Here is a 1,153,433-nt window from a genome sequence, read left to right as displayed (position 1 = left end):
CTTCTGACCTGTTCTGTTTATGTGGTGCTGAGGAATAGAATCCAGGGCCTCATACATGCAAGGCAAGCACTCTACCACTGAGTCACCTTCCCAGACCCTTGATTGCAGTCTTGGGCGATGGTTTTGGAGTTTTGCAGTTCCTTATGCAGGTGTGTCCTTGTTGCCTTGGCAACCAGGAGCCCAGTGGCTGCCTCAGTATTAGCACACATTTCCTAATAAATTATTCTTAGGTACAGTGCTACAAAGTAACAAATGGAAGCCTCTATTTTCTTGGATTGGGTTTCTTCAGGAAGAGAAATAAATGCCTTGACAGTTGAAATGCAAGCATTAAACTGAAAGTGCATTGGTTGTAAGTGCTATTAAGTCCAAGAAACAAAAAGGAGTTGTTATATAGAGAGTTTAGAAACAAAATAGAGGAATGGAAAATCTTGAGTTGCATATTAATAAAGGGACTAGTCATATGGTAATCTTCAAAATCTTCAAAAGTTCTCAAAACATATGAATCCCAGTATGTACTACAAAGATATTGGTAAAATTGAGTTTAACATTATGTAAAGGAAGTCTAAGGTCCAAATTTGTTTCTCAAAATTTGATGTGCAAGAGAAAAATGAGGCAAATATGTTGGAAATTGTAGATTCGTGGCCTTCTTTCTGAAAAATTCTCATTTACTTGATTTAAGTTGGAGTCAGAAATAAAAGCCCTCCCCCATCAGCCACTGCCACCTTCTGCAGAGATTCTCCTTAATCTTGCTCAACATGAAAACGAAACAAACATTCCCTCCAAGGGGACAAATCTAAGGAGTGCCCCAAGGTTTGGGACATTGTTTTTAAATTAAGAATGTGGATCAAAATCACTAGCAGACTTTTTCGCTAAAGGCTTTTCTGAATCCTACCTCGTTTCCCAAGGAATAATCTATAAAGTGATTATGGCACAGGCACTTAAGCTTTTAAAAGTTCAGTAAGTGATTCACATAGGCAATGTACATCACTTTACTAAGTTAATGTTGTTTCAGGAGTCTACCTCCAGGGAAGCGTCTAAAAGCTTTGATTGCTATGATTTAATCCCTTGGACAAGTGTATAAACATAAAGAATCTAAGCCTAGATCTATCTAAATTAGTGAATGCCTTCCATTTGGGTGAGAAACTTTGAGCTAAATTATGTTGGGCAAAATGCAATTATGTCCTTGTCTGAAGTCATATGTATGGAGAAAAGTTTAGATGGTCAGGTAAAGCATATTGTTTGGTTGTTACCATGAGCTAATTTTAGTTTTATAGCATAAAAAGACAAAAATATATTACTCAAGTGTACCAATATATCAATGATCATTCCCATTGATTATGGTTAGGTACATGAGATAGTACTTTGTAGAACGTTTATGATTTTATATTTATATGTTTGCTCAATGATTTTCATATAAAGTAGTGTTTTGTCTTGATATAAGCATGAAGCATCACAGCTAGCCCAATTCTCTGAGTCTGAATGGAAGGAGAAAAAGGGAAATAGAAAAAGGAATAAGGTAAGAGGACAGTGAAAAATGCCTTGAGGCATTCCAGCATTAGGAATTGCAGATGTGATTTCCCATTCTCAACCACTGTTTTCCCATCTTCAACATTACTAATGCTGGAATGTTCCGTAAAAAATACAAATAAAAAGATTACAATTAATGATTATTTGTTGCATGTCTATGAGGAACAGTGTGCAATGTTTGTGTCAAGTTTTCCTCTTCATTATAGACATCATGTCTTATGATCCTAATAATCATTTAATCAGAATGTTATGGTCCTGGAGAATTTTGAGTCCTGGTGAACTTAAGTGAATTACCTGAGGTGTCTGAGAAGTTAACAAATAAAACCAATAGATATATCTCCATTTGTTAAGCCTTATTAGCAAATATTGGTATTGTTTGAAGCCAGAATGAGAGTTCTAGACCTTTGTCCTTTTCTGATAATAAAAAACTTTCCTAAGTACTGAGGATCCTTGAGACTTTATTCCTCATTGTCAAGATTATGGAGGGCAGAATTCTCAATTTCTTTTTATGAATTATATTCTGAGGTTTGGAATTAATATGATAGTCTAACCATTTATTTATTTTACTTTTGGTTTATTTATAAGTAGCTATATGATGGAGGTACAAGTCCTTGAGTCAGGTAATGAGTATAACTTCTTGATAATGTCACCCTAATTTTGTTCTCCCCATTTTCCCTTCCTGTCAGTCTAGTCTGGCAACTTAAATACTGAGGTTAGAAGTTGGGCTCTCAAAGAATTGAAGACAAATTCTTCAAACAACGATTTATCTAATATGGAGCCCTCCCAACAATAATTTCTTCAAAATTATTATGAAATGTAAGAAAGCACTGTGGAAAAAACTGGGGAGAGTTAGATTCTATGTGGGAAATGCCATCACTAGCTCTCCAGGACTTACAATGAATTGATTACAATCAGTTACAATCCTATTGGTGATAGCTATAGGCAATCAGAAGGACAACAGAATTGCTGGGCACTGATGGCTTACGCCTGTAATCCTATATACTAAGGAGGCTAAGATCTGAGGATCACAGTTCAAAGCTAGCCTGGACAGGAAAGTCCATGAGACCCGTATCTCCAATTAACCACCAGAAAACCAGAAGTGGTGCTGTGGCTCACGTGGTAAAGTGCTTGTCTTGAGCTGAAGAGCTGAGGGATAGTGCCCAGGCCCAAAGTTCAAGCCCCATGCTCCAAAATAAAAAAAAATGGACAACAGAGGGGCATAAAAAGAATACAAAAGTCATTTAAAACAAAACAGAAATTCTATTCATTTTCCTTGATGTATGTAGATTTGTGTAAATAAATGCAAATGCATTGTATATTATGAAATATTGCCTTCTTCATCATACAATGTAGTACAAAATTTTACTTCATAGCTGATATTTTTCTCTTAGGGCACAAGTATTTTGGATTTGGATATGTTTTATAAATTACATAAATGCCAAACTTCCATGCATGCACACCACATACACACACACACACACACACACACACAGACACACACACACACACACACACACAATCTGTTGAACTTAATTGTTTCTAAAATCAGATAGGGAAAGAAGTATCCCAAAGTGTTAGTGAGGTACAGTTTTAGATGTTGCACAAAATATTATCTGTGTGTGTACATGCTCACGCATAGCTTGTAGAGATGACGAGAGACAAGTTCAAGGAATCACAATATGTGGTTATTTAATAAATTCATCTTTGCCATAGAAAAATAAATAGAGATGAATACTTTATAAAGAAAAGAAGCTTCCCAAACTCATAGCATTGAGGTCAGATATTCTAAATCAGGTGGCCTCACTTATTCACCCTCTAGAGAGCATGTTATGGCCAATGGCATCATGAAGATTGCAAGTGTGTGTAAAGGGAATCACATGATGAGATGGAAATCCCGAGAGAAGGAAAGGGAAATATTGCTCATTTATACAAACCACTGTCACCAAAGCTAATGTGTATCCAACAAAAGAGCTACCTAGCATAAACATGGGTTTAGGGTGCCGGCTCCTGGCCTAGCATATGTAAGGCCCTGGGTTAGGTCTCCAGCACTGAAGAGAATAAAAACACAGAAAAATACATCTGAATCTTGGCTCAGGGAAGTGCCTGCTATACCTAGTTACCTTGTACCAGGTCTGCCACTTCAGGTTCTATCATCCACCAGAATAATCACACCTTCAAATTCTTTCCAAACCACTGCATTTAGACTTGTCTAGTTCTGTAGCCATTAACTTTCTCTTTCATTATAATAATATATAACAATGCTCAGAAGGTGACTGAATCAATGAAAATGGAGAATGCATAAGTAAACAAAGCAAAGAATAAAAGCTCTGTCTTCCTTATAAAATATCATATTGGAAATATTTCTAGAAACAAGAAATAAGTAATTCCTTATATTTAATATTCTGGAAAAAATGGAAACAGCATATTTATGAGACATATGTTCTGGCAGTACTGCAATATTTTTTGCTAAAAGACCTCACTCAGAATTGAAAGATGAGGCAGGCATTGGTGGCTCATGTCTGTAATCCTGTGCTCAGGAGATTGAGATCTGAGGGTTGTTTTGGAAGCCAGCCAACGCAGAAAAATCCTTGAGACCCTTAATCTCCAATTAACTACCTCACACGCTGAAAGTGAACCAGTGGCACAAATAACAGAGCACTTGCATTGAGCAAAAATATACTCTGGGAGAGTGCCCAGGCCCTGAGTTCAAGCCCCAAGACTGGCACACATACAAAATAATTGAAATATGTAACATTATGCCCTTGGGTCTTTTGATGTGATTTAATTTTAGAATTGAGTTAAGATGTTTCTAAATATAGAGAGTTTTAATTCTCTTTGTAGGATAAAATTCCAATCTATCTTTGACTAGGAATAGATGTAAAATTAAAAAAATGCAAAACATATAGAGCTATAAGCAAATAAATTAAATCACAATCTCTATTTTGATGATAAGCTATATTTTATTGAGTAATTGTGTATACAATTTTTCTAGGCTTGGAATTTGTGATCTTTTTGACCTACCATTATTGTCTCTTGAGTATACTAAAACAAAATTCTATTAGATCTAAGTTTGTTGGGTAGTTAAGTGTTATAAATTTCTCTGCAATTCTTTCTCTGCTTCTCAGTCTCCTCTTATTTGATGACACTAAAGCAGAATTCTAATGAGTCAAGCCCCAACTGTTTATTGCATGGTAATTTCTTCAGGTCCCAAATATCACCCAAATTTTTAGATGTCAGGTCAAGTACAATTGTTCATTTGAGTGTGTTTGTGGTATAGGGTATATTACGTTTAATATATTTAACCCTTACATTGCTTGATATACTACTTTTCCCTCTACTCATATAAACTATTCATTTTTTTCCAGAATAGTTACTAGTGTAATTAAAAACACTGAAAATAAATGTGTAGAATCAAATAAAAATATATAAAACGGAACCATTTTTCCTAGTGAGTATTAGTAAATAAATATGCCGGTTTCATAAATATAGAGGCAGGATAATGTATTAGTCTCTATTCATTACTCACGCATTCATCCATAAAATGCGCATTCTCTGGTGTGTAGACTATAAGAAGCCTTGTCCTTATTGGCACAACATTGAAGATTAATCACTTGGTAGAGTTTCCTGTATTCCACATAACCACATGAGCACAGTGATTGAGTTTGCAATTAATATTTTTGGATTCCTGCCCGACAGTGCTTGAAATGCTGAAATATGAAAAATCAAAGGAAAAGCTTGAATTTCAGTTTTCTATCTCACACCAACCAAATGTCCAAACCAGGTACCATATTTCTCAGGTACCATACTTCTATCAGTCTTCAGCATATTCAATAATGAAGTTCCAAAATCTATGGCGGACACCATATTCATATATAAGCTCTACTAAAAGAGTTGTACTCCTTGTGTTCCTAATTTCGCTCCTTATGCTAACAGGGCCCAATAATTTATAATTAAATACTTGATAGATGGTGATAATTCGTGAGTAATTTAACTTTTTATTCATTATAATGATCAAACATTGAAACATATCAAGTGCCAATTGAATCTCACTTTTCTATTTCCTATGCCCATGGCTCAAAATTATGAATATATTGGTATAAATGATCTATTATACACATTGTGATCAGGTATATTTGGATTGAGTTGGTAATGAGAAACAATTGTATGCTTTATTTCCTAACCTCATAAATTCAGTAAGGTTCTTCATGTTCTCATTTAAATGCACTATAGAAATAGTCCAATTCTGGAATGCCATCTTGGGAAGTAATGACTCTTCTGCCTTCTAGTGGTAAAGCTTGTAAAACTTTTATTCTTTCAGTCTACATTAGGTTTTTCTCTTCAATGAGCTACACCACATATATTAGCTTATGAAATATTTCCGAAGCTTACAAGATACTAGTTTGTACAGTGTTGGAAAAAATGTTACTTTAGTAAGTGTTAGCAAAGAAAACATTATTCTCAATAAGAAATCAGAAAATAATAAATTTAATTCAATTGTTTATTGACTAAATATTAAATGTCACCTACATATGCATCAGTTCTAAGAACCTAAATAATAGGGATTAAATTTTAATTTGTTTTTTTTTATCAATCAATTGTTTTAAAATAACAAAGTGTTACAAAGTACATTTTCAGACTTTAAGTTAGTGGTTGGCTTTGCTGCTTTGTCTCCTGGATAATTTGTTGAGCTAACACAATGCAAATATGGTCCTCGCATCCATAACTCCTTTCATTTTCTGAAATAGAAGAAGACAGTCCACTCAAATTAGCTTTTGAAATCTGACCAAAAGCTCCAGATGTGCTAGTAGTGCCGGCAGAGCTTGTCTGTGATCCGTGTCAGAACCCCAGCTGTCAACACGAGAACACACCTGCCACAGGTTTAGTGTCAGCAAATGACTTTTCAATTGTATTACGAAATGAAGCAAATGGCAGAATGAAGCATTCACCTTTGAAAAGAACCCATGTTGCAATGTGATTTTGCTCTGTAAAAATGCAGCAACGTCTAGAGACTTCTCAGGTGCTAACCTTCATAATGGGAATTCCTCATCTTCACTAGCACTAATTCTGACACATAGAAGTCACTGTCTGAATATTAGCAAATAAATCTCAGAGTTTTTAAGAGCATGCAATAGTCCAACTAGAGAGAAATAATTTACACAGTGAAAAAGCCCTGCTATAAATGAGTATGATGTATTTCATAAGCGAAACTAAAATATGGACAACAAAATTCAGGACCAATGGAGTGGCTAAATTGCTTTGACTGCTTGTCTGACAAGCATGAAGTTCTGACTTCAATCTCCAGTTCCAACATTCATTAGGTAAAATTATTAAATGTTCCCTATTTCTTTGAATTTCATTGAAATATTCTCATTTTTAAAGTAGCAAAAATGTAGAGATTTGGAGGTCTTACTTAAATCTTGAGATATAACTACACTCGGAAAAATTTCTTGACTAAAAATACCACAAGGGTTAATTTTAATGTAAAATTGTTTCTTTCTTTTGGCATACGTAGTATATATAGTCCATGACTCATGCTATTGATGTCATGTCTTAGAAATCCTCACTAAACTCCAAATCCTCAACATAGCCTTCTGTATTTTATTTTCAGTAAGATCTATTTTAAATTAAGTTTGTTCTCCAGTTTATACATTAAACTAGCTATAAATGTTATTGTTAACTTGGTAATTGGTTGCATATTTTGTCATATACAGTCCACTATAATTAATTGTTATAAAAGAATTAATATAGGGCCATTCCTTCTTTTAATTTTTATAATTCATGTTAGAGTCCTTGCTTGTGGTCTGGAATATCAGTCTCTACTATTAACTACAGTACCTGAATACACACACACACACACACACACACACACACACACACACACACACACACACACACACACACATAAATAAAACTTTACTTCCAGTTAAGATTTTATTTGCATTTAAGTGAATATTCGTGTTGTTTTTGGTTGTTTTTTTTTGGGGGGGGGGGTCTGGTCGTGGGCCTTAATTCTGGGCCTGGGCGCTGTCCTTCAGCTCTTCAGCCCAAGCCTAGCGCTCTACCACTTGAGCCACAGCACTACTTCCAGCTTTTTTTTTTCCTGCTTATGTGGTGCTGAGGAATCGAACCCAGGGCCTCATGCATGCAAGGCAAGCGCTCTACCACTGAGCCACCTTCCCAGCCCCTTAAGTGAATATTTGTGTATATTATATTTCATTTTCATGAAATGTAATTAGGGAGATATTTAAGTCTGTATGTTTGCTATTTTGTTTTCAGTGTCTCATAATTATTTGTGATTTTATGAACTCTCCTTTGTGTTGATTGTAATTTTTATCTGGTTGTATTTTCATTTGATTTGCAAACTTTATCACTCCTTGATGTCCATATCTGCTGATAATTATATTTTATTGCATTCAAGTATCTTCATTTTAATTTTATTTGTCTAGATGAAAGAATTTTGCATGACAGTTTTTTTTCTCTAATCTTTCAGCACTTGTAACGTATTGGTTCGCTATGTTTTTTGTTTTGTTTTGAATCATTCCAGACAACAGTCAAATGTTTTGAGATTATTCTCTTTAATGTAATAAGTATTTTTCCTGGGGCTTCTTTGAAATCTTTCTCATTATGTTTCATTTTTTAACCATTTGCCTATAATATGCCTCAGGCTTATTTTCTGATGTGTGTCTAGTTTTGTTTATCATTTGTTAGATTCACTGAACTCTTTTAGATTTGTATTTTTACACTTGCTATCAAATAAAAAAAAACAACTGAAAGTTTTCTCTCACACATTTCAGTTAGAAGGTGGTTTGCACCTCAAGTGTTCCTACAGATATTGGAGTCATTGCCAGCCTTTTTCTTCTCTGTATCCATCTGTTGCATATGTGCTGATTATTACATCATGTTTCTTGATTATTTGCTTCTTTGGAATATTTTCCACTATTAAGACTACTTCAAGAATTTTTTATATTAAATTGTTTTTGTTTTATTTTTTTAATCTAGTTCTTTCTCAATACTCATTGCTATACCATGACCCTTTTTTAACTATGTCATTCTTGAAATTACTGATTATATTACAACGTCCTTTTAAGGTCTATCTGAAAACTCCAAGATTTCATACATATTTCTATTGATTGTTATTTTCTTCTGAATGCAGTTAATCATTTGGCTTTTGCCTAAGTCTTGTGAGGTTTGAATATTATTATTTTTGTGTTTGATTTTGTCTTCTTTAAGAGGTTGTTCAATTTAATATTGGTTGTCAATTAATTTCCTCAATGCAAGAATTATTTTTTGAGCCTGGAGAGTAACTGTTGTTAGAGTGGGCATAGAGCACTTCTCATGTAGAGCAGAGTAAATTTGACTCCTAAAACCTTGCCTGTCTGTCATCTCTCTTCAAGCACTGAGATAGTTACAAAGGCCTGTGTTCTGTGAATGACCAGAATGTCAGATCCTTTCATGAGGCTCTGAGCTACAGAATCATTGCTCGGATCACAACTCTCCCATAGCTACAATCTGCCTCCTATACTTGAACTCTGCAGGGGTGGGGTGGGGGGAGAGGGGCATTGCTTATTACTATATCCCTTGCTCTTTCACTTCCAGGATTATTCATTCCTCCGATATGTTGAGTAAATAAGTAGAATTGCAGGTGAGTTTAAGAAAACATGGCCTACTTATCAACTGTATTTTTAAGAGTTTTAAATCTGGAAAATTTAATTTCCCATGATTTTTGTTTTTAATTACTTCAACTGAGCCTGAAAAAAATGCTTTGTTAGGCATATCTCAATTTATCTTTTCTTTTTTCTTCTTTTTTTTTTGAGACAGAGTTTTGAGGAACTCATGTCAAACTCACAGTTCTCTAGCTTATACCTCCTGGTTACACCTCCTGTGTTAAAGAGACTTGTGTGATTTTTTTTTCTTGAAAATGTAAAGAAGAAAATAAAGTAAAGAAACAACCCTGAAAGATACAAGATACTAGTATTTCTCAGCTTCTGAGGATTCCCTACTGGAAATTAAAAATAATGTAGCTATGGGGCTGGGAAGGTGGCTCAGTGGTAGAGTGCTTGCCTTGCATGCCTGAGGCCCTGGGTTCGATTCTTCAACACCACATAAGCAAAAAAGAAAAAAAGCCGGAAGTGACGCTGTGGCTCAAGTGGTAGAGCACTGGTCTTGAGCTGAAGAGCTGAGGGACAGCGCCTAGGCCCAGAGTTCAGGCCCCACAACCGGACCCAAAAAAACGAAACAAAACAAAATAATGTAGCTATTCAACTATATCAGCAGGATATAAATTTTTAACAATCATCAAATGGGTTGAATATATCAAAAATAATAAAGTATCCTTTCCATATAGATATCCTAGGGCATACCAATATGATTGTAACACCTATGAGCTACTTAGTCTTTGCTCTCTGAGTGCCAGTAAAGGCATTTAATTCTTACACTAGAACAACATAGATCCTGTTGTTAGTCATTTTCCAGGTGGGGGTTCAGAGATTTCAGCAAAGCCATTATCTCCTAATTAAGTTCTGGCCTTGAGAACCAAATGAAAAATTTATTGAATCTGCATTATATGCTTTCAACACACTACTCTTGCAATATAGTTCCATAATTAATGGTACTTTTACATTATTTTAGTGAGGAACATTGTTTCTAATATCTCCATCAAATTTATTTTAATTATACATAGTCTATGAATTAGTTTTATTTTTCATTGCAGATTAGATAAAATAAAGGACAGCTTACTTTGAGCACTGAAAATATAATATAGGTTCTCTATTATTGATGCTTCTGTAAACACAGAAGCTAGTATTAAAATGCAGAATATTTCATATTTGTACATTGCTACCAGTATTTTGTATATGAAGGAGGTTGTTGATATAAGATAAAGCTATCACTAATACAGAATAAAACATGGACACTATCAAAAGTTTAATAGAGAATATTAGAAAATAATACAAATGAAGAATGGCATTGAAACTATAGAAAAGAAAATAGGACAGTAGACATACATAAGATTCTTCAACACAGGAAAGAGCTGAGGTTTAATTATCACTCAAAATAAAATTGGAAGTGGTAGCTAATACTTTAGAGCAAGACAAAGAAATAAATGTTACAAGACTGGGAAGAAAGAACTAAAACCATATTCTTCTTTATTAAACATTAAAATAAAAATAAATTCTAGATTCCATAAGGAATCCCATCAGAGCACATAATGTTACTTTGTATAAAAGCCAATTTTTTTCAACATTCCAATGAACAAGTGGAATTTGAAACTAAAAACGAATTGCCATGCATATTAATAATTCAAAGGATAAGTATTCTTAGATATAAACAACCAAAAAATGAGCACGGTTTCATTAGGTGTAGTGCAAAATTCTAATAAACGAAATAAATATGGACTAAGCTAATAGAAACATATCATATGCTAAAGGAGAAGAATATATTTAAAATCTCAGATGTTCTCAAATTGATCAGCTGCAATCAAAGTCCCAGCAATCTTTTTTCATATTGACAAATGACTGTAAATTTGAAGTAGAGAACAGACAATGTAACATTGAAGGAGAAAAACAAGGTTGGAGAACAGACATTGCCTGGCCTCCAGAAATACATTAATAAAAACCGTGATATTATTGAAAAAACAGACAAAAATCTCCATGATACCAGGGTCTCATAACTCACACAAATATTCTTAGCTACTCAGGATGTAGAGATTTAAGGATTGAGGTTCAAAGCCAGTCCAGGCAGACAAATTCATGAGATTCTTATCTCCAGATAATCAGGAAAAGCCTGAACTTGAGATGTAGCTCAAGTGACAGCTATAAATAGTGACAGCTATAAATAGAAAAAGCCAAAGCCAAGCAGGAGAACAAGGCCCTGATTAAAATATATATATATACATATATATATATATCAGTGGAATAAAGAACCCAGAACTACTCCCACATGAATCTGGTCTACAAATAAAAGCAGCAACTGGTATTAGAACAGCAAGATGCCACAACACAAAGTAAAATTAATATAAACACAATCTTTCATCCTTTAAAAAACAAACCTAAGGGAACTCCAAATGGATGTTAAATACTAAAAATAGAGTATAAAATAGATAAAACACAACTATAAAGCTGGCAGAAGATCATACATATAGACAAAATCCAACAACACTTTGGATATGACAATTGACTTTTTTAGGCACAACATAAACTGTATAGTACATAAAAGAAATACTTGATAAGTTACCTTCCATAGAATCTTAAAAAAGAACACTGCTGGAGGAATATCAATACCAAATTTCAAACTCTACTATAAAGCCATAGTAATCAAAACAGCTTGGTACTGGCACAAGAACAGACCTTAGCACCAATGGAATAGAATTGAAAACCCAGAAATGAACTTACAGACTTACAGCCATCTAATCTCTGATAAAGGAGCTAAAAATAAAGAATGGAAGAAAGACAGCCTCTTCAGTAAATGGTGCTGGCAAAATTGGTTAACTACTTGTAGAAAACTAAAGCTAGATCCTTATATATCACCCTACACCAGAATCAACTCCAAATGGATCAAAGACCTTGAACTCAAAGCAGACACTCTGAAACATTACAGGATGGAATAGGAGAAACCCTAGGTCTCCTTGGCTCAGGCCGAAATTTTCTTAATAGAGACCCGGAAATACAACAAATCAAAGAAAGGTTGGGCAAATGGGATTGCATGAAGTTGCAGAGCTTCTGTATGGCAAAGGACATAGCTAGCAAGATCAATAGAAAGCCCATGGATTGGGAGAAGATCTTCACTAGCCATACAACAGTCAAGGGTCTCATATCTAGAATATACTTGTAACTCAAAAAATTAAATCCCCCAACAACAAATCCTCAAAGAAACAACTGCCCAATAAATAAGTGGGCGAAAAACTTAAAGAGAAACTTCTCTGAAGAAGAAAGAAGGATGGCCAATAGACACATGAAGAAATGCTCAACCTCCCTAGCCATAAAAGAAATGCAAATCAAAACAACATTGAGATACCACCTCACCCCAGTTAGAATGGCAAAAATCAAGAACTCTAATAACAACAGATGCTGGAGGGGATGTGGACAGAAGGGAACCTTACTTCATTGTTGGTGGGAATGTAAACTTGTTCTACCACTTTGGAAAGCAGTATGGAGGTTCCTCAAAAGACTCCATATAGAGCTCCCCTAATACCCAGCAATCCCACTTTGGGGCATTTACCCAAATGTTTACAAACAAGACCACACTAAAGCTACCAGCACAACTATGTTTATTGCAGCATTATTTATGATAGCTAAGATATGGAACCAACCCAGATGCCCCTCAGTAGATGAATGGATCAAGAAAATGTGGTATATATACACAATGAAATTCTATGCCTCCATCAGAAAGAATGACATTGCCTCATTTGTTAGGAAATGGAAAGACTTGGAAAAAATTATATTAAGTGAAGTAAGCCAAGCCCAAAGAAACATAGGTCCCATGATTTCCCTTATTTGCAATATCTAGTATATGTATGAGTCAAGCAGAAAAGGTCAGATAAGGTGATGTTAGGAAAATGAACCCTAAGATATGTATTTTAAATGTTTTTTTCTTTCATGCATTTGTTTCTAACGCAATTATAAGATTATTTCTTTGTTGCTTTGTATGTCCCTCCCCCACATTATAACCCCTGCTTTCACTGTATTTGATGTCAGTATAATTTGTGGAGGGGAAGGGGAAAAACAAGTCGTTTAAATAAGGATACAGGTGGACCTGTTGCAACAATGAGAAGCACAAGTTGTCAGTCAAAAACGAACTTTACAATTTGGGGGAGGGAGGATTGGATGCGGGGGAGGGAGAATGGGAAGGGATGGGAAGGGTAAACAAAGGAGGAGGCTACAATGCTTGATAAGAAATGTACTCACTATCTTGCCCATGTAATTGTAACCTCTCTGTACAGTTTTTCACAATTAAAAAAAAGAACTCTTTATAGTATGAAAGATAATATTAAAAAAAGGAGAAACAACAGAATAGAAGAAATATTTACAAGACCCAATTTATAAAATATATTATTGAAATATACCAAGAAAAGTTAAAAGTCACCTAAAACAAAACAATCCAACATAAAAATGGCTCAGAGACTTTTAATAGACATCTCACTAAAACTGTAGATGTACAGGCACTAGTGGCTCACACCTGTTATCCTAGCTAATCAGGCGGCTGAGATCTGAGGATTGCAGTTTGAAGCCAGCCAAGATAGAAAAGTCCATAAGACTCTTATCTCTAATAGCTGCCAGAAAATGAGAAGTAGAGCTGTGACTCAAAATGGTAGCATGCTAGCCTTGAGCAAAAAGAGCTCAGGGATAGCACCCAGGCCCTGAATTCAAGCTTACAACTGCAAAGAAGTAAAAAAAATTACACACACACACACACACACACACACACACAAGAATTTAAAAAATACTCTCCACATCATTGTCACCAGTAAGATGCAAAGAAATATAATAAAAGAGCCAGGTTTGTTGGCCTTGTAATGCTGGCATGCTCTGTTGGAGACTGGTGATTCATGAGGCTGAGTCTGGCCTGAACTACATAGAAAGACTCTAAGATAAACGCAAAACAAAACAAGAGCACAAGCAAAAATAGCAGAAAATCTAGGGATGGGCAGACCCTTATATTCCCCTAAACTGAAAAACTGACATCATGCTGGTGAGAATGTAAAATTGTACAGCCACTCAGGACATTTGGAAACGTGTTGAATAAAATGTATTTTCAGATAAGGGAACTTAAACCATCCAATTGATTAAAATTTCATAAATAGCAATATTATAATTGGCTAAAAGTTTCTTCTCAAAAATTTGATCCTGCAGGTAAAAATTTGAGAAAAAAGTAGTGAAATATGCAGGTGCAAATAAATTGAAATACTGTTTAAGAAAAAACAGTTTGGTATGAAATAGTGCCTCTGAATGCTTACCATTTATCCTTAGGTTTAATTCAAAGCAAGGTTATTTTAAAATATATCACAGAGATATGAGCAGTAGCTTAGATGTATTTCCTACAAGAGGACAGATTAGGTCTAGTTTTATGAAATTTGGAATGGCTTGCAAAATTGAAGGTAGACGGATTTTAATCTGACAGTTGCTTGATAAAAGTTTGACTCAAAGTAAATGTATTAAAAGCTCTGGAAAATGGTACGGTCTATTGATATACATTAAAATAAACACAAAAATGGCTTGAAAATAGCTACATATATATACTTTTCTGGATTTTGACACTTTAAAGAGACCAAGTGTTTTAGAAAAATTGATGTCCATGCTCTTACATGAACTGGATAACAAAAGATAACCCAGCATCAAAATTATTTTATTCTCTTTTTTGTTGTAATTATTTGTTTCCTATGATATATAAGATCAATCATTCTCATGTCAGGCCTATCTTTCCTATTAGGTGGACACTGGGACTTGAAAATTCTGAACAAATAAATTTTGTGTCTATTAGGTATCATTTAGTAAGTACACACTATTAAATATACTGTGATTTGGGAAAATAAGTAAATTGTTGATTAAAACTTCTGAGGTTTTTTTTTTTTTGCTTCATTCTAGGTTAATTTGGCTCTTACTACTCTAGTTACATTCCACAGAATCCTAAGTCATGGAGTTGAAATGCTATTTTTTTTTTTTTAGAAACATGCCTCTTCCGTCCAGTCTTAGCTATCCCCTTTATAAAAACCTAATATATTTCCTATAAATTATCTCATGATTCTTTGTCCTGCTTACATTCCTCAGACAGGCAACTGACATTTGACCAATACTCCTGCTAACTCATGTGGAAATCCCTTGCCTCCCTTTTCCTGCCCCTGGCCAGCAGCAACCTATTTTGGTGCTCTTAGTGAGTGTCCTTAGGGAAAAGGATTTGGTTAAATTTAAACTTGTTCTGTAACTGATTTTCCTTATGATTCCAACTCATTGTGTATGTCATGCCCAATTACAAATTTATTAAAATTTCAAACCATCTATCAGTTTCCTGTGGTTGTGTAGCTAAGTGTTCTATACCAGTAGCTTAATCTTTAGATTTCTTACATGATGATTGGTCAGACAGGTTTGCTCCACATGATATTTAGTTGGGAGATCACTGATATAATGGAAGTCAGTTGTTTTCTGATTTGGGTTGGAAGTTTTAAAGTAGTCTCTTTTTTGTTCCTGATCTTTCTGTTCTTTTGTGTTGAGAAATCTATATTCATGTGGCTTCATCTTCCATGTCTGCCTCCATTTGTCTCTCAATCTAGCCATAAACAACAATTTCTTTATATTACAATAGCTGAGCAATAGTAGGTTGTGTTTCTAAAAAAGAAGTTCCATTATGAAAGCACTTTCCTAGGCCCTGCTGATAGAAGATTTTTTTAACTTTTCCTTGGCCCATAGCACATCACAAACCTGACTTAAGGGGATTGTTAGAAGTCCATTGTGTATGTATACCACATCTTCTTGATCCATTCATCTACAGAGAGGCATCTGGGTTGGATCTATAGCTTGGCTATGGTTAAATAATGCATTGATGAACATGGTTGTGCTGGTAGCTTTAGTATGGCCTTGTTTGGGGTCATTTGGTTGAATGCCTAGGAGTGGGATTGCTAGGTCATAGGAGAGCTCTAAGTTTAGTCTTTTGAGGAACCTCCATACTGCTTTCCAGAATGGTTGAACAAGTTTACACTACCACCAACAGTGTAATAGTGTTCCCTTTTGGCCACATCCTGCCAGCATCTGTTGTTATTAGATTTTTTGATAATGTTCAGTCTAACTGGGCTAAGGTGGAATCCCAATGTTTTTTTGATTTGCATTTGTTATGGCCAGAGATGTTAAGGATTTCTTCATGTGTCTTCTTATTTCTTCAGAGAAATTTCCCTTTAAGTCTTTAGCCCACTTGTTAATAGGGAGGTTGTTTCTGTGAGGATTTGTTTTAGGGGGGATGGGATTTAATTTTTGACCTCTAGTCACAAGGAAATGGAAAGACTTAGAAAAAATATTAAGTGAAGCTAGCCAGGCCCAAGAAATATATGTTTCATGGTTTTCCTCATTTGTAATAATTGTAATATATCTATAATATTCTTAGCAGGGGATCACAGCAACCCAATCACTAAGTACATAGGACCATATATAATGAAACATATCAAAATGAACTCCAGGAACTAGAATGAAAAGGGTCTTATGTCCTATATGCAATTATTTCTATTTTTTCTTTGTTTTAGTTTTCTGTACCCTTTGTCTTATATATATGCTTCACTGATCTGTGGAAGGGAAAGGGAGTCACAGAAACAGCAAGACAATGGATGAACTATTGTAACAATGACAATCACCAGACACTGTGTTGGAAATGAACTTTACAACTTTGGGGGGAGAGGAATGAGGAGTGGTAAGCAGGAAAAAATGAGGAAGAGGGTAACAGTCTTTAAAAAGAAATGTGCTCATTACCTTACTTAAGTAACCGTAACCAACTTATTCATCATCTTTACAATAAAAAAAATAAATAAAATTAAAAAATAAATAAAAATAAATGAGAAGCCTATTTACAAAAAATGAGGATTGGTTTACTGTGGGCTATGATCATCATTTTCCACATTCTTTGAGTTCTATGCAAAATTCCTTCTCTCATACATGAAATGAAATAAACTACATTATAGTCATCTGCAAAGGGATACTTATTTTCTATTTGGTTCTTGGTATAGGTACAAGTTTCTTTGATCTTTGGCTAGCTGATCAGATTAAAAATAAAAAAGTATGACTTTTAGTTCATCTGTTGATATTAGGATTATCATAGGACCAAAAAATTCTTTTCTAACATTTTACATCCAATTTCTAAGTGGAATTGGCGCCCAGTATTTATATCTTTTTCATTCTGACAGATAGTTAATTTAGGAGAGTATCACTTTGTCTCTTAAACTAAGCAGATGATCTCATCTACTGGAGGCACAGGAAATACAAGCCAACCAGGAGGAGTTATCTTGACAACCTTATCCAGAAAATATAAATAAGCTAAGGTAGCATATTTAAGCTTTCTTTTGCCTGTCCTATTAATGTGTTTCCCTCAATTTCTGTCTGGATGCTCCATCTTGCTGGCTTTTGTTTATTTAGACCTGTGCTAGGGACTGTTCTTGGCAATCCTATTTAACTCAGTGCTTGCTCCCTCATAAACATTATATTATCACATTATATCTATACCCCACCTCTCACATCTCAGGATACATATGTGCATGTGTGTGTGCATGCACACACACACACACACACACACACACAATCGATCAGGGATCCATGAGTAGCAATCTTGCCTCTCTATCTTGTAGGTCTGTTCTAAGCACCAAGCCCAGTACTCAACACTCAGTGCATACTCAAGAAATGTATGTTAAATTAAATGGTGGTGTGAATAACATAACTTTTATTAGATCATCTTATACCAGCAGGTTGTAAAACTCTGGCAAGGCAAGTCAAGACTAGTGATGAATTACTAAGTTTCCAAAATTATAAACATAGAAGTATATAGGAAGGCGCTGTGGCTCAAGTGGTAGAGTGCTAGCCTTGAGCTGAAGAGCTGAGGGACAGCGACCAGACCCAGAGTTCAGGCCGCAAGACCGTCAAAAAAAAAAAAGTTATAAAGAAGTATATAGGAAGTAGTAGGGAGGAAGGAATTTATTAACCAAGTAGGTTTATTTGCATAATATTTAACTTCCTATGATTGATTCTTGGTGAAAAAGAGAATTACAGGGAGTATGCCATTCCTAGGAGAAATCTTGTCCCCTGAAATTATTCAATTATTCAAATAGTCAATTATCTTGTTTATACTTGAGGAATATTATTAATAGGGATATATGTAATATTTGGAAAACTGCTGAAAACAACTGATTTAAAAACTGAGTTCTTAAGAATTGATTGGTTTTATGCATTTGCTTACATGGGCTTAGAGTTTAGATTACTACAGGAATTTAGTTTTTTCTTTTTACAGAACCAAAAACAGTAGTTTACTAAGGAACATTTTAACATCCTGAAAGAGTATAATGCAGTTTCTAAACATGGACAACACTCCCAGCTAATGGCAAAGAGCACTTTAGGAAGCCAGATTTTATAAATACATTTTATCTAGTGCTTTAAAGCATGGTGCATTACTAACACAGGTAGCTGAGTTAACCTTTTTAGTTAAGGACTGTGTATTAATGCGAATGATTTAAAAATAATTTGAAGTTTAGAAATTATTTTTAGCAAGTTATCATAGAAAATCTCCAGGGATCCCAACAATCAGTTCATGATTTGTGGGAAACACAAGGGGCAGAAGTTACACCATGCTTGGCAAAGGGAAAACGTTGACAGTGGCTGGCACCACCTATCTATCTCAGATGCATTTCCTGTTATCCACATCTACTTCAAGTCTGCCAAAATGCTCAAGCTACTGAAGTGTTCCTTGCAAACCGAGTCTCACTTAGGGGGTCTTTGTAACTGCTGGAGAATCCAAAGAAGCTTTTCTTCCTTGTCTTCTCTGTCCCTTTTGTTTAGACTATATCATGTGTTCTCTACAAATATATAACTTTTGAATACTTGTTTTAAATATCTTTCATTCTCATCCCCACTGAGTTATTACATCACCCTCTATTGTTTTCTTCTAAGGATTCTCCAGAAGTGATCTTGTCTATAATTTTATTTTATATTCTGTGTTTATTATATGTGACATCACAGTAACATGATTATCTTATGTGCTGCCGTCTCCGAGTACAGATGAGTATTGGGGACTTAGAAGCGCTCAGTAAATACCTTGCTAAGTGACTGAATTGTAGATCAATATGATATGTTTGATGCCAGTCTTATTACAGTGTTTTAAAAGGAAAAATTCCCAGATAATGGATGTAAATATATATTCAATTTTAGATTACTCTTATTTATTATTTTAACCAAAGATATTTTTATAATCTTTAGAGCATTCTTTGGGAAATAAAATAATTCTGTAAGTGTTCTCTACCTACATGTATCAATATCAATTAAAAAATACATCAATATTTTTATCCCTGTCTGTCTGCATTAATTCATACATCACTATGATTTGTGCTCCCTGGCATCTGCTGATTCCAGATTCACCCATTTGTTGCACAGTATCTCTGAGTGGCTGCCATATGGCTGCTCTTCTTTGGTCCAAGTTTTGATCAATCCAATGATGACAAACTGATTCATGCCATTTGAAGGAAGAGAGGGACTTGAAATGGTGCCAATCCACTAAAATGTATTCTTGGAAGAAAATTATTTTAAACATCAAGAGTTAGACAGTATGGTAGCTATAGGGAAAAAATACACACACACACACATATTACTTAAAGCTTGTTCCAGAGACAAATTGCCAGGAACTTGTGCTATCCATAAAGGAAAATGTTTCTTCCAAATATTTTACCTGATGCTATGCTCATGTGTGTAACTAAAATTGTTCTTTATTCACAGTGGCAATGGTTTTCGAGCCCCTGACATAGTTTGCTCATTCACCCCTAGCAAACTAGAAAGGAAAGGACAAAAATCAGTGTTGTAACTTACCAAAGTTTAAATGCCACCCAAAATGTTGAGAAATATTTTGGAAAATGAACTGATTATAATTGAATGATACAGAAAATGGGTCAAGACATGTGATCTACAACCTTTTTCTGTGACTCTAGTCCAAATTCTCTCTACTTAGTTATTGATTGGTCATTCCATTCCCAATCCAGATTAGAAATATTTATAAATAAATAAGTCCCTATGATGTACATTTATATAGTCACATGTTTATTAACTATGTATATATATATATGTATGTGGCCATGTATATACATATACATATACATGTGTATACATAAAATACACACATACATAGTATACCCATAAGTACATCCATGCATAGCTATGTTATGCATACATATTTGTATATTATATACACATGCATATTATATATGTACATGAAAGTATATATGTGTATATGTAAGCATACATATACACATATTCATGATAGTATAAAATTAAATGATTAAAAATATGAGTGTAGAAAAATCAATAAAAGTGATTTCAATCAACCTAAAGTGAAAAGTGAAAAAGTATTTGAAAGGTCTCACAAATGATGAATAAGCTTGACTCTAATGATTAGTAGGTGAGACCATATATGGGAACATTTAGTTCTGCAGTTCACATTGTCCATAACATACACAGTTTTTTACAATTAGTTAAGAAAGACAAAGACTTTTCAGCACTGAGACATGAGGGAAATATCTGTCTTACAGCTTCTTACCTAAAAACCTTGTTCTTATCTTGATAATTAGTTCAAAGGGAAACCTCTGTAACTATGCCTTGATCAAGAGCAGCATCAGAATGTAGTTGCAAGAAATAGCAAATAGCTCTGTTCAGATTTCAACTTGCTGACATGTTCTGCATTTGCTATGAAGATAAAAGAAAAATTTTAGGATAAGTAGGTTTCACGAAGTAAATCATAAAAATAAACATGATGTGTCAAAAAGTGTCATTTAATTTAAAAAATGGTATTTGACTATGATTGTGTGCAGATCTCACTCATAATTTTCCACTTGAAAATTTTAACAATACTGCTGGGCACTAGTGTCTCATGAGTGTAATCCTAGCTACTCAGGAGGCTGGGATCTGAGGATCCTGGTGCAAAACCAGCTGAGGCAGGAAACTCCTTGAGACTCTTTCCTCCGATTATTCACCAAAAAGCCAGAAGTGGAATGGTGGCTCAAACCAGTAAAGCACAAACCTTGAGCACAATCTCTCAGTGACAGTCCTCAGGCCCTGAATTCAAGCCCCAGGATTGGCATGGCACAAAAAAATTAATAATATTGCATATAATAAACAAGACTAACTGAACTTACTTTGCATGTCACCATATGAAAAGAAGTTTTTTGCTCACCCATTTCTCTATGTGAAGAAGTGACGGTGGTACATACCTGTAATCTGAGCATTTCGTCGGCCTAAGCATAAGAATCATTATTAGTCTGATGCTGCTTAGACTGCATGGTGAGTTCGAGGTCAGCCTGAGCTACTTTAATGAGACCTTGTCTCTTGTCTCAAAAAAGACAAACAACACAACAACAACAACAAAAAGAAGACAAAAAAAGGAAAAAAACAAATCACGAGTAAGAGACATTCACTCCATCCCAATAGTACTCAGCATTAATAGATGCTCAGTAATTAAAGCAGCCAGACTGCTTTTCTGCCTGCTAAGCTGTACTGGAAAAATATTGCCTGAAGAAGAGGGATAACTGAGAGGAAAGACCCTTTCAGCAACACAGCTATAAGGAAAAGCTTTGAGTCATAGGACCTACAACGAGCAAATGGAAAGGGATGGTGCGGACTAAGATGTTACTCAGCAGGCTCCAAGCTGCACTACAGTGCCCTTTCCTCTGGACTGCATAACTGCCTCTAAGAAGGAAAGGATGTACCAAACTTTTCTCTTACTACAAGAAAGTTTTAATTGAAAACAAGAGTGCTAGGCTGAATACAGTTTCAGCAGATTCCTGGTTAAATTGGAAGGGGCTTTTCGTTTAAGTCCCAGTGTTGATATGTCACTGTGCGCTGTCACTTTGAAAAGCGATAGTGCTTTGTTATCAGCACTGAGCCCTGGCAGGCTTCTGATGTAGACTTAGACTAAAATAGAATGCCAGAATGATGAAGGCGCTGCCTACCTTCAAAAATCTGCAGGCTGTAGATGTGGGCAAAGGTGCTGACACACTGCACTGGCCAACCCAGTGAGTTTGATAATCTTTTACAATGCACTATCACATTTGAGATCATAATTCGAAATCTTAAAAGGACTGATTGGATTTCAACACAGTATGAATATTTCTTGTTGCCACCCAAATTTCTTTGTTCTTTGGTAAATTATTATTCTTTGATCTGTAGTGTAAGAAATCTATTTACAAAGTATTTGATAGAAAGGATTATTGTAATTTGAAAATTTTGGAGGAGCCTAACCTAAAACATACTTGCTTATGGAGTCAGTATTTATGTATTAACTTTATGTCACATACTGATGAGATAGGTACTGGAAATGCAAAGAAAGATTTAAAAGTCTCTGCCCTCACACAGAGATTTGAACAGGAACAAGAAATTATAAAATAATGCAGCCAGTGAAATATTATGCATAGAATATTACTGAAGCACAAAAAGCAATTATCTTGACATCTCTTAGGAAAGGTGTAACAGAAATAGTGCATGCCTAACCACTATCCTTGTTCCTAATTACAAGATCAGCAAATTCTATGTATGGCTGGATATGTATATTGATATGACATTACCTTTGTTGGCTGGGAACAAGATTTCTCTAAGGAATAGATAAATAAGTATAGGAAATATAGAAAGGTTTATAAAGACTTAGCATTAACATTTCTCTTTCATAGACACTGAAGTGTACTAGTATCTTTCATGTGGGATTACTTCTGTACTCAGTATGTTAAACTCTAGTAGATGTAGAAAGCATGTAGTTCATGAGAATTTAAAGTAGTACATATATTGAAAAAATAATTGCCACTTTTTTTTCTTTAATAAGCAATTAGGTAGGCTAGGCTGGGTGCAAATGCCTACGATCTCAACTACTTGAGACGCAAGATCAGGAGGACTTCCCTGCCAGCCTGCTGTGAAAAGATACTGAAAAGCCTATGTCAATTGACAAGCCAGGTGTGGTGGTACAAACCTACCACAATGTGAAAGGCACTGGTAAGATCATGAGACAAGACAAAATGTGAGATTCCATTAAAAATAACTAAAGCAAAATAGGCTGAACATGTATTACACCTGGTAATACGGCTGCCTAGCAAGTATGAGTCCATGGATTCAAATCCCACTACCACAACCCCCCACAAAAAAAGTACGTTTTCAGCATATTTGCATTTTATTTTCAGCGTCTTTCTTCTCCGTGGAAGACTCTCAGCCACACAGCTGTGCTGCTCAGAGCTATAATCACTGAATATTTTGTGGTTGGTGTTTTTTTTTTTCATACTAATTTCAACCCCCAGACTAACATTGAAATATAAAATGGTAATAGGTTCAACAACTTTTTGTTTGAATTTCAAATGTTGTACTATCATTTCATTGACTCTGATCAAATGTGGCACCTTGGAATAGTTGAAGTGTAGTTGTCCCTGATCCATAACTGGGAAATCTTGCTCCTAAAAAAGTAAATAGAAGAATCTTCTATAGTTTAAGTAAAGGGTTACAAGAATCAGTCAGTCACATATTTGACTCTCCTCTATTTGAAAGCAAATTCCCAGACCAAATCATGCTGGCATTGACTCGAGTCCACAGGGCAGGTGTGTGTCAGTCCTGTGTGCCAATCAAAATGAATGGAGCCTGTGTTTTTGTATGTGCAGAGGTTGTATTGACATTATGCATTTTAGTTGAGTATTTACTTGTCTAATTTCAGCCTATTTAAATTCAGGAGGACAGGAATTGGATGATGATATTAAAGTTGTATCATAGTACCTAGAACTATAGGGAATATTCATTAACTTTTTGTGGAAGGAATAAATGCTGTCTTGGAAGGTTGTCAGTAAAGAAAGTGCAACCAAGCCGGGCACCGGTGACTCATGCCTGTAATCCTAGCTACTCAGGAGGCTGAGATCTGAGGATTGTGGTTCAAAGCCAGCCCAGGCAGGAAAGTGGGTGAGACTCTTATCTCCAATTAACCATTAGAAAACTGGAAGTAGTGCTGTGCCTCCAGCGATAGAGTGCTTGCCTTGAGCTGAAGAGCCCAGGGTTGGCGCCCAGGCCCAAAGTTCAAACCCCACGACTGACAAAAAAAAAAAAAGAAGAAGAAGAAAAAAAAGAAAAAAGAACGTGCAAACAGATTTAAGGACTACAAAGCTATCAGGGTACCTGTGCCTCATGCCAGTAATCCTAGCTATTCAGGGGGTTGAGCCCGGGTTAGGAAAATCTGTAAAACTCTTTTCTTCAATTAAAAAGCAGTAAGTAGACTGTGGCTCTACTTGAGTGAAAAAGCTGAGGGACAGTGCCCAGGCCCTGAGTTCAAGTCCCAATACCAGAAAACTATACAAACAGAAAAAATAAAGGCATAAAACTCCCACATGGTCATATATATTGAAGACCAAAATAAAAATGATAGATGAGAAAGTCTTACTAACTGAAAGCAGCTCAGTGTGAGAAATCAGAAAGCTTCCCATAAGGTTTCTTTTTAAGTGGTAGTAGTCTGACAATAGATATTATAACTTTACAGGTTAGCAATGAACTTTCAAAACCATTCTGGATAAAACTGAAAAGTAAAATCTCCCAGTGTTATGTAGAACCTGGATTTGCAATACAGCATATAATCAATCCTATTTGGCATATAGTAATCACACATTTATATATCACACAGGCAATAATTATTTTATTAGGCTGTTGTCTACTCCATCGCAACTACTACCTGACTTCTCTATCTTATATCCCATTTGTGTTTGCAGACATTCAATGGTAAGACGGTGAACAATAAAAAATGGCTCTGATGCCACTTTGGAAGTAATGGAGGGTGACAAATTTGGGTGCATGAAATGGATATGACTACTGTGTCCTCATTCTTTCTGTATTAGGTAAAAACTACTCTCTAAATGTCATACCGATCACAATAATATCCTTCAGGATTTGGAATCATATTTCTAATCACTTTTATAAAGAAGTACTAACAAGTTGTAGCTGTCAGAATGAGCCTCTTTACTAGGCAAACAACTAACATAGCAACTTGATATATGAAAGGATTAGCAAATTGCAAGAGAACTGAATTTGCCTTTATTTTAAAAATTGTTGCTCTCTTAAACTGTTGAAGGAAAGAGAAAAAGAGGGACAGAGACAGAGAACAAATATACATCTATGTCTTTGTTTTCTTACTAAATAGGTTAAACGATTTTATCATAGTTTGGAAGGAAATGCACTTCATATTTTGTAGCATGATTATTATGAATCAAGTTTCATATTATGTTAAAATATAATTGATAAATATGAATAGACAAAAACAATAGTCAGGACATATTTCATTTAGTGCTTCTATTCTGGCTTCCTTTCCCCTTATGGAAGCATGCACATAGACATCATTACTGACACAAAAATAATACTACCTTCATGTCATAATACTACCATATACTACCGTAATGATACTGTCTTATAGTATCACAATACTACGATCAAAAACACTCCTACTGTTCAGATAAGGTTTTCATGAAATTTATTGGTGATTGCAAGATAGCATCATCACTAATATTTTGATGAATTTAGAAGTGCAAAATAAGAAAGAAAAATTCAACTGGATATGACAAATTATATGGAAACATTTTTTGTAGTGTACCTATTGTTCTATAAACTTTAAAGGTTGTTTCATATATTATTTATTTTGTTTGAAGGAAAAATAACTATAAAGCATGCACTTGAAAAATAGAAAAAAATTAAAACAATGAAAAAAAAGGCCAGAGCAACAAAATAGAGCAGGAAAACTTTGGTGTAATAAGATGTCATTGAACCATCTCTTTCATCTTTCTGATAAAAGCAAATATCTGTGTGGGTACATGAGTTTATTATGGCTGATGTGTTGTTTAACAATGAAGAACTAACCTAGAAACTACGTGAAAATCATAACTAAAGCCCATTAAGACAACCAAAACTTATTCTTCGGTTCAGTCATTTATAATTATTTATTTATGATTGCCAACATAGTGTCTGGGTGGCTGATTGGGATAAAGAAAATTGCTCTCAGTTTATCAGAAGGATGAAAAAATATAACAATATTATGACTCTACATGCAAATGTCTATAGAAAATTCTTAGTTATCATATATATATACATTATCTAATTTACATACACCTGCCAGTCTGGAGACTCTGTCCACTGCTTACATTCTTCCATATTATCTTCACCCAGTTATGTATTGCTATTTGATAATTATTAAACAAAAAAGAGAAAACTTGCATATTCAAAAGTTTAATTTACCATAATATTGACAAAACAAAGAATATATCTTACAAACAAAAATTTGTGCTTAAGCTGGGCACTGGTGGCTCATACCCATAATCCTAGCTACTCAGGAGGCTGAGATCTGAGAATTGCAGTTTGAAGCCAGCCCTGGCAGGAAAGTATATAAGACTCTTATCTCCAATTAACTACCAGAAGACTGGAAGTATAGCTATGACTCAAAGTTGTTGAGCATTAACGTTGAGCAAAAGAGCTCAGGAATAGCACCCAGGCCCTGAGTTCAAACCCCAAAACGATATTTACTTAGTAAGCTGAACAAGTGTTATCCTTCATGGGTGCAGTCTCTCTGGACTAAATAATAAATTCAAAGTCAGCCTGGACTCTATAGATATATTCTGCCTCTAAAATAGAAAATAAAATATGGAAAGAGCCCAAGTACCTGTCAACCAACAAATAGATAAATGTTAAACATAAGAAATATTATTCATCTCTAAAAATAATGAAAAGCAGATACAAACTGCAGTATAGTGAATGAAAGTAAAGTAAGCCATACACAGAAAGATAACATAATTTTATTTCTGTAATATATTTAAAGTAGGTATTTCACAGAGATAGTAAGAAAACATGTGGTTTGCAGAATCTCAGAGTTATTATTGGATATAGATTTAATTTTGGGGTAGTAAAAATGGAAACTAAATGGAGATAATGGTTTTATAAAATTATGAGCATATAAAACATCACTGGCTCGTACATTTTAAAGTGGAGAAAATAGTGAACTTTATATTATATACATTTTATAAAAGTATTTGTGTCCGTTACAATTTAATAAAATTAAATTTACAAAAGCTAACATCACATTCATATTCTAGGGCTATCTACCAGCTATATGTTACATGATATACTTTGTGTAAATAAACTTCAAATGAAACTTAGTAAAAACATGTATACAATGAAAATATAGCAGAATAATTTATTGTTTTCGTCAATAATGATTCACTGTCTTCCACAGTTCATACACTCCTAATTTTTTAAATTATAACCAATGAGTCTGATGAATCTTCCTTTTCTAGAAATGGACAGGTTTTAATTAAATTTGGGAAACCTAATAATTTATTTGATAAGGTTAACTTTTTCAAAACAAATAATATAAAATGATATCTACTTGCCATTGCATTTTTCACGTTACCATGATCATTAATAAGCAGGCATGCAGTTGGAGGAATAAGACTGATATGCAAATTGATATGATAGATGAAAGAGTCATAAACACTAAGAGAGAGAGAGAGTGAGGGAAGAAGGGAGGGAGAGAGGGAAAGAAGAAAACAGTTAGAAACTGGGTAGTAGTGATAGTAGCAGTTCCAGACAAGCTTTCCTAAAATATGTGAACTTTGACAAGCATCTATTCCCTTAGTTCTACAGGGAGGAAATGGAAAGCATTCAAGCTACATGTAGAAGAAAAAGATCCTTCACACTTTTATGATTGATTGGAGCAGTTTGCCAAGTACTGAATGTGTAGTTGTACTCAGTCTCCTCCTATCCTGTGCGTGTACATGTTCTGTGCTGGCCATGATTTCTAAATGCTCCTGTGCTCAAACTCAACTTTGATGATAGCAACAACTTCTACCTAATGGTGACTGTTTCAAATGCTATTGTAAGTGCTTCTTACTTACTTATCCAGCACAGTATTTCTCCAACATTTTCACCTTCTCTGAAACAATCCTTTCAAATATCATAATAAAATCAAGCTCTATATCACTTCAAAAGTTGACAGTATCATGTGTCTTTCATTCAAACACATGTGCACAGAGGAACTAGTAATTATAGAAACTATTAATAGTTTCTGTAAGCCACATCTCTATTCCCTTTACTAATCCACAGAATATACCCTCAGCACCTTTATACATCATTTATATTGTACAGTCAGCAGAGCTAACTCTGGTAGCAAATAATATGGTTATCTCAGTTTCTCTCTAAAGTGTTATTTAGAAATGTTATATGTTACTGGGTGCCAGTGGCTCACTCTTATAATCCTAGCTATTCATAAGGCTGAAATCTGATGATTGTGGATGAATGGAAGTCCAGGCAAGAAAATTCATGAGACTTTTCTAGCAACCAAAAAACTGAAAGTTGAGCTGGAGTTGTTCAAGTGTTAGAGTGCTAGCCTTGAGAGAGGGAGAAAACAAAAAACAAAAAACCAGCCAAACAAACAACCAACCTCAGAGACAGTATCGAGGTTCTAAATTCAAGCCCAAAGAATGGCACACACAAACACACACACACACACACACACACACACACACACACACACACACACAAATTCCATTGTGTGTGTATGTAGAGAGAGAAAGAGAGGGAGAAAGAGAGAAGAGACACTATATTCATAAACTACTGTCTTGAATGGCAACTACTTTGTACAACTACCTGAAGAAAAATTTAAAAAAGAAAAAAATAGAATGAACAACTTGTGGATAGAGATGAGAGGGAAAAACTAGGAGAGGGCAAAGTAAGGGGTAACCTTGTTGAAAAAGAAACATATGCGTTATCTGACTTATGTAACTGTAACCCCTCTGTACATCTCTTTTACAATAACAATAGAAATTCATTTAATAAAAATAAATATATTATATATATATACATATATATATATACACACACAAGTGTCACTATTTTAAAAAGGTAGATAAACATCCAAATAAAATTCTTTCAAGACACATTTTTATTTTGATTGAGTAAGCCTAGGAAAAGAAATATTGGATCTTATGGACAGTACATGATTAATTTTAATAAACTTTGTTTTTCACCCTGACTACATTATTTTGCCTTTGTACTACCAAAAATTGTGAGTCCGTGTATATTTTTTCAACAAAACTTGGCAATAAAATTTAGGCCAGCTTAGTCAAGGTGATGGTGCTCTATCTCAAAATTTAACAAAAATGTTCTCTTAATTTTAGTCTCTTTAATAATATGAGGGCTCAGCCGGGCGCTGGTGGCTCACGCCTGTAATCCCAGCTACTCAGGAGGCTGAGATCTGAGCATCGCGGTTCAAAGCCAGCCTGGGCAGGAGAGACCTTGAGACTCTTATCTCCAATAAACCACCAGAAAACTGGAAGTGGCGCTGTAGCTCAAGTGGTAGAGCGCTCGCCTTGAGCTGAAGAGCTGAGGGACAGTACCACCAGGCCCAGAGTTCAAGCCCCACGACCGACAAAAAAAAAAAATAATAATAATATGAGGGCTCTTTTGTTAGGTTTTACATTTGGACATCCTAAAAACTCATGATGTGAAACATATTTTCATCTATTTTGTGAAGCAAAGTATTTTTTCACTTTATTAGTGAAATTTTTTTTACAAGATTATAACATATTGAGTTACCTGAGTCTATACTAATTGTTTTAAAAATTGCATATTTCAGTCACATGCATTTTATCACATATACATAGCAAGTTATTGGATTTCAATGCCCCCCTTAGGTTTTGGTTATTACTACCTTTTGAAGATGAAGAGTTATTTTAATGGGTCTAATTTATTAATTTTTCATGCTTTCTGCTTTTATGTCCAAGCTAATTAAACACTAAGTCCAAAGCCACATAAATTTTCTTCTATATTTTCTTCCACAGACTTTAGATTTTCAATGGGAAAAAATCCTAGGATGTCAGATTACTCTTCTACATTTTTATTTCTGTTGTATTTTGCTCTCAGTTGTTTTGAATGTAACATCTCCCATCTTTTCTTTCTTCCTGTCCTTTGTAGTATTTCTTTCTCCTTGGTCAACTTCAATATTTTCTCTTTTTCGGTGACCTTCAGTAATTCCAATATGATACTTAAAAATATAGTTTATTTTAATTCTTCAGGGTCTTTTTACTCTTGAATTTATTGACATGTACAAGAGACTGATTTTCAGTGACTTAGAATAATTCCAACAATGTCTCAGGCATTTTCTTTGCTTCCTGAGACCTGCCACTAAAAAAAAAATGATGCTTTTCAGTTTTTTGGTTTTTCATTTAGTGTTTTGTTTTTAAGCTTTGGTAGGTTATATTCAGAGAAGCCCTTAAGACTAAAGCTATTTTTGCTTGCACACTGAGGCAAAATACCACTGAGGATTCTTCCTACTGTACTATAAGATATGAAACATTTATTATTCTATTAGTCTCATTTCTATGGGTACTCTAGGAAACTTTCTACTCATTCCTTTTTGAGGTTCATCCCTTGGCTCTGGTGGTGGTTTTTTACAAGGATGTGTGAAGCAATACTCATTGAAAGACTAGACAGAGTCCTACAGATTGACACAGCTATATCTCCTAGCTCACTGTTTTCTTTTCTATCCTCCCAAAATTTAATTTCCAAATATCCCAAAATTTGATCTTGATTTTTTTCAATATAGCATAATACATAGATTCTTTTTTTATTAGCCTAAAAGTTGTAAGGAGTTGTTTGGGATATTTGGGGCAGTACATTTGTTTGCTTCAGTTATCTTAGAGTACTATATTGTTTGTGGGATCACTGTCAGGAAAAACTATCGTTTTATATCATTTGATACAGGCATAACTGCTTAATGAATAAAAGAGAGTATTTGTTATTTCATCCTAATACAACTCATGGAAGCCAGATCCAATATGCCAAGTTCAGTGTTAAGTAGGATGTGTTATCAATAAATCAAAAAGACAATCATGTACATGGGAATGGGGACCTTATACTTCATCTGAAACTCTGGAACTTCCCAACTATTTCTCAACTCTCCATTAAGGAAATTACATATTTTATAAAAGATTAAAGATAGTATCTTGGAGTGTTATAGACAAAATAAAAAATTTTGAATAGTAGAGAATCATGTTGGTAAAGAAAAAACATATGTAACCACTCTGTTAATTATTCAGTGAAAGATAGAATAATCCGTCATTTCACTTTTTTCCAAAAGTGTTTTACTTAAATTTCTGTAAAGGACACTATTTGCCAGGGAAGAAACAGTGGAAGCCAACATTTGTTTCTACTGATGGGATGATGATATGGTACCATAACAAGTGCCCACAATTCAGGAGCACTTGTCTAGAAAGAATGGAACATGTAGTTTCTTGGTTTTTCCACTGTCTTTAGTTTCTGTGTAACAGAATACAGCTTGTCTTATGCATAATAATTTGGCGTAGGTTTCATATTAATAACAACATATAGTCAAGATACCAAAGCATATTGTAAATGGTATCAAATATGTTGATTAGAAACTATTCAAGACAATAATTCTAGTTTCCTCATGAAAGTAAACTAAAGGCATTGAACATTAATATTATTCTTTCATACATATATGCATATGCGTACATGTATATAATGATTGAATTAGGATGCTAAATTGAATCAGCTCTCAAATTATAAAGAACTTTAATAGACTAATTTATTAAATGTTAAGTTTTTACCCAGGAATGTAAAAATACTTAGAGGTTAAACTGATAATTTAAACTTACAGCTCTGCAGATACATCCTTCACTCTCACTTTGATTGAAAGTTCTTTTGAAAATGAATGAATTTTATCCAAAAATAAATAAAACTGAACATTGGAATTAACATTGAATATTTGAATTTCGGGAGCATTGTAAATTATATCACAGACTTGAATGCTTGTTGAGGATTTGTGACGACCTGGTTCAATCTCAAGAACCAAATTTATAAATTTGGAATATATATATATATATATATATATATATATAAAATGGATAATTAATGGATACTTGAAGGATAATCAAGCTTCAAATAATCAGCAGTTCTATCAAACTGAAAATCTTATCCTGCAAATATCCATTAATTATCCACTTAAGCCCATTTAAATACTATAAATGATTAATTATATCTTTTACAGAGGCAAAATCTGAATAAAATGGTGTCTCAAAGATATAAGAATGAGACCAACTAGGAGAGGGTAACAATGCTCAACAAGAAAACTACTTAATGGCAAACCCTCTGTACAGCATCTTTACAATAAAATTTTAAAAAAGAATGAAACCAACTGATTGTGCTAATTTACTGGGACATTAATGTTATGTCCAATTATAGTTCAATGAAACCAACTGATTGTACTAATTTACTGAGACATTGATGTTATGTCCAATTATAGGTCAACATTGATTTCAAAATTTTGCTAATTTATTGTCCAATTATAGGTCAAGAGTAGTTGCATATTTCTGAAACTTATCCATCAATCCACAAAGTTATATTGACTAACTGCAAAGCATCTGTAGAGCAAATGTCATCTGTATTGTAAAATAGCCTTAAATTAATTGATAGTAATCCTATTTACAAAGTAAAAACCAAATATTTTATTTAAATTCTGTAATACTATGTTACAATGGGAAGCACAGTGTCCATAATCTATGAACATATGAAATGACTCACACTTTGGAATGAAATAATGTAATGGTTCATGTAAATACATGTCTCCTTGTACCTAAATACTACACATAAACAAATATTCATAGATTGAAATTTGAAAGGAAACAAATATTTGGCACAATGCAATGCACATATTAATCATTGTATTGCTATTACAATATCACATTGTAGAAATTAGAATAGGATTCCCACAGAATGACTGTAGAGTGATGGCTGAATAGAGCCAGATATGTATGTTTAGAGTGAGATATAAGTCACCATATTGACCTCAATGTAATTACATGGACCTTATGATTACTGGGAAGGAATGAAATATGCATTTAATGCTTTTGTCTAGATGAATGCTCTCCACAATAACATAAAGTTTACAAAAGATAAAATTTCAGAAATATATGGCCTGAAAATATGAAATATATAACAGATTTTCAAACTCTTTTTATAAAATGTCTAGATAGTTGACTTTCTAAATCTTACTTTCATAATTTTCTATGTAAACATATAGCACATCTCTATATATTTCTGGAACAATTGACCTCTGATTTAATATCTTTTATCTTGCAATAGGTCTTAACAAATATAGCTCTATCATTTATCCATAATCTTTTAATATCCTACTGTGAGGAATTCAGTCCTCTGAAGTTAATGAATAACAATAAATTTTAGTAATGAGACATATTCCATTTAATTTTATAATCATCACAGTAGTTCATGTAGTATTGTTATTATGCATTTTTTTACTACATTATGTTGCTATTGATAATATGTGATGATTGCTAGTTATTCTTTAAAATCTAAAATATGGGTGGAATGCTTTATGATTAAGAACAGGAACACAGAGTATAGTGAAAAGCAAGAAAAAATCCGGGATTATGAAATAATTGAAAGAATTGGGGAGAGAACAAGATATCTTTTTGTCCAAAGAACAATGATGAGGTCTATGTACAATACTCAAATTATGCAGTTCTTGTCCACCAAGAATTAATGCAAAGTGGTATTATGTTTGGCTCTCCATTGTTGTAAAAAATACCTTGGGTAATTGGCTTGTGAAGAGAAAAGGTATATTTTGGCTTATAATCATTAGACTTTTAACATAAAAGGATTGGCTTGTCCTATTGTTTTGCGCATAAGGAGGCACATCATGAAAAGAGCACAAAACAGAAAAAGAAAGGAAGAAGAGGATGAGATCCAATTATCTGCTATGAAGATAAATCCCAGTGTTCTGAACAGTTTGCACTAGGTCCCATGTACTAAATGTTTAATCCTCTCCCAAGAGTTACCTGAGGACCAGTCTTTTACATAGGACACTATGGAAGATATTGCAGACTTAAATTTTAGAAAGAGAGCACTGACATTGGTCTTCTGTGAGCAGCCTGCATAATATATAGTTAGTAAAATTTCCGACAAAATATTAATGCAGTGAGGAACAAAGAAAACAAAATTAAGAATAGGAATTGAAAAATATTTGTCCTCATTCATGTGAGACCAATTTATATTTGTTTTCTAGAATTCTAAAGGAAATATATGGAATAATCAACTTCTGACAAACAGGAAAAAGCTAATTTAGCTTAGAGGGTTTTTCCATAAATGATGTGTTAGCTATGGAATTTTGGTGCAATTTAAATAATATAGTACTTGTAGTAACTTCTCAATCATAAAACCAAACAATCAGTTTAGTCAATAACATTTATACCAACATACAAATTGGTTGAATTCAGCCAAAATGATTATCCTACATTGTTATGATTATTAAGTTTTTTAAAAAAATTCTCCTTGGATTCTTTCCTTCTGAGTTTAAGGAAGAAAGTGAGAATTTCAATTTTTAAAATGCTGTCTCTGTGTCACAACTATGTAGAGTAGTAATTGAAAATGTAAAGTTGTAACATAGTTGTGATTGCAAAGCAAAATGCTGTGAAATGTCTTATGTCTTCTGCAACTGACTCATCTGTTACTGAAGCATGGGATCAAAGGCTCATCTCTAGGCTCCTGTGCCTCTGTAACTCACAAAGATTCTGGGCAGCTGCCACCTCAGTCTCTTGTCTGGATTATCATATTTTGTTCAAATAAGCTGTATAGTAACCATTAAGGCAAAAACAACCCCAAACAAAATTGACTTAGGTTGACTGAGACACCAATTTGATAGAAGGTGATCATGTGGGGAAAAACAAAATAAATGTATATTTATCTTACAAACATTGTTTTTGATGGTTTTCAAAGACAATGATAAAACCCATTAAAATTGTACCATTTGATGGATTAAAACTTGTTTATATTACAAAAAATCACATTGACAGAGATTTGGACTCACATGATTATAAATGGTTTTTGTACCATGTGTCTTGTAAGTTAGTTATTTGGTGGCACGTACCGGAAGGCACAGAAATGGAAGGACAAATGGTGAACAAATGCAGCAGTGATACTCACGAGACACAATGTTGAAAATGAACTATACAATTTGTGGGGGAGAAGAGTCAGAAGGGAAAAACTGGGAGAAAATGTGGGAAGAGGTGAGAATGTTCAGAAAGAACTGTACTCATTACCTGATATATGTAACTGTAACCCATTGTATATCACCTCAAAAAAAAAAAAAAGAAAAATTGAAAAACAGCAACAACAACAAAAACCCATGCAATAGGAGAGTAAAATAGAAAAGGACAATTCTTTCAGAAAAATATCAAGACTTAAGGGACAGCCAGAGAAATGAAATATAAAATACACATTAGTAGTTAGAACAATGTAAGAAAACCAGGACAGCATTTTGTCTCTGAAGTCAAAGATAATTTTGAAGAGGTCAGTGTCAAGAATGTCAAGTACCTGGAGTAAATGAGTCTGAAAACAGTTCATCCAACTTTGTCTAGGAAAGTCAATTGGTACATTAAGAAAAGTTTCATTGCAGACAGAAGCCAGACTGAACAGACAAAGAAGGTGTCTTGAAAATTACAGATAAACAGAGATAAATACAAGAAGAATTAGATAAATATGTTGAGACACAGAAAGATTAAACTTACTGTAATCTAATATTTATTTATTTGCTAGTAAAATGCCCTTAGCAAACCCAAATTCAATTCATGAAACTAATATTTGTAAGTGAATTAAGCGGAACATCTCCTTGTGAAAAAGCAATGGATATAAATATGTAGCAAATGTGATTCCTCAGATGAATATGGTAACTTCTTTGTTCAATAGTATATAGAGGCTCATCAGCCAGGGGATAGTAAAGAAAAATTACCAATAATTAAATATAATCTTTGCCTAAAGTAACAATTATCTACATCGATATTATTATTTGACAATAGACTGTTCTTCAAGAAGAGACAAACAACTACTTCTTTAAAAGAATGAAATTTAGCACCACAAGTTTACCATCCTTTTCTGTGTATTTTTTTTTGGTGTGGGGAGGGATTGGTGAGATATTTAGCTGAAACAATATGAATAAATTGTGGTAAATTTGAATCACTTGAAAAAAAATATTGACTCCTAGAGTTTTCTACCACATGTATACAGCTTCTATAGATAGAAAGTTATGCCCTTAAGTTCTGCTGCCTTCCCTGCCAAATACTCTTGTGCCAGGAGCTAAGATTTCAGATTATAGATAAGCTGGGGACCACTGAACCCCAGGGAAGAACATAGCTGGAGGACTCTTCCTCTTCCCTCACCTTTTGCTGCTCACTTTGCATCCTTCCTAAAACTGAAGCTCTCAGATTTCAAAATTCGAAACTCTGAACTGATTATCTCTTTATTTTTCCTTTAAGGAATTTACTAGTGGATTTTATTTATTTTCATTTATTTATTTATTTGTACTTTTGAATAAAGGGATTAGAAAATGGCAAGACTTTATACCAAAAGAGAACAAGGGTTTCCCTGGGCTTTTGTCTTTCTCGTTGCTCAGGTACTGGGATAAAATCCAGATTTTCTTGTTTGCTAAAACCTACTCTGCAGAATCTATTGTTATTTGACAGAGAGGTTTAAAGCTTTTGGGGGGTTGCCTGGCAACACATAAGCAGTGTCTTCTCAAGCATTTACTGTAGTTATACTTACCTTTTTCCTTCTATGTGGTAAAATGGGTTAGTTTCATCATACTTAGATATTTCCCTTTTAGAAATATTTGACAGTTCTACTTCCCTGCCTATGATGGGAATTGAACTTTTTACATGCTTATCTTAGCTCATTTGTATGCTAGTCAAACAAGCTAGCAGATATTTCAAATGAAATTCCATCAAATACCTGACTAAGAATTTACCAACTGTTTTCTTATTATACAAAATTATTTGGGATAGGCATATAATATCACAATAGAGATTATCAACTTCAATTTTGTTATAGTTGGGATGCAATTAGTACCATAGGATGGTAATGTCTCAGCATCCTGAGAAATAATTCTACAATTTACCTTGCTAAAATTTCCATTTAAGAAAAGCTGAGATAGTTTTGTTTTTACCATCCATTCTATGGCACCTATAAGATACATTTATTTTATTTCTTGAAGAAAAATATCTTGTTCCTTTTCCACTTACAGGGCTTCCTCCTTTTTTTGGGGAGGGGGGTGGTTAATAAACAGTGATTTTTATACCTGGTTCCCAGCTTAGGGTAAAGTACATTTCCCACTGAACTATTGAGAAGAACAACTAGGAATACTGTAGTTTCAAGATACAGATGATATTTCTAGAATTCTGAGTAGTTTCTTACAGATTCTTTTGTCTTTTCTATCACGGTCCTCATTTGTGAGTTGATAGACAAATGGCTAATTGAGTGATGAGTGAATTATAAGGTAGTATTTAGTAGGCACAGGAGGGAATGTCAGGTGTTAAGAAGGAGCTGAAATGTGCTGGAGTTGAGAGCTAAGGGGAAAATGACCACCCAGACCTGGTCATTCATTCTGGCCCAAGCAGGCTTCTTTCGGCAGCACATAAATGGAGTGTGGGTGGGTAATCAAACAGCAGTGGATCACTAACAACTCCATGCAGCCAGAACAGGCTTTTGGCTCTTAGGTCCATAAGCAGTTATGAAGTTCTAAATCTCCCAAACAAAAGATTGGAGTGGAGGTTATATTCTTAGAATTTAGTGGGCATAAAATCTAAAATTGTAGCTTTCAGTACTCCACCTAACTCATATGTCAGCTGCAATATATAGTTTTTACAAGCTTTTTAAAAAAGCTGGTATAATTGGTCTGAGACTACACTACAGCAAAACTAGCTGAAGGATTTTGAGATTCCCTCCAATCAGGTCAGATGCACTGCTTGCTGCCTGCTAAGATTTGTTGTAGTAGTGTGGAATCCTTGGTACTTTATTTTTGCATTGCTTAAAATGAAAAAATCAGATTTCTAAAACCCATAATAACATTGAACATTTTATTGGCATTCAATTAAAATGCAAGTTGTTTTCTTATAAAAGGCTTTCCAGCTACCAATCACTTTGGAAAGTTCAAAATAGAACATTCCCCAAATGAAAAACAAACAAACAAACAAACAAACTATATATATATATATATAGGTAACTGTTTCTTAACTGTATTTCTTTTAATTAGTAGTAGCCTTTGGAAAAAAATATTTTTATTGTGAAAATACTATACAGAGGGGTTACAATTACATGGGCAAGATAATGAGTACATTTCTTATCAAGCATTGTAGCCTCCTCCTTTGTTTCCCCTTCCCATCCCTTCCCTGCCTCCCCCCCTCCCAGCCCCCAATCCTCCTCCCACCCCCCCAACAAAGTTGTAAAGTTCGTTTTCGACATGACAATGCCTACTTCTCATTGTTGAAACAGGTCCACCTGTATCCTTATTTAAACGACTTGTTTTTCCCTTTACCCTCCACAAATGATACCGACATCAAATACAGTGAAAGCAGGGGTTATACTGTGGGGGAGGGACATACAAAGCAACTAAGAAATATTCTTATAAATGCGTTAGAAACAAATGCATGAAAGAAAAAAACATTTAAATACATATCTAAGGGTTCATTTTCCTAACATCACCTTATCTGACCTTTTCTGCTTGACTCATACATATACTAGATATTGCAAATAAGGGAAACCATGGGACTTATGTTTCTTTGGGCCTGGCTTACTTCACTTAATATAATTTTTTCCAAGTCTTTCCATTTCCTAACAAATGGGGCAATGCCATTCCTTCTGATGGAGGCATAGAATTCCATTGTGTATATATACCGCATTTTCTTGATTCATTCATCTACTGAGGGGCATCTGGGTTGGTTCCATATCTTAGCTATAGTAAATAATGTTGCAATAAACAAAGTTGTGCTGGTAGCTTTAGTGTGGTCTTGTTTGTAAACATTTGGGTAAATTTGGTCATAGGGGAGCTCTATGTGGAGTCTTTTGAGGAACCTCCATACTACTTTCCAAAATGGTTGAACAAGTTTACGCTCCCACCAACAATGAAGTAAGTTTCCTTTCTGTCCACATCCCCTCCAGCATCTGTTGTTATTAGAGTTCTTGATTTTTGCCATTTTAACTGGGGTGAGGTGGTATCTTAATGTTGTTTTGATTTGCATTTCTTTTATGGCTAGGGAGGTTGAGCATTTCTTCATGTGTCTATTGGCCATCCTTCTTTCTTCTTCAGAGAAGTTTCTCTTTAAGTCTTTAGCCCACTTATTTATTCCTTTGAAAAAATTTTAAGGAGTAAGCAAACAAACATAAAATGTTAAACAGCTGAGTGGGAAGACACTGTATTTCTTCCAGTCATAAAAATACAGAAGATGCATGATGCATGAAATATGTAAATTAAATGCAAATGTTCCCTCATCAGCTTAATGAAAATGTATCTTCTATATGTTATTAACTGTTCATGTACTGTGCATAAGCAGGTTAAAATGTATATATGAACTTTCTTATATAATCATATGTGTCCAAAATTTATTGCCAGCTATGGTCAGTTTTTTTATAGTGTGTACACCATATGTAATTTATTTTTACATTTAAATATAAAAAGTTCTGTGCCTTAGGGCAAAGAACATTGCATTTAAACTAACTTTAAAATACTATCTTCCAACAAACACTCTGTCGTATAAAGAGATTGAGTTGAAAAGAAACACTTATACTTCAGTTTTTATCTCTTTCATTGTGAGGTGCAAACAATAAATACTTATAACATAATCTTTTTGGATGACTGACATCTTCAATGAGATGGAAAATGTATCACATCCTGGAACTGAAAACAAACCACATTCAGAATTTTGCCAATAATAAATGCATTTGAGAACATGCTTACATACTAATGATCAATGATAGGTACTTTATATTCCTAATCTCATTGAATTCTCACAAGAGCACAGTATAATATTTATAATAATTATTCTTTTTCTTTGGGCAGATAGTAAAACTTAAGGAAGAATGTTCAAATAAGTGGCAAGGTCATGTGGGTACCACCCAAGTAGTAGTATATCTAGAGCTACCCATCTCACTGTATAGTTTGCTACTAATATATCTAAGCTTGATGGCTTGCATTTCTGCTTTGTACATATTTGTAGTTGTCTTCTTATTGCACCAGGACTACACTTTGGTTTGGAGGTTGCTGGGTTTAAGGATATGTGTAACTTCATATCAGAATATAAATTCGGGTGGGTTTCTAAAATAGTTGAACTGTTGTATAGGAGAGTTCTCGACTCTTCTCCCACATAGTAATCTGAGTTTTTCCTTATTTTATATCTATGGATATAGTTTTTCTTTATTTTGTATCTATGGATATGTATAGTCGATACACAAAAATATTTCAGAGTCAAAAGTATGAACAGCTTTCCCCATTTCACTTTTATTGTTGTATGTTTTAAGAAGAGCATACTTGAATTTTATTGTAGTTTATCATTTTCTCTTTTTCATTAACCATATTACATTCTGTTGAAGAAAGAGTTGGGGCAACACTGAGTTGTAAAGGTCTGTTTGGATTTCCAACAAACTGTGATAAATTTTATGCATACCTTTTCCTTCCTTCCTTCCTTCCTTCCTTCCTTCCTTCCTTCCTTCCTTCCTTCCTTCCTTCCTTCCTTCTTCCTTCCTTCCTTCCTTCCTTCCTTCCTTCCTTCCTTCCTTCTTCCTTCCTTCCTTCCTTCCTTCCTTCCTTCCTTCCTTCCTTCTCTTTCTCTCTCTCTTTCTCTCTTTCTCCTTAGTGGAGCTTGAACTCAGGGCCTGGGCAGTTTTGTAGCTATTTCTGCTCAACTCTACCACTATACTACTCAAAACACATCTACTTCTGGGTTTTTGCTGGTTAATTGGAAATAAGTGTCTCATGGCTTTCCTGATAGCCTATTGGGCTAATTGGGTACCTTAGCATTCCAAATATTTAATTCCTAATTATAAACTGTCAACCTTTATAAAAATAAGGCAGATAATGATATATATTTAAAATGCTAAATATACAAATAATATTTTATAAAATATTATAAAATAATGAAACTAACTTAAAGTATTTTTTCTAAAAATAATGTACAGGTTAACATTTTTACAATTGATTAAGGGAATTTGACTAGGAGTTTCTTCTCCTAATTAATCTTTCTATACATTTTCTATTGACCCCTGGTACCTTAAGTTACTTAAAAAAATAAGATCAGTTGTGTTGTTTTCTCATTATTAGTTAATATGTAGCATTTCTTTTCAAATTCTGTACATAGTACATCTCAAGGGGAAACACATGGTTCTAGTCCTTCATTGTTCTTAATTTCAGTATATTATGTCTGTTCATACTATGTAAATGAGATTCTGGCATTTGAGGGTGATCTGAAGTCACATGCAGTATTCTACTGTAGATGTTTTCATGCTGCTTTTCCTAAAGAGAGACTTTTACCAAGTTTTTTTCATTAATATGAGGTTTAAAAAGTTGTATTTATGCAAAATAAACGGTGACATTATAGGATCACCTTCAATCACCTCTTATTTTTCCTCTTCTCAATGATTTTGCCTAAGTTGCTCTGCCTAAAATATCTCTCTCACGTTATCCTATCTTCACAGAAACACTTTATCCCTTTATTAAAATTTACAGTTACGCATCACTATTTCCTCAATATTCTCCTGCCCTGTGCCAGCAGAATCATGTCCTAATTAAATTGTATTGTCTCTTGTTTTCCAACTCTGCAGTGAGTAAGATAGGAGCTAGGTGAAAATTTTCATTAGCAATCTTTTTGCGCAGTGTCTCATAAATTATTAGAATGAATGTTTATATGTGATAATTCAGTGCAAGTTAATACTTTTTAAATATGTACAATATTAATGCCTCTCTAATTATTAAATTAACATTTTGATGTACTTAACTGCTTTTAGTTCCTGACTATTCATTGAGTGTAGCTTATTTTTAGTGCCATTAATTTTAAGTTAGAACATTTAGGTCATATTGGTATGATGTGTTTTCTTACTCATTTCTGTCCATCGCTTTGATGAGTTGCTTGAGTAACTTGTGTCTCTTTGATTTTGTTTAAGTACCTCGCTATATTTGCACATTGTACATTATGTACACAAGCAATTTAGTTTTCAGAAGTCTAAAATAATGTATTTTTCGAAACAGGCTTATAATCATATGTTATGTCATGTAAGCCCTGATCATGTATATATGGAGAATAGACTTTAATGACTGTCCCTATTTTTTGACTATTATTGCTTGATTTTTCACACAAAGTTAAAATGTCACTAGTGTTACTATTTCAATTATAATAATATCTTGCTAAATTTAATAAAATAGAAGATGAAAATAGGTGGAGTATATATTTTTTTCATATGGTTGTTGACCTAACCTTATTTTGTTTATATGTGCTTCCTTTGGTATAATTAATTCAGTAATGCAATAGACTGAAAGGGAAGATCCATTTTATTTAAAATATTGGAAATAGAACGTCAGCAGCAAGAGCTCTGCAACTACGGAATCCAAGCACAAAACTCAAATGCTCAGCAGTATATTTCTTGTATGTGAGTACAAATTAATTGTAATGGCAACACTTATCTAATTATTTCAAAATTAATCTCACCAAAGCTAAGTGTGTAGTATAGTATAGTAAGTATTCTCATGACACTTATCTGAGAGGAATTTGATGTTTTTTTTTTATAATTGCCAACAAACATTAAAACAAAACAAAGGGCAAATAAAAGAGAAAACCACAGGATTTCACCACTTTAGACCCTCAATTTCTTTTTTTTTTTTTTTTGTCAGTCATGGGGCTTGAAGCAAATTTCTTTTAGATGTTTTCTTACAGTCCTGATTCAATTTTTTGCAAAACTATTAACATAGTACAAATATGTATGATGTATATATATGCATTTATATATACTTAATATATATACATATAATAAAATAGAGATGAATAAACAGAAAGAACAAAACTAAAAATTATGATTACTTTATATAGTTTCTTTATGCTGTTTTATATCTTCCTAGTGTAGTTCCTACAGTTCAAATATAATACATTTTTTTTTTAAATTTTATTTTATTTTATTTGAGAACATACTGTACAGAGGGGTTACAATTACATGGGCAGGATAATGCATACATTTCTTACCAAGCATTGCAGCCTCCTCCTTTGTTTACCCTTCACCTCCCTTCCCAGCCTCCCCCCTCCCTCCCACCCAATCATACCCCCCCCCCACCGACATTGTAAAGCTGGTTTTGACATGACATTTTGTACTTCTCATTGTTGCAACAGGTCCACCTGAATCCTTAAACGACTTGTTTGTCCCCATCTCCTCCACATGTTATACTGACATCAAATATAGTGAAAGCGGGGGTTAGACTGTGGGGGAGGGACATACAAAGCAACAAAGAAATAATCTTATAAATGCGTTAGAAACACATGCATGAAAGAAACAAAAACATTAAAATACATCAAATATAATACATTTTTAAATTATACTGAGATCATTTTTTCTATCTTGTATATAAGAATACATTATTTTATATATAAGAATGATATCTAATATTTTATATTATTCTTTATCTGTTGATACATAGAAAATTATGTGCATTTTTCTTCCTCATCATAGATTTTAAAGTGGATCTATGTAAAGAACCTAGAACTATGGGGGCTGGGAAGGTGGCTCAGTGGTAGAGCGCTTGCCTTGCATGCCTGAGGCCCTGGGTTCGATTCCTCAGCACCCCACATAAGCAAAAAGAAAAAAGCCGGAAGTGGCGCTATGGCTCAAGTGGTAGAGCGCTAGCCTTGAGCTGAAGAGCTGAGGGACAGTGCCTAGGCCCAGAGTTCAGGCCCCACGACTGGACCCAAAAAAAAAAAAAAAAAAAAAAAAGAACCTAAAACTAGATGTTAGTTATGTTCTTTCTTTGCATGTGACATTGTGCTCTCAAAGATTAAAATTGCAATGAGATCTAAGCATAAAAATTCTTATAGACATTTAAACACATAGACTTAAAACAAATGAAATGTTGGACATGCATTAACATAAATAGAGGAGGGAAGTAATAATTTCATGGCAGAATGAGAAGAGGTTACTGCTGGTGACAGCTACTGGTATAGGGAAAATTGATGTAGTTAAAAAGATTGCTACCTTGCAGTCCAGAAGCAATACCAGCTCAGGATAGTGGTTAAGCAAGGGTTAAGTGGATCGTGGGTGAAAGAATTTGGTAGCTGGGAGATAAAACCAAATGCAGTATTGAACCTAAGGTAAAAATTTAAAAAGAAAGATCATTTTTATGCATATATATATATATATATATATATTTTTTTTTTTTTTTTTGTCAATCGTGGGGCTTGAACTTTGGGCTTGGACGCTGTCCCTGTGCTCTTCAGCTGAAGGTGAGCACTCTACCGCTTGAGCCACAGCACCACTTCAGGTTTCCTAGCGGTTTATTGGAGATAGTCTCACAGACTTTTCTGCCCGGGGTTGGCTTTGAAGCATGATCCTCAGATCTCAGCCTCCTGAGTAGCTAGGATCACAGACATGAGCCACCAGAGGCCTGGCTGCATAAATATTTGGCAGATAAAAATGTCCACAAACAATGAAAATATACTTTACAAATCACTATTTGATTAGTTTGTGTCATAACAATTTACTGAGAAGCCACCACAGCAAGAGAACTTGGCCTTTGGGAGTTTATTTAGATTTAGGCGCATTTCATAGGGTGAGCAAAAGCTGTAAGGCCCAGCATGTATGAATAATTTGTACATATCTGGAGGAATAGCCCTTAGAGAAAAGAAATCTCAGTGAGATTTACCATAATATACTGAAAAAGCTTCGGTTTTAAATTTAAGATGTCAGTTGAAAAATGGAAATTGAAGTGGCTAATTATGTCCCAATTCTTTTTAGGACTGGGATATGGCAATCTCTTCTAAATTTAGAATATAAGGAAGTTAATGAAACCTAGCAATTTTGACTTGAACATTTATCATGGGAGAAGTCCTCCAGTAGCAGGAATTTGTCTCCTGTTGTGAACTTTAGCCCCATCTGTCTACTTCCTGAAGAGCAGTTTAATCACATGAAGATCGACAGGCTGTTATATTTTGCTTCTATCTCCAACTTCCTCTATGTGTTTTAGACACCTGCTCCTAACCAACCAAAATGGCACAAGCCATTCTGACTACCAGGAATCTCTGTCCTTCAAATATTCCTGTATTATAAAACAAACAAACGAACAAACATTGATGACTATTTCTGACTCTCACCATTCTTCAAATTAATGAAGGCTTAAATGTAGTCTTATTGTAGTATTTTTGAGGCTAGTATGGCATCTTGTCCTAGAGGTGACTTTACAGTAGAGAAAAGTTTCTTTCTAATTCAAAATTTGAATCTATATTTCTATTATCTCCCTAAAGCAAACCAAAAAAAATGTGGAGGTCAGTAGTCGTTAATGGTCAAAGCACAAATTCAAGGAACTGCTTGAACTGGGTTGCTTTTCACAGGCATCCACTTGGTAGAGGAAACCAGTAACTCAGGAAATCAGTATATTTAAGCACACACACACATACACACACACACACACACACACACACACACACACACACACTCACACACGCACACAGACTTAGCATCACCTCCTTCTGCAACTGGTTCAGATCATCTTCCAACTCATTATATTAGCCCAGAGACTTTAGCTCTGTTGTCTCTGCAGTCCACATGTATCCAAACTCTTTTTTTTTAATTTGAGGAGGTAAACAGTGATTATAGTTTGCCCATTAACTGAGTCCCCTTTATTTTTAACCCAAATATAGAGAACACTTTTTATGAATTTTTGGTATTATTGATTATTGCTTATTTACATTAATTCTGTAAACCTGCAGATATTTCATGAATGATTTTGGTTAAGAGATGTTGTCAGCTATGTAACTTAGGAAAAGCAATTCTGAGCTCGTTGGTTTAGTTTGGCCTTTATAGTTGTTGCTACTGCTGCTCTTCTTACATATATTTATCAGATTATTCATGAGTGCTTTGAGTTGAAATAGCTTCCATATAAATATTTCTTAATGCCTTTAAGGAAAAGCAAAATGTTAAATATAAAACTATACTATATATGAAACACTTTTATTTATTTATTTACTTATTTCTATTTTTACTTCCTTGTGGTTAGTCATGAAGCTTGAACTCAGGGCCTGAGTTCTTTTTGCTCAAAGCTCTTACTCTACCAATTTGAGCCACAGCACCACTTCAAGATTTTTGAGTGGTTAATTGGAGAAAAGAATCTCACAGGGACTTTTCTGCCCTGGCTGGATTTGAACCAAGATTCTCAGATCTCATTGTCCTGAATAGCAAGGATTACAGGCGTGAGCCACCAGTGCCTGGCTAACAAACACATTTTTTGAGGTAGTGTCTCACTGTGTACCACAGGCTAGCCTGAAATTCATAATCCTTTTATTCAGGCTCCCTGGGATTACAGAAATACACTTTCATGCTGATCCAGCAGACACGTGTTTTAAATATAATGGTTTCTCAGTAAATGTTTCAAAAATATTTTTATTTTAAGTGATTTAATGTAATCAAATGAATTTCAATTTCTAGGAAAATAATAAATTTATCAATATATGGGGAAAAAATGAAAGGTTAAGGCATTACCCTAACTAATCATTTAACATTGGGGGAGATACTTTGGCACTTCCATATGTTTATCTGCAAAATGTCATCACTTTGTTTTATAATTGTGTGAAGTGTTGGTTAGATTTTATGTCATTATGTAGCTTCATGATATTTTTGTCCTTGAACTGATACTGTTTAACAGAAAATCAATCAGACATGTACTATCTTACTGTTATAGAAGGTTACAAGATCAGGGCCTCTGTTAATATTTCTGAGATCAGAAATTAAAGGTCAGCATTTGATGTGTTGACATATCTATGTCCCAGAGAGAAACTATGATGTATTAAAAAGAAAGAATTTTATTTTCTAAATTATTATGGCCACTAATGAAGTAAATGCAGAGATCATAGTCTTATCATTAATTATTTTCACTAATGATTATTACTACTGACTTCTAATTGTTTTGTAATTTGTAGCCTTGTCCAATAAAGAGAATAACATAGCAGCTCAGAATCCCAAATTTTAGTTTATTATCTCCATTTAGGTACTATTTAGCAAGCCAATTAAATTTTCTCTATGGCCTCAAATAAACTGTGTGCCATTCCAGACGTGGAAGAAAAACAGTAGTGGATATATTGCCTGGTATTTAAAATTTTACAGATCTGCCATGAGTATAAGATGCTATGATTTTTTTTTATTGTCATTGTATGTACATTTACCAAAAGGAGGTTCATAAGAAAAGATAGTTTTTTTGATTGGGAAAGTGAAATTATATATTTTTTATCACACAAAAGCCTTAGATATTCTCTATAAGCTAAAAGAACAGTGGCAATTTACCAAAAATGTGTCTGTCTTGCTTAAAAGACTATTTTGTTACATGAGGGTAACCTTCTACTTTTTTAGGGGAAGAGTTTATCTCTTTAAAAAGATTATTTTTTCCTTGCTAAGAAGCCTTTTAAAAATAACCTTTTGCCCCCTCATCCTTGTACCCAGAAAAATAGAAATAATCACCTGCCCAATCATCTTTGATTTCTGCATTTATTCTGTCAGAAGAAAGCTTGCATACTAATTGAAGTGATGGCTTTTGTGTTTTCAATAGCTAATCACGTAATTATGTCCTTCATAGACACTGTTGGGTCTATTTGAATAAGAGGGATCATGAGTTCAATAAGTCCTTCACAGTTCTCTTGCTAAACTTACAGTGAAATGGAATGAGAAGAAAGACATGTCTCTGCTCCTTAGAAATGAGACTGAGATTCTTTTCCAAAATTGGCTGCAATCTGTTCTCCTAGTGGCAGTTTCTTGTAGGTCACACTGATGACGTCTATTCTAGATTATGTACTATATTCCTGATAGAGAAGAGTAGACAGGAGAAATAGGACGGATTGCTGTCCTTCAGGACGAATTTGATTACCAACAAGTGGGGAAAACTTAATGTTATTTGGAAACAGTGTGATATTGTCTCTTTGTCAAGTGTTGTTGAGAATTTGAACTATGTCATACAAATAACTAAACTATCGGATGAATCTTTTATATTGATTGTGGGTATCATAGTTGTAAGGTATGGAAAATGTAAAGCTATCACACAAAAATGAATAAACAGGGACAGTGTATACCTAAGAATATAATATAATTCTTTTTTATTATATATATATATATATATTTATCGTAAAGATACTATGCAGAGGGGTTTCAGTTACATGAGTTAGATAATGAATACATTTCCTTTTTTTTTTTTTTATTGTCGGTCATGGGGCCTGAACTGTAGGCCTGGGCACTGGCCCTCAGCTCTTCAGCTCAAGGCTAGAGCTCTACCACTTGAGCTGCAGTGACACTTCCGGCTTTTTCTGCTTATGTGGTGCTGAGGAATAGAACTCAGGGCCTCATGCATGCAAGGCAAGCACTCTACAACTGAGCTATGGTCCCAGCCCCATGAGTATATTTCTTATTGAGAATTGTTACCCCCTCCTTTGTTTTCCCCTAACATCCCTTCACTCCCCTCCTCCCAACTCCCCCCTCTTCCACCCCTGTAAAGTTTGTTTTCAACATAGTGTCTTGTACATCTCATTGCTACAATGGGTCAATCCGTATCCTTATTTTAGCATTTTGTTATTTTCCTTCCCCTTCCCGAATTAGAAAAATGTATATAAAAGATTCAGGGCAACAGAATCAAATACAGTGAAAACCGAGGTTATAACATGGGGGAAGAACATACAAAAGAAACAAAAAAAGCACATAGTGCATTATAAGTACATTAAGAACAACATCAACAAAGGAAACCTCTTGTGTCCTTATCTTGGGGTTCATTTCACTTAGCTTCATCTTATATGGTCATATGTTCATAGCTTTTGACCTTTTCTGCTTGTCCTAGACATATAACTAGTTATTGCAAATAAGGGAAACCATGGGACCTATGTTTCTTTGGGCCTGGCTTACTTAATATAATTTTCCCAAGTCTTTCCACTTCCTAACAAATGGGACAGTGTCATTCTTTCTGATGGTGGCATGGAATTCATATATATATATATCACATTTTCTTGATCCATTCATCTACTGAAGTGCATCTGGGTTGATTCCATATCTTAGCTATGGTGAATAATGCTATGATAAACACAGTTATGCTGGCAGCTTTAGTGTGTATAGCCTTGTTTGTGATTGTTTGGGTAAATGCCCAAAAGTGGGATTGCTGGGTCATAGGGAAGCTCTACGTGTAGTTGTTTTCTTTATGAGATTTCAAGTCATAGTCTAACAAAGAATGTAAGCAAGGAGTTTTTTTTGTCTGATATTGCTATAACAATTAGTTTATGTAATGTATGTATATACGTATATACTTTTTCATTAAAAATATCTTTCCTTTTCTTTGAATATCAGTGAGTGATACCCAAATTGGTTTTTGTTTTCGTTTTCAGTTAGGCAAATAATATACTATAAATTTCTAAGAGCCTAGGTATTCATTAAATGGGTAACAAATGATCTTAGCACTTGGTAGCTGACAATCTGGCATAGACTCAGTGACTTAGGATCATTTTTGGGCTTCCAGAGAGCAGTTGTATCCCTGCTCCTAGGTTCTTTTTCATACCCAAAACTTTGTTTTGCAGGTGATCAATTTGTCAAGGCCTGTGTTGTGATCAGTATATCCATTTTGTACCACAGAGGGTGAAGGTATCTGGAGAGGGGCCCCATCTATTTTACAGTCATAAATCTATATTTTAGGATGTACAGTGTGATGTTTTTCATTGAATGAAATGAAGTCCAAGCTTAGGGGAAAATAAATTCCAAACAAAAAGCTATCTCCAAAGCACACACATTTCTTTTGCAAGATATTTGCCATGGCCTTTGTTCATAGATTCTATTATACAAAGGCCTTGTTTGGGTTGGATATTTTGCTCTACTTTATTAATTTTGGCAGAAATGTTGCTGTCTGTAGTGTCTCCCAGAGGTTTTACTGCTTGCAGTTTCCATCTTTAATTAGAAATTTTAAATGGAGAAAATTAAAACCATGTGCTGATTAAACTTTTCTTTCTTGTTCTGGGCTAGTTGGTCAATTATGAAAAAAAAGAATGAATATGTTAGGGTGCTTAAGGTTTTTTTTTTAACAAGTTGAAAATAATATTTTGGCCAATGTTTTATTTTATATCTTAATGGAGTAATGAATCAAGGATCCAGGCCTATTCCTGATAGGGTACCCCAGAGGCGGTTGCATTAATGAGTAGAAAGGTCAATGGTAAGAACGAATGGAAAATCGTTTTCCTGGGAAAACAGAAGTAATATGTATTCCCATGATAGAGACTGGTAAAAGAATATAGTAGAGAGGGTTAAAACATTTATTAAAGCAGGGACATTCTTTCTGTGACCGAGTAGTTTGAAATGTATATCAGTACTTGAGTACTCTATCTATCTATCTATCTATCTATCTATCTACCTATCTATCTATCTATCTATCTATCTATCTATCTATCTATCTATCTATCTATCTATTGCTAGGACTAGAGATTGAAGTAAGAGCCTTATGTTTATCTTTCTGGCATTCCATTACTTGAAATATGCCTCCAGTCCCTTTAACTATTGGTTATAGTTGACTAAGGTTCTAATTGTTGTGCCTGGGCAAGACTCCACAGTGATCTTCCTACTTGTGCTTTTCGAGGAAGGACAAGGTGTGTGCCATTGCACGCAGCCATTGTGCTGGGATGCCAATTGCCCATAAGCTGAAGGTTGAGATGAAGTCTTGAGAACTTTTGTGCTAGACTGGCCTCACCTCAAACCTTGGTCTCTGAATCTGTTCCTCCAAGGGCTGAGATGACAAACTTCAGCCACTATACTCAGGTGAAAGTACTTAATTGATGTATTTTTATCAGGGTTGTTTAGAATATACAAAGAACTAATAATTTCTTCTTAGGAACTTACTTTTTTCCCTATTCACGAATCTAGGATTTACAGAGCACAGTTTAATTCAATTTGTATGTAATGATTGCCTCATATAGCCCAATATTTATGGTAAGAAGATTAAAAGAATAAGACTCTCTGCCTTCAGAATGTTTATAGTTGCATCTCTCAGGATGACGTTAGAAAGAAATTCTCATCTAGGAGTTTTAAAATCAAAGTGCTAATAACCAACACCCCATGGGTGAATCAATAGGTATTAGTGAAACCAGAAGGTCCTATCAAGGTTCAGTGTGAAGAATTTACCAGCAGGATGTAGGGCCATAGCCACAAAGATTTCCCCATGGTAAGAGACTCAGAAGGAATGGAGTAATTACCTTATGACCGGAGGCAGAAATATAGCTAATGATTGTTTTTTTTTTGGGGGGGGGGATATTCTTATTTTTCTGGCTATCTATTCCTTGATTATCAAGAGGTCAGTTGACTGAAAAGACTAGTTTAATTCCCCATGTTAAAGAGTAGTGAAAACTGGGCACTGGTGGCTCATGCCTGTAATCCGAGCTACTCAGGAGGCTGAGATCTGAGGATCATGGTTCAAAGCCAGCCCAGGCAGGAAAGTCCGTGAGATTCTTAGCTCCAACTAATCACCAGAAAACCGGAAGTGGTGCTGTGGAGCAGTGAAAAAAAACAGAGCAGTGAAAGTAAGGACAGAATAGATCTGAGAGCAAATACACAAATGCTCTGAGGATTAGTTGAGTAGAAGAGCAAAGTATCTTTTAAATATATAGTTATTGTTAAATGTATCTTATTTTTAAAGATGGGTCCGTCAACTCCAATCGTAACTAAAAGCAACAATATATACTAAATAGTAAAAGCAAATAGGGCAAATAACTAGTGGAACACTCAGGAATGCCCTGTCACTGAGAATTCACTAGGAGACGGTTTCCGTAGAGTGATTATGTACTGGTTAGTTTTAAAGCATAGAAAGGAAATGAAGGAGGGAAACTTGACACAAGGAAATAGTACTAAGTACAAGGATCCCAAGCAAAATGGCTTGGATATGAGAACATGAAAATACCTGCTGGAATTCAGAGAAGACTGAAAATGATTGGGGATAAAGGGTAGTATCAGGAAAAGTTTAGAAAGTTTTGGCAAGTTATGGCAAATCATCAAGTGATTTAAATATTGTCAAGTGTGGAAAATAGAGTGTGAGAGGGAATATATGGAGGGAAAGCTTTCTTGTTTCTTTTCTCTAACTTTCTCTAAAATATACATGAATCTAATTTCCTTGAATTTCATTATTTAAAAAAAGTCCTATAATTTCTGTACACTAAATAGAAAGTAAAAGAAATAATACTCAGGAAAAAAATGAATACCGACTACTCTGACTACTGTTCTTTTCTGCTTGCCACTGCCTATCCATACCAGAACACAATGCCTCATTGCTAATTCACAAAAGTATATATGAGGTTCTAAACCACAAATTTAATCTTCACATATAGCACATACTTTTTGTTCTGAAAATATTTGTGGGTGCAGAGTATGTGTCCCTACACTTATAAAGGATCAGGAGGGAGAAAAGAAAAGCAATTTATAGCAATATAAACACTGCAGTATGAGTTCAATAGGATTCCTTATAAATAATGAATTACCACAGAAGTTAAAGTACATTAGTGTGCAATCAATTAGATGTCAAAGCTTTGCCTGTATGATAATGAAGAAACATTAGTCTGTAGATGAAATAATAAAGGATCTATATTTTAACCACTTATTTCCTTGCCCCAAATATGCTTTAAATTTCCTCAGTACTCTCTTCCATGTGAATGACAAAAATCAAATTGACTTTCATTTATGAAGGCACGATTGGGGTTATAGTTACCATAGCAACCTGAACAATGAGCTTATATCTAAAATCATTTTATAAACAGCTTTTATACACATCTGTATTGTTTAGTATGTTGAAAATTAAGATTATTTACATTATGGCAATACATCATTCGCTGCTACAGCAGATGTGACCTAATTGTTTTTAATAATGATAGGATTTTTTTTGTTGGACTAGAACTAACAGAACTGTAGAGTAGCAAGACTAACTCCAATACATCCTGTAAAATATAAAAGGTTCATTATTTTTTCTTCCATAATCATTACTTTACTTTTACTTTCTACTGTCTCTTTCCATAGGGAGAAAATAAAATTCTTTTATAATTCTCTTTATCTTGATTTCTTTGGCAGATTATTGTCAGACAAAGTTTTCATAGATAAACATTATGATTCTTTTCATATTGCAAAGCCTTATATTTTTATTGTATACAATTCAGATTCACCAAGGAGATACATATTTCATAATAAAAAACACTACTATTACATTCTCAAGTAATGTTTTTAAATATATGGCAAATTTAATGTCAGTTTCTACATTTATGTGTGTTTGTGCATATAGACATGAAAATGAATATTAACTATCTTTTCTCTTTATTCAGTGTTAGAATTATAATGCTTATTACCCTGCTTTTTATCAATTAATACTGTTAGGACTTTTCTTATCAGTCAAAGTTCATTTAAAAGTTCATATTATATGATTGCCTGAAATGAAATATAAATTTTTTAGCCATTTATCTGTTGATTTGTACATATATTATTTAATTTTTTTGAACTATTACAATATATAGAACTAGGGACAAATACAGGTAATGCTAATCTTTTTTTTTTTTAATTTAATTTTATTTTATTTGAGGGTAATGCTAATCTTTTAATACATTCTCTAAATCACATCTAGAAACAGAAGTTTTAATATCAGCCTTCCAGAGCTACAAGTTAAACATCTACAACTCTAACAATCATAAATGAAGAAAATCATATATCAAAAATTTCTGAAACCTCCATTTGTAGTAAATATGTATGAACCCATTTTTCTTATTTCCTAAAGATTTAGTATAACAACTTGTTTTATGTATGCTAAATAATCAATAAATGGTTTCTGGTATACAAGAGGATGTTCATCTGCTTATGAAACCATTGAGCTATTTTGTATGAGGAATTCGAGCACTTATAGATTTAGGCATTTACTAAGGGCCTTATGACCAATTTCCCACGAATACAAAGCTAGAAATATTATAGGAGACTCACATTTCTATATCATTAAAACACAGCCATTATTTCTTTTCTGAGTACCAATTTTTGTTAACCAGATTTAATTTCATTTTACCTGACTTTACTAGCCTACTTTTTTGTTTTTGTCAGTCGTGGGGGCTTGAACTCTGGGCCTACGTGCTTTCCCTGTGCTCTTCAGCTCAAGGCGAGCCCTCTACTGCTTGAGCAACAGTTTAAGCAGTTTTCTAGTGGTTTACTGGAGATAAGAGTCTCACGGAGTTTCCTGCCCTGGCTGGCTTTGAAGCGTGATCCTCAGGTCTCAGCCATAGCTAGGATTATAGGCGTGAGCTACTGGTGCCCAGCTGGCCTATATTTTTAACTTCCAAATTCTTGTATTCATATATGATCAATTCATCTTAAGTAACCATTTCTTAAAACATATTTTGAATAAATAAAAATACTGATCTCAGAAGACATAATCAGGATGGTAAAACACAATAGCAATTATAAAATGTATGAAAACATTTAACAATTTCTTTATGAAGAAACTGAATTACAGTTTTTCAAAAGCCTCAGGTAATAGTAAGTCTTCAAATCTACCTAATGTTGCTATAAGATTCCTATGTTTCATTTCCTGAAACCCCACTGAAGCTAATCTGGAAAAATAACAGGTCCCAGAAGATGACAACTGGATAACAGGTGCCAGGAGGTATAAAAAAGAGGCAGATAGATTCACAGTAATAAAATGTAATGTACTTAGTACTTTATAGACTGAAATGTGGTCAAAGGGGGCAGCGAGACCAGCGGACGCCATTGATGTCTGCCAGAACTGATGGGTAGTGTCAGGAAGAAAGGAAGGTTCCTGCAGGCCAGGATGAACCTGGCTTATTTCCAGCTAGCATCAAGTATGCTGGGCACATTCTTGGCACTAACAATGTTGAGATGCCAACATAAAGTTCCACACGCTACTTTAATATTTTTGTCTATAGTGTGCTCGAACTCTGTGTAGTGAAAGGAGACCAGGGATATTCGGGGAAATCATGGCAGTTAAAGGCTCAAGATGGCTGGTGTCAAGCCACTCAGAGTCTCTATATGCATTCGTTACTGTACAATTTGGATTAATGATAATAATTGGGGCAGAGAGAGTAGTGTTTATTAAAAGTTCCACATTCTCATGTCACAGGCAAATCATGCAGCTAACTGCAATCCATGAGTAGATCTATGAGTAGAAATTGCATATGCTACCACTTGACTATGTAAGAGACCTCCACATCCATTTTTCACTTCTTTACTGCTTTCTGTCTTTATTTTTTTGGAAGCCCTGTGCAGCCAGGACATCATCACAGGAGAGAAGAAATTTTAAAAGTCAGGCCCTTCAATATCTATGTGAATACAGCTTCCCTGTTGACATGTATGGGCTACAAAATATGAAAATAAATCTTATTTCATTAAACTACCAAAAACTGAGTGGCTTGCTTCAGCATTGCTAATAAAGAAAAAAAATAAAAAAGGACTTCATTGTCCAGTAGTTAATAAAAACTATGCAAAATGCCAATGCCAATATTATTGAGATATATAACTAAACTAAGAATAGCCTTCAGAAAATGATATGTAGGAAAAAAATGACAAATATGTAAGATGCATTTCAAGCAACTACCACAAAAGTCCCTTTCACTTTATGCATTTATTATAACTTTAAGTAAAAATACATTCAATGAAATATATAGATTATCAGGAGACAATTTAATGAATTTTAATAAAAAATACACAGATGTGGGATTGCTGGGTCATGCTTTCCAGAGTGGTTGAACAAGTTTACACTCTCACCAACAATATAGTAGGGTTCCCTTCTGTCCACATCCCCTCCAGCATCTGTTGTTATTAGATTTCTTGATTATAGCCATTCTGACTGGGGTGAGGTGGTATCTCAGTGTTGTTTTGATTTGCATTTCTTTTATGGCCAGAGAAGTTTAGCATATCTTCATGTGTCTATTGGCCATTCTTATTTCCTATTCTGAGAACTTTCTTTTTAAGTCTTTAGTCCACTTATTAATGAGGTGGTTGTTTCTTTGAGGATTTGTTTTTGGGGGATTTAATTTTTTCTAAGCATATTTTAGATATGAGTCCCTTGTCTGTTATATGACTAGTGAAGATCTTCTCCTAATCCATGGGCTTTCTATTGATCTTGCTAGCTATGTCCTTTGCCATGAAGAAGCTCTACAGTTTAATACAATCCCATTTGTCCAATCTTTTTTTGACTTGTTGTGTTTCTGGGTCTTTATTAAGAAAATTTGACCTGTGTCTATGAGCCCAAGAGTTTCTCCTATTTCTTCCTAATGTTTTCAGGGTGTTTGCTTTTACTTCAAGGTCTTTGATCCATTTGGAGTTGATTCTGGTGAAGGATGACATATAAGGATCCAACTTTGTCAGCACCATTTACTGAAGAGACTTTCTTCCATCCTAGTTTTTTTGGCTTCCTATTGAAGATTTGGTGGCTATAGGTCTGTGGGTTCATTTCTGGGTCTTCAGTTTTATTCCATTGGTCCTCAAATCTGTTCTTGTGCCGATACCAAGCTGTTTTGATTACCATGGCTTTGTAATGTAGTTTGAAGTTTGGGCATTTACCCAAATTATCACAAACAAGGCCATACTAAAGCTACCAGTACAACTATGCTTATCACAATATTATTCACCATAGCTAAGATATGGAACCAACCCAGAAGCCTCTCAGTAAATGAATGGATCAAGGGTAAAAAAATCATATATATCTGTATATATATATACATATATATGTATATTTATATATACATATATAGTGACACAATCCCATTTATAAGGAATTGGAAAGCCTTGGAAACAATCATACTAAATGAAGTAAGCCCGATTCAAAGAAACATAAGTCCCATGGTTTCCCTTATTTGCAATAACTAGTATATACCTAGGATCATATTAGCAGATGAGCAGAGCAGCTCAAAAGCTATGTAGATATAACCATAAAAGATGATGCTAAGTGAAATGAACTCCAGGACATGAACACAAGAGATTTTCTTTATTGTTGTTGTTTTTAATGTATGATGTGATTTTTTTGTTTCTTTTCTATGTTGCTCCTTGTGGTATATGCCCTGTCACTGTATTTGATTTTGGTACCCTGGTATTGGATATACGATTATTTGAATTAGGGAAGGGAAGGGTAACAACAGAATGGTGAGACAAAGGACAAGGGAGAACCAATGAAAATGTGATATTCACAAGACAATAAGTGGAAATGATCTGTACAACTTGGGGGGAGTTGGGGTCAGGGAAAGTAGGAGAAAAATGAGGGGACAAGAAATGTACTTATTACCTTACTTATGTAACTGTTACCCCCCTATTCATCACCTTGGCAATAAAAAATCAGATAAAAATAACAGCTGTAAATATACGAAAGTGCTGAATTTTAATAAATATATACCTCTGTAGAGCCAAGAATATTTTCATATTTCAGAGAACTGCCTCTCTCTTATATTAATTTCCCCAGCAAAAGCAACTATGATGTAATTTATGACATAATAATATAATTTCCTTGTGGTAAAATATCATGTAAATAAAAGCAATCTTTGTACACTCTTCTTGAAAGGTAGCTTCTTCAAATATATGCTTTTAGAATACACATGTATTATTATGTACTATCTACTAGATCCTTTTAAATAAGAATTAGATAAATATGAAAACAAACTGTTTAATCATCTCTGGTAAGGAAGAATTTCAGTTGTTAACAGTTCAGGGTAAGTCTGAATAAAGCTACTATAAAACATATGGTTTTATTTCACTTGGTAGTTAAAGATCTGACTCATAGGAAATACAGAACATCATAAGAAAACACCAAAATTGCTCAAAAATAGTTTTATCATCTTATGCTTTCAACAGCCAATGCATGTATAGATACTAGAATAGTATTTTGTTTTGAAAAAGAAGCAAATGCTGTCCTTTACAGTATGGATGGACCTGGACGACATACTAAGAGAAATAAGCAAGACCCAGAAAGAAAGATACTCTATGATTGAGTTTGCAGCCAACTGTACAAGGATGGTTTCCATTAGCTTGTGGACACATGGCTTCTATGACAAAGGGTACAGTTCTGGTTACATAGGATGAAAAAGTCCTGATATCTTCCTTACTTGCAGTGTAATACTTATAGTTAACCATACTGTTGTATATAAAAAAGAAAGAGCTTTGCTAAATATTAGTATCAAAATAATAAGGTTGGAAAAGGTTTTGAAAGGAATGTATATCTTTTTTTGGGGGGGGGTCCAGTCGTGGGGCCTGAACTCTGGGCCTTGGTGCTGTCCCTCAGCTCTTCAGCTCAAGGCTAGCGCTCTACCACTTGAGCCACAGCGCCACTTTGGCTTTTTTCTTTTTGCTTATGTGGTGCTGAGGAATTGAACCCAGGGCCTCAGGCATGCAAGGCAAGCGCTCTACCACTGAGCCACCTTCCCAGCCCCAGGTATGTATATCTTTGCACTAATGATTGTGGTGGTATTTTCACAGATGTATACTCATGGAGTTCTAATCATAAGATAAGCTCATGTACCTCATATACAACAAATAAAGAGTCAAATAATAGAGGATCTCTTTGCACTGGAGTCAAAAGCATAAGCTACATAAAAACACAATGCTAACATTACTGAAATATGTAACTACAGTAAGAATGGCCTTCTGAAGATAGCATTTATGGGACAATGACAAATAATAGTCATGGTTTTGTGCTTTGTTGATCAGACTTCAGTAAAGTGGTTTTCCAAACAAACAAAATAACTTCCTACTTCTTCCTCCAAATTTTCCTTTCAGAAGAAGTCTGCCATATCTCTATATTATTGCATGTGTGTTTGTGGATAAGTTTTTTAAAGTATTGTTAAAAATAATTTTGCTTAATGTTCTTCGTTTTTTCTTATTTGACTCGTAGGCAATTTGGAATTATGCTCTTTTATTTCCAAATACTTAAGAATTGTCCTAGAGGCTCAGTGGTAGAGCCCTTGCCTTGCATGCCTGAGGCCCTGGGTTCAATTCCTCAGCACTACATAAGCAAAAAGAAAAAAGCCAGAAGTAGCACTGTGTCTCAAGTGGTAGAGCACTAGCCTTGAGCTGAAGAGCTGAGGGACAGCGCCCAAGCCCAGAGTTCAAGCCCCATGACCGGACCCCCCCCAAAAAAGAATTGTCCTAATCTTATCTTAATTTATTTATATATACCTTACTTATATTTTATATATACCTTAGCTATCATTTCATATACACTTTTGATATAATACATATTGTAAGATTTAATCTTATTAAGCTGTATAGTTCCATTTTATTATCCAGCATATAGTCTCTTTGGCTGAGTAATTCCTATCCATATGGAGAAAAATCTCACTTCTGTTTCTAGGTATGGTGATCATTACATATCAATTAGGACTGAGTGGTTGCTAGTATTGGTTAATTTTTGTATTTAAAATGTATCTTGTTAGATACACAATATTCATGGGATCTTAGTGATAACTTTTTTGAATCTAATCTTTGACATTTACTAGGAATATTTAATTTCTGTTATTATTCATGTTGTCAAATTTAAGCCTGTTACTTTCCATGTATTGTTTCTTGGCCTAACAATTATTTGTTGCTGATTTTTTCCCTTCTGATTTAGATTTTGTTAATAAGTATATCATAGTATTTTATTTTATCTCTTAAGTAAGTATGCACTTAGCATGTAGTTAATAACTTCTTTAGGGACTAGATTTATTTTCCCATTTTCAGAGCATACTCAGAATTAATATTTAGAAACTTCACAGACAATATCAGTACCACAGAAAAATAAGAAATCAAGTTACCATCATTTTGCCAGAATGATCAAATGTTGGGATTGCACACTTACAACCTCTTCTAAACAACCTTAACATTGTGGCTTCAAATGTCCATTGGCATTTTAAAGAGACAGTGAACATTCTTTTGTATTTACACATGAATCTACCATCTGCAGTCTTCTTTTGATTGTTTTTACAGATCCAAGTCTGGAATACTTTTCATTCTACTTCATGAATATTCTTCAGTACATCTTATAAGTCAGGTCTGTCTGTTTTTATGCAGCCCAAGGTCCAACAGTGAATCCTCACATAAACTTTAGCAATACCATCTGTAGGGTTTTCTCAGATCCAATATCCCTCTCAATCAAACCCAGCCAACTTCACATCACCAAATTCCAATGTCTGCAATTCTCTCCAGTAACACTATTGTGTTATTGGGGTCTACTTCTGTGCACCGCTGTCAGGAAAATTTTCCTAGGAAAAAACTCAGGGAAATTTTCAAAAATCATGGTCCTAGCTAGTCAGGAGGCTGAGATCTGAGGATCATAGTTCAAAGCCAGCCTAGGCAGGAAAGACTATGAGACTCTTATCTCCAATAAGCCACACAGAAAACCGGAAGTGGTGCTGTGGCTCAAGTGGTAGAGTGCTCACATTGAGCTGAAGAGCTGAGGGACAGCACCCAGGCCCAGAGTTCAAGCCCTACAATGAACAAAAAAAAGCCTGACGTATTTGGTTCCTGTATTTTATATGCTTTTTTTTTCTATCATTGTTTCTATCATTGTTTCCTCTGTCATAACTGGGGATTTGAGTTTAATTATAGTTGGCTATATTTAATATTTTCCTCCTTTCATAAAACTGATCTTTAATAAGAGGTAGCTTTTAATTTTTTACTCTCTTTAAGTAGTTCTAAAGATGGGCTTCAATTGACTACATTAATTTATAAATGCAGTGTATCTTGATCAATGCCATCTCTTCTTTGGCTCAAGCTAGCTTTTCAAAATATATTGGAAAGGAAAAGCAATCTATAAATGGAAGAAAAGTCAGCTTTTGATTCTTTCCTAAAGATAATTTTGTAAATCTCTCCTAAACAAATGTAATGAACATAACAACTGGTGTTGAAGGGACAGAATATAAATTGTTATTAACATACAGCTTTGTTGCTTCAGTATCACTCTGGTTGGTATAGTTTAGTTTTCTTTGCAGTTTATTAGCAATCACTTATCATTTGAGAATAGCATTTACAAACTATAGTTCATTATTTACTTTTATTTATGAAATAGTGTCAAGTGAAAGAAGAAAATCATAGATTGTTTCTTTTCTAGAGAGTGTTACCCACCAGAGCATTAAAAAAAAAAAAAACAGTATTAATTTGTTTTGAAAAACATGTTTATTCAGTGCTCTTGAACAAAGCAATACTACAGTATGAGAAGGGCCAGGACATTGTGTTAAGTGTCTGCTGTGTACAGTGTGTTTTATGCAAACTATAGTCTCAATCATTGATAGATTTGACTTTAGAAAGTACAATTGTAAGCTGGACAATGGTGGCACACACTGTAATCCTAGCTACTCAGGAGGCTAAGATCTGTGAACTGCAGTTTAAAGTCAGCCTGGGCAGTAAAGTCCACAGGACTTTTATCTCTAATACCAAAAAGCTGTAAATGGATTAGTGGCTCAAGTGATAGAACGTTAGTCTTGAGCAAAAAAATGTTCCAGGATAGCAACTTGCTCCTGAGTTTCCAAAATATAATTTTAAAATGTATTTTTAAAATGCTTAACAGCAACAAAAATATTGAAGACTGGTGTATTTTGAAATGCATAAGGAATTAGAAGTTAGAATTCTTGTTCTATATGTTCTATATAATATATACAGTATACACAATTGAAACAGAACTTTTGTCTCTTAAGAACATGATGACAGTTATACGATGTCCTCTAGAATCTGAATTTTTATTCTATTAGGTTGATGTTAACTATTTCACTACCTTGAGAAGAAATTAGGTGCTATTCACCAAATTAGTAAGGTTATAGTATTTACTCTTTAGAACCCATAGGAAAAGAGTAGGTTGAGAAGTAAGGAGAATGAATGTAAGTTATTTAAACAAAAGTATTTATGCATCTGCACTAACTAATGTAGATGTTATTCCTTCTTTCTTTTGGTCCAGGGATACATTCTAGTTAAGTACAAAGATATGTTTCGCTTGTCCAATTTTTTCTGTATTTGTCACAAGGACTGTTTCCTAAATAATAATTGTTCACTACATTTTAGTGTGACCATGTTCATTATTCTACTTATGTGACATCTTATTGCTAAAATCAGTGGCACGATATTTCTGAATGACAACTCTAATGGGATATTTAAATTGGTCCCAATAAATACTTATAGACAGTTCTACAACTTCAATATATCGTCATCTAATAGTTTATATGTTGCTTTGAATTTTCTCTCTTTTTCAACCCCCAGTAAATCTGCCTTCCATGAAAGGCCGAACAAGGAGAATTTCATATCTACTTCTTAAATACTGTTTACTGAAATGTCAGTGAAGTGAGAGAGAAAGGCTCTGGAGAAAGTTCCCTGAGATAAAATATGATTATTTATCAAATCTAAATGAAATCCCAGGTGGAGCACAAGTTTATAACCTGGATTTAAATTACAGCATAGATTTACTTTTTATCTTTCTGGATCTTAGAAGTCACAGCTCTATCTGAGAAGCTATACTTGTGCAATACATCATTTATGTCAACATTCATTCTTGGCTTACAGGAGGGATCTAAAGCAATAAAATCATTTCTCCTCTTGTGGAATGCCACTCAAATAGTCTACTTTTATTTTCAATTTAAAACCTACAACTGAACTACCATAAAACTTGAACAAAAACATGAATTGCTGTAAAGCAAGAAGTAGGAGACTAACCACCTCTTAATGAGTAAAGTGTTTCCTGTTTTTAGTCTAGCTAAAATATTTGAAATGTCTAAACCTAAGAAATATTTATCTATGTTTTTTTTCTACTTCTATATTTTTGGATAAGGATTGCTCCTAGATAACTAAAACTGTGGAAACAAAACTATGGAGAAGGGAAGTTTACTACATTGAAAAATGTGGCACCCAAGTGAAGGATCTAATGAAGACTTTTGATAAAGAATAGCTAAGTTATTTTATGCCATTAATACTGGTGATACTAGTACCTATATTCCAAAGACCGATGGAATGCTAAATAATGTCGCATGGTACAATAATGAGCACAGTCTTAGAATGTAATGGAAGACCCAGATTCCAAAACAGGCGCATCAGACAGAAATAATAAGTGATTTTTCTGGGTTTTCAGATGTCTTTCTAAAAATAAAAGGTTATGATAGTAATAGATCAATCCACCTTATAACCAAAGGGAGACTGCAACATAAACCAAGGTTTATGTTGGCCACATAGTATAAAAATACCTCATGGAAAAGCACTTCTAAAAGTATCCCCAGGTTATATAATTGCAAAGAATTATTGTTAAACTCCAATTCCTAGAGTACTATATATTTCAGATGTTACATTTTAAATTTTGGCTATCAAAAGTGGATGTTACTAGGGATACCCTTCTAGACCCTAAAAGAAAACTGAAACAGAAAGTTCAATTTCAGTTGAACTGTGTTTAATCCTATACAGTGTAAAAAAGCTAGGCTAGGGCCAAGTGAGGTACCTCACACATGCCATTCCAGGTTCTTGAGAAGTGTCACAATTTGAGGATAGCTCCATAACAAGTGAGTGAGGCCTATCTCAACCAATAACATGGAGATGTAAAGTCTGTACCGGGCTGCTGGGAAGCATACCTAGGGGGACCATCCATGTACAAATGCAATGCCCTAATCAAAAGATGAATAAACAAATGAGGCAATGCAAAGGCCGGGGGATGTGGTTCAGGTAAGAAATCAGGAGTGAGAACCTTAGTTCAAACCCAGTTACCCCAAACTCAAAAAAAAAAAGGAAAAAAGAAAAAAGAAATGATGCTGTACAAAGAGAAGTGGAAGGAAATAGGCTTACTGGGATTTTTTTCAATATCCCTTTAATTATCTGTGTCTGTATAATGAATAGTTGTTACTCTGGAAAATTGGGAAATAATGAAATTTGAAAGACAATATTATCTTTTAGTAATTAAAGCATTTGGATTTATAGTATGAGCCACACTTGCCAATGAATGCATAAATAGATATGTATGATATATATGACATAGATATATACACACATATATATGCACATCTATTGGCTCAGGTTTTTCTTGATTGAAATATAATCTCATAAAATTTTTGTCTAAGCTGACTTAAAAGAGCAATCATCCCTATCATATATTCATACACCTTCAATGTAATCATACATTTATATATGTTATACATAAAATTTATTTTTCACTCAATATTTTCCCAACAGTTTTTGCTTAAGTAAAAAAGTAGCAATATGGAGTACTATTTCTGCATTTCATTAGTTCTATGATGAAAGAAGATTAAAATTGAAACCCAGCTTCACAGAAGCTGTAACACAGAAATCCTAAAGCACATGCAAAATTTATTAAACAGTATCTTAAAATATAAGATATCCAGGGCCAGAGTTTAATTCAGATAACTGAAAAATGCTTTGACATATTAAATACAGAGCAATATAGTACTAATCTGATAACATTAGTATTTCAAGTAAGAACAACATCCAATCCTTTCAATAATCATTAAAAAAATCTGAGAATATTCAACTGACACTCTTCCAAAAGATTCTGGTGCCCTGCACCTTGTATATACATTTTTCTAATTTGAGGAGGGGTAAGGAAATAATAAAATGCTGAAACAAGGATACAGGTTGACCCATTGTAACAATGAGACATATAAGACACTGTGTTGAAAATGAACTTTACAGCTTTGTGGGGCAGGGAGGGCGGGAGGAATTGAGGAGGTGGGAAAGGAAGGAATAGTAGGAGAGAAACAAAGGAGGGGTAACAATGCTCGATAGGAAATGGACTCATTATCTTACTCATGTAACTGTAACCCATCTGCGCAGTAACTTTACAATAAAAATATGCAAACAAAGGAATACCTCCTAGGTACATTTCAAATCCATACCACATAGTTTGCTTTATCTGTGATAAACAAGTTCATCACCCCTCATGGAGACTAACCAGTATTGGCTTGCTCTTACCACTTCACCGTACATGTCCCTAGCAGCATATTTTAATAAGAACCAATGGGAGTTGCTAGGCAAATACACAACCTACTTCATTCTGATAGGATAAATTTTCACCTATGTTTTACAGCAGCCATAGATTTTTCTCCAGTAAGATTTGAGTCTAGTTTTCTACCTCATTACATTCTAATGATCGTCCTAGTTCATATTTGTTCTTGTATCCTGTCTCATTTCCTTTTGTCGCTAACTAAAGTCTCTTCACCTCCCAGATGAACTACTTGGCTTTATCCTACTTTCAGTATCACCTTCTGGAAATACCCAAGCTAAAATAAATCCAAGATCTCTGTCTATCATATATGAATTATGGATGCCATTAATATTTTTATGAAACATTGTTTTCTAGTTCAGACCAATGCAATAGCACATAAAGTGATATGGAGCTGGGCATAGTGCCTACTCCTGTAATCTTAGCTACTTGAGAGGCTGATATTGGGACGATTGGTGCTTGAGGACAGCCTAAACAAGGACCCATCACAGTCAGTACAATCCTGGGCATTATGGTTCCCAAGCAATGTCAGAAACATGAATTGCAGAGTCACAGTTCAGGTCAGGAAGGGAAAAAAAGGAAGAGTTTTTTTCTGAAATTTGATTAAAGTAAATGAGGGCCTAGATTCATGGGTCGGTGGTAGAATGCCTCCCAACCCACCACAGGGCCTTGAGAGCTGCCAATAAATGCATACATACAAGTAATTACAGCACAAGACGTGGTTAAAAAGATAAATTTATCATGTATTTTACATAGAATTATTTTATTATCCAACCAAATAAAGCATACTGTGAAATTCAAGAGAGTTTTTAATTTGTTCATTCATAACTGTCAGCATTAATGCATTTTTTCCTATAGGCCACATGCTATGCTTAGCACAAACTAAATACCTTTTAGTTTATATTATTTTATAGAAAACAACAACACAAAGAAAAGTTTAATATTTTACTTTAAGCACAGAGGATTTTAATTATAAGAAGTTTAGATCCAATCCTGTTTCTGAATCTGTAAATCATCTCATATGTATATACAGTGTTTCATTAGTATGTATTTTGAAACCAACACTTTTAAAATAGCAGCCAAACCCAAAAGCACTTCTTTACGATATAAAGAAAAAATGCAGAGTTGAATAAATAAACTATGTTCTACTATCAAATTAAAATTGAATATTATTAGGTAGATATCTTTAGGAGAAAACTAAATAGTATATCCTAAATATCCAAAATAAGTTTATGTTTTAAATATTTAAAGTTAAAAATTTCAATTAATTTGGTTGATTAACTTATAAATCTTTTTTAAGAATGCAAATAAAAAACTAAAATTGTTCTTAAATTAGAAAAATAAATGAAAACTGAATTGTTCTTTCTTAATATTTTATCATTTATTTTGGTAATAATGGATCGTGAACTCAAAGCTTTATGCTTGCTAGGCAGGCTGTATCAATTCAACCATACCTTAGCCCTTTTTGTTTTAGTTAGTTTTAGGGAAGGGTTTCAATTTTCCCCTTAGGGGTTAGCTTAGACCATTATCTCTTATGTATATTTTCCACTTAAATGGGATGACAGAATTATACCACCATGTCCAATCTGTTGTTTTAGGAATTATTTTTCCCAAGTTTGCTTGGAATCTTAGACTTATTACTAGCTGAAAAGTGGTCTCATGAGTTTTTCACAAGGGTGGTTTTAAACAATGATCTTCCTGATCTCTGCTAGAAGGAGAGGTGTAAGCTACTGATGCCCAAGTTTACTTTATTGTTAAAACTCTAATACCATGGAACTACACTGGAAAAGATGAATGTCCTTTGATATTTTGAATACCTGTACTTTGCAAGATACTGTGATAAGTGTGGCAGATAGATCAGGAAGAGAAAACCAAGCATAACTGATACTTTCAAGGAGCTGAAAGTTAAAATGACAGAGAAAAAATGAGAAATTAAAATTCAATGTGATAAATGCTGAAATAGAGGAAATATGGCATGTGGGCAAGCTAGTCTCAGAGAATGCCTTTGAGAAAGAGTCATATTCAATCAGAGATCTCAGGGCTGAGAAGTTGAAGTAAAGGTGAATACTTACTCTGAGATGGCCTTTTGTTTGGTAGGTAGGGAAATGGTTCTGATGTACAAGAAATATGCCAACAAAACAGAATTAAACATGAGAGAAATTGGCCAAAAAAAGGACAAATGAATGAAAGAAAACAAGGAGAATGAATTGGATTAAAGCTAAGGGAGGACTTTTTAAAAAAATTCTGCAGTTTGTAGCACCAAAGAATAATCATAGGGACAACAAATTTGTGTGTTTTTTTAAAAAGTGTGTTCTAGAAGCAATAAGAGGTATGTGGATTCTTTGAGGATAACAATGTCAATGAAATAAAGGTAGAAAAAAAGAGAAGAGGATGAAAACACTATCAATAAATCCTTGCTTTAAGGCATAGAGGTAAGGAATAAGTCTTTCCTCACTGCTTCATCAAAAAAGATTTTCTGGGAAAGGAAAGAAAATTATAGGGCTGATGTCATGCAGTCTCTTGAGTCCATTTAAGTCATGATATTATGGCAAGAATAAGTGAAGATTTGAAGAAATTAGCAGAGAAAGGAAGATGGTCCTCCGGAATGTCAGAATAATTCATTAAATGAGAGTAAAAGCTAAACTCAGAGAGGTATAGTGGGAGAACTAAATCAGAATGTACCACATTAGAAGAGGAAAGAATATGCTAGAGTAGGATATAGTAAATTTTGTGGAATTGTGGCAGAAAGTTATGACAATTCTTTTAAAATGTTTTTGATCTTTAATTAATTGTACAAAGGAGGTACCAATTAACAAAGCAATTTATGATTGTAATGTCACCTCCTTCAACATTCTCTTTGATCTACCTCTTTACTTGCTTTTCTTAATTTTGTAGTATACCCTATGCATTCTTGATTGTATTCTATCCCTCTTCATTGGTCTATCCTTCTCCTCTTGGATCCACTCCCACCCTTGCAAGTACCCATTTCCTGGTGCTTATTTTGTGAGGCTTTGACTTTTTCTAAAAATTACACCATTTGAAGTCTTCATAGAGTCTACTCTGCTTTAGTTAATTCATTTGCAACCACTTGCATACCAACCAATGTGTTTACTTATAGATTTAAAGGCACATTCTAGCCATCACAAATTAGAGAAACCATGAAACCTTTGTTTCTTTGAGTCTGACTTATTCCACTAATATATTTTTCCAGTTCTTTCCATATCCTTATGAATGGTACAGTATCATATTTTCTGATGGATAAGTAAAATTCCATTGTGCATGTATACCACATTTTCTTGATTAATTCATCCATTGAGGGACATCTGGGCTGATCCTGTATCTTAGCTATGGTGAACATGGTTGTGCTGGTGGCTTTACTATAACCGTGTTTGTGATCTATTGGATTAATGTCCAGGAGTGAAATTTCTGGGTCACGTAGTAGTTCAATGTTTAGCTTTATGAGGAACTTCCACACTGCTTTCCAGAATGGTTGAACAAGATTACATTCCCACCATCAATGTAGTAGTGTTCCCTTTTGGCTGCATCCTCACTAGCATTTGTTATTGTTGTCTTGATAATGGCCATTCTATTTGACATTTTAAAATATCCCTTAAAGAAGAGACTAGATTATCTTCTTAGGTAATCTTACAATGAATGTTATATAAATATAGACTCAATATATGGAATTTTAGAGCACTGAGATTGGAAATGGGCTGTAGTTAGCTAAAAATATTCCATGTTATGTAGACAAGGGACTGAAAGTACCTGACTCAATAATTGAGGCATATAAATCTGAGAACTTTGTAAAGCAAGGTGTGTAATGAATTTGACCTAAAGAATTTCACTACTAATTTAATACCAACTAGTTAATAACTTTCAAAGCAGAAAAATAATTTTCATAGTGATATGGCCATACAATTTAACAAATTATGTTTTTGTATGTTATTATTCCTTCTACAACATTTGTTCTGGGTATTTGTAAATTTAATAACCCCAAGGATAAAATTGATAACTACTTACATATATTCCATATCTTTTACTTTGTAAGTCATTCTGAGAGATTAAGTGTAAGATAATGGATCATACTTCAAGTTTTACCATTATATTTATTTTAGGGATATATGTGTTTGATAATATATGATAGACTATTTTAAAAGTAGAGAGAAAAGTCCTGAAATGACAACTACTTAATACATTTTAACATCCATTGATCTTTCCAAGAAAGCAATAGACAACTGGCTTATCTTAAGTGCACTTTTGGGAATAATGTGATATTTACAGTTAAAAGCATTACAAATCCATATGTATAATTCATAAACTGAACATTATTTAAATCCCAGAAAGCCACTGACTTTGATAGTTGCTGTTTCAAATTTCCATTGCTTTGATGTTTCTAATGACTTTCTACATTTTCCCCTTTGCACAAACCTGCTATTGTTTTCTGTTATCTGAAAAAAATCTACAAAGTAAAACCTATCTATAAGGAGAGTATAAAAATACCAGTAACAATTGGTCGATATTGTAGTCTGTAGGAGCAGTTTAAATTCTGATCTTTATTCTGCAAAATATTAGTAATTTTTGTGAGCCTGGAAAATTGTATAGTTTCCTTGTGTCTCAGGTTTAATCTAAATCTGAGACTAATAATACTGTCTTTGTTATAGGATTATTGTGCAGATAATAAAATGCTAAGTCCAAGTATTGAAGGAAAGTTAACCGGTGCTAATCATAGTGAAAGCTTGTTTCTTCTGCTTTGATTAAAATATTTTAATATATTTTTATTTTATTTTAATACATGCAATAACATACATGAATCAGAAGTATACAATTTACAATTGTTATATATGTTCACAAAAATATAACTACCATCCAGATTAGATGGAGTTTAGATGCATACTTCCATCTGCCCAGAATGCTCCATTATCTTCTTCTCTGAAAAAAATCTCTACTTGCTTTTCATGAGATTACCACTTTACTGATTTTCTCAATTTACATTAGTTTTGTCTATTCTTGAACTTCATATAACTGTAATCATATATTATGTACATTTTATACATGGCTTTTTTAATTTACAGAAAGATTTTTTTCAAGGTTCATTAATATATATGCTACTAAGATCAGACATTTTATGCACAGTATGCCATTATATGACTATATGAATATCTCACATTCTTAAACTTCCTTTTTTTCTATTGAGTGGCATGGTGGTTGTTTAAAATTGCATTTTAAACCCATTATTTATTTCCAATATTTGTTTACTATAATAAAAAATGCAGCTTATCACTGTATTTGCAAAGGATAGAAAATAAGTCATACACAGATGGTACAGTAGACCAGAGGTATCCATGGGAATATGGTTTTCAGAAGACTGCTTGCTGTGAAGGAAAACCTATGCATGCTCAGGATTCAGATTCAATACTGTAGGGCAGATGCTTTTGTTCTTTGTATGTGTGTGTGTAATGCAGTACAAGCCTAAAATCTTTATAACTAAATTATGTATATTGTGTGCTACCTCCCCCCCACCGCCCAGGTTTTGGGAGGGTTACCATAACATTCACCTTGCTTTCGGGGTACAATTTGTATCGTTTTGTTTTGGTTTCTTTTTTGTAGGAGCATATTTTTACAAAATTAAAAACAGAAGGACTATTTAACAGATTATAAAATGAAGTCAATACAACTACCAATAACATGGGGACTGGCTGAGTGATTCAGTGTGTAAAGTGAGCCACATTATATGTTCACAAAAATTTTAAAATTCTGTTTTTTACACATCATTTAAAAATTTTTAAATTTGTTTTTGACTTTTTTGTGTAATATATCTGTAAATTTATATACACTATTGTTTATTCTTTAGAACAAAAGAAATAAAACCAGTGTTTTCAGAAAAGCATTTGTAACATAACAAATGATAACATATAATGGAATTGTATTATTGTTCATATCTTAAAATATCAGAGAATCACATTTTTTGCATTTTCCAAATCAAGAATAAATCTTTACAGACATGATTATAGCATGATTTAAACATAAAAGCATTACTCTCTTGTTTTTTCTGTAACAACATAGTCCTCAGAAATGTGTCAGTGAGTTTTGGGGTACAATATCTATAACTTTCTCTGAGTTTTAAGGTATTATCATGTTAGGTATCAGGAAGTGAGGATTTTGTGAGTCTTCTAGTGAAGGAAAAGACCAAATGTTGTTTCCTCTCTGTTTCCTAACTGATCCAAAAAAAGATGCTTTCTTTGCATAGTTTATCTTTAGGCTCTAATGGGCTTCATACCAATCATTTAATTAAAGTTGAAAACTTCCATATTTTTGTTATGTTAGTCATGTTGTTCCTCACCTCTAGGTTGAAACCCAGTTGGCATCTTTCTCTGACCCTTGAATGTTTGTTTTTTTTTACAAAAGGTGAATTTACTCACCAATCTTCAAGTACTTTAATTATCCCTAAATGAAATTCTGTAATTTCATCAGAGCAACATGGTTGCTGTTTGAAATTGTTAGTGACAGTTGATGGGGAAAGCAATGTTGGAAGATAATTAGAAATGAACCTGAGATCATATTATCAATAAAATTGAAGCAATCTACCTCAGTTTGTTATATGCATGATTTATAAGACGAAGAGGCATTTATTATGCCACGAAGTTTGAAGGATACCTTAGGTAGTTATATATTAGTTAAAATAGCAGTGCAGCTTTTTCTTATCACAGAACTACAGAATATACCATCATTTTTTTAAAGTTGGAGATAAAAATTGACTTGTGCATATGCTGCCAATCATTGTATTGACTTTAGGAAACATAAAGCAAATAGAATACAAATTTCAGAACACTTCAGTTAAACTTTCTTGCCAAAACAATATAGTAGTCTTGATAGTAAATATTAAAAAAAAAATCAAAATGCTCTTCTTTTCAAGCACTTTCATTTTCTCTTCATAGCTCACCTATTTGATATTGATATTTGTAATTTCTGTTTGCTATTACAGTAGCAATTAAAATGATTGGCTTCCATTACTCTTAGTTAATGTCATGTGGAGAATGGGAAAAGTACTTGAACTGTGATCCCATATATTCTTTGTCAAGGAAAAGGCTGCTTACCTTGATCCTTCTTTACCATTACTCTCTGCTTTTCTATAATTTGCTGTTTGAAAATGAAAAAAAAGAATTCTGTCGATTTTGTTAAGAGAACAAACCTTTGGAATACTGTTAGAGCCAGATCCTATAACCACACTTCCACACAAATCCCCTGTACTATGGACATCCAGCCCACCCCCAAGAGAAGTAATGAGAGGCCCCTGTGTATAGGCTAAAGTGTGGAAACTGATTCTCTTGGCAGATTTGATGTGAGCTTAGATTTGACACGAACATGAAATAGATCTGAACATGGATTTTTTAATTTTCCAGTGTACCTGGATACACAGCATTTTGGGGGTGGGAGAGGAATGAGTCAACTATTTGAGTGGAGTGGCTAGATAAAGTACATTTCTTAAAACTTCGGGTTCCAGGTACATGGTACTCGATATGGTACTTTGATAAATGCAAAGCCACTTTTTATTTTTAGACAGGAAATCTAGTTGTTTGTAAATTTTGACTGAGGCAGTCAATTATTTTAACGTTAATTCATTATTTTAACATTAAAATGTATTATTGATAATCCAATATTTTATTTTGTATTACTTTGTGTTTGAGAAATGACAATGGAAATTAAACAATAAAAAATGGTTGATTTTTTGTTTTTTGTGTCTTATATGTATGTATACATGTATATATGTATACATGTATACATATATATGTATGTATGTGTGTGTGTGTGTGTATATATATATATATCAGCACAAAGACTATAACAGGCTCTGTCCTAGCTGGATCAGAACTTGAACTCTATTTCTATTGTTCTCTTTGTCCCAGTCTTCTTTTAACTAAATAGTAATTGTTATGAAATAGACAGAACTGAACTCCAAAACTCAGTTATTATGGTTAGGGCATTTTGGGATTTTTGCCTTCCTGGACCTCTTTATTTAACCAAAATTCTAAATGTTTTAATGGTCCATATATAAACAGGATAAATTACAGCTAAATTCTTGGATATATTTTTATTTTGCATTTATGTTTTCTTTGATGTTAGAAGAAATTAAAACATTATGTGTACTTCTATATGTATTATGAGACTTGAGTATTGTTATTACTGTTCCTAATGGATAAATCAGTCCACTGAATATGACAAATATTTATGCAATTTTGCCCTGAGATCTTCAAAATATTGCTGCACTATATGTCTTTTTTTTTTTTTTTGTATTGAATGGGGAGAAAGCTAAGCGTTAGTAGGTTTAAATATTTTACTTGAAAACAGTGATAATTATGTCAAGAGTTGATCCTACCAGTAGGAGGCCATTCTCTAATTTCTAACTTATCTACAACTAACATTTTTCTTTGTAGTAATTGTTTATAAAAATACCTTATTTTCTTTGTTATTTGCTGCTCATTCTGTCCTTAACTCTCTCCACCATTTCCCATTAAATTAATCTTTGTCATTATCACCATCATGATCCTCATGTAAGCATATATTTAATCCATACAATAATTTATAGTGATTTATGTACTTAATAAACTAACATCTTCCATTAGACTTCACTGTTTTCCTTCAAGTGGAACCACTTAAACAAGATTGTTAGTAATGTACTTACACACAACATATTAAGGATAGCCACAGATAGTTTGCATAATTATTTGTCTCATCATTTAGCAGTCTTTTATTCACTAAAACTTCATATCACCTATAAGCTGACTATCCCACACTCTTAGTTTTAAATTATATGCTATTTTTCTCAAATTATTTATGGATGTTGTTCTTGTCTCCCAGTCAAGACTCCCTGTCAAGATATTAACATCTTGAAGTTGTTGAGATCTGTAATCATAGTAACTCATCAACACTTTAAGTACAGTATGCATTTCAATCTATTTTATTTAATCTCTTTGGTGTAAAACATAATCTTTGAGTTGTAATAATTTTCAATGCTATTTTTCTATTTATTTCAATTCAGTTTCAACAATTTTCTACTTATTTCAACTCATTTTTAAGGATTTACATATAACCTCATGCATTTATGAGCTTTTCCTATTCTTTGAAATTGGAAAGGAAATTCTTTATTTGAACATGACCTTTTATGTCAAATATACTTTGTTTTCATCACTGTTTTCTCATATACTGCATTTTCAGTAATAGGAATTCTGCCATTTCCTTTAGCAAGCAATGTCTCAAGCAGACAAACTTAGTAAGTGGATTTCTTCTAATGTCAGTATATGATTTAAACAAAGTATGGATACCAACAATCACAATTTCTTTCATCACCAGTTGAATGATTCATATTGAACTCATGCCTTCTTGGAAAGATGGATTTAATTCCTGAAGCATATGACTGTCCCTGATTTCTCAGTATGCCTAAAGATGATATTTGTGAGCAGTATCTTCATGATATTTTAAAAAACTGATCCTAGCTTCTTTTACCATTAACATCATTATTTTTCCCATGGAAAACAATTGTATTTGTAGCATTTTGTCTTTTTGAGTAATTTAATTATATGTCTAATATTTATTATTGTCAATTATCTACTTCTATGATAAAATAATTTGAAAATTTACAACATATTTGCTTGGTATTTAGAACAGCAGTATGTTCCAAATAATAAAGATACAGTTTTATTTTCCAATTTGCCAGTGATTAAATTACATAAAGTATTTAATCTGTACAACAAAAGTATTATTTGTCTAGTTCTTTTCTTTAGAATAGTTGTAAACAATAATGTCTGTGTATTGGTTGCATTTTGAAATCTATACATAAAGATAAATCAATTGAACCATCTGAGTTTGTTTTTATAAAATCCAGTAAAACCATTAACATTTTTATCAGTTATCACATTCTCATGGAATTGAGATACTTTTATTTGCTTTCTTAAAAATGGGGACGAAGAATACTAGAACTTGCATTATTCTAAGTATAAGGATATGTACAACTGTATGAGAGAAACTGTCTATCAGTTCATATAAAGATTATTTTCTGACAAAAATGAGTAATCTTCCTTAGAGTTAGGATGGTCTACAGAAAACGAGCAGAGTACATAGATGAAAGAAAGAATCATAAAGAACAATATAAATATTATGAATTACTGGTGAATAATCTCTGTGACTAAAAGGACTACATGTGTCCTTTATAACTTAGGATGTAGTTATCCTTAATTTAAACCATATTGACTGTAACAAACAGGAGTGGATAAATAATAATTCTCATTATATCTGAATGAGACAAAAGCAATGAGGTATGCCAACAATTACAGAGTGGAAGATACTTGGGCTCTTCATCTATTTACAGCCAGGTAGAATCCTAATCTTTGCACTCAAGTACCATCTTCCTGTCATAGGAAGTTGATATTTGGAGTTTTAAAATATATTTAAATGCAGCAGTTTTTTTTTCTTAAAGAGTAGTGATTATTTCATCTTAACATTTTCACTACTTTATACTCAACAAAAATTGTCATTAATATTTTAAAAATGGCAAGTATTTGGGGCACAGGGAGCAGGAATGGAGCAGGAAATGAAACATCACACTTGAAGTTAAAGTAAGATCTAATGTTTAGTAGCTGCTTGGACTAATGCTTTGATACCATACCCCCAGGCTCATTTTTCTTCTTTTCAGAAGGTTTCTGTGACTAGTAGAGAAAAATGTCTGCAAAGTCCTTCTTGCTATGACTGACATCCATGTGGACTTGACAAATGCTATAATATTTATTATTTGATTTTAGTATTGCTCATTATTTTCATTACTTAGCGGTTAATCTCCCAAATATCAGAATGCAAAACCTTATAAAACTTTCCAGAACTAAAAGGCAGTTCTCCTTTTACTTTCTTTGGTATTTTACCAAAGTCATTTAGCACTTGATTAAACATTAGTGATTTATTTTCTACCCATGAAAGTAATTTGCAGCATAAATCTCATCAACATGAGAGGCCTGAGAACAAATGTCTTGACTGTTTGGGTTATTATCAAAAGAGTTTACTCATTACTGATTCTATCATGGAACTAAAGAAGAGTTGCACATAAGAATTCCAAACTTTTTGTGGCCTAACTAGCCTACCTCATAGTCCCTAAAATTTTCACTATGATGTTCATATTATAAAAATGTTAATAATGTCACTTAATTTTAACATTAATGTAATAATTATTAGTTAGTGATTTTTTTAGAATAGTCATCAAGCCTGAGGGTGTCTTTTTTATGATGCACAAAACAATCACCCCTATGTTTTAGAAAAATACTATGATAGAAGCAGTTATAAAGTGAAATTTAAGAACCACCAAAGTAGTGGTTTTAAACAAATATATCATCAAAACCTATGGGTCTAATACCCTTCCTTATATAGTTTTCTTTAACTCTATTGCATTCTTTGTCTTGTTTAAGTGATTTACCTAATTTTTTTTCTTTCAATTTTTTTTATTGTGAAAATACTGTACAGAGGGGTTACAACTACATGGGCAAGATAATGAGTACATTTCTTATCAAACATTGTAGCCTCCTCCTTTGTTTCTCCTTCCCATCCCATCTTCCCCCCAATCATAATTTTATAATTCTTATTGATATTATTATTGTTATTGCTACTATTATTATTTTATTGGTTTGTAAAGTATATGTTTTGAATCTGATAGGTATTTATAGTCATATAAATACTTTCCCCTAATAATATTTGCCATATTAAAATATTTGAAACTTACTTCTCTCAACTGTAAAATAATAACTGAAATACTTCAGATCCTTGAAATGAATAGTAAAGACTATAGTATGTATAATGAACCATCAGAATATTAAACGCTTAACTTGTTTTGGGTTTTCCTTTTGATTAGGGTGATCATATCCACTCACTGTCCTTAGTCTCAGTCTCAGTCTTAGATTAATTGCAAATAACACTGCTGTTTACCTCCCAAAGATCCCAGCTGGGAAGATAAATTATCCTGCTTCTGAGAGTCATATACATGCTCAGGACAACAGCCTTTCACCTCACCATAAGCAATATCTTCATATGCCAGACCTGTCTTCTTAGATAGTGGAAAACATGCATCAACACCAGAGTTAGTGGTGGTCTCTTATACTTTCCAAACAGTAATTTGACTTAGAGGTTGAAATGAAAAGTATGGAGTCAAAGAGTCCTAAAGTTAAAAACTGTCTTTTAAAGGAGCCCACATTTTTGGATGATTCACTTTCTTAAAGTTGATATGTTAATAATCCCTTCTTTCATAACCATTTTGTGACTTACAAACAATAACATAAAACCTGATAAAAATAATCACATAATTAACTGTTTACATTGAAATGCCTTCAATTATTGTTGAAGCCTAGCACCTACATGCCTGTCACTGTAGTGGGCCCTATGAATTTAGTATAATCATCAATTATCTTATTTGGTTAATTGGTCATATGTTTTTCATGTTCCTAGCACTGATAGCAAGCCTTGGCATGAGTGGTTCATACATGTAATAAACAATTTGAAAAGCAAGGTAGGGCAGAGATTTTGAAAATATCCACTAGCTAAGCATGTGTTTTCTCAAATCCAGTAAGAACAAAATATAGAGGAGATGGACACACCACATATCAATGATTGGGACGGAGGGATTCTGTGCTAATAGCTCACTGTGACAATTTCCATTATTCTGTTTTCTGCTCAAAATGTAAACGATTACACATTTATTTTTCTCCTTTTTTGAAGCTCAATTTCAATGCTAATGTTCACAAGTGTTCCTCTTAATTTATATTGTTTAATTTATTTAATTATTTATTTATATTGTTTAATTTATATTATTTATTTGTTTTGTGATGAAGGTTTTTAAGACTTCATTTAAAGAAATGATCACATTTCGGGAATAAGAACCTACCACTGTAGGCACATATAAAAGTATATATAGAATATAGCCGAACCTATGTCCGGGGCAGTAGGATCTTAATTCATCGGCATCAGTGGAACTGGAGGGCATGCTGAGCATTCAAATTCATAGGCTTTATCCAAAAATCTAATGAACCTTAATGTCGGTGGAACCTTACAACTAGCACTTTGTAAAAGCATCTGACAATTTCAAAGGAATGTCAAAAGTTGGGAAAATGTTTTTCTCAAACCCCTGGAGTCAGAGCGGTGAACCTTAGAGTTTACAAAGCAAAACTCTAATAAAGATTGAATTGTTTGGTGGAAGTATGTAACCATGATAACTGTTCACAGTAATTATTATTCAATTTTATGAATCATTATTATAATTAATGTGAACTTCATTCTAAATTCATTCCCTAAAAGACTGTGAAACTCTTCAGCCACATACTTAGCAACTGGCATTGGTTACCAGGAAAGTATAAGACTGGAACCGTGTCTAGGGGTTAGAGAGGACTAGTAGAGTATCATGTTCGTGTACTATGACCAGAAATTGAGAAAGGTACTTTTATAATTGAACTATTGACATAGGACAGAAATGAAAACTAAATGCTAGCATACGTCACTATCCTATGTTCATCAGCATATTAAGAAGACATATCAAATAGACAGCATATCAAATCCAAGTATTCAATACATGTATTTTTAAATAACCTACTTTATGAATAAAATTTTCCAGTCATTGTACTATATTTTTCACTTACGGGAAGCAAGATTTTAGAAGTAAAACTATGGTCAAACATATCATTAAAATGTAAATCTTAAAGACATACTTGTCCACTTAAAGCATAAATTTTAACAGTTTATATAATCATAGTATAAATATGACTGCTTTAATGCCTCTTGAATGAATTGCAATTTGACATGAGCTATAAATTACAAATATTGAAAGTGCTCTTTAATTATTCTAAAAGTTTGACAAAAAAAATACGGTAACTTAAATGAATTACCGTGCTTTAAATGAGCACATAAAAGTAATACATATCCCAGAATGAAATCTAAAAATCAGAATCTAACAAGGTTAGAAAATTTGATCAGGAATATAAAATTATATAAGAAGATAATTGTAAAATATTGCAGGTTTGACATTTTTGATACTGTGGCTCACTTGTATTATTTAAGCAATGCATTCTTTAATATTCATTGTAGGGAACATCCATCCTTTTTCTTTGAAATGAGAGGAGTATTGATTTGATAAAATGTCAACAATTTGATTTACCATTTAAAATTGAAGTTGTATGAATTTGCTTTAGTTAGCAATGAAATATGATTGGTTTGTAGGTTCCATGAGAATTTTTTGTTGCTCTCATAATTAGTAACGTTATGATATAAGTATCTGATTGTCTTATTTAGCCTTTTAATATAAATATTTTAATATAGGTATATATCAATATATATGTATATGTCAGCATATTTTCTATAGACATATACACATATATGTATGTATGTACGTATATGTAGAAACACACAATAATCACAAATTAAAATCTAAAACTGGGATATGTTGCTTTTCAAATACTGGAGTGGGGAAGGATGGAAAGCACCAGACAGGAAAGCACAGAATATTTCTTACTTTAAATGTAATAAATTTATGTTTCCTATTAGACCTTAAGACACATACACTTTAACTTTGTATTTTACATTAGACACATTTGAATGTCACTTGCTGGTTTTCTCTTGAAGTCTTGAAATTTTCTTACAATTTTTTTAAATAAGTTTTTTTTGTTGTGAAAATACTATACAGAGGGGTTACAGTTACATGAGCAAGGTAATGAGTCCATTTTTTATCAAGCATTGTTGCCTTTTTGACAATTTAAGTTATTATGTTGTGGTGAATATACTTCCTGGCTCTCTCTCTCTCTCTCTCTCTCTCTCTCTCACTCTCAAATATATATATATATATATATATATATATATATATATATACTTGGGGGGGGAGTTCTAAAAACTTCTGTCACATGGATTTCCATATCTTTCTCAAGGCTAGAAAAGTGTTCTTTTAATTTCATTTACTAGATAACATCTATGTAATTAAAAATTTCTATTTACCTTTGGGATGTTTGTTCATTTAATGGTACCATGAAGGTATTGAATATTGTCTTCATATCTATCTGTCTGTCTATCTATGCCTAGGATATTCTTCATAACCTTACTTCAAGTTCAAATATTATTCATTTTTCTCCTTCACCTAGTCTATTGTTGAAGCTTTTGACTAATATTTGGTTACAACATTGAATTTTTCATTTCCACGATTTCATTATGGTTCTTTTCCAAAATCCCCATCTATGTTGGATTTCTCATTTATATGTATTGCTTTCTAATTTCAGGTAATTATTCATGTCTCTGTACTCTTGGATTTCCTTGAGATTGTTTTATGTAAATATACTTTAAATTTCTTTATCAGTCATTTGATCCATTATCTTTTTTTTCATTCTGTTGCTACATAGTAATTATTTTGTTTTATGGCTTTAGAACCATAGCCTTTTGTGGTGTTTTGTGGGTTGTTGTTTTTTTTACACATATCTTGGGTTCCTTCATGGAGATTTGTGCATGTGTTATGTCAAAAACCCTCTAATTTTATAGGTTTGTCTAGTTAGTAATGAACTTTTTCCTGAAGTTTGTCTTGGAGTGTTGTTTGTGATGCAGCGTTGAATTTATTTCTAACTGGGTGTCAAAGTCATTCTCCATGTAGCTTACTTGCTTGTGATTAATGACTTTGGGCAGAGTATGTGACATTTCCAAGTCAGGGAAACCCACTGTCACTGTGGAGCATGCAAATGTAGCAACATTTTAGCAGTTTGATCAAGGAATGGTGTAGACAACCAAGATAGTTGTGAGCTCCCCGCATGGCTACCACTACAATGTGGGTGACAGCCCCTATCATGTAACAAGATTTCTCTAAGCCACTTCTGTGGCTTTGTTACCATCAAAGATGCCTCTTACACTGACAGACTTGGCAATGGTGAGCAACTTGTAGGATTTATCTTTCAAGTTACCGATGCAAGCCCAGGGATGCTAAACTGGGAGAGGCAGTTGTGGGAACCACTCTAGAGCCACCTCTAGAGCACTCACACCATGTTCTGACAGTATTATACCATCATGCAGGTTTTAGTGGCAAGGAGGTGATAGAAATGGCATATATATGTGTCAACAGGAATTCTGGTATTCCCACGTGCCACTTTGGTGATAGTACCCTGCAGAGAATGGGAGATCTTGTTTCAAGTAAGCAGTGCTTCACCTCTTGGGTGCCCTTATCTGTTTGCACACAGGCACAGGCAAGAGTTAGAACCTCAGTGTCAATCAAGACCTCCTCAGCAAGGCCCTACAGGAGGCAGCAGCAAGAACCATACTGTTGTCTTTTGATAACAGACATCTCATTACAGCCCTAGGAGTTGAGAAAGTATGATCATCTGCCTTCACTCTTGTGACTGACACAAGTCTACATATGGATGTCCATATCATCATGCTCTGATCTGGTTCAGCATCCTCTCTTCTTTCCTGTGTCCAAACAACCATTCTGTAGAGTGCAGCACATGCAGCAGTCATAGGTCACCATCACTCTAGGGGGCCAGTCTGGAGTCTCAAGACAGTTATATTTCAAGAGAGTGCAATGGACATTCTATAATCCACAAGTAGTTATGTTTGGGAGTTTCTGGCCCCTAGAAGAGAAGACAGGAATCCCGACTAGCATACCTTTTGGAGGTTCATTGAAAGATGATATGAGATCTTATTCCAAAGCAAGCTTTATGGATTTTAGATTGTTTATAGAAGAGGGCTGCAAGTCTCTGAGAATTGTAAAACTTTCCAATAGATAACATTGATAACTCTCACAGTGACAGGTTTTCTAGAACTCTATTTCAGTCTTACCTTGCAAAATAGTAAACCCCTCTTCCTACTGTGGAACTGTGGTAGTGGGCACTGTGTTTCTTTTATTATGCTGTGTCTCCATTTTCTGATCTTAAAAGTTTCCAGTCTCTCTTGCTCATGTCCAGTGTTCTTTCCTGGTAACTCACTTCAAAATGGAACTACAAACCTATTCTTTTTTTTTTTCTTTCTTTTTTTTTTGTGGAGGAGTTGGTAAGTGCTGGGATTTCTGTATACAACCATCTTGAAGTTCCCAGTGTGCCATATTCTATTTTTGTCTTTTCTCCATTTGAAATATCATCCTGCCAATGTCTAGGAATGGTTTATGATGTATAATTAGACAATTTGAGGCATATTTTCTAAGTCTGTAGAATAAGATATTTGTTATTTTCTTGTGAAAATTAATGTTCTAAGAGTAGCTCATGGGTAAGTTCCTTTATCTATTATATGTTTGGAAGATAGATTGTCTACTCTAATAAAAGAAAAGTTTTAACTGACAGACAATAACCTGCTACCCTGGTACAATTATTCAACTTGTTAAACTGTACATGTATATAATAGAATCTGTATCAGACAGATCATAGTGCAAATCACTGAAAAGAATAGATATGTAAGACCAAGAATTAGCTATTTTTAAAAATACCTCCTCATGTGCACATTTTTAATTTACATAAAACAAGCTCTATGGATGGAGGAATTAAAGTCACATTCTACTGGATATTTAATGTCTGTGTAAGAAAGAATAAAAAGAACAATCTTGGTAAAAAATGAAAATATTACTTTCAAAAAATTATCATTTGCTGCATATCAATTTTTTATTTGGCTGGTTAATGTCATTCCCAAAATATCAATTTCAAGCAGATGAAATTTGACAGATTCTCCAAGGTTAAGGTAATATTATTTACAAACGGGAGTAGCATGGAAACTTTCATAAATTCAAATAATAAGATATATGCTACTAAATACGTCTATTTCTGTGGTCAAAGTGTCCCATGCAAATGATTTAATTTTAAACAGAGAAGTATATTATCACAAGGAGCTGAGTACTTTGTAAAACTAAGTAATTTTTTATTTAATATACTTCAGCAGGTTAAAATTATGTTTTATAAATCAGAAAATATAAAAAGATAGGTAACACAGAAGTAAATAAAATGTCACTATTTCTCCTATTATTATGTTTTCTTTTGATTTCAAACTATGTATCTTTTCCAAATTTTTAAATCAAATAGATGATAGAAAATTGACTATAAATACCATAAGTACATACTCTGGTTGTAAATATATGTTTATATATGTGTGTGTATATATATGTGTATTTAATGATATATCATTATATATAATATATTTACATATAATAATATACAATCTCTACATAATATATTTATTAAATATATTTCACTTATATATAATAATTTATTATATTTTATTGTGATATTTCATAAAAGATTTATTATGAGTAACCCATATGTATTTAATACATTCACATAGAGATTTATGCACTACATAAAACCATTTTCATCTAGGGGAAAGACAAAAATATATCACAGAGTGAAAGTAAGTCTAGACATCATAGATTTAATCTCTTTTAGCTGTTTCATTTTTGTTGTGACCATGGCTGTTATTTGCCTTTCTAATTTTAAACTTTAAGGATTCAGTGATGTTTAACTCTCTGATTCTTAAAGCAAATTTCCAAAGCAATGTTGTTCTAATCCTTCAGACAAATCACCTCACACCTGAAAGAGCAGAGGTGGAAAGATGAATAAAATACCAGTACCTGTGAGTCAAGCTTTCATTCCTATTTAGTCTCTTGCAAAACAGATTTAAAAAATGCCTTGTTTGTTTTAGTAGTCATATCTTTAAAGTAGACTTCCTGAAAAGGAGATTTAAATTTCTTAACTATCACAAAGGAAAACAAAAATCTTTGATATAATCGTTTTATCTACATTACTGAACAACTCCTGACAGGAACTATGTTGAAGGCAGGACCTGGGGAAGAGAAGAGGTCTCTCTAAAAAGAATTCACAACATTGGTGGGGGGGGGAATGATTGGGTGGGGGGGGGGTAGGGGGGATGGGAAGGAATGGGAAAGGGAAACAAAGGAGGAGGCTACAATGCTTGATAAGAAATGTACTCATTATTCTGCCCATGTAATTGTAATCCCTCTGTACAGTATTTTCACAATAATAAATAAATAAATAAAATTCCTGGGCATTGCCCAATTACCACTAGCTTGGAACTGAAAAAAAAAAAAAAAGAATTCACAGAACTCTACAAAGTAGTAACCTTTAACCTTTAACCAGTAACCTGGTTTTTATTGTTGGTGATTGTTAGTTTATTTCTAGTATTGATAGAGCTACTTTTGAAAAAATCCTGGCATCCATATATCTTAAATGCAAAGTAATTATAAATACATACTGGCTGTTTTAAATATATGATCTTAGGATGATGACTTGTGGTGAACCATTTATTACCTTTGCACAGAATCTTTTAGTCACAAATGAATGAATATGAATACCAAGGACTATGACAAATGAGGACTATTATTTCACACCTCAAAAGGATGTCAGTTACATTCTAGTCTGCATAATTCACTGCTAAAAACTACTAAATTCTTGGAGCCCTACCTAGTTCTAAATTCTTTCCTCTTTAACATCTGAAAGTTGCCTGTAGGTAGAGTTATAATATAGAAGGCATTGTGAAGTCCTACATAAATGTGATCATCAGAGTCTACTCACTCATTGTTTTGAATTCAGTGGATATTTACTGTGAATCTCTTATTGGAACTCAATGTGCCACATATTAGAGATACAAAAATAAATAAGAAATAAGAAATAGAATAAATGTTAATAATTGTGGTAATTATTTTGTTGGCAAAACAAGGTAAATTTCTTGGAGGAAAAAATGGTGAAGAGGTCCCAATTTAATGATGGTAGTCATCAAGGTGAGGAGAGAATATTTAAACTGATAAGAAGTCAGCTATGAGTGGAGTGAGGGAAGAAGCATGCCTATGTAAAGTGGATCTTAGCTTGGTATGTACCATTGGTAAGTCTAAGAATAATGTCAGATTTTTCACTAAGGCAACTTCAAGAAGGCCTCAAATGTTTTTCTTGGATAAATCCTTTCCACATACAGGAGCCTGAACACAAACTACAAGGCACCATGAATGACAATAAGTGAAAACAAGAAAAGAAGAAACAAACTCAAATAGATATTTATTATTATACTAGCACTTGAATTCAGAGCTGGGCTATTGTTAGGCAGGTGCTGTACCACTAGAGTCACGTCCCTAGGTCTTTAATTTTAGTGTTGTTTTTTTTTTTTCTCAAAAAGAGTCTCCTATTTATTCTTGCATATTCTGAACTATGATCCTCCCATTTATGCTTTTTAAGTAGCTCTGATGACAAGCACTTAGAACTTACGCTTCCTTTATTAGTTAAGATGGATGTGGTTAAAACATTTTGCTTAAGTTGGCCTTCATTATGATCCTCTCATTGTCTATCTCCTGAGTAGCTATGATTACTGGCAGAGCCATAGCACTGGCTCTCATATCTATCTATCTATCTATCTATCTATCTATATACTATGTACTAGATAGCTAGATAGCTAGATAGATAGATATAGTACAAAGAGGTTCATTGTGATATTTCCATTCTTGAATACAATGTACTTTCATCAAATTAAACTACTATCAATTACTCCTTTTTATCTTCCATCATCTCCTGTGTGTGTGTGTATATCTGTGTGTCTGTGTCTGTGACTGTGTCAATCTCTATCTCTAGCTGTCTGCCTGTATGTTATGGGGCTTGAACTTAGGGCTTGGGTGCTGTCCATCCATGAGCTCTTTTTGCTCAGGGCAGCAAAGAATTAGAACCAACAAGAATTTCATGATTCTAGCTTGGGATTGTTAAAATTTGGGGAAATTTCTTCTGTTTGTTGCATTATTTTTCTTTCTGTATTCCTTGACCGAAGTCAAGATACACAAATCCTCTTCTGGTAGCCTTTTCTGTGTGGTAAAAGCTTTATTATAGAGTTGCTCTTTCTTGAGCTCTAAATTTGCATGGAGATTCTAATATTGTCCCTGCTTTGTGGTGAATGTTGGACTTGGTCTGCTGTGTACTGTACCTTATCAAAACAGAAGCTCAGCAATACTAAGATTTGGAGTTACTAAATGATAAAACCTGACTTTGCACTTACTGACAATCTACAATTTCTACTTTCCATCCATTTTTTCCCCTCTGGGGATTCTTTGTCTTTTCAGCTCAAAGACTTATTTTAAAATACGTTTATATATGATTGTATATACATATTTAAGTGTAAATATCTATATTAATATACAGATAATACAATTAATATATTTTAATATTTTTCATCCAGTTATTTTATTTGTTTCTAGTAGGAGAATAATTTTGTTACAAAGTCTGTTATTCACTAGAGACAAAACCATGGGAAACATCTTCATAATAAAACTTCTTAAGACTCATGGTGTATTTGATGTTGGTATAATTTGGAGAGGGGAAGGGAAAAAAAGTTTAAATAGGGATACAACAATGAGATGTACAAGACACTATGTTGAAAAATGAACTTTACAATTCTGGCAGGGGCGTGGGGAAGTGTAGTTGTGGAAGTGGGAGGGAAGGGATGGTAGGGGGAAAACCAAGGAGGAGGTAACAATGATTGATAAGAAATGTACTCATTACTCTGCTCATGTGACTGTAACCCCTCTGTACAATATTTTCACAATAAAAACTCATTAAAAATTAAAAAAGATTCATGGTGTAAATTGAAATAAGGTATCCATATGTAGAACAAGATTTGACTTACCTAGTTTTATAACAAACACCAAAAATAATTATTGACAACTCTCTTTAATAGCACCTGATATAAATGATTCTTAATGTTATTTCTAAATGCATATCCAAAAATTTACACATATACACATACACACACTCATAGATACCTAGATGCATACACATAAACAAGTCATGTTTCAGAATGCAGAGATGTGCTTATTCTGTCTGCTTCTCATTCTGCTTATTCTTTTGTGAAGATTCTGACACTAGGCAAAGTACTACTATTATAAGATCTCGTGGAAACATTGATGGCTATTTCCCACACCAGGGTAAAGAACCCTTATATTTGTACAGTTTTCTGGATCGTTGTGACCTTTTATTATATGTGTAACATCTCTCTTGACAGCTGGAATTCAACTACTGGAAACAGAAAATTATAGCATTTTAAAGTTCTCACTGAATTGAATTTAAGAGAATAAACATGATGGGGAATTTTCTTAATCATCAGACACTCAGTTAATAATCTTGGAAATATTCTTGAATGATCAAAGTCAAATTCCTCAAGAGTTATGCATCTCAGCACAACTCAAAATATAACAACAAAAATAAGATTTCAAATTGCTAAGTTATTTTTTCCCCCTGTGGTGGTGGTTCTGTTTTCTTTTTATTGTTTTGCTTTTAATCTGGTGAAGAAAGAATTCAGTGTTCCGGAATTCTGGAGAAGAGACAGTTATTGCCAGTGGCGGTATAGAAGTAAAGATAATTTCAGACAACAGCAGGCTTTCTTGCACATTCTTTTCCATTTCATTAATAGCATGGTCCATAAAGAGACATGCTTTGCGAAGCTGAAAGCGGAAATAGGAATTTTTCAGAAAGTGCAGACATCTGTACAGATGATTAACACTTTTGAGCTAAACCATTCTCCTTTTCTGCTGGCTTTTTTATTGACATGCTGATAGAAGAGGGGTGATGATTAGCAGCCTCATCCATTAGCCTTGCTGATTCTTAATCACAACCTCTATCAATATGTGGTCTTATAATCCATCTTCTAGATATCATTGAACTCTATTGAGAATATTAGAGCTACTCTCATTTTAAAGGACTCCATTGAATATCAGATCCATAGTCTATTCACCACTGCATTTCTAACTCACAGAACAATTCATCTAATCAGTGATTATTAATTGGTTTTGATTAAATCTCTCAATGTGATTAAAGTTCTTTGTTTTCTAGGATGTTACCACACTGGTGTCAGCAAAAGGCTCCTGCCTGGTCTCTCTCTTTTCCATGGGTTGTTTCTATTTCAGTGCTATTTTCAATACACAAGTCAACTTATGCTTTTCCACTATTCAAAATCATTCCACAGAATCCCATATCATAGAAAATTAAGGCTAATATGATGTATCATCTTCTTTTTGTCCCTGTGCACCTCCCTGACTTACTTTATCACTTATCACTCAGACCTTTAAAAAAATCTGCATCAGCCGGGCGCTGGTGGCTCACGCCTGTAATCCTAGCTACTCAGGAGGCTGAGATCTGAGGATCGCGGTTCAAAGCCAGCCCGGGCAGGAGAGACCTTGAGACTCCTATCTCCAATAAACACCAGAAAACCGGAAGTGGCACTGTAGCTCAAGTGGTAGAGCGCTCGCCTTGAGCTGAAGTGCTGAGGGACAGCACCCAGGCCCAGAGTTCAAGCCCCACGACCGACAAAAAAAAAAAAAAATCTGCATCAGTGGTACTGGCATTTTTTGCAGGTTCTTGTACTTGTAAGGTATATTCTGATCTCTGCATTTGTACAGACCTTGCTTTGGGAACAATCTGCATCAAGATTTCTGGTCTTCTTGCATTGCTCAGGGCTTTGACTGAATGTAGCCATTTCAATAAAGCTTTCAGTGACAAACATTTAAAATTTCAGTACTGATCCAGGCATAGTGGCTCACATCAATTATCTCAGCTACGCTGGAGGTAGAGATTAAAAGGAAGATTACAGTTCAAGAACAGTGCAAGCAAAATGTCAGTAAGACTATCTCAACCAAGAAACTAGGTATGATGGTACATACCAGTAAATCTGAGCTGTGAGAGAGATATAGAGATTAGAACCACAATCTGAGGCCTAGTCCACGAAGCATAAGTGTAAGATCTTATTTGCCAAACAACTAAATTAAATAAGAGCGGAGGATGTGATTAGGCATATACCTAGAAGTCCAAACTCTAGTACTACCATAAACTTAAAGTAAAAAATAAATAGAGAACAAAGTAATTGCCTATCATTTCCCAGGAATCCATAGCAGTTGTCAAAAAATGGCAAGTTATTTAAATGTCTTTAGTTGCTTTTATATATCAGTATTTTATATGCCACATATTTTGTATGTCACTCTATGTCATGAAGACTCATGTTTATTTCTTTCTGTATTACCATTGGCAATAACATGGTCTGAGTGCTCATTCACAGACTCTAGACATTCAATACTTAATGAAAGAATAAAATAGAGTCCCAGTTAGTTCAAGTGATTTGCCAAAGGTACACTGATTCCTAGTGTTGAAACACTATGGAATATATGCATATGGTAGGTCACACATGTCATTCAAACTACTGGAGTGCTTGAAATTGGGAAGATCATTTTTCTAGTCCAATTTGGGCAGAAAATCTGATGAGATTTCATCTTACTGAAATTGTATCTCAATAGACAAAAGCCGAATATGGTGGTAAACACCATAGCACTACATGGTGCCCAGGATGAGTACATCCTTCTCAGGATCTTGAACAGAAAGTGATGGATGAGCTATGGGTTTGACCTGCTCAATTAACTATAATCATCTGTAATTTCTAATTGAAATAATTACAGTTAAATTTCATCAATTAAAACTTAGAATATACTACCAAATACAGTGCCTTTTCAAATTGTCATGCCAAATACCAGCTTATTCTGTTGGATTTTTCACTTGTGCTTTGATCCAGAAATGAATTAAAATAATATTTAAAGATAAATAAATATTTTCAAGACATAGGTATATTTCATACTTCATACTTTTTATATTTATTTTTTATTTTATGTATAGTGCATGTAAATGTATATGAATGTGTAAATGTATATGAATATTACTACATGATATCCATGCATGCAAACCTTGTGAAAGCCAGTCAAACTGAACAATATCTGTAGAGCAATAATTCTTAAACACTAGGGGTTTTGTCTATCTTCTCCAAAGGGACACATGTCAGTGTTTGGAGACATTCTTTACAGTATATTTTATTGTTACTGTAAGGGTGATGCACAGAGGGTTACAGTTAGATAAGGCAGGTAATGAATACATTTCTTTTTGAACCATGTCACCCCTTCCTTTATTCTCTCTCCCAGTTTTTTCCTCCTGTACCTACTACAAGTTGTACAGTTCATTTTCAAATTGTGTCTAGTGAGTACTACTACTCTGTTTGTTCCTCCTTTGCCTCACCTATTCTGTGCCCCTGTTGGGTCTTTCTCCGTCCCATGAAAGACAGACTGGGTCCGAGGAAAGGTAAGGTAAGTGTGGAGCTTGCCCGTTCCCCAGCCTCCCTCAGCCCGAGAGACAATCAGACACAGCGGGGAGCCAAGTCAAGCAGGAAGAAAACTCATTTATTAACACTGAACAGCCCTTTTTAAAGCAAAAAAAGAGCGGGTGGCATGGCAGGGGAGGAAGGGGAACCAATCACTGTCAAGGTCACACCCTATCATGCACCTAAGTTTCTATAAGCTGGTTATGCACTGAACGTAATGCAAGTTGGGCTCTGCCCACTCTACTCCTTCTCAGCGCCATCTTTGCTGCCCATGTGCCCTGCATGCCCCCCTTTACCCACCCATAGGCAGAAAAATGAACAAATAAGACAAAAGGAAAAGAAAACAAAAACAACTTCGAGGAGAAGAGGAAGTAAACCAATTGTTTCCTTTTATTGGACTTCATTTCAATGAATATCATGTTATATGCTCATATGCATATTGCTATTGAGCCTTTGTGATCCACTCCTATGAATATCTTCCTTTGGTCTCACTGTGTGAATGTTTAGAGTTCTGTATAGTTTATCATATCCCACAGTATTTTTATTTTACCATCTATTGTGTTTAATTGTAGATTTACAGGCACATTCTAGTTACCAAAAATGAGGGAAACCATGCAACCTATCTCTCTTTATGTCTAATTTGCTTCTCTTAATATAAGTTTTCCAAGTCTTTCCACTATCTTGTGAATGGTACAATATCATTCTGATGGAAATATAGAATTCCATTGTGTATGTATACACCGCATTTCCATTACCCATTTGTCCACCGAGGGGCATCTAGGTTGATTCCATGTCTTTGCTCTGATAAACCAAAAACAAAAACACTGTAATGAAGGTGGTTGTGCTGGTCACTTTACTGTGGCATTGTTTGTGTTCTATTTTATAAATTCACAGGAGTCGAATTGCTAGTTCATAGGGAAGTTCTATGTTTAATATTTTGACAAGACATTTTTGATAGAGCACTGTGGACCTGCAAAATAGAGCCAGAGATGCTGCTAATGTCTTTTACATGCACACAATTCTCCATCACAAGTCACTTGTCTAACATATCCACAATGCCAAGGCTAAGAAATACTGGTATACTTGCAAGTGTAGGAAACCTAATGTAGTAAAACAGATGTAATTCTTCCATGTGATTCACATGAAAGTTTTTCTTCCTTTTGAGTATTTTTTTCTACTTTTAGGCCAATATGATACAACCTACAAATTGCTATTCTATTTCTAAAAGCAAACATTCAAAAACTTCTTTAGAATAGTGACAAAAAGACAAAAGGCTATTTTTTTATTATTTGTATCTCCTCTCCTTTCTCCATGGAATAAAAATATCTCCCAAGAAAGACTAGAAAGGGACCTAAGAAAATGAATAGCTCTTATACATTACAGTTGAAAATGCTATCATATGCATTAAAAGGTCTATATTTGACTACAATGATTTGAGTCAAATCAATTCCTCCTACAAATTGATTAAACATCTATCAGCTCTAAAGTGTATAATATTTCAAAGTCCTTCACATCTGAGTATTCAGGATGGAATCACATAGAAGGATTATAATTTAAGGAACTCACATTTAATTTTATGGATGAAAACAGCACAAAAATAAACATACCCACCTGAGTCATTCATTTTTCCTAAAACTTTCCTCATAAGATCTATGATTTCTTTAATAAATAAAAATCAGAAAAAAGCAATTATCATATTCTATCATGTTAGTTGTTCTGATAAACAAGAGTAAACACTAACAATCTATCACATAGGTTGAGTAGCACTCAGTATAATCAGGAACCAAACTAAATAAAAGTAGCTTCAGCTATTATACCATGGTTAGCTAATTAGGATAACTCACGAAGTAGTAAAATGTCATGTTTTTTACTTAAGTTATAAGATAAAGTGACTATAACATCCATATAGTTTTATTTTTGCTCCAGTAGTTACATAAAGAAACTGACATTATGGACACTAAACAAAAAATTGCTAAAAATTCAAAAGCACACACACACACATATATATATATATATATATATATATATATATATATATATAAATGTTCAGTCATATTCAAAATTGTATTCACTGTGTATAATAACATACTCTAAAACTTAGTTAATGACATAATCACCTTTCTATTGATAGAAGATTAGAAACTCATAATTTCAGGAAGGGGTCAGCATTAGCACTTCTGTGCCATGGGGACCAACTAGGAACACCTGAAATCCAGGCAGTCTAAAGATCCAAGATGGCTTCAGAGATATTTCTGGCATCTGGGTGAGGGTGGCTGTCAGGCTGTGTAAATCTGGGCATCTATTCTTCTCAATATGTCTTCAGGTTATTCTATGTGGTCTTTCCAAGCTGGTACTGAGCTCTTATATGATCTCTTAAATAGCCACTCTGGCCACCAACCAAAGTAGAAAGTAGGCCTTTCTTTCTTTTTTTTTAAATAAGTTTTTTATTGTGAAAATACTTTACAGAGGGGTTACAATCACCTGAGCAAGGTAATGAGTACATTTCTTATCAAGCATTGTTGCCTCCTCCTTTGTTTTTCCCTACCATCCCTTCCCTCCCACCTCCTCAGCTACACTCTCCCCCCAACCTTGCTTAAATTGTAAAGTTTGTTTTTCGACATAGGGTCTTGTACATCTCATTGTTGCAATGGGTCCACCTGTATCCCTATTTAAACAATTTGTTTTTTCCCTTCCCCTCCCCAAATTGTACCAACATCAAATACAGTGAAAACAGGGGTTAAACCATGGGGGAGGGATATACAAAGCAACAAAAAAGTCACATGGTACCTTATATAAATACGTTAGATACAATAGCAAGAAAGAAAAAAAAAAACACTTGAAAGTAGGCCTTTATTAGACAAACATCACTTTTGCAACAGTCCATTGGGCTATGCCATCACTGGCCAGCCTGGTTTTGAGTTGAACTTTGAAAGCGCTCACATTTCAATGCAAGGAATTCCAAGACCTGTAACCATCATTAATTCTCTATAAAATAGTAGCTCATGTTTGACTTCTTAAGTGACTTAATAGCAATGCACATGTAGTGATTCTAGTTGACAAGTAGGCAACAGAGTAGTTGATGATTTGGCATTTGGGTAGCTGCTTTATATTCATTTATGCTAGTTAATTGGACAACAATTGTTAACCTATATCACATGTTCACCATGTTCTGATGATATCTTGAGCTTTCTTGAAGGGACATGAGAGTATTTTAAATCAGCCTATTATGAAAATTCACTTCATACACTTGATACTATATTTTAGCGTTTTCTTATGATACAAGTTTGAGCCATAATTCTACCACACAATATTTGGGAGAGTGGTTAGATTTTAAAATAACTAAAATAGGATATTAATTACTAACTAAAACAAATGCATGCCTGTGTTTGCTTCTATACTTACATGCATAGATAGATAGAGACAAAGAGAATGAGCTAAACTTATAAATATATATATATATATATATATATATATATACACCAATGTCTCAAAGGAGATAATTACTAGTAATATTCTGTTTCTTCAAAGTACAGAAACAAAGTACAGAAATATTAAAAACATCTCCACAAAGGGCATTCCAACATGGCCACAAATCTGCAACAGTGTCTGTCTGATACATCTGATTTATGGCTTCAAATAGGTTTTGAAAAATAAATACAATGTCTTTAATTAAATCTGACAAATATATATTCATGAGTAAATAATAATCCATGAGCTATTCTGTTCAGCAGCAATACCCTAACGTACCTGAAAATCTTCATCACTTTAGCCATTTGTACTTCATTTGTGGTTTATTTCAGTCAAGCCATTTAGCAAAGTTTATCCAAATTACTGTATCTGTTTTCTTTTTTATTTATTTTATTTTATTATAAAGGGGTTACAGTTATATAAGTAAGGTTATGAGTACATTTCTTGTCAAATAGTGTTACCTCCACCCTCATTTTTTCCCATTTTCTCTCCTCCCCAAATCCCCTATATCCAATTTGTAAAGTTCATTTCCAACATAGTGTCTTCTGAGTATCACTGTTGCATTGGTTCACGCTTTGTCTTTTGTCTCATCATGTTGTGATTCCTCCTCGCTTCCCCAAATCAGATAACCATATATATATATATATATATATATATATATATATATATATATATATTACAGAGGGTACCAAATCAAAAACTATGACAAGAGGAGATAAACAGGAAAACTGAAAGAAAAAGAAATAATTTCACATAGTACATTAAAAACAAAACTCTTATTTCCATATTTTGAAGTTCATTTTGACTAGCATCATTTTATATGGTTATAGATACATAGCTATTGAGATGTTGTGATCCTCTGCTAGGGCTACCCTAGACATATACTAATTATTGCAAATGAAGGAAACCATGGAACCTATGTTTCTCTGTGTCTGGCTTACTTTACTAAACATGATTTTTTCCAAGTCTTTCCACTTCCTTAAGAATAGAGTGATGTTCTTGCTATTGTTTCTAACATATTTATAAGATATTTCTTTGTTGCTTTGTATGTCCCTCCCCCACGGTATAACGCCTGTTTTCACTGTATTTGATGTTGGTATAATTTGTTGAGGGGAAGGGAAAAAATAAATTGTTTAAATAGGGATACAGGTGGACCCATTGCAACAATGAGATGTACAAGATGTTATGTCAAAAATGAACTTTACAACTTTGGTGGAGGTGGGGGGGGGAGAGTAATTGGAAGGGATGGTAAGGGGAAACAAAGGAGGAGGCAAAAATGCTTGATAAGAAATGTTCTCATTACCTTGCCCATGTAATTGTAACCCCTCTGTACAATATTTTCACAATTAAAATAAATAAATAATAATTAAAAAAAGAAAAGAAACCAGGTGCCTGGGGCCTCACACCTGTAATCCTAGCTAGTCAAGAGATGGAGATTGGGAGGATGGCAGTTGAAGGCAGTTTGTAATTTCCCCCCTCCAATCCTCATCTCAACAAACAGGTTTGTGTGATGGTACCTGTCTGTCATCCCGTCTAGGTTGATATTCTGAGACTGGGAACTTTGTGGTTCTAGGGTAGCTTGGAGAGAAAAGATCTTAAGACCCATCTCAACAGAAAGATCTAGTATACACTTGTCATAGCTACAATGGCAAATATGAATAGGAGGATCACAGTGCAGGGTAGTCTGAGCAAAAAACCAGACCTATCTCAAAAATAACCAGAAAAAATATACATTAGTCAACCACATGTTTCACAGTCACTCATAATGAAAATTGGTGAATGTGTCTGACTAATGGACTGTACGTGTTTACTGAGTTCAGAAATACAACAAGAGGAACAAACTGTTTTTCAATGAGTATTGGAAATCCCAGATGTATGTACCTCCTAAGGTGACTGTTCTGTAATAAAGAATTTTGATATTTAAGTCTTAAAAAAAAAGAATGGAGTGATGTCTTTCTTTTTGATGGCAGTATAGAATTCCATTGTGTATATATATGATAGTTCTTGATCCATTAATCTATTGAGGAGCATCTGGGTTGGTTCCATACCTTAGCTGTGACAAATAATGCTGTAATGAACATAGTTGTGCTGGTAGCTTTAGTGTGGCCTGGTTTGTGATCATTTGGGTAAATTCCCAGGAATGGGATTGCTGGATCATGGCAACTCTGTTTCTTTTCAGATTGTATAACTCTTTCACCCTTTACTGTATTTGTTTTCTTACCACACCTCCAGAGCTGTAACACAGAAACTAATTTCAGGTACAAAATAGAGTATCTCACAAGCACAGACCTCAGTAATACTGGGCATTTGCTTGGAAACTTGATTATGAGTAACAGATATTTGTCTCAGTAATAAAGCAAAAGAGCCATAGCTATATCAATCAGGAGGCACCAGTAGCATGGCAGAATCCCAATTCTGAGAGAATCTAATCTCAATTCTAGATGTGACTTCATGTCCAGTAAGATGTATTTTGAAATCTGTTCCACTGCTTACATGTGGTTATAGGTGAGAAGATTTCTATGCAAGGTAAAGCCCTCTTTTATTACTGAAATGACATCCAATGTGGGTGATTGTTTTAGCAGAAGCAGTTTTATGACTTAAACAATATTCCTTATGGGTCATCTTTCTGCTATCTTGTTGAGTGCTAGCATAACAGCATGTACATTATGATTTGTTTTTTAGCATAAATATTCAAAGAGGACATATGTGCCAAATTCATCTATTATGGGAAAGCAGAATCTTTTTTATAAATTGAACTCAAAATTGTTTCAGTTGATCAATCTAAGCTCATTCAGATTTTAGAACAAAGGCACATTTATTTTCTTTCAGCTATCTCACCATGGAAAGGGCAGCTTATTTCCTTATTCTGGAAGAAGAGTATATCATTTTTTTAAATCAGGGAGAACAGGATCTTGTGGTACATAATTATCATCACAATTACTTGTGGGGCAGAATAAACAGGATGAAGGAAGGCAGTCTAGGCAAAAAAGTTAACAAAAGTCTGTCTTAACCACCAAACAGGACAGAGTGGTATATGCTCATGATTCTAGTTACACTGCAATACACAAGTCCAATCTAAATACAGAGTAGAACAAAGTAGGACTGGAAGCATGACATACATATGGAACACCTGCCTGGCAAGCGTGAGGCCTTGTGCTCAACTCCGGTCCTCATGCATCCTGTCTACAATGCCTTGGACAAAGGATTGTTAACTTTGTGCCCTGTCTTCTCTTTCTGATATTCCTGAATTCTCAGGAAGTCCTTTTCATTACATTCAAATACTTCCTACTCTGCAATTATCATAAAGTCTTTTCTTTTTAGAGGATTTCTAACATGCTTTTTCTTTTTTTCCTGAACATATATCTCTACCGTTTTACCTGCCTTCTTATTATATTCCTGGTTTATACCTAATTTCCTTTAAGAAGACTTTATTCCCTCATAACAACTGTGTGCCACCCGTGCCACATAAACGATGATGTATTGTTTAGTTACCAGGAGCCCTGTCATCAGTCAGTGTTTAAATGAGAGCATCTTTGTGTCACTTTAGCTGTGGAAAGCCACTTCACAATAGGTCATACAAAGTAAGGCAAGCCATATGCAATGACTGATAGTAGAAATCAAAGTGATATCAGAAAGATCTGGCTATTCTGAACTCTGACAAGTCTGGTTGAATATTTAAGTTTCTGCTAGGATCCAGCCTACACAGGAGCTTGACTTTGCCTTCTGCCCACCATAACCCTTTCCTTCCTTTCGAAAGGTAATGGTCCCCTGAGCATTCCCAAGGAAATATTGTTCATTTAATATTGCAACTCAGCAAAGCCAGCATACTAAATTCACTAGGTATCATTTTACTTTACTCTTGTCATATTATTACAACTAAAGCATGGTATTGTGATTACCTGCTAATGCCTACTTTACAGAAAAGAAGCTTGAAGAAAACTAGCCCCGAATAAAGGCTCAGTAGATACTATTTGAATTGATAGGTTAATTAACAAATTAATCTGTCTCTGTCTCCATCTGTCTGTCTGTCTGTCTGTCTGTCTCTGTCTCTGTCTCTCTGTCATTCTGTCACTCTGTCTCTCATATACACACCTGTGCTCTCTTCTCTCTTTCTCTATCTCCCTCCCTTCTCCTCTGTGTCTACTGGGGCTTACACCCAGGGTCTAGGTTCTGTCCCTGCACTGCACCACTTGAGCCTTAGCTGTTCAGTGGTTAATTGGAGATAAAAGTCTCTCAGACTTTCCTGCCTGAGTTGGCTTCAAACAGTGATCCTCAGATCTTATCATCCTGAGCAGCTAGGATTACAGACTTGAGCTATCAGCACAAAGCTCAAATTTATCTCTTGAAGACAGATTTTTAAGGTAATGATATATTAAAGAAAACAAATAGTCACTGCAAGAGAGGACAAAGGTAAACACCACAGGGAATAGCAGGTTTCTTGCTGTTTTGACAGTTACGCCATGGTTTAGGAGCCACAGTTAGGCTGATCTTGGTCTATGGCATTTATTTATTTATTTATTTATTTAGGCAACAAGGGGTAGATTTGCCAACAGCATGTCTCTGGGAACTGATGTTCACAATTCTGCTGAGATTTACTTCACTGAAAATGTATGCATCTGTCTTGTGTACAATTAATGGCTCTGGTAAATATTTCAATGTTCATAAAGTATTCGACTTCTGCTTCTTTCATGTAGTGTTTTCTTTCTAATTCATGAAATCCAGTATCTTGGAATAGAGACATAATATGACACATGCCTTCTTTAAAGACATTTCATGATGATCATTCCAGTATGTAGAAAATTGTAGTAAAATAGTTCCATCATACAATGAATGAATGACATTATTTTTGGATGCTTCTAAAATCTCTGTCTGTAAGCTAAGGTTAAAATTGGTCTTTAATTCTTACCATACACTCCTGTCTGACCAGTGTTAACTACAAACCATTGTTAGAGTTCAACACTTTCAGAATCTTAGTTCATTTTTGTGGAAAATAAGGGCCTGTGGATGAGCTTATGTACAGCGAGTTTATTGGAGGCCCCCAAAGAACCAGAGATGGGGCTGATGTAAAGAAATTAAGCCAGGAAGGATTGAGCCTATTGAAGAGTGGCTTGAAACCTCACTGCTAAGGGCACCCAGGTCCTTAGCACTCTGTGACGTTTAAAGGTATGATATGCCTCAAAGTATAGAAGAGGGATTTTTTAATTTACTGTATACCACTGTAACTCCAGCAGTTATACTAAGGAGTCATCCTCATACTTGTATGTTTTATGTTGTTGAGTACTAGAAGGATCAGGAAATCAGGAGCAGGACAACTGAGAAGAGATAACACTCGTGAAGTACCTAGAAGAAGCTAACTTGTGGAGATAAAGCAAAACCATGAGATGATTTAATACGAAGCAGAGATTTGATTTAAAATCTATCTAAAGCAAATGTTATTTTTGGTACAAATATTGACTATTCTGGAGTCTAACTTCAGTTAATTTTCACCAAAATAATAACCATTCTCTGTGATAAGCAAAGAAAGTATACTAGTGAAATGAGAAGTTAATTATGTCAGAGATTGAATGAGAAGAGACCTCAAAATGTCAAACCTCTCCCATTCTCTCATTCTTAGTCTCTCATATTTTTATGGAATAAAACATACATGAAGTAGGAGTGAACTGAAGTACAAGGAATATGTAGAGACCAGGGCAAATCCATTAGCAGAGAGTCCTTCTGCAGGTGATATTTATTTGCTCTAGCCTATCTGCCCTGGGCAATAAGTCTGTACCATTTTTGTTATGACATCAACTTAAAGAGAAGTTCAATTATAAATTTGATGTGAAAGCTTTAAGTTTTAAGATGAAAATGTAAGGACTCATCTCACACACCACCTAAAAATTGCTAATTATGAATTTCAAGTTTAGTAAGCATGTTAGAAATATCAAATGTCAAATATTGGTATCAAAATTCAGTTATTTAATTCCGATCTTTTTGATTCACAATAATTCAAAGAAAATCATCTTCCATGAATTCTCTCTTGACATTGGCTTGGCTAGAAAATAATTTTAAATGATGCTTAGCAGTTCAATAGGAATAGCTCAAGTGTGGTCTCATGGTGATTAATTATTATGCAACATATCATTAGCACTTAAAATCTGCTTGCAGACATAAATGAATAAGTGAAATAAAAGGCAATGTCTAAATTTGCTTAATTTGGTGGAAACTTAAAGAATTCACGTCCTCAATATGTAATTATGAATTTACACTGTATTATAAGTAATAGGAATATACTTAGGTTCTCTTTTTCTATAGCATCCAATTTTGTCAATTATAAGGAATACTTTGAGAAGAAAATCATAAAATGATGAAAATAGAAGCCAGTTAAAATCAGAACTGTCTGATGGGAATTAGAACTTGATATGGGAGTTATAACCACAATTGTTGCCAAGATCAGATTCAACTGGATAGCCCAAATACAATGCTGATATCTCTAATTCTTTTAAGAAAACTATTTTGAAGGCAAGGAACCAAAATGTGAAAATTTTCTTTCATTTTATTAGTGATGAAGCCCACAAAAGTCTTAACAATATTTTTTCCATTTTTTTTTTATTAGCAACAGTTTGCTGTATGGGGAACTTTTATTTTGAAGTATCCATATTTGCATAGAATGTTCCTTGATCAAAATCAACCCCTCCATCACAGTCTTGTTCTTCCCACTCTCTTCTCAAACAAGTTTCAACAATCTTCACAGTTCCAAATTCATGTGTATACATAAATAATTTTGATCATGCTCCTTTCATTTCTCCTTGCAGAATTTGCATAAGCACGTATTTAAAATTCTTAATCCTTACTATTATTGATTCAAGGACCCATGTTACAATGTAAAGTAAATTTTGCAAACATCGTGCAATATTCAGAATGAGATTCTACAGAACCAAGGATGTAGAACTATCTCTGTAAGGCAATACACTAATCTGGGACTTGTACAGCAGATTGCCTTTGTCTAGGGCAAATAATTCCAGTGGTAATTTTTTTCGACTTAGCATACTGTTGTCAGAAAGGATGAACTACTTTTGTTCATTAGAAAAAATGTCCCAACTCTTTGTCAAATACTATTGTTGAGATGTCACAAGTTGCCATCTATCAGCTTCAAATAAGTAAAACATTGCTATACGTGAAATTTACATTTTCACTTGATTAGTACAATGAATTATGAAATTTTTATTTTTCTGGATTTTGTTTGCGTGTGTGTGCATGCATGCATGATGTGTGTGTGTGTGTGTGTGTGTGTGTGTGTGTGTTGCTAAGACCAAAGCCAGAGTCTCAGCCAGCTAGCTAGGCAAGTGCTCTACCACTAAGCTATATAACCAACCAGCCCCTACAAAGGCTTTCAAATGGGTGTTAATTAGCTATGCTATGGAAACTAGATGCAATGAAAACATTTTAGTGTATTTTACCCCTAAACATACTATGCCATTAACAAAAGTTAAAGTAAAAAGGATCCAATTTCGTTTGACATTAACATTTCAAGGAAAACTTTTCTAGATTGTCTTCAGTTTCCTCAAATACAGAAGTAATTTATGTATTATAGTTAAGATGTTATTTAGCTTCTAGCCAATATCAATTTATCATGAAGTAGATATTTTTCAGAAATCTCTGAAGGTGTTTTGTTTGGGGGAGAAGCATTTGAGGCTTCAAAGGATAACTTTTTATTGTAAAATTTACATAAATATTGACTGGTGTTTAAAATGTTAATAGAAAAGTATATGTTATATAATTGAATTTATTATAGAATTAACTGACCTGAAATCTAAGGTTATTATATAAGCTTGAGTATTATATTGAGTAAGATAGATGTCTCACCTCCATTATTCTTCTGAAGATTTTGTTAAAGAGCTGTATATGCTGCAAAACACAATGAGACTTTCTTTGAAGTTGTCTTTAAAATACCATGTGTTTGCCAGGTGCTGGTGATTCATGCCTGTAATCCTAGCTACTCATGAGGCTGAGATCTGAGGATCGCCATTCAAAGGATCACTTTTATTTTATTTTATTGCTAAGATTCTGTACACAGGGGTTACAGTTACATGAGTAAGTCAATGAGTACATTACTTGTCGATCATTGTTACACTTTCCCTTCCTTGTTGTTATCCAACTATCCCTTCCCTCTCCCACCTCCCCACTCTTCCCCTCCTGAAACAATCCCTCCCCCGACCCAAGTTGTAAAGTTCGTTTCCAATATACTGTCCTCTGGGTATCCTTGTTGCAATGGATCATGCTGTGTCTTGTTTCAGAGTTTTGTTATTCCCCTTCCCCTCTCCAGATTAGACATATGTATATACAAGATGCAGGGTACCAAAATCAAGTACAGTGACAACAGGGGGTATGCCATAGGGGAAAGAACATACAGAGAAACAACAACAAAAAATAAAATCACATGGTACATTTAAAACAATAGCAATAAAGACAGACCTCTTATGTCCATATCTTGGGGTTCATTTCACTTAGCATCATCTTATATGGTAATTTGTACACGGTTTTTGAGCTTTTCAACTCATCTGATAAAATTATCTTATATGTATATTAATTTTCAAATAAGGTAAACCATGGATCTAAATTTCTTTGGGACTGGGTAACTTCGCTTAATATGATTTTTCAAGTCTTTCCATTTCAAAGGATAATTTTTGATTATAAGCTCTCACTCAATTTCTATGAACTCCCTACATTAATGAGTGGTGATGAGAAAATGGTACCATGTTTAATAATACAAATATACATTTTTTTCTATTTTTCCTATTAAGAAAAAATATAAACCATGGTTTCCTTATGATACATAGATTTCCCACATTTTATTTATTTATTGTTCTGTTTTTCAAGTTGAAACATACAAACAAGCAAATGTTTTGAAGAGGTCCTTGTTAGTTCACTTGAATGAATGTTATGTTTATGAGGCTTCTTACTAAGAAGGCTTTACTAAAACCATCTTGAACATAACCAGTTCTCTGAAAAGTATGTGGGTATAAATAATCTTACTTCATACATGTCTGTTCTTGAAAGAACATTAATTGTCTAGTGATCTAGGATACACAGTTCAGCATGTTTCAAACTGATCTTGATGATATACAAACTAGACATAATCATACAGGTATCTTCAGTCCTTCCAAAGCATGTTAGCAGGAGACTCCAGAATGTAAGATTTCTAAAGAAAAGGCTTGCATTTGCTTCTGAAAGTTCTTTCTTCATTTTCCCTCTGTACTATGCTTTCATCCACCTTTCTTGTCAACCATCATGTGTATGAGCTTTTGTCAGGTCATACACTCACCTTCAGTCCCTGTATCTCTACTCTCGGGACCATTTCAAGGGTCTCCAAATCTAAAAAATATCCTCAGTGAATATTTGAAAGCAAAGTGGTCTCTACAACTCTGGGAATTATAGTGATTTCCTGATCTTGTTAGAACCTACTCCTCTCTTCAAGTTAGCTATAATCCTTTCTTTAATATGACACAAAAAATATACAAAATTAAATTAAATTTATTCTTTGAAATGTTTGAAGGCTTAATCTTTTCATAGGCATCAAAGTGTCTTCTTCATTCATTGAAGCAGACTTTAGAAATTCCATACATTTTACCTAGCATTGTGAAATCCTAAAAATGATAGTTAATTTCTATTTGAACAAAGCATTTTTCCCTTTAGACAGGGGCATGAATCTGCACTGTTGAGTTTATTTTTCAATGTTATTCAAGAGAACAAAAGATCCTTAGAGAAAGCTGCAAAGTAAATAAAAAAGCTCTTCAGTAAGTCACAAAATTATGCTATTTCTTGCTGGATCAATATTGCCCTTTTTATGTGGAGGTGTTGAACTACAGATAATAACAACTCCACCCAAGTAAGCAGAGAATCTTTAAAAAAAATCATGAGTTTGTCTGTTACTTCCTCAGGCTAACCATGTTAACTAGGCTTGTGAACTATATTTTAACCTTATAGGAAAACGTTGTCCAACAGTTGGCCAATTAAGACTGTATAAATTAGAACAAGATTTCTGCAGACATGGTAAGAAAATGTCTATTTCTAAAAGTCTTTCTTCAAATGCTAGGTTGCTAGACTTGAAATCCCATGAGCTTTCTCCTTTGATTTGCAATTAATTCCATAAGCACTCTTTCATGATTAAAGTACTTCAGACAATACATGATATATATCACCACTTCTTTCTCTTTTAATTCTCTTTGATCTTTGTGCTTGTTTTGTCTTACATAAAAATCAATTCAAGCTGACGTTTGGAGAATATCTATAATCCTAGCTTCTCAGGAGGTAGAAGAAGGAGGAACACAAGTTCAAAGCCAACAGAGACAAGGTTCTTGATACCTCATGGCCAACAATACAAAAATAAAAAGACTAAGAGTACAGTTCAAGTAGAGAGCGCTTTCATGGGAAGTAAAAAGTCCTGGGTTCAATCTTCAGTATGATAAAGAAAAGTCAATTAAATACTACTGTTTCTAAAATAAGTGATGAAAAAACACAACTTTTATTCTTGATTCAAGATGATGGTTTTCCTAATCTAATTTGTAATTAAATCTGTACAAGAAACTGTTTTAGGAAGTTTTCTTTGCTAAAAATTTTATCTATTTTATTAAATGTAAGTTCAAATATAAAATTTAACAATGTAATTTCATGCCATAGTTTACATTTTCCTATACTGTGTCCACATGTGTCTTCATATGATCTTTGAACATGCTATTCTGAAAACAGATAATTATATATACATATGTATACATATACACAATATATACATATACACTCGCACACACATACACACACACACACATGTATATATGTATATATATATATATATATATATATATATATATACATACGAACACACATACATGTACTCGTACTATCCCTTGTTATTTTCAGTAGATTGGCTCCTAGATCCTTCACTATACCCTTCACCCTTCACTATACTAAGTTCTGCAGATGTTCTAGTAACTCATGTAAGATGACATAATATTTGCATGTAACTATGTACATCTTTCCCCATTTTCAAGATCATCTCCAGTTTACTTATAATACATAACCAAATGCAAATCCTATGTAAATAGTGGTTAGACTGAATTGTTAGTAAAATAATTAAATAGAAAAATAATATACTTATTCAGCTTGGATGCAATATTTACTTTTCCTGCTATCTTTTATGCATGGCTAGTTGAAACTATGGAACACACAGATACTGAGGGATGAAAACATTTACATTATATTTACACAATATATATGTTATATTATAGAATTGTACTATAATGTAATACATATATATCCATATAGTATAATATAATATATTCTTATATTACAAAGCACTCTTAAGACTTAGTAGGCATATAAATCAGTAATATTATTGTTCATGATTCCGAAGTTCAGGGACTTGGGCCAGGTGTGGCCCATTTGATTTCTTTCTACTTCATCACAAGATGTCAGCTCCTATAGATCTTCTGGGATCCCAGCTTCTAGTTGATGGGAAACATATTGACTACTCTCCACTGTACATTGATACTACTCCACCGACCTTTCACTATGTTCATGGTTATGTTTATTTATTTTGCAGTACAGGAATTTGGATTTGGGTTTACACTTGCTTGGCTGCATTCTACCGATGGAACCACATCTCCAGCCCTATTTTTACTAATTATTTTGGAGATTGGGTCTCATGGACTTTCTGCATAGGCTGGCCACAACACTCAATCTTCCAGATTTTATCCTCAATAGTAGCTAGGATTAAAAGTATGCGTTATGGATCCCTAGCTCTCCATGTTATTAATCCTTATACAGTCTAGTCCAAGCATCTGTGTTTGGGACCTTCAAAACAGAGACAGAGTGACAAGAGTCTTTGTAAGACTTAAACTCAGAAGTCATTCCTCTGCTGTGTTCTATTAGTTAAAGCAGTGGACATACCTAGCCCAGATTCAAACAGAAATAACCCAGATTCAAACAGAAGGGAAAGAGAATTTACTCCTTAATGGGAAGACTGACATAGGTATTCAGGAGAAAAAAATATTGGTGACTTTCCTGTATCAAATTCATCATAATATATATGTATGTTTTATTTTTTACTTCTAAATATCTACTTTCTGTTTTTACTTAAGTGTAGTACCTTTCATTAGATTTTTTTTAATTTATGTAGACAATTATAATACTTAAACCATGAAGGAACTCCCTTGACTTTCATCTTGGATTAATTGGTGATTAACCATCTTTCAGCTTTCATTATTTATCTCCATTGTATTATTGGCATTTAGCAAGACCCTTCTTATTCTAGTGTAAATAGTAGTTCTCATACATTTTCACAGCCTCAGACATAACATGTATGATGGCATCTGTTTTTCCTGGCCTCTTATTCCATTGAACACAAAGCTCAGTTCCTCTCCTACAGAATGATGTAGCTATTTATCACTCCCCTTTTACCAGTGGTAGATATCTTGTTATCAACTGACTGATAAGTCAACCACTTTCAAATTTCCATGTTAGTGTCTGCTTCTTTGCAATATTCTTGGTACCAGCTGTTAACTTCTTTAGGAAACAGACACTGAGGTGTGCCCTCAGGGTCAGCATTTGTGTAGGAAGAAAACAAAAATGGCGGAAGTAGGAGCAAAACAGCGACAGTGTGGCAACAAAGTCCTCAACAGGTTCCATAGAGCACTGGAGAGCTAGAATGTCCCTTTGAATGTATGAGATATCTGTGCCTTTTAATTAACCATTCATTAGATGTAAACAGCCTTCGAGGAGGATGTATGCCCTTGGGGAAAAAAATTATGTCTCCTTTTCTCAGGGAGATTCCCAGTGTAGCATTTGGCTAAGAAGCTTGAGTTGCAAATGTTTTTACCTTATGGGATAATGAGGTAAATTGTCCTGGAAATTTTTTTAAGGGAGAGGAGAAGGGAGGTTGGGGATTGGAGGACTGCATCATTTACTCTATTAGGATCCCATTCATGAGTGTGTTAGAACTTTTCTTCCTCTTCCTGTGTCTCTACATTATTTGTTTTATTTTCCCTTTGTACTTCCTCTGTACAACAAGTGGGGTATTTTCTACAATTTTCTGTTTCTAAACATTGACTGTCTGTTCAGTGGAATCCCATACTCTGTTCAAACCATGCATTAAGATTTTACTTAATATATTTTTAAGATATTTTAGGAGTTTTATTTGTTTATGCTTCATAGATGTCATTTGCTCTGATGAAAGTATCCTATTGTTGTCTTGGACATTTTAATTAAGTTCAGTTTAAGTGCATTTCTAATCTTTCCATTCGTCTTATGCTATTGACTGCTTTCTCTTCAGTGTCATTTAACATGCCACACACTTGCCCCCATAACACAACATCCTAGATTATATTGTTAGAATAGCAAGAAGTTCTGTGTCATAGTCCTGGAAAGTGAGGATCACTGTGCTCCTCTGCTTAAGTAGTGTGTGTCCCTCTAGAGGGTTTGTAGAGAACCACACCTTCCTGCATTGTCTTACTATGGAACAAGTAAGCTCCAACTCACTTAAACCTAACTTCTTCTGGAAAGCCCAACCTCCATACCTCATCACACCCAGGGTAAGATTTTTCGGTTTTATAAGCATCTGCTGGATATTGTATGAAAAACTGCAGAAGCTAAAGAGAAGATATTCTCTATATCTAACTCCAAAGAAAGTCTTCACTAGAGGGTGGGATTCAGACTTCTTCAGACTTCCTAGGTCTCAGCTTACCTCTGACTTTTCCCTTGTATTGGGCTGTACTCCAAAAGGAACCTAACAAAGGGTGGCATGCTTGTTAGGTCCTCCTTTTGTTCCAAAAAAATTTAGGAATAATTGGATTCTTTAAATACAGTTATTATTTAAGTCATGTTAATTCACTAGTAGATCTCTTTAGCTATTCAGATGCTGATGTGGGGTCTGGCAACTTTTGCTCTTGCCTTGTAATGTTTTAGACTTACCAATGTCTCAGGAATAATACTATCCCTATAAATTATGGGATAGCTCCTCTATTGCACTTCTGAATATCATTTTTTAAATTTTTAAATTATTTTAAATTTTTAAATAGAGTATAATTATTGTCTCATTGACGGTGTAGAAAGCCTGGCAGCCTTTTCAGATTGTGGCATCTATCTGACATTACAGTGTCTTTGTGGTGGTTGCTTACATATAACATTAAATGGTCTGCAGGGAAAGTGAGTGGTTCATTGTGAGTGTCTCACTGATCATGTGATATGTTTTTCTCCAAGAACTCAGCCTAAAAGTCCTAGCAAAGTCAAAGCTTTTCAGAGGCTTAAATAAATACACCCTTGTGTATAGTTTTATGTAGATTTTCTACTAGTTCTAAGCAAGTGAAGAGATTTGGTCTTTTACAAGAAATGGAAATTATTTCACTCTTGTTTTGATTGTTTCTGTAGCCTCTTTTTGCACAAAAAGTGTATGAGCCAAGAATCTGTAATCATGCTTCTCTGAAAACCTAGCTGTGGAATAGTCTCTTAACTACCTTGTACCTCAGCTTCCAGTTCTGTAAAAGGAAGGTAATGGTTGTATTTATCTCATAATTCTGTGAATAGTGGGGGAGGGGGTAAAATCAGTGCATAAAGTGCATTGGGCTAATTATATAACTCATGCTCAAGGACTGTTTACAGATACCTCTTCAAATATGCATATTCAGTGTTGTTCTTAAGTGTCCGAAGCTATCATTGTCATTGTCCTTTCTTCTCTTGTTTTTATTGGGCTTAGATGTTGACAATCTTGTGCAATTTTCTTGGAGTTTATTCTTCCTATAGATACGTTTCAGACTATTATTTCCTATCAGCATATTCCCTGGGGCCTCATTCTACCATATGAAAGAAAAAGAAATAATTCCCAAGTGCCTCTCTGTCACAAGGTAGTATATGGCAGAGCTCTTGCGTGGTCAGATGAAATCTTTTTAAGTACAATACATTTTTAAATAAGAGCATAGCTGACTGTATTTCACAAATGATTTTTTTTTCTTTTGGTTAACATCATTTTCACCTTTGGCCAGTTCAATGTTCAGGATAAAATGATGTGACAACACTTGTATGAAAAAGAACATTAAATCCCAAGTGGTGCATTTCTGAGCTAGAGGCGTGGGGTGTATTTCTGAGCTCAGATTATCTTTTGCCCAGAACAAAGAATGAGAAAACATTTTTGTGGCATTTGAAATTGGTAGTTCCACAGGTAAGGCACACAATGACATTTCAAGTAATTCAAGTTTTAACAACTCATGTCCAGAAATATTTTATGGCTTATCCAGTCTTAGAGGCTTTCTCTTTATTCCTAAAAGGAGGGAAGTGAAATAGCTTAGGATTATAGATTTGATGTTTTGTGATTGGTATTTTCACCTAGTCATAATTAGATCCTTTGGAATACTGAGTACATTGTAGAGTAATAAACCTTATCTACCATGTAGGAATGTTGGCTTTTTTAATGAAAATATGTTCTGAAAGCAGGCCACATGTCAGGCTATGGAAGTTAAGTATGGAACCAGCTTTAAGAACTGTATGTGCACCACTAATTAAATATTTACCAATACACAAAGTAAATTCTTTGAACTGTCCTTTTTCCCTAATATCAAGTATCAATAAATAGAAGTCTTCTAAAGAGATGGACTGGTATAGAGATACCATAAAATTTACACCATTAAGAAGAATACTGCCATAAAATTTGAATAAATATTTCCTAAATTATGTACATATGTAGAAGAATATTTTACATATACAATTATGAAAATACACAAATTAGATCTCTAGTGTTTGTTATATTATTCTTCCTTTGACTTACTTTATCATGAGACTGTTTCCACATTGTATGCATTAATCTGTGTCATTATTTCAGTGGCTATCTTGTGAATCATCCCAGTCAAGCAAAGTTGAATATTTGCTTAGTCTCCCATTTGTGAACAGTTAGTCCTTTACAATTTTCAGTAATGCAATCAATCATTCATTGAGTACCAGTATAGGTACATATTTACATCATTTCTTAGTAAAATTATTTCTTAGTAGTATTATTCTCATGCATTTCTTAGTAAAATTATTGGTCCCAAAGTCATTCACACTTGTAAGACTTTTGAGGTAAATTGTCCAATTACAGGGTAGGAATGTTAAAATATAATAGTAGTGACATTGAGGAATAACTTAAAACCATTGCCAAAAGGTAATACAAATAGGAGAGATTGATTTTAAACATACTTGGAGACCAACCTCATTCTTCAAGGAAATAGAAGAGGCAATCCAAAAATTCATATGGAACAATAAAAGACCCCGAATAGCAAAAACGCTCCTCAACGGAAAGAATACGGCTGGAGGAATATCAATACCAAATTTCAAACTCTACTATAAAGCCATAGTAATCAAAACAGCTTGGTATTGGCATAAGAACAGACCTCAGGACCAATGGAATAGAATTGAAAACCCAGAAATGAACCTACAGACCTATAGCCATCTAATCTTCCATAAGGGAGCTAAAACAATAGAATGGAAGACAGACAGCATCTTCAGTAAATGGTGCTGGCAAAACTGGTTAACTACATGTAGAAAACTAAAGCTAGATCCTTCTATATCACCCTGCACCAGAATCAACTCCAAATGGATCAAAGACCTTGAACTCAAAGCAGACACTCTGAAAACATTACAGGATGGAATAGGAGAAACCCTGGGTCTCCTTGGCTCAGGCCAAAATTTTCTGAATAGAGACCCGGAAACACAACAAATCAAAGAAAGGTTGGACAAATGGGATTGTATAAGGTTGCAGAGCTTCTGCAGGGCAAATGGCATAGCTAGCAAGATCAATAGAAAGCCCACGGACTGGGAGAAGATCTTTACTAGCCATACAATGGACAAGAGTCTCATATCTAAAATATACTTGGAACTCAAAAAATTAAACCACCCAACAACAAATCCTCAAAGAAACAACTGCCCAATAAGTAAGTGGGCGAAAGACTTAAAGAGAAGCTTCTCTGAAGAAGAAAGAAGGATGGCCAATAGACACATGAAGAAATGTTCAACATCCCTAGCCATAAAAGAAATGCAAATCAAAACAACATTGAGATATCACCTCACTCCAGTTAGAACAGCAAAAATCAAGAACTCTAACAACAACAGATGCTGGAGGGGATGTGGACAGAAAGGAACCTTACTTCATTGTTGGTGGGAATGTAAACTTGTTCAACCACTTTGGAAAGCAGTATGGAGGTTCCTCAAAAGACTTCACATAAAACTCCCCTATGACCCAGCAATCCCACTTTTGGGCATTTACCCTAATGTTTACAAAAAAGACCACACTAAAGCTACCAGCACAACTATGTTTATTGCAGCATTATTTACCATAGCTAAGATATGGAACCAACCCAGATGCCCCTCAATAGAGGAATGGATCAAGAAAATGTGGTATATATACACAATGGAATGCTATGCCTCCATCAGAAAGAATGACATTGCCCCATTTGTTAGGAAATGGAAAGGCTTGGAAAAAATTATATTAAGTGAAGTAAGCCAGGCCCAAAGAAACATAGGTCCCATGGTTTCCCTTATTTGCAATATCTAGTATAGGTATGAGTCAAGTGGAAAAAGTCAGAGAATGTGATGTTAGGAAAACGAACCCTCAAATATGTATTTTAATGTTTTTGTTTCTTTCATGCAAGTGTTTCTAACGCATTTATAAGATTATTTCTTGGTTGCTTTGTATGTCCCTCCCCCACAGTGTAACCCCTGCTTTCACTATATTTGATGTCAGTATAACATGTGGAGGAGATGGGGACAAACAAGTCGTTTAAGGATTCAGGTGGGCCTGTTGCAACAATGAGAAGTACAAAATGTCATGTCAAAACCAGCTTTACAATGTCGGAGGGGGTGGGTATGATTGGGTGGAGGGGAGGGGAGGCTGGGAAGGGAGGTGATGGGTAAACAAAGGAGGAGGCTGCAATGCTTGGTAAGAAATGTATGCATTATCCTGCCCATGTAATTGTAACCCCTCTGTACAGTATGTTCTCAAATAAAATAAAATAAAATTAAAAAAAAAATACTTGGAGAGAATGTACTGCAGGAACTACAAGATATGGAAAGAAGAGGTTGTTTTTTTTTTAATGTACTGTGTGAAGTTATTTCTTTTTTCTTTCATTGTTTCCCTTTGCTTTATCTGCTGTTTTTACTGTTTTTTGTTTTGATACGCTGTGTCTTGTATATATCTTTATCTGATTTGGGACAGGGAAGGGGAAATCACAGAGTGGTGAGACAAAGGACAAAAGGTGAACCACTACAACAGCAATACTCAGGAGACACTATAAAATGAACTTTGTGGGAGGGGATCTGGGGTAGAGGGAAAGTGAGAGAAAAAGAGAGGGTAACACTGTTCCACAAGAAATGTACTCATTACCTTACTTATGTAACTGTAACCCCTTCGTACATTAACTTTACAATAAAATTAAATTTAATTTAAAAATACTTTTCTATTTTCAGCAATGAAGACATATGCCTCATATTAAAGTTTGCTACATGTATTTGTTTATATTAGAAACAGCTGATACTACTGGAAACCAACATTTTATTTTATTTTATAATGATAAAAACAATATTCTTTTTGCATGACTAAATGGGGTTCACATTAAGGAGCTCGAAGGGAGCTGGTGAAAGAAGAGCATGAGGATGGAGAGGAGGGTGAGGGTCCTGAGTCAGGCCCAAAGGCCTGAGTAAGGCCTAGGGTCAGCTTTGCCCTCTGTCTAGAGACTCCATCTAAGGGTAATGCTAAGGCACAGTGGTGAAGGACAGGACTGACCAACCAAGGGTGATATTCTGGTCTGGCAAGCAGCCTCCCACCTGCAGACAGCTCAACAGGCCAAGTATTCCACCAACATGACTCCAAGCACATGCAAGTATATCTGTGCATTCATTTCTGAATGTGTTTACATGGACATAGCATTATGAGTTTGTATGTGTGTGCAAGAAAGACAACCTAACTAAAGAATTGGTAATATTGTCCTGATCTAAATATACAACATGATTCTTTTTTTTTTTTTTGGCCCAGTTGTAGGCCTGAACTCTGGGCCTGGGTGCTGTCCCTCAGCTCTTCAGCTCAAGGCTAGCACTCTACGACTTGAACCACAGCGCCACTTCCAGCTTTTTTTTTCTGCTTATGTAGTGCTGAGGAATGGAACCCAGGGCCTCATGCATGCAAGGCAAGCACTCTACCACTGAGCCACCTTCCCAGCCCTGCAACATGATTCTTTATAGTATCTTTACAAGTTCTGATGGGAATTTTTTACAAAATATTCTGACAGTCTGAGCCCTATTACTATTTCTTTCTGGAAAGTACTTTTATTCTTTACCACATGATTTCTTGTTAAACAATCTTACTTCTCAAACAAAATTCCTAATCAAGTGACTTTTCTTCTATCTTATATCCTGTGGGAGTTCTGTATAGAATTTTTTTTTCAACTCTACCCCTGCACCAGTGTGATTCCTGTTAATCAAATCAGAGACTTGTATTTGCTATCAGTCATCACGAGCAAATCCACCTTTATATACTTAAGTGAGTACCTTAACTAACTTATAGTATGGATACTATAACACTTAAAGCCAGTATTATTTGCAGCAAACCCATGACATCCTGTTGAAATTGGTTGCAACAACACCATTTAGGAGATAAGGAAACTGACACACAAAATATGTAGCATTCTAAAATTGCTTGTTATACAACTAGAAATGGTGAATAATAACCTAGGCTAATTGAATACCAGTGTCCACATTAATGAAGGTGGTTTATTGAACACAGATCTTCAACTAAGTGCTGTGAAAGATATTGGTTTAATGTATGAGAAAAGCTTGAACCATTATACAACTGGTCAAGGTGTACCAGCTTTCTTTGGTATTAATCTACACAAGGCAAATAGCTGGGCAAGATTCGTTTTTAGTAGAACAAATTATACCTTTTGAGTCAGGAGGGCTAAATTGGAAATTAGCTTTCCCAATAGAATGATTCAATTCAGAAATTTATTATTGATCATATCCATTCTGCTCTATACTATACCAGCTATTGGGGGACAGTATGACAAATAGGTCTGTGTTGAAGGGCATATGAATTAGATCCATATAGCAAAACTAGGGCAACATGGATTGAACTTGAAAGCATTATTCTCTTAAACAGATATAACAAGAAATTTTAAATGAGAAGGAATTTTTAGATACATATGAATGATAAGTTGAGAAATATTTCTTGGATGAAATGAAATTTCAGGGAAATTTGATGTAAAAGAAGGAAAAACAAACATTCCAGAGGGCTCCCCCCCCAAAAAAATCAGAGACAATCAGAGAGAGGAATTAAGTTGATTATTTTTAACCAGTTGAAAAGTGAGTTGAAGGGTTTAAACCCCTTTTCTTTTCTCTCTCTCTATATATATTTAGTATTTTTACACTGAATATATATATATTTATATTCAGTGTAAAAATACTGTTCAGAGGGGTTACAGTTACATGAGTAGGGTAATGAGTACGTTTCCTATCAAGCATTTTTACCTCCTCCTTTGTTTTGCCCCTTCCATCCCTTCCCTCCTCACCTCCCCAACTCCTCCCTTCCCTATCCCAAAATTGTAAAGTTTGTTTTCAACATAATGTCTTGTGCATCTCATTGTTACAGTGGGTCAATCTGTATTCTTATTTAAGCATTTTTAAACCCCTTTTCTAATATGAAATATTCTCACAGAATATTTATATATTTATATTCTGGGTTCTTTTTATATGGTACTTTTCATTTAACCTGGCACAAGTTTTAGACAGGGGCAAGACTGACTTTTTATGAACTAGTGAAGGTGAAGAGATTAAGTGACCTGTACACTCAGTCATTTTTCAAAATAATGTAACATACTACATAGCAATGTAAATATTTATCACTTTGAAATTATCTCATATACTTTTAATTAAATGTGGTAGTATATTTAAACCCAACTCTCCCTTAACATTCTTTTTTTTTCATTTCCCTTTATATAGTATATAAGTACCCATCAGTGTGGTGGCTAATTAGAAAATATGAACTGGAAATTTCTATGATTTGAGTCACCAAAGCTAAATTATGTCATCCTTAAACAAGGAGAGCATGAAGATGTTCCAAGTTATAGAGATCCAAACAAAATAAATATGGTTTTGGTAGAACACAAATTTCTGAGCCTTTTACTTGAATATGCTGTTTGCATGTAGTATGGGGATTGATTTTTACATAATAAAAAATTATTGATGTTTGTAGGATGAATCTATATCAATCTGAATATATTTTAGCCTAAACTATAAGATTAAAACTCCAATTTTGCCAAGAAGATTAACGTTCCATTTAAATTTTTATCTATGACAGCTTTTTCCAAATACTATCAAAGTCACATAATATCTGTTTCTGTAAACATCCATTTTATAGTTGCAGTAAAATTTAAACATGGTTTCCTCAGGTTCCTTCCAAGGTAATGGCCTTGCTATTTCAAAATCAAGGATTATTTTTAGAAAGTACATATACAGGTTTATTTGTCATTGATTTGTTTTGCTTATTGATTTTACTTGACAGGCATAAGCTGTTAGTAGAAACTCAAATTAATTCCCCCCAAAATGGAAGAGACAGAAACGTTAATGGGACAAAGCAATAAATGTGTATCTTTGAGAGCCCTGTGATTGTGTCAGGGTAAAAGCATACCAACATTTAATCTTTTCCTAGAGAGCATATAAAACTTATGGCACAACAGGTATGACAAAAGATGACAAGATTTGAACCCAAATATGCACATTTATGGCTTTATTCTCCTATTCAGGTGAGACTTTGGCAAAGCCATTGGACTAACCAGTATCTGAGTCTGTATCCAATGGAATAATAATGAAATGAATGAATTAGATGAATAAGAATTCCAGGGAGGCAGGCGCCAGTGGCTCATGCCTGTAATCCTAGCTACTCAGGAGGCTGAGATCTGAGGATCGGTTCAAAGCCAGCTTGGGGAAGGACAGTCGGTGCGACTCTTATCTCCAATAAACCACTAGAAAACCAGGAGTGGTGCTGTGGCTCAAGCGGTAGAGCTTTCGCCTTGAGCTGAAGCGCTGAGGGACAGCGCCCAAGCCCAGAGTTCAAGACCCATGACAGACCAAAAAAAAAAGAATTCCAGGGAGAAGGCACAGCATATAGATTCCCAATGAAAAGGGGACAAGTGTGGAAATATAAAGTAGTGCAAGCAGTGAGGTTAGGGAAGTAAAAAGAAGCTAATGATTTAGCCATAAAACTGCACAAAGAAATTTGGCTTTATCCTACAGCGACTGTTTGTTCTCAATGTTAATCAGGTAGTATTATCACTTTAAGTATTTTATTTGTGTAGGTTATTTGAGTTAATCATCAAAACTTTCCTAAAAGTAAAGAAGTAAGGATGAAACAGGCTACCAGACTCATTGAATAGCACAGCTATTAAGAAATATTGGATTTAAATCCTCTTCTATCTGACTCAAGGATAAAGACATCTGCTCCCAGCAAGACACTGGAAGATTCCAAACCCAACAGTGAGGGGGTGCAGTCTTCATTTTAGAACAAGTCCTCTGGATCTCAGACAGGAGAGCTAATCTGGAGAACAGTCCTATTTGGAGACAAAAAGTCCACATGAGATATTGACACAGTGTCCTAGAAATGAGAAGATAGAGGCTGAAAGAAGTTTGAAAGCAGAGTTCAGTCAAGATGTATTTGAAAGACAGAATCAATAGAACATAGAAAAGTATTAGATCTAGCAACAATAACAAGAGTGCAAATGTTCCCACCTTGAAAGGATTCTTTTACTTTTTTCAAATGTTTGTGAGACCTTCCCTTTCTTCCTCTTCTAGAATCAAAGGCACTTTGAGTGTCTTTCCTAAAGAACGCATTGAAAAAAACTACCTATATTGATTTTTTTCACTTCAGATGTAATAGGATAAGTATTAGGTTCTACTAATCCTTAAAGCATAGTCATATAGATTTTTACAGAGTTGGTACTAAATAAATATCTTATTTTTGTTAAGTAAGCTCTCAGCTGACTTTCAAGAAATGGAGAGAGAAATCAACTCATTTAATAAATATGCTTTTTGCCTCTTCAACTACTCCATCAAGATATAAATAACTTCACCAAGAAAGCCTTATTTATTCATCTATTTATTTTGATTTCTTAAGGTGGAGTCTAGCCTATGTTAGCCTTGATCCTTCTGCCTCAGCTTTTTACTGGTATACCACCATGCTCAATTTTAAGTTCTTTTAAGCCATCTAAAGTAACTTGGTGATTCATTATGCCTGTCTATCTCATTATTTTGAGTCCTTCATAGTTCTCACTGTTATCAGAACATGAATGGTGCATAGTTTGCATATGATAGTGCAAGTTGAAAATGTACTTTGCTAAGATATGATTGAGAATTTCATGAAGGGAACCATGATTTATTAAGGCAAATTAAGAACCCTACTAAAAGCAGGATCCTGTATAACCATACAGGTCAGATTTTGCATGATGCCAGATTTGAAGTGAGCTTATAAATTCTCCTGTGGTATTGTTTTCCCATACTTTTCTCCCTTCCCATTAAACTCCATGATTAGAAGTATCAATCCTGTCTTACTCCCCATACTTCAACGGGAGATGGGTTGACAAATGATAGCCCCCTAATAAGTGATCCTTGAATGAAATGAATGGTTTAAGGAAGAAATCCTACATTTTGAAACTTTTGAGAGTATGTGTCCCGGGAAAACATTTTCCTCCTAATTTAACAGTGATTCCAATGTTTGTCACACAATATATCCAAGAATTGATTATCATGATTTTTTTTTCCTTTTATCTTAATTAAAAGGTAAAAATGTACCATCTTGGGAGGCCCTAATTACCCAGTACTGAATGTACCAGAAAGATTCACTGAAGTCAGTCCATCCTGAAATGTATTTGAGATTCTAAAGCCAACAATTTTAAGAATATTGTCACAGATGCTAGTCAGTCTATACCTATTTTGTGACGTCAAGACTTTGATTCTTCATCCCTGCCAGTCTTTGCTTCTTTCAAAAGCATTAAATTAACTTTTATGAAGGAAAAGAAAGAACCTAACTGAAGCCAATGAGAGGTTAATTTAAACTATTGTTTCTGTGACACAGGGCTGCTTCACAAAGTGTAATGACTTCATCAGATAGAATTCAAAACTTTACTGAAAAAGAATTATGTCCTTTCAGGCAGTCAAAAATACCTTTTTAGATGTAAGTGAAAAGATAATTGAAGAGTTTCAATTGTCCTCTGAGAGGATGTGGGGGGAGACAGTTGAATCCAATCAAACTTGTTTTAAATAATAGGAGGTGAATTCTCAATAGTATTCTGCACTATACATTTCAGAGATAAAAGGGACTTCTCACAAGGAATATTATACTCTTTCCTTGAAAGTTCTCTTTCTGTTTTTAAATAAATATGTTTGTCTCTGCTGTTGAAAAATCACATTATTATTAGGGGTTACAATAGTATTTTTAATGGCCAAACAGTAAATAGAGGAATTTTTTTGTTAAATGATTGTCATATGCCCAACCAATGTGCTTACTTTATTTAAAATGTAATCTAATTCCTCAGAAATGGATATTACCCTCTTCCATTTAACAGATGACGAAATCAGCTGCGTGTCTGTGGCTCACACCAGTAATCTTAGCCATTCAGGAGGCAAGATTTACACCATCCTAGTTCAAAACCAGCCCAAAGAGAAAAGTTCTCTAGACTTCATATCCAACTAGCCAGCAAAAAGCAGGGCCACCAGAAAGATTAGTGTTAGAACACAGCCTATTAAATCAGTTGAGCAAGCATGAAATTCTGGGTTTAAACCCTAGAACTATCAAAAGATTAAAAAAGCCAGAAAAAATCTAGTATACAAACCAAAGTCATAATGTTACGACAGAAAGAAGTTTGAAACCAAAATTCATTTTATAAGAGTCTACATCTGGGATAATTTCTAGTTGTGTTTATTATTTCAAATAGTACTAAATAGCCCTCTAATAACTAAAATCTGACAACATAATCCATTATGATAGCATTGCATTTAATTGTATTTGTGAAAAACCTTTTATTTTTATTAGTAATATATTAAATGGGGAAACATTAAAATGAGATGATTCTAAGTATTTTATAAGTTGTTTGCTCACAATGACCTGTCTTGTTACAAATGGCTATGTGGAATTAATAACTGTACACTGAGATAGAGTATTTGATGAATTTGGTATAACTTAAGGTTCATTGCTAAGTCCCACAGTCAAAGCTATATCCTTCAACTGACTTTTCCTTTAGAAATGTCTTTAATGGCATTGTTTCTCTATTTTAAGGCATAGTATTCAGAAGTTACAGAGTCCACAAAGTGGTTTCAAAGTGTTACCATATTAGCATATTGAAGACTACTTATTTATTAGAATATCATCTGAAAATTCTGAGGCTATTTGGCAAAACTCAGCTTCTGTTTTGAATGATGACAAACAACTGAGAAGTCTATATGGTCTTTAAGAGGATGTCTTAAATTAAAGAGGGTGAAGAGTTGTGTGGATGAAGGTATTTGGGATGGAAGGAAATATTGTAATTTACAGTGATTATGTCAACATAATGGCCTTTACCAGAGTGGCCTAAGACTGGGAAAGCAGCTGAAGGAAATGAGAAACAAAAATGACACAGGAAAGAGCAGATAGAAATAACCATTGTGATAGAAAAGTAAAATTTAACCAAAGTGTGCACAAAGACCAAGCATGGACACTGACAATGGGAAGTAAGGGTTAGCCATCTCCAGAGAAATTTCAGACACAGTGACAAACACGTCTGGGTATCTGAAATGGCTTCAAGTGATCCAGTAAAGTCATTGGCTCATTGTAAATTTGGTATTCAATTTCTTTGAACATAAGACCTTTTCAAAAAATACTCACATTTAATTTCCCTGGGGTCCCTTTGTCCATAGTGTTGAAATTATCATGAATTACTGGATGAATTTTAAATTAGTTAGAAAACCTGTTAGTGTGGCACACAGATACTCTCCTCTCTACCTCTGGAGGGTAATGAATGCTACCTGTTTAAGCCTCTTCTTTATAGACGTCAGATAATAAATACCCCCTTCCAACTTGGCCACAAGTGACAATTTAGCTCTCATTTTTGAAAGGGTACCCAAAGGCCATTTCCATTTGGGGTTAAATGATTGCAGCAATGTCTCTGTACCAATTGGCATTGTCCTATGTTCGGCCTTCTTTGAGAGAAATAAAAGAGCAATGTGGCTGGTTTTGTATGAGAGTGCTGGATACTAAATATGGTATTCATAGACATTATTTCTATACAAACTCATAGAATTCTTAAGAAACTAATACAGATTTCCAACCTAGACTTTATTTTCTATTTGGATGATAATGTTAGAAAGCACAGTTCTGACAGACAAAAGTCTTTGTTCTTGTTCCCTGCCTTGATTATCATGAAAAGGACAGGCAATACCATGTATCCTCAGGGAATTTATTGTACATCCTAATGTATTACTAGAAATTGAAAAGCAACATAAGTATGTCCCAGTCTGGAGTTTAATATTTAATCCATTTCATGTCCATTTTGATGGAAACTCATCTATGGTTCATTTGTTTTTCAGGTTAATGGCATATTTATTTTTATAGTCACACACACTCACACATACACATGCACAAAGAGGTTTTTGCAGCTGTGCTGCAATAAAAGTAAACATATGTATTTGGCCTACTTTTCACTTCATGAATGCTTGCACGCACTCACTTCTAAGCTCCAATTTAGGTCACTGAACATCGCTCAGTCAGTTTATCACAACAGCTTCTGCTCACAGCGAAACTGTGGCTTTTGAGTTCTGCTGAGGTTCTTGTATGTAAGTTCACATACATGTGCAAACATAGGACTGTGGCTTTTGAGTTCTGCTGAGGTTCTTGTATGTAAGTTCACATACATGTGCAAACATAGGAAATCACATCAGAGAGTCTGTGCTACCCATAGTTTTAATACTCAATAGGATGTTATCTTTCTTCAAGCCTGGAGAGCATGTCTAAATAATATAAAATGAAAATTCAACTTCATTTAGCCAGAATCACTATTGTGTGAAGATGACTTTCCTGATGTTTAATTCTTACACCTCCCCATTTCAAAGTTACTCCACCCCACAACAACAATGGCTTCTTTTTCACCCCCAAATTCCTATAGGGATACCTTAGTCAGATTCTGACTACTCTGGATTTTGTTTTATATGTTTCACAAGGGTCACGTGTATGGATTGCTTCCCAGAGTGCACAACTTGTATAGTTAAAAGGTTGTCTCTCTTGAGAAATGGAGAGCTGAGAAGTATCTAACTTAAGTTAGACATAGGAAATTAAAAAAATGGAATAGTAAGGACATAAATCATCTCTATTTTGGCGGTATATGTCTAAATGTATTTATCAAGTTGTACATTTCCATCTACTGCCGAGTTCAAATCATAGAACTTTCTTTTAATGTAATTTCTGTTTATGATTTATGGCAAAGCTGTGTGCTGAATCTTAAGCATCTGTTACTGAAATACAATATGAGCTGAATGCATATTGTGGAGTATTGATTTGTGCCAGTAACCTCTGGTCAAAACGCGTACTTCATTTATCTAAAGAACTGATGTTGTCTTTAAGGAAATCTAGCACTTATTGAATTTGTATGAGGCCTTATACAAATAGCTTATTATTGAACAGCTTTCATATTATCCTCTTACAAGAAAAAATTTCACTGCATTATATTTCTGTTATTCCCAAACTTTTAAATATAGTATTTGAGACACAATATTGGATATTAAAACTTTGCTTCTTCAACTATATTGTATATTTTGAAAGAAATTTTGAAATCTTATGAATATTATACCTGAAATATAGGTTTTCTTATGGGATAAAATATTGGAGATCCAGTCATCTGGTCAATTTAAAACTAAAGTGCCCCACCTAATATTTTACTAAGATTTTAAAGTTAGTCAGTCAAGATTTTCTATTCTTTTATGAAATGTAGAATTTTTAGTTTCTGGTTCTTCCATATAAAGTTTTCCTGTATTCTCAAGGCATATACTTTTTTAATTGTGAGTCCATTTTAACTAAGGGTTTTTTTTTTGTAAAAGTTTTGTGTTTTCTCTGGCAGTATCACTAAGGATCTTTTTGTTTGTTTGTGTCTACCTTGGGGCTTGAACTCAGGGCATATGTACTGTCTCTAAAGTACTTTACTACTTGAGCCACATGTCTACTTCTAGCTTTTTTTTGTGGTTAATTGGGGATAAGAACCTCATGGACTTTTCTATCCAGGCTGGCTTTGAACCATGATCCTCCGTTTTCAAATTCCTGAGTAGGTAGGATTTCAGGCATGAACCACTGGTGACTGATTTCTTGGGATTCTTTTTGTGTTTGTTTCCATATGTCACCATAGGAGTTACTGATTTTGAAATGGATGAATGTAACTTTTCTGATTTACAAAAGTTATATTTATTCATATTGCTGCATATTTGAAGCAGCAGTAAACTTCCATATCAGGACAAATTAAGAAGCATAGTCCAAGCAAGCAATCCGGAAAAACTTGAAATAAAACAAAAGATTAAATACATTTAATAATATGACATCAATTCAATATAATACATGTTCAATAATAAAGATAATTAAAAATTGCAATTAGCTATTACTAAATATGTGAAACAAGTGACAAAAGTATTGAATGCCATCTAAGGAAAAAGTCATTACCTGACTTAAAATACATTTGGAAATACTATACATTCATATGTATTTGACTGCATAAAAATTGAAAACATCCAGGTGATGATGGCTCACACCTGTAATCCTAGCTAGTTAGAGGGCTAAGATATGAGAATAATGGTTCAAAGCCATCTTGGGCAGGAAAGTCCATAAGTTTAGATGGATTCTAAGCATAAAAACACCAGAGGTGTAACTGAGGATCAAATGGTAGAGCACTGGCCTGGAGTAAAAATGCTTAGGGACAGTACACAGGACCAAGCCCAGGACCAACACACACACACACACACAACACACACACCTGTAATCCTAGCTACTCAGGTGGTTGAGATCTGAGGATCATGGTTCAAAGCCAGCCCAGGCAGGAAAGTCTGTGAGACTCTTATCTCTAACAAACCACTAGAGAACTGGAAGTGCTGCTGTGGCTCAAGCAGTACAACGCTCGCCTTGAGCTGAAGAGCTGAAGGACAGCGCCCAAGCCCAGAGTTCAAGCCCCATGACCAACAAAAAAAAAAAACAAAAACAATGTGAGACTGATACTCATCTGTCTTTGTCAAACTGAAATATTCTAGAGGAGAGAAAAACACATTTCAGAAAAATTACAGTTGTGTCTAAGTTTTGGCCAAAGGGCGTCTCCTATTTCTTTGATCAATATTGATTTAAAACTCAATATATTTCACAATGTATAGAGTGATAGCTAAAAGTTTATATGAAGTAGAAAAACAGTAGATTTGGAATATTTCTATTTCTTGCAAAAGAAATATTTAAAACAGGATGTCAAGGGAAAAGATATATAGAACTGCTGAAGACTTATTTACTGACAAGCCATGTGATGGTTATTTTATGTTCATTATTGTTTTTAATATTTGTAGTGGTTCCTTTTTAAAGATAAAAACAACGTTTAAGCAAAAAAACTTGTAGGAAATAATGTTTATTTTCACAATAAATTCTGTTTAGAGTATCAAATCTTTTTTCTATCCTTAACATAATTCCTCTTAATATAATATTAGATTCATGTACATTTATTACATCATATACTAAGACAAACGAAAACTAGAGCAAATTTATCTTTTCTTAATTGAAATGAATCTCCACATTGAGAGTGATTTTAAGTTGCCATATTTTATTGTAATGTTCTAAGGCTCTGAGCAAACAATAGTGCAGGTATGAATCTCAATAAGAACATATTTGTAAAAATAACACAGATATTGAAAATCATAGAAGAAGCTCTATGATTTGGAAAAATTGTTTGCCATTCTTGTGATTTTCTTAAATGTTTCTTAGTCAGTGGTGTTTTAAAAATTTTTTTAGGTATTACTGGCTCCATAGAATATAGTTCCCACAAGCTACAAAATTTTAAGAAAAGACCATTCAAGTCATATAAACAATCACTTCTCCTGAATGTCAGAATGTTTAAAAACAGGAACAAAAATATAAGAAGCATACCCAAATGATCACAAACAAGACCACACTAAAGCTACCAGCACGAGTATGTTTATTGCAGCATTATTTACCATAGCTAAGATATGGAACCAACCCAGTTGTTCCTTAGTAGATGAATGGATCAAGAAAATGTGGTATATATACACAATGGAATTCTATGCCTCTATCAGAAAGAATGACATTGCCCCATTTGTTAGGAAATGGAAAGACTTGGAAAAAAAATTGTATTAACTGAAGTAAGCCAGGCCCAAAGAAACATAGGCCCCATGGCTTCCCTTAATTGCAAAAACTAGTATATGTCTGAGTCAAGCAGAAAAGGTCAGATAAGTTGATGTTAGGGAAATGAACCCTAAAATCTGTATTCAAATTTTTTTTTCTTTCATGCGATTGTTTCTAACACATTTATAAGATGATTTCTTTGTTGCTTTGTATGTCCTTCCCCCACAGTATAACCCCTGCTTTCACTATATTTGATGTTGGTATAATTTGTGGAGGGGAAGGGAAAAAACAAAGCGTTTAAATAGGGATACAGGTGGACCCATTGCAACAGTGAGATGTACAAGTTGTTATGTCGAAAAACGAACTTTACAACTTTGGTGGGAGGGGGGCAGGGAGGGAGGAGGATTCGGTGGGGGGGGGGACAGGGAGGAGGATGATGGGAAGGGATGGGAAGGGGAAACAAAGGAGGAGGCTACAATGCTTGATAAGAAATGTACTCACTATCTTGCCCATGTAATTGTAACTCCTCTGTACAGTATTTTCACAATAAAAAAAAAAAAAAAAAGAAGCAAGAGTAAGGATTCAATCAGTAGCACACTGATCCCATTTTCCTCTCAACTGCTGTTATTCTTCTGGTGTTTATTCATAGATGTTGGAATTCTGATTCATAAAATTAATGAATTAGCCCAAATTCTTTGTGGCTTAAAACTGGGTAGAATGCTACCCTGTGTTACAATGTCAAGAAGAATTAAATATACTTTCTTTTTACTATAAATTCTTTTTCAAATCTGACCCCAGTTTTTTTCTAAATAAAAATTATGTTGGCAGGAGTATGCAAAAGAAAGAGCCTATGGCAGATATTACTTTTCAAGATGACTTTCTTGTCAAGCATTCTCTTCTATAATCTTTTCTTCAGGTGTACAATTCAGACTCTTCTTTCATGGTCTCACACACTTGCTTTAATCCTCTTACCTCTCAGAGTGGTACTGGAAACTCAACAATATCTTCAATTATTGCCCTTATCATTTTGGAATTGTGAAGACCATCATGGGAAGAACATTTGGATGTTGTTAGAGAAGTGTCTAGAAATACTGAATCTTGTAGAAAATGTGGAGGTTACTTTTTTTAGTATCCCTTAGGGCTCATGTTTTTTGTTTATTCATTAGTTTGTTTTTGAGCATGTCCTGGTGCTTGACGTGAGGCCGTGAGTACTGTCCCTGAGCTTTTTAGCTACAGTTCCAACTCAGGCTTTTTGGTAGTTAATTGGAGAGAGGAGTCTCATGGGCTTTCCTACTGGATTGGCTTAGAAGAACAATATTAAGATCTCAGCCTCCTGATTAGTTAGGATTACAGACATGAGTCATTTGCATCTGAATTGGCTCATATTTTTAACCACAAATTTCTGACCCCCTGCCCTATTCTCCCCCAATTCATTTACTTCAAATTATTCAGTTAATTGCATTGAACCACAGCCCAGTGCTCACTTCAAGTTTAATGTTCTGAGACTTCTAATTAGAAGTGAGACAAAAAAAAAAAAAAATAAGAAGACAAATTTCAGCTATTCCTATGTTCAAATTAAAGCATTGGTCTAAATGATAATTGGTCCCATCTTTTTTTAGCAGTAATGTTCAGGGGGATGATTTTAATGTGGTTTGGAAGCATCTATCTTTTTAGGTGTGTTAACACTCTCCTTGAAGTCTTGTTTTAGCTATTCAATTATCTCAATATATTTTGTTCCTCTAGAGAAACTACAAAGGTAAATTATACATTAACTTTACAAATTCCAAACCAAAATTATTCAAAGAACACTTTTTAATGTATGAGAAAAATAATTACAAAATTAAATGGAAATTTTGCTAACTTTTGAAGACAAACAGATTAAATGCTAAGAAACTATGCAAAGCTATAGTATTCACAATGTGTTAGCAAATTATAAATTATCACAAAAAGAGGAGCATCCCAAGAGCATTCAGATTTTGAAAAAAAAAGTTTTAGATACAGGTATTAATGAAAATGAGGAAAGTACATTTTTTATAAAACTACTTGAACAGCATAAACATTCAATTTTGTTCCAACCATAATAATGTCTTCTAGAGAACATGTTTTATTTATAGCTTTATTTTACTTTAACAAAGCATAATCTAACAATGCAGAAACACAAGCTTTAAATTTGCTAAGACACAGATACTAAATTTTTGAATTTTATTAATTAAAATTAAAAGTAGATTTAGTCAGGCTGATGTTAAAAATCATGCTATGGAGAAGTACATTGACTCTGAAATTTGTTTCAAGTGATAACTATCCACAAATCCTTATTTCATTTAGGATTAAAGGTATTCTAATGATTTCTTTATTTATACAGAAAATACTTTTTCTTCTCCTGTTAAATATGCACTATTGCCTTGCATATAGGTTCCGTCATGATTGGGCAATATAGGGACAGAGTCCATCCCACTGAAATTTCCCATGTTTCCTTATAAGTTGGGGGAAAATTGTGATCAAAGAAAGTAAATAAAAGAAGATTAAGCTGTAGCTACATAGTGAATTTGATAAATCTCATTTTCATTAAATATATAATTCAGAGAAAATTGATATGATGTCACCTCTTTTATTCTTCTTATTAAAGAGTAGTCTGTGGGTTTGGGGTTTGGGAAGGAATTGTGAGGAAATGAAAGTAAATGGTTGCTCTAGAAAGTGCTCACTGCCTAGAATAATAAAGGCCTAGGTTTGATCAACAAATCATGAGTGCCATTGGCATGTTATAATGGGTCCAGAAATAATGAAAGAAGAAAGATGATTTTCTGAAAGCCAACCCTCAAGCCAGTCAACTTTATTCATTAGGACACTTATCTTACAATGTGATATAACAGAGAGAAATAGTAAACACTAAATAAAATTTTCTGATCTTGATAAACCCCATTTAACTGGATTACAATTCATCTGTAGTTTTCCATCATAATATTGGAGCTTGCCAGCTCTGGTCTAAACCCTCTACTGCTTACTACTGAGATATTCTCCAATCCCCACATCCAAAAGTATTCTATTGCCAGTCTGGTTTCTACACTACACTATAGATCTCTGCACTTAAATTCTTTCTTGACAGTATAGGAAAAAAGATAGAACCAACACAGCTAGCAAACACATATTATGCCTATATTTCTTCCATGGCCACTCTTGGCCATCTCAGTGACTACCATTAAAAATTCACTCATTACTACAATCCCAAACTATCAATCCCCCTTATTTATTTTTATTTTTAGCTCATTGTACATGTCTAATCCTTCATCAAGCACTGGGGATTCTGCTACCAAAATACAAAATAGAAAATATATAATATATGCCAGAATATATGCCAGCTATGCATTGGTTGAAACCATTATATTTTCTTGTTTGATCATGGCTGTCACTCTACTACTTGAGCCACATCTCTAGTCATGGATTTTGCTGAATAATTGAATATAAAAGGTTCAAGGATTTGTCTGCCTTGGCTGGCTCTGAACTGTGATCCTATTGGTTCTGTTTTCCTGAAATGCTAGTATTATAAATATGAAATACTAGTGCCTGGGCTTTATCTCTCATTTATTAAAAAAAACTTTTTCCTATTAGCTCATTACTTCCCCCCCAAATCTATTATTTTATATTTAGCTAACCATCTGTTTTATAAAAAATAATTTATATTTCATGGTTGCCATTTTAGTCCCTTATCAAGTACAGGAAAAGAAAAAGAATGGAAATGTAATTTGGCAGAGACAGAGAGAGAGAGAGAGAGATAGAGAGAGAGACAGAGAAGAAGGAGGACAAGGAAGAGGAGGAGGAGAGGAAAGAGGAGGAGGAGCAGGAGGAGGAGGAGAAAGAAACAGAGACAGAGAGAAACAGAGATACAGAAAACACAAGAAGAGGGAGGGAGGAAAGAGAGAGAAAGCATGCATGAGTAAAAAACAGTGACTAAGACAGAAAATTTTAAGAAACATACACATTACCTTACTCATGTAACTGTAAGCCCTCTGTATAGCATCTTTACAATAAAATTTTAAAAAAAAATTTTAAAGAAAAATATTTAAAAAATAATTTAAGGTTTTGATTCATATTACTATTCGATATTTTAATCACATGAAAGGCATGCTGTCTTAAATATCACCAGAATAGGTCAATAATCGATATTGCTATTCTTAAAACAGGCAAACTTGATAACTGAAAATGTGTATAATGTAACAATATTTTCAAATTCTCATTTTGAATATAGGCCATGGGAAAAGGAATAGTACATAAACTTGAAAGATAGGATTGTGGTGCTCACTTTGGTAGCCTATATACTAAAATGAGAATGATGCAGAGATTAGCTTAGCCTCTACACAAGGATGACATGCAAATTTGTGAAGCATTCTTTCCTGTTTTCTGTATGCTGATAACAAGGAAAACATGGCTGAAATCAGAACAGCAATTCCTTTTGTAATAGCCCCACAAAAAAACAAAACAAAAAACAACCACCTAGGAGTTAACTAAAGAAGTGAAGGATCTCTATGATGAGAACTTTAAAAACCTGGAAAAGGAAATTAAAGCAGTACTAAGAAAATGGAAAATGGGCTGGGAAGCTGGCTCAGTGGTAGAGCGCTTGCCTTGCATGCCTGAGGCCCTGGGTTCGATTCCTCAGCACCACATAAGCAAAAAGAAAAAAGCCAGAAGTGGCTTTGTGGCTCAAGTGGTAGAGTACTAGCCTTGAGCTGAAGAGCTGAGGAACAGTGCCCAGGCCCAGAGTTCAGGCCCCACGACCGGACCCCCCCAAAAAAATGTTAATGAAAATGGAAAATGCCTCCCATGATCCTGAATTGGGAGGATTCACATTGTGAAAATAGCAATACTGCCAAAGGTATTTACAAATTCAATGTGATATCTATCAATATCCCAACCTCATTCTTCAATGAAATGGAAGAAGCCATACAAAAATTCATATGGAATAATAAACGACCCCAAATAGCAAAACCAATCCTTAGCAGAAAAAAACAGTGCTGGAGAAATATCAATACCAAATTTCAAACTCTACTACAAAGCCAGCTTGGTACTGGCACAAGAGAACCTGAGAACCAATGGAATAGAACTGTAGACCCAGAAATGAACCCACAAACCTAAACCCACCTAATATTCGATAAGAGAGCTAAAGTAGAATGGAAGAAAGAAAGCCTCTTCAGTGAATGGTGCTGGAAAAATTGGTTAAACACCTGTAGAAAACTAAAGCTAGATCCTTTTATATCACCCTGCACCAGAATCAATTCTGAATGGATCAAAGACCTCTAAGTTAAAGCAGACACCTGAAAACATTACAGAATGGAATAGAGGAAGCTCTAGGGCTCCTTGGCAGAGGCTGGATTTTCTTAATAAATACCCAGAAATGTTTTTAACTATCATTTTTAATTATTGGCTACAGAAGCCTGACTTTAAAATAATTTAAATGGATACTTAAATAAACTCTGATTTACTTAGGACTCAGTTTCCTGAATAGTTAGACGCTTGATAAAATTAACAGAAAACAAAATTTATATTAATAATGCAAAGTATTTTCTTTAAGCCAGCTTCTTCTAAGTGTTAAATAAGAACAAAGTATTTTGAGACCCAGAATTAGGTGCTGTAATAACAGGATAAATTCCAAGATAATTATAAATTAAAACCAACTTAATCACATGAAAAAAAGACCCAGAAACAACAAATCCAAGAAAGGTTGGACAAATAGGATTGCATGAAACTGCAGAGCTTCTGCATGGCAAAGGACATAGCTAGCAAGATCAATAGACAGCCCATGGATTGGGAGAAGATCTGCATTAGCCATACAACAAACAAGGGTCTCATATCTAAAATATACCTGGAACTCAAAAAATTTAATCCCCCAACAACAAATCTTCAAAGAAACAACTGCCCAATAAATAAGTGGGCTAAAGACTTAAGAGAAACTTCTCTGAATAGGAAATAAGGATGGCCAATGGACACATGAAGAAATACTCAACTTCTCTAGCCCTAAAAGAAATGCAAATCAAAAGAACATTGATTGAAATTCCATCTCACCCCAGTTAGAATGGCTATAATCAAGAACTCTAATAACAACAGATGCTGGAGGGGATGTGGACATAAGGGAACCTTACTTCATTGTTGGTGGGAGTGTAAACTTGTTCAACCACTCTGGAAAGCAGTATGGAAGTTCCTCAAAAGTCTACACATAGAACTCCCCTATGACCCAGCAATCCCACTTTTGGGCATTTATCCAAACAATCACAAACAAGACCATGCTAAAGGTACCAGCACAATTATGTTTATCAAATCATTACTCACCATAGTAAGGATATGGAACCAACCCAGTTGTTCCTTAGTAGATGAAGGGATCAAGAAAATGTGATATATATTGTTTTATACACACACACACACACACACACACACACACACACACACACACACACACACACACACACACACACACACACATATATATAAATTCTATGCCTCCATCTGAAAGAATGACATTGCCCCATTTGTTATAGGAAGACTTGGAAAAAATTATACTAAGTGAAATAAGCCAGACCCAAAGAAACATAGGTCCCATGGTTTCCCTTATTTGCAATAACTAGTATGTGTCTAATATAATCTTACCAGATAAGCAGAAAAGGTCAAAAGCTATGACCATATAAGATGATGACAAACAAAATGAACCCTAAGATATGGACACAACAGGTTTTTACTTTGCTATTGTTGTTTCTAATGTACTATGTGATTTTTTTTTGTTTCTTTTGTATGTATAACCTCTGTTGTCACTGTATTTGATTCTGGTACCCTGCATCTTGTTTATACATATTTCTAATTTGGGTAGGGGAAAGGAAATAACAAAATGCTGAAACAAGGATACAGGCTGACTCATTTAACAATGAGATGTACAAGACACTATGGTGAAAACGAATTTTACAACTTCATTCTGGGGGTGTGGGAAGGAGGAATTGGGGAGGTGAGGAGGGAAGGTATAGTAGGGGAAAAACAAAGGAGGGGGTAACAATGTTCAATAGGAAATGTACTCACTACTTTACTCATGTAATTGTAACCCCTCTGTAGAGTATCTTTACAATAAAATATTTTTAAAAAGGCAAAAAAAGAAAGATACAATTGTGCATTCTACATTTATGTTGGAAATGATCTGTATAACTTGGGTTTGGAAAGTAGGATAAAATTGAGGGAAAGGATAACAAGTTTGACAAGAAATGTACTTATTACCTTACTTATGTAACTGTAACTAACTCCTCTGTACATCTCCTTGACAATAAAAAAATTAACAAGAAAAGAAAAATCTTACAAAATTAAGATAGGAACAACTGACTAAAGACTATGTATGCTATATGAACTACTTTGCATCTTTTAAGTGAAAATAGAAAAAATGTGAGCTCAGGAAGGTGGAATATATAACACCAGAGCTTCTTTATTCGGATGTTTCGGGACTGTGTTCATGCCAGTACTGAAACTCTTCCACAGGTGACTCTGTGGTTCTGCTTTAAACATGCATATCAGAGAAAAACCTATTCATATAAAAAGTACATATGTCAAGTATACCTATATTTTAAAACATATGCAATGGTAACTTAGCTAACGGTGATCAGAGAACATATCTTGCTTGATTCTTTAATTGTGCTCCTATAGATATATTTGTATGTGTTGGGAAACTTTTTTCAGTTTCTTTGATCACCATATCTAAATATTCCTAAATATATTTTGTTATTTCAGATGATGGTGCCTGTCCATTAAACGAGCAACTGTGGTAAGTTGCTTATTTTCTTCTGAAAATTATGTGTGATGTGTGATGCTTTTCTTTACTGAGATTTACAAGTATCTTTTATCCCTATATAAACTTTGGCCAAGTTTGTTAAATGTTGTTAACCAACCCAATAGACATTATACAATGTTTTATGGCACTTTTTTTCCAGTTAAAACTGACTAGCCTTCAACTTGATTTCATCAACACAGCCTTTTATTTTCACAGATATTTCAAACATTTCCTTTTCAAACTTTAAATTTTTCAATCAATTAGGAAAATAATATCCTGTCAGTAAGTTTAATTAGCTACGGGAATATTTTACAGTGTTTATATTGATACCAAAACACTAATCATTTAGAGTCATAAATATTTTTTGTTTTCTCTATTAATCTTACAAGAGAAAGAAGAAAAATAATTTACATGTTTTAATTTGCATATTGCCTTACACTACTATAATTATCATCAAAAGATAACATATGTTGGTTTAGTTCTTCTCACCCTAATTCACCTCTGGAGAAGTTGCAATCCTTTTATGTTATCTTAGAAATCGAAGCCCCACATTTCAGCATGCTTTTCAAAAGACTGGCAAATTGGCATTTTCAAAGATCCTCTGTGCATTGCCAAACATACGAACAGACAACTTTACCTTATACTTTTTGAGGGTTTACTAATTTACAATAGATTGAAAAACAAGGTTGCATTCTCTTTTACTCAATTACAATTAGGACAAATGTTATGTAAGGGTACTTTTATATTTCATTGTCCCCCTTCCCCCAGATTAGACTGCTTGCTAAAATAAGAGATGCCAGTGTAGGTGCTGGTTTGAAAGGAAGACAAGAAAAAGACTGGAGATAAAAGAAATATTTACATGAATTCTGGTAAAAAAAAAAAAAAGAGTAGAAAACTATATGGGGTAATGTATGGGATATAGCATAGAAAATAGAAAATGTTGGAGCAAAAAATAGAATACCAGTGCTCTTCAAATCATAATCTAATCTACTTATGAATTATCTGAGCTATTTTGTTAAAAAGTAAAGACTTGAAATTAACTCAGAGGTAAGTGAACTCTCAAGTGATGTCCAAGTGGCTGGCCTGCAAACTGCTCTGTGAATAGAAAGGCATGTCATTTATTCCCTGTGCATCCTCTCCAAGATACTCCAGTCACCACATTAATTTTCATGTATTTGATTTGGATTAGGTTTTAGGTACTTTTTTGCCATGTGCAAAGAATAAACTTAGACTAAAGCAAAAAAGCCCACTTTTTAGAGAAGCCATACAGGAAAAGATCTAGTTAGTTGATAGCTACCCTGTATTGTTCCCCGATTTCATTACCTTGTAAATCTAGGATATATTGTAAGGGCTCCAACAAAAAAAGGTCAAACTCTTTGCTTCCAATAATGTTCAAGTGAACGAGAATTAAGAATTTATTTAAAAGTATATCTTTCTAATATGATATTTTCAAAGAGAATCATATCACCATCTTGCAATATTGTATAAAGCAATGGGGTGGTCATGGGACTATATGGTACTATTTAAGTAGACATCACTGCCATTTTTTTTTGTTTGAAAGTACTTTTGCTCAGAAAATGTAATAAAATGCTCTGGGTTTTGCATCACATTCTGTTAACATGAATGCTGCAAAGACTCATTGTTCAACTTACTCAGACTTCAAGAGAATTTATGAGGAAAAAGTGGCTCTGGAGTAGGCAAGATGGGTCAGTAACTGTACATTGCAGAGCCAACAGGGCTTATCTACTTGGATGAAGAAATCTGAAAGACTTTTTAACTGTACATTGTTATAGGAGCCTGAAGAAGGCCATTGGAATAAAATTTCCAAAGTCAATGGCAAGATTTCTGCATTAGGAAATGGAGTGTGCACACTGCCTGAAAGTGGCTCACGAGTACCCACTCTTTAGATAAACTCTCCTGTCATGTTGCTGATGCTGCTTTGTAGACCATACTTTAAGCACCAAGGTCCTACCAACACTCATGAGTTGGTCCTTCTGTTTCTGCCAATGTCAACATCATAGGGGAGTAGTCACTGTCTTCTATAAAAGATGAAAAGAAGGAAGAGAAAATCAGAAAGATAAAAATATATACAAATGTACATGGTGTAACACTAGGCTAAAATTTGGAACTGTTTACATACATTATTGGACTAATAGATCAAAGGAAACTTTTCTAATCCAAAAATATTCATCTTGTGGTATCATAGATTACCTGAACTTGCACTATTAATATTTGTTTGATTTCACTGTACTTAGAAGGTAACTGTAAAAGCATGGAGGATCAGAGATTATTCTGATCAAGAATGGATTTGGGAAGTCATTGTTTTAGATCATATACTACCATTCTTTGGCATGAAATAAATCCCTCTTTTTAAAATAAGATATTGGTGACCAGCAGATAGCTATATAAAAAACCGTCACCACCATCACAACCAAGAAAGAGTATAAGATACTTTTCATTTTCTAGGCACTGGTCTGAAAGTTCTGTATGCATTAGATAACATGAACTATCATTATCCTTTAGATATATAAAGAAACTATGGCAGAGAACTGTTGATCTGATCCAACTCACATAGTTGGTAGTAGTAGAATTAGGTTTTATACTCCAGTGTTCTGACTCTATATTCCAAGTTTTGATAAACTGCCCATCAGCTTTTAATTGGCTCCTGTATTGAGAAAACATTTTGGGACATCAATATTCTAGACAGGTTTTAAGATTCCAGTAATAGAATAACAAGAATCACTTCATCTATAGAGCTGGCTCTCTAGTGAGAGGTAGAGACCTTGGTTTAGAAGAGACTTGTCACACTAATGACAAGAAAATATGGATTGAAATGCGATGGTTATGTGTATTTTCTGGATGATTAGGGAAAATATCTTCAATAATATAACCAAAAATATCAATGTAGATGTACAAGTGATACTTTTATTATTTGACTTTACTAAGCAGAATGAAAGCAGTGTTTGTGGTGTGTATGTATGTATGTGTGTGTGCATGTATGTGTGTGTACATTTAATTTAAGAGATGAAACCAAGTACTAGTAGCAGGTACTAGGATTACATGCTTGTAATCCTAGGATTACAGTTGGAAGATAGCCCGGTAGGAAAGGCCTTGAGACTCTTATCTTTAATCAACTACCAAAAAGTTGGAAGTGGAGCTGAGGCTAAAGTGCTAGTGATCAAGAAAGCTCAAGGACACTGCCCAGGCCATAGGACCAGCACCCCCACACACAAACAAAAAGATGTCATAGTGAGAAAGCTTGACTTTCCCCATGATAGTGGATATGTAGTGGGAATGTAGTAGCTCACATTGGGGGCAATGTTGGTGGTGTTAGTGCTGACACAGGTGCTGGTAGTGGTGGTACTGACATAACCTTATGATGGCTGTGATGATGGACTTGTTGGTAACTTTTATCATTCATGACGTACTTACTATTGCTAGGTATTGCAATGAATCCTTCTTATCTACTATCATATTTTCTCTATTTCACCACCTTCTGAGGTCATTCGGTTATTTCTCACAGTGCAGAACTGCAGGATTTGATCATGAAAAAGCTCAAACAATTTATCTGTCAGTTAGCCATGCAAATATATAGTATGTATCTATTGCTAACACCATTTTTATTCCTCATGATTCAGTGTGATGACTGGGCAGCTACTCTGTCCCATGAGTTATTGGCTGGATCCCTCCATTCATCTAGGACCTAAAGAGGTTCCATTTCCTTCTTTTATTCTGGCATTCTTTTCCTGTTACATTCCATGATAATAATCTCTAATGGCTTTCACATAACATGGAGTTTATTTCCAAGGAGTGATGGAAAGGACAAGTCCCATTGCAAGGGCCTCTCTTTGTACCATAATTGCTAAAGTATCACTGGTCAAAATAAGCCACACAGCCAATTGTTGAATCAATATAGAAAGAAAGCAGATGAAGGCACAGCTGCCTGTAGGGTGGTCCTGGCTATGACAGCAGAGAACACTGATCTGGTCACTATGGTGTAGCTGCAGGAGGTGCATTAGAGGACTCAATCTGGAGTGGGTCAAAAATATCTTTAAAAGCAAATTGCATCTCTGCCAAACATGTACAGACTCTTCCTATTCCCTGACCAATACATTAAATTGTCAGCTATATAATATTTATATCCTGGTAGATATTATAAGTAATATAGAGATACTTAAAGTAGATGTGTCCAAATACACCTGTGATCTTTATATAAGAAATGTTGATACTCAGGAGGCTGAGATCTGAGAATCGCAGTTCAAAGCCAGCCCAGGTGGGAAAGTCCGTGAGACTCTTATCTCCAATAAACCACTAGAAAACTGCAAGTGGCACTGTGGCTCAAACGGTAGAGTACTTGCTTTGAGCTGAATAGTGCAAGGACAGTGCCCAAGCCCAGAGTTCAAGCCCCATGACCGACAAAAGAAGAAGGAGGAGAAGGAGGAGGAGGGGGAGGAGGAGGAGGAGGAGGAGGAGGGGGAGGGGGAGGAGGAGGAGGAGGGGGAGGGGGAGGAGGAGGAGGAGGGGGAGGGGGAGGAGGAGAGGAGGGGGAGGGGGAGGAGGAGAGGAGGGGGAGGGGGAGGAGGGGGAGGAGGAGGAGGAGGAGGAGGAGGAGGAGGAGGAGGAGGAGGAGGAGGAGGAGGACGAAGAAGAAGAAGAAGAGGAGGAAGAAGAAGAAGAAGAAGAAGAAGAAGAATGTTGATGCCCACACAGAACAAATGTCATCAGGATAATTGTACTTTATTTGCTATAATATATTCTCTCATTGAGATTAGAAGTGAAAATGGAAAAAAGTTAAGATAGATAGATAGAGAGAGAGAGAGAGGAAAAAGAAAGAGATGGAGAAAGAAAAGAGAGAGAAAGATAAGGGAGGGAGAGAGGGAGAGAGGGAAGGATGAAAGAAAAAGAAAGAAAGAGAGGAAAGAAGGAAGGAAGGAAGGAATGAAGGAAGGAAGGAAGGATTGACGTGGTGATCATAAACAATTCACCTGCATTTATGCAGGGACATTTACCCAAGGTAAAATTTGGTTTAGAAAAGCTAATATTGAGTTAGAGGGTAAGGTTCAAAGGTTGATTTCAAAAGCTTTTAAAGTATCTTTCTATAGTCTGACTATAAAATACACCTGAAGTCAGAATTGGAAAACTTGTGAGATTTTGCAAATTGGATTGTTACTAATTCCCTAAGTTAGGATCCCATTCTCCAAAATATACATCTGAAGCAGAAACAGGAGGGAAGAAGTGATTCTCTGTCTCGTTTGGATTACCAAATTGTATCTCAATGTAATTCTCAAAGCCTATCCCCAAAGCATGCAAAATAGTCTTTGTTCTAGATTGAGAGCTTTCAGAATGTTCTAGAGTCAGAAGATTTAGAAGACAAAAGATTTTTTGCTATACCCAAGAGCCTATCTTAAATATGGAGCAGTCTCTTACTTGTAAGGCTATAATTTTGGATGGGAAGCAGACAGAAACTCAAAGGACCTGTCAGGATAACAACTAGAAAACAGAGATCCTCCCCTGCACCCTTATCCAGAGTTTTATCACCATGGTCATCAATTTCTCAGTTTATTGCACCACATACCCTCACAAGAGGGCCAAGGAGAATCTGATTGTCCAATAAGAGTGTAATGAAATACAGAGTTTTGCCTCATTGCTTCTCAGGCCATTTTTTTTCCCCCAGAACTCCATAGAGAACATTTGTCTTCAGGACTATAAATTTTGTACTTTTTACCAGCTCTAAATGTTCTCTATTGCTTAAGAGTAGTAGGGATCAACAGCCTATTCCCATCATTTAGGGACTAACAATGTGTAAAATTGAATGAATTCAATATGACTGCCACTCAAGGGTTCCCCCTGTGAACCAAAGTCTTCTTTAAATTTTTAAATAAATTCTAAACATAAATTCAGAGAGCAACAAAACTTTATGAGGGTGGGGGTGGGGAACATATCTTGCTGTCTTAGAGAATGGAAGGAAGTATAGTAACATTCTTTTTTTGTTTTGTTATGAATGGAAGCAAGGCCTAGTTCTGTTTTACTAGTCAAGAAAAATAAATCCACACTAATAAATGGAAGAGAACTGATGCCCTAATATATAAAACAAGGATTTCTAAGTTGCACCAACAAAATAATTGGGTACTTGTACAAATGCAGAATCACATGGACCAAATTCTAATTTTGTGTATGCAAAACAGGTAACTGTGCAATCAAATGGGTGTCTTTGATTAAAATCATTGTAAATGTAAATTTTTCATTTGCTGGAGTAGTCATATTTTGGCATGTGCATGCATAATTAGCAATGCGAAACGGTCAGACAAGTTGAACCCCAAGATAAGGATTCAAATGGTTTTTCTTTCTTGCTATTGTTTCTAACATATTTATAAGATGATAGCTTTGTTGCTTTCTTTGTCCCTCCCCCACAGTATAACCCCTGTTTTCACTGTATTTGATGTTGGTATAATTTGTGGAGGGAAAGGGAAAAAAACAAATGGTTTAAATAGGGATACAGGTGGACCCATTGCATCAATGAGATGTACAAGATATGTCAAAAAACGAACTTTACAACTTTTGCAGGGGGGTGGTTGGAAATGGGAGGGCAGGGATGGAACAAAGGAGGAGGCAACAAGGCTTGATAAGAAATGTACTCTTACCTTGCTCATGTAATTGTAACCACTCTGTATGGTATTTTCACAATAAAAAACTTATTAATAATAAAAAATAATGAGCAATTTTTAATTTAAAGTAGCCTCCTGGCAGAAACAATTTTAACTAGTGGACATGGACATCGTATTTTATATATTAGTGAAATGTTACGTTTTTTATTTTTAATAATCATATTTCTTTCATTTTAGAGATAATATTTTTCATTCTTTGTCAATGTCATTTAGAAATTAGAACAATTTTAGCTTCTTTTTTGAAACCTGGTTATACAAATCCTTTGGAAATCACTGATGATACATCATATGTGGATGTGTATTCAATCTGGAGGTTTATTCCAACTGAGAAATCAGAAAATTGTGATATATATGGAATATCCTTGGCCATATACATAGTTTTCCTTCTCACTTTAGTTAAAATTTTAACATTTTTTTCAAGATAAAGGAATTTAGAAATCAGTTCATGCACTTTACATCTGATATTTATCCTTTAAGAAATCTTTAATGGAGCATCTCACTGTTGTTCTCAAAAGATGTAGATTGATAGCATTTTTCAATCAATACTATCTTATTATACATGCAAACTCATTATCTATCATGATATGGACATGTATTTATAATGCACAAGCCCCTAACTCTTGCAACCAGCCTATGAGGTAGACTTCCTATAATTTATAAATAGGAATCTAAGGTGCAGATTACCTGACTCTTTTAGAGTCACAGAGCAACTATTTACCAATGCCAGCAAATGTAGAAAGATTTGCTGCTGTCCCTTAGCTGATGGACTGGTTCTGCCCTAGTTGCTCCCTCAAGGTAGCTGTAATAATACCTAAGCATGCAGAATTTCTTCTTCTTTCTGTAATCTCTTTTACCAAAGACAAAATAATTAATAATAATAATAATATAGGAAGACCTGGAAAATGTCTGTTAAGAAAGCCCAAAGCAACATATAAATATATCAGCTGAAGTATGGTAGATTCAAGGTAGAACTTAAATAGTATAATTTTTAGAAAGACAAAGTGCAAGTTCAACCAAAGAAACACCAGGAAGCAGATTCTTGAAAGGGATGGGGGGAGGATTCATGAGAAAGGGGGAGAATAGTTGAATGAAGAGAAGAGAGAGAATGCACTAAAAAATTAAGAGGAGGGAGGGATGGGTGAGAATGTTGAAAAGCTTTGAAAATTGCTTTGTTAAATCACCACTCCTTTGTACCACTACTTAAAATTTTAATAATAATAACGTAATAATAAATAACAATAATAATAATACATTCAGAAAATAAAAGCTTCAGGCCTTTCTCCTTTCTTCTTTTCTCCCACTCTTTTCTTTTTATCATTTTTGTGAAGATTGGGGAATATTAGAAAACTTATTGCTAAGCCTGGAAAAGCTGTAGGCCAGAGTCACTGTTGACTGATAGATTGAACAAATATTTCCAAGAGCTCAGAAATTTGTTTTTCAATTGCCTTGATCATTATATTAAAAGCAAGAAGTGAAGCACTCCATATTCTGATATGTGTGACCTATGGTCAGAACATTCCAATGACTCTTGAAATTTAGAAAGGAAGCCAAAGTCCTTTCAATGGTTTTCCAAGTTTCAATGGTCTTCTCTGACCTTGTCTCCTACTTCTTTTCCATGCTTATATCACATGAGTTATTCTAGTTCTCTCTACTTTGAGAATCTCTAAGCAATTGCTGATAGGAGGTCCATAAACCTGCTTTCTCCTCGGCTATGCTTTACACAAGTCAGTTTGTGGCTTCTCCCAGCAATCTACTAGTCACTGGTCAGGTGTTACCACCATGTTGCTTTCCTACCTTTGTCGTTTCTTATCACACTTAGTCTACTTTTTCTTCTTAGCCTTCAGAGTACTTCTCCATCATTTTCTTTTCTAAAAAGCTTGTCCAACTCTCTGTATTAGGATCTGTAACTCTGAAGTAGGCTTGGCTAGAATAATCTATGTCTCTGACATGTACTAAGTTAGCAAAGGAAGGTAGAATTTAAAATCACAATTAATAAATATAAATTCTTCAAAAATACAACCACGGGTTTACCTCCAACAGTACAGAGAAAGCAATAGAAATGCAGAGAAGGCACAAGCACAAAACTCTATCTGAAAAACAAACTAGAGCAGAATCCTTGTTTTTTGAAAAATGAATATGCATTATAAAATTATAATTATGAGTGGATAAATATAAGGCATGTAAAATAAGGCCTTTCTGCTCTAGCTTGTTTTTCAGATAGGGTTTTGTGCTTTTGCCAGAGCTGGCCTCTAACCACCATTCTTATCTCCACTTCCCATGTAACTGAAGTTGCAGGCATGAACCAATACACCCAACCCTGTTGTTTTATTCATAGTATATAGGAGAAAATTGAGGCACAGAAAATGTGATATTCCCAATGTTACAAAGAAACAACAGACTCACATTATGAATTGAATATGCATATTTTTCACTCTAGCATTAATTCTCTTTAAATTAATTCTCCTTAAATCCTGATTAAGATTTCCACTTTAAATATTTTTTAATATTTTTCTGAAAATGTGGAAATATCATATTCTTTTATATTCATGATCTCAGAAAGCTCTACTGTGTCTGATAAATCATCTTGGAGGAATTAACAAATAAATGTACATATGCTAAACTCTCTTTGAACTATAGCAAGAGGAATAAAATGTTGTGTTTTTTTTTAACTTTATGTCCTGTGATAGATTTTAGTAGGGAATATTTAAGGCTTTCCTGTGAAGAGGCCTTTTTGAATTATATTTTTTCATAATCCTGTGTAAGAACAAGGCTGTAATTGAATGAAGCCTTGGAATCATTTCCTAAAATGACTTTTTAGCAACTGATTGATGCTTGAAAGTAAGGCCAGGTCTGTTTTTGAGGTGTAATTATTAATGTATTTTACAGAGACAAACACTACTACTAATAGTGTGCATTTTCACTTTCAGAAATTGCCAGCACAATGATAAATTTTATGTTCACCTATTTGGAACAGATATGTGATATTTACAAAAAGTCTGAGAAAGAGAAGTAACAGAGGAATTTTTTTCTACCCAACAATCCAGTATCCTCTAAAACTATCCTGAAAAAAAAAAAAAAAGAGGAAGATTTGCCTTAAAAAGAAAACAACCTGGGGCTGGAAAGGTGCCTCAGTGGTAGAGTGCTTGCCTTGCATGCATGAGGCCCTGGGATCTATTCCTCAGCACAACATAAGCAGAAAAAAACAGAAGTGGTACTGTGGCTCAAGTGGTAGAAAACTAGCCTTGAGCTGAAGAGCTGAGGGACAGCACCTGAGTTCAGGCCCCACAACTGACAAAAACAAAAAGAAAAAAAAGAAAAAAGAAGAAAAAACTCTGTACCAGAGTTGTATATAAATTATTAAAAATGTCCTCTGTCGTGTCAGTTTAAAATTACAAAAATAATCACTTTAAAAAATAATGGACACTGAGGCCTTAACTATGTTTCCGTTTGCTTAATAGAAATTCTCTCAATAAATCTTTTTTTGTAGTTTTTTTTAATTATAAAGGTAATGTACAGAGGTGTTAGAGTTACATAAGTCAGGTATTGAGTACATTTCTTTTTGAATAGTGTCACCCTTCTCCCTTATTTTCTCCCATCTTTCCCCTCCCCATCCTCCAAATCTTTGAATTCTTAATAGTAACTTCTGAAAGCAAAGATTAGTATATCTTATTTCAGTACAAATTTGTCTAAGACTTTGTGTTGCAAAAAAGAGATGATCTCATTTAGTTCTTTGGTAACATCCCTTACATTTCCCACTTTCCAGTGGCAAAGCACTTATCACAGTGTGTTTCTGCACACAAGCTACATGCCATACACTAATGGAGTTCTATTCATTGATTGATAGGATTTAGATATGTTTACAAAATGTAATAATTTAAAAATGTAATAATTATCTACTTATTGTCTACTTAGTATCTTTTTTTTTTTTTTTTGTCGGTCTTAGAGCTTAAACTCTGGGTCTGGGCGCCGTCCCTGTGCTCTTCAGCTCAATGGGAGCACTCTACCACTTGAGCCATAGCACCACTTCCAGTTTACTATTGGTTTATTGGAGATAAGAGTCTCATGGACTTTCCTGACCTGGGCTGGCTTTGAACCATGATCCCCATATCTCAGCCTCCTGTGTAGCTAGGATTACAGGCCTGAGAGACTAGCACCTGGCTTTAGCATCTGGTTTTTTTTTTTTTCAAAAAAAGTTATACCCTTTCTCAGAGTTTCCAAGAAGATTAAAAGCCCAGTGTGCAATGGGGTAATTCACATCTCTCAAAACAAATACAACTTATGGTCATACAAAGATACAAAATTTTCACACCATCTTTTTTGTTGTTCTTGTTGTTATTGTGTAGATGACATACAGAAAGGTTACAGTTATGTAAGTCTGGTAATGAATACATTTTTAAGTAAGGAGGTCAGGTCTGGCCAGAGCCATACTGGCCACGTGGTAGATTCTAGGGTCTGGCATCTGGTCTTCATGCTGGGGCAAGGAAACACCCTGCCTCCCAGGTGATGGGTGTGCTGAATCCTGGGAGCTGGGCAGGCAGTTGACTGGTAGGTTGCTAAATCTGTCAGTCCAGTGCTGAGACTGGGAATTTCTTGTGTACCTGCTCCCTGCACTGACCCTGTTTAGGCCCAGACCAGCCCAGGTGCCATTTTACCATGCCATGGTGTGTCCCAGGGATCAGGTCCTATCTCTTGTCTCCTGTCTCCTGACTCATCTCTGGTCATCATGGCATCCCAATTCAGCTTTCCATCAGAGCTGAATTGGTTTGTTGGTATTGTTTTTGTTCTTTCTTTCCTCTCTGGCCTGTTTCCTAACCATGTTAAGTGTATTTGGGGCTGCAGGCCTTTGTAACAACTGGCTGCCTGCAGTCTGCCAACTATAATAAAGACTCCAATATTCCATGTGATAATTCACCTTACAACAATTTCTTTTTGGAAAGTATCACCCCTTCCCTCACTCTCTCAGTTTTTCCCTCCTATCCCTACCTACAAGTTGTATAGTTCATTTTCAACATAGTGGCTAGTGAGTAACACTGCAGCATTTGTTCATCCTTTGTCCCACCATTTCTGTCCCCTGCTTTGCCCTCCCAAAAGCAGTAGTTGGCTGTTTCTCCTCAAGTTGCTATTGATTAAGATTACTGAACACTGGAGCTGAAAAGGTGGCTCAGTGGTAGAGTGCTTGCCTTGCATGCATGAAGCCCCTGGGTTCTATTCCTCAGCACCACATAAGCAGAAAAAGCTGGAAGTGGTGCTGTGGCTCAAGTGGTAGAGCACTAGCCTTGAGCTGAAACGTTGAGGGACAGTGCCCAGACCCAGAGTTCAAGCCCCATGACCGACAAAAAATTTAAAAAAAATAGTGAATACAGCTAAAATCCAGTTATTCTTATTGCTATGTTCTATAATATTGTTCTACAACATATTCAGCCACTCTATGTAGCAGGCCATTTGGATTATGAGAACAAGAATGTGTCCTTCACTGCTGTTTTTGTTTTCTTTTTATTTTGTCTTGTTTGTTTTCTCTCTCAATAAATCTTAAACATGGAAGTGAATTACTAGAATAACTGATTTTTGCTAATAAATAAATGATGAATGTGGCCTGCTGTACTTCTGGGTCTTCACTATGTTTCACACAAACACACTGGAAGTGTGAGAAGCCAAAGCAAAAATGCTGTTTTAGTTTAATGCATAACTTCAGTTAGAACACTCATATGCACAGACTTGCTATTCACTCCAAAGCTAAGAAGATTAAATGAGTTTATGGACACGAAATAGGTATAAAGATGCCTGCTTTAGTGAAGTTTCACTCCCTTCCCCAGGATTCTAAGATCAATCCTTGCTTCTATTTCATTTGACTAAGATTTGTCACTTTGGGCATCTATACACTTAGACTTAGCCATACTACAGAGTCAGTAAAGGCCTGTGGGTTAAAATATGTGTTTATTAAAAGAATCACTAGCCTTAGTTCAATCACTTTCCTGATGTGTGTGTGTGAAAAGATTAGTTTGTTGTGACTCTTAACCCGAGGCAGGCCTAAAATAAAGGCAGATTCTACAAACCTGTTAAAACACTTGTGCTAGATTGTCTAATACTTTGCTCTCTTGTCATTTATCTTACTCTTTTCTTGTTTATCTCACTTTCTGGACTGTGCCTGAAGGCTGTTCATCAAAGGGAGAAGAAAGTATGTATCCTGGGGGAAAAGAGGGATTGTGAATAATGGATGCTGGACAGAAACCTTTAGCTATCTTCACAGTGCCTGATTCCAAATGAGAATGAGTGGAAATGTAAACAGTTTTAAGGACTTTCAGACAAGTAGCTGCTTGTTACCTGAAGACAGACTTGAGGACCCACGATTCTTTTTTATGTTGATATCAAGTCTGCTTGAAGGAAGCAGAGTCAGTAGTACCAAATTCATACCATGTGAACTCAGAAGATGTTCTAAGTTGCATTGTTTAAAATCTTCTATCTTTAGATTTGTCGCTATATTGTGGATTTCCTAGAATGTAGATTTGAAATTTGGCCAGCTTGTTCAGTTTAAGGGAAATTTCTCACCATCTGTTGACCCAGGATTGTTGCTGGTAGTTAAAAATACTGAGGAATTGTCCATGTTATTCTTGCTGACTTTACTTTTCAAAGGTCAAGTTTTTGTTCTTGCTTGAGACCATGAGCAGCATCTTGTATTATTTTCTGATGAGAGATGAAAGGGTTAGTTATCTTTAGTCCTGTCAAAGGTCTTTGAATATGTTTCTTGTTAAGCCTCAATTCAGAAACAGATATGTTTTCATATCTCAGAGCTCTTTAGAGTTTATGAAACTTGTCACTTATTAAGTAAAAACTTCCATTGGGATATCAATAAAAATTACTTACAGTCAGGTTTCTTTTAAACTGAGTTAATGGGTTTGGGAGCGCAAGTGAAATTTAATTTCAAATTCCTAAACAGTACTTAGGTTAATACATTTATGACATAATTGCATAAATACTAAAATTTTAAATCTTAATTTGATTAATAAAAAAAGTCTTGTGTTTTGGTACTCCTAAATAAAGTTGTCTGTATGTAAAGTCACGTTTTGCAGCTTAGTGAAAATTATCGATGTCTGTAATAGCAGTTATCCAATCATTTGCTTATTAGGAAAAATAAGCTTTATATATTATAAATGATAGTAGAATGTTGAATTTGAATATGATTTTTTTCAATCTTGAACATAAAATAGGGATTATTTAAAGTTTTTAAACACTGAAATTGTAATATAATAAAAATGAATCACAGTGTAATAAAATGTCAGGATCTAATAATGATAAAGCTTTGAGAGTTTCTCTTTGCTCATATTTTATATTATGAAAATCATTTAATACCAAATTTTATAAAGAGCATTTCCCTTCTACCTTTAGAGACATTCTGTTTTATTTTGGGGGTGATAAAGTATCCAAATCACAAAATTTATCATTTTAATCATTTTCAACTGTGCATGCAATCCATTGGCATTAAGTACAGTACCATTGTTGTGTAAATGTGATTGCTATCTATCTCCAGAGTTTCATTGGTGTTCTAAGCTGAATTTCTATGCTATTACAACAATAAAATACTCATCCCCCAAGTCATTGGTACCCAACATTCTACCTCTCATTCTCTCCAGAAATCTGACTAGGAGCACCCAAATATATCCAAGAAATACTACTTTCCCTAAAATCACACATAGATCAAAAGACATTGATTGTTGGTGACCTTAACATGCCACTTTCCCTACTGGATAGATCAACTCCGCAAAAACTCAACAGGGAAACAGCAGATCTAAACAAACTTCATAGACCGACTAAACAGACATCTATAGTATATTTCACCTATTAGCAACAGAATATACATTCTTCTCAGCAGCACATGGAACATTCTTCAAAATAGACCACATTTTAGGTCCCAAAATGAATCTGTCCAAATACAGAAACATTGAAATCATGCCCTGAATTCTCTCAGACCACAAGGGAATCAAATTAGAATTCAACACCAAATGCCACCAAAGAAAATCCTGAAACAAATGGAGGCTGAACAACACACTATTGAACCATGAGTGGGTCATGGAAGAGATTAGAAAGGAAATTCATATGTTCATGATATTCAACAAAAACGAAAATACAAATTACCAGCTCCTCTGGGATACAGCAAAGGCAGTACTCAGAGGCAAGTTTATAGCTCTGAGTTCCTACATTAACAAATTGCAGAAATCTGAAAATAACAATTTAATGAGGCACCTGAAGCTCCTTGAAAAAGAGCAACAAGCTAAACCCCAATCCAGTAGATGTAAACAAATGATTAAAATGAAATCAGAATTAAATCAATTAGTGTCAAAAAAAACCCATAGAAAGAATCAACAAAACAAAGAGTTGGTTCTTTGAAAAAATTAACAAAATTGACAGACCGTTAGCAAATCTTATCAGTCCAGTGAACTCCACTGCTACATTTTTTTCACTCTTTTCCCTCTAGTTCTATACCCTTCCCCCAAAACTATTGAAAATGTACACTTGAATACATTATAAATAAGGTAAAGAAGACAGAATCATCTTAAACTAGAAACTCTAAACAAAACAACGAAAGAAAAAAAAGAGGTCTCTTGTTTCCATATTTTGGAGTTCATTTCAGTATGCATAAAAATGCTTCTTTAAAGTTTTATTTGAAAGTTTTATTTGGGTACTTAAAGTTTTATTTGGGTACTGGTGGCTCACACCTGTAAACCTAGCTACTCAGGAGGCTGAGATCTGAGAATCATGGTTCAAAGCCAGCCTGTGCACGAAAGTCCATAAGACTCTTACCTCCAATAAAGCACTAGAAACCCGGAAGTGGTGCTGTAGCTCAAGTGGTAGAGCGCTTGCCTTGAGCTGAAGAGCCCAGTGACAGTGCTCAGGCCCAGAGTTCAAGCCCCATGACCGACCAAAAAAAAAAAGTTTTATTTGAAACATGTTTCATATATATAAATAAAAATAAAATGTTTTATATATATATATATATATATATATATATATGAATAAAATACAGAGTTGAGTTTGTTACAGACATATTCAATCTTTATTTTCTTTTTGAACTTCTAATCATTGAAAATATGATTAAATATCTATATACAATAGTTTTGATCATGACATGTACCAATTTTTTTCTTTTTGTGCGAGCTACTTGGGCTCAAAATGAGGGTTTCTCACTACTGTTTCACTTTTTTGCTTGCAGATGGTGCTCTGCCATTTGAGCCACACTTCTAGTCTGGCATTTTGCTGGCTAATTAGTGATGGAGTCCCACAGATTTTTCTGCCTTGGCTGACTTCAAATCACATACTCCAGGTTTCAGCTTCCTGATTAACTAGGATTACAAAGATCAGTTGGCAGTGCCTGGTTTAATAACCATTTGTTTTTCTTTAAAAAATCATTTTGATGGTAGAGTAGGTCAAGTGATTGAGTGCCTGATTAAAAACAATGAAACCCTATATTAAAAATCTGGTAGCACAAAAATATGGTAGAAAATGAACTGGAGATGTGATTAACAGGATAACAATCTGGGGTGGAAAACAAATTTAATGGATTTATAAGAGAGAGGGGGAGAGAGAGAGAGAGAGATTGAGAAAGAGAGAGAATGCAAGTGATTCTATTATAAAGAAATTCTATTATAAAGAAATCCACTGTAGCATTACTTGTAATGTCGTAAAAGAAAGGAAGTATTTTTCCAACACTTCATCGATTACTCTTATAATGTAATTACCGTGAGCTGAAGCTTGTCAACCCCTATGATTTCTAATACTTCTATCCCAAAGTAGGATGTTTAACAGTGATCTGTGAGCCCTTTTCAAGGAAATATTTTATTACCCCTACCTATCTGCCCTCTAAAACTATTACATTCCTCCCAAGGGACATAAGTACCTAGTTAATTTGTATGAGATAGTAAATATCCCAGCCTATATACATATTCTGCATCCTTCCAACCAGGGAAAGGTGAAAAGGACTGTTTCCTTACATGATGACACAAATTTCTTAAAATTTCATTGTTATGGAGTGCATTAGTGTACCGTTTTTATTATGCCACCAAATTTTGCAACTAAACGTTGATATAGAGATAGATCCTATTTCTAGTAAGTGTGAGAAAATTGCTGTGTAGTTTTTAGTTTTTGAACAAATTCAATATCTAGTCTAAAATGAAATAATCATAATACCTTTTAGTTTTATTTCTTAATTTAGCAAGACATAACTGAGGGATAGCATAGAAATTACACAACAGAAAAATAAGCAAATATTCCTTTAGTTAGAGGTCAGTTGACCTTCATTTTAACCTGTAAGTATTCCATATTTATTTTTCTTGCATGTATATTTACTAAGAATGTGAGACTTATTTCACATGAACTCAGTGTAACCTATTTTAACTTATCTAGAATGTTTTTCTTCATACTAGTGGATTCATTATTTCTAGCATTTCTATCTGTGTTTTACTTGTTAAAATTGCTATCAAATAAGAAAACATAGTTGGCATGATGGTGGATGAAATGTTTCTCTGTTGCATGATTTTCATTGTTCATTGTTCATGGCTCATTTTCCATCCTGCCTGTCTGATTAAAATAGACTAAGGATATTTGCTCTGGTATATGAGCTACACAGTACAAGTTTCCAAAATGCTGAAATATAACAATGTTGCTGAAAGTATAAATTACTCTTTCCTCTTTCTTTTGTTCTCTCTTCAACAACAAAAACAAAAAAGATTTCTTGAGAAGAAAAAAATCCTTTGCAGTCCAAAAGTGACCTTCTCTGAAAGATTCCCAAATAGATAAGTCAGTGCTGTTTGTTTATAAGACTTTTAAAACCATTAACTTTAAAAGAGAAAATAAAATATCTTATAAATCTTCATAAAGAATCATATTCAACAGTGTACTTTTGAGTTGTATCTTGAGTAATACAACCAATGGAATCTGAGCTATTTTTAAAAATTTTTCATTTGTTAGTAACATTTATTCAGCTAGAAATTTTTACCTAGCAGTTTGATTTCATTAGTAATTTGGTGTTTATCATATAGGACAAAATATGTGTTAGAATTATTATGCAATAGATTTATTCCCAGGAATTATCATAGATATTGATAGCTCTGTAGTAGGAATTTGTGCAAAATACTATTTCAATTACTTATAATTTTAATGTTATCAAGTATCAGTACTTTATATTAAAATATTACATTATTATAGCTACAATTCAATTACCAGAATATTTATGTGTGCGTTTCTGTATATACATCACCTTAAAAATTCTATGTTCCTCCAGAATTTGGACAGTGTAGGGTTTATTTCTCTGAGGACAAAGCCTTTGGTTGTAGAAATGTTTATTTGAGAGACTGTTTATTTGAGAAATGTTTATTACAGACAGATTGGGTTAAGCTACAGGATCATAACACTCACAGAAGAAGGTTATATATTAGAAATCCTTCCCTCATCTATCTATTTAGACTAAGAGTCTTGAATAGAGCTTTAGGTTTTCGTGTATTTTAGGCTAGTTCATTGTGTACTATTGGCTTTATTGGCCGTAATGCATGTTGATAAGTGCATTGAACAGTTTACCTCAGGGTAAAGGTCAAAAGCAGGCAAACACCTTCAGTGGGGTATGACAAGTAAGGAGTCCATGATTAGACAGCAATTAATATATTCATTACATTACAAAGACTTCATTTCTTCCATTGTATAACATTCCTTGGTCTTTATTAGAGGTAGCACTGACTACACTCAAGGGAGGATGTTCTTGTGGTACAAATTTAAAATGCCATATTTTAAAAGTCACTAGTGGATCTTCAGCTGTACAGTGGGAAAATATGGCTTTACGCTAAGTGGAAACTCCTCTGGACTATGGGAAATTAAAGCACTAGGGTCATATTTTATACTCTCCACTCTTTTGAGAGCACTGTCTGGTCTTTCAAATATGCCATTGAATGTTCTTTAGCACAGTGCATAAGGGAGGTGTCTTTGGCTTCTCAGATAATAGAGAAGTAATTTCTAACTTTGTCACACTCATATTCTATCCATCAGTGAGTTTGTGAGTTTCACAATAAGTGTATATCTGGAACATAACCAGTTGTTACGTTTTCTACCATACTGTCCTCTTAGCACCATCAGGTCTTTTAAACTGGATTACTGAAAGAAACTCCTACCTAATATTCTTGTTTCTGTCTTTGTTTCTCCTATATATATATATTATGCTCCTTGCAGAGACTCAGTCTTTAAAAACAAAGTCTGATCACACTGCTCGTCTCAAAATCCTGCTTCATGGTTCACTGAAATTAAAGTCACAGCTTAAGCCACCTTACATATGAAAAAGGTCTGCCATCCTCTGGACCTGGCTGTTTGCTGCTTTTCCTCTTTCCCTCCTTTCATGACTTCACTTGTTCATCATCTATTTTGCTTATTCTTCTTTCTGTGCCTCTACCACTCCAGATCATCCCCACACTTTTGTTTTCCCCCCTCTTTCTTCTGCATATAAGTTGTATCCTTATATACTGACACAGAGGAGGCCTTCACCTGTTTGAGGAATTTGCTCAAATATCACCTAGTGTGTCTTTCACAGCCACTATTTTAAAAATTACACCTGCCCACCATTCAAAATGCCTTTTCTGTCTTTTCGACATGTTCTTTCCATTATAGCAAAAGCACCATTAAAGCAAAAGATATTTTGTGATGTTTTGTTTAAAATGGTCATCCAGTATGTACAGTAGTGCTTGGTGTGTGAATTGTGAGCACTTTTCTTCTACACAGATCTGAAACATATACAGAATAGTCTTAGGCACCTAATTGCACAACAGAGTAAACAACTGGCCCATTACTTTGAAATCATTATTTCTGTAATCAATCCAATTCAAAAGAGGCCATCAGCCTCTGTGTGAAGTGTAGCACATGATAAAGTGTATAATCATGTTGAAAACGTGCAGTATGTGAAACCACCTCCACTGAATATGCACCACAAAAGGCCCTGTGTTAGGCAATGTAGGGATTTACTGAATTACAGAAGATAATTTCTCTTTATAATTTCATGTGAAAGGACAAATGCCTCAAGCTATAACATAGCCAGGTGCCAGTTGCTTAAAACTTGTGATTCAATCACAGTTTGAAGCTAGCCTGGCAGAAAAGTTCCTGGAACTCCACTTCCAAAAACAGTCAATAAAAGCTAAGAGGCTTTGGTCAAGTAGTAGGGTACCAACCAAGCAAGCAAGCTGAACATGTGTGCAGAATGGAGTTCAAAGCCTGATACTAACAGGGAAAAAAAAATGATATATTTGTACAAGTTACCTAGCAAAGCCAGTTGCCAGTGGCTTGTGCCAGTGGCTCATGCCTGTAATCCTAGCTACTTAGGTTGAGATTTTAGGATCATGGTTTGAAGCTATCCCAGGCAGAAATGTCCATGAGACTCTGTTCTCCAATTAACTACCAGAAAACCAGAAGCTGCACTGTGGTTCAAAGTGGTAGAGCACTAGCTTTGAGTGAAAAGGCTCAGGAATTCAGGCCCAGGCCCTGAGTTCAAGCCGCATGACTGATTAAAAAAAAAAGAAAAAAAAAAGAAAAAAAAATAGCTAGCAGTATTATTTTAAGGTAGTCCCATTTGTTGAGTCTCTCTCCAATTTGTTGTGACCCTGGGACTCTGTTCAGGAAGTTCCTGCCTGTGCCTATAAGTTCAAGTATCTCTCCTACTCTGTCCTGCAGTAGTTTCAGAGATTCAGGTTTAATGTTAAGGTCTTTAATCCATTTTGAGTTGATGTTGATACATGGTGATAGTCTGGGGTCCACTTTTAGTTTTCTGCATGTGGCCACCCAGTTTTCCCACCACCAGTAGTTGAAGAGGCTGTGTTTCTTCCACTGTATGTCTTTGGCTCCTTTGTCAAATATCAGCTGACTGTAGGCATACAGTTTTATTTCTGGATCTTCTATTCTATTCCATTGGTCTTCAGGTCTGTTTTTGTGCCAGTCTTTGTTATTATGGCTCTATAGTTGAGACTGAAGTCCGGCATCAAGATCCCTCCCATACTGTCTTTTTTGCCTAGAATTGTTTTGGCTATTCTAGGTCTTTTGTTGTTCCATGTGAATTTTTGGACTGTTTTCCGTATTTCAGAAATGCACATCTTTGGGATTTTGTAAATTGGCAACTTTAATAGCACGCTGCCTCTTCATGATTTGAAAACATGTTAAATAGTTCATAAAAGGTCTTCCCCAAAATATACTTTCTGGCACTGATCACTTGTTACACCCAATAAGAAAGACTTTCTCACACTTACTCATAATTTTATGCTTGATTTGTACCATTGCTTTCACAGATAAAAGGTTAAGCTAGCAATCAATTATATATTTGTAATTAAAGAAATCCTAGCATGCAGCTTTAAATGGTAGCATAGAATTTTTTTTTAAGTAAGTGCTTATGCTACTGACAAGCTGTGAACACACATTGGCCCATTGAGAGTTAACTAATTTTTTTTCCCTTAGGGAATGTGAGTTTCAAGAACAGAGAGTATGCCCTTTTGTAGGTCCCAACTGGGACAGATACATCTTTTGGAAATGACATTACACAAGACACGTTAGTTGATGTCTTTCTGACAGAGCTGACAGTGATGTTTCACAGGGACCACAGTCTTCCTCTTACACATGTCAGCCTTGAACCATATCACCCTTGAACGGCAGATATCATGCTGTGTTGTTTGTAGTCAGTTCACATTTTTTAATAGTCTCATCTCTCTATAAAGTACAAAGAAAATCCACATATACATTCTGTCTACAGTCTTAAAGTGACATATTTACCTTTCAGTATGCTGGTATATTTACTTGTATTGAAAACACCACCTGCTACTTTTGTTGTGAAATTCATGATTAAAAAGCTCTTGAAGAAAAACTATGTAAATATTATATAATAAATGTTTAGTATATATTTAATATCCCTCATGTGTTTATCAGGCTTGATTTATAATGTAAAAGAGAAATCATTCTCATGGTCACTTAATAATGAATGTTAAACTCCACTCCATCTTTTAAAAGCAGATATAGCCAGCATTTTTGCATGGGCTATGTTATTAACTCTACTCTCTGTGATTGAACTCAGGAATGACTACTGTTAGCTATTCTAAAGGGAGCTTATAAATCATTATGGTAAAAGTAAACACATCAATATATACAAGGAAAATCCATGAGGCCAGGGTGCTTGGTCACTTCTGTGTGCACATATTAAGAACAGTTATTTTACAAATAGTTGATTCATTAATTACTCTTATAAATTGCCATAAAAGAAATCAATTTTTTCTTATGATTGTAAGAAAAAGCTACACTTAAGCGTAATGTTGTAAGGGTGGAGTGAAGAAAAGATTACATTTTAAAAAATATGAAGAGAAGTTATCAATAGTAAAATTGAAGAATGTTAGAAAAGGCTAAAATATAAGAACTGCAATTGAATATCTGTGTAAGATTAAGTTGAAGTTTGGTTTAATTATTAAATATAAATACAATAATATGACATGACTGACCAATGGCTATACTTGAATGACAGTTTTAGTAGAGAACCTAGAGGTTAAACTGAAGGGAGAGAGAGCGAGAGAGAGAAGATCTGGCACTTCAAACTGTTACATGATGAATGGATGTGGCAAATTTTAGAATTCTCATCAAAATTGTAAAACTTGTAAAAATTTGACCTATACTTCCATTCAAATTATTGGTCCTATCGGCTAGAATACCTATAATATTTTTAGAAAATGGCCCATTTATGGAAAATAATTTGAAAACTCCAGGAATAAAATTTGACCACTCATCAGAATGTTAACTGAACTTGTTCATTATACTGCAATTCTTTCTAGTTACATTGTTTCATTAAAATTGAAGGTAATTTCTAACAATAAATTATCTTGTTACTTTAGTGATTTTCCTTATTCTTTAGTTCTCTGTCACCAAATAATATTAATTTATCAAGTTTCACTTCCTCATATAACCCAGTTGAACAACTTTTCTGATTTGTGTATCTATTATTCAAAACTACAAAGCTACTCATAATTAAAAAGTAATTTACCATTATTTGCTAAAATCCATAAGTAAAAGACTATGTGAGTACTAAATAACATTTTAAGTCTTGTATTAATTTTGATAATCTGGCTAGATTTTTTTATTCTGTGGTGACACTGTAACTTTAGTCATTTACAATTAATCTATGCCAGATATATTCTAACTACTATTTTAAAGTATAACTGATTTTTATTTTTAAATATATTTTTATTGTAAAAATAGTGTACAGATGGGGCTGGGAAGGTGGCTCAGTGGTAGAGCGCTTGCCTTGCATGCATGAGCCCCTGGGTTCGATTCCTCAGCACCACATAAGCAAAAAGAAAAAAGCCGGAAGTGGTGCTATGGCTCAAGTGGTAGAGCGCTAGCCTTGAGCTGAAGAGCTGAGGGACAGTGCCCAGGCTCAGAGTTCAGGCCCCACAACCGGACCCCCCCAAAAAAATACTGTACAGAGGGGTTACAGTTACATGAGTAAGGTAATGAATGCATTTCCTATCGAGCATTGTTACCTCCTCCTTTGTTTTTCCCTTACCATCCCCTCCCTCCCCACTTCCCCAAATCCTCCCTCCCTCCCGCCACAAGTTGCAAAGTTCATTTTTAACACAGTGTCTTGTACATATAACTGATTTTTAATATATCTATTCAGAGTTGCAAAAATCCTTACATTTATACCCCCAATCACAAACTTGATCTAACCAAATCAGTAATCTCCCAAATAATTACTTACAGGAAAAAAAATAGTTCAGTATGAATTTTCCGAAAAATCCTTTTAGAGCACTGAATCTTTCTTGTCTAGTCTTACCTAGGTTCCTGCTAAAAAAGTTTAGATTCCAATATTTTTATCTATTGCTTTTTAATAAACTGAAGGGGAAGTCTGGCTCACTTTTACAGCATCTGTCTTACGGCATTGCCAGTTATCATTTTTTCTATCATACAACTGTCAATCTGTAGGAAAAAGTCTTCTTCAGCTGTCCAATGCCCAAAATGAAAAATATCAAACTGTCAGAGTTTTAGAATTCCTTCAATTAGAGGGAAATTTAAAATCTAAATGTTAGGTACTTACCATAAATATTAGATTTGAAAACATTATCATTTTTTGTTAGGACACATGACCGGTACAATAAAAATGCATAGAATTTTTAGTTTATACAATGAACTCTAACCACATTTCTGAAATCATCTTACTAGAGCCTAACTGCAATGATATACAAAAAAATTCTTTTAGTTATACCTGTATTACATTGACTTGGATTTCTTTCCATATTTTGCTATTTTGTAAGAACAGGGAAAGTAAGTGTTTGTGATTCTTCTCCTTCTCCATGGCTTGATCTCACATAGCTGCTTCTATAGGACTAGCATCCAATCCACTGAGGACCACAAGACCAAATACATACCTAAAATGCTGATTCAAGTGATTCGGATACCAAGAAAATAATCAATAAAGACATACAATCAGTATCAAGTGAAACCTGGTTTAAAACGTCATCTGTAGCAAATCAACTTACAGCAGAACTGGAATAGGATGTATAACTCCTTAAAATCAGAATAGAGAATCAAAATTTCAAATCATATTTCCATGAGAATGATGATAAAGTTTATTGGGTTTCAGGTTCCATTTATTTATTTATTTTTGGTGGGAGAGAGATGAGGGATAATAGTTTTTTCTTTCCAACCATGCTTTGAACTAATCCTTGTGATATATATTTGCAAATTTAGCTACATATTTACAAACAGTGTTTTCAGTAAAGATCAGGGCAGAGAGATGCAAAAAATGATATTGTCAAAAATCCTCACAACCTCCCATCAAGGGCTACTTTTATAGTAATTGAATGTGAAGTCATGCATCCCATTAAATCAATTTATTTGTAGTCTCCAGAGTGTCCTTTCCTCTCCTTTAGAGAAATCATAAATAGCTTCAGCTAATATAAATAGCCCAAAGCCACATTTAGACTAATGCAGCTTAAATGAGATTTTAACCCTAGACCTCTCTTTTTAAAAAGCTTACTTTCTAATTGGATAGTGCATTTTATAGAAAACTGAAGGATGTAATGTTGATTGGGTTCATGTAATGAAGGAAAAGTTGCCACCCTAAGGTCAACATCTGTTGACTCTGAAAATGACAAGCAGTGTTCACAGTTTGAGATAATTGTTGTCTATGACAGGGTCATTAGCAATTCTACCTCACATTCCAGAAAATCCATAATGCATGTAAGCATGGAAAACTCTGAAGTGGACTTTTTTTTCCCCTGTAGCACTGCTTTTTATAAGTCCTGCCCACACCGCAAATAGGTTAATAGAGGTGCAATGTAAGGTTGGATGCAATCAACTTTGATTGTGGGCTGCACAGAGCTGGCTCGTTTTTGCCTTGAGTTCCCTACACAAGAATGCAATTAAGAAACAAGCAGTTTAATGATGTTAATGATTGGTACTCAGAACACAAAGGTGTTAGATTAATCATAAAGTCTGATTTCTGATTCAGGCTAGGCCCTTCCCAGTATTTACTTTTTATTTCATCAGTATCTTTGGGTCTTTGCAGTGTCTCCAACATAGAGAACAGCTAAGCTGGTAGAAAACAAAAAACAAAACAAAAAATAAAAGCTCTAAGTTCTGTAGCCAGAGATCCAGTCGATTCATTGTGACAATCAGGATATGGTTAACAAGTGAAATCTCAGAGGAATTACAAGAAAGGTTCTCTTACATTCATTTTCATCCTGAGCTCTTTAGCATTCAGAAGCACCTTTTCCAAATTTTTCCTACATGAACTGAGGTTTATAATATTTAAATAATACTTATGAAAATATTATAGATATAGAAACAGAAATCCCTATAAATAAGTATATATATACTTTTCTGTGATTTCATTATATTGAGCAATTATATTTTAAATCAGTAAAAGCAATGCATGCTGCTTATAAGTCAATTTATATTGCTGCAGGGGAAAATAATAACTACAAAATTTAATAGTTTTATATTTTATATTATAGATTTATATTATAGTTATATTTTATATTATATATTATATATATATTTTGTATTGCATATGTATTTTATATATGTTTCATGCTATAGTTATATTTTCCAAAACACAATAGACTGAATAGATATAGAGATCTCAAAATAAAGGTTAAAATAACCTCATCTAATATAATTTTCAAAATGTTACAAATGTTTCAATATTTATACACAAAACTGGAGCATAACATACCCAAAGCTCTTTTTACTCTATATCTTCCAATGGACATCTCTCAGAAATTAGTTTTAATTCCTTCTTTCGTAAAACTGAACAGGTACATCCTTCTGTTATTGAACTATTCCTTGTGCTATATATTTGCTGATTTAGCTACATACAGTATGTGCAAACAGTGTTTCAGCAAAGATCAGAGCAAAGAGTTGCAAAGAGATACATTGTCAAAAATCTTCACAACCTTCAATCAAGGGCTATTTTTATAGTAATTGAATGTGAAGTATATTTGCTAAATTATTTAGAAATTATAAGTTTCTCTGTATAGTTTATTTAGAGGAAGAAAGAAAATGTCTGTTCAGATGAACCTAAAAGAAACAATTTTTTTCTTAGCAAGGTATAAGCCTCAAAGAATCAGAGAGCAGAAAAATTTTATTAGGAAGTAGCTGAGAATAATAGGAAAGGCTACACAAATAAAAAGGAAAAAAATTACAAGTCTCAAGTTCAATCAATAAATATATTTGTTATACCTTTATAAATTCCAAATACATTTGGCTTTCTGATACAGGGTCAACATTAAATATTGTCCACTAATGCCCTTCTAAGTGCTATGCATGTTTATCCTAAAGATTTTTGGGCAGCACATTTTCCCATTTAATAATGACTTAACAGTACCTTTGCTGTAAATAACTATATTTAATCACCTTGCTTCTTCATCTCTTTCACTTGCTACTTGGAACTATTCCCTGATTCTGCTCTCTTTGAAGATAAGTGGTCATGATTCGGGTTTTAGGATGCTTGCTGCAAAAAGACCTAAATATAATTTCCAAGAGTGAGTATCTAAAGACATTTAACAAACTAAACCCTCATGCTAGCTTATCTTAGACTTAATGACACATGCAAGTTCATTCTTTGTATAACAAAACCACAGGAAATCCACGAACATTTAGAATGAAATACTAGTAAATCAAAACAACTTTTTAAAATCGGGATTGAAATTCATTAACACAAGTGGTGATTTACATTTCAACAGAAGGATAATTGGCATCCCACAAAGCCCCAAACACTAAGTACCTATCATTCTCTGTTCCAGGTATCCATATTTCTACCAGCATTTGTGGAACTACCTTCAGCTGGAGTCTAAATAATCATTTTCAGGGAAATGTAAAATAAGAGACTTTCTAATTCTCTAATGTGTAATCAGAATGGAATTTAGGACAGAAGTTTGCAGATGACTTCGTAAATGAGCGGAAGGAATGAGAGTGAACAGAGGGTGTACATGTTGCCTTTGAGAGCCAAAGTTGTTCTAGTTGCTTTATACTTGCTTCCTTGACCCTATTTATAGATTTCTTTCCCTGATATTTTCTGTGCCTTAACTGTAATTCTGTCTCCTTCACAAGTGGCAATATGCCAACCTTATATCTTTTCTCTCACATGTACTAAGAAGCCAGATGATTTTTAATTGATTTTTTTGAATAAATCTTGGAGTTGATCCAGCACAATGTATTTACTTTTATAATGACAGAAAACCTGCAGAGTATATTGTCTTCACAAATGTAGAAAAAGCTAGTAAATGGTATTTTGAGGGCTTGGAGGTTCAAACTATGCAACTTTAGAATTCATGTTCTGACTCACACAATTTGCTCTCCTCACATAGCTACACATCTCCCTCTATCCCTTCTGATGTAACTTGCCATCTTTATATGATTGAATCTGAGGAAATGCCATCTTGAATACATAGCAATTGCCATGTTCACTGAATGACCCATGAGAAAGCTTTAATGCTTTTAAACATGCTTATATTTATGTTGATTTGCTTATGATGATACAGGTTGTACATGGTTTTATTTGGCATGAAAAATAAGTTTAATATTGTTACCTATCAAGAATAAAAAGTCCATTAACTGTCTTTCAATCACTGTCCAAAAGATTCTTCTAGCAACTTCCCTGTCTTCTGCTTCAATCTTCCTTTCTTGTAGATTATGTAACCACACAAGTAAGATGTTATTTCTCTAAGAATTAAAAAGATAACCAGATATCTCTTTGATTCCTCTTTTATTCTGCCAAATACACCTTCCTTATGAGGTGGACCCTGAGACGGGACCCAAGCTGGGTCCATTTTGAGCTTTGCTTTTGTTTTAGGGATTTTTATACTCCATGAGCCTAATTCCTGTAATGAAAAAAAAAATACTTATGGTCCCCCTCCCTTTAACAACCTAACCCATCCTTGATTGTTCAGGTAAAGACTGACCCATAAAACTGTTAAGCTGGCTCAAACTGGTGACTCCACGTTTCCTTTGCAATGGCGTCTCCTTTGATATCTGCTTCACACTTTTTTTTTTTAGTCTCTTTCTGATGAGTAAATGTTGAAGTTCTCTAGATCTCACTCATTGGTTCCCTTAGAATATTTACATTGACTCTCCTTTGTGTTCTTATCTACTCCCACGACTTAAATACCTATGTTGTGACTTTCAAGTTCATATCGCCAAGTCATTTCTTTCATACAGATTCCAGATACAGGTATCCAGCAGCCTAGCTGATATATCTACTTGGGTATCTAAAAGCCATATCAAATGGACACTGTAAGCCTCTGATTTTTGCCTTAATTTCTAACCTAAGTTATAGCAATTCCGTTTGGTCAGCCAATTAAACCAAAAATCTTGAAATCACAATTTCACACATCAGAAATACTATTAGCTCAAACTTCAATATGTATTTGAAACTTCACTTATTCTCAACACCTTGATGCCTAATTCTGTTTTATCTGTGGCAAATATTTTAACAGTAGTCTCAATCTCTCTACTTCTGCTCTTGCACCTTTCTGGTCCATTTTATTTTACCTTTGATTATACATATTTATTTCTCCCAGGTTTTTGAAGTATCTATAAAAACAAAAAGAAAAAAAGAGACACAGAAATACCTTACAAGTTGTATATTTCCTAGCCCAGATTATGATGATGGTATGCTAGGTATATTTGTTTGTCCAAACTCATGAAATTGATACAACCTATTCTTATTGAAGCTGCAAGAGTGGTTCTTCTAAACAAAAGCCACCTGTTTAGCTAATCTTCCTTGGCTTTCTGTTTCATTTAAACTCTACAATGGCATCCCATTATTGGTACCTCTTGATCTTATTTTCTTTTTTACTTCCCACTCTATTGAATTTACATGATTCCTCTTTGCTGCTTATTGAAAATGCAGGTATGGTTGTATAAGTTCTTACCTCTTTCTCTGTAGACAGTTCTATCACTTCTTTCATGTCCTTGTCCCAATCTCAAATTTTTAATGAGGAAGAGACATTACATTTGATTTCATGTTCTCCTACTTAGTTACTCATTCCCTCATATTCATATCTCTCCCAGACTGAGGATATTCCCTCAATCCCTTAGCATTTTTTAACTGCTGTTACATCAGATAATATATCTGCCAGTTGTATTTATTATAGATCATCTGGCTCTTTCTACCAGAATATAAGTTGCACAGGGACAGGAGGCTTTTTTCATTCACTGAAGAATTTCAACCTAACAATAAATGTGTATTTTTAACTCATTGGGAAAGTTTGCAAAATCTAAAGGGCATATTTTAATATTACTAGAATTTATTTAAATATAACCTTTTGTAATGTTAAAATATACATTCAAGTAATAGAAAAATAATGACGATCCATAGAGGTGATAAAAATCTTCCATTGCTTTGAAGTGTATTTTAATTTAAAAAATAGTTTGCTGTGGTAGATTTCCAAAATCTTAACCCCACCTCCACTCAAGGCCTCTACATTTATTGATGTATTGTTTAATCTCAGAATTCATACTTATGAAAGATAATCACTCCTTTGGTTTGTTTATGTTATAGAGCAATGTGACCTTAAAAGAAATTATCAGGAATCAAATTGCCCTATAAATGTATCTAATAAATACATAAGGTCTTATACTAGGTGCTTCCTGAAAAGGAGTTGATACATGGAAGGAGTTCAACAGAGGAGTCTCCATTGTTAGTTTTACTAGTAGAAGGGCTACATTCCAAATTACTAAGAACAATCTAAAAGCCAAAAGCCAAAAAACAAAAGGGACCTCAGAACTACCACAAGAGGCTGAATGCTGTCAATGATCAAAATGAATTTGTGAACTTCCCAGGTCCTAGGTAATGGCAGAGAAGGTAGCTTTGTGATCCTTTAAGGAGACAGCCATCCCAGGTCTGAGATTCTGATCTGCAAACCTCGAGGCTAATAAGGCAACATTTTTTTCAACTGCTGACTTTGTAGGAATCTATTTTTCAGCAATACAAAATAAATATACTTCTTGTTTTGTGTGCCTGTACTTTAAAAACATTCTTTGCTCTTTTTAAAACTGTAAATCGCTCAATTCTCATACCTTAACTGAGCCTAGAAAAGCTTTTAGAAGCAGAAATTATTTTTAATGCATGAAAAGAAGGCTAAAATCAACATAAGTAACAATTCTATGTAAGAGGAACAGGAAAATGTAGTTAAATAACTAAATCTTCATAATCACTGTATATTTCAATATACATGTTTAAACTCAGCTCGATGTTCCAAATGATTATGCTATGATCATATGTAAAGCATGTAAACTAACTTGCCCTTTTCCTTAGTTGCTCATTCCATGAGTAGATTAAATCTAATAATTATCGGTGCTATAAAATTCTATGACCCAATAATTCTATGGCAGTAAATAATCTATGATCACCTCTAAATGAATATTAAAATATATTAACATTTGTTTGCTTTTGGGTAGAGTTTGTATGTACAAATGTTCAGATTTGGGGGGAGGGTTGTGGTGGTTTTTATTATTGTCATTGCTGGTATTGATTTTGAGACAGACTCCATAGTCTTGTTTCATAGCCTACATTGCACTTAACCTCATGATTCTAATATCTTGCCTCCTGATTGCTAGGATTATAAGCATGTATAGCTACTTCTGACTGAAAGAAAACATTTTTCTTACAATTTAAATGTTTACTTCTGCATGTGAAAATACTTTATTGGTTTGACAGAAGATATTAAACAGCACTTTGCAAGTTATCAAGTGAATCAAGATATTAAAAATATGATGATATGAAATTGATAATATTTCAAGGATTGCAAGTCAAATCTTCCAAACTTCTAGTTGCTTTAAGCATCTAGTCGCCACCAGAGGGCAACCACACAATTTTAAAGGATTGCATTAATATGTTTTTAGGAATTGAAAGTAATTTTATAAATAAAAGTAAAATAATAAAGAAGCAACAAGGTATCACCAAGTCAATAAAAAGTAGTTTCTCTAATATAAACCACTTACTAAATATCAAATCATAAAGCAAAAGGAACCCACTTTGTAACCTTTGCATGCATGAATTACTCCTCACCCTTTTCCTACAAGTTTACAGAAAATTTTCTCTCCTATACACTCATAGTTAAATAAAACAAGCCTTCCACTTAGTACAAGAGATGAGATCAACTGACCCCATTATCAGAAGGAGCATTTTCCTTTTGCTATCTTAATATATATTTGTCATGGCTTAAGCTGATTATTTTTGTTTGGTATAAATTATACAATAATGTTTTGGTTGAAGTTCCTTTTCAAAACTGGTATTTTCATTTTTACAATCAAAATCAAAGAGTAATAATCCTTGGTAAGAACTACTTTAAAAATATCCATGGTATTTCAACACCAAAAATATTTTTGAATAACTGATACTAAAGTTAAAATAAAATCAGAATGCAGTGACACATTGTTTAGCACTCAGAAGCAATTAGGGTATTGATAAAGAGTATGAAGCAAATAATTAGAGATTATATTGTTTACTTGAATCTCATCTGATTACACAAAGCATTTGGAAATCTTTGCAAGGGAATTTACAGCACAAAGGCATGTAGCCAACTATTGAGAAAATCACTATACAAGACTATAAGATAAAAATAAATCCAGTAAGATTAAATTACTCTATAGATATTTATGGCATTTACCTCCACACTAGTAAAAGAAAACCTGCTGATTTGGTCTAATTGTTCAGAAGTGCCCATACATTAAAATCAAGCTTAAGACTTATTATTTTAATATGACAAAAAAGTTTCTTATTCAGGACAAATATACTTTTCATAAAACTAAGACCACACAGACAATTTTCACAAATTTTCATAAGGGGGAACATGATATTCCTCAATCAAAACAGGATTCCTGCCAAGTCTGAAGCACCAAGCTTAGGACTCTTTTTTTCTTGCCAACTTTACCATGAATTGTATTGCCTGAAAAGGAACCATCTTAGAAATAGGTTTCAATGTCCAAAGAGACGTCATCAAGAAGATACTGGCTCTCATAGTTCTGAGGATGTTTGAATACAGTTTGAATATTGCACATGCAGTGTGGCCTCTTTTACTATTTTTTATGAAATGGCTTTCTACAATGTACCAGTATCTTGGCTAAGTTCCGAAGAAATGATAAGGTATAAGAAATTCATCATAGATGAAGAGGTGCATTTGCAAATAATCATAGCACAGAGAAGGATACACTCAGTGCTATTCAAATGACGAGCTGACCTTTAAATTAGTCAACAGAAAAGATCATTACCTTTCCGAGATAATAAAAATAGTCCTTATAGAAGGAAGTGAATGTGAACAAAGCCATGAAGCATGATTCTCAGGGAAAAAAAATCAATTAGAGAAATGAAAAAAATGACATCTCATTTTAAGGCTCAACCCAAAGAAAGTTGAATATGCTTAAGTAGAATTACAAGGGTTCAATTATAAAGAAGAAATATACACTAATCTACCTAACCTAACTAATCTCAATAACTTGTTGAGAAACAACCAACACATTTCTTTGAGCTTGTTTACAAAACTCCTATATTGGAGACAATACCACTCTAAAAGCTATGTTCAAAATGGGGAGGGGAGGAGGTGGCTAAGTCTGTAATGGTGCTTTCCCATAGGACGAAAGTCTGATAGATTTAAACTGGCTCTTGACATATGTTGGTGTTCTTTGTTAATAAGGTCCTTTTCATTCATATTAAGGAGTTCACAGGATACTTATCATGCTAAGAAATCCATATATAAACTATTTCAGCATAGAAGTAATACAATCTACTTAGTATCTAGGAAAGATTTTTTTTATTTTTATTTTATTGTAAAGATGCTGTACAGAGGGGCTACAGTTACATGAGGAAGGCAATGAGTCCATTTCTTGTCTAGCACTGTTACCCCCTCCTTTGTTGTTCTTCCACTATCTCTTCCTTCCCCCACCTTCCCCACTCTCCCCCACCAAGTTGTAAAGTTCATTTCCAACTGTTATAAGGTGAATCATCCCAGAAGCCACATTTTGAAATAGAGAATATTGGAGTCTATTATACAGTTAACAAGCTGCAGGCTGCCCATTGTTACAAAGGCCTGCAGTCCTCAAATACACATACCACAGCTAGGAAAATGCTAAGAGGAAAGAAATAACAAAAACAATACCAACAAGCCAATTCAGCTTCATTGGAGAGCTGAATTGGGACGCCATGATGACCAGAGATGAGGCAGGAGACAGGATACAGACACGATCACGGAGACACATGTGGCATGGCATAATGGCAGCTAGTCTGGTCTAGGCCTAAAAAGGTAGGTGCAGGGGGCAGATCCACAGGAAATTCCCGGTCCCAGGCACTGGACTGACAGATTCAGTAACCTATCGCAAAGTGCCCATCCCTGTCTCCAGTGATCTGGACAAACCCATCACCTAGGAAATAGGTGTTTCCTTTCTCCAGCAAGAAGACAAGATGCTAGACCTTAACGTCCACCATGTGGCCAATATGGCGCTGGCCAGACCTGACCTTCTTACTCCCCAACATAGTGTCTTGTGAGTATCATTGTTACAATGGGTCATCCTGTGTCCTCACTTCAGCGTTTTGTTATTCTCCCTTCCCTCCCCAGGATAGACAAATGCATATACAAGATTCAGTGACAACAAGGAATATACCACAGGGGAAAGAACAAAGTGCAAAGTACAACAGGGGATATACCACAGGGGGAAGAACATACAAAGGAAATTTTTAAAAATCACATAGTACATTAAAAATAAAAACAACAAAGAAATATCTCTTATGTCCATATCTTGTCCATATCTTGGGGTTCATTTCACTCAGCGTCATCTTGTATGGTCATATGTAAATAGCTTTTGAGAATATACTATTTATTGAAAATGAAGGAACGTATATTTCTACTCCCACTGATCTACTGATTATCAGAAGCATTCTTAAGATCACCACAACACCTCTTGCTACAATTGTACTTGATGTAAACTGTAGACCATAGATCTGAATATGATCATATGTACGTAAGTCACCAGTAATTTCAAAACAATCTTTCAAAACAATCTCCTGAGTGGTTAAAACTAGGAGAGAAGAAAATCTCCACGACCAGTAAACACAGAAGAAACTCACAAATTGGCATGTTATAGTATCCTCTTGATGGACAAAACAATTAGGGCAAGTGAGGATCTTCAGAGAATACCTAAAGTACCTAGGAGTGAATGTTCCAAAGAAGCCCCAATAAGCAACAAATGGTATCAGAGATTAAATTATATGAGAGTGATGAAAGTGCCATTTACTCAAGAAATGGTTGCAAGGAAAGAACCTGCAGGAGGAGGTAAAGGTGAATAAAAGAAAACTTTATTGGGGCTGGGAAGGTGGCTCAGTGGTAGAGCGCTTGCCTTGCATGCCTGAGGCCCTGGGTTCGATTCCTCAGCACCACATAAGCTAAAAGAAAAAAGCCGGAAGTGGCGCTGTGGTTCAAAGTGGTAGAGCGCTAGCCTTAAGCTGAAGAGCTGAGGGACAGCGACCGGACCCCCCCCCCAAAAAAAAAAGTTTATTGAGGAACGCTCCGGAGCAAACTGCCTAGTCGGAATCAGAGAGGTTGCCCAGAGTCTGGTTGTAGCAGAGTTTATATGGCCAGGGTCAGCAAGAACTTTTAGCACTTGTTTTGCAAGTTTGAGTGGTTTCAGGCCAGTGCCCCTGAAGAGGGATTGGGACAGGTGGTGCATAAGGAAGTTGCTTTTCTCAGCTGCCTCTGCCCTCCAGCAGCCTGACAATAGTAGAATCTATATTCTCTAGTCTTCTTACTTAGCCAAGCTCAGCTCTCTATCCATATCCTTGTCCCCAAACCCTACTCCACAGTGTCTAAAGACAATAAAATGTGTTTTATATACTTCAAACAATGACTGAATGGGTGATTTTTTCCCCCATAGATTTTGTTCCCCATCCAGCATTCAAACACATTCTTTCAATCAGTGCGTCTTTTCTTCTTAACATTGCTGTTTTACTTAAGAGATAATGTCAAAGGAATTGAGCATTGTGACTGGATAATGGTCTCCTGCTGCAAGATAAATGCTCAGGCATTTATTGAAAATAAATGTTGGAGGAAAGCCAAGACACTTTATTTTTAAATAGAAAACTATTTTCTAGTCACAACTTTCAGTGCCAGAAACATTGTAACTATCTTACCAAATGATTTTTTAAGTAAATTGAGATCACCCCAAGAGAGCAACAGAATACCTAATTTATTCTCACCTATATAAAAGGTAACATTCCAGGTTCTTTTCTACAGATACAAAATAATCAAATTCAAATAAGCTATTTGGTGTGCAATGCTGAATGAAAGCATTAACAAAGCACTCAGAAATCTCTCTAGCTTGATTGTTCGCATAACTTTTGCATTTTAAACAAACTGGATTTATATACAGATAGATAGATACAGAAGTATAAAAGTTGGAAAAACTTTTCTTAATTTATAGGCAGGAATGATTAGTCATACTGTTTATTATGCACTGTCTAAATGGCAAATAATCTGTAACTTGCAGAACTTTTTGCATTCCAATGAAAGGGTGATTTTTGATTCTTCCATTCTTGTGAGCAGTCTTTGTGGCAGGAGACCATTGTAAGACTATTTCAGCAAATTTTACTCACACTTGTCTTTAACGTTCAAATGTAAAAGAGCATAATTGTACCTTGGCTAGTTATTAATGAAATTTGGATTTCATGAATCAAATTCCTGCCTTGGTTTCTAACACCTATTGATATATTTAATTTGTAATCATAGTCTTCTAGTATTCTAAAATAACTATGAATAATGCCAAATTTATATCCCATGATGTGTGTATATGTGTGTAAATGTGTCTCTGTGTGTACAAGACAAAAAAAAAGAGAGAGGAGAGGTTTCTTTGAAATAAACCAGGAATGAAACAGATAGGTAGGTGTATAAATAACAAATAATCTATGTATCAAATTGCTTTAAAACTAAAATAGAGTCTTCTGGGGGTTCTTTTATAAAAAGAGCTTATATAAAAAAGAGGCAACAATGCTTGATTTAAAGAATGTACTCATTACCTTGCTCATGTAACTGTAACCCCTCTGTATAGTATTTTCACAATAAAAAACGTTTTTTTAAAAAAGTAACCAATGAAAGTAACTTTTTCTTATTTTCAATAATAAACATGGCCAGGCACTGGTGGCTGATGCCTGTAATCCTAGCTACTCAGGAAGCTGAGATCTGATGGTTACCATTCAGAGCCAGTCCAGGCTGCAAAGTCCCTGAGGCTCTTATCTCCAATTAACCACCAGATAACTGGAAGTGGAGTTTTGACTATAAGTAGTAGAGCACTAACCTTGAGTGAAAGAGCTCAGCGACAGCCTGTAGGCCTTGTGAACAAGCCCCCCACGACTGACAAATCAATCAATCAATCAATCAATTAACATAACAAGGCAGAGTTAAATAGCATGTTTTTAGTTTGCAAATAAATATGCTTAAAGAAAACAAGAGAGAATTACATACCTGTTCTGGGCATTGAAAATGGCTTTCAAGAAATATTCTGCCTTCTGAAGTTTTAGCAGTAAGTACCAATAATTAATAAGAAAGTATAATTACATTTCAGACTTGTTTAATGAAATTATTGGTTTTGTAATGAATGATTTTTGGCACTGCAGAAAGTTGCTTTCCCATTGCAAAGTTTAAACTTCAAACTGATCATTACTTTCTATTGTTAGGTTATATGCACTCAAATATCATTCAAAGAAAAGTCAAGAGATGTGTAGTTTGTACACTGCCTGATGGAATACTCAGATAATCAAAATTTTCTAAAGCTTAAATATTTGGTCCAGATTCCAGATAAGTGTTTTCTCACAGAATTTAATATCTCCCAAAATCTATATTCTGTCCAGCAGACAGAATATTTTTCCTCCTGTAGTATTAATTATGTTCCTTCCATTTTTAAAAAACCTAATCAGACAGCACAGAGAAAATATATGTTAAGCTGTTGTTTGTTTTATTTACTAACATTGCTCCAGTTAATCATTTTCTCTCTGTCTCATCTTTTTAAATGATATAAACAAGTTTGTTTGCACCATCTTTCATCTCTTTCTTTTTTAAGTCAGGGATGCAGGAAATAAAATGGAATAAAGTCATAATGGGTCCAGAGGAAAAGTACATTGAAATTGTTATAACAAACTAAGTATGTGAGTTCTACAAGGTGGAACCATGCGTATAAACCATGAGTATAAGCTGACCACCATATCAGCTAACATTTCCATTATTAAGGCAGATATGGTGTAGTATTCCATTTATTTGTATACTACTGAAAAACTGCCTTTGTTTATAACCTTGAAATGTGCCATTTTGTAGTCTGTCATCCTAAATATATATAATACATAATAAATACTTATATGTAATTCTATATTACATATTATATAATATACATATTCAGGATATATATGTATATGTGTGTGTATATATATATATATATATATATATATATATATATATGTTTTTCTTGTGCAAAGACAAAAAAGTATTCCTTAATCCAAGAAGGGTATGAGAAGTGATCATTCCAAGAATCAGGTTCCAAATCTAAAGATTAATCCAAGGTCATGTGGAGCACAATACTGTTACCCAAGATCCAAAACAAAACCAGTACCTCAATTCTAGGGAATCTCCCAAACAAAGAAAAAACTTAAAACATTGGAACTAGTGGATGGTCCCTGACATTACAACTTAGATGCCAATGCAACAGGCTACTATGGTTGTTCCTGAGCATAGTCACTGAGAAGCAATTTAATCTACGGGAAGCATGTACACAAACAGAGATGTGATTCTAAAGGATGCCTTGCATCTGGGGAATAATGAATTCACAGGGGAACGCAATGAGTCAATAGATTTTGGGAACTGATGTCTCCTAGCATTCATCTGTGGGAAACAACACTCATCCCAGCGCTTGATCTTGTACAAGGATGTAAAATGGAGCTGCTACCAGAGAGGAGGGGTGGTGGAGACAGGAAGAAACTCAAAACAGCATCATTTTTCTTACATGGCCCAAACTACAATTTATATATGGATTTTGATATATGTATTTGCTAACATTTTATTGACTTCCTTGATTTCAAAAGTGATGTGCAAAGCATATAATATGCTTCTTTAAAAGATTATGTATATCTAATAATAAAAATCATTGTATATATATACAGAATAAAACTTGTATACTCTTAATTGCTAGAACTATAGTATTGATTTAGCCTCAACTATGATATTTCTCCTGATACCACCATTTTTGTCTCAAGTGATTTGCTCTCAGCTAGGTCAACAACGTACTCTATTTCTTGTTCAGGAACCTATGAGCTTAAAATAATCATTTATTTGTCAGTAAAATTAATATTTATTTTAAGTGATCATTTACCATTCAGAATGTCTACAATAGACTTTCATTTATTCTGTTAGTATTAATTCCTATTTGTAAGAAAATGTAATTGTTTTTACACAATATGTGTAACAGCTTTCCAGCAGAGGCCAATTCTGTTTACTTCATAACTCTTTGGATCTCACAGATGAAATTCTCCAGTATGCATTCATTCACAGTGTGATCAGACACCCACAAAGTCTCTAGCAGTAATTAATATATTACATGGGGCTAGCTCCCATTAACTGAACAACTTCAGATAATGTGTGTCAGGTTAACTACTATTATAGCCCTCTGTGGAATTCCTTTATTTGAACCACTTTTTGTGATTTTTTTTTTATCATATGTAACTAGTATAATTCATGGTAAAAGAAAAATATTAGAGAGCCAAAAATATTTAGACAGTCACAAAATAATGTACCTCCCTTCTAAAGTAACCTTCAATGTTCCAAGAGAACAAAAGTGTTTTTTCATGTTATCATCTTGGTTTTCCTTCATCATCTTATCTATAAATATATCATGACTTTTGTCATACAACGTTTTTCTCTTAAATTGGAGACATTTATCCATGTATTGATTATTAGCTGTTGATTTTCTCTACAAGTTTTCCTTGTATCACTTTGCTATCATTAGTGACTTACAGAGTGCATTCGTTTAAATTAAACCATTTTTTAGGTACTTTCTACAGTGCCATTTATCTCTCTCTCTCTCTGCCTTACTCTTCCTGAGACTTTGTATTGCTAATGACTTCTCATAGTTACTCTCATCTTGAAATAAATGTACATACAGATTAACTAATTCAAATGGTTCAAAAATAGGTTCGGATTTTTTAAAATTTTATATTTTTGATTAGGTATATATTGGTGCAAATTGTCATAAACCAATAATTTATACTGTTATATCTACTATGTATATCTACTTTGGCATTGAAAGCTTTCATGATGTCCCACCATTTTGGCCAGAAAGTAGTTTGTATTTTTCCTTTTAAAATGGGCAACAATGATTTTTACATTTAGGAAACCATCTTTGCAGTTATTTAAGTAAGCAAAATAATTGAGTTTCAAATACTCCTACCAATTCAGCTGATATACATAATTGATATAAACCTGCTAGACAATTCAAATATATGCATTTAATTATTTGGCAAACATGTTATTAAGCAACAGGTATACATTAGCACTACACTAGGCACCTATTCTAGGCTAAAGAGAAAGACAAGACCATTAGTTATTGATTCCAGCTTAATAATAGAAAAGGGGTTTGAGGAGGTAGAAGAAAAGGAAAAAATAAGGATGTAATTATGAGAAAATATAGAAGAAATTCTCAGAAATAGATTGCTTAGCAGAATCTGATATGTCTTCCTGTTATGATTCTTGCTGTGATATCTATTATGCAATGGTAAAAACCTCATCTACCTATTCAAATGGTTGACAGGACAATATGTTGTAGAGTTACTTGTTGTTTGTTTGTTTGTTTGGCTGTACTGGGAATTGAACTCAGGGCCTCAGATTTCCTGAGACTGCTATTTGAATCATACCCCAAATCTCTTTGCCTTTGATTAATTTTCTTAGATAAGATTGCCTGCTAACATTTTCTGGGCAGGCCTGGGGCTTCTTGAATCTATCTTCAAATATTAATATTCAAAGTCATTTTTCCATAAATAAAATATAATAATTTCAAATACACTGATAGGTTACTTTACTTTTTTTGAGTTAAAACTTTAGTCATCACAAAATTAAAATAAAATGTGGAAAAAATGAAAGAATATCTGAAAGTCTCACTTAAATGGGTATTCCTTTCCCTAGTCGATGGAGGAAGAGGCCATAATTTTCTTTTTCCCATTTGATATTTCGTACTGTGAACATTCTGATGCCCAGGGAAAAATTGGGGCCAACTTAAAGAGGGAGAGTCTAATTATAGAATAATGATCACATTGGCAATGAGTAATTCATTGGCAGTGAAACTGTACATGTAATATGAAGGGACCTGAGATCAGGAATGACAATGACTTTTCAAGATTGTTCTCAAACTGCTTATTTGAGCTAAAATATAGCAAAGTTAACACAGAATGTCAGGCACAAACCAAACCCTCAGTTGATATAATTTTTTCATTTGGAGAATATTAATAATACTTTCAGGTACAACTGACCATAGGATTAGCATATATGGAAAGCTTATAGACTATTGGAGCTTTTGCATATAATGATGACTATGATGTAAGTATAAGGCCATATCACCAACTACTCTGCCTTCACAGGTATTCTTCTTTTAAATATTTTGGATTATTATACTACCTATTTTTACTTATAGGCTCATACTGGTGATGATCTAATCTTGATCATTTGTATCTTGTATCATTATATCCTCAATCTGACATGGGATATCTATATTTTTTGCTCTAATCTGAACATGAAACATAGTTCAAGTAAAAATAAACAAACAATAATATCCACTAATATGTTGAATGCATTCTGTGTTTTCAATAATGTCCTCTGTGATCTCTAGAGAGTATTTTTTGTATTTACTCAGGAGGGTAGATCAATTAATATATATATATGTAATTATAGTTATATTTATATAGGTATTTATGTATATATACATATATAGATATAGATAGCTAAACAGATATTTTTAATATATTTTTATTGTAAAGATACTGTACAGAGGGGTTAAAGTTATATGAGTAAGGTAATGAGTATATTTCCTATTGAGCATTGTTACCCCCTCCTTTGTTTTTCCCCTACCATCCCTTCCCTTCCATTTCCCAAACTCCTCCCTCCTTGCCCCCAAAGTTGTAAAGCTCGTTTTCAACATAGTATCTTCTATATCTTATTGTAACAAGGGGTCAATCTGTATCCTTATTTCAGCATTTTGTTATTTCCCTTCCCCTCCTGAAATTAGAAAAAATGTATATACAAGATGCAGGGCACAGAATCAAATACAGTGAAAACAGGGGTTATACCCTGGGGGAAGACCATACAAAAGAAACACATACTGCATTATAAGTACATTAAAAATAATAGCAAGCAAGATAAAACCACTTGTGTCCCTGTCTTGGGGTACATTTCGCTTAACATCATCTTATATGGTCATATGTACATAGCCGTTGACCTTCTCTGCTTGTTCTAAACATATACTAGTCATCACAAACAAGGGAAACCATGGGACCTATGTTTCTTTGGGGCTGACCAACTTCCCTTAATATAGTTTTTCCCAAGTCTTCCCATTTCCTAACAAATGGGGCATTGTCATTCTTTCTAGTGGAGGTATAGAATTCCATTTTACATATATATATATATATGCATATTCATTTATTTATTTATTTATACACCACATTTTCTTGATACATTCATCTACTGAGGGGCATCTGGGTTGGTTCCATATCTAGGCTATGGTGAATAATGCTGTGATAAACATAGTTGTGCTGATAGCTTTAGTATGACCTTGTTTGTGATTGTTTAGGTAAATGCCCAAAAGTGAAATTGCTCAAAAGACTGCACATAGAGCTCCCGTAAACAGACATTTATATATAGATGATACAAATATGTATGTGTGCATGTATATCTTAATTTCTAACTTACTTATATAAAACCAATGCTCTCCGTGCTAGCTTTCCTCAAGCATAGCCCTGTGGAATTCCGTAAGTTCTGCTAGATCAAACCTTTCACTATAAACAAGTCCTATTCTTGTCTTCACTGTATCCTTCTCCTCCTTGGTGCATTTATTGGCATTTCAGGGGTATGGCTTGATAGGCATATGCCTCTTAAAATCCTTTCCTTCTTTCTCTGTTTCTCCACAGTCACTATTTTAAGCCTTTTCTTATTATTTCATCCCCCACTGATTTCTCTTCTGATTATCTCTATATTCTATATTGTCCTTTCTCAAATGTGCTAATCTCACCTTTCCAAGCATATTTCAAATATCTTTGCAGCCAGAAATGTGGTCTTTACATCTTTTGTGTTCCTCCCCAAGAGCTCATACATTTAATAAATGCTTGAAATGCATTCTGTTGCATTGAGTCAATGCTTTATGCATTCTTTTATGATACAAAAATATAGAAATCATTTTAGGTCACTTGCTTCCTTAAAACTCACATAAGAGAATAACACAACAAAAGAGTTCTTTTTATTTTATTTTATTTTTTCTTAACGTAAGAGTTCTTTTAGGAAATAATAGCAAAGGTACCCATCCAGTGAAAGAATCAGGAATTGAATTTCCACATATAATTTATTTTACTTACAGCAGTTTGGGTTTAATTTGACAACTCTCTCATTACAACTACCAAAAAAAATCCATTCCTCTGTACAAATGTATTTCCATATTTCCATCTCAGTATAAGCACAGCTGTGAACCAATTACTTCAAAGTTCAAGAGCTTGTTGTTTCTATCCTTAGAATCACTAGAAAATGTTGAATGTAATCCCAGGGAGAGACTCCCAAGCTTGGTACAAAGACATTTTTTTTCCTTAGATGTTATTTTCTTATTTTGTTTTCATTTCTAGCACAAGTGGGACACATTTTCTTTCCCCTACCATTGCATTTATTTTCTGTACTTGGAACAGAGTGATAATAGCTGTTTGCATCTTTGAATATATTATGATTTTTTATTGTACTTGATAGCAGCTAAATATAAGGATAGACAATATAGTATGCATGAATCAGTGTCTAAGAAATAAATATTTCCTTAGGTCATCTGGATTATAAGTATATTTGTGTGTGCGTTTGTGTGTGTGTGTGTGTGTGTGTATGTGTGTGTGTCCATCCTTTATCCGTAATTTCTGGAATTAATCTCTGAAACTCTCTCTACCTTCCAAATTGACTTTTACACCCAAGCAGAAAGAAAAGCAAATAAATGACTGATACAAAGATAGATTGAGAAATTCACATTCTTTTTTATTTCATTTTATTGTCAAGGTAATGTACAGAGGGATTACAGTTACATATGCAAAGTAGTACATGAGATTCACATTCTTAACCATTTGAATTTTTGTTTGGTAGTGATGTGTGTGTGTGTGTGTGTGTGTGTGTGTGTGTGTGTGTGTGTGTGTGTGTTGGCAGTTGTAGCTTTGAACTCAGGGCCTCAGTGACGCTGTCCCTAAACTACTTTGTGCTCAAGGCTAACACTATACCACTTGAGCCACAGGATCACTTCTGGCCTTTTCTAAATAGTTTATTGGTGATAAGAGTCTTGGAGACTTTCCTGCCTGCTCTGGTTTTGAATCATGGTCCTCAGATCTCAGCCTCCTGAGTAGCTAGGATTACAGGTATGAGCCACAAGCACCCAGCTCATTTGATATTTTGAGTATGAGCTCATCCTCTGCACATTTCACCATGCCATTATTTTGCTTAAGGAGCCTTGCACCTCTACTCCAGGCAAACTCTGTAGAGAGTGAACAAATATGTAATTATCATAGGCTTTTGTCCCTCCATTGATAGGAAAAGGAGGGAGCAGGGAGAGTTCTCCAAGCAACAACCAAAGGTCACATTAATTTTCCTTGAACTCTCACTCCAGCCTCCCCACACGAAGTTGCTATGATTCTGGCATATCAGAATGAGCTAATTACAATGGATGTCGAGCCTGATGGATGATTCCAGGCCCTGGCACAGCCTCTATTGTGTTCTTCTTCTGCTGTGTCATTGCACCTACTTATTTGAGATGATTTGATTCAGTGACTGACAGGAAGTGTGAAAGCTGTGGGAGGCAGGGGAACAGAATTTTTTTACCCTATAAATGTTATGTACATGTGTTAGCCATGATTATTTGGTACAGCTGGAGAATCTGAGCCAGCTTCTGATTTGTAAAACATGTTTCCTTTCTTGTCAGAGATCAATCCATAATCATTTATTCTTTTAAGAGATATCACAGTGCTCCTACTAACCACATTGCTTTTTCAGTGAAATGTTGCTTTTGGCAACTATACTCCTCTAGTCTCAGCCTATGGGATTCATAGTCCTGCCCGTGACTGACATAACGATTATCAAGCAAAGAAAGACAAAAACATAAAATATGATAAAATGAAAAAAAAAGCCATCGGGGGGAAACTAGTCTGGAATTATATTACTATTTAAGAAATTTTATATCAGAAATTTTAAATCAGTGGGGGACAGGAGTAGAAAAAGATGGGGGACTAATAAGAATTCCATAAGCATGACCCCTCAGAACAACCTGCAAGCCTGAAGCTTGTAGCATGTGCAACCTGAATTTAGACAGAACAGAACGTATGAATAAACTTCATGTAGCACATAGGAGAGATGAATACCTTACCCTGTAACTTCACTCATGACTGTAGTCCAGGCCAAACCCTGGTCTGCAAGCTTACTTAAGACTGTTACCTGGTTTGGTTTGGTTTTGGACTTTTTTTTTGTTATGCAACCAACAGACCCAAATTGCTCCATTCACTAACATTAATTTAGTGCATCTAATAAAATCAAAACTTAAATTCTGCATGCTAAATGCTACAGAGGTATTGGTACTTTTTAAACATTCCTTTCTCCTCCAAAGAATGTTCTTATATGAGTTTTCTATAAATTGATATTACTAGAAATTCCTCATGTCACTTTCTTTGTAGAAAAAGGTGAATTAGTATTTTTCGATATTCATTTATGGATAATTTTACATTTTTTCCCCTTAAGCAACAACTTAATGACTTTTCCTTTCAACAAATCAATACCAGATATGAGTTTTGTTCCATTTAAGGGTATTGATTATACTAGGGCAAAATTAATTCTTTGTCAAAATGTAATAAGAATGGGTCAATATGTGTTATTAATATCCCCATTGTACATTTATACAATTAAAGATTAAAAATGTTCTGACTATATTTTAACAATATTGTATTTATTATTTGACCATTAGTTTTCACACTGAATATGTGGTCATACATTAAAATTGCTTGATGTGAATTCGTAACTCCAATTACTGTGTAGAATATAAATCACAAATGGCTACTATACTTGGTTTAATTGAAGAAAATCTGTTTTGTTTTGATTTTAACCAAAGACTGGATCAGATTATTAACTGATTTCTTCTTTTGAGCTGAAATTGTTATTAAGGAATGCATTTCTTAAGTATTAAGGAGTATACATTATATACAAGGAGAAAATTAGAAATTTATTAATTTTGGCAGATGCATGAACATATATTAAGATGTTCTGTTTACAGTTGATTTATTATCTATACTAGCATTATTTCCAGTCTACAAAAATGAATAATTATTTTAAAAGAAATGCATCATTTTTATCACTAACAAAGATACAGGACATGGTACAGCATAATTAATATCTGAATTATTTTGCATTAATTAAATTTCTAAAGCTTAAAAATGTTTAATAATCTTTAAGTAGTTGTACAAAAGAGGTAGCATTTAACAAAGCAGTTAATGAATAAATAGTATCATAAACTATATTCATAATTCATGATATATTCATAAATTTTATTGTAAAGGTGATATATATAAAGGGGTTATACTTATAGAAGTTAGGTAATGAGTACATTTCCTTTTGAACAGTGTCACCCCTCTCCCTCAGTGTCTCCCAGTTTTTCCCCTCCCAACCTCCATCCCCACCAAGTTATATAGTTCATTTCCAATATAGTATCTAATGGGTTTTACTGCTGAATTGGTCACCAATCATTTTCCTACTGTTTCTGTGTCTCCCCTTTCCCTTCCATTCCCCAATTCTGATAAACTTATGTACAAATGATACAGAAATCAAAACAGTGACACAAGGGAGTAAACCAAAGAAGAAAGGAAAGAAGAGAAGAGAAGACAAAAGAGAAGAAAAGAAAAGAAAAAAAAGAAAAGAAAAGAACAGAACCACAATCAGTACAACAAAAAAATCTCACTTCCATTTCTTGGAGTTCATTTGGATAGGCATCATTTTATATAATCATATACACAGAGATATTGAGCCCTTGCAGTCCTCTCCTAAGGATATCTTCCTTTGTTCTCACTGTGTGAATGTTTAGACTGCTACTTAATTAATCATGTCCAGGTGTAATCATTTCTCTTTTACTACCCATTGTGCTTACTTGTAGTTTTATAGGCACATTCTAATTATTACAGATGAGAGAAAATATGTAGTTATTTTGGGTCTGACTTTCTTCACTTAGTATAATTTTTCAAAGTCTTGGAAAAAATTATGTAATGTATATTGATCACCCCCTTCAACATCTTCACTCTCCTTCCACACATTCCCTCCCATAAAATAATAACTTTAAGACAGACATTTTAGAAGAAGAAATAAAAATGGCCTTGGGGCTGGGAAGGTGGTTCACTGGTAGAGTGCTTGCCTTGCCTGCATGAGGCCCTGAGTTCGATTCCTCAGCACCACATGAGCAGGAAAAGCCATAAGTGTCACTGTGGCTCAAGTGGTAGAGCGCCAGCCTTGAGCTGAAGAACTGAGGGACAGCGCCCAGGCCCAGAGTTCAGGCCCCACATCCAACCAAAAAAAAAAAAGACACATGAAGAAATGCTCAGCATCTTTGCCCATGAAGAAAATGAAAATCAAAACAACACTGAGACTTTCCCTTACCCCCTGAGACTCTCCCTCACCCCAGTTAGAATGATCATTATCAAGAAAACAAACTACAAATGGTGGTGAGGATGTATGTGGCCAAAGGGAACTCTAATATACGGTTGCTGGGAATATGAACTTGTTCCGTCACTCAGGAGAGCATTATGGTGGTTCCTCAAAAAAAAATTAAACATAAAACTACCCTATAGTTCATCATATATACCACAGTTGTATATACTAGCAATTCCACTTAAAGCCACCAACACAATCATGTTCATTGCAGCACTATTCACTGTAGCCAGTAAATAGAATCAGCTCAAATGTCTCTCACTGAGCAAAGGGATCAAGAATGTGTGGTATATATACACAGTGGAATTTTACTTATCCATTAGAAAGAATGATACTGTACCATTTATATGGAAATGGAAAAACTATTATATTAAGTGAAGTAAGCCAACCCAGACAAAGAAATGTTTCATGATTTCCCTCATTCATAGTAACTAGAATGTGCCTATACATCCCTAAGTAAACATATTGGGTGGTATACAATCATTAAAAATGAATTAGCTGAAGTGTAATACACTATTGAAATGAAATTATATATGTATATACATATATCACATTTTTATCACATATATGTATGTAATATATGTATGTATATGTATACATACATATATGTATATGTGTTTATAATATATGTATATATTATATATATATGTATATATGTGTTGTTTGTGTGTTATAAAGACTAAGTGAAGGCCCAACTAAATAAGCACCAGGACATGGGTACATGCAAAAGATGAGTAGAGCCAAGAGGAGAGAAGTAGAGGAATGAAGGGAGAAACAGGAGAAATGCAGTCAGAATTGATTGTATATAACCACAAAATTAAGGAAAGCATTTTAAGAATGGAAGATAAATATTGAGCTATTAGCTTGAGAGAAAAATTAATAAGAAAATTGTTTTTCATAAGAAGTGAACCTATATTGGGGATGTTAGGAGGTAAGAAAGAAAGCAAATCAGGAAGTGGAATAGAGTCAGAGGAGCTGGAGGGAAAAGTGGCTAATAAATAATCCCCAGTAGCAGCATAGTGAAGAGTTACAGGCATGGATAACGTGCTCTTCCATCATGGCTTGCTTGTGCTTCTATGATGCTAACTCATTCCATTAGCCCCAAACTGTCAGTAAATTTGCTTAAGGTGCAAACATTCTTTGCGAGAATTAGTGGTAAATTATGGAAAATTTTCCTTCCTATTACCTATCACTCAGATTAGTAGCTAAAAGTGATTTTAGGCCCTAGAAATTTCTCAGCGAGAAAATCAGTTTATATAGGACATGATTAATTGGCTTCAAAAATCATCTCTAAGTCTTTGCAGCTAAAGGAATCTTTCCTAATATCCCATTTGTATTAATGCAGCCTTAGTCATAAATACAAAGCACTATATGAACTAGAGGCTAACAGCTACCAGGGAAGATGTCTCTAAGTTTTAATGGGATGATGGAGTTTTTTTCCAGATTGTTTGAAAAACAGTCATATCAACTTACTATTTTTTTTAATTATTCTCTTCTCATTCTTTAACAGATGGTAACAGACTTGCTTTGAGGTTGTTAGTTTTTTTTAATTTAGTTTTTTTTTTAATTTAGTTTCTATTTATTCTGCTTTGTTTTTAATTTCAGTATCAGATTGTGGGGCTAAGATGAGGAGGATTACCTTTAATTAAGCTGATTTCTTGTCTTGTCTATATCCAGCCAGAGAAGCAATAATTGTAATAGTATTAAAGATACTAGAGATAAAGCTAGTTGTCATCGTTCAGTGTTTTGAAGGCATAATCTACTTTTGCCTGTGGTGTCTATGTAACAAGCATTAATTCTGTACTCCATTGAGATTAACAAGGCTTAAACATTCACTATTATAGAAAGGTGAAGTGAGATTCAATTGATCATAATTAGTGAGGAAATCTTTGTATCTCAAGAATGAAGATTTGGCTGCTCTCATTGCTGCTGATGCCCTGGCACAAACTTAGAAGGAAGTAAGGATGTATCCACATTATCTGGCCTCTTATTTCAAACTAGGAGAGCTCTTCATGCTGTTAGTAGCATTGGTGAAAAGATTTTCTTGAACGTGTGTAGCAGATTTTAAGAATGGTATCTGAGTTTCCCAGAGCCATTTTTCACTTATGTCTGAAGGATGATTTTTTTTCCTTTTTTGCATCTAAAGAATATCTCTTGTTTTCTTTTCTTGCAGTTAATTTCATAAAATATTCTTTTATATGATCATCCGCCCATTGCTATTAAGCCTTTGTCCACCACTCCTGTGCAGAGCCTCCCTTGGCCTGTGTATGTATATAATTTATCATGTCTCAATGTTATTTATTTATTTTAGTCATTCAGTGTGATTACTTGTAGATTTATAGACACATTATGGTTACCATAAGAGAGGGAAACCATGCAGCCTAGCCTATCTCTCTTTGGCTCTGACTTATTTCACTTAATTTTTTTCAAGCCTTTCCATTTCCTTACAAATGGTATAATATCATTCTTTCTGATGGATGAATAAAATATATATGTGTGTATATATATCACATTATATTGATCTGCTTGTCCACTAAGGGACACGATGATTTCAAAACACACACACACACACACACACACACACACACACGGCTATCATTTTTGCCAAAATGGTCAAGTAAAGAAATTTGATGTTTTGCTCATAATTTCTTTGATATTTCAATATGAACTCATATACACACAAGTTATGATGAAATATCAGTAACATAGAAATAAAGACTTAAGTTACAGATATGTAAAATTACAGATAAGTGATTAAAAGAAAAAATCCACTAAGCCAACTGTATGCCAAACACTTGCCTATGGAGAAGCACCTACAAAGAAGATATAAGAATGGGTAACATGGATAGCACTGGTGATCCAACACCCTACTCTTAATTCTATCCCTTTTTTTCTTAATATTTAACAATTCAGCATGCTTATTGTTATGTTTTAATTAAAATATAAAATTTCTTTTTAGAGACTCAAACATTCTTTTACTAATTTTTGCAATATTATTTGGTTATGCTGGATTCTCATGCACTCAATCTAAACTTCAAAGATGTTAGAGTCATATCAAAAGATACCATCAAACCTATCATTATTTTGGAGCTGGGAATGTGGCTTAGTGGTAGAGTGCTTGCCAAGCATGCATGAAGCCCTGGGTTCAATTCCTGAGTACCAAATAAATGGAAAAAGCCAAGAGTGATGCTGTGTCTCAAGTGATGGAATGCTAGCCTTAAGCACAGAGGCCCAGGGACAGAGCCTAGACCCTATATTCAACCCCTAGGACCAAAAAAAAATTAATAAATTATTTTGACTCAACAGAAACAACAGATGATTTACTTTCTAAGATATCTTTGGTGGCTAACTGGAGATAAGAGTTTCATGGACTTTTCTGCCTGGCTTGGCATCCTGAATAGCTAGGATTAAAGGCATGAGCCACTGGCGATTATTAAAATAGCTAGTAATCTTGAACTTTCTCTCAAATCACAAGAAACTATTGTAATTGTTGTCCACGGTTCTCATTTTGTGCCTTGACTTAGCAAAAACTACTTGTCAATGAGATGGTGGGAGAATGGGGGAGAGAACGGGAGGGTGGATGGGAAGGGATGGGAAGGGGAAACAAAGGAGGAGGCAACAATGCTTGATAAGAAATGTACTCATTACCTTGCTCATGTAATTGTAACCCCTCTGTATGGTATTTCCACGATTAAAATAATTATTTAATTAATTAATTTAAAAAAACTACTTGCAGTCAGAATAAAATTAAAGAACGGTAAGATATTATTAATATCTCTCATGGATATGGTCAATTTGAAATGCTTCTTTTTGTATTTTGGGCTTTGGGACTAATATTTTGAAATTTTTTTGAAATTTGTTGGAAACATTTATAGAATTGTGTTTTAGTGTTTGGGTTGCATTACAAATGTAAATTTTTTATGAGACACAGGAAAATATAAGAAAAAATACTGGAGCAAAAGTCAAATAACTGTTTCTGTTTTGATTACTTTAAATATTACAACAAGCATACTTAATAGTTTGAGTTCTTATCAAGAAAAATGGACCAGAACAGGGAATATTCCAAAAGAACTAGCAGCATGAAAGAAATCTGCTGGAGGCAGCTTGAATTTACTTTTTTGTTGTTTACATGTGGGATCCTTTTTTAATCTTTCTTTTTAAAAATTGTTTTGCTTCTACTCAATATAAATGATGCTGTGCCAAGTGTTTAATAATTCACAAAGAATTTCAGTAAATGGTGGAATTCTGTGCCAGGGATTCCATGTAAGATTATTTTAGTTAAACTATAGAACAGTTGTATGCTTTGAAATCACTTAACCGCTTCAGAGAGTAGCACTTTGCCTGTTTAGTTTTGTACTCATTCTGAAAACATCCTAACCCTATAGTGCCAGAATCTCATGCTTGGTGACAAGCCTTGGTACCAAGGTCATTCGTTTCTGGGACAGGAGAGATGGACTGCTTCTGACTGTTAACTCTTTCTGCATTAGATGGCATAAATAGCTCTACAAGTCTTTATCAGTTTCTTTAAGAAAGTATTAATTTGCAGAACTCTTGCTCTCTTTTCTACCTGGGAGGACATGTGCATTAATTTCTTTTGTTTTCTCCTTCCAATGTTTATTTCCTGATTTACTTTATTTTGGAACTCATTTATATCTTACTTTCTCACTTTATAAAAGTGACCTCAAATGCTTTCATCTTTATTACTTTAGTTAAAGCTTGCTGCTATGAGAAGTACTAGTTTTTCTTCTTGTTTCTTGATGTTCATAGTGCTGTGGATGGAATTTAGGCTTTCCCACTTGCTAAACAGGTGCACTACCCAGCCTTTTTTTCTTGGCTTTTTAGGGTTTTTTTTAGATAGAATCTTGTACTTTATGCTGAGGCAAGTCTATCAATCTATTCCTCTTATCAACATCTTCTTCATAACGGCTTACAGACACTGCCACATCTAGCTTGTTTGCTTAGATGGAGACATGTTAGCTTTATCTTGTTAGCTGACCTCAAACAGTTATCCTCTCAATCTTCTCACCTCCATCAATTTGTATTTACCCCGGCCTTATTACTGGAATCAATCATTACTCTTTTTTGGGGGGGTCCGTTCGTAGGGCCTGAACTCTGGGCCTGGGTGCTGTCCCTCAGCTCTTCAGCTCAAGGCTAGCACTCTACCACTTGAGCCACATCACCACTTCCAGCTTTTTTCTTTTTGCTTATGTGGTGGCGAGGAATCGAACCCAGGGCCTCAGGCATACAAGACAAGCGCTCTGCCACTGAGCCACCTTCCCAGCCCTCAATCATTACTTTATAATTGTTATGGAGATTTCACTAATTTGAATGTTTATGAAATCTTTTGCCCCCATGGTCGCTTTGATAGGTAATACTGAAGCAGATTTGGATGGGTAAAGATTAGAAAATGGTTCCTGAAATGACATCAGAGATTCAGTACAGGTGAAAAAAGTTAGAACATCATTTAACAACATAAATTGCCAAAGTGGAATCACAGAATTTAGCATTAGATGACCAGATCTGCATCAAATTTCACTGATCAGCAGTGGGTACTTAGTGAGTGGGTACTTTGTTCCTTTGAACCTTTATTGCTCACTCTCAACATTAGAAATATTACAGTTCTGCTTTTCTCACATGAAGAGTCAAGTAAAATAAAATTGGCTAAACTGTAAACCTCAGTGGAGTTTCTGAACATTATTGAGTTTAACAAATTTTGTGAGATTTTGTTTCTTTTAACAAAACAAATTAATTCTCATTGTTTAATTAATGATTTGAAATGATTAATCAAGAAAGTCTTATTCAATTTTTTTCTCTATAACAGTACCTTCACAAATATGCATTCTGATACAGTAAAAATGCTCAGCACATTCTAATCAGTTGTCCTATCCCCTCAAAATCTACCGGGTAAAGCAACAAAAAAAATTGAGAGATTCCCTTAGATTAGCATGAAACAATAAAATTTCTTGGCAAATTTATTTAGAACCAAAGTTCTAAACTAATACAATAGTTTTAGTGATCACTTGAAGTAAGTATGTGGATATAGAACAATTGTAGGATACACAGGGGTACTTGTCCCAGCAAGGTCTCACACTAAGTACTTCATTCTTCCACATATGAATGGCAATTTGTGCTCAAATTTCTTTCTCAACAAATTCACAAAATATTGGATATCATAGCTCCTTGACATCTCTACAACATGATGAAACTCTCCTTATGCTAAATTCTGTCACATGAAAGACTTAGAGTGCTCAGTCAACTGTCCACTGGCTTACTGGATGGCAAGCAGCATTCCAAATCACATGGCTAGGATCTTGACATTCACAAGTTACTTCAACACTTTTGCTGTTTATTATGTAAGTATACTGCTTGTGTCAAGTAACACCAAAAGAGTCTGTTTAAATAGGGCCTTGGTATTGAAGAGGTGACAGGGTATAGTGAAATATCTGTGATATAAACTAAGATCAAATTCAAACTTTTGCCACCAGCTACATGACTTGGAAGCTTGTATTTTTTTGGTGCAGGATGATTATACACCTCACAGTGGACAATTGTTAATGAGTATAGCAATCTACCTAAAGCAAGAATGAATTCTCTGATGGATGCCTTGGCTCATTCTACAATCCTACTCAGAAGAATGAAGTCTGAAAATTGACAATTCAAAGCCGAACTGGGAAGAAAGGTTCTTGAGACTCTCATCTCCAATTAACCACAAAAAAGTTGGAAGTGGAGATGAGACTCGAGTGGTAAGAGTGCTAGCCTTGATGAGGGGGTGGGAAACCTCTGGCACAGTACTTTGTCCCTAAGCTCAAGTCCCAGGATCAGTACATGCATGAGTATACATTGGAGTCTTGGCCCACAACTGGTAGTTTTCAAATGTTACTCAGATATAAGGGCAACAGATATCACTGATGAAAATCCTAAAACTCCAATGGTGTGCAAACTATAAAAATATTATTAAACTTTCAGGTCATTCTACTGACTAAACACAAAAGCATTTTCTATGTTTGCACACTCAGAACCTTACATAATTAGAAAAAAATACTGCTTGACTACTCAGGCCTCAAGAAGTCATTTGGTAATTATTTATAGCAAATATGCTTGAAACTCTCACACCAAAGTGTCTTTTCAATAAATACTAGATGATAGATTAATGTGTATTTTAATGAGAATAGTAAAGTATCTTGATCAAAATCAAGTTAATTATCTGTTGCCATAAAGTTAGTAAAAATAGTTGGCACATATTTAACATTGACTGTCGGCTAAGTGTCTTACATGGATTACCACACTTAATCTTCTCTATCAACTCCTGATATTCATCCTATCATTTTTCCGTTGTAAAATCGTATAAACTGGGTACGAGGGATAGTAAATAACATGGCTACTGTCCTATAGCTACTGGATACTTGTAAATTGATCTCTGAAGCCAAAGGTTTCAACCTGTGTGTTTTCTTGTAGTCATCTCTTGGAAGAATCAGATGCTGAAACTTGCATTTTAACATCAACACAACCCCCTTTCACATTTTAAATTTTTTAGGGTGCTAGGAAAACTTGTTAGAAAAGAAATATAGCAGAAAAAGAGAGTAAATGGCATAGACATGCCTTGGGGAAGACAGCCCTTCAGCCTATGGCTCTGCCATCTTGGACTTCCTCCCCTGTCTTCCTGTTGGAAATTTCTTTAGGGAACACATGGTATATTACCACATGTACTTAGAATCATAAGAAAAATCAAATAAAATATGTTTTATACTTCCATCTCATAGATAGACTTTTGCAAGAATATATCTAGTGCTTTATGTGAACCGGTAATCTAAGGTTGGATTCTTAGAAATTATCATTAAATTCTTTTCACTCATGCTGCAATCATTGCTTCAATATCGTGTCCACCATTCACCCATATTGTTTTCCGACAGAAAGCAAAGATAGAAAGGCTCTGTTTACTTGTTTTGACTAATAGAGAAGCAAGTTTAGGTAAGTCAGAAGACTGAAGTCCTATTCACTATTCAGTATTTGGGACTTTTGAATACAATAAAATGCCAACTATAATTAAAGCATGATTTAAGTAAGAAATAGTGGAGCCCTTCCATTTCCTTTCTCAAATCTGTGTGATGAGGATATAGTGAAAACCTGGAAAACTTAGAGGCAAAAAGCTATGGCATCCTATGGAAGTGATCATTTAAAATGCGGGTTAGACCAAGAAGGTGAGTGACAAAATAAGAAGAGTTTAGAACTCTGCAGTTTGTCTGGTAAACCAATGTAGGATCAACCAAACCATAGTTTGGATGTGTTGTAATGGTTAGCCCAAAAACTGGTAGTGTCTATCAGTTCAACAAACACTCAATGGCATAATAATGTGAGTTTTGAGTTAGAGAGTAAACTTTTGAGTTTACTATTTATTTTGAGTTACAAATAGTAAACTCTTTGTATCTTATATTAAATCCAATTATCATGAATTTGCATATGCACCTTTTGCTCATATACTTTGCCAACATCATGAACAAAAACTTTTTTCCTATTAGTTTATTTAAATACTCTTAATTCTTTGAAAGTAACTGCCCCCCAAACACACACAGAGATAGTCATACTCCACTGGACTTGGACATGTAAGAATAAATTAACTAGGTCTGATCATGCTTACTCAGTGGCTACTCGAAATGTCTACCCATCCATAGATTACAGTAAGATCAAGGGGTACTAAGTATGTGAAGGGTGAAGATAAAGATGTCACCTCAACAAGCAGTGTGTCACTGATGGGTGACCACAAACCAGTGGGCGTGGCCAAACATTTGTAGTCCTGTTTGTTTACACTCTTGCTTTCTACATCACATTAATGTGTTTTATCCCTCTGGAAAAGGGGTGTCTAACCAAATGCAGGTTCAGATAAGAACATAATTCTCAGTATCACTTTCCCCCCCCATACTGTCTATTGGTGTAAATGTGTAGGTAAAGGAAAAAAATGTCATCAGAGTTCATTAAATATGTCTTTTCTATGAAAATGGAAAATAAGAATGAAAGAATAAGATAAAATATGGTATCACTATATTTAATTTAAAAATTAAGATGAACGATAATATTATTTATCTAAATAATAGAATGAGGCACAGAACTCAATGATACTTCTATACTTCATTCTTTCAAATAAAACCATTATTATATTCTTGAATAGAAATTGGATACTGTTTTCAAATATTAGAATTGCACTTCTTAGTTAATGTGTCTTAAGCAGTCTTCATTTTGGAATCAATGATGTAATTGAAATTAGAAGTTTCAATACTTTATAAATGTTAACTTCCTCAGAGGACTTAAAAATAACATGCAATTATTTAATTCAAATGGAATCAAATGTATCACAGCAACTTTGTCCAACTAAATTTAAACTTTTAAAAATGCTTAAGCCACAACAACAGATTGATATAAGGTCTTAGGCTTCTCTGTTTTTTGATGTTTGTTGTGGGTGGGGTGTGTGTGTGTGTGGAGGGTACCAGTACTGGGACTTGAATGCACCCTTACTTGGCTTTTTCACTCAAGGCTCTACTATTTGAGCTATACCCCTACTTCTGCCTTATTGCTGGTTAATTATAGATAAAAGTCCAATGGAATTTTCTGCATCGGCTGTCTTCAAACTGGGATCTTTATATCTCAGCCTCCTGAGTATCTAGGATTATAAGCATAAGCCAATAGAGCCTAGCTGGTTTCACTAGTTTTAATGATCACGAATGCTAGAAATTTCTAAAGGGAAATTTTAGACTGCAAGACTCAAATATCTTTCCGCGTGCTGCTGGGACCAGCAATCTAGAGCCTTATACATGTAACCATATGTTCTACTGTTAAACTACACCTCCAGCCTCTTCTTTGGGAAATTCTTGAGTACTTAGCACAGATTCTAAAATGCCTAAGAGCTGCTTATAAGAACAGGTGTTTCAAATATGCTGCGTACATTTGATAAAGAATGGAAGGCAGATGGCAAAAAAGGACTTGAGCTTATGTGTTATAGTTTCTCTCTTTAATAGATTCACCAAGTAAATTATTCCACAATTAAATTCACACACTTTCTATAATTTCTGAACCTACCAAAGGCTGTGTCACTGATCTGTCATTGTATCCACAACTTTACATCTTACTTTTTAATTTTGTGTTCTGCCATTTAAAGAATATGGAGTCTCAACTCTCTCATTACATAAGAAGGAGAAGGAGTGTTAAAACAGCAGTTACAAGAGATTAGCATTCAACCCCTGACTTGATTTGTGGAGAAAGCAGGCAGAAATCTCAGGCACTCCAAAACTCTGGGGTTTAGTAAGTAATCCAGGCAAAGAAAAATGTACAATCGCAATCTGAGTGTATTAAGAAAGGAAGAAAGGCAGCGCTAGTTCATTCGGTTTCAAGGGTGAGTCATTCACCCTGTGCCACTGCTCAAGTGAGGCATTTTTATTGATTTGCAGATTAAGAATCTGTTTAAAAAGTGATAAATCAATCCTTCTCCTTCAAGCCTTGTGCAGCATGTTCAGGAGCTTGAAAGCAATCACTGCTGTTTGAGGGAAGCTTACTTAACTTGTGTTTCTTATAATGATAGAGAAAACTATGGTTCCTAATGAGGGTGCTGTATATTGAACATCTTGATGAAGAGTTGGAAGATTGAGCTGGCATAAATCAATGCATGAATCTAGAAGCGTGCAGGTGAGGTGAAGAGCAGAGAGTTCATTCACTTGATTATCACTTGATTTGAAAGTCAACAAGGACCTCACCTCCACACTCAACTTCCACACACATCTGACCAGTGTCACACTTGAGTTTATATTATTTAATAAAATCAGGGAATTTGAAAGTAAAACCTATCTGGATAGTACCTGTGTTACATTTAATATAGGCCAGAATCAGAAAATGGTTCATTTTGGTTGTTTTGTTTTGTAATCCAATCTTGAAGTCTGATAGATTTGAAATTCAAACTTTAATTCTACTTCAAATATTCTTAATTTGTCTGTAGAAGGACAGTAACGGCTAAAGTCAGTGCAGTGCTTTTTAGGGCTGATCTAAAATATCTGGATGGCAGCATTCTTAAATTTCCAAAATGCTTTGACATATTTTTTTCTACAAAGTGTTTAGAGGTAAAGCAAAGAGAGAAAACACTATTATTTCTTGGGATTTTAGACTCCCACTAGTTGCCCTTAGCAAGATTAGACTAAAATACAAGTTTATAAAGAAATCTACTTTTCTCTCCCCTGTAAATAGCTCATTGAAGGACTATTGTGTAATTATATATGATTGTGACTATTTTTAAATTATGAATTAAGTCAAAGTCATTTTTTAACCCCAAGCCATGTGCTACCACAGTATCTACATGGGCTTAACTAAGATTAATGAGCTTAAGTCAGGCGTGGAAGTACATACCTGTAATGCCAGGAGGCTGATGCAGGAGGATTCGGAATTCAAAGCCACCTTGCTTTTGTGGCACCACTTGATTTGGGGGGAGTCTTTTCAAAAAATGAATATCAGGGAAAAAACTCAGTGTGTCACATGGTGAATCAAATACAAGTAAATATGGTACAAGACTGACTCCACCTATGCGAGTTTCTGCGTATTAATGGATGTATATACAATAGCAATTTAAATTTTTTGTTTTTGAAATGCCTTTTGACGTTTAATTTTCCAGTTATTTTTGACTCTGCTTGATCAAAACCACATGGAATAAATCCACAAATATGATAGGCTTACTCTAGATACAATGTGATTCTCTGATTTGCAACTGATGACATTGGTAAGGAGGGGCAAGCAGGAACTTTGGTTGCCAGTTACATTTGTTCTGGCACCCCTTTCTTCCATGTAGTAATCAGCTTTATGACCACTAATGGAATATTTGCTTTTGAAGGGATTTCTGAGAAATAGCATAGAGGCATGAAATACCTTGCTTGTATGTGTGTGTGTTTATGTGTGTGGGTAAATGCACTGGCTTGAACACAGGCCTGGGCACTGTCCTTAAGCTATGTTTTTGCTTAAGGCTCCCACTCTCCCACATGAGCCACAGCTCTGTTACCTTTTCTTTTAATACCTCGCATTTTTAGAGGTCTATATTTCTTGACAAATATATTAAAGATTGGAGCAGACATAAGACTCTATAGAGCCATGTGGTAGGTTAAAAAATGTTTTTACTTTAGCTACTAGAAAATGATGGAATATTGAATTTCAGAATGGGAAATCATTTGATTAATGTTGGCCTTTTCTCCAATATAACACTGCCAGGAATGTAGAGCATATACTTACAAGAGTCCTAACTAGAGATCTGGAGACCACTTACAAGAATAATTAGTATAGATAATAAAAACAATACAGGTATCCTTATAAGGAGAAATCAAAGGGGATGTTTAGGCAGTAGAGTAAACAGAACATAAGTCTTAATTATGGAAGACATTCAAAAATGTACACATGGAAGTTTAATTACTTATTTAAATCTGTAGGACTTCCATTTGCCAACAAAAGGAATCCAGAAGGAAAAGAAGAGTTTTAAGGAACACAACAACAACAACACTAAATCTATTTTTTAAATGTTGAATTTGTTACAGTTAAGAATCTTCCCAGAAAAAGGGGAAAAAATAGTTGAACAGATGATTTGATTTTTTTTTTTTTTTCTGTTCGTGATCCTTGAACTTGGAGCCTGGGCTCTGTCCTTCAGCCTTTCTGTGCTTAAAACTACCACTTGAGCCAGAGGACCACTTCTGGATTTTTCTGAGTAGGTTATTGGAAATAAAAGTCTCAAGGGAGCTTTCCTATCTTGGATGGCTTCGAGACCAAATAAATTTTTAACTGAAGATTTGGACTAACGTTCTTAGGACATAAGAATAGATTGAAGCATAAGCATCAATCCTGTCATCCTTGGAAAGTTTGTACAGAAAGAATATGGAAGAACTGAAAGATCACCAGTTGTGAAGAAGTAAGTGAGAAATATTAGATACTAAAATGTAAAATGGGCCCAGAGAGAGTATAACATTGAAATAATCATGTGATTAAAAACAAAATGAGTATTAGACCAAGGATCTAGATTAATATGCAAGAAGAGACCCAAAAAAAGTGGAGAAATGATTCCAATGAAAGACAGAGGGTCATCTGCTTTGTTCATCCTCTAGGGGAGAGAAACACATGCTCCTTGTTTAAGTGATGTTATAGTTTTAGAGATAGAGTTTATCCTTGATGATCTTCATACTGTTTGTAAAATAAAAGAAAAAGTGTGGAATCACAATTCATTTACTAAAGACTCATGAAGATTGCCCTGTAGTCCCTGGGCTCCAGGAGAAAATTATTGACCTTATGTGAATGTAATTTGGTAAATGCACAAATGATTGATTGTGCTGCTTTAATATTTTATTTAATGTTATTGTATATAGATTCCAGGAATGTTGAGCATCATTCCATGCATCCAATTTTGCTCACTTAATTTCATGCTACAATACTTGGAAGACAACAGCAAGGTTTATTCTTCTATTTTTTTTCTTTTGCTGGTAACTTATTCCTCCCTTACAAAACCTCAAGAGAAGATTAATGAAAGGGTAAAATAGTGCTGCTTTGTGTGTACATGTCACAAAGAGTTATTTGTCTAATAATGTTCTCAGCTCTCTTTGAGTCAAGCAATATCTTATTTAACTTATCTAAAGGTCATCTTAATAAAAGCCTTGCTTTTAACTTGAAATTAATTCTATTTCAAAAGTTGTACATATGTTATAAAAGATGTTTATAGCACTGTAGTAGGATTACAAACCCTCCTAACCTCTAATATCTATGCAATTCAGTCATTTAGCATTCTGAAACTGATTGTCATGCTTTTTCCTCACACATTTCACACATTTTATAGGTAAGTAGCTAAGTATGGAAGTAGAAAGAATGAAGCAGAAGAAAGAGATTTGTTGTGTAGGAATCTCATATTCTAGAAATATCCACAAACTGTTCATCATAGTGACAGAAACAGATAAAGTAAAGGTATTTCTAGATAAATATATCCACACTGATTTCTATGTGTCCAGTTTTCTCCTGGATTTTTATGGACTTAGGTGTGATATGATATAACCTGCCTATCGACCAACCTTACTTTCATTCTACAAACAATGAATATTTTGATGGGCATAGATATGTAAATGAACAAAGGTATCTGCTGCTAAATTTTCAAAATAAGTTCAAATTTCAAAATAAGTTGTGTGGGTATGATGGTCCTGGGGCTTGAACTCAGGCCTAGACCTGTATTGACTTTTTTGATTCTGCTCAAGGATAACTCTACCATTTGAGTCACAGCTCCACTTCTGGCATTTACGGTGGTTACTTGGAGGTAAAAAGAGTCTCATGGGCTTTCCAGACTGTGCTAGCTTTGAACCACAATCCTCTTATCTCTGTCTCCTGAGCAGCTAGGAGTAATGGCATGAGCTACCAGTACCCAGCTAATATATGTTCTTTATATCTTCCATTCTATATGTATGTTTTTCCTTTTCGTGTGACTCAGCAGCTCACATGTATGTTACTGTAATACAGAAAATATATGGAAAAGGAAAAAACTTAAGAATTCAACCCCAAGTTTCAGTTTAAGAATCAGTCATATTTTGTCCTTCATTTTTGTATAATTACAGACTAGAAGGGAAGAATTTACAATAGTAAGTTTGTGCTTAAAATACAGTGAAATCAATGTCTACAATAATAAAGTTTGGTCAAAAATTTCTAGATTGTTTTCATCTAGCAGTGTCTCAAAGCTACATTTGGAATAACAAGGGAATTGGATGAACAAGCTTTTAAAATGCCATTTGTACATTTTAAAAATTATTTTTGTACATTTTTTAATTGTAAAAATGCTGTACAGAGGGGTTACAGTTACATGAGCAAGGTAATGAGTACATTTTCTATTGAACATTGTTGCCTCCTCCTTTGTTTTCCCCCTACCATTCCATCTCTTCCCTCCCACCTCCACAACTACCACCCCCCCCTCCCCTGCCAAAGTTCTAAAGTTCATTTTTAACATAGTATTTTGTACATCTCATTGTTACAATGGGTCAACCTGTGTCCTTATTTAAGCGTTTTGTGTTTTCTCTTTCCTTCCCCAAGTTAGAGAAGTGTATATACAAGATGCAGGACACCAACATCAAATACAGTGAAAATAGAGGTTATACCGTGGGGAAGAAACATACAAAGCAACAAAAAAATCACATGGTACATTATAAATATGTTAAAAACAATAGCAAGTAAGAAAAAAAGGTATTTGTGTCCCTGTCTTGGGGTTCATTTCTCTTAATATCATCTTATATGGTCATATGTACATAGTTTTTGGCCTTTTCTGCTTGTCCTACATATGAACTAATTATTGCAAATAAGGGAAAGCATGGGACACACACACACACACACACACACACACACACACCATATTTTTTTGATCCATTCATCTATGGAGGGACATCTGGATTGGTTTCATATCTTAGCTATGGTAAATAATGCTGCAATAAACATAAGTCGTGCTGGTAGCTTTCATATGATCTTGTTTGTGATCATTTGGGTAAATGCCCAAAAGTGGGATTGCTGGGTCATAGGGGAGCTCTATGTGGAGTCTTTTGAGGAACCTCCATACTACTTTCCAAAGTGGTTGAACAAGTTTACACTCCCACCAACAATTCAATAGTGTTCCCTTCTGGCCACATCCCCTCCAGCATCTGTATTTTTTTTTTAATTTTTTGTCTGCTATAGGGCTTAAACTCAGGGCGTAAGCACCATCCCTGAGCCTCTTTGTGTTCAAGGCTAGCACTCTACCATTTGGACCACAGCACCACTTCTGCTTTTTGAGTGGTTAATTGGAGATAAGAGTCTTACAGCGACTTTTCTGCTCAGGCTGGCTTCAAACCACAATCCTCAGATCTCAGTTCCTGAGTAGCTAGGATTTTGGGCATAAGCCAATGGTGCCCAGCCAACTTGTACAACTTTTAACATGGTAATGCTAAATTAGTGTGTAAAACCCACTTTAAATTTTTTGGTTTTAATGAGAGTTACATCTACATTTTATAGATATTATAAAAACAAATTTATATATGAATTACATATGTAGCCATTCTGATACAGTAGCATTTAATCATTATAATTTCCTTCCTATTATAGCTGTATTTGTAAGATCAGAAATATAGAGAGATAGAAGTTTCAGGAGTTATGTCTTACAATACAGCAAGCTTGGTGGAGTTCAACTTTAAACCTTTTGCTGCTAAAATTAATTAAAAAGAAAAAGAAAACATAGAAGATAATGTTTAATGTAAAATAATAACAAAAAGTTTAAAAGTCAATATTAGTATGCCTTGGCCACACTATAGGTGCAAAATACATAAAATGTAGAGTTTTATATTTAGTTGGTAAGATTTTACAGGGGGCTAGACTGCACAAAGGAGAATCATCAGGAAGCTGAGATCAGCAATATAAAAGACTGTAATGGATTTGGTTAGTATTTGGAAAACAAACTAGACTGTTGTCATGGTCTTTGGTTGTTTAGGAGCTTGACACGATACACATAGATAATTTACATTCATTTGAGTTTAGTTTAGCTTTTCAATCTATTAATTTTGTTAAACTAGTCATGTGTCTTGAAATCATGACCTATCAAAAACTGTGAGTAAAAGAAATCTCCTGCACTCTTTAGGGGGACATTTACTGCTAATTTACATTAGTTTGAATTCCATCCATGTGTTTGACACCACAAAACTAATTTTTTTATATACCACCTCATTACACGAGTGATGTAAGAACAGATCTGGTTTCTTCAACTCATTCAGAATTCTAATGAACTCCGAATACAAATTTTTTTCCCATTAAAAATAATGGAATCTCACTATCCTACATCCATTTAAATGTTTTAGAATAGAGCAGTCTTTTTTTTCTTTTATTCCAGGAGGCATATACAATAAATCTCATTATGAAAATTACCATATTCAGACTATCTTAATAATGCACATGCCGATATTTCTACCACCTTCAAACAAACAAATAATGGTGAAAATTAAGCTGGCACTGACAATAGCCAGGAAATGTTATGAGACACTCTTTTTCTTCTTATTTGTTAGAGGAAAATAGCTTCTTTGCTCATTTAGCTAGTTAAAAAAAAACTCTAGATTTTGAACATGCAAATATAGTGAGTACATGGAAAGAATCCATAAACAAAGTCATCGAAACGTGTCTTATTTATATTGTTTGTTTATAGGTGAGCATATATTAAAAAATCAACACATGAAATCAAATTTCCACACGTTTTATATGAAAATTAAAGAATGAAATCTACCTGAAATGTCACAAGTACCATTTGAATTGATTAACCAGCTACAATTATACTGTTGTTCTTTTGCTTGTAGATTGAGATATGAGTTTGAGTAGATATTTTGTTGGAGGCTCTTTCAGAGATAAGCGTCTAAACTCCTCCTCAGCCTACCCAGCTGTCAGGGAAGCATTCTTGATGACTACTGTACGTGGTGGTTTGCCTACCTCTACTCATAAGAGAGATGGATTGTATTTTGAGGTGATCAGCTATGTTTCACCTTCTCTCTAGTACAGTAAGGAGCATACTTTCACCCAAATGTCTGAAGCATTTGCTGATTGAATTCAGAGATCTGGTTTCCTGTTCTGTGGCTACTAGCTGGTTACAATGATGTTTACTTTCTAAATCAAAACAGCACAGAATGGGCTGGGCTCTGGTGGCTCAGGCCTGCCTATAATCCTACTGAGATCTGAGGATTGTAGTTCAAAGCCAGCCTGGGCGGGAAAGTCTGTGAGACTCTTATCTCCCTAAACTACGTGGAAAGTCAAAGGTGGAGCTGTGGCTCAAATGGTAGAGTGTTAGCCTTATGCAGCGCCCAGGCCCTGAGTTCAAGCCCCAAGACTGGCACCAAAACAAAACAAAAACAAAGAAACAGTACAGAAATATGTACTTTACAGATGAAATTAGATCACATTATGAGAGGATTTATTCTGAATTTGCTTTATTTTCACTCCTCAAGTCTTCTACAGAGAGATCTGCACTCATTTTTAATAAAGAATCTTGATTCTCTGCTCTCAAATGTATTGTGGAAACTAGTCTCTACATTAAGCAACTTCTAAAATCCTGTGTCATCTGTCATTTTCTTGATTTTTTTTTTTCCAGTTGTGGGGCTTGAACTCTGGGCCTGGGTGCTATCCCTTGCGCTCTTCAGTTCAAGGCGAGTGCTCTATCACTTGAGCCACAGCACCACTTCTGGTTTTCTAGTGGTTTATTGGAGATAAGAGTCTCACGGACTTTTCTGCCTGGGCTGGCTTTGACCAGTGATCCTCAGATCTCAGCCTCCTATGTAGCTAGGATTACAGGTGTGAGCCACCGTCACCTGTCATCATTTTCTTGATTTTATTTAGTGAATCCACATTATTTTGGAGAGAGACTTAAAATTGAGATCTCAGATATCTATTCCAACATTCTAGCTCAAATAATTGTTTAATCTTTCTGAACTTTAGTCCCACTGGCTTTGAGTGGGACAAGTACAGCTACCACTGTACATTTCAGGTAGTTGCATTAAGTATCAAATGAAATCTTTTGATTCAGTGAAACCAAATTTAATGTTTGTGATCTCCAAGGCTCTAATTAAATTCAATGATCCAATTTTTTTTTTATTAATTTGGAAGCAGAGTTTCAGAATAGAGCTCACACCCTGCCACTTTTGACAATGAACAGAGTTCACAAATTAAAATTGAGGTCCACTTTATTACTTTTAGCTTCCATTGCTGATATATGTTAAAAGCTATTATTGACGCTATGATAGAAAGGCAAGGGTAGAAATAGTGTTTGCTGATTATAATTGAATTAACTATTTTATATAACTGACTCAGTCAGTGAACACAATTGGTGGAAAGTATACGTCAGTTGGTTTCAGTGATTTATTTTTTCCAATGCAGAATGAGAATTTTGATTCTGTATTCTATTCTAAACAATGGTGGATCTACAAGCCTTAAATTTCTATACTGATTACATCTTAGATTAAGGAATGATTTGGTTGTCAGAGATAGGAGTTTCTAATCTCTTTTTCACAGTTAATTATGAGGTAAGTTTAGAAAATCACATTCATGAAAGAGCATTTCTTCTGAATTCTCCCTATGTAAAATTATAATAACCCTTGCTGATTTTCTCAGCAGATAAGGTTTAGGAGAATATTTTGTTAATGTAATTCAGAATTATAAACTTCCAGAACTGAGAGAATAAAAAGACATAGAAGCAATGGACTTCTTAAACCCATTGGTTTAACATTGATCAAGACTTTTGTTTTATGTTTAATGTGTTGTTAGCTGTCATACATCTCCCATCTCATAAACATCTGTCTATATGTCTTTTATTATATGATAAAGTAGCATACTGATTTGGTGTTTGACAGGATTAAATGCCTACTCTACCATAACTTCCTGGCTTTATGATCTCACATTGAGTTATTAATCTTATTGAATCTTGAGCATTGTTTAGATTTGAGATCATCTAGTAGCAGCAACTAGTACATACATTAAGTACTGGTCATTCTTGGCCTTTTCCTTTTCCTTTCTTATCCTGTGTCCATTTAGATTCAGACAGGATTTGCCTTCCATGAGTTGCATTTATTTGCCAATACCAAGGCACTCATTCTGATTTGGGAAAGGGTATTCTCTTTGTGAACTAATTTTCATAGTAGTCCCCTATCCAGAATTTATTGTGATACCATATGTGAAAGTGCTTTATATATAGTAGGTAACCAAAAACTGTTCATTATGCAGATTTCAAATTAAGTTACTTCTTTCTGTTCTTCTTCCTCTTGGACTGAGATTGTTAAAATCAGCTGATTGATTTTTTTTAAGAAAGCAGGATCTGCTTAGATATAGCAGAAGGTGAGTTTCCTTCAGCTAGTTTCTCTTGTAGATAATACTGTCCAGAGAGGAGAGAACGAAGAAGAGAGGCAACAGGCTAGCTCTGCTGCTAGTCTGCAGACCGATGATAGGGCAGGTGTGACAAGAAGATAAAAGCCTCCTGCCGTCACCGTTTTGAAGGCTGTCTTCACTGAGGCAAGTCCTAGAATGCCTCTTCATTAAATCCCCTAAATGCTTTCTCTGTTCTCCTGTTTTCTTCCCAAGATCCACTTCCCAACATCAACAGAACCAAAACAGTAAGCATTTGTTAGAGCTGGATGCCTTGCTATGTACAGAAGCTAGGAGACCTACAGGGACTTAGAGGATTTTGCCTTCAGAATATTACTTTACTTTTCCAATCAGAAGAATGCTAGGATGGTATAGAATTTTTTTTAGATGTTCACTCAAACCATACAGCATGGTTCTAAATTAAATCTTTGAGGTTGGAGTGGGGGGGAATCTTCACACCACTAAAATGAAAATATCGACCTCGAGTAGACAGAAGGTCTGTTTTAATTACTCAACATTAGAATTGAGCTGAATTAAGTAAAAGAATAAGTTCAAAAACTGTGGGATTTATAAACAAATATTCCGCTGGAATTTTTACTATATAAGATCACAGGTAGGTAAACTAAATAATTGTATCAGAGCTGTCTTCAAAGATTTGCAATGAGGATTTTATAAAACACCATAAGCAGTATGGAATATGAAAGGATCTGTGATCTGGGGTATACCAGTAATCTTTTACAGACACTATTTGAGAGAGAGAAAGAGAGAGAATGGGAAAGAAGGGGAAAGAGAGGTATAAATTCTTTATCCTTAAGAAAATTATATAAGATCAGTCAGAAAGACATATGCAGCCTGAAAATCCTCAAATCATCTACATTAGTATGTGCATTTTTAGGCAGGCACTTGAACCTCTGAGAAAAGATAAAGTAGTTGCCTCCAGCTGCCTATCAACTTTTGTTTCATTGCAACACTAAATATTGGCTTGTGACTTTCCATGAAAGTTGACATTTGGCTTAGGGTGTATTGTTTGGCAGTTGCACAATTCAGTTTACTAGCAAAGAGTACAAAAGATAGCATAGATTCAGAGGTGAACTAAACTTTAGTCTTGGATGACATGGAAGGAATTTGGAGGAAAATAAGGGAAGAATTTTTAAAATTTTCTCAGCTTGCAAGAAATTATTGCTAGTATGTTCTTGACCTCCAAGAACAAAATGAACAAATTTTTTTATTTTATGTTGTGAGTTACTCAAGTGGAAATGTTTGCTCTTACAAATGATGAATGGAGTCATTTTCCTCTCTGTCAAAACAATATTCTGCTAACTGCCAAGTGTTTGCAACCATCATTGAATTCACTAGTTTATCTTTACTAAAGCTTTTGGTTAACTTTCAAAAATTACACTGCAAAGCTTATTTAAAATGTTTCCAGAGTATCAATCCATATTGATGGGCCTGGTTATTCATATGTAATTGCTATACAAATGTTAACAATTTGAATCTTACATCACCAGCGCTTTTTATATCTGTCCTGAGTAACATTATTCTTATTTTAGCAAGACCATCTTAGTTGCAAATTGGAATATAATAGTGGAGTATCCCTTTAAAGTTACTCTCAGTGTTAACAAAGTTAGAAATTCTGCTGTAATAAAAGAATGAGAAAATGTTTCTGATATGAAAGAAATTCACGAGCCAGGAATGTCTTGTAACAGTATTCATTTTCCTTTCAGAAATAATAATTATGTGATGCTAAAAATATTTATTTTCTCAAGTATAAGGCATTAATGATAGATTTTGAGAAAATATATGATTTAAAAATGCAATATATAGATATGATCAAATCCTCACTTTACCAATTGTCAATGAAAATCAGACCTTATGTAAAAAAGTGTTTGTTTATAGTTCACAACATCAAGCATACTTTTATTTGTAGACTTTCCACTTGAGCAAAGATGAGTGCTCTTTCCCAATGTGGTATGTTTTCAGCTACATCATATTTGTTTTGTCTATTTACATATTGCACTGGTGTTAGGACATATATTTGCTTCCTAACCAAAGGCTGCCATAACAAAATTTCACAATCCAGATGGCCTATAAGAGCAAAATTTATTCTCTCACATTCTGAAGGCTACTGCAAAATCAAGGTTTCAGGCCAGCAATATTCCTATAGAACTAAGGAAGAATTCTTCCTGCTTCTGAAGTTCCAAAGAAACTTCCTAAGATTTCTTTATTTTTTTATCATTAATCTCAGATTATGTTATTATATGGTTATTTTTTAAATATCTCTTCTTTTTCTTATTAAAGCACTAATTTTTGGATTTAGCATCCAGCCTGATAATGGCCCATTTTAACTTGAAAGGTCCTGTTTCCAGAGATAACACCATATTCTGCAGTTCTAAATAGACACAGTTGAGGGTTGGGGGGGAAGACCGGTAGTAGAAGTACTATCATACTCAATACATGACTTACATATTCATCTGGTCTGATAAGAGTTGTGTGTGTTTTTCTTCACAAAACTGGTTTTGAAAACTAAATTATTTGAATAATTTGTGTGTGCTCAGTTGTAACTTACATAGTGCCTGATCCTAAAATGAGCCCAAATAAATATGTATTTAATTAAATTACACTGAGTTCTGCCTAAGTATGGCAAAAGGAACTCATGTATATTGTTGCATGTCTAGGAACCCTACATTAATATTATATGAAAGTCACAGACTATAAAGGTTTGCAGTGAAACACAGAAAATGAAGCTCCAACTGCCCTAACAGTATGAGGATGGTTTTGGAAGATGGAAAACAATCCAAGATATGTTAAGTGAATTGATAAAACAAAGAAAGTTCAATTGTGTAACTATGGGCTAAAGGTCCAGTCACTATAGCAGCAACATAGATTAAGATGTATGTCTAGTACAATGACAGATTGAATTGAAACCCTTTTGTACAACTACAGAAGGTAATTAGAAAATTAAAAGATAAAACAATTCAAAGCCAAATTAAAATAAAAACAATATTTCATGCTATAAGCAAAATGTAGGCCTGAAAATAAGAGAAAGAATGAAAAATTCTGTTTATGACATAGGTTGACTACTAGGCTATACATCCCTGATCCAGGTGGATGAGTGATCATCCACCAGTCGATAGGAAAGCAACAATTGAATTTTTTTCTGCACCATTGGAAAGATTACGTAGAGAGTTTTGGTGTGCAGGGCTAGGAGCATTGAAAACCAAGGCCACAAGAGAACTGTGTGACTCCATACATGAACAGTAAGATCATGAGCCATTTGTTTGTCTATTAGGAAGCCAGTAAGCAGTCTTATCCTCTAAGGCTATGCATATATTTTTATTGAAAAAATTGAACTCTTCAAGAGAAAAATAAAATATTAATACTTGGAACTTTCCAAGAAAGAATCTGCTTTCATTACCCTGAAAAGCATTCTGCCAATCAACTAGCTCTGCCTGTGTATAAAAACATTCTAAAATGCTTTGAGTTTTGCATTCTTAAATCAAAATGAAACCATTCAGCATCTGCAGTTATTTAAAGAAAGCCTAAAAGAAGAAAAGCATAGACCAAATATAGCACAAAGAGTGAAAGAATTCCATGGAAGCATCCAATGATGACTCCATTTCCCCCTTCAAGTTTTTTTCTCCAAAGTTGTATTCTTTGAAAGGTTACTGTAATAATGTACCCAGAGTTGCAAACTGCTTTTCCTCTGGTACTGTACATCCATTTCACTTTGGTCTTCTTTTTCTTGCTCACAATAGAAGTTCCTTGCAATCATTAATTATGACTTACTAATGTACCAGATTTATTGTTAATAGTCCTTTTGTTTAGATTGCAAACACCATGAGGGCAGAAATCTTTGTTCATTTGCTTGGTGGTTTGTCTCAAGTTCTCAGAATAATGGTTGGTACATTGTAAATACTAAAACAAATATTTGTTGAATGAATAATAATTGATTAATTGTAAAACACTAAGGTTCAAACCAGCTATAGTAGCCACAATAGTTGAGAAGAATTGCCTTCTTGAGCCTAGTCAGGAATGGACATTAAAATAAATGAGAGCAAACATTATTGGTAGCATCCTTGAAGTTGTCTGTCTTTAAAGATATTTACAAGAATTTCTTATAGGAAGATTAAATTGAATCATTAAGTTCAAAGAAAGATTAATTTTATGTTTCTACAAGTAAGGGTAGTGAAATATCCTGCGTTTATTTGTTTGATACCTCAATTTCTGACAATAGTCTCCGATTCTGATGCCACCAACATGATTTCTGTATCTAAAGATTCCTGTTTGTGGCATAATTTGAACCCCTCAGGCATCTATTGCTGAGGAAACATGGAGACTTTTTACTTCCTACTTAGGTCTCATGCCCACTTAGGTCCAGTTACATCTCTGAGCCAGTTTATGTATTAACTGTTTAAATTCTCTTCAATCTAACCGCAAGTCTAAACCTTCTCAAATAATTTAGGAAAATCTACATAATTACATCAAAACAGACCTTCTTAATGTATAAGATGATTTTCAAAATAGTGAAAAAAAAGATTAAGTTATGCAAGAATTACAATCACTGCTTTTTTCAAGAGTTCATTGTTGGGGAAGGGCACAGAACGTGAGGAAGAAGGGTGAAAGTGCAGCAGTGGAACTCACTGGACATTGATGAAGGGAACTATAGGGCTTATGAGTGGAAATGGGAGGGAGGGACAGAATAAGGAAACAGAAGATGCTATAGGAAAGGAAATGTACTCACTACCTGACTCATGTAAATGCAACCCCTATTACATCACCTCTACAAGAACAATAAAGTAAATGTTTTTTTAAAAAAAAAAAACTAATTTGGAGGCAGATAAGAAAGAAAAAAAAGAATTTGTTGTTGTACTAGTTACACAGGGGGCTGAAATGTGAAGGTCATGGTTCAAGGTCAGCCTAGGCAGGAATGTCCAGAGACACTTCTCTCCAATTAACCAACAAAAAGCTAGAGTGAAGCTGTAGCTCATGTGATAGAACACTACCCTAGAGCAAAAAAGGCTAAGAGGCAGCACTTAGGTACTGACTTCAAAACCCAGTAGTGGCATGTGCATGCCCCAGGTGTATACACGCGCATGCACACACATACACACGCACACACACACACACACACACACACACACACACATACACACACAGAATTGTTGTCAAAGACAGAAACACAAAACACATTTGTTGCATACATATTGAAATCTTAATAATGGTAGTATGCTACTACGCTACACTGGTCAATTTTAGTTATGATTCCTAAAATTCCATATCTTATCAGAAACACCTTTCATGATTTGGAGGACATAAGAATGACCACTCAATCTTATAAGAATGATGATCTTTAGTAACAAAAGTTAGTGTACAAAAACAGGAAAACAAGGCTTTAGCCCATTTCTGTAAATAGACTATAATTTGGCTTCTTTTAAAGTGTACCTACGCAACTTCTTACTCCTTGCTTTAGGGTATGTCTTGTGCTATTGCCTTTGTAAACTATTTTTTTTAACAATTGAAAAGAATGTTGAGTGCTATTAGCTCATGCTTATACTTCTAGTTACTCAGGAGATTGAGATCTGAGGATCTTGGTTCAAAGCATGCCCAGGCAAGCAAATCTGAAAGACTGTTTATAGCTAACTAGCAAAATGAGGCATGGCTCAATGTTGTAGTGTCAGAAATGAGTGGGAAGCTGAGCAAAAGCATGAAGCCCTGAGTTAAAGACCCAGTACCAATACAAATATACCTCAGTACTGGAGCTCCTCTCTCTCCTCTCTCTCTCTCTCTCTTTCTCTCTCTCTCTTTCTCTCTCTCTCTCTCTTTCTCTCTCTCTCTTTCTCTCTCTCTCTCTCTCTCACACACACATGCACATTTAAAAAGAAAGAGAGAAAAAGAGGGAAAGGGAAGTAAAGGAAATGAAATGATCTAATTTGCTCTTATCAAGGCAATGATTGTACCATTTGTTATAATAATAGGATATGCTTTTGAGTAGCGTATACTCTAGAGAGAAGAAGATATATAAACCAAGAATACCAGTCTAGTATGTGTGTAGAAAATTCAGGCAACATGTTTACACAGGGTATTAAGAGTTCCCATAGGAGTTACCTCATGTAGATATCAGTACAGTTTCAAAGAAAAAGCAAATTAATGTGAAAGTTGGGTCATGAAGGGCACACAGCAATCCAGCAGATACACAATAATACAGTAGAAATGTTAAGAAAAAGGACATTACTCCAGAAAAGACACCAGATTATAAGATCCAGTATGACCAATATTACTGCAATACAAAATGTGAGAGAATGGGGAAAGATGACCATGGGAAGCACAGGAATGCACATACAGTGGGTCTTGAAGAAGCTGCCTGTCAGTGTTAGCTTTATGCAATGGATGGGGGAGGGTACAATGGAAGCATTTCTATCGCCCCAGGTTCTTTCTAACTAACACAAAGGATGTAGGAAATAATACATGGCAAGTAGAGCCAGAAGACAACTCGATGACATATTTCTTGAAATCAACAACAACAATAGAATCAATTTGATGAATTCTAGAACTCAAGTCACATAGTTCAGTATAATCATATGGAGAGTCCATGACATAATTTATGCATATCAATTCCTAGTAGTCATTATACTAAATAATTTATCAACATACTAAAGACAATTTTTGAACTATGTACATTCTAGGCTGATGAGGAGTTAGATCATAAATAGTGAATTAATCAAAATAGAGAATCATCTAAAAAGCATATCTTAAACTCAGGTTATATCCTTGTCATTTCCTCTTAGCTGTTGTCTTGCCACTGATAAAATTTCTCTGGTGTTTACAAATTTAAATATCTTAGATTGTTGCAAACATTTATAACCAAAACATGTTGAGTACCAATTACAGAATTTCCTAACCTCTAAACAATTGATAAACCTACAGTTAACGCAATACACTTATCTAGCTAGATGAGAAATTTATGTATAGTTTACTCTATTTCTCAATGCATTAAATAATGGAAAGAAATTAAGTTTCTGTACCATCAAAAGTAACATTTAATAGAAGGAATTTTCAAATGAGAGTAAGATGAGGCTATTTAAGATTCAAAACAAGCAACTATGCAAATACAAAACAGAATGTAAGGTGACTGGGAATTAATGATTTAATAGAGTCCCACCAATTCCTAGAAGAACAAAATTCATCCCCACTGCTAGATTTCTCATTGATTAAAATATGTAAGAAATGATGGTTTTGTACTATCTTTTATGATGGACCTTGTTAAGCTAAAATTATGGCATTAATTTTTGTCACTATCTTATTGCTATAAGTAAATTATGTACGTTTGTAGTGGAATACACGTTAGCTCCCAACATTTCCTACTGAACATAGGATTGATTTCTGCTCTTCTACTGCTGATTATATAATTTGTTAAATATATCTCAAAAAACACATTTTAGTAGTTTGAAAGAAAAATGTCAATAACCCAATTTTATTGAAAACCTAGAATAGCTAAATCTAACTCAAATAAAAATGAACAAAATAAAAAGCATTATAAAACCCAATTCCAAATGTTGCAAAGTTCCTTTATATTGGCACCAAATAGACATACACACAAAGCACAATGGAATAAAACAAAGACTAAAAGTTAGCTAATGCATATATAAGTTAATACATTGTAGAAAAACCTGTAATAACTATTAGGGAGAGGATACCTTTTTAATGAATTGTGCTGAGTAAACTGGATATCTACATACAGAAGAATAAATCTAGGCCCATCAACTCAGATCCATTTGCCAGTGATTCATGTCTGAAATCTTAGCTATTAAGTAGGCTGAAATCTAAGGGTGGTGACTCAAAGCCAGCCTGGGCAGGAAGATCTGTGAGACTGTTATCCCCAAGTAGCCACCAAAAGAGCCAGAAGTGGAGCTGTGGTTCAAGTGGTAAAGCACTAGTCTTTAGTAGAGAAGCTCAGATACAATGCCAGTTCTTGAGTTCACACTTCAGGACTAGCACGCATGCATGCACACACACATTTGCACACACATACAAATTCAAAACAATTTCAAGATTGAATATAAACACTAGAAGAAAACATTAGGAATTGTTTCCAGAAATTGAAATGGGCTTTTTGAACATGACCTCAAAGACATAGGAAGCCAAGTCAGAAATAGATAAATAGGATCATAGAAAACTACAAACTTTCTCTATAGCAAAAGCAAGAATCAAGTAGTCTTTTCATATTTGAAACAAGAGCCTGTAAAGAAGAAAACTATACATCTGACAAAGGGCTAACATCCAGAACATATAATGAACTAAAAAATCAATAGCAAAGAAAAAAAATAATTTTAAAAAGAGGCAATAGGCCTAAATAAACATTTTTCAAAAAATGACATATAAATGGCCAACAGGGATGTAAAGAATAAAATAAAAGGATTCACCATCACTAGTCATTAGGAAATTATGACTCAAAACCACAATAAGATAGCACTTTACTGCAGCATAATTAGCCATTATCAAAAAGACAAATGATAACAAGTGCTCACAAGAATGTGGACAAAAGGTAACCCTAACACACTTTTGGTTCAAATGCAAATTAGCACTACCATTGTGGAAAACAGCAAGGAGGTTCCTCAACTAATCCAAAATAGAAAAATCACATGATCCAACATCCTATTGTAGGTATATAGTCAAAGCAAATGAACTCTGTCTGTTGAAGAGATATTTGCACCTTTATGTATACAACAGCACTGTTCACAATAGCCAAGAAATGGAAACAACCTAAGTGTCCATCAAACAGTCTGTGAGAGATAAGAAAGCTTGTATGACCAAAGCACATCTAGACAGAGATTGAGATAATAAAAAGGAGCTATCAAGAGAGGACTCAGATTATTCCAAACCACGAAAGCCGGATGACTAAAATTGGTATCATCACAACACACTGATCTTGAAAGAGGAGTCTGAGACACTAGATAGTGGTAGAGAAACAGCAGACCCGATGGTTAAGGACCTATAACATCCTTTTACTTACCTTGTATTTCATCTGAATGAGTGAAAAACTCAATTCAATATCTAAAAGTCATTGCAAGCCATGTGTCACAGTCACTGCAAAAAGATGAGAGAAATGATATATCTAGTTAGAGAACTCTGGGTAATGGCCAGAGTCAGAGGAGAATTACATAGATTCATAAATAAATAGTTATAAGATGTAAAAATGTATACTATTAACAAAAGACAAGAAACCATGTTTATTTTCCATCTGAACTCAGAAAACACAGTGAAATGTGCATATATTGTAAAGATATGTTCAAATACGTACTATATAAAATAAGTAAAATATTTCTGATCTTGTTTTTCAAGTTAAAGTTATGAAGGAACAGTTTGCATTGCTCTCGGGCAAGCAGACACTTCTTTCCCTCCCAACACAGATATGTCATTCCAGATACCACTTTGTCATGTAAACATGAAACTGAGGTATATAATTAAGTTGCACTAATGAGATTCATGTTTAAGGAAAAATGTTTGGGGCAGCAAGGTAGCCATCATTTTCAAGTCACTACGAAAATATAGGGATGGTTTTGTGGGTTGACTTTCTAAAGGGGGAGGGGACCGGTATTGACATATAAATGATCCAAATCAAAATTAAAACAAATGTTAGGAATCAAAGTTTCTTGACCCCAGCACTATTAATAGTTCTTGGTTATGGGAACTGACCTGTGATTTATAAGGTATTTAGCAGTCACCCTGGGTTCTAGGTACCAGGTGCCAGTAGCAATCTTTATTCCACCAAATGGTGACAATCATCAAATCTTTTACCAGAAGTTGTTAAATGTCTCCTTGGGCACAAAAATCACCATTGGTTAATAACTGCTGCTGTAAATTTATCTTTCATAATTTATTTTCACTCACCTAATACTAAAATAAAACCTTCTATTCATTAAGTGAACACATATACTTGATCAATCAATGTGTTATTCTATTAGATTTACTGCACACCTCTTTATATTTGCTGGAGACACAATTAGTTTTTTTTCACCATTCATAATCTTCATCTGCCAATAGTCATGATCTACATTATAATTAAAGTCGAACCTGAAATGATTAGGGCGATAATGGAATTGGAACAGAAAGTGTGAAGCTTATTCAGAGTACATTAATTAGCAAACACATTAAATCTTTTATATTAATAAAAGCATTAAGAAAACAGATTCCTTTCTATTTCATATTCATTATAATAGAAACTTTAAAATCTACTGTTGCTGGCAAGATTAATAACTGCTTTCTGGTTTAATCATATCATATAAGTTTTATTATATACAAATTTATTGTGAATTTCCATTAAGCTCCTAATGGTTTAGCTTCTGATTATTCAGTATGTAAATAATTCAAGACAATCTGAGAAGAGGAATTAAATATAGACCATTCATGCTAAGGGAATTTTCTCCTGTATACTCTTGTCTTCCTTTTAGTAATCCTTATCTTTTCCCTCCTGATTTAGCTTCTTTATTGCTCCCTCACTGATTTGGTTATCATAATCTTCACAGCACTGCAAAACACTTCATTTTCCCTGCAAGCTTCCAAAAAAGTCAATAAAAGTGAGGATTAAAATTTATAGTTATTCTTTTAAGATTCCTTGCCTATTTAAACACGTAGCTTGCTCTATCACAACTTTTCACTCTTTATATATATACATTTTATCTACCAGGGAAGTTAAATTCACAAAAGAATTTAAATTAAGGCTAGGAATCAAAAAGATATCTTGGAAGATTGAAAAGAGGAAAACCTAGTAATCAGTGTGTATCCAAATCTTCTATTTGTTAGGGATGATTAGTATTTCATTGCATGCTATGGAAAACTAAAAGAATGGAAAGATAAAGCCCTGCTTTTATTTGTTTTTCTTTTTATTCTTTGTACCCTTTACCTTGATAACATGATTTTTAACAGATTCATTTTTCTTCTTCAGATTTCAGTTTTCCTGTTAGTATCAACAGTCTTTAACTTTAATAACTCAATAAACACACAAACTCAACTAGCTTTGCCTACATGTGTTCCTATTTTGTGTAATCTTCAGTCTTGCCTTTATATTTCAGGTCATGGCCTAGAAAGGAGTGTTGAGTGGGGGAAGGGACTTGTGGCATCTAACACTCAAAACCATAAGCCCATTTCTGTGTAGTATCTCCTGTTACAAGTAAAAACAAAAGGAACTTTTAAAATTACTCTTCCCTAATCAAAAATGTTGGTGTGATTTAAAGATTGATATTAATTTCTAATGTATGAACCTTAGGTAAGTGAAAGGAATCTCTGGAGATAAAGGGGCACCTCTCAAAAAAATTTGGAGAGTCTGTGGCCCACTGCCTGCTGGCCATGCCATTATAGTCTAAAGCCAGAAGGAGCCGTTTAACATGCTGTGCACTTTGCCTTTTGCAGAACTATTTCAGGAAGAAATACATTCTCAATGTCAGTCTGCTCAAGGGTATAGAGGTTTGAACACTTATGAAAGTGTTTAAACTGCCACTGATTTCAGATCTTAACACTAATTGCTTTAGATGGAGCTGTCTCATGTTCCACTTTAATGTCTTCTAGAACCTCCCACATCACTTAGTCTAGGCTTTGCTTTAGAGCTCCCACTAGGACAATCAAAGGTAATGTAAAATTCGTTCAAACTCAATTCTGCAAGATCTTAATTCACCTACATGAGTCTGTTAGGGAGCGACTGGATAGCATGAAAACTTCTTATTTGAAATGTCAAAGGCAATCTGCCCTCTCCAACAGTTTCAATTATGTAAGCACAAATCACAAGGGATGAACACAGAATAGATATATCATATTTATCTGAAATATTTAAATAACCAGAACTCTACTCTTACCCCAACTCCATTGCCTGCCTATGGTAGTAGGGGAGTAGGAGAAGGAGCAGGGGAAAAAAAAACAAAGAAAGATAAGAAGTGGAGGAAAAGAAGGAGGAAGAGGAGGAATAAGAGGAGGAAGGGGAGGAGAAGGAAATGGCCATAGTTTGTGTGTGCCCAAGGTTCTAAATTAAAATAATGAATTGTCAATTGCATAAATGTGAGCATATGGTCAGCTCAATTATGTTAAAAATCCAATTTGTTAAAAGGTAAAGAGAAATAATGATGAAGCAATTATCCCTCTGAACTTATTTCTTAATTATCCAGGCAAGAGCACTAATGATGTCCGTTTCCTAGGTTCCACAGGCAGTACAATAATTAAAGGTCACAAGAGAACATTTGTCCCAAGGAGACATAAAGTGAAAATGGTAAACTCCGAATATAAACCTGAAGTCTAATATGAGCACAAGTTCATGGCGCAGAACCAGCAGTCTAGAGGTTTTATAGCTGCTGTGTTAATCATAGAATTTATTTTATTTCATAACTCTAAACCCCATTAACTGCCCATGATTAGTAGTCTAATAATCTAGGTATTGAACTCAAAGCTTAGAATGTGCCAAATGAAATCCTTTGAGTCATCAAGACCAGACACCAAAACAAAACAAGGAGCAAAATCCTAAGATTAGGTTAGGTTAATGTTTGCAAGATTTCTATAATCTTCATTATAGATGATGAGGAGTAAAAATTGTTACTGCCAATATCCAAATTAGAGGGTCTTCAAAACATGCAAGCCCTGAACATGCAAGGGCTTAGACTGAAAGAGTCCCTTTGAATCAACCTCAGCCATCAGGATCAAAGTGAATCTACTAGGCCCAATAGCCACAGAAGGGCTTAAATGTTCCAAAGTAATGCAGTGGATAATGCTTCAAAGAACAGCACCCATATAAAGTAAATTTAGTGCTCTCCTACATTCTATGTCATGACACAACAGAACATTGCTGCCCTCCAATCCCTTCACAAAGATCCATGAAAAATCTAGAATGTTCCATCAGTCTTCTGACATGTATCTTGTGGTTTGTACAACTACTTTGAAAAAAATATAAGCACATATTTAATTGTTCATGTACTTCTAAAAGAGTTGTTTTCTTCTCAACAGCTGCCATTTCATAATACTAGACCTAGAATTGCACTGCATATTTACAAAACAATGATAGAGTAAATGTAACCTACAGTTGCATTTCATTTTTAGACAAAATTATGATAGAGAAAACATGAAATCAGCAAAAATGACTCACTTCTCTTACTTTATATGTTGTTTTTTGAATACAAACCATACTTCTGGTATACTTTTATCTATGGATTTAGAAATATAATGTATAAATATATTTTTTCAATAGGAAATATTTATTCAATTGAGAGCCCTTTTGACTCATTTGGTTAAATGCAATTAGAAACATCACACAAAATCTGCTTTAAAGGGCATAACATAATCCTGCTCACTTTGTTTTTCATTGTAAATCACATGCACAAAACTAAAATTGGGGGGGAAAATAAAAAATAAAATTTAAATTGAATATTATATTTATACCTTTCTAAGATTTACTGATACAACTACTTACTACCTTACCTTATTTTTCTTTGTTGCCTAAGATTTCAATTAAAACTTTAGCAAAATGAAAGGAAAATACAACTATTCAGATTTATTACTCCCTCATTCTACAATGATCTAAAAACTTACACTTAATAACGAATAGAGAGTATATTAGTCGGCTCGTTGATCATAAAAAAATACTGAGGAATTCTGAAAATGAAGAAGCCTAAGGTGCCAATAAGTTACTCTTCATTCCCAGCCTGCTTCTCCTGGCTTTTAGGGAGCTTCTTTTCTGGTATGCTATCACAGGACCTTGTCTTTGCCCATAAATAGAAATAGGATGACAGCAAGCTCTCTGCTGTCAATACTTATAAGTATACTGATCATGTCTGACAAGGTCCTCTTTAACATTAACCATTTCTTCAGAGGACTTGTGTATTGAATATTAGAGCTGCAATATGTAAATGTTGCGAAGATATTTAGTCCAGTTTCAGGAAGCCATATAAAAATCACTTCAAATTTATAGTTATATTTAACATATACATGAATATTACTTTATGTAAGTATGTGTTATATGCTATGTTGCATATACAATAATAATTTTCATATGTATGTACATACACACAGTTATTATACACACACATTGCTTTCCTCTGGCAGCTGAGAGAGCCAAGAAAGCACACCTAGCTTCCAGATCTAGATTGTAACTACATTCTCCATTTAAGAAAAAAAAATGTGAAGTGGTAAAGCACTTGGCTCCCAAACTTCAGGCCCTGCATCTTTATACTGACAAAACAAAAGAAAAGAAGCAAAAGTCTTAGTAAGAGAGACAGTTGAAGAGGTGAGTGGAAAATATGCAAGATGAGCCTACAGTCAGCTATAGCACAAAAATATAAGACATGTGAAATCACCCAAAATGGTGTTCATGAAACATAGAAGACAAGTATAAACAATCCCAGGGACCAAAGAAAAAAGAATTTTATAATTTAACCAAAACGTAAAATAAATATTAACAATGCCATATGATAAAAATTAATATACAAATAACTATACAAATAAATATAACAAAAGGCAATAGACAAATTTGTCATCAAAAGAACCTTAAGTTTGAATGATTTTGAATTTAATAAGTAATTTTTAATTTAAGTGGATACTCTGTTCTCAGGCAAGTTAAAGAGAACTCTGCAGTCCTTCGAGTATGCTGTGTAACTACTCATTCTTTCCAAAATGTATGTGAAGACAAAGAGGACAGACTACTTTCATTGTAAAGTACATGATAAGTATTATTTCAGTGAGGTGATGAAGTTTAGATTAAAAGAGTAGTAACATTGAAAGTTTGTGGTAAGATGAAATGAGCACTTTCCCTCTGAGATCTTCTTTGCTCAAATCCCATAATCCTAACTTCGTTATGAGGAAGATATCAGAATATACCAATGGAAGCATATGCTACATAACACCTGGTCAGAACTCTTTGTGAACTGTCAAGGTTAGTCGGCCACTAGTACCTTGTGCCTACAACCTATTCAGGAGACTGAGATATGAGGATCACACTTCAAAGCCAGTGCAAACAGACAAATCCAAGAGACTCTTGCCTTGAATTAACCAGCAAACACTGGAAAATAGAATTGTGGCCCAAATGGTAGAGTACCAGCCATGAGCACTATAAAAATGGAGTGAGAGACAGTGTTTCTAAGTTGAAGGATGTTTTGAAGGATGTTTCCAGTTCATTGTATTCTTCAATCTATCCTGATCAGAGAATAGGCCCTCTTCTCACAGATAATACGTAGTTATCTAAGTCTTCTATGAAAATACAGTAGGAATATTAGTTATATATTTTGATTTATTTGCTTTAGTTGATAGATTAAAAAAATCTGTTGTAAAAACACATGCCTAAACAGAGGGAAATCAGCAAATAGATTAAATTCAGGTCGTGAATTTAAAATCAAAGTATTCATGAGATATGTCTAACCATTTTATATTAATATAATCATATCTTATACACACTTGAAATGTACATGTATTCACATACAGCATTCCGTATGATAGGAATTTTTTCATTAAAAAAGCCTAAAAATATAAAAACTGAGGGGAACACCCATAGAATGTCTAAATTTATGAAGTTTTTGAAAGAAGAAACTTTTTTTGATTTTGGGGGAAAGCAATTATGATAAATGACCTGAATCCAAATTACTCTTTAGATAGATAATCAATGGAAGATCAAATACAGCTGAAAAGTATACGCAAAATATAAGCCTCATAGTTGCTTCCTATTGGGTATTCCAAATTTAATAACACAATTTGAACAAATTAGTGGCATGTTAGAAAATCAGTTCTTCGACATAACAACTTGTACATCTCGTTGTTGCATTGGGCGGTGCAGGGGGAAGGGGGTTTTGGGTGGGGGGGCAGGATAGAGGAAGGAGTAGGAAGGGGAAATAAAGGAGGAAACAACAATACTTGATAAGAAATGTACTCATTATCTTGCCCATGTAATTGTAACTACTCTGTATGGTATTTTCATAATAAAAAAATTTTAAAAAAAAACCAGTTCTTCCAAGGAACTCTCTGGGAAACACTGACTTATGTTATTGACATGTTAAAGTCTAATCAAAATTTCTAATGAACTGCCAAAGTTAAAGGTTAAGATCTTTTCCAATAATTATTCCAGGAACCAAGTTATTTTCTCCTCTGTTGGGGGTACCTCACTTCAAGGACATGAAATTCCAAAGTTTCTTTATTTAATTCTATGGAAAGCATTCACTTAAAAATTTCCCATTTAATTTAATTTCCCATCTTATAATTGATTTCCCATTTTAGAGACAATTATAAGCTTTCTCTTCTCAAGGCTGTTACTATATAATAAAAACCCACTATGAGTTTTAGTTCAGTGTTATGACAATACTGTCAAACCAATTATCTGTACTTAAAAGCTAATGCATATATCTCAGTAACACTATTGGTAGGGGATATCATCTTTTTATGTTACCTATAAATGTTTTAAAGAAATTCGTACCAACAAGTTTTTAAGAAAGGTATATTTGGAACTGAAGAAAACATTTGCAGGTGATGTGGAGTCATCTTTGCTATTTGTGTGATCTTAGAAGTTTTGATCTTCAAATTTCTCCCTGTGAAACATTTTCAAAGAATGAGGTGACATTTTTGAACACTTCATATTTTATAAGTTCATGCTGTGAGCTCACTGCTTATAAAGTCTATGATTTTAACTACAGAATAGAGGAAAGCTTGGCGCACACAATACATATCTCTTGACTAGTCAAGGGAATTCTGCTAGAACAATCATAATAGGGTTTCATGGTGTGAATGTAGCAATAAAGGTATCTTAATTCATTTATAAGTAATCATGAGAATGTAAACATCGTATTATTTGATAATTTACTTGTTGATAAGCATTTTCTCACTTTATGCCACATACAAGCCATCCAATAGTAGAAGATCAATCTCTGGTTAATAACTATGGAGACGGAGACTCCCAGATTTGCACATGGTTTTCAAGGTCTCACTATGGTCATATAGGAATGCCAGGAATGCCTATATCAAAACTGCTTATTCTCATCCCAGAATACACTGGGATAAGAGGAAACAAGTCCATCTGCTTGAACTCTTCTCTGCTTACTTTAAGCAAAATACGTTTTTTAAAAACCTAAAATATTAAAAAAAACCTAAAATATCAATAGGAAATCCTGCACTGTGTTTATACATTACAGATCCTTGGTAGGCAGCCTCCACTTTTTCTTCCAACATTTTGCTTCTGTGTTTGGAAAGCAGATGAAAAAAAGCCAAAATTATAAAGAATATTGTACTGTCAAATGCATCTGAGAAAGAACAGATTCATTTCTCTAGAGTACGAGCACCTTCTTATTCAAAGGAATTTCGGGGCTGGGAAGGTGGGCCAGTGGTAGAGCGCTTGCCTTGCATGCATGAGGCCCTGGGTTCAATTCCTCAGCACCACATAAGCAAAAAGAAAAAAGCCGGAAGTGGCACTGTGGTCAAGTGGTCGAGCACTAGCCTTGAGCTGAAGAGCTGAGGGACAGCGCCCAGGCCCAGAGTTCAGGCCCCAGGACTGGACCCCCCCCCCCCAAAAAAAAATTACCTAACCTCTCAAAGGAATTCTGAAGCTTGTTTCCTACACTACATTTTTCTAGCTGAATAAGAAATACTGCATTTTAGGAGGGAGAGGTAAAAATGTTGAAGGGTGGGCGACATTGATCGAGACACATTATATTCACAAACTGCTTTGTTGAATGGCAGCTCCTTTGTATAACTACTTAGAGATAATAAACAACTTTTAAAAAAGCAATACTAATTTTATTTACATCATCATGTGAAAAAGATTTATTCAAATACATTTCTTAGGAATATCTTGCATACTACATCTTAATTTATTGTTGCATCTCAATCACTGCAATGATCATTTTAGATGAAAATGTGGTTTACAATAGACCTCTGTTTACTTTCCATGGTATGATTTAAGCTTAGCCACCACATCTGTCTATGATCATTTAGGCTCATAAAATTACTGAAAAGTCTTCCAAGGTCACAAGTTCAAGTTAATTTTGCCATAAATGATAAAGCCCAGAATAATTACCTCCTCTGTGTCTACCATAGTTCTTTGTTAAGTTTGACTGAATGGAGAAATTATCAAGTAGCCTATAATCTGTCAAGCTGCAAACTTTAGATGTATTATATAATTTAGCAGTAAGTTTTATAGTACTGATTATAAATATTATAGCAATTACTAGAGAGGAAAAGGTGATGAGGAAATAGTAATTAGAAACATAGCAACTGGATAATTTTTAAGTAACATTGACATATGCATATTACTGCCAAATTTTCTATAGTGGAACTTTTAAAATATCAGAAAGCTACTGGGGGGAAATTCAGGTGTGTGTTAATTCCCCTTATTCATTCAGTCATTCAATTTTTTTTTGAATTTTAGTTTGCCAGGCAATGTTCTATACATAGTCACAGCAAAATAGACACTGCCCTTACTATAAAGTTTTCATAATTACAATAAAATTTTATCTGAATGGATAAAAAGAAGAGAAAAGACAAGGTTTTGACACTAAAACAGAGAAAAAGCAGATACCAAACTGAAACAAATAAATTGCTATTGGGACTGAATAAAGTCTCTGTGGAATGTGTCTTCATTTGAGAGCTATCAAGAAATGAATTTAAAAATTCAAAAAGAAAACATAATACAAAAATATATGTCCATCAACAAAAGTATTATGTACAGACTGAAATTAAGAATGAACATTATGAGATCGGTGATAATTCCAATAGAATTAGAGATTGGGGTATGTAATGGAAAGAGGCGGTGATAGAATTGAAAGTGTGGTCATATAAACATTATGAAGGCCCATGAAGATGCAGAGGTTTGGTCTTTGCCCTATTTTTTGATGAAAAATTTTATACCTCAAGAAGAATTCAAATGATAACAAAAAGAAATATATTAGCTGAACAATAGTTCTACCCACAATATTATTATGAATAAACCAAGCCATATATTTACCTATACAATAGGAAATAAATGTTTAGTTACAAGGGAGAATGTAATAAAAGAAAATCCTGTTGAATCTGTTTATACCAGTAATAATGATGCCAATCATGCATACTGGAAAGGTTGAGGAAACAAAATTTAAGATATGTATCTGAAGAAGAATTAATATGATATTGACCAATTAAACATGGAATGAAAGAGAAGGGAGAAGAGTCTCCAACCTGTCTCAAAAGAATTCCCCATATGCAGAGAATGCTGTCAAGAATCCAATATATATCCTACAACATTAAGAAGAGTAAGAGAAGGGGTGGGAAGGGGAGGGATGGGTGAAAATGTTGAAAGGGGTGATGTGGATCAAAATATATTGTATTCATAAACTGCTTTATTAAATGGCCAAAACCTTAAAGATAATTACTTTTAAAAAGGAAAAAAAGAATTTCCTCTAGAGCATGTGTGTATACTAGCAACATTATTTAGGAATCCTCTAGAAAGGGAAATATTTGATGAGAATTGGACTGGGAAATAAAGCCATATAGTAATTTGTTAAGACTGAAATTCTATATAACAATTTACTATCACCATGAAATTCCTATGACCAACCAAGAATTTTAAAGTTTATTTCTGTGTTAAGAAGAGAAGTTAATTTACAGATATATAGTGTTTTTAGAGCTAGCCACATAAAAAGAGTAGTGGAATCCTTGAAAGGAAGTAAGACTATACACCTTGTTTGTGTCTCTTCCTCCAAAAGGAATAAGAGAGAGTTAACTCTGAACCTCATATGAGTGGCCATGACTGGGAACACAGATGCATAATGCCCTCAGTGACAGGGTCTACTGTGGAAGAGGTTTCATGAACTTCTATAGTCACTGACGAAAGAAGCTATGAATCAATGCATTTATTTATACCTTGTGGTAAAGAGCTTACATCTAAGTGAAGAAATCTCTTCTGCAGATTTCGGATATTGTAACATCATTTGCTTTAAAGTTGGTGAAGCTAGTGGTCTACAAAATTTAACGATACATTCCAGAAGTTTTACCTAATACTCAGGGGATGTTAAGTCACATAAAAAGTTTGGTACTAAATGGCTGTTTGGGAGATTAAAATAGCCCAAAATAATTTTGGCTGTTAATCTACAGCATTCCATTTCTCCACAATCAGGAAGTCCTAGTAAGTCATTGCTTTTTCAGGATCTAGCATAAATGTGGCTGCTTAAAGAACTTTATGATCTCATCTGCTGACATATATAAAGAAAGAGTGTCCAAGTTTATATCACAGGAAAAACTGACATTTAATAGTATTTCACAAGAGTAGCCTATGATGAAGATAAAAAAAAAAATGACCACAGTTTGGACACTCAACAAACTAACATCCAGAAAAGCAAAGATACAAAGACCTAAATTGTAGTCAGCAGGGTTAAGTGCTTCAAAGAAAATTGAGTGGAGTGTGAATAAAATTTATCATTGTAGCTGGGTACCCATAGCTCCTGCCTGTAATCTTAGCTACTCAGGATATTGATCTGATGATTGTGGTTCGAAGCCAACTCAGGCAGGAAGTCTGTGAGACTCTAATCTCCAATAAAATACCAAAAAGGCTGCAAATGGGACCGTAGACCTAGTGGTAGAAAGAGCACCAGCCTTGAGCAAAAGAAGCTCAGGGACATTGTCCAGGCCCTGAGTTCAATCTCCAATAATGACCAAAAAGAAGTGATCACTATGTTTAGTGCTTGCCTACTTTCCAACATCTTCCAAAAATAATCAGTAGAAGAACCAGAGTGTCCTAAAATAGAGTGCCTAGGAATAGTAAGGAAATGGTACCATCGAAAAATGACCTGTCTAATTGGTTGGTGATGAAGAAGAAAAAGTGGGTGATACAGGGATGAAAATTTACTGGTAGGATAGATGAGTCTTCCTCATTAGTTATAGTCTGAAAAGAAACCAGAGAAGAGGAGATTATTTAACATTACAGAAAAAGAAGGAAATATGATAAAGCACCCTGATTCATGCAGACAGGATGAAACTTAGAGGAAGAATGATGTATGTCTTTAAGACTAGAGAAAAACTGATGAGAGATACTATATTCAGAAAACAGAGCTAACAAGAAAGAGAAGGTAAAAAATGGAAAGCTTACTATTATAAAGAGTACAAATGAGCAATCATATAGGTTATTTACAAAGTGAATTTAGAAATATTCATAGCACATGCCAATCATTTTATATATCTATGTATGTGTGTGCATGTGTGTATGTATACATATATATACATATATATCAAGAGGTGAGAAAAGTAGAATATTACTAATATGACCATCAGTGGGAATTTATTTTCTTATTTGCACAAACATGATGATCTGGTTTGACATATTATCCAAGGCTAGCTTTATATTGTCTAATATTTCAAATAACTAACACATAAAGAACTAGTATGTAATGAGCTCCAATTCTATGCCAGATCCTGTTTTACTTATGATCACAAAAGTCTCTTGATAAAAGCATTATTAGGCATATTTAGGGGGGGAAAAAGAAAAGAAATGAATCAAGGCTTATAGACATTAAGGTTAAGGCCAAGGTTCTGACTCTAGCATCCATGACTTTTCCATTTAACAAGTCACCTTTCTCAATAAAGCTGACTTTATTTTCAATGCTACTCTTTCAGTAGTTAACATTCGTACTATTTCTGTCTGATCAGTGCTCAAAGCATCTGACTATAAAACAACCAGGGTATTAGAGGACAGGCATAAAATACAACTTGTGCTCATAGCAAAGCCTATTTATGTTTCCAGAATCATGTTAGGAGCAACATCTTCAAAATTGCCTTGAAATTCAATAAGAGTGTCTGAAACAATTAACTTCATTATCTTGGCTATAGTATATGATTATACTGAACCTACAGCTCAAGTGTAGCCCCAGTTGTAGAGAACAGGATGATACCAAACCTGAGAGCTGGAAAAGAACCCTAAGGAGGAGGAGTATCTCATTCCTCATTATATTGATCCTCTGATCAATGCTGGACATCATTAGCAAAACTTAGAATAACAATGGTTCTTTGGTTGATTACTTTCAGGAATTGATTTTAAAATATCAAGATACCTGAGAGGGTATATCAATAAGATTATATCATGACTGAGATTATACTATGATTGAATTCTTTTTTACTTGCTTCTGAAAAATCATACCTAGAAAGACTGGATATAAGAAAGGAAATTAAAATTCTGAATTACCACTTGCTCTTTATGATGATATATTGAACAAAGAAACATGAGATACCAGGTCTACTTCACTATAGGCTATGATCAAAAAGGGTTAATATAACTAATAAACAAACCAGGATTATTGTAATAGAGTTAGAAAGATATATGTAAGCATAGGTAAAATTTATTTTGTGGTAAAGAGAAATCATTATTTCCAAACCTTTTCCTTTGTTGAATAAGAAATTTCAAATGAAGTTCACTTCACTGAGCCAACTGGTCATGAGAAAAAGACAGCTGCAGATTTATATTAAGCAGATATTTTTGAGGAACACTGTCTTTTATTTTTTGTTCTATCACTACTGATAATTGGGCTTACTTCCTAACAGTTGGGAACTTTCTGTATAAAAGAAAATATAAAACTAAATTACAAATGTAGACCTGGCTAGAAAGAGCAAAGAAATGAGAAGATATAATTGAACCTGTAAAGGATTCATTTGTAGATGGGACATTTCCTCCTGGGAAATGAAAGATCTCACAGGAATACAATGAACATACTTCTGATTTATGGTAATTAATTCTGAATGGGGGTTATCTACCACAGTGCTCACTATAGAAGATGAATTGTACAATGGAATTATCAGGGTCTTGGAAGTAAAATTAGCATAACCTTAGCAGGAAGTGAAGTTTTCTATCTCGTTTTCACACCGAAAGCATAGATCAAGCCATCCTGTCTTATTTCACTGCCCAGAGGTCCAATTATAAAAAGGAAATGAAGCAGAGAAGGAACAGCTTTCCTATGTATTCTTCCATGATGTGAGTTTTTTTGGTTATCACACCAAATTTAGGGAAGATCAAGATACCTTCACTCCATTAATTCTGACCTCAGGATAAGAGTCAAATGAAGCTAGAGCTTGTCCCCTGTGGGAGAACTTTTTTCACACTTAGAATTTGAGTACAATAGTGTATTCCAAAATACCACAAGGAACACACAATTGTCTTTACTAAAATGAGAAATCATTCCTACATTGTCTTAATAGAAATCGTAGAACCACGTTTCTTTTTTTTTTTTTTTTTAATTTTATTTTATTTTATTTGAGAACATACTGTACAGAGGGGTTACAATTACATGGGCAGGATAATGCATACATTTCTTACCAAGCATTGCAGCCTCCTCCTTTGTTTACCCTTCACCTCCCTTCCCAGCCTCCCCCTTCCCTCCCACCCAATCATACCCCCCCCCCCCCCGACATTGTAATGCTGGTTTTGACATGACATTTTGTACTTCTCATTGTTGTAACAGGTCCACCTGAATCCTTAAACGACTTGTTTGTCCTCATCTCCTCCACATGTTATACTGACATCAAATATAGTGAAAGCGGGGGTTACACTGTGGGGGAGGGACATACAAAGCAACAAAGAAATAATCTTATAAATGCGTTAGAAACACATGCATGAAAGAAACAAAAACATTAAAATACATATTTGAGGTTTCGTTTTCCTAACATCACATTATCTGACTTTTTCCGCTTGACTCATACCTATACTAGATATTGCAAATAAGGGAAACCATGGGACCTATGTTTCTTTGGGCCTGGCTTACTTCACTTAATATAATTTTTTCCAAGCCTTTCCATTTCCTAACAAATGGGGAAATGTCATTCTTTCTGATGGAGGCATAGAATTCCATTGTGTATATATACCACATCTTCTTGATCCATTCATCTACTGAGGGGCATCTGGGTTGGTTCCATGTCTTAGCTATGGTAAATAATGCTGCAATAAACATAGTTGTGCTGGTAGCTTTAGTGTGGCCTTGTTTGTGATCATTTGGGTAAATGCCCAAAAGTGGGATTGCTGGGTCATTGGGGAGCTCTATGTGGAGTCTTTTGAGGAACCTCCATACTGCTTTCCAAAGAGAACCACGTTTCTTAAACTTGAATTCCACTTGATCTCGGACAGTTTGTCTTTAACAATAAATATTGACTACACCATGACTATAAAACTCAGCTTTTACATTTAGCCTTTAGCTATTTTTAAAGAAAAAGAAACAATTAATGAGCCATTCTTATTCTCTCTTTGAACTCTGTAGAATTGCTTAGTCTGAAATACTATAATCACTAGGTTAAAAGAGAAAGTTACGACATAATTGGTATCATTTATTCAGGAAACAAACTGTGGAGCCATTTACATACTCAAGATCTAAACTAGGAACCAAATTTACACAAATTTTAATAGTCACTTAAAAGCAGAAATGTATAAGCTTTTTAAATATTTCAAGCAATCAAAATGCACTATTCTGCTAATTAAAATTGTTGCTGAATTGTGAGCTACTTGGGGACGGGTATTTATTCTTTGTTAGATTTTATTTATAGAGCAGTTTTGGGGTCACAGCAAAACTTAGGAGAAGGTAGATTATGCAAAATCCATGAGCGCACACATACACACGGCCTCCTCCCTATCAGCACCTTCAAACCAGCAGACTGATGAATGTATTAGCACTGTGGAACCTGCACCAAGACAGTGCTACTATTTAAAGCTCACAGTACACACTGGGTTTTATTCTAAATTTTGAGTGTGGGAAACTATGCAATACTTATTACTGTATCATAGAAATTACTTTCACTGACTCTAAAGTCCTCTGGACTGTACCTATTCATTTCTTCTTCCTAACCCTTTTTAACCACTGATATCTTTACTATTTTTTTTTTTATTTTGCCTTTCCAAGGAACTTGGATAGCTGGAATCTTAGAGTATGTAGGAATTTTAAGTTGCCTTCTTTCCTTTAGTCGTATGCATGTGAGGCTTCTCCATGGTTTATTTCATCATTGCTTCATACTTCATTTCTTTAATAGTTCTTAATATTATTCTGTTGTCTGAATAGTCTACAATTTACCCATTCAGCTGCTGAAAGACTATACTTGGTTGTTTCCAAGTTTTGGCAATTATGAGCAATATTGCTATAATCAGTCATGTGCATATTTTTGTGGAGAGATAACGTTGCAACACACTGTATATTTACCAAGGAGTGTAACCCTTGGAACATTATACTAAGAGTATGTTTTGCTTCATATGAAACTGCCAAACTGCTTTGTCCAAGTGATATATTATTTTTCTTTGCAACCCTAACAGATGAAAATTCCTATTTCTCTATATCATTATAAGTATTTGGTATTTTTATTGGTTTAGAGTTTGTCCACTCTCATATATATGAAAAAGGTGTCTCATTGGTAAATTTACAATTCCTTTATATTGTATGATGTTGACATATGATGTTATATGCTTGTTATGTATATGCATATCTGTTATTCAGCTTCTTTTGCCCTTCTTAAAAACAGTTTGTTCATTTATCATGTCATATTCCAAGAATTCTTTGCATATCTTGGATAATAGTCCTGGGTTGGATGCATCTTTTGAAAATATTTTTTCATAGTCTGTGGCTTATCTTCTCATTCTCCTAACAGTGCCTGTCACAGAGCAGAATGTTTATCATCAACTAATCTTTTTATGGCTCCTTTGGATCATTCCAAATGATGCTGAAGCTAAACTGTTATCACAAGCACAAAGTTTTATCTGTTTTCTTCTATGTTCTCACCTATGTTCTCAATTATGTTCCATAGTTCAGCAATTAACATTGAAATCGTTGATATGTTCTGCATTTATTTTCCTAAGGAATGTAAGTTCTTGATCTTCTTCTTCTTCTTCTTCTTCTTCTTCTTCTTCTTCTTCTTCTTCTTCTTCTTCTTCTTCTTCTTCTTCTTCTTCTTCTTCTTCTTCTTCTTCTTCTTCTTCTTCTTCTTCTTCTTCTTCTTCTTCTTCTTCTTCTTCTTCTTATCTCTTCTTCTTCTTCTTCTTCTTCTTCTTCTTCTTCTTCTTCTTCTTCTTCTTCTTCTTCTTCTTCTTCTTCTTCTTCTTCTTCTTCTTCTTTCTCCTCCCTCCTCCTCCCTCCTCCTCCCTCCTCCTCCCTCCTCCTCCTCCTCCTCCTCCTCCTCTTCCTCCTCCTCCCCCTCCCCCTCCCCTTCCCCCTCCCCCTCCTCCTCCTCCTCCTTGTGGACATTACTAAATGTTCCAGCGGCAAGACTATAATTGACACCTATGGGTTGCCTATTCCTTTAATTAAAGCTCAGTCACCTATATCTACAGGGGTCTGTCTCCTTGTTCTCCACTTTTTCCCATTGATAGGATTGTTCATTTTGTTGCTGGAAACATCTGTTTTAATTTCTATGGTCATTGTAAGTGTCAAAGGCAGGTAATGCCCACCTTCCAACTTCATGTTCTCTTCACTATTGAGTTCGATATTTTTGGTCTTGTGCCTCTTAACATAAAATTTGAAATACATTTGAAAATGTCATATAACATAACTTACTGATTTTTAAAAATTGAATATATAAATCAAGATATAGTTAAGATATATCAGTTCTTCTGGTATCTGAACAACCTTAAGTCTTCCTGTCCATGAACATGGAGTGTCTCACCATTTGTTTTTATCTTTTTTTAAAAAAAATATTTCAGTGATTTTGAAGTTTACCTCATGTGAGTTTTATATATGTTTTGCTAGATTTATTTTTTTTCACTTTTGAATGATATCAGTGTGAATGATAATTGGATTATAATTTCAAAACCCACTTGTTCTTTGATGGTATAAACAATAAAAATTTGACTTTTAAAGCTTTGTATCTAGCAATCATGTTACAACTGCTTATTAGTTTCAGGAGGAATAGATTGTAAACTGTTTTAGACTTTATAAATTTCTAGGTGTTACATTCAATCATATATTGGTAGTTTTCACTATTCTTCATTCTTCTCATATGTGCAACCCAAGTGGTATCAGAAAATAGTGTACTGAAGTTATACAAGTGCAATAAAATAGTCTATATTAGTAGGCTCATGGGCAGTTTATTTAGGATGTCTGGTAGGACAAGTCAGTCATGACATGAGTCCACCTGATTTTTGTTATCTATCTCCTGTTCCCGAACAAGTGCATAACAATGTGCTCCCACATGGCTGTCTTCACTGTGTAACTATACATTTCTGAAACAGTATGTTTGGCTGAGAAGTGCACTGATGTAGACAACTGCAAAGCTTGATTCTTAAGCCTTTCTTGTATTCATCAAGCCTGGTCTAAGTACTTTATATGTATGGGCTCATTAAATTATTGCTTTGGCTTAAAAAAAAAACAAAGAAAATAGTGTATTGAGTAACAAGGTCATAATTGACTAGTTGTGCTTTCTCATTGCCCACACTCATGACCTTAATTCTGTTCTCAATTCCAGCTTCATTCTTTCATAAATCAACATTTATTAAGTCTTCTAAGACTCTCATATGCATTATTTCTCAGACTTCAGAACTAAACACACTATTCTTAGTCACATAAACTCTTATGATACTGTCCTATTGAAAGTTTCTGTCTTTTAATGTTGACATATTAGACACAACATAATAATCCATCTCCAAGAACAACCAAATGAACTCAATCATTCTTAAAAATGAGAGGTAGTTAAGTTTATTTAATATATTATTTAAAAATGAGTGACAAGTATTATTTGTAACTCATAATATATAATATACTATAATATAGTATTATCATATTTGGAAAGGAAAACTATATATATTCCATTCATATATATTAACGTACATAGAAAAACATGAGAGAAACAGCATGCCATGATATTGCATATGATTACTTCAGGGTAATCTTTTATTTATTATCTGTATATAATACCCAATTCTGTAGAAAATCATAAAAAGCATACAGATACTTTAAGGACATATATTGTAGCACAAAAGATGGCTGAAAATCTTATTTATTCTTATTCTAATGAAACTAGATTATTTCTCCCACAAAATCAAGAAAAATACTCTTTCAATGGGGAGACACTTTAGCAATGTACCTAATATTGGAAAGAATAACTAGCATTTTAATGAGAACTGTAAGATCGTAAGAAACATGAGTTTCTGGATTTTAGTATTTCTTGGCAGTTTATAAAGCAGTAGTTCCAAAAAAATGTTTGTAATTTAAAGTAATCAAACATGTCTAGGTTATTCTTCAAAGGTTGGTTAAACATCTTATAAAATTCATTAGCAAATCCATCTGGACCAGGGGCTTTTCCAGATGGGAAATTTTCATTACTTCTCATCATTTTTCATGGTTTATTATATGTATGGTTTTATTTTAGGAAGTATTCAGATAGATGTATACAATAAACTAAATAGCATAATTGTTTGATATACCTTGAAAGATCCTTTGGTATAATCATGCATAAAAACTTAAGGGACATATTTTGAGTAAATCTGATTTAACTTATTCTACCACAATAGACAAAATATACAAAATATGAATGAATAATTTTAGGGGAGGATAAAAATTCAAGATGAGCTGGGTGCTGGGTGCCACTCAGGAGGCTGAAATCTGAGGATGGTGCTTCAAAGCCAGCCTGGGCATGGAACTTCATAAGACTCTTATCTCCAATTAACAAGTAAAAACAAGAAGTCCAGCTTAGGATCAGGTGGTAGACTGTTAACCTTGAATTTAACAACAACAAAAAAAGCAGAGACTGGCCAGGCACTGAGTCCAAGCAGTTAGGACAAAAAAAAATACAAAAGAAACTAAATTAAAATTTCATAAGTGGCCCTGAGTTCAAGCCCCAGGACCAGTACCAAAGCTTTAAAAAAAAGAATTCACAAAATAAACTGAATTAAAATTTCATAAGTGAGTCAAAAGAAACATACACCAGGTAAATTGTTGCCACAGCAAATGATGTTCAACTCTCAAAGCACCACAGACACAGAGCAATTGAAACATCTCCTCTGGCATACACAAACAGAAAGAATTTCTAAGTAGAAGAAATTACATGTGTAGTGACAGAGGCATTCCAGAAACTTGCAAGTATTCTTTTTGTATCTACCTTTTTTTTAAATAAGTTTTTTTATTGTGAAACTACTGTACAAAGGGGTTACAGTTACATGAGCAAGGTAATGAGTACATTTCTTACCAAGCATTGTTGCCTCCTCCTTTGTTTTTCCCCTACCATCCCTTCCCTCCCACCTCCACAACTACACAACTCCCCCTATACACCACCTTCCCCTGGCCCGTCTAAATTGTAAAGTTCATTTTTCAACATAGTGTCTTCTACATCTCATTGTTACAATGGGTCAACCTGCATCCCTATTTAAAATTTTGTTTTTTCCCTTCCCCTCCCCAAATTAGACCAACATCAAATACAATGAAAACAGAGGTTATAGTGTGGGGGAGGGACATACAAAGCAACAAAAAAATCACATGGTACCTTATAAATACATTAGAAACAATATCAAGAAAGACAAAAACACTTGTGTCCCTTTCTTGGGGGTTCATTTCACTTAATTTCATCTTTTCTGGTCCTATGTATATAGCTTTTGATCTTTTCTGTTTGTCTCAGACATATACTAGTTATTGGGACCTATGTTTCTTTGGGCCTGGGTTACTTCACTTAATATAATTTTTTCCAAGTCTTTACATTTCCACTTCACCCCAGTTAGAATGGCTATAATCAAGAACTCTAATAACAACAGATGCTGGAGGGGATATGGCCAAAGGGACCCCTACTGCATTGTTGGTGGGAGTGTAAACTTGTTCAACCACTTTGGAAAGTAGTATGGAGGTTCCTCAAAAGACTCCACATAGAGCTCCCCTGTGACCCAGGAATCCCACTTTTGGGCATTTACCCAAATGATCACAAACAAGACCATACTAAAGCTCCCAGCACAACTATGTTTATTGCAGCATTATTTACCATAGCTAAGATATGGAACCAACCCAGATGCCTCTCGGTAGATGACTGGATCAAGAAAATGTGGTATATTTCTCTACCTTTTTAATGAAATATAATATTCAAAATTTTAAAAGAAGTCATCAGCTTCTCCTTACATTATAGATGATAAAACTCTCTCAGCCTTATGACCATTTTCTTACATATCTGAGTTTTGTTGAGCTAAATATAGGCAAAGGACACACACACAAAAGAAAACCAAAGCAGAGATCCAAGGTAGCTAGTAGTTTGTGCTCCATATAGCAACAAGAGCAGAAAGTAGAATGCCTGGTAGAAGTTGCTAGACAACATGGAGGTTATCTAGAAATTGTCTCTCGCTGGAGCAAAAACTTCCATCACTCTCCAGCTGCTGACTATCTCTGAGACTTGATTTGTTCACCAAAACAGACCCTGAACTCTGCTGTGGACCTACAACAATTAAAACTAATTTTGTTTTCTGTCATGATAATATCTATGTACAACAAACCATCTCCCTTGGTGTCTTAACCGAAGGAATATTTTTTAAAAAAGAGAGAAGAAATCAGCACATTTGGTTCATGTAACCTTAAAATAACTGATGTGGGTATTCACCAGAGAAGTTCAAAAATAATTTAAATCAATGCCCCTGACAATGTTACTAAATAGGCCGGAAATGTGCCACTGACAGGCCTTCTCTTAGGCTTGAAATGTTACGCAGGGTCAAGCAACATTACACAAGGACATTGGGCTGAGCTATGACCTGCTTTCCCTCAAGGGCTGAGCGGATGTCTTTTATCATCCTGAGAAATTTGTTGTAATAAGTTCAGTGAAGGTGTTCTCTTCCCATTTCTTTTCTTCCCTGTGGAACATCTGGCACAGTTGGTTTACACAGCTCAATCCCCTTCACAACCAAGGGACATGCTGGTATACAAGAATCCTTCTTTTGTAGAAACACACATGCATGGATACATGCACACACCTGCATACACACAGCTGTTTTGCTTACTGTTGTCAGAAGCAATTTGTTCTGGAGGAAGGGAGATGAGTAATAAGAGCCCACACAAATTCACACTTCAAAGAGGACACAGATGGGTCATTTGATTACATTTGAGGATTGACCTTCAAATGACAGAATGGTCAGAAGCAGGAACACAACATTCCAAGGGGCAGCAGCTCTTTGGGACTAAATCCTTCCTATTTTGGGTGGGGGAGGGGAAACAATCTAGACCAACACAGCATAGAAAGAATAATCCTGATTCTTGGCAGCCTGTTTTGGCTAATGGAAACTGACTGAGGAATATTAGATTGGGGGTAAGTCCAGGAGTATTTTAAAATTATAGCCCCTCTTTCTCTGGTCAGGGGACTCTGAATTATTTTACACACACACACACACACACACACACACACACACACACACACACACACACACACACACACACACACCATATAGCACATTGCAAAAGAGTTTTCAATTAACCTTCCCTCACTACGTGAAATTGACAAAAATCATTGATTAAGAAGGGGCATAGATAAATACTTTCCAAATTCAAATTTGAAAAGCATGAAATGTTAATAAGTATATCTACAGAAACAAAAGGAAGTTTGATGGTCTAGTAAATGTGAATAAAGTCTTATTTAAACAAATTAGGTTAGATTGTGGGACTTTTTGAACGTGTTCATTTTTTTTTAGAAATCTGGATGTCTATGGAAAAAAGTAATATATCAGAAATTATTTTAGAATGTAAATACTTCTATCTAGAAATCTGCATAGATATCTTATTGACAATTATTCAATAGACCAAGAACTATTTATCTAGTATTAATAATGTTGAGTTACTATTTATTCATAAGATTCAAATTCATGAATCTTGAATCATTTCCAGGTGTAAGTATTTAAGACATTTGCCAATTTTATATTTTTTTCCAACTTAAAGAAAAACACGACTAACCTCTCTGACTCAATAATTTTGTTGAGTTCTTTAAATTTAGAGACCAAAGATAGATAGCTGAACAAGGGAATCAGTCAGCATCCTCCAAACTTCAATAGAAGAGTAAAGGTAATAGTGGCAAGAATTAAAATAAGTAGATAAGCTCCATAATAATACCTTCTGAAGAAGAAATATCCTTGGAGATCAAACACATTTTATCCTTGTACTGTAAGATCTATATTACAACATAGTCTGTTGTAGTTTTTTAAGAATTAGTGGAGCTTATACTTTATGCAGATGGTATAAAGCTCATGTTAAAAGGTTTGAGTTCATGCACTAAAATAATAGTTACAATTTGGAAACAAATGTTAGACATCAATGAAATAATATAAAGAAGCTTATATGATGAAGCAAATGTAATAAGTAGAAACAGAGTGTGTATATATAATATCATATGGAGTGAGGTAGAGATGAAAGAATTCTGTAGGAAGAAGCAGGATTTGAGTACCACTTGGAAGAAGTGGAAGGGTATTTCCAGGAGAACCAGTATCCTCAGTAAAAGAGAAAAGAAATTTTTAAAAAATTATTAAAAAGGTGATGAGCAGGGGAGTTACAATTACATAAATAAGGCAATAAGTGATTTTGATCATTGTTACCCCATTCTTCATTATCTCCCACTTACCTCTCCCTATTCCCTTCCCCTCCAAGTTGTAATGTTCACATCCAACATAGTGTTAAGTATCAATGTTGCTTTGGTTCATCCATAGTCCTGCTGCTTCTGTGATTCCCTTTCCTTTCCACATATTGCATTATCTAATATGCAATACCCAAACAAAGAAAAAAAAGAACAAACTACATACAGTGTCTAATGAGAAAAATTTCTTTTACAGGTATTGACAAACTCATGAACTGGGTCATGGTCATATGAGGAATAAAATAAAGAGGCTTTGGGTGGGCAAGAACAGAAATGGGTTAAAACACGTAATAACTGAGAATTAGTCCATAGCTTAACATTGTAGTTCCAACACAAATTCCAATTAGTGCTAGATCACTCAGAACTCTCAGCCACTAGACTATATAGAAACATCTTGTCTATGTGTAATAAAGTCAACCTAGATGGACAGTCTTTTTAACATACTATGCATCTTGAATAATTTTAATATCTACATTGTGATAATATTACAATATTGTCATTGTAGCATTTTTCAAAGAACATTTTATTTGCATAGTTAACAGATGCTAACTTTCAATGAACACTATATAAGACAGAGAAATGGCAGCTTAATATATTTTAAAGCTTTAAAAAACATCATATATACCTACATACACATATAATTACAGACATCTAAAGAAATTTTTGCAGAACTACATAATTTTGTTTATTCTTTTTTTCATACCACAAAGTAGATTATCTAAAATTGCATCCCTTGCTGTCTTACTAATTGTTCCACTGTACGGGTAGATCCAAAGAAATATCTACTAGTTTAATTTATATATTAGTTAAATCACAAGGATTCTTTAAGTACTAACTTTTTGAGTCAAATTTCTGTTTCTAAAGATAATACCCATTTTTAAAGAATAACATCTCTATTTTACTTTTGAGCCAAAGACAATATTTAACAATGGGAAATATATACACATGTTAGATGTAAAATATGTAAAAAATGTTGATTTAGATTTGGCACTGCTGATCACATTTTTGGTCCACATTGACTTCTATGCAATGTTTATTTACTCATGGCAATTAAAGAGGCAGCTTCACAGAGAAAACTGACATTACCAAAATACATGCCCTACTGTCTAATGTTAAAACAAGTGATCACTTCAAGGTTGGTCATTTATACCATATTGTTTTTGCTTTGAACATCTTCAAAATGTCAGGCCATCTATCTCTGTGAATTAAATGAAGCAACACAGGCATCATGGCAGCATTTGGAGGAAATAGCCCTAAAACTTACTTTTAAAAAACTTGTCAAGGATTTGAGACCAGCAAATGATGATGATGATGATGATGATGATGATGATGAAAAACAAGAAAATTATCTATGATAAGATAATGGCAAAGAGATAACCAGAAGAGATGAATTATCAAAATACTATAATAAATCCATAGACACTTGCTGGACACTGGTGGCTCAGAATCTGCAATTCTAGTTACTCAGAGGCTGAGATCTGAGGTTGATAATGCAGAGCTTGTCTGGGTAGATATATCCTAAAGACTTAAATCTCTAATTAATGAGCAAAAAACAGAAGTAGAGGTGTGGCTGAAGATCAGCCCTTAATTCAATCCCTAGTACCAGTACACATACACACACACACACACACACACACACACACACACACACACACACACACTGCTTATATATATTGAGAATAAATATACTCTTTTGAGAGGAAATTTTGAAATTTGTAGAAGGTAGCCAGGCTTTTTCAAATAATGCCATTTTCAAAAATAAAAAATAAACGGTTTACAATGGACATATGAGGCATATGAAACAGGTGTATGAACAAACCCATGGATCCTCCTCACTGACCACCATAGCAAAGCTAATGATGTCAAGCAGTCACCCTCACACCCAATTAAAGTTTCCCTAAGTACTTACACACTAAGCCCAGCTCAGCCCCTCTGCTCCCGATTAGGGGTACCTCTGGTTCAGGAAACTTCATAAGTTCCCAGTTATTTTAAATCAGTGCCCAATAATGATACTTACATTGTGGAATGATGAATAGACCATTGAGAGACCAAGAGAAACACTCAGTGAGTTTGGTGTAACTAGAGTTTTATTTTATGCCAAAGGCCTAGAGGAATCCATTCCAAAGTCTGAGCTCCAGCTCTAAGTCTGTACCAAGTATCTGTAAACATGTTTGGGTGGGGAGAAGGATGTAGGAAATAGCAACAAAAACAAGCATGATTACAGAAGCTAATGGCCAAGCTCCTTCTAGTCAAACTCCTTACAAAAGTGACTGGTTTGCTTATCACCAGAATATTCCCTAAAGGGAAAGCTATGGTGGCTTATATCAGGTTTCTAGGCCTGATGTCAGCCAGGCCTGGATCCTTAACACTTGGCTCTATTAATTACTTTGAAATGCTAGAAATATTTTGAATTTAACAGGTATTTTAAGCGTTTTATTTTTTTTTTTCTATTGAAGATTAGTTACCTTTTAGCCTTTGATTCACGTATCTGTGATTAAAGTGTGCCTGGACAACAGACTCTCAGTGTCCAGTGTCTTCCTGAAGGAAATTATTTTAATTCTCTTGACAGTTTGGAGAAATATATTTACTATCAATGTATGTACATGTGCACAAACATATTAACTAAAGTCTGCTATTTGCAGGGGAGAATTTGAACAACTAACTCACAGTTTTAGCAAAATGACTACTACAAAGCAAGAACATGTATTGTTGGAGGTAGGGTGAGATTACCATGAGGGGGGCTGGTGAATAGAGAGGAAGGGGTGGAGGGTGCAGTTGTAATATTCAATGTATATATGTGAAAATGGAAGCCAGTACCTTGAGGGGATGGGTAGAATAGGTAGATGGGAGAGAATTTTCAAAGGCGTGACAGTGATCAAGAAGTATTCTGTTCACAAACAGACAATTTGAATTGAAACCTCTTTGTATAATTACTTAAAGATGATTTTTAAAAAATTAGAAGTTTTAACTAGAAAAATACATCTGTTATCTATGTTAAAAATAGCCCTGTACTAACTTGCCTCTATTGTAAAATTCTACAATAGTGAAAGAAATTATATATATATATATATATTTCAATTTATATCTCTGCAGTTAATCTTGAAGAAACCTTTAGACAGATATAGGTATGGAGATTTATATTCCATAATTTTTATTTTTGTAGGTTTGAACTCTACACCTAACATTTGAAGATAATAAAAGGAAGTAACCCAATCAAACCAAAATTGCTTCACTTTTTCCAAATCCATGAATTCTATTAAACGTTAGTCTCAAAAACACATTTTTACAGATTGAGAAGCTATTTGATTACTAAAGAAAGGTCAAGGAAAATTACCAATGTATTCAACCAATACATCTTTGCAGACTGTTTATAGAAATCCTGAGTTGCATAGCAACAGGCTTTTAATTACTACTTGCTATCCAGATTTTAATAATTTAATTAGTATTTTTTTGCTTCATTACATTCCTACACCCAATAGATTTAATGAATTCAATTCATACCATGTTGTAAAAAGTGGTTTGTTTGTTTTTTAATCACATGTTGCTGTGCACCTTAGAATGTGAGCCATATTTATCCTTATTCTGAAGGAATACAACAGAGAAAAAACACTGCCTTTATAAACAAAGAGTATCCTGAATGGAAGTAGGGTTGGTGGAAAATTTTACAGAAGGTGGATATATTCTACTGTTCCAAATTACACTATGTTCAGAAAATTGAACAAATTTGCAGATGGGATTTCTTTTTTTTTAATGGGCAGGCAAAGAGGAGGGGCAAATATATTTGAAGAGAAAAATATTCCAGTCCTTTGTAATAATATTTACAAAATATTCTCAAAGTATGTAATTAATCTTTAGGGTCCCCTTCCCTTTTAATTCTGATGTTTATAGTACTCAGTGATTTACAGTTCTGGGCTAAATATTTATGTCATATCTTAATAACCCTCTCTTTACATCACCACCTGAAATTCAAGTATATAATCTATTACTATTAACTATAGTCACTATGCAGTGTATCAACTCTCCAAACCTCACTGTGTTAATGACTAAAAGTTTATGAACAATATCTTCCCACTTCCAGGTAATGATTCTAACATAATTTTTTTGGTTGTATATGTTTGTTGGGTCAAATAATCCAAAATATAGTTCAAATTCAGTATTTCTTTATTGATGCTTTATTCAAAGTGGTTATTAAAGTTCCATACTCTTGCTGTATTGTTATTTCTCCTTTCAGATTTGCTAATATTTACTTAATTTGTTGGGATGTTATGGTGCTAGGTGTGTTACATATATATATATTTTAAATAATTATATCTGCTTCCTGAATTAGAAAATGATCCTTTTGTTTCTGCTTCATTGTGTTTGACTGAATATTTATTTTGTGTGCTGTAAGTGTAGCTTCTCTGTTGTTTTTGCTTTTTTTTATTTTTATTTTTATTTGCATATAATATTCTTTTTATTGAATTCACTTTCAATTTTATATGTGTTTTAAATTTATATATAAACTGCAGTGAGATTATAATCGGTAACATATCATTTGTCCATTCAAATACACTAACTCTTTTGGCTGGAGAATATAATCTATTTACATTTGAGATTATTTGAAAAATTAGAACTTGCTATTCACATTTTGTTTATCATTTCCTGATTTGTTCTTTTGTTCCTTTTTTTCTTTTTTCATCTAATCTTCTGTGACTAGACAATTTTTCTATAGTGTTGGCTTAGATGCATTCCTTTTTATAATCTGTGTATTTAGTATAGGTTTTTGTTTTGTGGTTACCATAGGCTTTTATGGAACATTTATGGTAATTAATCTAGTTTAATAATAGATAATAACTTTACTAGCTTACAAAGCTATACATTTCATCCCTCCTGCATTTATATTTTTAATATCACAATTTTCATTTTATTATATCATGTTCTCTTTAACAGAATGTTTTAGCCGTAGTTTTGGGGGCGTGGGGGATTGTTTTTGTTTTTGTTTTTTTTTTTTATTAGTTGTGGGCTTGAACGCTAGGCTTGGGTACTGGCCCTGAGCTCTTCAGCTCAAGGCAAGCGCTCTACCACTTGAGTCACTGCGTTACTTCCGGTTTTCTGGTGGTTTATTGGAGATAAGAGTGTCACAGACTTTCCTGCTGGGGCTGGCTTTTTTTTTAAGATGTTTTCTTTAACTTTCATACATTTTTGTTTTGTTTGTTCATTTGCTTTTAGAGTAGGATCTCACTATGTAGCCAGGTTAACTCTGAATTCTCCAGATCTACCTGGCCCCTGTGCCTTACTCTGCCAAGTGCCAAGATTATAGATGCGTGCCACCACGCTCAGCTAAATGTTGATACTTCAAAAAAGTGATTTACAAACCACCGTTATAGGACTAGAGTAAAAGAAAAACCTCTTGTTTCCATTTCCTGGAGTTCATTGCGATAAATAGTATTTTATATGATCAGAGGCACATAGGCAATGTGTCTTTGTGTTCCCCTCTTATGAATATCCTCATTTGATCTCACTGTATGTGAATACCTAGAATCCTATATAGTTTATCATGTCCCACTGTATTTTAGATTTGGCTTCCACAAAGAGAGAAAACTTGAACCATTAGTGTCTCCCAGCTTGGCTAACCTTAGTTAACATGATTTGTTCCAGGGTCATCCATTTCCCTGTAAATGAAATTATATTATTCTTTCTAACTGCTGTGTAAAGTTCCATTGTGTATAAGTACCACATTTTGTGGATCCACTCATCTGTTGTAGGACAATTGGGCTGTTTCCATAACTTGGCCATTTTGAATAGTGTACCAATGAACATGTATGTGCAAGTGTCTCTACAGTATCCTTGTTTGTGATGCCATGGGTAGATGCCCAGGAGTGGTACATCTGTGTCATAGGGAAGATCCATGATTAGTTTTCTTGAGAAACTTCCATACCACTGTCCAGAGTAGTTGTACCAGTTTACATTCCCACCAGCAGTGAAGTGGGGTTCCTTTTTCGAGGGGATCACTTTTAAACTTGTTCTGTGCTGCCTGGGAAGAGATAATGTGAAGGTAAGAAAAACTCCTTACCTCCTTAAGTAATTTAGCTGTCAAGACTTTTTTTAAAAAAATTTATTTTACTCTGTAAGTATTCTGGAAGTTTTTCTGGACCTTGGTTTCCCAAAAGGTATTTTCTGGTAGCTGTCAAAACTGCTATTGCTTCATGGATATGACAATAAAAGGTTCTTATTCCACCATCTTTGTACAAAGTTCTCCTTTTATCAATCACATTCCTACTGAAATCCTATCAATAGTTCTTCATTTCAAATAAGATAAAAATCTAACCCTCACCCACCCACTGTGGTCAGTGGAGCCCTAGGATCTGATGGCTGCTGCTTGTGTCTCAGCAATGTTCAGGGTTCTTTGCCTTTGGCTCTCCTTATTTACTTCTTTGGCTCTCCTTTATTCTTTGCCTGCTTCTCTCACTGTAAGTATGGTAATTCAGCACGACAGCTGAATGAGAGTAAACTTGATTTAAGGGCAAGGTATATCCATTAATGCATGAGTCAGGCACTATGCTAGGCACAAAGAATATAATGATTTCATGAAGTTATAATACATAAAAATACACAAGGGCTTTCAAAGCCTTACTTGAGAAGAGGACATGGAATTCTCTATTCAAATGAGGTACAGAAAAAATAGGCAGAAAAATACACTACAGTCCTCTGTGTAAACATATTCAACCAACCCCAACTTTAAGATACTGTGTTGTATGTTTTTAAGTGAAGGTAAGAAGAAAAAGTCATAATCTTATCCCCTAAATCTCATGTATATACATGTATATGTTTGTATATAATATTATATATACTTAATGAAGACTAATATGTTCTAATGGCAGAAAATTACAATGATTCTTACAGTCATGTAAGACAGTAAGATTTCACGAATCCATCAAAATATAATGAAGTCCTTTTGATTGTCTAAGTTTAGTTTTCAAAACATAACTATTCAGCCAAATGCCTATGGTTCATATCTAACCACTCCAAAAGCTGAGACTTGGAGGATCCCTATTTGAACCTAGCATAGATACAAGAGTTTGGAAGACTCCATGTCCAATTAATCAGAAAAATCCTAGATGTATAAATTTTGTCAATATCATATGCATTTGTATTTATTAGGCAATATAGTAAATATAATTTCAGTTGATTATATCAAAGTGGTTTAAAGCTATAATTAATCTGGATTTTTTAAAAGCTGAGTCATCACAATGCTGAAGAAATTAATCAGAGAACTGATTCCATTTCATTTCAGCAAGTCAAAAGGTTATCTGTCATAGTCAATATTAAAAAATTGATTTCTGTGTGTTCTATATGAAAAAAGATTGCACTAAGAAATATGCCATTAAAAGCAAACAAACATTCTTTTACAAAAGTTTCTCTGATTTTCTGTATATAGTCTATCTCTGGAAATCATTGGCTAAGTGAGTGATGATACTAAGCATTCATTGATTTTGACACTTGGACCATTTTTCAAGTTTTACTGAGGCCAATTTCACAGCCAATTTCTCTACAAAAAGGTCTACTCTGGACAATGGAGGGTGTACTGTCTAATGCAGGAGCCACTGGGTATATACCTAAATGATACTATTGTTTTAATCTTTGGGCTAAATAAAATACATTCTTTAAATTAAATATCTCTTCCTGCTGTGTTTGCTAGGAACTTTTAAATAGTACACCTGACTCTCAAAATATTTCCTGTGGACAAGGTCAATCTAAAAGATACCTTTAAAGGAAGCATTTTTGAGCCAGAGGAGGTAGCATACATGAATAATCCCTACAGTTGGGAAGCTGAAGTAGGGGATCACAGTTGTAGGCAAGCCTGGGCTATACCTCAAGCAATCTCTTATTGCTCAGCATTGTTCATGATGAAGGGTTTACACTACAGAATACTACACATCTTGTCCATCTTCATACTTCTTTACCTCATCCAAGAGGATCTCACATCTATGCGATAGCTTTGCACGCGACTGCAGTTTGTAGTAACGAAAGTTATTTGCTTTTGTATACAATTTGTTTTCATCTTTCTAGAAGTAGGCTCACTCATCTGTAGCATTCCTCCTTGGGAAAACAATAAAAACATTTAAAATTAGATATGCAGCAATATTTTTTAAAAGGTATGTTTTTAAAAATAATTCTTTCTTGTTTCTAGCTCCCCAACCCCCAAATATTGGAAGTTACTGCCAGAATGGAATAATACAGCTTTTCCAAGCTCAGACAGACACACTAAGTCATTGGTTGAGGTTTCTTTTTCACCACATATCACCACTTTCTTCAGTTTTATCACAGGTGGCCTCAAAACATTTGCAGCATTCATTCTACCCTTCTGGCAAAGCCTAATTCTTTTCCTCTTGCAATGATAAAGCATTCACTTTTATGATCTCTCTCATTATGGCACATTTATCTAAATGGAATTAATAGAGTACCTACCACAGGTTTCTTTAGTTGATTGCTTCTAAGTTTGAGAATGCTAATATTCAAGGACATTAAAACCAGAATAAAAGAAATTGCATCCTTTGCAATAGGAGAGATTTTAACGTGTGGTCCCATAAAATAAAATAAACATTCTAAAAAATGAAGCCTATAAACATCAGGAAGATGGATAAGTTGACACCTCATTCTGCATATCTCTGTTTAATAATATTATATTTCATTTCCCATGCTAAGAAAACAGCCATTACCCAAAGCAGCCACTCGTAAACAGGCCCTGGGAACAGATTGCATCCTTGTTGGTGGTATGATAATTGAAATAAGTTTTCCAGTCTTTTATGAGAAAATACCAGATGTATAAAATACCTATTAATCAACTCTCTTGCTTTTGCAAGCGTAAGTTTCAGTACCGATGGCTATTAAAGAATAAATTCTGCCAGGGAAAAGAGAATTGCAAGAAAATGCCAATGAATTAGTTAAGTGATTCATCCGTGAGCTGCTTCAGTTGCTGTTAATAGCAGTATGGGGCAGTGTAATCGTTCTTTGGACACCTTGAGAAAGACTTGTGGCCATCTTGTCTGGTATTTTTTCTGCATTGTTTGCCCTCAACATAAGAGATAAGAATCAAAACTGACCATCTAGAATCACATGAAAAGTGTAATTTGCTACCCAATTTCAGCTGCATTAATTTATCATATTCATTAAATTTCTGATATTTTTTCCTTTGTCTGTCATGTTTCCAACCTATAACTTGTAGACTCATCCTTTTACCAGAGCATTAAATTGAATACTTCCCAGATCCAAAACCCTACCTCATCTCACCCATTCAAATGCGAATAGTCATTAGGAGAGAGAAAGAAGGAGAGTCAGAGGGAGTCAGAGGGAGGAGGAAACACTAGCCTAGAAAAAGAAATATTTAAAATGACAAAAACAAGTCTTCCCTAATGCGCTATTTATCATACACATTGGCATTTGACACTAAAACTGCCTTCAACTACAATTTCCTCAGGCAACAGATGAAAGAAGCTGTATTCCTAGAGGTGGAAATAGGTAGTTTTAATAAGCACGGTTTTCTTTTCCTGTTTGAATCATAGCTTTCACTATATTCCCTGCCCGCAGCCTCTAGAGAGGCAGCACGTGGCTCTCTCTGATGGCCTCAGGGTTTCCATATTTCAACTTCAGGGCTTTAGCATTTATTCAGCATAATGTTTTCAGTTAACTCGATGGTTCTTTTTACCATTTTCATTTTTTGAAAGTCATGAGTCAGATTTAATCTATTGACCTAATTTGCATTTATGACATTTATATAAAATACATCTTACAATGTCATCAAGCTCAAAAAAAAAGTGTTTCTCACAGACTTTTTGTTCTGGTTTTCTCTTCATTGTCTGACAAATTCTCAAAATGTAGGGCAACTATCAGGGGACCATTTGTAAGCTTGAGCCTATTTATCCTTCAAAAGTCACTGAAGTAAACATGGGCTAGCCAAGACTGCAAGGTCATATTTGTTCTTATATTTCTCTTCACATCACTTTTGCTAATTTCATCTCCCCTAGATGCCTCCAAGTCTCTAATTCACTGTGCTCCTTCAAGACAGGCATGTCTTACCCCAGAGCTCAGGTGTGCTACTTAGTATATAGTTCTCCAATGCTACCATCCCTGCTCTATCTGATCTAAATTTCATATTATGACACACTTATTGGTCTAATCATCTAGCCTTTATACCTTGACTCAAAAAGAGAAGAAAATCTGCCAGGTTTTTTGAGAGGCTCATGAAGGTGAAATTCCCCCAATGGCTTTAAAAATGTGTGTTGATTAATGATATAATGGAGTCATGTAAGCAGTCACCTATTTTAAGCCAGAATGATTCTGAATATGAAATCTAATTTCTTCACTTTAATATGAAGTTTTCTAAGGCTTCATACTTACACATGAACTTATACTCACTGAGGGGTGTAATGGCTTATTGTATTAACTAAGAGATCAGAATCTCCAGAAAAAATGTCCTCTTGAGCCTTCATTTCAATCATCTTCTAAGCAGAATTTTGTAATCCTCTCATTGTGTTTTCACATCACAGATGTCTTTTCCTGTGATGTCTAATTGAATCATCTCCATGGGTCCTTCCCTTACTTACACAGCTGTTCCTCATATAAAGAACCCTGATCTATGAGACAAGAAATGTGGGTACTAGTCCCAGAACTGAGAATCATTAGTGGAAGAGTTCTGGCCAAGAAATTTTGTCTCCCTGCTCCTCAAAGGCCATCTTGACAAAAAATGAGAGATTTGTTTTTACTAGTTCACTGTCTGAGATTGTGTACAAAATACACATATCTCAAGAATAGAATATTAGGATCTTCTCACAAGAGAAAGGATTTTTCTAAGTATGTGCTCCTCCCTCATAGCTGCTACAAAAATTTTCAATCATCAATGCAACCTTTGCAAAAATGGAACCATTGCTAAAATAGAAAAAAAACCCATCATTTTCAAAAACAGGCCCTTTCAACAAACAAGATGGAATTATAAACTCCCTTTTGCAGGGAAATTCACTTTACAAGCAAAATATACATGCATTGTTCGAAGTTCACTGACACTTATTTTCTCCTCTTTTCTTGCCCCCTCCTAAAAACTGATCTCAGTACAATATTCCTGGTTGAGATTGCTAATGTATAATGTAAAGCTTCTATAAAAAGCCATTGGTTTATTGTTATTCTACCACTGTACAATTTGAAAGAGTAAGGTGAGTCAGAAAACATCCCCAAATCATACTTACTGACTATAAAAGAGGCTAACATTATTATATTGTGCAATATAATTCTGACCTCTTAAAGTAAGCTATCATTACTAATTGTAAAATGTGGCATCAGTGCATCTTGAGCCTTCACAGCATTTACAAAGAGCTGCAGCCTCAACTGCTGTGATTTGTCTTTTTTTTTTTTTAGTGTAAGCCTGCAATGAATTAAATGAAAAACTAACCAGAACAGCTATAGAGATTACAGACAATAACATCCAGCTTCAAATGTGTATCCTGGGGTTTCATATGATGTCATAATCCACTACTGCAAATTTAATACTATTGTTGCCTGGAAGCAAAACTATTATGGTATGTTTAATTTCACTAAGATGTAAATTACATGCTTCAGCCTCATAGAGTATTGGCGACTGTCACTTTCAGTTACTTTTGCAGCTGTCAGGCATTTGAATGTTTATGGCTGTTTTGTTTATCTTTAAACTTCATGCAGTTATTGTTGCAAAATACATGATGTGTCTATTAGTTTTTCTTCTACTCTGTCTTACTCTTGGATTGCCTTCATTATCACTAAAGTGAAAAGTCAAAGTTAGTTTAAAACTGAGCTTGTTTACCTCTTTTTGAAGATAATTATTTTAAGGATAAGAGTCAATGTTTCTGCAATAGCATTGTTTTGATTTGTTGCACAATATAGGAGATCACTCTATTTCAAGTGATGCTTCAAAAAGAGTCAGTTCAGGGAAATTCTTTAGGACACTTGTCCTTTCCACCCCTGCTAGATTGGATTGAGTCAGTATCTTCTTTGTCTAGCTTCAGAGAATTCTAATATAACTTTTATAAAGAATAACAGCAAAGCTTTCAATTAAGAATAGTTTCATTTAGTGAATAAGGGATTTGGCCATGGGACATGGTATCCAACTCTCACTTTCTTAGATTGTTCATAGAGTTTGTGTAATTCTTGTTGTTATATGAAAAATGGAAACACAACTATCTAGAAATGCCTGAACCTATCAAGAAAACTTTCCTTTCCCACAATCTGGAACCAAAGTAATTTAACTCTTCTTGAAATTTGTGTCTTATTCACTCCAAGATGAGATTTTACTACATAATCTCTAGGTGCCCTTTAATTATGACAACATACGGTCCACAATTGAGATATTTGCTGATTATTACATATTTCACACACCTAAGATATTACGAAAGAGGGAAATCAAGAGATGCTTAAGACCTGAGTTATGTTAGGCAAATAGGACATAAGTAAGACCAAGGGTTTTTTTTTCTTGTCCTGGGGATAGAAAATAAAATAGCCTAGTGAGTGGAAAAAAGTATAACAGAAGCTGTGAATATAGAAGTCACAAAAAGAGGACTTAGGCAACAAGGACTTAGGGATTTTCCTAGAAATTTAGAGGTAGCTAGGGTCTTGAGGGGTTGACAATATTGCAAGTTTTCACAGAGAAATGACATTTGTTAAAGCATCATTGTATCTTTGTAATTCATGTAATTAGAATATTGCTATTTCTCCAATGTAGTCTTTTTTTTGGGGGGGGGGTGAAGGGGTTGGTCATGGGGCCTGAACTCTGGGCCTGGGCGCTGTCCCTCAGCTCTTCATCTCAAGGCAAGCGCTCTACTACTTGAGCCACAGTACCACTTTGGCTTTTTCTGCTTATGTGGTGTTGAGGAATTGACCCCAGTGCATCATTCATGCAAAGCAAGCACTCTACCACTGAGCCACCTTCCCAGCTCCTCCAATATAGTCTTAGACAGAACTGAGACTAGAACAAATGACATGTGTTCAAGTCCCAGGTCTGCCAATGATCTGGCTGAAGCATATTGATGACTTATTTTCACCTTCCAAAGTCCTTTAAAAAAAGATGAATTCTATTTAGCTTAGTGTTTGGGATTGAATTAGAATAATGTGACTCTTTTTAGGGAAAAATATTAGAATCCTCAGAAAGGAAAAAGAAAAAGAAAAATGTACAATCTGTAATACAGATGTTATTGAAGAGAAGAGAAAGGGCAAAGGTAAAAGAAGTATGAAGAACATAAGGGGTTTTCAAACAGTTCAGTAGCAAATGTTTAACTTTGAGATCTTTCCTCTATGACTTCAAAGGGCAACAAAATCATTGCCATTCTCCTATGTGATCTTAGAGCCAAGGATCAAGAGAGGTGGATTTCAGTCTTGCCTGTCACTCATTGACAAGGTCACTGCAGGAAAGTTGCCTTTCTCAGCCAGACCTGGTTTATGTTCTCTGTGTTAACAATGAACATACTATTTGGGTGAAGTAGGAAAATCTGTCCCTAAATTCAAGTAACAAATGTTTCTGCCTAAAGGAGAATTTGTGTCAGTCATAAAATCCCTTGGAACTCTGTTATCGAGACCCTGAAGGAGATGCACATAACTCACTTGAAATTTTCTACGGTTCAAAGGTCTTTGAATCAGGGACCAGGAATTTTAGATACTGGACAAAGTCCCAGTGCTTGTGAAATTTTGTACCAATAGTGGATAATTAGAGTACATTTTATGATCCACAATCTTACAAGAAAGAGGCATAAAGTTTTTGGTGCTGATTTAGTGATTTGCAGTGCTTGTTCCAACAGAGTCTAGTGAGTAAATTACTTGTTCTTTGCTTCTCCTTATAGACCTACAAGTGCTGAGAGGCCACACCATTTTATTTATGTAATCATTTAAAGGAGAAATAGTTGCCTAGTGTTAAATGAATCCTCTTTATTAGATGTATATTGTCGGTGTTCAGGGTCAGTGGAATCACTTTAAGTTGAGGCATTGTCAGTTGATTGAAAGTAGACAAGGAGTTTACTCTCCATCCCTCTCCTTAGTTGAACTATAAGTAGAAGAAGAAGAAGAAAAAAAAGAATATCTACTGTTCAGCTTGCATTTTGAAGGTAATGATTCATACACACTACTTATCAGCAATCACGAGACTTTAATCAATAATTATCACTATGATCAAAGCAAATATATTTTTATTCTTCTTGAACACCTAATTACTAATTAATATTCCAGTGGTATCTAAGTACAAATGCTCATTGTTTCTCTCTTGGGTTTGTTTGCACACAGCAAAGCCTAGTCTGTATTTGACTTGAGCTTTGTTTATTTACTTAGTGCAGTTGCATTAGATAATTGAACTCTGTTTTCTTCTTTATGGAACCACAAAAGCTCATCTATATTATAGAAGCATCATGGTGAAAGAGATCTTTGTCAAAATTTTATAACCTGTTTTTGAGTAATGGATATTTTAGAGTATATATAAAACTGTAGTAAATCAGAAATATCCTAACAGCAGCCATGGAAAGTGTAAAAATTGCATTGTCAGGAATAGTTGTTAGCTTGAAATTGTACAACTGGAAGAATTCAAATACAGGAACTGCATACAAGGACAAACAGAATAAAAGGCCTAAGAATGTGTCAGGTTTTACAATGCTGTATAGAAAAACAAACAGGGGCTTGTTTTCTAATGTTTGCATAAAACTTCCATTGAGATTTATTCAGTAAGAAACATGTGCTGATATTTGTTCTAAATCACTTTCTAAAGCTTCCAGCTGTTAATCTTAAATGTTACTAAAACCAGCTACAAATCCTCTCCTCTTTCCTTTCACTCTTGAAAGATACTATATCAACTAACACATAATTTATGGCAGAAAGCAAAAAGAATTTGCCATTATGGTTATCCTTACATGTTAAAAAAAAAGTCAGTCTACAATGGTGGATAGATAAATAGATAGATAGATAGATAGATAGATAGATATCTTAGTTAACTAAAGTATCACCCCTCCAAATAATAATTTAAATTATTTTGAAAACCAATCTCAAAATCAAATTCACACACCAAAATCAAATTTATACACCAGTGACTCACACTTGTAATGCTAGTTGCTCAGGAGGTTGAGATCTGAAGATGGAAGTTTGAAGCCAGATCTGGCAGGAAAGTCCATGAGACTATGATCTCCAATTATGCACCAAAAAAGCCAGAAGTGGAACAGTGGCTTAAGTAGAGCCCTAGCCTTAAGAAAAAAATAATCTCAAGAACAACATCCAGACACTGAGTTTTAAGACCCAGGATATGCACACACACACACACACACATACACACACACACACACACACACACACGCACACACACACACACACACACACACACATGTATTCTGGCAGAATCACAGTCTGAACAACTCTCTTGCCCACATCTCCATCCTTTGGACTTGTAAATATATCCCATTTGGGAAAAGGATCTTGCACATGTAATTCATTTCATTTAAAGACCTAAAGATAAATTATCCTGTATTTTCCAGGAACAGCCTAAATCCACAATGGTACATATTCTGATAAGGAAACAGAGGTAAAAAAGGGTAAAGAAAGTCTGAAATGAAGACAAAAGCAGAGATCTGACATAGGGGCCCCACACCAAGTAAAGAGCCAACAGGTGGTGAAAGAAGCAGGGAATAATTGTGCCCTGAAGCCTATCTAACATTCATCCCTGAAAAGACCTTGATTTTAGACTTCTGTCTTCTAAACCTGTAAAAATATATTTCTGTTCTTTGTAGCTATCAAGCGTATGATTATTTGTTACAGCAGACCTAGGAAACACATACGAATGCTTTCTAGTAGGCACTGAAGCTCAGCAAAGTTAAAAATATTTCACCAACAGGGAAGAAGGCTATCAGAACTGCAGTCCCACCTTCAGTATCATACCATCAATTCTTCATGTTGGGCACATAGTAAACTTCAGTGGGTTTTAAACTGAAACTTCGATCATATCATTCTAGATCAAAGTGAAGCATTTTTAAAGCTATTTTCATTATCTTTAAGTATTTGTACAAAGGTGTTACAATTCAACAAAGCTTTCTTTCTATTTTTTTTATTGTGAAAATACCATGCAGAGGGGTTACAATTACATGGACAAGGTAATGAGTACATTTCTTATCAAGCATTGTAGCCTCCTCCTTTGTTTACCCTTCCCATCCCTTCCCATCTCCCTGCCCTGCACCCCCCTTCCCCCACCCCTACATTCCCTGTCCCCTCTCACACACCCCCTGCCAAAGTTGTAATGTTTGTTTTTTGACATAATGTCTTGTACATCTCATTGATACAGTGGGTCCACCTGTATCCCTATTTAAACAATTTGTTTTTTCCCTTCCCCTCCACAAATAATACCAACATCAAATACAGTGAAAACAGGGTTTATACCATGGGGGAGGGACATACAAAGCAACAAAGAAATCATCTTATAAATATGTTAGAAACAATTGCAAGAAATAAAAACCATTTGGATCCTTATCTTGGGGTTCATTTTACCTAACATCAACTTATCCGACCGTTTCTGTTTGTCTCAGACATATGCTAGTTATTGCAAATAAAGAAAACCATGGGACCTATGTTTCTTTGGGCCTGGCTTACTTCACATGACATAATTTTTTCCAAGTCTTTCCAAGTTTTTCCTAACAAATGGGGCAATGTCATTCTTTCTGATGGAGGCATAGAATTCCATTGTGTAGATATACCACATTTTCTTGATCCATTCATCTACTAATAAGCATCTGGGTTGGTTCCAGATCTTAGCTATGGTAAATAATGCTGCAATAAACATAGTTGTGCTGGTGAGCTTTAGTATGGTCTTGTTTGTGATCATTTGGGTAAATGCCCAAAAGTGGGATTGCTAAGTCATCGGGGAGCTCTATGTGGAGTCTTTTGAGGAACCTCCATACTGCTTTCCAAATTGGTTGAACAAGTTTACACTCCCACCAACAATGCAGTAAGGTTCCCTTCTGTCCACATCCCCTCCAGCATCTGTTGTTATTAGAGTTCTTGATTTTTGCCATTCTAACTGGGGTGAGGTGATATCTCAATGTTGTTTTGATTTGCATTTCTTTTATGGCTAGGGAGGTTGAGCATTTCTTCATTTGTCTATTGACCATCCTTCTTTCCTCTTCAGAGAAATTTCTCTTTAAGTCTTTAGCCTACTTATTTATTGGGCAGTTGTTTCTTTGAGGATTTGTTGTTGGGGGATTTAATTTTTTGAGTTCCAGGTATATTTTAGATATGAGACCCTTGACTGTTGTATGGCTAGTGAAGATCTTCTCCCAATCCGTGGGCTTTCTATTGATCTTGCTAGCTATATCCCAACAAAGCTTTTTATAAATACAATTTTCTTTCCATTGTTTAGGTAAAGAAATTGAGATGTGTCTGTCTTCATATCTACATCTATACATATATAGAGATATACAAATTATATCTATATCGTACAAATATTTACATACATATGCTTATTTTCAAAGCTACACAGTTAAGCTAAAATAATCCAATAGTAATAAATATACAAACTTTTGTGAATTTTAGGAAGAGTAGTTGTATGTATTAATAGAATAATGTTTCATCAGTAGCTCCTGGACTCATCTCCAGCAGTTTAAAACTTTAAATACAGTCAATTAGATACAATTTCACTGTAATATGAATAATATGTTATTGTTGATATTTTTAATTACAATTTTTATTTTAATTGTGGTTCATATTTGCTTGTCTTTTTTTATTTATTCTTTTTAGTTTCCATTTATTCAAACCCAGAACCCTTCAACAGTCAGAGACTCCTGAGTGAATCCAATAGGCAGGTCTAATTTTCTGATATTGAAATGCAAATCATGTTGCCAGTTTAGCATATATTAGAAAAACTTTAAATAAATGCAAGGAAAATGAAAATCTCCTCCACCTGCTGTGAAATGGACACAGGGTCATAAGAGTTAACCTTTGGTCAGTTGGGAAGGGAGGATGTTAAAATCAGGAAAGTAGAGAAACATGGCTAATGGCACTGTTTGTATTTCTCCTCTGACCTAATTATAACAGTATGTGGTCTAACTGCCTGCCTTATACCCTCTGAAAGATTTATTGGGCTAAATAAGTCAGGGAAGATATTAGTATTTACAGGCATACTATTGAAGCAACTCCTTTACAGGTGAGAGGTGGGGATCAACCAGCTCTATTATTACTAGTGCATGAAAGGCAAAACAATTTTTCAAGAAAGAGGGAACAAAGGCCTTTTTTAATGACCAATGCTTTGAGCTTTCTGTAATTATAAAGATGTTGTCATAGTGCATTTTCTAATGTTTTGACAGAGTATTGTAAACCAAATAAATTATAGAAATAGATATTTATTTGGCTGCTGGTCTTAGAGGCTGAGATGTCCAGCAGAGAGAGCCTAGCACTGGCAAGGGTTTTAGTGATGCATTATAACATACTGAAATGCATCAAAATAGCAAGAGAGCCAGGAGGGTAGGGGAAGGGGAAGGCTGAGCTACAATAGGAACTCCTTCTGAGTTACCAGCATTAAACCATTCATGAATGCAGAGCCCTCAAACCCAAGTCCTAACCACTCCTAATTATACAGCCTCCTTAACTCTTATTACTGTTACAATCAATGGCAGTTACATTTTAACATGGATTTCAGAGATGGCATATATATGTGTGTATACATATATTTATATATCATAACAATTGCCAATTAACTCAGTATTGTGACTCTTTATAAATTTATTTTTTCAGTGATTAGCAGTGGGCTTGAGAATTCCTCTGGAAGGGAAGTTGCATGCAAAATAGTCGGACTAAAAGTTGTATTAAATTGTAGTTATTTAAATAGTACTACGTTATTTAAATCCCAAACATTTTGAGAAAACTGTCTTCAAATGTGTTTTTCCTTCTAATTTCTTTCCAATGATAAAAATAAAACATGTTATGCTGGTCACCAGTGGCTCATGCCTGTCATCCTCCTGTTACTCAGGAGGCTGAAATCTGAGGATCACAGTTCAAAGCCAGCCCATGCAGGAATGTCCATGACACTCTTATCTCCAATTAACCACCAGAAGGCTGGAAGTGGTGCTGTGGCTCAAGTGGTAGAGTTATAGGTTGAGCTGAAGAGCTGAGGGACAGCGCCCAGGCCCAGAGTTAAACCCCACCACCGACAAAAAATAAATGAATATAAAAACATGTTTCAAATACTGAAACCCTATAATTTATTTCCTGAGAACATTAAGGTTTTAAAGACTATTTGAGCCTTTGATCCTAGAGTTAACTTTTTCACCTCAAGTAGGTTTGTATACGGTATTGTCTTTAGACAAAGGTAGCCAGCAAAGGGCTAATTGAGGCTGCCTTTTATGTGACAAAGTCATTAACAAGAGTCCATCATGAAAGCTCATTTCTATGCAAAGAATGCACAACTGAAATTTTGTGAATTGATTCTAATTGTACAAATCAGCAAATCAACTTGCATGATTCAGGGAAGAGGGAACGGAAGACGGAGATGAGAAAGAGAGAGAAGAAGAGAGATATAAAGACAGAGGCAGGCAGGCAGAGACAAAGGGAGACAAAACAAGGATCTAAATCTTAAAAGAGATAACTAGTAGAACATTTTAATTTGACCTAGCAAATTTTATAAACATCATTTGGGATCTCAAAATTTAGATATCAAGAGATTTACCCAATGAAATGTTGCTTTCTCCTCCCCTAGGAGAAAACCAAAAAGCAAAAACAAACCAACAAAACAGACCAATCTGAATGATAATCCTGGGCTGATAGATTTATAATGCAATTGGCTAGCAAGCCCTGAGCACTTGATGATCTTCCAGAGTGGAAATCTCTCCAGAGTCCATTTCCTTCCTAAACTACTTTCGTCATTTGTGTCTACCTACATGACCCCTATAGGGATTTAATTGAGGGTCTCATATGGACCTGTGTGTTATTGCAACAACTTTAGAGATAATGAGATGACACATATCCCCAGAGTATATTCTGTGATTTCTCCTTCTCATAGCTGTCACATGTGTCATAATATGCAAGACTATTTTGGGCAGCTGCAGAATTCTCAGGCCAGAACACCAGGAAGCCTCTAGTGGTCAGAGTTGGCACTAAGATGAACTCTATTTGTGATCCCTGTTACACATTCAAATGATACTATTAGAATTGGTCACAAGGTGGATGTGAACTCACTATATGCCCTCTCAGCTGCGACTATTGCTCATATATTAGAACAGTTGATAAGGTAATTGGAATAAAATGCATCTTTGAGGTTGTAACAAATCAACTCGAAGCTCATTCACTCCTCTGTTTACTCAACAATTTACAATTTACCCAAATATTCAAAATAAGGAGAAATAAGGCAAACAGTGAACATAGATTCCACCCTCAATAGCTACCTTTAGTGACCAAACTTGTAAAACAAAATGAATTAAATATTGCTAACTTGGATGGAAATATTTATAGTAACACTGCACAGCCTCAGAAAAGTGTTAGGCCTCTAAGCACTTGTTCCTTGTAACTCCTGAACATTTTCATGTATGTCAGAAAGGGTAGTTGTTTCATGTTGACAGGTTGATTCCTTTATTTGTGACACGGTCTTGCAAGGGAATCCAAGTAGCATCAATCTGCCCATCCTCCTGCCTCAGCTGCTTTGAGCACTGGGATGACAGGAATGGGACATACTAGCACAAGTTGATTGTTAATAGTTGATTTTTTTTTCAGTTCTTCTGAAAACTCTTTTTAGTAGCTTAAAAGATGAGGATTAATATAATGCACTCTATAATAGGCTAAGGAATGTAAATTTGCAAGCTCAGCCTATGAAGGATCTCAACTTATTTATTCCACACAGCAACATTTGTTCCAGTGTACAATAATGTACAGATAAGGAATGATACTGCTGGGCCAATACACTTCTTCAAGACTGTGAAATAGGATTGAAAAGAGTGTGAAATTATGAAAAATGGAGATAAATCCTTGAACAATCACATATTATTCTATACCACTAGTTTACTGGACATAGAGTGACAAAAAAGAGACAATGTGAGAGAAAAAGAAACAATGCTTGGGTAGCAAAAAATGAATAAAAGTATTTCATCCTAATTCATCCAATCTCATATGCGTTACTGTTCTCTTAATTTAATAGAAATAACAACCAACAAAAATTGCTATTGAAGAAACAAAGACAGCTTGATCACATGCTTAAATATATATAGCTTAAATATATATACTGCCCTGAAGATTTTTTTTAATTTTTTGGTAAATTAGGTAATTTCAAAACTACTGAGAAGTATTGGAACTTCGTATTATTATAATAACGCACAACTATATAATTAACAAAACTATATAAATAACAAAAGAAAATGTATCCTATTCCTAGATAAACACATAGACTAAAATTTTTTTGGTCCATGTATTGAATCACCTTCAGGAGTTACACAGGTAAACTTACAGTTTTATATAAAATCCACTTTACAGTCAATAAATTTAACTAGTTATGTGTAAGAGTATTATGTTTCTAATCTGGTTCTTTCCAACAAAGTTCAGGATGAATCATAAATAAGCTTAAATTTATATTTACAAAAATGTTTTGTGGAGGCATCAGGGACAGAATTGTGTGTCTGCATGTTTAAGTACAACTAATTAGTGTACACTAAAATCATCCCTCCCCTCTCCCCCGTGTCTCTGTCTCTCTTTTGTGCTCATTTTCATGCCTATAGTAACAAGGGGTACACAAAACCTGCTACCAAAACAGATGTTTAAAGTATGTTCCTAACTTGTTAGAACATGACCCCCTAGAGATATGCATCAAGAAGACACAGATTTTCAAGCTTCACTTCACTTGGTAGATTAAACAAGTGTGAGATTAGCTATTTGAAGTATTCACATACTGGGCTACACATTATAAAGTGATAAAAATCTGTTTGCTTTAGCTCTCAAGATTAATTCCTTGGGACTGGGCTGTTTTTAATTAGATTATCCAACAAAGGATAGAAATCTAATCTCAGGCCAGCGAAATTCCTCAGGTCATACTCACTGTTAGCCGATTTATTCTCTTATTATTTTCAGTTGGTTGATTAGAGCATCACTTGTCTGGAAAAACACAGTTTCTTAACACATGACACTAAGAGTGTGGAGCTTTGCTATACTATACAATTCTCTAACTCTCCAAACACCAGCTGAGCATCCTCCAATTTAATCCAATTCTGTTGGACATTACCTAGTAAAAGGTGAAAGGTATCTGTCCAGCATGTCAGTCCTCAAGTCAGATGTGAGTTCAGATTTTTGTGACCCCCTTCCTAATTTGGTAGATAAGCTCATGAACACAGAGAACTTTGCTTGCATTGTTTGGTTCTTAGGACTGTTTAATTCCAGTTGTATGAAGAAATCAGCATAGAAAAAGCGGGTGGGAGAGATGCTTAGGGTAGGTAGGTCTGTGGCTTCTGTGCTTTCCCTGGGTTTGCCTGCTCCCAGCTCTCAGGGTTCTCATCAACCTGGAAGTTCATCAAATCATCTTGTCTAAGAATTTTTTTTTTTGCAGAAATTAATCTCCTTCCTCTACCCAACCTCCCTCACAGCAACCCCTAAGCCAGTGCTGTCTCTGGAGAGTAGCTCTTTCGGAATCTATATAGCCCCATCATTACCTCAACAGTACATACTCAAAAAGTTCTTCATCCCAGGAACCAATGTTATTCAGGAATCTGAGATCCCAGAAATTTACAGCACAAAACCAGCCCCAGGCTAAGTCCAGTAGACTGTATCTCTAATTAATACCAAAAAGCTGGGCTGGAGGTATGACTCAAATGGTAGAACTCCAGCCAAGCAAACAAGTAGGAGGCCCTGAATTCCAAGAACAGTATAGCTCCCCCCCCAAAAAAAAGGTACTCCTGCTTCTAATTTATAAAAACCATACTCCTATCACTAAGAAATTCCTAATAATTTTTAGTAGCCTAGTTCTTGAAGTCTATGACAAACACTGTAGATAGATGATAGGTAGTATGACATTCATTTTTATTATAGTTTAGAATACAAAGTAGAAGAATATGCAGTTGGCTTTCTGTATCAATGTCTTCTCCATGGTTTGGATATAGTATAAAAACTGTTTACATAGAATTTTTATTGTATTAGACATCACAAGTAATGTAGACATGATGAAATATGTATAGACAACTATGCCTAGGTTACATGCAAACACTGCCATTTTATATAAGAGAACTGAGCATGGAAGATTTGGTGTATGGAGTCCTGCAATTAATCCTCACAGATACCTAGGGATGAATATATTTCTATTATTTAAAGTTAATTTTGAATAACTTAAAGTAAATAAAACAAAAATTCTATTATTTTCTAGTCATTAACATTATCTCTCTGTCTTAATGTTTATAATGTCTATATCTTTTATTATTATCAGCATTCTTAATCAGATAAGTGCAGTTGCATCAATTTTCATATAAACTATTCTTCTCATAACTCATTATTCTTCCTTTCCAATTCTCTGGCCACATTGGGATGTGTATTATCTCATTCCTTCTAATGAGGCAAACAATACACTGAAAAACATTTCATTTTTCTTTGTCTACCATTGTCTGTAATAATGTAGCATAATCTGCCTTTGAGGAATTGCTTCTCTTTATCATTCCCAATTTTGATGTTTGAGTAAACTCTGGTATTTACCAGCCATTATAATAATGGATATGGAGCCATTTGCTTTGTCTTACCATTTTGGTGAAAACAATAGGTGACATATGACCTAAACCTGGCCAATCAGATGCTACTGTGACTTTGAATTTTGGGGTGAAAGATATGAAGACAAAGGAAAGATGAAGATTATTCATTACACAGGAAGAGGCTGGTCCAACGTTCTTCTAGGAAACATTGGTGTACAATTTATTCTCATTGTATGTTATCTCAACCCCATTAATGTTCTGAACCTACAGTTGAGTTAAAATGATTTTTCTTTGGGTTAAGACAGCTATACATTATTGTTTGAAATATAGAATCTAAAGAGTTATATAACTCTTTCTTTGATTTGCCTAATGTAAATGAATATAACTTTTAAAAAGTACAATACCTTCAACTGAAACTATTTTAATGCCTTTATTTAGACCAACAATATATCAATGAAATGTTTATCATCCTACTAGAACATGAATGCTATAGGGAACCAAAAAGGTCATAGCATGTTAACATTTCATTTTGAGTTTGATAACCTAGATTACAAAGATATCTCTATCAAGAAAGAACACATATGATTAAAGATCAGTCTTTTATTTAAAGATAAATGTTTGTGCTTTAGCCTTGGGGGAAAAACATTTGTGATAATGTGCACACAGAGAACTCACATTCTTTTCAAGTACTACCAGTGAAACCTGCCTACGTTAGAACTACCTTTTCAAGTTATAATGCAGGTTTAAGTAAGTAGAAATATGAAAAATTTTCAAAAAGGTAGAACAAGGGAAAATAAAAGGAAATTTATCCTTTCATAAGTACTTTCCAATGAGCCAAACATTATGCTAGCATTATAGTATTTAGGGTTTCATCGGGTTTTATGTTGCTTTGTTTTATTCTGTTGTAGTTGTTGCTGTAATGAGATATATGATAGGCTAAGTTTATGAAGAAAGATAGTTAAATTTTTAGTTTTGTAGGTTGAAAGTCTAATATTACTGAGCCCCATCCATCTGTCCTCTTATGAGGGCCTTCCTGGTGCCAGTAGGACCAATCCAGGTGTAAGGGATTTCAAAAGACACTAAAAAGCATTTCTTTTTATTTTTGTAGGGGACGGGGTACCTGAACTCCTGGCCTGGACTCTGTCCCTCAGCTCTTCAGCTCAAGGCTAGTGCTCTACCACTTGAGCCACAGCACCACTTCCAGCTTTTCTGCTTATGTGGTGCTGAGGAATCAAACTCAGGGCCTCATGCATGCAAGGCAAGCACCCTACCACTGAGCCACCTTCCCAGCCCCCAAAAAGCATTTCTAACTGGCTTCTCTAACAGCCTAGTCTTGTCTTCTGAGAGTGGAAAGTCCAACAAGAACTGCTTTCCTCTCTTCTGAAGGCCACAGTTCCAGTGACCAGCAAACTCCCATTAGGCTCCACCTCTTAAGTGCTCCACACTACCTCTATATCAGTAAACTAAGTACCAAACTTCCAATGTATAAACCCTTGTAGGACATACTACATCCAAACCATAAGAGCATGTGACACATATTAAATCTTTTAAAAACCTTACAGCAATAATTTTTCATTGAAAAAAAATGGGAACAGAAACAGCAATCAAGTAAACTTTATCAAGAAAAAATTCTGTTTATACTCCAAAGTCCCAATTATTTATGCCATAACAAATAATATGATATAAAAATAGTAGGTGATATATATGTATGTATTTATGTATCTATCTGTCTATATGTGTATGTATATAAAATCACACATGTATAAATATGTAGGAAGAATTATATAGAATGTATATAGAATGACATATACATATATATGTCAACACGTACATAGTTAAGTATGGATGTAGCTATATAGACACATACTGTGTAGGTATATGAGGAATATGTATCAATTGCATTCAGTATATGATAACCCAATACTTACATTTAGATTCAAACTTACAATTATAAAGGAGTTTAATTTTTTTCTATTTTTCTGAGTTACTTTTTGAAATCAATCTTCTGCAACTTAATCAAATTGAACACTTTTATATATGTCTGTGTAAAGTATCTATATATTTTTTCATGCTCTCATGATTAAGTAACTTTTGTTTAATGTAAGCAAATAATACATTAGAAATACCAGTATAGGGGCTAGGAAGGTGGCTCAGTGGTAGAGCACTTGCCTTGCATGCATGAGGCCCTGGGTTCCATTCCTCAGCATCACATAAGCAAAAAGAAAAAAGCCTGAAGTGGCGCTGTGGCTCAAGTGGTAGAGCGCTAGCCTTGAGCTGAAGAGCTGATGGACAGCGCCCAGGCCCAGAGTTCAGGCCCACGACTGGACCAAAAAAAGAAAAAAGAAATACCAGTATATGTATATGTAAGAATTAATTCAAATATACATTTAAAGTTTATACATTTTACTGATTACACTATTGTGCCAAACAATTTTTTAAAAAGGGCCAATCAAGTTGATACAGGCAGGCTGAAAGAAAAAGAGACAGAAATGTTTTAAAAAGTATATATTGGTGCCAGGTGTTAACATGTCACGCCTATAATCCTAGCTACTCAGGAAGCTGAGATCTGAGGATCACGGTTCAAAGCCAGCCCAGACAGGAAAGTCCGTGACACTCTTATTTCCAATGAACAACCAGAAAACCAGAAGTGGCTCTGTGGCTCAAGTGGTAGAGCCCTAGCCTTGAGCTGAAGAGCTCAGGGACAGTGCCCAGGTCCAGAGTTCAAGCCCCAGGACCGACCAAAAAAAAAAAACAAAAAGAAGTATGTATTTGTTATCTATTATTAAGTAACAAACTGCAGCCAAAATATTATCTCATTTTTTCTCTGGGCCATAATTTCAAGACAGTAGGCTGAATAGTCATGGCTCCCAGCATCACATCAGTCTGTAGTCATGGGATAATGTAGGCTTCAGCCATCTCAAGAACTGCACAGGCCTGAAGAGCCATCTTATATGGCTCTCTCATATAGCTATGGATATGAACATTCCATTCTTTTTATTTTACACATTGAAAAATACCTATTTTTGTTTTTATTTATTTCATTTTTAAATTTTATTGTGAAGTTGGTGGGTTACAGTTGCATGTTAGTCAATGAGTATATCTTTTTGAACAGTGTCATCCCCCTCCCTACCCCCTCTCCCCCTGTCCCTGCCCCCAAGTTGTAAAGTTCAGTTCCAACATAGTGTCTAGGGAGTATCACTATTGCCTTGGTTCACCATTTGTCCCACTGTTTCTGTGATTCCCCTTCCCTTTCCCAAAACAGATAAACTTATATACAAGACAAAACGTACAGAAATCAATAACAGTAGCAGCAGGGAACAAACCAAAGGAAAAATGAAAAGAAAGGTAAAAGAAACAGGTACCATGGTTTCTCTAGTATATGTCTATGGCAAGCAGAAAAGGTCGAAAGCTATGTACAAATGACCAGATAAGATGATGCTAAGTGACTTTTTTTTGTTTCTTTTGTATGTTCTTCCCCCATGGTACAACCCTTGTTTTCACTGTATTTGATTCTGGTGCCCTGCATCTTGTATATACATTTTTCTAATTTGGGAAGGGGAAGGGAAATAACAAAATGCTGAAACAAGGATACAGATTGAACCATTGTAACAAGGAGATGTACAAGACACTATGTTGAAAATGAACTTTACAACTTTGGGGGATGGGAGGGAGGAGTTGGGAAGGTAGGGAAGAAAGGAAAAAACAAACTAGGGGCTAACAATGCTCAATAGGAAATGGACTCATTACCTTACTCATATAACTGTAACCCCTCTGCACAGTATCTTTACAATAAAAATATATTTTAAAAAAGAAAATAAATTAAAAGACGTCTTTAAAAAGAAAAAAAGAAAGAATAGCAAATAGAACACTCCATTTTTTTGGAGTTCATTTTGATAAGCATCATTTTATATGGTCACATGCTCATAGCTATTGAGCTATTGTGATCCTCTGCTAAGAACATCCTAGACATATTCTAGTTATTACAAATGAGAAAAACCATGAAGCCTGTGTTTCTTTGGGCCTGGCTTACTTCTCTTAATATAATTTTTCTAAGTCTTTCCATTTCCATATGAATAGGGCAAGGTCATTCTTTCTGGGAAGGATATAATTCCATGTGTATATAAGGCATATTTTCTTGATCCATTCATCTACTGAGAGACATCTTGATTAATTGCATATCTTAGCTATGGTAACTAATGCTGCAACTCCATTAATAAGTGGTCTAGAGACCACTTATTAGAGAAACTTTTCAAAAAATTAAATAAGAGTGATCAATAGACATATGAAGAAATGTTCAACATTTCTGTCCATAAAAGAAATGCAAATCAAAACAACATTGAGATTACACCTTGCTCTAGTTAAAATGGCCATTTTCAAGAAAATTAACAATTACAGATGCTGGTGCAGATATGGCCATATGGGAATGCTTCTACACTGTGCGTGAGAACGTACACTTGTTCAACCACCCTGGAAAGCAATATGGAAGTTACTCAAAAGACTAAACATAGAACTCCCCTATGACCCAGCAATCCCACTCCTGATTTACCCAAAAGACCACAAACAAGGCCACACTAATGCTACACCTCAGCTCTTTAGAAGCCTCAGTTTCTTGCCATGTGGACCTCTCCATGAATGGGCTAGCTTCCACCTGAGAAAGTAATTCAACAGAGAAAGAATGACCTTTGGGCCTATTTCCAACATCACACAGATCGCTTGTTTCATTCATTCAAAGCAGGTGTTTGAGTTTCGCATACACTCTGTCCTCTATTTCTTGCTGGAAATAGTGTCACAGGCATTATGACATAATGTGTTTAACTATCACAATGACCACACAAAGAAAAACAGAAAATCAGTATGAGGATACTAAGGCCAGGGAATAACTAGAATATATATATATATATATATATATATATATATATATATATATATATATATGTGTGTGTGTGTATATATATATATATATATATTTATGATAGAGGCTAAAGGTTTAAATTTCACCTTGGAGGAAAAAATAAACAACCTTGGTCTTTTTACCTACAATGTAAATACTACTGTGGACAACATTATATAAAAGTGAAATCTTAGAAGGATTGTGACATAGATAAAAAATAGTAAATGGAAAAAATGCTTAAGAGCCTGGTTAGTATGTAAAGAGCTTGTGACATATGACCACAATTTTTTTTTTGGTGATTTGTATGAAAGGTTATGTTTTAGTCAAGTTACTTCACCTCATTTATAAGTTCCATTTCTCATCAAATAAGAATAAAATTGATTTTCTAATCTGCCTGGAATAAAAGGAAATTACTCCTGAATTACATTGGGAAAAAAGAAAATGGTGAACTAGTGCGAAGTATAATAAAAATTTGAGTATCTATTATCTTTTACTTTTGAAATGATGTCTTCTTTTAACATTTTTCAAATAACATTTTAATATATATGTGTTATCGTATATAGCTCTGAATGCAAAATAGCTGACAAATGTAACATTGTCTGATTTTGAATGTTTCTTCAGTTCTCTAAATAGTTATTGAGATTGTCTAAAACATGATTTCGATGTTTAGTGAAATACCTTGTAGAAAGGAAGAGTTGCCTAGTACTTAAAATGTCTTGTATGCCAAATATGTGATGTGGTCACTTGATTATCATCTCTAAAGACGAGAACGTAGAAGCTATTTAGCACACTTGATATCTCCATGATCTTACTACTCCACTGTAGATGAAGAAAAACCCTTAAATAAGACTCTCTCTTGCCTAGGCTTTTCTATTCTTACCTCCATTCTTCCTCAGCTTCCTTTCTTCTCTTCCTTCCTTGTCCCTTGCTCTTCATGTAACACTCTGCAGAGTTTCATCATATTTGGTATTATCAATAATGTAGAAGTAAACACTGAGCCAAGAGTAATAATAGAGCAGCAAAGATTAGCCTTCCAAGAAAGCTAAGGATTCTAAAACATACATATTTTATTAAACAGGCATTCCTTACTAAAGTAAAATTAACTTAATGTCCTGATACATTTTTTTCATTCAAATCATAGCTTTCATCAGAAGTCAACGTGCATTTCCTACCAGACTTGTCTGTGTAGCAAGACACACTCTCTCTGGATTTAGATTTTATTTTATTTTATTATTTATTTTTATTGTAAAGGTGATGTACAGATGGTTTGCAGTTACATAAGTAAGGAAATGAGTCGATTACAACTCTTGTCAAACATATTCTGGATTTCTTTGATGATTCCTGAAGATTTCTGTGGCCAGCATTCTTTCAATTAAAACACAAGTAAATATGAGGGAGATAATGCCTATTTGGCTTACTATTTCCACTAGTAGAATTGGGTCCTACAGTCCCAGGGAAAGGAACCATACATTTTCCTCAGGAACAAACCACTCATTTAGAAGGAAATATTGAGTGTTAGCTGCCATCTGGGCCTTTGAAGAAAGAAAGATGTTAGTTCATATTTTGTCAGGTAAGCCTGAGAGTGGCCCATCCATACATTCCTATACTATGATCTTCCTGAATAGGTGCCACTAGAACATTGAAGTTCTTTCTTCCTCTCTTCTTGTTATATGCCTCTAATGTTCCATGGAGCAAAAAACTCTCTATTGGTTTTCCTTCAGGATTTCCTGTATTTTTATCTTCCTTTTGCAATAACTACTTGACTCTCCAAATCTAGAAATTGTGAAGTTCTCCATCCTCTAACCAGGAAGAATATTTCTCAGTGTACATTTCTGAACTAATGATGCCTCAGCATGGATTTTGTCTTGCTGGAAACAGCAGGTTTGGTGCAGAGAACCAGCAGGATTGGATGATGTTAAGGAGATGGTCTCTGTGTGGACAGATGATAAGGGAAAGCCTGCCCATACCTCAGGGTATCTGACATAAAGAAATAATCATTTGTTGTTTTTCTCCAGTATGTGACAGATGTTTGACTAATCATATCCATGCCCTTATATAGTGTCCTTTGTAAGAAGCATTCGGTATTTTTTTTCAATTGTATTTTTTGTTATCTTTAAATAGTTGTTCAAAAAGATTACCATTCAAAAAATCGGTTTATGAGTATGATGCATCTTAAAGTGGCTAGTTGTGATGAAGTAAATCTAAAGTGTGTTTTATTTAGCCTGTTATGATGATTTCTGTTTGTTGGTCACCCTTAAAATATTTACCAGCCTCTAAATCTGGCATATTAGTGAATCCAATGAGCTTAGCTGACATGATTAAAAATGTTTTCACTAGAAGATGTTGAAAAGAATTTCAGAAAACACCATCTCCACACAGCTGTTTTTTGCTGCCTGAAAATAATTTAGTGTTTATTTAATTTACTATTTATTTAACTTAATAATTTAATATTTTCTTATAAAATTACATTATATTAATCATCATCATCCCTAGAGAAAGATAAATATGAACAATTATTCCTTGTGTATTTGAATTACCACTAATTCAATAGGCAAGTGAAGTAGAGTTAACTGACTCACTAGATCAAGTCCATGTTAAACAAAACAACAATCAAACTTATCAAAGTAAATTTTTAAGGAAAAATGTCATTGAACACTTTCAGTTTATAGACATTGTGGAAGAATCAGTATTTAGCGAATATATCAACTTGAATCCCCTAAGTGATTATTATGTGGAATTGACTCACTTTTTTTCTTAAGAAAGATCTCGTGTATTATAAAACTATTATGCTATAAGCATGATCATTTTTCTTGAAAAACATAAAACCTGGATGCTAGTGGCTCACATTTCCTGCTATTCCAGAGGCTGAGATCTGAGGATGGAAGTTCTGACTCAGCTTGGGCACACAAATCAGTGAAACTTATTTTCAATCAACTAGCAAAAAGCTGGAACTGAATGCGTACATCAGGCCGAGTTTAAGCTCCAGTAACCAGCACACACACACACACACACACACACACACACACACACACACACATACAAATGAAAGCATGAGAAAATCCATTATATATGTAGAAAATGCATTATATTTTTAAAAGTCATTATTTAATACAATGAATTCAACAAATCAGTTTAAATATTTTATTTTATGGTTATTATTGTAACTATGATTAATAATTTACCTTAACCATTAGTTATGACTTAATTTGGATTCCACAATTTCTATTGTTCAGTAAACTATTAAATATCTAAACCGGAGCAAATGTATTTGAGTTCCTCCATCTCCAAATTTTAATTCAAAGTAAAAATGTACAAAGTTTTAAATGTAATTATTATTGGTTTTTAACCAGTTATACAAGTGTGGGAGTGTTTATTATCACATCTGCAAAAGAATACAAGGTTTTAACATTTTCAAGAATATAGGTAAATCAGAGGCAATTCTGGGAACTAAAAATGTTTCAAAGGAGAATAAATATGCTGAAAATACATTTTTCCTGATGATAATGGAACATTTCACTCAAAATATCCTTTTCCTGTCCTCCCTTCCCAACTTAAAGCACAAGGTGAAATACAGTGGCCTTGTATGAACTATTTAATCAAAAATAGGGGTCTTTTATTTCTGTGACATTATTATTATTATTATTATTATTGTCAGTCCTGAGGCTTGAACTCTGGGCTTGGGTGCTATCCTCAGCTCTTTAGCTCAAGGCTAGCACTCTACCACTTGAGCCACAGCTCCACTTCCGGTTTTCTAGTGGTTTATTGGAGATAAGAGTCTCATGGACTTTCCTACCCAGGCTGGCTTTGAACCGTGATCCTCAGATCTCAACCTCTTGAGTAGCTAGAATTACAGGCGTGAGCCACTGGTGTCCAGCGTGACATTACTTTTTTAATTTAGTTTTATTGTCAAGGTGATATACAGAAAGATTACAGTTATACTTAAGGTAGTGAGTACAATTCTTGTCGAACTAGTTAAACACCCCCCCCCCCACTTTCTCTCTCCCCTAAGTTGTAAAGCCCAACATATTGTCCTCTGAGTATCATTATTGCTTGGTTCACTCTTTGTGACACCAGTTCTATTACCAGTTAAGGATGAAATCTAAAGAAGTTGCTGATAGAAGACCAACTTTCTTTCCCACTCCAAAAGTTTGTCATCAAGTTGCAAAAGTTGGTCATCAGGACTTTGGATTCTCTTCCTAAATCTAATCCTTGTGCTCTTTCTGATGTATACTGACTTTGCACAGAACCGATGTGACAATCAAAAGAAATTATACAGATTAGTGGGAAATATTTCATATGTTTAATTCTTAGTTTTGTTGCATACACACACACACACACACACACACACACACACACACATACACACACACACACACAGGGTTTTCTGTATTCATTTGAGTCATAAAGTCATCATTTCCGATGTGGGAGAGAGAAAACTGGACATTGTGAATTTAAAAAAAAATGGAGGCTACTGACTATGTAATGTATTCAGCCGAACTCTTCACCAGAGACACATCATTTATAATCCCCAGTTCTCCAGTTAATACACAATTATAATTAAACCATGTGCATTCAATTTGCATTGTCAATGCACTTTACCTCATAATATTTTGGTTTTATCCTGTTTTTTCTCAAGTACTGAGATTCTCAGTAATGCCAATTTTGTTCCAGTGGGATGCTGTCTGTGTTCATAGATGTTCTTCGATGGTAACAGAATCCATAAAAATATTCTTTAAAAAATTAATGAAGGCATTTTCTAGGCAGAGTCTGTTTCATCCAAATGTACCTAGTTTATTTTACAATGGTAAAATTGCTGAGACTTGGAGAGCATTCTGATTGAATCATGAATATTCCAAAGGGATAGATTAATCTGTGTGAACTACAGAACTCTGCTGAAACTGCTGTTTAACATTCTAAAGTGTGGAATTCATCTTCTTACCACACAAAAGAGCTTCCTATAATAAAGATTTTTTATAATAGCAATAAGGCAGCTCAATGGGGTGTGGTTTCCACGATATAATCACACTGTTGAGAAATAGACATTATGCCTTATTCTGTACAATTGCTTCAAGTATATGATGACATGTGGATGCCACAGCTCCTATATAGATCTATTCCTTGATAGTTCAATAGGTTGTTCCAAATACCTATCTGCTTAGAGATGTATTATGAATGAGCCTAGAGATCGATCATACAACCTGCAGATCTATAATGCTGTATGTTTTCTATAAATAGGAATTAGTGCAGCTTTACCCTGTATTTCATATTTAAATCATACAAGCAAAAAATGTAGCTAGATAAAGAAAACTCATAGTTTAGCAACATGAACTATATACTTGCTGCAATTTAGCTCATAGTTATGCAACTCATGGCATTATTATTCTACATTGCTTTGTAAATGAAGCATTCATTAATAGTTCAGGCATAAATTTGAACAGTCTACTGTAAAATCAATCCAGAATATATGCTAACATTAAAAAAACAGTTTCAATTTTTCACATATTATTACATGGGAAGTATTTAACTTTTATTTGCAATCTTTCTTAAAATACAATCTCAAAAACACCTATTGAATTCTTCAGTGATCTCCTAATGCTAATATTTTGAAGATTCTGTAAGGATATATTTCTCATTTATCATTGGCAAAGAAAATTATATTTTCTTGCACATTTCATTTATTTTAGTGCATAGGCAAAATATTAAGAAGATATATGGTAGGAACATAAATGTCAGTTGTAAGAAGTTTTTTGATTACTAAGCACTTTCTTAAGACTATACAACAATAGTAAGCTTTATGGGCATAATTCTACATTTTTGACATCATGGAACAGATTTTTTAACATTGCTTTGAAATGCTACATAATTGAAAATTTCATTATAAGTAATGCCACACTCTCAGTGTTGCAGGAAATATATGCCTTATGTATAGTATTATTTAGCCTAAAAACCATAGAATACTTGTAGAAGATGAATAGCATGTTTTAAGCTAATAGTACAATTAGCTAAAATTTTAGTTCATATCCAGGGTTAGAATTTTTTCCCTAAACCTTTGTGGCAAGTGATGTAATGGCTTATCATATCACATATTAGCGTAATATCAAGGCATGAAATTAAATCAATAGAGTCTTTTTGTCTATGACAGCAAAAAATAATATTAATGAATTTTCTAACTTTATTTTTCTGAGCTGTTAGCAGTATTATAGAGAATTATTCTGGCAATTCTGGTAATGAAATGAAGTTCTAACACACAGACAAAATTAACCCTCACTTTTGTTATGAGTTCTTTATTCAACATTAATGTCCATGCTAATCACCAGGAGTTGGGGACATCTTGTTAAAGTGCAGATTTAGATTCTTTAGGTCTAGGAAGGAGTTGGAGAATCTACACTTCTGACATACAACAAACTAATACCAAAATTTCTCATCCAAGAGTAGCCTTTGTGTAGTTTTGTGTTCAAATTTCAAATTTCACTTGCTTCCCTTTCCTACGTGGACAGATGAGCTTACAGGACTTTCTTTTTGCTAAGGGTTGAGTTACATTTCTCGGAAATTCCTATATTGAGTCAATAACTCCAGGGTGACTTTTTTTGAAATTAAGACCTTAATTGTTGATATATTTAAAGTTAAAGTCATAGGAGTGGAGCCCTTCTCCAGTACAGTTAGAGTCCTAACAAGAAAAGCCACTGGGGAATCCACTGCCTTTGTTCTAATATTGAAAACACAGTGAGGAAACACTCAGTAGAAACCAAATAAGAAGACCCTTAGTAGACACCCAAGTTGAAGAGAAGCTTCGCTAGAAGTCACCTCAAAAGAGAAGTTCCACCAGAAACGCAATCAGAAGAGGGGCTTCACTAGAAGCCCAATCAGAATTGACTTCTCACTAGAAGCCTAATTAAAAATAAAAATAAAAAATCTCACTAGAAACCCAAACAAAAGAGAGTCCTCAATGAGAGGCCCAAATAGAACCCCAATTATTCGACACCATGGTTTTCGGTTTCTCCAAATCTAGACATAGGAGAAAGTTAATTTTATTGTTTAAACCATCTACTACTGTGCTGTTGAGGTATCCCAAAGCAGCAGGTTTGTTTTGTGTTGTTTCTTCACTAGTAGTTAATAATAATAATAATAATGTGTTTTGTTCTGTTATTTAATTCTACTTATCACTTAAGTAAGTAAAGCAGATTGAGGCTAATATAACCAGAAGTAATTTTTCAACAATTGTATTAAATACTGTCTTGACTACATCATCCATCAATACAGACTGCATTGAATAATAAGCATCATAGTTTTCTCAGCTTTCCAAAGAATGTATTTCCTTTCCTTCAGTTACCTCATCATTCTTGTTAATAACTTAAGCAGATAAGATAGCGTCTTGAATCCCCAAAGTATGGATTTCAGGAAGATGAGTTGAAAAGCACCACTTGGTTATTTCATGAGACCAGCCTCTTCCATATCTCCCAGCCAATACTTCCGCCAGCCGGGGAGAGGAATATAACCAGAGGCAGTTGTCATAAGGTTTTCACCTCTTGAAATATGGGGACAGCCATCCTGGTGGCTGCCAATCATTTAGCCTTCCCCTACTTTCCTTCTTAGAGACCAGGTCATTAATCTACTAGTGTCAGAGAAATAAATTGTGGTACTTTCTAAGAACTAGCCACAGGGATCTATTAAATAACATGACTATAAAAAATACCTTATGAATTATAAGTTATAAAATATCCATGGGAACAAAATGCCTATTTTATGAAATAGAAATTTGCTCAAGTTACCCAGGTTGCTTGACAGTTTTGAAGTGCCCAAATCATACTAAATGCATCAGAATTTGAGTATTACCAACCATGTAAAGGATTACCTATTCTTAAATCAAAGTACTTATTGTATATGATGAAAGATTCATTGTTAAATACAATCATGAATTATGTTTGTCTCTTGAAAAACATGTTTTTAGAAAGCTTCACAAACAGCTTTACCAGGATCATATACGCAATGTTTAAAGCAGGTTATCAAGACCAAATTTGCCAAGGAGAAGAGATAATTTCGTTGTTGCACAAGCCTCCACTTGGCAAGCTTTAGCTGCACCATATCTTGGTTTGGAAGAAAAGGATTTTTCATGTTGGAATATGTAGCCCTATGGATAGTGCTCTCAACAATATTTATAAGAATGTTTTGTCCATGACTATATCTTCAAACATTTCTGAAAATTCAGCATGAGCTTATGGAGCTGTCAACTTATCTGTCTTTTTCCAGATATCAAATCTGAGTTAACTAAATAAAAAGAATACAAGGCATGATTTTCTCCTGCTTGATTTTTTTTTTTTTATTTGTCTGTCATGGGGCGCTGAGCCTGGGTGCTGTCCCTCAGCTCTTCAGCTCAAGGCTAGGGCTCTACCACTTGAAGCCACCAGCGCCTGTTTCCTGGTAGTTTATCTGGAGATAAGAGTCTCAGGGACTTTCTTGCCTTTCTCAGGGACTTTCCTGGCTTTGAACTGTGATCCTCAGATCTCAACCTTCTGAGTAGCTAGGATTATAGACGTAAGCCACCGGCGCCCGGCTCTGCTTGAATTTCTTACAGCTGAATTCTTCCAATTCTGTTTTGAGTTTGATAAATATGATTTATTTTATTTCATTATCGGTTTCTATATCATATCAAAACTCTATATGAAATGAATGGAAGAATAACTACAGAATCCATATTTTATTGAGTTAATGAAGAACAGAGAACTTCCTTTTATCATAGACCCAGTCTAGCTAAAATTGAAGCAGATGCCCATTTCCTGAAGAGAATTGCAGAACTGGAACACACAGCTGCCAGATTTGACTTTCAGCCATGTGCAGAATTGTGGTTCGATTCCACATCCATCTACCTTCAACAACAGAAAAGGTTATTTGAGCCTAGTGTCCAATTCTCCCATCAGAGTTCTGTAGAAAGACAATTATGTATAGATGCATCTTTCTTTTGCTTGTTAAGTACATAGCTTTTTCATTGCACACTGGTTAGTCTATGCAAAGAAAATTCATTGGGAAATAATTTCAATTTTTTTCTATGGCTTCTTTGAATACAAACTGAACAGTTGCTCTAAACTTTAGGGATTTTTGGCTTTTGGTCAAATGTTTGAGGATTTTTTGGTATTAGTTTCTTGATTATCAAGTTTGTTTAGATTTAAGAAGCATAAGAAGATGCTTATTATCATGGAATAAAGTACATATCATTATGGAACAAACCATCTGTGAAATTTGATATTTAAAACCAAATGAATCTTGAAAAAAAATCCTTTCTATTTCTCTTTAAGAGCACTCAGTTATACTATTCCAAGCTGAATATATATTTTTTCTTATAATTTTTGAGACTATGTTATAAACTATGTGGACAGTAAATGCTTCATATCAACTCAGAAAGTTTCCACAATTCTGTTCTCCAATAATTACCTGTGAATTAAAATCAGAAGAGCATATTCATACAAATGTATGCAAATACACAAACATAATATATTTTAGGTGAAATATAGGACATGTAAAGAGATATTTTGTTCAGTGGAAAATCTCTGTACCAAAATTTGTGTTAATTTCCTCATATTTTCTTATGATGTTTATGCTTCTTACTATGGTACTTAACAGCTGGGCTATGCAAAGTAAATCTAGCTGAAAGGCCTATTTGGATTCTTGTATTGAGGGTGCACCAGGATCGTGCTCTAGGGAGGTAGTAATGTTGCCTACTGAGAAGGTGGAGTGTGAGATTCTGGTGCTATTTCATTCCAGATCAGCTGTGATTTACTGGTAGCCACAATGGGGGAGAAAGCTGTGCTTTGCTTGTATTCCCAGGCAGGATAATGCTAATAAACCAGTGTAGGCAAAGTCCTGGATTAATTTAACAGACTCACTGGTATTACCCCAATGCACATTACCAGATGATGTAGCTGTAGTTTGTCTGATGAAATAACCTTCTATAAGGATTGAAATACCAGTCACTACATAAGACCATCATCTATGTTCATACTAAACAAAAACAATAGCATATCAATGACCTCAGGCTGATTGCTGGTGGCTCACACCTGTAATCCTACCTACACAGGAGACAGAGATTTGAGGATCACAATTTTAAGCCAACTCACCTAGCCAACGCCATGAGATTCTTATCTCTGATGAATAAAAGCTGAAAGTAGAGCTCTACCAGCCTTAGAGTTAGAGTGCCAGCCTTGAGTGTAAATGCTAAGGGGCAGCACTCTGTCCCAGAGTTCAAGCTCCAGTTCTAGCACAAAATTAATAAATTAAAAAATAAAAGAAAGAGACCATTAGATTCTATGTTGTCAAAGTGAGACAGAATGACATATATATTTTGATTGAAGAGAGGGACATGACTAAATGCCAAGGTACGATTTTTAAGTTGATGGCAACTCTTAGCATTGTAACAATTATAGATAAATTATTACCAGGAGAAAATAGCCACAATGAGCTTTCAACAATGTTGCAAGTTTCTCTACACAAGTCTCTCTCTCTTTCTGTGTATGTATATATATATGTATAGTTTATGTTTTTCTGATCATATATATGCTTATATATGTATATGTATACACAAATACACTCATATATACATACATATGCATATTCTTGTATATGCTTATATATATGCTTATATATCCAAGCATATATATAAGCATATACATATATAAGTATACATATATATAAGCATATGTAAGCATATACATATATAAATTTATGCTTATATATATAAGCATTTATAAGTGTATACATATGTATGTATATATGAGTGTATGTGTGTGTACAATCAGAACAACCTAAATAGAAAAATTTAAGTCGAATGTGACATAACTTTGATATTGTGAGGAGAATATTAAGGTCACTCAGGCTACAGAAACAATTTCCAAAAAATGTTTATTTTCTTTATTTAGTATAATACAACATTAATTAGGGTCTTATATTCCAAGTCACTGTCTTGCTATGTTTCACATCCACAATCCTTTGGATGTGTTTCACTCCTCAACCATATTGCCCAACTACTGACAGACCAAACATACAGAAGTAACTATCAGATAATGAAATTCATATGTTGTTATTAACATGAAGTAAGAGATTTTCTACTCAGGAAGTGCCTTCGGAATTATTTCCTTAACACATTTGAGATATAGTGAACAACGGTAAAGCTGGAATTCCAGGGTGGTGTTTGGTGGAGATGAAGCATTGTGAAGGAGTAGGAATGGTTTTGAGGAAGGTTATGTCAAGATTGGCTAGAGCTAGATCATGAAGGACCTTGAATATAAAACCAAATTTGGGCTTCATTACATAAGGCTCATAGAAACCAGAGAAAATTTGAGGAACAGGAGCACAATACATGTACGTTTATGTTTTAGAAGGAAAACTGGAGATTGGAAGTGTGACCCCATAGGTAAAGTTCTAGCAAGTGAGCAAAAGTATCAGGTACCTAGTTTTGAGTCCCAGTCTTGGAGCAGAAAAAACAAGAACAACAACAAACCCAAACAAATGAACAAAAATGAATAGAAGGTAAACAGTATGTTTGGATTTTGTGACAAAATAGATGTGAGAAGTGGCCACGTTATTCCAAGATGAAAGGATGGTGAAATATTCGGTAGATGTCTGTTAAATCTAGTTGATCTAGGCAGTTGTCTATAAATCTGCGGTTTCTCTGCTGAGTTTTTGCCAAGTTGATCTATCTAGTGGGGATAGTGTTGTGTTAAAGTCCCAAACAATTAATGTCTTTGGATCTATGTGAGATTTGAGGGAAAGTATAGTTTCTTGGATAAATTTGGGTGCTTCCTTGTTTGGCGAATAGATATTTAGAATTGTAATATCCTCCTGAAGGAGAGATCCCTTAATTAGTTTGTAGGAGACCTTCTTTATCCCTTCTTACTAATTTTAATTTGAAGTCTATTTAATCTAATATTAAGATTGCAACTCCTGCCTGTTTATAAGGGCCATTTGCTTCATAGATTTTTGTTCCAGCCTTTCACTTTCAAAATATTTGTTTTTATGGGCAAGGTGTGACTCCTGAAGGCATCAGATAGAAGGATTTTGCTTTTTTAATTCAACTAGACAGTCTATGTTGCTTAATTGGAGAGTTAAGTCCATTAATGTTGAGAGATAGGACTGAGAGGTATTTGGGAGTTCCTGCCATTTTATCAACCTTCTTGGGGGCTGAGGCAACTGGGTTCTTCCTATGGTTCTTGGATTCTCAGTTTGGGTGCAGTTTCTTGGTCTTTATTGTGGTCTTGTTGGTTTTCTATGTGTAGGACATCTTTAAGTATATTTTGCAGGGCTGATTTGGTGGAGATACATTGTTTCAGTTTTTCTTTTCTACAGAAGGTTTTTATTTGACCTTTGGTTATGAAGGAGAGTTTAGCTGGGTACAGAATTCTTGGTTGACAGTTATCTTTAGGGCATGGCATACATCATTCCAGGCTCTTCTTGCTTTCATTGTCTCCGCTGAAAAATGTAAGGTTTTTCTAATTGGTTCCCCTGTATAGGTGATTGATCTTTTCTCCTTGACAGCTTTAAGGATCTTTTCCTTGGTCTGAATTGATCCTGTGTGGATTATAATGTGACGGTAGGATGTCCTGTTCTAGTCTGGCCTATTTGGAGTTCTAAAAGCTTCTTGTATCTGAATAGGCCTATCTTTTTGCATGTTTTGGAAGTTCTCTGCTAGGATCCTGTTAAACAAATTTCCTAGACCATTAACTTCTGTCTCTAGGTGCTGCTCTACACCTATTATCCTCAGATTTGGCCTTCTGATGGTGTCTTCCAAATATTGGATAGATCTATCATATTTCTTGGATTTGTCTTGGATAGTTGTATGTTCTTTCTCTATAATATCTAGGCTGTCTTCAATCCCTGAGATTCAATCTTCTGCATGGTCTAACCTACTGTCAAGACTTTCTACTTTGTTTTTTTTTTTTTTTTTTATTTCCTTTCCCTCTACTTGGTCGGCTTTGATGGCTTCCAATGATGGCTTTGTTTTAGATCTTTTATGAACCTCTTTACTTCCTTAATTTGGTGTTCAGTGTTTATTCTCAAATCACTCAGTTGATTGGTTATGGTTTCCTTGGACTCCCATTCCTCGACTCCATTCAGTATTCCCTTTGTGGTCTCCCTGAATTCTTTCAGCTGTCTGTTTATGGATTCCATGAATGCCTCTATTGAACTTTGTCTATTCTCATCCTGTTCTTGCAATTCCTGTATTACTCTTTGATTAGTTCCTCGTGTTCATGCAATTCCTGTAGTTCTCTTTGACTGTTCTCAGCCTACTCATGTAATTCCTGACTTTCTCTTTGTCTGTTCTCAGCCTGCTCACACAATTCCTTTATTTCTCTTTGAGTGTTCTCAACCTGCTCACACAATTCCTGTATCAATCTTTGAGTAGCTTCCTCACGCTCATGAGATTCCTGTATTGATCTTTGGCATGCCTCCTCTCTCTCCCTACCACACTCACGTGGAGTCCTTTGCAGGTTTTCAATCTTTTCATTCACCATGTTTACCAGTAGTGTTTGTAGAGCTTTTTTGGAACTCTCCTCTGGATTATTCATGATCTGTTCTGTCACCTGATTATCATGAGAGGGAGTTGAAATACCCAGACTTGTCATTTTTCTTGTGTTTTTCCAGCTTGTTCTGCCCATTTGGTATGAAAGTAACACCAATTTTGTGCTAGAACACTATTTCTAGTGTTCTAAGGAAAGCATCAACCAAAGTCCTATAGTTGTACAGTCAAAAGGCTGCAGATACAATCTAGTTCAACAGATATAATCTACTCAACATCAAAAAGCTATGGATTAATGGGCTAAGAACAGCAAAGAAGAATTGGGCAAACCAGAAATTATTAGGTTTAGGGAGAAATGTGGGGGAAAATGGTATTAGAGGGATATGGAGAGGTAAAAGGAGAGTGAAATTAACCAAGTACTAATCTCAAAGAGGGAAACGGATTGGACAGAATGATAGGAGAGAGAAAAAAAAAGAGAGACAAGAAAAAAATGGAAAAACAAAAATTTAAATTTAAAAGGTTAAATTTAAAAATTATCTAAGTTTAAAGTTGATATTGAGAGATGAAAGGGATATGATGAGATGAGAAGAGGGATAGAAAGGAGACATGAAAAACTAAAAAATAAAAATTCGTAAAAAATTATATAGGTATACAGAGAGATAATACTGCTGTTAAAGAATTTAAGCCTAAGAAGTTTTGAATTGAGTAATAAATTTTTGGATTATGTGTGTACACAGTGGGGGGATAAGGTCTAATAATAGGTGATGGGGGGTATATATCTGAGGATAAGCAGAACAACATTAAGTCACACAAAAAAAGAATGAAAGAGAAGAAAAAATGAAAAGAATCAAAAAGAACAAAAAGAAAAAAAGGGACCAAAAGGTCAGTAGAGATAGAAAAAAATAAAAGCACACACACATATACACCTAAAATAAAAATTATGAGAGGGAAAAAATTAATAGAAAACAATTTTTTAATTAAAAATTAAAAAAAGGTACAAAAAAAAGTTCTTTGATTTTTTTGGGTGGGGGGGGGCGGTGGATGGGAAGATCCTGTATCTCCCTTGTGTCCATAATCAATCTCTTGGTGGAGTCTCTGGTCTACTGCAGCATCAGAATACACGTTTTTCAGCATCAAATGGAACATTTTCCAAAATAGACCACATTTTAGGTCACAAAGCAAACTTGTCCAAATTCAGAAACATAGAAGTTATACCTTGCATTCTCTCAGACCACAAGGGAATAAAATTAGAACTCAACACCAAAAGCCACCAAAGAAAGTCCTGTAACACATGGAGGCTAAACAACACACTGTTGAATCACCAGGGGGTCATGGAAGAGATTAGAAAGGAAATTCAAATGTTATGATATTCAACAAAAATGAACACACAAATTACCAGCTCCTCTGGGAAACAGCAAAGGCAGTACTCAGAGCAAGTTTATAACTCTGAGTTCCTACATCAACGAATTGGGGAGATCTGAAACCAACAATTTAATGAGACATCTGAACCTCCTTGAAAAAAAGCAGCAAGATAAACCCCAATCCAGTAGATGGAAAGAAATAATTAAAATTAAATCAGAATTAAATGACTTCGAATCCAAAAAAACCATAGAAAGAATCAATAAAACAAAGAGTTGGTTCTTCAAAAAAATTAAGAAATTGACAGACCCTTAGCAAATCTTATCAGAAAAAGAAGAGCACACACCCAAATAAATAAACTCAGAGATGAGAATGGAAGCATCGCCACAGAAACAACCAAGATTCAGAACATTATAAATGATTACTTCTCAAACCTTTATGCTAGTAAGTTTGAGAATGTGGCAGAAATGGACCTTTTCCTAGCAAATATCGACTTGCCAAAACTAAATCAAAATGAGTTAAACCATCTTAACAGGCCCATATCAAGCACTGAAAGAGAAACAGCAATAAGAGACCTTCCATCAAAAAAATCCCAGGACCAGATGGTTTTACGGCAGAATTCTACAAGACCTTCAAAGCAGAGTTCACACCAATACTCCTCCAACTCTTCAATGAAATTGAAAGAGAAAGTTCACTACCAAACTCATTCTATGAAGCCATCATGACTCTCATCCCAAAACCAGCCAGGGACTCATCAAAGAAAGAGAACTATAGACCCATTTCTTTGATGAACATTAATGCAAAACTTCTCAACAAAATTTTGGCCAATCGACTTCAACAATTCATCCAAAAAAATCATACACCACGATCACACAGGATTAATTTCATGGATGCAAAGCTGGATCGATATACACAAATCAGTCAATATAATTCATCACATCAACAAGATCAAGAGGGCTGGGAAGGTGGCTCAGTGGTAGGGCACTTGCCTTGCATGCATAAGGCCCTGGGTTCAATTCCTCAGCACCACATAAGCAAAAAGAAAAAAGCCAGAAGTAGTGCTGTGGCTCAAGTGGTAGAGCGCTTGCCTTGAGGAGAAGAGCTGAGGGACAGCGCCCAGGTCCAGAGTTCAGGCCCCACGACCAAAACCTCCCCCCCCCCCACCAAAAAAAGAGCAAGGATAAGGACCATATGGTTATCTCAATTGATGCAGAAAAAGCATTTCACAAGATCCAACACCCCTTTATGATGAAAGTCCAGGGAACATTCCTCAATACAATAAATTCTGACAAACTTACATCCAGTATTACACTTAATGCTGAAAAACTAAAGCCATTTCCTCTTAAGTCAGGAATGAGACAAGGATGTCCACTCTCTCCACTTCTCTTCAATCTAGTATTAGAATGCCTAGCTACAGCAATAAGACAAGATGCAAACATAAAAGGTATCCAAATAAGGAAAGATGAAGTAAAACACTCCCTCTTTGCAGATGAGGTGAGCTTGTATTTAAAGAATCACATGGATTCCACTCCCAAATTGCTCAAGCTGATTTGAAACTTTGGCAAAGTAGAAGGGTATAAAATTAACCCTCAAAAATCAATGGCTTTTCCGTATGCCAACAACGAGAAAAACATGGATTGTAATCAGGGAAGAAACTCCATTTGTAATAGCCCACAAAAAATAAAATACCTAGGAATTAACTTAACCAAAGAAATAAAGGAACTCTATGATGAAAACTTTAAAAACATGAAAAAGAAAATCAAAACAGAACTTAGAAAGTGGAAAAAGCTACCATGCTCCTGGATTGGAAGGATCAATTCGTGAAAAAGGCAATACTTCCCAAGACTATCTACAAATTCAATGCAATACCTATCAATATTCCAACCTCATTCTTCAAGAAAATAGAAGAAGCAATACAAAAATTCATATGGAACAAAAAAAGACCCTGAATAGCAAAAACAATCCTTAACAAAAAGAACAGTGCTGGAGGAATATCAATACCAAATTTCAAACTCTTCTACAAAGCCATAGTAATCAAAACAGCTTGGTACTGGCACAAGAAGAGACCATAGGACCATGGGATAGAATTGAAAACCCAGAAATGAACCTACAGACCTATAGACATCTAATCTTCAATAAGGGAGCTTATTGAAAAAAATAGAATGGAAGAAAGACAAACCTCTTCAGTAAATGATGCTGGCATGAACTGAGGACTGGATCAGAAAACAAGACCCATCCATCTGTTGCCTTCAGGAGACCCACCTCTCAGCCAAACATACAAACAAACTCAGAGTGAAGGGGTGGAAAAGGATCTACCAATCAAATGCCCCCAGTAAGAAAGCAGGTGTAGCTATCCTGATATCTGACAAAATAAACTTTTCATTAAAATCAGTACAGAAAGACAAGGATGGACACGACATATTAATAAAGGGAACAATCCAAGAGGAGGATATAACCATCATCAACTTATATGCCCCAAATATTGGTGCACCCAGATATGTCAAACAAATGCTCTCAAACTTACAGAATAAAATAGATCCCAATACGATAATACTAGGAGACTTTAACACGCCACTCTCACCAAAGGACAGGTCTACCAACCAGAGGATTGGCAAAGAAGCTACCAAATTAAGTGAGGCCATACTTCAAGTGGAATTAACTGACATCTACCGAGTATTTCACCCTAAAACAACACAGTACACATTCTTCTCAGCAGCTCATGGAACTTTCTCCAAAATAGACCATATCATAGTTCATGCAAGGAACTTAAGCAAATACAAAGGGATCGACATAATCCCCTGTATCCTATCTGACCACAGTGGAATCAAGCTAGCTCTCAATAACAAAGCATACCGCAGAAATTTCTCTAATACATGGAAATTGAACAGCACACCCCTTAACAATGCCTGGGTAACAGAAGAGATCAGAGAAGAAATAAAGCATTTCCTACAACTCAATGAAAATGAAAACACCTCACAAAGAAACTTGTGGGACACAGCAAAAGCAGTCCTGAGGGGCAAATTTATTGCCCTCAGTGCCCACATCAAGAGAATGGAGACAGACCAAGTAAATAATCTCATGTTGCAACTAAAACAGCTAGAAAAACAAGAAAAAATGGGACCTAAAGCTACTAGACGAAGCCAGATAACCAAATTGAGAGCAGAGATTAACCAATTAGAAAATCAGAAAACCATAACCAAAATAAACCAAACAAAAAGCTGGTTCTTTGAAAAAATAAACAAAATTGATGGCCCGTTGGCAAGATTAATTAAAAAAAGAAGAGAGGAAACCCATATTAATAGGATTAGGTATGCCACCGGAAACATCACAACACGTACCCAAGATATCCAAACAATTCTAACAGACTACTTTCAAAAGCTATACTCTCTAAAGGAAGAAAATCTGGCAGAAATGGATGCATTTTTAGAGAAATACAAGTTACCCAAACTGAGCAAAAAAGAAGTTAACCAATTAAATAAGCCAATATCCTATAATGAGATACAGGAAGCTATCAAAAGTCTTCCAACCAAAAAAAGCCCAGGACCAGATGGATTCACAGCAGAATTCTATAAGACCTTTAAACAAGAACTAATACCCATATTCCTCAAGCTCTTCAGAGAAACAGAGAAGGAGGGAGCTATCCCAAACCCATTCTACGAAGCCAATATCACACTCATCCCCAAACCAGGCAAAGACCCAACCAAAAAGGAGAATTACAGGCCAATTTCCTTGATGAACACAGATGCAAAGATCCTTAACAAGATTCTAGCTAACAGAATCCAGAAACACATAAAAAAAAATACACTATGATCAGGTAGGCTTCATCCCAGAGACACAGGGATGGTTTAACATACGTAAGTCAATAAATGTAATCCAGCATATCAACAGAGCCAAGGTCAAGAATCACATGATTATAGCCACAGATGCAGAAAAGGCCTTTGATAAAATTCAACATTCATTCATGCTAAAAGTTCTGGAGAAAATAGGAATAGAAGGAACATTTTTAAAAACAATAAAAGCCATTTATGACAGAACAATAGCCAATATTATACTTAATGGGGAAAAGCTACAACCAATCCTCCTAAAAACAGGAACAAGGCAAGGATGTCCACTGTCTCCACTCCTCTTCAACATAGTCCTAGAACCCTTAGCCAGGGCAATAAGGCAAGAAAAAGACATTAAAGGGATCCGCATAGGGAAAGAAGAAGAGAAACTATCCCTTTTTGCAGACGACATGATACTATACCTCCACGATCCCAAAAACTCCATCCCCAAACTTTTAGAAATCATAAGTCACTTCGGCAAAATAGCAGGATACAAAATAAACCCACAAAAATCAGTTGCCTTCCTATACACTGATAACGTACAGGAAGAGAGGGAAATAAAGGGAGCAACCCCATTCACAATAACCTCCCAAAAAATAAAATATTTAGGAATTAACCTAACCAAAGATGTAAAAGAACTATTTAATGAGAACTATAAAAAGTTAAAGAAAGAAATTGCAGAAGACACTAAGAAATGGAAAGACCTTCCATGCTCCTGGATAGGCCGACTTAATATAGTAAAGATGGTAATATTTCCAAAACTAATATACAAATTCAATGCAATTCCTATTAAAATCCCAATGACGTACATCACTGAAATACAGAAAACAATCCAAAAATTTATATGGAACAACAAAAGACCTAGAATAGCCAAAACAATTCTAGGGGATAAAGACAATATGGGAAGGCTATCCATGCCGAACTTCAAACTCTACTACAGAGCTATAATAACAAAGACAGCATGGTACTGGCACAAAAACAGACCCGAAGACCAATGGAACAGAATAGAAGATCCAGAAATAAATCCACAGGCCTACAGCCAGCTGATATTCGACAAAGGAGCCAAAGACATACAATGGAAGAAACACAGCCTCTTCAACCGCTGGTGCTGGGAAAACTGGGCAGCCACATGCAGAAAACTAAAAGTGGACCCCAGCCTATCACCATGCACCAACATCAACTCAAAATGGATTAAAGACCTTAACATTAAACCTGAATCTCTGAAACTACTGCAGGACAGAGTAGGAGAGACACGTGAACTAATAGGCACAGGAAGGAACTTCCTGAACAGAGTCCCAGGGTCACAACAAGTTGGAGAGAGACTCGACAAATGGGACTACCTTAAAATAAAAAGCTTCTGCACAGCTAAATCTATCGCAACTAAGCTAGAAAGACAATCAACTAATTGGGAAAAAATATTTACCAGCAATATATCAGACAAGGGGTTAACATCCTGTATATACAGGGAACTCAAGAAACTAATCCCTCCCAAACCTAACAAACCAATTACTAAATGGGCAAGGGAACTAAAGAGGGACTTCTCAAATGAAGAAATAAAAATGGCAAAGAAACACATGAGGAAATGTTCATCATCCCTGGTGGTGAAGGAAATGCAAATAAAGACAACCCTGAGATACCACCTTACCCCAGTCAGAATGTCCCACATCCACAAATCAGCCAACGACAAATGCTGGAGGGGATGTGGAGAAAGAGGAACCCTGTTACACTGCTGGTGTGAATGTACACTTATACAACCACTTTGGAAAGCAGTCTGGAGGGTCCTTAGAAAGCTAAAGATTGACCTCCCTTACGACCCAGTCATACCACTTCAAGGCATCTACCCCGAACAACAGGAACCAATATACAAGGACACGTGCACCTCCATGTTTATTTCAGCACTGTTCGCAATAGCTAGGATATGGAAACAACCTAGATGCCCCACCACAGATGAATGGATCCAAAAATTGTGGTATCTATACACAATGGAATATTATGCAGCCATTAGAAATGACAAAATAATGGCATTTGCAGGGAAATGGATGGAGCTAGAAGGAATCATGTTGAGCGAGGTAAGCCAAGAACGAAGAGACAAACGGTACATGGTCTCCCTGATAAGTGGATGCTAAATCCAAAATGTTAGGTGATACGACAAAACTAACAGGACTTAAGAAACAAAGAACTCCCACTCATCTGGTTGAACCACTACTAAATATCCCCATGCTGCTGATCACAAATATGATATATAACATGTGAACACTGTTATATATTACAGACTGTGATAGACAATTTGCTCCAGGAAAGTTAGAATGAACTTGTGACTTTGAAATTATGTAATCACTTAATCACAATAAAAAAAAAAAAAAAGAACCTCGGGGAAGGGAGGGAGGGAGGGGATAGTAGGGGGAAAACAATGGAGGGGGTAACAATGTTCAAGAGGAAGTGTACTCATTACCTCACTCATGTAACTGTAACCCTCTGTATAGTATCTTTACAATAAAAAAAAATGATGCTGGCAAAATTGGTTAATCACTTGTAGAAAACTAAAGCTAGATCCTTATATATCACTCTGCACCAGAATCAACTCCAAATGGATCAAAGACCTCAAAGTCAAAGCAGACACTCTGAAAACATTACAGGATGTAATAGGAGAAACCCTTGGTCTCCTTGGCACAGGCTGAAATTTTCTTAATAGAGACCCAGAAACACAACAACTCAAAGAAAGGTTGGACAAATGGAATTGCATGAAATTGCAGAGCTTCTGCATGGCAAAGGACATAACTAGCAAGATCAATAGAAAGCCCATGTATTGGGAGAAGATCTTCACTAGCATTATAATGGACAAGGGTCTCATAACTAAAATATACCTGGAACTCAAAAAATTAAATCCCCAACAACAAATCCTCAAAGAAACCACTGCCCAATAAATAAGTGGGCTAAAGACTTAAAGAGAAACTTCTCTGAAGAGGAAAGAAGGATGGCCAATAGACACATGAAGAAATGCTCAACCTCCCAAGCCATAAAAGGAATACAAATCAAAACAACATTGAGATATCACCTTACCCTAGTTAGAATGGCTATAATCAAGAAATCTAATAACAACAGATGCTGGAGGGGTTGTGGACAGAAGGGAACCCTACTGCATTGTTGGTGGGAGTGTAAACTTGTTCAACCACTTTGGAAAGTAGTATGGAGGTTCCTCAAAAGACTCCACATACTGTGGGATAACCCTGCCACTGTATTTGATGTTGTTTTAATTTTTGGAGGGGAAGGGAAAAAACAAATCGTTTGAATAGGGATACAGGTGGACCCATTGCAACAATGAGAGGTACAAGTCGTTATTTCGAAAATGAACTTTACAACTTTGGTGCGGGGGGGGGGGGGGTTGGGGGGGGAGGGGGAGGATAGGATGAGAAGGGGAAACATTGTCTTGCCCATGTAATTGTAACCCCTCTGTACAGTATTTTCACAATAAAAAAAAAAAAAGACTCCTCGTAAAATTCCCCTATGACCCAGCAATCCCACTTTTGGGCATTTACCCAAATCATCACAAACAAGCTCTAAAGCTACCAGCACATCTATGTTTATTGCAGCATTATTTACCATAGCTAAGCTATGAAACCAACCCAGATGCCCCTGAGTAGATGAATGGATCAAGAAAATATGGTATATATACACAATGGAATTCTATGCCTCCATCAGAAAGAATGACATTGCCCATTGATATAATTTGTGGAAGGGAAGGGAAAAAAACCAATTGTTTAAATAGGGATACAGGTGGACCATTGCAACAATGAGATGTACAAGACATTATGTCGAAAACGAACTTACAACTTTGGGGGTTGGTGTGCAGGGGGGAGGAGGGGAGAAAGGAAGGGAAGGGGAAACAAAGGAGGAGGCTACAATGCTTGATGAGAAATTCACTCATTCCCTTGCCCATGTAAATTTAACCGCTCTGTACAGTATTTTCACAATAAAAAAAAATAAAAATAAATTTGAAAAATTAGAAAGGATGGTGATTGAGCTAGCCAATGGCTATGTTCAAAAAAAAAAATCAGTAGTTGAGTGATAGGCCTTGAAATGCTGCCCCCTGTTTTGTTGTATTTTATTTTACTTATATCCTATATAAAACACAGAATAGATGCCAAGTCTTCCTCCTAACATGGCTGCAAATATTGCCTCCTTTAATTTTCATACCAAAACCTTATGAAGTAGAGAGCATCATCATCATTTAACAGATTAGAAACTTCTTGCCTACCCAGAATGCCAACATTTGGGAGAGACAGAGAGAATGAGAACTAATTGACTCTAGGCTAATCGTCTGCACCCTGCAAAGACTCCCATTTTCCAAGGAGCTCTCAGTTCCTATTTGTATATTAAGCTAGTAACCAAAATTCATTGAATCATTCTATTTTATTATTGATACTTATTGTTATGTTAACGAAGTTATAGATTCTACAATTGATAGTTTGTCAATATTTATATTGTTCCTAATATAAGTCCAATAAAGAAGAGAAAGGTTGTTTTATTTCAAAAGGACAAAAAAAAAATAAGAAACCAAGTTTTTCTTTCTATTTTAGAACTAAGTCATTAAACAAAAGTTTTATGAAAACAAATTTCCAAACATTCTTTTGAGCTTGCCTTCATCCTGCTTCATTGTTTTCAAACTCCTTTATCTTTTACCCTTATACCTGTACTCAAGCACAAGTCTGGCACCTTGAAGATGAAGACTGGCTTAGGCTTTCCTTGAGACTGGGAAAAACAAGAGATGAAAAAAAAGCAAGGGACAAGTAGTTTTTCTCATTATGGGGTTTTAAGGTTAAAGTTCCATCATTCAGGATTGCAAAGCTGGTCATTGTTCTTTGCATGGTTCTTTGTAATAATAATATTATTATTAGTCTCATATTATGGAAATGAAAACAGACACAGAGAGATAAATGGCCAGAACCTTTCAGCAAGTCATTGCTTTTAGTATTGGCTTCATTATCATAATTGCTAATACAGGTTGAATGTTCTTATTACACACACACACACACACATATACAGGTGTGTTGATTTTCACATCAATGCTGTGAAGTAGGCCTTGTTTTAATCCCTAATGAATGTGGCATATATTGAAACATAGGAGATGTGTAAATGATTCCAATATCATGTTGCTTACAAGACAGAATCAGGATTCCAATCCAGCAAAGCTGATTTTAGGGTACTAGTTCTTTTCCAACCCACCAAGCAGTGTGGACCCATATTATACAGATAACACCCTTTGTGGAAGAGAGAGTATAACTGAATACAATACACATTTATTCACTGAGTTGTCCCCTCCATAGGAGCGTTGGCTCTAGTACGTCAGACTGATGCAATCTTAGTGGTTGTGATATTTCAAACCTCTCACAAATTTTTTGATGGAGAGCTCGTGAGTGGTTCTTGAATACACAATGAATGATTTGCTGTGAGACACCACAAGCCACACATCACACGTCTTTGTTCTAAAGAGGATCTTCAAGTACTTGTATTAAATTTACACCCAAGGTTTGGTAGACCCCTGAAAAACTTCTCCATCTACCTCAGGCTGCCTCCTTGGATAGCTCTTCTACAATCTGCAAGCTAGTGTCTACAGTGGGGAAAATTCCTGCATAAACATGCGTTGTGGCACCCTAGGTATATCTCCACCTGCCTGGCTCACAGACCAGCTGCATTTCCCCCCCACTATGTCGTATTGTCTTACATTGTAAATATGTTTTCATATGCTACCACTTTTTTCATAGCAACTCTACATGGCATACAGGATCTTTTTTATTTTCTCCACAGAATGCAGAAAAGAGGTTTTCAGTAAGTGATAACGCAGCAAATCCAGTTTTCTTGAAACTCTGTAATTCTCCCATTGAATAAATCTAAGACTGAAATGACTCTGTGGTATACCCTGGGTGAATAATATCAGGCTTGATTTCTACATCTAAAAAGTCAATAGAGATATAAGAAGGCAGAATCAAACATTTCCCACAAAAGGAAGAATTCCCTTCACAAGCATAAATGGACCAATTTCCCAATTTCACTAGACTGATTTGCATTCATTAGTATACAAGTAAATCATGAAACTGAAACTATTGTTCTCAAGGAAATCACTGGAAGAGTCACAACAATAGCACCATACAGGAATGAATGTCAAAGTAGTGTGTGTTCAAAAAGGAGCAGAATGTAATCATTGCAAGTATGAACTCCGGACGTAGAGGGCTGATTACAATTCTAAATCTATAGTTTCCTGGCTTTTTCATCTTTAATCTCCCTGAGCCTTAGTTATTTTGTGTTAATAAAGAAATACTATTAGTAACCACTAGGCACATTTAGAAAGTTAAATATGTTAATAAACATATAGTGTCAACCACACATGGAGTTCAGTGTAAATATATCTATTAATATCATCATTTTGTAATATTGGTTTGTACAGGACTTAGAAAATAATGACAAATGCTAGAATAAAACACTGGATTTTATCTCTTGATCTTTAAAATGCAAAATCTGCACAAATAAAAGGCATAGGCAGATATCACTGACAGTTTCTAGCCTGTCAGTATTGCTAAATGCTTTACTTGTTTTGTTTTGTTTTGTTTTCTGAGTGGCTCTAATAAGCTTGATCAGGTTTTCCTTCTCCACACCCTTGCTTTGTGTAGTATTCTTTTTTAATCCCTCTCTTAACAGCTTTAACATTTGACAGTCACCAAGAGAAAGTGTTTCATCTTGAGACCTTCTGAGTTAGGGAACTAGAACAAATTCATCCCATTTATTCGTATGGCAGCAGGCAGTGCTGAAAATGTGATTTGTTGTGAAATGTGTTTGTGCATTTATTATTAGAAGCCAATTTTTCAGCTCTTCTGTAGCTCTCCACTGGACTTCATCAGAGAACATGCGAGCTGGAGGGCATCCGTGGCCCTGATCACTCAGAAGGAAACCGAACAGCTGTGTTTTTGACAGCTGGAGCTGGGCTGATGTCTATCAACAAATATTCCAGACAACCTGCACTTTTCCTCAGCTAGTAGGGGGCAGGCAATGCTCTGTTGGCTTGGGTACAAGAGTTCCGTCATAGTTGCTCTTTACTTTGGTTGCACATGGGGGATACACATACTTTTATCTATTGTTCTGCCAAACCTTTGCTATCATTCTTACAAGAGTATGAGTAAGAAATGAAGGAAGATGAAGATATTTGGAGATAACTAGGTCTTCAATAAATAAAAACAAAAACTTTATTTGTAACTCAGCATGATGTTGCATTTTACACTCCCAGGATTTGGGAAGGTGAAGCAGTCAACTGAAAGTCCAAGACCAGCCCAGGCTGCATATCAAGCCCCCTACTCAAATGAAACAGACAGTAATAACAAAAATAATAAAACTACTTGTGTTCAAACATGCAAAGCGGAACAGACAAAAGCTTTGATATAAAAAAGAAATAAAAAGAGGACATCTCTTTTATGAGATATATGAGTATATATGTTATACACATACACATATGTATACATGTGAATATATACAGAAATGTATACATATATGCATACACATGTATATGTGCATACACACACCTATAAGATTACTGTGATAGAAAACCCATCGGATCTCCATTAGTGTGCCCTGGCTCAGCACTTCACTTTCATCTTATTCTCTGGCATGAATGCAGACTTATTATTCAGGAATACCAGGGGCATGCTGTTTGAATCTAAATGTGCTTTTTAAAATCATGTATCAGTGTATTTGAATACAAAGGAACTCAAATATATACTTTTGTTGCGCTGTTTGTAATTACTGCAACTGAATATCTAGATCATATTGACTTCACCCTTCCTTTTTTGCCTCTTACAAAACGCAAGAAGAAAACAATGAAGAAAGGGGGGAAGGAAAAAGAAAGAGAGAAAGAGAAAGGAGAAAGAGAGAGAGAGAGAGAGAGAGAGAGACCACAGACACGTTTATTTGTTTGGCTTATTTGTTTATTTGTTTTGAATTAGTCTAATATGAATGCATGTAACTTAGCTCAGAGTTCTTTTACTTAAGCAAAACTGTGCCAGAAAGACAGAGGAACCAAGAGTGCGTGTGTGTTACCTTTTGTTTGCCTCTCTACATTCAAATGGAGAAATTTTCCCTGGTCCTTTCAAAGCACCAGGATTTCTAAGTGCCCACTCTCTCTCCTTAAGATTCCCAAACATTCTTCATTAATATCACTTTGAAGCATTTACCCATCTCAGCTGATGAGTTCAGCTACAAGGTTGTGAAGTTAATCCTCTGTAGTAAGATCTCAAACAGAGACTGAGGCCAGTGAATATAGTCATTTATTTAACCACCTTGATAAAGTGCCTTTAGAATTTTAAGGACCTACTTAGGGACTTTATGTGCATTGTTTCATCTCATTTAATAACTAATAATAATATGGCAATTAAATGTTTAATCAATGTTTTATTCTCAAGCCAACCTAAAAGGATGGCTCACAGTCACAGAAGATAGAGCTCTGAGACCTCACAGATCTCTAGATTTGTCCCACACTTGACTGGTGACAAAGAAGTCAGGGAAGCTGAGGTGACTTACCTCAAGGCACATGGTAGAGGAGGAGGAATAGACTGAATTCCAACTCTATATGCTACCAAGTAGACACAATATGAGACAATAAGGGTTGAAATGGGCCATTCCAATAGCATTTCCAATAAATTTGACCTCAAATCCAGTAATTCACTCCTTAAATGATTTTCAAGTCACTCATTAAATCTGTGAGAAACTCTGGCTATCTCCACAAAGTATTTCTGTCTCAACATATCAAATTTCTTGCTCCTTTTAATACTTTTTTTTTTCTGTTCATTCTGTAGTAGTTTTATGTGCTTATGCCAATATGCAGGGCTTAAACTCAGGACCTCACATCTTCACTCAGCCTTTTCACTCATGGCTCTTACTCTACAACTTGAGCCATGCCTCTAGTTACAATTCTCTACTGGTTAATTGGAAGTAAGAGTCTTTAGGATTTGTTTGCCCGGGCTGGATTCACATTGCCTTCCTCATATCTCAGCCTCCTGAGTAGCCAGGATTATGGGCATTAAGCCATCAATGTTCACTTATTAGGGTAGTTCTTAAATGGAATAAGCCAACTGTTAAATAAGTTAATTTGTGTTCCTGCTCAGTTGGCATGGACCAAGTATTTTTGCATGGAAATGCCATCAATAACATTATAATCACAAATTATAAACAGACAGGCTAACCCATGAGGTAACAAACAGTATGGAATGTGTAGCATGGCTGAAAGAGACCATAAGCTAGCAATAAAATAAGTGCTTCAACCTAGGGGAAAACCACACAAAGAAGCCTATGTATGGAAGGGCAGGAGATTTGCATTAGCAAGGTTACTATTGTTTTCCTTAGCTTTATGACAGCAATTAACTTTGCATTCTTCTCTTCTACACACGTTTTAATAGGAAATTTTAAACTATGTGCACATTCATTGCTACAAACCAACTCACCAATGACTAGTTATCAATGTCATTACAGCCCACATATCCTCATAGTTCTCAGAACTGTTTATTGTCTGTGTTACTTCAAAACAGTAAAATACTTATCCTTTTGTCAGGATGAATCCACCTTTATTATTGGCGAACATTGTTACCCTCTCCCTTGTTATCTCCCACTTTCCGTCTTCCCGATTACCCTCCCCGCGAAATTGTAAAGTTCATTTCCAACATAATGTCTTATGAGTATGACTGTTGCATTGGTTCCCACTTTGTCCTTTGTCTCATCATATTGTTATTCTCCTACCTTCCCCAAATCAGATAAATGTATATACAAGACAGTGTACCAAAATAAAAAACAGTGACAATAGGGGATAAACCAAAGGAGGGAAAAATGAAAGACAAAAGAAATAACTTCACATGGTACATTGAAAAAACACAAACAAAAAAATGAAAAAAACCCTCTTGTTTGTAATAATTAAAATATGTCTAGGATAATCCTAGGAGTGGATCACAGTAGCTCAATAGCTATGTATATATGACCATATAAGATGACACTAATCAAAATGAACTCTAAAATATGGAAACAGCTTTTTAAAAAGTCAAGTGATACAGCTGAGATCTCAGAGCTAAAGTAACAAAGCTAGAGCTGTATGGACCTAGCTGAACTTCAGAGTTTATGCGGCTTAATACCAAGTAATACAGACATTTAAAAATCGATAGGAAAAACAGGGAAAAGGAAATATATGATTATGTCAAACAGCACTAGAATTCACTCAAACAAAATCATACACATTTGTGGGTTTATTATTTTATATTTACAAGAACCAGGAACTATACTGCTTTAAGGTTCCACTACAATGGAGCCACACTTAAAAAAGGAAGGAAGAAAACTGAATTGAAGCTTTGGAAAAAATAAAATGATCATAATTAAGAAGTACAGAAGTAGATCCTATGAGAAACGACAAAAAAAGGCCTGGCTCTACTACACAGAAAAGTAAAGGAAACAAAGTTAACCACCTGTGCATATTGAAACTAAAGATAAATGTGTTCTAGAAAGCAAAAGTAGTAGGGTCACAAAACAAAAGCAGTACTTGCCTTGTTTGCTGGCCACAGAAAAATTAATGATTTAAGAAAATATACCAAATCTAAAAATGCTTCCCCTCAAAAAGAACAATCAAGTCCTCCAACACATGGCAAAGCATCTGTAAATAATAAATAAGTAAATTCATGAAAAATAATATCCAAAATTATTTTGTAAGAGTTCTCAACCAGAAAATGGGAAGAGATATTTTAAATACTATCCAAAAAAAGGCAGCCAAGAGCCTAAGTGGAACTCCTAATTAGTAATATTTGAGAACTATGTCACTTGTTGGAAGCAAGAAAATAAAAGTATAAAATTAAAATAGCAGGGGGGAAGGGAGGAAATGGGAGGGCAGGGATGGGAAGGGGAAACAAAGGAGGAGGCAACAATGCTTGATAAGAAATGTACTCATTACCTTGCTCATGTAATTGTAACCCCTCTGTATGGTATTTTCACAATAAAAATGAGTAATAAAAAATTAAAATAGCATTAAAGTGAATAGATTGTTAAGAAAATTGAGGAATGTTCCATGCCCCAAATACCTTTGGAATGAATAAGTCAAATTTCAAAGGAAAGTCTAAAAAATACACTTATTTTCATTTCTATACATGGAGGCAATTCACCTTGGATATTTAAGAAGTACCTGTTTATGTTTAATGTTCAAAAAAAGGACATATTTCATTCATACTCATCTAGGGTAAAATTCTTGGTGGCTCCCTGTATTTGTTTGCATTTTGGCTCTCAGTTCCTATCTATCATTTCAAGATTATGAATTGCTTTGAAAAGTTTTGCCCCTCTGGTGTAGACAGATTACTTACTCTCCTGTATGGTAATAAAAAGACCTCTTTGGTGTAAGTTAGACAGGCTACATGTGAAGGATGTCTGCTTCCTAAACATAGGCTGTCCAATTCTTGAATACACTACTTCTACCTGGGCCATTTACATCTTCCTATTTTACTCTTACTATTCGACTCATTTTCAGTTTTCAACTCAGTAACAGCATTTCTATTACTCTAGGCTTTTTACACACAAAAGCTTGAGTAAGACTGACTTTTTTTCTCTTTGGTTTCCTCACTTCCTCCATCAGCAATTCTTAATGTTTCCACTTTCAAAATGAATCCTGAATTTTACTGCTCTTTACAAAATCACCCCTTCACCTCTGACTTGAACTATTATCATCTCTCACTGGATTATTATTGGAGCCTCCTAGGCTGGTCTCTTCTCTCTTCTATCTCCCAAGTTTCACTCTACTAGCCAATGTGTCTTTTAAGAGTCACACCTGTAATCCTAGCTACTCAGGAAGCTGAGGTCTGAGGATCATGGTTTGAAGCCAGCCTGGGAAGGAAAGTTTGAGACTCTTACCTCTAATTAACAACCAAAAAGCAGGAAGTGGAGCCTCTGTGGCTCAAGTGGTAGAGTGCTAGCTTTGAGCAAAAAAGCTCAGGGACAGCCTCCAAGCAGAGTTCAAATCCCAGGACCTGCATACACAAACACACACACACACACACATTATGTCAAGATATTGTGGATATTATGTCCACAATCTTCTGATACTCCATTATTATAAAAATCTTTCATCTTTTGAAAGGTTGGTGAACTCTATATCGTATCTCAACACTCTATACAACTCTACTTCTTTCCCCAGTGTTCACTGAGCTCCAACAACACTGGTAACTTTACTCTTTCAGCAAAGTTGTCTTGTTTGTAGACCCAAGGCTGCAAGTTTGTTGGTCTTGATATTTGAAATGATCTTCTCTAGACTATCTTCATGGCTCCTCTCATTTTTTTCCACTTTCTGTTCATCATTTATGCCATTGCATCATGGAGGCTTTCTCTCAAAGCCTAATATAATACAATAATGTTTGGAATTTTAGCTTCCACATCATTTGCTAACTGCCTCTTTCCATGCCTTTGTATTCAGGTATTTGTGATAAAACAAAATGACGTATTAGTGTGTTGATTGCTTGCTGCCTACTCCTGCCACCAACAAGAGAGTAGCATGAAGTTGTGGAGCTTGATTATCCCACTCCTTATGCAAGTTTCTATGAAATCTCTGTCTGGCACATAGGAGGCACTCCAGATTCTTTAATAAGTGAGGAAAAGAGCAAAAGAGTAGATGTCTATGTAGTTATATGCTTTTCTCTTGGTAATTAGAACTGACAGAAACATCTGTAAACAAGTATGATGCTAAAAGCTAAAGGCAACATAAAAGGTATAAAAATCCATGCTTGGGACTTAGGAAAACTTCAGTATCATTAAGAAGAATCTCTTAATGATTCTTTGAGTTTCTGTGGAACAGTGTTTATGAAGAACATGAATTCTAAAGCCATTTTATAATCTTCTTTTTACTATTACTTTTGTAGTTCTTCAGAGTCTGAATCATGAACCATACTTTACTACGTATGTAGAATTTGATAACCATAGTCATGCCCTAGTGTTTATTTAATGTTCCAACATGATTGGAATTTATTTAGAAGTAACAAGAATTCTTCCTTCCTGTTCCTTCTTAGTTAATATACGATTCAAATGTAATTCAAAATATTCTCTTTTCTTTGGTAAGTGATTTATAATCCTACTGGTTCTAATTTACTGTAAGCAAAGCATCAGATTAGCAATGTGTTTAATATGAGTTATTAAGTTCCCATTAGACTAAATTACCACCCCTAGAGATCTGCAAAACTACTCTGAATTAATTTGAATTTCCCATTAGCCACATACTTCACCACTTCTTAAATGCCACAGATATATTACAGCTCTTCCAAGAAAACTGTTATTTCAAAATTTCAAAATTTCAAAAATCTCTGTAATCGTTAGTTCTGTATATTGTTTTTGAGAATTATGATATAAAACATTGTACGCAGGCTGGGAAGGTAGCTCAGTGGTATAGTGCTTGCCTCGCATCCATGAGGCCATGGGTTAGATTCCTCAGCCCCACATAAGCAGAAAAAGCTGGAAGTGGCTCTGTGGCTCAAGTGGTACAGTGATAGCCTTGAACTGAAGAGCTGAAGAACAGCATCCAGTCCCAGAGTTCAGGTCCCACAACCAACAACAACAACAACAAAAACAACATTGTGTGCATGTGTGTATACGTGTATGTGTATGTGCACAGTTTCCTGGTCATTTCTGTAAATTCCATTTTTACTATATTTTACTACAAGAGTAGAATAATCATTGATTTTTCTAATTGCATTAAACAATTCTACCAATGTAAAATATACTTCTAATTGATTAGTTTATTGTTTATTTTTAATTATCTTACTTAAGCATGTACAATCCAAATAACTCATCTGTGAATCTAGAGACTGAGCCAAAAAAAATGCAGTTTACCCACAAAAGTTGGAAGCAAGGAGCTTGTGAATATTACCATAGAACTTGATAGTCCAGAAATTCCTAGAGGCTAGAAATGCTTTTAAGGAGCCTAGGCTTTGTCTAAAATGGCTGGCTTGGTCTTCTTAATAGTAAAATCATATCACTAATTAATTCATGAACTTGACTTGATGACAATGATTAAAAGAATCCCAAAGAGGGAGGAAAATATCCAATAACTATGTAAAGATCTATGTTTGCAGTGAAAAAAAAAATGTGGTCACTGAAAATATCCAATGTATTAACTAATGAAACAAGGACGGTGCATATTTTCCAACCACATTTCTGCAAAGCAGATTTATCAACTCAATTCCCCAAAGCTAAAGAGGGTATCAGGCTGGATTACATATCAGAAGTTCCCATTCTTGAACTCATGTGATGAACTCACATCTGTTCCCCAGTATCCAGCATTAATTTTATTCGTAATGCAATGAGCATTAATCTGAGTTGACCCAGAAAGGCAAGGTACTGGATCATCCTGGGAAAAATTCTCAGTGTTCCCAATTTAGTCTGATCCTCCAAATCAGAGACAGATCGTCCTTTTCTTTATGCAAACTTTAAGTACTAAGAATACAGGGAATCAAGAAGCCAGCCCCTGTTGCTATATTTTTCTCCCTGCAACCCTTCTTATGCTCTGCTTTCAGATTAAACTGTCCAATTAAATCTAGGACATAGTCCTTTTTCCCAGATAAAAAGTTCAATATTTCCAAATACCTTCATTATATGGTATGTATTGTTTGAATCAACAGCCTGCGTGCTACAGCTGAAATAAAAAAAAAAAAAAGTAAAGAAGAAAATTTAAGTGATCTGTAATACAGTTTGAGTTCTTTACTACTGTGGCTGAAATGGAAAGTATGGATTAAAAGTAACAAAATCTGGGAAGAAAAGAAATGGTAGCAATTCTTCGGTAGCTTCCCATTTAAAGGTAGTAAGAAGCCCAGCTGTAGCCAGGGGATTGGAAGAGAAGTAAATTTAAATGTGGGAGGCTGAGTTTATGATTTCAAGATGAAGAGGAAGAAGCAATTCTGAATTTTGTGATTTGGGAGGATGAATAGATTAAGTGGAAAACAGACCATTGGTATACCATAAAGTATAATGAAAAGAGCATGGGTTTCAATGGGACAGGTTTTACTTTGAATGCTATCAAATTCCTTTCACCCTGTGTCAGCTGTGTGAGCTTGCCAGCATGAACTGCCCTCTGAGTTTCAGATGAAAGGGGAAAATTCTAATTAAATTTTTCAGAACTTAATAGCTGAAAGTGTCCACTCAGACATTTCCTTGCACATGGTATGTGCTCTATAAATCAGTCATCATCATTATTATTGTCTCAAAACTGAGATGGAAAATAAGACTTGTGGGAAGAGATGCCTGGAGGTTAGAAGTAGAAAAGACTGGAGGGAGGAGACTCATCAGGACTATCCATGTGGATCTGGGAGGGAATACAAGAGCCCATCCAGGAACTGGAAGGAAACGGTGATCTGAAAGATAGCTGAAGGGATGGATGAAACAATGGTTAGGAAAGGACGATTACACAAGTAGACGTGGAAAGGGATCCAAGCTTCAGTGAAGTCTGCACTGCATGCAGGTATGCTCTGTGTTAGCTGGGCACAGTCCTTTCAAGAACGATTAGTGTAGCCATCGAGAGCATCCTATGCTAACATTAGACTTTCTTAACACAAATCTCCCTCACACTGATAAAGCATCGCTGCAGGGAACAGTTGTCATGATGTACCATGACTCCCCTTTCCCCGTTCCCTCCTGATAAAAATTAGGAGACAGGCACAAGTGCTCACATGGCCGCCTCAAACTAAATCTAATAACTGGTAACAGTTTGCTTTGGGAGCATTTTGAACTTTTTAACTTTGCCAAACATTAGGAGAAGATCCCCACCCCCTGCCACCCAAACTAAAACAACTCTGGGACAGCTTTTGAAGTCTTCCACTCAATCAGAAGATCTCAGAAAGGAAATGGAAAAAATACATAAATGTATAAGGATATTAACGGGAGAACGTAGTTAACTTGTAACCATTTTACATAAACCATCAACTATGAAAAATAAGGCAGCATTAGATCTGACAACAAGATTTGTGTTGTAGTAGACAGCACGTCAAGCAGAATGAAGAGATGCTACCAATTTCCATTGCTAGTGTTGACAAACTGCCTAGGGTTTCCAAACCCAATCTTCTCAATCACGTTTTCTACCCCTGCATGAGCACTCTAACACACCACTGCAGATCCACCTTTGTGACCTTGCTTCCACGAAGCCTTTCAGATCTCCCATTTGAAAGTGAGCATTTCATACAATAGATGTCAAAACGTTTGGTCTTTCTCAAAATCCTGACCATGCTCTGTTTCTTATTATAAATATTAGTGTTTTGTAGTCAAGAAACTCCTGGAAATAAAGGTCATTGTCCTCTCTCTAAAGCCCTTTTGTTATACTCCATAACTTCTAGCTCTATGGTCTTAGCGTTAATTCAGAGCAAACATTCCGATCCCATCATTAAAATTATTTAATGATTGTCTTATGATTATAACCTCAAAAATTAGTCCCTGTCTTTTTTTTAATTTTAAGGAATTTTTATTTAAAACCATATATAAATAGGTCAAATAACACTTAGCCCAAGAGAACTGCAAACTTTTTTTTTTTTTTTTTTACCATGATAGTCCAAAATGACCAATACTTACTGCAGATTCAGCAGACAATACTGCCCCTTTCCAAGCAGCTGTGCTGTCTCTAGAAACATTTTATGGGCATCTCTTACAGGCATTGGAGAATCACAGAGCCACCATTCACAGCCCTACCCAAGAATTGCTTTCAGTGTAGCAAAAAATACAGGAAGCATCCAGAAAAGACAAAAGGCTCCAACTCCAAGTCCACACTTCTATTTAATAAGACCATAACATTCTAACATGACAAATGAGCCACAGGAATGTTTTAACAATTATATACTCTAACTTGATATTATCAAAAGGAGAGTTTGTGTGTGTGTATTTTTTTGATTTGTTTGTTTTTATAATCTGGATCACAAAAATAAATACTTAAGGCATCATTATAAGAACTGAACTTAAGGCCTTTTTTTTTGGCTAGGGATAACTCAGTAGTAGATCCCCAGTCCCAAAGAAAAGGTTCATTTCCTTCATTTATATTTATATTCAGTCGTATTTCCACTCAACTGAACTAAAAGAGAAAAGCTTAACTCCAAGCCTACTGTTCCACGTCTGCTGTCCTAAATGAAAGGATAGCTCCTCATAGGATTTCTCCGAAGTTCCATGTCCTGATGTCAAGGTTAGCAGTTTCTACTGCTAAACCGATGTACAAATTCTGATAGTGTATAGACAGCTCCCCATCCCATATCAGGAGCCATACTGATGAAATCGTCCAGGTTCATTTTGGAGTCTTCAGTTTCAATGCAGGGATAGGGTGGAGGAGGCTCCCTCCAGTTCCCGCTGGAGTCTTTCATGTGAGAGCGGTCAGAAGCAACGTTCTTCAGGTAAGAATCTGCACGCATCACTCTAAATGTCCTCCTAAACTGTGGGTGAATGTCATCATCAGACTTAAGAGCATCTTCTACATAAGTATGAAATGGGCAGGGAAATGGCAAAGCAGTGTCGAGATCATAAATGAAGCTCTGTCTTCCACTTGGTGTGTGAAGCAAAACAACGTGGTAATCCCAGATCACAGGTCCATCCCCAGGTCTTGCTTGCTGTTTCCAGAGAGGAATCATCTTCTTCTCATTTGATATGAAGACACCATAGCACTCTTCTAAAGGACATTGTGTATGGGTTTTGATGTATTCACAGAGCTTCCAAATATTTTCCTCGCAGCTGCTGTAGACACAGGCCTCCCGCGTGGGGCAGGCCGGCTGGTAGCCCAGGGTGGTGACACCGGTGGGGCAGGCCCCCTCCATGGCCCAGGCCAGGGGCTCCCTGATGCCACCGGCGGGAAGAAGTAGTCCCTGTCTTTTCATTCATTTTTTTACCCCCAGAATTGTTGCTTGACTGTACTGCTCAAGGTTGGTCTTGTACCATTTGAGTTACAACTCTGCATCTAGCTTATTGATGATTCCTTGGAGATAAGAATTTTTCGGTCCTTTCCTGCTCAAACTGAATTTGAATCATGATCCTCAGCTCTCAGCCTCCCAAGCAGCTACAATGACAGGCATCAGCTATTAGTCCCTGTATTAAACTACCAATTTATATTAGATTAATAAGAACAATTTTATAATCTTTTATGCTTGTTACCTTATTTTTTACCTTTTAAATGCACCACATTAATTATATATAATATATGTTATGAAACATTTTTAATACTTTTTACCCAAAAGATATTTACAACATAAGTCACTTAGAGGAGTTTGATGTTTGGCTCCAAGCATAATTCTAGGGTAGAAATCAATGTTTTCATATAAAAAAAGTTCACAGGGGCTGAGATGGTGGCTCAGTGGTATAGCACTTACCTTGCATACTCAAGGCCCTGGGTTCGATTCCTCAGCACCACATAAGAAAAAAGCCGGAAGTGGCTCAAGTGGTAGAGTGCTAGCCTTGAGCTGAAGAGCTGAGGGACAGTGCCCAGGCCCCACGACCAGACCCAAAAAAAAAGTTCAAAGTGTACAATATCGTTTTATTCAACATGAGTTTTTCTATCCTAGTAAAGATATAATAAATAATATATACAATGTTAAAAAGACTGATCAAAATAAAGTGTGATTTCCAGGCTTCATGATGTTAAAATTTGGTACAGCCACTTTTACCAAACATATGTCATCTAAACAGTTCTCTTCACCTTGGGCCAAATAAGAAAGACCTTGCTGACAAAAATGCAAACACACATTTGTATTTCCTATCTTCCTGTCTCCTTTCACTTCAGTCAGTTCTGCTTCTTAATGCAGACTGCTTTCAACATTTATTTTAGTTTCTTTCTTCTTCTTGACATGTGTGTGGTAGAATCTGGCAATTTTATATGTTGTTTACAAAACAGAGAAGAATGCTTTTCTGAAGATGTCACTGTTTGTAGTCAAATAAGCCACTTTTCATGATAAGAATTCTCTTGTATTTATTCCGAGGTGTCTATTCTTTTCCCTTATGACTTGATAATAGTCCCACTATTCTAACCCTTCAGTGAGACTGTGTTTAGAACACAATTTGAGACATTTGCAGCACACACCATTCTTCACATGCAAAGAGATTAGCTTTTTAATAATGACTTCTTTTGAATTAGGAAAAGATTTCTACAATAGAGAGGAAAGCCACATGGGGGTATGGAATCAATGACTCCTTATGTAAGCTTTAATAATTTATTTGTTCAGAGACTTTGTTGCAGTTTTTGGTTAGGAGGAGAAAGGAAATGCCCCCACCATCCAGCCAGTGTTTTGTTCCCTGCAGAAGCATTGGTGATTATCCTGGGCATTTCTTGGTACCTTTAAAAGAATCCATTTTGTGCACGTCTCTGCCAACCAGGGAATCATCCATAAAGAGTTGCAATTGCTTTGTTGAATGGTATAATGAAAAAATTCATGCAATCTTCAACCAGACAGTCTTTGTTAGAGACCTGTGTTGCTTTTAGACAAATCCCTTCATTCTCTGGGCCTTGGTTCTCTCATCTTTAAAGTAAGAGTGTTATAGCTTTAACTAGGAACAGTCACATAAGATGTCAATGCAGTGCTTTGCCCACACATAAAGCCAACAACCATAAACTATCTTTACTTGTAGAGATTTAATGCATGCATGAATCAGAGAAAGAGAAAAGCTCATTTTGGAAATGTAAAAAGACACTGTAAGTTAAATGGGTCCTATTCAAACTGGATCGGTAGAACTATGTTTGGTTTTTCATAGTAAAAAGTCCAGAACCCAGGAAGATTTGCACTATAGTGCCTTAAGGTTCTGCTCAATATTTTTTATGATTCGTGCAGTCTCTATACCTATTCCTGTTGCTACTTTTTTTTGTAATTGGTACCTCATGGTCACAAAATACCTGCCAGAAGGAATAAATACAACGTGTTTCTTTGCTCACAAACTATGCCTCAACAATAACTTTATTATCCTGTCTCTTTACAATCATATTCTTTGGACACATATGGACTGATAACAATCCTACTTAGGTAAATAGGTATTGCCGGTGTACAATCAGAAATGAAGTTTGAAAGATTCACTAGACCACACTGCTAGGAGAGCTGGAATCAGAACGAAAAATTTCCATGTTCAGTCCAAAGATCACAGCAGATTCATACTTCTTATTAATATTTGAGATTTTATAAAATGTTTATAATTTTATGAACATCATTTTCAATTTTAACTTAAAAATATTTATAAAAACAAGTTGAGTGTTAAGAAGTTGATCTGGGTGCTGGTAGATTACACCTGTAATCCTAGCTACTCAAGAGGCTGAGATATGGTTTGAAGCCAGACCTGGCAGAAAACCCCATGAGACTCTTCTCTCCAAAATCACAGAAAAAAACAGAAGTGGTGCTGTGGCTCAAGTGCTGGAGTGCTAGCCTTTAGCAAAAGGAACCCAAGGAGAGCACTGAGGCCCAGAGTTCAAGCCTCAGGAGATGAAAGAAAGAAAGAAAAGAAAGAAAGAAAGAAAAGAAAGAAAGAAAGAAAGAAAGAAAAAAGAAGAAAGAAAGAAAGAAAGAAAGAAAGAAAGAAAGAAAGAAAGAAAGAAAGAAAGAAAGAAAGAAAAGAAAGAAAGAAAGAGGGGATGAAGGAGGAAGGGAAGGAAGGAAGGATGGGAAGGAAAGAAAGAAAGAAGGAAGGAAGGAAGGAAGGGAAGGAAAGAAGGGAAGGAAGGAAGTAAGGAAGTTAGTTGATTCTTGTAGTTTGAACTCCTATGACTACAGCTTGGGTACTTTCTATATATCTATATCTATAGATATAGATATATAGTAAAAATACTGTATAGAGGGGTTACAGTTACATGAGTAAGGTAATGAGTACATTTCTTATCGAGCATTGTTTCTTCCTCCTTTGTTTTTCCCCTACCATCCCTTCCCTTCCACCACCCCAACTCCTCCCTCCCCCCTCCCCCGACATTGTAAAGTTCCTTTTCAACGTAGTGTCCTATACATCTAATCATCACAATGGGTCAACCTGTATCCCCATTTAAGCGTTCTGCTATATCCCTTCCCTTCCCCAAATTACAAAAATGTATATACAAAATGCAGAACACTGGAATCAAATACAGTGAAAACAGGGGTTATACCATGGGGGAAGATCATACAAGAAAAACAAAAGAATCACATAGTGCATTAAAAATAAATTAAAAACAATAGCAAGGAAGAAAAAAAATACTTGTGTCCCTGTCTTGGAGTACATTTTGCTTAACATCATCTTATATGGTCATATGTACATAGCCTTTGACCTTCTCAGCTTGTTCTAGACATGTACTAGTCGTTGCAAACAAAGGAAACTATGGGACCTATGTTTCTTTGGGGCTGGCCAATTTGCCTTAATATAATTTTTTCCAAGTTTTTCCATTTCCTAACAAATAGGGCAATGTCATTCTTTCTGATGGAGGCATATGAGTACTTTCTTACTTTTTTTTAAAGCACTAACCTGTTAATTTTTATATTTACAAACAATATAATGTGAGGATAAACAAAACTTGCTGTAGACTTAAAGTGACCTGGATGTTCTGTATAGCAGTTTATCAATTCTTGCCATTCATATTTTGATCTGAAATTATATTTATCTCTCTCATTAATGTCTAATATCTGCAAAACACCATAGGTGAATTCAACAGTGTTTAAATTTCATAGCCTCCATGTTTTCTAAATAGCAATCCAGATGTGCACCAGAGGTACCCAAGATAGAAATCACCACAATGATTTTATTTAAGGTAACCAGTGGTTATTTCTCAAAATAAAATGTTATGCTAGCATACTAAATAAGTGTGTGTGTACATGTTCCATGGTTCAAATTCAATACCTGTCCTAGCAGTAATGTTTAATGCAGCAAGCAGAGCCTTTCTTAAACCATCAAGTTATTTTATCTACAAAGAAGAGATACCCCTTCTTTCTCTTCAAAACTAGAGCCTGGTTGACCACACTAGAGCCACTGCCTATAAATTATTAGCGCCTAGTCACAATATACCACCGTGAATGAGATATTGTATTTTTAAAAGAAAATTATCCATGCCATGATGAATCTAGAAGCCAGAAGCTTGATCTCCTATAAGAAAACAGATATAGGAAGCAATCAAGTTCTATACCAAGCTCTCACTTATTTGAAGATACTATATTCAGTCATCGAAGGGTCTACTAATTGTGGACTCTCTTAACCTAACAGATTCCTAATATTCTCTCCAGTTCATTTTGTTTTAGGACATGGGGGAATTTGAGAGCAAGTTGAAGCTAACTCCATGTGTCTGAATCCATGCTAATGTCCTTCAGTGATCTTTTTGCATGGGAATGTGAAATGTTAGCCATTGAAAACTGAGACATGAAAGAAATTCATGGAGAAGAATCGTATTAAACTTCCTCAAACTGCCAACATGAAAGTTAATTCCCAGTGAAAGTTTTAACTGGCACATCGGAAAAGAAGAATTAACAAAATTTATATTTTATGTTTGCTTTAATTTCATGGTGAATGTTTTCAACCTAGTTAATTATGTGTGTGTGTTTATAACCAAAAAATAAATAAATAAATAACTCCCAGGGGAAACAATGGAAAACTGAAGGAATGCAAAGCCACAGAACTACTTGAAATTGAAATAACAACACTCAGCCAGATATAAGGCAAACAAGATGAATGTATAAAATACCTTATAACTAAAAATATCAACCTAAATGCAAATTTTTCTCCCTTGTATCAAGGCAAAAATTCCTGATAACCTTCCTTTGTTCTTTCATTGCATGACATCTAGATGAAGATCCTTTCTAAATGTTAGTCCTACCTAAATCTTGAGAAATTTCAGTGTTATAAAATTTGATACTGTGCAATTTGGTGCACATTGTCTGAGAGAATGTGATTTATTAACTATCTCTGTTCAGTTATAAACAATATAATGTAATATTGAGGAATGCTATGCAACTACTTTTTGAACTTCTTTCTGTCCATGACCCTGGGTCCAGTGTCTTACTTCATTATGGTAAATGAAACCCATGTGAATTAACTGGATCTGCTCACTTCTTTGTCTGCACTATTCTTCTCTGTATCTACTTGGTATAAAAATATTTAAATATTCAGGCAAGTTTACAAAACCAAAAGTGACCACATATTTTGATTTCTCCCTGTACATGAGGCTTCATGTTGCATAACTACCATTGCTGTGAGCAGCTTTTCCCTATCCATACGATTTTTAAAGGTTTTATTTGACCTTGAATAAAGTGGCATGACCCTTGTCCATTACTGAAGGTATCAGTCATATTTATCAGGCCGTAGATTTTAATTTGGCATAATTTGGCACCAAAAAAATTCAAACACAATCTGGTCACATCATTATTTATTTACATCCAACTAAAGGTTTTTATATAGAATTTTATAGTCAGGTCATATGCCTTTAAATAGACAGGCAAAACAGGGGAAAGGAACATTCTGTTGACAGGTAAATGTGAATCAATCTGGTTTCATTCAAAGGAAAATAATCAAGCTCTTTTCAAATAATATAAAATGCAAAATGATTGCATGCTGGGGAGGAGGGGGCCTTATCAGTGTCTCTTCTCTGAGAAATGATTGCCATTTTCTCACTGGAGAAACATATGCAGTGCTTATCTTGTGACTTTTCTGCCATCTCCAATATTTATTAACAGTTGATTTTTCTGTAGTTGCTCTTTTTCCCTTCTTCCTTCCGCTAGTATAAATTAGTTTCACCAAATCTACATCTCGCTTTCATTTTCTTATCAGTGGTGGAAGGAGGGTGATTATTTCATTATTGGTTTTGAGCAGTCTTTCTTATTAAGTTGTGCAGCTCTGGTTTCAGGCGGACATTTAATGGACTCTCTTTTTTGTTTTATTTGTCTCATCATCTTAATCAAAGCCCCCTGAGACAGGCTATTTTGTAGCAAGAAACAAGGATAAAAGGAAATGTTGTATTGTGGCTTCTGCAGAAAATGAAGTATTCAATAGGAATTCCTGGTGGGATGAATACCACGACTTTGACTTCAAACACATGAAAACAATTGTACTCACCTATGAAAAACCTTTTAATAACTAAGATGCCTGCCTTCTCTTCTTTAATAGCCTAACATTTAAGCAGGGTCTCTCTTTAGAGGTTGAAGCCTTTCTGTATTGTATCAACAGCTCTAGTAACAAAGATTTTTCAGTTCCTGAGTTTGTTTTTTCATGTGAGAATTGCATTCCCTTTTTCTATAATCCCAAACACTCTATTTTTTTTTATCTTGGCAGCTTTTCATCATTGCTATATAAATTTTAACATGAACTCTGATTTACTGAGCAGAAACTGCCCTGGATTCTTGGTATTGAACAACTATTGTGAAAGAGTCATGGCCTCATTTTTAGATTCAGATGATTTGGAATAGTCTCAAAGTCTCAGTCCCACACTGTCACCCACTCCTTTGATCATATTTTGATAAGTTTTTCAGAAGCAGTGTTAGAATCAGGTTAGATATTTAAGTAGAAGTCAGCATAGATTGGGGCAATTGAAAATGATCTAATAAAATCCAGTGTGTCTCCAAAATTGGTGTCTCAAGTTTTCTGTTATCTGCAAACCAATGTAACAGATCTAAATAGTCAGCTTCTATAATTTTATGTTGGATCTTATTTGCACTAAGACATCTTCATACACATCTATATATCTTTTGTATAATTAAATGATCCAAAGTACTAAAGAATGAATTTGATTCCTACGTGGTTTTGAAGTTTATACATTAAGTTAACTATGTTACAGTGCTTTCTGATTCAGATATCTTCAATCCTCTCTGAAATAGTATTAAATAGGTTTGCCCTAATAGTGTGGTATGCTTAGGGATAAACACAAAATGTCTTGGTTAATTATTGCCGAGTTAGCAAATTGTCCCATCATAATTTAGCAACTTGGACTCACTTTTTGTTAGCTCATTGTTTAGCTATACCTATGTGTATGACTTCTCAAGATTGCAATCCAGAAATCAGCTGTTACTGGGGTCATTACAAAGGGGTGGATCAAATGCAAATGGATTAACTTCCAATGTGGTTGTTTTCCTGACTCAGAAGATGCCCTTCTAAGCTCTGTCCTATGGTTGTTACATCTTGGTATACCTTGGTATAAGCTCGAGAAATTAATTCTTTCTATGTTTTATAGTTTCTCTTATTACATATTAGTTAGCCTTACCCTTGACACAAAAGCTTCAAGGGAAAAAATGGAAAAAAGGAAGGAAGATTGGGTGGTGGGGGGAGGGGGAACCACAGTAGTTTTATGACCTAATTTCATAAGAAATATATCATCACTTTTGCAGAACTTATTTTTTCCTTTTTTTTTAATAAAGAAAAATTTTTTATTTATTTTTATTTTTTATTTTTTGGGTCCGGTCATGGGGCCTGAACTCTGGGCCTAGGCGCTGTCCCTCAGCTCTTCAGCTCAAGGCCAGTGCTCTACCACTTGAGCCACAGCGCCACTTCCGGCTTTTTTGTTTTTGCTTATGTGGTGTTGAGGAATCGAACCCAGGGCTTCATGCAGGCAAGGCAAGCGCTCTACCACTGAGCCACCTTCCCAGCCCAGTACTTATTTTTTCAACAGTTAATTTTTAACCTTTATTGACATATACTACATTGTACATAATACAGGGTTTTTAATAATACTTACATAATATGCAAATAATGTACTTTTCACCAGCTCTGTTTTTCTTTTTTATCCCTCTCTTGACTCCCCCTTATCCTTGTCCTTTTATCTGCCTAGTGATGATAACTTTACTTTCATGACCATCCTTATTTTGTTTTGTTTTGTTTCTTCTAGCAAATGAAAGGAAATTTGATTTTGTGTGACTAGCTTAACATTTCACTTAACATGATGATTTCCAGTTCCATCTGTTTTCTGGCAAATGACATGTTTTTCTCTTTTTGGTAGCTGAGTAAAAGTTCATTGAGTAAAATTCCAGTGTGCTGTAAAAACATTTTTTTAGTCCATTAATCCATTCATGGAAGTCAAACCTTATTTTGTTATTTGGCTAAAGTTAACACTGTCATGATAAATATATATGAATCTCTAAAATGATTTTCCCTCTTCTTTTTATTATTATTATTATCCATAAGTAGTTGTACAATAGAGTTGCCATTTAACTCAGCGGTTTAGTCCTTTGAGTATGTACCTAGAAGTTGTATGGGTAAATCAGTTTAATTTTTTTTGAAAAACTTCCTTACTAATTTCCATATTAGACTAATATATATCCCTACTACAGTGAATAATAGCAGTGTTGTGGGATTTTTTTGGTAAAAATCCAAATACTATGTCCAGCCTAAATTAAAAGGTAGGGAATTATGTATGAATATATCCATTTGATCCTAAATAACAGGACTTCTTTACATGGATGAATAATATTCTGTTTTACACACATACACATGCACACACATATATGTATATATGTATATGTGTATGACATATTTCCTTTTTATATTCATCTATTGATGGGCTTGAGTCTTTTGATTCCATATCTAAGACATTGGGAATAGTGCAGCAACAAACATAAGCATGCAGGTGTCTTTTTCTTATACTGAAATGATGGCCTTTGGATATAGAGTCAAAAGTGAGCTAGCTAGCTCATCTGAACTTCCAAACTGTTTGCTGCAGTAGTTGAACTAATTTTGTAATCCACCAGCAATGTATAAATTTCTTCTTCACATTCTCTCTGGTTATTCTCTCTTGGTTATTTTTCATTTTTTGTCTTTTTGATGACTGTTATTTTAACTGAAATGAGGTATCTCTGCTTCCGTGCTTTGTGTTTTCATAATGACGAATGATGTTGAACACTTTTTTATCAGTGTGTTGAAATTTGATCATTCTTGCATTCCTCAAATGTTTACCATATATTACAATGTGTGCTGCCTATGCAAAATTCTAAAAACCAAAAGCAGAGGAAAAGGAATTCCCTACTTTCTGATTTCTCAGTATAGTAAGTGGAGAGATAAGTATATAGGCAATTACAAAACATAAGTTATTATAAAATATTAAGTCATCTGGTGAAATCTAACATAAACCAAAGGAAAAAAAGACATGCTGATGTTGATTATTTCTAATGTGGTCTGATATATGTGGGAGAAAAGGTCAGATCAAAAAAAGTAAATGTTTCAATTTTCTTTACTAAAATGATTTTGTGATGTGTAGTTTCTAGATTTAAAAAAGACTGGATGCCTCTGTTTGTGCAGCCAACTATTACCTCAGCCTGATCAAATAACTGAGCAACTGTATATCCAGACTTCCTCATCTGTGAAATGAGGTTTAATTAGATGTTGTGCAAGACCTCATCCAGATTTTTTTTCCTGGCTCAAGAGGATATCTTTTCAAAAGCAGTTTCTATATGATTATTATATAATACTTTGCATATAAAAATCACTTACCTGAACCATTTGTAAATAACTATGGGAAAATCCTTCATACCTGAAAATGGTGGAATTAGATTTCTTTCACTTTTGGGATGCATTTTTTTTTCAAAATTAATCGCAAGGGAATAATATGGTAAAGTTTAAAATAGTCTGATATGAAATAATTTTTTCCTGGCAAAATTTTATTTTTATGGTCCGTTGTAAAATTTCTCATAACTGGGACTTTAGAGCTGAGTACTGGTAGCTCACGCCTATAATCTTAGCTACTCAAGAGGCTGAGATCTGAGGACTGGGGGACAAAGCCAGCCCAGGCAGGAAAGTCCAGCAGACTCTTATCTCCAATAAGCCACCAGAAAACTGGAGGTGGCTCTGTGGCTCAAGTGGTAGAATGCTCTCCTTCAGCTGAAGAGCTGAGGGACAGCGCCCAGGCCCAGCGTTCAAGCCCCACGACTGATAAAAAAAAATAATAAAAGCAAATAAAGGAACTTTAGTTTTATTCATTTTTGGTAAAACAAAAACAACAACAACAAGAACTACAAACATTCAAACATATACACGAATTATTTACTCTGAAATTCTGTAGGCAGGTTGATTTATATTCTCATAACTCCATAGCATACAAAACTCTTCATCATTCTCCCTACTACGTCATGGATCTTCGTACTTCTAGGAAAAAACCTTTGTGACATTAAATCTTTGTTAATCAGAGGAGAGCCGATACTCTTCTACAGTTAACTAGATCCTAAACTAGAAAAATTTCCATTACTAGTCTCAGCTTTCCTTATCCTCTCCTTTTCCTCTTTGAAAGCAAATCCCTCTATCAAATGTTGTAAATTGTCAGAAGTGTTATGCAACAACAACATATGGATGCTACCGAAGTATATAAGTGCTACAACCACACTGAACATAACTTGGCATTACTCATTCAATTGAAACTATGTGCAAGATATGATTCAGCAATATCGGTTATCACTGTATCCAACATTCATACCAAGGAATACCTATAGAGATATTTCTTGTAGCATTAGCTCTAATCTGAAAAGGCTCCAATGGATATATTACAGACATCAAATATGGTATATTTAACAACTTTCAACATGAATACATCTGAGCATACTATTAAGGAAAAACACTAGGGGCTGGGAAGGTGGCTCGTGGTACAGCGCTTGCCTTGCATGCATGAGGCCCTGGGTTCGATTCCTCACATAAGCAAAAAGAAAAAAGCCGGAAGTGGCGCTGTGGCTCAAGTGGTAGAGTGCTAGCCTTGAGCTGAAGAGCTGAGGGACAGCGCCCAGGCCCAGAGTTCAGGCCCCAAGCCGGGACCCCCACCCCCCAAAAAAAGGAAAAACACCAGACATAAAATAGCATATCGTATATGATTGCATTTATATCATGTTCAAGTTAGCAGTAAACCACAATGTTACAGACTGAGATGATGTTTTTCTTTGATGAGAAGATAGAGCTGCAATTGGTAGAAAACATAAGGCTTCTATGGCTAGAAATGTCCCATTTTTTTCTCCTGAGTAGTAGTTGCTCTGGTGTTTGTTTTTGAATGATCCATTGTATATGTGATGTTCTATATTCACATTGTAGTTTTGAATTCCATATTTCTTTTCAATTTTCTTGGGATAAAATTTTTAGGCTTCCAAAAAGGTTTGCTTGTTCATATGTCTAGCCATATTACATTATAAAACCTTATATTCCAGTAATTATAATACATGTCGAGAGCTCTTGGCAAAAATTTTATTAAGTGAAGTAAGCCAGGCCCAAAGAAACATAGGTCCCATGGTTTCCCTTATTTGCAATAACTAGTATATGTTGGGACAAGTAGAAAAGGTCAAAATCTGTGTGCACATGGCCAGATAAGATGATGTTAAATGAAATGAACCCCAAGATAAGGACACAAATGGTTTTTCCTTTCTTGCTATTGTTTCTAATATATTTATAATGTACCATGTGATTTTTTTTTGTTTCTTTGTATGTTCCTCACCCACGTTATAACCCCTGTTATCACTGGATTTGATGTTGGTCTAATTTGGGAGGGGAAGGGAAAAAACAAAATGTTTAAATAGGGATACAGGTTGACCCATTGTAGTAATGAGATGTACAAGATACTATGTTGAAAAATGAACTTTACAGTTTAGGCGGAGTGGGGGTGGGGTGGTGTGTGGTAGTGTAGTTTTGGAAGTGGGAGAGACGGAATGGTAGGGGAAAAACAAAGGAAGAGACAACCAAGCTTCATCGGAAATGTACTCATTACCTTGCTCATGTAACTGTAACTACTCTGTACAGTATTTTTACAATAAAACTCATTAAAATGAATTCCATAATTAAGATACATTAGAGATAAGGTAATAATTGTTATTCTTTTTAACAAATTTTAAATCAATCTATTTTACAAGAAAGATATAAGAGAACAAAGAGTGGAATTAGAGTAAGGAAATAGAGAGAAGAGAGAAGGAAGGAAGGAAAGAAGGAAGGAAGAAAAGAAAGAAGGAAGGAGGGAAAGAAGGAAGAAAGGAAGGAAGGAAAGAAGGAAAGAAGGAAGGAAAATAGATCAGTGCATAAAATAAGGACTTAACTTTGTGAGATACATGCTTCAAATTTTATTTTTTCTTAGCAGTTTTCTTCCCTAATGTTTAAGCTAATGCAAGAGGTTAGGAATTACCTTAATATTTAAATCTATGGAAATGTGAGGACACTGAAAAAATTATGTAAAAACTAGTCTAAACAAAAGGCAACTTTTTAATGACATTTCTTTAGTATATAACTTTAAAGGATATCCACTCTCTCCACTTCTCTTCAATTTAGTATTAGAATGCCTAGCTACAGCAATAAGACAAGATGCAAACATAAAAAAGATCCAAATAGGGAAAGATGGAGTAAAACTCACCCTCTTTGCAGATGACATGATCTTGTATTTAAAGAATCCCATGGACTCCACTCCCAAATTACTCAAGCTGATTTGAAACTTTGGCAAAGTAGCAGGGTTAAAAAAAAAAATCAATGGCTTTTCTGGATGCCGACAATGAGAAGAGCGTGGCTAAAATCAGGAAAGCAACTCCATTCGTAATAGCCCCACAAAAAATAAAATACCTAGGAATTAACCAAAAAAGTGAAGAACCTCTATGATGAAAACTTTAAAAACTTGAAAAAGGAAATCAAAACAGAACTTAGAAAGTGGAAAAAGCTACCATGCTCCTGGATTGGAAGGATCAATTCATGAAAATGGCAATACTTCCCAACTCTATCTACAAATTCAATGCAATACCTATCAATATTCCAACCTCATTCTTCAAGAAAATAGAAGAAGCAATACAAAAATTTACATGGAACAACAAAAGACCCTGAATAGCAAAAACAATCCTTAACAAAAAGAACAGTGCTGGAGGAATATCAATACCAAATTTCAAACTCTACTACAAAGCCATAGTAATCAAAACAGCTTGGTACTGGCACAAGGAGGGACCTTAGGACCAATGGGATAGAATTGAAAACCCAGAAATGAACCTACAGACCTATAGACATCTAATCTTCAATAAGGGAGCTTATTGAAAAAAATAAAATGGAAGAAAGACAACCTCTTCAGTAAATGGTGCTGGCAAAATTGGTTAATCACTTGTAGAAAGCTAAAGCTAGATCCTTATATATCACCCTGCACCAGAATCAACTCCAAATAGATCAAAGACCTGGAAGTCAAAGCGGACACTCTGAAAACATTACAGGATGGAATAGGGGAAACCCTTGGTCTCCTTGGCACAGGCTGAAATTTTCTTAATAGAGACCCAGAAACACAACAAATCAAAGGAAGTTTGGACAAATGGGATTGCATGAAATTGCAGAGCTTCTGCATGGCAAAGGACATAACTAGCAAGATCAATAGAAAGCCCATGGATTGGGAGAAGATCTTCACTAGCATTACAATGGACAAGGGTCTCATAACTAAAATATACCTGGAACTCAAAAAATTAAATCCCCCAACAACAAATCCTCAAAGAAACAACTGCCCAATAAATAAGTGGGCTAAAGATTTACAGAGAAACTTCTATGAAGAGGAAATAAGAATGGCCAACCTCTCTAGACATAAAAGAAATGCAAATCAAAACAACATTGAGATACCACCTCACCCCATTAGAATGGTTATAATCAAGATCTCTAATAACAACAGATGCTGGAGGGGATGTGGCCAGAAGGGAACCTTACTGCATTGTTGGTGGGGTGTAAACTTATTCAGCCAATTTGGAAAGTGGTATGGAGGTTCCTCAAAAGACTCCACATAGAGCTCCCCTATAACCCAACAATCCCACTTTTGGGCATTTACCCAAAGGATCACAAACAAGACCATATTAAAGCTAGTGCTATGTTTATTGCAACTAACCCAGATGCCCCTTAGTGGATGAATGGATCAAGAAAATGTGGGATATATACACAATGGAATTCCATGTCTCCATCAGAAAGAATGGCATTGCCCATTTGTTAGGGAAAGACTTGGAAAAAATTATGTTAAGTGAAGTAAGCCAGACCCAAAGAAACATAGGTCCCATGGTTTCCCTTATTTGCAATAACTAGTATATGTCTGAGACAAGCAGTAAAGGTCAAATAAGATGATGTTAAATGAAATGAACCCCAAGATAAGGACACAAGTGGTTTTTCCTTTCTTGCTATTGTTTTTTCCCTTCCCCTGCACAAATTATACCAACATCAAATACAGTGAAAACAGGGGTTATACCGTGGGGGAGGGACATTCAAAGCAACAAAAAAATCACGTGGAAACATAAATACATTAGAAACAATAGGGGCTTGAACTGTGGGCCTGGGCACTGTCCCTGCCCTCTTCACCTCAAAGTGAGTGCTCTACTGCTTGAGCCACGGTGCCACTTCCGGTTTTCTAGTGGTTTATTGCAGATAAGAGTCTCACAGACTTTCCTGCCCAGGCTGGCTTTGAACCGCGATCCTCAGATCTCAGCCTCCTGAGTAGCTAGGATTACAGGCGTGAGCTACCTGGCTCAAGAAGGTAACTTTTTATGCTTTAGAATAAGCTTAGCAGTTGTGATAGTTAATCTTGATTGTCAAACTAGATGGATTGAAATCTCGATATGGGTAAAGAACCTATATCTATAACTGTGATATAACTGTGAGGGCCTTTCCAAAGATGACTTCTCAGGAGATCTCTGATTAACTGATTAACTCAGTTTTTTCTATATTGTCTTTCCTCTAACATCAACTATATAAAAAGAAAGGCTATTTCTTAAAACATTATTACTTAGATCCTGAAAGCTGAGTTTATGACCAAAGTGAAATAAGGGCTTCAAAATATTCCATGTATACATATAGGACAACTCTAAGCTGTATATGACCAGCTTTTACCTCTGGATGGACAGAACTACACTTGAATGTTGTGAGTGTTAAGTCCTGTAGTTTCTGTGGCTATGGTTATCAATCAGAACATGGACAAAACGGAGAATAATGAAAGAACCCTCACCATTAAGACAGTTCCCTGATTGTTTTATTCTGTCTTCACAATGTTCATGTTCCATGAGCCATTTGTCTCCTTGGACAAAATTTCATTTTCTCTTGATCTCTATTAATACTATTTCTCAGTCTCAAGGGAAAAATACAAGGCTGTAACTTTTTTAATTTTTTATTTTTTTGTCTTTCATGGGGCCTGAACTCTGGGCCTGGAAACTGTCCCTCAGCTCTTCAGCTCAAGGCTAGCACTCTACACTTGAGCCACAGCGCCACTTCCGGCTTTTTTCTTTTTGTTTATGTGGTGCTGAGGAATTGAACCCAGGGCCTCAGGCATGCAAGGCAAGCGCTCTACCACTGAGCCACCTTCCCAGCCCACAAAGTTATAACTTTTTAAGAGTCATTTCATGGACAGCTCAGTAGGCCCTAACTCTAAGCATGACTTGAGTAGGATCAAACTATTTTTATGTTGCTGGCTACCAGATTTTATGTTGCCTCCTCTCTCAGATCAACAGGACAATGATTTGATCTTTGCTCTTTGAAAAGAAAGGCAGCTTTTTAAAGATTGATTTCATAGAAGAGAATAGGGTAGTGGCCAGTAACTATTAGGAAGGGTACAAAGGGTAACAGAGCAAGACTGAATTGTTATTGGTTTCTATAATCTTTGTGACAAATAGCAGCTGGGGGGCACTTTAAGGGAGATTTATTTATTTGGGCTCACAGTTTTGAGGTTTGGTCTATGGCTGCTTTGTTCTGTGTTCCTGGGCCTGTGTTTGCGGTAGTATACTATGGTGGCACAAGTGTGTTGGGCAGGCTATTCATGTCTCGGTGGCCATGAAGTTGAGAGGAAGCCAGTAAATAACTGCATCCCAGACCCCCATCTTATGGGATTGTGTTGCTCACATTTAAGGAAGATTTTCCCCTGAAAGAATCCTCTTTAAGCACACTGTCACAGACATTTCCAAAGATGTGCTTTATTAATATCCTAGGGATTTCTCAATCCTGTAAAGCTGTCAATCTAGAATAATCATCACAAATAAGAAATATCTTCATAGTGGAGGAAGTTCTAGTGTTCTACAGTAGGGTGACTATATTTTAAAGTAATTCAGTATATATTTTATGAAGAATTAGAAGAGTTTGGAGTCTCCCAATACGCATGAAAATAAATGTTTTGGGAGATGGAAATAATTACTCCAATTTTAACATTATACATTGTATACATATATAAATTATTGCATTGTACTTCATAAATGTGTATGATCATTATGTGTCAGTTAAAAGTAAAAAATAAGCAGCGCTTATTTTTTATACTCTGGGCTTATACTCTGAAACACAATAAAAATTCATAATAAAAAATGACCTCAACTAATAGATCCAATGTGCATTTAACTGATACTCTAGGGCGAAATGTTCTAGCAAGGTAAACTATATATTAACAAATAAATTAGTTATTTATGAATGAGACCATAAAATCTAGCCCAAAGGTTTCGATCAGTAATAATTTAAGTTGTAAAATGGAGAATGAAGAGTTTCTACCTCACATTAAATGTATATGAAAAAGAGAGGACTGCAAGAGAGAAAATTAATGGGTACAAGTTTACAATTGGATAGGAAGAATAAATTCTAAAATTCTTTAGTATATTAGGAAAATTGTGATTGACAGAAATTAACGGAATATTTGAAACAGGTTCTAGATGTATTTTTAATGTACCCAATGCATCGAAAGGAAAGGCATCCAAGTTCGTTAATGTACTACCTTGAATTATTATGCATGGTGTGCATGTGTCACAATGCCAATCTATACTCCATAAGCATGTATAGTTACCATGTGTCAGTTAAAACTTATGTTCATGTGTAATTTTGTAAAAGCACTGCACATCTGGCCTCAAAAGCTTCATCTTAGCTGGGCCCCAGTGTCTCATACCTATAATCCTAGCTACTCAGGACACAGATTTGAGGATTGCAGTTCAAAGCCAGCCTGGACTGAAAGTGTCACTGTGGCTCAAGTGATAGAGTGCTAGCCTTGAGCTGAAGAGCTGAGGGACAGCATCCAGGCCCAGAGTTCAAGCCTCATGGCCAACAAATAAAAAGCTTCATCTTCATTCCTTAGAAAAGAAGTGAAGAGACTTGACCATCCCCTCTATATTCTCCTTACTTCCATAGGGCTAAACAAAAAGGAAGACCTCAGAGTTCAGTTCTCCCAAACAATAGTCAATTTAACCAGCAAGGGAATGATAGTAAAGACACAGGTGGGTGAGATTGGTGAAAACAACTTTGGGAAGTTGCCACAAACAGGTGGTTGCCTGAAAGGAATGAGTGGATCTGAGGCTTTTGCCTGGCAATGCAGGAAGGAGAGAGATGTGTGAGTAATAAACACATGAAGGTACACTGTCAGACTTGATAGTGCTTGTCAGATGCCTCTATTTTTGTCTAAACTTCAAAAGCTATTTCATTGTAATATGTGAAGAGCAGAAGGTCTTGGGTTCTGTGATTGGTTATTGTTTTGAAAAGGAAAGAAAATTACCTTTCATTTTCTCTCGGTTGGCATTAAATCCCTGGCGGAGGTTCGAAGGACAATCCCAATCACTATGCTGCAGCAAGGAGCTGTAAGGCCTTTGCTGGTGACTAAGGCTGTGGAGGGCTCTCAGCACCTCACAGAAATCCTGCAAATAATGGAAGCCCACAAACAGTTTTGGCAAACTGTCTCAATGTTTTCATGGCTTTGAGCTTCAGAGTAAAATCAGATTTTGCCTTTAAGGCATTTAACAAAAGGTATTTTTTGATGTCCGTGCTAAAGGAAACCTTGCATTCCTCCCAAAGAAATAACTGGATTTAGAATTAAAAAAAAGGTATGAAATTTTCCATGGTATATTATATCCTAAGAAAGGCAAGTTATTAAAAACTAGAGTGAGATGGTCATTATGTGCCATTTCCTGTGTGGCTCACATCAAAACTGGAACAAGATTAAAAAAAAAAAACAGCCACTCTGGGAATACTATAGATTGCAATCTAATAGAGAGATCAAACAATCCAACAATAACAGCCTGGGCAGGCTAAGTGTTGAAACAACATTCAACATTTAAATAACTCAATAAACAGAAATTTAATTCTCATTTACATGGAAATCTACAGTAGTAATGGTCCTCATCAGGATAAGGTGATGGATCTGATGGCATTATCATGGACATAATGCTGTAGTGTTTACTAGACCTTGCTAGTACAATGAGGGTGATCTGGAAGGACCGTGCCTTTTCAGGCTTTGGATCCCTCATTGAATTCTCAAGGAGTGAATCTATGGATCAGGATCACAAAATGAGAGATCAGGCGTTAGATGGCTTAAACACTGCATTGAAGTCACATCTAACTGCAAAAGACAATCTAGTTATAGGGTAGGAGGTTAAGGAAAACCAGCTGGTATAGATTGAACCAGTGTCTATGACACATGTATTGGGATCCAGGGTGATAGGGAAATAAACAGAGTTGTTGGAACCTCAAGATTCCTCTGGTTGGAAATTAGAGTTGTTGAGATGTCAAAGAAAAGTTTCTTCATAATATGAAACCTACTTCGCATGATATTGAGTTGGGAGAAAAGCAGTTCGGAAAACATGCAAAACCCACATGGGTCATGAGGATAAATTTAAAACTTAGGATTCGAATTCTTTTAATTGTTTTTTTTTTTTTCTTTCTAACTAGGTTTTGAACTATTTGAGGCCAGGAACTGCTTCTGACAAGTCCCACAGTGGCTAACATAAGGTATGTCCTCCTTTATTTGGACCCTAATTCCTAATATGTTAAGAATGATAAGTAGCTGACAACAAATAGTGACTAGAACTGACAGGTAAGTAGAATTTACAAATATTCTTTTTAAGTAATATTACTCTTAAAATATGCTGACTTATTCTTCACTATAGATGATCATTTTTATTTTACAAAACAAAAAGAAATGTCAGTTCTGAGTCATGGGTATTATTAGATGTGAATATGGAGAAAAATCTAACAATGGGTTAAAGTTTTGAATTGCACCAGCAGCTGCCTATAGATTTAAATGTTGATTGAGTTTAGCTACTGCTGCTAGAAAATTGTTAGCCCTCGGCAGTAATATTGCCTACATACTTCATTTTGGTTCTTCTAGAAGCCAACAAAGCTATTTATTGTTAATGAGGAAATAACATGAGAAAACAGATTAGCAAATAGATTAGCAAATTTTTAAAACCCTAATCTCTGTTAAACAATAACAGGTTATCATGGAAATGCATTCTGTCCTCATTACTCTGTAACACAATGTTTTGCTATTAACACAGCTCTGTTACCGTATATATTCTTTCTCTAATACAAACAGTTCATTTATCATAATAGTTTTTGCTAAAATCCTCTGCCAAGTAAATTTTCCTTCACTTACTGCGGCTTCATAGTATGAGCCTAATCTTAAACAGGTAATTCTTTGAGATAAACAACTTTTGTGTTCTTTGTCTAAAATATTTCATCTATGGGCTTATCATTCAAATATTGTTATCTAGTAATCAATATGTGCTGAATTATGAAATACGTGCAAATGGCTTTTGATCACTGTTTATTTATCTACCCTATTACTAAAGTTCATGAAATTTAAAAGTGAACATGCTCAAATATTCTTAGTTGATAACATTTTAAATTATCAGCTTAAAGAAAAGACGGTTAGATCCTATGTAACCATTTCCCTCTTTGGGGGTTTATATTTCTTCTGACTCTAAGGAAAAGGAAACAGCTGCATAGAGAACAAGTACACAAAGCACCCTCAGAAATCAAGGTGGTATTGAAGTCTAGTAAGATGAGAGTTAAGCAAACAAGAGGAAGGAAAATTGAAGTAAACTTATTTCAGGCCTTCAGCTTATTTTCCCTTTGCTTCCTCATTATTTCACTTATATTCATTAAGATTCAGCTCACCTTCTCCATTCAGCATTCTTTGATACCCTGGGTCCAAATTGATGCCTTCTTCTGAGATCCTGTGTGTCTTTATTCATGACTCTTAGGATGCTAATGCTTTGCGGTTCAGTAGTTTGCACAGAATAGTTTCACATTTTCTGAGTACATTATGTTCCAGAGTTCATTTACAAAACGGTTGTTTGGAAGTCCCAAGAACTTATTCCTATAGAACTGATCATTTAAATAATGTTGCTATTTTTGTTTTAGTTTTTTTCTGTCAGATCTAGTGCAAATATAAATATTTCTAGTGTACTTCCATTTATAACTGCTTTGTGAATGCTATTCTGAGGGAAATTTCATAGATGCTAGACTGAGACTTGCCTGGATTCTCTCCTGAAGAATTCTACTCAAATTTGTCAATGAGACTTGTCATCTGGATATGAAAATAATAACTATTTTGGCTGGTTTGAAGATAAATGGGTTGATATATGAAAAGTGTTTTAGATCCATACTTACCATTTATTAGGAGTTACATATATTAGTTTGCAGATATACATCATTGTTATTTTTCACTTGGAACATCAGAAACATAGTTGCCATAGATAGGCATTTTTGAAAGTAAAAAACATGTAACACATTTGAACAATTAATAAAGTTAGGATAAATACCTGAGTCACAGAAGGCAGTCGCTCTGGATAAGAAAGAAAATAACTATGTAGATCTAATGCTATTGTGACTTCCTATAGTTACCAGATTAATAAAAATGACAGCAAAAAGAAACATATATACTTTATATCATCACATAAATGAAATAAAAGCAAAACTAAATATGATTTCCATTGATAGCATTCACTGAATATTTAGTATATACCAAATATGGAGTGAACATCTTTAAATGTTATTCTCACTCACCTTATAATGATGAAGAAAATGGTGGATAGGAGGCAATGATGGAGCAAGAGTCCCAAATCTGACATTGGAACGCTAGTATATTGAAGAGAGAATCCCAAATCAAGCCATTCTAAATTGTCCATTCTACCAAAGGCTCCACAGTGATTTTCAAACTCATATTTACATATCCCAATAGCTTTGTTACTAGTCTACGACTCGCAAAATGTAAACCAAGCTTGTTCTAATCCTGTCTTCTCCATATCACCACAAAAATAACAAAAGTTGTGAAACAATTGGATGAAACCAGAGTCCACTTTATGTAGAGCAGTATATGCAATCAGTATTTCCCAAATTGCCTTCTCTTTCATTTGCCTAAGATCACAAACCAGTAATTAGTGCTGTTGTAAAGGCCTAGTATTGAAATGTTTCTGCCTGGGTAGAATTTAAACATAACCATTACACAACAACCTTGAATGCAAACTGCTAAATTTTAACACATTACAACGGATTTCACTTGTTACTTTTGCTGAAATATATCTTTTGTCCTTTAAATAATCTTAAGCTTTATTCTTTATGAGCATATTTCATGCAAAGCACATGGTATGTATATTGCAGTTGGTCTTCACAACAGAAATTTGAGGCTTAAACTGTAATTTTGTCCATGCTAGAAAGAAGGACTTGAGAACTCAAAAAAGCAAATTCATTCCTAAGTCACATACAGTAGAAGCATCAGAATTCAGACCCAGGTGAAACTCCAGAAATTCCAGCAACAAAACAGACTTGTAATGATCCCTGGACTCAGTTAAAAGCATCAAAACTGTCTAACTAGGTAGCAAAACCATTAGGTTTCTATTCTCCTGCCAGTTCATCTTTATTTACAACTGTGGGTGGGTCTATGTCTTCTTATACCCTTTTATATTTTCTTTTTTTTTTTTTTTTTGGGTCCGGTCATGGGGTCTGAACTCTGGGCCTGGGCGCTGTCCCTCAGCTCTTCAGCTCAAGGCTAGTGCTCTACCACTTGAGCCACAGCACCACTCCCGGCTTTTTTCTTTTTGCTTATGTGGTGCTGAGGAATCGAACCCAGGGCCTCATGCATGCAAGGCAAGCGCTCTACCACTGAGCCACCTTCCCAGCCCTTTTATATTTTCTACAATATTTAGAACTTTGTGAAATATTTAAAAAGCTCTTTTTGATGTAGAATACACTATACAATAGTTAAGGACGCACAATATTTTGCAGTTGAAACATTGGCCAAATTTACTTATTTTGGTTAAGAAAATTCTCTTTCTCATGTAGTTGTCAATGTCACTTTTAACAATTGAATTAAGTTGATGCTAGCCAGAAACTGAAAATGTCTGAATTTGGAAACTTACAAATATGCAGGATGAACATAATACTACTGTGGGTTCTATAGCCAAGAGTTTAGCTTATTTTGGCAAGTCAGTATAATTTGTTATAAATAATAACTTGATTTTATGCTATGTATTACATGTTCTAATCTGAGAACCAGTGCCAATGCTATGATTTCTTTGCATAAAACTGGGAGTAGCCTTCTAGAATTTTAGCTAACTCTTGAAATTACATGAAGAAAGTCAGACATACCAACATTTCTTTAAATAATTTGAAGCATTGTTTATAAAGCTCTGATTACCATTAGTTTTAGAGACATAAACCAGATCTGCTAAGTAAGGATTCCTAGGATGTGAGTCTAATTTTAGTTATATTTAGCAAAAAGTAATTAACATTAAACAAGTACACATTCAGATGTAATAGAGATCTTGATTACAGTATTACCTTGACAATCCCAAGTAAATACAAGTTAATCTAATTAAAGGAAGTTTAATTGTGTATGCAGAATATATGGCCAGAAGGAAAAAAAATAAAACTCAGCAGGATTTTTTCTGAATATTTGTACTTGAAAGAAATAAAGTCTCATTTGTTCACTTAAGGCTAATGACAAAAACTTTCACACTATATGTACCATAGTTCAAAGAAAAAATACAAATATAATAGAGTAGCAGTTTACTGCAGAAATAGTAGTAAAAGCAATGTCTATCTATTACTGTGAGAAAATCACTGAGACAGTCAACTTAAAAAGAAGAAGTTTGTTTTAGAACAAAGTAACAGAGATTTGGGTCCATGGTGACTCATTTTCACATCTTAAAGGTTCCTTTATCTCCAGAAGTACAACAAGATGGTGACCAAGAATTATATATGCACACACACACACACACACACACACACACACACACACACACACACACACACACACAGAAAAACAGAGAGAATATTCAGGATTTCAACTATATCTAAGGCTGAATAGTAGCCAGTTCCAGCATTAAAAGTCTGTTATTTCAGTGATTCTTCATTGTGAGTTGACCTAAGAGTTTGTTTCACTATGTCTCCATTTAATATGGCTGAAGAACATCAGAAATACAATAAACCTTAAAGCCCTCAAACAATGATTTATAAATGACCCAAGATAGAAAAGGTATTTGCTAATATGTTTGTGATTCAAATAGTTTGACCCTGAATTTAGAACCATGTTATTATTCCAATAGGAAAAAGAAAGAAAGGGAGGAAGGCAAAGGAATAAAGACTCTGAGAGCTCATGTTGCTCAGTTTCTAGCTCTACAGGAAAACTCTCTTTGGCACATAGACAATCAGTCTCTGATTAAAACTATGAGCATGAATCTGATTTTCAGTACTGAGTAACTCTAATAATGAGAAAGATCTGTCTTTATTTCTCCCTTTATTTTTGTCTTTATTTGGTTTATTGATACTTCAATGCAAAATATCCATAGCCCAACCACTCTTATGTCTTCGGTTCAGCTAACTGATCATATGAAATCTCTTAGCACATCAGTTAAATATTTCCTATTTCAGAATTCAGTATCATCTGGCAAATGTTGTTTAGATACCTATATAAGTTTGTAGAAAGCTAGTATCCTCTTGATCAGACCACTGGTGGCTTTTTAAATTAACAATGCTTTTGCTGTGCTTTAAGTTTACACAGAATAAAACCACAATGGTATTTTTTATATGAACTACCATCAATAGATAGCTCTTAGAGCTATCTAGAGCTATCTAGAGCTAGAGTTTTAAATTGGTTGGATTATATTTTTCTTTTCTGTCAAGTGATTAGATTACACAATAACTGTTTAATGTTACACTAACAATATTTGTCAAAAGATGAACCAGTTTGAGTTGACTAAGAAAGGCATGAGTACAAAAAAAGGAAAAAGAAAAGAAAATACAAAGTTTAAAATAATGAGTTATACACATTTGTTTTCATTATTTTCTCTAACTAAACATTATATAGAGTACAAATGTTTCATACTTATTTTGAGCAGTGTACATCAATTCATTTCAAAAATTAGAAACTAAAGCCTAGTTTTTCTAGACTTTTGGATTTATAGCTGGATCCACTCAAAGACAAATGTCAGGTAGGAAGATAGTTGGTAGATAAACTGACAGACATATATATCTTAATATGCATTTTGGGTATCTAATAATCTAGAATAGAGTTCCATTAACATAGGTCTGTCTTTTAAACTCTCAATTTAGTTATCCAGTTGGATATCACTGATTACATACAAAACTCCTGAAAAAGAGACAATAAGTAAGAAGGGATTTTAAGAAAGAATGTTAGAAAGTTAGCTGAATAGTCTTTCAACCCATAATAGAGGTAAAGATAAAGTAACTCCTAAATACCCTTATGGATGATGTCAATAATTAGATAATCCTTGATTATACTCATGAAAGGCAAATCATTTCTTTCCAGAAATAAGTGATTAAACAGACAAGTAATTTGAATCCAATACAATTGCAAATTGCAGAGTGTGAGATCAAAATAGACTGGCATGCAAAGAACCTTTCTAAGTGTCAGCAGCCCTCCGTTCATCTATCTCAATTTTTCCAGGAAGGATTGAGCATCAATCTGAGGTTGTCTTATCATTAAATGATACTGTGTTGTTGCTGGGCAGTCATTATCCAAATGTGACTTGGAAATTCAACTATAACTGATCACTCAGAGTTTTGAGTTAATGATTGTGGTGGTTTATCCCTGCAATCACCATTTGTGAAGGGGTGTGGCAGGTGTGAGGTTGAAGACAGTCTGAGCTACATATGGAGCCCCAGACTACTCTGGGCTACATAAGGAAACTATATTACTTTATTGATGGTTTGCTTGTCTGTTTTGTAAATAACTTGATTTGTTGCTCATATTTAACCCATATCTTAAATACCCAACGCTGTGAAGACAATGGTGTTTCCGATGGGCTGGACTGACCATCGGAGCATTGCACTTTAGTCAACTTTAACATTTATGAAGAGTGGGAATAAAATAAGGTCACACAAAACCCTCTCAAAACAGTACCATCTTTTGCCCTAAGTTTATAAAACATATTAAAACTATCTTTTGTCCATTTGACACACGTGATTTGTATATTCTTATATAATTTATGGAGTAGAATGAGGTAGAACTAAAGATAATATTTTATAGAAACCTTGCCTTAGTTTATTTGGCTTGCTTCCAGAAAACACATTAGAGGAATTACTGCTGTGGCTCAAAGTGATAGAAAGCTAGCATTGAGAAAAAAAGAGCTCAGAAACAATGCTCGGACCTGAGTTCAAGCCCACCCTTAACAAGAAAGAAAGAAAGAAAGAAAGAAAGAGAGAAAGAGAGAGAGAAAGAGAGAGAGAAAGAGAGAGAAAGAGAGAGAGAAAGAGAGAGAGAAAGAGAGAGAGAAAGAGAGAGAGAAAGAGAAAGAAAGAGAGAAAGAGAGAGAAAGAGAGAGAGAAAGAGAGAGAGAAAGAGAGAGAGAAAGAGAGAGAGAAAGAGAGAGAAAGAGAAAGAAAGAGAGAGAAAGAGAGAGAAAGAGAGAGAGAAAGAAAGAGAGAAAGAAAGAGAGAGAGAGAGAAAGAAAGAAAGAGAGAGAGAAAGAGAAAGAACGAAAGAAAGAACGAAAGAGAGAGGGGGGAGCTAGGGAGGGAGGATGGAGGGAGGGTGGGGGGGAGGAAGGAAGGAAGGAAGGAAAGAAGGAAGGAAGAAAGGAAGGAAAAAAGAAAGACTAACTGGCTTATAAGCAATAGAACAATTTATTGATTAGTTTTGGAAGTTAGAACTCCAATAACATCAGTCTAACAGATTTGTGTGTAAGAGGCCTTTTTTGTTGTTTTGTTGTTGTTCGTAGTAGCAGTAATAGTAGTAGCAGTAGTATTTGCTTTTACTACTATTTCTGCAGTAAACTGCTACTCTATTAGATTTGTATTTTTTCTTTGAACTATGGTACATATAGTGTGAAAGTTTTTGTCATTAGCCTTAAGTGAACAAATGAGACTTTATTTCTTTCAAGTACAAATATTCAGAAAAAATCCTGCTGAGTTTTATTTTTTTTCCTTCTGGCCATATATTCTGCATACACAATTAACCTTCCTTTAATTAGATTAACTTGTATTTACTTGGGATTGTCAAGGTAATACTGTAATCAAATAGTAATAGTAGTAGCAGTAGTTCTCTGGGACTTCTTTATTAAAACATGATGCTCATCGGTTAGGGCTCAATTCTCATGATATTATCACTTTCCAATGGATCCACGTCCTAATTCCATCTCATTCATGATTACATTTCAAAAGGTAAGTTTTGGTGAGACACAGAGTTTTGAAAACTCTGCAAGATATTAAATAATTCAAAACATCCAAATGATGGCACACAGCTGGATTATAGCTCACTGGTATAGCACATACTTATCACAAATGAAGCCCTGGGCTGGATGCCTAGCCCCACCCATGGTAGAAGTGGGAGATTGCAAGGTTAAAAAATAATGGGATTGGGTTGGGAGGTGGCTCAGTGGTAGAGCACTTGCCTTGCATGCATGAGGCCCTGGGTTCGATTCCCCAGCACCAAATAAGCAAAAAGAAAAAAGCAGGAAGTGGTGCTGTGGCTCAAGTGGTAGAGCGCTAGCCTTGAGCTAAAAGAGCTGAGGGACATTGCCCAGGCCCAGAGTTCAGGCCCCACGACCGGACCCAAAAAAAAAAAATGGGATTATGGAATATCATGTATGATGTCTTAGGTTAGAAATAGGTGTTTACAATTGATTTCATAAGACAGCAATTCAAAAACACAATAATGACAAGGTAGAATTATGTGTATGTCTCTGTAGTATGTGTATATTTTATGTATATATTTTCACTCATGAAATATTTGTAGGAATGACTTTACAAATATTCCTATATTTTTAAATTGATAGGTAAAGCTGGGGATACACTGTTCCCCTAGCATACACAAAATCCTGTGTTCAATCCCTAGCATAATAAAATAAAAGAGAAATTATTTGTATATATGATTATAGCATGATGTTTGGCCTATGACATACATAGGCTAAAATTAAGGCACATAGGTAGCATGCCTATTGTCAGTAAGGAACTGGAGATTCCAAGGATACAATCTGCAACAAAAACATCACTTGGGAGAGGCAGATGGGAAGGACAAAGAAGCATAGGGTATGTTAGATGGTGATGAGCAGGAGTAATGTTTAAAATCAACAAGTACAATGGAACCAGTCTACCAGAACAGACCTCCAACAAGTAGAAGGTAAGTTCATCCTTGCTGCTGAGTATCAGACTTCAACACTAGTAGGGAGAAAAAGAGAGAAAAAGATGAAGTAAGGAGTCAGTTATGTAGAGAGTAAAAGAAGAACATTCTAGATAGAGAATATAGTGGGAGCTTTCCTCCAGAGAAGAAGAGACAGGAAGAGACAGTGTAGAAGTGTCTGAAGTTTTACATACAGGGGGAAATAAGAGAGATGTCTAGGTAGAAATCTAGGCCATTATAATTCTCTGGAAGAATTCTGATCTTTAATCTGAGTAAGATGGTAAATCTGAGTAAAACCTTCATGGAAGGTTTTTGAATAAAGAGACTGACATGAGCAGATACACATTTTTTTTTAAAGATCTCTTCAGGCTTTGGTAGAGAACTGAGGAATCCAGACTAAGGAAGATATAAACATTGCAATGGAGGGTGCTGTGCTAGGCAGGCCGGCCAGAGGATTAGAAGTGGTTTGATTCTGGAAAGGAATGGACTGGCAAGTAGACTGCCTGTCTGTGCAGATCTAGAAGCTATGAGTGCGCAAGAGAGGACTGGAGAATGTCATCCACTAGAATAACCAAGTGTAATCAATATGCCAAATCCTATGCAAGTATTTTGGGAAATAAAGGGGAATAAGAGTGATCACATACCGCTGGTATAGCTAGCCAATTAAATAAATAATTACAGGAGAATGCAGGCTTCCCCACAATGAAAGAAGCACAGGGCCCTATATATAAGAGGGCTTAATATAGGCTGGATGATCAAGGATTGTTTCTCTAAGAATAAAATCAATGTCTGAATTGAAAAGATTAATCAAACCTATTAAGAGGATGAGACAAGGTAAGGGAGAGAGGAAAAGTTATAGTTCTGTGTGCTTGTGATCACCAACATGTTGATTTGTTAATATTTGATTGATGCTATTATTGATGTCTCTTTAGGAAAATAATATTTCTACCAAAATACGTTTTTCCATGGCAGTAAATTGGGTATAGATTATATTCTTAACTCATTTCTTCTTTCAAAAATATTTTAAAGAACATCCATATTTGGTAGGATCTGGGTACTGAGTGCTAAGTAAAAATAGGATTAATTACCTTTGGATCTTTTCCACAAAGAGCTAAGAGTCTAGTTTTAGCTTGCTAGTAAAGACTGGAGTATTTAATTAAGTCCACTAGGAAATTAATTAAGTTTATTTTTCACTGGATATGTAATACCACCCATATTGTGAATTTCCTCATTTACTGTAGCTTCTCGATTGCCCTAAAGACCTGGTCCTGGTTTTTATTCACCCCATGGTATCTTTAGCAACTATCAAACAGTCTCCCTTAGAATAATAATTGTTAAATCATGAATGTGTATCTTCTATCTTACTTTTTGATAAGATCTTTTAAGACAGCTATAAAGAACTGGTATCTTTATATCTTATGGACTTCCTTCCTTCCTTCTTTCCTTCTTTCTTTCCTGCTTGCTTGCTTGCTTGCTTTCTCTCTTGCTTTCTCTCTCTCTTTCTCTTTCTTTCTCTTTCTTTCTTCTTCTTTCCTTCCTTCCTTCCTTCCTTCCTCCCTTCCTCCCTTCCTCCCTTCCTTCCTTCCTTCTTTTCTTTCTTTCTTTCTTTCTTTTCTTTCTTTCTTTCTTTCTTTCTTTCTTTCTTTCTTTCTTTCTTTCTTTCTTTCTTTCTTTCTTTCTTCCTTCCTTCCTTCCTTCCTTCCTTCCTTCCTTCCTTCCTTCCTTCCTTCCTTCCTTCCTTTCTTTCTTTCTTTCTTTCTTTCTTTCTTTCTTTCTTTCTTTCTTTCTTTCGTCGGTTGTGGAACTTAAACTCTGGGCCTGGGCACTGTCTCTCAGCTCTTCAGCTCAAGGCCAGCGCTCTAACCGTTTGAGCCACAGTGCCACTTCCGGTTTTCTAGTGGTTTATTGGAGATAAGAGTCTCACGGACTTTCCCGCCCGGGCTGGCTTTGAACTGTGATCCTCAGATCTCAGCCTCCTGAGTAGCTAGGATTACAGGTGTCAGCCACCGGTGCCCGGCTATTATGAATTTTAATTTTGGAATTTTCCTTAATTAATCTATGCCTTATATCACTTCCTCTATATCTTATATCACTGCTTCTAGAAAGGGCTTTTCATGTATATAAAAATCAATCAGTAATGTTCTTGAACTTGGTACCATTTATAAAAGAGTGCATTTCTTCCTTATCCATCTATCTTCTTTCAAGCTTATACTATAACAAGATTCTCATTGCTACCAAGCTGTATGCTGTTGAGGCTATTTTAAACACTCTTGTTTCTTCATAACTTTCTATTCCTTATTCACTTCTTTTATTGATAGCATAATTTTTATTATTTATCCTATTGATACTTATGATTTTCATTGTGGCTAGATTACATTTTATGGTTTATGATTTGATTTTCATTTGTCCTCTATATTTTGTGGGGGTTCTTATATTTTAAAAAAATTATTGTTAAGTAGTTGTACAAGGAGTTGCCATTTAACAAAACAGTTTATAAACATCTTGATCAATGTCTGATCAATGTCACCCCTTTCAATATTCTCTCACATTCCTCTCCTACCTGCCCCTTACTCTTCTCAATTTTGTATCCTATTTACTTATAAACATCTGATTTTGACACTTTTAAATTAAAGATCTTTGAGTCACTTCCTGTATTTCTATGCCCCCTCCCTTTACTTGTAGAGAAAAGTTTTCTTTCTAATTCCTTGTGAAATAAAATATAATTTTGTTCCTGTTGCAATGAAAGGCCAATTATAATTATGAACTTGTTTTAATGTGAATACAATTTTATAATCAGTTACTCCATTTCATACCAATTTTGCTTTCACATTTTGTAGGCTAAAATAATTGATCTGGCAGCAAACAAACTCAAAGTTATGGATCTGTGAAAGTTATTAACCTCTCAATGCCCCGTTTAGCTTTTCCTATTCCACAAGAATCAATGATAAACACACCCATCCATTTTATGTTCCTCATTAAAGCAGAGAGTTAACAAGAAGGCAGCCTGCCTTGTTTTGTCTTTCAACTTGGTAATTTCATGTTTTTCTAAGAAGATGGCACTGCCCTTGTATATCACACTATAAAGGTTGTCTTAACCCATCCTGGATATCTATATCTACAAAGCAGTCTAGAATCCAGGTAAAGGCTTACTTAGTTGACAACTGCCATAGCCACTGCATTTATACCCTGAATGGACTTAATTCAGATACCGGTTCATTTTCATTCTGGTCCATGTTGTATGCAGCCTGATCTTCCTCTTCTCAATTGTCATAAAAGCATTGTAATATCTGAAGATGAGAAATGAGAATTCTTGATTTATTCCTTTCCTATTTATTTCTCTGGGTTGGATCAATCAGTAAGTGCATATTCATTGTATTTAGTTCATCCCTTTGTGTCAAAAAATCTTTCCAGAGCAGTGTGTTTTCCTAGCATCTCTTTCACTGCAGCAGTGAACACTGAAACTGCTTGTTGCTTTCCATTGAAAATTAGGTTCTGGCCCTAAGCCAAGCTGCCTGAGCCTGCAGTAATATCATTCACAACTGGAAGAAGACAATCAATTAATCAATACTATAATTTGGAACTGACCATGGTAGTAACACTCACGGCTATTAGACTCTACCGACTGACATCATTTAGGATTAATGAGGTAGCAAGAAGAGGAAAGCCACAGATTCATTTCAGGAGTTTTCCCCCTAAAGTCAAATTGTTCTATTGTGTTATTTTTTTTTTTCTATCCAGTGCTGCCATAGTAAAATGTACTGTAATTGAAAATTGTAACGTCTCAGAAAATTACCTATTGCCCTGATTTTACTCCAGTAAATATTTCTCATATGGGTTTTGGGAAAAATAATTTGGTTTACTGGACAAATATTTTGAGTTATCTAAACATAGTGAGCTAAATTGCTCTTCTGACATTATTTGGCATTTCTTGTTCAAGTTTTACATATCCAAATAATGATATGCTTATTGTTCAGATAAACAAAGATATTTCAAGTTGAAAAACTAAATTTTCAAGAAAGTTTTATGCGCTTTATCTGTCTTAATCAAAGAAAGAAAGAAAGAAACGAAGGAAGGAAGGAAGAAAGAAAGAAAGAAAGAAAGAAAGAAAGAAAGAAAGAAAGAAAGAAAGAAAGAAAGAAAGAAAGAAAGAAAGAAAGAAAGAAGGAAGGAAGGAAGAAAGAGAGAGAGAGAAAGAGAGAGGGAGGGAGGAAGGAAGAGAGAGAGAAGGAACACAAGATCTATCTTCCTTGCAAAGTGATAACAGCTATCAATTTCCAGTCCTTCCAGCTAAACCATCAACTCTTACTAGACACTGACAGGTGTTCCCTGAAACCTGCTGAATTTGTGTGGAATCTCATTGAGCTCCCTAGGAATTTCCTGTTTCTGTTGTCATGTGGATCCTACTGTTTCTCTTTTCTTTGGGTGGGGCACATTTAGCCTTTGGTTGCCTCCCTACAGGTAACCTATCAAAGTGTGTCTAACCTGAGATTTAGAAAGCCAGGGAATGTTAAATATGGTAACAGTATGCTGTTTTATCTGGAAAGCAAAATGCAAAGAACCCCCTTTTAAATGTGGTAGATTCAGGAAAGGGAATCACAGAGCTGTACAAATTTCTATCATGTGTCTGAAAGGGGGTGTTCTGACCAGAAAGATAATTCACTCCTCAGAGAGATGCCCTTTCCATAACAAAGGATTTGCTCATTACTTCACTTAGAAAATTCATTATGGAATTATCTCACTTTAATGTCTTAATTGTACTGTGTAAAGGTGAGGGGAAAAAAACCTGGAATCTGGGCTTTGGATTTCTTTATCATATACCTGCCACTTATGTGTGACCTAAAGAATATTGAAAATTAGAAGGCCTCCTATCTTTGTCAGAGACTGAATTAGGAACTTTAAAATGATCTGCAGTTGGTTTAAAATCAAGATACCCATAAATCTTTGTAGTGTGACCTTTGTATGTATTATTTGTGGTATTTTAAAATCTTATAAAGTAAAATCAATTCTTAAAAATATCATTAAGGTTTTCAATGACAGAAGTGAAAGTAGAAAAAAGGTTTTGTATGATTCACTAAGGAAGGAATAAGGTTAAAGGCAAATGTTCTATTAGAAGACCAATATAATTTTAGCCATATTGGCTTCTGTTGATAAGGAATTGTATTCATACTTTGCAATACCTGAAGGTTGTTTCCAAAACAAAACTGCATATTCTAACATACAGTTTAAAATGCAATTAGTGTTTTTTGTTTGTTGGATTTTTAAAAAGTATTTTGTGCTGCTAAAACTCATATAAGTGAAAGAGGTAGATAGAGTGCTTCATCATGAAAATAAAATAGTAAAACTAGGGCAATAGACCTACAGACTAGATGCTTGTTATTTTGTTATATTTAATTTCAATTAAATAAAAATACTTTGAGACATGCAAAAGTTTGCTTGTGTGTATATATATTCATTCATATGTGTATATGTATATGTATATATATGTGTGTGTATATATATATATGTATACACACACATATATATACATATACATATATATATATTACCTTGCCAGATACTGGGAATATAATTCAACATAATTCATATAATTTAATAAAATTATATTGATAAGATAAAAGAAGATATTGATATGATTATGATAGTTTAGATAATAGCCCTTGTCCACAATAGCTGCATTCAGATTTGCTAAACTTATCACATGTTAGTTTATGTGGCAAAGTGGACTATGCAAATATAATTAAATGAACCATATGAGGTGATCAGAATTCTGAATTATGAGGGTGAGCCCATTACAATCACAGGAGTTCTTATAAAGTGTTATGATAGGGAGCGAACACAAATACAGATGATTTAGTATTGGGAATCCAAGAATTGGGAAGGGGTTCCTGAGAAAGTGATGTATAGCTAAGACTTGGAAAATGAACAAGATCAAAGAGAGAAAAATTGAGTTCTGAAGAGAATTTCAGAGGAGAAAAGAAAACCTATGATTTTCAGGTAGACAGGAACAGATTACCTTTTAAAGACATGGAGGAAATTCAATATGCCTGGACAACAGAGTTTAAGAATTAGGTAGCTCCATTTTGTTTTTGAGGACCTTCTGTACAGATTTCCTGCTGTGCCTTTCCTAAAGGAATGAATATGTCAGCCTACAAGAGGATACCTACACACTGATGTTTACAGCAGCATTTTTATAATAGCACAAGTATGGAACCAACTGATATGCCCATCACCTGATGAACTGATAACAAAAACACAATGAAGTTATGTATAGCACAGAGCATAGAGATGAATGATAGATTGTTGGAAGAAAAATGGATGGATAGAAATTGTCTGTTGAAGGCAACAAGCTAAACTCAGAAAAATAAGTAATATATTCTTTTGCTAATGTGCAGCATGTAGAAGTAAAATTACTATTAATAATAATAATAAATCAATAATAATAATAATAATAATACAAGGAAAGGAGAACTGATGGATGGGAAATCAGCAGTAAAGGAGCAAGAGAAAGGAAAAAGTGATGAGGATGATCAGTATGATTAAAATACATTACAGATATTTATGAAAATAGCATAATGAGCCCCACTAAAATCTGTTGTAAAAAGAGGTAGAAAGGGGAGAGAGGATAAAAACAATAATACAGGGAGTGAATTTGATGTGAGTACTTCATATTTATCTATGGGAATATCACAATGAAATACCTTGTACAATTCATATATGCAATAATAAGAAAAGGATATTCAAAGATGCCAATGAATGAAGGATGATGTTGAGTGATAAAACTGGTAAATGGTCTGGCATCAGAGTGTAAAGGTCAGTAATGGTATATCTTCAAGTCTGAATTTTATGAGAAGTGCAATCGAAAGGCTTTAAGGTTTATATTAGGGGAATGTCACGTTTATAGATGCACTCTGAAGCGACAATTAGAGGAGAATAGTACAGAGCAAAGAAAAGCCAGTTAGGAAAAAATGGCCGCCATTCAGAAAGAAGAAAGTATTTGCTTGACTCTAGGTAGTGACTATACAAAAGAAAAGCCTCCAGAAACCAATAGAATCTGAATGATCTGATTGCTTAATAATTGTAAGAAGTATTCTGGGCCATTTCTGAGACAAAACACAAGAGGAGAATTAAAAGGAAGTTGTAATAAGATCCTGAATGTACTTTAGAGACTTTGCACTACAAATGTATATGAAATCTCTATGTGGAATGCTTAGTGTATGGTTGGATATTTAAGCCAAGATTCCAGGAAAGAAGTCTGGTCTACAGCAATAGATTTGGAGGTCATCAGCTTACTGTTTTAGAACTATTGTGAGCAGATGAATTTACCAAGTATATTGGATTCATTTAAGAAATCCTTGGAATGATACAGAGAAAAAGACAATAGGGACTTGAAAGTCACCAATATTTCAATTATGTGGAACAAAAACAACAGTCAAAGAAAAACAAGGTGAATCCAGAGGAAAATGAGGCAAACATGGGGAGTGGTATGCCATAGGATAGGCAAAAACACAGATGCTCAAGAAAAAGAAATTTCCCAACAGTGTCAAATGTTGCCAGCATGTCAAGCAAGAGAGCTGAACATAGTCCATATTTTGCATTATGTATAAGCATTTACCAGCTGTGTGAGAGCAGGGTCAATGGTATATTTCAAGAACAAAACAGCATTTATTGAATTCAGAAAATAGCTTTCCCAAGAATTTTGACTAGGGAGAGAGCCGAATTTGTAAGAACTGAGGTTGAAGAATTTCTTGATTTTTACTTTTTAATATTTCTTAAGGAAAAACAATGTGTGATGAAATTCTAATGAAGCTCATGAAGAATTAATAGAGGAAAGCAGTATTGCATCAGGTGGAATGTGTAGACACATATCTCTACTTATCTGAGTAATCCAGAATGTAGGTAAATGGAAGGTCAAAGGCTGGATATGCAGATAAGTGTTGGAGCACTCACCTAGCATGAGAAAGGCCTTGGATTCAATCTCCTGTGCTACAGGAGTTTATAAAATACGTGAGATCGATTATATGAATGGAAAGTCAACTCTTCCTCATTCCAAGAGAATGAAAGAAAGTTAGATGTTGACTGGAGACTGAGCTTTAAAAAAAATGTGAAAGGCTTCTTCCCCAGTGGCTTTAAGTAATCTTCTAGATCTGAGAGGGGAGATGGATGAGCTGAACATTTGAGTAGAGCTAGGAAAGTTGGAACTAGTATCTTTGAGGAACGTGACTTAAATTGTGTAATAGAAAGGTAATAGGATTCCAAGCCAGTCTATAATCTGGCTAAGAGTAGCAGTAGTGAGTATATTTTTGTGTCAATCTGTGTCTTTTGGTGTCACTCTGTAGCAGTTATCATCGGAGCAGCAAGATGGGTACATGTATAGGAGAAAAATTTCACCATATGGAATTTTTTAGGCTAATGACTAAGGATCAGTACTCATATTAGCCACAATGAAATTGAAGATCATGTTCTTCTAATTCTAATTCTTCTTCCTTTAACTATGATGTGTTCCTTCTCATAACACCTGCTGTGTTTTTAGGATTTAAGAGGAAAAAAAATCATAAAATGGAATGCCTTCTAAAATTCTATGACAAATTAATAAGCTATGTCTCGTTTAGTGAATGTAAAGAAAAATTGAAAACATTAGCTAATTATGATATATATGTGCATGTGTGCGTAAAATATAACCACTTCTGTAAGATGACTCATTACATACTTTTCCATTTGAATATAAAACCATACTATGATACACAAGTGTATCAGTATTTATCAGAAATATATTTTAAATGGATCTATAATTTTGCCACAGATGTCAATGTACAGCTGTGTCTTTATCACCAAGAGATGTGAGTAGAATAATGTAAAATAATGCTCATTCAAAAGCCCATATGCATCTTTAAATGTGTCTTTCCCAGGGTTTTATTTCCTTAAATTTCCATTCCCTAAATTTTAATATATCTCTAGCCTCTCATTTTAATTACAATTAAAAAATTAAATCTCTATTGCCAAACTGTCTCACTTAAGGCAAATAAGAACCATGTATTCTCTTCTCTACATCTTCTAAGATATGTAAATTTTTCAGTCTTAGTAATTTTGATATTCTATATTTTATTTGACTAGCCTCACATTGATACACAGTAAATAATAACACTTATTCTGAATGACTATTTGAAACATTGTATACTACTCCTATGAGTCCATTATACTAGCTTTAAGTAGATTTTAGCACTTAGGTCCCCTAGGTTTGCTATTCTACCATATATATTTTCCACATTTATCTGTTGATGAACACAGACTTTTATCTTAGCTATTGTTAGTAATGCTGATATGCAAATGGAGATATGAATACCCTTTGGCATATTGTGATCAATTCCTTTTGGTATATTCCACCCAGAAGTGGGATTTTTGGATTATAAGATAGGTCTAGTTTTAGCTTTTAAGTAAATCTTCATATTATTTCCCATAATGGCTGTACTAATTTGGGATCCTACCAACATCACACAAATGTTCCCTTTTCTCTGTACCCAGAACACTTTTCTTTCATTTTGCCTTTTAATGCATGGGAAGTGAGATCAGTGATTTGGCTTGTGTTTTATTGAAGGTTAGTGGTACTGTGGCTGTAGTTTTTGTTTTTAGGGAGGCGTTATTCCTATTGAGTTGTTTGAATTCCTTAGATATTCTGATATTAACCACTTGTCAGACGTATACTTTGCAAATATTTTCCCCTCTTCTGAGAGTAGACACTTCACTGTGTTAATGCTCTACAGAGCATTTGGGTTTAAGGAAATCCAGTTTGTCTCTTTTCAGTGCCTTTCAAGGTCAGATCCAAACAGGATCTTCCCAGGACCATTGTTGTAAAACATTTTTAATGGTCCCCCCCCCCCATTATCATTGCAGTTTGGAGACTTAAGTCATCATTCCATTTTAAGTTGATTACTGTAAAGTTATGAACCAGTATCTCATATCATTCTTTTACATGGGGACAACCAGTTTACCCAAAACAACTTCCTGAAGAGACTGATGTTTCTGTATTCTGTGTTCTTCACAACTATGTCAAAAAATTAATCGACTAGGAATATATGATTTAAAAATTTTTTTTCTTGGCTTTCTAGCTCTTTTATCTAATTAGTGATGCTTCTGATAAGGCTTGGTGCCAATTTTAGGCCCCTCTTTGGATTTGAAGGAGTCATCATCTTCTTCCTATTGCTGATGAAAGATCATTTTCTTCCTGTAACTTGATGACAGGAATATAAACAATCAAGCTCTGCAAAATTCTCTTCTGATATGCCCAGATCACATTTCTTCCCATTCTATTCATCAAAGCATGTAATGTTAAATTCAATATTAACTGGATAGTAATCCATATTGCTCCAGGCATCAGTACTGAATATTTGCTAATCACCTCTCTCAAGTCAACAACATAATTATATTAGACATTATTTGGGTCTTTTTTGTTTGTTTTGTTTCTGGCTCTTTAAAAATACATGAATGTTTTACATCAGTGGTTCATGGTCAGGCCCCTGAGATCTGAGGATTATAATACAATTTAAAGCTAGCCTGAGCAGAGAAGGCAGAGAGACTTATCTCCAGCACAAATCTATAAATGCAGGTGTGGCTCAAGTAGTACAGCTCCAGCCATAAGCAAAAAAGCTGAGGGATAGTTCCCAGGCCTGACTGCAATCCTTGGTTCTCTCTCTCCCTTTCGCTCTCTCCCTCTCTCTTACACATACAAGCACATTGTGAAAATATTATTTAAGAAACAAAATGATGTATACAGGATGTTATACCATCTTCTCTATCCCTAATTATATTGTATTTTGTCTTTGGAAAAAAATTCATAAATGAATGTTAATTTTTCTATCAGACAAGTTACCCTTAATGTATACTTAAAGTTTACCAAATGGATTTCTCATTAGGAAAAATGCTTTGTGGAGATCCAGACACTTTTCTTAAAACTACCAAAATAAAATCTTTTAAATGAGCAGTTAATATCGCTTGGAAAAAGTCAAGCTCTTATATTTTAGAAGTTTGGAAATTGTGTGTGTGTGTGCGTGTGTGTGTGTGTGTGTGTGTGTGTGTGCTTGTGCATGTGCCAGTACTGAGAACTCAGGGTGTCAGCACTGTCACTGGGCTTTTTTGCTCAAGGTAAATGCACTACCACTTGAGTCACAGCTCCACCTCTGGCTTTTTTTTTTTTGGTGATTAAACGGAGATAAGAATCTCCTGGTCTTTCCTGCCCTGGCCAGCTTCAAACCACAATCCTCAGATCTTAGCCTCCTGAGTAGCTGGGCTTGCAGGCATAACTTGCCAGTGCCGAGCACAAATTTGGGAATTCTTAAATGAAATTTTAATTGTAAGCATATAACACAGAAACAATGATCTATTGTTTCTCAGGTTATCATCCTCAAAACTTCATTCAGAGTTACACATTCACACACAAACAATGTATAAATAGTTAATACTCCATACAGCGGAAGCTTATTCCATTTTGGCAAAATATAGCTTTAGCTTTTGATGAGCTATGGGGTCTATGTTTGTTTTTTACTCCATCTAGTAGTTAAGAAGACAATATATTTACAAAATTCCTTGTTATAGTCACAAAAGCTAAAACAGTTGAAAAATAATAGTCAAGTTGGGTGATAGGTTTAATTCCCTCCCATTTCTCAAATGCATAGGAAAAAGACGGAGTTCCTCTAACTGCGAATCTGTTTATAGACAAGTATGAGTCTTGCCAGAACAGCCTGCCTATTTCCATAAATTGAGGGCAAAATCTGAAACATGGAGTAACCTAGGGTTGGCAATTAATGAACAACTCAGAGTGAAGAGATGGAAATGTGTATGTTAGCATCAGCCCCATAAAGATGTATGTAATTTTAAATTCACAAGTAAACATGGGCTCCTCTCATTAGTTCTGGTTCATGAAATCCTAATCAAGCAATTTATCTGGTTCATTTCTCATATGCCCTCATCAACTGAAGTGTGAAGTCCACACAATGGCCCGAAAAGATGAGGTCAGTCTTGAAAAATAAGTGTTGGCCCATTTGCCTATGGCCCAATAGAAACCAATCTGAGCAAATGGGATTGGCCTAAATTGGCCTGGTCTCCATGCGCAGAGCGATATTTGAAAGGTGAAAATTGCAATCCATCCAGTAATTTAGCACCATTTAGAACTCCATCACCACCTGTCAGTGACAGTTAGTTGACAGGTTTTTTTTTAATTTTAAAATATGTATTTTTAAATCTTATGTTTACATAATCATCTTCACCATTGGTGGTCTAGAGTCACTTCCAGTGAGATCAAAGCATATGCCTGAATCAATGTATGACCATCTTAAATTCTCCCTTGAGACTGAAAAACAAATTGAAGAAAGTGCTCAAGAGTTCCCATAGAGTCTACTTTTAGTAATGCAGCAGGAGAAATTGTAGCGGGATAGAAAGGACAGACTATTGTGCTAGTCACCTAAAATGAAACCCACAATATGCACAACATGGTGAAAGAAAATCTGAAGTCAAGGGCGATTGATGTCTTTGCCTGTAGATTCAAATCAGATGCCCATTGAAGAGGCCATGTCTCTCAGTTGCCAGCAAACTTGGCTCATGAATGAGACATGGAGTTGGTTGGTATTCACTAGTAAATAAAGGTAAATGTGCAGGAGTTAATGTGCAAGTAGAAAAGAAGACTAGTCCTTCAATTATACCCAGTGCTGTCACACAGAAAGTCTCAACCTGATTCATCACAGCAGAAAAAAATTCACAATTCATTTTATTTTAAAGAGGATCTCTGACTGTTAGTATTACTTCTCATTATCCACCTGCTTAGAAGCAGTGAGGTCCAATCAAATCCAGTCCTGCAGTGATTGATGAAAAAGGCACTCCCACAGGTGGATCTGAGGACTGTGAGCAAATTGTTAGAAAAGATAGCCCTCTTAGTGTTTAGAGACACAAAAAGCACCATCACCCATCCCTGGTGTGATCTCTAGTACCGCTTCATTTGCCTCTTTATATCACAATGTGATGAAAACTGTCAGAGTGTACTTTAGGCACCGAACAATCTGTGATTTATCAAAATGCCATCTTGCTGATGATCTGAAAAGCAAACGCCATCTCATCAACATCCAGTGCATTTTACATTAAAATATATTCTTTAATAGACTCTAAAATTAACCTTCCAAGGTGGTTTCCTCAAAGAAAATATTTTTTAAAGAATCTCCTAGTTACTAGAGTTTCAAGTTCAGAAGTCTGTTTTTTTTTTTTTATAACATTACCGTCTGTTGTAAATTTTTATTGCAACGTCTTCAAAACAAAGTCCAGGGCCAACTTGTTTGTCAGAGGTTTTTGGGCAGATATGCCAACCTTTAGACCTGGTAGTACAGCAGGAGCCTACAGTGACCCAGGAACATGTGTCTCAACAACATTTGGGTTGAACTTATCTCTTAGAGACTCAAGTTCCTGTCATTTGGGAAACCTGAGCAGCTAGTAGATGTGAGGCCTTTACTGTTCTATATCAGCTAAGTCTGGGGTGAGGGAGAAAAGACAATTAGAAATAAGAGATGTTCAAACAAAAGCCCCACACTCCCCAAAATAATTATAACCTTGAAAGATGAGAATTCACTGAAATCCACAATATCATGCATTAAAGAGAGACAGGGGGAAAAAATTCCAGAAATGATGGGAATGGGGACTAAGACTATTCCTGTATCTAAAAGACAGCACTTGTCTTTGATTTAGGAAGGAATGATCATAACAATGGGTGTACAAAAGTAAATTTTCAGTCCAATGATAACATTCAAAGCGTGATGTACATGATCTTATTTGGCAGAGGGCATCAAGTACTCTCAATCAGGAAATCTCAGCTTTTCTCACTAAAATAGTCCTGTAACAAACTGGCATGAGCATAAAGATTCAAATGCACTTGCTCTAGTAGAAGCTTGCATCCAAAGTTTCTTCTCTACATGATAGCATGTCTACCCATGTTTATTTTAATGTAAAATATAAGTCAAATTATATACAAATCTCCATGATAGAAAAGACTGATAATCGTACCTATTATTATATCACCAAATCTACCTGAGCACATAGTACATGGCTTTTAGAAAATAAGTGTGAAGTGCATTGATATTGAGGCACAAGATCATCCTGTATTTCATTACACATTCCCCAAAACACCAACTATGTCCTCCAATGGTGAGAAGCACATGACAGTAACATGCATATTCAAAATAACTTACGATGGCTAAGAATAAGAAATAATCATGTTTGTTGTTTTTTTTAATATGATAGAGAATGATTTACAAATTCGATGCAATGACAATAATATAACCAATGTTATTTTTGACATAAATTGAGAAATGAATGCTAAAATTCATGTTGATACACAAGAGACCCTGAATAGCCAAAGTAATCCTGAATTTTTAAAAAGCAATGCCAGAAATATCATAATAACTAACTTCAAATTATACTATAGAGCCATGGTAACAAAGGCAGTATGGTACTGGCACAAAAACAGATGCATAAGCCAATGGAACAGTCAAAGATATAGAAATGACCCCATACAACTTCAGCCATCTGTTTTTTTTTTGTTTTGTTTTGTTTTGTTTTCACAAAGGCATCAAAAGCATGTTAAGGAAACATGTCTCTTCAAAAAATGATGCTAGGCTGGTGTGTGTAGAAGTCTAAAGCTAAACCCTTATGTCTTACTCAGTGTAAATATTAATGTAAAATGAATACAAACTCTTTAAAACTGCTAGAAGAAAATGAAGAAACTCTTAAAGACATAATTGTAGATACTGCTTTTTTAAATGAGACCTCTAGTGTAAGGCAAACAATAGCATGGATTGCCAAATATTGCTTCCAATTAGTTCATTATAACAAAGGAATTAATTACCAGAATCTGAGCAGTCCTCAGAATGGGAGAATGTCTTTGTTGCTAATCATCAGATAAAGGATTAATATACAGAATATTTAAAGAACTCCAAACACCAATAGAATAAACAATCCAGCCAATACATGGGTAACTGAATTTATCAGACTATTGTCAAAAGAGGAAGTAATATTGGTTAATAAATACATGAAAATAGGGAAGAGTGGAGAAAAGAAACTTAAGAGATCAAGAGATCTGTATGCTCACATTTATAGTAACACTATTCATAATATCTAAGTTGTAGAACCAGCCCAGATGCCCATCAACCAATGAAAAGACAAAAAAAAAAAAAAAACCATGTGGTATATGCACAATGAAGTACTAAACAGCTATTTAGAAGGAAATAATATTGTTTTCAGGAAAATGAATGAAACAAGGGACCATCCTGCTTAGTAAAATAACCTCCATTGAGGAGGACAAATAGGGCATGTTAATTCTCATACATGCAATCTAGACCTTAAAAATATAAGATAGGAGAATTTTAAAAATATATTATTTGAAGGTGGGCCCAACCAGAAAGTGGGAGGGCAAAAGGAGAAGCTAAAAGTGGGTGTTGAATGTGATTTTTTAAATGCTTATAAACATATGTGAAACCTGTGGAAAGAAGAAAGAATAACATAGAATGGATATAATCAAAATACTTTATTTTCATGTTTATAAATCAACAGAAACCCCTTCATTCAATGAATGTACAGTAATAAAAACATGATAGGCCTAGATAAGTCATATCATGTGTCACAAATAATTTGACTTAAGTGACAGCTGCTCTGGAGATGGGCATTAGTACTTATTGCAAAGCAAGTTTTATCAATCATTTTTTAAGTTGGATCTTTGTGTGTACAAGCCTATCTGTGAGTCAGCTTTTGCCAATGCTTATTTTGTTTACGAAGCCATATGTGCCCATACATTGATGGAAATTCTCTCTCCTGTGGGCCAGCGTCAAGCCTCTGAGCTTTCTCAGTCACATGCTCATAAGAAGGAACAGAGCAGACAGACATCTGCTGGAGCATCCAGATGTCCTTCTCCCCAAGGGAGAAAAACAGATTTGGAATTTACAGGTCAAAGCATACACATGGGACTGGTTATATAATGTACTTATTTATAACGTTGAGTAAACAATCTGAAAGACAGAACTTCTCATAAGGAAAAGGAAAAGTTATCACCTGCTTTGGTTTGAGATAGAACTTAGATTTTTTCTTTTTCCAAATCTGGATAACATGTTTTGGTCTGGATATGGACTTTCTCTGTGACATGCTGCAGAAGCAGGTTTTACACAAACCATAGCTATATTGTCTTACACCTGATCTAGAAGGCCACTGCCTTCTGGGGGATAGTCAGATCTGAGTGTGATAGCACACTGGATCATCTTCTTTCTCTGCCTGTCTCCTCTGCCTTGCAAATTATGATAAACAATTGGTAGTGTCAATATGAACCACTTTCACTTGATTCATTTATTTTTACTGTGTGCTTCACACAGGGCTCAGATGTTAATATCACCCTCACTGTAGGGTGATGCAATACATAATGTCACTGATGCCTTCGTTTGATAGAAAGGAAATACAAATGAGGATGATTTTTTTAACCTGGTCCAACATTACCCAGGTAGTAATAGGTTATGCTAAAAATCTAATTTAAGCAGTCAGATAAACTGACTGAATGCAATACCTAGTTTTATTTAGCTTTAGTAACCATAACATTTTCTTATTTTATCATTTCAGATTTTATCATACTAATAAAAATTAAATATTCATTAATATCCTGAAATAAATATCCATGAATGAGAATGAAGCCATTCATGGATTAAGAATGTTAAGCACCAGTCAGAAGGTTTTCTTTTACAGTATCTTTTTTTTTTTTCCCCTTGTGCTGGTTCTGGGGCTTAAAGTTAGGGCCTGGTTGCCATTTCTGAGCTTCTTTTGCAAAGGCTAGCTCTCTACCACTTGAACCACCCCATCCCTTCCAGCTATGTTTGGTGTTAATTATAGATCACAGTCTCACAGACTTTCCTGCCTGGGCTGGCTTTTACCTATGATCCACAGATCACAGCCTCCTGATTAGCTGGGATTACAGGCATGAGCCACCGGCACTCAGCTTTTTTAGTGTACTTCTTAAAGCCATTACCTCAGTGAGGCTGCATTATTTTATTAGCTTTTAGTTTTAAATGATTAGTCTCCCTGTCTCCTTCCATCTTCTTCTGTCCTCACAGTCCCAGTTCTGTTGGGACCGAACAGTGTCATCTCCAATAGGAGACACAAAAATGTCAATCATATGAGGGTGAGTACTGGATGTCCGTGGCCTGTATGTATCAGAGGACAGGATGTCAGCACCAAATTCTTCTGCAAAAAAAAAAAAAGCCATGCTTTTCCTTCCCTTCTGCTGAAGGCAGTTTTATTTCCACATATAATTACAAGTTGGGCTCTTTAACTTTATATATCAATAATTGAAACATATTGTATTTACTTCTTTATAAACCTAGCGATAAGCTCTTTTAAGTACCATTGAGACTCAGCATCCAGAAAGGTTGCTTTCTCATTTTCCTGATTTATCGAAGCACTCTGAAGTAATTTTATAAAGCCTGTTAAAATTAAAGTAACCCCTAAAGCAAGACAGGCTTTTTTTTTCCTCCAGCAAAGCTATCTTTCTGGCAGCCAAGTATATTTTCTATTGTTTAGTATTTTGCTTTATAGTTTCAGGATGTTTTCCTCCAAAATGCAATACAAAAGTAAATAAATCATAATCCTGACATAGGCATATGAACTTACATTTTCAAATCCTTTGGTTGATTGTATCCTAAAACAAGTCCTCTATGATAATGGTTCTCAAACTGTAGCAGCAGTAGACTTGACTAGAAAGCAGCTTCAGGCACAGAATTCTGTGTCCACCTCCCACAGCTGTTTTTCCTCTATCATTTCTCTTGCTCCATGTCTGGAAGCAATTCTGAATGTCTAAGGACAATTCCATGGTAATGCTGATGTTGCTAGTTTTCAGAATGGAGATAAAGAGCTAGAAACTATTAATGCCATAATGCACACTGCTGTAAGCAGTTGTTCAACTCTGAAGTTGAAAGCATCCATTGATAGTAGAGAAATAAATAAGCATAGTGATCATGACTGAATGCAACAAAACTTTATTTATAATTTTATACATGACAAACATGCTTGGTTTTTAAATTCTTGTTTCCCATAGACTGGTTTTACACTCAAGCTGAAGTTTGCAAACACTGGCAAATAGATGGTGAGAATAAACAAAACTATGAGGAATGAAATATATAGCAAGCACCCAATGAATCTCCTACTAAAATGAGTTTGATAACCATGTAAAACACATCCCTACCCCTACGTTCATTTTCACTGTAAGAAGAACAAATTAGAAGTTCCAAGACAGACACAACTCCAAAGAATAGTCTTGCCAATTGATGGGCTGGGTCATTTATCCTGTTCCCTGCTTTGGCATCTCTATGATAGAATGTAAGAATATTTATTACAAGGGAAGAAGCCACTTTTGAATTTTATAGCAAGAAATGGCCTAAAGTATGGATTTTTCCTTGTAAGGTCTTGCCTCATAGTAATAATTTCATGTTTCCAGTTTGAACGTACTCAAGTGTGCCTCTATACTTGCACGTTGTGTTGAATTATCTTATTGTAAGGTATATTAAATAGGTAGGTTCCACTAGGTCGCTGATGAAAACAACTGCCACGCAGTATTCAGGCAGGAAAAGAAGTTTATCAAACTGCTGCCCACACCGTACTTGATGAAGAGGCATGGCAGAAAGGGGCCACCCACCCTTGGGCCAGAGACAGGAAGAGGTGTGGCTAGGTGGGGGAAAGGTGTGCCTCTGCTGGATCTGGATGTGACCTCAGGGCCTGAGACCAGGGACCTGAACCTAGCAGGAGGGGGAGGTGACTGCTTCCAGGGTTTCCATTTACCTAGGTAACACAGATACTGGGTGGAAACTTAAGCCAAGAGGTAGGGCAGACCTTACACTTATATTGTATCAGATTTTTTAGGAGGGTTAACACTAGGGTTTGGATTCAGGGCTTCTCACTCACAGGGTTAAGCATCCAACCACTGAGATATTCTTCCACCTCTTTTATTTTTCCTATTTGTGGGTTGTTTTTTAGGGAGGGTCTCACATTTTCTGTAGACAGTAGACCTTCAATGTTACACTTTCTGTGTAGGCAGGATGACAGTTGCCTGCCACCAGATACAGCTAGAGTTTTAAGAAGAGCTCCCATGGACTTTTCTTTCTAGGTGGATCTTGGAACTGCAATTTTCCAGCTTTCAGCCTGCACATAAGTAGCTAGGATTATAATGTGAGCCACCAACAAGCACCTGGCTATACTCTACCCAATTTTTAGGAACTGTTAGAAAAAAAACATTTTAACAACTATGTCAAAATATATCTGAATGGTCATAGTCCCATACATATTTAATTGTCATTGTTTTAAAGATTTCCTACAGTTGTTGAACACAATGGTACAAACAGTCCATTCACTAGTTAACTAGCTTACTAAATCACCTTCTTATGTCCAAGGATCATTTTATTACTAAAAGTGCCATTTTAATTTCCAAGTACTCTTTCCTTTCTTATACATGACAATTCTTGATTTTACTTAAGTCAGAGTTTGTAAGGCTAGCTTCTCATCAAAATAATCAAGTACTTTTGGAATTTCAAACACATCTTCCTTTAATCATGTAGATGCTGAATGAGGTGATCTCCAAGGTCCTTTGAGCTCTAAAATAAATTAGTTGCAATGATCTGTTCAGGGTGACTATAAGCCCTAATCAAAGGAAAATGTCTATTACAGGGATGCTCAGCTTTCTGTGTACATAAGAATCACCCTGGTTCTTATTAAAAATGCAGACTCCTGAGTCCCACCCACACATATTCTAATTCAAGAGGTTTAGTGCTCACATTTTGCATTTAAAACAATATCCTAGATAATTCTGATATAGATGGCCCATAAATCACACTTGGAGAAACACGGACTTACTACAACCAAATATATAATTGAACTTGACAGCAGAATTAAATAAAAGGAAAATAAACAAATTTGCTTTGGGCCATGACAGCAGCAGCTTAATGTAACTACTACAGAAGAACCAATTTAAATCACAAAATTCTACAGCAAGATGAGTCTGGTTGCTGCTTCTACTTCAACATGAGGAATTGTGACTAATGGAAATCGTTTATCAAAACATCATGCTGTGAGTATGAGTGTTTCTACAAGGAGAGTCGCTTTAGTATAGGGAACAATGAAGGAAGGTAAGACATGGTTCTCCATGCTCATCTCAGAATAGAAAATTCTTACAGAATTTGAGTTATATTGGTTAGTGATGTATGCTCACATTACTTTTCTTTCATGGAATTGATCACTGGGGGGCCTTCATTCTCAGGTACTTATTTTCTGAGTAAAATATTAATCAGCACTGACACATCCTAGGAACCTAAACAAAAAAGAGGTGATTTGATTCTATCATATTGTGTGCCCTCTTGCCAGAATAAAGCCCGCTCAATACCCAGCTTGGCTTAGACATGAAGACAAATTTCTTTTTACCTTATTTCCTTCTTATACCTAGTAACACTTTCAAATTTGGGAGAGCAGTGATAGAGTTTAACTCACATTTCACCATATATATATATATATATATATATATATATATATATGTATTATATATATATATGTATGTATATATGTGTGTGCGTGTGTGTGTGTGTGTGTGTGTGTGTGTGTGTGTGTGTGTGTGTATAAGTATTGGGAAAAGCATGTAGTTTTAGCTAATAAAGCACATCACTGAATATAATGTATTATAACTATAAATACACTCAGTATTGAATTCTAAGGTTGTACAGTATACCTTATTTTGTTCCTCCAAGAAAAATTACTATAAGAATAATCACAGGCATAAGCAACTTATATATATAACTTATTATAGCTAACACATGTCATCTTTCTAGGGACAATTGTTTCAAAACTAAAAAAGATTAAAATTTAAAAAAAGAGTCCCTGCCAGCTATCAGTGGTTCATGCCTGTAACCATAGATGCTTAGGAGGCTGAGACCTGGGCAGAAAAGTCCATGAGGCTTAATTTTCAATTAACCAGCAAAAATGTCAAACTAGATGCATTCCTCAGAGTACCAACTATGAATAACAAGACAGGGAGCTCAATCCCCAGTACCAGAAAATGAATGAATGAATGAATGAAACTCTCCACATGTAATGGCACACAGACATGATCTGTTTTAGTTAACTTGCATGTTAACTAAATTGAAACCGGTTAACTAATTGAAAGTGGTTCCTAGTGGCCAACATAGATATGTCGCATACCAACAAATAAGTAGATTATGAAAGGAAAAAGTTATACGAGCTATATTCTTAAAATAATTACACCGGTGTTGCTTTCTTGAATTTAACCTATCAAGCCTATGATGCTCAATACTAATAAGCCATCCAAATCCAATAGTCTCCTTTAGTTTACAAATGCCAGTTGCAAAGTTTCTTAAATTTTCAGAATATATTTTATGTGACAGATTTATGAAGTAATGGAATGATCCATTAGACTAGTAGACATGGCTTTTTTCAAAATGTAATGGAAAGATTTTCTTATCCTTTTGCTGTCAATGTTGCTATTGTGTTGTACCAAATTGGAGGATATTTTAAATGATTACAATAAATCTTGTTTAATCTCCTTCTTTTGATAGCATAAATAAATCTTATAGTGATTTTCAGATATCACTCACTGTTCCTAGTTGACTAACAAATGAACGATTTTTTTATTTCATTGAAAGCTCTTAAGAACATGTCAGCAGAAGATTTTGGAACTGTTTCAAAAAGTGACAAGTTACAGAAAATCATCTCAAAGCAGCTCAGCACCACTGTAGCCACTACAGGGTATGATGCAGGGCTTTGTGAATTACACATCATGTCAATGCAGAGGTGTGTCACTGAGAAGAAATAGCAAATAAAAGACTTGCAGGGTGAGGTGTCTCCTTTCCTAATACTTCACTTTATTTAACATTTTTAATGCTGACACATGATGTCCATCTGTAATGGAATAAGGGAAATACTCCCTAATTCATTTATCAGGTATTTGGATGGCTTACAAGGCATTCTTGTCTTGAAGCAAGACTTGAGCTTAGAGGAGATGTGTCAGCTAGCTACATACACAGAACCAAGAATGTTCTGAAAATAGGAGGGAAAAACACCTCAATATATCCTGATGAACCTGAGGAAATCTCACTAAACATACAAGATAGGACTTATAATAAGGAATGACTTGGAAGTCTCTTGGTACAGCTAGGTGACTTAAGTACATTTGTAATTCAATACATCACTGTCCAAATCATAATACTAATTTTCCACATAAGGACCAGCAATATCAAACCTTCCCTTCTCTGAGGATAGATGAGTCAATTGTTCATTCAAAACACATGACCAGATGATCAGGCAAATTACTTTTCCATCACATACAATGTTTGTGAATGCCTGGTATACTAAACTTCCAATATGAAAGATATTTGAAGAGCCCCATGTTGTGATGATCTGTGATTGTTAATTATGCCATTATAAAACATTCACTCTTTTAAAAATTACTGTGATTAACATCCGTATTACCATAAATGATTTGCATCAATGATTCTCATTAAAAAAAGGGCTCCCTGTCAATGTCTGAACTTTACTTGGAAAATATAATAGAAGGTGATAATGAGTTCAACGTTTATTCAGTATTATGTGGCTAACATGATTAGATAATTGTAGTAATGGAGGCAGAGCAGGGGTGTGGAAGAAACACTGTAATAAGGGTGAAAATTGCTGAATTCTAACCACCACCTAGCTTTGTGACCTTAAGTAAATCATGTACTTTTTCTGCGGATCAAATCCTTCCATCATAAAATGGAGCAAATATTTTTATAAAGTTAGCATGAATATAAAAAGGAGATGGCAAACAAATAGCATACTCCAATTAGTGATTTGAGGGGGATGTAATTATAATCGAGTTCATTTGCAAAGTTGGAAGGGATGGAGGCCAAGGGATAGTAAACTATTACCACCTGGAGGGCTAAGGGGATGGAACAAGAATATCCTGGAAACCAAAGACCTAAATAGCTGTGTGGAAAGAAAAGGCACCTTCCCAGCAGCTCTGCAATTCCTTGAAAGGATGTAGTCAGATCCTAACAAAGCTATCTTCCTTCTTGTATCCCAGCATTTCCCAGAACTTGAATTCCACAAGAAGCCCTAAGACAGGGAAGCCTAAGGACATGGCCCCTAACTGGTTGATTTCCCATGCACAGAGCAAAATAAAAGAAAAACTTAGACATGTGCTGGAAGGTGTCCTGCACAGAGGGACTATGCAACAATACTTTTAAAATGCAAACTACTATTGAAGGAGAGTTTACTTACAAAATCAAGAAATTCAGGATTTTCTCCCTTCATCTTCTACTGAGTATGTTAAGACAAATGTTACACTTCCCTTTTATATCAAAAAGACATTGGGTGGTATGCAAGTGCATAAAATTGTACTAACTGAAATATAGTAGATTCAAGGCAGAACTCAAATATGGTGATCCCTTCGAAAGGCAATGTCAAACTTCAACAAAATAAACACCAAGAAGTGGGTACTTGAAACAAGTGGGATGGGGTTCAGTGGGGCAAAAGCAGGAGACAAATGAAGAGAAGAAGGGGAAAATGCAGCCAACAATTCAATGTATATCCTACAAAATTAAAAAGACTGAAGGAAGAGATGACTAGGTTAGAGATGGGTGAGAATGTGGCAAGGGATATCATTAATCACGATGCATTATATTTACAAACTGTTGTGTTAAATGACAACTGATTTGTGCAACTATTTAAAAATAATTTGGAAGAGCAAGTCCTTGAAAGCAAAAGGAGTTAGTAGAAACTAGACACATCTCTATTTGAGCTTATACCCTACAACTAGTAAAGAATGCTTAAAAACTGCAGTAGCTACTTTAGAAAATAGCAGGTAGAAAAGGCCCTGCCAACTTAGGCAAAATTTCTGAGCACTGATTTCACACCCAAAGAATAGCTTTTTTTTTTTTTTTTCTTGTTTTACTGTGGGCAGCCATTTTACCCATCATTACCTCAGGAAGATTACCAAATTCAATGAGTAATGAGGGACATACCCTTTTAAGAAGGAAATTGCCAAATTTGTTATAACACCTCTCCTGTAGAGAGAATCTTACCTTCTGCACCCTGTGGCTTACACCAATCATCTGCTGGTCCCTCTGTCCATTAGATACTGTGTCCCTTTTCTGAGGCTTTTGTAGGCTTTGCTTCTGTGAGGCTTAAATCATAATGATTCTGCATTCAAAGTGTACCAGGCCAAAGCCCATACTTGTTTTGTGAGCCTGCAGATGGTGTACACCACACACACACACACACACACACACACACACACACACACACACACACACACACACACACACACCATACACCATGAAAACTCTGGAGTGTTGAATTACTTGGTTATATCAAACAAGGGTGTGGAAGGGTATAAGCAGCTACCAGACCACTTATTGCACAGGAATTATTATTAAATTCTGGCAGAAAAGAGAGAAAGGGGATGATGTCAGCCATTCATGAGGAACTTTCATAATACCCCTGGTTTATCTTCAACCATGACACCGATGATCCATGCTAAATGTGAGCACTTCACCAGAAACTATGATTTTATATACAGTGGTTCTTCCTTCTTGTTTCTGTGCAATATTCCACATTGGTCAAATCAGGAGGGTTGGGTCTTTTAATTAAGTAAAGAAAAATCATACTAGGCTAAGGGAAACAGAATAGATTTCATTCTGTTTCTAAACTATTATGTTTAATTTTACTATATCATAATACAGTAGAAAAGTGCTCACTTAACTTTTTGTTTCATCCCTTTCAACACTGGTGAGATTATGCACAGAGGAGAAGCTACCACTGCCAGAGTAGGAGTAAACTACTGTTGCACATTTTACAGGATGAATTCAACAGGTTTGAATTAATTATTAATGGCCATAGTGAAGTGCAAGTTAATTCAGAGATTCTAGAGGGGGAGGGAGAGAGGGAACTAGAGACTAGTCTGAGGAAACAGAAAAGCCTGGTGGGAAGGAGACAAAAGGGGAAAGAATAAGGGGGAAGAAACAGAGGGAGAAGGAATCAGAGAGAATATATGAAGGGTGCTGGTAGGACTTCCACAGCAGGCTCTAACTTCTAACTAAAAGTGATGTTGAGGAAATGTAGTCCAGCTACACTCTGAAAGAAAAGGAAATGAGAGTTGAAGGTACAATGTTTTTCTGTCAAAGTGGGTTTCAGAACTTTGTTTTTTAGACATGTCTTCTGTATAACACAATCAAAAAAGGTATAAATCCTGAAGCATGACAGGTAGACCTTTGGAAAATATCTGTGTCTTCTTCATTGAAAGCTTCTGTAGTCCAAGAAAGAACAATATTCAGCTAGCAATAAAGACTCGGGAATATTTCAAAACCCTAAAGATGCATACTTCTGAGTGCTTAGTGAGGATCTGGTTGTAAGTGTATGTACAATTCATGAAGAGTTTAGCAATACAGGAAAGACAAAGTGGATGCAATCTATCCAGATAAGACATGCTGGTTACTCAGATGCAAGAAACAGAAAAGGAATTTTTTCCTGTATCATGATTTTTTTTTAACAAAATAATTTACTTTTGTTTTTTATTTATTTTTTAACAACTTACCCCTCTGTCCTTCTTAACAAATAAACATCACAAGTAAGCCATGAAATTAGAACTCTACAAATTCACTTCTTTCATTTTACTACAAAAATAGGCTATATTATCAAATATGCATCCAAAGAATAGAATGGTTGATTAGAATTCTAGAAAAAGTTACTATACATACAAAAAGTTACTGTTGCCAGTGTAGTCTGATAAAAGCCAAAAATGCAAAAATTTCTATTTGATATGCATGATATATATCTGCTATCATCTCTGTTAATGTTATCAGGGAAATAAATTAATAAATACAATATGTGTGTGTGGGGGGGGGTGCGCACATGTGCACTGGTACTGAGGAGTGAACACAGACCTGGGTGCTGTTCCTGAACTTTTTTGCTCAAGGCTAGTGCTCTACCACTTGAGCACAGCTACACTTCTGGCTTTTTGGCGTTTAATTGGAGATAAAAGTTTCACAGACTTTCTGATACACCATCCTAAAATTAGAACTGTCACTGCTTTAGATATGTTGAATTTTATGTACAAATAGCCCTATAAATGTTAACAGGAACAATTTTATGTAATAGCCATTCGGGTCTTTTCTGAGCCAGCCACACAAATTTCATACCACATAAATGATCACATTTAACACTAACTGTATTTCACTGTGATACCTCAATTTGGGAGATGATACTGAGGTTAATATGGGTCATTTAATTGCTTTTTCTTATTTATTTTTGTTGTCCTCAGATATAATAGTCACACTTGGAGAAGTTTACACATATGATTTTGAGAAGAAAAATATATTTTGTATTTGGTTGCACAGATCTTCTCTATTATTCTGAAATGTCAGTCTATCTTAGAAGAAAAGCCTTGAACTTCAGCAACAGATAGACTTACATAGCTTCCTGTCTCCACCACTCCAAGAATCAATCTGTACACCCAATAGTTAGAGAAGTTTTTGTTTGTTTGTTTTTAGTTTATTGGAGATAAGAGTCTCACAGACCTTCCTACCTGAGCTGGCTTTGAACCATGATTCTTTGATCGCAGATTTTCCTGAGGAGCTAGGTTTACAGGCATGAGCCACCGGCGCTCAGCTTAGAGTGTTTTTAACAGAAGCAGAGTATATTGTCAGAAAAAGAAAGGGTTTCTGACTTCGTTAATATTTATGATTATATTTTACTATACTACATCACTTGAATCTTTGAGAAAAGAATCCCAATTCCTCATATTATATAAAAATATCATGTATAGATATTTATATATATGCATTATTCTATAGAGAGTTAAACATGATTTCATGATCTTGGAAACACTAGCACCAAGAGTGAACTCCATATCCAGTCTCCGTACCTTAAGGCAAGAAAAGCTTTAACCAGATAAAGACTCTTGTAAATATTTGTATGGTTATTGGACCACCATCACTTCCAAGCATAGGAGATGACAACTATTCAATTGAAGTTCTCAACAAAGAGGAAGAGAACATCAAGCTCAGGCAACATTGCCACGTTTGACTTAACAAAATAGAACCCAATGAAGGTGACACAGCAAACGCAAAGTAAAAATATAAACTATGGTTGCATTAGAAATAAAATTCTATGTATCAAGACTGAGATGCGCCTATTGTGTTAGATAATCAATAATTCCTCTTCAATAGCCATTTACTTTCCTTAGTTAACTCTTTATTTCAGGATCTGTGGAAGTGTTGGTTTTTCTCTGGCTCCATTAGCAATAAATTACATTTTGAGCAACTAAAATTATGTAATTGGACTTTTGAGAATGTTTTAAAAAAGTATTGTGCTATGCTCAAAGATCAAATAATAGAGAAATTTTACCTTCCTCTACTTGCATTGCCAGTGAAGATTTAGTTTATTCCCAAGCAAGACCAAAAAGGAATAAATTCCCCATTTCAATGACACACTTGAAAAACAATCAAAAGTAACCAATTCAAAAATTGAAAAGAAACAACTCCAATATCAATAACTTTGTTTTACTTCCAAAATTCTTCCACACTTCCATTTCTTCTTACATTTTTATTAAACTCATCATATTGCAAAGGACCATAAGGATTTAGTCTTTTAGCCAAGTTTTAAGGAAGTTATGTGTGGGGGGACAAAAACAGTTAACCTGCTGCCTGAAAATCTGAAACTACTCTTAGACTACTAAAGGACAACGATTTTCTTTTTTTTAATGTATATTCTTATTGTAAAGCTACTGTACAGAGGGGATACAGTTACATGAGTAAGGTCATGAGTACATTTCCTCTCAAGCAATGTTCCCCCACTCTTTTGTTTTCCCTTTCCATCCCTTCTCTTCCATCCTCCCCAACTCCTCCCTCTCTACCCCCAAGTTGTAAATTTCCTTTTCAACATAGTGTCTTGTATGTCTCATTGTTGCAATGGGTCAACCTATATCCTTGTTTCAACATTTTGTTATTTCCCTTCCCTTCCCCAAATTAGAAAAATGTAAATACAAGATGCAGGATACCTGAATCAAATACAGTGAAAACAGGGGTTACACAATGGGGGAAGAACATACAAAAGAATCAAAAGAAATCACATAATATATTATAAGTATATTGAAAACAACAGCAACATAGGAAAAATCCTCTTGTGTCCCTATTTTGGGGTTCATTTTTCTTAGCACCATCTTATATGGTCATATGCGTGTAACTTTTGACCTTTTCTACTTGTCTGGTAAGAATGTCCTACATGCATACTAGCCTGGCTTACTTCACTTAGTATAATTTTTTCCAGGTCTTCTATTTCCTAACAAATGGGGCAGTATCATTCTTTCTGATGGTGGGATAGAATTCCACTATATATTCCTCTCTCTCTATATATGTATATATAGATATAGATATCTATACATTCATCAGAGGGGCCTCTGGATTGGTTCCATATCTTAGCTATGGTAAATAATGCTGCAATAAACATAGTTGTGCTGGTAGCTTTAGTAGGGCCTTCTTTGTGATCCTTTGGGTAAATGCCCAAAAGTGGGATTGTTGGGTTATAGGGGAGCTCTATATGTAGTCTTTTGAGGAACCTCCATACTGCTTTTCAAAGTGGTTGAACAAGTTTATACCCCCACCAACAATGCAGTAGGGTTCTCTTTTGGCCACATCCCCTCCAGCATCAGTTGTTATTAGATTTCTTGATTATAGCCATTCTAACTGGGGTGAGGAGGAATCTCAATTTTGTTTTGATTTGCATTTCTTTTATGGCCAGAGAAGTTGAGCATTTCTTCATGTGTCTATTGGCCATTCTTATTTTCTCTTCAGAGAAGTCTCTCTTTAAGTCTTTAGCCCACTTGTTAATCCGGTGGTTGTTTCTTTGAGGATTTGTTGTTGGGGGATTTAATTTTGTGAGTTCTAAGTATATTTTAGATATGAGACCCTTGTCTATTGCATGTATGTATGTATAGAAAGCCCAATCTGTGAGCTTTCTATTGATCTTGCTAGCTATGTCCTTTGCTATGCAGAAGCTCTGCAATTTCACGCAATCCCATCTGTCCAACCTTTCTTTTATTTGTTGTATTTCTGGGTCTTTATTAAGAAAACTTCAGCATGTACCAAGGAGCCCTAGAGTTTCTCCTATTCTTCCTGTAATGTATCAGGGTTTCTGCTTTGAATTTGAAGTCTTTGATCCATTTGGAGTTGGTTCTAGTACAGGGTGATATATACGGATCTAATTTTAGTTTTCTACAGGTATTTAACCAATTTTACCAGCACCATTTACTGAAGAGGCTGTCTTACTTCCATTCTATTTCTTTAGCTCCCTTTCAAAGATTAGGTGGCTACAGGGTTCATTTCTGGGTCTTCAGTTCTATTCTGATCCTCAGGTCTGTTCTTGTGCCAGTACCATGCTGTTTTGATTACTAAGGCTTTGTAGTAGAGTCTGAAATTTGGTATTGCTATTCCTCCAGCACTGTTCTTTCTGCTAAGGATTGTTTTTGCTATTTATGGTCTTTTATTGTTCTGTATGGATTTTTGGGTTCTTCTGTTTCATCGAACAATGAGGCTGAGATATTGATAGGTATTGCATTGAATTTATAGACAGCTTTTGGTAGTATTGCCATGTTCACGATGTTAATCCTCCCAAATCAGGAAAACGGAAGGTTTTTCCACTAACTTAGGTCTGCTTTAATTTCCTTTTTCATGTTTTTAAAGTTTTCATCATAGAGTTCCTTCACTTCTTTAGTTAACTCCTAGGTAATTTATTTTTTATGGGACTATTACGAGCTGCTTTCCTGATTTCAGCCATGCTCTTCTCATTTTTGGTATTCAAGAAAGTCACTGATTTTTTTTGAGGGTTAATTTTATACCCTACTACTTTGCCAGTTTTGAATCAGCTTGAGTTACTTGGGAGTAGAGTCCATGGGTTTCTTTTTTTTGGGGGGGGGTCTGGTCGTGGGGCCTGAACTCTGGGCCTGGGCGCTGTCCCTCAGCTCTTCAGCTCAAGGCTAGCGCTCTACCACTTTGAGCCACAGCACCACTTCCAGCCTTTTCTGCATATGTGGTGCTGAGGAATCGAACCCAGGGCCTCATGCATACAAGGCAAGCACTCTACCACTAAGCCACCTTCCCAGACCCCATGGGTTTCTTTAAATGCAAGATCATGTCATCTGCAATGAGGGAGAGTTTTACTTCATCTTTCCCTATTTGGATCCATTTTATGTTTGCATCTTATCTTATTGCTCTAGCTAGGCATTCTAATACTAATTTGAAGAGAAGTGAAGAGAGTAGACATTCTTGTCTCATTCCTAAATTTAGAGGAAATGGCTTTAGCTTTTCACCATTAAGTATAATGCTGGCTGTAGGTTTGTCATACACAGCCTTTATTATATTGAGGAACATCCAAGGATTCCCAGTTTATCCAGAGCTTTCATCATAAAGGGTTGTGGGATCCTGTCAAATGATTTTTCTGTATCTATTGAGATAATCATATAGTTCTTATCCTTACTCTTGTTGATGTGAATTATATTAATTGATTTGCATATATTGAACCAGCTTTGCATCCCTAAAATGAATCCTGTATATGACTTTTTGATGAGTTGTTGAAGTCAATTGGCCAAAATTTTGTTGAGAAATTTTGCATTGATGTTCATCGAAGAAATGGGTGTATAGTTCTCTTCCTTTGATGTGTTCTTGCCTTGTTTTCAGATCAGGGTTATGATGGCTTCATAGAAAGAGTTTGGTAATGAAGTTTCAATTTCAATGAACAGTTGGAAGAGTATTGGTGTGAGTTCTCCTTTGAAGGCCTTGTAGAAATCAACTCTAAATCCATCCAGTCTTGGACTTTTCTTGGGTGGGAGGGCTCTTATTGATGCTTCTATTTCCATGCTTGATATCGGTCTGTTAAGTTGCTTTAGATATGGGTCTGTTAAGTTGCTTTAAATCATCGTGGCTTAGTTTGTGCATGTCAATATTTGTTAGATATTCATCCATATTCATCCATTTCCATTCTCAAACTTATTAGCGTAAAGGTTTGAGAAGTATTCCCTTATAATGTTCTGAATCTTGGGTTTTTTTATTTATTTTATTTTATTTGTGAACATACTGTACAGAGGGGTTACAATTACATGGGCAGGATAATGGGTACATTTCTTACCAAGCATTGCAGCCTCCTCCTTTGTTTACCCTTCACATCCCTTCCCAGCCTCCCCCGTCCCCCCCCCAGTCCCAGTCCTTCTCCCCCCCCCCCACACTGACATTGTAAAGCTCGTTATGGACATGACAAACTTCTCATTGTTGCAATAGGTCCACCTGTATCCTTAAACGACTTGTTTTTCCCCATCTCCTCCACAAGTTATACTGACATCAAATATAGTGAAAGCAGGGGTTATACTGTGGGGGAAGGACATACAAAGCAACAAAGAAATAATCTTATAAATGCGTTAGAAACACATGCATGAAAGAAAAAAACATTAAAATACATATCTAAGGGTTCATTTTCCTAACATCACCTTATCTGACCTTTTCCGCTTGACTCATACATATACTAGCTATTGCAAATAAGGGAAACCATGGGACCTATGTTTCTTTGGGCCTGGCTTACTTCGCTTAATATAATTTTTTCCAAGTCTTTCCATTTCCTAACAAATGGGGCAATGTCATTCTTTCTGATGGAGGCATAGAATTCCATTGTGTATATATACCACATTTTCTTGATTCATTCATCTACTGAGGGGCATCTGGGTTGGTTCCATATCTTAGCTATGGTAAATAATTCTGCAATAAACATAGTTGTGCTGGTAGCTTTAGTGTGGTCTTGTTTGTAAACATTTGGGTAAATGCCCAAAAGTGAGATTGCTGGGTCATAGGGGAGTTCTATGTGGAGTCTTTTGAGGGACCTCCATACTGCTTTCCAAAGTGGTTGAACAAGTTTACATTCCCACCAACAATGAAGTAAGGTTCCCTTCTGTCCACATCCCCTCCAGCATCTGTTGTTGTTAGAGTTCTTGATTTTTGCCATTCTAACTGAAGTGAGGTGGTATCTCAATGTTGTTTTGATTTGCATTTCTTTTATGGCTAGGGAGGTTGAGCATTTCTTCATGTGTCTATTGGCCATCCTGCTTTGTTCTTCAGAGAAGTTTCTCTTTAAGTCTTTCGCCCACTTATTTATTGGGCAGTTGTTTCTTTGAGGATTTGTTGTTGGGGGATTTAATTTTTTGAATTCCAAGTATATTTTAGATATGAGACCCTTGTCCATTGTATGGCTAGTAAAGATCTTCTCCCAATCCGTGGGCTTTCTATTGATCTTGCTAGCTATGTCCTTTGCCATGCAGAAGCTCTGCAACTTTATGCAATCCCATTTGTCCAGCCTTTCTTTGATTTGTTGTGTTTCCAGGTCTCTATTCAGAAAATTTCGGCCTGAGCCAAGGAGACCTAGGGTTTCTCCTATTCCATCCTGTAATGTTTTTAGAGTGTCTGCTTTGACTTCGAGGTTTTTGATCCATTTGGAGTTGATTCTTGATTCTGGTGCCGGGTGATATATAAGGATCTAGCTTTAGTTTTCTACAAGTAGTTAACCAATTTTGCCAGCACCATTTACTGAAGAGGCTGTCTTTGTTCCATTCTATTGTTTTAGCTCCCTTATTGAAGATTAGATGGCTATAGGTCTGTAGGTTCATTTCTGGGTTTTCAATTCTATTCCATTGGTCCTGAGGTCTGTTCTTATGCCAATACCAAGTTGTTTTGATTACTATGGCTTTATAGTAGAGTTTGAAATTTGGTATTGATATTCCTCCAGCAGTGTCCTTTGAATCTTGGTTTTTTTCTGTGGTGATGTTTTCATTCTCATGTCTGAGTTTGTTTGTTTGGGTGTGTTCTCTTTATTTCTGATAAGATTTGCTAAGGGCCTGTCAATTTTGTTAATTTTATCAAAAGAACCAACTCTTTGTTTTGTTGATTCTTCCTTTGGGACTCTGATTCATTTAATTCTGATTTAATTTTAATTATTTGTTTCTGTCTACTGGATTGGGGTTTAGCTAGTTGCTCTTTATCAAGGAGCTTTAGGTGCCCCGTTAAATTGTTGGTTTTAGATCTCTGCAATTTATTGACGTAGGAACACAGAGCTATAAACTTGCCTGTGCTTACTGCCTTTGCTATATCCCAGAAGAGCTGGTAGTTTGTGTGCTAATTTTTGTTAAATATCATGAGCATTTGAATTTCCTTTCTGATCTCTTCTGTAACCCACTGGTTGTTTAACAGTGTGTTGTTCAGCTTCCATGTGATACAGGATTTTCTTTGGTGGCTTTTTGTGTTGAATTCTAATTTTATTCCCTGTGGATGCAGGGTGTAATTTCAATGTTTCAGAATTTGGACAAATTTGTTTTATGACCTAAAATGTGGTCTATTTTGGAGAATGTTCCATTTGCTGCTGAGAAGAGCATGTATTCTTATGCTGCTGGGTGAAATATTTGGTAGATGTCTGCTAAGTCCAGTTGATCTATGCAGCTGTTTAGCTCCAAGGTTTCTCTGTTGAGTTTTTGCCGGGTTGATCTATCCAGCAGGGATAGTGGTGTGTTAAAGTCCCCAACAATTAATGTCTTTGAATCTATGTGAGATTTGAGGGGGTGGTATTTCTTGGATCAATTTGGGTGCTCGGTTATTTGGTGAATAGACATTTAAAACTGTAATCCTCCTGAAGTAGAGATACCTTAATTAGTATGTAGTGACCTTCTTTATCTCGTCTCACTAATTTTAATTTGAAGTCTATTTTATCTGATATTAAGCTTGCAACTCCTGCCTGTTTCTGGGGGCTGGGCTGTTTGCTTGGTAGATTTTCTTTTTTTTTTGTCGGTTATGGGGCCTGAGCTCTGGGCTTGGGCTCTGACCCTCAGCTCTTCAGCTCAAGGCTAACGCTCTACCACTTGAGCCATAGCTCCACTTCCAGCTTTTTTTCTGCTTATGTGGTGCTAAGGAATCGAACCCAGGGCCTCATGCATTCGAGGCAATCATTCTACTACTGAGCCACCTTCCCAGACCCTGCTTGGTGGATTTTATTCCAGCCTTTCACTTTCAGAATATGTTTGATTTTGTGGGCAAGGTATGTCACTACTTGAAGGCAGCAGATAGAAGGATCTTGCTTTTTGATCCACCTAGACAATGTATGTCACTTAATTGGAGAGTTAACTCCATTAATATTGAGTGCTGGAACTGAGAGGTGTTTGTCTGTTCCTGCCTTTTTATCCAGTTGTTTTTTTTTTGGGGGGGGGGGTGGGGCTGTGCCTTGACTTTTCTTGCTGTGATTACATAGTTCTTTGTGGGCTGTTTCACTGCCAATATCCCATTTTTGTGGTTTTCTATGTGTAGAACATCTTTGAGGATTTTTTGTAAAGCTGATTTGGTAGTGGTATATTGTTTCAGCTTTTCCTTGCTGTGGAAGGTTTTTATTTGTCCTTCTGCTATGAATGACAGCTTAGCAGGGCAAATTATTCGTAGTTGGTAGTTATTTGTCTTTAGGACATGGAATACCTCATCCCATGCTCTCTTTGCTTTCATGGTCTCTGCTGAGAAGTCTGAGGTATTTTGATTGGCTGATCTTTATAGGTGATTGTTCTCTTCTCCCTGTCAGCTTTAGGAATTCTTTCCTTAGTTTCTGTTTTTCATGTATAGAAAAACATCTATATCATCTTTATTTTTCTGTAAGCAGATATAATTTTTCAAAAATGTAGTCAATTCCCCAATATTTATGTCATTCTTCAAAAGCATCAGCTTTCTCAAGGAAACTAATATTACATTTTGTCCCAAACAGCCTTCTAATTTCAGCATCTGTAACATAAAATAGTGGACCTGCATGTTTTGCTGGATCATAAGATGAAACAGCCAGGAAGTAGTGGAACACTTTTCTTAAGAGAAACCATATTACATCCGTGTAACATTTGCGATCATCTGGATTGTTGGTGACTAATGCTTCTCTATCCATCCCCTTTACCCTGGGAAGGTAAAAAATGCTGCAACAGTACAGTGAAATGTTTCCCAAAGAACTCTTAAATACCGTGGCCCCAGGTATTTTGGTCAGTTGTTCTGAGTAAGAAAGATTTTGCTCCTTAAGGAATTCTGGTATCCCAAGTTCACTGATTTCCATACCAACTGCACTGTGATCCCCATCATTGTGGCAAATCATTTCATCTCAACTGCTTCTCCACAAAGAGGAAAAAATACCCTCAGTCCACTCTGGACATTAAGAAAAGTCTCTAGATGCTTCCTTAATAGCTGGTTTGCTTTTTCTTGATGAAACACAGTATCACTGGTCAGCCATTCTTTCACGATTAGCAGTCAGGTCTGATGTACCTCAGAATCAGGGAACTCTTTAATATAAAGTGATGCTTTTTGTGTTACCCAGTGTTTGTGGACTCTTATGTCTCCAATCCTGCTCACCCCGGGACCTGGGAAGGTTATCTTGTGATGGTAAGCGGCAGGTTTGTGGTTCTCATGTCGCTTACCCGGTCTCCGGCCCCATCCCTGTCCCCTCTAAATATGTTTTTATTTAACTTACGATTTTTGGACTTCGTATCTTTGTCTTCACAATCATTTTTAATGAATTTTTTGATGATCAATGGGGGATGATACATTAGTGGGTTTTAATTTCGTTTACTTATATTTCTGTGAAGACTAACTTATTAACTTGCACAATTAATCAAGAAAAGAAAATCATAAAATGCCTAGAACATCTTAGAATAGTTAATGGTATCTTAATCTCAAAACCACTATAATCAAAAGATATTAATGAGACTTAAAATTCAAGTTGGAACTAAAAATCCTTGAGATCTTATTGATTGGCATGTGTTTCTCCTTAATATGTACATGAATACCTTGTCATAATAAATTACTCTTTGTTCAACATTGATGAGGTTGTGGAGGGTGAGTATTTACCTTCAAATACCATATTATCTTTTGAGGTTAATTATAAGTGTTTTATTAAAAATAGCAAAAGTTTGTTCTTTCAAATTCCTATACATGTGTGTATGTGTGTGTGTGTGTGTATGCAGACAAAGCATACAATGTTCATATGTAAGACAAATCTCACATTAGAAAAAAAAAGTTGATAATTTTTACTTTACTATTTAATAGTCTAGAAAAAAGTCTATAAGAAGTTATTTCCAAATAATCATAATAAGTTAATGGGAAGGATTAAATGCTGGGAAAATAAGAGATAAGATGGGAATTCAGTTTCTTTTACAATCACAATGTATCTAGTTGTAACCAGGTATCATTATTATTCTATTAGAAAGGTAAAATAATTTCATACAGTGCAACTCCTTACTGCCAAAGTTCTAACATGTGACATGTGTTCACAATATTTTGACCCAGATAATTCTACATAAAGTGACTTCACAGTCCGATTAATGTCAGCATTTCCTTGGTAATTAGGTTCAAATACAAATGTTTCCCTCTTTACTGTCTCTGATTAAGTTTAGCCTCCTTCTGGACATGTACTAGAGGGAAAAAAGGATTGGAAGTATTTTTTTCTTTCTCTAGTTTTGTATCTTACTATGAGAATTAATCAGCAGTACTGTCCAGAGGTTGGGTGGCAGTTTAGCAAGGAAAATGAGGCCGTCATCACAAATACCTTCAGTCTCTGCATGTATGCACATTGATTCTGGCTGATTTTTTTTTCAAACAATTCAATCCAGAGGTAAAGAAATCAAATGTTCCTCTGAACCAAAGAATTATATAGGAAGTAATAAATCAAGACTCGTTTCATTTATTTTTCCTTTGTATACAAAAATTGTAGAGGTGGGGGAGAGATGCTATTGTTATATTATTGCTTATAAAAAGCTTAAAAGAGATAGTTATATTGTAGCCCATCCCTGACCTCTGGAGATTACACTCTGTTAAATCTATGGAATTTTTGTAATATTATAAAACTATTAAACACTTACAACGTATCTTACAAAGTAGCTTATACTTACAAAGTATCTTAGGGAACAGGAATAAAGAGTAAGTACATATACAGACAGACACACAGATCCATGGTTTGATGTAACACATAGTATGTTGAGAAGATCAGCAACAATGAAATAAGTAAAGCATATTGCAAATTGGCTAGTGAGACCAATTATGAATGAAACCATAGAGGTTGGAAGAAGATAGGAGTAGTTCAGGACAAGAAAAGTGAGGTTGCAATGAGGCCTTATAGGTAAGCCACTTCAAATGCCAAATATTTTGTTTTCAATAACTTGAGAAATTATTATTTTGCCCAGAGAAGAGTTAAAGAGGCCTATTTGGTGGCTGCTGATATATTCCAAATGAGAAAGCTTAGACTAAGAACAGGTATGTGAGAAGTGAGGAGTATGTATGTTCTGAAAGTTAAGCCACCAGAATTGTTGATGGAGTTACCAATTGGACTAGAGAGAGGGAGTTTAAAGCATAAATGTAAGAATAATATGAAGCTGGAGGCTGGTGGCTCATAAAACTGAGACTGAGTCTTTCAGGAGACTGAGATCTAAGGATCATGGTTGAAGGCCATCCTGGGCAGAAAAGTCCAGGAGACTCTTACCTCCAATTAACCACCTGAAAACTGGACATAGAACTGTGACATAAAGTAAAAGAGCAATAGTCTTCAGCAAAAGAGCTCAGGGACAGCACTTAGGCCCTGAGTTCAAACCCCATGACCAACAAAATAACAACAAAAAGTATAATTTTTTTTAAAAAATTATATGAAATGATTGTAAAATATTGACTGTTAGGGGGTAAGCAATGTGAGGATGAGGGGGAAAAGATAGGGGAAAGAGGGTGAATAGAATCAGAATACATTATATATGTGTGAAAATAACATAACAAAACCCACAAGGAGAAAGTAAGGGAAAGGGAAAGATAAATAGGATTAAATTAAACCAAAGTAAGCATATGCATGTTTAGAAATATCACAATGAGATTCATTTGTACAATTGATGTATGCAAATAAAAAATAGGCTAGAAGAAGAAGAATTCTATGAAATATTGGAAGTTTCAATTGCCCAAGACTACAAGAGAGTTGGAGAATTTCACACTCCTGTAGTACTCTCGTTTAATATGTCTAAAGTGCCATTCTTTATTTCCCATCCTCAAGATTCTACTTCTCTTAGTCCTCTGCAATTCTACTCTTCCCCTGATTTTATTTCTCTATATTCTACCACCATACATGCATGGGTTTGAACCTTTTATTATAGTAGGAAATAACCATTTCAATAGAAGATATGTCATAATATTAATTCTGGTCCATTTTATATTATACAGTTGAGGTTTGGGAAAGCATAAATGAGTTCTCTAGTGAATGGTTCCTGTACTTATCTAACTAGGACAAATGGAAGAACATATGATAGCTTAAGAGAAGTAGAATTGGGGGAGGACAATAAGAAATAGGACTTTAGAAATATTAAACTGGAGTATCCTGCTGGAGTGTGAAAAGCTCCTTCTTGTCCAAGCCATATATAGTCTCATCCTGTTCCCTTTCTCCTGCTGGTGCCAATGTCCTTGGGGAAGAACAGAACCCTTCTCCATTTGGCATATGCATGGGCAGCTCAGCCCTGAAAGTGTATTGTAATAGCATACATTATGGGCTAACTGAAGGCAAACGACTACTATTGTATAGCACTGTAACAGTTAATTCAGATACCCAGTGTGCTTCAGTAATGATTATGATCCAGCACATAGGATTATTTTCATGAAATTTTTAGAAAGTTCTATATTTGATTTTAGCCAAATGACTGAGATAGTTTTAGAATTGATCCCAGAGTCTGTAGTTAGCGTATGTTCTTCCTGATTGTTCTAATCAGCTAAATACAGCAATCATTGAAGAAAGAATGTTATGCTTCTTCTCTTACCCCCAAAATAATATTAAATGCAAGTTCTCATGTATTCAAAAATGAAATTTCTTGTGACCACTTATGATTTAGAAAGCTTATTCTCATGCACATATTACTCTTATTTTGTCTCCAAAATCTTTTTCTTTGGGGGGGTGGTCAGTAGTGGGGCCTGAACTCTGGGCCTGGGTGCTGTCCCTCAGCTCTTCAGCTCAAGGCTAGTACTCTACAACTTGAGCCAGAGCCCACTTCTGGCTTTTTTCTTTCTGCTTATGTGGTGCTGAGGAATCGAACCCAGGGCCTTAGGCATGCAAGGCAAGTGTTCTACCACTGAGCCACCTTCCCAGCCCTCCAAAATCTTTTAAAGAACTCTCCCTGCTTGTCTTTTAATATATAGCCTCTACTCAGTTCTTCAGAGTGAATTGATCATCCTTTATTGAATTGTTACCAAATCAGAGTTATTCACTTGAAGATAATGTTGGTTAATATTTTGAGTGCATCATGAAATATGCAATATGAATGCCCCCAGGCAGCAAGTTGTTAGTGAAATAAATTTTAAGAAACTTGACAAATAACCTAAGAAAGAGTTTTTAAATATTTATATCCCATCCTTATCTGTAATCCTCCCTATTCCTGGCATGAACTCTACGAACTCTCTTTCAGTGGGTCCAAGGTATCTTCTGCCATTTGTGCTAATTAGATATGTATAAGAACCATTAACTGAAGAAGTCATTTATGCCTCGCAATTGCATGATAAGAAATAGAACCCAAATGAAGATCAACTAATAACATATCTTCCATAGAAATTGTGATTACTAGAGTGACAAAAATCTCAATTTACATAGGCATGGTAGTCGATTCTAGGTAAAATTCAAGCCACTCTGCAAGCAGTAGTGGGAGAATTTCCGTTTGAGACTTGCCTCAGCAAAAGTGTAAAACCATACTATAAAAACAAATTGAAGGCAAAAAGACTGAGGTATAGCTCAATTGGTAGAAAGTTTGACTAGCAAATATGGGATCTTGAGTCCAAACCCTAGTACAACAAATAGTATTGAATCACTACTACCTTTAGTTTCCTACACTGAAGTTTTATCAACTAGTTTATATTGTATATTCAATCTATTCTCACTGTAAATGAAGTCTTTTCTGTTTTTTTATTATAAAGATACTGTACAGAGGGGTTAGAGTTACATGAGTAAGATAATGAGTACATTTCCTATCCAGCATTCTTACCCACTCTTTTGCTCCCCCCCCCCACTGCCCACTCCCTGCTGCCGAATTGGTAAATTTCATTTTCATCATAGTGTCCTGTACATCTCATTGTTATAACGGGTCAACCTGTATCCTTGTTTCAACATTGTGTTATTTCCCTTCCCCTCCCCAAATTAGAAAAATGTATTTACAAGATGCAGGGCACCAGAATCAAATACAGTGACAACAGGGGTTATACCATGGGGGAAGAACATACAAAAGAAACAAAAAAAATCATGTAGTACATTAAAAACAACTTTTTGTTGGTTTGTTTCATTCTTCTTTTTAATGGTACTGAGGTTTAGATGTACTGAGATACTGAAGCCTTGTGCTTGCTAAACTAGGCAATCTACCACTTTAGCTACAACTCCAGGTCTTTTGGCTTTAGTTATTTTTAGATGTGTCTCACATTTATTACTTGCAATAGACTTGAACCACAGTTTTTCCAAAATCTGCATTCGAAGTAGTGAGGATTACAGACTTCAATCACCACACCTAGATTTTTTTATGGAATTTTAAAATTATTTAACAAAGGTGACTGTTTAGCTTTATATGTTTGCAGACATATAAAATTGTTTGATAGTACACTAATTCTCTGAAGTATGAAGAGGAGAGGATTTGGAACTGGCAACATTACCCACAGTTCATTTAATTAAGACTGTCTATTTGGTTAGGGACAAAGTAAATTCAATGAAGCATTAAAATCCAACATCCCTTTAATTAAACTGAAAAACAGACTGACTTCATCTTAGATATTGTTTATTTTTATTAATAGAATGAGAATACTATTTCTCCAGAGAAAGTATCACAATTTCTTTGAAATAGAAATACTTCTATGCAGCCGAATTATCTATATGCTTGAGTTTGACCCATGTCACATCTAGCTTAATATTTTATGAAAACAGATGCTTGAAATTGTAGCTACTCAGGAATCTAAGATCAGAAGATCATGGTTTGAAACGAACCCAAGCAGGAAAGACTGTGAGGCTCTTATCTCCATTTAAACATTTAAAAGTTAGTAGAGCTAGTAGAGTGCTAGCCTTAAACACAAAAACTCTGGGATAATACCCAGAACCTTAGTTCTAGCTTAGGAGTGGTAACAAAACAAAACAAAACTCAGATTTGTCAAAGTATGAAGTGCTATACAATTGTTATCATTACTGATATTTTGTGTGGCCATTTATTTACTAGCAGATGGTACAAATGGGCTGTCTTCAAATCATGAAGGATTTAGGAAAATTCAAAACTTACAAAACCATTGTCTTTTACATAAACTCAGTATCTGAATAGACTAAACAACTTCTGCCCAAATGAGAGAAACATCAAGCACCATTTCAAGTCAATTAAAGCAAAACTCAAAAAGGATTAATTTCATTGATACCTAGTCTGTGATTTTTAAAAAATGTTTAATGTCATAACTCATACATTTTACTATATAAACCACTATATAGATTCATCACCCACCCTGTCAAACTCATAGTTAAATTACTAATTTGTTCTAGTAATCTGAGTTGACCAGTCATACAGGATACTTACATGTCAGAGAATATTTTTTATCAAGGAATTAGTTGAGCATATACTGATACTTCAGCTAATTTCAAAGAGCACTGGTTAAATCTCCAGTCTTATACATAATCTAAGTAAATATTTGAAAATGAAGTTCTCTACAATGTGTACCCTTAAATTGAAATATGTGATGTATACAGCAAATTGATTATATATGTGTACATATATATATATATAGTATCGTGTGAAGTTTATACAATGACAATACAGCCAAACCCCACAATCTGTTGAAAAGAATTTTATTGTTTAAACTCTTCTATTTATAGACAATATTTCAGACATACTTGCTGATTCACTGCACACATCTGAATGGGCTAGAAAAAAAGATAGTTGTTTCTTTAGCTATTAGATGTGCCAACTTAGAAAGATGCTTTCATTTTATCATAAATACTAAAATCTAAAAACATAGAGCCAAATTGAACTAAGAAATAAATTCTATCCAAATTAAATAACACAGGTCAATGTAAATGAATAGGCATGATTAAGAGTAGCATAAAGATTGATTTCCCTAATTGTAAGTTTTAATTCCCATTTTCTATTCCTATCTTATTTCCCTTCTCCTTTCCTAAGTTTTCCATATTTAAAAATAATTCAAGTTTTTAAAATAAAAGATTTACTTCATATTTGAAAATATCCAACCTTTTGATATGGTATCTACACCTGTAATCTTAGCTATCCAGGAGGCTGAGATTGAAAAGATCTTATTTTGAAGCCAGCCCAGGCAGAAATGTCTGTGGGACTTTTATCCCTAAAATATCCAACAAAAAATTGGGCTGAAGCATGGTTCAATTAGTAGGGTGCCATCTGAGCAGGAGCAAAACCCTGAATTCAATAGCCATTATTCTCTAAAACAAGGTAAAAGAAAAAATCCAAATGATTATTTCTATAGTATACAAAAATATAATTTCTTATTTTATAAAAAACATCAATTACAGGATCCACTAAGTGGACATTTGATTTCTATGCTTTAGAGTCTGCACCTGATACAAAGAATTTTAATTAAATAATGATGAAACTAGCAACTGTAAAAGTATCTCAGCAACCCAGTGCATAAATACAATCAGGTGTGTTTAGTTGTTACCAATACACACATTGGGGGTAAAACAATGCCTAAAGTCAGTAGAAAAAAAATCACAAAAATTACTATATCTATATATTTAGAGGTTCAATCTAAAACAAAGTAAGTCTCAGTGAGAGGACTATAAAAAGTATGCCTGCTTTGATTTTTTGTGGAATTTAGTAGAGCACTCCATTCTCACAAAGGATACACAGTGACTGTTCTGCTTGAGTTACAAACCATTAAATTAGCAACACACTGAATGGGAAAGATAGGACTCCAGAGCAGTCAAAATATCTGTTCACATGCTTTCTGGACATTTTAATGAAAATTGACTGGAAGAACTCTTCAAGTTTATGGGAAATGTTTGTTTTGCCTTGTCAACAGATGAAAAACATTCATCCTAAAGCCAGTTTTCTGTATTTTAAGTAAACATTTTCAAGATTTGGACTTAGTCTTACAAAAGTGCTCATTATATTGAAATTATGTGTCTCATTTAAGTATTCCCACTAGAGATCTCAAAGTGCCAGCAAAACAGTATTATCTGGTACAGTAATATGTCGCTATTACTTAATCCAATATGAAGAAACGTATCTCAGTCATGTAAAAGCACTGTTTGTGTGTGTATGTGTGTATGTGTATGAAATAGTCAAACATTTGATCTCAGTTAAATAATATAAGAAGAGAGAACCTAGTAAATGAGTGTGATATAAAGTAGATTTTACATGTAAGATATCTTACAGTTTTGTAAGGAGTCACAATTACTCTGATGAATGGGAACAGTACTCAACCTGATGAGCAAAATATTTAAATCTTTCAGCAATTTAAATACATCTTGGCTCTAAGTACATACATCTTTAACCCTGGTAAAGGGTAAGGGTGGAGGATAGTAACTAAGGAACTAAAAACTCCATTCACAAATACAAAAAGAAGGGAAATCAATTAACAAAGTTATAAGAAATGAATAATGAGGTTATTAATAAATAGTGTCTCATAATGGGACTATTTGTAAAAGAAATAGCCCACTAAATGTGCTTGATGAAGATATGTGGTGAATCATTAAATAAAGCTGTATAGACATTTTCCAGGTAGTCTCTTTTATTGTCTAATTAATATGTATTCATTTATTATGTTTCTTAATTTAGGATTAGAGAAATCATGTCTCACGTATATTCACTTTTTATGCATTTATGTATTTATTTGTCGGGCTTGGGACTTGAACTTCAGGCCTGGGAGCTGTCTCTGAGTTTTTTCTGCTCAAGGCAAGTGCTCTACCACTTTAAGCCACAGCACCACTTTCAGTTTTCTGGTGGTTAATTGGAGATAACTTTAATGGACTTTCCTGCCTGGCCTAGCCTTAAACCATGATCCTCAGATCTCAGCCTCTTGATAGCTATGTTTATAGGCATGAGCCACTGGCACCTGGACACATTTTTTAACTAAGATTTATAAATTATAAATTATAGTCAGATCATAGATCCCCTCTAATCTGTGAATCCTTCTATCATCTCTGTGCTATGACCAATATTATTCAGAAGATATTAGTAGCAATTGCAATTTAGTTTTTTAATTCCACATGAAATACGAATACAGTGCAGGTTCAATATTAGTTGAATTCTTTCAATCAGCAATTCTTACCTAAGGATATATCTTCTAATGAGTTCAAACAAGAAGCATTTATTGACGTCTTTTTGCTACCTGCTAGAAAACATTTGAGCTGACTTAGGAAATGCAAGGTAAAGTCCATATACCAGAAGTCTTTCAAAAGTAGAGTATATGACCTTTAACAGACAATAGCACTGTCAGGACATTGCTAACTTACAGGCAGGTATGGAAGCTATGGGAAATTGAAGGGAAACCAAACCATAATGTTAAGGGACTAGAAAAACAAACAAGAGACAAATCTCTATATAAGGTGATTCTTTTCATGATTCTTGACAGACAACTACAAATGGATCTAACAATAGTAGCATTAACCCATCTTGAACAGTGAGATGCTCCTATGACGGTAACTTGACAGGGTAATTTACAGCCAAGCAGGGCTTTATGACATTGACCACACTGCTAAGGGATGACCCAAATTATCTAAGAAGCCAGTGTGCTAATGATGGTACCAAACTATTGAAAGATCTAGTCTCAGTAAGTTTATACTATAATTAGTAGTATCTTTTAATGTCTCTTTTCCTGTAAAATGGTGAGAAGATTCAGAGAGGCACAAAAAGAACTAGAAGATAATCTAGATGGATTATTAGCAGAGGGAGAGGAAAGAAGGAAATAAGAAAGGAAAGTTGGAGGAAGGAAGAGACAAGGAAGCAGTTGCTCAGTATAGCAGTTTGTTGTCATAAAAAGGTAATGAAGCAGTGATGGCGTTTTGGTGTTGGTGTTACTTTCTGCTGTCAAGTATGTCCAGTGGTTGGCAACTTTTGAAACAATTTTGAAATCTGTAAAACAAGGAAAATTGCCCAGATTTGTGACTTCTTTGTGCTTTTCCTCCTATAACATTTTTTTGATGCAAACATAAAGCCATATAAACTGGGAAACAGCACAACAAGGCTGAATGGAAACTGGCTGATTTCAAGTTTATTATTTGAGGTCAAAAAGAAATGAGGCTTGAAATAGCAGCCACCAGGCCTGAACTCACCAGGAATCAAATGAATCAGATTTGGTGGGAGCTGAATAGTTTGCTTTTTGCTAGTTCTTTGTATTTTTTTTTAAAAAAAAGGCAATTTTTGAGCCAAGATTCTATAATTGCTTGGTTTTTTTCCAGTCTTATAATTGTCCTACAAGCAAGTACGGCTATTTTTTCATTTCTTTTTTTTTTTGTCGGTCGTGGGGCTTGAACTCTGGGCCTGAGTGCTGTCCCTCAGCTCTTCAGCTCAAGGTGAGCGCTTTACCACTTGAGCCACAGCGCCACTTCTTATTTTGTCATTTCTGTATGGGTCTCATTTCAGTCTGCATTTGACCAATTATATTAGAGGTATGCATTAATATATTGACTATGCGGTGGTATTGTCTCTGTTTCAACATTTATTTTGCTTGGCATAGGTGGTTAATGCCTATAATCTAGTTATTCAGGAAGCTGAAATCTGAGGATCACAGCTCAAAGCCAACTGGGCAGGAAAACCCTTAAGATTCTTATCTCCAATACACTACCAAAAAAAAAGCCAGAAGTGGAACTGTGGTTCAGGTGGTAGAGCATAGAGCACTAACCTGGAGCAAATGAAGCTCAGGGACATCTCCCAGGCCCAGAGTTCAAGCCCAAGGACCAGCACATGCATGCATGCTCATGCCCGCACGCATGCGCGCGCGCACACACACACACACACACACACACACACACACACACAGAGCAAAATGTGTTTAGAGAAATCTAAGTATTCCTACTTTAACAAAAGGAAATAGAGAGAGACAGAGAGAGAGAGAGAGTTGGATGATGGATGATAGACAGAATTTCACTTATAGGTGTGATTAATATGCAATGAAGATTACCTTTAAAAATCTACTTATTTTCTCTAGACTGGTTCAAAATTTTCATTACTATCCAAGAAAATGTCTACTATTATATCAATTATATCTATGCCATAATATTTTTTCATACCTAATGTGCAATTAAACTTACTAATAATATCCTTGCTTCTTAACACAGGTATGCAAGTAAAAATTCATTTTCACAGTGTTTATGCTTTGCCTTACTAATCCTAATAAGCTTCCTGGGCAGGTCACTGAAACTTCTTAGCCTTGAACAAAACATGCCTGTAAATATCAGTACCTACCCAATGGTCAATTTAATGTGTTTCAAGAGAAGTTTAAATTAGACTCCACTTGTCATTTTTTGATTTTTACATCACCATTCCAGGTACCTGACTCAATTTGATGTATCATGCTTCATTATGAATATTGCTTTTGAAACTTGTCAAAATGATTTTTGATTTGTTCTAAATTTGCATTTTATGACTTTGAAATCTCCCCTACCAAATGAGATGGCCCTTTCACTCTAAAAATATTCCCTAGTATAATTTGACACATAAAATCAAGGTATATTCATTTGTTGGGAAAAATTCAGGTTTTACTTTAGAAGGTATACTTGCTTTTTGAAACTTGCTTTTCATAATAAATTATATGGTCAGTTTTGGGGGGATCTTTTTGATCCATGGGTTGATGATTTAGCCAGCAACATTTGGCTTTCTTGATACCACTGGGACAAGTTTCATTACTCAACATGAATCTGATTGTATGCACATGAAGAAGCAGATTTCCATATCAGATTTCTAGACTTTCATTAATCTTGCATAGCCTATAGCAGGCAGTCACTTTCAAGTTGATATGTGACTTATTCTACTGAGAAGTTAATAATACTCTGCCAAATGTGAGGAGCTTTGGAAAAGGTGTCAACTGCTCACGAAAGAGAACAACCAAGCCATCATTTTATCCAAGTGTAGAATTACTACTGACCTGGAAGCTATGCGACATAGGACCATGAGCCTTTGAATACATGACTGTCCTTAAATATAACTGCAAATGAAAATAGTATTTTAAAGCTTATTAAATAGAAAACTCTTATGTTAAAAGGGAATTCTTCACAAATGGTGCAGTTTTACTTGGGCACTCTTTTCTCTCTAAGGATCTCAGGCTTAGGAAAAAAATGTAGTAAATTTGAGAGTCTTATAGCAATGCCATTGTGCACATATTTTAATTAATGAAATTTAATTTCTCTTAAATAGCAATAACTTCATTAGCAGTGACATATTGCCCTTTTCGTAAATGATTCATTGCATCATCATTGGGAGTGGAGTTGAGTTTGTATGGTGTATCTAGGGGGAGATGAATTTTCCCAGTTTGTCACAACTTGCACATAGCTCATATACAACAAAAATATTGATTGGGGTTATGGCTTATGAGGTTTTGTCTGTAAAATAGAATGTCATTATATGAGAAATGGGATTTTAATCCAGGGTTCTCAGAAATCTGAGAACTACTACATGCCCATGCCCTGTAATATCTCCAATGCAACGTTTCAAGTTGGGAGGAAACTTAACAATCAAGCTCAATGTCCCTTTAATCATTTAGCTAAAATTATGTTTGCCATGTATGGAAGACCAAATAAAATCAAAGATGGATCTCAGATAAAAAAAAAAAAGGGGGGTAAAGAGAGAAAAGTAAAAGAGGAAAAAAATATAGTGCAATACTTCTTGGTGATTTTCAACCAAAACACACTGCATTCACAAATTTGGGACATTTACTGATTCATCTATGTTTATTATAGTAAGATCTATTACTGTCTGCTTCAGCAACACATATACTAAAATATATTAAAATGGGAATGATCCAAAGAGATTGGCATGGCCCTGGTCCTAGGATGACACAAATATTCATGAAACATTTCACATTTTGATTGGAGTATTATTTGGTCATAAAAAAGAATAAAATTGTGTCAGCTACAAGAAAAATGAGTAAAACAGGAAATCATCTTCGTGAGTGAAATAAATCAAGCGCCAAAAGCCAATTACTGCACATTTTCATTCCTATGTGGAATCTAGGTCTCAAGTGATGATGATAATCATGATGAAGAAGAATAACAATAAAGACAAATAGCACATGAATATGAAAGGAGGAACTATGAGAGTGGGGAGCAGGATGAGGGAAGAGATATAAGAGAAAGTATTAGAAAGTAAAGAGTTTTGAAGTACATTTAAAGTACATTTCATGAGTATGTATGGAGACAGTATTTTGAAGCCCACCACATACTGTTGGAAAAGCAGTGATAAGGAAGGAAGGGAAGGTAGAAGAATATTAGGGAGGTGATGCACTTGTTCAAAGTATATTGGACGCATCTATGAAATTTTCACAGTGCAACTCCCTTATTCTCTTAATGATTCCTAAGAAAAAGATTCATCAAAGACTTTTTACGATCTGATTAAAAGTTAATTAATAAATTAATCAAAACTATTATTTAAAAAGACAGGCCAGCCTTGTGTGGGTAGATATCCCTATACATGGCTGTTGCTTTTTCATATTGGAAAACTAGAAACGTACCTGATGAATAACAATAATTTTCTAATATGCCACCACAGACTAGAATTGCTTAGGGACTAAATAACATTGCCCTGTACATGAACCAAAATATGTTTAGTCAGACGACTTCAGGGATAATGATTTAAGTAAAAAGACATTTTGTCCTATTTTCATGTGTAATTTGTGACTATGACACTATGTCTTTCTCTTTGTGTTCTAAGGTCTCTCTAAATTATCTTGACTTCTAATCAAAAGTTCAGACTAAAAATTATATCCCTTGGGGCTTCTTTATTTTCTATCAATTCTATTTTGTTTTACCAATAAAAGCTAATTATAACAGTATCTATGAGGTAGCATTTTGTGAAAATTAAGTGAAATAATTCATAAGAGTAATTACTACTTGGCACTTAATAAGCAAGGAAGATGTGCTGGTTTCGGTGATATTTTAGATTCAAGCAAGGGAAAGTTTCCAACAATGACACCAATACTTAGAAGTGTTTAGACTCACATGCCATGAAAAATGTTGAGAAGATCCTTGGGAAGTTTGCACTAGATAATGGGTCCCCAAATTTGGAGATGTAAAACAATTTTGGAAGCCCGTAAATTTCAGAAGCTATAAAATCAAGGTATTACTCGAAGCCAGTTCTGTCAGATTCCCACCCCCTGCCAAGACTTGAGTCTTGAGAACATGGATTATTACCATTCTTTTCTGGTTCTCATGATTAACAAACCAACCACCTGTGCAAGCACAATCTCATCCAACTCAGACGTTTCATACCTCTGTCTAAATCTAAAAAGGTAGTTTGTATGAGCAATGGAGACATGCATGATTTTCATATGTGCCAGGTTTGGCAGACATGTATATATCAGTGAATAATATTTGGTGGTAATGAGGCATGCTTCTTGAATGCTGTTAACATTCTTCAGAAGATGTTTTTCTAGAGCTTTCAAATGCCTGATGGAACCTCTCCTTGTCGTCTCCACGTAATAACTAACTTGCCCTTTTTTCAAGTTGATATGCACTGTTCTGCAAGAGGTTATTTTATTTGTTTGTTTGTTTCTTTGTTTGTTTTATTGTCGGGCGTGTGGCCTGAACTCTAGGCCTGGGTGTTGGGTGCTGTCCCTCAGCTCTTCAGCTCAGGCTAGCACTCTATCACTTGAGCCACAGCGCCACTTCTTTTCTTTTTCTGCTTATGTGATGCTGAGGAATTGAACCCAGGGCCTCAGGCATTCAAGGCAAGCGTTCTACCAATGAGTCACCTTCCCAGCCCCTGCAAGAGGTTATTAAGGAGCACTCTCTTCAAATAAATTTTGGAACAGATTTTTCCAGTCTAGTATTTCTCCATTCTCTGACTACCAGAGCCTTTAAGATGCCAATGCAAACAGCAACCCTTGAACAAAGAAGGATATTCATTTGAATACACCAAGTAATGATTTCTTTTTTTTCTTTGTAGTATAACATTTTTTGTTGGTGATGGTCAACTGGAGTTAGAGTCATGTGGACTATTCTGCCCAGAGTGGCTTTGATCTGTGATCCTCAGACATCAGCCTCCTAAATAGCTAGGATTACAGGCCTGAGCCAACAGTGCCTGAGAGGCTGTCTGGTTTTCATTGTCTATCTTCAGAGGAAAATATTTGAACAGAACACAACTTGGAAAATGGTATGTCCCCCCATTATATGAAATCTGAGACTTTTGAACTTGGGTCTGGGTTTCAATAGGAATTTCTTCAATGTGACCTGAGAAAGTTTCTTACACAAGACCTTGCTCTCTCTGGGCAGGAGCTTTCCTGCTTGAGTTGTGTCAGCAACCCTTTTTTCTTTCCTTCTACATAAGCTTCCCAGAATCCTGAGCAGCTGAGATAATAAGCACATGCAAGGACAACCATTGGTTTAGATAGAGTCTTGTTAACTTTTTGCCTGCAATGAAGACAATCTCTACCTCCAGAGAAGATAGGATTAAAGACATGAGCTATCAAACCCAGCTACTTCACCATGTTTAATTAATTACATGTCTGATACATTTGAAATGGACCAACAACCTTCATTGATGACAATGAAGAGGTAACAAAGCTGGACCTAGTGGTGTAAAATACCAGATCTCAAGTGGCTGAAGGAAGCATGTTAGTCCAGGATAGTACAGACTACACAGCAAGTTCCAAGCCAGCCAGAGCTAAGTAGTGAGACATTATCTCAAATATAAATAGTAGCCAGGCGCCAGTGGTTCATGCCTGTAATCCTAGCTACTCAGGAGGCTGAGATCTGAGGATTGTGGTTCAAAGCCAGCCCGGGCAGCAAAGTCCCTGAGACTTTTATCTCCAATAAATCACTAGTAAACCAGAAGTGGCACTATGACTCAAGAGATAGAGTGCTCACCTTGAGCTGAAGAGCTGAGGGACAGTGCCCAGGCCCAGAGTTCAAGCCCCACGACCGACCAATATATATATATATATATATGAGGCCAAACATAGATACTAAGCCAGCTGATTTGATAAAGGAAACTAATTGTTCCCTATAGTAATTTATAGTTCAACCATTTCACACAGTACTTATCAAGAAATGATAAGTATCCCTAGTCAGATAAACTAAAAAAAAATAACCTAATCCATTTCACTTCTTCAAAGAACTTAGAGTACAAAACAAAAGAACATACAGGTTTTGGTAGGTAGTTTTTCTATTGCTAGAGAAAATATCTCAGATATTCCCACTAGTTCAAGTGTCACAGTCTTTCCATACAACATAGAGATACTTGAACGTTAGTATCTTTTTCAAATGAATGCACTCCACATCCACAAGTGCAGTTTCAGGCCCTCTAGCTTTCCTTTGTAATCGTAGAATTAACATACTTAGTGTGATTTCACACACATAAGTTTTGTGAGAAGTAATAGCAACATTGGCTTGCTTTGTAGTTTATTAAAAATAAAGTGCTCTCATAATTCACTTTAAGGTAGAGTGAGCACTTCATCCTTCACTGGTCATATGGAAGGAAATTATGAAAATATAAAATTTAAAAGGCATGATGTAAGCTCATTGCTTTCTAATCACCTAATTTGTTCAAGCAGCCCATGTTTGCAACTACCTTCCAGGTCACTAGGAAAACCTTGTCAACTTAAGAGAGGAACGGTGAATCTTTATGCATGCTAGCATTCCATGTTTTTTATTTTGTTTTAGAAAACTTATTTTTTTTTTTACTTAACAAGGGAGAATAGGGCATGTACAAAACTAGAACCTTCTAATCTCTTCTTTTTGTGGAGATCAATGGAAAAAATCTCTTTAGATTCTTGACACAAAGAATAAAAACAAATTCACCTCGAAGGTAGATAGGAAACCAGAGCATGACTAAAAGTTTGCTGGGAAATAAATCACAGTGCCATAGTGTGAAATTGGGCAGCATTTTTCTATTCCCCCTCTAACTGCTGCACAAAATGGTCAGCTAAATAGATTGCATCTGTTCACACAACTTGTGAATCTTGGTCATTTGAGAATCAAGCTGAGCATGTATTCTCAGGTAAGTTATGGTAATAATTGAGACAATGTTTTTATTTTCATAATATTCTTTCTGCAATTTGTAACATGTAAAAGCACCTTTTATCCTTTTATTCTGTTATTCAGCTTTCAAATGCCCTACAGCTACTGTGGAGAGCTGTAACAATTATTAGGTAGGTTCAGTAATCAAAAGACTCAAGTGTGGACAACTCTGCTGTAGAAAATCTGGCTTGGAGCTAATGAAGCTAACGCATCAGGACTCTCTCCAGTGGCCACTTCAGGGACTTTTATCTGAATTCGCAGTTTTAATTTTCAATTTTTTTTTGAAAACACATAGGCACCCCACATTGTATGAACTTCAGATATTGGGAAGCATGGATTGTCTCTTCTTCTTTCTTCTTTCTTTGAGTTATCTGCAAATAATTTTATGAAAGGATTTCAGTTTAACATGTCACTGTCACCTCCTCCATTATTCTCCATCACCCAGCCATCCCAACTCAAACCATTTCCTCAAGTTTCCAAGTTCTGTTGTCTTATTTTAATTAGGTCAATGTTTAGGCATATACATTGAGTTTTGTGAGTTGTGTCCAATTACTGCTCTTCTTTAACTTGTCCAAGGCACTCCCCTTAGTCCCCAGCCTCCTGGGGAAGACATGTTTCAGCTTCCTGGAATTTACTAATTTTACTCATTTACTAATTTTACTAATCCAGCTTCCTGCTGGATTAGTATAATTCCCTTGTATGGATATCTGTATATTATCTTGAACCATTCATTGGTTAAAGGGTTTCTGAGCTGTTTCCAGAACTTGGTTATGGTGATTAGTGTAGCAGTGTCCATGGGTATACTGATATCTGTATTATATTCTTACTTGTAATCTTTTAAACTCAGAGTAGTATCACTGGATCATAAATATCCATACCACCTTCCACACTGTTTGCACTAGTTCAGAGTTGAAAAGAGATACTAATTTTAGATACTAATTTACAATCCACTAAAATTTTACAATGCACAAATTACTTCTTCGTTTCTATTCAGTATCATCACTCATTGTCCTCATTTTTCTTTCCTTTTTTTTTTAATGATACTGAGGATTGAACCCAGAACTTCAAATTTTCTCAGCTCTACTACTTGAGCTGTGCTCCCAGCCCTTGCTTTTATTTTGTTTTTGAGATAAAGTCTCTAACACTATGCTAGGATTAACCTTGAACTCTTGACAGTCCAATCTGTTTTCAAAGTAGCTGAGATTACAGACCTGTGCCACCCTACTTGGCTTAATCTTTCTTCTTTTAGAAATCACCTGCTTTTATGTATTCAAAGGGAAGAAAGGCTCATGTCTGTTTTGCGTACCCATCTCAAGCTCTCTACCACCCTGACATTTCCCAGAGGGCATTTATCATTCATTTGACAAATATTTAATGTTTAACAATCTATCAGGCATTTTGGTAAGCAGGATAGAGGCAAGAATGAGCAAACTGTTCTTCTGGATTAACGTTTTAAAATCACAAACATAATTACAATCTCCAGCAAATGCCATGAATATAAAGCACAAGGCATTAGGCCAGAGTACAAGAAGAACATTTTAACAGGGGGGAAAAAAAATGTTCCTATAAAATAAGCCTTTAAGGTAAAATTAAAATGATGACTTGAAAATAATTGCCCCATCCTCAAAAATAAGAGTAGTTTTTATAAATTAAAGGTTTTCAAGGTATATCGGGTTTTGCTAAAATGGATTTAATTTTGGAAATAACACGTCAAATTATCTTTCTACACTCTAGTCCAGGACAACAAGCCAAGCTAGGTTGGATGTTCTGAATCTAGTTCTGTAAAGTCTACCCAACAGATCCCAGGTGTGATGGAGCAAGTCTACTACAGAAACAAGAAAGTGGATTGCAAATTCCAGGTCGGCCTAGATGAAGTTCATGAGTCCCTATCTCAAAACAAAAATACGAAAAAAAAGGGCGGGAGGTGTAGTTTGTATCATACAGTGCTCATAGAGCATGTCAATATTCATGCTGTTTGTGGGGCTAAGAAATTTTTACCATGATGAAATCATCTTCCCTCCCATCTTTCTTCATATTATCTTTGGATTGTGTGTATCTACAGAGCCACAGGCTCCCAGTAAGCATTCCTGTCTCTGAGTAGCTTGAATAGGCTCCTATGTGAGGGCTTATCTCAGGTTAAAGACAGTCAGTCCATCCTTGACATTTTATAATTCAACACAGTCATTGCTTCCTTGTAAAGCTATAATGTATCAGGACACACAAAGAGACACAAAAGCATTCATCCCAACTCTCAATACTATCCCTGTGTGTTCCCAAAACTACTCAGTGGAAACCCAGGTAATCTGTAGTAGATGTTGCTGGCAACACAAATAACCTACAGTCCTTGAGATTTGTTTACATTAACTGAGCTTGACATAACAGACTTAACATATGAATATCTAGGTCAAAGGGAGTACAGATTACAACTCTTCTTTTTGCTTTTGTACAACAGTCTTCACCAGTTTACCCACTTGTCCAAATTCACCACTCAAAACACACAGAAAAGAAACCTGGCTCCATCCAGAAGTATCTTTACTTCCCATAGTCTCTTGCTTCAAGTACCAGGCCATTTTTATGGGTGAATTATTGTCAATTGACTAACCATAGCATATGGCCTTCTAAAAAGAACAGTTAAAGATTTATCTTATCTATGTTGGACAGAGGCTCCTAAGTGTGAAACAATGTCTATAGTATCTTATGAGAGTGCTTGAGAAATACTTTGCCATTCCTTGCAGTGTCATTAGCAGTGTTAATTAGTAAGAAGCTTGCATCTTAACACTGAGTGTCAGGAAAGGAGAGGCCTGATCAATCATGAATTATATAGGTTAGGGCTAGGGTTCTAGCCTTAAAAACACATCATATCCCAAATGTTATAATTTGATTGGCAAGATACAGAAAAGCCATGCTTTAAAAGGTTGGATTGGTAGTCTATTAAAATGCCTGCATCTGCAAGCGGACACACATCCCAAAGAACTTGCAGCCTTAAATGCAGTTAGCACATGGCTTACATAGGCCAAAATCACACTTGGTATGAGGAAATAAACCTAACAAAAGTGTTTTACACAAGTAAAGCAAGCCAGGTGAGTAACAAAAATGTTTTTTTACATAAGTAAAGCAAACCATATTTTCATTCCCATAGGCCATGAAAATGATTCTCTCAGAGAAATTACATTGATACTTATAGTTATTCCTAGCCTTCTGGCCGTAATTCAGGACAATTTCATGTTTCCTCACTGAAACTCCCTAGAAACTCCCTAGAAACAGACTTTTCCACTGAATTAGAGACATATTTGTTAGTACTATGTGTGTAGTCACTATAAGCTAAATACTAAACGTGAGCAACCATCAGAACACAGTGGAGGAGTATTCTTCAGATATAAAATGATATAATAAAGCCACACACTGGTGGCTAACACATCTAATCCTAACTCCTGAAGAAGCTGAGATCTGACAAAGCCAGAACAGGTAGAAAAGTTCAGGAGAGTCTTGTGGCTCAAGTGGTAGAGTACCAGCCTTGAGCAGGAAACACACACACACACACACACACACACACACACACACACACAATGAGAAAGAGCACTATAGCCCTGATTTGAAGCCTCAATATCAGTATACAATAAATAGGTAGATAAATAGATAAATGAATAAATAAATAAATGAAAGATATAAGAACTCCACCTGGGAAAGTTTGTTCTATTTCCAAAGATTAAAAACACATTTCTTCTCCCTCATCAAAAGTTTGTAATCCAAACACCTGCTGAAGAAACTTGAGAATTACAAAACACATTTGCTATAGCCCTGTGGATTTTATCTGCTTTCAAGTTATCTCATTGGAAATAGGACTCAAAACCTGATTTCCTCATAATTTCTTTCACAATTTCATTAAGACTAAAATTCTATGTGATTTTAAGCCTGCACATTTATTCTCTTTCTTAAAAGCTTTTCATTTTGCCATTTGATGAATATTGGAAGCGAGTGGATTATCTGGATAAAGAGAATTAGTTGAGGTTTCCATCAGTCAAGAGAGTAATGCCACCAGAGGCTTTAAGGGAGAGCCTTACAATATAAATAGCCCTAATCTCTTTCAAGCACTGACTTTCAAGAAAGAGAATTTTCTCAAGGCCAGTGTTTTTAATCAGCTAGATCTGCAACAAGATTGAACATAATGCTGGTGATAAGGAAGCCGGCTGTGTGGGAGAAGAAGTAGGGAACAGTCAGTGATCTGATTCATGAGGAATGTGGAAAGCTGGAGAGGAGAAACTTAGTATGAAGTCTCTGAGGACAGACAGGCTGGGGCTGTAGCTCAGTGGTGCAGCCTGACTATACCACTGGTTTATACATAATGTACATGAGCCCTGGTGTTTGATCCCTAATGCTACAAAAAGTAAAAACAAATAATAACAGATCCTTTGATTACTTGCTTTGAAGTAAAAAGAATGTATAATTTGGACAGGAACAGTTGTTACCTGGAGGAAGAGCTCCTGGAGAATGCTGTACATGTAGATAGCACTTCAATGGTCTCAGTGTTTCTGTTTTTCATGCCAAAAGAATCACTGCCAAGTACAGAATTGGTGAAATTATTTTCACATGGCTTTGTAGACAACAAAGAATGGGATATGTGTTCTACCTAAGAGGATGGGGCACCACTGAAAGCATGAAGGTTACAGCAAAATGGGACTAGAAACGTCCCCAGCCTCCAATGGTTAGGACCTAGACCTTCAGAAGCAGTGGCCAGAACCCCCATTTTCCACCCTCTTTTCCTTTAGGAGCAATAAGGAGAGTATTTCTGAAAGCCTTCCGGTAGTAAGGGTGGGAGAGGCTGGATTGGTTTGGTGTCATACAATTTCAAAAGAATAAACAATGGACGCAAGTGCCTCTATATAATTATTTCAGACATAGCTTCTTGTGTTTGAGGATTTTTAAAATGATTTCCTTAAGTGTCTTTCCAAAAACAAAAAGAAGTTTCCCCTGGGAAAAAGAAGGCAACATAGACAACTAAAATCATTGTACGATCTTGCACATGATTTGCCTTTGAAACATTTGAGAAATAGGCTGCAGACCCACCCACAGGCAAAACTGTTACAGCAATTCCGCCTCTAACTAGGTCAGTAGTTAACTAACATGCAAAGATTCAATCTAATAGTCACTATTTGAGGCAATCTCTAGAATGTGTGTGGAGCTTTAAGAAAGAAATTTGTTTAGAGTTTTAATATGGAGTAAATCATGACTGATTACTTCTAGAAAGAGGAATCACAGGGACAAAGAAAGTCACCCAGGTAGCCAGTGATCCAAAAGTTCCTTCTCTTAAAAAATCTGGTCACTGAATTGGATGAAATGATTTTATGAAATGTAGTCAACTACACTCAATAAAACAAACAAACAAAAAGAAAAGGAAACAGGTTGTATTGAAGACTATACCAAGCACTACATGGTTGCAAAAATAAAAAAATAATCTATTTCTGTCTAAACAACTTTCATCATTTTTAGTCTGAGAATGCCTGTTTTTATGTTTCTTTGAAACTCAGCTCCATTTCAAGAAAGATTATCCCTTGGAAGACTTTCTTGTTCAGCATTGGTCACTCCAGAACTTACATTATCTCCTGCTTTGCCTTACAGGTCTGTAAATTCTAAGAGAAGAGGGAAGATAGCCTCTCTCCAACGAGTGCCCAACACAGAGATCTGGACACGATTTCTACACAGGGCTTAATAGTAAATATCAGACTTGTAGGTTGTACAGTGTACCAAGTACATAACTAGATTATAATGCAAAAGGAAGCGTATGCAGATAGGTAAGCATATGAGTGCAACTAGATCCCAGTAAAAATTCATGTGCAAAACATGCCATCAACTCTACTTACCCCGAAACACCTAGTTTGATTGGTTTGACTTAGTATGGTGCAGGGAACAAGAAAGTGTATGCATCAGTGAGAAGATTTTTCCAAGATGCTGGCTGAACTGACAGTGATCTATGAGGAAGAAGAGAAGACTTTTTGGTGACTGGATAATTCAGTGGTTTGATATGGTGAGGACTTAGAGGCTAGATGATGATTTCAAGTTTCTGGCTAGCATAAATGGTATTCTGAAGGGAATCATGTATAAAAGTAAAAGTGGTATGGTTAGCAGAGCAGGAGAGGTAAATAAGTTATCTTTTTGGCATACAAACATTAGAAATTTGTAATACTGGATCTCTCAGGATGTATATCCTGTCAGCATTTCAACAGTGTGCCCTATATTTTCTTCCTTGGATCTCCTGGTATAGAACCAACCCCTTTGGGTTCATTTCTTCTACCAGCTCTCCACAATACTGCTTTTCTCAGTCGAGGTGGCCCCACCACTGAGAATGACCCCTTTAATTGCAACATTTTCAATATCCAAATATTTTTGTTTACAGTTGGCCCAGTATTCCTGGCACACTTCTAGAGTGAATCCAAAAGATAATAGACATTGGCATTAAACAACTTCATTCTCACACATTACTAGAAATATATATATTTTTAAATATCAACTAAGGACTGGAAATGGCTCAAGTGTTAGAGAGACTTGTTTAGCAAGTTTGAGGCCCTCTGCTTGATTTCCAGAACTGAAAAAAGAGAAATAGAAAAATGTTATCAAAAAGAAATACTAGAAAAGGCAGCAGATTTCCGAAGCTTCAAGCTATATTGTTAATATTTGTAGGGAAAGAAAAAGCCTTGCAAATCTTCCTACTACTATAATCACGGACATCTCTTTGACAGACTCTTCTCTACTTTTTCTCCTTTCCCTCATTTCTCCCCTCATCTTATTACAAGTAATGTGGTTTTTAGTATTAAGACTTACATTGATGCCCATTATCATTGAATGCCTACTACAAAATGCTTTATTCTTATTACATATCCTTATTTCATTCTCAAACTGAGTCTAGGATAGATTTATGTATCTGTATTTTAGAGGAATGCAGAGACACTAATTAACTCATGTGAGATTGAAGTTTTAATAGGCAGCAGTGAGAGAATTACTCCTACTCCTAGCCAACCCCAGAGTTATCCTTCCATAGTCTTCAGATTCTAGATTCCCTTTCCTCTATTTGCAGATCTTGAAGAACAATGTTCAGATGATGAATCTTTAAGGACTTTGCTGTTAATCTGCATATGGATATATATATATATATATATATATATGGCTATAATAAGATCATTAAAGTTTAAAGTTCTCAAAATTCTAATCTATAGTAGAAGATAATGTTACAGATTTAGAGTTGTACTTAGAAGAAGTCTTTTCTATTGATGTATTACTAAGGGAGATGTTCTTCAAAACTTTTCCATTTGGAATTAAAGTAGAGGAACAAGTTGATTACTTCATAAAATCAGCAGCCTGCTACCTTTTTTTTTAGCACTATTTAAGGAGTCAGGATAAAGAAGGGAAGATGAAATGGTAATCTTATCTCTACACAGAAGTATCAGTTGGTTATAAGGAAAACTGTACAAAGATTTTATGCTTAAGGGTTTTTTAATATTCAAACACTCCCTAGTCTGGATTGATGTGTGTTCACACAAGAAGGCCTCCCCAATTACATAGCTCTTCCTCCACAAAGACATTAAGCAGAGACATTTTCTACTCATCTAGTATTTAAAGTAACCTAGTTGTTAGGCAATGACTCGGTACGTGAAGAAATGAAAAGTGATAGTAATGTGGTAAAACATTTAAAACCCAGTAGATAACCTTCCAACAGCCTTTTCTATTTCTTTAATGACCACAGAAATAAAGTGTTGTAAGAAATATAACCCAAGAGGGCTGGGAATGAGGTTTAATGGTAAAGTGCTTGCCTTGCATGCATGAAGCCCTGGTTTCCATTCCTCAGTACCACATAAACAGAAAAAGCCAGAAGTGGTGCTATCGCTCAAGTGGTAGAATGCTTGCCTTGAGCTAAAGAGCTCAGAGACAGCAACCAGGCCCAGAGTTCAAGCCCCACGACCAACAAAAAAGAAAAAAAAAAAGAAATATAACCCAACATAAAGCAGGGTGGATTCTAATCCCAAATGGGGTAGAACAGTCCTAAAGACAGTCTTTTTATCTGGACTTTGTAAGAAAAGATTTTGTTGTTACTTGTTTATATAGATTACTTGTTGTGGTACATAGATTCACCTACACAAACTAGTATAAGAACTCATGCATAGTAAATGTAGTTACTCTGCAGGATCTAGTAAAGGTCTCTTCCATCTCCACAATATATCTCCACACCTTTTTGAAACGAAGTTAAGCCCTCCTCACCCCACCCCCGCCAAAAGACAATAAAAAAGGAAAGGTAGAAAAATATTAAAAAATATAAGTGTAAAGAAAGACTGCATAATCTGTACCCTCAAATGCAAAGAGTATAAATTTTAATTGTAGAACTATTACTTAGTAAATCCATGATAGTAACAGCTTGAAAAGTGTATTGGATTAAGTAAATTCTAAGAGTTTAAATTTTTTATCTCATCATTTTTTAATGGATTTCCTATTTTAAAAACATGGAGAGGTACTATAACATGATTAGAAAGTAACTGAAAATCATTAATGATAGAAAAAAATTCTTGAACATTTCTCACATGTGATTGGAAGAACATTTTAGAAAAACTTTCCTCTGAACTAATCACAGGACAGATTTTCATACAACAAATAAAGGCAAGTAAGCTAAAGAAGTAGATGAAAGGAAGTTGTATTTTAGAAACATATAAGTTTAAACCTGAAAATAGTACTGATGCTTGAGCAGAGTGACATCAATTTCACTTTAGTTGAATGGATTTGAAAAGCTAAACTGATAATCCCTGAACATTTTCAGAGTGTAGCTTTCTCATTCAGTGTGTTTAATCCACTCTCCTAGATCATTATACAAGTGTTTTGTTTTGTGCCAGGGGAAATTCTGATCTTATTTGATGAAGTACTCAGTCACCTATAATCTTGTGAGAGCCACAGATGACAATAATTACAATTTGCAGAGTAACATGGAATGAAGAACACAATATGCTGAGTCTGAGAGCTAAGGTAATTATGTTTTACTTTAGATCAGCAGAAAAAAAAATTTAAAGAGAACAACTTTTGAGCCCTCTTTCTATTCTCTCAATTTTATCAACTATGGTCATTAAGGAATCACTGAAGAAAAGATAAGAGCTCTGCAAGTTGACTTGGAGAATCTTCAGAGAAAAGCTGAATTAACAATGCATAATAATCATTGAAAAACTATGGAAGAGACAAAAAAAGGCTTAGGGTAGTACAAAAATGCTGAGTTAGAATAGAGGGCTTTACAGTTGGATAGGCCGACAGCAAGTCTTGGGTGACCTTGAGCTTCTCCCTCCTCTCAAGACTACTTTTTTCCCTTATCAGTGAAATTGAAGAGTTCAAGGCCAGATACAATGTCCTATGAATGTAATCTAAGTTTCTCGGAATCTTGACATCAGAAGAAATAGGTTTGAATCCAGCCTGGGGAAAGAGTTAAAAAAAAAATCTCATCCACTTATTGGCCAAGATCCACCTACAATTCTAGCTGTGCAGGAGGCACAGATCGGAGAATCAAAGCTTGAAGATAGCCTGGAAAGTATTACAAGAACCTATATAATAATAATAATAATAATATCAAAAAGGGCTGAGGCACTGTTCAATTAAAGAAAATCTATAATGTACAAGGTCTGAGTTCAAACCTTGCTGCCATCAAATATATAAATTTGAGTGTCCAAGCAAATTACTATTATTATAATATCTCTGAACCCCAAAATTCTATGACTGTAGAATAAGCAGAAAGTTACTATCTTTGTCAAAATGAATACTCAATGCATTGTCTCCATTACCTATGTCTTTTGGAAGTAAGTGATTTTCTTTTGAAATTGCTAAAATAGATTTTTTAAATTTTATTTTATTGGAAAGATGCTGTACAGAGGGGTTACAGTTACATGAGGAAGGCAATGAATACATTTCTTTGTCGAGATTGTTACCCCTTCCTTTGTTTTGCTCCTTCTATCCTTTCCCTCTGTCACATCCCCCACTTCCCACTTCTTTTTACTTTGAATCTTAATGGTATTTTCAGTCTTGCTGGAAGTGTACTCTTTCTTCCTGAATGTTTTTCATTTCTCTTTTCCTAGCTGCTATCACAATGGGGTTTAGCCAACAGCTTGTTTAGATCAAAACTACTATCTGTCTTGAAATTCAGGAATCATATGTAACTCACCTTCCTAGTGCTTAGCAAAGGACTTGTCATTTAATGTAGTATGTTAAAATGAACAGAGGAATGGCCAAACAGAGTGAATGAGTGGTTTAAGATCAGAGTGGTAGGAAGATAACAAAGTGATACTGAGCCCCAATTAATCAACTCTTTTCTACCAAGAGAATTTAAATGCAAACTTCTGTTTCTAATGTGGCTCTTTTGGCAGATTACAGTGATATTATGAAAAAATGACAATGGATTAACTTTAGAAACTACTGATTTACACAATGTATTACCAATCATAAGCATTTGCCAAACAACTACCTGAGTAGTTATCCTTTTTTTAACTTTCCAAATAGAAAGTAAAATATAAAATGTAATCCTTACATTTTAAAATATTTAAGGAAAAATTCAAAATACTTTGAGGCAAATGAAAACCATATGAATTTCAAATTCCAGAGCCTATAAACAGATAAAGTTTTAATGGAACATGAGCATGGCCATTCACCTACTGATATCTGGTTACTTTGATGTCTTGATGTACATTTGAATAGTTGTAACCAACACTGACCTACAAAACCAAAGCACTACTATATAGTCATTTATAGACTAAACTGTCAAGTATTCCCTTATCTGCTGGTCAGTCTCTTTTCTTACCATGAAGATCAATTTATAGAAAAGATGGCTGTTTCATCTTATACGAAAAGTTTAAGCTCTTCCAAAAATCGGAGTAGGGTCCTTATCTCTTTTCTTATCTTTTTTTCTTTTCTTTTTCCTTCCTTCCCTTCTTTTTTCCGTCCTGTTTTCTTTCTTTCTCTATCTTTCTCTTACTTTCTGTTTATAGCAGAGGGTGTTTTTATAACCCTCTGCTATAACACTGTATTTAAGAAGAAAATGACTCCAACTATAGTTTATTTTTTTCCTGTCATCTTATGGCTTTTAATCCCATATCTATAATGACTTAGTCACTTTTTGAGAAATAATACATTTTTATTGAATTTAGGTAAGGTCATCACATATTTACTTATTTATTTCTCATTTTCTTTTTACTCCATCAGTTTATCAAGATTTCCCCATTCTATCATGAGTAGAGGTGTATATTTTTAGAAAGACATTTGATTAAGAAAATTCATAAGGTGTCATTAAACTATCCATGAAATTGGTACAATGTAAAAAAATAAAATGAAAACAGAAAACTCTTCTCCAATGAAATGAGGTGACTAATTGAACTTCCTTAAGCTCTTCTCAATTGTGCCTGGGGACATATAATTAGAAAATAATACTGATTCATTTTTTTAAATTAGATAACTTCACCAAATAAAAAAATATTGTACCTTAGAATAGTAGTTACTGGCAAGGTTAAGTACAAAACAGCTAGGAGGTTTTGAATGGCAAAAATCACTACTAAAAAAAGAAATTTACTTAAGAACTATGTGATTACTAGAATGTTCCACAAGTCAGGGCCCTATGTCTAGGACAAGGTGACCACAAGCATTGTAGGAAGACAAAAAATTATTACCTGCTTTTATTTTCTATTTGCAAAGGAAAAAAATCACTTTAGCCCAATCATTAATTTTTTTGGTATTCAGACTGGAAATTCACACTTTTCCTTCTGCTGCTATTTATTTTGTTTCTTTACAGCCATTTTTTTTTTGGGGTCCGGTCATGGGGCCTGAACTCTGGGCCTGGGCACTGTCCCTCAGCTCTTCAGCTCAAGGCTAGCGCTCTACCACTTGAGCCACAGCGCCACTCCAGGCTTTTTGCTTTTTGCTTATGTGGTGCTGAGGAATTGAACACAGAGCCTCATGCATTCAAGGTAAACACTCTACCACTGAGCCACCTTCCCAGTCCCTTTACAGTCATTTTTTAAACTGTGTGTCCTATCCTAAAATTGAGCAACAAAGAAGTCACTAGCTTAATTTTCTACAAATATTTATCCACGGGATCAGAGTCACCTATAGTAAGTAACTTCTAGATATGATTTCATCATAAACAATTGTGTGAAGACTGAAGAAAATACTGTTATTGGTATATTTTTTTTTCCTACAAGGTCTTAATTGTCTATGTAATGAGCCACCATGTTAGGGAAGCTAGTCTTCCAGTTTCAATTCAATGAGAGGGTGAGTTGTTATCTCCTTGATTGATGATGATTAGGCTTTTGGAGCTGGTCTGGCTTATAGGCTGCAGAATGCCAAATGGCTGAAGGCCATCTCTCTCTATACCCCTATGTTGGCAGTTATCTTTGAATGAGTTGGAAAAGGCCTGAGATCCAGCAGCATGATTCTGTTTCAGTGTCTCAAATTGGCCATTTTCTTCTGCTTAGATCATTGCCCTCCCCAGGACAACTACCTGTTTGTGTTCCTAGATGGGTAAAGTTTAAAAAAAAAAGAAAATACAAGCACATCAGAATTTCTTCTTTCTTCCTCCTCTTATATATGAATATTAAGAAATATTCTTTAGAACAATTCATAAAATTAAAAAAGCTGTATAAAATAGTATTAGAGTGGTATTGACAAGCTGTTTATAAAATTTATGTAATAAAAACCCTGAATGTGATCTTCAGTACTTATATAAAAATACGGGAGAGTATTTACATTCCAAAGGAAGTTCTATTGGCTTACGTGCAAGACACTGGTAAGAAAATGGTTTATCCTGAGAGGTGGTTCATTTTCGGCTATTTATTATTCTAAAAAATTACAAAAATGTTACATTCAGTTTTCAAGTACTTACCATTTAAGTGTGCACATAAATTTCACCAATATATTAAGAGTACTAGTACATCCCATCACTTAGCATAGTGGATTATTAAAAACAATTGTAAGTAACTCTAGAACACTAGCATAGTGGAAACACAGATTTTCTATATGCACAGTTAAGGAATAATTTCTTCCCATGTCAAGCTTTAAAAGTGAAATTATTCACACTTATTCTAGATGTGAGCTAATCATGGTTATTTAGGAATAGCTAAACGAGAAAGCACATTCGAGTGACAAGCACGTGTCACATTTCAAGTCCACAGTACTTTTAAGTTGTTTGTGGATAATGACATGATATTACTGCTTCAGAATTTTTTTAATCAGGTGTTACAAAGGATAATAATTCTCTTAATATTTTCCTATTTTGTAAATGTCAGTCATGGCAATCTTATGCAAGCAGTTTGGCTTTATCATCACTCCCTGCTCTGCTACCTCATTAATTCATCAAGAATATCTTCAGCATCACCTTTCTGCCTCATTCTTGCTTTCAGGGAGGTGAGGATGCTAATCATATCTGTGCAGGTGTATTTTCTGAAAGCTGACAGCAAAATCCTGTTCATGCAAGAATATCATCTGTCTATAATTAATATTCTGACTTCTTAAAAATAAGGAATGAATATCTAATGTTCTAAATTTTTCCTTGCAATGGATTCTCAAGTACCTATTTACTCAGGTCTCTCTGATAAGACTTAATTAATAATTTCTGTAATGCTAATTATTTTCCAAACATCATTATTGTTCATATGTGAAAGATACTACCTACCTTTGCTATCTACAGACATTCTCTGTCATTTTTTACATGATGGCCAGTTGGTTTGAAATCTATATCATCCTCATGTATACTCTAAGATTTTTACACATAATTCTTAACATTATGTTTTCCTAAATAACAAAGTATAATAAAAATGAACAAAACCTGATTTATATCAAGATACCTATATGTGTGTTAAATCAAATGCACAATATTCTGAAGCAATGACTATAAGCATCACACAAAGAACAACTTGGGAATCTAAATTAGCAGTATAGTATGAGACCAACAAGTCTTAAAGATTAGAAACTATACGTTGCATCTCTATAATTTCATCATACATTCTTTCCAAGACAGTATATAATCTTGAAGGTGGGAAGGGACCTACCTACAAATTCCCCTGGAATAAAAATTTTCTATTCAGAATATGGCTGCTTTTTCTGAAGATTTTTTTTACCTTACCAGTAATGAAGCATGTATCATCTGTATTTTTCATCAAATTTATATTTTGTTTTCTTTCATTATATAGAGAAAACAAATTATAAATGTTAAATGTAGTGATCCTCTTTTTGAATAATAGTCTACCTGTTCATTCCAGTGAGGATGTTAAGTTTTCTGGGTCATGTCATCCTGTCCTAACATGCAAAGAGGTGGGAATGGGGTTCTCCAAAGGAAACAGCTGTGATTTGAAGTGCATTGAGCTATTTATACAACTCTGTGTCACTACTGATACATTTTCAAGGCACTTTTCAAAAATCAGTATATCTTAGGACATCATGCTCTTCCCATAAATTCTGGTGCCAAAATGGAAGAGCTACAGGGTTGCAGGCATATTTGGGAGCAGATGGTAACACCTACTGCTGTGTCCAAATAGGCTGCTAGGCATATTTATCTGATATGTTTCTGAGCTGTGGTAAGGATACAGCCATCTCTATTTACCACCCAGGAACACACACTTTCAAGTAAAGACAACCCTTTTTGCAAAGTTTGCTTGCCTGTTAAAGACAAATAAATAAATAAATAAATAACATAGTTACCAAGATTTTGTGTTCTTTCAAATATAGTCATCACAAAAAAAGATTTATGGCTCCTCCAATGTTTCCTTTTTAAAGCATTTTTTGAAAGCATCTTTGTATGAATAAGATTATTAGTATTAGATACTAATTGGAAAATATTTTCTCCTGAGTTACTTAGAGTATTGTTTTTACATTTTCAGTGCTTTCTAACCCTTCACTATAACTCACTCCAACTCTAATTAATTTGCATTACAAGCAAATGAGTTTGATCTCAGCTGTGGATGTCACCGTGACTTATCCTTTCAATGAGGTGATCATTGTCTGGTTAATTCTATTCATAGAAACTGTGGGCTGTAAAAATATAATCCTCACTCCCACTACAGTGTGAAGCTTCCAATAGCACCTATACTGTTTCCTAATAAACATAATTACAAGTGTAGAGATCCATCTGATATCTGCCCAAGAAAAAGCTCAAGTAGACATTGCTTTCATGTTTCACATGCTGTCTGGTGGGCTCTCGCACAGAAGTATATGATGTGACTTTTGCCTAAAAGCTATTCTGGCACATAGAAGTTAGAGCATCACCTTAAAAATAACTTCTAAAAAATAACTTCTACTCCACAGATATATATCCAATGCAAAGATGACTCAAAGAGCATACATAATCTCTTTGTGTATGTTTGGAGTAAATAAAGTGAACAACCATGCGGTAGCAAGCAATTGAGAAACTAGACTATCACCAACATGGTTACATATGACTTGGGTAGTAAATTACTCTAACCAAAAACATACCTTGTTATTAATATTGCATAGCTTTTTTAAGCATTTAATTTAATTAAAATATCATTTTCTTTATTGTCTCACACTTACTTATTCTACTCAGTATTAAATTTCTAAGAATTACTCGTGCTATGAATTGAAACAATACTCTGATCTATTTCACTATTATGTAAATTTTCTGGTATATAGTTATAGGCATCACATTTGTACTGATTTTTCTATTAATATGGATAATGCCATTGTGACCATATTTTGATTCCCCCCCATGAACATGTATAAATATCTCATTAGATGTGGCAATGCTTCTATGTAAAACGTTCAAATTATTAATTATATAAAATAAGTGTACTGTTTTCCCAAAAGTTGTGTTCAATTTATAATTCTGTAAATAGTACACATGACCCATCGTGTTTATCAAGTTATATAAATCACTGAGAAAATAATAAACATGATTGTAGTAATCATCCTTTGATCATTAGTAATATTCTAATTACATTGCTGACACTCTGCATTATAATTAAAATATAAATAAAATATTTGATAATAATGATCATAATAAATCTGTTCTTGAGACAGAAAATAGAAATCAGGGACCATAGGCCAAACATCACACTGAATTTAGGCAAAGAAAAACAAATACAATTTGCAAAGTGATAATCATTAGTGAATGCCACTATGGTGATAGATGCTTATTTGCTTTTTGTTAAATTTTATATAATTGCACAAAATCTATATAAATATATTTACTTTCAAAGATATAAATATTTTGATATGGTTAAAATTCAAACAATTCATTTAAAAAAATGTACATACCTATAACTCTTGACCACAGGATTATCTTCAGCCAATTCCAGTTTCCTCTCCTGTTCAGTTTTGTGGTGGGTACTTTTTCTGAAGCTATATATACTTAAAATGTGTATGTACTGTGTGTATTTTTGTGCACATGGTATTATACCAGAAGCACCATTTGAAGTTGCTTTCTACACCTAATTTAGAATGAAACAATTTTCCACCTAAGTGCCCATAGTTTGACTTCATTTCACATAACTGATGAAAGTATCATAATTAGCAATGTGATAGCAAACTTGATGTGGATTCTTTATGTCTGAATAATGATGAAGTAAATATGAAAATATATCCTTAAGTCTCTGAGAGACTATTTCTCTACAAATATCCTTTTGAAGGAGGCAATAACTGTGAAGTTAGTTCAAAATATTTACCCTAGTTGCAAGTTATTAGTTTAACTTACCATCATTTCTTAGACATTGGCCGAAGACTAAACTAAACCATTCCTGGGTAAGAGACAAAAGACTATTACAACAAAATGTCACAACAGAACTGGCACATGAAAATGTGTTTGACTTACAAGGCCCCTGGGACCCTGTGAAGAGTGTCAGATATTCCCTGCACATTAGTGAGTTTGTTATAAAACTAAGTTTAGAGAAACTGAGTCTCTTATGCTAGCCAACTTGCATGCCTGACTAACATCCAAAGGTAGCCACTTTTATTATAGTTCACAAACTCAGTCTTGACTTCTTGGGAACCATCATTGCTATATCAGATTCTTCATTGCAAAAACAAGCTTGAAAAGTGGAACATAACAAAACAGGACTGTAGTTCACAAGATCTGTAGAAGCATATGACCCATAAGGACTTATCTCCTGACCATATTCCCCAGATACAGTGCACTGGCTGCCTGCAGGAGGCAAAACTGTGATGTTGACCTGCGGCCATGTTAAATTCTCTCTGGAGGGCTGAGTTAAGCTCCACAAAACCATTGCTTTGAGCACAATCTAAAACTCCTAATTACAGTACTGCTACTCCATTAGCTTTCAAGATCCATCAGTTCTTCCCAAGTGTCTAGAATTCCATGACAGGAATCCTGAGCATGATGTCTGCTGAGAAATGAAGTCAGAACAGGTCTGTTACATCTGAAGGATCAATCAGCTACTGCTCAGACCCAGTGAATAGTTGCCCTCTGATTAGTAAAACAAATAATTATTAGTAGTTAGAAAACGTTATTCTGACCTTTCACAAGAAAAGGTAAATGTGTACTTCGATGAAAAGAACATCCAGTTTTCCATTGTTGCTGAAATAATGCAAGTTGGTATTTTTAGCAATATGAGATAATCAGTAAAAAGCAGTAAGTTTGACACTTCAGGGGTCATTGGTGATTCTACTCATCAAAGCTCACCTCAGATAGCTTGTCAAAAATGTTCCTTGATATATCCTCCTGACTTCAGTATACAACCTGATTCACCAACCTTCCATTCCACTTTATTTTTCCAGTGCTTCTCATTCAGTAATGATATATTTTTATCAATTTAAAATATAATCACTTATCTAGAACTAATTAAGCTAAGCCTATGTAACTGAACCTCAATAACAAACAGAAACTGTCTGCATCTTCACCTGAAAAACCTGTGTGTGTGTGTGTGTGTGTGTGTGTGTGTGTGTGTGTGTGTGTGTGTGTGTTGAACTTGGGATTGTACTTAGGGCCTTATACTTTCTATTCAGATAATAACTTAAATCACACCCCCAGCCTCTATGTCTGTTAGTTACTTCCTAAGTAGTCTCACTTGATGCCTTGGTTGGCCTTGGCAACAATCCTCTTCCTTATACTTTCTTGCTTCCGGTATTGACATATACATAGCCCTAGGTTCTGTCATTGTGTTTACCCTACAGCTAGGATAATGGGTACATGACACAAGTTAGGGTGGTGGTTACAAAGGACGCTCATAAACTTTTTATGCATTGCACAATGAAGCTCCATCTCTGTCTTCCAAGAAATGAGCGTTATAAGCTTGAATCCCTTGTGCCTGGATGAAAACATGGAATTTATAGTTTATATCATGTTCTACAAGTTTGCATCTAATTGCAAAATAAGCCTAGTATCTGAAAATTTTAAATCAGTGTAGAAATTAGTGTTTTTCCATAATGTTCAACTACTTGGTATCAACCACAATGTCATATTCCCTGATAAAGTCCACAGCTGTCACTTTCAGGGTGCTTGTTTAATATATTTGATTATATATACCTAAGATACATAGACACATGATATTATAGGGTATTGGAAGGTTACTGGAATGAAAACTAGACTTTCCTCCTCCCACAGTGAGGTCACTTTGTGTTGTGTGGCAAACATAGCTATGATCTACTTCACATGAATTCCCACATGTACTACAATTTTATTTATAGTACTAATACTGTATATTGTGTCTTAGACATATTCATCCAAGGTATATGTTGCTTTGTACCGTGTGTCCCACATCTCCCAATTTCTTGACCTCTGCACATTTCTCCTCAACTCCTGGTAACCATTATATTATTTTATATCTCAACATATTTGGTTTTTTTAATGATTCCACAGTTAAATGATATTGTACAATAATTTCTGTCATTAGCTGATTCCACCTGATTTTACTGAGTCTTCTTGGTTCATTCATGTTGTGGTAAATGGCAAAGTGTCATTTTTCATTGGCTGTTTTTAGGGCTGAATAATATTCTATTGTATATACCAGTTTCGTTTTTATAGGTTCATTGACAGACTTTAGCTTGTTTTCATATATTGGTGAGTATAAATAATGCTAGGTGGACAGGGAGAGAAAATATCTCTTTACCAAGTGATGATTTCTTTGCCTTTGGGAAAATACTCCAAGAGAAATTATTGGATCCTATAGTAATTCTAAAAATTTCATTAGATAGTTCCGTATTGTCATCCACCATAGCTGTAATCTCACTCACAATTGATTGAAGACTCTCTCTAGAATACTGTCCTGTGTGGGAGTTTCTTATCATCTCTGGGAGTCTAAATTCATTTGTTCTTTTCTATGATGACCACAGACTGCCAGTATGTTGACTATGAATTCTTAAAGCCTTCAGTCTTTAAATATTAAGTAAAAAGGCCACCATAGACTTTGTTGTAAATAACAAGATAGCAAAAACTTACTCATTGGCACAGTATACTTTTTTATGTTTCATTATTTTCCTTCTTATAATGAGCGTGCTGCCAATTTTTATCTAGAAGAATTTAACTATCAAGTGTCTATTGATTTTCATACTTTTAGCCCATCTTCATTCTTGAAACCTTAGGCTAGGAAATATTGTGACTATTTTGTGTTCTTTTCATTTTCGTATTTATTGTTATATATTAGTTGTACAAAATAATGTTTTCATTATGACATTTTCATACATCTATATAATACACCTTAATCTTTTTACCTTGGTTTTTTTGGTAGCCTTCCTTCTACCAAATAATTCACCTTCTATTTTCAGTGTCTCCTCTAAAATTTTCTAGATCCTACAAACAATGGAAAATATGCAATATTTGTCATTTGGAGTCTAGTTTATTTTATCAACCATGATGATCTTCAGTTCTATCTATGTATCCTGAAAATGGCATCATTTTATTCTTTGTGGCTAAATAAAACTCCATTGTGTATATATTCAATGTTGCTGGGCACTTAGGCTGATTTTATAACATGATTCCTTTAGCTACATCCCACAAATACAGATACATTATATTTTTATTTAATTAAAAATGATTTCAATTTTCCCTGCAACCTCTTCTTTCGTACATCGATTACTTAAAAATATTTTGTTTCATTTCAGATATGAAACACTTTTAAACACTTTTTCTAGATATATTTTATTATTAACTTCTTGAATATGATCAGTAAACATTCTTTATCTAACTCAACAATTTAAAGATATAGTTTATAAGATATTTATAATAGAGGATATGATCTATCATAGTGTCTGTTCTTTGTGCATTCGCAAAATGTTTGTATTTGGGAGTTATAGGTAAAATTGTTTAGTAGTTGTCTAAATTTTCTGTTCTCTTACATTCTCTTTGTTCTATCAGTTTCTGGTTAGAGTGTTGAGTTATCTAATGCAACTGAGGGTTGTTTAATTCCTTCAGCACAGTTTGGTTTTGCTTTAGATATTTAAAAACTCTATTGCTAGGTATATACGTATTTGAGATTGTTAGCTATCTTGGGTGGGTCGCCTTATTTATCACTGAGCAATGTTCTGCTTTATCCCTGTTTTGAAGTCTGTGTAGTCTATTAATATGACCACTTCAACTTTTTTTTTTGCTGCTTTTGTAAGGAGAAAATTGAGTGTTTCTTGGTTCTTATTTTCATTGTAGTTTTTTTTGCTGGGAGGGTTGTTTTATTTTGATGTATTGTTTTGTCTGTTTTTAGATATTTCACACTATTTAACCAAAGCTGGCTTTTGACTTGTGATCCTCTATCTTAGCCTTCCAAATAGTATGATTACAGTTGTTTGCTACAATGTCCAGCCTCAACCTTTCATTGATTGGTGTTTACATGACTTATCTTTCACATGCTTATGTTATACCTCTAATGAGCCCATTTAAATAAAAGATTAACACTATGTCAAATTATAAGGCAACATATACCATTATTGTCAGACTAATAACATATATCTTTAGGAATTAAATGTTACTAAGAACCAGATTGGTGAATTGCCAGAAATAGACAGTTTTGGGGGGGGGGAATGTAGAAATTAGAAAAAATAATCTTTACCAATGGATTAAAATATAATTAAATTATTATGAAGAATTATTTCAAATATGTGGCAACTCATTGGAGAAAGATACAACTTGAAATCGGTTGCATGATTTGAGTTTGGACATAATTTGTAGTCAAGAGCCCACGTTAGTAGGACCCATGTTAGGATGGAAATGTTTCTTGGTTGTATTGAAGTGTTATGCTGTCAAATATCCCTTTTATCTGACCTGCAATCCTCAATTATAGCCTGAGTCAAAAGTTATGGGCCTAAATAGTACTGGTATTCTCACTGATCAACCTGGGAAAGTATTATAATTAGTAAGAAGCCATGTGTTCTAATCTGCCAGTGATATTCTGACTAAATATGTAATCATTAATGGATTTAAGATAAACTTTTCTTTCCATATTCAGACACAGTACAAAGAGTATTCTGTGATGTCACTATTGTATTCCCCTTCAATTTTTAATGTCATATTCCAGAGGTTGCATCATTTCTCACTTTGAACCTTTCACAAAACTATTTCCTTGGGCTGGGAAGGTGGCTCAGTGGTAGAGCGCACTTGCCTTGCATGCCTGAGACCCTGGGTTCTATTCCTCGGCACCACATAAGCAAAAAGAAAAAAGCCGGAAGTGGTGCTGTGGCTCAAAGGCTAGTCTTGAGCTGAAGAGCTGAGGGACAGCGCCCAGGCCCAGCGTTCAGGCCCCACGACCGGACCTCCCCCCCCCCCCAAAAAAAACTATTTTCTCCAGCCCTAGAAAGCATGTCCATGTTACCCTCCTATCCAGACTTTTCCCCCCTTCTACATTATAAAACTCAAAATCACTAGTCAGGCAAAATGACAGAGGAATGCCTGAGTAGACAAAGCAAGATTTCATTTAGAAGAAGGTAAGAGAAAAGTACAGGAACCTTAATACAAACTATGGCCCTTTGGCCCAATCTGGTCCAGATTCTATTTTTGTCAATGAAGTGTTACTGAAACATAGCCACACTCATGTTTATATTGTTGGTGATTCTTTTCATCCTAGTATAGAGTTGAATGGTTTTGATAGACAAAACGAATCATACATCCTCAAATATTTATTGTCTAGGAATTTATAGAATGGTTCTTTGAAGGAGTAGGATGGCTGTCAAATTGTTCTTCAAGCCATACACAGGAACACAGGCACACCAAAGGGCTTTGTTAACTCTTCTAGTCCATTACAAAAGATGGGAAACATTTCCCACTTCCCCCCCCCCCCCCCCCCCCCCAGTCCTGGGGTTTGAAACCAGAGCCTAGGCACTATCTCTAAGTTTCTTTGCTCAAGGCTAGCACTCTACCAATTGAGCCATAGCACCTCTTCCGGATTTTTCTGTTTATGTGGTACTGAGGAATTTAAACAGGGCTTTATGCATGCAAAGCAAACACTCTACCACTGAGCCACCTTCCCAGCCCATCATTTCCCACTTTTATCAAATGTAAAGAATAAGAATAATACAGAGTCAGAAGATCTTGTAGTCCTTTCAGGATGCTCACATTTCTTGAGCATTACTCAGAGTATTTTTTCATTATTAACTCAATTAATACTCATTCCACATCTAGTATTTATCTGTTGAGAACTTGTTTTACAGTTGAGGGAAGGGAGATTTCAGAAGTTAAGTGTTTTTCTTTATAATTTTTTCTGCTTCGTTTTACCTCAGCTAAGTTTTTAAAGCCATGTCAGATGTTATTTAGCTCCAAATACCATTGACCCTTGAAATAGTGTCACTATTAACCATTTAAACAGTGCCCTTGTGTACAGAATCTAGTCACCTAGATTGTCTAGCAATAGTCTGAGAACATCTTCAACAGCTGAGAATAGGGTTGAGAACTTGGAGACTATAACTTATGTGTAGGTTTCCTTGAAATGCAATGGAGGTCTAGTAGTTTGGAATGTTTGTTGTTGTTGTTTTTGCTGCTGCTGTTGTTTTAGAGGAGAAAATATCTCAAAGAAAGCAAAGGTGATCTGGGAAGGCAGCTCAGTGGTAGAGTGCTTGCCTTGCATGCATGAGGCCCTGGGTTGGATTCCTCAGCACCACATAAGCAAAAAGAAAAAAGCCGGAAGTGGCACTGTGGCTCAAGTGGTAGAGCGCTAACCTTGAGCTGAAGAGCTGAGGGACAGCGCCCAGGCCCAGAGTTCAGGCACTACAACCGGACCCCCCCAAAAAAAATTAAAAAATAAAAAATAAAAATAATTAGGGCTGGGAAGGTGGCTCAGTGGTAGAGCGCTTGCCTTGCATGCCTGAGGCCCTGGGTTCGATTCCCCAGCACCACATAAGCAAAAAGAAAAAAAGCTGGAAGTGGCGCTGTGGCTCAAGTGGTAGAGCGCTAGCCTTGAGCTGAAGAACTGAGGAACAGCGCCCAGGCCCAGAGTTCAGGCCCCACGACGGGACCCCAAAAAAAAAAAAAAAAAATTAAAAAATTTTAAAAAATTTTAAAAAAAGAAAGCAAAGGTAAGCCAATAGAGCAAAGGATGACATATGAGACAAAAATCAGTCTTTAAGTACTTAGCATTCTTGAGGGAAACAACTTTGCTCTTCCAATGACTATCCCAGTATGTGGTGCATGTTAGGTGTTCAAGACATTTTTGTTGTATGGGTAAGGAACACTGTACAAGCATGTCATTGTTAAAACTACTCACATGATGTCTTCATCATGGATTTTTCTCTGTGAATAATCAGGGAACATTATCATTCAATGCCCAGATCTGTAGAGCAGTTTATATTTAAAACCTCCTTAGTGGAGACTGTGTAGAGGTTATACTCAGTTCATTTGGTGTTATTATAAAAGTGAGCCTTTTGAAAAGAGAACACATCAAGAGAAAAAAAGTCTCCATAAAGTCAGTCTTTCGCAATATGTCCTTGAAAATGTACTGGATTTCTTATATAACAGCAAATTATCATGTTTTGGCTGCATTCGTATTTGCTTTTGTAAGAATTGCCTAAAATGTTTCCACTGGTCTAGAAAAACAAACCCACAAGCATCTGCTAAAAAGTGAATAGCTTATAGTTGGAAACAAATAACTGCCAATCCTTGCTAAGGGCAACTTCGGCCTAAGCAGAAAACTTCTCCAAATTTGAGAGGTTTAAACCAGTATAAAGGTTGGGTAGTCATGTTTCCCACAGTACCTAAAATGCTTAAAACTTTTGGACTTTACATCTTATAGCAGTACAAAAAGAAGAGGTACAATTGACCTTAAATCTTTGAATATGGCAATGAAGCAGCAAACAGACAATTAAGGAGAAAAATCTGAAGGCCAAATGTCAAAAATAAGAGCATTAACCCTGAGTTGTGACATTTTAAAAAATGTCCTTGGCTCACATTGAAGTGCAAGTGCTAATGTGTCCATTTATTTGTCTATTTATAAAGGAAAAAAATGCCCTGATACTTCTAAAATGTTTGGAAATGGATCTTATTCTTTCTAAAAAGTAACAAGCTGCTATTTTCAACCTAAGGGTCAAAACTAAGACGCATCCATTAGTATCCATCAAAATTTACACATGCATCGTGGATGAATTGAGGCAAAGATTAGCACACTGTATTTTTACCTCAGGAAAGATTAATATCTTCTCTGAGACAGAAGGACATAAACATTATTAAATGTTCTTAGTTGTTAAGAATGAAATCTTCATCTTAGTAATCCTGTGATTTTTAAATAATATAAAAGGTGATAGGTGTTTCCATTTTTTCTTCAGTCTTGATTATTAACACCATGCTACTATAGTGAAGAATGTCCCTTCAACCTAATCATTTGTTCTAAAAGTATGTTAAATATGTATTTCTCAGGCAGGTGAAACCACAAAAATATTTTCTAATTAAATAACTATCAAAGTATTAAACCATACATTTTAATAAGTATTTCATATGCTTAACTGTAACTGAAAACAGATAAATATTTTTAAAATATCTATTTAGGATGTTGGCCATTATTCCTGGACTGATGTGGAACCTTTGGGTTTGAGTTTTTTTGTTCATTTGTTAATCCAAATTGTTTTAATTTTTAACTTTTAAATTATCTTTAGTAATTGTACAAAGGGGTTTCAAGTCTGTGTTGAATTGAGAACAATGTATTTTGATCAATCTTTCCCAACCCCATCCCCCCAAGTTACCTGCTTTCATTTTTTTTGTGTTTTTGTTGTTGTTGTTGTTTTCTTGTCGGTCGTGGGGCTTGAACTCTAGGCATGGGCGCTATCCCTGCCCTCTTCAGCTCAAGACTCTTCAGCTCAAGCGCTCTTCCACTTGAGCCACAGCACCACTTCCAGTTTTCTAGTTGTTTATTGGAGATAAGAGTCTCACGGTCTCTCCTGCCCAGGCTGGCTTTGAATCACCATCCTCAGATCTCAGCCTCCTGAGACCCTAGGATTACAGGATGAGCCACCGGCGCCCAGCCGTTGCTTTCACTTTTTTTACATATGTACATTGAATAATATGATGGTATTTGCTCACCCATCCTCTCTTCATTGACTGCCCCCATATGTTTCTGTGATGGGGGAATCATGGCTGGATGAATCATAAAGAATGTACATATGTGAAAATGGAACCCGGTAGCTTAGCAGATAGCTGGGGTTGGGAAGATGGGAGAGAACAACAGTATGGGGGCATTGCTCCATATGCAATTTACTCATAAATCATTATGTTTAATCAAAATCCCTTTGTACAACTACTTAAAGATTAGAACATTTATAAAGTAAATAATTCTATTCAAGAAATAATCTTCCCATTTAGGTGCTGCAAATGGTTTGATGAAATATGTCTTTCATCTTGTCACTTTAGAAACATCTATGAGAAAGTGGATAATAAATCCTTAGGCTTTAAGAGAAAGTACAGGGTGGTTATTTTGATAGACATACAGATACTTTTGGATGGTTCTTTGGATGAGAGATCAAAACAACAATCCTTGAGCTGTGATAAACATCCTTTTACTCTTTCATCAAGTGTCCTTCTTCAAATACCTTGCCTGTATTTCACTATCATGTGTGTCTTTTGGAGTATACTTAACACCATTGTGTCTGAAGCATTATCTTTGTTTAACAATAACACTCTCAGATCCTGGTCATTTACAGTCCTTGAAATTTTCTAGATGTTAGATACTCTGCCTTTGTCTTCCAGAAATATGTGTCAACGGTAATACTCTTTAAAAAAATGTAGTATGCTAGCACTTAAAACATGACATTTCTACACTCGACCTGAAGAGGGATAGAACTCTGAGATTGAGTGAGAATCCCTGGGGGTCAGAGGACAAGAGTCTGAAGCTACCTCTACTGCTTGAAGCTCTATAACCCTGGGGAATAATCTACTCCCACTGTATCTGATTTTACCAATCTCTAAAGAGAGAATAATATCATAAAAATACGTTACCTCTGAAGCTGTCTCTATTCAAGAAAAGCACTTGAAATAAAATATGTTAAAATATGTTCTGTTACAGTTTTTACTTTTATAATTAATATTTACCTAACTTTTTCACCACTTTGTTGGACACATTTTTACATTATTTTGCCTATGTTTTAGGATATTTTAAGAAACATATATGAGACTACAATGACAACACTGTTAAATTGGGATGAAACATCTGGATTTTAGAGTCAGAGATTTTAAGTAAATTCTATCATTCATCTCTTACATCATGTGCAAACTTGAACAAATAGCATAAATTCTCTTGGGCTTTGTTAACTGTTTTTTGTAAAGTAGTAGTCATAAATTGAGATATTAGTGATAGAATGTATTTAGGAGACTAGCACAGTAGTAAACTTTGAATAGATGGCAATTATGGATTTTTATTTGACCAAAATAGATTTTAAAATCATAATTTTATATATGTAAATAACATTAGTTCAGAATTTAGTCTTTCTTCTTTTCAAGGAGTAATATATTAAACATTAGTAGGACTAGATTCCTCTTTCTTCAGCAATGCATTATTACCAGTGTATTAACCCAGTAAACTCATGAGCTCAGCTAACTCTTCCTAATTGACCTTTGTCTATAACTGCAACATATGGGCTGGATTTTGGCATAAGAAATCTGATATACCCTAAAGTACTCAATTGAAAATGTACTATTATGTTTCCTGTACAAATCCTTTCCCTAAAGTGCTTCTTTTAGCACTCAAAAGATACCATCCACAGGTTATGTCACCTCCCAGGAGAGACATATGACTAGTAACTGTCTAATGTAAAGATTAAAATTCCTAATCCATGCCTCCATTTGGAGCATCTCTGAAGAACCACCCTAGTCAGTAAGCTAATGCTTACTTCTCTTGCCTTCCACAGTGTCATGCAAGTATCAGCCCCTGGGAAATTCTCCAATAAACCTGCTTAGAGCTTCATTCTTGGAGATAGCCTCCTGGGGACACCATCTAAGGTTTCCCTAGTTTGAAAAGTTTAAAATAAGTAAAACATGAACTATTTCTTTCTTGTCTATCATGGCTTAACAGGATGAATGAATGAATTCAAAGTAGAGATGCTGTAAAAACATTATCAGCCCTTTGAAAGCCACAGCATGCATCATAGCAAATATATGAAAGCATACCCTCATTCAATATTAATTATTACTGTACAAAATTTGAAGATAAATATTATAATTTTACTTTGGAGATGATTTAGCTATGATAAAATTGATACAATTTATAATGGACTAAGATTCTCCAGCATTCTGTAGGCTCAGAAAAATCTTTCAAAGTGGGACTAATGTACCCACCAAAGTGTTTTCAAATGTAATAAAATTTTTATGAATACTAAATTTAATAATTAATGAAGTTGAAATAAGGTTATGTCTTACAGACATTTAATTAAACATTTATTCATTTTGATTTTGTGGCTTCCTTTTGGTACTACAAACCCAATAAATTTAATTTCAAGGACTCAAATTTTATATGACTATCTTTGAAAATCTCATAGACCATTGAAAATTTCAAGGCTCTTTAAAGTCTGAGTAGAAATCTAGTATAAATTTACAAAAGGCAAAGCACAGCCTTTTTTTATCCTTTTTTATAACTTTTCCTTCTGGGCTAATGCCAGAAAGACAATAACCTCAATTATTTCAATATTCAACATAGGCTTTAATTCAGAGCTCATTCTGGTTTGAGAGACAGAACAAAAGGTACAAAAACAATGTTTGAAGACAAAATGAACTCAAGTTTATAGCCTATTTCCTTTTCCTTTATCTAGGTGTATAGTCGAATCTAATTTTTATCTACATCCAATTAGATGTGGCAAGTCTCCTCTTCCTCAGTGAAGTAGTACTTCTTTTTTCTTTTATTTTCTTCTTTCTGGGACTTGAACTCAGGGTCTGGGTACTGTCCTTGAGCTTTTGTGCCCAAGAGTAGTGCTCTATCACTTTGAGCCACAGCTCCACTTCTCTTTTCTGGTAGTTAATTGGATATAAGAGTTTCATGGATTTTGTTGCCTGGGCTGGCTTTGATTTGCCATCATCAGTTCTCAGCCTCCTGAGTAACTAGAATTACTGATGTGAGCCACTGGCATCTGGCAAAGTAATAGTTCTCTGCCCACTTAAACCTGGGCACACACAAATATTTATCGTGAATGCTCATTAAAGCTGTTGTTACTGATTACTTTAAATATAGAAAAAAGGATAATGAATTTATGGTATGGTGTGATGTGTGTATGTGTTTAAGTTAAATCAACTACTACTTTTGTACAATTTGCTTAATTATAAGACAACCAGAGTTAGCAATAAAAAGATTTGCTATGTTAGGAAATTGATCCATCAAGTCTATGCAAGAAAACAATAAAGTCAGTCATCCATACTCAGTCTCACTGTTTCTGGTACATGTTGAGAAATATGCATCCATGATATATTTATTAGAAAGACAATCTGTTACTATCTCAGATTGTATGTGATAGGAAAATATAGGTTTTTTTCACTTTCTCATCCAAAATAGCTCCCAAACTAAATTATAATTCTAATTCTTGGAAATTAAATCTTAATTTTCTCAAGCACTGTTCATTTCAGATGTATTCCTTTGTTATGAAAAAAAATATTCACCAGATTACAAGTACAGAGCTAGTGTGGATCTGCATTTTACTGCCCACAGATTCAACAACATGGACAGGAGTCATATGGGCATGTGGAAAACGCTGACTAGCCCTCAATTTATGCTCACTTCTCTGAATTCTAGAAGAACTCATATATCAATCTCAGCATCTGTTAGATAGTGAAAATCTGTTGCAGTAAGTGTGTCCAATAACATTTGCTCATATGTGAAACAATCATAAAGCATTCAGTAAAAATGACAGGCTTTACAAATTCCTTTTTTTTTATATTCTATGCAACTCCTTTAACTCTTTTCAACTCTTACTTATGTAAGCCTCAGACTTTACAACATCAACATACTTACTCAATTTAAGCTCAATAAAACGAAGGGAAAAAGGAGCCCGATTCTAATGTATCATTATCTTTCCACTGTTAAATGTGTCTTAAAGCTGGGTGCTGGTGGGTGGCTTCTGCTTACAATAATAGATAATCCGGGGCCTAAGATCTAAGGGTGGTAGTGTGAAGCCATCCTTCTCAAAGTTCTTGAGTTGAGACTGACCAGCAAAACATTTGGAAGTGAATTGTGACTCAAGTGGTACAGTGAGAGCCTTGAGCCAAAGAGCTAAACACCAGCACCCAGGCCCTGAGTTCAGTTCTCTAGTGCACACACTGGCACACACACGCACGTGCACGCGCGTGCGCACACACACACACACACAGAGCTTAATATCATTAGTAATTTAATCATACAAACTGATATTTTACTTCAGTTTTATTTGTAAATGATTTTTGTAGAATTACTTCAATGGTAGTAAAATTACTTTAAGGGTAGTTCATTACTGAATAAAGCATTGGGAATATCAGGCTCTGTGTTAGTTACTTGACATGACTTATCTTACCTAATTCTCCCAACTTCTCTGCAGTTAGTGTTCACTTTACAGGCCAGGAAACTGATGGAATGGACAACACAGAGAAGGTGTTAGGAATATACTCAGTGTGTTGTCTGTTGCATATGGTATAGTTACATTCAAAAGAATCAAAGAGAAGCTTTTATGAATTTTAAGGAATTAAAACCAACATTTAGCATCATTGGCATATCCAGGCTCTCAAGAGAAACAGAACTAATGAACTCACTCTAAATAAAGTGGGGATTGATTTAAGGCATTGGCTCAGTTGTGGGGCAAATTCAGAATTCCACGGTCAAGCTGGCTAAACATTTCAGGTAAGAGTTAACATCACGTTGTTGAGAACCAGAGCTAGAAATTCAAGTCAATATTTTGTGTAACAGACTGAAGACAGAATTCTTTCTCTTTCAAAAATCCACTAGCTTTGTTCTAAAGGCCTTGAGTAAATTAGATAAGGCCTGTTCACATTATCAAGGATAATCTGCTCTACTTAGTGGAATAGCAATTGGTGGTAAACACCAGTTGTACATTGTGTTTCTTTATAGTAGGATTTATAGTAGGATTGCACAAAATAATGGCATACCAAAATCTGGCTAGACTAAAACATTTATATTACATAATTGCACAATCTATGTGTTACATAGTATATTACATTTGAGAAGTGCTATATTGCCTTGCTATATACCCTCAAGCTGCGCATTCAGACCCGAGTCCATAGTTTACTACTGGCATATAACAAGAATATTTGCGGAACTCTGTGCATGAGTAAAACAAGCATGAGTAAATCATGGTTAACTTTGAGTCCTAGTGAAATTCTTGGTAGTTCCCAAGAAATACATGGACCATGCTGCTACTCAGTGTTTCATTCAACATTCTTTCCCCTGCTTTCTCAGCTCTTGTTTATTTGTCAGCTACAATTTCTTCTCTTTGTTTCACAGTTGTTGAAAAGGTCCCCTTCTAAGTCTCATTTACAGATTCCATCAAAATTCTGCCAAGTGTTCCAACATCAGAAGTCATCTTCCTTCTGACCTTTCTGGCACCCTCCCTCCTTCCTGCAAAATTCCTATCCAATTTCTACTTCTCTTTTTCTATGGAATCAAGGTGAAGAAGTAGGAAGATACACAAAGAGAGATGCACCTTAATGTAGGCAACTAATACTCCAAAATCTGAGCTCCATAAACAAAGTCTACTTGAGGGAGTGAATTAAGCACCTGAACCACAGGATTCCCACCTGTAAAAGAAACCATAGAAGTATAACTTATGGGATTGTAATAAGGCTCAATAATGTAATACATATCAAATAGATAAAACAGAGCCTTACAAATAAGAGGTGCTCAGTTGATGTAGTGGTTAGTTTTTGTTAGACTGTAATTAGCAGATTATAAAAAGACAATTCACATATTCGAGTTTATGCTATAGAAAATCACATTGTTCTTAAAAGTTTGTAAAAAGCCAGAAAAAACTATATAAGTTATATGCTGTTCCTACTGGGGATTTTTTGTTGTTATTGTTTTAACAAAGTATCCTTTCAAGAGAAACCTGTAGATGAGTCTAGAGTCTGGGATAGTATTCTATAATATTCTGGTTAAGAACAACATGGAAAAATTAAAGTATCATTTGTGTGTGTGTGTGTGTGTGTGTGTGTGTGTGTGTGTGTGTACGCATGTAAAAACTGCAACTTTTCTAACTTTTGAGAGAGTCAGAAATCATGACCATACTTATCATTTTAGTATGATAAGTTATTTTTTTAAAGCTACTCTTGGCGCTAACTGACAATTAACTGACAATTGCTATCTTCTCAAACTGGGAAAGATGCTTATCACATTAACCATTTCACCTACACAATGAAGATAAATACAAATAAGTATTGTGAAATTTATGTAGGCATATAATTTCAATAAAGAAATATTGGGGGAAGGTGTTTAAAGTCTCTTTAAATGTAGAGATCATAGTCCTGTAGTAGTTGTACTCAGCCTGCAGTCAGCAAAAATAACAATAGAAAAGTATTCCTGAGGCTAAAACTCCAAATTTAAGCCAAAATTGTCTATTGCTTTTTAGAACAAGACTACAACTAATCAAGAAAAATTATACTGAGTTATTTGATTTGTCTCCTTTTTAAAATATGAAAAATACAGAGACTTCTACTCTTAACTCTGGACTTCTTTCCTATTAGTCTTTTTGGAACTTGGGTAAAGCTAATGGATCAACTTGAAGTCTTCAAGTCATCCCTGTCAATGTTTTTACCTCTGCTCAAAGAAATAAGCAAATAGGGACATGAAATCATTTATCATGTTGTATTTCCATATTTCTATGAAGGAATGAGAGCAAAATAACTCATGATTTCTTGTGGAAAGTACAGAACCCTTATGTAAAATGAGCTTTATGAAAATCACCTTGATTTACTCTTTGACAAGTTGGCATCTTTGAATTGCATAAATTGCCGCTCCAACCCCCTGTGTAAATCCAGATAATCAAGTGAAGTCAAGACAGAATCTGCCTAATTTAAGTCAAGAGTTCCTTGTGAATAAATAAAATGTTAAGCATTATGAAGCTCAGCTTGTCTCCTAAGCTCTGCTGATACTTGAAATACCCTACCGATGCCTCAAGACTTTGTCCTTAGAAGGAACAACCAAGGAAAGATTCCACAATAAAGTGTTGATTTCCTTTCAATGGTATTCTCTGGCAGACAACAGGAGGAAAAGCTTTTCTTTTCTTTAATTATGCAGGTTCTTTATCTGTCATGGCGAAATAATAAGCCATGGATGACCCTCTACCATGCAATACACAATAGCTATGTGATTAGAACCAGCACAGTAAGAGCATACTTATTTTTATCCTCCTCTTTCCATGCTGCTAGGATAGCGTTTAGAGAATACTTGTGCTTTCTAAATTCAATGAAGAGGTGTACACATTTCTTCTGTCTTCACATTCTGGCATTACCTGTGTAAACTCCATTCAGGATAGTCAAGTTTAGGAGAAACTGAGTCCACTACAAATGTTTCTTATAGCCTTTGATTGCTACGAGAAACTAAATGATTGGCATTTAATGAAGTTGAAAACTTTGCCAACTTGAAGTCCTTCAAACAATGCTGGAGCTGACAATTCTGAGGCTGTAATTTAACAGTCAGCATAGTATTGTGGCAATATATCTTACTGAGAGTTTGTTCCAACTACATCTGTCAGTAATATTTTAAACATATTTATTTTAATTCAATCTTTCAATCCCTTGTGTGTGTATGAGTGCATGCATGGGCATGCCAGTCCTAAGGTTTGACCTCAGGGCCTAGACTCTGTGCTATCCTTGAGCTTGTTTGTTCAAGACTAGCAGTCTACCGCTTGAATAACAGCTTCAGGCCCATTTTGTTTTGTTTTGTTTTGTTTTGGGGTGGCAGGATTAGTTAAGTGGAGATAAACATTCATTGACTTTCCTGCTGGGACTGGCTTCAAACCATGATCCTCAGATTTCAGCTTCATGAGTAGTTTAGGATTACAGGGGTGAGCCATCAGCTCTTGGATCAGTCCCATTTTTAAAACACTTTCCTCTTATCTCAAAATAGTTCACTCCAGTCACAAGGACTCTGCATAATGCATGTATGAGAGTCAAGGCTTCATGAATAATATTGTGACTCTTTATATTTTTATATTTTCTCTATTTTCTGGTTCTTTAGCATTTATATGAAAATAAAATAATGAATACATTTGAAGGTACATTTATTTAGTAACTCCAAAAATAGCTATAATATATATTATATGATACATATATAATATATAGCATAGCTATAATAGATAGATAGATGGATAGATAGATAGATAGATAGACAGATAGATAGATCATATTTTGATCTTAAGATGGAGTTTTACTAGCCTCAAATTCATTATCTTCCTGCTTCTACCTCCTGAGTATCTGGGATAAAAGGTTTGTATCATCATCTTTTCCTTTCCTATCACTTCCTGTCCCTTTCCTTTTCTCTTTCCCCTTCCATTTCTCTTGCCTTGCCTTTCCTTTTGTTGCAGTAGAATCTTACTAATATACCCCAAGCTGTCCCTTAACCCATGATCTCCTTACTTTAGCCTTCCTGGTGTTAAGATATAGTAATACAATATGTGACTAGCTATCTCTTATTAAAATAAAAATGCAATTATTATACAATCCAGTAATTGAACACATGGGCATGTATATATGGAAGATTAAACTTATGTATACACAAAAAAATCAATACATAAATCTTTATTGATGCACTGGAGAGAAATTAAAAACAGACCAGATGTTCATTTGGATGAGTAAATGGCTAAACCAATTGTGGTGCACCTATAACATGAACTCAATAGTAATAATATAAAAGGGGAACTTCAGAAATGCTCAATGATTTGCATGAATTTTAAGGAAATTTTCTGAATAAATTAGAAAGAGGAACATAATTCAGAAGGAATTTATAGTTTATGAATCTATATAAAAGTTTTGAAAAGCTAACATCATAGAAATGGGGCCTTGTTAATGGTTATCAGGAGATAAAGATGAGTCATTAGGGAGCTGAGTTTGATTGGAAAAGCAATATGAAAGACCCTTAGGTGGTAGAACTCTTGTGCATCTGAACCTACCTTACATATACAAATCTACATGTGCAATAAAATTGCATAGAACTAAATGCGCATACCAAGACAGGCAAATATGGAACTGTCTCACAAAGATCAAAGGATTAATCTCGGTGTTCTTGTCAAGATTGTATTACGATTTACCAAGCATTATCATAAACTGAAACTTACCTGGGATATCTCAGTACTATTTCTTGCTACTATGTGCAGATCTACATTCTAAGAATTAAAAAAAAATTTAATACAAGTACTTTAAAAGCAAATTATCAACTGACTCACTCAAAATGTTCTTGCAGACCTTGAAGTACAAGGACATTTTAAGCAAAGGCAGACAATAGTTGAAATTAGTATGAACTCTTGGCCAACTACCATGTAAAAGAGGATGAAATTCACCCAAATTCTACCTGGGAAAAGAACTGGTTGAAGTGTATGTCCACTTTTTCACGTATTGGTTCATATTCCAATGTTCCAATGTTTTGAAGCATATGCCCAATGTTTCATGTGTGAGAGGGGTTGGCTTTGGTAATGAGTGTCTTGAAACACTGACAGAGGCTAACTTATTCTAGATGTCTTGGAGCTGCTGACAGAAACCGCATAACACTTAAGATGCCTAGGGCCATTCCAGGTGGTGTGCTACTCCAGGAGACATGCAGCAAGCAAAGTGACACCAGAGGGCGCAAGAGATTACAATTTCCTGAAAAGAAGAGACCCAACAAATCCTCTAATGAGCAATTTACACACAGAAGATAAGAGATTATGCATGGGGATTTAAGAGCAGCTTCAACATTGCTAGTCAGGTTTATTGGTGAACTGCTTCTCTGTAGAGTCTGGGAAGGTGGCTCAGGGATAGAGTGCTTGCCCTCTATGCATGAGGCCCTGGATTGGATTCCTCAGCACCATATAAGCAGAAAAAGCCAAAAGTGGTGCCGTGGCTCACGTGGTAGAGCGCTTGCCTTGAGCTGAAGATCAGGGACAGCGCCCAGGCCCCACAACCTACAAAAAAAAAAAAAAAAAGCAGTTTGTAAATTGTAGGAGTGATGGCAGTCCTTCCATGTTGTAAGCAGCATACAGAAATATGAAGACTGGGAGAGGTGACACTTTCCTATCTCAGATACTCAGATAGGGAGAATCTCAAATTGAAGAACAGTCTAGTCAAAAGTAGCAAGATGGCCAGTCGGGTGCCATTGGCTCACGCCTATAATCCTAACTACTCAGGAGGCTGGGGTCTGAGTGTCGTGGTTCAAAGCCAGCCCAAGAATGAAAGTCTGTGAGACTCTTATCTCCAATAAACTCCTCAGAAAAAATTAGAAGGGTACTGTGGCTCAAGTGGTAGAGAGCTAGTCTTGAGCACAAAGAAGCTCAGGGACAGCACCCAGGCCTTGAGTTCAAGCGACAGGATGGACAAAAAAAAAATAATAAGACCCCATCTCAAACCAAAATTTTTTAAAAAGGGTTGAATATAGCTAAAGTATTAGAGTACTTGCCCAGCATGCCAGACACCAGTTAAATCCCTGGTTCCAAAGAGTAGAAAAGAAATAAAAGGAAAGAAACACAAGACATGTCACCCTTAAAAGAACAAAACAAATCTCCAGCCATATGTGCATAAAGAAGTTGAAAATACTCACAGTAACTGTCATCAAATGTACTCTGCAAACTCAGACAAACGATATCAAAATAAAATCAGTTTTTGAACAAGGTAATCAAAATGGTTTTATCAAAACCTGCACATGTGGAAGCTGAAGACTGCCATAACTAAACTGAAAAACCCATCAGAAGATATCTGCAGCAAGTTAATTAAGCAAAAGAAAAAACCAGTAAACTTAAAGACATCTGTGTTGTCATTATCCAGCCCAGAGAGCAGAAAGAGTAAAGAATTGAAAATGTGACGCATCTTAAAAAGATTTACAGACTCCATCAAGCTGACCAATATAGGCATTATGAAAATCACAGGAGAAGAGAGAAAAAGTAAAACAAAACAGCAGTAAAGGCAGAAGCGCTTGTGTCTTCCGAAAAGACAGAAGGTAATATTACCATAGGGTCTGGCAACTCCACTCTTAAATACAGAATAATTCTGATGAAAATCTTCAAGCTCTGTCACACTGACTGAGGTGTTATTCTGAGTAGCCATCATGCATGCCAAGCAAATCAGTTGATAAAGAAAATGAGGCATAGAACAGGATATCAATCAGCCTTAAAAAATGAAATAAATTCTATCATATAGAATAACTTTAGTGAAACTTAAGGATACCATACTAAGTGAAATGAGCCAATTACAGAAGTAAAAATAATGCACAATTATAGAAAGGACCTCACAAGTATTTGAATGACTAAATATGGTTTTTCACTCCCATCCTTCCAGCCCTCAGGAAGCTGAGGCAGGAAGATCTTGAATTCCAGGTCAACCAGGTGTACAGGTATATACAACAAGACTTTGTCTCAAAAATAAATACAAATTGATCTTTTTTTTTTGGTCTGTCATGGGGCTTGAACTCTGGGCCTGGAAACTAGCTATCCCTCAGCTCTTCAGCTCAAGGGGGCACTCTACCACTTCAGCCACAGTCCACTTCCAGTTTTCTGAGTGGTTTATTAATGATTAGAGTCTCGTGGACTTTTCCTGCCTGGGCTGGCTTTGAACTGCCAGCCCAGTCTCCTGAGTAGCTAGGATTACTTGTGTGAGCCACAGATTCCCGGCCCATAAATTGATTTTAACAGCTAACTTGTATTGAAATTTTACAGTACTAATACCAACTCTGTTATGTCTTATATGTGTTTTCCTACATAATTCTCACCTTTGACTCATTAATTATATATTATTTTAAACCCCATTTTACAAGGAAAAAAATAGACTTGGTGATGCCAAAGGATTGCATTTGTACACTATAATAAGTAGGACTACCAAGAAGTTCTGCTAATGAGAAATACAGGGAAAATTCTGGAAAACTCTAGAGACATAAACATATGATTTCAAGATAATTATGGAAAGAACCATTTGTAATTTGTAGTTAAAAGTCTTGGTCCAAGTGACCATTTCCTTGCTTGTAACTGAAGATGCTTCTTTCACCATTGCCTGAAATCTCCTGATTTTCTTGTTCTATTCATAGGGAAAGAAATAAGTGTTCTTAACTGTAGTGTAGATATTTTCACTCTTCTGCTCCAAACTCAAATGCAGCTTTACCCTTTTTGGGTACGAAGACAATATCTTCATAGTAGTTTATGGGGCCTATGCAATTGAAGGTCTATTTTGCTTCTGTGTCCTGATGTACCGACTTAAGCTACAGTGAGCTTCTTCCTGATTTCCACACTGGCAGCAGAGTCCAGCCTCCTGGCCTCTGCACAGGTTCAATCTGCATAGTACACTTCCCCTAGGATGATGTCTCCATCCCAGTGTGGCCCTTTCTATTTCTCCCATCGCCACTCCATAACAGGTTTAGTCTGACTCTCTATTCACAACTTAATCAGTTAGCCCCAAGTCAACCATCATTCAACCTACCCTGCATTATTTCCAGAGATTGGCCAAATTCAACACAGAATTTAATTCATTTGTTTACTATGTTTATTATCTATCTCTGCCCAGAAGAATTACAATCCCAAGAAGAGATATTTGCCTATATTATATCACTGCACAGTGCTATCTCCACTTCGTAGGGTGAGGCCTATTTCATAGTAAATGATCAATGACTGTTTGCGAGATGAAGACATGAGTTAAAATTTTGTCATTTGAAAATTATGTCTGAAGGTTAGACTGTTTAGAAGGTAAGAAAGTCAAAAGCTTATCCACAGGTCTGTGTGTGTGTTTAAAACCTGAAACTGGGTGACATTGTATTATATCTCTATACTAGCAGTCTGGATCCATAAGCTGTCTTGTCATTTGAGCTTCAGGCATTTTTTTTTCCCCCAAATACAGTTACTTTCCTAAACACACAACTGTAGTTATTTAATGAAGCATTATCACCACCATGATTGTCATCAATTTAACTTCATCTCCACCCTAACTACAATGCCATAACAAAGATTGCTATCAGCTGAAATCCTTCAGCTAACAACATTCTGTTCAGGCAGTCTCGGTTAGCTTTTTAAAAAGCAATGGAAATGTATTTGGTGCTGGACAGGTTTTGAATATAATGTACTTTTCTCTAATCCTTTGATGTTGTATGCCATGTCCATCAATGTCAAGTAGAAATAGCTTGACCTTGAAATGTTTGGTCCAGGAGCCATGGATGAACTGAATCAGATCAATCAAACAGCTGATTGGATCATTGTGTGACAATCAGTTCTCAAGATGACCCGAGCAAAGGCATCATGGAACAGTGACTTCTCTGACTACATAAAATATAACCATAGATTCCCAGTCTCAAAGAAATCCTATTCACCTGTATCCAAATTACTCAACAGACCAGTCTCTCACAGGGTGAGTGAGAACAATGCAGTTGATACTCAATTTTAATTTCTATAATATTTTATTTTATTTTTTTTGTCAGTTGTGGGGCCTGAACTTTGGGCCTGGGCACTGTCCCTTAGCTCTTCAACTCAAGGCTAGTGTTATACCACTTGAGTCATTGTACTACTTCTGGCTTTTTCTGCTTATGTGGTGCTGAGGAATCAAACCCAGGGCCTCATACATGCAAGGCAAGCACTCTACCCCTGAGCCACCTTCCCAGGCCCTATAATATTTTAAAAATAGATGCATATGACAAATAACAACAACAGATGAGGCAATACACTTGCAACTACAGATTCTGATAAACTTGTAAAAAACAAACACTAACTGTGCCTTAAATTTTCTTTTATGCTCACTTATGTAAATTACATGTCAAAAACAAAATATAAAACATGCTATTTTATGGTATACTATTAGCAAAAAACAAAACTGACTCAAGCACTCAGCTGATATTTTTTTGCTAAAATTTGCATCCCACTTGTTTATATTTTAAAAACTATGCCACAGTCAATAAAAGCAATTACTCTAGGATTAGGCAAAGCTTTTATTGAATTAATGCCATGTCATATAAAATAGAAAAGCATTCCTTGAATTATTGCAAAACCTCATCATATTTAAGCCATGTACTTCTCTAGTGACCTGGCAAAAGTGATATGGGCTGGGAACATTTCCAACTACTTTTTATTGGTTTGCTTCCAAACTAATACGTCCTTCCTTTTGGCATATCTAAGAAAAACAAAGTCATCTGATTGCTAATGTTCATTAGATATCTTACTCTAAAACAAATCTACCCTGGTAAAAATCTTTATATGCATTCAGCTTTTTCAATCAATATTTTTAAAGCATTATACTATAGTATTACTTTTGGCCCTAAGAATTCAACAATAAGCAAGATCCTCTGTATTCTACTAGAATATGAAAAAAATAGATTTTTTTTTAATTTTAAAAAATAGAGGGAAGAGATGAAGAGAATATGAAGATGTGCTAGAGTAATTGGGAACTGGCTTGGACAGAATAAGGGACAGCTCTTCTCATATCATGGCTTTCCTGTGAGATCTAAGTCCAACTGTCTGATAAAAATAGGATGTCAGTGGAGGTTGAAGCTTATCTCCTAAATAATCATTCTGTTATTTACTTTAAAAATAATTTATTTCTTAGTATAAAGGACTATATTGAATCATAAATTTTTACTGAATGGCAGAACTGGAAATGGAGTTTGTGCCACAATTGAAAACCTTTGTTCAGCCAAGAGTCATTTAGATATTTATAATATCATTCCTGGGCCATACAGAATTATCAGTACAGGCTGATGGGCCACGGACAGTGAATAAGAAGCATAGCATCTATTCTATTATGCCACAAATGATTTTGTAGTTATTATATATATATGGCTCTGTGGGTGGGATATATCCCATCCCTATTAATGCCTACCTTATTTCAGAGAAGAGAAGCCTACTTTCCAGATGGATAAAGAGTTTTATAAAAATTTACCAATGCTGCTTGGAAGTAGATCCACAACAAACATAGGAGTTCCTTAACTCACAGTTGAGTGTTCATTCCGTTTTACTCTCCCATTTGAAGAACTTAGGAGTCATGGCATCATTTTATTGATGGGAAGGCAGGAAACGTGCCTTCCAGGTGTAGGACTCAGGATCCTGATGGAAGCCCAATGCTATAGTAATAGCATTGAATTCACATGATCCTTCTTCCTCCAATGAATTTTAGTGCTTTCTGGCAAATGATCACATTTATACACACCATTCCTTTGAGAAATAAGCAAATGTCCTTTATTTTGTAACATTTAACAGCTGACTTGGAGGGGGTAATAAGCCACTTGTTGCCTATTAAAACTCCCTGAGAATAAAGGTAGAAATCAAGTGATAGGTAGGAGCAGCTATATGGTATTTACATAGTAGCCTGATATTTGAATATTTTGTGCTGTTTTTGTTATAGGCATTCTTCACCCATTCTGTACTTCCAGTCAGTTAAATAGAGATAGATAGATGGTGGACAATTAGACAGACAGATTAGATAAATGATATATGATAGACTCATTAGATAATAGATTATACAGAGTTACATAGTACATAGATAGATAGTGTCTGGGTTTTTTTTTTATGAGTATGAGGTTCCTGAGGATAGAAGGAAACATTGTGAACACTGACAGGAACTGAGAAAAATAATATCTCTTCTGTGATTCACAGGTATGGAGCCAGGGTTCATGGACAATTCGTTTTTATTATGTAGTCAGTGTCCATGTAATATTTTTGCCTTATCAGATGCTGAGTAATTTTTATATTTCCCCTATTATAATGAGAATTAAAGTGTAGTTTGACATATAATCCTATCTGTTTTATCTTACGATTTTCAAGGCCATTTGGGGGAAGGGTTGGAAAAGAGTATAAGAAATGTTTTCTGCTAAGTAAACTTGAACTTCAACTACTGAAATATGAAAAGTATTCAGAAAGAGGAAATGGGAGCACAAGGGACTGGGGTAGATTTTATGAGAAAGGGCATTGGCTAGGGGAGCATTATTTGTAATAACGCTTGATTTGCTAATGTCTCATGTTCCGAAGCATCTTTTTATTTCTACTCCTGCAGTCAACGGTTGGTGTCTAATAACCCCCAGAGCAGTGGGGTTTAGCATGTTTTCTTTCAACTTGCCAAAGATTCTGTTTGAAGGGGATTATTTGAGTTTGACAACCGGGAGCAACTGTGCCTCTCTACAGGAGGAGAGTGGTGCTGTTTATTTGACCAGCTGAGGAAGTGTACACAAAGGCAGGCCTGCTGGTGTCACTGGGTCCCAAGGCCCTTGGTAGGATACAGAATAACAGCTGTTTGCTACAGTGAACAGATCAGAGGATTTTCTGTTAATAAATTGGTGCTCTTCTTTTATTAATCATTTTGATGGAGCTTGATTTCATCATATTCTGCTGTGGCCCTCTCTCTCTCTATGTTTTAGGCAACATCTAATTAACTAGTCTTCTAAACTATTAATGAATAGTGGTTTAGGTGTGAGAAATTGGCATAAAAGGCAAAGAGAGAAGAATCTAGGTAATGGGAATTACCATATATGCAACAGAGTCCACATTGTCTACATTCAAAGATGGTTATTTATGAAAATAGAAATGGGAAACTATATTCAAAATACATTATTATTTTAACAAATGTACTGTCCACATCCCTATTTGGTTTTGACTTTATTTGGTTTTGACTTCTGGTAGGCATAAACATAAGCTTTCTATATGTGTAACATAGCTTTTTTGGTTTTTGTTTGTTTTTACTTTCTAAAGATATCATCTTTCTATAACATGCCTTTCTATAGATATAACAAAACTGCCCAAAGGAAAGTTAAAAGATATATATATATATATATATATATATACATATATATATATATATAGCTTATATATATATATATAGCTTATATATATATATATATATACACATATATAGCACTCTGGACAAATAAATCAAACATAAACAGTACTGTGAAAGCTGGCCTCTCAACCTTTTAATTAAACCTCTCTCTTCCTCCTTAAAAGTAGCCTCTGTTCTAAAACTTAATTAAGCTTGTTTCTGACTGTCATATAAATGAATTTATTGAGTTATATCAGGATGCATAATTCTGTACTTGGCTTTGGTTTTAACGTGTGAGATTCTGTAGGGTTGAAAGTAGACAGAACTTGCTAATTCTGTTGTAGTACTAGACTGCTCTTCCATCTTCCCATTGTTATGGTGGCAGACAGTTTAAATATTCTGTGTTCTCACCTCATACAAACACATAACAATATGGGTGGGTCATGGTACCTCATCATGATTTCACTGGTTATCATTGCTGTCAGGTGTCTTTTCATATGTTTATAGATCATTTGGATATATCCATTTAATTGACTGTTAAAATAGATTGCCCTATTCTTCTGTTAGATATAGTATCTTTGTAAAAAAAATAATTCCTAGGCAATTTTATTTGGTATATGTGTTGAAAATAATCTTCTGACACCCATAGCATGTCTTTCAATTTCCTTAGTTTATTTTATTACATGGAAATTCTCAATAGACACATTTATCTACATTTTATGATTAATGAATTTTCGTGTCTATTTCAGAAAAGTTCCTCCATTTCAAGATTGTGAACCTACTCAAATTAATATTTTCTCTATTTAGTTTTAACATTATGATATAAAATTCTCCTTCAACATACCATTTCATGATGGGAGCTAAAAACAAAACTTGTTAAGGAAATCATTTCCATTTCTCCACTGTCCATATTTGTGTATGTCCTCCATTGGTCAGTTTCTCTACCCATGAGACACTGTCAAACAATTGTAGCTATAGAACCCTTGATTTCTGATGGAGAAATCTGTCTCCTTTTCATTCTTCAACAATAATCTTAATGCCTCGTACATTTTATTTGCATATAAATCTTAAACTCAATGCATCCAAGTTCCAAAGTTATTCATCAAACAAACCAAAAAATTTTAAATATCATTGGCATTGCACTAAATTTATAGAACTCCAGAAATAAGCCTGGTATACCCCTATCTTCGCTCAAATATTTAATTTCTGTCAAAAAATTTCATACTCTAAGTGTAGACCTCCAATACCTTTCACTAAATCTATTTTCCTGCATTTAAAAATGTTTTCTGATCACTGTTTTCTGATTTTTGTTTGAAATACAGTGTTCACGTGTTTATTTTTTTATGCAAGAATCTTGATGGGTATGTTATCTTTATGTGCACAAAAATCTATCATATTTAGTTTTGTTTTAATTTGCTTATTTCTATCTCCTTGACATAAAAATTTCACCATTTCCTAATAAATACATTTGCCGAAATTCATTTTAAGAATAGTTTTAGCTGTATTTAACAAGTTTTTATTAGTGTTTTCTTTTTCATTTTATTTCCAGCTCTGTTAATTGGAAATTCCTTTAATACATGATTTACTTTGTTTTAGTTTTGTTGTTTTTTTGTTGATGATCACTCTCTTAATTTACTATGGTTAAAGGTCCTTTCTCTGTCTATATTTGTAGCCTGAACAGCTCTCATCCCTTCTAATTTCTCTCAGTAGCCTCATAAGCACTAAGGTTTTTTCCTAGAGACACTTATTCCAGATCTATTTTGAGCTCTACTATGGATTATTCCACTGATGCCAACAGAAGTATAGATGGCACCTACCTCCCTTGAGCTATTTGGAATTCATGCTTTCTTTCTGCTCTAAATAGACCTTGCAGAATCTATACTTTCTGTCTCTACTATGATTTCTAACCTTTCATGTATCCTCAGTGCTGCTCAGTCTATCTTCTCTTGTCAGTCATAACTCAAAAGCCATGGTTCTGAATTCTCTCAATGATGTGATTATCAACTTTTCTTCCATCTCTTTTCACCAAGGGTAAGACACACTGCTTCTTAATGAGAAGAGTTAGGGTCTCCAGCTTTTATGTTTCTTTAAATTCCCTCTGCTCCAGTCAAATACCTTTGTATTTGCCATTTATCTTTATTTCAGGCATAAATCCTTTTCTTCCTTGTTTCCTCTGGTTTCATCTTCAGAGGAAACACATTAACTTCTTGTTCTAAAGCTAGCTTTATTGGTACCCATTCCTTATGTCTTGCTTTCTAATTCCCCCTCCAATACTAGGATTCTCTTCCTCTTACTTAAAAGATGACCGCTTACTGATATTTCTCTGACTCATCTTGTTACATATAATTACTGTTGAAAGCTTCTAATTCTCTTGGAAATTTAACCAATCTAACCTAAACTTACACTCACAAGAACCAAACTGCACGATCACTGCTATATTTATCCTTCATGAACATAATGTGGCATAGGACATTGCTTGATTCTAATTTATTTCTCTGAGTCTATGGATGAAATTGCAACTGTCTCAGAAACCATGTTGCTAAATAGCTAGTCTTAGGAGCAAGCCATAGGTGATTCTTTAGATTCTGTTCTCAATAGTTAAGTAATAACTGACAAGATTTTCCATTCCAAGCTGGTTAAAATAGATGATGAGTGCTGGAGTCTTATGAGCTTATTTTTATATCCTGTACCCTCATTGCAGAATAGTCTTTATACATATTAGGTAATTGAAATCACTATGCATATTGGGAATCCCACAATTAAGGACACTATGAATCAGTATGAATAGAAGATGTTTATTTTTACCTCAAGAATGTGGCCTATGATTATTCTTATAAAATATTTACATGCCTAATTATGTCTTTCTTAGTCCAATATTATAATAATGCCTCATTCCTGTCACAAGCCTTGACTAATTGTTGGGGACAGCAAGCCAGAAGCATGCTTGGTAGCAGTATGAAAAAAAAATGTAGGATTAGGTATCTAAAACTACACAATAAACTCATAGTTTTCCCATCAGGTATTTCGCTATATTCTCCACAGCCTCCCTCACCCTCACACATTTCTTATGTTATTTGATAGTGACCACATATCCCTTATTTGTGGACATATATTCCCTGACATCATTATGGTAATATCTCAGATGTACACAACTCTTAATTTGAATCCTTTCTCATCCTTCAGTTATCAGAGAGAGAGGAAGAGAAAGAAGAGAGAGAGAGCGAGAGAGAGAGCGAGAGAGTGAGAGAGAGAAAGAGAGAGAGAGAGAGATCCTGGTTCTTATTCATTTCTTTCTTTTTTCTTTTGTCGGTAGTGTGGCTTGAACTCTGGGCCTGGATGCTGTCCCTCAACTCTTCAGCTCAAGGCTAGCATTCCACCTCCTGCACCACAGCACCACTTCCAGTTTTCTGGTGCTTAATTGGAGATAAGAGAATCATGGACTTTCCTGACCGGGATGGCTTTGAACCGTGATCCTCAGATCTCAGCCTCCTGAGTAGCTAGGGTTACAGATGTGAGCCACCAGCACCTGGCTGGTTCTTATTCTTGAATGTAAAATTTCAGGCTTCATTTATATCCTTATAATATCTAAGTCCATTTTAACATATAGTTTTCAAAGTGAAATCCATTTAAACCATCCAGAAAGTTTTATTTTATGTTCACATTAAATTTTTCATTATGATAAAAATTTGGAAGGTGGGGATTAAGGGCATTGAATTGGATGATCTCCAAATTCCCTTTCAGTTCAATATCCTTTCATTCTGAGATAGAAAAAAAGTCATTGCCAACACTAACAGACCCTAGAAAGAATAGATTGCTTTTATGTCCATGGCAAAGTAATCTTCTGAATGCATTTTAACTTGTTCATTGATTTACTGAGGCAAAAAACAAACCTTTATAGCATATGTGATGTTCAATATCCTGTAATCAGATTATTATCTGTAATGCCAAGTATATTTGTATAGTTATTTAAGGTTTATGAAGAAGTTTTCATGAACATTTGATCACCAGGTCCACCATGCAACAGATCTCTTCAGAAAAAAAGGAAAGTTTAAGATGAGGCTGGAAAAGCAGAAATGATCCAGTGAAGTGATCCAGGGAAAAATCAGTGGAGCTCACTAAACTTACAGATGGTGGCTCAGTGCAGGGGAAGCTCTCTGTAAAAATTTTACTATCACACCTTCAATAGAAACATCTTATGATTCAGTGTTTTACTTTTTGTATATATACTACAAATATGCTTACTTTAAAACAATTTAGCATGATGAACATGACTGAATAAATATATTTGAATTGTCCCCAAAATAATAAGAATTTGAAATTAAACAAAGTATGACAGTCCCTAGCAGAAATGGGAAAGTTAACTATGGTAATATAGAAGATTGCATCTCACTGAATGACTTGCCAGTATAACCTCATTCAGAATAAAATCCCAGGGGCATCACTGCATGGTAAGAAAGTAAAGTGGCCCTTGAAAATAGCCATCTTCATAGATTTCCCATAAAGAAAAAGTTAATTGACATTAGGGAGGAACTTGAGAAAGAACATTGCAAATGGCTGCCATTTCCTTGATAACCAAAAACTAAGGCAAAGCTTCATGTATCAGCACACACACTACACTGGCCATGCTTGGGCTGCCCTTGTTACTATAGGACCTGAAAGTCTCCATCAGTCACAGCTATCTCAAAATGTTTTGTGGCTCTTTTCAACCTAAACTTAGGAGAAAGCATGAAAAAATAGCTAGTAAAAGTCAACACTTTCCTATTAGTTTAAATGTTTGTCTGTCACTTAAGGCGCATGAACTCAGAGCCTAGGCATTATCCCTGAGCATTTTTGCTCAAAGCTAGTGTGCTACCACTTTGAGCTACAGCGCCACTTCTGGTTTTCTGGTGGTTATTTGGGGATAAGAGTCATGGATGTTCCTGTCTAGGCTGGCTTCAAACCGCAGTCTTCAGATCCCAGCCTCCCGAGTAACTAGGATTACAGGGATGAACCACCAGCCATCAGCTAACTCATTATTTAAAGAAGCACCTAGTGAATGTTACAAAGGTATTCCCAGCAGGCCTACTAAACTCTTGAAAGTAGAATAAAATATGTCGGTATTATGGAATTCCTCCTTATTAATTTCATTATGGTGAGAATGTGATTTAATTTCTCTAGGCTTTCCACAAAGTAAAGGGAAAGTGAAGACAGAATTTCTCTTAGAGGTTTGTTTGTGGTGTTAGATGAAGTCAATAAATCCTTCACAATATGTCAGGGATAGGTTGTACATACTCCAGGGTCTGAATGCATAATAGTATAGCTTGAGCTGTTGTTGATTGGTTTTGATATTCAATCAGAAAAGAAAAAAATATTAAATTGTTTTCTCTTGTTACAACATAGTCCTTAATTTATGAAGCATTAACCAATAAGAAAATTAACAGAATCTGGTGGGATCTGGCTATTCAGCTATACAGTTAGACTTCGTCTTCAGTCTGTGACAAAAGATCACAACTCAAAAACATATGCTATTTTTTCTTTTTTAAAATTATATATATATGTTTTTATTGTAAACATGTTGTGCAGAGGGGTTACAGTTACATGAGTAGGGTAATGAGTACATTTCATAGAGAGCATTGTTACCTCCTCCTTTGTTTTCCCCCTACCATCACTTCCCTCCCCACCTCCCCAACTCCTCCCACTCCCCACACCCTAACATTGTAAAGTTTGTATTCAACATAGTGTCCTATACATCTTGTCTTCACAATGGGTCAACCTGCATCCCCATTTAAGCATTCTGATATATCCCTTCCTCTCCCCAAATTACAAAAATGTATATACAAGATGAAGAACATGGGCATCAAATCCAGTGAAAACAGGGGTTATACCTTGGGGGAAGAACATACAAAAAAAACAAAAGAATCACATAGTCATATGCTATTTTTTCTAACCCACCTTCCAATAAACCAATTCCAGTTCCCTCCCACTATTACTCATAATACAAACCAGGATGATTGTTTTCAGTAATGTTTATTTAGTTATCTGTTTCCTAAGGCTAGTTGTTGTTGTTTTCAGTCTAAACTCATTGTGTTGAAGTAATAGAAACTTAATCTATCACAGTAACAGAGATTAGAAATTTGTAACGAAGGCCCAACTCTCTGAAATTTCTGGAAAATGTTCTTTGTCAAGCCAACTTTGTATATTTGTCTTCTTTTGCCCCATTCATATTCAGGAAATTCAAAACACTTCAAAAACCTATCGAGTCAACCAGAAAAGCTTACCTACAGAGAGAAGCTATTTTTAGCATTAACTCAGACAGTACTGTCCTATCTAGCATTTCTTAGTTCTTCATATCCTTAGCATTAGGTCTCAAACAATCCTTATTTTATAAGAACTATCCACTAAGTGTTACAAGTAGAATTAGGCCCTGAGTTGTCTGTGACCAGATCTCATATTCTGAACCACGTTGTTACAACGTTGTGTAAAAATTATAAAATTACTGACATTCTACTCTTTTGCAAAATGACCTAACATATCATTCAATTCTTCAATAAGCTAAAATTAATATATTTAGTTTATTTTCAAATATTTAAGTTTCATGGTAAAGCTTATTATTCTATAGAGATACATTTTAAATGTTATGCTTCCAAATAGAAAAATGTCACTTAGTATTCAAAATTATTGCAAAGGACATTTAGCTCATCATGAGGGGGTTAGCCAAAAATTTATTCACTATAGGCATTGGAGATATGGCAGGCAAACTTAGCCAGCTGGCTAGAAGGCTTCCATTCCTTTTCAATATTACTTCATTCTGCCTAACAAGATATTATTTTGTATAACAATGAAAAGAAGCATATGCCTCCAGTGGTATAAAATTATTTATGCAACTCACAAAGGATATTAGCCATTGAGAGTGACTTCTTTAGAGCTTTCCACAAATGTGTACAAAATAAATCCACTGAAAGAATTAAATGGATGCCACTAATTTTCCTGGATGATTGAGAGTCTATGTAATATAGGGGAAAAAGAGGAAGTCTATGATGGCAGGTCAGGCCTTACTATATTTTTAACCATATGTTAAAAAATGTATTTCTAGACTCCGTGTGTGTGTGTGTCTGTGTGTGTGTATGTGTGTGTGTGTCTGTGTGTCTGTGTGTATGTGTGTTTTGCTGGTCCTGGGGCTTGAACTCAGGTCTTAAGGTGCTGCCCCTGAGCTTTTGTGCTGAAGGCTAGTACTCTATAGTTGGAGTCAAAACGTCACTTCTGGCTTTTCTTGTGGTTATTTGGAGAAAAGAGTCTCATGGACTTTTCCGCCTCAGCTAGCTTTGATCCTCAGCCTCCTGAGTAGCTAGGATTACAGATGTAAACCACTAGCTTCCTGCCATTTTTAGGCTTTGCTGACTTCACTTTATCCATTGCACTAATATAACTTTCAATGTAATGACAATAGTGTCTTATTGATAGATTGGACACTACTTTACCTCAAAGAAATAATGGTATAGGAAAAACATTTGCGATATCAAAGACAAGGGTTCTGGTTTTGGATTCAATCTACTACTAGGATCATGGATGAGATGTTTAGCCTTATTGGATTCAATATTCTCATTCATAAGATTATACCACGGAGTGAATTCTGGGTTACTCTAAAGTTAACATGAAATCCTATACCTAATATCCTAAGTGATAGAATTAGGGAATGGGTCATGAAAGTTTACCCTTTATGAATGATACTGGAAAGAGCTCCCTTATCCCTTCGGCCATATGAAGACAGAGTGGGTTGGGTAATGTGTATGAACCAGACATCAAGTCTCTAGATTCCTTAATTATGGGCTTTCCAGCACTCTGAATTATGAGAAATAAATAGTTGTCATGTCATCATCTGATCTATGGTACTTGTGTGATAAGATCATTACAGTGAACACATAAAATGAAATAATCACAGTTCCATGTCCAGGTTGCAAATTAGATCAGTTTATTTTACATTTTTCATCATGATGTTACTTTGTTAGAATCAGAGAAATGGAACTGTGAATATAGAATGTTGATCAGACAGGATTAGAAGGGATAGAAAACCTGTTACCTTTTCGATTGTGTGCAATTTGCTATAAAACAATTTGAGTTTCAAACTCAGTTACAGCTGAATTAAATAAAGACCTCCAAACTGCTTTCCCCTTTTTAACTTTTAAATTATATATGATCATGGTCTCAAACTTATTTTAATGATCATATTACAACCTAGCTAGATATTTATTTTCTATACATGCAAAAAAGCTCTTGAAACGATATGAGTATAGGAATTTCAAATATTCTACCTCTATTTTTGTAAGATTTGCTTAGAATTGCTGTTGATTTCTGGATTTTGATGTTAAGAAGTGAAAAAGAATACCTCTAAATTTTGATGGCAGAATGTATTACCAAATGACACCAAGGTTGGATTTTACATTTAACTGCATTTGCATTTAGATCAATGTATTTAGAAATACGCAATATGCTGTATGCTTTCACCTGAATAAACATGTTCTGCTGCATAATGAAACATTTCAGCCAATACATCTTGGCCTATTTGAAAGAATACCATTTAATAAAATGTGTCTTATTTTACATAGCCTCCCTTCTTGCTTAAAAACAGACACAACAACAAAGCTATTAAGCTATGTATTTGTAATTTTTTAATTAACAAATATAAGATCCTTATATACAACACAATATTTTGAAAACTTTAATGATGTTTACTTGTTACTCCTTTGTATTTGTTAAACATAGATTATATACCCAAAATAACCTTGATAGAAAAATGCTCCTGTTAGGAATCAGAAGCCTAAACCTTCTTTGTCAAAACATTAAATAAAATGATGGGTTTTTGTTATTATTATGTTTAATCCATTAAAATAACAAGCATTTTATCTTTAAGGATAATGAGCCCATGCATTGTCTTTGATTTTCAGGGAACTGTGTAATAAAATGGGACATCCATAGTGTGGGACCAGGTCTTGTTTTTGTTAGTGTTACAGCTATTGTTTTCCTTCATTACACTGACAGCCTTTCAGTGTTATCCCTTGGTTTTTCATTCATCCTGTGAACCATGCTTTGCCTGAAGTAGTGTTAGAAGGGGTAAGTTTTCACAAGTGGTCCATCCTTTATGCCTCTCTCCTGTAGCAGTTCTATTTTCATAGCTTTTAGAGGTATGGGAATTGAGGTTTAGTGAAGCAGTTATTTGTACTAACAGGGAACAATAGTAAGTGATAGAGCTAGGGAAAGAAGCATGTCTTCCACCTCTCACCCAGCTCAGTGGGGCTGTTTTCACCGTATACAGCCCCCCACATACCAGGCTTTACTTCTCCTGGTTCAAAGTGAGAAGTGACTTTGAAACCATTTGTTTCACTGGGACTTTACCAAGTTGTCTACAATCCCAAGACCATTGGAATCTTCTCATTTTTTTTTTAAAGTGGAGGCAATATTAACATTGAAAGCCAAAATTTCTAGAAATAGGATTATTGTTTTAAACTAAGCAGGACTTGGACTAAGCCAATTTGATTTGGCTTGTTTCCCCTATTACTAGGGGACAAGCAATATAAGTCCCTGAAACCTCCATCTAAAACCCCACATTGCCCTTTTCATCCACACTGCTATTCATATATCCACTCACCACATTCACAACTATCAGCAAATCAATCCTGAAGACTTATATTAGAAACACAATCACTTTTTTAAAATGTTCTTATTCCTCTTTGTATATTCTGCATTCCTTTAGCTCCATGTTGGACTTGACAACTTTTGCATTTAGTATTTCTGCTCAGTCTAGTTTCATTGAAAGTTTGTGAACCACAAATATAAAACAAATATTTATGTTCCTTGTATCTTGTCTTCAAATGAAGAGAAATAAGTATCATCTTTTTCCATGTGCATGCGTGCATGCATGCATGTGTGTGTGTGTGTGTGTGTGTGTGAGAGAGAGAGAGAGAGAGAGAGAGAGAGAGGAGAGAGAGAGAGAGAAAGAAAGAGAGAGATTCTGTTTTGATAACATTACTGTCTTTTGAAGTCTCTACTTGGATTCCAGGAGGAAATTAAACCTTACAGAAAAAAGTCTGAGTACCTCTGTTATCCATTCTTTGAAGGATAGTAAAAAGCTACCACAAATCTAGAAGGCCAGAAAAGGAGTTCCCTATTGCTCCCACTGAGTGCTTTAGGGAAGTCAGACTTCTCTAGTAACAGAAGATTCTTGGAGAAGGTAGAATCCTTAGATTTTACAAGAAAGAAAGGGAAAAAGAGCCAGAAACTATCTTGAAGATACTAATAATGACTCATGTTGCTTTCCAGGTCATTAGATGCTTGATACAGAGCAGAGGATGGTAAATTACTGCCCTAGGGCTACCTATTTGTGAAAGCAGTGTTACTGAATCACAACCATGGCTTGTGGTTTATGTTCTGCCTATGGTTGCTTTTCCAACAACAATGACAAAGTTGCTACTAGCATAGTCTGGAAAGAAACACCACCTCTTTGCAAAGCTGAAAAATATTTATGTCTATTCTCATAAATGAATCTTAGAATCTATATCTATTCTTATGAAAGAGAGAGATGATAGAGAAAAGAGAGGGTTTTATAACTCTTTTCTCTTAAAATGTCACCTACTTGATTGGTTTTCCTTCTCCCTTAACACTTTTCAATAACAAGAATATATTAGTTACAGAGAGTACACAAATGTACTTCTAATCAAACTATTTGAAATGCAGATAAATGTTGTCTTTCCACATCTATCCTGAATTAAGGCACCAAATGGAAATAGTACTTATCCAGTTCTTAATAATAGCCATTAATTTTTTATAGAAACATTTCACAAAAGCTATTGAGCAACCTTTGTGCTATAATCATTACATCTCTCACTTTGACCTATTGTTTAAATCACATGTTGGTGGATATCTCCCCTTGTAGCATAGCAAGCGACTGGCATTTTTAGTTAAGCAAATGGCTATAATTTATATAAACTGTGTATATAACTTCTAATTATAACAGCTAGGTTCCCTGTGTATTTGAGGCATGAAGTGTGCACTCAAGCACTTAGCCCAACATTATCAAGGCTTCCACTCTCCTTTTGAGCTGAAATAGAGAAAGTCTGTGGAATTTTTACATTAAATAAAGCACAAGTCTTATGCTAATATAGTTATATTTCTATGCATATTTCTAATCACAGAGTTTATCCTTTCTTGAGCACATAACAAACCCAACTGGATTACTTTACAGACTATGCAGAATTGAGGCAGCCCGAGGAATGTCTGGATAAATGGATCTCAGCAGAGGGTTTGGAGGGAATGATGATGGATAGAAGCCTAATCATTTCTTTTGTTGCAGGTCAAATATTCACTTCCCCAAAATGTCTGCAAATCTCAAGGCTTTTTCAACTTTTACAGCTTTCTGATCACCCTATTTTTTTTTCTTTATCATAAAATGTTTGCAGGCCTCAACAGCTGGTGCTTGCTGGCTGAAGAAATGAACAGGAAGACAATGTGTTCACAGGATTATGGAACAGGCAGAGAAGAGAATTTATGCAGAGTTTTATAAGCTTAGTCAGGCAGAAAATAGATTGGGGTACACAGAGGAAATCATGTGTCATTCAAAACTCAGCTTACAGACAGAACCTCCAGAACATAGATACACACACAGACTGTTCTCATACCCGCGACATTCACAACTACCTTGAAGTTTGGGTGTTACTACCTATCTTCAATGGTTTGGGTTGTTTACTCGTCACAAAAATGACAATCCCAGATTTCTGTTCTTTCCCCACACACGTTTTCACAGCTTTGAAACTAGCAATAATGGCCTACACTCAAGAACCCTCCATGGCTGAGAAATGCCAAAGAAAAATGGATCCTCTTTAAGAATGAGAAGCATCCTCCCTTCAGTCTGAATGACCCCGAAGCCTCTTTGTAAAAAGCTCTCATTTCCAGCATGCTCCCTGGGTGATCATAAACTTCACCATCCTTTAATGAGCTCCCATATGTCACTTGTGATTCATCTAAGTGCTCTACAGTCCCCTAGGTTGTGGAGTATATTTCATGCTTCTCATTTGGAACATAACCGAGCGTGGAAAGGACAGACGTGTTTCTTTAGCCATCTTTTTTGCATTGATTTGCCTGAATTTTTGTCAGCAAGAGCTCTGATTTGACTCATTTCTCTTTCTTGTTTCTGTTGATTATCTCAATTCTGTTTTATCAGTAAAATTATTATCTTAGGTAATTCTCCACAAATGGTCTGAATGGCACTCTCTGGGATTGTGTTTATTTACAAGCTATTATGTCCAGATACAACAACTATTTCATTGGTATTTTTGCATTCAGAGATACTTGTCATTCCTGCTCAAAGATAATAAAAGACTCATGGGGGAATAAAGCAAAGAGAAGCTAGAATGATTATTACTCTATATTCTCCCTAAGTAGAAAAATGACTTGATGTTCCTAGAATAGTTACTATGTAATGAGTTGACAGGTCTAAATAAATTCCAAGTGGATATCTACTATCTTTAAAGGGCAGCATGTATTTAACAGTGTCACTAGTATTTTCTTAGACAGCCATACTTTACAGTTGGCCCTGTGGAAGAGATAAAATTGTCTAAGCTAGTCAATGTTAACAAAATGAGCAAAACCCCAGCATAGCTAAAGCCAGTGCACTGCTAACAGACACATCATCTTCTGCAAACGTATCCTCAATAGTGAGTTATTAGTGCCTCACTCCTGTTATCCTAGCTATTCAGGAGGCTGTGATCTGGAGATTGCAGCCTTGAGTTAACCTAAGCAGAAAAACCTGTGAGACTCATCTCCAAAATAACTGGCAAAAAAATAAAAGACTGGTAAAGGTGGGAGAGCTAATAAGCCCAGGAAACAGGACGCCTTGTGAGTTCAAGCACTCAAATCAGCAAGAAGTTAATAAAAAGAGATGTCTTCAATACTTTGGGAACAAAGATGCTTCAATATTTGTTATAGATTTGCATGGGCTATTCACAGGGCTATGTGACATCAATCCTCAGCAGCCGTGTGTGTGTGTGTGTGTGTGTGTGTGTGTGTGTGCGTGTGTGTGTTTATTCCTAAAATCCAGAGAGAATATAAATGACTAAAACCTTAATAGCATGTTGCGTGCATTCAAATGATATTGGGCTTCTGGGGTTACTGAGCCTCTAACACTTTTCTGTCATTTCTTAGCAACTATAGTCTAAGTTTTTTCTAAACCTGTAAAAACCAGATTAGAAACTCATGGTGCATATAAAAATCCATCTTCAGTTTCCATTCTTCTTGATGATGATATTAGGTCCAGAGGTATTCCACTAAAAATATCAGGTTATAAGGGAAATATTAGCCTTATTGAAATTAATTATTGACTGTGCATTTAAGGCTCACATTGAAGTCTTAATTTTTCTACTTATCAGTTTCCTTATAGCTAATGTAGCACTGGGAATCAGGCCATTTTTCTTCCAAGGGTGAGATGGCACATTCTGCCTGGAAGTTTAGTTGGAAGTCAACTAATATTTTTTATTATCACCTTAGTCAAACTGAAGGTGAAAAAGAGGCTATGGTGACCCTGAAATCATTGCAAGAATGAAGTCCTAGCTAGGTGCTGGTGGCTCACGCCTGTAATCCTAGCTACTCAGGAAGCTGAGACCTGAGGATCATGGTTCAAAGCCAGCCTAGGCAGGAAAGTCCATGAGACTCTTATGTCCAATAAACCACCAGAAAACTGGAAGTGGTGCTGTGGCTCAAGTGGTAGAGCGCTTGCCTTGAGCTGAAGAGCTGAGGGACAGTGCCCAGGCCTGAGTTCAAGCCCCATGACTGACAAAAAAAAAAGAATGAAGTCCTAGAGGAAAACTGGTCTGTCTTGTTTAAAAATGACATGTTCCTCCCCCACGGAATAACCCCTGTTGTCACTGTTTTTGATGTTGGTGCCCTGCATCTTGTATATACACTTCTCTAGCTTGGGAAGGGGAAGGGAAAAAAACAAAATGCTTAAATAGGGATACAGGTTGACCCATTGTAACAATGAGATGTAAAAGTTACTATGTTGAAAAACGAACTTTACAATTTAAGTGGGGGTGGGGGGGGTAGGTAGAGGGGGAAGTGTAGTTGTGGAGGTAGGAGGGAAGGGAGGGTAGGGGAAAAACAAAGGAGGAGATAACAATGCTTGATAGGAAATGTACTCATTACCTTGCTCATGTAACTGTAACCCCTCTGTACAGCATTTTTACAATAAAAAGCATATTTTTAAAAATGATGATATGTGCTATTATACCATTTTGAAATGATGCATATGCTACTAAAGGTGCTTTTGGAATTTTTTAATATGAATGAATTTTGCAATTAATTGCAATTAATATTAACATGAGTTCTTAATAAATATTTATTAAAAGTGAGATTTTAATTCCCCAGTAATATGGGATGATCCTAGAAGACTTTTATTTGTTGTTTGTTTGTTTTGCTTATATATGACATTGAAATTTCTTAGCCATAAGCACAGAAGCCAACTATCAATTGATAACTCAGAGAACCAAATTGTTGTAAAGTTACTGAAAACTTGTTGAACCACTATGAGAATGAGGAAACAGATTCCAAAACGTGTATATACACATATGGTCTATACATGGTATATATGGTATACACATGCACAACTGAGGGAAGGTGCGAGGAGGGCACAGAAACAATGGAAAGTTGGTGAAAATTACAGCAGAGGGCCCATCACTGGACTTTGATGAAAGTGAACTAAGCAACTCAAGGGCGGAGATGTGAGGGAGGAAATGAGGGAGAAAGGAACAGCAGATGCTACAAAAAAGGAAAGAAATGTGCATACTACCTAATCTGGAAGAAATAGTTTGTAGAGTTAAACTTTTTTCTTATGTAAAACTTAAAAAATATGAAGAACAGAAATGCCTTTAAGTCCACACAACGATTCTAGTCCTGTAAGGTTATACAGGTAGCTCAGTTTGAGTCCACTGCTGCTGGTGAGGCTCCCAATGTGTATGTTAGCTACCGGGTTCACTAAGTCCTCACTCTAGGCTCCAGCAATTTGGCTGAATCTAGGTCATGATCCTTTGCCTTTGTTAAAATGGAGTCTGGGAAACCAAGTAGCTGCCATTCTCAACTTTTGTAGCTAATAGGTTATGGCTCACATCAGGTTCAAAGTTGATTCCCTAAAGAAAGAAAGGTCCAGATTATGTACTTCTTCTTAAGGGGCAAATCAAATGTTCATCAGCGCTACCTTCTCATGCTGTTTGCTTCCTCTTTTATCTGGTGACATCACCCCAGTTCCTTGGTGGATATTCATCTTGCATACTCCTAATGAGTGTCTAAAATGGGCTTCTAGTCCCATTACCCTGATGCCTCCTGGGATATAATTCCAGGTAATGAGAGTGACAGACTCTCAGCCACAGTGGTCAATCTAGAGATGTTCTTTGGATCTTATCAGAATCCATCCATATTTTCCCTGGAGTATGCATCAAATAAAACTACCAGGCCAGAGTTTTCATTCAGGAGGCAAGTAAAGATAAAACTTAGAGCTACCTTCAGCTTCACAAAAATAACCAGGCTAAGAGAATAAAACCAAGTAAAAAAATCCAAAGATGAAAGAGTGTCCTTAAAGATGTTTAAGACTCTAGATCTTATTCCCCAACCACGTGTACTTCAGTTAAATGAGTCAATAAACTCCCCCTTTTTTGCTCAAGCTAGAACAAATTGGATTTCTTTCACATAAACAGCCTTCTAAGAAATATATTGTCTCTTTTCTGCCAAAACTAAGAAGACCAAAAATAACTTTTTGTAGTTTAGAGATTTCTTGTTTAAACAAGAAATCTAAAGGAAATGTGATTTTTCATTTTTCTTAGAGAGCAACGATAGTTGATGAGAATATTATTTAGGAGTCAGTACTCCTGGTTGATCTGCTTAAATCTATGAGCAATATTAGACCTATGGCATTGAGCTCATCACTCTATGTTTCTAAAAGGCGTTTGCTCCATTTGTATAATGAATTACACTGGGTATGAGAGAGGTTTGTCCCAGTGCTGTCTGTGATAAGAATCTCTAAATAACATCTTATTGTGTATGTTCACTTCCTAGAGGTCTTGATCATCTCATTTTAAAAAATGGAAGGGAGAAAAAAATAGAATTCTACAGATTAGTTTTATTCCCATGTACACTGTCATTCGCAATTTATTAAAATTTTTGATAGAAGAAATATGATGCATTGGCAAATATTTTCATGAAATAACCACCATCTGCATAGCATTAAATTAAGTGTGATATAGCTAGCTATGCTTTGGCCTCTTAGAGTTTTCAGTCTAGATAAGAAGATAAGTACACTCATTAAAAACTAAAATTAGTACAGTTCACAAGCCGTTGTGTGACATGGTAAGACCAGTTCCTCTCTAAGGCTGGGGAATTTCCCCTTTAGCATTCAAAAGTAGTAAATGAAAGTTTGTCAAAGGTTTTGAACACCCCCAAAAAATAGGTCTCAGCATGAAACACTAATGCAAGTTTACAATCCATTTTATGCCAACATTTCTTTGAGTTTGACTTGAAGGGAACATTTAATTCTTTTGAGTGTTTTATTTTAAACAGACATTGTGGCTGTGAATGTGCTCATGTTATAGATAACCTTCTATTCTGTTCAGCTTCTAGAAATTCTAAAATATTTTCCTGCTGCAGTGGATTCAAAGTACAACATGTAAAATAAGTACAAAACCAGTTTTGAAATTAAAAAAAAAATCCAAGAACTGTTATTTATGAACATCAGACTGCCATGGCACGGATTTCTTTATGCAAGAGTATGGATGAATATGTAAAGTAGTTGGCTAAGGTTGTCATCCAGCATAAATGTTCAGAATTTGTTTTAAACTTTTACACCTTTGAAATCTCTAGGATTTTCTAGTTTAATTGGTGTTTATTAAAGAGTAGCAGTATACCTTGGTGGGAGGAAGAGATCATGGCATATGGTGTTGCTTTCTTAAGCATAGCACTAGCACACTTGCCAGGCAGTATATATCATGTGAAAACACCATAGTGTAAAAGTATTTGAGCCTGAGCACCTGCTCTCAAATTCTGGCTTTGCTAACAAATGACTATGGCCTTACCCTTTCCACATCAGTGGTGATACGAAGTGAAGTTCCATGTACCTTGCAGAGCTTTGGAATGGTTAAATGTCATTATTTAGTCAACATCTCTGAGTCTATCACAGAGTGAATACTTAACAAATAATTAGTTTTCATCCCTCTCCCACTAAATGCTGGCATCAACATTGTCATCACCTATGAAATAGTAATATAGAACAGAAAGAAAAGGCGATCATCAAAAAAACTGCTCTGGACTTCTTTCCACGGTTACTCAATGATGGGCTGACCAGGTAAGAATCTATTAAGGATGAGCACTACAGTCAGCAGGTGCAGCATTTTGGCTTTGATCTCAGACATTGTATATATTTCATCTGCCCAGGACATTTACCATAATGTATAAAATGAAACTTACAATAGATTTTGCCATATTCTGCCAGTTCTTGTTCTCCCAAGTATGTACTGGTGTAAACAAACATTGAATCAGGAAAACATGAAATCAGGAAAAGTTGGGTAAATTATCACGAGTCTGCAAACATTTATACAGGAAAGGGCCAAATAGTACACATGTTTAGCTTTGGTGGCTATTCAGTTCCCATCATGATGATGTCTACTCAATGCTGATAGAGAAAAAAGCAGATGTAGACAATGTACAATCAAATGACAGTGACTGCCACTTGGGATTCATGGGCTGTATGTGATTCCACTGGCCTTAGTTTGTGGCTGCTGGGATTGGATGGTGATAGTTAAAACATGCATGGTGGTGTATCTACTTTCAGTGCAGGTTAGATTTGCTGAGACAGTTGATGCTTGGATTGGAGCTGATGCAGCTCACCTCAGATGCAATGTACAAGTTCCTTCACTACCTACCCTTGCTTCTCAGCATCCCATCTTCCCATTGCTAACTAACTTTCTTTCTGATTGGCTCATATATGCAATATGCAAGATGCAAATAATTTTATTTCTCTTCCAGGTTAGGGCTTAGCCAGACAGCCATTCTGCCTGTTTAAAGTATAGCTTTTTGCTTTCATAGCTCAGTGTATAGAATGTGTACTGCTATACTTGGATTTTTTTTTCTAGACTACCTCTCAAATATTAATTTACTTTCTTTTCTAATTTTGTACTCTAATATTTGGGAAAAATAAGAAATTCTCACACTTACTCTGTGTGGTTAATAAGTAAAAATACCCACAAAATACAGCAAAAACTTCAGAAAATATATGATACTCAGTAGATAGTTTTAAAAAAGTATTTCCTGGTAGGAGAATTTTTTAAATAAAAGTAAGAACACATAATACATAGCATAAACCATAGCACATAACATTAAACAAATATTGCATTGGTCTTAAACTGAAGAACAAAAGTAAAATAGTTTATGAATATGTTCCTCATTTTATCAAACCCTATCATTTCTGGGAGGAAGGTGCTATGTACCATGGAAAAAGAGAATGTTGAGGAGGAAAGTAAAATGGGTACATCTGGGGGTAAGGAAGGTTATACAGCCAATCCAGACCATTGCTCTAGTCTATCTCAGGCCTAGCTGCCAGCTCCTATCTTGCCTCTTAAGACACAATCACAAGTCAATTCCTTGCCTTCTCAACTTCTTAATTTATCCTTTATCTTTTGTTTACCCCATCTGTAATTATTACATACCTAGAAGAGTTTATACTTAAATATGGAAACAGGACTGGTAATATAGAAAGAGAACAGATTATGTTTAACACTTGCAATAAATTTTGACTCTTACATTCTTTATTTATTTCAATGTCCTAGCCAACTCTGTGAGTCATTCCCATTTAATAGATAATTAAACTAAGTTCCATGAAAGTCAACTGCGCTTCTGAAAGTTACAATGCCTCAACCTAAAAGGACAGGCATTCAGGCCTGACTGATTCCATAGCACTTGCTCACATTGTCTGCCAAAGTTGACTCTTGGGTGCATGAAAAATCAGACTTTTAAAACTTTGATCCTCCTGAAAAGCCAATTTCTGGAAGCATAGATTATTTGAGTGTTTAACTTTCTCATGATCCTTGGATTTTCCCTGTAGGTATTTTTTATTAATCGGTCTCTCTCTGATATCTAGTAAGTCAGTTAAAGAAGGGAAAAACAAAGGGCATTCTAAGGATATTTTATATTAAGCCCTCAATTATGGAATAAATTTATATTCTTTCATAAAGAACTCTTAGAGCTCAGTTAGCAGTTGAGGGAATAATTTTTGGAAAAGGAGCCCTCTTCAGAGCTCTATAGCATACTCTTACCCTTGAAGTAGCTAACCTGACATCAATTGTATTTCCAAAGGTAATACTTAGGGAAAGTCCTCCCTGGAGAAGTGAATCTTAATCACTGAATCATTAAGGTCAAGTTCACTAGCATGAACTATTGTCTGTGTATTCATTTTTCATTCTATTTTAATTCATACCCCTATTCTTTATGGGATGATGTGATGTATAAACAGGTGAATTGGACTTTAATTTCCTTACAAAATGAAGGAGGTATAATAAATAGGCTCTAAGATCCTTCCCAACTTGGACACTCTAGATATATTGTATTATGAGATCCATACTTATTTTTAAGCTCTCTAGATTTAGATTTACATAAATTCAAATCCAGATAAAAGTACAGGACAAATTGCTTTCTGGCATGAACAGATTTATTAGAGGGATATTCTATTGTAAGATGACGTTCTATTTTTATCTTGGTGTGCAGCCTTGAAAGTTGCACTGTGGGAGCATTAGTCTTTATGCATTAATGCTCAAGCCAATATAATTATCATCATAAAAGAGGGGAGAGAAGTATCTGTTCTTTGAAATAAGAGAAAATTCCAAATTGTTCTTTTTATTTTTTGTTATCTTTCAATGATACAATGGAGGTGCCATTTAACCAAGCTGTTTATGAATACAATGCATCTTGATCAGTGTTAGTCCCTTCAACATTTTCACACCCTGTGACCCACCCCTTCCTTTACTTTTCTTAATTTTGCAGTATGTACAATGAATTCTTAAATGTATTCGCCCCACTTCCCCCCTTCGTTTGTCTACTCCTTTCCCTATGCCTCCATCCTCCTGCATGTACCCATTTCCTGGGACTAATTTGTTGGGTTTTGACCTAGAATTTCTAAAATGTATATTATTTGAGCTTTCATAGAGTCTATTAAACTTCAGTTAATTCATTTGTAAGCACTTGCATAGCACCTAACATATTTACTTATAGATTTATAGGCACATTCTAGCTATACAAATGAGGACTGCCATGTAATCTTTGTTTTCTTTGGGTTTGGCTTACTTTACTTTGTATAATTTTTTTCTAAGTCTGTGTATTTGTTTACAAAAGGCACAATGTCATTCCTTCTAATAGCTGTGTACATATATTGTGAACATGTACTACATTTTTTTGATCCAGTTATCCAATGATGGGCATCTTGGATCAAAGACCTCAATGTAAGACCAGAAATCATGAAACTATTACAAGAAGGGATAGGAGAAATACTAGGACTTCTGAGCACAGGCCAAAACTTTCTAAGTAACAATTCAGAAGCACAAGAAATCAAAGAAAAACTTGATGAATGATATTGTATCAAACTTAAAAGTTTCCGCAGGGCAAAGGACATAGCTAGCAAGCTAAATAGAAAGCCTAAATAATGGAAGATTTTTACCAGCTCTAGTATATTAGGCAAGGACCTAATATCTACAATATACTTGGAGCTCAAAAAATTAAAATCCTCAGAAATTAAACCCTTAAACAACCCAATTAATAAAGAAATGACTTAAGGAAAGACTTCTCCAAAGTAAAAATGGCCAATAGACACATGAAGCAATGCTCAACCTTTCTGGCCACAAAAGGAAATACAAATCAAAACAATACTGAGATTCCGCCTCACCCCAGTTAGAATGACTACTATCAAGAAAATAAGCCACAAATGCTGGTGAGTATGTGGCTGAAAAAGAAAATCTAATGCACTACTGCTGGGAAAGTAAGCTTGTTCAACTAGTATGGAAAACAGTATGGAAGTTCCTCAAAAAACTAAACATAGACCTAGTGTCCAATGACTTTGTAATTCCACTCTTATGCACTTATCCAATGGAACACAAACAGGACCACACTAAAGCTACCAGCATAATCATGTTCAATGCAGCATTGTTTACCACAGCCACATTTTTCTTATTGCTCTGCTCTTAACAAAACTATAGTATTTGGTCAAAAGACCCTCCCATTTTTTGCCTGTCATGGGACTTGAACTCAGGACACTGTACCTGAGCATTTTTGTTCTTTGAGCCATAGCATTACTTCTGGTTTTCTTGTGGTTAATTGGAGATGAGTCTCATGGACTTTCCTGCTAGGGCTAGCTTCAAACAATAGTCCTCAGATCTTAGGCTCCTGAGTAGCCTGATGACATGAGCCAGCAGCACCTGGTTGGGATCTTTTAAGATAGTAAAGAGAGAGAGAGAGAAACAGACAGACAGACAGACAGACAGAGACAGAGAGAGGAGAGGAGAGAAGAGAAGAGAAGAGAAGAGAAGAGAAGAGAAGAGAAGAGAAGAGAAGAGAAGAGAAGAGAAGAGAAGAGAAGAGAAGAGAAGAGAAGGGAAGGGAAGGGAAGGGGAAGGGAGGGGAGGGGACAGGAGAGGAGAGGAGAGGAGAGGAGAGAAGAGAAGAGAAGAGAAGAGAAGAGAAGAGAAGAGAAGAGAGAAAGGGAGAGAGAGGGAGAGACAGACAAGAGAGAGGGGATGGAGGGGGAGAGAGAGGGAGAGAGGGGAGGGACGGGGAGAGAGAGGAAATAGGAAAAGAGAAGAAGGACAATTTAACATACTTTTCATTCAATATGAAACGAATAGTCCTACGTTAGACCTAGGGGCCTATAGGCAGATAAACATAGATGAATGTATCAAGAAAAGATGATGTATATACATATTAACTACTCTCTCATATATATGAGTAATATGACATTTACAAGAAAATGGATGGACTTGGGGAAAATTAAGTGAAGTGAGTCAGGCTCAGAGAGACACACGAAGCATGTTTTCCCTCGTGTGGAAGTTAGATCTAAATTATAAACAAATACAGAACAAAAGGTAAATAAGATATTTTTTATTTCTACCTCAAATTTTTTGGCTTACACACCCAACTCCAGTCCCAACCATTGAGTTCTCTTGTGCCTCACCCCAGTTTTACCTATTAGTGCATCACACATTAACATCTAACTTTACAACTAACAAGTGGTTATTGGTTCTTTAATATGATTGGCTACAGTCCATACTCTGTTTAGATTTTCTTAGTAGTTACTTAATGTCTTCTTTTACTCTATAATCTCATCAAAGGTTCTACATTATGCACCTTTAGGCTTCTTTGGGCTATGATAGAGCTTTAACTTTTTTAAACCATCGGTTTCAGCGTATCTCAATGAATTTGCTCGCTTATTTTGTTTGTTGTTAGCATTCTTGAATTTTGTAAATCTATTTGACATTAATTATTTACTCCATTGTTTAGAAAATGTGCTGGAAATTCTCACTTTCATATAAAGTGGGAAGTATTTTAATTTTAAGGCAACTTACAAATAATGAGGGTAATCTTAGCCAGAGGCCAATGAGAATTTATGATTAGTTAATCATGACTTTATTTGCATGGTAGAAAGTGAATAATCCTTCTTAGTGAGTCAATCAAATGGAACTCTTAAATCTTACTCAAATGAAGAACAACCAAGTTATGTTTCCAAATAAGTAAGCCCAAATATTAGTGTTTAGTCTTTAAATTCTTACCTCCTTCGCATGAGTGAGAACAGCCTATTAGTGCTTCTTGTTCAAGCTGCTTAACAGACATATAGCACTGAGATTGATCTGTCTAGTCATATACAACATCCAAGAACTCTAGTGCTGTGTATGCTGGGTTCAGTAATAAGGAGTCGCTCCTGAATGAAGAGTCATAGGAAAGTTCAGCTGGTTGTCTAAGGCAGAGCACTGAACAGTCCCATTCCCCCTGTTCTTAGGATTATTTTATATCTTCATAGTCATCAGATAACATTTAGACTAAGAATCTTGGTGCTCTGATTAGCAGACTTGGTGAAGATATATTTTCCCTTTTTTACTGTTGTTAGTTTGTTTTAACCTCTTCTCTCAAACCAGAAATCCTCTCAGAAAATAATAAGCACCACAGACAATCCACAAGGAGATGTATAAACAGAATAAACAGAAAGTTATCTCACCTTTTCATGTAACCAAACAGATACACCCCTTACAGACACGTTCAAGAGAAACATTAACTTGTCCTCAAGTAAAAGGAATTCATAGCCCCACTATTCATACCCGTTTGTCCCAATTTTACCTTAGTGACTGGATTTGGCCATCTATGTTAGCTAATTGTCTTTACCCTCCATGAAGAGTATGAGGGACAAACTGATCATGGTGGGGGAAGGTATACCTGGAAAAAGTTGCTTAGGCTCCTACCTTCCCATAAAAACTAGGACCTAAGTGTTCTATCTCCCTTGATAATTATATTTCAAAGAGATTGTTTCTAGGTCTTTGAGAAAGACATTCCTAGATAAAGTTCACAAAAAAAGTTCTTTTTAGTTTCTAAGAAGATATACTTCAAAAAAAAAACCAGAGACTTTCAAAGTTTCTAAGATAAATTGTTCTAACAAAAAAAGAGAAGAATAGCTTACTTATATGCAAAAAATTAAAATTTTGATTTTATTCCTATATGTCCTTATGCAAACCAATGGTTTATTTCTCAATCATGCAAAAGTAGACCATGTGCCAGACTTTATATGTCAGGCTCCATGATTGTAAATATTTGATGTGATGAAACAGAAAAAAAGATAAGAAAAATCTAATCCCACGCTACAAGAGCTCACCATTCAGGAATCCAGACCCATAGGCTGTTACATTACAGCCATACTCTTAGAAGGCCACCAAAGCTGCTCCTGAAAGTAACTGAGAAATCTCACTTCAAGTCTTCATTGCATTGTTCTTGGTTCCAAACAAGAACCATAGGAACTTTCCTACATGTTGTAGTTACTTTCTAGGATGATAATCAGTCTCGTTAATCGCATGCCATTCCTGCCCCCATGCAATGCATTGCTGGTTCTCACAATGAACCAGTGAGACAGGAATTAATTATCTCTATTCTCAGCTTTTCAGATGAGTCCCATGGTTGAATAACTCACCCTTAGACACAGCCAGTAAATGGGAGATATGTTATATGTACATAGATCTATCTGACTCCAGAGACTATCTTACACTGAAGTCTGAGTTCAGGACAGAAGTAGGATACCAATCTTACCATTAACTAGACTCTCTATAAGTTGGCCAAACCAAAAAAAAAAAAAATACAAAAATAACAACACAAACCTTAAATAAAAACAATTCTCCAGATTGAAGTGCCTATAAGTTTTCTTGTTGACTTTTGTACCTGGTTGCAGTTTATACCCATAACAACCTTGGAAGTTAGATAAGGCAGGTATTTTGAACTGAAGCTAAATAGTAGAAACTGAAGATAAAGGAAAGTTCAAGAATTTGACCAAGATCTAATATCTAATGGAAGGTTGGTAATGTCCTGTGAATGGAAAGGCTAGACTCTGTTCCCGAGACCTCAAGCAGTTAACAGCAAGTTAAGATCTCCCAGCCTGGAGATTCACCTCATACGCAAGCTTATAACAGAACTACAGAAGTTCTATCAACTCAGTTTACTAATCTGTCCCCAAATCCAAACTGGAACAAGTATTATTTCTGACACTTTTGCTGTACTGTACAATACTCACTTAAGGATTCCTTTGTTTTAGTTGGTGTGACTTGTAAATAAAAACCCTACAGCTAGAGAGTAATATTTAAGGTTTTTCAAGCCTATTTCTACCATGCTTCCTGGACAATTTTGTACACTACTTAGCCCAAATTGGGCCCGGTTCTGCAATTTTTATTCAGGTAAAACTAATGGAGTTTCCCCCAGAGTGAAGGATGTGTAATCAATCCCATTGTTTGATTTCAATGGGTTATTACGGGTGGGAGAATTGTTAGAGCAGAGGCAATTTAGAAAATCAGGTACGATTGACTTCTGCCAATTTGCATACTGCAGTCCCTAAAGCAAAAAGTCATGGTGTTTGATGCCAGAGATAGAACAGTCATTAAATGAGACCACCTGGGAAATAAACCCACAGGAAAAGAGTGGAAAGACACAAACAGAGACAAACTTAGTATTAGAGACAGAGAAGCGTTTATATAAAGGTACATTCAGAATTGTACCCAATCAAAGAAGAAAAAGAAAAAAAATATGTATTCGTAATCAGAACTATCCAAAGATGAATTCTTTTTCCAATTCTTAGGCTGGCCTAATAAATGACATTTGATTGACTGTTGGTGATATGTGCTTCAGATAAAACTGGAAAGATTCCTCTTTATGTGAGGAATGGAACTGGCTGGAAAGTCCTCCAAGTTGAGCAGCACAAATCATGATTCTACTTTGAACTGGAATCAACTTTCCTTATACCATGGGCATGTCAGCTAGTTCTTAGACCTCTGTTTCCTCCTCTATAGGACAAGTTTGGATCAGATCTTTTTAAAATCCTTCTTCAGCAATAAAATTTGGTGTTTCTAACCCTGACATGTCCTTGGAAAAGGAATGTTTCTGTAAAAACACTGACTTGATTACTGAGAAATTGATTGCTATGTCTTTGGACTATACCCAATGAACCAAATGAACAATGCAGGTTATAGGAAAAAGTGAGGGATGGGGAGAGTATAGATGCCCATCTCAAAATACAAAGGCATCTCTATTAGGAAAGGTGAGTACATGTAAGAATGCAACAAATGGTGGATGACTAGCACCACCTTTGCAAAAACAGCATACACTCCACATGTAAATACTAAATGATCCTCTGTTCTGAGAAGTCCCTTTCAAGAGATTTCTCTGGAATACACACAAAAGGATAGTAACTGAAAGGGAATGCAAACCAACCTTGATTAGACTTATCTTGACATCTTTATTGCAATCCCAAGAACTAGTTAATGTAAGTTCCCTTTTCAGGAAGCCAGACTTGCAAAGATAAAGCAGTAAAACAACATAAAACATAGAAACCCACAATCCAGGTAAGGGCAGACGTTGGATGCAAACATTGGCCTAACCACTCCCTTCCCAGTTTACTATGTTGTATATGCAGAATATACCACATCTTTTCAATCACAACTTTTGTGCTTTTCTTTAGTACTCACTTCTTATCTTTATCTATGCATATCTTTTCAGAGCATCACCCAGATTTCTGGTATATCTCCTACATCTATGGGATCAGAGAGAAAAGGGATAATCATTATATCTTCTTCTCCCTCTTTCTATTTTTCTTTTTTTTTCTTTTGTGTATGTGTGTGTGTGTGTGTGTGTGTGTGTGTTAGAAATTGAACTCAGGGCCTAGGTGCTAACCCTTAGCTTTTCAATTTAAAGATGGTACTCTACCACTCCAGCCATACCTCCATTTGTGGCTTTTTTTTGTCTCCTGTGGTGGTTAATTGGAGATGAGAGTCTTAGGACATTCCTGCCAAGACTGGCTTTGAAATGTGATCCTCAGATCTCAGCCTTTTGAAGTAGCTAGAATTACAGGCATGAGCCACCAACACCTGGCATCTTTCTCTCTTTATTAATCCTTTCTGCTTCATACCAGCTCTTTCCATCTACTCTAAGTCATTCAAAATAAAGCCCTCCAGTTTAGTCTTAATATTCTTTGTGTTTTGGGGAAAGAAGTATCTTTAAGGGTTCAAAGGCAGCCTGGTTCTGGTGCTGATGCTGGGTGCTGTGTCAGCACGGAGGCAGCAATGTAGCTCTATGAAAAACAACTGCAGTTTTGAGACACTGCAGCTATTTGCAATCCTTGTTACAAGAAGATTATGTTCAGAACACGATATTGGGTAGAATTGGATGCAGTCATCATTTTCAGGGCTTTGTTGGACTGTCACAGCTGGGAACTCTCTTTTCTCATCTCCTACAACCCACAGACCCTCACGAAAAACAGGAGGTAAAAATGCCATTGTCCTTAAAATAAAACTCGGCTGTTTGGTTACATATTGTATGATCTATTTTTATGAGGAAAAAACTTTTTGTATAGAATAAAAGATTACAAGAATTTTCAAATAAAAACCAGCCAGACATGAAAAATAGATTTTTTCTTATTAATTGTTAAATACTTATAGTCATCAGGTAAGGTCCAAATAGCATACCTTCTTTAATCCTCTTTCACTCAAACCAAGATTTCTCTATCACTTCTAGAGGACATCTCTTGTTCTTTTTGTGAGCTCTTGTTTTGTTCTTTTTCCTAGCCATTGTTTTCCTATTTGTACTCTACTTATTTGCACATGTACTTTATCTTCACTATGAGTCTACAAGTTCCATCCAAAAATAATTCACACTTCCATTAATTTTTATATTCATTAACCAAGTGTGAGTTGACAGTCTACCAGATGCCAAGAGCCTTTTATGTACTAAGAATGCAAATACTGATAAAGTAATTCCTTAGTAACACTTCCTCAAGGGATAAAAACCTTTCTCAAGGGCTCACATTTAAGTATGGACAATCGACAAGTGACTGTGTATATTAATTACGATCTGGAGCATGCAGAATACTCATCATATTCATATTTTAGCACCTCATCCAGTGAATACGAATGGGTTACTCTCTCAAACAACAAAAAAGATCCTAAAGAGAAACAATGGATAAAAACTAGTAAGGAAATCCTAGCCAATGATGATGTGTGGGTGTTTGGGAGTACCGTGACTCTCAGCAGTCCAGATCAATTATTCTTGCTAGCCTTAGCCCCAAATCTTTCTTTATTGGCTCTGTTTCCTCTGTGCATGGTCTATTTTGAGCATTAAGGGAAATCCTAGAGAGGTAGCCAGATGGAAAATTAAAAAAAAGAGCTTTTGAGCTAGCCGACTTGGTATGTATAGGAAAGATAATATTAGTCTGTCAATGATAAGGACTGATTGAGGATGTAGATATTAAATATTACAGGAAGCAATAAATCTTTTGCTCTTCAGAGGAAGTTTATGGGATAGGTGTACTTACCAGAGAATGAGAAAAGGACAAACATCTGGAGAAAAGCCGAAGTGTGGTCCACGTGATACGAAGGCAGTAAGACAGACCACTGAACATCTGGTGTTTCTTAGATTTCATGGTTTTGAGGGCTGTTTTTCTGGCAGGTTACATTTTGATGCTAAATAATAAAATGCCATCTACATTCTTTCATACCTTTCTTAAGAAAGTTTTTCCTCTTGCTTGATCTTTTCTTCTTCTGTATACTCCATGATCCCATAATAAATTTTCCTCTACTCCTTCCCATAGCTGATCATTTATCTTAGCAGAATATTCTTCAACAACTTAATGTCAGAATTCCCCCAGGACTAAAAATCATCACTTGCATTTGTACTGTCACCCTTTCCACATTCATATAGACCAATATGATTGTCAAATCTCTGCTGTCAGTTTGACCACTACCATCCCCATGAACTTTATTTCTGTTTTATTTGTTGACTTCCATTTTATTGCTTATTCAAGGATTTCTCATCATTCCATCAGACTCAGCCATCTACACATTTCTTGCATAGTGCATCCCATAATGATTCACCAGAACTCCACTATGGCAACATATTCCAGCGCCTAAAAGACTCTCCCGTTATCACTCTCCCTATCTCCTTCCGTTATAATAACAAGATATCCAATTCCTAACTTCATGCCTATCTGCCTGAGTTAATTTCTCTGGAAGTTGATTTTGGTAATGATTTTACTAATAGGAAAATATTGTTTTGTTGAGGTAAAGTATCTGGACACGAGAGTGCCTATTGTCATACCATATTTCTCCATTACCACATGCTTCATCAGCCTTTGCCACCTTATGTTTGCCCCTTTGAGACTTCCATATTTTTAGCCTTGAGTCTTTCTTAAATAATAATCTTTGCTTTTTAGCCTGGTTACTTAAAAAAAAAACTACAAGTCTAATAACTCAATTTCTCTACCATAGCCTAATGTTGTCCAATACATAAACAGTAAAAGTCACAAATATGTATAATGAATGCAAATTAAACTCATTTCCAAGGAATTATAAAATGTAAGAATGAAACATGGGGAAATTTTAATATTATTTAATTTTAATATTGTTATATTTTAATTTTATAATCAATTTTAATATTATTATAGTTAAGGTGATATACCCCAATCTTACCATTTCATTAATCATTACTAATTTTACTAATCATAGTACTATCCTCATACCTAGTGTTAGTGTGATATTTCACTATTATCTACACTGAGTCTTTAAAGTTATACTCCTTGATTCAGAACTGACCTAGTTAAGGAGCTCAATAGCCATATTTAGTTAAGGGTTACCATATTGGATGATGCAGCACTACAGTTTAACTTGTGTTTTTCCCTTTCATTTTTGGCTCATGCTCTTAACCTTTTTAATCTCTCCTTTCAATATAATTAAATCTTAATAGCATCTCATGTCTTTCTCCGCTTAAATTTTAACTCTCCTGGGCAACTTTCCCCAAATGCCACAAAATTATGATATCATCTCACTAGATGCATTAGCCATACTACTCAGCTGGCATTTCCAATGTGTTATAATTCTCATAATTAATGTATGAGAGCCACATCTTAGCCAGATTGTTAGTGTCTTGAAGCCATTTAATTCTCTCAGGCCTCAGGTTGCTTAGCAGAATAACTTTCAGAGAAGACTAGTAAATACTGGTTGATGCATGATAATAGTATGAAGTCATTATGATATAAATAAATAAATAGGCTTTATTAACCAACATACCGCTATAATTTGCCAGTCATTTATGATATGCCACTATACTGAGTTTATTGACATTTTAACTTCATAAGTACCATTTAAATTTTATTTTGTAAGATGTAATAACTTCTCCTGCTTTAGAAGCTTAGATGAAATATCAGGAATGAGTTACACACACTAAATGAAAATTCAGGTAACCCTAGTATACTTTTAGCATTATGATTTATTTGTATATGGAATGACATGACTTTTGATATCTGAAATATTGTGAGTAGAATAGTATTACAGAAGATATAATTTAGTGAACTTCAACAAATATCATCTGATTATCTTATCAGTATGAAGGAATTCTCAGAAACATATTTAGAAGATTTGATAAAAGGATCTGTTGGAAAAGGTGATTTGATAAGGGATCTCCAACACCAATTTGTGCTAGAGAAGTTTTGTAAAATTGCTCTGTGGATGTGTTTGAAGGCTGTAGCAAATACTTTGTCAGGAAATGATGAATGTGGTGGTGAGTTATATGGTTCATACACAAGGATCCCTGATGAGATTTCACACAAAGAATCTCAGATTAAAGTAATGAGTCCGGGTATGGAGGTTAAAGAAGTTGAATGCAGCTCATATTGCTTTCCACATGGGATTTGTTTACAAGTAACTATCATTTTATATAACCTGAGACTAACAGAAAACCCGTGTGTAGGCCAAATGATGTTTAATTTGAAGGATATGATTTATTAGCATATTAATGAAATGCAGCACAAATTTAGCTTATCATGTGTGTATATATATATATGCATATATTAATAAAATAAATGAAATCTATACTTACAGTAAAACTCCAACATCACCAAATATCCTCTTATCCCTTCATGTCAGTATATTCCCTGTTGTAACCCAAATCACTACTATGATACATGGCAGAATATTTCAGGTGTATTCTGATGTTAATGGGAGCTTTGAAAGTTTGATGATTTTATGATACCAGAATACACTATCAGAGCCAACATTGGAGACATAAACTTGATATAAAGTTCTAAGTTATTGATTAAAAATATACCATCATGTTCTTCTTAATAAGACCAAAGGCTACAATCCATAGTATTTGTAAGTGGACTTTTATAAGAGTGATTTAAAATGTTTATTTTTAATTCAATCAATTAAAAATTCTCTGGATAACTATAAATACAATTAGGATGTCTGGCAGGGCATGAGTGGTTCACATCTATAATCTTAGCTACATAGCAAGCTGAAATCCATATGATCAGGGTTCAAAGCCAGCATAAATAGAAAGAATTTCTGTAATACTCCATCTTCAATTAACCAAGAAAAAGCAGAACTAAAGGCATAGCTTAAGTAATAGAGCACGAACTGAAGAAGGGGTACAAACAAGGGCAAGACCCTGAGTTCAAACTTAAGTACTACCAAAAAGAACAAATGAACAAATAAAATTTATGGTATGCATATGCATTATAAGAATTTGTTTTCCATTAACACATAGTCAAATCCATTCAAACATTGCATGAGAATATGAGAGTTGTAGCTCTATTTTTTATTCTTATGGTTGTTGTTGCCATTACAAAGGCTACCATTATTCTGACAAAATTCCCACATGCGGAAGGGAACTCACTCTTGTTCTATAGTTATATTTGGTAAATCCAATAGGATGAGTGAGCAAGAAATATATGGGAGTATGTGTGCCAGATGTTGTTCATGAATGCTGCAGCACAGGATGAAATAATAATGGGAAGAGGACCAGACATAACTGATGTCAGAGCCAAGGGCAGAAAGTGGAAGATCCAGTCCAGGGGAAAAGCTGTAACTCAGATAAAGATATAGACACTCAAGCAGATGAGGTTGAATTAGAAAAAGAAGGTTTAGTCCTAGTTTATTCCTAGAATATCAATTAATGCCTTTTTCATTGACTGGCAAAACTAAAATATGAATGCTAGTATCTAGTTTAAAGTTTGGTTCATAGGATCAATGGAGAATGAAAAAGCTCTAGAAATGTCCATTAATTATAGCTTTTAATAGCATAAAGCATGTGGAAATTCAAAAATATATCTAGAAGATATAAATACACATTACATAATAAATATAAATACAATAAATATATATTGTAAACCTATAAAACATATGTTCTGTTTCAGAAATATGAATAGTTGTAAACCTAATGATTTTTAAGTCTTACCAGTATTAATGTCAATGCATAAAATAGCAAATGACTTAAGAAAAGAAACAAAACCAACCAGGAACTTTTGTCATTTGGGTGTTCAAATGATGATAAAATATAAAACAAAACAGAGCAAAGAGATGTGAAGAATAAACAGTGTTGGAAACGACATAGTGAATAACTTGCTGTGTAAGGTGCGCCAAGCTTCTCAACTGTTAAGTAAGTAATCACCTTCATCTTGACTGTCTTTATTATCATTGTTATAGTGGCTTTCTTTCCAAGGTCATCTCCTCACCAAGATTTACAAAGTCTTGTACAATCTAAAATCAACCAACACCTCCTCTTCCACCCCTCTTTAAATGGCTCACTATCCACCAGCCACATTGGGCACATTTGTGTTTTTTTTCTATATTAAGCTTTCCCCTGTGTTACAGCCTTCTCCTTCTGTGACTTTTCTAGATGTCTATCCCTTCCTGTGCCATGATATTTCTTTTTTTTTCATCTATCAGGTCGTATTATCACCTTTCAGTAATCCCTTCTCAACTATCCCATACAGCACTATTCAGCAATGCCCATTTACTGGCACATCATTCTGTTTTATTTTCTTCATGGCACTTAGACTTAAATGTATCCATCCATCCTAAGTGTCTATTTGCCATCAACCTATCATCCTTGTTGTTTATTGCCTCTGTTTCCCATTAGCATATAATCTTTATCATTTTAGAAATTCTGGCTATTTTTCTTCAAACTTTAAGTGTAGTGTGTAGAAAAGAACTCACGTTAAAGACTCAAAGGTACATGCTGAGTGAATGAATGAATGATTAAATGATGAGGTCCACATTAAGTGCCAGACATCAGTTTTATTTTTCTAAACTCACATGGTTCTGGAAAATAAGTCTTGCTTTATTTATAAATTTGTTTTATTGAAAATACTCTCTCTTTCTGAGAAACTAGTTGCCTTACCAACAACATTTCATGGCTACTGTGTGTGGGGGGGGGGGCGTGGGTGGGTGTATGTGTGTGTGTGTGCATCTTGAACAGGTTATTGAGCACTATAGCAATGTAGAATATTTTATATCAGTAGTCTTATTAATAGGGCATACCCATTTGTTCATCACTAGTGAACACTAGCTGGCTAACAATCCTTGAAGCTTTCTCTAGACTCTATCAAAGAGCAAGAATGTCTACAGCAGTATCTAGATGAGGGCACATAGGATAGGAGTCCACATCTTCACATATAGGCTCTTAAGGATTCCTTTGTGACTCGAAGCCCCACCTCAAAGTTGCATTGTTTGGAATGGCCTCCATAGTAGTTCAAATCACCACGTGGCCAAACCAAACACAGGAAACCCTTCCCAAAAGTCTGTGCATGAGGAGATCCTCAGCATCATTCAATTCCACCAGTAAAGCCTACTTCTTCAGACAACAATGTGAATAAACATTTAGTTACACCATTCTGTTTGGGGAATAATAAAAAAAAATGTTTGTACAATTTTAGAGGAATGAAAAGTAAAACATAACTTATATAATACAGACCAAATATAGTGATATAAACAAATTAAAATATTTTTGAAGGATTAAACAGTATAAGTTAAATGTCTTATTGATTCACATTTGAATGAAAATCAGGTAACAAAAAGAGAAGACAACCTTTTTTTTTTCACTTAATCTCATCTATCTGCTTAAAATCAGTTTTGCATCCAGTTGAACTTTCTCTCTGGTTTAGGGGAAATCTTAATCTGGAAATACTAAATATCCTCATTGTTTTTCTTAATCAAATCTTCATTGTATTAATTAATAGTCCAAGTAATTCAAGAATAGACATGTGGTCTAACAGATTTGTAGGTTTTAAAAAGTGAACATTCTAGAAAGTAACAATTACATGAGTATAAATACATAAAAATTTCAACACAACTAGTAACTAAAAAAAACACATATTAACCTAATAAAAACTGCAATTTGTCAGTTTTAAGCATGAGATAAGATCTATTATTTGTTATATTGTGGGGAAACAAGAACTCTTCATAGCTTGCCAGTGGAATGCTGAATATTATAAACGGTTTTTGAGTGCAATTTGGCAATAGATATCATATTTTTTGTAACTTAATATGCAGGGTTTTCTGAGTCTTGCAATTTATCCCAAGAAATTAACCATGATTTATGCAAATATGTACGCTTAAGGATGTTTAGCACAAACCTGTTTATATAAGAATAAGGAACTCAAAAATATTTTCGACTATTTGACTATTCTAATAAATTAAATCTTACCCATAGAGTTAAAATTTAAAATAACTATTAGTGACTAACAATGTTTTCAAACAATAACTATCACTATATATATTCAGAGAAAAATAATTTTGAACATAATATTTCTGAATTTATAAAATATATATGATACCATGAGAAAGAGTGAGTCTAGGTAGCCATACCAAAAAGTGGACAGAAATTATGTCTCAGATATAGTAATTAACTTTCACTTTATTATGTATTTATTTATGTTAATATGTATTTATGGTACTGGAGACACAGGTACTCTTGTTTGTCAGTTGCTCTATAATTTGAGCCACACCTCCAGTTGTTTTGCCCTTGTTTTTCTTTGATCTTATTTTGTTTTATTTTTTGGTGCCAGTACTGGAGCTTAAATTCAGGGCCTGGGCATTGTCCCTGAACTTTTGTGCACAAGGCTAGCAGTCAACCACTTGAGCCATAGCTTCATTTCTAGCTTTTTCGTGGTTAATTGGAGACAGGAGTCTCACAAACTTTCCTGACCAGGCTGGCTTTAAACTGTACTCTTCAGTTTTTCCACATTCTGCACACATACAAAGAATGTCCAAGTTCTATGAGTTATGTTTACTTTTTAAAAAATTTAGCAAAGTTGTGCATTTTTCTTCTAAGTTTACTTGAAAAGTACTTAGATAAAAAAAAGACATATCAAGTGTATTTATGGTAAGGTGATTACAAGTATCTTTTAGGTAAACAGATATTCAAGGGTCTTGGAGCATAATTTGAAGGTTAAACTAGAAAAAAATAATTCTAAAATATTTTTGTATCTGTTTTGCAGACTTTAAACATACCTTGTAGGGAGAGAAAAATGCTAAGGAACATACATATAATTAAAACTAGTGGTTGTCTTCTAGACCTCCTTTCCCACGCATCCTGGTTAAGTAGAAAACTGAAGAAATAGAAGCATCTAAATAGTTATGTTCAGTCATATCTGAACTCTGAGTTCTTTTTTTGTTTTTTGTTGTTTTGTTTTTTGCCTGGCATGGGGCCTGAACTCTGGGCCTGGGCACTGTCCCTCAGCTCTTTAGTTCAAGGATAGTGCTCTACTACTTGAATCACAGTGCCACGTCTGGCTTTCTCTGCTTATTTGGTGCTGAGGAATCAAATCCAGGGCCTCATGCATGCAAGGCAAGCACTCTACCACTGAGCCACCTTCCAGCCCCAACTGAGTTCTTTTATGAAATACCATTCATTGACCCATGCCCGACTCAATGGGAAGCATTCATTCTCTATCTTCAGGTAATTCTCAACATTATTTCTGTAGCTCCAGCTTTTCCTTTGGGTTCTAGAAACTTTAACCCAATGTAAAATTTCAAAGACTATAACTCAAATGGCGATAATTTATTCTCCACAAATCATATAATATTCCATTACAGGAAACTGGCAAACCATATGTCAAAAAACGCAACCCAGAAATGTGGACACTATTTTAGTTCCTTCGCCTTCCCTTCCCTGCATTGCTTTGCCTTAGTCAGCCTCTTCACTCTACAGAGTAAACATATCAGGAATGAGTCCAGCATTTTCTGCTTCTATTTGACCCATGTGATGATCCAAGGAACCTTATAGAAATTCAGCTTCACATCTGACCACTGTCTTGTTCAACTTAGTTTATCACATAGCAACCTGATAATCTATTTTTTTAGACATAGTCTTGCTATGTAGGCCTAGCTAGAAATAGCAATATTCTTAGCTCTTCCTCTTGAGTACTAACTAGGATAGTCACTTGCCACCATGCCCAGCAGTAGATAATGTTTTGGTGTTGTTTTTATTTTTTTAATAAATAGAACAATATCAACCCCCACTGATTTTTTTCAATGTTTTACCCATGTATGTTATATTCTATGTTAAATTATATGTTCTTTGAAAAAAAGGCTTTGTTAATATAGAAATGATATATAATTCATTATACATTTGCCAAAATGACGAGTTTGTACACATACATATGTAACCTCATTTCTAGCTTCCTGACAACAAATTCCAAAAGTTCAGTTACAGTCCTTTCAGTACCTTCTTCTTTCCTTCCATGCCCAGGTCCGCTGAACTCTATCTTCCTATGTTACTTCAGTTGACAGTTCTCAAAAATGTATAGAAATAGATTAGTACCTTTATTCTCCTAAAGTACTATAGAATCAAAATTCATTTCTTCACTTTCACTATTCCATAAAGAAAATAAAAATTCAATTATAATTAAAATCATGGTAGAATAGGAAGATAGATGTTCAGTTTGTACAATGACTTATAAACTATAAAAACCCATCAAGCACTTCAACAGTTTCACAAACTGGTAACTCTCAATTCTAATAAAAATTATATTAATAATAAACTTTCATGTTTTTAATCAAGATCCTAACAAGGCTTTTCCCCAGCCCATTTGAAGCCTAAATTCCCCTCTTTTTTCATATTATTATCATAGTTTGGCAATTGATGTCTTTTTTTTTTAAGAGGCTGTGGTATTAATTACAACTAAGGAAGCTTTTTGGCTTTACCAAAAACTAAACAAGAGGTTACAATGTAAAGGACTTTCTTTTTATAAGAATTTTAAATAAATTTTCTAATACAATTACTATTTAATAATAAGATCATTTTATGTTATCTAGGTAATATTGAATGCACCTTTAAGTATGATTACAATGAATATTTTAAGCTAATTTTCCTTTGCCCAGAATAACTGTAGCATGTTTCATTTCTTATTGCTTTAAAGAGAAAATTTTAAATTGCTCTTTACAACAATGAGTATGAAGGAAAATGCCAAAATATAGCAAATTTTACTTGGTGAAGTCTGACATTTTCAACTAACTCAGTAATGCAAACAGGCATCACATGAATGAATGGTATTTTAATAGCATCATTTTCACATTTTAATTGTTATCACATTTCTTTGTTTAGGGAGACGTCTGGTGAACACTCTTGTGATCTAAAGAACAAGTAAGATTTTAAACATGCTGAGATTTTTGCCTAACTTTCAAGTTTCCTTTCTTTATTGCTTTGCTCTATTTCTTTATTACTTGAGATTGTAGCTTCCTTTGAAAAGTGTTAATAATTAGGAGAATGAAGTTGAGGAATGAAATAACATAATAATTTTAGATTATTTGGAATCTCAAAGCTAGATAAAATATCTGAATACAAATGGCAGATATAAAGGCATGGTTTACAGATGGAGTGAATTTTAAATTCTAGGTGATGGATTGTACTTCTATTGTCAAGGACGAGGACGAATCTATAGAGGGAACATTTACATATCTATAAGATATTCCTTGCTATAATTGTCTTATTCTGACCTCCCTTTTTGCAGTCCAGTAGAATTTTGGATGTTTGATTTGCTTTCCCAAACTCTCCTCCATGGGGAACCATGATTTTTATTAGCTTTGGATAGAATGAAGATTTTGGGATCCACACAATATTGGAATGAGATGTGTTGAAGTGCTTAACGGAAAGCTTTTGTTACACAAGTGGGAAAAAGAAAAGATACTTGTCAAAGGAAGGTGGTCAAAGCAAATAGAGAAAGAATTTGAAATTAATAAGAAAGAAGAAGAAATGAAGTGAATCTCCACAAAAATAAAGGAAGCAAATACAGAAACCATATAGTATATATTTTTGGTCTACGTTTAGAAGAAAAGAAATAGGGGTCAAAAGATAATAATAAAAAGTAGGTAGAAGTTGGAAACTGAAAGGAAGTGGTGGCAGCATGAATAGAGGAAAGTAGAAAGAACTGAGCTGTAAAAGATAGTGGAAGGAGACAGTTCCATTTTTATTTTGGTTATTTAGCCTATTTGAAATTTAAGTGCATTGAAACTAAAATATGAACAGTTTAAAAATAGAAGTCATGAATATTTTTATCTATTTCATTGAAGAAGAAAAATTTCTAGACATGGTGTAATTATTTGATGTTTGTGAGAATCCTACTTTATGCTCAATTTAAGCCATGTTTAGATGAAGAAAATCTTTCTTGATTTTATTCATTTCTTACTAATGTTCTAAATTTGTGGCTGTACTCATGAAATCACTTGACTTGTAAGAAAAAAAGTTAAAATCATGCATTTGGGCAGGTGAAATAAGTCATTAAAATGTAGATCTGATTCACAAAAAGCATATGTTAAAGCATTCAAATTTATAGTGAGAACAGTTCAAATTACTGTGGTATTCAGGAACACAAAGCCCTGGAATTATCTCGTAGTTATCGTCTAATTGCTATTTGCTAAAGGAAGGTTTACTGTAGTGCTGATCTTGATTACAATCTATGGATTTACCAAGAAAGCTGTAGAACTAAGTTTTCTATCCCAAAGAATAAGCCATAAAGATTTCAGCAAGGTAAACTGCATTTTACTGGCATAAAGATACAAAGAAGTAAAACTTCATATATAGCAATGTTATGAAAGCAGAGCTCTAATTTTATGTTCTTGTTATTCCTTGTTCTTGGTGATTATACCCTATTAATCACTTATCATCTAAACAAAAGGACTCATTACTAGTTGGTGGTGTGTATTTGGTAAATTTTTTGGTTATGTAAAACTTGTTCATTATTTTATAGCCATTATTGTTCAGAACCAAAGAGTATAGTTCAAGAGGTAAACAGTGAAAAGCACCCATTGACCACTACTTCCATATTTGCCATGATGTTTTCATATTTAAAATGAGGACTATCTTACCTACTCACAGGAGTATTATGGCATTGGAACAACTGTAAATCCAAAAGTATTTGGCCAAATTATGAAGAGTTGTAACTAGGGAAGATTGGGTTTTAGAGCCTTAAAATCTCCTGTCCAAAGTCCTAAGGGCCATGCAAATGACTTTGCAAGAATTGTTGCATTTGTACTTGTGATTCAACTTTACCATTTCAAAGAGTTATTTTGGGGGTAGATTAACCCATCATTTAAAAAGCTTTAGTCATCACCTTCATGGCTCTATATCTGGAATGCAGGAAAATATCTCTCAGCCTCATAAAAATCTCCCATCTGCTGCTGGTCCTTATGTTGATCTAATGGGTATAAAACTAGGACCTTCTCCCCCATTTTACCAGTACTTAGTTTTGTGGATTTATTTACTTAATATTATATAATCCTCAAATGAATCCTTTGAGAAATAACCAATGGTCCTCATTTTTGCCAATGGTCCCCACTTTTCAGATGGGTCTCAGAAAAGCTTAGTGGTATAACTGAGCTGTCAGAAAGAGAAAAGAAGGTAGTATTGGATCACAAAAATCTTACCTCAGCTGATGGACATCACAAATGTACCAATTTAGTTTCCTTTGAGGAATGAAATGTTTTCAATCCATTATCACAGTAATATTATCCATAGTGGTGTGAAAAAGTTTAATGGATGAAACAAATATGTTACTGAGAGGATATTAGTGCTGCTTCTAGTGAGAATGAGGACTTTCTGAGACAGATGCAATGAGACATCTCAGGTCTTGTCTTAGACAAGTCCTTTGCAAAATCATTAGTAAGCAATTGAAAGAAAATACTCAACTCTTTCTTATTTGGCTAATTAACAAAAGAGAGAAGCTCTAGTTCCTGTGTTTGTTCTTCTATCTATTGTCATTTTTCTTCTCCATAATCAAGAAAACAAGCCTTTTCTAGTTGTCCCTACTTTTCTGTTGATGGTGTACTTTCTGCTTTATGTGAGTTGATCTACATATAACTGCTGATGCCAGAAAAGACATAATTATTATATTTAAATGTATGTTGAACAGATCTCTTCAAATTTTAATAAAGGAGGAGGGAGGGAGAAAGGAAGTGAGGATAAAAAAAGGAAGGAAGGAAGGAAACAAGGAAGGAAGGAAGGAAAACTTGCTTGAAAAAATTATTACGTGATTGATTAACATTACAAATATTTATATCTAACTTCATTAATAATGCTTTTTATTCTTTATTTAGACAAATTGATACTAAATTTTAGGTTGAATACATTTAATAAATAACCCCCTTTGAACTCTTTCATTTACACATACATCTACATATACAGAGATATATACATAGATTATTCCCATATATATATATGTGCATATATATATATAAATATAAAACAATGCCCCTTTTAAATAAAAAATACATTTTTAATATGAAGTAATATTGAAAAGTGACTGTGGGAAAGAGTTGAAGTCTTTCAACCATAAATGTTATTACCAGTAAAGGAAATATTCTACACCCATCTAAATACTATGTTTTTTGTACTCATCATTTTGTTTCTTTTTTTTTTTTTTCATCATTTTGTTTCAAAAAGAATGATTTGAATGTGTTTAGAAGTATGCTTTTCTTGTACTGTATTATATTCTCCTTCCTTCCATTGTCCCCAGAATAAATATGCTGCCTGATAAAGATGATAGCAAAGCCAACTTGATTGCTCTACATCTCTTCTAGTAGTGAACTATGAGGTGATCTTTTTAGTGCCCAAATGAAATATGTATATTACTATTACTTTGAGTCTTATACACAAAAGAACATCTAAACTGTGTATCATTGGCATGCTTCCACCTAGATTGTGAGAAGTATCATCTTGGGATCATGAGGGAGTTTTATTTAAATATATTAAAACAGTTCATGAAACTCAAGTCATATGTGCTCCAGAAAGCAATGATACACAGGTGTTCATTGTCTAACGCTACTCCATTATTTTCAAATATTGTTATTGCCCTTCTGTGAGATTTAGATAGAATTTATGGTTCATTTATCTATAACAGATTACTGATTATGAGATTGAGAAGTGTCAAAAGGGTAAAAGTGCATCTGCCAAGAGCTCAAGAGTAAGGGAACACTCCGGATGCTTTCTATTCATGGAAGAGATTAGAATACAGGATCTCCTTAATGCAAGATTAATTTCATATAGAAAAACCAGTTGTCACATTGACACTTTCATTGCGGTTATTTAGTGAAGGGGGGAAAAAAACGTGTCCAACTAGCTAGACTCCAATAACATAACCAGTGTTGACAAATGGCAACCTTAACCACAATTAGGAAGAACATACATAGTGGTATCGTGGTCAAGCGCTTCTAACATTTAAGTTAGGTTTCATAAGGTTCCTAACTCAGGGCAGAGTTACTCTACTGCCTGTGCCTGGTGAACAGGCAGTAGTACTAAGTAGTAGTAAGACTTGACTTTCCTATACACTCTCAGAGCTACATGTTTTAAGTCTTGGGGGAAACAATCTTGGAATCTAAAAGGGCTATTTCATAATTATGAACATCACTTATAATGCAGGAGAAATAGAGAAGAAGTCTTTTGCTTCTGCCCTTTAGGGAAGAAAAATATTCATTATTCATTAAATGTGGACGTTTATCAAGGCTGACATTAAGCAAAGATTCCTCCATCTTTGAAGACATTTCTTAGGCCTAACTTGTGAGTGATGGCTTCTTTGCTATCCTCTATGATCAATGACAGGAACCAACAAGGTTAGCAGAGCACTAAGGGGCACTCTCATGGCACAATTATTTTCCATTTCCAAGATTAATTCTAGTGTCACTGGCCCCACATATTAATTACTGCTACAGACACTCTTTATACTACCTCAGAGTTTAGCCATTTTTTGTTACTTTGTTGTAGACCCCTGGAGCCTTAACTAACAGCAACAAAACTATAAGAACTGAGAAGAGTTTGCAAATGTCATTGTCAACTTTAAAGATAAACAATGTCTTGTGCTATGAACATCCTTTACTTTATCTCCCTTCGTTCCGCCTCTGTTAATATAAACTGCTGAGTTTATATTTCATTCAACAAAAAAGATCAGATACTCAGAACTTCAATGAAAACGTCTTCTAAGACAGTACCAAGTCTCTCATACAGATTTATATAATACACAGATTTCTGGGGATGTGGGCCCGTGAGTTGTGAGCACAGGGGCAAATCACAGGTTTTAGCATTGCTGAGTTGTTGTTTTTTGTGTGTGAAGTTTTACCTCTAGCCAATATTCCAGGAAATAATGGACAGAGAATAGCAGTACTTGCCCTGGTAAGAAGAGTAGCAAAAGTGTACATATGTGACATTAAAGGTGATAATGCGTCACAAAAAATTCAGTATGATTCTATAAATCTCTTAATTTGTGCTGTTATCCATTGAAAGTAGAATTATTAGGCTCTGTAAATAGTTCCCCATGTCTTCACGTGAAAAGAAATATATGGATATATATATATATATAAATATATTTAATATTCTAGCTACAAGCATTAGAAATTACCTACTATAACATTTTTTTTTAATTTCATGGCTTTATTTCTCCTGTAGTCTTCCTAGATACTATGAATAGTGCTACTTCCCTTGTGGCACTCAGTTTGTAACTGTGTATGTTGGGCAAATGTGTCAGTTTTCTACTCAATGTAATAAATTAACAAAAATTCAAGAGCTTAACACCCAGGTACTTGTCTCTACTTCAAAAGTAGGTATAGGAGAAGCTTAGTTGGATACTCTGAAATAAAATCAGTGTTAGCCAGGGAGTCTTCATCTAGAGGCTTATCAGGTAAGGAGTCTACTTCCAGGTTTGCTTGTTTGTTAAAAGGATTCACTTTTACTTACTGTAAGATAGAAGATTCTGGCTGCTTTTTTCCCCCTCAGTCTTGGAGCTAGAACTCAGGGCCTGGGCACTATCCCTGAGCCTCTCTGACCTCAAGGCTAGCCCTCTACCATGAGCCACAGTGCCACTTCCAGCTTTTTCTGTTTATGTGTTTGTTACTAAGGAGTCGAACCCAGGGCTTCATGCATGCTAGGCAAGCACTCTACCACAAAGCCACATTCCCAGCCAAATTCTGCCTTCTTATGGGCTGTTGGCCTAGAGGTCTTCTCATGTGCTTCAGAAACTTAATCCCCTCACAACATAACACCAAGCTTTTTCAGAGAGAGAGATAGAGAAGAAAATAGTGAGAAAGGAGAGAGGCAAACTGACAGAGCCGGAGAAAGAGACAGAGACTCTATTACAAAGTAGCTGATAGCAAGACAGAGCCCAACTCAGTGGGACATAACTGTCAATACTGGCACCAAGAGGAGACCAAGAGAGCCACCTTGAAATTTCTTTTCCACAAGTATCATCAGAAGAGCCGGTACTGGAGGAAGTTTTATGATCCCCACATGAAGCTAGAATTTAAAATTTCATTAGGAAAAAAAACTTAGTTTCATCTTACTAATGAAAACATAACAATGGTTGTGATATACCTGCAGGCCCTAGAGTTGTCACTTCATTAGCTTTCCAAGTTCCACACCCACAGTGTTTGTAAGAGGTTGAATCTTCAGGGAATAGTAAAGTATTCTTAGCCACTCTGACAGTGATTAGCATGTAAACCTTGTTTCTTGCTGAGTGCATTCTGACTTGTAAGACTTTGAATAACACAGTTGGTTCTCAAATGTATACCAAATGTCTACTATTGTTTGGCCTGTAACAACCACAGAGGTGATTATATACTATGTAATTATATGCTATAGTTACTATGTATTTTGCCATCTATTTATCCATAGGTTTGTTTACTTAAATAACCACTTAATTCTATAATATTTAAACCAAAGGCCCCAGGCTTTCTAGACTTCTAGGAGGTAAGAAGAATAGATGAATTATAAACTCTTCCCAAAAAAGAGTATATTGACTGTGTTGCAAAGGGGAAGCCATATCAAGTGATCCCTGGAAAACTTCCACCTATGTGTTTTCCTGAAGGCGGAGGTGACACTAAAACAGACACAGATACTGTTTCTGGATACCCCTGTGTGCCCTGATTGCTGCTTTCTATTAAAAGAAGCAATCTCTAAGGTAACCAGGATGAACACTCCATGGAAGTTTATAACTAAGGCAGTCTAAACTCTGAGTCTATTACATATGAACACAAAAGAGATTTTTCCATACCAAACTTTTAAAATAAGCATATATATTCATGGTAACTTTTATAGGAGATATCCTTTGTTTATCTCTCTTTTGCCAGAAACAATTTCTGTCAGTCCTCTGTGATATTCAGCTTTCAATTGCTTTAATAAATACCTGAAACAACCAACCTAAAAAAAAGGTTCTTTGGCTTATTGTTTGGGAGGTTTCAGCTCATGGTAAATTTCCCCACTGTTTTGGTGTCATGATAGCCAAGATGGAAAAACATAAGAAGAGAAGAGAAAGAAAGAAGTGCACTGTCTAGTAAGTGCACACTCTTTGGGACCATTTAAGTCCCATCTCTTCAGTGTTTCACCAGCTCCCAATAGCACCATTGAACCCTGCCAATGCTTTTCCATCGTTATTCAAAGCATAGCAGCCCACCACTAGCCCAATTTTACTTTCAACAATGATTATATGATAGTCCAATGCATTTCCATCAGTCAGTCCTGTCAGGAAATTGCTGACTATTTATAGAGAGGAAGAGGGTTAAAAGCCAGTGAAGTATCCTGGATTAACTGGAAGTTATTTCCATAGCAAACAAGTAAACACACAACACTTCTTTTGTTTTACCTTTTTTTAATTTTTAAGTTGGTCATGGGATTTGAACTTGGTGCCTGGGCACTGTTCCTGAGATTTTTTTTTCACTCAAGGCTAATGTTCTACCACTTTGAGCCACAGCACAGCTACCATTTTTTTTTCTATGATTGAATTGGAGAGAAGAGTCTCACAGACTTTCCTGTCCTAACTGGCTTTGAACTGCTATCCTCAGACCTCAGCCTTCTGAGTAGCTAGGATTGCAGGTGTGAACTGCCAATGCCCAGTTTTGTTTTACTTTCAATATTCTACTGGCACTTCTAATATTCTACAAGCACCTCCCATTGTCTGAACCAAAAACTAAAAGCCACAAGGCAACCTATAAATATTGATGCAATCTATAAATATTCAGCTCACAGTGTATGGAGCAGAAGAAAGAAGAGAATGGATCAGGAGGGGCAAGCAGCGAAAATCCAGTGGCATCTCAATTGTGCATTAGCGACTCTCAGTGTTAGGGATATTTTGTACCATTTTTACTGAAATTCTAACTCTTGTCCACAGTCTGAATTCTATTAGCTACCTATACTACCTTTTATGTCCAAGGAATAAAGCTAAAGGGCACATTTTGAATTTTGTCACTTTCTAACATTGCTTATAAATTCGATCAGCAACTTTATTTATTCTGATTTTGTCATCTTTTTATAGTCTTGCAACTCCCAGGAAACATTCCTAACATCTTTAATTTTCTTTTAGTCATTCATACTAGTTAAAAGAAACAAAAACTTTTTTTCTCCTACAAGACAACCATGTTTAGGATATTTCTGTCACTTTAAGTATTCTCTAAATGGTCTGTATAAGGAGAAAAAATTACCAAAGATGCCTCCAGACAGACCTGAAATTCCCAGAACTACTTTAAGAGAGCCACTCAAAATCTAGAAGGAATTTTTAAAGTTTATTCTAAATTATTGCTTATTGTACAATTTTTTTGCACTCTTCTTTTTTTTTGGGGGGGGGGGTCCGGTTGTGGGGCCTGAACTCTGGGCCTGGGCGCTGTCCTCAGCTCTTCAGCTCAAGGCTAGCGCTCTACCACTTGAGTTACAGAGCCACTTTCAGTTTTTTTCTTTTTGCTTATGTGGTGCTGAGGAATCAAACCCAGGGCCTCATGCATTCAAGGCAAGCGCTCTACCACTGAGCCACCTTCCCAGACCCTTGCACTCTTTTTTTTTAATGCTGTGCCCACATAGTGCTTATGTGGTCACAATATAAACAAAAAGGCTATATGCCAAGCTTTCTCCCTGAGAGTTTAAGCTCGAATGTTGTCCAATTCATTCTTTTATCTCTTAAAACAGAAGATCTCAATATTTAGGCTTACCAGGCCTTTATACAAAAGTAAAAGAAGAGCTGAGTCTAAAAACAGGATTTTGGATAGTCTATAAGCTGTTTGTAGATCACCAAATCCACAAATACCTATGTGCCCACCTCTCCCTTGCAAGAAATAAAAGGAACAGAAGTTCAGAGAAATTCAACTGGAAGTTAATGATATCAAAACAAATAAGTGCCAGCATGAAGCTTTCAATTCAAACATCCTTGGCAAACATGAAACTTCTATATTTAGGGTATCACAACAAGGAATGAAAATTAAATGCGCTTCTTTAGAGGAACATAATCATACTTGAGAAAATACCCATCTATACCTTTAGGTAGACTTTGGCATCTCAGTATCCAATCATCCTAACATAAAGACTCCAAATTCAACAACACCTCCATCACTGAGATGGAGATGATGATGACTGAGACCATCTTACAGCACCACTTAGGTAGTTGAGGATGACCAGATGTATAAGAAGCTGCTGCAATATGAAAGAGAACTAAACAAAAAAGTACAAATCAAAATATACAAGTTATGAAATTAGACATGGTATTGTTAAAAATTAGAACATTCAGATAAAGGCATAAAGCTCCAAGATATTGAAAATATTATAGAAAACAAAAAAGAATATAAAGGAATAAAAGGCAGGGTAGAAAAATCTCATAGATAATTGAACAGAAAGGAAAAGTGATAACCAATATGGAAAAAAATTAAAGAATTTATCCAAGATATCCAACATCTAGAAAAAATAATTTCCAAAAAGGATGCCAGAGAAATGAGAAAGGAAGAAAGGAAGGAAGGAAGGAGAAAGAAATAAAGAAAGAAAGAAGGAAGGAAGGAAGGAAGGAAGGAAGGAAGGAAGGAAGGAAGGAAGGAAGGAAGGAAGGAAGGAAGGAAAAATAAAGGAAGGAAGGGAGGGAGGGAGGGAGGGAGGGAGAGAGAGAGGAGGGAAGGAAGGAAAGAAAGAGAAAGAAAATTACAAAGAAATTTTCCCTATAATTTAAGGATATGATTCTTCAGATTAGGATAATTCAATTACTGCTATGAATAGACTAGAGATATACTGTGAATTATATATTGTGAAATTGGAACATAATAATATTTAAGCTTCTACACTCAAAGTGAATGGGTATCAAGGGAGCAGATTCTATAATTTAAGATGACAGATCCTATAATAAAAAGAGGATATACATTGACTTCTTGTCTGCATTTTCCCCTTCTCTTCATTCATTTATCCCTTTCCCATTGATCCCTCCCCACCCCTTTTGAGTACCCACTTCCTGGTGTTTTATTTTGCTCACTTTTGATTCTGATTTCCAAAGAATTATACTGCTTGAGATAGAAAGGAGTGGGTAAGGGAAGGATGGATGAGAATGTTGAAAGGGGTGACATCGATCAAATTATATTGCATGCATATTGTTTTCATAAACTGCTTTGTTAAATGGCAATTCCTTTGTATAACTACTTGTACAAACTAACTACTAGTTACTACTAGTATGATTAACTACTTAGTTAACAATAGAATTGTAATACAGAATAAAAGGAAGAAAAACTATGGCATCCTAATGTTTGAATGGCATAGAATACTCATATGCTAGAAGATAGGAAACCTTCTAATTTCTAGATAAGAAAAGATTTCCCATATAGAATGCTACATCCATCCAGACTAGAATGAGGTATAGATATGATACAGGCAATTTCCGATAGGCAAAGTAGCTTAAAAATCCTTTCCATTCTAATCTTTCATGATAAAACTAGAATATACTTTTTTATTATTATTGTGAAAATACCGTACAGAGGGGTTACAATTACATGAGCAAGCTAATGAGTGCATTTCTTATCAAGCATTGTTGCCTCCTCCTTTGTTTCCCCTTTCCATCCCTCCCCCCCAACTCCCACCCCAAGGCCAAAGTTGTAAAGTTCGATCTTCGACATAATGTCTTCACTTCTCATTGTTACAATGGGTCCACCTGTATCCCTATTTAAACAATTTGTTTTTTCCCTTCCCCTCCACAAAGTATGCCAACATCAAATACAGTGAAAACAGGGGTTATACCATGGGGGAGGGACATACTTTTTTTTTTTTTTAACAATACTTGGAAGTAAACTACATAAAACATGGATCCAAGAAAAGGAGAATAGAAATGCTGGTAAAGGGTACATGAAACTTCCAAACCAACAAAGCATCAGTTACCAGGGTCAGTGGATGAGACCTTGAAGGTCTCTAAGAATGGAATTGATGGTAAGTTTGTAGTTGTTCTCAATGCTCAGAAAAAACTTTTTGAGTGATCTGTGTTAGAAATATTGGAACATTTTAGAATAACAAGAGGGTCAGGGCTGAGAAGGTGTCTCAGTGGTAGAGCGCTAGCCTTGCATGCATGAGGCCCTGGGTTCAATTCCTCAACACCACAAAAGCAAAAAGATAAAAGCCGGAAGTGGCGCTGTGGCTCAAGCGCTAGAGTGCTAGCCTTGAGCTGAAGAGCTGAGGGACAGCGCCCAGGCCCAGAGTTCAGGCCCCACGACCGGACCCAAAAAAAAAAAAAAAAAGAGAGTCAAACCCCTGGGAAAAGTATATATGCATATACATATATTTGTGTATATGTATGCATATCTTCTATATATACTATATATACGATATAAAACATAACTATATATTTATACACACACATATAGTTGGACATGGGGCTTGAACTCAAGGCTTGACACTGTCCCTAAGCTCTTTTTCCTCAAGGCTAACACTCTACCACTTTGAGCCACAACACTACTTCCAGTTTTCTAGTGGTTAATTGGAGATAAGTGTCTTTCCAATTTTCCTGCCCAAGCTGGCTTCAAACTATAACCTCAGATCACAGTCTCCTGAGTAGCTAGGATTACAAGTGTGAGCCACCAGTGCCCAACTCATGTATGAATTTTTAAATTAGTTCTAAACTTTTATTGAACATTAATTTGCATAGTACATTATTTTTATTTCAATTTTATGATTTCTCTGAGGTGTAGAGAATGATAGAATTTTTCCCTTTTGTTAATAGACAAAATACTAAATTTTACAAATAGTTACTTCCTTCTAAGCTAGATATAGACCCTTGTAAAGGCAAAGAAAGTCATTTAATTTTGTTGTTTATCTTTACCTAAGTGCACTAAATGTAAATATTACACACCAAACTTTTAAAAAAATCATTTCTCAGGCTGGGAAGGTGGCTCAGTGGTAGAGCGCTTCCCTTGCATGCATGAGGCCCTGGTTCAATTCCTCAGCACCACATAAGCAAAAAGAAAAAAGCCAGAAGTGGCGCTGTGGCTCAAGTGGTAGAGCGCTAGCCTTGAGCTGAAGAGCTGAGGGACAGCGCCCAGGCCCAGAGTTCAGACCCCACAACTGGACCCCAAAAAAAAAAATCATTTCTCTTCTTCTGATAGATAAGTATTACTTCATTAAGCAGGGTTTTTCCCAGAGTATATTTTCCCATATATATATTTAAAAGATCTACTGGAAAAATGTATGTGACTGATTTAAATTCCAATTATTTATATCCTTGGTTTCTTGCCATGCTAAAACTGGAAAACTTTCTTTAATATCATAGAAGTGGATTTAAATATCAATAATGCATGCTAAAATTAATACTTATACTAGCAGGCAGGTGTTTACATAATAATCTTTTCTCAATTTTCACAGTAAAAACAACAGGTAGATTATGTAAATAAATATGGTAATTGCGGCCCAATGGGAATTGCAAATTTAGAGTTCAATCTTCATTTTAACAAGAAGTCACTTACAGAGATACAACTCAGGGGATCAGTGACTCTTCAGAATAATGTTAGCTTTTAAAATTGAATTCATAAATACACAGGGCATAGATAATCCTGTCTTTGACTTTTCACAACATAACTAGACTTCCTTATTCAAATTACATGTTTTTCTCATTCTTGAGAACAACATTTATAAATTAGGTATCATTAGATTTGCTCTCACAGCCCATGATAGAGGAACCTAGAATGATAGTCAGACTTTAATGTTGAAAAATCATATTACATCATCAGCGGGATACACCTCCAATCTTTCTTTTGACAGCTAAATTCATGTACTGCAGACAGGAAAGTGAAAGAACTCTTTACTAAATCAATTGCAATACAGTTTCATCCTAAACAAGACAGCAGTCCTCTCATGTCTCAATGATGCTTTTCATCCCAGCAAGATTATAAGTCATTTAATTTAAGATGAGCAAAATACACAAAAAGTACAGGCCATAGCACGATGCCCCTCATACCTCTAAATTCAAGAAACTTTCAGAGCTTGGTGTATCACACATAGTCATCGAAGGCTCAGCTTTATTTTTCTCCAGCTAGTTCATTAAAGCTATAAACTGATCCAGAATAGAAGCCTAGACACTGGACTAAGGAAAGTATGAATTTGTCTTCCAGACATACCCAAATTATGATAAGAAATTTTGATTTGCTTCTTTGAAAAGAAAAAGGATTTCTCAGTTAAGAAAGTTATGATTATAGCCAGTGAAGCTTGCTAGAATGCATTAAAGAATAATAAAGTGAACTTTATTAAAAGGTACCCTTGGGAGCCATGCTATCATCCTGTATAGCTGAGAGCAGCAAAAATGGTTGCCTGGTCCTTTTTGTCTTCTTCTACTTAGTTTTTTCTAGCAAGCCTTTTTACAGAAAGGTTTTAACTGCAGTCACCTTTTTAAATGATTTGCATCTCATAGTTCAGAATGTAGATGAATTTCAGACATCTTTTTTTGTTAATTATTTTACACTGAAATTCCAGTTTCACTCATGAAAATTATAAATTCGTTATTGTCAAGAATAATTATTATTCAGTTAGTTCCTACTATGCACTATATGCTGTTTACTTTCATTTTTACCTCTTATTTCAAATTCTGCCAACAGTGAAGCAAGGAGGTCAATATTTAATACTCACTTTATAGAAGAGGCAATCAGTACTCAGGGATATCATTTATGGAACAATGAGCTGATCAAACAGAAGGATGCCAATACATTTTATATCTGGTTTATTACTTAGGTGATCTTCTTAATTGCACTTGATTCTATGTCAAACAATGGAAAAATAATAGACACAACAAAATTATTTGGAAAGGCTATTCAAAATGCATGCATTAGAGGACATAAAGAGGTGCGGGGCGGGGGAGAGGGGGATGAAGGGAGGGAGGATGGGAAGGGATGGGGGATGGAGGGAGGATGGGAAGGGATGGGAAGGGAAACAAAGGAGGAGGTAACAATACTTGATAAGAAATGTACTCATTACCTTGCCCATGCAATTGTAACTCCTCTGTATGGTATTTTCACAATGAGAGAGAGAGAGAGAGAGAGAGAGAGAGAGAGAGAGAGAGAGAGAGAGAGAGAGAGAGAGAGAGAGAGAGAGAGAGAGAACGTGCATAGCTAGAACCAGGTGCTGTTGCTTAACATCTGTATTTCTAGATACTCTATAGGCTGAGATCTGAGGATCATAGTTCAAAGAGTTCAAAGTTAGCCTGGGCAAGAAAGCCCATGAGACTCTTTTCTCTAATTTGCCACCCAAAATTTCATAGGAGAGCTGTGTTGAGGTGGTAGAGTGCTAACCTTGACGTAAAGGACAGCTCCCAAGCCCTGAGTTCAAGCCCAAGTAGCAGCATAATGAAGGAAAGAAGGAAAAGGAAAGAGGGAGAGGAATGGGAAAAAGGCGAGAGAGAGGATGATCAAAAAAGGGATAGGAAATTCTAGCGAACGATGCTATGATCTAAAAGTTTAACACTTAGCAGATAATTTGAATGGCACTGGAAATTAGCTCACTTTTTGGATTCCTTTTGCCCTGTGAAACTGTATAAAACTTACATTGAAAATAAGCCCTTTTGAATTTTGCTCTGTTTTGTTTTGCTTTTTCCTGTGTGCATGTGTTTTGAATCTAAGCTATGGCTCACTCTGCATTTCCTGGTTCCTCTCTTCTTACTCCACCAAAGGGATGCATTTTGTGGATTCCAGTAGAAAGTTGACTTTCAACCTACCTCTTAGCTATGGGCAGTTTTGCCCTCCATCCTTAATTTGCAATATTGTTGTATCGCTGCACATAAATTTATTTTCTTTCTGGCTCTTTTTCACCTTTAGAAAATGGAAATGATCCATAGTTAAAAAAATGTCAAGAAGAGAAACATTTGGAAAAAATTATATGGGATGCAGTCATTCTAGATCTTGATCATTGTAGCCAACAAGAGACAAGTAAGAAAACAGCATAGAGGTTTACATGCCAAACATTTAGAATTCCAGCATATTTCTAGCAGATAGGTGATTTAGACTTGCCATGGTATAGAGCTCCAACAAGGTTAGTGTTCAAATGGTTGCAATGGACTAAAGGTTTTTACTTTATATGATAAAGAATATCAGACTATAACAAATGATAATCAGTTTAGTTTGTTTCAGTATTGCCTGGAAATATTTGGACATTTTTTTGTGATGTACTCCTAAAACTTAAAATGGATTAAGATAATATGAATGCTTTCTAAACTACAAATTACAGTAATAAAAGTGACTATCAGAGTAAAACATAGTTGAAAGAGTTTGGAGTAACAGCTTAAATTACTTCAAAGGAAAAAAACTGTGATGTATAAATGGTCAGAGACTAAAAGATATAACAAAGATTTGTCTAAAAGAGAAATATAAGCTCAATTATATACAATATTAGCCTTTGCAATGTAGGAGATGGCCTATGTTGAATGAGACCTAGGCCAGTATGAAGGCCTATTTAAAAATGCAGTGCCTTCACGTCCCACGACCGACAAAAAAAATAATAATAAAAATGCAGTGTCTATTATGACTTGTGTTTCATAAGCAAAAAAGCAATAAAATCAACTGAAAGTTGTTACATAGTCATGTATCTATGTATTATAATTTAACCTGCTTTGAGAGATAGTGATTATTTTTATTTTACAAATAGAGCTACTTGGCGAACTTTTTGAACTATCATAGACCAGTTAAAAAACAGTGAAAATGAAGAGATTCACATGGGAACAGCAAATAATCAACCAACTTTCTTGCCTCTGGTCTATATCAAAATCCATCTTGACTTGTCATCTACAATTCTCTTATGCCCATTTATAAAATTACTCTATGTTACCTTTGAGTAGATGACTGTTTAAGTGCTTCTAAAGGAAGACTTTGAAAATGAGCAGGCAGATTTATCTGGTAATCACTATCATAGGACCACTGTGTTGTACCAAACCTCTCTTGATGGGATACTTCCAAAGTCATAGTCTAAGTGTCTTTACACTAAAAAAAATTATCCTAGGCATTTCTAGTCTTAGAAAACATCTTGGCAATCAAGAGGCTCAGATATAAATAGGGGATTGTAATAGTCAGGGCCAACAGAGGGAGGCTTCATTACAGGACAGGTTCCAATGCAAGAGACAGACTGTCTAGAATTTTCCCAAGGCCAGAGTTTTAGATTTAGCAGATCATGTCTCAATTTCTCACAGAATAATAAGAAATACCGAAGGAACCAGAAATGGAACTTACCCTGGCTCAATGGGGTTGGCATGCCCATAAGCAACACCAGCACAACGTTCTGGTACAAACTCAACTAGAATATAATATAAAATTAATATTTCATTTAAAGTTCATGCCCAGTGGTCCAGAATAATGTATTCTGCCCAGCACAGTGATCCAGTGGTGTGTTGGTAAGCCATCTTTCCAGGGGTAAGAAGCATCTTATGGTTTATTTTGGTTTAAACACTTCCACTGTAACTGGTTTCTTGCCCAAAATCTAAAGAGGGAAGTCAAAAGTCCCAAGAAAGCCTGAGATATACATAGTGCATACTAAGGGTTGTTCCTGGCTTGGGTGCAAGAACAGGGAAAGAATATGTCAAGCCACAACAATATCCTCAGTCTCTAAATAGAGTCAGATATTAAGCAGATTTCAAGATCATACATCTGGGGATAAAGAAGGAGGTAAAAGTACAGTACCCAGATTGAGCCCTGAAAGTAAATTGTTGAGATTAGAAATGATTTCTAGTTATATATAAAACATCAAAAAGGACTTAGTATTGATGTAGAAAATTCTATTAATATAAATATATTCCAGAACTATAAATTCTGAGTTTCCATAGGCACATAATTAATTGTAAAAAAAAAAAGCAAACATCATTTTCAATGATGGTAAAATAGGTTTGTATAATAGAATAATTAATTTCATTTCGTCATTATTATTGATATAGCCTTCCCTTGAATTTTGATTTTGCAAATCAGTCTTGGGTATAGGCTAATGACTTGATCATTACTTGGTTTTCATTTAATTTTTCCCAATATGTTAATTTTTACATAAGAATTATAATATACTTGTATATATAATACGTAGCTCCTCTTTGATACTGAAATTTGAAAATACTATTCCTTTAAAAAATCTGTGTCAGGGCTGGGAAGGTGGCTCAGTGGTAGAGCGCTTGCCTTGCATGCAGAGGCCCTGGCTTCGATTATGCAGCACCACATAAACAGAAAAAGATGAAAGTAGTGCTGTGGCTCAAGTGGTAGAGCGCTAACCTTGAGCTGAAGAGCTGAGGGACAGCACCCAGGCCCATAGTTCAGGTCCCATGACCAAAAAAAACAAGAACAAAAAAAAAACCACTCTTGTCAAAAAATCTTATTTATACTGAATATTTTGTTTCTAACTTGCTTAACAGTTTCTCTGATCATTTTTGAGAGAATAAATATCTCTATATAATATATAGTATGTGATGTTATGAATCAGGCTTTGTTAATAATTCTTATTAAATAGAGGGAATCTTTAGCTATGATTTTTAGAATAACTTGAGTAGAATACAGTCAAATACAGTATCATAATATACACATACATAAATACACACACACACACACACACACACACACACACACACACACATACACACACATGATAGCTATCAATTGTTTTATACCAAGAACCAACTAGGCAGGAACTAGAAAGATGATCATTTAGAGAGAACAATTCAGAAAATAATACAATGAATAAAAGAACAAAAAATGATCTAGTTCTCATTTTGGTCAAGATTACACAAGCTGGAAACAAGTGTGAACAAGTAGACTTTAGGTAGCAGAGAAAAAGAAACTAGAGGAGTAAGTTAGTAGCTTGCAGTGTTGATTTCAAATTATTCACGGCATGTGTTTTTCTTATGATAGCAATGTGGTCCAAAATAGTATTCAAAAAATCCTACCTGGAGTTTTATACAAGAAAAAAATCCTACAAAATTCTAAACGGACTGAACTGCAATTGATGGGAGTTCTGAGCCCTGGTTCCTCCACATCTCCTAACCATCTAATTTTAGATCCTAGATTTTAAGTATTGAGCCCGAAGAAGCCTGTCATCTCAGGAATCCCAAGGTACATAAAGTAATTAAGGGAGAAAGTACTTAAGTAACATAAAAGTCCTCAGTGTACAAAAGATGTGCTACTTTGGAGTCTTTGATAGTAATGCGCCTTAGTATGAATAACTTTGTATGAAGCACTATGGAATCTTCATCTTCATTTCTTCATGTGGAAAAATATCTAACTCACAAATTCACCAATAGGTTAAAGCCTGAAAGTTTCTGTCAATCCTTCTCCACGCCCAAAGTAGAACTTAGGTTTGAAAGAAGCAAAGGTCACCTGCTTGCTTATTGCTACAAGTCCAAGACCTAGAATAGAATTTGCATGTAGTTGAATATAACACATTTCTGTTAACCATGTTAAATGGATGAGTGCATGACTTGAAAAGTGTTTCATAAATAGCAGATGCCATTTAGAATGAATTCTCTCCCCTGCTCCCAAATCTGTGGCAGTTTAAAAGCAATATTAACAAAAGGTATGTCCTCCTGTTAAAAAGGCAGGCTAACCATGGCTGTTCAAAGAATAGGTCATTTGTTAGAAGAGCATTCTTTGCTGACATTGTTTGGTGAGATCCAGTTCACCACAATTTTGACATCTCCCCATGACCTTTTTCCATGGCAAGAATACTCTGGCCAAAAATCAACCAGGGGTTCTGTCATTCTTATTGTTATAGAAGGTTTCTTCAGGTTAAGTTGTCTTTATAATACATGAATGCTAATTTGCCTACTGTGCTATTTCTGCTTAGCAAAGTTTAATTTGGTGGAATGAGGACGGCCTGCACATTTAGTACTCAGGCCTGCATAATAGCCATCTGAGGTGGAATTCATCAATTATGCTGAAATGTTTGTTTTTAAAATGTCAGGTGTCCAGATGGTGCCATGGCAATGGGGGTCATTAAAAATGCTTAGACACACAAAGAGTCTTAATAAAGAAATATTCCTCACTAATGATACAAGTCTATAGTGCAGGAAGATTAAAATAATAATGAAAGGTCACTATGTCGACATTTCAAAAGTGAATTTTAAAACAAGCACCTTGAGAAGGACTCACATGTGGCTCTGCACTAGGTTTTCTTGTCATTTCTTTATCTCCTTTCCCCATTCCTACTGACCCATCTTGATCCAAATGATTCACCCCTGATGCACATAGTTTGCAAAGAGAGATTGTATGTTAATGAAATGAGACCGTGGTGCTGTGGTTGTTGGGGGATTACCTAATTAAAGACCTCTGTGGAAACTTGGATTGGAAGAGAAGGAGTACCATAGCAGCAATGGGAGGAGTTTATGTTCTGAAATCTGGAGTCAAAACATTGCTCTACAGCAAAGTCAGTGATAGAATTTAAAACAATCTGTAAAAATGTCTGCACTTTCCACCTTGTTGTGCATGGTGAAAAGTCATAGATACTGACACTATTTGGAGAGTCCTCAATTATCCATAAAGATGGCACTTGGTCAGAATTCAACTTAGCCACCAGCACTCTGGCATAAGAAGGAACATTTCTCACCAGGAAGTCATTTTCATTGACATATTTTCTCTGCCTCTTGGAAATCTTAGCTCTAGTTTAGTGCCATTTTTTTGAACCTTGTCCAGAGGATTTATTTTTCAGCTGTCAATACCCTGCCCCCATTATATCCTCTACAAGTCTCAATCCACAAACTTGAGTCATAAAAATAGAAAATATTTCTGAAACACAATATTCCTAAATGTGAAGATTAATTTGAGTATCTTCTTCTTGTTTCTGTAGACTCCACTTGGCTTAGTTCTTAAGCAAGTAGGGATATCATTTACAAGACTATCAAAATATCCCAACCATATTAATGTATCTTTACAGAAATAAATCTATTTACTATTTCTTGTTTTACTAAAGTTTTACTTAAAGCAATAAAAAATACAAATACAATTTAAATGGCCAGACAAAGACTTGTGATATCAGAGACAGTTCATTTCAATTGTAGAATATTTACAGTCATTGTGATCTGTTTTTCACAAATAAAGAAAATTTTAAAAATGAGAACCTAATGTAGGAAACAGAGGAAGGCATTCACTGGCGTTTTTGCACAGATTTTTAAGTTGTACCTAACTTATACCTCAGATTTGTTGATATATAAGTTAAACAGCCTGTTTAAAAGTATGTAGTTCTCAGTATTACTAAGCACATGGAATAATAGGACCAGTACCACAATCCAAGATACAAAACAATTTACCTGTGGGTTTACTGGTTGTGACACTTACTCCAAAGTCAAATGTTGAACTCTAACCCTCAAGAGAATGTTCTTAAGAAGCAGGGCTTTGGGCTTAGTGCCAGTCATTGACATCTGTAATCCTACCTACTTTGGGAAGATGAGAACCACCTGCCTGGGCAAAAACAGTTCACAAGGTCCCTTCTCAACTTATAGCTAGACACATCATTCTCAGCTACGTGAGAGACTGAAACTGAGATGATTGACATTCTAGGCCCTCATGAGCAGAAAAATACATGGAACTCTATTTCAGTAAAAAGAAACTGTACACGGTGGCATGACCTTGTCAACCCACCCAGGAAGCCTAAAATAGGTGAGTCAAAACCCAGGTATGAACCCACGTAGGAATAGAGAATGTATCAAGAAAGAAAGAAAGAAAGGGAGAGAGAGAGAAAGAAAGAGAGAGAAAGAGAAAGAAAGAAAGAGAGAGAGAGAAAGAGAGAAAGAGAGAGAGAGAGAAAGAGAGAGAAGCAGAGAATTTAAGGCTGAAAGTGAAGCTCAGCACCACAGTGATTGTCTACTAAGCAAAAGGCCCTGAGTTCAAATTCCAGTGCCACCAAAACAAACAAACGAAAGAAAGAAAAGAAATGGGTCTTTGAGCAGTGTTTGTATCTGTCTCTTCAGTCCTATGAGGACATAGCTAGTAGGTGCTATTTATGAGAAACAAGTCCTGCTCAGACATCAAATCTACACCTTGATATTAGATTCCCAACTTTTACGCAAACAATAAATTTTTCTTGTTTATAAATTACCTGGCCTAAGGTATTTTGTTACAGCAGCCCAAATAAACTAATGAAGCAGTAGAAATAAAGCCCTCATTTTGTAAAGCTGAATTCAGAAATCCCTACCCAAAAGACCACCAGAGACTGTCACCAATGTAAAAGCAAAGGAATCTTTATTGCAAGCTTGAGTTTGGTCCCCACGCCCACAGGGCAGCAACCAGGATTACGGTGAAGCCCCGAGCTCCAGGTTATAGCACCTTTTATACATTTTTTAGGGAAGGCAGGGGTTTTGCATACATTACAGCATCTTGCAACAAATCACTACACATCACGGGAAAAATCATAAAACAACTCTATAGTATGATTGGTGCATTACAAAGCCGGAAAGGACCAGAAACAAGTTGTTGGTTAGATCAGGGGGCCCAACTTACTTTAAACTGGTTGGCTTGTCCCCCAGGAGGGTCTCAAGAGGATACTGCTAAACTGCAGGGTTTTTGGTTTAGATAATGATCGCCTGACCCTAGGAGGGGCTGTTCTGGGATTTCAGATATCTCAACATCCTGCCTGAAGCAAACGCCATCTATGGCTCCAAGAATTGTTTGTGCATAGCTTTCTGTCATAAATTCCTGGCTAAAGTGGGTCAGGAGAGCGAAGATGGGGTCTAAAGTAAAATGGAGTTGCTTAGGTTCCTCAATTTCTCTTCATAGTCAGCATTCCCTCCTTCCTCCAGCACTTAGTAGCAACAGCTCCGTTTCCCCTCTCTTCTTCCTTTTTCAGAATGTCATATAATTGTCATAGAATTTGGGATGTCATATAATATACATACCCCTTTGACTGGTTTTTCTCACTCTGCGGATGAAAATCTGAAGGGCTTGGAATCTAACTCAGTGGTAGAACACTTGCATAGTTTTCATGAAGAATCACCAGCACCATTAAAACAATGCATTTGAGATCCCACTTACTATTATGTATAGTAGTAGATGTTCTGTTTTATTATTTTTTTTAACTAAGTAACATTGCCTATATTCTTCCATTCACCAGCTTTAAAGGAGTTTTAGATCATTTTAATTCTGAAGAGAGTCTAAATTAATGCTACTATAATCCTTAGACCACAGGGGTTCCTATGAAGATGTTATATTTTCTATTGAATAATCCCTTTCCAGAAGTGTTAGCCATAGCATCCCTGGGTTGTTTAATTTTATAAAATATTGCTGAATGCGTCACCATTGAGCAGCAATATTTGTTAGTCTCAATCCCATACCTCAACTAAGCGTTGGTTGTTCCATTGTGCTAAGTATGTAATACTCTCTCCTTATGATTATTTATTAGCTAGTATAAATGTACTGAGTTCATGTCCAGATATACACATTTTTTTTAAAAAGAGGAGTTTTTGCTTTTAAAAACAAATCTCTAAATGTTACATTAAATCATTCAGCTCATGGAATGGTCTTTTATACTTCAGAGCATTATCAATATAAGCTTGTCTGTGTTGAGTTTCTCAAAGAGACTTTCTAAGAACCAGTAGGTATCACAGCAATCTCTGATACTTCTATGAAATAACTCTGCTCTGATGCACTGTGAGAAAACAGAAGCCTCTGGCACCTTCTGTGTTAGAAGAATCCCATTTCAACTCTCACTGTGAATGTTCTGGGTATTAAGTGATGTGTAAACACTCTCTTGAATAATGTTTATTCAAGATGGGAGTGGAAATTATCACATTGCTGAGCTTTTATGGGATGCATAGACCTCTAGGTGTGAAAATGCAGAGTATTTTGACCACCATAGGAAATTCAAAACATCACAGAAAGAACAATGACAATCAGATCCCACTAGTAAATCTCAAAATTATCAGTTTATTGCCAATATTTATTTTTTAAAATATATTGTGAATGGCAAGGAGAATTTGATCTCTTTGTAATACAGATCAAACATTGTATCACTTTGTAATTACATCCATATGTATCTCCCGCACAAAGGATGGTTTAACATAACAATGCCATTCTCACAGCCAAAAAAATAACAATTATTTAATATTATCTATTAACTATTGTATTCAGATTTCCCTTTGGAAAACATTGCAATATGTTTTCATGTCTCCATTTAACAACTTGCAGTTATTTGTTAAAGAAATGTGGAAATTTTCAACTTATAAAATGAAAATTTTCATAAAATTCTCCTGTTTGGGTGAGTAGAGTTTTCTATCCTTGTGTCTCCTCCATCTCTCTTACTTGCTTTAACTCATTAGGGGAGATTTGAAAATTATTCTCTGTCACGCCCTCCTGCAGCACTGCTTAAACCCTGTAAGGTGTTCTCTTTTGCTTAATTTCAAGTAGTGAAATAGAACAAACAAATGTATTTTAGGCTGTATAAAAGATACCAATCTAAATTTTTCACAGAGTGTTATACAATTTAGCTTTCTCCAAATTTTTCCTAAATCTTACTCACCTTTAATCCTTCATACTTTTGGCCTTGCCTTTCATCATTGCGTCTCTGGTATGAAAATAAAAAATTAAAACAGTAGTTATACTCATCTTCAGTATCTTCTTAGTACCATGTTTGTTCTGCTTTTTCATTCGTGACAGAAATATTTTCCTGCTCTTCAATAAATAGGATACTCCTCATATTCTGTGTGTCTCAAATGCCCAAGCTACCAGACCATTTAATTACTCTATACTCTCAAATTCCCTGTTCTATTTACTTCCTTTATTTGAATAATTGTCCTATCAATTTCAGTAGCCTGTTAGATTCTTTAAAAAATCACTTTATTAAATAAACCATGTGAAAGAATTCAGGGTAAAGGAGGGTGAAGTGTGATCAAAGGGCATGTATGAAAATGAGAGACTCAGACTTGTTGAAGTTACTTTAAGAAGGAAGAGAGGGAAAAGAGAGAGAGTGAGGGGGAGATGGTAATCTGATCAAAGGGCATTGTATGAATGTATGAATGTATGGAAAAATACAGTGAAACTCCTTTGTACCTATATATGCTAATTAGAAATGCATAAAAAGAAAGACGTCTGCGATCAGTGACACAATACATCCTGTTGACATTATTGAAGAAATGTATTTCCATGACAATTGAACTTAAAGAATTAAGCCACAGCACACTGTGAAAAGCCATTAGTGTTGTCCCTGATTGCATCATTCCTTCCAAGTGCATCTTACCTGGTAGAATTTCAGTGAAGTAAAGCAACATTTTTTTAATGTTTTTTATTGTAAAAATAGTGTACAAAGGTTACAGCTACACGAGTCAGGTAATTAGTACAATTCCTGTAGGGGCAAAGAAACATTTTTAAAACAAAAGGTAAGTTGGTCCCTAGAGAGACTCAGACAGGGAAGAGCCTCTGTTCCTAATGAACTTGTTCATTGAACTCCCTTCCTATCTTTCCTTAATCAAGACCTCTCTGAATCCCATATATTCCTAACACTTTCTTAACTCATCGTAAAATACAGCATTTGCTCTCAAGATTTAGAAGATGCAATAATGAGTCACTCCTCTCAATGTTCCCAGCACAAGTCACCCATCACATTCACTGCAATGGGAACTTTGTCATTTGCTTATATTCAGGTTGGAGCACCCCTGCTAGTTATTGTAAATAAGCTGTTGGATGTAAATCTCATTCTGTCTTGTCAATTATAGATACGACAACAAGTTAAAGGAAATAGTCTTTTCTTAGACAGGTATTTGGTCAATATTCTTTTTATTTTCATAGTTTGATATGTTGACACTTGACATTTCAGAACATTTCTTTCTATCACCAATCTGGATAATGAAAGATTTCCACCAGCAAACTTACACATCTTAATAGTATCATCAAACACCGGATTCCTAGTTTAAGTCACCCCATATTTATTTACTAGTGGAAAGTAAAAGTTGAGTGTAGAATAACGTAAACTATAAGTATAGTCCCCAAGTCTTGGAATGGTGGCACAAACATATAATCCTGGTGCCCTGGAGGATCATTATTTAAGGCCAGCTTGGGCTAAACAATGGGCTCAAAACCCAGCCTGTAAGACCTCATCTGAATAAATAAGTAAATTAATGCACCAGTCTTTCCTCTATTTCTAAAACATTCTTTATGACTTTATCCTGCCATTCTGAATAACACAAGCCTAGGTAATTATTACAAATACCCTTTTTAGAAGTAGCCTTAAAATACAATATTCACTCCCACCTCATTACTAATTTGTTAAAACAAACTAGGCATTGATTAATATACTTAATTATTTCTCTGAATTAAGACATATAGGCAGAGTTCCAAAACCTTTACCACAAACCAGAAAATGTATAATTAGGTATTTAAAAATACTGTTTATCTGATGGACAAGTAAAAAGTAGCTTCTAATTAATATCACCCTAGCAAGCATTTAGAACAAGTGTTAAAGAAATAGTTTTTCCTATCCATTCTGTGGACTCATCTAAATTTAAACCTGCATTCAGTTGTGCTTTTCAACAAATTCCTACATGAAGGAACTAAGAATGTTGTAGCACAATGTTCCTCAACATAGGACTGAGGACCACTGGTGCTACGTATAACCAAAAACTTGGTGTAGCTATAGACCTCAGTCTTTGTGTCCAGTCGTTGGGACAATTCAGGCAAGATCCAAAACACAGTGAAAGTGATAGAAAAGAGTTTGCTAGGACAGAAATATGGCAGAGAAAGATTATTATGTGCTATATTGCTACAGGAAGATGGCACTTTGGTTTACCTCAGCCATATTGGGAAGGTAAGAGGGGGAGCAGGAGGTGTCAGGTGCAGACATGAGCATTAGATTTAACTAGAGGAAGAATAGACGCAGGGGGCAAAGGTATGAGAGTATTGTATGAGTCCAAATGATAGGTGTAGCCTGTCTGGTCATTATCTTAGTTCTGGTTCTGCCAGGTTCTAGGGAGGTTGTTATTGTGTCATCACTTGAGGGGAATAATCTGTTTCCTATGAGATTATTCTTCTGGCTCCTCCTCACTATTGAGGATGACCTATTCTGTGAGGTTCTGTTGTTCTTTAAGGGTAATTCCTTGTCATAAAAATTTTATTGATCAGTCCTGTCCTGGAATCCATGATGACTGTAAAGTGACTGTGGAAAGACTGGCTTAAACCAAAAAATAAATACAAAATGGAGGTAAGGATGCCAAGCTTTTTTCTTGTTTTCAGTGAATTCACAGCAGCAAAAGCATATTCAAGATCTGTTGCAATCACATTTCAATTTTCTAAGTGTAAGTTGTATGTAGGGTATAAACAACAGCATAGCCTATGGAGTCTTCGTACTTTTTGAAATTGCCTTTGAGAAATTCCTGTCCCTCATTCCAGGGACAAGATGCAGTTACCTGTGAGTCAGAAAGCTTTAATTACAGTAGTTTACCTCCCAGAGCCTTTGTAAGATTTCTTTGCATTTTCCTATCACTCATGGCTAACTGCTACTTAGCATCAAAGAAGTGCTCAGTAAACATGACTAGTTAAAACTAATTGGCAATGAAGTGGCTTTCGGCCTTGCATTCATGCAAATATTTACTAAGCATTTCTAGGTGCTAAGCATTATTATTGTTGATAAGTTCAAGGTCACTGCTCTCTGTAAATTATATTTTAAGTGTAACCAGGAGCAGATCAACCTATGACCTGTATCTTGGATAACATGTCACTATATCTGACTGAAAGTAGAATCATCTAACATGGCCTATTCCTAAAGTGTGCCTTTATTCAATGTGATTTCACTGTTTTCTCCCTTATCAAGTCTTTGAAACCACATGTCCACTGAATTTGACTAGCAATTCTCTATGTCAAGTTCTCCTCTTCCTATAGGTAGAAACACATGAACGTGTTTTCTTAACTCTGGGTCACTGTTACGACTGTTTAACAAATACCTTTTTAAAAAAATAGGGAAAGACTTATCCATGGTTTCCCAAATTCTCAAGGAATGAGATGTCAAGTAGGAAGTTTATATTGCAATTTATTTTCAGGTCTATACAAGGAATTGACTGAGTAATGAAACTGAAAATCTTGAAATAAAATTATATTGACAATTTGATTTCACTTTTATATAAATTGTGTTTTTCTTCACATAAATAGGGCCTTCAAATACTTTCTGATTTTTTTTTCCTTTCAGGGATCCATGTTTGGGGCAGCATGTCTCTCCGTTCTCATGAGAATTTCATTTGTCCTTTAAGCATAAAACAAAAACATAAACATGAGAGTCACTTCTAATTCTTTCAACACTGAGCTTTTTGTTGTTCATTTTAGATATTGACCATTCCTTCTACAACCCCTTAGAATCAAAGCATATGACTTAATCACCAGATTTTATACCAGAAGAGATGTGGACATAAGTAGCTGAAATCCAGCATCTACTAATATTGATTATGAAATCCAACCCAATATTATTAAAAGAACTTGTATAAATATTCTTATGCTGAAGGAGAAACTAGATCCATCTTTCCAAGTTTCAGTCTCAATGCAGTAATTTCCATTAATTCCTGCCAAGTTTCTTCTAAATTGATACCCCAAGGGACTGACTTCACTTCTTGGAACAATTCTGTGTAAGAAAGAAAAAAAAAGTGGTGTACTCTTGTCTTCAAGAGAAAGGCACATTCAATTTCCAATTAGAGCCAGGCAAACAAACAAATGAAAACCAAACTTTACAATAAAAGACACAAAGAGCAAACTTTAATTCTTTCCATAAAACAACATGTTGGGGGAGAGAGCCTATAAAACAATTTTTGTAATGTTAATGAAAATGGATAGATTACACTGTTAAGCAATTTCTATGTAAATGAATACAATGAAATTCTTTTTTTTTTTTTTAAATAAAACCCATCAACAAGAGGAAGGACTACAACTTGCTTTTATCTCCCGTAGCATAACATTTCAGATCATATCAACAAATATACTCATTAAGCATTTTATTATCTGACCCCCAATGAGGAACAATGGTTAACCCTATTATTCATAATTTTTATGTAAAAGCTAGCATTTCTTAAAGTTTTTTTAAAGCAAATAAGCTCTAATAGATATTATTGCAACAGTCAATAAGAGATTAGAAAATAATAATAATTGGTCTCAATATTTCTTTATTCTCACCTTGAATATAACTATGTGAGGCTAATGATAGGTTAATCATTTCATTTAAATATCTAACTACTTGCAGTCTGATTTCTGATTTATTTGCTCAACATTAATAACCATCTTTCTTTTGGGCCGGAAAAGAGACAAAGGTGACATATTTGATTTTTACATTGACTCCAATTGAGCCCTCCTGACCACTTTTCAGTCTTGGATGTTTCCCGCCTACCCACTGTTCTGGAAAGTCATCTACAATGTCAACCCTCCTCTATATGCAACCTTCCATTTGTTGGAATTCTCTCAAGTACTCTTTATAAGGACTGTTCAGTTGTTCAGCTTTAGCTGTTGGTGACAAACTGAAAATTCCCAACTAAACCTTTCATCTTGGACCATCTCTGATGTCTCTCACCTTTGCTTTTAGACATGATCAGTTCAGTATTTATGGTACTGTAACTAGAGTTTGTTACCTTCTTTGACAATTTTTCAACTCTTTTATCTTGAAGAATATAAACATCATTCTTCTTTTTTTTTTTTATCAATCAGAAGTTCATTTCTTTCTGTTGTTGAGTAGCAATCCATTGGGTTAAAAGTCTTTTTCATCTCCTTCACACACTATTTATTTCTCCTCAAAACCTTGTCATTTCATTCTTTGAAATGTGATCATTTTTGTCCCATACCTCTGCAGCATTAGCCAAATCCATCAGTACTACATATGTACAACAGGCCTTTTATATGTTCATATGTTTTATATGGTAAACATATGTTTCATGCTTTATATGATAAAATAGTAAATGAAATAGAGGATACTAAATTGTTCATTAGGCATTCCATAAAACAACTGAAAAAGTACACAACATATATACACTTATATAAATCTAGTTCATTTGTTTCCAGTGCTGGAGATTGATCCCAGGGCCCTCGTTCACACCTGGGAGTTAAGTGTTGTATTTTGTATTAGGGGTTTTGTTGTTTGTTTTGATTTTTGGTTTGGGTTTTTTTGGTTTGTTTGTTTTGCTTTTTTAAAAAAAATACTGGGGTATGAATGCACTTGAGTTATATGTCCAGTCCTTTTTTTAAATAAGTTTTTTATTGTGAAAATACTGTACAGAGGGGTTACAATTACATGAACAAGGTAATGAGTACATTTCTTATCAAGCATTTGTTGGGTTTATTTTTTTTTTAATAGTATCTTACCTGTATGCCTGGACTTGCATAGGCCATGGTCCTCTTATTTATGCTTTCTGCTCTAGGAAGTATAAGTGAACCACCACACAAACTCTTTCTATTATCTCTATTGAGATAAAGTCAAGAGGATATTTTGGCCCAACTGGCCTGGATCAGTGATCCCCTCCATCTCAGCCTTCCATGCATCTGAGATGATGCGCACTCAACACTTCCTTCTGCCATTGGTTGATAAAGGACCTGGCAAAGATGTCCACCTCTTAGGAATGCTGACAATGAGCACTGGCACCTGGCTGTGCTTGATAGTTATTAACTCTTTTGCAGTGATTCCATATCTTTTTCAGAAATAAAAACAATATCAATTTTTAAACTAAAAAGACAACCAACGTATGGGCATAGATTACCAAAACCTAATCATGTAAGGATCTCTTCTAGAGAATTCATAGAAAGTTGGAAGGGAGAGATCTGTAGCAAAAAAATGAAACAGCCTAACACACAATTCTAAATCCAGGTAAATATGCAGCGCTGACTTTAGAGAGGATAGTCCTGTTCTCTGGTCTTCGTACAACAGCATTGGGAAGAAATCTTCCCCATATATACTGTCATTTAAAAATTGTAGATTTCCATGTTAGATCAGCCACCATAAAAAATGTGACAACTAATATTTAATGAGGCATTCAAGCAGAAGAAATAATAAAAAAAAAGAACAGAGCAAAATTTATCTTTAGACTAATTGAAGAGAGGGGGGAAACGTTTATAAAATTTTCACAGTTAGATATTCTAACCAGTGTTTTATTTAAAAGAGGCACTCAACAGTATTATTAACCTCAGATTATAGATACACTAAGTAATTGTTGAAAGACAGGAAATTTAACCAAATACAGGTAACCTCTAGGAACTATTTTCAAAAGACTTTTAATACAATGGTTTAGAAGACAGACACTAGAGCCAGACTTTACCGCCTAACCTCACTAATCTTGAGCAAGTCATTCAATCATGCTATACTTGTTAGATTATTAGATAGTTATAAATAAACCCAGAACTTAAAACATATCAGTCACTTCAATATGAATACTAACCAATCATATTTCCCTTTATAACCTATGATACCAACCCATGTTCTTGGCCATTTCTCAATTATCTATTAGAGTTTGAGTGTCAGTCTAATTATTCAATTGTCATTTCACTGTAAGACATAGTCTAAAAATATATAAAATAAACATTCAATTATCACTGCTACCAAGACATATTTATCAGAAATAGTATATATATATGTATATGTATGCTTACTAAATATAAGATATCCTTTTGATAACTTTTAAATGTCTAATTAAAATCCATTCCAAACCTAATCTTTTTTCAGGTAAATAGGCTCAGGTTCACTATTTACTGATTACTGGAGGAAAAAAATTTCTTTTTGTGTGGGAGAAGTTTGTTTTGGGGGAAGAGGAAAGAGAGGGAGTTGTCTTTTTCTTCTAGTCTATTGAGCCTTCAGTAAGGTTAGAATTGAATGGGTTAAAAGTAAATATCAGACTTGACTCAATTATTTTCGTTTGTCCTGGGCTTGCACTAAGGGCCTGGGCATTGTCCCTGAGCTTCTTTTAGTCAAGGCTAGTATTTTACCACTTGAGCCACAGTGCGACTTCCGGCTTTTTCTACTATGTGTTACTGAAGAATCAAACCTAGGGCTTCATGCATGCTAGGCAAGCACTCTACCACCAAGCTACATTCAATAAACCCAGATAAAATAATGCTATAGTAAATAATGTTGAAAATACAAAAACTATCAAATAAGTGACTTAGTGTACCTCAGAAAAGATCAAAGAATCCATGTTAAAAGAATTCAAGAGATTTTATGTAACATATAATCCTGGCAGCCAAGCTTTTGTAAAATAATGATTTTAAGATGCACATTCTTACCATAGATAATGTCCCCAAATGACATCATAAATACAGGACCATTAAAGAAAGTACTAAGACTAATGAGAAGGAACCTAGCTACTTCACCTTGCAGACAACTTCCACAGCAGAAGTGAGGTCAACTTGCCCACTCAGGAATTTATTTCTGGAATTACCCTAATGTGCCTGAGAAGTCAGAGGAAAGATGAATTTTACCACTGCTTGCTTAAGTGTGCTTCTAGAAGTCTTTTCATCCCAAAGAATTTATTGTATGTCTCAGAATAGCTCATAATTTAGGTTTCACTTTCCATCAGCATAGTACTTTATCATTTTGTGTGAAATTTCAAATAACTTGAAAATTTTCTTAGACTGACAGATTTGGAGAGAAAGCATAACCAACAAACTTGGAAGTTCTTATTAACTATTCTTTGTACTTTCACTTTTTAAATTTTTCTTTCCTCTTATTGTATCTGTAAGATGAATCCTTTTTAATTTTCTATTTTTCTTTTTTTAAACATTATTATTGTAAAGGTGTTTTTGTTTTTGTTTTTCAGCTTGCTAGGCCCATTTCTCATTGGTTATTTTTTAATAGTGGTCTTGATCCCTGCCCAGTATCATCTGAGCTACAATACAAATACTTAAGATTTCCCATCATTGCTGGGATCACAGATATTCACTACTGAATCTAGCTTCCCTTCTAAAGAGACCAAGTCTCAGGGATGTTGCTTCCCAGGATAGCCTGGAATCATGCTCATCTGGTGTCAGCCTCCTCCATGGCTTGAGATGACAGACAGCCATGTGCTACTACACTCAGCTATTGGTAAGGAAGGTGTCTCATGAGCTTTTCTACACAGGTGGCCTTGAACCGTTCATAGACTCTCAAGTAGCTAAGATTACAGTAATGAACCACTGGAACCTGACATATTAATTTCATTTTAAGAAATATATATATATAGATATATATTCCCACTCTTTATATTTCCTCTGAAGATACATTTTATGACCTACTGCTAACTGTAGTTTAAGATTTGTAAAATTTTGACCATATACACTTAAATTAATACTTTTATCTTAATAAAAACAATTGCATTTTAATTATGCTGTTTCATTATGATCATGGCATTACAATTAGTGTTTAAACATTGGACCTTGTAAAATTCTTACTTGTAATTTTAACAGAGGTTCTCTATGAAGGAGAAAACACATATAATGAATTCTTAGAAGCATATCATTATTTAAAGCATATTTACAGTGAAAGATCTTCATTTGGAATTGTAAAATATTTTTGAATCATTGGAGCTGTGTTTGAAACATTTTAATAGTGTGACTTTATTTCTGTGAATCTCTTTCATGTAAGAAAGCTCAATGATAATATATAGCTTTTACAGATTTCATAGATGAAATTAAGAAAATGAATATAGTCTGTTCTTATCAGTATTGAACACTGTGATGGTTTCTCATCTTCTTAGTAATAATATGATTAGTGATAGTTGCAATGGCAAAACATTAACCTAAAGGCAGAAGATAATATCAAATTTCTCTACATCATGTCAGAGAACTAGATTGGTGAACAGAGATTACCTTAGAAATGTTTGCTCAAGGAACTTTAAAAATAAATTGATGTTAAAGATAGTCTTAGAAATTTGTGTTTACATTTTGTTTTGTATTTCATTGTACTTGTTTTGCTTGTTGGTTGGTTTGATGATTCCCCTGTGGGTAGTATTTCATTCTCTTAAAAATAAAAAGTAAAAAATCACACTTAAATGTCACATTTGAATGCTATGCTACAAATGTAGGGACCCTTGCTGGGAAGGTGGCTTAGTACTAGAGTGCTTGCCCAGCATGCATGAAGCCCTGGGTTTAGTTCCTCAGTACCACATAAATAGAAAAAGCCAGAAGTGGCACTGTGGTTCAGGTGGTAGAGTGCTAGCCTTAGCCCAGACCCTGAGTTAAAGCCCAGGACTGGCAAAAATAAAACAAAAACAAATATAAATGTAGGAATCCAGGTACAATTATTAAAATACGGATTTCAGGGTGGAATTGCTGTTAAAAGTTCAATTTAACAAGGACAACAGAGAGAATGATTTCATATAAGCAGCTGCTAAAGAAAAAGGAACAAACACTTAAAAGCTATATAGTTTATTCTCTAAAGCCAAGCAATATGTGGTACATGGGCCAAACCTAGTAAGAGAAATTCATCTAATTTCAATAATGAATCATTGGGACATATGCCCTTAAGTCAAACACCATTCAATGCTAAGTCAACCAGATCATGTGTGGAATTTAATAAGTTTTCAGTAGTATTCTGTCCTTTAAACCTCACATCCTTTTCACAATGTGAAACTACTAAATTTAGTGGGTCAATTTTCATTATGAATTTCTCTAGTTTTCTATGTCATTCACTTTGATCTCTTTTCTTCTTTGATATCTATATTGTTTATATTAAGACATTTAATATACTTTTACTCTTATGAGATTAAATAATCCCAGTTTACAGCAAAGCAATGGAGAAATTTTCCGAAAAAATAAAGCACAAATGATTTCAACATTATTTCTTAATTTTGTTTATTCCTAGCAAAAATAAAAAGATTCTACTTTCTAGAGTTACAAGTAATTAGAAGCTAAATAGTTGTGCTAAGTATAGTTGCATATATTATCTCATTTAGCAAAGTGTGTTTGTATCAACTGACTTAGGTAAGAAGTAACTCAGATATTAAATGAGCACAGTTGAGATCATTGAGCTCTCAAAAAAAAAAAAAGAACAAGGAGAGCCTGGGAAATTTTATTAGCAAGTACTGGAGACATGAAATCCCTCCATGCTACTCAAAGACTACGGGGGTAATATCACATCTGTTCCTAGGAGGCTCAGCCCCATGATGATGAGGTTGCCTTCCCTGTCCATTTTATACTCATTATCTCCATACAAATCTATACAATGGAATTTTTGGCTTGGAAAATGCTTGTGTTTTAGGTTCCTGTTCTCTTTTATTTCCTGTTTGGAACCACCCTTTGACCTATATGATTCATAAATCTATACTATGAGTCCCCAGAGACCGCTTTGAAAAATAGCTGGAAGCACAGAAATTATCCCTGAAAGGTTTAACCCCTCTTACTCACAATAGGAGCTGTGCTACATGTATTTATAATCATGTTGTTCATTCTTTTTGTAATTGAATGTCAGAATCATTTCTCTAATGGAAAAAAGAGTCCTTTTCTTTAAGGATAGGAATGACCCTCAAATCTGTCCATGGAGAACTTTCTAAGATAATTTTAATATCCTTGAGAATGTTGATAAAATTTCGGTAAATCTACTATTACTGTCCAGTAGACTTTATATCATGATACTAATGTGTGCTAGATATATTCTTCAGTCCTTTTGGAATACTTCTGAAAACCTTTCACTATTTCAGAATATTTTCATCAGCTGGGAAAGCTGATAATAATATCAATTCCTTTTAATGGAAAAACCTTAGGTTTGTCAATATGTACTTGTACATAAGCGACTGAACTATTTTTTGACATTTAAAACATAATAAACAAAAAATGAATGACAAGTCTGACTGTATTGCAGGATTCAGATTTTCAGCTTTTCAGAAATCTGTATTCTAAGGTTTCCACAACTATAAATATGAGAGAAAAAAAAGAAAAAGATTATGTCCTCAGTAGATTCAAATGAATGTCATTCAAAGTCAGCTCTAAATAACTACATGGACAGTGCCTTGCGAATTGGTGGATATTTCTGTAATCTGTAGCAATACAGTCTGAGAAGGAAAGACAGAATAGCTTTTAGTCCTCAAAAGTCAGGACCATTTTATTATCTGAGCCTCATTTAGTAGATTGCAATGTGCCAACTACTCTTTACACCTTGTATCCCCCATTCCAAAGCATGACTTTAATTCTTTTCATATATGATATCAAGTCGCAAGGGACCAAAAAAAAACCTAAGAAATATGAACAAAACATATGAAAAAATAGATGTGAAAAACGTGAACATAGTCAATCCAGATTGTCTAATAGAGGAATGGCAACAGGTGCCATCCTAAAAATAGTCTTTCTGATCTTGCAAAAGCGCAAGATACTCCTTTCAGAAGTATCCTCAAGAGTCTAGACATTTGCAATTAAAAACTGAACTATGGCAACTCTATGAACCCCTTAGTTTTGAAGCTGGCAGACAGACAACTGATTCTGAGTCTAATTTCTCTACCTTACACACCTTTATTTAGTGTATTACACATTTTAATTGGTTCTATTTGTCTACTAGCATTCTATTTTTTCATATTCCTCATCATGCTCCCAATATACTATGCTCCCATCTCTTGTAGCATTGATCAAAATAATAATTTAAAAGGCAATGTTGTTAGTAGTAGTTTAATATGTTTCTTCTTAAAATATAAAGTCCATAAAGTCTTGGTCCATATTTTTAATGACTTTTGTCTCACTTTCATGAATGTAAGAATAATGGTATGACTGTATCAATGATGCACCATTAATATTGGTTGAATTAATCCATCCATTCATCCAATTAATCTTTCCATTCCAAATTTCTCTCTGCAACCATAATCATTCCAATATATTTCTTTTGCACATCTTTTTGAAAAACATACCAAACTCATTCTGTTTCTTATTATTTTCACTTAGATAAACTTTAAATGCCATCTGTATCTTATCCATCCATTCTGATTTGTAACATGCTATGGCATTAACACAAACAACCTACTAGTGAAAAACAATGTATCTGAACTCTTTCTTATTAAAGAGAGAGAATTCCTTTTGGAAGAGATGCCCAAGACTGGCATTGGTGGTCATAATTTGTGCACATTCTGTATTCACCCAAGTACTGCCAGATTGTTTTGAAGAATGGCTGTCCATTTATAATATCTGAAGAATGTAATGGGAGCTCCTGAATCATTGCCAACTGTGATATGATTCAGATTTTAATTTTTGTCATTAAATGAATTAAAACTGATGTCAGTATTTTAAATTTCTCTTTCTCTAACTAGTTTTCTGGGAGATTATTGGAGTAAAGGGAGGGGCTCTCCCTTCCATTTATTGAACTACTTCACATTTTGATTTTTTTTTTCAACTGGGTTGCTATGTTTTTTCTTATTGATGAGAAAGAATTGCTTAATAATTTTCCTATGAAAATCATTCCCATTTCAAACATTTTTTCAAGTCTGTCATCCAAATGTGAACTTTTTAATCATTTAATCAACATTGAAAAAAATCATTTAATTTATAGTTTGCAAAATTCTTTTTTTCTTAATTTTGGTTTTGAGTTCTTTTTAAGAGGTCCTTCCTCATATTTCCATCACAAAAGCTTACCTCTACCTGTACCTTCATAGCTCAGTAATTCCAAGACAAGTGGAATCATACTGTTTGGTTTCACATCAGTGACTCCTTCGCTCACTAATGTGGAGAACTTGAAACCCTGACCCTCTCTACACCTGTATCTTTGTTTATCCAATGGATATAATAACAATAATTAACTCAATCAGATTATATTAAGAATCAAGTAAGCCTTATCCACTAAAATACTTTAAAGTATTTTCCTGTACAGCCTAATCATAGTATAAATTTTGCCATTATGAAAAGAGTATGCTTTATGTTTCTGTAAGAATCCAGCTTCATTTTCCTTCATACTGTGAATCAATTGTATTAAACTCACACATATGATCCAGCCCACTAATTTCTCATTGATTTTTCTAGGCCAATTTTCAATTCTTGACTTCCTTAGATTGGTAAGCTCACTGTTTTTGTTTCATTGTCTAATTTGGATGTTTCTGAACTAAAATCACCCCTTTCATCTTCTCATCTGAGAAAGCAAACCTACACTCAGTTCTTTTTCAAACAAGAATTAGCTGTCTGTTTGTATTCTCCCATATACCTTTTAAAATGATTGTGCTGAGTTCAAAAAGTCATCCATTTGCAAGTTTGCTTTTGATTACATTGAATTCATCTATTAATTTTCAAAGAATTGAACTTGGTATTACTTAGTCATCCCAAACATAAGCACAGAGTATCCTACTTTTTTTAATCTTTCAAAAGTCTGTTATGCTCTTTGTTAGAGATAAAAATATTTCTCTGTTGAAGTCTTTGGCATTCATTGTTAAGTTAAAATCCATAGAAACTATGTGACCCTTTTTTTCACTGTTGAAATTACATTTCCATTTTGGCTAATGTTGATGGAAAAATAAATTCTACTTGTTTTTGTAAGTCAATCTGTGTCCAACAAGAAAACAAAACAAAAAAATTACACTATTAGATTACACTAACTTTAATACATGTTCATATCATCTGCTAAAAATGAAAGTTTTATCTGCTCTATTTCTTTTCTTTTAGTCATTTTGCTTTCTGTCTATAGAGTTAGACAAAATATTAAGCTGTTGTGACAAGCATGAGTGCCAGTTATCTTCCTTTTGTTCTTAAAGGGAAAGCGGAGTATGTTTACTGCAACTTTTTGACTCATATGCTCACCAAGGTTCCTATATTTCTAGTATTTGTAAACAATTATATATGGCTATAGAGATTTGGAGACTTATTTTCTTCATCTATTGAAATAATACACAAGATTTTGTTTTTCTATAATCAATTTTTGTGGTAAAGTTTCCATGACAGATTTTACAGATTAAATATTTCTTTAAAACCCTGTGCTAAATCTATTAGGTTAGGTTATAATACATTGTTTTGGTTGAAATGCTTAGTACTCTGAAATATATCACATGTATACATACATAGTTAATAATACATACATACATACATAATTGTAGTTCTGCAAATCACTATAATATGAACACCCATGTAATCATGACCCATGTAGTAAATTCAAATCATATTAGTACTCCAAAATTCCCTGTTTTATTGCCTGATCTCAAAACACTCAAGCTCTTCTATAAATAACTACATCTTACCTTTTCTGATGGTGACTTTTTTGCCTTTCTTTTTATTTACCGAATATTCCTAAATAACATATTTCAGTTTAGCTTTCTGTACCATAAATGAATAAAACTATATTTCATACATTTTGTGTCCATTTCCCATCAGTTTACATTGTGATAGGAAGAGTATCATGCCAATAAATACAGTAATATATCATTAATTCTTTTGCTCATGCATATAATATTCCATTTGATTTATTTCCATATTTTATTAGCAGACATTTCTTATTTCAAACATAGGTTTATTGACAACAATGCTCCTCCCATAACTTTTTAAAAGTAATTGTACCAGTTTTACAAAGTGCTATCTTTGATATTCTTATCTTTATATGCAATATTGAAAGATAGATTTCATATGAACCCAAATTTCTTTAAAAAGAAAAGTTAGACTCTTGTTTCTATCTCTCCTCAACTCCACTATTTTGGTATTACATGATGGGATGATTACAGTATTCCACATTCAAATATAAATTAAAGAACTGTAGTTCTAATAGATGAGAAATCAGTTTTAAAGTGGGGCTGTAGGCACACTTGATAAAAGGTCTCTCCTCCTTTTCCTCTAATTCCTCCTTCTCTTACTCCTCCTCCCTTAATCACTCTCTTCCCTCCTTTCCCTCTTTCACTTCACTTCACAACATCCTCTGTCTTATCTCTAGCTGTTGAGTTGATGAGGACTATCAAAATGATATGATTTCCCACCTTAGATAGCCATGTGGTAAGAACCAAACTCACATGTTTAGGGAGGAAGTCTCAAGACTTCACTCGTTGTCTTTTCTAAGTGACATACATTTTCTGATTGAGGATTATTGAGGGAAAGAGATCCCAGACTGGGCACCACTGGCACCTTGCAAACAGCTTCATACAGTGGTTTCCCAAAGGAAATAATGCCTACATGTAGCATGGCTTCTTAATGTAATTTTAACTTAATTCATGTAATTGTAATGATATGTTCACCTGAGTCTTCCCTCCCTAGAAAAAAAGACATTTATCTCTCTTCTCATGGTGCAGCAGGATGGTTAGCACACAGCAGGTACTCAATAAATGGCTGTTAAATGAAATAGAAACCGGAAAATCTCCCTTTTTACTCTCTCTACTATAGAAAGTACTTTATGTGAAATCATTTTGAGAGAGGATTTAAAATTATAGGACATGCATTGAATTGGTCAGATTTTTCCATATCAAACACATTCTGCATATACTCCTTTATATATTTATTTCCACAGAATGTAGGCTTCTTATTTTACCTTGCTTGGGCATTTAGGTGCTGTCACAGTGAGTGGCTGTTTCTTAAACTGTCACATGGTGAACTCGGGGAAGTTGAAACTGAAGATCTGGGTTCTGTATGAATCAAGCAATGCCAGATGTCATGAAGTCATATCCAGATGTCTTACATCCACAAAATGATCCTAACAGTTGGGCTTCCTCATCTGCTTGGGAGAGTTAAGTAGCCTAGAAGGCAGTGGAAACTGAAACCTTCTGTTCCGCTGTGGGGCAGAAATGATGCAATCAGCCTTTGTGTTGTTGCTCAGTTAATATCATTAGCCCAATGCAGAAGGGCCACCTTGATGAACATAGAAACTGTGTGTCGTGGAAACCATAGCAGAAAGCATCCTCCCTGTTTTCTACGGGAGACAGTGATGTCTGCAGGTGCAAGGCCAAGTATGACATAGTCAAGAATCATAGCACCAGGCCAAGAGGAAGAACGATTCCAGGATCATTTCCCAACATCCAGAGACTGAAGAGACTATGATGAAACTGCCAAAGAATGTAAGACCTCAAGCAGCCTTTGGCTTGATTTACTTGCAACATTTTATATCCAATTCAACTCAGGAAGATACCATTGTGTTTTATACATTCTACCCTTTGCCTTGGGGCCATCCTTCCCTCCCCTATCCACCTAAAAAAGCTTTCAGTCATCTATCTAATATAAACTCATTTTTATCACCTCTATGATGTCCTCCTTAATTCTTCTAAGCTGACTTGTTGAGTTGTTTTGAACCTTAGTCACATCTTTGTGAAGGCTGTATCTCATTATATTTTTATGTATTATGTATTAATTCTATTTGATTGTTGACATTTGATTCTGTGATAGTGTCTTAAAGCAATAGAATATTGTTTTTATCATTGTAATACAATCCCAGGAACAAGATAAAGATTCAATTATTATTGCTGAATAGATTTATTAATAATTCAGTAAAAAGCTTTTGAATTTTTCAAGTACATTCTTATCCATTACCAGATTTAATCACGCCTCTAATGCTGTGTAGTAGGTAAACCAGATATACTTTTTTAATAATGAGAAAAACAAATCATCAAATGATACATAATTTGCTCAGAATCAATAGTGGCAGCAATTAAACTAGACATAGATTGTCTGATATCATCCAGAGTGTATTTTGAACATCTAATTCTTCCATAGACACAAATTTCCTACCTCAGACCTAACAGCTCTTTAAAAACTAAGTCCAACTAGAATACCCACATTAACCCTTCAGTATTTCACCCTCTTGATTTCTAATATTTGAGATGTTTTTCTGTTTCTTTTCAACTACATTTGAACCTTGGATTTTAGGTTTCTAGGTTCTCATGGCAGGATATGCCTTAATTATCATGCTACCACCTCAAACCCCATGTCCTACTATGATATACATAGTGGTTACTGGCAAGACTGCCTATGGTTTTTCAATATTCTCCTGCTCTGAGTGCATTGAAATTTCTACCTATCATATAGATTAACAATAAATACAAGTAATAATAAGTAACTAACACTTCTCAGTATTTGCTGTGTCCTAGACATAGTGTTCAATAACTATTATCTCTATTGATCCTGAGAACAAATTCATTGCTTAGAACTGACACTATCTTTACTTTTACAACGAAGTCTGAGCGAAATTGTTTACCATTCCCCAACTAATGTAGCTAGTAAATTTTAAGAAGTATTTAAATGAACAAGCATTTTATTTCTGAAGTGACAACTATAATATTGGCAAATTTCTGTAAAATCGCCTATGATTCACAGTAGTTAAGTGAACAGTTACATAACATAACTGAGGCGCTATCTATCATCTGACAGCTGAAGCTCAGTAAGTCCCGTTGGAGTGATGTTTTCACCACCAAACTAATTTATTTGTCTTTCTTAAGCTGAAAACACTAGTGGCATCATGGACATGCCCCAAGGGGAAGCATTTGTTTTGAATTTTTCTAAAGTACTCAAAAGTTTTGAAGATCATGAAACTTGATCCATCTGACTTAGTCGAGGATTTGACAGGTACTATAGTGGCCTTTCTGAGGATATACTCAATGATTCTTTTATTAATATTAATTCCCAGTTTCCTGCATATAAATTCAGGCCTTATACAACATCCCCAAGATGTACATGAAGAGGATATCGTTAATCTTCTGGCATTTACAGTTAATATTTTTACTCATGATGTTTCAAGGCTTAGATGAAGCCCAAAATGCATACCATTGATATCAAAGCATTCTGTGTGTGTGTGTGTGTGTGTGTGTGTGTGTGTGTGTGTGTGTGTGTTTAATTTCATTTTAACTTTTTTTCTTATCCTACATGGTTAATTTGAGCTCATCAGATTTCAAAATACCAAGTCTTTCTTTTGTGCAAGACTTCATAGGTGTCTTTCTTCATGCTCTCAATAGATGACTGGTTCTTCTCTATTCCCATGTCAGACATGGAGGAAAACATATTTCTCTTGGACTCCTTTCCTGGGCTTTTCCTATTGATATTTATTTTGTTGTTGTTGTAAAGGGGACATATGGAGGGATTTCAGTTACATAAGTCAGGTAAAGTGTGCATTTCCCTTTGGACAACATCACCCCTTTCCTTGCTCTCTCCCACTTTTTCTCTTCCATGCCCACCACAAGTTATCTACTTCATTTTAAACGTAGTGTCTAGTGAGTACCACTGCTGCGTTTGTTTGTCCTTTGTCCCGCCATTTCTGTGCTCCCTCTTACCTTTCCCAAAACAGATAAACTTACATGCAAGAGAAAATGTACAGCAATCAGAAACCACAACAGAGGAGGAAAGCAAGAAGCAAAATAACATAAAACCTCTTGTTTCCATTTCTTGGAGTTCATTTTGATAATCATTATTTTGTATGAGCATATGCCCATAGCTATTGAACCTTTGTGATCCTCTCCTAAGAATATCCTCTCTTGGACTCACTGTCTGAATGTCTAGTCTTGTATAATTTATCAGGTACCAGTGTATCTATCTTTTGTCTTTTACAATCCAGTGTGTTTACTTGTAGATTTATAGCTACTTACTTTCTAGTTACAACAAAGGAAGGAAACCATGCAACCTATGTTTCTTCCGGCCTGGCTTACTTCACTTAGTATATTTTTTTTTCAAGTCTTTCCATTTCTTTACAAATGGCACAATATCTTTCCTTGTGATGGAAGCACAGAATTCCATTTTGTGTGTGTGTGTGTGTGTGTGTGTGTGTGTGTGTGTGTGTGTGTGTGTGATATATATATATATATCTCACATTCTCTTGATCCATTCCTCTGCTGAGGGGCATCTGGGTTAATTCCATATCTTGGCTATGGTAAACAATGCTGCAATGAACATGGATGATCTGGTAGCTTTAGAGTGGGCTTCTTTGTGGTCTATTGGATAAATTCCCAAGAGTGGAATGGCTAAGTAATAAGAAAGCATGACATCTTCTCAATACTCATAGCAAGCAGAAAAATGTGTCCAACGCTGCACATTTTTCCAGCATTTTTCAATATGTCTTTACCAAGATAAGTGCTCAAGGAATAGTTTAGAAACTAATGAATAAAGGCATTCCTGTGCTAAAGCCTTGTCAAAAGTCATTATTAAAACAAGGGAAGTTTAAAACAAATATATCTTGGTTTTATAACCCAGATTTTAATTTGGAATCAGCTCTGCTTTCCTTTGGATCTATCTTGGGGTTTCATGATCATCATATCATTTAAGGTACATGAAACTCTAGTAAAAAAAAAATCACTTCAAGCTAGCAAAACTAAATCAAATAGCTAAGACGAAGGGGAAAAGTGGATTCTTTTTTTTTAGTTCTTTTTTATTATTGTGAAAATATTGTACAGAGGGGTTACAATTACATGGGCAAGATAATGAGTACATTTCTTATCAAGCATTGCAGCCTCCTCCTTTGTTTCCCCTTGAAAAGTGGATTCTTAGGGAATGATTAGGTGGCTAAGTAATATAGCTTCTACCTTACCTGTCAGCTACCAGCCATGTCTCTGGCTTCATCCCCAGTCCTATTCCCATTTGGTAATTGAATGACTGTTGGTTGCAATGAAAAGTACAGGCATATCTCAATTGCTTATTTGTCCAGATCACTGCAAGAAAAATAATTATAGAAATAAATGAAGTCATAGGGTGTTTGGTTTTCCAGTATATACAAAAGTTATATTTATATTATAGTCTATTGAGTATGCAATAGCATAATTAGAATGTATATTATTTGAAAATAATATACATTTCTGAATTAGTAAAAATTAATACAGAAATTCTAACAATCATAATATTTGTCATAATTTTTCATAGTGGATGGTTTTGGTCAATGAAGATGGTTTCTGACTAAATAGGGTGATGGTTGCTGAGGCTGAGATGATTGTAGTAATTTCTTAAATAAGGAAATGGTGAAAGTCTAGAGCATTGATTAGCCATTTATTTTATGAAGGATTTCTGTTTCCCTGGTGATACTATTTGGTAGCATTTTATCTATAGCAGAGCTTCTTTTTTTGGGGGGGGTGGGGTGGGGTGGTCCGGCCGGTCATGGGGCCTGAACTCTGGGCCTGGGCGCTGTCCCTCAGCTCTTCAGCTCAAGGCTAGCGCTCTACCACTTGAGCCACAGCGCCACTTCTGGCTTTTTCCTTTTTGCTTATGTGGTGCTGAGGAATCAAACCCAAGGCCTTGAGCATGCAAGGCAAGCGCTCTACCACTGAGCCACCTTCCCAGCCCCGGCAGAGCTTCTTTCAAAACTAGAGTCAATGCTTTCAAAATTCTGCTGCTGCTTTACTGAATAATTTGATGTAGTATCCTATTATGTTTATTCTTATTTCAACAATGCTTATGGCATTTGTATCTGAAGTATATTCTGTCAGAAAATACTGCCATCCATAAGAAGCAATTCTCATTAAAGTTTTATCATATCACAATAATTTAGTCACATCCTCATACTATGATTTCAATTCTGATTCTTTTTCTACTTTCACATTTGCAATTACTTTCTCCATTGAAGTACTGCATGCCTCAAAGTCATCCATAAGAGTTAGAATCAACTTCTTCCAGACTTCTGCAATGTTGACATTTTGACTGGTCCCATGCCATGAATCACTCATATTCTTAATGGCAGCTAGAATAGTGAATTGCTTCCAGAAGGTGTGTAGTTTACTTTGCTCAGATATATGAGAAGGATATTCATCTATGGATGATAGAGTTTTATGAATTGTTTTCAGTTTTTCTTCTTATATTCTGGAGAATGAATCCAGGATCTGTATATGCTAGGTAAGTCTTCTAGTACTGCTATTAACCCTACCCCTGTTTTGCTTAAATATTAAGATATGAAAGTTGAAATTTCTCCTTGATACTGGATATAATATTTTGAGCCTGGAAACCACAATTTATCTTATTATATATCTCCACTGGAGTTCATGAGCGATCATCAACATTGTCAATGAGAAGTTGTATTTTTAAAAGATTTTTTAAATTTATTTATTTTTTATTGTGAAAATACTGTTCAGAGGAGTTACAATTACATGGGCAAAAGATAATGAGTACATTTCTTATCACGCATTGTAGCTTCCTCCTTTGTTTCCCCTTCCCATCCCTTCCCATTCTCCCCTCCCCCTGTCCATCCCCCCCCCCACGAAAGTTGTAAAGTTTGTTTTCGACATAACGACTTGTATATCTCATTGTTGCAATGGGTCCACCTGTATCCCTATTTAAACGATTTGTTTTTCCCCTTCCCCTCCACAAATTATACCGACATCAAATATAGTGAAAGCAGGGGTTATACTGTGGGGGAGGAACATACAAAGCAACAAATAATCTTATAAATGTGTTAGAAACAATCGCATGAAAGAAAAAAAAACATTTGAATACATATCTTAGGGTTCATTTCCCTAACATACCTTATCTGACCTTTTCTGCTTGACTCAGACATATACTAGATATTGCAAATAAGGGAAACCATGGGACCTATGTTTCTTTGGGCCTGGCTTACTTCACTTAATATAATTTTTTCCAAGCCTTTCCATTTCCTAACAAATGGGGCAATGTCATTCTTTCTGATGGAGGCATAGAATTCCATTGTGTATATATACCACATTTTCTTGATCCATTCATCTACTGAGGGCATCTGGGTTGGTTCCATATCTTACCTATAGTAAATAATGCTGCAATAAACATAGTCGTGCTGGTAGCTTTAGTGTGGTCTTGTTTGTAAACATTTGGGTAAATGCCCAAAAATGGGATTGCTGGGTCATAGGGGAGCTCTCTGTGGAGTCTTTTGAGGAACCTCCATACTACTTTCCAAAGTGGTTGAACTAGTTTACACTCCCACCAACAATGCAGTAAAGTTCCCTTCTGTCCACATCCCCTCCAGCATCTGTTGTTATTAGAACTCTTGATTTTAGCCATTCTAACTGGAGTGAGGTGGTATCTCAATGTTGTTTTGATTTGCATTTCTAAAAGATTTTTTTTCCTGCAGTTATTTCTCAACATTGGACTTCAACATTTTACCAAACATGTTGTTTACAGATACTTCTATTTAGGCTTAGTTGTTTTTTTTCCATTTAGGTAGCACAAGCAGAGTAGATTTAGTATAATTGTTAAGGGTCCTAAAATTTTCAAAGTGGTAATTGAGCATAGGCTTCAGTTTAAAGACTCATGCTACATTAGTCCCTCACAAGAGCCTTCCTGTCCTTTGATGTTTTAAATCAGGCATTGACTTCTCCTCTATCCCTATGAAATTCCTAGATGGACTCTTTTTCCAATTAAGCTTGTTGTGTCTGCACTGAGCATGCCATTTAGTGTAGTCACCTTCAACAACAGTCTTAGATACGTCTGGAGAGGATTTGGGGGCTCCCATCAGTACCTGCTGCTTAACCTTGCACTCCGAATTTATGGATACATGCTCTTCCTTAAACTTCAATAACAACCCAACTAGCTTCAAACTTCTTCTCATACAGATTCCTCAGCTCTTTCTTCTCTCTCCCTTGATAGAATTGAAAATAATTCGACTATCACTCTGGACTGAGTTTTGGATTGAGTTGGTGGTTGGTTTGAGCTTCTTTTTAGGCCACAATAACTGTATCTTAGCAATAAGGCTATTGCACTGCCCATCATTTGTGTGCTAATTGAGATAGCACCTTGAAAACAACACAATAATCTTTCCTTTCCACTCCTAACTTCACCAACTGCTTGGTGCAAAATGCTGACATCTTGTCCTATTATGTCTTGCAATGTGCCTTCCACAGTAAGCTTAATTATTTCTAGCTTTTATGCTAAGTTAAGAGATGTGTAACTTTCCCTCTAACATTGACATTATAGAGGCCATTATAGAGTTATTAAGTGTTCTGATTTCAATTTGTTGTGTGTTAGAGACTAGGGAAACTGAAGGAAATAGAGAGACAGGGAAATTGCTGGGCATAGAGCAGTACAAACATATTCAACATTGATTCCTTAGTAAGAGCACAATTTCTGGTACCTCCAGAATTATAACAGTAATGCCAAAGATCACTAGCCGTAGAGCATAAAACATCAATATAATGAAGATGTGCAAAACATTCTAACAATTACCAGCATATGACACAGAGACAAGAAGTGTGCATGTACCCATTGATATGTTCAATGCATGGTGTTTGCAGACATTCAGTGAAGAATTGTGCTCTTCCTACAAAGTAAAGAACAATTCAATGAAGACAGGATTCTCTAGGCCATGGGAGAGAGTCAGAAGAGCTTTTCTCTTTATGTTATGTCATAAATATAAGAAAACTTGTTTTCAAGGATAACTAGGCTCAATTTCCCTTTGTATCTCATTGCTAATATAGCCAAGTATCTAGCTGTTAAATACTTTATATCATTTGAAAGATCTGCTTATCTTAGACTCTGCTCCATGAATCAATAACTAACTTAAGAAATGGGCTTATGGAGGTTGGATCTATAGGCCAGTGCCTGGATCATGGCATTGTGAATTCTAAATGGCAGGAGATGGGGCAAAAGTCACATCCCAATCAGTCCTCAACGCTGGACCAATATTCCTCAGAGGCTGTTTAAATTTCTTTCTTAAAACAATACTGAAAATCAAAGTTCAATGCTATATTAAATTCAACATTAGTTCTAAAAAGAACGTAGAAATGATCCTTATGAGAGCAAAGTGTCAGCAATACATGAATACCCTTAGCTTTTTTGTTTAGTCAGAAATAGCAGAACACCAGCAGAAAGGCAATGAGGTATCATGAGTTCCCAAACAAATCATTTTCTTCTGCCGTGACAGCAAATTTTAACACCTTTCTCACCTTTAAAGGAGTGCATTTAATGCCAACAGGTTGGATAAATCCTGATTGGTCACTCAGGGTCCTTGAGTTAACGTTACACTTAAAGGTTAATATTCTATATAAAGAATAATTAATTAGTAGTGTATTTTTTTTAGAGCTTAAAATTGGTGGTTGTTTCAATGCTTAAAATTTTACTTTTCATCACTTCTTCCTTCTTGTGATCTTCTGGAGATCTAAATAACTTTTAAGGTTAAAAATGGTCTTCTTCACTGAGAATATATATTTTTTCTTCTTTTTGGACTATAGTGTTGCTTTTGGTTTGCCCTCCATATGTCCTCATAAATATCATCCTGGCACTGGAATTCAGACAGCACTTCCCAGCAATTGCATACTCAGCATTAAGCCACTAAGATATGAGATCATGCACACTTTGTGCCATCTAATCACTTTGTGTTCTTTTAGCATATGAGTATTGAGTACCTACTATGTGTGAAACGACTGAGCCAAGTTTTGAGAGCTGCACAGAAGATATCCATTTTGTATTGAAAAGTACCAGGAGCAAAACAAAGTCAAGATATGAGGAATAATGTGATAAATGAAACAAGGCTAAAAGATTGATGGGAGATGCTTGTACATGGAGAAATGCTTCAGGAAGAAATGTTTGAACAGAGTCAGAGTAGACAGGGTTTGCTTTGGGTGGAGAAGAGAGCATCAGCCTTTCACAAACAGAACAGAAAGACAAATTAAGACAGCACAATGACAGCAGTTGTTCAGGAATTGCTAACTACAATCAATCTACAAAGAAGATGGGCCCAGTGGCTCCCACCTGTAATCCTAGCTATTCAGGAGGCTGAGATCTGAAGATCATGGGCAGAAAAGTCCCTATGAAACCCTTTCTTAAAAAAAATTAATTTGATTTTCAAGGTGATATGCAGAGGAGTTACAGTTACATATATAAGATAATGAGTACATTTCTTGTCCAACATTGTGTGACTCTTATCTCCAAATTAACAACTCAAAATCTAGAAGTGTAGCAATGACTCAAAGTGGTAGAGTCCTAACCTTAAGTAAAGGGCTCAGGGACAGGGCCCAGGCCCTGAGTTCAAGGGCCACTACTCACTCAAACTCACACACACATACACACACACACACACACATGCACACACACACACACACACACACACACAAACTGCTTTCACATTAGCATCACATATAGAGATTTAAAAAGCATTAATATCTGGGCCCTATCCCAAAAAAATGGTCTTGACAGAAGTGAGCACTAATATTTTTAAAAAGAAAACTATGCCAGGGGTTTATATCCACTGAGATAGTGCCGGTGGGTTCAGTTTTTTTTTGTTCAGATCCTTCACTGAAGGATATATTTTATCAGGATTTTTTTTTTCAAACTGGGAAGGAGGCAGGGACAGGGAGTAAAAGAAAAGCTCTGCTTCTGTCACGGTTGGAGAGTTGAGGAGCTTGATAGCTGCTCCCCTATTGTGAAGCATGTTACACAGCTCACATCCTTGATCCTGACTTATAAAAATACAACTCAAGCAGTGTACTGTTATTTTTCAAAGAAATTTGCACGTACCAACTAGTCAATTCTGTATTCTAAAATTACAAAATGCTTTCTCACTTTGAGGATTGTTCATTTGCTTCTTTTTTGTTAAAAAAATATGTCTTCCTTTGTTTAGAGGGGAAAAAAAGACACAGTAAAATTGTAGTAATCACATGCATTAAACATTTATAACTTTGAGGATGGGTCCAAAATGCAGGGTTCTCTTCTCTTCCTCTTTTATTTTTCTCTTGAAGAAAAATCATCTTGTGCTTTATATGGATAAACATCAGGAGGTGATAGACTTATTCAGGGATACTTCCCTGCATAAATACGTTATTCTTCAAGAAAAACATTTCTAATCAAGAGCTTTATCCCCATCCCTCACCCCCTAGTCTTTGTTCACACTGGGAGGTCAGCACCTTATGTTTCTGACATTGTAATTTATTGCTGTTGGAAAGACTGTGTATTTGTATAGGATTTCTACCATAATTCAGCTTTGTTGCAAAGTCTTACCAAGCATAACTTCTTAAGATTACTTTCTATGGAATACTTGGCAGAATTCAAAAATGGTCAGATATATTTGGATTCGGCAAATGGGTATAAATATAAATAGGATAGAGACAGATTTAATGTAAAATAAGGTGTGTGTATATATGCATAGATATGCAAATGGATGCTATATGTAGGTCTAAGGCATGAGTTTCTTTTTCTCTTCAGCAAAAGACAGATACATTTGAGATGATTTAACAAGTTAGTCCTATGTATGTTCTGGGAGTTAGATGTGAGTGAAAGACCCTTTTACTAAAAGGTATATACTTTCCATTTCAAAATACCAGTGTTTCAGAATATGATGGGGAGTATTTCTGATCTTTGGTTTGTTTGTTTTTTCTCTTGAAAATAAGTTTTTTTTTTCTCTTGAAAGTAAGTTTCTAGAGAAGACAATAAAGAAACAGAAATAGCCTCTCAGAGGAAGCTTCATCCTGTGATAGAAGCAAGGGAAATTCAGAAGGGTACACACCCACAGAGAGGGCACTTCCATTCCCCTGAGAGCCAGGCATTTATGCTGGTGATTGTCTGTCAAATGAGCACTCACCCTGTCCTTTACCAATTATCAATGGCTGTGATATTAGAATAATTGAGTCTAAGAGCTTGTACCTTTGAGTATAAAGAAGTTCCTCTGAGTAGAACTGGCTCTCTCTGCCCAAGCAAATGGTATCTCAAGATCTCCTGTCAGGAAGCAAACCTATCCCCATCACCAGAAACCCATAAGTAACCTTTACTTTCAAGCTTTCCCTCAAATATTTAAACAAACCCAGCCAGCCTTTTCTTATTCTGACCTGAGTGGAGCTGAAGAACAGCTGGCCTACATTTTCCTAATAATAGCTCTTCATAGTTTATAGGAGATAATAACTCTTTATTATATTCTTCAGCCATCTCTTTGCCAGACCAATAATGCAAACTATTTTGTCTTATAACAAGGTTCCCTCCTTCAATTTATTGCTCTCTTCTTAGATGCTGCCTAAATTTTCAACATACTTGTTACAGTGCAATAGCTCTGAGTGAACATAGCCTTTTACAATACTACAGAGGATGAATCTGAGCAAGAATAAGTTGTCTGTAGTTTGCTTATCTAGTAATAATCAACTTGGGTAGGTTTCCTTAATATAACCCTATTATTGATGTCATTTACATATTTTTTTTCTTAAGATTCATTACAAGACCTATAGTTCATGCTTTTAATCCACGGTGTGTAGCTAAAGAAAAACTCATGAGCAGTCAAGCAAAAGCCTAGGAAACAAAAAGCAACACAATCAGGACTAGAACTAAGGACTTTTGGTAACTACTTTTTTTCTTTTTTTACATTTAAATTTTATTGTAAAGGTGATGCACAAAGTGGTTATAGTTACATAGGTCAGATAATAAGTACATTTCTTTTTGAACAGATGTTAATCCCTCCATCATTTTCTCCCACTTTTTCCCCTCCTGACCCCCTACCCTCTAAGTTGTAAAGTTCATTTCCAATATAGTATCTAGTTAGTATCACTGCTGAATTGGTTCACTCTTTATCTCACCATATCTGTGATAACCCCTTACTCTCCCCCAATTGATAAACTTATGTACAAGACAAAGTGTACAGAAATAAAAAACAGTGACAAAAGGAAATAAATCAAAGGACAAAAGAAGGAAAAAGAAATAACTATAAACAGTGCAATAAAAAACCCTCTTGTTTCCATTTCTTGGAGTTCATTTCAATAAGCAACATTTTATATGGTCATATGCACAAAACTATTGAGCCTTTGTGATCCTCTCCTAAGAATATCCTCCTTTGTTCTCACTGTGCAAATGCTCAGAGTGCTGTTTAATTAATCATGTCCAAGTGTAATTATTTCTTCTTTACTATCCACTTGATTAACTTGTACATTTACAGTATATTCTAGTTGTTACAAATGAGGGAAACCATGCAGCCTATGTTTTTTGGGTCTGGCTTACTTCACTTAATATAATTTTTTCCAAGTCTTTCCAGTTCCTTACAAATAGAGCAATACCATTCTTTCTGATGGAAGTATAGAATTCCATTGTGTATATTGATCCATTCATCCACTGAGGGCTATCTGGGTTGATTCCATATTTTAGCTATGGTAAATAATGCTGCAATGAACATAAATGTGCTGGTGGCTTTAGTGCAGATTGATTTAGAACCTAGGACTTCTTTGCATACCAACTAGTATATTAGTTTGGAAACTTGTCCTTTTACCTCTGCGTAGAGCTGCTCTTCACAGTTCAAACCTACTATCGCTGCTCTTTAACTGGGCAATGTTTTTCTTCATAACTTAAATGGTCCTTCCTGTGGGAAGACCTTTCTGAGACTCCCACATCTGGCTTACACATTTTCACACATATGCTGCAGGAGAAAACTTAGTCACTGCTATTATGAGCTCTCAGAACATCCTACCCATCCCCTACACTAACCAGAAACATGCATTGTGTCTGCTAAAGTATTTGTTGGCCTATATTGTAAAATCATTGGAATGGAGCATCAAAGAAGTAGCATTAGATTTTTGAACCTGGAAACCTCTATGTAGTATTAGATTTTTGAACCTGGAAACTCTATGGACAAGTAGATGTAATTTAATGTATGATAAAAGCTGCATTGCAATTAATAAAATAAAAAATTCAGTTTATTATAATTTGCTTATACCTTTATTCCTTAAATTGATTGGGATAAATGATTATAAACATATTGAGAATGAATAAACTATTGTTTTCTTAAAATCCTTTCTTTCATCAAGTTTTTAATCACTGCTTTAATTATTACCCAATTACTTCTACATAGAACTTAATCTTCTTTAATTTTCCAACATCTTGAAGAAATAAAGAATAATATCTCCTCAGTTTGTATTGGTACCCTCTGTCTTCAAATATCTTCATGACTTTCTTGCAACCTATTCAATTATATTTCCTTGCAGTTTTCTGAATTATGGAATCCTCATTATTATGTAGTTATTCTGTATCCACTTTGACTCAAAGAATCCTTTGTTTCCTGATGCTTAAGGTTTGGACAATATGTAAATATGTATATCTATGCAAATGTCAAGCATTTTCCCAATATCCATACTTATGATTAGTTAATATGCTTTAATAGTAGAAAAAACACATTATGAGATACGATTATTTTTAAAAAATATGAGATAGAGAGCTGGGAAGTTGGCTCAGTGGTAGAATGCTTGCCTTGCATGCATGGGGCCATGGGTTCAATTCCTCAGTACCACATAAGCAGAAAAAGCCAGAAGAGGCACTGTGGCTCAAGTGGTATAGCGCTAGCTTTGAGCTAAAGAGCTGAGGGACAGTGTTCAGGCCCAGAGTTCAGGCCCCACAACTGACAAAAAAATATGTGAAGTAGCCTGTGTTAAGTGGGAGAGTGTTTGCTTAGCAAGTACAATTCCCAAGTCCAATCTCTAATAATACACAACAAAAATATTTAAGAAAAAAGGAAGAGGAGAAGGAAACAGAATGCACAGTATTTGTACAACCAAAGTATTATGACTTGCTTGTAATTAATTATTCAATTCATTACATTATTGACAATACATTCTAAGTTTTATATAATTTGATATATAAGAAAACACTAATTATTCCTTTGTTTTCTTATCAATACATATAGAGGTAGATATGTAGTACACAGAAGTAAACAAAACAAAGGCCATGAGCTAATGAGACTCATTTTTTGTAGGAAAGATAGCTTTAGAGATGATATGTACATATCTATCTATCTACCTATGCACATGCCTATGAACATTATGCAGAAAGAAGTAAGGTAAGTAGTTATGTAAAAGAAAAGCATTCTTTCATGTGTTTATATTATGTATCATATATAGCACATAAATTATACATTTTTCTATTTAGAAATAGGTTCTCAGAAATCACTTGAGCAGAAGTTAGAGATTGTGTATTTTTCTGAGGTCTTTGGAATTTTTCTAGTGTGATGAAATGAATTTTCGGTAGGGGGATGTGTTTTTTGCTGTGTAATTTAGAGAACAATAGATGTTAGAGTGGAGGTAGAGACACAATGATTCTTAGCATTATCCACACCAGAGATGATGATGGCTTGACATTGTGTACGGTGGTGAAAGCATCCAGAAGTTAAACCCTGTATGAACTGTGAAAGTAGATCAGACAGAATTGCCAAGTCACCTGTATATGGAATGTGAAATAAGAGCCAAGAATGATGTCAAGTTTGGAGCCTGGGCAATCAAGTGAAAATCTCCCAGATAGAAGATGGGAGGTGGTAGATCAAGAGCTGGGGGATAGAGAGTAAGAAACAAAGCAGAAATATCAAATATATCTTCAGCTGCATAAATCTACATTGAAGTAAAATGTTGTGACTGAAGTTGTAAATTTGAAGTTAACATACCGATGAGATTATAATTAACCTATGAGTTAAAGAGGAAAGGGGGGTGGGGGGGAAAGACTGAAGACAGTACCCTGTCAGTCTTGTTTTCAAAGGATTGGAAGAAGAGGAAGTGTAGTAGAGTTAATGAGGAAGGAAGGCCCAAAAGGTAGGAAGAAAACCAGGGAAATGAAGGATGTAGAAGGATGTAGAAAAGGTGTTTCCAGTAGTTGATGTTTATCAACTTCCTCTCTCATTCTCTCTCAGTCTCTCTCTAACTCACTCATGCACGCACGCGCGCGCGTGCACACACACACACACACACACTCCTTTTTCCTAAGCAAATGGGTTCATAGAACTACAAAAACCTTTAGTATTAAAATAAGTATGACTACGTTACTGAAAGAACTCCAAAATATAGCTTTGTACTTGTTAGATGGTCCTCCTATTTGAGTCACACCCCCTAACACTTTTTGTTTTCATTAATTTTCAGTAAGTTTACTTCCCCCCCCCCCTCAGGCCAGCCTGAACCATAATTCTCCTATTTATATATCTGAGTAACTATGATTATGAGCCCCAAGATATATTCTTTAAATAATGATTCCTTCCTATCTAACCTAGGTAGGAGTCAACTGTCAAAATATTCCAGAAATAATGGCCTATTACAAGGCCTGTGGGAACTCTGAAACTGCCATTGTAAATAGATATTCAATGGTCAGAAACTGGCAATGACTTTTGAACAAATAGAATAACTAGTCCTGGGTTCACATCTTGTCTCTCACTCCGACTTAAATAGCTCATGTGATGCTCTTAGAATTTAGATCTCTAAAGGGGTCTAAAAGACCATGGTTCTAACTCTCAGTAACTTTAAATGAGCATTTAGAACTCTAGAAACTTCTACAAATGGGGAAAATGAGAAGCTTCATCTATTGTATACAAGAGTCCTGGCTGTGTGATATTTTGCTGTGTCAGGACATCTAAAGATACGATTTCATTATAAGGGAGAGACTAGTCTTTTATGTGAGACAATCTTCTTGCCCCAGTACAAGGAAAGTTGTTGGATAAACTACAGTAGGCCCGCTTTGTCTGCAGAAGGTGACTCAGTTGGTGAGTATGAACAGATGGTCTTGCCCCACAGCGTTCTTCTTGACTGGACTCACATACCCTTCTCCATATGCTCCCGAATTAAAATGTTGTATGTCAGTTGTGAGTAATACATTAGAGAACTTTAACTTTCTGCTTCAGATTTTGCCCTTGCATTTTTTTCTACCATCTATCACCTAGCCATCTCTATAGTAAGCCCCTGATCTGAGGAAGTACAATAGGATGGCAGTAGGTAGCGATATTTAGGAGCTTCGTTGCCTACCCATCAAGTGAAAAAAGTGGGAACAAAATTAGAAACTTACAAATTTAGAATTGCATCCCATTAGTAATTTCCTGTTGGCCAAGTCTCTTCACTTCCCTGACTTTCCATGTTCTTAGTCTACAATGAATATTCCAATACATTTTTTAAGAATTGTTTCAAATACTGATGAGTTTACATGATCAAAGCACCAAACAATGTTTCAAACCTGATAAACTAACAAACAAACAGAAAAGTAAGTTCCTGTACCCCCCCTCCCCCTCCTTCTATGGTTCCAGTCATCTTGAAAGCTGGGAAAGGGCACACAAAACTTAGAGGAGATAAAATTCCTACCCATCTTCTTAGTTAGCATTTGCATTGAGTTGAGAATTCTAAGAAAAAAAAATTCTAATTGCACCAATTTTGTACTGTAGTTCAACATATCAACACATGGAAGGCAGCCATCCCACACTGTTTACATTTTGTTGAGCTAAATATTTAGATAGGCATACCGTTTCCAGTAGCAATTGAATTTTTAAGGAATATTAAGAAAAAAATGAAGTGTGCTCCTGTTGGCAAGATACTGTTAGCATGAGAACCATAGCACACATATTTACTACTCTAAATTTGTAACCTCGACATCACATTAGCAAGATACTTTGCATTTGAACTCTGGTGTGAGATTTTGAAAGTAAGCAAGCTTCTAGGGACCTTTTCAAAGGTGTTATGTAAATGGAAGTGATTATTATTTATGACTAATCCAGCTGCATTTTTTTCACTGCTTTGGTTCCCAAGTAGATTAAGCAATGCACAAAGCAGCCAAATCTTCCTGTCAATAAAAAGAATGTGATCTTTTTTATTTTGTCAGTCATGGGGCTTGGCACTGTCACTGAGCTCTCAGTTCAAGGCTAATGCTCTAGACCTTTGAGCCACAGCACCACTTCTGGTTTTCTGGTAGTTAATTGGAGATGAGAGTTTCATGGACTTTCCTGCCTGGGCTGGCTTTGAACCAGGATCTTCAGATCTCAGCCTCCTGAGTTGCTAGGCTAAGAATATAATCTTTAGCTGAAATATAGTCTGACCATCAATAACACATTTAATGGCATAAATTACTATTACCAACCTTAGCATGTTTTATCTATCAGTTGGTTTATTCTGTTGGAAACAGATCTTAATATATTCTTCTTATAGTAGTATTCAAACTGAAAACACACACACATAAACGCTGGGAGTCTTAGTCTGATACGTGGATTACTTTTGTTAAGACTTTCCTATAGATTTACCCATTTGTTTTGTTCTTTAAGTCATTCATTCCATAAGCAAGGAGTACTGATTAAATCTAGCAGGACTCTGAGGGATTCATAAAGCATGATCTCCACTAATGAAATCTATCACATTTTTGGCATTTATTTCTATGCCACTTAGAGCTATTCTTTACAGTAAAACTGAAAATATCTCACTAGTACAATCAAACTGTATAGGTACATAGATAACAGTTACTTGATTGTACTACATAACACAGGCTACCTTCAAGCGTGATCTATCTCACTGAGTACTAGGATTATGGCATGTGCTACCACATCTAGTTCAAGTAACAAATCTATTTCATTTCATCAAAAATTATTTGATGGATATACTAGCAATAATCCATAAACTATTGAAGATATGTAGGCATGCTGGTTCAGTTCCAAGCTCTGCATACCTGGTTTGAACTAACTTTCTAGGGAATGACTGGGGCAACGCACTGAGCATTAGCCCAGTAAAGTAGTAATTCCAATTCAGTGCATATTTGTTAAGGTTAGATGAGTTGAAAAGAAAAATAGGGTCTGTCATTTGTAATGGTTTTACAAATATCACTTAGTGTTATACTTCTAGCTATTCTTCTAGTTTGTGAAAGATATATTTCTGGTGATGTATTGTAATACTTATTCTAGAATCTATGGAAGGAAAACAGATTACATACCTAGAGCATACTAAAATTATTTAATCATTATCTGAGACATCAGCATTCCTTATTCATCAACACAACCATTGAACAAATCAAAAAGCACAGAGCTTCAGGTGTCTAAAATGGACCCTATGAAGAATTTCTTTCCTAAATAAAGGTAGCTCTAATCTCCTTGAATTCAAAGCAGGAGTGAGATTTGAAGTCACTATTTCTAAGACCAAACCCAAGATATAGATCTTACCATTGTGATTTTTATAATAAAATAAAATAGAGCCAAATTTAAACTGAGGAATAATAGAAGAGTATTCCAAAAAATAGTGTAAGCAAAATCATCTAATGGAGTAAAAGTAGGAGAGAGAAAATACATAAAACCAAAGAATATGAAAAGAAATAAGAGAGAAAGGGAGATAGAGAGATTGAGATAGGACAGGAACAGAAAAAGGAGGAGAAAAAAAGAGAAGAGGAAGATTAGGAAGAGGAGAGAAGATAGTTTTGCCATGTGTGTTGGCATACAATTGTAATCCTAAAACTCAAGATCATGAGTTTGAGACCATTCTGAGCTATATAACAAGACACTGTTTTAAGGAAGGAAGGAGGAGAGAAGGAAGAATGGTCAGGAAAAGAGAGAGGAAAGGAAGGGAGGGAAGAAGAAGAAGAAAGAAAGAAAGAGAGAGAGAGAGAGGAAAGAAAGAAAGAGAAAACAGAAGATCAAAGAAGGAGAGACAAGGAGCAGATTGTTGATCTGTTAAAATTTGACTCTGCAAGAGTCCACTCTACATGGTCCTGTGCCTTTGAACTGACACATTCCAGTTTGGGGTGAATGGAGAGTGGCAAGATTGGTAAATGGAGACCTTTGCCTTTCTACTACAAGCCATCAACTAAAGTTACTACACCTATTTAACATGATAGGGAATTTCCACATATTGTAGCTTTTAATCATTCATGGACATTTGTATTATTGCCTCCATATTGCCATCATAAATACACTGTGTCTTCTACAGGTTAAATAAATTTCCAGAAATATACAGAGGAACTAGGCTTTTGACGGAACCTTCCAAACCTATAGCCTACTCTCTCCCTCGGGGAAATTTTCTCTTTCATAAGCTTTTTCTTTGATTACATTACATCAAGCTTTCATGATTGCTGTCAGTTTTCTCACAAGGAGTAAAACTGACACTGGAATAAAGGATCCAAATAAAAGCAGGTATTGATGAAAAAAGTTTAGAATACCCATTTGCTAGTGTTGACTTAACAGCTGGTTATCTTTTCTTGAATATAAACATCCCTCATTTCTATTATACATTGTGAAATAGACAAACATTTATTTATATTTCCTACAAAGGATGCTCTTAGCTTTGTATGAGTAGGTAAACTGATATCTCATGTTTTATTTACTACGAGTAATGGGGTTTAAGAAGATTCAGCAGAATAAATTTCTGAAATCTGAAGAGTTCGTAGATGAGCACAAGAATATAATTTGGAATTAAATACAAGTTTGTAATTGCTCAGTTTTATTAAGGGAAAATTTCTGGAATTATCTGGGTTTTTAACGAGGACTTGTTGAAAGTATAGAATTTGGTTTACCAAAAGAAGAGGATATATTTTTTCAGGTGGATGGAACAGTATGTCCTAGTATATATAGGAAAAGGTAGGTATAGGATATATGGATAACAATACAGGTAGGGTAGAAAAATCATTTTGCCAAGTAACCAATGATAAAACTGGAGGGATATGAGGAGAGCAGATCGAGGGCTCAAAAACCAGAGTATGGAACATAGACCTGAGCCAATTACCATCCTGTCTGTTTTTCAGATCAGCATAATAACCATGCTTTAGGAAAATTTGGGTGAGCAGGGCGTATTATTGTGGCTGGCCAGTTGTGTAGTGATGAAATTATGGTAGTCTAGAAACGGAGAGGAGAAGAATTTAAATACTGTATAGTAAAAATGGAAGAGAGAAGGAGAACTTAGAAAGGAAAAATGAGACCTGGAGTATGATATGGATAGAATATTTAAGGGAAAGAAAGAAAAATTTGTAAAACCTGTCTCTAAGGGATGATTTCTATATATATCTAAAACTTAATATTCAAGTGTATAGCTGGTAACAGATATGGGTGGGAAGGAAACAAGAATTACCAAAACCCACTGAGTTTCAATGTTTATTTTTTTCCTTTTTTAAATTTTGTTTTGACTTTACTATGTGCTCATCACTCTTAATTAAAATCACACATTTTAAATAATAAGAATAGAATTTCGTCCTCCTCAGTATTAGTCCTTACCTTTTTATTTGAGAGGAATCTGTGTTTTTCCACGGTTGTAGTGTTTGATCTCCTTGACAGCAGCAAGGGTGAGAAGATTGTTTATAATCCCTCCCTCCCATGCACCAGATCAAATGTGAATGGCCACGTCACCAGCCAGGTGAAGCAGTGACACCTGCTCATGTTACCAAGAGGCAAGGGAAGAGCCAAATGAGGATTCTTGTTTCCTCCTATTCATGCCAGCAGGCATAATAGAGGAGTTCAAGCTCCTACATTGCAAAAGTAGATGTGTCATACTTTAGTGTCAGCATCAAAATGGGGCTGACAGGTTGAATTTATTATCTATTATGTATTGAAATGTCTTTTTAAATGTCTTATCTTTACATCAGTAAAAACTCCAATCCATTTCATTCACATTGACTATTTTAACTATATGTACATTAATTGTTAGTATACTAGCCTGAATTATATGTAGTTTGTATATTTGTATGTAATTTTTCATGACATTTTTAAACTGAACTTATATGTTGTTACTATGTACATGTTAATTTATTATCACTGATCGTCACTTAGAGTGCAGTAATTTGCATTTTCAAATATACAGTTAAACACTCCCCACAGTAATTCACAATATAATCCATAACAATGAGATTATTGTCCTCACTTTGTTTTTTTAAAGGAAAGCTGATCTGGAGGCCATTGCTTATAAATGTAATCCTAACTTCTCAGGGGCTGAGAACAGAAAGATTCTGATTCAAGACCAGCCTGGGCTGTACCCATAGCTGGGTACAGAAGTGAGCTCCTGTTATCCCAAGCTGAGTTTGGGAATATTTCATTTTCTGACTAATCTAGGAAGAAAGTCCAGAAGACTCCAACTCAATGTAAAAAAGCTGAGCATGGTGATATACCTGTCGTCCTAGCTCTGATGGGAAGCCTAAAATACACAGATGAGTCTAGGTGCATGCCCAAACAAAACACAAGACTCATTCCCAAACTCCACCATTGAATATAAAGCACTAAAGGCATGGCTCAGCCACAGAGCACCTACTTAGCAAGCAAGAGGCCCTGAGTACAAATCCCAGTACTGAAAAAAAAAAAACCTTCATGCTGAGCAATTAAGTAAGGCTATTAATACAAATTATAGCTAACATTACAAAGTGAGAAGTCAAATACAGTTCTTTTTCTAAGAGCCACTCTAAATTATATATATTAGGTATATATAATGTATAATTATATATAAAGTTTAATACATCGTTATATATAAAATATATATGTATGTATAATTGTATTCCAACTCCAGAAGCAATTGCATATATACTCTTTTGTTTGTACATTGCAGCTTTTAACAAATGCTTCCTAATTGTCTTAACAAGCCTGAGAAAAAAGACAACAAAAACAAAGAAATTATGTAGGCTGGTAGGAGGTGCATGTAAAATACCACAGACGACATTCTTGAGGTGGCTTATCAGGAGCTACTAGTGAGTGAACACTGCTGTGCCAAGATCAGGTCTAACCCTTCAAGCTGGAAGGCACCCTTTCAGTCTATGAGCATTCATCTTGTTTTCTGACTTGAAGGCCAAAATCAGTGCAGTGCAGAGGTAAGGCATACAGCATCTAAATATAATATGAATCATTACAGTAGAATTGGCTTAGGGACTGTCAACATCATTGCCGTTTAACATCTTGAGATAATACTTTTAAGACGAGAGAGTAGGACCTATTCCAGGCACAGTGCTGAAAGTACTTAACAAAGTTAAGTTCATTTTATAAAAGTAGTATTACAGAAAGCTAGACAGTTCCTGATGGTGAAGGAAGTTTCTGACTCATGTTACTGAAGTGTTAGGTTCACCTCATTTTAATAAATCTGAAAAGAGTATTAAGGGAAAGTCTAACAAATGAAAATCAAGGTATAAGAACAGACGCCTAGGACCTGAGAGTGAATTCAGAGACAGCTCTTGGTGGACTGAGGCTGGTACCTAGGCCATTCCACAGTGTGTAAACTTTATTCTTTTTTCTTTTTTTAAAATCTTGGTGTGTTTTTTTATTGTCAATGTGATGTACAGAAGGCTTACAGTTATATATGTAAGGTAATAAATACATTTCTTGTCAAACTCGTTATCCCTTCCCTCATTTTTCTCCTACTTTTCCTCCACCCACCTTCCCCCCATGCAAGATGCACAGATCTTCTCCAACATAATGTCTTGTGTATATGCCTGTTGCATTGGTTCCCCCTTTGTCCTTTGTCTCATCATCCTGTTGTTCCTCTTCCTTCCCTAATTCAAATAAACGTATATGCAATACCAGGGTACCAAAATCAAACACAATGACAACAGGGGATATACCATAGGGGGAAGAACATACAAAAGAAACAAAAAAATCACATAGTACAGTAAAAATAATAACAACAACAAAGAAAAACCTATTGTATCCATGCCTTGGAGTACATTTCACTTAACATCATCTTATATGGTCTTATGTACATAATTATTTACTATTCTGCTCATCTGCTAAGATTATCCTAGACATTTACTAATTATTGCAAATAAGGAAAACCATGGGATCTATGTTTCTCTGGGTCTAGCTTATTTCACTTAATACAATTCTAACCAATGAAAATCAAGGTATGAGAACAAAAGCCTAGGACCTGAGAGCAAACTCAGAGACAGCTCTTGGTAGATTCAGGCAGACACATGGGCCATTCCACAGTATGAACTTTTTTCTTTATAAGCATCTAACACTTTCACTCTTTTTATTCTTGAAACTTACTTGTAGCCAGTCACCAAGAACATTGATCCTCCTTTAAAACACTAATATTTTAGCCAATTCTAATTGTATTTTTTTCATGCCCTATTTTAAAAAATAACTGAGTTTAAAGAAACCCAAGGGTATGAGTATTATTATATATTATTTTTATATTTAAGAGTATATATTGTTTTCACAGACCAAAAAAATCAAGAATAGATGGAAAGTTTTGGAACATTGTGGCTGAGTACATTACCAAGAAAACAAGATTTTTCATTACTGTTAGCATTTGTCACTTTATTTCGCCTGTTCAAATGCATGTGCATTGTAGAATGAACAATAAAAATCTTAGCTGTGTCTTCAAATCCAGTGCAACAGAAAATTGCTGAATAAAGACAGTTTCTTTCAGACGTTTTAGTTAGATTTGAAAAGATTTTTGGTATGCCACACATTTGGGTTAGTGTGCTATCTGTATACATGGGCACGTAGATGAAGAGCTGATATAAATATTACTTCTGCCATGTCTATAGATTTTTTTCATATTTCCTGACGGATGAAAATTATTCTTTTATCCAAGTTGACAACAGAACCACACAGAATTCCTTACCTTTCTGAATGAAGTTAAATATATCCATCTGTCTATCTGCTTGACTGCCTGTATGTTGACGTACTTACTACCTACTTCAGTCCAAAAAGACATTGGAGTGGATCCAAAGCCTTTAAAAATATTCCAGATATTTTCTTCCTTGCAAGTGACTTTGAGCACAGAACTTAAGCAGCCTGCTTAAAAAAGTATCAGCAGCAGTAATGGAAAGTATTTCAGTTCTTTGAGAATGACAAAGTAGCCTAGTGGCAACAAACCAAAGCCTTAAATCATCAGCATGGATAGTAGCAGTATTATCATTCTCATTAAAAGATTTTGAAAGACCTTGCAGTATTCTAAATCCTTAATCACATAATGCACATTAAAAATTCAATTACATAGTCTTAAATATAAACACAATATCCAATGACCAGGAATCTTAAACATACTTCAGTAATTTTAGGGCAGAACAATGCATGCTGGCAATCTTATAGGAGCAGCAGCTACATAATGAAATCGTGCTAGACAAATGTTGATGGTGTAATTATTGCACAGCAATGAGGGGAAGAGGGCATTTGAACTTGTCTTAATTAATATGCTAACTAAGCTAATATCTTTACTGAAAGCTTAGGCAAGCTTAGCTTAAATTTGCCTTGTAGAAAATTTATACACATAAATTTTCATGTGGAAAAGGAGAGTCTTCAGAGCAATAAAATTGATTTGTTTTTTATTTTTTATTTTTTTAGAGTTAGGGTGTACCCTTTGTACAGATTTTCAAATTTTTTGTACTTCTTATAAATGCTATCAGATTGAAGGGTGATATTTTACAACCTGAAACTGAAAGGTACTATCTGTCTAAGTCAACTATTGGCCATGTTGAATATTATAACAAATGTGTTCCCAGTATTCCCAAACCATAAATCAAAACATAGGATAGTTGTGAATCGGTGAAGCAATTTCTTGAGTACTGCAATAAATGAGATAGAGGTGAGCTGTATTCTCGTTATGTTTTTGAGTGATGCACTCAAACCCAAAAATTCCAGTTGTGCTTTTACAATTTCTCTTCCTTTCATTTCTGCTCCTTCTCTTTCTTACCCCTTATATCTAACAATTACCGCTCCTGATGAAAACTAAACAAATTATAATCTCCACATATACCAAACACTAAATCGATTGTCTTTCACAATAAGGACTGCTTCGGAAATTAGGTGAACATTTTTGTTTTGACCTTCCATTTACTGATTTGAAGAAGCTTCCTGTCTCCCGAGATAACTTGTCAGGAAGCACAAGAAATTGTGAGATCCTCTGTGGAGGTTGATGGAGTAAACATCAAACCATCTGGCCAAAAGAAGCCTAGACCCCAACAAAACTATATCAAAATCTTTCAGAAAAGTGGTTCAAGATTCACATCATGTGTGGAGGTTTCCAACAATATCTCAAGTCACAGAAATTGTGAATCATTATTCAATTGGGGCCTTAACCCCAAGCATATATGTGTACATACACACACACACACACACACACACACACACACACACGTGTGTGTGTGTGTGTGTGTGTGTGTGTGTATTTTGGTGAGGGGGGAAATAAAGAGAAAAATAATGGTGAAGCTTACATGACAAGACATCTTTTGTTGTGGACATCTTTTGAAACGTTTCTATGCTATTGTAAATGGGATTGTTTTCTTAATTTTGGGGGTGATAGTTTGTTGTTAGTGTATAGAAACTGTTAGCCCAATGAACTCCCTTCCCATAGGTTAAAGTTTGTTGTTAGTGTATAGAAACAGCCCAATGAACTCCCTTCCCATAGCTTAGCACAATACTTCTCCCACAGCTTGGCACTCTCCCTTCCTAGGCAACACTAGGCCCATTTATTAAAGGCAGTAAATAATCAGCTTCCAACCCCCCTTTACCTTGGGATGGCATTTCTCTGGGCAGCTACCACCATATAAGGCAACAAGAGCCCCTTAGAGTGACCTTCAGGTCTGGGCAGCTGCAGGGCCCCTTATCTACTACTTGGGCAGCAGCCATAAATCCTCAGCCTCCAAGATGAAGCCCCTGGTCCTCAGTCTACACTAGAGTCTCTGCCCCTTAGTCCCTTCTAGCCCCTCTGAGCCTAAATAGGTTATATAGGTCACCTCAGACAATAGCCTGCACTTCTCACTTCTCTCTTGAGAAGGGGTCTTGCCGGCCCCTTTCCTGGTAATAAACCTTTCTTTGTTCTCCGTACCTGGATGTCCACATGGTTTTCTGGCAAAAGCTTAATAATCTAACAGAAACATAAATGAGTCTCTAACATATATACATATATATGAGAAAACATATGACATATATATATATATTTATCATCTGCAAATAGACAATTTTACTTTCTCTTTTCCAAGATAACTGTGCTCATGTTCCTTGCAGTTCTTTTTACTACAGCCAAGAGAAAGAATCAATCTGAGTCTCCATAAACAAATAAAGAAAGAAAAATTTAGGCTAGGAGTGGTGGTACGTGTTTTTAATCTTAGCACTCAGGAGACTGAGGTAGGAGGATTCTTGAAATTGAGGCTATCCTGGATTATATAGTGAGACACTGTCAAAAAAGAAAGAAGGAGGAAGAGAGAGAGAGAAAGAGAGAGAGAGAGAGGAAGGAAGGAAGGAAGAAGGAAGGGAAGGGGAAGGGAAGGAGGGTAGAAGGGGGAGGGAGGGAAGGGAAGAAAGAAAGAAGGAAAGAAAGGTTGGGGGGGGCTTTGGAGGGAAGGAGAAAGAAATGTGAGATATACATACAAAGTTAAACTTTATTAAGCATTAATAAAGAAATATTACTCCATGTAACTGTTCATAAAACTTGACATTATGAAAAAAGTCAGATACATAAGCAGAAATGTACAATCTCAGTCATATGTGGAACTAAAAGCATAGAGCAGTATAGTACTCAGCTAAGGCTGAGGACAGGGAGAGGACATGAGAAGATATTAGTGAATATAAAGTTTTAGCTTTGCAGAATGATTTATGTCTGAAGAACTAATTTAGACCTTGACTATAGTTATGATATATATGTACATAGCAATATAGATGATATACTTGGTAAAAGAGTAGAACTTAAATGTCAGCCCCACAATAAAGAATGGTAATTACATGAGGCAACAGATAATTTAATTAACTTAATTATGGTCATTATTTTGTAATGCATATGTATATTAAAATATCACATTAAATACTTTAAACATATAATTTTTATTTGTCAATTATACTTTGATTAAGCTGGAGGGAAAAGTTAGATAATAGCTTAATTTGATGGTTACAGGTCCTGATATAGATTCCTTATTTGGAACTGAATTTATGGAGTTAAGTCCTATCCTAATTATGCATTATTATTTTCTGTAATTTAGTAGGCATCAAACAGCATTCTATCTTTCCACAGTATCTCCATCTCCCAATCAACAAGTGTTTATTTGCAGCTAGCTCTCTTTTCCACTTTTCCTCCTTCAACAGGTAAACACTAGTCATCTACTCATCTGGAGGCAAAACAGGCTATGTGGTGCTGCGGGCTACAGTTGTGCTGAGGACCAGAATCAATGACCTTCCTTAAGCCTTTTATTTGAAGGTTTGAGACTCAATCTTTGTGCCTTCCATTCTGAACCCTGAAATGGAATACCAATACTTACATGTGAGGGGAACTTACTATAAGGAATCTTAAGCCTTTGATACACTATTATTTAGAAGGCCTTAAGGTTTATAACTATTAATGGGAAAGAAAAACTAAGATGCAGACTTTTCATAATTTCCATTCTTGCAGATAGTTAAAATGCTACTTGTTTCAGTTTTTATCTTTCTGGACTCTCCTTGAATTTTCTGAGGTTAATGGATCAAGCCCCAAAATAGATTTCTGGAAGACAGAGAAGCAGTGTCTCAGGTGGAGGCTCTGAGCCAAGAACACCAGCAGTTAGAAACATTCAAACACTATGCATTCATGTTCAAAATACATATCAGGGAATAATAACTTTATCAACTATACACTTACTGCAAATCAATAAAATATGTGAGAACAAATTTGATTCAGTCTTAGCTCGTGAACTTGAGGGGCATGTGAGTGGTGTCAATGATAATAAATACCTATGTGAGCTACAGCTAATCCCTTGGAAAGCACTCAGAACAAAAGCTGAACCTTGGTCTAGCAAAAAGATCATCATCTCTATGTTACTCTAGAGCCCTTTTATGACAAAAAGCAGCCAATATGAAAGTGTATGGCTTTCAAGAGGAAAGTCTAGAGAAGGAATTTTACTTCAAATTGTTTAAGTAAAATGCTGCCTTCTTCCTAGTTCTTAGGAGCTACTCCAAATGCAACTACAACTTGCTCTGTGACCTTGAAGAAATCATTTGACATCTAGACCTCAGTTTCCTCATCCTCTAAAAGACAGATTGAGATTGAAAAGCATGATTTTATATATCATAGCTCAAAGATACTTTTGATATTAAAAATTGGGTGTTCTAAAGGAAAAAAATCTAAATTGAATCAGCACTCCTTAGACCAAATGATTTCTTTGTGTCTTAGTCTGTGATGATATTTAAACTTTTTGCCAGTTCTACTGTTTGAACTCAGGGTTCTCAAACCCACTGGACAGGTGTTAAATCACTTGAACCAATCCAGCTACCCTATTTATTTTTTAAAGAACAGACCAAAAAAGACAAATAGATTTTAAAATTTGAGTTACAGTGATGCTGGAAGTTATGATAAATGTCAGAAAAGATGCTCAAGAACTTGCCTGTACAAAGGGAAGCCAGGTTATATACATGAAAACATTGCACCTAAGCAGAGATGAAATATGAATCCTTTCCATGTGGAATTCAGACTTGGGACCGATTATTTTCAGTCACAAGAACCAGAGGTTTTGTTTTTTTTTCCATGTAGGACACACAATCAGAGATTTTCAGAACATCTTATCAGGTACTTGGTTTGACTCTGAGAATAAGAATTCAATGAGTAAGAATCCAGTCTAGTCAAGTAGCTTTTCTCTCCTAAGAGATCAGCATCTCACAGGAGAAACCATCAACATTATAGATGCTACAAACTACCTGAGGTCAGGTTTATAAAAGTTCTATCACAGAATTCAGGACCCAGTGTTCACCTAATAAATATTATATGTTACTATAATTGTTATTTTTATTAGGGTAAGCATAGTTACCATCACAGATTGTAGAACAATGAATATAGATTAGGTTGATCAAGGAAGGACAAGTAGAAGATGATATAGTGAACCCTATGAAGCAGGAGTTATAGGAAAAGGATTTCCAGTTGAAGGATGAAGTGTGGGCAAAGGTTGTATGTCATATTTAATGGAGTAGAGAGAGGTCTGGGAATTATTAGAAACAGTATGGTGAGATTCTGCATGAGGTGGCACTATTGTTTAACAGGCTAGACCTGCAGGTCAATTTCATGTAATTCTAAGGTGTAGATTTGAAAAGGAAAGAATGTCTGAAAGATTGTAAGTAGGAGAAGTATTACTGTAACTATGGTGTGGGAAATTGGCTCATCAGGAGCAAATGTGCATGGAATTGTCTAGTTAAAAAATTGATGCATTCTTTCAGCTTATACACTGAGTAGGACTTGAAGAAGTCCTCTAAGTTGAAGTGGTGCTCCAGCAGGAAGAGTAGAAGGAAAAGAGAAAGATAGTAAAGATGTTTAAAGGAAGAAAGAGGAAAGCTTGACACCTAGAAGTGTGAACTGAGAGGAAAGCTGAGAACAACATTCAAGCTATTGACTTAGACACTGCATAGGACACACACTGCATCTGTGTTCTCTATGGATAGCCACATAGAAATAAGCATCCTACCGAGGTGAAAAGTATTTTAGCACATTATACCAAAACATAATAGTGGTAGGGATGTTTTGTTTTGTTTTTATGCTTCATTGAATTGAATATTTTTGTCCTGTCAAGACAAATACAGCTGTGTTTGATGTTTCATAAATTATATATGTGAATTTATGCACTTGGGGCCTTTTCACTTTTCTGTAGTTTATTCAAAAATAGGGAATTATGGAGAAGAGAGCACCCCTTCTTCAACACTGTGCATTACAGAGCTAAAACTCACACCAATCCTGCCCACAAGAGCTGCCTAGGGAGGGGAACAAGAAATAGCTTCATCTATGAGGGTGAGACTCACAGAAACTTCCCTGGCTGGAGTTGAAGACAGGCTGCCAGATAGAGGCATTCAAATCAGAGCATAGATTGGATTTCACAGGGGAAATGTAGTGTAAGAAGAAAATTGAACATAGGACAGAAACCTAGGAGAGAACCAACATAGAGATGATCATGGACACCCTGAGCAGAAGGGATTGCTCTAGTTGTGGTGCCTGAACTCTCAGTACTTCTCAAAGCACACAGATGACATAACATAACCATGTGGAGTGAGCTAGGCATGCTATTTGTATTCCCATAGTCATGAACAACATCATGTGAAAAATAGCTTCTTAGGCTTATTCATGACACCTAGTGTTTTTGGAAGATTTTTATTATCATACATTAGTTGTGCAGTGGAAGAGGTTTCGTTGTGACATTTACATACATGTACACAATGTATGAATGGGTATATAGAAAGGCAAGTTAACAGAAACTGCGGGACAAAGGGTGAACCAATGCAATAGCGATACTCAATAGACACTATGTTGGAAGCGAACTTTACAGCTTGGCGGGCTGTGGCTGCGGGTGATTGGGGGAAGGAAAGCAGGATAAAACAAGGGAGGAGATAATCCTGCTCAAAAAGGTGGCTCCCAGCTACTCGGAAGGCTGAGATCTGAGGATCCTGGTTGAAAGCCACCCCAGGCAGGAATCTCCAATTAACCATCAGAAACCGGAAGTGGTGCTATGGCTCAACTGGTCTGGAGCTGAAGAGCTCCGGGACCGTGCCCAGGCCCAGAGTTCAAGCCCCACGGCCGACAAAAAGAAAAAAAAAAAACCTGTATTCATTATATTATTTACATAATTGTAACCCCTCTGTACATCACCTTTGCAATAAAATAAAACAAAATAAAGAAAAGCAAGCTAAATACAAAACTTAACGGAAGTTAACTTTATGATCTGGATCTAAGACATGGGGAGGAGAAGACTAGTACAATGGACAGCTTACATTTGATTTTATATGCTTATATTTTTGTTTGCATTTTATCGTGTGTATGTATTACTTGTGTGTGTGTATGTGTTTTTAATTTTATGAATGCTTATGTCTGTTACATTTCCTAAAAAGAAATCAGAGACATAGTTCAATGACTATATGTTCTTTCCTCGTTAACAATCTGGATGGTCATCTCATGTCAGGTTCTATCGAATGGCCATCAATGGAGGGTGAGAGGTGAAGATGAATCTTTAGTATGCTATAAAAAGTCATTTACAATTTCCCTCTATGGCCTGGGTCAGTGCTACAGGTTAGAAGGGAGCAGCTCATGGCTCTGCTATTACGGAAAACCCTCAAAAAGCCATTTGGTATCCGCGGAGAAGCTAAAACAAGGGGAAGGATTTGACAAATTCTGTGGAATTCACATAGTACTTTGTTTCCCTGATTGGTATAAGAAATGCACTTGCCTCCCAAGTAAAAAAATGTACTTGCCTTCCAAGTAAACTAAAAACATTACAAAATAATGCAACATGTTGAAGGCACCTAGCAGCGATTTGACACAGAGTAAAGACAGCAAATGGCTCCTATTTCTTTCCCATGAAGGACTCAGTTTTGTATTTATTTTCTTCCTCACTGCACCAAGCAGAGCACTGAGAAACTATTAAGGATTTAATGAATGCCTACTTGAAACAGTACTTTGGAGGAAGAAAAATCAAGAACAATATTTTTGCATTAGTGGAAGAATTAGATACTTTAGTGGATAATTTGCTAATGTTGGTGCTTTATGAGTACCGTAGACTTACTTAAGCATTTCCTTTTTCATAAGAGTGATTTAAAGTGCTGGATTTAATAGCAGCTGAAGCCCCTGGGATTGTGCCTCATGAAGACAAATAGTAGACATAATAATGAAATTAAAATATTTCTACTGTTCCAAATTTGGAAAATGGCTGTCTTCTTTTAGTAAATGATACTGGCTTACAAACAGCTCTGTCTTTTCAGCTATGTAAATGGTACAATACAGTTTAAAGAATTTTTTAATTAAACCATTGGAGAACTCAAATATAGAGTGCATCTTCCAGTTTTAAAATACTTTGCACAAAAACACAGGCCTTAACCATGCCTGAGTCACAACTTTATTTCATAGTAACTACATTAAAAGAGTGTTACCTCCATCTGGCTTGTACAGCACCTGTCCTGGCATCATTATTCATTGGCAGAAACCATATGTTTATGAACAGACTACAAAAGACATTGACAGCATTTGCAGAACATGCTTGTGTGTTATTATCTTAAAGACTTTTATGGCTGTTAAGATATGCTATTTTTTAAGCTAGCTCTGGTAAATTTTTATTTATTTTTCTACAGTACAGCGGAGTGAACTCAGGGCCTACCGATCACAAAGCTAACTACCACTTAAGCCACTCTGTCAGCCCTTTTTGCTTTAGCTGCTTTTAACATAGAATCTAGCTATTTTACCCAGACTACAACCCTTCTGAATACCTGGGTTTATAGACAAATGCCACCATGCCAGGTCCAAACTATAAGCAATATGTAAAACAAAAAGTGTCTAGAAGTTAAAGAGCTATACAGAAGTGGTCCTCCTAAATGAAACTCTCATCCTTGCATATTAATCCTTTAAATTATGACTTAATATCATTTTAACTGTCACTAAAATTTTTAACTTCTATGAGACTTTTCTATTCTCATACATCCAAGTTAGAAAAAAGTAATAGTAGTTTGATATGATATGGCCATATCTCCATGTGTATGTAAGGTAAAAACATACAACAAATTCTTCATTCAGACTGGTTATATAAGGAATTTGATGTTTATCTATTCTGAAAGTCTTGCTGTTGATAAAAATTATCAATTGGATTTATCCATTTCAAAACGATTCTGTAGCAACAACAAAAATTTCTATTAACACTAGACCTTACAAAGAAAAACTTGAAGACAAGAGAATTCATGGAAAAAACACAACGCAGCATACATATTTTAAAATAGATGTTAAAAAGCCTACTCACAAGTCATCTGCCAGTTTCGAGTATGAATCTGGTACTGACTACTAATCATTTCTCCCTGGCCTGGCCACTGGCTCATGATGAGGAGAGACTGGACTTCGAGGGGATTGGGGGCTTGGCCAATTTCCCTTTTTATCATTCTGATCATGCCTCATCCGCTTCTTTGCCCACTTTCAGATCTATGTCTCCTTCTTATCCATTTCAATTCACTTCAGACTACTTATTTAAATTTACCAAAGCTGATTAATTAAATGAACAGAATAATGGTTCTGCAAGACTGCACTTGATTTATTGCATCAACATTTCAAAGGAGAACTTTCTTTTAAATTACAGGTCAATGAACTCACAACCACATGCTCAGATTCAATAGGTCCAGAAAGAGGTCCTTCAGGGTAGTAGACTTTTTAAATAGCCACTCAAAGTGTCTGTTGGGCAGACAGGCACAAAAATCAGTGTGTGTGTATATATGTATGTGTATGTATGAGAGAGATAGCTCAAGTAGTAACAGAATCACCAGCTAAAATAGGATCAAGTACTTATGTCTCTGTGTCTAGTACTTAATATTCAGTTCTTAATATAATTCTCTTCCAGTGTCTTCAGAGATTTTAGTAGCTGTTTCTTAGACCTTCTGGTTTGGGGAGGAAAAGAATAACATCCAGGTTGAGTATTTTTTCAAAGATCATCCTCATTCCTTCTCCCAATTGTTTTCTTTTGTTTAGTGATTTCTCCTCTCTGCTCCTCCCCCACCATCTTCCTACATGTCTACAGGCACCCTTGTGTACAAATACACCAGGGATGGATAATCTAACTTTTGACCATAATAAGAGATTTTTCCAACCTATACTCTGCAAGTTACAACTCAACATGTAAAACCGTCATTGGTTCAACAAACATATATACATATATATGTATAATAAAGTATCAAAATATAGCCATTATCAATATCTAACAATAAAGAAAATAAAAAGTAGCCAAGAGCAAGAGAATAACTTGCTTTAAATTGCAAATGCCATGTCTTAGAATGCATTCTTGATTTGAAGGATGAAAAAACCCTTGATAAACCTAAAAATAGGCCAAAAAAAAAAGCAATTTCTTGAAAACAACCAGAAAAGATCACAGAAAAATACAAGCAGGCCACACAAGAGGGCAAGATCAGAACCAGAAAAGTTGGGGTTTTTTGGTTTGTTTGTTTGGATTATCAACATCAGATTTTCTATCTCCTCCATCTATTTCTCATTCTGAGCTAATGTGGTTTTTTCATCTTACTCTTTCTACAGACTCCGTGGAAGTCTTCCCTTCTACTTATACATAACAGGCACCTATTATCTCCTCATTTGCAGCACAGAGATAGGCCAGAACTGCTACACCCAAATCCTGAATGCCTTTAGAAAATAATTAGATTGTAGCACTGAGTATCCATGACTGAGACCAAAAGAAAAAAAAATGGCCCAAAGTATATCAGTCAAGTTGTCTAGCACATTTTGAGAAAAGAATACTGTTGTTTCATATATAGGAAGGCAAATATAGAAGTAGTTACTGGGATTGCTTGAATGTTACAAGCAATATTTTGCTAAATGTGGTGGCTCATACCTGTAATCCTGTGATTATTGTAATACACCTATAGTATACCTGACTCACACCTGTACTACTGTGTAGGCAAAGATCAAGAGAATACAGTTTGAGGCCAAGCTGGGGAAAATATCTTAACAAGATCTCATTTCAACAATAAAGCTAGTACAGAGGAATATGTCTGCCAACTCATGTATATGACACACAAAAGTAGAAGGGTTGCAGTATAGACTGCTCTGGACACGACATATGAGAACCTTCCTGAAAAATAACTAACCCAAAAAGGACTGGAGGCATGGCTCAAGTAATAGAACACATGCCTTACAAATATTAGACCCTGAGGTCAAACACCAGTATCTTCCACCAAAAGGCACAAACAATCACTGTGCATCAAAAGTTAATGACTTGGCTGGGTGCCAGTGGCTCACACCTGTAATCCTAGCTACTCAGGAGGCTGAGATCTGACGATCATGGTTTGAAACCATCCAGAAAAGTAAAGTCAGTGAGACTCTTTTTTGTTTTTTCAATTGTATTTTATTGTAAAGATGCTGTACAGAGGAGTTACAGTTACATGAGTAAGGTAATGGGGACTTTTTTTTTTGTCAAACATTGTTACCTCTCCTTTGTTTTGTCAGTGGCTATTTAAACTCGGGGACTGAGTGCTGTCCCTGAGCTCTTCTGCTCAAGGCTCTACCACGTTGAGTGTTGCAGTGCCACTTCTGGGTTTCTGGTGGTTGTTTGGAAATAAGAGTCCAAGTCCTCTGGGAGTGGCACTGTAACACCCAACCTGGTAGAACCTTGAGCAGAAGAGCTGAAGGGGAGTGTCCAGGCCCTGAGTTTAAGCCCCACAGCTGATTTAAAAAAGGGTTACTGACTGTTTCAAAGCTCCCAGTTCTTTGATACTAACTAAATTCAGCAGGAAATTTAACCATTTTTTGGACAAGGGTAGTACAAAATGTAATACCTATATAGCTAGATGTGGAAAGCTATTAATATAACCAAGATCCCAAGTAGTTGTAGTGTAAAAGTTGAAGACTAAAGCTGCAATCAAAATTAATTACTACTAACTAATATTTATATCCTAGCTTTCAAGGTGTAGCTACTGATGTTTGCAAACTCCTTTGGCTAACATCAACATTACAATGATATTTGGACAGACCTATACATAGGTAGTATAATCCATGTTTGTAGGTACTAAAGAAGTCCATTTATTGTTATGTGAAATACAGCTTTATTACAATGTTAATTTTCTACTTTCAGCTTTTTTACCTTCATTTTAAAAGCCACACAAAGTATTGCTGCTACTAATATCTCAGCTGGTGAATCTACACATTCATTTCTTTCCAATTTATCTTGCTTTACTTTTTAATTTAAAGCGCTTTTGTTATCATTAGCTGCTAATTATTTCCATAAAGGAAAAAAAAGTTTTTTGTTTTCATGGGTTTTCTAGTTTCCTTTAGAAACTGGCCATGTCTGAGCAGCCAATCAAATCCTGCAGTTAGTGACCACTGACAGTGATTAATAGATGCCTTGGAGATTTCCTCACTGATTGTCTCCATCAGAAAAGAGAGGTGCTGTCTGGGAATTACATACCCTATTGTAGCATGCTTTAGTATTCTTTCTTGTTGCATGTATCAATTGCATATAAGTGCTTAGAGCAAAGACTGGGGTTTGGTTATTAATCGTTTTGATTAAACCACAAAAATATGTCCAAGGCATATATGTCAGTGTTTTCTTAAATTTTCATTTCAAAAACATGGCTTTCTTAATAGTTAGGAAAAATACTTCCTTGTCAGTCATTACATACACACACTAACGATCATCAAATACTCATAAGTTTGACTGTACATAAGATGAAAATCTGTACATGAAAAGCTTGGGAAAGCAAGATGTTTCTCAGGGACACAAGTCCTAATTCTCTCCTTAACTAGGAAGCTTTATTAAACCAATTTTCCATAATGAAAATTTAAATACAATAAGTTGATGGGTAAATGGACAAAGCAAACTGTAGAATTACATAGGTGCATTTAATCCAACTAACTTAGATAAATCAAGTTGAAATACCTTCTAGGTTTATAGTGCCTGGGTAGCTGAGTTCATTGTTCCTTGACTTTATAGTATGATCGGGAAAGGGACACAAAAGTGTTAGAAGTATGCACGTGTACCTACTTGCACCTTTACAAATCCTTAGCACTTGGGGATGGGAGGGCAAAACTGGGAGAGAGCAAAGGAAGGAGTGATATTGTCTGAAAAGAAATGTACTCTTTACCTGACTTATGTAACTGTAACCCCTCTGTACCTCACCTTTATAATAACAACATTTTTTTTTTAATCCTCATAATTCCTTGTAGGACTGAGAGGTTGGGGTTCTTGTTTGTTGTTATTTTTTTGTGCGGTAGGGGGACACATTTCTTTGGTTCTCTGTGATTAATCAACAGACTATCCTTGATTTAGAAAAGCAGAAAGAACAAGCTATGTGACAAGTTACAAAAAGGTCGATCCACAATACCGTATCATACTTCGTTTCATACCTTAAACATGTGAGATATGTATGATATACCTTCCAAACTACTGATGTCTAATTGTGCAAAATTATATATTTGGGGGAAATATTTTATATGCCTTCAGAAAAGGTAACATATTTTCTAATATTGACTATGAGTAATTGCCTCCAAATATGTGCATTTTATATTCAATATATGTATATCCTATTTAATTAACATCTTATATAATTTTATATATTCAATGCTACTCAATTTTACCCTCTAGAAATTGAGCTGTGATTTGATCAGGTTCTAGTTAAATTTGATTGTTCTGAAAGTGAAATAGCTAAATATAGCCAGGCTCTGGTGGCTCATGTCTGTGATCCTAGCTACTCAGAAAGCTGCTATTTGAGGATCATAATTCAAAGTCAGCTCTGGTAAGAAAGTCAACAACTCATCTCCAATTAACCTCCAGAAAACAGGAAGTAGAGCTGTGGGTCAAAGTCGTAGATTGCTAGCTTTGAGCAACAAAGCTCAGGGATAGTACCCAGGCTCTAAGTTCAAGTCCCACAAACAACAAAAAGGAAAAGAAAGAAAGAAAGAAAGAAAAACAAAAACAAAAAAAGAAAAAGGAAAGAAAAGAAAGGAGGGAGGGAGAGAGGAAAGAAGGAAGGAGAGAGAGAGAGAGAGAGAGAGAGAGAGAGAGAGAGAGAGAGAGCACTAAATGTTGTTCCCTGGATAAGAATCCCTTAAATCTACTGTTTTAACACTGAAATATGCTAACCAAAAACATGTTGAAAATTGATGCTGATTTCCTATTAATTATGCACTTTCCACTCTTAGACATTTCTTCTTCGCTTTTCTGTCTCTTTCTAGACTGAGGGAGGATCTGCTTTCTGTCTACTTGAGGAGTTGAATTTCAGTACATTTTGTTAGACTGGGTAGGTCAGCAGGTGTGCACTAACACATTACCCAGGTGGCCACTTCATGCAGTGTGATTGAGCATGGAGGAAATAAGCAACCTTTCCCAGTGCCAGGACGCGCTGGCTGCTTGGGCAGGTGAATGTGATTAGCAACTGACTGGAGGTAGAGATTCCTCTGTATTCCCAACAGATGTCGCCTTAATTGAAAGCTTGTTGCGATGCTGTTGATTCTGAGAGGCCCCAAATTCCCTTAAATGTCTCTTGCTCAATAAAAAACACACCTCCCATTCTCAAAAAAAGAAGCTTATTTAACAATCACATGTGCGTGGTGGCAGAGTGGGTCCCGTGCACACTTGCAGAATCAACCTTTAAAGGAATTCTCTTCTGGCTTTCTATTAGGTGATCTCGACGATCAGCTGTGAGGTTTGAATCATGCCATTTTGCCAAACGTTATGGTTAAGTAGGCTCTGGGACCCAGAATCCCAGGTAAATCCTTCGGAACTGGATAGACTGCTAGCCCTGTTAATTGCTTATGCCCCTAGAACATTCAGAACAATTAGAGTTGATTACAAAAATCATAGAGTATAAGGTATTTTTTTCTGTTTGGCTGATAAAAATCAAGATACAAAAAGAGGGAAAGTAAAAAGAAATCAGAAATAAGATACATAGATGAAAATCCTGCTGTGAAAATCTGGTTTCTGGACATTCCAAATAGATTGTTTTCTTGGTCATAGCAAAATGGGAAATAGAATCCATTGCACAATTCCCATGGCCTGTACAATAAAAGCAAATCTACTCTTTGTTCAGAGAAAAGTAAGAACTTTATCCCCTGAAATGTTATATTAAAAAAAAAAAAAGAGCATGATTATACTCTGAATTTGTCTGAACCCTGCAGTTGATTTGTAGTTTCCTTTGGATACTTGAATCCATGGGAAATTTTAGGAGATTTTAGAAATGTGTGTGTGTGTGTGTATATATATATATATATAAAATATAATATATACATATATTATATAAATATACATTACAATTCATTACACTTAATGGGTTACATTTTATAGCCTATTGTTTCTAATAAAAGAAAGTCATGGGGGCTAGGAAGGTGGCTCAGTGGTAGAGTGCTTGCCTTGCATGCATGAGGCCTTGGGTTCTATTCCTCAGCACCACATAAGCAGAAAATGCTGGAAGTGGTTCTGTGGTTCAACTGGTAGAGCGCTAGCCTTGAGCTGAAGAGCTGAGAGACAGCACCCAGGCCCAGAGTTCAGGCCCCACTACTGACAAAAAAAAGTTTAAAAAAAAAAGTTATGAAAGCTGAATGGCTTTCCAGAAGGAATGATGTCAAGCATTGAGGGTTGTATTCCCTTCAATACCTATTTATTGAGATCTAGGTGAGGCACTTACCTACCTTCTGATTATATTATGTGCTTGATGAACTGTATTAGTAAGGAGAAAGAATTTCACAAATGTCTCACTGAGAATCTTATCATCAACAACTCTCAGCTCTCTTTCATAAATGGCTTGCCTGCAAACTATGTACACACTGTCTCCAGGTCATTGCTGCTCCTTTACCTTACATTGAGTTCATTTTAGGGAGGAGAATTCCTCACCCCATTTTTCCCCAGAGGTGGCTCTTAATCGAGTGATTAAATATTATAATTCTCCCAAGAACTGACTTTAGGATCTCTCTCTCTCTGTCTCTCTCTGTCTCTTCCTTTCTCTCTCTGTCTCTCTCTCTCTCTTTCTCTGTTTCTGTCTCTCTCTGTCTCTCTGTCTCTCTCTCTCTCTCTCTTCTGCCCTTCTTCTTCCCCTCTTTCCCTGTGCTGATATCATCTACTGATGTTTACATATTAGTGAATTCCACATCATTCTTTTTAAACCTTAAGTCCTTTGATATATCCATTGCTTTAATCTAAAACATGGTGCTTTTCTGGTGTCTCCAAGTTGAATGAATGCAACCACCAAACATTAAATTTTCCAAACCAAAAACATTAAGATCTTTCCAGAAGCTTTCTTCTCCCTTATCCAGTCAACTTGGAACAGACCACAGAATACTTACTTGTCTGGTCACCTGTTCTGGATTATAAGAAATCTATCCATCTATCTATTTATATGTATTTACACATGTTTCAAATACACACATGAATCCTTTTGATTTAACAAAGTCAACAGTACTGGAATCCCCAAATACTACATCTAGTGTAACAGTAGTCACTGCCAATCTCATTTCTTATTTATGCTCTTATTATTATGCTCTTGCTATGAATCACCTTGCCTCAATTCACTTGCCTCTCCCCCATCAGTTTTAGATTTTATATTTAGAATTGTTGTAGAACCTTTTGTTTCTCATCCATATTGCTTTCCACAGATCTGTTCTCTGTGGCTAACTAGTGTGGATTTCTTAACACAGAGATCTGATTATGACACCTCCTATTATCAAAATATGTGTCCTACCATAAAACTTTCAAAGGCATTTTATGGTTTTCAGGGGAAAAAGTAAGACCTGTGAATCTCTGCATAGTTACATGTTGTTATATTTTACTCTTCCTTCTTTGTGAGTGAGCACTGACCGCACTAGGTACTTTGTAGATCCTGAGCACTGGTATCTTCTCAGACAGGCCCTGCACATGTTTGTTGTTCAGTTTCTCCTGTTATTTATGTTCTCTTGTTGTATCTGTGATGTAGAAAGGACATGGTGGTAGAAGGCATCTGCCAGGCAACTGGGGTGCATTTTCTGTAGAGGATTTAACAATCACACAACTACTGTATATTATTCTGATTCTTGTTAGTACATTCAATCACCAATTCTAAAAATAAGTCCTTTCTAAGTAACTCTTTTGTAGGCCTACTTGTTAATAATCAATAGCATTTAGTTGTAATATTTACATGCACTCAAAATAGTTTGTTTACAAGTATCCTTCTCAAAGTATTACATTATCCTGAGAAGGTTTGACGAACTCTTAATAATATATCCAGTCCTTGATATCACCTCAGCTGCCTACATTTGTTTAAAGATTGAATTTGAAATAGTACACAGTCACTATGGCATGCTTCAGGTGCACGAGTGTCTCAAATACTATTACCCTACTTATTTCTCAGCTTAAGTAATAAATTCCAAATAACCAATCACAATGCAGTGACTGTAAGTAAGGGAAACCATGAGTTATTTCAATATACAATCCTTTGTGACCATTTGGAATTTTTGTCTCTGTTTATTGTTCAAATGAGCCTGAGGGTGTGGTTCAGTGAAAGAGTACCTGACTGGTAAATATGAGGCCTGACGTTCAAATCCAAGTAGTATCAAGATAGATAGATAGATAGATACATACATACATACATACATACATACATAGTCACTGCATGAAATATGCTGCTATTCTTCAGAGTGTGTTTCCTTTTAGGTATAGTGCATATATTAGTCTGATCATGTAATTACTATCAGGAGCCTTGATTAAATTATCTTTCTTCAAAGAATAATGCTGATATATCTTTGTACCCACTATTAGTTTTGTAGAACCTAGTACAACGCTATCATGAAATAGGTACTTAATAAATCTGGGTGACTGAATGAATAAATGAACAGGTGTCGCTTAAAAGGATACAAACCAAGTCTTTCCAACTCCAACTGTAGTCATAACCATTATAGTCTATAGCCTTTTTGCCTGTTCCTTCACTGCCCACCAAAACATGCGCATGCATCTACAGAATGTTATTGTGCTCTGAGATTTCTAGACTCTTCATTTGGGAGACAAGGTAAAACTCAGAGAGGGAAAATGTGCCTTAATGAGAATCTCATTCTTGCTAAAAATCATTCCTAAATTTGGGGCAGAAGCTTAACACCGTAGAGCAATTAAATAGAAGGCACTCATTATAACACATATTCATTTAAATGAAGGGAAAATATGAGCTATGCCAGATGTACTGAGGCTCAGAATAGAAGCTCTCATGTGTAAATAATATACTTTGCTAGAATTTTGAGGTTTTTCTATGAACACATGGATGTTGCAAAATGCTTTTTTTTTTTCACTTAATGCTTTACCTTTGATGTATTTGTGAGCACACACCAGAGGGATGCCTTCAACAATATGTCTTACAAGGGTGAATTCTAAGAATAGCAATGTTTCTAAAGTCAAGGAACATTCATATGTTTTATCCTACAAGTATGTGTGGAATACATGGTATTTTCTCTTTCATCCTTTTGCAAATTACTTGTAACCGCAAACACGGTAAAGTTATGGTACAATGCTGGATAATGATTAAGTTCATGTTACAAATTGTTGTTCTTAAAAACAATTCTGTGCTGTCTATTTTGAAGAAGAAGAAAGTACATTGCAATAATGATATTATTGGGTCTTTCAAAATGGTGGAAGATCACAATGATATTATAAGCTTAAAACAAAACAGATGGCTTAATAGGCAATATCATTATAATTAGCATTTGTAGAGCATGTTATGCCCTACAAATCCCCTTCATAAGTCATTTGATCTGTGTAACAGTGACTTCAAGTAGGGCCATAGTTATTATCTGTTTGTATCAGTTAGGAAACAGTATTGACCATGTTAAGTCCACCAGGAGTTGACAGAAATTCACAGGGGCAAAGGTTTAAACTGAGATCATTTAGCTCTACATTTATTTTTGTTTAATTTACATAGCAAATGTAGTTCTTAAGAGATTACACATCGTCTGAGTTAATCTTCATTTATCTTTAGTAAAACATTTTCTTTCATCTTAATAGCTTTATTATATACACCATACAAGTCAACCATTATAATACATGATCAATTATATTTCTGATCCATTGCCACAATCAAGTTTTAGACACGCCAATCATCCCAAAACTCCTGGTTTTAGTCAATTGATCTTCAGCAACCACTAATCCATTTTAGGTTTCTATAAATATGTCCTTTCTAGAAATTTCATGTAATTAATGTCTATCTAGAGTCTTTTACTTTGCAATGTGCCTGAAGTACGTCTATGTTTTAGTGTTTATTGCACTTTGTTCCTTTATATTGCTGGATATTAACCATTCTATAATCATACTACATGGTTTTTGTTTATTCACCAATTGATAGACAAATATTTTTTTCTAGTTTGTTATATTAAGAATATTGCTGGCCGGGAGCTGGTGGCTCACACCTCTAATCCTAGCTACTCAGGAGGCTGAGATCTGAGGACCTGGAAAGTGAGACTCTTATCTCCAATAAACCACTCAGAAAACCAGAAGTGGCATTATGGCTCAAGTGGTAGATAGAGCACTTGCCTTGAGCTGAAGAGCGCAGGGACAGAGCCCAAGCACAGAGTTCAACCCCCACGACTGACAAAAAGTATATATATATATATATTGCTGCAAAATGATACATTTTTTATTTCTTCTTTTCCTATTTTGATCCCCTTTATGATTTTCTCTTGCCTTATTGTTCTTGCTAGGAATTCCAGTACTATATTGAAGAGTAGAGAGAGTGGACATCCTTGACTCATTCCAAGTTTTACAAAAAATGATTTTAGTTTTTCCATCATTAAGTATAATACTGGCTGTGGGTTTGTTAGATACAGCTTTTATTATAGTGAGAGATTCCATGTATTCCTAGCTTCTCCGGAGCTTTTATCATAAAGAGCTGCTGGATCTTGTCAAAAGCTTTTTCTTCATCTATGGAGATAATCACGTGGTTCTTGTCCTTTCTCCTGCTGATGTGTTATATAATATTTATTGATTTATGTATTGAACCAGATTTGCATTTGTGGGATGAATACGTTTGATCATGGTATATGAATTGTTTGGTTAGTTGTTGAACTCAGTTAGCAAGAATTTATTGAGTTGTATGGAAGCTGAGAGTAAAACATAGGCATCGATGTTCATCAAAGAGAAAGGTAAATAGTTCTCTCCTTTTTCTTTTCTTTTTTTTTTTTTTTTTGGTGACTTTCTAGGACATTCTACAGCCTTGTCATGTCATCCGTGAAAAAGGCAATTTCACTGCTACCTTTACAATGTCGGTATTTTAGCCTCCTCATCTCCCCTTTTGTCTCCCCAAACCTATTGCCTTAGTATCTTGTCTAGAACTTCCAAAATAATACTGAAGAAAAGCAGAAATAATAGCATCTATGCTGGTTCTCAGGAGAAAAGCAATCAATTTCCAGTTTCCATTAAGTAGTCTACTATATCTTTTGTTTCGTTTTGAAGTGTCAAATTGAACTAGTTAATTGCCTAGTTAATTGAAAATTTTTACCCAGGATCAATATTTGATTTGCCAATTTTTTCTGTACTTAACAAGTTGATCATACTTTTTTTTTTACTTTTTTACTAGTAAGATACATTACATATATTACATTGATTGAACCTGGAAAACTAAACTAACTTGAGGGGGAGTTAAATTCCACTTCTCAAGCTATATAATCCACTGTATAATCAATTTTTAATGTTGGACGATTTAGGTTATTAATATTTTGAAAAATATGACATAAATGACTTACAGTTGCTACAATTGTATTGAATTATTGGGTATTTATATATCTATCTGTCTATCATCTATCTGTCTGTCTGTCTGTCTGTCTGTCTGTCTATCTATCTATCTATCTGTTTATTTATTTTCAGTGCCAGTCCTGGAGCTTGAAGTAGGGCTTATGTGCTATACCTGAGCTTCGTTGTTCAAGGCTAGCATTGAACCATTTGAGCCAAAGATCCACTTCTGGCTTTTTTGGTAGGTAATTAGAGACAAGTCTCAGGGGGGCTATCCTGCCCAGGCTGGCATTGAATTTTGATCCTTAGATTTCAGCCTCCTGAATAGCCAGGATTACAGACATGAGCCACCAGCACCAGGGTCCTGGGCTTTTAATTTTTTTAAGGTTAACAATGATAGAGCTGATTGTAGTGTGCATTGTAAACTTTTTGGGCCAAATTTGTTAAAGGTTAATCAGTTTTATTGTAGTTAAGAAAAGATAACCTTAGCTTATTGATTTTTCTGTATTCCTTCTCCATTTTCTCTTCCATTGATTTTCCTCTTTTTTCTCTTTCTTTTGCTTAATTTTTTTGTTTAATGCCTTCTTTGTTTAAGGTGTATGCTTAGTATATTGATAAGGTTTCTTTTCTTTTACACATATATCTTTATTTTTTCTTCTTTCTCTGACATATATATATATATACATACATACATACATACATACATATATGTGTGCATATATAGGTATACAAATATATGCCATCTTTCAAACACTTTCTATTTGTGTTTCTTTTTTTGTGGGGGGAGGTCCAGTCATGGGGCCTGAACTCTGGGCCTGGGCGCTGTCCCTCAGCTCTTCAGCTCAAGCCTAGCCCTCTACCACTTGAGCCACAGTGCCACTTCTGGCTTTTTTCTTTTTGCTTATGTGGTGCCAAGGAATCGAACCCAGGGCCTCATGCATGCAAGGCAAGCGCTCTACCACTGAGCCACCTTCCCAGCTCCCCATTTTGTTTCTATTTTCTCTGGGTTAATAAAATTAACCAAATTGTTTTCTAGTTACTCTTTAAGTTTCTTTCTCTCTATATGTTATTTTAACTTATGTTGTTTAATTTCTGCATATTTGACTACATCCCAAATTTCCTGGCTTTGTTGATTTCTAATTTACTTCTATTATGATCAGAAAAAAATATTTTGAATAGTTTCAATGCTATTCAAATTAGTGCCATCATTTCTAATTGTGGCTTTAAGATATGCCCTGGTCCCTTCAGGATGATAAAACCCACTTGTAATGTAAAGCTATTAAGAAAAATTACCTGAGTTTTTGTTTGTCTTGGAATGTCATTATTTCACATTCAATTGTCTGAGGATAATTTTCTGAGTATTGAATACTCACGAAATTTAATTATATATTTAAATGTATATCATTCAACTGACTTCTGAACCCACCATTTCTAATTAGAAATCAGGCATCAATTCTATAGCTACTTTTTTGAGTTTTGAGTTACTTTTTATGTTCCTGTTTTTACTATTTTCTCTTTAGCTTTGGATTTCTACTGTGTGGCTTTGTTTTTGCTGTCTTGGTGTTTCTCATGCCTGTGTGGATTTAAGCTTCTTGATTTTGCAGATGGTTTACATCAGAAAAGCAGAATCAGAAAGCTTTCTGGAGTTATTTCTTCATTATTTTTCTTTTTTCAATCATGCTTTTCTTTAGGAATTTCAGAAGTATATCTATGTATGTCTGTGTGTGTATGTATGTGTGTACATACTTGACACTGGCTAACAAGTTCCAAAAGCTCTATTTGTTTCTTTTTAATCAGTTCTTCTTTTGATTTTTTAAAAATATCTTTAAGTGGTGTACAAAGGCGTTGCTAGTCAACAAACAATTCGTGAATATATCTTGATCAGTGCCACCTCATTACCATTCTCACCCATCCCTTCCCTGCTTACCCCTTCTTTCACCCTTCTCAATTTTGGGGGAGATACATTAGATTCTCTTCATTCTTGTGTTCTTTTCCTCTTCACTTGTCTACCTCTTTTTTCTTGACTCCCACCTTGCCTCTTTCCAGTACCAGTTCCCTGGTGTCTTATTTTTACTGAACTTTGACTTCCTAAGGAATTATATTATTTGCATTCTCCCTTGAATCTACCATATTTCAATTTATACATTTGTATACATTTGCATACTGCCCAACATATTTACTTAAAAAGTTTTTTAGCTAAATCTAGCTTCCACATACAAGGGAAAACATCCATGCTTTGTCTCTGTGGGTCTGACTTACTTCATTTAACATTTTTTTCCAGGTCTTTCCATTTCTTCACAAATGGTACAATATCATTCTTTCTAATTCTTTTTTTTTTTTGTCAGAGTGGGGCTTGAACTCTGGGCCTGGGTGCTGTCCCTCAGCTCTTCAGCTCAAGGCTGGTGCTCTACCATTTGAGCCACAGCACAGCACCACTCTTTCTACTCCTTTTCAACCTTTTTATTCCATGTTCTGCAGACTGAACTTTCTTTGCTGATGCATAGTCAGTGTCACTTTTTCTACCTTTTTCCATTGTACATGGAAGAAATCCATGTAGAGAATTTCTTCTCATCTTGGGTAGTTTACTTTCTACACAAAAGTTTCCATCTGGCTTTACTCAGTTACTTAATCTACATTGTTTGTTGATTCAATGTGGTGCTGCCCTTGGTTCTTTAAATTGTGGCTTTTATTCTTTGAACATATTTATAAGGACTACTTAAAAGTAGTCCACAACATCCTAAAGCTATTAGACTAGTGTTTTTTCAAGTCAAGGAAGCTGCAGATTTAAAGATAATCCCAACATAATAGAATTATCAAACTGACAAGTTGGGGTGGGGGGGGGAGAAAGGATGTCTAAACAGGAAGAAGCCCAGTTATTAATGCAACAGGTTCCTACAGTACTTACCTGAAGTTCAACATGTCTCAAGAATAATTGCTTTTAGCTCATTACTTTTTACCTCTTTTGTTATGTTTTCTAGTTTTTGTTTAAAAAGAGGATTTATTCTCTCTTTAGGTGTTTGTGCTTAGAAATCTCTTTATTTTAAGAAGGCTAGTACATATTATTTATTCAGAATACGGTTTGATTAATTGTTGAAAGTTTTTATATGATACCATATTTCATAAAGAAAAACAATGTAATAATGATTTTAAAAACTAATAACAGGGCTGGGAAGGTGGCTTAGTGGTAGAGTGCTTGCCCAGCATTCATGAAGCCCTTGGTTCCATTCCTCAGTACCACATATACAAAAAAAGCTAGAAGTGGTTCTGTGGCTCAAGTGGTAGTGCACTAGCCTTGAGCAAAACAAGCTCAAGGGACAGGGCCCAGGCCTTGAGTTCAATCTCCAGGACTGGCAAAAAAAAATCCTAATAGCAGTTCATACCATTGATTGCTAATAGCAATCCATACCATTGATTGATAGTTTGTATTTGTTGGTATATTATGTTATATCAGTTACTTCTTCAATTACTTTTTAAAGTAGACTATTCACATCTCAAGGAAGAGAAAATGGAAGTATATCATGACAAAGCAACCTTCCTAAAGTTTTACTTTTGGAAAATGACAAGAGTCTGAATCAGATTTTGACTCTTTTTTCTAAATTATCTTTAAATAGTTGTAAAAAGGAGTTGCCATTTAACATGCAATTTATGTATACAATGTTACCTCTTTCTTTACCATTAGAATCTGTGCATTTCATTCTTTAATTATAAATAATTGTAGAACAAGATAGAACAGTTATTTTTTTCCAGCAAGAGTCCCAAAAGTTGATCCCCTTATCAAACTTTAATTTTTAAGTCATGATTTTAATAAAAATAAAAAAGAAGTTTGTTTCATATCATTTCCAAGGAAGAAAATTATCATATGGTCAGGAAAACATCCACATTCAGAACATAGATTCCTTAAAATATTTAATTCAACATGTTCAAATTGGATTCAGTGAATTCAAGAAATGTTTACCATGTGTTTCTCTGAGCTCTAGTTATATCAATTTAGTTACACATACAAAAAAGAAATAGAGACCTAAACCATGCGTGCTTAAAATTAAACTTGGAAAACTTAAACTTTTGCATACTAAATTAAGCTGGGTTACAGTAATATTTATTTTTGCATGTGATAATATATAGTATAAATTAGCAACACATACTTGATTTGTTTCCCTAGGTTCATTGTGAATAAATGTATTGGGTTGGGCAATATCCTGTTTCAAAACAAATTAACTAGGGCTAGCCCAGGAAGGAAGAAGTGGGAGGGAGGGTTATTCTCTATTCTCTGAAGTATGCCCATAGTCCCCCCCATCTTTTGCACATTCAAAGGAAATGCAGTATATCTGGATGGAATAGCACTTCCAAGGGCAGCCATAGAGACCCCACGGGAAGAAGGCCAAAGGAAAGGCCAAGTTTATACATATCTACAACAGGAACAGAAATACAAACTATGACCAAATTAAAATCACCATAGAGTTCTTTTCTCTGTACCTGCTTTATTGGTTTTAATTATAAACATTAGTTTGACTTGCACGATGAATTGAGTTCTTTTACTTCGTCTTGACCTCAGACCACCCAATCAGAGGAAATCACTGGTGAGAATGACCTTAATGGCAAACTGTGTTCTATTTCATTTTTGTCTACTTGTAATTCTAATCATTTATGTCATTTGCATCTTGAAGAGTTTTATTTTAATCTAACTCTGGCCTTATTTTTTTATAATCTTGCCAAGTTTCAAGTATATATCTTGAGCCAATTTTACTGTGTACCATCACCAATGATTTTCAAGCACGCACATTTCTGTGGATAGATGTGTATGTATATGAAAATTATGGTTGAGTTCAATTTTATGAAAATGAATATTATGACTAAGCAATGTGGGACTATCTTTTCAAGTTCATTTATTCTTATAGAAAAGTGTCAAAATAAATGTTGTTATTTTATAAATAATGTTTAACATTACCAATGCAGCATAATGTTTAATCCCTGATTGGATTCAAGATGGAGAAATAAACAGTATAAATTTTCTTGTTGGAAATTTCTATATAGACTGTATATTACATGGTCATATCCTGTTAGTGCCAATTTCTTGGGTCATATAACTTAATTGTGGCTATGAATGTCCTAATTATAGACTAGGTAACAACAGAAATCCCAGCTACTGAAGGGGGGGGGGGGTGGAATCAGTTCAACAGACTTCGTCTCCAAAATTGCAGCAAAAAGTTAAGTAGAAGTGTTGCTCAAGTAGTAAATGCCAGCTAAGCTAGTAATTTGAGTAATCTGAGGAAGCATGAGATCCTGAGTTTAAATCCTGGGGAAAAAAAGAATATCTTCATTTTTAGGAGATAAATTTATTATTTAATTTTAAAGTTCTAGGTCAATTCTAATTAATCCACCAGAGATTTAGAATAAAAAGGAGAAGAAACACAGCATATTCACCATTTGTGAAGGGCAACAAGTGTTTATTGTAGGATTTTGAAACTTCCCTCTAGGTCTTAAAAATTTCAAAACAAAAATATTGGAAAGGAAATAAGGTTGGGTTGGGCTTATTTCTTTAAAATTTTGCTCTAAACTGCCATGAGCCTTTTTTAACTCAACTGCAAAAGTAAAAGAATAAAAAATGCTGGAACATAAAACATGATTTAGGTTAAATACGAATATTATGAACTTTACTCATCTCATGGGTAACTTATTCCTTCAAGAAAGTCTTTTAAAGAATTATTAAATATAGTTTTTTAAAAGGTATACAATCATAAAATTTCACTCTACTTTAACTAATAAGGTAGCTAAGGACTCCAGAAGATAATTATTTACTGCAATTCAATATATATATAATGGATATATATATATATATATATATATATATATATATATACATATATATATGTATATATAGTTTTTAGTTTTAGGGGGTTGGCAAAATACAGTTTTGGGAGGAATCATGTCCAAGTTACTATTTACATTTCAATATTCATTCTTGTTGTTGTTGGAAAAACTTCTAAACACTGATTTGAAATAATTAAAAGACAATTAAGCTGGGTGCCTGTGGTGGTTTGTGTCTATACTCCTAGCTATTCAAGAAGCTGAGATCTGTGGACTATGGCTTCAGATAGTCTAGACAGGGGAGTCTTGCCCAATTAATCTCTAACTGACCTTTAATTAATCACCAAAAAGCTGGAAGTGAAACAAAACCTAGGTATAACACCCAGGCCCTGAGTTCAAGCCAATAATAGCGCACATACACCCCCACCTGCCCACCCCCACAATGATTAGTCTAGTGTGGTGGCTTGTATCTATCAAACTGCATCTCAGGAAAATGAAGCAAGAAGTTTGTGAGTTAAAGGCTGGTCTGGACTCCCTCATAAGACTGCAAGAAAAAGGTCATTACTATGGTCCTTCTCCAAGAATATCCAAGAATACATAACTTTCACAAACACCAGTGTGATTAGTAATAACTTTGAAGAAAGAACAGGAATGTAACAGATGACTAAAATTTGGTCCCCTTATTTTTCCCCCCACTAGCATTTACTCAGCCTTTTTCTTAGCCATGATGTTACCTTTCTCTTCAGGCCAGTTGCCCCCAGACAATGGAATGAACTGGAATTAGAAGTCAGGCAGACTTCTAAACCACATAACAATTGTGTGACTTTGGAAAGTTCTGTGGCAGATATGGATTCCTGAAAATAACATGCACCATGCAGCATGGTATTATTCAATACAATTAAGACAAAGTCTTTTTTTAATTTTAATTCCAATTCATTTACCCTTTCTTCCCAAAGGCTATCTTGTAAAGCCATCTGAAAACAACACATCCCAAAACAACAACATATCTAATAACTTCATTATTATTACTTTCTTACAAAATCCTAACAGGAGTGCAAATCATACTGGCACTCAATTGATCATTTGAGGATTCAAATTTTAAGGATTTCAAAGGCATTTTGAAAATTCAGTGGGTTTCTTTTTCTTCTCTGGGACAGTACTGGTATGTGAATCTAGAGCTTTTCACTTTCTAGGCAGTTACTCTAGCCTCTTGAGCCATATCCCTAGCCTTTCTTGCTTGAGTTATTTTTCAGATAGAATCTCTCTTGTTGGATTGGGCTGGTCTTGGACCATCATCCTCTGACAGGTGTCCTGTCACAAGGCTTAGATGACACATACATGCCACCATGTACAGCTTATTGATTGAGATGGGGTCTTTCTAACTTTTTCTACAGGCTGGCCTGAAGTACAGTCCTCATGATCTTCATCTCTCAAGTAGATGGGATTATAGTCATAGCCAAAGATATTTCTAAAATACCATCTACTCTGTGTTATATAGACAAATTTTCTAAGCCTTGTTTCTAGAAACTTATAGCAACAGTTCTCAAGCTTTAAAGTACATGCAAGAATTATCATTCAACTTGCTAAAATTACAGGTTCTAATTCACTACATGTAGACTCTGAGCTGCTACATTTCTAACTACTTTGCCGGTAGCATTGCTGGTATACCAGCCACTATTTGAAGAGCAAAGGTTTCTAGCACATGAAAGCCTCCTGCACACATACACCTTCAAACTCATAAAATAAGAATCAGATTAATGTTAATAAATATCATGTTAATAAGTAGATTTTATGCATAGACTAGAAGACTATTACAATCAAATAGTAACTGAATGGAAAGTATGATCATGGAGTGTATATCATGTGTTTATGTCTGTGTTTGTATGTATGTATATCTGTATGTCTACGTGTATCTGTGTGCTTCTCTCTCTCTGTGTGTATAGATTTTTAAAAAGCTAATAGTACACTAAATCTGATTCCTTCATTTCTCACATGAGAATATTGAGATTCAGAGAATAGACAAACCCAGGATTATTGCTGTGAAGCCATAGAGCTGGCTCCTACATCTCTGCTTCTAACTGCACTGAAAGGAGGCATTTCCAAAGTGTTTCTATTTCATTATGGACCATGTGACTATTTTGCATGAGAACAAAGGGAGACTGTAAAGTGAGGCCTAGGAGAACAGTGAATTTGAGAGGAGTATGCCAATTCAAACAACACCACCAAAGTTCATCCAGGTGATCTATTTACTTATAGAAGGAATTTCAGTGTGTCTTGTTAATTACAATAGACAAGATCAGTAAGGGAAAGAACTAAGCGTTGGGAATCAGGAGACCTAACTTCCAGTCCAAATTCCACCTATTTTACTGGTGGGAGCTTTAAGAAGTTAGTCAAACTCCACAAGATATTGTGTACTTGCTTTTCATCTATAAAATGGAGATGAGATGTATTGCTCTGTTTATCACATGCTATTATTTTGAGGCAGATGCAAACCAAATTCTGTATGTCCAAAAAGGCATCATGCTTTTTGGTTACCATCACTATTTATAAGTAATGTCCTTTTTACTGCCATCATGGAGGAAAGACCTTAATATCAATGTGATTTTATCTCTTCTGAAATTTCTCCTAGCTAATTAGGGTAGCTGTATGAGCTCAAGTTCAAATACATCGGAAACAATCAGATGGACAGTAGAAAATACAAATGGTTTCATATTTCTGGTGTAGATTCTGGAAAATGGAGATAAATAGGTTTGGGATTCCAGTGAAGCTATCCTGCTCAATGAAAGCTATTTGTCCTCTCTTCTTTCTACTTTCTACTCCTCCTCAGTGTCTATTTTAATTTTCCCCTTGCAGGCCTTCAAATCTTTTCTTTTTCTTCCTTTATTCCATGTCATCTGATAAAGCCTGCTGTGATTAATGTTATTGTCACTCCTCTTGAGCTTAAGTAGGTAGACCTTTAAAAATAAATAAATAAATGAGAAGAAGAAGCCGGGCACAGGTGACTCATTTGCTGTAATTCTAACTACCTCTGAGGATCATTCAAAACCAGCTCACACAGAAAAGTCCATGACACTCTAATCTCCAATTAACTACCAGAAAAAGGTAAAATTGGAGCTATGAATCAAGTGGTAAAGCACCAGCTTTAAGCAAAAGGCTAATAAGCAAGAAGGCCAAGCCCCTGCATGCAAGCCCCATTACCAACACACACACACACACACACACACACACACACACACACACACACACACACACACAAATTGCAACAAGTTCAATAAAATTACAATTCTAGTTTTCATGGTCAAAATATGAGTTATCATGTTGATATGTCTCAACAGGATTGTTGAAATCTTATGTTTTAACATAAATTTACTGAAAATTGTTGACAAGTAAATTGATTAAATGATGACTTCTTTGGGACTGTTTTATCCCACATACTTAACATATTTTCAGTGCTAATTAGGTTAATTACCTTCAAATATGATTTAGCATTGAGAAGCTTTTACCCAAAGGTCTTCTGGCACTCAGACTAGCTATTAATCTAGACTCATTATCATCCTATTCTATTCATCTATCAATCCAATCACATATGAAAATTGGTGGAGCAATACTATTCAGAACTAACTATGGCCAAATAGTTACCTGGCCTGAGGACTTAATATCCTAAAAATAATAAGTGTATGACTCTCACTTGCACAGATTACAATGTGAAATTTCTGTTTGAAATGTGTTTGTTTTTCGGTACTAAAAACTGGATGCAGGACCTAGGACAGTCTAAACACTCTACTTCTTGATCTATGTCTCCAGTCCTTTTGCTTTTATTTTCTTTTTGACCTAAGATCTTGCTAATTTTGATCAGGATTGCCTTAAATTCATAATGCTTCTTCCTCTGCTTCCCAAATAGCTGTAATTATAGGCACAAACTACAACATAACCATTTAAAAATGTTTTTGTTGTATTCAGACATTTTTTAATTACCTTTTTCCTTTGTCAGTTGTGGGGCTTCAACTCTGGGCCTGGGCGCTGTTCCTGCACTCAACTCAAGCCAAGGTCTCTACCGCTTGAGCCATAGTGCCATTTCCAGTTTTCTGGTGGTTAATTGGAGGTAAGAGTCTCACAGACTTTCCTGTTCAGGCTGGCTTTGAAGCACGATCATCAGATCTCAGCCTCCTGAGTAGCTAGGATTACAGGCCTGAGCCACCAGTACCCGGCTTCTTTATTACTTTATAAGATAAATTTTTTCCCTCCATAATATTACCTTCAAATGCAAGAGTTTTACTGATACAATATTAAAAATTTATTTCGGTGTATTGCAAATGATCAATGATTGTTGAACAGAGTGGCTCATTGCCCAGATTGGCTACTTGTTTTATTGGGATTTTTTGAGGAAGTGTGGTATAAATTCAGGGCCTCTAGCTTGCTTAGAGTTGGTATTCTACCACTTGAGCCATACCTTCAGCCCAGATTTTTGCTGGCTATTTTGAAAATAGAGTCTCATGGACATGTTTGCCTGTGATGGTTTTAAAACATAACCCTCTGAATTTCTGTCTCCTATGTAACTAGGGTTAAAATATGAACCATAAGTTTCTAGTTCTTAGTAATATTTCAGTACATATCTATGTTTACTAGGAATATAAGTAAAAACATTTCAATAATTTACAATACAAATAAAGAGTATGTGTTCAAACATACTTGGAATAATTTTGGGTTTTTTTAATATAAAGGTTCAGGTTTCCAAAATCTTTACTTTGGCTCCATTCTAGAAATGTTACAAATGCTTGTGATTCTTAAATGTCTAGATTTTAACAGGATGAACTTCTCCCATTTCACTGGTCTAAGGCACCATGTCGCCTGCCAAGCACTCATCCACAGGGACATCTAAAACATGTATACACTAGCATCTGGGTGAGATTTAGCATTCCCATTGTGACACATCACAAACCTGAGTGCAAGGAAAAAGGCTCATGTTCCTGGGTTCAGCACATATACTCCAGTCTAAATACAGGCTGTTTCCCTTAAAACCATTCTCAACAGTCTTCCCACAACTGCTTCTTGCCATAAAACACAGGTACTTTCAGGATAGAAGAAGCAAAATGGAAACAATCTGTTTTGCATGAACTTTTCCAGCAAATTATTGCTTTGAGACCTTAAAGCCACCATCCAAGAATCCCACACAACTGCTACCTATCCACACTGGTAGTGGGAGACGAGAGGCTGATCTTGATTGGAACAACAGCAGTAACAGACATGTGGAAACATAGTCCCTGTACCTTGAATTGGGTAATGGTTTGGATTAATGTTGGAGAGCACAGTCAATTTTTAAATTACAGAAACACAGAGTCCATTATGTCCAACTAGCTTTCCTTGGAAAGGGCAGTTAGCTTTAGTATTAAAGTGTTGTAAGTTAAGGGAAATGCCACTTCAGGGACCCAGGTTCAGAATGATAATGGTGGTAACTCCTGGATTAGACCTCTCCGAAGCCTATGTTTTGTTCAATAAATTAGTGATCTTTTCTTTCTTTTTTTAAAGAGAGTGAAAAGACATTTTTTTTCATTGTAGACACTACTCTGTTTCCTTCCTCGAACTCAGACTCAGTGTTCCTGAGTCATTTTATCTAGTTGTTTTTTTTAATCTTATCAAATTCCCCATTAGTTCTGAAGGTGTTTTAAAATGAGGAAGACAAAATTATTTCACAGAAACATTTGTCAGAGGAGATATTTGAAAGATGTAATACTGAAGCAGAAAATTGAAAACAGTGAATTCTCAGGAGGTCACTTTTATTAAGATATTACTTATTGTATGTTCTTGCTGATTTGCTTTCTTAGTTGTATCTTGTTTATTCAATGAATTGATTGGAAAATGGAAATAGTTTCCTGTATGAAACAAATGTGCTTTATTAAATACTTAACTTGAGCCCAGATATGATAGTCCAATCCTCTAATCCCAACTTCTCAACAAATAGGTGGTCATAAATTGGAGATCAGCTTTTGTAATTAGTAGCGGAGGTGGGGTTGGAACTCAACTCTCTTATAAGTTAAAACAAATTCACACAGACATAGTAGCACACTCTGTAACTCTATTAGTAGGAAGATTGAGATAAGAGGATTTCAAGTTCAAGGCCAGCCTGAGCCATATAGCAAGACTTTGTCTTTAAAAAAAAAGCAAACAGAAATATCCATAAAAAATCTTATCCTTACTCCTCCCATATATATTAGTTATTTATTTAAAGTATTTGATAACAAAGACAGAAATCTCACCAGTTGGTTTTAGGTTTTGAACATCATTTTGTATGTGTACAATGCATTGGAACACTTATATTAAATCTCACATGATTTATTATTTATTACACTCAATGATAAAACCTAGATTGCCATCGTCATTTTACAAATAATTACTGAGGAAAAATACAAAAAAGAGAGTAGTTAAGAAGGGAAGATGATCAGCCAAGTTACCTGTGATTGTGTGTATATGTTCTTAAGTTTTCTTTGCTAACCACTCTGGTCCATTATTTTCCTTCTCCTTTTCCCCTGCTTTGCTTCCAAAGGAGAGGAGAAATCTGGGTTTACCAGCTGATCACTTCAAAAGGCTTTACCTTTGAAAAAACTCACTTTTCCTCAAGAGATAATAATACAATGGAACACCAAAATACTCTCATGTAGGAGATGATTCTGTAGCAGTGAATATAATATTGTAGTTAAAACAATTCATGAGAGTTTTGTTATATATGTAAGACTGACAGTAGGATTGAAGGAAAATGAGTGGCTCTGATTCAGGAAACAGAGATGGAGATAGATGGATTGGGAAGAATAGAAGGAGGTTATTGACGTCCATATTTTAGCAGCTGAATCAAAGTCTCATCATGAATGGCATCCATAAAACCTCGGATGATGTAGCATGTTTTTCCATTCTGCACTTTTGTTTCATTGCCTAGTTTGCTTGTTCACCAAGGTTGATTGACAAAGACAGAAGAGGTATGGCTGATCCTCACATTGTAAACAAAAGGACTGCACGTAAAGAAGTTTAGTGCCCAAAGCAAACTAACACAGAATAAGAAAATGACAAGGCATTGCACACAGTTGGCTATCCCAAACAGAACTGTCTTCCCACATTTGTTCTTGCAGTATGCTGCTCATCAGGTCATCAGCTTCTCTACCCAGTTCTCAGATCTCTTTCTTCTGGCCAACTCCTTTCATCAGGAACCCTCAAGGCATGGCTCAGACAAATCCTGAATAAGTTAAACCTTATTGACAAAAGAAATTCCTTCCTGTGAATCTGGTCAAATCACATTACATGTGTATTATGCAACCTCTCACTGAGTGTGCGTCCATGAATATATATATATATATATATATATATACATGTAATATGTTTATATACATGGACACACATATAAATGATATAAACATGATTTAAGTGTGAATCAAATGTGATTCATTCTCATGTACTTAACAAGAATTTATATATTGAAGCTTCTCTTACTGAATATATTTGTTCATTTTTGTTTACAAAGTAACAATATTTAATTTATTTCAGTTAACTATATAAAACTGGAGCTGGGTTAAAATTTTGTTTCTTGATCTCAAAACAAACCAAAATGCCTTTCTCCCCTCTCCCCCAATTATATCAGAATTATCAAGTTTTGTAGCCTTTGGGGATAAAAACGAAAACAAAAACAAAAACCCTGAGTCTATAAAGCAGATTCTCAAGAAACTAGATGAGATGCTCTGTGTGCCCCAGGAAAGCTTTAGCAGTCTGCAAATTAATCACACCCTTCTATAATCTTCCTGGGAGTTACACATACACAGGCCAATTGAATCATGAAATTAAACCTAAAACTATTCAAGTCTCACACACTATGAGGTGATTTTATCTTAGGATCACCTCCTCTTCATTAATCTGTTGCTAAAGTAAACATTTTTATTGCATTGTGCTCCAGCATTTGTTCACAATGATAACGTCACAAAATTTTTACAATAGTTAGATATTAGACTGTGATCCTTTATTTGCAATGAAATTTCATTCATCACTGAGCCAGCGTTAAATTTATAGTGTTCTGTGTGCTATTTTGAGCCACTTTAAGCGTGGGTAAAATTTCTGCCATCTCTATGAGTTTCAGTAAATGAACAACCATGAGTCTGTACTGTTCTACTGTATTATTTTAAGCTTAATGTTATTAGGAGCTATTGTGGTGGGAGACAATGGCAATCATGTCCCATAGCCAATTCTGAAGGCAATAGGAAATTGAGAAAGTGGTTTAATAAACAGATGATTCCTTTGCCTTTTTAAAGAAAATCATATTTATTTGCACAGGCTTTCTCCATATAATACAATCTGCATGTTTTAAAGGCAATCATTTCCCCCAGTTTATTCAGTTAAGTGAAATCACCACTGCTCATTGGAGTATTCTCCCACCTCACCCCTGTCAACACTGATGAGTGGAGTCGGCTTGGACGCAGATAAAGAATGAAAATTCCACAAGTGCTTAGGATGTAGAAGAACAACTGGAGTTTTAAATAGCTCTCTTCTTTTTCTTTCTTTTTTTTTTTTTTTAAGAATTTTTCATAAGAGTAGACTATAGGGGGCAGCAAATATTAAGAGGCTCTTCGATTGTGCTGAACAATGGAATTAGCAAGTTGCTGGGCTTCTTATGTCTCTGATAAGAAATCCCCAACTTGAATGTGGAATGTACCTATGATCTTCTTACTGCTTTTGTTTCAAGACATAGAAAAATAAAATCTTGGAGGCTTTTCCCACTCATCTTTGCCCAGCAAGCAGAAGTTCAAAGGAGTCTCTCATATTCATCAACATTGATTTGTCTTTATATTCTGTAAACACCTGTGATATACTAAAGGGACGCAGGTTAAAATCTCTGTGATCATATGTGATCATATGGTAGGTAGTGACATAGGAACTGCACTTGTATGAAGGAAACAGTGTGCTATAAAGGGCATTTATTCCATATATTTTGTGGACTCACCACGAATAGAATATTATGAAACTGTCTTCCCATAGCTCCTACAGGGTTTAAATGTTCCATTATTTAAGAGATGGATTCCAAATACTTAAAACATTTAAAGTCAAACTTACTATAAATGAATTTTCCAAACAAATTCCTTGTTTTTCAAAAGGGCAGAGAAGGAAGGAACATATTCTCTACTATTAATGTTGAATTTGACTTTTGTTTTTATTTTGAGAAAGCAAAATAAAATCAGAATGCCAGATCTTTGAATGGCTTTGGTCACATCTGGTTCATCTTGTAAACTAGTATCTCCGAGAGGCTTTGAGAGAGGAGGAATATACAGGAAATTCTGAAAAGCACAAAGGAAATATCCTTGTCTATTCTATCTCTATTCTCCATGTTTTAAACTATCACAAACTGCCAAAAGCTTGCAAAGTTCTTCCACCGCTGATTAGTAGAGTTACTAATGACAAGGAAGGCCACTACTCAAGCCCTAAAGGCAGAAGTTGAATCAAGAACAAGAAGTGAAGATCTTGAGACAGCACATACATAAAACAACACAGAACTGAAGTGGAGTGTGAGGGAACTGGGTCACATTTGGCCTTGCAGCAGATCTCTTGTTTTCTCTGGACATCAGTGTCTTTTGTTGAAGCCACCTCAGTTGATAGGTGTCAGTTCCTATCTGAAATTCTTTTTTTTTCAGATCATTAATCTTTTAATGACTAACCCATGGGGGGAAAAATACATTAACAGATAAAATTGCATGCACTATCATGTACCATGTTTTCAAATATACATAAACCTTTAAAATAAATGAAGAAAGTTTAACATTTAGAAAACACAATGCTTACTATCTTTATATAAATTCATCTTCCTGTATAGTCAAGTATTGTTTAACAATAAAAATATTTTCTTTTTTTATATATGTTTTTTATTGTAAAAATACTGTACAGAAGGGCTACAGTTACATGAGTAACTCCTTTGTTTTTCCCCTACCATGCTTTCCTTCCCCTCTCCCCAACTGCCCGCCCGGGCCAAAGTTGTAAAGTTCATTTTCAACATTGTATCTTGTATATCTCATTGTTACAATGAGATGTTACATTTTGGGTTTTTTTCCCTTTCTCTCCCCAACTTAGAAAAGTAAAGTGTATATACAAGATGCAGGGCACCGACATCAAGTACAGTGAAAACGAGTTATACCTTGGGGGAGGAACATACAAAGGAAACAAAAAACTCACATGGTACATTATAAGTACATGAAGAAGAACAGTGACTAAGATAAAACCTCTTGTGTCCCTGTCTTGAGGTTCACTTCACTTAACATCATCTTATATGGTCAAATGTACATAGCCTTTGACCTTTTCTGCTTGTCCTAGAGTTATACTAGTTATTACAAATAAGGGAAACCATGGGACCTATGTTTCTTTGGGCCTGGCTTACTTCACTTAATATAATTTTTTCCAAGCCTTTCCATTTCCTAACAAATGGGGCAATATCATTCTTTCTAATGGAGGCATATAATTCCATTATATATATAATATATATATACATATATACCACATAAGTTTTTTATTGTGAAAATACTGTACAGAGGGGTTACAGTTACATGAGCAAGGTAATGAGTACATTTCTTATCCATCATTGTTGCCTCCTCCTTTTCTTTCCCCTACCATCCTATCCCTCCCACCTCCTCAACTCCCCCCCACCTCCCCACCCCCCGTCCAAATTGTAAAGTTTTTCTACAAAGCATCTTGTACATATCATTGTTGCAATGGGTCCACCTGTATCCCTATTTAAGCATTTTGTTTTTTCCCTTCCCCTCCCCAAATTATACCAATATCAAATACAGTGACACTAGGGGGTTATACCATTGGGGAGGGACATACAAAGCAACAAAAAAATCACATGGTTCCTTATAAATGCATTAGAAACAATAGTAAGGAAGAAGAAAACCACTTGTGTCCCTATCTTGGGGTTTTTCTTGATCCATTCATCTACTGAGGGGCAGGGTAGCAGGGACAGAATTTAGGCCATGTGTAGCTTCTCTAGAAAGACAAAAATCATCAGTTGCTGATTCTGTGTTAAACTGTATGTTGCTAACTTGTGGGTATAAAAATGGCTCTTTTCTGCATCAGCTTTGTTTGTAAAACATTATTCTTTTCTCTCTGTGTTAAAGAATATTTACATTAAAAAATAATGAGAGCTAGGGAAGTAGCTCAATGATAAAACATTAACAATTGGTAGAGCTCTGAGTTTAATTCTCAGGACTAAACAACATCAATAAATAGACCAGGTGCCAGTGGCTCATGCCTGTAATCATAGCAACTCAGAAGGTTGAGATCAAAGGACTGCAGTTCAAAACCAAGCTGGGCAGTAAAGTCCTGGAGACTCTTATCTGGTTAACCAAAAAGCAAAGCAAAACAAACAAACAAAAAGCCCTGCAAATAAAGCTGTAAGTGGTAGTGTTTTAGCCTTGAACAAAAGCTCAGAGACGGGGCCCAGCCCCTGAGTTCAAGCCCTAGGCATGTGTGTATGTGTGTGTGTGTGGTGTGTGTGTGTGTGTGTGTGTGTGTGTGTGTGTGTGTATACACACACATACATATATATATATATATATATATATATATATATATATGCACGATAGAAAGAAAAAGTAATACTAGACTGAATCGCAGCACTGAGGTTCTGAGAGACGTGTACAGCATTAATCTTCCAAAGATCTTAATTTTTATAAATGCAATACAATTCACTGAAATAAAAGAATCTGTGACTCATTTATACTTTGAAATGGCAAAGTTCACCTTTCCAGTAATCCTAGAAGGCTGTTGAACCTAGTATATGACAGAGAAAGCCGTTTTGCCCATTCCTTCATTAAGATAGGTAGCTGTCGAGTGTGGCCTCTTCACTCGCTCGGTTTAGGCTGCCTTTATAATAGAATAACAAACGAAAATAGGCAATATAGATGCACACCTTGCTTCTTTGAGTTCAATGTTCTGGAAAATATATATATATATATATCTGTACTGTATAAATAGCAGATAGATTAGCTGCCTGCCTACAGTGGTATGGAAGATAAGGGTCTCTGAAAGGGAAAGGAAGTCAAATTTAGCACAACTTTGGAAAGGGGGATTGCTGTAAGGACAGAGATATTTAAGGGTGTCTAAAAACAGCTGCCTGATACACTCATGAAGATGAAGATCTTTCCAGGAAGGGTCCACTTCATCTTCAGTGTGACATATATTTCTTTTAACCACACTGAGTTCACCCTGATATAAGAGACGAGTTGTAGCTAGAGCTCAGTGTGTAATCCAGGAGTCTTCAGGAAGAGATTAGAGGAAGGCTCTCAGGAACATGTAAAAGGCATCAAGATGTTTTTCAAAGCCCAAATGACATCTTAGACTTGTGTACCCTTTACATAAGCATGGGAAATGGGAAACAGTGCCTCCAACTCCTCGATCTGTCCAGGTAATATTGATCTTCTGCATTTTCTATTGTCAATTCATTTCATTGAAAGTGCTGTGGAAGTCATTTGTTACAGCCTTCTATAAAAGGCATAATGAATTGCCAGTTAGATATTTATATATTTCTGATTAGAATATTATCCCAGGTCTATTCATATCAATTTGTATTGTATCAATTATGATCCATTTCAAACATAGGCAACGAATTAATCTGGCACCTGTTAACCTGAGTGTGTGATTTCTCATTTATTCATTTTTTAAAAAATCTATAAAGTGCATTCTTTATTTTGTTTTACTTTTTATTTTTATTCATTTATTAATTCAGTATACATTTATTATATTTGTGGGCCAATACTGGGGCTTAACTCGGTCCTGGAGATGTTCATTAGCTTTATTTCCACTCAAAGCTAAGGCTCTATCACTTGAGCCACACCTCCTTTCTTCAGTGGTTAATTGGAGAGTCTGACAGATTTCTTGCCCAGGCTGGCTTCAAATCATAGTCTTCAAATCTTTGTCTCTGAGTAGCTAGGAATACAGGCGAAAGCCACTGGCGTTGGCTTCATTACATATTATCTTATATTACCTATAGATACCATGAACCTAGATAGAAGCTGAGGATTAAATGGTAAATACAGAAAATCTCTCTCTCTTCTCTCTACCAACTCTCTCCATTTCTGTTTTTATTTATAATCATTATCCATGTATCAGATGCCAAAATCAGGGTAGCCATCCTGGACTAAAGCTTCTCCCCTTCTTCCTTCCATTACAATTTTTTTTTCCTTAGTCCAGACCTTCTTGGATTTCTTCTGGGAAGAGTGCACTTACTAGGACACAGGTCTACTAAGTGTGTACCAATTTTTACATATCTTGAGCACTAAGCATTTTATATTCAGTGTTAGAGTTTATCTTCACACTAAATTTACAGGAAATGATGTTATAGCTAGAAAGGCTCAGGGAGGCTGTAAGCCTCATGGCCTTCGTTAGTAAGTTGCCTTGGTTCCAAAGTTAAGAGAGTTTGCCTTCCCTCCACCCCACCACATACTTTTCATTTAACATGGTATTCTCTGAGTGCTTTTCTCACTAATGGAGGTTCCCAGTAGAGATCCACTGAGCACTCCATAACAACACATCTCTGAGGTGTTACTTTACACTAAGGTAAAGCACCAATTAGAAGCAGACATTTTAAAAAAAGAAAATATCCACATATGTGCATGCATGCACGTGCACACACGCTCTCACACACACACACACACACACATACACATATCTCTTAAGGTGAAACACTTGATCTTAGAGAAATGAATGATCAGGCTACAGTCTGGAACAGTTGGAAATTCTTTTTTATTTCAGTTGGAAATACTTTAACAAAAACTTTTCTTGTAAATTTTGGTGGGTGAGATAATATTATTTGGTGGGTGAGATAATATTATTTGGTGGGTGAGATAATATTATTTATCTTTTATTTGAAATCTCTTTGGGATTAGAATAGAATATCTCTATATCTGTCTGTATTGATATATATCTATACATAAATCTATATAATATATATAAATAGAGAAATGTATATATAGGTAGATATATATTATGTTTAAATAGATTTATATAGAGAGATCTAGATATACAGCCTTGAGCTGAAGTGCTCAGGGACAGTGCCCAGGTCCAGAGTTCAAGCCCCATGACCAAAAAAAAAAAAAAAAAATTTCAGTCCAATGGCTGTATAAGGGGTGTAATTTTAAGTGTCCGAAGTGTATCACCCAATTTTATGTACTAAATGGAAAATCACTTTTTCAATTATAACCAGCCCTGTAAATGAAAGGTATGATCATACTGGTAGGTAAAGTCTTAATACTTGATGTACACCCTTTTTAAAGAAAACAAAAGCAATCTTATCAATGCTATTTGCTTATTCCATTAAAATTGTGAGTAGTATAATTATCCCTTTAAGATTTCTGCACTGAAAAATGCAAATATTGCATTTTATATTCACAACACTGTGGGCATGTAGAATACATTTTGTTGTTGTTGTTGTTAAATCCCCTGGAAGTAGTGGTTTTCTGAGACTTGCATTGTCTCTTCTGTGAAGTTCCAGTGGGGAAAGACCTGAGACCAAAGTCTGGGCATGAATGTTGGGATATTCAAGGAAAGGTTGAAGACTTCACTGTATATAGGGTTTTAAATGACAAATGTGGAAGTGAGTCAGGTATCAACCATTGACTTAAAAAGATAACTTCCAGTTGGGCAAGTGTAGATCTTATAACTGCTTCCTTTGAAGTTAAAAACCCCATCCCTTTGTAACCAGAATAGATTTTATAGAAAGCTTCAAGAGCTTCAGATGGGCAATAAAATATGTTGTAATCTCCTACAGCAGAAATGTGATTTATAAGGCAACATATTTTTTTATGCCACATCAGTGTTTGCAACCAACCTGGCCAGTAACTAAGAAGTTCAGATTTAATGGGTAGATCAGTGACATAACTTTCCTTTACAGGTGTCATTTGGCTTAAAACAACCTTAGCAAACCCAGAGACTGAATCATTTTGGATGTGTTCAAGTGGGGTTTGTGTTATAACTGCCAACTTCTTCTATCTATGCACAAGAGCCAGCACCTTGCTGCCAAGATGGGTTTTAATAAAATAGAAATGAAATGATCTGTGCCAGTCTGTGTTTCACAGTAATCTTAAGCCAGTCTTGGGGGCTCAACAAAGCAATAACTCTATTATGAGAAACCCAGTCTAAGGAAAGACAACAAAACTGGGTTAAAGAATCCTACAAACCTGGCTTCACCAAAAACAAGCAAGCAAACAAACAAACAACAAAGAAACCTGTTTGAGCTGGACATGGTAGCAGATGCCTGTTATTCCATCAGTTGGAAAGGCTGAGGCAGGAATATCTACAGTTTGATGCCAGCCTTGTTACGATGTGAAAGCTTGCTTCACAAACCAAAGCAAACCAAAACCTGCTGCCATATGCTAGATTTCTATGACCTCAGGAAACTCATTTCTTGCACTTCAGCTAACATCTTTATTACAGGGTGTAATAAGGACACATCAGAGGATTCTTTTGTGGGATATCAAGTGTTACATGCTTGCTTTAAATGCTTAGTCTAGTATCCAGTGCACTGTGAGTAATGCTGCAAGGCTTGATAATACTTTTTTCAGTTGTTGACAAAACATTTACGGAGTAACCACTAGGAATCCAGATGAACTTCAAATGTAGTTTGTATGTGTGTATCCTCAAGTAATGAAGCACACCCCCTTGCCGCCTCTGCATTATATGAAAATGTATAATTAGAGTTTGCAAGCAGTTTCTAACCACTGGCATATTAGCAAACAACAAACACCATTGCACGGTGCAGAGTCTGTTTACTTGGCAAAATGCAGATAATGCAGCTGCTTCCCACCACAGTCAAACAGGGGGCTCGGCTGATTGCAGAGTAAATTGAGCCCTGGGACTATATTTACTTAGAATTTGACATCATTTTAAAATTTGACTTATTTCAGTCATGCATTTTAAATAGCATTGGTTTATTATTTAAGAAAACCTTGAGAATCAAGCCAATGTCCCATGCTCTTCTCAACTGTGTTTAACCAACTAGAACTTAAGAAAAAAAAAAAAAGAGGGCTATAAAGTAACTAATTTCAACATCCATAACATCTACATCATGACATCGTTATCTGGATCAAAATATATGTTCTGGAACATAATAACCATAAGCTATAAAATAAAATTGATATAACGGTATAGGCCAATAAGGTGAATTTTCATTCTTTCTGTACACAGACATTGGTATAATGAGAGGTTTTTCCTATGGCAATTACAAAGTGAAATGCCAACATGTCTATCTTTTCATGTGTAGTTATGGCTAGATGTAGACACTAGACACCTGTATGAACATCAGAGAGTTTAAATCAACTCTCCAGATGTCCCAAAATACCAGTGTGCATGGCTTATAGACAAAACAGCTGTACTTAAGCTGGACTTTTTATTTCTATTTCTTCACAGGTATTAGTCTCTGGTAGATACATCCTCTTTGGGGTTTCTTTCCTATGACTTATCTTTAGGATTTTAACAGAATTAATTTTTTATAAAACCATCAGGCTCGCCATGGAAATAGTTCTCCTGTGTTGTAGGATGCTATTCCACTCCTACAAGATCATACCATGGATGGCAGTTGCCAAGATAGCAGCCATGACAAATTGAAAGGAGAGTAAAACAGATGCCCAGTTCAGGAAATAAAATTTTCTCCATGTTTCTGTGTATAAATGCCATGCAAACAGGTAAGTATTGGTGAGGTTAATTTTGTAAAGATCAAGTTTATTGCCGGTTGTTGGCTCATGACTATAACCCTAGCTACTCAGAAGACTGAGATCTGAAGATCCCAGTCTGAAGCCAGCCCAGGCAGACAAACTGAGAGACTCTTACCTCCAATAACCAGCAAAACACAAAAGTGTGGCTCAAATGGTAAAAGACCAATCTTAAGCAAAAAAAACAAGGGAGGGCCCTGAGTTTAAGTCCCAGCTTTGGCAAACACACACACACACACACACACACACACACACACACACACACACACACACAGATAGCCAAAGGACAAAGTATGAAGTATTGTGGTAGAATGGAAAAAATTAATGTATTGGCATCAGAAAATCTTGGGCAAACTTTCATATTCTGCCCTTAGCTTGTGACATCATGATCCCTATTGTCTAAATTAACCAACTTGGGGGCTACTGTTTTAGCTTTCAACATTCCAAGCCCCAGACAGGAATCCCTTCAGGTCTAAGTAGCTGATTGTCACTAGACAATCACAAGATGAAGGTAGCTATAACTTCCTCACAGACTTGTACTGCAGAATGTTGAAGATATAAGTAAAGCATTCTGGACGGCCAAGAAGAACAAGGTCTGCAGGTGGGAACTATTATTATCATTATAAATCTCATCCACATTTCCTACTCTATTTCCTCTCAAAGCATGGCCTGGTCTGTTTCCATTTTACTCAACACAATCAACACTTCACGGGCACCAAGATAGTCATTCTAATTGATTCCATCTCCTTCTCAAAACACATAAATTTCGACACTGTGTTCTCTATCGTTGGCACAGTGGTCATAAGCTTTACATCATCCTCCCTGGAATCCAAGAGATAACTTTGTTTCCTACCATAATAATGCTACTAAATATAGTTCACATATATAATGTGGAACTTCCAGAGCAAGCCTGATCTACAATGAGTCTTCCACAGATATGTGTAAAATCAAATAATTGTTTCAAAACTTACACACACACACACACACACACAGAGGTGAGCTCTAGCAATTCAAAGGAGTTAACATCAACCTTGTACCCTTTCTGAACTCACGTTTTCTAAGTATAGATTTCACTTCACTTGCTACAGAAATATCACTTACTACCTTTTCGGAGTCAGTTGATATGTTTTCTTTGCAGAACACAGTTTCTAATACACCTAGTATATGCCCCTTTCTTTCTCCTCTTCTCTGGCTAATTATTGCCCTCGGGTTCTTAGCCTCAGGTTACCCCCTTGTTACGTTGAAATATCCACCAATCAGAGCCCCAAATTCCAAGAACAGACTCTTCAGTTGTCCAGGTTTCTCTTTTCACCTTTTTCTGCCCTCCTGGTTACTCAGTTTACCTGCTTACCTTTTCCCCAAGCCACGCCCCTTCTACTAGCCCCTCCCAATACCTGCAGTCTCAGAGAGAAGACATAAACAGCAACTGACAATTAAGTCACAGTCTTTCTCTTCTGTATCTTCCAACTCCGGATTTACCTTCTCCACAATAATTTTCCTAATGAGTTCTACCCACTACCTACCAAGACTGTCTTAGCACTGCATTCTCTCAGAGTGCTGGCTGCCAGAATCAGATAGGATTTGGAATAGTAACTCTGTCTTTTACTGGAGCATGATATTAAAGAAATGTTTTCAGTTTTTCTAAGCCTCCATTATAACTTTGATAAAGTGACACTAAAAATTGTACTTGTAAGCCGGGTGCTGATGGCTCATGGCTGTAATACTAGCTATTCAGGAGGCTGATATTTGAGGATTGTGGAAAAATTTGTGAGACTCTTATCTCCAATGAAGCACCAGAAAAACTGTAAGTAGAGCCGTGTGTAACTCAAGTAGTAGAACAGAAACCTTGAGCAAAAAAAGCTTAGGGACAACTCCCAGGCCCTGAGTTCAAGCCACACACACACAGAAGAACTGTGTTAGTCATTATGAGAATTGATAAGAATATAGAGATATGTATATATACATATATATGTAATCATATACTAATTCAAATTCACTCACTCAAATTTTCTCATTGTGGCACTCATTCCTTAAGGTTTTCTTTTCACTTTCCCCTATATTCTGTGGGAAATGAAGTTGTGAGACTGCTCGCCTCTGTATCCTCATGTACTTCTTTTTGCCTTCGATAGGCTCTTCATATCCATTACTGGACATGTTCTTCAAGCTATACAACTCTGTTCTGTTGGAAGACCTGTACTAGGAATGAGATTAACACCAATGCATACAGATAGCTGGAGTCATTTTGAAAATGAAAATAGGAGACTTACGTAAAGCAAGGTCCTCAACGGGGACTCTCAGGCCCACAGGGGTGCCAGAAGAAAGCTGATACATGACCTGTCCCCTTAGCATTTTTCTCCTTCCACCTTCAGGCAGTGAATAATCAACATGTCAGAGTTCATCTAGATCTAAATCCAATTAAGTCTGACCTTAAAGATAGTTACTCATACCTCTCAGCAGGTGTGTGCTTCGAAGGCATCAACATGTGTGTACTTTGTTCAATTTTTTAAATACCTAAGTTTATGATCTTGACTGATTAAGCTTAGCAACACCGTAGGTTGAATGTCCAAGGAGATCAGCTTCTGGAGTAAGCTAGAGTAAGCACCAAAGCTTTTGTGCACTAAGAATGTGAAGAAAGAAATCTCCTTTCTCTATGTAAATCTACATGGAACCAGTCAGAGCCCTGAAAATTCTTTATTGCTTTTGTCAAAAGCCTTCTGTTAGTTCCTAGTCCACGTGTAACACAATTTCTGTGTCTTCTGAGTATTCTCATCTGTGCAGGGCTCTGTGGATTTTTTGTTTTTGTTTTTAAAGGAATTCATGTGTGTGTGTGTGTGTGTGTGTGTGTGTGTGAGAGAGAGAGAGAGAGAGAGAGAGAGAGATGGGGGAAAGAGTGTGTGTGAAAGGGAGAGAAAATACCTGATTATAAATTAGGTGCTTAATTTATGCTATTCATTATTATACTTGGTATTAAGACATTACCATTATTTTTGGTATATTTCTCAGGGTAAATAGTACATTCGTCTTCACTATGGGAACATTTCTTGTGTCTGTGTCTGTACTTGCATATGTGTGTATGTATATGTTGCATGTATATGTGGACAGGTTAATGTGTGTGTATGATTTCAGTCAATTCTCAAATGTATCTTCCATGAGGCATGCTTATTTTTCTAGATTGACTTTGAATGTTATGCTCTAAGATACTGTAACCACAGTTCCTTGCAATAGTTTCTCTTGGAGGAAATAATGATGAAGGAAGTGCAAAGGTATGCATCTATGAAAGTTGTGGCACTCTGCTATATGCTTGTCATTCTATTTCTTTTGAAGTTTTCCTGTAAATCGTTTTGGTTTTTATTATACAAAAAGTAGCAGCCATGGATTTACTCATGAGCATGTTTCAAGCCAGGGCTAAGTAATTTTAAATCAGAAACCTCACTTCCTAAGAAATGTGGTGTAGATCAAATTACCTCAGCAACTTGATTTGTAATTTTCTAATCTATAAAACAGGAAGATTAGATTGGATTGCATTTAAAATCCTTTTCAGAATTACAAGTTAAAGATGAGGTACTGTAACATAAACCGAGGAACAAATACAATCAAGGAAAAATAAAATAGAAGAGACCCTTCTCTCTCCTTAGTCAATGAGTGTTAATCCTTCTTGATACTATAAAGGGAAGAAAGAAAACAGAAGATCCTTTTGCTTCTTGCGCTAACATATTTCCTGATCGCATTTGCACTCAAATTGACCTCTGAGGCATGATCCCTAGAATAGTAGAGAGTTCATCTCTTTCCCCTAGTTTTCCATCAGTCTGCATAAAAGGGAGAATATAACTTGACTCCTGTTATCAAAGCTCAATGGTGCTCCCCCGTCTTGTCCTTTTGCTTTTGAATAAGAGAACAGGTAGAAGTCCACTTAGAGTTCAGATTATGTATAGAATGTCATCTAAAGTTTTATCTCCATGGGAATAATGATTGAAGAATAGGGAAATCAATGGTTTGATGAGTCATTAATCCTGTGTATTTAATCCTTTTTCTTTTCATTTTTTCCCCTTAACTTTTCTGGTCAATTCTATTTATCCTTGAGATAAAGGCCCTGGAAAGTTTTTTTTGATATTGTTCCTAATAGTTACCTCTCATCTCTTCCACTGTGCTATATAATCACACTTTTAGAAAGGCACATACGTTGTTGGGCATGATAGTATATAATTGTGATCTCAGTATTCAAGTGAAGGAGGGAAAAGAATTGCAAGTTCAAGGCCAATCTGAACTACATAGTTAGATGCTATTAAAAAAACAAAGAAGAGGAAGAAAATTAATGAATGAAATGGAAAGAAAAGATAAGAAAGGAAAAGAAAAGAAATAGAGAAGAAAGACAAAGAAGAGAAGGGAGAAACAGAAAGACAAAGCTTCCACATTGCATGGCTGTTGTTGTCATTATCTCTTTAAAATTTACACCTACAGTATAAACATGATCAGCACATTGTGATGCACAGTAAAACTCCGTACTGAATTGCCCTGGAGTAACTAAAATCTATATTATATTCATTTACAAAAATATTGTAAAAGGAAGAAATTTTCATGTTAAAGAGGACATAGTCCCTAGCTTTAATAAAGCTTGATATAACTGGCCTGTCCAGATGGATATATTAGGAATGCATTATTTACCTTATGAAAGTATTAAAAGAAAAATTAAGATCAGATTATCGTATTGAATTTTAATACAAATTTATAAATTAAAATACATTTTTGAAAGGATTACTCTCCCCTAATAGACTCTTAGCTTCTGGTAGCCAGGGCCATATTGAATATTTTCCCCATTACATCTGCAGTTCCTGGCATACAATTAAGTAGCTAATAAAGTATCAAGTGAATGAGTACATAAAGAGCAATGCAGAATTTTAGGTGTAACTAAAATGACAGAGTATGATGTTGATCCCTGATGTTTATCACAAATAACTGTAGAAATATTACTATAGACGATAGTGGCACAAAATGAATTGAAGTAGTTCAATTCTTATTTTCTGTTTGGATTGACTTGTTGTTTTACACATGCACAATCACGTCTTGTTAGTGTTCCAGAATGAAGAACAGCAACCATGAGTTGTCAGAGGAAAAAAAATACAGTGCACCTGGCCAATTGCTTATTGGCTTGTCTTTGCAGTAATAACATTACTCTTAACATGCTCCCTCAGATTAAACTAGAATAGTTAGCTTTTAGCAGTTAGAATTGTTCCCAATAAAAATAACAGTGTTAACTTCAGTGAGTAACAATTGATTGTGTGCTGGGCTACATCACTAGTGCATGAAATGTAAAGGGTGTAAGTAGGTAACTGGTCATTTCCATACATAACATACATCAAGTCAGGATGAACTAGACCTGGAATGAAAGCATTGCTGAGAAAAAACAACTTAGGAGAGGAAAGAAAGACCCTCTTGATCTCTCAGAGCATTATCTTTTATAGACTATTCATTCAATGATCATAAACCCGGCTGCCATCCCAGCTTATACCAAATATCACCAGGTAAATTTCTTGCAAAATAGATACTGTGGGATTTCTCAGAACTGTGACTGAGAAGAAATACCATCACACTTGTCTTGTAGTTTGATGGCTGTTCAGCACACTAATCCTCCTTCCCATTACTTGGATAGCTTACATTTTAAATCATACCTCTCTCTCTCCCTCTCTCTCTCTCTGTGTATGTGTGTGTATTTTCCCTCTACAGAGTGTTATAAGTGCAAAGTTAAAAAAGTTCAAAATATTTGCGTTGGATAATACTGACTTAGGTGTGAGACCCAATGGGTCATCCTCTGGGGTTTAGACAGGCATTTATCTCTCATTATGCATTTTACTGTGCCTTGACATAGGTCAGGAGCCATCTCAGTAAAAGAATGACCAGAGTCATGTCCAGATTTTGTCTATCTTCTTTCAGTCTTTTCGATGAGTGAATCTGAAGCAAAATCGAATGAGCTTTAAGGTGGGAAGGCTATCATGCCAAATCAAAAGCAGTTAGCAGAATGCCAAGATCTAGAATTCTGTTTCCAATCATTAAAACTAAAAACAATGCTTCAAGTATTTTAATAAATAATTCATAATTGGAGTGAGGTCATTGACATGAGTCATAAAAAGACAAACAAAATTAAAATCATAGCCAGGACTGATTGCCACTGGCCAGTGAGCCATGTGATAATGCAACAGTGAACTAATTATGGACCCAGTGAAGGGTCCTCAGTGTTTTCCAAAGGTCCTAGCACAGTCAGTAAATATTTGAACAAATGAAGCAAGGCATGAATTAATGAATGGATGGATGGATGGATGGATTGATGGGTGAATGCTGAGTTAAGCAGAGCTACTTGACTCAAAGACATGATGGGTTCACTAAACCATTACCCTCACTATGCATATCGAGTTTCTTTTCTGCAGAACTAGAATTACAGAGCATTCAGAGCAACTTTGAGGGAAATTTCCCAACAGTGCCAATCACCCATTTCATGGTTAACCTGTAAAATCTACCTGAGCTCACATTGGGCCATAGCAGGAATAACACTTATTAGTAGACACTAAGAATCTGAGCATAACTCTTCAATGCAGAAAGCTATAGTGCTGTTTATTGTTTTGTTTTGTTTTAAAAAAATCTGAATGTACGTAATTGAGACCTCTAATCCATTCTTGCCAAGGGTAAAACAATTGTTCTTCAGTAGTAACCAGTGAGCACAGAAACATAGTGAGCACAGAAATATAACCCTGAGTAGTTTGGGGAGAGGCATCCCAAGACATCCAGACTGCGCCATTAAGGGCACAGCGGTGGCTATTCTTTCTTATGCTGTGAATTACAAAGCAAAGTGTAAGGTGGCAGAGAATGAAATTAGCAAAGCACACAGATCCCTTCCTTATTTACTTTTCTTCTTCCATCTTTGTTCTCTCTCATTCACCATTCTGGACCTATGCACTGGCTCAGCGTCTTCTAATTCATTTGCACAATTACAGAGGCAACTGACAGGACAATCATTTTATATTCGTCCAAGTATTGTCTCTGACTGGAATGGAGAATTACTCAGAGGACATGAAATGGACTGCTTTCCAACCTCCTACAAATAATCCAGCTATCTGAAACACTAAGACATTGTATTTCATAAAGTTTTTTCAGAGAACTTCTTGAGAAATAGATAATATCTGGAGTGTAAGGCAATTATGACCTTCCAGTATAACTAATATACACCTCTTCCACTGGTTATAAGTAATTTTAACTTCAAAGCCAAGTATATATAAAATGTTTACTGGTGTATATAATCATAATTTTGGTTAAGACCTTATGTTAAAGCTAAGAAAGGTGTTGACCCTCTTTTTTGTCATACCATTTCAAGTAAACAATGAAAAACACTTCCCTAGTTTTATGCCTGTGAGCATTTCAAATTCTACCTAGCAACATTCATCATTTCACAATTATGAAAATAAGATTGGCTGGGCCCTGGTGTCTCACAACTGTAATTATATGTACTTGGATAATGAGAACAGAAGGATTATAGTTCAAGGCTAGTTTGAGTGAAAAGTTTATAAGACCCAATCTCAACAGTTAGATGAGAGTTCATGCTAAAAAGGAAGCATTAACTAGGGGGATTGTTATCCAGGGCCTCCTGGGCAAAAGATCATATCTAAAAAAATGAGAGAACAAAGGGCTAGCAGCATGATTCCAGCAGTAGATGACCTGCCTAGCAAGCACAAAACTCTTGAGTTCAGACCCTCATAGCAGCAGAACAAGGTGGAAGTTGTGAAATTTGGATTCTCTGATAAGAATTGAAGGCATTTAACTTAGTGTTTACAGAAGAAGGAGCAAAGGAAGAAATGATGACCAATGGAAACTGTATTTGTTGACCACTTTCATTTGTAAAAGCATAATATCAAGTAGGGTTATCACTTTTGGAAAATGTTATTGAAAAAAGATGTCAAATTTAAATGAGGTTTGAAAGTTCTTTTTTTTAATATTCTGAAAAACTTTTATCACTTTGTAAATGATGCAAATATGAATTTTTATTGTGTGACCTATTTTCAATAAGACCAGTCAAAAGACCAGAACAAGAAAATATACTCATTAAAATACGTAAATATATTTAATGTTATAAGCTTATCATGACTCCATAAGCTTAGGAGAAATAAACGACCACTGTAAAATTCCTTTGGGTGTCAATGTCTCATACAATTCTAAACACGCTAAATTTGAGATGTTTACCTGTTGAGGTAGATTAAGTGATATTTAATGAATCATTAATTTGACATAGAAGTTACCCTGGGTTATTCATGTTTGACTTCTTGGAACAAGGCCCACATTATGTTTCTTCTTCTAATTTGGCTAATAGTAATTATTCAAAGTGTGAGACAGGATAGTTAAGCAAAAGGACAGGATGTCCACATGCAAAAGGAAATGTTTAAAAGAAAAGCTATGTTGGCCATATATTAGCCCATGATCTTGAACTTTGTAGCTTTTAAAGAAGACAGCAAACTGACTTGTACTTTTCATTCAGATATTGACATTTTGTTTCTATTAGCAGAGGATACCAGGTCACTGGATAATGTTTCATTGCAGTCCTAAAGAACACTAAGTATGCTGACTTATTTTTGTGAGAAAATTTCCCAGATTTAAATAGCCAAATGGTCAAAAGAGTATTAGCTTAGAATCATAAGCCAATGAATTCTTCCTGACTAGGTTTCTGCCACAAGCAAATACTGAAACCTTTAACCAGGAAATGATAAAGCTCCAATCCTTCTGAGGCCATTGTAGTAAAGTGATTATCCTGTAATATTCTACTCCATAAGCATTACAAAGGAGGTTAATAGGTCCAAAGGGTTTTTGAGACTCAGAACATTTTTTTTCTCATAGAAACCAGGTTCCTGGTCAATTTCTAGAATGTGAAGGGAAAGGGAAACTGGTGTTTAGTCGATTATAGGCTTTTTGCCAGTTCATTCATCTTGATGACTGTTCCCCAACGTATTTCCCAAGTATGATATAAGTAAAACAGTCTGAGTGAGTTTTTTTTCTACTATGCCATTAAAGTTTTAAAACAAACAACACATACATACATGTTCATACATGTATACAACTCTGTATAGATGCACCCACAGACTCTCTTTATTTCTGTGATCCTGATAGACATAATAGCAAAGTTGATAGACATTAGGCTAGTTCTGTGCTCTGTTATTCTCTTAACTATATCCTCACTCATTGAAGTATTAAATAGAAGAGTTGTGCCAGTTGAGACTTTGAGGTTCAAATAATAAGAAAAACTCCATCAAAAATATTACTGAAATAATAAGGACATGTGTTATCTCATGAGGAATACTAGCACAGAGCAGAATGTTTAACTAGTTGGTTCAGCATCATGAAGAATCTGCGGATTTTGTGTTCCATGTTTGCATATGTTTACCTGTAAAAAGTGGACCCATTTTCCTTCCCTTTACAAGGAGAATGGGTTACTGAAAGACTGAGACTCAGGCATAAAATCAGTCAGCCATGTCGATGAGCCAGGACTCCAACCCTCTGTGTATGAATCTAAAGCACATTGCGCTGGTCACTCTAAAATCATTGTAGATGTGCAGCCTTATCTTAAGAAATGCAGTCATACACATTAGTGATATGCTTGTGTGTGTGTGTGTGTGTGTGTGTGTGTGTGTGTGTGTGTGTGCATCCGTACAGGTAAATCTGTTTATTTCATAATTGTCAATCCTAGGTCCCTGCTACTTATGCTTGTTACGATACCCAACTTGCTTGAAACAGGTTTGTCAGTGTTTATTATTTTGTGTGTGCTAGTCCTGGGGCTTGAACTCATGGCCTGTTTGCTGTCCCTGAGCTTTAATGCTCAAATCTAACATGCTATCATTTAAAACACAGTTCTACTATCGCCTTTTCAGTAGTTAATTTGGGATAAGAATCATACAGAATTTCCTGCCTGGGCTGTGAGTCTCAGCCTCTAGAGTATCTAGGACTTCGGGTGTGAGCCATTGGACCCTGGCTCAGCTCATATATTCTTGAAGAGATAATATAAACTGTATCATGAGTATCTTAATATGTATTGAGATTACAGTAGAACTTCCACTAAAAAGAGTCAGAGGTACAAGAAATAATGCTATTCATTATAACTAACTTTAATATATAAATGATTGGCTTATACTTTAATTGCCATCAAAACTATAAAGGAGGATTATATTTCCCTTTATTATACAAATGGGTAACTGTCTTATGGCAACCATGTAGTAGTTGATAACTGCATCTTGCCTGTCAGGGCCCTTAAAAATCTCCTCTCCTGAGCCATGATTGTTTCACCTGAGGCAATACCCCAGCCATGTACTGGAAAAATGTTCTTCATTTTTATGTTTTCAAAGTTTCATTAGAATCACTAATGTAGGTCCAAACAAATATCTAGATCTTGTCTCCTCAACATATGCCACACATGTCCTAGGAGCCACACTGTGCAATTCAGTCTGAGGAACAGGATTGTATGTAGCCTAAACAAACAGCCCAAGGAATAATATCATTATCTCTGTGTTACAGATAAAGAAGCAAGGACACAGAGGTTTTAACAGCTCACCCAGGACATAGGCTTTCCATAGAACAAGGGATTCTGTTTTCTCAACCCCAGTGCAGTTTCTACTGTGATAAATTAAGGGAGAGATTAAGAGTCATTGGGAGAACAAGGGAACCCCATATTTCTCTGACCAGGAGCACTGAACAGGTTGGAGATCTTGGGATGCACAGGAGATATTAAGTAAAGAGAAGAAACAATAGGGGCAAGGTGTGTGTGTGTGTGTGTGTGTGTGTGTGTGTGTGAGAGAGAGAGAGAGAGAGAGAGAGAGAGAGATCTTCCAGTCATTTGCTTTGTTCCAGACATAGCCTGAACAACTAACTAAACAACAAAACCATCCTATCTATCCCAGGTTCTGCCAGTGATATCAGGTTGGGAAATTGCAAACAGTCTGCTCAACTGTCATCAAATATAAGAAACATCTAGAGGCAACAAAGAACTTTTAACTGTATCTTGGTTTGAAAAGAAAGAAATACCACCTAAGTTTGAAAAAGAGAGGTCTTTTTACTTCTACTTGGCAGGAAGACTGTCCATGTGATGGGAAAGTCAATGAAGCACGAGTCACTGATTTGCTCAGTGGGTTGTGGGTTCTTTGTTAATGTGCAGAGACAATGTAGAAATGCCCACTGGATGGTAAAAGACAAAAAATGCACTTGGACATGATAAGACCAATGGAGGATATGCTTAGGAGAGAATCAATAGTTATAGGCATAAGATCATATAAAACACCATTTATCCAAATGAGCTCCAAGAAATGGAGACAAACAAAAAAGAAATGCCAAAGGAATACTGGTGTCACAGTGTTTTATTAACAATATAGCTGAAGTTCAAAATACATTGAGTACTAGAGAAGGTATAGCTTTGCTCCTCACAGCCTAGAAAGGCATAAAGACTCCACTCAGAGAGATAATGACTCAGAGTTGTTTTAATTACTACACTAAAATATGCAGAAGACAGTACACAGTGTGTTTTACTGTGTAAATGGGCAGCTTGTCAGTACAAGATCTATGACTGATAAATTCCAGGGCATTATAAAGTTGTCTTTCCAACTCTATGTCATTCCTTCATTCATTCATTTGGGGGGTGTGTGTGTGTGTGTGTGTGTGTGTGTGTGTGTGTGTGTGTGTGTGTGTGTGTGCGCACGTGCGTGATATGTCTGTGCTGGGGTTTGAACTCAGAGCCTTATGCTCTCAATTGATTTTTTTTTTTCTTGTCCATGCTGGTGCTCTACCACTTGAGCCATATCCCTACTTCTGCCCTTTTGTTGGTTTATTGGAGATAAGAATCTATTAGATTTATCTCCTTGGAGACTGGTTTTGAGTGGTGATCCTCAGATCTCAAAGTCCAGAGTAACTAGGAGGAGTATGGGGCTTCTCTATCTTTTCTTATCCACATTACTCTGCAGGGCTGTAGATGCATGTTTCCCAACCCCATTAAAACCTGGTCCTTGATCCTTCCATTCATTAGAATTCATGCCATTATATAGAAGCCACTCTGCTGATATTATTGTAGGAAGATCAGGGTATTATTTCCTGGCTTCATTAAGATCAAATAGATGAGAAGGAAGAAGGAGAGAAAAGACAGAGATAACTATTTATCCAATATTCACTCCTTCATTTAAAAGTCAACACATATTTATAATTGACCTGTATGTGCTAAGTACTCTCCTACGAAGTAGGCTTAGACAGGAAGTCAACCCTGTGCAATCACAACTCTTGGGGAGTGAACATTCTGGTGAAGGAAAAAAAAATAAACCAATAATAAAACGAATCATATGAACATGACAGCTGGCAATAATCAGTCAGAAGAACAATTAAGTGGAGTACAGGATAGAGATGACGAATGTTGGTGATATTTTTTATGGCAGGGGCGTCAAGGTGGAATCTAAAGGACAGAATCTAAAGGAATCTAAAGATTTCTTCCCTTTAAAGACTACCTGTGAAGAGTTGCTACTTTGTGAGTTATAAGATAAATTATATATAGTCCCTGCCCTCTAGGAGCCAACAGCTCACTGGAGAACCTTACCACCTGCTCCATTAGGCAGACAGATTAGAAGTCTCAAGGCATATTGCTGCAGAATATTGTACTCAGTGACCAATCTGAACAGATTGTAAGTATTCTGAAATTCACAGTGGTTTCCATAAAATAATTGTCACTTTAAGTAAACATTTTCAGTTGATGAGTAACTATTTTCCACCAGCAGCATTCATATTTGAGGGTTTCCTAAATGCAATGATGACTTGTTTTGCTAATTGATTGCCAGGGATTGTTTGAGTCCTTTTTGAAATATACTTGCTTAGCTTTTCATAAGCAACTTGGCTGATTCCTTGTTGTTGTACTGGCACATTCTGCCTCCTGTACTGAAAAATTTGTTCTTTCTGAAAAAATTTGGACTGTTCCTGGATGATTTTCATTAAAATTAAAGATTAAAGAAATGAATTGTTGGCTGGGGGGTGAAAAGTAAGTGATAACCAAACAAAATTGTGTACCTATAAGAAGATTTCTCTAAATGTAGGTCACATCTTGGACACTGTACCATTTTATATCATTTCTATAGTGTTTTGTGTAGATAAGTGGTTCAAAATTTTCCTTATTCACCAATAGCACAGAGAAAAGCACAATTACAGGCAAAAAAAATCCTTGCTTGTGTAAATATGCAGGGTTTTTTTTGTTTTGTTTTTCATTGTGTTTTTAATACAAACTCTATCTCCAGCTTCACAAAGGTTGTAATAATGTAACATTGTTAGCAAGAAAACTCAATGGCATGAGAACATCAGTAAGCATAGAAGTCTTTGTTTTCTGGGAGACAGAGCCTTTTTGATAGGGGATGAGAGATCATTTCACACACTTGTTCCGGAGGAGGGGGAGTCAGGCCTGTTCATCCCTCAGCCCAGCTCGCACAGACGGATATAATCCTCTCTTCAGGTTCCACGCTGGATCTTTCTTCTGTTTCCATCCACACTGGCAATTCCTCACAGTGCCATCCTTAGGAGGCCTAAAGGAGGAAATTATTTTGGCTAGGCTGAGACCTAGCACAGGTGGTACCATTTATTATAAACTTTTACTTTCTGTGGGAGCTAGGAGCTGACTTTATAGTGGTCTTTGAGCAGGTTGCTCTGTCAGAGAAGTGGGTTTTTTGGCCTTCACTGTTGATCAATGGCATAACTGGTCTCTCATGGCTGCCATCTTGCAGAAGAACTGCTCTTTCCCCATGGTGCCTCAGGATGATGGATCCAGCCTGGACCACAACCTGCCAACAGCCAAATGTCCTCATGTTCTTAATGTTCCAGGAGTTTATTTCCTATTCTGTCTTGGAGAATTTTTACACCAAATTTTGAATTGTGTATAAGTATTTTTTCTATACCAAGGTAGAAATCAATTCTCTTTTCCCTCCACCCTGGAGGCCTTTCATGTGGTGAAGATTTTACTCTTATCATGGTCTTTTTATATAGCAGCTCCCATGGCTATGATCATGTCAGCTTTAGGGGTAAATGACAGACAGGAATTTTGCTATCAAAGCTACTTCCAAAGGCCATGAGAAGTCAATCATTGGATAAGATCAAGAACTTCAGTCTAAATATAAACTCTTCTTCAGCCCTTGCAAGCAATAAATTCTTCCAAAACCTAACTCTTGCCTAAAATTCTCCACTTCTTTCTTTATATTCTGTTTGCGGAGGACATCACTCAAGGTGAAATTCAGTCCATTGATTCTCTGTAGGTGATTATGCGTGGCTGTTTGTATGTCCCATCTTTCTTTGGTGACAAGATGCTAACACTAAAATTTAACTTTTCATTTATTGGTGGTCCTGGAATTTGAACTCAGGGCTTCAACCACTTCATCCATGCCCTTAGCCCCAAAACTTCCATTTTTCAGACCTGTGAACTTTTATTCTCTGTGAGCTTTCCAGCATGGCCTTCCCAAATAACAAAGGTCATTCCAGTTGTTAGTGGGTTTGGCTTAGTTTGTGCAGTTTGTTTGGGTTGTATTCTTTGAACATGTGCCCAGCGTTTATAAAAGAGTGATGGAAACACTTGTACAAATGAAATTGAAAGCCATAGAACAGGACTTGCCAACACTTTAATTATTAACCTAGCAATGTGTTTACTTTTTCTGATAGTTTAAAGGGTACTGTAAGAGAGCAGGAAAGGAGGGGTCTAGGGTGGTCTTGAAACCAGAAAAACCAGAAAAACAGAAGGGAAGGCTGAATGCCTTATCTCCTTCAAACAGGAAGTAAAAAGCCTAAACCATTTTGGCTGCCTGATGAGATGGCAGGTAGTTTTGTGTCTTTTTTCCCAATGCCCTTCACATATGGAGCCCACAAGAACTGAAGGTCAAAGGCAGTCAGGGTGATCTCTGATAGGTGAAATGCTTCTTTCCCTCCTCCCAAAAGGTCCTTTTTAAAGGAAACAGATCAACATACTTTGGGCATTGAATTTTTCTAAGTGTGTGTGTGTGTGTGTCTGTGTGTGTGTGTATTCACATCTGTGTTTTATAACCCCTATTATTGCCCAAGTGGAAAAATGTCAAGTTCTTCAAACCTCTTTTGTTTTGACAGACAAGCTTCCCAGAAACTGTGACCAGAAGAACTCAAGGATTGTTAGCCATGAGGGCATTGCTAAGGTTGGGTGGTGAACCAAAAGAATTTGAAGAGTTTGAGAATCAGGGGGGAATGGAGTAGTGACACATGCTTTCTTTTTCTTCATTCTTGAGGTTTTTTCTTTTTTTAATGCACTTCTAGTCAACTGTATCTCATTTTAGACATAAAATCAAAATCTTTGTCTCTCCAAGCATTGTGTGGATTAGAAGTAATTATGAGGCTAAAATAACATTGTCCCCTCTCTTGATATGTGTAGTTTTATTCTAAAGGTTTTTGAGAGGCCTGTTTGCTGGTGTAGCTGTAGCACATTAAATGTGAGAGTGAGTTTCTAGTGTGGCAGTTCTGTTGTTCTAATCTAATTAAGGTGGGGTAGCAACAAACTAAAAGCACACCTTTTACTTTCAGTGTTTGTGGGTTTTGTTTATTTTGTTTTGTTAGCTGATGGGAATACAAATATACTAATACTAAGGGCTCGTGGCCAATACAGTTGAAACTAAAGGCATTGAAAATAGAATGCTGACGGCTACTAAGGTGCACCAGCAGGTTGCTGGGTTTGCACTTGAATGTCCAATAAATTTCATGCAATGACAGTGGCTCTCTGAAGCACATCCACAATCTCTGCAGCCTGCTGGCTCCTCAGTTATGGCCAGAAGGGAAGTGAATGGGATTTACCTCCCTTCCAAGCAGTGCTATCAGCTCCTTCGAAGCAGGAGCTACTGTTAAGCTAAACCAGCTGTGCAAAGCGGAGTTAAAAAGCTAGTAGATGTAAGCAAAATGGCATAAATGTGGAATCCCCCATTTCTCCCCACTTCAAGTACAGAGTACAGAGGAAAGGGAAAGGTAAATCCTAGAGAAAGGCAACTAGGCTCTTAGGGAATGCAGAAAGAGCTCAACAGTCCTGGATTATTGGGAACAACAAAACAAATCTATGAATTCAAGTTGCATTATCAGATGTTGTTCAGAGACCTAAAAGGCATGACAAAAATTTTGACTCCCAGAAACTATCCCCAGGCTTTTATTTTATTATATTTTTAATTGTGAGAGTCTAGAGCAAAATATAGGTCATCTGTAAAATAGGCGTATTATTATTTACCCAATATAAAAAAAACAGTTGTGTCTTCACATTCTCTGTACAATATGAAATGTTACATATGTGTTAATAATAAACTAATAAAGTATAGATATGGTTTTCTGTATGTAAGGCACTGCTATTAATTCTTAGAGAAAGAAGTTTGTTCCAGTTGTGTTGATAGTTTCTGTTATTAGGGTTTATCGAGAATATTTACTTCTTAACAGTCTCTCTCAGAAGTAATAGCACTTTTCTAAAATTCCCATTTTAATTCTTAAAATAACCCGTAGGAATCAAGAATAGTTTCAATCACTTACAAGAAAGGGATTCCAATCGTTCCTGTTATTTCTTTATGTCTTCCTTGTTGTAATCATAGGTTTCTTTGGGCTACGCTGATGTCAGGCTGCTTCTTTTAATTGAAGTGGAGAAAATGAAAATCATTCAGGGAGGTTTGTACTGTGTTTGGATAAAAGGGGTTTTCTCAGCCTTGGGCCTGACTCACAACACACACCCGAGCAGGCCTCCTTGGGGCAGAGTCTCTTGCTCACATGGAGGGCTGATGAATGAGTAGTGGGGTCAGTGGGCATGCGCGAACTCTAAGCAATCACAAATGCTCAAAACACCAGAGGACAGCATGCGATTTCAGCTGGGTTTCACTTGAAACTACAATTTAAAGGACAGGACTCTGTCAAAGAGGTATTTGTTTTATAGTTATAAGATGAAAGCTTTTTACGAAGACTCTCAGAGCTGGGGTGGGGAGAGGAGAGATAACTTTAGAAATAAATTAGTTTGGTTATTTTTGAATTGTACTTCCGGGAGTTGTAAAGCAAGGTCACACTACCTTGGCTAAGTATTTGTTATCTTGGGAAGTTCTTTAAAATACAGATACAAGAATCCTACTCCAAGAGATTGAAATTCAGCTTGTACAGTTGGGCTGTGGACATAACATTGGTGGAGTTTGTAGGGATTCTCATACACAACCACTTGTAAACCACCATTCAAGGAGTTTGAACTCATAAATATTTAATAAAAGTACATTCCCTGGAGACAATATGATAGAACATATTAAACTGAGAAAACTAGATGCTCTTGTGCTCTATAGAGTTTTCATTAATAGAAGAATAAAAAGGGAAAGGTGGAGGAAGTGGTGGTAGTAGTGGAGGAGGAGGAGGAAGAGGAGGAGGAGGAGGAGGAGGAGGAGGAAGAGGAGGAGGAGGACTAGAAAAACGCTATATATGATGCATTTTTAGGACAGGGTATTCTGGAGGTGTACAAGGAGAACATAGGAAACTAAACCCCAGTCCATCTTATGGAGACTTGGAGTTGTGCTGTCTTGTACTCTGTAAACACAGATAGCCAGAGGAATTCGTATGTGGAAAGTAAAAGGGAAGTACAAGTATAACTCTAATAAAAGTCAGGTGTGTTATGAATGGTACCAATAGGATTGAATCACAAACACAATATTACAGCTTTCAGCAGTTGTTCTAATTTCTCATCTCTTCTCAACTCACCACAAAACTGACAAAAATGAAACAGTTTTGACATGTACAGTCTTAGAACAATGCTTGATGAGTTTTGTGGAGTGCAAGTATACAAGGATAACAAGAAAAAATAATATGGAAATCCTGTTCCTTCTTCTCTCTACTTGGTACCAGGAAGGATCATTCTTAGATCAAGTTCATGAGCCAGGAGGTCTCTCTAAAGCAGGGAAAAGGTAAAAACATGAGTGTCATGAGTCTTTATCAGGACTACTTCTAGGTTTCTGGCCCTGCCTCACTTGTTTGGGTTTTATAATTCTCCAGTTCACTGTTCAAATAATCCCAGGCCAGTTCATCTCTTTGAATGGGTAATGTGGCAAGCTGAGTTAAAGTTGAAAAGAAGGACTGGAGGTACAATTCAGTGGCAGAACCTTTCCCTAGTATGTTTCAGGCCATGGTTTCAATCTCAGCAATACACATGCATGGGCACGCACGCACGCGCGTGCGCGCACACACACACACACACACACACACACACACACACACACACACACAGAGTAAGACAGAATTTGTTGAAGATTGTCTGTTGCTCTTCATATTGCCCTAAACAGTCATATAGCATAATAATTTTCAAGGTGCAATACCATGAAGAGAGCTTTACAAGATATAATTAACATACACATGCATAGATAAATTCTCACTAACTCTATTCAGTGTGTATAAATTCAATAAAATGTATTTATTGCATTTTAACATTCCAATGAATGGATCAATATCAACAAAGCAAGTCATGAAACCTGATGGTGGTGTTTTCTATGGTCTTTAAATCAATTCTGTAGCAGTAGCAAGTTTATTTAGCTTGAGACTTAACCATGTCCCACACAGGGTGGCAGTGACTCATGCCTGTAATTCTTACTACTCAGGAGGCTGAGATCTGAAGATTGTGATTCAAAGCCAACTCAGGCAAGAAAGTCTGTAAGAGTTTTCAGACTCTTATCTCCAAGTAACCATCAAAAAAAGAGGAAGTGGGGCTATGACTCAAAAGGTAGACAGTAGCCTTGAGCCAAGAAACAAGTCAGGGACAGCACTCAGGCCCTGATTTCAAGCCCCATGACCAGCAAAACAAAAGAAAACAGCAACAAAATTGTAATATTTATTTTTGAGTTGAAGAATTGGATTGGAAAAACAAACTAGTGAGAGGATGATTTGTGGATGGGAGAGTATTCAACATTCAGGTGATTATTGGAAAATTTTTAGTGGAATAAAGACACAGTTTTATTGGGATATTGGTAGCAAAAGACTGAAATTTATAATGAAAACATGGGCTCAGGTAGCATTCCATTTGTGGTGGGTCCTGAATGACAGTAGCACTTTTGTGATTAGTTATGAAGTGTGTACTTAATCACAATGCACTGAGTTCTGTTCAGAATGGCAGTTGCATAATCATTTGTATTTTATTAAAGTTAATTGGACAACATAATGGGGGATGGATTAGAGCCAATGAAGTAAAGATTGAGAGAAGAATCTTTAAAAACTTTTTATTGTAGTAGTCTTAGAAACAGTGGAGACACATACTGGAAAGATGGGCTTTGGAGGTAAGAAGAGAAAACATGTCTCTTAAAACATACCTAAATAACTTTGCAAGAATGGTGTTTCTACATTCGTACAATAAGCACTGATTGAACAATAGATGCAGAAGTAATCATACACGCAAGAAAGAACAGTTTCTGGTTTACCTGTAAGCTTTCTTCTGGAGTTGTTTAGTGATACTAGTAATTTTGGAGAGGTGGCCAGTGAGTTTTCAAAATCAAGATGAATTCTGGTAATAAGCAACTGAATAAAAAATAATGTTTACAACTGTGGATATCATCATTAACTTTTCTCCCCATCTAATAGAGATACCTAGTTAAAAATAAAATTTCCTGTACTTCATAAGCAAGTACTTCATAACAATCAGAAGTACAAAAGATTCTTTTTCCAATGGAACTGCTGGATTATTTTGATACCTTATAGGAAAACATTAGCAATTCTCTGTATTCCTTTATTCATTTCTGTTCAGATTCTCTTATTGCTTGTGTGACATTTTGGAGTGTATTCTGTTTCACCACTTGTGACTGGTATAGTCTAACTCTAGGTGTATAGTCTAACAACCTCTAGGTGTATCAGTAACAGCTATACTGATATGATATAGCCATAGTTATTGATGTGATATGCCACAGCTGTATCTAAGCCCATACTATCATCTGACACTGATTCATTTTGAAGATTTTTTTGAGATCCCCTTATAGTCCAGATGTTGATGTTGATATAAAAAGGGTGGACATACTCAGGTATAATGGGGTTCATTTTGTACACCAGAAAAATATAAAAAGATAGGGAAAAAAGGAAATTTGAGAGCCCAGAAGTAGAGTGGATTCATTCTATTTAATGGACTGCCAGGAGCTTTATAAGGTAAAGATATTTCACACAAAATGGGACAATAGACAATTCATTTCCCTTGTTCCTCACATTGTATCCTATCCTCTTTCTTGACTTTCTCACATATGTCTGCAGTACTTACAGTGCTTAAAGCAGTAGAATGGGAGTCTTTAAAATTTCAAACAAGTGTGAGAACTTTGCACTAAGAATAAACACGAGGTAGAAAGTAACAGAACTGAATTACAAGTATAGAAATATAAGACAAAGAGAATAATTCTTATGAAGTGGTTGGGCATAGTTTTTGGTAACTTCTGAATGCACAATGAGCCATCCACAACTGCACTGGAGAATGAGCAACCTTTCAGGAGAACAGTAGAGATCTGGTAATTCTGAAACCCTGCTCCAAGATAGTAGTGTCATTGATCACTTAGAATTCCCAAATTGTGATGAGATATGCTTCTGTTACACAGAGATCAACTCATAATATTTTGCTTCGTAAAATTACTTTCTGAAACCCTATTCGAAGGACTCTTTATAAATGACTTCATGGCTTGGTGTCAATGCTTTCTTGTAAAAGCATGAAGCCTGAACTTGATTGTTAGATTTAAAGTCTTACTAACTTAAACAACAACACAATAACAACAACAGCAGCACATCGTCTACTCTTGAAAGATAAGAGGCAGGCTTGTGCAGATGAAATTGTGAACAAATGCTGCTTTACTTTCTTTCTCTTACTCAGTAAAAACTTTGGTTGGCCATGGAGCCAATAATAAGATTGTAATATGAAACTTTCATTTCATTGTTATTGTCATTGTTCTATCCTATTACTTTGACGTTCTGCAGATACTGAACCCAAGGGTTTCCTTCCTTCAAAGACTTGTTACCCCTTCCAAGACCTATGATTCATTCCTATTATTCACCTATTCTGAACTACTCAGCAAAAAATAAATAAAAATAAAAAAGTACACCCAGCCTGCTTCTTCCATTTTGGAGTCTCTAGAATTATCTTTTATTCAGTAATCAAGTTAATGATTTTTTGGGGGGGGAGGGGACTTCATCTTTTTTTTTCTGTACTTTAGAATATGCCTTCATTGCCAAGTTCTCTAAAGTTAAGATACTAGCACTGCATGGACCATAAATAATTTCATCTACTTTTTTCCCTAGCAAAATATGTGTTAAAATTATGAAAGATTACCACATTAGAAACACAAAAACAATTTGTTTCATCAGTTAAAATATTGAAACCTTAAACTGACACAAATGTGCTTCTTACAATGACAGAAGCAAACACATTGGCATAAAAAATAGTTGTATTTTTAAAGGTGTGGCAAGTATGTAAGGGTAGGTGGCCTTGGGATGTTTATGCTGTATAGGCTTCAAAGACAAAACCAAGACCCAATTTTATTGTTAGGAAATACAGAGAGCCACTGATTAATACATGCATTAATGGGGCTTCTTGACAAATCACCTGTTAAATTTTAGCTGACAGCTTGTCATATATTAATTATAAGTAATTGTAATATACGGCTATCAGCATGCATGCAACCAAAAAAAAAAAATAGGAAAGGTAATTAGAGTATATTCTTTGTTTTCTCCCTTCAGTTCTTGCTCACAAGGAAAAAAAAATGACCCAATGTTTCACTTGGGTTGGGATAGTGCCAATGGTTAATGGAATGCCCCACTCTACTAAAGAATTTAATGGGAATATCCATTTGTCACAGTCGCATGTTGTAATTCCAGTAGCAGGGCCTATGGAAAACAGCATCGTACCATAACGTCCTCTACACATCACAGGTGAGGGTGAGATGCAGTCTCTGAACTGAGCAATCAGGGGAGAGAGTCTGGCCTTTCTATGTCTTGCTTTGAGAAAGACTGGGGTTTCTTAAAGAGTACCGTGCTGCCTGCCATCAGACACAGATGCTTCTCTGGAGAGAAAAAAAAAAACAACGTGCATTTCTTAAATATGCAGAAAAGCATGAATGTTTGTATAGCATATCTCAAAATCCCTAACTCTCCTCCTGTGGACTGGAAGCCCATCTGCACATACAGAGGTCTTTGATAGTGGAGTCAGGAAGAGCAGGATTTTATATTCACTTCAGTCATCTCCTACTGCTGAGTATGAGCTTTCAAATCTGAAGAATGGGCACAAAACACCTGCAGAAAAATCCAAAGGAAGGGATGAGCATAAATTGCCACGACAATTCAGTTCTTGTCTTCCTTTCTTCCTCAGGAGGTGGCCTGATTCCTTCATACGTGTACATCTTGTGTAAAATATTGTTTAGCTTAAGGGCTGTTTTTTAATTTATCCTTTTCATGTGCCACTTCTGTATTAGGGGAACTTATGTTACTGAGAAATGCTACATGAATTACAATTTTGAAATTGTTTCAAATGTTTTAACTTGTAAGGGTGAGTAATTATTTAAGGGTTAAAGTCACTATTATCTTTTTTCTACTTTAGGTAGCAAATAAATAATGCTAGATATAACTTCACGCCTATAGGTTAGCTATTATTAAATATTAGCTTTTGTGCTTTACACAACTGCTATCTTCATTATTTACCATTTGGTTCGATGCTATGTTTCTCCACTCTATAAAAAAAACTATTATATTAAACTATTCTCCACTCTAATAAAACGATTATATTCCTCCTCACAAAGAAAATATTACTAACATTTTTTTCTTCACTTAGCTCATAATTTACCATCAGTATTAAAGTACAAACCAGTTTTAAGTCAAAAATCTCTAGATGTAATATTCTAGTTTGGCCACTTGCTAGCTGTCCCCTAGCTACATTTCATTCCTTCCCTGATCCTGTCTTCTTCCTTCTTCAACAATGCCAATGATACTCATCTAGAAAGGCAGTTGTTATACATTCTTTTTTGGTCATTGTCTACATGCTCAAAACATTTCTTTCATCCTCTTTCATTAAAAAAAATTGTTCATGACCCATTAGATTCATAACCATTTCAAGGGCCTGATAGGCTTTTTGAAAAGCAGTGAGTTATGATCACATGCTTACCATGATGCTTGGTATATAATACAAGTATAACAATTGTTGATTACTATTATTATCGTTGTGATTATTTTAGTCTCATTTTAGGATGCTTCGTGATAATGGAAAATAGAATCTTTCAAGTACTTCTAGGAACAAAACTCTCTTTGGATGGGGTCCAAAATAGACTCATCCTCATCATATGCTGAAATATGCACTAGAGGGGGTTGTGCTATAGCAAAGCTCTTGTGTGCTATTCATCACACAATGATGAATGAGCTGGAAGAGCACTAAGAAAATGTCGAGTCTTATTGCTACATTTTCCCTCCTGTATTTATGGTTTGTAAAATATTCCGTCTTTATTGTTCACCGATACATTGTAAAAGTGGTTTCTTGGATCCAGAACTTAACAGAGTAATGAGAAATAGTTGTGCGATGTGGAAAATTGGGAAGTGATTTCTAGGTTTATTTCAGATTTTATACTCTCAGCCACTGTATGACATGAAGATGACCTCAACAAGTGATTAGCCCACTTCTGATGTTCTGCTGTTCCGATTAGCCCAGGAGATGCTGTAGCAGCAGGGTACTGTGTGGTTACAAATTCTGCAAATGTACTCATACAAGTTTATCTGGGTGCAGTCCCACTCTCACTTCTACTTGATGTGCAGAGAAAGTTATGTTCCTCTATTAGTTCTATCTCACCTTCCTTGAGAGCATCACTCTGAATAATTTTCAGGTTTTTTTATATCATGATAGCCCAGACTCTAGCCCCTACGTCTTCATCTTGGATTCTTACTTCTTTCCCTAAGATGTTTTGGTGGTAGTAGGGATAGGAAGATCTAGGACCTCATAATAGTAGCAAAATTGAGCTTATGTCATTTATTGTGCAATGTCTCATGTTAATTTCTAGATCCTTTATTCCTTGTACATTGATGACATTGGTGACAATCACTGCTGAGATCTCTAATCAATTTACCCAACAGTGGAGTAAAATAATATTTTTTATGTTATTCTCTCAGGAAACAGTCATGTTCCTTAGCTGGGTACTTCTCAAATGAGGTAAAATGACCAGACAGATGGGATAGCTGTCTCTTCAACTAAATTAAAAGTACAGTTTTTAAACTTTGTTCTTCTAATAAACTCTGCATGAAGAAAGTAGGATTAGCCAGGTTCTGGTGGCTCACGCCTGTAACCCTAGCTATTCAGGAAGCTGAGGTCTGAGGATCCAGGTTCAAAGTAAATGTGGGCAGAAAAGTCCATAAGACTTTTCAATTAGCCAAAAAAAAGGCAGAACTGGAGGTGTAGTTCAAGTGACAGAACACCATCCTTGAGCAAAAAAGCCAAATGATAGCTGGAGACCCTTAGTTCAAGCCCCAGCGCGTGCACACACACACACACACACACACACACACACACACACACACACCACACCACACACACACACACACACCTCAGCATCACGTTTATCAGGCAAGGGGAAAAGCAAGTTGATGATAATCACTTGTTAAATCTCAGAATTTTAGATAAATCCAGAAGAGCTAGTATCTGTCACGGCTACCTAGCCTCAGCTCCTGTCATGAGAGAGGTTGGAGGGTAAACTTGGCTTGGAACTTGCATCGTAATGGATTTCACTTCTCTTTCACCAAGAAGAAGAAGAAGAAGAAGAAGAAGAAGAAGAGGAGGAGGAGGAGGAGGAGGAGGAGGAGGGAGCCAGAGTGGGGGGGGAGAGAGAGGGAGAGAGAGAGGGGGGGAGAGAGAGAGAGAGAGAAAGAGAGAGAGAGAGAGTGTACCTGCCATGTCAGACATTCCTTTTCCATTCTCAACTTGTTGGCAAACTAAACTTCATTTAGCAAGATTCCCTTCAAAACTCTATGCCTTCTTTTTGGAAATGGGACAGAGGTTTACTGACCAAGCCTTCAGTACTTTTCAGGAGCACAGCAGGCCGAATGGTGTGAAGAAATGGGCTGCAGAGACAACAGCAGGATGCTGGATCATTAGGAGGAATCTAAGGGGCTCTGCTTACCTTTGCTCTTTCCAAGACTGCTAGGAGTCTGCGGGAGGAAGTATTGTTCATACGTGCTAGCATGAATGCAGACTGAGCAGTGGAGGTGGCTGAAGTCTCCGGCTTTACTTTACTTAACCTTTCTGACCATGTTCCTAATGAATTTGGATGGGCTCACTGCCAATCCGGGCTTGCAGCTGCTTAGTTTCCCCTATGGAGATCCTAGAGTTAGGGAAGCAGACTAAAATGCATCTCTTTGGCTGCCAATCCACACCGGGACCTCTAAGCCACCCTTGGGGTTCTGTGCATAAAGAATGTACAGGACAACAACGGGGAGCCTCCATAGGAAAGGGGTGTATGTGATTTCTCAGAGAAGGGGGTGGGAAGGCGGGGGATGGTGGGCACTCCCTTTCTACCATTCATGAAAGCGAGTAACATGGAGCGAAACCAGAGTTGGATGCAATACTTCCTGTCTTTGCCCCCAAAGTACATCTTCTAATCATCCCGGGCACGAGGCTGCCAAGGTGAACTGGGCGGACGCAAACCGTGCCTCATCGAGGCGCGCTCCTTACTTGGAAGCATGAACACTGCTTTGGATAGGGCGCGACCAACATCCCCCTCTCGCCCCCCGCCCGCTTTGGTGTTGTGGTGTGTGCGGGCAGTGGAGCAGGAAACGCCTGGGTGTGCCTGTTTTAGGGGGATTAGTGATTCTGTGAGCCAGGGTCTCTTCTGGTCGGGTGGATGGATGGATGCTGGGGAGTGACGTCACTCCGCCCCCTCCTCTGCGAGTGTGTGTGTGTGTGTGTGTGTGTGTGTGTGTGTGTGTGTGTGTGGTGGGGGGGGGGGGGTGTCCTCATAACCCAGCTCTCCTGCCCGTCCCTCCTTAGTCCAACCCTCGGTCTCTTTCAGTGGGTCAGTGGTCCAAATTCAGAGATTAGCTAGTGGGTGCCACGGGCCTGGCTCTCCCCGCGCTCGGACGCACCCACATTTCCACTCACACTCGGACAACGCGCACGCACGCGCGCGCTCACACACACACACACACACACACTCCCCCTTAGAGCTGGGGCACGGCGATTCCGTGGGATCTCCAGCACAGGAGGAGGATTTTAGAAACCACCCAGACCAGGAAACAAAGAGAGAAGCCTTTCCAATGACTTTCTTGAGCTTTTCCATTTAATCTCCCCACCCAGCCACCTCGCCCCGCAACCTCCTCCAGCTCCAGGCTCACGCCGGGGCCCAGGGCTCCCCTGGGCGGGCCCTCCTACACCCCCTGGCCCAAGGCGCCCCCCGCTCCTTCGCGCCCATCTCCGGGCAGTCGCTTCACCCGCTGCTCCCCATCTTCCCCTCTTTCCCCCGCGGGCCTCAGTTTCAGGTTACCTCGCGTGCGCTTGCTTGCTTCACTTTTGGGGGTGAAAAAGAGAAGAAAGGGAGGGAGGCGCTGAGGGGGGCAGCCGAGTTGCTATTTGTGGCCAAAGAATCTGCTTTAAAAGCAGCAGCAGCAGCAGCAGCAGGAAGGAGGAAACAGGAGAGGCTGAAGGAAGAGGGGAGACGCGGCCCCGGACCCCCCAGTCGCGAGCGGCGGAGCACCGGGGAGCAGGAGGAGGAGGAAGAGGAGGAGGAAGAGGGGGAGCCAGCCACACCGCGGCGGCGGCGGCAGCTGGGGGAGCGGGAGGCGGAGGAAGCGCCGCGAAGCCGCGGGCTCGGAAGGGCCAGGAGGACGGCCCGGGAAGAGGAGGAGGAGGAGGCGGAGGAGGAGGAGGAGGAGAAGAAGACGGGGTAGGGGTGGAGGGAGGGCGGGGGGGACGCGCTCCCTTGGATGCTGGATTTCGGGATTTTTGGACTCACTCGCTGACTCCTTCACTTCTTCCTTCTGGACCTGACTGGCCCTACGAGGGCTGGACGACGGCGATCAGATCACCACCGAGAGAGCCAGAGAGAGGGAGAGGGGGGTGGGTGGGGGGCTCCCGCAGCGACCGGCGCTCTCCGGCAGGATTAAATTGGCCGCCCCGGGGCGACGGCGCGGGCAGGCGCAGGCTGCGCGGCCGTGGCGGGGCGCGAAGGCGCTGGGGGGAAAAGTGCTGGTGGCGACGGCTGCCCGGAGACAACATGATCAGGTAAGTCCCTCGGAACCGACCGAGTCTCCCCACCTCGGGGTCCGGGTTTCTCACTGCCCAGAGATCGCCCGTGCGCCCAGCCCGGGCTGCTGGCGCTTGCTCCGCTCCCGCGTCCCGGAGCCCCGCGCTGGTGGCGGGTGGAGGGGGGGGCGCCGGGGCGCACACTTTTGCTCTTCTGAACCTCCTTTGGACCAGGTCTTCGCAGGCGGGGTTCCTGTCTCGCCTGAAACCTCAGACCCCGGAGAGAGGCGATTGTAGAGCATTAAAGGGGTGTCTGGGTAGGTGTATTTGTAACGACCCCCGCCCGGGTCTTTTCCTCCTAGGGTGGGTAGAGTAGAATTGCGGGGTGTAGGGAGGGGGACGCTAGGATCCGTGGCGGGGCTCGAGTGGCCGGGGCGGGGTGGGGGGGAGGCGGCAATTGCGATCTAACTCAGGCTTTGGGCAACTGCAGAGTTATTTCTTGAAGGCTGAGATGCCTGTTTTGAGGAGGGTTGGTTATGGGTGAGGGGGGCGATTTCTTTTTCTTTCCTCGGAACTAGTGGGGAAGAGTAGGCATGGCAGGAATCAAAGTCTGCCATTGAGGAGGGGGATAGTTGGCGAGAGCTTTCCTTGGCAGAATCCAAGCTCCAAAGCTCACACGGTTCTGGTTCTGGTTGGGGGACGAATCTGATCTGCTTTCACACACTCATTCCATAGGGACGGAGAGGAACGCAAGGCAGAATTTGTCATGAAGAGTTAAAAGTTGTAGGAAACAATTTGAAAAGAAAGCCAGGAGCAAATCAGAGATTGATTTCCTATAGATTTATTGCCGCTTCTACGTAGGTGTGGTAGAAAACTTGCCTCCTTTCTCTGCGACATGGATACTAGTTAAAAAAAAAAAAAAACATTAATAAGTGAAGCCAGATTTTTTTTTAAGATTAAAAGAAGCATTGAACATTAAGTGTGAGTTTGGCTTTCATTAATTGGGTGTTCAGAGATTCCAAAGAATAGTTTGGTTCTTCAAACCCCGGGCCTGTCACCATGTATTGTTTCCAGTTTTCTCTCGGTACAGACTTGCCAGATACCCTCTCTGTGTTCTAAGTATCTTAGAGGGATCCCCTAGACTCATCCCACAGTCTGCCCTAGGATGACTGGAGGGAGGGAGGGGGGATTCTCCCCTGTATTGTCTTTTAAAAGATAATGATAATAATAACAACAATAATAAACTTTAAGACCCAGCACCAGAGACTTAACAAGTAGTTCACACATTTTGAGCCCCTTCAATAACTTAACTAGTAACTGCTTATGACTTGAGATAGATTTGCTGTTGAACTTACAGAGCTACAAACATAGACTTTACCCTTTGGTGTATTCTCTCTGCTCACCCTGTAGCACTTATGGGTACTTAGTTCAAACATAGATTCTTTGGACCATCTGGGCTATTCTTTCTCTGTTTCAAAGTACACCCTTACCACTCAACTTGACTGAAACTAGGGCAATATACCAATAAAACATGCTCATTTAAAGGATCATTAGATAATGGCAGTGGAAAGATTATATTTTGTAGGTAATATGATGATATCCAGGAAAATGTTTAGTAGCTATCATACTTATTTTGTCATATACCTCAGATAGAAAGAAACTCACAAAGAGAGAACACATTTTCAATGCTCTGTATATGAATTCACTGAAACAGATATCCTAAGTGGACAATAAAATTTTTCCTACCTCCCACCTCCCATAATTATATACTGTACTTTGTTTTTCAATGGAGCCAGCAATTCTGTGACAGATTTCTTAAATTCACCCTCACGCTATCAGCTATTATTGTACTTTCAAAGTGTGAAATTGACAAGCTGGTCACTTTCATGAATTCAGCTGTCAGATTGTGTCCAGTTAAAAATTGCTAAAAGCTGTAAATGTGCCTGCCTGGAATTTTCTTTTGTGAAGGAAAGACAGAAAAGGGATTGGAGCTTAAGGGATGATATTAATTGTAAATCTTTAAAAATAGACACAATACCATGTGGGTCTATCACTAGCTGTTGTTGGGGAACACATTTAGATTTCTATCACTCTAAAAGTGGTGATTAATTCTTTATCTAATTGTAAAGAGTGAATACTTGGCATAAAACCCCCAGTAAAAATGATATAATAGGAATGCAGTTGAAATAAGAAAGCTGCCTGTTTCAAAGAAAGTTTAATATGATGAATATTATATTATTTTTATAATGATATGTAAAGAGGTAAAGGAATTGACCATTTTATAAGGAGGTTATATAATTAAAAAAAAATTCTTCTTGGGCCAGTGCGGTTAGACAGTTAAGAAAGTAATGGAATGAAGCAATATATTTTCATAAATACACATTGCAGTAGATAATTGCAGATGTAAAGCTGCTTAAAATAGGAAACACAGTGTTTTGATGTGCTTTTTGATATTGACATTCAATGAGAACCAAAATATCTCAAAGTGGAGAACTAAGAATTAGAGTCCTCTCATCTGCTGCTATTTGCTAAGCCACTAGGGGCCTGTATAACTTCTTAAATCCAGAAGATACCCTGGAATGCCAAAAGCAAACCCTTCCTAGAGAGACATTTTTGAAAAATCCAGTAGGTAATCCCTCAAGTTTTCTTTTTTCTTTTTTTAATACATTAAATCATATCTGATGTTTGTCACAGGCAGATTGAAAGATATTTCAAGGATATATTCAGGATTTCTCTGACACTATGGTTTTCTAAGGGTGATTGTTTTTCTTCATTCAGAGTGTGGAATGTAAAAGAGTTATTTGTGCAAATTTATATATGATCTCAGTTTCTCAGAGTATGTCAGGGTAAACAGGAAGAAACACTAGTATCATTTCCTTATTGACCTGATAAGGATACTATTTGCATAATGTAGGGTTAAAAGATGAATGAAGCAGAATTACTTTAAGGGAAGGGCAGTCATAGATGGATGGTGTGATTAAAAGAGCTTTCTGAGGGCTGTGCAAGTTTGTATGGAAGGAGACTGTGAAGCTGTGACTACAGTTTAGTCAGCACTTCAGGGACCTGGACTTGAAGACGCACTATACATTTTTAAATGTCAGATTTACAAATTTGAAATGAACCAGCTGTTCTAATCTTGATTGACATTAGGCAATAAGGTCAAGTACACTTACACTGATCTTTTGTTGATTTTTTCAGTTTTTCAAACTGACAAGGGGGACTATTTGTAAAAGAGAGCACTGCAAACATTTGCATATAGGATTTCTTTCAGACTATAGTTGATATATCAAGCCTTTGAGCAATTCTATACTTAGAGTCTATAGATAAACAAGAGTTCATTAATAAGACTGTATATGAAATGCATCAGTTGTAAAGAGATCGATTCTGCAAGGTGATTTTGTTTCTCCAAAAAGCACCTTGTTTTAGTTTCAGTGTGTTTGTGGGAATTTGTAATTGAAGCTTGTTTGAGCTGTAAGTTGTGATTCTATGATTTTAAAGGTTGATACTTTTAACATTTATGTATCTATATATAGATAAAATCTTTGTATCTAGTACATTTTGATTCCCTAAAGTTTCTGGGAATGAACTTTACCTTTTCTGTAATGTACTCAAATTCATGGCCACAAAATATGCATTTAATATTTATATTATAAGCCTAGATAAATAAGGTGCTAATGATAAAGACATAACTTGCCATTTTCTCAGAGTTTTCAAAGAATGCTTCCTCCCCCCCCCCCATTTTCATAAAAGGAAGGCAGTTTTGGATTGACAACCTTACTGTAACTAAACTGTGTCTTAATCCAGACCTACTGTGTGTATCTTATTGTACTATGGAGTTATTTACCTTTCATTTGTTTAATCTCTGTTCAGTTAAATTTCTTGCAAGAAAATCTTTAAAGAAAGACACTGACTTGGTTGGTGATGTCACACAGGCAACGTTCAGCCCCAAGCAAAGTCGGTGTTTAAAAACATTCTGTTTTGTATTATCAGTTATTTGCCAAGAAAAAGCTAAGGGATAAACTGCTACCTGTGTGAACCACAGAACTGAGAATTCCTGTATAACACATTAGATACAGAAATCTGATAATGTAAAAGAAGATCCCTTGAAAGGGATTTTTCAGTACATATCCTTCCAACAAGCATCACTTGTTTAAATGTCTGTAATTTTATAGCACAGTGACATTTCTACCAAAGGATATGTTTGTTTGGAGATATTTCCTGTAAGGATAATCTCATTTGCTTCTAATCAGTAGTTTGATAACACATATTAAAATGTCATGCTTGGTTCACATTTATTTCAATAGTGAACATGGCCAAATTCATCCTTTTGTTTTAAAAAAGTAAAAACATTTTCTAGTTCTCCATACCTAAGCCCTTGAGAAAGATAACTAGAAGTATATATGACTTATGCTTATCATCATTCATTATATGAAATCATAGCCTCTAATATAAAAGTTCAGCCCTTATTTTGCATCATCAGTCTTGGGAAGGTCAAAGAGCAAATGCTCATATGTTATAGCAGACTGTGACCTAATGTAACCTAAAACAATAATCATGACAGTGATTAGTCACTGAAGCATTAATGATACAGCATTCTTACATGACACATGTCACAAAATCACTTCTCAGACCTTAGTCCTTTGTTTGCTCTTTAAAAATTACCTATGCAATTTGCAAATGCTTACCAGTTTTTATCTTACCATTTTAATTATGAAATACCTTTAAGGCTTACAGATTAAAGTCATTTAAAAATTATATTTACATACATTGCCACACTTCTCAAAGCAACTCACAGGGGGAAAATGAACTTAAATAATGCCATTTCTCTTCTTCTCAAATAATTCACTTAGTAGCTTCCTGTTCATTTATTTCTCTTTGATCTTGATATATTTAATAGGTGCTTATCGATACTAGTCAGTTGGTGTACCGCTTTTCAAAAATTAATGAAACAAAACAAAACAAAGTCTTTTCATGGCTTTTTAACCTCTCTGTCTCATAAATCAAACCCCTATATGGTGTAGACTATAAATTAATAAAAGAGGCAACCATCTGGAAGGCTAAAACAGCCTAATCTGAAAGGGGGGGGCTGGGCCTGGACGTGGCCCCAGCCTACATATAATATGAGATAACTCAGGTGTTCCGCACCTGTAGCAATCATACCTTGTTCTCCTTTACAAATGGCTGTATTCATGGGGCAGGCCCTTTTAGGCTTCTTGTGCATGTGTAATAAAGTATCAAGAGCTGAAGCAGCAACTGAGCCTAGACTCAACTCTTAGTTCTTTGAATTCACTGGCCAGAAAAGCTTCTTACCTTTGGTTATCTGACATTCCACGTCAGCAGCCTGGCGACCTTTACCACATTGCTATTTAGTGGATTGAAGCGTTGTGAATGTGTCAGTGTCATGAGATTGATCAAATTTATAAAATCTTAATTGTCTTTGTTTTTTATTCCTTTCTTTTTTTTTCAGTAGCCTTTGAGCTATGTTTTTCCACAAGGCTGTAGCTAACTAAATTGAGATCTGTAATTGTGTTTAGAAAAGAGTAGTTCTCAGTCTTGCATTGAGATTCGGAAAAATTATAGTTCCAAATGTATAAAATGATCATCTGTAATCATTGGGTCATAGGAGTGAGTGACTTCCTGAAAAATGTTAACCAAATTCCTTCCTTTTTCTACTCAGTGAGGGGAAGAGAAATTTGCTTTAGGAAGAACTGAGTGTATGCCTTGGTTCTGTCCCTCAGTACCTGAAGGATCTTAGGAGTAATGTCATAACATTTCAGGCTCAGTTTCATCATCCATAAAATGTAGGGAATAACTATAGATATTTTGAAGATCTAATGAAATAAGTGATACGGATTTGTTTTATTTTACTTATTTTTTCTCAGCAAAACACTTTATTTTTTTAATTAAGTTTTTTTTAATTGTGAAAATACTTTACAAAGGTGTTACAGTTACATGAGCCAGGTAATGAGTACATTTCTTATCCAGCATTGTTGCCTCCTTCTTTGTTTTTTTTTTGTTTTTGTTTTTTGGTCTTATTTTAAATTATCCTGATTTTTTTTCTTTTTAGGATTTCAGTTACAGAATGAATTTAAGTTATGGGATGATTTTGAAGTAAAATCTAGTGTGTGTGTGTGTGTGTGTGTGTGTGTGTGTGTGTGTGTACTTAACCTGCTGGCACTCTGCCATGTACTTTCTGTAATTATTACTGATTCTAGAACCATCTTTCCTGCCCAGCATGTTCACTGAAGTTTTTGCATATTAGCATGCCATAGCATATTACTTATCTTAGAAAGCTTTCAAAGTAAAAGCTAGAAATGATTTTACCTAGAATGTATACAGAGAGCATTTCCTTTAAAAGCCAAGGATGTATTAATAGATTCCTGAGGATAGCTGATGTAGAACTGCAGTTTGAGGGAAGAAATGTCTAGAAAAGCAGTTAATTAAAATTCTGAACCAAAATAAATTTTTTTCTGCTCTTCTTTAATGGCAGTGCATCTTAGAAAGCTGCTCAGCCTTTTGCCCAGTGCAGCTGTCCTTTCCTGAAAGATCAGGTTTCAAGAGCAATGATGGATGGTGGGTGTCTGTAGCCAGTTGTGGGGTTTGCTCCGAGGTCAAATGTATTGATGGAGGATAGGAATTTACTGCCTTCTGTCCCTCCTTGAGATCTGCCAGTACGATTTCACAGGGAGAAATTAGACTAGACACATCAAATGCTGATCCAGTGGCCCATTATAGATCATAAATGTTTGTTTTCAAAGTTTAAAATAAACACTTTATCCTATTCCTAATCTCCACCCCCAAGAAAGGATTCTATTGATTATATACTATATATTTCTTATTATCCATGTAGACCCTCAGCACTCGGAAAAACCATATTCTACCTTCTGTTAACAGTAACTTCAATGAAATGTTATTCGAGGATTTTAGGAGAAGAAAATTACCTGTAGTTACTCAGTGAACTTTCTGTGGTTGAAATAGGTGTGATTTCTTTTTTTCTTTTGTCGTTCATGGGGCTTGAACTCTGGGCCTGGGCGCTGTCCCTCAGCTCTACCACTTGAGCCACAGCACCACTTCTGGTTTTCTGGTGGTTAATCGGAGATAAGAGTCTCACAGACTTTCCTGGCGGCTTGGCTTTGAACTGCAATCCTCAGATCTCAGTCTCCTGAGTAGCTAGGATTACAGGCGTGAGCCAATGGTGCCCAGTTTGGGTGTGATTCTTTAGATGCATAATCCTTAGCTCTTATTTTTAATATGTTCAGGATATTTTTTGGCTAGCTGGGAATAATCTATTGGGAATATTTTAAATACTAGAAATCTGCTAACATTTCATTTTTACTTTTTGCTTGAGGGATGGGGTAAATGGACTTATAATGTTTACCTAGAGGAATAAAATATTTGAAGTAACATATCCTGGGGATGAATTTTTCATATAAGTTTCTCCTTTAGTTCTCACCCTCTTCATTTAACAGGATTTCCTATTTATTTATGCTGTCCTATATATGTCCAGTTCTGTCATGGTTACCTACAGCCTTCCTCAAACCTCTGCCTATAAAATCTCCTAGGGTAGTCCCATCCACCTATCACACAACCAGTGATTCATGCATAGATATCCCTTACTGTTTAGATTTGATGTTTCCTAACATCTCCTAGAGTTCCATCCCTAAAATTCTATTGGTGTGTTAGATGACTAAGATTGTTAGGCTTTCCCATGTCCCAAACTCTTCATTTTATGCATCCCTCAAAAATGTTTTCTGTCACCAAATTTGCTTTCCTTTCCTCATACCTCATCATCTGACTTAGCTCTTTAGAAGCATCCTATTTCCTTCCTTCCTTCCTTCCTTCCTTCCTTCCTTCCTTCCTTCCTTCCTTCCTTCCTTCCTTCCTTTCTTCCTTCTTTCCTTCCTTCCTTCCTCTGCTTTCTTTCTTTCTTTCTCTCTCTCTTTCTTTCTTTCTTTTTCTTTCCTTCCTCTTTCTTTCATTTTTGCCCAAATTTAAGAGATTTTATTTCTGTCATTTAGTTATCTCTTCCTTTCCCTAACTTTACCAAGTGTTTACATGTCAGCACTACTTAGATGACTTCCTGTGTGGTCTTTGCAATTCTCCTTTCTTCTCTTTAATTCTTACTAAATGTTGCTTTCTGAATTGCAGACTTTATCAAGTCTATAATCCAGTGATAAATACATAGCACACCAGGTCCAGCATTTTGCAGCCTAACTCTAATTTGCATGTTGCTCTCTCCTTCCTCATCTCCCAGGTACTCTGCTCTTCTGTAGTATCAGATTTCTGCTACCATTAGGGAGTCTCTGCTCTTGGACATCCTTTTTTTTCTTAATTATATTAACACTTTCTAGAATCTCTTTTTTTTCTTTATCAGCTGCTCTAATTTTCATCTATTGAAATGTTCCTAATTATTCCCTCATTTTCTAATGCTTGGCTCATGTGTTCTATCTTTTTTTTTTCCACTGAATTAAACTAGAGAGATTTGAGTTGAATTTAATTGAAATCATGAATATGCAGAATAATTATTAAACCTTCTGCTGATGCTCAGGATTCTGAGATAGGTGAAAATCAATATTCCTGTGTGAGGAAAAGTATCCTTAAATAATCATTCCCCTCCCCTCTCTTTTCTGTTGGTACCGGGACTCCTTGAACTTAGGACCTAGGTGCTGGTACTTCTCCACTTGAATTAACTAGCATTTTGCTGGTTAATTGGACTTCCCTGCCTGGCTAGCTTTGAACCATGATCCTCAGATCTCAGCCTCCTGTGTAGCTAGTATTACAGGCATGCGCTACCAGCACCTGATTTCTTTAATATTTTTGATATATAAATGAGATGTAATAGGGGTAAAGTATGAAAGTCTTAATAGTGATACTTGCTAAAATTTACTGAGTACTTACTATGTCATTCTCTTCACTTCTTTACATTCAATATCATGTTTATTCTTTAAAAAAATAACACTTGTAATATTAGATCTTTCCATGTTAGCTTTAAAGAAAGGAAACTTTTACCAGTTGAGAGGTTAAATAATTTACCCAAGGTTTTATAGATAAATGAAACAAAGATAGAACTAAGAACCAAGACTTTAAGTCAATCATCATGACTTCTATCTCCGCTGCCTTTACTTAACTTTATTTTTGTACATGACAAGACTTAAAAATGTTATTGCATCTTTAAAATAAAAATATATAAAAATGTTATTGCAAAAATTCTAGAGAAGAATATCCAATGGCATTGTTGCTATTACAACACATATTTAAGGGAAGGTTTATGTAGTCTATTAGGTTATTTCCATATCATTTCTAAAGAGGTTTTTTTCTTTACTCTTATCTCTGTGGGCACTTGCAACATTGAAAAACATTTTTCCTTACAAATAAGGCTTGGTGTAAATGACTTTGTTTTTAGTGGTTGATCTCTGGTACTATCATTTTATGTTTTATGGCCTCTGACTTGACTACTTGAAATCTGGTGTCAGTCCTGGAGCAGAACTTGTTAAACAATGTACCTACACCAAAAATAGTCTTTAAGATCACAAAGGCTGGCATTGTCATAGCAGCCAATAGGTAAGGAATCAAAAACGTTTTTATAAAGAGAAATATAGCTCCAACAGGAATATCTGAAGTTCAGCCACCCATCAAAGAAATGGAATTATGCCAAGCGATTGGTATATAGGCATTCTATTTATTGGCTGCCTGCCCTGTGCTATTTTATCTGAAAAACTTTCGTCCGTTACAATGTCTTCTAAAATATTTTGTTTCTGGTGCTCACTTGTTAATTCCATTATTCGTAGCGGGTAGGTAATTTGATTAATATTTTTCTTCATTTACGCATACTTTAGGGAAGTTTAGTTTGGAGAGAATTTGGGGCTAGATCTCAGAGGACTATTTCTGATTAATCAGCTTTATAAATGATCACATACAGGATGCCATATTTGCTTGATAATTTGCAAAATTATTGTCCTGTGACAGCAAGGTATCCTCAAGATTTAAATCAGACCTAGTATATACAATAATGTTACATGAATAATGTATTATTTCTTTCATATGGTTTTACAGACTCTAAGTATATTCAGTCTGCTTTGCCAGTGTTTCAAAGTGCTTGTTTACATGTTTTCCTGCAGATTAATCGATGAACATAAAGTGTGGGAATCATAGAACAGGATGCAGTCTTCTGTGGGGAATGTGTGGGGAATGCTTTTCTACAGCTGTGTCCTTAATATGCTTTGTAATAAAAGTACTTATTAATTAAGAAGGACAAACTTAATAAATGCTCAGTGTTGTTAAATAATTCATAGTGACAGCACCAGCCTGGTGCTACTTGGGAGGCTGAGATCTGAGGATAGTTGTTTGAAGCCAGCTTAGGCAGTAAAGTCTATAAGACTCTAATCTCCAGTTAACTAGAAAAAAAAGCCAGAAGTGGAGCTTTGACTCAGTGTGTTGAGTGCCAGGTTTGAGTGGAAAAGCCAGTGAGAGACCCTGAGTTCAAGCCTGCAAAAGAAATGAATGCAAACATTTATTTGAATTTGATTCTTATTATTGTCAGTTCAGACCAGCCTGAGTTTGGGGAAAGAACATAAGAGATACTTAAGATAAAACTTGATTTTATAATGTATCATCAAACATGTTCTATTTTGGATATTTGGGAGATATTAGAAGAGATGTTAACTCCCTTCCTTCCTTCCTTCCTTCCTTCCTTCTTTCATATGTTTTCTAGCATTTGATGGCAACGCTCCCATTTCTTGGATTGCAGCCTCTCTTGAGTGTCAGTTTATTGTTATTGTTGTTTAGTTTTTAATCTTTTGAGACCGGGTCTCTTGTGTAGGCAAGGTGGCCTCAACCTTGCCCTCTTCCTGCGATTCCCTCCTGAGTGCTGGGATTACAGAGGTGCACGGCCACTCTTTATAGTTTTGACCTGACGATAGATACTTGTTTGCTATTCAGGGAGCTTGATCTTTAAGAAAAATCAAATGTCATCATTCTTACCCTAGAGATGACCCATCTTTTAGTCTGTTAAATGTGTGTTCCTTTCCTATTAGACTTAAAAAAACAAACAACTTTTGGTATGTTTTACCTCTTGCCTGAATTCTTTGCTAAGCAAGCATTGACTGAGTTAGATCACTGCCATGACTCCTGTTACAAAGTCAGAGGTCTAGGAGATTTGAAGGAGAGGCTAGTCAGAGATGCCTGCCCATAAAGAGCCTGAGGAGTTCTGAGAGATGAGAGGAAATCAGTTCTGATTGTCTGCAATTAGATACTGGGGGAAGGAAAAAGAAATTCAAATATGTTCAAGTCTTCCCATTCATATTCTCGATGTATGAAGTGAATAATGTATAGAAGATTCTTCCATACTGAAGATATATATATATATATATATATATATATACATATATATATATATATATATTCGAAGGCATATATATATATATATATGTATTTCTACATTAAGAATGGCAAATTTAATAAATACTACTATGCATGTCAGGGACTACATTTAGAAACGGAATTATAACCTCTCTGTTCAACTGCTTAATAATAACAATAAAAAAGAAATGGCTGCTTAGGTTTATTGGAAGCTGACTTTTATTTTTGTCCCGATCTAACAGGAATTGGATGTTTCAGATCACCCAATGACTCCTCCTTCTCCTCTGTATAAAGTTGAAATATCCCTTAGCAAAAGGTGCCTGTCTTTTCTTTTACAGCTCCAGACAGCACCTGGCTCTTGATTTCCTGCTACCTTATCATTGGGAAAAGCATTCTCTCATTTTTTTTCCCCACTCTCAAGAATCATTTATCAGAGCCATACTGAAGTTCTTGCCATCTCCCAGATGTACTACTGTGACTCTTTCTATTGTAATTCTAAGCATTCTTTTCTTCTGTTTGTCTCCTTTATCAGTTCCCAGAAAGATCAGAGATGCAATTAGATCTTGTCCCAAACCTTACCACCCATAGATTTAATTCATACAGTTAATAATACTATTTTCATTTGCTTTTCAATAATACATTTTCTTTTATTTGAGCCAAGTTCTACTTACCTTGTTTCTTACCAAACAAAGCCAAATGTGAGTCAACTGTGTATATGCATTCGTATGCCACTAGACAAGACAAATCTGCCTTTACATCTGGCTGCGGTAGGAATTCCCAGATGCACTTAATTTTGACACATGGTCATTATTGAACCAAAAACCATTGCCTGGCATGATTATAGCTCTTATTTGTTTTCATTTTAAGGGGCCTTGTCCTGACTGCCAAGTGTACAACAGGTGCTTTAGTTTTATACTTGCCAATCTGTTGTTATTCAAATGACCGCCCTAACAGAGACTAATGGTATCTAATAAAATTGATCTAAACTCTGGCAAGCCAGGCTCACCAGATTAAAAGCAGTAGGAACAGCAATGTGGAAATATACTGGAGGGAACTCAGCTTGGTGAAGCATACATTTTTTTTTTTTTTGAGTGGGAGATAACATATGTTTGACACATAGGACACTTGTTTGTGTTTAGCCATGGCTGTTTTCTGAAGCCCAGTGCTGTGTGAACCCTAGGATTTTAAACATCTAATCTTATTTTAGATGGACACACTGGGTGGAATGGGAACAAGACTGGCTGTGCCAATTTATCAATGAATGGCTGTGCCATGCCTGTGACGCACAGCCAGGCAGTGTGTCCATGCCAAACAGCTGGCAAGTAAGATGGGTTGCATTTCCCAGTTTCATAAAGGCTTGACTTGCCTATTACCAGAGATAGCTAGGAGATCAGCATGCCAGTTTGCAATAGGAGCTAATGGTTGGATACTATGTTCAAATAGTCTCTAGGATTTTGTGACTTTTTTGTTTTTCATGTTTTGTAGGATTCAGACCAAGAAAAACTTTGCTGCCAAAGGAATAATCTATCTGTCTGTCAGAGTGTCTATCCATTTGCTTGTTTTTTACCAGCTGGGTGCTTGAACCCAGTGCCTCTCCCTCTTACTCAGCTTTCTCTGATCAAGACTGGTACTCTACCACTTGAGCCACACTTTCACTTTTGGCCTTTGCAAGTTAATTGGTGAGAAGAGTCTGTGGAGTTTTCTGCCTTGGACAGTTTCAAACTGTGATCCTCAGATCTCAGCCTTCTGAATAGCTAGGACTGTAGATACGAGCCACCAGTGTCCAGCTGGGAAATAATCTCTTGACAGTAGACCTTTGTAGACTCCTCAAAAGGATGAGTGAGATAAATATTAGAATCAGCTCCCATAGGACTAAGAAGTGTAATATGTTCTACTATGTCTACGTAGATTTTAGAGACCTCATTTCATTCATTCACTTGTCTCTCTGTATGCATTTATTCTTCTTTTTATTGTGAAAATACCATATAGAGGGGTTACAATTACGTGAGCAAGGTGATGAGTACATTTCTTATCAAGCATTGTTGCCTCCTCCTTTGTTTTCCCTTCCCATCTCCACCCGCCCCCCCTGCCAAAGTTGTAAAGTTCATTTTTTCGATATAACATCTTGTACATCTCATTGTTGCAATGGGTCCACCTGTATCCCTATTTAAACGATTTGTTTTTGCCCTTTCCCTCCACAAATTATACCAACATCAAATACAGTGAAAACAGGGGTTATACCATGAGGGAGGGACATACAAAGCAACAAAGAAATCACCTTATAAATATGTTAGAAACAATCGCAAGAAAGAAAAAAAAACATTTGAATCCTTATCTTGGGGTTCATTTCACCTAACATCAACTTATCTGACCTTATCTGCTTGTCTCAGACATACACTAGTTATTGCAAATAAGCGAATCCATGGGACCTATGTTTCTTTGGGCCTGGCTTACTTAACTTAATATAATTTTTTTCAAGTCTTTCCATTTCCTAACAAATGGGGCAATGTCATTCTTTCTGATGGAGGCATAGAATTCCATTGTGTATATATACCACATTTTCTTGATCCATTCATCTACTGAGGGGCATCTGGGTTGGTTCCATATCTTAGCTATGGTAAATAATGCTGCAATAAACATAGTTGTACTGGTAGCTTTAGTATGATCTTGTTTGTGATTATTTGGGTAAATCTTGTTTGTGATTATTTGGGATTGCTGGGTCACAGGGAAGCTCCATGTGAAGTCTTTTGAGGAACCTCCATACTACTTTTCAAAGTGAGTGAACAAGTTTACACTCCCACCAGCAATGCAGTAAGGTTCCCTTCTGTCCACATCCCCTCCAGCATCTGTTGTTATTAGAGTCCCTGATTATAGTCATTCTAACTGGGGCGAGGTGGCATCTCAATGTTGCTTTGATTTGCATTTCTTTTATTTTTTTTGGGGGGGGGGTCCAGTCCTGGGGCCTGAACTCTGGGCCTGGGCGCTGTCCCTCAGCTCTTCGGCTCAAGGCTAGCGCTCCACCACTTCAGCCACAGCACCACTTCCTGCTTTTTTCTTTTTGCTTATGTGGTGCTGAGGAATCAAACCCAGGGCCTCAGGCATGCAAGGCAAGTGCTCTACCACTGAGCCACCTTCCCAGCCCCTGATTTGCATTTCTTTTATGGCTAGGGAGGTTGAGCATTTCTTCATGTGTCTATTGGCCATCCTTCTTTCCTCTTCAGAGAAGTTTCTCTTTAAGTCTTTAGCCCACTTATTTATTGGGCAGTTGTGTCTTTGAGGATTTGTTGTTGGGGGATTTAGTATCATCCTGTACCAGCATCAACTCCAAATGGATCAAAGATCTCAGAGTCAAAGCAGACACTCTGAAAACATTACAGGATAGAATAGGAGAAACCCTAGGTCTACTTGGCACAGGCCAAAATTTTCTTAAAAGAGACCCAGAAACACAACAAATCAAAGAAAGTTTGGACAAATGGGACTGCATGAAATTGCAGAGCTTCTGCATGGCAAAGGACATAGCTAGCAAGATCAACAGAAAGCCCACGGATTGGGAGAAGATCTTCACTAGCCATACAACAGACAAGGGTCTCATATCTAAAATATACCTGGAACTCAAAAAATTAAACCCCCCAACAACAAATATGCATTTATTCTTTTATATAAGAACGGTGCTCAAAGCACTGCCAATGACTATTGGCACTGACAAATTTCAGAGATATGGATTTTTATGGTTTTGAGTAATTTGTGCTGGTAGGAACTCCAATTGGAGACATTTATGATGCCAAGTAGAAAAACACTACTTAAAATCCATCATGTGGGTACAGCTTTCAGGTTTTACTTAATACTAATGATAATTACTAAAATAGGAGAGAGGGGTTAGATGTCTCTATATGTAACCACTCTTCACTTTGCTCCTGTTAATAGAACTCATGTAATTTCCTGTGAGCTAGCATAGAGAATAGTTCTTAGGTTAGGATTTGGCTATTATTGGACCATCTTTTTGTATTATTTATACCTATCTTCCTTGAGAAAGGATTTGCTGCAGCTCTTAAATCATATGCTTCATTATCCTTAATAAATCAGCTTGGTAGGGCAGACAATGGATTATTGTACAGATGGTTACTTTCTATGAGAAAGTTTTAAAAGTATGCATCTTCTTGGCTCCGTTATGAAGGATATTTTATTTCAGGGCATTTTAGAAATGATAAAACGTTTTAAGGAATATTCTATCAAATTACTCAATTGCTACTATTTATATTTTTTTAAATATACTAGATAAAAGAAAGGTAAATGTGATTAGCTTTTCTTAACAAATCCATTCAAAGGCATATTATCTTTTTTGACTTCAAAATAGTCTTCATTATACACAAGAAAAGACACATAGTTATGTAGTTGGATTCTGTGGTAGTAATGTTTGCAACTAACATTGAGGAAAATAGTGAAGTAAGCAGATAGATCAAGCTGAATATCATATTACTTACAGAATGGGTGAAGGGGAACTATAATTACTTCTTAAGCATAAATCTGTTTCCTTTTGGAATATTTGTACTGCAGTAACACATTACATATTCCATATTTTGCAGTACAAACTGAACACACTTCTTTCTTCTTTTTCTTTTCATCTCAGCAATACTAGGGTTTGAACATAAGGCCTCCTACTTGCTAGGCAGGCAATCTACTACCTGAGCCATACCTCCAAGGTCTTTGAGTTTATTATTATTATTATTTTAAATAAGATCTTTTTTTGTGTTGTTGGGAATAGTTTAGATACTCTTGTCATGTAGCTGAGATGAAAGACGGATACTATAAAGCCTTGCCCCTCCCACCTCTCTCCTGTCCTGAGGCTTGTACCCAGGGCCTGAGGTTTGGTGCTCAAGGGTAGCACTCTACCATTTGAGCCACAGCTCCATTTCTGCCTTTTTGTGGTTAGATTGTCCTGCCTGGGTTGGCTTTGAACCCCAATCCTTAGATCTCAGCCTCCTGAGTAGCTAGGAGGTTGGCTTTTAATTGAGATGCAAGCCTTGTGAACTTTTTGCCCAGTCTGGCCTTGAACTATAAGCCTCCTAATCTTAGGCTCCCAAGTAGCATGAGTCACTATACAGAGGTCTAGACAATTCTGAAACATTCTGAAAAATGGGACATTTTGGACTACACAGTCATGATCATTTCTATGACAGCAAAAGGGAGAGTTTCCAAAGGTGCTAGAAAGGTCATTATAGTAAACTTCAGATGGTTTTGCTGAGCAAACTGAAACCCTGAACATTGGAGCAGCCCTCTCTGACCTTTATGGAATTCTGTGCTAGACAGAGATTTTCTTATCCGGCCACTACTAGGACTCAATATTTTATTGCCTCTGAGAGGGAGTGATATTTACAGCAGATAGAAGCGACTTGGATAAGGGGGTCTAATGCCTTTCTCAGCAAAAGCCAGGGGAAACAAAGAGACAGATCTCCTTTATCCTAATTGTCTAATTTAAGAAAACAAGTTTTCTTTCCCCTTATGTAAAATTAAATGTAATCAACCAGTGCCAGTGGCTCACACCTATAATCCTAGCTACTTATGAGGTTAAGGTCTAAAAATCATGGCTTAAAGCCAGCCTGGGTAGAAAAGGTAGTAGACTGATCTCTAATTAACCATCAAAAAAGCAGATAGTGGAACTGTGGCTCAACTGGTAGAGTGTGAGCCTTTTGCAAAAATGTTCATGGACAGTGAGTGCTCAGGCCCTGAGTTCAAGCCCCAGGACTGGCGCTCACATATACACACATACATACATACGACAGCAACAATTAAATGTAATTTAAAACTTATTCGTGCTAGTTACCTTGCACACGGCCAGAAATCACACAGATGTTGGCTGTCATGGGCAATAGCTCTGACCCGAAAAATTACTATTATTGCACAAAGGTCTTTCAGATAGAACTGGTCTATCTGATGGTTCTGAAACATTTTTTATCCTTTCAAAGTTACAGTGGTAATAAAATAAAAGCACACCATTTATATGCTTAAAACACCCAGTAGGATCTCAGTAGGAGACGATGTACTAGCCCGATGTAAGTGAAAGATGCTGTGTTTCAGAAATGCATTAGTTCTCAAGTGAAGTAAATTGATGGCAGACGCTATGCTTTTTGTCTAATGACACGTATGTGGAGTCTGATTTTGTACCAGTGTAATGTGGAGAAATAACCTTCCATAGAAATGTAATCAGGAATCAAATGGAGCATTATCAGCTCAACAACATCTCTCCCTTCTGATTTCCCAGGGAGGTGCCTCTGCTGCTTTTCAAGTGATCTTTGTCTTCTGCCATTTTCACCCTAACTCTATGGAAGGGATTAAGGAGTGACAAGGTAGTTGAAAGAGAATTCTCAGTAGGCTGATCATGTAGTTTAAAAGCCAAAAAGAATGAAATGAGAGAGAAGGGAGATGTTCTTAATGAGATAACAGGTGTCCAGAGGGTTGTCCTAAGCAAACTAGACAGGCTCTCCGTATGCAGAGCAGAGTAGATGTATTTTTGCAAAGGTGGCTACACAAGACAAGGAGGAAAATGAGATGGTTAGTTTGAAATGTGACAAAGTCTCCAAGCCTCCTCATGGCATCTCTCCTACTGCCCTTTGGCTTGAATATAGTGCTTTTGAATTTTGTCAGTGATCTAGCCAATTTGGTGTCTCATGTAATTAACAGCGACAAGCACACATCAGAACAACCTGTGAGAACTCATCGAAAAAAGTCTGGGGGCAGATGAGTGACTTCTCAACTCCACCCCTGGCAATCTTCTGGGAACTGGAGGCAGAGCAGACAGCACTGCGCCAAATCTCAGAACCACAGCCTCTCTGCACATTTCCCACTCTCCAGGCAGAGGTTTAAAGGCTCAAGATTTCTGCAAAGCTCTACTATAGAACAGCCATGGAAAAGGGGAAGGATGTAAGCTATATGATTTCATTCCAACTTATGGAAACAGACTCCTTTTCTCGTGCTTACACTTTCTTTTTGGTATAAATCTTGAGATAATTGTTCCCTGATGCCTTTCTTTTTTCCTTTGACAACATTAAGTTTCTATCACCTCCCACAGGGAGTATCACAGATTCTGATCATTTTTTGTGGGTTTACATTTTAAAGGTACATTTTTTTTTTATTATTGTGACTATGTCAAGTCGTTACTTTTTTAATTTTTTATTGTGAACATACTGTACAATTACATGGGCAAGATAATGAGTATACTTCTTATCAAGCATTGTAGCCTCCTCATTTGTTTACCCTTCCCATCCCTTCCCAGCCTCCCCCCGCCCCCCCATCTAGCCCTCCCCTCCGCCAAAGTTGTAAAGTTTGCTTTCAACATGACAACTTGTACTTCTCATTGTTGCAACGGGTCCACCTGTATCCTTATTTAAACGACTTGTTTTTCCCCTTCCCCTCCACAAATTATACCGACATCAAATACAGTGAAAGCAGGGATTATACTGTGGGGGAGGGACATACAAAGCAACAAAGAAATAATCTTATAAATGCGTTAGAAATAAATGCATGAAAGAAAAAAAAACATAAATATGATTTAGAAAGCATATTTGTGTAGCAGTAGCAGAAGGTAAAGTTTGAGAAGTAGGCTCTGAAACTCTTCATAAGTATGTACCTCCACTTTTGTAATTGAAATTAGCAGCATAACAGTATTCTGAGGGATACAGACTTTGAAGGCAGTGTGTTAGGAATATGATCAGTATATGTGTTATGCAATGTGTGCAGCTTTAAACAAAAGACACAAAGGTTTCTTTGGGTGAGGAATTGTAGTACACATGCTGAGGTAATAATATAATCTTGTGTTGACTCAGATCAGAGTCTTTTCATTGACCTTTATTTGGTAGGAGTAGAGTTTGAATTCAGGGCCCTTCATTTTTACCAGGCAGCTGTTCTACTACTACTTGAACTATACCTCTACCCTTTTTGTGTTGATTATTTACTAGATAGCGTCTCACACTATGCCATGGCTGGCCTGGATGATGATACTCCTATTTGTGCTTCTCTCAATTGCTGGGATGCTAGGCATGTATCGCAGGGCTCAGGCATATACTAACATAAGTAGCCATTAATGGAGATGGAGTCTCACAAAGTTTTTGTTCTGGCTTTCCTTAAACTGTTCTCTTCCTGATCTCTGCCTCCATAGTATCAGAGATTACAGGCAGGAAACCATGTGCTCAGTCCAACATTTATTACTTATTTTTCTGTTGTAAAAGATGTCTTTATATATTAGTTACCAAAGAAGACTTGTGACAGGGTTGGAAGACATTTTCAGCACCTTGCAAACAAAGTGGACAAATGGAAGGTCAATTTTCAACCAATTAATTTGAGTTTTAGACCAGCCACCTCCTGCAGGATCTCATTTTTCAAGTCATGATGATTTATGGCTATTATACATCCCATCTCTCTCAGTAATCAGGGTGAAATCAAGTTCCTTCCCATAGTTACAGATCTAAATGTTTATGGTAAGCAGAGTATCATGATGAAGAAGGAGCTATTTAAGGTAGTCTTGCTTCTTTACAACCAGAAAGATTTAGTTGTCCATTTTCTCATCCTTATGACTTTGTACTCTTTACTTATGGTACACTAGGACATAATGGAAAACTTGAAATCATTGGTATAGGAAGGATTCGAGGAATTTAAGTAAAGGACACAGAATGTGATTTACACCTAACACTGGTCTTCGCAATGTCAGATCCAGTACAGGACTGTACTTAATTGATGGTGTTGGGGCTTGGTAAGTCCAGTGAAAGGACAATTCATCATTTTCAACATTTCATTTCAATGTTCTGACCAAGATTTAAGAATGGGCATGATTATTAATAGAAATTTATGGTTTATTAGCATTTAAAAAGGATTTAACTCTAAGCCCATTGAGTTAGATATTAAGCTTCAGTGGCAGTTTATGTTCTGAGTAAAGACTAAAAGAACACTGAAAAGGATGGACTTGGGTGTGTTCAACAAGTGGGCAGATTAAGAAAAGATAGTGTGGGCCACAGTGAAATGATTTGAAACGAAGCCTGAATCCAAATTAGCTTTTCTAATGAGCATCATGAATACAGTGATCAGACTGCTTTTTAACCTTCCAAATTTTATCTGTCTGAAAACCGTGAAAGTACAACAATGTCATTTAGAAAATGTGGAGTCACAATTTAAAATTAAAAAAAAAAAGTTACTCATAATCCTATTACCTAAAACAACTGAATATCCTGGTCCTTTGCTGGTTAGTTCTGTCAGTTAATGTTTTAGCACAAATGCAGTTTTTTTTTCTCTCTCTCTCCTTTCATGCCTGTCATTTTTAATGGCTGTTCAATATTTCATTAATTAGATGATTCTGTTGTTTTCATCTCTCACTTCTTTTCCCATGTCTTCTACTCTTCCGAATGCAAAGCTGTGGTAAATATTTTAGTAGTAATAGCTCTTTTCTAGATTCTTCATTATTTCTTTTAAAATGAATGTATCCTAATGAGACACAGTGACACTGAGTCTAAGGTTTGCATATTGTTATACCTTTTGAAACAGATTGTCTAGTTTGGTTCCAACAGGGAAATAAGTGATGATGGTGCTGGCAGTAATGACTAGAAATGTGACTTTCTTTTTCCCCTTGGTCAGTTTGGAAATTGCCACGTAGGTTTTGTTGATTTAATAAGCAGAATGCTGCTTTACTTTTCTTTGTCCTATATTACTCATATTAACATTTTGTCACATTTATACCAATCTACCTCACCTATTTATTGATTGTGAGTAATTTAAAAAAAATTTGTTGGTCATAGGACTTGAACTCTGGGCCTGGGCGCTGTCCCTCGGCTCTTCTGCTCTACCACTTAAGCCACAGAGCTGCTTCTGATTTTCTGGTGGTTTATTGGAGATAAGAGTCTTATGGACTTTCTTGCCCATCCTGACTTTGAACCATGAGCCTCAGATCTCAGCCTCCTGAGTAGCTAGGATTACAGGCGTGAGCCACAGGTGCCTGGCTATAATTTTTGTAAGGAAAAGGCATCGTATTTATAATTTTATGTAGTTGAAATGTTTAGTGGTAATTTTATTTGATATCACGTGTGTGTGTGTGTGTGTGTGTGTGTGTGTGTGTTTATCTGTGTACTGGGGCTTTAACTCTGGGCCTGGTCTCCATCCCTGAACTGTTTCAACTTGAGACACACACTTTTACTTCTAGTTCTTTTGGTGGTTAACTGGAGAGAGGAGCCTTGTGGACTTTCTTGCCCAAATTGACCTTGAACCATGATCCTCAGAATTCAGCTTCCTGAGTGTAATTAGAAGTGAGAGCTACATGTACCCAGTATTATTATTCCTTTTGCATTTCAAATTAGATCTTTTCATTTCTAAGATTTTAATCGGATTTTCAAAGTATCTTTTTCCTCTCATTACCATTGTATGTCTCTTCTTTTATTCAGACAGTTCTCAAATTGTTTACTATGAAAAATGCTTGAAAAATACTATGTTAATTTTTGGAAAATTTTAAAAAGGATGTTCTTTATTAATTGTAGAATTAAAGCATTTCTAAGCACATAAATGTTTCGAAAGAGAGGAATGTATTTTGGAAATCCTTTTCCATTTCTATGTTTCATTTCTCTCTCCATCTGGATGACAGGCACATACTACCATGCCTGGCTTTAGTTTGAAGAACTCAGCTTCAAAATCATCTGCTATATATTGTTGTGGTCTACAGCAAGGTTGTAAATGGATAGTTTTATTCTACTATATAGCTTCTTGGACTGGATTTTTTGTCTGAGATTTTTCTTGGGTGGATTTTTTTCTGGAAATCCCTCTTACTTTTTCTTTAAAGTGAAATTTCTTTGACCCTTACCTTTTGAGTAAAAGAAGCCTAATTTCAGATTTTCATATATCACGGACTCATTCTAGTTCTGAAGAGCCTTAACTACAGTGAGAAATCTCTCACCATTTCTGAAAAAAAACAAACGTACAAACCAACTCTTTTTTAAATGACACATTTCACTTTATTTTGTAGAAAGGCACTATATATTTTTCTGTCAAAAGTATGCCAATTTTGACTTAAATTAAAAGTTCAATTCAAAAGGTTAAGAATCTTTTGTTTTTAGAGAGGAAAAAAAAAATCCAAGACTAAGATTGGTTTTCAGTGATTAACCAGTAACTCTGGTATTTTCGAGATGAGCCAGCAGCTGCCTGGCTCTCTTTCTTTGTGAAATAGAGCGTATCTTTAGTTTGCTTTGTGAGTGTTCTATTAAACTATCAAGATATCCAAGTTCTGCATTTTAAGCAGTATTTATGCATGAACTAATTCACAAGGTTCAAGGTCACTAATTTCAATTATAGATTATTTTATTACTTACCAATTATCTAATGACTTACCAATCTCCTAGTTTGAATAATAAAATAGGGAGAAGTACATAAACCTCAAAATTCAAGGGCATTAAAAATGCTATTTGCTGGTGCCAGTAACTTCTGCCTTACTCCTAACTACTCAGGAGGTTGAGATTTGAGGATTATGGTTTGAAGCCAGCCAGGGTAGAAAAAGCCATAAGACTCTTATCTCTAAAAAACTGCTCAGAAAAAAAAAAATGGTGCTAGGGCTCAAGTAGTAGAGCCCTAGCCTTGAGCAGAAGAAACTCAGGGACAGTGGTCAAGCCCTTAGTTCAAACCCCAGGACCTGCAAAAAAGAAAAAGAAAAGACATAATGTTGCATTGACAATTATTTTTATTTTTACATTGATTAACTACATATATAATAAGTGCCCAGTGTATCTCAGGCACGGATCTGCGCACTGAGAATACAGCAGACAAAGATTAGGTCCTTCATTTTCTTAGGCAGTTTACATTCCAGTGTGGGGAGGGGCTTAGCCAATTGACAGTCACACAGTGATATAAATAAATCAACAGTAGGAAAGAAAACGTAGTGACCAGGCAGAAGGTCTTGAGATGACCAGTGAGTGCCTTGGATAGATTGGACTCTGCTGCTTTAAGGAATAAGGTCAAGATGGAGCTCTGAGAAGGTGACTACCTGGGGAAAAAAAGAATCGGGTGAATACCTGTGGAGAATAGTGTGCTCAGATTATATTCTTTAGCTCTTGAAAGGTAAATTTTCTTCTTAGCCTCAATGCTTGAGGTTCTCATTCTAGCCCCTTCCCGCCCTGTGTGTCAATAGCCACCCCCTGCAGGATTGGATCCACATCCACCCCCTGATCAGGCTACAGTTGATGCTGTAAGCCAAGGTGAAGTTTAGATGTGCAGAAAGGTCAGCAAGTTCCCTCCCCACCCTCCCTCCGTGCTCTGGTTCTCTCTGCATGCCTCTCTTTCTTGAGCACTGACTTCAACCCAGGTCTTTTCCATGACCTACATGGCATCTGCTCCCCTCATCGATAAAGTTGGACTCTGAAACTCAGCCATGCCTATCCTTTTAGACAAAAGTTCCACACAAGCTGTGTGTTCTCCTTTGCTCTAAATAACCTCCCATAAATTCAAGAGTAACTCACTAAGCAGCTTGAATAAGCTCTTCTGTATTCACTTGCTTTTCTTTCTTTTTTTTGATTTACAGAGTTTATTACAGGATATAAATGATTAATCTTTTTGTATGTGTTTTATTGTAACAATACTGTACAGAGGGGTTACAGTTACATGAGCAAGGTAATGAGTACATTTCTTATCGAGCATTGTTGCCTCTTCCTTTGTTTTTCCTCTACCATCCCTTTCCTCCCACCTCCTCAACTATCCCCCCTCCACTGAAGTTGTAAAGTTCATTTTCAACAGTGTCTTATACAACTCAGTTTTCAACAGTGTCTTGTACAACTCATTGTTACAATGAGTTAACCTGTATCCCTATTTAAGCATTTTGTTTTTTCCTTTCCCCTCCCCAAATTAGAGAAATGTATATACCAGATTAACCACAGGACAAATCTCAGAAATTAGAGTTTCATGGTGTTGTCTAAAGTAATAGAAGGAGGACCCAATGGGATGTTTGTGAACAATGTTTTTTTGTTTTTTGTTTTTCTTTTTTATCTGCCTATCTTAGCCCATTACTTTGGTCTCTGGATGAACCTATCTTGTAACCTTTTTGATCTTTTGTTTCTTTATCTCTAAAATAAGATAAATGAAAGCCCCATCTCCTTTATTGGTATTCTTGTGAACCCAAATGAAAGAATAGGGTGACCAACACATGAGCTCTTTATGAAACAAGTCCCTTTCTGTTAGTATTGGTGAGGCTTCTACGGTTACCTTTATCATATTTATTCCTTCCCATAGAAAAGTTTAAGAACTTAAATTTATGAATGGAGTAGTTATTAATCTTATTTCCAAAGTAAACCTAAAAGGCAAGTTCTAAGAGGATCATATGTGTGACAAAGTATTTTATAGGATTATTGAATAATTTAACATACATTTTATCCATGAAGATTAACCATATTACATGACCTTCCAAAGTTTTATATTTATTTATTTATTTATTTATTTATTTTTTTGTCAGTCGTGGGGCTTGAACTCTGGGCCTGGGCGCTGTCCCTCAGCTCTTCAGCTCAAGGCGAGCGCTCTACCACTTGAGCTACAGCGCCACTTCCGAAAGTTTTATATTTATATGCTATTAATTTTCACAGTCATCTAATTTCTTGTATTTGGGCTTTAAAGTTCACTCTAAAAATCGACCTCAGGAAGTTTCCATGCTTCTTATAATTTTTTAAAATATGAGAACAAAACACATTGTCATGCTTCTCTTAATTATTAGATCCAACTGTGGCAAATAGGGTTAAAATACAAAAATAAAGTAAATATAAGTGAATGATAAGAAAAAGAATTCACTAGAAGTCTAAAGTATTCCTTTTGAACATGACACCAAAAGAGACCAGATGTTATTGTCCTCTTGAATAGGTCCTGTCATTATATGAGAAAGTATAAAAATCTGGAAATTTAAAAGTCAGATTGTGAGACATTTTTTTTTTATATTTAAAAAATTAAAAGCACGGATGCCTGTAATCGATTCTTAGCTACTCAGGAGGCTGAGATCTGAGGATCATGGTTTGAAGCCAGGCCAGGCAGAAAAGACCATGAGATTCTCATCTGCAATAAAGTACTTGGAAAAGGTCTGAGTGGTGCTGTGGTGCTGTGGCTCAAGTGGTAGACTGCTAGTCTTAAGCAGAAATAGCTCAGGGACAGCGCCCATGCTCTGAGTTCAAGCCCCAGGACTGGCAAACAAACCAAACCCTATAAGCTTTCTTTGACGTTTCATATGTTTAACCATGACTTGCTTAAGTTTTATAAGTAACCTAGAAGATAGATACTATTTTCCATTAAGGAGAGATGCAAAGCCCAGAAGCAGAGTGAATTTTAGTACATTAATTATCTGTAATTTTTAATATATATACATATATTTTACTCAACTTCATATTATTATGAATGATGCCTGCTGCTAAGACATCATCATTCTAGCTGAATATAGAGATGCAGCCCTGTAATTTCAGCACCTGGGAGGATGAGGCAGAATGATCTTAAGTTGAGAAGCCAGCCTAGGCTACATAGTGAGATCCTGCCCCTGTCACATACAAGTGGTACAGCTTCATTTCTTTCAATGTGAAATAATTGAAAGGATGGTATATCCTGAGTATTGGTTATAACATCAAGAAGATAATGGAATTTCTGCTAAAGTGCTAAATGAATAAATTAGAATGGTTAAATATTATTATTACATATCTTTATTTACTCAACTTCTTTCTGCTTGACACTTTTTGTATATCAGGACAATAAGGTCATCTACAGACATCCTACAGAAGTTTCAAAGGTCTCATGCACAAATCAATGCTACCCGCCTCCTGGGAAATAGTCGAGAATACTATCCAGTAAAGTTAATTCTTTTGCAAAGTCTTCCTGTACTGTAAATCAGAAAATAAAATGCTGGGAACTCCCACTTCCAACCTCTAAACTCCATTCTTTATGTTTTTTGGACTCTGAATGAACAGGATGCATTGTCACTGTAATTAAGACTTTTGGAGGATCATAATGAAGATAGCCAGCTACTTAAAGCATTCTTTCTTTTTCTTTATGGACAAAAGAAGAGTAGGAAAGTCAGTTCCTTTTACATCATCGAGCATGTTAGATAAGGAAGAGTAGGTATTACAATCATGACAGTGTTATATGAAGTGAAAAGTTGCATTTCTTTTCATTTAAGATATTATTTTCAGTTCTTCAGGGGTGTACATAGTTCCTTAGTACATGAGAAAAAAATGAAGCTTCATTTAATCAGAAAAAAAAAAATGAGGGGAGAGAAATGAGAGAAAAAGAGAGAGAACTAGTATAAATATTGAAAATCTCGCCTCCTTCTACAATGATTTGTTTTACAGTTGAAAGATTTCATATTGAAACTAATCCTCTTTGTGGCTTCTTGTGATCCTGCTGTGTGACCATAAACTTAATGAAAATCACTTTGTTAACAACACACACATAGTGGGTGCAAACACTGGTTAATTCTCTCTTTCTCATACTTGAAGTGCATTGTGGCCTTGTTCAGTCGGGCATTTCTGAAATGTTATGTGGCTGTTTTGGTAATTGCCCTAATTGAATTTCTCTCTTCCTTGTAATTCATTGCTAATTTTCTCCCAGATTATCACATGGTAGAGTGTTATTTGATGAAAAAGCATGATAGCTTTATCTGCCGTGGGATTTAGATGGGACAGCTTTTTGTTGTTGGTCTGCTTTCATGATTATGAAAATACACTGTTATACACCATCTGATTTTACTATAGCCTGGTGATTTTTTCTAAAGCAATTCCTATTCAGATAGACCAAGAGCCTTGGGGATTCGGGGTCAGTGCACAGAATTTGACATGCCATCTTTTTTTAGGAACTTTAAATGTATTTAGGTTCCGTCTGACAGATTGATCACTTATCATATATATAGATAAACGTATGTCTAAAGTCACCAGTGACTATTTGCATTCAGTACACATTATAGCTCTGAGAAGATTGCAGACACTTTTTATTATTGCTTTTTATCTGTCCTGCTGTTTGAATGATTTTACTGGCCACTACTAAAGTAGGAAATGGATACAAGTAAATTACAACTTGTACCCATTTTCAACTGTCAAAAAAGCATTAAAGGAAAAATAGAAGATGGCCTTTGTAAAACATGGTGATTTGGAAAGCAATTTTTGCTAAATTAATGTATGTAAATGTTTTCTGCTATGTGAAACTTTCTGAGATTTTCCAGTGTTTACAATACAGCTGACTCCTAAAAGTAATGTGGTGTCTAAAGGAATAGTGAGGCATTTTCAGAATGATACAAATTCATTCTAGTGTGGTAGACAGAGACATATCTTGTATAGTTCTTTTTGTGAATATTTAGATACAATGTGTATGATTGAGAAGGTCTTGACATTTTAAGGGATGTAGTGTGCATTTGTAAGGAGGGTTGGCAAGCTTTCTTTGTGCTCACCTTGTCATTTTTTCTTCCTGAAATAATCACACTTGGTGAATTAGGTTGGAGTGTTTTCAATTGTATGTGGTTGGCCTAATCTCTAGCTCAGCCACTGAACATGTTTGCATAACACATCCTAATGCAATTTCATAATGGTTTCGTGGAAGTAAGCCAAGTGTACTTTGACACAGAGTAAGCAAGACTTTTAAATTTTTTTCAACCCAACTCAGTTAGCATTAAATCTTTCCTGACATTCTCCCAGGATTCAATTGGTAGACCCAACAAAGATAATGGTCAGAAATAGAACTTGTGAAACAAGTGTGAGGAATCAATTCTGAATCATTTATGTGGTGGGAAGAGAGCAGTTTTCTAAAAGAACATTCATGACCCTGCTTCTCATTCTCAAGTATCAGAGCAAAACCCAAACCTTTGTCTTTCTGAGTGATGAATGGCTAATACCTCAGAGCTTTCCTGGTTTGTTACTTACTCAGATAAGCAAGATCTGCCAATTCATTTTCCTTCCTTCCTTCACTGCTTCATTACTCTTCCCTTCCTGTTCCTCCCTCCTCTCTTCCTTGCAGTTTGGTATTTTGCGTTTACTTGCTCTTGTTATAATCATAGGAAGAGCTGACTAACAGCATGGAATTTCAGAGGCAAAAACAAAACAAAACAAAACAAAAAACATCTGGCAAACTTAGTTCACCCAGCACACGTGTCCATCAAGTGCTGTGAACTGCTGGTATAGCTAGTAAACAGGTGCTGTCTCATTGCCTCTCCCGCAGAGGAGCTAGAGCAATTCTAGCCTCCTTGCTTTGGTTTTAAGTTGTCCCTCTCCTCATGCTTGGCCTTGAACATGCTTTGCACTGTAGCTCCACATGTAGGGCTGGCTAATACAATTGGGAAGGCTTTTGACTGTAAGGGAACAGTTTTCCTTTTCAACTGCAGCAGGCATTGCAGTACTTGGGACGAATGCATTTCTAAAATGTGATTGTGAACTGGCTAACAGATATGAACTGCATGCGCAAAACAAGTCAGTTGCTTATAAAAATGTATTTCTTTCCAAAATCTAATGTAAAAGAGCACACAAGCTTGATTTGACAAGCCTACACCTTGTTGAAGATGGGTGAATGGAGGAAGAACTTAAGGGTGTTTGATTAAATTGGTATTGCTTAGTAGTGTGTGTGTGTGTGTGTGTGTGTGTGTGTGTGTGTGTTGATATTTAAGATACAATTATAGAAAAAAGTCCAATTTGTTCCACCCACCTAATGGATTTTCTATTCAGGTGGCTCATGAATATACATTTTTTGGTTAAAATAGATCTCTTCTCAAATGTTTGTCAATGTGAAAAAGAATCCTTAAGTCATAGAAATACAGTTGCAGCATTTTTATTCACAATTTTTTGTTATTTTTACCATCACAGTTATGATGGAAATGTGAAGTTGAACTTCAGCACAGGCTTTATGGGGAAGAGTTGAATCATTACCTACTTAAAGTCAATTTAACCCAATCTAAATGTGTCTATATCTTAGATTATTATGAGGATTAATTAAAAGTCACACCTCCACACTGCTGAGCCCAAAGCCTGGCACACATCCATTAAGTATTCAATAAGTACTACTTTTGATCATTACTGTTTAGTTTCAGGCTTCTCTTTTAGGGATCATTCTTTCAACCATGAACTTTGGCAAGACCATTAAAACCCTTGAGCCTCATTTTTTTTTAATCTGCAAAGCACAGGAGTTGGATTTGACATCAGCAAATGTTTCTTCTAAGTGCACACATTTTCTGTGTGCATATCTTACAATGGAGCTGGGTCATCAAAATTCATTACAAAAAACAGTTGCTGGTTATTTGCATGAAGTCTTGGGATTAAAAAAATACAATAATTTCCCACATTTCCTACTCTCCATTCTAATTCAACCTATGTTCCGTGTGTGTGTGTGTGTGTGTGTGTGTGTGTGTGTGTGTGTGTGTGCGTGTGCGTGCGTGCGTGCATGTGTGTGTGTGTGTGGTGGAGACTTGAGCTTAAACTCAGAGCCTGTGCACTTTTCTTTAGCTTTTCTACTCAAGGCTTGAGCCACAGCTCTATTTCTAGTTGTTTTTTGTTTGTTTGTTTGTTTATGCTGGTTAATTGAAGATAAGAATTTCATGGACATTCCTGCCCCAGCTGGCTTTGAACCACAATCCACAGATCGGAGCCTCCTGAATAATGAGGATTACAGACATGACTACCCCTATATTTCTTTTTTTTCTTTTCTTTCTTTCTTCCTTTCTTTTTTTTTTTTTTTTTTTTTTTGTCGGTCATGGGGAACTCTGCGCCTGGGCGCTGTCCCTCAGCTCTTCAGCTGGAGGCTAGCGCTCTACCACTAGAGCCACAGCACCACTTTCGGCTTTTTCTGCTTATGTGGTGCTGGGGAATTGAACCCAGGGCTTCATGCATGCAAGGCAAGTACTCTACTACTGAGCCACCTTCCCAGCCCCTTAACCTATATTTCTTAATAGCAAAATTTAGTTATCTTTCTTACTCCCTTAAAAGTATCTATCTATCTATCTATTTTCTGAGCCAATTTTTGTATTGTAGCCCAGGTCTTCCTAAACCCAGCCTCCCAAGTGCCTGGTTTAGAGGCATGAACCACCACACTCAGCTTTTCATTGTATTGCTTCATCCTTTGACTTGCTTTTTCCTCTTAGAGAACTATAGTTCAAAATAATTTGTGTAAAATTACACTATACAACAGTATTGAAAGGAATAAAAAAATAGCTAAGAGCTTGTTCTCTGGAACCAAAGTTCCTCGGTTCCAGGTTAATTCTCTCCTTGTGTATGAAAGCTTGGAGAGTCACTGGTTGCTTCTGCTTCATTTTCTATCTACAAATTCAAGATAATAACAATACTTACTTTATAGGAATGCTCAGAAAAGAAAAAATGGTAAATGTAAGATAATTTGATCACTTTGAGAAAGAAGACAGACACAAGAGTGTTATGTGCAACTCTGCGATTCCATTAATGTGATGTTTAAAACAGAGAAATCTACTCTATAGTGACAAGCTTCACGAGAGTGGTTGCCCTGGTCTAAGAGGGGAAGTGGAGTAGGACTGGGGAGGGTGATTGAAAAGGATATGTGGAGGCCTTCTGAAGTGATTGAGGTATATCCTTGAGAGGATATTGTTTTCTATGTATGTGTATAACTGTATGTGTGTGTGTGTGCTCATCTAGATATGTTTAAACCTGGGCGTCTCACAGCATATTTTTTTAATGTGGTAAAATGGTTTTTATGGGTACTTGAAAACCTTTAGTGGTAATGGTATGTTCAACTTGGTAAACTCCCAATATAGAATGTAATGCAGAAGCTCTTAACATGTAGCATTGTTGCATGGAATATGGTAAACTGTGTTTCATTTGTAGATGTTGTATTTCATAGAATAACTGTGAAGATGAAGGCACATCTGAATTGTTTTTAGAATTATAACAAATAACAAAAAAGTGCTATGACTTGAGTTATCTGAGTATACTTAGGAATAGAATTCCCAAGGTTTATGTGAGATACTTAATTTTACCCTGTTGCAAAGGTTAAATGCTTCCAGACTAAACAGGACCTACATATTTTATTTGTTACATTTTTAGAAACATGTAGACAATGAACATCTCAGTTACCTTCTCACTTTCTTGATAACTGTTTCTGCAACTGCCATTGAACCTGATATCAGTTCTGCAGCAGTTCCATATATTCCACAATCTTTTGAGCTTGATTCTGCATCTTTTGTTTTTGGGCATTACCAACAAACATACTGCCTCAATCTGCTTGGGCTACTATAGTGAATCAAGAGGCTTAAACATTAAGCATATTTCTTACAGTGCTAGAGACTGGAAATCTAAAAGCAAGATACCACCTGATTCAGTTCTTACTTAGGGCCTTCTTCTTGGTTTTTTGACAGGGAGAAAAAGGGAGTGCATCTCTTCTGTGTCTCTTCTTACAGAGGCTCTAATTTCATTTCATAAACTAATTTTCTCCCATACTCTACCTCCAAATACCGTTGATTAGAGCTTCAACATAAGCATTTAGGAAAACACATTCAGTCCATAACATTTATTCATGTTTACATACAAGCCTTCAAATATCACCGATTTCAAAGCAATAAGCTCTTTGAAGACTGACCTGATTCTATTTCTATTGGCCCATGAGCTTCATCATCACTGAATCAGGCTTTTCCTTTCTGGGCTATGTAACCAAAAGACCTTCAAGGGATTTTACTTCTCTTTTAAATAATAGACATGCTACCAAAGTAGATCAAACAGTGCCCCCATGTTACTGAATATATTATTATCTTATTATTATTTTTGAGGATTGTGATAAGTGCTAATTAAATGTGCTTTGGGATATTGTACTAATAATTATAAAAATGCAGATATTTCTAGAAAGATGCTCTTCCACATAATTTCAGGCCTATTATTTTAAATGGATTCTATTCAAGTGCATTTAGCCATCGCTTAATTGGATTAGATACACGTTTAGTTTAATTCAGAAATTTTTAATAACCTTTAGTGAATAAGAATAAATCTTTTACTGATGGGAATTGAGATATAGCCTATAAGTTAAAGGCATGATCTTCTTTGAAATGTAAATGCTGATTTGATTTGTTATAGGATATAAGGGAACATGAAAATTCCCTTCCTACCAAACACATTGGTGGAATGAGTTATTTATTTATCATAAATTTTGGTATGTTTGGGCACTGAAATATGAATTAAGAAATGGTCTTTTCCATCTATGAACTTAGCCTGTTAGATAAGGTTGAACAACGTAGATGCATGTAGCAAGTAAATATGCGTGCTTGATATCACTGAGGCCTTTAGAGGGCACATTGTGAGCAATGCTATGGGGATGGAGCACTGGGAAGAGTAATGATGGCCAGACATGCAAAGCTTCGAATTCTGATTATTTGTAGAATGTTGTATGTATGCCAGGCATGGTGTGCTAGGCACTGGTGATACTACAGAAACATACTATTCTTGCCTTTGGGGACTTACCATCCAGAAAGTCAGGAGAGTCAAAGAACAGATGACTATGAAAATATTTGCTAGTTGCTAGATGATGTTTGATGTTTGAACTTATAGGAAATAACTCTTTTTTGGGGGGTGAGGGTGGAGGCTTGTCCTGGGGCTTGAACTCTATGCCTGGACTCTGCTCCTGAGCTTCTGTGCTTAAGGCTAGTGCTCTACCACTTGAACTTGAGCTTTAGCTCCAGTTCTGGCTTTTCCCTGGAAGGCAAATTAATTGGAGATAAGAATCTCATGGATTTTCTCACTCAGCCTGGCCTAGAACCATGAACCTCAGATCTCAGCCTCCTGAGTAGCTAGGATTATAGGTATGAGCTACCAACTCCTGGCAGGATACAGGTCTTTTAACATTCTCTGTGGAAGCAACATTTGACTTGAGATGGGAAGGATGAGAAATAATGAATTGGTTTGAGGTAGCAAGTACAGCATGTCAGAAGGCCAAGAAATAAGAAATAGCTATCTGATAACTTGAAAAGTGCCCTAGGATTAGAAGGTAGATTAGACTGAGAGGGTTGCAAATGGTGAAGATTGGAGAGAGTGAGTCAGAAGGTCTTGTGGCTTAGGGCAACATAAACCTTGGTATTGAGACTGAATTTCTTTTATGGCATAATGGGAGAGAGTGCAAGGGGTTGCAAGAAGAGTGGTGCACTGGATTTTGTTTTGAAACAATTACTTTGTGTGCTGGGTAAAGAATAGATTGAGACATAACAAGAATAGAAATAGAAAGGCTATTTAGGAAGTTTTTGTAGGTGGTCCAGATGAGAGATTGTGGTGGCCGTAGAGACAGGATTTCTAATTGGTTGAATTAGGAGTAGGTGGAAGAGGAGGAGTGTTGGGAAGAAGTTGAGGATAGATATAGGAGTTCACCTAGAAAATGATATCATTTACTGGGATGGGGAAAGCCGACCAATGGACATACTGGTGAATGGGAAAATCAGTCTGGAAGCCTTCAGTTTAAGATTCAAGGGATACACCCAAAGTAAGATAAGAGAATGTATTATATGATTCTGTAGACATAGTTGCTGTAGAGATCCAAGTTTAAGAATCTTTGGAACACAGATGGCCACCAAAGCAGTGTAGGAAAGAATACAAATGACCAAAAGTGTTAAGAAGGGACAGTCTGTAAGACACGGAGCAATTATACTTTAGGAACAAGGTAATACGTATGGATTCTGAGGAAAGACAAGCCAAGTAATTGGTTGAATGAGATGCAGGACAGTATAATAGGATCAAATGTCAAGAACTGAAGAAGGTGGTAGGGGCTGGGCTGTTAATTTGAATAAGATGGATGACAAAACCCTGTGGAAGGCAGGATTATAATGGTTTAGAAATCTATTCTTTTTTTTTGGTTTAGAAATCTTAATTGACTTTATTTTGTGGTTTCTGAATCAGTAACACTTTCTTCCATAAAATAGACCAAGTGTTCCAATAAAACTGAGTAGAGATATTTTGTTCCATGAACAGGAAAGGACTAAAAAAAAAAACAAAACAAAAAAAAACACACGCCAGAAATGAAGACCAAAAATTGATCATTTCAAAGCTCATTCCTTTATAAGGTGGGGACAAGGAAATACATCATTAAAACAATCTCTGATTGCTAGTTTACTTCCCTTTACTTCCATTTGCTATTTTTTGTGAGGATTAAAGCTGAGGGACCTTGGTTATCATACTGATTGAAACTAGTCTGTTTTGCAATTTGCTGTTATCTTTTTTCCTTTAAAAAAATTTTTTTATTGTAAAGATACCGTACAGAGGGGTTGTGGTTACATAAGTAAGGTAATGAGTCCATTTCCTATCAAGCATTGTTACTCCCTCCTTTGTTTTTTTCCCCTACAATCCTTTCCCTCACCACCTCCCCAAAACTTCCCTCCCTGCCCCAAGTTGTAAAGTTCGTTTTCAACATACTGCCTTGTATGTCTCATTGTTACAATGGGTCAACCTATATCCTTGTTTTCTGCATTTTGTTATTTCCCTTCTCCCCAAATTAGAAAAATGTATGTATAAGATGCAGGGCATCAGAATCAAATACAGTGACAACAGAGGATACCAATAACTTAGCTTTTTTTGGCAATGTGGAACTTCAGCATTGGTGACTCCATATTTGATGACCAGTCTGGTCTGTGGTGGCCTAATTCAGGGGCTCAATTGAAAACAAACTAACAAACAAAAAGTTGAGCCAGATGTTGGTGGCTCATACCTGTAATAATCTTAGCTACTCAGAAAGCTGAGATTTGAGGATCTTAGTCCAAAACCAGATCAGGCAGGAAAGTCTATGTACCTCTCATCACCAATAAACTACCAAAAAAAAAAAAAAACCCAGAAGTGGAGCTGTGGCTCAAGTGGTAGAGTACTAGTGTTGAGCAAAAAATGCTCAGAGACAATACCCAGGCCTTGAGTTGAAGCCCCAGTGTCAGAGACACAACAGTGTCAGGAAAACACCAACAGCAGCAACAAGAAGGAAACCCAAACTGGTCTATGACAGCTGTACTTTTCAGCTGTGAATAGGCAAAGCATGGCAGGATGTCATGTGGAAGACTGACAAGACCAGAGTATAATTTGGGAGGATCACAATGTGGGCCGTGCAAAACTAGGTTCCGTTTAGAGGCGTGGAAATCTGTTCATTGTTTCTTCTTTCTAGCCTCCTTTCTTTTTTCAGCTTTAGGTAAATGTCTGAAGCTTGTGGGGCTGGGGCTTTGAAGTTTAACAGAATTGGACTGTCTTATTGTCAGTGGTAGGACTGTGGACAAATTCCTTCGTCTTGGTCAGTTCCCCCCTCCCACCTCCATGTGTGACTTGGGGATAAAATAAATCATAGTCCTCATACAGGATCATGAGAACGAATCATTAGTACATCAAAGTCTTCAATAATATTGCTTATTGTTGACCCAGAGATTTATAAGTCTGTGGAAGTCTTTTCATACACCACAGTAAATCATTGCACTTCCTACACCCTCTGTCAATGTATTTTAACATTACCCTTCAGTCACCATGTCCTTCACCTTCCAGACAAGGTGTAAATGCAACAGTCCTACTCTCTCTGGGAGAATTTCCAAATTGTAGTGAGTGCCTGGCGGGGCACAGTTTATAGGGCACTTTCTCTGTCAGAGTACATGTTTATATCGGTTTGTACTTTAAAATTTTATTCCCAGTTCTTATAGCCTTTTATATCCCGATCTCCATTTGCTTTGATGGCAGTTAGAATCCTAGCAGCCCTACATAGGCAGACATTACTGGAGGCCTGGGCAAATGTTTCAGGGGCAAAAGTCCAAGAGAACAGATGCCCTAAAATCATTGGGGAAAATTGTCAGTAACTTACTTGGACTAAGGTAAGAAACGTAAGAGGGAATGTAATCCCTTCTACATTTATGGAGTAATAGAAGCTGGAAAAAGCTTGCTAAAGAGAAAAAACCCAAAATGTGTTTTCCATTGTAATGATTTTCCTCTTTACTGTAGTGGGGGCAATCAGTCCAGTAACTGCCTGTGTTCACAGAGTATTTGAAACCTTTGCCTTATTTCAGTTTGCTTTCTTAAGATAGGGTTCCTGTGGTGGCTCCCACATGTAATCCTAGTGACTTTGGAAGTTGAGTTGAAAGACTCACGATTTGAGGCAGGCAAAGGCATACATGCATGACCCTCTTCTTAATGAATAGTTAATTGTAGTAGTGAGCCTGTGTCATTTCCACTACATGAGAGGCTGAGATTGGGTGGATTTTTGATGTTCCAGGCCAATCCAGGAGTAGAAATTTGGGAGATTCCATCTCAGTGGAATAAGCTAGCTATTCTGTTACATGCGTATCATCCCAACAACTAGGGGAAGTGTAAAATAGGCACATCCTGGTCCAGGGGCAGGCCTAAGCAAAAATCAAGACTTTTATCTCAAAAGTTATGTCTTGGGCTGGGAAGGTGGCTTAGTGGTAGAGTGCTTGCCTTGCATGCATGTGGCCCTGGGTTCAATTTCTCAGCACCACATAAACAGAAAAAGCTGGAAGTGGCTCTGTGGCTCAAGTGGTAGAGCGCTAGCCTTGAGCTGAAGAGCTGAGGGACAGTGCCCAGGCCCAGAGTTTAGGCCCTACTTACCCCGCCCCCCCACCGCCACACACACATACAAAGTGTAGGTCTCTTAATTACAAAAGACCCTGAATTTAAAACTCTAGTATTGACCCTCCCCCCACTCACCCCTAAAAAGATTATATGGTATTAGTACAGGGACTTTGACTAAGGGTCTTGTGCTCTTAGTTGGCTTTTTTGCTCAAGTCTTGTGCTCTACCACTTGAATCACACCTCCATTTCTGGCTTTTTGGTAGTTAGAGTTAAGAACTTCTTAGATTTATATGCTTGGGCTGGCTTTGAACTTTGATCCTCAAATCTCAGCTTCCTAAGTAGCCAGGATACAGGTATGAGGCACAAATGCCCAGCTCTGTATAAGCATTTGTGTAGAGGATAGGAAAGGACTTTCCCTGCTGCATATATTTTAAAGGGAAATTTTAATGTAAGTGGAAAAGAGTACAGAGGTGTTCTGATTCTTCTTATTGCATCTTGAATGGACCCATGGACCCACGCCATATAAACATACACAAACCTGTGTGTGGAATAAGGAGTGCATATGTATTTTAAATTATAAGGAAACACTGAGGACCCGATTTTCTTCTTTCATTCATGGATTTTTGTATTGATTTGATTATAACTAAGGAACATCTTTTATTGTGGGTATAATTATATCTTATTAGATCTTTACTCAAATTAAAAGCTTGTTAGAGGAGCTATGGGCATGGCTCGAGTACAGAGTGTCTGCCTTGAAAGCATGAGGTCCTGAGTTCAATCCTCAGCCTTGTCATCACCATCCCCCACAAAACTAAGAGCTGGCTAGAGAAAAAATTTCCTTCTTGGGCTGGGAAGGTGGCTCAGTGGTAGAGCGCTTGCCTTGCATGCTCAAGGCCCTGGGTTCGATTCCTCAGCACCACATAAGCAAAAAGAAAAAGCCAGAAGTGGCGCTGTGGCTCAAGTGGTAGAGCACTAGCCTTGAACTGAAGAGCTGAGGGACAGTGCCCAGGCCCAGAGTTCAGGCCCCACGACCAGACCAAAAAAAAAAAAAAATTCCTTCTTTTTTAATGCTGTGGTTTAAAAAGTAGGATATCAAAGTGACATCAGTCAAGATGCATTGTGCTCAAAAATTGATATGTCGAATTGAAAGACCTTTGTACAACTACTTAAAGACAATATATGTGTTTGTGTGTGTGTGTGTTTGTGTGTGTGTATGTGTGAGTGTGTGTGTGTGTGCGTAGACTTTCTTCTTATTTAAAAAACTGACATACATTACATGTATTTACCATATAAATAATGCCATGTTTGGAGTAGATAAACATTGTGGAATGCTTAAATAGATTTAAAAATATAAGCAAATTTTATAGTAAGTATCTGAAAATGCTAATAGTCTTATAAGGAATGTTATTAAGTATCTCTATTTACATTGTTTTCTCTGTTCTTACAAAGAGACAGGGTGGAATTTCAGCATGTCTGAAACATCGCAAGGTTGTTTTCTGGAAATGGCTACTTTTAACATGACAGAAGAAGCACTCAATAATTGACTTAGGAAGTCATGCTTCTATAATAAATGAGATTCTATAGTCTGTTATATGAACAAGCTGCAGGACAACCCAGGAGCAATCTTTCTGATCATGTGATGCTCTCTGATTCTGCATCAGATGAAAGAATTATCTGCTAATTCCAGCTATCAAGCACTTCACAATGCTGTGTCACTGAGGAATTTGCCTTTAACTAAGAATCTCCCAGATCATCTCAATGAAAGCAATTCAAATGTAATATAGGTTAATGTGTGCCCCGGGCTTCCCAAGGAGCTTTTGAATTATATTAGAGAAATATGTATTTAGACAATAGAAATTAATGCATATTTTATGCGAAATAAAATATGATGTATTGGAAGAGTTTTTATATATTTTAGATTTTAAATTATGCAAACAAAACCAAATGAGTTACAAGCCACTAACTACTGTGTTCACTTAGAAGTAGAATGCCCAGGATAGGGGGGAAAAAACCTACTAGATGTTTTACTCTTTGTCTGAGCTAGTACTTCCTTTCATCTTAACAAGGTTAAGGATTAGTCTTGTGTCTCTTTCGTCTGAAAGTTCAACTCTTATTAGAACATGGCTATTTAGCATTTTGTGTTTTGTTCTTGCATGGTGATATTTTGTATTTAACTGAAACATTAGACATTGTAACCAGTGGACTATATCCTTTTCCTCATTAGTGAAAAGATGCTCTGTTCCTCTAAATGACATCAGGGGAACACTCCAGCAGTAATTGTTTAAATTAGATGTGAGAGCAAATAGCTATGTGTTTAGAATGGCTGTATTCATATTGTCATGAAAAATGGACAAATGCATTTTAGAAAGGCAGTACTGTATTTACCAAAGTCAAATTGGCAATTTGTCTCAAATTTGATAAATGTTACAAACATTATATTAGCAGCAATTAAATATCCTGTGTTAGAAGAAGTGCTCTTGTAGGAAGCACATTGAGGTATTTGATGTGTTGTTCATAGGACACACAGGTATAATGCTCATTCATGAGTCTTACTGTGAATTCTGACAATTTGCTTTATTTACTGTGTGACTTTTGAAAGACTACTTAACCTGTCTGAGCTTATGTTTTTAGTCTGTACAATGAAAAAAAAAAGACCCAGAAGTTTGTTAGGATGGAGAATCAATCAACTAATCTAGCAATCTATCGATCGATCCATAGATCTATTTTGATAATATGTTGCCAAAGGAAAAAAAAATCTCTTAGAACAATACCTCATTTACAATAGGTGTTTAGTAAATGGATTATCATACAATTATTAATATAAAAGCAGCATTAATAATAGTTAAACTGAATTAAATCTCCCTAGCTACTAAAATTGTAAAAAGAATCAAATAAAGGGAGGCATAAAATTTACATGATTTAGGTTTATGTTTCTAGGTAAAGTTAATTGAAGTCATTGTTTCCAAAGTTTTAGACTGACATTAGCTTACTGATATTAAATATTTAGGAATTAAAATAGATTCTTTTTCTTGTTACATTCAGATTTTCTTCTGTGTAATTATTTTTTAATATTACTATTAGGGGCATTGAGCTCAGAGACTCTCACATGCTAGGAACTCTTATCAGCCATATATATAGACCTTAATTATAATTTAGAGTTGCATTTTAACATTTGTGGAAATGCTCTGAAAACATTTTTGCTAACCTGTGAGAACTTCAGGCTGTGGGGAGATAGTTCAAAAATATGATGGCTACCAAAATTAATATCTAAGGGTATTGGTGAAGTTTTGTCTTTTAAAAACTCCCAGACAAGTAATTTTAGTTGTATTTGGCCTAAATGTATCTTGCTTATCATTTTTAACCTGATCATAGTTGTCAAATGCTTTGAACCAAAATCCAAAGATCAGAAATATTGAAATTCCATGCAAGTGTAAGATAAAGACATTTATTTAAACTGTAAGGTGTTTATTATGCAGAGGCTGTGCCCATTAACTGCTCAGTCCCATAATACACATGCTTCTTATGGCTGAACCATCATTATATAAAAATAGCGTATTGTGTATTCTCTATAAATCTGGAATATAGGAGTTTTACTTTTGTTTCTACCAGGATTTGAACTCATACCTGTACTTGCTTGGCTGGCACTATACCACTTGAGGTATGCCTCTAGTCTAGGTTTTTGCCGGTTATTTTGGTCTCTCATAGATTTTTCTATTTGAAGCTGGCTTCAAACCATGATCCTTTAGCTCTTAGCTTCTTGAATAACTGATGTCTATATAATAAAAGATTTGTAGGCCAGAAGACATAATTAAAGATAGGAATATGAATGCTTCACTTCATACAATTGAACATCATTGTTTGAATGTCCATTGGTTCTGGAGGAGAGTGTCAAATTATTAAGATCACTAAAGCTCATGCTCAGAGTTTTCTTTAGTTAAAAAAAATAAAGTTAACCACTAGGTAGAATATATTATAGAAATGTTAAGCCATGTCACATAAGCCCTGTCATATAACATAAAACTGCTCTCAAAGTTAATTTTATAATTAGTATTATTATAGCTTCATGGAATTTTTTTTTGGGGGGTCCGGTCATGGGGCCTGAACTCTGGCCTGGGTGCTATCCCTCAGCTCTTCAGCTCAAAGCTAGTGCTCTACCACCTGAGCCACAGCGCCACTTCCGGCTTTTTTTCTTTTTGCTTATGTGGTGCTGAGGAATTGAACCCAGGCCTCATGCATGCAAGACAAGCGCTCTACCACTAAGCCACCTTCCCAGCCCCACTTCTTAGAATTTTTTTAAAATTTAAATTTTACTCTAAAGGTGATGTATAGAGGGGTTACAGTTATGTAAGTCAGATAATGAGCACATTTCTTTTTGAACACTGTTACCCCTGCAAGGGAATTTTGTCAAAAGAAAAGATCCTTTAAGAAAAACAATTCATATTGCTTCCCAACCTGTTCTGCTAGGTGGTAGAGATGTGGGTAGTGGAACATGCCTATAACCCAGCTACTATGGAAGCAGAGATAGGGGGACTGTGGTTTTAGGCTAGCTCAGGAAAAGTTAGTGATTCCTTATAGCAAATGTGAGTTCGATTTGGTGGTACACACCATGTACTTGGGAGGCTGAGGTAGGAGGAGTAAAATCCTAAAGCCAACCAGACCAAAATTACAGAACACCATCCAAAAACAAAATAAAAAGAATAAAAAAAGCATGTGCACACACACGTGTGTGTGCGTGTGTGTGTGTGTGTGTTTTGTACATATGTTGTGGCAAGGCCTTGAATTCAAACTCCAGTACCATCAGAAAATAAAAAAGTAAAGTGGTAATACTAGGATTTCACCTGAAATGCAGGTTTGCAAAGAAATGATGCAAAGCAATTCAGTAAGATGGGGTAAAGTCTTTTCTTTCACGTAAGGTTATTTCCAGACAGCTAAATTCCTTTCCCTTTCTTATTACCAAAGAAGATATTTCAAGAGGCTCTTCATTTATTGAAATAGACTGAAGTTAAGTAATTTAAGATGTGGAAAATGGTAAGGATATATTATTGTAAATATTTTTTTTATGATTTGTGCCTTTCACCTATTTCTAATGGGGTAACAAATGTAGTGTTAATTTAGTTGAGTTATACTTTGTATATGAGTTTGCTAACAGAACTTGACATAAAAGCCTTTGTGAAGGAGCTTGATTGGTGTGGTTACCATAGCAACGTGGTTGAATGGAAGAATGATTTCCTTTAGGAACCTTTCCTAAACGTTGTTTTGTACCCTATAATGATTTCGCTAGCTTGCCATCCCTGAGAGAAGGTGAGAAAAGATCACTTTGAGGGTCAACTTTGTGTCATGTGTTTATAGATTCTCCACAGCAATCAAGACTGTGCTTGGCTCATCTCATTCTTCCCACAGCTGGGCTGGTTCTGTTCTTCAGGATACAGTGATAATAGGAATCTTCGGCAGCAGACCTTTACGTCTTGAAATGCATAAAAGAAAAGAAGAGACCCAGACCAACAATCATATTCTTTTAATGCATTTCCTAAAGCTAATGTCTCTTATGGATTTTTAATTCCCTGCCTATCTTTGAGACTCTGCAATTTATCAATAATTTGTCCTTTGAGTGATGTGACCATTTTGAGGGGACAAGGGGGTTTAACCAGTAAATAGATCAGCAGGGGATTTGCTTAAAACCCTTAGCAGTGGTTTGGTGTTCTGGAATTACAGTTAACCCTAAGGCTTACATTTGAGCTTTCTTTTGTGATGGGGTAAATGTCTGCTCCATTAGCACAGCAATTGTGTACAAAAATGCATCAGATCAGTCAAGTACCACCATAGGGTATTTTCCAGTGGTTAAAACAGGCTAATGGTTATTTTACTTGTACATTCAATACTAACAGCAGTAAGGCACTAGTATAACTATTTTTCTCATCAGCCAGATGTTTGCAATTTTTCATTTTCCCTCCTTGGGTTAGGGCATTGGAATAAGACACTGCAAAATAGACTTGATAGCTTTAACTAGAGAACGCTGTCAACATGGATGGTGCCAGTAATAGATTGACTTCAAATTTGCCTAGTTTAACTTTGTGGAAAGGGAGAAAAGAAAAAATTACTAACACATGGTTTCATGTTGATATGAATGTTTCAAAATTTCAGACCTGGCTTCTAACTCTCACCTCTCATGATTGGTATCAGAATCCATACACAGTAATGTGATAGAATTATTTCACAGATATCGCTTTATTTTGATGACTAAATATTTACATTAGTATTTTTATAACCATTTGGAGTGCTAATTTTTTATTTCTAAACTAGTCCTTTTATTTGAGTTATCTGGAATGACAAGCTACTGGGAAGGACCAGATCACATTTTGAGTCTAAATAAATCATTTTATTTTATTATTTTTTTTGGTGGGGGGATGTGGTCGTGGGGCCTGAACTCTGGGCTTGGGCGCAGTCCCTCAGCTCTTCAGCTCAAGGCTCGCGCTCTACCAATTGAGCCACAGCGCCACTTCCAGCTTTTTTCTTTTTGCTTATGTGGTGCTGAGGAATTGAACCCAGGGGCTCATGCACGCAAGGCAAGCGCTCTACCACTGAGCCACCTTCCCAGCCCTAAATCATTTAAAATATTTATTATTGCACATTTAAGATTCTGTGGATTATCTTGTATGTTTTGATAATACACCATTTTCTGTGATTAAGATGAGCTGATTATGACAGCAGAAGCAGCAGAAGCATGATTTGAAGATTGAGAATGAAAAGCAGGGTCCCTCTCTATTTCTTCTTTCTATATTGCCCTTCCCCCTCACCTACAAAAATGGAAAGAAAAGTCAAGTTCTCTACAGTGACATCACGTTTTTAAATGTAAGATAATGCCAATACTTATCACCAGAATTGGAGCCCCCAGAAACTTGAGACAGATTTGGCCATATTTGAGAACAAGATTCATTACATCAGAAGAGATAATTACAGAAAAAATTCACAGGTCCATTCTAAGTTGCTGCATATTAAACTGATCAATCCCCCTGGATGGATATGTGAATAAAGCTTTAGGTACAATTACAGATATCTCCTTGTCTTAAAGTTAAGAGCTTGGCTGCACCTTGTCCTAAAGAATTTTTGTAGAGATACTATGTCCCTTACTAGTTGTCTATCACACTCTGTCCATGCATAATTTAAGTGTGTGTTTATATAGAGCCTCCAGTGAAGAACTTCTCTTCCTATGCATCATTTGTGTGTTCCTAGAACATTGCATAATCTGTGCTGCAGTTGTTTGGAACTCTTCGTCCACCTTGGAGGGCTGTCCTCTGTTTTCTTCCCATTTTGCTTGACTTCTTTGTGTCATCGAGGGCTTCCTCCCCAGGCATATCTTTGTTCTTAATTCTTTTACTACCTTTGATGATCCTGTCCTCCATCTTTCTAGGGCACTCTTGTTGACCTCAATGTTCAGTTGTCAGTCTCTTCCTACATTCCCTGAGCATCTCCTCTTTCTTCCATGCAGAGTAGTTCTCCTTGGAGACATGCTTGTTCTCTGCCCTCACTCATTCTGGAAAATGGTTCTCTAATTACCTTCATGTAATGCTCAATATTGGTGTTTTTATTTATTTTTATTTTTTATTTAAGGAAGTGAATGAATGCGGGGTCTGGCATTTGTTAGGAAAATTTTGGTACTTGAGCCTTTTTTTAAAAATAAGTTTTTTATTGTGAAAATACTGTATAGAGGGGTTACAATCATGTTAGCAAGGTAATGAGTACATTTCTTATCAAGCATTGTTGCCTCCTCCTTTGTTTTTGAGTCTTACAACTTTATCTCCAATCCTCCCTTCCTATTTTTTAGATTGGAGAGTACTAGCTAACTTTGTTCAAGCTAGCCTCCAACTTGTGACAACTTGTGATCTTCCTGCCTCCACCTCCCAAGTAACTGAGATTATAAGTGTGAACAAATAGCCCTGGCTTCGTTTGTTTCCTTCCTTCCTTCCTTCCTTCCTTCCTTCCTTCCTTCCTTCCTTCCTTCCTTCCTTCCTTCCTTCCTTCCTTCCTTTGTTCCTTTGCTACAAGTATAAGGGTTTTGAATTGAAGGCCTTATAATTGCTAGGCAGACTCAACAATTTGAGCCATGTGCTAGTCCATGTTTGGGTTTATTTTTTTCAAGTAGGGTGCTATTTTGCCTGGAACTAGTTGGTCTCAGACCGTGATCCTCCTGCTTAGGGCCTCCTGTAGATTGGGATCACAGTTGTGGACCATCAGACCCAGCTTTATGGAGTGAAATGCCCCAATCCCCGGTCTGGCCTTAAACCTCAGTCCTCCAGATCTTTACTACCCACATAGCTGGGATTGATTACAAGTGTGAGCCTTCATGTCCTGTAACACTAGCCAATTTGTCTTCTGAGACACAGTCTCACTACATACCACACTCAGGCTGAGTGAACTCACTTTGTAGCCTGAGCTGGCCTCACACTTTCAATTTTCCTGCAGTGTGGAATGACAGATGCATGTACTGCTCCAGTTTGCTCTGTAGCTTTAACCTTGTTTTTCCAGCTATGTGGAGGGCATGAACTATTGAGTTTCAGGACAGCACCCCTAAGCTTTTTTTTTTTAATACTTGCATAAAGTCTACTTTGTGTGTTTGTAATTTATTTGCAGTTCTAAATCAATAGGCATTTATTGAGCATCCATTATGTGTCAAGTGCTATGCTCTAGGGACACAGGAATGCATAAGCCATGCCCTGTTCTTTTCTAGAGATAGCAATTTTGAAGGGAGACCAATAAATCTGATCATGCTGCAGACTTCTCTGACAGAGGAAAGGCCTAAAAGCAAGAAAATGTGTAAGAGAAGTAAGGAATTCAAACTGGAAGAAGAAAAGGAAGGTGAGACAGAATCAAGGAAAGATTCCCAAACAAGAGCGTTATTTTTCTTCTAAATTTCTTTTTCAACGAACTGATAATTTCCATGACATAACAAGCCAGAATTCTATTGCTTAATTAAGGGTCTCTGGAACTGGACGGGACATTGCCTATGTTTACCAAATGCATAAATGTGTGTCTCTGTCACTGTAGCAGGCTTCACATCCTGTGAAAGAGAAGGGGAGAATAGAAGGATTGACATGCATTGCACCATTACTGGAAGTGAGCGCTATCCGTAGCTTCACTTTCAAATCTTCAAGGACATTCTGAATTTTGAAACTATGTTCTTTAACAACTCGGTGACTTCCGCTGGCCTCTCCCCCTCCCTTCTCACAGCCCCTTCCCTTAGTCTCCTGTGTGGACTTAATGATGGCGCTAATTATTCTACTCACCAGGTCGTTAATGAAAACGTCCACCAGAGCTCTGCCCAGCATTGACCACAGTGGAGGCTGTTTGTTATGCTCCTTTGAGGCAGACACTTCTCTATCGATAACTCCTCGCCAGGCGTGACATTGCTGCTACTCCATAGCTATGCACTGTGGATCCCATTCTCCTGTTTTATTGACGATTATGTCAGGAGGAACAGAATCAAAAGCTTTGTAAAAATCCAGATATAGATTGTCTCCTGCTTTCTCCCATGGATCTCTTGGGCTACTCACTCCATCAGAGGAGGGTTGATTATTTTGACAGGACTACATCTGCACCAAGCTTTTAGTTATTACTCAATATTCTGTCATCTTTAAGAGGTGGGCAACTGAATTGATTTGTTTTACTCCCTTCCTCCCTTTCTCATCCTCAACCTCTCTGTTTCTGTCTGTTTCTCTTTCTCTCTCTGTCTCTTAAACAAGGTTTTGCTTATTTGTCCTCCAACACACTTAAAAGGTTCCTATATCATTTTCCTGAATACTGGGATTAGAAGTGTTTCCCACTTTACACCTAGTGAATAGATTTTATTTCTTTAGCATTGTATCTGTATTTCCAACATCATTGTTGTCTTGGTAAAGTGTTTGTACGTTTTCCTAAGTTTTAAAGCCCTACGCAGCCCTCTCAAGAGTTTGTAGTATTTATCACCTTGCAGTGGTATCCATTAGATAGTTTTAGGGTAATGGGTTGAAGGCTAGTACAGTCTTCTAGCTAAAGATTGAAATTGAAGTTAGTTTTTTCAACCTTCAGATTTGGTTCACCCTTTGTGTCCTTCTCTCCTCTTTCTTTTTTTCTTTCTTTCTTCCCCCCCCCCCACCTCCTCCCACCCCCGCCCGGTTGTGGGTCTTGAACTCTGGGCTTGAATGCTCTCCCAGTGCTCTTCAACTCAATGTAACACTCTACTGCTTAGCCACAGCACCACTTCTGGTTTCTAGTGGTTTATTGGAGATAAGAGTCTCAAGGACTTTCCTTCCCGGCTTGCTTTGAACCATGATCCTCAGATCTCAGCCTTCTGAGTAGCTAGAATTACAGGCTTGAGCCACTGGCGCCCAGCTTTCCTCTTTCTTATAGTTGTACATTGTCTCTTTTAGAATCTGTTAGATTGTTTTTGCATCAAAGCAACTTATTTGTCCCTAAAAAATATTACTAAGACCCCCATGAACCTAAGTTTACCATTCTTACTATTTCAAAGCTATTACTTACAAATTTTATCTCACTATTTCTACTTCTATGCATGATTTTTTAGCGAAGGATTGACTTAATTTGCTTTCAGTAACAAGTTCTTCATATAGAATCTTACTATTTCACATAGATTTATATTGCTTATTTATTGTTTTAATTTGTGTGAATTCAGGTACCTAGTCAACCACCATTGAAAATTCCAGAAGTAAATAATTCATGACTTTTAAATTATGTCCCTCTCTGAATTGTGTGATACTACCCCCAATCCATTCTGCCCTGCATGGATGAGAATCATCCTTTTGTGCAGCGTCTCCACACTGTATATGCTGCCTCACTGTTCATTAGCAGCTGTCTCAGTTACCCGCTAGTATGTCACTTGGTGTCACAGTTCTTGTGTACAGGGTTCAGTGCAATCCAGAGTCTCAGGTGTCTACTTGGGATCTTGAAATAAGGGTGGATTATTATATTCCAAAAAACTTATATGTATATATCATGGTATAGAGATCCATCTATTTTGTAGTCCAGAAGTTAGGTGGCAGATTTGTAATACAAGATACCTATCTTTACTTTTTTCTTTTTTTAAAAAAAAAAAGATGAGAAATCTCTTAGGGATATGATCATTCTGCATTTTTTTTCTTTTCGTAATGGTTACTGAGTTCTATGTACCATATGTGAGCTAAGCACCTGTGCTAGCCTGCTGTGCTCTTTACACTAAGTGACTCTCATTCAGTGTAGGGAGTGCCTTGAACTTTAAGGAAGATTCTTGAGTTCCAGAATTTGCCCACCTCTGTGGATGGCCTTGCAGCTTCTTTATTCAGATCCTCCATGTGCACTTGAGTTTCCAGGGCCTAACCAGAGTGGATGTCTTTCAGATAAGAAGAGTACTGAGGACAAACAGTAGGTCCACATTTGTGTGATAAAGCAAACACTGAGGCAGAGTTAATCTTGTTTTTCTGGAGTCAAAGATAATTTTCCATTTTTTGGTTCCTATGTTTAAAAGTACATACATTGGAAACAGAAATTTTAATAACTAAGGCAGTATAGCAGAATTTCCGGGAAACAAGGCCAATCTTTGTCCCCAATTAACATCTTTTAGTAAGTGACCTTAAGACTGTGTCTTCTGATATACTTGTAACTATAACCAGAGCTGTATTAAAAATCATATATGAGCTAAGTGAAGTAGTTCATGACTGTAATCACAGTGTTTTGGAGCCTGAGGGACTGAGGACCGTGACTTGGAAGCCAATCTGGATGAGAGAGCAAAATGTTGTCTCAAAATCAACCAACCAACCAGGCTTTTTTCATGAACTAATGGAGCCAACAGTTTTCTGCTGAACACCTACCCTAAGCAGGTCCTGTGGTTATTGTTCAGGTTATGGAGTGTTTACTCTGGGTGTTTATACCCTTGAAATGCATAGACAGGACTATCAGTGGTGTAAATGCTGGTTGTCATGGCAGGCTGTCCAGCTTCCCTTCAAGGGGTTGGCTGGGGGAGGGGCATAAAATGCAGATGAAGACCATGAGCCAGGCCAGGCCTGTGTCCATGAATGGTTGACTCACATTCCCTTACAGTTTTACGAGCTGCCATAGTAGTTGCTTTCTATGCGGCGTGTCTCATCTGTCCAGGCATCACAGCTATGATGGCGTGAAGCCCAACTGCTTTCCCTGCTTTTCCCAGTTCAGCTGCCTTTTTGTTTCAGGCTCTCTCTCAAACGCATACAGTGCTTTGGCTTGCCTCTATAACTGTTAAACCAAATAGGGAGCAGGATCTGGAGGACAAATACCCCTGCTTCCCTCCTTCCCTCTCCCACAAAGAGGTGTCTGGAAGTTATAGGACCTCACTAACATCCTTTAGTTGGTTTTTATTTTTGTTATGTTTCACCCCTCTTTCCCTCCTTTCCTCTCTCCCTCTCTCCCTCCCTCCATTTCTGCCTCCTTCTCTTCTTCACTCTCTCCCATTTTCTCTCAGGATCATTTCTGACATGAATTACCTCCAAGTCCTTGTCTCATGTTTTACTTTCAATGGAACCAAAGTTATAATAGTGGTAAGTATTTAAAAATGAGAAGATAGCAAATAAATTAATGTCTTTCATTCTGGAACAACCCTAAGGACATGGTATCATTGGCAGCATGTCCTATTTGGTCATAGCCAATTGATGTTAAAGAATGGTTACTGCTTAATGGAAGGTTTTCCTATAATCTCTGTCAAGCCCAAGTTTCTCTACAAAATACCTCTGAGGCTCTGGAAGCAAGAGAGCTTTAGACTCAAGATCACAGTTGAGTTGAATCTTTCAAAGGTAAGGAAGACTCATTAAGGAGGAGAGAGAAAGCCCTGCATGGCCAAGATGCATTATGTGAAAAGCTAGAAGAAAATGTTATATCCATGTGGAGGGATTTGTGTGTGCAATAGTCTACTCTTTTCTACACTGATATTATTGCAAAAGATGGTCATTCAGTGGCATTATTGGTTTTCCACCAATTATTAAAAAAGTGATTATCAACTCCAATTAATTGGATCATTATGCAGGCAACCCTACAGTAATAGACACCTTTTGTGTGACAGTGAGGCATATGTTTGTCATATCCATTAGGGAAGCACTTGGGGCCTGGAGGACTGATGAATTGGTTCACATTGTCTTAGTTCCCAGCTGTCATAGCAGCTCTGATAGCAGGTGATAGTTCTGTAAGAACATGTCAAATTGGTGCTTATCTCTCATGACATCTGTTGATGGAAGCCCTCTTTAAGATTTGATCCAGACAATGACCTTGATGTTCCTGGTGAAGAATAAAAGGCTCACAATTACTGTTTTAAGAGGCAGAGTCTTGTAGCTGGTGCCTCACACCCGTCATATCTAATTATCAGACTGAACGTGATAATACGATGAATGCCAGCTCTCGACAGCAGTGCTAGAGCTGTTGGATTTGTACACATTCTAAACCTGCCACCAGCTCTCCTCTGAAACTCACTGAACTAAAACCCCCTCCCAAGGGTTCAGTTATGTGTACACAAACTGTAGCCATAAGATTATTTCACAATGAGATCCTAAGGGCCATAGCTTTGAATAGAAATAGAAAAATATCATCTAGCGGAGAGGTGTTTCCCCCGCTTATTTCAAGGAGTTGTAAATGGAAGTCAGCCTGAGCCTTAAAAAGAGATGGTCTACATTAGTTATAAGCTTCCCTGTTATAAAACCTTGCAGAAGTCTCTAAGCCCCTTGAAACTGCATTTTTTTCATCTGTATGGTGATGCTATTACCTACGGGGGCTATTTTATGATTTTTTTGGTCAGGTAATATATGAAACTTGGAAGCATGTTTGGTTGGATAAGAGTTTCTTAGACATACTGCGAGAGTATTATTTCAGTTATGTGAATATGTAGTTGTGGAGTTTCATTATCTAGTGGTTTAAAAGTGTTTATTCAATTTATAATAAGAGAGGTCTTGTTATGTTACCTAGCCTGGCCTCAAACTCCAGATCTTCCTACATCAGCCTTCAAAATATTGAGATTACAGACATCATGCCTGGCTTGTAGTGGTGTTTGTAGAGAGAGATAGAATGTAGGATGCTATCATAGGCACCAACCAGAGTTAGAGATGTAAGATTGCGATGGAATGATATAACAACTCGCTGGCGACCCTTTGACATGTCATTCCCAGCCTTCTGCAGTCTTACTGAACTCATCTATGGCTTTCTTTCCATTGTTTCGTATTCTGGCTAGTGGCTATTTTTACTCTGCGCTCTTTTCTGTCTCATAATGTTACTTCTTTCTATGATCAGGAAGTTTACACATTCTGTGAATGTCTAAGCCAATGATCCTTAATTGTGTATGAAGTATCTGGGGAGCTCTTTGAAACTGAATTTGTGAGACTCTATATCCAATGATTCTGACCCACCGAATCCAGTCTAGAAATGTCAGGGAGTCTAAATTTTTATTAGCATCCTATTTGAACCTGATGCAGATGGAATTTTGAAAAGCATTGGTCTTAGACATATATCTCGTTCATGTTTTATTAAGATTCAGAAATAATTTATAGAATCAAAATACTCTTTTGAATGTTCACTGTTTTAAAGGTTTCCTTCCATCACCAATTTGTTTTTACAGAAATATGATGGCTAGCCAGTTAACCAGGATTATTGAGCACCTTTGGGGCTTACTATAGTATTCAATAGGTTTGTGCACTTGGTTCTATTCTGTTGAGTACTCTCCCTGAAAGCAAAATAATGCAGTGTGTGCTTTTAGGACTCTACTGGCAAATACGTTTTGCATCTTATATTTCAAGTTAGTGAATGTGGAATCGGCTTAGTGCTTTCCCCAATGTATTTCTTGTGCAAAACAGACTTGGTAGAACATTGTGTTTACAGAGTTGGAATATAGGGAAGGAAGCAAATGGGAGCAGTACTGGGGTTACTTTTGTACCTGTCACCCCATTTTTTCTAATTGAATAACCCTTTCCTTTGTATCTGCATATGCTTTCTTTTTCTTTATCTTTTCATACTTCCCAATCCCAATGATGTAGATAGGATGTTCTTCAGAGAAAGAGAGGAAATACAAGATGACATAGTTAAGTTTAAAGTGGTGTCTTAAGATAAAAGAAAGAGCAAATGAACTGGAGATGCTTAATACTTTGTGACCATGCATCTAGTGTTAATTTTGTAGACTGCAAGTGTTGTAGACTGTATTTTTGAAATTTTAAGTGTCTTATTTTGTGTAGAACTTTACATACTAGTGGATACATTTGAATGAATATTATATGCCAAAGAATCCATATTGTTTTGGTCCATATTGCCTCTGCATTGCATATTTTTTAAAAGAAAATGAATAATTTATATTTTTGAGTTTTAAATTGTATTTTAAAATATATATATATATATTTTATTGTAAAGATACTGTACAGAGGTGTTACAGCTACATGAGCAAGGTAATAAGTACATTTCCTATCGAGCATTGTTACCTCCTCCTTTGTTTTTCCCCTACCATCCCTTTCCTCCCCAACTCCCCAATTCCTCCCTTCTCCCCCACTCCCCACCCCCCAGCAAAGTTGTAAATTCGTTTTCAACATAGTGTCTTGTACATCTCATTGTTACAATGGGTCACCCTGTTTTGGGGGAGGGGAAGGGAAATAACAAAATACTGCATTACATATTTTATTAGGTGTGAAATACCACTAAACAAAACTGGAAGGGCTATAGATGTATTGCAAAACTCAACAAAGGAGCAGACCACATTTGCTGGAATTATTAGGATGCTCAAGTTCTGAAGGACCATAAGCAACTTTTTGTGCTTTATTTCATAAACTTATTTACAAGGGAACCTATTCTGAGGTAAATTCTGATTAAACCCATGTTACAAAGAAAAATCCTTTTCTTAAAATAATATGCAATTCTAAGTTTATTAACTACTCACCAACAAAATTGCCCATACAGAGACCTAGTGAAACTTTCTAAATAATAGTTCTATTCTCTCCTAATGCATGGTTGCTTTGTTTGTTTGATTATAGTGATTATAGCATTCATTATAGCATTCATTAGTACTGACTGGGTAGGTACAGTGGCTCTCGAGCTTCAAATCAGCTAGCTACAGTCTGTGAAAGCCCACAGCTTCTATTTTCATCTCTTTTTCAAGCTTACTTTCAACTTCTCTGTGTCAGCAGCTATTCTTCTAACATAAATATTTTTGCCACCATAATTGTGATAGAACAAAGGCAATTCATGGGTGTTCCTGCCACCTCTTTGTCCTACTTACTCCTGTGACAGAATAGGTTTTTATTTTTATTAACTAAGTTTTATCAGTGCAAATATGTTTCTGGTACCAGGGCAGTGTATCTCAATGCAGCAGGAAAAAAGAAGGAGGTTTGAGTACTTGATTTGAAAGTGGGATTTTTTAAATGTATTTTGAATAGTTAACCAAGTATCTTTCCTATCAACCCCTCTTAATCAGCTGGAATGCATAATAAGTCTGAATAGAATTTCCATTGGTTTGTTACAGTAGAGTGATCAGTCATGCCTTAAGACAACCAAGATGTGAAATTGTAATTTGGGATTGCTTTAAACATACACAATTAATTTCAGGAAAGCTTTTTCAACACTTGTTTGATATATGCAGGTAATTTCAGAGTATGTACTTCTTAAGCTGCATGACTCACAGATGTTAATGTAAAAGGGGTAAGTAAGTTGGTTTCATTTGAGTGGGGTAGATATTATTTAAATCTCTAGACGTGCTCTAATGAGAGGTAGCTGTGAATCTGTTCATTATACATGAATATAGGTTCTGTGTGCTTCTTTTTTAATCATATGATTGTAGTTGGGATTTTTAAGCCAATTTACTGGTGATGTTTTCAGCCATTTACAAGGTGTTATTTCTATGCCCATTAAGTAGCTCAAAAAATGCCACCAGAAGTACATGATTTAAATTGTATCATTGACATTCAAAACATTTTCCTTCTCCCTCTCTATTTTTACTTTGTGCAGTTTACTTGAGGTTTACAGTCATTTTCCTAAAGTTGACAAACTGCTATGTTTACTTAAACCATAACTTTGTATAAAGATGGTATGTATACAATTTTCTTTTTTTTTCTTTTTTGTTTTTGGGGCTGGGTTACACTGATATTCCTTCTGCCACTGCCTTCAAAGATACATAGGTTTTAGAGGGAAACTGCCTGAACTTTCAAGTGGGGAAAATGTGAATTCTAATTACAGCTTTCAATTGCTTTGAGGACAGAAATTACTCTATCTTTCTATATTTTCCCTACTATAATTTGGATCATACCAACGTCACAGAATTGTTATACAATTACATGTGGTTAGGTCCTAGAGAAACAAGATCCTGGTTAGTTTTCCTTTTATCCTTTTTACTTTTCCAAATAGCATGTGTAAGGAATACTTTCTGGTTCTATCATCTTGATATAAGAACACAGCTCTGTTAAAACAAACAGAATGAAAGTGGACATTGGTATCAACAGTGTCATAGTCCCTTCTGAGTTTTCCCTTCTTTTCCCTCTATTATATCAGAATCATACAATACATTTCTAGAAAGGCAGTCTCGGACAGGATTCTATCAAGTCTAGAAGGCACAGAATGTTACAATACATGGAACTGTTAAAACATCTCATTAGCCAACACAACCTATTTTTATTGGCTTACTTATCTAACTTATCTGCAAGATTTGGAGTTTTTTGTGACCAGATATCATGTCTCAATTAGTTCTTATCTCTCCAGTGTACTAAAAGGTTGCTAGGACTCAATTTCCTTGGAATTAAAGAAGTAGGAGTTGCAGAATATGCTGATTCAGAGTAAAGTTAAGGCCATGTGTGTTTTTTAGTTAGATAGTTGCTTGTAAAATATCTGTAAAGTTTGAGTATATGTTTTAGAACAACTCTTAGAAACTTTTTTTTTTTTTTTTTTGCCAGCCCTGGGTCTTGAACTCAAGGCCTAGGTACTATCCTTGAGCTTTTGTGCTCAGGGATACTCCTTTACTCTGAATCCCAGCTCCATTTCCAGCTTTTTGATAGCTCATTGAAGATAAGGGTCTCATAGACTTTCCTGCCCAGGCTAGCTTTGAACCTCAATCCCTAGAACTCAGCCTCCATTGTAGCTTAGGATTACAGGTATGAGCCACTAGTGCCTGACTTTTTTTATTTTTAAATATTTTTAATTGAGATTAAGTGATTAAGTAAATTTCACAGAATTGTGGAGTAGTGATACTTAAAGTCACACATTTTAACCTTCACAAGGCAAATTGTAATTATCATGGTCTATAAAGTTTGTGAATTCTATAAGCTGACAAGACAACTATTTCTTCCAAATCCGGTGATATGTACATTTCTTTTTGCTTAATGTAAGCTGTTCCCTCTTTCCCTCTCAGTGCCTGATTTTTAAATGGGTTTTTGATGTGACTTTTTTATTATTATGGTTAAGGATATCAAAATGATTTCATAGTTTTTGAAATATAAATATGAATGAAAAGAATTTAAAGGTTAACATGGTAATTATAAGATATAATTGCTAGCAGGATCTGAAAATAGTAGATTGAGGACTGTCAATGAACTTCGAATTGAAATTGGTTTTCTGATTGGCAAAATTAATTCCATGTGATTTTAACATTCATTATAAGCTGTTTATTCCTTCAGGCAGGTAAATTATAGGGTAAGTTAATAACTATGGAAGATATTACATTTTATGTCATCTAAGGTGTACATCTCTTCAGATGAAACCGATTTTTTTTACAAATACTTTACAAGTATATGTACATATTTAGGAATAAAAGCAATAGATAATAGCTAATATATACTGCAAGTCCACTGTTTGTCAGTTACATCACATTGTTACCTCCTCCTTTGTTTTCCCCCTACCATCCCTTCCCTCCCTGCCTCTAAACTCCTCTCTCCCACTCTCCTCCAATGTTGTAAAGTTCGTTTTCAACACAGTGTCTTATATAACTCATTGTTACAATAGGTCATCCTTGTTTTCCCTATTGTGTTATTTCCCTTCCCTCCCCCAATTAGAAAAATGTATATACACCAGAATCAAATACAGTGAATACAGGGGTTATCATCACCACCTCCTCCTCCTCCTCCTCCTCCTCCTCCTCCTCCTCCTCCTCCTCCTCCTCCTCCTCCTCCTCCTCCTCCTCCTCCTCCTCCTCCTCCTCCTCCTCCTCCTCCTCCTCCTCCTCCTCCTCCTCCTCCTCCTCCTCCTCCTCCTCCTCCTCCTCCTCCTCCTCCTCCTCCTCCTCCTCCTCCTCCTCCTCCTCCTCCTCCTCCTCCTCCTCCTCCTCCTCCTCCTCCTCCTCCTCCTCCTCCTCCTCCTCCTCCTCCCTCCCCCCCCCTTTACCCTCTTCCCCTAAACTGCTTCCCATACCCTGGCCATCTTTCCACTCCCTTTCTCCTTTTCACCTCATCTCACCCCTCCCCTTTCTTCCATTCTCCCCCTCCCTTACATTCCTTCTTTCATTTTTTCTCCTTCCTTCCATTCTTTCAAGTGTTATTTCTTTTTCTCCCCTCCTTTCTCCACCCCTCCCTTCCCCTCCCCTTCCCTTCCTTTTTTCCCCTTCCCTTCCCTTTCTTTTCCTTCCCTTTTTTCCCTTTCCTTTCTCCTTTCCTTTCTCCTTTCCTTTTTTTCTTTACCTTTTTCCTTCATTGTAATGGCACTAATTGGCTACGCTCTGCTTTTTGCATTTTTTCACCATAAACCAACCAAAGACAACCAGGTATATGCGTAACACAGACTGAATTAAAAGCTATCTTAAAAGTTTCTTCTGTCCAATTAATTACTCTATTTTAAATTTAGCCTTACTCAATGTCTTGTGACATAGACAAATGTGAAGATATCATTTGTCAGAATATAGCGTGAATTGTCTCTAATTCAGTTCCCAATTCAATTTTCATTTGCACAAAAAACTTTCTGGGCAGTCTCTATTGTACACATCTCTATCAGCATTGTCATCATCTGCACGCTCATCAGCATGTCTTATTTAGCACTTTCTTTTTTTAAAATAAGTTTTTTATTGTGAAAATATTGTACAGAAGGGTTACAGTCACATGAGCAAGGTCATGAGTACATTTCTTATCAAGCATTGTTGCCTCCTCCTTTGTTTTTCCCCTACCATCCCTTCCCTCCCATCTCCACAACTACCTCCCCCACCAGCCCTTTCTTATAGGATTATTTGACCCTCAATTCTTACTGCATCAGGATGTATAATAGGGCTCAGTTGTTCTCTAAGAAATCAATAAAGTCATTACATCTTTTGGTTGTGGATGGCTATTAGAAATCTACCATGCACACATACATACATTCAAAGCAATGAATGGAGGATGCTTATTGGATCATACATTGGGGAACTTGAAAAATAATGGAAATAGCATCCTTGCTTGAGTACTTGGTTTTAGACATCTCATGGATATAAATATGTATTTACTGTCCTCCCTGAAAATTATAGTGCAGTAGTACTATAGTTTGAATTTCTCATGGAATCCTATTGGTTTTTATAAAAGTAGTCATTCTTTGCTTGAAAACAAACAAAAAATACTGTGATTTTAATTTTTTATTTATTTGACAAGATTCTGGGAAAATCTGGCCAGGATTGACTGAGGTCACATACCAGCCTGTAAAACTAAAAGCATTTGTTTGTTTGTATGTGTGTGTGTGTGTGTAGGGGAACAAACATTGAAAGTGTAACTAACAAAGAAGGAGTTCTCTGTGGAATGCTGGGAGAGTAAATAAACGTGAGGAATATTCATTCCAAAGTGCATCTAAACATACACAAATAAAGGTTAACTGTTAATTAAAACTGGCAGCATCTGCTGTAACATCTTCAATGAGGAGGGGTGAGAGAGTTTTCAGTTGGAGACCATCTTTGAGTCCGATCAACTGTTGGGAAAAGAAAGCAGCAATGTTTGTCTTTGCAAACATGAAAGACATCAGAAGTTTGCAAGGCAACACTTTCTCCATATCTCCTGCTGCCTCTCAACCTAGTGGTTTCCTTCTTTGATTTCTTCTTCCTCTTCCTCCTCCTTTTGTGGCTGCTACAGCAGACGTATTTAGTGTTTATAATTTCCAAACTGAAAATTCCTTAGTCTTCAGCAGCTTTGAAGATTGAAGGCTTCTCAGAGTTCCCCCCAGTACAGCTCCCTTTCAGGAATTCTTAGATGGCTTTTGGGAGTCTTTCTCAGACCAACCACAACCAAACTGAAATAAGACTTTAAGGGTTCACACGAACCTTCCAACAGGCAACTAGTGATGCTAATGTGTGGACAGAAATCAATAAATGAATACACTCATCTTGAAAGGATCAAAAGTTTGGAATGGTGAGTTCTTAGGGATATAAGATTACCACAGGATTGTAACTAGGATGAAATAAAGCAAAGTATGCGGGGTAAGTGTACTTTCTAGGAAATTTATGCTCGGTGTGTTTATCACTATTGCATCTTTCTGTCAATCCTCATAATCACCCTGTGAGGAAAGCTGAGCTCGGCTTAGTTCTCTGGCTTTTCACAGGAAGCTGAGGCTCTGGCTTGTTACTGGATTTCTCTAAAGACTCTTCAACTGCAGAAATGATTCCAGAACCTAGATGCTGTGACTCACAGCTCTTTGCAAATTTCTATCAATGAGAACTCTGTGACTAAAATAACTGTATTTATATGTGATGACTGAAGCAATAATAGATGCCAGGATTGCAAATCAGATGTAGTTAGCTACCTGAAAACTTCCACCAGGCACAGCTGTATTAACTGCTCGACTGCAGCCCACGTGAGCAACACTTAACATGGAGGAGGTGTTTAATAAACATTTGTTAAATGAATGGATGAGTAAAAGAGTCACAGCTTTTAGATGATTTGCTACGCTCGCTTTAGAATGCAACAGGAAGTTCCGCTTTTATTATAGATGATTCAGAGTGATGTGAAATTTAAGCATCTTTCATTTATAATCAGTTTCCTGTTAGTAAATATCAAAACTTCTCTGTTGATTTATTATGCTTACAACAGCAAATGCAGAATTGTTTTGTTTTGCATTCTTAAAATAATTCCTGTTATAAAGTAGTATCGCCCACATTCTTGGCACAGATACTGATAGGAAAACACTTGGATACGGTTTTGATAGCATTTGTCTATTGTCTTCCCTCCCTCTTTCCTTCTTTCTTTCCCTCCACCTCCTCTTATTCCTCCTCCTCCTCTTCTCCCCCACCCCCTTGAGTTTCTTGGTGGCTTAGACTTCCCTTGAAGACATGATTCTCTTGCCTTAGCCTCTCAAGTGCTCTTGTATTAGAGGCATATAGAACCACTCTTGGCTTCTTGATATTTCTAAAAGAATGTATTTGTTAGCAGCTGGAATTGTATTGAGGGAAGTAAAGTACAGAGAGACAACGTTGGCATGTTTTATCTCCTATGGGGAAGCTAGAATTAGTTTACAAACACTTAACTAAAAATGTTGGGTGGTATGCATGTATATACAAATGTATTAGCTGAAACATGGTAGATTCCAGGAAAATACAGTGTAATCCCTTAGAAAAGCAAAACCAAGTTCAACAAAATAAACACCAGGGGACTGATACTTGAGAGTGATAAGGTGGGGTCCAGGCTAGGGGAATAGACAAGTGGAAAGGAGAAGGAGGAGAGGGTAGAATGCAGTCAAGAATTCAATGTATATCCTACAGCGTTAAGAAGAGTTAGGGATGAGATGGGTAGGAGAAGAATGGGTGAAGATGTTGAAAGGAATAAGGTTGATCAAGATGTATTATATTCATAAAGTGCTTTGTTGAATGACAACTCTTTTGCACAAATACTTAAAAATGATGATTAATGATCCTAGGATCTGACCTATATAATGAACTTGTCAGTAATTTTACTTAATCTTTTTGGTGTAGTAAGACTTGTCTGGGGAAACACATACCAAAATTGTAAAAGGCAGATTTGATACATACGTAGTCATATATTTTAAACTGTTTAAATTATCATATACTAAAGTAAAAAATAAAGGCGAAGCTTTCATTCTGTGAAGTAAAAAGGGAGGAATTCTACGTAATTCTAGCCTGAGGTATTTTGTACAACTTGCTGTAGGAGCTCGGAGCCCAGCTGCTTTCCGCTTCAAAGAAAGAGTCTGTTCAGTTTATTTTCTGAGAATCTGTGCCGTTCTAGACACCAAAGTGAATTAATGCATTTATGTATGAGAAGACACATTCTCCCTTCCCAAGGACTTTGCAGCCTAACAGAGAGCTGAAGACAAATACATAAATTTCTTTAATACAAAGTGTGGTGGAGAATCAGCTCAGCTTTTGCTTCCTGTGAGATCAGGGAGAGAAAAATCACAGGTAGTTGCTGCTGAGACAGGGTTTGGGAATATCACAGTGTCTCTGCAAGATGATGGGACGTTTGAGACAACAGAATCCCATAGCCGGGTCTCCCCAGGGTATAGTGTCCATCGTGGTGTATAATGATGCAGAAAGGTCCTTTCTAGATACATGGAATACAGGTTAGCCATCCAGATTCTTTTTTATGTCTCACTGTTTATGAGACACATCTTGGTCCAGAATAAGCAATCAAAGTTAAGCCTTCTACTGATAGCCTTTGAAAATGGATTAAGGGTGAAAGAGTTCAGAATCTCCACTCAAATAAGGTAGTGCTAATATTGCATATGACTGTTGCAGTTAGCAGAGTTGGGAGCAATCTCCTGCCTGTAACATTATCATATTAGGATTCACTTTCATCTGTAGCTTGATCATCATATCGGTGTTCTTTTGTCTCTTGAATATGAACTCATATTGAGGTATATAATATAACAATTTTCAGTTTATCCCAACTGGCTGGGAAATGGAATGTCACATTTAATCTAATATAGTGTCTAGAAGATTACAGAAATGTTTTACTTGGTCTACTCTATTCCATAGACTAGAATAAAACAAAGAAAAATTAACACATAGAATATTCCAAACATAATGTGAAATGAATTGCATATTCAGAAAGCTCTTTAAGGGACTGGTGATGTTCTAGTTTATTAATAGAAGTATTTATTTACTATTCTCTATTACCTATTTCAATCATACATTATTAATATGTCAGTTTGTCAATCATAAGATTAGAGCTTCTGTTATTAGTCTCCTACACAAATCTATTATGTAAATAAAATCAGCATTAGATTCTACTTTAAAACTATTGAATTGTCGGGCACATGATGATTGGATGTGGCAAATTATTGCACTTAAGCTAATGTAATCCATACTGAGAAGCCATTACACATCTATAGAGTTTAAAAACTTAAATGTGGAGGGGGGGGCATTAAATTCAGGAACATTTTGTATTAATATGTCAGATGTTAATGTAAAAAAATAATGTCAAATGTTAAAATGACCTCTACAAGTTCCTAGTACAGAATACTGTTCAATTATATGTATTTAAATAACCCTCTCCAGAAAATTGTAAATACTTCATGCCAAGTAAGAATTAAGGCAAGCTGGGCATGGTGGAATGCAACTATAATCCTAGCATTTGGGAAGATCAAAAGTTCAAGGCCAGCTGGGCTACATAATAAGTCCCTGTGTCAGAAAACAACAACAACAACAACAACAAAAATCAGCCAAGCAAAGGTGGTAGCTCACTCCTGCAATCCTAGCTACTCAGGAGGCTGAGAACTGAGGACCATATTTCAAAGCCAGTCTGTGAGGAATTCTGTGAGACTCTTATTTCCAATTAATCCCCAGAAATCTGGAAGTGGCACTGTGACCCAAAGTGGTAGAGTGCTAGCCTAACCCAAAACTGCTCAGAGACAGTACCCAAGGCCTGAGTTCAAGCCCCACAACTGACTGATAAAAGAAAATCAAAAAAGAATGAAGCAAGTTTATCCCTACTTACCTCTTATCTTACTTATCTCTGATCTCTTATCTTACCTCTGATACAAACACCATCCACTAACCTACTCTGGACTGCAACATAGAGGATCTCTATTCCCTCTGTGACTAAGATTTTTTAGAAAAAGTGTCTATGATTTGTTTCAGTAGCTTGAAACTTGAATTTTTTTTTCTGTCTTGTTTGAAAAAAAATCAGAATTCATTAAGGAAATGAAGAATTAGTGCAATTGCATTTTGTATAGTTATTAGTTGCAGAAGTTTCTGTGGGTAACTTTGACTTTGTACATTTTCTCAAGAAATAGATTTTATAGCAATTTTCTAGCCTTACAAATTTGGGCAGCCCTCAAAGGACTTTAGAACTTACTTGTATATGGTCCTTGATTAAATTACTGAGTTGAGGGTGAATGTTACATTGATCAGTGTTCAACTAAAAGTGTATATATTTCAGAGTAGGCACTAGGACATTGAGGATGTTATCTAGTGTACAAAATTAATTTTGTATTACAATTTATGTCTTGTCGTTCCTCTATATGCTATTTTCATGTGTAATAATATATTTTCATGTATAATAAACACAGGTGTAGGTAATAGAAATATTTTCTCATTTTGATTTTACCTTAGACATCTTAATGCATTCTGTAAATGGTTTCTGAACATATTAAAAGTCTTCATCCTCTAGGCTACGTAATTTTAGAAATCCAAGAAATCTAAAAAAAGATAAAACGGAAAAGATAAACAATTCTGCATTAAGGTTATACCACAGAGATTTTATCTACAGTACAAAATATTGACATATGCTGCCAGTTATTGGCTATTCAAATGCATTTGGACTATTTGTTTTGTGTAATCATCACTTCACATACCATTTTCCCTAAATCTTGAGCCATTATGCAATGGATGTCTGTTATCTAACATAATGTATTCCTTTATTTGCTCTTTCTTGTGAAGTCCCTAAAAGCGCAACACAAGTCTATAATTTATTTCTCATTTCAGGAACAAATAATATTGTTGCTCTCCAAATTGCCTTCTGTAAAATAATCTACAGACTGTAAATGCTATTAGAGGGTTTGCTGTAATGATTTGGAGTTCCTTCTTTTAGAAAACTGGATACGAATAGAAGCTGTTTTTTGACACGGTATTCCAGACATAGGGTAATGTAATGGGCAGCAGTATGTGAAACGGGCCTCCATGTTACTGTCTTCCACAATCTCTGATTCCTCAACTGCAGCCCCTTTTCCCTGAAGTTAAACACATTGCACTTCCATCTGCTGTACACTATAGATGATGCACATTTATTTTTGCAGGGAGATTTTTCAAATGAGTTTAGGGAGCAGATGTTTTTGCATTCATACTTGCCTTCTTTTTTCCCTGATGTCTTTCCACAAATACATAGGGAAAATGCATTGCTGCTGTCCTTGGTAAATTTTGCATATCTCCTTGATTCAGGCTGCTGCACTGTAATGCAGGATAATGTGACTCTGCAGTCAAGCATGGCATTTCCTTAGTTTCTTAGGACTCCATATCAGTATCTCAGCTGTCCTGGATCCTCTTAGGATCTTTAGGTGGAAAGTAAATCAAGGCAGACTTCTCCTTTCACTAGTCTTCTGTTTCAAGACTGAATTTTTAGGTGAGTAGCAAGTTTATAAGGGAACATGAAGATATAAACCTAGACATATGAATACTGTATTTATTACCTACTTCAGTATACAGTATCTTTTTTTGATCTAGGATCTAAATTTTCAAAACTTGTGTTATTGTAAAGTATTGGTACAATTTTTTTTCATAATCTTTCCATTAGTTAGTTTATTGGATACTTTTTAAAAATTATCTTTAAGTAGCTGTACAAAGGTGTTGCCGTTCTCTGAAGCAGATCACAGTCCAGTGCATCTTGACCAATGTCATCCTCTTCACCATTCTTACACATCCCAACCCACCCTTTCCCTTACTCGTCTTAATTTTGGATTATGTATTTAATTTTTCTTTGCCTTTTTAACAAAGCAGTTTATTTGTACAAAGCATATTGATCTGTGTCATCACTTCAATATCTTCATTCCCCTTTGACCTACCCCTTCCTATACATTTCTCAATTCTATGAGATATATATATATATATATATATATATATATATATATATATATATATTACATTTTGGTCCATTTTTATGACACCTAATGGAATGTTGTACTTGGAAACCTTTATAGACAAAGTTGCATGCTTCTCACAGATACAGAATGGGTAGGCAGAAAGAACTTGGGGTATTGTGAGGCTTAGACATTTGTCATAGTCCTCTGCTCTATAACTGGTAACCACAAACTTAGGAGCAAAGACCACACAGTTTTTTTTTTTAAGTAGGAAACATAAGAGGTTTATTAGGACCACATTCAAAGGAAAACAACAGGCAGACAAACACAAAGAAAATACCCTGTAGTTGCAAGATAGGGGGACAGCACAATTATTATCTCATGCATTTTTTTGAGGGTCAGAAATCCAAAGCAGCTTAACTGGGTGGTTCTAGCTCAGTCTCTAATGAAATTGCAGCTAAAATTTAGGTGGGACTGTCATTAATTGGAGGTTTTCCTAGACAGGAAGATCTGTTTCGCAGGAGTCCTTTATTTCTTCTTTGCCCAAGGAAACCTTAATTCTTTAGCACTTGTGCTTTTCTGTAGGATTGCTCCATAGTAGATAGATTTTTCCCCAGACTCATTGATCAGAAGAAGAGAGAGAGAGAGAGAAAGAGAGAGGTGGGAAAGAGAGGAAAGGAAAACAGAGGAGAGAGAAGGGGAGAGGAGGAAAAGGGAGAGGAAAGGAAGAGACATATATACAAATTTGATTGAAATCTAATTCAGGTTTGATTGAAATCAAGTGAATTTAAATCAGTAGTCAACAGACTTAGCACCAATACATCCTCACTGCCTTCCTCAAAAACAAGACTCAACGCTAAACTGCAACGTAAATGCTTAGGCTGTCCATTAGGAAAGGATAGCTCAGTTAACCATTCGTATTTCCATAAGTCCCTGACCTTGGATTGGTATAAACTAGAATCTAGAAAGGACTGCATTTATTATCATTTTAATGCCTATGTTCTGGAACTCATTTCCCTTATGGATGACTTCCAATTTTATTTTGTGGCTTCCAATTTGTGGGGATGTCTTTTGACTTTGAGAACCAAGGTAACATTTCTCTGTTCCTTAAGTAATGTAGGTGAGTGGAGTCACCGATGTGTGTCAGTCAGATGCATCATCTCCTGCTACAGTTTGGACCTGAAATGTCTGTCCCCCAAATGTCTGTATGTATCATCTTTTAGAACTGTTGGGAAGTTGGGGGGAGGGATTGTTTTCCTCTTTGCTTCCAGTAACCTGGGGGCAACCAGCTTTTGTTTCTATGATATTCTGCCTGACTACAGACACAAAACAATGAAGCCAACTGATCACCCTGAGCCAAAACAAATCTTTCCTTCTTAGGTTTGTTTATCTTTAAGTAGATTGCTACAGTAATGGAAAATCTGCCTAACACACCCTCACAATCTAGCCCCTATATCCACAAGCTATATTGACAGTTCCATGAAGAGGTCAATTGGTCTAAAAATGGACTGCTTCGTGCTCTTTGTCATCTTTTAAAAAAATGACTGCAGCACATAATCTCACACAGGCCCTAATGATTCTTAGATGATCGTTCTTTGACATTCAGTCTATCCTGTATCTGAGATGTGCATTAGGGAAGAGATGAATACCTGGGTCTCCATTTGATTCTCTTGCTATAAGTACATTGCTCTTTACTGATCAGAATGAAATTCACCCTAAATTAAAACACCTGCTTTAATAAAGAGGCTCATGCCTTCCCGTTTCCATATGTGGAGGAGGCTTCTTTCCAAACACCTACTTACCCCTTAGTCATCTCCCCTTCCTTCCTTTTTTCTCTACTCTTAATCCCAGTGGGCTGACAGTCAGAAGTTCCTTTAACTCTGTCTCCTCTGCATCCTAGTCCTCTCTTTCTCTTACCTGCTTACCATTTTAATTTCCTAAGAATTGGCTTCTTGAGGCTTCTCCTTTCCTCTCCCTTTATTTTGTTCATTGCTGATGGTTGAAAGTTTAAGGCATCATAGCTGAGGCCTTACAAATACCATACAATCTTTCTACCCCTCAGCTTAGCATTGATGATAGTTTTGTACTATCTGCAGCTGCATTGCCTGTTAGAATCTTCCACACGGATGTTAGTATTCTATAGCATGCCACCGAATGCAGTAGCTATTAACCACAGGTGGGCTATTGAGTCATTGAAGTGTGGATAGTTTGACTGTACATAAGTTTTACTTTGAATTTTTTTTTTGAGTATGAAGACAGTGTTTCACTATGTAGCCCAGGCTGGTCCTGAACTCTGCAGTCTCAGTCTCCTGAACGCTAGTAGTCCAAATGTTTGTCACCATGCCAACTATCACTTTTAGTTTCAAATTCAGTTTAAAAGGGTATATAGGCCATGGCTATAACATTGGACAGTTCAGGCCTTTAGGATAAAATATATCCTTCATTTTTTTTATCACTACTACACTCTTTTTTTTTTTGTTAGTTGTGGGGCCTGGGCACTGCCCTTAAGTCTTCAGCTCAAGCTGAGCACTCTACCACTTGAGCCACAGTGCCACTTTTGCTTTTCTAGTGGTTTATTGGAGATAAGAGTCTTATAGACTTTCCTGCCTAGGCTGGATTTGAATGGAGATCCTCAGACCTCAGCCACCGGTACCTGACCACACTCTTTTCCTCACAAACCAACTATATGAAAAAATTTGTTCATTCTAGTATAATCATTTGTAATTTCTTTACCTCAATCCATGCTTTAAAAAAAGGTGGACTACATGGCCATATACATGAAATGTATTTCTTAAACATGAACTATTTGTAAAGGATTGTAGATGTGCCTGATAAACACAAGATTATTCCTGCCCCCTTGAAGATAACACTGTGTTGGATGAGCCAGACAATGTACAATAAATAATAAAAATCAACCATATACTGTGTTAGATGGTGATACACAAATGAACAGGCAGAGCAGGAGAAGGCCTCAGGACCATCTAACACAACAGTGTTGGCAAATAAACAAGGGGAGGAGCTGGAAGCAGAGAGGAAATCAGGAGGACCTGTTAGGAGGCTGTTTGCCTCACAGGCATGGATGATGGCCATAGAGCAGATGGTAGCAGGAGGAATAGTGAGCACATTGGCATCATGCTTGAACACTTGTGCACTTAACAGTATAGATAATCCAGAGAGTTCTGTGTCAACCACTCCCATCCCCGGAGAACAGCTAACCATAGTTCTCCTGCCTAGAGTTCAATCCCTGAACAATAGACTATTGTCTTTTTTTTTGAAACTATATAAATGGAATGATGTTCTATGGCTTCTTTTTTTGTGACTTTGGGCTCCTCATGATATCGGTAGATTTTTGCATTTATCTCCAGTTTTTTTTTATGCTTATTGATATGTTCTTGTCCTTTTGATTGCTGCTGTTTTCTTTGTAATTTGCAGGAGTTCCTGTGTTAATGGTATGTTTCACATCTATAGTCTCACCATTTGTAGATTGACCATTTCCTTTTTTTATTTCTGGCTAAAAGACATTTTAAATTTTAATGTAGTAAAATTAATTCATCTTCTCTTTGCTGGTTCTTTTTTATGCCTTTTCTAAGAAGGGCATACAAAGGAATACTTTTTCTAACCTTCAGCTTCAAAGATAGATATCTTTGGTAGTCTTTACATTTAGGACTTTAATCTACCTGGAATTGAATTTAGTGTATGGCACAGAATAAGGATCGAATCTCTCCTCTTTGTGAAGTGCTAATTCTGTTTTCATATTTCTTTAAAAACATTGCTTTTTGTAACCCATTTAATGGATTACTTTTGCCTCACTACAAATAATAATCTATAGTTATAAAAAAAACCTGTTTTTGTAGTGCTAAGCTGCTTCTTAAATGCCGAATGTAGCAATTGCAAGTAATAGAATCTGAATTTGAGCTAGGTTAAAAACAAAAGAAACTGCAAAGAAGACAAAGATGTATATGTGACTCACAGACCCATAGGACAGGACACCAGCTTGTACCTGAGTTTGAATTCAGGGCCTGGAGCTTGCTGACATTGCTTGCTCACAGCTAATTCTCTATAACTGGGTCATGCTTCCACCCAGGTGTTTGTTTGTTTTGTTTTGTTTTGTTTTTGGTTATTTTGGAGATGGAATTTTGCAGTTTTCTGCTTCATGTAGCTTTGAACTTCAGTCCTCCACATCTCAGCCTCCTGAGTAACTAGGATTACAGGAATGATCCATCTGTGCCCAGTTAGGGATACAGTATTCAAAATAGATCAAATTCTATGGCTATCCATACATTGATTCACCTAGGTTTCTCTTCAGAACAAAATTATGGCTACTAACAACAGCTCTGGAGCTGCATGTATCATAGGGAGTCTATTCCTATTTATGTCTACAATTTTCTCTGACACATTTTGAAAAGGGTGACAATCAACTGTGGCAGCTTCTGCTATAGAACATAACTAGTGTGGAGAAAGACAACTTTAAAGCCAAAGCTTGGATTAAAAACAGTTCATTCGTAGAAACACCGATTATATGAATGCCTGCATGAGCTTTTACCCATGTCAGCTGCAATGAAGACTCCATTCAGACATGGCACCTTTGATGAAAGAAATGAAAGTCGTTTTTCAGATGGCCATGGGCTTCCTGCCCCTACAAGGCACCTCTAGTATTCCTGCTACTTTAAGGAACTGAAATGACTCACTTCTGTGTCTGTTTCTGCTGTAAACTGTGATGCTAATGCAGCTAGAATTCTTTTTATGGAAAGAAAACTGACTCTGATTAAGTACAATAAACATGAAATTGGTGATATAAGAACATTTTAACATGTGAGTCTTCTCGTTTTCATTGGGATTTCCATCAACTCCAAAGGTACTTTGAATAGTGCGTCGGTTCGTAAGTAAATTATTAGCTACCGAATAAATTCTGTTCTTCAAAAACAGGCTTGAAGCAATAGGTTTGACTTAGGATGTTATTCCTGATCGGTTTTAAAAACAGTGATAACTTATTCGAATTTGATGAGAAATGCCATCATTTTAGCTGTTTGTTATGAATCTATTCCATCATAATATTTGTTTTGTTGAATTTAAAGTAAAATGTTTTCAGGCTAATTCAACAATGTCATCTGGCATGAACTAAAAGAAATGTGATTACTTTTTCCATCATAGCCATGGCTACACATAACTAATTTTTTCTTGGCTAATTTAATTGTCTTAAATGAATTTTGATGTACCATAACAGACGTGATCAAGCACAGAATGTTTTTTGATATGTCTTGTGATTAAGAAAAAAGTTTGCTTTATTTTACCATAATGAAACATTTTCTGGACAGACCGTTACTGAACTAGATTCATTTGATTTTCAAAGTTAACAAAATGCAATTTTTAAGTGGAAATGACATTTATAGGTAGGGTTAACAAAGGATGAAATAGGCTATAGATAAGAGTCCAAAAATGAAAGACGAACTTGCAATGGAGATTCTCTGCCCTTTGCCTGGGAAAGGATTGGAGTTTGGGGCTGCATGTGCTCTGTTGCTTGGGGAATCATAACATTAAAAGTTAGAATTTGCTGAAATACCTTGGAGGGAAAGTCATCCTTTCCTTAGTAGAAACCTAATAATTACCATTCTTCTTTTCTCCTCTCTTCTTGATTTGCTCTGTCCTCACTTTCCTTCTTTTCTGTTCCCTCCACAGCATTCCACTCTGCTCCTCTTTTTTCTTAACCTTCCTAAACTTAACGTGCTTTACATACTTCTCTATGAGGATGGAGACATTTCCAAGTGGATCTATAACTTTAGCATCCCCTCCCTCATTCTTCTCTTTCTCTCTCTCCAATATACATTACTGATGACCACCTACCCTAGACACCACAGGAAAATGAAAAACAAATCACAGGTTATATATGTCTACTTGGAAAAAATGAGGAGATGAAACTTGCTAAGATGAAAGGTGTCTGTGATCACCATCTTTAATAAGTAAGGAAATACAAGATTTGGGGAGGAGTTAGAGCCATTTCTAATAGTGTTCATCAAAGAAGCCTTGACTCCATGTTGATGTTGCTCAAATAAACTAGAAGTTGAGTCTTGCTAGGAGAGGTTAAGTTTTGAGAGGAGTTCTGATTGAGCAATGTGGGCCTCTATTTTTTCCATCATCACTATGGAGGAGGAGGTTCTCCCTACAGGATGTTGGAAATGTTGTCTCAAGGGTGTCTCAGTAGGAACCTTGGACTTTCAGTTGAAGTAATCATTTTGTGATGTGGGTATATTTAGGATAGATAGTGGATATTCAGATACAGAGAATCATTTTGTAGATATTAATGAAAATACACTCACTCATGTATTCCTTAATACTTACACACATACAATGCCAGATTTTTTTTCTATGTTGGCTGATTGGGACAAATATCAAAAATTTTCTAATACCATAATGTTATACAAACTTGAGTAAGTATTTTTGGTGACTTTGTAACAGATATAAAACCTTTTTCATCTTGAGTAACAAAGTCAAACTCATACTGGAACAGGATCTGGTATAATTGTCTCTGAGTATTTGATTTATTAATATTGTCTTTGTCTCTTGCCATGATAGTACTAAAATCATTTCCACCATACTCTGTATTCTGGGTGGGGGGTGGGGGGGCAGGTTGTGACTAGTAGTGAACAATATATCTGAGGTTCTGGCTTTCCCTCTCTCCACCTCTTACGCGTGTGCATATACCACACACACACACACACACACACACACACACACACAGAAGAAGAGGCTTCTCATACTTTATGTGTTATCTATCTGTAGTAAACTGACTGTGCTATACAACTGATAGTATATATGCTAATCAGGAAAAATATTTAATAGCTTTTGTTTCCTTACTCAAGTATTGAAACTGTCCTCCTAATTGTTTTTTTTAAATCATGATGTGTTACAGAAGAGTTTTGTTTCCTTATGCTTTTGTTAGCTTCATGTGTGATTTCCCTGTATTGACTCTAAACTTGAAGCATTTTTCAAGTTACTGAACACGAAAGACTTATATTGTCACTTCATGTCCAACATAGCCACTTCCTCTTCCATGGCCATAGATGGCTTGACATGGTTTTATTTTGTGCCCCTGTCATTGACAAATTGATAGAAATTCTGTAGCACAGCTTTGACAGGGATAGTTGTCACTGGTAACCAAGGCCTAGCTAACAAGATATTTAATCTGGAGGAAGAGGAGTTGAGCAATAGTAAGGGTATTCACACTAGATCCTTCTACTGAAACTGTGAATACACACTGTAGGTCATCAGAAGGGTATGCAGGATGCTTGTGGAGGTTTGGACAAAACCATGACTACGTGAATGCACTGAAAAGACTGCTGTTCTCCTCAGCAGCCTGAGCCAGATGAAACCTTGGGCATAATTTCTTTCACACTAGTCAGTTACAATATTGTCAGCCTCCTAACTCTGTGGCAGTCATGCCAGATTTGAATGTAACACACTTGCTTTCAACAGTCAGCTTTTTTCCACCGTTATTCATCCTCATGTCCTCATTTTAGTCTCTTTTGAATTTGTACTCCCTCTTAATAAGTTTCTTTCCTTGTGCATTTATATGTATACACCCAACCCTGATTTTGGGTTGATTGTGGGAGGCTTCCTTGTTTCCATTGAACAGCTTCATACGGAGCCCAGCTGTTCCCTGTCAAGGGTTTTCTCTTTTATTAGTCTCACAAGGCAGGCCTGGCAGGGGGCAGTGTGTTGGTACAAGATCCCAGCTGTTGTAATGGTGATCTTGGAGCCCCTGATCATTTGAAACTTGAAGAAAAAATTGACCTTATCAGAGTGGTTGTTCCTGTTTTTGGCTCATTTGTTTTTGAGTGGCTTGCAGTGCAAGATAAAGAATGTTGATGATAACAACATTAAAAAAAACACCCCCCAAATAACAAATAAACAACAACAAAAATCCAGATGTGGTATGGAGAAAAATTCAAGTCACTTTTACTTCTCAGACTTTTGAATAGTGGGCATTTTAAGTATGAGGCATTTAAGATCCTGGGTAAAATGATAACTAAGATAAATATGTTTGGGGATACTGTTAATCGGTAAACAGACTAAGCAATTTGGCAAAAATTTTGTGGTTCCACTTGAAAAGCAGAGAGATAAGAAAGCCATTTCTCTGAGGCACACTGGAAAGTTTTGCAGAATTGACACATTTTGGTGTTGCTTGATTAACAGAAAAATGCAACAAATCTAGATTCTGTTTTTAAGAGTCTTTGCCTTTTTATATATCTTGATTCTTTGGCTTTGGGTTTTTTGGAACATTCTCCTGGTGGCTCCTCTTTGCCAGGAAATTGGGGAATAGTTTGATAAGCTAACTAAATTTTTGAATAATGGTTCTAAATATGTGAAGCAGTGGAAATACCTCCTTTTACTTCATTGTGAAAGATTGACAGACAAGAACACATATCATCTCACAGATTTATATTTGAGAAATGCAACTTATTCAAAACGGGGAACCTTGAAAGAAATGCGTGGTTGAGACTGAGTCATTACCCAGTTAAAAATAACCTTTCCAGGTCATGTCGTTCTGTTTGCCGCAGTGAAATAAGTTTATTTCAGCAGAATGAAGCCATTATTAGCTTGGCAGAGTCCACTTGTCAGAATTTTATGGAGCAGAACACCGTTTGGCTGGGAAATTCAATAAATACTGTAATGTGAGAGGAGTTAAACTCCAAGGGCTAAAGGGGCAAAGAGTGGGGGATTTGTTACTAATTCATAGTTTTACAACTCTGGTAAGAAAGCATTAGAATATATGATGAATTATCATTAGAGGTCAGGCACACAGACCTTCTGTGGATTGTCAAGGCTGCAGGGAAGTGTGAGTAAAATAAAAACTTTAAGGTATATTAGGATGTATAGCACCGATGGGGTAACATAAATATTAAAGCATTTTGACACTCAAGCCTTTTCTTTTTCTTTTCTGGAGGGTAATATGTCTCCTCTACCAGCTGTCCTGCCTGTTGCGAGACTTACTAGAGGAATGAAATACAGTTGAAAATTCTATGACAATATAACCGGGTCATCATACCAATACTGCAATATTAAAATGGAACGGAGCCATTTGTCATTTAATAGTGTAAGAAACCAATTCATCGGTCACTCTAAGTGACAGTGGGCTTCACCTTGAGACAGTATACTGGTGTGGCTATATATGGTGAGATGTAATTCCTCCTTCTGCCACTGTGCTACCTTAAGGAAGTCATGGAGCTTCACCAAGCCTTGCTTTCCTCATCTGAAAAATGGAGACTTTGAGACTGGAGACTCACTGGAGATTCACTTGAGATCTGATGAAACTTCATATTCAGTTGTAGGACAATGGCTAGCACACAACAAAATGAACACTAACAGCTAGCATTCAATTCATTTGAGTGTTAGAAAAAGATAAACAGTGATTTCACAATATCCATAAAATTATTGCCGTGAAGAAAACTGTTTAAATTTGTTAGAAATAATCTCAATAATATTATGCTCTACTTTTGCCATTATACATTCACTTCCACACGTCAGTGCACAAAAGTACTTTGTTCTTGTACATCATTATGGTTGATAGTAATGGATTCTTGCTCTTATTTTAAAACTGATTTTGAATGTTTTCAGTCACTGTTTTGATTTGCATATGGTATTTCCCTTTTTCTTTTCTTTTTCTCAGTTATTTTTATTTGACAATGCTAAAAACAAAGGTGTTAACTATGTAAATCAGGCAAAGAGTACAATTCCTCTCTCTCCCAGTTTTTCCCTCCCATTCCATGCAGAAGTTGTATAGTTCATTTTCAATGTAGTGTCCATTGAGGACCACTGCTGTATTTGTTTACCTTTTATCCCTCCATTTCTGTGCCTCCCCTTCCATTTATTTTCATTTTTCATAGCTTTACAATACTTTGGTTGTGTTGATAATGCTCCAGTGTGCTTGATAATGTTGCATTGAGTTGTTGAGTTTACAGTTGAAATTGGGTCTTTAGTGAAGGAGAAAATTTATTTGGAGAAAAAATATAGAAAGTGTATAGAAGGAGCTTCTTTTGAAATAAACTATCATTGCTTATCTAGAATATTCTGATAGTTTAGACTGTTGAATTTCATATAAAGAATATATATATATATATATATTTATTTATTTGTGTTTGCCCATATCCCATATCTGTCTCCTCACCAAGATAGCTTGGAGGTGCTTTTGATATTCTTTCTTTGGAAAGTACATTCTGGGTATTGTTATAGACATATTACCCAAAGAAATTGAGGGTAGAAAATTTGAGTTAGGAGTGACAGATTCAGAGAACCTGTCATACAATAGAGTCACAAGCATTAATAACAGGTAATACATGGTAATTGCTAAATAAGAAAAAAAATTAATTCTTACCATAAAACAGTGATAAGTATGTAAGTCATTTTATCTGTCAATTAAAAATAAAAAGGAAACTGACAATCCTTGCTACAAATCTGGTATTATTATTATTATTATTACTATTATTTGCAACATTGGGAGTGAACTTAGGACCTTGTGATTGCTCAACTGAGACACTACTACTTGAGCAACACATCTAGCTCTGCTTTTTGCTCCTTATTTTGGGGACAGAGTTTCATGGACTTTTTCTGCCAAGCTGCCTGTAAACTGTGGTCCTCTGACTCTCTGCCTCCTGTGTAACTAGGATATAGGTATGAACCACCAACATCTGTCCAAATGCCATAGTTGACACTGACTGGCTTCTTAGAAGGTATAGTGGACTGACAACTGACAATTGTCAGTTGACTGACAATTCGCCCTTTTACTTTGTTAGAAATTATTAACATTTAAAGGAAGGACACATACTGTACCCTTCCTGACAATGGTGCTGAGGGCAATATGCATATAGAACTTTCCCATTTGCTCAGGGGCCGACCTTTCTTCCCCTGCACAGTCTGATTAAGAGTCAGAGAGCTTTGGAATTTGTTTAATTAAAGTACTACCCTGGAGTCCATTATGGAACAATATTAGCATAGTGTTCCACATGACCTTTAAGACTTTAAAAAACGGTATGAAAATATAGAGTTTGCCTATTTATTCCTTTATTTCAGTGTTTTGTCTAATACTTTTTTTCTGTATCCCCCCAAACTAGCTATAACCTCTTATTTAAAACTTGCCTTCCATTCACCATAAGTATTTTGTCATATTTTTTTTTTGCTCAGCTAGGTTGCAGGTCCCCTAACAATTCCTCTGTCTCCTTTTACTTAATACCTTTATCTCCTACTGGTATGTTCTTGGGAACTGATGATTTTAACTCATGGGGATTAAAACAGATACTGCACTACAGGCTTAAAAGACAGGCTCTAAGCCTTCTAGAGGAGTAGCCAAAGTCAACTAAAGAGCAACCTCTTGTCTCCTTAGATTCTTCAGATAAACAATGCTTCTCTTGACAGCTGATTACCAGCTGTTGACAATAAATTGTATTTCCTGTGCCATTCCTTCATTCTGAAAGTGTACCACGGTAGCACATTTCATCAGTCATGACCTGCAAAATCTGAATATCAGGTATTGCAAAGAATGACTGGGCAGTTCAAAGCTCACTAACTCTCATCTTGCAATTGACTTCCACTTGTAATTACTGCTAAACCTAAAGAGAAGATTTCTTCAGAGTGTAATGGATCCCAAGGGCATTTTTTACAGGAGCAGGGTAATTTAGACCTACAATATCTGACCACAGCTAATCGATAAGAAGTCTGTGATGTGCAGAAATAAGTACTGGAGATACTATAAGCAAACATACCTCAGACATTGACACACATCCAGTACTGCCAAGATTATTTTTGGCATAGTCTCTCTCTCTCTCTCTCTCTCTCTCTCTCTCTCTCTCTCTCTCTCTCTCTCTGTATATAGACAGATACATCTATATCTAGATATAGATATATATCTAGATATATATCTAGATATATAGATATATAAAATGAAGTGCAAAGATGTTTTTACTTTGTGTAAATTTTCTTATTGTTCTTAGGAATTCAATATTCTTGGCTTTATAGCTCATGCCTGTTAATTCACATCCATTTAAGGGGTATCATCAGACCTTGCCTAAAATTCTTTCATCTTTTGCTAGGACTCTGAGAACCTGAGTTGCCACATGATTCAAAGTTTGCTACAGGTACATCATATAGAGAACCAACTGACCTGAACATTTTTATTGAGATTCCTCCAGAAATATTTTCCACAAATTGTAAAATTTAATCATTGTTGCCCACTGAAGTGGACTTTGTATAATCTAAACCCCTGCAGGAGTTTGCTAGCTAGATTATAAACCCAAGTATAGCAAAATATTGATTCTTTGCTCATCTTTCTCCTATGCCTAGCAGAGGTTTTGCGCAGAGTTGAAACTTACAAAAGGAGGCAAGATTTGTTATATTCTTTCTGGCTTTAGCAGGTTCACAGTTGCTTGGCCCCATTCACTGAAGCCATATGTCATGGCAGTGAGCTTTTGTGGAGGAAATGATTCTTCACCTCACTGCTCACAGGAAGTTTGATGGGGGCTGGTGGCTCACACCTATAATCTTAGCCACACAGAAAGTTGAGACCTGGTGGAGTATGGTTAAATGTCAGCCCAGAAAGGAAAAGTAAAAAATAGCAGTGCTGGATGGATGTGTGGCACCAATGGTAGAGCCCTAGTTCTGAGCAAGCAGGCCTAACTAGTGCAAATTCTTGAGTACGAATGGTGACTAAAGCAAAAATATTAGTTGTCAGGAAGGAGACAGAGAGAGAGAGAGAGAGAAAGAGAGAGAGAGAGAAGAGAAGAGAAGAGAAGAGAAGAGAAGAGAAGAGAAGAGAAGAGAAGAGAAGAGAAGAGAAGAGAAGAGAAGAGAAGGGAAGATGATGGAAGAGAGATTGGAGAAAGAGAGATGGGAAAGAGGATGGAGGAAGGGGACAGGAACAAAATTATCCTCCAAGATTTACCTCTGGTGTATTCTTCAGCTACATCCTATTTTTCTGAAGTTTCCAGAACTTCCAAAAAGAGCTTCACTGGCTGGGACCAAGTCACCAGAAAAAGTGCCTTTGGAGGGATACTTCATAGATAAACTATAACACCCCATGGTCACCACAAGGCTCATTTCTGTCTCTTGTCAAAATGCATTCAGTCCATATTCATAAGTCTCCATAAATCTTAGCAGTTGCAACATTCTTCAAAAGCCTACTTTTTAAGTTTCCTTAGGACCTCAAAGCAACTCTTAAGTGTGAGCTCCTGTATAGATAAAAAGCAAGTTACATTTTTCCAATATATATTGACACAGAGTAAATATTCCTATTCTAAAAGGGAGAGACAGGATCCAAGGAAGAAGGAATGGGATCTAAACAAGAAAATAACCTAAAATGGCAAAGAATAAATTCTGTAATTCTACATTCAGTAGCTGAAGTACTTGGTGCTCCCATCTAATTGCCAGAGAAAGGGCTTCAGGGATCCACCCCTCTGGACTTGCTTTTGGAAGTCCACATGGCTTCTCTCCTGGTCTAGCTTCACTTCTTGGCGATAGCTTTTCTCAGCAGATAGCCCAGATTCCTAGCATATCCAACATCTCACAGCATCCATTGTAGCTTAGGTTTCACCTTCAACTTTGTACATCCCACTGTACTTCACATGGCTTCTGCAGGGATCGTAACCTGGCTACTTGTCCTGGCTTACCATGGAAGTCCACTGGAACTCTTGGTAGGTTAGTTCATTGTCACTTGCACCCACACACTCAGTGAGAACATCTTCCTATTGAAATCATTCACATCCTAACTGACAGGAAGCAGGGAGAATGGGGTGAGGGAGAGAGAAGGAAGGAGAGACAAAGAGAACAAAGAAGACAAAGAGAGAGGGAGACAGAAAGAAACAACTTCCACCACCTAAGTCCTACTTCCTGAACTCCCAACAGGGACCAAGTCCCCAACACATGAGCCTGTTGGGTAACATTTCATGCCTCAACCAAAACACTTATGGAAGAGACATATCAAGGTATACACTTCCTTTCAAGGGGAAAGGGACAAATTTGTAAAAAATTGCCTATGTTATCAAATGAGATTCTCTGTAATAGTCTAAAACTGCATAGTAAAATCATTGCCTAAAATCTTTTTTTTTTTTTGAGTCCAGTCATGGGGCCTGAACTCTGGGGCTGGGCACTGTCCCTCAGCTCTTCAGCTCAAGGCTAGCGCTCTACCAATTGAGCCACAGCGCCACTTCCGGGTTTTTCTCTTTGCTTATGTGGTGCTGAGGAATTGAGCCCAGGGCCTCTGGCATGCAAGGCAAGCGCTCTACCACTGAGCCACCTTCCCAGCCCCTGCCTAAAATCTTTTACTACCATGTATTATACTTTAGAATTTAGTGTTCATGATTGTGATTGATATGGTGATTTTAGAAAGTTTTATTTCTATTTGTGTAGGAGATGCTATTATTAGATATTTTACCCCAGAAGGAAGATATTTTATAGATATTCCTAGAAGTAGAGAACTGGAGGCTTGTAATGTCAAACATTTGACATTTAAATTCACCTTTCCCAACTAGGCTTTTAATACTACTTTGTGAGCTAAGGCATAGAAAATGTTGTGATTAATAATAGTAATTATTCAATTCACCTGGTTACCATGGGTAATTAAAATCCAATGAAACTAGATGCTTTCTAAGATAAATCTGTCTTTTGTTGGTCATACTGTCTGAGAAGTATGGTTCGTACCAAAAAATAAAAGTCATCAACATAATGTGTAAGCAAATATGCCATCTCTGGCCCCACTGACAGCAGCATTCACAAAACCCCATGATTTGGCTGAGTTTGTTGAACACCAGCCTGAGGCATAGAAGCTTGTTTACTGTACTGATTAAAAGGGAAGCTTGGAATGACTGAGGAGATTGTTGCTTGCTTGCTGAGTGTGTGTGTGTGTGTGTGTGTGTGTGTGTGTGTGTGGTAGAGAAGAGGGGAACAGAAGGGCAGGCCTTGGTAATATTTGCAGTTGTAATCATATGTTTTACACTCCTTAGTTGTGAATGATACTTTACATTATTCCTAATTATTTATAAAGATCACATGGAGGAAGAAAGTCTTTTCTAGGATTCTCTACCCTGGGGACACATATGATTTTTTTTTTCATTTGTTTTGATTCCTGTATCCCACCTTTACCCCCATCATATACAAACAACATGCACACAACACACATACACAACACATATATACATATACACTGCAGCCCCTTGTTAGCTAACATGCTAATCTTCTCTGAAGTCTTGAGAGGTTGGAAGGGGTGAGAGAGAACTGAGAAGGGATGGGGGAAGGACTGTAAAAGGACTATGGCTGTATTGGTTAATAACAGAAAAAAATTCCAAAAAGAAACAAATGAATAAAAATTGCTTTGCTTGTACTTCATTTAACAGATCCTTAAGTAGTTCTTCATGATTTATATTATCGAATGTCATGTTATACCTAATTGCCTATCTATGTTTATCATTTGTCATCAATTGGTCTTCTAGCATAGATTAAGAGTATGTATATTGCCCTAAAATAATGTCTGTAGTACTAAAATAATCATTATTTTTTCTACAGCTTACTAATCTTAGAAGTTGGTTGCTCCCTAAGTGGGCACTATTGGTTCCTACCAATAAACCGAACTTCTCAAGATGCTGAGATTGGACAATTTGCACAGGAAGAAAACTCTCAGAGATTCTTATCTCTAAATAACAAACAAAAAAGCCCCAAGTGGAAATATGGCTCAATGGTAGAGGACTAGCTAAGAGCGGAAAACTAGCACAAGTCCTTGAATTCAGGCCTCATTACCAGAAAGAAGTTGGTGTTTATAATTGACAGCACAAGCTGGAAGTTTGTGGCTCACACCTATAACCCTAGCTACTCAGGAGTTTGAGATCTGAAAATCTTGGTTCAAAGTTAGTACTGGTAGGAAAGTCCATTAGAACTTTATTTTTAATTAACCCACCCAAAAACTGGAAGTGGAGAGGTGGCTCAAGTGCTAGCCATCCGTGAGCAGACAAAGCTAAGGGGCAGTGCCCAGACCCTGAGTTCAATCCCTAGTATTGGTGTGTGTGTGTGTGTGTGTGTGTGTGTGTGTGCGCATGTGTGACATGACAGAAAAAGCATGTAACAGAACTGTTTCCAGTCTCCCTTTCCCCCAGTGTAAAGCATCTGTATATTCCACACCTGTTACATAAATTATATCACCTAATTGGCCTTTTCAGGGACTTGGCTTTCTGATTTTCTCCTCATATTGTTTTGGGAGTTCAAAGTGATCCATCCTTGTTCTGCAGTGAGCAGATTATCTCAGCGTCCCCAATCTTACAACCTCAGGAAGCATGAGAGCTTAGGGAGCATTTTAATTAAATGTTGCCCAAGGCCTTTATTCTTGCTGAGAAAGTAAACAAAGCTTAAACAGACGCTATCAGAAATAAAAAAAGAAGGCTCTTCCCTCAAATGTCATTTTTAAAAAATCATGTTTCACCCTCTGCTGTTTGCTCTGAAGTATTAGAGACATTTGTTCAGGTTGTATATTTTAAATACAAATATAGTCAACTGTTAAAATTTCCTTCCATAGGGTTTTGAAGTACTTTGTTTAAAGCCCCATTGGGCATAGAAACTGTTAAAGAATTGTGCACAATTATTTTATCAATTCCTATCAAAGATCGCTCCCTTTGTTCCCTCTTTCTAATACTGGATGTGTGGGGAAAGTTCTATTTTCCTTTTAGATTCTCTATATTTTCAATTTAAAATGTTGTACTATAAAAGAAAATAGTCCATAATCAACAGCTAGGTTCTTTCTCCCTGCTTATGTATCTTCTCCCCTTTTCATGTGCATTTTGATAATATTTATGCGATATTGTTACATTTTTGTTAGATTATAATACCCTATATGTAGTTACTTGGTCAGATAACTCCATTTTCTCAGCTGTCTACTGTGCTCTCTAGTCTTTCATTCTGCAGCCTATTTTATATTTGTTTACTGGTTTAAAAGGTGACATTATTATTTTTATTTTTCTCATTTTTTATTAACTTATATTTAATTGTACAAAGGGGTTTCACTCTGATATTTCAAAACATGCATATATCAGACTTCGATAACTCATCCCTTCTATTAGGTTTTCTTCTTAAAGAATATGATTTTTATTTTAGCAGATTCCATTCTATTTCACAAACACCTATGGAGTTCTCAATCGTATCCCCATGCCCTTTAAGATGCTTCCGCTGGCCCAACCCCACACAATCCTTTTTGTTGTTGTTGTTGTTTTAGGTCTACATTCTACATATGAAAGAGAACATGCAGATCTTTCTCAGTGTAGCTTATTTCACTTTCCGAAACTTCTAGTTCTGTACATTTCTCTGTAGTTTTTATATCATATCATATATATGTGTTATGTATGTATGTATATATATATATATATATATATATATATATATATGATAGACCCAGATGATTTTATGGTATGCAATCTAAAAAAATGAGATCCTCTGAATGATGAAATGAGTGACATTGATCAAGATGTACTGTACTTAATTGTAACCCTTTTGCACAGCTACTTTAAAACAAAGAAATACTTTTTAGGACAAGATATCCTGAAACTGAAGAAAAACAAATAAATTAATTACAATATTACTGACTATATAAGGCTATTCTATATGCCCCAACATTTAGACAACATTTCTCCATTAAAGAATTGAGGAAGCTTGATTGTCTGAGATGTTTGCCCAAGATGGGGGAATAGAAGTTTAAATATGTAAGTATGGTACAAGGTCATTCAAAGTTTAACAGGATTGGGAATAACAGATACTCTGATAACTAAGGAGAGCTGACCATTTCCTCTTTGTTTAGAATGAATGGGAGAAAGACAAAGATGGCTCAACAGAAGCATTTCATTTATGTTAATTCTTCATGTGAATACGGTATAGCAACCAAGTTAGAAAAGAGAGTCTACATAAAGGAAACAGTATCAGCAAACTTTTTAAAAAAAAATTACAGTGATTTTATTCTGTAGTATGGTTTCTGTGAGAAAGATTAGTTGGAAAGTTGACATGATTTACATTATAAAGTTACTAACAATGTAGTAAAGTTTAACTTTTTTTTAAAGATAAGAGTTCAATGGTGTTGTCTAAGCAGAGGATATACACAATCCAATCAAGCTGTGAATAAACAATTCTGACTTAGAATTCTGACAAGTAGAATAAGGTCCAATGTACCAATGTAGTCTTCTTATAGAAACTGTCCATAAAACAGACAACACACATGAAATTGTGTTGTTCAAGACAGTTGACTTCAGGGAGCTACTTGAAAACAAGAAACCAACCAGTGGGTTTTGTGACTAGATCATCCTTCTGCCTTGCGAGAGTTTCTAGGATACAACAGAGGAAAGGAGAAGCAGGAACACCTGGGAGACTCCCTGGGTTGAGGAGATGTGGCTGAGACTCTAGAAAATGTACTGTTACAGTGCGCAAGACTTAATTCCTGAGATGAGATAGAACTACTGAGAGAACTCATGGAGAACTGCACAGCTTCTATATGTAATTGACAGGCTGCTTGTATAAACTACTATCCACGGCCAAAGAAAAACAAAACAAAAAAAATTAAAATGAAACTCAAACACTTCAAAAGATTAAGGAAAACAATCTCTATGGACTTCACCTGGCAGGGGATAGTGCCTATTTCTACCAACTGGAGAGGAAAGTTCCATAATTCATGGTCTCTCCAACAGAGTACAAAGAAAAAGTACTTGACTGGGAAAAATGAAATGTAGACTAATTCCTTAGATGATCCTGATTTACAAGTCTTAAATATAAGACCCAAAGGAATGAAGATACTGTTTAAACATTTTAACTGCATCCTAGAATGGAAAGTATAGGAACACAAAAATACAATTAACAATTTTAGCACCACCTAAAACATTATCAGTTACAAAATATAAAACATGTAATACTGAGAAAAATTAATTGAAACTGATTCGGAAGTATGTGTGTTAGAGTTAGCAGATTAAGACCATTAAATCAAGTTTTTAACTAGCTTCCTTTATGACGAAGGAATAAGTATTGAAATTCAAACATTAAAAAGGTGTTTTTTTTTTTTTTTAACAAAAAAGACAGCTTGGGTTTCTTGAGATGGGAAATTCAATGTCTGAGGTGAAAACTAGAGGCAGGCATGGTGGTACACGCTTGTGCCCTCAGCTCTCTGGAAGTTGAGAAAGGAAGATTCTAAGCTCAAGGCCAGCATGGGCTACATAACAAGATCATGTCAGCCTCTACTACATAATAAGACTGTCTCAAGTGAAATTAAACAACCCACAGGCCTGGTGTTAATAGTTGAGAAGACATCATAGAAGAAAATAATAACCAATAAGGACAAAAGCAATATAAACTATCCAAAGTGGGGGGAACATGAAAAATTAAAAATTATTGTGGCATCAGGTGGTTTTGTTCAGGATGGAACAGATTGTTTTGTTTTGTTTTTTCTTCTTAGTGGTTAGTTATTCTTATAGTCTGATATTTCCCAACTACTAGTTAATAGAGCACTATTTAGAGCAGTCCATTCATTTGGATTTTGGTCCAGTTTTGATTGCTTTGGTAAACTATGGTCCTGGCTTCTGAATGAGGGACTCTAGCTTGGGCTGATTTTTCATCTTTAATTAGGAAATGATGGATGCATGCATTAGCATTTTTCAAACATGTATGCATTCACTAGTAGTAAGTAAATGTAGCTACTAGTTTCATGATCTTAAAGATGGAATGCTACACATTGAGAATATGTGTATGCATTTGTACTTTGAGATCATTGGTCCCTCATTTTTATTTTCTATTTTTTTCTTTTTGAAATTTGGATTTGGGGCTGGGAAGGTGGCTCAGTGGTAGAGCACTTGCCTTGCATGCCTGAGGCCCTGGGTTCGGTTCCTCAGCACCACATAAGCAAAAAGAAAAAAGCCGAAAGTGGTGCTGTGGCTCAAGTGGTAGAGCGCTAGCCTTGAGCTGAAGAGCTGAGGGACAGCGCCCAGGCCCAGAGTTCAGGCCCCATGACAGGACCCCCTCCCAAAAAAATGGATTTTTTCTTAATATTTTTGATGCATACAATAGCAGCTTAAGGACTGGAGGTGAAGCTCAGTGGAACAGCTAGTGGAACTTGCCTAGCATATGCCAAGGCCTGGGTATGATGATCTCACTGCATTGCAAAACAAAACAGAATAGAGCAAAACAGACTCCCTATTCTCATTCCACAAAGATTTACATTTAAGATTCAGAAGATCTTTAATTCTTCCTGAATATGTCTTTTAAGCCTATGGTATCCTTTACCACTCAGAGTTAAAATTGTCATCTGTCACTGATGGGAGAAATGTTGATTTTTCATGCATCACCAAAGTTAAAACAATTCTGTTCATATAGTAAAGAATAACTCACTTGTGTTGATTCTGAATTCTGAAACCAAAACTAATGATACTCATTAGTATTATATATATATATATATATATATATATATATATATATATATATATATATATATATACACACACACACACATACATATTCTTCCTTGGCTTCCGTCTCTAACAAAAATTGCAAATATACAATTTTGATGAAAAGGAGATTATACAAGTCAATGTTACTTGAAATGGAAGTTTGTTTGTTTGTTTCATTTGCAATATCAAAGGAGGAAGCATTCAGTGAGAATTGTTTTATCCAGTTCAGTTAATAAAAACTAAACCGTAGGCTTTTGGGGGCTTCTCTTGTATTTTGTCTTTCGATTCAGTTTGTATGTTTCAAGATTTTGCCTATTAGTATATGAAAACTTTAGGAAAGGGTACAATATATAGTTTCACAAGCATGATCAATTAAAGAAACAACAAAGATTGGATAAATCACCTTCTGGATATTCTCTGAGTTTTGTCTAACGTAGAAGATTTTGCATTTAGTTTAGGCTTCTCGTCCATTAATTTCCTGGAGTGAAAGAGTAACTGTTCCAGTGTTTAATAATCATTAAATCTTCCATATTATACAGTTCAGAGAGATTGTATTTTGGAACAGAACAATGAACTGCCCTTGAATAGAAAATAAGCACAGCTCAAAGCACATGTTTCTTCACTCACTGGATGAATTCTCTCATTATTTTTAAATAATTATTTTGCTGGGTTAGAATAGACAATTAATCTTCTGCCCCTTATAATACTATCACACCAAATTGAGAAAGTACTTTGAAGCAAACTATTTTTAATCATGGCTATCTTAGCACATTAATATTTAATAGGCTAGCTCTGGTTTTCTTCTTATCTAGATATCCAATTTCTTTAAAAAAATTTTTTCTCTGAATAGCCACTAGCTTGCCATTACTGATATTCAGGCACAGGTGGTAGGAGAATGGGATCCGATTTCTTTTTTTCAAAACTCAATAAATAGGAATTTAACAAATAAGGCTTTCTTTCCAAAAAGACAACAGGACCAGAGGCATGGCTCAGATGAAAAGAACGCCTGCCTAGAAAGCCTGCGACCTTGAGTTCAAACTCAAATAGCATAAATACAAAGCAGGAAAGAAAGCAGTAAACTTTGCTAAGAGGTCGAAAATTATTATCTTTTCCTTCTGACATCCACATTCCCAGAGCAGAGACCTTTCATTGTATACCAAGGGCTAATTTTAGCAGGAAACCTGTTTCATGACAAGCTGGCATTTAAATGAGTGGTGTGGGACACGTGCTTTTACCTATCACACTTGGCTTTTGGCAGTTTTCCACCACTTTTGAAAGGAAGGGAAATTTAGCCACACTACTCCAAATGCCTTTATTGTCCACTGCCTAAGCCAAATCACGTACCTTGTGGATGTTCAATAAATATTGATTGATGATGCTATGCATCTAAAACACATTCCCACCCGGCTGTAATTACACTCCTGCAATTTCCATTGAGTTCTCAGTAGTAATGTTGGCAAAACTGTAGCATTGTGAGAAAGCTAAATAAAGGTATATAAATAGTGGATGAGTAAGTGAAGAAATTCTGATTGAATTAAAATACTAGAAATGCTCCCTGACCTGATGCCTGGTAAGCATTATAACAGACTTCTTCTATCATCTTTATTAATTTCCTTTTATTGTAATGGTCAAATAAATAAAATATTGCAGTGATTATAATATATTTGACTGGAATGATTTTTAAGGCATTATGTTAATACAAAAATTAACTAGATTAGAAATGCCTTTAGACAAACAATTCCCTTTCGGCTTCCTAGGATTCACAGACAGCATTTAAACATGGGCAGTAGATTATTATTATGTTTCATTATATGATAACATCAGTATTAGACTAAGGTTAGTAACATAATGTATTACATACTTAAAAGCCATTTAAAAGCTCTTTGCATTTAAGGTTTTTTAATGTTAAAAATATCTAGATTATGTCATCTCTCATTTCATTCCAGCTTAAAAATTCCATACATATTTCTATACTTTTACTTCCAATGAGGGTTTTAGACTCTGTCTTCATTGCTTCATTATAAGGCATTTGAATTCTAGGCTTTGTGCCTCTCAGAGGGCGTTCTATCACTGAGCCACACCTCCATCTCTTTTACTGTACTGGTTGTTTTTAAATCTGGGCCTCTCCAGCATTCACTTGGACTGTGATCTGTCTATTTCATTCAGGCTTCTGTCATAGCTGAGATGACAGACATATACCACTTTGACCATCTTTCCAATGAGATAGAGGCACAAGAACTGTTTAGGCTGGCCTGGAACCGAATGAAGCATGCACCACTGCATCTAACTGTGTGTTGAGAAGTGGTCTTGAAAACTTTTCTACCAGGGCTGGCTTTAAACTACGATTCTGTGTTCATAGTCTCCCATGTAGGTAGCATTAGAAGTATATGAGCCAGAAGTGGTTGACAGCAAAATAATTTATTAAGGAAAAATATCAGGGATGAAACAATAGTTCATGTACTGTTGTTTGAACAATTAAAGTTTTCATTTTTATCTAGCTATTTGCCATGTTATAACTAAAGTTTTAATGAATTTAAAAGTGAGATCAAATATTTTGTTTCCTTCAGACCCAACGGTTATTTGATAAATTTTCAAATCTTTGCTTTTCTTTTGACCTTTTGTGCTATAGTAGCAATTTATATTTCTTGTAAGTAATTTTCACTAAGAGGACCTGGTTGCTGTTCCTGTGGAATTTTTTTTGGGTGGGGGTGGGCGAGGGGTTGACATATAAAGTTTAAAATTGCTACTTTCTAACTTTAGAATCCTGCCTTCATGTGACCAGAAGAAACTTAGAAATCATTCTCTCTCTAAATTCTTCCGGTCACATAGATAGATAGATAGATAGATAGATAGATAGATAGATAGATAGATAGATAGATAGATAGATAGATAGGTAGGTAGATAGATAGACAGATACATACATACATACACACATACATACATACATACACATACATACATACATACATAGACAGACAGACAGAGATATAGACAGAGTTCTGTAGATAGCTAGATAGACAGACAGATCTATATAGGTAGGTAGGTAGGTAGGTGGGTAGGTGGGTAGGTAGGTAGGTAGGTAGGTAGTGACGAAATCAGATCTGAAGATGCGATTCAAGGTCACATTCTTCTGTTTGGAGTTCAGGATTGATTGATTGATTGATTGATTGATTGATTGATTGATTGATCCTGCCCTGTACTCACTTGTAGAGTCACAGGTGTGGCTGCTGACTGGCATTGGTACATCATTATGTGGGACTCTCAATAGGCTAAGCATGTTCAGAATATGGCAGTGAGTGAGTGAGAGAGAGAAAGAGCCCTTGTATGCCTCTATTTTAGAAATGACACTCCATCATCTTCCTAGCCTGTGTGTTAGAATCTGCTCCTATGTCTATCTCTCATTCAAAGGGGACAGAGTAACGCTCTCTCTTTTGGGAGGAAGACTATCAAGTGATACAAATGTGCTTTTGTGTCTTTAAACCACCATTCATGTGCTTAACCTTCTTTATCATTTAGATAATCACAAAAGTCATACTTTATCTCACATTGGTTTTTACTTTCATGCACAAAAAGGAATAATCATGACAATCATCTTATTAAACAAGATAACTGAAATTAACTTCCAAAATTAATGTGGGAGCATAGTACCTTAGAGGTTGCCTACTTTATTTGGTACCAGAAGTTTTAACTTTTGTGCCCTCATGCCCAATTATGAAATGTGTTTAAGCATTAAATGACCATATATTAATTTACTCATCCTAGGAGCCTCATCTCCACCCAGTCAACCATTATTTCAAGCATTTCATAATGGTCTGTACTTTTAGTGTCAGACTCATGATCCCTAAAATCTTAATGCCTAAATTCCAGATGTTTTCAATCGCTAAACTGTCAGGGTGTTGCTGGGAACAGAAGGTGAATGCCTTGAAGCAAAACAAGAATGTGTTTTTAATGAAGAGGACTTTCTTTGTTGCCGAAATCTGAATCAAGAGATTCCCTGGATTGCAATAGCCTTTCCATACTACTCTTGGTAATGAAACATATAGCTTGCATCACAGTAACATATCAAGAGTAGAATGAAGAGAAATCATGCTTCCTGTGTGTGTCACAGATCATGTAATGCTGTATGTACCCACCACAAAGGACTGAGCCCTAACTGCAGTCCTGAAATAAAGTGTGTGATAAGAGTGTTCTTAATTTGCTTTTAGTGATGCAAATGCTTTTACATTTTCCAGTAATTAATAACACTCTCTTCACTTTTAATATTTGCATTTCAATATTGAGGGGAAAAATTCCCTCATAATTTTTAATGAAGGTTTGAAATGGTGATATTTAGAAAGTATTAGATTTCCAAAAACAAATGATCATGGAAGAATTTAGTAAGCTAACTAGAAGGAATTAAAAATCTATTTACTGTGGTTTCTGATATAGTGTATAAGATATCTTGTTTTGTCTTTTTTGTTTGGTGTAGTGTGTTCTCCTTTAGACAGAATCTCTTCCCTCAAAAACAATCAGGTTTTAATAAAAAAAAAGCCTTATGGTAATTATAGTTTTTTACCTACTTCTTCCTTCAGGCATAATACTTTTCCTATCTTAAAAACCCCCACTATTTATAGTAGTACAGGGTAGTGTTATATATCATATATCTGTTATGCATGTGAAAAATAGACGTAATTTTAATATACAATTATAGCTATTCTTATTTGTTCCTTGGGTTCTATAATGGGATTGTTGCAGTCAATCAGACCTATTTATAGTGAGATAGTCTTTTCTCCTCTAGATTTTACCTAGTAGGAACCATTTTTTATAGACTGTTTTGGAGACTTAACTGGTGCCTGTTGCTAGAATGTAGGGGGATGAGGATCTTGCTCACACCTGAGTCCTTCAGTATCCATCATTGAGGAGCATGCAGAACTTCCTGAGCATTTCAGTGTTCTGTTGAATGGTATTTTCTCCTCCTGTTTGGACTAGATTGGATAAGGCAAAGTCCAATGACCTGGGACTTTCAAGGCTTTCTTTGCTTTTTCTCATCGTTGGAAAGCACACTTTTCTGGGGAAGCTCTGAATTGAATCACTTCTCTATATCACTATATCTCTTGGCCCCAAAAAAATCTCTCCTTGCCCATAAAGAGAGACATTTTTCCTCTGGGTTAACTGGGAGAGAGGAGGTGAGGAAAGTGCCTTAATTTCAAGGGTCAGAAGTTAGGAAGAAAGCCATAAATATTTCCTTCCTGAGCACTCATCATGTGTAGCAGGTCATTAATTTTGAGAGGGGTTTTCCATGGAAGGAGCCTGTTCATCTGTAGATGTGATAGGCTTGTCTGTATTACCTTCTTCTTTCTCTCCTACATAAGAGAGAGAGGGAGAGAGAGAAAGAGAAAGAGAGAGAGATTGATGAGTACCTTTTTTGTATATAATTGTGAATCTAAGGGAAACACTAGGAGTTGGATTAAAAGAATAAAGGATTTCTGCTATGAAATATTGTTACTTGAATCCCATCAACATAGCAGATTTCTCTAGTGGCTTAAGGACTTCATGTAGGAAATATATGCAATTTCACTGATTTACTTCCAATGATAATGGAATACTTTATGTATGGACAAAATACTTAAAAGTCAATTTAATTTTAGTGTTTAACATGTGACTATTGTCCCAAGAAAGATTAGATATAATATGATTCCATTGAATGTAAAAGAAAGATTTGGAATAATAGTGATATGCTTCATTTAGTGGAGAAAATTTCCTAGAAAGTTTATATATTTACCCATGCATACAAAACCATATACATACATACATACATACATATATACATATGCATATATGTATACATATGTTAAATTCTTTAGACATTAAAGCAGTTTTAATTCTCCCTACTACTCACTATTTCCTCCTAATAGGTATTTTAATGCACCAAAATTGGGCATCTGAGTTTATTTGGCCATCTGTGATTCCTGTGTTAATGGTGCCTAAGGGATTTTGGTTTATAGCTCATGAGAGAAGTGTGGGATTATAGACCGTGTTTCTACTCTTAGGCCAGTTCACAAATGTATTTGAAGCTAAAACTTGATAATCTCATTTTCTTTCTTTCTTTGCAGTAGCAGAACAAAGTGACCTTTAAAATGATTTTCCCCCCCTTGGGATTCATCCTCTTCCCATTTTCTTTTCTTTAAAAGACTATAGGTGGCTTTCATTTATCTTGCTTTCACTGTGAATATTATTCAAAGTATTAGTCTATCTACGTAAATTTTTCTGTGTCAGCGGGCTTTACATTGTGTGAACAGCTGTCTGTTCCCAGGGCCATAATGCCTTAGAAGATATGTTTGAAGGGTCTGAGTTGTATCAGCTCCTTTTGCCCCTCTGTGCTTGGGTGGCATGGAGCTTTATAAAAAGGAACTTGGAGAAGATGGAAGTTTTCCTAGAGTTTGACATTTGCAATCTACTTTTGTAGATTATTATTAATTTAACTACCAACTTTGTTGTTTATCGGTGTGTTTTTTCTGCTAAAGTCTCCTGGTCTTATTTCATTGCTACCCTATTAGATGTTATTCTTTCCTGTAGCCACCTTACTTGATAATTACCTATTTGGATGATTATGATAGAAAGGTAGGAAGTGGCGATGTGGCCCAAGTGGTAGAGCACTTGCCTTGAGCTGAATAGCTGAGGGACAGTGCCCAGGGCCAGAGTTCAAGGACAATGACCAACCAAAAAACAAAACAAAACAAAAAACCAGAAAGGCAATACATTTGCATCCACTTGTTGAGAGATGTTAGCAATTTTTAGATCTTTTGCTTTCTGGGCAAAGGAATGAAATCCACTTTTGTCTTGCTTTTTCCTACTATCCTACCTGCAGTTATGTTCCTAACCCCACAATTAGCACACAAGAGGTTTGAAGACTTGCTGACTTAACGTCTCAAAGGTAGAAATCTTTTAGTGAATAAAGACTATAGATTATACAATTTACTCATTAATTAAAGTATATGTGTAAATTACATGCAAACAGCACGACATAGAAAGAACTGTAGTAGAAGTGGCACTTATTACCCAAACAAAATTCATAATCAAGAAAGCCTAAGCCTAAGCCTGGGTAGAGCTCTTGACTAGCATGCCTGAAGCCTGGGTTTCAATATCTAGCACTAAAAACCAAAAGTAACAAACAAATGCATGATATTATACCTATCTTGATTTTTTTTTCAACTTTACTTGTGCTAAGTAATTTTTTTTCTTGCTAGAAAATGAGACCACAATTGATAATCACCTGAAGGCCAATGTATTTTTCAAACCATATAAACATCAAGGGAAATATGCATTAGAGCCAGACAAGGTGCCTCCTAACACACACACACACACACACACACACACACACACACACACAGCAGAAGGAAAGAAAAGGGAGTGCCAAACATAACTAATATTAATCTTACTTAATATTATTTTATCTCTTAATAAGAACCACAGTGCCAAACATAACTAATATTAACCTTACTTAGTATTATTTTATCCCTTAATAAATTAAGAAGGGAAAAGCTAACATTATATAAATAAAATTATATATGCATTCGTATATACATATATACACACAGTTTTTCCTTTTACAAATATTAGTCTGACAGCCCTTAACAAGCCTCTCCTATTTTACCATAAAAATGTAAATTCATGCCATTAACCTACCAAAAAACTCCATCAACAACAACAACAAAATGTGTGTACTATAGTACTAGATAGCTGTAATTAAAATTAGAAGAGTATCCATCATTGCTAGGAGAATGGGATAGAGGATCAAAGAACAAAAAGCAATGTTTTGTTTAATAGAATAACTCCTCAAATATCCAGGAAGCCAAATCTGACTTCTTTTTTTTTGGTCAGTTCTGGGGCTTGAACTCAGGGCCTGGGTCCTATCCCTGAGCCTTTCTGTGTTCAATGCTAGTGCTCCACCACTTGAGCCACAGCACCACTTCCAGCTTTTTCTGAATAGTTTATTGGAGATGAGAGTCTCATGGGTACTTTCCTGCCCAGGGTGGCTTTGAAAGGTGACCATCAGATCTCAGTCTCCTAGTAGTTAGGATTATACATGTGAACTACTGGTGCCTGGCCAAACCTGACTTATTTGATAGAGGAATCCTGAATGTGTGCCATTGGAAAAGTAGTTGAACTTTCTGCTGTATTATGTTTCGAAACTCAACCATTGAGCCCATTTACATTTGTATGACAGCAGTTAGCCCATTCAGGCTATTCTAGTATTTCCTACTTTCATTTATCCCCTGTTATAAGAGAACCAGATATTGGGATTGTTGAAATGGCTGGTTTTTCTCACTTTAGGAAAGGCTCATTAGGTCACTTCCAACTAAATGCCTCCCCAAGATGCAGATCTGAAGAGGATATTGTTTCAGTCTCCTAACAAACAAAAGGGACACAGATCCATTTTGCCTTTGTGTTTTTTGCACACATGGTGTCTGGAAAGGTCTGTGAGAGGTAGAGGTGAGCATGTGAAAACAATTAAACAGACATGAGATGCCAAGCAGCTTCAGCTTAAAGGAAAATGAAGCTTGTACTGCACTGAGACCTGAGAAGACAACCACTTTTTTGAGTAAGATTGCTTATACTGACCAGGAGACAATTTTGAAGGGATTGTTTTATTTTAGTATAAAGTAAAACAACTGTTCCTTATGAAAGATCAGAAAGCAGGATGAGGCAAAAAGAATCTTGAGTGAAATGAATTGAAAGGGAGTCAGTTCTGAGGAAGGGGAGAATATGTCAATCAGGACACATTGTGTTCATACACTGATTTGTTGAATGGTAACTCCTTTGCAAAGTTACTTAAAGATAATAAAAATGTAATTTAAAAAGAAAGGGAGTTAGATGACAAAAAAGAAATTTGAAGGGAATGAAAAATGATGATAGCTGATTAAAATACTCATTGGATGCAGAACAAAGTGAGATTGATTGCAAAAGAATTGATAGATTCTTACAGTCAGATCTGGGATGTAGAAAAGACACAATGCATTGAGAAAGATGAGTGAGATAGAAATGAAGGAGGGCAGAGGACATGATATATAGCTTTGAAATATTAATGGCTTCCTGCAAAGAACTAATAGAGGTGGTCAAATTAAAATGAAAAATGCTAATAGAATACCACTATGAGCTCAAAAATTACATGATTGTATTGTTAAAAAGAGCCATCACTTTCTCACTCTCTCACTTTCTTAATTTATAAAGGTAGTTCTGTTTAGGACATACAGAGAAAAAAAATAACAAATAATTTTTAATTGCAGTGTAATTTACAAATATAGTTTCGTCCACTAAATAAATTTGTTCATCAACCTTTTCACACTTAATGTTGGCTTTAAAATAAATTATTGTAACAAATTGATTCAGTAATAGTAATGAAAATTCTTCTACATTTTCAAAGCATTTTTTCTATGTGTTTCTACTTTAATATCCATTGAAAGACCACCTCAAATATAATAAAGTGAAATAGGTCTTATATTTTATACAGACTTAGTAAAAGGCAATTTTTAAATTTGTTAGCTCTTAAAATTTCAAAAAGCATTAACATATTTATTATCTAGGTATTTGTGAAATTAATATTTTATTATACATACATAAATATGCATGTTAAATACATTATTTATACTTATGATAGTTTCTGGAATTTCAGAATTATGACCTTAAAGCCTATAGAATGGCATTCATTATAGAGTGAATATTTCAAAATACTTAACCATCTAGTAGTAGATTGTAGATTCACTCTTTTCACCAAGACTTTTTGTTGTTGTTGCTTCTTTCTGTTTTATTTGCAGTATTGTTTGAATTCAGGTCTTACATTTGCTACACAGATGTTCTACACTTGAGCTATATACTCAGAAACAAATTTGGGTGGATGTTGTTGTTGTTGTTGTTTTGGAGTTTGAACGCAGGACCTCAAGGTTGCCAGGTAGGTGAGCTAAACCTCAAGCTCCACCGAAATCCAACAGAAAGTTGTTTTAGTTTGTCAGTCCTGAGGAATGAAGCTAGGATCTTGGTGCTTGCTAGGCAAGCTCCAACACTTGATGTACACCTACAAACCTGAAATTTTAATCTTAATGCAATTTGGAGATTTAAGTTTTAATAATGTCATAAACATAAATGTTACAAACTTAGAGGAATGGTTACCTAGGATATGAACTTAGAATGATAGCTTTTTAATTTTAACTTCATTTCAGTAGAAATTGTTACTATGTTTGCTGGTGCTGCTATAACCAAGTATGAAGATTAGATGGCTTGAACAACAGAAATATATATTCTCTGTTCAAGCAACAAATTTAAGGTATCCATGGGTTCTTTCTGAAGGAAAGGTCTTCTTCTTCTGACTTGTGGAAGACCATCTTTTTACTCACTGTCATCTTTCTGTGACTGTACTCAAATTTCTTCATCTTGTGAGTAATACCAGTTATACTGGATTAATGTCCATTCTCCTTACTCAGTTGGATTTGGTTACCTCTTTAAATGAAGCTCCCTTCTGAGATTCTGGAGGTTATGACTTCAACTGGACAACTTGTAACAACCATCTTGATCTATTGTACTATTTTCTCAACTCTGGGTTGAGAGATTCCACAGGAGTTTTCAGTCAGAGGATCCTTATTGGAAACCTGCTAGCACTGAGCTTTTTGGCCAAACAAGAGAATATTGTCTGAACTTCAGTTTTCTCACATGAACGTGAATTTTCATCCTCCATGAGAAGCTTTTGAGAGTAGAAAGTGGCAAAGTGGGCAGCTTTCTCGTATAATGAAATTGAATTCAAATTAAGTTCTGCTTCACACCTGCTTGCCATGCAAAGAACATTTCTTTTCTTGTGTCTTACTCTTCTTGTCTTTAAAACAGGAAATAAACAGATACTTTTATGTGGAATTTTAAATGAGCTCCATAAATATGAGCTAATATGTCAGGAATACAGTTTTTAAACCCCGTCAAGGGATTCAAGTGCACACTCTTTGTGGGTTGATGTTGCGGTTGGTTACTACTGGGTGACATTCCCAGATTTATAGCCTGATTATTCCAGCATTCATCCAGGATATTTTGTTTTTCTTCAGAATATGTTGGGCTTCAGATGTACAAACAAAACGAACAAAAACTTTTTTTTCTTAAAGTGACATGAAACATCTACACCTAAGTTATATATACCACAGAGTCAGCTCTTTCTGTCTGAACTCAAGAAAATTTAGCCCTAGCATCTTCAGATGCCTCCTGTAGAGACTGAATTAACTTGGGTCCTTATATCTTAGAATAGTGCCAGCCCTGTGCCATCCTTAGGAGGAATGAGAAGAAACACTCAAATTAGGTCAGACATGATTATCTCATGGAACTCTAGTTGAGAAAGGCTGACAAATGGTGTTGTGTTCTTAATGATCACAGGCAGAGCTTGTTTCCTCGGACTGCTTCCTGCATCCCTGATTTTAATGTGTTTTTGCCGCTCACTGGGTTTGATGAGGTAGGGAGAAGGCAGGCCCTATTTCATTTTACACAGATGGAAGCTAAAGCTTGGAGATCTCAGGAATTTGTCTCCAGAGCCTTCTTGAAATAAGATCATGGCAATGTGGGAAATGGTTGGTTGTTGAGCCCAACTGTGAGTCTGTTTCTGAGCCATTGAGATTTCAAGTTAGAAAACAGATGCTATGTGTTTTATATAGCTATTGATCGAGAAATCAGAAATATCTAATGCCATGTGGAGACAAACTGTAGTTATATTGTCACAGCAATTGTATAACTTGAATATGTTCGAAGAATGAAGTGTCCCGAGTTACTATTTTCTAGTTCATGGATATCTAAAAGCTCCTTGTTCTAAGTATAGCTTTATCTTGTTTTATTTAAGAGATACAAGGTCATATGCAGAAGTTGATATTAACTCCTATTCTGTCTCTACTGATCATTACTGCCTTATAGAGTGTACTTACTCAAGGGATAAGGATTATACCTCTCCCCCTGCTTATAGTTTTTTTGAAACTGTCTTTTGCACAAGAAAGTCTCAATTTTATATGTTTAATTGATATAAATCTATTCTTCTCAAATTAAGAATCCAATCTTCAAAATCTTTATCAAATACTTTCAGTTTCCTAACTTTCCTGGTGATATTTTCCTTGTCCGCACACTCATATCTATTGTTGCCATTTATTTAGTTCCTAACACATGCTATTGTGTCTTGCTAAAATTGCCCTATCTTACGTTGCTAGTCAAACAAACACATTTATTAGTTGTGTTGCATTGGTTTAATATTTCTTTGTGTCTGAAATACATTAGCATGATGTGAGTGGGAAATAGAGGGTTGACCTTCAATGAATATTTTTTTTAAAATAGGTCCTTTGGAGCTACATTGCAACTAGGTTTATCATTAAGTGAGTGAGCTTCTTGTAACCATTCCTATATAAAAAGAATATACACTTCTGAAACTGGATACTTTGAGGATTTTTTACGTCTTTTTATCTGCTTATGTATATACCTTGGAAGTTCCGAAACATGGGACATTTGGGAATTGAATAGCCATTTATTAAGTGTAAAGCTATACAAAACCTACCCTTCAGTAGACCAGAACTGTGTTCTATAACTAGAAAATGATCTGTGTAGCTGATTACTGTAGCCATAATATATTTAACATTACTACAAACATAACGATCAACTTGTGAATTGCAATATATTGCAGATAAGTTTGCTTCATTATTTTTATAGTATCTTGAACAATAAAATTATGATATAATATTGCATTATGTACTTTCACACATGTCTATTTCAGTTGAATTGTTAATAATACTAAAAGCAATTTCTGTCTTTATGGAGCTGCTATCTACTGGAGATGAGGACAAAATACACAGGGCAAATAAATTGCATATGTCAAAGGTAGTAATTGCTACAAAGATGAAGGAAACTGAAATAGAAGGAGAGTGAGTTAGTCACAGTTGATAAAAAAAAAAAAGATAATGGTAATTCTGCTCCAGAACTCTGTTTTCTTGACCCATCTCTGCCCATTTCTTTAGACCAAGAGGATATTTCTCCTTATTCACATTATTTTCCTTCAAGTTTCAATGCCTCTTTCCTTCTGAAAAGTTATATCTGATTCTGGTTATGGACTCCTAAAATCTTTACATTCTTCGTGCTTTGGGTGGTCATTTAATATTCTGCCTTCTGTGCATTTCTAGGATATTTGGTCACCACTGTAGTGGAGCCATGACTTAGGCTGTTCTCAATCATCAATTTCTTTAAGATGATTAAAGGGTAGTAAGAAATTATACATTGCTATGAAGTTGTAAAAGAAAAATACATATTAAGTTTTCTTGGCAGAAGCCTTAAGATTTGATTGCTGTAAACACTTACTTTGATTTTATAGATATGACATATCTGCTCTAGCATTGATTAGTATTCAAGGTTTCTTTTGGTGTTGTTGTTTTTTAGTTTGTATCCCTTATAAATAATAACATCTAAAAATGATAAGCTCATACCAGTGTTGAGTACGTACCTAGCAGTTTAACCAGTAAGTGTATATTTAGCTTTATTTCATGATACCAAACAATTTTTCAAGAAGTTTTTTTTTTCTTGTTGTTCCTTTACGTTTTTCTTTTACAAGCAGTATATAAATATTCATTTGTCATACAACCTGGCCAGCATATGGTAGTGTCACTTTTTGATATTCATTGTTCTGATACGTGAGTAGTAGTTTCCCCTTGTGACATTAATTTGCATTTTTCTCCTGTGACTAATATAACCAAGCATTATTTTATATGCTCACCAGCTAATAAAATAATTTTTGTTCAGAATTGTGTATTTAAATCTTTGACTTCTACTCTGTACCCATAAATTGAAGGGATATAATGGAAAAAGGAAAAACATACCATCAACCCCGTGGTGGACATAGGTCTTGGAAATACCTTCTGTGTAGCTTGGGGATGTAGCTCTGAAACATTATTCTACTCTGTATACTGCCATTTAAAAATAATATCTTTGGGTGAACAGATACTTCAAATTTAGTTCTAATTCATCAGTCTTTATTATTAATACTTTGCTTTGTTTGTGCTGGCGGAGAAATCAAATTCTTTGTTATTTTCCAAAAGATATATTTTCTATTCCGCCAAGGGGATCTATTTCTAGATTTCTTACTTCTTCCAGACAGTGAACAACACTTCACTGTATTAATTTTGGTGAATTTATATTAAGTCTTGGCAACTAGTGGCATTGATTCTTTAGTATTCATTCCTCCATAAGATTTTCTTGATTTTTCTTGGGATGTTGCCTCTCTGTGTAAATGATAAAATCATTTTATAATTTAAAACCATTTTCTATTTCACAGGAAAAATATGTTACAATTGCTATTGCGATTGTATTGACTGTATCAATTTGCACAAAATTGACATCTTTGCAGTCTTTCAAATCATGAAATCATATATTTATTTAAAGCTAAATTTGAAATATTACTAATATTATGTAATTTTCTGTATAAATCTCACCAACTTTTATTGCACGGATGTGCAATGATTTGTATTTTTATATTGTCTGGGTAGCATAGTTAAAAATGTTTTTTCCAATATGAGTATAACATTTGATTTAGTTTACATTGTTTTTACAAAGGTTGCACTCAGTAGGTTTTCTCAATTGATTTGCTGAGTCCATGATTTGTAAGTTTTCCTCATTTCTTCACACAATGGAGTAAGTAGTCAAGGTAACTAGCTGAGATCAAATGAGACACATCCAACATGCTGTCAGAAACTAGCCCAAAGAACATACATACTCTGCTTAAAATGTCATTTCTTTAAAAAGCTTGAGTGAAAATTACCCTGCTTTTAAGTTACTAACTAACTTCGATGATAGAATTTATCCTTGGGCAGAAACTGATTAAAGAAAACAGCATCTAAAATTAGGCTAACTATTCCCTGTCAGTGCACTTGGTAAGATCAATTGAGATCTCAGAAGCATACATCACTTCCATTACATTTCAAGGAAAGAATGTCATGCTTGTGGTTTTAGCCAATGGTTAAAGATATTTCAGAACAATTTTAGTGTCTCTGAGCCATGTGGATACACATACACACACACACACACACACACACACACACACACAGAGCAAAAGACACAGTAAGTTCAAATGTAACAATTTTCCTAGATCACAGAACAATGTAACCTATTTTCAAGAAATGACAATTATTTTACTAAGTGATTGGTGGAAAGAGGGCTGAAACAATGTCAATTTAACCATACAAAGCAAATTTTCTTATCCAAAGTGGGATTAATATAATAAATAAATTATATGATGCTTATTATGTTCCTGTGAATGAAAGTTGGGATATATTTAAAATTCAGTATCCTGAGATTTTCTTGTACATCATCCCCCATCCTTTCCTCCCTCCCTTCCTCCTTTCTTTTTTCTTTCTTTCTTTCTTTGTTTCTCTCTTTTTCTTTCTTTCTCTTTCTCTTTCTCTTTCTTTCTTTATTCCTTTCTTCCTTTCTTCCTTTCCTTTCCTTTCTTTTGTGTGTGTGTTCCAGTACTGGGGCTTGAATACAGGGCTCCTTGGGCCCTGCCCCTAAGCTTTTCTGCTCAAAGCTCTAACACTTTGAACCACACTTCATTTACAGTTTTTTGGTAGTTAAATGGAGCTAAGAGTTTTCTGGATTTTTCTGCCTGGACTGGCTTGAATTGTGTCCTCTGAAGTCAACCTCCTGAGATGACCTCCTAAATTGACCAACATAAGTCACTGGGGCCTGGCTTTTCTTGATCCAGTATAATAATGATCTTACATATCTCTTGTAATGCACAGTGTGAATCTGGGTCATCTACTGTTCTGATCAGCTGTGTTGATCAGGCTCAGACCATTTTGCCCTGGCCTGCCATGAGTCTGAAGTCAGCTGTTATATCCCCTGGGAGAATGGTTGCTCTAAGCCATTCAGCTGGGTAGCCCATGTTGGGCCTCCATGGTCTTTCATCGCTCCCAACATAGGCTTGCTACTTTGTAGGGGAAGTGTTCAGAGTCTTCAGGAACAGCAACTGCAAAGGAATATATAAAACTTTTCATGAGGCTATTGGGCTCAGATTGGACACAACAATGCTTCAGTCTGCTTCTTTTGGCAAAACCTATGACAAGGGTAACACACAGCGAAATAGACTCCCCCTCTTAAGACTAAGAGAACAAGATAGTATTTGTTGGGACACTTTTGATAACCTCTTGTAACATACTATAGTGGTCTATAATGAAATTTTATGGCACAAGTTTGGATATTGTTAATCTCAAGTCTATCTAGAAAGGTATTAAAAAAGAACTAACGAATTAAATGACTTTATGCTGGAGTATTAAGAACCTTGCTTCAATTATGGTGGAAATCTTGGAATATGAAATACTAAGGATGACCTAGACTAAAAACATGTGCGCGCACACACACACACACACACACACACACACACACACACACACACTCACTCACACACATACATACACCCCAAAATTAATTTGAGCAGTTAGCCAGAAATTGACTCACAGCAGGACTTACCTTCTAAAACCTCGAAGAAAAGAATTTTGAATTATTGGAAAAGGGCTGTGCTCTAATACTCTGAATTCCAGTGGACCTTGGGTTTCAGTAGCACAGCTAACATTACAAGGTTTAAAGGGGTCAAAAAAAAGACTTTGATCTACTAAACTTCAGAAGCTAAAAAATAAAGAAGATGGTAAGAAAAAAATTAGGTAGTTGTAGAAAGTCTTAGATATAGCAGATTTGAAAGTGTGACCACAAAAATCCAGTGCCCACCAGTTCTTTGTACATGAAAGTACATTTTTTCATTTGTGTTTTTCAGGAAGAACAAATGAGAAGACCCTTTGCTTTCCAAGTAAAAATTCTGAAGTGTGTTAAACTTCTCCATGGGAGAGTAACAGGCAGAACACCACCACCAAAAAAAAAAAAATCATTCCCTTTCTAGGATTTGTTGCTCTAAGGGGGCAGATGACAGCAGCTTAAAAAAATTTATTTTTAACGTAACAACAACAACAACAACAAAAAACCAACACGCTATTTCTGATTATGTTAAGCAGAATTGGGAAGATGAGGCAGACATAGGATCAATGAATAGAGGGACTGGGGAGACTTTCCTTATGGGTCAAAAGACTTCACAGTCGACCACAATGGCTTTGTGAAAATACAGTGGATTGAAAGTCAGTACGGAGACCTGGGTAGGCAGTGGGATGAGAATGGCATTTACAAACCCATTGGCACCCAGCCACTGGACAGGCCATCTAAATATAAATCAGACCTTCTCACTGCAAAGCATAAAGCCTGCTAGTGTCTTCTACTGCATTTCCAATGAAATCCAATCTCTCTGCTCTGGCCCACAGACCCTGTGTGATCTGGCCCCACCCTCTTTTCCCAGCCTACCTTTTATCATTCTCTGCCAGGCTTATTGGGCTTGAGCCACACCAACCTCTTTCTAGTCTCTTAGCCTAGGCAGCTTGTGAAGCCTTTCTCCATTTTCTCATTCAGGGTCATGCTCACATGACATGTCTTTAGATGTCTTCCCTGACATCCTACCTAATGCTTCCTTTGTCCTGTTCTCTACCCTCTTAGAATAGTGCTTATTTTTTTTGTATGCCAATTACTGTGAACTTTCTTGTTTGTTTGTATGCCAATTACCGTGTACTTTCTTGTTTGTTTTTGTGGTGATGCTGGTGTGCTTAAACCCAGGTCATCTTAAATGCTAGGTGAGCACTTTACACTGATCTACAAACCTAAAGTTTTCCCAGCTCTCAAATTATTTCTGCTTCTTCATAACAGAATATATCATTTAACAGGGGCTTGCTTGCCTTGTGCATCATTATATGTCTATTGCATTATCAGGCTGATATTTGAAAATATTCTTGAAATCAAGGAATGAAAGGATTCATTTGGAACAAAAAAGATGGTTCCTGTATAAAGTTATTTTGGCTCAGTGTGGCTGATATACAATGATAAGAAAATCACAAACAACCACAATGTCTTTTCTCCTCTCTGTGTTACATCATGCTTACATTGGTTATTGAAGAGACACATAGACCTTTGGCTATTACAGATTATTTGAATCCATTAGAAGACTATGGAAAAATAAGTACAGGCTTTCATTTTGCCTTACCCAAAATACATGTAAGAAATAATCCAACTTTCATAATAAATAGGACAGTAGGCCCCTAGTGAGTTTTGTGCCTAGAAAGAAGTTGTATAACTTTTTTGTTTCTGTTTACTGTCTATTATATTTTAAAACATTTAAAATACATCTAGCCCATTACTAGTATATTAATGTACAAAAGGCACATTTCACATGTATTCTTAAACATGCACTATATGTGTAAAAATATACATCACTTTTTTCTGTGAGGTGCATATAGGGATCTAAAGTTAGAAGTTTGAAAAATGATGAAGATGTGTCTGGTGAATAGTTTTGTCTTTAGTTATAATTGCTATGAGAAAAGGTGAACAAATTTTTTGATATGCAGCTTTTCAAAATTTTTTACAAGGTAATTGGTAAAAACAACCTAATAATACCTACAACTAAGAAACAGTAAAAAGATCAAAATAAAGATTCACTTTACTAAGTCTGTGATAAAAACATCACAACAAATTCTTAAAAGGATGACGTTTTAGTTCTGGACTACATCTCAAAACCATGCACAGTTACACATTCTGCCTTGCCGGATCTTTTCTCAGTGCTAGCCAGTACCATTCCTGGCTGGTTTACTCTGTGCTTCCTAGTACCTGCCTACTTCTCTACTTCAGAAAGTAAAAGTCTGTGTTTCAGATTGCCCAAATGAAACATTAATTCAGCAGCAAAGTTTGCTTAATGTTTTTATTTGGCATTTACTTTACTTTTAGTCATGAGTGTCACACATAACAGCTGACCACCACCATCTAGAAAGTTTGATTGAGCAAGTTACTGCTTCTAGATTGCTAGTCAGCTTTTAATGCTGTTATACTTCCTTTTAATGTCTACACGTATACTTTGAGTACTTTATAGAAGTGTAATAAAATGACAGTATTTTGAAAAGCATTCCCTGGAGTTCTACACACACACACACACACACACACACACACACACACACACACACACACACAGAGTAACTGTGGGACAGAATTTTATTTTCATGGTTTGCTGGACCCAACTTGATAGAGGAAACACATAGTGCTTTAATTGCTGCAGGAAATTTTTGTACTTTATTATGAAATCACTTTATGATGGCAACTGCTTTTGAAAAAAAACCATATCCATTGTGTGTCTTTATTCCTTCTTCCAATATGACTGTGTGTTGCTCTCAGCAAATTTATAATCATGACTGTATTGCTCTCAGCAAATTTATAATAAAATGCACTCTGTCTGGCATCTTTCTACCTAGATAACTATGCTGGGCATTCATGCACTTACCATCATCTCACATAATGCTGTCCCCTCCCAATTAGACAGCATATAGTCTTGCTAAACTTTGACCAAGAAAGGAAAATATTCTCTAATAAGAATTTGATGGTAGGGCTGGGAAGGTGGCTCAGTGGTAGAGTGCTTGCCTTGCATGTCTGAAGCCCTGGGTTTGATTCCTCAGCACCATATAAGCAAAAAGAAAAAAGCCGGAAATGGCGCTGTGGCTCAAGTGGTAGAGCGCTAGCCTTGAGGTGAAGAGCTGAGGGACAGCACCCAGGCCCAGAGTTCAGGCCCCACGACCGGACCCCCCCCAAAAAAAATTTGATGGTAATATGTAAATTAAATATGCTTTAAGGTGTATTTGATTGTTAACGTTTATCAACAGGTATCTGTTGGTTATTCATTCAATTACTGCTAGGTGAGAATTGAAACAAAATTACTTCTGGATAATCATTTCTCCAGGAACATGTATAAATACCTTGGCTCTGAGATGCACAAATATGTAATAATTTTACTAAGATGAAGGTTGATCATTTAGTAACTTTTTGATGGGTTAAATTGTTAGTTAATTATTGGCCTAAGACAGGGACTCTTCAATATCTTTATTCAGTGAGATCTTCTTGTTCTTTCTTTTTTATTTTTATTTTTTTGTCGGTTGTGGGACTTGAACACTGGGCTTGGGCGCTGTCCCTATGCTCTTCAGCTCAAGGTGAGCACTCAGGTGAGCTCAAGGTGAGCACCATTTGAGCCACAGTACTACTTCCGGTTTTGTAGTGGTTTATTGGAGATAAGAGTCTCACGGATTTTCCTGTCTGGGCTGGCTTTGAACCATGATCCTCAGATCTCAGTCTCCAGATTACAGGCTAGGATTACAGGCGTGAGCCACCAGCGCCCAACTTATCCTTTCTTCTTATATTTCACTTGTAAGCTTAGCAGCTCCATTCTCCTACTTCATTTGTGCCCCTACTTAGGGTCTCTCTACTTATTAGAGGAAACATCTTTTATTTACATTTTTCATTTTAAATGAACCTGACTTCACCTCAGCTACCTATTTTAGTAAGTTAGAGATGACAGAAGCAGATACAATGCTATAAGAGAAAGACAATCATTGTGTGTGTGTGTGTGTGTGTGTGTGTGTGTGTGTGTGTGTGTGTACTTGAACTTGGGGCTTGGGCATTGTTTCTTAGCTTTTTCACTCAAGGCTGCCATACTACTGTGATCTTCAGATCACAGCCTTCTAAGAACTAAGATTACAAGCATTAGCCAATGACACTCAGTTAAGACAAGTGTTTCTCAATACTCCTTTGAGACTAGCCAGATGTGTATCTTGAAGTTATTAATTCTGTTGTGTCTTTTTTAATTTATTCATTGTCTGTTGATGAAGGTGTTACTTAAGATTATATGTAATATTTTTTATCAGTCTAGTTTCATTAAAGGAAAGGACATGTGGAGTAGGTACTAATAGTAAAACAAGGGTAATGTAACAATAGAACAAGTGTTCAGGGGGAGAAGACGGCATTCTGAGTATCTGTGATTAATCCTCTCTCCACTTTTCTTTAGGTTGTGTTTCCATTTGGGTCAATAACTATTTCTTGGGGTTTTCTCATACGGATTCTATTCCTTTACTACTTGTGTTGCTATTGAACTTTCAGAGACACAGAATTAATTATGAGACCAACATTGGAATAACAAACAGCCTTGTTTTTAATTTTGCTTTCCCTAGCCATTTCTTCTGATGGTCTCTCACCATTCTACTTCCTCTGTTACTGAAAGTACTTTGGAAGGTCATTAATGGGAACTATGTCTTCCCTGACTGTTCTTCCCTTCCATGACTGTTCCCTTGGAGAGTCCAAGTCCCCTTAGACTGAGTTCCCTTGGACTGAGTTCTCTTAGAAGAGATGCAGACATCTATTCACTTACCCATGTCAACACCATACATATCGGCTCCATTTGACAGAACCATTCTTTTTCATTGAAAACAACATTCACACCAGGACCCATATTTTCCTGAACTCAGGACCCATATTTTCCAAAAGGCAAGTCAACTTTGGTTGTATGTTAGGACAAGAGGAGACATTGGGGTGTTAATCATAACTCTGTGGGCTGAAATACAAAACTGTTCTGAATGCACATCTCTTGTTCATGGTATAAATGTACTAGAAACATTAAGATCAGTAGATTTAGAACACAGTTTTTTTAGATAGATGTCTTAAAGGCTCACTTTGTTTTGCTTTTCTTAATTTTGAACTTTTTTCCTTAATGAACTGTCCTAGAAAAAATATCTCTCAGTCTCAGCACTGTTGACATTTTGGGTTGCCCAATATTTGGCTGTGGGTGATCTTCTGCATATGGTGGGACTGCTAGAAGCAATCCTGAACTTTATTTTACTCCTTCAATGCCAGCAGATTAACATGCAGAAAGCAGACAGTTCCAGATGCTCTGGAAAGTTGGGGTTAATGTTATCTTAGTTGACAACTACTGAGGTTTGGTTCCTCTGAGAATGGAGCTGTATATAAATTACTCAGGAGTGGCCTAAATTATTTCCCTTTGAGTTCTAGAAACAAGCTATATTTTAAAATGATTAGAAGGCACTTGGATGTGTTTGAAACAATATTATGCAAAAAAAATAACCAATTCTATAATACACTCTTCAGAGAATGGTGGTGCTTCACACAATAACTTTTCTGTGTAAAGTGATACTAGAGATTTGTGCTTTCTATTCCTTTATGACATTCTGTACTATTTGGGATATGAACCTAGCCATTGTTTTAGTTATTTTTGAATAGAGTCTTGCTTTCACTTTAAGCTAGCTTGAACTATGGTCTTCCTATTTACAATTTTTGCCTTAGCTGAGATGACAGTTGTGCCACACTCATTTTTTTATTAAGATGAGCTATCATAATACTTTTACCAAGATTGCTCTAAAGTTGTGATCTGCCTGATTTCTATCTCCCAAGTAGCTAAGATCACAGGCTTGAGCCACTTTGTCCAGCTTCCATGAAGTGACTTGATTTAAGAAAATGTTTTTATAATAAAGAAGCAAAATAGATCTCATGCATCAGCAGGCTTCTTTTCTTTGTGTCTTGATAGATTCTAAAACACATTACCTATAAGATATTATAAGATACCACTCAAAATACCTTTTAAAAGATAAAGATCTTTTAAGCAAAATATACTTTATGTACATTAAAATACGATTTTTAAGTTTGCTTTTTAATTTTCCATGTAAAAGAAAATCAGTCATACAATGACCTTTGGACTAAGTAGAAATGATGGTTTTACAATGGTGAAATTCCTCAAGATTAAAAAGGTTGGAAGTATGTTTTCTTGGCTGGGGGGAGGGGGTGTAACTGTATTCCATATCTATCCATATTTTGGAAAACATCAGTTTCTCACTGTTATACTTTCAAAAAATGGAATAAATATCAGATTTCCAATGGCATATTGGGTAGTCTCACAAAGTGAACACAAAAATAATAAAAAAATTAGAAGTTCTGACATGAAATAATTACAGAAAGACATCAGGAGCTTTTTCTAAAGCTATATTTTATTATAATTTATGGAGAAATAAAAACCAACCCAGGTGCAAAGTTTTTGGGTTTTTGTTTATTCTCTTGGCTCTTTCTGTCCAGTTCTCATAACATAATACATTTCTATTTCCCAAAGAGATAGAAACAAGATTAATTATTTCATTTTTTCCCATTTCTGAAAGCAAGTAATATTTGTACGTGTCTTCAGTGTAAATTTATTATAGTATATAATCCTCGGACTGACAGCAATTGGCTTTTGTTCTGTGTATTAGACTGAACAAATGATCTTCTAAGATCTTGTACTGATAGTCTTGTTTTACGCCTCTGTTATCTCATAATTCAGCTGATTCTCCCCAAGAATCATTGTGTGCTTTGCCTTCACCTGGCATCTACATATTAAGTCTTCACTTATGCCCAATTTAGATGATTGAATTATCAGTTTGGATTTATATGTTTTAACTCACAAAATCTCCCTTGACTTTTTTCTAGTTATTATGAAATCAATGTTTAGGACAAAATAGAGAAAAAAAAGAGTTTCTGATGTGCTAAATTTCATATAAAAGAATGTGATTTTAAGATATTTTGAGTTGCTCTCTGGAAAAAAATTCATTTTATTCATCAGATTTCAATTTGTTCTTCAAACACGTATCTGCTCTGTGTAATTTTTTCTGCTGTTTTAGTTATTTAATACCTTCTACTCATTGCTCTTATTTTTTTTTTTTTGTTGGTCATGAGGCTTGAACTCTGGGCCTGGGCACTGTCCCTCAGCTCTTCAGCTCAAGGCAAGCACTCTAACACTTGAGCTACAGTGCCACTTCCGGTTTTCTGGTGGTTTATTGGAGATAGAAGTCTCATTGTCCTTCCTGTCTGGGCTGGCTTTGAACCATGATCCTCAAATCTCAGCCTCTTGAGTAGCTAGGATTATAGGCGTGAGCCACCAGCGCCCGGCTTGCTCTTAATTTTTAAGCAATGGTTTTAAGAATTAGTCATTTGGCTCTAATTAGCCATTAGTACATTGTCTATATCCTGCACTGATATTTTTTGAAAGTGGCCATTTCATGAAATGCATACAACTAGCCAGGTACTGGATGACATATGCTGAAATCATGCTACTCAGGAGGCTGAGATCTGGAGGACTGCATCAGAGCCATTCTGGGAGGAAAAGTCTATGAGACTCCATTTTCAATTAACCAATTAGTAAAAAGTTTTAAGCAGTTGAATACCAGTTGAGAAGCAAACTGAGATTAGCACAAAAGACCAGCGATCAAATCCCACTACCTTCAAAAATGTATAAAATTATTTACATTATTTTACAGGGATATAAAGAACTATGCTTGTCTTTTGCTTTGTGTAAGCTTCTTGATTGCCAGAATAAATATGCAGAGAGGATATGGAGAGAAGCACAGAAGTTTCCTAACTTCTTCCTAGAGTGACCAATAAATATCATTACATTCTCGAGAAATTATGAACGCAGAATTATAAAAGGACAGGTCATTGTGCTCATTGTCCCTCTCCCAGCGTTTTTGCATTTTGCTGGTGGGTACTTCATTATTTCCTATTCAGTATTTGGATACACTAGTAGTTCCTGACTTGCTTCTTGGTATGGAAAGCTGTTCCAGACTCCTTTTGTACATTCCCTACACAAAACCCCAAGTCAGCCATTTCTTTCCGGGATTCTTAGATTTTTTTTTTTTTTTATTTTTTAAATAAGAAAAGCTCTATTTTGCCTTCTTTCTTTTTTCTTATGTCAACACAATCTAGAGAAAGACATGTCAGCAGTACAGAAAGCTGAAAAAGATACAACTCAGCATTCATGTTAGTTTGAATATGAATATGCTTGTTACAGAAAAGTATTGAGGTGTTAAAGGAGGAGTTGGATAGGTGTGAATTTAAGCAATCAGTGACAATGATTGGTTAAGGCTTTGAGGGATGTGCCTTCATTGTCTCTCTATCTCAAATTAGATTAAGGACATTATATAGCTCTCTGAACTCTTAGTTTCTCTAACCACAAAGGATGTACTTACAAAAGCAAATATTCAGATGACTGGAAATTAATATGGTTACTTTCATCAGGTCTTGGCAGTATGAGACATGATAATCCAGTTTGGTTTTTAAACTGCTGGATACTTTGGTTTTATTTGTTATATCCCTGTTGACAAATGAAACAAATGGTAAAACACATAAAATCAGAATTGACCTTTGCTGTAGAACAATTTGTGGTATGCTAAAGCATGGTACTATTTACATCTACTGACCCTCTTCTCCAGTGCTTTCCTTTGCAGAAAAATTTAGTCCTTTATTATAGGCTAACAGAAACTACTAGTAGAATTCATTCATCCTTGTTACTTTTGCTTATAGTATTTCCTTACAATTCATTTCCCATTTTTGTTATATAAATTCCACCCAACTGCAAAAGAAATGCAAGCATTTTCTTTCTGGCAATGTTTATGTAATAAACAGATAAAGAGTAGAGATTGTCTGGAGTCAACATCTAGAATACTACCTTCCCACCTCTGATTGCCTTCTTTCTTTTATTTATTTTTTTTTAATCTTGGCTAACTACATAGTCTCTTTATAAATATGTATGCGTCTGTCTTCATTCATTTTTAGAGTGCTAGATCCTATGAATGTTCCAAGTGGAGAAGTAGCTTTTGAAAGATCATTTGAAAGAATTTGATCTTCATACACACTTCGCCAGAGTAGGAGGGAAAGCCCCGCCACCCCTTCCTTGAGAGAGCATTTTGCTCTGTGACTGCGGTCTTTGTACAGCAGTTGGCTCTGGTACACTTGTCCAGACACAAATTGAGTCCGACAGGACTGACATCTCCTGGACTTTGCTGTCATCTGAAAGGCAGGCATGAAGAAGCGAAGCTGCAAAAGGGGATGGAGGAGGAGGCAGGGAGGAGAGTGGGTTCCCTTTGCACCTTTCCTATGAAGACTTCTAACATTCTAGAGCTATGAAGTGTTTGAAAAGTTGCTTATACATGTCAGATTGATAACAATAGCTGTTTCGGACCAGCTTTCTCCCTTTTAGATTCATGAAGATGAGTTTCAGTGTACAACTTACCTTTTCATGCACCCTCATAAATCTCTTACAAAGAACAGAGGAAAGAGGCTAGCTAGTGGAATGGTAATTAGAATGATTCCTCTTGCCTTTTAGTTTTATCTTCCCTGCATTCAAACCACTCATGCATAGTAATGTAGGTAAAAAAAAAAAGATAGTATCTTACAAAAAAATTGTTCTCATGCTCAAGTTCAGTGTCATGAAAGATCCACGATCGTGTCTGCATTACAATTCTTTTAAAAGTACACGTTATTTTGGAGGATTCGTTTATTTCTGGATATCTCTAGTAGTTGAAAGAGTTTTGTGTGTTTCAGTCATGCTCATACACAAAAATTGTAAGATACTCTGTCATTCTCAAGTTCTTATCATAATAATAGAGAAAGCAAATCCAATCTCCCCCACCCCCTTGTGTACTGTGTAGAAGAGGCTGCGCTGGATTTTTAGAAGGTTTTCTCTAAGAATAATTCTTTGTCTCTTGAAAGACTCTGAAATTATTGCTGGGAGTCAGTCTATCACAACCCCCTTTCTTTTTCATCCCATTCAGGACTACTATCCTTCTTGTATTACTTCTCCCCTGAGATTCTAGCAGTGATCCAATAGCTTTCTCTAAATTGTCCCTGATTTAGCTGTCAGTTAATCTTCTCAAAGCCTAGTCCCATATGTGTCCTTTACTTAAAAAAAAAATAGCTCATTTTCTGGATTGCTAAGTAAAAGTCTTTAGACTTAGATTGGAATCCACAGATCTCTGTGACACATTTTTAAGCCTGAGCCACTTTCTTTTGCTACATCTTCTGTTTTCCTAACAGAGGCCTCATCCTAACCCAGTAGTTCATAAGGTGTGGTCCCCGGACCACACCTTAATATAAATATAAATTCTTGGACTGTACCACAGACCTAATGATCACACATACTCTGCTGTGCTACCCAGATACCTGTTTAAACAAGCCATCCAAGTCTCAATATCTTGGAAGCCCTGCATTCACCCAGACAGGCAACATCCTTTTTCCATAATTTCATTCCCATTATCCTGCCTTTGCAGAGATACCTTTCCCTCTTATTGTGAAATCCTGCTTATCGTTTAAAGCCTAGTTTGAGACAGTACTTTACTCATTCTTGAGCCTGTCTTCTTTTTTAAATAGCATTTAGTTGGTTTTCTTTCCTAGTACAAATCAGTTACTAATTCACACTCATTATCTGGTATCCCTGACGAATCTGGGATTTCATAAAGGATGGAATCATATGAGGCATGATGGATCATGCCTGCAACTCCACCTACTTCAATAGACACAGGAGGATCAAGTTTGAGGCCAGCCAGGGAAAAAGTTAATGACAGCATACCTCAAGAGAACAAGCCAGGTGTGGTAATATACATCTGTAACTGCTACTAAAATGGAAGCATTGGTAGGTGGATCACGCTCCAAGCCAACCTGGGCAAAAAGTGTAAGAGTGCATCTGCAAAAATAATAAAGGCAAAAATGCTATATAGTCAAAAATGAAAAAAAGAGTAAAAATGGAGTGTGACCCATTTTTGTACCTCCAGATACCTTGGACTCCATGGCTCTTTTCTGATTGACTTATACATCCAGTAGGCACTCGAAAAATAGTTTGTAAGTTCTTGACTTTACAGTGAGGATGGAGATGGTCAAGCTGTGGCCTAAGAGGCACGTGAAAACCCTATTCAATCAAAGAGACTCATGATAACTACTATTTTCACTTATTGAAATCAACATAAACTTGAACATTGAAGTATCTTTAATTTAGAAGCCCAGTATGCTAATGTGAGAAATTCTGATTTCTACTGGTTAGCAAAGGAAGTTGAATTAGGCCTGTCAATTCACAGGTAGCCAAGACAGTATCCTCCATTCTGCTATCATGAGTAGACTTTTATCTGGGATGGAGGAGCCTGTCTTCCATCTTTCTTTTGGCTATGCTACTTTTTTGGATTTACACATTCATGTCACATTTCCTATGAAACAGCCTCTTCTTCAGACTGGGTTGCCCCAAAAGTGGCACAAACAAAAAATGCAATTCCACGTGGCTGCTGTAGAATGGCCTGGATATAGGGATGCTAGAAACCCCATATTTTATGCATTGTTATTTCCTAAAGCAAAGACATGACAGTATTACTGTGTGTTTGCAATGGATTGTGACTCTCTGTTGGTGATAGATCAGGGGGTAAAAAAAATTTTAGAGTGAGAAATCTGAACATTTCGTGTTTTCTTCCCCTCCTCTTTCTCTCTCCTCTCAGGCTCTGAAAGGGTTCCAGTTGCAATTTCAGAAGATAGACTCTCTGCGGCTCCCTGGGCAGTAGTGATTGCACACTGCCAGCACAGGCTGCTGACGAGCTGAACTACAGGATGGTGCACATCACCAGGCCGCTGTTGCTGCTCCTTGCCTTCTTCCTCCGCGTGGATGCTGAGAGTAAGCCATCCTCCCTTCTCTAGGGGGCTGTGACCATAATGAGTGGTTTTGTTTGCAGTTGGCACCAGGCTCAAGGCCTGTGAATACATTTCCTTTGGAAGTAAATCCTGAGACACTGTGGGATCCTCCCTGGCGACCAGCCAACCTTTGAAAGGGATTATTGGTGTGATTTCCTTCCCACTTCCTCCCCTGCTTAATGCCTCTTTTCTTGTGCACCTCACTGTTCCTACTGTTTATTTTACTTTTCTTTCTCTTTTTTTTTTTACACCTCTTACCAGCTTAGTGGTAAAGATATTATGAGACCAGTGATATATCTCAAACTGAGGCTAACCAGTTGGAGGTGCCAATAAATAAACCTCGTTTAGACCCATTAGAAATTTTTTTGGAGTTGTATGGATTTTCCTATGTTTAGAAAAATGCACAATGTCACATCGAGCTCAATTAAACTTGCAAGCCCCTTGTAGCTGTCACAGCAGCTGTTATGTACTGTTTCCGACAGCTGTCCTCGGGCACAATATTCAAACAAATCAAGCAGAACTGACAACTTTGTGCCTTGGTCGAGGGTCTGAAGCATAAGGAGCATTCTTTGGAAGACAGACACCCAAGTTTGGATGACTGGACACAATGTGTGAAACTGAAGGTGTGGTCAATTAGCTTGCCAAAGTAATGAGAAGATCTTATCTCCTTTTCAGTTAGGCAATCCTTAGGTCTACCTTGTTCATAATGTGTTTCTTCTTCCATCTGTCCTGTGGTGGAGGGGAAGAGATAGGGCTGCCAAAATAAAAAGCATGTGTCTGGCTTGTGTTCCCTGACATGGGGTGGTTTTCTTGGTAGTGGGTTAATATATGTGAGTTGGCCATCCTTTTTGGAAGAAGTCTCCTGGTAAGATTAAAATGTATAACATCTGTACTCATTAATTATTTTTTTTCCTCCACTGACTATCCCTGTGAGGTTAAATTTGATCCATGTTAAGAATATTTTGAAGACAAGGGTCCTGTGTCATCTCAGCCCCGTCTTATTAATTACATTTTGACAAGAATTCCCTGAATAGTCACCAATTGCTTCATTTAAATAAGGGCTGTGTGTTCTAAAGGGACCTTTTATAGAGGGAAATCATGATGTTATTATTAATCGGATACATATGGAACATTCATGTTTTAAGCACCGTGTTCTCTGGTTAAGAGCGTACATAGTCTCCTAATTAGCACTTGAGAGTATTGGTTTAAGGTGAAGCCAAGGAATTTCTAGTACAATGCCAGGAAATAATTAAGTGGGAAAATATCCAGATGTAAGACGCTCGTTATTTTAAAGTCATTTATGTCAAAATGTATTTTAAAGTTGAAATCTAGATTTAGCTTATTAGAAAGAAATGGGCCATATGGGTTTATTTATTTATTTTGTTTGGACTTAATGCACCAAAATAACTTGTTTCACTCTCATTAATTTTTGGTGAAAACCAATTAAGACTCCCCCTATAATGTTAGATCACAGCTAGATAGTTCCTGAAAATTCAATTATTATAGACCTGTAGTTATCTTTCCATTAAGAAAGAATGTTCTTCTTTTGAGAAGCTATGGCTTGGCTTAACTCTTCAGTGGAAAGTGTAGAGAGAAGTTAAGAGTTTGGGAACAAGTTTTCTTAAGATTGTGTTTTGTAAAGCAATATATGGTGCACATAACACTTACCTATTCTTCTTGGTCCTCCTCTTCTCCTTCTCCCTTTCATTGTCCTTCATTATTTGTCTTACAAGGTAGTCGAACAAAAGAAATTACAGACTATTGTTCAGTAATTTTTAGTTAAATATAGTTACATGAAGATATTTACCAGGCTATGTATTCTTTGGATATCAGTGTTCTTCCCTGTGCCGACCTGTATCATGATCCTCCAATTATGCATACCTAAGGAAAGGCACATGCTACTTTGCCCAAGGATTTTATTGGTTGAGATGATGTCTCTTGGACATTTTTGCTAAGCTTCCCTTGACTGTAGTCCTTCTGAAGCCAGCCTCTGACTTCTGAGTATATACTGTAATGAACCTGAGCTACTTCTTCCAGCTTTGTGATATCAGCTTTTAATCATTTATTATTTTTTTTATTACTTCTCACTCTTCCCACTACTTGAAGATAGGCTCAGGCTTCCAATTTTATTCTGTCTCTTCTGGTTTTGGTATACTATATCTTTTTTAATTAATAAGTTTTTTTATTGTGAAAATACCATACAGAGGGGTTACAATTACATGAGCAAGGTAATACTCTATCTTTAAATGCTGTTCATTTGGCCCTATTGAAAAGAACATGTGTATCCTGAAAGTTCCTGGCAAAGAGGAAAATGTGATCATGTTTTTTTTAAGTGCAATTTAGAAGAAGGAATATACATTATCAATCTACGAGAATGTATTTGTGGTACAAGAAAACAATGATAGAATTGTAGATATAATTTTAGACATTTAAGAATCTTTAAACTCCAAGTGATAAAATTGAGTCCATATGATGTAAGTAGTACAAAAGAAAAATAATCATTTTTGTTATATTAAGGCAATTATTTTAGCCTTTTATTATTCAATCAGATATTCTTTGTTTGGACTTCATTAAACATCCATTCATGCTTGGTTTCTCTTTTACCTTCACTGCATTTGTGTGTGTGTGTGTGTGTGTGTGTGTGTGTGTGTGTGTGTGTGTGTGTGTGTGTGTGTGTGTGTGTGTCCTGGTATTGGACTTTGAACTCAGGGCTTCATGCTCTTTTTTGGCTTTTTCGCTCAAGGCTGAAACTGTACACTTGAGCCACAGCTCCACATCTGGCTTTTTGTTGGCTAATTTGAGAGAAGACTCTCAAGGACTTTTTCTGCTTGGGCTGGCTTTGAATCTCCATCCTCGGATCTCAGCCACTTAAATTGCTAGGATTACAGGTATGAGCCATTTGTTCCTGGCTCTGCATTCCATATTGATCCAAGGAATTAAGAGGTGTAGTTCAAAATTTAATAGTAACTTGCCAGTGCCATTAGAAAATTCTGAAATAATTAAAAACAATCTTTTCCTCTTTTGTAAAAGATTACTTGTGGGTAAGAAATAGAAATAAACCACTCTAGTTTATCATGATAATTTAAAATATCTACCTCTCTCCTTTTTTGAAATAACTAATTCCCAGTACCCTAGGAGTCAGGATTATAATCTGCTCTGTAGAGGCCATAGAAAAGTGTTAACTGTGGTGTTTGCATTAAGTATGAAAGCTTTTCACTAGCCTTAGATCAAACCTAGGTTGAAAAATTGTGATCATATCCTTTAGTAGAAAATTATAGTCTTTGCCATTGTGACTTTAAAATGTCCTACCAATCCCTACTATTATTTTTTAAAAGGCTAAAAGTGTGTGTGTGTGTGTGTGTGTGTGTGTGTGTGTGTGTGTGTGTGTGTGTGTGTGTATGGTATGTGTTTTCATTCCTGTCTTTAATACTCTAGAGGATTTTGTTTGTTACTTTGGAAGGAATGTTTGTATGGTAGAGCTGTGGCCTAAAGAAAGGATCATGTGTGACTTCCACTGAAACACCTTTGCTTGGGCAGAGATTGCCTGTAGTTTAAATCAATTTAACAATAGTGTGAATACAATTAAATATGAATTTCAATTTTGTTAGTGTAATGCTGTGATGAATCTTTTTTCTTTCTGGCAGAGTTTTATAATGGGTTCTGATAGTTTGGTTTCATACATACCTTTAATTTGCTCTTTACTGGTGTTCTTTCAGCTAATTAATTTTTCTGTTGTAAAGATGATGTAAACAGGGTTACAGTTACACAGTTCAGGTAATGAGTACATTTCTTTTTGAACAGTGACTGACACCTCTTCCCTTGTTTTCTCCCAGTTTTTCCCCTCCCGACTCCCATCCCTTACAAGTTATATAGTTCATTTTCAACATTGTGTCAAATGAGGATCACTGCTGTGTTAGTTTACCCTTTCTTTTTCATTTCTTGTTTTTAAGCTGCAATCTGAGAACCTTCTGCTAGCATCTTCTTTTTTAGACCAGTTTTACTCTACTGAAATAGTGTTCAACTTGTTATTAACACATTAGACCTGACATGAATTGTTTGCTCCTATAAGTAGACTTCAGTCTTTACCAGATGTGTTAGATACATAAACGTTTATGTCCCCCAATGGCTTCATTCCTCCATTTTCTCTGTTTTGTCAATTTTCTAAAAGATTTTTTGATGGCAAATGATGGGAATCTGCTTTGTTCTCTTTCTTTTTTTTAATTTAATTTTATTGTCAAGGTGATGTACAGAGGGGTTACAGTTACACCTGTAAGGTAGTGGGTATATTTCTTGTCAAACATTATTACCCTCTCCCTCATGTCTTCTCACACTTTTCCTCCCCTGCTTTGTTCTCATAACTCCATGTTGTTCCCTTCTCAGCCCAATCTTTTTATGTATCTAAAGAACCTACACGAAGGAGTTGCCTCTCCCCTCTTAGCCTATTCTTCCTATGTATCCAAAGATGGGGTATGAAGGATTGACTCCTACCCTGTTTAACCAGGTGCATACAGACCTCAGGCAAGATATGTCCACCAGCGATATGGGCACACTGCGTGACATAGGCAGAGCCATCTTCCTAAGCCTGGCCACTGTGGGCCTAACTGAAAAGCGCCCCCCTCCCATGTCTCTTGACCTTGTGGCTTTCTCATTAACCTCTGTTCCCCTGCTAGACATCATAAAATCCCATTCCTGAGCTCACCTCTTTATACAACGTTAATACTTGTGGGAAGGTCTGTGTCCCTCACTGGCAATAAACAATTCTAGACTTCTATGATCAAGTCTGGCTTGTTCCTTCCTTTCTCCTGCATTTTCCTACCAGCAAATGCTCCTTCATTTTCCTTTTGGTAAAAGAGCCTCCCTCTTTTAATACTTCTTTCCTATATGAGGACTAAAAGGTCCCCCTGTCTTTGGAATTCCAGTATCCCATGGAACCCCCTTATCTCTTTGCCATCAGTGAATAGACTGGTGTTTATGCTGTGAGTTTGCCAATCTGCTTGAAGTTTTTCTTGACTGGGCTGCATGTGACCTCTCAAACTAGTCTGGTTTAGAACTCTGGCTTTTATTTTGGTAAACCGAGCTCTTTTGTCTTAGTTTTTCTGATATTTAGAATTGTGGATAATGGAGATTTAAGGAAATGACAGGAGGAGATAGTATGTCTACTATACTTTGATTTTGTGAGAATTAAATTAATTGAAGTAGGCAACAGAGGGTAGGGGTTTAATAAATGTGACCGTCATATGTATCATTATTCAAAAGCATTCCACGTATTAGCCACTTGCCTTCGGTACTGTGCTACAATGCTTTCATGTCACTTAGAGAAGATCAAAGTATGAGTGGCCAATAAGCCAGGTTTTCCTACTGTGTATTAAAGCTTCCCACTTGACTCACTTTAAAGTCCTATTCACATAAAATTCTTGTAAAAACTTTTCCCCCAGGAATTATACTGGAAATCAGGAGGAGAATTGTTAAATATATCTGCTTCAGTCCATTGTTTTGGAGGGGGAAGAAGCTCATTACTTACAATTGGCAATTTAAAATTGGCTTGGCTTTGAATAGAGTGAATAATAGAATGTGTTCCCTCTGCCTGTCCTACTGTTGATTGTGTTTTTTTGATCGTACTAGTGACTGTAAGCAACAGTAGTAGTACATGGCGGTGCTATAGAATTCTGAGCATGGAGGTGAACCTGTGTGCCACAGAGTGAGTGGTAATTGATAGGACAAGATATTTTACAAAATAGGACAAGTCAATACACTTTATTTTTTTCTTCAGAAAGAACAAATGGTATGGTTGAAGGATAGAGCAAATTACTCCTTTTTTGCATTTTTAGAGACTAGTGGGAAAGCTTCCTAAATGAAGTTAGGAATGGAGAGGATGCCTTTCTTGTGTTAATAAAATTTACACTCCTCTAGTAAGCAAATAAAGTTAACACCACAGACTTTCATGTCTCAATGAATACTTTTTCCTTTTAGGTTATTGTAAGCATAATGCCCACCTTTGGTCCTCAGCTCCACCCAGACCTGAGCTCCTCTCAGCCCTGGAGTTCCCACCATACAGCTGGCCTCTCCCTCTCTCCACCCAGACCCATCTGAGCTCCCCCTACCTCACTTCCTGCCCCCAGGGGGCAGCTACTGAGACAGGGACAGGTGCTATGTGCTCCCTCTCGGGGAAATATGGCTCTTCTAGTAAACCTCTGAGTATCCAACTGAAGACTAAAAGTGGCATTGTGACTCTTAAGTGGTAGAGCACTAGCCTTGAGCAGAAGTGCTCAGGGACATTGCCCAGGCCTTGAGTCCAAACCCGGTACATGCCAACCTCGACAACCTATCCCAGCAATGGATGCTGAGATCCCCCCCCCTCCCCCAGGACAAAGTCAGTCCTGACAATGGAAAACCATGGAGAGGAGTAGAGGAGAGGACATCCTAAATGGAGTTACTTTACGCTTACCCTTTCAAAGTTAATCAGAGCTAGGAGATCAAGAGAAATAGGTGCTTGCCACCTAATGTCCATACCTGTTGACCTTCTAACTGGACAGAAAGTTAACAGTCTTGCCTTTGTTACCTGCTATTTGTATTTATGGTAACCTCTGACTGGTACTCCCAACCAGTCCATTATGCTCTCCCCAACCCACTTCCCCCAAAGACCCTAGAGACACCCTTTTGCCTTTTTGTCCCAGTCCCATTATTCATCCTCCCTTGTAATGAGCCACCATTACAGGTCTGGGTGGAGCTGAGGACCAAAGGTGGGCATAATACTTACATTTATGAATGTTTCCTCTCTTACTCTCACCATTAAGCCATCTTTTAAAGGACAAATTGATTGAGATAATGAAAAATGTTGTGTTGGATTGGAGTAATAAAAATAATCGTTGTTGTTGTTTTTGTTTTTTGTCGGTTGTGGGGCTTGAACTCTGGGCTTGAGTGCTGTCCCTCAGCTCTTCAGCTCTACCACTTGAGCTACAGCGCCATTTCTGTAATAAAAATAATTGTAACCCTATTAATCTTGTTTCATTAAACACTTTAAGTGGTTAAACTGTTTACAGTATGCATCCTATCTCAAGCTATATAAGAAAGCAAAACATAATATTTACTCCAGTTATTTGGTTAGAGGATGTACAACCTAAAATTAACGTTTTTTATTTCATCAGGTCAGTTAAGGGTAAGAAGTGTTTATTTAGGAGAGCAAGGAGAGCCTGTGTATTTACCATGTTTATTAAAATCTTACTTGATCCCCCTTTTCTCTGAATCAAAAACAGTGTGGTGAAATAAAAACATAGCTTTTCTCTCCTTCCTCCCTTCATTTTGAAGTAGCTAAATTAGCAACATCCAGCTGTTGGCAGCAAGGAAAATATTCCAGCTATTTTGCTGATCCGTTAGCTCTATTGTAGAGTTTCTATGCCTTTCTGAATTAATTACTCCCTGCAGAGCTGAAGCTACCTAGCAAGGTTAAGATTATGTCACAAAACCTGCACATGTGGACACATCAATGTGTTTTATCAAGTGTAGCAGGATTTGCTAAAAAAAATTTTTTAAAGGAAGAAAAACCAGAAGTTTGACTATATTGTCACTTCTGATCACTAATTGTGAGGGGGCCCTAAGATTTCAGAATGGAGCTATATTTGCCTAATTCATTTATAATAATCTTGATTTGTTTAAAAACCACTTCTCATCCTATCCATATGAGTATTTCAGTGAATTCAGAAACTCCAAGACAGCATCCAGACTTGCAAAGAAATGTTTCACAGACTGAGTAGAAGTTCTATGATCTATAATTTTGTTTTTTTTTTCTTTTTCTTCTTCTTGGCTTAGTCTAGATTTAGCTGTTCCATTGTGCATATGCATGTCTCCATTTGCACATGTGTGCATGTATGTGTATGTGTGTCTATGTTTGTTTGATTGCTGCATGAAATGTTTTGTTAAAAGTGACAAAGATGTAAACGTTCTGAACAATTTTGTTTCCCATCTTCAGAACGAACAGCTTAGATTTTAAGACTCTCTCAAGTGATATTCTCAGACTTTATCTCCCTGCAGTTACATAGGAGAATATAAATCATGAAATGTGAGGTGTGTGTTCAGATCTTGCTTTTGCTTTATGTTAACTAACTTCAGACAAGTTTCCAATCTCTGTCGCTCTCTCATCTTTAAAATAAAGATTAAAAATAACTTATCCTTGATGTGCTTATCATGAAGATTAAATAAAGAATCCCTTGTAAACCATTTTGAATAATAGGATTAAATTTTCACTGTTATTTGCTATTATGGTCTTTGCTCATTAGTTTGCATCATTTTCAAATTTGAAGCACTTATATTTAGATTTCTGTTGGCATTTATTATCCCATTAACTTTGTGACTTGAACAGAACCTTTTAAAATGTAAATATGTATTGTTACCTACATTTATGTTTCTAATGATTCCTAATGACATCATGTATTTCAGAACTCCTTTTATAAATGCTTATTAGACATACTTCTTGTGCTAGCCATTGAGATTACTAAAGGTAATACAGTGATGAGAAAAAGCGAGAAGATTCCTGGCCCTAAAAACTTCCATTTAATAAAAGAACACTTAGTACATTACTTTTGAGCTAAAAGTATAGAAAATAGAGTAAACCTTTTGCATACAGTCCTGTAGCTTTTCTCTCTTTCTTAGATACTTTTATTCTTGTAAAATAAATGTTTAAGGTGAATAAATGAGAATAAAAACAAAATGCTACTATTTATCACTACAAAGGTCTTTCATACTTTAAATCAAGTTGATACTAAGCCCTCATAATGGTCATATTTATCTTTCACATGTGAACTTCACTCACAACATTTAATTTAAAAGTGATAACCCTGCCAGGCGCGGGTGGCTCATGCCTGTAATCCTAGCTACTCAGGAGGCTGAGATCTGAGGATCGTGGTTCAAAGCCAGCCCAGGCAGGAAAGTCCATGAGACTCTTATCTCCAATAAATCACTAGAAAACTGGAAGTGGCGTTGTGGCTCACGTGGTAGAGCTCTCGCCTTGAGCTGAAGAGCTGAGGGACAGCACCCAAGCACAGAGTTCAGGCCCCACGACTGGACCCCCCCACCCCCCCCCCCAAAAAAAAAGAAAAATGTTTTGAGTGAGATACAACAGTTCAGCAGAATAATGGGAAGGGCCCAGTTATGAAAAAGTGAATGGCAAAAGCCCTCGGGCAAGAAGGAGCCTACGAGTCTAAAGAGCAACGTGGAGCCCGTGTTATTACAGGTGAGTAGAGGCAGAGAAGAGAGTCAGGAAGAAGACAGGGAGGGGTTTGATCTCCTGGCCCACAAGGTCTTCCAGGACTTTGGACTACTGTACCAGATATTAGAACCTATATAAAGAAACAGATATATCTTGGAATATCTATTTGTCAAACTTGAAATGGGTACTGTTATCCTGTATGGAACAAAATAAGTATTATTTTTACAACAATGTGTTGAAAGTTTGGGACAACTATTTGATCAGGTTATAAACTCATTGTCTAAACAGCTTAGCTGAAATTTCCTTTGTACTAGCCAATATAGACTTGGAACAAAAGCCTTTATTTAACAAAAGCAGAATGTCTGCTTTTAGCTCTTTGTCTCTGGCCAGTTTTGTTCTTTAAAAAGCAGATCATAGTTTTCCATTGGAAACATGTAATTAAGTCTATATTTCCCTTCATCAATAACCATTGCTGTTGAGTACTAAAAAGAAGAAGAACATTTGTAAAGTAGAGCTGTAATTGGAGGGTGGGAATCAACATAGAATTTCAGAGAAGAAAACAACTTTAATGAGTCTTTTCTCTATATGTTTCCATTTAGTGAAAATTATACCAATACGATTCCTATGTGATTTGTAGGTTTGAGTCCCTATGTAGATGAAAAATTTTCAATCACAAGTGTCCTCTTTTGTCTAGGGCCGGTGCGGGGGAGGGGATGATTCATTACTTATGTGGTTTAACATATTTGGATTTAATTTTAGCCCAATTGGAATAGAGAGTAATACATAAAATAATTATTAAAACATGTTATATACCATGTACCAGTGACAATCCTAACTATGTAGGAGACTTAGAGCAGAAAATCTTCATTTGACAAATCTGCAGATTCCTATCTCCAGCTAACCAACAAAAATATCCAGAGGTGGAGGTGTGCCTCAAGTAGTAGAAGTCTGGCCTTAAGTGAGAGAAAAACAACAACAACAACAACAACAAGAGTTTAAGCCCTGAGACTGGCATTAAAAAGAGAAAAAGTATTTTCTCCAACAGAGTACATACAGTTGGTGAGGAAATTTGGCTTCAATTCTGGCTCCTCTGCTTACTTACTGCAGTTTTTTTGTTTTGTTTTGTTTTGTTTCAGTTCTTCTGACCCTTTGCAGGTGTTTATGGCTCTTAAAGGCTCCTGTGAGTTTAGCAGAAAGCCTGAATCTGGGCTACTGTGAGCAGCTGATACACAGGATTTTTATTCCATATACATAGTGTACCTGATGTCTGCAGAAATTAAACTTTCTAGCATTTTAACCTATTGAAATACTTGTCAGAACAAAGAATTGAGCAGAATACACCTAAGAGAAGCAGCCAGGAAAATAAAACAAACCAAACACTATCATAGTATAGATTTCTACATTCTAAATTAGATGCTGAGCTCCTGGAGAAAGCTCTCGGCTTCCAGCAGTCCTAGGGCAGGGTTTCTCAGGCTTGTGATTATTGATGAATTCTTTGTTGTGCCAGGCTGTCCAAATTATTGTCATTGGCAACAGCTCTTCTGGTTTCTCACCCAAAGCACTTTACCTTCCAGGTGACAACCAAATGCCTAGAAGCAAATTTCCTGGAGGCAAAAATCCCTCCTGTTGACCAAAGAAGTTTAGAACAGAGTGTTGGGCAGTGGTTCAGAGAGATAGATACTATCCTATCTTTTATACATAAGAAAAAAAGGGAGAACTTTCATAAAAATAATGGAGACCTGTCCTAGGTTCCCAGGTTCTTTAAATAAGATACACCACAGCTCTTTTGTACTCTGTGTAAAATCCAAGGCAGATTGCCTACCTCTTCTCATCTCAGTTTTGTTGTTTTGAGGTTTGGGTCATAAGTACAAGATTGTCATGAATATTAGTTAACTAGTGCAATTTACTTTCATTTAGTTACTTATTTCTATTTTTCATTGTAAAGGAGATGTACAGAGGGGTTACAATGAGTACATTTCTTTTCAAACAGTGTTACCCCATTTTCTCTTGCTTTCCTTCCCCACCTCCCCTTCTGCCCCCTGACTTGTAAAGTTCATTTCCAACATAGTGTCTAGTGAGTATTGCTGTTGTGTTGGTTCATCCTTTGTGCCACCATTTCTGTGATTCTCTTTCCCTTCCCCAAATCAGGTAAATGTATATACAAGACAAAGGGTGCAGAAATCAAAAACAGTGACCACAGGGAATAAATCAGAAGGAAAAAAACAAAAGAGAAAAGAAATAAGTGCAAACAGTATGCACACACAAAACAAAACAAAAAATAAAACAATAAAACAACCTCATAATTTTAAGTTAACTAAGTCCTTAGGGCTTTGTTGTACACATGAGCATTAGCCGTTGTTGCACAAATTATGTATTTTATGGTATATTCATGTAATTATGTTATTAGATGCTTTTATCTTCACAATGAAATCAGTTTTATCCTGTTTCAATGGTCCTGATAATACATTCACCTTGAATAATTGTTTAAGCACATTGAACTTTTGTTCTTTGGCAATAATGGGGAATTTTCACTTGCTGGGTGGGTATTCTAATCCTTGTCCCATGTCTCCAGTCCCTTTTGCTTTAATTAATTTTCAGACATGACCTCATGTCTTTTGCTTGGAGTAGCTTCTGACCTTTGTCCTCCTATGCCTTCTGCATAGCATAGCTGGAATGACACCTTGACCAGCCTTATAAACACAGTATAGGGTATAACCTCATTCATTGATGAATAAGAGTAGGCAATAGACAAGTTTGTTTATCCTTGAATTCATTTTGATTTTCAAAGAAACCAAGGAGCAGAGCAGACAACCTACTTACAATAAAAAGCTGGGAAGCAAATGGATAGGCCCATAGAACTCAGCTCTGTTGTGCAGAGAAGAGACAGTATTGCTAAGAAGAGCAGAATTCAGCCAGAACCATTGACAAAGGGGCAAAGCGATCCTACCCAGGTATCAAGCCCCAAAATAACCTAGGACCATTATCATGGTAAGGGCCATTTGACAGTCATGAGGAAAGTTTATGGAGTAGTCATGAAGGAATTATTAGAGCTTCTACACAAATTAGGCAATGCACAAAGACTGGAGAATCATTGAATGATGTTTAGTTGGGTTCTGTCCAATCTCAAGTAAATAAAAAGAAAAAACATATACTATCAGTTTGGAAAATTTCAAGTTTTCCTCTGATTTGATTCTCTGATTTGCCAACGGTAAGATAGGCTTTTAAGATTTCATCATAATTAAGATGCCATCTTTTCATCTCTGTCAATCCAAACCATGGCCAAATTATTTTACAGTTTGGTCATTAAGATGCAATCAGAGCCTGGCTCACTCCTGTAATCCTAGCGATTTAGGAGGCTGAGATCTGAGGATCACAGTTTGAAGCTAGCTCAGGCAGGAAAGTCTGTGAAATTCTTGTCTCTAATTAATTACAAAAGTGGAACTGTGGCTTGAGTGGTAGAGTTGCTAGCCTTGAGCACCAAAGCTCAGGGACAGCGCCCAGGCCCAAAATTCAAATACCAGGACCAGCAAAAACAAACAAACAGAGTCCCAGGGTCACAACAAGTTGGAGAGAGACTCGACAAATGGGACTACCTTAAAATAAAAAGCTTCTGCACAGCTAAATCTATCGCAACTAATCTAGAAAGACCAACTAATTGGGAAAAAATATTTACCAGCAATATATCAGACAAGGGGTTAACATCCTGTATATACAGGGAACTCAAGAAACTAATCCCTCCCAAACCTAACAAACCAATTACTAAATGGGCAAGGGAACTAAAGAGGGACTTCTCAAATGAAGAAATAAAAATGGCAAAGAAACACATGAGGAAATGTTCATCATCCCTGGTGGTGAAGGAAATGCAAATAAAGACAACCCTGAGATACCACCTCACCCCAGTCAGAATGTCCCACATCCACAAATCAGCCAACGACAAATGCTGGAGGGGATGTGGAGAAAGAGGAACTCTATTACACTGCTGGTGGGAATGTACACTTATACAACCACTTTGGAAAGCAGTCTGGAGGGTCCTTAGAAAGCTAAAGATTGATCTCCCTTACGACCCAGTCATACCACTTCTAGGCATCTACCCTGAACAACAGGAACTAATATACAAGGACACGTGCACCTCCATGTTTATTGCAGCACTGTTCGCAATAGCTAGGATATGGAAATAACCTAGATGCCCCACCACAGATGAATGGATCCAAAAATTGTGGTATCTATACACAATGGAATATTATGCAGCCATTAGAAATGACAAAATAATGGCATTTGCAGGGAAATGGATGGAGCTAGAAGGAATCATGTTGAGCGAGGTAAGCCAAGAACGAAGAGACAAATGGTACATGGTCTCCCTGATAAGTTGATGCTAAATCCAAAATGTTAGGTGATACGACAAAACTAACAGGACTTAAGAAACAAAGAACTCCTGCTCATCTGGTTGAACCACTACTAAATATCCCCATGCTGCTGATCACAAATATGGTATATAACATGTGAACACTGTTATATATTACAGACTGTGGTACACAATTTGCTCCAGGGAAGTTAGAATGAACTTGTGACTTTGAAATTAGGTAATCACTTAATCACAATCAAAAAAAAAAAAAAAAAAGAACCTCAGGGAAGGGAGGGAGGGAGGGGATGGTAGGGGGAAAACAATGGAGGGGGTAACAATGTTCAAGAGGAAGTGTACTCATTACCTCACTCATATAACTGTAACCCTCTGTATAGTATCTTTACAATAAAAAAAAATAAAAATAAATAAAAATAAAAAATAAATCACAATAAAAATTCCAAAAATAAAAACAAACAAACAAAAAAAAAATAAAAAATAAAACAAAATACATGCACTCATATTCTCCATCACATGAAACTGTTGGTTCCCTATCTGGTCAATAATAAAATGGTATATGCTCATTCTGGCCTCAGTTATAAACAATTGGAATATGTGGTAATCTGCTACCATGGAATTATATCCCTTCAAGCTTGAGATGCCATCATAGGTTTGATTTTTGTTTTTTAACCTTCTTTCTCCCCCGGAAACTAAAGCACAATTGATGTTCTAGATACTACTAAACACAGACCCTTTTTGGGGGAGTAAGTCAACACATCAGTGGACATGAGTTAAAGCTTTGCTTAGGGCTATCGTTCTGAAAGCTTTTCATATTTTTACGCCCTTTGACTAGAGGGCCACAAATGGTTTTGAAAAGGATGAGATGCTAAATATTTTAAGCTTTGTGTGTCATAGGGTCTCTCTATGGATATTTAACATTTAACTCTGCCCTTGTAGTGAGCCAGAGAAAGAGGAGAAAGAGAGAGAGAGAGAGAGAGAGAGAGACAGACAGACAGACAGACAGACAGAGACAGACAGAGACAGAGACAGAGAGGGAAAAATATAGCAGCTACATAGTAAGTATTATGTGTGGCTAGATTCCAGTAAAATGCTATTTGAAAACAGATGCAGTGGGTCAGATTTTGTCCAGAGGTCAAAGTTTATCAGCCTCTGCTTCTCACCTTCATTTACTACAAACCCTTTCCATGCCTGGAACTGGGAGTTCGGGGATGCAGCAGAGGACCTCCTTGAACCTGGTGAGATTAGTTCCAGGAAGAGAGAACTTGAGTAATCTTCTTTAGCTGGCTGCTTTGTTAGGAACTTTATCAGGAACTGATTAGAGGAACTAAGTTCAAGGATCATATCTCTTGATAAATAATGATGTTTAACAGTGCTTCACCTTTAGAATCTCGCAAAAAAAAAAAAAAGCTTTGAATGTTACTGTGTTTTATGTATTTCAGGGTCCTTTGGGTATTGGGCTGTTAGTGCCACTTCAAATTGCAAATTCTTGAAAAATGAATAATTTATCAGTGGTGGGATGTTTCTTTTGCATTGTGTGCCTGGCATTTGGAACTGTAAGCGTCTTGAATGTTGGGGGTAGGGAATTCTGGAAAGTGCTCCATTTGTCCAGAATGTTGTGGGGCTTTGTAAAGGAACACTTGGTAATCATGGGTATCGAAGCCTGATATTGTCTTCATAAAGGCAAGCCAAAGCCGAAAACTTCATGGTGAATTTGATCACATCCTGGGTATTTCTGATATAGATGTTTGCTTAGCATTTCAGTGCTTATAAATCAAAAGCACAATGAAACTCTTAAGGAGAAAGCACCATTGATCTTGAGCAGATGCTCTGAAATAACACTTGGACTGCATCATGTCTATAAATTGCAAAGTGATTACGGGACCTGGGGTGGTGAGGAGTTGGTTTTTCATGTATTGCAATTGGAATCCTTGACTCAGATGTGGAAATTTAAAGAACTGACTACTGTTATTTTGTCCTGGTAGCTGGTAGGAGACAAGTTTGTACAGATGGATGAAGGACATAACTATAGTCTCCTAAGGATTGAGGTCTTTTGGAATTGTGAGAAGGAGGAGGGCTAATTAGATTAAACAAAAATCTTGGCTGGATAGGAAGGAAAATGACTAATGCTTAAGTCTATGTAACTGGAGTAAAAAAAAAATCTCAAAGGAAAGACTAAAAGCTCATGGTGGGAGTGAATCATTTGCAATGAGTAGACAAACCCCAGTAGAGAACTACTGTTTGTGAAATGATCAAAACTACATCAGCAAAAGGATATAAAAAGATCATTTAGCAATTGCAAAACACATAAGTCTTTTCTTTTTCATTTTAGTTGCTCTGATTTGCTGTGAGAGAAACAGGAGGAGCATTATAATAATTGTAATAAAACAATTACTTGTTTTCTGGGATCTATTTTCTCTTGAGAGTTTTCAGTTTAACGAAGAAACCTGACACTACCATTGGCAGGGGATAAATTGGCTTACTTTCCTTTGGTCTGTTTTCTTAGGCCATTCCACTCTTCTTTGTAGTGTAAGAGAAGATTTCACATCATACAATCAACAGCATTTTTTTTTTAAGCCCACAGATTGCTTTCTGTTTTTTCAACTTTGCCAAAGTTCTCTAATGTCATTCCTCTTTCGAAGCTTTGCCTTTCCAGTCTTACCATTTCAAGAAGATGGCTTTCCATTGTCTCCCTCCATGTTTTGTTTTGTTCACACCATGTCCCAGGCATTGAAAGTGGACGGAAGAGGGGGCTGCTAAATCAGTTGTCTCAGATTCCAAAGGAGGCAATAAAGAGAAAATTATTACATGAGGACTTAAGTGCAGTAGTAGCCATATGCACTGAGTGTCACCGGAAACAGATCTCTGGCCAATATGGCGCGGGCCACACCTGGCCTCCTTACTTCAACTCAACTGTCGTTGATGCACACGACTGTCAGTGGCCAACTGAAACTGCAAATTGGACCCCAGTTTAAATGTTTTGCTTGGTCTTTCTCTTCACATATTTTGATTCAATTGGTCTGTGTGGTGTCTGATATCTGTGTTTGGCCCCCAAGTGCTGACAGTGTGTCATCAGTTTGAGTCAATGATCTCCGAAGCAAGTTTGAAGCCCCTTTGCTAATGTTGTTGTCTCTTTCACTCCTGTTAACATTTTCCTAAATTTGTCCAGAGACCTGTTCCCAGTGACACTCAGTGTCACCCCCCCTCCCCACCATCTGCCTCCCAGGTAATGGGTGTGCCTGGACCCCAGGAGGCAGGAGCAGGCACATGGCTGATGGGTTACTGAATCTGTCAGTCTAGTGCCTGGGACTGAGCCTGTGACTAATCTAGCCATCAGGCCTCCATGCCACGTGTGTCTCCGTGATCGTGTCCTGTGTCCTGTCTTCTGGCTGTCTCCAGTCATCATGGAGGCCCAATTCGGCTCTCATTGGAGCTGAATTGGCTTGTTGGTGTTGGTGTTTGTTATTTTTTTCCTCTTTAGCATGTTTCTTTGCTGTGTTATGTGTATTTGCATGCTGCAGTCCTTTGTAACAATTGGCAGGCTACAGCCTGTTATCTATATAATAAAGATTCCAATATTCTATATTTTAAAATGTGGCTTCTGGGATGATTTACCTTACAACAGAGTGTGGGAGATACCTTTGGAGATGGATGTAAGATCAAATAGGATAAAAGTCATGCAAACCAGAACTGGGATTGTGGTTGCAAAATAAAGACAGAGTATATACAGATCTGGTATAGGAGGAATCTGCAGGAATGAATGATGTGCTGAACTTTGTAAGTACTAGATAAATTGTAGACAGCAAAGCCAGACAGGATGAGAAGTAGCTAATGGAGAGCAAACTGCTGTTTGAATTTCTCTTCCACTCCTGCATCCACCCAGGTACACTTGATAGACATTCCTAGGGCTACAAGTTACTGTTACTGTCATAAGTGCCTCTATATGTATTGTTTAAAATTCTCACTTCCCTTGTTAAAGTTTATTCATTTATCTTAGATTCCACCTCTTTCCCCAACCTAGGTATTAAAATGTATCCAAACTTGAGCTACATTTGGTGGTTAATGCCTGTAATCCAAGCTACTCAGGATGCTGAGATCTGAGGATCGAGGTTCAATGCCATCTGGGCAGGAAAATCTGGGAGACTCTTGTCTCTAATTCACCACCAGAAAAGTCAGAAGTAGAGTTGTGCCTCAAATAATAAAATGCAACCTTGAGTTAAAAAAGCTAAAAGATAGTACTCAGGCTCTGAGTACTAGCCCCAGTGTACACACACACACACACACACACACACACACACACACACACACACACACACACACACACACACACACACAGTTGCAGCACACAGCAAATTGAAATGCCTACCAGGCAAATACAATTTGGATTTAAAGCAAGCAGTTTCAAGTCTTTGAAAATTCTGTGCTGAGTCTCATGGATGAACAGAAGCATCCTGCTTTTGCTTTTGCAGTCCTAGATCTACTGATTTATCCAGACAAGTTTAAAGTCTGTATTTATTTGTGAAACAATCTCAGTTATTAAGTAAGAATAACACTGAGACTGAAGGAAGTAAATCTTTTGGATGAATATCTAGGACCACACATTTCCATTCTCTACATAGGAACTCTGAAGATTTGTGGAATTGAAATGAATAAAATCTACCAATTTCCTTCATTTCCAGTGTTTTCAGTAATCAACACTAGCAGATAATTGTAACAAAACACCAGAAGCCAACATCTGGGCTAAATATGTTTGGGCAAGTGAATGGATTCCATTACTTGCCTTCTCACATTAACATACACAGCAGGAGGAATTCAGACTACTTAATAGAAACTATACAGATACTTGAGGTGAGTGTGAATTTGGGGAGATGAATTATTCACTGAAACCCTTTAGTTTGCCGTGTGTATTCTAATAATTTGAGGTTTAAAGACCTCAGGTGGCCTCTGATCAATCAAGGCTGGGGCTCAGGCTTCCTGTCCTTCTTTCTGATAGGATCTGTTCCCATGGAGTTCCCTACCTGCAGGAGCCGGGTTTCTTTCACCGGCTGCTCTGGCTGCCCAATGTGAAGCCTTCTAACACTTAAGGCTAAAGAGTAGTTGAACAGTTGTTGAGCCAGTTAATTAGCATTTCAAAGGCTCAGAAGGGCACACACAGCTCAAGTGAGCAGCTGGGTGGAGACAAATTTACTCATACATTAATATCTGGCTAATACAACGTATCTGTGAAGATGACTTTCAGACTGGCTGAGAGTGAAGATTTGGTGCTATGACTTCTGGTTCAATCCATTTTCATGGAATTTTCTGTAGAGTATATTTTGCATTTCTCAGTATGAAACACACTTTATGAAGCCTGACTGTTGCTTGACCATTGGAATGACTTTCATTGGAAATATCAATTTCTATTTCTCTCTGTTACACTGAGATGCCCTGAGGGTTTATTGTGTGTATGTGTATGTTTATGCGTGTGTATGTCAATATAAATATCAATATATATGCACACATGCATAATAGATATTGCTATATATGTGTGTGTTATAATTACACTCAAAAATATGGTATGGTATAAAAAAGCATTAGTTTTCAAATAAAAATACCTGAGTTCAGGGTCTTAAATAAGTTTAACTTTTCAATTTTTTTTTTTTTTTTTTGGTGGTAGGTCTTGAACTCTGGGTCTGGGTTCTCAACATTTTTGATTGCATGAAGTAATATTTTTTTCTAGAAGTACAAGTATTTTGTTGTGCATAGTTCTTACATAATTAATTCATTTTAGTGATTTTTCCCTCCATCCTCAGCTTTTTAATATATATCAAGATATATGTCATTTATGTGATAACTGTATGTATATATATATATATATGATATAAGTTATATGAAGACTTACTAAGAACAGAACAAAAAGAAAAAAAAATCACATGTGTGAATGCCACATTCTAATGAGTTTGAAACCATGAGATGAGACAATAAATACAGTATACAATGAAGTTATCGTTGTAAGATAAATCATCCCAGAAGCCACATTTTAAAATATAGAATATTGGAGTCTTTATTATACAGTTAACAGGCTGCAGGCCGCCGGTTGTTACAAAGGCCTGCAGAACGCAAATACATGTAATACAGCTAGGAAACATGCTAAAGAGGAAAGAAATAACAAGAACAATACCAACAAGCCAGTTTAGCTCCAATGGAAAGCTGAATTGGGACTCCATGATGACTGGAGACGAGCCAGGAGACAGGACACAGGACATGATCATGGAGACATGTGAGGCATGGAGTTCTGGTGGCTAGGCTGGTCTGAGCCTAAATAGGTTGGGACCGAGGGCTGAACCTCAGGAAATTACCAGTGCCAGGCACTGGACTGACAGATTCAGTAACCTATTGGCCAAGTGCCTGCCCCTGACTCCAGGGGTCAGGGCACACCCATTACCTGGGAGGCAGGTAATGGGTGGGGGGTTACTTTTCCCAGCATGAAGACAAGATGCCAGACCTATAATCCACCATGTGTCCAGTATGGTGCTGGCCAGACCTGACCTCCTTACTTCATTTTAAATAATGACGTACATTATGCATTCAGATGAGTTACATGATAAGGGAGATCATGCCCAGAATAGGGTAATCCTGATTCTGTGTTTGTACATGTGTGTGTGTGTGTGTGTGTGTGTGTGTGTGATTTGAAATTGGATGGTTTAGGGTAGGCTTCACTGAGAAGGTGACAAGGAAGGATTTGTAGTGGTTGGAAAGTTAGCCAAAGGATAGGCATATTCCAGGTAGGAAGGACATTGTTCAAAGACATTCGAATAGTAGACTACCAAATTATAGGAATGATTGGAGAATGATTGGAGCCATGGTTAGGAGAGGAATGCAGTGCAGAAGAAGGCTCTCTCCTTTTGGAGAGAAACTATCAGAGAGGTCAGGCTTCTAGGAGGTCTGACGAGAGCCTAAAGAATATTTAAAGGATTGATTGGTGATGAGTGGATTTAAGAGCATATAGGTAGAAAAATTAGTTTATGACAAATATAGCAATAAGAAACAGGCAGTTACTAAAGGAGGTAGTGAAGATAATTATATTTGGGTTATATGATATATTTGGGAAGTGTATCATTGTTCCTAATGACAATTAAGACACAAATGACTTACTCTAAGAGACAGATTTCCATGTACTCAAAGCAAATTTCACGAGAAAGAACATATTGTAGCTATATTCTTTAGTGAGTGGTCCATTTACTTGTTCTTCCAGTATTTGCTTAATCTGGTAATTTAAGGTAAATAGTAAGTTTCCCCTACAGGGGCTTCTAGGATTTTCATATGATAAACAGATATAAAACCCATTATTGAGACACTGTGTTCCCAACAGTGACCAGTGGTCAGAGTTTTTAATTCCCTGAGTAGGCCAATGTGTCAGTGGGTAGAGATTTCAGATGGATAAAACAGGGATTCAGTTTAACAACAAACCAAACCAAATTATGAAGCTCAAATTGCATGTTTGCTTTAACCTGGAGATTTGACAGTGGACAATTAGTTATGCAAGGAAGAATTGCTTTTCTTTTGTGTTTGCTTTAAGTTTTAATTTTAAGCCGTTCAAATTCCTCTAAGGTTTTATTCTAGAAATGCAAACTATACCGCTGTGTTTCTAAGAACGCATTTATTTTGAGATTTTTGACAAACTACAGAATCAATACTGTTTCGGTTTAGTTACATCTTCCTAACCTGAAAATATCTGGCAGGGTAGATCTTACTAGGGATACCCCTCAAACTGCTGTAGTTTCAGTTCACTTACTGTTTTTTTTGTTTTGTCTTTTTTTTTTTTTTTTTTTTTTGGTGATGAGCATTGTTTAGGACTCATAAAGCAATTTGTCTTCTTTCTTTTCACACTTCAGGAAGTCTTTTCATTCCCTCTTGGTACAGTTTCTGTCCAAAAAACCTAAACAATACAATGAATAAAAATGTCAAAGTGCGAGTGTCAGTAGCTCAGTCCTATAATCCTAGTTATTCAGGAGGCTGAGATCTGAGGATCATGGTTCAAATCCAGCTTGGGCAGGAAAGTCCATGCTACTCTTATCTTCAATAAACTACTCAGAAAAAGCCAGAAATGATTCTGTGGCTAGAGTGCTAGCCTTAAGCACAAAGAGGCTTAGGGACAGCACCTAGGTCCAAATTCAAGCCCTAGGAATCGGCAAATAAAAAAAAAAAAGGTAAAAGGTTTTATTTAAACCATTCAGATTTTAAAGTAAAATGGCATGCATTATTAAATAGCCACACAAATAATAAAGAATAAAATGAGAACGTGTGTTAGAGAAATGACAAATCATTTTTTGTACTGCCACCTGCCTACCATTCAGAACCTGAAAATCCTCCTCCTGTATGTTATTTTAAGCCCTTTTATATCTAGTCAAAGTTCTCCTTTCTAAATAACTTAAAGACAGCTTTTTCCCAACAATTCCTATGTGATACATTTGTAAGACAGATTCATTTGTTTCTGTCTGTATCCTGTCTACCTCTCCCTCACTGCATAGGTAACTTTTAAATATTCATATATGATAAATACATTCTTTTTTTTTTGTCAGTCATGGGGCCTGAACTCTGGGCTTGGGTGCTGTCCCTGAGCTCTTCAGCGCAAGGCTAGCACTCTGCCACTTGAGCCACAGCACCACTTCTGGCTTTTTCTACTTATGTGGTGCAAAGGAATCGAACCCAGGGCCTCATGCATGCAAGACAAGCACTCTAGGTGAGCCACCTTCTCAGCTCGATAAATCCATTCTTTGTGGTGTACCATTCTTTGGTTTTTGGTTATCTTCATGGAGTTATGTAGACACCATTACATAGGTAGCAGTTCCTAGGCCCCAGAAACTCAGTCAGGCTACCTCAACATAAGCATGCTTTGGGGTCTGCTTCTTTCACTTGACAGATTGCATTTAAGATTCATCTACAATGTAGCATGAGTCTGAAGACTGTTGCTTGAATAACACTACATTGAAACTTATATACACTATATACATACACATAAGCATATATATTCTTCCATTTCATTTTTTTCCTCCCAGCAATTAGGAATAAACCTGCAATTCACTCATATGGACTGAGAAAAATAGAATGATCTATTAGGCACTTTCAAGAACACATAAACAGAGATGCTAGGGACCACCACTCCCTACCAGTTGTGTGAGAATGTATGTAGGGGAGTCTGGCTAATGGTTTTATAAAAGTTCTCAGGTTGTCCTGATGTGTAATCAGTAGAACTATAGTTAGGAGACATGGGGTCTTTGTATTTTTGGTAAATAAGCTTGCTAATTTTTTTAATCATTTGTACATGGCAAGGTTGAGTAATTATATTTAGGCGATATAAGATTATGCTGCAAATTAGTTGCTTCTCTTAAGGATGTAATTTCATTTGAAGAAGAGTTACTGTATGCTAATTAAACCAAACCCTTTTAAAAGGTGCATTTATGGAGATTTAAGTAGTCATGATAGTAATATTCATAATATGCCAATTATATCCCTCAAGACTACTTTAATAATTATATATTTGATTAAAAGCAGTACTTGTTAGTTATATAGTATAATTATATGTTTGAATAAGCTGTTACTAGACTCAAATGAGTTTTGTTAATTACTGAGACAATTAGCTTACATTGCTGATGAAATATATTATCTTATATATTTTAGTAGTAGTGAGGCCTTACAATATCTTATAGTGATATTTAACTAATCTGTTACGAGTTAAATATTGAGATGACACCTAATGCCTAATGAATGGGTATTTTAGATATTTAATGCTGAAGTAAGATATCTTCACACTAAGTATTAACTGCATGAAAACATAAGGAGTACAGAAAGTTTAAACCTACCAGAAATATTATTTGGGAGGTGTATGTTTTAATCCTCAAAATACGTACCAAGATTTTGGGTTTTCTTTGTCATAACCCTAAACTTGGTTTTAATCAGTTGATGAAGATGTTTGCTAATTAACAGCAACCTATTCATATTTGCCTTGGGGACAATGTAAAAAGCTAAGATTTTCAGTTCTGCTCTCCTCCATAAGACTACCACTTATTCCCAGAAGCATGTATTATTCACAGTTGCTTGAGAAAAAACAAAACAAAACACCTTTCTGCTATTAGTGATCTAAAGAGCAATCCCTCATCAAGGGCTTGGTATATGCCCATGTTGTGCCTCACATGCCATGTGCTCATTTAAGCAACAACACACTGCTGTTTTGTTTTTTTTTTGTTTTTTAGAAATCTTAGTTATCCCGGGTTAAAGCAAGTATAAATTACAGAGGGCTTTAGTAATGTGTCCTTAGTTATTTCTTGCTCATTCATCATCATTGGTAAAACAGGGATTTATGTACAGGTAGTCTGACTTCACTGTTTACCTGTTAAATTTTTGAATCACACAGTATTACCATCATTTACTTTTGTTTGCTGAATGTAAAGCTACCTACCCAGTGTTTTCTTAACATGCTGAACTAATTTTATGACTCATCTTTCTTTTTCCTCTTTGAATCCTCTGTTTTGTACCATAGACACATTTTTGCTTTAGAGAACCTGGGACTTCATTTTATAATTATTTTTTTATTTCTATACTGACAAGATAAAATTATATATCGCATATATTTTCTGTATACAACATAGTATTTTGAAATAGATACATTGTAGAATGGTTAAATCAGGCTAATTAACATGGGCATTGTTCTTTGTAATTTTTTTCCTGAGCAATGTGTGTGTTAGTCCTAGAGATTGAACGCAGGGTCTGGGTACTCTCCCTGAGATTTATTGCTCAAGACTAATGCTCTGCCACTTAAGCCACTTCCAGCTATACTTTCAGCTTTTTATTTTTGGTGATTTATTGGAGAAAGGAATCTCAAAGGCTTTCATGTCAGGGCTGGCTTTGAATTGAGATTCTCAGATCTCAGCCTCCTGAGTAGCTATGATTACAGGTGTGAGCCACTGGCACCCTGTTTACAATTACTTTTATTGTAAGAATTTTACTTCTGTCAGCATTTTTCAATATACAATATATTAGTAACAATAATCATATGCTTTTTCAATCAAACTCTGGGGTTTATTCCTCTTGAGCTGAAATTTTGCATTTTTTTTTCTACAACTCCCTAAACCTTCTTCCCTCTATCCTAGTCTCCAGGAACCAGCCATCATTCTACTCTTCTCCTTTGAGATAAACTCTTTTATATTCTACTCATATAGGCTTCAATTCATATAGTATTCAATTCATATAGTATTCAATGTATGGTTCATGTTCTTCAGGTACATCTCTGTTACACAAAGAAAGGATTTCATTCATTTATGGCTGAAAGCTGTTCCATTGTGCATATTACTACATTGTCTTTATGCATGGCAACTAGGTGGATTACATGTAATGACCATAATCAATGATGCTGAAATGAACCTAGGAAGATGATACTTCCTCAACATTCTGATTCTCTTCCTTTGGACATATCATAGTCGAGCTGCTAGGTTATATGTTATTTCTAACTTTAGTTTTTTGAGCAAAATTCATAGTTTGCTTGATGGCTATCCTAAGTTACATTTCCATCAATAGGGGACAAAAATCAGTTTGTTTTATTCACATATTTGTCAGCATTTGTTTTCTGTTATCCTTTTAATAATAACCACTCTAACAAGTAGGAGGTAATGCTAGATGACACAGGCTGTCAGTAAACAGATAGACCATTTAAAGGACAGATGTGTATTTCATACAAGGCATCTGTTTTCTATGGTCTGTTATCCTCTTTTCATTCAGATGTGTTTCAGAAGGCTTTCAGATACAGAATCTCTTGCTTGATGCTGAGATGGCCTCTCCTTTTCTTTTCTTTCATTGTAAAGGTGATGTACAGAGGGATTACAGTTACATAAATTAGGTAATGAGCACATTTCTTTATTTCCAACACAGTGTCTAGTGAGTATTACTGTTGTACTGGTTCACCATTTGTCCCCCCATTTCTGTGATTCTTCTTCACTTCCCCAAATCAGATAAACTTACTTACAAAAGGAAAGGTACAGAGTTTGACAAGAAATGTACTTACTACTTTACTGTAACTCCTGTGTACATCATCTTGACAATAAAGTTAAAATTAAAAGAAAAGAAAAGAAAAAAGAAATAAAAAAACCTCAACAATAAGGAATAAACCAAAGGGAGGTTAAAAACAAAGAAAAAAGAAATAACCACAAAGAGTACACTCAAGAAACCTCTTGTTTCCATTTCTTAGAGTTCATTTCAATAGCCATCATTTTATATGGTCATATGCATATTGCTATTGAGCTATTGTGATCCTCTGCTAAGAATATCCTAACATATTCTAATTATCACAAATGAGAGAAACCATTGCAGCCTATGTTTCTTTGGATCTGGCTTGCTTCACTTCATATAAATTTTTCCAAGTCTTTCCATTCCATACAAATGGGCAATACAGTTCCTTCTGATAAAAACATAGAATTTCATTTTATATATATATATATATGTTATATAATATATATATATATATATATATATATATATATTACATTTTCTTGATCCATTCATCTACTGAGAGGCATTTGCATTGATTCCATATCTTAGCTATGGTAAATCATACTGCAATGAAACATAGTTGTACTGATAGCTTTAGTATGACCTTGTTTGTGATTGTTTGGGTAAGTACCCAAGAGTGGGATTGCTGAGTGATAGGGAAGCTCTTTGTTTAATCTTTTGAGGAATCCTTCACACTGCTTTCCAGAGTGGTTGAAAAAGTTTACATTCCCGTTATGTGTGATGTTCCTTTGTGAATAGAATTCAATACTACTGGCACTTTACAAGGCACTGCATTATGACTCAGTTTTCTACTAAGAGTGGGCTCTTGTTTGGATCTGAAGGGTTTCCCAAAGATTTATGTCTTAAAGATTTGGTTGCTAGACAGTGGTGCTGTTTTGAGGAGGCTGGATTATTTTAGGAGGTAGAGCCTAGTTAGTGTTCAGGGGGTTAGGTCTTTGAGGAGTGCTTATGAAAGGGATTATAGAATCTTCTTTTTGTGGGTTCTCTTTTAATATTTAGGAGGAATACCTAATACAGTTAAGGAATGAGACCTCAGACACTGAATTCAAAAGCAGATAGGGAAGATGGATCACACCTCTTTAGCCCCACTTCCCACTCCCTTGTCTCTACTTCTTTATTTTATTTTACTTTTTTTAATTTTTTTGTGGGTCGTGGGGCTTGAACTCTGGGCCTGGGCAGCTCTTCAGCTCAAGGCTAGCACTGTACCACTAGAGTCACAATGACACTTCCTTTATTTGACTTTTATTATCTTTACTTGTACAAAGGAGATGCCATTTAGCAAGCAGTTTATGAATGCAATGCATCTTAACCAATGATACCCCTTTCAATATTCTCACCCAACCTTCTTTACCTCTTTAATTACTTTTCTTACTTTTGTAGGATAAACATTGATTTTTTTAAGCCTGTCTCACCTCGTTCACGTATTTATTTTGTGGAACTTTGATTTAACCTTTCTAAAGAATTACACTAATTGGATTTCTCCCCAGCTCCTGAGCCTTTTTACACAAGGCTAGTGCTCTACCACTTGAACCACAACTCCAGTTTTTCTACTTTTCTTACACAAACATTGCTAAGTAATTTAGGAAATGCTTTGCTCCAAGAGCAATGTGATTACAACATATTGCTACTGTCTAGTAAAATTTTAGAGGCTTTATATTCTTACATACTTTCTTTGAAGTAACTTACCATCACAGAAGCCAGGTAACCAAGTGGACACTTTCCTATCTTTAAAGACAGAAATAATTTGGTTTGAAATCTGCAATTCTGATACAAATTGAAATATCTCCTGCCATGCAGCTTTTTCCAACCTACTGTTGACAAAGAACCATTTAAATATCATGGTAGCTTTGCTTAAGGTGGAGTGGGATCAAATCCTTTGAAATTTGTTCTGTGAAATACCCATATACTTTTTTTTAATGGCAACTCAGAAGAAAAAAATGAAAAAATAATTCTTAATGTTTTATCCTCAAAGTAGAAAGTTTGGATAAAGCTAATTGGTTATAGGCTTGCTGGTGTTCATTATCTTAATTAGTATAGGCAATTAAATCATTAATTGATTGAAGCTGATCCCTTGCTAGCAAACAGTAAAATGGTGCTTTTCTGCTTGATCCCAAAGAACTGTCATTTTTGTTTTTCATAACCCTCCTTACTTCTGTCCTTCGGTACTGTAGAGATGCTTAGGCTTTTCCTGTCCCTTTCTGAAAGAACAATGGTGTGGGGGAATAATACTAACCTGCACCCTAGTGAAGTCAGGAAGCAGTCCCAGCCTGGCTGTGGTTAATAAAGACAGACCAGTAAGCCAGGCAGATTCAGTAGCCAGTCTTGACTCTGGGAAAAGCTTCCCTTCCTGGTTATGTGTTGCTGGGGTGTCCTTCTGAGATTCTAGATTCCTGTGTAGATTTCCATTTCTCCATGGCATGTATCACACTTCTTTCATCTTGGGCAAATATATATATATTTTTGTCCCTCTCAGGTTCAGAACCTTGGGTTAATCACCATTCCCTAAATGAAGGTCTTTTAAAAGTTCAAAGTTACTTTGGGAGTAGGGCAAAAGGGAGGGGGTGATACAGACTTGGTAAACTGGCAAAACCTTAAAGGGATCCTTGTCTTCAGGGACTGAAATATGAGATGTTTTCACAAAGCTATTTCAAACCTGAAAAGTTACTTTTAAAATGAATTACTAAACCAATAAGGACAAGGATACTTGAAACAGTCTAAACAAAGGAGAGGTAAGGCAGTAAGAAATTGTTTTAAAGTGGGCTAAATATCAAGGCTCTCTGAAAATCCTTTCATATTGAATTTCAGAGGAACTCCTACACTAAGCTCATTTTGATAAAGATCCCTGGGATATAATGAAGTTTTCTTTAAAAAAAAATGGATGCTCTCTCTTACGTTTCTCTAGAAGAGAGTTGTGGAAGCAATGAAATCCATAATTGGCTTCTTTTTCTCTTTTGCTTGGACTAAGTCTGGCAGTTGCTTGGAAGAATTTGTGGCCTGTGTTTTTCTGGGTGACAGGAGAAGTGAAGTGAGCAGCAGAATGAGGATGAAATGATTCATGCATGTAATTTACACCTATGGATGTGATACTGCCTTACAGACATTATTATTATTATTGTAATACTAAATTTGAACTCAAGGTCTTATTCCAGCTGTTCTATTCTTTTTTAAAAATATTTTCACTTTGATGAAGTGATTACGTAAATTTCACAAATTTCACAGTATTGCAAGATAGTGAGAGTGAAAGTCACAAACACATTCTAACCTTCATGTGGCAAATTATCATTATCATGGTCTATAAAGTTTGTGAATTGCAGGGCGCGGGTGGCTCACACCTGTAATCCTAGCTTCTTATGAGGCTGAGATCTGAGGATCACAGTTCTAAGCCAGCCCGGGCAGGAAAGTTTATCAGTCGTGGGGCTTGAACTCTGGGCTTGGGCACTGTTCCTATGCTCTTCAGCTGAAGGTGAGCGCTCTACCGCTTGAGCCATAGCACCACTTCCAGTTTGCTGGTGTTTAATAGAAAACTTTAAGTGGCGGTGTGGCTCAAGCGGTAGAGCACTCGCATTTGAGCTGAAGAGTTCAGTGAGGGACAGTGCCCAAGCCCAGAGTTCAAGCCCCACAACTGACAAAAAAAAGAAAAGTGAATTCTATAAGCTTTGATAATACAGCTATTACTTTCATATCGGGTAGTATGTACATTTCTTTCCTTTTGCTTAGTGTTAGCTGTCTTATTCCCTCCCTCCCATTGCTGCTCTTGAGTTGCTTAGTTCATTTTCATCAATGTCCAGTGCAGCTGATCTGCCCCTCAGTTGTATATTTTCCCCCTTTCCCTCTGATTCTCCTAGTTTCCTTCAAATGTGCACAGATATACCATATATGTGGTAAACAGCATGGGGGCATTTAGTAATGATATGACAAGATGAGTGGAGGTCCTTTGTTTCTCAAGTCCTGTTTACTTTGTCATATCTCCTTACATTAGCTGTTCTATTCTTGAGTCATCTTTCTATCCCATTCTTGAGATGGTTATTTTTCCTACTCAGAAAGTCACCTGGGACAAGATTTAACCTTTTTTATTTTTTTGTAGGCTTTATATCCTAGCTAGGATAACAGGTACATTCCACACTATTCAAGTCCCAGTTGAAAAGTGATCTCAGGAACTTTTCTGCTATAGCTAGCCTCAAAACATGACCAAGTAGCTACAATTACAGCATGAACCACCTGTGCCATGATTAGTTTTATTAACAGACCTCTGACTGCTCTGTTCATGCTGAAGTATAAGGAACAAATTTAAACCCTAGCTTCTGTTAATCAAAAATACTCATCAATATTTGATTACGGCTACTATTTTATCCAAGAACAATGAGCATATGATATAAAATTATATGGTTCCTTTAAAGCCATTTTAAGTAAATAATGGTGGATTATCATTCTCTATTTTTTATGTAAAATGTTTAATTGTTTTGTAACCTATGAAAAAGATACATCTTGTATTTCAATTCCTTGCTCTTGCTTCTTATTTTATGTAATAAAGAGGTTGAAATTTTGGTTCAGAAATGGAGAATGATGTTCCTTAAGCAATATATTCAAAATTCAAAATGGTTATTACTTGATATCATAACCTTTGTGAACTTGTTTCTCGTAAGTACTCCTTTAAAAGTTATGATACTTTTGTTTCACAATATATTTAGGGAATATATTTACTATACCTATGATGAAGCTGAACATTTACCTTACAGAAAAGTCACAACGTCGATAATCTGGGGATGAGGATAATTCCTTTTAAAATATGTGACAAAAAAATAGGACAGCTATAAAAAGAGACATTCATGGTAGCATGCTGTACTTTACCTAGGTGTGATGAACTTTATAACAGTAATGATTCATGAAGAGTAAAGGAAGAAAGATGATTGACAGCTCCACAGCACCTAATTATTTCCGTTGTTTAAAGTGTGTTATCTCTATGATAGGCTCCTTATATATTTCATCCATCTGAAACTCCCATGTTCTGTTTAGGTAATGCTTCGTAAAATACCGATGGCTTTTGCATACATTGCCTTACTTATGCTTCATTCCCCATACTCTGGGAAAGAGACCTTATGCTCATTTAAAAGTTTTTGACATTCTAGATAACAAGCTAGTACTTAAATTTAGATTTTTTTTATTCCAAAAGTACATTTCCTTTCTAATTACTTGTAGTTAGTCGCCTTGTTCTCTTCCTTTCTTCTCTCTCCTCTCTCTCTCTCCCATGTATTCTTTCTGTGTAATACCCTCCACCATTCCTTTACTTATTCATTCAGAAGTACTTGCTGACACCCTGTCTCTGAAAGAACACCAGTTTGGCTGGAACTGAGGGAGATGTAAAGGGTGGCAGAAGGAAGGGGGCAGCAGATCCTGGAGGGCATTACTGGCAAAAAGAGGGAGTGTTCACTTTGGCTATTGTGAGGTGTGTTTGTGTGTGTGTGTGTGTGTGTGTGTGTGTGTGTGTATGTGAGAGAGAGAGAGAGAGAGCAGTTAATCAGAGGAGAAGGGATCATGGCAGTGGTGATGAAAGGTGAATGGATTTCAGAAAATGTAGAAAAATGTAATGAACTTGAGTGAGTTTGTTACTTGGTTATGGATGATGAGAGACATGAAATGTCTGGTACGATTCCAAGGCTTGTGGTATGAGCACCTGGCTGGGCCATTCTAGTATTTATTGACCTGACCAAGGAAATTCTAGGGAAGGGTAGAATTTGGGCAATAAACAAAGTTGGTTTAAGTAGAACTTAAATAACTTATTTAAAACAAATAAGTAGGTAGCTTTGCGGATCTGGTTCAGAGAAGAGAGGTCTGGGTGACAGACCTCTCTCAGGGTTACTGGCACAAAAGAGCCACGAGATAGACAAAGCCACTTAACAAGCATAGAAATGAATATCTAGGGTTCAAGACTCAACCTTTGGCTCTCCCCAATTTATAATGGATGAGTATAGGAGAAATCAGGGGAAAAGAAGATAAAAAAAATCATAGATAGGAAAATCTGGAAGAATTGTGTCCTATACACCAAATGCATAGATGTTTGGGGGAAAGATGCTTTCAGATGCTCTTGAAGGTGCTGAAAAACAACCATTGGCTTTAGTAATACCAGCAGTGTTGCCCTTAGTACTACTGGGCTAGTGGTAGAAATTAATAATTGTTAAGAGACAAGTGGGACTCATAGAATCCTCAGTCTAGAAGTGTTCATTTCGTGTATTCTCTTCACATACAACCAAAAGTAGAATGTTCTTGACGTAATACCGTAAGTACTTATTTAACAACAACAACAACAAGCCTTTAAGCTGTTCAGCGTCTAGACATTATAATCGTTTTCCTTTTTCTGCTGATCTCTTCAAAGAATAGTCTGTGTCGTTCCATTCCGCATGTTTGGGCTAGGAAGGAGGGCTAAACCGTTTTTCAGGTTCACATTTGGCAAGCCCCTAAACACCTCCTCTTAATCTGGGTCTGACTACCTCTTTGTGGGTTTGGTTAAATACATTCATTCTGAATTTGTTCCTCCAAATACTTGGAGATTTTATTTGTAAATACTAAATGTTCTCTAAGCAGTTTTGAATTGCTTCAGTAGTATTGATTTTTGTCTATGTTATCCTCTTTTCTCTTGCCTTTTAGGTTAAGCAAATCTTTTCTTTTCTTTTCCTTTAAAGAGCTGAGAAGATTCTCCTGTGTGCCACTACAGTAAAGATTCATATACTAAAATTCCCAGCTGTCCTTCTTTCTTTTAAGATCTACCTCCTTCCTTAGTGGGAACTTTTTAAATAGAGGATTACTACTTACTCAATGGCCTAATGTCATAGTTATTAGGAAAAGTTTGTGGAATGAATCAGTGAACTTCAGCTGGGCTGATTCACCTGAGACACAGTGTGAAGGAATAAGGGATGCTGAAGGTAGAGTACCTGGAACAGCAAATAAATGCAGACCTTCCTTATCAATGTAGATAAACCTCCGGAACACTTAGAGGTCCTAGATTTAAAAAAAAAAGGGCCTCGCTGACAGGGAAATATGTAATTATAAACAGTACATGAGAATAAAAGCTATAAAACTTAAGAGTGATTAAAGGTGAGCAAAGTAGCCAACAGAAGTCAGCTAAAAAAAAAAGCACACACATAAACACACAAACACAGATACAGACACACACACAGACACACACACAGACACATCATACTTAAAACATAATCTGCCAACCCCCCCATCAGAATACAAATGAATGTACTAAAATAGTAAAGTAAAAAAATGATTTAAGTAAAGCCTGTCTTATCAAGAAGTGATTTACTGTGCTTTATTAGTATGTATGTATGTATGTATTTATTTATTGTACTCATCTTGGGGCTTCAACTCAGTGGCTGGGCTCTGTCCTCAAGGCTTTTTTGCTCAAGGCTATTGCTCAACCACTTGAGTCACAGCTCCACTTCTGGCTTTTTTGGTGGTTAATTGGAGATAAGAATCTCACTGACTTTCCTGCTTAGTCTGGCTTCAAACTGTATTCCGCAGATCTAAGACTCCTGAATAACTGGCATTACAGGTATAAGCCACTAGTTCCTGGTGTTTTATTTGTTACTATTATTATTATTGTCAGAAAGACATTTTATTTATTGAAGTAAAATATTCTTCCTGAATGATTAAAGTGAATGTTTGAAATAAGAAGTTTATCATGTGGAAAAACAACAACAGCAACAAAACTAACTTTTGTGTGGAGTATTCTTTCCCAGTTGATGGCAGTTATAGTTCTGTGGAAAACCAATGAGAATACCCATGGTTGTTATAATTAAGTCCTATGAAATGCCCCATATAAGAATTAGCATTGAAAGATGAGCATGGAGGAACAATGATAGGAAATCTCTGGGAAATCATTATACATTAGCATAGACAACTTTATTGTTTTCTTAATAATTGAGATGAGATACTACATATATGATTTTACCTTTTCAAGATGGGTAGTTTACCCCAAAGTCTTTTAGAAGGGTCTTCTTTCACATTCTCCCTAAAAAAAAATTTTACTTTGTTAAAAAAATCCCCAAACATTTGTATTTCTTCTTTTTTAATTTAAATGGTTATAGAGGAAAAGGCAATGGTATTCATAGGACAGAGACCTCTCAAATAGTGTTTCAACAAGTCATACTCTGACAATTTGAAGGTGATAGGTAGAGTTAATGCAACTTTAGAATTTGTTTGTTTGTTTGTTTGCTGTTGAGGGATGTTAAAATCAAAAGGGCTTCTTTACTCCTAGGAAAAGATTTTTCTTTTTCTCTTCCATGGAAGTCTGGATTTAATTGCCTATCTGATTTCACTGATGGATAAAAATGTTCACTATGACCTAAGTTCTATGATACAAGGCTTTATTTTACTCAAGTCTTAGAAAAAATAAAAGCATATCATAAAACATCTTTACTATTAGCAACGGACCTCTAGTATGTATTGAGCCCTGTGATTAAATACTATATTTTGCACTCGGGAGAAAGGATGAATTTAAGTGCATCATGGGGACACTGCAGTTTGGTGATTGTAAAACTAAATGGAAAAGCTGCATTGATGCCCCTTGGCTGAGTATTTTTCCTTGTTCTCAGTGCATTCGAGGGTTTACTACATTGCAGTAAATAATAATTCCGCTGTATTTTTTTAAATGGCAACACAGTTTCTTAAATGAAAGTGAAAATGTAGCATGAAGATAAAATTATACAATTTCCATTAAGACACACACTTGTAGAAAGTCACATGTTGTGATAAAAGACATAAATGAAATCTGAAAAATATAAGCTATTGGAAATGCACATGGGAAAATAAGAGATCTAAAAGAAAAATAAAACGTAGATTACTGGCATTGGTATTTCTGCTCAGAAATTGCATGTCACATATTTAAAGAATTCAAATATCATAAATGTTGGAATTAGATTTAAATAGCTCTGATATTTGACAAAGGTGTTTTGTCAAAAACAGGAAGAATGAAGAACAACTCTTTGACAGACTTTTAAAAATGGATAAATCACCCAGTATATATTACATGTTCATTCTCAGTTTGCTGTTTTTTCAGTAGAGGTTAATGTACAGTGTGTTACCTAATTATGCAAAATATTACCACAGAGTATTGGTGCTTTGGTGCATCACATTGGTAGGACCACTTGATGGATAACATTTTAGAAAGGAATTAATTACATACAGTTCAGTTATCTAGTACATTAAACATTCACTACACATTCATTAAAAATTCCTGTGTAAGATTGTGTTCAGGAGTTTCACTGGCTTAACCAAGAGGAATCACATATAAAGAATACTTGGTTTTAATTTTAATGAGTGTCCCTAAGATTATGTGGAAATTGTCAAGTAGAGTCTGTTTACTTCCATGTTTCCTTGGTTAAATAAATGTACTCTAAATGACCTCATTCTATTGGTATTTGATTCTGGTTCTTAAGGGATATAGAGGAAAAATGTCTCCAGAATCTTACAGTGAAATGGTTGAATGGTTGAAAGCATTGACTATCTGAGATTATTTAGGGAATTAATCTCTTTTACTTGTAATTATACACAGTGTATTGATAGGTTCCTTTGTCTGCATCATCTCCTTTGGGGGATATGTTGAAAGGCTCTGCAGAAAACCAGAAACTTGATTTAGTAACTTACCAGAGCAACTGTTTAGCATCTGTCCTCAAGGCAAAGAGTTGAACTGATAAGTTTCATAAAGGAAATGAGGAATCATTATACAGTTCATCTGAATTTCATTACTTGTTAGAAATTGACTCAAAGGATCATAAATTCTGTATTTTTCATCATTGAGGAGTTATGAAAACATTATGTGTTTTGTGATAACAAAAATTCTGATAGGGTATTAGAAACTTGTCCTTTAATCAAAGAACAAAAGCATTCACACTTTCAGATGGTGATATTTCTTATTAAGTTTTACCAGGTAGCTGGATGTCTATGTATGTAGATGTAAAATGAATTCTGAGATATGCTTATCAGAACAGCTGTTTTATCTCTTGCTGTTTTGGTTTTGGGGTCTCACATTCATGGATCACTTTTGAACTTAGATTTTTCCAAGTAAGCACAGATTCTCCTCACATCAATGTTGTAGCAAATTTAGCCTTTTTTGAACCCTTAAATCAGGACTAAGTAATTCTTATTGTGTCAGAGATAAAGGCATCACTGATGTAAGCGAACATTGTAGTCAACTATTAAGATGGATTAGTGGTATTAATGAAGTAAATCCTTAAAAATATTTTATTATTTTTTAAGTAGTTGTACAAAGGAATTGCCATCTTAAGAAAGCAGTTCATAAAGACTTGCATGCATCTTGATCAGCCACCCCTTTCAGCCTTGTCAGCCATCGGTCTTAACCCAACTCCTCTCCTCAATTTTCTTAATATTGTAGGATATGCTTTGAATTTTATGATTGCAGTCTCCCCAACTTTTTCTCTTCATTCATTTACCCCTCCTTCCCTTGACCTCACCCTCTTTTGAGTACCTGTTTCATGGTATGTTGTTGGACTGTCAGTTAACCTTTGGAAGAAACTATACTTTCTGAGTTCTCTTCTTAATCATATTTCAGTTAATACAGTTGTATACATTTTCATACCACCCTGAAGACTTTACTTATATATTTATGAGTTAATTCTAGCTTCCACATATGAGAGAAAACATGCATACTTTGTTTTAAGGGCCTGACTTACTTCACTTAATATATTTTTTCTAGGTCCTTTCATTTCTTTATAAATAATGCAATATCATTCTTTCTAATGTATGACTGAAATTGTGTATATATACCTTTTTTTCTTAATCCATTCATACATTGAGAAGACTCTGGGCTGACTCCATACCTTGGCTGTGGTGAATAGTATTGCAATGAACATGGTTGTGTTGGTGGCTTTACTGTATCTTAGTTTGTAATCTTTTGGAAAAATGCCCAAGAGTGGAATTCTAGGATCATGGGGTGGTTCTGTGTTTCATATTTTAAGGAACACCTATACTGTGTACCAGTGAAGCTGAACAAGTTAAGTTTCCCCCACAGTGTTCCTGGTTCCTAGAACACAGTTTGCACACTTCCAAGCCAATGTCTGTTATTGTTTGTGCTCTTGATGATGATCATCGAATTGGGGTAAGGTGGAATCTCAGTGTTGTTTAAAGTTGTGTTTCTCTTATCACATTATGGCCCACTGTTGAGAATTTCTTAATGTGTCTGTTGGCCATTTTTACTTCTTCTCTGAAGTCTCTAGTTAATTTCTTCATTTACTAATTGGATTAATTTATTAATTCATAATTGGGTTGTTTAATCTTTGAAGGTTTAGTTCCTCAAGTTCTCTGTATATTTTGGGTGTTACACAATTGTCTGATGTATAGCTGGCAAAAATCTTCTCCCATTCTTATTTACTGTGTCTTTTGTTGTACAAAACCTTTTTTAGTTTGATGACTTTTAGCCTTATTTTAGCCATGATTTAATCCATCTACCTATGATTCTATCACAGAGGCTAGCTCCTGGGATAATTCTCTCCTCCAGCCTCCAATCTAAGTGACATGAGTCTTTATTTTATTTCTAATATTCATGACTTGAATCTTAGAATGTCTTAATTAATCATCTTTGCTGTGCTGAGATGAACCCCTAAATCACAAACGGCTAGAATAATCCTCATAGTACATCGGGAGTCAGTGAGTGACTATTGTGAATCTATGTGCATCTTACGTGCAGATCAAATTAAAGCAAAGAAACAATGCTGTTTGTCACACATGATTCTCACAGAAACAATTGAAAGCAATAAAGTAGGTGAAACCTTTCAGTAACATTTGAAACCTGTGCTTAGAACTTGTGTAAGGCATGACTGCTAAATTCCTTTGGTCAAAGCAAGTCACAAGATCAAGTTTAGTAACAGGGAGGCATACTCTCCCTACAAAGAGGCAGACATCACATGGTCAGAGCAGCTGTGCATACAGCATTGTTATATGGGAAGTGCAAAAACTTGAAAATAAATTTCTGTATATGGAAACTATATTTGATGGTAACCCTTATAACTGTACATTTAGTAACTAAGTTGTGGCTAATATTTTCCCATTGTGAGAATTCAGAGAATTCAGAGCCCGTTTTAATTTTCTTCTGGAATATTGTAATCTGTACCTTGTTGTAACTTTGAAGAAGGTTATTGTGGCCACTGAACCATGAGAAGGTATTTATGTAGTATTAAGAACAATGAAAATTAGTGAAAACAAAGATTTAGATGGCTTTGTGCACACCTAGACCAAACACATGGGTACTATGATACCTCATTGCTTACAGAAGCTACATATTTTTCCATGCTCTGCCTAGGGGCAGTTATCAGGGAAATTCAACATGGTGTCACCAGTGTGACATGTATTCCCTCAGGACACAGCTGAACCTAGGTCTTTTTTGTGTGTGTTTGTGGAATACTAAACGAAGCTTCAGTAAAGACTAAGCATAGACAAAATTTTCATTCAGGAATCAGTGGTACATACTTGTAATCCTAGCAACTCAGGAGGGAAAGATCTTGGGGAAGTACAGATTCAAGCCAGGCAGGAAAGTCCGTGAGACTCTTATATCCAGTTAACCACCAGAAATTTGGAAGTAGAGTGTGTCTAAGATGGTAGAACACCAGCCTTGGGCACACACACACACACACACACACACACACACACACACACACCAATACTTAGGGATAATATGCTCAGGCCCTGAGTACAAGCCCCAGTATCTGGACAAAAGAAAACAAAATCAAACAAACAAAAAGACATCACAGAAAAATGACTAAGAAATGCTGCTGAGATGTAGCTGTTTGTTTTAATATATACTACCTTGACAGAACATCCCCAATCAAATGAGATGTATTTATTATAATTTAAGCATTTGTAGTAGTCTTTGCTGAAGAAATTAAGTCATACCTACAGTGACAATTTTCTACTCTTTTGATACCTCCTACCCTTTCTCTCCTTTGGTCTTCCACTCTTTTCTATATTCCCCCAAATTGACACAGTGTTAGAACCTATAAAGGTACTCCATAAAGGCCCCAAACAAACTCTCACACAGAGCCAGTGTGCAACACAAAGGGACTATTAATATGTAATTGCTCCTGGAGCCCATGGCTCACACCTGTAATCCTAGCTACTCAGAAAGCTGAGATATGAGGATAGCACTTTGAAACTAGTTTTGGCAGGGAAGACCATGAGACTCTTATCTCCAATTAAGCACCAAGAAAACTCTAAAATGGAGCTGGGCTACAGTGATAGAATGCTGGCCTTGGACATAAAAAGCTCAGGGATAGCACCATGGCTCTGAATCCAAGCCCCAGCATGGGCACAAGATAAAATGAAATTGCAGTCACCTTGATAATGTCTAGAAGGTCAACTCTGATCCTCATTTCTTTTGTGTGAATCACATTTAATCTTTCGTTTAGATGAAAAACTTGAAAAGCCTTATTTTGTATACAACTTTAGATAAGACAATTTTATACATTCATCCTAAGTGCTCATTGTAGACATGGTAATAAATTACTGACAGCGGGGGAAAGGGGACAGAAGTATCTGTGACCCAAAAACTTACAGCCCCTATGGTCTTTATAGTGATGGAAAATTAAGGGATTTCTCTTTCTCTCTCTCTTTCCTTCTCTCTGACTCTATTTATATCCTAATTCTTTGGTTTTTTGCCACTAATACTGTTGATCCATACAATTTTATGCCCCCCTCACACACATGAAGTAACTTTTTAACAATTCCAAAAGTAGCAGCCAATGTACAATATGAAAACCTCATCAAGTAAAGTATGCTTTAACTTATGTGAAGAACCCCATGAGCTCCATCCCGCTGGACTGCCATATTTCTCTGCTTACTTCCAATAATGATAATAATAAGGACAATTTAAGATTCTGTTTCCCGTTTCTTTTCCCAAAGTCCTCCAAAGCAGGACTCATCCTTTTATTTTCTACCAACTCTTTTATTTAATTTCCATGGTTTTCATTTTTTTTGGGGGGGAAGGAGGAGTGCCCAAATTAAATTTTGTCAGAAAGCCAAATATTAGAAAATCAATGTGTTTAGTGGGTCAGAGCAACATATAATTTTTCTCAGCCAGAAAATATTATTGTTCTTCTAATTCTCCCTAGGGCATTTTGATAATTTTTAAAAGGAAGCCAAGAACAAATGAGACACGGTTTCTAGATAAGTGAGGATAGCATCTTTTTGTTTGTTTGTTTCCTGCATGCCTTGGTTGTCACAGCAATATCTGATGAAAATTTGGCCAGTGATACTTAATAATAGGTTTTTTTTTCCTTCTCCAAACCTTTTGCATCATAAACGGTTTGTCTGGATTCATAGAATCTCAAAGAGCTACTGATCTAACTTGGAGTTACTTGGCTTACAAAGCACTGTGCCCATCTCCTGCAGTCCTCCCCGCCTTATCTCCTAAGAGATACAGTGTTTGCCTACTACATTTAATTGTCATGACATCTTCCCATATGCCCTTCTCTGTTGTTGGGGTTGTCTCTCTTCTAAGTCATTCATTCTTTCCTGTTCTTTGTTTCACAAGGCCTTTCTTGACCATTATTAGTAGTACTCTCTGTTTTATTATCTACCTTATCATGTGTTATCTCATTATAGAACCATATTTTGATTACTTGATTATTTCTCTAATCCTCCCCCTTCCCCAAGCTCTACCAAGGTTAAAAAGCACCTAGAATTTTAGTTAGCGTTTGGCACAAGTGGATACTCAATAAATGTGCTAATTAAGTGGATGAATCAATTAATAGGAAGGAGCTCCATTTCATCTAAGATATTTAACTCATTATCTCTAAGATAAAGGAATGGGCCTTGGCACAGAAAATTTGTTGCAAAGCCAGGACATTAGAACCAGACCTACTGGTTTTCATGCAGTGTGTCTTTCCTTTCCACTGTCAGGAAAAACCAAATGAGGACCAAGTTTGTATCAAGATCCCTTGAGACTTGCTGGCTCTGGAACTATCTGCTGATCTAATTCCTGAGGGATACTGGGGCTAGGTTTTCCCCTCTTGTATTGGATGTTGTGATTATTAAGGGGTTAAATAGAAAAGCTTTTCGGAGTAAGGGATGATGACATTTGTTTTGATGGGGTTGATTTCAAAGGTCAACAAGATAATGTGGTAATAGGTAGATAGTAAATAGTGTCCATGTGTTGCCCTCATGTTTCTGTAAACTCCTGTCCAGTGCAAGAACACTAGATGTATAATACCAACTCTTCAATTGGAGACTGTCTCTAATAGAGAATGTTCCTCGTAAATTTAAAATATGATGTGATATTGAAATATCAATATCAAAAAAATTACCAACAGAATTGTATTGGTGTAATTTTCCTGTTCCATTTGCTGTGATCGAACTATAGCTTATCAGTTCAAAAGATTCATTAGAATGTAGTTTTTATCCTGTATCAAAAATATGCATCAGTCAGGCAGGCAGTGGAGATCCTAGTGACTATAATCCTAGTTACGCAGGTGGTTGAGATCTGAGGATTGTGGTTTGAAACCATCATGGGTTCAAAAAATTTGTCGAACTCATATCTTCACTTCACCATTAAAAGTCAGGAAGTAGGGCTGTGGTTCAAGTAATAAAGAGCCAGCCTTGAGTGGAACAAATGAAGAGACAGCTCCTCTCTTGAGTTCAAGCCCCAGTCCAGCCCACCACCCCCAATATTATCTGATACATGATTTGATACATCACTTTATTTGTGATCAAGATACTCTCCCTTAGTATCTTCGAACTCTTTAAGATACAGCTATAATAACCTAGTTAATGAGAACCTCTCATTCTGGTTTTCTGTTTGATTAAAATTGTATAACATCTAACATAATAGGTGAATGTCTAACCCCTAAGACACTCAGAAAGCAGATCAACAGACATTTTCAGAGATAGTAAACCTCATGGAATCATGGATTAAACTCCATCCTAACTTAATTTTTCATGATAGCATTATATTCCAGAATAAAAGAGGATATTCTAATTGTGTGTGCCAGGAATGACTTTGCCATGTACCTTATTTATCCAAAGAAATACAGTGATTTTATTTGTGCCACTAATTATTAAGTTTATGGGCAGGTGATTTAATTGTGATGAATGAACATGGATAGGATATTTTCTGGGGAGGTTTTTCTTTTCCCCCAGGTATAGGCAATTGAGCTCAGAACCTCTCATTTTCTAGACAAGCACTCTATAACTTAAGTCATACAGTCAGCCCTTTTATTTTAGAAAGGTTATTCACTCACAGGTGAGGCATATTCTCTTTCCCATTCCTAAATGTTCCTCTGCATGTGTTCGTTGGATTTGCTGCAGGCACCATGAGGGAGAAATCAATCTAAGAACATGTGGCTGCTCAACATGTAAAAACAGAGCGTATAAAAGGATGGGAGGAGACTGTGTTTGAAGTGTCATTGAGTCACTTAATAAACTAGCCTTCATCAAGGTTTATGGAAGAGCCTACTCTTCATTATTTAAACCACTTTCAGTAGTGGGGGTCATGTCTTCTCTCAAAGCATTTTAACAGATAATGTTTAGTAGTTTGGCTAAAGAAGACATGGAAAACTTCACAGTGAGAAAAAGGATAGCAAATAAGCTACATATTTTAAAGCATAAATAGCTATGAATGCTAAACAGAAAACATTGCTTGTATGCAGACTGCCAATATCAACAGATATTAGATATTTATTTTTCACAGTTCAAAAACAAACCAAGGTTTAAACTTGTGAACTTTGCTTCATTTCTGTGTTTGTGTGCAATATCTAAAAGCAAAGTGTACCTAGTTTTTCTTTGCGCATACAGAAAATAAGTGTTTTTAATCTTGAAGAGAATGCATTGTCCTTTGTCAATGTTATCTTTTGCTAGTGGGCAGTTTTAGAGCCTAGCTAAAAATAAATTTCTTGTAACTTAAAATTTCTAAGAAAAATACCAAGTCCCTGAAGATTTATATCTCAGTGATATTAACTACAAATCAGATTTTTTCACCAAACATAGTACAAATTTTATGGGTATGAATTTTCTTTGGGGACAGAGGCTTTGTTAAATGGGGTACCTTTATGGGTTTTACTTCATTTTGCTAAAGGAGGAGGAAGAGGAGGAGGAGGAGGAAGGAGAGAGGGAAGAGGAGGAGAGGTAGGGGGAAAGGAAAGGGAGAGAGAAGTAGAAGGGTGGGGGAGGAGAAGGAGGAGGAGGAGTTAGAGGAGGAGGAGGAGGAGGAGGAAGAGGAGGGAGAGAGGGAAGAGGAGGACAGGTAGGGAGAAAGGGAGGGGAGAGAAGTAGTAGAAGGGGAGGAGGAGGAGGAGAAGGAGGAGGAGGAGGAAGAAGAGGAGGGGGAGGAGGGGGAAGGAGAGGAGGAGGAAAAGGAAGAAGATAATGCAATGGCAACATAAATAACTTTGCTCTTTTCACCCATGGCTATATTTTATGTTTATATTTCCCATTTCATGAGTCACCTTAGGGAATTTATGTCTTTACAGAACATTCTAAATTTCATTTAGTGTTAGCTGTATGTTTTAAGTATGAACTCATTCGTGAAATGTATTCCTCATTTTTTATTACTAGATCATCCTTACTTTCAAGTCGCTTAAGTATCTGCATCCTTTCTAACTCATCATACCCATATATTTAGCACAGTTTATTGCCTTACCTGGTGCTAGAAATGTCTGGGCACTAGTGACAACAAGTCTTTGGAGAAGAAATTGACACTACCTAAATACATTGCTGGGCACAAGTTGTTTTTTAGCTTGTTTTGCAGTGAGTAGCTGTTTTGCTTTGTCAGTTGTGCTTTGATTTTCCTACAGCACTTCTCAGAGCAGTGAACATGTAGATACATGCAAGGTAGTTTCATCCTTCTGCTCTGAGGAAACCATTCACCTAGCTCCATAAACACACTGCATTTCCTCACAGCCATAGAACCTTTTTCAGTCATCTATTGCTCACACCAAATATAAACATTTGATGGATGTGTATATACTCCTGAGGAGACCTAACATTCTTTATTTCCTGAGTTCTGACAATGTACCCAAGAAGAGCAAGGATTTAAGGCCATGGCTAAGAGGATGAAGGCTAGCAGTACCTTCATGCCTGCTTTTCGCCATGTGCTACTAGGATGGAAGTCTTATCTGTGTTCTCTCCAATATCCCAATTTGGTTCCATTATGGAAGCCCATCACAGAGAAAAAGACTATATTTGTTAGGGAAGAAAGTGAAAGGGACAGTGTGGGAGATTTCTTTCAGCTATGCCAAAGATAAAGATAAGCTAGAGCCATTCCACTATTCAGTTGAGTAAGGGTTGAGGAATTAGGAAGGATTTCCAGAGGTGCTTGAAAAGTATGGGTGGTGTTTTTTGATGGGGAAGCCATGGAGGAGCTGTGAAAATTAGATTCATCCTAAGACATGGGCTAGTTCTCAACATCTCCCATAACATAATAGCATATATATATATATATACACACACACACACACACACACACACACACACACACACACACACACACACACACACGTTTTGCATGAATATATTTTTGTGTATATATACATACATATATACTTATATACATATCTATGTATATATACACATACATATTTGCATATATGGGTGTGTATAATACATCCTGTGCAATGATAAGTCATCCAGTACCACAATCACAGAGTTACTGTTTATACCTTTGGCAATTTTAAAGTTACCCCAATGTTCCATGACAGGTAGTACACATTTTGCTCATCTTTTGAGTTTCCATTTGGGTTGCAGTAGTTTTAATCCTGGTGTGGGCAAACAGAAGCTATAGTTCAGCAATGAACTAGTCTACTGCATCTGCATTTAGCTTTATTCCTTTGTCTTAAGTTCATAGCAACTTTTGGGACATAAGTACATTTTGGAGGAAATATATCAATAAGAGGGAAGTTAATTTATGACATCAAGTAATAAAATAGATAGGAAATATCTTGCTTTTTTTTAAAAAGAGAATTCTCCCTTCCTGTTCCTTGGCCTTCTTTCTGAACCCTGCCTGAAGCTCATGAGCATTTCACAGGAAGGTATTCCTGTTCTGATTAAATTCTATACTCTTGAGTTTCTGGAATTTTCCACAGGTGATGCACTCTAGTCAGAGGTACACACATCATTTATTTTTTTTAATAGAAATATGAGTTAGCTGAAGGCCTGAAACCACTCAGAATATTTTTAGATTCATTAATTCTCAAAGGAAAAAAATCATCTTTTTGGATATCTGTAGGCCAGTGTTTCCTATATTTATGTAGCAATTTACAACTTGAAAGCATTTCACATTCCTCATTTCATCCTCACCACAGCTTTTTGTGGTACTTGTTTGTGTACATGATCGGATTCGCTGTAATGCTACTTACACGCACATGTTGTGTATTGCTTTTGAATTGCTCTTGTCTTTCAATCCAGTTCCCCCTGCCCCCCCCCCCCCGCCCCGCTGCCTGGCACCTTTCTTCATCCATCCATAGTTTCTATTTCCTACTTCTTACTACCTATATCCTAATCTTTCTTCTTTGAGGTTACTTTTGGTCGCTTTGATGTTTTTGTTTTAGTTATCCGATAGGAGGGACAATATATAATATTTGTCTTTCTCTGTTTACCTTGTTTAATTTAGATGATATCTTTCGATTCTGTCCATTTTCCTGACAATGATATATTTTCATTCTTATTTATAGTTGAACAATACTCCAACATGAATGTGTACAATTTTTGTTCTATCCACTCACCTATACTGATGGACATGTAAGCAGATTTTTTATAACTGTGGTATTGTGAATATTGCCACACTAAACAAAGGTATATAGTTATTCTTACACGTGCTGAGTTTATGTCCTTTGGGATTCCAGGTCCTGATTCTGTTTATAGTTTAAGAAATATCCATACTATTTTCTACACTGGCTGCACTAATTTAAATTCCTAACAGTAGTGTGTTAGAATTTTTTTCCACATCACAGATTTTGTTGTTGTTGCTGTTACTGTTTGTTTTCGATAATAGCCATTCTGACTGGGGTCAGGTAGAATCTCATTCCCTTAGGCTGTTGATATGGAACTTTTTAATATATTTATTGGTTGTGATTCTTCTTTTGAGATATGTCTGTTCAGATCATTTGCCCATTTAGAAGTTGGATTACTTATTTTCTTAATATCTTAATACTTATTACATATTTTCTTAATATCTAGAGTATTTACATATGTATATACATATATATAGAGTATACACATACACATATGTATATACTCTAGATATTAATTTTTTCTCAGATGAATAGCTATTTGTAGCAACTCAAGGAAGACAGGTCAAATATCAATATGCCAAGTTCTTTGAAATAAAGGTTATGGCTAAAATTAGTCTTCTGTTGCAGAGGTCACTGCTGGTCACCCTGTACTTCTTTTTTATAAGTGCAGTATTTTTAGAAGAACATATTCTCCCTTCTCTAGCCATGAGATATGGCTGTGGTTAATGGAATGGAATTCTAAAAAAGGTAAGAGTGAGTTGTGCCATCTATTGGCTGACTTGCACTTGATACCTGCTCTGCCTGGCCCATTATCTGTTGTTCAAAAGCACAGGACCCAGTGGGAGATTTTGGAAAGCAGAGAATGATTGAACCACTAGATGGAGAAACCGAGGCTCCTGTATGTCTGTATGGAGCTGGGCCTTCTTACAACTCATTACATTACAACATAGGTGAAAAATGAGTTTTATTAAACCCAGCCACTGAGATGGTAGGCTCTTCATAAAAAAGGCCCTCTCAAACCTCTTCTGACTATTTATTCTAATATGTTTCCATTATTTTGCATTATTTGTCTATTGTAATGAGATTTTCTTTTCTTATTTATAAGTTAGAGTGAAGCTGTTTGAGAGTCTGAAGTGTGATATGATCAAAAAGACAAAAGAGAGGAGTTTGTAGACATCATTAGGACAGAGTCTGAGTTTTCCAAAAGGAGTAATAAAATTCTTCAGGAAGTAGATGTCTTTAGTTCTGAGCTCAGAGACATGAAACAGAATGAAAAAAAATAGGAGGCATGAAGGAAAAACAACATGATTATGTGTTGAATGGCACTCTTTCAAGGCCTTTGTTATTGAAACACAAGCCAGTGTGTTCTTGGCATGAGATAGGACTACTATTAAGGAAAGTAGCCTCAAGTTGCTTTTGCTATAAAGTTAGTTTTACATTACAGAACTATTTGATCACTGCACAAAGAAATTGTGAAAGGCAGTCATAACTAAGTTATTTTAAGTAAAGTGGCCAACACTGAAGTAGAAATTGTTTGGTCTGTTGGATTCTGGTCAAATGATAACCTTAAAGGATAATTCATAATGCTGTTTATACCAAAGCTATTCAGGGAATGCATTTTCAGGTTCCATAGGAGTTTTTAGATAATGAAGGTATCCAGTGATTTGTGAACTTCCATGATTTATAGAGACTAATGAACCAGGAGAGGTTTGTTTATTCCTCCCTGTTGCATGTTACGATGTTTCTGTTCTCTGCATCTATTGTTCAAAACCAAGATGAAATCACTAACAGCCCTCTCATATTTGTTTCTGGGAGAAACAACCTCAGAGTTGCACTGAGCATCATGCCCAGGACTCCCCTATAAATAGTTCTTTCCTCAGGAGGCAGCTAAATGGAGTGGGGAAGGAGCCATGAGTAGTGGATAAGTATGTACTACTATAAACAACCCTCCACACTTGCAATTTCTTTTCCCTCTTTTTCCATTGGTCCTGAGATCAAATGAGACAATATGTACCTGACATCAGTGGTCACGGGAATTACTTAAAAACATTTAACTATTACCTTAAAAACTATTTTTTGTTATACTTAGAGTTTTGTAATTGTTTTCTAATCAGAACTCTTAAGAGAGAAACAGTAGTTTCTATTCTTGTTCTCTATGATTTATTTTCAAGATTCATTAAGGCCTCCCTTGAAGAGGGGGAAAAAACAGAAGGAAACATTTCAATTAGATCCAGCACTCCAGTTAATTATTAAGTTTGCTAAATATTTGAGAGAAAAATTTAACACTAAAAAAGGGTCCCAGGTACTTGAGTATTCAAAGTACTTAGGTGTATTTTGAATACTGAAATCAAATAATGCATTGTTGATTTTCAGAATAACTAAAAAATTATATTCAAATGGTTTTTCCACAAAAGTAGATATCTATATGGATTTGCTAATTAATAGGAGTTAATTGTTTTACAATATAAATGGAGATCCAAGTGTCATATTGTACCCTATATACATATATATATATATATATATATATATATAATTACTTGCTAATCAAATTAAAACTAAATTTTTTAAAATTTAGATAGTTTCTCCATGTGTGAACTGTTTAAAAAGAAGCAGTTAAAATTTACCCTAGAATTACTCTTACTTTTTTAAGATTTTTCCATGCCTCTAACTTTTCTTCAACAGTATTGTGAATTAATTTTTTCCATTGTTCTTACCATCTCATACTTCAGCCTGTCTTGCTTCATCAGTTTTCTTTTTAATTTCAGCATAACTCGAGCATTCTACAGCATCTCATGAGAAATATTTTGTGTTCTCTTGAATAAATTAGTGCTTGTTGACAAGTTGCAGAAGTTTATTTTTAGGCCTAAATCTTTTATAAAAGGGGTTTATGTTAAGTCATGTATATATGTGAGAAAATAGTCTAATGTGGTTACTTTATTTCAGGAAGGTTTAGCATGGTTAGAAGAGGGAGTTTTAGACTTTCATACAAATAAGTGTTCCCTTTTCACTTGTAGAGAGACAATGATGTTCTGAAGGAGAGATGATCACCCGAGTATTGAGTTGTGTGGGTCTCAGATTCTTCCCTTAAGTCAGTGTTCAGGAGTGAAATGATCAGGAATGAGGGAGAAAATCCCTTTCCCCATAGTCAGGTCAGCATAAGATGCATTTGTTTATATCTCCCTGCTAACTGGATTTTTTTTATTTGCTTTATATTTTTTCTACCAATTGTAGCTAAACTTTTTATTACTGTTCTGTAACAGTAGCAACAGCAACAACGTGTTCTTTTTCTTTTCTTTTGTTTGGGGTGGGCAACTGTGGTTTGAATTCAGGGTCTTATGTTTACTGGGCAGTGCCCAACTACCTGAACTTCTATTCCTACCGCCCACCCCCCAACTTGTTTCTCTATTGATAGTGGCTCTGTGAGGCATCTCCATCCTATCTTGGACATTGCCCCTTAATCCAGAATGAAGCTGAAAACCTCAGTGAGTTTACTGTGCTGATAATTCATAATCTTGAAGAATGTCTTTTGGGCCCATGTTTCTGTATCTCATGCCTGGACTTATAAAAATTGTAAGATCCTTTAAATGCATTTTCATATTTGTCAATGGCATGAAAAATATGCATATGAGTATAGATGTTTACAGTGATAAAATCATAGACCTACAGGGAATCTTAGAGATTATTTGGACAAGCTCACTTATTTTATGAATGAGAAAGTTGAGAATGAATATCGTTTAATGTTTTCCTTTGTACGTGTCTTATAGCCTCATGTAAGTGTGAATATGTAGACTAGTATTCAAATATATCTAGTGCAAAGGTCATGAAGCCAAGTGATGTGAAAAAGAAATATTATTGAAAATAAGATTTACAGCATATATGTTTTACCTGTCTAAAAATATGTGTTATACTACCTTGGTAATAGTAACAGCAAGCATCATGACCTCAAATGACAACAACATGAATTTACTTAAGGCTGTAGTATTCTGAAGCTATCAGTACAAATACAAATGAAATCCTATAAATAAGCTATGATTTATGGTGTGATATCAGTCAACTCTCCCTGCATATAAGCAAATGAACCTGAAATGGCTTAGAAAGTGAGTGACAGAGATAGAAATTAACCATGCAATTAAAAAATCTGTGGTCTTTATCTCTCTGTACTGCCTGGATTCCCTTAGGGACCATAGAGCAAGATATTCTAGAGGAAAAAGGAGAGACAGACCTGAATCCAGGGTATTCTTGGTTCTATCTGACCGTTTCAAGCATGACATTGCCTTAAAATCATGTAGAAACTTCATTTTGGACCTTTTTAATAAGTACTTCCCGCTCATTTATGGAAAAAATTTTAAAAAAATTTAAAAAACCGAACTATATCCAGGTCAATGTATCCTCTTATTAAATCCTTCCTCTTAAAAATATATAATGGCCTTTCTTCATATTTTATTACTCTCCACATAACGTTTTATAATATAACTTTTGTACAGCCCATAACCAAATAACCCAGGGTCTACATCATGTAATCTTACCCATTTGTGCAAGAATCATGGAATTATGGGAATGAGAAGGGATAAAGAGAAAAGACAAAAATCTCTATATTCCTTGATTATGAAAACTGGATACATTATGCAATTATGAAGTTAGTGGTCAAAATCAAGTAAGTAGGGTAACAATTTATGAAAGTGAAATCTTTAAAAAGATTTCTCATGCTGTTGTTACATAGTAATTTTTCATTGTAATAAGCAGAAATTATGAAGAATTTCAGAAAATTATGGAAGTTTTATAACTGATTTATTTTTATGATATTTTGATAAGTTCTAGATAGATATTAAGCAAACAATTTAAGCCCGGGCCACTACCACCACTGGTGGTAGTAGTGCTAGGATCTAATCCAGGATCTTACCCTACAAGGCAGATGCTCCATATAAAACTCAGCTACATTCCTAGTGATTCAGTCTTCTCAACTCTTAATCAAATAACTTTACCATCTATTAACTGTAGAAGTACTTGTTTACGATGATCTCTGAGTGTAGGTCTAGTGTGTAAAACGTGGAACATACTGTGAGGAAAAGAGGAGAAAATAAAATTTTCCTATTTTACCTAAGAACCTCTTCTTTTGTTTACCTCATAATTTAATATTTGCCGTTTCCCCATCCCACATATTTGCTTTGGATAGCAGTATTGTACCCCCAAATGTCAGTTTTCTTGGTTGACATTAGAAAATTAGACAGGGGCACACAGAGCCCATAATTCTACCCGACCTTGGCTGAAGCTGAAGGCATGTTTGTTGATGTTGGCTCCTAGGGAGGTGTCTATCAAGCGCAGGGAGCCTGGTAGACCTACGTTTTTCATCACATACCTGCAGCACTCTGTCTGTGTTGTCCTTGCTGAACTCTCTTTAAAGGGCATTCCATCTTGGATGTCTATGAAAATGTCATCATTTTTTTTCCCTTTTTCCTGTAACTATTAAGAGTTTTTTCCCACTCATCTCTCATAAATTTCATGAGCCATGGCAAATTTTATTATGGAAAATTGGGCAAACTTGAAAGAAAACACTTTAAATTGCAAAGTAGATTTTTTTTTCCTGTAGCATATACCAGATATTCTTTGAAATCTGAGGACTGAATTAGATTTAATATGTTTTATATATATATATTAGATCATATATATATATGGAATATTTCTGAGTGGAGTCTTGGTTGCTACATTTCAAACATGTTCAGTGTCTTTTCTGTTCTTTGAATGATATTGAAGTCCTCACAAGAGAACTTTAATTGACTTTCTTTCAATCAAGGGAGTAGAAAAACAACCTAAACAATCTTACATAGGCTTTTCTTTCCCAGAAGAAATTTTATATTTTACATGTATCTATCTATCTATCTATCTATCTATCTATCTATCTATCTATCTATCTATCTATCTATCTATATCTGCTTTGTAGAGAAGTTAAAGAGTTATGAAAGTTTGCTCTGGTTGGTCTACTTTGGCTGTCTTTCTGGAATCTATAAACACCTTAGAGGTAACTTTCAACCTGTAACCTGTGCTGTAGACAGCTATTTTTAGGTGCACCAAAATGTAGATTGGTTTTCCTCTAAGTATGCAGATACAATAAAGAAAACTTTTTCTTATTTTACTATTTGTTATCCTATTAAGATATCCTGTTGATAGAGCTGAATTCCAGAGCCATTTATTCAAAATGACTCTTGTACTGATCATAGTTATAATTAGCTATATGAACACAAGTGCATTTTTTGGCTTGCTTGAATCTCCTATTTTGTATTTCTAGGATGGATTTGTTACCGTGCTGACAAAATATGGTAAAAACAAAACAAACAAACAAACAAACAAAAACAGCAATGATAAAGTTGTGGTAAGGTAATAGAGCTGGCTCAAGTAGAAGGGTGCTAGCCTTGAACCTAAAGCTCAAGGACAGCACCTAGGCTCTAAGTTCAAGTTCAAAATGAGCACAAAACAAAACACAATAACACAAAGGTGTAGATATGTGGATATTCAAACAAAAGTCTTTAGCTATTAAACCCTTTGCATACAGCTTAATTTGTACTCAATGAAGATAATTAGGAGGCCCCCAATCAATCATGAAATTAATCTGCTTATCTTATATAGCTGGGTGCTAGTGGCTCATCTCTATTTATGTATTCTGAGCTACTTAGAAGACTGATCATGGTTCAAAGTCAATCTAAGCAGGGAAGTCCATAAGTCTTTTATCTCAAATTAACTATCAAAAAGCCAGACATGATAGAGCTTAAGTGGTAGAGCACTAGCCTTCTACATAAAAGTTTAGAGACAGTGCCAAGTCTCTGAAATCAATTCTCAGGACTTGCATAAAAAACAAAAACAATTAAAATATAAATAAAATAAAAATTGTGGTACAAAAACATATATGATGGTTATTATATGGCGGGTATTCATTATTTGTATTACTTCTAGTCAAAGTTAGACTTAATTAACATTTTTACTTCAGATGATTTTTGAATTGCAGACATAAAATTGGGACTTTTTACCCTGCACTTACATGCAATAATACCACATCTAGGTTTAACATATGCGTCATATACAAAGTCAGAATCTAGGTTAGCTATGTTTTTTTTTTCTCTGTCTGTTGGTTGTGGGGCTTGAACTCTGGGCCTGGGCACTGTCCCTCAGCTCTTCAGCTCAAGGCTAGCGCTCTACCACTTGAGCCACAATGCCACTTCCAGTTTTTTGGCAGTTTATTGGAGATAAGAGTCTCACAGACTTTCCTCCCTGACTTTCCTGCCCGGGCTGGCTTTGAACTGTGATCCTCAGATCTCTACCTCCTGAGTAGCTAGGATTACAGGCATGAACCACCAGCACCCAGCTGGTGCTGTTTAATTATGTATTTTTCTTTGTGTAATCTTAAACTTGACTAACTTGCCTCAAAATGAATTTACTATTGAACACTTACTTTATGTTTGTTTGTTTTGTTTGTGTGTGTTTGTGTGTGAGTGAACATGTCCATGATGCTTCTGGGGCTTAAACTCAGGGCCTGCTGCTGTCCTTGTGCTTTCTTGCTCAAGGCTAGTGCATTTCCAGTCGAGCTATAGCTCTACTTTTAGCTCTTTTTTTCCTTTTTTCTTTTTCTTTCTCCTCTCCTCTCCTCTTCTCTCCCTCCTCTTCCCTTCTTTTCTTTTTTGTAGCTGACTAGAATTAGGTATCTCAAAGGCTTTCCTGCCAAGAATGGCTTTGGAATATGATTCTTAGATCTGAGCTTCCTGAGTAGCTAGGATTACATGTTTGAGCCACAGACACCTAGTGAATACTTTCTTTCTTAGTGTGAAAACAACATGAAGTGCTAAACGTAATAGCAGAATAGACTTTTTTTGTTTGCTCTTTTTTAACATAGAAGGTGAAATTAGGTCATACTGTAAACTACACACTGAATTTCATTAAGGAGTTCAAATATTGTAGATGTTTTGGTAGGATTTGCTTGCTATCAAAGGACTCTTGTTTCCCTTGGGAGGGTCCCTTAGCATTCAAATGAGGACACTTGTGTTTGAACATCTCCCCAAGAGCCAAAATGGACAGATGTTTCTCAAAAATGAGATGGTAAAAACAACTGAAACTGAAACTCAAAAGAAAACAGCCTCATCTGGCTTGAGTCTTTTATTTTTAAAGACTTAATAAAGGGGTGAAAGGAGTTCCTTTTTCATTTTAGTGAAAAACAAAAACACTATGAATATATTTTTTGTTACAGGGAAGATATCACTTTGGAAAATGAAGATGTGATTAGGTTTATTTATATGGGCTTTTTTCTCTTGTGGGGCATCCTATTATTTGACAGTCTTGAACACTGCTAATCTTCTAGGTCATTAGCTCAGTACCTTATTTATATACTCCAACATTTAGTTAAGGTAAAAAGGAGCCAATTAGGTTAAAAATCAGCTCGGCTAGTTGATTGATATTACATTAAAGTACAGATAAACTTGTTTCCAGTTGTTAGGATTTATCTGCTGTCCTAATATAAACAATATCTAGAATGTTTTACATTCAGAGTTTGCCCACAGAAGTTTTAGAGGTCCAACAAAATGGAAACATGGTGACTGCAAGCATTTTTAAGTTCCTGGATGTCAGTTTCGTTTACAGAACCTTCAAATATGTTTTTCCCTCAAATTTTACAATATTAGTAATCAGAAACTATTGGTTTACTGGGCCTTCCTGTATCTCTACTCTCACTCCAAATATAATGCACCTTTCTTCCTGTTTTCTACATTTATATACTTCTTTGTCGGGGCCTTTTTGTTTTCTTGAAAAGATGGTGCTTTCATCTTTTGCCTTTGTTTTCATTCACTGCCACAGAAAAGCTTTCTCTTGAAGGCTTCAGAATATGAGTGTGGCTTTTCATAAGTTCAGTTCATTGAAATAACAAATTTGTGCTTTTGCCCTTGAAACTATCATGACATAAGGGTACCACAATATCCAGCTCCTGATGTAAACATGGCCCATCCCTCGAAGAGCATTAAGAAAGCTACAGAAATATAGTCACCACAAATTTGGAATGGAGAAAGCTGATCAGTTATTTCTCTCTCTTTAGAACTGTAATGTTTGTGAATAGTGTCTGAAGACATGCATATTAATCATATGCCCACAGAAAGAAGTAAAATTCTGTGAATGAAAACATTCATTGTGAGATAAATGAATGTAATTATAATTCATAGGAGCATTTTTTGTCAAAGTGCAATTTGTAACCCTTAAAATCAAAACACAGCAGGAACTCTTGATATTGTTTCAAATAAGTGTCTTCTTCCTAAATAGCTTTCTATTAATCAACTTTCTCTCAACTCTCTCATTGTATTATTTTGCCTCAGCACATTTTAGAAATGACTATAACTTAAAATTAGTGTGTAAATCATTTGATTCAGTGTCTTTGATTAAGTTTAGTTGAAAGAGGAAATATGAATTAAATTTTACTAAGCTTAGAACTAAAGCTGGGATTTTATCTCTTGATTTTTACTGCAGTGTAGACTTTTAGAGTGAGGCAGGGAAGGAAAGAAAAGGTTCATGGACCTAGGCTCTAATTTTGGTGTACCTCTTAGCTGTGGGATAGTAGATCACTACTACCTGCTTTCAGCCCTACAGTCCCCATCTATAACTAACATAGGGATAGTTTACACCAAATAGTTGTGAGAAGAAGTAATAATATTCCAAACACAGATATGCCATGTACAAACGTTTTTGCTTTGTAAAGAGCTGGGTTTGATGGCAGTGTACCAGTTACCATAGGTATGTAACACTACACAAAACTTTTGTGACTTGGGTATGTTATGTATGTGAGTCCTTAGGCTAAGAATTCAGATTAATCATATTAGGAATGATGTTTCCATGTTCCACAGTATCTTGGGCTGCAGTAGGAAGATTCTAGAGGTACTAGCTGGCGTTTCCTGCACCCTCACTTTCCCAGCTGTTTCCTGATTGGCATTGGGATGGTTTGAACATCTGGAGACTGGCACAATCAGGCCTAGCCGGTCCTCTCTTCCTCAGCAGATGTATATGGTCTCTCTTCAAGTTCTTTACAGTATAAGAACATCAAAGCAGTTAGAATTATTATGTCCAGGCTCTGGACTCCTGAGTACACAGGAGTGCACTAAGCACAGGCTTTGGAATGTGTCAAGGAGAGCAGAAAGGAAAGGTGAGCTCCAGAAGGAGAGCAAGCAGAACTTATATCATTTTATGATCTAGCCTCCAGTATCACTTGCAGAACAGCCTGTTGGCTGGTGTTTCCACACTTCCCATCAGATGCTAGAGGAGGGGAAGAATGCCAGTGGAAGGAATAATGTTCATGGGGCTGGATAGGAACACATTGGAAGATATAGTCTACTGCATGATGGATGCTTGCTGTGGTACACACTTATGATCTTAGATACTCTGAGAGCAGTTCGATGCTAGCCCAGGCAGGCAAATCCATGAGACTCATCTCTAGTTAACTAGCAAAAAGTCTAAAATGGAAATGTGGCTCAAGTCGATGTGGTAGAGTGCCAGCCTTGAGCAAAAATTCCTCTAAAAAGCAAGAACGCCAGAGTTCGGGTGAGAATGTTATTATTCATCTTTCTCCTTCTTTATATGGCTTTTTCTCCTTCCCTCTCCCTATTTTTTTTCTTTCAAGTAGAGATAGTTTCTTGGATTCATGTTAGAGCTAGATCTGGAGAGTCATTGATATCAAGTTATAAAAAATGAAATTTTAAAATGATAGTGGAAGTTCTATGGAATCTTCTTTTCTGTTTATAGGTGTTTGCGTGCATGTGCATACATATACACGAGCAGATGTGCATATATATTCATATATATTCACACATATATAGTGATACAAATACATATTATCTTTTTATATTTATTTTTAGAGAAAGGAATGACTCCATAAAAGATAAACTCATCTAAGTCATAAAAATCTCAAGTAGCTTGTTTGATAAGGGGTTTGAGATTCTCCCTTGTATTTCTGCAAATTTAGCTTCAAATATGACAATAATAAGCACAGGTGATTTGGAGAGAAGAGAAAAAAATTCCATTAGAGATATGTCATAATTTATGTAGCAGATACGGCTTCTCCTGTGGTGTCCAGAGTGGTACACCTTTTTGAACAAACTCTACCTTGTCCTCCAGACCTACTGCCTTTTTCCATACGCCTGACATAAAAATTACACATGACAAAATCCTGTAGACTTATTAATGACTTGGAATTATGCCTGTTGGAAACGGTGAAAATGTTCCTCTTCAGAAATCAGGTTTTAAAATTTTTAGATACTTTTATTTTAAGCCTGTAAAGGCATAGTTTTAAATACTCACAAGCTAATAAATAATATTAAACAACAGCAACAACAATCAAAACTACTCCTTTAAAAAAAAAGAAAGAGAAAAATTAACACCAAAACTTGATAATGATCAATCAACAGCAAACATTTCTAGCAGCTCTAAGTAAGACTGCCTGATAATTGCACCTGGAACAAAACCCCAAACATAAAAGGAAAACATACTCTTATGCTAGTCTCCTCAAATGTGATGTTCTGCTCAGTGTTTTAATAAGAGAAGAACTTCACAACCTTCTATGCAGAGTATCACTCCTTGACTTAACTATTGACAAGAAAATATCCCCAAGTGGAAGTTATGGGGAGAAAAAAGTGTTTAGTATAAGTCAGACATTGGTGGCTAAGGCTTATAATCCTACCCATTTAGAAGCCTGAGATCTGAGCATTGTTGTTCAAAGCTTTCAGAAAGCACAGGAAATTCCGAGAGATGCTTTTCTCTAATTAATCACCAAGAATCCAAAAGTTGAGCTGTTGCTCAAGTGGTAGAGCGCCAGCCTTGAGCTAAAAAACTATTGAACAGCATTCAGTTCTTTGAGTTCACACCCTAATAGCAACTCACACACACACACACACACACACACACACACACACACACACACACACACACACACACACAGGAGTGTTATTTAAGCTCAAGTTTAGGTGACCCCTAGAGAGCTCCTATTGTTAGTTTTGTTTGTAATGTTTAGAGTGTATGTCCCTGCTGGAGTCAGAGTCTGGCTGAAGAGCTTTAATAAATAAATGTACATTCTGACTTAATGCCTCTCCTGGTGAAACGCCTTTGTTTGCCTAATGTATAATGTATTTTTATGGAGTTGTGATTAGCCATATACATTGTACACATTGTTGTGGTAAATGACAAATGTGTCCTGACTGTTGTTTTGCAGTGCCATTGAACATCACACTTGCATATTAGGCTCATAAATGTAAGTTAGAAGTGGTGGCATTTTTATATTTAAGAACATTTTTGTTATACATTTACATGTTTTCTGGGAAGCATTCTCCCAGCTTTGTATTGTCCACCACTTTTCAAAACCCAAGCAATGCACTAAGATTCCAAGAATACAATAACTGAAATAACAGGTGTAATATATTTTAAAAGAGGAAATTAATCACTCCACTGTTATTGCTGTTGCTACTCTTTCTATTTAGCATTTTACTGGAAACTGTAATGACCCTGGAAGATGAATTTATATGGGGATTTTATGGACATCTTTAACAGAATTTTAAAAATGGGATATTCCCATAAAAGAACAGTTTATGTTTGGCCCAGGCATGCATAAGCTTGAAGCCCAGGAGTCTGTTTCTTTCACTAGACATATTTCTTTAAATTGCTATTTGATGTGCGTTAGGAAGCATTATTCTTTAAGAAAAAATACGTGTAATTATGTTTAGTATGATTATAGAGCCTAAATCATTATCACAAATTAATTCCAAACATCTATGCAAGTTTTCTTTATGGAGTTTATAGATTTGTGGATGATGGATTTGGGAAATTAAGGAAATGCTGCATGGGGATTTGGAACAATATACATGCAGTAAAGGTCTCCAGGGACTGAAGATAAAGCAGAAGGTGAGACTGTTGCTTTGTATGTCCCTCCCCCACAGTATAACCCCTGTTTTCATTGTATTTGATGTTGGTATAATTTGGGGAGGGGAAGGGAAAAAACAAATTGATGTACAATGAGATGTACAAGACAAAAACGAACTTTACAATTTAGGTGGGGGTAGGGTTGGGGGGGCGGGGAGATTTTGTTGTGGAGATGGGAGGGAAGGGACGGTAGGGGAAAAACAAAGGAAGAGGCAACAATGCTTGATAAGAAATGTACTCATTACCTTGCTCATGTGATTGTAACCCCTCTGTACAGTATTTTCGCAATAAAAAAGACTTATTTAAAAAATAAAGTTAGAATGTTGGTGGAAGAAATAAAGCAGAGATGGCAAAAGGTGACCAGGTACCAGTGGTTCATGTTTGTAATCCTAGCGGAGGCTGAGAATTGGAGGATTGTGGTGTGATAAGACCAGTCAGAAAAATTTGAAAAGACATCTTCTCACCAGTAACTGGACATGGTGCACCTGTGTTCCAGCTGTCATAGGAAGTCTGAAACAGGTGGAATAATGATCCAAGTACATACCTGGATAGGAAACAAGTTTGGATTTTAAAAATAACCAGTGCAAAAAGGAGTGAAGGCAGTGCTTAGTAATAGAGTGCCTGTGTAGTGACCAGGAGGCATGGAGTTCAAACTGTAGTGCTGTTAAAGTCTGTGGGGGGGTAGTGGGACGGGGGCGGGGGGAAGAGTGAGGAAGGTTACTATTTTAAGAGAGAGAGAAAATCTTCTCTTCCCATCCTCCATGGTGCTGCTGCTTCTTTTACCGTGTGGATTTCTTTTCCCGGGCCCTGAAACTCAACTCAGTTCTGTGAGGCCAGTAAATACAACTACATGGTGGGTTTATCAGATTGTGATAGGGAGTGTGGGCTACAGTACAGCTGTTTCTGTGAAAATTAGTTCTTATTGTCACACAGTATGTTTGCAATTAGATGCTTATCTTAAATTTCTCTGGGAATTGAAAAGTGCAGATACAAAAACAGATATGTGTTTGTGGATTTTTATACATGTAGATAATGTCTACTTTTATGTAGTATAATGTAGATATATCCTTGTAAAAATTATAATAAACAATAATATAATATGCTAAATGTAATGAATATAATAGATAATAGATCATGCATATAATATACTATAATATGATAGCCACTATCCATATTCACTTTAAAATATATGTGTATATTATATTGCATATTGTATAATATCATATAGGTAAATAATGTTATATATTATACATAGAATACATATACATACATCTATAATATATAATGTTTATAACACATATTCTACATATATAATGCATATAATATGTAATAGCATATAGCATATAGCTATATATGCATATTACAATGCATATATGTATATGTAGTTATTAATGCTAAATATAAAATTGGTATTGACTTTCCTGGGTTCTGAAGTTAATTAAAATTAGGATTTTGAGAATGTACATCTACAGAGAGGAGCATATTGCTAAGAGGATCATGAAGAAAGGATCCACAGGGGAGAAGTTACACCAGTAGCTGAGTGAGAAACTATGTCCTGGGAGTCCTACTCATTTCTTCATTGAGGAAGAAAAGAAAAGAAGAGATGTAATTAAAATCTTAGAAAATTATGTTTCCTAAGGTGTATTTTAATTAGTTCCAGAAGTGGCGCAGGTGGTATAATCGAAAATTGTCCATTTTTTTCTCACTATTTGATCTTGTAGTGTTAGTTCTTTATGCTTCTGACAGTTTTTAGGACAATTTGTGTTTTTTATACTTTTTTTCTTGCCTTTATTTTGTCTTTGATTAAGTTGATTTTTATAACATACCACATAACAAATGTTATATTTCCATTTATGTAGTAGAAATGAAGGGATCATATTATTTGATATATGACTAATAAGTAATGTTTCACTATTACATTTAATCTCCTTTTCACTGTATTGGGTTATATTAAACATTTCTGTGAGATTAATTTACTTTCTGCTCAATTGATGATCTTTTCTCTAATAGTTGTGCTGCATAAAAAGTAAGATTAGCAATTAGAATTAGTCCATTTCCTAAACTGAGAACCTCTTATGGAATTGTAAGCTCTGAAAATGCACATACGCTATATTTATTCAGCTAAAGGACCAAGAATTTCTTTTTTTTCTTTTTTTTTTGGTTGGTCATGGAGCTTGAACTCTGGGCTTGGGCGCTGTCCCTGCACTCTTCAGCTCAAGGCGAGTGCTCTACTGCTTGAGCCACAGCGCCACTTCTGGTTTTCTAGTGGTTTACTGGAGCTAAGAGTCTCACAGATTTTCCTGCCCGGGCTGGCTTTGAACTGCCGATCCTCAGATCTCAGCCTCCTGAGTAACTAGGATTACATGCGTGAGCCACTGGCGCCTGGCATGGACCAAGAGTTTCTAAGGAAGAAGCTATCGTGATGAAAAGAGTCAGGCTCAGTAGGCAGAAACACAGAGTAGGTGGAGAACAAATACTTTGCTCTTGAACGTGGTGGTGGCAAGTATTGCACCATTATTTGTTCTTTCATCTTATTGTCTAGTATTGGTCTTCAGTATTTATTTGCTAAAGCACATGTATATTTTCAGCAACAATAATTGGTGAACATTTTAAAGAAGAGGTAGCTACTGGCTTAAGGTTTGAAAGTATATTCCTCGTATCTTCACCTGTGAAATTATAGTTCCATTTATGTCACATGGCTCATGGGAAGACTTCAATACAAACATTCTCTTAGAAAGTGGGGATGACACAATGAATGAGAAGTGGCCATCTTGGACCCTGTTTCTTTCTCATAACTATGGGCACCTTGAGGAATTTTGAAACTGTTTTAGAAATGGGAGTCTTAATTTTTAAACATCTTATTTTCCAGATCAGAAACCAAGTCAGGTGATTGTGATTTTCTGTTATAACATAATAATCAACAAGTTCTTTGAAGTTATGGGATGATGTTGGATGAAAATTGATTTGGGAAACAACTCTGGTTCATTTTAACTTTTCAAACAGGCTGTTGAAGCTAAGGGTTGCAATTTTTGCTGCCATTTTGATTATCTTTACATATCAGTTTCCATCTCAACCCTGTATGTACCTTAAGTAGAATCAGTAGTTTGTATCAGACATGAGTTGCTCAGTGTACTATGATGACAGTACCATTAGTGCATGATTGCATACATTTTGTTTCTTACCAAAAGATTTTATTTCAGGGTAGGTAAGTTATCCTTGGTCCTGCCAAACCTACCATTAAGCTGATGCTTTATAGAATTGTTTCCAAGCCACAGCTTCAATTATCTTGGTTTTATGAGAGAGCATAAACGCCCTATGCAGCTTTATGTAGCTATAGACATGTACATCTAGTTTTTTACATAGAGGAATCTACTCTGTCAGGATCATTGGAGAACCTGAAATATCTTCCCAAACCATTTCTTCTGGAAAGATTTGACAGACTGGGATTGATGATAATACTCAGTCTCACATCATACTCAGACTCATCTGGAATACTGTCTTATACAAAGCAAACATGGGTCAAAATACTGTATCAACTTTGTGATTGAAATTATTGATTGTTGACTTCAGAAGAGTTTTTTTTTCCCCTCCTTGAAATTAGGCTCTGGAAGGAGCATGGTGGAGGAGGAGATAAGAGGGAATGAGGGAGGGGCAAAGGAAGAGAAAGAGAAATGTGAGACAAAGAGATAAAAATCATGAAAAACTGAGAAAGTATAGTTTCTTCTATCTCTTTTTTATGCCAAAAAGTCTTTATTTAAACTTCCTTTAAAAGAACTAGATACAATTGCATATGTGTATATATATATATATATATATATATATATATATATACATACATACATACATACATACATACATACATGCATACATACATGACTGGATATTGGAGATGGTGGTAAGAAACTGATGTAGAGTGAATAATAACGGGATGTATTATGTTTTATCAATGAAAATGACATAAAAAGTCATGAGAGATGTTCAGTAATAGAAGGGTATGGGATATAGGGAAGGGACAACAATAGAAGGAGTTATAATCTGAGTAAAATATAATTAGTGTAATACATGCATTGTGAAATTCCACCGTGAAAATTCCTTTTACAGTTAATATGCACTCCAAATGAATGGCAGAAATGTGTAACTGGTTCTTTTGGGTGCTGAGTACTAGTAGGAGTGAGGAGGAGTGGAAAGAATGAAGGAGATTTAATAACGGTTGAAGTACTTTATGTGCATGGATGAAAATAGAACAGTGATACCTGTTGAAGCTATATTAAGAAGGAGAGGGGATGACAAAGTGATAGAAAGGGTGAATCTGATCAGCTGTCACTTGCATGTATATAAATATTACATTAAATACCATTGGACAACCATTATGTGATAATAAAAATATAATTAAAAAAGGACATATTGTATTACAGAAGAAACACCAGTTTATAGTTGTGGATGTTAGTTTCTGGGAATGAATCATTTTGAAAAGTGAAACAACTGACATTAACTTCCATTAACACAAGTGATCTAGGACTTCAGGATCCTGAGGACAGTCAGGAGGGCATGAGTATGAAGCATACAGCTTGATTTATTTATCTTTTTCACTCCTTTTCTACTTACGAGACTTCGCAAGGAAGCGGTTCCCTGAGTGTTTAATGCATTCAGTACTGTCAGATATATAATTCCAATTTGAAGTTTTCATTAAAATTAATTTTTAACCTGGGTTTCTTTCCACCCTTGGTTGCTGAGCTCTCTCAGGCTTTTGCACAGAGAAGTCAGCAGAGACAGCAAGAGAGAGACACGCATGCGTCACAGGTCTGTACCTGGAGACCAAAGGAGGCCCAAACACAAAAGGCATTGCTGCCTCTTGTCTGGTCAAAATAACTTCCTTGTCTACCTGTGCCCTCTGAAGCATCTACCTCAGAACTAAACACATATGTCTCATTCACTTCCTCAGTGCTGTACCCACTGCCTCTGTTCCTATGATCTGTTACTGATTTAGAGAATTAATGGTGTAGGGAGTCAGATATTTCTGAGTAAAAGTTGTAACTGATGTCCTACTAGGTGTTCTCTGGTTTCTGAGAATGAAGTGGTTACCATATTGGGATTGTTTGGAGTTACAATTTCGAAATTATGAGATGGAACCTGAAAATCATCCCCGTGTTGTAAAGCTTTGCTTTAGACTGAACAATGTCATTTATGGATAATAAGACCATTGGATTATTTCTGTTTTTCCTGGTACTGATTTTATTCATCTGTTCACGTCAGTGTTGTCTGTATACAAATGTAATTTGAACACCTACGATGTGCCAAGCACATAGTTAGAAAGCAATAGTCAAAGCAGTGGTAAAAAACAAACAAACAAAAAAGCCCCTGCTGTTTGTTGAACATTTTGAGTGGGGTGATAGATAAGAATGACAAAATTAGTCATGTGATACTAAGTTCCAGAAGGTAGGAACAGGGAGTTGTGAGTTAGGAATCCAGACAAAGCAATACCTTTTGGCTCTAGGGGAGGAAAAGTTTAATGGAAATATGAAATGGAAACAGTTTCATGTGCCAGCAAAAGTCCTAATGCATATAAAACTATTAGGAAGCATGCCATTCCATTAGGGACCTAGAAACAGCGATAGCTGGTGCATGATTTTTATGGGAAGCACTGTGGAACAAAATGATACAGAGAAGACTCAGGTCTTGCCTATTATAATGGCTTTGAGGGTTGGAGTTTATTCTGAATGGTCTATGGGGTCACACTATATGATGTCATATAGGGAAAATAATGAGATATGTATTTCATTAAAAATATATACCGTAGTGTCCATGGATGGAAAAGATTAAAGTAGGGATGATATATAAAATAGACAAGTTGGAAGACAAGAAGATGAGTCGTGGGACAGGCAGCAGGGATAGAACAGAAGTGATGGGCATAAGGTCTCACTGGGATGCTCAGAGGCCATGAGACACATACAAAAGCACACTAGGCCTCTGTAGATCACCCAAAAAAGCACCCTATGGGGTGTGTGATTATGTTGTTGAAGCTTTAGGGCTTTGTTGTTGCTTGAGTGGGAATCAGAGGTGGTAAATATGCTAGCGGCAATCAGTGGTGTTTTCGTTGAATAACATACAGGGGCAGCATAAAGAAACATGGAAACACAGATTTGGGAAGGAGTAAGTGGAGTTTTACATGAATGTATCTACTGATGGATGAATCTGTGAGACCATTTTATGAAACACCCTGTGCAAAGGTATGTGCTCATGATTCTTGCATTTCAGCTTCAATTCCATAGAGTTGATTAAAAAATAATCACCATTCATACCTATGGAAAGGAACAGTTATTTGCTCACTCAAGATCACATAGATAATGAGATGGTAGAAGGTAGAAGTTGAACTTGTTTAGAATTAACTGCAGAGCCCAAAGGAGTAATACTACCTTGTAGGGCCTCTAATAAAAATGTAAGTGAATAGGGCATTCACTAAGTGCTCGCTGTGTTTGTGCTTAAAACAAAGAAAGCTCATGTTGCCATGTGTTTACTGGCCAGAGAATAGAAAACATCTCAAAAAGGTAAAAGGTTATCCCTTGGTTATTTTGGCTGTAATTTACAAGGCTTTTCCAAAGCATTGGAGATTAAATGTGACTTGACAGTATCCAGATTTATAGTCAAGCTCAAAGGTAGCAGGACCTTCGCTAGTTTAGCGAAGGAAGCAAAGAAATCTTGGAAAATAGTGAGTATAGCTCATTTTAAAATGGACTGTGACCTTGTGAAATGAGAAGCATTTTTTCATCTCTGAATGTACCTTAATCATAATGTAGCCCAGGGGAGCCAAACATTTTATATGTTTTAACAAGCTAAGTGATTTTATAAAAGTGCTGTTAGAAGGATTTATTTTAATTGGACGTTAAATCATAGCTAGAGCTTTACTGAGCCTTTTCAGGTTAGCTTTCCTAAATGAAGTAGCCAGACTAATTTCTTTTTTGTCCTCAAATACTCCTCAGTATTGCAGTTTTACTTATCTTTACTTGTATTAACTTCAGCCTTTTTTACATGCTTCAGCTCCAAGTTCCAAATATTTGGGGGACAAATGTGTGTGGTTTAATGCTATTCCCATTTTGTATTTTTCAGTTTTAGCTCCAGCAAAGTAGTGCAGGAAAAAGAGAAAATTTTCTGTATGTAGTGCTTGTTACCTGGCAGGGGAATTGTTTTCTAGGGCATATGTGGCAGTATTTGAAATTTGGGTGGGTTGTCAATACTAGTACTGGGATGTGCTACTAGAATCTATGGTTAGACCCAAGATGCCAAAAACATCCTCTAGTGGCCCCCAGCATAAAAATTATGCAGCCTAGGTGCTGGGAAGGTGGCTCAGTGGTAGAGTGCTTGCTTTGCATGCCTGTGGCCCTGGGTTCGATTCCTCAGCACCACATAAGCAAAAAGAAAAAAGCCAAAAGTGGCACTGTGGCTCAAGTGGTAGAGCGCTAGCCTTGAGCTGAAGAGCTGAGGGACAGTGCCCAGACCCAGAGTTCAGGCCCCATGACTGGATCCCAAAAAATATTATGCAGCCTCTATAGTGCCAAGGTTGTGAAACTCTCAATTAAATTGTAGCTAGATAAATAAATTCTGATGCTTCCTGGTATTCAGGATGAGATAATATGCATAACAGGTAAACAAAGCAGATGAGTATATAAAAACACGGAAACAAAAGGAAAAGATAGGTGAGGGAGAATTAAAAGAAGTAGTAGCCATTACTCAAGAGGTCATCTAGAAAAAAAAGGTATCTCTATAAGTAGCAGTTGTGAGATTTGTGTTTTCTTTTGGTTTGTTTGTTTGTTTTTGTTGCCTATGGGGCTAGAACTCAGAGCCTTGGCACTGACCCTGAATTCTTTTGCTTAAGGCTAGTACTCTACCACTTTGAGCCACAACACTTGTGTTTGAGTGGTTAATTGGAGAAAAGATTCTCAGGAACTTTCCTGCTGTCTTCAAACTGCACTCCTCAGATCTCAGCCTCCTGAGTAGCTAGGATTACAGACTTGAGCCACCAGCAATTGGCTGTGTTTTCTTATATATTAGGGAAATATATGTTAGTGTTGTTGCTAATATCAATGGTTTATAGAGCCTGAAAAATGTGTCAAATATGCTGCAGAATATAGACTCTGTCACATCCAAGAGGGTTTTAAGTTTATAATTAGGTATGTGGAATGGATTAAGTGGAAGATGGGGAAAGGAGGTAACATGTTGACAAATAGGTCACAGGTACTACTAAGTTTATTTTCTGAAGCTTTGACTTGAAACCTAGTTAGCCTTTGTGGGTGTATGTACATATGTATATATGTATGTATGGATGGATGTAGATAGGGATATATTTGTGAATCTTTGGGTGTATGTGTATTTTTATGTGTATATATATATGTATTTCTATGTGTGTATATATGTATTTCTCTGTGTGTGAATGTATATCTCTATGTATGTGTATGCATGTTTATATCTGTGTATGTCTGTGTGTATGTATACTTGTGTGTATATGTCTGTGTGTCTATGTGTATGTATGTGTTTTAATGGCGGCAGCCACTACAAACAAGATAAAAGTCTTCTAGAAATTATTTGATACACTAAAGATAAAATCACCTAAAGTGTTGCTAATATGACTTTTCCTGAAATACTCACCCATAAGATATATAAAGAAATTATACACAAAATAGTGTTTTCATAAAATACCTCAATTTTGCTTCTGTGATGTTTGTAAGGAAACAAGTGGGAGATTTTGTTTATTTTTTTCTTATGAATTTTTCAATTGTAAGTGTTGGATATTTGTTTTTAATTGGCAGAATTAAAGCAGAAAGGTTAAGAGGATTTAGGACTATGGAAATACATACACACACACAAAATGAAAATATTGGAAGTATTGGTATGTTATACTTATTTTGGCAACTATATACACTGCATTTAGGTTCTATGCTCTAGATAAGTCCATAATCAATTATTGTTTCTTGTGCTTCCCTGAAAGGGACTGAGATTCTTCTCCTGTGGAGTAAAACAGGACTTTCTTAAGAATATCTTTTAATTGGAGTCTGATTTGTTAGAAAGTAATTCAGTTTCTAGATGTAGAAATCTTCTTTGAAATTTTAAAACACAAAGTAGCAAAATGAAAAAATGAATAGTTAAATTCGCATTATAAGCCATCCCATTATATGACTAATCATAAGATCCTGTTGAATCTTAGTTACACATGAAAAAAATCAACATTAAATTAAAATGAAGAGTTGACAGGAACGTTTTAGGTGATAAGCTTTGAAAATAAATATATATATATATATATATAGTCTAAAATTCCTGGGGGAAAATTAATATCATACTCTGGTGATTTTATCTTTAATTTGCATTTGGTATCCTATCATGAAGGTGCAATTGCATAAACTACTGGAATCTCATTCTGCTTAATTAGAAAGATTGTGTGCTAATAAAATTATATTCATGTCTTAGTGAAGAAACAGATGTGAGCTGAAAGTTAAACCAGCAAGGTTACATCAAAAGTTTCATTAGTCTTAGACTTGCTTCAAATTGTCATGACCATGAACATTAAACAGATTAAAAATGATGCGGTATAGCTAGATTATTTACAAAAATGAAGCAGCAATTGCTTTAAGTGGTAATTTCATTTGAATAAAAATTTGTGACATTGTTGGCTTTATGAATATTTATAGACTTGTGAGATGTTCATTTTCCAAGTCGATCAACTGAATATTGATATGAGTAGTGCATATTTGTTAGTGTATAGTTACTTTTCACATTTGTCCCTTTACAAGTAAGTGTGCCATTTTGGATTTCTTGAAAGGAGTTTCATTTTTATAGTCAATCAACATGCACATTTCTGTCTTGTAGACACAAAATTTGGCTGGGCACTGTTTTCAGAGACAGGCTCTAGAATCTGCTATAATTTTCCTGAATCTATTTTTCTAAGCTCTTTTGCAGCTTCATATATCCCATATGTCAGACAAACTATGTTTCTTTTTTATTTTTGTAAGTTAATGATACGTTTTGCTACATTACTGTTCTACATGTTTTTGGAAGTGTTTCTTTATGCTTTTTGCAGCTTGCTCATTGATTTACCTTTTACTCTCTGCTTACATTAGTTGAATTTTTAATCAATTGGTGAATATCATTTTAGGGTTGCTATCTTGCACATCTATTTAAAAACTTAAATTAGTAGTAATGTCTGACTTTTTTATACAAAATAAGTCATTCACTGGGGATTATTCATTTCGAATATTTTTTTCAATTTTGGTTTTGTTTTTATTTAGTTTTATTTTGCTTATTGTCTTTCCATTGAATTCTTTCCAATCATTTTGGTTCCAGTAGAATTGAAATATGAAGAAATGTCTGGATCAACGGAGTAATAAATACAGGCGCCTTTTCTCTCTCCCTTTTCTCTTTCTCTCTATTTCTGTCTCATACACACACATATACACGCATACACACACAGTCACACACTGTTGATTCTCACACTTGCAAGAAATATTTGCCTTGATTCCTCACCACCCATTCTCCTTCAATCTGCCTTTCTTTAGAGAAACTCAGCTGAATTTATTTGCAACAATTCAACATCGATCCTCTTACCATGAGGAGCAATGGCCTTTCCTATCCCCATTATGTACTTCATCCACTGCCAAATCATTCCAACTATCTTTTGTACTCAAGGCCTGGCTGGACCAGCTGACCTGTTACCGAACTATCACCACTGTCACTCTTCATCTTTTCCAATTCCTTTATTTCGTGTTCAGATCTGGAGATGGAAGTTAAGGAAACAAATTATGGGTTCAAGAAATGAACCATCCACTTATTAGATAACCCAGTGATTGTGGATTATTTATTCACATCTTCTCTATTTGACAATTTAAAAAAAATTAGAAAATACCTACTTTGGAATATTTATCTTTAACAATGTGAATTTTTAGACAGGTAAGAAAAGGAAGAAAAAAGGATACTGTTTCATGGCGGTTGCAAAACTCATGGGGTGTTGGAATCCTTCTCCCTTACTTTACCTCTGACATACTAACTCCATGATGAGCAATACAAGCATTCCTCATTGCCTTTATTCCTGATTCCACCTGCCATTCTAGGTACTGACCCACATTCTGATTCTGTTTACTTTTCTGTCCTTCTTGCTCAACCATTGGCAATCCTCCCTTTGGCTTCCTAGTTAAGTTGTACATGCTTCCTAAATTACATTTTCCCCTCCTTTTCCTTGAGGTGATTTGGGCAGCCCCATAGTCTGTGCCTTTTCCCAGCCATCATGTCTTCTCATATGGAATGATGGAAAACACAGATTTCTTCCACGATCTCTAAACTCTAGGAGTGAGAGCTTCTGTATTGATCCCCAGGCACTTTACCACAGTCTATTTGTCTTAGTCTAGTGAAATCTAGCAGAGCTTGCACCCTTAGAGATCTCTACAGAACTCAGCAGAATTGTACAGAGAAATGAGCACCAGAGTAGATATATGTGTCCCTTGACAGGGAGGAAATGGTCAGCCACTGCCTGTAAGCACTCCTGATCTTCTGAACACTAATTTTAAACTGGGGACCAGAAAGACAAGACCCTCCTTTCCCTTTCCTGTAGAGAGAAAAGAGAATAGACCATGTGAATGCTCAACTACCTACAAAGCCTTGAGTGCTCTTTTTTGAGCTTTCCTTCTTGAAGGAAGGTTGGGAAGGGTGGGTAGGTGCTGGTAGCAGTATCTACTCTGACTCAGGTTAATGTGAGCTACAGATTTGTGGCTGCCATGGCAGCTGGAATACTTAGAACTTTTTATACTCAGTTCATCCTGAGTTTCCAATCACCAAACATAAATTTGAGATGGAGAATTCCTCCATGGGATTGTAGTATGGCAAAATAGTGACTCTTCATTGAAAGGTGATTCCTCCAAATCATTTAACACAATGTATGCACATTGCACAATACCAAATATTTTACACTTCTCTGTTTAGTATTTGCATCGACTGTGTGGATAATAATTTCACCATCTCTTTGTGCATACAGACACATTTTACACAAGTAAACCAGAGTGTATGTTTTGATGCCTTGTCTGAGCTAGTTTTTTAGTGAAGATTGCAAATGAGAAATTCTTTCATTGTATGTAAAAATGGTAATTTCTAGAATGCATCAAATAGCATTTGGCTTCATTCTGCAGTTATCTAAAAAGGAAACACATGGAAAACCATGGTGAACATATGTGTTTCTATGTCCTTATCTGCATGTCATCAGAATGAAATCTGTTGAGCTTGGACAAATTTGCAAATTGGATATACTCACCTAATTTAGTCTATTTTGAGTACCCACTATTGCCCCCTTTAAATGAGGAACAGAGAACAGATGTGCTCATAAAAATGGATTCTAACTCAGAGAATAAACTAGCATTTGGCTTTCTTCAAACCTAGTTCTTCATGAGTTAGAATGCCACTAATCTTAATGGAGGGTTTTGTTTTTGTTTTTTGTCAGTCCTGGGGCTTGTACTCTGGGCCTGGGTGTGTCCCTGAGCTTCTTTTGCTCAAGGATGGCACTCTACTACTTGAGCCACAGGGCTACTTCTAGGGTTTTTTGATTAATTTATTGGAGATAAAAGTCTCAGACTTTTCTCCCTGGGCTGGCTTTGAACCTTAATCCTCAGATCTCAGCCTCCTGAGGAGGTAGAATTACAGGTGTGAACCCACGGCACCCAGAACTTAGTGGGGATTTTATCAATTAAAATGGTGTTCAGTTCAATGATATTTCTTTTTTTTTTTAAATTTTATTTTATTTTATTTGAGAACATACTGTACAGAGGGGTTACAATTACATGGGCAGGATAATGCATACATTTCTTACCAAGCATTGCAGCCTCCTCCTTTGTTTACCCTTCACCTCCCTTCCCAGCCTCCCCCCTCCCTCCTACCCAATCATACCCCCCCTCTCCCCCCCCACCGACCTTGTAAAGCTGGTTTTGACATGACATTTTGTACTTCTCATTGTTGCAACAGGTCCACCTGAATCCTTAAACGACTTGTTTGTCCCCATCTCCTCCACATGTTATACTGACATCAAATATAGTGAAAGCGGGGGTTACACTGTGGGGGAGGGACATACAAAGCAACAAAGAAATAATCTTATAAATGCGTTAGAAACACATGCATGAAAGAAACAAAAACATTAAAACACATATTTGAGGTTTCGTTTTCCTAACATCACATTATCTGACTTTTTCCGCTTGACTCATACCTATACTAGATATTGCAAATAAGGGAAACCATGGGACCTATGTTTCTTTGGGCCTGGCTTACTTCACTTAATATAATTTTTTCCAAGCCTTTCCATTTCCTAACAAATGGGGAAATGTCATTCTTTCTGATGGAGGCATAGAATTCCATTGTGTATATATACCACATCTTCTTGATCCATTCATCTACTGAGGGGCATCTGGGTTGGTTCCATGTCTTAGCTATGGTAAATAATGCTGCAATAAACATAGTTGTGCTGGTAGCTTTAGTGTGGCCTTGTTTGTGATCATTTGGGTAAATGCCCAAAAGTGGGATTGCTGGGTCATTGGGGAGCTCTATGTGGAGTCTTGAGGAACCTCCATACTGCTTTCCAAAGTGGTTGAACAAGTTTACATTCCCACCAACAATGAAGTAAGGTTCCTTTCTGTCCACATCCCCTCCAGCATCTGTTGTTGTTAGAGTTCTTGATTTTTGCTGTTCTAACTGGAGTGAGGTGATATCTCAATGTTGTTTTGATTTGCATTTCTTTTATGGCTAGGGATGTTGAACATTTCTTCATGTGTCTATTGGCCATCCTTCTTTCTTCTTCAGAGAAGCTTCTCTTTAAGTCTTTCGCCCACTTACTTATTGGGCAGTTGTTTCTTTGAGGATTTGTTGTTGGGTGGTTTAATTTTTTGAGTTCCAAGTATATTTTAGATATGAGACCCTTGTCCGTTGTATGGCTAGTAAAGATCTTCTCCCAGTCCCTGGACTTTCTATTGATCTTGCTAGCTACGTCATTTGCCCTGCAGAAGCTCTGCAACCTTATACAATCCCATTTGTCCAGCCTTTCTTTGATTTGTTGTGTTTCTGGGTCTCTATTCAGAAAATTTCGGCCTGAGCCAAGGAGACCCAGGGTTTCTCCTATTCCATCCTGTAAAGTTTTCAGAGTGTCTGCTTTGAGTTCAAGGTCTTTGACCCATTTGGAGTTGATTCTGGTGCAGGGTGATATATAAGGATCTAGCTTTAGTTTTCTACATGTAGTTAACCAGTTTTGCCAGCACCATTTACTGAAGAGGCTGTGTTTCTTCCATTCTATTGTTTTAGCTCCCTTATCGAAGATTAGATGGCTATAGGTCTGTAGGTTCATTTCTGGGTTTTCAATTCTATTCCATTGGTCCTGAGGTCTGTTCTTATGCCAATACCAAGCTGTTTTGATTACTATGCTTTATAGTAGAGTTTGAAATTTGGTATTGATATTCCTCCAGCACTGTTCTTTCCGTTGAGGAGCGTTTTTGCTATTCGGGGTCTTTTATTGTTCCATATGAATTTTTGGATTGCCTCTTCTTTTTCCTTGAAGAATGAGGGTGGAATTTTGATAGGTATTGCGTTGAATTTGTAGATAGCCTTGGGAAGTATTGCCATTTTCACGATGTTAATCTTTCCAATCCAGGAGCATGGGAGGTTTTGCCATTTTTTAAGTTCTGTGTTGATTTCCTTTTTCAAGATTTTAAAGTTTTCATCATAGAGGTCCTTCACTTCTTTAGTTAAGTTAATTCCTAGGTATTTTATTTTTTGTGGGGCTATTACAAATGGAGTTGCTTTCCTAATTTCAGCCACACTTTTCTCATTGTTGGCATACAGAAAAGCCATTGATTTTGGGGGGTTAATTTTATAACCTGCTACTTTGCCAAAGTTTTGAATCAGCTTGAGTAATTTGGGAGTGGAGTCTATGGGATTCTTTAAATACAAGATCATGTCATCTGCAAAGAGGGAGAGTTTTATTTCTTCTTTCCCTATTTGGATCCCCTTTATGTCTGCATCTTGTCTTATTGCTGTAGCTAGGCATTCTAATACTAGATTGAAGAGAAGTGGAGAGAGTGGACATCCTTGTCTTGTTCCTGAGTTAAGAGGAAATGGCTTTAGTTTTTCACCATTGAGTATAATGCTGGCTGTAGGTTTGTCATATACAGCCTTTATTGTATTGAGGAATGTTCCATGGATTCCTAATTTTTTCCAAAACCTTCATCATAAAGGGGTGTTGGATCTTGTCAAATGCTTTTTCTGCGTCTATTGAGATAACCATGAGGTTCTTATTCTTGCTCCTGTTGATGTGATGAATAATATTAATTGATTTGCGTATATTGAACCAGCTTTGCATCCCTGAAATGAATCCTGTTTGATCGTGGTGTATGATTTTTTGGATGAATTGTTGAAGTCGGTTGGCCAAAATTTTGTTGAAAAGTTTTGCATCAATGTTCATCAAAGAAATGGGTCTATAGTTCTCTTTCTTTGATGAGTCCCTGCCTGGTTTTGGGATGAGGGTTATGATGGCTTCATAGAATGTGTTCGGTAGTGAGCTTTCTCTTTCAATTTCATTGAAGAGTTGGAGGAGAATTGGTGTGAGCTCTGCTTTGAAGGCCTTGTAAAATTCCGCTGTAAAACCATCTGGTCCTGGACTTTTCTTAGCTGGGAGGTCTCTTATTGCTGTTTCTATTTCAATGCTTGATATGGGCCTGTTAAGATCAATGATATTTCTTATTTACAAGGTAGTGTATTTTTTATTACAGCATACTAGCTATTGTTTAATAGTTTTCTTGTTAATCCAAAAAATTAGATAAATGTTACTACTGTAAACTTGATGCTAGTGGCTCACATCTGTAATCTGAGCTACTCAGGGAAAGAAGAACTAGGGGTTATGGTTTGAAGCCAGCTGGGACAGAAATGTCTATACCTTTAAAATAACTAACAAAGCCAGGCTAGAAACATGGCTCAAGTGCTAGGGTACCAGCCTTCAGCATGCTGAAGACAAGACCTTTGAGGTCAAGTTGCAATACCAAACAAAAAAGAAAATACATATTGTGGATTGCATAGTCAGCCCCAAATCATAGTTTCCTATAACATAGCAGTGATGGTCATATGCCCAGGGCAGTACAGTTTGTAAATCCCCAAAGGGTGTCTTACATTCAGAAGGAGGAATATCCAGTCGGCTTAATGTCTGTGGAGAATTTTACACAGGAGATTCATGAAATTAGAAACTACTAGAGTTTAGAAATAATAAATTTAATGCATTGTACAATTGTCTCTCCTTTTTTCATAAATGGATTGCCTAAAAATGTGCAGATATACTGGCTTAAGGGAAAGGCATGCATTTCCTTCTACTTGTCTAGAACACAAATTTATAGATATTCTGAAAGAGGTGGTTTTGTGAAAGGAGAATATTTAGCTTCAATTTTATTGTAGAGTTTTATGAGACAGAGACATCAGTAAGGGCTTTGTGATAGGAAGCTACATTAAGTCCATTAAGATTATGGCTTTCATTTATAAAAGTGTCTTTTTATTTCTTCCCCTCTCACTGAAGATTTGTGTAGTTTGTCCCAGAAAAACAGAAAAGGAAAGAGTAATAAGAAATATCTCTTGTTCTTCCTTCTGAACAAAGCATTTAATTTCATCCTGCATTGAATGTTGACCTACACTTAAAATATTTGAAGTGAGTCATAATCTCCATTGGCAATGGAGACTCTTGTTCTAGGATGTTTAATGATTTGCTCAAATGTTGACACATTTCTGCAGCAGAGCAAAAAAAAAAGCACTTTAATTTAAAACATTGGATTTTCAAGGAAGACTTTAAGTATGCAAATATGGACATCATAATATAAAAGTTTAAAAATAGCTTATTGCCAAGTGCTAGTGGTTCACTCCTGTAATCTAAGCTACTTGGGAGACTAAGATCTGAGGATCATGGTTTGAAGCCAGCAGAATTAAGAAAGTATGTGAGATTCTTATCTCCAATTAACCAGCAACAGCCAGAAGCAGAGCTGTGGCTCAAATGGTAGAGAAAGACTCTTGTGCAAAAAAACCCACAAAACAAACAATAACAACAACAAAAATCCTTAGGGACAGTGAATGACCAGGCTCTGAACTGAGTTCAAGCCCTAGGATTTGCACCAAAAAAGGTAGCCATAGTATATGACAAATATGACAATACAAAGCTGTAAATGTTATTAATAATTTTAAATATAAAAGTAAAATCCATTCAGCAAAAAACAGTTATAAATGCCCCAATGATCGTGCAATAATTATTAGAGAAAAATAATTGTTTAGTTCTTTAGTTAACATATTTTATTTTAATGGAAACTTTTGAATTAATAAACACACCCATACATTTTTCCATGACAGTAATAACCATCGTGTATCTTATCAGATAATTAACTTTCACAAACATAATAACGAGAATAAGGAATCGCAATGGCACCATTACCATAAAGTATTTCTCAAGATACTGAAATCCTAAGAACTGTTTTAATTTGGAACTGCTTCCTTTTAGCAAACGAGCTGTCATTTCTGTGACTGTGTGTAATGTAGGCAGACATTTCTGCAAAGAGAAATAAAAGCAGGGGATGGAGAAGACAGAAATAGACAATAGAAAAAGCCTGAGCCCAGATTAGAAGCAGACACTACTGTCCTGAAAGGTAACATCACAACTCTCAGTTAAGTGGGTTGAATGAATGTCTAATAATGTCTTTGTTGATGTTTAATTAGGATAAGCCATTGAATGGTTCAGCTTTATTTTCTAATTCAGGTAAGCTCTCCTCCTCCTAGTAGCTCTCCCAAGAATAAGCTCATGAAAAAGAAAATGGTGTCTTTTATTTCTTTTCTGTCTTTTGAAGTGATTAAACAAGCTGAAGAAACTGCTGGTTTCTGTAGACTTTAAGTAATCCATATATGAACTGCAGCTACCAGCAGGGAGAGAATAGCAGCATAAAGCAGTCCTTAAAATATTGGGGGTTCCAGGTATATATTATATATGAGACCCTTGTCCGTTGTATGGCTAGTGAAGATCTTCTCCCAATCCGTGGGCTTTCTATTGATCTTGGTAGCTATGTCCTTTGCCATGCAGAAGCTCTGCAATTTCATGCAATCCCATTTGTCCAACCTTTCTTTGATTTGTTGTGTTTTTGGGTCTCTTAATAGAAAATTTCGGCCTGTGCCAAGGAGACCAGGGGTTTCTCCTATTCCATCCTGTAATGTTTGCAGAGTGTCTGCTTTGACTCCGAGGTCTTTGATCCATTGGGAGTTGATTCTGGTGCAGGGTGATATATAAGGATCTAGCTTTAGTTTTCTACAAGTAGTTAACGAATTTTGCCAGCACCATTTACTGAAGAGGCTCGCTTTCTTCCATTCTATTTTTTTAGCTCGCTTACTGAAGGTTAGATGGCGATAGGTCTGTAGGTTCATTTCTGGATTTTCAATTCTATTCCATTGGTCCTGAGGTCTGTTCTTGTGTCAGTACCAAGCTGTTTTGATTACTATGGCTTTGTAGTAGAGTTTGAAATTTGGTATTGATATTCCTCCAGCACTGTTCTTTCTGTTAAGGATCATTTTTGCTATTCGGGGTCTTTTATTGTTCCATATGAATTTTTGGATTGCCTCTTCTATTTCCTTGAAGAATGAGGTTGGAATATTGATAAGTATTGCATTGAATTTGTAGATAGCCTTGGGAAGTATTGCCATTTTCACAATGTTGATCTTTCCAATCCAGGAGCATGGGAGTTTTTGCCACTTTCTAAGTTTTGTTTTGATTTCCTTTTTCAGGTTTTTAAAGTTTTCATCATAGAGGTCCTTCACTTGTTTGGTTAAGTTAATTCCTAGGTATGTTTTTTTTGTGGGGCTATTTCAAATGGAGTTGTTTTCCTAATTTCAGCCACACTTTTCTCATTGTTGACATACAGAAAAGCCATCGATTTTTGAGGGTTAATTTTATACTTTGCTACTTTGCCAAAGTTTTGAATCACCTTGAGTAATTTGGGAGTGGAGTCTGTGGGATTCTTTAAATACAAAATCATGTCATCTGCAAAGAGGGAGAGTTTTACTTCTTCTTTCCCTATTTGGATCCCCTTTATTTTTGCATCTTGTCTTATTGCTATAGCTAGGTGTTCTAATACTAGATTGAAGAGCAGTGGAGAGAGTTAAAAAATTAAATCCCCCAAAAACAAATCTTCAAAGAAACAACTACCCAATAAATAAGTGGGTTAAAGACTTAAAGAGAATCTTCTCTGAAGAGGAAAGAAGGATGGCCAATAGACACATAAAGAAATGCTCAACCTCCCTAGCCATAAAAGAAATGCAAATCAAAACAACATTGAGATACCACCTCACCCCAGTTAGAATGGCTATAATCAAGAACTCTAGGGGCTGGGAAGGTGGCTCAGTGGTAGAGCACTTGCCTTGCATGCATGAGGCCCTGGGTTCGATTGCTCAGCACCACATAAGCAAAAAGAAAAAAGCCAGAAGTGGCGCTGTGGCTCAAGTGGTAGAGCACTAGCCTTGGAGCGCTGGCCTTGAGCTGAAGAGCTGAGGGACAGCGCCCAGGCCCAGAGTTCAGGCCCCACAACCGGACCCAAAAAAAGAACAACAACAAAAAAAGAACTCTAATAACAACAGATGCTGGAGGGGATGTGGACAGAAGGGAACCTTACTGCATTGTTGGTGGGAATGTAAACTTGTTCAACCACTTTGGAAAGCAGTATGGAGGTTCCTCAAAAGACTCCACATAGAGCTCCCCTATGACCCAGCAATCTCACTTTTGGGCATTTACCCAAATGTTTACAAACAAGACCATACTAAAGCTACCAGCACAACTATGTTTATTGCAGCATTATTTACCATAGCTAAGATATGGAACCAACCCAGATGCCTCTCAGTAGATGAATGGATCAAGAAAATGTGGTATATATACACAATGGAATTCTATGCCTCCATCAGAAAGAATGACATTGCCCCATTTTTTAGGAAATGGAAAGACATGGAAAAAATTATATTAAGTGAACTAAGCCAGGCCCAAATAAACATAGGTCCCATGGTTTCCCTTATTTGCAATATCTAGTATATGTCTGAGTCAAGCAGAAAAGGTCAGATAAGTTAATGTTAGGGGAATGAACCTCAAGATAAGTATTCAAATGTTTTTTTCTTTCATGTAATTGTTTCTAACATATTTATAAGATGATTTCTATGTTACTTTGTATGTCCCTCCCCCATGGTATAACCCTTGCTTTCACTGTATTTGATGTTGGTATAATTTGTGGAGAGGAAGGGCAAAAACAAATTGTTTAACTAGGGATACAGGTTGAACCACTGCAACAATGAGATGTACAAGTCGTTATGTTGAAAAACGAACTTTACAACTTTGGTGGGGGGAAGTGGGGCGAGTATGGGAAGGGATGGGAAGAGAAAACAAAAAGGAGGCAACAATGCTTGATACGAAATGTACTCGTTATCTTGCCATGTAATTGTAATTCTTCTGTATGGTATTCTCACAATAAAAACAAAAAAAAAACATTGTGGGGGGGTGGATGGGCTATGTTGCTTTATTATTGTGGATATTATTATTGTTGTTGTTGTTTTGCCAGTACTGGACTGGGCTTGAACTCAGCCTGGATACTGTCTTCAACTTTTTTGCTAGAGGCTTGTATTCTACCACTTGAGTCATAGCTCCACTTCTGGCTTTTGGGTGGTTAATTGGAGAGAAGAGTCTCAACAGTTTTCAAGATGCTTGGCTGGCTCTATGCATCTGTGGGCTTGGTCTCCCCCTCTATATGGCAAGCCATTTTGCATGAGGGATTATGGCCGCTTTATATTTGTACTCTTAGTGTTTACCACAGTGATTTGTCTTCTTTGAAGGGAAGTTTCACAGCTTTGATACACTTATTCTCTATGGGAAAATGCTGGTATTCCCCCAGAACATCTGGAGCTTTGATCAGCACTGGTAATGTGGGTCACAAGAGTTGATAGGGACTGTGGGAACTTAAAAGAGAAAGCAACGTGATACTCCGTCACTTTAAAAAGAATTATTAACAGGAGTTTCAGCAATGGGCAGGAGTCCTGAGTGGATTTGCTTGATGATGATTATAAATATTTGCATCTCTCCATGTTCTTAGAGAAAATCTGGAATGCATGAAAAGCAGATTGATCTCATACTCTTTCCTACTGTTCATTTTTTGAGATTTGTTTGTTAAGAGTTGATATCCTCAGGATATAATAGAGATGACAACAATATTAGAAGAAATATTACTTTTCTTTCCCTTCCCCTGTTCTCACCCACTTCTTTGCCCCTGTCCCTTCATTTTTTTTCCCACCATTTTTTATTCTCTCTTGCAGTCAACTACTGCTGCTTTTCCTCCTTGTTCCTCCTCTCTTCTTCAACTGGGTCTCACTTTCTGGCACAAGGTGCCCTAGAAGTCATAATTCTCTTGCCTTAATATCTCCACTATTGAGATTACAGGCATATACTATGGTGCCGGGCTTACAGTGCCACTTTTCATGCGATTTGGGAATGTTTGAAGACAATGGGAAATATCAGAAAATAAGTGACTGATTATTGCACTGGGAGGTACAGGAACCTTGGGAAGATGTAATAATTTAAAAAAAAACTTTTCCACAGAGTGCTTGTGTATATTTTTGTGTGCATATCTATGTATATGTATATAGGTATATGTGTATATATCTATATATATGTAAAATGTAACTGAAAATTCAATTAGGAATGTGAAGCCAAAGAACTGGCACGCCAAAAAAAAGAAAAGATGAAATATGTAATATGTCAACAACTCTTGCATACACAACCTCATTTCTTTGTTGGTTTGTTTATAAATGCTCCCCCAGATACAATGTACGACTTGGCAGGAACAAATCTAGGGTATGTGAGGTCATTGTTGAAAAGGAAGGGGTCCTGTTCAGTTTGTAGTCTCAGAGGTAGAATCATGGCAGTCTGCCAGGGTCAAAACCAGAAGTTCACTGATGGGCTGGTAGCCAGCTGGAAGAAGATGCTGGAGATATTGCTGAAAATTAGAGCCAAGGATCAGTAACCCAGAAAGCTGACCCCATGATAGATATGGAAACTTTTTTTCTATGGAGTCCAACCAATTGGGATGAATATTATCTTTCATCTTTTTTTAATTCCTTTGACCCAGGCATCTGCCAATAGTAGGCTTAACATTCAGGAATATCGCTATGAATGAATCACAATGAATGAAAAGCAGTAAAAGGAAACAAATGCATGTGAATTCTCTAACCTTTCAGTAATTGCAACTAAATCATTTTCGTCAGGTTGTTGGTTCTTTAGTAGGACACAGTTCCTTTGTCTGACTTTCTGCTCTATCTCATGTGTTTTACAATACACAAAATAGAAGTCAGAGGAAGGTGCAGTGGCTTATGCATGTAACCATAGCTACATGGAGGCAAACCTGGGAAAATGACTTTGAGACCTTACCTCAATCAATAAAAGTGGGGCATCCTAGGTACTTTGGAAGCTTAAGTTGGAGGATTGCAGTCCATGCTAGCTCAGCCAAAACTGTGAGACCCTATTCAAACTATAATTTATCTGCAAAACAAATAAACAAAACAACAACAAAAAGCTGGGGCTTTAGCACTATTAGTAGAGCCCATGCCTAGCAAGATTAAGTAATTGAGTTCAAACCTCAGAAACAGAGAGACAGAGACAGAGGGAGAGAAAGAGAGAGTTCAATCAAATATTGTTAATATTAGAGGAAAACCAAGACTGAGTTGTTTGGGTTTTTTTTGAAAAATGTTTCTGGTACCATATCCTATAGTTATTTTGAAACTATTTTTCTTATGATTATTAGTATTACTACATTATCCATCTATGGTCATTTCCTCAATTTATTCTTTCTTTGCTGAATACTCCCTTTACATTTTCTTTTCTGTTTTTTTTTTTTTTTTTTTTTTTTTTTTTTGCGTCCAGTCGTGGGGCCTGAACTCTGGGCCTGGGCGCTGTCCCTCAGCTCTTCAGCTTAGGGCTAGTGCTCTACCACCTGAGCCACAGCACCACTTGCGGCTTTTTTTCTTTTTGCTTATGTGGTGCTGAGGAATGGAACCCAGGGCCTCAGGCATGCAAGGCAAGTGCTCTACCACTGAGCCACCTTCCCAGCCCTCCCTTTACATTTTCATTGACACCAAATACTTTCTTTTGTGTGTGTGCTGGTGCTGGGGCTTGAACTCAAGGATTGAGTGTTGTTCCCTTAACTCTTTTGCTCAAGGCTAATACTGTGTTACTTGTGTCACATTTCCACTGCCAGCTTTTTATGAGTTAACTGGCAATAAGAATGTATGGACTTTCCTGCCTGGGCTGGCTTTGAACTGCAATCCTCAGATCTCAGCCTCCAGAGAAGCTATAATAACAGGTGGGCCACAGGTGTCTGCTAAAGGAGAAGAATGCTACTTTTATTCCTAGAGAGAAGTGCTATTAGTTATTATGCTATTTATTAGTACACATAGAGAATTTTCAAGTTCAAATCCCTCCAGTGTTCTCAGATCAGTTCCCTTGAAGTGAAATGCTTGGAACCAGTCTTGTGTTTGCTTTAGGGATTCCCTTCCTGAGCTGCTGGCCTCAGTAACTTCTCTGTACCCTTCTCTAGCTGAGGTCCCATAGATTGGAACCCATTTGGCAAACATCCAAAAATTGAGAGAACTGGCTTTGTCAATTCATTGTGTGTGAAATACGTAGTTATGTTAACATCAGAAAGTATATCCTTGGTGGCAAAGGCTAGAAGCATATCCTTTAGACTAGTTTTTATTTTTGTTGTGGTTTAGTATTATTATTTTTAAAAGCTGATTGTCATGGTGATCACAAAAAGGATATTGGTCATATTTTGGCTCCACTATATATATATATATATATATATATATATATATATATATATATATATATATGAATATTTCTGATCTTAAATCAGTTTTGATTTGGAACATTTTATGACTTCTCTGGCATGATAGCTACCATCTGGTCAACATAATCTCCTCCATTTCATGCATCCAAAGAGGCTCACATCTTCTCAAGAAATTCATTTCACAAGTCTCTCAAAACTATGAAGGCTATCAAACAGCATTTAGATGAGTCTCAGGACTCATAAATATGCTTATTTTCCTGTTCAGTGGGAGCGCTCTGCTTCTGAGGAAGGGGCCCCGTGTGCTTCCAACTTGACTTTTTTTCCTCCACGTTCTCTACGTTGTTTGAACCTGCATGTTTAGCCAGTGGCAGGCTGGCTATGTTAATAGCTCATGAAGTTTGGGAGAATTGTGTATGACTCATTCACTTTGAGTGAGTTCTCTTTTGGTCTGAAAACTGTTGCTTGGAAATGGCGAGATCATGAAGTAACAGATCACGTACCTTATAGATTCTGTGGACAGGAGAAGAGTGAAAGCACAGAGCCCTCACTCTTTCTTCTTAACCGCCTTCCCTTTCTCTAATACTTCCATCTCCATTACATGCTCCAACCAGTCAGCCTACTTGCCAGTTTCCCGGAAAGTATTTCACTTTCAATTTTTATTGCCATTGCTGTTACTGAAAGAAGCTCTTTCATCTTCATTCATCCCTACGCCACCTCCACACACTGTACAGAGGATTCTCAACTTATAGTTGGGTTACATCCCAATAAACTCATCAAGAATTAAAATGCATAGAAGACACCTCATCTTTCGAACATCGACTAACAATATACTGCACTTCAGCACTATAGAATTTCAGTTGTTTTCCCTTTGTGGTTGGGATGGGTGGCTCACTGCTATTACCCATAGCATCAAGAGATACAACCATAATACACAACTATCCGGAGACATTTATACTTCCCACTGTGGTTTCCACTGAATGAGTATCAATGTTTCAAGTTCATGAAGTCAATGAACATAAGTTGAAACATTATGTTAGGAACCATCTGTATTTACTTATCCATCTCAACTGGCTGAAGGTTCAATTCTTAAATGAATTTGTCAGCTTAATTTGTAAGTTAAAGTATATCTAAACAGGAGAAAAATGAAGCTAAAATATGTTTACTGTCTGCAGAGAATCTACCTGTGAAGGTCTGGTGGATATTCTACTGTCTGTTCCCGTGCAAATCTGCTACGGTTCCAAGTGGATCTACCCTCAGCAAGCTAGAAGATATACTGTTAATTCACATTTGTTTCTCAGGAAGCAAGGGAGAGACTCCAAACCTGGTCATTGTTATCTTCTTCTAATGGGAACTGTTCACTGGAAATAAATGGGCTCAAAATATAGAGCCTAGTTATAGCAACGATTCAGCAGACTGAACAAAACCAACATCTTTTATCCAACATACCCCTTTGAGAGAGACATTTATCATTCCAAGTTGAGTTTACTGTCAATAGTTCAGTAAAATTTCAGTATCACAAGTTTCACCTCCTTCTTGAGAGTTAGGAGAATCTTACTGGTTATCTATAAAAAGTCAATCAAATCTGTTGCACACTACCAGGTAAACTCCCACCATTTGTATAAAACTAATCGCCCTATAACTGTTTGACTGATGGAGGCAACAGACTGGGCATAAATGTTTTCAGAACATTCTTGATTCCTCTTGCTCCCTCTCACTTGCAGGATTGTAGTGAAAGTTAGATGTGCTGAACTTCATGGAGCTCTACATTTAATAAATGTTAATTCTTTGCTTTTTCATTTTCCTTTCTTTCCTTTGGTGATACATTATTGTAAGGCCAATATACATATTTGTCTAGAAAATATGATAAAATTTGAAGTAGAGGCCCTGTGGTATGACAGTGTCAAAAAAAATCCTCAAAACAGTTCAGGAACTGAATACAAATTATGTTAACTGACTGTAATTAAAACTGAAACTCATAAACATAAAAAATAATCTATAGCAGAAAAATTCTAGCTCTCCCAAATAATTTTTAAATCCCTCAAGCTATGAGGCTTAAGATTTTACAAGTAAGTAAGTAGAAAAAGAAGCATAATGTTCTGTGTGTCTATGCAAAAATTACATATGTATATTTTAAAAGTTAAGAAAAATCAAAAAGACTACAGGTACTAAAATGCAAAGCAAAACCAATATGTGGTTACTTAAATAAAGGTAAGTAAGTCTGCTAATGATTAAACCGAGTCAAAATTTTTGTTGGAAAACTTCTGAATAATCAGAGCATTCGAGAACTTAAAACATCTGATCAAATTCATGTTCAACCCATGAACTTCCTTAATATTGGTGGCTTATACCTGTTATAATGAATGCATGTAGCAGTTGGTGTCTTTTGGTGTCTGGGAGCTGAGCATAAAGCCATCAGAGCCTGGAAACAATCAGAGCCATAGTCTAAGCAGCCCCTTAATCCCTGATTGGTAGAGTTCACTCCAAAACATGCCCTGATTCCACAGCCTTCAATAAAGCCACCTTATATTTTCATGATAGTCACATGAGAGTCTTCCCTAAGAAATAACTAATCAAAGATAGAGTTCATACATCTTGGTTTTTGTCACTTTTCTGTCACCTAGTTTGTAACTACTGAAAACAGTGATAGATAGTATAAAGCTTGGTAAGGTCGAAGGAAGTAAAGGCCTACAGAGAAATAATCAGTTGGCGATGAATTAGAGCAGACTGTGAAAATTGGCAGTAGAGCTAGACTTTTGGGTAGAATGAGCATACTAGCTAATCTTCTGCAGATCATTTACAATTTTACTTATTTCTGTTGGTCAGCATTGAAGAGGTGTACAGATATTTAAATCTTGAAAGAAATACTTTCAAGTATTTCCATATGGAGGCAGGAAGGGAATTGTGTCCTGTCATCACCTACGTACATACAGAGGATGCTCAAATAGACCTGTATTTGCTACAAATACTATGAATTTCTTTTTCTTTATTTTTTTCTTGAGAATTAACTAACTAAAAACAACTCATCAAAGCACTAAGTACATTTTTATTTCTGGGAAAATTTGCCATAATAAGAAAGGTCAGAACAATTTAATAGGACCCAGTATGAGTTCTTCTGTGGTGCCTGCACTGGTTTTCATATAGAACCTGTGGGCTTACTAAATACTTGACATTATTGCAACTCACAGCAAGGAGCTAAAAAGTTACATTTTTGTAACTATATAAAGTTTCTTAATAGACACAAGAAAAATAGTAGTCCTTATTTATAGAGGTTTACTTAATTCCTAGAATTTCTATTGATTCCTTAGTATTTATGGATGGTCATTAACATTGTGATTAGGTAGTGTATTAGAATTCAAAACAAGCTAAAAATATGAGGTCCACTTGTAGCTATTTTGCATTTGGTGTATTTATATCAATCTGTCTACATATGTATAGTGGCGGCTTTTTATTTTTATGCATTACTGCAGCTTGAATTCAAGTGGTTGTGATTAGTAGGCCAGTACGTAACTCCTTGAGCAATATCCCTGGCCCTTTGTGGTTTGTTTGTTTGTTTATTTATGTCAGTTGTGGGACTTGAACTCTGGGCCTGGGCGCTGTCCCTCAGCTCTTCAGCTCAATGCTAGCACTCTGCCACTTGAGCTACATACAATGCCACTTCCAATTTTCTGGTGGTTTATTGGAGATAAGAGTCCCATGGATTTTCCTGCCTGAGTTGGGTTTGAACTGTGATCTTTAGATCTCAGCCTCCTTAGTAGCTAGGATTATAGGCTTAAAGAAACTGGCATCTGGCTTTGTGGTTTATTTTTCAGAGACAGTGTGAAGCTTTTTTTTTTTTTTTTTGTCGGTCAGGGGTCCTGAACTTTGGGCCTGGGCGATGTCCCTCAGCTCTTCAGCTCAAGGCTAGTGCTCTAGCTCTTGAACCACAGCACCACTTGCAGCTTTTTCTGCTAATGTAGTGCTGAGGAATCGAACCCAGGGCCTCATGCATGCAAGGCAAACACTCTGTCACTGAGCCACTTTCCCAGACCTGAAAGTGTCAAACTTTTGCCAGAATCTCCTCAGATTTTGCTTTTCTTACCTTAAAGTTTGAGCTTATTGCAAACCAACATAACTAGCTTGTCAGTTCAAGCTGTCCTTGAACTGTGATCCTTTAGGTACCTACCTACCTACCTACATAGTAGCTAGGATTATATGATTGCACCACCACAACTAACACTTGCATTTCTTTTTTCTTTTTCTTTTCTTTTTTTTTTGTTGTGTAGGAAGTACTGGAGTTTGAACTCAAGGCTTAGCACTCACTTTGCTTCTGGTACTTTACCACTAAAACCAAGCCACCAGCCCTGCTTTTTACTGGCTATTCTATAGATGGCAACTAGTAAACCTGCTTGTGCTGGCTTTTAATCATGACCATCCACATCTCAGCCTCCTGCATAGTTAAGAATACAGGTGTTAGACACCAGCATCTAACTACATTATATTACTAATTCAAACATTTTAAAAAGTAGTAAATATGTGGGCTGGGAAGGTGGCTCAGTGGTAGAGAGCTTGCCTTGCATGCCTGAGGCCCTGGGTTCGATTCCTCAGCACCACATAAACAAAAAGAAAAAAGCCAGAAGTGGCACTGTGGCTCAAGTGGTAGAGCGCTAGCCTTGAGCTGAAGAGCTGAGGGACAGTGCCCAGGACCAGAGTTCAGAGTCCCAGCCCCCCCCCCCCCCAAAAAAAAAAAAGAAAAAAAAAAAAGTAGTAAATATGTTCCATGCACATACCTAACTAAAATGTCAAGTAATGTTTTGTTGCTAAGAACTTGGGCTAAGGAGAAATAAATCTGTTTAATTTGAAAAAAGACTGAGAATTTATACAGTATATGGGTAGGCAATACATACAAAATAATTTAGAGTGAAATCAGTAAATTTGTATGATCATGAGTATATGACAGTTCGCTTTAATAAGCTCGTAATAGAGAATTTACTGTGTACCTTTTTAGTAAAAATAAAAATTTTACCAGAGGATATAAAAGTTTCAATAAAGGTCAAAGGAAAGCTTGGTGAGACTTTAGGCTGAGATATATGTTTGTGTGTGTGTGTGTGTGTGTGTGTGTGTGTGTGTGTGTGTGTGTGTGTGTGTGTGTGTGTGTGTGTGTGTTGGTCCTTAGGCTTGAATTCTGGGGCTTGATCTCAGGGCCTAGGCACTGTCCTAGTCTGATCAAGCTAGTGATCTACCACACTTCTGAATTTTTGGTGATTTAGGTAAGAGTCCCACAGACTTTTCCTGAGACTTTTCCTTGCCTTTGAAACACGACTTGATCTCATCCTTCTGAGTAGCTAGGATTATAGTTGTGAGCCATGACTGCCTGGTAGAATTTAGTTTTCAAAGAAATATATATTAAAAGAGTTAAACGTGATGTCATGAAAGTCATTTTAAAAACAGGATCAAAAGTGGATCTAGAGTTTGGAGGCCCTACATTTATGCAAGTTGGTGGGTAAATATAAAAAAGAAGTAAATATAAATTTGTCAACACATAAGTACGTATATATCTTCATACTCCTATTATTGTTGATTGAATTAAATTCTAAATTTCAGAATCTAAAGTTGAGAAAACTAGGCAATCTACTTCTGGAAATTGCTATTATTTAGACAATATACCACCTAGAATCAACATCAGTTCATGTTGAACATTTGCGGTCTTAACCTCTAAATTTCAATAAATTCTGTCCCTAATAGGTAGCATCAGTCTTTCTGCCTTTATAAAGGCATATATTCCCTGAAAGAAAAACTTGGGAAATTAGAAATTACTTTGGTGGGTTCCGTAAGAGCTTTTAGAGAAACTTCACATCCTTCTGGGAAACTTTCCACATGGAGTGTAAAGCACTTCATCTACTAGGGTGTTTGCTACTCTGTGAGGAATATTTCCTCATCCTATTCAGGGGTGGTATCAACACCAAGGAAGACTATGAACCTATAATAGTCTTGACTGTCCAAGGACCAGTAGCTATAGGAGAGGGCAAGAGGGAGGGTTGTGACTATGCATTTAAAGCAGTAGCAGTTGCCGAGTCTGCAAGGCCTGGTGAAGGGATGCATGAAGAATACAAGTGATACCATACCTCTGTAGAATAAACTACAGAGGAGGACAGAACTGATGAGTTACAAATTCATATATGGTGAATAGGATATGGAGCTCCTCAAGTTCATGTTGGATGCCATTATTTTATCTGTTGAAACAGGAACCCAGAGCATCAGTCTCTTGGAGGTGAAAGGTTGGTGCAGAACTGACTGCTAGAGACCAGTGACAGCTGAGTGGTTGATTGATAGGTGGTACAGGGTCCCATTGAGACTGTTGACCATGAGTTTGCAATGATACTAGCTCTTTCAATGCTGAGATTTTTCTCAGGCCGATCACAGGAAGGGAGAATGTCATACTAACACTGAATGGGCAGGGGATACTTAAGGCAAATTTACTGGTGGGAAAGTACAGAGGACTTCAAGGCACTGTTGGGAGTAGTTTGACTCTTAGGACCCTGGCTCTGTAATGAAGAATGGCAGAGCTTTCAAACTGAACTTCAGAAATATTATATTCCTAAATATATTTCAATTACTATAATCTCTTCAGTATGTGTGGCAAATGGTTTTCTTTTCAGATGTTAAATACTAGGTTGATGTTTATCTTTATTTCTTTTTTTTAATACAATCCCATAGCCAATTTATTTGGTGAAATGGAGTACCTGACAGATATTAATTACTAATTACAGCCCATCCTTTTAGATTTCCTCTTCTTTTCTTTTCCTCTGAAAAGAGATCTTTCATAGCATTTTCAGGTCCACCTGAAAAAGTGTGGTTACTAAACATTTTAGGCAGTATGATTAGAGAAAGATACTACAGCTAGCTTTAAAAGCAACATTTAATTTCATCAAATTAGTGTCTATGATCAGATTAGGTAAAGACCCAGGAAAAGAAGATGTATACATCCCTGGCCTTTGGGGCTCCCACAAATTTTACTGAATAAAAATGCACCCAAAGGAACTTACAGATCCCTTCTGGGAAGTTGAGTCCATCCAGAATCTCACTTGTGTGCCCAGGCATATGTTCACAAATGTTCCTGTTACTCAAATACTAGGAAGCATTTTCTTCCTTTCATGAAGACCTGTGCTACTAACACAAATTTTTTGATCATCTGTATTAAATTCAATGAGTTTGGGGTTCCATGTTGATATTTCAGAGTCTTGTAAAAAGAGGTCAGTGTTATTATACAATTGAAATCCTGAACACAGTATTTTTAGCATGTAAACCCAGGGCCAAGCTGGCAGGAGGTCCTTGCATGGCCAATGCTGTCCTTTTGGATGAAGGAGGTGGCTACAGCATTCCTCAGTCTGGCAAGGGGCCTTTGGATTCTGCAAATGTGTTCTAAGGATAGCAGGGGGTTGGGCATCAGCTGTCAGCCCAGCTTCTGTTTATGTTGGGAACAATAGCCATGTGCTAGGACAGTAATTATTGGTTGATTTTCCGTCTAAAATAAATGTCCTAATAATTTGTCACAAAACCAACTTAGATTGCTATGATGTTGCCTGCAACAGTAAAATTAAGGGGGGAAAAAGAAAAGCACAGCAAGAAATGTTTCACTTTGTTTCCACGTGCATTCTCTATTAGTAAATAGTGTAATTAAAATCTCATTTGCAGGTTTTTTTTTCCTTTCCTAAAAGGTTACTTCAGTGTGTTGGAGAAACCTTTGTTTTCTTACTTAATATCCTGAGCTGTAAATTAGAGAACAGAGGGAAAAAGTTAGCCTGCAAATAAAGGTCCTCACTGTCTGAGCTTCTTTGGAATGCCTCCCATAATCCTGGGGCTCAGATAATGTGCTTCTCTAGAAAAGAATGCATAATCTGCCCTGAAATGAGCTGGTACCCGGGTCTATACTGCCTGTGGATACAAATGAGAAACCTGATATTTGAAAATTTCTCCAACTGAAAGGTGTATCCAAAATATTCGAGCAGTGTTTCTTTGTGTCAGAGTTTCACATTTCACTTTAGTTTTCTTATCAGGCAGGGTGAGATGTCCCTCAGAAGATGAGATCTGGAGGACTGGATAAAACAGTCCAGATTTCCAGAAGGAAAGGGAAGAAAGGGCTCTCCTCTTGTTCATTTTCCATTTCTTTCTTTTGTTGTTTTTTTTCCCCTCCATTCATAGAAGGCAAGAATGAAACACGTTTTTCTTCAGGTTTACCATACCATCATGAAAATGCTGATAGGGCTATGTTAAACAGGTATTATTTTCTTAAAGTCACAACAGTGAGATTATTGTATTATACTATACTTTAGCTAGAAATCATTTTATTTCATCTATAAACCAAGGAATATTACCATAAAGTCTGTCTCTGTTCCAGGCTCCAAATAATATGAACTTGCTTGTTCTTCTGGAGAGGGTTAGTCTGTGGCCCAGGGTGATGATCTATTCTTATCATTGCTTGCTTGTACATGACTTCATGGCCTGAGCATAGAACCATTTGTCAGCCTTTCCATCTTTCTTCCCCAAATAGATCAGTGGGTAGGATTTTTGACTGGGCAGGGCCTCTGCTTGACCACGCAGAGATCAATCATGGTTAACAAGAGACACCTATAGGACGTGTCCCCTTCATGCAACTTGACTGTAGAAATTAGATTCTTTTTTTTTTTTACACAATCATCTTGATTTATTTGTGAAAATAACAATGAAATAAAAGAATTCCACTTAAGTGGCTCCAATATTAGTATCTATGAAGCTGTTGGAATTTGTTTTAGAAAAAAGGAATCCTACTAAATTACTTACTATACGTACTGTAAGAATATTAGAAACAAAGAATCTTTAAAAATGTTACTGGTTCTAATGGTTACCTAATAGTGTATGAGAATATATGGAAGACTGAAAAACACTGCCAGATAGTTTTTTGGCTTAAAACATTGGCTTTATAGACAAATGAATTTAACAACAAGAAAAAAAAGAACTTCTAAATTTAATGGTGAATGTCTGGAAGGGACATAAATGCATACTTAAAATTTCCATATAACAAAAATAATTGTACTTTCTTTAAAATATATTAAATTCCTACAATATACCAGATATTCCACAGAACTAAACTAAGACATATGCCTCATAAGCTTAGAATATGATGATTTCTAGTTGAATACTTTTCTAAATGTGAACAAATGCTTTCAACATTATTTATTTTATATCCTTCTTTCTCTCTCTCCCTCCCTCCTTTCCTCTATTCTTCCCTCCCTTCTTTCTTTCTTCCTTCCTTCCTTCCTTCCTTCCATCCTCCCTTTTTTCCATCCTCCTTTCCATCCTTCCTTCTTCTTTTATTATTTTTGCCAGTCTGGGGCTTGAACTCGGCCTGGGCACTGTCCCTGAGCCTCTTGGTGCTCAAAGCTAGTGCTCTACCAATTGAGACACAGCACCACTTCTGTCTTTTTCTGGATAGTTTATTGGAGATAAGAGTCTCAGAAACTTCCCTGCTCAGACTGGCTTTGAACTGTGTTTTAGATCTCAGCCTCCTGAGTAGCTAGGATTACAGACATGAACAACTGGCTCCCAACTATATAGATTTTACTACTGTAAAACATGAGGGCCTTCATCACATTCTTGAATGAAAACAGATGCACAGGCTGTGTATTTTGAATGTATAAATAGCTATAAGCAAACCTGGAGATTTAAAAATGGAAAATGAAGAGTAAAAGACTGTGGATAATGTGTTTTTATTAAGAACCTGTAACACTAGTGTAATTAAATATAAAAATGTATTCGTAGATTCTGTCTGAGTGATTTAAGACTACTTACGTACCTTCCTAAATTTTATGTCTCTAACAGTGGTTACTGTGAACATCTTAACACCAAAACAGATGGCCAGTCTTACTATATCACTAGTTCAGAGTGGTTTTATTGTGCCAGGCATACTAAATGGATGAGGTTGTTTGTTTTTCAATATCCCATGGGCATATATAAAAATCAGCTCCATTGCAACAAGGAGATGTACAAGTCGTTATGTCGAAAACGAACTTTACAGTTTTGGTGGGGGGGGGTGAAGAGGATTGGGTGGGGGGGGGTGGGAGGGAGGATGGGAAGGGATGGGAAGAGAAACAAAGGAGGAGGCTACAATGCTTGAGAAGAAATGTACTCATTATCTTGCCCATGTAATTGTAACCCCTCTGTACAGTATTTTCACAATAAAAAAAGAAAAGAAAAAACAGGGCAAAGGATCAACTAATACAACCATGAAAAAAAAATCAGCTCCACTTCTGGCTTTTTCTGAGGGATTTATTGGAGATAAGAGTCTCGCAGACTTTCCTGCCTGGGATTTCTTTGACCTGCAATCCTTAGATTTCAGCCTCCTGAGTAGCTAGGATTGCAGGCATGAACAACTGGAGTCCAGCTATATAGTTTTTACTACTGTAAAACATGTGCCCATGATTCAAATATTAATACACTTTAGAAAAAGTGTATTAATGGCAGGAAGACATTGGGATCTATCATTATTACTTTTCTTCTCTGACCAGTGTCATGCAGTTTCCATGCAAACTAATAGAACTATAATAATATGCACATGTAAATAGTAAGAGCTGGTATTTCATATTTCTCTGGAATGTGACTTGATCTCAGGTGAGATGAGAAATGTTAACAGCAACTTGCTGGGAAATGGCATGGTGGCTGCTGGGATTGAGGTTTGGGATACTGCTAAAGGTGAGGGGTTCATCTGCTGCCTTTATTGTCTATCAGTACTTACTGGTTGCTTACAATATGCCAGACAATGTGTTAAATGTATGGCATACATTATTCTCTGTAGCTTTTAAAGTGAGCCTAGGAGACAGATACTATGATTATGGTGTTTATATACAGGGAATTGTTGGAGAAACTCATATTTCTGTCCATTCTTATGCATGTAAATAGGGAGTTAACAATTCCCATGTACTAAATTCAGGTAGATTATTATGTATTATACATAGTTCTATGCAGCAAATAAATATTCAAAACTATTTCTGTTTCTAATAATACTAGATAAATGACTTAGTCCTTAGAGATTTTTTTCTTTTTTTTCTTTTTTTTATTATGAAAATACTGTACAGAGGGGTTACAATTACATGGGCAAGATAGTGAGTACATTTCTTATCAAGGATTGTAGCCTCCTCCTTTGTTTACCCTTCCCATCCTCCCTCCCCCCCCACCTAATCCTCCCCACCCCCAAGTTGTAAAGTTCGTTTTCCACATGACAACTTGTACTTCTCATTGTTGCAACAGGTCCACCTGTATCCTTATTTAAACGACTTGTTTTTCCCCTTCCCCTCCACAAATTATACCGACATCAAATACAGTGAAAGCAGGGATTATACTGTGGGGGAGGGACATACAAAGCAACAAAGAAATAATCTTATAATTGCGTTAGAAACAAATGCATGAAAGAAAAAAAACATTTAAAATACATATCTTAGGGTTCATTTTCCTAACATAACCTTATCTGACCTTTTCTGCTTGACTCATACATATACTAGATATTGCAAATAAGGGAAATCATGGGACCTATGTTTCTTTGGGTGTGGCTTACTTCACTTAATATAATTTTTTCCAAGTCTTTCCATTTCCTAACAAATGAGGCAATGTCATTCTTTCTGATGGAGGCATAGAATTCCATTGTGTATATATACCACATTTTTCGAGATTTTTTTTCTATTGGTAGGTATTTCTACTGTCTCTCTAAGGAACATGTTTTTAAAGAGGGAAGAATCTAAATTTACACAATTATGAATTTCGCAGGCCGGTGACAGTTCCTAGTAAATGTTAACTCAATTGAACTAAGTTTTGTTGAATACTCTTCAAGTATCATTCATTTAAAAACTGAGAGTTGCAATTATGAGGAATAAAATTAAGTTTTACAAATTTCTAATAATTTCTATCTTTGAAATTCATATAATGCACCTATTATGAATATAAATTTTAAATTAGGCCATTAATATTCAGTTAGTTATAAATGATTTAATGGTTTGTTGATAGAGTGAACTAAAACACAGAGGGCCAGAAGGAGCAGTTGAGATGGAGAGAGATTCTTGATAGTCAAGTTAGAATATATTTAGTGACTCTAACTAATTCACGTGAAAACTCATCTCTATAAGGTATATTCAGAAATTCAGAATATTAAACATAAACTCTATCTACACAAAAAACAACCCTATCTCAAAAAGAACTGGAGGTATGACTCAAGGGGAAGAACATTTATCCAGCACGTGCTAGGCCACGAGTTTGACACACCTATAATATTAGTTACTCAAGAGTCCCATCTTTGAGGATTGCATTCTGAAGCTAGCCTTGGCAGGAAAGTATGTGAGACTCTTTAACTCCAATAAAATACTCAAACAAAAAAAGTGTAGAAGTGTAGCTGTAGTAAAAATGGTACAGTGCTAGTCTTGAGTGTAAAAGCTCAGGGACACCTCTCAGTCCTGGACGTAAAGCTCTAGGATCTGCATTATACATCACACAAAGTAGCAAAAAGGAGGAGATGACTGAAAACAATATAATTGAGATACATTGCATTATATTACATGTGGTCTGAAATCACTTGCTAGCATGAGACAGACACATTTTTTTAAGATGTTACCTGGACTACATTTTGCCAGTGTTGGGCCTGGTACAGATACATTTGTCCCTCACCATTTCACTCCTTGCTTTAAAATTTTGGTGTATTATATCAAAGCTATTTTTCCACAATGAATTTATGAAGCTATACACCAACTTAAACCAAATAGAATATAACAGTTAATTCACAATATGGCAATCAATTGTAATTACTGGTGAGTATATAGCCAAAGTTTAGGGGACTGCACCATGAGGGACCTTTTATCAAACTCTTACGTGCTCTGAACGTTCATAGGCTAGATAGATGAGGATTGTGAGACCTCCAAAATGACCAGATCACAGATAAGTCCTTTAAGGTCCCTACTAATGTGAATGGAGCAGGAGAGAGCATGTGTGCACAAAGTATTGATCATGAAATATATACTATTGTGACTCATAAATGATACAGACAGTGTGATAAAAGAGTTAAAGGCCCCATGGATTTTCTCCAAATGGAGGATCAAAACAGGCTTCAGAGGACTGAATTTTTGAAAAAATGAGTAAAATCTATAAATTTTAAAATGGGGGAAAATACAAGAGAAGAGAATGTTCCAAGGCCTGGTGGTGAGAAATTTAGGTCATGGACAGATGGACAGAAGTAGAAAAGTATTTGGGAAGTTACGTTGGGAAGCAGCTCAGAAAGATTCTAAAAGTTAATGTATTTCTGGTTCTATTTTTTTTCAAGGGTAAGCTCTAAATGTTGTTTTTTTACTTTGGGGGGGAAAAGGGTTGTAATTATACATGAACTTAAAAAAGAAAACAATAGCGACCTAAAATAATAAACACAGGGGGAAAAGGAAGAATCCACAGTAATATGTAGTAGTGATGCAAAGATGAGAAATGGAAGTGAGTGTGCCTGTATGGGAAATATACCAAGATGCTGTTCAGTAATTCTCCATCTTAACTGTACATTGCAAGCATCAATAAGTTATTTACCTAACTTCTTTCCCTCTCAATAAGTTTACCTTTCAATATGACCTGGCAGGACATGGATAGGGTCCAAGAACCTTGAGATTTTAAATTTTTTTTCCAAGCTCCAAGATGATTAATAATGTCCAATATAAAGAAAACCAGGGTCATTGGCCATTGTTTTGATTTGAAGTACAATAAAAGAGGTCTGGGACAAAGTAAACAGGACTTGAGAAACAAAGGACCTCCACTCATTTTGTCATATCATTACAAATTACCCCATGCTGTTGACTACATATATGGTATATATATGCACATCTGAGGGAAACTAGGAGAAAGACACAGAATCAGAGAGAAATAGGGGAAAACATACAATAGACCTTGATGAAAATGAGCTAAGCAATTCAAGGGCAGTGATGGGAGGAAGGGAAGGAGAGGGATAGAGGGAACAGCTACACGAAGGAAAAGGAAAGCAATGAACATACCACCCGATGTGGAAGAAATAGTTGTATTGTCAAAGCTCATAGAATTCACAAACTTTATAGACCATGATAATGACAATTTGCCTCATAAAGATTAGAATGTGCTTGTGACTTTAGCTAAGTATCACTATCTAACAATACTGTGAAATTTATGCAATCACTTAATCACAATAAAAATTATATAAAAAAGAGGTCTGGGGGGCTGGGAAGGTGGCTCAGTGGTAGAGCGCTTGCCTTGCATGCATGAGGCCCTGGGTTCGATTCCTCAGCACCACATAAGCAAAAGAAAAAAAAAGCTGGATGTGGCGCTGTGGCTCAAGTGGTAGAGTGCTAGCTAGACTTGAGCTGAATTGCTGAAGGACAGTGCCCAGGCCCAGAGTTCAGGCTCCACGACCAGACACCCCCCCCCGCAAAAAAAAAGAGGTCTGGGAAATACTAGATCTAGATAGGTGAGAGTCAGTATTTGGTTATGGAGCAACAAAGTCTGAGACAAAGGCTGAATTTGAAAGGCTGTGTATTTTGGAAAATGAGAGTGCCACAAACAAAATTGGATACTTAGAAGTCTTGAAGATCCAGATAACAAGGTGTAGTTGCAACATTATAGTTTTGGGTTACAGGAAAGTAGTTTTTCATGCAAATGTTAAAAAAAAGCACTAGGTTTCGAGGGAAAAAAATCAACTGGTAAAATATATTTCCATAGATTTAATGTCTTTATCCTGTATTCCTTTATTCTTTCCTTTCTCCTCCCTTCTTCTTTCTCTTCCTGTTCCCCAGTGTACATGTAAAATTTTGTTAACTTCAGTAGTGATGAGTTTACTGAGGCAGAAACTTCTACATACAAATTGGGAGTGTGCTTTACTAGTCTGAAAGAATTTAGACTTGAAGCCTACATAAAATGAATGATTACACACATATGTATATGCACAGGAATAAGTTGCTGAGATGTCTTGAGAAGGAAGAGGTAGTTAAGTAAATGTCAAGAACCTTAATGAGTGGCTGGGAAGGTGGCTCAGTGGTAGAATGCTTGCCTAGCATGCATGAAGCCCTGGGTTCAATTCCTCAGTACCATATAAACAGAAAAATCTGGAAGTGCTGCTGTGGCTCAAAGTGGTAAAGTGATAGCCTTGAGTAAAAGATGCTTGGGGACAATGCTTAGGCTCTGAGTTCAAGCCCCAGGACTGCCTCCTCCCCCTGCCCAAAATAAAAACAAAAACAACTACAACAAAAACCCCTTAATCCGGTATTTGTCTTTCCCTACAGAAAACAAGTTGAAAGTAAATAGGGATCAATGTTTAAGTAGTCTTCTCTACTATACTTTTTATAGTAGGTGATTGGTATGTGCATTTTGTGGCACTGAGGTGCTTTTTTTTTTTTTTTCTAGTGACCAGACATTGTAATTAGCTCCTTTATCCTTGATTTCTGTTGGATCCTGGGCTAGTGTCTAACTTCAGAAGAACTGTCCTAGGCAGTATATTCCAGGTGAATTTTCTTACTAGGAAAAAAAACTGTGGTAGAATATAGCACAGCATTCTTACCAAGCCATTTAGAAAACAAGCCCTGTGAATTTTAAGTTAAATGGGTGTAAGGAATGTGCAGGCCATATTTTATATAAGGCTTTCAGAATTACATGGTGGGACAGATATATGTTATTCATTGGCTGCCCATGGCCACTGGTCTGTATTGATAATTTCTTGTGGCCCTCAAATGATGTTATAAATAGCCAAGTGGCCCATGGCGATGAAAATTCCCCACCCCAATAGAAATTTCAAAATGTGCAATAAATTCTGATGTGCTAGTTTTTCCATGAGATGAATTTGTAAAAATTTTTTTGTCTTCTTATTTGGCTCATTGAAATGATCATAACCTCACCATTAGATTAAATGTCTACGGATCCTTCTTTAACTCAGGGAATCTCAGGGGATCTTCTTCCTATCTTTTCTACTTCTCTATAATCCAAGGTATCTATATTACTCTAAATGTTCCTATCAATTTATCAAATAATAGTAAGGGTTATTCCTTGAAAGACTATTGGAAAGCATTGTGTATAAAATCTATAAAGCATTTAGTCTAGTGCATGGAACTCACCAAACAGTCGTTATTTCTTTATTTCATTTTGAAATATACGGCCCTTTAAATCAAATGTGAAAGCTAAAAGATTGTTTGGGGAGTAGTATTAGAAAGGAAATACCATCAATAATTCAGAAACAGTCTGTTTGACTTTTAAAACCTATCTGGCTATGGATCTCAAGAGGTGACTCTGTTTGGATCCCATGTGATGGTTAGATGTACCCAAAAGCCATGGTTTTCATAGAATATTTGTTAGGAAAAACCCCAGCCTGCATATCTGCCATGATTCTCCCCATTCCTGGGGAGGATTCAAATTATACATCACCAGAAGGAACCCTTTCCTCTATCATGTGTTCCAGTGGTTGTCCTGCTCTTTGAGGCATGTCATCTTCCTGACACTTCTACCCAACCAAAATCAAGTTCATTGTAACAGAAACAGCTGCATCCACACAAACTCCCTCCTCTTCCTTGTTTAGGTCAGTGGCAATAGAATGTGTTCTGGCTAAATGTCAGATATTTCCTTTAAAATCAACTCTAACTTACCTCCTAGGCTGTGCATCTTCTTCTGGTCCCTTCACAGAGGACCTGCTCCAGAACTATCCTTTTTCTAACCCCCTTCAGAGAAGGAACAAGCAGGGTCAGGCTCCATGGGCCTCCTCATAAATCCTACAGCACTTTATAAAAAAAAAACAACTATTGTTATTATAAAGATGATGTACAGAGGGGTTACATTTACATAAATCAGGTAAAGAGTACTTTTCTTTTTTTATTGTGAAAATACTGTACAGAGGGGTTACAATTACATGAGCAAGGTAATGAGTACATTTCTTATCAAGCATTGTTGCCTCTTCCTTTGTTTCCCCTTCCCATCCCTTCCCATCTCCCCCCTCCCCACCTCCTCTGACCACTGCCCCCCCTTCTTGTCCCCCACCCCACCCTGCGGGCGCCAAATTTGTATAGTTCGTTTTTTTTCCAAGTCTTTCCATTTCCTCACAAATGGGGCAATGCCATTCTTGCTGATGGAGGCATAGAATTCCATTGTGTAGATATACCACATTTTCTTGATCCATTCATCTACTGAGGAGCATCTGGGTTGGTTCCTTATCTTAGCTATGGTAAATAATGCTGCAATAAACAGTTGTGCTGGTAGCTTTAGTGTGGTCTTGTTTGTGATCATTTGGGTAAATGCCCCAAAAGTGGGATTGTGGGTCATAGGGGAGCTCTATGTGAGTATGTTTCTTTGTGGACAGTGTCACCCCTTCTCTTGCTCTCTCCTAGTTCCCCCCCCATCCCCAAACACAAGTTGTATAGTTCATTTTCTGTGATGTTTCTAGGGAGTACTACTACTACTACATTTGTTCACTCTTTGTCCCTTCAGTTCTGTTCCCCCATTACCCTCCCAAATACAGATAAATAAACAAAGAGGACAAAAAGAAAATAAAACAAAAAGTAACAATGAAAGAAAAAAAACAAAGACCTTGTTTCCATTTCCTGGAGTCCATTTCGATAATTATTTTACATAATCAGAAGCACATAAGACATTGTGCCTTTGTGTTCCTCTCCTAAGGATAACCTCCTTTGGACTCCCTGTATATGAATGCTTAGAGTCCTGTATAATTTATCACATCTCAGGGTATTTTAGATGTAGCTTCTGCATATGAGAGAAAACATGTGCCATTTGTCTCTCTGAACTTGGCTTACCTCACTTCACATGATTTCTTCTAGGTCCATCCATTTCTGTCTTCTCCTGAGAAGTCTTTCCTTGGCTTCTTTGCCCATTTAGTGATTGGTTTATTAGCTTTGGGAGAGGTTACTGTCTTGAGCGCCTCATATATTTTAGGTAATGGGCCTTTGTCAGATGTATTGCTGGTAAAAATCTCCTCCCAATCTGTTGACTGTCTTTCTAGTTTATTAACTATGTCCTTTGACTACAGCACCTTTTGGTGGAAGAAGTAGAATCTTAAAGTCAGAACTGACTACTTGTAAGTTCTTACTGAACATTTCCTTAGTTTCAGTTAATAGTAATATTAGCCTTTCCCTTTCAAGATTTAAAATACATTGTTATGACAAATAGCACTTTCCAAACAAAACTCTCTATTTAAGGAGAAGATAATCAGCTAAAAGAAACAAAGCCAATTAGTTACATGCTGTTAGTTTTGTTCCCTATGCAACACATTTTCTTGATGTCCACAGAAGCAGCTTATTAATTAGAATTAAATGAGACAAATGGCATCCTCAATTCTTCTCTTTGTTGCCTGTGATCTTTTCTGTGCTTCTATTTTAAATGATTCTCGTTTGGCCCATCAAACCTGACTTACATTCTTTGTCTTCACGAATTTCTCCTAAGTTTGTTCTTCTATGAATATTAGGAGTATTCTTTGATGGTTTTGCTCCATGAATGTCTAGCTCTACTTGTGTAAGAGTTGTTTTTGCTTATGCAGAGCATTTTGTTATGAGTCACCAAAGACTATTTGCTGATTTTTGTTGATTTTCTCCCTTACATTTGACCACTATAAGTACACACAGGTAGTCAGAGAGTTTAGCAACTTAAAAAATGATAGACCATTAAACTATTATAGCCATTACATGCAAGGTTTCTGTACATTGGTTGTACTTGAAGGAACAATCTATTGCTTCTTAAAATAAGAAAACCAGTGGCAGCTTGTTGCCTCTCTGGAACTGTGTAGAGTGTATAATCTGTATTCCTGGAGCTACTGTCTGCCCCGTAAATGCCCCTGAGAAGGCAGTCTTTACAAATAGCCAGTGAGCATGGCAGACACATTCTAGAGTATCATCCATGCCTATATTCTGACTCACACATATGTTTAGTTTCTCTGTTTTCCATTTAGAAAGTAGACTTTCTGGGTCCAACAGTAATTTGACTTCTGCAGTGCCTGTTGTTAGTTTAACAAAAGATCATCCTTATCACTTGTTAAAACCAACTTGAGCAGGAAGACTCAATTACTACTTGTAAAGTATTTCAGCATTATATCATAGTCATATCAACATCATTCAACATCAATTAATTGCTACATTACTTAGAATTTAGATCCCTCACAATCTTTTGCTAATCAGATGGCATGATCAATAACTGCATAATATTCATCAACATTTTATACCATTACTTCTGAGTCTTCAGAATATAAAATAGAAACATTTTAAGTGAGATGAAGTAACTATTAGAAACACCTAAAAGAGACTGAGACATTAAACAGTTTCTATCTCCTAGTCTTTCAGCCTTAACAATCTTGAAGTCTAAATTCTTCTTTAAATAAATCTCTCCGGAAATTTTCTATGAATTTTGGTTTATACATTGTGGAGCTGAGTTTCAAGTAAGGCATCCAACAGTAACTGGGTTAGAAAATAATTTTACCGTTCCTCCTTACTTCTCTTTCTTGCCAAACCTTCTAATTCAGGGCTATATTTCTTGTCTCTTTAAAATTTCCTCAGATTTCTCTTAAATGTCACTAATTTTAATAGCTCAGCAGTGGCAGTGCAGCTTTCTGGCTGTATTCTGATAGCAGCATCAAAGCAAAGAGCTAAAGTTCTACTCACTTTGATTGATGAGCTCATTTTGTTACAGAGGACAAATTGGATTTTTTTTTATACTGGTAATAAAAATTAATGTGTGATGTTGCTTTTCGGATGTTATTGGATCTCTGCCTTAATACAGATTTCAGCAATAAAAGCACTAACAGATAACTTGACCAGAAAGTTACCTCCTTCCCCTTTGAACTACCCTCAAAAGTAAAAGGTTCTTTTCCAATTTTGTAATCTCTGTACGTTCATGGGTTGTTTGCATGAGGTTTTGGGGTGGAAAAAACAGTGGCTTCAGGGTAACAGTATAATAGTCTGTGTTTTAATTTTCCCCTCTAATTGTGATCTTTATTTCTTGTCTTTGCAGCACCTCCTAGGTTTACACGAACTCCCGTTGATCAAACAGGGGTCTCTGGCGGAGTTGCTTCTTTCATTTGCCAAGCTACAGGAGACCCACGACCTAAAATTGTGTGGAACAAAAAAGGAAAGAAAGTCAGCAACCAGAGATTTGAGGTATTAGGTCCATTGTTCTGTTTCTCTGCGGGAAGCATGTATCTGCTCTGTCTTCTCATTTGAATTTTACTTAGTTGCTTTACTAAGCTAGAAGGTGGCCTAAACACCTCAAGATATGGCTGTCTTTATGTTGCTTGTGGTTAAAACAGTAACTCCAAATGGCTTTTAAACACAGAGAACTTAGGGGTTGATATGGATGACTTTTCTCTGTAATTAGACCAGGGATCTCAAAAACTGCTCTGGCGTTTGGGGCTGTGGCTCAGTAGGAGCTTGTTCCTTGCCTTGCACAAGTCCCAGATTCAATTCCCAGCACTGGTGATGGGGGTTAAGGGATTAGAAACGCATCTGTCAGCTTCATTCTCGGACTAATTTCCCTTACAAACGCAAGATGGAACCCCACATCCTCTAGAGGTCTCATGAAAATTGATCTCTTCCAGAAGCTTCCCATCCCACTGGCTTTTATTGAGTGGCCTGGTTATTTCTGAAGCAATCTGCATGAAGAGTAGATGGTGTTGGCCAACTGGTTTAAGCCTATCTACCTCCATAGCTATCTACCTATGTAGCGGAGAATAGAGTCACTTCATTCAAATCCTGTTGCTGAGTGTGAAGTAATAGTATTTTCCCAGAAGGAAACTAAAATTTCTGATACCAAGAGAAACGAATAGATACTGACAAGCAAATGCCTACTATGCCTCATATCTGTGACTAGAAGCAATGTGAATGTAAATGAGAAATTTCCTCATGTGTCTTAGTGTAATGTACTACCTGTAAGAAACATACACATACAGGTTAATATTGCAAGTAAACCTGTTTTTCTTTTCTTGAGAAAGCTCAGTACATTGAAATCATATGAACTACAGTTCAGATATCATTTTATGAGTATTTGAGGAGGGAGATAATATAAAAAATTGCTCATTCTGAGGAGAATACGTGATGAGTTATACAAACTACAGTGGAACTAGTCGTAATCACACCTATAAGCTAAGACATGAAGAGAATAGTTTGCTTTTCTAAGGAACACAAAGATCTCTAACCTATGACAAAGTTATAAAAATTTACTTCACTTTTACCTGATTTTCTAATCTATTTTATGGCCAATTCTCAATTTGGGAAATGGAAAGTGATTTCCAGTTAAAAGACATAGAACAACTATAAAATCCAAAATGAGTTTCACTCGCTTTTGTCTATAGAATGTTTATAAATATGTGGATCAAATTCATAAATGATCTAAATACAACCATGACACTTGAAATCATAAATGATAAATTTACAGGTGATGAATTTTACATTATTTTCTTGGAAAATTAGATTCATACTATCATTTAAATATAAACATGGTTTTAAAAATTTAAACTTTAGGGCTGGGAAGGTGGCTCAGTGGTAGAGTGCTTGCCTTGCATGCATGAGGCTCTGAGTTCGACTCCTCAGCACCACATAAGCAAAAAGAAAAAAGCTGGAACTGGCACTGTGGTTCAAGTGGTAGAGCGCTCGCCTTGAGCTGAAGAGCTGAGGGACAGTGCCCAGGCCCAGAGTTCAGGCCCCATGACCAGACCCCCCCCCAAAAAAAATTAAACTTTAAAACCGGAAATATATTTCCTGCACTCTGTGCTGAAATGAAACACATAAGTGTGCACATGTGAGTGCATGTGTGTGTAGTGTGTACACATGTGTATGTATACCATTCGGATGCAAATTGTTATAATTTGATGTGCTTCGTATTGACAGTGGCATCTTAACAAAATGTTGTTAAAAAGTAAATGATCATGGTAAACATCTCAAAGCATGAGCTCTGTCTTTTTCTACCATAATTCCTAATGAGAACCATGTAAACAAATCCAATGGAAATTACTTTTACACAAGCACTTACATCAAATAAAAACAAGTTGCTGTTGAAAATCCTTAAGAATCTATAATAGTGGATTTATTTATCCATTATCAATACACATTCAATCCATATATCTACAAGGCCTAGAAGAGCAATAGATAAGGCTGATTTTCCCACGTGGTAAGCCTGAAATATTACTATTCATTAAGTGTCCACATTGGAAAACACAACACCAGCTTGTGATATGTGCTATATTAATTATTAGCTAAATGCAGAGAAGGTATCATTACAGGAAACGCTTTTAAAAAGTAAGCATACAGTGACATTTAACAATAATTTAAGAAATTAATATGTGTACTAATGTCTATATATTTCACTAAATTAAACCACAATATGCTTATACAGCTTCAAAAAATATGTGATATTCAAAAAATATTCTTATCACTGTAAAACTTTTGCTTCCTAAGCTACATAGTTAATCCATGTTAAATTGTGAGTTTAATAGAGTTGGAGATAAACCAGGTTGCTTTCAGGCATCTGGGTGCACTTATATTGAAAATGAAATTTGCAAAGAAATAAAAGTGTATGTATTTTTAGATATTCATTGTACATACTTCATTGTATGTTAATGCCAATACAGATACTTTCTCTATCACCTACCCACTCACCCACATACACACAGACACAGACACACATACACATATACATACACACATACAATTCTTGTCTAAACATTATATAAATACATTTACAAGGCACTCCAAGTTTATTCTCATATTTGATACATACTATTTTTCATAAGGAAAAATAAAGACAATAAGAAATCCCAGCATTTCAGTGAGCTGCTAACAGTACACAACAAGCTGATAGAAAAACTGGTAGATGACTATAGGTGTGTATGTGTGTGTGTATATATATAGATATATATACATATATTTACCACGATAACCACTTTTTTGGTTAAAGCAGTCCTGGAATTAGTTGACAGTGGCTAGGATTACTAGTGTTGTTGAACTCTTTCTCAGTAGAGTTCATAATGGGAGTGAATTTGGGCCCAGTGTTTAGGACATTAATTTTCTGCCTGGTGAAGCAAACCTCCATTTTACAGCAAGAATGTCCTAAAAATGCAGAAAATGCTAAGCTAGAACAAATACCAGGATAATTTATGGCTAAATTAATGCACACCATCAGGCTTTTGGTTTGTGAAAGCTGTCTCGTTGGCTGCCTAAGTACTGGATTTATGCAGTTCCTCTTCATGCTCTGCTCATCTACTGTGCTGGATGAGACACTTTGAACGAGCAGAACTGTTTGTTGGTGTAGTCCTTAATACTTCACCTTATAATCCAGTTATTAAATACATCCACATGAGCATAAGCACCTTCAGAGAAAGAATAGTTTGAACAGCTTAGTTCTCAGACCTGCAAGGTTTCTTACAAAATGAATAGGCTTCAATCATTTCATATCTTCATGAGGGAATCGCAGATGGTTTCCAGTAAAGATTTGAAATCTACAGTTTTCCATTTGTAGTTCTGCTTCATTCTTGTTTAGAGGATTCATCGTTAAATCTGACCCAGTAATTGATTTCACTAGTATATCAAAATTCAGTCTTGAAATGATGGTGAGTTTACTCAGAGCCTCGTGGCTGGCACACCTCTGTAATAAAAGGTTTAGTTGAGAGGTGGGCAACTGTAACAACACCTGTGACAGCTATTGTTTCCTCTAATAGGTAATAGAGTTTGATGATGGATCTGGATCAGTTCTCAGAATTCAGCCTTTGCGGACTCCTCGGGATGAGGCCATTTATGAATGCGTGGCCTCGAACAATGTGGGAGAGATAAGTGTGTCCACCAGACTCACAGTTTTACGTGGTAAGTGCTCAAGCACAAGGTTGTTTCTTGTGCCATTGTTGCAGTTGTATAGCTCAGGTGTTTTTCTACAGGACCATTAAAAAACTAGCTTCTGATGATGCTTCAATGGGAATGAATTTGCATTTTATATGTAAATTTATAAGGATCGAATGTGAATCAAATGTTGAAAGTCTTGTTTTGGGGCTTAAAGGAAAGCTAATCATGGGGAAGGGAATGGGGGAAGGCAAAAAGAAAGAAGCAATGATTGCACATGCCAAATTCTGTTTAGATTTTGGTTAGAGCGTTTGAAGAGGAAACATGGTCTGCTTTTATTTGTTAACATTACTTGTTCATTTTTTTCCACACTTTCTTCAGCAGCTGTGTTTCAAAAAGTTCAGAAGCTGAAACTGATGTTTATAAAATTAAGCGATACGTTGATATAAAAATGAGTTCTTCACAGGCCATTGGCCAAAACCAAAAATAAGGAAGACATCCTTCTTGTTTGTTTCAAAAATAGTCTTTTTCTTTACTTTCTTTCATCTTTTTTTGACCAATATCTATTAATTCAAATACAATATGATGACAAATGCCTTGTAGATCTCTTTGTTGATACAATTGGACCAAAGCATGGGATGCCATGCAGTGTTCACTTGTCAGACTTCCTTCCACAGACAGTCATGGAGTTTGAAGGCTGATAGTCAGCTGTTGTAGATTGCTCATTCAGTCTTTGTGTAGAGAAAAGAACTTTGCCTGATGGCACACCTAGCAGTTAACATTTCTCTACTAATGCATTAATATTTCTGTGACTCTGTCTCTTTCATTCCCTCATTTCTCTTTGCATGACTTACTAGATTTCAGAATTTAGCAGGTATTTTTCTTAAGATGATGCTTATGTGATTTTAGAAAATAGCTGAAAATAAAATTAAATGCACAGTTAGGTTAGTAAACAAGAAAGAGAAATTTCGAGGTGATAAAAACAAGGAGAGAATCATCTGAGAGAAGACAACCAAAATGTTATCACCCAGGATGATAAGGGTTATAGGTTTAGGGCTGCAGTTATAGCTCCCAGCATGATGAAATATATGAAGAATAAAATGACAGTAGAAGGAGCACTTTTCTACATATATCAATATATGGATATATGTGCATATACATATGATACATATGATATATGTGAACATATGAGATATATGATATATGTGTATATTTATATGAGATCTATCATATATAATATGTATTCTATATGGTGCATATATATATGATAGGTATCATATATGTTTATATCTAATACTATTAAAATTATGGGGCTGGGAAGGTGGCTCAGTGGTAGAGCGTTTGCTTGCATGCATGAGGCCCTGGGTTCGATTCCTCAGCACCACATAAGCAAAAAGAAAAAAAAAGCCAGAAGTGGCACTGTGGCTCAAGTGGTAGAGCGCTAGCCTTGAGTTGAAGAGCTGAGGGATAGCGCCCAGGCCCAGAGTTCAGGCCCCACAACTGGACCCTCTCCCCAAAAAATTGTAGGTTTTTTTTTTTTTTTTTTTTTTTTTTGGCGTATCCACCTCTGAAGCAAATCGGACTCATTTGTTAATCTTTCAAAATTTTAATACTTTCTGATTCACCTAGTTTAGAATTAGGTCAGAAGTAAATTATAAAGGTACAATAAAATGAAATTTGTCATAAACTTTTTGGTTTATCTCATTCTCTATAGCCTTTGAATTTCTTCAAAGGAAATAATAGCAAGCATTTGCTTGACTTAATCTTTATGCATTTTGATGAAGACATTAACGAAAACTTGGCAGAAAAATATCATTTTGCTTAGAAATTCACAAGGATTTATGTTTTCCTGTCTCCCAGCTGGCTGGAGTTTCCTCATTTTGTCTGCTTTTATACAGCTAGTCTCCACATAACACCAACGCATTTGAAAATTTTAATATGATCTTGACTTTTCTTTGTGAATATCTGTCATATATAAGTGCATTTGAGTGAAATTTATGATTCAAGTAAAGTAGTTAACCCTTCCTATATTTTTTAATGACTCTTAGTGGTTCTTGAACTGTATTATATGAAAAATTCAAAGGTAATTTTGGATAATGAAAAGTAATCTAAACATAACCTTAAAATAGAGTAATCTTAGTTTATTCTCTTTGGATAAAAGAAACAAGCATAAATTACCTTTGTTTCTGCGAGTCACCTCTATGTTTAAAAATGTCAAAATGTTGATAATTCTATAAATAATAGACTTTAAAAACTATTTTAGTGACACTGACATTTATAGACATCAGTATCATAACCATTAAATAATTCCATGAGAAAGAAGAAAATGTCATAGCTGATGAGCTTCATGGGCATTTTAAGTTTACTTTTCTCTTACAAATCATGTTGGCAGACACTCAAGTACTCTGTTCCACAATAGATGGAGACCACTTTACACTTTCCATCCGGTAGCCCTCAACAGATGCCCATTTTTGTCTCCATGAGTCATTTATTTTCTCCCTACATTGCTTACAAATGCCAAAAATGTGCCAACTGTCATGAAGGTTTTTGTGTAAGTAGGCTGGATGGAGATCATTCATTTATTTCACACAGGCTACTGGACAACCTAATTAATTGGAGATTCAAACATCTGACCTGTATGGCTAATGCAGAAGACATTGAAATAAGATCCTGACCACCCATGTGCATTGAAAGGAACATTTCAAGGAAAACTTTCAGTAGCTTGTTTCAAATCACCCTAGCTCTCGAAACCTGTTTTTATAAGGAAGGATAACCATAAGCTCAAGGCTTGAATGTGCTCTAAAATGAGACAAAGTATTTGGGGAATTAGCCATCTACTCTAGAGAATGTGGTTCATGAATGATGAAGTGGTAGAAGACAGGGTTGAAGGTTATCCAGTAGGTCATTTTTAGTTTTTTACTTGTCCTGACTATGAGAACACAAGCACATACTATAACTCCTTAGTTGTTTAGCACTTCTAGAAGTGCTAAATACGTGCACGTATTTTCTCATAGCAGAACTAGAAGTAAAGTCTGCAGGTCTCAGTGCGCCTATCTAACAGTAGAATTGTGCTATGGACAGATTTATGTATTTGGTTACAGGGCATGCAAAGAACCAGAGAAAATGTTTTAAGAGGAATTTTTCATCCAAATAAAATTGATTTTATCTGAATTCTTAATTTAGTGGCCACAATTTCTTTCCAGCCAAACATTTGATTATGAAAACATATAATACAAATTTACACAATGATAATTGCAGCAAAAAATGTTCTCTCATATGTTTTGTCAGCTCCTGGTCAGAAAAAATGAGAACTCACCATTGGCAAAGCTTTCTTCCTATTGAAAGTAGTTTCCCTTGGTACTAGAGGAAAAGCTTCAAAAATCACATTGGTTTTCTTTTGGCTGTTTGTTTTTTCTTGTTTATATAATTCCTCTTGAGTAAGAGAAAATCCTAAAAAAGGATTTGTCCTCCAATCCTCTGACTAAATGTCATATTTTTTGAACTTAGTTATTTTCATGAGTCTTTCTTTTAGGGTAATAATCAGAAAATACATACTTCACTATCATTCAATCCAGCATGTCATACTTCCTTTTTTAAGCTTACTGAATTATTTTCAGTTTTTATTTCAATTCTTTGACTGCCTTGTTTTTTGATTAATTGTTCTTTAATTTCCTTTTTTTAAACCTCATTTGCATTGAGAGGAGGCCTCAGTTGGGGATTAGAACAGTTAGATCACCTCTCTCTAAACTTTTTATGATTCAGTGACACACTTAATTCAGGAAGTCAGGGCTTGCAAGATGGAGGAAGAAGGAGAAAAAAGCTCTCGAAGGTGACTGTAACTGAGATAGTAAAACACATAGTGAGCAGTTGACTGAGACCGAGGAAGCACTGCATTGGGAAGTAGGCAGAAATGTTTGCATAATATGTCTGTTTCAAAAAATGTAAGCCATTAGAGCAGTTGTTAAAAAAATAAAAGAAACCACACAACTTTTACAATCTTTCTGGGAGATGGCAGTCAACTATCTCTGCCATTGTGCAGTACCCTGTGATCAGAATTAGCATGTTCATTACAGTCTCATTTTATTAATGCCTCTTTTTGAAGATGAACACAGTTGTCCCCGCTGTGAAAATGGTACTTTGCCGTTTATGTTATAAAGTGGTCTCGGCTGGGGATCCAGGCTTGGAACATTAAAGAACAAAGCACAGCTGCTTGACTGTCACACAAAAGGATTTTTATGAAAGACTGAAACAAAGGGAAGGGTGGCCAACACAGAGCAAACTTGCTGACAATTATGGTACAGAGTGAAGATTAGTTGAAAATGCTTATAAAGTAGTTGGGTACTTGGAATAAAATGATACCAAAATGATAATGCATGCCGGCATAATCCTGTGTTTCCATGTTGGAAAGAGATGTCAGTGGGCAGTCACTTTGTGTAAACAGACAGTTTTGGGTTTAGGACTTAAATATGACTCCTCTGTACCTATCAATGCTATAAAGTCAGGAGCAATGTGGACAGTAGTTCATGGAAGATCCTAGCAAGGGCCTCATTCAAACTCATAACACTTGGGAGAAAACATATGTGTGAGTAGAATCTCTGCTTGTTTCTTTGCAATTTATCTTCTCAGGACACCATGTGGGTGCTATATGCGCCTCCATGGAGTCATATCACTTGTTTTAGAGCATTGAGGACAAGCCTTAAAATTGCTCACGGAGAATGTATGTGCTTGTAAATAATTGTCCTTGAGTAAAAGTACCATACCTTTTTTTTGATCTCATACTCAATGCTATTTTTAGTGATTTTGAAGTGAATATAAAGCCATGTCAGTGTTTACAGCTGATTGCCTTAATGGAACCATGGAAATGCTGAGCCAGAAAAGGATTTGATGTTTCCCTAGCCATAACCTTCATATTTTAAGAAATCTAGTTATAAAGAGCTAGAAATGGTTTATTCTTATTCATACAGCTAGAATTTCTTTAGGTTTTTCCACATCAAAAATGGAACCTGCTATATTATTTGTGACACTGTATTTTTATTCCCTTGGATATTTGCTTCTGTTGTATAAGATATTTAATGATAAAATAATATTCTTCCAGCTAGCATTCCACAGCCAAGCATGATATAAAAGAAAACAGTACTTACCAGGCATGGGAAAAATATTAAGGGATGATAGATCATGGGAGGGAAGAAACTTGAGAGTTTGGTGATATTTTAGCAGACAAAAACTAGTATCAGGTTATATTAGAAATAAGAAGCTTCGCCGGGTGCTGGTGGCTCACGCCTGTAATCCTAGCTACTCAGGAGGCTGAGATCTGAGGATCGCAGTTCAAAGCTAGCCGGGGCAGGAGAGACCATGAGACTCCTATCTCCAATAAACCACCAGAAAACCGGAAGTGGCGCTGTAGCTCAAGTGATAGAGCGCTCGCCTTGAGCTGAAGAGCTGAGGGACAGCGCCCAGGCCCAGAGTTCAAGCCCCACGACCGACAAAAAAAAAAAAAGAAGTAAGAAGCTTCATGAACAAGATTATACATATAAAAGAAATATAGATGAAAGTAGTGGATGTATTCCAGTCAAGTTTCTCCAAAGGAAAGAAGACACATGTAAAAAGGTTTACTGTAAGTTATTGGTGCACACAGTAAATGAGTCTGGCAAACCCTATGGCCTACTTGATAGAATTGGCAATCTGTGTACCCAAGAAAATTTGTGGTATACTTCTAGTCTGAAGTCTAACTGAGTCAAGGAAAAGTAGATGTTCTTCTTGGTTGAGAAAGCAGAAAAATGCCTCCATTTTGACAGACAGGCTGGTAAGAAATGGTTAGATTTTTTGGTTGTTGTTATTCTAACCACATTATGAAGGACAATTTCTTTTATTCTGTGATTTAGTTAAATGTTAATCATATTCCCAAACACCTACATAATCACAATCATGTTTGTTTGAACAAACAGCTGGGCATTCTGTGGCCCAAGTAAGTTAACACAAAATATTAAACTATTCGAGTTGTGATATTGGAGTGTCAGTAAAAGAGCAACATAACTGGATAAAAAGATTGGACTGTGTCAGTGCATAATCATAGAATTGAATTCACATAGACCCTCTCTGTGAGCTATTTGCAAAGCAATTCACATTACATAAAGTCATATATCAAATGATTCAGTTGTTTAAGCATAGTTTATGTTTATACTTTAAAACTGGGTATTTATTTGGCCAGATAAAATTTTAGCAATGTTAGAAGCTTCATTGTCTTAGCTCTCAAAATTAGTCTTATTTTAAGCTACTAATTAAGATGCAGTTTAAATTGTGCACACATAATTCATTGGGATTAGGGCCACTGATATACCAATTGCCTCATCTAGGATTTAATTATCAAAGTTCTAATTACATGTCTACTTAGAAGAGTAAGTAACTTGTTGTACCCTATTTTTGAAAAAAAACATTGATTAGGGAATTGATGCCATAGGAGTCACAGCAATGGTGACACAAATTTTTATATTCATAATATATTTTATTAAAGATTGCAAGAACATTTTTTTGGGGGGGGTCCAGTCGTGGGGCCTGAACTCTGGGCCTGGGCGCTGTCCCTCAGCTCTTCAGCTCAAGGCTAGCTCTCTACCACTTGAGCCACAGCGCCACATCTGGCTTTATTCTTTTTGCTTATGTGGTGCTGAGGAATCGAACCCAGGGCCTCATGCATGCAAGGCAAGTGCTCTACCACTGAGCCACCTTCCCAGCCCTGCAAGAACATTTTGAAGCTATGTTATCTGTGATATTCCAAAAGGAATATGTGTATTAATTTGCATCTCAGAATTTTTGTGTCACTGAACATAACCCATGATCATTAAATTTTACCTTTAAATACATATTGTTAACATAGTGAGTGTGTTTTCTAACTGTTTTGATTATATATGTTGTGTATGTTTAATGATGTATGGTTTGTTCAAGTTTTAATAGAATGGGTTTTCTAGGAATTGATCCTGAATGTTTTAAACTCACAGAAACAGCTAATGGAAAGAATAAAATTGTATGGCATACATGACATCAGCAAGTTGATAATAAGATTTTTCAGATTTTTTAAAAAAAATATTGTATAGAAGATGTTCAGAATGGATAGTTGAATAAGTCAAGTAGTGAGTACATTTCTTTTTGAACAGTGTTGTCCCTCCCCCATTTTCTCCCACTGCCACCCTACCTAACTCCCTCTTTCCAAGTTGTAAAGTTCATTTCCAACATAGTCTCTGGTGAGTATCACGGTTGCATTGGTCTACCATTTGCCCTACCATTTCTGTGATTCCCCTTCCCATCCCAAATCAGATAAACTTATTTACACAACAAAGGGTACAGAAATTTAAAAAAATCAGTGATAACAGTCAATAAACCAAAGGAAAGATAGAAAAAGAAAGAAGACAGAGACAGAAAGAAAGACAGAAGAAAGAAAGAAAGAAAGAAAGAAAGAAAGAAAGAGAGAAAGAAAGAAAGAAAGAAAGAAAGAAAAAGAAAGCTGCAAACAGTACTAAGAAAAAAACAACAAAAACCTCTTGTTTCCATTTCTTGGAGTTCATTTTGATAAGCGGCATATCCACATTGCCATTGCGCCATTGTGATCCTCTGTGAAGACTATCCTAGACATATTCTACTTATTATAAATGAGAGAAACGATAGAGCCTATGTTTCTTTGGGTCTGGCTCACTTCATTTAATAGAAGAAGAGCAAGGCTGAATTCAAGAAAACAAATCCTTTTGTAATAGCCTCAAAACAAACAAACAAACAAACAAACATAGGCATTAACCAAAGATGTGAAGTACCTCTATGATGCAAACTTTAAAAACCTGAAAAAGGAATTAAAGCAGATTTACAGAAGTAGAAAAAAAAATCTCCCATGCTCCTGGATTGGGAGGATTAACATCTTGAAAATGGCAATACTGCCCAAAGCCAGCTACAAATTCTATGCAATATCCATCAAAATTCCAACAATATTCTTCAATGATATAGAAGAAGCAATTCAAAAATTCATATGGCATCATAGAAGACCCTGAATAGCATAAGCAATTCTTAACAGGGAGAACAATGCTGAAAGATATCAATACCAAACTTTACACTCTATTACAAAGCTGTAGTTATAAATAACAGCTTGGTATTGACACATGAACAGGCCTGAGGACCTAGTATTAATAGGTACCAATTGAAACTGAGAAATTACCCCATAAACCTATTGCCACCTCATCTTTGATAAGGGAGCCCAAAACACATGATGGAAGAAAGACAACCTCTTCAGCAAGTGGTGCTGGTAGAATTGACTACACATGTGTAGAAAACTGAAGTTAAAGCCTTATATATCACCCTTCAGATGTTTTTTAACCTTCCAAATTTTAGCGTCCACCCACCATTCTCCTTTGTTTTTGTACTTGTTTTATTACATAGGTAACTAAAGATCTTGCATATACCAGAGATAAGTAGATAATTAAATATTTTAGAGAAGTGTAGGCTCATAAAAATGATGGCTTTTAATAAAGTTTCAAGTACTATACATTGAATAATTAAACCAAAACTCTGGGATCGAAACACACACACACACACACACACACACACACACAAATACACACACACAAATACACACACACAAATATTGTATACATGCAAATACAGACATAGTGTCTATGATATCCTTAATTTGCTTCATAACACTTTTTATTCTATGAAATGATATATTTATCTATTCAGACTTACCTTATAACTTCCATTGTATTTTCCAGTGGTCTAGAGTGTTTCTGGAATTTACTGGAGACCCAGTACTGATCTGTGCAGTAAAATACACATAAAAAGAAAGAGATTGGGGAACACATTGGATATGTCTTTACAGTTACGAATGATTCAATAAGAGATTGTTAGAGCACAAATTAGTCTGACTTCACATTAAAGGACAAAACCTCTCTAGACTGAAAGAGTGAAGGAGACCCAGAAAAATGAGGCAAAAGTAAGAGGAATAGCAAAGTAAAACAGAGGAACCACATTGAAAAGAGAACAATCTCTTAATTAGACATTTCCCTGCTTCACACCTGTTTGTGTTTAGACACGTTAGTCAAGTCTAAATGTGAAAACTTTTACCTTTGAGCCTCTTTTTGTGAAATTACTGACATGAAAAGCATGTTCTACTATGACTTGAATATAAGAAAAATGTTGAAAAATGTCAATTTCTTTGCTTTCTTCTTTCATCATCCCTTTAAAGGTGAGCTATGTGATTTGGCTCTTCCTAAGCAGTATGTAGTGTTTAAAGCAGTGCTTATTACAGGGTGATTCATTACATATTTGTTATGTGAACACATGAATATTATGATGGAGGTTCAATTCAAGATCCTTAGGAAAGAAGTTTATGTCCTATTTTGAAAATAGTCCTTAGCCTAGTGGATTGAAAATCAGCTTTGCTCATGGAAATAAGATAATATGAGCCCATGAAAATACATGTGTACCACTAACTTCTTTTCTTGATGTGATACTCTTTTAAGATACAATACCAAGAATTTTAGCTTCTTGTTTTCCCTTCTTTACACTTATGTAATCTCCCTAATTTTCAGAAGAATGTCAGACATTAGCATATATTAGGACAATGTAGTCCCTTGCTTGAATTATCTAGGTCAAACAAGCATTGGATTTAGAATGTGACTTCTAATACATCTGCACTATCTTGGGCCATAGAATATATAGATAACTATAATCATTTTAATGCTTGTAAAATGTAACATCATTTATTAAAGGTTTTAGAAAGGAAGGATGATATCAGATAATATTTTTCCACTTAAAGAGATGATAAAAGGATATTTATTGTTTATGTCACTTTAGATTAGTTATGTTATCAGCTTTGTCTTGGGGAAATGATACAATGTATAGCTCTGAATTCAGACTGTACAAACCAGAACCAACTTCAAGTTTGATATGGTTTGCTCCTTAGTTTTTGCACATTGCTTCACTCTCAAAGCTTCAGTTTCTTTATCTATCAAATGGAGATAGTAAGAACAAGTTTTGCAGAGTTGGGTGCTGTTGGCTGGGGTTCACAATCCTAGCTTTTTGGGAGGCTGCGATCTAAGGATCATGCTTTAAAGTCAGCCTAGGCAGAAAAGTCCTTGGGATTCATTTACCTAATTAACCATCAAAAAGTCAAGCCAGAAGTAGAGCTGTGGCATAGTGGTAGTGTACTAGCCTTGAGAACAGAAACAAAAAACAAACAAACAAAAACAAAACTTAGGGACAGTGTTCAAGACCTGCACAAAAGAAAAAGAGAGAGAGGAAGGAAGGAAGGAAGGAGGGAAGGAAGGAAGGAAGGAAGGAAGGAAGGAAGGAAGGAAGGGAGGGGGAAGGGGGGGGAGGGAGGGAGGGAGGGAGGGAGGGAAGGAGGGGGGAGGGAGGAAGGGAGGGAAGAAGGGAGGGGGTAAGGGAGGGAGGGAGGGGGGAAGGGAGGAGAAGTAAGTTAGAAGGGAAGGAAGGAAGGAAGAAGAGAAGGGAAAAGAATATCCTTTACCTACTGCATGGATATGTATGTGGTATAAGATATGTAATTTATATTAGTTAATGAACTTGTTCATTCAACATGGAGAATTCTTTATACTGAGATTGTTCTAACTATTAGGAGTGAGAAGGATGGAAAAGGGACCATCCCACCTGCCTTTAAGGAACCTGTGTTCTTGGGGGGAAAACCATACTTTTGTTTACAATGACAAGGCAATTCTCTTGTAGAGAGACTTATACAAGCTAGTACCGTGGCAAAAAAAAAAAAAAAAAAAGATGAACATACCCTGAGAAATTCTATCAGTGTACCAGTAAGATTTGTTGAAATGTAAGATGGTTTGACACATGAAGCTTTAAGTAATAGAAAAATTAAACTCACCTCTTTTATTCCTGTTGAGTAAAAATTGTTCTGGGAGACAATTATGTTTCATTTGTAGGGAGATCAGCATCTACTTTGCTACAGTTTTGAGAAAATATGATGCAATAAAGAAACTTAAGGTAGTTACCTTTAAAGTAATATTCCCATTTATTTCTGTCTCAACTAATAGTAAAAAGGAGTTTCTTATTACTCCATTTACCATTTTTTATGACTCTTCTTTGCTGTAGTTGGAGATGACAAAGGAAATGATTTTAAAATATACTAGTAAAATATGTTAAAACATGTCTTTCTCAAAGATTCATTTAGTCAAATTGATTCTCCTAATAAAATGCTTATATAAAAGTGAAATGTGTAGGTGTTTTAACCCTTAAGAGAAAACCATTAGCATATATTCCAAACACATACTCTCTGATGGGCTAATTTTGAGTCCTTACTTAGGTTTGATAAAGCACTCATCCTAAGGAGCTTCTTGTTTACCTTCTGAAATTTATGCATGTTGTTATGTCTTATGAGAAGGGATCTGAATTTCCAGGTATTCTCCAGCCTGTTGTAAACTGACATAAGTGCTTCAGTTGTCTTGCTGTGGGACCTATTAATCTTTGTTGGGTATATGTATCAGTAAGTTAACACTTGAAGGCCAATGGCAAATGAAATGACTTGCCAACAAATCATCATGTGACTTAAATAATTCTTAAGGTTTTGCCATGAAGTTACTAGAAAGATTCAGGGAGGACATTACAGGCTGAGCAGTAGGACTGGGATTTTGCCCAGTGGGAATGGGGAAGGGCAGTCTTTACTTACCATCAACATGGTCAAAATATTGTTATGATAATGTAAAAAAACTTCTTAAGTATTATCAAATATGCTGATGGGATGTGTTTTACACAAGCCTGGTTGTGTGCTAACAGCCTAAGTTATGCTTGTTTTCCACAGGTGAACTTCTTGGTCAGAGATCAATTTTATGATCCTCTGGTGCCAGAAAATCTCTATAGGAATGGTAGAGGGAAAGTAATCTGGTGTTACTTAAGGTAGAGACAGACTTATTGTGTGTTCAAGGAAGTCTTAGAGTTGGGATCTCTTTATCATATATTTCAATGCTCCAAATGTTCGACTAGTAGGCCCAGTCATTACATCTAGGTCTTAAATTTGCACATAAGATTTTTGCATTTATTTTCATACTTCTAAGGTTTCATAAAGTTTATTGGTCTTTGTAAAATATGTCTCTCATTATAGTAGAACAAAAACATAGATCAGCATTTTATTTTATGTATGACTGAAGAAAATGTCAGTTGACCACATCAATTTATGGCTATGTTTCACAAAGAGGGACACATACCTTTCCTCACTCACACTCCACTGATTAGTACATGGTCAAAAGGACCCTGAGAGTGTTTATAATGTTGAGCTCTTAAATGTATGGTGCATATGTTTGCTTTGTTTTCTCCCTCCTCTGTTTGACATGTACTTCTACACAGACACATAGTTAATAGTCATGGATTATTATCTTTTATAATTGGATGGTGTGGACAATACATAAGGATTCCCATAGTAACTCTACTGTACCCGGAAATTTTTCTAGTGTTGTATTTGGGATTGAACTCAGGGCTTGGGCACTGTCCTACAGCTTTTTTATACAAAGCTAGTACTCTACCACTTGAGCCTCAGCTCTACTTCCAGGTTTTTGGATGGCTAACTAGAGATGAGACTCTCTTGCACTTTGTTGCTCAGGCTGGCTTTGAACAGCTACCCTCATATCTTAGCCTCGTGAATAGCCAGGATCACAGGTTTGAGCCACCAACACCCAGATACCTGGAAAATTTTTAACTCTTTTTTTTTTTTGATGATCAAATTGTCTCTCTTCTCATTCAATCACCTCTACCACCAACATTAATGTATACTTATCTTTTCAGAGGATCATAATATAGTTACAAAGATTAGTGCCATTATTTACTAAAATTCATCAAATTAAGTTTTAGTGAATTCATTTTCTATGAATGCCATATTATGTATCAAAAGATAGAGGAGAGTGTCTGGAATGATGGGGTCTACTTTCTTAATGAGTGAATCCTCATGTCTCCTCTTTCAGTGGTCAAATATTATAGTACCTATGTGCTTATACAATTTGTGCTAGTTACTGGAAGTGAAAACGTAAGAAGAAAATCCTAGAGAGTTAATGATCACAAAGCATGCAGTTTGTAGGAGTATAAGTTCTCTTTGGAGTGTCTTCTTTGTGTAAAATTCAGAGATCCTCATTACCTTACTGATGTAACTGTAACCTCTCTGTACAGCATCTTTACAAGAAAATAAAATTAACAAAAAGACATCCTGAATTTTAAAAGAGAGAACTGCCAAGTACTTTATAACAACTAAAGGAAGGGTCCATGCACATTGTGGAGGAATTAGAAGTCCAGAAGGGCCAAATGGCCGAGGTGTGCACTGACCACCAGGTTTTCCTTTTCTTCTTTCACTGTCTCATATTACCTTTGATACTATGCTTCCATGGGTATAATGATGTATCATAGAAGAAAAGACATGGAGACTGAGTTTTTTCATCCCTAGCAGAAGGATAGAAATGTGTGAAAAGTATTTTAACTGCTGCAAGAGAACCAATGGATTGCTTGTGGAAGGCAAATGCTGTCATAACCATGAGTATCACCTTAGTGAGGGTAGGAAGGAAAGTAAGTTGGAAGGGGAAGTGGAACATAAAATGGAAAACAATTATGAAACAGAAAATGCATTCAAAATTGCTTACATAAAGACAACCAAATGACCACCCAAGATGCTGATTAAAAGTGTGCTTTAAAAATACCTTTGAAGCCAGGCATTGGGGGCTCATTCTCATAATCCTAGCCAATCAGGAGGCTGAGATCTGAGGATTATAGTTTTGAGTCAGCCCTAGCAGGAAAGTTCATGAGACTCTTATCTCCTATTAATCACCAAAAAGCCAGAAATGGCTTTGTGCTTCAAAGTGTTAGAGCACTAGCCTTGAGCACAAAAGCTCAGGGACAGTGCCCAGACCCTGACTTCAAGCCCCAAGACTGGCATAAAATTTCATCTTAATGGTATACTCTATTATATTTTTTATTATGTTAAGCAGAGTAAGTCAGGAAAACCAATACTGTATGACTTCACTTATATAAAGGATCTAACAGAGTTGAACAGATTTGAGCTGAGGAGTGCAATGGAGGTACCATACTCTTTGGGTGAGACAGTCTTGGATAGATGTTGGACAAAGGTTACAAAATTCAACTTAGATGAACATTTTACAATATGGCATTGAAAGCTAGCTTTATATTGTATTTGTGAAAAATGCTGAGATTAGCTACAGTGTTCTTATTACAAAAACAGAATTGCTAAATAATATGTAGGTTATTCTCTTAGATTTAGTTATTCAACTACATTCAACTTACATATTTATATATAAAACATATATATATATATATATATGAATAAATACACCAAAAGTACATGAAGTATGATCAATTCATTTGGAAGTAAAACGAGCCTTTAAAGACAGTACTTCTTGAACACTCCTTAAATATTAAAGGCCATCACAGTAAGTTACAAGACTGATCCTGGTCATTTTAGAGATGATCTTATCACTTTCTCTTTAAAGCCACTAGTTGATGGATATTGTTTAAATTCTCCACCATCAGTCTGAAAAACTCACAAGGAGACATTCTCTCTCTGCAAAAAATTGCTCAAAGAATCTCAATAACCATTTATGGCTGTATACATAACTTCATGAAAATGAATGCGCCAGAATAAATTTTGTGTGTTTGTTTTAATATTATCAGTGGCTAGACTTGGTAAACGCATTGAAAGGTATCAAGCCTTTCGTGTATGTGGTCCTCATTGGGGCCATAATAATCTCTTTTTCGCACCCCAATTTTCTTTTTATTTTAAGAAACTGTGCCTTTTCTTATGTGCCAGAGAGTGCTGGATTGGGAAGCAAGTTTTCTCTCTGTGGGAACAGCAGTGATGCCAGCCTCACAGCCTTTTTGTTGAGGAGGCGACTTTAAGTTTTTATTTTAGGCAAAGCATCTGCAAATTAAGACTACAGAAATCAACAGTGAGAACATCTTAACAGTTCAACTCAGTTGGACAATTCTTCATTATACTGACAATTTAATTGGGTGTAAAACGAAATGGCAATTTAAACTCAAAGGGCTTTAAGTGGGACAACCTACCAGTTTTAAAGTTAGTATTAAAAAAAAAATATCAGCAAGACTTAACAAAGGTGCACCAGTACCTCTCTAGTTAGTTAGCTTCTATTCTGTGTTTTGGACTGAAATTAGCCTATCCAATGTGCCTCTTAATGGCAATTTTTGGAAGAACCTGATGATAAAGAAGATCTGTGTGTACATGGAGATGGATGAAAGGGTCTCTCTCATGAACTCAGTTTTATTATTTCAGTATTTCAAGATTCTTCATTTTCAAGACAATTGTGTTGATAGACTGAAGAAGACAAAATGAAAGAACAATGTAAATTATTATGTGTGTGTGTGATTTTCAGTAAAATTGAAGTCAATATTTCCTACCCTATAAAGAAAACTGTACTTGTGTCCTCAATACCCAAACAGAGATTGTTATAGAGCAGACACTCATTTAAATATCTGTTGAAATCTGAAATTTTACAATTTTGGATCGCCTAATACATATATAGTATTATATATGATATTTCTTTTAACCTAATAGAAAGAGAAACATGTGATGTCTATATGTCAGATTTTACGCAGATACTTGATAAAGAGTCATTAAGTATGTGTGCAAAATAATACAGAAATTTTCTCATAAGAAGTATAAAAAAATTCAGCTTCTACCTGGCTCACTGTATAGACCATAGACATTACCTTATCAGAAATACTGGAATAGATCATTTCATTTTCTTTGTTTTTCTCTTCTTTGTTCTGATCTATTTCCACAAATACTCAGGGAATTGCCATTAGTAACCACTTATATACTGTATCCCAGGACAATCTGAAATTCATAAACACTTGGTATTTATACCAGATTACAGTGTGCATATATATATACATACATATATATGAACAAATTGTATCTATGCACATATATATATATCTATATATATTGAACAAATTTATGGAATAATGCTATGCCCATGTGGATATCTGAAAGCCTGAATAAGTATAATTTTATATACCGATTAGTCCATTAGACTGCTACCATATGAGGAAATGGTTGTTTTCTGTATTTCATCTGAATTTACCTTAAATGGTAAAGACTATCTCAGCAGCATAAAGCATATAACCATTCCATCATCAAAGTTAAGACACTTAAAGAGTTGGCATCTTTAGCCAAAGTTAATTCTAGGGCGAGACACTTATGGGTAACACTGTCTAGTACTTCAGCCATTGATTTGTCATTTGAGAATCAGTTCTGCATGTATCATGTGCTATGAAAATGGTTTCAACTTTATGGATAGAATTCTTGGTATAATAGAAAAAAATCCACAGCCCTTTTTGATAAGAAACTGAAATTGTTCATAATCACACTTGTCATCATTAAGAAGTCTGTTAACCACACACACCACAATTTATAATCTCACCTAATTTTTTACTTACTTTTCAATAAACTCTGACATAATGGATCATTAGATTTAATTTTGAGACCATTTATTGTTTAAAAATCATCATTTTGATTCCATGAGAAGATGGTAGGTATCAAACTCCTGACAAACGTGTTAAACATTAAGTACAAATGGGAATGGTATTATGAAAACCTATGTAGTAGATAAAATTGTAAAAGTAGAATTTTCATAATTTCTTTACATAGTTTGGAAATTGCTTGATTAATTTTATTTTTGTAAAACATAAGTAGAATCACACAAAGCTTTTTTTTCACATTTTTTAAATGTGTACAAAAAGTGGGGGGAGTGGGTTGGAGGTTTCCCCCCATGGCAGCCAATGAGTGAAATCAGTGTATGAATAACAGAAAAACACTTATTTGAATAATACCACACTCAAGGCTCTTATCTATGTGAATGTCTTATCAAACTTTGGATCTCGTACAGCTAACATTTGATAAAATATCAAAAATGAAACATGCATCAAGTATATGTTGAAAGCTGTGGGAGTGTGTTTAGAATGTTTCAAAGGTGTGAAAATTAGGACTTTTTGATAAGAACAAATCTATGACTTAGGTAAATATTTTAATCTCAAATCCATTTTTATGATTGACAAATAATTTTGCCCCTGAAACTTAAATAGTAAAAAATCTATTAAAGGGGCTGAGAAGATGGCTTAGTGGTAGAGTGTTTGCCTTACATGCATGAGGCCCTGGGTTCCATTCCTCAGCACCACATTAGCAGAAAAGGCCGGAAGTGGTGCTGTGGCTCAAGTGATAGAGCGCTAGCCTTGAGCTGAACAGTTGAGGGGCAGTGCCCAGGCCCAGAATTCAAGCCGCACAACTGACAAAACACACACACACACACACACACACACACACACACACAAAACTATTAAATAAGGAAAACACACACACACATTGAGAAGCTACTAAGAATATGTGAATGTCAAACTAGGTTTTGTTGATAGGGAATTCACATAGAAAGTCCTTGGTTTATGAGACATAATCATTATTTTTTTAACCCCTGACACCATTCTTTTGAGCAATGTGAACTACTGCTCGTCAAAACATATTAATCATTAAAACATAGGAGTGACTTTTCTGAAAATACCAAAAAAGGTCATAGGATATATGAAATTAAGGTAGGCCTAATTTAGACAGTTTTTCTTCATATTTAAATGGAGACCTTAACATCTTTTCCCAAAATGAAACATTTCATTTTGTGTGGTTTTATGTAATTTTGTTAAACATACTTTGTCCTCCTTGAAAAATTTGGGCCATAGGGTTTAATTGTATGATCATCAAGTAAACAGTCTTGGAGGTACATTCTCTGAGCTGTGGTCTCCCACAGCTCCCATTATTGCTAATGGGCTTTACACATGTGGATTGAGGAGGGAATAATACAGCCTTTGAAGTTGGAGTTGCTAATTGAGTGCTTTCCTCAGCTGTGCTCAGTTTCAGTGGCTAAACAGAGTTAGAGTGGGTGGTCTAAAATGTCATTGGTGGTAAAGCCCTAGAACATAACCAAAGCAGACTAAATAGTAAAATAGCTTAAGAAGAGAAAAATATATATACGGGAAAATAATTATTTAGATAAAAATAGGAACAATGTCTCAAGTCTCAAAGAAGTCTCAAAAAGTCTTCTTTAAGATTTGATCTGGTTCAGGAAAAATAAAAATAAGTGGGAAAATAAGGAACTTTCTCCCTTTGGGAAGTTTCTGGTTCTGAATGAAGTTTTTCTGAAGTATGAGCCACATCAGGGTTTGTTGTGTGCAAGTTTGTGATTCTAGCCAGCCATCAAAGGACAGGCTCCTTTTAAGCCTGTTATGATCTCCTGAATGTCCATGACTGCAACCTTTCAGATCCTGTGACTGTGTCTTCTTTTTTTTCTTGTATAAATCTCTGCCGCAGAGTCTTTTTAAAGAATGAAGAATTATATTGCATGCTACAATGTGGAATTTTACACAAAAGGAAAATGAAATTGTCTCATTCTTTAGAAATTGTGTAATTGGTTATCTTCTCTATTACAATCAATCTTCTTTCTGCATAGATTTCAAATTTGTAAATTTATCTACTTGCTACAATTTCTTGGTAACCTCCCAAATCAACACTGAGAGTGATTTCAGTAATTTCATAGAATGGGCCATTGTACACATACTCAGATGAAGGCAAATATGGTAACCAATCATTGCACTTGTTGAAAATGAGGCTAGTGATTTCAGGAGTTGGCCAGGGAGAATTTTATTCCTAGTAAAAATTCCTTGAATGCATTCAGTCAGATGAAATGCCACAGAGGTTAAAGATAGGACTTATGAAGAACACCCAAGCATAATGTGTGCGTAGCTCAGTGGAATACTCTTAGTAATAGAATGATTGTGCCATATTCATATCTGAAAGACAGAATATTGAATACAATAGAGTCTCAAATGCAAACACAAATGGAAATTCACTTTCTAATGTCCATGTAGATATACCAAACTATGAAGAGCTTCAACTTTACAGTCTTTTAAAGAAAAAGTAATACAGGAATAACTACATCCTCTGAATAAAACTTGTTTCTAAGAAGACAGAGTATTCATTCATTTACTTGTTTGTTTGTTTGTTAATGGAAGTTCTTATGGAAATGATAGTTGGACTGACAATATGGAAATGTTAATTCTTCCAGACCCTCAGGGCATATGAAAAATAACTAATTGTTATGAAACTGTGATTGCCTATTTGGACTATCAGTACAAAATGGATTTGGATTGTTTTGTGTTAGTCAGCTGAAAGAGAGTGGCAGAGTTTTGCATTGGTCCTAGGAAGAACTTCAAATAATCTCAGCTTCTGAAAACTTACCAGGACAATTTTAGGAGTAGTGGTAATGATCAATTTTGGGATTGTTGGAGAAGTAAGGAAGTAGTCTGTGGGTAAGAAATATGGCATTATAATGTCAGAGATCCCATGATGTTATATTTTGCTGCACCCTGTATTTTCTGCTTATATTCTACTTCTAGGTGTGATTAAGTGTGCGTGCTATTCTCCAGAAGGAAGGGATATGAATACATTTAATATTATATCCTATATGTTTTTGGAGGGATACTGCCTATTCCTGTCTTTTACTGTTGTCTTCTTTCAGAAATGGAAGAAGCCGCTAAGATGACAGAATGCAATTTATACTTTAAAACATTTGTCTTCCTGCATACAGGACCTATTCTATTGTTTTTAGTCTACTTCAAAGCCACATTATGATTATGTATCTATGTGTAATACCAACCTAATGTAATAGAAATTTAGTGATACTAAATTCAGAGTAAGAAAAAAAACACACATACTACTAAAATTGACTTCTATCTTGAATCTTGATTCAATGAAGACATTGTGGGAGAATAAAAATATTTAGAGACTCATTAAATAGTATTTTTTAACACTAATTCCCACCATAAAGAACCATTCGCACTTAAGCCAACTACTCTTATTAACATGGACATAGAGAATTCGACTGTGAAGAAATTGGACATTATGAGCCAACAAATGCCAAATGTATAAAATTTATAAATAATTTGGTACAGAATTTAAATGGCATGGCTTATGCACATGAAGATATGCAAATAGCATCAATAAATGGTGGCAAAAATTACAGCGATTAAAATGCTTTGCACTTATAAATTGATATGTAAACTGAAATTCCTTCATACAACTACTTAAAGATAATTTAAAATAATGAATGGTAAAGACAGGTTAACTGTACTCTTAATGGGCAATTGAGGCTTATTGTTTTGTCTAGTTGACTTAAAAGTGTAGGGTTGTTTATCCCATCCATTTGGTGCCTCAGATACAATCCAATGAAAATGAAACTTTCACAAAAGATTAGCAATGGACTCTGAGCATGTGCTGCAGCAAACTTTGACTTCCTCCTCCTCCTTCTCCTCCTTGTCATCTTCTTCTTCCTCCTCTTCTTCCTCCTTCTTCTCTTCTCTGCCTCTTCATGCTTTATGCTAAGGCAAGATCTCACAATTATACCTGAGGTTGACCTTGAACTCACAGTTCAAGTATATAGGTCATCATGTTTGGCTGACTTTGGTTTCTTTTTCTTATGCATTTCAAACTGTTATTGTCAAGATGATGTGTAGAGGGGTTACAGTTGTTCTGTACGTCAGATAAAGAGTACATTTCTTTCCTTTGCCATCTTCCAGTTTTTCCCTTCTGTCCCCATCCACAAGTTGTGTAGTTCATTTTCAACATAGTGTCTAGTGAGTATCACTGATGCATTTGTTCACCCTTTGTCTCACCATTTCTGTGCTTTCTCCTTACCCTTCCAAAGAAAAATGAACAAATGTGACAAAAGGGAAAGAAACCAAAAACAACAACGAAGAGAAAAACCAAACACAAACCTCCTGTTTTTATTTCCTGAAGCTCATTTCAATAAATATTAATTAATATAACCAGATGCACATAGCTATTGTGCCTTTGTGCTCCTCTCCTAAGAATATCCTCTTGTAACTGTAACCCCTCTGTACAGCATCTTTACAATAAAATAATTTTTTAAAGTAAACTAGAAAATAAATATCCTCTTTAGGCCTCGAGTTTTGTGAATGCCTTTAACATATCATAGAAACTAGCTAGGTTTCTTTTATCAACTAGTTTGAGAAGTGGCCATTATTTGGGGGAATGACGTGCACTTGTTAAAAAAAAACTCATAGCATAAGCACTCAATTTTGTTTCGTTTGCCACAAAGGATGGTACCCCTGGGGCTTGTCATTTTCAGTATCTTTTGTCAGTACAGACTACACAGCTTTGGCAGTTTCTACAGTCATTTGTTCAAAGCTGAATGGAGGATTTCATTGAGGATAGAGAACATAACCTGTCATTTGCTTTCAGAGGTGAAACTTTAACTTCCTGATCTTGAATTTTGGAGCTATCTTTTATTGTTATGGTAAGATATTTTATAGGAAGAGACATGTCTTTCTTAAGTGTCTTACTGTGATTTGCCTTGTGCCCTAACCTTAACCCTTTCTAATAGAGAATGGTTAAGGAAAACACTTTTATGTTCAGCCTGATGCATCAATATTTTCTTCTGTCTGCCTCAGTGGTGAACCTTATCTTTTTCGACCACTATCTTTTGAATTTTTAAATTTTAAATATTTTAACTTGTCTTTCCAATTGGCACTAATGCTGTAAGTTTTCTTCTTCTATTGAATAAGGTCCTATACAATCTCACCACTGTAATTGTATTCTATTGTAAAGTTTCTTTACAGAGGGGTTATAGTTACATGAGTAAAGTAATGAGTACAAGGAAAACAGTGAGTACAATGAGTACGTTTCTTGTTGAGCAGTTTTACCCCTTTCCTTGTTGTTCTCCCCCTATCCCTTCCCTCCCCCACCTCCCTCACTCCTTCTCTGCCCGAAGTTGTAAAGTTCATTTCCAATATACTATTTTGTGGGTATCATTGTAAGTCTTTTGTGCCTCAGTCTATCATTTGAGAACCAATGACAGATGTGTCATCTTTTGGGTAACCTTGGCCTTTAAGCTAAGTGCACAGTTTTAGTGGTGCTTAAAATAACGTGTCAGACATACAAAAGGAAAATAATAGAATATGAAATGTAAATGTGTTTATTGGTGGATTGTAAATAGAATATTTAGGCATAAGGTATCATTATTAATAAAAACATTTTCTTTGTGAAAGCAGTAACATGATGCTCTTTTTGCTTGATTGTTCTCTGTGTCTTCATATAAACTCCTTTGTGTGCTAGTTGCCTTCATCACCTTCACAGCTTAGGGATGACTTCATAAAGATGGCACATACATATGTCAAGTCCTACCAGGATTTGTGACCGCTACAATCTGTTTTTCAATGACTTGGACACAGTCATACTTATTTAACTTTGGACCTTTTCTTTTTCAATTGAAAAAATCAGCTTGATTATGTTGTTTGGTTTTTGGTTAGGGTTTGTTTTATTAAAAGAGAATGTCGTTTTTTTTCTTTTGAAACACGCTTAGATTTTAATTATAAGAAATGCAATCTTTCAAGTATGCTACTAGTTTGATCAGATATTCAGGTGTCCCGGTATTTTAAAAATAATAAACCATCAGTGTAGATCAAAAGACTCCTAATAATGCAACTTTAAAACCTCAAACCATCATGGTAATGATGCAGAAAATTTTAATGTAATTACCTAGGCTTGGGAAAATTTGCTGTCAATATTAACATTTATTAACAGAGAGTTACCTTTCTGGATTGGCTTTTATTTATTTATTTTCAACTTTTCATCTGAACCACATCATTTCCTATTGTGTAGGAAATTCAAGCACTTTTACAAACTAAATCAAATAACCCAGTAGAACTATATTGAATGAAATAATGTCTCCATGGCTTGAAATAGGGAATTAATCCACCATAGTGTGCCAAAAAGTGACTTGATGAATGGCTTTGGAATATTTATGAGTAAATACTTCAAATGTCATTCTGTGATTAGCATATACACTTCTTGAGTTTAACAGCTTAATAAGATTGCCTTCTTACTGTCTATACAGAATGGATTTAGTATTCATTTTGCCAACAACAAAGAGCTACCTGCTCTTATTTTTACTTCAGACCCAGATGCCTGAAGAAGGCCAGGTGAACAGGACACTGATGAACAACAGGAAATCTAGGATCCCATAGTACAATTGAGACTAAGTTTCAAAATGAGATTGAGTGAAATACTACAGACCTTCTAATATTTCAGGACATTTTTTCTTCTTCCAAAGACAAAAATGAATGAGCCACAACTTAATGAGTACTTTTACTATGTGTCTAACACTATTTTAATTGCTTTATTTGAAATCTTCAATTTCCATGTGATGTATTGTTTATACTTAACAATTGACCACAATGAGGTTATATTAATCTATACAACTTCTATGCCAAAATGTTTTTAAGTTTATGCTGTTTTTACTTTATTCTTCTTATTGTTGTTGTTGTCATTGTTGTTTTGGTATAGTAACTGAGGCTTGAACTCAGGACATGTTTGTTCTCCCTTAACTTTTTCACTCAAAGCTGATGCTCTATCACTTGAGCTTTTTCATGATTAATTAGAGACAAGAGACTCACCAGGGCTGACTTTGAACCATAATCCTCAGATCTCAGCTTGCTGAGTAGCTAGGATTACACCAGCATCCAGTTTATTTTTCTCTTATATGCCAGTTTATTTTATATATCAATGAGTTTAATCTTAATGTCAGTACTGAGAACTAGGAAGGGAATTATCACTCACATTGTAGTGATGGGGAGCCTGGGATACAGTGAGACTTAGTAACTCAGATAATAATCAGAACTTAATGTGTATCTAAGGTTGTCTTATTCAACATTTATGTCAAAATTTAGGGCATGAGAATTTCCTAAATTTCTTTTATGTTACTTTCCAAAGGAAGGCAGGAAAATATATATTTTTTGGGATTAGGTGGGTCTGGTCATGGGACTTGAACTCTGGGCCTTGACACTGTCCCTCAGCTCTTCGACTCAAGGCTGGTGCTCTACCACTTGAGCCACAGTGCCACCTCCAGCTTTTTTCTTTTTTGCTTATGAGGTGCTAAGGAATCGAACCCAGGGCCTCATGCGTGCAAAGCAAGCGCTCTACCACTGACCACTTTCCTAGTCCAAATGTATTTTTTTTAAAGAAAAAGCATTCACAAGTTCCTTCCATGTCTATATAAGTAATCACCCAATATATCATAGATCATTTTGTACCAAGGACCCTAAACATCTTGTAGTAAACAAAGTAACACAATGACATTCACTTGTAGATGAGGGATGTGAGGCCCAGGTTATATAATCTCCCAAGATGTCATACTAGTAAACTGATAGAGCAAACCTAAGTAACCTGGTCAATAGTTCGCATTGGGTCATCTGTCCTTTGCCCCATGGCACTGCGTTGAATGATTTCTGATCTTTGACTTACCAGGACAAAGGGAAACAAACTTTGCTACCTCTCTGCCACACTTCATTTGCTCCCATGACACTCAATCTACCTCAGAAGAGGACCATGCATAGCCTGGGTGCACTTCTGGGTCATACCTCTGTACCATAGAGGAAGGGCTGGCTTCAATGGGATATGACCTGTACACTTACATACAATCCCACTTAAAGGGCAGCTCCGCGATTAATAGAATGTTGTGCTATAGTGGTCTAAAATTTCCTAATCATTTCATCTTTGAAGTGTGAATATATAAAGGACCATGGCAGAGGGCAGAGAGAAAGACAATATGTGTCCAATTTTCCTTGTACAACTTTCCTCTATTAACTAATCATATTGGTAGAATATGATTAGATGGAAGTAAAGAAAATGATAGGATACACTTTTTTCAGTTTTATGTTTCTCTTTAGTGAACATAAATATATATTATGCCAGTAAAACATATGAATCATAAAGTTGAATTTGCAAAAGAAAAAATGAGTTTTATGTTAATTAAATGTTTTTATTTAATGTGACTATAAATGCCTGTTTTATCAAGGATGCTAAACGGCTGATGTTCAGGAGTTTCTGTTTAGAGGATTAGAGATCTTACTTGGTAACCAGGCCTTTTATAACGTGAACAACAGCATATGTTTTCAACATCCAATTACATAATTATTGCCTCTCAGCACAGTTTATTTTTTATGAGAATCCTACTAGGTGGGCAGTGCTTTTCAGAATTTACAGTCAAAAATTAAGACAAAGTGATCCCAGTGTATACATGGTATATGGAGCAGTACCTAACACTGAGGAAGCCCAGACAGACCTCAAATCCCGTATCTTTTTCCTGCATTTTGCTGAGAGCTTCCCAATGTGACATCTGAGTCATCCAATCCAGAGCTCAGGGCCGAAGACTTAAGCACACATGAAGATACAGAATTAATACAGTGAATTTTCCAGGAACATGAACTTTGTTCCAAGATTTATAGAACATAAGAATTATTCAAACGTTTAAACCTTGATTTATTCAAGATGTGAATGCAAATTTCTCCTTCACTGTTAAGATGAGAGAAGACATCAGAGAAGTTTCAGTGTTGTGGATGATGACTTGGAACTTGGTTTGCCCAAAGATGATTGTTGTGAAAAACATGGAGAAAAACATGGAGAAGCCCATTCTTAATCTAGTTCTCTCGTTCTGAATTGTATTCAGGTCTCACGAGTGTGTATAAGGCCTTAATCATATTGACTGACTTGAGCTGATGCAGATATGCTCTCTCCTTGTCTCTGTCACGCTGTCTGTCTCTCCTATTCCCCCCTCCTTCCCTCTTTCCACCTCTTTCTTGGAAATCTATCTGTTCTTTCCCAATCATAAAGAAAACATGGCTCAACTCCTTAAGTAGTATGAACCATAAGAAATTGAAGATGTATAAGCTATCCTATAAGACATCTAATATTAAGAAATTCAAGAATATTTTTCTTTGTGTCATTTACTCTTTAGGCACATTTTCAAAATTCCACTACAATATCTACTTGCTACTACTAATCTAAAAAGAATTATTAGCCATTTACAAAACCTAGTGTAGATTTTCCAATATTATTGCTAATTTGATAAACGTGGACACTTAATTCATATTCCTAAATGTCATGTTGTAAGGTGAGAGTCAATCCTGAAATGTTGGGAGAGACTCAAGGATTCTGTTTGCAAGTGACTCTTAGTGTATACCACTTTCTTTATGGGTGCTATTCTGGATGGTGCGGGGTGAGGGGTGGCTAAATGGACTCTGATTTTGCTTTACTAAGTTGCATTCTGGGCCTTAGAAATATTTCATGCCCTCCCCACCTGCTTCTTTATTGAGAATATTTAATGCCATTCTGTAAGTGAAAGATTTTGCTTGTGTTTCTCATTAGGTAATTTTTTTTAGATTTCTGATTTGTAGCTGGCACATTTAAACCATCCATCTTCACTGGTAGACTTGAGTATTGTACATCAAATATATTACTGTTCAGGCTAATTGAGCAATAAGGTTATCATTTTACATTGTAATTGTATAAATACAACTTATATTTTCCCATTGAAAAGTCCTTCCTATTGTAAGCCACATGTGGAATTAAGTTTTAAGAAAGCATTGTCCCGGGACATACGGTTATAATATAATACATGTTAAAGCCTGACATTCTAAGATCTCTGCTATTTGCAGTCCAAATGTGACAGGAAGTGTCCATGTTAATTCAAACTAAATTATAGATGACATGTGAATGTCTTGCATTAAAATAATAGTTGTTTCTCATAAAGTTTATCACAGGATGAAGACACTCTTAAAGTTCTTAATGCTGCCTTGAAAATGTAGATCCTAATTGGCATTTTACCATATTCAGGTGAATGTTTTCTTTACATCATTTAAATGCCTATTCTTTACTTCAGTTCTGACAACGTAAGTATGCTGTTCTTGGTGATTCTCCTTTGCAAAGATATTGTAATCAGAGGCTGCTTCTCTTTCCACTTAAGAGGTTTCTATCTGGGGGCTATTTTGCTCTCTCTACAGTGAGAGATACCCTAATTGAATCAAAGGGAAAGCTGACTGATCTGTAAAAGAGGTTAGCTATAAAACAGAACTTTTATTAACCTGGCTTTAATCATAATCTAAGCTATGTGCTTTGTGAATATTTTGAATAAAATTTCTGTCCTTTGGAGCAACTAAAAAACCAAGAGAGAGGAGCTTGTTCTTTAGACATGAAGTGACTTTTATAAAATCAATATATAGTAAGAAGAAAGTATATAAAAATAAAACAAATACACTTAATGTGGTCTGGTTGGGCAGGAGAGGTTGGAATTACTTACATGAAAAGCTGGAAGGACAAAGGAGCTCAGATATCAAGACCCATGCAGCAGAGTATTGCCTAGTAAAATAAGTGGAGTCTGGAGTTTGTTTCCCCACTCCTACAGTTATTCATTTAATCTCTAAAAATAAATTGGGAACTTATTCCTTCCCTCTTCTACCCCCTGTGGTCCTTGATATTTGCACATAAAAACACAGGTTCTTCCATGTGCTTCCATCTCTTCACCTCTTAGATTAATAGGCCATGTAAGTTGCTATTTACAAGTAAATCATCTTCCTTCTCCTGCCCTCTGTTTCTTTTTTTCTTCCGTGAAATGAGAAGACTCTATTATGGTGATCTCTATGGATTGTATTGTCATTCGTATTCTCGAATCACAAAGTCATGATTGTTTAATGTCACTGCCCACCCCTGCCTTGATGCATCCTATATATTTGTGTGACAGAATATGTATAGAAAAACTAGAATCTAGAAACTTCCCCTCTCTTCTATTTTCCCTTTGCACCAATTTCCTTCTCCTTCTCTCTGTTGTATTCTCTTATTTTTTTTTCTCCTCGTCTCTCATCACTCCACTCCACACAGGAATGCCCTAGAGACATCTCATCATTGAGAGCTATTCATTCTTCTTGGACTTAATTTCAGAAAAATGATTCTATATACTTTGGGTTTCTCCCCTCTATTTAAAAAGACTTAAACTTTTATTTTTTTCAGTTGTGGAGCTTGAACTCTGGACCTGGGTGCTGTCTTAGAGTTCTTTTACTCAAAGCTTGTGGTCTACCACCTTAAGCCACAGCTCTATTTCTGGTTTGCTGATAATTCACTGGAGATAAAAGTCTTAGACTTTACTGCCCAGGCTGGCTCAAAACTGGGATCCTCAGATCTCAGCCTACTAATTAGGATTCTAGCTTTCTTAAATTTTTTCTAACCAATTGTATCATAGAGATAAACATAACAACAGTTAGTATGGTCAACTCTTAGTAAATAAAGTATGCTTATGTTGCCAATATTTCTGAAGATGAGACACAGGACTATATATAGATTTTGAAGCAAAAAGTAGTGGTACCAGTACTGAAAGGGGCCAAGGTGCACGGAGTTGACATCTTGAACAGAGACATTCTTCTAGGTGACATAGGTATATTGTCCTTCCTTCTTCACAATAATCTGGAATAGTTGACATCATATGTAATATTGGGGTAACTGAAGTAGCGAAGAACATAGCAGTGTGTCCAAACTTCCCCAGGAAATGGCATGTCTGGAATTGTAACCTTAGTTTTTGAACTACTGATCTTCACTTCAGCCCTTTCCTTTTGGGAAATGGAAAAATCTACACTCTTTGAGTCAACGGTTTCAAGTTGATTCAGAAATCTTTTAGGCACAATAAAAGTTTACTCTCAATTTTTTCCCCTGTAATTTGGTCAAATGATCAAACAGCACATAAAAATATGATAATGAAGTTAAATTCACAACCCATTAAACCTAAACCAGTAGTTAAGTCCAATTATGCCTAGCACTTGCAGCTTACATAAATATTAAATTGTCAGGTTTAATAAACTTTGCTCACTCTGAGTTCTTTCAACATCATTGTTTCAGGTCTTCTGAGGCCTATTGTCTAAGTAAAATTATCTCTTGCTGAAGAGATTGGTAGACGAGAGCCCATTTGTGGCATAGGAATTTGGAGTTTGGACTTGCCAAGTCAGAGATTGCTTACAGTGATTCAAATCATTGTGGGTTTGCTTTGCTTGTAACCATATTAATTTAGAATCCAGAAATCACATTGTTATTGTGCCTGAATAAAATGCTTGTCTTGCTGTGGTATGCACCTGTTCATCTTAGCTAGTGGGGAAGTGTAAATAGGTAGATCAAAGTCCAGGCTGGCTGGGTCTTTCATGTGAGATCTCTTACTGTTTGGGCTGAAACAATAGCTCAGTTAGTAGAATGCTTGCTTAGGAAGTACAAAGCTTTGAGTCTAACATTTAGTACCAGAGAAATAAAAAACAAATGAAAAGAAAAAGGTCCAATTCTGATTTCGCTCTTTCATTTTCTCTATCAGTAAATAACATTATCATAATCCTAGTTATATAATTATGAAAGCTTACATAAGTTTTTCCCATTATTCCACAGACTTAGGAATGCAATACCTTCTGTCACTTACTTCAGAAGCACTTTTCTTTTTTATCCTACCTGTGGCAGCCTTAGCTCAGGCCACCATTATTTACTTTAGAACTTTTATAAGACATTAGGCTATGCCATTAGGCCTGCCCTCCCTCTCTCCCTCCCTCCCTCCCTCCCTCCCTCCCTCCCTTCCTTCTTCCTTCCTTCCTTCCTTCCTTCCTTCTTTCCTTCCTTCTTTCCTTCTTTCCTTTCTCTCTCCTTTGCTAGAAATTGATCCCAGGGCCTTGGCACCTGCTAGAAAGTACTCCAATACCAAACTGCATACTCAGCTTCATGTGGTGTTTCAAACTCTTGTTCTAATTTGTTTCTGTTCTTAAAAAAAAACCAAAAAACAAAAAACAAAAAATAAACCATATTATTCTTCTGTATTTCTGCCTCAGCATACGCTGTTCCTTCTCTATCCTACCAGTGATTCATTACATGAGTTTTTTGTTGAAAAAAAAAAATCTGCTCTTACTCTGAAAATAAGCCAGTTCATATATTAGTTCCCTGAGTATTTCTGGGATCCAGTGGTCCTTTGGCACTTGGTTCTTTCTCTAGTTACACTTTAGTGCCTCCTGTTTCACTTCCTGACACATATGTCTCTTCTTCTTTCTAAGAAAGAACTTGGGGATAGAGACTATGTCTTACTTGATTTTGAGTTCCATGACATATAACACAGCATCTAATATATTGTCATGAATTTTCTTAGTAAATGGGTATGCTGGTAGCTGAACCTTAAAAGAGAGTGCAGTTTAACAAAGGGTTTAAATGTGGATGCAATGGGGAGGCAGACAATTCATATCTACTTTCATGTATGGTTAATGGAAAGAAATTTGTGATGGTTTAATAGATTTTATTTAAAAAGACATAGTATTGTAAATTATTTTAATATTTAAAAGCTTTTTATAATTCTGGGCTTTTCCTTAAAGAACTTCAATATGGTTTTAATTCAATCAAACTTTAAAACATGTGCCTTTGGAAATAAAGCATAATATTTTATTTCCTCTAAAGTCCCCAGAATATTTCTAGCTAGTATCTATTTATTAGTCAATTGATTAGATTAGTGAACAGAAGAGTTAGGACATAAACTGAATGTATGTCAATTTTCTATAAAAGTAATGGCCATTCTTGGATTAATATTCTAAGGGATTAATCATCTAATTGCTTGCTGAACTTTGGTGACTGTAATTAAGAGCTTCTCCTTCTTAAATAAATGAAGTACTTAATTTAGGAAATGGGGCTTGGGATGCTAAGGGTCTTCACTCTTTTTAATCACATCACGGATAAAAGTTCTCAGATAAGTAGGGAGCAAATACATTAAGGAGAAATGGTGCCTGTGTCACAGATTAACTAGACTGGGCAATAAGGATTGGAAAAAGCTGTTCATGGGACCTTACTATAGATCAGCCTTTCTACCTACCCTGAGGGTTTGTAAATGAGGTCTGAGTACATCCTCATATTTTTAAAAGATTATTTTTAAATGGACTTTCCTATTACAATTATAATGAAAGCAACCTTTAAATCCAGTTTAATCTAATCATTGTGTAGCTCCCCTGCTGATGTTTGTAAGGAGTATCAAATGATTTTTCTAAGACTGAATTAGGCAACGAGTAAATGGGGGAAAACTCTGAAGTCAGTGCAATTTTGTTAGAATCATTATTAGTTCCTGGTAAGGATTGTAAGATACTTTCCATGAATACAAATCAAACAGTAGAATACTCTTTATGATTAAAAACTATGTATGGAAGCTCAGAATTAATTAAGGGAGGTTCTGTTGCTATAGTTTAGGATGTTGTCATCTTCCAGTTGTAGCAGTCTAAGGAAGACTTAAGTTAGTGGTAGTTTGGCTGAAGGAATATGTGGAAGAGTATTTATAGATTAATAGAGTTAAGGAATGGGATAAAGGGATGATGCACATGAAAAGATATGTACATGACTAATTTGTATACCCATGTATCCATATATATTCATTTATTTATATGATTACACGCTTTTCTTAGTTTGGGAAAGTGCTGACTCTTGAAACAATATTAACACAAGTGAGCTCATGCAGATGGACAGTCTTTGCTTTTTAAAGTTCTTTGTAGTATAAGGACACATGGGGCCCTTAAAAGGAGTGGTTGAACAGAAGACTGTCTTGCTTTTATGTTGATAAAAATATTGATTCTTTATCTTAAAATTTGACTTTTTTTATTATCTTTCCATTAGTCATACCTGAACATGTCAGTTTATATGTAAAATGCATCTTGATCAGCATTACTACTTAACTATTTTTGTAATTCATTACATAAATTTAAGGAATATCATAAAAAAAATACTTCTGGTATGTTCACTCCTAGTAAGCTTACTAGTAAGGGAATATCATACAAAAAAAAACAAAAAATAAAACAAAAAACAATGAATAATAAAGCAGGAAGACAATCATGTTATATTTATTTCAATTAAAAAATTTAACCTATTAAAGTATCCTTATATATGGTTTGAATTTAAGACAGGTTTCCTCTCAACTCCACTGCTGTCCCAGCCTTACAAGGAATTGGGGAGAAGAGCTAGCAGCACAGGCTTGTGCAGACAACAGGTGTGAGGTCTTTGAAGTCCTGGTTCATGTCAGTGCTGGCTGGGGTCTTTACAGATAGATGCAATTCGAAACCCCACTTGGATAAGTTTCCATACTCAGAACTGTGGAGGTAGTAGAAAGGGCAGAAGACCACACACAACACACATCACAGAAGACATTTGGCCTCAGGACATTCCTTTAGCCAATTCATTTTGCCTGCATACATGTATAGACCGAGTTTCCATTGTGTGCCATTTCATATTGCTCTGTATCTGCTCTCCTGTGGCACACTGTTGTGTAGCAGTTTCTGGATGAGGGTTGGGAGTTCTGTCATCATGGTTTGTGCCTGTAACTCTTTTTTCATTTTTATATTGATGCAGTTGATGTCTGGTTATTTGTTTTTTGAGCTCTTCCTTCTCAAATGCAGAACCAGTGGCTGATGTAGATGTGTTAGTCATTCTTACATGTTAATAATTAATTAAGGAATGATTTATTAAGTTTTATTCTCAACCTGAGTAATACCTATATTTGATCACTTGGATTCTGTGTAAGTAGGTAATTTATTCTATAGTAACCCTAGCAATCAAAATGAAAATATACCCATCCTCAGCAAGGGAAATGTAGTCCAGTTCATAGTGTTTCTCTTGTAGGCCATGTTGTAATTTGCGTGAAGTTAGGAGGAACCTGTCAATGTGAGGAACAATTGAATATCAATATCACAAAACAGTTTTCTTTTCTTTTATATATCTCATATCTTTTTTAAAAATTAGCAGTAATAAAATACATTATTCTCACGGTGGGTTGCTCTTAAATAACCATGTGTGTTCTGTTAAGTCTAAGAGCCATAGTCATTTATTCAGCCACTAATTACCAATTCATAGATGAAATTATATTTAAATATTATAGATTTTGTAATAGAGATCCAGAGCTGAGAGAATATAAACAATTGAGTAACTTTTGTTTTGTGAATTTCATGTATTCAAAACAGGAAAAAATAACCTGAATTCTTCCATTTTGCACATAACGAAGATTTCATAGGAGGCTTTTACTTAAGTTGTCTTCATTCTTCTCATTTACCCTAAGTACTTTGGTTTTACTTTTCAGTCCAATATGTGTCTCTGTTCCTTCTGAACTCTATCCCCAACTGTGTTTTGCTGTCTTTTCTTCCATGTTTTGAAATATGTAGGCCTGATATTAATGACTCGAGCTCTACTTACAGATTAATAAACTTCCTCTGAAGACAGCATTTTTCTGAGAAGGTCAACGGTTTAGTTCCCTCTACAAATAGCTCTTCCAATGAGAGTTCCTCTCCCTTTCAGGATGAACAGTACTTTATATTTCTCTGAGGAATGAAACAAGCCATATAGTTGATTGGTTTTAGAAGAATTGCTTGAGCTAAGACACTTGATGGAATGGATGGATCATTTTTCTAGCTCGTTTCCTCATAGTCAAATAAGCCATTCTTTCATGTTGGCTGTTCATATGTAGTATTCTTTTTGCATTTTTCCAGTACTGTGACATTCCTCAGATACTAGCTTTTATAACCTAGTTGTTGAAAATTTGGAGGCTATAGAAAAAGAATAGAAGAAAATTAATCATGAGCCCATGACTCTAAAATAAACCCTGTAAACATGTTTTTCTCTACATGTTTGTGTATCATGGTCCTTCTCAAACTGTGGAGGGAATTAAAAAGTGTCTTTATTCCTTAGTGGAAAGGCAAGACGTGCTACAAGATGACATAAAAAGTTATTTATACATTTGCACTTTTGTTATAATGGTGGTCCTTTGTGTCTTAAAACATGGCAGCCATAGAAGTGTGGGCATATTTTTTCTTTTAAATACTAAGAAATATCTGGAATAATGGATTATTCTTGTCACAAGAGCTTAATGAAGAGTGAAAAGAATTATCTGAATGTTGTTACCAACTCAGACAGATTTTGTAGCTGTGTCAAGCCACATAAGTCTCTGGGAAGATAGGCTGTAACTTGGGTTCACAAAGTCTCTGCTTGTATTGGACAAAGAAACACACTTGGCTTGGGAACATCAGTGAGCATGAAATTGATATTGATTTAATGCCCAACAGAAAGTGTTCAGAAATCTGCAATGTAGTCCTAAATGTAAACTGGAATGCATTCTGTTTTAAAATTTTGTTTTGGTCCTTTCCTTTTTATTTTCTTCATTTTATTTTCTCTTTGCTGTGTTTTCTCCCCTTTTTGTTTGCAAGTTTCAGTTTTTTTTGGTTTTATTGTTAATATAAATGCAAAAAAAAGGTCGAATTATTTTGAGAATAAGACTGATGTATTACATAAATCAATACTTAAATCCTAATATAGTGAAGAAAGAGTTTTTATAAATTGAAAGATAACTGGTGAGAAAAGAACTTAATTTACATAAAAAGAGAAACAGGCAAAACAGTGTATATTTCTTGTTTTTTTTTTTTTTTAATTTTAGGTATCCTGATTCGTTTTACTCTTGTAATTTTATTTTATTGTAAAGATGATGTACAGAGAGGTTACAGTTACATGAGTAATGAGTATATTTCTTGTTGAACAGTGTCACCCCCTCCCTCATTTTCTCTTGCTTTCCCTGCTCTCCGACTCCCCCATCCTAAACCCCCACCCCATTGTAAAGTTCATTTCGAACATAGTGTATATTGTCTAGTGAGTATCCCTGTTGCATTAGTTCAGCCTTTGTCCTTTGTTTCACCATTTTTGTGATTCTTCTACCCTTCCCCAAATCAGATAAACTTATATTCAAGACAAGGGTGACTGAAATCAATAACAACAAAAACAGAGGATAAACCAAAGGAAAAGAACAAAAGGAAAAAGAAATTACCATAAACAGTGCTTGAACACGCTCGTGCGTGTGTGTGCATGCACACATATGCATACATACATACATACATACATACACACCCCTCTTGCCTTCTTGCTTCAGGGTTTCCCTCACTTGCAATAATTGGTAAACATCTTAGCAGAGGATCACAATAGCTCAATAGCTATGTACGTATGACCATATAAAATTGTGCTAATTTGAAATGAATTCCAGGATATGGAGACAACAGTATGTATTTGAATCCTTTCATTCTTTTGATGCTTTGCCTCCCCTTTCTCGTTTTTGAGTTTGAACTTTGATTCTGTAAGCTTTGTAGAGTATTAACTCAAAGACTCATTTCCCAGGATTAAGTCTAGAGAAACAAAATGATTCCCTTCGCCCTCACTTTGGGAATAAATGAAAAGAAATAATTAATAGTGACAGTCGTTTGTAATGTATGATTCTAATTAAAAAATACACTTGCTTTTCCCTGTTACAATTGATTTCTTTGAGCACATCTACCATATTTTTGGTGTAATTAATAGAAGCTATAAATCTTTGAAAGCTGTTTCTTTAACAGCACAGTAATATAGGAACATGAGGTTTCAGGATGACATCCTGCTAGATATTTAGCTGAAAATTGCTTGCAACATTTAATAAATGTGTCAAATGGAGTCTAACCACGGCACATAAAAAAACTGAAGCTGCCACAGATTTACTTACTTTCTCAAGTCCTTATTTAAAGAGCTATTATTCCATAATAGTTGTTATTATATTTGCATTTCATAGCTGGAATAAGAATTACATTATCGCAGCATTACTTAGCTCTTTTAATTTAGATTTTATTAAGTGCAGTTCATGTTTATAAATATGCTGCATACATATACACATATATACTTCCTTTAAATTGGTTATAATGTCTTGATTAAATTGCAGTTTGTTTCTTTAATATGGCCACCTAGTAGGTGTGAACCAACCTCCTTCTTCAGTGAATCTGGGCGTATTCTGTCCTTCCTAATGTCTACATTATTCCTTCTCCTCTTATGGCCTCTGCTCTACATTTTCAGATTTTGTGCCAATGATACTAATTCTAAGTTCATAAAGAACACTGTAAGTGCTATTTTACTGTATATTTGGTTGCAAAAACATAATGGATCTGCCAGACATGCTTTAAAGTAATTATGTGTTTGTTCCCCTGCAGATTTATTTTTGAAGCAGTATTTTGCAAATTATTACTTTCTACATTTTTATAATAAGATATTATAATATCTTATAAGATTATAAGATAACGATTAATGACTCATTACTCTCAATTACTACAGCATATCATCCAGATTTATCAAGTAAATATTTCACCTTTATCAAAATATATGTTTAGAATCTCTTATACTTGGGTCTTCAAAGTATATTGGAGGCTTTAAGCAAATCCTTGCATTCATTTGGAAACCACCCAGTGATAACTATTAGTATGGACTAACAAGAGCATTGCCACAAATTTCGTATGAGGTGGATAAGTAAGACAAGTATCAGTCCTGCTGAGGGCACATTAGATTGTTTTTAGAAATTGCATAAAGCTGGAATTATTTTAAGTCAACTCACACTGTTGATTTCACTTTTTACTTACGACTTAGTCCATCTGCTTTCTGTAGCTCTTGCTCATGAAAATCTTCAGTCTTCAATATATTAAAAATGGGAAATAAGTTTAAAGAATGGCACTTGTGGAATTAAATTACCTTTGAAAAATATCTAATACAATGTGTTAGGTAAAACCAGCCTTTCTAAATAAGGAGTTTATGTTGAGCTAGACTGAAAAATTGTCGCCACTCACTTACTCTGCCATACGTTGGCTTGTGTGATAGAGTATTGTGATTATACATACATAAACCTTCGTAAATACCTTGTACACACATACACATATATGAAATATCTGTCCAGTTTTTCTGTACTCCTTACTTATATGCAGTTGGAAACTATCATAAAAATATTTAAATATCACATTCATCTGCCCATCTCTAATTACTTTTCACTTCTATGTAGCACTTTATAACTAGACTTTCCTTCTGAAATTTGATTTTTTTCTTTTTTTGGCAGATGCGGGTATGGGAGGAAGAGGGGTTGATCCTAGGCCTGGAATTCAGGAGCTAGGTGCTGTCCCTGAAGATTTTTTTTTCTCAAAGATTGGAGCTTTATCAGTTGAATCACAGCTGTACTTTCAACTTTTTTTGATGGTTAATTGGAGATAAGAATGTCATAGACTTTACTGTCTGAGCTTGCTTTGAACTGCAATCCTTAGATCTCAGCCTCCTAAATAAGTAGTGAGGAATTCTGAAGTGAGCCCCCAGTACTGGGCTTGAACATTGATTTGTAGTCATCACATTGGCAGTGATTGGCTATGGGGTTCCATACTTCCTCATTTACCTGATCCTTCTATTCATCTTTTTTTAAATTCTTCTATTAATATTTTTTTTGAGAACAAGCATGTAATATAATCTCTTCTGCCTTATCTCTGTCTCATGACTGTATTCTTTGCATGTATGTTAAACTAAAACTCCTGGTACACAATTATAAATATTAGAAAAAGCAGTTTTAAACTTGTAAGTGAAATTTTCAATGTCTTGATTAGTTATATGTCAAGATTTACATTGTGTGGTCATTTTTTAATATATACTGTGCCAAACATTTTTAAATAGTAAGGGAATGCTAGCTACAGTAAGTTTGATAAATTTGATCTTCAGAATTTCTTAAAATAATCTTCATTTAAATAACTTGGAAAAATTTCACCCTCTCCGCATTCTTTCTACTTTTGCTTCCATTTTTCCATAAATTATTCTGTTTGATTTTGATTGCAATCAAGCAGTTATCTTTTGAAGATTAAATCAGATCTGCCAATAAAAAAAAAAAAAAAAACACCTTGGATCTGCATGTAGAAGGCACTGAAGTCAAAGTGAAGCTGCATGAACTTTCCCAGCAGAAGAAGTGTCTTCCTTTAAAGAAAATTTGTCCATCCATAGTATAGGAAAAAATATATAATGCTTTTCATTCTACATGACTGTGTAGGACATATGATACCCTTATTCCTCCTCAGAATTCATAGGTATGAATACTTGAAACATGTGAATATGTGACCTTCCAAGATAAAGTAAAATTCTAGTGTCACAGGGAATTAATGTTATTAATCAGCTGACCTTAAAGTTCAGGGTTATTCTGAGTTATATAGGTAAGCCCAATTTAATCACTAAGGTCCATAAAGGAGAGGCAAAATGTTAATGTCATTATGATTTAAAATGAGACAGAATCAAAACAGCCCTTGAACAGGAGCCACAAGCTTAGAAAGCCAAGAGCTTCCAGAAATTGGAAAAAGTAAAATCAAACAAACAAAAATCCCAGCTTTCCCTATAACATCTTTTGTAAGGGCTTCAACCAACTCTTAAATTCAACCTAGTGAGATTCCTATGGGACTTCTGACCTCCATAGTTCGAGGATAATATTTTTAATAGTTGCTTTATTTGCTTTATGAGTGTATGGCAGTTAGTTACAGCTGGAGTAGGAAATAATTATCTACTTTGATTTTACTCAGAATGGTTCTATGATTTAGTGTACGACTTATAATGTCCCAATACAGATCTGTTGCCCTCACTCAGCATTCTGTTACTGTCTCACGTTAAAAAACTTGAGTTATTTGTTTAAAAAACATCTGTTGTGTTCATGTCTAGTGCCAGTTGTGAAATTAGCATCATTATTTGTTTGGGTTGCAAAGCAGCAATGTAAAAATAACATCTCAAATGTTGCATATCTGTAATCTTATCATTCAGGAGGCTGAGACAAGAACAACAGAAGTTCATGGCTAGATTTAGCTAAATAGGAAGAGCTTAGCTCCAAGTTTAATGAGTTAATTGCTAAATTAAACTAAATTTCGAGAAGAGAAGAGTAAGAACTTTGGTAAGCCAGCCTACTCCATGTGGAAGAGACTAAAGTGTGATAAACTAGTCAATGTCTGATAATTCTGTTGAACAACTGCATTTTAAAATGTGGTACACATCCATGAAAATATTCCCCCAGATAAAATTCCTCAGGAGGCCTAACAAGCTAGATGAGAACAAGTCATTTTTATTTTCAGAAGCCCACACTTACAGCACTCTGGCAGACTTCTTATGGCATATTAAGAACTTCATTTCTTTTTTTTTTCTTAAACTATTTTTCAGGCTAGCTTAATGAAAGCTATATGTGCTTCACACACTGACCATCTGGTTTCTATTATCAGCCTTAATAAAAATCAGTCCAGTTCACCATGTCTATACAAAATCTGTGTGCTTCTTCAACATGGCCATATTCAGCTTACAAAAATCAATGCCCATAAAATCAGCAATCTTTTCTCACCAAGAACTAGGTGTTGTTGGCGGATCATGTGAACATAAGCCATTTCTGTTTTCTCCAACATGATTCCCTTCCAGTAGACTTCTCTCAGTGGACATTTCCTCAATCTACAGATGTACGTTTGAAATAGCAGCTCGCCACCAGGAGACTTCCACAGAGTTTATTGCAGTCTGCAAAATATTGTAACAGGTTGTGTGGGTATAGTTCAGGAATCAGAAGAATGTGTCAAGTTTCTCATTTAAAAGGAAGCATGGTTTTGTTGCTTTCTGAGGTGGCAGACATTCCAAGGCATCCAAGTACCAGAATGCAATCCAAGGCAGGTTTCTGGAGCGGAACAACCCCTGCTGGGAACTCACTGTCTTCTGCAGGAGTTGGATTGTGTTCTGCACAACTTGTTCTAGCTTTTAAGTTACAAATAGCTTATGGTGACAATAAATCCCTCCTCCAAGTACCAATGTATGATCAACCTTGTTAATTCAGATTATTAGGATTAGGTTGGAGTGTTCTCCATTTTTTTCTCTGTTTCTTCTGGTTCCTCAATAATAGCAAGAAGGCAAGTTATAAAAACAATTATGATTATGTTCAAGTGTTCACTATTCCATTCAGGATTCTTGCATATTTTGAGATGTTAGCGCTTTAAATGTTATAAGAAGTGACTTTTCATGTTTATTAGCTTAAGATAAATCTTTTCCCAGAGACAGAATAATATGTTTTGCTTCCTGAAAGAGTTTGGATGGTGTTTGGTTACTTGATGCAATTAGCATGACTTTTTCCTCATGTTGTAAAGTTCTATACAAGTTCCTACTGAAATGCATTTTTCTGATGTGGATTTATAATGGAAATTTCTCTAAATAGTTTTGATCTCATAAACTTAGATGTTACTCAAAATTTCCGGGGGACCAATCCTTTTTATCGCATTTATTTGCTAGCAATCAAAATAATCTTTAAATCTCTCACATTCTTTATATTTTTGTTCATTTTAATCCAGTAGGAGTAATATAAATATAAATATTTCCAGACTACCAGCAGAAATCATCATTCAGTAGATGTACAAACTCACCCAGGTTCTCTGGTTTTTCACTAACACAAGTGACTCTTCTCAACAATCAAGTTGTCTAAAAACTCTTCTTCGGATGAGATACCGCCTCACCCCAATTAGAATGGCTATAATCAAGAACTCTAATAACAGTAAATGCTAGAGGATATGTGGCCAGAAGGGAACCCTACTGCATTGTTGGTGGGAGTGTAAACTTACTTGTTCAGCCACTTTGGAAAGTAGTATGGAGGTTCCTCAAAAGACTCCACATAGAGCTCCCCTATAACCCAGCAATCCCACTTTTGGGCATTTATCCAAAGGATCACAAACAAGACCATACTAAAGCTACCAGCACAACTATGTTTATTGCAGCATTATTTACCATAGCTAAGATATGGAACCAACCCAGATGTCCCTCACTAGATGAATGGATCAAGAAAATGTGGTATATATACACAATGGAATTCTATGCCTCCATCAGAAAGAATGACATTGCACCATTTGTTAGGAACTCTGGGGTTGTAATAAATTAATATATAAATATACTTTTTCCCTGGCAATAAACATTCCTGTGATAAAACTAAAACTCATGCAGTGCTATAAAAAATTCTGGGGTAGAAAACTAGTTTATTTTCCTTTTGCTTGGGTATTTTATATTTCTTGGAGTGTTGGAAACTCATCTTCCAGAACACATTTTTGTTACTGCAGTTGGCATGAGCTTAATATGACTGTGACACAAAGAAATATAATCCTGTAAAGTTTTCTTTAAAAGACTACAGCTGGCTTCTTATTTTTGTCCATTCTAAAGATACTGTAGCTAGGCCAATTTGTATGTGCCCAATAGATCATGCCTAATTGAATTAATGAAGCTCTTCTGTAACAAGAATTCTCTCAAGGAAAATAAAAACACAGAATAAAATTTCAAAATGCAAATTAGCCTGGCTTTGCTGGCTTTCATTCTCATGTGCAGAAGTAACAAAGCAAAATAAAAGTCCTTAAGTTAAAGGCAATTACTCTACATAGTCAAAGACCAGGTTTACCTACAATTGTCACAGGGGAGCTACAAGTGTTCTGAGCACTGATCCATTCTTGAAGGCTCATTCAAAGTGCTGGCATTTATTGCTTAATTCCAGTGACTTGATGGTGTCTAGCATCTGCTGATATCTTTGAGGATTTATGGTTTTCATCTAATCAATGGAAACAAAGTATCTAATAAAATTATTATTTGCTACAGCAGAGATTTACCTTTAGGGATCTTTATTGAAGTTTTGTCCCTTTCCACTAAATGGTTTTTTGTTTGTTTGTTTGTTTGTTTTGGTTTTCTTGGTCATGGGGCTTGAACTGTGAGCCTGGCTGTGGTCCCTCAGCTCTTCAGCTTAAAGCTAGTGCTCTACCACTTGAGCTACAACCCCACTTCCAATTTTCTGAGTGGTTAATTGGAAATAAGAGTCCTAAGGACTTTCCTGCCCAGGCTGGCTTTGAACCGTGATCCTCAGATCTCAGCCTCCTGAGTAGCTAGGATTACAGGGGTGGGCCTCTGGCGCCTGGCTTTTTTTTCTGTTCATGTTACATGTGTTTCTGATTTCTTGGTTACTTGGCTATCAAGATCACATATAGCTTTTCGGGGGGGGGAGGGTTGAGGTTAAGTTTGCTTTTATTTTCCTTTTGGGGAGATAAGAGAAGTTTTGACATATTTAGCTACCTTAGTATTTTCATTTTCGTCCTCATTCAACTTTCTATTAAACTACCTAAGATTAAGAAATGTCTGGGAATATTATAATAGCTGTAGATTATTATTCTTTTTAATTACAAATTTCTATTGTAAAATGCATTTCAACTATAGAAGTAGAAAAAGGTCAATGTAAATTAATCTGAAGTACTGAAAAGAGGTAGAGTGAAATCAGACAAATCTTGATATGATTATAGTATTGAGAAGAGGTACAGTGAAATAACTTGATATGATTATAAAGTCTACTGGGCTTTGTGTTGTCTAGAATAAACAGAATTCCTAGCAAACTAATTAAGCTAAAATCTAAATATTAATAATTTTGAAAGAAAGTTTCATAATAGGTAGGTGGTGCCTGTGCAAATTTTTCTTTTTAAAATTTTGATTTGTACCAACGACGGTTCTCCTTTGCTAGTGGGAAAAGAAATAGGAGATTTAGCCTAAACTCTCACCTAGCTAAGTCTCCCATTATGACCATCAGCAATCTGTCTCAACAAACATACTGAATTATTGTTTTCTTAATTTACATTTTTATTCACTTCATGTTATTTCTTTTATTGTCAAGGTGATGTACAGAGTGGTTACAGTTACATAACATTTTTAGTGTAACTTGTTACCTCTTCCATTTTTCTACCTCTTCCCTCTCCTCAATTGCTCCCCAACTTGTACAGATCATTTCCAACATATTGTCTTGTGAGTATCGCTGTTACATAGATTTCGATTTTGTCCTTTGTCTCACCATTTTGTTGCTCTTCTTCCTTTCCCTAGTTCAGATAAATGTGATTACCATACTCTGGGTATCAAAATCAAATACAGTGACAGGGGGAAAAACACAAATGAAAAAAGAAATCATACAATACACTGAGAACAACAACAACAAAGAGAAACCTCTTGTGTCCATGTCTTGGAGTTCATTTCGCTTAGCATTATCTTATTAAATTTACTTAACCAAAGAAGTGAAGAACCTCTATGATGAAAAATTTAAAAACCTGAAAAGGGAAATTAAAGCAGAACTAAGGAAGTGGAAGAACTTCCCATGCTCCTGGATTGCTAGGATTAACATTGTGAAAATGGCAAAACTACCAAAAGCTACCTACAAATTCAATGAAATACCCATTAATATCCCAACCCCTTTCTTTAATGAAATAAAGGAAACAATCTAGAAATTCATACAGAGCAATAAAACACCCCAAATAGCAAAAATAATCTTTGGCAGAACAATACTGGAGAAATATTAATACCAAACTTCAAACTCTATTACATAGCTATAGTGATCAAACAGCTTGGTACTGGCACAAGAACAGACCTGAGGACCAACTGAATAAAACTGAAGACCCAGAAATGAACCTGCAGACCTATGGCCACTTAATCTTCGATAAGAGAGCCAAAAAAAAAAAAAATAGGGTGGAAGAAATAGGGTGGAAGAAATACAGCCTCTTCAGTAAGTTGTGCTGGCAAAATTGGTTAAACACCTTATATATCTCACTGCACCAGAATCAATTTCAAATGGATCAAAGGCCTCTCATGATAAAAGCAGAAATCCTGAAAACATTACAGGAAGGAGTAGGAGAAACTCTAGGGCTCCTTGGCATAGGCTGAAATTTTCTTAATAAAAACCTAAAATCACAACAAATTAAACAAAGGTTGGAAAAATGGGATTACATTAAACTGCAAAGCTGCATAGCACAGGACTAGCAAGACAAGTAGAAAGTCCGCAGATGTAAAGAAGATCTTCACTAATCATACAACAGACAACAGCCTCATATCTGAATTCTTCCTAAGTATAGGTCCACATGGTATTCTTTGTGCCCAGTTTCCTAATATTAATTTTTACCACCTTGAAAATGTTCTTATTCCATATAACCTAAGTTTTTAAAGTGTTTTCAAGTTCCCTTAGTAAATTTGGCCAATATTGTGCTCTGATCTGAAAATAAATCTTAAAAATACCTTACAAACCATCATAATGCCTTAGTTTGCAAGTTTATTTGTGCATTTCTCCATAGAATGTTAGGTATTTTATAGCAGGAATTTGGTCCTTTTATTGCTTAGGGCTTGCTAAGATTCTTGTCAGGAGTAGATCATCAATAAATGTCAGTATGAATAAATGAACATGGAATGAATGAGCAAGCATCACTTTTGGGGGCATATTTTGACACAAAGTATCTATGACTAACATGAAAAATATGCTTAGCAAATTTCGTTTTCAAAATTAAATATATGTTACTTTTATTGTGTCTCTTTAAAACTATTTTTATTGAGTCTCTTGTGTTTGTCAAAAATGGAGAAAGAAAATTAGATCCAAAATGATCTAATTTCATGTACTATAAAGTATTAACCATGGAAAATGGACAAGTAGTTTAAAAAAAATTAAAATTTTCTATCACATTGAAAAAGAAAATTGCTATGTTTGATAGATAATTTTACAAAATATTATACTTTAGCAATATTTTTATTCTCAGTTTATAATCATTGGGTAAAGTTGTTACATGAACAATTAGCCATAACTATTATAGTTTGTCACACCAAATATACAAGCATTGAACTCTTAAGAAATGCAGACTACTAAATTATGTTTGCTAAACACATTATATAGCCCTTGGATGTGTGAAGAAACAGTATAAAGAATTATTGGTTTGTTTACTCATATTCAACAAATATCATGTAGCATATTCAGAAGAAAAGAAATAAAACTATTGGAGCAATTTCAATTATGTGTTGGCACTGATATGGAAACACATAATTTCAAATAGAATAAGGATTCTCAGACATTGGCATGCATGTGAATCAGAAGTAAGATGTGGTAACACAGATTTCTGGATACAACCCATTGAGTTTGACTGAATAAGTCTCGAATGGGCCCCCAAAATGTTCATTTAAAATAAACTCTGAGGTCAGTTGTGAGGCTGTTTTGATAAGATAATCACTTCAAACTTCTGCAGTTGAGTATGAATAGAATAATACTTGATCTTAGAAGTAGAAGAGGATTTACGAAGGAAGTAATAAGCCCCAAAAGATTCCTCAGAGTTGTTCAGGCAAACAGGAGTTTAGAATTTTCTAGACAAATGGCACATGCTTGAGTAATGTGATATACTTACAAGATTCCTCAGAAGCTCAAATTCTGGAGTCTGTGTCAAGTTGAAGATAGAAAGAGAGGGAGATGCAAACAAACTTCAGATATTGGATGGCACTGATGCAAAAAGATTTGAATCAAGAAAAAGCTTGGTAGAAGAATATAGCTTTGAAAAAGTGGCTGTGACTGAAGTAGAAAAAAAAATGGAGACCTGACAACCCTTCCTATGCTGCAAATGACAAGGGAACAGTTAGAATGATTCAAAGATAGCACTAATGACAATGAGAAGAAGTCTCAGCCATACTTCTCTGGGTGATCCACATATTTGGTAGAGAAGGTATGTATGAGACTGGCCTGCAAAAAGAAAAACAGAAAATAATTTGGTGATTTAGTTGAGAGTAATTTCTTTTGGCTTGTTTTTTCTAAATTTTGATTTCTCCATAAAATAGGCAATGCTCAGGAAAGACATATGCATCTGCATATATGGATCATTATGTTGTTATTGGCCTTTTGCAGTGAACAGAACAATATACATTTGGATGTGCATATCTCTGTAACACAAACATAGAACTATACATAATATTTAAGTATAGTCTCAACATAAAGAAAAATTACTGAGTTTGATTTTAAAATGCGACTAAAATCTGAAATTTTAGAACATATTGCAAAAGATATAAACTATAATAGATAATCTGTAAAAATGCAAATCACAGCTATAAAGCAACCCTCAAATATCAGTTAGAGTCTGTTTCCAGCTTGGAAGTCTGCCTCAAATGTAAAATTATTTTGGTAAGCTGGCAATGGAAGTATAACAAAATTCAATATCATGTGTTTATTGTTATTACAGATATTGACATTATTTTTTATAAATATGATAGAATCAAGAATTGCCGCAGGTATTATATGCCAACAATTGGGTTGAAAAGTGTGCACATTAATATTTAAGGGGAAAGAAAGAAAGCCTTCAATAATCTTCCAACACTTTAGGGTTTGGTATTCATAAGCATAGATAAACAGTTTGCACAAACATTATCTTCTTCCAAGCTACAAGCATACTAAATGCCTGCCATTACAACATGTGGGGATTTAAAAGCTGTTAGGCATATCTCATTGATAAATATAAACTGACCCAAATCATGTCTTTGCTGAAAGCATTGCACAATTCCTGTTTAACAAAGCTGAGCCTAGAGCTTGGTACTGTGAGAAACATTTCCTCTGTGTCTTTGTATTCTTAGTACCCCTCATAGGAAGGTACTTAATAAATTTTACTTAAGGCATCTATAGAATTCGGACATTTGTTGCAACTTTTCATCTAAAAAAAAAACAAAAACAATACCTTAACTCACTTCGAAAACTTGAGTAGATGCTTTTCCATTTCTGAATTTGTGTGTGAGTGTGTGTGTGCTCATGCATGTGTGCGTGTATACCTGTACACACATGTGTGTGCCTGCCTGCATGTACATGCATGCAATGTAGTTCTCAAGATCCTCTGAGGAGATATCTTTTTCATTCCTTTAAAGAAATGGATGATAGTGTTGTCATGGTGACTTTATTACCAGAGTTGGATTTATGTGTCATTTTGTGGAAGATATTTATTTTCAAATTAGTGGAGATTCTTCCTTCTTTAGCATTTAACTTATTCTTCCTTAAAACTTATTTTTGGGGCTGGGAAGTTGACTCAGTGGTAGAGTGCTTGCCTTGAATGCATGAGGCCCTGGTTTCAGTTCCTCAGCACCACATAAGCAGCAAAAGCCAGAAGTGGTGCTGTGGCTCAAGTGGTAGAGCACTTGCCTTGAGCTGAAGAGCTGAGGGACAGCGCCCAGGCCCAGAGTTCAGGCCCCATGACTGACAAAAAACAAAAACAAAAACTACTTATTTTTAAATTTGGAACTATCTGTGAATCTCAACATATCACTTACTTTTATGTTTGGAGTTCAGAAGTGAGTTGTTTGATTGAGATTGACAATTGAGCAATTAATTGAGTTTTAATAGCTCCGGGGGAGGAATGAAAATCTGGCTGAACTTGGATATATATTTCATTGAGTAGGAAAAAATGGAGAGAACACATAGTAAATTGTGTTTTAACTGCACAAAGTAAGCACATAATACCCAGAAAGTTTAAGAGAAATATTTATTTTCTCAGGCATTAGCCTTTGTTTGGCTGAACAAAATACATAATAAATGGGCTATTCCCCTGATGTTTTCAAACTGCTCATTTTATAATGCTTTAATGCCTTTTGATATTTGGTTCTCTATTCTTTAATGATTTTGAGTCATTTCTTTTTTTTTTTTGTCGGTCATGGGGCTTGAACTCTGGGCCTGGGCGCTGTCCCTCAGCTCTTCAGCTCAAGGCGAGCGCTCTACCACTTGAGCTACAGCGCCACTTCCGGTTTTGTGATGGTTTATTGGAGACAGGAGTCTCACAGTCTCTCCTGCCCGGGCTGGCTTTGAACCGCGATCCTCAGATCTCAGCCTCCTGAGTAGCTAGGATTACAGGCGTGAGTCACCAGCGCCCGGCTTGAGTCATTTCTTATGGCTTTGTAAATATTATAATCATGACAATAAATGTTCGGTAATTTTATTGCATGAAAATATTGTAGCAGCTACAGTAGTAAATGGTGTACTAATTGAATACTTAAGGTGACACTTCTTGGGATGTTTTCTCAATTGAAAATACTGGAGTATGTATTAGACCTTGTTATCAACTGATCGTGGGATGATGATTATGCTTTTGGTAATCTTAATATGCAACTATAAATTTTATTTGGAAACACAGTAAAAAATGACATATATTATATCTTCAGTATCTGTATGTGTTAGTACTTTTACACCGAAGCTGATATACAACCTGAAGCTCCAATTTGTAGAATATAACATAATTGCTTTGCATGGAGAGCACAATGAGTTATCTCTGGAGGTGACATTTCTGCCAAGTAGTTGCAAAAGTAAGGGCTCACGATTGGCATTCCTATCCTTGTCCCTCAATCAGATTAAAATATTAATTAAATTGTTGTTTCCACATCTGTACACCCATGCATTCCAAAATTGTTCTACTATTATTGAAAAGTAAATAAAATATAGATATTGCCCTGACAGATATTAATTATATCATAATTTTGAGTAGTATTTACTTGATGTGCCTGAGTTAAAGAACGTAGAATTAATGGCAATGTTTCATAAGTACTCTTACTGATGTTTTTATGTGATTCAAGTCATTTCCAGCTATAGATAAAGGAATTAAACTAGAGTCAGGTTTGTCAAGGCTATAGCTATGATTAGTATTCAAGAAGGATGATTCCAACTATTTGGACTGAGAAAGAATGAGTTGACGATAATTTTTAAGCTGGTTTTTATGGCAACAAGGTTTATCTGGTTGACTCCCACTGATCCAGAGTGGATTGACTGGTGAAACATAGACAGCTCTGTGAGATGTGAGATGATTCTACCCCATTCCTCTCAATCTCTAAACACTCCAGAAACAACACACTTTTTCTCCTGTTGATATCTAGAAAAAAAGTACGTTTTTAGAGTCTTTGCCTGTTATTTCAGTTCTAGTATAACTTTATTACATGTATAATAGAAATACACAATAATGCCAAAACCTTTTTTTTTTTTTATCAGTCGAGTGTCTTGAACTCTGAGCCTGGACACTGTCCCTGTGCTCTTCAGCTTAAGGCAAGTATTCTACCACTTGAGCCACGGCACCACTTCTGGTTTTCTGGTGGTTAATTGGAGATACTAGTTTCATGGACTTTCCTGCCAGGGCTGGCTTTGAACCACAATCCTCGAATCTCAGCCTCCTAAGTAGCTAGGATTACATGCATAAGCCACCGACACCTGGCAACCAATAACTTTTTTATGTTTCATTGAAGACAACATTTTGCAGAGCACTCGAGCATGTTTATAACATATTTTAGCATAGTATGAAAAAGTCCTAAGAGAATTGCCAGGAGAACAAATAAAATGAATAATGAATCTAGAACCAGATACATAAGTTTGAGACTCATTTCATGTGAGTCCTTTCTTTAGAAATTCCTAAAAATTTAAAGATGGGAATTAGAGCATGAAGTCTGGGATCTGATTGTTACTATATAAGTTTAATACCCATGAAATCTGAGCAAGCCAACTGACAGAAAAAGTTTAGCAAAGAAATGTAAATTATTAAAACATTTATAGGTAATTGGAAAGAAATTAATTTGAATCTCCATTTAATTTTAATGTCATGTTATGAGAACATCTTAAAATAACAATTCCAGGTTGCCATCACTCCTACTTGTGACCTTAGAAGCAGCAATCCACAAAAAATGACAGAAAATATTCCTGTTCTTTCACTTGATACTTAATATCCTAGGAATTGAAGGACACGATTTAGTTTCATGGGAAGACCTACCTAGTGTCAAAATCACAATGGTAACAAATGATAATTAAATATACTCACATTCAGTAATAAGATATATCAACAATTTTCACTATTAGCTTTTAAATGCTTTATTAACAATAATATGTTGTAACTCTGAAAATGTTTGAAGCATGTTTGCAATGCGTGTTCCAATAGAAAGGTACATAATTCCAGATACTCAGGAATCTGAGATCTGAGGAGCAAAGTTCAAAATCAGACAAGACAGGAAAATCCTTAAGATTTGTATCTCTAATTAACCAACCAAAGCCAGAAATGGAGGTGTATCTCATGGTGTTGAGCACTAGCCTTAAGCAAAACAATGCTAAGGGATAGCACTTAGGCACTGAGTTCAAGCCCCAGCACTGGCACAAAAACAAACCAAACAAGGACAAACTATGATAAAAAGTGGCCCTAGAAACTTTCCTTTCTGGGGGGCTGTCTATGAGTTTACCTTCATGTGGATTGGCTCTTATCAGCACAAGCCCTGGGAAATAATGGATACTTTCCAGAGCTTCCAGAAATACAAGATGGTTTCCCAGAGCCAAAGGCACTACTATGAGAACAAATTACAAGTATTACAAAGAAAACACCACCAAAATAAAATTTCCATTTCCACCAAATATGGCTTTCTAAATAAAAATAATGATGAAATATTTAATATTTTGAATTACATCATTTTGTATTGTATTACATTTTTCTTTCTTTTTGGGGGGAGGCTAAGCTCATGTTTATATTCCTTATTAGTAACAGCTTTTTCAACAAGTTTATGAAGAAAGTAATGTTGAGTGTTTGACTGTATAGAATCCTTCTTTTTTGTATTTTATGCTAGATAGTATGAGCTAAATGTTTATGGATGATTTTAAAGGTGTCTTGAATGACAGATTTTTGGGTTCTCAGTTGCCGGGATTTTGTTGTTATTGTTTTTCTTGTTCTTTCTTTGTTTCTTTTCTTTCTTTCTTTTTTTTTTTTTTTTTTTTGTCGATTGTGAGGCCTGAACTCTGGGCCTGGGTGCTGTCCCTCAGGTCTTCAGCTCACAACTAGCACTCTACCACATGAGCCACAGCATCACTTCCTGTTTTTTTCTGCTTATGTGGTACTGAGGAATCGATCCCAGTGCTTCATGCATGAAAGGCAAGCACTCTACACTGAGCCACTTTCCCAGCCCTATTTTTGTTCTTTTAAAAAAAGGGTACTCTTGTTTCTTTTATGTTTTTTTTTTTGTTGTTTGTTTTTGCTTCCTTTGCTGTCATTAAAGGTCTGGGTTAAAATGGTATAGTAATGGTATAGAAAAACAAAACAAAACAAAACATTAAACTTTATGTTGCAGTCAGCCAATTGTACCTCTTTACTGAAATCTTAAATCCCTTCAATATTCAACAGGTGGAGTAAGACTGACTAGTAAGTCTTTCCATTTCCTAACAAATGGGGCAATGTCTTTCTTTCTGATGGAGGCATAGAATTCCATTGTGTACATATACCACATTTTCTTGATCCATTCATCTACTGAGGGGCAGCTGGGTTGGTTCCATATCTTAGCTATGGTAAATAATGCTGCAATAAACATGGTTGTGCTGGTAGCTTTAGTATGGTCTTGTTTGTGATCATTTGGGTAAATGCCCAAAAGTCGGTTTCTGGGTCATAGGGGAGTTCTGTGTGGAGTCTTTTGAGGAACCTCCATACTACTTTCCAAAGTGGTTGAAGATCAGATAAATTGATGTTAGGTGAAATGAACCCCAAGATAAGGACTCAAATGTTTTTTCTTTCTTCAGATTATTTCTAACATATTTATAAGATGATTTCTTTGTTGTTTTGTATGTCCCTCCCCCACGGTATAACTCCTGCTTTCATTGTATTTGATGTTGGTATAATTTGTGGAGGGAAAGGGCAAAAACAAACCATTTAAATAGGGATATAGGTGGACCCATTGCAACAATGAGATGTACAAGACGTTATGTCAAAAAATGAACTTTAAAACTTTGGCCAGGGTGCGGGGGTGGAGAGGGGTGTGGAAATGGGAAGGGATGGGAAGGGGAAACAAAGGAGGAGGCAACAATGCTTAGTAAGAACTCACTACCTTGCCCATGTAATTTTAACCCCTCTGTATGGTATTTTCACAATAAATAAATAAATAATGGACTGCACATTGTGGGGAAAAAAAAGACTGACTAGTAGCATTAGTATGAGTAAGAAAGCCTGAAAGAGAAAATTTCTAATGATAAGAAAGCATAACTTGTTGGACTCTGATGATAAACCCCAAATGGGTTTTATTGCTTGCTGTGAAAATTGATAAATGGAAAACACCATGGAAGCCTGGTACCCAGGAGCATTCTCACTGTACCTGTGGGTGCTTTGCAGCTGCAGTATGAAAGCTGGGGGCTTTTAGATGTTAGCCAGTGGAAACAATTTCACTTCTGAAATGCTTCAAAAGTGTTTAAATATAATGGACTTCGTACTGTTCGCCTAGTCTGTACCCTGTAGAGCTCACTCAACTCATTCAGCTTGAACTCCATTTTATCAGGCTCTTTATCCATTAATTTTCTCCTGACCTTGGGCATAAAATATATGTGCTTTGTATGCCAGGGTACTTTGTGCAGACTGAAAGGAATAGCATTACCAATCCATCACCATTATGAATGATACAGCTTAAAACAAACACAGGTCAGAGACAGATATTTTAAGAGCAGATTTGTATTGATTCCATCACAACATTGAGCTAAAAGGAAAGAACTCTGAGGCTGTAAATGATGAAGCAAGTTTTGACAAATAACCCCAGCCAGGAAAGTTGAAGTAAGAATGTGCCTCACAGGCACACATTGGTAAGAAGACAAAATTTTTTATTATTATATAAAAATCCTACTTTCCTTAAGTGTATTTATTACATACTTTACTCAGCAATTTTAGAGAAGCCATGTTCTCCCTTTCTCACTGTCTCTTGATTGACTCTTGAAAGCTTTTTTGTTAAAAGAAATAGGAAACCTTATTATACATCTTAATCTTTATAAATTGTGGCTTTTGAAATATTTAAACTACCCTTTAACAGTAGGTGGTAGCTTCTTTTTTTTGCCATTTGGATCCAAGCACATCTGTTTAAGACTGTGATTTTTGCAAGTGTGTTGTGGCAAATAGCATATAATGTAAGCATAATTAATTCTGATTAGTGTATTTATTATCACCATTATCGTTAATAAACCCAATTCACATGTAAAGACTCTCTTTATATATAGTGTAGTCACATATGTTACCAAGTTTGGGGTACTTTTTATTTTATTTTATTTTTTGGTACTTGAGTTAATAGGGCTGGACACAAGTTCACAGAACCAATCTTGAATTTAGAGCCTGAACACAGTCGCTAAGCTTTTTGCTCAAAGCTGGCATTCAAGCACTATAGCCACAGCTCTCCTTCTGGTAGTTAATTGGAGATAAGAGTCTCATGGACTTTCCTGCCCATAGTGGATTTTTAACAATGACCCTCAGCTCTCAGCCTCCTAAGAAGCTAAGATTCTGGGTGTGGATAACAGGCACCATGCAATTTTTAGGTTCTTAACCTGTTTTTCAGATGCTGAGATTCTAATGGAGTGGATCTCTGCAATAGGGACATTTGTTCAATCTGTCATTACAAAGAAATAAAGGGAAAAAAAGTCACAGAAAACAGGATACATGGAAGTATAAAGTACACAATATATTTGAACCATATATTTGAATTTTCCCATACTATTTCTTCCTATTATAGTTATAATATATAGTTATAATAATGGTAGCAAGAAAACACACACCGGATTTTGGGTCAGTGTATATATAAAGTTGACTTAAATCGCACAGTTATGCATGTCTTCAATGCAATACTAGGCAAGTCTACAATGATTATACACAAACACATATCTCAATAATTATCCACAGGATTGGATAGCTGTTTTCATAGTCTCACAGTTCTCTCTCATGTGCAGTGAGAGCTTGTTATGAGGTTATAATTAGTGACTTGCCTTTTAGTCTTCCCTTGTTTCTCTTAATATATTGTAGGTGAGATCTATAGTGAAAACCCAAAGAGCATTGGACTGAAAAATAAAGGATTTCATTTCTAGTCCTGGACTGAGTCATTAGCCCCAGATCCCCCATTTTCCCTGCTTTTCAGTTTCCTCATAGGGAACATTCAGGGTTAAATCAAATCACTACTTTTCACTTTCTTTCTCTTCAAGTTTCTCCAGATTCTCTTTACTTTCTTCTCTCATCTAAAATGACTCCCCCAGGTTGTGCTGAAGATGAAGCAGTACTGTATGAAAGGAACTTAATACTGCTCTGTGAATAGTAGCCACTGATAGTTCTCCTACTTCGTGTCTTCCTGATCTCTACGTAGGAGCCAATCACAACCCCCAAGTCTGAGTGGCTTGTAAGCGCAAAGAACAAGGTCAAGTGTTCTATGAATTATTTGTGAAAACCACTTTCACAAGTCTCAATGTTGGTTGTGTATCTTATTATGATACTCAGAATTTAAAATATTTTGAACATTTCATACCTGACGTCAAGTGCCAGGTCGGTCAAAACACAGGTGCATAACATTGTGTATTCAGAGTCTCCAAGTGTGGGGAAAAGACCATCCTACCATTCAGCTGTAAATTTCAAGCTTTGTTTTGAAATATGAATGCTAGGTCTAAGCCATACCATCTTGTCTTGTCCTCACTGCCATCTTGGTGTCTTAATAGGTGATGGGACTTTGAACTCAGCTCCTAAAACTCTAGGGATGATTGGTATAGGCCATTCTTTGAATTGCAGATGTGTCATGTGTTGTTTAGCTCCAGGAAAGTCCTGCACCAGGGAATTCTTGTCCTAAAGCCCCTTATTGTTCCACATAGCTAGCTTTGCTTCTGTAATCACATGTTTGATAGGTTTAGCTCCTCATGTGATTTTTGCTTTTATAAGCTTTGAATTGTCTGTATTTGAAGCTGCCTGTTCCTTTGGGACATAAGTCCACTCTATAAAGACTCCCAATTACACCTGTCAGAGTGTGGCTTCTCTGTATCTCTCTGATCAAATTCTTGTATTACAATTTCTAGTACAAAACAACTTAAACTATTGTAGGGGCTGGGAAGGTGGCTCAATGGTAGAGTGCTTGCCTTGCATGCATGAGGCTCTGGGTTCCATTCCTCAGCACCCCATAAGCAAAAAGAAAAAAAGCTGGGAGTGGTGCTGTGGCTCAAGTGATAGAGCGCTAGCCTTGAGCTGAAGAGCTGAGGGACAGCGCCCAGGCCCAGAGTTCAGACCCCATGACTGGACCAAAAATAAATAAATAAATAAAATGAAAAAATAAACTATGGTAAAATAAACATCCCTTTAGGCTACATATGGTATTTATTAAATGAGAAAACTACATGTTTGTTCATGGATTCTGTTCCCAGAATATCTCCTTACATTTATGTAGATATTTCAAATCTGAAAAAGCCCCAAAGTCCAAAATATTTGTGGTCAGTTAAAGAACATTCTATTTGTCTCCAAAACAAACAAATAAGCAAACAAACTCACATTATATGTACAGATTCCCTCTGTAAGGTTTTCTTTGTAATGTTAAGTAATTAGAATCCTAAATGTTAATATTCCTAAATTGTTTTATTGAGCAATAACATATTCAATATTATTCCTAAATTTGTTTTATCCATGAAACTTAGTGTTGGTAAAAAAAACAAACAAACAATATTATTAGTTGTTTTAACTTACTCTCATTTATTTTAAAATTAAGAACCATGGAAAGTCTAACTTAAATATTCATTGTTATCATTATTATAAGCAGAAAGTTGTTCCTGTTGTAGAATTATTAATAATTGTATTTGAATACTTGTGAAGAAAAATAATCAAATGTTATTTTAAACATATTTTAATTTAATCTCTCATAATTAAAATTTATTTTAAAGTATTTTTTCTAGTCTAAGATAATTAAAATTTAAAAATCTCAAACTATTTGCACTAACTTTCTCAAAAAAAAGTCAATTCTAGTAACACCATTCATAGCAAGTTCTATTTTATTGTGTAATGGCAATTCTGTAATCCCTGATTGTATGAGGTGCAGAAGTTGTTCAGATATGAATGCAGGCTGCAGTATCTCAGAGCTTCAAGGTCAGTGAAGGTCATTAAGTGCTAAGACATTAGGAATTGAGTTACTTTTTTTTCCCTCAGTCATACTTAAAATTACTGATTTGTGGTACATACGTGGGGGTTTCCAGTACTTGAGGAGAGGCATGGGGCCTCTGTTCTGTTCCTTTAATTTTCTGGGTGTGAATATTAACCCTGTGGTAACAAGCACCCCTTGTCCCAGGGGATTTCAGCCTCCCAAGATTGTGTCTCTCATGCAGAATATCCCTTTTAGAAATAACTTTATGCAGACAACATGGACAGGCCATTTTTTTATTAATTTGTCAGGAGTGTGACAAAGACAAAAGTAAAGGAAAAAATAAGATGAGGGCGAAGAGAAGGATATAGGGAATGTAGTTTGTTATATCAAATCCTGTGCATGTGTTCTGGGACCTCTGGGAATGGGAATAATACACTGTTGTAAATACACTGTTGTAATATTCTATTTGACTACAAGGAGTTTCTAACGCATACTGATCTTTTGGACAGTGATGCATTTCTTTTTCTGTATATTTTTAAGCTTAACAATGATTCTGCTTTAAAAAAACACTACAACTTTATTACACATAAAAGTTTTCTTCACCTTCAACCATCTGGCATAATACATTTTTATCATTAGCATCTGTATTTTTATTTCTCTGCACTGGGTTAGCTTTATAGAATAAAAAGAGAGAAATAGAATAAAAGATTGAATTAATTGTTCACAAATTACTGTGCACAGAATGAGCCTCCAGGTAGTACTATTCTTGTGCATATTGCGGAATGTAAATGAATGGTTCAGGAATGTTGTTGTTAGGTCTGCCAAAGGAAAAGCCCTGTCCCTCTCTTCCTCTTCATGAAAGTGGCCTCACCAGAAATCACCTGCCTGAAATCAGTAATCAACTGATTGTCACCAGACTGTGAATCAGCAAAGGACCCCAGACTCTGAAGTCACTTCCTGTACCAACCATGGTCATGTCTCCTTCCCACAGTGAGAGGTTCCCAGGCTTTGAGATCAGCTCCCCATCTGTTGTGGTCACACCTCCTCCCTGCCTTTCCTTGAATAATCTCTCAACCATAAATTCCCTCTTCTCTTTCTCTTCTCTCCTAGCTGCAAGGCCTCTACCTCCTGTGGGATGGCAGTTTGTTCTCCCTCCCCCTAATAAACACGTCTGCCTGAACCATGTGGTGGTCTCCTTTCGGTGAATCTTACAGTTGTATGTTGTATAAAGTTGATTTTACTATAGTAGAAAAGTTCCCATAGTATAAATGAAAGCCCACTATGTAAAACTAGCAAAAACCGAGAGGCTGTATTTGAAGAGGGAGCAAGGTTTGAGGACCTAGGTGCCTTACTTCCAAGGTGGCAGCTTCCAGGCACCTTCCAGAGCTTTACAGATCCACTTGCAGCAAAGCTTTTCTCAGTCTGTACTATTTATATTCTACAGCAATACAACATCTATGATGGATGAAGCTTCAAAATATCCTGACCACATGTATTACATTGTCCTATTTAGGTGTGATGGATACACCCATGCTTTCTGAATCTTCATCGCCAAATTTATTTGCTTTTATACTTATTTCTAGATTGATTTTCTTATAGGGTTTAACTTTTCTTTAAAGCAGCATCTTCAGGATAATATATCATTAGTTATCAGGGAGGAATTTTTAAGATGAAAACTTTTAAAGATAAGACATTTCTTGTAATCCACTGACTTAAAAGGCAGAATAGATAAAGTTGTAGACATGGAAAAAGGAAGTGGGTAGTGTTTTAGGCATTCAGAAAAAAAATTGTGTGTGTGTGTGTGTGTGTGTGTGTGTGTGTGTGTGTATACACTGGATTTTGATTGTAGGGCGGAACAAATGGAACATAGCATTTCTTATCAGAGTCCATTGGGATAGCCCTCTTTTGTTTCTTGGAACTGAACCTGTTGTAAGGTAACTTATCAGCAAAGCCACATTTTCGTAGATGGAATTTTGGAGTCTTTATTACACAGTTAAAGGCTGCAAGCAGCCTGTTGTTACAAAGGCCTGCAGCCCCTAAATACACATAATACAGCTAGGAAACAGGCCAGAGAGGAAAGAAAGAACAAAAACAATACCAACAAACTAATTCAGATCTGATGGAGTGCTGAATTGGGATGCCATGATGACTGGAGATGAGCCAGAGGACAGGACACAGGACAAGATCCTGGAGACACATGGTATGGTGTCCTGGCACTTGTGCTGTTCTACGCCTAAACAGGGTCAGATCAGGGAGCTGGGTAACAGGACACTCCCTGCCCCAGGCACTGGACTGATAGGTTCAGTAATCTATCAGCCAAGTGCCAGCCCCTGTCTCCTAGGATTCATTCCTCCTGGTGGAGGGAGGGGGCATCACCCTCCCCCACTATGAAGACAAAATGCCAACCCTTAAATGGACATACTCAGGTACCAGCAGAACTTTTCCATCTAGGGGAGATAGGCCTTGACCTTCCATATAGGGTATGCTTAGAGGCTATGCAGAGGCTGATGATTCAAGCCATTTAGGGAGTTAATCAATGTTGAATAAGAGCATTCTCTATATGCAAAGCTTCCCTAAGGCTATGGCATCTGCATTTCTCTAAAGCAGAGTCCTCCACCCCATTGAGCCAAGCATCTGCACTTCAAACAATGGACTGTCTCATCTCTAAACCTTGGAGCTTGGACAGCTCCACCACCAACCCCCATCTCCTGCCTAGACACCGGGATGTCTGCAAGAAATTATTTTGGCTCAGCCACCTTACTTCAACCCATCTTAAGATACAAACAAGAAGAAATTTAGCAATTCAGGAATGGGAGATAACATTAAAGAACAAAAGTATGAATTGCTTAGTGATTTTTCAAAAGTATTTTCCCTTAAAAATGTATTAAAACCATCTGTTTTAATCCTGATAAAGTTAGAAATATCTGTTCTCTGTCTTGTAGTTTCCTGAATCTGGAACTTTCGTGTATATATGAAAATATCCAATTATTCTGTTTTGTTATGTTTTATACCAGTTTCACATTCAAGTGGGAATTTTTCAATAATTGAATTGGTAAGGTTTTATTTTTTCATTTTTGGCCAATATTAACATTCTTGGATAAAAACAAGGAAATTTTTTTGATGCAAGAGTTGAATAAAATCTTTTCAAGGAAATTTTAAGTTATGGACAAAGTTATCTACCTTAAGGATTTTATATGACTACTCAGTTTAGCTAAATGAAAAACTATAAACAATCTAAATTTCAAGGTGTGATTCTATTTAATTTTTATACATTGAAAATAAATCATTGACAGATGAAGGAGGGTGTAGATACACTGACTGTTGAGGGATGGGAGATGTGGTGATCATGGAGCACTCAATACTGTTTCATAGAAAGTTTCTAGATATGTCCTTTATGAAAGAAAAAGAAGGCTTTTCTAATGGAAAGTTTAATAAAGATCATTCCTTCTTTGCCTTTCTGAAGCAGCAGAGAATTACAAGTATTTTAATAGCTACAGATCTATACTTTCAAGCAAGTAGGAGTCTTATTGCTTGCCTAATATAATTTGAGCGACTTTGTGGCCTTCCTTATGGGAATATTTGTGTTGTAATGTACAGGTGCTATATAGTTAGTCTTTTTTTCTAGAATTTTTTAACTTAAATTTTATTGTAAAGGTGATGTATAGAGAGACTACAGTTATATAAGTCAGGTAATGAGTATATTTCTTTTTGGACGGTGTCACCCCTTCCCTCATTTTCTCCTACTTCTTCCCCACCCAACCTCTCTTGCCCCCAAGTTGTAGTTGATTTCTACATAGTGTCTAGTAGATATCAATTCTGAGTTGGTTCACCCTGAGTCCCACAATTTCTGTGATTCCTCTTCCTCTCCACAAATCAGAAGAACTTGCATATAATACAAAGGGTACAGAAATAAAAAAATGACAAAATGGGATAAACAAAAGGGGAAAAAAAAGAAAAAAGAAATAACTGCAAACTACAAAAAAAAACAACAACTCTTGTTTCCATCTTGGAGTTCATGTCGATAAGCATCATTTTATATGATACTATGCATATAGGTAATGAGCCATTGTGATCCTCTCCTAAGAGTATTTTCCTTTGTTCTCATGGTGTGAGTGCTCAGAATGCTATTTAATTAATCATGTCTAAGTGTAATTATTTATCCATTTCTATCCATTGGGTCAAGTTGTAGATATATAGACATATTCAACCTGATACCCTTCAGTGGATGAATGGGTCAAGAAAATGGAGTTCTATGCTTCCATCAGTAAACATGACATTGCCCCACTTATAAAGAAATGGAAAGACTTGGCAAAAATTATATTAAACGAAGTAAGCCAGACCCAAAGAAACATAGGCTTCATGGTTTCCCTCATTTGTAATAACTAGAATATGTCTATAAATCTTCTAGAAGTTTTAAGTGCATCATTAGAAGTAGGAGGAAATGGGGCTGGGAAGGTGGGAAGGTGGCTCAGTGGTAGAGCGCTTGCTTTGCATGCCTGAGGCCCTGGGTTCTGTCCCGACCCACAGGACCTCAACTAGGGCAGTGAACCTAAGCGAGAAGGAATGAAGGGACAAGAGACACAAAGAATGACAGCAAGACAGGGATTCTGATCAAGCTGCAAATTTTTATTTTTCACACAGAGGTATTTATATGCTTGGAATAAGGAAGCTTTTTCATTGGCCGTTAAGGAAGCTTTTTCATTGGCCGTAGCAGCTGCAGGATGTTTGCCTAGGGCAGGGGGAAAGGGTGGTCGTTAGCAGTTGCAGGATGTTTTGCTTAGGGCAGGATGAAAAGGTCGGATTCTGTAAACTCAGCCTCAAGATGTTCCAGTGAGATAGTCAAGCCTATCATGTTGAGAGACTCAACTTTTGGCTACTGACAGGTTCAATTCCTCAGCACCCCATAAGCAAAAAAAGAAAAAAGCCGGAAGTGGCGTTGTGGCTCAAGTGGTAGAGCACTAGCCTTGAGCTGAAGAGCTGAGGGACAGCGCCCAGGCCCAGAGTTCAGGCCCCACAACCGGACCCCCCCCCCCAAAAAAAAGAAGTGGGAGGAAATATTGGACAGTCCTGGGGCTTGAACTCTGGGCATGGGTGCTGTCCCTGTGCTCTTCAGCTCAAGGCCAGCGCTCTACCACTTGAGCCACAGCACCATTTTTGGTTTTCTAGTGGTTTATTGGAGATAAGAGTCTCATGGACTTTCCTGCCTGGGCTGGCTTTGAACCACGATCCTCATATCTCAGGCTCTTGAGTATCTAGGATAACAGGCGTGAGACACTGGCACCCAGCTTGTGAAGACTATTTCTGTAAAGTAATAGAAGTCTTATCAATGTTTGGCTGTGTTATTAAAGTACTAGATTTTTGCTAAGAGCATAGAGAATTCACTGTGAGGAAACTCTGTAGTGGGGAGGGGCAGTGAGACCACTCAGTCCGCAGTGAAAATGTAACAGATTTTATTGAGTGAAAAGTGCTGACTCGCCAGGACTGCAACTGGGCTTTTAAGCATTTGGGGTTAGGGCAGGGAAAGCGGGAGGCTGCGTGTTGGGTTTTAGCCAATGATTGTTACAAGAAACGCGCACCTTAAGTTTAAATTTCCCGCCAAGGTTTTGCTGGTGGGAAGCAGGGGAATAGAACAAAGCGTGGTGATGGTTCTGCTGGGTTAACGCTTGCATTGCTCAGAAAACAGCAGAAGCAGAGTTACAGAGTCACAGGGTTACGGAGTTACAGAGTTACAATTACAGTTACTAGATAAAGTAACAAGTTACCAGGGAAGTCTTATCCACGGCACACTTACATTTATATCTTAAAATCATTCATTATCCATTTTACACAATGCAAGTCAAATGTCATATTCCATCTTTACATCCTCCATCATATCAACTCAGTGTTACCACATTTCCCTACAATGGTACATAGAATTGAGATTATCCTTTACAGGAGTATCCTAAATGGTTTAACGTTTGGTGATTCTGTAAGAAATAGAACCCTGTGTGTCCCTAATTTGTCAACTGGACATGGTGCCATATACCTGTAATCTTCACTACTCTGGAGGTGGAGGTATAAGAATTGTTATGTGAAGCTACCCAGCAAAAGTGCAAGACTATCTGGAAAAAACAAAGAAAGCAAAAGACCTATGAACATAACTCAAGTGGTAGAGTTCTTCCCTTGCAATAGTGAAGCCCTGTGTTAAATTCCCAGAATAGGAAAAAAGAGGGAAAATACTTGGTGAAAATTTATTGGAATTTGTGACTGTGATCAGGTTACAATGCACCAAGGCTGTCTCACCGTGGTATTAAAAAATCAAATCTCTTGGAGACCTAGCCCTGACCTTTTTCTCCTTCTCCTCAAGCTGAGAAGCAGTTTGGTGTTTTCTCTTATTTGTGTTTTACCAAAGGTTATTAATCAGCCTTTCAAAACCACTTGCTTCAAGATCCATTTAGCTCAGATGTCTCTAGCAGCCTAATTACTAGTTTCTTCATACCTGCTTTCAGAGTGCTAGGAAGGAAAGATTCCAGTGACAGAGCTAAGTTTTTACCATTGATTGGTAAAGTGTAAGTTACTGTCACATTCATTTCCTTAAGATCAAAAGAGAGAGAGAGAGAGAGAGAGAGAGAAAGAGAGAGAGAGAGAGAGGGAGGGAGGGAGAGAGAAAAGAAGAGAAGGGGGGAGGAATTCTATAGCCTTTATGACTTTCCTGTCCTAGTTTGATATCTTTGACATTTTAGGACCCAAATACTCCCCAAGATGTTGGTAATAAATGATACTAATTGTAACTTCACATCTTCACAATGTACAGAACACTTTCATATAAAAAATAGTTTTCTAACTAAACAAAACTTAACAGAGTTTAAAAAATATAATGTGTAAGTTGCAGCATTTGAACTATTTCTATTTTAACAGATCGACTGTAACCATCACTCACTTCTCTACTAGCAGAATCAAAAAGAACTTGGGAACAAGTTTTATAGTTGGGTCTTATTTCTTTTCTAAATATTTATTCATATTGTTAACTATTAGTTTTAGTCTTCATATAGAATTGACTAATTAAATTGTTCATGAAAAATATATCACAAAAGCCAGGCAGGTACCTGTGGTTCATGCTTGTATTTCTGCCTTCTCAGGAGCCTGAGATTTTAAGACTGTGGTTCAAAGCCACTATGCAAGAAGATCTATGGGAATATTATCCACAATTAACCAACAAAAATCTGGAAGTGGAACTGTGTCTCAAGTGGTAGAGCACTAGACTTAAGCAATAGTGGAGAGCACCCAAGTGTCCTGAGTTCAAGCCCTAATACTATGAATGCATATATTATATATACATATACATACATACATACATATACATATGGTAGAATAAACTCTAGAATCTAAAAACTCTGATTAAGTGTATAGAACTAAATTAGTTTGGACATCACAATTCATTTGTAAAAGATGAAAGTTAGATTGAAAATACATTTCAAAGATATTTGGAAGCCCACGTGTCAGGCATCTAACTCAACTAGCACTGGCAATAAGGAGGGTGTTAGGTTTTTAAAGAGGCTGCTAAGTAAGAACAACACCATGCTGAACGTGGTATTCAGGTAAAGGGTAGGTTTATTCAGGCTGGCACAGGCCAGGTTGGCACTCCATGCAGCTGGGAAAAAGAGAGCCTGACCCCAGGCCATGCTTTATCTAAGGTGGGGGGGAGGAGGTGTGGCCAGGTAAAGAGAGGTGGGATCAGGTGGGAGAAAGGTGTGGCCACATCAAATCCAGCTGTGACCTCAGCAGATGCAGATGTGACCTCTTCCAGGTGTGCCAGTTGCCTAGGTAATGCAGGTACTGGGAGAGACTTGGCTTGCCATACAGGAGCAGACCTTACAGAGGGTGTCAAGAAAAACTCACTCCTGAGTTGTGCCTTAAGGCATTTGTGGGAAGGAACAAGATTGTAGACTAGTAATAAAATCTGAGAGAGAATAAGCAGGATGAATGGAAATTCAGAGTAGCATTGAAGCCAGTACCATAGGAGGCATCACTAAATTAATCATGAAACCATTTGCCTTGGTTTGTGGTGTTTCACCTCTCCTTATTTTTCATTGCATTGTCAGAGGACAGAGGTGAGGTTTAGTGAAGCTCCCCTTTAAATATAGGAACTCTTCACTTAGGGTTCTTGACTTCAATTCCAGAATAAGAATTTCTGGATAAGTCATAATGGTAAGAAAACTTAGCAGAGCTTTATTAAGTAAACAAGGAAGGAAGCTGACAGACAAAAAAGCAGACAAACAGAAGAGCAAGGGCATGCTCTAGCAGAGTGTGGTTGCTCTCATAGGGACACAAAAACACAGACAGAGACAAGGAGACACCCCGAGAGACACACAGCGCCTTGGGCTGTCGGGTATTTATAGGGTAAAGGCAGGGGGTCTGGCTTTAAGTTATGCAGAGCTAGGTGCTTTGTCTTTACTTTAACTACACCTGGTGTTCCAGGTAAGAATGCATCCTGCCATAAAATAGATCCTTATCCTTGAAAGGAGGAGACACCCTGCTATCTGCATTTTGGGGCATCCTGTCAGGCAGTTGTGAATTCTTGGATGAGAAATGCATCCCTTAAGAAAGAATGCATTCAGTTGCCTCTCTTTGAAGCAAAGATAGCATTTCTAAGTTTTTAGGTACCATATTTCTGAGTTACCTACACCAGGCCTCAGTTTCCATAAGTTATCCTGCTTTAGCATCAATGTGAAACACCCTTTATAAACTACTGAGAAAATATTGTTATTTAAGTAGGGGAGAGCTAGGGTAAATGGGAAAGACCATTGGAAAAGGATTATATTTGAAAAGGATGCCACATATTTTGAGAAAGGGCGTTCTTAGTGAAGAGAAAACTTAAAGGATAACATTTTTGTTGTGAGGAGCAACTAGGACTGAGGTCGCCAGAACTAGCTATTGAAGGAAGTGTTGAATCTAGGGACTTTGTTTTACCCCACATCAGCATTTAGCATTGACATACCTTCTATAGTAGGAGGGGGTTGGAACCAAGAAAAACTTTCCCTCCTAAAGTTTATAGTATTGAGGAAGTTCATAATGGTTATGACTGATTTTCTGACTCCCCTTTCATTAATGAATAATCCAACCATGTTTGAGACTGTATAGGACTCTAAGGACTCAAGATGAATAGAACAGTCCCTGCCTTTGCGAAACCTCAAAGTTACTCTTGATTTAGATACATCTGTTCCCTCAAGTCTTGTAGCTCAGAGATGGGAATACACCTACCAAATGAGCTCACCTTTAGGACCAACTCATCACCATAGTAGGGCTTTTGATGTACTATTAGTATTCTATTTCAAACTAAGATAAGGATTATGATTTTCAAATATGGAAATGTCACACGAGGAATGTGTGTAGATGGCTTTTTATCCCTGTAGGTTTGTGAAAAGTGATTTTCTGGCTAGCTTCCTTCTTGAAGTAGAAATACACCAAAACCAGAGCAAGCCATTCTCCCCGCCTACAGAGCTTCCCAGAGGTTTGGAACAGTAGCTTAAAAAACTGCCCTTGCCAAAAAAGAATGTGTTGGACTATAAATGAACTTTGCTATATGTGTTTTACATTCCATGCATTTCTTTTCAGAGGAAGTATTTGAGTTCCCATTCCACTGGTGATTCAATTCTGATTCACTGGTGTTTTTATTCTGTACCAGCTTAATCTTTCCAAACCAGTCCTAAGGTGCCTGAAGTCTCATAAAGTTCATCTTGTTTTTTCTGTCTGTACAAACAGCACCTGACCTGATATTTTTTGTAATATACTAAAAACAATATACTGTTCCTCTTAATGCTGTTTGTGATAAAACTTTATTGAGTACCCTGCCCAACTGTACAGTATAAGATTGAAATTGACCAAACAGAACAATTAACAACAATAGTGATATATTTAAGGATGGGCTTAGCAGTTAAGTTTGTAATAAATGGAAGAAAGTAAATAGTATGTAATACATTTTCTGTTCCTTTTCCTCTTGATTACTAATAGCTTAATGTATGCTTATAAAGAAGTTGAAGACAAGCTTAGTATTTTATGTGTATTCAAAATTAACAAACCCATTTGTTTTATTTTAATGGCTTTAAATCTAAAATGTCAAGAAGAGATGAAAAAATGCGAATGAAATGTTTCCTGGAACACTACCCAAGCTTAGGAATTTCAAATTCAAATCTAACAAAATGTACTGCACTTAATATTTGATAGGAAAATGAATCTTCTCCATCTAGTGTGTACTGAATTAATAGCCGGTACTTAAGCAACTGCATGCGGTACTCACAGGAAAACAATGGTATTCCAGGAAAAAACTCATGCTTATAATAACCATTTGTGATCACAGAAAGGCCTCATCATTTCTTTCTTTCTTTCTTTTTTTTAATGTCATTCCTAGGGCTTGAACTAAAGGCCTGGGAGCTGTCCCTTAGCTTTTTAACTCAAGGCTTTCATTTTAGACACAGCTTCACATCCATTTTTGCTGGACTCTCCCAACCCCCAGCCCTGGCTTTGAATAACTATCCTCAGGTATCAACTTAAACAAGCAATGTCCTGCTTAGAGTTGTCTTGTTTGGCAGTCAGTGCTCTCATCTCACAGCCTTCCTCTCCTCCTGACTTCTTCCAGTTTTCAATACTCAGAGCTACCATGATACTCAGAGCTACCATGATGAGCTCATAACTCCTCATCATATTCTGATTTTTTTCCTAGAGAGTATTTATTAAATAGTTGTACAAAGAGGTTACAATTCCATGGTAGATTATGAGCACAGTGCTTTTTGATCAATGCCACCAGTTACATCTTTCTCTTCCATTCTTCCCCCATCCCTACTCCTAAGTTACCTAGCTCAAATTTTACATAATATAGTGTGAATGTAATTTGTTAATCACAAATTTTATAGATGTCTTCATAACTACTTTCATTGAGGGGGGGCATTTTTCAGGAATTTTATACTGTTCTACACTAATTTTACCAGGGGTTTTCATTCAGCCATTTGTTTAATTTTCTTTTTTTTTAAGGGGGTGGTCCCATCATGGGGCCTGAACTCTGGGCCTGGGCGCTGTCCCTCAGCTCTTCAGCTCAAGGCTAGCACTCTACCACTTGAGCCACAATGCCACTTCCAGGGCCTCATGCATGCAAGGCAATCGCTCTACCACTGAGCCACCTTCCCAGCCCCAATTTGTTTAATATTCTTACATACAGTCTGACTAAAATATGAAAATAAATATGCTTTACCAGAGTGCAAATATTTGTATTACATGGATTATTAAAGCATTTTATTATATTTTATTATTATCATAATTTTATTTAATCTTTAAGTCATATTTGTATTATCTTAAGTAGTTGTAACAAAGGAGTTACCATTCAAGAAATCCATGTATAAGTACAATGAACCTAGACTGATGTCAGACTTTCATCCATCTCCCTCATCCCTCCAACCCAACCCTTCTCCTTAATTTTCTTAGTTTCATAAGATAGGCTTTGAATATTTTGACAGCATTTTCTCCCCCTTTCTCTCTTCATTTGTCTACTTCCTTCCCTTGTTGTTTTTATTTTGAAAAAATTGTTTTAGTATCTTTACCCAGTGAACAACCGTGCCTACATATTGTTTTAGATAAATAAAAAATGCTCAACTACTTAAAGACAATAATAAAAAAACTCCTAAGATTCTTGCCTAGTCAGAAACAATGTGACATTTGTGACATGAATGTGAACTTTTAGTTAAAATAGATTCTATTGGAGCACTCATGTTTTCCATATTCAAGAGTGTATATATATATATATATATATATATATATATATATATATATATATATACACACACACACACACATGTGTATTGAGATTTATTGGATACAATGTAAATTTCATATATTTGAATCCTTCAGTTTAATAGATTTGAGATATGTTCCATCTTGTGAGTACCTCATTAAACCTGAATTTCATCTGTGTTGTCCTTCTCTACTACAGCTTAAATATCAACACAATTTTTTAGGCAATTACTGGGCATATTTCTGTCACTTTGGACTAATTTTTGTTTCTAGAATTTTATATAAATGACATTGTATAATGCATATACATTTTCCTCACTAAATCTCAACATAATTATTTTTGCATTCATCCATGTTCTGTACATGAGCACTTTGTTCTTTTTTGTTGATGAATGTTAGTTAATCCATTGTATATATTTAACCCATTCACTGTATTTTCAATGGTACCAGTAAAGGTGGGTAATTCCATGAACATTAACTCAAACTTTGCACCAGGTGCAAAAAGTAACTCCTACACCTAAAAGTACGAATAAGCCAGGTGCTGGTGGTTCATATAATTGATCCTACCTACTCAAGATGCTGGGGTCTTAGAACAGCAGTTCAAAGCCACTTAGGTAGACAAATATAATAGACTCTTTTCTTTTTTCCTTTTTTCCCTTTGTTTCTGTTCTTTTTAGTGTACTTATATGATTTTTAATTAAATTTTTATTGTGAAAATACTGAACAAAGGGGTTACAGTTACATGAGCAAGATAATGAGTACATTTCTTATCCATCATTGTTAAGATCATGTTAAGCAATATAAATCCCAAGATAGGGACACAAGTAGTTTTTTCTTTCTTGCTGTTGTTTCTAACATATATATAAGGTACCATGTGATTTTTTTGTTGCTGTGTATGTCCTTCCCTCACAGTATAACCTGTTTTAATTGTATTTGATATTGTTACAATTTGGAGATGCAAAGGGAAATTGTCCAATAGACTCTTAACTCCAATTAACCAACAAAAAGAAGCTGGTGCTCACGTTGTAGAGGGCCTGCCTTGAGTGAAAAATGATAAAGTAAAGCACAAGGCCCCAAGTTCAAGCCCAAATACAAACATACTAAAATAACTAAGTAAGTAAATAAATAAAACAGTAAGCATTAAAAATAAAAACTATCATACAAAAACAAAAGGAAATCTTTGTTGTTTGGATGGAAATATTTCTTGGCTATTACCACCATGATGCCTGAAAAAGAGATGATAATTTAGGTATCACAAACATTAATACTTTTTGTACAAAAGGCCTAAAATAATGCAAACCCAAACAACAGACTGAGGAAAAGATTTTGTAAAACATTCAGTGTTTAACACTTGCAGAAAATAATGCATATGCCATTCATGTATATATACTGTACCACATATGTACTGTGTATATATACATATATGTGGATTTTAGCTTAATATTTCATTAAATAAATCAAGGAATGAGAAGTAATAACCTAGATAGTGAGTCTTCAGTGCTTATTCCTTATAGAAATATTTTATCAAACTTGTAGTGAGTTGATGCTGGTATGAAAATCAATATCTCCCTCTTTGTCTTGAGGTTGGATATAATCTTTCATGTTTAATCTCCTCTTGGCTTCAAATGTGTACATTGCTATTATTTTCATGTGACTGAATTCTTAATGTCTCATGATTTTTTGTGCCTAGATGGTAGGTTTAGAAAAGTGGTAACTCAAGTAGGTGTAGAAATAGCCTTCTGCATGGCAAAAGACATAGCTAGCAAGAGAAACAAAAAGCCCACAGAATGGCAGATGGTTTTTACCAGCTGTGCATCAGACAAGAGCCTTATATCTAAAATATGCTTAGAGCTCAAAAAATTAACCCCCCCCAAATTCATCAAAGGAACAACAACAACCAAATTAATAAATGAGCAAAAGACTTAAAGAGAGACTTCTCAGAAGTAAGAATGGCCAACAGATACATGAAGAGATGTTCAACATCTCTGCCCATAAAGGAAATGCAAATCAAAACAGCATTGAGATTTTACCTCACCTTGGTTATTGAAAACTAACAATAGCAGATGCCGATGGCTGGTGGCAGCCAAAAGGGAACACTACACACAGTTGGTGGGAATGTAAACTTGTTCAACCACTGGAAAGCAGAAATGTACTCGATACTTGATTTATGTAACTGTAATCTCTCTGTAATCACCTTTACAATTAAAAGAAAAAGGAAAAAAGAAAAAAAGAAATAGCCTTCTGATGACATAACGTGATATGCATTTTTTTCCAGACTGGGTGGTTTTTAAAGCAGTTACACTTTTGAATCTATAATTGAGTTAGGCTCTGTAAGTATTTAGATTATTACAAATATATATGTGTATATATAGTATATATATGATATCCCATTCATACTACTTACCATTTGTACAACTGCCAACACTACTGGGCTGTAAATTAAACAAACAAACAAAGATTTCATTAAATTAATAAATTCCATATATGATGATGAGTCTAGACTGACTGTAAAAGAAGAATATCTGTGCACTTTTGTTTTCACTTGGGTTAAAAAACTCTGAAGAATTTATTTTCATCTGAGTTCACCCTATCAACAGTAAACTAAAAGAGAAGTCTTTCTGAACCCTGGATAACCCTGTTTTGAAGAACATTTTATGCGCTCCCTATAGGCACAGCATTCCTTTTAGAAACTACTGCTTATCTTAATGTCTTTGAAGGGTGTTGTTTATTTGATGATTGCAGCAAATAACTCTGGAAACATATTCTTGTTTTGTATTGCTGTGTTATCTAACTACAGCTGATGGAATAACTTTGTTCAGCTTTTTTATATGGTTCCTGAGACCCATATTTATGCATACATGAATTCCGTTTGATTGATTTCAAGTCCCTGTTCATTACTTTTAATGAGGAATTTATTTGAAATATGAAGGAGTCTCTGTGTCATTAACGAAGAGTATGAACATATGTATATATATCGACATGGATATCTATATCTTTAAATTGGTACTAACCCTCATCCATTTGACTTGTTCTTGTTTAAACTGTCTAGTTTGTTTTGTTTCATTCTTCAATTTGCCGTTTTCAACCTGGATAACTAAAATCAGTTTTATCACTCAGTAATCTGCATGGATTTATAAATTTCACCTCACCTTTCTATACATGTATGTTTACATGTATATATTATAGTTTCTTAAATTGAAGAATGCTAAAATTTTCAAGCTACCATGTAGCCACAAAAAAGTCTGACTTTTTAAGACAACACAAATTGAGATATGCTTAAAAGTATAGTAGGGATTTGCCTAATCCATGAGTATCTGCTTTCAGGCTTGGTTAAGTACACAGACTTTCCTAAGAAATCCTTATTAGTTGTAGAAACTGAGAATTATACCAGTACACTATTACTTTGCTGAATGTACAGAAAGGTTCTCAATGAAAACTATTCTGAAAATTAGTGTCAATGTTCTAGGCTGAAAAAACACTTTATGATGGTATGCATTTATATTGGAAGTGTATTTTGCCAGTCAAATGGTACTCTAAATTTTAGGTTGACTTTTCAAAGGGCTTTTAATTTTGAGTTGTGAGAGTTGAATTGATGGAGTCAAGCAGGTTAGCATTGGAGACAGTTTGAAATATGATACAAGGCTGTCTTAGCAGGCTCTCATAGTTGCACAGTTCTGAAAGTTGTGACAGAGATTTAGACCTTGGAGCTATTCTCATTATGGTTTTGTGTGTAGAAATGGAGAAAGAGTTTAGGAGCCTTTTTGTTTCAAGAATTAGAATTTATTATCTTATTCTTATCATGGATGGAAGAACAGTCAGTCATGAGGATATCACAATACAGAAAGGGCAGAAACGGAACTCAACAGACCAACAGACTATTCTAGAGTGAAGCCTGGGAAGAGTGATCACGTCTTCCTCAGCCAAGCTGAAGGGAAAACAGGTGTACCCGCTTACAGCTAGGGTGCGCCTATTAGGCAGAGAGCATGAAGTCAGAGGTGGAAAGATGGAAGCAGGGTGAGATGGAGACACAGCTGGTGAGCTGGTTCTTTTGACTGAGGAGTTTTAAGGTTTCAACAGCATCTGTGTTCATTAGGGATGTTAGTGTCAGAAGTGGCCTTGGTCTCAGCTTCTCTTCCAAGACTGGCAGAGCATTTGCTCAAGGGGAAAGGGAAGGGAAATGGTTCAGTGGGATCGGCAACAAGTACAGTTATAAGATATGGCTTTCAGGGGAGGTGAGTGCTTTAGATTGAATCAAAAGATAGTATTATTTATTTGTTTGTTTGTTTATGTATTTTTCTGCCTATTTTAGAGCTGGAAATCAAGGCCTGGGTACTGCCCCTGGGCTTTTTTGCTCAAGACTAATGTTCTACTACTTTGAACTATACCTCTACTTCCATTTTTTTTTTTTTTTTTTTGGTGATTAATTGGAGTTGAATCTAGAGGAATTTCCTGTCCAGGCTGGTTTCAAACTGCAGTCCTCAGATCTTAACCTCCTGAGTGGCTAGGATTACAGGTATGAGCCACCAAAGCCTGGCCCAATGCAAGTTTTAAAGGAAGAAAGCATTTTGTAAAATAACAGTTGATAATATGTTACTATGAATATATGATTTATCACATACTTTTCTCATTCTTCATTAGAGAAATTAATTTGATATTATGTCACATCAATGAAAATGAAATTGAAACCAATAAAAGACAGACTTTAAATTGGCCGTGACTCTGTTGGACCTGTCATTCTGATTTTGAAAACAATTGTATTTCGTATGAAAATTGTTACAAAATCATTGAATGCTATGCCTTGATTGTTTTCATACTTGATCAATCCATGCTTAATACATTCTGATAAGTTTACATTTCCCCTGAGGACATTTTAGTTTTTTTAAAACCCCATTGCCATTCTCTGACAGTGTGCCATGTTGTTGCAGCTTCTCCTCATTTCATCTAAGCAAAATAATGTTTGCAAATAGCCTAAGAAGGTGTTACAAATGTGGTCACTCTACTTGGTTGACAAAATTACCTTAAGCTCTCATATTTTCTTATGGGCAGACTTTGATGATAGCAAAAATATCATATTATATACCTTTGACCAGACAAAAGGCTAGTTTAATATTCACACCAGCTGACTTGCCAGCATCAAAACTTTATCTGACTTACTATGAAAACTGTCTAACGGTACTCTTAGAAATGACAATCTGACATGACACCATATGAAAGGAAATGTACTCATCACCTGACTCACGTAAATGACACCCCTCTGCATATCAACTCTATATTAAAAATAATTAAAAAAATAAATGACAATCTGACAAAATTTAATAGGCTGTTTCTTTACTTCCTATCAGATCAAACCAGGAAGGTGAACAGGTTATTACAGTTCTCTGGGAGGTGCTGGATGGGGAACTTGAGGTTAGAAAATGCTTTCCCTCTGTGAGTCTGAATGTTAGAGTGCCATGCAGAAGGGAAGAAAGAAAGAAAAGAGAACAGGCTACTGCTACTTGGCACTGGGTCACTTAGGAAAATCATGCATGTGTTTCAGCTCACACTTTTTTTTCCTCCCTGGCAGTACTGAATGAGAAAGCAAAATGAGCAGAAGATTCAGGGAATAAAAAATAATGCATCTTTCCTCATTACCATTTGCATAGGGAAATAAATAGCTCATTACAGATCCTAGAGAAAGTGCTGAATATACAGTTGACAATAGAAAAGCATCAGTAGGAAGGTGAGGCCTGCTTCTTCTGTCTTTCTTTCTCTCTGATATTTCTCATTACCAGTATTTCTAAATTGGTAAAAATGACAAATGCTAATTTATTCGAGTAGAAATACTGTAAGAGATTAGTTTTATAAGATCTCCATTTAATAAGCTATAAAGTGTCTTCAAAAATGTATATTGGTAATATAAAAGAAACGAAAATATAGTAATTGCTTCATTTATCTGTATAAATCTTAATATATTTTCAATATATATTTATATATGTAGAAATTACTGTTTAATTTATAATGAAAGACAAAATAGATATGGTTTCCAAAGTAAATTTTTAAAATGAAGTGAATTCGAAGAAGTATCATTTTGCTTTTGATAAGAAAACATTAAATTTATTGAGTTCTGTTTTTGTGTGTGTCAGGAACCGTATTTCTTGGCAAACTGAGGAAATCCTCCGACTGTGGTGACAAGCTTTCCTTCCCAAGCCACCTTTACTGTAATCACAACACCCAAATGGTCATCTTCATTGCCAGATAGTTTTCCCTGAGCCTCAGTTCATGCAACCAAACCACAATGCTGTGTTTATTTCCTTTCTACCATGACCTGCTGTCTGTAGATGAACTGTCCTTCTTTCATTGGGCTTTTATTCCTATACCATAAAGCACAACTTGTCATTGTCAACCTCTCCTGCAAGCTTTGATGGTATAAAACAAATAAGTATGATATTACTTTTTATATTGTGAGAATTTAGAGTTATAAAGTATATAATGCATAGACCAGTGGAAACTTATTACTGGCCCATCTTTACTGGCCAGCTCACCTTGTATCATTATTGATGTGTGAGTTAGGTTGTCACATAAAGTATCTGTTTAGCTTCCTTACCAACCAATCCAGATAACAGTAACTTCCCATGTTTCCAGCCTGGACTGCTTGTTTTTTCAACCTGTCAATGATTTTATGTGTATATATATATATATATATATCACAATGAACATGTACAATCAAATTTATAGTGAAAATCACCTCAAATTTAGAAAATTCTTGTGTATATGTAAGTACAATTCCTTTGGGAAGAAATGAAATACATAATCATCATAATTAAATACATATGTATCTCAAGTGTGAAATGTAGACAGACATGATTTTAATAATATGTTTTGCATACATTGTTTCTGGGTAGCCTCGAAACATATTATATACAGTTTATCTCATTTCAAAAGATAACCAAGCCCTACACAAACCATGGATTTGGGTTATTGTTGCTTGTATATGTCATACAAACTCTTAAAAAAATATTCCTGTTATGTTTATTTTGAGTCTTTTTGGAAGAGAATTTCAGCTTTGACTCAAACAATGAAACATGGCCCAAATTAGTTGTAATGAATGTCCTAGACACAGAGAAGTTGAAGACGCCCTAAAAAACCTAACCTATATACTCAGATGCCTTTAATCTACGTTTCATTGTAAAATCTCTAGAGTAAATATTTAGCTTCCTCAGTGACAAGCACAAGAATGACAGAAGTCTTAAGGAAGAGTGAGAAATTTTCACCTTCTATGCTGCAGGGCAATCTTACAGCCCAGCTGTTTTTCCAAAGGATAGATATCAAGCTCTTTCTAGATCAGCCAATACATATATTTTAACCCATCTGTCCTTGTTCCACATCAAAGGAATGACCGGATCTGAAGATAGGCATTTTCCTTGGTGGTGGTCTGTAATCTCACCTTTCCCTAAGGAAAGTGTAGATGTTTAGGAGGGACTTTGACCTGGAGTCAAGTGCAGTATTTGCCAGTGTTGCTTCTGATGACCATCTCTCTCTCTCTGTGCCTGTGTGCCAGGGATCTGATGGCTACATAATACAAAATTTGCAAGTTTTTGGTTCTGGCAATAGAAACTATCTGGCCACAGGAACCAGGAAGTGTTTTATACCAAGTGTCAGTTGTAGGGCTCACAACAGTAGCCCCAAGGCTCAGTGACTTGCCAAGTTTGTACTTGTAAGATAGTTAATAAAATCCAATCATCTAAACAAGTCACATGGCTTGTACTAAGAGATATGGCCAAGGTCAGTCTACCACAAAGAGAATAGACAGGGGTAAATATCCTCATGTATGTTTTTGGCTTTCTCCCACCTTGCATACTTAGGTCCTTCTCAGGAAGGTTGTCACACAGGTGGTCACTGCCATTATTTGTACTGCCTGATCTTTCTCTTGTGGGTTTCTTATTGCTTGGATGATCCTATGTCATCAGATTTTTGTCATGAAGCTTGGAAAAGCCTCCAGGATCTCTTTTTCATCCTCAGAGGAGTGCACTGAAGGGTGGGGTACTAAGAATGCCTGCCTTGCTTTGCATTTAGTCTTCTTTTCATAACATTGTGGGAGAAAAGTGCACAGCAACCCCAGGACCATGTCATGCTCTCAGAAACTCTCTCACTCTGCTCAAGTCTGGCACATGAAAACTCAGTAAATAAATAAATACACAACCACTCTTCTTTTTTCTACAGACACAACCAAACCTACCTTGGTTTTGCCCGAGAGGAGAACAATGTATTTTCCAAAGATCTACCTATTACTCTGTTCCATTTTGTCATCAGAGTTGTGACTACTGGTAAAAGTTTGATTGTTACTTGGAGGAAGCCATGCAAAAAGGTGCATCCTCAGGTCATTGGGTCTAGGCTACAATATGAGGAGACAGTGTCCATTGAAAGGCCAGTGTACATTACCCAATGTATACTTCCTTATTTAGTTCAATGTGTGATATTTCTCCCTCTGATTAAAACAGATTGACTGCAACCCACTTTCAGTTTGCTGTATTCTCAGAGATTAATTTTCTAGATCATGCATCAACAAAATCTCAGTTTATTCATTGAGAGACATCACTTGAAGTAGCATTCAGAGTCAACTTTTGTAGATTGGACATTTTATTTGGAACAATGTATTATTATATCTTTTTTTTTTTTTTTAAAAGAAATGGAAGGTTGGTGCTGGTGGCTCACACTTGTAATCTAGTTACACAGGAGGCTGAGAACTGAGGATTGAGGTTCAAAGCCAGTCCCGGCAGGAAAGTCCATGAGATTCTTATCTTCAGTTAACCAGCAGAAAACCGGAAGTGGGAGAGCACTCACCTTGAGCTAAATAGCTAAGGGACAGTGTCTTAGGCCCAGAGTTCAAGTCCCATGATTAACCAGAAAAAAAAAATGTTGTTGACAATTTTTAGGAAAAACCAATTGAAGAATTTTTTTTTTTTCCTTCATACTGAGTGATTCAAAGCCTGTACATTACCTCCTACCTTTTTTAGGATATTTTTTCTGGCTACAGTGTAATTGTTCGGTTTTTGTGTCCTTGTTAATCTTTTAAAGAACCACTGATCCTTCTTTAAAAAAGAAAAGAAACCACAAAGGCCTGCCATATATGCTGTTATCTATATCAATGAGGGTTCTAGTTGTTGGAAACAAGGAATCTATGAGGAACAGAGGTAAAAGAGCCTATAGAGATGTAATTAAATGGATTTGGATGATAAAATCTTGTATAATGAATATCACTTGATGGACAAAAATCATAGGTGGAGAAACTTTCTATGGATTCTTTTTGTTTTGTTTTGGCATACTAACATTTGAAGTTAGGACTTTCCACTTAATTGACAAGGCACCCTACCACTTAAGTACTCTCCCCCACCTCCAGCCCCCCACCCCACCCCCACACACCCTTTTTTGCTTTTGCATTTTTTTCAGTCTTCAAACTTTTGCTTGGGCCTGGCCATCTTGCCTATATCTTCCAGATAGAAAAGATCATAGACTAGCACCATCACATTCAGTTTGTTGAAATTAATGGCTTGCCTGGGCTGCCCTTAAGCAACATGCATTTAAGTATAAAATGTGTTTAGCTTGTCAGTCTTCAATTGAAAGCCCATAGAAGTTAAGTTCACATAGCTTACTAATTTTGAAAACATATTATTAATGATTGAAAACAAACTATTTAAACTAATTTTCTTAAATGTGAAAGAAAGAAAAAAACACACAATGGGAATGGCATTTCTATCAAGCAAAAACAATCTCCAAATAATATTGTTTTTTACAGGAATCTTTTCAACATGTATCATAGGAATGCCAAGAAGGAAGTTCTTAACCATAATTTCCAGGCAGAATAGATGTTTGCTGTTGTTTAGTTCGAATAATTGTTATCTAAAATATAGGATAAAGTCATTATCAAAAACAAACCAATGGAGAGAATTTTCTTTTCATACTTCATTCGGTGTTAATTTTTTCTTGTTACTCTAATCTAAAGTTAAAAAAAAAGAATTTGTCATAAATCTAAATTAGCAAAAACATCTTCTTTGGTTGTTATTGTCAGAAATTCTCAGAGTGAACTCAGTAGACCACGGTAGCAAGGAAATCAGTGCTAAATATTTTAATATTATTCATTATATTGTACTATATTGCTGTGCTCACTTTAATAAGAATTTAGTGCTGGATGCTGGTGGCTCACACCCATAATCCTAGCTACTCAGGAGGCTAAACTCTGAGGATTGCAATTCAAAGCCAGCCCAGGCAGGAAAGTCTGTGAAACTCTTATCTCCAATTTACCACCAGAAAACTGGAAGTGGCGCTGTGACTCAAGTGGTAGAGCACTAGCCTTGAGGTGAAGAGCTGAGGACAGTGCCCAGGCCCAGTGTTCAATCCCATAACTGACCAAAAACAAACAAACAAACAAAAAAACAATTTAGTTCTTGTTAGATGATTGAAAATCCTAGTGTCTACTTAAATGTGGTATTTTTGTGGTGACGAATATCTGTGCATTGAAGTAAAAGTGTGTATCTCTACATGTATAATGAATGTAGCTCAGTAAACCAGGGAACTATTTATTGGGCTTAAAGTATTTCAAAACAAATGCATACAAAATATACAGAATTTATATGTGTGTATGTATGTCTGTATTTGTGTATATGGGCATATTCTGTAATCTGAGGAAGTCTTTATTTGTAGTTTATGCTGTCCTTGAACTCATTTTGTAGACATGTCTGCTAGACATGAACTCATAATTCTCCTGCTTCTCCCTCCCAAGTGGTGGATAACAGATGTGTACCACCACTTTTAGTTTATAGTTTTGAATTTTCTCTTAAGCTAATACAGCATAGTTATATTACTAGCAGTAATAATAACAGTGAAATTATCAAGCATTTGCTATATAAATAAATTCATGCCTTACATGAATTTAACCACCTAATACTATTTAAATGTAAAAAGTACAATATACATAGCATAGTACCTATGCTAATCATAGTCTTGAAAATGCGTATTCAGTATAACACTGTTTCTTCAACTGCTATTCACTGCACAAGAAGAAAATGTTCTTGTATGAAATTTTAAAAAATAAACACAGATGGAACCATCAATATCCAATTCTTGGAAATACAATGAAAAGTCCATGCACTTTCTTTTTGTTCCTTTGATCTCTGAATGATTTGATACTATGAGTTTGCTTTGAACATGATTCAGTTCAAGTTAAATCAGTGCTGTTTTTGTTAGTATTGTAATCCTGCAGTGACTTTAATCTCTTTTGGTGGCTTCACTCCAGGTTAGGGTGTGAGTAGTGATCTGAATATGTACATTCTAAATAAAAATGTTTGAAATGGAGGCTTCTTTGTAGAACTGTGTGACTTGAAGTAAGAGTTAAGAATAGCATTTTTGGGGAATTATTTTAAAAATTGCCTCAATACTCTGATATTGCAACTTTTTTCCTTCACTTCTATACACCCACTTAAGTAATTTCCCATAGGGTTTATTTCTCACACTTGTTATGTTTTACTTCACCTTTCCTTGCAAAGTCACTCATATTATTTTCTCACATGCCCTTTCTTATAAGGTTATATTCCCACATTTTTGTATCTTATAATCCACACACACACACACACACACACACTCACACACACGTGCATTAGCTTTTATATTTTGTGTGATTTACTAAGAAGCAATGATATTATTACTCTAATAAAAATACACTTGGGACATTTTTCAACAGTTTACTTGATTTAGAAAGTATGTAAGCATATTCTCCAAAATCCAGTGCATTAAGTTTTAAGATGCAACAAAATTGGATAAGGAAATTTATTTCATCATGTAAAAAAAAAAGCCATAAGTATAGGATAAAACCATTCTTGTTATGAATTCAGTAGGGCCCCTAGGGACCCTACTCATCATGTTCTATGAAAGATTAGGCTTCAAAGAAGAGGATATGCATCAATGCCATTTGAAAAAAATTTAAAAAAGAAAAAAGAAAGCAAAAGACTAATTTGTTACATGACTTAGCTGTGATTGTCAAGGAATTTAATATTATGTCTTGTAGTGGATTCTTAGTGAGTCCAATGAGATTTCTAGCCAAATTCACCAGCACTCAAAGAAGGTCATGATATCCATTTGGGAAAAATGAATTGGAAAACATCTTTTTGTCACTGAATGAACATTTTTATTGTTTTCTGTTCTTCTGAGTTTATTCCTTAAAAAAAATATAAACTTTGCCTATTTGGTTATCATTGGCCCAGGAAATCTGTCATGTATAATTTACAAAGCTGTGTTGCATATCATTTTCTGTTTATAACAATAAATGCTTAAATAGCACTGGTTATTTTAGGGATCAGTGACTGAATTTCTTCCTGCGCTTATGGATACACTCACATTACTTATCCAGCGGCCTCGTCATCGTCATCACTGGCAATTGAAGGCGCATTAAACTCACAGTAGACATCAAACCATTCACATGTACTGTGGGAGAAGCTGTGGGATATGTCTGCTTTATCTGTCAGTGAATTAAAGACTAAGATAACATCTTTTCTTGTCAAGTCCCCATCAGTTTGTTAAGCATTAGAGATTGCATGTCTCCTGAATTTATAACAATATGTCAGTCTATGGCAACTCAACGAAAGGGAGCATCTCTAGGTTGTGTTTAATACGTCAGAAAAAGGTTTATTCCGTGGCTGTGTAGTATCTTATCAATGGAAACTCAATTTTTTTTATTTGCCCATCATATTTTGAAATGCCTCAACCATGAGTTATCTATAAGGGGGTTCTTAATGCTGTGTCTTCGTTAGAGTACAATTCAAGTTCTTTTTATTCATTAAGCCATTGACTATCAAGCTCTAGTATTTCATGAGTTTCTTCGTGGGAACAGAGGAAATCTTCTGGTATGTGTATCTGTGTTTCAGATTTCAGGAACTGAGTTACTGATTGGGAAAAAAAAACATATGATGCCAATTGTGTGGATATCTCCTGTCATTCTAGGTTGGTACCTTGGAAAACCCTGGCAACTCCATTCTAGGAGTTCTGAACTCATGTGTAAGCAGAAACAGAACTTACTTATCTTCCACTTGAGACAAAGCACATAGAGGACAAATATCTTATAAGCTTCCTGTCCGTTCTTTAGGTAAAAGTGGGTTCATTATGCAATTGGGAGATGCTTACTATCCTGGTCAGAATCTAACCTTGCTGTAGGCATAGTATCTACTTCATGGTGCCTCAAATTTATGACATTGCTCAGACAGGCAATACATGAATGAAAATATATTATACATATCTCTCATATATTCTCAGAAAACCATCCTGGATAATCCTCTTTTATCATGAACCTTCAGATTATCACCAAACCCTGTAAAACTGGTCTTCATACTGTTTTATTCTCAACTCATTCCACAACTCCCAGTATCCAACACTTTGTGATTTAAATGTATCTCCCTAGGATTATCTCATTGTGATTTAAATGTATCTCCATAGGATTATCTCACGTAAAGCTCATCTCCTTATCATTTTGGCTTCTCTTGGTGAATGTCCATGTTGACTTCAAAGTAAAAATTTGATAAGAAAATAGACACTTCTATTTACATATGGCTGCAGACATGTAAATGTCTTCATACTCATATGATTTTTCTTTCTTTTATTTATAGTTACTCTTAGAAACCATAAAGACCACAATTCTTTATGTATTTTCCTTTCTAACTCACTGAGTTAACTATAGACGAAGGAAAAATTGAAGCTTGTGGAATTTACATGGACATTTGATATCTATTATATCTAGTAGTAAAAATGATAGAATTTTACTCATGTAACTTTGGATGGTGGTTTGGGGCATTTTTTTGGTCATTTTCTTTGTTTTTCTTTTGGGGTTATTTTCTAGAACTCTCACCTCCTGTAAATAATGTTAACATTTTGATATTTCAAAAGTTAATGAACAAATTTCCCCTTAAATTTGCTTTTAAATATGATATTGCTTTCATTAGTAAGTAGAAAAGAGGAAGAAAATTCAAAGTATACACTGAAATGGGAATTTTCATTTTTTATTTTTTGCTGGTCCTGGGGCTTGAACTCGGCCTGGGCATTGTCCCTGAGCTGCTTTTGCTCAAGGCTAGTTCTCTACCACTTGAGCCATAATGCCACTTCTGGCTTTTTCTGAGTAATTTATTGGAGATATGAGTCTTACAGACTTTTGTGCCAGATTGTCTTCAAACAATAATCTTCATATCCCAACCTCCTGAGTAGCTAGGATAATAGGCGTGAGCCACCCGCAACTTTTATTTTTTTTAATCTTTATTTACATTTACTGCAAGATACTGATGCAGACTGGAGGCTTTGCTAAGTTTTATTGTTGTATAATGTGTTAAGAGTTCTCTAATTTTACAGAACTAACAAAGACTAGAGCCCAGGAACAAACAAACCCCCACCCCTTTTTTTAAAATACGTAACTCAAACCACTAGAGCTCCCACAACCCTTTTTATGATTTCTGTGTAAAGAAGAAACAATCAAGATGCACTTTACTTATGAACTTATTTGTTGAGTGATAACTCCTTTGTAAACTATTTAATAACAATAAAAATATAATTTATTAAAAAACAAGAAACAAATTTGAACTTCAGTTCTATAAAAATTGCTAATATAATGAAAGTGATGACACTAATAGTATAACCAATAATAATACAAATGATAATATCTCAATATACATTTCTACACATTGTGAATTATGAGACACATATATTCTCAAAAAATGAAACAGATTCTACCCTAATTCCTAAGCATTTACTTAGTTATCTTATATCCAGGTATCAATAATGTAGATAGGTAGTAGATGTCTCTAATTTTAAATCACTTAGATGGAAATCATTGGCTAAACCAAATATTTGGTTAATTATTTCCATATAGGTTAACTGACCTAATGCAATGAGACTTTTCTGTTACCATGTTCAGAAAATTGATAATCTAATTGGGATTTGTATTCTGTGTTTACATTACTTTGCAATTTGTAGAATAATTATGCACAATGTTTCTAAACAAGTTTGCTTTATTCAGTGCCAAAAATACCTTCTAAACTCCTCAACATATGAGAATAACTCATAAAATGGAATTTCAGTTGAGAAGGCTTTGTGGGTAGCTGGTTATTGTGCTGAATATTTAGCAGCTGCTAATGAGACTCCTATCAGCTTATCAATATCCAGTTCTCCATGTCTAACATAGCTAATTCTATGAGAAATTATTGGAGACTCTTGTACCCAGTAACCGCTCTTAAAAGATACCTAAAACCATTCCGAAATAAAATTTAATTGATTTCTTGCCATAGTGAGATGAGCATTCCATCTGTATAGGATAACTTGCAAAGAGAAATTTGGAATAAAAATTCATTGTATCTTTTTCACAGTTTCTTTTAGAATGACAAATCTTACATGTATTAAGTATTGCATTTGCAATATATTCGATGGACTGACATTTGTCTTCTGTTTTAGATAATCTCTTTCTGAGGTAAAGTAATCCTTGATATAAATAGCAATATTTTTTCTATATGATATTTTTCAATTTTACTCATATGCCTATTGTTTTGATAATAGCCTAATGGCTCAATTTTGCTAGGAAAAGTTGACTTAGCTTTTGTCACATTGCCTTATTTTTCTGTTTTCAATCCCTTGCTCAACTCACTTGCAGGAAGATTGATTTTGAATATTATGGTCATGATGTCAAAACAGTACAAATTATACCCTGCTGCCATCTGGAATATAGAAAATAGATGCCTTATTTACACTGTTTACGGAAAATATAAAAGTTTTTTTTTTTCTCCTTCATGGACTATATTATGGAAAGAAAGTTGATCTTGTCTGTAACCTGGTAAGATGGTTTGTCTAGAAGATGGAGGCTTGAAACTTCATTGCCTTTCCACTAAATCCTCTGCCTCCCAGCTTCTGAATCCCTGATCAGTCTGCTCGCCTAAACACAGGTAGTCAATATTGGGCCTATATTACTACAGAGACACTTGTGTGACTTAAATGTGTAGGGTGGATATGTTAAGTCTACTTTCCACTGGTAATGGTGTCATTTGGAGTTCTTTTTGGATAACTAGATAGAAATAACAGAATAATCAGAGGTGTAAACAATGCTAAATTGTTGGCCTCTAGGAAAATTACTTCATAATCAATATTTGTTGTATCATGTTCCATTTTTATCCAACTTTTGTATGTGTATGTACTGGTTCTGGAGCTTGAACTCAGGGACTGGACACTGACCTTGTTTTTTGTTCAAGGTTAGAGCTCTACCACTTGAGTGATAATGTTACTTCTGACATTTTTGGTGCTTAATTGGAGATAAGAATCTCATGGACTTGCCTAACTGGGCCCTATTCAAAATGTTATCCTGAGATCTCAGCCTCCTAAGTAGCTAGGATTACAGTTGTCACTTTTTTTCCTCCTTTAAACATACATTATCTTTAAGTAGTTGTACAAAGGAGTTGCCAGTCAACAAAACAGTTTCTACAGTACTTCATTATCAAGGTCACCCCTTTCAATACTCTCACGCACGTTTCCCAACCTACCTCTTTCTTCAGTTCTCTAAAATTTGTATGGCATGTATTGAATGTTTTTGCCATGTAACAAAGCAGTTTATGAATATGATGCATCTTAGTCTGCATCACCCCTTCAACATTTTCATTCCCCTTTGACCCACCTCCTCCCTAACTTTTCTTAATTTTGAATATGTTCTTCCCTCCTTCACCACTTTATTCTTCTCTCCATCTCCTCTTGACTTTCCCCTCTCTCTTACTAGAATCATTTTCCTGGTGCTTATCTTGTTGGGCTTTGACTTAGCTATCAGACATGGAAACATTCTATCTATACCTAAAACCAATGATAAATGCACAAAGTAGCCAATGGATGTATATCAAGAGGTACATTTTAAAAATGTTGCATATCTTAAAAATTCCCATGGTATATTAGTGTCCAATCCTTTTTACATAAGAAAGATGACTAAATATTCCATTATATTATGCTTCTAATCTAATTAAGAACTCATCACTATTTGTTTGAAGAGCAGAAGTTGGCAAGACAAAAATGTTACAAAATAAAACACAAAAATATAAAACACCAAATATAAAAATAAAAGACTATTTTACTCCATTTTTCATGTCAAACAAGTAATTTAATTTTAATTCAATTTTTAGTTTAAACAATGTTGTTTAGTTTTTATATGTCTGTTAAAAATGAAAATATGCAAACACATATTTCTACCTTCAAAGAACCTTGAAAAGGCTCAAACATTTGTATTTTAGAGAAGTGGTCATCATAGCACTTTGTAGTTTGTAAAATGGCTCATTAGTCCAATATGATGTTCTTGCTAAATTCCATTCTCTAATGGATGTGGATTGGCTCTTTAGTGCTGAACGATTACTGGGACCATTATGTTAGCCTGTGAGGACATTGTGCAGTTATTTTGTTCAAAGTTGTTTTCTGAATGTGGAAAAATACTGGCTTCACCCTTTTTATTTTACTTTTTATCTTCTGCCTTTCTTACGGCTTGAACTTAGGACCTTGGCTCTGTCCCTGAGCTTTTTGCTCAAAGGTAATACTCTACCTCTTAGGCCATAGCTCTCCCTTTGGCTTTTTGTTGTTACTGATGTTGTATTCTTTTTTAAAAAAAACTTTATTATCAAGATGATGTATAGTGTGGTTACAGTTACATAAGTAAGGTAGTGATTACATTTCTTGTCTAACTTGTTACCCTTTCCTTCATTTTTTCTCCTTCCTTCCTTCCCCCCACCAAGTTGTATAGATCATTTCCAATATATTGTCTTGTGAGTATCGCTTTTACATAGTTTCCCACTTTGTCCTTTGTCTCACCATTTTGTTGTTCCTCTTCCCTCCCTTATTTCAGATAAATGTATATACAATACCCAGGGTACCAAAATCAAATGCAGTGACAACAGGGGAAAAAACCATAGGGGGAAATACACAAAAGAATAACGAAATTACATAGTACATTGAGAACAACAACAACAAACAAAAACCTCTTGTGTCTAGTTCTTGGAGTTCATTTAATTTAGCATCATTTTATATGGTCATATGTACATAGATATTGAGGTATTCTACTCATCTGCTAAGATTATCCTATATGTATACTAATTATTACAAATAAGGGAGACAGTGGAACTTATGTTTCTTTGGGTCTGGCTTACTTCACTTAATTTTGCTAAGTTCTTCCATTTCCTTACAAACTGGGCAGTGCCATTCTTTCTGATGGAAGCACCAGCACAATGATGTTTATCGCAGCATTGTTTACGATTGCTAAGATAGAGAACCAACCTAGATGCCCCTCAGTAGGTGAATGGATCAAGAAAAAGTGGTACACGACATTGGCTTTTTGAGTGCTTAATTGGAGATAAGAGTTTCATATACTTTCCTGCCCAGACTCACTTTAAACTGTGATCCTCCGATCTCAGCCTCCTGAGCAGACATTATTACAAGCATGAAGCACAGATACTTGGCTTCATGTTTTTTAAAAATCATTTTAATAGTCAAAATCAATATAATCAAAGAACATTGTATGGAAATGTACTGATACTCCTATCTACAATTTTTTCTACGTAAATGTTTTTTTGTTATTGTTAAGTAGTTACACACAGTGATTACTTCCCTAAGTCAGGTGATAAGTACAATGCTTTGTGTTCACTCCATCATTCTCCATTTTCCACCTCCTGTCCCTATCCATATGATACATAGCTCATCTTTTTACATAGTGTACATTGAATGTAATGACCACATTTGCTCACCCTTCCTGTTTCTGTTCCTGTTTAGATCTTGACTACCCCACCCCCAAAATTTGTACTTCTTGGTATTTGTTTTGACATAAAAGTACTTTAGTTGTTCATAAGAGTTTAGGCCTTTGATGGAAGTGGCACTGTAGCTCAAGTGGTAGAGCACTAGCCTTAAGCTGAAAAGCTGAGGAACAGCGCCCAGGCCCAGAGTTCAAGCCCCACGACTGACAAAAAAAAAAAAAGAGTTAAGGCCTTTGGAGTCCTCCCCTAAATATAGCTTCCTTTAGTCAGTTTGTTTGTCCATAAATGCATTGAGTCTTGTAAATGTTATTATGCCTAGTTTTATTTTAGATCTAGTTTTTAGATCTAGTTTTATTTAGATCTAGAAAACATGTGTCATCTATTAGGTCATGTAGATGTATCATCAAAAAGTCATATTGGCTTTTTAATGTGACCTCCTTTCTGAAGAATTTATACTTAATTCTTTTTGTCTGAATAATAAAAACTAACAAACAAAAGTCATTCACAATATAGCTTTGCTATCCCAAATATTTAAAACCACTTTTTAAATTTGTTTTTGGGACAAATCATTTGACAATATGGATTATAATCCTTTATTTACTCGGTTGTTTAATCAAAGAACACAAAAGCTCTTGTTTTCAAAAGGAGAAATGAGGACCTTCATGAATTTTGAAGAGGTTACTTGGCAAGGATCTGGCTTTCTAAATACACTTGCATATCTACATAATCTCTATTCTACAGGATTTGCTGTGGACTGTTTTCTTATTTGGAGCTTATTGTCACAGCCCTTGTTATACCAAACTTTGAACTACACACCTCTTTTTTAGTTATATGTATTGCTGGATCTTGGCTTAAAGTAAGTATGTTATATACTAGCATTTTACTAGACGCAAGTCACAAGTGTCAGGCAGTGGTAGGCACATTTAATGTATTATCTCATCCAGTCCTAAGAAGTACTATTATTATTCTCACAGAGTTGAATTATCTTGATGATACAATCAAATCGTAACAACATAGAGTCTCTAGATTAGTTCATAGTCAGTGTGTGGCCCAATCCGACAAAAAAGAGGCCTTCGGTAAATATTTATAGAATGGTTTTTGCCATCTATTGATTTATCCTATGGGTTTTCTTAAAAGAATTAATTTCTCACAGGCTCAAATTTTTCAATATACAATGCAACTTACCCACAAATACCATGTTTCATAAGTGTTGTTACTTAATCATTTAATTTGATCTTTTAATATCAACACATTTTCTAATTTTTCCACATATTCTAATTTTTGCCTATCTTCTTAAATGTAAAAATACATTAGCTTTATGTTACATAGAAGATTACTACTTTAATTTAACAAAACATGTTATCAGTCTGACATTTTTAATTTTTTCTTTTGATAATAGAAATTTCCCCACTCAGTCCTTTCACCACTCAAAGAAAAATTACTTTCCTCTTTGCATAGTTATATCATATACCCCTAAACCTTAAAAGGTAGCCAGGACATACAACTCTTGCTCCTGTCAGCAAAAGTTGACACAATGTCCTCTTCAACATGCAATAATGCGTTTAAATGCCAAGAAACCCATTTTTTCCCTAGAGACTGAGTAAAATATATTTTATTTTTTAAAATGAGTTTCATTGTGTTCATACAAGATTTTGCCATGTGGTTCCAATTTTAATTTGTAGGAACCTATACCAATAGAGCCAAAAAGAAGAAATCAAGAATTAAATTGTTAGTATTTCCCATGAAGAAGCTACAGTAAATTTAACAAAATCAAAAAGCTTATGCATGTTGAACATCTCAAGGGATCAAAATTCTTTGCTGACTAAATAAATCTAAAACTTGTAAAAATAAACACTCATTAACAGTCATTTTGTGAGCCTATAAGCCAAATATTACTTCATATATTTAAAAAAAATTAAGTTTAGGGAGTGACTTTTTCTGTAATGCTAGTTACTTGGGAGGCAGAGGTAGGATTATCTCTAGTTTGAAGCAAACCCAAGCACTGTTAATGAGACCTTATCTCAGAAGCAAAGTTTGGGGAGGGGCATACTTCTTGTGGAAGAATGCTTAGCTAAGTAAGTATGAAGCCAAATGGTCACTCCCAGTGCCAATAAAAATGAAGGTAAGATAAGATATGGTACAAAATAAAATAGGATTCTAAAGATTATTCTGTACCTCCCGATGTGCTGATACTCATTTAGAGGTCAAATGTATAATAGCTATTTCAATGAACGCCATAAGGAATTGTGTTGTCTCCTAAGGGAGCCCAGAAATACTGGTGTCATTCTCAACATCCAATTTTGAGTATTTGTTGAGCACTGAGGACCTTTAAGAACATTAAACAGAGCTGGGAAGGTGGCTCGGTGGTAGAGTGCTTGCTTTGTACACATGAGGCCCTGGGTTCAATTCCTCAGCACCACATAAGCAGAAAAAACCAGAAGTGATGCTGTGGCTCAAGTGGTAGAGCCCTAGCCTTGAGCTGAAGAGCTCAGGGACAATTCCTAGGCCCAGAGTTCAGGCCCCACAACTGACAAAAACAAAACACACAAATAAACAAAAAACAACAGCACATAAAGTTACTACATTTTAAGAGCTTTATTAATTTACATGTATATTGACCATAATAAGGTGTTTATTGGTAATGCCTATTGGGGATCTTTGAAAGAAAACCCACTATTAATTGTTCAGCACTCAGAAGAATTACTTTAAGGGACAAATTCTCCAAGAGGAAAACCTGTTTATTCCTCCAAATTCTGATTTTGTTTTATTGTACCACCATCCTTGGCAAGACCTGTTTTATTAATGATGTCTAAATGTCCAGGTACACTTATCAAATCATTCAGTGATGCACTTGCAGAAGCATACTATTGAATGACGTGATTTTGCTCTTAAATATATTGGTGGTAAATCTGATAACCTTGTATTACTTTTTTCTAAGGCCATGACCTTCAGTGAAAACGTCCTTAACTCACTTAGGAATAAAGTCAAAGGACTCATATTGTTGTATTTATTCTGTATAAGTTCTAGTAGGATCAAGCAAAAAGGGCCATCCTAGAGCTATTCTCAAATATGAGACAGTATTTGTAGACTTGAAGCTAATATAAAGTCATCATTAAAATTGTTTATGGATGAGAAATGAAAGCAGCTGAACTGAACAAATTAGGCAAAAGCTATTACTTGATCATTCACAGATATCTAAGGCAAGACTCTCTTCAAAGTAGTGACAGACATTTTCATCATAGATACCTTTAAAGTCCAGAGAAGGTCATGACTTGTTAACAAGTTGAAGAGCAATGAAAGTTAACTCTGTAAAATGGTGATGTAAATTTCTCTTTTTCTTTAATGGAACTGAAAACTCCATATCAGCATATTTCATTAAGATATAAACAGATTCAAAGAATGGGCTCTATTTCCAAGTCTTTATAGCTGCCATTCCAAACAATATATGTATGCCTCTCCGATTCACTAAGCACAATAGGTAGTCATCTGCCCTTTAATGGCCTCTCAAAATGACAGACCAAATAGCTTCATGAAGGTCAAGTCTGATTTAAATTGTGGATGAATTAGTAGCTAATTCTGCATGATTGGATATTAATATGGAACGGTGGTAAGTGAAGTACTTTAAAGCTTAATGAGCACATTAATGAATAGGACAAAATGTTTTTCTTTTCACCTCATGTAAAAGTTGAAAACTATGAATGTATTGACAAATTTGCTAATTTCTATTAGCTGATTTTTACCCATGAAAGTGTATTTGGTTAATGTAGCGAGGGTATTGGTTAGATTCCCTAGATCCTAGTACTATTCATTTGATAAGCTGTCAAAGTTGACGTTATCAAATGGCCAAGGTAGTTTTATATAAATCACTAATAAATGTAAGGCTGGTGAAAAAAAGCAATTAACATCTTCTAAAGTATACCCACTGAGATAAGCATTCCAATTAGAAAATTCATTATTTCTACAGTTCATTTTATGTTGAATACTGAGTTTTATTGCCAAATACCTGACAGTCAAATTGGAAAGGAGCCACAACTGTCAACCTGTAACAGCTCTGGCTATTTGAATCTCTTACATTGTGATGTTGCTCATGAAAATTTAATGAAGAAAGTGCATTCAAAAAGCTTCTGTGCAAAGAGGGGGATGGATAGAATTTAATTACTCGTATTAAAAATAAGAATGGAATGCTTTTTACATTCTCTGTCCAATTAGTATGCAAGAAAGATTATCTTGTTGTACATTGGCATATATGGGAAAGAGGCTCTGGAGTGTTCTGTATGAGCCAATGAGGAAAAGGAAAGGTCATACACTGTTTTAGATTACTTTCAGAGGGCACAAAAGTCAATTTTTTCAGCTACCCCCAAGGTGAGAACTTCACTTCTTATAAATGGTTATTAAGTTTAGATTTCCTTGGTAAGAGCCTTCAGTAAGTGGTTCAACAATCTTAAGCCTTGACACTTGCTACTAAGCAGCCCTGAATATTGGCTCTGTTGTTCTGTGAGAGGAATTTGTAGAGGAAAATGAATAACAGAGCACTATTTATGCAGGTAATGGTAACTAGTAGTTCAACACCAGTAGGGAGTTTAGAATGCCCTGGGTAATATAGAAACCATTCAGAAATCCCAAGGTGATTTTATTATTATTATTAATTATTATTATTATTATCATCATCATCAGTAACTTTACCTGGCTTCTTTAAAAGTAGAAAATAACATCAAAATCTAAGAGCTATTTAACAAACTGTATGAGGACAGCACTGTAATTGATGAGGTAAATTATCATTATACTTTGAAGTATTTTATGTCACTGATGCTGAAATTTAATGATAACATTTCTGTGAAATAGCAGCCATTTATCTTTCTCACCTTGCTTCCTCCAACAACAATATACATATACTGTATATGTAAATATATTGACAAAAGCTTTAAGGACATAAAGCACAGCCTGATGAAATTCAAGTGGAATAGATTATTTAAATCTGCATAGCCTAATTTGCAAGATACTACTCCTTGTTCCATTTTTAATATTGAACTTTCCCTTGGAGACTCGAAACATCATCTTGAAATTCCACTCTTTACCAAGATCACTGACACTCGTCCGCTGAAGTACTCTGCTTGGCTGAGGATGGATGTACATTTGCATACACAGAGATGCTGTCTCCCTGGCAGAGACACATCATCAGCTTAAATAAAATGTAGCTTATTGGTGTGGACTGTTTCAAAAATCTATTTTTGTGTTATTTATTTATTTGAAATAATCTTCTAAGCTCAAGTGTTAAATTTGAGTTTTGATAGCATCTTCGACTCATTCAAGGCAGATGGTAGAAATTATATAACTTTGTTCCTGCTCAAAAGGAGACCAAAAGCCTACATTTTGACTTATTAGTTCATCGGTTTTCTCTTATAATCCAGGACTGTTGTTCTGAAAACTTTGGTCTTTTTTTTTTTTTTTGAAAATTTTACTCTTCAGTAACACATTTGTGGCATTTAAGTAAACTATAATTGATCAAGCTTTGTTATCTAGAGAAGCTTTCATGTTTATAAAGAAAAGTTGATGGGATAAATTTGAGGTTGAAAATTCAGCAAACTTGACTTGTTTGTTTTTGTTTTTTTTGGGGGGGGAGGGGTTGAGGTTTCTTAATTGTTATTTTTAAGGAGCTGTACAAAGTGAGTTTCAATTTTTTAATTACTAAAAGTGCTATAGGCTTTTCGGAATTTATTTTTGTCAGAAATAAGAAATAGTAATTATTCGTTGGTAAAGCACTACTAGACTATTTTATAATCAATTAAATTTCTTACAAGGAATTTATTCAAGTTGAACTTTACGTTTGTTTGAAAAATGCACATAGTTATTTCTAAATATATGAGTAGTTTTGGGCATGCATATACACAGAGAGAGATATAAGGGGAGGGAAGAAGAAAAGAAGAGAAAGAGTCACAGAGAAACAGAGAGACAAAATAATATCTGTAGATACTCAAATGTCTTATATACATAAGATGATATATATATATATATATATATAACTGTACATTCTTTTATACTTTAAATGTTCTCTAGATTATTTGTAACATAGTACAATGTGAATATTATGCAGATGGTTCTAATATTATGTTGTTTAGGTAATAATGGCAAGAAAAATGTCTGTATATTTTTTATTTTTATTTTTGTTTTGTTTTTGGTCCATCATGGGGCTTGAACTCTGGGATTGAGCGCTGTTCCTCAGTTCTTCAGCTCAAGGCGAACACTCTACCACTTGAGCCACAGCGCCACTTCTGGCTTTTTATGCTTATGTGGTGTTGATGAATCAAACCCAGAGCCTCATGCATGTAAGACAAGCACTCTACCACTGAGCCACCTTCCCAGCCCATGTACATTTTTTAGTGTAGACAATTTTTCAAAATATTTTCAATCCTTAGCTGGTGAAATATTTTCACCAGTTAAGGAAAAACAATGGATATAAGGAGCAAGCCTATATAGTTTTATTTGAAAGTTATAATAAAAACATGTCATCATGGAATACTTGCTTGGAATACTGCTCCCTTGATTCACTCTTTACTGCAATCCCTGTGTTGGCCTGGTTGGATTGCATGTTTTTACACCCAGTAAAAATATTATATCAATACCTAGACTTAGGACATTGCCATCTTTCTAAGTTCCTTCATTTTGAACTTGGGCGACTTGATTTCTTTCCAAAGGCCCATTGTAAGTCAAAGTTTCTTCTCAGGTCTCACTGGGCCCAGAGCCGAGTACTTTTATTTGTCCCTCAGAACTCTTAAAAGAGAATTGTATGAATTACCTCATGACAGTCTTGACCACCTGATAAGTTCCATCCTTCTACAGAGGTAGTTTATTCTGAGACTCGATAATAGACATTGAGAATGTATCTCATAGTGCCATAGTGCCTTATTTATAATAGGTTCTCAATAAATTCTGAATCAGGTCAAATAAGAGATTTATGGAAAATTGAATTTAGGGCCTTTGACTGAACATAATTTTTGTATTGTTTATTTGTCTTTCAGAGGACCAGATTCCTAGGGGCTTTCCTACCATTGATATGGGCCCACAGTTAAAGGTGGTAGAGCGTACACGCACTGCCACCATGCTTTGTGCAGCCAGTGGTAATCCGGATCCAGAAATCACTTGGTTTAAAGATTTCTTACCTGTCGACACAAGCAACAACAATGGTCGTATTAAGCAGTTACGATCAGGTAGGGTCTTGTTACTGTTTCTATTGACTCCTAAAGAATTTTTTTTTAATCTTTCTCTTACTTTTTTTTAAAATTTTTAATTTTATTTCTGTTTTTGAGTTCTAGGTATTGATTTTCCTCCCTCTTCTCTTTCTCTGTTATTTAATGTGTTGTCTGTGTGTGATGTCATGACCTGACATGGTCTTTCTTCTCTCTGTCTTCTGCAGCTTCTGTTCAATCCACATTGCTCACTGCTGTGACTGTAGTTTTAGTATATTTTGAATTACTGCTTTTCTGCAGTATTTGATGAATCCATTTTCTCCTCTTTCTTTCTTCTTTCTCTGTTTTCTTTTGAAACAAATTTATTTCAACATTGGACTTCGTTCAGAACTTGCAAGGAGTTCCAATGGTTATATCCATTCAGAAACCAAATGTTCCTATCAAACAAGAACAAATGATTTAACTTTATTAAAGTGTGTTTTCGGCTATCTTTCTGCATTTGAACTCATCCAAAAGTACCAAGGTTTAGTAAGTGGGCACATCTGCTTTCTTTTCACTAATACATAAACCATAGAAACGTTATCTCATGAAAACCAGATGTATTTTTAAGTCCTTTTCAAGTCACCAATCCTGTATTTCTATTTGAGTGAGCATATTATATATGAGTGAGCATTGTCCACACACTAGCCACAGTAGTGTGTTCCCACACTCAAGGTTTTGAACCCTCTGTTGACTGGATCTACAGAAGTCTGCTTTTGGTATAGATTCCAGCTGTTGCTGTTTTCTCTTTTTACCCCATTTCCCCCTCCCAATCCCCTCCCCGAGTCTATTCCTTTGCTCTCTATAGATTAAATATAGAGATCCTTCTAAATATCTTAAGTTTTATAGCCTTTCCCTAGGTAAGTTCTCAGGGACATATACTAATAAGCTGTTTGTGGTAACATTGGTAATCATATTGATAAAAATTCTAAGTTGTTTAACTGCCTGTCTTCCCAGAATTCTCGGCTTTTGACCTGTCCTGTGATGTTAAAGCGTCTTGTTAACTGCCTTTTTTTGCTTGTTGTCAGCAGAATTGTGTAGATTAGCATTCTGTTTTTGTAAATAAAGAAGTAATTATTCACATGTAACATAGATGATTTAATATAATAAAGCTTTAACTCTGAAAAAATTGTACCAAATTATAAGGAATATAATAATATTTTTATGCTGTCTTTCTTCTCTCCGTATTTAAATCTCCAGAATCTATTGGTAAGTGCTTAGTTCTGAAGCGCACTTCACCCCCACTAATTTCCATATGCAGATTACTATTATTACTATTAATTTTAATAAAATGCATGGCATGCATTTTACTAACTGTCAGTGTAGACACCAGAGCTCCATAGTGGCGCGCACTTGCACACCTCCACAAAACTATTATTGTAAGAACACTGTATAAAAAACTAAAATAGTACACAAGTTATATCACACAAATGTAGCATAGTAGCTAGCATATGATATCCAACCAACAGTATTTGTTTCCAGTCAGTCCTTAGTGTTTCCTATGATGGTGTATATATATATGCATAACTATATATATACTTAAATAGCTTAGCCAATATCTTCCTAAACTATGTCTTTTTAAAATATTGCATAGTCCTTTTTTTATGGATATGAAACATATAAGTCAGAGTTCTAACCCTAAGTGACCCCAGACCTAGGTACTCAGTTGTTTCTCTGAGAAAGGCAATGCTGCCTATTATAGTCTTTGCCCTCTGTGGGATAATGCAACTTGCTTTTTGATGATCTAATAATACTACCTAATATATTCCTGTTTTACCAGTATAGTAATTCAAGTTTCTTTTAAGACCTTATTTAATTCTGTAAATCTAATTTAATTCTTCTCCCCAGCCCTAGCCTCCTTCTTCTCGTACTAATGCTTCTTCTTTCTAATCTTATTTGCATTCATATTATCCACCCAGGTGGTACACCAATAAGAGGTAAGAGTGCCGACCTAACGTTCACAGAATGATCTTACTCATTCTTCCTGTCCTCTCATCCCTCTCATCTTTGTCTTGTTTTCAAACCATTCCAATAATGTCCATCAACTTGATTTATTTTCCCCCTTTGTACTGTTTGGTTATGATTCGTGATCCTCATATTGTGGACTTTCCTTTTCTTTTCCCTTTTTCCTCTTTGTTTTGTTCATTTCTTTCTTTATGAAAACAATTATTTCCGTTGTGATATGCTTCAAAGAAAGCATATCCAGGTCTTTTGACCACAGACCAGTCACAGCGTACCATCTGTCCCTCTTTTTTTTTCTTTTTCTTCTTCTTCTCTTCTTCTTCTTTTTCTTTTTTTTTCTTTTCTTTTTCTTTTTTTTTTTTGTTTTTGTCTCTTTTTTTCTTCTTTTTCCTTTTTTTTTTTTGTCCAACTGGAGAAAAAAAAAAAGATCATTTTTTTTTTCTTCCTTAGCTGTTCTTTTTTTCTGGACCAAAGCCAAGGCGGTCTGGAGAACAGTGGCAGACATGCAGAAGACAGCCTGGACCCTCTGCTTTTTGTCTTTATCTTTCACAAGGTTTTTGCTTTTGTTCTTCAATTCTTTTTTCTCTTAATGTCTTAAAAGTCAAAGAATGACTCCCCCTTTCCACCTGACCCCTCCACTCGCCTACAATCTGACAGCAATGCTTTTTTCTCTACTTCTTTTTTTTCTTGGATTACTCGTCTCTGGATTTTTGGATCTTCTGTCCTTCAGGCTATGGAAACAAGGTGCTCAGTATTTCTTGGTGGTCTATGTGATATTGTTGGTTTTTCATACTTTGACTCAGTGTTTATTCCTTTTGTAATTCTTCTTTTGTATTTTTCTTGGGGTTTTGTGACACCACACTGCTAATCCCACTGGTGGATTTTGATGGGTGTCTTTAGGGGATCCGCCTGGAGGTCCTCAAGCAGTGATTGGTTGGTTCTTCCTGGCTGGTCTAAGCCGTGATTTTTAACTTTTTAAGAAAAAAAAAAACTTCTAATGCAAATACTCTTTGTTTTTCAGCAAATGTAATACATGATTGTAAGTTGTGGCAAACTGTCTTTCTTTTCTTAAAAATCTGCATGTCTTAAGGGAGTTTTGTTTCTTTAAGTAATATTTTCATAATTGATAATGACTAATTTTAATAGTTTTTGCTTTGTGCAGCCTTCTTTTTTTATGCGCGCTGCGTATTTTTGGCTTTCTTCAGCAGAAGACTTTCTTGAAAACGCAGACTGTTTTTCCTTTTTTTTGAGCGTACCTATCTTTGGCACCACTTTTGATATCAAAATGGAACAAAACAAAACAAAAAAAATTAATATTTTGTTTTATTTAAAAGCCATACTTTCTTGAAGCAGTCTCACCCATCTTCATTTTATTAGTCTAGGAAATAAGAGTGTTAATTATGACTAGAATTCTTGCTTGGGAAAAGAGATATTGTTTCTTATGCTTAGCATTGATGATGTAAAATAAAAATAATCTCTCTATGTTCTTCTCATCGCATCATTTTCTGTCTGTACAACTTAGCGAGAGATTGAATCGACGCTGAGCGGACCTTCGCTTTGCAGGGCTTTTCATATTGTTAAGAGGTTTAGCTTTGCGAGTGGCGAAAACCTCCTCTGACCATCTTGTTGGCAATATATTTTATATCCGCACAGGAGCCCTTCAGATCGAACAGAGTGAAGAATCTGACCAAGGAAAATATGAGTGTGTTGCTACGAACAGCGCAGGCACTCGCTACTCTGCCCCTGCCAATTTATATGTCAGAGGTAGGAATGACATAACCCTGATGTAGCTTCTCCATTAAGTCTCAGGGGGAACTGACATATTCGCAGGGTCTCTGTGAGGATGGCAGCATGTAATAAGTAGATTTGGTAATGGTTCCAGTAGCTGAAGCGTTTTAGTAAATAGAAAAGTTTAAAAAAATCTTAAAATCTGTCGGTTTTTTAAAAACAAGAGAACTCTTGAGAACGTAATCTGCCCTGAGGTTTGTAAGTATATTTGCATTTAAAAAAAATTGATTTCCATTTTGAGTGCATTGATTGAACTGTGCTTGGCATTGGTTTGAGGTTTTTCTCCTTTTTTTCTCTTCTACTATTTTTTTCTGTGTTGTTTCTCTTATGTTTCCTTACCAAACTTGAAATAATTGCTTGGTGTGCTACTAATCAGTTCTGTGTACAAGTCCAAGCATAAAGGTGTTTATGTCTTTATGACCTTTACTACTGAGCTTTGAGGGGAAAATTGCTAAATTTAGAAATGAAATAAAATACAGATGCTAATGGAGATAGCACAATTCTATCCTGTTTTTACTGTCTTAATAACCAACACATAGTATTTTATATGTGCATCTAGGGGTGTGTTTAAATATATTTTACATATATTTATTTAAAGTATTAAGATGTAGTGAAACTTTTAATCTTTAGATCATCATGTAACACTATATTTTAGCATTAATATTCATTGTCCTTGGAATAAGAGTGAATTATAAAAATACATTCATATTTTCTCAGGTAGCAATAAAAGGAAGTACTTCCATATAATTTTTGTTCAGTGGAAACCTTTTTATCTTGGGTCTGCACATCTGAATAAATACAAAAGGCATGGGTGGGTGGGATGGATAAAAGACTGGGTTTTTAAGTTAACATAGAATGGGGATCCCTTGAGCAAATATCTAGCTTGATTTTGAAATTTTTGTTAGAGATAATTTTGTTTCCCTGGGGATGTTTTTGTTTATTCTTTTCTTTTTATGGGGTCTGGGCGGGGGAAATAAAGACCGTGTTCTTCTCCCAATTCTTCGAGAGCCCTTGATCCATTTTTTTCTTTACAATGGAGACCACCTTTGCTGCATGAGGCATGTGGACCTTCTTTCATGGAAAAATTTCAAAATGATGCTAGTTATTGTTTCTAAGGCCATGTTAGTCTATGAGGTATTGCTAACTTCTCCAGTATCAGTAAGGCAGATGAACTAGACCAAATAAAAGATGTTCAAGTAGCAGTTGAAAGCCTTGATATGGCCTTTTTACTCTCTCTGTGTTTCCCTTGTTTTTCTCCTTTCCTCATTTCATTGTGTTCTGCATCAAACCCCCTACATCCCTCAGAGCTGCGAGAAGGTTGGTGTGTTTTTTACTTTTTACCCACCTTACAAAACTATTACTTAAACCAATAACAAAGAATACAAATGAAATGAATGTAGCTGCATTGTGGTCTTCTTTTTTGGTTCATGGGTATGTTTTAGCAGAGAATGCTCTGGCCATGGCTTCTGTTGCTTGCTGATAGTGGCTAACGGTGCTGCATGATGAGAAAGAATGTACTTGGGTGCATGATAGCTGGTAACAATTAACTCTCTAAGGTACAGTGAATCTGGTCAGTGTTCCTGCTTTCCTCTCTCTTCCACTCCTCCCATGTCCTACCCCACCTTTAATTTCTGTCTTCTAAGGATGCCTGCTTTTCACAGAATGATGTTTTATAGTGTTCCTCTAATCCCACGCATGAAGACTAAACTCTCCTCCATTTTTCTCGATGTGTTCTTGGACACTTCGGAATTGTCTACACTGGCTCCTGCTTGTTTGAGTAACCTCTGTGGATGGGCTGCAGGAGGCATGCTTAATGTTCTCTTCTTTTCCCATGAGTATCATTTTCCCATGAGGCCATTGCAGTGAGCCATCTCATATCAACGGAAGTTTATGTCATCCTTAAGTGCAGCCAGAGTTTTCAGACAGATTATCTTTTTTTGGGGGGGGGGGAGCTAAAAGGGTTTTTTTTAATCTCTCTGTCTTTTTAATATAATTTTGACAATCAATTTATTATCTATATTTAAGGTATACTCCTAAAGATTACTCCTTTGATAAAAAAAATCCCCTAGTATAATATTTCATCAAAAAACCAGTCCAAGATGAAACGTATTTGTCTCGTTAATTATTTTTCTACCATGTCCAAAACATGTGTATGTTTAAACTTACATAAATATACAGATTATCTGAAGCAGGAGCACTGAACTATAACTGCTTGGTAATTGTTTCTGTGTTATATTGCTTTAATATGATCACTTCTGTTAATGTCTTTGTCTGGCTCTATGTTGATGATCCAGTGTCCTTTGTTTGGAATGTAGGCATTAAAAGCCTCATATAAGATTTTTGTAGTCATTGATGTCCTTTTAATAATAAATTACAAACCTAGTGGAATTCTGAATATGAAATGTCCATTCTTCTCTCTGAATTTACTATGCTTACCTTTAACAATCTCAGCTAACTTAATACCTGATCATTTTCAACCGTGTCATCCCTTAAGTCTCTGTCTTAATCACTGTTCCTTTTTCTCTCCCTTTGTGTTTAGTGCTGTTTCTCCATTATGTTTCTATTGTCCTTGTTGTCTTGGAATCCAGCCATTTCCCATTATCTTAGCATGGGTCTTGAGATTCCATCTTGTGCATGCTCTGCATGAATGACTCAATCCAGTATCTCTACTGGTATTGGTTTGTTTCTTCTTCTGTGACTATAAGCCAATATGTATCTATGTACTTATGTATACATATATGTATATATATGTATATCTCTGTGTCTGTTCCATTGTCAGTATGAGATTTTTCAGACTGCATTCACCCTTGAAGCCAAAAGCAAATTGAAAAAATGTACTTTCAGTGTACCCTAGGTGACATTTTCCAGGGCTCAGATGTGACAATGTGATCTCATAATTAAATTTATATCTCCTGGAAGTTCACTGCACTGATGTTGGTTTTGATAGGCAATGTAAAACCTGCTGGTGACCTTCCAAGCTTCCCTTCTGCATATACATGCATTCATAGAATCATTGTTATATGCATGCATGTATATGTTTATTTGTGTGTTTCTCTTATGCATGATGTTTGTGCATTGTTAGTTTGTAGATAGTATTTTTTGTGGGGCCCTTGTAGGTCTGAATCGACTTTTCTATGAATGTGTCTAAGATATCAATGATTAAACTAAATGAAGTCTTCTGTGTATACATAGACCATACAAGTATGGTCTGTGTTATCCACGGTTTTTCTTCATGTTTTGTTTTTGGACAAGCCATAATATGTTTCAATTGTTTAATTGTGTTTGTACAGTGCATGTCATGTGTTTAATAAGCCACTCTTTTCCTTGCCTTGTATATGTCATCATCTTCCTTGTGTTTCATTCCAGTTCGCCGTGTCCCACCAAGATTCTCTATCCCACCCACTAATCATGAAATCATGCCAGGTGGAAGTGTTAATATCACCTGTGTGGCAGTGGGGTCACCAATGCCTTATGTGAAGTGGATGTTGGGGGCAGAAGATTTGACACCTGAAGATGACATGCCTATTGGGAGAAATGTCTTAGAACTGAATGATGTAAGACAGTCAGCAAATTATACCTGTGTTGCCATGTCAACACTAGGTGTCATTGAAGCAATAGCACAGATCACTGTCAAAGGTATGTATATGTCAGAGTGCTCTCAACACACCTGATTCATGTTTCTTTCCTTAGAATTCTACAATGCCTCTATTTAGTGCTCAAAATTTTAAATGCAGAGAACCTAATCATACTTAAGATAATCATTATATATAAGCTACAAGGACCTTTGGTAATCAGATTTTTATTTAAAATAAAGTATTGGATAACTAAATAGAGAATATTAGCAAAATATGTAGCAATGAGTTGTGCCCAGGCACCAACCAAACAGGATTAGGAATGCTATATCTGCTCATGCATTGTTGTAATATTATGTTTAATATAAGTCCTGAGTCTTGATTAATGTTGCAAAACAGATCCAAATAAGTAGTACCAATAAGTCATTACCAATAAAAACAAAAAAATGTAAATATTATTTAATTTGGTTTGGTTTTATTTTGTACTTTGCATAGATGAAATAATACCTTCTTGACATAAACATATTAAACCAAAGCAACGTTTTCAATAAAAATATAAAACAGAAGAAAATAAAAATGAACAATATTGAAAAGTAGTAATAGCATTTTTACTTGTTCATTATTTGTAGAATTGTATAAAACGTGCACATTGGATCAGACTGAGTGTGACTAGAGCTTACTGCAAATGTTAGAATTATTGCAAAATGAACAAATCATCTTCCCTTAGTAGAAAGAATGCACTTAGACATGTTATAATTGTTGTCTTATCGTTAAGAAAGCATAAAACCCAATAATGTGACTTGAGTACACATAAATGACATTTACAGTTATTTAAAATAACATTATGTATTTTAATGTATTAAGCCTACTGTATTTACATATTACAGACACAAAACATATTGTGCCATAAATATTACTTGACAAAGCTAATAATGTCAGCTAAATATCAACATACAAGACTTTAATTAGCAACATTTTTATTTACCTTCAAAGTTCACAAAGACATATAGAAGATATCTGGCTTGCTCCCTTCTTTGAAAAATACAACAAAGTGTCAAGCTAGAGGATTTGAACAAATGTCTTTTTTATTATTTTTAGAACATTTACCAGGCCAAATATTATCATACTTTTGTTTTTAGGGTAATATGCAAATATTGAATCATCTCTTTTCATAATGACTATTTGTGCTTTAAATATTTGAAAGTTTGTGAAAGGCTTTAAAGAATGCAAAAGCAGGAGTCACATTGAACTAATGTCTGTTCATGTTCTTATCTTTGTTTTCCTAACTGCCAATTTCTCACTCTGTGTACTTCAGAAATTCAGCATAAGGGTATATATTGAAGGCAAAAAGAAAGAAAAAAAGAGAGAAATCAAAATGGAAAGAAATGCTTGAAAAAGTGAGGAAACATCATTCAGTCAATCCTCAGGAAAAATCTACTTGGTGCCAGGCAATGTTATGGTACTGAGAATACAGGAAAAAGCTGGTGCTTTTTAGAAAGCAACAATTCCCAGGGCTGTTGTAACTTTTGCCTTTATGTTGAAAAGGACCTAGGTATACAAATAAATTGGTCATAGAATACTATGTTATGAGTGTCCTTAAAAAACTGACTACTAGATTCGGGCATCAGTGGCTCACACCTGTAATCCTAGCTACTCAGAAGGCTGAGATCTGAGGATCACACTTCAAAGCCAGTCCAGGCAGGAAAGTCCATGAGACTCTACTGTCCAATAAACCACCAGAAAACCAGAAATGGCCTTGTGGCTCAAGTGGTAGAGCGCTCGCTGTGAGCTGAAGAGCTCAGGGATAGTACTTAGGCTGAAGAGCTCGGGGATAGTACTTAGGCCCAGGGTTCAAGCCCGTTGACTGACACACAAACAGAAAAAAGCTGACTACTAGGTTTTTCATTTTCTGGATTTTAAATCAAGAAAATGGGAGTTAAGGACTGTGGACACGGCTTAAGCGGTAGAGTGCTTGCCGAACAAATGGGAATTCATTTCCTAGTAACTCATCAATACAGATAGCTTGTATGATTAAATAGCATCATTTTGAGTATGATTCTACTCAAATAAGAACATTAGATCTCTCAGATGGATTTAAAAGTTTATTTTTTCAACTACTATAGTTTTAAACATATCTGATGTAGAATGTAGAACATTTATTGTTACTGATAATAAAATGCTTTAAAAAGTTGTTTGCAAATGGCTTAAGTTCTTTTAGGATATATAATAATTAAAAATGGGGCCCAGAGGCTGGGAAGGTGGCTCAGTGGTAGAGTGCTTGCCTTGCATGCATGAGGCCTTGGGTTTGATTCCTCAGTACCCCATAAGCAAAAAGAAAAAAGCTGGAAGTGGCACTGTGGCTCAAGTGGTAGAGCACTAGCCTTGAGCTGAAGAGCTGAGAGACAGTGCCCAAGCCCACACAACTGGACCAAAAAAATAAAACTAAAATAAAATGGGGCCCAGAATTATTATTCTTTTTTACTTTAAAATTCTTCAGTGTATGTTTTGATATGTACATATGACTAGTGATCTAAAAGAGGATCCTATGCATGCTGGGTAAGCATTGTACTCCAGCACTACACTCAAGTCTTGCTTTTCTTTATAATTAGTTTAATAACATTTGCTGTTATTTATTTCTATTATGTATTTATTGTGGCACGGGTCATGTGACCAACATCTTGGTATAATATGTGCAACTACGGATTCTTTTGAGGGTGACAGGTCCATTCTAAGGGGTCTCATTCATCTTCATAGCAAACTCATGAAGCTCAAATTCAGATACACACTACAGCTCCGGTAATTACGGTTTTCCCATTTTCCACATGAAGAAGCTAAAGCTAAGAGAGGTTACTAACACAGCCTGGATCTCTCAGCTAGTAGTACATGGTAGATTTGGATACAAAATATATGCAATCAATATATGCCCAACTATATGCAATCAATATGTGGAAGTCAACTAGAATTACTGTCCTCTGTGTATGTCTCACTGTACATTCTGACCTCTCTGAATGCTGTCTTTTGCTTTGATTTCATCCAGTCAGTCATTCAATAGATATATAGTCCTGTTGTTCCAAGTGCAGAATATTGTGGATTCTTGTAACATCATGGAGAAGACGAGTCTTCATTCTCTTTTCTCTGTTCCTAAGCCTTACCCAAACCTCCAGGAACTCCAGTAGTGACTGAAAGCACTGCTACAAGCATCACCCTAACATGGGACTCTGGGAACCCTGAGCCTGTCTCCTACTACATCATTCAGCATAAACCTAAAAATTCTGAGGAACCTTACAAAGAAATCGATGGGGTAGCAACCACACGCTACAGTGTTGCTGGACTAAGTCCCTACTCGGATTATGAATTCAGAGTTGTAGCTGTCAATAACATTGGGCGGGGGCCTCCCAGTGAACCTGTGTTAACACAAACCTCAGAGCAAGCACCATCCAGTGCCCCAAGGGATGTCCAGGCACGGATGTTGAGCTCAACCACCATCTTGGTACAGTGGAAGGAACCTGAGGAGCCAAATGGACAGATCCAAGGATACAGAGTGTATTATACCATGGATCCTACTCAACATGTCAACAACTGGATGAAACATAATGTAGCAGATAGCCAAATCACTACCATTGGCAATTTAGTGCCCCAGAAAACATATTCAGTCAAAGTGTTGGCTTTTACCTCAATTGGAGATGGTCCTCTCTCAAGTGACATACAAGTCATCACTCAGACAGGAGGTAAGTCAGGTTTAGCAGGGAAATCAAACCAGATGGAGAGGTTAAGAGTTAGAGATGGGAAAGGTGTAAAGAGAAAACTAACAGTATTATATACGTTTTGGGGATTTAGGGCTTCAGATTGAGAGGCTGTTAGTCGAAAAAGGAATAAAGAACTAAAAGCATAACCATTTTAACTAGCAGTATGTTGTTGGCAGCCTATTTTATTAATTTGCATGATAATTATTTGAAGCCTCTTCTGGAAGGGCTGGAAGAATATCTTCTCTTTGCACTGATTTGAACAGCATGAAACTATGTGACTTTAGGTTAGTGGTTCTTTTAGTGTCTTAAGCTGTTATTTGACTTTTGTAAATTTGGAAGCTTCAAGATAAAGTTGAAGATAAAGCTGTCAGGGGAGCTAGAATAGTTAAATCTTTTATTCCAGGAACCTGCTTGCTTACAAATAAATATTTTCAGAATGCCTCAGGATTTTATTTTCCTTTAGATGGCCTTGTTAGATGCAAAAGACAGCTGACACAATCTCAGACTGATTTGGGAGGCCTGGTTTGCCTATTTTATGATGTGCAGGAGCAGATGCAAAAGTATCTTATGATGAAAACGTGGTCCTATCTGGCTTTATTTTCATAAGAAGATATCAAACTCCTTTGATATTTGATTCAATTGATGTTTTGCCTTGGTTTGGGAATGTTAAATAATACATTTCTTATAAAGAGTATTCTAGAGCATCGAAGAAAGAAGCTATTCATTTGTTATAGTGGTGGCTCTTTGACCGCTTGCATTAATAGATGATGATTTTGACATCAGGGCTAGGTTGCTCTGAAACTCTACATGAAAACCTTATTACTAGAGTCAGTATAAAAACATAATCCATTGTTAATTGTGGTGATGAACTACAATTTTCTCAGGTGACCAAACTAGATAATATACCCATTATCTGGTTTCATTGAGCCTCTGACTTGTTTTCATAGATGGCCCTACTTTATATAATCATCGGATTCATTTTTCTATATTTAATTGCTCTGAGTGATCTCAGCATATTTACACCTGGCCTGCTTTTGTTTTATTTTCATACATTTTTGGTTCTCTCTAAATTTGATACTTTCTCTATTACAATACACAAATACTAACTATACAAATGTATGTTTTATCACACTTGTACTGCCACCCATCAGTTTTCTCTTCCTGGCGTTTTCAGTCTCTCTCAAATTATTTGCTATATTAATAGGCAGAAAAATTCTTTCGACTGACTTTATTTTAAAAGCTTTTCAGTAAAGAAAATAAAAATCTGAATCTAGTTCTAAATTTTTTCCTACTTGTTCTAATCTTTCAAAAGTGGTTAAATTCATTTGAGATTCTTTCTTATGCGATTCTAGCCGCTCTAGAACCGTGAACAGATGATAAGGAGGTAGATGGCAGCGTATTTTCTATTTCAAACCTTTTCAATTTTTCAGCTGTGATGTGTATTGCATCTTTTATGTTAGAGTAACATAACCATAGTTTAAATCCTAAACTATCATTCGTTAGCTCGGTGAATTTGCTCGAGTTCATTCATATGTCAGCTTCAGTTGCTATGAAGAAATCCCTGCAATAAATAACTTCAAAAGGGAAAAATAGTTTATCTTGGCTTATAGTTTCTGAAATTTCACTCTATGGTTGATAGGCTCCATTGCTTTAGTTTCTCTGAGGAGGCAGAACATGGAAGGGAACGTTTGGTAAAGCTCATTTCCTAGCTGTAAAGCAAAGAGTATAACATAACAGATTACCAGTATAGTCTTCAAGAGCACACACCCAAGCACCTAACTTACTCACACTAAGGCTCATCTCCTGTAGGTTCTACAACTTATCAGTAGAAACACAGACTGACAATCAAACCTTTAACTTATGGCCTTATGGGGAAATGTTTAAGACTCTGCAAATTTTTTTTTCTGTCAGTTTTGAGACTTGAACTCCGGGACTGGGGCGCTGTCCCTCAGCTCTTCAGCTCAAGGCCAGCCCTCCACCCCTTGAGCTACAACACCACTTCTGGGAGTGTTTAAGATTTAAACCATAAAACTTTATTCTGAACTTTAGGTTTCTAAGCTATAATAACAACCACCCTTAGACTTTTTGTAGTATTTTTTTCCTAGGGCTACTGCCATAGTTTTCAATATTAGCTAATGTAAGCACAAGAATCTCTAGTCTCACATTTCCAGGACCTAGGATAGCCAAACACAAGGGTTGGCAGGGTTGCTTCCTATGCAAGTTATGAGGAAAAAATGTTTTCTACACCTCTTTCCTAACTTCTAGTGACTTACTGGCAATGGTTTTTGCTTACTGGCTTGTAGAAACCGCATCTGATATCTTCTTTCATCTCTACCTGGTGTTACTCCTATCAACAATCATTGTTTAAAAGACCAGTAGTCAAAGTAGATTAGGGCCTTTTTATGTAACCTCATTTTGATCTATTATATATTTAACTCATTCAATTCCATTCAAAACTGAAAGTGGAGAAGATACTTGAAAATTTAGTAAGTAAAATATAATGATGATAATGATGATGATGATGATGATGATGATGATAATGATGATGATGATGACGATGATGGCTAATGTATAATCAACACAATGCTGTGAAATTCCCATGTACTTATCGTCATTGTCCAATTGGTATGAAATTACCCCATTTGACAATGAGCAAATTGAGGATAAAAGAGAGTAAAAATAATTTGGAAACTTCTCTTGGGTCATCAAGTTCCTCAGAAGAAAAGAAAAAAAATATTTTTTTATTGTAAAGATACTGTATAGAGGGGTTACACAGTTACATGAGTAAGAATGAGTACATTTCCTATCAAACATTGTTACCTCCTCGTTTGTTTTTCCCCAACCATCCCTTCTCACCCACCTCCCCAAATCCTTCCTCTCCCCCACTTGAAGTTGTAAAGTTCATTTTCGACATAGTGTCTTGCACATCTTATTGTTACAATGGGTCATTCTGTATCCTTATTTCAGCATTTTGTTATTTCCCTTCCCCTCTCCAAATTAAAAACTGTATAAACAAGATGCAGGGCACCAGAATCAAATACAGTGAAAACAGGCATTATACCATGGGGGAAAACATACAAAAGAAACATTGAAACATTAAAAACAACAGCCAGAAAGATAAAAACCTCTTGTGTCCCTAACTTGGGATTCATTTTGCTTAATATCATCTTCTCTGGTCATATGTACATAGCTTTTGACCTTTTCTGCTTGCACTAGACATATACTAGTTATTGCAAATAAGGAAAACCATGGGATCTATGTTTCTTTGGGCTTGGTTTACTTCACTTAATATATATTTTTTCTAAGTCTTTCCATTTCCTAACAAATGGGTCAGTGTCTTTCTTTCTGATGGAGGCATAGAATTCCAATATATATACATATATGTATATATATACACATACGTACATGCATGTATGTATATATGTACATATATATATATATATATCACATTTTCTTGATCTATTTGTCTACTGAAGGGCTTCTGGGTTTGTTCCATATCTTAGCTATGGTGAATAATGCTGCAATAAACATAGTTCCGCTGGTAGCTTTATTATGACCTTGTTTATGAGCATTTGGGTAAATGCCCAAAAGTGGGATTTCTGGGTCATAGGGGAGCTCTATGTGGAGTCTTCTGAGGAACCTCCATACTGCTTTCCAAAGTGGTTAAACAAGGTTACACTCCCACTAACAATGCAGTAGGGTTCTCTTTTGGGCACATCCCTTCCAGCATCTGTTGATATTAGAAGAAAAGAAAATTTGAATCCATCACTTTTAACCGGCATCATTTATGTGATAGTCTTACTGTTTTGAGCCTATAATGGTTCAAGAAAAAAATAGAAGCAAAAGAGAAAATCAACATGTATCATTTATTCAAGTCTTGAAGATTTTAATATGTCATTTCTGGAATACTTGAGGTTACTTTTAGATTATACCAGAGCAAAAGTACTCTGAAAAAAATAAGTAAGAGTAATATTTTTTTCTTTATAAGGTTATTATACTCAATCACTAAATTAGGATCTAAGTTTTGTAACCACTGATTTCAATACAGAAATCAATATTTCACATCTTTATTTTCTGAAGGTAAGAATATTTAGCCACCCTAGAAACAGGTTGTTCTAAAGCAAACTTTGACCAACATTTGGAAATGAAAATCCTGAGATTCTTTGTGTTGAGAACATCAAATGACAGACCACATGTGCCTTCGATTATAATGCAGTAAAATTAGATATATGTATAAACAGAGCTTATTATTATTTTAATACTACCAGTGGATGTTATATAACATTGAATATCTTGATGAAATATGTGTTGGAACAGAGGCATTTGAGTTAATGTGATCTAAGGACCTTGCTTTTAGAAAGCCTAATTTGATTTAATAACGAAATTTAGAAACTGTAGATACATTTGCCATGGAATATCTTAGAATAGTTTTCCATCTCTCTAACTCCTTTTTACATTAAGCAGTTTCTAAGAACTTACCATGATAGTTGTACTTTTAATGCCCATTGATTGAGAAGATATATAATGACATAAAGACTTGTGCTTGCCAAGATCAACAGGCTAAGAAAACCCTCCAAAATAGCCCAGCAATTTGATCTGTTCCATAAACATAATTAACAAAGGCCATTTTATGTTAGTGGACACCTGCCAAATACAATGATGTGAGTTCTGATATAATTAATGTTGACCTGATCCTTTTTCCTCTGCGGACTAGCTATTCTTAGCAGCATTGCACTGTAAGGACAGAAATCCATTGTCAAATATTCTTTTAGATAAGTCATGTAAACTTAAGGTATGATTATTTTACTGCAATTTTTATCTCTTCTCAGCCTCCCCAAACTCACTATTCAAAAATATGTATGGATTTGAGCATGCCTGAATTCCCTATACACAGAAATAAACATTTTTATGTCTTTTGTACTGGCAGGTGCTCATCTCCTTACATTATCCTTAATTCTCTGATGCTCACATTCTTAGCTTTGTTTAAAATCAAACACACAGGAAATATTACTAAGGGATCAAATCATTTAAAAGGAACATCAACACAATGGGTCGCATCTATGATAATTGTCAGAACGGATTCGTAGGGATTGATACAGATCCCTCTCTCTCTCTCTCTCTCTCTCTCTCTCTCTCTCTCTCTCTCTCTCTCTCTCTCTTTCTCTCTCTCTCTGTATACGTACAGACAGACAGGCAGGCAGACAGACAGACAGACAGACAGACAGACAGACAGATAGATAGATAGATAGATAGATAGAGGATATCAAGGGATGATCATTTTATTTTGTAATTATGGAGTTCTCCTTGGCTCCAAATATGAGTACTGTTAGCTAAACTAAATTTATCTTTAAACACTTTTATAAAAAATATTTTGATTAAGTAGGTAAATTTTCTAGAAATAAACCTGTATTCCATGTTTATCATAGTGGTAACTTCTGGTGTATAAGTCATTTACACTAAGTTTACCCTGGAGCCACGGGGAATGTATGCCATTAACAAGAGAGGTATTTATATCATGCTAGCGAAATGTGATCATTTTTAGACTACACATTTAGAAGGGTAAGGGACCTTCCCATCATTTTTTTCATATAAAGGGCTACTATTTTTATACAAGATGCACAAATAAAACTGATAAAGAAATGCAATGAATTGCATCTTGATTTTATAAATGTCACTTGGTATTTGTGCTGAGCAGAGACATTCAGAATCTTAATTCCTAATATGAATCACTTTCTTTGAGTTTTCTTTAGAAAGAATATCTGTCTTCTAATACTTCTATGCATTAGATAGACTCTTGGGAAAATCTGTTGACACTCTTTAGAGTATAGGCCTTTAAGAGATAAAGAAATGTATACATTTATGAAACTAATACTAATAGGTACCATTGACATTAAGTTTGCTAGGGAAGCCAATTTAGGCTAAGCATGGTGGCTACTCCAGAGGTAAAATTGGGAAGATAGTCTTAAGAACAGCTATGCAAAGGTTAGAAAAACCTCCTTCTCATGCAATCAAAGTTGGGTATGCATGCCTGTCATTTCAGCTTTGCAGGAAGAATAAACAGGATTGTGGTCCTGGCTAATCAAAGCATAAACATGAGACCTTATCTGAAAATTAATGAAAGCAAACAGTGCTAAGGGTCTGACTGAAATAGTAAAGCATCTATCTAGCAGGCATAACATCCTCAATTCAAACCCCAGAACTTAAAAGAAGCAAGTTCTACAGTTCTAATGCAAATGCTGAGAAATGAAAATGTGATACAATATACATTATGATGATTAGGGATATTGTTCTTTATATTTTTATAACTTTATAAATTATTCCATGAGTTTATATAAACAGGCAATCACAACAAAGTAAAAACAACTTCCTTCCAGTTGTCAAAATTATGAGTCCAGTTTAAATTCTTTCCCCTCGATGGTTTTAACAAAGAAGATAAGCAGGCTAGATGTAAATACAGCGATAAAATTTAACTTTTTTATTTATATTTAATGAAAGTTGACAGTAAAATCTGTGCAGATGCTTGTGTATTAAGTACATGTTTTGTCAGAGATATACTTGGAGCACTTACAGATTGGACTCCTTGTCTTGAATTTTGTTTTGTTTTACTATCACCATAATTCTGACTGTGGCTTTTATTGTTATTATCATCATCCATCAATAGGGTAGCTACCTTGGTAAAGTAGTAGATATTTTAGCAATAATGACTTCTCTAGTACCATTGGTAATATCTTACATTATAACATGGCAAGATGAAATTGTAGTTTAGCCATATAAAATGGACCAAACTTTATGTCTTTAGAGATAATATCTAAATTTTATTCAGATATTAATCTCTGTTAGTATATAAAGATTTATAATCACATTAGTGATTTGTTTTTCTCCTTTCATTAGTTTTTCTTTCTTTTATTTAGTTGTCTGGACATTCAGTAAGTAATCAAGAAGCAGAACATAATCTCACAGGATATGAAGATTATTTAAATATATTTAAAAAATATTTGTTCTGCACTTACGTTCTGTTGTCCATGTCTGTGCCAGTATTCTCACATACCTCTTTTAATGTAAAGGGATCACACTTAAATCTAGATGTGTTTATTTGATCATGATTTTTAAGAATCTCATATTTTCTCATATAATTACTACCATTTAACTGGTGAGCTAGCTAATAACTTAAGAAGTGAAGTCAAATAAAATTATAAAATAAAATACATGTAAGCAAAAAACCCATAAATGAAAGTAAAAATAATAAAAATGAGAAAATATCATTCTGGATACCAGTGGCTCATACCAATAATTCTAGCTACTCAAGAAGCTGAGATGTGAAGATTATAATTCAGAGCAATCCCAAGCAGGAAAGTCTGTGATGTACTTATCACTAACCAGTAAAAAGCTAGATATGGAGCTGTGGCTCAAATGATATTTCTCCAGTTTCAGTGACAAAGCTAAAGGACAGTGCCGGTATCACACACACACACATCTTATATAAAGATAATGAAAACATAATGTATATGTGTTTAGGACTATTTAATATATGTAGGCAAATATGTAGAGAAAACATGAATGTTAATTTTAAAATAAAGTCTCTGTCTCCATATTATTTGGTGAAAACTGTCAGTTAACAGTAAATACACTATTCCTACAGTGGAACAAAGTAAACAAGTAAAGCAATCTGTCTAAGGAAGACTAAGCAGTATCACCTTCAAGACATTTATGATCTCATAACTCAATACAATTAAAAAGATAATACAGGGTACTGATGCATATGCTGAATTTATCCCATAGATACATTTTGCTCTTGCTGTGAATTTTTAAACTCTATTTTCAATCATTAAAAAAGATTTTGCATAGAAGATTCAAGCTGAAAAATGGAGAGAGGAGCGGACAGTGGATAGAGTCATAGTTAATGTACATGTGTACAGGAAACAAGATGGGCAAGAATGGATGGGAAGGAGTCTAGTGAAGAAGATAACACTGGTCAGAATGCATTATGCACAAATGGACAAGTTAAACTGAAACCCCTTTGTACAAATTTTAGACAATAATTTTTTAAATAGACATGGATTTGCTAATAGTTGAGGCCAGATGTTATGAAAGATTATTTTCAACGAGCTGTTATTGACTTGTGTGGAAATAACATTAGACACTGGGATAAAACGGGATTCACATTGTATAAGGCAGCAATCTTCTGAGCTGCCATCCCTCTTCAGGGGCAGGTGTTTCCATGTAAGCTCCGAGCATCATATACCATCTTCACACATCTAATTTCCAATCTGATGTTTCTCAGGTAATTAGATGTCCACTGCAAGTTTAAAATCTAATGAATGAGTTTTCTCCCCAATCCACTTCAAATAAAACAATGAAAGAAAAGGAGAGGATTCCGTATTTATTAGATAAGGTTACATATCATCAACTCCCCTGACAAAAGTTATAAAGCAACCAACCAACAGTGTACCCTCTTGAGTCTGTCATGTGTTCATTTGTTTTATTATTTAGAATAGGAATCTTAATAGAAACAAATACAATGAGAAGGTCAGAAGAAGTTTGTGTCACTAAACAAGAATGAAGCATTGAGACCAAGTAGGAATTTGCTCAAGATATATGATAAAGCAAAAGGTAAACAGTTTAAGAAAAAAGTTAGTTAGGTTTTCAAGATATTTTTAATCAGTGTCAATGGATTGTTAGCAGCAGGCAGGGAAGAAATGAACAACAAGCAATTGCTACCCTGAGAGCATCTCTTCCACATACATGGTCCAGGTTTTTAATTTTTGATTGTTCTCTACTGTATTCCAGCTTGGTTTCAATCTCTAGTTAAGTCAGGATTTCTTCTTTTCTAGTCTTGTAGAAATTAGGAGCTATTAATAATTGAATAGAAGTAGAGAAAAATAAATGATTGCACATATGTACATGCATACTTAGGCTGAGATAGACTGACATCACTTAGCTATTAAAATAAATCATAATTTCTAACTTGTTTGATCACTCTTGGTTTCTACTGTTGCCACCACCAGTGCTTTTGGTATGTCCCTTTTTAAAGTCATATATTTTTCATTTACTTCGTGAAATGCCCACTTGGCATTATTTTCTCTTCTCTTGTTCCTTGATCTTTTTATCTTCATTTCTCTTTGCTTCTCAGGCTGAAAGATTGGGTTAGGTTACCCACTGAGCAAGTACTAGAAAAAATATTATACCCTTAAGTTCCCAGAAGCATCAAATTAATGAACAGCTCAATGGTGAGAGAGGGGGAAAAGGAGAAGGATGAAGGCAACTAGAAATATGAAGCACTGATTATTTGTGGCCTTATGTATCAGTCTAATTCATACCTTCTGACAATCTAGAGCAATGCAATAATCACTAGGGATCCTTTAGGCTGAATCACTCTGAACAAAGGATTCTACCCCCTGATTCTGCACTCATATCACACAGCTGAGTATAAAACAAAAATAAATGTATTTTATATCTTCAAATTCCGCTTAGCCTGTGAAAATCCTTCAAACATATGATGTTATATATCAGCTATAAATGAAATTGGGCGTGTTTTATAATGTTTACTTTTAAGTTTCAAAAAACCCACTTTGGAAGCTTTTCCCCTCAGTGTGAAATGTTGTCATTGTTTCTTATTTTTCTCCTCTTTTTCTTCCACTCCTTTCCTTCTCTTCCTTCTCTGTTTCCCGACCTTCTTGTTCCTCCTTCTCTTTCTCCTTTCCCTCCCCCCTCCTCTTCTTCCTCTTGTTCTTCATCTTTATCATCTTCATTCATCTTTTTCTCCTCCTCCCTACATGATATCTGTAGGGTTTATTGGTAGAGTCAAGGTGGAATTTTTGAAATATTTTGATACTGCCTTGAATGACCCATAGAGTACTAGAGAATACACTGAAAATAACAGTAGATTTTATGTATTATGAACTTGTTAGTTTTAAGCACTATTGCAGAGGCATGATGTTAATCATCTCATTTCTTAACAATAGTTTAATGAAGTAAAATTTTTCTTAAAATTGTATTTACAGATTCATAGATACATAATTTACTTGTTAATTCTACTATATCTTGTATACACTTCTTCCTATGAATGAGGAAAAATGGTATAAATATGAAGAAATAACCTTGGGCATTTAGTTCTTCATCAGCTTACTGATGTAGACACATTTCAAGCAGTTAAACAGTTCAATAGTGGGCAAATTTACTGATAACTTTGGTGACAGTTATGTCAATCCTTTGCCTCCCTGTTTTTAGTACCAGGGCAGCCACTAAACTTCAAAGCAGAACCTGAGTCTGAAACAAGCATTTTGCTCTCTTGGACACCTCCACGTTCCGACACCATCGCCAGCTATGAACTAGTCTACAAAGATGGGGAGCTTGGAGAGGAGGTGAGTGCAAGCTTCTCTCTTCACCATCTTTCAGCACATTGTTTTTGGTTTTCCTTTTTTGAGTTTACCCAAGTTCTTAGTGAGATACCTGTAGAGGAACTTTGTAGGAAAAATGTATTCAGTGATAGAAGGAATAAGTTCATTTCCAATTTACCATCTTCTAGGTAGCCTTGTGGCAATAGGTCATACTGTGTCCTTGCTTCAGTGTTTGGTTATTCTTTCCCTTCCCCGAAATAGACAAATGTATATACAAGATGCAGGGTACCAAAATCAAATACAGTGACAACAGGGGATATATCAAAGGGGGAAGAACATGCAAAGGAAACAAAAAAAATCACATAGTACATTAAAAACAACAATAAAGAAAGACCTCGTGTGTTCATATCTTGGGGTTCATTTTACTTAGCATCATCTTATATGGTCATATATGCATAGATTTTGAGCTTTTCTGCTCATCTGATAAAATTATCTTAGACGTATATTAATTATTAGAAATGAGGGAAACCATGGGACCTCTATTTCTTTGGGTCTGGCTTACTTTACTTGATATGATTTTTTCCAAGTCTTTCCATTTCCTAACAAATGGGGCGGTGTCATTCTTTCTGAGAGAAGCATAGAGTTCCATTGTGTATATATACCAGATTTTCTTGATTTGTTCATCTACCTAGGGGCATCTGGGTTGATTCCATTTCTTGGCTGTGGTAAATAATGCTGCGATGAATATGGTCATACTGGTGGGTTTAGTGAGGCCTTGTTTGTGGACATTTGGGTAGATTCCCAGAAGTGGGATTGCTGGGTCATAGGGGAGCTCTATGTGTAGTTTTTTGTTTTGTTTTGTTTTGTTTTTGAGGAACCTCCATACTGCTTTCCAGAGTGGTTGAACAAGTTTGCACTCCCACCAACAATGTAGTACCATTCCCTTTTGGTCTCATCCCTGCCAGCATCTGTTGTTATAATTTCCAGGGGAGAATGGGGGGGGGAGAGGTAAGGAGTGAGGGAAGTGGGGGAGAGAAGGGATAGTGGGAGAACAACAAGGGAAGGGGTAACAATGCTTGAGAAGAAATGGTCTCATTGCCTTACTCATGTAACTGTAAACCCTCTGTACAGTATTTTTACAATGAAATAAGATTAAAAAAAGAATTCTTAACAAAAGAAAAAAATGAATGACAGAAATATAAAGGAAGTCTTGATGTGTTTGCAGAGCTATGAAAGAGCAGAGTGAAAAGAGTGAAAGAAAATGAATGTGGTCCAAACATATGATGGACATGTATAAAAGTGAATCAATAAAACCTGTTGGGATTGGTTAGGAAAGGTCCAGGAAGGATGACGAAGATTGAGAGAGGGAGTGAGTCTCATCATTGTTTGCATAGATAGACATATCCAAATGAAATCCCCCTGTAAAACTAACTGGTACTAATTAAAAGCATAAGAAAATGAGTGTAAAGAGCCAGCAAAACACTCGTCTACTGACAACAATTTCTAACTATGGAAAATACTATCTCTATTTCTAACTATAAAATTTGTAACTATAAAAATACTTTGAAAAGTATTTTTGTTTTGTTTTTTATGAGCTGAAATAAACTCCTGTTCTTTGACCTACTTATGCTATGTGTATGTATTCATCCAAGGGAGCATAAATGATGGTTGATTAGCATGGGAATAGATAGATAGGCAGACAGACAAACAGATAGATAGATAAACAGGCAGCAGACTAAAGTCTGTTGTATTCTTTATGCATCTGGCTTTATAACTTCACAAGTTTTGAGGAAACAGGATTACTCAAAATGTTAATGTTAAGGCATTTATATTAGTCAAAGTTCAATATTTAATTACAAGTGGTTAAATTTCATTTGGCTAGCAAAGTTAAGTGACAATGTAGTGAATATATAAAGGGAATTTATAAAGAAAGACAATAAGTGCTCTGACCAGTTACAAAAATAACAGGTTTTTTTTTTTTTTTTTTTGGTTGTTGACTTTGTTGTTGTCAATGTACTGTAGTTAGTTCTTTCTTTTTATTTTTATTTCATTTTGCCTTTTACATTGGTTTATTTCTAGGAATCACTGTCTTTGATATGCTGCATCTTATATATATATACATTATTCTGATTTGGGGAAGGGAAGGGGAATGACAAAATACTGAAACAAGGACAAAGGATGACCCAACGTGACAAAGATACTCACAAGACACTATGTTGGAAATGAACTTGACAACTTTGCAGGGGAGAGAAGGAAGGGTTAGTAGGGCAAAAACAAAGGAGTGGGTAACAATGTTTGACAAGAAAGGTTCTCATTACCTTACTCATGTAACTGTAACCACTCTGTAGAGCATCTTTATAATAAAACAAACGTTTAGCGATAAAAAAAAAAAAAAGCAGAACAGCTATTTGGAGACCTGGTGGAAGAAATGTAATACAAAGTCCATTGTATCTATTTTAACATCTTTCTAAATCAGATTTCAAAGTTGATCTTATAAAAAAGTATCAGACTATAGAGGAACAAATACTCTATGAGACTTAAGACTACCTGTGTTTTTTCTACATTAAAGTATTTGGGTTACTGTTGGGTTACTGTTGGGTTACATGATTGGAAATACCTTTAGATGCTAACACTAAAATTGATTTGTAAAATGCATTTGTTCAAACTGACTGTAAAGAAAGAGAAAGATGAATCACAGCAAATGTTTATTGGCATGCTAAGTATTATTTGATATGAATGTGAGTATATGTAAAATGTTAGTATTCTGTGCAAATAGAAAACCTGGATAAGAGGAGAAATGGAAATCGCATAATGAAATTTACATTGACACTGTTCTCAGAATTGCACATATGTTAATCCTTTAAATCCTTATAAAAGCACAGTGAGCTAGATGCATTTATTAATCCATTTCACATGTAACAAAACAGAGGCACAGGAAAAAGATTTAATTCAACACATTTCACATCACTGGCTGGGATTTGAATCTAGGCAGGCAAGTTCCAAAGTAACTTTTTTTTAAATATTAAAGTCAACTGCTTCGTTAAGTATACTTTATAGAAATATATATTAATATATAGAGAATATTGTCAGAATGGGAATGCCTTTTAATGACTGTTTCTTTTGTCTTTATGAGACATAATAGGGACTATTAGAACAAAAAGTGTTAGTGAAAACAATTTATACAATTCAGTTTCTTATACCTGTTTCTCTTCTGTACCCTACAAAAGATCTTCAGATTCTAAATAGTCTCTAAGTTCTAACAAAAATCACATATTAAATGAACAATATAAATTAATTCATGGCACATCATAAGATAGAACTCATAAGTGGCTAGTAAATAAATATGAAAATTTGAGGAGAATTGAAATCTTTTGAGTCTAATACGGATGCTAAAATGTCCCTACACCTACTTTTACTTTTTAGAATATTCTTATTTAGTGAATTTGAAATTCACCAAATAGATCTTTTATATGAACCAAATACCCTAAGAGTATTTTCTCTCATTTTATATTCGAATTCACAGTGACAGATTTATTTATATGAATAGCAACACTGTTTTTTTAGAAAGCATTAAGATTATTTTTGCCATTGTTCAAAATATATGTATATATTCACCTTAATTTTAAGGTTTACCATAGCCTAATTTTCAATTTGACATTGACTATCCAAAGACAGCTGTTTTCTTGCTAAAACAGAAAGACATATTTTAAGAACAGAATATAAGTTAACATATTCAACAAAAGAAGTGCTATTCCAGAACTCCTGTATGATACTAAAAGATGTAGGAAAGTTTGTCAATTTTCCAATGGTACATCTCTGTTTACAAATATAAAAGAAGTTTTCATATTATTTTAAATGAATAAATAGCTATTTTAATAGAATTTATTCAGCTTTCTCCAGAGACATGATTTTTATCTCATCAGGATGTAGCAGTTCCCTATGTCCTTTCAGAAAGTCCTGTTTGCTGTTACTATATCTGGTCATTTTCTTTGCTCATTATTTAGATCATGTGAGATAAGCTAGACATCTGTTCAAACATGTTTAGTATTGTCTACAACCAGGGTACATGTCAGTTTTTCTTGTGGGCTATGTTACACAACATACATTTTATGGTATAAAATTGGTCTCTCAGGCTCCTTATCTGGTACTTTTGGATAACTGTCAATGTTGGGAAGACCTCTAGCTTGTCTTATTCCAGTTACATTATTATGTTTCCACCAACATGCATTTTAAACTGATTTCTTTAAATCATCTTTGAGCAGTTGTACAAAGGAGTTGTCATTCAACAAGGCAATTTATGAATACAGTGCATCTTGATCAACGTCACCCAACCAATCCACCCCTTCCTTCAATTTTCTTAATACTGTAGGATATGCGTTGAATTCTATGACTGTATTCTCCCCTCTTCCTCTCTTCATTCATCTAATCCCCTACCCTTGATTTCACCCCAATCTCTTTAAGTACCTCTTTCCTGGTGTTTATTTGGTTGGACTGTGAATTAGCCTTTTTAAGGAATTACATCATTTGACTTCTCCCCCTAAATGTATCATAGTCCAGTTAATACCTTTTCTATGGTGAATAATGCTGGAATGAACATGGTTGGGAAAGTGGTCTTATGGTGTACTGGTTTGTAATGTCTTGGCTAAATGCCCAAGAATGTAATTGCTGGATCACAGACTAATTCTATGTTTAGTTTTCATTAAGAAGTTCCACTAGTTTAGTTCTGGATACTCACTAATGATTGTTTTTGTGATATTTTAACATTCTGGAAATGTCATATTTCAGACACCATGATTTGCATGAATCTTTTTTTTTTTTTTTTTTTTGGTTGGTCGTGGGGCTTGAACTCTGGGCCTGGGCGCTGTCCCTCAGCTCTTCAGCTCAAGGCCAGCGCTCTACCACTTGAGCTACAGCGCCACTTCCGGTTTTCTGGTGGTTTATTGGAGATAGGAGTCTCAAGGTCTCTCCTGCCCGGGCTGACTTTGAACCGCGATCCTCAGATCTCAGCCTCCTGAGTAGCTAGGATTACATGCGTGAGCCACCAGTGCCCGGCTTTGCATGAATCTTAAGATGGCCAATTCTCTTCTTGCAGCAACGAGTTACCATTGAGCCAGGGACATCATACAGGCTGCAAGGGCTGAAACCAAACAGCCTTTACTATTTCCGTCTGGCTGCACGCTCTCCTCAAGGCCTGGGTGCTTCCACAACGGAAATATCAGCAAGAACCATGCAATCAAGTAGGTGTCTTTCCTTGCTTACTTGTTGCCTTTATTGTTTTCCACTATGAGGCATTGTTTCTGCCTTTTATCTCCACCAACGAGTCAATCTGCTAATATGCTTTTGTGTCTGTTGTCACAATGATTGTAAGCACCCCATTTTGGGGATTAGAACACAGCCATGATCTAAATTTGGTCCAGATAATAGACCCTATTTTCTTGCTTTCTAAACAGAATATCTTTCAAGTAAGTCGATAGACTTCCATAGCTGAAAATGGGTGAAAATATTGACGTCATACCCCATTTGGCCAATTATGCAGTGGAAATCACTGCAAAATAATCAGAATATGGAAGAAAAAAGAAAAAAAAGGCCACAAAAGTTGTAACTCACATCTAATTAAAGCACGTAGGATTTTAACTTTGGTAACTTTTTAACTTGCGAAAAACTCATCTTATATAGTTTTGTTTAATCCTACTCAAGAGTAAGCTGAGTAATTTGGGAATGGATTTGTAATAACTCTTCAAGTAGTAAAAATTTGGAATCATCCACAAACTGTATTTGGACAAGTTTAAGAACAATGTAACATGCACAAGCTCACTCACACTCCCTTACATTGCATTTTTTTTTTCTTCAGGTCCAATCTCTTTTTGAAACTCTTCCTCTTAAGCATAGCTGTATTTGTGAGAATGAGAGTACATTCTGCTCGTTTTGCATAAAGTATTATAGAGGAGATTGTGGTTGATGGAAAATTTGGTGGTTTATAATACAGATATTTGCTCTTTAATAGAACTTATAATTAGATTATAGACAACCACTCATCTTGAAGTGTGTTATAAAGTATTTTATCTGTGATGTATGCAATAGATACTAAGATCGACAGATACCAAGAGGATGGTCTGTTGAACTCATATTTAGACCAGTCAGAAAACATGAAAATTTTGATTTTTAAAGATTAATTTCATATACACAATTCTTCTAATGTCTTATAGAAGCAAGAAATCTTTCAGAGATTTTTGAAGAAAAAATTCATATTGTCCCTTCATGAGAGCATGATTATTCATATGAAAAGTATTAAGATCCTATTGCCTAATCTATTAATGTATGCTGCTTTATTCCATAATATTTCCTTTCATTTAAAAATGGAAACTATAAACTAATGCAGCCATGTATGTCTGCTTTGATTTCCAGACAGTTTAATACATGAAATATAGAAATTATTTTGTAAACTCATTAAGTTAAAAGAAATGTTATATGTGTGATTTTAGGTATTATGTGGATTTCAAAAGTCTTTTCAGATAAATGCATTCATGGATACAATGGGGCCTTTTTATAACTCTATTAGATGAGCACTTTCTATTTATTGAAGTAAACATTTCAATTATTGTTAAAAACTTCCCATAGAATGCAGGTGTGAAGGTAGCAATCTACATAAAACGAAGCCAGACTTTAAAAAGAGTTACAAGTGAGTCCTTCCTGTTATGTGAACAATTCAAATTATTGTGAATAATGATAATGCATACAAAGCAGTTTCATAATTTGAGACAGAAGAACCTTCAGTCAGATGCAATAAAATGATATTCGGGTAATTCTGCAAATCTTATTCCAAATTTGCAAGGTTTTCTGTCCTGTGAGGATTTCTTTTTCAGTTAATACAGGAGATTTTCACTTTGATTGAATGTAAGGATTAACTCCAGGCACATAAATTAATAGTAAGCAATAATCCTCCAAAAAATTCTAAAAACATGTCACTTAACATTAAGATTTAAGAACATCTAAGAAAAGCCTCATGACATATTCAAATGCAAAAATCGGGATTATTTTCTTGACTCTACCCATGTATGTTGACCTAGAATTATGTGTGAGTATGTATTTGCCAAACTTAGCCTGTTTCTTGTTCTTCTTTAGAAGTATATATTCCTAACTTTAAAAACAATTCCTCAATTATATTATTCTTTATAGATTTTAATTCTTTGACATAGCGATATATCTGGGTACTTTAAGGGATAATAATTGCTCAGAAGGTGGACAAGAAAATTCATCTAATAACTCATGCAAATCTACTTTGTATTTCCAATTATATACAAAATGAAAGATTTTGAACATAGATTATATCTTTTAGATGCTTCTTGAGCTTTTTTTTTTAAAAGGAGGTCTTTTTAATGGCTGTTATGGACATTTTGTAAGGGGGTAGATGATTATTACTGATTTTATCAAAATTTGCTGGTGGGATCTAATTCTTTACTAGCAATGGTGTCTCAAGAAGAATTATTATTTAAAAGGCTGAAAGCTGACATAGGGTAAGTACAAGTTACAGTCAGAATCAGCAAGCCTTGACATTACCCTCGGGTAGGTAAATCTCGGACTATGCATTTTCATCCTTTACTGATTCTGCATGCTCACTGTATTTGGGCTTTGATCAATGTTAGGTTAACACTTTTCATTAAAGCCAGTCAGGCATATCAGCCTTTTAGATAGGGTGAACCCTTTTATGTTTGTTGGCTTTTCCTTTTAATTTGTTAAAAATTGGAATCCATTTAGAACAAAATTATATGTATACAATATGCATATATATATATATATACTCATAAATATATATGTATATGTCCTTAGTGTGGAACTGAGCTCTAGGAATGACATCTGTAAAGCATCTTCTATATCTCCAGTTTTATTATTTTTTTAAATAGGATTTTAGCAGCTTTGGGGGACTGAATTTTCAGCATACTGGGGGGGGGGGAGATACATAGGGATTGTTTTAGGAGAAGAATTTAAATCTCAGGTAGGTAATTTTATTTGAGGCTCTATAATCTCAAGGTTTCATTTTCACATATTTCCCCCCATCCATTGTTTAACAATTATTTTTTGGTCATTTATTCATTTTTTTTTTTTTGGTTCACTCATGTTTACTAAGCCAAGGTACATAAATTTAATTTGAAAATTTAAGTTTCGAAGCCTTATTTTTGTTTTGTTCTCCTTAGTGTTCGTTTATTTATTTTTTGCCTTTTGTTTTATCATTTTTTTTTCCTCTCCAACCACTCCTGTCCTTTTCACTCAAATCCTCCTTTAACTCACTACCAAAATAAGAGCCGTCAGCTCCTCCTCAAGACATTAGTTGCACCAGCCCAAGTTCCACTAGTATCTTGGTAAGTTGGCAACCTCCACCAGTGGAAAAACAGAATGGAATCATCACCGAATACTCACTCAAGTACATCGCCGTGGACGGGGAAGATGACAAGCCTCATGAGGTTTTGGGAATCCCTTCGGACACTACCAAATACCTTTTGGAACAGCTGGAAAAATGGACTGAATACCGGATCACTGTGACTGCTCACACCGATGTCGGCCCTGGCCCTGAGAGCCTGTCCATATTGATTCGAACCGATGAAGATGGTATGTTGTCTCCGCCAAGTCAGTCAGTTTTGCACCTTTCTGACACAGTCCTGATCTGCTGTCGTTTCATAGGCTTAAAAGTTAGCCATTTTTCTCTGCTCATCTTTGTGACCCAGCATTGCTGTTACTTCAGTATTTTTGCCAAGACCTGCCTGCTACATCCTGGGCAATGTTTTTAAAGATGTTTTGTTTTGTTTTGTTTTGTTTTTTCAATCTCAATGAAATATTTTTCTTCCTTTTAAGAGGATATTCTTCTCCTATGGTCTTTCAATCCAGCCTCTCTCTATGCGTCCATGTAACGTCTTCTGTGTTTTGGTTTTGTTTTTGATTCCTCCCTCTCTCTTGGCTTTTTGTACTGACTTCTTTTCCATTTTGAAGTTAACTTTTCAAAACTGCCTTCTTATCTTCTTGTTGCCTTTTTCTTGCGTATGTCAGAAATACTGATGCTCGACATTTCAGTTTTTGGCATCTGTTGTATGGAATATATTTGATATGAGGAAAAAAGAGAAGATAATCCATATAATCAAGCATCTTTTTATTCTGCTATTTTACAAAAAAAAAAAAGAAACCTTTAAAACAGACACAACAATCAACAATCTGTTTTTGTTATTATTTCAGTGCAATACCTCTTTGTGCTTTAATGCTTTGAACCTCAAAGCATCTTCCTTGGCTTTTGTACATTTTTTTTTACATGTTTTTCTATTTCTCTGATACTCTTTTTTTCTTCCATTTTGTTTTTTTGCATCGGTCATGTTTTTTGATCTTTTCTTAAAAGGTAGAGCAGATTGGTTGAGCATTTTCATTGGTTGAAAATGTTTGTGTTCTTCGAAGGAAACATAGTGGGTCTGCTCATTTTTAAGTAAAGAACAGTGCTCTGACTGGGTGGGACACGTGCCTATAATTTTCTTTTATCCGATGATGTTGTTCCAGTTCCTAGTGGTCCTCCTCGCAAAGTCGAGGTAGAGGCTGTCAACTCAACATCTGTTAAAGTCTCATGGCGCTCACCTGTGCCCAATAAACAGCATGGCCAGATAAGAGGATACCAGGTGCATTATGTGAGGATGGAAAATGGTGAGCCCAAGGGGCAGCCCATGCTGAAGGACGTCATGCTGGCTGATGCACAGGTAAGCCTGTTCTTACAGGATAGGGTTTCTCTGACTTTGTACCTGGAGACAGGCTCTAGTTTTAGCTCTTTGATATTTTAGGGGTCTACACACAATTTTGGATTTTAAAACACCAGGCTACCTAGTGACCTTCTTAATCAGAAGTGACATCAAATAAAGAAATAACTTGGAAGGAAATGAGCACTCACTCTGATAGATAACATATCACTGTTTTCCTAAAAGACAGATATTCACTACTCTTCTGAAAGAACAGATAATCAGCTGTAGGTCTGAGTTTGTCTTCCTAACGTCAAACAACATGGTTGATTTAAATATATGAAAGGCAGAAAACTCCAGACTGCAGTTTTGCTGATTGTGTCTGCTTTTTTGTTTTTTTGCAAAAACTACTTAAACTTAGTTGATCTAATATCCAAATTCGATTTTTATTCAGGGAGTGATGCCTAGGCAGTATTTTATGTAGCACTTGGTTAGTTCATATTTGATAGAAATAATTGTTTCAGTCCCTCAATGTGAAGACAGTGACAGTAACAATAAAACTAGAGTTTCAAGAGAATAAATGGCACTCCTTTGTGTTGGATCAAGAAAAGTGCCAATAATGAGTGCTTGAGTATGAAAATACATATTTTTCCATGTTAGGGCATTGCTTCCTGTCCATTGAGCTCAAACCATTTCATTTAGTTATTTAAAACACAGCATTGATATTTTTCAATATTTTTCATAAATTAGACTGATTCAAACTAGGACCCCAAATTTATTTATATTCCACATATTTTTCTTCTTTCACATATTTTTCTTAAAGGAAGAGGATTTCAAATTGTAATTTCTATGCTGGAAATTTATATGGCCTAAAGACTAATATTATCAAATAGTGATGCCAATAATATGGCAATGAGGTATGAACACTATTGAAAGTAATTTGCCTAACCAGAAAATTGATGTATTTTATTTCCTTCCAAATTTTGGGTTGACAAAAATACATTAAATTTCAACTCTATCATTTTTAATCCCTCTTCTATTTTAGCTTTTATTTATCAAGTGCATCTTTCTTTTGGGGATGCATCTCCTTTATTCTTTTGACTATTCATTAAAAGTTCCTTGCCTCTAACAGATCTTCATTGGGGCTAAATAATTGAGTATAATGAAAGATATGAATCCAAAGCATTGCTTGAATTAACCCTGAAAGAATGAAAAATATTTTTGTGAAGTAAGATATGATTTAGAGCATTTTATCTTTACTATGTTTTATTGATTCACTGAACTGAACCATTAAAAAATACAAGAGTCTGCAAGTGTGGTTGAGTGGTAGAGTACTTGCATTGTATGGAAAAGGCCCTGGGTTCCATCCCCAGTACCACCCCAAATAAAAACAATCAGACAAAAAAACACAAGCTGATTTTACTACTAGCAATAACACAGCATATGAAATTATAACTTGCAGTTGGAAGTGAGGGCTACAACATAGTAACACACGGATGCACTTTGGAATCTTATTGTATACACTATTTCATTCATTTAACTTTCTTATTTTAAATCAAAGGAGGGAAGCATTGCCTTTAGGAGGCTATAAGTTTATCTTTATTTCTTTTTATTTTGTTTCCTCTCAACTTTCTTAACCTCACTCAGTGGGAATTTGATGATACTACTGAACATGTGAGTAATTTTTGACTGCTTGGTCAAAAAAACAGACTATATATGCTTGTTTTCTGATAATTTTTCTCACTTATTCATGAGCTGTCATCACATTTGCTTGGATGCATGGACTAACAAACCATGTTTTAGTTCTTCTCACTACATGTGCACTCTTTCATGTGTGAAATCAGCATGGTGCCACTAGTTACATAAGAAAGATTTGGGATTTCGATTTCTATTACTAACTCTGACTTTTGACACAGACAGAGGAAGCATGCTGTAAATGAATGCATCACAGATTGGAAATGTTTGACGTAGCTTGCTCATAATCCCCACAATTGAGTTATATATTCATTGGGTCACATGACATCGATCTAGTTCTGACTCTATATACAAGAGGCCACACTGTTGTGCCCATAAAAATTTATAAGAAAATAAATAGATTTGCTCAGAAATCGAAGTTATCTCACTGAAGAAAGAATGCTTTTTAAAATATTATATTTAGAAGGTAGTGAATTATACTGATTGATTGTATACTGTATGTAAAATATTGTAGGGATACCTGTTCATAGACTGGATGATTAGGAACATGTAAATTTGGGGAAAGTTATGTAAGAATTGCAAAAGAAATGACTTACAGTAAGGTGCAATGCATTATGAACTGAGTAATGATAACAATAGGAGCTATAAATTCAGAGAGTGGACCAGGATGTTAGATAGTAGTAGACTGGATGTTCTTATGTGAACTCAAGGATCTAAGGCCTAAGTAGAGATTGTGTCAGTGAACATGTGTGTGTATGTATGTGTGTGTGTGTGTGTGTGTGTGTGATATGGAGATGATAATACATTTTAAGACATTTCTGCATGCGCAAACAGTCCTGGAGGCAGTGGAGACTACTGATGTATAACTGAGTGACAGTGAACTTACCAATTTGACACAGTGAAAACTTGCAAATTACTGATAAATAGTGCAATGTGGTAAACCATAATGTTGTCAGTAGTTCAGCTGTCAAGATGAAGAGCTAGGGCTCTTTAAATCTTCAGTCCTAGAGAGAGAGAAAAAAGTAATTAAAATGGCAAAGCATTTCAGAGAAGGTTTTCTTTCATTCTGTATATAAATATTTACTGCTTAAGCACAAGCATTCTTGCCTGGGGATCTTGTAAAAAAAAATGTACAGAGTAGCACTTCTCATGGAATTGAAAATATTGCAGTATTTCACAAACTTCTTTGACCATGACCAATAATAGGAAATACACTTATGTTGTAATGCAGTGCATACATATGTTTAACTGGAATAAAAATATTTTAAATCGTACTTCTACCATTAAATATATGATAAACTCATTTAAAATATTGTATGCAAGTCTATTCCTTTTTTTTCTCATCTTGTTTAAGCACTAGTCCTAACTGATTAGATTTATGTAATGATGTACTAAATGGGTCACTAGCTGCAGCTTAAAACCAATGATGATTTGGTAGAAAATTTGAAAATAAAAAGATAAAATATACAAAAGCAAGGAAAATAAGTTCTTTTACTAGTTCCTTCATGTAGTGATCAGAATACAATAAACTTTAAAACAACAGAAATGACAGCATGACAAGTAGGATCAATTATTTTAATGGAAGAATTGACAAGACCTTACTCAGAACTTGAGGAAGTAAAAGAGGTCAATAACAGCTCATAAATTTTAATGATTCATTACCATTCATTAAAATATGTAAGTGAAGAAAGAAAGGGGAAAGTATTCCTGAAATTACTGATACATTTTTGTTAAATTGAACTTGAGATAAGCATTGGCATACTCACAGAGAATTGTCCAGCACCTATTTTACAACACATAAGTGACTGGAGCCCAGAGGGTAAGGGTGGGTTGAAAATAAATTCAGCAAATAGACAGAAATGATTACTTCAGCTTATGACTTCAGCTTTTCTCTGTAGGACTAGAGAGAAATGTAGCAGCCCAGGACTGTGACAGTGCCTGAGGGGTGCCAACATTCAACAGGCAGTGGTGGGAATGGAGGTGGCACAGGAGGAAAGCAGGAAGCTTGAAGAACTGTGACCATTTCGTTAGATATGCCACTTCACCAAGGATCCGAAACCACCATATAAGGGAAGAAAATGTAGCCCAGAGGCTTGTGACTCAAGCCTTTAATCCCAGCTACTCAGAGATCTGAGGATCATGGTTTCAAAGCCAGTCCCCACAGTCTGTGAAAATTCTATATCCATTACCAAAAGAGCCAAAAATGGAGATGTGGCTCAAGTGTAGAGTGCTACTCTTGAGTACAGAGCTCAGAAACAGATCGCAGACCCTGAGTGAAAGCTTCAAGATTGACACAAATAAAAACAAAAGAAAGAAAAAAAAAGATAGCCTAGAAGACAAAATGATCGTGGCAAATAGAGAAGGTACATCTAGCTGAGACTACACTCTTACCCAGGACTGGACCAGTTTAAAATCATATTCCATAAGGAATCCAGTAGAGACCTGGGAAAAGTAAGGCAATGTGTGGCTCACCCAATTTTATGAATGGCAAACTTAAAGAAGCTTCTACGTGTGTAGAGTTCTTGCCACATAACGTATTAATAGAACCGAGACCTTTGTCCTGTATATAAGTTTATGTGATTGGGGGAAGGGAAAGGGAATCACAAAAAGGAAGGGACAAAGGGTGAATCAGTGCTCCAGTGATACTCAGTAGACACTGTGCTGGAAATGAACTTTACAACTTAGCAAGAAGGATGTGTACGGGGTAGTGGAAAAAATGAAGGAAGGGATAACAACACTGGTCAAAAAGAAATGTACTCATTACCTTACTTATATAACTGTAACTCGTCTGTAAATCACCTTTCTAATAATTTTTTATTGTGAAGATATCGTATAGAGGGGTTACAATTACATGGGCAAGATAATGAGTACATTTCTTATCAAGCATTGTTGCCTCCTCCTTTGTTTCTGACCCTTTCTTGTTTTATCTGCTAGAGTGTCTTGCCTTTGGAAAGTAATCTAATGACACATTGGAATGAGATTGCCACCCACTCTAATTGTGAAAAGGGCCGCTATATTTCTCATAATTTGAAACACTGATCTCAGGTGGTATATGTTGTTTCCATGTACTCTGTCATGGTAGTGAAACTATTAGAAGGTCTTAAAAATAAAATATTTTTCTCAAATAGTCCATTTATCTGACAGAACAGAAATATCTAATGGCTCTTTAAGATGGTGCCTGAAATGCTTCACTTTCCACAATGATGATATTACTATTCCTTTGAGAAACACCTTGTCAAAAATTGTCACATTTGATATTAGATTCGACAAATGAATTCTAAGGAACCTGTACATAACATTGTTAAGGAAAGTCATAGATATTTTCCACATCATCCAATGAGTTAATAGTCACTCATACTTCCTTTAGATTGAGAAGATACTGGCACTGAATATTTTCCAAAATATTTACAAACTCACTTTATAAACATAGCTATGAGAGCATAGGAAATAGTTCTTTTATTACTCTGTGTGTATGTGTGTGTGTGTGTGTGTGTGTGTGTGTGTGTGTGTGTGAACTTTAAAGGATACAGCAGAAAAGTCAATAACTACAACTTTATCTAAAAGTCCATATAATCTAATCTGCTTTAGTTCAATGATCATCTGGATTTTTTTTTTTTTTTTTGGTCTGTTGTGGGGTTAGGTGCTGTACCTGAGCTCTTCAGCTCAAGGTGAGGGCTCTACCACTTGGCTCAAGTGGTAGAGCACTTCAAGTTTTCTAGTGGTTTATTGGAGATAAGAGTCTCACAGACTTTCCTGTCTGGACTGGCTTTGAACCGTGATCTCAGATCTCACCCTTCTAAGTAGCTAGGATTACAGGTGTGAGAGACTGGCACCTGGCTGATCAGCTGGTCTTACAGACATCACAGCTCTGGGCCTTTATTAACAGGAAACTAAGCAACCTGTTATATAATTTAAAATTGTATTTTTAAAATAGAGTTGATTAAATGCATGTCAGTGTCAGTAGATGTCTAGTCCTATTATATTCTTGGTTTTATTTCCTGTCCTCTAAATTGCAGAAGATTCTCTTTTAATATTTGACTTTTTACAAAAAAAAATCTAACATGTATAATTAATTAGTAATAAGTTCCAGGAGTCTCAGAAAAGTTTGCTAGCTCTCAGATATCTGTGTCCACCAGATCAACCAACCAGCTGTCGCACTACTTCCCTGATGAGAGATTATTAATGGATGCCCACTTGATCATCAGTCTAAGGGCTGGGCTGCTCTAGGTGTATATGAGTGGGTGTTGACACAAAATATCAACTAACTTTTATAATCTTCACTAGAGCCTGACACAGTCCTAAGAGTTTATCTGATAAAATTTTACCTTTATTACCTCTGTCTATTCTAGTAATCCAACTTTCAGAACCACTTGCCCTGAATTACTAAGTTAGGGAGAAAGGTAGATTTAGATTCATGACAAATGGATTTAAATTCATTCAATCTGGCTCCAGATTGGTTGTCTAAATGCTAAAACTGCTTCTTAGAAGGCCTGGAGACCCGAGTTTAATGTTAACCTAGAAACAGGTACCCATGGCATGAGCTCCAAGGCATGAAACTTCCAGTGCTTGGCATGGCTTCAGGGAATGTTCAAGCATGCACAGAATGAAGCTGGAAGGCTCTGTTTGTCCACTAGGGTGTCTTTATGCCCTGATTTGAATCCTTTTTATTCTATTGTGTCATTTCAGGACATGATCATTTCTGGGCTACAGCCTGAAACTTCATACTCTCTCACTGTCACAGCCTATACCACCAAAGGAGATGGTGCTCGAAGCAAGCCCAAACTGGTGTCCACCACTGGGGCAGGTAATTTCTGCTTTGCGTATTAGAACTAACTTTCCAAGAGGTGCAAGAAGATTCTGTCATTCTCTCATTATGATAAAATGGAAGGGAATAGATTGTGTATAGTTTTCATAGATTTTTTTTTAGTTCAAGATAAAAAGAGAACTTAGGAAAGAATTATTGCACATATAGACTGTGCGAATTGTTTATTTTGTTCAGCAGATAGTTTTATACCTATGTATAAGGCACCATCCTTGCCTTCTAAAGAAGTCAAATTGTACCAAAGATAAAAAGATAAAGGAAAAAAAACAGTATCAATAAGGCTAAATTGTATAAAATGGTCCTTTTCTGAAGAACAAAGCCTCTTCAGTGCTCTTTAAAGTGAAGTTGTTTAGCTACATTAGGAAAAGCCAGCGTGAAGGAAGATCTAGCATTGTAAACTGATAAATTAAGAGATAATTACCAAAGGATTTTCCTGCAATCTTTTCCTATAGCAATCTCCTATGGAACACTTACGCTATGATTTGATTTACTCCTGGTGAATTGCTTCTCACACCACTTTTTAGAACTACACCTCTATGTAAAGGCATAAAGCAGTGAACAGCTGTGATGTTGAGTGCCCTCCTGGGTGCTATGCTCACTGCCAAATTTGTCTAAATGTCATAAGATTTGCCTCGCTCACATCCTGCCACCTGGAACTGCCACAAGCAGCCAGATTACAGATGGCAAAACTCTGTCAACATAGTCTTGCGGTGTTTTATTCTCTTCCTTTCTTTCCTTTCCTCCTTATTTCCTCCTTCCCTTCCTTTCCTTCCTTCCCTCCCTCCCTCCTTCCCTCCTTCCCTCCATCTTTCCTTCCTTCCTTCTTTCCTTCCTTCTTTCCTTCCTTCCTTCCTTTCTTCCTTCCTTCTGTGTAAATTTCTGCTTTGAGCATTAGATCTAACTTTCCAAGAAGTACAATAGGAGTCTGTCATTCTTCTCTTATGGTAAAATAGGAGGGAATCTTTCTTTCCTTCCTTCCTCCCCTCCTTCCTTCCTTTTCCCTCTCTTCTTCCCTCCTTCCTTTCTTCCACTTTTCTTCCCACCATTCCTTCCTTCTTTACTCCTTGAGTAGCAGAAGGTAGTAGAACAGAGCTGATTCTGATTTCTAGAAAATGATCTGGACTCATGATCCAAGGCCAAATTGTACAAGCAGAGAGCATTTGGGCTCTTAAATCTACCTTTAAAAAAAGTCAGTAATTTCTGTAGTTAGGGAAAAGTAGCTCATGATAATGAAATGTTTAATATTTTGATTACTAATAATATTAACAGAATAAAAAATTACACTGACTTTACATGTACTTCTTTTAATAAGTTATAACAACATTATAAGATTTTCTTGATGTAATTTCCATTCAATAGATGAAGAGCTTTGTAAATATATATGCATGGCAAAGTTAGAAAAGAAGTGCAACTTGGGTCCATAGTAATTCAAGGCAACGTTATTTTCTAGCTATTTTTTAACTTTTAAGGTGCATGACATTAATTTTTAGGCCATGGATTCAGATAGAATTGGTCTAACAAAATTGGTATAACAGTTTTCTCATTTGTTCTGCAACTGACCTCAGAGCAGTTTGCTACCTCTGTAGGCATCATTTTCCTATTAAAGTGGAAATGATAATAAATAATTAGAGCACCATGTGAGGCTGGGTAATTTAAATCAAATGAGATACAACATGTAATGTTCTCTTTGTAGTATATGGCACTAAGGCACATAACAATTAAACATTATAGTTTTAATCTGTACCTCCTTGGCTAATCTCCCTGAATGATTCATTTGTATGTGGTGGGCTTGAACCTTTACGCACAATGGTTGAAATTTTTGGACCTTTTAAATTGCTATTTCAATGATCATAACTCTTTTCATCCATTATCAAATTCTAGTATCCCAGCCACCAATAATAAAGTGAGAGGAAGATGATATTTACACATTTGTATGTAGGCCAAGAATTGTTTTCTTTGGAAGATAATAGTATGGGAATATGAGTAGAGTGGGTTCTCATTTGGCAGTGACTGCAACATGTACATCCCTCCTGGTTGCTCTCACCACTCCATCCTTTGTGCTCCAGTTCCAGGAAAACCCCGGCTAGTAATTAACCACACTCAGATGAATACTGCTCTCATTCAGTGGCATCCCCCCGTGGACACCTTTGGACCCCTTCAGGGCTACCGTCTAAAGTTTGGCCGCAAAGATATGGAACCACTCACTACTCTGGAGTTCTCAGAAAAAGAAGATCACTTTACAGCTACAGACATCCACAAGGGAGCATCTTATGTCTTCAGGCTCTCCGCCAGAAATAAAGTGGGCTTTGGGGAGGAGATGGTGAAAGAAATCACTGTTCCCGAAGAAATACCAACTGGATTCCCTCAAAACCTCCACTCAGAAGGCACCACTTCAACCTCTGTCCAGTTATCTTGGCAGCCACCTGTCCTGGCAGAGCGAAATGGCATTATCACCAAGTATACTCTTCTATATAGGGATATCAACATCCCCCTTCACCCATTGGAGCAACTCCTTGTTCCAGCTGACACTTCTATGACACTCACTGGCTTAAAACCCGATACCACATATGATGTAAAAGTACGTGCTCACACGAGCAAAGGGCCCGGGCCATATAGTCCCAGTGTCCAGTTCAGGACACTGCCTGTGGATCAAGGTAGGATTTGTCTGCTTCTGGCCTTTCTCCCTTAAAGGAATGTCAGTCTTTGGAAATCAGTATTTTGAAGCTATAAATAACTGATCGGCCCATTCATATTAATAGGTTTCAGCAAAAACCAACAGGTAAAGTATGGAAAGCTTAATATATTTTGGACACCTTAGATTTCAGTTACTGAAGGTCAAGCAAGTCTGGCTGACAGCTCCCAATGTAAGGTAAGGAAAATACAATAGAGATGACTAAGTTTTAGGGAAAGGAACTTTAGGGAAAAGAGCTTTATGAGAATGAGTGTTAAAATGATTGCTGTGAACAGGTAGGACAGACACAATTTTTTTCCTTTCTTTCTCTCTCTCTTGCTTTCACTCTCTCTTCCTCTCTTTCTGTCTCTATCTTTGTCTCTCTCTTTCTCCGATGAAGTAGACAGCATCTAGAGCAAACCCCATGATACATGGTGGAAAAAGAGAGGACCTGTGTTCTTAGGAATAGTTTAAATACACTGTTTTTCCTTTTCCAGCAGTGTTTGCAAAAAATTTTCATGTCAAAGCAGTAATGAAGACTTCTGTGTTGCTGTCTTGGGAGATTCCAGAGAATTATAATTCTGCCATGCCTTTCAAAGTAAGTTGTCCTCTAATTCGTAAAATTTTAGTAGTAAAGGAAGAATGGGCAGTTCATGAGGGTGTTATATTTCAAAGCCTGCAATTATTCACATCTGTATACGAGTGCATGCGTGAGGATGTGATTTAGTGATAGAGCACTTGACTAGTATGTTTCAGGCCCTGTATTCCATTCCTAAGAACATACACAGATTTCCTTTGGAAATTTGTATGTGCTGATCTGATTTGTGTCTTTCATAAGAGATTGTGTTTGATGCTTGGGCAGAATTACCTTAGTACTATCAAGAAGATAGGCCAGGTGAAATAGTTCACACTTACTATCCTACCTATTTGACATGTGGAGATTGGGAGGATCACTGTCCAAGATAGCTAAAAAAAAAAAAATGAGACCTCTTCATAAAATAAGTAAAGCAAAAAGGCATAGGGACATGGCTCCAGTAGTAGACTGCCAATCTAGCGTCAGTCCCATGTTTTCCAATCCCCAATACTGTCAAAAAGAAAAAAATGGAGGCAGAATGATTATTTTTACTTTTTAAAAAATTATTATCTTTAAGTAGTTGCATAAAGGATTTGCCATTCAACAAAGCAGTTTACAAACACAGTGTATCTTGGTTCACATCACCCATTTCATTATTTTCACCCATTCCTCCCTACCCACCCTTTCCTTCACTCTTCTGAATTTTGTCAGATAGATAATGGATCCTTGACTGCATTTTCCTCTTCTCTTCTTCAACGATCTACCCCTTTCTTCTTGATGCTACCCCACCCCTTTCAAATAGGAACTGCCTGGCATTTTATTTTGCTGAACTTTAATTTTTTTTAAAGGAATTACCCTATTTAAGTTCTCCCTGGGATCTACAATATTTCAGTTAAGACACTGGTATATACTGCATAACACCCAACGTACTTACTTAAGAGTTTAGAAGCTAAATCTAGCTTCTACATTTAAAGGAATACGTGCATCCTTTAAATCTCTGGGCCTGACTTACTTCATTTAACAAGATTTTTCCAAGTCTTTCCATTTCTTTACAAATTGTACTATATATTTTTAATTGATGGGTAAGATTCCATTGTGTTTATATGTGTACCACATTTTCTTGATCCACTCATCCATGGAGAGGCATCTGCTGGACTGATTCCATATCTTGACCATGTTGAACTAAACATGGTTGTGCTTGTGGCTCTACTACAGTAAAGGTTTGTAATCCTTAGTGGTGTTTTGAAGTAGGAGCTTAAAACTAGTGTTGACATTACTTATAGAGCACCTATACTTTGAAACTGAACTTTTAACATTTGACTAGGATTTTGTTTCCACCAGTGAATGAAATTTACATGAGTTTTACTTATTTATAATGTAATATTTGAAGAGTTTTCAAATTTGTTTCTTGGTTTAAGTCCTTGATACCTTCTAAACTCTGCTTATCATTATAAACAAGGAATACATATTTGTGAAATCAGAAGTAGAAAGAGATTTTGGAAAGTGAAAATAAATTTAGAACAGTATTGAAATATTTAGGGGGAAAATGATGTGTATAATATGTTGAGATCTTAGAGCATTTCTGCACACATTCTATTAAGAAAACATTGAACTAGTAGGTCAAATATTGAGAAATATTACTGCACATTTCTTTGTGGCATATTTTGATAGACTTAGAAACATATCATAATAGTAAAACTGACAGGAAAATTGAAGCAATCTCTAGTATTATGAATACTTATGAGCTCAGGAATTGCCACAAATTACAATTGGCCTGGCATACATGTCCAAGAATTTAGTGAACCTTGATTTCTAAAAACGTAAGTTTTTTTCTCTGTCTGATAAGCATACTTGCTGGGTTGTGTGCCTATAGATTCTTTATGATGATGGGAAAATGGTAGAAGAAGTTGATGGCCGAGCCACACAGAAGTTAATTGTCAACCTAAAGCCTGAGAAGTCCTATTCCTTTGTGCTAACAAATCGTGGAAACAGTGCTGGTGGTCTGCAGCACAGGGTAACCGCCAAGACTGCACCAGATGTTCTGCGTACCAAACCTGCCTTCATTGGAAAGACCAACTTGGATGGAATGATTACTGTGCAACTTCCTGAAGTTCCTGCAAATGAAAACATAAAGTAAGTTGATTGAAAGGTGAAGAATGAAGGACAGCACCTGTGGGTAAAAGAAGATAGTTACATCACACTGTTATGGTGGTTAAAAAAGAATATATTGCTGAGTGCAAAGTGAAGGATTTGTCTGTTCAGGCACACATTCTTGCTACCTAAGTGCTACTGCATGGCCTTCTGGTGTTGATTAGACACAAAATTTCATTAATTTAATATGAAGGGCTTTTATTAATAGCAAGAATATATACTTGTTACTCAAGGGGAGATAGACAAATAGAGCACATTCCCTACTGCAAAGTTATTTATGGCATAGTATATGAAAGAGGCCTAGTTGATTCATATTTGGGAAATTAATATTATAGTTATGAGGAAGTATTATAAAGTACTGCAAGACTAAATGAAACTTTGCAAAATGACATAATCCAAAACAATATGAAATAGGTATACTTAGTGCATCATACAACCAATAGAATTTTAAAAGTATACTTGCTAAAATATAGTAAGAATGAGTACTGTAGCAGACTGAATAAAACCACATGTGGTTACTGCCTTCATTGAGCTTACCATGGTACTGGTGATATCAAGAAATAGATAAATATAAGAGATGTCAATGGTAGAGTTATGATTTTTCTTAATAGTAGACAGTCCCGGATGGGATAAGGCCAAGAAAGTATTGACCATATCTTGAAGGACAAATAAGAAGCCTATATAAAAAAAAGCGTAAGAAGATTATATACAAAGAAAACTGTCTATGTAAAAGTCTTTTAGTAAAAACAGTAAGTGAAGTGGTGCCATTTGCTTGAAACCCTGTGTGCCTGGAAAAGATGAGAGGAAGATAGGGGTCAGACCAGAGTCACATTTTGCTCTAAGGTTCTCTAGACAGCAGAAATCTTAATTCAGGAAAGTGGCACAATATCATTTGTGTAATACCAAAGTTTTATATCCTCTATTTTAGGAACTAACATAGAGTGAATAGTAAAAAAAGGTTGTTGGAAAAACAAAAATTTGTTGACTGTTGAGTCTTGATAAATAAGATCTTAAAGTAAGACAACGCTAGTAAACATAGCAGAAATACCCAGTAGATGTGGACATGCACCTGTTATTTCAGCAATAATAGAAAACATAAAAGTAAGTAAATAAGGGCTGAGGCACATGCTCAGGTGGGAAACAAGTCCCTAGCCAAGAAAAAAAAGAACACAGTGAAAAATAGGACTGGAGGTGCAATTCATTAGTATGGTGCCAGGCTAACAAATGTAAGGTGCTGAATCAAAACAGCCAGTTACTACCAAAAATGGAAAAGAATCACCATGTCTCCTAAAACATAAAGGAGATGAAGGGATAAATCATGTATTACAAAGTAAACTCATAAATTAAAAACATAAATGGCGAACAATTAAGGAACAAGTAATCAGTCATAATCAATCCTTTCTGGACAAACTTTCAGCTGTTATTTGTTTAAAAATGGTAGTTGATTTCAACATAGTGACAGAATTTCCAAAAGATTATTACTAAAATAAACTGAGATCATGTTTTCAGTTTTTACAGCTTTTATTTCTCAGTCAGTGAACTGAAAATGAGAATGGATTAAATATCAGTAAAATTTTTATCCTAGCAAAACGTAGTATGCAAGTATTTTCCTATTTATCCCTTTGTTCTGTGCAGTTTTCTTGATACTGACAGGTAAAACATTTATATATATATATAAAAACAACACTTCAGAGAGAGAAAATTATATATATATATGTTTTGCTCAATCTACTTTATTGAAGTATAATCGATAGATAAAAAGGCACATGTGTTTAATGTATAGATCTTGACTTGTTGCATCCTAAGTATTTACCTATGAGACCATCATGGATACCATAGGTATATCAGATATTTTTCCCCACCTATCCTGGGGCAAGGCTATGTTACAGGGATTTTACAGGGATTCAGTGAGAGAGTGCATCTTTATTACTACCCATGTAGACTGCAGTTCCTTGGGGAATTCGGTCAGGAGAAAAGACATGCAGCAACTGAGACCTGTGACACACAAGTTAAGACAGATAAGGGAAGCCTCATTATGTGTCATAGACTGGGCTCTCCTAATCCACTAGTGTCTCACATTAGGGATTCTGGAGAAGGTAGCAGCTGAGGTCTAGAATTCTACATGCCTGAGTTGATGTTTTGATGAATTCCTACATTGTATAATATTAAAATCAGGTTAAGCATATTAATTGCCTCAAAGATCTATCACTTTATTTATGGTGGAACAATTCAAATCATGTCTCTAGCTTTCTTAAATAAATAGCATAATATTGTGAAGTTAAAAAAATGACAAGAAGTTTCTGGGCTCTAGGAGTGGGAAGAAGACAACACTTCAGAGAGAGAAAATGATAGAGTTAAAGGGGAGACTAATGCTTGTTCTTTGTATGTGGCTTGCTAACCTGTTCACACTTTTCAACTACTAGCCAATAAACCACACACACACACACATGCACATGCACACACATGCGTGCACGCACACACGCACACAGGCACACCACTCCTACTACCACCATCACCACCACCACACACATATTGCAGATAGCATTTTTAGTACTCTTTCTGTGAGGAGAAAAATGACTGACATGAAGTCCTATATTATAATGGGAAACAGAAAATAGATGGCATGAATACAATGGAGTAAATATTGCCAGGTCCTGTGGAAATATAAAGTGAAGTTTGAGTCTTACCTGGGTGTGAAGGGAGATATTGTAAAAGTGCTCATTTCTAATTTGAATCTTGAAGGGTGCGAAAGTTTGGGGAAAGATGAAAAATTTAGGGAAAAAACAAAGAAAATATATACATTATAAATCCAACCCATTAATATAAAAAAATTAAAAAACATGCCTTTTCTTGAAAGCAAAGCACTTGGGAGATGAAGGGAGTATAGGAAATACAGTAACATGACTAGTTAATACAATGTTCATTACTTTCCTTAATTTATATAAATGCTGATCTATAAAGGGAAATGATTAAAGCCTCTTTTGATAAAGTGGGTTAGACCTTTCTGAAAACTGATCTACTGGTGCTAAACTGTAGTTTCCTATTCCAATTCTAAATGAATTGATAAAATATTGGAGGATACATTCTACCTTTAAAGGTTGTACTTTGCTTTTTTAATTGTTCCCTTTGTCATCTAATTTTTCCTTCTATACTTGAAATGAGAGTCTGAACAAGTAGAGAAAACTTCGGTAACAAAAAGGAGACCCCATATAAAAAAGAAAAAGAAAGCCAAGTATTGTGAAAAAAAGCATCTCATAGGAATAAATTAAAGATTTTTCCTAGCCTTGAAGGGAGGTGAAGGGTAAACAAAGGAGGAGGCTGCAATGCTTGGTAAGAAATGTATGCATTATCCTGCCCATGTAATTGTAACCCCTCTGTACAGTATGTTCTCAAATAAAATAAAATTAAATTAAAAAAAAAAGATTTTTCCTAGCCTTTTGAGGAAACAAAAAAGAATAAAAATTTAATTACATAAGTCCTTGAGTCCACAAAGCAATCGAAATCATAGCAAATAAAAAAAAAAATTCTGAGCTGAACACCAGTGGTTTGTGTGTATCTTCTTAGCTACTCATAAAGCCAAGGTCAGAAAATACATCTTTGATAGTCCATCTCCAAAAATCCAGCAAAACTCCAGGCAGGAGGGATGGCTTAAGTATGGGGTAGCAGACATGAACAAGAAAGCCCATAAAGTACAAGGTCCTGAGTTCAAATTCTGGTCCTGGCAAAAAACAAAAGAAAGAAAAATGAAAAAGAAAAGGAACTCTGTTTCTTAAAATTGATAAACTAATAGTAATATAAATTTATATTATAAATATAAAGATGTACTTAGAAGTAATAAATAGATGTATTATCTATATCAAGATATATCATTTTCAGTAGTTGGAAAGTTTAAGAAATTGAGAGGACAATAGCTTTTTGTTCAATATTCTATGGAAGAAGGAAGGAAGGAAATGGCACTTATTCTGTAACTGTGGACAAGTAACTTTACTTGTTTGTATCAAAACTATCTGGAAAAAAAAGTATTCCCTGCTTGTTCCTGTTCATTTTCTAGCATAATAGAATATTGGTGATATAAGATTATTTGTTTATCAACTGAAGCCATGTTTTTTCATTTCCAGCCAAGTTGATTGTGAGGTCTTTATTTGTAGTTCTGGTACCTCAACACAGGTGAAGAGGACAATTTCTTATACATTTATTGAAGACATATCTCCTTGCTCCTCTTTTCATCCTTGCTTGATCTTTATACTTTCTTGTATACAGAAATAAAGGAACTTTTCCTAGTTCCTAAACTTCTTCTGAAAGTACCTTTAAAAAAAAGAATACATTGGGGTACCAGGCAATTTTAGTGCTTCAACTTAATTTTTACAATACAGTTAAGAGACAGAAGGTCCATCAAAAAGTGTAGCTCTACCAACCATCATTCTTCAGAGGTGAGTGTAATGACAGCGGGAACTTCTGAAACTTTGTTGAAGTGAATTTTACTCTATGAGGTTACAAAAAATGGTACACAGATTGTACATTTAGAAAGAACAAACAGAAGGTACCAGTTTGTCAGTTCAGGTGGGGAAATCTTTGATTTTGACAAGTACCTGACAATTGAGTGAAAATAATATAAGACTTTGCTCTAAGCCTTATGATGAAACTTATGAAATAGGGAAACTCTTCGTCCCATCGACAGGTGAGTAAAATGACATGCAGAGATGCTACAGTCATATAGCTGGCATTAGTAATAATTCTTGGAGTAGGCAATAGTCGTATTCATACCTTGTACACATACAAATGATGACATTCTTAAAACAGTCTGTCTCATCTCATTGTCAAGGAAGTTAAAAGTTGAACTAACTAGCTTCAGCATAAAACATCAGAAACAGGGAAGAAAGATCTGAATGTAAACTTTGTAGCTTCAGATATCACATTCTAAACTACAACTCTGCCTTTGTGACCATGGACTCATGGGTTAATCCAGGACAATTTTTTTAGGACACGTACTAACGAACTATGAACTTCCAGGAAGTAGGGATAACAGGCTTTACTTGCATTAGTAAGTAGTGTCTAGACCCACAATCATGGTCCAGACCATGGCAATGGATGTGAAGGGTCATGGAGAAGGTATCCCAATGCTCAATATTATCATTCTGTCATTTTATAAATGAGGAAAATGAGGCATAAAGTAACTAAGTAACTCGCCTCACAACTCACAACAAAAATAAGATTCAGAGCCCTGATTTAAACATAGAAAAAGAAATGATCATTCAACCTTCTGTCATTTTCTTTATCATGAATTAATTTGACTTAAATAATAAATACCCAGATGACCATGGCAAAAAAATATCAAAAATTATGCAAGAATTGACATTCATTATTGACCTCTGAGCTAAATGAGTATGTGAATGCTAAGACAGACTGCTAACACACAAAGCCTAGTTGAATTTGAACTGGGACTGCTACAAAGACCAGAGCTTGCATTCTCATATAATTATATGAATCTAGGCCCCTTGATGATAGTGTATTAAATGAAATTAGTAAAACTTTACTTAATATAATTAAAATTCTGAAGGTTAGATTTAACTTACCTAATTAAATCTAATACACTGGGAAAACGCTGCTTACTTTATAAGCAGTCACGGGTTTTTCAGACATACTGAAACTGAAATTGTTTATTTTCCTGTTAGTTTCATAGTCTGCAAAAAAGTATTTCGAACTTCAAACACACAAACTAGGTAAAATGTAGAGACTAATTATACACATATGTAAAACAAGCATCAAAAGCTATTTAATTATTTTTTCATATTCAATAGGTTCTTTCAGTTTATATGCTTTGTTTGATATGAATTTGTTGAGCATATATTAACTCCCCAATTTTCTGCTCTTACCTGAATCTCCTTGATGTCCTGTGAGATTAGAATGAGGTTCACAAGTTAACTGGTAAAAGGAAAAAACTTTTGAATTAAGGAATATATGTTTTATAAACTATTTGGGCAATGCTATTGCATAGTTTAGTGAAACTGAAGATTTTTAGCAAAAACAGACATAAGTCCCTGAGAGACACCCATCCAATCCATTTCCACTGCTCAAAAACACAAATAGCTCAGTGGCAAAATGTCAAAGTGAAGCACATTTTGAGAAAGATAGATAGGTAGATAGAGAGATACACAGATAGATACATAGATTAGATAGATAGTACAGATATATGTATTATATACCTTGCATATACATATATAAATGACTATTGTCTTTCTAATCAAACATACATTAAATGATATAATAAAAATCATATGTTAAAATGTACTCTTTGTGACCATACAATAGGGGTAATTTATCTTATCAGAAAAACAGGAGAAGTGTAGTCTTAGAATCTGGTAAGTAAATTAATATTTAAGGAAAGAGAGAGGTTAACCCATTGGGAGCTACTGAAGGTTCAGGTCAGATGAGATAAAATGATCAAGGATGTGATAACAGAATGGACTGAGATCCCTTGAAGACACTGAATGGCAATCAGGATAGTCAGGGTGGTCAAATGGATTTAGGCAAGATCCCGCTGGGTCTTGTAATACCTCTTGGTCTTTATCCTAAGAGAAATGAGGCTCCATTGAAATGTCTTAACAAGTAGAAATGACACAATCAATTTTGTATTGTGAGGTAAAAATTTCAGAAACTAGACAAGAAAAGGCTATGGGCATTGGGAAGAGAGAGTTAGGAGACTATTGTCCAGACAAGAAGAAATTGAATGAGGCCTGAGGAATAGCTCTAAGATAGAGACAAGAGACAAGTAAATGTGTTAGAGATAGATTTTGGAAGCTAGCACTGGGAGACCGACTGGGTAAGAGGGAGGAAGGGAGTAAAAGCAGATTGCCAGTGACAATACCTAGGGCCCTGCCCTGTATGCACAATTTATTTTGAAAGACTTACTGTTTGTTTCAGGAGGTATGGTACATTATGACACCAAAATGGAGGCATAAAATTGAAGTCCTTGGAATTAAAAAGATAGTTTTAGGCTATGGTATGACTCTGTAAACCATTTTCTAATAACCTATGCCAAGAGTTAGAATGAAAGCCCCTAGGTGGGGAAAAAGAATTCCTGGGTCAGCGCTTTGAGAAACTCTTATCATTTAATTCAGGGTACCAGGTAGTAATGAAGTCTGTTAAGAAAATTCAGTTATTCAGACAAGGAGATAAAGAAAACAGGAATGATGGACTGGATATTTCATAGAAGGTCTTACTAACATGGCAGGATTTGGCTAAGGGACACAGATAAGAAAGGATCACAAATTCTCCTTCTGTGGACTGGGATGTAGCTCAGTGGCAAAGGACTTGCCTAGCAAGTGCAATGACCTGGGTTCGATCCCCAGTAGCAAAAACAAAAAGAAACAAACAATAAACACCAAAAAAACAAAAGCGAACAATTTCTCCTTCTTTGTGATACATTTTAGGTCCTGTAAATCCCTGGTGACTGTAATGAGATGCACATAGGAGGCCACAGCTATAGCAAGGGTCTACTAGCATGTGAGTGAAAGGAAGGAAATGTAAAAAATACAGTTCCTTAGACATTTCTGGCAGGAAGGGGTAGTAAGGAAGACGTCCTGACTCAAGGAGGGTATGGCTTGTTGTGGTTGCTGTAGTTTTGTTATTGTCTTAGTTCCTTTTTTATTTTATTGTAAAGATGCTGTACCGAGGGGTTACAGTTATATGAGTAATGTACGCATTACGCATTCTGAGGCTTGAATCCAGGGCCTGGGGCTTTCTCCTTGAGATTTTTAACTTAAGGCTAGTGCTCTACTGCTTGAGCCTCAGCTCCACTTCCTTCTTTTATGTGTGTGTGTGTGTGTGTGTGTGTGTGTGTGTGTCTGTGTGTGTGTGTGTGTAACAGAGAGAGACAGAGAGAGAGAGAGAGAGAGAGAGAGAGAGAGAGAGAGAGAGAGAGAGAGAGAGAGAGCATATGTGCTAGCAGTTAATGAGAGAGAAGCATCTCATGGACCTTCCCACCCAGGCTGGCTTCAAAGTGAGATTCTCATTTCTCAGCCTGCTGAGTAGCTAGGATTGCAGACCTGAGCCACCAGCACCCAGTGTTGTTTACTTTTGCTTAAATGGCAAAGATGAATATATTGAAAGCTAATGGGTAGGACCCAGAAAGGAGAAAGAAGGTAAGAAAGACAAAAGGAAAAGAGGTACATGTTGTCTAATAAACTTACTCAGAAAGTTAAAAAAATGTGAACCCATGTAAGAAATAGCTACCCCATAGAGCCAGCACTATTGCTTTATCAAAAGTTAAGATCAGAGTTTATGTGCAAGTATACATAGGCTTATAGCTGGGTTGTCAGATGATGAGAGAAAATTTGTCTATATTTGTTTTCTCTGAACAGAAGTCACAAGGACATCTTCTTGGGCAAAGATATGGATGTTTAAGGTTTTTACTCTATGGAAGAATATTTTAAAAAGTCATTATAAAAAACCTGAAGCACTAGGTATTAATTAATAAGTGAAGTCATAGTACGAAGACTAGACTTACTTACATTTGAGAATCATAAAAATGTGACTGCTGTTCTTCTTTTGACTTATTTCTCAAGCAGTATTTGGTTCCCTGCTCTCAGGCAGTGTGGGCAGCATGGATTTCAACTAATCAAATGGAAAACACAGGCTTTGGCTAGGCACAAATGAACAGTATTTGGCACATAAGCATTACTGTGAACATTGAAATCCTTCAGGATGATGTAAGAGTTTGGGAGAAAGGATGAATTTGAAAATCGTATATCCACACCACACACACACACACACACGCGCACACACACACACACACGCGCGCACACACACACACGCATGCACAGACACACACACACACACACACACTATGCATAACATAAAGGAGATGCTCCAAATGTTGGTGCATGGGAATAACCCAACAGAAATGTGTCTTATGGAGATGTATGTACTTCAAAACAGAGGGCAGTTGTTTTGTTTTATAGCAAGAAGGAGGAGTGAGGGGAATGCCTGCAAGAAGCAATTCAGAATCAATAAAGAAACTTCAGGCACCGACTTTGAAGTTCTGGGGCAGAAAAGGAGGGATGAATAACCAAGTACTACATGAGAAGGTTCCAAGTGGAGCTGTATCCTTAGGAATACATTAGATCGCAAATAAGGCAAAGGTCAGAGTTTACAAAGCCTTCCTTGCAGAGGTAGAGTTATGTAGACTTAGATATAGGCAAGGTCTTCTACAATACAGAATTCCAGATTGCCAATGCCCCCTGGCCTTTCAATGTGCAAGCACTGCTTTGAAGCAAGTTCCACTATAAATGTCATAGAAAAACGTTCTGGCAATCAGTAAGAAGAAAAGGTTGTAGATATCTGATCACAGGGATTATTAATAGCTGTGGAGGTGCATGTTCAATTCTTATCCCAGCCACAAGTAAAATGAATAGCTGGAAATGCTGCAGAGGTAAGAATGGATTCTTTTTTCATATGCAAGAATGGCAATTCAATGTATGAAAGCAGAGAAAAATTAATAGGGTTCATCAGCTCAATGTTGATTTATAAGATTCTGCAGGAGGACAATGAGAAGTCTCTGGTAATGAGAGGTATCATTACTTTAAGAGAAGAGAAGCTTTGCTGACTTTGTGCAGTGGGTATGAAAAACAAGAGGCTCCTTGACAAGTGTGTTTATCAAGTACATCGGCAGTGTTATTTTGCACGCTCAGTTGCAGTCTGTCATTCTTCTCCATGCTCATTTAACATGATGGACTTGTTTGGCAAATCTTTCAGGTGGTGGGAGGAAGGGAAGGGGAGGCAGCTTACTGTGGATCGTAAAATAAAAGATATTGGCTTTCTCACACACTCCACATCTTCCTTCTCCTCACCTTCCTTGATCATCATGATTATTTTTGTAGTAAAGAAAATGAATGAATAGGGGAAAGAATTCTGAACATCTGTTGATTAGTTGCTCAGAACACCATGGTGTAATTGTCTAGTATGTCTTGAATTCTCAATTAGGGTAGGGAGCTAAAAAAGTTCTTTTACCTGCATCTCATGGAATTTTATCCATCCGAATGAAAAAGAGAGCTCAACTGTACCTCTCCTGCCTTGACGGTCAGCCTAACTAGCCTAAAGCACACTCTTTAGGTGTTAAAAACTGTGCCACACACACTTGCTATGCAGTTTGACTACACACTTTTAATTTTTTCCAAGTAACAGCTTAATATTAACTTACTTTTCATAATACACAACTGAGATTTAAGGATGTTAAACAAGTAGCCTGATAATCTTTCAGCACATCTGTAGCAGAGCCCAAATTCTGGTCAAGACATAGTTTCAGGTGCTCTAGAAAAGCATGGCTCAAAAAATACAGTGAGACATACATGGATATTTTACATTTTCTAGTAATGACAGTAGAAAAGCTAGGAACAAACTGGTTCAATTATTTCTGATAACTTTTTAATTAACCCAATATATTCAGAATGTTATTTCAATATGTGCTTACTATAAAAATGTTACTCAGATATTTATGCTCTTTTGGTTAACTCTTCAAAATTCAGACTATTACAACATATATCTGTTCTGGGCATGGCATATTTTAAATTGGGTAACTATTTAATGGCTCCTAGTTGTTTTGTCTGTGACCCAATCTCACAGGTTTATAGCCCATACCTCTGTTTTCCTTGAATGACTATCCTGTAGGAAGCCAAAATAGATTAGATATTTTTTATAACTCCTGATAATGAGGAAGAGTTTAACATGTTAATAGTAATGATCTATAATGTTCAAGAGCCTTACATAATTACTACCAAAGAATAGTGTGAGTGGTAGCCCTACACTATAAAGAAATTATAAGAAAAATTTAAAATAATGCTTTATATAGTACTTATATTTTAGTAGACTAGTATAAGGAATCATACATATTTGTTTCTCCTTGAGAGACTATCTTGAGATGTGTTTTTTGAAGACAACAGGTAGAAATCATATTAAAATCTCTGCAGTACTTACCTTAAGCTTTCCAATTTTGTACATTAAAAAGAAAGAGGAGTTTTTACATCTTACTGTATTTAACTGTTCTGCAAGTATGAGTCATTTTTATGTTTTTTTAATACAAATAAAAGTATTTTGGATTTTATAAATAAATAATGCATGGTTATTGGAGATAAAAAATTGTATTATATATATTTGCACTAGAAACTGTCTTATAAGTGAATATCATAGAAACTATGTGGTTTAGCAGCTTTTGGTGGTAGATTTCAATATCCTGGCCTTGTATACATCCAACACCAGGATCCTAACAAACTGTTCCTGTTCCGTTTATGATACCTCATAAAAAGCAGCCAACCATGGCGATATTACCATATGAGATCATTGAAGTCACACAGAAATGTCGGCGCATGTTGTTTCTAAAATTGAACAAACAGTTGGTTATTTGTCATTGATGTAAGAAATGGACAAGTCACTCCATATCTATAATTTGCCTTCAGCCCTCATCACTGGTCTGTGGAAGATTTAAGGCAGTGTCCATTTTGGCTCCCCTCTGAACTAACCTTATTTGTATGTATCTATTCCTGTGCAGAGGTTACTACATAATAATCGTGCCTTTGAAGAAATCTCGTGGGAAATTTATCAAGCCATGGGAGAGTCCTGATGAAATGGAATTAGATGAGGTAACTATGTCTTTGTTGGCTGGGTCTTTCATTGTTTGGTTTATTAACTGTTCTCTCCTTCCTCTGGCTGCTTTTCAGCATCTAATCCAAGGGCTTGCTTGTGCACATCTGAGTACTTGAATGGTTCAGTGGTGCTGTGGGCCTCCTATGCTCTAGGGATTCCAGCAAAGACCTTTTATTATTATTATTATTGTGAAAATACCATACAGAGGGGTTACAATTACATGGGCAAGGTAATGAGTACATTTCTTATCAAGCATTGTAGCCTCCTTCTTTGTTTCCCCTTCCCATCCCTTCCCATCTACCCCTTCCCCCCTCCTTCCTCCCCCCCCCCCCCCCCCCGTGATCCCCCCCCCAACATCCCCCTCCCCCGTCCCTGGCCAAAGTTGCAAAGTTCGTTTTTTGACCTAACGTTTTTGTACATCTCATTGGGTCTGCCTGTATCCCTATTTAAACAATTTGTTTTTTCCCTTCCCCTCCACAAATTATAGCAACAGCAATTCAGAGATAACAGTGGTTATACCGTGGAGGAGGGACATACAAAGCAACAAAAAAAAAATCATCTTACAAATATGTTAGAAACAATCACAAGAAAGAAAAAAACCATTTGAGTCCTTATCTTGGCGTTCATTTCGCCCAACATCAACTTATCTGAACTTTTCTGCTTGACTTAGACATATATTAGTTATTGCAAATAGGGAAACCATGGGACCTATGTTTCTTTGAGCCTGGCTTACTTTTTTTACTCTAACTAAAAGACAGGTAGCTGCAATAGTTTACAACCTGACTAGTCTTTGTTGGCCTTAATATTTTTCCACTTTCCTTTGTAAAGCATGTTGTAGAATTATGAAAGGCAAAATAGAATGTCAACATAAATTCTACCTAGCAGCAAATATTTGCCTTATTCTATATTCTCGAAGATTTTTATAATCAGAAGTACGTGAGTTGTGCAACAGTGCCACATGCCTGGAACTCTTGGTACTCAGGAGGCTGAGATCTGAGGATTCCAATTTGAAGCTAGCATGGGCAGAAAAGACTGTGGTCAACTAACCAACGAAAAGGTGGAAGTAGAGCTGTAGCTCAAATGGTAGAATGCCAGCCTTGATCAAAAAAGCCCAGGGACAGTTCCTAGGCATTGAGTTCAAACTCCAAGACTGGCACTCCCCTGCTCCAAAAAAAAGTGCATTTAACTGCTGAAGAACATTTTAGACAATGGCGAAAATGAAAACAAATGATTTAAAAAGTACTAAATTATGGTTTTAATTCTTAAAATCTTACCATACTAGGTGCATATTTAATTTATACTTCTAACAAAGAGCATTTGTCTTTCTTTAAAAGTTAATACATAATATAAAGAGGCAAAAAACTGAACTATTACATATTTCAATTTAGTTATCAAACTATGGTTCCTTTTATGAAGCCAGATCACAGAGGACCTCAGCAAACTCATGATTGGAATTTGCATTCAAATATGCAGGACATGCTTTGTTATTTTAATACAATGTTGCTTTTAGTAACTTCTAAATCCCCATTGGGGGAGATGAAAGAAAGTTAATGTATTAGATTTGTTTACAGTAGAAATCATATGTCATAGCATAACACAACCTGCTATTTCTAGTCTGTCTATCTCAAGCTAGTGCAAATAAATCAAGGACAATAATTCTTTATTGACATTACTAATAGCTGATATTTATTTGAAACGTCTTTATGCAAAAAAAAAATCTCTGTCCTGATTAAAAACAAAAAACTTCCATCTTTGGCTGGTTTATTTCATCTCTAGAGGTGAAATTCATCACCAGCCTCGCTTGTCTGAGTTATATTTGAGTTATATATAACTCACTTGTCTAAGTTCTCTTTGACCAAGTTCAGAAGGTGAGATGAGTTCAAATTCAGGCCAATGGTATTATGTCATTACTACTTGATTACTGGGGGGGGGGGGTGTACAATTTAGTAATGACACTTTAGTAATATGGTTCAGTAATTCAGATGCATTATTTATCTATTAATAATAAAGGAATAAAAACATTATTCGGTGAAGAAGTCTTATTCATCAGAAAATTCAAAACTATCAGTTGATTAAGTTTTGTAAGGAGTTTGAAGCCCGACCTGACCTGATTTAACTTGCAACTGGCTAATCAGTTAATCCTGGGATTGTCTTTACTGTTTTAATCAGCTCTTAGCTGAATCTCTCAATTGGTGCCATGCCATTTTAGGTGGAATTCGATTTGAAATGCAAGGGCAACTTGTAGAATATGAATATTTCTATGTGTTAAAAAGATGTTTTCAAGGCAATGAGATCCGAAGCAAAATGACATCAAATACCTTTAAATAATAAGCTTTCCTTGGTAGCGAAGCCACTTGATAATAAATGGTAGGAAGTGATTCCTTTTTATAGTCAGGTTTTAACCTCCAAAATGCACAGCAGTGCTAATGGATTAAAGTACAGGGCTATGTGACATTGAACTTTCTTGCAATTAAATTCTCCAGGTCGTTGCCGCTGATTCCCATAACAAAGGGTCATTTTAATCATCCTGCAAGTTTCGTGGTGCATGGATCTGTATAATAGTTTGATAAGGAATATTTTATTAATTCAAAAATTTTGGGTCAGCATGGGTTGTTTCCCACTTTTCTTACTGATATAATTGAGACCACATTGTAGAATTAATGGTGGAAGAAATAAGATATGCATTGACTGGAAAATGAAAATTATTTCTGATAAAGAACCAAAGCCCTTGATATATCTTCTGGGATTACTTCCAATACATCTTGTAACTATTGTGGAGAGGAACAAATGAAAGTAGGCTATGGCCTCTCTTTATGCTTACTCATCTAATCTCTGATCCCTAAAGACAGGACTTCTTTTTTTTCTGTACCATGCATAATAAAAGTATTGTGGTAATTTTATCTATAGCTCACTACTGCCAGGTTTGACAAAGCAGTGCTCATCTCTTCAATGTATTTGACCAAGTTCTCAGAAAGGCCTATAATTCAAATTGTGGGAACCATATCATCAAATAGAATAATGTCCAAAGGGGATTTCTACATGTAGGCCTCACATCTAGGGTCCTTAAAATACTGAAAGAGGCTTTCTAAACAGAGTTACTCTCAAAATTATCCTCTGAACTCATTTATTCTTTGTCTGGGGATACTCTTCACATGATAAATTCATAGACTGGAATTGCTCTTCTCAAGGTCAAATTAGGCAAGACAGCCATTGATAGTTGAAATGAATTTGGGGCAGAACAACTCCTAAAATGTTGGTTATATTTAATCTAGGGCAGGGCACGTAAGATATCATGAATTTTTTTGTCTCACTGTACCTCAAAGGCGTGTCATAAAATAACATAGTCACTAGTGATTTAAACTTTAGCATACTGGATAAATTGGTGTTAACTGAGCTCACTTGTCCAATTTAAATTATATCACACAATTATATCTCCTATAGAGATAAGAGCCATCTTCACGTTAAAGGTCAGGTGAATGACTGCCCTGAACTTAAGGAAAGAAAAACAAAACACTCAAATAGTTTGTACGCTGGAGTCTACTAAGTAAACCCTAGGAAAAGGGCTTCTGAGGAATGACAGTGATCTGGATGAATTATGACAGCTCTCTACCTATGACATAGGAATAAAATCAAAGGTAGGGTTTGATCAGTGAAGTAGAAGAGGAAACACAGCCACATAAACAACTGATGGTAAATGTTTTTGACTAACTAACTTCAAAATTCAGCTCATCTGTAGTTCATTTCTCCTGAAGTAACTGACTACTACTTACTACATATCAACAATAACCATTGTAATGGCTTTTTAAGTATACTGTTACATTAACCCTTTAGTATCAGAGATTTTTTTTTGAAATACCAACAAAAAACAACACATGTCTATCCATATCTATTTACAGACTGAGTTGAAATAGTGGAGATTTTCAAGCTGAAACGCAGGTAATGCTAGATTTGGTGATTTGGTGTAACCATTAAGTAAAAATAAAATTGAAAATATCTCTATGTGTTATTTTTTATTTCACTCACTGAGTCAACCATTCATGATGACTTTCTTTTGCACCTCAATTTCCTCATTTAGGAATGGAGCGCCTTGTGCTCTACCTTCCTGTGGTTATTATGAAGTCTAAATGAGCTTTTGTAGAGCAGTATCTGGCACCTAGTAAGGTTTCAATAAGTGACTCACTGTCACCATCACTATTGTAAATCATCTTACATTTGACAACAGAATTTAAAGGTTGTACTAAATTTCTATCCTTTTTTTTTTTTACTGGCTAATCAGTTAGAATTACCTACCCAAATGGATCATCAGATGGTACTAGTTAGCAGGACATATAAAGTCTAATAATATACAGTACTCTGTATAGCACATATTTCATGTAATATTTTGTGTAATTTTAATTGCATCAATAATGTCAAATTTCACAGAAAAATATGAATATTGCCAGTTAAGTATTATTGACAAATAACATGAACAGAAATTATCTATGGAGCCTGAAAAATGTTTTCTACATCATTAGGGTATAATTTGGAACCAGCTGAATCCACCTGGAATTCTCTGTAGAAAAGTGTAACACAGCAGGCTGCTAGCAAAGCTATCAGTGTTTGTCATAGAGAGGGTCTGCTGCCATCTTCATCACAGGAGTGATTGATTTTGCATTGTCACATTCTATTAAACAGATATCACTACTTTTGTGTGTAGGATTAATTTTCAATTTACAAAAGGAAGGGAAGTGAATAGCTTCCCTACCTTTCCATAAGTACTTTATGTTTGCTTATCCAAATGGAGAAAGAGTTTGCACAGACGTTTTTCCAATTTGTCCTCACACATGCAACCTTTTCTACACAGATGTTAACACAAATAATAATTCTAAGAAATAGGTCCCATGGTTTCCCTTATTTGCAATACCTAGTGTATGTCTAAGACAAGCAGAAAAGGTCAAAAGCGATGTACACATGATCATATAAGATGATGCTAAGGGAAATGAACCCCAAGACAGGGAGACAAAAGTTTTTATCTTTCTTGCTGTTGTTTTTAATATACTTACAATGTACTCTGTGATTTTTTTTTTGTTTCTTTTGTATGCTCTTTCCCCATGGTATAACCCCTGTTGTCCCTGTATTTGATTCCAGTGCCCTGCATCTTGTATATTCATTTTTCTAATTTGGGGAGGGTAAGGGAAATAACAAAATGTTGAGATAAGGATACAGGTTGACCCATTGTAACAATGAGATGTAGCAGACACTATGTTGAAAATGAACTTTACGGTTTTGGGGGATGGGGAGGGAGAAGTTGAGGAGGTGGAGAGGGAAGGGATGGTGGGGGAGAAACAAAGGAGGGGGTAACAATGCTCAATAGGAAATGTATGCATTACCTTACTCATGTAACTGTAACCCCTTTGTACAGATCTTTACAATCAAAATATATATTAAAAAATTCTAAGAAGCTGTTAAAAATTGCTACTTACCTCACATTGTATCTCAGACTGATAGTCTTTTTTTCCAATTATAGACTTTGTATTGGGAAAAGAAAAAAAAACTTTGATATCATCTTGAAGTCAACCTTTATTTGTACTATTTTCTCCTAATAAGAGTCAAGTTTGATTATCTAAAAGTTATACATTTTTTACAAATGCAGGCATCATCTATGTATCTATGTATTTATAAATATATATGAAAGATTATTTTCTTCAGAATATAAACATTTACTTTTTATCCACCCTGCCTGTGTCTTTGGTAAGACAGGTAAGACAGTCAAACTCCCCAGAGAATTAGAGTCAATGGAAAGTTGGGTGCAGAACAAAGTGAGAAATCACATATCAAGGAGTCAAGTCAAGCCAGAAATTGTAAAATAAGTGACAATAGCTAATTACTAATTTTAATCAAAAGGTACTCATTAGATTTTTGAGAGAATTTAATCATATAGCTTATTACTGAAAATAATGTAAACGGTACTAACTTCCTCCAAAATATAGCCATATCTGAAGTTTTCAATGCTTTTCAATTAGGTTACTACTTAGTAAATAAATCTCCTGCAAGGTCAGGTTACCATGAATCATGCTGGCTTTCTTAGACAACTAACAAGGCACAATCGCCTCTGAAAGATTTTCAGTTGAGTAGGAAATGATAGACACTATACCAATAAAAATCTAAGTGCCCTGTGTTTATAACTAGTCCTGGCCTTAAGAGGAAAACAGGATTTGAAGGATCAAACTACCCGAAAGCCCGTGGTGGTAGCCTGTGTTGTGTAATGTGGACAAATTTTATATGGGTGATTCCCAGTCATGAACTGATTTCACCCTTTTAAGCATTTCACCTTTTTTAACATCAATAATTTGTATAGTTGTTTACATTTCATTCTCCGCTTCTCACTTTTTCTTTAAGCTGCTTAAGGAGATATCTAGGAAACGCAGAAGCATCCGTTATGGGAGAGAAGTCGAATTAAAGCCATATATTGCAGCTCACTTTGATGTTCTGCCTACCGAGTTCACCCTGGGGGATGACAAGCATTATGGTGGATTTACAAACAAGCAACTCCAAAGCGGTCAAGAATATGTCTTCTTCGTGTTAGCGGTGATGGAACATGCAGAGTCTGTAAGTTAATTTGTGATGGCATCTGTTTTCTATGCTAGAACTACACATTTTCACCAGCACACTATGTGGTTATTTGGGAATACATAGGAATCTTCATCGTAATTATTTCTCATGAGCTGTCTTTTATATGTAGAAATAGGATGGTTAATCTTCCAACATGGCTGGATATATCACATAGCCCTACTTTACAATATGATAATAGATGACAAGAGTTCAGGTATACTTCTAGTGTATGAAATTCTAGACAGTTGGGTCCTAGTTCTTTAGACCCATCAACGTAACATACAAAATAGAATATTAATCTCTGCCTACTCTTCTCTCATTCATTAAAGATGACCATTTTCAGAAAAATAAAATACCATTCTCATCCCATGGAATATTTGGGATAGTCATTGTTATTACTTCATATTGTGATTACAATGTGAAACAAGCTCTGTAATTTAATATATTCGATTTGGAAATATTTGAAAATATTGGAGAATAATTATTCTTCTATGCCTGCCAGTGAGGACATAGTGCTTCTAGCCTGCCTCACCAGAAAGTCAATCTAAGAAAGAAGTACAATCAGCTTCCATAATTACAGCAACTTATGAGTGACTTTATCATTAAAGCCCAAGAAAAAAAAATCAATGAAAGAATTCATAAAGAAGTTTAAATAATGAGTTGTCTTATGTAAGTCATCTTGCTCTTCTGCCATTTTATGCTTCAATGGCTTTGGATTTTAAACAAAACAAGAGGGAAGAAATTGTAGATGAGAAGTGGGGTCGATTTTGAACTGACAGTTTATATTAACATTTAATATACATATTCCAAATTGTATCATTTTAAATCGGAACTTAAATCTGACAGGCACGGCAGTTCATTGAGCCAGCCACTTTCTGTATATAAGAAGTTCAGAATATCTCAAAGGTTTTTCCACATCAGGGGTTAGTGTAGACTGTGAGGCTGTTACTCAAATGACTGAAGGAACTCCCTTACAGAAAATCAAAACACTAAGGCAGCCTGATTTACCTTTGTGTGCAAAATGCCATTTCAAAACACAGTGAAGGCTTTCCTGGAATTTTAATATACAGAACATGTTCTCTCTAGTTGAAAACTTTAAAAAAAAAGAACCTCAAGGAAATGGGATATTGGAAAGCATCTCATTCTTTAAAAAAGTAGACGAGAGAATTTTGTCTTTAGATATTTTTGTCTCTAGACGGATTTCAAAAAGCACTTTCACCTCATTGAGGTAAATCAGAAAATTCAGCAAAGAAAAGTCTCATCAGACAGATCATGTAGACCGATGGCACTTTCTCAGAGACTGGCTTCTGAAGTCTCCCCATGCTCTTCAAAAGTGTTTAGATCTATCCTCACCAGTATATAGTCAAATCTTATCTGTAATATGTCATCTTTTCATTTTAGTACTCTCATTCATGCATTAGTTTTACAAGGGGACTTTCATTGTGACATTCAATATATGCATACAGTGTATCACATTAATCTTTTTTTTTTGGGGGGGGGGTCCGGTTGTGGAGCCTGAACTCTGGGCCTGGGTGCTGTCCCTCAGCTCTTCAGCTCAAGGCTAGCGCTCTACCACTTGAGCCACAGTGCCACTTCCAGCTTTTTTTCTTTTTGCTTATGTGGTGCTCAGGAATCGAACCCAGGGCCTCATGCATGCAAGGCAAGCGCTCTACCACTGAGCCACCTTCCCAGCCCCTATCACATTAATCTTAATGCCCTCTATTATTCTTTTCTTTTCCCCTCTACCTTAAAACAGCATCAACTGGTTTCTTGCTTATATATGCATATAAGGCACTTGAACCATTATTTACTCTCATTTACTCTCTCCCATTCCCTCTCACCCAATTGTCCATACTCACCCCAACAGAGCCTGTTTTACTTTTCTGTCATTTATTTTTAATAAATACATAATACACACCAAAACTTAATTCTTCTTTCACCATCTTATTTCTTGACATTACTCTCATTTTACTTTATAGCCAAGTATTGCATCCAACTCTTCTAATTTTATAGTAATGTAGGTTTTTTGTAAGCTTCAGATTTGCATGTCTGTTAATAATATCCAAACCTTCTATTGATTGGTTGGCAATTTGAAGGGACAAAAATCATTTCTCCCCTCTCTAGCCTCTTCCATCAAAGACATGCGCCTCCCTCAATCTATTCTTTCATATTAAGAATACTAGAGAACTAGTTTTAAAATGACTTCAAATTCAGTCTTATTTTATTATTCTTACCCAAAGAGCAATTCTACTTTTCAACTTCCATGGCTTTGTTTTCCATATTATTATGGCTCTGTTTCCTGATTCAGACAGAAAATCTATGTGTTTTGGAAAAAATTCTGCTTAGATTTCCATCTATTTTTTTTAATTGTGAAAATACTGTATAGAGAGGGTTACAATTACATGGGCAAGATAATGAGTACATTTCTTTTCAAGCATGCCTCCTCTTTTGTTTTCCCTTCCCATCCCTTCCCATCCCTTCCCATCTCCCTCCCCCTGCCCCCACCAAAGTTGCAAAGTTCGTTTTTCGACATAACGCCTTGTACATCTCATTGTTGCAATGTTCCATCTTGATTAACCAAGTCTTACCTCAGCTGGGTGCCAGAGGCTCACATCTATAATCTTAGCTACTCAGGAGGCTGAGATCTGAGGATGGTAGTTCAAACCCCCTTATTATTAAAGAATTTCAAATCATGGATTGAGTTTATGCTTACTCCATCAATTTGAGTATAATCTACAAAATAAGAGCAAGTATAAATCAAAGCAAAAATTTTAATACAAATTCTATTTTTGGCTATATAGAGTCAATTTTTCAAGTTCTGTTTGTAAATTCTTATTATATCTATACATCCCATGTCCTCTTTCTATCTCAGTCTCTGTCTCTGTCTTTCTATCTTAGTCTCAGTCGCTGTCTCTCTTTCTCTCTCTCTCTCTCCTCTCTCATGTGTCTTTCCTTTTCTTTCTCTGGCTTCTGAAAGGCTGAAAATGTGTACTAAGCTTTCATCTTGTATTGATATATTAGAAAGTCAGGTGAGTTCCTTTTCTGAGCAAATGAAAAAATAGGAAGAAAGAGTAAAATATAATAATTCGGGGAAATGCATTCTTATTGCAATAACATTCAGAATATATGCCTTAACTGTGCTTTAAAAGACGGAGGAAGCTAAAAACATTAAAAACATTCAGACATCATTTGTATGTTATTGGCACACAGATTACCAAGTTTAAGAAGTGGACACAGCCTTTAACTCCACTTCCTTAGCTTGGTATGTTTGTTGAAAATCAGCTCTCTGCATATTTGAGGATCTGTTTCTGGACTCTGTTGGCTTCCATTGACCAGGTTTTCCATCTTGAAACTAATATCCCATTGTCTTGATTACTGTAGCTTTATAATAAATCTTGAAAGTGTAAAATGTTTTAAAAATACATATATTTGGGTTGGGAAGGTGGCTCAGTGTTAGAGTGCTTGCTTCGCATGCATGAGGACCTAGGTTCAATTCCTCAGCACCATATAAACAGAAAAAGTCAGAAGTGGCACTGTGGCTCAAGTGGTAAAGTGCTAACCTTGAGCTGAAGAGCTGAGAGACGACAGCTCCCAGCCTAGAATTCAAGCCCCACAACCGACAGAAAACAAAAACAAACATATATTTGCTGATCTTGAAAAATGGGCATTTTCACTCATGTTTCAGCCATTGGAAAAGATCAGTTACTCATTATTTTATCCCAGATTTGCTGAGAACTTACTAAATGCAAAGTCTATACTAGTCACATATAAATGCAAAGAGTATATAAAGCCTTACCTTCCAGGATTTTAAAGTTTCATTAAACGAAATGAAGCATATATACAAATTTAAAACAAAGTATGGTGGACACTATATAAAAAGGTATAAAAGACTAAGTAAATTCTTTACATATGTTATTTTCATGTGTATATTTTTGTAATGGCTTATTTCTTCCCGTTAGGAGGATGTACTTAAGTGGGTCTTTGGAGAGTGGTTGGATTTTAAGAACTAAATGTTGTGGAAATTGTTAGAGTGTTAAGGAGCAAGAATAGAATGAACATTCATGGAACTGTAGCAAAAAGGCTCACTGGGGCAGAATTGGTTAGATGTGGTTGGAAAAATTGTGAGGGCTCTAGAGAATCATGAGAAGATACTTAGGTTTTAACTAGAGATTACCAGAGCCTCTTAAGAATGGTTTCAATTTAGGACAATAACTCTAACAGCAGTTATGATGATTAGAAGGAAGAAAAAATTCTTAGTATGGACAGGAGGGCATGAATTATATCCTATATTAACAATAGTAACCATGAGACTGTAGAGGTAACATATAAGCCTGGTGACATGTATGTCATTGAGAAGTAAAGTCAATAATCTCATTGATAGTGAGATAAGAAATACGTGGAAAACCAGAAGAAGATGTGTATGGGAAAGTTTGGAAATTAGTAGAGTTCCTGAGTTTAGGAACATTAATGAGGAAATAATCTGTTCACAAGCTAGCAGTTAAAGTTAGGGTTGAGAAAGGCAGGCTAGTGAACAGCAAAACTTAAGAATACTGCCCCCTGAGATACACAGTCAAAGGAATCAAACTTTATTAATAGAGTTCAAGCAGGTTGGAGAGTTTAGGAAGGAGACAAATTTAGAAATATTAAAATCAAAGAGAGAAATTGAAAAAATATCTTCAGTGAGCTTTGTGTCAGTGGTTCACACCTTATAATCCTTCTACTGAGGAGTCTGAGATCTGAAGATCACTAGGAAAAATTAGAAAGGAAGCAATTGAATTTAGAACTAAGAAAGTCATAAAGAGATGTTTTTAAAAATCTTTGGTCACCTGAATGCCATTTGTTCACATCCCATAATCCTACTCAGGAAGCTGAAATTTGAGGATGAAGCCTCAAAGCCAGCCAAGGCAGAAATGTCCCTGAGATTCTTATCTCCAGTTGACCATGAAAAGCTGAAATGGAACTGTAGCTCAATTTGTAGTGCATCAGCCTTGAATAAAATAGATACGGGTTCACATCCCAGTACTGACTCGTGCACACACACACACACACACACACACACACACACACACACACACACACACACACACAGTCTTTGTCAACCAGAGCAAATCTGAGAAAGATATTCAGAAGAGTAAAAACTGAGTAAAAGCAATTAGATTTGCAAATTAGTTAATAACACCAGTGTTGATGTTTGAGTGAGATGTGATAGAGAATCAGGAAAACCAAGATGTCCAATGAGTATGAATTGTTTATTAAGTAGGAAAAAGTTTTAATAGACGGAATTATGGAAATACTTCAGCGAAAGAATTATGAGAAGATTTTTCTGAAATAGAAAATTACAGAAACAAAGTTCATAGACATTCAGTAGTACTTCCCTTTACCAAGAAAATGTAAGTTTCAAAAGTATACATTATTTGTTGGAAACAGCAAAGCAACCTCCAAACATACCTCTAACAAAATTAAATGGGAACTTCTTTTTTTTATTATTGTGAGAATACCATATAGAGGAGTTACTATTACATGGGCAAGATAACGAGTACATTTCTTATCAAGCATTGTTGCCTCCTCTTCGTTTTCCCTTCCCATCCCTTCCCATACTCCTCCCACCTCCCCCCACCTTATCCCCCCCCCCACCAAAGTTGTAAAGTTCATTTTTTGACATAGCGACTTGTATATCTCATTGTTGCAATGGGTCCACCTGTATCCCTAGTTAAACGATTTGTTTTTGCCCTTCCCCTCCAGAAATTATACCAACATCAAATACAGTGAAAGCAGGGGTTATACTGTGGGGGAGGGACATACAAAGCAACATAGTAATCATCTTATAAATATGTTAGAAACAATTGCATGAAAGAAAAAAAACATTTTGAATACTTATCTTGGGGTTCATTCCCTAACATCAACTTATCTTACCTTTTCTACTTGACTCAAACATATACTAGTTGTTGCAAATAAGGGAAACCATGGGACCTATGTTTCTTTGGTCCTGGCTTACTTCACTTAATATAATTTTTTCCAAATATTTCCATTTCCTAACAAATGGGCAATGGCATTCTTTCTGATGGAGGCATAGAATTTCATTGTGTATATATACCACATTTTCTTGACCCATTCATCTACTGAGGTGCATCTGGATTGGTTCCATATCTTAGCTATGGTATATAATGCTGCGATAAACATAGTTGTGCTGGTAGCTTTAGTATGGTCTTGTTTGTGATCATTTGAACTCATTCTATGAAGCCATAATAGCCCTCATCCCAAAACCAGGCAGGGACTCATCAAAGAAAGAGAACTATAGACCAATTTCTTTGATGAACATTGATGCAAAACTTCTCAACAAAATTTTGGCCAATCGACTTCAACAATTCATCCAAAAAATCATACACCACGATCAAACAGGATTCATTTCAGGGATGCAAAGCTGGTTCAATATACGAAAATCAATTAACATAATTCACACATCAACAAGATCAAGGATAAGAACCACATGGTTATCTCAATAGATGCAGAAAAAGCATTTGACAAGATCCAACACCCCTTTATGATGAAGGTTCTAGAAAAATTAGGAATCCATGGAACATTCCTCAATACAATAAAGGCTGTATATGACAAACCTACAGCCAGCATTATACTCAATGATGAAAAGCTAAAGCCATTTCCTCTAAACTGAGGAACAAGACAAGGATGTCCAACTCTCTCCACTGCTCTTCAATCTAGTATTAGAATGCCTAGCTACAGCAATAAGACAAGATGCAAACATAAATGGTAACTTCTTTAAAGTTCTAAAAAAATCTTTCTTTTTGAAACATTCTTTTTGAAAGCAACATTAGTTCTATATAACTTTGCATCTATTATCTGACCATTAGAATGCAGTTCTCTTTATGAATTGTAGACTTAGCCTTCCATTGTTTTTGTCCTAACAATGAACCAAAGGAGCATGGTCAAAATTTAACATTTAATTAACTTCCATCTTTTTAACCATGTAATGCAGATCATCTCCTGTCTAGTATATTTGGGCCTAGAAGTATTCCTGATTTCTGAGATTTTTTTTCAATTTTGGAATATTTATACATTTATCTGTATAACCTCTCTAATCCAAAAGTCTGAAATATGACATATTTTGAAATTGCTCAAAGCAGTTTAGATTTCAGAGTATTTTAGATTCCAGAGCATTTTTGGATTGCAAATTTTTAGAGTAGGTATATTTAAGTTGTAATGCCTTAAGTCTGGAACTCTGATGTTTCCCTTGATTTTCAGAGAGCAACTAAACATTGGTACAATGTATATCAAATATATTGGGACAGTTAGTTATTGATATTTTACACTTCATCAATTTTTCATTATTATATATAGTTCTCATTGAAAACTTAGCAGTGAATTCATACCATTATGAATAATTATATTTCACTCTATAAAGAAAATGATGTTGCACTCTCTCTTCTCTTCCTTCTGTGCTTTGTTCTTTCCTTACATTCCCTCCATTCCTTCCCTTTGTACCCAACTAATATCCTCCATCCATTTGTCCTCAACTTCATTGTCTTGGACTTTTTCATCTTTCTAATATGAATGATGCTCTCAAGAGATTCCTCAAAAGACTAAACATAGATCTTTCTATGACCTAGAAGTCTTACTTCTGGGCATTAACCCAAATGATCACAAACAAAGCCATACTAAAGCTACCAGCAAAATCATGTTCATTACAGCATTATTTACCATAGCTAAGATAAGGAACCAACCCAGATGCCCCTTAGTAGATGAATGCATCATGAAAATGTGGTATATATACACAATGGAATTCTATGCTTCCATCAGAAAAATGACATTGTCCCATTTGTTAAAAAATGGAAATACTTGGAAAAAATTATATCAAGTGAAGTAAGCCAGGCCCACAGAAACATGGATCCCATGTTTTCCCTTATTTTTTAATAAGTAGTATATGTCTGGATCATCCTAGAAGACGATCACAGTAGCTCAATAGCTTATATCATCATATAAGATGATGGTAAGCTAAATGAACTCCAAATTATGGAAACAAGAGATTTTTCTTTCTTGTTTTTAATATATTATGTTAGTTGTTTCAGCTTTCTTCTATTATTTTTTTCCCTATGGTTTATACCCTGTTGTCACTGTATTTGATTTTGGTAGCCTGTGTATTGTGTATACTTTATCTGACTTAGGGAAAGGAAGGGGAATAACAACATGGTGAGACAAAGTATAAAGTGCAAACAAATGCAACAGTGATATTCACAAGACAGCATATTGGAAATGAACTTTACTATTTTGAGGGGATTGGGTAGAAGGGAAAGTGGGAGAAAATGAGGGAGGGGTAACAACGTTCAAAAAGGAAAGCACTCACTACCTTAGGTATGTAACTGTAACCCCTCTGTATATCACCTTGACAATTAAAAAAGAAAGCCATCACTTTTTAAACTAAAATAGACTCTGCTTTTCCTCAGAAGATGTATGCAACCAGCCCCTATTCTGACCCTGTTGTGTCAATGGATCTGGACCCACAGCCAATCACAGATGAAGAGGAAGGCTTGATCTGGGTTGTAGGGCCTGTCCTCGCAGTGGTCTTTATCATCTGCATTGTCATTGCTATTCTTCTCTACAAAAGGTAGGTCTGCTCAATATTTCTCCTTCTACTTTATTTTTGAAGACATACTTATTGTCCTCTTGTCATTATGTGGTTGATTTCAGCAGAAAAACTTCAATGCAGCCCCAAAGATTGTTGGAAATAAACTATTTTTGTTTGGACAAATCTAAAGACTGAGCTGTTTAGAATCTTGTTCAGTGTAGGACATAGATTTTTGTTGTCAATCTTATACATTCTGTTCTCCTTTCCCTGAACTTCTTTGTGTAGGATGAAATCTTCTCATGTTCTTTAGGGTTTTAGTACATTCTCAAGCATATCACTCCATACCAGCTTCAGTTTTATTATTTTAGATCATTGATTGTTCAATTTCTATATATTTTTGAAGCCCTATTACATGTCTACATTTCAATCTATATTAGTTACTTTTGTGTAACTATGGCAAAAATACTAGACAGGAAAAACATAGAAACACCTTAAGAGAAAAAATGTTTTGTTTTGTTTTGCTTTTTAATCATGGTTTCCTGTGGGAAATTCATCATGGCCAGAAGACTTAATGGAGCAAAGAGGATAGAAGTGGAAGGAGAAAACTGGGATAGCTCTCCTAAAAGGACTCTCTTACAGTGACCTACCTCCTCTAGTTAGATCCTATCTCCTAAAGCTTTCAGAACCTTGAAAAAATAGTACCAACTGTTTGTGGTCAAGCTTTCAACAAATAGGTCTTTTTTTGGGAACACTACAAATCCTAATATTAATCGGCACATGTGCTGAAATATTTCCTGTTGCTATTTCTCAAGGAAAGTAGCTAAAAACTAAGGAATAATAAAGAAAGAAAAAAGGAAAACCCTCTTTTTCTTCTAAATCTTAATTCTAAGTATTCACTATTAAATTCTCATTTGTGCCTAAGAAGGAGGAACCAAAAGTACCATTTCCTCACTCAAAACAGTACATGACGTTAGTCCTTATGTGCTTGAATATCAATCTGATTGTTATATTTGGTCTCAATTAGGATGAGAATAATTCATATCCAGCAAGTCTGAGGATCTTCACTTTTTCTATTCTGATTCTGCCTCCATTACATATTATCCTGAATTTTACCACTAGATCACTTCCCAGACTAAGGAAATTTGTACTTATTCCTCTAAATCCTTTCTGATTTTAAATTATAACTATATAACCATTTAAAATAATAAGATTTGTATGTAATGTGATCTCTTATATATCACATCCAACTAACTTCTGAATTCTCTCTCTTTTAGATAATATGTCTGCTTTCTGACAGTCCAAAATTTATTTTTCTAAAACTTTAATCTGTACACCCATTTTTCTTTATACAGCATCATCTTTGGAATGCTGCTATGCAAAGTATCTCCTCCTTATATCTCCTTTCTTCTCTCTCTCCTTCCTACTTATATTGTCCTTCAAAATCAAATAATAATGTTTGAGACTTTCATTCTTGTTTAATGCAACTGTAGTATTTGCATTCATTATTTTTTTTATATCCAGGTTGCTCCATTTGGGGGGTCTTACCTTTTTTTTTCCATTTTCTTTTTTCTTTTGGTGATTAAAATACTCATTACCTTACGTAATGAGTACATATCTTGTTGAACTTGTTACCATCTCCCTCCTTTTTCTCCCTCTTTCCCTTCCCCCCATGGATCTTATTATTTCTAACCCCATTCCTTTTTTTTCTTCAGTTCCTGAGATATGCCCTTTTTAATCACCTCTTACCTTGACTATTAAAAAGAATACCTTCAAAATACTTCTTTGGAAATTTTTCATTGTTAAGTCTTTATTCAATTTTATTCTATCATGAAGAGAAAGTTGAAGACAGAAATGGCAAATGAAAGTTCATTACTATAGCCCATTAAATGGCCTATCCTATTCTGGAGTTAGAAACAATACAGGAAATATTCATCCTTATTTGGATCACTGCCATCATTCCATAATCCATCTCTATACTAGCTAAGGAAGCAAATTATCAAAGGTGAGGCTGTGCCCTAAGTAGATAGTTTGAATCTTGCATTCCCAATCCACATCTAGTGTGACCCTTTCAGAGCCTGGTGTGTCTCATAAACTCTCTTCTGTGTAAGAGATAAGAACAGGACATAGAGGTAGTCACAATACCCAGAAGAGTTATGAATCTTCTCTGAACACAAGCCAGACACGAAGCTGTTTCCTGTCTGTTGCTCCAATTATTACCAGAAGAGAAGGTAATTTTTTAAAAAGAATAAATAAAGAAAGCCAATTCGAATTGTTCTCTGGGGAATATTTATTCCTGTAGTCACATGGCAGTCAGATCAGAAAACAAGTTCCTGTTACCAGCCATTTCTGGACCATATTACATGACATGGTTTTCTGTTACCAAAATTAGAAAAGACCGATATATCATTTTTTTTTTCTAGTTTAATTTTCTTAGGATATGACTGGTATTGTTAAATCAGACCATTTAACAGAGATGTGTGTATGGTATTTGTGACTGAGTTATGACTAGATAACAATAGGCTTGATAATTTTTTAAAGATTTTAAATTAAGTTTCATTGCTTCATCTGCATGTGTCTGAAAAACTGAACTCCATTATGATTTTTCCTAATTCTGCAAAACTTGGATCATATTTAAAGGTTTTATGATTCTGTTAAAAGCAAGTTGCATTTTTGTGTGTGTATATATAAGCATCGTCTAATGCAATTGTTGGAAAATGCACATATCCTTGAATGCTAAGTATATTTAGCAAACCATCTGAAGGCCCATGAAGCAGTTCTGAAATAGAAATGCTTGTTTCAGCAGTAAAGAACATCCCTGACTTGAAATTCAAGTAGACCCAACAATGTCCTTCTTGATTATCATGAAGCAGTTCAAGAAGAAATCTTCTGTACCCAATGAATAGTGTCTTTTATAGCTTGGACTCTGAACAAAGTTAATTATGTAATAAATTCATTTCCTCTTTGACATGCCTTTCAGTTTACACACAGGTCATTGATAATGACTGAATTAAAAGTATCATTAGTATTACTGTAATGATTAAAATACTTCTGTACCTATATGCAAATAATGATTTGAGATGGGAGGGATCATAAAATACTGCAGATTCACATTTCTTGATAACTCTTTGCCAGATACACCCATTTATAAGACACTTGCATTGATTATAAGTTTGTAACTATGGATAGTTTTACCACTTAATGAAGTAGTTTACTCCATTACCTAAGGAGTTATTGTTAATACTTTTCTATCCATTATATTATCTTGAGAAAAAAAAGCACATTTTGATCTGTCATTCTGCTAGTTTGACTATGCTTTGTATTCTAGTAAGTTGTACTCTTTTAAATACATTGATAGTTAGTGACAAAAGTAATGACTGAGGCCTTGCAAGGGCCCTGTATTGCCTTCTGAACCATAAGTAAATTTCAATGTTTGATAAATTTTTGACCTTCAAATTTCCCTGGGTTGTGGATTTCCCTTTCTTTCTTTCTTTCTTTCTTTCTTTTTCTTTCTTTCTTTCTTTCTTTCTTTCTTTCTTTCTTCCTTCCTTCCTTCCTTCCTTCCTTCCTTCCTTCCTTCCTTCCTTCCTTCCTTTCTTTCTTCCTTTCTTTTGCTTTTATTCTATGTCTTAGGTGAGCTAAAAAAAGGTAAAATTCCAAGTTGAGATGATAACAAATTTTAGGAATCCACTGGTATAGCTGTCAGGATACTTGCATTCAAGGTTTGTAGCCACATGAAGTAGAAAGTCTTTCCAAGAAACACTTTGCTTATAAAGTACTGCGAACTAGATAAAGTAAGATTTTGAAATAACATTACTCTAAGCTTAAGAACATAGAGCTAGAATTATTATTATTATTATTATTATTAGTGTAGGCTCAATATGTATATACAATTGTCCAAAATTAATCTAACCTCCCTTTGTCTACCCTTCACTTTAAATCATTCAAAGCTATTAAAAATTCATAGACATTCATTGACTGTATACTTGTTCCATATGGAAGACACTCAGTTATAATTTCCAGAACTACCCAAGACTTTTTGGTGTGTATGCAGGTCTCGGGGCTAGAACTCAGAGCCTGAACACTGTCTCTGAACTTTCTTGCTCAATGCTAGCTCTCTACTACTTAAGGCATGGCTCCGTGGCTCCATGGCTTTTTCAGTGATTAATTGGTGATAAGAGTCTTAAGATGTTTCTTTCCTAGATGGCTTCAAATTGTAATCCTCACATCAGCCTCCTGGGTAGCTAAGATTGCAGACGTGAGCCACAGGTACCCTGCAAATTTTTGTATATAGAAAACAACTGAAAAATAAAATGTTGATCTGGATCTTTGGAAATGCTTGATAGGATGGGTGAGAAGAGTTTTCTATACTCGGTGGAAAAAAAAAAAGAAGTGTGGAACAGGAAGTCAGGCAAAATCACGTGATCAATTGGTAATAGTCCAGCCTGAGTGGACACTATGAAGATGATAATTTCCATTCCCATCCTGCTATGCTTACATAGAAAGACCATGGGGGAGGGGAGTAACTAAAATAGTGACAGTCATTTTTCTAGCATACTCCAGCTCCAAACTTGCTTTAAACTCTTCAGTCTCTACTTTTTGCATCAATTCTACGTAGAAGTTATCACCAGGTGCAAATCACTGCACTCCTGAGTATTTTGAGATATTACTTCTGACCTAACAAGGCAGTGCTGGTTTTCCCCCTTCTGGGCTCTTAGCTGGCCCCTTGATGCAACGGGAATGCCTGCTCTCTTAATCCCTGACACTTCTGGCCTGAATCACCCTTAATTCATCCTTTAGAAGTGAGTGAAGATGTCAGCTACTCAATGACATTACTTTTTTGGGTATTTCCATTTTTTTTTGTTTCTACTAAACCACTTCAGGATGTGTTATGCTTCTCTTTTCTAAATCATTCATGTCCTCTCTCCTTACCTGTAATGGAACCCACTGCTTTCTGCAGTTGCTCCTTTTCTTGGTTCTGCTACCACTACACTGTAAATCAAAGGCATTCTTATTTCTTGCTCTATCCCCATTGTGCATAGTAGGGGGCTTGGCCTAGAGCCATATAAAATAGTTGAATCTATAAAGGTGTAATAATAGTATTAAGTCAAACTCAATTTCTTCTAGTTGTTCATTCCATAATTCAATATTGCCTTCATCTTATCTGGAAAAACCTGCAATAAATTTATAGTCATAATTATCACCTCTAGTTTAAATTTAGCCATTCTGAAAGTCTTTAAATTCAGATATTTACATCAAACATTCACTCATCTATGCTGAAGCTGACTTTTCTCTAGAAGAGGAATGGTTTTGTATATCAACTACGTATTTTTTTATGTGAATACTCCAGCACATAATTGCCACATAAAACTAGTAATTTACTAAATGGTACCCTTAAATACAGAGGAGTAGATTTCCTTATACTGGTTTCTCTAATGAAGTCATTGACAAAAAAATGGGCAATAGAAATATGGATGATAGGATTTGTTTTAATGTAGCATGTCTGATAAATTAAGATTAAGAAGAAAAAGGATTAACCAGTCATTTGAAATCATTTGAATCATTTACTCTTTATGTGTGTATCTGTGCTATTTAAATGTGGGTTTTCTTTTTCTTTGAAACTGAACTGGATTATCTTATAATGTCATATATTTCACGTGGGTGAAATAGGCATTATGGGTTTAGTGGCTTTATTTTTGCTATTAGTGGTTTTATGTTTGTTATCAGGAACTCACTACTTTGCAATTTGTCTCAAACGATCAGTTTTTTTTTTCAGAAAAAGGAAACAATGTCTGAGGAAAAACACTATGGTATTGAAACAATCAACACAGTAGTATAGGCCAAGTACCTGTGAAGACATAAGGTCATTGTGTCACAGGCAGCAGTACTATGATGAGGAAAACATCTGTCTTTTCAGTGGCTGGTAATAAAATGCCTCCCTGGATTAGCCCAGTTTATATAATTGGGTCATGCTCTGTAGGTTTATAATGAGGAGTATTATATTTTCCCAAACTGAAAATGTATTTAATCCTTTATTGGAAAAAAGTGATTTATGATTGCCTTACTTATCAAGAGGTGTTTGAAGAAATCATTTCTGCCACTTCATTTCAATATGGTGTATTACCCTGTTATGCAGACTTTTTGTACAGTTCAATGTAATTTGCAGATATTTTATGTCATTAAAGGGATAACATACCACTTAACAGAAGAATTTTCATGTTAAATGGCTGAATGTCTTTTATGAAATACCATTGTATTTTCATTATGTATATTAGTAGTTTTCTCGTGGCATGTTATGTAAAAATCAAATTATGTCTATCGTTACACACCTCTAGCGTATAATCATATCACTATTTTGTAGGTGATGAATTAATATTAATATAGTATATAATCCTAAAATTGTAGCACTAACACATAGATACACACACACACACACAGATATACTGATTCTTTATGCATCCATGTAAACTTGTGTTTACCAGTATTCAAGACCTTAAAATATATTTTAATATGGTGTCATTTCCTAATGTTTGTCAGTTATGTGTCTTTGCTTGTGAGCACTATTTTTTAAATCTTGGTTGTCATGGTTACTCTTGTTACCATTGGCCAACTAACATTTAGCCTTTCTTTTTCCTTTTTTTGCTGCATTAAAATGGAGCAGTAAACCTGACAGGTGAGGAATAGAGGGAAAAATCCCTTCAATTCTCAGTAAGAAAAACACTAAGATACTGGTAGCCTTTGGAGTTATTGAAAAGGTGAGGGTGGGGCCATGTATGAAAAATGTTACCTGTCACATGGAAGATGGACAAAGCCTTCTTGTAGGCATTAAGTTTGATACTAAGAACATTCTGAAAAACAACTATACTATATAAGAAAAGAATTTAATAAAAACCAAATTTGAAGGTGACCAAAACTAGCTTCTGAGTTTTGTTAGTGGTCAAAGTTAAATGAGTATCTATGTGTTAATGTGTCTGCATAGAAGAAATGTAAGGTGTCGTATAAGCCTTTTTGGTTTTTTGTTTTGTTTTGTTTGTTTTTTTTTAAACCATTAGTCACTTTGGAAGACTGATCACAGATCACCTCTTGAGACACTAATGTTAGCATTTCGTTTTCTACAAATACCGATGAGCTTTGTGAAAACTCTTACTTAATTCAAAATGATTCTCCATTATCTTCCATCCCTGAGTAATAATAACAAGAAGAATAGGCAGAATGTCCTGTGTGGTTATTGGATAATTAGTTCATGTTATTTTCTGTCTTTTGAGCTTGGTGAGTAGTACCTGACAAACAATAATGGTATACATGACCCCTGGAAAGTTAACAGAAATACAACTTCTTGAGTCACACTAGAGTCCAAACAGAAACTCTAGACACTGAACTAGCAGCTTGTATTTCACAAGTCCTTCCAGATGATTCTCATGCAGGTCTAGGTCTGAGGGGACCTGAACTGTTTTTCTCTATAATTACTTTCTATAGTTTGACAGCCACACATTGAGTAATAGACACCCATTACACATGTGAGGTTCCTTTCTTTTGTACACACTGGTAATTGCCATTAACCCTGCAGAAAATAACATACAAAGTAGTCTTCTTCCTCTCTGGCCAAATTTTAAAATGCTGAACCCATGAATGTACTCAGAGATCTAACTTCCTTTGGAACACTGTCCACTATTTTTATTTTTGTGGTCCTGATGCTTAACCTCCAGGTCTGGGTCTTGTCCCTAGGCCTCTTTGTGCTCAAGGCTAGGGCTCTACCACTTGAGCTACAGTGCCGCTTCCAACTTTTTCTGAATAGTTTCTTGGAGATAAGAGTCTCACTAATTTCCCTGCCTGAGCTGACTTTGAACCATAATCCTCAGATCTCCGCCTCCTGAGTAGCTAGGATTATAGACCTAAACCAATGGTGTCTGGCTACTGGCCATGTTTTTTTTTGTTGTTGTTGTTTTTTTTTTTACAGTTAATCACCTCTTGTACTGCTATTAAGATGAGAAAAGTGGACCAAGAGTGCTTATTCCTCTAATATGTAAATTAAGAAGTTATCAAGAATGTTTGCAATTGACAGATACCCAATGCTGGTGTTACCAGGCTTAAGAGTAGTACATTCTTAGTAGTGATTCAAAATTTCGAACTATTTCTTCAAATAATCATACTAGAGATTTCTTTCAAAATACTGATTGCAAATGTCCACATGCCCTTGTTGTAAAACCATGAATGTAATCTTTGCACCTAAAGTCTTTTTTCCCTGGTGTCCCTCCTGAGAGCCAGATGAAATAAAAGTAAAGCACCGCTTTGACAGGAAGTACCTTTTTCTTGAACACTTCCTACATTGCCAACAACAAAGTTTATATGCAGCTTCTCACAGATCTGGCATGTCATATGATTTTCCATTTCCTCCATAGCACATTGATTCTTGTACATGATTGAGTTCTAAGAAGTAAAATTTCACTAGGGTTTTATAGTTCTAACTTAAATAATAAGACAAATTTAATGTCTAGTCACTATTCTTTCATTTTTTAAATTGAAAATGAATATGAGTCTTTTGAATACTCACTAAGAAAATGTGACTACCTACGTTCATGTTGGGCCTGATTAGATTAGTGCATGCCTTTTGATATTTTATGAGCAAAAATTCAATTTCTGAAAGCTTTTTACTTTTATTACCAACGATGACCAATACATCATCTTCTCTTAGAAATCCTTCCTATGTTAGACAAAAAAAAAATGATACATGAGTTTCTCAAAATAATGTAGTACTAATATGATTAGCCAGAACTATCTATGTTTTCATCATCAAAACAAACTAATAAATATATAAAGCTTGTTTTCCAGGCTGGATAAGGATTTGTGGAATCCAAGGTTTTGCCTATCATTTAATTACATCAGAGAGAAAATAGTTATCAGATGTCCAGAGCCCTCCTTCTTCCAGTTTATTATAAACATGAATTGTAAATAACTTTAATCCCATACCCTGTGTTTTCTGACACTCCCATCTTGACAACAAGACATGATTTCCAACTTCTCTGGTACAGAAGTTGGCTAAATTTTTGAATGTGTTCTTTTCTGTGCCTCCAGCTCAGTGTCACTCAAACTTGGCCTCTGGGAAAATGAAGATAAGGGGGTTGTTTTTTTAATAGTACCCCTAAGAGTGAAGCAATTTCCTTGCAGAGATATGTGCAATTCTTGTTTCCATAATCTTGTGAGAATGACAGGCGAGCCATTGAGGAGAGAGAATTCAGGTTGTATTCACTGGGTCTGGTGCATCAGTAGTGTGTGCCTGTGCCATATTACATAAAAAGGCCAGTGCCTAACGGTACTAGTATATATTCAGAGAATGAAGACCAACCCTAGGTTTCATATGAGATTGATTGGCTAGCTGCACTCAGTGACATTTCATTATCTAGTTCATTTTTGCATTTTCAGTGGTAAAGTGACTCTCTCATTGTGGTGAGGCAAATTCTGTAGTATGATTGCAGTAACGTTTACTACTTTGAAAATAATCATCATGTTCTTCTGTCTGATCTTCTGAGCGCCCCCCCCCCAGCTTCCTTCTCATCTCTTTCTCATATATCCTCCATCTCTTCTTTCTTTGTCATTTTCCAATCCATATAAGTGAAGTTGCTGGTAACTTTAGCATATTTCAAAAACAAAGATTGACTTGGATTTTGGCCATAGAGATGATGAGTACATTCTATCCTAAGGCTGTACCTGACACCTTTAGGAAAAAAGGAAATCCTAAGCAGCCAAGTTAATACAAGATACTCAGAAAGCACAGTGTCTAATAGGATTCACTCAAGAAAATTCACTTTTTTGAGATGTTTTTTTCGAAGATACTGAGCTAGAGAAAATCAAGTGCATATCCCCTTTGCATCAACCTTCCCTTCTTCCCTTGGTGAGTTTGATTCCATACAGATGATCAGAGATGGAATGAAAGGCTATGGAACAGGAATGATCTGGCTAAACATAAAATGACCTGCTTGGCATTGCATGGGTGTCCATTGCCACAGCAGCACTAATGAGCCGTACCACCATCAGATGGAAAAGAGAAAGTGAGAAGCTTGGCAGCACTTCCTCCTGTAATAAAAATGTTTTTGTTTTGAGCAGGGATAAGGTGCAAGGATTGTAAGTCCAGCATAGAGATAACTGGGATCAGTATATGGGAGGGGGAAAAAAACTATCCGAAAAAGAATTTCATTTGTTAAGTGCACATTTTAATCTAAATCTTCATTTGAGAAGATAGTTATTTGGGTTTGAAAGGAAATGCACAAAGAAATCTCTTGAATATATCTAACAGATCTTGATCTAGAAATCAGTTAAAGTTACATTGTAAAGCTAAAGTAAGTATATATGATAAAATCAGCTTTTAAAACAAAGATAAGATAAATTAGGTGAAGACTCATATTTCTCACAGAACCTTTTAGTTATATCTTGAGTAATCATGAGAAGAGTTGGGCTGCCCATGGGATGAAACTTATTTTTTTTCTGATCTTTCGGTGGTTCAGTTTCATCCATCATAGTTAGCTCAACATAACTGTAAACAGTCAACACTATTATTTTTCCTTCTTGAAAAAGAGCAACAACATTGGTCTTACATGGTCCCAGTTCTCCTTCTGGGTATTAAGATTAGAAATGCATTTGTTGTGTTTCCCTGCCTCATGAGCATATTGAGTATATCTCCATTTTGTAACTACCATTTGTTTTTAATTAGAGGGAGGAAAATGAAACAGACCAAGTTTGTAATATTGAGGCCAGTAGTTTCTCAGTGATAAAAACAATATTAGCACTGATTACTAGAGGCCCGCTCTCTTATTCCTCATAAATAGAAGCAGTAGAAAATAGAGACCTGCCGAACAAAGATATGAATATATATTAACAACACTTCCTAAGATTGTGAAGCCTTGAGACAGTGAATAGTTTAATCTGGGAGCTAAAGGAAGACTTTTAGATCATCCACTGAAACTGTGGGGCAGCAAAGGCATAGCAACCTTGAACACGATCACAAATTAGCCAGTTAAAGTTTTAAAACAGAATTTGAGGTGGTGTAACTCTCTCCATTTTCCAAGAGATATATTTCAATTCTTCAATTTTAATTTTCTCCCTATAGGAAAAGGGCAGAATCTGAGTCTAGAAAAAGCAGCATACCGAACAGTAAGGAGGTCCCTTCACACCATCCAACAGACCCAGTAGAACTGAGGCGCCTTAACTTTCAAACACCAGGTAAGAGGCATAGTCCGCCAAAGCCTTAATAAACTCTTCATGGAAAGTCTAACAGCCCAACTGATATTGACCTTATAGATGACTATATCATTTTGTTTTGAACCATTTTCTTCATCTTGCTCTTTTATTTTAATATTGTGGAGGATCACTTAGCACAAAGCAGAAAAGAAATTGCATACTTTGAGCAACTCTGAAGTAGTATAGGAAAATAAATGTACTTTTTTAATTGTGAAAGAGCTGTAGGTGTTATAAGAATATCTACTATTTTATATACTTAATATATACCAGTTATTATTTTTAGTGACACCAACCTGGGAAGATTTCAGTTTCTCATCTTATAAAATGAATGCATGATTAAAATGGTAAATGTGTACTCCATCTGTGTCATTGAAGAAGCATAGGTTTGTTCTACATTTTCTATTTGTTTATGTTTGTGATGCTCAGAAAGAAAGAGTAATAAGGAAGGGAGAGAGGGAAGCAAGAAAGGGGGAGAGTGGAAGAAAGGACAGAAGGAACAAGGGAAGAGAGAAATAGAAAGGAGGAAGAGAAAGAATGAGGGAGCAAATAGAAGGAAAAATGGAAGGGTGGGAAGGAAGCAAAGAGGTAAGGTATTAGGTAATGAAAATATTACCTGTACTCACTCTCACTGACCAATTTAGGTTTCTTATTGGATAGACATATGAAGAAACTGAGATGTGGAAACCATGTACTTGTTTAATAACATTAGGTGCTTCAACAGAAGACGACACGCTCTGATGAGGAACATTTTATAATCTATTTCACTCAAGTGTAGATGTACTGAGCATTCTTTCAACAAAATTTTGGTAATGTCCAGTAAAGTGCAGAGGATAATCATGGAGCTGAAAATGTAAACCTAAGAGGCACTGTCTTAGTATCTGTTGGTCATAAGCCAGGTAAAAATCAGCCTGAGGAAGTCTTTCGGAATCCAGTTTGGTTGTGGAATTGTTGACAAATTTATGCCCAATAAATGTCCTAACACCCAGGATAACACACTATAAATTTATTGAACTTTATGTTTTAGTGTATTTTTTAAACTGAAAAAAATTACAGTGAATTTCCATGTACAGCATATTTTTCTCTTTTTAATTGGAGATGTTTCATAATAACTCTTAATGTTTAATATCTTCAAAGTGGCTATAAAATAATCCTAAATGTGTATCTTTTAAATTTTTTATTTCATTTTGTATTAAGTTAGACTATAAACTTTTGCCTGATGAACATAAAAGGAGGAAGAACACGGTTTCTGTAACCAAAAGCTTCCAGGTGCATTTTAAAAGGCTGATAAATTTATAATATACATGTGTATGTTGGTGGAACATCAAGTCTTCCTTCCAGTGTACCATACCTCGTGTTGAGACACCCTCTGAGTGCACCTTTTAGGCATCTTGCTCTGAAATAAGTAATGAGAGGAGACCTTAGAAAGATTTAGATAGAATTGGGCAACCAAGTTGTACTTGAGAATAAACAAAGCTACCTAATCTTTTAAATGAGTAATGGTTTACACCAAAAGGTCAATCAATATATTTATTTTTGCTATAGAGGGCCAGTCAGAACTAAGGTAGAACAGGCAACAGTATTTCTGGTATCACCAATAACTTTACAAAACTAACAGGGAAACTTTAATACATAGGAAGGTATCGTATACTCATGATTTGGCTTCTAATCTCGAATAATGGAATAAATTAGGCAAAGTAAATAGCGGAGAAGAGAGGTAATAGAGAAGTTTATTAGAATTACTAACTATTGTGAAATTTTACAAATCTTTCTAATCTGTGCAAGAAGGAAAGACATATTTACTTAAGTGGCTAATGTTTTTGTGCCCAGCAGAAACAGGGTAGATATTAGAGAGGGTTAGCAGATAGATGTTATATTAGTTAAAAATGAAATGTGTCCATTATTCTGGATTAGAAAAGGTATTGTTCTCTCTTTTTAAAGTCCAACTTATTTGAGCACCCTTCCTCATATGCCTTGTCTTTAAAAAAAATCCTCATGTTTTAGAAGATGATGTTGAAATATGTAAAACAAGCTTATTAATCATATATAGAATATGGTTAACAGGTATTTTTAAAATTTGTATTTATTTGAGTGTTTTCATAATGATAATTTGGGAGAAGCAGAAAAAATGTGAAAATAATAATATTTGTTCTATACTTTTTTTCTTTTTCTTAACATATGTAAAACTTAAAAAACTCTACTTTTGTCCCAATTACATCCTCCAGGATATCCTTCATTCATATTCTTCCAGACTTTCCCATTTGTGTACATGGTTCTTTAACTGATAGAATGTCCAGTAGGTAGGTAAACATAGATGCACACACAATTTGCTGCTGTAACTTTTAAATATAAAAATCAACTTTTGGACAAGTCAATATATTGTCTTATCTTTCTTTCAACAGATGATACTATACTGTGTAGATTTCTACACATACTGTATCATCCCCTAGTAGTAGAGGGTGAAGGTCTTTCCCAAGCCTGGCTGATTCAGATTACATTATAATAAGCCGTAGCAAACCCATCTTTTCATACCATTGGTCCTATTTCTGCATGTCAGGCATCTAGAAATGGGGTAGCAGGTCTTTGAGTAAGGACATTTAGTTAGATACTATTTAGGTAGACAGTACTAATTACAGGTTGTTTTTTTTTTTAATGTTGTCACAATTCTTTACGAATAAGATCAAGAATGACTCAAATAAATGTGATATTGTCAAAAGATGATAGCTTGGCATTAGTAGTTTATGCCTTAATCCTAATTACTCAGGAGGCTGCGATCTGAAAATCTTGGTTCGAAGCCAGCTTAGATGGACAAATTTTACAGACTTTTAATCTCCAATTAACCAGCAAAAAGCTGCAAGTGGAGGTGTGAGTCAGTGGCAACCTTGAACGAAGAACTCAAGAGAGCACGAGGACCTAAGTTAAAGCCCTAGCACAAAAACAAAACAGACCATGATATAACAAAGACAACGAATTACAGATAATTGTTCATTTTCGCCTTTCTCTCAAAAAGCCAAATTTAGAAATTCAGTGCTTAAGAGAGACATGCTTTCCTTCCAGTAAAAAGAAAGGTATAAAAGAAGGTAAAACAAGCAACATCCAGTGATCCATTAACCTCATCTCTCCCCGTTGCCAGAATGTAAAACCTGACACTATCTCTTGCCCCTACTCCCCCTTCCCCCCAAAATTACCCCCAATCAAAACATAATGAACTCTTCTGCTTGCACATGTTCCAAAAGGAGATTAAAAATTGATGATCAGATGTCTCCACATAAAGGCCTCATTTTCATTCTCTAGATGACCTTAATGTGTTTTGCCCCAAAGCATACATGGATGGTAGATGATTGATGGGCTGTGAAAAACAAAACCAAACTCATAAAAAGTTAACGTATCAGAAATTGTGGTATCAGCAGCAGAAATATCTGCACAGCAGTCACACGGGCTTTGAAAACTCTGGAGGCATTTCTTCTGATCTACTGGTGCTGTTAATTGGGTCCATGCTAACAAGATCTATTTTCTCTATATTTTCTTCTTCATATTTCATTTATTCCATAGAAAATGCAGGCACACAATGTAGGTGAAGAGTACCTGACCTGTTCTTTGAAATTTTGTACTGGGAAAACCTTGCCTCATTGAGTCAAAATGGTAAATTTGGGAAATAACAGACATGATTTTCTTAAATTCTACATATTGAGAAATCCTATATAACAACTTTAATTCTGCAATTTGGTTCTTAACTGAGAAAGCCACTCTTAGAGAATATGTCACTTCGTGATGATGTCACCCCCCCCCCCCCCAGATTAAGTCAAATTGTCCTTATTGTTTTACCAAGAGGCAATCATATCTCTAAGTCAATGTTTTCTTTATGTCTAACTTATCATTAGTTTTTGAAACCAATTATAAACAGAGGAGAGTATCTGCACTTTGGGCAGGCTATTGTAAATTGTGTAAATTGAGTTAATTATCTCAATATTCTCCATGATTATTAAGTAAAGTCCATCTTTAAAGGCTGTGATCATTGATTTGATAAACAAATTAGTTTCTATTTGGCCTGTGACTACATACTTTTCCTATCATTTATCACAATTACTAGAAAACAATACCATAAAGAGAATCTTATGGAAACATTATAAACATACATGTATTATGAAGGAAAAATCCATCTACGGTATGTCCCCTCATTCTTCGTGACCTCAAAAGAAGTATTTGTTTAACTACCAAACTAAACCAAGTGCCTATCGGTATTAAATACAAAGTTTAAGATGTGTGAAATAATCACGTATTAGTAGAGTATACTTTATCCAAATTTCTTAGAAACAAATGTGCCTTGGATTTGAGAATTCAGGGGATGGGGAATATTTCAACTTGGGTTTATGATATTTGGAGATTGGCCCTGGGTCTAAATAGAAGATTTGTTTAAGTATCCCTTAAGCATATATCCTGAAAGTACTTTTATACAATAATTTAGTGTGCCCACATTTTAACTGCCACCTGTCAGATGAGGTCAGGTATGGAATTTTCTACTAGTAACACCTTGTCAGAACTCAAAATATTTCAGATATTGGACCAGTTAAAATTTTCAGTGTTTGGAATGGGAATGCTCAACTTCGACCTGATAAACATTTTGCTGTGGATCATTTGAAAAAGCACTCAATGATTTGGTAAAAATACAACAGAACACTTTAAAGCTAAAAATAGTGTAGGAGTTTTTTTTTTTTAATCTTCCAAATTTTACTACGATTTCTAACAGTTTGGCTTTATACCTTTAGTTTTCATGGATACTTAATGTTTGTACAAAAATGAACTGGAAGCACAGATGAGGGCATGAGGGCCCTTTATCTGTTTGCAACCCTGGAAACACATGTGCATTCTAAGTGAAGTTGTTGCATTAACACATTTCTAAAGCTGAGGATGGTTTATGATCTCTGTGTTGCTGCAGAGCAAATCCAGTCTTATAAGCTCAGCTTTACATACATGTCACAACTGTTTCCAGAAGTGTTCAATAATTTGAGAGATGGCATGGTACAGTAAGAAGTGCCCTAAGTGAGAATTGACAAAATCTAGGACCATATCCCCCATGTAGCCATACTTTACTGATGATGACCTGGATCAAGCCTTTTAAATCTTCTGATTTTATTTTCCTAATTGGCATTATTAATGGGGGATGAAGCTAGAGGGAGGTGAAAATCCATGAACCCTTAGAAGATGAGGCATACAAGAAGTACCAAACAAAAAGTTCAACATCTCTCCTGTTATGCATTCAACCATATACTCTGTCCCCTCTTTGTCATAATTCCTCAATTTTTAACTCACCGACATCAAAAGGGAAAATTTAGTTCTTTCAAACAGAGGTCACAGTCCACTTGGCCATATGGAGATTGAAAAGGTCTTATCTTTGCTGTCCACATGGTTTCAAGAAAATATTGAATCAGTATTGGAAACTGAGAGATGATTACAGAATAATCTGGAATTGTAGTTATCAATGAAACCTGAGCCTTCTGACTCAACTGGTCCTGCATATCCCCATGGTAAAGCAAATGCTGGAACTGAGTAGCTTTATTTATCAGAAGTCTCCCACACTTCCACCAAACACAAAGGTAGTGATGTTTACATTGGAACTGAACACTAGTTACTAACTACCTCTCTGCTTATTGTTATTTGTGTTTGTTTTTGAGGATATGCAGGTTTGCTTCCTCCACTTGCTTGCTCAGCTGGCATTCTACCACTTGGAGCCATATCACCAGCCCAGTGTTTTGCTTATTATTTGGGAATCTTGCTTACTGTTTGGGCCAGGCTAGGTTCAAACCACTGGTTTCCACATCTCAGCCTCATGATTAGCTAGAATTTCAAGCTGCTTGTTCCTGTTTTGTTACTGGTTCTTTTTTCAAGTTTGTTTTTGCATGAACTGGAGGACTTATTTGGTAGGTGCTCTACCATGTGAGCCATACTTCCATCCCTTTTTATATAATAGAGAAATACTACTTTTTCTTGAGTCTCTACAGAGAGTAAGTGAATAAAAGACACCCCTGGTGTCTGATGCAAGGAAATAAGTATGAGTCCTTTTTCTTACGGAAATGATTAGGGTACAATATATCTGAAGATAAGCCAAAGAAGTCTATCTTTGGTTATAATCCTATCAGCCTTTGCTCCTTTTTGCCACTAGACCCTGCTTTAGAGCATCATCACTACTGTTCTAGAAATGATACAATAGGAAGATAGCCAAACATCATGTTAATATTTTTGTTATTTATTACCAGAACTAAAAAAGTCATTTCACTTTTCTGGATTTCATAGTCCTTGTATAAGACATATAAAATTAACTTAAAATCCCATTCAACTTTTATTTTATGTGACATTATCATTACAACTACGTACCCTGTGGCAGTCATGTCTTTTCCTCGAAGGCAGATTCCCTTGGCTCCACCTTCATTTCTCATCACAATACTGTGTATTGTGGATACCCTAGCTTCAATAGGCACAGGGCTCCATTTCAATGGGTGCCTTAAAAGTGCTTGTGTATCATACATTGGTAGTATTGAATTGATGAGTTCATCACACTGGCAGCTGACTATTCAGTTGTTAGCAATGTTTCAAATACTTTGCCACTAATCATAGGGAAAAAATACTAAGGCTTGCTAACTGATAGTCACAGGTAATATAAGGATGGTACCAGGAGGAAGCTCATCTCATTTTCATAAATCCTGACAGTATGCTTTTGAAGTGACAAAAGTATTAAACTGAGTTTCACACCTCCTAAGGCCCTCATCAGGAATTCCTATTGGACCAAAGATGATTGATAGGAATTTTTTTTTTACAAATATCCACATCTGGCTTCAAGATCTAGAGTCTCAGGATTAACTCGTCTGATGTGTAGCCTGCAAAAAGGAATTTTAAAGCATCTCTGATTCCAATGTGAAAATACTGTTCTCATTAAAAGAACAGAGGAAAAATTTGAGCCAGTGAGGAAGTTGCCAGACAAAAGACTGTAAAGATAGTATAGAGGGATTACTTCAGTACTTTTAGTTTACTTTGTGTCTACTGTTTCATTCAGAATACCATAAATGTGTTTATACTATATAAAATGGTTTCGACATTTGGCAGTGTAGAAGATTCTGGGTTATTTTAAAGTAAATCCTCAGTGATGGTCTTCTGATTTGAAGTAAAATGTTTCTGTTTAGAGTAGTTTTCGCCCAGGTTTATTATTTAGCATATTTTTTTTCCGTCATGAGGCTTGAACTCTGAGCCTAGATGCTGTCCCCTAAGCTCTTCAGCTCAAAGCTAGCTCTCTGCCACTTGAGCCACAGCGCCATGGGCTTTTTCTGTCCATGAAGAATTGAACCCAGGGCCTTATTCATTGGAGGCAAACACTGTACCACTGAGCCACCTTCCCAGCTCTATTTAGCATAATTTTTATATTGATAACCAGTGGTTTCCAACTCTGTGGCATTACATCATAATCTATTGTATATAAGTTAAGCTAGCTAGAGAAAAATGAAATAAAGGAGATAGTTCAAAAGCATGATAGTTTTCTATTTATGCTTTCAAAGAAAAGTTGGGATAACTTTTAGAACCCCTACTATGGGCCATAACTATGACTCTCCTCTACTCAGAAATGCTATCCATAGCAGACAGAAAGGAAAGCCATGAAGGGCAGCACCAAAGCTTACTTAGTCTTCCATTTTTATCTTGTAGACAAAGAAATTGAGGTGTTTGACAGGAAGAGACTTGTTTCTATTAATAGATGGCAGAACCAGAAGTATAACACAAGTGTAGCGCTCTGGGCCTGGATTCCTCCTTTGTCCCATTTGATTCCCATGAGTTCACCACTTTTCTCTGAAACATCTGTTATGCCATTTTTACTCGTCCCACAAATTTAGCACCATGTTCTGCATATTGACATTTTTTTTTCAGTACTGGTGTTTTTAACTCAGTACTGGAAGTCTTCAATGATGATTTTATAATACTATACCTTTACATGTGATATATCTATTTATATTTGCGTGTAGAAAGTTTCAGCCCAGATTTGCCTGGATTTCTCTTTTATTAGCTTCCAAAATAATACTTCCACACCATGTGCCAGTGCATGCCCAAAGTAAATACCTTGATCGCATTTCGTTGTTTATTATGGTCTTCTACTGCTGTTATACTAATGCTTTTCCCATCTCCAACTGGCTTTACTTTTTGCAGCTTTGAGCAGTAATTCAGTCCCCTACGCCTCCCTGATTGGCTCTGTGTCCTCCCTCTCTAGCCAAACCACCACTCAGTCCATATATGATAATAACTCTCTCCCACGATTCGCTCGACAAGGTCCAAACATCTTTGTCTCTGTTATTTTTTCTGTTAAAGCACTGTAATGTTGTCCACATCAGTCCATTTCCATTTTCAGATAAGCCTCCAGTCTCTTGTGCCTTAGTATTTCCTTTCTTTTCACTGGGGAGTGCCTCATCTGGAGAAGATCACTTCAATTATCAGATCACTGTCACACCCACCCACTTTCTCCACAGAATGGAAATGAGTTCAATGCTACTATCTATACACAAAAGTTTCAGAAAGGGCTCCAAATTTTTCAGCCCAAATGCATAATTTTATCACCAATAAAGAGTTTCTATTTCTAACCAACTCATTTTTTATTGGATCTCCACTAAGATTTTAGCTGACTGGCAGCAGACTTGCATAGCCATAAATGCTTAGCTTGCCGTAATTCACAGCACTATGCTAAATGGTAGTCTTGAAAAAGTGAAGTGGCTTTTTATTTAATTTACCAGAACCATTGGTAATTTGGCACTTGAGATAAGGGGGCTTACTGGGTGACTTAAAGTAGTGGCACCATTTCTAAGATGGTCATAACGTAATCACATGTCATATTGACTTAAACCTTATCATTCCCCAAGCCAAAACCCTCCAAAGCATCACAGTGACAGTAGAATGTCGATGTGGCTTCCAGTTTGAGTTCCTCCCTCAGGAGGCTTCCCTGGGGGCATGCTAGTTCAGGTTTCTCTAGCCAGCTGGAATGTGTGTCTCCAAGATCTAAGTCAGCAGATACTCTTCTTGACACTCGTGCAAAATTAATCAGAATGAAACAAAATGCAAAGCATATGAACATCAGGAAGACGTAAGATTCGCCAAAATTAACAGCAGAGTATCTTCAACAAAATCCCTGAAATTGATATGTGTTCAGCTGGCAGACTGAACTAAGATGTGTCAGCCCCTGTCTCTGCTTTCTTTCTTTTACTATCTTTTCTTTTTCTCTTCTGGTCCTTCTACCATGTGTTCACTTTTCTGAACTCATTTTTCATTAGTGGACAAAGATGTTTACAACTGAAGTAGATTGTAGGCTTTCTGGGGCTTCAATAATGAGACTTGTGACAAAATACCATCAACATGTTAGTGTGGCCATTTACGGATGTCCAGGAGAAGGCTCTAACCCCATCCTCTACAATCTGCTACTAGTGGAAACATTTTTGAGGTTCAGTTTGGTGTCTGGTTTGCAGTCTGTGATTATCATCAGTGTTCTGTGGTGCATGTCATCCTTTGTGTCTATGTTTGCATGTGAATGTCAGTCACTTACAGGTTTGTGAAATATTAAAGCAATCTTAATGTAGTCACAATGTATGGTGAATCCTGCAAAAACTTGAAGCCTTTTTTGTTATTTTTCAAAAGTATACTGGGCTATCCATTTCATTTTTTTAAAGAGACAATTTTGTTTTATTTTATTTTATTTACACCATCATTTCCTTTGCAGGTTCAGATGATTCCGGTTACCCTGGTAACCTTCATTCTTCAAGTTAGTTTTCCTTGATTATGCATAAGTCACTTTATGTTTCCTATCAAGCTGCTCCTCTTCCTCTTCTAGGCCTCTGTCTGTGTCTATTTTCTTAGTTCACTTTTACACCATTTAATTCCACACAATTTCCATTTCACACAGTGCAGGAAAAGGAGTTTGAAATGACATAACAGTCATTACTCAAAGCAGAAGTTGACATCATGACTGACTGTCGGTTTTCTCTGCTAGCTAACCTCATTGATTCATAGCACAATAACACTTTCTTTTATGCTAGGAGTACTAGTTTGGGGATTATTCTTGGTGACTTTTGTATTTAGCTACAAACTCCATTCTTCCAGAGCATGTCCTGCTTTGAGTAGCCAAACTATCTGCCTGCTTCTTCATCTAAAACATCTTTACTACTCACATGTTTTCAGGCCATTTCTAACTACAGCATTTTCTGTATTTTGGAAAGTTAACGTAATTTTCAAGTGTTTTCAAATGTATTTCTTCTTTCCTTCTTTTTTAATAGGTATGGCTAGTCATCCTCCAATACCTATCTTGGAACTTGCAGATCACATTGAAAGGTTGAAAGCAAATGACAACTTGAAGTTTTCCCAAGAATATGAGGTATGCAACAGGGTTTATGCTAAACAGTACTTTCAAATGTTGCCTTCCTCTGCTTCGTGACCACGTTCTTGGAAAGTAACAACACCCATGTATTTTCATTTTAATATAATGCAGAACCTTATCAGAAAAATGATAAATAAAATCTGAGAAGGTGGCTTAGTGGTAGAGTGCTTACCTAGCATTCATGAAGCCCTGGGTTCAATTCCTCAGTACCACATAAACAGAAAAAGCTGGCAGTAGTGCTGTGGCTCAAGTAATAGAGCGCTAGCCTTGAGAAAAAGAAGCTCAGGGACAGTGCACAGGCCCTGAGTTCAAGTCCCAGGACTGGCAAAAAAAATGATAAATGAAAAGTTTGGTTTTCTTATACCATTGATATAGCAGTTACATTCTAAAAATATTTTATATTTGTTAGGGAGATTAATTTATTTTTTGGGGTTTTAGGTTTATCTTATATATCAAATTGATAAGCTGCCCAGTATATAAATAGCTGCCAAATAATTGATTCATGGTATGAATCCTCAATGAAAGAAAATTTCTCAATTTTCTGTTTTCTATAGCCCCAAAACTCTATTTATTATTGAGCACAAATACATGGTTTTACCACTCATTCTAAAAGAGTACCAATGCATATACTAAGGTATTGAGCACAAATACAAGGTTTTACCACTCATTCTAAAAGAGTACTAATGCATATTTTAAGGTACTGAGCTCAAATACATGGTTTTACCACTCATTCTAAAAAAACCAATGCATATATTAAGTTATTAATGCAATACCAGAAATTTACCTATTTCTGAAACAATGGTAAACTGGAAATCATAAAATACCAGAATCCTTAACAATGCCATGTGAATCCTTCATGAAGATAAAAACTTCTGTGTATGTGTGTGTGTGTGTTGTGTGTATGAAGCAAACAGCTGAGAAACTGTATAAATCTGGAATTCCACAGTGAAAGAAAGCAATAGTAAAAGCAATTAATTGATTATTGGTAACCAATTTGTCACAATTCATGTAAGTCAATATTCTTTTAGTATAAGATTTCAACATTTCACTAAAAATGTTTCCAAACCATAGAATGTTGCGGGGTGCTTGAGCTTCTCATAATCTATTATAAATTATTTTTCCAGATTTATTTGATCAGAATCTTAAAATGCCACTCTCCCTCTTATCATTTTTGATCTATGTTATATCAACATTAAATGGGGAATGTGCACAGAGGATCTTTTAATCCCTAGGGAAATATTTCTGTCTAATTGCAAGAGGAACCTGTAATAGGCCAACTTGGATCAAAGAGTAGCAAATATATGTAGAAGTGCTAATAAGAGGCTATGAACAGCACGGCTTAGAGGAGTCTTCTGAACAGCTGCATGAAGTCCTAACTTCCTCATGTCTCTAAATTTTATTACTAATCACTTTGCCTTGATATGCTAAATGTATGACTGTACCCATTCATTTCCATTCTAATACCTTTCACTTTGCATATTTCATCATCTTTATCCACTAGCCAATGAACAAATATTGCTTTTGTTTCTTTTCTCTTTTTTCATATTAAAATATTTTTTTCTTCATTATGCTTCAAGCACTCAGGAAAATGCTTGAAAAATTTTCAACTCTGAGAAATTCAGATTGGATTGTGGGCTGTCTTCTTTGCTTACATGTTCTGCTTCTTATTTTCCCCTGAACTTTCTTCAGATCATACTGGCTCTTTGTAAATTATACAGTAGACTTTAAAGTCATTTCTGTAGCATCTAGTTTGGGGCTTGAGGATGAAAATTGAGTTTTAGCAGAGAAAACAAGGCAAATGATGAATACCACCTGGGGCAGCACAGAAAACTCCTAGTGAAGTATCAATTTTCACTAACCAGAAATCTTCCACTACTTCAGTCTTCATGGTGTCATTATTCTGATTCTTATTATTTGGCTGTATGATAGTTTCTTCATGCCTCTCCTCTAATGCTTTATTTGTGATTGTGAGTGATGCAATGAGTCATAAAAACATAAAAATGGGATAGAGGCGATGGATAGTCAGCTGGTAATTCACTCTCTACCGGTGTAACCTTAAACCCTTGACGATAAGATTTGCAACAGTCACACAATCCCAGTTGGATCCACTGGGGAAAAAAATGATTAGTCTCTTTTTAATATGGACTTAAGAAATGCTACATGTAAAGCTACTCTAATGATCCTAATTTAGCCATTAGATCAGGAGAGTTCTTTTGGAATAGTTATTATGAACTGCATGCTGGCAATTCTCCCATTAACAACTCCCCTAGTAGCCTTAGCCATGGACATGATAGCCCACACTGAGTCTTCGTCGTTTATCATGACGATGATGATCTGTGATTAAAGCTCCCTGGGTGTGAGTTGACTCTACTGGGCCTTAACAGCCATGAAGGAGATATTTAAGTGTTGTACTCATCTGTGATAATAGGATTAAGGCCTCTACACAGTATTTCAGAGCAACACTTAGGGGAAATTTTTCTTAGGAATTTTTATATACATTTGAATAGACTGTAACTAGATGCCAGTGAAGAAAATGGAAGAAAGAAAACCCACATTACTTTGAAACACCTAATTATGTTGGAATAATCACTACAAATTAGTGTTTACAGAGACCTCTTCAGATGCATGAAGCTTAATTTGTCATTCTGCTTCTAAGACTAAAAGAGAGCTGAAAGGCATGAAAGCTGTTTGCACAGCCCCTGAGGTCAGAATATGAGGAAGCAGGTTAAATTGTAGCACAGCATGAGAAGATCATATGGGAGACCTCTTTTACTCAGGCAATGGTAATTGGACTTCATCACTGGACTTGACAACAGCTAGAAGACAGAGCCTGAGAAATTAGTTGTGACACCATCTCTGAAGGTCTTTACAAATACTTTTAAGTTTTAATTTTCTGATAAGAATCTGAAAAGTCTTCAAGCATTTTAACTAGTCACAATTTGAGCATGGTTATTAGTCAGGCAGAGAAAAAAGTCAGCCTACCCTCACCCCCAGCCCCCTTGAAATGAGTTGAGTATAACTATCTGAGCAAATGTGTTCAGCTGGTAAGACTTGGATACTGAATCACAAAGATGTACATGTTTTACGAAACAAAAATCTTAGGCATCATTTGGAAACATTTAAAATTTAGATTCCTGGAGGTGGGTGCATTAGTGCACACCTATAATTTTAGCATTTTCTTCAGCTTGCCCAGGCTAGATAGTCAGTTGGAGAGCAGCCGAGGCTCTGTAGGAATGAAAACTAATTTTCTTTCAATAAGATTCTCAACCAAAGAAATGATGGTGCCATCGGCTAACCATGTGTCCAGGAACCTCCACTTAAAAGGAGCAAGCACAAAGTATTCAGAAAATCTGAAGACTTACATTTGAAGAGTGTCTTTGGCTCTTCACCCAGTTTTCCTTTCACTGTTTCCTACCATGACAACGACTACTATACTTGAGATTCAATCAGCAGACATCATCACAGTCATATTGGCAATATGCATATGCAAATCCTGTTTAGATTAGATGGATTGTAAGTAACTACAGCCATGGAATTTGCGTAACGGAAAACAGAACAGTTGGTTTTTCATAAAGCCAAGGGCTTCCAATATAGGCATGCTTTGGAGACTGTCACCCAGAACAGAAGGCTGTGGTGTTTTCCTGGCATCTTCCCTGGAATTCTCATCTTTGTGATTCTCAGGTCTGTTTTTGCTCTTGTGTTGTTGTTCCCAACATTCAGGCTAGCTTCTTCTCACTCTACACAGTCAGAAAATATGGTCTTTGGTTGAATTTTAAATGATATATAGGCCTTCTGAAGAATGAGATTAAATTGTTCTTGCCAATCCAATTCTAAGTACCAGAGAACAAACACTGACGTCGTATTCAGTTCATTGTGTGGAACACACAGTAGGACATAGCTTCCCACAGATTATTTGTGTGGTTGTAGGTTCTTCCTTGGATTGAAAAAAAGGATGTGAAAAAGGAAGAGAGCTCTTATCTGAGTAGATGAGCTATACAACAATTATCCACCGTAGTTGCATAAAACGGAGTGCTATGTTAAGTGCTAAAAAGAAGAAAGGAGATACAAGAAGTTCTATGGTGTTTAATTGACCAAGGCAAATATATGATACCAAAAACAATAATGCATTTGCCAAGGAACTAATTAAGAGCTAAAACACAATGTTACTGGGATTTAATAAAAGTCAGAATGAGGTGGGAAAAAGAAAGGTATTGAAAGGAAGTTGGTACTTTTAGTGGAATTAGGAAGAAGAGAAGTAAAAAGACAAGCCTCAAAGGTATATAACAAAAAGATCTGTTACTTTCATATTCAGATATGAATGTGGACCTAGACAAGTAGTATCCTATCTAGGAACAGAACTAGTATGCAGAACTTTAGACATTATCTCGAATTTACTGAATTGTAATCTGCATTTTAACATGATACCCTGAAGATGGTTTTGCACAAGTATACGTAGAGGGGTATTACCTAAGTGTTATGTTGGAGCAATTGTCTATCCTGGAGATGAGTGAATGAGATGAAATTGGACTTACAAAGAAGACCAAGACTTGAAATGTGCTTACACTGGCAGGCTCAGCAGTGTGGAAGGTGAGATTGAAGTATTGTGGTGGAAAGGGCATGAGATTTAACCAGACAGCTTTACAACTTGACTTGATCACTTTGTATGCCAATGGCCTTGGGCTGTATATACTCTGTGAGTTTCTTATCTATTGAATATATTGCTCTGAGAAACAAGGAATATGCATTCATATGTGTATAAATGTACATGCATATTCTAAGGAGCTATGGTAGCTATGAGACTGACTCCAGATGTAGGGAGCTGGTATATAATCTTTGGTAATGAGATGATTGTACTCACTTATTTTGTTAAAGGAGTAAGAATTTATTACAAAGTAAAAGCAATACTAAAGTCTTACCATATCTATCCTCAAGAAATTTGCTCTCATCAAACAGACATACCACTGACAAATTATTATAAAATATAATCAACCTGGTGATAAATATTTTTTCAAGGTATGATAATACTGAATAGACTTTCAAAGTGTTTTCTTAATAAACCAATTCATAATCTGAATATATATATGAAAATATAGAGAACTTTGGAAAAAGTAGAGCAATTAGGATAGTTTAGGGACCCATATTCAAATTACCCAAACAAATTTGCCAGAATGCAGTTTTTCTGATTTGTGCTAGTTGGCACAACTACCATTGATAAAATGAAGAGTGAATGATATCTAGGCCACCTTCTCTCTTACCAATATGGATACATCCCAGTTATTTTTATATAAATAGATTGAATACACTGTTGACTAGCTGAATTTTCTGTTGGCCAAAGCCCCAACACTTAGGCATCCTGTGGTCACTGTCAAGAAATGGCAAATAGTGAGAGATGGGAAACCAGCTCTATTAGTTTCTTAAGATGCAGATTTCCATTTGTTGTAGCTTTCCATATTTTATTGCCTGGCTTAGTAAGCTTTTTAGACATCCTATCAAGAATAAAGTTTCTTTCAAGGCCCTAACAAGTCACTTATAATTTTCTCTTTAAGGGAATATCTACCATTTCATGGTAGACACACAGACATGGACAGTTACCAAACATCAAGATTAAACTGTATTAGTGCTTTCTTTGTAGTGTCATCATAAAGCTATTTTTTTTTTTGCTGTGACTAGGGAAAGGCAAGAAACTCTAGTTTATACAAATCCTACCTGTAAAACATCTTTGGTCTATTTTATTCAAATCACCAAGCCCAGACCTAGTTTCTTTGCTGCCACCTGTGGAAGTGGACCGTCTGCAATCTCAGTGTGTATTGTCTTCCACCATTTATCATTCATGTGCTAAGAATTTCCTGCCTTACCCAAAGTTCTCACATCTCCTGTCTGCCAATGGTACAGCTCTTATAGGATACAATCCATATATCAAGGCCCTTTTATTCTGATTTTACTACAGCATGCATACTGTAGCCTTTGTGAAATAAAATAATCATTGTAGTAAGAGAAGTAAAAGAAAAAGATTCACTGTTTTCTTGACAAGTAAGTATACTGAGACAATACTGAGGCATGTAGACATGAAACATTACTTAGATCCTATTTAGGACACTGTAGACTTCAGAGATCATATGTTTTAACCAAACTCTAATCTCAGATGTAAAACACCTGACTAGCTCAACATCACCTATCTGTGATACGGTAGATACAAGTCAAAACTTATGTCTTATTTTTCTTCATTGCACCTTAACTTATCCCCTCTAGAGGATTAAATCTTTTTTTTTTTTTTTTTTTTGGGTCCGGTCGTGGGGCCTGAACTCTGGGCCTGGGCGCTGTCCCTCAGCTCTTCAGCTCAAGGCTAGCTCTCTACCACTTGAGCCACAGCACCATATCTGGCTTTTTTCTTTTTGCTTATGTGGTGCTGAGGAATTGAACCCAGGGCCTCAGGCATGCAAGGCAAGCGCTCTACCACTGAGCCACCTTCCCAGCCCCTAAATCTTTTGTTGTTTGTTTCTTATTATTGTCTGAGTACAAAGCCCAGTCTCCAATTGGATCAAAATTCTTCCAGCGAAAATATCAATGAAAATATCATTGTTTCCACTTTACATTGTATAGCCTACCTTGGGAATTGTCAATGGGCGATGATTTTCTTATTCTTTCTCTCTCTATGGACAGTTTCTCTATTTTCAGTGGTAAACACTGGAAGAGACAAAAATTGTCTGTCATTGAAGCAGTGAGCACAAAAGAAAATGTTTCCATTTCCCTAAGAAAAGGCTTTTGGTTATTGGTTCATGTATGCCTGAGTAGATTTACAGTCACAAAGCCATCATTAGTAAAAATTTTGTAAACCTCTGAGCTTTCATAATGCAAAACCACTTGCCATATCTGCTTTCAATTAGTTTATAATTTATGTGTAAACTCATGAGGGTGGACATGCATTACAGCATTATACAGACACTAATAAGAAATCAAACAAAACACATGCATACCACACAGGCATTTTTGTTTGTTTGTGGTTATTTTTCTCCTACATGTAAATGTGCTGAATATGTCTAAAATGCAGCTCCCCAATTTTCCTGAAGAAACAAATCAGCTGATGACAGAGATTTAGTTTCCTCTTATTGAAAAGTGGAATAGACTAGAGAGAAAATCCTCTATTTTTAAGTATTTTTGACACATAATCCTGAGAGACTTTGGGGTTTGAGTTGTTGTTATTATTTTAAACAAATAATGGTGTCTTATGTAATGGGATAGGAGAACAATCAGTGATTTGATTAAATAAAAAGCAGTCATAACTTTTTTTATACCTGGCCTGGATAAGCCACGTTGAGAGAGATGAGTGGATTAAGTTTACTATTCTAAGCCAGAATTTCCCAATACTGTAGTGGGAATGGGTAATTATCCTCTTCCATAAGAACATTGAAGTTTTGCTACTTCTCACATTAGATCTTGACCTCTTTGTCCTCACATGGTACCTTCTCCTCACTGAGCCATTAATAAAAATATTGTAGCAAAGTGGTGCAGTACACAGACCCTGGAGTCAGATTAGCTTCATTGAGATGGTGGGTAGGTAAATCATAGATATTCAGAAGGCTGACATCTGAAGATCATGGTTCAAAGTCAGCCAATTGGAAAAGTCTACAACATCCTTATCTCCCATTAACAGCAGGGGGGCGGGGTAGTGGTAAGTTGGAACTGGAGGTGTAGCTCAAGTGCGAGAAAGAGTGCAACTCAAGCGTACAATCTGTGAAGGAAATGGGCCAAGTGAGAATGTAAGGCCCTGAGTTCAAACCTCAGTACTGGCACCACAAATAAATAAATAAATAAGCAAGTAATCAAAAGTCTGTGTTTTAGTTTCTTCATCTCCCTAAGTGATCATTGTGCTCAGTTTATAAAGTCATTATAAATAAACATATATATGTATATATATATATATATATATATATACATACATACATATAAAATACTTATTGGAGTCCCTGACAGAGCACCTAGAAGTCTTAGTAGCTAGTTCGTAGTCTTATCAAAGCTAGATAATATCATTCCTACAATGTCCATTGTTTTGTCCCCTCTAGAAAGAAAGGACATCACTGAAATGATTGCTATATATTATCATTTTTGCGACACATATCAGGTTCAGAGGAGGTGGGGCAAGTAAGACATATTAAGACATATTTATGCAACCCTGCCCTCTTCTTGTCCCAGGTCATGCCCCTAGAGCTTTGCTGAGGCCAGTTAAAAATAATAAAAACAAGGACAGAAAAAATATATCTTGCTTAGCTCTTTTGCTTTTTGTATCTGGTGTTACGGATTCCCTGTATTTTGTTAACCACATGGTAACAAGCTCACCATTGGTCACATGGCAGATGATTAACCAAAGCATTTGTCTGGATCAATTTCTAATTAACTTTATACTTCACAGAAACTCTTTGTTGTGTTCAAAGTTGTGAGTACCAACAACAGAAGCAAACAGAATAGAGCCTTTCTGTAAAATAAGAAGTACTTTTCCCAAGACTTTCATCTCCCCTCATCTCTCTACAGTGAAGCCTTATTTTCAAGGCCCTTTTCTATTGGAAAATAGGCTGTTATTAACTTTAGGCAGTAACAGAAGTGAATACATTTTAATGCACACTTCTCAGGCTTAACTGAAAAGTGCCCACTGATCAAAACACCCAGTGTGGCTTCTATACATAGTAGAGATGGACCTGTGTGTTGGCAACCTGAGATTGTCTTTTTGTTCCGTTGTTAAGGACCAACCTCACTTTGTAAGATAGAAAGGTACAGAGAGTACCTTCCCAGCTGGCAGCCGTTCTGCATCTTGTAAACAAATCTAGCAAGACAAAGACACAGCAACCACCTTAGGAAAAACACTGCATTCAGAATCCAAGTGTACATTTCTGGGTTTATAGTCTTATTAGTCTTACTGAACCTCAGTAGTTATTAGAACTCAAAAAGTGCAGTCAGTGTCTCAAGTTTCTAAGCTTATTTATATTTGGACTTTTAAATCTTCATTTTTCTACCTCCTTGAAAAAAAAATTCAGATATTCCCCCTATGAGCATTAAATTTCATATCTTTCATGTTTAAGCCTTTTAACTTTTTCTTGTAGAAGTCCTGCTTATCTTAAAAAATGTCATAAAACTTTAGTTTTTTTGTTCCCTAGTCTTTGTTCTCCTACAAATCCATTGTGACTAATTTTTTGACCACCACTGGACATTGTGCACATTATTTTTTCATTTACTACCAGGTGGTGCTCAGGACTCGCTGGAAAGCATGTTTTCAACTTCAAAAGACAACTACAGTAAGACCTAAAACAGCTAATGTTTCTTGAATTTGATTTTTTATTTAGTTGATTTTATTTACTATTTTCTGTTAGTTTCTTTTCCTTTCTTTCTTTCTTTTTTTTACCTTTTAGAGCATCACACAATTACATTTTATTTTCTGGCATGAAAACAGATACCTTAAGTGGAATTGCTTTTATTTAAAAAGGTAATCAAATTAGGTAATATCCAAATGTAACAATTACACATGACAATTCCAAAAGTGTAATTTATTAGATAGGACATGGCCTAAGAACTTAGGAACCGCCAGTCTGAAAATTTGACCAAATTTAGCTGTGTACAGCGTATGCAAACAAAACCTATCAAACTCCCAAGCCAAGTTTGATTTTGATTTTAAAACTGGAATTTTAGAGCCAGTGAGGTATGTATTGGGAGACATACAAGACCTTCGTCAGAGAAAATAGGTTTCATATTTAGACATAGCCAGTTAACATATATGCTGCTTAACACTGAACCTGAACTACTTACCTCCCTTTGCCTTGGTTCTGTCTCATGCATGATGAGGTTATTAGCATCTACTCATGGAGGTTAGAATATAGAAGAATATATCCGAGACACTTGGCCCTTTGCCCTCTGTTCTCAAATAGCACTTGTGATTATGTGACTTCAGTAGTTACATAATACAGTGATTTTTCTTTCCCACAAGGTATCTTCCATAATATTCTTTTCTAATTCTTCCAAGGTGGAGTCCTATAGCAACCATTAGGAAAAGAAAAGAAATGATGAGGTTGAAGAGGGATTATGATGTCTCCAGAATTCTTTTCATATTCTGTATATTATGTCCTTTCTAGATTAAAAAATCCAGAAAAATTAGATCTAGAAATGGATTCCTTTTGGCTGATTAGTATTAACTACCTTGTTATCTTGGTTTCTTTTATTTATGCAACCATAATTTCCATGCCTTTGTATATGAGACCAATATTTATACACCTCTGTCTATTTGACAAATACTTGAGAACAAAAATTGATTAAGAAATTAGCACTACCCCACATGAGCCCATACTTTCTTGGGAAAACAGAACTGGTAATGATGGCCCTGTGTCATAGCCCATGCCTATAATACCAGCTACTTGGGAAGTGTCAGTAAGAGGATCATAGTTCAAGGCCATTCAGAGCAGAAGTGGATACCCTATCTAACTTACACAAACTAAATGTGAAATGACAGCAGGGTGGCTCAAGTTTTTGCATACTTATCAAGCATAAGACTTTGAGTTCATTCTCCAGTACCGTGGGGAAGAGATCAAAGAAAATGAAAGAAAACACTTGTAATTATAATAGTGTAAGCGAATTTTGGGATTAAGGCAATAATATCAAGGAGACCTTGGCTTCAGAGCATGTTTCTAGAAGAATAACCGAAATTTCTGAGAAATACAAGGCTCCATTCCCAAGGGGATGTTTGTGCAAATGTATAGAAGACAATGGGTATATTTCTCAGTAGACTCTAACCCAATTACTGTCTCTAAGTACAGGGTTACAGTTATGTTCCTAAGAGATAAGGTGGGAAAAAGTCAAAGGTCATAACAACATACTTAAGATTCATGGGAAAGAAATCATTACCTGCTTCTATTCCTAAATCGATTAATAACAAAAGGATGAAATGAATGTATTTCAGCTTGTACTTCTTTTAAGAACATCTTTTAGACAGTTGACAATGCTTTACCTAGAGATTGAAGTAAGAATGCAGCAAGCCTGTTAGTTTCCCAAATTATTTGCTTTTAAATTTAAAAAGTAATAGCAGCAGTGTTATTTGTCATCATATCTCTGGTACAACTAAACAGTTTTGATGGTTTTAGGAAAGTGATAGTTGGACACACTACCGAGTCTGGGACTATGGAGAGGATAAAAGACAAGAAATAAGCATTAAAACATTATATGAATGTGCAAATTTCAATGTGCTTTGGGAAACATTAGTCTTAATCACCATGTATCAGCAATGATGTATTTGACTTTTAAAAGTTCATATATGAAGTATAATCAGAAAATAAGTATTTCTCAGTTGTAGAGTAAGGTTCCTTAATAGCAGGCCTTTAGTGGTACTCTAGACTTAGCTAGAGATTCATGGAGGTCTTTGGCTTAAGGCTTTCCTTTCCTTCTTTCTGTCCTTTCGTTCTCATCTTTCCTATCTCTTCCCTTTTGTCTCCATTTTGCTGAAGAATATATTTTTCATATTTTCTTTGATATCAAGCTATACCACATTATAATATCAAGAGGATGATATCCAGATGTTTTATAAAGCTTCACAGTATAAACACTGCTTTACAGAGCATCTGTACATTACTTGCCATGTGTCAAGCACTCTTTGAAACATACCTCATATATTAATGTATTCCTTTCTGTCACTGAAGCTCTATTGAGCTCTCTTTGCGACAGGAGTTGGCACTGAATCACAGGGAAATAACGTGCCCAAAGTTACACATCAAGTATATGGCAGAGCTGGGAAATGAACCCACATGAACTATTGTGTGCCTCTTATAAGTCAATTTCTTCAACTACAGTTTTGCACTTTAGGTAAATGTTTTGCTACTAACTTTTCTTAAGATGGTCAAATGATAGATAAGATCTCGAATTTGGACAGTGTCCTAAATTTCTGGTTACTATAAATTTATTATCTATCTATCTATCTATCTATCTATCTATCTACCTACCTACCTACCTACCTACCTTAGTGTCAGAGACAGTCTTTGAACAGCAAAAAGGACTGCCTTTATAGAGATACCCAGCATCCCTCTTCTTGTTCCCAATCATTTATTTCAAATTCACCAGTTTGAAAGTGGTAAAAGGGTTAAAACATATACCTAGGACATAGTATTCCATTCCAACCATGTCCAACACTAAAATACATTTGATTAGTTGGTCTAGAAATTGACAACTCATCAAGTTGATGATTTTTTTACTACATGAGAATTGGTGAATGCCATTGACTTCTGAATTTCACCATCCACTAAGAAACTGGAAAGGAGGCAGGAGAAAATGTTTACAGGTCTCGGGAGGTCTAAAGCCGTAGCCTTCACTCTCAGCGAGGAGGTTAGTCTTTACTTATTTCTTGTCTTGACATTTTAAACTGTATACTGTTTAGTCTTTTCTAATCTGGGAGATAAAGAGACAGTGAGACATAGGCTCTGGTGCACCCTTCTTCATAGATCCCAGCATCCCAAATCCCAATATCTCTCTTAGACAAAACTTAGGATCAAGGAAAAAAAATCATTCCTAAGGCAAATGAAGCTATATAAATCTATTACATGATATCAGGTAACACTTCTCAGGTTTTAAAAATATCCTCTTGTCCATGCTAAATCCTTTTCCATGTTTCTGAAATATAATTCCTTAGAAGTCTGTTAAATTGCTGAGCTCTGGTGGTTCACACCTGTAATCCTAGCCTCTCAAGAGGCTGAGATTTGAGGATTCCAGTTCAAAGCCAGCCTGTGAGACTCTCATTTCTAATAAATTACTCAGAAAAAGCTGGAAGTAGTGCTGTGCCCCAAGTGGTAGAAAGCTAGCCTTGAACACAGAGAGACTCAAGGACAGAGCCCCAAATTCAATCCCCAGAACCAGAAAAAAGAGAAAAGAAAAAAGAAATCTGCTAAATTATTTGAAAAGATAGAAGATATGATTTTCAGTTTAAAGAAGTTTGCCATATTTGAAGATGACAGAACCATACAAATTCACTGCCTGTGTACCCTGCTTTTCATTAACTTAAGGGTTGATTGCTGCTGTTATTTTGTTTATTTTAGCTCCAACTTTTATTAGGAGAATGTGAACATACAATTGAACCAGATTGTGAAGAAACTAGAGTACTCTCACTATAAACTATGTTTACATGATTATAAAATGTAACTTAAGGCAGAAGTCATAAATGTCAGATTCTGGTGCTAAATTTCCTCTCTTTTTTTGCTTCTCATTGTGGCAAGGCCTTTCCCCCAGCCTGAAGGCTTAGATCCTTTAACCTCTATTGATAACTCTAATCCAAGAGTGAGGAAAGGGCTGCAGTGACTGAAAAACTGTAATTAGTATAGTTAATGAACAGTGAAATGCTGCCTCCCTTTGTATCAAGAGCCGTTCGTACATTGCATTAAGGAAGGTAAGAAAATGCAATCGCCACCCCACCCTAGTAATTAATTGACCTTCTTTTCATCAATTGAGACATGAGGAGAATGGAAATTTTCTGACTAAGTATTGGTGAAGGAATGTTACTGTGCAAGTCTGCATTGATTTCCTTTTTTTAAAAATTCTTTTTCATTCTATAGATACTAACCATCACAGCTCACCAATTCTCCTATTACCCTTAAAATATTTCATCAAATTTCAGTGGTTAGAATGTAAGATCACAAAAAAGAAAATCCAAGATCACAGTTTTCTCCCTGGAATTACAGTTGAGGATTCCTAGAATTTATCATCCAGTCCAACTCTCATTTTCTGGATGCAAGATACTTTGAAGGCCTTTAAGGGCTATGGCTAAAGTCACTCAGTCACTGGAATTTCAAAACCAATACCAATTTGACAGATGATGTTTTCTTAATAAAGTCCCAGGATAAATAAAGGAAAATGATTTCTGCAAAATGGGGTGAGGGAAACCAAACTCAAGGATGCATTTTAAAGTCATCCTAACTTGAAGTAGTGAAGATGTTTTACTTTTTATGGGAGAACCAGAATTATAAACAGTACTAGAAATTTTGGTACTATCAAGAATCATGATAATCTGAGCACTGGTAGCTCACACTTGTAGTCCTCACTACTCAGGAGGCTGAGATCTAAGGATCATCGTTTGAAGCCAGCCCTGGCAGGAAAGTCCATGAGACGTTTAACTCCAACTGATCACCAGGAAACTGAAAGTGGTGCTATCGATTAAAGTGGTAGAGCACTATACTTAAAGCTCAGAGACAGCACCCAGGCTCCGAGTTCAAGCCCCCTGACTGACCAAAAAAAAAAAAAAAAAGATTATGTGATAAGATAGAATTTTTTTTTAGTGGAAAGAAAGCAGATTTAGACAAAAAATAAGTTGTGTGACATATTTTATATATTATATTCACCATTTTATTATTGAAAATTTTGCATATAAAATTCTCTTAGAATGAAAAAATCAGTAGATACATTAGACTATGGATAGTTTATAAAGAGTCACATAGACTCCACCACCCCCTTCTTTGGTAATTACATTTTTTTTTGTTATTATTGCCTTTGAACACCTGATATAAGGAGCTCATGTCATTAAGAGTTGTCAGGGTCGCAGGCCAGGACGAGATGGATTCTTGTGTAGTAAGCCGAGGTAAAAGTGTGGTCCACATGCCTGCCATTAGTATAAGATTTGCTCTTCATTGTGTGATCCATGATAGTACAAAGGATGTCAAAGTTTTCATTGTATTACTTGAGTGTCATCTACTAGATTTAGATCTAGCTTAACTTTGGGCAGGGATGTATCTTACTGATTGAGATATGTCCAATAAATAAATGTGTCTAGAATGAAGATGCATGCATGAATTTAAAAAATGACAAAGGAGCCTAGTTTACTCTTTATATCTCCCGTGCCCACACAGTTGCATAACATCAAGATGAGTATCCATTATGAAGTCATGAATAAAGTTACATCATTAGGTCATAACTAGCGCAAATAGTACATTGCGGGTGAGCTCCTGGGGAGATCCAGTACAGCAATTTCTTTGGCCGTGGTCTCTTCAGGAGGTGGAGAACTACTTTTGACTTTCCTCATTGAACCTCCTCGGGCATCCTCTTGTCAGGAGAGTACAGATCAAGCTCCTTGGCCACGATTCTGTAAACAGTCCACAAGTAATCCCCTGCTTGAATGGAAATGACACAAGAATACAGACTCTAGAACTCAGATTTCCCATTGCCTCGATGTCTGTAAAGAAAAATAATCTAAAGAATTTATATTTCAAGAAGACCTCTTAGGGGGAATATCTGATCTCTCCCTAAATCTACAAAGCTACCAACTAGCAGCTTTAGTGTTTTTTCTGCCAGCAGTTTTGGTAATACATACATATATATATATATATATATATATATATATATATATATATATATATATATAAAATGTTTTTATGAAAAGAATATCTTTGTTTCCTCAAAATTCCATCTGCTCTGAGGACTTACTCTTGAAAAGGGATATATAACCTTTTGTTTCTGACGTATAATTGCTGAGGCAACCAGTTGTGATGACACAGTCCAAGGATTATAATTTTTGTTAAAGAATAAACAAATGAGCTCTGTGAAATAAAGACACTCATTTCTCCCAAATACTCCAAAGACTACAGAAGACCAAACTGAAAACCATTAGTTATATATCAGATCATTTGGAAAAGCATTAATGCCTGATTTAGGAGATGTCTTTGTCCTTTCCAGTTTTCTATTCATCTCATGGCACCAAGCAGTTACAACATTCTTACTATGTTCTGGGTACTTTGTTAAACTCTGGGAGTACAAAGATGAATAATTCATAAACATTGCCCTTGAATTCATGGTGTAATGATTCCTCTAGTAGCCAAACTGTAGTCCAAAGGCTTAGTAATTAGATGTCTTTAATATTCAAAATATAGTGTAGCTCTGGATTTTATTTTAATATAACAGAACTTGAAACTTTGTTTTTATTAATCATAGCTATTATGTGAAGAGTACTAGGCTATTTTTTCTGACATTCAATCAAAGATTTAAAAATCCAGCAAGTCTTCCCTTGGAGTACTGACTATGTAAGATCTGAACTTCAAAGTCTGTATTTGCTATATTTGCTATATTTGGGGGCAGGAAAACAAATCCTTTAAACTCTTAGTCTTTTGGATCTACCATGGGGAGGGAGGAAACATACTTGTATTTCCTTTCCTCAGATTCTGTTACTTGAGGGTATGTAAAACAAGATTAGAGTGGAGCATGTGACTTTATTATATTTCCTTGGGCAGAATTTCTTAATGTTTCTTAAAACTACGTGAGCAAGTAACAGGCAAAGTATTGTGTGCACGCATAATGCTCCTAGCTGGATAAAATACATGTCTGAAGAAATACATGTGTAATTCCAAAGTATCATACGGGCCTTTCTGTGAAGAGCCCATATGGTTGCCACTTAACCCCTATTTGTATTTCAAAAATTGTCAAAACTCTTTGTACTATATTTGCTGGCCTTTTAAAGGAAAGTTTTAGACTTACTCACCATTAGACTTACTCTGTGCAATAAAAACAAACACTATTATATAACAACTTTCCTTAATGAATAACATCTTAAAATTCAGATAAAGTTATTTGTCTTTCCTAAAATGAAGTACTGTCTGCTTTTGTTGCCTATCATGATTAATAATACTTTTCGATTTTTAAAAAAAGAGTCATTTTACAGTAACATTATCACAAGTAGGCCTTTATAAGCCTCCTAGGCAGTTTATATGTATTCCAATGCTTCCAATGCTGGTTCTGAGAAGGGCTATTTTTAATATTCTAACATAACCTAGGCCTTGCTTTTACAAAGTAATGACTGCAGCTTACCCAGTGGAACACTTCCAGTGGCACTGATCATCAGCATGAGCATTGTAAAGTTGCTGTTTTTATAACTATCAACATTTGTAAGAAAGAAATTCTGAGGAATGTATCACTCTGCTACTCTCAGGTTTGCAATCTTTGTGCACATTTTAAGACTTGGTATGAAGGTATAATTACCATTGAAACAAGTTTCCCAGGTTCTAAAGACTGCATGGAAATTGGGACAAAAATCTGAAATTGTTGAATATGCTTTACATATTTTATATGCACCTGAACTGGTTTAGCCATTTTGAAGTCTACAATGATGCCTAGTAAGGTTTATTTCTGTTCAGACGTTAGTAATAGAGTTTGGGAAATCAGGAATCAGTAAATGAAATGACAACTTTTAATAATACCTTCAAACAACTCTATAAGAAGAAATACCAGCCTAACTATAGCTAATTGTCAAATAGACACACTGATGCATGGCAGTCAGCACACATGGAAATGTTTGCGAAAGATCTCAAGGCAGAAGTAAATTGGGAAATTGGAATTCTAGCTGAACCTTGAAGGAGTTAGAAAAACAGAACAGATATGAAGGTCTTTCAAGCTAGACAAAAAATATTCCAATGTGAAGAAGTAAAATTTGATTGCCTTTGATATGGACAGGGAAAACAGAGCCAAATGCTAGAATTTGGAATTGTTCGTTAAAATTGATTATTACCACTGCAGCATTAATACTGAGGCGGTGTGTAAGCTGAGGTACACCACAGCATGGCAAACCATGACTTCAAAGGGCTAAGTTAGTGCAACAAGCAAGACAACATAAAACAAGCATGCCAGATAGGCAGACACAGAATGCTATAGGTTTTCAAAGACAAGAATTCACCTAAAGAATTCATTAAGCCATTCAAAGACACTCTAGCTAGTCTTCAAAGTTTCCATGAGTATGTATTTCTGGTTAAAACTGTGGTTGCTATTTCTACTTGTCGCTTTTCACACATAAATATGACAATGGTGGAAGTTTTGTTGTATTCTGTTTAATACCTACTGTACTCCCTTAATATAAACCTGCCTCTTTTGCTGGAAAATTACATTGTGAGCATCTATCCATCTATCTCCAAGGAGATGAGGATGGTAATACAGGATTAAAATGGTATAATTTGTGTTTAGATTCAGTAAACTATGGTTATGTGGTGAAGCATTCCAGTTCTTTGTCAATGACAGTTTTATTGAAGACAAGCTTTCAGAGGGATTGTAGTGGAAAGCCTATTAAAGTGCTATCCATTAAACCATTAGACTGTCATTAAAACTGTTAGGGCAAACTTGTTATTCAAGAGTTATTGGTCTCTCACCATTCTCAGTCCTTTCTGCCAATACTATATGCATCTCTCCATTTTGTCCCTTCAGTGTCAAAGGGTGAGTGTGTCTCACCTTCCTGTCTTTCCCTGCAGAATCTGTAACAGGTGGGAGATATACAGAAGAAGAAGGAGACATTGGTGGATAGATATGTAGGAGAGATGGAGATGATTTGTCTTTTTGCTCCTCATTATGTAGGGTTAGGATTATACTTAAGATTTCATATTTTGAATTGGATTTTTTTAATGGGCTAAAATTCTAACCATGTAAGCTATAGCTTTGCTTTGGAAATGCAAAGGACAATGGTATGAATGCATCATCATATCTAAACTGACTGAGACATTTGGAATTTAATCATTTTTTCTTAATTACACATGGTTTAGAAACAAAGCAGTAATGCCGGGTGCTGGTGGCTCACACCTGTAATCATAGCTACCCAGGAGGCTGAGATCTGAGGATTGCAGCAGGAACATCCATGAGACTTTTATCTCCAATAAACCAATAGAAAACCAGAAGTGGTGCTGTGGCTCAAGCGGTAGAGCACTCGTCTTGAGCTGAAGAGCACAGGGAGAGCGCCCAAGCCCAGAGTTCAATCCCCACAACTGACAAAAAGAAAAAAAGAAACAAAGCAGTAAATTTTATTATTATAATTTGTTTTATATGTATATGTATATATATGTGTGTATACATATATTTACATATATACATATAAATAACATATAAATACAAATATACACACTAGAGTGTAGACCTTTAGAGATCACATTTCAAAGTCAAAACCTCTGGATCTTTGAGCACCTCTGATTTGTATAACAGCAAGATGACTCAAGGAAAGCCTCATAGCTCCTCTAAACCTCTTCTAGTTCATCTGTGCTGTGGACATAGTATTTGCCTCTCACCTCATTTTGAGAATTAAGTCAGATTCAACACATAGTGCTGATATGCTCATTACTGTCACCACCATCTCCATCATCAGAATAAGAAGCAATTTAGATCAATCCTATCCTGCTATTCTTTGGTAACTTTTTCCCCTTTATTGAGATTAAGTGATTACATAAATTTCACAAATTTCACAGTATTGTGAGATAGTGATAGTTAAAGTCTCAAACACATTTTAACCTTCATGAGGCACATTGTCATTATCATGGTCTATAAAGCTTATGGACTCTACAAACTTTGACCCTACAGCTACTTTTTTTGAAATCAGGAGATATGTACATTTCTTCCTTTTGCTTAGTGTAAGCTGTTCCCTCTTTCTTTTTCATTCTTTTTCCTCCCATCGCTGCCCTTGAGATGCCTAGGTCACTTTCTTCTTTGATAACTTTGGAGGAAGATAAGTCAGCCTGTGTTGGCTCTTCCATATTCATGCTACAGTCTAAATCTACACTAAGTGTAGATTTAGGGTTTGAAAAAAATTACAATGTACATGGTTGAGTCTTGTGATTTGTTCCCGATGCTTCTAAGAAATCAGCAAGAAGTGGAATGTGTAATGGTGATATGTGCTGAAACTCATCTCTCCACTTACTTTGGAGGATAGTGTAGTGCTCATAAATGAAATAACTAAAGAGCACGGGCAAACACAAAGGAAGAAGTCACAGTCATGAGCACTCACAGACCAGCGATAAGTGCTACTGTCATTGTGTAAGGAGTGCATGGATATATGTATGTGTATAAGTTTATAGCCATATATCTATACAGTATGAGTGTATATCTATTTCAACCAAAGTACTGTTTTATAAGCCCTTTAACTGAACAGTAAAAGTGTAAGTAGTTTCAATTTTATTAAACAGTTTTTCATACTGTTAGCCATGTAAGCAGTCTGCTCTTGTAATAACATTAAAGCTCTACCCAATCTTTTACTGCTATAGATTATTCTCCAGACTTCTCCTCTATGTTTATTCAGACAAAAGCCTTGCTTTTGAATTCCAAAATTTCCAGGGCATTTAGTTTCTGCTAATGTCCGAAGCTTAGCTTGATGACATAGATAAATAGATGATTAGATTCATTTTGAAGAAGATGTACAATGGAAGATTTACTAACTCCAGACCAGAAAAGAAGCTGTATCTGCTAACTTTATTCCAGAACCAGATCCTTAGTTTTGTAAACACGAATGAGAACTGGATTCTGAGGACATCAGCCCATTAGTTTTATGTTAGCAGGGTCATCTTAATAAGCCGTCATCGTTTTGAAAGGCGTAGATATCCATGGCTCTCCTACTCTGGGCCACCGTTTTCTATGTGTCTTTGTTTAAAATCAGGTTAGATGCATTGTATTCATAAACTACTTGTTTAAATGGCAATGCCTTCGTACAGTTACTTAAAGATAATTTAAAAAAAAACAAGTTAGATCTCTTTGCTTATATAAAAAAATATCATTTAACATCCTATTGAACTGACATTCTAAAATGTGAAGATTTATCTTTGATGTTTACCTATAGTAGCTAAGGAGCTGGTATTTCAGGACAATAATCATTCAACAGTCATAAAATAATTCAAGTTATTTTCATTCATAAACTAGGTTTCCTTTTAAATCTATCGTCTAGTTCTTTTTTGTTGCTGTTGGTGGTGGTGGTGGTTGTCGTGGGGCTTGAACTCTGGGCCTGGGCACTGTCCCTTAGCTCTTCAGCTCATGGTGAGTGCTCTACCACTTGAGACACATCTCCACTTCTATGTTTCTGGTGGTTTATTGGACATAGAGTCTCATGGGCTTTCCTGCCTGTGCTGGCTTTGAACGGTGGTTCTTAGATCTCAGCCTCCTGAGTAGCTAGGATTACAGGTGTGAGCAACTGGCACCCAGCCCCCTAGTTCTTTTTTACTGAATAGTCAGGGCTTCAATATCAAATGAAAAAGAAGAAACAAAAAACCCCAAGTAAATGTGGTTACAAAGTACAAAATACATGTTTTCATGTTTGCTAGAAACGTAGAGGCTCAAAATCAGATGGATAAAATTGTTACATAAGAAATTCAGTAACAAAAATGTATTTCTTGCCTAGATTAAGGGCAGTGTTTTTCTGGCATGCTTCCAGAATAGATGCAATTGGCATTAAGGAGAAAACAAACCTTGTTTATATTCTATCATTGTGGGAATCAGAGATGTTCCAGTATAAGGCACTGAGTAAAAGTTGGAGGTGCAAAAATGTCTATCACTCTCTTGGTGACAACTTTGCATTAGGTAGTTTACACTTAATACTCATGGCTGCACTGCTATGTCAGCAGTAACGAAGAGTGAAAAGAAATTAAGACATTTACTCTATTAATTTTTTATCAAAACCTGGTGCTCTGGTATCCAAAAAAAAGAAAGAATACAATGGAAAATTAATTTAATGATGCACATCAGTTATATTTAATAGAAACTTTGGTTTTCAGTTGTAGATAATTGCAATCCTCTAATATTCTTGAGTGTGCAACCTCTTTTACTTACTATATGTCATAGTATCTAAATGATTTACTAATCAACTTATTTGTATTTACAAATCATTATAATTTTTACCAACTCCTCAATTAATTGTATCATTTTAAATCAGATAAATTTAATAAATTTGTAATAACATTATCCTTCCCCAAGCACCTGAAAAATTTTAATTCCTTCTGCATTTCCAAATAACATGTGAAATCCTACATTGATTAGTGTCCAAATAGTAGAACTTAAGTAAAATAATGTAATGTAAAAATACAAACCTGGGCACAATAGTGCACTCCTGTAATCTCAGCTACTCAGAAGGTAGAGTAAGGAAAATCATGAGTTTATAGTTAGCTGGGGAAAAATGGGAAGGGAAATGTCCTCTTAAAGTCAAAGTAAAAACAAAGTTGTGAGAGTATGAATGAGTGATAAAGCTCTTGTATATATTGCGACAATGAGATGTGCAAGATGCTATGTAGAAAAATGACCTTTACAATTTAGGTGAGGGGGGGTATAGTTGTGGAGATGGGGGAAAGGGATGGTAGGGGGAAAACAAAGGAGGAGGCAACAATGCTTGAGAAGAAATGTACTCATTACTTGCCTATGTAATTGTAACCCCTTTGTACAGTATTTTCACAATAAAAACTTATTTAAAATGCTCTTGTATATCAAGTGAAGGTTTTGGGTTTAATCCCTACTAGAGAGAGAGAGGAGAGAAGAGAAAAGAGAGAGGGGAGAGAGAGAATTTTAAACTTTAAATTTCTAGCCCTTGATGTTTTATTTTTTTTAAACGGACAGTAATTTGAGTGGATTCTCTGACAAAAAAAAAAATCAGTGTTTTTGTTGTCATTGTTTTTTTTTTTTTTTTTAGAATCATTTTGGATTTGTGGCCCATTAAGATATTTCAATTTATATTTAGGATTAAAATGTACCCTTATGGAATTTATCCCTAGTTCCATGATATAATTTAGAAGAAAGTATTTATTAAATGTCTCAAACCAGGAGCTGGTGGCTCACACATGGAATCCTAGCTAAGTCAGGAGGCTGGGATGTGATGATCATTGTTCATAGCCAGCCTGGGCAGGACAGTCTGTAAAAATCTTATCTCTAATTAATCATCAGAAAAGCAGAAATGCAGCTGTGGCTCCAAGTGGTAGGGCACTAGCCTTGAGCAGAAAAGCTTATGGATAGTGCCCAAGCCCTGATTTCAAGCCCCACCACAGCCCCCTGACCCCAATAAAAAACTTGTCTCAAATAATATGTCCTATCACATGGATGGATGATCCTTTATGAGGACACTTAAACATTTTTACAACTCTGCATATCAATTCTATAAGTGTTATAGAGAAGGTAACATGGGGCTTGAACTCTGGGCCTGGGTGCTCTCCCTGAACTCTGCAGCTCAAAGCAAGCCTTCTTCTACTTGAACCACAGTACCATTTCTGGTTTTCTGGTGGTTTATTGGAAATAAGAGTCTCACAAACTTTACTGCCCAGGCTGGCTTTGAACCATGATTCTCAGATCTCACCCTTGTGAGTAGCTAGGACTACAGGTGTGAGCCACCTGAGCCTGGCTAGAGTTTTAAATCAAAACATTCAAGACTATATAAAGTTGATGTGATTTTCTCCCATGGAGACAAAAATCTGACTGAAACATTTTTTGTTACCTTTGATGAGCAAGGTATATTTATCAATTCCATTGTAGGCAAAGACAGTACTTCCAAATCTATGCATTTGTTCACATCTGGCATGTTAGAAAATTTGTGTCATTTCTTTGCACCATAATGATAGCCTGGATCAGAGATGCCCCATACAGGAAAAGACTGAATCAGGTTTAGTAACCAACTGAATAAAGCAAAATAAAAGAAAATGAGAATACAGCCTGACATTTGGGTAACATTAATAGGAAAAAACAATCAGATGCAGTTCCATGGCCTGCCATAGCTAAACCAAGTGCAAAGAGAAACCTCATACCCTGTTTTGACTTGCAGACATTTCTCAACACTGCTTCCACCTCAGTCTCACTTTCCAGTCTATGGCTGGAGTCAGGATCTTCTTTTTGAAGAAAGTGCTCTTTATGCAAATTACAGGTCTTAGCTAATTGTGGAAAATATAGCCCTTCCCTCCTATGAAAATATGGGTCTTTTTCAAGTAGATACGTATTAATTTACCATTTTAAAACAGAGACAAGAAAAAGAGAGTAGGGAAGGAGGGAGGCGGAGATAAAGATTGAGAGAGAAAGAGATAAAAGGAAGTGGGGCAAGCATGAATATGAATGAGTGAAAAGAAAAAATGGCTCACTACAGAAATACACAATGCCAGCTTGTTCTTCAAAATTTTAAAAAGTACATGAGAAAATCTGAGGGTGCACCACACTAAGAAGGAGCCGAGCAAGTCTTCTGTTGTGGAACTATATGGAAAGATAGAATTTCTCTACAAGTTAAGGGCATTAAAAGTTCAATTCCCATAAAAGGATGGTTTGCCACATAGTCTGGCCAGGGAAATAGTTGGCTATTCCTTCTATATAATTAAATTTTTGTTAGTTGTTTCAAAAACACACACACAAAAACAAAACAAAACAAAAAAAAACAGATTCATCCTGTTTTTGTGGGTTTCTTTTGATGAGCTCTAAAGGAATCTTTTGAGGGTTTTCTTGTGGTGAGGTGGAGTAGAACACAGACTATTGTGTGGTGTGTTTTGTATGTGAAGAATATTTTTCAAAAAAATGTTGAATTTAGTGGAATTGTTAAATGACCTTCTTTTACAATGATGACTTCAGCACTATTATAAAATGTAGTTTTACTCAATGATTATCATCTAATGTGTGTAATTATGGTTACTCTGTTCTGCATTTAGAATTATACAAATCAATCCAGGTGCAGGTGATTCCTGCCTGTAATCCTTGTTACTCAGGAGGCTGAGATCTGAGGATAGTGGGTCAAAGCCAGCCCAGGCAGGAAAGTCTGAGATTCTTATCTCCAGTTAACCACCAGAAAACAGGAAGTGGTGTTGTGGCTCAAGTGGCAGAGCTCAGGGACAGCACCCAGGTGCAATTGAGATTTTTCTTTCCAGCCTTACTTGAATTGTTTCAATAGAATGACTAAAGGGCAAGTGTGAAACAGGTAATTTCCAGTTTAGCAAGAGAGGAAGTGTGGCCTGGGCTCTGGGTCTCAGCCATGGGGACTGGAATGTTTTGTCCCCAAACCCAGTTTCTCTATCTACTATCTGTGGAAATGGGAGAGAGAGAAATTTCACTTTAGTGCATCTCAGTTTTTCCATCTTCAATATTGCAGTGATCGTGGTAACCACTTCTAGGAATTTATGATGATGGAATGAATTAGTATATGACATGTATAGACAAAGTGGACTTCAAAAATAGTATTTAAATGTTGCAACTATTAGATGGAAATATTTATCTTAATTCTTGCTTTTCAAATCAAACACACATGGCAAAACTATAAATCTATCTGATAACATTACTTTTCTTCTTTCCTAAGAGAGTTAGGGTTCTAATTGATTAAGAAGAGAGTAAACCTTTCTGGTCTACTTTAACACTTACATGTAAAGTACTGACATTAGCAAGTGTCTGTTTGAGACTGTCTCTTTCCTTTTTAAACTATTCACAGAGAAGATTTTTCCTTCTATCTGTTCATTATTTTTCCTCAGTGAGGCAAAGCTAGAATTGAACATCTGTTAGTGTTACAATGACTTAGTCAAAAGCCACAGTAGAGGCAGGCAATTTAGTATGAAATGTGCAGACAGAGCTGGAAATACTTTCTAGCTTGGTAAAGTTTTTTTTTTTAATTTTTTAAAGAGTACATCCAGGATCTGTCTTTCAAGGGACTTGTTGACTGACTGGATAAACAAACACAAATATGAATGAGTACCTGTGTTTATAAATTATGTACAAATTTTTCATAGTGTAGGATAAATCCTGTGATCAACTTTAGGTTGAATAAACATACTTTACTCTTTGCCAACTTGCAAAATTCTCCTCAAATGAGCCTGAAGAAATCCTAACCAGGACTCTAGCTCAGGAAAGCAGTATGTTAGCTTGAAGAGCTGAAAAGACATGATTATCAAACAGAAGGTTGTTTGGGTAGATGAAGCCAGGTGATGAAAAAAGAGTAGAGACAAGATTGTGAAAAATGCAAAGAAAGTATTAATTTTAGTCCATTGGGCAGAGTGCTTATTTTAAATTGCTTTGTAAAACAGTTGAGTGCCCCCAGCTTGATTTTATATTAGGAAGATGAATAGTCACAGTAGACTAGCCAAAATTTGAGGTAAAGGGGAAATCCACTTCCAGTTTTAGTCAAGATCTGGATTTTCCTTCTCTATGTCAGACATTTCTTCAACCTCAAGAACCAGCAACAAAGAAGCCAAGGACAAAAGAAGGCAAAGCAGTACCCCATCTCTGGCCCCTAAGTAAGACCTACAGAGTGAGTTTTAAGAATTAGGGTCTTAGTCATCGATGATACAGCTGGCTTATTTAGTTAGATAATAGAAATGTGATTTCCTTCAATGAGTCTTTTTTTGTGGGGGGAAGGGGGAAGTAAACTTAGTACACCTCAACAACTTTCAGGATTTATTCTTCTTTACTGAGTTTTCTGCTCTCAGCATTCTGACAAGCTCGAAAAACAATGACCTGTGCTGTGTATCGTTAAATGTTTAGTCAGACAGATAGATACAGATGGATGAGTGCTGTGTTGCACAAAGACAAGTCAGCATTATTTAATCAATGTTTGTTTGATCCGTGTAAAACAAGTATAAATGTAAGCTGCAGCCCATCTGCTTCATCATCCATGTGAAGCCAACCTCATTTTTAAAACTTGATTTCTTATATAATTGTCCTAGAATGACACAGGATGGTAAGTTGGGAAGAAATATCACTCGCATTGGCTAGGTAAAGGATGGTTCTGGAGAGAAGGGTTTTGTAGGTTGGCCTTCTCCATATTTTAGTGGCATTCTGGCCAGTGTTAACAAAGCATCATGACTTTGTAATTACCAGTTGATAATTACAAGTTGATAATTACTACAAACATGAGTTTGAGACTAACTTGTCTGAGTCTAGCTATGCAAATTTAGGCAAATTACTTAACCACTAAGTTAGCACTGTGCCTGCCATAAAGAAGGTGATCAGTAAGATTTATCTCATTTATCTTTCTTTACTTTCATTTCCTCAGCAGCCAAATGAAAAGTAAATAGAATGCCTAATCTCTTAACCATCGAAAAACATAAATCACACTGCACTAGTATAACTATCCTGCTAGTTATTCTCATGGAGCTTACCTGAAAGCCTAAACGTATTAACATACTGCTCATTTTTCCATGTGGCGCCCTGCTCATTTTTCCATTACCAATTTTAAAAATCTTCAGTGTAGCTAGCAAATAGGGAAAAGGGGGCTAAAGGTAGGGACCAAATAGTCTAGGTTATGGTGGGGAACAAGAGACAAGAGACCTGCTCCCAGCCCAGGGCGTAGCCCTAGGTCTGGTTGTCCCTTGGCAGGTGACTGACCCTCCTGCAGCCCAAAAAAAGTAGGAGAACTCCAATCCAATAAACATATTGTGAGATGATTTCAACCCTTCTAAGACTGAGATAAGGCACCAGTGTAGCAATTACTACAGAGGTCTGAGAATATGTGGCAAAAGCAGAAATAAGCATGAGTTAGTGAACAGTGTCTTTGAATTAGTAAATGAAGCCCCGCTATCACAATGACACACACCACCGTAGTATACAGAGGTAGGGATCTTAGTCCGGGTAACAGCAAGGCTGTTGGAGGAAATAATGTCCTTCCTCAAAGCACTGTGTATCTTTGAGCTTAGTAGCTTCTTAAAATATTTGAAATAATAATGTGTAAGAGGCTGGTGTAGCCATTAATGTTCCTCAGGAGAAAAGGAGTATCAGTATTATTTATCATTTCAGCTTTATATACTTAATTACTATGCCATATGGTAATGAGTGTTAAGTACTAAGATTTTTGATACATTTGTTTATTGAAATTCCCTAAGTTTGTTCTCTAACTTTCATGTTACATACAGTTTCTCATCGTGAACTTTTTTCAAGAACATTTAATCATAGGTTCTATTTTTAAAAAAATCTTTTATTAAGCCATGCACTGAGCCAGCTACATGTATACATGCTAAGATGGCTACAGATATGTAGGTAAGATTGTGAGGAACGATTTTATAACTCAGCTCTTAACTTACCCACAGCCAGGAACAGTTCTTAAACAGGAACCTAGTCTGCACCTGTGCTTAAAAACCAGCATTGACATTGATGCGCCGAATAGCTTGGAAAAAATAGAGGAAGGATTTCTGTCAGACTGCAGATATTTGAAAGTCTGGATTGAAAATGTCAGTTGGGAGTCCAGAGATGAATGTGAAAGATTTCAAAGGTGGCTCTTGGTCACCAAAAAGAACTGTTATAAGTAGACAAGGTTCAAGGATGAATTGAAGGCTTCTTCTCTGTCCTCTGAGTGCTTCAGTTTTTTTAAAGCCCATAGAATATTTGGAGAGGATTATGCTGATCAAGGAAATAAACACATCTCCCTGAAAAAAAACAAAACTAGAAAGTCCTTTAATAATGTTATTCTTTAGACCACAATAGCATTGTTCTTTAGGTTTTACTATCACTGTTCTTTAAACTCAAGAGTCATTGATTGTTTTTGAAAACCACTGAATGATTGATTCTTATATCTGGATTTCCACAAGTGAGATAAGGAAAGTAAGCTGCATATTCCTTAATAAATGAGAAGCTATAATATCTACTGCTGAAATTTTCAGCAGGTTTGGGACTATGCAAACCTCTTAACTTGAATGGCTTGAGAGTTTTTCCATTATGCAGAACTCTTTTTTTTTAAATTTTAATTTTAATTTGTGCCAGTCCTCAGGCTTGAACTCAGGGCTTGGATGTTGTCCCCAAGCCTCTTTGAACCACAGCATCACTTCTGGCTTTTTTCAAAACAGTTTGTTGTAGATAAGAGTCTCATGGACTTTCCTGCCTGGGCTGGCTTCAAACCACAATCCTCAGATTCAGCCTGCTAGGTAGCTAAGATTACACACATTAACCACCAGTGCTCAACTTTGATTCTGTCTTTTAACAGCATGTATTCATCTTTAATGTTGTGAGAGGTGCTACATGTGTTCTACTTTCACATATAAACGCATGGAAAAACAACATCAAAATAACTCCAAAAATTTCCTTTAACTAGTTAAAATTCTTCACCTGGACACAAACCTATTTGAGTGTTATTTGTGAAAAGTTGATTGCGATCTTTTCAAATCATGTTTATATAATTACTTAACTCATATTGCCATATACCATGAAATGAGAAATGTTAAAATGATGTCTGCATCCTATGATGAAGGAAAATGTGTTTTCTTTACTGTAGCATTCATAGAAAGTAAAATATTCCCTCAAGTTTTGTAATCAAGCATGAATTTTATCTGAAAAATAATAGTTCAACTTAATTATAAACATATACATATGCATAATCTGTAATATTTACTTTAGATTGTAGAATAATTTGGGTGGACTGAAGATGTCAAATAAAAATATTTAAAATATAAAAATTTAAAATAGAGAGTAAAGAGAAGTAAATTAGATAATAAAATGGCAATCCATGATAAATGGAAAAGCTATAATAATAAATAGAAACATCATTAGATTCTGCTCACCTTGGATTATAAAATTTCCTACCATAATGCTTTTTTTGTTGTTGGTGATCATGTTGTTGGTGATTGTTTTGTTGGTGGTGGGACTTGAACTCAGGCTCTGGGTGCTGTCATTAAGCTCTTTTTTCCCCAAGGTTAGCACTCTACCACTTCCAGTTTTTGAGTGGTTGATGGGAGATAAGAGTCTCATGGGGACTTTTCTGCCTGCACTGGCTTCAAACTATGAGTCTTGGATCTCAGCCTCCTGAGTAGCTAGGATTAAAGATGTGAGCCACTGGCCCACGGCACCATGATGAACTTTTAATGATTTGCTTCCTTACTGTTATTGTTAACTATAGAATTTTATAAATTCTATACATAATACATATTAACATTTATATATATGAATGTTATATGTATAGCATTTATATACATGTTTTGTATAGATATATGTAATAATATAAAATTTTATATTATATATATATATATATATATATATATATAAACAGACATAATCTTAAGTTCCCATGAAGATGTAGCATATAATATAGAGCCAGCCATACAGCCCATGTTCAGTGGAGCCTGTGAAAGACCAGTCAACTTAAGGACTGAGCTTAGGTCTAGATAAGAAAAACTAGGGAAGGGCTGGGAAGGTGGCTCAGGGGTAGAGCACTTGCCTTGCATGCATGAAGCCCTGGGTTCGATTCCTCAGCACCACATAAGCAAAAAAAAAAATACCGGAAGTGGTGCTGTGGCTCAAGTGGTAGAGCGCTAGCCTTGAGCTGAAGAGCTGAGGGACAGCGCCCAGGCTCAGAGTTCAGGCCCCATGACTGGACCCAAAAAAAGAAAAAAGAAAAAGAAAAACTAAGGAAGAGGAATAAAGGTAAAATAATGTTCACAGAACCCAAAGAAATAACTAGCCAACATAACTCATAATCTAGAACAATAGAGAAGGAAGTGACAAAGTAAATATACAAACCTGCTTTTCTAATGTTAATAGAACGTCTATATTGATTTTTATTCATCTGTATCAATGTTAGTGACAATTACTGTTTCTTACTATAATTAATCATTTTATGTTATCCTTCATGACAGCTTCACAGAATCATGTTGATAGAATATGGCTTTAGAAATTTATTTTCAAATCATGTTTGTTACTTGGGATAAATGCCTATAATTCTGCAGTATCCGGTATTGATTTTGTGTGTGCTGTTTTTCTTTTAAAGTCAATTGACCCTGGCCAACAGTTCACATGGGAACATTCAAACTTGGAAGTAAATAAACCAAAGAACAGATATGCAAATGTAATTGCATATGATCATTCCCGGGTTCTCTTATCAGCAATAGAAGGTAAGGAAATGCTGCTGTTCTTTTTTTTTTTTTTTTTGGTTGGTTGTGGGGCTTGAATTCTGGGCCTGGGTGCTATCCCTTAGCTCTTCAGCTCAAGGCTAGTACTCTACACTTGAGCCACAGCACCACTTCCAGTTTTCTGGTGATTAATTGGAGGTAAGAGTCTCGCCAATTTCCTGCCTGGGCTGGCTTTGAATCGTGATCCTCAGATCTCAGCTTCCAGAGTAGCTACGATTACAGGCATGAACCACCAGCACCCGGCTTTGCTGCTGTTCTTTATATCACTATTTTCAGAAGTTTAACTCTGCACATGAGACATTGCTATAACTAGGCCAATAAAAATAGACACCAGTGAAAATAGTCACCTCGGATTCAGGCACTTTTTTCTTTCTCATATAAATACATACCCTACTGGCACTTTTTTCTTTCTCATATAAATACATACCCTACTGAAGCCCAGTATCTCTGTTACCAAATGATACATTGAGAGTACCAAAACAATAATGTTACCATACTGCCTTCCAAGAAAGAATCACCAAAATAATTGTTTTAGTGTTGAAAGCAAATTGAGGTTGACTTTACTGTTGGCTATTAATGATTGTGAATGAGTGGGTGATTGTCAGAAGAGGCCCATAAACACATTGGTTATTTTAAAACAGGGCAGGGAATTATTTGTAAATAAATGTGGATATGCGTTCAGAATAATTCAAAGCTTAGGCGTTAGGGATGCGGTGATTAATACAAATTAAGCTTCTTGGACATGCCCAATATATCAAATCTGTGAATTGCTCGGCAACCTGACAATTACAGGAAAGGAATGATTGTATTCCTAAGGGAATAATGATGAGGGTTTACTCCTCAAACATACTGAGGTTAGGGATTTCTGAGAGTAGTTTTCAGTTACTTATATCCATCATAAATTAATTTGCCGTATTGAAGCATCAAGAAGTCCATGTTCAGTGAGCATCATTTTGCAAGGCTTTAGCCTATAGTAGCACATTCGATTGAAAAGTCCTTAAAATACCACTGAAAATTTTCCAGTGTCATACAAGCCAACATAGGCCAGCTCCTGTCTCGTATTACATGCATTATCATTGTGTGTCTAGAAATACTCTGTAGTGTCTGCATGTTTGAAAATGCATTAAGTAATTTTAGCTTTAGACTCAGTCTATTTAAGGACTCTCTGGTTTAAATGTTTGCATCTATACTGGTTCATATGTCTCTTTCCTCAGTTTTTTTTTTCCTGATTCTTTAATCTATGATGGCTGAAACATTATCTCCTAACTCTGACCAGGTCCTTCCTGTCTCTTCTTTAGTGCCCAAATTTAATTTGAAAGCAAGACTCTCTTTAAAACTTTCCTAGTAAGCACCAAAATTAACAATAAATTTATCTCCTGATCTTAGGGAAATCTTGCATTTAAGCAAGCTCATATCCACAGCTCTCTTGCTCCAAAATGACATTGTATGATTTTTCACGATCAACTTATTCTGATGGTGGGAAAAATATTATAATCTCTTTTTCAGAAAACTATATATATACTAAGTATTCAAGAGTCAGCAGTCTCCCATAGTCTAAAAATTTATTAAACTCATCAAGCTTCACCATTGTTCTTTCAGGCAAGATAGTGTCAAGTAGATAACTGCTTCTTTTTGAGATGTCCTTCTAAACTACAATTGATATATGTGTGTTATTAGAATATAGGTTTTACATTTTAGCTCTGTGTTTCCAATTTTAAAATGTGAAATGAACTGAAAAGCAAGGATAAGATCACAAGTTCTCTGAGAGAAAATTGTAAGTAAACTTTCCAACTTAAAGAAAAACAGCCTAGGTGTCTCACCAAGTCATGGAATGGCACTAGATGGGATTTGATTTTTAGTAGCCCTTCTAAGAAATACTAATAGACTTCATTCCAGCCTACGGTGGGTCAACTAATAGTCCCTGGAATATTAGATTCACAACTGACCCAGGCAGGCCAGAAAAGCATGCCTTAGAGGTCAAAAGTATTTCATTAAACTTCCATGGACAGAGAATGAAGAGTCTTTGCAGTGAGTTGGTCTAGGGAGAGACTTAACCAAGTTCTAATCCCTTAACACTTCTACAAAAACTTGTGCTAGGATAAAAATAATTGTGCTTCTTGCCCTAGACATGACCTACTTTCAGCTATTAAAAGTGCATTCCTTTCCTAATAAACTATCCTGTCACTTATAAAATAAAATAAAATATAATGTAAAAAATAATCAGCAATTTATTATCCTGTCTTTTAAATTACTTCCAAAAGACAAAAGCAAATCACAGGGAACTCTTTTGTATCATTAGCAAAGCAAGGTAAATTACACAAATAAACTATTTTAATATTATGTATTTGAATATAAGATAAGAATATGTTTGGCATGATCTTGCCTGCTGGAAAGCCTGTTGGCTAGCCTTTTCTGTATTATAGTGTTATTTCCACTCAGAATTAGGGTGTATAACACTGCCAGTTTCTCTACTTATGCCACTGTGTCATTATTTTTCTTAACCTGCTATTTCTCACACTGAACAGAGAAGTATGTTGAGAGTCCAAAACATACCTCCTTGTACCTTTATTATGATACTTGGAAATTTATGCTCATTTTATTCATACGCTATTTTTGTAATATAGAAGTGAAAGCACTTGACTCAGACCAAAACCTGCCTTTTATAGCTCAGTGCTCACTTATACACCCTAAATCTAGAGCTGACCTAGAAACCCAGTCTTTCCATTTGAAGTCTTACACAAAAGGTTAGAAGCGTTTAATAGAAGTGTATGGGGTATGTAGAGAGCTTTCATTTAGATTACAACAATGAAGAGCATTTTATCTTACACTGAAGCTTAAACACCCACATCTCAGTTATCCCAGAGACAATGCTGTCACCTGGAACCATACAACCAGCCACTAACTGAGGCTTTTTATAGAAACAGCTTTCATAATATCGAGCCATGGTTTTTCAGTATAATAGAATGTTAAGTGACTTCATGCACATTTATAAAACTTAAATTAAGGCTTAAGGTTTTAGTTTGGGTGTTTAGGTGTTTTTGTAATTCTTCCCTAATGAATCTGGTATCCTTTTTCATCTGATTTTTCAAAGGAGTTGATAGAGGTCTCCATTCGTGATATCTTTATCTTTGTTTAATAAACTTTTACCTTTCTTCCATTTGGAATATCACAGGGAAATAGTCAGGAATTACTTGTGGGCACCAACTTGCTTATAAAATTTCTGGAGAGAGGTGTCATTTGATGACATGTTTTCCAAATCATGCTCATTTTATGAATGCTGAGAAAAATAGAGAATCAGTTGAAATGAGTCATGAAAAAAGGTTAAATTATAGGGTAACCAACATAAAAACACAATTAAATTTTTGACAAATTTATTGGCAAATTGGGATACCCTCAATGTTTAAGCAGTTCTTAAGAGAAAACAGTAATTACTGAACAAGAGAAGTGATAGGAGTTATTTTAATTATTTAAGATGAATATTTACAAATGAAGACAGAAAGGTGGTGTTTGTCTTTATACAGAAAAAATACTAAGAATGTGTTTCATCCTATAAAATCCAAAGTTGTTCAGAAAGTGAACAAGTGAGTAGCTAAGAAACAAAGAAATCTAATGAGCTTAGCAAACTTGACTTCTCCAAGTATTCATTTTCTCAATTATTAACTCTTTCATTTTTGACTTGTAAGAGTTACCTTTAAGTGGTTTTTATGTTATTTTATTTACTACATATAAAAGTCTAATAAATAGGAAGTATAAATATTTTCTTAATAGGTATCCATTAGCAATGAGAAAACAAGCACAAAGAATTGGCTCAGAATAGCCCCATGTATAAATAATTTATCTCGTGATAGAATCCAGCTTTTGTGATTTCTCCAAGGCTTCCCCTCACCCATGTCACCAACCTTTCTGTACCTTTCTGTAAGTAGAGTTAATGACCATTGCTCAGTCTCATACTGTGGACCTAAAAGATCAAACTTAGCTTTCTGCCTAAAAAATAGACCAGGCTGTTCTTTGGCATTATGCTGATAGATAATATGAACATCACATTCCATCATTTCACTTTCTATTTTATGTTATAACTCACCTAGAATAGTAACATAGTCATCAGTGATCCAAATACACGAGAGCCATACACTGCAGAACTGAGGTCAAGCGCATGCGTGCCTGACAGGTGACCTGGTCAGCTCAGCCCTGTTCATGTGCATCTTCAGTTTTGTACAAGCCCAGGAATGTCCAGTAGTGGCAGGTTATCATAATACCTTGTGACGAGCAAAATGAATTACTGTATTCATTATTTTTATGTTGAAATATTGCTTTTATCTTTTTATTGTGAAAATATTGTACAGAGGGTTTACAATTACATGGGCAAGATAATGAGTACATTTCTTATCAAGCATTGTAGCCTCCTCCTTTGTTTCCCCTTCCCATCCTTTGTATTCATTATTTTTTAAAGACAAGGTCTTGCTATAAAACATAATTCAATTTTTCTGTTGCCCATATTATATTTCTGTTCGCAGGAATATAATTAATAAATCCATTTATATCTTTTTATATAGAGAGATGGTGGTAAAGATCTATCTATCTATCTATCTATCTATCTATCTATCTATCTATCTATCTATCTATCTATCTATCTATCTCCAGTCCCAGGCTTGAACTCAGGGCCTGAGCACTGTCCCTGAGCTTTTGAATTCAAGTCTAGTGCTCTACCATTTGAGCCACAACGCCACTTCTGGCTTTTCTGAGTAGATAAGAGTCTCACAGACTTTCCTTCCCAGGCTGGCTCTGCACCATGATCTTCAGATCTCAGCCTCCTGAGCAGCTAGAATTACAGGTGTGAGCCACCAGCATCCAGGTGGTTTTTACTTTTAAATGCTTTTAGATAGGTCTACACGTAAAAGAAAATTAATATGCTACTTTTCTCCTTCATCAGGAAGATAAGAAATTATACTAGGTATGATTATGAGGGTATCTATGAAATGGGTGACATTATGTCATAGAATTTATGTGTATAACCTATTAAACACAATTTCAAAAGCTAGTGTCATCTGAATTTACACATGAGGAAACTAGAACAGTCAATTTTTAAAAAAAAATGATTGATAGATAGAAAATGGAAGACCCAAAATAGAAATATACATTACTGGGATTCAAGGCTGCTTTTCTCCCCAGTAGGCCACTGGGAAACACATTACTTTGGAAGTCATGATGTCTGAGTCTATACATGTTATACCTAATTCAAAATCATGGCTAGGGTTACTGTCTTGGAATTTTGAAACACTTCGAATAGAAACCATTGAGCTAGAGTTCTTATGTTATGGTCAAGGTTTATTTTTCCAAATAACCGACAACATCTAAGTACATTTCAAGTGAGTTTGTTATTTTTTAGTGTCACTTTTTAAATATACATTGGGAAGAGTACTACATGAGAAGAATGGGACTGGAAATTAAATCTTACTTTAAGCAGTTACATGGCCTTAGACATCGTCACTTAATGAAGTTAACAGTGACTCTTTGAAAGAGCCAGGTCCTTTGTGAATTTGCTGTACACTTATTCACTCAAAACAAAGGCCACTAACGGGGTGAATTTGCACACTCATTTCAGGGAGTGCATGCACACTCAAGTCTTTGTACATTTATGCTCCATTTGGAAATACCTTAGTGTCTTTATTCTGTTTTCTTAGATAAGATTGATGTACATGCCCCTCTGCGGTGCCATAATTCCGAATGTTCACTCTAAATCCTGAGTGCAAACAATAACAGTAGTAGGAAAATAAATATTAATTCCTGGACATTAATATATTCACTCCTCAAGAAGATACACACACATGCACACACACACACACACAAACACACACACACACACACACACACACACACACACACACAATTTAAAGCCAGAGAGTTTATTCAAAACAGGATTATTGTCTGGTATTTCCTTATCTCACCAAAGCAGGTATAGTTTCATCTATGACAGACATAGAAATGACAGGAAAAAAAAACACCACATACGATATTCATTCTTTAATGTACTCTAATGCTAGTGCTTATTAATTAATTTTAATTGATTTTTTAAATTCTTAGTAAAGTAGGGGTCTGTGCCTTAGTCTGTTTGTGTTGTTACAATAAATTACCACCATCAGGGCAATGTATAAACAACACAAATGTATTTCTCACATATCTGAAATCTATAAAGTCTAACATCAAAGTTCTAGCAGGTTTGACATCGGGTAAAGACCTGGACTTCAGCTTCCTAAAGGTATCTCATCGTGCTTCAGAGAGAAGTCCTGTATCCTCATGTGGCAGAAGGGTCAGAGGTGGGGGGATAAACCCAGTCCATTTAACTTCTTTGTGAGGAGCCCAATCCCATCCACAAAGTGCTGCCCCACAACTTAACAAATTTCTAAAGTCCCCATATTTCAAGATCACATTAGCCATTATGTTTTAATATATAATTTTTAGGGAACATAGTCAGACCACAGTGGTCTCTGGCTGACTTTTTCATAAGGGAAGAAGAATATATTTAAAGTTATGCGACATAAATATGTTCACCCACTCTGTTTTAATTTTTTTGGGGGGGTCTGGTTGTGGGGCCTGAACTCTAGGCCTGGGCGCTGTCCCTCAACCTTTCAGCTCAAGGCTAGTGCTCTACCACTTGAGCCACAGTGCCACTTCCAGCTTTTTTCTTTTTGCTTATGTGGTGCTGAGGAATCGAACCCAGGGCTTCAGGCATGCAAGGCAAGCACTCTACTGCTGAGCCACCTTCCCAGCCCACCCACTCTGTTTTAAAAGTACCTTCATTGAAAGGTCTAGGTGTTTCTCAAGAATGGTACTTCTCAAGGCAATTCTTGCTTCTGTAAAGGTTGCTCAAACTAGTTACCTTGCCTCAGTTTCTTCATCTATGCAATGGAATTATTAACAATTCCTACCTCTGACAACTAGTAGAAAGATTAAACAATTAATGTATGTGAAACACTTAGAAAAGTACCTGGTACCAAGAAAAAATCTAATAAATATTGGGAATTATTCATATTACTATTAGTGCTATGAATTTTAGTGTTCCTCAGATGGAAGTTCTTTTGAACTTAATCTATGGAAAAATTAACAATCTAAAAATGAGAAAGACGCATATATGTATATATATATATATATATATATATGTATGTATATATGTATATATACATATATATGGAGTATTCTGTGAAGCCCAAAAATATATTCGCCAAAGCTTGATAAATAGAAAAGAGATTATAATAACATTACAAATTTCAGCAGAGAAGAATGTGTTCTTATAAAAGGAAATTCAAAATATATCTTTTGCTGGTAGATTTGCATAATAGGAGCAATTCAAAAGAATTCCAAGTGTAAATAATATAGATGATGTTAGAACAACTTGATTGCTTGTGAGAAGGGAAATTTAGCACCTTTAAAAATGAGAAATTGGCTTACAGGAACTCGCCCTTCCTAAGCTAAATCTAATCTAATACATAAATAAGCAAACAAACAGACACCTGAAACCACTGATATTTCTCCATGATGTTGATTCACCATTTGCCTCTGGTTCTGTGGAGTCTTAGCCTTTCTTTACCCATTCTACCAATTTTCCCCCAAACCATTTAAAACAGCTGGCAGCACATGTGAACCTGCCCTTCAACTTTATCTGCATGCTGTGAAATAGTTACCTTTTTTCTTTTCAGGCCATATCTACTAATCTGATCTATTTTCAGTAAGTCAAAACAAAACAAACTAGCACAAGAAACCCAGAAAAATAAGTTTATACAATCTGCTCCACATTCTAGAATCTAATATTAATACTTGTGACTAGAAATGTTCCTTCCATATGAAGCTCTGAAATGAAATAAAATAAAAATAATTTCTCCCTGTGAAGAAAGTATTCGGTAGTTGCCATGTTCCTTTTTCATATGACCTCAATAAAGAAGACCTCCCCCTCCCATTCTCTCTATTCTGTTCCCAGTCACTAGTGAATAGTTTGTGGACACCTTAGTGTTTGTTTTATTAGCCCTCAAAATTCTGTTTAAAATACTGAAGGAATTTTAACAGAATATATACCCCGTTGTTCAAAAAAATCCTATTTTTATAAATCCCATGCAATCATTGGTTGAATCGAGTTCATTTTCCCCCAAATATTTAAGACAGCAGTCACTGGTTTAGGCAGATGTGATAGTTCCTCTTGCATTTTCAGTCTTCTACTTTTCGAGTTAATTGTTTACAAGTGTGGCACAGTTTAATCCTTTTATTTTATAGTTATTTTTTAATACATAAAAGCATCTCTCTTTTTGAGGAACAGTGAACAGACATATTTTTATAGCTTAATTTGTCTTAAGTAGCAAGCTAGATGGGATTTAGCCTTGGAAATTTGGAACAATTTCACAGGGTATTTGCAGTCTTCATAAAAACGAGCTAATTAGAGTGTGTGACTGGCATCTTTCTACTTCATGCAGCTGCGCACATGATATCAAAATATACTACTTCCTACCTCTTGCTTTAACCTATAACCCAGAAAAGACAAAGAGATATTTAAGGGATGCCTATTTGTATTTTCTTACTGTTGTTCACTCTATTTTTTTCCCTCAGGAAACCAAAGTTCAAATCAGAAAGTCCTGAGACTGAGTTTAATTTTTCTCTACTGTCTTAATTCAGTTACTGGATTTTTTTCTCATTTCAATTGTACATTTAGGCAGATTACTTTAATGAGTCTACGCTTCATTTCTCTAAAGCAGTGGAAAAACTGACATCATCTGTGCTATGACGCTGTTGTGAGAATATACACAGGTTGTATATGGCTGAGAAATTGTACCAAAAATTCTCTCCTCCATTCATATTTCTGAAAAAATACAAAATCTGGAAAAGAAGCTTTCCAGTTTGGGAATTACATTTCATCTGTAGAGTGTTTAGTAATGAGTAGGCTCATTTCATTTCTGTTTGTTACATCAATTATAATAAGAAGATCCATGTGGCATTTTGGAAATTTCAAATGCACTCACTCATTTGACTTATAAAGAATATTGGCTCGAGGATTTTATGATGATACTATTCATCTATTAGTGATGAAGAGACAGGATCTGAGCATTTCTTTTAGACAGACTGTTAACTGGCATATCCATACTTCATTCTGATTATCTCATTGGTAGATAAGCTTTGCTTTATTTCAGGGCAAATATCTCTGTGATTAGAAATGACTCTTTCTATCAGAGCTGCTGATCACTCTCTAACCTGTATAGCTAATCTTGATGTATATTCAAACAGTTCAACCCTCCCCTTCCTCCTATTCGAGTTCTCTGAGTCTAGCCACCTAGCAGTACAGAGGTGTAGAAAGTTATACAAGAGAACATAGAATAATGAGAAGGTACAGTTGTGTTCACAAATGCTTTGAATGTTAGGTCTGTCCTACTAGTTCACTGTGGTGATGAAACTGCCCACAGAGCAAGGCATCTTTTTGAAGAAATTGCTATATGTTCTGTAGAAATGAGCAGGGTAATTTGCCAAATTGCAGTTACATCAGGGGATGCTATAGTACTGTGTCTTTGCAAGAAACATGTGCCTTCTCTGATGTGTTCCATCTGATGTGCTGCATTTTGCCAATCCTGATGCAGCTGTGGGTGCCTATTATGTACAAAGGAAGGAGAAAGAAGGAGTATGTCTTTTGGAATTAAATAACTTGACTTGTAAATGATTATTGACTTTTGTTTCTCCAATTTCTGGCTTAGCTAATGTCAGCAAAGTAAATATTTTTTCTGTATTGCAGATTTATGAAAATTGCAATTTGGGTCTTAAACAGCAATTTATTTTGGGAGTTTTGGTTGTTACTTATATGTTAGAGTTGGGGAGGGCCTACAATAAAAGGTAACATGTAGGTATTAAGTTGTATTTAGGTATTAGGTTTAGTAGCTAGGTTGTATTTGATCTGAGTCTTACAACAGAGAATTAATTGTTTTATCAAAGAACAATTCCTTTTTAAACCCAACCTTCACTTCATTAAGGATTCACTTAAAGGAAATGACTGCACCTGAGTTTTGGAGTCACATTGTGAGATGGAGCAAGTCAAAGCACTGGGTATATAAGGTGGCTCTCTCTCCTAGTATTCTGCCTTCCATCCATGGCTGTCTCAAACTCACCCTCACTTTCTAAACTCTGGGTAGAGAGCTGCTTTCCATGAATTGCCTAACAACCTCGTGCCTCCAATTCTCCTAGTTTTTAACCCAACCAGCTTCAACTCAAGATTTGAAGTATCAATTTCACTCAAAAATCCCATCTCAGCACATTAGATGTAGAAGCAAGAGGAAACAGTTTGTAAGAAGATCAGAATGTGTTCCTAACTAATCAGAGAGACAGCAAACCTCTCTATTTATTTTTAAATAATTGCAGAAATTTCCAAATCCAAGAAGGTTGAACAAATACCAGAATGTGACATTTTAGGACTCAAAAAGACTTAAAAGACTCAATTTGTTCAACAGATAAACAATCACAAGTCTGGAGAAGTGGAATGGGCAAATGTCAAAGAGCAAACTACCTGCAATCCTGGACAGGGTCCTGGTTTCTTGATTACTTTCTTTAAATTTGGTATTGTCCCTAGACACTAAAATTCACAGGTGATTTTCCCTACATACACGCTGTAATACCAAGTGTGAGCCTCTCTCTTGTCCTTAATTTTTTCACAATTACAAAATAATTTATCTACTACTCAGGGTCCTGCTAACATCAAGGCAGGATTTAATATAGACTTTTCATTATCACAAAGAGTAAGGGAATCTTTAGGGGGTCAGATTATCATGTGACCAAAATGTTTATTCCACAGTAAATTGAGTGTTCTTATTGTTAATATTGTTGCTTAGAAGAAAGCTTCATCCAAGCCTTCCTCAAATCAGTGGGGAAAAATACCTTACTTTTAATGTTGCCATGACTAAACAGTTCCGATAGTACATTCCTGGACATTGTATCCTGTTTTCAAGCATTCCTCAAAAAGCATTCCTCGATAATTAGTCATTCATCACAAGCATTCTTTCGAATGGAATAGTTTCACCTTTCCAGGATTTCCCCTCCTACTGATACATGCATACCCACAAGCAATGTTTGGAAGCCCTGAATTCTGCAGTTCAAACTTAGATGAGGAAAATGGATGCTGCCCTTGCATTTAAACCCACAGTAGCCTCCCAAAAACCTTCTGGACCAATTAAGTGAATGGCTGAGTCCAGAGTCCATTCTAAGGCTTATTATTCTGCTGAGAAAACTCTGACTAGTAGCTTATAGCAAATGGAAAGAGCATGTACAACTCACTGAATATTGCCTAAACAGTTGTTTGGCATAGCCTGCTGTACCTGAAGAACAGAGAAAGCTCTGCCATTAATTCACCTTATCACAATCTCTCTTTCTTTTGTGGCTTGAGTTTACTCTCCCAGACTAGTGAGCTCCAAACACAAAGACTCAGTCTTGAGCATGAAATAATGATTTTCAGTGTTTCAAATAAGCATAGTTCGTTAAGTGATGATACAAGCTGAGACACGAGAATGGAGCATGTTGTGTGATATGCAGTTGAAAACTAGATCAGGATTGTCATGTGTAAGACTTTAAGAAGAACCAACTATTTTTGGTGTTGGAACCATTTCCATGGCTGTTATTGACTGGAGAATATCCGTGAAACAATACATGGGAAATCATGAAAACCTCATTTTTATAAATGGAGTAAATTGGGAAAGAGCCACTGTTTTTCCTGAATAGTATGAAGAATAACTGACTTAAAGACACAATTCTGACAGCAGGGCCAATGTCTTAAGAGTATGCCAATTACTAGCCCATGCCAATTACGAGCGTCTTTGTCACATTTCTATTATTTTAGTAATGTCTCCCCCTGCCAAAAATGAAACATAAACATAACAAAGGAAAAACTTGACCTGATCACTGTTATTAGAGAATTGAAATGAGGTCTTTTGGGCCCTAAGAACTAAAGAAAGAAATTAATTGATCTTAACTATGCATACTTTGTCCTAGATTTTATGTCAGATTTCCATCATCAGAATCCTAAGGCAATCCAATTGACTCTGACACGTTTAGTGTCACTTTAACAAATGCAAGCCACTGTTTGGATAAAACAGGGAGCTGAAAATTAAATAAACAAACATGCATTACACTGATAAGGTTATCCACAAAATCAAAATTTTGTAGATTTAACCTCCTAGACCTGAGAAATTCCAATGAAGAGTTCCTGAGGAAGCATTTCTTCATAGCACTTAAGCATTCAGGAATTCAGCATATTGCATATTTTCACAGGATTAGTTGACAAACTTTTCTAAATATGTCACTTTGCAAACTGGGATTTCATCAATTTGAAACAGACTGCTGTTTAAGTTTAGCATCCAATCTTGGGCTGATTTTTTTTTGAAGGACAAGCCATCACCCTTTCTAAATTTTTCTCATTCATCTTTCCCTAGAGCTGGTTTTATGAAGTTATTGGATACAGAACTCAAGAGATCTTAGAGCTTCTGTAGAACTTAGCATCTCTCAACATTTCCACATTGTTAAGGATTGTGGAAAGTTGCTAAAGATTGTGGGAGAGTTGCCTGTTCTGTCCTTCTGCCCCAGCCATAAAGGATCTGGCTAGAGGGAGGCTTTCACTATGAGTATAGGTAAAACCCATAGACAAGTGTCAAAGTAGAAACAAAACCTCAACATTTGTGTTATTATTTTCAGGATGTAAATATTAGTCTAGAAATTAGCTCCCATGGGTACTAAATTCTTGTTTCCAATTTCCTTTTTTTTTCTTCAATATATCAAGGCCTAAATTCTTAAAGCATTTGATGAGGTAGTAATTTTTTCCCAAGTGCCTAGTAGTCTCTAGGCAGAATTTTTATCTTTATATCCTAGGAAGTGCCACCATTTTTCAGTAGCAATTCATCTCCACTCCCCAAATTTTTATATTCAAATTTGAGTAGCAGTATCTCTAAGAACCCAATTCATTACACAATGACTGTTAAAAATATGTAAAGTGGATTGGATGGGTCTGATTCTGTTCCCTTAAAATCAGTTCACCACTTCCTTGTCCCCAAATGCATTGTACAGACAACTTTGTTACCCTTGATAAGGAGGAAAATGGCACTGTGCCCTGTTGATGCATTAAAAAAAATCATTTCACTCAGATTTCTCCATTCTGAATTTTCTTGGACAGTTTTCTGTGTATCTGCTGCTGAATGAGATCCTTAGTGAGAAACTTTGGGAGTGGGGGGCAGGGAGGGGGGGAGGAGGGGGGGGGAAGATGGGAAGGGGAAACAAAGGAGGAGGCAACAATGCTTGATAAGAAATGTACTCATTACCTTGCTCATGTAATTGTAACACCTCTGTACAGCATTTTCACAATAAAAAAAGAAAAAAATTAATGAATTATTTAATGTTGTTAACTACTAAATTAAAATACGGAAAATGGGCTTTTCCCATTGTTTTTTTTATATAATGGGCCCATTCTAGGTTCAGAATCAATCCCAGGGAGAGACTTGTACCCTTGTACCCTTCTGAGGGGCTGCCACCAGAGGATTTTATTTAAATTGCCCTCTGAATTCACAGTAATTTGGTATCAGGGAAGAACAAGATCTTTATCAACAAAGGGCTGCCAGAAGCCCCACTGCTTCTTGAGTAGCTGCAATAGATGACTAATGTTACAAGCAACCTCACATTTCAGTTTCTGCTCAGAAAGCTTTTCAGCAAATGTTGGTGGCACGCATCTCAAAGCACAGTAGTTCCATCTGACTTCCATTACTCTTCTTGAGAAGATCAGTTTTGTAACTGGAATCAGAAAAGCAGTCAAAGTAATTGTAACTGGCAATTGGTGAAATATAACAATCTTAGCTTGGGAACATATGTTCTGTTATAGCAAAAAAACAAAACAAAACAAAACAAAAAACCCTTCCTCTAATTCTAGAACACATATTTCCCCAGAGCTAGAAGAGATTGTAAAAAAAAGGCCTGGTGCTTCCATCCATAAAACTCTGCTAGCCCTACAAAGTAGTTGTTTTCCCTTAGGGACACATTGCTCATCACCTTCCAAGAACACCTATTCTTTTTTTTGTTTGTTTGTTTTATTCTGACCATTTGAATGCCTCTTTGAATTAGAAATGGAATTCTTCCCTCTGTATTTAAATCCTTCAGAATTGAAAAGATAAATCTTCACATACTCTAAGGGCAGCTCTCATCCCCAACTTCTAATCTTCCTTTGTTACTTTTATATGTAGTCCCTTTCTCATATTGAACAGCTTTGATTTCCTCAATCACTCTGCCTCTCTTCCCTAAAAGAAGCTCAATTTACTTATCTAGCTCTTAAAGGAATTAAGATAGAGGAAAATTAAGCTTTAAATCAGAAATAGAGCTCTCCTATTTACTAAATGTTGGAAAATTATTCCTTTTGTCAGGAGAATTAGAAAACATGAATAAAAGACATTTCAAATCAGACAATAAGCAAGATAAGCAATAGCAAATGATATTATTACCGCTCATAAAAGTAGTATAAAGGGCTGTCAAGGCTTCCCACATGATCAGGATAGATGTGAGTGTTTTATGGTGGAAAAAAGACAGAGTGTGTTCAGGAATGGAAGTGTTTCTAACTAGAATAGCCATGTTTTCTAATGGGAGCAGGTCAGTCTCTACAGGATAGAAGCTAGAATGAGTCTAGAGAAATACTAAGCCTTGTAAGCTTAATGCTGTTTAGAGTTTGGGTCTTATTTGAAGTGTGACAGAAAGCTATTGCTAGGTTCAAAGAAATGAAGTTACAGTCTCTGAAATGGATGGAGAGAAGGCTACAGAAGACAAAATAGAAGTGAGACAGTGGGTAGAGAACAATTTTTATAATCCAGAAAGAAGTACATAGGCTACTTATAGCAACCCATGGAGTTTCAGTGGGAAGCAATACTCTACAGAGAATAAGACAGAGATGAAGCAAGCGGACAGAGTGCCTAGGATTAAACCCAACCTCACCAATTTAGGCAACTGAACTAAACAAGTTCTTTTTCCTGCCTCTTCACCTGATGCTTCTTTTGGGAAAGGATAATCAATACAAGACTTTCACATGGCTGTGTTGTGATGAATAAAAAGAGTTGATATGTATGTTACCTGATAGCTAAATCTTCAGTTAATTATAACTATGGCATACCCTATTTTATATAACATTTTCAGAGTTGGGCATTTATTTGCTTTTGGTCTGGAAATGGGCAAGAACATGAGTGAGGAATGTCACCAGAATTATTCCTTCACAAACAATTTTTTTTCTCATGCAACAGGGAAAACAGAGGACCCGTGAGAGAAAAGGCATGCTATGAACCATCTGTTGTATTTTCCATTTTTTGATAATCTACCTTATCATATTGTAAAGACTTGACATTTTGAATGTGGCATTTTTTTAACAAGATGATCCTTGTAAGACCTATTCTTAATCTTGTTTAAAATCCAAACCTCGGTATAGTGTGACTCATGTGAATGTGACTCTAAATTCCACAAGAGTGTGGAATAATATCAGAGCATTGGCATTAGGCCATAGCCAAACTGTTTCCTCTTGTTATATGTCCACCTACTTCAATAATACTCCTTGTGTTACAGGCATCCCAGGAAGTGACTACGTGAATGCCAACTACATAGATGGCTACAGGAAGCAAAATGCTTATATTGCAACACAGGGATCTCTTCCTGAAACATTTGGGGACTTTTGGAGAATGATATGGGAGCAACGGAGTGCCACGATTGTCATGATGACAAAATTAGAAGAAAGATCCAGGGTGAGAATAAGTATCCATCCCTTCAAATATTTTTCCATAGAGTCTTTGTGCTGTCTATTGTATTCTTTTCAGAATGTCACCAGTCTCTAATTTTATTTTATGTACACTAATTGTACACTAATTGTACTGAACAGCAACAATTCTGATGAAAACATTTTTTAATACCCTTCTGGGAGGGGTGAGTGCAGTGAAGATATATGCATATAAAATGCCTGTGGATGCCTCCCAGGGGACAGAGGACAGCGATAAGAGAGGATCTAATTCAAGATCAGCCTAGGAAAAAGTTCACAAGATCCTATTCCAACCACTCAGCTGAGTAAGGTCAGGTATAGGTAACAGGATTGTGATCTGAGGTTGACCCTGGGCAAAATAAAATGCAAGATTCAAGTAGAACAACTAAAGCAGAATGGACTGGGTTGTGTGCGGCTTATGTGGTAGAGCAGCTGCCTAGCAAGCAAGGTAGTCTTATTTTCAAACCCTGAACTAAAACAAAACAAACAACAAAAACACCTCTATAAAGTATGGCTTGTTAGTGGTGCTTGCATGTAATCTCATCATTTAGCAAGACAGGAGAATTGCAAATTCAAGGCCAGTTTGTATTACATAGCAATACAATGTCTCAAAAAAAAAAAAACCCAAATGTAAAAATTCTGAGTCCTTTCAAAAAGGAAATTTTCCCACATTAGGAAAGTTGTCAGGAAAAGTCAGTAGTATTCAAGGACATGGTTTGAGAAAATAAATAGTAACTTGAACCTTTTCTTAAACTTCACATTGAACAAGAATCTGAGAATTTGGGGGAAAATTCCCTTCAATATGGGCTTTTCACCATTTTCTTTCTTACAATCTGCAGTTTAAGATCTAAAATTGTATAATAGAGGATGTTAGTTCAAATTATTAAAATTAACATAAATTAATTTAGGGCTGCCAGAAAAAAAATGATGTGGCTTAAAACTTAAATGTGTAGAGGACATTTCACTAGTTTACATTTCTCTGGAAAGGAATAGATTTCAATGGCAAGTCATTGCTTCTTAAGGAAGGAGTTTTATTCGTCATATGGGTCTAATATTATGGTGCATGGCATATTGATAAAATGCTCTTGATATGGAAAACTAAAACGTAATGCCTAAGTAGTGTGCCTTATTTCTCAGTATGTGGGCAAGTTTTGTAAGCATGGGATAAAAATCAATCTTTAACCTTGGGTATGAAACCAACTAGTGGCACAGTCTGTCACTAAAGTATAGGCTCATTCAAAGTGGGGTTTGAGGTCACAGTAAGAGTGTATTTCACAATGGTCTCAACAAGGAGAGGGAGAAAGAAGCCAAGACCCGGTTCTTCACTTAGGAGCTCTGAGATCCTGAAGTGTTCCTCTAAGCTCAATACTAGTAGTGCCTCTTGGCCCAGATATATGTGTGAGGAAGCGCAAAGGCTGCTCAGAGGCTTTATAAGGAAAAGGCTAACAAAAGGGAAGAGAGTAAAAGCTCCTACACAGGTGGAAAATGAAATGGTGTGCCATGCAGCTGGGTCAGTAAATCAATGAGAGTTTTCACCTGTGTGAATTCTGTACCGATGGTAAAACACTGTCTAACATGAGGTCATAAGACAACACTGATGACTCTGAAGACAAACCTTTGTTTCATAGTTTGTGTTCAAACCCCTGTCAAAGGGTATAAATAAGTCCATCATTGATTTGTATAGCAAGCACTTTCTTTCACTATGTTCCTGGATCCCAATAAACCTCAGATATAACAGTGACTGTGATCTTCACTTGGTGTATGTACACCAAGACCCAGAAAGTTGCAGAAGGTCATTTGAGGTCATTCAGTTTACCAAGGTCAGAGATAGGAATTGAAGATAGACAGTCTGGCTCCAGAACACAGGTGCTTCCCTAGCCTGCTAACACTCTCTATGAAGCAGAGACAGCTGAACTATTATATTACGGCATGTATGTAAATCCAACCTACCCGGTCTGCTTTGCCTAAAGATACCAGCTGGTAACAAGCAGTCATTTGCAAAGGCTGTTTTCAGTAAAACACACATTTTTATCTTGACACTGCAGGCCTTCATTAAACTGCACAGAAACTTGTTTTTGAAATAACCAAATGAAATTCTGCCCCCTTTCTCCCTAATTGCTTCTAATAATAAAGTTAGTTCTAACTGGCCCCACTGCCACTACGACATCTGACGGTAATGAACAGTTCTTGGCAGAGGCGTTGTGACTTAAATACCTGCAGTTTATCTTTCTGTTGCAGACTACCTTGCCTCCCCCACCCCCTTCTCACACAGCAGAACTTATTTGGAAGTTACTAAATGAACCTTTGTTTGCTTCCTTCATTAATTACTCCTTGCTTTCTCAAGTTCACTTTCTCCTTTGTTAAATGGCCTAAGGAGACCAATTAAAATGCTGTCCTGTGATTTTTATTCTGTGGTGGTGAAGCCTGTATCCAAACTTGTGATGACCTGCATTAGCCAATAGGCAGTTGGGGAACCTCAGTCCTTGTCAGGCTGAAGGTACAAATAAATGCTGACCCCAGTCCCAAAGCCCTTTGTTCCCCATTCTTGGTAAGAATGTACACATGTCATGGGTAGATTTAACAAAGCATTTTATGTCTCAGATGATTGCATCTGTTTGTCTTTCTTCCTCCCTTATTTCCACCCTCCTCCCTTGCCCTTTTCCTTGTCCAATTGCTCTTTTTACCCAGAGAAGCGAGAAGAAAGAGGAAAGCATTTCTGGATTCTCAAACAAGAATTTGGATTGAATTTCACTATAAAAATAGTGTCATAAATAGTGGTTAGTTGTTACTGAAATCTATAGCTCCATACTTCAGGAATGTTGTGGGTTCTGTGGGCTGACCTGAATACTCAAGTGAATTCTCAATTCCCAGCCGCTAACTTCAAAGCAGACATTTGAACTAGGCTGGCTCCACTGAGGAGCTGCCTGGAGTCTCCCTCATAAAGAAAGGTAGTCCAGGTAGTTTAAACCAATCATCTCCTCAAGGGCTAATGCTTCTTGCATTGTCATTATTTATTTTAAGGATCTGGTCTTCAAAATAATATTCATCACATGGTATGTGAAAAAGTGTGTGTGTGTGTGTGTGTGTGTGTGTGTGTGTGTGTGTGAGTGCTTGAGTGTGCATCTCAACACTTGTATGAATGAGAAGTATATTAGAATACCCGGTGACTACAGATTTAAGGTGAGAAATAGAGAAGGAAAGGAATGGAATAATAGTGTGAGGTTAATAGCATCATATGACTAGAATGAATGGAAATAACCACCATTGGAGAAAAGCACAGTCAAGAATACACATAGTTCTAAATAGAAGGATTGGCAATCAAATGTCTTCACTCAGAACTCCACTTTATTCTGCCTACAAAGATGCCAGTAAGCACATACCACAACCCCTCAAAATATATTCTTCCCTTTTGGGTTAATATGGGTATTGACTAAGATAATAAATGGGGCAAGTTCTCAAATATTGTTTTGTTAACAAGTTGTTGGCTAATTTACAAGTTCACTTTCCCCTCCAATTGGCCTCAAAACAATTCTACTTTTGTTCCCAAGTGAACTAAACTTGTTTCTCTGTAGATTCCGTTCCCAAATCCCAAGCAACTTCACAGAGCCCCTGCATATGATAAATTTTGTCCATTATTCTGAGTCCAGACTAGCCATGAAGTCTGGTCAAGAAGAAAGTGGATCTCAGACCAGAGTTCTTTTGTACTTACTTTTCTCCAGGATATAGTCTCCAGAATGCAGAACCTGGCACCAAAAACTTGTTAATCCAACTGCAAATAAACCATAATATGACATTCTGGCTGCTACTTTCACTGCAATTCTATCTTGAATCAATACAATAAGAAAATAATGAGTAATGTAGATTTTGTGACATGTAGTGATAATTGGCACTAGAGATGATACATTCTCAGTACCGCATTTCCTTTTGGTTTACTTTTTCCTTCCCTCCACACTCCCTTTATTGTTTACATATGGTACTAAGGAAGTTGTCACTTAGAACTAGCCTCCGTTTCTACCTTACTGTTTGGTCCCAGCCCTCTTAACTCTCTCATTCGGATCTGAGCTTAAAAATCAGTGTTTGTAATCTTTCCTGACTTAGGACAGGTCACTGAAATAAAAGCCTGCTAAGTTCAAAAGAAGAACAGGTAATACAAATTTCAGAGGCCTTTAGAGAACTTTAAGTTCTCTGTCTTTGAATGGCTGAAGAAGCCCTTACTAGTGTTAAAAGTGACTTCGGACTGACTACAGTCATTTCAAAATTTATGTTCTTTGATTTTCAAATTCGGTCACTCTCCCTCAACAGTGAAAGAATTCTCCACTTAGAATAATTGTATTCATAAACTGCTTTGTTAAATGCAACTCTTTTATACAACTACTTAAAGATAAAAAAATGAAAATAAATCAATGAAATTGGCTTTCCATGGTAAGAAATATTTGAGAGTATTTGCATGGTGAATATATTCAGTTATCAACCCTGAAAAGAAAACTATGAGCTGAATATTTTATATGAGCTGAAGGATAAAAAGAATATAAAAAACAATCCTTGCTGCAGAGTTGGAAAGTAAAGTATTATTGCTGCCTGAAACATATAGATCACTGCAAAGCCATTGTAGAATGTGATATAAGATCCTGTTGGTGGGTTTCTCCATAGTTTCCATATGACTTGCCAAATCCTCTCGAGTTCTGCCTCATTCATTGATTCTCTAGCAAGTCATTCCTGTGCCCTAGAATGTGGTCTCTAATTGTTTCCATGTTTCATAACATGCCAATAAGCTCATGGATTGGTCTGGGCAACCACACAGAGGGAAGGAAAAAGTTTGGAAAAAATGAAACACTGGGAGGAGAGTAAAATGTATGCAGCTGGGATTTCCACCCCAAGGATGTTATTTGTGGGTGACTAAGTAAATGGTTGGCAGCCTCTCTTAAAGAACTACAGTCTCTGAGGTAAGATTTGCCAAGCTGAATCCTGGCCCAGGAAGCTCCATGATTTAGAGGGTGATTGTCCACCTGTATGTTTTCCTCTCATCTATCTACTTTAGCTGTTTCTCTTCAACTTTGAATTGATCTTGAGGTGTGTAATACACAAGGAATGTGGAAGCCTGCTGCTTGGCAAATGCTTTGCTAGATGCTGAAATAGTTGAGCCAAGGTTTGAGGTGGTCTGTCTTACACTGTCTTCTGCCTGCCTTCAACACAATGCTGATAGTTGAAATTGTTGGCCACACTGTCCTTCAATCCTTAGAGTGGGAATTGTTAGGTTTTAGCAGTTCATGTGGCTAGAATTAGTGCTGTAATTGTTGGAGATGGGGCCAGACATTCTGATACACAACAAATGGGACATGGTTTTGTTGTTGTTGTTGTTGTTGTTGTGTGTGTGTGTGTGTGTGTGTGTGTGTGTGTGTGTGTGTGTGTGTGTGTGTGCTGCTATTAAGGCTTGAACTGAGGACCTGCTGCTTTTGCTTAGTTTTTTCACTAATGGCTGGTGCTCTAACGCTGTGCCATACCTCCATTTCCAGCTTCTTGGATGGGCTGGCTTCACACTGTAATCCTCAGATATCTGCTTCCAAAGTAGCTAGAATTACTAGGTACTAGTCCTGTTGGTTTGTTCTGAAAACCGGAAAGGTAGGGCTAGACACAAGGAATTCCATACTTGATATTTAAATTATCTATATTGTATTTTCTATTTTAAAATAGAGAATCATGTCAGCCAGTTGGTCGCATCATGTGCAATCTAGAACAGCTCAAATGTTTTCTGTATCATGACCTGATGATTTCTTATGCCAGAAAGGAGAATTCCCTGGACCACTAAAATTTATTGTTTGGGCTAGAGAATAGAAGTTGGTTTGTGTCACGTTCAAAAAGTCTGAGGATGTGTGATTTGAATACCAAAATTTGACTTCTGGCCAATTGAATCCCTCCTGCTTAATGACCACATACTCTCCCTGCCCTGCAATGTCACCTTTGCAAACTACCCCTCAAAATATCAGAATGAGATGGACTTCCATTCACATTTTGCTCTGTGGCTAACAGAGCAAGAACCAGCAAAAAAACAAATATTCTGGTCCAATATTTTCTTATTTTCTGTAAAACAAATCTTGAAATTCTTCTCAGACTGCGAGGTTCTTTCAGGTTAAAATTTGACAGAATCACATTGAAGATTATAAATGGCAGTGTTATTGTTTCCAGTGTTGCTATCATATTTTGGAAAGCCCAGACTTGGCCAGTAGCAGACCAGTTCTTGGCCTCTCTGGTTTGTTAAGGTTCGGTAAGTTTAATGGAGAGCAAATTATTTCCAAATGCCAGGTCTGTGTCCTTTTTCCAAATAGAACTGGAAGCGCCAAAGTCCTTGAACATTTAATTTCTCCAACTGCAGCCTAAAGGCCTGCCTATCTAGGGCAGCAGAAACTGCTTTTTCCTTAAGCAACTTCAGGAACATCAGCACCAACATTGCCTTTGGAGCCTGCATGATGTATGGGAGTGTTTTGAAATGGTGGATCTTTAATGTAAATAGGACATTGGCAACCGAAAGAATGATACTTACGTTGGCAACCTAAAGGATGTTTGGGTCCTTTTCTAGCAAGTTCCATGCTCTTGGGTTTTTTTTGACAGCAGACACAGTGTCAGATAAAAGAAAAAGAATCCCACCAGATTTTTACTGCCTATATAGCCTCCTCAATTCTCCTACATTCCTACCCCTGGATTCTTTCAACATCATCACCTTCCTCGTATATTCTACTTAGAAAAGGAGCCTATTGAGTTTGGCACAAAGCATTTATGCTAAGGCTGTGTTAAAATTTCTGATGACTCATACGAAGCCCTTTTTTTCTTCCCTACGTTTGTGTCTGTGTTACCCCAAGATGCAGCAGGTCACCCCTATGGGATTTTTGTATGTATTTGTGTGTATGTGGGCATGTGTGTGTCTCATTACTGGGGCTTGGGCACTGTCCTTTACCTTTTAAGCTCTTGCACTTTGAGCCAGAGCTTCCCTTCTGTCGTTTTGCTGGTTAACTTGAGATAAGAGTCTTACAGACTTCTTGTCCAGGTTGGCTTTGGATTGCAATCCTCATCTCTCAGCCTTCTGACTAAATATAATTACAGCCATGAGCCACCAGTGCCTGGCATCTGTACTGTTTTTAGAAGTGCAAATTAATCTCTGTTCTCCAATAGCACAGTGTACTTTTTAAAAAAAATCTGTCAGCAGAATTCCAAGGAAGGTTGGAAGGTTGGTGCTCTTTCGACATACATTAATTAGTTGTTACCAAGTTGGAATGCATCTGTCCTGTCTGGTATATATTGTCTTTGTATAAAAACATTAAGTTACTTAATGATGCTGGTTGGATAATGATGATGCTGGAATGTGTCTTAATAAAAGACAACCACTGGCCAACCAAGGCAGTAACTACCCTCTGGTTAATAGCAAAGTGCCACCAATGGTGGAAACACGATGATGGTCAGTTTAATGGAAGAACTTATTAGAAAAAATCAGGTTAGCTTCCCCCATATCAATTTCTGGCAGACATATCAAACTAAAAGAGAATAATTTTTGAGTTAAGAAATTGATACACTCACACACACACACATATGCACATGTATGTGTGTGTGTATCAGAAGTTATAACCTGTATAAATTAATACCTCAGCATATATAATTTTTTCTGTCCACTACAATTCTTCCTGACATTTATCTATGACTTTTTTAATCTTTCTTTTCAACATATTGGTCATTGTTTACCACACATAACTACTCCTTATAGAAGAATCTTGATTCTTAAATCCTGAGATGAAGCTGCTAAACATAGATTTACAGTTCATTTTGATGACATGTATGGTAACCTACAGATTACTAATGTCTTAAAAACCCTTCTTTTGCTAAATAATATGGCCTTAGACAGACTTCTCCAAATATGGTGTGACAAATGCACTCTTTATATCAGGGCTGCTGCAGTGGGTATTCTAATGCTTTACCATGAGTCTTTATTAAAGTGAAATGAGGCAACTTAAAAATAACCCAACCAGTCCTAGGCCACAGTATGATTGTTAATCTTGTTGCCTTTGCTGAATGTATATAATGTTCCAGGTACCCCAAGGAAAGCCATATAGGAGTCAAGGTGGCTTACAGTGAGAACATTTCCTTAAAGTTCAATGGGCACACCTATTTCATGTATGTTCTATTGCATGTGGCCAACAGTAAGGTTTTGTTTCAAATGCATTCAAACAGGATCCATCATATCATCAACTTACTTTTGATATTTTGATGTGAAAACAGTAAATGAATGAATTTTACAGTACAAATTTTAATTCAGTAGCAGGCAGCTCACTCCTCCCGTAATTATATAATAATGAAGCCTCCACCTAAAGGTGGTGACGTTAGTGGTGAAAGGAAACAGTTCTCCCACATGCAGCCCCAAGTCTGAATTATCTCTGAGTTAGGCCTCAAGTAAAGCTGCTCAATGGCATTTCTAAAGTACAACCTGGGTGATAGGTTCTGCTGTGGGTATTTTTCACCTCTCAATCTATTACAATTTCTTATCAACAACTGGGATGTAGGACAATTAAGGGGTTATTGTGAATTTCACACTTGCTTGAAGAAGCAGTAGGTTTAACTACACCTCCAGACTTAGTCATTAAGACTGATGGATTGGGGATAGGAATTGTCTCATTTCAAGCCACACCTGCCAACACCTTGCCCTGCACAAATCTTGGATCAATAACGGCTGAGATAAATAACATGTTCCCTTTTTCAGAATAGTTTATAATAACCACACTCACAAAAGGCAAGAATACAATTTGATCATCAATGAGGGCTACTTACTGCTTGTTGAATGCTGATTAATGCTAGCCACCGAATCACTTGTTTTAAGTACATCATTTTCCATCCTTACAATATTCGTGTAATGTCAGTGATGTTGTTCCTAATTTACAAGTGAAGCCTATAAGTTTGTTCCTGGAAATAGAGATGAAGATTTCACCCCACCCAGTGAGAGAACACCTGCCCGTCCACAAATCAATACTAACGCCACTTGTGGCTCTCTCAAAATCAAATCGAATTAGGATTTTATTCAGTAGCTACTTACATTATAGTTCTTGCATGCTCCAAGGGGACTGCCTTCCTTCTTCATCTCTCAAGCTCAGTTTCAGGCAGGAAGACTAACAAACAGTAACTCTCCCTAGAAGTACTTCATAAAATGTGTCCTCCAGAAAAACAAGATGGGAGATAGGCTATTGTTACAGCTGAATGTTTCTGGAGAGTAAAGTAGAGCTAGTTAACTTGCATCAGCTAAGTAGAAAAATACCATTTCTGTTTGTCTCTGTTCTTTCCTCATTGTACCTCATACTTGCTCTCTACTACTGATAGAAGTTGATCTTTGTATAGCTAAGGATGAAGATGTCAGTAAATGTGACTGTGTAATGTAGTCCTGTAAAATAAGATGAGCCTGTAAAAACCTGTGGAGCCCCGATAATCAGCGGGGCCCAATAGCGTGGCCCCATGGTCCGGCCTGCTGGAGGGAGTGGGTGGTGTGTGGAGCCTCTCCACTCCATAGACCCGGCCACCAGACAGAGCAGGGCATTGAGGGGCTGACATCACCGCCCCACAGGCCATGCAGCCAGAAGGGGGCGGGCATGCCACCAAAAGGGGGCGGGGCGTGCTACCGGAGGGGGCGGGGTGTCGAGCCCCACGTGGCGAGCTGCCTATTGAGATTGGACAGGGGGCAGCATGGAGGAGGAGCATGAATGGCCCTTTGAAACCATTCGTAGGGGAGGGGCGCAGCCTATCAGGGTATCTATAGGCTGCTTGCTATGAGGCCCCAAGAGGGAGGTTAGGGGGGAAAACAGTCCAGAGGAGACAGGGAGTCTTGAGGAGAGGAGACTAAGGGAAAAACCAGAGTTCTGAGGGGAGGAGAGGAGAGGAAGGAATAGGGGAAAGCCTGCTGGAACAGAGCAGGGCAGGGCAAGCCTCGAGAGGCCATTTGGGGCCTCCTCAAAGGGCCATTTGGGACCTAGTGGACCTCCTCTGGAGGCCATTTGGGGCCTCCCTCTAGAAAGGCCTGTGGAGAGGCGCCTCCAGGAGCAGGGCAGGCGTGTGGAGAATGGAGAGGCCTGCAGAGAAGGAGGAAGGGAAGAAAGGGAAAAGCCTTCCCCTTTGGACATGTGGAGCTTTGGAGCTTTGGAGGTCTGAGGATTGGAGGTTTGCAGACCAACAAAGGTGGAGGGGGGGTCAGGGCTGCCTATTAGAGACTTGGAGGTTTGGTGGTTGAGGCTGCCCTTGGTTCACCTCTCACTTTGCCTCCATGGATTGTCTCAGTCTCCGGAGGTCCTAAGTAGCCCTGAACAGGCTACTCAGAGAATGAATTGGAGAAAGGCAAGGCTGAGGCCTGATTCGCAAAGGAAGCATGTATCACTTACTCTTCGGAGGGTGGGGAGAGGGACATCTAATCTCACTGCGACCTGCCATATGCGGGCATGTCCACATGCATCAGAATATCTAGTTTTCATATGCTCTCTTTGAGGAATATTCCTGTCAAGAAAGGGCAATAGTTATCCATGTTTTCTAAAAAAAAAAAATATGTTGCTCCTATTTGTTGCACTTGAATTTTAAAGATCTTTAAATGTTCTTTTTTGGTAAAGAATAAAGTTACAACACATTATTTAAATTGAGTACAAATGTAACAGTATATTATTTAAGCTGAATATAAAAGTATTATTTCTTCTCTGAAATGCAAATTTTTACAGCATTTACTCCTAGTAAGGTTTTCTGGTTCTGTTTGTGTTTTGGTTGTTTTTGTTTTTCTGAAAGCGTGTGTCTCAATGACAGCTACAGTTTCTAACTTTTTACTAAAGTACGAAAATAATTCGTATGAATTTAGTCTTTTCTGCCTCAGAAGAATGGGGCAGATTTATGGATAGAGAATTATTAAGCAATGGGGTGACTTTTTTCCCCTAAAAGTTACATGAGGATTGAACTTCTATTTCTTCAACTCTTTTCTTTTTTTTTTTTCTTTTTCTTTTTTTAATTATCAAGGTACTGTACAGAGGGGTTACAATTACTTAAGTAATAAGTACATTTCTTGTCAAACTTGTTACCCCTTCCCTCATTTTTCTCTTTCTTTTCTTTTCTTAGCCAGTTCTATTCAATGCAAAGTGATGTGATAGGTCATTTGCATACATCACAGCAAAAACTGCCCTTATGGGATTGTGTCAGTTTTTTGAATATGGTTGTTGTCCAACTGGAACTTCAATAATTCCTGAACTCAGCACATCAATAGCATCCTCTTGAATATTGTAATAGGCAACCTACAATGTAAACATTCGCTTATTGCAGTGAGACATTCATGTAACGCTTTTTCGCGTTTTAAAGAAAGTCATTTGGCATAGTTTTTGTGATTATTTTTCCATTTGAATTGATTGTTACTGCCTAGGTCTTATTAGTTGCTTTCAAGTGTCAGCCTTTGCTAAACATGTCAGACATGAAAGAATGTAGATGTTCTGAAGCCTGATCCTGCTGCTGTATCAGTAATGAGTGTGCAAAAATGGCCTCCTTTGCATTTTGTCTTTGAGTTTAGAGTATGTCAGAAATAAAATACACTGTTCTGTGCATAAGAGGAATATCATTAGAAACATGATGTTTGTGTGATGTCATAGGGGATAGACATGAAAACAAACCCAACAGCCGTAGTTTCTACCTTTCTGCATAAATGTTCAAAAAATGCTCCTCTCCTTTCTCATGTTGAGAAACTTAGATGATGAGACCTAACTTTTTAAATTTCTTTCTTTTTTCTTTTGTTGGTCATGGGGCTTGAACTCTGGGCCTGGGCGGTGTCCCTGCGCTCTTCAGCTCAAGGCGAGCACTCTTGAGCCATAGTATCACTTCCAGTTTTCTGGTAGTCTATTGGAGATAAGAGTCTCACAGACTTTCCTGCCCGGGTTGGCTTTGAATCTCAATCCTCCGATCTCTGCTTCCTGAGTAGCTAGGATTACAGGTGTGAGCCACTGACACCCGGCCAAAGACCTCTAACTTTTTACAAGGTCCAGTATCTATACAGAAAACACAAGAGAATTCAAAGGAGCTGAGGGCATCACCATGCAGGATGCTGCAGATACTGATATAAACATAAAAGCAAATGATTACCTAATAATTCTATTCACTGAAGCGAAAACTCTAGTGTCAATGATGATAATCTTACATTGTTTTTGTTTCGATCCAAAGATTATACTTTTGATTTTTTTGTGATATAAAATATGACTAGCAGCTTTTGATTTTTTTGTGATATAAAATATGACTAGCAGCTTTCATTGCCAAGAAGAAAAAAACAGTTCATTTGATTTCAGTTAAATAAAATCACTTCTAGCTTGGCACCAATGGCTCATGTTTGTAATCCTAGCTGAGGATCGCAGTTTGAAACCAACCCAGGCAGAAAAGTTCCCATGAGTTTCTTATCTACAATTAACCACCCAAAAACCAGAAATGGAGCTGTGACTCAAAGTGGTAGAGCACTAGCCTTGAGTACAAAGAGCTCAGGGACAGTGCCCAGGCCTTGAGTTCAAGCAAGCCCTATTACTGGAAAAAAAAAAATCACTTCTATTTTTCTTTTAATCTGAGAAAGGAAGGTTAAATATATTCTGATCTATGGTATTACTAAAGAATTAATGTTGGTTTATTATTTTCCATTAGGCTTTTTAAGACCATTAGACACATATAGTAAATTCAAATCTTACTGAAGGCTTGGAATTATTATTTGTTCCATGTTAAACTAATAGAGTTGAATGCTTTATGTGCTTTTGTACCACTCCACATCAAAACTGTAGATTATTCTTCTCAAATGAATGAAATTTAAGTTATTTAAACTTGGACTTCTTGAATATGACCCTCTGAGGCTGTTTTTAAAACAACAGACAGATCTTTTCCTACTAGACATTACAAGTTTAATTTGTTTTGGATACAAAGCCATTTGTCTTTTTTTTCCTAAAAAAATATGCTTGTGGTGTTTATTATCCTTTGATAGTTTTTCAAATTATTTCTACTTTTCTTTACCCAAACATATTTAGAAATTGTGTTCATTTGAGATGAAATAGCTTGGGCTTTTTCCGTCTTGATAGATAGACAATTAACTATCTCCATAAAGTTTAATCTTTCTAATGTGAATCATAATAGGTGTCCAAGATCACATTTGTGGGTTTTCCCCCAAGTACTATGACATATCACATACCCCTTTCCTTATGTTACCTAACAACAGCCTGCAACTTATTTTTCTTCAGCAAACCTGAATCTGTTAGTGCTTAATATTTTTACCGGTTTGAAAAATGTGGTTTATATTGGCATCAGTGTAGTCATTTGCATTTATTGGGATAACAAGAATGCATGCCAGGAAAAGATAAACACAAAATGAAATACAGAAAATCTGTTTGCCTTCAGCAGCAACCAGGAGAAAGCTACTATAAAGATTGACAAACAGCTGACTTTAATGTGTCACTTGTTTCTTGTAGGTGAAGTGTGACCAATATTGGCCCAGCCGAGGCACAGAGACCCATGGACTGGTCCAAGTGACACTGCTAGATACGGTGGAGCTGGCCACATATTGTGTTCGAACATTTGCACTTTACAAGGTTTGCCTTTTGTCTTTGTTTTCTCTTTTCTTTCCCTGTACATTATTTAAAGAACACTCCTTTTGAGAAATCAAACCTTTTAAGCCTTCACTTAAATCTTGATCCTGTTGGAAACAGTGAAGAAGGAAATAATTCTTCCCATGATGACCCAACCATTTTTCTCCTAGTCTGGTGATTTATCAGCAGATATGAAACTTGTACTCTGAACACAAGTTTCAGCAAATGAAGAATAGATGAAGAAGAACTAGTTCTTTCTGGGGAAAAAAATAGAGAGCAGGAATGCCCCTGATAGTTAAACCTGAACAAGGGAATGCTTCACACGTAAGAATTTTGTCTTCTGGAGAAAAATGCTGGTTACTTCAGACTTGCTTTGGGTTTGTCTTCCCAAAGATCGTGTCTCCTCAAAGATACCAGGGGAAGAAGATGTTCACATAGCACCTTTTGGGGTTACCCCTTCCATCGTTCTCATCTGAGGTTAGGAACACAGAATTTGTCTCTATTCCTGTGTCACAGAATGGCTCAAGTGAGAAGAGAGAAGTGAGACAATTCCAGTTCACCGCCTGGCCTGACCATGGCGTTCCAGAGCACCCCACGCCTTTCTTAGCTTTCTTACGGAGAGTCAAAACCTGTAACCCTCCTGATGCAGGACCCATGGTTGTGCACTGCAGGTAAGAACCATCGAGAAACTCATTCTATTTATACTCAGAAGTCTTCTGAATAGAAAGAAAGCTCAATTAATTCTCTTTGGATGTCCAATGTTGATTCTCTGGGGCAGTAAATACCTTCCTAAATTACACAGGTCACTTTGGTCAAGGAGTTTTATGCTAATGTCAGGCATAAGGCCTGAGAGATAGGAGGAAGTAATGACCTATTATTTATTCCTTGATCAACATAAAGAAATATACTAATGATGGGTCTGGGAAGGTGGCTCAGTAGTAGAATGCATGCTTTGCATGCATGAGGCCCTGGATTCGATTCCTCAATACCACATAAGCAGAAAAACCACAAGTGGTGCTGTGGCTCAAGTGATAGAGTACTTGCCTTGAGCTGAAGAGCTCAGACACAGTGCCCAGGCTGAGTTCAGGCCCCACCACTGGCAAAAAAAAAAAAAGAATACACTAATGTGACCTTTTAAATTTATTTAATATATATAAACACAGAGCTGGAATGTAGAAAAATTTACTATGTTCTTAGAGACAATGTCTTCTGTTTCTCTTGAAATGTACAATTTTTAATTTTAATTTAGTTCTGTATAATATATGCTAGATGGCCACTCAAATCTTGTTACTTTTATACATTTTTAAATATTAAACTGATTTCTTCCAGTTGCTTGGAGTGTTCTCAAGAATTGTTAGTTACAAAATATTCAAGACTTCTTATTGTATAAAAGTGTAACTTCATAATGGTTCTTTATAATCCAAGCGATGCAAATATGAAAAATTACTTTTGAATGAGTAAAATCAAAGCATGGAAACTTATTTTTAAAAGACAAGAAAGAATCTATCACAAGCTACTTACAACATGAATTAGTATCATATCTCTGTTTGATACTCTATGAAATACTATAGTATAATAGAAACTCAAAATGGGACTATTTTTGCAAACAATATATGTGGGGACAATAGATCAATCAAAATAAAACAGTGCAATTCACCTGACCAATCCAGCCTACATGATGATTACTAAATAATGGTCTGGCAATTTTCAAACAATATAATTTTTCTTCCCTCTGGCAAATATGTTCTTCATAAAAATCAGTAATAACATTACCATGTGCTTCTACACAATATTTCATAATTCTATAGCATTCTCATATAATGGTTTGCTTCATTTTCTGAGCAATGGTGTTTTGATTCTAAAGGAATGTGAAAGAGAAGCTGCAGTTTTGTCCAAATAATCATAACTAACAGTGGTAAACAAGCAGCCTAATATGTTGTTATGTAGTTTCTTGCCCTTTTGACAAGGACCTTTGACAACTGGCCATCCATTTAATCCATGATTGTAAAACAATAAAAATTACTTATTAATATTAGCAAAGACTTTTGCACATGGAAGTAAATTTCATAACAGACACAAGTTGGACTAGTCTGTATACCTGTTATTTGAACATTTTGTCAGGCCTTTGTCAGTGTACTTAGGTACATGGCTTCCCTGCTTGGCACAATCTAAACTTCATGAGAAAGATTACACATACAACAAAACATTTTTTATCGTAAACCAAAAAAGGATCTCACAGAAGAATATGTTGATATCATATGCACACACATACATATCTAAAATAGGACCAAACATTACAGAAATCAAACTTAGAAATCTTCACTAAAAAACACCATTATGATATTTGCATTGCATTTGAAATACAGTATCCTTCTTCTCTCCAAATGTGTTTCCATTTCTGTAGATTAGAGATATAAGACTATCTAGTTTTGAAAAAATTTACATCCTTCTGATAAAAAGCAAGTTGGAAACATTACATGCAGCACTATGAGGAATCTAAAGAAGTTTGCCTGCAAGAAAGAAAAATAATAGGCATAGTTGTCTTATTTTGCAAATATATGTATACATTCACATGCACACACACACGCACACACACACACACACACACACACACACACACACACACACAGAGTTCTATGCAAAGTCACCTAGACTCACCTCTGAGAGATACAAGCCACTCAAGGAAAGTGAAGAAACAAAGATGAATGTGCAGTGCTAACACCTGCTGACATCTGGAAGTGCCCAGCCTGAGGCTCCAGAGAAGCTGAGCACTGAAACAAACAACAGAAGCATAGGTATATTGATGAAAGAAATTTGTTAGCAAAATAGGGAAAAGATACAGCATTAACTGAGCTTTGTGAAGTCATTTCTTCACCCTCAGGTAATTTCACGTGTGGGGCAAGAACACTTAGCCTGTTTAGGAAAGGTCAGTCAACATAATCACCCAAACCATTCTGAATCCTAGACTCAGATATATGAATGTTAAAAATCAAGAGCATTGGGCTGGGAAGGTGGCTTAGCGGTAGAGTGCTTGCCTTGCATGCATGAAGCCCTGGGTTCATTTCCTCAGTACCACATTGAAAAAAAAAAATCTGTGGCACTGTGGCTGAAGTGGTAGAGTGCTTGCCTTGAGCTGAAGAGCTGAAGGACAGCGGACAGCGCCCAGGCCCAGAGTTCAAGCCCCACAACCAACAAAAAAAAATCTAGAGCATGCTGGACATGAGTGGCTCATACCTGTGATATAATCCTACTCAGGAGGCTTGAAATTTGAGGATCGTGGTTCTAAATAAGCCAGGGCAGGAAAGCCCAGAAGACTCTTATCTCCACTAAACTACCAAACAAGCCAAGAGTGGAGCTATGGATCAAATGGCAGAGTGCTAGCCTTGAGCAACAAAACTCAGGGATAGCTCCCAGGCCCTGAATTAAACCCCAGGACTGGTATGCGTGTGCGCACATGCACACACACACACACATATATCAAGAACATAAGTTACATTAGCTGATTAATGTCACTCCAAATAGCAGTTATTTAAATGGAATCCCAGAAACCATCTGTAAGCAGTAAGAATTTATACAAGAAACTATGATAAGCCAAGTCACAAAGTGATACCAATGTCCAGGATCATGGTACAAATCATCACAAAACACTCTGGAATGTAAATACTCTATTTCATGCTTTGGTTTCTCTTATGATGTGCTAGGTGCTTTTGTTGTTGTTTTTTATACAAAGCATATGTATATATATATAGAGAGAGAGAGAGACAGAGAGAGAGAAATTCAAAATATACTCAAGCAATTTGTAAGAGAGCCACTAAGGATGGGAGAGGATTTGAGACAAGTGTGGTAGTAGTCACAAGTTCACATCCCTCCAAGGGTTCTTCTGAGTAGTAGTAAATTTACTAGGAGTGATTAGAGCTGTTAAATAAGTAGGATTTCTAACAGTCACTAGTGCAAAAGAGATATAAGAACAGGTACTGCAAACAGCACAGATAAGAACTTGGAAGTTCAAGGAAAAAGAAGTCTCCCAAATTCATGAATGAAGGGTCTCCTACTTCTTGTGGTTCAGCTAGAGACATCCCAGCCTTGGCTGTCAGTTCACCTAGAGCACACCCTCCATATTGAGAGTACAAACTGACTGACTAATTTTCCTAGACTCTTCTTACTTGTCTTATAAAATAAGAAAGACTATAGTGGCAAGATTTTTGTGCACTCAAATGTGATTTGAAATGATGTACATAAAGCACTGAAGTAAATTTTTGATATGTAGAAGCATGCAATGTTAAATTATTAGCACAGTACCTAATGAGTGAATTTTAAGAGGTATCTACTATATATACATATATATTTGAACACATACATATACTTATATAGAATATATGTGTTTATGTTTATGTAGTATAAACATAAATAAAATGTAAACATTATATATAATATAACTAACACAAATATAAACATATATGTGCATATATTTGCACTTATATTTATATATTTATATATCTATATTTAAAATGCTAGAGAAATTCAATGTGCATATCATCTATAAGAACTCATTCACCATCTTATTAAGTAACTACATGTTTTTAGATATCCAAATAGTTAATTGGATTTTTTAAACCTATTTTCCACCACGGTATTTCATCAGATTTTTCCCAGTAGCAGAGACCATCCTAATGCTGTGAATTAGAAATAATTATTTATAAAGCTTGTTTTTATAAGAATCTAAATAGCCATTAAACTTAAAATAATGCTATAATAATACATATCTAGAACTTAGGGTTGTTTGTCTCTTTGTTGGTGTGAGTCCTGGCGCTTGAAATCTGGGCTCAGGTGCTGCTCCTGAGCTTTTTTGCTCCAGGCTGGCACTCTGTCACTTGAGCCACATTCCACTCCTGGCTTTTTGGGTGCTTAATTGAAAATAAAAGTCTCAGGGATTTTCTGCACCATCTAGCTTCAAGCCATGATTCTCAAATCACAGCCTTCTAAGTAGGTAGGATTATAGGTGTGAGCCATTGGTGCTGACCAAACTCTGTGGTTCTTGGTGTCCTCAAGGTAGTCTTAGTTTAGTAGTTTCATATCCAGGTGCAATCTAGTCTAACTTCAGATGACTTGATTGAGCAAATGGTTATGACTTTCCATTACTTACGTTTTTAATTTCATGTATAAAAATGGATTTTGAAAGAGCCTGAGGAGGAAACTTTCAATCTATTATGGTTATAATTTCTTAGAGGTCATACTTTTCATTTTCAGACTTTCTTATTGAAAAAGCAGTTGTATTCTTGTTATCCTTTTTGTTCTAATCTTAGCATTTATTTAAAAATTGTTAGTCTCATTGTAAACCATATATTCTATAAAGTCTATATTCTAGTACCAAGAGAATATGATGACTAATTGTCTCTAAGTTATTTGTTTCTCTTTAGAAATGAATAAAACTGAGATAAGACTATAATTTCATTGCATCAATTCTTGGCCTAACATTCTTGAGGGATTTTTTATACCAATGGAACCCTTTATTTTCTCAAAAGACATGTATTCTGGTGTGAATAAGTATGGATGGGAATATGCAGCATGAGCTATAAATCTGTCTTCTAAATGAAGTTTTGCCAAGAAGACTAGATTTCCTGAAAACCACTTAAATCATTTAGATTCTAGAATGAAACCAGTTCTCAAAACTAGAATGAACAAGAACTACTGGTCAAGTATAGAACAGTGGTGTTCTAGGAACATCAGTGTGGCCTAATGGAAAGTCAAATGACAAGTTGGCATTGGAAAGATTCTTAAAGTCCAATCTTCCTTTGAATTTTCAATGATATATATGAATGTACAACCAGGAGACAGACTTGACAAACTTCTTTAGTCATATTCATCATATAACTGTTGACCCCTCAGGCAAATGGTTGAAGAAAATAGACTCTTTAAGTTCAAAAGATTTTGGAAAGCATGGTATCTAAGCATCACAATAAAAGCTCTCTCAGTGCTCTAAAGAAGCTACCATTTCTAAAGAAGTTACAAGTGTGGTGAAAATTTGTTTAATTCATTTTAGTCATTCCTTCTAAATCCATACTTGGTTCCTCCCAATATTCCATTGAAAGTCTCTTTAGATCAGAGGACAATCTTACCAAAGCATGTGATCATTTAGTGATGCTGACAGTTGTGAAGCACAGACTCATATTTGCCTTAAACATAGGAATCATTGTCATATATATCTTAAGTAATAGGAAAAACTGGCCTTCTGTAGATGAAAGTATATTGTTGAACAGTACAAGATAAAGAAGATGTTTCCTTATTTATGAAAACATTTTAAGGTGAGGAGAAATAATTATACCATGTGGAACCTATTGTTCCTGCCTCTTTTCTTTTCTGTAAAAAATTCAAATGCTTATAAATTAAGAAACACAATGATATAAAACAGGAGGCAAGATCTTCAGTATGTTCTCTTCTAGGATTATACAATTCTATTTTCCAACCACTGAAATAGTTTTAAGGTAATTGACCCCCCCTCACAAAAAAAGAAGCAGTAAAAGAATTTGCATAGTGACCCCAAAAGGTGTAAAGTGTAAAAGTCAAAATGGAAAAGTTGTTTAAAGTCCTGGAGGAGAACTCTGGCTGCCTGATAAAGGGGAAATTTTGTTAGGAAAGAAATGTTATAGATATAAAGCCAATCGGGTTTCGCTGATCTCAGTGGCTTAACGCACTGTCCAACTTCAAACTCATAACAGGACTAAATTATACTGGCTCCTTCAAGGATTACCTAAACTATCCCTGTCTTGTTCCCAGACGATGCTCAGAGACAGCAGTCAACCAGCGGTTTTATAGGAATATATGGTTTAGATAATCTCTAATCTCTTTACTTGACTTGACAAATCTGCCTTATTACTGTTCTGACTTGTATAGATAAGGAAATTGAGACTTGCAGGCAATACAGTGTGTATGACACAGTCCATATCTTTTTTGAGGGGGTCCGGTCATGGGGCCTGAACTCTGGGCCTGGGCACTGTCCCTCAGCTCCTCAGCTCAAGGCTAGCGCTCTACCACTTGAGTCACAGCGCCACTTCTGGCCTTTTTCTTTTTACTTATGTGGTGCTAAGGAATTGAACTCAGAGCCTCATGCATGCAAGGCAAGCGCTCTACCACTGAGCTACCTTCCCAGCCCAGTCCATATTTTTTTTATTCTTGGTTCTTTCTTTGTATACTATTTCCTATTTTGTTCCATGTATATTAACCAAATTAGAGCAATATTGTCCCTAGTTTGAACAAAAATGGTTCCTAGCAGGAAGAGCTGCTGTCTGGAGGCCACAATACATTGTGGTATAGATGGTCTAGTTGGAATCATTCTAGCAGAGTTCACACTCCAACTGTACTATGACTACCCACTGAACCTTTCTAAGTCTCAATTTCTTGATGGGAAATGGGAGTGCCAATAGTATTATTTCCTCCAGAGAACTATTAATAAAGATAAAGCATGGGTAAAGAAATTAACTAGCCAGGTTCTTGCCACATACAGTTAAAAAATGCTTGCAGTTAGAGATGTTCTTCTGATTTTATCATACCCTTCATAAAAATAAGTGGTTATTGCCGCTTACTATTTAAAGAAACAAAAAATACCATATATTCTGAAATGTAAGCTTGAGTGTTAATTATTTTTTAACTTACAAGATCAGAAAAATATACTTGTGCATATTAGTCTAGAAGACTGGTGGTCATAGAACATTTAACATTTAAAACTATAGAACAACTGTAATAATTATTCACGGCTGTATAAACTTATTAGAATTAATTTTTATAGGGCAAGATGTATCAAATTTAGTTCTATTGATATGTAGGTCATATAACTATTTCTGTAAATGCCATTCTGTACATTATAAGATGTTAACTAATGTCCTTGGCCTTTGCTCACCAGAGGCCAATAATTGATCTCCAACCAAATAAACCAAATATTTGGCTCTAGATACCATTTAGCACCAAAAAATTTTAAAAATATCTCTTCCAGGACACACATGTGCTACCACTAGTGGATTCAAAGGAACAGGCCACAGGCCTTTTACTGTCACAAAGGAGTTCCAAAAATATTATTCCACCATGGCTGAATTGCTGCAATAAATCTTCTCTCTCTCTCTCTCTCTCTCTCTCTCACACACACACACACACACACAGACACACACACACACGCAAAGTACACACACCCTTTGGAATGGAAAAGGATAAACTCTTTTGCTAGGGTATCTATCAATCACATTTCTGTGTATTGATACTAGGTGTGATGTCCAGTGTTTTGGTAGAAAATCATTGACCCCTGCAGTACTCCTAAGTAGTATATGATATAGTGAGTCAGTGTCCCTCTTTACATTGTTAAGCAGAAACCAAACATTATAGTTTAGATGAGTTGAAGGAAAGGAAGTTGTAATGTCAAATCCCTTTCTAAAACTTGCAAGCTCCTGAAATACCTTGTTTTTTTTATATTTGGGGGTAGGTATTTGATATTTGGGGGTAGGTCCAGCACTCAATTTTATTATTTTATTTTATTTTTCTGGTCCTGGAGCTTGAACTCAGAACCTGAGGGTATTGGGTGTTTTGGTTTGTTTTTCTTTTTCTTTTTCACTTACTTGAGGCTACAGCTCTACCACATGAGCCAGGGCTCCATATCTGGATTTTTGATGGTTAATTGGAGATGAGTCTCATAGACTTTCCTTCACACTGCAGTACTCAGATCTTAGCCTCCTGAGTAACTAGGATTACAGATGTGAGTCAGTGGCACCCAGCTCAGCACTCTGGTTTTAAAACAAAAAATTTTCTGAAAAGTAAGTTTCATATGGAACACTTTTCATGTTTTCTAACACTTTCTAGAAGGGTTGAGCAGTCTCTTTTCCCTTCTCTCTCTTCCTGTCTCACTACCCCTCAAAAACCCTTCTCCATTATTTCAGTCCATCAGGGGAGAGTCGGTAGTTGAATCTGTTATCAGTGTGCATTGGTGCTTGTAGTGTGCATAATGTATAATGTTATCTAAATGGGTATAAAAAATAAACTATGTAAGACTAAACAGGATTAGCTGTCGTTGCATGCTTTAACTCATTTTCACATTTGTATGAAGATAATTATGGGAACTGTAATTATTTTGAGAGACTATGCTTTTCACTTTTAATTTGATTTGGATTCATTTTGGCATTGAATTATGATGTTTAAGTTACTGTCTCATAAATGTGTTTCCTGTATGCCTTAGAGCATAGCAACCTTTCTGAAATAGAGGATATACCTATCAGAGACACCAAGCTGCTGTTTCTGACTAATCTGTGGTTTGATTTGTTTGGGGATATAGACTTCTTGCTGATCTCTCCTGAGCTCACTTTCCGTTGCAGTCAGCTGGAAAGGTAGGAAGGCTGGGTGAGGGCTGCCTCTCCCATGCCCTTTCATCCAGGTCCAGGGGTTCTGAGGACAACCACAAGGAAGCTACAAGGCCTTGGAGGCCATTGCTTCTATCACTTTCCTTTGTTCAAAGCAAGTCAGCTGGCCCAGATTCAGGCAGTAGAGAAGCTAACTCTACCTCTTGAGGAGAAAGCCACAAATGATTTGTAGCTTCATTTGTTCTACCACATGGTTGAGCTTCATTTTCTGATTTGATGAAGCTCTTATCTCCACTCTCATCAGCATGATGAGGTAATGTGACTTTTCTTCCTGGGGCTAGATATGAGTAGCAGTGAACCTTCATCTTGCATCAAAACACAGGCCATAGGTTAATATGTTCCACAGCTAAGAAAGTAGAGGAAAAGTCGATTTACTTTATTTCATAAATGATACTTGCTCTTTTGGCTAAAATACCAGCTGTGGTGTAAGAAAACTGTAATCTAAACTCCTTTCTCATCTTGTGGGAAAAATATTTGTTCCTCTTCCTTTAATTCTGGATTTATTACAGGGTTAGTGGACTACTTTTTAAAGTAAAAAACAAACAAAAAAAAACAAAAAGAAAACAAACCTCTAGGAGCATAATTCATTCACAGTGAATCAGATTTCAAAGAAATATTTTAAACCTCTCAGACCACTGCTTTCTCTTCTCTCTTTTTTATTTTTATTTTTTTATTTTAGAGACAGGATAAATAGGGCCTAATAAGACTGACAGCTTTTTCATAGACTTTTACTGGACTGAAATCTCTGACCTGTTTGTCCAGTATGTGTCTCAGTGCATTATGATCTTTTAAATTTGGTTCAAATTATTTTAATGAAAAAGTCCCTCATCTTTCCCAGATATATTAAGAAAATAACCAGGAAGTATCTGCATAATGAGAGGAAATGTGTGTGGCACAAAGATGATTGAACTAGGTAATTTTGATGCATTAGAGACAATTGAGTTTGACTGGTATTCAAGAACCATGACTGATAAAGAGGAGAGTTTCTGATGAGAAACCAGAGAACACCCGGAATTTACTCGACACTGCTGTGGGTCAAGATGCCTGGGGTAGAAATGTGGTAGAAAGATACTAGATGGAGAGAGTGTGAGGAAAAGCATCCTGTTGTGCCTAGAGCCACCATGGTGGAAACCTCTCCAGCCCAATAAAAATGACTGTGCACGCTGTCTTGGCAGTCCTGCTTTGGATTGCAGTGTCTGCCTTGTGTATCCGCTGCTCCCTTTGGAGTACTAGCCCAGCTGTGCCATGGCTGTAGCATGAAGATTTTAGTGTCCGTATGCCTGAGAGGCTCATTATCCACAATTTCCTCATTCCAGATTCCAGCCAAGTGCAGCAGATGCTATTGTTACCTCTTCTATTGACGAAAGTAGGAAGCACAGATAGAGGGAAATTTGTCAATAGTATTTTTCCACTGTAACTGAAATAAAACAGTGTGTGGGATATTGCCCAATAACAACCCATGTGCCTAATCCTCATTTTGTAGAACACACTTACATAAGACAAGAATCTGCCCTAGTATTTCTTAACAAAATATAAATGACCTTCTTCATTTGACTGTAGATATACTACAATTATAGCACTTAAGACTTCTCAGTTTGGACTTGAGCTATTTCTTGCACTTAGAACCCATACTTCTGACCATGCCATCTGCTGGGATCGCTTAGATTTCTGCCACATCCTTACACTGTTTGCTATATGTCTAAATCTAGCTGGATAAAACTCTGAAGTCTTTCATACAAATAAACAAATGTTTAGCAAGTATTTTTAAATCCTTTGCCTTGATAAGTAGCATTAATAAGGTACATTTATGCTTCTAAAGTAAGTGCAGCTGTGAAGAGAAATTCTGGCTGCTGAAATGGATGAAGGGAAAGCAAAATCCATAGAGAATCCCTTTAGAAATAAAAGCCTGAATACTTAAGCAGGCTCTGTATTGAAGACAAACTAAAAGATACATTTAGCACAGAAAGGTTCTTTTAGGACATAGAACATACCTTGGTCAGGGGAGGTCTTAAGACTCGGCATAGTCATAGGACTTTCTGAGTTTAACTGTCAGATTTCTGTCTGAGCCAAACATGGCATGAATGGCCCCATAAAGTCTCCTTGGCATTTAGATTTCTCCTTGCTCTACTCTTACCATCCTCCTTGATTCCCAGGGCTGGTTAAGAAGAGCCAAATATCCAAGTTTAACTCAAAATATATCCCTTTGTCTCCTTTTGAGACAGATAACAAAGTAGAAGGAAAAAAAATCTTCTGATTTCTTCCAGCAGTGTTTTCTGATTTTACATATTTACTTATTTACTTGTTGTTACCCAGCTTACTTTCTCCTTTTGGATGCATAACTGGCCCCCAGATTCATAGGAAAGAGATGTGAATCAAAGGGTCTTATTCTCTCTGTAATTGTAACCTTACTGCATTGGTGTAAGGCCATGAAGAACAGAACTAAATGGGCAGAGCTCACTTGTCCCTGAGGTCAATCTTTTTTTTTTTTTTTTGTCAGTCGTGAGTCTTGAACTCTGGGCCTGGGCGCTGTCCTTGCGCTCTTCAGCTCAAGGCGAGCACTCTACCACTTGAGCCACAGCACCACTTCCAGTTTTCTAGTGGTTTATTGGAGATAAGAGTCTCACAGAGTTTCCTGCCCGAGCTGGCTTTGAACCATGATCCTCAGATCTCAGCCTCCTGAGTAGCTAGGATTATAGGCGTGAGCCACCAGCACCCGGCCCTGAGGTCAATCTTATACTGAGATTTAGCGTGTCTGTTTCCTATGCTATTTGAATCTGCCATTTGTTTTCTGTTTACATTATTCTTTGTGGCCAAGCTCAGGTAAAATACTAATAGCTATAGAAAATACATATACATAAGCTTCAATGTTATTTGATCATAACCATCATCTGTAAATCTTACCAAGAATTGAAATTGTTATATTTCAGTGTACACAAAAGAGAACCATGAGTGGACTCTGAATTTGAACTATTTCACACATACTCAGAGAACCTCATGAAAACGAGACTTCCTGAAGCAATTTATATATATTCAGGAATTTTTTAAATATATAATGATAGGTAAAGTTCCTGGATGCCCATGCCTTCATTTTAATTGTACCTTAATAAAAATCACCCAAGTCCCACACTAACTTCCACTATTTAGTTTTCAGGATAAGAAATGTAAAGTGCATTTTAGAAGTAGAGCTCAAGAGGTAGAGGGGTTGAAGCCCTGAATTCAGTCCTTAGTACTCTAAAACAACAAAAAATGGGACTTGAAAAGGTAGAAAAACAGTAAATCCTGAACTGCTCTAAAAACTGCATGATCTTGTACAAATCACTCACCACCGTTTTTGTTGCTCTAAGAAAGTAGAGGATTATCTTATAATTTGCCAGTGGTCTATTCTGGACAAGCAAAACTGGATAGAATTTTGGTATTAAAGGACCTGTTAAATGATGGTAATGATCAAGATGATCATAAGTTTTGGTTTTATGGAAGCTGTGTTTTGTTTTTATGATAAGAAGAGAAATTGTATGTTTTTCTGAAGAAATGAGCTCAAGCTGACTCAAAGTTCGTAGATGGTCAGTCATTCCATACATCTTACAAACTCACTTTGTCAACCTCAACTTAACTCTGATTCTAATCAATTGGGCAGGGAGTCTGGCTTTGTCTAGAAGCCTGTTGCTATTTACATCTGAAAAACCATAACCAGTCACATTGTAAACCACCAAAAAATACTTTAGAACTTGTAGTTAACATTTCATCCCTCTTTTGTGTGTCTGAAAATGATTGACCTGGTTTCAGAGCATTTTCTCTTATGTGCTCCAGCCTGAAATTCACTTGTTATCTTGGTTCAATTAAATGCAGACTTATTGGTTTGTGGAGTACAATAGTAAAGCTACAAGCTTAGCAAAATTCCTTTTCCAGAATTCAGCGAGAGGCTCTGCAAATGTAGTTCATTTATAAGACATAAGTATGTATGCTTTTGTTATTCTGTTTATATCTCCTAGAGGCTCAGAATAAACACTTTGAAAGTATGAGATAATAATTCTGCATAGAAATCATTTTCAGTGTGAATCTTTGTGACATACATAATGTACAAGGGTACAAAAGTTCCTAAGGTGGTCATTATACCTCTTGCTGAACTCTTGGCCTGCCTTTCCACATGGCCAGTCTTTATCATGTAGCAGTTAAAGAGTTATCACTGACATCCACAGTCCCTGGTAAAGCTTCAGCAACTCACAGTCCAGCTGTGATACAAGTAACTTAGGTCCAATTTGAACTACTGGAAGTAGATTAATGATGTAAGCAAGATCTTTTTTTTGTTATATCTCCCCTGCAGGGTACTCTATATTCTGATAGAGCTTTTATCTCAGGGAGAGAAGAGACTGTGGATCTAAACTTTTTTTTAAGACATTTTCAAATATACCCCAAGTAAAGACAATGCTTAATGAATCCCAAGCATTCATCACCCAACATCAATAATCAACTCTTGTGGCAGTGTTTGTTAAATGATATTTTTCTGTTTGCTTTTTAAAGAAACTCATTATGTAATTGCCACTCAACGCTTTAAGATTTTAATATTCCAGACAGACTTATCTCTAGTAAATATTTGAGTTGCCTGACTTATTTAGCGTAAAGGGCACTCATTACTAGTCTCAGCTCCAGGCTTAGTGTTCTTGGCCTGGATCTTTTATACTGTCTAACCTGATAAAGAACTTTCCTAAGTTAATGTCTTATAACATCAAGTTTTAAAATAAATCCAGAATATTGAAAACACCTCCTCTTTGGAAAGCTTGTACCCAAAACCATCTTAGCAACATTTGGCTTGCAGGTTTTTTTAAGATTCAGCACTTTCATTTTTAAGTTAAATGTTAAATTTTTATAACCAGTTTATGGTAGCCTCTGTGACTCCCTGTTATTAATACCCTGTACTTCATACCTCTCTGCTAAAACTTTTCTTTTCATCTGCAAAGTAGAACAGAAATTACTTACCATCTGATTTCAAACAAAGGAGGAAAGAAATGTAGCAATTCTATAAATCTAAAGGTTGACCATTTTCCAACAAGTAATTTAGCATATATAACCTGACGAATGATGGTCTTGTCTATTGTGTACCTACAAGATTTATGAGAAAGTCTGTGGGAAAAATCATAAAAGGTGAAAGTTCTCTAGTCAAATAAGAGTGGATAAAAATAAGTCAGATTAATCTTTACAACAGATTTTCTCAATCCTATACAAATACTCATCTGTATTGTAAACTTTCAAGAGTGAATTTATATAATGGATTGAAACATGGAACATTTCTTTCCTCTTGAAATTTCTTTAAGGACCATAGGAAGTGATAACATACAAGAATATTCTTGGTAGCCTGTATAATTTTACTTACAATGGAACTAGTAATATAATATGTAGTAAATATGGTAATGTGTATACTAATATAATTGGCTAACCAATCAGCAATGCTCACTATGTGTTAATATGATTAATAAGTATTCATTAAAACTAAACCATGTAAACTCCAAGCTACGCAGTTTGTAGATGAAGCAGTATGGTATCTCCTCTAAAGAACTAATGATAGCATATGTAGACATACCTAAAAGAATAGAAAAAGTTTCTAAGAATCTTTGATCTAGGGCCAACTTGGTCTTTTAGAGAAAAACTTTTTTAAATCAAAGAATCCTGAAATTCTATGTACATAAATGATATTAACTTCAAATACATAACAGACTCATCTTTATAAAAAATTCAAGACTAACAACTTTGCGTATAGGTTATAATTAGTGGATTTAGTATATGTAAAATCACAAGCTTAATAGTTTTGATGTAACTTAAGTTTAGAATCTTCCTAGATCTTTATTGATTTTTTAAAATTTATTTTCAGTGTCTTTTTTTTTTTTTTTTTGCTGGTTGGGGGCTTGAACTCTGGGCCTGGGTACTGTCCTTCTGCTTTTCAGCTCAAGGCTAGCACTCTACCACTTGAGCCACAGCACCACTTCCAGTTTTTCTGGTGGTTTATTGGAGATTAGAGTCTCACAGACTTTGTTGCCCAGGGTGGCTTTGAACCTCAATCCTCAGATCTCAGCCTCCCTAGTAGCTAGGATTGTAGGCCTGAGCCACCAGCGCCTGGCTGCAGTATCTTATATGCCTACTTTAACTGTAGTTTTTGGAGAGACGATGGAAGGGGGTTGTGATGGGGCACAAATTGCTATTATTAAATCTTCTCAAAGCATTTAAGTTTTCACAGAAATGGCAAATATTTAATTTTGTAGTATATCTCAGTTTATTTAATTCTTAATTCAGTCGCTTAAAACAGCTTCTTTGGAAATGAACACAGTGGTATTACAAAAATCACAACACGGAAGCATGGCCTTCTATTGTGGAGCTCTTCTAATGTAAATGAACAACAAACGAAAGCTTTGGAGGAAAGGGAAAGTTATATTCAATGTTAAGTTGATTAAATGAAAGTAGAACCTTCTGCATTTGGAAATGAGCTGTCACACAAGCAAAACAGCTCACATGAAGCCCAGACATTCTATTCCAATCTTGAACTACTCTTTCCTCAGCCTTTTCATCTGTAAAATGTTAGCACGTGGCAAAATGCATGGTTCTTAAGCCATAGTATACTCAAGGTCACCTGTGGTACTTTCAGACTCTGTTTGCTTAGGCATCTCACAGAGTTTCTCATTCTGTAGGTTAGGGTGGAAACTGAGAAATTGTATTTTTAATTTAATTTTATTGTCAAGGTGATGTACAGAGAGATTATAGTTACATAGTGAGTACATTTCTTGTTGAACTTGTTACTTCCCTTCCCCATTTTTCTCCCACTTTACCTCACTCCCAATTACCTTCCCCAAGTTGTACAGTTCATTTCCAACATATTGTCTTGTATCAGTGTTGCATTGGTTTGCCCTTTGTCCTCTTTTTTTAAATTTAATTGTATTGTTAAGATGATGTACAGAGGGGTTGCAGTTATATAAATAAGGTGGTGATTATGTTTCTTGTCAAACTTGTTACTCCCTCCTTCGTTTTTCTCTCCTCCTCAATCCCCCCTCTAGTTGTACTGATCATTTCAAACATATTGTCTTGTGAGTATCATTGTTGTATAAGTTCTACTTTGTCCTTTGTCTCACCATTTTGTTGTTCTCCCCTTCCCTAGTTCAGATAAATATATATACAAACCCAGGGTACCAAAATCAAATACAGTGACAACAGGGGAAAATCATAGGGAAAAAAACACAAAAGAAAAAAGAAATCAAATAGTACATGAAAAACAACAACAACAAAGAAAAACCTCTTGTTTCCATGTCTTGGAGTTCATTTAGCTTTGCAACATCTTATATGGTCATATGTACATAGTTATTGAGCTACTCTGCTCATCTGCTAGGATTATCCTAGACATATACTAATTATTACAAATGAGGGAAATTATGGGATCTAGGTTTCTTTGGGTCTGGCTTACTTTAGTTAATATGATTTTTTTCCAAACTTTCCATTTTTTGTCATTTTTTCTCATGGAACCACAGAAAATGTGCTATGTATGTATGTATATATATACATATATACATATATGTATGCATATGTATATGTATACATACATATATATACACATACATACATATCAAATGTGATATGTATGTGTATATACATATATATATACACATACATACTACATTTTTGTGATCCATTCTTCTATTGAGGGACATCTGGGTTGGTTCCATATCTTAGCTACGGTAAATAATGCTGCAACAAACATAGTTGTGCTGGTAGCTTTAGTATGGCTTTGTTTGTGGTCATTTGGGTAAATGCCCAGAAGCAGACATCCAGAAGTGCTGGATCATTGGGGAGCTCTATGTTTAGTCTTTTGAGAAACCTCCACACTCCTTTCCTGGACTGGAAGGATTAATATTATGAAAATGGTAATACTGCCAAAGGTAATCTACAAATTCAGTGCCATACCCATCGATACCCCAATATCATTCTTTAATGAAATAAAGGAAGCAATCCAAAAATGCATATGGAATAATAAAGACCCTGAATAGCAAAAACAATCCTTAACAGAAAGGATAGTGCTAGAGAAATATCAATATTAAAATTCAAACTCTATCACAAAGCTATATTAATCAAAACTATATTGCAAAGCTATATTAATCCAAACAACTTTGTACTGGCCCAAAAACAGGCCTGAGGACCAGTGGAATAGAACTGAAGACCCAGAAGGGAATCCACAGACCTATGGCCACCTAATCTTTGATAAGGGAGTAAAAAAATAGAATGGAAGAAAGACAGCCCCTTCAACAAATGATGCTGGTAAAGTTGGTTAAACACCCGTAGAAAACTAAAGTTAGGTCCTTATATATCACCTGCATCAGAATCCATTCCAAATGGATCAAAGACTTTGAGGTAAAAGCAGAAATTTTATTTTTAACAGATCCCAAGATGAACGCAGGTCACAAAGCTTCACATTGAGAACCACTGGATTCAATCATCTTAAATCCCTGTCAAATCTGAAACTGAATTCAATGTTACATTTTTTTCCAGTGAGAATAGCAACCAGGAAATAAAGTAGATTTTCATTAATATAATATAATGTGAATGTCATTAATATAGCAATAGAAATTTTGCATGTCGACCCTGCCATTAGGTGAGTTGAATTAAAGTTAGGAACTCTTAGGTTTTTGATTATGGGAAAAAGAGAGTAAAGAAATTAACATATTACCAAGGATCCATTATATAAAAGACATTTTGCAAGGAGATGGGGACAAACAAATCGTTTAAGGATTCAGGTGGACCTGTTACAACAATGAGAAGTACAAAATGTCATGTCAAAAACGAGCTTTACAATGTCGGTGTGGGGGGGGGGAGGGGGGGAAGGATTGGGCAGGGGGGAGGGGGGAGGCCGGGAAGGGAGGTGAAGGGTAAACAAAGGAGGAGGCTACAATGCTTGGTAAGAAATGTATGCATTATCCTGCCCATGTAATTGTAACCCCTCTGTACAGTATGTTCTCAAATAAAATAAAATAAAATTTAAAAAAAAAAAAGACATTTTGCAGATGAGGAAACAGTCAGGGCAGATAAGGAAATGGTATAATTTCAGCTGGCATGTAGGAAAAAGACATAAATTTTCAATACATAAGGTCCATTCTCTTCTCATTTGTTATAACTGACTTGTTCAGAAAATTGGCACATTGTATCAGAGACCAGTTACCTTGTCACACTGTTTAAACAAAATCACTTGGTCCACTCAGTCAGTATTATAATTGTTTAAGCTATTTTGATCAGTAAAAAGTAAACATTCAGGAAAAATACAGGAAGGAGGGTTAAGAATGACTGATTTTTAGTATCAGGGGCAACACTTTATTTCCTTCCTTGAACTCTAACAGTGTCTGTGAGTTCACATCCCACTGTCTCCATTTGAACTATCCTATGAGTGAAAGGGACAGTTGGTAAATATTTGGTAAGTAAGTATTAGAGGAGAGCCATCCTAAAGCAAAACAACACCAGAAACTAAGCCAAGTAAGAATTTCAAAAAATGTCACGGTCTGATGTAGAGGTCAAAACAATAGCAAAAACAAAAAAAGGAGTGCCATTAGTCTCAAGTGCCAACTAACATGGTTTCCCCAGTCTCATGTATGGAAGAGAGGTGATATAGGCTATTGACCATATTCTTTGGGTACCATATTTTTAAGGATACTTTCCATTCATTATGCTAGACTTTGAAAATGTTGAGTCTAGGGCTTGCATTCTAATTAGCATTCTGTCTGGTATTAATGGAAATGTATGCTGCATCCCTGAGAATTATCAGGGTAATAAGCATCCCATTCACAATATCTTCCTCTCTATATGAGGTAGATTAAATCTGCAGAGAAGCATTTCATGCCCCTAGAAAGGGAAGCATTGTATAGTGTCCCTGATGTTAAGGAAAAGTTCATTTTCCTGAATGAGTTCCTTAGTAAGGAACAGTTTGCTCATCCCTGATCACTGCACTCCCTCCATCTCCTGAGCTCACAGAGAGCAAATAAAAGGAATGATTGCTCTTCTCAAATGTAGGGTATTTGCTGCTGAGATGGTCTCCAATGAATCCAGCCCATGGTTTACCCCTCTTTGGGGAGGAGGGAGTTCCAGTCCACTAAAGAAGGCAGCTTGGGGTCCTCAAATTAGACCTGACTCCATGAACGAGGTAGTGAAGGCATTTGATAGAATGAACATTGCCAAGCTGTTCTTACATCTCTTGGGGAGTTGCTAAAATGAGACATTGCCTTTGAAGAGAATCTTTCCAAGGAGAAAACTCACTTCAAAACAATATCTCTCCCTTTCCTATAGGAGAAACAGCTCTCAGCAGCAGTGATAGGAGAGTGAGCAAAAGAATCAGTGTATCCCCAGAAAAACTTCGCCTTCCAGAAAATTATTACCTCTAGAGGAAAATGATCCCACAACGTGGTGGGATGTCAATTATGGAAGGCATTTCTGATCCTGTGTGCTATAAAGTACATGTCAAAGAGAGATTTGTGACTTAATCTATCAAAAACAGATTAAATGCCCTGTCGACTACTCAAATACAGTAATTTGTAACTTGCTTTAATAAAAGGATACATTTTAATGTGCCACTCATCATCTATATATTTTAGTGCTTATGAGTATTTCCATATAATATTTTAAACTATAAACTAATGCTGTAATTTCTTTTGACCTATGTTGCAGCTAGACATATTGCTTGATCAAAGCTCTCATGAAGCATTTTGTGCTCACATTTTAGTTAATTGGTTATTTTTTCCTGCCTGTGTTTACATGTAATATACTCCACACAGGAAAGAAATCAGCCTACATGTAGCCCAGTCTGGTAGAGAGCAATTAGATTCTATCAGAACAAACAGCTGTCAATAATGAGTTCTGAATTAAAATTACCAGCAAAGAAAGGAATCTCAACATCTGCAGGAAATATGGAAATATTTTTATAACCTAATAGCTGAGATCTGCATACAGATATCACTGAGATTTCCTAGATGTACCTGGAATACTATTTTGAAATATCCCTAGATAGAGAGAACACTGAAACTCATTGCATAAATAGATGACATTTTAAATGCCTTTGAACAGTGTGTGTTTTGATTTTATATAATCAGCAAGAACACATTTTATTTCAAACTATTTTGCTGTGCCTCTTGCTCATAATAAGAAGCTTAAAATACTTCTGCTATCTATGTTTTGTGTCTTTCCAGTCAGGGTTCTATTGCATGGATATTTTTCTTTCTGCACTTTTGGGTCTCATTACACAGTCCTATTTGCTTACATCTAGGGTTGTTCCTTATGAAGAAAACTTGCAAGGTGGGGTTCTGGCACTGGTGTTTTATCACAAAATAATTCCATGAAAATATCTAGAGAGAAAAATATTTGGTGCTTAGACAAAAAAAAAAAAAAAATGAAAGCAGTTCCCTTTCTACAAAGGTCTTTTTTTTTTTTTTTTGGTTGATCCTGTGGCTTGAACTCAGGGCCCAAGCACTGTCCCTGAGCTCTTTAGCTCAAGGCTACTGCTCTACCATTTAGAATCACAACTATAGTTCCAGTTTTGTGGTGGGTAGTTGGAGATAAGAGTCTCAGAGACTTTTCTATCCAGGCTGACTTTGAACTGGGGCCCTCAGATCTCAGCCCCTTGAGTAACTAGGATTACGGGCATCAGCCACAAGTGCCTGTCCATGAAGTTTTAAGGTCACACACACAAAAATCTCTACAAGAATATGTGTGCTGCTTATAATTGATGCATTGATTTGTTTTTATTTACTTGTAAAATATTAGAATTTGTCTGTATCCATGTTACCTTAAGTGTAGCCTGGGACCAGCGGCATCAGGTTACCTTGGATTTTTCTGGAAATTCATAATATTGGGCAGTACCCAAGACTACTGCATCTGGAGATCAATAGTGTCAGGTTTTGTACAGACCACTTGAATATATTCTGCACAAATGCCTGGTAGTGTAGTACATGGTAATTGATATAGAGAGCAGACTCTCATTTTGAACTTATTGAATTGAATTATTGAACATTAAATTTCATCTCTTTGATGTGACAGCCCCATAACTGCTTTTCATCTTCCCTGCCTATACTCTCTACTCCCATCCTCAAACATGACCAATATGTCATTTTCGATGCACTTGACACTAGTTTTCATTAAGTGCTCTTCACGTATGCATGCCACACTTTCTGAAAGTCATCCATAGACCAAAACACTTTACAGGGACAGAGCAGACATAAATGTAACTCCCTAATACATGGCTAGGTACATGGAGACCATTTGGGCATTGTTTAAAAAACCTCTTATTTCATTTGCCTTTGAATAAATAGGGCAGGATATCGAATGTTGTATGAGTACCAAGCAGTTTTAAGCACAGTATTTCTCTTTCAAACCAATATGCTTGGATCCTTTGTTAATAGATCGGTGGAACAAGGGCTTTTATACTCGAAATGAAAATCGCTGTCCCTACTCAGTGAAAATTCCCATTAATGGAAACCATCTAAATAACTAAATACAGTTACATTTTCTTTTTTTCTTTTTTCTTGGTCGTGGGGCTTGAACTCTGGGCCTAAGCACTGTCCCACAGCTCTTCAGTTCAAGACTAGCGCTCTACCAGTCGAGCCACAGCGCCACTTCCGGTTTTCTGGTAGTTTATTAGATATAAGAGTCTCAGGGACTTTCCTGCTCCAGCTGGCTTTGAACTGCAACCTTAGATATCAGCATCCTGAATAGCTAGGATTACAAGTATGAGCCACCAGCACCCGGCCACATTTTCTTTTAATCAATTTTTTTAACCTGCATAGATCTCAGTTTCTTCTTTCCAAACTACTCACAAGTGCCAGGTGCTGGTGCCTCACTCCTGTAATCCTAGCTACTCAGGAGGCTGAGATCTGAGGATTGTGGTTTAAAGTCAGCTTGGGTAGGAAAGTCTGTGAGACTCTAATCTCTAATTAACTACCAAAAAAGCCAGAAGTAGAACTCTGGCTCAAGTGGTAGACTGTTAGCCTTGAGCAAAATGAAGTTCAGGGACAATGTCCATGCCTTGAGTTCAAGCCTGGACCAGCAAGAGAAAAGCAAAGAAAAAAAACAAACAAAAAAATCAACTGACCCAAAAATGTTAGAAGAGGCACTAAGAATAGTACCAATTAATAAGCACAGGAATGCCAAATTTTAAGAAGCAATATCAGACTTACAAAGAAATGAGCACAAAGTCTTCTGGGTCTCATAGGGTGATATGAACAGAGGAAGCAAGTTCTGACTGATAAAACATTCCTTGACCATATTGAGACCTCAATCCTGTCTTAGTAAAGCTTGTGAGAGTCAATAGATCAAACAAAGCAAATAGATCAAACAAAAGTATTACTGCTATGTAATTTTAATTTAGAGCTTTCAAAGTGACTGGTCTATTATGTTTGTTTATTTTTGTTTGGTCTGGTCTCTTGTTTGTTTTGGTGAGGCAGGGTCTTGCTGTGAACACAAGTTGGCCTCAAACCTGGCCTTATCTTGCTTTTTTTTCCTTTTTTTTTGTCAGTTGTGGGGCTTGAACTCTGGGCTGGGTGCTGTCCCTGAGCTTTTCAGCTAAAGGCTAGCACTCTACCACTTGAGCCATAACACCACTTCCAGCTTTTTTGTGCTTATATGGTACTGAGGAATCGAACCTGGGAATTCATGCATGCTAGGCAAGCACTCTACCACTAGGCCACATTCCCAGTCCAGGCCTTAGCTTTCTTAATGCTGAGATTACAAGCCTGTACCACCATGCCCCAAATATGTTTTAATGAAGGAAATAACATTTTTTAAAACAAAACTCAAACTTAAAACCCAAAACTTATCTTTTAGGGAAAACGTTGAATAGCTTTGCAAAAAATAAACAAAAATAATCAACGTTGCTACATTTTGAATTTTTCCAAATGTCTTCCAGTGGCTCTTATATTTGACTCTTCTTAACCTGAATCATGATTACAGCACTTATATTTATATTTATATTATTTATCTGATGAGCCTTTTGTGGGAACTGAGCATGTTGCACTAATTGTAATCTATGTGATTATTATGTCTATCAATTTGAGCAGTCTACAACTTGTGCAGCTTTATGTGACAAGCCTGTAACTGGTATCTTCTTTCCAACGTAGAAAAATGTATATCTTTCTGGACAACATTCAGAGTATGGACTGAACTGATAGGGCCATTTGCAAAGAAAACCCTAGTGGAAATGCTGTAGTTTCTTATTCTGCAATAACAATATTCAATTGACCTCTATTCAGATTTGTCAACCTCCAATTACCATAGCCAGCTGAGTCTGTTCCTATGCATACCTAATGCTTCCCCCACCCTTCAATAAAATGAGACCTGCAATGGCATACTCAGGTTGTTTTTTATATAAACATAGTAGCCCTCTTATTTATCTTGAGCATCACATTTTAAGAATGGGGGGGTGGGTTTGATACATAATGTTGGGCGACAGCCAAGATCATGCAGAAATCTTTGGAGGATTTGTGTTTAAGTATGAATTCTTGAGAAAAAAGAATCAAATGAGTCCCAAGTGGATTTTTTTTATAGATGTATTCCTTTCACAATATTACCCTTTACTAATAATGGACAAAAATGACCTGGGGGAATACGGTCTATGTATATTGACCTTTGACCATATTCTCAAACAGGAGCCTTATAAAGCCAGTCAGAAGGTCTCTATAATCTCCTTTTGATTCTGAAAGCTTTCCACCCAAGCATCTAGTGCACTTTACTTATCTAGGGTGATCTAAGGTGACCCCAGAAGCTCTGGGATATCTCAGCCAACCTCCTGCTTATTCTAAATCTTTGCCAAGCATTCTCCTCTCCATGAGTGTTATAACTCCTACATTCCAAAACTCCTTAAAATCCAGTGGTGTAAGGCAAGAACAAATCTGGACAGCAAGGAACTGACAATATTACCATTTTCTGAGAATCTTCTCTGGGCAAAGGCCGGGTCACTGAATGTGAACAGGATTCTACTTCCCCTGCAATCTTTTTGGAGCTTCTTCATTGATCTCTTTAATTGTGATTTCTTAATTTTTTTATTATTTTTTTTTATTAGCCATGGGCTTGAATTCAGGGCTTGGGCTCTGTCCCTGAGCTTTTTTACTAAAGGCTAGTGTTCTACCACTTTGAGCCACAAAGCCACTTCTGGTATTCCAGTTAATTGGAGATAAGTGTTTCATGGGCTTTCCTGCCTGGGCTGGAATGGCTCACAGGGTAGAGCGCTCACCTTGAGCTGAAGAGCTCAGGGACAGCACCCAAGCCCAGAGTTCAAGCCCCACAATCGACAAAAAAAATTAAAAAAGAAATCAAACACAACACTTGTTCATTCACATCGCTCCATCACCAGTTCTTTCTCACAGAAGTAGCAGAATCTATGCATCTTTGCAGATCATGTGCTGAATATAGGTTCTTAGAGAAATACATGACTTGTGTGGACTTTTAAAAATATATGTGTACATATTCTGAGACATGTATAGGTGAATTTAACAAGGCCTTAGAAACTTCTTGGTGGGGAGCCAATACACCCTCATTCTTTTACACAATACTGGTTATATATATATAGGCAGATCACAGTTTCACAATTTACTTCATCATAATGATTGTTTTACCTAGTTAATTGTCTATTTGACACAATACTATCTGAATGCATATTTCTATTGTATAGAATATTACATAATAAGCCGGGAGCCAGTGGCTCATGCCTGTAATCCTAGCTACTCAGGAAGCTGAGATCTGAGGATTGTGGTTCAAAGCCAGCCCGGGCAGGAAAGTCTGTGAAACTCCTATCTCCAATAAACCACTAGAAAACCGGAGGTGGTACTGTAGCTCAAATGGTAGAGCACTCACCTCAAGCTGAAGAGCTGAGGGACAGCGCCCAGGCCCAGAGCTCAAGCCCCACAACCAAAAAAAAAAATTCATAAGAATTTTTCAATACATATTTCCTCCTTCACATAATGGACTATTTCCAGTAAACCTCTTCATACTCCATTACAGAAAGGGAACATAGTGTGTTAAGAAATATGTACATTTAAATTTTTAATGATCACCACAAACTGTCCTCCAAAATGATGATATTGTGTAGGTAGATGTTTGTTTAATAGAATGGGTAAATTATGAATTTCTACAATCTTATCTCCAAATGTCTGACTTTTATTTCATATTACATGTAAATGAATTCTAGAAGGCGAACACTTACGTCCAAAATCGCTATTATTTCACCAGTCAATCTAGATAAAAGAAATGCTAGAAAATACCAAAAGGTCAATAGATCAGTCCTAAATAATCATGAGATGGCCAGCATGGCAGCATATTAAGTCAAATGTTGATTTTCAATGAAGAATAAAAGTCTCAAAACAGCAGCCTTGTTAGAGACACTCACAATTTTATTAAGGTGGTCAGTAGATTAATCCTATAAACCCTGGTCATAAAATTCAAATGGTTTGCACAGATTCCCTTTGACTTATATTTGCAGTTCATAAATGCCACTTTTAGAGCTGAAGTATACCATCCAATCAAATTCAAAGTTGACGCATGTATGAAATGCTCCCAGTGATTTGGGGGGTCCATATTTTACTGTGTGCATCCAACTCAACAATCTATGAAATTTCCTAATTCTATTGTCCTTCTTTGTCAGATCATTAAAGTATCAGTGAAGGGTCAATATTAAACTTCTCCTTAAACTAATCAGAAAAGCCAACTCTGCACACGTCTCCAGGATGATTTTAGTTCCGAAGATTTCCCTATGCCTCTCCTTTTTTTTCTTTTTGCACATTACTACTGTAGTATATCATGGGACATTAAGCATATTTCAACTCATGGGACTAACTCAATCATGTTTTTAGAAATTGAAAACAAATGTTGTAACTGAACGAATGATAATATTGAAGTAATAACAATTTCCTAGTAGGCATACTTGTTTAATGGGTTGCATATCTTGTAGCCTGTAAACACTTCAGTACCTATCATTCACTGTAATTGTGTGTGGTTTGTAAAAGCTCAAGTTTAGCAGTAATTGGGTTTGCTGCAAAAGTCACCAAAAATATAGTTCATTTGTGTTCTGATTCTCATTAGTGAAATCATTATCCTCATTGCAAGATAATGTAGCAAGTTGATTTTTTTTCAACTTTGGGAATAACATGGACCGATATAATGTGTGATTTAAAAGTGCTGTCTCCTCTCTTTTGCTGGAATTTTCTGTACCATTATAAATGTACTGAATTGTGCTGGCCTCAGTCTGAAGCATAGGGTTGTGCACTCCTTTTTTTGAAAGATATTTAGAAAAATCTGTCTCAGTGCTTGGCAACTACTCCGACAGAAAACAGATAAAAATGAGGGTGGTTTATCAGTCTTGCTGTTCTTATCATGTTTCAGGTTGAAGGCTGTTGAAATGAAGAAAAACAAACAGCACTAAATAGGGTTCCGTCATTATCACTGCTCCGGGGAGCTGAGGTTTTTAGGATCAAAGAAAAATGCATTTGCTTTCAGAACTACAATCCTTCATTTTGAGAGGTACATTGTGCTCAGATACTGATGGGTAAAAACAGAGAGTAAATTAGAGAAGGAAATAAAATATGTGCTGCTCTGGGAACTTAGAAATTCAAACAAAAGTAGGCCGGCATACTTTTTAAGAAGCTCTGAATTTTCAATAACATTCTCTTCTTAAGAAATAAAAATGGTGCCTGAGGATTGTGACTTCTGATCAAATGGACCCAGAGCATAAGCAAAGTTGTTTCCATCTCATCAAATTATAAGAAGTGCCAGGCACCAGTAGCTTATGCCTGTAATCCTAGTGACTCAGGGTGCTGAGATCTGAGGATCAAAGTTCAAAGCCAGCCCAGGCAGGAAAGTCCATGAGACTCATCTCCAATTAACCACCACAAAATCAGAAGTGGTGCTGTGGCTCAAGTGGTAGAGCACTCACCTTGAGCTGAAGAACTCGGGGACAGCACCCAGGCCCAGAATTCAGGCCTTATGATCAACCAAACCAAAACAAAAAATTATAAGAAGTTCCTTTGTTTTGTGAAATATACATGAAAGGAATATTCCAGGACCAGAGGCTTTGGAGGATGTTCATGTATGTCTTGTAGATCCAAAGCCTAGGGGTTTTGTTTTTTTTTTAATTGTATTTTTTGGTTTTGCAACTTAAGTTGAGCACCAAGTTTCTGCCCTTTACTTCAATCTAATTTTTAACTAGCCTTATGGGTAGTGAGCAAAAATAAAACATAAAGACAAGCAGTTCTTTTTTTTTTTTTGGTCGTGGGGCTTGAACTCTGGGCTTGGGCGCTGTCCCTGCACTCTTCAGCTCAAGGCGAGCACTCTATCACTTGAGCTACAGCGCCACTTCGGGTTTTCTAGTGGTTTATTGGAGATAAGAGACTCATGGAGTTTCCTGCGCAGGCTGGCTTTGAACCAGGATCCTCAGATCTCAGTTTCTGAGTAGCTAGGATTACAGGAGTGAGCCACCAGTGCCTGGCTAAGAGAGGCAGTTTTTAAAGCCTGGTACATATTGTCATAGAAGTCCTTGGAAGAACAAACAATAGGAGAGTCTCCTTCAAGGGTGAAAGCAGTTGAGGTGAATGTTAAGGAAAAAAAGATTAGATTAGACTGCATTTGATCTTAAGCTTCACCCCAATGGAACTATGTTCTGTACAGTTAAGCAGGGGGCTAGTACTTCTATGGATAAATTTTAAGGCGAGAAAGACAATTTCATTCATTACAAGTCATTTAAATATTTCCACAAAGGTGTTCTTCTAGCATCCTTCACATTTACCTCCCAGAAATGGCTGCGAATTACATGTTTATTCATGTGATTATTAGATGCATAATTCTTCCAGTAAAGGATCATGTTTGTTTTGGCCACTTCTTCAGTGTATTAGGGCATGGTATGCAATCAGTAAATAGATATAGAAATAATATCTCATGTAATATTATAAAAACGTATCCAACAATTGGGAGAAAATGAAGTAGTAGGCACTTTACTAACTTATCCTTAGGTAGTTCAAAAGACAAATTAGGATAGTCAGTATATGCTGATATGTAATAACCAACTCAAAAGGAAGGTTAGTATCACATTTGCTAGTGTCCTTGGTAAATATTCCCAATCATGGGTAATATCAGAGGTCATTAGGAAGAGATGCTCATAGTACATAATTATATATGATCTTCACATCAAGAATGTAACACAAAATTGTTATCATTGTTATCATGTTTATTTAATAAAAGGTACATTTTAATTTGCTTTTGCCATCTCCAAAACATCAGTGATGGAGAATCAAATGAAATTATAGAAGTTGAATGCATAGAAATTTAAGATCTCTCACTGTACAAGGCAAGGCAAAACCAGGCCAATATGATTCTTTCTTCTTTTTTCCCCTTAGGTATCAAGGAGAGAGGTGAGAGTAAGAGGAAATAAGATTATTTAAAATGTAGGTCTCCATTTGTACTCCAAGAAAAAGTCATCTTTTTCAAAAGCATGTGTTTGGAATGTCACTAATGAATCAGAAAGAGAATGAAAGATGGAAAGTTGGGGGTCTTATCTATATTTGAAAGACTGGCAGCAGTGTGTAAGCAGAGACATACATGAACAATGTAGAACGGCAGATAGATAATGAGCACAAGGATCAATTTTTTAAAAATACATGCTGTGATGATTGATTATCAACTTGATTGGGTTGCGAGAGATAGCAAAGCACACTGCTAGGTGTTTCTGTGGGCCCAGAGAGGATGATTAACTATATACAGAAAGCCCAAATGCAGCAGGCATGGAATAAAAGGAGGAGAGGTCTCTCTCTCCCTCCCTGCCTAGCTCCCCTGTGTTTCTCCTTCCCTCCCTCCTTTTCTCCCTCCCTCCCCCAAACTCTGCTGTGTTCCACCATGCCTTCCACATCCTGATAGAATGGAAAATGTGAACCAAATCTCAGCCTTCTTCCTCTTAGGTTATTTTCTCAAGTATTTCATCACAGTGACATAAACCAAACACACATACGGAACCATGGTTTAAAGGGGTGCCAGTGGATCTGAGGAGATGACATGTAGAGTTTATCTTTGTTGCTTCATTTCTAACATAATAGGAATTCTACACTCAGAATCTATAGAACCATGACACGATTCTTTTTAGTGGGTTTCATGTACTACATATTTGGGATTTTTTTTTTTTTTTTTTTTTTTGCTTAGGATTGGTTTTAAAGTCTCCTCCCTTCATACAGTCATGCACAAGAGGTTCTCTAATGTTTCCCATACTTCCCCCTTCCAGAACAGGAAAGAAGGACTCTTTGCCCTATGGTTAGTCAAATGGAGCTCCAAGTATGTTCCAGAGCAGTGGACTAGAACAAGTTCATCATATCTGGACATTCCTGCAGTCCCAAATGGCAGAAAGCCTAATAACACTATAGAAGGTCATGTTAAAGTGAGGTGTCTCAGAACCTGCATTTCACTTCAGGAAAAACCTAAATTTTATATACACAAGAAGAGAAAGGAGACCAGCATTTCCTGAATACCACCAGGGCAACAAGCACTCTGGTAGAAAGGCTCTTGACTGCCAGTTTGTTTCCCATGATAATGTAAAAGTTGCTTGAATGAAAGCTATTATTTGTTGATTGGAAAAGGGGGAAAGTAGGTTAAATGAGGTAGAGCAAATCAGGATTTTAAAAGCCAAATCTCAAATGAACCATAAGTGACTTCATCATTATTTTCCAAGTAATGCCAGCTGCTTGTTGTTAATGTCAGAGCTAGTTTTGAAAAATGGAGTTCATACCTATAAAATGTGACTACCTCTTTCTTCATTTTTGCAGAGCCCTTGATATCTTCAACTCAACCTTAAGATTTACTAGATAATTAAACTCCCTAATCAACTAGAGTTAATTGTTGTTATCAGATTTAATAAGAAAAAAAGGTTAAGTAACTTTCTCAAGGTCACCTTAAACCCAAGAAAATCCTTTTCACCCTAGAGAAGAGACAACAGATCAATTCCAAGGGCCAGCTCCTTCCCCTTCTTGGAGAGGAATGAAAGAGTGGGGAATAAACAATGGAAAGAGGGGGCAAAACAAGTGTTTTGTGCTTTGTGTGGGGAAAATAGGTATTATTCAAGCCTTAGCCTCTCTTGTTTTGCCTCTTTTCTTCCCTCAGGTTTGGGTACCTATTTGAATTGTGTTCCTCCTTCATTGTTTGAGGATATATACTGTTAATATAAAAAGTAATATGGTTTATAGTTGGAGTTATTTATACCTATTTTTCAAGATTCTGAGGGAGATGCCACACTATACCATGCATCAAGCAGACATTTGAATGGTCCCAGATGCATGGTTTAGGAAAATACCCCTGCTATTACCTAGAATTGACTTGATATGTAGCCTTGTGTGATTCTTATGGTGTGATATCCATTCAGAAGAGCAGCATGTAGTATCTAAATAGGTGTCATGCCCCATTAAAATGAAGCTGATTTAGAAAGACAACATAGAAAAAAATGAAAAGTTGTTATTCATAATCTTAGAACTTGCCAAAATGGAATTTGAAAGGATACCAGAAAAGTGAACTCTTTGCAAATTAATCTTATTTGGATTATTTTGACTGCAGTCTAGCTGCATATCAGAACAAGACACAGAAACTACTTCAAGTTTTTTTTTTTTCATCGTAAATACTTAGATTTCCCCTGCATAGTCCAAAGCTGTGTCAAATTTAGGATTACATTCACAAACTAAGGATTCCTGACTCCTACATATGATTAACTTATCTAGGTGGGTTGAATATTGTATAATACCTCTTGCCAATCACTAATTCATCCCACAACCATTAATGAATGTTTACACTTAGTATGAGGGCTTTTATCCAGTTTCTATTGCCAAGAAGTACAGTTGTTCATAAGTGATTAGCATGAGTGATTAGTTCATGAGTGATTAGTTTTTCTAGGGTTATAGGGTAAAGGTGTTTGCTGTAAAAAGAATCTGGAGAAACAGGTGAATAGCCCAACTGGAAGAGTGAAGATGGAGAATGACAGAGTAACTGACCATCCTAGCAAGCAGAATAAAGGAATATTAAAGTAATAAAGGACTGGATTTGGTAAAAGATGTGAAATAAAGCCTCATGGCTCCTTTGGAACCCTGGGTTTACTGGGCTTTGTATTCAGCATACATCGGTTTTCTTACTGGTTTTGTGCTGAGGGAGATGCTATTATTACTAAGAGCATGTACCAAGAAGGCTGTTTCAAATATCTCAAAGTCATATCAGTTTGCAGATTTAAACCTTAAATGGAGCCTTAGTATCCAGGAGGCCTTTGGCATAAGACATAAAGCCCTAAGCAGTTTTAAAATAGTGCTAATAGCCACTGCTCATATCTATAAACCACAAGTCACTTTATGAAAGATGAATTTTATTTACAGTGTTCAGTAATTAAATAAATATTGTTTTATTTTAACAGATGTTCTCACACTACCTTTCAAGTAGGTGTCATCAGAGAAATTCTCATTTCATTTGAGACAAGTACCCTGGTGCACTCATTTTAGAGTGCTGGTGTTTTTCTTGCACAGGTACTCTGCCAGGCCTATGAAAAATTACACCCATGAAAATTACACCTGTAAAAAATGCATCTCCCAGAGCCAGAAGTACAATTACAAAATCATAACTTCATTTTGGTTTTATGAACATCCTACGTTCTCCATCCTTCAATTCCAAAATCAACACATCAATTGATTTCTTGTATTAGACAGTTATGTAGAGTATTACATCATTTGTTAGACTCTCAGATCTTTAAAGGTAAGATTAAAGTCATCTTTATTGATGTCGCCTATTTCACTTAGCAAAGTATATGATTGTTTATTGGCTGAAGAGGTAGATCGTCTTGTGGTTGGTCAGACTAATTAATGAGCACAGAGATATACAGTGATTTGTAGAGAATGAAGGTGGACCCCTGCGATTTGGTATCAAGGTGGTGATATGTACCTGTCCCTGTGGATTACATGGTTACCTGACTGGTAAATAGGTATTAAAAAAGAAAAGTGTTTTGGGCTGAACCATTCTTGAAACATAAACCTTTCAGCCTGAAAAAAAATGGGTAAGTAGAAACATATAAGGCTTACTTTTAGATTGTCAGTGCACAGATGTGTTGTTTTCTTGGTATCCTTTTCAACCCTAGAGGATATTTCAGTGTTTCTAACACCTGATTCTAATCCAGTTCACTAAATTAGATTGTCTCCTTGGAACACCAAGATCTTGTCTAGCCATTGTTCTTTGTTGACTCATCTCCTCTTCTTAGAATTTGTTTCTACCAACTGGAAAATGACCCATATGTCTCCAAATAATGGATTTTGAAAAATGCCTTGAAGCTTTTTTAGTAACAGAGACTGAGACCTCCTTTTTGCTCTACACAAAATACCTAAATTTCACCTGGAATTTCCTTTCTGCTTGGAAAAGAAAGGGAATAAATTCAAGAATCTACCCTATGCTGATTGCTTTTTCTTAAGAATTCCTTTAAGAATATGCAGAACTTTTGAAAATTTGTACCAACATTTTAATGTTTTAATTATAAATATCCCACTAGGCTGCCTTTAGAACTGTTTAGTGAGTTTTAGAATATGAAATGTTTTCACTTGAAAGATCTACTAGATTGCTTGTCTTTATTATTATAATAAATTAAACTAAAATATGCTGAGGTTTGCCATAATTGTCTAATTATCTTAGATATTGACCAATCCTTTAAAAAATTAGCTTCTGAGTATAATAGCCTAAATGCATTTTTTCATGATGCTTTCAAAATAATATCAATTTTATAACATGATTAAGAATCATAGTAGTTATAGATTTAATATTTCTACTTTATGAAGTAAAACTCATTTTACTATTTTTTCTGTACATTATGGTGCCTTAAAAATATGGTTTGACTAGGCTTGAGCTTGGCTTATGCCTATAATCCTAGCTACTTAGGAGGCTGAGATCTAGAAATTCCAGAAGCTAAACATGACAGGAAAGTCCCTGAGATTCTTATCTCAAGTTAACCAACCAAAAGCTGGAAATGGATGTGGCTCAAGTGGTAGAATGGCTTAACACCTAGGTCATGAATTCGAGTTTAAGTCCCAGAAAGAGAGAGACAGAGACAGAAAGCGTGCGCGCCCACACACACATATACACACACACACAAAACACCTGTTTTCACTTGTGTAGGCAAAAATCAAGTTGAAGATGTAGATTAGTGAAATTAGTGGTAGAGTACTTACTCAGCATGTGCAAGGTCCTGATCAGATTACTTTCAGCATTGCAAGAAAATAAAATCTTATGTGAGTGATGAACAATCATCATAATACCTTTATAAATAGAATAAATTGGTATATAAACTGGTTAATAAGAAATAAAACTTGTAGTACCTACTGATGTCTTCATAATATTACATGGGCTTTTTCTTTTCTGTTTCCCCTACAGTGCGGGAGTTGGCCGGACTGGTTGTTTCATCGTAATAGATGCCATGTTAGAAAGAATAAAGCATGAAAAAACTGTAGATATTTATGGCCATGTAACCTTAATGAGAGCCCAGAGGAATTACATGGTTCAAACAGAAGACCAGTACATCTTTATCCATGATGCACTGTTAGAAGCAGTGACTTGTGGAAATACCGAAGTGCCAGCTAGAAATTTGTATGCCTACATTCAGAAGCTGACACAAATAGAAACAGGGGAGAATGTCACAGGAATGGAGCTTGAATTTAAGGTATGGCATTGGATGAAATCTAGATACTCAGGAGCTGAATGTATCATTCTGGGACTGCCTGAGTAGTGGCTTTGCTTTCCTAAAACTTTGAAATACAAGTTTCATAATCAGACCTTCTTTTCAAATACCTGATTATAAAACTTGCTTCTTCTGTTGCCAACTCTATCTTTGCTTTTTTTGAACAATGCCTTGGGCCCTTTTGTGTCCTAATTTAAATTGAGAGGTCATACTGTCAGAACATATTTTAAAACTCAATAAACTCTATGAATACTTAGAAGGAAAAATCAATGCAGTTTGAATACTTTAAAATAAATAAAAGGTTTATATCTTAAAAAAAGATATTTGGGTATATTGCATTCAAGCCATTGGCTAAAATTATCTTTGTCAAATTATTCTTTTCTTGTTTTCAACAGCGTCTAGCCAGCTCAAAAGCTCACACCTCAAGATTCATCAGTGCCAATCTTCCATGTAATAAATTCAAAAATCGCCTTGTTAATATTATGCCATATGAATCCACAAGGGTATGCCTACAGCCTATCCGAGGAGTAGAAGGATCTGATTACATCAATGCCAGTTTTATTGATGGATACAGGTATTTAGTCTTGCTTTCTTGACAGTCCAAAGCCTTGATATTTGCATGTGCCCTAGTTTCATAACCAGAAAAATTTCATTTCAATTCAAAGCCATTTTGTTTCTGTCTAGGTCAGCATTCAGTCCCTTGGTATTTTTATATTATTTTTATTTTGGATAGGAGTAAGACACACTAGTTACGGAGATTTTTACATCACCTACAGTCTTATTTCTGGTCACCAAGCCCCAGTGGCTCATGTCTGTAATCCTAGCTGCTCAAGAGGCTGAGATCTGAGGATCAAGTTCAAAGACAATCCATAGAGTCTTACCTCCAATTAACCACCCAAAACTAGAAGCAAGTGTGTCTCACATAGTAGGATACCAGCATACACACACACACACACACACACACACATCAGAACCAATGTTCATTTGGAAGGAGTTAATAAAAAAGCTATTTCATACCATATTTCATAAATCTAATATTTTTATGAGCATAATTTCTAGAAATAAACTGCTTATGTGATTTGTATGACACATGAACTTGAGTTATACATGAAATTGAGTTATTAGTGTTGTACTAAAATTTAGTAATGAAAAAGACATTATAATAATATGTAATAATTACATTAACAATATTATGTAGCTAATATTTATTTTGAAAAGTGTTCTAATGTATTAAATGCTCTTATTTGGTTATGTAATCTTAATGGGAGCTTCCTTCAGGTGCAATTAATAATGCTTATTTTTCTATTGTCAGGTTTGATTTTGACATATCAAATGGGGGCTCTTGCATGTCCTCAAAATTTTTAACATACTTTTTCCACTCTCTGTAATTCAGACAACAGAAGGCCTACATTGCTACCCAAGGACCCTTGGCAGAAACCACTGAAGACTTTTGGCGGATGCTCTGGGAACACAACTCCACCATCGTCGTGATGCTAACCAAGCTGCGTGAAATGGGCAGAGTAAGTGTATCTGCTCATAAGATGTGTGAGCACTGAAAGAAACAGGTTTTTTATTTTCATAACTAACGTTTTCTTGAGCTACAGAGTGCTCCCACATGGTCTTGACCATTCATAATTGATTGGTTTCTAATTTGCAAAGTCACATCAAGTTCTTTCAGTTGAGAATAGTTTTGGCCATTTTTCTGTCCAAAGAAACACAATACTAGAGACAAATGGGTCAGCAGGTGTTTATTTGGCTTTCTTAACATATTCTTGTTTCCTTTTTTGCTGGGTAGGCTAGCGTTCATTGAGTCCATGTGCTGTCATTTCTCTGTCTGAAAGAACTTAGTTCTTTTCCTTTCCTGAGGGAAATTTTCACTTCCCTACCTCTCAGGTCTATTGAATAATGTGTTGGAAATTCACATAGTTTTTCTAAGAATAATCATGTAATTGTAGATCTTCTTTAGGAATATTTTTCAGTCCTGGTCCTGGTGCTTGAACTCAGGGCCTGAGTGCTATTTCTGAGCTCTTTTTTTTGTTTTTATTTTTTTTTTTGCTCAAGGCTATCTATCACTGACACATGAGCCACAGCTCTACTTTCAGCTTTTTTTTTTTTTTTGGTGCTTAATTAGAGACAAGAGTCTCATGGACTTTTCCTGTCTGGTAGGCTTTGAACAGAGATCCTTAGATTTAATTCTCCTATGAAGCTAGGGTTATAGTCATGGGTCATTAGTACCCAGTGACTTTAAAAATATGCTTCACAAAATGAATGTTACTGAAATATTCATGAAGTAGAAGATTAGAGTTTCCAGTGGACCTACCACTTAAATTCAATACAAACAAACATTTTGCAAACATTTCCTGGAGTTATATTTTTCCTCTCTTTTGTGGAAATTGATATAGGAATAACTAAGCTGCAACTGTTACAACAATATTTTTAAAAAGAATATTATACTAGGGAGGCTGGGTATGTGACTCAGTGGTAGAATCCTTGCCTTGCATGCATGAGGCCCTGGGTTCAATTCCTCAGCACCACATAAGCAAAAAAAGCCAGAAGTGGAGCTGTGGCTCAAGTGGTAGAGCATTAACCTTCAGCTGAAGAACTGAGGGACAGCACACAGGCCCAGAGTTTAAGCCCCACCATGGACCAAAAAAAAAAAAAGAATATTGGACTAGGAAAATAACTATTGTAACTTGGCAGCTAACTCTCTGTAGGGATTACTTAAGTCACTAAACCTGCTTGGATTCCAATCTCCTCAATCTACAAATGAGACTGGATTAATTCTGAGATTTCTTTCTGCATTCTTTTTACATTGATGTTTCTCTTCATTCCAAACCACAATGTTACAAGCCTGCTTTATTGGTGCATTATAGAACTTAAATGGTCAGCCTTTCCCAAGGACTAATGTAATTCTGTGAATAACTCTAAAGACATGAAAACATCCACCCTATTAAAGTATTCACTTCAACTGATGTTTATCAAGTAGTTACTACATGCCAGGTTCTGTGCTGGATACCATGAGCAAACATTAAACTCCAGGGCTACCTCAGCCTCAGGAAATTTAGGGTTTCAAAGAAAAGGTGAGTCACATGCAGTTGGAATTACCTTGAATCGTAATTTTTTATCAGTGAGAGAAAGAATTTAGATAGATGATGAACAAAATCTTATGTGTACATTATGTAGTTTATCATTAATCTCTTTTTTTAGGAGAAATGTCACCAATACTGGCCAGCTGAGCGTTCAGCAAGATATCAGTATTTTGTTGTAGATCCTATGGCTGAATATAACATGCCACAATATATCCTAAGGGAATTCAAGGTCACAGATGCCAGGGTAAGTTGGCACAATCTTCAGCTCTTAATCATTAGCTAAATTAGTTTAAAATATACTTTGCTGGGAAAGGCATTTGCCAAGTGACCATACTCCCAAAGAGAAAAGAAATCACCCATTTTGGATGACATTATTTTAAAAATATAAGAACAAATTTCCTCTGTCTGGCAAGCCTGCTCAGAAACCCAGATTTGGCTTCCATTCAAACATAACATCTGGCAGTGCAACTTTGGGGATGTATTGGTGAGTGTTTGTGCTGGGAAGCATTTATGTGATTGGTTGGCTATGCTTACATTCACCTTCTCAGCTCAGTTTTCTTTGGAGGTCTTTTTTTTTTCTTCATTACTTGAGGCTGTAAATATGTTGTTGGTTTGCAAAGCCCTTTAGGTCATGTGGGCTTAGAGGTTAATTTGGTATGATTTTAAAACTGCATTGCAAATGGCATTCCTTACAAGAATCTGACAAGCTTTGCACATTCTAATTTGATTCCTGGCATAGTTTATTCCTCCTTGTGCTAATGTGTCTGTCTATGAGAGCTGTGCACCCATGACCCCAGCTGGCTAATTTTCATTCTGTGTTGCTTATCAAGATTGCCAAGCCCAAGGTTCAGCCCTGATGTAAGATGTTCTATGCATACACTTTAATATCTTTGCCTTTGGCAACTCTCAGACAGTAATGACAAACACATCTTAGGGGCAACTGGATTACATCAAAGTCCTGCTTTACTTTGGGAACTGTCACAGTGGGTGGGTTGAATAAAACTTGAAGATAGAGCCATGGGCTGTATCCATTGTTTTTGCTGGAAAGTAGCTTTCTCTAAACTCGTGTTTGTACATTTTCTGCTAATCCCCAAAGCCTGACTCTGGCTATTGACTTAAAGAGAGAGAGAAAGTGGTTAATGAAAGCCTTGGCCCAGGTGACAAGCCTGTTAATCCTAGAAAGTCTAAAATATTAACTACCCTAAAGGTGACTGCACTCAAGATAGCCATTAAGTTCCTAGGTCTCATTTTTTAGTTTTCCAAGCAAGCATGCCTTAGTTATCTGCCCTCTTATTTTTGTTTTGGTTCTTTTGAATTTGTTTTTGTTCTTTAAAATATCCTTTCAGCATTTGAAGTTAAGTATGTGAATGCAACTTTTAAGTGCCCTAGAAATAAACTCAACAAGTATTTCTGATGACAGAGACTAAAAGACAAACTCTACCAGTATAGGATATCACCTTTACGACACCCACTATTACCAAATTAAAACTGACCATAATAAGCCAAAAGCTGAAACTTATTCACATTATATATATATATATATATATATATATTTTTTTTTTTTTTAATTTCCCCATGCTTATATCATTTTCTTAGCTACCACAAACACCTACTGTTTGTGTTCCTGCTGTGCTTCTAATCTAGTCTCCTCGGTTTAGAAAGCAACTTGGCACTGGAGACTTCAGTGTTCTTAAACAAATAACCTGTAAATGAAGTCAGGCAGTCATCTCTCCTCTAAAAAGTAGAGTGTGAACACCTGACTCTTCTTGTGACTAAAAGTAAGATTTCAGAAATGGAATCTCCAGGACTTTTGGATTGAACCAATCTTCATTACCTAGCCTTTGGCTCTCTTTTCTGTGCTTTCCAAACCTTTTCCAGGAGTCAAGGAAAGTAAATCATGCTTCCATAGTAACCATACAGAAGTTGATTTTAGGGATAGTTATTTCTGTACCCGTTTGTCAAAAAAAAAAAAATGGTGTGATCTTCCTATTTTATCTCCATCCCCAAATGATGTTAGTCAGGAATCTACCTTGAGACCCTGAGAGACACTAGGCTAGTTCATAAATGTTAATCTTAAACTGAGCCCACCTATCTTCTTAATGTTAGTGGTTGAGACAGATTGAGTCTCAGACCGTGACATTGGGAATTTGCATGCCTGTCTCTAAAAAAGATATTGAAAGAGAAAGGATGTTAACAAGGGCGGGGGAAAAAAAGGATGATTCCTCTAGCGAAAGAAGCAGTTTGGCTGTCCCTTTTCTCTGATTTGTCAAAGGAGAAATTAGATGGGCACTGTTGTTATCTCTGATTTTGGAAAGAAAAGGTTCCTTTAGCTCTTCCTGTGTTTCAAAAAAAATTCCTGAATCAGAAGTGCCTCAGTTATCTTCTTTTATACCATTATATTTCCTGAGTCAGAGCAATTTTACCTGGTCACTTTAGAAAAGAAAAATTCCTCTTATATCTGTCTTGGTTTGTTTTATTTCTTTTTTTTTTCCCCCTGCCCTTTGGGTTGTTTGTGTAAAAGCCTCCTCTGGTGTACTAAGTTCCCATGGTCAGCCAGAAAACCTTTTTTTACAGCAGAGGGCATTTATTTCCAAAAAAATATCTTTGATCTCCTTCAGGGGTGTTTCACTTTCTGTTGCATTATCATCACGTGGCACATGCTGTATGTCCTGGCATGCGTAGATGCTGCATACCTCTGACACATATAGGGCATCTAGGTTAAAAGCAACGAGCGGTCTATGTCGATTCCTTTAAATATCACCATTTGTCATTTGACAATGCCAGAAATAAGCAGGCATGGCAGCGGTGAAGTTATCAAAACCTCTGGGCTAGATGATATGCCCAGATACTCCTTTCAACATGAAGTTATTGTTTCTAAATTAGAGTATCTATGTCCTATTTTAGAAAGAATGGAGACATGATCCATTGGGTCTCAAAAGCATTTGCTAAGAGTCAATAGCTACAAAGTTCTAGCAGAAAAGTTAGCTCTTTGACAGGGCATTGCAGTGAATATACTCATAATTTAAATAGATATGAACATAGACACTGTTAGGAGCAGATAAGACACACAGAGTTAACTTTCCAATTGAATGATTTCCTAACTTTTTCTACCCATTTCCTTTTTGGCAAACAAACAAACAAACTATGTGTATATATATTATTATTGCTCTTGTGGTCTGCATGCTTGCTGAATCCTCCTGGCACCCGCTCCTGTGGCCGGGTATGTGGCTTTCCCTCTAAAGGACGGCCAGTCCCGAACAGTGAGGCAGTTCCAGTTCACTGACTGGCCAGAACAAGGAGTGCCAAAGTCTGGAGAAGGATTTATTGACTTCATCGGCCAAGTTCATAAAACAAAGGAGCAGTTTGGTCAAGATGGACCCATTTCAGTCCACTGCAGGTAAGAATCACGAATACCAGCTTTACATTTATGATTAATGCAATGGCCACTTTAAAACTAAGTGTTGTCTGGTTACATTTTATACACATTTCTTGTAGAGAATCTATGTAGCCAAATACATTGTGAAATGTCAAGATTTACTTCTTGTTCTTTCCATAAAATAAAATATTTTAATCCCTAAAATTTACCCCTTTAAAAAAAAAACCAAAAATGAATTACCTTTTCTTAAAAAAACAAACAAGGAAAACTAGTTTCCTTGTCAGTTTGCCTTACTGAGAACAGTTGGTATATCCCAGAGTAATAATTTATTGTGGTAATCATTTTTTTACTTGCTCTGCTTTGAAAGAATTGCACTTATAACTACTTCTCTGTATCTCTTGTGTTTGTCTTCTTGGAAACACTATAAATAGCTATCAAGCCTTAATGACAATACTAATTCTTATCAGTCAATAAGAGATTAGAATGGTACCTCAGTTAAAAATGCAATTTGCTTGAAAATTGTTGCTATGCCAGAAAATGAAGCACCTTCAATTTAATTATTTTCAACAGTTTCTACAGCATTTTATAATTTAACTCAATGAACTTAATAGAAATACTAAGTAAATGGTTTAGTCATTCCATATAACTTTAGTGCTTTAGAAATCACTGTAAAAAAAACTGTAATGAAAAGTATACAAGTAATTTATTTAAACTAGTATATTTCTGAATTCTAGGAGACTGAAATCTTAGTGTCTACATATTTTTATGGTCAAAATCTTCAAAATGATGTGAAAGAAAAGATGTATTTTGCTTCAGGGTTTCATTTTTAAAAACCACACTATAGTACTTAGTGATACATGGAATTCATGATCACAAATAAAACAAATATAAAAGTTGAACTTCAAGACGTGTTCTTGTCCTAATTCTTCTATTGTATAACACTATGAGAATAGGAAAATTTCTCTAGGCTTTACCTTTTTTCCCTCTGATCCCTAAGATTCTCAGTAATGATATATTATATGAAAAATACATTTGTTTTGTACTATTAATAATTTTTGTGCAACCAGGCATCAGTGGCTCATGCCTATAATCCTAGGTAATCTGAGGGCTGAGATTTGAGAATTGGGGTTTAAAGTCATCCTGGGCAGGAAAGTCTGTGAGACTCTTATCTCCAATAAACCACTTAGAAAACCGGAAGTGATAACGTGGTTCAAGTGGTAGAGCGCTAGCCTTGAGCTGAAGAGCTAAGGCACAGTGCCCAGGCCCAGACGTCAAACCCCACAACCACACACACACACACACACACAAAATTACAACCAGAGTCTGTAGGAAGTGACACATGGACTGAAATATTCAGAAACTGGATATTTTGTACTGAGCTAGAAATACTGATGTTTCTTTGAATTTTGCACATAGTATCCCCAAGTGCTTATTTAAGCCGTTTCAATATGACCTATAAGGAAAAATATATTTTAAGCACCCTGTGTTTAGAAAGTCCTATAAGCAGATGTATTGTTATTTTCTATTGTATTGTCATCATTTTGTCATCACAAAATGACTTGAACTGTCTTTACTATAAATGCTGAGATAGCATTCATATATCATAAACATATCTTGAATACTTCTAGGTGTTTTCTGTAGGAAAGTCCTGAAAATATTTATATTGTAACTTATTTATCTTAGTTATATTTATATTAATCATATTTATTTATCTTATTTATATCATAATATGGGACAGTTAAATGCAGAAGTTACTAGGCCAATGCCTGTTCTTTACTTGAAAGTACTTAATAGAAAGCCAAAAACACTTTGTTGGTTACATTTGAATGATCAATCAAAGTGAGATTCTGGAGTGCTTAGCCCATTCAACAAAAAAAGTTGTAAATCACAGTCTTTCAAGACCAGAAGACTTTCAAGGTTAAAAGGACTTTTAAGGTCATCCTCTCCACCTTATCAGAAACTTTGGCTTTCATTGGAGTTCAGCTGTTTTATTAAGGAGTACCCTTGGGTTTCAAAGCCTCACTTAATATTTCTCCTTAAACTCTTAGAAATTGAGGTTTATAAAAGGACACACTATTTATATATGCCTGTCAGCTACATCACCAAGTAAATGACTCCATCCATTTTCTACAGCCTGTGCCCAAGCGTTGCACATGCCATTTAATTAGGATCCAAAAATGTAGGGATTTTTCAGATTATGCACTGTTTTTCTCATTACCTAAACCTCCAGATGCTTCCTACTTGAGTGTACAAGAGCTATGAATTAATTTTCTTTCTTACTGCTGTGAAGTTTCTGGAATTATCTTAAAATAGTAAAGACAACTGAGAGAAACCCAAAACCTTGTAAATGTGGTACAAAGACAATTGGAGTTTTACCTGTTGGCCAACCAACAGATAAATGCACAAATCAGTGGCTCGGTTTTTTTAGACTAAAGGTTGCTGTTTTGTAGATTAAAGATTCAGAACCCGTCGAAAGTTATGAGCCTTGTGAAATGAAGCAAAATAGGGCATTTTCACAATCTATAAGTACAGGATATTCACAGACCTTCCTGAACACTAAGTAAAAATCCTCTTATATAAAAAATCACATTGTGTAGAATTTTACTTTTTTATATATAAATTTATATATATATATATATATATTATTGTAAAGATACTGTACAGAGGGGTTATAGTTACATGAGCAAGGTAATGTGTCCATTTCTTAATGAGCATTGTTACCCCCTCTTTGTTTAAATTTTTATTTTATTGTGAAAATGCTGTACGCAGGGGTTACAGTTACCTGACTAAGGCAATGAGTACATTGTTGATCATTGTTACCCCTTCCCTTCCTTGTTGCCCACTATCCCTTCCCTCCCCCAGCTCCCACACTCCTTTCTCCCTGCCCCCCTCACTGCCCAAAGTGGTAAAGTTCATTTCCAATATATTGTCCAGTAGGTATCTTCATTGCAATGGGTCATCCTGTGTCCTTGTTTCAGTGTTTTGTTGTTCCCCTTCCTCTCTCCAGATTAGACATATGTATATACAAGATGCAGAATATCAAAATTGAGTACAGTGACAATGGTATATGCCATAGGGGAAAGAACATACAAAGAAAACAACAACAAAAAAATAATAAAATCACATAGTACACTTAAACCAATAACATTAAAGACAGACCTCTCATGTTCATATTTTGGCGTTCATTTCACTTAGCATCAACTTCTATGGTTATTTGTACACGGTTTTTGAGCTTTTCAGCTCCTCTGATAAGATTATCCTATATGGATGCTAATTATTGCAAATAAGGGAACCCATGGAACCTAAATTTCTTTGGGACTGGGTGTTACCACCTCCTTTATTTTTCCCCTACTATCCCTTTCCTCCCCACCTCCCCAATTTCTCCCTCCCCTACCCCCACTCCTGAATTTTATTTATCTAAACCTGCATCAGTATTTTAACTAAATATTTGCCTTGTTACATACTTCCATGAGGGTTTAAGTGACAAAACCCCCTACACAGACTAATTACCAAGTGACTAACGCATTACAAGAGTTAAGCAGGCCCATTTTGTCCCACCTTACTCTGAATTATTTCTTGCTTCCAGCATAGGCAAGGACCAGTTTCAGGATCTCCACTTATAGGATTTTCACCCATACTTATTAACTCACACTTTTAGCCATTTATTTTTATCCCAAGTAGGTTTCTGTACCATTTTGGAAAGTCATTGCATTATGTTAGACTGAATCCTAATTATTTATTCTCATATGTTCTCACAACACACTCTCCCAAGAGGGAATCAGGTGGTGAACTCAGTTCCACATTAACTTGATAGTGCTGTGGAGAAACTTTGGAAGGAAAAGCTGGTGAAAGCATATGTAACTCCAATCCAATGGATCAAAACTATGAGCAATCTCATTATTATTTGGCAGTGCGGGCGTTGGAAGAACTGGTGTCTTCATAACACTGAGCATTGTTTTGGAAAGAATGAGATATGAAGGAGTTGTAGACATCTTCCAAACTGTCAAAATGTTAAGAACACAACGACCAGCCATGGTGCAGACAGAGGTGAGAAAAATCTCCATGTTGTTTGTCATCTCATGAGCCTAGATTTCAGCAGAGGGACCAAGAACACACAATACTAGATGCAAAATACTGTGGTAAAAGTAGGAGATTGTTTAATTTATTTTAATCTCATTTGCCTCTCTTTATATGGGATGACATTATCAGCATCTTTAGGCTTGTGGTGATTATGTGTTATTCTGCATTAGATTGAATCATACTTTGTTACCCCCGTTTGACCTGTTAAATGGCAGATTCACATATTTTATTACATGTGCATTAATATTGATAGTATACCATTTTATATGCAAGTATATAAAATATACTTTTGTAAACAAGTATTTAAAAAGCATATTTGGCACATAGTATTCACACATTCTCTTTCTGTATGCCTACAGAAGCATCAACTGTTTTATATTTCATTTCTTGATCACCTATTTTAAATATTTGGATCCCGAATAAATTGAGAGAAAGTACCCTACCATTGTCCATTCTACTAATTGATATTGTAATTTCTCAGAATGAGTCCAAGATTTAGACAATCTGGTTTATTGATAAATTTGAAGTATAGTATTAAGTGACAGTGTTTAGTTTCCTCAAGCAGCCATCAGATCCTACAATTTATATGTGTTCTTTAATTAAGCACTCACAATATCTTCTAGACTTGGATTTAAAAATAGTATGTGTTTGGCCTGCAATACTCACAAGATTATGTTAACCTGACAAACTTCACAGGTATTTGGAAGAGAGGAGGTGACAAAGGGAAATTGAACATTTAAAAATCTTTTACCCTTAGCCAAGCAACTCATTGTGACCAGATGGGGAAGCAAACACCATTTATTTCACATTACCATTTTTATTGTGGAAAAATGCACATTTAAGCAAAATAGAAGCTATCTACTTTCAGCCGCATTGGCTACTAAAGATGTTTCTTTTATGGGGAAAATCTTACTTTTTCTCCTCCTTAAAGTCATCTGTAAATTGTAATTTTTCCTTCTCCCCAACAATGCTCCAACTAATTCTGTCATAACAGTGTTCTTCCTTGTCGGAAAAAGAGCACATATCATGCTGCTGAAGTCTGGTGTGGGCCTTTCTAGAACAGACAACTTGCAATCACACTGAATTAGGCCAAATGGCACAGGTATATTTTTATGTGGGCAGTCAACCTTTTGATGCCATTTTCAGAAATGAAAAGCTTCGAAGTTCCAAGCCCTATGCCCAAGGGTTTGTATGCTTGGTGCTCCTCACCAGCTGCCTTTGGACTGCTTCTATCAGAAATGATAGAGAATAACTTGTACTGCAAACAGTAAGGATCATCGCATCAGAATTTGAAGGTTTTTTTTTTTTAAATTGTTTTGTTCTTCTAGTTCAGGTGGCAGTAACACAGAAAACATAAATCCAGATTTCCTTCAGGACAATTTGCATTTATCCCCCCCCGCAAAATTTTTTATTTGCATTTTTGTTGTAGAAAGGGATTTCATCCTAATATGTCCATCTATGCATGTAATATATTCAAGAGTCCTAATCAAACTCAACCCTCCTCTCACCAATCTCAACAGGCTTCATTGTTCCATTTTCATACATGTACAGGAAGAATTTTGCACCATATTCAACCTCCATCGCCCTCTCTGTTTCCCAGCCGCCCTCTCGTGTCCTTTCCCTGGAAAGGACCTGTTTTATATTTTTGTCTTTCTTTAGTTCAAATGTATAATAATTGTCCAAAGGGTTTCCACAGTGGTATTGGTACACATACATATACAGCATTTTCGTTGGATCAAGTAATTCATTCCTGCTTCTCCCTATCATCATTTTCAGGGAGTTTTGTGTTTCATTCATAGATGCTGCATATTTCATCATTTTCCACCCTCCAGCATTCTGTTTTCCCCTCATCTCTATCCTTCAAACAGTAGTTGATGTTTTGTTTGGCCAGTCTTGAGATTGGGACTCTCTGCCTACGTGCTTGCTAGTCAGGCATTCTACTACTTGAGCCAGTCCATTTTAGTTATTCTTCAGATATGGTCATATGTTTCTGGCCCAAGGCTGTTCTCAAAGTACAATTCTACATATCTTCCCCAGTAGCTAGGATTACAGGCATGCATCACTATACCCAAACCCCATTTTTTTAATGTTAGATTTTCTCAGTTTGCAAACTGAGAAACAGTTATCACAAACATAAAAGATGACCCTAGCACCTAAGCAATTAGTATGCTCAGTGGCGGGGTGGTAACTGGTTGTTACTACTTGGCAAACAGTGCATCTTTGTCTGGAAGATAATCTTCACTGAAGCTTGCACTACTTGGAGTTAGGAGACTATATTTAGTCAAATTGATTGGTGAAGTTAATAAACACCCCATGTGGCTAATTGTGTTTTTTTTTTTGTACCCTCACTGATTGGTCATTGGGTTGAATTGATTAAAGAAAGTAATGATTTTCTTCTCCTATATTTGTAATGCTTTTTTTTTTCTTTTTCTATTATGATCTACTCACAGTACTCTGTCCTCTTGTCTCCATGCTCTGTCTCCTGCAGGATCAGTACCAGTTCTGCTATCGAGCCGCACTTGAATACCTGGGCAGCTTTGATCACTATGCAACATAGAAACCCCTGACCCTTTCTGGATTTTTACTACAGGCCCTTCAATATCCACGGAGTCTCTTCTGAGCCATACAGGGCATTTGAGAAGTCCTTCTTAACTTCTAGCTAACAACCACTTAGTGGAACTATTACACACAAAACAAATTTAAAACAAACTCCTCCAACTGGACCAAGCATTCACAGTTTAATAATCTAACCTGAAAAAAAAAAAAAAATAAGGAGAATCCTGACTTACGAGGAATCTGGAGGATTTTATTTACAGATACCTCAAGGATTCAAAATAACAGAAGAACTCACAGCAAAGAACCATCATCCTGTTCAGGATTGCTTGATAAGATACAAAGAGAGATTGGCCAGCGAGTTTCAGTTCATACAGGGGTTCGCTGGTGTGGCTTCTTACAGTAAGATCGACTCTGCTTCTCCATTGCCCTTCCCACCATACTGCTCATAATTACATTTTAGGGGTCAGGGTGGGGAATGTTTAAAAAAAAAAAAAGAAAGTCCTTGATTTAGTTTTCTAGTATTGTAAAGATACTGCTGACCTGTGTTTCATTTCTAACTGTGTAAACTTTTTTTTTTTAACAAAATGTATCATTCGATAAAGTGAATTTTAAAATGAGTTACATAACTCTTCATTTTTTTATTTCCAAATTGTAGGGAGTTTTTTTTTAAGCTGTAGAACTGTTACCTGTAATATCCTGTAGAAATATCAAAGAATTTGAAAATTTGCACATTTTTGTGCAATACTCTTAATCTACAGTCTCAGATTCAGCAACTGTTACTTTTTAGACTTCTGTTTAGTTCTAACCGATGAGCAATTGCCTATTCTCTTCAAATAATCAAAGCCAAGTTTTGTTGTGGTTTTGGAATCAACAGGGAAGCGCAAAGTATAAAGTTGCTACTTACATATATACATATATATCCATATTTACATAAGGATGTCTATGTATGTATAGTATCCATACAAAGACAGAGTTAGCTATCATTCAGTTCTTCCATGATTTAGTTTTCTGAAGGGTAGAAAAGCCAATGTAAACATCTTTTTTCAGTTGCTTCTTAATTTTACAACATATTGGTATTTCTTAATATCACAACTTTTATTTTTGAAGGGAAATGAGGAATGCACATCAATGATGGTCAAACCTCACCCCCTATTGTTATACCCAAGATCCGCCCCCCCCCCCCACCCCACCGACCCCAACATATTCACAAATACCATTTTGTTAGCCAGGCTTCCAATGAAGTTCAATATTACTAACACTCTAGTGCAATAAAGATTATTAAATATCTACGAGGTGTGCATGTGGAAAAAGGTCAGTGCAAATCCCTTTGGGAGGGGAGAATGTTGTAATATATCAGCTATCAAGTTGTTTTTTTAAAAAAAATTGTATTCAATCGTATATTGTCTATAGTATGTGCTATGAAATTTGCATTTATGATATGTAACAGGGGCAAAGCCAAACTCATGTTACTTCCTTCAGTCAGAAGCATTTTGTGGCATACAGCATTCCTGGGAAGTGCTGTACTTTGTTTTGTTTTAGTTTTAGTTTTGCATTTAGAGTGCCTTATAATTGATGCCTATTTTAATAGACTTTCTTTTTTAGCTTTTGGTTCGTATTTCCATTAGTGTTCGTATCTGTTACTCTTTGAATTAAAGCATTATCTGTTTACCACATGTACAAAAACTCTTTGAATAATATGCATTCCTAGTTTTCAACCAAGTCGGGGATGTTAGCAAATGTACCAGCCCAAAGCACTTGGATAATCAGGGCCCTTCTGTTCCTAATCTCTCAACATCAGGAAAAGAAAAAATCTATTGATTTATTTATAATCCTTTCCAAATCAGTTCTGGAACATGCAGTAACTGCACCAAACGTACTTTAGTAACAAGCATCACTGGTGACTTTGGGATGTACTGGATAGTCCACAAGTAGCTGGAATTTTTCTGAAAGGGAAATAAATATTATAGACCTCCCCCAAATCTTCCAACAGTATTTTTCTAGGAAGCTGTGGGTGGTGGCATTAGTTGGCCATAGATTCCATAACTTTAGGGAAACCTCAGAAAAATCTTAAGACCAATAAAAGAGTTTCAATATAGTTCCATTTGGGTTAGGTTTTAGCTTCCAGGATGTGCTGAATGAATGGATGTTTGTTTTCACTTTTTTTTTTTTTTTAACCCATCAACTGGCAGAGTGAAATCCAAGAGACCAAACACTTGCAAGCATCGTATTTGAGCACTTTTGTAGAAAAAAATAAATAAAAGAAAAAAGAAAAAACTATATATATGTATAATACTTAAAAAAAAAAATAGTATCTAGAAGGCTACCTCAGAATGAGACTCTCTAACCTTCATCAGAACCAGAGAAGAATGTGCACTATGTGGGTCTGTTGTTGTTTTCTTTTAGGTTGTTATCTTTTGAAGATTTATCCAAGTGCCAGATTACTCAGTGCTGTAACTTTCCTTTAGTGAAACAAGGGGGGGGGGGGTGTCAGACATCACATCATCCACACACGCCATGCTGCACATGGGGAAATGATGCAGTATCGCACACCAGAACAATTGGCCCATGAGCAATTTGTCTCCCTGAAAAGCAACAACAACAAAAACCAAGCCTGCCCCCATGGCAGAAAGAATGAGGGAAAGATGTTCATGAATGGGATACACACCATAGATGAATGAGGCGGAGACTATTCCAGAAATCTGACTGTTCAAGAGCTGTTTCTAGAACTAACTCCCTTACTGTCATTGATGTGCATTCCACTCTGTAACTTTTCTGTATAACCATCCAAGGTTTTAATTTCCCTGGTAAACATCTTTATCTAACATTCTCATCGACTTTCAAGTTTCCAGTTATGTTCATCCTCATAACCAGTACGGTGCTATTATTTACCTATGTATGTGTAGTTATGTATAATTTTGTAATTAGTTACAATGGTAAAAAAAATCAAAATATATAAAAAGTGATTTGTACAGAACTTTATTTTAGCTCTTTTTTAAAAATTATTTGCATGGTTAGACAATGGCAAGGACAGCCAGGGGAGGGAAGGGCCTCTAGGGAACTTTGCACTTTCTCTACCTTTGTACTATGCACTGCCCTATTGATTCTACACCCAATAATGTTATTACTTGAACCCATCTGTAAGAAACTGCTTCAGAAATTCATTTATGTGTATGTAAATAACACAACACAGAAACAGGAAAGAGAAAAACTATGTGCAGTGATGCACAGAGAAAAGATGTGCATCTGTGCTCATATTTTTCCTGTCCTGTTTCTTTTTGGTTTTTCAGTCCTTCTTCTTAAGTGTTTTCTTCTTGTTTGGTTTTTCTTTTTGGATTATTGTTTCATTTGGGTTTATGGGTGCCCTGATACTCCAGCAGAGATCAGAAGGCTACAGGTCCATCCTATCCATCCGTTATGTGGCTTTGCCATCCAAGCTTGGAGTGTCTTTACAAAGATAAAAACAGTTGTGTTCTTTGCTCTCGTTTTGGATGCATAGACTGAAAACTTAAAAAAATAACTTGTAAAATGGCTTGTTAAAAAAATACAATTACCTCTAATTAGTAGTACGCGTAAATGTTTTACAGAATGAAAGGCGTGCTTTTTATTTTCTTACTTCGTTACATTGGTGGCGAAAGAAGTCTGTATGAAAATCAGTTCTTTGCTGACACAAGTTCCATTTGTTACAAATGAATTCTAATAAAAATGTCAGTGTTATGCAGCCCTGGCCTATGCTTTTGTCCACTCAAGCACATAGCTTTTGAACCTATTGAGTGTTCCCTCTTCCCTCCTATGTATCTAGTTAGTTTCTTTTGTACTGGTAGTAAATCTGTTTACCAAGAGCATGTTATTTGCAAGTGCCTACTTTGAGGTAAGCATTTTCCACTCATAAGCAAACCACGGCTCAGAGAAACAATTTGCCTGAATTCAAATAGCAAAGAAATAGGCATTAGTTTCCTTCATGTTAGAAATTATAAATACTGCCCAATTTTGTGGAAGATGCAGCACATTGCAATATATGCACCTTGAAACACCTCTTTGAAAGAGCACACGCACACTAAAAATAGCTTCATGGTGTTGTTACTAAAACCTTTGAGGACATAGTTGAAAAAGTAGTTGACTTATATTATGTATTCAATCATTCAATATTACTGAGTACTAATAAATCAGAATTATTCTAGGTGCTATGAAAGTGACTGGAACAATTTACAATCTGATGCTATTTGCATAGAGACTACAGTGTGGAGGAAAAGAGATATGGAAGGAATGATGAAGTTATACTTGACAAATACTGTGCAAGAAACCACACACAGTGTCATCAAGGTAGGCCTCTTAACTGTAAGTGACAGAAAGTCTGCTTGAATTTGGTCTGGATAAGAAAGATGTTTATTTATTATTTATTTATTTTTGTCAGTCTTGAGGCCTGAACTCTGGGCCTGAGCATTGTTCCTCAGCTCTTCAGCTCAAGGCTAGAGCCCTACCACTTGATCAACAGCACCACTTCTGGCTTTTTTCTGCTTATGTGGTGCTGAGGAATCGAACCCAGGGTCTCATGCATGGGAGGCAAGCACTCTACCACTGAGCCACCTTTCCAGCCAAGAAAGATGTTTTATCAGCTCACAAACAAACAACAAAGAAAATCTGAGAATGGACTCATACTAAAAGAGCAGGAAAACATAATCATCTTTAGAAACATGTATATTCAGGGCTCTGGGGATGACTTGAAGACTTGGACATCTTTTTTCATCTAGTTTCTACTGTTTTCCTGTCTGTTTTATGCTCCTCTTTGTGGTGCCTTGAAGGATCAGAATTATAGCACCACATGCCAAATGGAAGATTTTTATTTTCTTGTTATCACAACCAAAACACCTGAGAGGAAAACATTCTTGTTGACCTAACTGATCTGACTAGGAATGAGTGATCACCTCAGAAACAAATATAGGAGAAGGAAATGTACTCACTGAGTAATCAGATCAAGAAGGTTTTAGGTGAATGTCGCTTTGTCCAATAGCAATGTCTTCTGTGAGACCAACAACTAGCTGTAAGTTAACCTAATGAGTTCAGGTACATACAAGGACATCTGTTAGTCATCACCATAGGGAAGGCTTATTGCCATGGAAATTATGATAAAATGAAGCAATCCTTTATTCAAACATTACTTTGAAAGTCCTTATACTGAATAAGCACATAGTCTTTTCCTCCTGTCTGCCTAATTAGACAGAATTAATCTTGCAGATTGGTTACTTGGGTAGACACTTAATTCTTTACATATCTACTCACAAGCAGAAAATGTTATTTAATATTTTAGTAGAAATAATACTAAATATCACTAGGTAATAACCAGTCTAGGGCTCTTTTACTTAATGTTATTCATGTTTAAACTGTTAAGGGAATACTTCTAAAATTGTCATAAAAGAATTTCAAAAAATTATAATTGGAAAAGACAGAGTGTAATGGCATCTCAGCAAAATTCTCCAGGGATCTCTCCATACAGACAGCACAAATAAAAAGCATTCATACCTAAATAAATCTTCCTAAGAGCTAAGGCGATCAGATGTGAGCCCATTCTGCCTGATTTTAGTATATGTAAGTGGAAAGACACGTTGAAGGCAAAAAGCAAAGAGTTGTCTATGTCACACTAGGCAGCCCAGAAAAGTGATACATACCTACAACTAGAGGCAGACAAGATATAAGTCCAAGCCCTAAACTGGAAACTCAGTGCTGAACAAAGGCCCACCCTACCTCCAGGCTAATACCCATGGACACAGTCACTGTATCTGTGTAGGGAAGGCAGCTAACTATCTCTATTTCTCTAAGTTTGGGTAGAAAGAATCAGCATGCTGGGTAGCATGACAAGAAGGCAAGCACTTAGTCTTAGAGTAAAGTCATAGGTATACTTGGCTCAATCGTAATACCTGATAGAAACTGAAAGCTCTGTACTATGGTCAGAGCTTACTGATGGTGTCTTTAGGCCAGCCTGGCTTGAAGCAGAGGTTGGGACAGACCTGTGTTTCTGTTGCATCTGCTCTAGCCTTGGAGCAAACATGGAGCATACCCACCCTCCTCCTGAAACCAGACAGGTTAAGAAGGGTGTGAAACTCAGGTATGACCCAGATTAATACCAAACTTTGGCCAGGGACTGTTCTACCACTCAATCTTACCCCCCAACCATAGCACAGCTATCACCAAGCAAGTGTTCACGGATGAGATTCCAAAAGAGTCCTGACATCAGACATTGGCCAGTGTCCCTGAGATATGGACTTCTATCTTTGTCTGCATCACCATCAGTTGTGGCATGGGCCTCCATGTACTCCTGTGACTTTTCAGGTTCTTGCAGCTGTGAGACACTCAGCTTTTCCTACAAAGGGACAGTTCTCACTAATATTATTTCAGCTTTATATCATGATGCAAAACTCTATTCACTGGCAGTAGGATATAGTAGTAGGCACAAGACTTTGCACTGGAACTTGGTGCTAGGTTGGTACAACTGAATACCAGATAGATCCCAATAGCTTCCATTGCTCAACCAGACTGGAATCTCTGAAAGAGGTCCAGTGTCAGGAGAAGATATGTAGCCCCAGTTGACTGGCTTCTGTTCCAGCTATTATCTATCATTGTAGCTTGCTGCAGTAGTGTTAGGCCATGAGACCACCTCAGGAGTGACCACTATTCACAGCACTGGTCTTGATCCTATCCAAGTGTCATACTAGTCTTGGTGGATGATGGGTTCAAGGTGTGACATGTTAGTTGCATTGGTGGCCACAGATAGGACAAAGAATCCAGGGACTGGTCTATCCATAGTGACCACACAGAACTGATAGGAATGCTGCAGCATCTGACCATAGGCTGGTGTTTGTGAAACATCTGGTTCTACCCCAGAGAGAGGCTTGTGAAGACAAACTTTATATAGGTACTCTCCTATTTTCTTCTGAACAATAAATACATCAATAGTCTATTTAGAATAAACCCTGGTTGGTTGCCCACTGTTACTGAAAACATGACAGTATGTAAAAAAAAATGGCAGATATGGATAGATGTACCATCCAGTACTAAAACAGGGGAAATGACTAAGGTCTCAGAAAAAATAAGCAATGTCCAGAGAATTTCCTGAAACCAGGACTAAACAAACCAGATTAGAAAGACTGGACTAAATACCTAGTCCTTCAATAGCCATCAGTATCACAGGTCAACAAGTATGAAGAACTATCTGGAAACGATATCACCTCATGCTAAAACTGATCCAGCAACAATCAGTATGGAAAACAACAGCTTTAAGGAAATTCAAGTTTAACAAAACACAAATGTTTCAATACTTTTTTTAAAAAAAGAAACTTTTTAAAACAAATTGACAATCTTTCAAAGTCAAACAGAAATTCTTCTTTTAAATCTTATTTTATTGTAAAGATACTGTATAGAGGGGTTACAGTGAGGTGTAAGGTAATGGGTACACTTCTTGTTGAGCATGGTTACCCCCTCCATTGTTTTTCTCTTATTATTTCTTCCCTTCCCCACTCCCCCCATTCCTCCATTCCCCTCACCCCAAAGTTGTAAAGTTCATTTCCAATATAGTGCCTGTGAGTATCATTGCTGCAATGGGTCAAACAGAAATTCTTGGGCTGAAAAATATTCTTAGCAAAATGAAAAAAGTGAGTCATAAGAGAGCTTCAGCAGAACAGAGAATTGTTGAGCTTAATAACAATGTACTTTAATTGCACAATTAGAAGAATGGGGAAGGAAGATAAAGAGCTCACAGGATCTCTGTGGCAGTATTAGAAGAATAAACATTCAAGTCATCAAGGTTCAAAGACTTGAGAATATCAAAAATGTAGGGGCTGGGAAGGTGGCTCAGTGGTAGAGCGCTTGCCTTGCATGCCTGAGGCCCTGGATTCGATTCCTCAGCACCACATCAGAAAAAAAGAGAAAAAAAGCCGGAAGTGACGCTGTGGCTCAAGTGGTAGAGCACTGGGACAGCACCCAGGCCCAGAGTTCAGCCCCCATGACTGGACCCAAAAAAAAAAAAAAAAAAATGTAGAAAGTTCATTCAGAGGAAAAAAAAACAGAAAACAGAAAACATCCAGCACCTAGAGAAAGATATAAATAGTAAGGTAAAAGTTCACCAATCAATTTAACCCAACCCAGACCATCCAAGATACCTTATAAGAAGACTGTTAGATATTGAAGATAAAAAAGACTTGAAGGTCTACAAGAGAAGAAAAAAAACGAGCACACTCTAGAGGGTATCCCAATTCACCTGAGACTTTGCAGCAGAAATTTTACAAGCTAGTGATGAGATTTGCAAGGTATTGAAGGGAGAGAAGGGAAAGGATGTCAACTGAGAATGCAATCCTAATGATCTACTGCATACCTGCTCTGCAAGAAATGCTTCAAATCCTAAAGAGTTAATGAGTAAGACCAAAAAAAAAAAAAACCCAAAAAGCACAGGAGGTAGAAAATTCACAGATAAAAGCAATTATAAAAATCTCGATTGTATAGCATTATAAGCTAAGGGAGTAACAGTTGTTAAATTATTTAGTTTGTTCCAAAGTAGCATCTATATTTAATGGACTACAATTTAGATGGTCTGGTAACAATTGTAAATCTAACCTAAGAATGACCAGTTGTAATGAAGCAACTGAATCTTAACCGATCTTTCATGACAGCAAAACCTCCAGCCAATCAGAGGCCAAAACGTGCCAAAATATGATCGTGTCAAGCGAATCAGGTTTTTGTGTCTATCTCTTGTTTTCCTGTGGCTATAAATATCTGCACATGTGGCTCAATGGGTTTCAAATGCGGCAAACTGTTAATTGGTCTCCATTTGTCTCCTTTCTTTTAATACACTGAGGATTTTAATAATTATTATGACTGAAGGTTTTATATGCAGAGAAATCAATTTTTAAAAAGTGAATAATTCCATACAAATGAGGGATTCAGCTTGAATGGATATTTTGCAGAAAAGATAATGAAAATTGCTCAAACTATATATGAAAATCACTCAATTTTATAAATAATAAGGCATATTAACATACTGACAAGAGAACGAATAGTGAGTGATACTACCTTTTTACTGCCAAGGGCCATTTAGATAATATAGTTCACAGTCCATACAATCTTATCGAAATGGGCAGATGGGCTTTGAGCAACTGTGGAGAAGTCTTTTGTATACCTTTTAATGTGTTAAATGATTTTGTGGGCCTTATATAGAAACTTAGGCCAAATGTTCCTCCCCAAACAAACTATAAAAGGTGCTGGTAATTTCTGAATTATATATGGTTCTGTAAGTGTTTAGTTTTTACTCTTCTCTCTCTCCCCTTCTCTCTTCCTCTCCTCCTCTCCCTTCCTCTTCTCCCTATCTTAGTGCTACTTGGATTTGAACTCACGGCCTCACAATTGCTAGGCAAGCATTCTATCACTCAAGGTACATCCTCTGTCCTAGGTATTTTCTAAAAACAAAAGAACTGGGAAGCTATACTTTTATGCTGGGGCATATTACCCTGTTTATTATATTCGAATAAAGTTTTAAATTAAAGACTTCTGTGTACACACAGTCAGATATATAAAGCAAATTGGTGTCCAAAATAGGACATGGCCATACATGAGAGACTGAACATCTGTTTTGCATGATTACTAAGAATGGAAAAAAGCAGAACTGTGCTTAAAATTCTACTTAAGAATATGATAGTCAAAATATGGATGTCCAGCTGAGGATGACGACCATTGCAATGAGTTCCTAGTGGAGCTGAGGATCTCTTTGGGGCAGCTGGCAAAGAGATAATCACAGAGTTAGACTGAAAATAGTTGAGGAAAATAGTTTTTGAAAAGCAACTGTAGTCAGTATTCAGCTGTGTTTGTTAGTGCACAGGATCTAACACAATGTTAGACCACAGGGGATGTGTGAATGGCCCACAACTATAATTATTTCTTGGTGACTATGAGACGTTGAGTCTATGATACTCAAGGGATATATAACTCTGTGAGTGTTTTAAGTCCCTTATATAAATTGTATCATATCTGCATATAATTTATGCATATCTTTAAAGTATCTTTAAATTATTTACCATAGCTAATACAATGTAAGTACTCTATAAATGATTCTATATTATTTTGTTCAGTGAGTGACAAGAACCTGTACATGTTTAATATAGATGCAACTTTTATATATTTCAAATAATCTCCCCCTCCCTCTTCTCTTCTCTTCTCTTCTCTTCTCTTCCCTTTCTTTCTTTCTGTCTGGTAGTACTTGGGATGGATGGAACATAATGTCTCATACTTTCTGGATTGGTACTCTAACACCTCTACAACTTAAGCCATGCTTCTACCAGCTTTTTTGTTGGTATTTTGAAGATGGAATCTAATGAACGTTTCTGAAAAACCTGTATTTTAGCCATGGTCCTCTAGATATCAGCCTCCTAATTAAGATTACAGACACTAGCCATGGAAGCCTGGCTTAATTTTTTCAGAAAATTTCAATCTTCAGTTTGTTACATCTGCAGATATGACTTGTGGTGCCTAGGATAATTTTTTCAAATAATTTCAAGCTGCAGTTGGCTGAGTCTGTAGACATGGTATGGGATTTACAGACAGCAAGGGACAATTGTTCACAAGTGAATGTTCAGATGCAAATTATACTAATTTATAACCTGGTAGAGTCATTCAATATTGCTAAAAGTTGTTTCATAAATTTTTGTCAATAAACTTGGTACAACCAAAATAAATTTGGTCTCCCTAGTACTTCGTATTAACCCTAATTATGCCTACTGGAAACTGGAAATAAACGTAGATGTAGATGAAAGGGAAAGACATATAATCTAAATTGGATCACAAAGGCTAATCCAAGTATTTGTTTTGAATTGTGATTTCTAGGAAATATCACACAAGGAGAGAGGAAAGTGTCTCCAATGTAAGAAAAAATTCAGACCTGGAATTACTAGACAAAGACTTAAAAAACTGTTTCAAGGAACTGAAGTAAGATGTGGAAAAAGCCAAGAAAACTATATATGAAAACATGGAAGTATCAAGAAATTGACAAGTCTGAAAAGAAACTAAAGAGAAATACTGAAGCAAAAAAGTACAATAATTGAAATTAAAACTACAGGTTTTCAAAAGCATGTTTGACTAAACAAAAGAAAAAAATATAGTGATGATGGCTCAAGTTTGTAATTCTGGCTACAAGGGAGGCTGAGAGGATTTGGGTTTAAAGCAATCCTAGGCAGAAAAGACTACAAGACTTAGCATCCAAAATAACAAGCCAAAAAAAGGGAAAATAGATCAGAGGTATGGCTCAGGAGATGAGAATCAGGCAAGTAACATTAGTACTCATGCTCAAACTTGAAGATAAGACAACAGAAAAAATCTTGAAGAACAAAAGAAAGTATTTGTGTTTATAGGCAAGAATATAAAAGTGAACAGAAATGTGATATGCCAATATACCATCATTCAGACCAACACACGTATTTTAGGAATCTCAGTAGCTTTATCTTGAAAGACAAAAAATTCTAGATTTGGGTATGATTATATGCCATATGATTATATTGCATTATGGATATATTTAGAGTCACTCAACTGGATTCTAGGTAATAAAGTTGCACATTGGCAGCCCATGATCCCAGCTACTTAGAAGGCTGAGATCTGAAGTTCACAGTTTAGAGCCAGCCTGAACAAACAATTCTAAGAGATTCTTATCTTCAATTAACCAGCCAAAAGCCAGAAGTAAAGGTGTGGTTCAAGTGGTAGAGCTCCAGCAGAAAAGCCAAGTGAGAGACCCTGAGACCCTCAGTACCAGCCTCAGTTCTAGTACAATACAAACAAATAAAACAAAACAAATGGGTGGGTAATAAATCAAAATCTGTGCCACATATATTTACCATGATTTAATTACCAAAAACTGGAGAGAAAAACCCTATGATGAAGAAATTAAAAAGAGAATTACCCATAGTTACTAAACTAGAAAGGTCGTCAGCAAACTGGGAGAAGAGCATTACCAGTAATATATCAAAGGCCTAACACCCAAGATATACAAGGACATCAAGAAAATAACCCTCCCAAATCTAAGAAACCAATCACTAAATGGGCAAGGGAGCTAAGGAGAGACTTCTCAGAAAAAGAGGTAAGAATGGCAAGAAATATGAGGAAATGCTTGTCATCCCTAGCCACAAAGGAAATGCAAATCAAAACAACTCTGAGATTCCATCTCACCATAATTAGATTGGCCAACATTGTGAATTTGAACAACAAATACTGGCAGGGATGTAGGGGAAAAAGGAAATGTAATGATGGAAATGTAAAGTAGTACAACCACTCTGGAGTACAGCAGTCTGGAGGTTCCTCAGAAACAAAACATAGACTTTCTCTCTGATCCAGCCATAACACTCCATAGCATCTACATTGAACATCATGAGTCAGGATATGATAAAGACATCTGCACATCCATACTCATTGCTGCACTATTCACAATAACTAAGATATGGAAATAACCCAGATTCCTCCATACCAGATAAGGGTGAATCCAAAAAATGTGGTACCTAACCACAATTTTACACAGCCATTAGAAAAAATAAAATAATTTCATTCTCAGGGAAATGGATAGAACTAGAATAAATCATGCTAAGTGAGGTAAGCTAAGTTCAGAGAGATAAACGGTACATATTTTCTCTCATATGCAGAAATTACGTCTAAAATATAATGGGGTATGATCAATTGTACAGGATTCTAGATACTCACAAATGGCCTTATGTATGGTGTACCCAAAAGTACATCTTCGTAAGAGTTGGGGGGAGGGTACAGAACTTGAGGGAAAAGGATGTAAAAGTGCAGTAATGAAGCTCACTCGACATTGATGAAAGTGAACTATACAACTGATGGGTGAAGATGGGAGGGAGGGACTGGGAGAGAGGGAGGGAACAGAAGACACTGTTCAAAAGTAAATGTACTCATTATCTGACTCATGTAATTCTGATCCCTCTCTACATCACCTCTATAATAACAATGAAGTAAATTAGTACTAAAAGAGAGTTGAAAAGTAAAAAACAAAAAAAGAGAACTGCAAAGTAATCTTGCTTTGCTACTCAGATATATATCCAAAGAAATGTGAATCAACATTCAAGAAAGGTTATCTACATACCAATGTGTAGAGCATCATTTGCAATAACCAAGAAGTGGAACCAGCCTAAATTCTCCATAAATAATGGTTGAGTAAAGAAAGTGTGGTACACATATGCAATGGAGTACTATTCAGCAGTAAAAGGAATAAAATTTTCCCATTTGCAGGGAAATGAAGCAAATTGGAGATTATAATGTTGTGATAAGCTAAGTTCAGAAAGACAAATATTACATAGTTCCACTCAGATATAGAATCTAGCCATTAGAAAATAATAGCATGCTACTATTTTGAAAAAGAGATTGATTGGTAGGTAAACTAGCAGTAGTTTAGGGGAGGTGGAGACAGTGGGTTATGGGTGAACAAAACAGAAATGCATTTTATATATACACAAGAGTATGAATGAATTTCACTAAAATCTCTCCAAAAGGAGGAGGCAAGTGGGAAAAGATATAATAAAGAGCAATTTAGGTTAAAAATTTGATAAGAGTACTTTGTATGCCTGCCTGTAAATATAACAATAAAACCACTATTTAATGCTAGTAAAAATAAACATCAAAACAAAACCCTAGTCAAATATATATATATATATATATATATATATATATATGTATCTATCTCTATATATATGTTCCATTGTTGTCTTCAAAACTTCTTATCTAAAATGGTATTTACCCAGTTACTTAATCTTCTGAACTTCATTTTGTCCTATCCAAAAAATAAAAATGTTGCACATCTGTGTCTCATGCCTATACTTCTAGCTACTCAGGAGCTGAGATTTGAGGATCACTATTCAGAGCCAGCTTGGCAGGAAAAATCCATGAGATGCTTATCTCCAATGAACTACTCAGAAAATACAGGATATAGAGCTGTAGCTCAAGTGGTAGAGCCTTAGCCATGAACACAAAGTAGCTCAGGAACAGTGCCCCGTCCCTGAGTTCCAGCCCTAGGATTGGCAGGGAGCAGGAGGGGGGGGGGAGGGGGAAGAAGAGTATGGATAAATTTACCTACCTTTCAGGCTTATCATTCCAATTAGCAATATTAGCAATAGTTTATAGAATATGCATGATAGTTACTGTCCGTGGTAGATTTGTAATCATTACTGATAAAATTGATAATTTCTGCTTTCTTATTGGAAAGACACACAGGTCTTAAAGACAATAGTAAAGAAGGAAAACAACAGGACAAAAAAAATCCTTGTAACAAATTGATATGCACAGTTTGATTCTCTTTCCTGTCTGTGGGAAACTAATTTTTTTTAGCATACAGAGGAAATTGGCATTTCTGTAAAGTCATGTAGAAATTTCTCAACTAATTTCTCCCTTGTTGAATATCAAATTAATTACTGTGAAATAAACTTGGTTGTGTCATATTGATATTTATACAGTGCTGTGTATTGCAGAGTTTTATAGGTATTAATTATTGTCCTTATAGTTGCTCTGGGAAGTGGACCACTCCAACCTTCGTGGAGCACTAACTAGAACTTTGGCACAGATAGGTCACCTAACTTGTTAAGGGGCACTGAGGGCTGCAGGCATAATGAGAGAACTAACTGCAAAGAAAAATCCAGGCCTCAGGTATCCAGGCTCAGCCTCCACCACTCACTTTGTAATCTATCTTACTCATGTAAAAAGAAAAAAATAATCAGAAAGGTTCATAGAACTCCTAGAGGCTTCAGTTCTACAATTATCATAGCCTAAAGATTCAGGACTTTGTCATTCAAATGTGTGTTGTTGTCCTAAAAAAGTGATTCAATGACTCTTCGAAGCATCTCCAGCTCAGAACAACAGGTAGGCATAATTGTAAGACCAACTGGAACAAGGCTACGTGGAATTTTGGAACTGTTTAGCCTTCAAAAATTAGCCTTGTTTAGGAGACATGACTGTGGCTCAAACAGGTTGTATATTTGGGATCTTTTATTTAATAACTATGTCACTCAAGCCTGTCAAAAAGCAAGATGTTGACTGGATGCCAGTGGCTCATGTCTGTAATCCTAGCTACTCAGGAGGCTGAGATATGAGGATCACAGTTTGAAGTCAGACTGGGCAGGAAAATCTAGGCAACTCTTATCTCCAGTAACCATCAAAAAGCCAGAAATGAAGCTGTGGATCAAGTGATGGAGTGCTAGCCTTGTGCACGAAAGCTCAGGGAGAGCACCCAAGCCAGAGTTTAAATTCCAGAATCAGCAAAAAAAATAAAATAAAATAAAACAAAAAAATTGCTACATTTAAATATTCAGATTATATGTTGTAAGAGAAAAAAATGAGCTGGAATGATGTCACTGGCTCATTCCTAGAATCCTAGCTACTCAAAAGGCTGAAATTTAGAAGATGTTGTTTGAATACAGCCTGGGTAGAAGTCTATGAGATTTCATTTCCAAAATAATTAGGAAAAAGCAGGAGTGGAGGCATGTTTCAAGTGGTAGAGAACCAGTTCTGAATAAGCAAGCTATGCAATTTTGAGGCCCCCAGTTGAAACCCCAGTATCCTAATGAACTAGCTACAGAAAAAAAAAAAGCTTGATATGTGTCTTCTAAATCCTAGTGAATCTGACAATATAAAATGAGTCAGTAGCTTGTGAGCATACTAAATATTTTAGCTTGCCTCCTTGCCTTCAAAGAATTTCAATGTAACAGGAAAAGTACGCAGGACTGGAAATAATATAAGTTTAAGAAACATACAAATAGAACATGATACAAGTCGGGAATATTCAGACTCAGGTCAGAGGGATTATTTTGGTATATCAAGTTATAACTCTGTGATTTTATTTTTTTTTCCTTTTTTATTTTTTATTATTTTATTTTTTTGTGAACACACTGTACAGAGGGGTTACAATTACATGGACAGGATAATGCGTACATTTCTTATCAAGCATTGCAGCCTCCTCCTTTGTTTACCCTTCACATCCCTTCCCAGCCTCCCTCCCCACCCCCCCAATCCTCCCCGCCTTCCCCCCCCCCGCCCCCCCCCCCCCGCCCCACCTGCACCAACATTGTAAAGCTCGTTTTCAACATGACAACTTGTACTTCTCATTGTTGCAACAGGTCCACTTGTTTTTCCCCATCTCCTCTACAAGTTATACTGACATCAAATATAGTGAAAGCAGGGGTTATACTGTGAGGGAGGGACATACAAAGCAACAAAGAGATAATCTTATAAATGCATTAGAAACAAATGCATGAAGGAAAAAACATTAAAATACATATCTAAGGGTTCATTTTCCTAACATCACATTATCTGACCTTTTCCGCTTGACTGATACATATACTAGATATTGCAAATAAGGGAAACCATGGGACCTATGTTTCTTTGGGCCTGGCTTACTTCACTTACTATAATTTTTTCCAAGTTTTTCCATTTCCTAACAAATGGGGCAATGTCATTCTTTCTGATGGAGGCATAGAATTCCATTGTGTATATAGACCGCATTTTCTTGATCCATTCATCTACTGAGGGGCATCTGGGCTGATTCCATATCTTAGTTATGGTAAATAATGCTGCAATAAACATAGTTGTGCTGGTAGCTTTAGTGTGGTCTTGTTTGTAAACATTTGGGTAAATGCCCAAAAGTGGGATTGCTGGGTCATAGGGGAGCTCTATGTGAAGTCTTTTGAGGAACCTCCATACTGCTTTCCAAAGTGGTTGAACAAGTTTACATTCCCACCAACAATGAAGTAAGGTTCCTTTCTGTCCACATCCCCTCCAGCATCTGTTGTTGTTAGAGTTCTTGATTTTTGCCATTCTAACTGGAGTGAGGTGGTATCTCAATGTTGTTTTGATTTGCATTTCTTTTATGGCTAGGGATGTTGAGCATTTCTTCATGTGTCTATTGGCCATCCTTCTTTCTTCTTCAGAGAAGTTTCTCTTTAAGTATTTCGCCCACTTACTTATTGGGCAGTTGTTTCTTTGAGGATTTGTTGTTGGGGGGTTTAATTTTTTGAGTTCCAAGTATATTTTAGATATGAGACCCTTGTCTGTTGTAGGGCTAGTGAAGATCTTCTCCCAATCTGTGGGCTTTCTATTGATCTTGCTAGCTATGTCCTTTGCCATGCAGAAGCTCTGCAACTTCATGCAATCCTATTTGTCCAACCTTTCTTTGATTTGTTGTGTTTCCAGGTCTCTATTCAGAAAATTTCGGCCTGAGCCAAGGAGACCTAGGGTTTCCCCTATTCCATCCTGTAATGTTTTCAGAGTGTCTGCTTTGACTTCAAGGTCTTTGATCCATTTCGAGTTGATTCTGGTGCAGGGTGATATATAAGGATCTAGTTTTAGTTTTCTACAAGTAGTTAACCAATTTTGCCAGCACCATTTACTGAAGAGGCTGTGTTTCTTCCATTCTATTGTTTTAGCTCCCTTATTGAAGATTAGATGGCTATAGGTCTGTAGGTTCATTTCTGGGTTTTCAATTCTATTCCATTGGTCCTGAGGTCTGTTCTAATGCCAATATCAAGCTGTTTTGATTACTATGGCTTTATAGTAGAGTTTGAAATTTGGTATTAATATTCCTTCAGCAGTGTTCTTTCCATTGAGGAGCGTTTTTGCTATTCAGGGTCTTTTATTGTTCCATACGAATTTTTGGATTGCCTCTTCTATTTCCTTGAAGAATGAGGTTGGAATTTTGATAGGTATCATGTTGAATTTGTAGATAACCTTGGGAAGTATTGCCATTTTCACGATGTTAATCTTTCCAATCCAGGAGCATGGGAGGTTTTGCCATTTTCTAAGTTCTGTTTTAATTTCCTTTTTCAAGATTTTAAAGTGTTCATCATAGAGGTCCTTCACTTCTTTGGTTAAGTTAATTCCTAGGTATTTTATTTTTTGTGGGGCTATTACAAATGGAGTTGCTTTCCTAATTTCAGCCACACTTTTCTCATTGTTGGCATACAGAAAAGCCATTGATTTTGGGGGGTTAATTTTATAACCTGCTACTTTGCCAAAGTTTTGAATCAGCTTGAGTAATTTGGGAGTGGAGTCTATGGGATTCTTTAAATACAAGATCATGTCATCTGCAAAGAGGGAGATTTTATTTCTTCTTTCCCTATTTGGATCCCCTTTATGTCTGCATCTTGTCTTATTGCTGTAGCTAGGCATTCTAATAATAGATTGAAGAGAAGTGGAGAGAGTGGACATCCTTGTCTTGTTCCTGAGTTAAGAGGAAATGGCTTTAGTTTTTCACCATTGAGTATAATGCTGGCTGTAGGTTTGTCATATACAGCCTTTATTGTATTGAGGAATGTTCCATGGAAACTGTGATTTTAATCTGAGTAGAATTGTCTACTTTGTACACAAATGCTTTGTATTCCAGATTTCTGTAAAGCATAAAGGATAAAGAGAACTTCAGTAGATAAGGTACAAGATGAAGGAATTCTGCTGAAGGTTGTATGTAGAGACCAAGCTTTGAAGACAGGAATGTGTCATCTTTTTTTTTTTTTGTCCATTGTGGGGCCTGAACTCTGGGCCTGGGCGCTGTCCCTGAGCTCTTCTGCTCAAGGCCAGTGCTCTACCGCTTGAGCCAAGGCACCAATTATGGTTTACTAGTGCTTTATTGGAGATAAGAGTCTCACAGACTTTCCTGCCTGGGCTGGCTTTGAACTGTGAACCTCAGATCTCAGCCTCCTGAGTATCTAGGATTACAGGCGTGAGCCACCGGCACCAGGCTGTGTCATCATTCTTTACAAATGGAAACACCAAGCCTGGGTGCCTTCCATCTATTTCTTCAGAAATATTCAATGTCTTTTCTAATTCTTCGATGATCTCTCAACAAGTCAATGTATCCCTTGGCCTTTCCTACTTTGTATCCAGATGATATTTTATGAATTGTCTTTTCTGCTTTTGTGTCTCTCCTGCTTTTCAACAATGATGTTTACCCTTACATAAATATCTCTTAGGAATGCTCTCTTAAACTCTTCCTCTCTTTATTATATAGATGACTGAAAAACCTACCAAATTAAAGATCCCACAAGAAATGCCAGAAAAATTGTCTCTTTGGAGGAATCAAAGAAATACAAAGAAATAACAAATCAGGGATTGTTCAACAGCATCACTAAATTATTTAGAAGTGCACCTGGAATGGATATCAAGTTCTTCTTAAAGTAGGGTCTGTAATATAACTAGCAGCCTATGACCTCCAAAATGTCCTCTGGCTGGACACACCACCAGCCTGTTCTCTGTGGTTCTATCCAGCGTCAGTTCCATTCTCTATGTAGTAGAGAGGGCTTTTGTTTAAACTCTCAGGACATTCTGCAACATATTCTCAGAAGGAAGCCAGGCACCAAGCAGTCTTAAGCTTTCCCATTCTCTCCTTGGTTAGAAAGGCCCCTTATATACACCTGTCAGACTACAGGATGATAACCTGGGAATCCAGCATTGCAATGAAGAGGGATCATTTGGCAGTATGGCTATAAATAACGTGTTTTAGAACCCAAAATACATCAGCCTGTTTCTGTCAGCAAAGAATAAGAAAGGAGACTTTATTATTATAGCAAGAAGCAAGCAAACAGGCTTTCCATGCTAGTAAATACAGTGCATAATACACTTAATATGCCTTTTGGAGCCAGAGCATAAATCACATGGTTGGCTCTGACTGGCATAGAAAGGGCTTTCCCTTATCACAGCTATTAAAGCTAAAGAGCACACACAGCCAAGTCATCTTTGGGAACAGAAAATTAAACATGTTACCTTCTTCTATATGTTCTTTGGATGCTTTTATCCATTGTATAGGTTGGATGTAGACATGGCTTTCTGTTCTTCATTTAATATCTCTGGGAAGAGAAGAAGGCATAAGTGAGTCAGTAAGATTCTGGGTACATTGAAGGGGGGCTTCTGAATAGAAGGGAGATGCATCAGATCGTGCTAGATGACCTAGCATGTAGAACTAAGAGAGATGAAAGGATTGCAGCGAATGAGATCTGTCCAAAAAAGACTTAACCTCCAATGGAGGCATTCTAGCAGGAGTTTGATCAGATACTTGGTCTAAAGAATAAGAATATAAACAAGATGCTAAATTGGCTAAGAAGACAGGAAGAGGCTCAGGGTAAGATATTGTAGATTAAATATTCACTTATGACCCCTTCCATTCATTTCCCTATTAAATCAATTACTCCCATAAAAGAGCTCATTCCCATTTATTTAGAGAGATACACTCATTTTTTTTCTATGATCTCAAATACTTACAAACCTCCCTCATCTATCCATTAGGCAAAATCAAGCTCTTCAGCTGCTCAAGTGCTTGGACTCTTTATAATTTATAGTTATTTCCTTTGAGGGTGATAAGTATTTTAATGAAATGTGTTTAAATGTTGTATTCAAATGTCAATGTGTGTATTTACAAAATTAAAGGAGTAATAAAACGAGAAATAGATTTTACATTTCAATAAAAATTATAACTGAGCACCACGGGTTAGACAAGATAACCATTTGACAGTATGCCTACTCTCATGTGCCACAGGAGAAATACAGCAGGGTCAGCCCCAATATCCCCAAGACCTTCTTTGCAGGAGTTCATCATACCTTGACACTGGCATTAAGCTCTTCCTGCCTTCATAAAGTAGGGATGCTGAATCTAACCAGCACCATCTTGGCCTTGTGATGGATGGTAGGGGATTAGGTTTAACTGGCTCCATCTTGTCTTCATGGTGGAGGAAGGGAAGTCCCACTGTCCAGATAATGTGCTGGAATTCCTAGAGGATGGGATGGGGACTTGGAAAATAGGTTACTTGACCTGCCAGTCCTGGGTCTTGAATTCTCAAGCTCCTTGTGACCCTGTCCCCTTTATATAGGCCCCGACCAGCTAAGGCACAATTACACCATGTGTCTCTGTGTTTCTCCTGTCCTGTGTCCTGCCTCCTGGCTTGTCTCCAGTCACCATGGTATCCCACTTCAGCTCTCCAATAAGCTGATCTGGTTTCCTGGTATTGTTTTTCTGTTTTTCCTTTCCTCTCCTGCCCTCATGACTCACTTTTCTAACAATGTTCAGTGTATTTGCAGGGTTGTTGGTCTTTGAGATAAGAGTTGCCCCTACCTTTCCAGGATGACCCTCAATTTGACCTCTCAAAATGTGGCTTCTCTCTTTTCTTGCCATACAACATTCATGGTCTGGAAGGTGACCAGGTACAGCAAGCAGAAGTGGGTAGAAATTAAAGGGTGACATGTGCCAGAATGTAAAAAGCAGAAGAGGGGGTCACTGAGGAGTGAAACAGGAGCAACAGGCTTCTATTTGTAGTCCTGGAATCTTGCAGTGGGGTGAATGAAGGAGGAAATAGGAAAGGGGAAATGGAAAGGGTGATCTGAGGTGATCTACCAGGGAGCAGCTTCTGTTTCCATTAGAAGAGGGATAAGTTTCAAGGAGTATAACTTCTGAGGCATGTTTTTGAATATACTAAAGATACTTGTTAAATAATTGTTTCCTGGGTAAACAATTCATCCAGATTAAGGGGTCACTTTATTCTACTACTTAAATCCATGTTATGATCACTTAGTGAAGCAGAGGGAACCTCTCCAAGGTTAAGCTCAAATTAGTGATCTGCCTGCCTGTCTGTCTGTCTGCCTGTCTGTCTGCCTGCCTGTCTGCCTGTCTGTCTGTCTCTCTCTCTCTCGCTCTCTCTCTCTCTCACACACACACACACAAACACATACACACATATGAGGATATGTTATTAAATATATAAGTAAGGTATTCCTCTCAATCAGGTAGAAATTCAAGGGAACAAGAAAGAAGAAAGTAGACTTCCTCAAATTCTGTTATAGTTAGGAAGTAAGGCTGGGAGGAGAGTTCCTTCATGGAAGGGGCTTTATGGTTTGAATCAAAGAATGTGTACCCAGGAATGCTAACCTGCTTGTCTAGATATTGTGTACAAGAAGGAGATGGGAGATGGAGGTCGGGTGCCAGTGGTTCATACCTGGATTCCAAGCTACTCAGAAGGCTGAGATCTGAGGAACATGGATCAAAGCCAAACTAGGCAAGAAAGTCCGTGAGACTCATTTCCAATTAACTACCAGAAAACCGGAAGTGGTGCTGTGGCTCAAGTGCTAGAGCACTAACCTTGAAGAGCTGAGGGACAGCATCCAGACCCAGAGTTCAAGACCCACAATGGTTGGGGGAAAAAAAATAAAAGGAGGGAGATGGAGAGAAGAGGTTTAAAGATGGCAGTAGTCAGACACTCCTTGTTACAACTCATTATAATCGACAAGGATTTTTTGCGTTTGGTTAACTCCCATTTAATTCACGCATAGGTTTAGGAAATCCATCATGTGGATCTTATACAGAAAGAAGTAGAGATTTGCTTTCCAGATTCCAGAACTCAAATAACCTAGCCATCTTCTTTCTTCATAATCTGGAGGATGACTGAAGACTGGTGACTTGAATTAAGTCAAGCACAGACAATTCATTCTGGGTATGTTAGAGTGATGTGCAGTGCTTCCAAAAGCAGGAATGCCAGAAGAGATAACCAGCAATAGTGGCTGTGGTGCTTCTGTTTCCCCGCCTCCCCACCCCAGTGGTAGTACTAGAATTTGAAAACAGGGCCTCATGCTTTCTGGAGAGGAGATCTTCAACCACTTGAGCCATTTTCCACCATTTTTGTTTTACTTTTCAGATAGGGTTAAACTAGATCTTGGGTTTGGATTGGGATTGGCCGCTAATCATGATCCTCTTATCTATATCTCCTACATAGCTGGGATAATACATGTACAGCTTATTTCTTGAAATGTGTGTTTAATGAATGTTTCCTCAGTATTGATCCTCAGGCCACTTTCCTTAGACTTCATGCTCCCAGAGTAACTGGGATTATAGACATCAGTGGCTGCACCAAGGCTGAGGTCACTAAAGGGCCTGACTTTAGTTCCAGTTCTAGGAGGTAGCTCATCTTGACTTTAATCTCCTTATAAGTATGGCTCACTAAGTTTTCCATCTACCTCTGAGCCAAATAACATCTTCCCACAAATTCATTATTTCTACTTGTGTTATCCTAAGTTAATTTCTGTTGTTCGCAATGATGAGTCCTGAGAGTGGAATACTGTACAGTTGTATTCATGTTCTCTCTGCCTCCCTCTCTGCCCCCCTCCCTCTCTCTGTGCAGGGCTACCATACCTACAATTATAAGTAGAGATGCAAGAGATATACAACTTAACTTTAACTTTTCAACAAGTCTTTATCATGTTGCTCAGTAACTGTATTGGCTATAGTGATATTTTCTAAAGAGAAGTATAAAAGCATAGAATTAAAAAAAAACTATAAGCCCTTTGCACTCATCAATTATAAAAACAATTTGTTTTGACACAATTGACTTCACACCCAATCTAGTCATAACAATATTTGGAAGATGATGGGTGAAAAAACTTCCTTGTAGGATGCAAGACACTAGGCTAGTGAATATCCAGATAAGTGTTTATTTAAGCAAGATCAATATTTTGACAATCTATGATGGAGTTTACAGGTGTCTGTTGCAGGGAATGTCATGAATCTCTCTTACAACATGTCTTTAAGTATGATGTCTCATTGTTATTTCTATATCATATAACCCTGAACCTTGAAGCTTCAATTACTGAAAAAATAACCTTCTGTATTTGTTCCTGGATGTTATATTTACTCTCTATTTGTTGCTAGATGAAACTATTTGTTAGAATAAGTTTGTTGTAGCAAATTGAATTCAGTCATCTAAGTTGCAAAGTACATATCAGTTCTGTGGTGGTTTTCTTTTTACAAATTATTTTACTAACTTTAAGTACTGTGTTCATAAAAATACCTTGAGTCTCTCCCCTAGTCAAAGAGTATCAGGGTCTTTGTTTAAACTTTATTTCTGCATCTAAGTTTCAGAAAAGTAAGCTTGTAGAATTAAAATAATACTTGATAGGAAATGTACTCATTACCTTGCTCATGTAACTGTAACCCCTCTGTACAGTACTTTTACAACAAAAAAACATATAAAGAAGGAATTACTTATGAAGGCAATGAGAAGGGCCTTTCATCCACATTGGAAAAAAGAAGTTATTTATCTCTAGTAATAAGCAGTGCAAAGTTAAATTTATTCATGCATATAGATACAATTGTGGTAGAATTTTCTGAGACTAGAAACTAATATTTCTGAAAATTGTATATTTCAGTAACTTTGTATGACAACTGTTTTTAAAAGTGATACTCCATTGGGTTTTACTATTGTCACACATATGCTCAAGAAGTCTGAGCAGAGGAGCCTTGTGCATGATTCTGCCACAGAAAATGACAGAATTTTCAGAAGACTGAGGCACAACTATGGAATTTAGCAAGTGTTTAGAAATCCTAAACATCAAATGACATCAGTCTAGAGTTGTTTTTTTTAAGCAAATTTTAACTTCTACCCCAGCTCCTTGGCAAAGGAGATTCCCACAGCACTGGGGAAAAAACAAGAAAATGCCAGCAACCCCAATCATAGCCACCAAACTAGAGATTCTAATTGCAGAATTCTATGGTCCTTTTATGTTCTAATCCAATTTGGACAGCTACAACCCACAGTTCCAGTAAAGTTGTACCAAGGTGTCCCCATTCCTGGCACTGCCTGCTCTCACCTGGTGGAAACTAGATGTCTTTTCCCAGCTATTCTTATAGGACTGCAGCTGCTAGTACAAAAAGCTCTGACAGCATCCAAGCTTTTCCTTAAGAACAAGGAGGAAGCATCTTCCATTTTCTGCAGCTCTAGAACCGTGGCTACAGGTGCCACAAGCTCACATTCTCACCAGAGCTTGCTCATGTGACCTAGGGACATTCCTCATGGCATCCTGAAGCTTCCATTTTGCACATACCAAATCCATGTGCTCTAGCACAGCCCAAGATGGAATCGTAATGCATAGAGAAGGCCTTCACCATCTCTGATTCAACCAGGAGTGTTGAAATTAGTGTCACTAGCCCAAATGTTACCTGCTGATGCCACCGGAGACCTAGGGAACCTCTCCTCCACTGCTCACAGATAAGACCAAAGATACCACATGTCCTCAGTCTTTTGGACCTACAGCTCTATGACTGTTCCAAGCAACTCTGCAAACTGTAGCATAAACCATAACCACACCACAGAAATAAGTAAAGTCTCAGTTGTGTTGCACCATCTTGAGTCTGTGGTTCCTGGTACCATAGACCCCAGCATCACCTGTACTCATACCATGGGAACTGAGAATGGTCCCATCCCATGCCATGTCTTCTGTTTACAGAGGCCAAAGCATCTCCCATGTTCACCCTGTGAATAATGGGGAAGGTTTCCTTTATAACTCACAGCCCAAAGATCGTGGCTTAGTAGCTACAACCCTTGGCATGTCCTGGGGACAGTTGTTTTTTTTTCTATATCAAATGCCAACAAGACTATGGCAGCTGCTGCCACAAACATTAGCCTTATGAATAGTAAATCCACTGAACAACTGTTTAACTACCTTCGTAATCTGCTGCAATCTAGTTCAAAAGGCACTGATGATAGCAATGATGAAAAGACTATAGAGACCACAGTTTTTGCTGTCTTACAACTGACATTCTATATCCCAACTAAATGAACAAATCTTTTTTTAAAAAGTTACTGAAGATAAGATTATAAAAGGATACAGGTTGTCTCATTGTAACAATGAGATGTACAAGACACTATGTTGAAAATGAACTTTATAATGTAGGGGGTATAGGAGGGAGGAGTTGGTGAGGCAAGGAGGGAAGGGATGGTAGAGGAAAAACAAAGGAGGGGGTGACAATGCTCTATAGGAAATGGACTCCTTACTTTACTCGTGTAACTGTAAGCCCTCTGTACAGTATCTTTACAATAAAAATATATATTAAAAACAAAAAAGATTATAAAAGGATTCACTGAAAAAAATATGCTAGCAAATTAGAAAACATAGAAGAAATGTATAAACACATAATTAAAAAGATAAAGCTTAAACATACTACTAGTGAGTGAGATTAAAGAAGTAATTAAAAGTCTCCCATCAAAACAAAAAATGCAGCCGGGTTATAGTTCCTAACAACTGCAATCCTACCTACTCAGGAGGCTGCAATCTGAGGATGATAGTTCAAAGCTAGCTTGGGCAAGAAAATCATTAAACTCTTATCTCCAATTAACCAAGAAAAGCCAGAAAGTGGAACTGTGGATCCAGTGGTGGAGTACTAAATTTAAGCACAAAAGCTTAGGGACAATGTCCAGGCCCTGAGTTCAAGTCTCAGGACTGACACAAAAATAAATGTAACTGCAATCCTCTGCATATCACTTTTACAATAAAATAATTAAATAAAATAGTTAAATAAATTAAAATTTTCAGGACCTGATGCTTCCACTGTTCATTTCTAGAAAACATTGAATAAAATCAATTCTATTCTCAATAAACCAACTTAGTTCTGGCATAAGAAAGAGGCATAAGTCTTTGCAACAGAACAAGGAATCTAGGAGCAAATCCACATATTGATAGTCATCAGAGTCTTGACAAAGATGCCAAAAACATACACTGGAAAATAGATAACCTTTTCAAATATATATGTAGTGTTGGGATATTGACATGCAAAAACATTGAAATTTGACCCTTTAGGGGCTGGGACAGTGGCTCAGTGGTAGAGTGCTTGCCTTGCATGCAAGGGGCCCTGGGTTCGATTCCTCAGCACCACATAAGCAGAAAAAGCCAGAAGTGGTGCTGTGGCTCAAGTGGTAGCGCACTATCCCTGAGCTGACAAGCTGAAGGACAGTGCCCAAGGCCAGAGTTCAGGCTCTATGTCTGACAAAAGAAAGAGAGAGAGAGAGGAATTTGACCCTTGTCTCTTAGCCTGTACAAAAATCAAACCAAAATTGATTACTGGAAAACGAAAGGAGCGGGCATGATTTCAATTCCTCCTTTCCAGTTTTCAGATGGTATGCATAGAGAAATCTAAATGTTCTACTAACAGATTACTAGAATTGATGAATTCAGCAAAATGATAGGCTAAAAATATCTTGAACACCTAAGATTCTGAAAATGAAAAGTTTCTGCACAGCAAACAAAATAATCAACAGAGTAAAGAGATAACCTATAGAATGAGAGAAAGTATTTGCAGTTATGCATTTAATGGATCATTAATGGCCAGAATTTCCTTTAAAATCACTAATATAAAGGGAAAACTTAACAATAAAGAACAAGATATCCAATTAAAACTGGATAGATTATTTCAATAGATGGATTTCAGAAAAAACACTCAGAACGGTCAATAAATATATGAATAAAATGCTCAATATCATTAGCTATCAGGGAAATGCAAATCATGAGATAGCATCTCATTTCATTTAGAATGACTATCACCAAAAAGACACAAAATAAATGATAGTAGAATTCAGAGAAAAGCAATTCTAACTTATACACTGTGGATGGGAATGTAAATTAGCTCATCACTGTGGAAATAAATATGGTAGTTCTTCATAAAACTAAAATTAGAACTGCTATACATGATCCATGTATCTCACTCTGAAGCAAATTGAGTGAGAACATAAAAGAAAGACCTTCATACTCATTTTTAGTTTGGTCTTATTTGTGATGTCTAAAATATAGAATCAGTCTAGGTCCACACAGCTGATGAAGGTTGAAGAAAATATGGATTCTTTTCTTTCAAATATTACTCTACAATGGAGAAATACTTAGACCTAAGGACAAAGAAATCTTGTCATTTCAGCAAAATAAAAAGTAAAATAACATTCCACAGACACAGAAATACCAGCATTTCCTGTTCTCCCACAAATGAAGGAAACTAAAAAGTTGACATTAAGTTAGAATAGTGATTATAAGAAACTAGGAAGGATACTCAGGGGAAATTGGGTAAGAAATGGAAAAATGGTTGAATATGACCAATATATATTCTCTACATACCTAGAAATATAACATTGAATCCAACTAACAGGTATTATTAATATGTGTTAACTTAAGAAAATATGAACAATACCACCTCTGACTATTCCAATGAAAAATGAGTTATAGAGCTAAAGAAAAGCCCTGTAACCTCCTCTCCCCTGGAAGTTGCTATCATATTAGATACTATCATCATGACAACATCCTGAGTCTCCATGGAAATATTTCCTCATTGTAATCTGTTCCTCTTGGACATCTCAGACTTGTTAGCACTTCAGTAGGTTATTGTTAACTTCCCTTAAAAATGAATTGATTAGAAATCTCTTGATTAAGGGGAAAAAGATGGAGGGTGTAAATATACTTTTACTTAATGTCTAATGAAAGTTTTCTGAGAACACATATGCCCCAATTACAACTACTATTAATTTCTTGTGGAAGTCTAAGGTAGGTAATGTGGAAAAACTCTCCAAAGAATACATCAAGGGATGCATTCTTGATTTAAACCTTTTTTCAAAGAATATCTCTTGGAATTTTACTTAGGCGTAGTATTCCCTATAAAGGATTCCATGGCTCTATTTGTTAGCCACAGGAGAGGCACTCTTAAGATTCATCCCTATAGCTCCTATGATTCAATCACACCTGGAACATAATAACTGTTTAATGAACACTTGTAAAGTTAAAAGAAAAGTTAGTGTGAGAGCCCTTGACAACTGAAGGCAGTATTGGATGGAAGAAAAGTTGGAGCCTCTACAGGTACACAGACCTGAACAGAGCGCTGATACTCTCAGCCTTTCCCAAACTCTTTTAAAAACCACAATATGTTTTCTCACTTCCTCTGAGGTGTATACTCTGCATTTATCTGGAGAAAAAAAAAAGCAAAGCCCTTTGACTAGATTAAATGATGTCCAGAGGCTACAAGCAAGCTTCTGGGATGTTGTCCAAGGTTGGCCTAGTGTTGAGGGTTTTTGCCTTGAGGACTGGCAGCAATGTCTCGTCTGTGGAGATAATTGATCCTTAGCCCAGTGAACAGATGTTACTAGAAGGATGACATGTGTGGAAAAGGAAAGCTCCTGGCCCTTGATAGCTTCCATTGTGGTTTCAACAGGAAGCTAAAGAAGTTGGCACTGGTGAGAAGTCATTACCCTATTATTAATACCATCCCTGTGATGAAGAAACGCCCCACTCCCCCCACTTAGCACAATGAAAATTCCACAAGTATAGCCCCATTTCTTTACCCCCAGGAAGCTGGGGAAGATGGAGGAACAAAGGGTGAGGAGGAGGAATCTTAGCTATATGTCATTCTAAGGTTTCTGCTGTGCTGATAAGGAATCCTGCAGCTAGATTTTCCTGTGCTACAGAATAAGTGAGTCTCCCATGCTTGCTATACCTAGTCTGTGGTTCACACAGGGGCCTCCACAGTGTGTAGAGGGCCAGCAGCTAGAGCTAAGGGTCAATTACAATAACTAAGCACTCTATCAGAGTAAACTACTTTCACCACTACCTCCGAAAGCTCTCAAGCTTACATTCTTCACTTACCTCCACTGGGGAAAGATCGATGCTTTTGTTTTAAATTTTGGAATAACTTCTATTCTCAGGATCAAGGTTGCCTGGTTTGATTAGGTACTTCTCTTGAGTTGTTGAAAGTGAGTTATCTTGGGAATTATTTAACTAACTTTCCATCGTTATGATTGAAGGAAGTCCACTTAATAAATAAAAGATTTATTTTGTTTCAAGATTTCATTCTGTGGTCACTGTAGACTGGTAGCAAGGCATTATATCATAATGAAGAGTACATGGTGGTGCAAATCTGCTTATATCATGGGAAGCAAGAAGGAAATAGAGAGAGGAAATGAAAGAGAGGGGAAGAAGGGAAAGAGAGAGGCAGAGAGAGAGAGAAAGAGTCCCAAAATACCTTTCAAGTCCATGTCCTCACTAAACCAACTTTCCTTCCACTTAAGCCCTACCCCGGGGGTATTTCCAACATCTCTAAATAGTGACACAGGCTAGTGACCAACCATTCACAGTTGGAAGACTGTCTTTGGAAGACAGTTCAGATCCAAATAATACTGGTATATAAGCAAGCTAGATCTTGGAGTTCCTTAATACTGGATTGTTTCTACCAAGATTAAGGAAAAGAATCAGCCTTTGTCAAGGGACCTTTCCTATTATATACTGGGAGGCTTTTCTTGGAAAAAGGGATTCATGTGTCATCATCACCATTACCCTCTTACACTGTGGTTTATGTGTCTGCATTGCTGAAAGAACCCTAGGGTGACATTGGAAAAGATGGTTCCTTCAGTCCTGACATTCCAGCTGTAACAATAGTCCTTGAAGTCATCCAAAGTTCCTAAAATAAATCATTCCTTCTGCTATAAGCGTACAGAGTTTCTATTTGTCCCACTTGGCTTTTAAAATAATCCAAATAAATTACAACATGTAAGGAGCATAAAATAGACCTGAACCTATGTTCAGTAAATGCTCAATAGATGTTAGCCATGATAGTTGTTGCTATTGTTGGTAAGGTTAGTGTCAATCATAAATGCTCCTCTGCTGGATTTCACGTCAAATATCATCAGAGATCATTTCATGGATGTTCTAGCACAAGAACAAGTCCCCCTTACCATGAATGTCTGGCAAGTAGTCAGTCCTCTCTTGAAGATTGCCCTGAAGATAAGGCTTCTGAAGTATTGGGAACTCGCATTTATAGCAGCTTGTGAGCATTTGCTCTGCAGACAGGTCTTTATTACCCATGTATTAGTCTCATTCTTGAATTAGACACAGTCCATGTTTAATCCCCTGACACAAAAATGCTTCTGGGACTCTGTGCTGAACTGGGATCAGTTGGGAAAAGAAAAGTAATTTTTATAATTAGCCCATGCAGAGCGTGATCAAAAGGTTAATGCTCTACTCCCCAAAGCATACAATGCAGATAGAAATGATTATTAAATTCTCTACCCATTTCTCTCTAGCATTAGGCTAAACAACTAAAGGTTTCTGATTTTTTTTAAAATCAGAATTATTGTTTAATCAATGAAAATACTAGGTAGTAGAATGCGAGATCGTTTTTTATTTTCTTCCATTTTGTAAACACTTTCTGGGTTATTTTTTAAAACAAGAACATTCACGTTGTTTAACAAGAAAGTCCCTTTCTTCTTTCTACCTAACTACTGTTTAATTGTGTTAGAATAAATTTCATGGTGTTCATAATGACTCTAGAATAAATTAATTAAAATTAAATAAACTACTGTGTGACCTTGATTAAGTTATTTAGCTTCTTGGTGTCTTAATTTTCTCATCTGTAAAAATAAAATAATTCACTTAAAAACCAGTATGAGAAATAAATAGCACATAGTGCAGCTCACAGTTCATGTTCTTTGAATGTTTTAATTTTCTTTTTTTAATAGCCACACACCAGTGGCTCATTCCTATAATCCTAGCTACTGGGGGGGGGGGGGGGTTGAGATCAGAGGATGGCAGTTTGAAGCCAGCCTGGGCAAGAAAGTCTCTGTGAGAATGCTATCTCCAATTAACTACTCTAAAACTAGAAGTAGCACTGGCTCAAAGTGGTAGAGTGCTAGCTTTGAGCAAAAGAGCTCAGGGACAGCAAAGGTCATTGGAGAACATACTTAGGCTATAAGGGCACATAATACAAAGATGCCCATTCGTATGGGAATGAAGATTGTCTTCTTGAGGCCACTGCCAGAAGAATAAAAGGATTTTGCAACACCTGTTTGCCTCATCCCCTGTTCTCTGAAGAGAATGGGAAGTTGTTGTTAAGCCATGTGGATCTGGAGTGCTGTGAACAGCACCTGTGCTTGCATACAGACTAACAATAGACTAGTAAGAAAAATGCTCTACATCAGACAATTTGCTTTATGCCCCGTAGGATTGCTGACCCTGCCAACAAAGGCAGATCAGGAAATGTGTGAGGAATCACAACTTCTACAAATAACAATAATGATGATAAACATCTCATCTGAACATTTTATTGGGGGCAGTATTGAGGATTAAACTTGAGTGTTTTCCAAGCAGGGGGCTCTACCACTTCAACCATGACTCCAGCTCTTTTTGCTTTCTTTAGTAACCAGATTCATGCTGTGTTTTTTGTTGTTGTTCTTCTTCTTGTTTTACCTACTTTATTCCACAGTTTTCCTACCTATATTTAGCTCACATAGTGGGGATGACAGATATGAACCACTGTGCTCAGTTTATTGTTGAGATGGAGGTCTCTCTAACTTTTTGCCAATGGCTGGCCTTAACCAGAAATCCTTTTCATCTTTACCTCTCAATTAGCAAGGATTTCAGGAAGGGATTACCAGGCCCAATGAATATTTTTGAGTCATTCCTATGTGCCATGCAGATATTGATTGCTGACGTGTCCCACAGATTAACAACAAACTTATACAAACTAATACCACATGTAATGGTCTTTGACTATGGAGCCTTCAGGAGATAATTAGGTCAAAAAGCTTGAACAGGATTAGTACACTTTAAAGAAGAGCTCTGAGAACCAGAAAACTCTCTTTTCACTGTGGAGGGTGCAGCAATAAAGCTGCTGTCAGCAGCCCAAGGGGGCATTCCAGAAAAGATGATGCTTCATCCTGGCTCCATCCTCCACAGCTGGGAGTAGAAATACCTGATGTTTGCTAGCTATGTAATCTATGGTACTATGTATAGCAGCTGGAAGAAACTAAGATCGACATTGTACCTTCTTGTAGATCAAAAACCAAAACCAAAACCCCTCAAGTTTTGAAGGAGTAAATGTCTCCTCTAGGATCACACAACTAGTAAAAGTCAGGAATCCAAACCACTGGTGTGAGGGTAGAACTGCATAGACTTGACTGCCTAAAAAATGGCACTATATAAGAATAATGAAGGGAGTGTCCCAATATGGATGAGGGACACAGCCTTTGAACAAAGTAATCAATAAACATCTAGTCATATTACATGATCTGGAAAGCTATTTCCAGACATATTGTGAAAGATTATTTTCATGCCATGTTGGGAAAGGATTATTGTACTCAGCTATATCCCAATGCTTGTTTTTCAGTGTCTTGGATGACCCCCCACCCCAGGCTGCCTCTGTGTAATGAAAAATAATCCATTGTAAGGGATCAGCTGGGATCTGCCATCAGGGAAGCCACTTGGATGCAGCAAACACAAACACAGCAATGGTAGCCACACAAGTGTGTGGGTCCACTCGGAAGTTCCAGTTGCAGATGTAGGGATCTTCAGAGTCTTCACTGTTCAGGTGGATTGAAGGTATCATTATGCTCAGGCTTTAACTTGGGAAATTTGCAGTGGAATTGTGACATGATAGAACATCTCACCCTATGCTGGTTCAATGTATGTGTCATGGGATCATAATCAGCAAGAGTAAAATGTCTTTCTTCCTTCTTTTATAAAAAAATAGTATTCCTGGGGCTGGGAAGGTGGCTCAGTGGTAGAGTGCTTGCCTTACATGCCTGAGGCCCTGGGCTCGATTCCTCAGCACCACATAAGCAAAAAGAAAAAAAAAAGCCGGAAGTGGTGCTGTGGCTCAAGTGGTAGAGTGCTAGCCTTGAGCTGAAGAGCTGAAGGACAGCGCCCAGTCCCAGAGTACAGGCCTCACAACCGGGCCCCCCCCCAAAAAATAGTATTCCTTTATAACTTGTCATCATGTCCTATCAGAAACAAACTCTCATTGTAAAACCTGAAGCTGAAGATGTTACTTACATAGTTAGGATGATATTATTATAAAACATTATGGCAAAGAGGGAAGAAAAATCTTCAGCCTAGAAACTCTGGGATGTTCATTACTCCTAAATATTAAAAATATTGTAAGAATAATGTAATATTAGCATATAAGAATAAAGTAACAACTTAAGCAATACTGGTCATAATTGAGAGTTTGTTTCAGTACTTGGACTTATTTTTTCAGCTTGCCTCTCTCTCCAGCACCACAAGACCTTAATGCATAGATTCTATGAATTAGAAATACTGAGTTAGGTATCTTGATTTAAATCCACTGTCTTCAATGGCAACTACTGCTCTGCTGAGGAAGTGGTAGACATGGGATTTGAACCAAGTAGTTTGAAGGTGAAATCCACACACCTACTCACTGCCGTATAGTAAATGTCCAGCTTCATTAGCATCTTCATATCTCAACTTCTCTTAATTGGCCTATTTTCTTCCCATCACAAATCTGATTTTTTTTCAGCTTAAAGAATGACTAGAAATTGAACTCCACCCTCCTGGAACCATTCCAGAGAGGAGAATATATTCTATGACAAACAATGGTAGCAACAAATTTCTCTGAGACAAAAAGGAAATGTATGCTTTAAGGGCACAGTTCTGTTCTGTGTCTTAAAGGGATTTTAAAAATGAGCTCTCAACTCCTCAAGTCTGCAAGAGATTTCTTTCATTCCTGAACTTTCCATAGGCTTCTGATTTATAATTTGTGATACACACACACACACACACACACACACACAGCTGCAGATTGTCATAGAACAAGAAACTTGCCTAACCAAACTTAATGAAGGTGGCAGATCTCTGCTGAGATTATGCAGGAGAATCAGTTTGCCTGCTGGGTGTGAACAGTCATCCAGAAAAGAAGAGACTGACTTAGTTTTGTAACATCGAAGAAGACCTAGACCAGAAGGTCCTACTAAAATCCCTCATTTCTCAAATGGATATGGATGAAACCTTCTGTGAGAACAGAAGATGTAAAAGACAGGAATGAGTTTTAATTCGTGTATTCCACAAACAGGTAAGGAGTTCCAAAGAAGAAATAATAGTAGAGAAAATCCATGTTTTAAGACCTGAGATGATGCTTTTTATCCCATTGAGAATCCACCTTCCAAACCTCAACACCTGGACCAAGCTGATAAGAAACCATGATAGGCACTTTGGGGTACCAAAATTGGTATTCGATAGAATTTAACAACCACCTGATTAAGAGTTCCTGCTATTTGCCTTTGCAGCATGGAAACTCTGGAAATAACTTTCCTTTTTATGGGAAAATTTTTCCAATGTTGTAACTCCATTGCTTGAGACAGTCAATACATCAAACACGAGAAGTAGTTCATAGGACAGTCACATTCTTTCTTGGGTAATTATAAACATAAATTCACCTTCATAGAAGGCTGCCCCTTGTTGAGGAAATGGTATAATTGTGATAACTTAAAGAGGCACCATGGAGAAAGGCTGATAAATGGGAAAGAAAAAATCCTTTCCTTCATTCATACACTGAACAAGAGCATATTGCTTGGCTATTTAGCAGCTTTGTGTGCATGGGCATATTAATCTACTTCTCTGAAATTCAATTTCCTCCCCCCATATAAAGGAGGAAATAATATCTGCTTTACAATATAGTAGATGTTATCATCTTCCATAATGGAGTTCAAGGTAATCTAGATAGACTATCTGACAGAATAGAATGTAGATCTAGGCATTTTCCCATATAGAAAGACATAGCCTCTCACCTTATGATTCAGAGTGAGCAGTTGTCTGTGGCCTTCCAGAACATGTCATAAAGAAGAAATTTCCTTTGAGCTGACTTATGAACATTACAGTGTGAAATGGAGTCCTCTGCCCTCCACAGGCCTACTATGAAACCTGAAACAGCTCTTTGCACATATAAAAATCACAAAAGACCCCCTAAGAAAATGAGAATAGCAAACCTGTCAGTTAAACAAGAGAGATAGGGCTTCATTTTGAAAAATCTGTCAGAGTCAGGTTAATTTTTAATACAACTAGGTCCACCTTTTATAACAGCTATATTTTTCCTTCCAACAATTTATCAATTAAATGAAGTAACTGGGCAAGAGTCTTCAAGTAACTGGCTAGGGACTTCAAAATGTGTCTAGCTGAAGTATTCAGAAAATTAATGATAAGCATGTTTTACTTCATTCTTGCATGCAAGTGAAAAAGATGGCTCTTAGCATAAATTGACTATTATCTCATACAAGCAAAATACTATATGAAAAAAGGACATTATATGAGTTCTGTAACCTCGTTTTAAATGGACAAAAATATTTGGTTGAGCACTAGACTTGTCTAATAACAGTGTCAAAATACATAAGGCAAACCTGACAATTCTGCAAAAGGAAATAGATTAATATACGCTCAGAAATGGATGCATCCAGCAAGTGGAAATCAGGAAGAACTTAACTGAACTCAACAACATCATCACACCATTAACTAGTTAAATACAATAAACAATTACATATCACGTCATCCAGAATCAGCAGAATAACCATTATTCTAAGGCTTAAATGGAAAGTAAATAAAAAACCCTATTTTGGGCCATAACAAATGAAGAACATAAAGTATATGGCCTCAGATTATTATGGAAATAAACAAAAATCAATAAGTAAATGATACCTAGAAATTTCCACATTTGGAGATTAAATAGCATGATTCTAAGAAGAACTCTTAAGAAATTAAAAAATATTTTGGGCTAAATGGAGCTTGAAGCATGACTTGTTAACAATTGGGAAATGTAGAGAATTTGGTACATAGAGAAAATTTCTGGCATTAAAAGCACATATTAAAAAAAGAAAGATCTGAAAATCAATCATTTGAGCTACTATTAGAAAGTTAGAGAAAAGCACATATTTTCTTTTTTAAAAAGAGCAGAAATCAATGAAACTAAAAATAGAAAATAGAAAACTAACATCTGGCTTTTATACAAGCTCAACAATTTTGATAAGCCTCCAGACAGATGAAGGAAAAAAGGAGAGAAGACACAATGGGAATGATTGTTTATCTACTACAATTGAATCAATAATAAACAACTATCACAAAAGAAAGCACTAGTGTCTGATGATCTTACTGATGACTTCTACAAAATATTTAAGGAAGAAAGTATACCAACATCTTATGATTTCTTTCTATCTCTCACAGAAAATAGAAACAGAAAAACTCCAAAGTCTTTAACTCATTCTGAAGGCAGCATGAACTCTACTGCCAGTACCAATAAATGAACATTAGGACTTATATCTTTCCTGGACATACATACAAAACAACTAAAAACTATTAAACTAGATACCATAGTATATAAAGAGAACTTTTCACCAAAAGCCAGTGCATATCTATAATCCTAACTACTCAAGAAGCTAATATCTGAGAATCAAGCCCTTGAGATGTTAGCAATTAACAACCAAAAAGCCAGAAGTGAAACTGTGGCTCAAGTGGTAGAGGGCTAGACTTGGCACAAAATCCTCAGAAATAACTCTCAAGCCCTGAGTTCAAGCCCCAGGGCTGGTGCAAGAAATAGAGGGACAAAGAGAGAAAGACAGAGACAGACCAGGGAGAAAGATTTTGCAGTATAACCATGTGGAATTTATCCCAGTGGACAAGGCTTGTTTGACATTTGAAGATAAGTTAACATGATCCATTTCATCAACATGATGGAGAAAAATAATAAACAGGAGTGGGAAAATCATTTGATAATATTCTCCAATCATTTCTGATAAATAAGAAAAATTGTCAGTAAATTTAAGGAGTAACTTCTTTAACTTATTAAACGATAGCTACTTAAACACCAACAGCAACAACAAAATGTGGCTAAGATTAAATGATAAGGAACTTTAGATTCCCAAGGAGACTGGGATAAGGCAATTATATTAGGTACATGAACTTTAGATTCATATAATGGTGATGACATGAATATTTTCCTATGAATTTAAAATATTTTGGAAAACATGAAGATCTCCTATCATTGAAATACTTATAAATTGTTGGCATGTGTCTGTAGCCCCAACTACTCAAGTGATAGGATGATGGCCTTGATTAAGAAAGCTCAGAGAGGGCTGGGAAGGTGGCTCAGTGGTAGAGCGCTTGCCTTGCATGCATGAGGCCCTGGGTTCGATTCCTTAGTACCACATAAGCAAAAAGAAAAAAGCCGGATGTGGCGCTATGGCTCAAGTGGTAGAGCGCTAGCCTTGAGCTGAAGAGCTGAGGGACAGCGCCCAGGCCCAGAGTTCAGGCCTACGACTGGACCCCCCCACCCCGCAAAAATATAAAATAAAAAGTAAAAAAAAAAAAAAAAAGAAAGAAAGAAAGCTCAGAGAAAGCACAAGGCCCTGAGTTCAAGCCCCAATACAGTCAAAAAAAAAAAAAAGAAGAAGAGCAAAACGAAACAAACCCCAAACCCCAAAAAGTAAAATAGCAGTATTGAAGAGCAGTACAGTATTGAAGGAGAATGACAAAGGTGGTAGACAAATACTATGTGGATGGGACTTCAAAGCTTATTATAAAGCTATAGACAGTATGGTACAGTTCAAACAATGAAAAAAATCTCAATGTTCTGTTAATTCATCCCTCTCTGCTCTCATGACTTCACCATGAATTTATTTTTTCCAAGTCTAGGGCTTGAACTCAGGGATTAGATGGTATCCTTGAGCTTCTTTTGCTCCAGGCTTGTTTTCTACCACTTGCGGCTAGTGCTCTGTCCACAGCCACAGCTCCACTTCCAGGTTTTTCAGTAGTTAATTGAAGATAAGAGTCTCGTAGACTTTCTTGCCAGTGCTGGCTTTGAATTGCAGTCCTTAGATTTCAGTCTCCTGATTAGATAAGATTACAGGCATACACACTAAAAAAATTTTAGGGCATTAAAACTACTCTATATGATATTGTAATGGTAAATACATGTCATTAAACATTTGTCCAATTTCATAGAATGTACAAAACCAAGAATGCATGTGACTATAAATACCATGTTTGGGTGATAATACCTTATTGTCACAACTTCATCAATTATAATAAATGCACCATTCTTGTAAGGAATGCCAATAATGGGGGGGGGGGCTGGACATGTCAGAGGCACAGGATATATGGAAATTTTGCATCCTCCTCTAGATTTTACTTTGAGCTTAAAGTTTCCCTTGTGGTGTGTGTGTGTGTGTGTGTGTGTGTGTGTGTGTGTGTGTGTGTGCGTGTGTGTGTGTACACATGTGTATGTGTACATGTTCAGCTTCTGGAGCTTGAACTTAGGGCTTGAACTTGCTTGGCCTTTTCACTCAAGTCTGGTGCTCTACTGCTTGAGCCATAGCTCTACTTCTGCCTTTTAGCTAGTTAATTGAAAATTAAGAGACTCATGGACTTTTCTGCCCTGGCTAGACTTAAAACTTGATCTACAAATTTTAGCCCTCTGAGTAGCTAGGATTATAGGTATGAGCCTCTTATGCCTAGCGGTACCTTTTTAAAGTGCCTAAATACTCTTCATGAATGGTCACCTGACATTCAAAAAGTATATCAGAAAATTGTTTAAGCAGTCTATCATTCTTCTCTGAGAGAATATGATGAATTAAATTATGCCAGAAGGTTCTGATGGAATTACAAATATTTCTTTGGATCTTCCTAGAACAATGCCTGATAAGTAGAGATAGTCAACATACCACAGACATTCCTGTCAGGTTATCTTGTGGTTGGCTAGAGGTAGTAAAGCATTTAAACCTCCAAAATAAAATTGTCTTCCATGTGCATTTGAAGATTTGAAATGGAGAAAATGCAAAACAGGAAAAGCTTAAAGGAAAAATACCAGAGCATAGTTTAAGAAAAAGCTAAATTCTGCAGCAGAATTAAGTTATTATTTGTATTCAGTCAAAACTCAGTTAGTGATTATTTCCTTTGTACAAACCAGAAAATGATAAAGCATAGAGGAAAGAAGTTTGCTTTTCATATTACCTAAGCTTCAAGGAGAAAACCTACATAAGTAAGCAATCAAGATTACATACAAGCATTAGAAGTTCTGAGGACTACTGGCAATTCCTTTAACCTGTGCCAACAGGATTGCCAAGGATTAGGTGCTAGACAAAGAAGCATATTGTGAAAGTGGATTCTCTTCCCAAAGCCACTGACCTCCCTCAAAACTTTTTCACTTTTTATTCTCCCAACTTCCAAATACAATATCATTATGCCCTTCTCTGTGGATCTGACCATGCCTTGTTTCACTTGGGAAACTTTCAGAATTGAAAATGTGGTCAAAGTACCAAAAAGATTTTTCTACCCCTAAGCCTTCCAAAATGATGAATTACCATGACTAAGGTCTTTTAAGTCCACTACAGCCCAAATTGAAGAGGATATCTGAAGATCTCACACAGCCATGCCTACATCTATTCCACTGTAAGAGCTTTCACATTCTTCCATTTGGACACAGGAAGAAGTGCTTAATAACCTATGCATTCTTTCCCCTTTCCATGCATACTCGGGGGCTGGATTTCATAACCCTAAACCAATCAGAGAGACCTGAAATGATTTCATGGTCCATATATTGGCTTTCATTTGTTGGTCAAGCCATCAGTGTTATTCGTTCTGTTCTCTATAGTCATCCTAGAGCACAGCACGGATTTTGACACCTGGAGACAGTAGCTAGTGAAGGAATGTGCTTGAGTAATATCTAGCTAGTATGAACATGGACTCCAGATTGCCTATGATGTCCCAAAGATTTCTCCAGCCCCAATCCTTAAACCACACCATTTGCCTGGGTCATATAGCTGCAACCTCTTACAAAGTTATACCTGTGAAACCCCACAGCCCTTTGTAGAGCAATGAAATGCACCAAAAAAAAAAAACAACAAAAAAACCAATCATTCTAGTTAAGCCTGAGTTTTCAGACTCATTCTCCACAAATGACTTTAGAGAATTGCTTCCAAATTTGTTTTTTTTTTATTGTGAAAATACTGTACAGAGGGGTTACAATTACATGGGCAAGATAATGAGTTCCTTACTTATCAAGCATTGTAGCCTCCTCCTTTGTTTCCCCTTCCCATCTCATCCTCTCCCTACCCCCTCACCCAACCCTCCCCGCCTCCCACTGAAGTTGTAAAGTTCGTTTTCGACATAACGATTTGTACATCTCATTGTTGCAATGGGTCCACCTGTATCCCTATTTAAACGATTTGTTTTTTCCCTTCCCCTCCACAAATTATAACAACATCAAACAGTGAAAGCAGAGGTTATACTGTGGGGGAGGGACATACAAAGCAACAAAGAAATCATCTTATAAATGTGTTAGAAACAATTGCATGAAAGAAAAAAAAACATTTGAATACATATCTTAGGGTTCATTTCCCTAACATCAACTTAACTGACCTTTTCTGCTTGACTCAGACATATACTAGTTATTGCAAATAAGGGAAACCATGGGACCTATGTTTCTTTGGGCCTGGCTTACTTCACTTAATATAATTTTTTCCAAGTCTTTCCATTTCCTAACAAATGGGGCAATGTCATTCTTTCTGATGGAGGCATAGAATTCCATTATGTATATATACCACATTTTCTTGATCCATTCATCTACTGAGGGGCATCTGGGTTGGTTCTGGAAAGTAGTATGGAGATTTCTCAAAAGACTCCACATAGAGCTCCCCTATGACCCAGCAATCCCACTTTTGGGCATTTCCCCAAATGTTCACAAAAAAAAGACCACACTAAAGCTACCAGCACGACTATGTTTATTTCAGCCTTATTTACCATAGCTAAGATATGGAACCAAATTTGTTGACATGAGAAAAAGTTTATTTGATATACTTGAAAAGGAATATACTTACCCCTGACTAATGGAAAAACAAAGCAGAAGGCCTCCCAACAGAAAAAGGTTAGTTCCAAAGCAACTAATGCCTCTTTTAAGTTTTTACGTTTCACTTACCACGCTACTCTGAACACATGTGAATGTGGATATGTACACACACACACACACAGAGCCTTCATGAAACATGTGGCCAAATCTCCTGGGCACTTTTCTCTTGAAGTGGACCATGGAGCAAGAGAGAACAGTCCCGTGAAAAGTCAACAGCTGCATTTGATGGCCTGGCCTAACTTCCTTAGCCAGCTCATCAAGGGTGATTATGTTCTCATTTCCACCCTCAGACTGCAAAAGGAGAAAGGTCAGCTAGTCTGGGATCCCTTATACAGCTGTTACAGATGTTTATGGAAGAATTTAATATGCTGAATCTTTCCCAAAAGTAAAGGGAAAAAAAATCCTGTGACTCGGATATTGAGAACTCTATATTAGTGGTAGTGAGAGAACAGAGTTCTTTGTTAACTGACCCAGAACATTAAATTGATTATGTAATTTAACATCACTGTCCTATTTGATAGCTGCCTATTAATACTGCATTTCCTCCCTTATAGTCAATTGCAAACTCTAGAAATGGCAGACATATTTATTTAATTCCGAATTTGCAATTTTCTGCCATATGAACTATTAGTAATTTGTAATTTCTTTCTCCAAGGGGAGCCTATTACCCCAGGAGAGATGATGATCCTCTGTATTTGAAATGTGCAGTACATGGCTGCTTTCTCTTCTCATTTCCAGTTGCAGAAGAATATGGGAATTAGAGTGCTTTAACAACAACTCGTATTTGGGGAGGTGCTCTCTTTTCCGGAGAGTGATTATGCCTTACCAGACTCTTTGTCCTCTTCCTCAGGGACAATCAGAAGACAACAAAAATGGAACTACTACCAGCTGATGAGCAGAGGGCAAAGAGTTCAAATAAGATATGCAGTTACCAGTATTATGTGTTAAAAATTTGGTTTCAAGACCCTGTGTACTCAGTCAAACCAGTTTTCATTGAGATAGTCAAATAATTCCTATGCACACTGAATTTGACGGTCATCCTCCTAGAGATAGGATTCTTAAAAAAACACAAAGTAGGAAATAAGTATAATCATAATAAAGGAGAAATCAGGGCAGGGAGAATGATAGAAGAGGTAACACTGATCAATATACCTTGTGCACATAAATTGACACATTGAATTGAATCCCCTTTGGACAGCTATTTAAAGATAATAAGAATAAATTTATTTTAAAAAATGAACCATAGATTTATTTTTACAAAGGAGAATTTTCAAGTAAATCATCTCTTTGGTATGTCATTCTCAACAGAATTCCTTCTCCAGAGATCTTACTTTCCCATCATTTTTCATTCGGAGAATCAATTTGGTATGCAATTCTTCACCCTGACATACTGTTGTTCCCTCTGGATTCCTATAAATAAAACCCCTAATTCAAACATTTAAGTCTTTCCAAGGATGTCCTGTGTTTAGCAGAGGAGTGTTTAGCTAAATGAGCTGAGTCCATAAAGATAATCTTTGTTCTTACTTTTCATATTTTATGAAAATCCCTCTTGTTTTTGTTCCATTGTGGGCATTATCTTTCCACATTCCATTTCAGCCAGTGATGACGGCTGAGACCTGACCCCAGTGAGAGTTCTCCAAAGAACACATCACCCAGTGATGCTTTCAAAATTCCCAGTAACTGTTGAAAAGAGCCAAGGAGGCCAGGTGCTGGGCAGGAGGATATTTTAGGCTTAGCTGATGGTCCAAACTGGATTACTTCTTCCGCCTATTGAGAATATCCATTAAGAGAGAATACTGTATCTTCCTTGGTGCCTTCCCAGCAATGCGCTCTGTGAATTCTCATTCTATGTAAGTTTGTGTGGCATATTGTGATAATGTTTTTCCATAGAAAGTTCTGCATGTATGTAATCATTTCACTAGCAATGTGTAGGATCTGAGGGTCAGAAAGGAGAAACTTGGAGCTGGCTCCTCTATTGGTATTTCTTCTTCTATGGCAAAGAATACAAATACTAGATTAGCAGTGGGATATGGGAAATTGATGAGTTATACTTAGACGAAGTGAGGGTAGTCCTAAAGTTTATCAGGCTTAGAGATTAAGGACAGAACATTTAAGACTCAGGTATTAAAGATGATCTTCAATGAAAGGTAAATTTAGTCTCCATTCCTAGGTGTGCTGAGGACTTTTTTTAGAGAGTACAATATTTTTCCTTTACCTTTTATATTCTACCATATATGAGCCATAACTATTTAGTCTAATGATATTTAACCAATTGCCTACCTCTCTGCCTTTCTTTCATTTCCATCATCCTATTTTTGGCTTAGCATTTATGACTTGTTAAATGAAAATAGATTGCATGTTGGTTTCTCTGCCTCTAGAATGACCCCATCCACTCCAAACTGCTGCTGCTTGTAAGACAATCTTTATTAAATTCAGCCTCACACACCTTGAGAGGCTTTCCCATTGTTCAAAGGAAGATGTCTGAACTTTGTAGTCCTTAATCAAGTTCCAAGGTATCTTTTCACACTTATTGCCTAAGAATTCAATGTCCCAGCTTCTCCTCAAAGCTATTCCCTTTCCATTTTTACAATCCTGCTTTTGAATGACCCTCTTGCTCCTCCTAGCCTTCTGAGACAAACTACTTTTTGAAATTGACAGGCAAAAATCATTTCTGTTAAATTTCTCTGATTCCTGGATAAAAAGTGAATATTCCCTATTACTATAGCTTCTATTTCCTTCTATACTTCAATGTTTTGGTTTTGGTTTTAGTTTAGGTTTGGAGGGTTTTTTGTTTTATGTCAGTATCAGAGTTTGAACTTAGGGTCTCATATCTGTTCATCTTGCTTACATGGCTGACTGTCCATTAGTTGAGCCAGACCTCCAGTCAGCTTTTTGCTGATTATTTTCAAGATAGAGTCTAGAGGAACATTATGACTGGACTGGCTTTAAAGTATAATCCTCCAGGTTTCAGACTCTTGAGTATGTAGGATTACCAGGTGTGAGCTACCCATATCTGGTTTAACACGTCTTCTATTAAAGCTTATTGGTTATCTGTCTGCTGATAGACTGTTGCATCTGTAAGTTAGGAAGGGTCTTATAACATTGTATAAGGTTACTGTCCACCACACTGTATGTCTGAGAAACAGTTCAATATATGTTGGTTTGAAATAAATGAAGGATTCAGGCTCAAAGCAGGCAGCTTCTCTTCACTGCCCGCATAATTGAGTTGTAATTTTCACTTTTTCAGAAAGCCCATAGGATGGAGAAGGGATAGAAAAATCAGGGTAGAAGGCAGTGGAAGTTTTTGAAAGACACATGCCCTTCAAAACCTAACTTCATTACTCCCTGCAAGACCCACACAAAGACCTTTCTCTGTTGTCTCCACCTCCTCCCAGCTTCTGGATTTCTTTCATATTCTTATCTCCGTTGCACATGGCTTCTTGGAAGTAGTTTTATTAAAATGCATTTGAGGCAGTTGCTGGTCCATTAGCACCTTCTTGCATCCAGCTGTGTCAGATAAGCAACCAGAGACTTTTATTTTTCTCAATTAGGAAAACTTGGAGCTGCAGAGACAACTGAGAGGATTCAAAGTCTATCCAGGATGAAGTTTCACCACAGCCAAAATGCCACAGTTGCTATGCCTGGGTGGCTAATAGGCATGTAGTTATATCAAGGCCCTAAGCCTAAGCTAAGGAATATTTTTCCTGCTGCAACCAAATGGCCCCAGCAATCCATAGCAGGTTCTTGATGTTGAAGACCACTGAGAATATTTACCTCCAAATAGAGGTTAAAAGGCAAAGTCGAAAGCTATAGGAGAAAAGTTACAGAAATAGGCCCATATTGATAGTGGTCATTTTGGTCATCTTCTAAGAGGGACAGGATTATTAGGCATACCATCTTCTTCCTTTTGCTGGAGATCATGACAGCTTCGGTAGTCAGGTTTAAAACAGGAACTGGGAGAGGCTCTCATATTTTGCATAATAAAAAGGAACAAAAACTCCAGGCATTGTGGAACATGCTTGCAACTTTAGCTTTTTTAAAAAGGTTGTGGTTGGGCAAAAAAATTAATTGAGGCTCTATCTCAACTAAGAAGCCAGGACTGGCAGATCATGTTATACCTGTAATCCCCATGACAAGAGGCCATACATAGAAAGATCATACTCTGAATCATACTTTGACAGAAATAGGAACCTAAAAAGTAAAACAAAACTAGAGCTGGTGGTATGCTTCATTGGTAGAACTCCTGACTAGCAATTGCAGTCCCTGAGGCCCTGCATTCAAGCTCTAGTACCACTGAAAACACAGTTCTCTTATCACAATCCATCAGAGAAAGATGGAGGGAGGAAACAAATAAAACATTAATAGTATAAAACCATGATTTCTATCATGTGAGAACATGTACAGAAATACATTTCTCACCTCAGATTGAAAATGAAAGAATGAAGAGTTGCCACACACAGACACAAGAGCCAACAACAGAGAAGACAAAAACAGGGAATCTTGTCTGAAAGGCCCAGCACAGCACACTGAGGTGCATGAAAACCCTCCTTTAATCTGAAGCCATGACAGACAGGATAAATCATCACTGAAATTAGAGAAGCATAGTACAGTGCTGTCCTTTGCATACCTTATAAGGGAAAAGAGAAAGAAATGAGATTTTCAACAAGTTTTATTAAGCATTTGGATTATATCACAATATTTCTCTTAAATACAGGTCTATGTCTCAGACAGTGGATATCACTCCCCAGAACCATCTCTTCCATACCAAGTCAACAGTGGGCCTTTTGCTGAGAAGCACTCACCAATTGCTGCTCCTGGATTTACTAATTACTGACATACTATTTTTTTAAAAATTTACTCTGCTTCTTATGTAGGTGAGATAAACCTGTGTCTCAATTTTTGAAACAAAATCCCTAGCCGAGGCTGACAATTCAGTGTGAGAAATGTCCTATTCTGACTTGATATTCTCTTAACACCAAGATATACCTATTTATGAGCTAATGTTTTGGTGACACAACACATTTGCTCAGACCAAAAAGAGCCAACTAGTCCAATTCAGTCTCAGTGAGAAGGGAATCTCTTTTGATTGTTATTGTTGTTGTTGTTATTGTTGTTGTTGTCAGTGCTCATCTCCAACAGGCCACAGGAACATTAGTCTTCGGGAAATGCTAGATGTCATCACCAAGGCCTTGGACTATGTCATTTTGACATTAGAAGGCTGAATCAGGGTCATCTAGAAACTATGAGGAATGGGCCCCAGATGACAAACATGTAAGAAAGGTTAACAGACCATGAAGACAAAGCTATCATGGAAGCAGAATAAAAAAAAAGTTAATTGAATAAAAGAGAGTTTCATAACGAGAGGATTGTAAGATCTCAGACAGGATTTGAAGATCAAGAGTACCATTTTAATGTATATGTCCTATTTCTCCAGACCTCTCTGGCCTTAGGGCAATTGAGTCATCCTGTGCCAAATCTGTGATCACTTTGGTCGTTTGTGCTGCCAAGCCCTGTGCCCTTTGCCTGCGAGACTTACACACTGAGGCCTTTTGGGGACCATGCATTCAATCCTTCTCCATGTTGCAAGGTGAAAGGGGTCCTCTCTGTTCTCATTAAACTTGCATAGGACAGGCTTTGCAGCTATTGGGCTGGTTAGGCCTCCATTTGAACCTAGACACGGTGGATAGGAAAAAGATTCTGTGTATGTTGCACTGACTACAATTCTCCTCAATGCTCAGGAAGGCTGAAGATCTGACCTACAGTCTTCTCTTTTTCTGGTCTTCCCTGGGCAGCAACTCTGTTCCTTCTCCAGGTGCTTATATAGTTCCAAACAGTTTGTCCTTATCTTTTTTTTTTGGGGGGGGGTCCGGTCATGGGGCCTGAACTCTGGGCCTGGGCGCGGTCCCTCAGCTCTTCAGCTCAAGGCTAGTGCACTACCACTTGAGCCACAGCGCCACTTCTGGCTTTTTTCTTTTTGCTTATGTGGTGCTGAGGAATGGAACCCAGGGCCTCAGGCATGCAAGGCAAGCGCTCTACCACTGAGCCACCTCCCCAGCCTTATCTTTTTTTAAAGCTGGTCTTAGGAAAGGTAGTGTTCTTCATCCTGTCTCTACACTGGCACATTTGTGTGTGCACATGCACATATGCCTTAATTAACAGAGACAAACATAGGGCTCCAAGCAGGGCAGTTTGTGTGAACCTCCTGGCTTGTGTTCTTTATGTATCATTTTAGTCTAATACCTAGTGTTTTCCTTTCTTTTTCTCCTGGTTATGGATACCTTCTCTGACCACCACCCTTCCTTCTCCTGCTTGGCTCCCAGGCTATGAATTTCAAGCACTTTCAAAGCACATTGAACTTTTTGCCTCTGGCCCTTTACATTTCTGAGTATTTTGGCAAAAAAAACGTCCAGACCAGCATAGACCACTGGACCAGAACTCCTGGTAGGGCTCAAAATCAGACAGGACCCTAGAGGATATTAAGTGATTGGTGATAGACTGCCAAATGCTGTGCTTAGAAGAGCGTTTTCACTACTCTGAATAAAAAGAACAGCCTCCCAAACTCACAGAACTGAACTTCCACACAGGGGAATCACTGAAAAATTAAAGTGCCATCATATTGTTTATAGATGACAGTCTCTACCATCCATAACTCGTGACCAAACTAAAAAAATATCTTTTATTTTTTTTAAATGCAACACTTATAGTCTGTTGAATTTCTCTTTTCAAATTTGCACTACCACTTCAAAATCATTTCAGGAACAAGAAAATAGGTGAAACCCCATAGACTGCTGACATGCTGTGACAGAAGCAATCTAAGATAAAGGATCTGTGTGTAAAGATGACAGAGAAGAGAGATAGGCCGCAGTTGGAGCAGACACAGAGGGAATATTGAGAACCCAAAACACTGTTAAACATTGTACAATGGCAGGATTCCTTGGCCTCAGAAAACCCAGGAACCACAAACCACAGTAATAGGAGCTTAGGAGAGATTGGCTCGGGATTCAAGCAGCCTATTTAGGAGTCCAGATCTGTCACTGACCAGCTGTGTGTCCTGACCAAGTGCCTTATCATCTCTGTAACCACATCCTCACCTACAAACTAGGGTGGGAGGGGAAGAATTTTTAATGATAATAAGTGCTACCTTATGAGAATGAGATAGAACTGGATGACTTGGATAAGTAAGGTACTTGGCCTATTGCTTGCTAGAGGGAAGTATTAAGAAGGTCAGACAAATAAGGGAAAGCATGCTGGGTGAGGGCCGGAGCAGAGATCCAGCACTAGTGATAGAATGAGGAAACCAGAAGCGAAGCTACCCCAAGCCTCAGGGTTTCAATTCCTCATTCCCTTCTCCCTCATTCCCTGTCCAAACTTCTATCAGTAGCACCAACCCCATCATGGGAAAGGCTAGCTACTGAGGTTGGAGCAGCTTGCAGCTCTCAGAAATTCCAAGATACAAATCTATCTTTCCAAGCTCCTCTTTGCTATTCTGTCCTGTTTTAGGGACAAGGGTCCTCCTCACACAGAATTAGTGAAGACCTAACTATGCAGATTCTCCAGGGACAGAAACTTCTGGAAAACTCTCGTCAGGGAAAAACTGACTTGTAGCAAGCCATTCTGTTCAAGGAGCAGCTGAGGAGCTGGCCCCAGCCCTTGTAAACTTTAGACATGGTGCATGAGGGATACTAATGTAAAACAGCAGACATCATCAGCATAGTGTCTGAGTTGCCTCATGTATAAATGGGAAGCTAAAAACCACACAGGGTATACTATGTCAGAGAAAGATCCAGGTTTTCCAAGCTATGCAGGCATGTTCGGATTAACGTTCGGCTTTTTATTTGTACCCTGAGCAAAGCTCCTTTGAAAGATGTAAATTACTGCCAGGTGTTAGTGCCTAGTACATGTAATCCTAGATACTCAGGAGGCTGAGATCTGAGGATAGCAGTTTGAAACCAGCCAAAGCAACAAACTCCATGAGATTCTTATCTCCACTTCACCACAAGAAAATTGGAAGTTGGCACTGTGGCTCAAAGTGGTAGAGCACTAGCCTTGGGCACAAAAGCTCAGGAACAGCACCCAGGTCTTGAGCTCAAGCTCCACAACTAACCACAAAATAACAACAACAGATCATATCAATTTCCTCATGAAGTAAGTGTAAGTTGATTATATAAGGATTAAATATGCTCATATCAGAAGTGCCCTCGGCTCACATGTGCTGTTACCATTTTCTTTTCTCCATCTCCAGAATGCTTCCTCTACACCTGCCTACCCTAGCTGCCTTCAAAGGGCATCATTGCTTTGCCCAACAAGATTAAAGTGCACTTTGCCTTTTGGGGGGAGGTGGGCACATTGTAATACTTCATTTTATTTTAATTTTATTTTAAAGGTGTCGTACAGAGGGGTTACAGTTATATAAGTAAAACAGTGAGTACATTTCTTTGTTGAACATTGTTACCCCTTCTCTCATTTTTTTCTCCCTTCCCTCCAATTCCCTCATCCCTGTGCCAAGTTGTAAAGTTCTTTTCCAACATAGTGTCCTGTGAGAATCACGGTTGCATTGGTTCACCCTTTATCCTTTGTCTCACTATTTTCTTGTTCTCCTTCCTGTCCCCAAATCAGATAAACATATATACAAGACATAGGGTATCAAAATAAAAAACAGTAATAACAAGGGATAAACCAAAGGGAAAAAATGAAAAAATAAAAGAACTTCACACAGTATATTAAAAACAACAACAACAACAACAACAAAACCTCTTGTTCCCATATCCTGGAATTCATTCAATTAGCATTATTTTATATGGTCATATGTACATAGCTATTAAGCTATTGTGATCCTCTGCTGGGATTATCCTAAACATATACTAATTATTAGAAATGAGTTTCCAGCTGGTTGCTGGTGGCTCACACCTGGAATCTGAGTTATTCAGGAGATTATGATCTGAGGATTATGGTTAGAAGCCAGTCCAAGCAGGAAAAAACATGTGACTTTTGTCTCCAATAAACTACAAAGAAAAAGCTAGAAGTAAAGCTGTAGCTCAAGTGATAGCTAGCTTTGAGCTAAAAAGCTCAGAGACAGTGCCTGGGCCCTGAGTTCAAGCTCCAGGACTGGCATATACATACACAAGAAGATGAGTTTCCTGCAAAGTAATCTACTAGAGAATTGGTTGAGCCTTGGCTCAATGAGAGAACAAAACTAAGTACCCATAGCTTCAACTCACCCAGATAGTGCTGCAGTAAAATTGTCACTTGAGCCCTCAGGCTGCAGGTTTGTGATAGTTATTTGCATGCTGAAGTGGGCCCATTTCTTTTTCTCTGTATTAAATACCCATAGGCAATAATCCTCATTATGGGCCAATGGCTTGGAAAATGTTATTATTAAATCAAAGCCATTTGCAATAAGGGGAAAAATTCATCTACAACTATAAACTCTGTTGCTGATAGCTAAGCATTAAGAAAACAAATGGTCACCCAGTCCCTTTAAGCCCAATACTTATATGCTTAACCATGAGATGAGCTCTCCTAGGCCATGCTGGAATCAGGGAAGCTGACCTGGGATGAAGTTCCCAGAGATGTGGATGACTTCTCCTCAGAGATCAGGCTTGACCCTGAGTCTCTGGGTTGTGACTCTGGTAAATGATGGACAAGCTCTGACTAAACGAGGACCTAAGATGATATTTGTTAGGTTTAATTGTATGTGGTTCTCTTGTGAAGTATCTAAGATTGAGCACAGCTTTTGGAGTCAGATACACTAATGTGGTGATTCTAGCTGCACAACTGATTAACAGCCTCCATGTCTACCCTTCCAGTCTGGGACAACGCTTTAGAGAAATTGGATCAGCATGTGTTATCATGTTACAGATTTTGCATCTTAAGAGGAGTCAGCGACTTGCTTTGACTGGGGCCATGCTGTGCTTACATGTGTTGTGCTTCGGTAGGGGCTGATGAAACTCACTGGAGACATGCTGCTCTTCCTCTGTTGCCCAGTGGTCCAGATGTTCAGCCAGGATTGATCTCTACTGAGTCCTGAGAATCCTAACTATGGCTGATAATTAGAATCTGGGGAGCTAACAGGAACATTGTATCCTTTCCTGAAGTCAATTATCTCAGTATCTCTGGAAATGAAGACTATCTCTCTCTCTATCTATCTATCTACCTACCTACCTACTTACCTACCTACCTATCCATGTGTGTCTATCTATCTACATATCAATCAATCTTTCTTAGCTACTAAAAAAACTCATATTCTTTTAGAACATTAACTACTATAACCTCACATAGTGCTAAAACTTGTATATTTATATAGGAATTTTAACTATATAATTAACAATGGGTTGCCCTTCCAAGGTAGAAGATCTGTAGCACTGAATTAATTCCATTTAACTAGATGTCCTCCACACACACACACACACACACACACACACACACACACACACACAAAAGTGAGAAAAATTCTGGTTATTCCACTTCCCATTAAAGAGGAAACTGGGGTGCTGGAGTAATGCGATTTTTGAATTCTGGGTGGGCAAGTGGGAAGGATAAAACTGCAAAGCATGGATATTTTTCACATGCAACTAATTGTTGCCTGTGTACCATCTGTTAAATAGACACTGCTGCATGCTAGAAATATGCAGCAAACAAGATACATTTTTTTCCTTGCTAAAAAATTATAATTTAGTTGAAGAGATGACATAAAAAGTGAGTATATGAGTTTATGTGATCTAAGGTATTGTACCTATAAGCAACATTTCTTTTTTAGGTGAAACATGAGAAACTGATTAATGGGCAGCTTAACAAAACTAAAGCCTTCAGGAAAAGAAAGATGAAGATGCTATTTATTTTGAAAATTCTTGTTTTACAGGCCAGAGGACTGATGAGGGCAGTCAGCATTCCTCACACTTATCAAGAACAGAAGGAAACAATGGAGATCCCATTGAGCTATGAGGAAATGGGTTTATCAGCTGCTAGCTTCTCTCAAGGATGTTGTGTGGTGATCGCATTCATTTGGGGCTCTCCTAATGAATCACCACACCAGATGAACCTGGTGTGGCTCCCTCTTCATCTTCACACCTTTAAAAGATTTGGTCTATTGGTACAATGCACGCTGGGAAGGTCTTAGCAAGACATTTTCACTTGTACCTAGTGTTCTCTTGCAACTTTCTTTGTTTTTTGTAGCTCCTATTCCTCCCCTCCCCCAAATTCATCTCGAGGGCCAATTTTATACTGTTCATTGTCCCCATCACTCTTCCTCATGATGACTGTCAAGTCAGCACTTTTCTTCCCAATGCTGGTCCTCTAGGATGGACACTCCTAGCACCTCCCAGCCCCATGCTATTCTTGCCATGTCACCAGGGTCATACCATATCTGTGCTTGCTTCTTACCTGAATTTCACGTGAGTGGTAGAAGTACTGTAAGGAGGAAATCTGGAAGGTTATGGTCTGAAACCCACAAGATGCTTCTCTTTATTTTTGACATGCTGATGAATTAGAAGAAATACAAATAATAATATCACTAACAATGACTTGTAAGTTGTTTAATGAGAAATATAAAATGTAGATCCTTAACCTGGAGGTTGTCATCATCTACTTTATTAATCTCGTCATCCTATACAGGACATTACTATGCGCCAAAGAGATTATTAATCAAATTTGAATAGCTCTTAGTTCCTACTTTAGCCAAAAAAGATGGTACTGCTTTTGTTTATATCTTAAGTACTAAATTACTTAAAAACAACAACAGCAACAACAAGTTTCTTTTTGCTCTGATATTCCTAGTGCTAAACTGATTGCTGAAGAATGAAGAAGTAGATTTTTCTTATTCCAATCCTCCAAAACCCAGTCATAAGAGCCAATGGAAATGCCTAGCATTAGCAAAAGGCCTTTAGAAATGATAAATGCCTAGTGATCAAAGAGAGATGCCCATGTTATCTCCAAATCCTTCCCTTGTTGTAAAACAGTTGTTTTCCTAAGGATAGGGGGAGCTCATATTGTTAATAGTCTCTTGCTCTACCCCCCACTTAAACGCCATGTCCATGGGAAGCTAGAAGGCAAAACAAAGCAGTAGTATCATCCATTGAATAGGTTGCAGAGCAGAATAGTTATACCACTTAATCAGGGCTTAGCCCCAGTCTTGTGGGAAGTGAGACTACTCCTAATGGGTGCTTCTTGCAATGTTATCACCTTATATATTAAGTCTTTCTTCTTATTCATTTACAATGAAAAATCTTCTTCTTCTGACTCTAAACTAATTGAGAAATAAGACACAAGGAAGTGATATAAGATTTAAATGTCACTTTTTAGTACTTTATATTTCTTTTCAAAGTGGACATCCTATTAAGACATTTTTGTTTGTTTGCAAAGTAGAATTCATTGCTATGAGAAGCTAAATTCCCACTACAACTGAGAACAACGACTTTTTGTCAATTTTTTCCTCTCTCTCTCTGTCTCCTGTGTGTGTCTCAGTCTCTGTCTCTGTCTGTCTCTCTGTCACCTGTGTGTG

General features: G+C 35.9%; 2 protein-coding genes, 2 non-coding genes and 1 pseudogene across 14 annotated transcripts; 3 read left to right on the top strand and 2 right to left on the bottom strand.

Moving 5' to 3' along the window:
- The first annotated feature begins 128,550 nt into the window (after positions 1-128,550).
- Positions 128,551-128,654, top strand: LOC122113916. Its single transcript, XR_006148481.1, has one exon. It is a non-coding gene; the product is annotated as a U6 spliceosomal RNA (small nuclear RNA).
- Positions 128,655-296,024: 167,370 nt separating this feature from the next.
- LOC122113903 (protein N-terminal glutamine amidohydrolase-like) lies at positions 296,025-296,645 on the bottom strand. Its single transcript, XM_042687063.1, has one exon. The coding sequence runs from the start codon at positions 296,643-296,645 to the stop codon at positions 296,025-296,027; it is 621 nt and encodes a 206-aa protein (XP_042542997.1).
- A 62,156-nt stretch (positions 296,646-358,801) lies between these two features.
- Positions 358,802-359,741, bottom strand: LOC122113902 (annotated as a pseudogene).
- A 12,370-nt stretch (positions 359,742-372,111) lies between these two features.
- LOC122113915 lies at positions 372,112-372,219 on the top strand. Its single transcript, XR_006148480.1, has one exon. It is a non-coding gene; the product is annotated as a U6 spliceosomal RNA (small nuclear RNA).
- Positions 372,220-589,027: 216,808 nt separating this feature from the next.
- On the top strand, positions 589,028-1,103,188 carry Ptprd (protein tyrosine phosphatase receptor type D). Of its 11 annotated transcripts, none has more exons than XM_042686887.1 (34): positions 589,028-589,180; positions 701,561-701,733; positions 803,886-804,031; positions 807,583-807,724; positions 900,679-900,867; positions 904,501-904,611; positions 908,002-908,271; positions 911,354-911,935; positions 922,181-922,314; positions 927,383-927,527; positions 930,589-930,894; positions 931,825-932,018; positions 933,642-933,668; positions 938,376-938,493; positions 940,578-941,165; positions 941,683-941,780; positions 943,630-943,889; positions 955,450-955,540; positions 961,923-962,132; positions 970,592-970,752; positions 981,812-981,924; positions 991,679-991,720; positions 992,232-992,329; positions 1,022,745-1,022,868; positions 1,038,478-1,038,653; positions 1,052,143-1,052,262; positions 1,052,776-1,052,930; positions 1,086,066-1,086,351; positions 1,086,765-1,086,943; positions 1,087,763-1,087,889; positions 1,089,577-1,089,702; positions 1,092,701-1,092,855; positions 1,096,746-1,096,881; positions 1,099,403-1,103,188. In XM_042686887.1, the coding sequence occupies exons 2-34, from the start codon at positions 701,670-701,672 to the stop codon at positions 1,099,469-1,099,471; spliced, it is 5,742 nt and encodes a 1,913-aa protein (XP_042542821.1). In that variant the 5' UTR covers positions 589,028-589,180; positions 701,561-701,669; the 3' UTR covers positions 1,099,472-1,103,188. The 11 variants fall into 11 exon arrangements, with proteins under 11 accessions (XP_042542821.1, XP_042542822.1, XP_042542820.1 ...); XM_042686888.1 differs by having other exon boundaries at positions 941,680-941,780; positions 970,595-970,752; XM_042686886.1 differs by having other exon boundaries at positions 941,680-941,780.
- The last annotated feature ends 50,245 nt before the right edge of the window (positions 1,103,189-1,153,433 follow it).

Source organism: Dipodomys spectabilis, unplaced genomic scaffold (assembly GCF_019054845.1).
Source record: "Dipodomys spectabilis isolate Male_0828 unplaced genomic scaffold, ASM1905484v1 ptg000098l, whole genome shotgun sequence".
In the NCBI taxonomy this organism is placed as follows: Eukaryota; Metazoa; Chordata; class Mammalia; order Rodentia; family Heteromyidae; genus Dipodomys; species Dipodomys spectabilis.
Note: the sequence above shows the minus strand (reverse complement) of the source record. Positions and strands in the feature narration are given on the sequence as shown.

Bases quoted from the DNA above. Each gene is read 5' to 3' on its own strand.
- Ptprd (XM_042686886.1), top strand. From the start codon at position 701,670: ATGGTGCACATCACCAGGCCGCTGTTGCTGCTCCTTGCCTTCTTCCTC. The intron at 804,032-807,582 runs GTATTAGGTCCA...TTCCTCTAATAG, and splicing joins TCAGCAACCAGAGATTTGAG to GTAATAGAGTTTGATGATGG. The intron at 922,315-927,382 runs GTGAGTGCAAGC...CTCTTCTTGCAG, and splicing joins ATGGGGAGCTTGGAGAGGAG to CAACGAGTTACCATTGAGCC.
- LOC122113903 (XM_042687063.1), bottom strand. From the start codon at position 296,645: ATGGAGGGGGCCTGCCCCACCGGTGTCACCACCCTGGGCTACCAGCCG.